This window comes from Loxodonta africana, chromosome 18, assembly GCF_030014295.1.
Source record: "Loxodonta africana isolate mLoxAfr1 chromosome 18, mLoxAfr1.hap2, whole genome shotgun sequence".
Taxonomy (NCBI): domain Eukaryota; kingdom Metazoa; phylum Chordata; class Mammalia; order Proboscidea; family Elephantidae; genus Loxodonta; species Loxodonta africana.
Window position 1 is genome coordinate 49,621,311 of NC_087359.1, and position 1,106,233 is coordinate 50,727,543.

The following is a 1,106,233-nucleotide window of genomic DNA, read 5'->3' on the forward strand; positions in this document are numbered from 1 at the left end:
CCTCCCTCCTGCTCCTAAACCCATTGCCTTCAAGTCGATTCTGACAGTCCGTATACGTTTGCCTATTCTAGATGTTTCATGTGAATGAGATCATGTACTACTTGTCCTTTTGTGATTAACTTACTTCATTCAGCATAGTGTTTTCAGGGTGCATCCATGTTGTAGCGTGTATCAGGACTTCATTTCCCTTTATGGCTGAGTAATATTACATTGTGTGTATAGACCACATTTTGTTTATACATTCATCGGTTGATGAACATTGTGGTTGTTTCCACTTTTTGGCAATTGTGCATAGTGCACAATTCAACGGGGAAAAAAATACATGTGTTTGCTTGCATTGTTGCTTTCAAGTCTTTTGAGTATATATGTAGGAGTAGAACTGGGGGGTCATATGGTAGCAGAAACAAGATCTTTTGTTAAATTTACACACTGTACTAGAAAAAACTAGATTTTGAGCTATTTGACTCATGGCAACCCCCTGCAAAACTGCCAGGTCCTGAGTCATCCCCATGATTGGTTCCAGGTCAGACCATTGTGATCCATAGGGGTTTTTTTTGGCTGATTTTCGGGAGTACAGTAAGTCCCCATGTTATAAACATCTAATCAGGCAACTCGCACTTGCCCTTTAATGTTATGTAAATTTGCCCTCATCTTGAAATGATTCAGCCAACAAATTCTTCATCACAATCACCTTCACTTGCTGCACGTGCAGATTTTAAATCATTGAAGAGGCTTCGAACCTTTTCTTGCGCTAACCCAAAACCCATTGCATGGAGTCAAATTCTGACTCATAGCGACCCTATAGGACAGAGTAGAACTGCCCCATAGGGTTTCCAAGGCTGTAAATCTTTAAACAAGCAGACTGTCACATCTTTCAAAGCTGGTGGGTTCAAACCACTGACCTTTTGGTTAGAAGCCGAGCGCTTAACCACTGTACCACCAGACCACCAGGGCTCCTTTTCTTGCAGTGAAGTAAGGCTAGATGAGAACTGTAGGCACCTGTTCTGACTTACCTACAAATTCAACTCAAAGACACATTTAGGAACGGATCTTGTTCATAACCAAGGGACTGCCCGTAGATTACCAGGCATTTCTTCCTAGTGTGGAGCTCTGCCAAAGCCTGCTCAGCATTGTAACAACACACAAGCCTCTGCTGACACATGGGTGGTGGCTGCGCGTGAGGTGCGTTGCCAGGAACCAAACCTCAGTCTCCCTCCCTCCCAGACCACCATTGCTCCCATGGAGTTATTTTACCAACGTATAATTGTCCTTTTTTTTTTTTTTTTTTAATAATTGTCCACCTGTGCATAGTTTTATAAATCTCAACAAGTAATGAAGAAGTTTTTTTCCCATTCAGAGAAGTTAAGTATCTTGAGGATGTGTTACTGTTCGTAAAACAAGAAGTACAAGGAAGAGAAGACTACCTTCCCAAGCCGTAAACGCAGGAAGAAGCCCTAAACCCTTGGGTGGTAACAACAAAAGCAGGAGTTTACTATTTCATCACAGAATGCAAGAGCATAATTTCCGTTTATACATGTAGAAAAGATGAGACATGACACTTAGACAAGTTGTCTAATGCTACACAGAAATTGGTATTGAACTGTGGATTCAATCTAATTCAGCTAATATATTTGATCAAATGCAGTTAGAATAACTTTTCAGGTAGCTAAACAAGCAGAGGATAGAATTTGTAGCTCTGTTAATTTTTCTTAATTTCACACTACTGTATCCTGCCTGTAACCAAGCAAGCTGTCGTTTTAAGCCCAGAGTCAGCCTTTCCACTACAGTGCTGTGAATCCCTGAGGTATATAAATTAAAGCTAGCCACTTATGGAGATCTCTTTGGGACCACTTAAGGTTTATTTTTTAAATAATAATAGGGTTTATTTTTTAAAAAATTAAATCCAAAGTGGTTTCCCAGAAGTTATGTATAAACCTTCATTAGGTACATTTTCCATTTTGAATTCTTGTGGATGAGAGCCAATAGGTTGGTGAAGCCAGGACCACATACCACAATATACTCAACACTTAGTATTTGAATCTTTCATGCTTTTGGCTGGGTATAAAGCAGCATCTTTCAAGCCAAGTGAGAATAAAGGCAGAAAGCTTTTGTAGGTAAAGCCACCAATTTTAATAAGACAGTAAAAATAAATGATGCTTATGACACCTAATCCCAGTTTTTGATTGCTTGAGAAGAAAACGTGTTTATCTTTGGTGGCTTTGGAGGGGTGTTTGGCAACCAAAGAAACTGCACACCTTTCTTTACCCTTTGCTTTTTGTCTCTCAGATCTTTGTCTAAAAAATGCCAACGTTTCTGTACTGGTAACTTGCTGGCCTGTAAAGTGACTGCTGATGTGAAGCTTGTCCTATGGTCTCTTCTATATCCAGAATGATTTCACTGAAATTCAGTGGGGTGTATGTGTGTGTATACACATTACAAAAAAAAAAAACAAAACAAAACACTGCCATAGAGTCGATACCAACTCATAGCGACCCTGTAGGACAGAGTAGAACTATCCAAGGAATGACTGGTGGATTCCAACTGCCAACGGTTTGGTTACCAGTCTGAGCTCTTAACCACTGCACCACCATGGCTCCATACATGTATATACACATATATGTATGTATACACATATATGTACGTATATATATACATATATATATACACTTCTATTTGTTTTTTTTTTAATCATCAGACCTAATCAGTTTAGTAAACAGGCAATACTAATACATATTTATAGTAACTAAAAATCCAGTTCAGAAAACAGTAATATAAATTGGAATGGAAAGGAGCCTGATGTGGCATCTTTTCCATGTTGCTTTGCTGTTGCTCTCTCTGGGAAAGTGCTGCGTTCATAATGTCTTCGGAAGGGTGATGAATTGCGAAAATTGTCTTCTAGTGATATTCTGAATTTCAGTGAAATCGTTCTGCGTATAGAAGAGAACGTAGGAGAAAGCTTTACATCAGCAGTCACTTTACAGACCCAGCAAGTTACCAGGACAGAAAATTTGGAATTTTTTTAGACAAAGATCTGAGAGACAAAAAAGCAAAGTATAAAGAAAGATGTGCAATTTCTTTGGATGCCAGCAACCCCATCTGGCCTTTATTTATATTCTTTCTCACTGGTTTCATTGTTTTTGTGTTGTTAGGTGCCGTTGAGTCGGTTCCGATTCATAGTGGCCCTGTGTACAACAGAACGAAACACTGCTGGGTCCTGCGCCATCCTCACAATTGTTGCTATGTTTGAGCCTGTTGTTGCAACCAGTGTCAATCCATTTCTTTGACGGTCTTCCTCTTTTTTGCTGACGCTTTACTTTGCCAAGCATGATGTCCTTCTCCAGTGACTGGTCCCTCCTGATAACATGTCCAAAGTACCTAAGATGAAGTCTCGCCATCCTCTCTTCTAAGGAGCATTCTCACTGTACTTCTGGTTACATTTGAAGGAAAATTTTCATACCATCAGAAAACAAAATCCTCAATATCTTCATAAATTCAGACTTTATAAACTGACCAGGAGATTTCAGAGCAATAACAAGCGTTTTAATAACGGAAAACAGAATTCCAAACAAGGAATTTGAAAATCAAGGGAATTCTTAGAGTGTTGATGAAAGGTACAGATATGAAGATTTAAAGAACTGAAAGAACTGATTTCCCACGGAGAAACTGAGAGGCTCCTGGAGTCGTTCTTTCCCTGGCATTCGTGCTGAGTGGTATTCTGTTTTGTTTTGTTTTTCCTCTTCTTGTAACCCCTGGAAATTTTTCTCATTTGGCAATTGAAACTAATTATATTCTGTTGTTCATTGCAATTAGAAAACTTTGTTCATTGAAACACAAAATTTATGTTCATCTAGAATTATTATATTTCTACTATGAACCAATTTGCTGTCATTAAGTTTAAATCAAAATATATCCATGAGTCATATAATTTTAGTTCAAATAGAAATTCCATAACTAAAATTTAATTTCTCAAAAGATGATGATGCGAAACTCTTCTCAGCTCCTAGAATTCAAGAAAGAGAAAATTCACTAGCAGCTCCCTGGAAAATGCTTGGGTATTTAGCTTCGCTTCTTTTTTCCTTACTTTTGCATTTGCCTAGGAACATTTATGCAGTGTGGGGTAAGAAGAGGAGAAAACTAGGAACTGGAGAGACTGGGGTCTCATCCAGAGTTCGCCACTTACTAGCCAAGTGATATTGGACAGATTATTCAATCTTTCTGAGCTTGTTTTAAAGTTCATATAATGGGGACAATACACTTATTCTGCTTTCTTCATAGGCAAATTGTGAGACTCAAATAGCGTGATTGAAAGTTCTGTGTAAAGAGTAAAAAAGTGTCCAAATGAAAAGGATTATTACTATATACAAAAGTATATATAACTATTAAGTAAATAGTGCCGGAACTTTAAAATGTAAAGCTGATCATACTATTTCGCTGAGTATTAATTTCCAGTGGCTCCCTTTCGACCACAGGATAACTTTGGAACCCTTTATCATGCCATAAAAAAACCTTCAGCAGATTTGACAGCTTATCTTCCACCATTGCCCCATACAGGCATGCGTGAGCTACATTGACCTTCTCACTGTTCTGCATGCAAACCTCACTCATTCATGTTGCCAGTTCTCACTCAGAGCTGTTTCCCCTGCCTGCTAGGTGATTTCTCTTTATCTGTCACACTTCAACTTACATGGAAGGCAGTAGAGAGTAGTGGTTAGGAGCAGTTAGAGTAAAGCAGATATAGGTTCAAATTACTGCTCTGTTTCTTGTTACCTAATATGACCTTGGACAAATTAATTTAATTCTCTGTGCCTCAGTTTCTTCATGCTAAAAATGGAACTATAAAATCTACCTTATAGGATTGTTGTGAAAATTAAATGAAATTATATAAGTAAAAAGCATATTATGATGTCTGACACATATTAAGTGGTCAATGAATGGCAGCTAGTTATTTTTATTACTATGTATTTTTAAATGTCCACACTACCTTAGTACAAGAGCTGTTCCCTTAGCTTCATAGCACTTTTTTTTATTATAGTCTAATAGCACTGTAGAAACATATCATAACAGCTTTTAAAATGACACTACTGTTCGCCTGTTTATTTATTTACTTACTTGTGTACTTATTTACTTATCTATTTATGGTATTTTTATTATGAATTATAATACCTTTAGGAAAGTGCTTTAAAAATGCATTAGGGCTTCAAACCAGTTTGTTCTGATTTGAACTCCTGTTCAGAATTTGCCTTTCCATCCCAGATATACTGAATCAGAATCTACATTTTAATAAGATCCCCAGGAGTTTCTTATGTATAATAAATTTTGAGAACCACTGCTCTACTAGCAGAAACCCTGGTGGCATAGTGGTTAAGTGCTATGGCTGCTAACCAAAGGGTCAGCAGTTTGAATCTGCCAGGCGCTCCTTGGAAACTCTATGGGGCAGTTTTCTACTCTGTCCTATAGGGTCGCTATGAGTTGGAATTGATTCCACGGCACTGGGTTTGGTTTGGTTTGGTGGCTCTACCAGTGGTTCTCAGAATTGGTCCCTAACCAGCAGCATTAGCATCTCCTGGGAACTTGTTAGAAATGCAAATTCTCAGCATTGGTTCCAGCAGGAACAAACTGATTCAAAGCTCTGCATATTATAGTGAATAATTATGAGTGAAACCCATGTGACCACCTGGGCTGAATTGTTTTATTGTCAAGTTGATTAATCTGGGAACTGTGTTTCCCAGAATCTCCTTCCCTGCATGGTTCTGGTTTAGAGTTGGCCAAAAGAGTAGCTTGTGTGAGATTTGGGAGGCAGGGGTGAAGCAGCAGCCATCACTCTCTGAAGGTCCTGATGTTAGTTTTGGAGACAGGGAGCTGCAGAGGTCCAACAGGTTCCAGCTTGTCCTTGTTCTTTTCTACTCCACATGCCACACTTCTTCCCAGTAGTCACCCCAGGCCCATTGCCAGATGATTGGCTGCAGACCCACGGAGGTGACAGCTTCCCATAGAGTTCTCTGCTAGTTATCCCTTTGCGGTCCCATATCGGTAGCTGAGTATGCTTGCCTTCTCAGACAGACCTCCAACTCCCCCTTGCAGAACTTTGCTTCCTCAGCTTCTCCCACAATTACCTAAGGTCTAACTCCTGTAGTAAATCCCTATTCCACAACTCAGAGTGGTTCTGGTTTCCTGATGGAACTCTGACTAAGGCACCATTATCCAGGTAACAAAAATAGAAATCACTAGTACCTCAGAGGAGTCTCTGGGTGGTGTGAAGTTTAGCATGCTCAGCTGCTAACAAAGAGGTTGGCAGTTTGAGTCCACCCAGAGGTGCTTCACAAGAAAGGCCTGGTGACCTACTTCTGAAAACGCAGCCATTGAAAACCCTGTGGAGCACAGTTCTGCTCTGACACACACGGGGTCGCCATGAGCCATAATCTACTTCATGGCAACTGGTAAGCACTCCAGAAGCCCCTTCCCCCATGTGTCTCTTCTTGATCGCACTCCTCTCCTTTCTCCCAGGGGTAACATGATCCTGACTTTATGGAAGTCATTCCCTTGCTTTTCCTTACATTTAACTACATGAGTATGTATGCTTTTCATTATATTGTACTACATGTATACGTATGCATGTATATAGTTTAGTTTTATTTGTTTTCGTTGAACTTTATGTAAATGGAACCATACTATATGTTTTCTCTCATGCTATGCTTTTCTCGCTCAACATTAAATTTTTAAGATTCATTCATGTTGCTCTGTGTAGAGACCTAGTTCGCTAATTTTCACAATATGCCACAATTTATACATTCTATTTTTTAAATGATTCATTTATGTGCCTCTCTTCCTAGTTTGATTATAGGAACTATGTCTTATTTATCTTTACGTCGTCCTCCCATTCCACTTCTGTTCAACCCAGCACATAACACGGTGCTTACCTACCTCAGCTAAGACCTCAACACTGCCTTACTGCCCTACTGTGTCTCTTTAATCATCATTTCCTTTTCTGATGCAACAACTGTTTGAAATCTTTTCCATTAGCTAAAAACATTTAACTTTCTTGCCTTCCCTTTGCTCTCAGCAGATGGCTCCTCTAGTTACTCAGGAAAAATTAGATGTTATCAGAAATGAACTCCTTTGACTTTGTGCCACCAAACCTAAAAATCTACCTGCCTCCTGTATCTATCTTTTCCTCTTTCTCTCCTATTTCAATGAAACCTCTAATCCGAGGTTAATTGCTCCACAAGTGTTATGGGGTTCCATTTGTGACTATTTCTCAGAGTCTTTATTATCTTTCCTCTTTCCTTTATATTTAACTATTCCTTCTAGAATTTGAAGAAGCAGGTGTAGCTCAGTGGCAGAGCGTGTGCTTAGTATGCAAGAAGCCCTGGGTCCAGTCCCCAGCACCTCCATGTATCGTTTGGAAACCCTGGTGGCATAGTGGTTAAGTGCTATGGCTGCTAACCAAGAGGTCAGCTGTTCGAATCCACCAGGCGCTCCTTGGAAAATCTATGGCGCAGTTCTACTTTGTCCTGTAGGGTTGCTATGAGTCAGAATTGACTCGACAGCAAAGGGTTTTGTTTTGTTTTGTTTTTCGGTCTAGAATTTGTTCAAGACTCTTTAAGACATATGTATTTACCTACCCACCAATTATTGTAATCTCTTCAGCTGCTGCACTGTCTTCTCCCTCATAGTCAAACTTCTTGAAAGAATTGTCTAATTCAATCTTTTCATTTCTTACTCTTCAACCCACTGCAGCCTAACTTCCTCCTGAACCATCCCCTGTAACTAAAGTAACAACTGTCTTGGTTAACCTCTGTTTAAACAACATAATGCGAGTTAACTGATATTCTCCATTGCTCTATAAAACATACTGATTGGTGCTTACGGCACACTGGAAGCTTACAGCTAATATGCTGCTGTCTGCTGCACTAACGGATTTCTGTTCCCACTACATGGGATTACCAAGAATCAGTTGTTTGTTCACCCTGTTTATGCCAGGTATACTTGTTACTGGAATTACCTAATTTAACCAATTATTGTATAAATCATTACATAATTGTTATATGAAATACAAGAAGTAAAATAGTTGTGTCCATGAAAATTAAATTGAATGCTTTAGAGAGACTCAAAAAAGGTTAATTGCTTTAAAATTTTCCGTTCAGTTGTAGTCATCAAGAAAAGGTTGGGGGAAAATCATAAATACCTAGAAGGGTTCCACACTCAGATTGCTTTACAAGCACTTTTAAGTTCTTGATTTATTTTAAAGAAACGAAATCAGGAAATCTTAGACAATGCACTTATGGTTATGATTTATGCTGAATTCCAGTAAACCTTACCCAAAGAAAAAGTTTAGGCCCTATCTGGAAAGATGGACAAAATAAATGTACATTTATATGCTTTAGGTTAAAATAACATGTTAAAGAATATAAAAATTCTTTTTTATAATTCTCCAGTTTAACCACTTTTTCAGTGAACTGACCAATTCCCAGGTCCCACTCAACTTATTACCTAAGAGGGTTTCTACTTTTAAGGAGCCCTTGTGGCTCAACGGTTAAGTGCTCAGCTGCTAACTGAAAGGTTGGCAGTTCAAATCCACCCAGCAGTTCTACGGGAGAAAGACCTAGCAATCTACTTCTGTAAAGATTACAGCCAAGAAAATCTATAGAGCAGTTCTACTCTGTCATATAGTGTTCCTATGAATCAGAATCAACCCGACAGCATCCAACAACAACACTGTACTCTTGTCTGTATCATCTATAATTTATAGTCTCTAAATCCAACAGGTAAGTTTCAATTCTTGCTTTACTTGACCTTTTGGCAACATTTTTACACTATTGACAACTCTTTTTGAAATGCTGACTTTCTTTGATCTCTTTGCCACCATACTCTCCTGGCCTTCTTCCTTCTTCACTGGCTTCCTCTCAGTTTTCTTTGTGGGCATTTCTTCTTCTGCCAAGATCTTAAATATTGGTGTATTTCAGGGCTGTTTTTACTCTACACACTCACCTTAGGTCATCTAATTCATTCCTGTTGCTGGATGACAAGTCTATTTTTCCAAGTCCAATCTTTGTTCTGAGACACAGACTTCCATATCCAATCACCTACTTATTGACTTTACTTGCCCCACTGGCACCTTAAATGTGCCAAAACGAAAACCACACCCATTGCCGTTCAGTCCATTCTGACTCATAGTCACCCTATAGGACAGAGTAGAGCTGCCCAATAGAGTTTCCAAGGAGTGCCTGGTGGATTTGAACTGCCAGCCTTTTTGGTTAGCAGCTGTAGGACTTAACTACTACACCACCAGGGTTTCCACCTTAAATGTAGCATATCCAAAAGTGAACTAATAATCTCTCCCCCACTGGATAATTAGAACTCCTTCTCCTGCATCCTCAGTTCAGTGAATTGCACCATAATACCCCTAATTCCAAAACCAGAAGCTGGATAATCATCCTTAACTCTTCCCTGTCCCTTACCCGAGGTATCCAATAACTCCTCAAGCCCCATTGCTTCTACTGCTGAGCATTTCTCAAATCCTTGCACCTTTCTCCACCTCTACTGCCATCATACTTTCCTAGATTTTTGCAATAACCTATTAAATGGCCTCTCAACCTCCAATCTTTCTTCTCTCCAATCCATTCTGCAACCAGAGTTGCGTATCTTTCTTCAATGTATGTACAACTGAAATAGTCTGAACACCTTGTTGTTAGGTGCTGTTAAGTCAGTTCCAACTCGTAGCAACCCTATGTACAACAGAAGGAAACACTGCCTGGTCCTGTGCCATCCTCACAATTGTTGCTATGTTTGAGCCCATTATTGCAGCCACTGTCAGTCCATCTAATTGAGGGTCTTCCTCTTTTTCATTGACCCTCTACTTTACAAAGCATGATGTCCTTCTCCAGTGAGTGACCCCTCTGATCCCTCTGATAACATGTCCAAAATATGTGAGATGAAGTCTCACCACCCTGACTTCTAAGGAGTATTCTGGCTGTACTTCTAAGACAGATTTGTTTCTTCTTCTGGCAGTGCACGGTATGTTCAGTATTTTTCACCAACACCATAATTCAAAGGTGTCAGTTCTTCTTCGGTCTTCTTTATTCATGGACCAGCTTTCACATGCATGTGAGGTGATTGAAAACACCACGGTTTGGGTCAGGTGCATCTTAGTCCTAAAGCAATGTCTTTGCTTTTTAGCACTTTGAAGAGGTCTTTTGCAGCAGATTTGCCCAGTGCAATACGTTGCTTATTTCTTGACTGTTGCTTCCGTGGACGTTGATTATAGATCTAAGTAAAATAAAATCCTTGACAACTTCAATCTTTTCTCCATATTTCATGATGCTGCTTATTGGTCCAATTGTGATGATTTTTCTTTTATTTATGTTGAGGTACAATCTATCCTGAAGGCTGTATTCTTTGATCTTTATCAGTAAATGCTTCAAGTCCTCTTTGCCTTAAACAAGCCAGGTTGTGTCATCTGCATATCACAGATTGTTAATGAGTCTTCCTCCAGTCCTGATGCCATGTTCTTCACATATTCCACCATCCACATTATTTGGTCAGCATACAGATTAAATAAGTATGGTGAAAGGATACAACCCTAAAACACACCCTTCCTGACTTTAAACCATGGGGTACCCCCTTGTTCTGTTCGAACGACTAACTCTTGGCCTATGTACAGGTTCCTCATGAGCACAATTAAGTGTTCTGGAATTTCCATTCTTCACAATGTTATACCTAATTTGTTATGATCCACACAGTTGAATGCTTTTGCATAGTCAATAAAACAAAGGTAAACATCTTTCTGGTATTCTCAGCTTTCAGCCAAGATCCTTCTGACATGAACAATGATATCTCTCATCCCACATTCTGTTCTAAACCCAGCTCGAACTTCTGGCAGTTCCCTGTCAATGTACTGCTGCAACTGCTTTTGAATGATCTTCAGCAAAATTTTACTTGTGTGTGATATTACTGGTATTGTTCAATAATTTTTGCATTCTGCTGGATCACTTTTCTTTGGAATGGGCACAAATATGGATCTCTTCCAGTTGGTTGGCCAGGTAGCTGTCTTGCAAATTTCTTGGCATAGTTGAGTGAGCACCTCCAGCACTGCATCTGTTAGTCGAAACATCTCAACTGGTATTCTGTCAGTTTCTGGAGCCTTGTTTTTTGCCATTCCCCTCAGTGCAGCTTGGACATCTTCATTCAGTGTCATTGGTTCTTGATCATATGCTACCTCCTGAAATGGTTGAACGTCAATGAATTGTTTTTGGTACAGTGACTCTTGTGTATTCCTTCCATCTTCTTTTGATGCTTCCTGCATCGTTTAGTATTTTCCCCATAGAATCCTTCAGTATTACAACTTGAGGCTTGAATTTTTTTCCTTCAATTCTTGCAGCTGGAGAAATGCTGAGCATGTTCTTCCTTTTTGAATTTCTAACTCCAGGTCTTTGCACATTTCATTATAATACTTTGTCTTCTTGAGCAGCCCTTTGAAATCTTCTGTTCAGCTCTTTTACTTCATCATTTCTTCCATTCACTTTAGCTACTGGACATTCAACAGCAAGTTTCAGAGCCTATTCTGACATCTGTTTCGGTCTTTCCTTTCTCTCCTGTCTTTTTAATGACATCTTGCTTTCTTCGTGTAGGACGTTCTTGATGTCATTCCACAAGGTGTCTGGTCTTTGTTCATTAGTGTTTAATGAGTCAAATCTGTTCATGAGGTGGTCTCTAAATTCAGGTGGGATATACTCAGTGTCGTATTTTGGTTCTTGTAGACTTATTCTAATTTTCTTCAGCTTCAGCTTAAACTTGCATATGAGCAATTGATGGTCTGTTCTGCAGTCGGCCCCTGGCCTTGTTCTGGCTGATAATATTGAGATTGTCCATCATCTCTTTCCACAGATGTAGTCAATTTGATTTCTGTGTATTCCATCCAGCAAGGTCCATGTGTATAGTTGCTGTTTGTTACTGATAAAAAGTATTTGCATTAAAGAAGTCACTGGTCTTGCATTATTCTATTATGTGATCTCTGGCCTCATTTCTATCACCAAGGCCATATTTTCCAACTACCAATTCTTCTTTGTTTCCAACTTTCACATTCCAATCACCAGTAATTATCAATGCACCTTTATTGCATGCTTGATCAATTTCAGACTGCAGAAGTTGGTACAAATCTTCAGTTTCCTCACCTTTGGCATTAGTGCTTGGTGCATAAATTTGAATAATAGTCGTATTAACTGGTCTTCCTTGTAGGCATATGGATATTATCCTATCACTGACAGCGTTGTACTCCAGGACAGATCTTGAAATGTTCTTTTTGACAATGAATGCAATGCCAGTTCCTCTTCAATTTGTCATTCCTGGCATAGTAGGCCATATGATTGTCTGATTCAAAATGGCCAATACCAGTCCATTTCAGCTCACTAATGCCTAGGCTATTGATGTTTATGTGTTCCATTTCATTTTTAAAGACTTCCTATTTTCTTAGATTCATACTTTGTACATTCCACATTCCTATTATTAATGGATGTTTGTAACTGTTCCTTCTCATTTTGAGCCATGCCACATCAGCAAAAGAAGGTACCAAAAGCTTCACTCCATCCATGTCATTAAGGTTGACTCTACTATGAGGAGGCAGTTCTTCCCCAGTTGTATTTTGAGCGCCTTCTAGTCTGAGTTGTTCATCTTCTGAAACTATACCAGACAATGTTCTGCTGTTATTCATAAGGTTTTCACTGGCCAATTTTTTCAGAAGTAGAATACCAGGTCCTTCTTCCTAGTCTGTCTTAGTCTGGAAGCTCCACCTGAAACCTGTCCACAATGGGTGACCCTCCTGGTATTTGAAACACTGGTAGCATAGCTTCCAGCATCACGGTAACACACAAGCTACCACGGTACCATAAGCTGACAGATGTGTGGGGCTGAACACCTTAATATGGTTTATTAGACCTTATATGATCTGGTCTCTGCCAATCTTCTCCTGCTATTCCCCCAACACTCTAGCCATACTGAACTTCTTTCAGTTCAGTTTCTACAACAGAATGCTCTCTTGCCCTCTAGCTTTACATAAGCTATCCCCTCTACTTTGAACACTCCTACTCATCTTTCAAATCTCAGCTTTAAAGTCACTTCCTCTGGAAAGCTTGCCCTGACCCATAGACGAGGTCAGGTCCCCCTGACATATGTTTCCATCACACATCTCTTTACCGCTATTATTTGTTTAATACGTCTTCCTGACTTTATCAGGGTAGTGGCCATGTCTCTCCTATTCACAGCTGAATCCCCAACCCAATATTCATCACATAGTAGGCTCTCAACAGACAGTTGTTGAGTGAATGAATTAATAAGAAATTGACAATAAGTACCACTCAATATTTGCTTGCTGGTTGAAGCAGTCTTAAAAACAAGTATACTACAACTTGCTATCCAGAGGAGAATTCTCCTCAGTAAGCTCATTGCCATAGAAGATGTTATTACAACATCTGCAATTCTAGGATTCTTTTTGGAATTTTCTTCAGACCATGTGATATATTCTCCTAAATACCCTGGATATTGGTAAATATTCACTCTCTGAGATTGGGTTTTATTTTGGAACCAGCAAAATCATTCATTCACCAAGATGGGCTTTCAAAAAGGGGAAAAATTATTGTGACTACAAATTAATTAGTCTGATTTTTTAATATGGCTCATAAACTGGGTCATAAGGCAATTCTAGAAGAGAGCTTCCTAAAATATTTGGAGTAATACCAGGATTGTTAGAATGTTTATATAGCTTCCTAAGGGGACTACTTTGCAGTGGGCATTGCCTATTTAGATGTATACAGTCCAGAATTTTTTTTTTTAGTCATTCTTGATTCCTTTAGACATGTTTTCTCACACAAATTTTCTCAAAGCTTCAAAGAGACCATGATATAGTAGATAGAGCCCAAAAATTATAAATAAATGTCATTCTTCATCATCATAACTGTGAACATTTAGTAATGTACAAAACACAAATTAGTCATCATCATAAATTGGCCGTATAACGCTATGAAATAAGCTTACTATAGTCCACCTACTTCAGCTACCTCCAAAATGGTATGAAATATAGAATAATCTTTGCCAACTATGACAGCTCTCCAGGGTACCAACCACTGTGAGATTGTGTTGGCTCTGTTTATTGGAGGTAATGAGTGAGTCCAGCGTTCAATGGCACAGATAACCCATTGCTGTCAGGTTGATTGCGACTCATAGAGACCCTATAGGACAGAGTGGAACTGCCCCATAGGGTTTCCAAGGAGTGCCTGGTGGATTTGAGCTGCCGACTTTTTTTGGTTAGCAGCCAAACTTTTAACCACTATGCCACCAGGGTTTCCTTCATATTCTAGTCAGACATCATGAGATGTCACCAGGAATATCACATGCAAGAACAAAGCTAGAGAAATAAATCTACCTTTCTTATTAACAACAATAATAGATTTTATTTACTTCCCCCACTATGTGCTAGAAATTAAGCTAAGTACTTAATATCCAAGTGTTATTTTTCATATCAGAAACAAAGCTAAGAGAGGTTAGTTTGCCCGTTATCAGACAAATAGCATTTGGAAGAGTTAGACTGAGAACTCTGGTTTACATGATTCCAAAACCCAACTTCTTTCCACTTCACTCAGAGTACATACTGAACTGGAAGCAGATCATCATCATATGCAGAGAGGGTACATTTTAGATTTCACCTCTGTCACTCTGATTTTTTTTTATGGCCCATCCTTTCACTAGTGTGTCAGTTTTTTGGCAGCTTTCCAAAAACCAAAACCCATCGCCGCTGAGTCGGTCTGACTCATAGACCCTACTGGACAGAGTAGAAGGGCTCCATAGAGTTTCCAAGGAGCACATGGTGGATTTGAACTGCCGACCTTTGGGTTAGCAGCCGTAGCTCTTAACCACTACACCTTGGCAGCTTTGCCTTCTTTAAATAGGGTTCAGTGTTTTCAGTTGAGTATTTTTATCTCAATTGCTTACCATAATTTTGAGCATCTTCTATGTTCTTAACTATCCTTGAAGAGCTATGCCCAGCTTCTAACTTCATTGTCCAAAAAGTTGTTACTGAGGCTCAGATCCTGCCTATCCTCAGACAACCTGCACTATAGAAACTAACGCTCCATGATCTTTGACTCCAAAGAATGGTGGTACACCAAGCCTTCTCTATGGCGGATTTGTGTGTGTGTTTTAGGGGTAAGTTTACAGTGCAAATTAAGTTTTCATTCAAAAATTTTATACACAAATTGTTTTGTAACATTAGTTGCAATCCCTGCAATGTGTCGGCACTCTTCCCCTTTCCCTTTCCACCCCAGGTTCCCCGTGTCCATTTGTCCCATTTTCTTGTCCCTTCCTGCCTTATTGTCTTTGCTTTTGGGCAGATGTTGCCCATTAGGTCTCATATACTTAATTGAACAAAGAAGCACATTCCTCACATGTGTTATTGTTTGCTTTATAAGCCTGTCTGATCTTTGGCTGAAATGTAGACTTCAGGAGTGGCTTCGGTTCTTGGTTAGCAGAGTGTCCGGGGGCCTATAGGGACTTTTTCTTGCCACATGATATTGAGTCTGATATGGAGAAGGGAGCTTGATAGAACATTTCCATCTAGCAAATATAATACCTGTACCTCATCCAAGTACAGAATCTAATTTGGGTTTGGAGCTTGCTACCAGACTCTGTCAGTCTCCCAGGGAATGCATTGGCTTTCATAACATTTGTCGTGGTCCCATCTAAATTGTGCCATTATGTAGGATGCTTTTGATGGGGGCAGGTTCAGTTACCACTTTTAACTTGGTGCCCTTGATAAGGTTCTTGGAGGGAAGAATGATTTGTCTTGGGTAGGTGGGTTGGCACATTATCTCTGTCTTCTGGCTTGATACTTGCAAAATGACTGTTACACAAGAGCTATTAGTGCCCAATGACAAGGAAAGGCCCAGCTAGAGGAAATTAGAAAGGAATTAGTAAAGCTTTGTTTCATAAAAATCAGCAATGCATTAAAGTATGTACCAAACCATAATTTTTTTTCTACCTGTTTAAAGCTAGCACACTTTAACCTCACTTTCTTGAGCTTCTCCTCTTGTCTGTATTTCTGATTGATTTTATGGAGTTTATTTGAAAGTAGTAGTTTCTAAGTCATCATAAATTTTAACTCCTCATCTGTCTGTCACACTTCATCATGACTTATTTATTTATTTTAAGTATCTCTTAAGTCACCTCTGTGTGTAGAGCTCTTGTATAGAGCTCTTTTTCTGGGCCCTAAAATTATATTGAATCCTATAAGCCAAGCTCTTTCTTTTCAAAGACTCTCTTAGATTGTAATGGTAACATTATAAAACCCGTTGCTGTCAAGTCGATTCTGACTTACAGCGACCCTACAGGACAGTGTAGAACTACCCCATAGGGTTTCCAAGGCTGTAAATCTTTTTTTTTTTTTTTTAAAGCAAAGAGAGTTTTATTTGGCATATATTCAAAAAGGCAAAAGTGGATAGTGGACAAGCATGTTGCTAGAGCCATGTCTACCCGAGTCCAAGGAAATATTACAGAAGAAGCAAGAATGGGAAAATAGATAAGCATGCTGCCACAGTCCTGTCTGCACGAGTCCAAAGAACATGACAGAGCCGTCAATGTATATTAACATTAAAAAATGGGCAAAACCATCGAAAGCTTCACCTTTTCACAGATCGGCTAGAAACTGTGATTCTACATTTTGAATTGTGTTTCTTAACTATCGTTGGTACGGGTTTCAGTAACGAGAGTCAGGAGGGTCTTCATTGGTCCAACAAATTTTCTATTCACCAAATGCTAATTGAAAAAGGTAAATGTGAGAATTCTTTTGTGTTCTGTTTGATTGACTTTATGTGAAAAATTCCCTAAAAGATATTTTTCTTCCCTAAAAGATAATTTCCAAGATTGTCCCATCTATTGTCTTTATACCTCAGGGCCCAGCTAATATGTCCTTGTGAATCCAGCTCCAAGCTGGGCCACATTCTCTATGCTCAAGGACAGGGAATAATAATCCCAATATTATTTCCTGAATCATTCCCTCAGTTTGTTTGGAGACTGGAGATAACACATTGATGATCAATACCTGGACTTAGTCAAGCTCCAAGGCAGCCATGGTGGGCTTTTTAAACTCATAGTGCTGGTTTTTCACCGGATATCACTTGGTTGTTTTCAGGGATATAAGGAACAATCAGAAAGAAAACATGCAATGAGAAAAACTATTAGGGAGCCTTGAAATTTCTGTTCTAGCAGATCTCTCTCCATCCATGTATTTATACACCACCTTGCTCAGAGCAGCTTACAGTATTACCTAATTTTCCAAGAGTTTTTGGAAAGCAATTTAGCTGCAGGAATTATCATTCTCACCAAATATACTAGGAAACTAAGACACAACAGGATTTGTCCAAGCTCTAATGACAATTATAAAAATATCTTGGTATCCTGACTCCTGGTTAATTATTTACTAAAAATAAGTGGGTTTCTAAGGAGTTTTAGCTACCTGCCTCTTCCTTATCTTTTAATATGCCTAATTCTCCCTTCTTCCTTCTGTAAAGCTTAAAGTGTGGAAAATAAATCCCAGGATATGGTGATTAGTGATTTAAAAAAAAAAAAAAAACTTGTCTACTAAAGAGGAAACCAAAGGAGGGACACATGAACAAAAGGTTAAAGAAAACTAACAATAATTTTCAAAATTGTTTTACTCTAAATCGGTGTCTTTCCATCTTTTTTTTTTTTTTACCATGACTCACAGTAAGAAATACATTTTATCTTGACTAAAAATAGTTATCTTCACAATGTGCAATGCACTTCGATGCTATACTAAAACCAAAACCAAACCTACTGCCATCGAGTCGATTCTGACTCATAGCAAACCTATAGGACAATGTAGAACTGCCCCATAGAGTTTCCAAGGAGCACCTGGTGGTGCTTAGCGTGTTTGAATTCATATTTTATTATATGACTCATCTGGGAATGTAGAACATTTTGTTTACCAGCTATGGATCATTTAAGAGGCAACTTTTCTGAAAATTTATACCCAGTTTTTTAAACAAAGGAAATGGAACAAAAGGTATTCTAATTACAGTTTTTAATAACAACTTTTTCAAAAGAAGGAAGTTATGTGTACTCAACATTGTATATTTTTAGCATGCTGAAGAGTTTTTTATTAGGTTGCCTCTTCTCATTTATTTCAGTGTGATAGTCCAAAAACAAAGACTTTTTTTTTTTTTTTAATCAACTAGTGTGAATTTTAAATAGCAGGTTTCTGCTTTCTCAAACCATTTGAATCAAATTTATCTGTTCTTCTTCATAGAGCATATCACAAGTGGGTTGCAGCTGACTGCTTTGCAAACTGGAGTTTGGATTCTACTAACCATTCCAGTGTAGGATTCCTATCCAGTATCTGGGCTGCTTCAGTGCTGCACACACTGAACACGGCTTCAGCACAATTACTTAAAGCTCCCTCAATTAGAAATTGCAAGGTAACTGTCAGCAAACTTGTATAATGTAGACCAGTCATGCATCTGGAAGAATTCATATGTGTAACAGATTAAATACCTACATTGTTTTCTCATTTTGAAGCAAATATGTTGCTTGTATGGCTAATGGAAAAATCAAGTGTTTCCTTTATCTTGGTTTCAAAAATACACATACAACAAAGCATATCTCAAAGTAAAAGGCATGTTTAAAAATATCACAGTTAGGAAGTAGATGAAATAGCTTTATTTTCATCAGAGTGAAACTTTAGCATCACTTTCAAGACTTGAAATATAAAAATCATGAGGGATTGATGGCTTTTGAATAAGCAGCATAACTGCTATGCATAATGAGCTTTATTATCTGGAAAGCCTATTTAAAACTCACTCTTACTTCTAAGCAATATTGTGTCATATAGTAGACAATGGACCAGTGAGGTATAGGAGGCCTGGGATTTGGTCCTACCTCAGCCATTAACTGATAATGTAATTTTGGGTTGATTTATTTAACCTTGCTAGGCCTTAGATTCCTAATTTTAAAAATGAAGGTGTTGGACCTCATGGTTTTCTAAATTCCATAGTATCTTGGGAACAATTAAGTTTGAGATAGTTATTTAGTATATGAACATTAAGAAACAGGAATTAGCCACTCTTCTTCTGACATTCATTGTTGAGTATCTAAACCTGTTGCTGTTGAGTTGACTCCAACTCATAGTGACCCTACAGGACAGAGTAGAACTGCCCCATAGGGTTTTCAAGGAGCATCTGGTGGATTCAAACTGCTGATCTTTTGGTTAGCAGCTGAGCTCTTAACCACTGAGCCACGAGGGCTCCATTGAGTACCTAGCTTCATGTAAAGGAACCCTGGTGGTACAGTGGTTCAATGCTAGCCTGCTAACTGAAAGGTTGGCAGTTGGAACCCACCAGCTGCTTCACCAGAGAAAGATGTGTAGTCTGCTCCCGTAAAGATTACAGCCTAGGAAACCCTATGGGGCAGTTCTACTCTGTCACACAGGATCTGTGTGAGTTGGTAGTGCACTATCTTTGCCTAGATGCAAGAGTTTAATAAATAGTTAAAAAAACAAAAAACTCTGACCCTTGCTTAGAAACTAACAGAAAGGAGGTTTCTAACAGTCTATTCTGATTACCTAGGCAACACTGTGATCACTTCACTAAAACAATAAATCGTGTAGAAAAACACATTAACAAAGACCAAAGAGAGTAATAAAATAAAATCGGGTGCTCATCCTCCCATATCAGTGAGAAAAGGCAATGTGTTTTTATACAATTGAATTGAACAAAAAATGATACTAATTTAGAAACGCTAGGGCTACCAGAGAGTGAGGATGGTGACCATCTGGAGCTAAGAAGTTTCTTCTCCATGTAATCACAGTGATGACATCATTCACAAGTGGCAGAACATAGTAAAGCATTTATCTTTTATTCCACAAAATGTGTGTTTTATGTATAAACTAGTTGTTGTTAAGTGCCGTCGAGTCGGTTCCGACTCATAGCGACCTACAGCACAACAGAACGAAACACTGCCCGGTCCTGCGCCATCCTTACAATTGTTGTTACGCTTGAGCTCATTGTTGCAGCCACCGTGTCAATCCACCTCTTTGAGGGTCTTCCTATTTCCGCTGACCCTGTACTCTGCCAAGCCTGATGTCCTTCTCCAGGGACTGATCCCTGATCCCTCCTGACAACATAAACTAGTAGGGGTAGTGTTTTTATTCTGAATCTAATGATATGCTTCTTAAACGGTTTTCTTATTTTTGCCTTGTTTGTACATCACTTTGAATCCTGCCCCTGGGTCTAACAAATTACTTGATGCCATTGTAGGTAGATGATATTCTTATTCCCAAATTGATAACATATGCCAAGATTTTCTGTATTGCCCTCAGTAAACATACTTCTGAGGGTATTCTTGACCCGGATCCCAATGAGAGCTCCAGATGCATTCCTTCTCAGATAATGCAGTGAGAGCAGCACCCACTGTGATTCCCTGCTCCCCCTCCCCATGCCTTAAAAAATTAAATATACTTTAGAGAAATAATATGATCTTTTACCTATAAATATTCACATACAGTAGAGATCTAAATGAGATAAATATTATTCACATACGGTATAGATCTAAATGAGATTTGTGAAATAATATGAGAAGTTATTTAAAACAAAAGTCGAAGCATTATTGACAATAAAGTTCACCAACTTTAACCTCTCTAAGAATCTACATAAAAAAAAACACAGTGCCACCGAGTTGAAGAATCTACATAAAAAATTTTTTTTTTTAATAGAGCCTTCAAATTCCTCAAATTTCTGCCTGTTCGTCTCTTACATAATAACTTGTCCAACTGAATCTCCTTTCAGACACTTACTCTTGAATGAGTTCCAAGGTCAGTTTCAAGGAGTCCAGGTTAAAGGTGCTGATTTCTGATTCTTGATGTTTGCCCCCTAGATCTTGGCTTCAGACACATTTGTAAACTGAACATCAGTGCTAAGATACAGGCTTAGGCAGAAGCTGCAGTGTATTTTTATTTAGAGTATATTGGCTATTTGTCCATTCATTCATTCATTCTCTCACTCATTCGGTAAGTATTCACTGAGTGCCTTCATTTTTCCCATTGTGTTAAGCATTTAGGATATAAAAATGGAATGGACCCTTCCTTAAGAGTTATATTAGAGTCATGGTAGCATTAAACTTAATATTTAGCAAGGTAAATGTGATTTAATAGCTGTTTATTTAAAAGCTGGAATCGACTCAACGGCAACGGGTTTTTTTAGTTGTTATTCCATTCTAACTTTTGCTTTAAAATAATTTTAGATTCCCATTGTACTTTTGAGTCCTACAGTTTAAGAAAAATGGAGGGAAACGGTCTCTGCCAACAGATGTATAAGGATTGGAACTTGAATGTTATTTATTTAGAAAGAATTACAATAGGTATGAGCTCAGAGACAGTACACACTGCAAAAGCAAATATAATTATCAATAGGGCACACAATGGAAGATTTAACTGTGTACACAACAGAAATGAATAGTCACTTTCCACCCTAGGCGGGGCTGGTTGTCTTGTTAAAAAGAGTCCCAGTTCTAATGAAAAGCAAATCCAGTGATCAAATGCCTTCCCAGCTAGAGATTAGCATGGGTGTTTACCTTCAACAGTCTTTCTACTCAGGGCATAAAAAATGGCATGTTAAAATGAAACAACATTGTGTGTACTGAGAAAAGACGGTGCCGCTAAATGGTAAGGTAATTCTTATTCAAACTAAAAATGTCTCTTTCTTTCATTCAAGTTGAGTCATCAGAATGTTCCGTATTATGCTTAAGCCAATAAAAGGAAGAAAGAATAAAATATTCAGAAGTAAAACATGTCCATACTTACACGGTTTCAAGTTAGAAATGGTTGGTTAATTATCTTACTAAGTTACTGTCTACGATAATACTTAGTGCTTTGAATTTCTGAAGTGCTGCACAAATATTAGCAAATTGATTCTTACAACTGTCTTTAAAGCTTGTTAGTGTTGTTGCTGAGATTTCTAAGGCAAAGAGAGAATAAATAAATTAAATCGCCTAGTTCAACAAATCATTTCAATGAGTGTACACTGGGCTGGAGGGACTACAGCAAGTTCAAGATACCCTTAAGTGAATTAGTGCTGTTCTGGAGGCAAGATATGCACTTCTGGTACAATTAGGTAATAACTCAAGATTAGACATGAATACATGCCAAAATAGACAATAAATGCTACAGATCAGAAAAGAGGGGTTTCTTAGGGTATGGGAGGGATTAATATAACACGATTTGATCTTACACCCTAACTATCTCGGTAGTTACTTTCAGACCAGGAAGTTGATTTCTCTTCCTCAGCTAACACTAAAACATATGTAATATACTACCTTTGCACTCAGAGGCAGTTACTTTGGCCTTAAAAATGGATGCAGCCTTGCTTGTCAACTTTTCCAAAAACAAAAGACAATAAAACACCAGCCATTCCCAGGGGCAGATCTTAAAAATTAGAGAAATGACCAGAAATTTGGAAAAAAGAGTTGAGCTGGGCACTGTGCAGTATTCTACATGAGCCATGAAGCCCCACACTCCTTTTTACATATAAATTAACTCATTCATGAGATTTCCAAATGCATACTTTTGACATATGGTAAGAGTGTAAACATACTGGATTTATTTCAGAGGAAGAAGTAACCTGATTCATTCAAACAGTACCCCAGAATTTATTCAGTATGTCAGAAGTCACAACTTCTTTTTATCACTCTGGATTCACAAAATTACATCAGAGGAAGATATATGCCTAGTGTGATTGCTCCCAGACATTCATTTTTCTTCCATCACGGATTTGAAATAATACTAAAAAGTCCACTTGTATTTGGGTGGGTTTTAATGGCACTCATCCAGAATGATTTCCCACTGAATGTTATGCCAAAGCTGTAAAACAATAAGGATATATCTTGACACCAGTAATTTTCTCTCTGGTACCTAAAAATTCAGACTCTTCTGTTGATACAAGTCCTTTCCAAATTTAACTATCTATCTTGTATTATTTTTGTGAGGTGAGGGTAGGAGTGGTGAGAAGGAAAGCATAGGAGTGAACATGTGGAAAATCAAAAGAACGTGAGACACTGCTTAACAATAGAAGAGTTCTAATAACAGCAATAATGGTATTCTTACATTTTGAAATAAGCGACGCAAAATTCAAAGCATGGTTTAGTTAAACACAGAGAAAGTATATACTGGAATGAAGTCAAGTACCCGCCAAAGAGTAAATCTTCATTCCTTTTCATTAGGAAGAGCCCCTCCCATGCACACTTGTCACCACACTAATAGGCAGCAGGAGACACTGTTGCACTGTGTTTTCTTCCCAGCATGAGAGGCCTAGGGATGAAGTGAGAGATCATCTGCTCCTGAATATGGAGAAAAGAGCCCATTTTTACCGCAAGGATTTAATGTGATGTTGATGGTAAGTGACATGATCACTGAAAACAGATGCCATATGGAGTCTCACTGATTGACGTGCAAATCTCTGACAGCAGAAACCCAGGTTGTCAGTTTGCCTTCATGGTTGTCTTATTGAGATCTAGTCAGGAAAGGATTCTCTTTATTTCTAATGTTGAAATATGAATCACACTGACAGAAGAATAAAGAAGTCTTCTTTCCAGGCTCACTATTCGCAAAGTGTAAGCAACAGGGGGGATTTCTATAAAGGTGAGACTTGGGAGTTTCAAAATCCCCCTGAACAAATTCTCTACTTTAAAATGAAGAACATTTTCACTTAATCATTCACTAGGACCTGTTTTCCTGCTCAAAACAATGTTTTATTATCCTTTTAGGTGGTTGCTATTACTTTAAAAGTGTTTGATATTCTTCCATATCTATATGTGACAACTTTGGTTACTTTGGGATTTTGCGAAATGAGGAATTACGTCCCCTCATGCTTTTGTATGGGTTTAGATGCTGCAAAATTACAAAGAGAAAACATGACTTCACCATGTGCAGTAAAAGAGGGACTGACTTCAATTAGGAAACCTCTCAGAAAGGTGGAGCCTCTCCACCTGAACTAAGTATGGGAGACATGTGCAGTTTGGTTTTAATTGATACAATCTGATCAAGCAAATCAGAGGAATGAAGTATTTATAAGTTTTAGAGTGAATGGTATTCTTTAGAATCTCAAAGAACTATATGTTATGTTAGATATTAATCGTACGTGATTCTGTAAAGAAAAGCCCTTGGCAATGACATGAAAAATTATGGCACTGGATAATGTGATGTAGTAGAAAGGTATCTGAACCCAAAGCCCCTACGTCATTCCAATGGTAGATTCAACTGATACTTTCTGTGTTTTTTGTTTTTTTGGTGATAAAATACATATAACATAAATTTGTCATTTTTAGCCATTTTAAGTATACATTTCAGTGGCATTAATTACATTCCCAATGTTGTGCAACCATCACTACTATTTCCAAACTTTTTCATCACCTCAAACTCTGTGCCCATTAAGAAATAACTCCTCCTCCCCCTCTCTTTCTCCCTCTTCTCCCCCAGTCCCTGGTAAGCTCTTTTCTACTTTCTGTCTCTATGTATTTGCCCATTCTGGATATTTCATATAAGTGGAATCATACAGTATTTGTCTTTTTTGTGTCTGGCTTATTTCACTTAGAATAATGTTTTAAGGTTCACAGTGTTTAGTGGTTAAGAGCTATGGCTGCTAACCAGTCGGCAGTTCAAATCCACTAGGTGCTCCTTGGAAACTCTCTGGGCAGTTATACTCTGTCCTATAGGATTGCTATGAGTCAGAATTGACTCAATGGCAACAGGTTTGGTTTTTCATGTTGTAGTATGTATCAGAACTTCATTCCTTTTTATGGCTCAATTATATTCCATTGTATGTACATACCACCTTTTGTTCATCTATTTATCTGTTGATGGACACTTGGGTTATTTCTACCTTTTAGCTACTGTGAATATTGCTGCAGTGAGCATTGATGTACAAGTATGTTTGAGTCCCTGCTTTCAGTTCTTTGGCGTATATACCTAGGAATGGAATTCTTTAACATTTTCAGAAACTGTTAAATTCTTTTCCACGATGGCTGTAAAATTTTACGTTCTTACCATCATTGCAGGAGGTTTCCAATTCCTCCACATCCTTACCAACACTTGGTATTTTCCTTTTTTAATAATAGCCATCCTACTGATTGTGAAGTGGTGTTTCATTGTGGCTTTGATTTGCACATTCATAATGACTAAAAATGTTAGTATCTATTCGTGTGTTTATTGACAGTTGTGTATCTTCTTTGGAGAAGAGTATATAGAAGTCCTTTGTCCATTTTAATTGGGTTATTTACTTTTCACTTTCTGGGTTGGTTTTTGATTGGTTGGTTCATTTCATGTTTATTTTAATAATAAAATATATTAAATATTTTCCTACTCTGAAAGCAATACATATTGTTCATTAAAATTGAATAATAGAAAAAAATTCACCCATATAGTCTACTACTTAAAGACAGTATCTTTTTCTGTACATAGATTTTTATGTATTTTTTAATATACTACATATACAGTTTTGTATCCTGCTGTTTGAACTTAACACTATATCATATTTTTTCTTAAGATCTCCTAAATTTTCTTATATTAGCTAAAATGATAATCATCAAATAACATATTATGATATTCTTAACCATTCCCATACTGACGTTTATGATTTCTTATCATAAGTGGTGCCCTGGTGGCATAGTGGTTAAAAGCTCTGCTGCTAACCAGAAGGTAGATAGTTGGAATCCACCAACCTCTCATTGGAAACCCTATGGGGCAGTTCTGCTCTGTCCTGTAGAGTCTCTATGAGTCAAAATTGACTAGATGGGAATGGGTTTGGTTTTTGTATCATGATAAGTAATGCTGCTAGGAACATCTGTCTGTGAAATTGTATCTCTGGATCTTGGTTTATGTCTATATAATTGATTCACAGATATAGAATTAATAGGTTAGACTATAAAAACTTTCCAAAAGTTTTTGATAGAATCCACGAAATTATTTTCCAGAACAGTTGTTTCAATTTACATTCTAGCAGAGTGTGATGGTTTTCATTTCATGACTCATTCAAGCGGCTGAGAGGATGAAAAGTTTTGGTTGGGAAATCAAGAGACTGATACTCCATCTTACTCTTTCGCCAACTTGTTGTATGACCTTGGACAAATTACATAACCTCTTTGGATCTCTACTTCCTCTTCAAGAAGGCCATTAGATTTAACTGGATTATCTCTAAAGTGGTTCTGACATTAAGATTCTTTGGTGCTATCAGAACCATCTTCCCAGAAAGAATGACCCTTCTAAGTACTCCTCCTTCCAAAATCCAAATGGAAAGTACCAGCAATATTTATTCCAAAACTTTCAGTGAGTTCAAATCTATATTGCTATACTGGTATAACATTCATGGTCCTATCCAGGTTTACTTTAAAGAAATATGATGAGAGCATAACTTTCGCATGATCGTTTTGTCAGTTAAACAAAAACAGATGAAAGTTATAACAAAGAATGTTTTAAAAATATAAATATACTGCAGAACGTGCCAAATTATGCCCTAAGCTTTGTAGTATAATGGTCACTGGTTTCAGTGCAGAATTCACACAAAACTTAAAGATCAGAATTTGGGACTTATAACTACAAAACAGCATCACCTTATCTGGGCTGCAATTAACACCGTTTATTTCACTTTTGTATATACTCTTAAATATGGTTCTAGCAACGGAAGTAATCATATATTACTTCTAGCAGAATTTTCTTGCAGAATATTTAGATTTTTTTAAACAACTTTATTGAGATATAATTTACATACCATAAAATTCACTTTTTAAAGTGCATAATCCAGTGCTTTTTAGTATATTCACACTGTTGTACAACCATCACCATAGATTTGTTTTAAAAATACGAAAGTGTCTAGACAATATACCAATCTCTTGCTTCTGTTTATTGGATCTTTATTCTGTATAATTTTTTTTTTCAAGACCTTATTTGGTTATAATAATTAAAACAGTTCAGAGTTAATAAAATAATTTGATGTGTGTTATGGACACATTTTCAATTTAATTTGAACTCCATCATCTACTAAATCCTACTCAGTAATCTTAATTGTTTACATACATATAGAAAAAAGTATGTGTTTGATGGTTTTACAATATGATAAAAGATGAATGAGAGGCTCACAAGATGTCATGTTTCTAAATTTATTTTAAATATTTACAGTCATTTAAAATTTTTGCCTTCCTCCATTTATTTATAATTCTAATAGATGATTAAGAATATTTACACATAGTGAAAAATAATTGAAAGTGATAGAGGGATAATAGCTGTCTTTTCTCTTCAAGGAAACCCTAGTGGTGTAGTGGTTAAGTGCTACAACTGCTAACCAAAATGTCAGCAGCTGGAATCCACCAGGCACTCCTCAGAAACCCCGTGGGGCAGTTCTACTCTGTCTTATAGGGTCACTATGGGTCAGAATTGGCTTGATGGCAGTGGGTTGGGTTTTAGTTTCTCTTCAAACCATGAAAAAAATTTTTTTTCTTGTATCTTGAGAAAGCATAGGCATGATTCAAAGTGATAAATAATAATGAGACATTTATATTTTACCCTAAGCATTTCATAAGATTGATTGCGGAAGAGTTAACTAGATTTTTATACATAAGCCTTTGCAATAACATTGCTAGTGATTTTTCTTAACTATTTCATAAATAAGCTGAATAACTTAGTACTGCATTGAGTGACTACTAACTTGTACTACTGAAGCTATAAATACATAGTACTACCATTTTAAACCTTTTCTCCTTAACATTTAGTGAGCTTTCCAATATAGTATTCTCAGTTTTCTTCCCCCGTCCACCTCTTAAGAATTGAAAAAGTTGTCATAGATTATTTTCCACTATTCAGTTTGAAAAATTGACACCCATTTTACATATGGAAAATTTGAAGTAAACCTTTCACTACCCAGTGCCGTCGAGTCGATTCCGACTCATAGCGACCATTTAGGACAGAGTAGAACTGCCCCATAGAGTTTCCAAGGAGCGCCTGGCGGATTCCATCTGCCGACCATTTGATTAGCAGCCGTAGCACTTAACCACTGAAAGAGGGAGACCTAACATTCTTGCTAAGACCTCAGTGCAGACCTAAATGATAAGAACCTGCACTCTAAGTGTTTATACCGATTCCTTGAAATGACTGTGAATAAGTCATTTAACCCTTACATATCTTATTTTTCTCATCTGCCAAATCAGAGTAGAATGGTTTAATTATATGGTAGTCTAAATACTATGATGACCAAAAGCAGTTGTGTATCACTAAGTGATTCTGTATATTTTGTATCTCAGAAAGACATCAACAAATTAATATTTTTAATATGACCTATAACTTCTCTGTGGTATCTATAGTTTAGATTCATAGAGTTCAACTCATTTCTCAAATGAGTTGAACTCTATGAATCTATAGTTATTAAAATGCTCTGAAGGAATAAACTAACATAGATTATGATATTTTAGAGAGATTATAAATGTTGATCTTTGTTACTTTGTTTTTAAATGAGCATTGAGATATACAGAAAGCAAACTTAGCTTGAAAATAAGATGACTCATAATGAGACATAAGAAAATTTCAGAAAAAAATTGTAAGACAGTAAGCAGAAATCAAATACTTAGCTGACAGAAAACAAACCTGGAAACAAGTTGGGGATGATTTTCGTTTTTATAAAATTGGTTAGTTATTTTCAGGAATGTTCTGTGTTTTATAAATGTGATTTGTATATTAGTTGGATATTAATTACTGAGACAGCATTGTCCTCTAGAAAAAAAAGCCGATGCCCTCTGCAGCCCTCTTATTTCCTTCTGCTTGCTGTCAAAACATGAGAGAAAGGACAAAACCTAAGGCAAATTGGTCAGGGGAGCAATACTGTGAAATTCTGACCAAGGCACCCCTGTGGGCTGAGTCACCTGCTTGTGTGTGACTATTTCATAGCTTCACTCTGAAGTGAGCTTATCTCATCATTACAGTATACAAGCATAATTCTTTTTAGAAGTTTTCTGTGGTGATATCATCTGACAGAAATGTGTGCCTTGGAAATCCAGGAAAACTCATCCAAAGTGAGAGAATCATTTGCCTGAGACTTCTTTTGAACTGAAACTCGGATGGGTTCCTTTAGTAATTCAAAGAAACTTTAGCCAAAAATTCCTTTGGAACTAATGACTACCTCCTTACTCACTGAAGCAATTTTAAAGGTTATTTAAAGAGTATGCTGATTGGATAGGACTTAAAATTGTCATTTTTAATCATTTTATCAAAGGATTTGGAAAATTCTGGCTGTAGATGGCAGCATCATACTAACTCATCCTTTCTAAAGCCTCCCATCGCTGATTTGTGAAAAAGAGAAAAGCTCTCCTGCCTGAAGGAGTATATCCTTCATTGAGAACCACCACAATTTTTCTTTGTTGAGAGTGAAAACTTCTCTCAACTCCCCAAGCATCCATCTCTAAATTCACTACAATCAGACCTCTCATCCTCAAAGCTTTGGGCATGTACCTTTAGGCTGTATGGCTTGGGAAACACAATAAGAGTGTATTTTATTAGAGCTTCTGAAAATACCAATTGTAGGGCCTTTGAAAACACACAGATTTGTCAGCGTTTCACATTAATGGGTCTTTTATTTGTTTGTTTTTCTTCCTGATTTATAGACAACACCCCATTATAGAGGCAATATATCTTCATTTAAATAACTTCCAAGTTATTTATGACTAGCAATGACTTCGAGGCTGGGGTATTTTACTTTGTTTTATTTTTGTTAACAAGTTCACTTTGGTGCTAGTGATAACTGTAGAGCCTAAAATAAAAGCAATTTAAGAGCTCTCTAGGTGATCGGAATAATCTGAGTTAATTGCATGACAGACTCAAATTTTCCATGAAAAGTCCTTTTTCATTTCCAGCTATATTCTGCTAACTTAAGTTTATAACAAAATAAAGTAATAAGTAATCAATCAATACATGTTATCAGAAAACTCACTAGGTGCCAGACACTATGTAATACTCTTTTATATCTTTTTTTCATTTAATCCTGCTACAAATCCAGTTTTTCTTATTTTGCACAGGAAGAAGTAAGGGCAAAGGTAGTCAATGACTTGCCCAAGAGATCCACATTTATGCCTATTCCCAAGAAAGGTGATCCAACCGAACGCGGAAATTATCGAACCATATCATTAATATCGCACACAAGTAAAATTTTGCTGAAGATTGTTCAAAAGTGACTGTAGCAGTATATCGACAGGGAACTGCCAGAGATCACAGCCGTGTTCAAAAGAGGATGTGGAACAAAGGATATCCTAGTTGATGTCAGGTGAATACTGGCTGAAAGCAGAGGATACGAGAAAGATGTTTACCTGTGTTTTATTGCCTATGCAACATCATTCAACTGTGTGAATCATAATAAATTATGGATAACATTGCAAAGAATGGGTGTTCCAGAACACTTAATAATGCTCATGAGGAACCTTTACACAGATCAAAAGGCAGTCATTCGAACAGAACAGCGGGACACCTCGTGGTTTAAAGTCAGGAAAGTTGTGCGTCAAGGTTGTATCCTTCCACCATACCTATTCAATCTGTTTGCTGAGCAAATAATCCGAGAAGCTAGACTATATGAAGAAGAACGGGGCATCGGGATTGGAGGAAGACTCATTAACAACCTGCGTTATGCAGATGACACAACCTTGCTTGCTGAAAGTGAAGAGGACTTGAAGCACTTACTAATGAAGATCAAATGCCATATCCTTCAGTATAGATTACACCTCAACATAAAGACAACAAAATCCTCACAACTGGACCAATAAGCAACATCATGATAAATGGAGAAAATATTGAAGTTGTCAAGGCTTTCATTTTACCTGGATACACAATCAATGCCCATGGAAGCAGCAGTCAAGAAATCAAAAGACACATTGCATTGGGTTAATCAGCTGCAAAAGACCTCTTTAAAGACAACCTCTTTAAAGATGTCACCTTGAAGACTAAGGCATGTCCAACCCAAGCGATGGTGTTTTCAATTGCTTCATATGGATGCAAAAGCTGGATGATGAATAAGGAAGACTGAAGAAGAATTGACACCTTTGAATTGTGGTGAAAAATATTGGATATACCATGGACTGCCAAAAGAAGGAACAAATCTTTTTTGGAGGAAGTGCAGCCAGAATGCTCCTTAGAAGCAAGGATGGCAAGAGTACGTCTCACAAACTTTGGACATGTTATCAGAGGGGGTCAGTCCCTGGAGAAGGACATCATGCTTGGTAAAGTGGAGGGTCAGCAAAAAGAGGAAGACCCTCAATGAGATGGATTGACACAGTGGCTGCCACAGTGGGCTCAAGCATAACAAGGATTATGAGGATGGTGCAGGACTGGGCAGTGTTTCGTTCTGTTGTACATAGGGTCGCTATGATTTGGAGCCAACTCGACGGCCCCTAACAACTACAATTGGGTTAAGTTAATACTTCCTTCTTTATACTCCCACAACACTGTTCCTACGTTTATTAGTGCACTTAGCAGTTTGTTTTACAAGTAGGTGTGTACATATATGACTGTTAAACTGTGAGCGCTTTCATACTAGTCTTTGAGCATGACAGTCACTGGCAGTTCCTCAGAAACGAAAACAGTAGACACTCAAAATGTTTATTGAGTGAATGAACAAATCTTAGTTATCTGAGTTCAGAGGGACATTAAAAACAATGAATTAAGAAGAGAAAAATGAGAATACAAGTATGATAGGCATGCTGATTGTAGCAAAAAAATGACAACTCTCAGGAAGGGGGAGATAAACAAAACAAAATGTATAAAATATAAACAACTAAAAATACCAGTCTGGGATCATTTACTGTGGAGTCAAGCATTTATCTCAGTGGACCCTGAGGTGGCACTGTTACTGCACAATACAACTGATACTAAGAGTAATGACCCTGTATCATTATAAAATCATTTACAGTTTTTTTCTGTATGTTTAAGAAAGCACGGTGGCATAAGGATAAACCTATAAATCAATGGAATAGAACTGAGAATCCAAAAATAAACTCATGCAACTGATTTTTGACAAGAGGGCCAAGACCATTCAATGGGGAAAGAATACTCTCTTCAACAAATGGTGCTGGGACATCTGAATATAAAATGCGAAAGAGTGAAGTTGGACCCTGTGATGTTTAAGATTGTGTGTCAACTTGGCTGGGCCATGATTCTCAGTGTTTTGGCAGTTGTATAAAGTTGTAATCATGTTCTTCTTGAAATTTGATATGTGATCACTCCCATGATGGAATCTGCTGAGTGGTACTGGTGGGAGTGGGGCCTGTGGTGGCTCACCCCCCCTCAGCCTTCATCTCTCCTCCTTCCACCGCCTACTTCCTTCCTGCTTGCCTTGCAAATGTTGCTGGCTTGTTCTGGATCCAGCAGCTGTTTCCTGTGTGACCTCTGGTTCTTGGGACTTGAGCTAGCTGATCTTCACAGCCTGCTTGCAAAAGTCCTGCTCCCCAAACTGCCTATCTTGGGTTCACCAGCGACTGCAGTTAAGTGACTCAGGAGAAGCCTTGCAGCCTTGCCTGCTAACCTTTAGGATTCCTCGACCATCACAACCTGTGAGCAGGAGCCCTGCTCTCTAACCTGCTCATCTTGGGTTCACCAGCTTCCATGACTCTGTGAACTGGGAAAGGACTATATCCTGATCCAAGTACTTGTGATGTTCCAACCCCTACAATCACGTGAGCTGTTTCCTTAATATAAATCTCTCTCTATATATTTATACGCATTACTGGTTTTGCTTCTATAGAGAACCCAGCCTAAGATAGACCCCCTACTTCACACCATATAAAAATTAACTCAGAATGGATAAAAGATCTAAATGTAAGAGCTAACACTATAGAATTCTTAGAAGGAAACATAAAGGTAAACCTTCATGACCTCAGATTTGGCACTGGATCTTAGAAATGACGTCAAAGGTACAAGCAACATAATTGGGTCTCTTTCAACTTGACCATATAAGAATCTTACCGAGAGAATTAAGTGATTTTTTAACTTTAGCTAGCATTGATTAGGATAACAATATGACCCTACCTAATATTTTTTAATTTAAGCTCAATCTTGGTAAAATTGTTAAGACTCCCAAATTACTCAAACCCATTGGTTTCCCACTTTTTCCTAATTCTAAATTAGACTACATGGTTTTGAAAGCTGGCCTTTTTAAACCCAGCACTGGCAATGGTAACTAATCCAAGGGCAATTGTTCCACATGAGTGCATCAACCTGCGTCAAACTGAATCTGACATTTTTCTAATCTCTTAGAATTGCTAAGAATAAAGGCACGTAACTTTCCAGAAAGAAAAGGGCACAATCTGTTATTTTAACTATATGTTGAAGCTACAGTAGTTGTTTAATATGCTGACTATAATGAGTGATTTTATGACTGAATACCAATTGAGATGTTTCAACAAACGGATGCAGTGCTGGAGGTACTCACTTGCCTATGTCAAGAAATTTGGAAGACAGCTACCTGGCCAACCTACTGGAAGAGATTCATATTTGTGCCCATTCCAAAGAAAGTAATCCAACCGAGTGAGGAAATTATTCAGCAGTATCATCAATATCACACACAAGTAAAATTTTGCTGAAGGTCATTCAAAAGCGATTGCAGCAGTGTATCGACAGGGAACTGCCAGAAATTCAAGCCCAATTCAGAAGAGGACGTGAAACCAGGGATATCATTGCTGATGTCACAAAGATCATGGCTGAAAGCAGTGAATACCAGAAAGATGTTTACCTGTGTTTCATTGATTATGCAAAGGCATTAAACTGTGTGGATCATAACAATTTATGGATAACATTGTGAAGAACAGGAATTCCAGAACAATTAATTGTGCTCATGAGGAACCTGTACTTAGATCAAAAGGCAGTTGTTCAAACAGAACAAGGGGATAATGTGTGATTTAAAGTCGAAAAAAGTGTACGTCAGTGTTGTATCCTTTCATCATACTTATTCAACCTGTATACTGAGCAAATGATCTGAGAAGCTAGACTATATGAAGAAGAATGGGGCATCAGGATTGGAGGAAGACTCATTAACAACCTGAGTTATGCGGATGACATAACCTTACTTGCTGGAAGTGAAGAGGACTTGAAGCACTTACTGATCAAGACCGAAGACCACAGCCTTCAGTAAGGATTGCACCTCAACATAAAGAAAACAAAATCCTCACAACTGGATCGATAACATACACCATGATAAATGGAGAAAAGATTGAAGTTGTCAAGGATTTCATTTTACTTGGATCCAAAATCAATGCCTGTGAAAGCAGCAGTCAAGAAATCAAAAGACGCGTTGCACTGGGTGAATCAGCTGCAAAAGGCCTCTTTAAAGTGTTGAAAAGCAAGATGTCACTTTAAGGACTAGGATGCACCTCATTCAAGCCTGTTGTTTTTATTCGCCTGACATGCATGCATTAGCTGGGCAGTGAATAAGTAAGGAAGACTGAAAAAGAATTGACGCATTTGAATTATGGTGTTGATGAAGGATACTGAATATACCATGGACTGCCAGAAGAACAAACAAATCTGTTTTGGAAGAAGTACAACCAGAATACTCCTTAGAAGCGAGGATGACGAGACTTCGGCTCACGTACTTTGGACATGTTATCAGAGGGACCAGTCCCTGGAGAAGGACATCATGTTTGGTAAAGTGGAGAGTCAGCAAAAAAGAGGAAGACCGTCAACGAGATGGATTGACACTGACTGTAACAATGGGCTCAAGCATAACAGTAATTGTGAGGATGTCAGGGACCAGGCAGTGTTTCATTCTGTTATACATAGGGTCGCTATAGTCGAAACAGACTTGATAGCACCTAACAACAACAACAATAATTGCCAATTTTCTACTGGTTAGTTTTTTTGTCTTGGAAGAAGTACAACCAGAATGCCCCTTAGAAGCAAGGATGGAGAGACTACTATGTCTTATGTACTTTGTACATGTTGTCAGCAGGGATCAGTCCCTGGAGAAGGACATCATGCTTGGTAAAGTACAGGGTCAGCGGAAAAGAGGAAGACCCTCAATGAGATGGATTGACACAGTGGCTGCAACAATGGGCTCAAGCATAACAACAATTGTGAGCATGGCGCAGGATCTGGCAGTGTTTTGTTCTGTGGTACATGGGGTTGCTATGAGTCAAAACCGACTTGACGGCACCTAAAAACAATAGTTTTTCTTTTGATCATTGATTTGTAGGAGTTCTTTATTTATTCTAGGTACAAATCATCTGTCAGTCACACATTTGGCAATCTTCCAGTTTGTTCATTGTCTATCTTTTTAACAGCTTTATTGAGCTATAATAAATATACCACACAAGTCACCCATTTAAAGTGGAAAACTCAGTGGTTTTTCATATATTTACAGAGTTGTGCAACCATCACCCCAACAATTTTAGAACATTCTTCATCACCCCCAAAAGAAAAGTCATACCCATTAGCTGTCAGTTCCCATTTTTCCCTAAACTTCCACCCTCCCAGCCTTAGACAACCCCTAATTTACTTTCTGTTTTTATTGTTGTTGTTGTGTCCTGGTGTTGAGCCCTGGTGGTGCAGTGGTTAAGAGTTCATCTTAATGAACTCTTAATCGGCAGTTCAAATCTACCAGCCACTCCTTAGAAACCCTATGGGGCAGTTCTACTCTGTCCTATAGAGTCACTATGGGTCATAATTGACTAGATGGCAATGAGTTTGTTTTTGTTTTGGTACCAATATCACAGGTCTTATTATTTATGTATTGCTATTCTTTTTATCTAATAGGGCAAGACCCTCCTGCTTACTCTTCTTCAAAATTATCTTGGCTCACTACTCTTCTACAAGGTTCTTAGTATCAGTTTAACAGCTTCAACATTAAGCCTGCCAGAATAGAGACTTTGAATTACTTTCCTCACCATATATAATGTCATTTAATTAAAAAAAATAATAACCCCATGAGGTATAGATATTTTTTTAATTAATTTTTATTAAGCTTCAAGTGAACATTTACCATTCCAATCAGTCTGTCACATGTAGGTTTACATACATCTTACTCCCTTCTCTCACTTGCTCTCCCCGTATTGAGTCAGCCCTTTCAGTCTCTCGTTTCGTGCCAATTTTGCCATCTTCCCTCTCTCTCTATCTTCCCATCCCCCCTCCAGTCAAGAGTTGCCAACACACTCTCCAGTGTCCACCTGATTTAATTAGCTCACTCTTCATCAGCATCTCTCTCCCCCCCACTGACCAGTCCTTTTCATGCCTGATGAGTTGTCTTTGGGGATGGTTCCTGTCCTGTGCCATCAGAAGTTCTGGGGAGCATTGTCTCTGGGATTCCTCTAGTTGCAGTTATACCATTAGGTATGGTCTTTTTATGAGAATTTGGGGTCTGTATCCCATTGGTCTCCTGATCCCTCAGGACCTGTCTGTTGTGCTCCCTGACAGGGCAGACATCGATTGTGGCCGGGCACCAACTAGTTCTTCTGGTCTCAGGATAATGTAGGTCTCTGGTTCATGTGGCCCTTTCTGTCTCTTGGGTTCTTAGTTGTCGTGTGACCTTGGTGTTCTTCCTTTGCCTTTGCTCCAGGTGGGTTGAGACCAATTGATGTATCTTAGATGGCCGCTTGTTGGCATTTAGGACCCCAGGCGCCACAATTCAAAGTGGGATGCAGAATGTTTTCATAATAGAATTATTTTGCCCATTGACTTAGAAGTCCCCTCAAACCAAGTTCCCCAGACCCCAGCCCCTGCTCCGCTGACCTTTGAAGCTTTCATTTTATCCGAGAAACCTCTTTGCTTTTAGTCCAGTCCAATTAGGCTGACCTTCCTTGTATTGAGTGTTGTCTTTCCCTTCACCCAAAGCAGTTCTTATCTACTGATTGATCAATAAAAAGCCCTCTCCCTCCCTCCCTCCGTCCCCCCTTTGTAACCACAAAAGTATGTGTTCTTCTCCGTTTTTTCTATTTCTCAAGATCTTATAATAGTGGTCTTATACAATATTTGTCCTTTTGCCTCTGAGTCATTTCGCTCAGCATAATGCCTTCCAGATTCCTCCATGTTATGAAATGTTTCAGAGATTCGTCACTGTTCTTTATCGATGCATAGTATTCCATTGTGTGAATATACCACAATTTATTTACCCATTCATCCGTTGACGGACATCTTGGTTGCTTCCAGCTTTTTGCTATTGTAAACAGAGCTGCAATAAACATGGGTGTGCATATATCTGTTTGTGTGAAGGCTCTTGTTTCTCTAGGGTATATTCCGAGGAGTGGGATTTCTGGGTTGTATGGTAGTTCTATTTCTAACTGTTTAAGATAACGCCAGATGGATTTCCAAAGTGGTTGTACCATTTTACAATTCCACCAGCAGTGTATGAGAGTTCCAATCTCTCCGCAGCCTCTCCAACATTTATTATTTTGTGTTTTTTGGATTAATGCCGGTCTAGTTGTTGTGAGATGGAATCTCATCGTAGTTTTAATTTGCATTTCTCTAATGGCTAATGATCGAGAGCATTTTCTCATGTATCTGTTGGCTGCCTGAGTATCTTCTTTAGTGAAATGTGTGTTCATATCCTTTGCCCACTTCTTGATTGGGTTGTTTGTCTTTTTGTGGTTGAGTTTTGACAGAATCATGTAGATTTTAGAGATCAGGCGCTGGTCGGAGATGTCATAGCTGAATATTCTTTCCCAGTCTGTAGGTGGTCTTTTTACTCTTTTGGTGAAGTCTTTAGATGAGCATAGGTGTTTGATTTTTAGGAGCTGCCAGTTATCTGGTTTCTATTCATCATTTTTGGTAATGTTTTGTATTCTGTTTATGCCCTGTATTAGGGCTCCTAGGGTTGTCCCTATTTTTTCTTCCATGATCTTTATCGTTTTAGTCTTTATGTTTAGGTCTTTGATCCACTTGGAGTTAGTTTTTGTGCATGGTATGAGGTATGGGTCCTGTTTCATTCTTTTGCAAATGGATATCAAGTTATGCCAGCACCATTTGTTAAAAAGACTATCATTTCCCCAATTAACTGACACTGGTCCTTTGTCAAATATCAGCTGCTCATACGTGGATGGATTTATATCTGGGTTCTCAATTCTGTTCCATTGGTCTATGTGCCTGTTGTTGTACCAGTACCAGGCTGTTTTGACTACTGTAGCTGTATAATAGGTTCTGAAATCAGGTAGAGTGAGGCCTCCCACTTTCTTCTTCTTTTTCAGTAATGCTTTGCTTATCTGGGAATTCTTTCCCTTCCATATGAAATAAGTGATTTGTTTCTCTATCCCCTTAAAATATGACATTGGTATTTGGATTGGAAGTGCATTATATGTATAGATGGCTTTTGGTAGAATAGACATTTTTACTATGTTAAGTCTTCCTATCCATGAGCAAGGTATGTTTTTCCACTTAAGTATGTCCTTTTGAATTTCTTGTAGTAGAGTTTTATAGTTTTCTTTGTGTAGGTCTTTTACATCCTTGGTAAGATTTATTCCTAAGTATTTTATCTTCTTGGGGGCTACTGTGAATGGTATTGATTTGGTTATTTCCTCTTCGGTGTTCTTTTTGTTGATGTAGAGGAATCCAAGTGATTTTTGTATGTTTATTTTATAACCTGAGACTCTTCCAAACTTTTCTATTAGTTTCAGTAGTTTTCTGGAGGATTCCTTAGGGTTTTCCATGTATACGATCACGTCATCTGCAAATAGTGATAGCTTTACTTCCTCCTTGCCAATCTGGATACCCTTTATTTCTTTGTCTAGCCTAATTGCCCTGGCTAGGACTTCAAGTACGATGTTGAATAAGAGCGGTGATAAAGGGCATCCTTGTCTGGTTCCCATTCTCAAGGGAAATGCTTTCAGGTTCTCTCCATTTAGAGTGATATTGGCTGTTGGCTTTGCATAGATGCCCTTTATTATGTTGAGGAATTTTCCTTCAGTTCCTATTTTGGTAAGAGTTTTTATCATAAATGGGTGTTGAACTTTGTCAAATGCCTTTTCTGCATCTATTGATAAGATCACGTGGTTTTTATCTTTTGTTTTATTTATGTGATGGATTACATTAATGGTTTTTCTGATATTAAACCAGCCTTGCATACATGGTATAAATCCCACTTGATCAGGGTGAATTATTTTTTTGATGTTTTGTTGGATTCTATTGGCTAGAATTTTGTTGAGGATTTTTGCATCTATGTTCATGAGGGATATAGGTCTAAAATTTTCTTTTTTTGTAATGTCTTTACCTGGTTTTGGTATCAGGGAGATGGTAGCTTCATAGAATGAGTTGGGTAGTATTCCGTCTTTTTCTATGCTTTGAAATACCTTCAGTAGTAATGGTGTTAAGTCTTCTCTGAAGGTTTGGTAGAACTCTGCAGTGAAGCCATCCGGGCCAGGACTTTTTCTTGTTGGAAGTTTTTTGATTACCGTTTCAATCTCTTTTTTTGTTATGGGTCTATTTAGTTGTTCTACTTCTGAATGTGTTAGTTTAGGTAGGTAGTATTTTTCCAAGAATTTATCCATTTCTTCTAGGTTTTCAAATTTGTTAGAGTACAATTTTTCGTAGTAATCTGAAATGATTCTTTTAATTTCATTTGGTTCTGTTGTGATGTGGTCCTTCTCGTTTCTTATTCGGGTTATTTGTTTCCTTTTCTGTATTTCTTTAGTCAGTCTAGCCAATGGTTTATCAATTTTGTTAATTTTTTCAAAGAACAAGCTTTTGGCTTTGTTAATTCTTTCAATTGTTTTTCTGTTCTCTAATTCATTTAGTTCAGCTCTAATTTTTATTATTTGTTTTCTTCTGGTGCCTGATGAGTTCTTTTGTTGCTCACTTTCTATTTGTTCAAGTTGTAGGGACAGTTCTCTGATTTTGGCTCTTTCTTCTTTTTGTATGTGTGCATTTATTGATACAAATCGGCCTCTGAGCAGTGCTTTTGCTGTGTCCCAGAGGTTTTGATAGGAAGTATTTTCATTCTCGTTGCTTTCTAACAATTTCCTTATTCCCTCCTTGATGTCTTCTATAACCCAGTCTTTTTTCAGGAGGGTATTGTTCATTTTCCAAGTATTTGATTTCTTTTCCCTAGTTTTTCTGTTATTGATTTCTAGCTTCATTGCCTTGTGGTCTGAGAAGATGCTTTGTAATATTTCGATGTTTTGGATTCTGCAAAGATTTGTTTTATGACCTAATATGTGGTCTATTCTAGAGAATGTTCCATGTGCACTAGAAAAGAAAGTATATTTTGCAGCAGTTGGGTGGAGAGTTCTGTATAAGTCAATGAGGTCAAGTTGGTTGATTGTTGTAAGTAGGTCTTCCGTGTCTCTATTGAGCTTCTTACTGGATGTCCTATCCTTCTCCGAAAGTTGTGTGTTGAAGTCTCCTACTATAAATGTGGAGGTGTCTATCTCACTTTTCAGTTCTGTTAAAAGTTGATTTATGTATCTTGCAGCTCTGTCATTGGGTGCATAAATATTTAATATGGTTATGTCTTCCTGATCAATTGTCCCTTTTATCATTATATAGTGTCCTTCTTTATCCTTTGTGGCGGATTTAAGTCTAAAGTCTATTTTGTCAGAAATTAATATTGCTACTCCTCTTCTTTTTTGCTTATTATTTGCTTGATATATTTTTTTTCCATCCTTTGAGTTTTAGTTTGTTTGTGTCTCTAAGTCTAAGGTGTGTCTCTTGTAGGCAGCATATAGATGGCTCGTGTTTCTTTATCCAGTCTGTGACTCTCTGTCTCTTTATTGGTGCATTTAGTCCATTTACCTTCAGCGTAATTATAGATAAATAAGTTTTTAGTGCTGTCATTTTGATGCCTTTTCATGTGTGTTGTTGGCCATTTGGTATAGATATTTTTAACCTTATTTTACAGATGGGAAAGTGAGTAAAGCATATGAACTTTAATGCAAAGATTTTTTAAATTCCATCACTTTGTCCCCTGTAAGAATCAATGGTGTAATAAATTTTGGCCTTGTGTTTTAGTTACCCAGTGCTGCCATAATAGAAATACCAAAAGTGGGTGGCTTTAAAAAACAGATTTTCTCACGGTTTTGGAGGCTGAAAGTCCAAATCACAGTCTTGACCATGATCAAGACCAAGATGCTCTTCTCTCCTAGTTTCAAGTGACTGCTATATATCCTTGGCATTCCTTGGCACCTGTCTTTCCCCATGTGTGTTTCTATGTCTTTTCTGCTCTTTTTATAACTCAGAAGTGATTAGGTTTAGGACATATCCTACTTAAATAACTTAATGACTTAAATAACATAACAAAGAAAACTCCTATTTCCAAACAGGGTCGTACTTACAGGTACAGGGTTTAGGATTTCAAACATATTTTGGGGAGCACAATTCAATTCTTAACACCTTGAAATCACATTGGTCCCCATTCTGATTCAGCCATTTATTTCTTGAGTAGCTTTGGACAAGTGACTTTGTGTAAGTTTATTTCCTTGTCTAATGGATGGAGTTATGAAAAAAGATTTTAAATACAGAAAGGTAAAGAAATAACATAACAAATACCCCTCCAGATTTAACAATGTTAACATTTTCCTATATTTGCTTTAGTTCTGTTTCTCAAAAATAAAATCTTACACATACAGTAGAGATTTCTTTTGTACCTCTGCCAGATCCCATCTAATGGATAGGTTAATATCTCATAATTACCCTTTATGCCTTGATTTTCCTTGACCCAATATCTTGTTAATCACCATGGTTTCCTTCTTCTTTATATCTCTTAAATGTGCCCCCCCCCCCATTTCTTGTGATTCTCTCCCATACCCTGTCCAGTTCCTTATCATTTTATGGCTAAACTTTCACAAACGTCTCCTAACTTGGTCTTCTTCCTTTTAGTGCCCCCTGCTCCAATCTATCCCTCACGATGCATGAGGTCCAAAAATCCACAGCTTAATGAGGAAGATAAATGTACACCAGTTGGGGACAGTCCTCTACTGTGTACTTCAGAGTATCAGAGCAGAATTCTTACAGACCTGTGAAAGTAACTACTACAGTGCAGTGGCAAAACTACCTTCGATATGTATTGGGTTCCTATTGAGCTGCTAACCAAAAAAGGCCAGCAGTTCAAATCCACCAGCCGTCCCTGGGAAACCCTATGGGGTAGTTCTACTCTGTCCTATAGGATTGTTATGAGTCAAAATTGGCAATAATTTTTTTTTTTAATTCATATTAGTGTGTTTTGTTTGTCTTCAGCAGGGAACATGCCAGTTTCAGGTTGAAATATGACTATGTTTTCTTCCTGAACTAATAAAATACTGAGATCACTGAAGTTTTTTCTATATATTGAGACAACTCAGTAGTTGAAGTTCTCAGGGTAAGGGAGAAAAGAGAAGCTGTATCTTGCATGTGGGCAAAGCTAGAGAGGGAGATTAAGGACTGCAAGATAGAGAGATCCCACCTCTGGCTGTAGACTGGAATTGGAGAATGGGGGAAAGGTGAGAAGATGGAAAAGGGGAGACAAGAACATGAAGCAGACTAAATGATTTCTAGTGCAGCCCTGTTTAACTATTTCAGCAGTTGAAAACACCAAGAAATCAAGGTAATATATGACATAAAAGGCAGTTCTATAGTCCAAAAATACGTCTAACTACCTTCTACATACTTTGCTGTTACTGCTGGGATTACAGAATTTAAGTTATGAGATACAAAGCATTCAAAGGAAACCATGGCTGGAAGGTACAGTAATCTTTGTTTAAATATATTCCAATTTCTGGAAAATATTGCTCATTTACCTAATCTATGCATTTATGAAAATTGACACTATTGAGAAATGTAAGTACATTCAAAATACTTAGAAGATGTTGTGAATAAAACTATAAACTATGTACATAACCATGTAAAGTCAAGCGTATGGGCTAGAATACAAGCCATATTTACATCAGAACTTTCAAAGTTGTATTCTTACCCCAATCCTTAGCCCCCAACCATATTTGCTTTGAGAAACCAATTTAATCAGGGAGTGATCTTAAGTGTTTAACAATTTTATACATTCTTTAGGTTCCCCCTACACCTCAGTTTAGTCTGGCTACTTCTCATAACCCATGTACTTGTCAAAGGAAACCTCTCCTCTTGACTCAAAGTAGACATTTGTTCTGTCCCGGAGTGTAATAATGCATGTCTCTGATCCTCTCCACCCCTCTCCCCTCTATCCACGTTTTGACCTCACATTGTCAGCTACAAGAACTCAAAGATGGACCAGAGGTTTGGCTCCAGTTGATATTTCTGGCATTTGGGCCATTAGGTTGGCAATTCATTTATGCATCTTTCTGGCTAAATATCCCTCAGGATCTAACGCAGTAACAGTATTTTCCTGGGTGGTACCTTTTGTTGTTGATCTTTGTTCTTATTTCACTCTGTGAATCACTTATGCTAACATAGGTGTGGTTAGGTAAAGACAGAAGAGATTAAAAAAAAAAAAACAAAAAAACTAAATCTGAACCTGTAGGAACATTCTATTTTCAGTGCTTATAGTAAAGACTTGCAAATTTGTAATATTTCTTTCTGGTTTCTTTCCACGGTGAGTATTGCACCTGGATGTAAAAAAATGAAAAGATACAGGTAGAGGTAGGAGGGGAATGTTTCCCAAGAGCCCAAGATATCTAAAGTACAGATTTGCTTTTGAGTAACAAAAATGAACATGAAGCACTTAAAAGAAAACAAAGATACTTGTTCTTAAGTAGAATTAGTCACCAGAATTTTGTAGTACCTTTCAAAGTGTGTTTCTTTTTTGAACTTTAAATTAAATGTAACCTGGGTTAATTAGCATGCAGCTTCTTGTCTTGGAGATCAACACATTTAAAAACAGGGTGGAGAAGTCAATGTCAATGTTAATCTAGGGTGTTGGAGACTTCTTTTACCTCTAAAATGCCTTAAATTACCCGACCTCCCAGCTATATAGAAAAAGAAGTGTTTGTTAAGGAACTTTTCAGCTTGTCTTGCCTTCATTTTCGTTGTTATTTAGTTTTCAGAGAGATAATAGTTCCTAGTAATAATTGGTTCCAGTGAAAAGAAGTTCAAAGAAAATTGAAAATATATTTTGAATAAGCTCAAACAATTTACAATTTATATAGAATGCAGTACTGTTCATTCTGCACTCTTACTCATAGGTAATATTGTTTGATCATTGTTAACATGTTAGGTACAAGATCAATGATTTCTGCTGGATAATACCTTGCGCTTTAAAGTATATTTAGTGTTTACTTATCTCGTTTTAATGTGGTGAAGTCATAATACATAAAAGAGAATATTCACTGGGCCCATCTCTTGGGTTACACCCATTAACACAAAAGTTGTAATGTTTTCCAAGATGCCTTCATTTAATTACCAGCTATGCTGAACTTTTCACAAGTTGCATCAATAGTGAGTCACTTAAATAAAAATCCACCAATGTATACAATAGAACAAAAGAAGGGGTAAAAGAAGTATCAGCCTCTAGACAGATGTAGAATTTTCAAAAGGTACAAAGAAATAACCTTTTGTCAACTTCCCATCCTATAGAAAGCTGTGAGAAAGAGCGTCTATACTATGCAAACATTAATAGAAAATTAATATTTCAGCAGGTGTGCATGTTGCTTTTTAAATTGAACACAGTAATCCCTTGATCATGTCTCTGAAAGGGTTTTCTTTCCCAGATTTGTTGTGGTAACTTTTCTTAAAGGTGTAATTTCACTTTCTGAAAATTTTTTGATATCCTTATTAGATTTTTTTTTTTAAGCCCATAAAAGTGATTTGGTAAGTAATTATTAGCCATGGTGAGAATATTTGTCTGGCTTTTAGAATTGGATTCGAACTGCCAACCTTTTGGTTAGCAGCTGTAGCTCTTAAGTACTGTACCACCAGGATTTCCTTAGATAAATTTGCTAACTTGTTATTAGCCACATGATAAACCAATATTAAGCTTTATTATAGTCAGAATTATACTTCTTCTTGTAAGACTATGAAATATTAATATTATAAAGTTCACTAATCAACAAATATTTTCAGTATATCTACTTTATAGCCAGAACTAGGCTGCGTTCTGTGGAAGATACATATAAGAAAAGATCAGTGCCTTCAAGTAGCTTACAGTTCTAGTTGAGGAGATGACATTAACATATATATTTATACATATATACCAAACCAAACTCGTTGCCGTCGAGTGGATTGTGACTCATAGCGACCCTATAGAATGGAGTAGAACTGCCCTGCAGGGTTTCCAAGGAGCGGCAGGTGGATTAGAACTGCTTATCTTTTGGTTAGCAGCCAATGCTTAACCACTGCGCCACGAGGCGCCATATACATATATATATATAAACATAGTATGTGTATGATTAAAGATATAAATGACCCAAAATAATATTTCATTAATAAAATAATTGTCAACAATTAGAGAGGTTATTTTTTAAACTATATTGGTTATATATATTGTTGGTCTTATATTATGGTGGTTTGAGGATGTCATCACTGCAAAATGTTTTTAACAGTTTCACTTTTTACCACGTTTTGTCAGTGTCCTGCAGATATAACCTAAGAACTAAACCTCTACATCCCTATTACTAATGTTCTAATTCCAAGCTCCATCACATCTTGCCTTCTAGCTAGGCTGCCTGCCTCTCTCTCTAACCTTACCCTCTCCTATATCTATCATCCGCACTGCACCAGACCAATCCGCCTAAAACTTCCTGTTTAAAATTCTTCAGTGGCTCTCCATTGCGAGCTGAATAAAACCCAAGTTCTTTAACCTGCATATAAAATCTCTGGCACCCCATTGCTCGATCTTATCTTCTGTGTCTCTCCACCTAGAATTTTTTGCTCCAGAAATACTGAACTTTCTGTTGTTACATAAACATAGCATGCTGTTTCATACCTTGGTGCCTTTTTTTCTATGTTTCCTCTACCTGAATTGTCTTTACTGTGAATCTTTGCTTGGCTTATTCTCACTCATCTTTTTTAAGACCCAATTCAGGCATATTTTTTTTCTCATGAAGCCCTAAGTTAAACTTAAAAGTCCCTTTCTCTGTGATCCTGTAACAATCTCTGCAAAACTCTATTCGACATATTATAATGAAATTATTTATTTATATATGGGGGTATGTCTTATTTCATTTTTGTAACATCAGTACTTAACATTAAACAAGACTGAATGCATACATTTGGAGGTGTTCTGGAATAAACATACAATAGTTTAGTGTGTGTTTTTTCCTGTTTATACCTTTACCATTTTAGCTAAGTGAACTTGGGCAAACTACTTGCTTATTTGAAACAGTTTTTCGTCTATAAAATGAAGATAATAATAATAAAAGTTAACATCTATTAGGCACCAACTATGTTACAGGTATTCTTCTAAGGACTTTGCCTTCATGCACAATAATGTTATGACATAGGTAATATTATCATCCCCATTTTACAGATAAGAAAACTGAAGCATGAGAGATAAGACTTTTGACCATTTTGCAGCTAAATGGTGAACTAGAATTCCAACCCACCCAGTTTGATTCCAGAAACCATGCTTTTAACGACTACACTGTATTGCATTTCAGGAACAAAGTTATTGGGAAGACTGAATGAGATGCCAGTTAAGACACCTTGTGAAGTACATAACAAACCAAAAAACCCAGTGCTGTCGAGTCAATTCTGACTCATAGGACAGAGTAGAACTGCCCCATAGAGTTTCCAAGGAGCGCCTGCTGGATTTGAACTGACGACCCTTTGGTTAGCAGCCATAGCACTTAACTACTATGCCACCAGGGTTTCCTGAAGTACATAATATTATGCAAATAATAATAATACCTCCCATTTTTGGAACACTAGTGTGTGTTGAGCTCTGTGCAAAGTAATTTGCATGTGTTAGTTAATTTAATCTTAGGAATTATTGGCGTCTCCACTAAAGATAAGACAGTCAAAGTAGAGACAGGTTATGCAGTAGTAGATGGTAGAGCCAGGATTCAAGCTCAGCAGTCTGGGTCTAGAGCCAGCAAGCTTTAACAGAATTACGCTGCCTCTCAAGTGCTAAAAGAGCTAGTTATTATAAATACAGTCTCTGTGTTCTCCCTGGTGGCGAATTTTGATACAAAAATCTTCCCATTATATTGTATGTGTCTGAGACTATATCTTCTTTAACTGAAGTGGGCTTATTCCATTTGGACCAGAAGAAAGTGTTACAAAACAAAATATACCTGTCGTGTAAGTGAGGACTTTCAGGATTGGCACCTATAAATACCTGCTTGCCTCTTTAATATACATGTGTTTAAAGATAGGGGCACACATATATTAAATGTACTTATGCACATGTTGTAATCAGTAAAGGAAGCCAATGAAAAATGTAGTTGTGATTTAGAAGCCAAAATGCCCAGTTCATTATCTAATTCATTACTTCTTAAATAAGAAACACCAGCACTACATCCTTTTCTGAAGAATTACAGCCTGAGAAATAGCCAGAGACATATTTTTTAAAAAACCTAAGTTGGAATTCACAGCTTAATGGAAATAGAGAGATATGAACTCCAAACACCCTGGCTTTATGGGGCTAGGTGAGAAAATAGAGTAATTTCATTTTAGTGCTGGTTTTTAACATTTCATTTCCTTTTGTAAAAGTAGTTTGACCTTTGTGGAACATAGAAAATGTAAAAGAACTGAAAAAAGATCCAGGACTTCTCTCCTATCCTTCCAGAACCATCTTCTCCAAAGGATCCTAGACTAGACCACTTGCTTTAGTATTACTCAGCTGTATTCAGATGGGTGGGCTCATATATCCTAATGGCAAAAATGCTAAACGAATCTCCTGCATCAGATACCTGCAGCATAATGTTGTCCCTAGCACCTATAAAAAATATATATATTTGGCATAATATGGCATATTTACCTAACAGCTTGCTGCATGCTTAATATGTAAAGTTTCTTTTCATGACTGTTTGTTTCTGTTGGACTGTATGTGTTAAAAATAATATAAGGTCAAATTCCATAGGAAAGCATGGTTCTGATTGAATTTCCAGTCCCAAAGTCTGGACTTAAGCCAGTAGGATCTGGGACTGTAGCAGGGAGAGTATGGCTTGCATTGCAGTACTCAAAAGTGACTACTTAGATTAACTAGTGGTGAGGATAGGTTTAGAGCGGTATTTCAACGAAACTAATTAGCCAGACAGCAAGATGTGGCAGAAAAGTGGCTAAAATATATGCTACCTCTGTGGAAGAGAGCTAAAAGAATGCACCAGGAAAGGGTAGAAATAAGTAAGATACGTGCTGGAGGCATAGTGAGAAAATTTAGCTTCAATACATGCCTCATGCTATAAAAACAGAAGTAAAAGCTCTTAAAAGTGATTTCAATTAGATTAAAAGAGTTCAAGTCCCTAAATATAGGTATAATTTTAGGAACTATATAATTTTTGATGAAATTTATTTTAGGCAATGTTGCCCTCAAGCCCATTTTAGAGTACAAATTAAGATATGAAATCTATTAAAAAAAAAAAAAAAAGATTGTATAATGTGCTCTAAACTACATCGGTCTAAAAATTATTCCCTGAAGGAATGTTTCTTTCCTTCTTTTTTTTTTTTTTTTTAAATATCTTCTTGAACTAGATGGTGCCCGGCCACAACCGACGACTGCCCTGACAGGGAGCACAACAGAGAACCCCTGAGGGAGCAGGAGATCAGTGGGATGCAGACCCCAAATTCTCATAAAAAGACCAGACTTAATGGTCTGACTAAGACTAGAGGAATCCCGGTGGTCATGGTCCCCAAACCTTCTGTTGGCCCAGGACAGGAACCATTCCCGTAGACAACTCATCAGACATGGAAGGAACTGGACAATGGGTAGGATAGAGAAGCTGATGAAGAGTGAGCTACTTGTATCGGGTGGACACTTGAGACTGTGTTGGCATCTCCTGTCTGGAGGGGAGATAGGAGGGTAGAGAGGGTTAGAAACTGGCAAAATTGTCATGAAAGGAGAGACTGGAAGGGCTGACTCATTAGGGGGAGAGTAAGTGGGAGTATGGAGTAAGGTATATATAAGCTTATATGTGACAGATTGACTTGATTTGTAAACGTTCAGTTAAAGCTCAATAAAAATTATTAAAAAAATATATCTTCTTGTGTTTTGGGAGAAATTTTATATAGAAACTTAGGTGGTTCTCACTTAACAATTTCTATACATAGTCAGTGACATTGGTTATACTTGTCACAATGTGTCAGCATTCTCATTATTTCCATTCTCGTTCTGTTTCCATTAATCTAGCTTTCTTTTCCCTGCACCCCCCTTCACCTTACCTCCTCATCTTTGGTCTAGGGTAAACGTTGACCTTTAGGTTTCATTTAGATGATTGTTTAGAGGAGCACAGTATTCACGGGTGTTAGTATTTATTTTATGAGCCACTCTGTCTTTTGGCTGATAGGTGACCACCAGGAGTGGTTTGAGTTCCAAGTGTAAAGGGCATCCCAGGGTGATAGTCTCAGGGGTTCCTCTCGTCTCTACCAGTCCAGTAAGTCTGACATTTTTTCAGAATTTGAGTTTTGTTCTACGTTTTTTCCCCATTCTATCCAGGACCATCTATTGTGTCCCTAGTTGGAAGGGTTGGTATTTGTAGCCAGGCACCATTTAGTTCTTCTCATCTCAAGGTAGGTGAGGCTATGGTTCATGTAGACTATCAGTCCTGTAGACTAGCTTCTTCTTTGAGTCTTTGGTTTCCTTCTTTCTCTTTTGATCCAGATAAGTAGAGACCAATAGTTGCATCTCAGATGGCTGCTCGCAAGCTTTTAAGACCCTAGATGCTACTCACCAAACTAGGATGTAGAACATTATCTTTATGAGTTACGTCATGCCAGTTGAGTGAGTTGCTCCCTGAAAGGATGTTTCTTATCTTTTTAATTTCTTCTGTAAAACATCCAGCAAAATGTATGTATTCCTGTTGACACTTTTTGAAGTAAACAATGCTATCATACAAAACAATCTGCCTAAGAATACTACCCTTAAAATATGTATCACGATTGTGAATGTGATTGTGAACTTGGTGACTTGTCTTATACGGCTCAAATAATCAAGATTTTAACCATTGTTTCATCACCCTCATGTTTGATTTTTGTCTATTGGACTTAAATTTCCACTCTGGAACACTTTCTTTCAGTCATCTGCCTGGAATGCCTCTTCACCTTTTCAGTATAATGGAATCCTAGTTATCTTTCAAGGTATAGGTTAAATATTATCTCCTCCAGAAAATCTTCTCCATTCTCCACCCTCCCTATTCTTTCCAAACAGAATTTTATCCCTTACTCTATGGTTCCATAAAACCTAGTACTGCTTCTACTACAGTCCTATTACAGTATTTGTCACATTATATTATAGTTAGTAGGTGTCTTAGTTATCATGTGCTGCTATAACAAAAATACCACAAGTGGGTGGCTTTAACAAATAGAAATTTATTTGCTCACAGTTTAGGAGGCTAGAAGTCTGAATTTGGGGTGCAGGATCCAGGGAAAGTCTTTCTCTCTCTGCTGGCTCTGGAGGAAGGTCCTTTTCTCTTTGAGCTTCTGCTCCTGGGTAATCTTCATGTGGCTTGGCATCTCTCTTCCCTCATCTCTGCTTCTCTTGCTTGCTAGTTTAATCTCTTTTTTATCTCAAAAGAGATTGACTCAAAATACACCCTAATCTTGCCTCATTAACACAATAAACATAACCTAATTCTCATTGATGTAACCTAATCCTGCCTCATGAACATAATAAACACAACCCATTCACAAATGGAATTCTAACAACAGGCAGAGGTTAGGATTTACAACACGTGTTTTGGGGGGACACAATTCAATCTGTAACAGTACACATTTGTCATTCTCTAAAATTAAGTGTAAGCTACTTGAGGGCAGGAACAGTCTTATTTATCCTAGAACATCTACTACCCCCCCACCCCATGCTTGAGAAACTAAAAATATCTTTCACATGGATGACACTTAATGTGTTTTGAAACTAAAGGATTTCAAAGTAGAAATTTTTCTCTGGAGCAAAAAAAAAATTTTTGAATCTTTCCAAACTTTTTCTTGCTTTTTTATTTAACCAGGTAGGCTGCCTATTTGCCCATATTCTCCACAATGTAGATATGAGCTTTTTCCCCTTATATCTACAAATCTGTGTATAAATTCTTCTCATTATGAGATTGGGCTTGTTTCTTTGAATTTATTTATTTATTCATTTAAAAAGTTGTGTTGACTGCCTACTATGTGCCAGGCACTGCTGAAATTTCATCAACATTAACTCCTCATTTTTCCAAAATGTTGACAAATATCCCCTGTTGTCATGGTTGTTAAGTGCCATCAGGTCAGTTTCGACTCATAGCGACCCTGTGTACAACAGAACAAAACACTGCCTGGTCCTGCGCCATCCTCACAATCGTTTTTATGCTTGAGCTTATTGTTGCAGCCACTGCGTTAATCCATCTCATTGAGAGGCTTCCTCTTTTTTACCGACCTTCTACTTTTACCAAGTATGATGTCCTTCTCCAGAGACTGATCCCTCCTGATAACATCCAAAGTATGTGAGACAAAGTCTTACCATCCTTGCTTCTAAAGAGCATTCTGGCTGTACTTCTTCCAAGACAGATTTGTTCCTTCTTTTGGCAGTCCATGGTATATTCAATATTCTTCGCCAACACCATAAGTCAAAGGTATCAATTCTTCTTTATTTTTCCTTAGTCATTGTCCAGGCACACCAGGGCTTGGGTCAGGCGCACCTTAGTCTTCAAGGTGACATCTTTGCTTTTTAACACTTTAAAGAAGTCTTTTGCAGGAGATTTGCCCAATGCAATGGGTCTTTTGATTCTTGACTGCTGCTGCTTCAATAGGTGTTGATTGTGGATCCAAGTAAAATAAAATACTTGACAACTTCGATCTTTTCTCCATTTATCATGATGTTGCTCATTGGTCAAGTTGTGAGGATTTTTGTTTTCTTTATCTTGAGCTGTAATCCATACTGAAAGCTGTAGTCTTTGATCTTCAACAGTAAGTGCTTCAAGTCTTTTTCACTTTCAGCAAGTCAGGTTGTGTCATCTGTGTAATGCAGGTTGTTACTAAGTCTTCCTCCAATCTTGGTGCTGCATTCTTCTTCATATAGTCCAGCTTCTTCATCATTTTTATAACATTTTACAGCTTACACTTTCACAGTTGCCAGTTCATTGAAGCTTCCAAAAATAAAGTAGATATTATTATTTTCTCATTTTTTCAGGCCTTTCTTAGATTCCCAGCTTCTTTCTTTGAAGAATGCCTGTCAAATCACAAAACCTAAGATCTCTAAGGGACCTTAAAGATCATCGAGTTCTCCCCTTCATCTATCAGACGAGTAAACCAGGATTGTCGCATTTTACTTAAAAAAACAAAAACCAAACCCGCTGTCGTCGAGTCAATTCCGACTCATAATAGTGACCCTATAATACAGAGTAGACCTGCCCCATTCAGTTTCCAAGGAGTGCCTGGTGGATTTGAACTGCCGACCTCTTGGTTATCAGCCATAGCTCTTAACCACTATGTGACTAGGGTTTCCTTGAGTAAAATGAGATCTGGACAGGTAAAGTGACTTTTCTTTCACATATTCTTAATAAATGGCAGAATCTAAACTGGAATAGAATCTGTCTTCTGAGTCTTGGTTCAATGTTCTATCTACTACCAATATTGCCTCTAGGACAAAAAGTTTCAGTATATCACCCTCATTTTTGAGAAATTCTGCTTACCCATTTTTGGGAAAAACGAGTTCTAAAACAGTTTTGTAAATCTCTTTGTTTTTGTCATAGTCTTCTTCTCGGATTTCTAGTCTCTTTTTTCTACTCTTTTGTCTGCATTCACTATCTGAAATGAAACTTGTACACACCCATACCATGTGTAACAACCTTTTTTAATGCAATTTTCTCTCTCTAGTGGATTTTATCTGAGTATCTACCTCATTAAGCCTTATTTTCTTCCCCAAATATCCCAATTTTGGGGGCCTTAATTTTTGTATTCAATATTCAAGTAGTTGGATAGTTTTATAGTATTTACCTGTCATGGATTGAACTGTGTCCCCCAAAAGTATGTGTCAACTTGGTTAGGCCATGATTCCCAGTACTGTGTGGTTGTCCTCCGCTTTGTGATTGTAATTTTATGTTAAAGAGGATTAGGGTGAGATTGTAACACCCTTATAAGGTCACATCCCTGATCCAATGTAAAGGGAGTTTCCCTGGAGTGTGGCCTGCACCACCTTTTATCTTACAAGAGACAAAAGGAAAGAGAAGCAAGCAGAAAGCGGGTACCTCATACCACCAATAAAGCAGTGCAGGGAGCAGAACACATCCTTTGGATCTGGGGTTCCCGCACAGAGAAGCTCCTAGTCCAGGGGAAGATTGAGGAGAAGACCTTCCTCCAGAGCCCGCAGAGAGAGAAAGCATTCCCTTGGAACTGACACCCTGAATTTGGACTTCTAGCCTACTAAAGTGTGAGAAAATAAATTTTTCTTTGGTAAAGCCATCCACTTGTGGTATTTCTGTTGTAGCAGCACCAATAACTAAGACAATACCCGAAGGTCTGATGAACTATCTGAGTATTGTGGTTTGTGGGTTCAATTGCCCAGTACTCCTGCTTTGCTGAAAACTTAGAGAATTTTAAGCTGGAATGAATTCTTAGAGTTACTTGATGTAACTCAATGATTTTGCAGATAAGGAAAATGAGCATCAGTGAAAAAAAGCTTGCCTAAATTTATAAAGCCTGGATCCAAATCTAAGACTCTAACCATGTTCTTTCTACTACATTGTATTGCTTATTGATCAGAAATAAGAAAAGATCTCTGAATAAAGGCAAGAGCATTGACTGAGGACAGAGAAGGGAAACCAAGGAGTTTATACTGATGAGGCCCCAAACTTTATAATCTTTCGTTTTCTTCTAAATTTTATTTATTTTGTTGTTGTTGTTGAGAATATACCCAGCAAAACATATACCAATTCAACAGTTTCTACATGTACAGTTTAGTGACATTGATTACATTCTTCAAGTTGGACAACCATTCTCACTCTCCTTTTCTGAGTTGTTTCTTCCTCATTAAAAAAAAACTTGCTTCCCCCTAAGGTTCTTATCTAATCTTTTGAGTTGCTGTTGTCAATTTAATCCCATATAGATAGTTCTTAAAAGAGCATAATGCTCAAGGCAGATCTTTACTAATAGTTAAGTTAAAGTACTGTTCAGTTTTAAAATGATTTCAGGGGATATTTTTGGTTTAAAGTTCAAAGATTATCTCAAGGCAGTAGTTTCAGGGGTTCATACATCCTCCATAACTCCGGAAAGTCTAGAGTCCATAAGAGTTTGAAATTTTGTTCTGTTTTTTCTCCGTTTTGGTCAGGATTCTTCCATAGAATCTTTGATCAAGATGTTCAATAATGGTAGCCAGACACCATCCAGTTCTTCTGGTCTCATGGCAAAGGAGGGAGTTGTTCATGGAGGCAACTAGCCACACATTCCATATCTTCCTCCTATTCCTGACTTTCCTTTTTTCTCTGCTGCTCCAGGTGAATAGAGACCAACTGTTGTGCCTTGGGTAGCCGCTTGCAAGATTTTAAGACCCCAGTCACTATGCAATGAACTAGGAGGTAGAACAGAAGCACTAAGCATGTTATTAGACCAATTAACTGGGTTGTCCCACGAAACCATGACCCTAAACCTCCAAACCAAGGAATAAAATTCCAAGAGGTGTTTGGTTGTGCATAAACAGCCTCAGCAGCTACTTTTTTTTTGGTCATTGTTGTAAATAGATTTATCACACAACTTTTGCAAGTTCAACTTTTCACAGTTGTGTAACTTTTTGACAGCAATTACAATAATTGGCTGTGCAGCCCTGCCCTTAATCAATACAATTTTTCCATTATCTTTAACCCTCCTTTCCCTGCTCCACCCTCCCCTGTTAACCACTAATAAACTTTGGTCTCTATACATTTGCCTTTTTTTGTCTTTTTATGTAAGCGAGGTCATCCGATAGTTGTCCTTTTGTGACTGACTTATTTTGCTCAGCATGATATCTTCGAGTTCCATCCACACTGTAGCGTGTATCAAGACTTCATCTCTCCTACTTCATTATATGTATGTCCTGCATTTTGTGTATCCATTTATCTGTTGATGGGTATTTAGGTTGCTTCTACCTTTTGGCTATTGCGAATAGCGCTACAGTCAACACTGGTGTACAAATCTCTTTTTGAGTCTCCGCTTTCATGTCTTTTGAGTATATAAGGAGGGGAGAGTTGCTGGATCATATTGTAGTTCTATTTTTAGTTTTTTGAGGAACTGAAACACTGTTTTCCACAATGGCTCTATCATTTAGCATTCCCACTAGCAATGGATAAGCGTTCCAATTTCCCCACATCCTCACCAACATTTGTTATTTTCTGGATTTTTTTTTTTTTTTAATCTTATCCACCCTAACCCAGTAAAAATCCTAGTAGGAGTGAAATTGTGGTTTCGATTTGCATCTTTCTAATGGCTAATGACGCTGAGCATATTTTCATGTGTTTGGTGGACATTTGAATGTCCTCTTTGATGAAATGTCTATTGAAGTCATTTGCCCATTTTATGATTGGTTTTTTTTTTTCTTTTTGTTGTTAAGTTTTATGTGTTTTTTGATTATTAGATTCTTGTCACATATGTGGTTTCCGAAGATATTCTCCTAGTTGGTAGCTTGTCTTTTCACTTTTTTGACAAAGTCTTTTAATGAACAAAAGTTTTTCATTTTTATGAGATCCTGTTTATTTATTTATTTATTTTTTGTCTATTGCTTTTTGTGCTTTTGTTATTATATTAGATGTTCCATTGTTGAAGGCTAGGCCCTACAGCATTGTCCTTGCTTGTTCTAAGAATTTTATGGTTTAGTTTGTACATTTAGGTCCTTAATCTATTTTGAATTTGTTTTTTTATATGGTGTGAGACATGGATTCTGTTTTATTTTTCTCCATATGAATATCCAATTTTCCCAGCACCATTTATTGAAGAACTCTTCTGTCCTCATCAAATGGATTTAGTACTCTTGTCAAAAATCAGTTGACCATAGATGTGTGGGTATATTTCTGGACTCTCAATTCTATTCCATTGGTCTATGCATCTATTGTTATACCAGTACCAGGCTATTTGATTACTGTAACTGTATAAAACCAAACCAAGCCTAGTGCCATTGAGTCGATTCCCAATCATAGCAACCCTATAGGACAGAGTAGAACTGCCCCATAGTTTCCAAGGAGCGCCTGGTGGATTCGAACCACCAACCCTTTGATTAGCCGGTGTAACACTTAACCACTACACCACCAGGGTTTCCTGTAATTTTTATAGTACATTTTAAAATCAGGAAGTGTGAGTCCTACTTTGTTCTTCTCTTTTAGCATTGATTTAGCTATTTGGGGCCTCTTGCCACTCTATTTCAGTAAAGAAGGCTGTTAGAAATTTGATCAGTATTGCATTGTATCTACAGATTGCTTTGGATAGTATTGACATCTTAGAAATATTAAGTCTTTCAATCCATGAACGTGAAACATCTTTCCACTTATTTAAGTCTTTTTAATCTCTTTCAGCAGTGTTTCATAGTTTTCATTGTATAAGTCCTTCATGTCCCTGATTAGATTTATTCCTAGGTATTTTATTTTCTTAGATGCTATTGTAAATGGAATTGTTTCCCTAACCTCCTTTTCAGATTTCTCATTGCTGTAGTATAGAAACCCAACTGATTTTTGTCGACCTCGTACCCGGCAACTTTGCCAGATTCCTTTATTAACTCTAGAAGTTTTCTTGTGGACTCTTTGAGACAAACTTGATCATCTTAAACTGGCCAAAAATCTAAACAATTTGAAAATTCTGTTTGTAAAAATTGACTTTAATTTGCAACTAAATTTGGGGAATTCTCCAGAAAAGCCTGGAAAACTTTATTTTCCTATTCCAATTCATCAAATTATATAAAATGTAAGCATTTTTTTTGTAAGGAAAATGATATTTTCTAGCACATCTATGCCATTCTGTCTTTAAACGCAAGCCCTATTATTCTTTTCATGGAACATTATATGGAAATACTGATAGTGCCTTGGCTGAAACTGGTTGAACTTAAACAGTATGTGAATGCTTTATAATTTATTAACAAGATTTGAGCATAGAGGTTGATTTTTGTAAAATTTGGTTCTGTGAGACAGAGCCTTTTGCATTGATTTAGGATAACTAAATTTAGTCTGAAACTTTCCAGACTTGAGAGCATTCACATTTTCATAGCCTACTTGTAAATCATCTTTCATTTGGAAGATTTAAAGACAGGCTAAAGACTTAAATCTTTTCACTCACCTTCCTAACTAGGAAAAGCCTCTGGATGAGCCTTATTATGGTTTTTCCTAATGGATTAGAACAAACAGTTTGATAGTGCTCAAATAGAACAAATACCATCACAAGGAAAACAACTTTTTCCTCGAGGAGTTAAATGTAAAATTAGGTGTCATTATAAGGCATTTGGAAGACGTTTTAAAGCAGGCTAGCCTGAGCAGGCCAAGCCGCTCAACTGTAATGGGCAGCAAATCAAAACCAGAGTGCTAGGCTTGTTGTTCTCCTATTTGTTTTGCTTCATTCTGCTTGATTATTTTGGCAAAGTTAAGCTGAAACAGCAATGCTCTGAAGTTCTGTAAATTTAAGCTTTTAATTAGGTAAAAGACTCTTTTGCAGCCCTTGTTGAGTGCTCATTTTGTGTTTGGAATGCTTTATTCCATACTTTGGTATGTTTTGAAAAGAGCTGTGGTACTCTGAGCTGATTCTTTCCAGTAGCCACAAAAACCCGCCAAGGGTCTTTCTTCTAGTTTTATCTGTTCAGACGTTGCTCTGTAGGGGCCTGGTGCATTTGGACATCTCTGGGATTTTCTGCACATTTGTACTGTTAAATGAAACCTGGATTCTGCTTAAAGTTAACTCTGATAAAAAGTTTTCTATTAAAAATTTTTTTTAATTAATTAGCACTACCAGGTTTTTCTTGCTTCTTATGCAGCTAGGTCTCAGAAAAGGGTATTTTCTACTTACTTTTCACCAGTATTTTCTCAAATTCTTAACTGAGTTACCCATGTTTTCATATCTGTGGTTTTAACTGAGAAATAGAACACATGAGAAAAAAAATACCAAATAACGGTACGAGACTATGGATGTGTGGGGTTTTTTTTTTTTAAGAATAAAAAGTTTTATGCTCTTTAAATTGGTATGTTTCATTTAGATGAAAAAAAAAGTCTTTAAATAGTGCTCTTATATACTAGGGCATTAAAAAGCTAGAGTCTGCCTTATAAAGAATTTACTTAAACAATGTAAGAATTGAGAGGGAAAGTTGGATCAGAGTCAAACAGGTTAAGTGTATGTGAAAACGTATGTCATTATTAATGTTTTTTGGTGTAGTTAAAGGAAATACATAAATCAGTTTCCTTCTGAAATAGGAAATATATTGCTTATGAGTTAGTAACCACATTTAGAGAATACTACTATTTTTAGTTAGAATCTGGTTTGCTTCTTACCTGGAATTTAACATTTATCTATGTTAAATAAAAAGCATTCACTCTTATGAAGATGAATCCTAAAGTATGTGTGTCAATATTTGAACGTTAAGAATGTCTACCAAAAAAATTACCTCCTACAGACAATCTTATCACTCTTATTCTTGTGAAACAGGTGTCTGAATTGATTCGGGAGCTTTGGTTTTATTTTTGTCAGTGTTTAATTTCCTGTCATGCAGATGCACTTAGTGTTATGAGATTTATGTGATTAAGTGTGCAAAATGACAAACAAGGTTGTCTGGTGCTCGTCTTCCCTCTTCACCCAACTAATCACATTTGAATCCTGGGCTCTGTCAGTGAGTGAGTTCCATGCCCCGTAAGCTGCATTTATCAATCGAAACACTTGATCTGCATATGACCACATTAGTTACAGCAGAAAGCTAAGATAAAAGTTACAGTTTGGATTTAGGAAGACGTTTTATAATCCTAGTTGGAAATCTTTTTCTTAATCTAAGCATCTTTCACCTGGTTATGTTGACAGCGCAATCCTGCTCAAGTACTTCAGCTTACGTGGGAATCACACCAACGTTGCCAAGATTTAAAACCTCAAGAGAGGTAAACTGGTCAAGACTGTATCCTCTCATAGCAATGAGGTTACTCAGAATACAGAATCATTTATTCTTAGAAGCTGCGTGTTCACAGTGAAGGCTTCTGACACCAGTACTTTAGTTTGTATATCTCCCACCTGTCCTTTACCTGACACACAGCCAAAGGATTTGAGGTGATTAATTGCTCTCTCTCCAAGGTGATGATTACCTCTCTGCAGGTACTATCATCCTAGTGTATTAGTTGTAGTAATGATGGATTTATGTAACAGTGTCTTAGGGAAGATTGTAAAGTATTTTATGCTTATTATCTCCTCCCTTTGAGGTACAAACCAGAATTGTTATTTACTGCATTCTGGTGGCAAAGCTGAAGCACTGTGTTTAGAAGACTTTTCCTAGGTCCCACTGATAGGCAGTGGCATAGCAAGGTTTAGGTCCCTGTTCTCCTGATTGCTAACCCACTATTCCTTCAACTAGATTGCTCCCTCTTCATTTTTCAAAGTAAATTAAAGCCATTAGCTCTCACATTTTACCTCAAGCTTTGCAAACAACAAAATCTCTTGGCAATGTGAAAATACATTGATGTACTAGCTTGAATTTGTATTATTCCATATGATTTTCTTCATGTGGCTTGACATACCTTTTTTAACAAAAAAAGTTTGTGACAAGGTGACCTAACTCTGAGTCCACAAAGGTGAGGTATGTGAGCTATTGAACTTTCTTCTGTATAGAGTACCTAAATGCATATATTGTACGATGCGAATGTGATTGGATGGTGCTGGTGATAGTGTGAGCCTCCTTGACGTTTTTGCAACTTCGGTTTCTCTCGTCCTGAATTTTCATAGAATCCTTTCTCTCATCAATCCCTGTACGAAACCCAAGCCCCTCATGACTGTCATATGTGTGTGTGTGTGTGTGTGTGTTTGACTGTGAGAGTTGACTAAGCTCTTTTGTAGTATTATAGAACCCCTTACACAAAACAGATTATGCCTTTGGTGCTTTATGTTTACAACCCAGCCCTCTAACACCCAATTTCTTTTGTCAACATTAAACCTAATTTGACTGCCTTTGTTGTGATAAAAACACAATCCAATGAAGACAAGAATTTGGTTTGACACATTTGGCTTGAAAATGTTGTTGATAAAGGGTGCCACCTAGGCATATTTTTTAACACAGATTTCTCTTACTTTGAAGTTATTATTTAATCTGTTCTTTAAAAAAACGAAAGGAAAAGAAGGGAAACTAAGATACATTGAGCATTAATTTTGTGCCAGTCTCTGTGTTGTATTTTTTCACAAATGCTGTTTTATTCAAACCTTGTAAAACCTGCAAGATAATTATTATTTTTCCCCATTTTAAAAGAAGAAAAAATTAGGACTCAGAGAGGTTAAGCAACTTGAAGAAGTTACTTAGTAATAAGCTAGTAAATAGCAGGGCCCAAATTCAAGGCCTAGTGTGTCTGATAGTTATTAGCCAAGCTAAAGCTAGAGAGACCCATAGGTCAATATAATTGCTATCAATAAATATCATGGAAGGAATGGAACCAAGGCTTCCCAAAGTGGCAGGCTCACTATATAAAGAGCCATGTCCATACAGACATTAAATATAAGCACAAAATAAATCTTTTCCAACCCTATAACTTGTGGCATTTGAGAAAAGCTTCTCACAAAGGCCCCACATTAAAAATAATTGTACTGTTTTAAGTGAGATGCAGGCCCCAAATTCTCATAAAAAGACCAGACTTAACGGTCTGACTGAGACTGGAAGGACTCCGGTGATCATGGTTCCCAAACCTTCTGTTGGCCCACTGCAGGAACCATCCCTGAAGCCAGCTCGTCAGACATGGATTGGACTGGACAATGGGTTGGAGAAGGATGCTGGTGAGGCATGAGCTACTTGGTTTGGGTGGACACTTGAGGCAATGTTGACATCTCCTGCCTGGAGGGGAGATGCGAGGGTAGAGGGGCTTAGAAGCTGATAAAATGGTCACGAAAGAGAGAGTGGAAGGAGGGAGCGGGTTGTCTCAAGGGGGGAGGGAAGTAATTGGGAGTATGTAGCAAGTTGTGTATGGGTTTTTGTGTGAGAGACCAACTTGATTTGTAAACTTCCACTTAAAGCACAATAAAAATTATTAAATTATTAAAAAATTTAAAAAATTGTACTGTTTTAAAGTCTTCTAAGATAAAAAAAAAAAGAGATAACTGTGAGGAAATCTGAGGGAAAATGGTGGCTTGGCAGAGTCAAGTATCTTTTGGACTGAGACTTTCTGGGAGAGTAAATTATAGAAGAACCTGGTGCTTTTAATCAACAGTTCATCACCTGAGTGAAGAAAAAATAATCTGGCAAGGGAATATTTCTATTGACCATCTTGCATTTCTAAGCAGTAACCATTTTAGATACAACTTTTTTCTCTAGAGGCAGTGAATAGACAGAAGAAAACTGTCTCCCCATCCTAAAGGGTCTAAGCATAGACTGGAGTGCATTAGATAGTAGATTACTTCCAAACCTTAGCATCAATGGATTTTAATTCTGTGAATATTAAATTTGCCTTGTAATTGTACTCAGATCCTAAAAACTTAAACAAACAAACCTGTAGTAATCAGGCCCAATACAGATTCAAGGCCAGAAGACAGAACTAGGGTGCTGAGCACCTGGAGGTGAAGAAGTAGTTCCAGGAAAAGGAGGAGATCTAGATTCTACTGTTTGAGCATTGGCACAATGGTTCAGCATTCGGCTGCTAACCAAAAGGTTGGCGGTTGGAACCCACCAGGCACTCTCTGGGAGAAAAATGTGACAGTCTGCTTCTGTAAAGATTTACAGCCTTGAAAACCCTATGAGGCAGTTCTACTCGGTCCTGTAGGGTCACTATGAGGCAGTGAGTTTGGTTTGGTTCAGTGGCACAACTATCTATGTGCCTCTGAAAATAATTTCTGAACTTTAGCCAGGCTGTAGATTCCCTGTGCCTGGCTGATATTTTTCTGAATATTTAATTCTAATGTAGCAGCCATGCATATTCTCAACAGTAGAGGTCCTCAGTACATAATTCTTCAACTAAGATGCTGAAAAATGTTTCCACCCCTGAATTATTTGGCATTTATGGTTACTTGTGGAGCTTAAGTCGTTTTATGGGTATAATAATCTATTTTACATCATTAATAAATGAAAAAATTGTAGTCCTTATTATCTGATCTTGGCTTAAAATTTTACAATCTTTCATAACAGCTGAAATAATGTGTCAAAAATGAGTTGGTTCAACAGTAAAATATTTGAAAAATATATATAAACCTTTCTCTTGAAAGTTCGGAATAAAAAGATCATGAGAAAATGTTTAGAGAAGATTTTAATGTTTCATGTGATTAAGGAAAACAATGAGTTTTTTCTTGGAAGGGAGTGGTTCTTGTTTTCTAAAAACTGCCACTTATCGTCTATTATGTATAGAACTACAGAGTTACAAGATATTTGGAGGGGCTTTTTTTTTTTTTAATGCCAATGTTTTTTAATTGAATTTTCAGCTTGTAAACACAATACATTAGGAATACCCTTACTTAACCCTTCTTTTCACCAAAAGCTGGCATTGTCCTTGACTCCTCCTAATCCCTTACTGTGGGTATCTAAGCAGTCATGATACCATGATTGGCATCATGGCAATGCCATGTGTTACAGAGTAGAACTGCTTCATCAGGTTTTCCTGGCTGTGATCTTTATGAAAGCAGATTGCCAGGCCTCTCTTCCACTGCACCACTGGGTGGCTTTGAACCACTAACCTTTAGGTTAGCAGCTGATCGCAAACCAGTTCCACTACTCAGGCTCCTAAGCAACCCCTAAATCTTATCAATTTTACCTCCCATATATTGTTTGGACTATTTCCCATCTCTCTAGTCCCCACTGTCACTACCCTAGTTCAGGCCCTTAACTTAGCTATAGTAACTGTCTTCTAACCAATTTTTCTATTTCTAGTCTCACCTCCTTCAAAACCATTCCCTGCATATTTACAAAACCACTTTTCTAAAATGCCATTTCCCTGCTTAGTACTTGCAGTGGCTTGTTCATCACTGTTGAATAAAGCCCAAATTTCTCATCATAGTTTGCAAGTTCCTTCATAACCTTTTCCCTAACTACTTCTCTAGCTTTATTGCTTCCTGCTCCCCTGACCATAGCCCTCAAGTCTCTGTTCCGACATACACTGAACTACTTAGATTCTTCCGATGCATCAGACTGTTTCTACTTTTCCTGTCTTTGCATGTTGTTGTTCTCTCTGACCTTACTATTCTTTCTCCACTTACTCCTTGCCTGCCTTACAAATACCTAACTTCTTCCTTTAAGAAGAAAGTCTTCTGCTTTGTAAAACCTTTCCTGAACTTCAGGCAGGCTCACCTTCTTTGTGCCAATACTCTACTGTATATATTCCTCCCCTACTATGCTCTCCATATCATTTTAGTTATTTTTCTAGCTAGACCAGTGGTTCTCAACAGGGGGTAATTTTGCCCTTCATGAGACATTTGGCAATGTTTGAAGACATTTTTCATAGTCATAACAAAGAAGGGGAATGTTACTAGCATCTTGTGCATAGAGGCCAGAGATGCTACTAAACATCCTACAATGCACAGGACAACCTCCTCCAACAAGAATCATCCAGCCCAAATGTCAGTGGTACCAAGGTTGAGAAACTCTGTGTCACACTGTAAACTTGTGTCTTTTTTCAATTTGGATTCTCAGAACCCAGACCAATGCCAGGCAAAAATGCCAGGCACTAAATAAATACTGGTTGAACGAGTGAAAAATTCCAGAGAAGGAATTCTGAAGAGAATACTAGTCTCTTCCACCCAAGAATAGAAAAATAAGATTTCCAAATTCAGGGTGCCACCTCCATGGGAAAGTTTTCCCTCTCTATTGGCTCTGGGGGAAGGTCCTTATCATCAATCTTCCTGGGTTGAGGAGCTTCTTAGTTCAGGGACCCCAGGTCCAAAGGATGCACTATTCTCCCGGCTCTTGTTTATTGGTGGTGTAAGGTCCCGCTGTCTCTCTGCTTGCTTCTCTCTTTTATGTCTCAAAAGAGATTGACTTAAGATGCAACCTAACCTTATAGATTGAGTCCTGCCTCATTAACATAACTACTGCTAATCCCATTTTATTAGCATCATAGATTTACAACACAGAGGAAAATCACACCAGAGGACAAAATGGTGGACAATCACACAATACTGGGAATCATGGCCTAGCCAGACTAGCAGATATTTTTGGTGGACATAATTCAATCCATGACATTCCACCCTTTAGCCTCCCAAAATTCATGTCCTTGCCACCTGTAAAACACTTTCACCCCATCATATCATAGCAACACTCTTAAATCAACTCCAAGTCCAGAATCCAAAAATTCCTTTTCAACAGTGAAATCGAGAATACAAGTTATCTGCTTCCAAAGTACAATGGTGGAACAGCCACAAACTAGACATTTCCATTACAAATGGGAGAAACTGGAGGGAAAGAAGGGATAACAGGCACCAAGCAAGTCAGCAGAATACATTACATTAGCCCTCAAGGCTTGAATATAATCCTCTGTTCTCTGAGACTATTTATACAATGGCCTTGCCTTCCAGACTGTAGGTAGTGGCCACACCCTGCTAATTCTGAGTTGACACCCCTTTGCCCTGGGCTTCAGCTCCATCCTCCAGGCCCACTAGAACAGCAACTCTACTCCTTCAGCTTTCGGCAGCCCCAGTCTCCTAGTCCATCTGAGTGGCGACTCCACCCTTTGAGGCTGAGGCAGCTCTGCTTCCTGTGTTCCTTGTCTCTTCACCATCTGCTTCCCAGTTTCTTGGCCTCTTGGTCTCTTGGGCCTCACCACCTGTGCCTACCCTGCTTGGGCAAGTGTTCCAAAGCTCCGTAGCTCCACCAATAAGTGCCCGGAGAAACCCCGCTCCACCGGAAACCTCCTGCACAAAGGCACTCAGCTCTCTCACTCTGTGGGTCGGCTCCTGTGCTGTCTCATGCTGGTCTCCTGGTTCTGCTGCTGCTTCTCACTGTCTGCGCTGTCTCCTGTGTATCAGCTCTCCTCACTTCTTTCTGAGTTCTCACCAGAATTGTCTTTGACATCTATAATTCCACCAATAGTCTCTTCAAGGCAATCTAGGCCTTTACTGTTTGGCATTTTAAAACTCTTCCAGCTTCTATCCATTCACAGTTTCAAAACTGCTTCCACATTTTAGGTATCTGTTAGATTAGCATCCCACTCTCTTGGTAGGCAGTGTTCTCCATGAGGCTGTATATGCTCTAAACCAGCATCCAGTATATGGTGCTGTTTCTCCCACAGCCAGGATTCATAGGTCCAGGAAACAAGGGGTGGAAATGGGAGTGGCATCTCTCACTATTTCCTGTAGTGACCCACTCACAAAATTTTTGCTTCCTGTCCTCGCGACCCTATGCTGTGCACGTCTAGAGGTCTTAGCTACAAAGGGAGGAGTGCTCCAACCTAGAGACACATCACTGATTCCATTAAACTGGAAGCTAAGAATCCCACCTGGCCACTTTGGGCTCCTTATGCCTCTGGATCAACAGGTGAAGAAGGAAGTTACCATGTTGGCTGGTGTGATTGATCCTGATTACCAAGAGGAAATTGGACTGATATTACATAATGGAGGTATGTCTGGAATTCAGGAGATCCCTTAGGGCGTTTCTTAGTACCACCGTGCCCTGTGATCAAAGTCAATGGAAAACTACAGCAACCCAATTCCAACATGCCTACTAATGGTCCAGACCCTTCAGGAATGAAGGTTTGGGTCACCTCGCCAGGCAAAGAACCATGACTGGCTGAGGTGTTTGTTGAGGACAAAGGCAATAAGGAAAGTGTGGTGGAAGAAGGTAGTTCTAAATACCAGTTACGACCATGTGACCAGTTGCAGAACCGAGGGCTGTAATTATTATGAGTATTTCCTCTTTTTTTTTTTTAAGTATTTCTGCTTTGTATGCGTGCATCAAATTTATTTACTTTCTTCACATATAAAATATAAGATGTAAACAGGGCTAGTGCATTTTCAGTTGAATGTGTCATGTTAGGCTCAAGTATGACTTTCTAATTGTCTTTATTCAGAGATTTTGTATGGTTTAAGGAGATGCATACAGGTGCCAAGTTGACAAGGGATGGACTGTGATGGTTAAGGTTATGTGTCAACTTGGTTGGGCCATGATTCTCAGTGATTTGACAATTGCATGATGTTGTGATCACTTACATGATGAGATTTGATATAATGTGATCACCTCCATGATGGGATCTGCTGTGAGTAGCCAATCAGTTGAAAAGGAGTTTCCTTGGGCATGTGGCCTGCATTGAATATGAGTGGACATCCTGGCAAGGCTCATGGGTTTTTGCTCATGGGATCCTGCAGCTGGGTCCTGTTCATCTGACCTCTGGTTCTTGGGATTTCAGCTAGCAGCTTACCTTTGATCTTGCCTGCTGGTCTTGGGATTCTTTGATCTTTGCAGCCTGTGAGCAAGAGCTTTGCTCTCTGATCTACCGATCTTGGGTTTGCCAGCCCCTGTGGCTACTTGAATCAGAAGACATCTCTATCCTGACCAACAGCTTGGGACTTTGCAGCCTCAACAACCATGTGAGCCATTTCCTTGATATAAATCTCTCTCTATATATAGTTACGTGTTTTACTTCTCTAGAGAACCCAGCCTAAGACAGATGTCAAGAGACAAAGAACAATATCTCAATGTAATGAGGGAAAAATATTTTAAAATTAAAATCTTATTCCCAGTCAAATTAACATTTAACTAGAAGAACAAAATTAAGACATTTTCAGCCACAGTAAGACTTGGAAACTTATCACCCATAGACCTCTCTGAGAGAATTACTAAAATATGTAACCTAACTTCCCCCCTGCCACACACAAAAATTCAGAAGAATATGAGATATAAGAAACAAATGATGCACAAAGAAACAAAACGTAAAGATAAGTTTATATGATGTTCATGCATAGTGAAAAATAATCAACCACAACCTGCAATTAAAATACCAGATGATTTCAACATGGAAGGTGGAAGGAACAAAAAGAGAGTAGAAGGAAATGAATGAATGCTGGCCATGACTCTTGGAGGTCTGTGGATATATGCACTAATTGATAGAAAAAAAATGATAGAAAAACCAGAATTTTTAAATCAGTGTTAAAAATATAAGAGTAACCATTAGAAAAAGTTGAATATATGATTTCCAAGATAATAAAAGAAAAAAAAGGAGAACTACGTCAGTCCAACCAAAGGAGTAAAGAAGAGAAAATAAACAATAAGAAATCATTGTAAATAGAAAACAAAATAAAGTAGCGGGCTTCAGTCTAAATATACCAATAATCACAATAAATGTAAAATGGTTAAATTTCCCAATTAAAAGATAGGAAACCCAATTTGGTTTTTAAAAATCTTACCATAGGCTGTTTACAAGAGACACATATAATATAGAATGGTAAAGAAATGGAAAAGCCCTTGTAAATGCTAACAAATAGAAAGCAGATACCATAATATTAATTTCAGCCAAAATATTTGTTTCAGTCTAAAAGCTGAAAAGCAACAAAAAGGACAAAGAAGGATTCTTCATATAGGTAAACAAAGTCCAACTTTTTAGTAAATTAGGAATATAAGTAAACTTCCTTAACTTGATAAAGTTTGTCAGAAACTTATAACAAACACATAAGCTTTTCTTCAAAGTCTGGAATGACATAGGATAACCACTATAACTACTATTTAAGCTATACTGAAAACCAACATAATATAAAAAGGAAAAGAAATTAGAATAATAAATATTGGAAACAGATACAAAAGTGTCATTGTTCACAGACCACATGATAATCTACTTAGAAAAATCCACTATAAGAACTAATAAAAAAATGTAGCAAGTAGCTAAATAAAGATCAACATGGAAAAATTAAATTTCTTGTATCTCAGTAAGTACATGAAATAGATAAATTCCTAGGAATAAAAACAACAAGAAAAATGTATGAACTGTATAAAGGAAACTATTGAACTTCAATGAAAATCACAAAAGAAGAATCAACAAAGATAAATGCCATATTCTTGGATTGGAAGACCCAACGTTGTAAAGATGTCTGTTCTCCTCAAATTAACCCATAAATTTAATGCAATATTAACTAAAATCCTAATAAACATTTTTCATGGAACTTGACAAGCTGATTCTAAATTATTTGTTCAAGAGAAGCTGAAAGAAGCTGCAAAGAACTACTTGATAAAGAACACTGAAGGGAGAATTGCCCTAAAAAAAAAAAGCCATTGCCATCAAGTCAAATTCTGACTCATAACAACCCTGTAAGACAGGTTAGAGCTGCCCCATAGAGTTTCCAAGGCTGTAAATCTTTACTGAAGCAGACTGCAGCATCTTTCTCCCACAGAGCAGCTGGTGGGTTTGTACCACTGACCTTTTGGTTAGCAGCTGAGAACTTAACCATTGCACCACCAGGGATCCTAGAATTGCCTTATCAGATATGAAATCATACTTTAAAGCTATGATAATTAAAACATTATGACACTGGGGTAGGAATATATAATTAGATCAATGGAACAAATGGAGAGTTCAGAAACAGACACATTCATATAAAGGAACTTAGTTTATGATAAAAAAAAATGGTATTTCTAATCAGTGAGGAAATAATGAGAGATAATTAACTGTCAATTTATAAAAATAAAATCAGATCACAACCTCGCATCAAATACAAAACTAAGTTCTATGTAGACTACAAACCTAAATATGAAAAAATCAAAGCTGACTATCAGAAAAAACATAGGAGGCTATGATAAGTTTGGTCTGTAGAAGTCCTTCCAAAGCATGATATAAAATCTAGAAGCCATAAAATAAAATAGCTTGACAGTAAATGAAAACTTCTGTATAATTGAAAACACATTGTTTTTTTTTTAAAGTGACACAAGTGTAAGCTTTTATAAAAATTTTTGTGAACTGTATACTTAACATCTGTGCATTTTAAAGAAAAAAGTGCATTTTACCATGTATAAATTATATCTTGATTTTTTTTAAAAAGAAAAAAATTACAAGGAGAAGATACTTGTAACATATGTAATAAATAAAGAATAACATTCAGAATATAGAGTACTTTATAATACAATTGGAAACCCTGGTGGCGTAGTGGTTAAGCAGTTCAAATTCACCAGGCGCTCCTTGGAAACTCTATGGAGCAGCTCTACTCTGTACTGTAGGGTCACTATGAGTCAGAATCGACTCGACGGCACTGGGTTTGGTTTGGTTTGGTTTATAATACAATTAGAGAAAATTATAAACAGTAAACAGGGCAATTGACAGAAGAAATAGAATTGACCAATTAACATCTGTAAAGATCAGATGCACTAGTAATCAGGAAAAGGCCAATACAACCAACAATGAGATGCTACTTTTTGCTAATCTGATTGACCAAAATAAAAAATATATAGGTATTATCCAATGTTGGTGAGTGTGAGCAGTAAGCACTCACATGGATCATTGAGATCTAAAAACCCAAAACGAAACTCATTGCCATTGAGTTGATTCCGATTCACAGCCATCTTATAGAATAGAGTAGAACTGCCTCATAGGGCTACCAAGGAGGGGCTGGTAGATTCCAACTGCTGACCTTTGGGTTAGCAGCCAAGCTCTTAACCACTGCATCACCGGGGCTCCCATTGAGAGCTAAAAAAAAAAAAACACCCATTGAGAGCTAGTGAAGTGTAAATGAACTTTGACAGGCAATTTGACCATTTGAAAGGCAATTTTAAGTGCTATCAGCCTATTAGTTCAGTTTCTTCATTCTCATCCTAGATAAATACTTGCACCTGTATACACTGATACATTAAAAAAAAAAACATGCATGAGGATATTTACTGCAGTATTGTTTATGATACCAAAAAACACAACGGAACAATCTAAATATTCATGGAACTGACTCAGTAAACTATGATTCTATAGATGCATGGAATACAATCCAATTTATGGACAAAAAAATCAAAACTTTATAGAAGACAAAAATGTGTAAAAAATATGAAGTTATATTTTATTATAATAAAATATTATATTTATAGCTTAATATTTGTACTATGTTAAGATATAAATATGTAGAAAATGGTCAGAAAGCATAAACCAAAGTATTTATAGTAGCTACACCTTGGAAAGGGAGGGGAATTGGGGATAAGATGGAAGAACTTTTAATATTTATACTATATACTAATGGATTTTTCTTATTTTGTGAGAATGTTTCCTATATAAATAATTTAAAATTTACATAAATGTTTAGAAATAATACCCTTATTATAAAAGCAATACATGTTTATTATAGGAAATTTAACAAAGAGACTGAGCATAAGAAAATAAATATTAGCCTATAACCCAGAAATAGCCACTATTAACGTTTTAATGTATAGCCTACCAAGCTTTTTCCATTCACATATATGCATATTTTTAATAAAAATTGTATTGCATATTGTGACAATCTTCCCTAACATGAAACACTTTGCTTACAATATCCTTTTTAAAAGGGTATATATTTGTTAATTTGTTCAATAAATACTAGGAATACAATGGTGAATAAGAATATAACGTATTTAATTAATTCCTTATTGCTGAACTTTTAGGTTTTCCCCAATATTTTACTATTATATGTAGTGTTGAAATACCTGTATAACTAAACTCTTATTGTTATTATTTCCTGATATTAGACTCTTAGACATGTTATTGCTGGATCAGAGGTACTGTGCATTTTCCAAGCCTTTGATATGTATTTCCAAAAGCCCTTTAGAAAACTATTATTTACACACCAGCAGTACCGGAGAGTGCCAGTTTCCCAGGGCCCGGATCAGCACTGGATATTGTAATTTTTTTTAATTTGAATTTGATAAGTAAAACCTGGTATTTTGTTGCTGTTTGAATTAGTCAATTATTGGATTATGAATAAGTTTAATATTAGTGATATTAACCCTTTGACATTATGTTGCAAATCCACATAAATTATTTAGCCCCCAAGCTACAAATTGAGATTGAATTTGATTGCCTTTATAGATCTCAGTAATATTAGCTGCCACTATTAAGCATGCATTATATATTTAGTGTGTGTATATACCAAAAATAGCAGTACCATTTTGGCTTGTGATTGACTCATATACTCTTTATAAAAATGTAAATTTCTTTTCAATTAATAATGTTTTAAAAATCAAAATGTTTTCTGGAAAACTCCATTCTTTGAGAAAGCTTTCTTTATGAGAGATTAAAATCTTCTTTAGACTTTTACATGGATTAAGTTTTAAATTAACATAGAAGAATAACAATATGAATCAATTTGATCAAAGAAAAAGTGTCACTAATTATTTAAACAAGACACTTACAACAGGGATTTAAAGGCAAAGAAGCGGATTTCCCTTGCATGTGGATCAAATCAGAAGTATCCCATAATTGACTCTTTACAAGACCCTGCTTCAGTATAATGGACTAGATATTAAAGCTCTAAGTATTTAAAGCTAGTTTCCGTCTTTCTCTAAATGGAGACTCGCCGCTAAGAGCTATTTTACAAGTCTGACACATTAGCTGCATCTTGGGGAAATACATACACTGGCTTTGCTTCTATGGTCCGGAATTTCAAGTGCTTTCAATAGTTAAATGGTGTGAAATGGGTAGCATTGAACCTGTGAGAAGCAATGAGCGTCTTAAAAAATAAATTCCAGATGGGAAGGTAGATGGGAGGGATATATAGATATTGTAATGGTTCTTTTCAATGAATTAATTCTAAAAAATGTTTTTTTTGGTTTTTTTTCTGTATTTTTAGCCAACTTATTCATGACTTTGGGAGAAAATTGTAAATTTCCCCCTTCTATTATTTAACATTATTTGGGAACAAAGAGGTTTTTGTAAACTGTCGCTGTCAGATCAAACACAGGAGTAGAATAAAAGGAGTCATATAAGGAGTATTTTATAACTTTCTTACAGCAGTAAAGTCAAGAGGGTCAAGTCAAGACCATAGCTCTTCAATACAGTGTAATGTTAGATTAAATAACTAACCTCTTCATACTTCAGTATGCCCACCACAGAATGGAGTTTCTGTTACCTACCACTACAGTATTTTATTCAGAGAAACATGATGCGTTTTAATGTACACCCAGTGTTTCCACCTTATAGCATCTTTAGTAGGCCACATACAAAATAACCCTGAAGAAGCATTATAGTCTAGTGGAAGGGTTTTAATGTTTGCCTAGATGTGGATTCAAAGCCCAAACTGCTGCTTGGTAAATGTATGACCTGGATCCAGTTACATAAGCTGTCCAAGCCTCAGTATACTTGTTTATAAAACAGGGATAATAGCTCTATCTTTAGGAATGTTAAGAGGATTATGCAATTTGATGGTTGAAAAGTGCTATGCAGAGTGGCAAGTTTGTAAGCCCTCAAAAATTATAGCTATTATTATTTATAGTAAATGCATATTTTTCTTCACAACAATCAAAATATTGGGCTAAGTGATACCAAAAAGGGGTCCTGTTCTGACACCCAAATACTGGCCATTCTTTCTCTCATGCAGAGTACAGAATGTTGGGAAATATATGCCTGCTTCTACCATCCGATAGAACAAGTGGAATGGAGTCAAAGCAACACCCTCAGAATGGGCTTTTAGAGCTCTAGCTTTGTATCTTCTCAACACAACTGCAATAGCCAGCAGCTCAAAGGTACTGCATTGCTCCATTAGAGAGAGAGTGACATTGGCCAGTATGAGGAGGGACTCACTCTGCAACTCCCATGGCTCCATTTGGCAGTAACTACTCACAAGTGAAAGGTGCTGGATGAGTCAGGATAGGGAACTGGCTCTGATTCTAGTTAAAGTTCTCCATGTTTTCATTACCAACTCCCTCTTTATGGTTTAGCTCTTGGCTATAGTAAACTCCAGATTGAATAGACGCCTCAAATATACATCTGAGACCAGCATTTAGCCTTAAATAGCTGTCAAGTCGCCTGCAGATGCATTTTTTGAAATGGGGCATAGGAAGGGTTTTAGGAAAAAAAACAAAGTCAGGCGTCAAGCAGCCTCACAAATCATTTTTACGTGGCTTCCTGGACCTTTGTTTTTAGCAAATCCTTTAACGGGGATCGACTCATTTGTGTATTTCTTCAAAGGAAGGATTTTGCAGGTAGCTAGCTCTTCATGAGGCCTGCTGCCTTCTAGGGTTTGGAAGAAAGACAGTTTTAAAAGAGTAGAGATGTTTATTTTTGAGAAGTCACTATTTGTACCTGTAGCCATTAGCTCAGTGACTAAACTGCTGGCAGTCTCTGGAGTAAAAGTATCTGTCTGCGTAGTCCTGTAACTCAGCACTACAGCTTTGAGATCCCGGGACTGAGCTGGAGGCAAAACTGTGACGTCTCAGGATCTCATTAGCACTATTAATAAATGGACTTGGTTCCATGTTAACCTAAGAGCTGATTGTATCTTATTTTATAAATATGAATTCTATCGTACAATGTCTGCTTTGGAAGCAAAACAAATTAAACGTTATGAAATAATTTTTGTTCCTTCATGTTGAGTTTTTGAAATAAAAATATAGAAGTAATTTAGATGGCAAGTATGCCTCTAACTAAGTTAAAACATAAGCAAATCTACTTAACCAAAAAGCCAAATTTATTCTCATTTTATTAGGCAGGTGGTGTACATATTAGATGATTTCCCTCTCGGGTTTTACATTTATTTCATGTGTTTTTCTCCAAAGAACAGGAGTTATTCTGTCAAAAGTGGGGAGGTGAAACCTCGGTTAAGGGGATACTGCAAATTCTGCCCTTTCAGCAGAAGTAATTTATAGTTTCATAATATTCCAGGGTTTCTCTTTGTCTTTTACATGACAATTTATGACCAAGCTATTTTCATGTTTCCCTTACTCCTTGCTACAAGCCTGAACAAATAAACTGTGTGTATACAGGGTCTGTTTCCCCATGCTGTTTCCCAGGTATCATTATTTTTCCTTCCCTTGACATAAACTGAATTCTGCATTGCATTATTTTAATCCAGAAGGCCTATAATATGAAACTTAAGTGGTGAGAATGAGTTTTTGTGTTATTTTGCCTGAAATTGTTCTCCAGAGTAATCTAATTATTAAAATCCAATATACTGAATATATAAAAAAAAAAAAATTCTTAGCTGTCCAGAGATCACCATTAAAAGAAGAAGAAAAAAAGAAACAGTTGCTGCCAAGTCAGTTATGACTCATAGCGACCCCTTGTGTGTATGAGTAGAACTGTACCCTACAGGGTTTTCAAGGCTGTGAACTTTCAGAAACAGATCACCAGGCCTTTTGGTTATTTAGTTTATATATATATATAATTATATATATATACATATATATAAAATTTTATATTTTTCTGTAAGTATAAAATCTTTCTTGTATCTAAAGAATAACTTTTTTCAGTAATTATATATCTGCCCTTGGATTTTTAAAAAAATTTACTATGACATCTACAAAATTATGTAAAAATAATGTAACAAACACCTCTTTACCCACTGCCTAATGTAAGAAATGAAACATTAGCAATAAAATTGAAACCCACTAGGTACCCCTCTCCCAGCTGCATCTGCCTTCTAATCTGTTAGATGAGGGAATGTGGTGTTTATTGTTTCCAGGCATTTCTGTATATATATCAACTCTTAAAAACTTTATGTAAATGTTATCATAGTATGTATATTCTTCTGCAACTTGCTTTTTTCCTCTCAACATTTTGTTTCTGAGATTTGTCCACATGAACATGTATAGCTTTGACTTACTAGTTTTCACTGCTCAAAAAAAAAAATTTTTTTTTTATGGTATTACATTGCATAATTATACTGCAGTATACTCATGAATTTCTTGTCAATGGACATTTAACCCGTTTACTATTTTTTGCTGTTATTAACATTGCTAATATGAGCATTTTTGTGCTCATCTTTTTGTGCACACGTGCAAGAATTCCTCTAGCTCATATCCCCAAAGTAGAACCGCTGGGTCGTAGTGTAAATGCATAGTCACCTTTCCTATTTATTGCCAATTTATTTGCCAAAGGGGTTGAATGAAATTACCCTCCTTCTAGCAGGTTTTACAAGACTTTGTTTTTGTTAATCTGCTGGATGTGAAATGGTATCTCATTTCCCTGATTACTTAGTGAGGTTTAATAGTTGTTGGTATGTTTATTGGCCACTCGTATTTCATCTTCTGTGAAATATATGTTTATATTTTTGCCCTTTTTTTGCATTATTCATACACATTTGTCGTAAATTCTTTCATATGCTGAGCACTTATTCTTTGTCAGTTTTATGTATTACAAGTATTTTTTCTGGTCTATGTCTTATCTTTTCACTTTTCTGTGATGGGTAATTTGATAAACTTAAGTTTTAATTTTTAAAAGAGTCAAATTTGTCTATCTTTTTTTATAGTTTATGATTTTGTTTGTTAATTACTATGATTTTATAATAAATCTTAATTTTTTGTGGGATAAATTTTCCCACCTTGTTTTTCTTTGAAATTATACCCTTGGGTTTTGAAAGTACAGTTATTCTTGGCTTTTCTAATAGTGTGATTTTATTTTGAATATAGATTTCTAGCCATCTAACTGAATGTATCTTTCCAGAGTTCATACCATAACAGAGTCCTCTCCTCTGTCTCTGCTCCTTACCTACCCTATCTCCATCCTAGCCCCTCTTCTACATCCTCTGATTGTCAGAAAAGCATAAAAATTATGATTATCTCTAGATTGCCAAATAAATGGTCATTTGTTCTATAAACAGTCAAGAATCATAGACTCTTAGAATTTTAATGCTAAAAGGAATTAAAAAGATCATTGGTTTAAACCCCTTCATAAATGGTATGAAGATTGACTTAATGGTTAGACTGGGACTAGAGGGACCACGGAGGCCATGGTCCCATGACCTTCTGTTGGCCCAAGACAGGAACCATTCCCAAAGCTAACTGTTCAGACAGGGATTGGACTAGAATAGGGGATGGAAAATGATACTGGTGAAGAATGAGCTTCTTGGATCAAGCGGACACATGAGACTATGTTGGCATCTCCTGTCTGGAGAGGGAATGAGAGGCCAGTGGGGGCCAGAAGCTGCCCAAATGGACATGAGGAGAGAGAGTGGAGGGAAGAACTGTGCTGTCTGATTGGAGGGAGGGCAATTAAGAGTGTATGGCAAGGTGTATGTAAATTTTTGTATGAGAGACTGACCCGATTTGTAAACTTTCACTTAAAGCACAATAAAAATTAATTAAAAAAAAATGATATGAAGATTGAAAAGAAGATTTAAAAAGTTTTAACTTATAAAGCAATAGAAAATAATCCATGATCAACTCTAAAGAGTATACGCTTTGGATTCAGGCAGTTCTCCTTAATATCTACATTATTTAATCTCTCTAAATCTTGGTCTACTTGTCTGTAAAATTATCTCACAAGGTTTTTGTGAGAATTAAATGTAAAGTATCCTGCATGATGCCTGAAATATAGTAGACATTTACTATTATTCTTTCTTCCCTGTCCCCCTCCCCATCTTTACCCTTGCCCATGATGATAAGCATACTACTATGACAGTATAGTCTTAGTGGATTTGAGAAAACTTCCCAGAGGAGTTGATGTCTCAGCTAAAACTTGAAAAATAAGTAGTAGTTAAAGGTAGGGAAGAGTATTCTAGGCCCAAGGAACAACACATGTTTGGGAGCAGTTCAGAGTCTGGGTTCCTTTTGTTTAGGCTACAGCTATCTTCTCATAATTAATGAAGAAAAAGGCTTCCAGGGGCTTCCCTGCAGGCTGTATACTGTGGTGATGGGTTGAAACAAAGGAGTTATCCTAACTCCTAATGAGTTTGGGACTTGAGTTTCTTGTTAAGCATTTCAGGTGGATGTGTTTGAGCAAAGGTGGTATACAGGAACAGATTTCAAAGCATAGTCTGCAGGCCCCTAAGAGTCTCCAAGATCCTTCCAGGGGAGTCACAGGGCAAACCTGTTTTCTTTTTTTTTTTTGTGTGCTTTAAGTGCAGGTTTATAAATCAAGTCACCCTCTCGTACAAAAACTTATACATACCTTCCTATGTACTCCTTTATTATTCCTAGCTGCTCTCCCCCTAATGAGACAGCACACTCCTCCTCTCCACCCTGTATTCCCTATGTCCATTCAACCAGCTCCTGTCCTCCTCTGTCTTCTCATCTCACCTCCAGACAGGAGCTGCCCAGATAGTTTCATGTGTCTACTTGAGCCAGGAAGCTCACTCCTCACCAGTATCATTTTCTGTCTTATAGTCCAGTCCAATCCCTGTCCGAAGAGTTGGCTCCGGGAACGGTTCCAGTTTGGGGCTGACAGAAGGTCCACGGACCATGACTTCCGGGGTCCCTCCAGTCTCGGCCAGACCATTAAGTCTGGTCTTTTTATGAGAATTTGAGGTCTGCATCCTACTGCTACCCTGCTCCATCAGGGATTCTCTTTTGTGTTCCCCATGAAGGCAGTCATCCGTTATAGCCAGGCACCACCTAGTTCTCCTAGTCTCAGGCTGGTGTAGTCTCTGGTTTATGTGGCCCCTTCTGTCTCTTGAGCTCATATTTACCTTGTGTCTTTGTGTTCTTCATTCTCCTTTGCTCCAGGTGGGTTGAGACCAACTGATGCATCTTAGATGGCCGCTTGCTAGCGCTTAAGACCCCAGACGCGCCTCACCAAAGTGGGATGCAGAATGTTTTCTTAATGCATTTTGTTATGCCAATTGACCTAGATGTCCCCTGAAACCATGGTCCCCAGACCCCATCCCTGCTACTCTGGCCTTCGAAGCATTCAGTCGTATTCGGGAAACTTCTTTGCTTTTGGTTTAGTCCAGTTGTGCTGACCTCTCCTGTATCGTGTGTTGTCTTTTCCTTCACCTAAAATAGTTCTTGTCTACTGTCTAGTTAGTGAATACCCCCTCCCTCCTTCCCCTCCCTCGTAACAATCAAAGAGTATTTTCTTCTGTATTTAAACTATTTTTTGAGTTCTTATAATAGTGGTCTCATACAATATTTGTCCTTTTGCAACTGACTAATTTCACTCACTGCCTTCCAGATTCCTCCCTGTTATGAGCTGTTTCACGGATTCATCATTGTTCTTAATTGTTGCATAGTATTTCATTATGTAAATATACCATAATTTATTTATCCATCCATCTGTTGATGGGCACCTAGGTTGCTTCCATCTTTTTGCTATTGTAAACAGTGCTACAATGAAAATGGGTGTGTATATATGTGTTCGTGTGAAGGCTCTTATTTCTCTAGGATATATTCCAAGGAGTGGGTTTGCTGGATTGTATGGTAGTTCTATTTCTAGCCTTTTAAGGAAGCGCCAAATCAATTTCCAAAATGTTTGTGGCATTTTACATTCCCACCAGCAGTATATAAGTGTTCCAGTCCCTCCACTACCTCTCCAACATTTATTATTTTGTGTTTTTTGGATTAATGCCAGCCTTGTTGGAATGAGATGGTATCTCATTGTAGTTTTGATTTGCATTTCTCTAATGGCTAATCGGAAACCCTGGTGGCATAGTGGTTAGAAGCTACGGCTGCTAACCAAAAGGTTGGCAGTTCAAATCCACCAGGCGCTCCTTGGAAGCCCTATGAGGCAGTTCTACTCTGTCCTTTAGGGTTGCTATGAGTCAGAATCAACTCAATGGCATTGGTTTAATGGCTAATGATTGTGAGCATTTCCTCGCGTTTGTTAGCTGCCTGAATGTCTTTGGTGAAGTGCCGGTTCATATCCTATGCCCATTTTTTAATTGGGTTATCTGTCTTTTTGTTGTTGAGTTTTTGCAGTATCATGTAGATTTTAGAGATCAGATGCCAATTGGATTTGCAGTAGCCAAAAACCTTTTCCCAGTCCGTAGGTAATCTTTTTATTCTTTTAGTGAAGTCTTTGGATGAGCATAAGTGTTTGATTTTTAGGAGCTCCCAGCTATCTAGTTTCTCTTCTCAAACCTATTTTCTTAATTACTAAACCAAAACCAAACCAAACCCATTGCTGTTGAGTCAATTTTGACTCATAGAAACCCTATAGGACAGAGTAGAACTGCCCCATAGAGTACCCAAGGAGCGCTTGGTGGATTCGAACTGGAGATCTTTTGGTTAGCAGCTGTAGCACTTAACCACTATACCACCAGGGTTTCCTTCTTATAACTACTAAGACATTATTTGCCTTTTTTACTATGTTGACATTTGCAGTGATAGCTCAAAAACAAAGGTAGTTAAAACTGCTATGATCAATTTGTCGTAGTACTCATTGCATTCTTTGACAGCACACACTCACAGTGAAACAAATAAATAAACAAAAACAAGTTTCATCTGAGACTATCCAGTAGAAATTATTATTTTTATTAAATCTCATATCTTGAGCACTCAATCTTTTAATAGTCTATGTGACAAAATGAGAAATATGCATTATGCACTTCTGCTTCACCCTGAAGTAAGATGGCTATCTCAAGGAAACGCGCTTGTGCAATTATTTGAGCTGTGCTAAACTAGCAGCTTTTTTTACAGAGTCTTATTTTTACTTGAAAAAAAACGACAGACAAATTACAGTTACTCAGATTTGGCAAACACTTTCTCAATGATGAACAAAGGGAGCCTGTCATTTCAAGAAAAACAAAAGTATTTGTTGCCAAAGATAAAATTCTAGCTTCCAAGCAAAAATAGAATTTTGGAAAATTTTAAGACATTTTTATCACATAAATGGTGATACATAATAACAAATGTGATTTTTTGATATTATAATGAAATGTGTCAACATTTGGAAGATTTGCACAACTCATGAACCAATATTCTCCAAACTACCAAATGCATGATGTTACAAAATTATTCACGGGCAAATGGTCCATTAAAATTGCATGAGAGACCAGTGATTTTAAGGAAGTAAGTACGAAAGTTTCACTGAAAACATTTCAGGTTCTACATTGCAATTAACCTTTAAGAAACTGCCACCTACCAACTTTTGGTGTAATATCAAAGAAAAAATAGTCACAGTTATATCAAAAGGCCACTTAAAACACTCTTCCCTTTTCCAACTATATGTATGCATGAGGGTGGTTTTCTTCATATGCTTCAGTCAAAACAACATTTCACACAGATTAAATGCAGAAGCAGATATCAGAATCCACTATCATCTTTTAAGCCAGACATTAAAGAGATTTGGAAAAATATAAAGCAATTGCTATTTTTTGTCTTGGGAAATCTTTTTTTTTTTTTTTTTTTAATAAATATGTACTTATGTTCACATGTAATAGGTTTTTTTGTTTTTGTTTTTTTCATGAAGTAATCCACCAAAAGCCAGTTGCTGTTGAAACTATGCAACTCAGGGCAACCCCACGTGTGCAGAGTAGAACTGGGCTCCATAAGGTTTTTAAGGCTGTGAACTTTCAGAAGCAGATCACCAGGCCTTACTTCTGAGGCAGTTCTGGGTGGATTCAAACCACTAACCTTTTGGTTAGTAATTGAGCACTTAACCATTTGCACCACCCAGGGACTCCTCATGACTTAATAAGTTTTTTTTTTTTTCTTAGTCTTTGTTTCTACTATAGTAAGTGCTGATAGGTATAACCCACATACATAAGAACTCTTTGGGGTCCTCAATAATTCTTAAGAGTAAAGGTTCTTGAGACTGAACAGTTTGATAACTGCTACTTTTGAGGTAGAAGAAACTTTGGGATAGAAAGAAGAAGTAACAGAATTAAAAAAAAAATTAATTAGGGATAATGGAATTAGAATTAGAGGTAGGTTTGAAAATGGTAGGCATCCAAGCTATGAATTAGTATGGTTGATGGATTATGTTGAATTAGGACAGGACTATGACATATTAAAAGCAGCACAGTGTTGTAAAAAAAAATTACTGGAGTTAGAACTGATTTCTCCTTCTAATTCTTCCATTAAGTAACAGTTACTTTAAGTCAAGTAACTAGAAGTCACTACCTTTTAGGGGTGCCAGATTTAGCAAATAAAAATACAGGACACCCAGTTAAATTTGAATTTTAAATAAACAAGGGATAATTTTTTAGTATAAGTATGTCTCAAATATTGCGTGGAATTCAAATTTAACTGGGTGTCCTGTATTTTATCTGGCAACTCTACTTCCTTTTCCAGGTCTTATTTTCTCACAAGTAAAACGAAAGTGTAGAATAACTTCCTAGTCTATCCTTGGACTGGTGCTGGTCTGTAATGATGAAAAGAGAAAAATTAGAGATACATAGTGTGTTTGCGTGCATGTATTTACACAAAGTTGCAAACTGCCTATATTGAGAAAGCCTGTTGTTTATTTTGAGGTTATTCTTCCTACGACTTTGGTGGTGTTATGATGTTCTTTCTTTCATGAGATAACATGTATTGTTTTCCTAATGTCTTTTTTTTTTTCTTAACAAGTTTATAGTTAATCCTTAAAATTGTTTTAAAATTTTACTTGTATATAAAATCCAAAAGATTGGAACCCACAGCACTAGATGGTGTCTAAGTTTTCTCCCAGCTTTCACATTCTGTGGACTTTGCCTTTGCAAATCTGGAAAGTGAAAGGCACAGACTCTTTTATCTGACATTCTATGTGACTCTAATATAATTTCTTTTCTAGGCGACACATTCCTCAATATGTAATACAGAGAGAATAACTCTTGCTCTTCTCCTCCTTACTGTTAGATGGTGCGAGAGGGAATGAAGTCATGTCTGGAAAATACTTCGAGCTCTTCAGAGAAAGGCCTAGAAAGGGAGGGAGGTACCATTACCCTGTATTAGGAGCCATAGTTGAGTTTTCAGGATGAACTGAAAAGCTGAGAATATGTTTAAAGTATTGTTTTTGATTTGCACATCTTCAGTTTGATCCTTAGCATGTTTGCTATGATTCCAAGAATTTTGTGATCTTAGTTCAGTGTTGACATTTTATGTCCTTCCCAGCACTCTAAGTACTCTTTAAGGAATGCGTGGTTAATGTAGTAGAGAGAAAAATCCAAAATCACCCTGAATCTGAGAGCCAAAAAGTACAGTCTTCTTATTGGATCCAATACTGGCCTTAAACAAACATGACTCATTTTTCTGAAAACACCTGTTGTCTTAGTTATCTAGTGCTGCTATAACACAAATACCACAAGTAATGCCTTTAACAAACAGAAATTTATTTTCTCACAGTTTAGGAAGCTAGGAGTCCGAATTCAGAGTGCTGGCTCTAGGGGAAAGTTTTCTCTTTCTGTCTGCTCTGGAGGAAAGTCCTCATCTCTTCTGAGCTTCTGCTCCTGGGCAGTCTTCATGTGGGTTGGTTCTTTTATATCTTTTATAACTCAAAAGAGATTGACTTAAAACATACCCTACACTAATCCTGTCTCATTAACATAAGAAAGACAACCCATTCCCAAATGGGCTTATAACCACAGGCATAAACCAAAAAAAAAACCAAACCCAGTGCTGTGGAGTCGATTCGGACTCATAGCAACCCTATAGGACAGAGTAGGACTGCCCCATAGAGTTTCCAAGGAGCGCCTGGCAGATTTGAATTGCCGACCCTTTGGTTAGCATCCGTAGCACTTTACCACTACACCACCAGGGTTTCCACCACAGGCATAGAGGTTAGGATTTACAACACATATTTTTGAGGGACACAGTTCAATCCATGACACCTGTCAACTTAAAGCATGTAAGAAAGACAAAGGCAAAATCCTCAAGGTTCACTGAATAGCTAAGTCAGGCATTTGTATTCTTCCAAAGGTTGTGGTTGTTTATTTTTCCATACAATTTCTTACACTAGCCTTTCACTAAAAATAAAAGCTACATATGATGCATCATGGGCAGAGAATTCTTGATCCAAAGCCCAAGAGATTACCTGATTTGATATTTCACATACACTGTATTCTCAACCAAAATAGACTTCTTTTTAAAGAGAGTCCAATTTCCAATGGGTTTAACCTAGAAAAACAGCAAAAAGCTAATAAAAGCTCGGGGCCTGGTCCAAGGAAAGCATTGTGACTGCTACGCGTTTGGAGGCCTGGCCCAGTGGAGAGGTTTGGAATAGCTGCCAATTCCTCTAGTGAATTTGTTGTTCTCTAGGATGTAGGATGGGGCACCTGGTAGACTCTTGGTAAAATTTTTGTTCAGGGATAAATTATCCTTGACAGCTTTTCTGTATTTCCAAGCCTTGGAATAATTGAAGTACTGGAGTTGTTAACAGACTTAATCTTTGAAAATAAAGGAAGAGTGTGAGTATGGAGATAACATCTTCTCCAGCTTCTCCTACTCACTCTTCACCACGCAAATTAGGATTGTGTTCATATTTTGTGGCACAGCTAAGAACCACGTTTCTTCAGAGAAACATAAGTACCTGGAGTAATGCCTGCCACTCACCTATCCTCTACCATAGTATTCCAAGGGATTTTCAGGTGTTTTAACCAAGAGGTATAATCTGCAACCTCTATTCAAATTTGAGTTGATTCTTCTAGTATCAATAGCAAGTATCAGATGGGTAATGACCTTTTCTTGTCTACTTTTCCTAAAGCCCCGTATTTATAGGATCTCTGAATCCAGTGCTTTGTTTAAATTCTTCTGTCGGATTTAGCCACTTCTCACATCTACATATATTATATGGTCCAATCAGGAATTTCTTCTTTCTTTTCTGAAAGAAAGGAGGGTTTCAAAACTCACCTCATCTCATCTGATTGACTGAAGACAAAGAACTAATACAAATTTGACTGTCGACAAAATACTAGTAAACTGAATCCAGTAACATATAAAAAGAATTTTATACCATAACCAAGTAGAATCTATCCCAGGAATGCAAGGTTGGTTCAGCATATGAAAAGTAATTAATGTAATACATCACATCAACAGAATAAAAAACAAAAACCATATGATCATCTCCATAGACAACAGAAAAAGCATTCAACAAAATTTGACACCCTTTTCTGATAAAAATATTCAGGCAACCAAAGTCACAAAAAATTTTATGTATTAATTGTTTAATTAGAAACTAATTTGCTCTGTAAACTTTCACCTAAAGCATAATTTTAAAAAATTGTTAATGAAAAAAAAAATCAACAAACTAGGAATAAAGGGAAACTTCCTCAGGCTGATAAAGGGTATCTACAAAAGCCCATATCTAATGTCATGCTTAATGGTAAAAACTGGATCCTTCCCCAAAGACTGGGAACAAGACAAAGATACCCGTTTTTGCCACTGCTATTCAACATTATACTGGAAGTTCTAGCCAGGAAATTGGACAAGAAAAAGAAATAAAAGACATCCAGATTGGAAAGGAAGAAATAAAAGTATCTTTGTTCACAGATGACATGATCTGATACATAGAAAATTCTGAGGAATCCACTAAAAAACTATTAGAAACAATAAGCAAGTCCAACAAGGTTTCAGGATACACAACCAATATATAAAAATCTACTGTACTTCTATACATTACAATGAACAACCTGAAAATGAAATTAAGAAAACAATTCTAATTACAATAGTATCAAAAAGAGTAAAATATTTAGGAATGAATTTAACAAAAGAAGTGCAAAACTTACACTCTGAAAGCTACAGAGAAATTAAAGAAGATCTAAATAAATAGAAAAATAGCTCATCTTCATTTATCAAAAAACTTAATATTGTTAAGATGGCAACACTCTCCAAATTAATCTACAGATTCAACACAATCCCTACTAGGATTCCAGCTGGCTTCTTTGTAGAAATTGACAAGCCAGCTCTAAATTCATATGGAAATTTGTTTTTTGGGGACCCCAAAATAGTCAAAACAATCTTAAAAAAACAAAGACTCACCTCCCTTTTTCAAAACTTACTACAAAGCAACAGTAATCAAGATACATAGATCAATGGAATAGAGTGGAGAATCCAGAAATAAACCAGTGTGTCCATTGTCAACTGATTTTGACAGGATGCCAAGACCATTCAATGAGAAAAAAATAGTCTTTTCAACAAATAGTGCCGAGTCAGCCGAATGTTGTTGTTAGGTGTGGTCAAGTCGGTTCCGACTCATAGTGACCCTGTGCACAACAGAACGGAACAGTGCCTGGTCCTGAGCCATCCTCACAATCATTGTTATGCTTGAGCTCATTGTTGTAGCCACTGTGTCAATCCACCTCGTTGAGGGTCCTCCTCTTTTCTGCTGAAACTGTACTTTGCCAAGCATGATGTCCTTCTCCAGGGACTGATCCCTCCTGACAACATGTCCAAAGTATGTAAGATGCAGTGTCGCCATCCTTGCTTCTAAGGAGCATTCCGGTTGCACTTCTTCGAAGACAGATTTGTTTGTTCTTTTGGGAGTCCATGGTATATTCAATATTCTTCACCAACGCCGCAACTGAAAGGCGTCAATTCTTTTTCGGTCTTCCTTAGTCACTGTCCAGTTTTCACATGCATATAATGTGATTGAAAATACCATGGCTTGGGTCAGGTGCACCTTAGTCTTCAAGGTGACATCTTTGGTTTTCAACACTTTAAAGAGGTTCTTTGCAGCAGATTTGCCCAATGCAATGCGTCGTTAGATTTCTTGACTGCTGCTTCCTTGGCTGTTGATTGTGGATCCAGGTAAAACGAAATCCTTGACAACTTCAATCTTTTCTCCGTTTATCATGATGTTGCTCATTGGTTCAGTTGTGAGGATTTTTGTTTTCTTTATGTTGAAGTGCAATCCATACTGAAGGCTGTGGTCTCTGATATTCATTAGTAAGTGCTTCAAGTCCTCTTCACTTTCAGCAGGCAAGGTTGCATCATCTGCATAACACAGGCTGTTAATGAGTCTTTCTGCAATCCTGATGCCCCGTTCTTCTTCATATAGTCCAGCTTCTCGGATTATTTGCTCAGCATACAGATTGAATAGGTATGGTGAAAGAATACAACCCTGACACACACCTTTCCTGACTTTAAACCAATTAGTATCCCCTTGTTCTGCCCGAACAACTGCCTCTTCACCTGTGTAAAGTTTCCTCAAGTGTTCTGGAATTCCCATTCTTCACAATGTTATCCATAATTTGTTAGGATCCACACAGTCGAATGCCTTTGCATAGTCAATAAAACACAGGTAAACATCCTTCTGGTATTCTCTGCTTTCAGCCAGGATCCATCTGACATCAGCAATGATAATGATATCCCTGGTTCCACGTCCTCTTCTGAAACCAGCCTGAATTTCTGGCAGTTCCCTGTCGATATACTGTTGCAGCCGTTTTTGAATGATCTTCAGCAAAATTTTGCTTGTGTGTGATATTAATGATATTGTTCTATAATTTCCATATTTGGTTGGATCACCTTTCTTGGGAATAGGCATAAATATGGATCTCTTCCAGTCAGTTGGCCAGGATGCTGTCTTCCATATTTCTTGGCATAGACAAGTAAGCACCTTCAGCACTGCATCCATTTGTTGAAACATCTCAACTGATATTCCGTCAGTTCCTGGAGCCTTGTTTTTCACCAATGCCTTCAGAGCAGCTTGAACTTCTTCCTTCAGTAACATCGGTTCCTGATCATATGCTACGTCTTGAAATGGTTAAACATTGACCAACTCTTTTTTGGTATAATGATTTTGTGTATTCCTTCCATCTTCTTTTGATGCTTCCTGCGTCAAAAGAAGCGTCAAAAGAAGATGAGACAGCTGGATAGCTACAGGAAAAAAAAAAAAAAAGAATGAGGTTGGACCCCTGCTTCATAACATTTACAAAAATTAACTCAAAATGGATCAAAGATGTAAATGTTAAAACTATAAAACTCAGGGGTAAATCTTCATAACCTCAGATTTGACAATGGATTCTTAAGATAAAACACCAAAAGCACAAACAAGAAATGAAAAAATATATAAATTGGACTTCAAAATTAAAAACTTTGTACATTAAAGGACACCATCAAGAAAGTGAAAAGATGACCCACAGAATGGGATTAAAAAAAAATTCTAAATCATATTTCTGATAAAGGATTTATATGTAGAATTTATTACAGGTTGATAATAAAAAGACAAATAATCCAATTTAAAAATGGATAAAGGATCCGAATAGACATTTCTCCAAAGAGAATACAGAGATGGCCAATAAGCACATGAAAAGATGCTCAACATTATTAGTCATTAGGGAAATGTATATCAAAACCACAATAAGATACCATGTCACACCCACTAGGATGGCTAGAATTAAAAAAAAAAAAAACATGGAAAATAGCAAATGTTGAAGAGGATATGGAGAAATTAGAATCCTCATAGAGTGCTGGTAGGGATATAAAATGGTGCCACCACTTTGGGAAACAGTCTGACAGTTCCTCAGATTGTTAAACATAGAGTAACCATACGACCCAGCAATTCTACTTTTAAGTATACACCCAAGAGAAATGAAAACATATGTACACACAAAACTTGTAAATGAATGTTTATAGTAGCATTATTCATAATAAGCAAAAGGTTGAAACAAACCAAATGCCCATTAACTGATGAGTTGATGTGGGATACCCACACAATGGAATATTGTGAAATAACAAAAATGTAGATACCCACACAATGGAATATTGTGAAATAACAAAAATGTAGATACCCACACAATGGAATATTGTGAAATAACAAAAATGTTACAATACGGATGAACCTTGAAAACATTATTCCAAGTGAAAGAAGATAGTCATAAAAGACCACATTTTATATTATTCCCTTTATATAAAATGTTCAAAATAGGGCAATCTTTAGATACAGGGAGTAGTTTAGTGGTTGCCTAGACTGGATGGCACTCAAAAACAACAAGGGCTGGGGGGGGCGCTAGGAGCGGGGAAGGACAGCAATAGCTGAAAGGTACAAGGGTTTATTTTTGAGTTGATGACAATATTCTAAAATTGACTGTGGTGATGGTTGTACAACTCTGAATATACTAAAAATCATTGAATTGTATACTTTAATGGAAGGAGCCCTGGTGGCACAGTGGTTAAGTGCTGGGCTGCTAACCGAAAGTTCAGCAGCCACTCCTCAGAGAAAGATGTGGCAGCCTGCTTCTGTAAAGATTTACAGCCTTGGAAACTCTATGGGGCAGTTCTACTCTGTCCTACAGGGTCACTATGAGTCAGAATCAACTCAGCAGCAATGGGTTTGGGGTTTTTTTTGTTTGTTTGTTTATACTTTAAATGGGTGAATGATATGATGTGTGAATAATATCTCAATAAAGCTGTTTTAAAAATACATCAGTGGACTGCCCTGACAGGGAGTACAACAGAGAACCTCTGAGGGAGCAGGAGATCAGTGGGATGCAGACCCCAAATTCTCATAAAAAGACCAGACTTAATGGTCTGACTGAGACTAGAGGAATCCTGGCGGTCATGGTCCCCAAACCTTCTGTTGGCCCAGGACAGGAACCATTCCCGAAGACAATTCATCAGACATGAAACGGACTGGACAATGGGTAGGAGAGAGATGCTGATGAAGAGTGAGCTACTTGTATCAGGTGGACACTTGAGACTGTGTTGGCATCTCCTGTCTGGAGGGGAGGTAGGAGGGTAGAGAGGGTTAAAAAAGTAAAAAACTGGCAAAATTGTCACGAAAGGAGAGGATGGAAGGGCTGACTCATTAGGGGGAGAATAAGTGGGAGTATGGAGTAAGGTGTATATAAGCTTATATGTGACAGACTGACTTGATTTGTAAACGTTCACTTAAAGCTCAATAAAAATTATAAAAAAAAATACATCAGTGACAGACAGGTTTATAATTAGAGTACCTATTTCTGTTATTAAGGAGCCCTGGTGTAACTGTTAAGTGCTTGGCTGCTAATCAAAAGTTTGGCAGTTTGACTTATGCTCATCAAATCAAAAAAACAAACGAACCCATTGCCATCGGATGGATTCCAACTCATAGTGACCCTATAGGACAGAGTGGAACTGCTTTTCCATAGGGTTTCCTAGGAGTTCCTGGTGGATTTGAACTGCTAAACTTTTGGTTAGCAGCCACAGCTCTTATCTACTACGCCACCAGGATTTCCATGCTCATCAAAAGACTTTGCCAAAAGAGAAACTCCACCACAACCCACTGCTGTCAAGTCGATTCCAACTCATAGCGACCCTAAAGAGAAACCACAGATTGGGTAAAAAATCTTGGCTATGACAAATTCAACGAAGATATAATCTCTAAAATCTATAGAAAAGTCCAACACCTCTACAACAAAAAAACAAATAATCAAATTAAAAATGGGCAAAGGATATGAATAGACACTTCACCAAAGAAGACATTCAGGTGGCTAACAGACATGTGAGGATATGCTCGAGATCATTAGCCATTAGAGAAATGCAAATCAAAACTACAACAAGATACCATCTTACCCCAACATTACTGGCACAAATCAAAAAAATAAAATAACAAATGTTGGAGAGGCTGTAGGGAGCTTGGAACTCTCATGCACTGCTGGTGGGAGTGTAAAATGTACAACCATTTTGGAAAAGAATATGGTGCTTCTTTAAAAAGCTAGAAATAGAAATACCATATGATCCAGCAATCCCACTCCTAGGAATATATCCTAGAGAAATAAGCCATCACACAAGTAGACATACGCATACCCATGTTCCTTATGGCATTATCCAGAATAACAAAAAGATGGAAACAACTTAAGCGTCCATCAACAGATGAATGGATGAACAAACTATGGTACTTACACACAATAGACTACTATGCAACAATAAAGAACAATGATGAATCTGCAAAACATCTCACAACTTGGTTAAATCTGGAGAGCATTTTGCTAAGTGAAATAAGTCAATCGCGAAAGGATAAATGCTGTATGAGACCACTATTATAAAAACTTACAAAAAGGTTTTCACAGAGAAAGAAACAATCTTTGATGGTTATGAGGGAGGGGGTTGTTGGGGAAGGAAAAACACTAACTAGATAGTAGATAAGTGGTAACTTTGGTGAAGGATAAGAGTACACAATACTGCGAAAGTCAGCACAACTTGCCCGAGGCAAGGTCATGGAAGCTTCATAGACACATCCAAACTCCCTAAGGAACTGAATTACTGGGCTAAGGGCTGGGGACCATGGTCTCAGGGGGACATCTAGCTTAACTGGCATTACATAGTTTATAAAGAAAGCGTACCACATCCTACTTTGGTGAGTAGCATCTGGGGTCTTAAAAGCTTGTGAGCAGTCATCTAAGATACTCCACTGGTCCCACCCCATCTGGAGCAAGGGAGAATGAAGAAAACCAAAGACACAAGGGAAAGATTAGTCCAAAGGACCAATGGGCCACAACTACCACAGCCTCCACCAGACTGAGTCCAGCACAACTAGATGGTGCCCAGCTACCACCACCAACTGCTCTGACAATGATCACAATAGACAGTCCCGGACAGAGCTGGAGAAAAATGTAGAACAAAATTCTAACTCGCAAAAAAAAGATCAGACTTAGTGGTCTGAGAGACTGGAGAAACCCCAAGAGTATGGCCCCCAGACACCCTTTTAACTCGATACTGAAGGTACTCCTGAGGGTCAACCCTCAGCGGAAGATTAGACAGGCCCATAAAACAAAATGAGACTAATGGGCACTCCAGCCCAGGGACAAGGACAAGAGGGCAGGAGGGGACAGGAAAGCTGGTAATAGGGAACCTGAGGTCAAGATGGGGAAAGTGTTGACATGTCAGGGGGTTGGCAACCAATGTCACAAAACGTTATGTGTTTTAATTGTTTGATGAGAAACTAATTTGTTCTGTAAACCTCCATCTAAAGTACAATTTTTAAAAAAAGTTAAGTGATTTTAACCCAACTTTCAGCTCTGCCGGAGAAATACCTGGCAATCTGCTTCCATAAAGAATGCAACGAAGAAAACCCTATGGGGCAGTTCTCTCTCACATTGGATTGCTATGAGTCAGAATTGACTCAATGGCAACCAACAGCAACAACTTCTGTTATCACAAAGCCAAATAAGAAAGCATCAAGTAATAGTTCTCCAAAGGTTGGAAGGAAGAAAGGAAGGAACTAGGGGAGTGAGGGAGAAAAGAAAGAAAAGGGGAAGCTCAAATCTGAAAAAAAAAAAAAAAGTGAAGTACAAATCAGAGCTGGCTAGAATCAAATCACTTTACATAGGTTCTCATCTCATGTGTCAGAGTTTTTTTAATATATCACAGGGGCTTCCTTTGTTAGTTTCAAGTCCTATGTTTCTTCACACTTTTAAAATTTTTGACCAAAAGGTAAAGAGCTTACTTAGTGATAATCAGACAAGAGAGAAGATACCTCTTATGTGCAGGGATTAAGGGTGGAGAGAGTGGTTAAAATCCACAAATGTGTATTGAGAGCCTACTGTGTGTTTTTGTACTAGACTTTGTGAGGAAAACAAAAATGAATTAAATATTATACCCTTGCTTAAAAAAAAAAAAATTTTTTTTTTTTTTTGCTCATAGGGAACTTACAGACTCTAGGAGAAATTTAACAGAGTAAGTGGCCAAGCTGTTTGGGATGGATAGATAGCGGGAGGTGAGAATATCTACTCTGAAGTTTCCTGGAAAATTTGCATGTTTCACAAGGTTAAAAAGATTAAGAAACACTAACCCAACTGGTTATGTTCCTACACTGTGTGACAGAAGACTCTTTTTTACTTCTCTGTTCAGGTCAATTTAAACTTTCAGAGTTTAGACCCTTCAACAAATGTAAAAAAATCCGTCTACACTATGTGGTTTCTCCTTATAACCTCCCCCCCGCCCATTTTTTTCTCTTCATCATCTTGTGTTGCTTTCCCCACATCTAAATGGAGGTCCTAGAGCAGAATTCTTCCTGACCTTGGTGATATCCAGCCCTATCTCTTAGGACAATCATAGTTTACCCATTGGAGTCCCAAATTGGCCACTTTTTGCACATAGGTTTCTGTTGCTGTTTCTTTGTTTCCTTTTTTTTTTTTTTTTTTAACAGAGCCAGTAATGTTCTGGATGACTCTGCGGTTAACTCTGGTCTGACCCTGCACCTCAGTGGTTTTATTAGCTGTGTGCTTGGCTCTGGGATCCTCTCTCTAGTTATTGTCTTTATTGAGACTATTTGTGTCTCCAGCGAATCTCTCCTAAATCCCTGGCTGTTATCTGGCCTGGGTATGTGTGTCTACGAAGTGAGTGCATTCTTGTCTGAAGTATGTCCTGACTGTCTCTGATAGCAGCCATTGCTGACCTAATTTTACTAGGTACTCAGATTGATATGATTAAGATTAATGAGGCTTAGTCTCAGTCATGAACCTATTCAAGGATAAACTTGTAAATCCAATGAGTTCTGAAGATGACTAGTTATTACTTACCTTTCAACCTTTAGGAGATTTGTGGGCTGATTTGCAACTACTCCTTTCCCCTCCCAACAATATCATTAGAAAGATGTCATGAAAGATACTGCTTCTACACCTCTCAGATTATTATCCATAAAAGTACACTTTTTAGGAATAATAACTCATAAATTATATGTATGTATAGGCACAAGTTCTACTAATGAATGCCGATTCAATAAAGTTATTGCCACAGATGCAGGACAGCATACATCCCGATTAAAAATTGTGCAGCTGTCATGATGACTATGACAAAATCCTTACTCAACTGGATTTGCTTGAAAATGTCCACTGAGATGACCACATGAGATCATCTACAAGAAAGACAGACACGAAAATGACAAAATTACACTAACGGAAAGATAAAGTTAGGAAAGGTGTGAGGATTCTTATATAGTAGCTCCTTTATTATTAGGTTTCTGGTCATTCTGGAAAGCCAAGTTTTCCAGGTAGTTGGGTACTTACCATTTAAGCACACTTTTCTACCAGAATAACCAATGCACATTTCCCGGGCTTCTTAACAGTTATAAGTTAATCTTTTTTCAATGACTCAGAGCCATCCCCTAGGAAAGAGGAGGCAGCACGGCAGTGAAAGGAACACAGGCTCTGAAATCAGCAGATCTGCGTTTGAACACTGGCTCTTGTTCTTCATAGCTACGTGACCTCAGGAAAGTTTTCTTAAGCTTTTTGAGCTCCAATTTCTCATCTGTAAAATGGGAACGATAGAATCAAACTTAACAGTGTTGATATGAGGATTAAGTGATAACGTAGTGGTTTTTGTTTCTTCATTCTGAAATTCTTTTTACAAGTGAAATCTTATGCAGAGCCCCATTATGGACAAATAAAAATGCAAATGCTCTGAGTTTTTTAAAATCATTGCATCTAGCACAGAACCTGACACTTAGTAGGTGCTATTGAAATGATAGCAGTTATTAGTATTAGCATCACTTAATGTGAAGCTTTTTTTAAAATTCTTATCTCTGCTTTTTAATGTAGTTTTCTATGTCCCACTATCAAGCTGTCATCTGTCTCTTCTACTGTAATCATGGGACTTGCTCACAAAAACCCTTCTCCCATCTTTTAATTCATTGTTCTCTTCTAATCAGCTCTGGGCTTAAAAACCAGGCAACCATGATTTAGAATTATGTGTAACATAAAAGCAATCAAGTTCCACATGAAGGTTTTAGACTACTTCTGTAAGATACACAATCATGTACTTTGGGCTCATTCTTTGTAACACAAGTGTTGGCTTTTCAGAGATCTTTTATAAAGACAGGGTGGTGCAGTAGAAAGAGCACGAATTCTGGAGTCAGACAGATAGACCTAAATCTGAATCTTAACTCCTCTACTTGTTAGCTGTATAACGTAGGGCAAGTTATTTAATCTTTCTGAACCTCAGATTAACCTCCTGTAAAACAGAGAAAATAAACCTTTATCATAGAATTAAGGGGATTAAATGAAGAAACATATATAAAATATATGAGTCCTATTTTTTTTTTTATACAGCAGGTAATATATAAAGCTTCGTTCTCTTTCTTTACTTCTCCCTTTGTTTTGCCATTTTCCTGGTTTTTAGCTGTGTTTCTGGGTTGATTAAGTTTCTGACTTGCTCAGGTGAGATATATAGTCTGCTGGCAGAAATTATGGAATACGTCAGGAGAGGAGAAGGCTGAAACCAAGAGAAACTGAGAGATGGAATATGGCTATAATTCCCCACCCACAAAAGAAAGAAACACTCCAGAATGATAAGGCAATTTTGTGAAGGCCACAGCATAAAAAGTCAATAATGCAAATATTAGTAAAACATGTGCAATGTGGTGCAACCTTAACCAGGCACTATTCTGAGTTGTTTGTCTCATCTGCAAATTTTGACATCAAAGTCTTCACTGTAGTTGTGAGCTGAAATCAAACTAATTTAAGTGTCATCAATAGTTAAAAGGTTTTTTGTTTGAGCTCAAGATTTCATAAAGACTTTTCAAAGAATCTTTTGTGAATGACTGTTTTATAGAATAAACCATATTTTATTAAATAGCTAATTTAAACATAAATCTATAAATATAACTATAAAAATAAATAATATAGTTATAATATTAAGCACCAATCCCTTTAAACTAAGGAACTGATGAGATGCTTCCTGGTCTCGTTCAGACCCTCTTCTTCAGTTGTTTGGTAGTGCACTATCTCCTAATCCACCTCTGTGTCCCATGCTGTCTTGTATCCCTCACTGGTCTAACTTGTTCGAACACTTCTACCTAATTGTGGAGAATTCTCATCTCCTCTGTCTGCAATTGCTCAGTTTAGTCTTCAATTACAGTCCTTTTGAACTGTATTTCCATAGCACTAGAAAAACTGTTCCCCATCTGCTCCTGCCTAATTCTAAAGCTATAACATATGAAGACTCACTTTCTTTCACTGTAATTCTGCAAACTGCATGCCATCGCCACCCACCCTCTATCTTGCACAGCCTCGACACCTCTTGCTCTCGCTCTCGCTCATTTGCTTGTGTTCTCTCACTTTCTCAGTTTCTTTCTTTGTTTTTTAATAAGAGAACAGTTTCCAGGTTGGAACAACCTAAAAAGTTCTCCTCCACCGTGCAGAAGAAGTTATATTTCTGTCTCACATATCTTCCTTTCTAGCCTAGCAAACTAGAGTTTTCTTGTTTAATTATTTCATGCCTACATATATGTGAACATCACATATCTCAACAAATTTTACTGAATTATGAAAAAAACCTTTTCTAGATGTTTGTTTTTGTGATATTTCCATTGTTTTCTAATTATATTCTAATCATGGATTAAACAGTTTTATAAGAAAGTCTCTGAGGAAAAGAAAAATCACTAAAGCTGAAGTGAAAGAAAGTATGAAAGAAAGAAGAATTAAGTTAGAAAGCTCAATTTAATTCAATTTTAAAACTTATATGCTCGTCTGAGCTTTACCTGTACCAATTCCAAGGTACTTTCTGGGGTCCTTAGTGACAAAGAAATGGGATAAGTGATAAAGAAATGGAATAAGTGAGTCATTTTTTAAAGGTGTAAAATCAGTTTTTTAAATTAAGAACCCATAAGGTGATAGACATACTACCTTTATGACCAGTCATTCCTTCTAGCTCGGTAAATCTATAGAATAGTGAAAAGAGCAGCAAACTTAGCGTGAAGACATTGTTCAAGTCACTTAATCCTCCTGAGCCTCAGTCTGTAAAATGGAGATAACCTATGTCATAGGTATTCTCTGATTAAACTGTTTTAAGTTTTGAGACTATACACTATAAAGCATGATGCAAATAAAATGACTATTTTGAAACCATCAATTTTCGTTCTTCTTTCCTTTTCCTTCAGGTTTACTCACATGCAGTTCTCCCAGATTTAACCTTTTTCATTCCCGACCCTGCCTTTTGATTCAAGGCAGAAGTGCACAGCCCTCACCTAATACGCACCTAGTGAGTGCCAAGCACTTGCATATATTACCTCATTTAATCTTCAAAACAACCCCACGAGGTTTATACTGCCAGGATTTGAATCCAGGCAGTCTGACTCAAAGTCTGCATGGTTAAAGCCTGCTGATTCAAAATAACTTTCTAGAAGCAATCAATACCTGTCAGTCTGGCTGTCATGAAGGAAAAAAGCTTTAGATGGGGTTTTCCTTTCAGGAGTGTGCAAAGTCAGCACTAGCCATTAGTAAATCCAGAGGGAGCCCTGTATGCCCTAGGAATGGTGCCCTTCTGCAGTCAGGGGAGGGATTCACAAGAAGTTGGCAGCTGGCCCTAAAAAGAATGCACTGGAAGCAGTGCCTCTCAGGGCCACGTGGAAGCTTTGAGGCAGGAGGGTCTGGTAGACAACAGTCCAGGGCAGCACCAGAGAGCTCTGAAACCAGCAAGGCTTCTACAGGCTGGGCTGTGCAGCCAGTCCAGGCCTAACACTGAACCTCTCCGGATGGGCCCGTATCTGAGCAGCCTTTCCCAGTGGGCCAGAAGGAGGCTTGGGAAGATCTGAGAAGGCCCCGAAGTTTTTTTTTAAAAAAAAAAAGGCTGGACAGGAAGCTTCCTAGCACAGCAGAGGCCAGTGGCAACAAGAAGAGAACACTGCCCTTACCAGCACTTGACCTTCTACAAAGTGCAAAGATTGTGTCAGCATTTCCATTTTAAACCCCTAATTTCACAGGTTTACAACTTCAGTCATAAAAATTCACTCTAGGCTGAAGTTTGGCATCCAGTCTCTCAGCTGTTTTCAAGCTGCGTGCTCAAAAATAGTCATTTCTAGTTTCAGACATTTGTTGGGACTTTTATAAATACCCCAAGTCTTCATTTAGTAAAAACTGATCTCTAAGATGTTGGTCTACAATGCTGCAAAGGCTTGCTTCTGTGGATTTGCAGAAAATGTGTTTTGAAAAAAATATTCTACCAAAAATATGGCTTCCCTACACATTGAAATAGGGTAGTGAAAGTAGTTGGGATCTAATGTTACGCATATTCAGGGTAACATGTCATGCATGTGACCTTGCTGCTGCTCGCTGCCAGGGGCTGGAGGTGTCCTCGTCTTAAAAGACACTTGAATTGCCAACTGGAAGCCGTTTCATAGGGGGTTGAAGTCAGCAATCCGTTCTGGTTTTAACAGGTTAAGTGACCTTACTCAATACGCATTTAAACTTCAGTTTTCTTTGTTTATATAAATTAGTAGGGGAAAAAAGCCACACCTGTTGCTTTCAATTCCAACTCACAGCAACCCTACAGGACAGAGCAGAACCAAGACCATAATCTTTACGGAAGGAGACTGTCACATTTTTCTTCTGTGCAGTGGCTGGCGGGTTTGAACTGCTAACCTTTCAGTTAGCAGCCAAGAGCTTAACCACTGTGCCACCAGGGCTTCTTTTTGTTTATAAAGTGGGGATAATTATACTTTCCTTGAAGTGTTGGTATAAAGAGAAGAGGTCATCTATGTCAACACAATCTGACACATAAGAGTAGCAACTTAGTGCTAACGCAGAGAAGTGAACATATCTTAGTGATCAATTAGTCAAAAGCCCTCTAATCTCTTCATTTTAAGATTTCTTCTCGTTCTACTCTTTCTCTAATACCTCTCCCTGGCCACTGAGGCTAGTAAAGACATTAAAAAAATTAGGTAAGTTGGGAAATAAATTCCCAAGAGAAAGCTCCCAAGAGTAACATTATAAATCCCAATGTTTGAGACATCAGACACGTGACAAAAACAAACAAACAAAAACCTTTGCCATTGATTCTGACTCATAGTGACCCTATACAAACCCAAGCCACCCACTGCCCTAGAATCAGTTCCAATTCATAGCGACGCCATAGTGTTTCCAAGGCTGTAAATCTCTATGGAAGCAGACTGCCATAACTTTCTCTCACAAAGCTGCTGGTCATTAGCAGTCAAACACTTAATCACTGTTGCCACCAGGGCTCCAACTCTATACAACCAAAACCAAACCAAAGCCGTTGCTGTTGAGTCAATACCAACTCATAGCTACCCTACAGAACAAAGTAGAACTGCCCCATAGGGTTTCCAAGGAGCGGCTGGTGGGTTCAAACTGTCAACCTTTTGGTTAGCAGCCGAGTTCTTAACCACTGTGCCATCAGGGCTGTATGACCCTGTACAAGGAGCTAATAATTCTACAAGTATGGCAAGGGCCCCAAAGAGTTGTGAGAGAACTATTTTTTTTAATTAATACTCAGGCAACTTGGCTCTATAACAGCCTCCTTTCAGGGAAGTTGAGGAGTCTGGTCTTTTCAAGTACTACAGCTTTGGCAGCTTAAGGCTGAGGCACAATGACAGAAACTCAAGCATATGCTGTATCTAGCTGAAGGAAGAAGAAGAAAAAAAAAAAGCAAGGGTAGCCACAATTTAGGGTCTCCCCATCTCTGGGCAGTAGGTTGCCCCTGGTTCCCAAACAGGCTGAGTGACTTGGGGAGTGAAGATTTATCCCAGAGGAGAAAGGGAATGACTCTGGGCGCCAGGTATGGGAGCAGGGAGAGGAATCCCTGGCTCCAAGCCCAAGCCGCCTACGTGATTCCTATCTCTGGAAACAAGCTTTCTGTGAAGAAAAGGATTTTCAGAAACATCTTCATTAATAGAGGTATTGGTGGTATGTCCATGGAACATCTGGGGGTCATTCAAACCTGAAGTTTTACTTTTTAAATGTCAATAGAAAGCTGCAGATCTACAAGCAGTTAACAATCCTACCTACTGCTGTCTGATCCTTTTATCCACTGCTAATTCCTTTCCAAAGTAAAAAAAAAAAAAAGCACTTGATAAATACTAACTGCTTACAAAACCCAGTGCCCTCAAATCGATTCCAACTCATAGCGACCTTATAGGACAGAGTAGAACTGCCCTGCAGGGCTTCCGAGGAGCACCTGGTGGATTCAAACTACCGACCTTTTGGTTAGAAGCTGTAGCACTTAACCACTATGCCACCAAGGTTTCACTAGGGAGGGGAAATTAGTTGGGCGGGGGGGGAAGCCAGTGCATTTCCAGCCCTTAATACTATTTTTCTTCATGTTTTTGAATTACTATTATTATGCCCTCAAAGAACTATATATAAAGTGTATATTATTGTTGTTAGGTGCCATCGAGTCAATTCTGACTCATAGCAACCCCGTGTACATCAGAACTAAATACTGCCCAGTACTGCACCACCCTCACAATTGTTGTTATGCTTGAGTCCATTGTGGCAGCCACTGTGTCAATCCATCTCATCATTGAGGGTCTTCCTCTTTTTTGCTGACCCTCTACCAAGCATCATGTTCCTTTCCTGGGACTGGTCCCTCCTGATAACATGTCAAAAGTATGTGGGACGAAGTCTCACCATCCTTGCTTCTAAGGAGCATTCTGGCTGTACTTCAACCAAGACAGATTTCTTTGTCCTTCTGGCAGTCGAGGTATATTCAATATTCTTCACTAACAGCATAATTCGAAAGCATCAATTCTTCTTTGGTCTTCCTGATTCATCGTCCAGCTTTCACATGCATATAAGGGCGATTGAAAACACCATGGCTTAGGCCAGGTGCATCTTAGTCTTCAAGGCAACATCTTTGCTTTTTAACTCTTTAAAGAGGTCTCTTGGAGCAGATTTGCCCAATGCAATGCCTTGTTTGATTTCTTGACTGCTGCTTCCTTGGCTGTTGATGGAGGATCCAAGTAAAATGAAGTCCTTGACAACTACAGTATTTTCTCCGTTTATCATGATGTTGCTTATCGGTCCAGTTGTGAGGATTTTTGTTTTCTTTATGTTGAGTTATAATCCATATTGAAGGCTGTAGTCTTTGATCTTCATCAGTAAATACTTCAAGTTCTCTTCACTTTCAGCAACCAAGGTGGTGGCTTCTGCATATTGCAAGTCATTAATGAGTCTTCCTCCAATCCTGATGCCTTGTTCTTCTTCATATAGTCCAGTTTCTCGGGTTATTTGCTCAACATACAGATGGGATAAGTGTGGTGAAAAGATACAACCCTGACGCACATCTTTCTTGACTTTAAACCACACAGTATACCCTTGTTCTGTTCAAACGACTACCTCTTGATCTAAGTACAAGGTCCTCGTGAGCACAATTAACACTTCTGGAATTCCCATTCTGCAAAATGTTTATCCATAGTTTGTTATGATCCGCACAGTCAAATGCCTTTACATAGTCAATAAAACACAGGTAAACATCTTTCTGGTATTCTCTGCTTTCAACCAGAATCCATCTGACATCAGCAATGATATCCATCATTCCATGTCCTCTTCTGAATCTGGCTTGAATTTCTGGCAGTTCCCTGTCGATGTACTGCTGCAATCGCTTTTGAGTGATCTTCAGCAAAATTTTACTTGTGTGTGATATTAATGATATCATTTGATAATTTCCACATTCTGTTAGATCACGTTTCTTTGGAATGGGTACAAATATGGATCTCTTCCAGTTGGTTGGCAGGTAGCTGTCTTCCAAATTTCTTGGCATAGGCAAATGAGTGCAGTAACTCTGTATATTCCTTCCGTCTTCTTTAGATGCTACCTGCATCATTTAATATTTTCCCTCTTACCAAAACAAACAAACAAACCCGCTGCCTGTAGAGTCAATTCCAGCTCATAGTGACCCTGTCGGACAGAATAGAACTCCCTCATAGGGTTTCCAAGGATCATCTGGTGGATTCGAACTGCTGGCCTTTTGGTTAGCAGCCAAATGCTTAACCACCGTAGAATCCAGTATAGCAACTTGAGGTTTGAATTTTTTCTTCAGTTCTTTCAACTTGAGAAATCCCAAGCATGTTCTTCCCTTTTGCTTTTCTGTCTCTAGGTCTTTGCACATTTCATTATAATATCTTACTTCGTCTTCTTGAGCCACCTTTTGAAATCTTCTATTTAGCTCTTTTACTTCATCATCTCTTCCTTTTGCTTTAGCTGCTCTATACAAGTTTCAGAGTCTCTTGTGACATCCATTTTGGTCTTTTCTTTCTCTCCTGTCTTTTTAATGACCTCTTGCTTTCTTCATGTATGATATCCTTGATGTTATTCCACAATTTGTCTGGTCTTGAGTCATTAGTGTCCAATGCATCAAATCTATTCTTGAGATGGTCTCTAAACTCAGGTGAAATATACTCAAGGTTGTACTTTGGCTCTCATGGGCTTGTTTTAATTTTCTTCGGTTTCAACTTGAACTTGCATATGAGCATTTGATGGTCTCTTCCACAGTCAGCCCCTGGAGTTGTTCTGACTGATGACATTGATCTTTTCCATCATCTCTTTCCACAGATGTATTCGATTTAATTCCTGTGTATTCCATCTGGCGAGGTCCACGTGTATAGCCACCGTTTATGTTGTTGAAAAGAGGTAATTCCAATAAGTAAGTCATTAGTCCCATAAAATTCTATCATGTGATCTCCGGTATTGTTTCTATCACCAGGGCTATATTTTCCAACTACCAGCCCTTCTTCATTTCCAACTTTCTCATTCTAATCGCTGATAATTATCAATGCATCTTGATTGTATGTTCAATCAGTTTTGGACTGTAGAAGTTGGTAAAAATATTCAATTTCTTCACCTTTAGCCTTAGTGGTTGGTGTGTAAATTTGTATAACAGTCATATTAACTTGTCTTTCTTGTAGGTATATGAGTGTTATCATTGACAGCATTGTACTTCAGGATAGATCTTGAAGCGTTTTTTTTGATGATGAATGCAACGTCATTCCTCTTCAATTTGTCATTCCTGGCATAGTAAACCATATGATTTTCTGATTCAAAATAGCCAATACCAGTCCTTTTCAGCTCACTAATGCCTAGGATATCGATGTTTATGCATTCCATTTCATTTTTGATGACTTCCAACTTGTCTGTCGATTTGTTGTACTTTGGTGGCTTGCGTGTTGTGGTGATACTGGAAGCTTTGCCACCAGGATTTCAAATACCAGCATGGTTACCCATGGTGAACAGGTTGCTGCTGAGCTTCCAGAATAAGACAGACTAGGACGAAGGACTACTTGTGAAAGTCTACTTATGAAAAAATTAGCCAGTGAAAACCTTATGAATAGCAGCAGAACATTGTCTGATATAGTGCCAGAAGGCGAGCCCCGTAGGTTGGAAGGCACTCAAAATATCGCTGGGAAAAGAGCTGCCTCCTCAAAGTAGAGTCGACCTTAATGACATGAATGGAGTCAAGCTTTCAGGACCTTCATTTGCTGACGTGGCACAACTCAAAATGAGAAGAAACAGTTGCAAACATCCATTAATAACCAGAATGTGGAATGTACAAAGTATGAATCTGGGAAAAATGGAAGTTGTCAAAAGTATATATTAGGTATAAAGAAAAAATCAAATGAAAACTTATGTACCTAAAACACAGGCTAAGAAAAAGAACACCACCTATATCACCAAAGACCTCTTGTGTGCTCCTCCCCCATCAATTCTACTTCCTCTTCCCTGGACATGACCCTACCCTGAATGTCATGTTTATTACTCTTTGACTTTTCTTTAGCATGTGGCTCATCTATTTAAGAGCATATTCCTAAACTGTGTTGTTCACTGTTTTGAACTTTATAAAAATGATGACGTACTGAATATATTCTCCTGTCATTTATTCCTTTCATTCAATATGTTTGCAAGATTCATACTTGTTGATGTGCATGGCTGTAAGTCATTTGATTTCACTGCTGTATCATATCAAATTCTATGACTATACTAAAATGTATTTAACCATTCTCCTCGTGATAAATATCTGGATTGATTCCAGTGTTTTGCTATTGCAGACAATTCTGCTTTGAGCACTATGGAACCTGCCTCCTGGGGAACATAGTTTATGTCTGCTGGGTCATAGACTTTGCATATCTTTAGCTTCCCAAACAATGCCAAATTGTTTTCCAAATGGTTGTGCACAACCACCAAACCCCCAAACCAAACCCTTTGCCATCAAATGGATTCTGACTCATAGCAACCCTATAGGGTTTCCAAGGAGCAGCTGGTGGATTCAAACTGCTGACCTTTTGGCTAGCAGCCAGGCTTTTTAACCCTGTGCCACCAGGGCTCCACACAACCACCAGCAGTATATATTTGTTCCAATTGCTCTATATCCTTTCTATTTTGGTTTTATTTAACGTTTTAAGTTTTGGCAATCTAGTGAATGTGAAATGGTATCTCATTGTGATTTTGATTTGCATTTCCCTTATTTCCAAGGAAGTCGAGCATCTTTTCATATGTTTATGACAGTCACATTTGTTCTTTTGAGAAGTGTCTGTTCGAGTCTTTTACCCATTTTCTATGGAATTGCTTGTCTTTTTCCTTTTAATTTGTAGAAATTCTTCATATATGCCACACCTTTGTCACTTGATGTGTTGGAAATATATTACTGACTTGTCTTTTTGCTTATTTATGCTGACTTTTGATAAACGGAAGTTTTAATATAGTTTGTTAATACTACCTAGATTCTTTTCTTACACAATTGCTTCTCACCATAGGAAAAATAAGCTGGGATTTATTGTTAGGTGCCGTCAAGTCAGTTCCGACTCACAGTGACCCTATACGACAGAGTAGAACTGCCCCATAGGGTTTCCAAGGAGCACTGGTGGATTTGAACTACCAACCTTCTGGTTAGCAGCCGAGCTCTTAACCACTACACCAAAGCTTGAATTTATTTAACCCCTAATGAGTGGCTCCCTTAGCCCCTCTCTGGGTAGTGTTGGTTGGGAGGAATCTGGAGTCCATTCAGCTGGTTTTACTGTGGCCAAACGCCTCCAAAATGTACAGGCTTTTGTTGATAACCTTCACCTGTTCTGGGGGACTTCTGCTTAGTGTCAAACAGCCATTAGGACCTCAAAAAGATTTTTTTTGTTCCTAAGTGCCGGTGAGAAATTGTAAAAAGAAATCCTTAACCTTACTTAAGATTCATGGTGATATTACAGAGTTGAACAATCCTGATATCTAAACAATTTCCAATCCTTTTCCACTACGTAATCTCTCAGGGCCTCAGTCTTCTTGTCTGTTACATGAAGATCACTGAAGATCACTGCACCTGCCTTACTCTCTCCTAAGAATCAATAAAATGGTACAGATCAGGTGTCTACTTGACACGCAGCTCTCAACAAACATTTGTTCCTTTCACCTTAGGAAGGGTAGTCTGTGAACAGCAGCCAACCTGTTCAGCCCATTTGTGATCTTTGGCGATAAAACTTTCCTCCACCACTCTCCTCAAACTTACATCCACGCATTTGGTCTATTTGAAGACTATAGTAGATAGGTTTTTGTCCCAGCATCTGATGTTATGTTAGCACCGTTTGCTTAAATATTCCAACTCAACTCACTTACCATGTTCCATATACAGTCAAGCATCACTTAACATCCATGATAAACTCTGCGAAATAGGCCATTATGTGATTTGGACATTGTACGAACACCGTATCATAAATAAAGGTCCTTTCAGTTACTGTTAGAATAAGGAGGTTTCGTCCATTTTAAAATTTTTCTGGGGAAAATAATTCCTTCTACAATTAATTTATCTAAGGTTTCAAAAAATTCTTCTGCTGCCTTCACATCAGAAGACTCACCATACGCTTTCACATTACACAGCAAAAAGCGTTGTTTGAAGAGCTTGAACCAGCACTCAGAGCTAGCACTAAACTCAGTATCATAGTCTGGTCCTGCTTTTTCTTTGAGCATTCCGGACAAGCTTTGTGCCTTAGCAGTGATCATCAGTGTGCTGAAAGGGATTCACTTTTGCATTTGGCCCTCAATCCACATCATTAGCAGTTTCTCCATGTCTGATATTGGTGTCCTTCACACATTTTCATTAGCATTGTGGCTTTTAGAGAGGCCGATTCTTAGAACAGCTTGGAGAATTTTTTTTTTTTTTTTTTTTTTTTGAGGATCATGGTGACTGTTGAGTACAACATGCCTAAATCCGCTACATCCCATTCTCCGATTGGGATTTCTGAACTCTATTATAACCCTATGGGACCACGGACTATAAGCAGCTGGATGTTACCTGAAGGGACCTTATGCAGAGTATGACTGTATTTTTTAAATGAAAAGCCAATATTATTTTTACAAACACAAAAACTTAGGGAAGACCACTGAGGACAAAGTTACCATTGAACATTCTGATTTTCATTATGTTAATCACAGATTTTCATTCACAAATGTCACTTATTCCCTCTCTCTCTCTCCCTCTGCCCCCCTTCTCTCTTTCTCACACACACCTTCCTACACAAGTATTTCTTAGTTGCCACAATCTACTCGGAGCTGCCAGCTATGGCCAGAATGAATCAGGTGGCAGTTGCAGTGCTGTTTTGGTTAAAAGATTACAATTCTGTATTTACTCTTCTTTATGCAGAATTCAAGGAGCCCTGGTGGTGCAACAGCTAAGCACTCAGCTGCTAACTTAAAGGTGGGCGGCTGTAACCCACTAGGCGCTCTGTGGGGGAAAGATACAGCAATTTGCTTCCATAAAGATTACAGCCTTGGAAACCCTTTGGACCAGTTCTACTCTGAACCTATAGGGTCACTGTGAGTTGCAATTGACTCAACATCAACGGGCTGGGTTTGGTTTTGGTAGGCAGAATCCAAGAACTTTCTAAGGTTTTTTGCCTCTATTGGCCTTTTCACCGATTCACCTCGTCCTGGCTAGCACCAGGGCGTGTGATCTTGGTAAAGTAATGAAATGCCCTAGTACTTACACTGCTTATTCTTTCTTTAGACAAATTTGTTTTCCAGTAAACAGAGCAATTCAGGATCTCAGCTATTCTTTGTAAGCCATTAATTCCTTTAGTTTATAGTCTTTCCTGCTCGATGAGTTGTATTGATTTATCAGTTTCTCATTCTAAATTACTTCAACAAATTCTTCATTAATTCATTTAATCAATAAATGGTGAATGTTAAGATTACTTTTAAAATGTGCTCTTAAATTTACTATGCAGAAGTCATTGTAACAGTTTTAGTAACTCAGCGTATTTAACTGTTTGTCTTGATGTACACATTACTTTTATTTATATATGCATGTAGATACTTCTATCTCATTCTACTTTCACTAATATCAAAGCCCTCCCTCCTACATGGTGATTTTCTGTATTTCTGTTTTCTTAGTCTGAACTCCAATAGCCCTTTGCATGTACCCCTCTTGCGGCATCTATCTCACATTGCTTTGTATCAGTCACGATTTTACCTGTGTTGTCTTCCCCACTAGACTCAGTCCAACCCAAGTATCTGCCTGCCCAAAAATCACTTTCTTCTGGTATCCTCAAGGAAAGAAGGTTTATTTCAAGGGCACAATCCTGAACTATCCTTCCTCCACACACTGCTACTACCAGGCACACTGACCTCAAGGAGGGGTGATGTGGAAGGCTGCACTTCTCATTAATGCCTTCCCCTTAGTTTCCTTCAGCCCATTTACACAAGGCTGTTATGATGGTATATTTTTGTTGAAAGTTTGGGGGAGTCATAGAAGGGCTATATCACAATAAAAATGCTTAAGGGAATTCAAACAAATGGGTATAATGGTTATTATATATTATGTTTATAATTTGCATTTTCCTGATGACTATAGAAGTTGGACACCTGTTCATAGAAAATTTCTGTTTTTGGCAAATATAGAAACATACAGAGATAACCTGAAAATGCTCCTGCTCTATAAACTTCTGAAAGATAGATTAAATATAGCAATTTTCCCTTAAATACATAGCTGAGCTTGCAAGAAAGTAAAAAAGAAAAAATCCTCAAAGACCAAAAACGCAAGAAGAACTAAAAACAGAGTTGTAAGTTCAGTCTGATACTTCAGCCACCTGGGCATAGAGAGCTATCTTACTGTCCTAGTTACCTAGTGATGCTGTAACAGAAATACCACAGGCAGATGACTTTAACAAAGAGAAGTTTATTCTCTCACAGTCCCAGTAGGCTAGAAGTCCGAACTCAGGGCACCAGCTCCAGGGAAGGCTTTCTGTCTCGGTTGGCTCTGGAAGAAGGTTCTAGTCTTCAGTCTTCCCTTGGTCTGGGAGCATCTCAGCATAGGAACCTCAGTTCCTGGCACTGCTTTCTTGGTGGTATGAGGTCCCCAAGTCGCTCTGCTCGCTTCTGTCTTTTATATGGCAAAAGAGATTGGCTTAAGACACTATCTAATCTTGTAGCTCTCAGTATAACTACCACTAATCCATCTCATTACATCATAGTGATAGGGTTTACAACACATAGGGAAAATCACATCAGATGAATAATTGATAGACAATCACACAACACTGGGAATCATGACCTAGCCAAGCTGATAGATATTTTAGGGGGACACAATTCAATCCATGACACTAACCAAGGGGGTTGAATTTTTTCTCTCTCCTTCATTGGTTAATGATTGTCTTTTTTTAATAAACATTTTTTAGTAAACTTTTTTGAAGTGTAATGTGCATACAAAAATTGCACAAAATAATTGTAGAGACAGCTTGATGAATTTTCACAAAGCGAGCACATCCATGTAACTGGTACTCATAACAAGAAACAGACTTTTACCAACACTCTAGAAATCTCCCTCGTGCCCCCACCTCATCACTACCCATATCTCCAAGGAAAGCCTCTATGCTGACTTCTAACAACTTCTAATGAATTTTGCCTGTTTGAACTTTATATGATGAAAACACATAGTCTGTACTCATTTATGCCTGGCTCCTTTTACTGAACATTATGTTTGTAAAATTTATCCATACTTTTGCATTTAGTTGCAATTCATTCATTCTCATTGCTGTGTAATGGATCAGTGTATGAATATACCACGGTTTATTTATCCTTTCTACTGCAGATGAACATCTGGGTTGTGTCCAGTTTGGGGCTATAATGAATAGTGCTGCTATGGGCATTCTTGTACATGCCTTTTGGTTAGCATGTGTATACTTTTGGGTATATACCAAAGAGAGAAATAGTTTGGTCAAAGGATATAGTCTTATGTTCCTACTAAACATAGTATTAGAATACTGTCAAGCAGTTTAGTAGATACTGACAAAGTTTTCCAAGTAGTTGTATTAATGTACATTCCCACCGGCTGTGTATAAGGCTTCTACCCACATTCGATATCGCTTGTCTTTTTTTTATTTTATCTTTTTTTATTTAGCAATTTTGGGGAAGGGGTATAGTGGTACTGAGGAGCCCTGGTAGCTAAAGAGCTCAGCTGCTAACCAAAAAGTCGGCGGCTTGAACCCACCAACTGCTCCACAGGAGAAAGCTGTGGCAGTCTGCCCCTGTGAAGATTTACAGCCTTGGAAACCCTATGGGGCAGTTCTACTCTGTCCTATAGGGTTGCTCTGGGTCCTATGAGTCAGGATTGACTCAACAGCAACCAGTTTAGCTTTTTGTTTTTTACAGTGGTATTGCATTGTGGTCATAATTTGCATTTTTCTGATGGCTATTGAATTTGAGCACCTTTTCACATGCATCTTAGCAGTTTAGATAACCTTTTTATATGTTCTGTATTTATTCTTTATATAGTCTGGATTTGAGTCCTTTGTCAGAGTATATATATGTATATCTTCAATATCTTCTATTCTGTACTTGACTTTTTATTGTCTTAGTGGTGTCTTTTGATAAACAGAAATTTTAAATTCAATATAGACTAATTTATCAGTTTCTTCCATTATGATTAGTGCTTTTTGTGTTCTCTTTAAGAAATCTTTGCTTACCCCAAGGTCATGGTCCATGTTTTCTTCTTTGTTTCACATTTCGTATTTAGATTCATATTTATAGTTCTCACTGTTGTTGTTGTTAGCTACTGTTGAGTGGGCCCCTGACTCATGGTAAGCCCATGTACAACAGGATTAGACTACTGTGATCCACAGGGTTTTCACTAGCTGATTTTTTGGGAAGTAGATCACCAGGCCTTCCTTCCTAGTCTCTCTTAGTCTAGAAGCTCCACTAAAACCTGTTCAGCATCCCGGCAAGGCAAAAACCTCCCTTGACAGATGACTGGTAGCTGCACTTGAGGTGCATTGGCCAGGGATCAAACCTGGGTCTGCCACATGGAAGGCAATAATTCTATCACTGAACCACCACTGCCCCCATAGATATCATATAGATTTCATATTTAGATCACAATCCAGCTGGAATTTATTTTCTGTTTGGTGTGAAGCAGAGATCAAAACTCCATATGGGGTTTTTGTTTTGTATGGATATCCAGTTAACCCAGCACCATACTTTTCCATTGCAGTATCACTTCTTTCATAATTCAGGTATCATAAATGTCCGAATGTATTTCTGGACTGTCTGTTCTGTTCCATTGGTCTATTTGTCTGTCTTTGCAACAGCATCATACCGCCTTAATTACTATAGCTTTGTAATAGGACTTCTTATCTCCTAGTATAAGTCTCCAGGTTTCTTCTTCTTCTAGATTGACAGAGGCTTGAGTTTCAAATGACATATAAGAACAGGAAATGAGGTATTGAGTCATATGAAGTAGAGGAGTTGATATTGAGACTCATGAATAAGCCAGAACTCTCAAAAACACTCACCCAATGCAAGACAAAGAAATTTCTCTTAACTACTGGCCTGTCCTCCCTTGGGTTTGGAGTTTGAATTTATACTTCCTATATAGTCTCTAAGTATCCCCAAGCTGAAAAATTAACACACAATGTAATCCTCAAAAGAAAACAAAACTCTATTGAAGGGATCAGGCAAGAGATAAAGCCAGGTTTAGGACGAGTTTTACAAAATTATAAAACAGTGGAAGAAAAAATCTGTTGTAGAATATTGGTAGACCCAATAAATGACAGAATTAGGCCCTTCCCTAAAACCTCAGATAATAGAATTATCATCTAGGGATTATTTTTAAATATGTTTAAAACAAATACATAAAGAGAAAAGATCAAAAATATCAGAAAAAACAAGATTAAAAAAAAGATTAAGCTGACTTGAAAAGGAATCAAAAAGAATTTCTAGGAATGAAAAATAAACTCATTGAAATTGAAGGTATTCACTGATTCCATGAAAGTGGAAAGTTTTAGTTAAATAAGTGACTAGAAGCATAAACATGACCCCTGATTAATTGTCCTTTCCAACTTTCCAACCTTTCCATTAAACAACCTTCCATCTTTGCTCGTGATGTGTTTAATGCTAACAGATATGGAATAAGTGAAATGGTCTGAAGAATGGGCTGGGCATGTGTACCAATTCATTTCCAGGGTACTTATCTGTCTATCTTAAATGTTAAATTGGGCATTTTTCGTGAAACACCACCAAGAGGGTAATGCTCAAAGACGACCCAGTGAAACAGAAATTCATAGGGAGCTTCCTGGCTGCTAAACAGTTAGCATTGAAGGGTTTTTTGATGCAATCAACTCGACGGCACTGGGTTTGGTTTTTTTGGTTTGGTAAGCAAAAAGACCCCCCTCTGGTCTGGGTCAGGCTTAGGTTGTTTTGTAGGCAGCTAACATAATTCTCCATATTTAATCTCAACACGTTCTCCAATCTGGAGCGTGGAACCAGCACAGGTTTTTGAGTCAGATCTGGATTTGAATCCTAGTTCTACCACTTACTGCTGCATTTGGCCCCAAATCAGCATTGTCTCCCACCTCCAGGACCCTTGGCAAAGCCCGGGCGCACAAAATGGATGTGCTTTTGCCCGAATCCTAAGGATCCTCATGAAGTAGTAATAGTAGCTACTAGTTACAACCACCCATGTCAGTCATTGTCCTAGACGTTTCATATACATTATTTCATATCAAGTCTTCATGACAGCCCTGATTATTTATACAGATACATAAAATCTCAAAAACCAAACCAGTTGCCATAGAGTCAACTCCACCCTATGGCAACCCCATGTGTATCAGAGTAGAACTGTGCTCTGCAGGGTTTTCAATGGCTGACTTTTCAGAAGTAAATGGCCACGGCTTTCTTCTGAGGTCCCTTTGGGCAAATTCAAACTTCCAACTTTTTGACAAGCAGCCAAGAATGTTAATTGTTTGCACTACTGAGAGACTCCATATAAAAAAAAAAAAATACGATATGTAATTTCCCCATTTTTAAATGAAAAAAACTGAGACCCATTTATTTGCCCAAGAGCACATGCAATGTAACCCGTTGCTGTCAAATTGATTCCAACTCATAGCGACCCTGTAGGACAGAGTAGAACTGCCCCCGTAGGGTTTCCAAAAAGCAGCTTGTGGATTCGAACTGCCGACCTTTTGGTTAGCAGCCAAGCATTTAGCCACTGCACCACCAGAGCACTTGTAAAGAGTACCAGAAATGAGACTTGAACGTATGCCTGTTCTAGGTTCTTCCCATGATACTATGTTGCCTGACTCCTAGCTTATAACAAGTACTTTCTACATTCAGCTTCCTTCTGAAAAAACAATGCATTTTTCGTAAAACTTTAAACACTTACAAGAAAATAAAAAGGCTCGGCTGATTTTTCTCCTAGGCGGGCTCTGTGGTCTTCATGACAGCCATGTTCCTGTTGCAGGTCTGGCTGTTCCCCTCAGCTGTGAGAGTTGCTGCCGCCCTTCTGTAAACTCCTCATCCAGGAAAGGCTTTATTGATGCCGCCTTCAAAGCCAAGGCAGCCATCTGAGAAGATGGAAGAAACCAGTAAAAGATGGGATTCTGGGGAGCCATCCCAGGTAGAATTGTGTTTTTATGCACAAGCACATTTGTAGGGCAAATTTGGTGTACTCATAACAGGCAGTTAATGAGTACAAGTGAAGTTCAGTTCTTTGTGTAAACAAGAGAGAGAGAGCATGTGTCTGAATATAATTCCGACTGTATCCAGGTCATTTTAGAGCTGGTGGAACTCTATTTGTCTTAGGAAATCTCGAAAACTTTTATAGGGAATTCGGAAAATATTTTCGGCCAGCAGGAAAGATAAAATCCCTGCATACAAAGTACAGGCATGGGCCCAGAAACTGAACAGACAGACTGCTGTAAAATCCCCATTTAATAAGGCATTAAAATGCCTTCGACCTGGACACATTAAAAAAAAAATAAAAAGAGCTATGAAAACAAATACCATTCAAATAATTAGGATCTTATGCCTGAGGCCAGCCTTGATGCCAGGCAGGGACTTCCCTGCAGGAATCAGAGCTGAGCCTGATCTCCGAAAGGAGGAATCAACCAAGACAAAGGAAGCTCTGAGCCTGGGTTTTCTCCCAGCCCCGTCTACAGCCTGCCTCTTGATACTGAAGGCAGCACGTCCGAAATAGTTTCCCTCGCCAACATCTTGGGTGACTTTACAGTCCTGTGGTTCAAACGGGGGTTCCTTGCCCCTCGAGGCTTGTTGACCTGCCTTCGAGAAAGCCCGAGGGCAAGTTCCTAAGGATGAACTTGAAGCTAGGCAATCGGCATTGTACCTTTCTGCTCCATGAAGAATAAGGAGACATTTGAAGGCTTGCTGTATTGGGTAAATATGCTCCAGATTGGCGTAAGGGTTGGAGAGTGAGCATTTGTTTATGAACATAGCTGTGAGGGAAAAAAAGATGTCTTTTCACTAGTTCCTGCAAACACGGAAGCTGCCCCAGAGCTATTTCCTGCCCCCGTAGATTCTGAATAGTTGATGGCCAGGCGCACAGCAGCTCATTTCATTCTCCTGGGGTAGTTCCAAAGGACTCCAAAGTACAGAACTCCAGAAATTTGAAAAATAAAGGACTTGTCCTCTTATTATTTCTGGAGTGATTGTTCTTTTGGGAGTACCAGTATTGTGTGTGGGATTGGAGTATAATAACTACTATGAAGTGATGCTTATCAGGTCTAATTAAAGGAACTTTTATAAAATTGAATTTTAAATCAGACTGTGTTAGTGGCAGTTGACAGCACCTTTATTTTTCACCTTGTCTACCTCTTAAAATATTCTCATATGTTACTGATGAGTAACTTTCCTTAAAGAATCCTGTAAAGAAACTTGTTACTATCTGAATATATTTCTCATATTTTATTCTTCCTCCTGTGTATTTCCTTTTATCCTAATAGATTATAATCACCAGCAAAATTAGAAAATGACAGAGTGGAGAAAGGGAAATGGAAAAAAGAAAGAATGAAAATGACATAGTTAAAATCCATGCATTTTCTGGGGTTAATTTGAACTGGACCAGTTGGTTTTGTTTTGCAACACAAAAGAAAAAGTCAGGCCTTAGAGCCTAAGGTTTTCATTAAATTCAGCTTTGGTGAGTTCTAATAATACAGTGGTTTATTAACAGCATGAAAAATGTCATTGCGGAGGACTTCCCTAAGCAGCAGCCTCACCTCTTGGGTATGACTCATGCTTCCTCCATGGCCGCCCAAGCTGTAAAGTTCTGGGCAGGATATTTAAGGTCCAGTGAACCAGCTTCTTGCATCTTTCTTGCCATTTGGCTGGGATCACGTACCTATTAGCAGCCTTGCCATCCAGAGCAGTAGCTGGACAGCAAAAGTGAGAGAGGGGCTGGATGCTTAGGGCTCTTGTAAATGATGAGTCCAAAATAGTAGCGTAAAACTTAGAATTTAGTCCCCTGCAGGAGTCTGCTGGAGGAAATGAAAGGATCGACAACATGAGAGGAGCACTGGGCCAGATTGTTGCTGACCACAGCCACAGGCCTTTTGGCATGTGCTGGAAACTGACCTCGTCAAAAGCTGAGGATGCAGGCAGGGCAAGGATAATGATAAGGCAGTGATGATGCTGCATCATTCAGCCCTCAGAGCTGATGAGGCTGGTCAATACTTACCAATCCTTTCCCCTCCTTAGTCTATAAAAAGCAGGGGTTTTTCATGAAAATGCAAAAATGAACATGAACTAGTACTAATTGAACCAACAGGAAGCTTAATACTTTCGGTCTCTTTGATTTCTTACTAAGTATTTTCATTCAAAAGCACCTCATTTGGCCCACGAACTAAACCTAGGAGGTTGGCAACACAGATATTACTCACCCCTTTGTGTAACTGAGGAAATGGAAGCTGAGAAAGTTTGAGGAACTTGCCCAAGGCCTTTGACAAGTTAGGGACAGAGCTGGGACTTACGACAATAGATTGAGTACCAACGTCATTGAACTTGGAAATGGTCTTTGAATGAAGGAGCAGAAAACCCAAGCTGTCCCCTTGGAGGAAAACCCTTTCCTAAAGGTCCTTAAATCTTGTCCTGAATCCTGGACAAACCCCAAACTCTTGGAAGTATGAGGTGCTCAGAGGGCTGGAAAGACCAAGCAGGATTCTTCCCAGCATGGCCCTCCCGCCTCCTCTGGCATTGTTTGCCTAACATGCATGGATCTAGGCTTTGGCATCTGGTAAGAGAGGCTTAACTGTGAGACAGGAGAAGCAATAAAATCCTGAAAAGCAATAAAAGGAATTTCTCCGGGGGGCTGGAGGGAACTCTCACATCTTTTAAGCATCTAAAATGAAACCTGTGCAGACTGGCACCCCGTGTTGGGGGTAGGGAGCAACTCGAATTGCGCATATATTTTATCTGCATTATCACATACAATCTTTTCTCTAACCTTCTAAGATAGGTAGTACTTTATTACCCCTTTATTACCACTTGTCTTAGTTATCTGGTGCTGCTATAACAGAAATACCACAAGTGGATGGCTTTAACAGAGCGAAATTTATTTCCTCTCAGTAAAGTACGCTAAAAGTCCAAATTCAGGGAGTCAGCTCCAGGCGAAGGCTTTCTCTCTCTGTCGGCTTTCTCATCACTCTTCCCCCTACTAAGAGATTCTCCACACAGGAACCCCGGGTCCAAAGAACGCACTCTGCTCCCAGCACTGCTTTCTTGGTGGTATGAGGTCCTTCAACTCTCTGCTTGCTTCCCTTTCCTTTTATCTCTTGTAAGATAAAAGGTGGTGCAGGTCACACCACAGGGAAACTCCCTTTACGTTGGATCAGGGATGTGACCTGAGCAAGGATGTTACATCCCACCCTAATCCTCTTTAACCACAGGAAGAGATTATGATTTATAACACAGAGGAAAATCACAAAATGGAGGACAACCACACAATACTGGGAGTCATGGCCTAACCAAGTTGACACATATTTTGGGGGGACACAGTTCAATCCATAACACCCATAAATAACATGTGGAGAAAAACGGTTCACAGAGATTAGGCGTATGCCTAATAAGTTGTGGCACTCCAGGCCCGTTCTCTTTCCACTACCTCACCCTTCCTCCATCCAAAGCTCCAATAAACATGTCTGGTAGGTACACAGGAGCACCAGAGGCCCCAGCCTGCAAACAGAGCCTCCCACTGACTTCTATATCACCCAGTAGTCTCCACGCTTTTTTGATCTCGCATCCTTCAGCAAAAATCTTTTAAGCACATGTCCCCCCATCTATTATTTGTCATTTATAAATTATGTATCTATCCTACCTTATTGATCTAGATATTAGATATTTGAAAAGGATGAGATTAAAATAAATAGGAAAAGAAGTTCTAGTATTTCTTTCCCTTACCTTACTTTGGAGAGTTCTGCTATAGGTAACAGAGCCCCACTGTAAGTAAGAAATTCATGCTTACAAACATTATTTTTGGAATCATAGTTGTTTAGTGCTGGAATGGACATGAGGCGCTGCTTGGAACAAGGAAAAGGAGCACAGAGCAAGCATGTGACAGAACTAGAACTAGGACCCACATCTCCTCATATCCAGTCCCAAGCTCTTTTCACTTCTCTGCACTGAGATAAAAAGAAGCCAAAATCTCATATTCTTGGGCTAGAAACTTAAATGTGCATCTCCAGTGTGATAAGCCAGAGCTTAATGCCTGAGCCTCCAATGCTGTGTCTCAGGTAAATTTGGATCCATCAACTGCCCTGGGCATTTCAGTTCAGCCACAGAGCATGTGCAGCAGGCTATCACCACATGGGGTCTGAGGAGAAGGAAGACTGTGCTGTACTGTACTTGATGTTATTAAAAGCAGCTCACACAGTTTCCATCATCCCTAATGGAGCCACGTCATTTTACAGACCCAGCCTTTGCTGTGGGCACCCTAACTAGGAAGTCTGAGTGTTAAGAAAAAGTGACTTCAAGCCTCTTCCAGGTCATGACATTGTGACCATGAACTGAAAAGGCAAGGGAAGAGCACCATGACTCTGCTACCCCAGCCAAGTGGGGCTTGGGCCCATCCCCAAAAAAACCTTTAGACTGAAGTTGCACTTGCTAGAGGTGCCTGGTTCTTTATGGACTCTGTTATCTTGGACCAAGCTAACCCAGCCACATGGAGAGGGAGAGACCCGTTGCAACAACAAAAGAAAGATAGCCCCCCTCCTTTGATCAGTCCACCTTCCCATGAGGAGGAGGGCAACAGATGACCCAAGTTCATGGCCCAGATGTGGTGGGCGGAGGTGATTATAAATTATCATCCTCTAAAAGGGTGATATTTAAAAGGGTGACCCTCTGCCATTTTGTACCCTGCGAATCATAGAGTTACTTTTTATACTTTTTTTTTTTTTAATTAATGAACTCAAAATCACTAAAAGTAAACACATAAAAATCTATTGGGCCCAGCAGCCCAAGAGGAAGGGGGTCAGGTGAGACTGGTGGTGGGGTGTACGGTAATAATGCTGGTAGGAATGGCATCCTGTAGAAAGAGCAAAAGTTGTGAGTACAGAGACTTGGATTCGAAGGCAGGCCTGACTCAGAGAATAACCTTGAGCAAGTTTCTTCACCTCCCTGGCCCTCAGTTTTATCCTCTGTTATCCTCTGTTCACACAATTCCTTACATACCAAGTTGTTGAGAAGTTTATTGTTGTTGGTGTTGTTAGTTGCCATCGAATCTATTCCGACTCCTAGTGACTTAACATGTGCAGAGTAGAGCTGCTCCATAGGGTTTTCAAGGCTGTGACCTTTCAGAAGCAGATTGCCAGGCCTGTCTTCCAAGGCACCTCTGAGTGGATTTGAACCACAGACCTTTAGGCTAGTAGTCGAGTGCTTAACTGTTTGTGCCACCCAGGGACTCCTTGGGAACACTGTGTTGTTGTCGTGTGCCATTGAGTCGATTCCGACTCAAAGCATCACTACATGAGAGTAGAACTGCCACATACGGTTTCCTAGGCTGTAATCTTTATGGGGAGCCCTGGTGGTGCAGTGGCTAAGAACTGTGGCTGCTAACAAAAAGGTTGGCAGTTCAAATCTACCAGCCGCTCCTTATGGGGTAGTTCTACTCTGTCCTGTTGAATCTTCACGGGTTTAGTCTTTATGGGAGCAGATTGCCAGGTCTTTTCTCCTGCAGAGCCACTGGCAGGTTCGAACCGCCAACCTTTCTGTTATCAGCCAAGCACTTAACTGCTGTGCCACCACTGCTTCTTTTCAAAAGGTTAGAAATAATATACATTTGAGTGCCAGGTCCAATGCCTGATGACTGATTATTTAAAAACGAAGTGTAAATTCTATTTTTCTTTTCTCATTTTATACTTGGGAGATTCACATCCAACACTTATTTTCTGAATCTGGAATAAAAGCGAAGTTCTTCCGTTAAAGGAGGTAGTAAAGAAGGAGGGATCTAGCATTTGTTGACTGCCTATCAGAAACCCTGGTGGCATAGTGGTTAAGTGCTACAGCTGCTAACCAAAAGGCCAGCAGTTCAAATCCACCAGGCGCTACTTGGAAACCCTGTGGGGCAGTTCTACCCTGTCCTGTAGGGTTGCTGTGAGTCAGAATTGACTCGACAGCAATGGGTTTGGTATTTTGTATCAGAACATTAGGGACAGAGACTGTGACAGGCCCTTTCACATACATTATTTTAATCACCCCAATCCCAAGAAACAGATACTATTAGGTATTTTCTCCATTTTATTGACATAAACATGGAAATTATGTCTTTGCTTAAAGGGACAAGTCAGTAAGTGGCAGCGCCAAGTCTCGATCCTAGGTTTTCTAGCTCAAGTTGCAGAGTTTGTCCTACTACCTTGCAGATGCTGAAGTACTACTTCAGTGAGATAGCATTTACCCCTTAGGGGAAAGTGGGAGATCCAAGGGTGCAAAAGCCAGCTCCTATTCTTGGTAGAAAGGTAGAATAGAAACTGTAGCAAAACAGATCTTGAGTCACAGACTCCCAAGGCTAAAACAGGGTTAAGGAATACCTGGCCCAAGCTTCATCGAATCTGCAGCATTCACCAACTGAACCTCCAAGGGCCTGCTGCCTTAGAACTCCTTGTTTTTGAACAGTCCCACATTCCAAAGAGCCCCAGGTGGGGCTCTGCCTTAGAGAAGGCAGAGACGGCAGCCCCCAACCACATAACCCAACCTTGCACCTCAGAACTGGGGGTTTTAGACAGCTTTTATTGGCCTGAGCCTTTCTCCTGTTGGATGTGTCTCTAAAGTAAGAAAGGAGGACTGCTGGAAAAGTGTCTGGGAGGAACCTCCATTGCCCAGTCATAAAATAAGAATAATATTTAACTCCTTCCACGTTAGAGTGTTGCTATCTAAGTGCTACAAATTATTCACTAAATTACATCCAAAGGAGCCTCCCCATTGCTTAAACTCAAATCTAAAGAAGCTTTATGTTAGAGCATCCAAGGAACTCATCTAGTTTAATGGCTTATCCGCATGTAGGATGGCTAGTGATGCATCTGCTATGTCCCACGTTCCACACGGGCACCAGCTAGCATTGGGACGGAGGCCAAGCAGTGAAGGGATGAGGACTAAGGAGCACCATCATTTCCTGAGCATGCATCCTATGCAAGGCTCTGTGCTACAGGGTTTAGAGGGAGCAGTGTTTGTCGACTTTGTTGGTTTGGTTTGGTTTTTTCTCTTCTTAAGGGAGAGATAAGGTCAGTCCCATCATGGAGTAGGCAGGGTGGTCTCCTATGGAAGGATCTGTGAGATGGAACAATCTGGAATGTCTGAAGGTGGGAGAGGTGTAGGGACTCAGTGGGAAGGATGCTCAAAATAGCTATGATCCAGGAAGCAACTGGGTATGAAGACAGAGAGCTGTCAGAAAGACAGTCACGCTCTGGGAGCAGACCTATCAGTGCATGAGGGTGTTCAGAGAATCTGTGACCCAGAGGATGGGCTGCAGAAGTATTCTGCTTCTGGACCGCACCCATAATGGCACCTAGAACAGAGGACTCAGGCCATACCTAGTTAATGGCAGGGTCACCAGTGAAGGCAGCACTCCTGTCCTTGAGGCAGCCTCATGTCTTCTGCTTTGGCAGTTCCCTGCTCCACATGCCTGAACAGTTGCACATCCCATGAGCCACACTTTAGTGCCTAGGAGTGTTGCTCATGACAACCCAGAGCTCTAAGGCCTCACACAGATAACATGAGGAAGTAGGCAGCCCAGGCCCAAGGATTCACCACTACAGCAGAACTGTCAGGCCTGGATGGAAGAGAGAAAAGTGTACAAAGACTTAAGCGTTCTTTAGGAGGTAGAATCTGCATAATTTGGCAAGTGTGTGGGATGGGCAGGTAGGAGTTGAAGAAGCCAGCAATGACACCCAGGTTTCTGGCTTGAACAGCTGGAGGTTGGTTGGTGGTACCATTTACCCAAACAGAGAACATAAGGGGAGGTTTGGAGCGGATGATGCATTTAGATTTTAATAGAGTGAGTTTGAGAGCCTAGCATCTCTTAAGCAGAGAGGTCCAGGAGGCAATCTCAGGAGAGGGAAATGGGGCTGGAGATTAGACTTGAGAGTCATGGGTATATGTTAGTGAAAGAAGCCATGGGAACAGATGGCATCACCTAGGAAGAGAAGCCAAAGCCACAAACCTTGAAAATAGCAGGTGCCTAAGAAGGAAAGAATAGAGTCAGGAGGAAAACAAATAGAGTGAGGCATCCCATGAGTCACAGTCCCCATCCACTTGACCAGTTCTTCAGCAGCGTGAACCATGTGCCAGTTACCACCGTATTACCATTTGGGCACAGTTTCCTTTTTTTTTTCTTCAGGTATTTCTATTCCACCAACTCATTTTTTTCTCTAACTGAATCTTTTAATTACAGAAGTAATATATGCTCATTGTAACAAATTGAACAAAACAGAGATGTATAAGGAAAAAGCTCATAACCTCCTCCTAAGCCTCCTGAGGAACCATTATAACAGTTCCTTCTAAATTTTCTCTGTGCCCCTGACACACACGTACACTCACATACACACACAGACTCACATTTTGTACACATACACACAACATCAGACACACATCACATCACACACACATACTCACAAACATACATCACACACAGGCACACACACTGATTCATACATCATACACACACACCACATACATGTCTGTACACACACACAGACTCACACATATTTACTCCTACACACTACCCACATAAACACAACTTACACATACACACCCAGATTGGGTTTTTGTTTTTTATTTCACACAAATGGGAGACCATACATATTACTCAGAAATTTTTTTTTACATTGTATGTAGATAGATAGATATATGATATCATTCATTCTCTTCTTAATTGATATGTAATGCTTTAGAGTTTGGCCATGCCAATTTTTTTTTTTTTCGCATTTTAAAATATTTTTGAGATCATTCTCTATATTACGATCCTCTTTTTTCACTTAGTATTAAATCCATTTCCCACATCATTAAACACTCTTTATAAACGTAATCTTAATGACTGCATCATATTCTAGAATACAGGTGTATCATAATTTACTTAGCCATAATTTACTCTCTGCCACTTTGAGCCCATTAAAAATAATGCCACAATGAACATTATAGACCTTTAAGCTGTGTCTACATTTCTTGTTATTTTCTTTAGGATATGAACACCTTGAGAGTTTTTGGCCATGCTACCAAATTGCTTTTTTCCAGGAAGACTATAACAGTCTACGCCCCCATTGGCAATGGCTGAAAGACACACCTCACATCTTTTCTTAAATATTTCTTTCTTTTTTTTTTTTTTTTATAATTTGTTAAGACAAAAGCTGCATTTTATCATTTTAATTTGCATTTAGATTATTAGTGGTTAGTTTTGTCCAATTATCCATTTGAAATTCCTTTTTTAAGGATTATCTGTTCACATGTACCCATTGCTCTGGTTTTCTTAGTCAGCCCTTCCTCCCTGATCACCAGCCTCCTGCCCCAGCCCTGAGCCCTCCTCCTCTCAACCTGGACAGCAAGCCCTTTTCCTCCTGGCTCTGCATCCCTTTGCCATCTGTACACAAGCCTCTTCCATCTTCTCTACAGTCCCCTGGCAGGTCTCTCTAACTGCTTCTGTGCCTGTGAGGGTTGCTTGCTCTGCCCCTCCTCAAAAAAGGAACAGAATAACCAAACACAAGCCTAGAATTTTCAAGCAGGCTTCAGCAGCCTGTCTTCTGACTTGGGTCAGTGCTGATAGGCCAGCAGACACACCAGGGGCCCTTCCTGCCATGACCTGGGCCCAGGTAAGAGTAGGGGGCCCACAGCTGGGGCCTAACCAGCTAGGACATTGCACAACCCTGTTTCATCTTTCCCATTATTTGACTTGGGCTTTAATTTTCACAAATTATACAATTTGGTGGTTTGGGGTTTCTATAGGAGAATTTCTGTGATCCTCAGAGCAAGGAGGCCTGTTTGCCCTCGTTAGAAAAGAGGGACCCTGGACGCTCTGCAGACCCCGTCAGGCTGTGGTAATAAGCAGGGGCTGTTTGAGCTGCAAAGTGTAAACCTGGTCCTTCTTAGTGAGACTTCGCAGAAATCCCACTGGAGATTTTTGTGCCCCTGCCCTGTCTACTTTCCTTCATAATGATAAATGGCTGAAAAGAAAACTATCTAATCTCCAAACTGCTTGCTTTTTTTCTACTCTTTCTTCAAGGAGAGAGGGAAGAACACAGTCACATAAAACAGAGTCCTTCATCGCCTGCTTCTCAGGAGACAGCTCTTTCCCTTTTCATCCCAGGCCTGTTTCTGATCTGTGATGGGCTCGCACTGAAAGCTCCAGCCTGGCCCTCCCTAATCAGCTGCGACAGACACTGCAGTTGCTTGGGTTGCCCATCGAAATTGAATTGATTACCTGGCCCCTTTACCATTTTGTTCTGCGCACAATTGCTTAATAGCTGTCACCTTGGCTTTCAGTCCCGGCTGGCTTCAGGCTGACTGGTTCCTATTACTCAGGATGGCCACTGCAAGTTCATCACCTTTACAGGATGTCCCTGATTGATTCCTTATGCCTTGGAGACCTGTAATATATTTGCATGGAGGGAGGTTGTTGGGGGACGGAATAGAAATCTCTTGCCCGCAGGAACTGCCAGGTTTCGCTAAGGGGCTGGCCATATTTGAATCATTACCTGGGCTTCTTGTCAGGAGTCTGGCCTCTGCTGACATCGCTGCTAATGAATTTGTAAATTTTTTAAAAATACAAAACAACCCAGCCTGTTAGAACCTTTGCTGTCGCCACCTGCCACTTGAGTGGGGGCAGCAAACTGAAACAGCGCTTTTCCGGATTTGAGCTTGTGCTGGTCTTTGAAATGACAATCTCTCCCTCCTCCCCCTGCCCCCAGCCTTCCCCTGCCAGCCAAGCAAGAGAACTGGGGGCTCGGAGGGAGACATCTTTCAAGTGAAATCCTTTGGCTGGGAACTACTTCAATTAGACAGCAGGGGGAATGTTAACATGCCCTCCGGCCTTTTAAGTGGGTTTTAATTTTATGTTGTAAGATAAGACACTGCAAAGCTGGGGCTGCTACTCCTCCAGCAGGCTCCATTAGTGGGGCGAGCCAGGGCCTCTTGACCCCCTGAGGCCCAGCCTAGGCTGGAAGCTGGTTTGGTTTTTTAACAATTTGTCAGTCTGACCCAGCTTCTCAGTTCATTTTCCCTTTCGTTATTCCAGGCTCGTCTGTTATTGGAGGGCAGTTGGGTGCTGCTGAGGGGCCTAGCTAAGCTTCTCCACAGTGGTCTGGCCCTGGGCTGAGGGCAGAGCCCTAGGAGCTGCCTGCCTATGGCCATGAAGCTGAACGTTAATCGTTTTTTTTCCCTTCCCAGGCAGGCACAGCAAAAGCAGACACTTTTCATGTGGCAGGTTTCTGGCCCGATGATGTATGACCTGTTGGCGCTACTGAATGGTGCCCTTTGTTCCAGGGTATCCTATGTGCCCCCTTTTTATTGAGCTGTTGATTCAGAGGGGCAGGAAAGTTCCACAAATCCCACTTCAGGCTCTGTTCTAGCCATACCCAGATGAGGAAGCCCAGGGAACTCGTGCTTCCCAGAAAGCTGGTAGGAAGCTGAGGACTACCTAAAAGCAGAACACTTCTCAAGAAGTGACTTTCTGTACTTTGGACTCAGTCAACTGTGTGTCTACAAAGAGATCTGGACACACACTTAGCTCCCAGACCTCTGCCTGGGGCTCTAGAAGATCCTCCTAGAATGGAAGCTCCCAGTATAGTCTTCGCCCAGAGGGAAAGAGCAGAGGAAATTGAGTTAGGAAGATTCCTCCTTCTTCTTTCTTGTCCCCTGAGCCAAGCTCAGTTAGGTTTTCCTCTGTGACCAACAAGCCCAAAGTGGGAGCCAACAGCTAAGGGAGGAAGAAGCTTGGCCTTCTGACATGGGGAGGACTCAAGGGGAACATTTTGCCCAGCAGGAAGTCTCATCTTATTCCTGATGAAGATTTAAAGGGCATCCCTTTACCTTTGCCTTCTCTTCTCCTGGGTTCCCAGATCAACCTGCGGTGGAGATGGTGGATGACGTTCAGCAAGTGTGGGAAAAGAGCCATGAAGGGAGGGGGCCAGAGGCACCGGTTTGTAAAGAGGGAGTTCCAACAGCACTTTCCTACACCTGCTTCCCTTCGAATCTGGGATAAGCCAGAACTGGGACTCCATTTTATCTCCTTTTTCTCCCTCCATCTTGAGGGACCTGGCAGTGAAGTGGGCAAGTGGAGGGCTCTGACAGGTTTTGACTCATCCTTTCTGGGGTAAAGGTGGCTAGGTGAGCTCACACATCTGGCTGCTCCAGAAGACCACAGGCTCTGACTCTAACTTGCTCTTCAGTTCCTTTTTCAAGCAGCAGCACAAATCCCAGCAAGAATTCCATACTTGTGAGACCAAAAACAAAGACCCAAAACCAAACCCATTGCTGCCTAGTCTATTCCAACTCCTAGGGACCCTATGGGAGGACAGAACTGCCCCGTAGGTTTCCAAGGCTGTAAATCTTTATGGAAGCAGACTGCCGCGTCTTTCTACTGCTGATGGGTTTGAACCACTGATCTTTCAGTTAGCGACTGAGTGCTTAGCCACTGCACCACCAAATTGCCATGGTGTGGGCTGATGGCTAAAAGGTGACAGGTTCTTGCTTACTGCCTGCCCTGCCCTTCTGGGGTCTTTGTGAACCCTGGAATCCAGACCCGTAATCTGGGAAGTGGCAATGAGATCAAAGGTACAAGTGCTTCCTCGGTTCTAAATTACTTCTCTCTGAGCCCATCGTACAAATGCTCAGAAGCACTGAGGTTCTCACCTGGTCCTTGAGAAAAAAAAATACAAGCAAAAGAGGAGGCAGAGATCACTGCTGAGCCAAGAAAGGACAAGTCAGTAGTAAAAAGCATCCACACACTTCATGGTTGTAAAATGGCTTTATGTTCCAATATGTAAAATAAAATGCTCATGCTATATAACAAAACACTTGAAGTTCTGTATCACCTGTTAGCTAACGTGGTTTCTAATAAAACTTTATCTGTAATGTGTGTGTGTATATGTGTGTGTGTATATATATATATGCTTTATCAAATAACCATTCTTTTTAACATCAAAACATGTAATAAAAATTTAAATAGATATCTTTCCAAATACCCCTACAATGTTCATTTTTATTAAGTTTATTCATTTTTAAGAAGCAAAGCTGAATTTGACATGTGGCCTGCATTTGTGATATATATATTTATTTATTTATTAATATAATATAATATATAAATAGCTATTCAGCATGCAAAGAGTTTAGTGATTTCCCAAATTTTATTATAGAGTTCACACCAGCCACACAGATGGTCTGGTGACGTTCAACGCTAAAGATCTGGGCTGAGGACTTCAGATCTGCCTCATTGAGAGAAGAATTATCTGTGCTCCTCTGGGCTCACCAGCTTTTTCTGGAAGAAATGAGTATTTTCTCAATTCTCTTTTTTATTTCTGTTGGATTTTCTTGCTCCAGCAGCGAGGATTTTGGGGGAGCAGAACAGGCTCTGGAGATGCCTGGCAGCAGTTCCAATGTAGTCTCCTGGGGATGTTGCTAGGTGAGGTGTGTTTCATAATTGCCAGTCATAGGATGCAGATGGTGCCTGAGAGGCTGAGTCTTGCACAACAGAGACAGTGAGAGATTGGGTGTCGGGGACCAGGCAGGCGGGAGGTGCTTTGTACTTTACGACAAAACCTGAATGATGACAGAAATGCTATTGGTTGCATTTTACCTGCTCTTAAAGGGGGGGAAAAAACTTAAAAAATATCCATCAGGTGGCACTTAGCACATGATCTTTCTGAAAGTCATCCCTCAGACCTCAGGGCTCCAGGGATCAATTTCTAGGCCACTAACTAAGCAGTCAGCTCTACTCTCAGACAACATTTCGTCAGGCTTGGCTAAGCCCACCTCTCAGATAGTCTCACAGAATCTCCAGAAGCCAAGGGTGTGTGTATCCTGCTCCCAAAACAAGATTCTCAGCTCCCCTTGCCAACAGAACTCTAAGATGTGCACAGAATTCTTCCCACCCCAGCAATGAGAATCTTCCCCAGCTTTTCCTGTGGAAATGACCTCACCACCTGGCCCCTGAGTGAATCAACGATTGTATTATAAAACCCCCCAAAATAACTCACATGAACCCTCTACTCCCATTGCAACCATGGGCATGGTAGAGATGTCAGACACCAATGGCCTCAGGGCCTGCGGCCAATATCACTTCTTTTATCATTGCTTTTTTCTTCTTGTCAGGGCCTCAGTTGTATGTCAGAAAATAGATGCTCTCCAAATATATGCACATGCGTGCACGCACACACACGCACGCACACGCACACACACACATTTTTGGAAATTCCTTTCTGTGAGGGTTTCTTGGTAGTGCAATCCACCCACAGAGGTTAATACTGGATTAACATGGTCCTCTGTCTGTCTGGAAGATATAAGAGTCATCCATCAGTCCAGTTCTCTACAGTCCCCATTCCTGAATGATACTGTAAGGAAGATTCCCGGGACAAAGAGAAACTCTGAGAGTAGAGAAATTCATTGGCAGCATTCAGGTGTGGAGAGGGCGGTTTCCTCTCACACACTGGAGGGAGGCCACGCTCTCTTGGAAATGAGGTGGTGGGCCCCCGCTCCCGGACCTGAGATTGTGAAAGCTGATTGTAGACACTGAAGTGGGTGTTTCCTGGTGGCTGGGAGCTCTGAGCAGAAATGGTAGGCAGCCGAGGCATCATGGTGGTAGCGGTGAAGTGCGTGGGGAAGGGCTGGTAAGGCACAGTCTCCATGGTCTGAACGCTATAGTTGGTGTATGGTGAGACAGACGTCCACATGTTACAACTCAGTGGGGGTGGGGGCAAGTCATCCACCCCCGACACCCCGGCAATCTCAGGCCCTGAACCTGAGTACATACAGGCTTCTCTTGGGGTCACCTCACTACAATAGGAGGGACTCAGCATCTGTTGGTCATAGGGAGGGGGAGAGCGGAAATAGTGATCCTCCCCTACCGAAGAAGGAGCTTCCAGATAGGATCTCTTGCAGGGTAAGTCCAGGTGGCGAGCACTGTCTGCTGGAAGACAAAGAAACCTCAGGAAGAGTCATTTTGACCAGCCCAGGTCCCAGAGCACCCTGCCGGATGCCAGGACAGCCTACCCTTGTCATGCAGGGGCCACCTTGCCCCATGTTGCCACAGCACTCCCAGAACCATTTTAATCAGCTACAGCTTTTAAAAGGTGGCAGCAGCAAAGTGGTTAGATTATGGATTCTGCTCAAAGGCCATGGGGGACTCTACATTGCTGACACTGCATCATGTGTTTCGTGAGGCAACATACAGCATTGATCTTTTGCCAGCCTGACTCTAGGGGATGGTAAGATGCCTAATGTACACTGGTATTCTTAGGCTAGATCCACCCTGGCCAAGGAAAGTGGAGGCAATAACCAGGCCAAACCAGGCCCAGAGGCCACATCTGTCTGAATTTGCCAGAAAAATTAAGGCCACAATATTTCTGCCTCAGTCCTCAGCCTTAGCAAGCCAAAGCTACTCATAGGGATGTCGCTATTGCTTTTAGAAGAGGCAGATAGGAAGATAACTCTACACACATTCAGAGAAGACACATTACATTGTTATTACACAGATTCCAACACAACATAAAATAGTCTACAAAATTAAGAAATGGACCTGACAATAAGTAAAAAGGGTGACTTGTACTTTTAAGGCTAACCTGATAGTGTTTGGGGAAAGATGACAACAGCTGCCCCAGATCATGCGATTGTATCCTTCTACATCCTCAACCATGAGGGCTTAACTATCTGGAGTGACATGTTCTCTCCTGGGATCCACAGATGGCCCAAGCCTGAAGGCTTGGGGAGCAGCCCACTCAACAAATTTAAAAACACTTGTCCAGTGGCTTCTCTTGGCCCCCCTCCTCCTGTTTTCTCTAGGGATTTATTCTGTGAGCTGTGTGTGTACAACAGGGAAGGTGGCCTGGGGGAGGTGGCCTAGGGGAGGAGGAAGACTGAGTTTGAAGGCCTGTACTCACCTCTCCCCTCTTCCCCGTTCTGGAATCATCTTCCCTCTACCTTACCCAGCTCTTTCATTTATTCCTCACTCATCCCTCCTCTCCATCTTCTCTCCGAATTCCTCCTTTCCCTCTGCACTAAGCTGTTGGACTTGGCAGGTGGCCCAGTCACACTAGGTCAGGAGTTAGCAAACTTTTTCTGTAAAGGGCCAGGTAGTAAATATTTAGGGTTTGTGGGCCATACAGTTTCTGTGGCAACTACTCATCTCTGCTATTGTCACAGAAAGTGGCCATAGATAATACATAAACAAATGGCTATGGCTATGTTCCAATAAAACTTTATTCACGGATATTAAAATTTGAATTTCATATAATGTCACAAAATATTATTCTTCTTTTGATTTTTAAAACCCATTTAATAATGTAAAAATATAAAAAACACTCTTAGCTCATGCGGTATACAAAAACAGGCAGCAGGCCAGACTTGGTTCAAGGGTCATAGTTTGCTGACCCCTGCTCTAGGTCACTGAGTTCTAATAGAACTTGTCCAGGGATTACTCAGAGCTTTGCCTAGATGGCCCCAGAGAGCTAGACTGAGAGAATGTTCTGGATTGTAAGCCAAAGTCCCCAAATTCATTCTCAAGAGATTTACAGTGGCCCTGAGGGGACTTCTGCTGGAGTAACACTAATTGCCCCTGTTCTGTAGATGAAGAAATTGAGATCTGGCACCAGAGCACTGACATTCTAGTGCCCAGCTCAGGGCTCCTTTTCTTCATAAAAAGGCCCAACACAGCTCTGTGGCCTGCCTTCCTGGCCCCCACTCTACATCCACAATAACACATTTCAACTCTCAAAAAACTCTGCAGATCCTGGTGTGATAGTGGGGAGAGCCCTTTACACATGACTCCAGGTCATCCCTGCCCTGGGACTGAGATTGCTTTGATAAACGACAGCCCCAACCCAAAAACCTCTGGACTGAAGCTTCAGCCACCTCTTGCACTTCTAGGCACAGCCCAACTGATCTGCATGTCTTTTGTCACCACACGGAGGCTCTCAAAGCAGTGGCCACAAAACAATACCTGGAGCTGGAGAAGAGGACCAGTGTTTGGGGACACCAAGACCATAGTTGTCTGTGTGGCCTCCAAGACTACATTAAAGGAGAGAACCACCATCCCTGCCCTGGGAAAGATGGCCTTGAGCCTGTCTGTGGCTCCTAACCCTTCAGGCTCACTCTCCCAGGCCACACAAGTAACCAAAAGTGTGTGTGTTTGTGTGTGTGTGTGTGTGTGTGTGCGCGTGCGTGCACATCCACATGTCCACATAGACTCCTATGTGTACTGGGGAGTGTTTGTGGGGAGAAAGACATCCCATCTCTGATTCCAGACCAGAAAAGAGCTACCTCGTCTTTTCAGGCAGTGATAGAAGAGGCTTGAGTCCCTCTGGGTTGGGAAGGTGTTGAGGGGAAGGTCCTGGGGCTCAGCCGCAGCAAACTGCATGTGAGCACCATTTTCATACTGGTAGTGCTGGAGGGCCTGGTGGGCACCATGCAGGGGGCTGACATCAGGCTTGGCCGAGAGCTGAGTAGAGACGAGCCTCTGCCTCATGATGCTTTTGGAAATCACAGGATATTCTTTGCTGAAGGGGTGGGGAGGACAGTGAGAGAGAGACAGAAGAGAGAAAAGACACTAAGGGTTACTGAGTCCATGTGCCTGAACCCAGTTCACCCACCCTACCCCCAGGCCAAGGCAGCCCCACCTCTGTAGCCGGGCCACACGGAGGTCACTGTCGTCACTGCCCCGGAATCCCTTGGCAAAAGGGTTGTTCTCAATTTTCAGCTGTGTAATCTGCCAGGGGAGGACACACAGGAGAGTCGCTGGGAGGAGAGCAGAAATGGACTGGCCTCTGGCCCTCCTCTACTACCCAGGAACATTCAGAACTCATGGCAGGGATAGGGAAGCTGCATCCCTGAGGGTCCTCAGGGTGGGGACCTCAGTAGCTCCTCCCCACCCCACCTCTAGGCTTGGTTTCTCCAGCCCCTCTGAAGAGAGTGCAGCAAATATTCAGTAACTTGCTTCTCTTCCAGGGTGGTTCTCCTACCTCCTCAAGCCCCCAACCCCTCACCCCCATCTGTCAGACCTTCTTTGCTCTGGCAGTGACTCAGAAGAGGAATTTAGAGACAAGATGGACAGGAGGGATGAGTGGGGGTGAATGAGAAAGCTTCATTAGTGAAGAAGCGTCCAGAGAGGGTAGAGGGGAAAGGTGAGTGCAGACCTTTAAACTCAGAGAAGCCACCCACCAGCCCTGAGCCAGTCCAGAGTCATGCTGGGTCCTCCTGGTTCTTGCCATTCACATCTGGCTTATCCCTGGCTCTTATCCATCCTACTTGCTCCAGACCCTCCTATTCTTTCTCCTGCTCTTCACCCACACTGCACCACCTGCCTTCAGTCCCCCATCATTCTCTCCTGGATGCCTGTAACCCCTTCCCCATGAGCTTCTGTTCATGGTGTCCTGGCAGTGCCATTGCCACATCTGACTGTCACACTTCTGACTAAAATGCCCTCTGACCCTTCCTCACCTGACTCTGCCCACCACACCAGCCCCAATGCACGCAATGTGAAAAGCACCCTGAGAAGGAGCATGGGCAGAGGTGGAGAGGCAGGAGAGAATGACCTGCTCAGATCAGGAGGTAGTCTGGGATGGTCCATCTGGAGCTGGGGAGGGGCGAGTGGTCAGGTGGAAAGTAGGCTGGGACATCCAGACACCTCTGACCACAGCCTGGGAAGGGCCTCCAGAGGCACAGTCCTGCTGCTCTCACACAGTGGACAGTGCTCCTAGGCTGCTCTCCCAAACTCCCTAGGCCTAGAATCCTACCTTTGGGTGCGCCAAGAGAAAGAAGATTGTACAACTCGGAGCCTAACACTCAAGCCACAGGGCAGGCTCCGCACTCCCAGTTTTTACACTTGCCAACTTTGTCCATGCTCCAAAGCACACAGACCGTAATTTCTTGGTGCTAGAGACGTATGAGTCTGCTCATTATACCATTTGCTCACTGCTCTGAGGGACGCTCCACGTTTCTGGGTTCCCTGCACTACGCCTGCCTCCGTCTCAGGGTCTCACAGGCTTTCCTTCCCGCCTCTGTGTAGGGCGGGTAGAAATGCCAGACCATGCTTGCTGGGGGGCTGCGGAGTCTGTGGCTGTACCTTGTGGTTCTGGTAGGAGGTCACAGAGATGAAGGAGGTCTCTGGGAACACGTGGGTGCAGAAGGCTGTGTTTTTGGAGCCAAAAGCGTTGTTCTCATCAGCCTTAACGATGTGCAGCCGCGGCTGGTACTTATGCATGGAGTTGAGAATGATCTAGAAGAGAAGGGTCTCACCCTGAGCTCCAGGGTCCTGCCCTCCGGCCCTTGGCCTCACCCGGCTGGCCCTGGGCTCGCTTTCACTCTCCTAAAAGGCCGGATCCAGGGCCTGACTACCAGGACGGAGCCCAGAAAGAGTCTAAAGCTCTAGCACTCAAATCCAGCCTCCGGGATCCCCACGTAGCCTCTCCGCTCCAGCACCCAATGCCCGGCCCCTGAGCCCCTCGCTGTTACAAAGTCTTTCCCTGTGGTCACACAGACCCCAGGATCAGTCCTTAACAGTTTAGAAGCCCCCGCTGAGCCTCAGTACAAGGCAGCAGAGGGATTTCTGAGTTGAGGTCAAAAGGCCAGGGCGCCGCTCACTCGCTGTGTGACCTCAGGCAAGTCACTCAACATTTTGCGCCTCCATTTTCATATTGTAAAATACTTAACTTACCTCCCTCAGGTTTTTCCCCTCCAAGCTGATCTCCCCCTTGCTTCTCCCTCTCGCCCCTACCTCTTCTTCCTCTACTCGCCACCCTCCTACCTCCTCTGACGGGTGACTGCCTTTCCTCGAAATGCCAGCTGTGAGAGCTCGGCTCCCTCCGCCCACGTTAGTCAGCACCAAAAGCAGCTTCATGGCCCAGAGTGTTGCAGACTTGGGGCTGGGGAGAAGCTGAGGACAATGTTCCACTCTGACCTTTTTCATGTAGTTATTCATTCACTCATTTTCAGCATTCACAGAGGCCTGCTGCGAGAATGCTGGGGAGACCTGGATGCACCCTGCCCTCAGACTTTCCCAAGTCACAGCCTGGAGAAACTCCACCATGGGCTGGAGACAGGCGAAGTTCCTAAAATAATGCCAGAAAAGGCCAAAAACCCCAGGCACCCAAAGCTCCCTGAGGATACCTGGGGCTAAAGGCAAGGCGGGTCCCCCAGCCAAGCAAGCCTTAAGCAAAGAGCCCAGGATGCTCTACATCAGGAGCCCCAGGGAGTAACACACAGTAGTTGCTGCTCCAAACCTGCTTCATTTGGCTGCACCCCACAGTTGGTGCCATTAAAATGTATTTTTTTATCGTTGACATTTGCCAGACGCCCTCCCCATTGGAGGCAGGACCAGGAATTTGGGGCATTTTATCAGCTCTGCTCCTTTTGTTAACCCTTTGGCTTCTCTCCTGGACAGGCTAGGCTGGCCCTCAGGTCCCTTTCCCCATGAGCTCCTCTCTCTCTACCCTGGGAGTGCCCCTTCCTGGGCTGGCCCTGCTGGCTCCCACCCTTCCAGCTTCCAGGGGACCCAGCCTGCTGCCAAGCCTAGTGAAAGATTTAACCCTTGGGTGTTCAGAGCCAGAGCAAGGCCAGAGTCAGGGCTCTCCCACAGCAAGCCTCAGCCAAAGCCTAAGTCTGGGAAGGCTCTGCTCTCATCCTGCCCTGGAGCCAGGGACAACCCAGACAGCAGGCTCAGCTGAGGAAGAGGGTGGGCCAGGGAAGAGGGTGAGCTGAGAACTGGCCTCGCTGGGCTCTCCAATTTGACTGGGCAGCTCCATCCAGCAGAAAGTAGCCTTTCTGACTCCTGCTCTGGCCTCTCCCTACCTCAGCACTCAGTGACAAAGCCTCTGGACCCTCTTGGGACAAGTGCAGAACTTCTAAATCCAAAATCAGGCCCTGCAGCCGGGGACCCACTGCCCAACTGAGGGCCTGCCAGATAGGAAACTGAGTGAGACTGAGTGACACGAGTCCTGCCCCCGGGGCTCTGAATGTGTCTCTTTCCAGGAGCCTGGGACATTCCTCTGGGGAGAGGAGCTGAGTCTTGGGAAATACCTCCCAGGCCACTTGGGTTATGTCATCATCCTGCCTTGTTCACCAAGCTGCAGGAGCCCACAAAGAGCCTAAGTTCCCTGAGGCTGCAGCAACTGAATACTTGGTCTAGATATGTTATTGCTGTTAGGTGAAGCCCCAGATCACTATCTCTGCGCTTTTGCACATGCAGTTCCCTCTGTTGTCTCGGTCTTCCTTTCTATTCTCTCTTACCTTTAAGGCCTATCATCTCAAGGTCCAACTCTTCTAGGAAGCCTTCCCAGATTACTAGGGCCTGCTCTGAACCCCCAGTTCCAAAGCTTCCTCCCCATTTATTGTCTGCTTGGCTGTTATACTGCCTCCAATAGGCTTCCTATTTGTTCTTGTCCCTTCAATTATGTTGCAAACTCCTTGAGAGAAAGGGCAATGTATTTTATTCTTTTTGTACCTCTAGCCTCCTTTGTGCAAAAACAGGATCTAGTAAGTGAAAGGCAGGGTCATGGGAGTGGGAAGACCTGGGCCATGACCACGAACTCTGTAAGAACTTAGGCAAGTCCCTTCCTCTCTGGTCTTTACTTTTCTAACTAGAAACAAGATAATCTCTAAGGCATTTTTCTGCTCAAAAGTCGTGACTAGACATTTGTACAGACAATCTTCCCATGAGCACTTACATGCTTCAGCTCCCCGGCAGCAGGACCAGCCCCTGGACTCTGGCTCTACTGGGGGGCATATAGGGAGAATGTACACAATGGGCTGACAAAACCCAAAACAGATGCCACAGACACCTGTGCCCTAGTGAGGCTGTGCTGCCCCGTAAGGACACCTCAGGACAAATGGCCCTACCCCTGTGACACCTAGGCAGTCACAAGCTGTAGTAGTACAGCCAAAGCTCTGAGCAGCAGCAGTGGTTCTCCCTTCTCACTGTCACCCACCTCCAGGTCTAACCAGTGACCAAGTCCTACAACTATCTGTAAAACAAAATCCTCTCCATTCTCTCTACAGCCTGGGCCCAGCCCCACCAATCCTATTGGGTTGCTGGGGCAGCCTCCTCCCTGTCTCCATCCACTTCCTCTCCATTTTCATCCGCTACACGTCAGATCAGGTCACCGCACTGCTTGGAACGCTTCTGGCGCATCCAGGATGACTGTATGTTCCTTGAAAACAGGCCCCTTTATATGTGCTCCTCTTGCTCTCCTTCCCCCACCACACCTGCCAGCATTAAGGTCTCAGTAAATGCCTTATATTCACAATGCCACCTTTGACGAGTCCCTCTTGCCCCTTAGGATAAAGGCCAAACTCCCCAGCCCTTTAGACAAAGTCTCTGATGTCAGGAGTGGAAAGAATGCCAAATATAGGGGAGAGACAGGCTGGCAGGGAAATCTGAAAAGAGAGAAACTGCCAGACCCTAAGAAGTCCCTGGGTGGTGTAAACGGTCAACATGCTCGGCTGCTGCTAACCAAAAGGTTGGAGGTTCAACTCCACCCAGAGGTGCCTCAGAAGAAAGGCAAAAAAAAAAAAAAATCAGCCATTGAAAACCCAGTGGAGTACAGTTCTACTCTGACACACATGGGATCACCACGAGGTGGGAAACACCAGAGCAACTGGTTAATGCGAGCAGGTAGGAGTCACTGAGGGAGGGGTGTTGGTGTGTGCAAATCCTAGCCACAGAGAAGTCAAGAAGGGCCCAGAAGCCTCTATGGATTTCTGCCTACCAGCTGTAAGTCCTGAGCAAGGATTTCTCCTCTCCAGCCATTGGGGTTCCCATCTGTAAAGTGGAGCCTTCAACTGAGAGGTGCCAAACACCCCTACCAACTCTGACAGTGGAACCTGGACAGGTTCCACTCCTTGAACCAATGCAAATATAAAGTAGAGCCTCAGTACCATCAGCCCAGGAAAAGGTGAAACCAACCCAGTGACTCACATACCTGGCTTTACTCAGAAGTTCCTCAGGCACCACATTATACTCCTCAGCCATGGTTTATACTTGTTGCAGAGGATATTGGGCCAAATGGACCAGCCACATCAACGAACTACAAGACTGGTCCTGCCATCATCACTGTTTTACAGAAATGGGATTCATTATATTCTGGCTCCAATTCAGAAGCCTGTTTTATTTTAACAATTGCGATAGTGCCAAACATCCATCCTCTTAAGAGATCAGCATAGCGTGCTTGGTCAATGAGGCCCAGATTTATCTACGTTAGAATTACAGAGCACCAGAGTGCGGAGAGGCAGACCTTAGAGATCATTCTAGTCCAACTCCCTAATTTTACAGATGAGGAACAGGGGGCGCATAGTGGGAACATGACTTGCCCAAGGACAACAGCTGGTTGGAGGCAGGGTCCTGAGCAGAATCCAGATGCCCTTTAAGAAAGCACACCCTGTTCTCAACACCAAGCTCAGTAATTAATAATAAGGTGTTAATCAAACACTGTAAAGGATATGTATTCACCAGGTCCTATTGACCATCACAGATCACAAGACATCTGGATGCTAGCCACACAAGAGTGGGGATAATGTCCATTTTGTCATATATGAAAATCAGATTTTACCCTGCATAATTTTGCTGTCTAAGACTACCTTCTCCATCATCCTTTTTGCCCTCATCAACACTGCAAAGAGATGAGGACAGAGGTAGGATGGATCTACAGCTTAAAAAAAAAAAAAAAAAAAAGGAAAGGAAAGAAAACTGATATCCAGAGAGGTGAGTGACTAGCCCAAGGAAAATCCAAAACAGAACTGAGCAGTCAGCCCATAAGCTACTCGAGAAGCCTTGGCCAGATAGATAGGCCTTAGGTTCACACCTAAAGGCCAACCCTGGAGTCTCATCACATACAGCTCCTTGCCTTCTCTCACAGTAACTGCAATAATACCAAGTGTTTACTGAGCATTCCCTATGTGCCAGGCCCTATGCTAGGTATTTTACATGTATCATATAATTAACCTTTACAGCATCCCTTTAAATTCCAGTTGCCGTCAAGCCGATTCCAACTTCGGCGGTCCCATGTGTATCAGAGTAGAACTGTGCTCCACAGGGTTTTCATGGCTGATTTTTCAGAAGTAGATCACCAGACCTTTCTTTCGAGGTGCCTCTGAGTGGGCTCGAACTTCCAACCTTTCTGTTAGCAGCCAAGGGTGTTAACCATTTGCACCACCCAGAGACTCCCCCTGTAAGGCAGGAGTATCATTACCCTCATTTTAACAGATGAGTGACTGAGGCTCAGGGAGGTGAAGGCATTTGCCCTACATCAGACAACTGATGTGAGGCAGAGCCACCTGGCCGGGGAGGGCTGGGCCTGATCTGGAATTCTGTGGGGCATCTGTATCCCCTAAAGCACCTGGCACAGGGCTTGGCACATTGTCAGGGCTCAGCAAGTGTGGGAAAAAAGAAGAAAAGAGGGGCATAATAGCTCTGGGTCTCACTGGCAAGTTGAAAGCACAAGCTTTGGGGAGATATCAGCCCCTGGCTGAGGAAATGCCTTCTCTTTCTAAATCCCACCCCTTCAATAGATTCACTCATTCATTTACCAGGCACAGTGCCAGCCACTAGGACACATAGTGATTAAAAACCTCATGGCTGACTATCTAGTGGAGAAGTCATACAGGAATCAAAATAGCAACCAAAACTAAGTGGTGAGAAATGTAGTGAAAGAAAAACTACATTTATAATATGGACTAACAAGATAAAATACCTAACATGATGTGTGTAAGACCTTATAAAGAAAACTATTCAAAATATGCTTTTGAAGGACAAAAAGGACTTGAATAAATACACAGATATTCCTATTAAGTCTCTCTAATTTAATAATTTAAAGTAATTCCAACAAAAATACAAATAAGAATCTTTTCTTGCCATGTCAGACACTTATGAAGTAGGAGTAGTTAAAGAACTGACAATAGATACGAATTCAAAAGGGAATTTAGTATACAGAAATACCCAAAATCAAACAAAGCCCATTGCCATTGAGTCGATTCTGACTCATAGTGACCCTACAGGGCAGAGTAGAACTGTCCCATAGGGTTTCCAAGAAGTGGCTGGTGGATTCAAACTGTTGACCTTTTGGTTAGCAGCTGAGCACTTACCACTGAGCCACCATGGCTCCATGTAAAAATTGAAAGAAAAAAAAAAAAACACTGCTGTTGATTCCAACTCCTAGCAACCCTATACAATAGAGTAGAACTGCCCTATAGGGTTTCCAAGGAGGCCCTGGTGGATTCAAACTGCCAACCTTTCTGGTTAGCAGCCATAGCTCTTAACCACTACGCCACCACGGTTTCCATACAGAAATAAGGTATCCTAAATAACAGGAAAAAAGAAGACTGTTGAATTAATGGTGTCAGGACAATTGGATGGCTCTCTAGGGAAAAAATAAACGTTGGAGTCATGTATGCCTCATATTGAATAATAAATTCCAAAAGGATCAATGGTTTAAATGCAAAAATAAATCCATAAGAAACTGGAAGAAAATATGAGAAAATTCTCTTATATGTAAGGAATAGATAGGGCGTTCAATTACTCAAAATTCAGAATCCATGAGGAAAACACTAATACAGTCAACCAAAAACTTTTGCATGGAATACTCCTCTACAGAAAACAAAAGACAAATGACAAGCTGGGAAAATATGCACAACTTACATCACAGGTAAGTCTTCCGAATTTATACAAACTCCTAGAAGCTGACAAGAATAGAAAGAGCAACAATCTAAGAGAAAAGCAAGCAAAGGATAAGAACAGCAGTGCACAGAAGAGGAAATACACAGAAAAAGACATTTAACCCTACTTGTAATAAAGGAAATGATAATTAAAAACTAAAACAGAGATGTATTTTTTCCCTATCAGACTGGCAAAAATCCAAAACTGCTCTCCCACCCTGTTGGTGAGGCTGCACCAATGGTAGGAATATACATCAGAACAACTCCTACACAGGACAATTTGGCAATATTTTTCAAAATTACAAATCCAAATACCCTTTGAGCCAGCAATGTATCGCACAGCTATACTTGGCACAGGCATAAAATGACATATGTGCAAGCTTATCCCAAAGAGCAAAAAATAGGAAACACCTAATTCCTTGAGTAAGGGACTGGTTACATAATGAATGGAACAATCTTGCAATGAAATTCTACAGAGGTGTAAAAAAGGAATGAGGAAACTCTCTATGAATGGAATAATATCCAAGATACATCTTAAATTCGCAAAGCAAGATGTAAGAAGTGTTTATAATATGTGACCTTTGGTGTATAAAAGAGGGAATTTGAGATTATGTATTCATACCTGCTTGCATATGCATAAAAAATGCTGGAAAGAAATTAATAACAGGTGGTTACCTGTGTCGAAGGTTGGAAGAAACTGGATGGATGGCAATCGAGTGGAGAAAAACTTCTTCGCATACATTTTTATTTATTCGCTGGTTTATTTCTGAATCATGTGAATGTATTTCCAATTCAAAATTAAATTTTAAAAATACAAACAAGTACAAAATTATAACTGTGGCAAGTACTAGGACAAGAAAGTACACGGTGCTCTAAGAGTTTATCTAATGGGGACCCTGAACTGTCTCCCCGATCCGGCATGTGAGTTCAGATTCCGAGGCTAAGGAGTAATTACCTAGGTGAAGTGGGTGGGAAGATCAACCTAGGCAGAAGCTGTCCTGAAGCCAAGAAGGAGGGGAAGGAGGCGGCGGTGCACTGAGGGAACTGTACACGTGCTACTTTGTGTCTGAGGAGCTGCAGCTCACACCCCAGCCCAGGGCTAACTCACCATCTTGGGCAGTCAGGCTCACTGTGTCATTACCCATAAGCTGGCCCTTCCTCCTCAGTAACGTGGAAGTCCTGGGACACGAGTGGTGGTGAAGATGACTATCCTCCTTCACACACAGTCTCACACACTCACACACACACACTAAGACACCAGCATGAGGGCACGTTAGGCCCCTGTGGCCATTTTCTCCCTGCCTTCAGATCAGGAGAAATGCAAGACGCACATGTCAGCCCCCTCTGTGTCCTCTGCACTCGGTGCAGACCCTACCCACAAGGCAGTGAAGCCCTCCTAGACTTCCTGAAGCCCAATAATTGTTGGAATCTTATTCAGAGGAGGAGAAGAAGAAAAACAAGCAGTTTTTCCTTCCATTACATGGTGGCCTGGCACAGGACCCTACAGGAAGGATGGCAAGTAGGAGGGGACGACGGGCAAGCAGCCTCTGTAGCCAGCAGAACAATAGAAATGGAGCTGAATTTGGGCTACTGGTGGCAGCTGAGTCCTGCTCTAGCCACCCTCAACTCTCCTACCTCCGCCTGCCTGCCCATTCTCTGGCCTTGCGCTTACTCCCAGAACCCACTGGTCGTACTCTGAACCTACCCCCAAGAACAAGGGGCTTTGCTGGACTCACAGCAACAACCCACAAGGAGTTTTCTAGTTGGAACCCAGTCCTGTCTTACAGGAACATCTGTCCATATTGTCTGAGGGCCCCACCTGCCTTGTGGGACAGGTTTCCAGGCCCAAGTCTCCACCTGGAACCTGGATCCTTCTCCTGGACCCTCAGCCAATAGATAAAAGCAGTGTGTGTGCTGAGAGGGGGATCTTAGGAGATAGGGAAACTAGTAAAACACGGACCATCCCAAAATGGCTATACTCTACCTCCCCTCCTCCTACCCCACAACCAGGATTCCCTTCTCCTTGAGGCCTTTACACATGGGGCAGATACATGGCCTCTCAGCCACCCCTGGAATGAGAAATAGGGCGACTTGGACTCTGGGATCTCTAAGCTAGAAGGACACTGAGTTCACCTGGCAGACCCTAAGACTATGCCACAACCAATCTAACTGGCACTCACTTCACCACATGGTCCCAGTCCCAGCTCCCAAGGAATGATCCCAGCCCTCTCGGTGGGGGTAGTAGAGGAAGATTGCCCATGGAAGATAGCTACTAAAGTCCCTGAGATACTGTGAGGACCCCAGGGGAAAATCCAAAGTCCATTTGACTGGAGAAAGTTCATTGAGGTTTGGAACATTTTAGGTAAAACTGAAAAATGCAGAGGTGAGTTGTGCTGAAGGATGAGTTTTTAGGGGGCAAGTTCATAGCATAAGATGGCTCTTTCACAGGCTCCTGCACTGAGAAGCCAAGAAGGGTGACTCAGGGAGCACACCACTCCCACAGGCACAGGCCCAGCAGCAGAAAGACAAGGTCCAAAAGGCCTGGTTTGCCCTGAGATGTCTAGGAAGTTAGCTCAGCCTCCACAGCCCTTGCCTGGATGGCCAATGGCTGCTCTCCCTCCAGTGATGCTCCAAATGGCTGAAGACATGACACTAGAGCCCTGGGTACAGAAAGACAGGTAGAGAGGCAAAAAGAGCGCTAGACTAGGAGTCAGAATGTATGGGTCTAAGCACCTAGCCCAGCTCCTTCCAAGCTCTATACTCAACCCAGTGGTGTGTCCCATGGGGTCTGTGTGTGTGTGCAGTTATGGGCAGACTGTGCCTGCCAACTTGGGTCCTCATCCTCCCACCGCAGAGGCCCTCCCTGACTTTTCCAGGTTGGTGCCATAGCCTGGCCAAACAGAAGAAACCAGGTAGGAGTCAACCAGGAGCAGTCTTGGACCAGGATGGTGCCCAGAAGACCTGGGAGCCCCCTCTGCCTCTCAGTGAAAGAACCCTGGGGTTCTACCTGAGAGGTTGGGGCTGCACCCCCACATGCCACTGTGCATCTAGGCACCTCGATGCTCTGGCCACACACACAGCAGGATCTGCCTGCCCAGCATGGGAAAATCCAGTACATGGACTTGCAAAACAGATAAGTCAGGAGTTAATTACATTCATGAAGCATTCTCCTGGTTGCTTATTTATAGATCACCAATGTCTTAGAGAGAGCTGAACAGACTCAGAATTCAAGTTAGGAGCTGCTTGCCAGTTACACACCAATCAATTAGAAATGAAGCATTGCTGGGGTTTTCCATGAGGAACTACGATTCACAGAATCCTGATTTGTACACAACTCCCCAGAAACAGAACTGAGACATAGAAGAGGAATACACCTGCACACATCCCCACCCACCACACACACACTACTCGCACCCACAACACAGGCAGCTGCACCTAGCAGCCTCTGCTGTACCCCTCACCCCACCCACCTCCACCCCGTGCTTCCAGGGGAACCATGGGTAGCCTAGCGGGGCGGGACCCGTGCCCTGGCAGATAATACCAGGTCCCCAGGTTTCTGTTTGCCACACACTTAAGCTAAAAATTTCCACATAAAAAGTTCCTTTCTGAGGGCCTTCCAGGGCCAGATGGGGAAAGAATGAGCTTCAGCAGCCTGGATGAGGCGTCAGCAGCAGCATCCCTGGGGCTCCAGAATCTCTCGTGAGAGCCAGATCCCAGGTCAGGCCAGGAAGGAGCTGACACAGGAGCCAGGGCAAGGCCTTCCCCTCCAGAGGGCAGGCGGCTGTCAGGCCAGGCAGACAGTATGCTAGAAAGAGGGGCTTCAGAATTCATCAGTGACCCTTTCCCAAAGGTTTAGTTGTCTTATATTACGCTCTGGCAAGACCAAGTTTTGGGCAACTGCAGAGAGATCTGGCTCATCATTACTGACGTCATGGCTGCCATTTATTTAGTGTCCCCTACGTGCAAGTGCTTTATGCATATTCTCCCATTTAATCCTCACAGTCACAAAGGTACATATGGTCATCCCCATTTTCTGGCCAAGGAAACTAAGGCTCACAGAGGTTAAGAAACTTGCCCAAAGTTACCCGCCAGTAAGCGGTAGGGGAAAGATTTATAGCTGGCTGGTGAGACTCAGAAGGTTGTGTTCCTTCCACAAACTGGCCCAGCAAGTGCCAAAGCCTGGAGCTGGCTCCCTAGAGTGGATGCTCCCACCCCCAACACTGCCAGGACTTGTCCACAATCTTACATGGCCGAAGGGGTCCAGATGGTTGTTTGTCAGCTTCAGTTTCTGGAAGGAGACCAGCTGCCGCATCCAGTGGGCCCCAGTGGCAGGAGAATCCGGGTGGACATACAGCCTTCCTGGCATGGCTGGCTCAGCCTTCCCTGCCACCATCCTGCCAAGAAAGCAGACAGAGTGGTAGCAGCTGATTACCCTGGGGTCTGGTGATACCCAGATGCCTTGTCCCCTCTGGGAGCAAATCCCCATAGACCAGACAATGGTCCCATCACATTGTCAATTTAGGACTCTGGGGATGGGAACGAGGAGCTGAGGCAAAGGTAGTGAGAAGGGGACAGCAATTCTGAACCTCTCTTATCTCACTGCAGTAGAAAGGGAAAGGGAGATGATAAAGAAATGTGATTATTTGGCCGACTGGTTCAATTATAAAGACATTATGGCAAGATCTAGGCACTTCTGTGTGTGTGTGTGTGTGTGTTATATTTCACAATTTTTAAATGGTATATATTATGTTACTTAGAAGGAGCTTCTCAGAGGACTTAGACAACTTTCGAATTGCTTGCCCCCAAAACAATGGCAGTAAATTAATTGGTAGTTGTGCCTTCAGCCAAAGAGTCTGCTCTGAGTGCTAACCCAGCCAAGAAAGAGAAGAAATAGTAAAGACACATCACCCTGCCCAGGACCTGACCACGAAATCCTGCCTCTTCGCCAGCTCTTCCACTCACTCACCTGAACAACTGCTGACTCCTTTATCCCTCTCTCTCCTTGAGCCCTATCCTGAGCTCAGAGGGCAGATAAGGCATTAAGGAGTTGGCTTCATGAAAAGTAACCCAGCATTTATTTACCAGGCCTCAGTTTGGTTTTGCCCCTTTCTCTGCTTGTCTCCCTCATTCCTTTGCCAAAGGGTCATACCACCCAAACACCCAGGCAAAGCCTCACTCACTCAGGACAATGGATGTGCAGCCAAATGAAGATGAAGGGGTAGCTCAAATAGAAGGTGGGTTAATAATAGGAGAGAGCTGTCACACACCAGGTAACTGGACCCTAAGGTATCCAAGTCTCCCAAGAAAACAGTTCCCATCATCCTGGGCCATGCAGCCCTGCCAGAGCTTGACTCTGCACATGTTATCCGTCATCCCAGCATAGTCACCAAGTCTCGATTGTCCATGGATGTGGGTGTAGGCCCTTGGACTCTACCAAACAGCCAAACACTGCAGCTCATTTTCAGCCTCCAACCCCAGCCCCACCTGGGGCAGGTGTACAGACATCTGCCAACCCTCCCCAGCCTCTGCAGTCCCAGTTTCAGGAAGTGGACCCAAGGCTGTGGATCTGGGCACTTGGACAAACTGGCTAATTCTTAGAAGAAATATTAGGTGGGGTGGGGGAGGTGAATGGAAGAGCAGTCAAAGGGAAGGCTGGTGATGTGGTGAGGGTTCCAGGCCTCTTACCATTTGTTGTCACAAAACTTGTAGCGGTGATCATCGGCAGGGACGATGTCAATCAGTAGGATGTACTTGGTCTTGGGGTTCATGCCTGTGACCTTTACCTTGTAGCTGGGGAACATCCTCCTGGGGGAAGCCAAGGGGTGAAGTGGGAGGTGTGGACACAGCACCGGGAAAGATGGCACAGAGTGAGAGAGAAGGAGCAGAAGGCTTTTAAGAGGTACTGTCCTTTTTAGCAAGAGCCCTGGTGGTGCAGTGGTTAAGCATTCACCTGCTAACCGAAGGGTCAGTGGTTTGAACGCACCAGCTGCTCCATGGGAGAAAGATGTGACAATCTGCTTCCATAAAGATTACAGCCTTGGAAACCCTGTGGGGCAGTTTTACTCTCTCTTATGAAGTCACTTTGAGTTGGAATGGACTCGATAGCAGTGGGTTTTCTTTTTTTTTTTTTTTGGTCCTTTTAGCAAGAGATCTTGGCACTGGTCATAGCTGTGTGGCCTTGCACAAGTCACTTTTCTCTGGGTCAGCCTCCCCCTGCACAAAGAGAGGGTTGAGCTAGCTGCTCTCTCAGGGCCCCTGCAGCTCTCGGTCTGCGTGTCTGAGGAAGGTTAACGAAGTTTTCCAAATCCAATGGCCTCACCACCCTAGCCCCCCACTACCCCATAATTCCCTAAGATTTAGGCCTGGTGACTGAGCAGCTGAAGCACAGAGTTCCTTGTCAGGATTGTGAGACAGGAATTTTGACACCAACTTGGCAGCCTTTATTTCCTTCCTGTCCTTTGCCAGCTAAAGTTCTGGGATGCCATTTCAGGAGGCTGGCACAGATGACCTGGAAGCCCCTGTCAGCTGCTTCCATAAACCATGAGATGCCTCTTTTAGTTCACTGATTCTGTGGAAAACAGGAAAGTGTTGATAAAAACCCTGCTTGGTCTTTGTATTCCTTAGGTGTGCTTAGCAGAGTATTTATCCTTGTGAACTCCTCCCTTGGGTCTGCTCATACTAACTGGGTGTCCAGGAGCCTCGAGGATAAGAGCCCACAGCCCACAGCCTGGCCCTACCACTTACTAGATGTGAGGCTTTGGGCAACTTACTTGAGTCTCTGTAGTTTGGTTTCCTTAACTCTAACATGGAGATATATTACTACCTATCTCATAGATTGCTGTGTGGATTAAATAAGTCAATTTATTGACTGTTACCACTGTCCCCCAGTGTACTCCACCCTCCACAAACCAGTGGTATGAGCTACATCTATGAAAATGGATTCACCAAAAAACAAAGTTTTCCAGTTCCTACAGCCCATGCTGAGGCTGCCCAGGACCCTGAGACTCAGGGAACATTCTAGAAAAAGGCTTCTCCAGACCTCTCAGCACATACACAATACAACAGCAAACATGCCTGCAAGGGGATAGCTCCCTCCCCTGGTCATCAGGCCCCTAACACAGGCAGACAGAAATTCTTCACCATCCTCCTCAGACGCCCCTCTTCTCCTAACCGGTCTTCTCCAAAGAAGACCACCCCAAAAGAGAAGCAGGATCCAACCTAACTAAAGGCCCTAAGAGAAAGAAGAACCAGCTCCTCTGAGTTGTGATACTGCCCAACCAGTCCACTCTAGGAAAGCCATCGGGTGCTCCTCTCTGCCTCTCACTAACCCGAGAAACAATATAGGGCCCTCAAGAGAAGCCGTCCTAGACACCTTACAGATGAATAGAGTTTCCAACTTTGTCAGCAGTGGTACCAGCGTACCCGGACAGAGAGGGCTTCCAAAAAGAATCAAAATCTCCACAAGCTGACTGAGCCTACATCAAGCCCAGGCCAGGCCCCTGAGGTTGGGGGTTCAATTCCACACCAAGCCCGGGCCCCATTGCTGCCCCAGTCTGTGCACTCCCTCTCATGCTGGAGGAAAGGCCAGTGTGAGGTTTGTGTGTGAGTGTGTGTCTGCATGAGCACATGATGTAAGTGCGCATGTGTGTGTGCTTGCGTGCCTGGAGGGAGGAGGGAAGTTCTAGCTGCAAGTCTAGGGAGTTATAAACCTTGTGGAAGAATTTGTCTCAGATGTCAATTGAAAGCATTTTCAAATGTCCACCCCACCCCCTCCTCGCTCAGGAACCCAAGCCTGCCTCCAGCTTACCAGCCTGCCTGCCCCTGGCCTGGGGGCACAGCTGGGGCCTGCACCACCCTCTTCCTGGCCTGAAGCAGAAGGCAGGGAAGGCAGCAGTTTCATCACCTCCCCCCTCTCCAGGGGAAGGCAGAATCTCGTCCCCTTCAGGGCGCCATTTTGTAAGGGCTACAGAAGCAACCACAAAATGGGGCAGACCTGGCTGTGTCTGGGCTGGCCTGGCATCATTGCCCTGCACTTAGCCTGTCTCTCCTGTAATCACTCCAGGTGGCAGCAGCAGAGGGTAGACACGGTCTTTCAGGGGGGAGGGCAGGAGAAAATGGCTCCCTGCCACTTCACAGTCTTCATAACCTAGGCTGCAGGGGTCTAAGGGGCCCTGTTGTTCCCCTTCTCTTCCTCCCCACTACACTTCACCTCAGCAGCATAGGAGGCCAGGTTGACATTGACTAAGTGCATTTCAAAAGGCCTTTAGGAAGCCTGTGCTCTGGCATGGAGCAGGTATCCTAGTACTTGGCCTTCCCAGGAAACTGACCATAGACCAGATTCCTGACTGATAACAGCCTCAGGGGAGGTGTTGCTGTTTTTGGGGTGGGTGGGTGGGTAGGGAGGGAGGGGAATTCCTAGCCTCAGCCTCCTCTGTCCACCAATTCCCCTTTTCCTGGGGCAGCAGCCCCCAGAATCCAGGGGGAAGGGTAGGATATCTGCTCTGATCGGGGAGTTTAAAAATCCTCTGCTCCAGGCTGAGCTGACCAGCTGGGAAGCTCCATTGCCTTCATGGAAACAGGTTTCTCAGTTTGACAGGATCCAGTTCAGGTACTGCTTCTGGACCATGGAGAACACACTCCACTGTGACCCTAACCAACCACTAGTTGCCCTTCATTCTGAGTCCAACTCATGGCAATTCATGTGTTGCACAGTAGAACTGTGCTACATAGGGTTTTCATGGCTGTGACGCTTCAGAAGCAGATCACCAGGCCTTCCGAGGTGCCTCTGGGTGGGCTCAAACCACCAGCCTTTTGGTTAGTAGGCAAGGGTTCAGTTTGCACCCCTCAGGGACTAGGTACCTTCATTTCAACACCCAGAAGGATGAAGGGCCAGCCCAGGAGGAGGAAGGGCTGAGTGTGTAGGTGAGACATGCCTCCAGCCTCCACACACCCCATAGACCTTCTGCCCAGGCTGAAAGGAGAATTCACAGGCCCCTTGTCATCTGCCCTTGGTTCCAGAAAAGACTAAAGATGGAACTCAGAAGTCCCAGCATGGGAGTGTTCGCCAGGTCAGCACAGCTCTGGGCTGTAAGGCACTGTAATGTTCTCTCTAAAGGTCCCCACCTGGCCTGCTCCTGAGCATCCTAGTGAAAGAGCGCTCTTTTTTTAAATTATGAAGCTCTTTGATATAACCTGAAAACCAACCCCTGTGGGGTCAACAACCCCTTAGTTGGTCAAGGAGGGAGGGCTAAAAAGGGAGGCACTGACCAGAGCCGCCTGTATCCCACTGAGCCCCCGCCTGCCACACCCACACTCCTGCTGCTCTGTGCCTACTCCTTGCGTTCCTCACCTTCTTCAAGCCCCCCAAGGCGTCTCCCTGGGCCCTCCACTCTCTCCATGGCCCGGCTGGCGAGCTCTCTCCCCGCGCCCCTACCCTCTCCTTGCTCGCAGTGAGCCCTCTCTCCACGCCTCCACTCTCTCCTTGTGCCTGGTGAGCCCTCTCCCCGCGCCTCCTGCTCTTTCCAAGCGCCCTGCAAGCCTTCTCTCTGCGCCCCTCCGCACACTTTTCGTGCGTCCTGTGCTCCTTCTCCCTTCGCCCCACGCCCCCCCCCACCACCTCGGGTTCCCGTACACCCCCCTCCCCGGCAGATGGGGCGCTTCCCCAGCACACGCGGAAACGGCCCCGCCGGGGGAATAAACAAGCCGCCCGCCCCGCCGGGAGGAGATGAAAGCCCGGGGTTTCTCCTCTGATCATGAAACAGGCTCTGAAAGGGTGCGGGGCTGCAGCCTTTATCTACTTCATACTTGGAAATGGTTTTAGAATGAACTGCTAACATAAGCTTCCTCGGACGTGTCTCGGTGTCCAAGGCTTGAGGGCGGGGGCGGGGGCGGGGGGCAAGGGTTTCGGAGCATTTTGATTTTGGCAACAAACCCGTAAATGCGGACTCGCTGCTGAGCCCAAGTTACAGCTGGGCTCGGAGAGCCGCCGGGCTCCCGCGCCAAAGCGGTGGCCAAATCATGGCTCTGACCTACTCGCTCCCCCGACCTACCTCGAGGGCCGTGAGGAGAGAGAAAAGCGGATTTAGGGCACCCGTCAAAATCTCTCCGTCGGGTCTGGGACCCCAGCCCCGGCCCGGCTTCCCCAGGGACATCCCGGGGACCCAGGAGCAGCTGCATGTGCCTTCCTTTAAATGTAGGTGAAAAACCAAATCGAAGGGGTGAGAAGCCTGGAGAGTGCTTGGGAGGATAGGGTTGTAGTGATTGGGGGGCACATAAGAGGAGTTGTGGCAATGTTGGTATTACTTTAAGGTAGAGTTTCTTTATCAGGGTGATGGTTACAAGGGCTGTCTACTTCGTGAAATTTCGTCAAGCTATACACTTATAATTTATGCCCTCTTCTGCAGGCATGTTCCACGTCAATAAAATTTACATTTTAAAAAATTATATGGACACAGGTCTTGGAGCCAGCCGGGACTGAGAGGAACTGGTTGCAGGAAAAGGGCAGGGTCTGCAGAAAACCCCACCTGTCTTGCTGTACCTAATGTCTGGGAGTCTGATGGAAGAACTCCGGGCATGTTGGGGAGAGGCCGAGGAGCCCAGCAACCAAAACGGGCCACGGGGGGGGGGGGGGGGGGGTGGTGAGAGCGCTGAGGCTGCCCACACAGAGACCAAAACTTCTGTAGCCAAAATGATTTCTGAGAGCAATAACAAAGCAATGGAATTTATGTCCACTTTACACCAAAAAAGAAAATGTTTTCTAATTCACCAAAAGCACTTTTAAGAGAGATTTTCCCTGGATGAGGGGAGGAGGAGCAGGGATGAGGGTGCCTGGAAGGGATGCTGTTTTGGAAGGTCAGCTGCTTCTCTTCGATTTTTCTTTTTAAGGCACTTCCTTCTGATAGACTTTTGCTTTCAGAAAATACTTTAAAAAGAGATCAAAGCACTCTCTCCCCATCCCACTTTTCCAGTGTCTTCAACCCTTACTTCTCTTATCACCCACGCCACTGGGCTCTGACGCTCTGTATACAGAGTGAGGGCAATTGGCTTTGAAGCCCCGGATTAAGCCAGGCCAAATCCTTGCCTCAGAATAACAAACAATACAGGTTCAACAGGAGTTCTCATCGGTAGTTCATTTTTCAAACGCAAATTCACTGTCACTAACACAAGCAACATTGAACTCAACAGGCTATGAAGGCTGATAGAGGAGATTTATCTGGTGGCAAAACCGTGACCTAGGAGTAGGGCGGTCAGACAGTTAGGAAATTTTCATTTTGGGGAGGTTTATATTTAAATTTTTGTGGAGCTTACTTTTATCTGTGTTTGGAAGAAAATGCAGTTTCTCACATGGATCAAGCTTGGCAGGGACTAGAGGGGGTGGACGTGAAGGGGTGGAGAGAGGAATCTGCTCTCTGCAGTTAACAGCATGGACTCTGGTACTGAGAACTGGTCGTCAGGGGCAGAGGACAGGGACTGACTGAGGAGGGGCTTCGTCTCATTTTATATCTGACATCACCAGGGATCCTTAAGCATTCAGACATTGATGTCTCACCTTGTGGTGGCATTTTATTCACCAGATCAAGTTGTTTAACAATTTAAAGTCACTACCCAACTTTTTTTTACCCAATGACGGAGACCACTTTCTCCTTTGGCCTTCAGATCTTCAAGGACCTAAAGGGCTTAAAGCAGATAGGAGGCTTGTGACCCTAGAATTCAAACTGGCTTGAGAACCTTCTGGCTCCCATCCTCCAGGTCCTGCAACCAGATAGCAGTTATCATGCCCTTAACCAGCCAGGGTCACAGGGGACAGCAACAACCCTACATTAAACAGGGACTCTGTAAACAAGCAATCATGAGAATCTCCCAAAGTTGGGGCCTTATTCTGGGAGTGGGGTGCATCATCTGCTCGGTTAGGGTAGACCTGGAAGTTGCCTAACCCTGCCTCTACCTACATGAGTCAAGTGCCTTCCCTTCTCTGGGGTTTGGTTTATGTTCTCTCAGTTCCTCTCCAGCTCTAGCAGTCTAGGAATCTATGATTCAAGGTTCAGGGGAAAGGTCCAGGCCATCTACCGAGAAACGAAAGTGTCCCAGGAAACGCTCAGTAGAGTCACAAAGAGTTAGGGGACTAGGGAGAGGCGTGGACAGCATGGGGAAGAGCAGCAAGCCCAAGCAAAGCAAGCCGCATTCAGAGGCCTCCTGTGAGGGAGGAGATGAGGGGAGGGAGGGGGACAAGGCAACCAGGGCGGTGAAAGTGGTCTTTGAAGACGTGATTTGGGCTATGCAGGAGGATAAAGGGCCTCTGAGAACCCTGTTGGGGGGGAGGGGGCAGGGAGAATGAGGCCAGTGACTTAATGGCTAGACCTGGTGCAACAACAACTTTTTGCCAGAGGAATAGAAGGCTGTGATGAATCTATAATTGGCCAACATCATCACAGCCATTTTTGAATTATTACCATTATTCCCTGAGGCCCATCTCTAGGCCTCTACCAGGATCAGGCACAAACATCTGCCTGAAGCTGATCACCTCTGGAAACCTGTGTGAGTGTATGTGTTGGGAGGAAGGGAAGGAGGAGGACCTATGCAGGTGCAGGAAGCCCCATGGAGGAGAACCACAAACGCCTTTTGTTTAGAATGGCAGAGGCCCGGCATGCCCAGAGAACTTACTGGCCAATCATTTTCAAGAGAAAGTTATTTCTGCTGCCTAAAAATGGAAGTTCTGAGTCTTTCTCTTTCTTCTTTCCTTCCCTGCACCCCAGCAGGCACAAGAAATAAATCCTCCTCTTCACACCTGTAATCCACTTGACAATTTACCAAGCACAGTTCAAATGATTGCTTGGTTTGAGCCTCACAGCAACCAAAAAGGAAGGGTGGCAAGTAGGTCTACATCATCATCTCTATTTTACCAGACAGCACTGAGTCACAGCGAGGTTCAGTGACTTGTCCAAGTGCACTCAGCTAGGAAGCACCAGGGCTTGTGTCATCAGGACCCCCACTGCCATGACCCTCCAATGCACGCTCCTTCCTTATCGCCAAAATGCACCAAATGCAGGCCCTGAAGTTTCCCTGCTCCCTCCCCTGATCAAGACCTTGGGTGGCTACGCCACCTCCCTGACGAAGGCACAAGGGTGACTGAGTGCCCAGACCCTCAGCCCCAACAAAACAAAGGAGAATAGGCTGGCCAGTGAGCAGAGACAGGAAGGACCACAGCACCCCTACCCTGCACACAACAAACCACTGGCTTTTTGTTTCCTTTGAATGGGCACCATTCCCTAAGCAGTTCAGCAGAGATCTCTAAAAAGTAGAAGATGCTGAGTGGATGCCAGTCATTTCTCTAATTATTATGAATATTATGAGCTAACAATCACTGCCTACTGACCTGTGCCAGGAGCTGCACTCAGTGCTTTCCATATAACTGTTCGAAGTAGAACCTATCTTTTACAGATGGAGATTGGGACGGGGCAGAGACCTTTCAGAACCTTGCCTAAGGTTATACGGATAGAAGTAGCTGAGCGGGAACTGGAAAACCCCACAGCCTGAGCCCTAGATGCTTCATGATGGTATTATTCCTCCGAAAGCCCAATTACAGGCTCTCGGCCAGCCAAAGGAACATTTTCACACCTAACCTGTCTCCAGGGGGCCTAAATTAAGTGTGCGAGTATGCAGAGGGGGCGAGTAGGGAGGGAGTTCCTGAACCTGAACTTTCCAGCTTCTCTGCCTGCAGCAATCGTCCTTCACCTGATAACCTCTCGGCCCTATCCCTGCCCCACCCCAGACACTCCAGCGAATCCCAACCGTCTGTGTCTTCCTTCTCTCGCCCTCTCCTCCCTGTTCTCTCCCACAGACACCAGCGCATTTTAAAGATGTTTCCACTTTATAAATCATCCCTTTCTGGCAGCCACCCCGAGAGCTGCTCCCCAACAGCACACGTGCACATACACACACAGAGAGCCCAGCGGTGCTGAGGAGAGGGCTAGAAAAAGAGGAGCAGCACCCATGAGATGGGAGATCTGGGGTCCATGGTGCCCCCCGAAAGTTATGGAAAAAGGAAAAAAATCATCCCCTTCTTCCATTTGCTGAGAGGCATCTCCCCGGGGTTCCCAATCCATGTAATCCTGAGAAATCCTCCACAGGTCCCTAAAGGAGGGAAGACAAAGTACCCCCTCAAGGAGAAAAAGTGCCAGAACAGAAACTTGGGGTTCCGATCTGTGTTTGCATCTCATTTACATAGTGTTCTTCTCCCCTGTCCATCCTGACCCCCAGCTTCCTGGACAGGTAGCCCCCTGCGGCCCCATGCCCAGTCTGAAGTCGCAGGGGAAAGTAAGGCTGTGAGGCCAGAGGAGTGTCAGAGGGGACTCTCCCAGCCCCCCACACTGCGGATGGAGAGGACTGCTAAGAGAGCCCTCTGGAGACCCCACTGCTCCCACCCCTCCTCTCCTGAAGTAAATCTCCCAGCGCTGACCTGCCCGCCTTGGTGATGATCATCTCGGTGCCCGCCTCGTGGAACTTCTTCCAGAGCTCCTTCTCATGCAGCCCCACCTTGATATTCTCGATGGTCTGGGACAGAAAGGAGAAGGACTCATGTCTCCCTGGCCCACGGCTCCAAGCAGGGCGCTCTCACGCCAGCCCCGGGGGGCTTAGGGGACCAAGCCCTCGGAAAGAAGCACAGGGCCCCAGAAAGCGTTTAGAGCACGGCCAGCCCCGGGCGCCCACGCCTTGCGATTTCGTTTGACAAAATTATTTTGTACCATTAAGGAATTTTTAAAAATTTAATCAGCCGCTGAAAGTCCCTCCTTCGGGGCTGCAGCTACCGATGTGACGCAGAGGACATATATACTGACCCTGCCAGGTGGATGACACACTCTTACACAAATATCTACCGAGAGAGGCGCACACTTCACGTGGCGGGAAGGATCCCCAGGTTTGCCGGCAGACGCAGACACTGGGAGCGGCGCCCACACCTTTGGCCAGACGCGTACCCACAAACACTGCACACTGGCCATGGGATGCACTGCAGATTCCCTTCGTGTGACCGTCGGGCTTTCACCCTGAAGCCTCACTGACGTCCCGTGCGCACCGCGGAAAGGTCGGCTCTTCCTGCAGATCCCAGGCCGCCACCCCACCCTCTGGGGTCCTCGGGGCTGGATACTTAGCCTGGGGTCACTCTGCTGCCTCAGGAGTCTTCCTCCCCCTCCTGTCCCAGAGCAGCCCCGAAGACTCAAAGTGGAGGAGCGACCAAAAGCCTGAGAGAGCAGACCCTGTCCAGGGGAGGACGAATAGACCGTCCTGGGAGAACAGAGAGGTCCCCCTGGAATGAGTCCTGCCCACAGTCGGAAGTAGTGACCGCCACAGGCAGACCTGCCGACACGCGGACGCCAGACCCTACCCGACGGCGGCGCGGCCTACCTGTTCGGCGGCGGCGGCGGTGGCGACGTCTGCACCGGGGCCGGGAGGGCTGCCGAGCGCGGCTCCGCCAAGGCCCGGCGTGGCCAGCGCGGGCTCGGGGGCGGCGGTGGCGTTGCCGGCGCTGGCTTCGCCCAGCGCTGGGCCCGGGGCCCGGAAGGCCTCCTCGCTCTCCGACAGGCCTTTGTCCTGCAGCATCTCCTGCAGACACAGCACACACGGAGTAGTCGCCCAGTCCACGCTAGCCAGAGGTCCCTCGGCCCGCTTCGTGGGCTTCTTGGAGGGCGTGGAGACCGCTGGGCGCACGTGGACCCCGCCCCCGCCTGAGATGGGGGAGGGAGCGACAGGGAGGGAAGGACCTTCCTCCTGCCTCCGGGTTCTGGACCCCCAGGGTCTGCCTGCAGTTCTCTGTCTGCCTGCCCTGCTGTGGGGCTGTGGGGGCTGTGTGATGAGTGGGCCTGGGGGAAGGACCGCCCTCTCGGCATTGCCCCAGCGCACCCCCAGTCCCTCTCTCCTGCTGGGCTCCAGTGGGTCCTGAGGCCTGGGCCTTCTCTGCTGTTCCCTAATAACTGGGGCCCAGGACCCACTCTTAGCCCAGGGCAGCCAGGACACTTCCCAGGCAGACCGAAGAGGAGAGCCGGGCCAGAAGGGCAAGCTCAGGCTCTTGTGGCTGGGCTTCACACCTGTAGAGATGGCCTAGGGCAATCTACCTGCACCCACTCCCTCAGATAGCACTCCAGTAGAGACCCCCCTGGACAGAGGGCTTTCATTCCTACACATTCCTGCTCCCATAAACACCCTCTTCCCACATAGGTGTACACATCCTCCCAAACAGCCTCCTAGTCACCCAAACAGCCATTTGGCTAAGGCTGTTCTGATCCAGGTACTGAACTCAGGCCCTGGGCTTCCCAGCCTAGCCCTCACATTCACAGCGGCTGGCTCACCCTCTCACGCATTAGCCCCAAAGGGCTCCTATTTGAACCAGTGGGCTAAGCCCACACCACTTCCAACTTAGAACCAGGCGGTTTGAGTGGGTCCAGCTCACAGGCCTGGGCGTAGCTATTCTTCCCCCAAGTGTCTGGGCCTATTCACTCCCTGCTCAGGTGGCTTGTTCCTGCCTACTACTGGCCCTGAAATACAAGGATGAAATCCCAGCCTGCAAGAATGGGCCTGTCCTGCCTCTATCAGGCGTGCAACCCTGCTCTATCTCCACTTCCCCTTTCTACCTCACTGTTCTTCCTTCCCCCTTCTTTGGGAGGGAGCAGGGCAAGTTCTCCTAGGGCTTTATGTATGTCTGACTGGCTCTCGCGTCTGATTGTCCCCCTTTACTACTCCTACCTTCTTTCCACTCTCCCCTGGATCTCTCTGCACATCCCAAGGCCCAGGCCCCCGTCTCACCCTGTCTACTGGCCTCCCCAGCCAGGGCCTAGACTTCAGCTCCCAGGGCCTCGCTAAGTAAACAAGCCAAGTGCAACCGAAGAGATAAAAAGGGGCCGGGGCCAGCCCGGGCTGGGAAAAGCCCATAAAGATAAGGCTGACAGCCTCGGTCCTCGTCCTCCAGCCACAGCCTGCAGCGAGCAAGAACTCACAGGGCAAGGCTAGCGACGGCCTCAAACAGCGCGCCGGTTCCCAGATGGATAAAGGGGACCCTGCACGCGTAGGGTAGTTGCGCGTTCGGCCCGGCGCTGGTTTTTGTAGCCAAACGCAGCCTTGTCAGCTCCCCACTGTATCTGGAACTCAGCCGGAATGGCGGTCCACAATCGGCTCCGCAGGGCCAGGAGGAGGGGCCGCTCGCGCTTTGCAGGCCTGCCCGCTAGGTCCTTTGCCGCGCACTTGTCACGCCCGGGACCGTACCGCGGCATGGTCCGGCTCGCGCCACAAGCTCCCGGTCCTGTCCCGTGCCCAGCACGTCCGCAGCCCGTCACTCAAGCACGAGACGAGGGCTGCTGCGCTCTCCTACCCCTCCTCGGGTTCTTCTCTTCCTTTTCTCTCGGCCACCGGGCCACATACCATCTTCGCGACAGCTCTGCCTTGCCAGAGCTCTCCGCCAATTTCGTCTTCTTCCCGACCGGCTGGCCTAGGGCGGCCGTCCCTGCGCCCCCCTCCCCCCCATCCTAGTACGCTGAAGACGCCAGCACTGTCGCGCCACGCTGGTCCTTCGCGGCGACCGCTCCGCGACGCGGCCCACCAGCTCCGCTCCCCTTGCGCTTGGGTCAGTTGCTTCTGCTGCCTCGTTTTCCAAGGAGGATAGCATTTTTCTTTCCACTCCTACATCACTGGTGATATTTCTCTTGCATTAGCGGCGTTGTTAATATTTTGTACTCTTTTAAATATTTCAATTATCGCTAGTATTAGAGTACTATTCTGGTAAATTCAGTAACATTAAGAATATCTTTCCTATCACATAACGAATTATTATTTTGTAATACTGGATGTTTAAAGGACTGGTCTGTTTTGTTATTTTGTCATTGTTACATATTTTGTTTCCTTCCTGTCACTGCTCCATTATAGCTGGGCCTCCTGGCACGTTACTAATACTATTACCAATATCTTGGTAATTATTAATTACAGTATAGTGCCCCAATAGGTCATGTTCGTCTATCCTCATTTTTATGTTTACTCTGTACCGCTAAAATGTTTCCGTTGCTGGTTCTTCATTCTATTTATATTTCGTTAGTGTTCCAGTGTTCCAGTAACTTTTTATTTATCATAATTTTCTTCGCATCCTATTAACATTTCTTGTTGTTTTGCCATAATTTTTGTGGGGATTGTTCATAATACTCCAGGTATTCTTCATCACATCATTACAGTATCTTGTCATTCTGTCATTATTTGTATTATACTGATCTTATTTCACTGGTTATTTTTCATCACATCATTACTTCTTGTTACTTTGTCATAATTTGTAATTTTGCTGTAGCTCTTGTTACTCTGATTATTTTTCATCACGTTGGTACAATACTTCTTATTACTCTGCCGTTATTTATAATGTTGTGACTATTAATACCTTGGTCATAAATTGTCATATTACTCTAGCAATTCTTATTACTGTGTCTTGCTATTACTATTGGTCTTAAGATTTTCGTTAATACTTGTTTTTAATAGTTCTGAATAGAATGATAGTATTCTATCAATACTACTAACAGTGTTACTCTTAATAGTATTTTTCATTGTTCAGCTTTTTCCTAGTTTTCTTTAGCATTTGTTATCCTTATTATTGATTTTAATATAATAGCTTTTATTACATTGTTCTTACATTTGGAGTTACTCTGACCTTATTTATCCATTTAAAAGTAGGGTTACTACTTTTACTGGATTCTGAAAGTGACTGTGACTATTTAAAAATTCCAGTGTGCCGCTTAGCCTTCTTTCTTTGATAATTGCTCACATTCTGGTAATTCTTGATCATCAATCGTTACTTATATATAATGTTCCTTGTTTCGGTTTTGACGAGTCTGTTGCCCAAAGGTTCTGAAATCCAGGGTTCTGATCATTCACATTTCTACATCGATATTTGCCACCGCTACCGGGTCCTGTTCTTTGGCCTTTCTGATTCTGCAGACACCGACTCCAAGGCCAAGGTTCCGCCTGTCGCAGCTTAACCTTGTTCCCAAGGCGCTGTCGTTTTTACACTGTTATTGCGTCCCTGGACCCCATTCTTCCCGTTACTCAGGGGAGAGGAGGTTTCGCTCCTCAGGGCTGGGAGTCAGGCCCAGGCAGCGGCCCGAGATGAGGCACATCGCCGCCTCCTGCCGCCTTGGCTGCCCTGACCATGGTCCCATTACTCGCTCCCTTTCCAGCTCATCCTCCCCTGCAGCCTGACCCTGGGCTCCGGGTGGCCCCAGGCTCACGCACCCAACTCACCCTAACTGCGCTGCGGCATGCGGAGGCGCCTGCGGCCGGGGTCCACTGCAGGCTCGGGTCCGAGGAGCGCGGGACAGCCGGGGGCACCGCCTCGAGGCCGCTGGGTCAGGGTCCCGCCGCCCGCCGCGCCCTCGGGGCCAGACGCATCCCGGCTCTGGAGCGGGCCCTTGATCTCCGAGGCTGCACTTTGGGGCCTCAGCTCCCTCGCCATCCCTCCCTCCCTCGGAGCTCCCCCCACCCCCGCCAGCTGACGTCGCCGCTGTCAATCAGTCAGCGCCCGCCGCCCCCCGCGGGGGGGCTCGAGGGTCCCCCGGCTCCGCGGCCCCAGGACCCCAGCCGGAGCCGCCCGTCCGCTCCCCACTGCGCGGCGCGATGCCATCGCCACGGTCCTTGGGCCCCGCCAGCCCGATAGAGACTGGCAGCCCCGCATGGTTTAGATTAGAGAGGCGGGAAGCGAGGGCGAGCGGCCCGGTCGCGCCGCACCGCTCCCACCCGGGGTTCGACAACTTAGAACTGCACGCCCGGCGCCGCCGCGCGGCCCGTCACTGGGCGCCAGGCGGCCGGGCCTGGCCCACGCTGGGGCCCACTCCCAGGCAGCCGGCCTCCACCGAACCCTGGGCTTCCGGCTCCGCACCCGCATACACCTCCTGTCAGAGACCCGCTCCCGTCCCGCACGCAGTTGATTTGTAAGCCCATTTCCCCGGTTCGCAGGTGCGCGCACACAAACCCTCTTGTTCAGCCAGCTCACGGGCCTCACAGTCACACTGTTTTACCGACCATGCACTCCACACACTCACACCTACGAGCTCCATCCCGCGCCCGCTCATGCTCCCGGCTCCGGGCACTGTCTGGCACGTTCCTCTGCTCCCCGGCCCCTCCTCGTCCCGGCCCAGCCAGGCAGCGGGCGCTGGACCGGTTCTGGACGTGCCTCGGAAGTCGGCTCGTGCAGTCACAGTGAGGGGAGGCCCTCTGCTCCGGCAGGATGGAGGCCCGGAGGAGAGGCAGCGGTGCTGGAGAAGTGCTCGGCCTCTGCTCAGGCTTTGATGGAGCCCTGGCCGGGCGGGAAGGTGCCAGGACTCGTCAGTGCTGAGGGCCTGGACCCAACAGACAGAGCCCAGTCCCGCGCCTGCCTTAGTCTAGGGATCCTAGACGAAGGAGCGTCCTTATACCCAGCCAGGCTGGCCTTTGTGCCTCAGTCAGGCTGGCTCAGTCTTCTAGGCCTCCCTGCCTGGCCTCTGACTGGCCATCAGTCTGACTCCAACTCCTATCTTCACTTCCCTCTATTTCTCTGTCTTCTCTATCTCCCCACAGGACCTTGGGGCCCCACAGACAGACCCAGCCTCACAGCCTGTCATATGCCAGGAATACTAGGGCAAGGATGTGCCTGCTCACCCATCCTCAAAGGTACCAGAGTCTTCTGTCACCAAGGATTCCCAGATTAGCCCCTCAATTCTCAGCATAGGCTACAGCCCTCTCTGCACTAGTGTCCCCAACCTCTCCAGTCAGCCTCTGTTCCTTCCCAGATTCTGATCTAAAAATCAGATTGAAGGGAACAGGACAAGGAATTTCTTTCCCTCTGGTTACTACTTTCACTCTATTCTGAAATTAAGTGGCAGTCCGTTTAGTGTGCTAGGAAATGGAAAGCCAGCATCAATGCCCGCGGTCCCCCCCCCCCAACACCCACACCTTCTACTCAAAGAAGGAAGCAAAATACCATCTTAGAAGAGCTAGCTGCTGCTGTTGTTGGGGAACTTGTAATCCATCTCAACAATGGGCGACTCTTCAAGAATCCCTATCACCCTAACCAGTACCAGAGCTCCATCCCCAGCTTCCCTTCACAGCTCATCTCATTCAGTCCCAAACCAGGGAGGGGAAGTAAGGTCCCAGAAGAGTGGAGAAGCTTAATCCTCTCCAATCCGCCTCCTTCTGGAGTGGAGAAAGGGAAGGCCCTGGTGTTTCAGGAGAGCCCTTGGGAGCCATGTTTCCTGTGTCAAGGGAGAACGGGATGACTTGTCTCAGCTTCTGCTCCCAGGCTCCCTCCCATGCCCTTCTCCAACAGCCTGTAGGGAAATCCCTTGCAAATAACTAGTACAGACCAACCAACTAACCACTGGGTAGGACAGTGAACAAGGAGGGTAGTGAATTACCAGGTATTATAGGAAGACTGGAGTTATGCCTCACTCTGGAAAGAATTTGTTGACAGTTGTTGGAGGAAGTTTGTAATGAGATTGTCCAGTGCAGCTCTTTTAAAAATACTAGACTAGAGCTTTCCTATAAGTACAAAGCTTTCTGGAGACTCACAGGAGATAGTCTAAATTTAATGCAGGGTCAGAATGGAGTCATGATGATGTGGAGAAATGAGATTGAAAGGGACAGGCAAGGTTTTGGCAATGAGAAGGAAGGGGTAAATCAGCTAGAAAGCAAGCAAGCAAGAGAGGTTTTGTACACACATTCCCCATTACTAGAATGAAATACCTTATTTCACTGATTCCAAGACATATTTTTCCATATTTTAACATCTCTGAGATTGGGATGCATGTCATAATCAATGGTGTGTCATGGTTTAATTAGCAGCGTTTGTTTCTTCTTAGTGGTACATTTAATAGAGCAGCAAATACTGATGAAATACAGTATTTGCTGATAAATGATCTGTGAAGAAAAAAGATTAAATGTTTTCCCAAAACTGCTTTGAGGAGCTCAAAATACAAAAACCCTCTTCAACTAGCTAAGCAGTAAATAACTGTAACCAAGCATCTATCACACTGACTGTGGCTCAGAGGAAGTGCTCAGGTTTGGTGTCAGGCTGATCTTGGTTTTGAAACCTGGATGTGAATCCTAGCTCACCACTAAGTAGCTGCATGACCTTAGGCAAGTCTCCCAACACCTACGTAAAATGGGGATAATCATACCAACCTACTAGCTTAATGCAAGCATTGGTTAATGCGTGCAAATGCCAGCTATGTGGTAAGTGGTTAATAAATGTTAGTTCCAAGTATTCTTAAAATGTATTTTACCTCATTTCTTTCCCAAATAGGCTTAAGGTGGTTTATAACCAAAATAAGCTAATAAAAATACAAGTAGAAAGAAAAATTAGGATGAAGGAAAAAGGAAGAAGTATATATGCTATCAAGAAGTGTTAATGAAGCTGGTATAATTAAGAGCAATACTTGGCTGACTAACAGCAGGGCAAGACGGTAGTTCTCCCCTTCAGAAATGTGGCAACAGAACAATTCTTTGAGGAAAGGTAGGGGAACAAACTTTGCCCTGGCCCTAAATTTGAGTGTTAATTTCTCACAAAGTTTCATTCTTATATCTGTACAGTGTTTTATCAAGTGATTTCATAGCTACTATCCCATTGGGGCAGTTCTACTTTGTCCTATAGGGTCGCTATGAGTCGGAATCGACTCAATGGCAGTGGGTTTGGTTTTGGGTTTGGTAACTCCATATTATCTCTATTTTATGGATGCATTCATCCAAAAAATATTTATCAAGTGCTTACTATGTGCCAAACACATAAACATTCTGTTAGTTAGCCAACTGATTGACTAGGCAGTTACTAACTGCAAATTCACTAATAATGACCTGCAAACTCACTAATTAAACACCTAAATAACCAATCCCAAAGGGAGCAGGCACTGTAGGAAAAGCTGGGGAATTCCAGGTAGCACAGGAAGGTGGCTTGGCCAAAGCCTAGTATGGGTTTGGTTGGCACCATAGTGTAGTAAAAAAACAATTAAAAAAAATTTTTTTAACCTAGGTTTTTGGAGCATTTAGTAAATATCAATACCAAGCCCCCACCCCTGACCAACTGAGTCAGAACCTCTGAGAGCAGTACCAAACTGGAAAACACTCCTGTGTGACAATCATGAAAATGTGATTCCCTGCCTTCCTAGCTACCAGTAGCCAGGGATGGTCGTGTGATCCAGTATGGGCCAATGAGGCCTAAGCAGAAGTCTGGAGGGGAGGAGGGCTGTGGGGAAGCTTTTGCTTTCTCCCTTCAGGCAAAGACGCTAACAGTCTTCTTTTCCCCGTGGGGCAGATCCTTAGAGTTCTCACCCTCTAGAGACCTTGAGTCAAGAAGTAAGTTAAGATGACAACACCACCCAAAGTGATACACGGGTTCTACACTACCCTATCAAAATCACAATGGCATTTTTCACAGAAATAGAAAAATCCATCCTAAAATTCATATGAATTTCAAAGGACCATGAATAGCCACAACAACATTGAAAAAGAAAGTTGGAGGACTCATACTTCTCAATTTCAAAACTACACAGCTACAGTAATCAAAAGAAGATGATACTGGCATAAAGGAAAGATACATATCTTGAGTGTCTGTATGTGTCCTTGTGCATGTGTGTATACCTTCCCATCCAAATCCAGGAAACTAAATCCCTCTCTACTCCCTTCCCAGACACTTGTTCTGTGCTAAGGCCTGGGATGCTTTTTAAGCCCCCAAAGCGAAAGGCTGGTTGAGGCAGTAGTGAATTTCTCTGTCCCTTGTGACTTTACTGTTACCCAGTAGCCCTAAATCTTAGTTTCAGATTCCCCAGCCCACATCCCATTGGGATTATCAAGCTCAGGACAGCTGGGGGTGGGGCAGGAGCTTGAGCTCATTCTGGGAAGTTGGAGAATTCAGCAGGGGGGACGGGTAGTAGGTGGCAGCTGCTGCTGCTGCAGGTGCTTCCCCTCACACCACAGATGCAGGTCTGCTCACCTAACCTCTCGCCCTGGCCTCCCAGGCCTTCTTCCACAAAAGAGAATTGGGTAACTTCCAGTTAAAAGGAACTGAGGACTTGGCTGGCCTGGCCCCTGACCTGGGTGAGCTAAGCTGGTCTGTGCTCCCTCAGAACTGAGGACAGAGGCAGTGATTCACCAACAGCACAGGTGAGTCTCTCATGTAACTCTCATTGGAGACACCACAGAGTTGTTAAGTCTGGGTTTTGCATAGGTTGGGCTAGCAGTCTAGACCTTCTGTTCCAGAGTCCCTATCTGCAGGTGGAATCTCACTGCAAGTCAGACTTTTCTTCCCCATTACACCACATGCTCCCGGATGACCACTTCCTTCCATTTCCTCCAGTAACACTGCTCTGAAGTACTGTACACGCTCATTTTACTGTCTCTCTGAGGAAGGTACATCTGCTAAGGTTGTATTCAGTGAAAAAAATTCCTAAATCAGAATTTATTTAATTATCCACCCCCCCCACACACACTTTTCATTTTCTTCCTCTGCTCCATTCATCCTAAATATGGATAATCCAAAATTGGCTCTTAATTTAGTTTCTCAAGGATATTATTTTTGAACAAGAGGCTGAAATAAATTAGATTAAAAAATGAGAGGTTAATCCTTAAACCAGAGCTATCCTGTGAAGTCTTCTTAAAACCAAACAATAGTTCAGCTTAACTAGTAAAAAAAATCTGCCTTGTGCAAATGCACAGAGGCAGATTTTTTTTACTAGTTAAGCTGAACTATTCTATATGGAATCAAGTTGAAAACAGCAACTGGAAAGATCAGACAAGAACCTTAGGGGGCAGTTTATGTTAATGAGGAAGGAACAACTCAGAAAAGGAGGGTGAGAATGGTTGTACAACTCAAAGAATGTAATCAATGTTGAAACTGTTGAATTGGTGTGAGCTTACTGTGTATATTCTCAACAACAATAACAAAATAATTTTTTTTTTTAAGTGAGAGAGGATGTGGACTATCAGAAAGCCCTTGGAATTTTAAGCCAGAAAATTTGACCATGGGTTCTCTGTGGGCTGTTACCAAGGGACCCAGAGCATGATCAGCTTCGTGTCTCTATTTCCTCTTCCGTAAAATGAGTTTAATAATAACAGCCACCTCCAAGGTATGGGAGGAGTGATGCCACATTGACAAAAGTGCTTTAAGGGTTCAGAAGAATACAAAAAAAAAAAAAAAAAAAAAGGCCTCACTGCCATGGAGTCAGTTCTGACTCACAGCAATCCTATAGGACAGAGAATTGCCCCATAGGGTTTTCAAAGCTGTAATCTTTACAGAAGCAGACTGCCAAATCTTTCTCTCAAGGAGCGGCTGGTGGGTTTAAACTGCCAACCTTCTGGTTAGCAGCCGAACGCATAACCACCATACCACCAGGACTCTTTATAGCTAACATTTATCGAGCACTTGCAATGTCCCTGATAGGACTCTACAAGTTTTATGTGCATTATCTCATTTCAACCTCACCACCCTATCAGGTGGATACTATCATAATCCCCACCTTACAGAAGAAGAAATTAAGATTAGGTCATTTGCCCAAGGTCATACAGCCAGGAAGTAAACTCAGGATTTGAACCCAAGTAGTCTGAATCTTCAGCGCCCATATTTTTAATTACACTGCTCTACAGTCACTTTTTTTTTTTTTTTTTTTACAGTCCCTTACTTACCCAAAGCCTGTTTCATTTGCTAAACAGGGATAACATTAACATCTTCATGCTCTGTACCCTGCTAACTTTCAGCAAGTAGCCACTTGAAGAAGGTCAGCAAAATCCACAGGAGTGGGTTTCTCATTCACCAGGACACGTTGTTGATGGAAAGCATTGTACACATAAGACTCTACTGCAAGCTTTTCATATGCAAAGATGGTGTTATGGGCCTTTTTAGCTGAGAAAACAGCCTTGGCCTAAACGGCAAATGCTTGACTAACCCAGGTGCAAAAGGAGCTAAGGATAAATGCGCTTTCACCTGGAATAAAATCTTCTATAACACGCAATAAGGCAAAGAACCCTTCTCCTTCCACGTCTTCTCCCCACCCCAGATCCTTGGGCACAAACCACCACCCTGGTAGTCTGGCCCTGGATGTCAAGGGGATAACGCTGTAAGGTTTGCACACTGGGCTCACAGCACCATTCTTCTTTCTTTCTTTGAGTCTGATTCATTATTATGAACGTACCACACAAACAGGAAGCCAAACGACTCAGACTCATTGTAACAATGCTGAATGTTTGCTGACACCAACAGCAGACACCTCCAAGGTACCTTCATCTCCTTCACATCTAAATGCCCTTCTCTCAGTTTGTACACAGCTCAAACTTCTTTTCCACTCACAGTCCCAAGAAGCTATCCTGGAGTTTCCTAGCTACCTCTGTCCCATTTCACCTCTACCCTTCCTCTCACTGCTGCCTTCTCCCTGAACATCCCTCACCAGTCTTGGGCCTCATTCACCTCAAGTTGCTCTCTGTGTTTCAATCATAGATTTTTAAATTCCAAACTCAAAAGGGCAGCACAGTAGAAAAGGGAATGGAAGAAGACTTGACGTGGGCATGTGTGAGAGGATTTGGGGGAGGGTTCCTACTCACTACTCAGTGACCAAACCTTTCTCTAGCATATTTCCTGAAAGGAAGAGGCTGAGTGAGCCTCAGACCAAGGGGAAACTGTTCCTTTCCTCCAAGATCCATAAGGTCCCACAGTCCACAAATCCGAAGGCTTCCTTCAACTAGTTAATGTTTGGGAAGTGCCTCCCAACATCTATCTTCAACCACTCCTGCTGCAGTTGGTCCTTTCACTGCCTCTGAGGAATCAGAGGCACGCTAGTGCTCTGTTAAACTGGTCAGACCTCCACATAAGAGTTTCCATTCCCTCCTTCAACCCCTGAAGCTGGGTGGAGAGGGCCAATGAGCCCTGTGCCGGGTAGCTATGTCAATGCCTGTAGCAAGCAAGGTGCAGGCCCAAGTCTGTGCGTTCCTGGGAGGCAGGGCCCAAGGCTGTGGCTCCTCCAGAATTGGACAAGCCATAGAAGGGGAGGGCAGGAAGGAGTGCCTAGGCCCGACCCTGTGTCCTTGCATTTTCTTAAGTTTCTCCTTTGAACACGTTCCTTTATTTATTGGGCCTCATTTAACCTCAGCCATGTCCTCCTGGGATCATTTATTTGGTAACTGACACTCAGCCTGCTCTGGCATTAACCTCATAATCCTATTGATTTCCTCCAAGCAAGCTGGGGGTTTTTTCGTCTTCCTGGGTCCGTGGGGACTGATTCCCAGCTCTGGTCATTACCAAGGAAGAGACTCCACGCTGGTAAGAGGCCTTTTCAGAGCTCAGAGGACCATCTGGGGGCTCCTTGTTCCCACTTAGCCCCTTCGCAGGCTGCAGGGACACAAATTCATAAGGTGGCATCCCTCACTTAAACGCGACGGAAAGCGGCCGAGCAACCGCGGTTGCTACCATTGGAGCTCCCTGAGTGGCTACTAAGGCCGTCCTTCAGCTAAGAGAGCCTGAGCTACACCAATCGCTGCTTCAGTTGTTCCGGAACCCCACCCCTCTCTGCCATCTTGGATTCTGGAGAGGCAAGGGGTCCAATCGTGGAGGGGGAAGATGGTTAGGGCGGGGTTAAGGCCCGGGGCTCACGCCCACGTGGCTGCCGGGCCTGCGCCTTCCCGCCACCTGCAGCCGGGAGCCTGGCCCCTGTCGAGCTGCAGCTGCGACTCCCAGACACCACCCCAGCCCGTCGCCAGGGGATTAGTGTCCGTCTGTCGGTTGGGGAGGCCTCAGTGGGGGTTGTCCCAGCTCAGACTAAGGCCTCCACTTCGTCCTTTCCCAGGATTACCCCCTCCCCAGACTCCCGCTAGGTGTGGAGGGGCTTGTTTTTTGGGGGTCTGAAAGCCTGGGGTGCTGATCTCTCCCAGAGCTGAGGGGTGGAGTAACGGGAGCCCCCCCTCCCCCCCACCAAGCCTGAGCCACATGTGCTGGGAAGTTCATTTCCCCTTGTTTTGCAGAACGGGCTCAGGGATTGACCCCGGGAGTGACCTCAGTGTCAGGAGGCATTAATGATCTCCATACGGGCAATAAACAGGCAGACCGGCTGGCTTGGTGTGGAGGTGCCCTGGAATGGGGCCGCCTTATTAGCCTCACATTCTCTCATGGGTAAAGGCTTAATTAGTGTGGGTTCCCTCATCTGCCTCCTCCTCCCCCAAGCACCCTTGAGCTCCATGGGAACATAATTGGAGACACTGAGGACCTCTGGCTGGTTGCTCTGCTTCTCATGGACCTCCTCAAGAAGCAGCCTCTTCAGGCCTCAGCATAGCCATTTGTCTACCTTTGACGGGGCTTCCAGTTTAATCCTGATCGGTAGTCTCCCTTGTTTTTAAAGACCAAGTCCACAGCATTCCAAGTCAGCTCACTTTTTTGTCCATCAGAATCCAGCAATAAGGCCATTCTGTTCTTTAATTTAAACCCCTCCTGACTGAGTATGAGCCTGTTGAACCTCATTTTCCTGAAGAGCAAAGGGAGAGAGCTGGTGATCACCCTTTATGTCAGAGTCCCCCAAACAGTCTTTGGCATCCACCTAGACAATTACAAAGCACATTCTGATATATTACATCTCTCTGTCCAAATCCGTCTCCATCAGGGAGGTTACTGGTTCTAGGCTTATCTCTTAACCTCTTCCGGCATCAGTTTCCTTATCTGTACAGTTCATTTAAGATTCAACAAACACTACGTACTAGACAAGGAGCGCTGGCAGCACAATGGTTAAGTACTCGGCTGCTAACTGAAAGGTCGGTGGTTCGAACCCACCAGTGGCTCCATGGAGAAAAGACCTGGCAATTTGCTTCTGTGAAGATTCTAAAAAACGAACAAAAAAAAGCAAACGCATGGCCATCTAGTGGATTCCAACACTACAGTGGAGAGTAGAACTGCCCCATAGGGTTTCCAAGGCTGTAATTTTTATGGAAGCAGACTACCAAACTTCCCCATCACACACACACACAGTGCTGCTGGTGCACTGGAAGCTAGTGGCCAAGGGCTTAACTCTGCACCACCGTGGCTCTGAGGGCTCCTTCCATAAAGATTCCAAAACCCACTGCTGTTGGAGTCAGTTCTGACTCATAGGGTCTCCTAGACGGAAATCTTTACTGGAGCAGATTGCCAGTAAAGGTCTTGAGGCTGGTGAGCTCGAATTGCTGGTCTTTCTTCTGTTGGCAGCCAACTGTGTAACCATTGTGCCACCCATGTTCCAAGTACATGTATGTACATTTACGATTTTAAGAGTTTGGATAAGTTTTTCCTTAATTGCAAAACTTTTCTAATTTATCTTAACCTATAATCTTTGGCTGTGGTTTCCCTTGCATGCCTGTGTGTTTTTGTGTGTGTGAGGACACCTAGTTTGTTCCCATGAATCGTTGTTAAATGCTTATTTTGTTTTGTTTGATTCTTTCCCTTTATTAATCTTCAGAATAATGAATATGTGTCCCAGCAACTTTCAAAAGCAACCAATGAGTTTTTTTTTTATTTCCAGCATAATGAACTCTTATTTGTTTTAATAAATGCTTTATGGTTGGACATTTAGATTATTCCAAATATTTGCTAATACACACAACACAAAGAAGAAATAATTAGCTACCAAAAAATTAGAAACTCAATTTCAAAGATCCTGAAAAGATGGACAGAAATTCTTAGAGACATCTGAAGGCTATAAAACCACTTCACAAGGAACAAAAATACTAATACTTAAAAAACAGTGGCTGTGGATATTAGCTTTCATCACTTCACAAGGCCACGCTGCTGATCAACCTACTTTTGGCCAACCACCTGGAGCCCACCTGCCCCACACATCTCCCCGTGCTAACCTGTTATATTGTGTATTCCTGGGTACGCATCCAGGCTCATGCACAGGTCCTACCTCTCTGCCTGAGAGCTACAAAAGAAAGTGGGATCCTCACATGTGAGGCTCCACCTGGTGCCCAGTGCCATTTTGCCTGACACTCCCCATCCCCTCCACCTCGGTGCTCCCATCATGCCCAGTTGTTTGCAGTTCCTGGTACGGTTGAATATGTCATTCTCTCTGCCCAGAATTGCCCTCCTCACACCTGTAAACCCACCAGGGGAAACTCCCATTTTAACTGCCTGAACTTTGTGTTTTTTCCATAGCCTTCATCTTCCCTGACCTTCACAACAACCGTGGGAGGTAGGCAAGGACAGGAACCTGTACCCAATGTCTGGAGGAAGAAACTGAGGCACAGAGGTTAAATGACCAAATTATAAGCAGAGCCAGGCAGAACTAGAACCCCAGGGTCTCCCTTCTTCTTCTCTCCCCTTGTGCCTGCTCTCTGCTCTAGCAACTTCAGTGAGAGATAACTGACCTGAGGACTGTTGCCCACTTTTCTCTTACCATGCTTGACCTGGTGCATGGAACACCTCTTCAAGGGCAGTTGTTCCTTGCATCTGCCAACAAAAAAGGAAGCAACTGAGAGCTGAGGGATCCCAAGCTTCTCCCCTCCAACAACAGCTTCAAAGCCTTGGAGTTCAGGTCCAGACACTAAAGTAGGTCTGAGAAGAAGCTAATGGCAAGGCCTAATGCACTGGGGGCCATGGGTACAACCCCAGATAGCCTAGACCAGGGTTTTTCAAACATGACACTATTGGCATTTTGGGCCTGATAATTCTTTGTTGTGAGGAGCTGTCTTGTGCATTGTAGGATGTTTAGCAGCACCCCTAGGCCTCTACCTAATAGATGCCAGTAGAAAGCCCATCCCAGGTTGTGAACCAAAAATTTCTTCAAACATTCCCCAATGTCTCCAAACACCCGTTTTAGTGGGAGTGTGTTTGTGTGTATGTGTGTGTGTGAGAGAGAGAAATCGCCTCCTGTTGCAAACCACTGGACTAGATTTTTCAGGACAATGTCTACCTTAGCTGCATTATTTTCAAGAAAAAGAGTTTACTCAGCATGTAATGTGACTTAATTTGTATATGTCTCAGATACTTTGAACATGCTATCAGGAGAGATCAGTCCTTGGAGAAGGACATCATGCTTGGTAAAGTAGATTTCAGTGAAAAAAAGGAAGACCTTCAATGAGATGGATTGACCCAGTGGCTGCAACAGTGGGCTCAAGCATAACAACAATTGTGAGGATGGCACAGGACTGGGCAGTGTTGCATTCTGTTGTACATAGCGTCACTATGAGTCGGAAATGACTCGAGGGCACCTAACAATAACAACAAAGGACTTTTCACATAGATCACTTCACAAATTCTTTATCAGTCTCGGGGAACATCTAGCTCAGCTGGCATAACATAGCTTATAAAGAAATTGTTCTACAGTCTACTTTGGTGAATAGCATCTGGGGTTTTAAAAGCTTGTAAGTGGCCATCTAAGATACTCCACTGGTCTCACCCTATCTGGAGCAAGGGAGAATGAAGAAGACACAAGGGAAAGATTAGTCCAAAGGACCAATGGACCACAACTACCACAGCCTCCACCAGACTGAGTCCAGCACAACTAAATGGTGCCACTTACCACCGTCGACTGCTCTGACAGTGATCACAATAGAGGGTCCCGGACAGAGCTGGGGAAAAATGTAGAACAAAATTCTAACTCACAGGAACAGGAAAGCTGGTAATGGGGAACCCAAGGTAGAGAAGGGGAGAATGTTGACATGTCGCAGGGTTGGCAACCAATGTCACAAAACATTATATGTATTCATTGTTTCATGAGAAACTAGTTTGCTCTGTAAACCTTCATGTAAAGTAAAATAAAAAAATAAAACAAACTTTGTGCAATCCAGTGACATCCTGTGACTAGTATATTACCATGTTAGACTCAAAAAAATACAATAAACTCATGAAAAAAAAATCTTTATCAGACATGATGTCCTGATTTGGAATTTTAAAATATGGTTCCTGTAACATATGCACAAAGACAGGACAGTTATTCTCTTCTGAGGGAAGGAGAGCAGCTAAGGCTTGAATTCTTGCACTCTGCCCAAAGGCTTGGCATCCTGGGGGTGTGCCCAGTCAGCCTTGGGAAGGGGGTCTAACTTCTGACCCTGAGGTGCCGGGTCATGTCAGGCCATGAAACAGACTCTTTCTGAATGTTCTGTCCCCACTTGTTGGTGTGCTGGGGTTTTGCCCATGAAAACAAAATGGCTGCCTGCAGAGCAGAGAGTGCTGTAACCATGGTGACCACCTTTCCCTGTCTGAGTTAGCAGAAGACAGAACTTACCCCACTTCCCCAATCCTAGCATGGGGAATGTATTCACTAGTTTTAATAGGTTATTACTGGTCAGAAGACCAGAAGCACTGGGAAATAGAGGGTCTAAATAAGGAGCCCTGGTGATGCAGTGGTTAAGGGCTCAGCGGCTAACTGAGAGGTCAGTGGTTTGAACCCACCAGCCTCTCTGAGGGGGCAAGAACTGGTGATCTGCTCCTGTGAAGATTATAGACTAGAAAACCCTATGGGGCAGTTCTACTCTGTCCTACAAGGGTCGTTATGAGCCAGAATCAACTCAATGGCACCTAACAACAACAACAATTGAACCACTGACATTGTTTGGCCCAAGTTGCAGAAATGCTTCACAAAACTTCACCCTTCTGAAAAATGGCAGGATTGGGGGTGAGGGAGTTGTTTTCTATTTCTCCCAGGATGGATCCAAAGATCAGGAGCTTCTCCTGCAGAGGGAGATATTTAGCTAGATGGGGAACTTCTCCTGGGGAACTTCTCCTGGGAGATAGGGCATGAGGCTCTGGAAATGGAGGAAAAGAGCCATCACTGGCTTCTTACTGACCAGAGACAGGTAGATGGACAATGGGTGGCCCTCCACCTTCCCTTCTAGCCCGGAGTTGGCTTGGGTGGCGATTCCCACCTAGGGCTGAGGTGGAGATTAAGTACTTTCTCTAAACTTATCTGATCCTAAGATTTATCTAGGCACATGTTAAAAATACAGATTCTCAGGCCCTTCCAGCAATTCTGACTCAGTAGGTCAGGGATGGAGCCCAGATGTTTTTAATACTTTTAAACAGTGCCTCAGGCAAGGTTGGAAACACTGAGGAGGCAAATTCATATTCTTCGCCCTTTGCATATCCTTTTCATTCCAGCTCCCCTGTCTCTTTGAGAACTTGGCAAGCTCAGAGGGAAAACCCTGGGCTTCTTGAGGGCACAGGCTGTGTTATTCACCTCCCAGTGCCAGCCAGATGCCTCCACAGAGTTGGTACATATTTGTTGACTAAGTAAGTTCTCAAATAGACCCCTCTACATGCAAAACATTTATCCTATTTTTATTGAAGTAGAAGATGGAGTATTTAGGGTCCCTGGTTTCATAGAAGTTTCTACTTTTTAATCATCTTTATCGAGGTATAATTTACATGCAATAAATCACATCCATTTAAAGTGTCACTTGGATGAGTTCACCTAAGCACATTTCCAAGGAGTCGTGGTGGCACAACAATTAAGAGCTTGGCTGCTAACCTAAAGGTTGGCAGTTTGAACCCACCCAGTGGCTTCACAGAAGAAAGATTACAACCCATAAAGATGAAGGCCTAGAAAACCTTATGGGGGCATCTCTACCTTGTCACATGGGTCGCTATGAGTCAAAACCTACTGAATGGCACCCAACAACAACAACCACATTTCCATCACCCCCCGGAGTTCCTTCCTATTCCTTTGTAGTCAATCCCCCTCCACCCTCAGCCCAAGTAACTTCTGGTCTTCTTGCTCCACTGAAGATTAATTTTCATTTTGTAGAATTACATGTAGGTAGAATCATAGAGCATGTATTCTTTTGTGTCTAGTTTCTTCCCTTCAGCATGATGATTTTGAAATTCATCCATGTTGTTGTGTAGGTCAGTAATTGAGTCCCTTTTATTGAAGAATAATATCACATTATATGGATATAATACAATTTGTTTTTTCAGCCACCTGTTGATGGACATTTGTGCTGCTCCCAGGTTTTGGCTATTGTGAATAAAGCCACTAAAAGTGTTTATTCTATCATACAAGTTATTATGTGGACATACATTTTCATTTCTCACCAAATCTACTGGGGTAGAGGTGGCCAGGAGCAGGGACATCAGAAAGAGCCCTCTCTCCCTCGTCCATCCATCAACAAACATTTAGTAGGACTATGATGTGCCAAGTGCTGCACTGCAGTCTAAGAAAGCCAGGACAAAGAGGGCTTTCATTGAGGGTGAGGTGTGGTCAGCACCGTGGTGGTGGTGGTGGTGGTGGTGCCCTCCACAGAGGGGGCCCAGTTCAGCCAAGGAGGCAGAGAGGGTGTCAAAAATCTTCAGACCACACTCTACCTACCGAGAAGGCTTCATTTAGAATGCAGATGTGTGAGGGAAAGTTTTTAATGGCTTAGAGGGAAAGACTTCTTAACTAAATTATCATATTTTTTTCCACTCAACACCAAGGTAAATTTCCCTGAGAGATGGGAGTTTCCACTGGGAAGAAAATGGAAAGGTGGGCCTATGGACAGATACTTACTGGAGAGTGAGCCTGGACAGAGCCTCACAGTGGTCTGGACAAACCAAAGGAAGGTGCATTAGTTTCCTGGGCCACATAACAAATCACCACAAACTTGGTGGCTTAAAACAGAAATTTATGCTCTCACAATTCTGAAGACCAGAAGCCTGAGATCAAGGTACTGGCAGGGCCACGCTCTCTCCAAAGGCTGTAGGAAAGAATCCTTCCTTGCCCTTTCCAGCTTCTGGTGGCTCCAGGCATTCCTTGGCTTGTGACAGCAAAACTCCAATCTCTGCCTCTGTCTTCACCTGGTCTTCTTCCCTGTGCATCTGTCTATGTCTGTGTCCTTTCTCTTATAAGGGCATCAGCCATTAAATTTAGGGCCCACGCTAAATCTGGAATGATATCATCTTGAAATCCTTAACTTCATTACATCTGCAAAGACCCCATTTCCAAATAAGATCACATTCACAGGTACTGGGGGCTAGGACTTAGACAAGTCTTTTTGGGGGCAAATACTTCAACTCACACAGAAAGTGAGCTCCCAGGAGTGCAAACAGCTCTGACCCAGAGGTTAATAGTAATAAAAGCCAATATTAGTAAGAGTTTCTTATGTGCCAGGATTTGTTCTAAGCACTAGACATAGATTATCCCACATAATACTCTTGGCAATTCTATGAGGTAGGTATAATCTTCAGGTCCAATTTGGTAAGTTAGGAAACTGTGGCACCAGAAGCTTCATTAACAAATTCAAGGTTGCACAGCCAACAAATAGCAGTCCAATCCCAGAACCACCACATCATTTTACCTGCAGCAGGTGTTGAAAATAACTGCATTCTAGAGCAAGCTCTGCCCCTAGAAAATGCTTGGAAACCTTTCTCCGAGAGGGCCCTTGATGAGAGCGGATGTCCCTGGGAGCAGAAATGAGGAGAGTGAATAAACCTCATTACAGAAGAGCAGCTGAGGAAACTGGGGATGATGGCTAGGTGGGGCTGGAGGTAAAGGGAGCATGATAATAACCTTTAAATATGTGGGGGGCCCCCACCTTCCACCCAACCTTTCTCTCTCCTCTTTCACATATAAAGCAACAACTTCCCTACAGATTAATGAAGACATTCAAATAACCAAGAGCCAGTCAAAACTGCCCTGTTTCTAACCATTGAACTAGTTCAAATCTGGAACAAGTTACCAACCTTGAGAGGTGGTGAGCTCCCTGTCATGTGCAGTGTCCAAGCAGAGAGGCCAAGGGATGGATTCCTGATTCAGTATGGCAATTGGAGTCAAATGACATCAGAGACCCTTTCAACCATGGAGCGGGGCTAGTAAAGGATCTTGTCCAAGAGTGTATCTGCCCCCCACCCCCGAGTCAGGGCATCCTGTCTGTGACAGCTGATAGAAGGGGTACTGGGAATGGCTTGGCTATCAACAGGAATCTAATTCTTCAAGTGGTGTTTTAACTCAACACTTTAAAAGGTGGCAGAATGATATTCTGGGAATAGCTAACAGACCTGCTTTTATTTATTTATCTTTTAAATTGTGCTTTAGGCAAAAGTTTACAGAGCAAATTAGTTTTCTCATTAAACAATACATATGCCGTTTTGTGACATTGGTTGCCAACCCTGCAACAGGTCAACACTCTCCCCTTCTTAACCTTGGGTTCCTCATTTCCATTGGTCCAGCTTTCCTGTCCCCTCCTGCCTTCTTGCCCCTGCCCCTGGGCTGGTATGCCTATTTAGTCTTGTATACATGTTTGAGCTACATGTATTATTGTTTGTTTTATGGGCCTGTCTAATCTTTGGCTGAAGGGTGAACCTCAGGAGTGACTTCAGTACTGAGTTAAAAGAGTGTCTGGAGGCCATACTCTCGGGGTTTCTCCAGTCTCTGTCAGATCAGTAAGTTTGGTGTGCTTTGTTCATTTGTTTGTTTTGTGTGAGTTTGAATTTTATTCTACATCTTTCTCCAGCTCTGGCTGGAACTGTCTATTGTGGTCCCTGTAAGAGCAGTCAGTGGTGGTAGCTGGGCACCATCAAATTGCGCTACACTCAGTCTGGTGGAAGCTGTGGTAATTGTGGTCCCTTGGTCCTTTGGACTAATCTTTCCCTTATGTCTTTGGTTTTCTTCATTCTCCCTTACTCCAGACAGGGTGGGACCAGTAGATGTATCTTAGATGGCTGCTTACAAGCTTTTAAGACCCCAGATAGGATATGGAACATTTTGTTTATGAACTATGTTATGCCAATTGAGCTAGACGTCCCCTGAGACCCAGACCTGGGTTTTTATCCCAGCTGTGTTTCTAGCAAGTTACCTAATCTCTCCAAGTCTCAGTTTCCTAATCTGTACAATGGGAAAGTTATACCAACTACACCTGACCATATGCAATCTGTCTACCCCTCCCCAGTCACGATAGCACCACCTACCACAGCCCTGTCCCATCCTCTTACTACAGGGATGAGCATGTGACCTGGACAATTATGCTTGCCAACCTCTGTCCTCAGAATGAATGAATATCTGGCCTCTAGGGAGCAAAAATCAAAGTCTTACCAGGTAGTTTGCTCTGTGCATAGAGAGAGGGCTGCTCTCTTCCCCTGGGTCTGCTCTAAAGGCCATCTGGGCTCAGGCACCTCAGGCATCTTTCCTGCTGTGTGGGGAAAACATACCTGAGAGCTGAGCCAGAATAGACAGGGGTGGGGTTAAAAGCTGGAGCTAATGAGAAACAGCCCACACTTATTTGACTACCTGGATCCAGCTGTGCCTAAAGTCCACTCCTGCTTTCATCAATTATATGGAGCAAAAATTCCGCTTTTGGTTTAAGCTGGGCTTCTGTCAGTTGAAACCAAAAGAGCCCTGACCAGTATATCTTTCTGCAGAGCAGTCGTGTGGATTAAAAGAAATCATTGCAAAGTACCTGTCACTTAGCAGGCATTTTGTGAGAGGCCAGCAAGCATGGTCTCTATATAAATGTAGCTGACAATAGTGGTAGGTAGAAATGGGTTGCTTTATACCAGTGTTAGGAGAAGCAGGCATGTGACCCCAGCTGGGCCAATCAGAGGGTTTCTCTGGAATGATTCTAAGGGAAGCAACATGGCAATTTCCTTTCCTCTTGGGCCAGTAACCTGGATTTCTGTAAACCACAGCCACCTGCATCCAAGCTCCCTGTCACATGAAAAATCCTGTCTGTGCTAGGAGAGGATGAAGCCAACACAGAGAAAAAGAAATGAGGGGTAAGTCAGAGAAAGAATGAGGGGGCCAAAGGCCTTCCCAGCCCTGGCTCCCAGCATTCCAAAGGCCAGCTGCTTCCTCCCCTGCACTGCCCAGGTTTCGTGTGAGCCAATAAAATGATCTTTCTTCAGCTTGAGCTGGATTTCAGGACCTTGTCACCGGAGGGTTCCATACTAACATGCCTCGAGGCCAGCTGAGGTGAGTCCATAAAAGACCCACTGAGCCACCTCAGAAGCTGGGACATCTGTCTCTCATCTCTGGCATGCAGAAGTGCCAACATCCTTTCCTGTCAAGCATCTTTTATGTTCAGTGTCTGAAGCAGAATGAGTCCTGGAGAGGGACAGGCAGGGCCAGTTCAGGCACCAATGCCACACTTGAATGCCTTCTTCAATTGTTCTTCAATTGCCATCTTTCAAGCCCTTTGACTAAACTGCTGTTTTGTCTACAAACAGTGTTCTAGACAATAAATGGACCTGTTGTAATGATTACACAGCTAACAAACCTGCTTCCCTACCTCCTGCCTAGGTTATGAGAGGTGGGTCACGTCCCCGTTTCCCTTGGTTAGGTGGGGTGAGAGCATGAGTGGTCTGGGCTGAGCCCCCGTAGCAGATTTGGCAGGTAGAGAAACGCCCAGGCAGAGCACCTAAGTGATACCTGGTTATGGCCTCAATGACACCTGGTCCACCTCCCTGTAGCCTCAGTGACACCTGGTCCACTTCCCTGTGGCTTCAGTGATACTCAGTCCACCTCCCTGTGGACTCACCATGTTCTTCCCCCACGTGCCCAGCACAGCACCCAAAGTTTCTTCGTTCATTTGTTCAACGAACATTTACTGAGCACCTACGATGTGCCAGGAGCAATGATGCAACAATAAGCAAAGGAGACCGATGGAAATTGTAAGCTTGGCACCTGGAGTCAGGCGGGCCCCTCTCCCAGCGAGGCCACAGGGGAGGAGCACTTAGAAAAGCCTGGGCGGAGGTGGGAGTGTGGGGAAGGTCTGGAACATAGGGCACCGTGGGCATTTAGAAGGGGTCCTGAGGACAAGCTACATGGATGCCACAAATCAGTCTGAAGCTCGGGCTGACAGGAGCAGGATCTGGCCTTGATGTGAGCAAAGGCAAGCTCACCCTGCAGCTCAGCTGCTCTCGGGAAGGTGGCACTGTCGGGGGCAGAGTGGGGTGCACTGAGGGAGACACTCTGGGGAAACTGAGGAGCACTGTGGGAGGCCCTAGGGGGCCTGCAGGGGCAGAGGTGAAGAAAACACAGCCTGCTCCAAGGTTTTCAGTGGGGAGAAAGGCACAATGTGTGTCTGCCCTCAAGGCCTTTCTCTCAGAACTGCCAACCGTGAATGTAGTTCACATCTTTCCCTAAGCTGGGGTTGGTGCCTCTTTCCCCATACAACCCCAATCCCTCCCCCTGGCCTTGAGAAGTCTCCCCCGTCTTTTCAGGTCACCTCTCACAGGAAGTCTTCCTCGTCTTCTGGCAATGCTCCTGTACCTCCTCTGTGCCAAGAGCCTGCCCCTGGCCCAAGGTCTCTGTCCCAGAGAGCCCAAGGTGGTATAGAAGGAGGTACCAGGATTGTGGGAACCCAAGATTGCAGGGAGGAGACCAGAGAAGGCATCATGAAGTAGAGGAGGACATTTGACCTGAGCCTTGAAAATAATGAGGCATTTAGGAGAGGAGGGCAGAGGGCATTCCAGGTAGAAGGAATGTGGGGTTTACCCTGACTTGGTGGAAGAAGAAACGAAAGCCCTTTGTTCTCATCTCCCTGTGGACTCAGCATGTTCTATCCTGTGCTTGTCTGTGGGCAACCTGAGGGCAGGAATAAAGGCATGCTCCCTTGGGACCCCACAGAGTCCTGGGAGCAGGGAGCTCTGGGAGAGTGTTGGATGGGACACATAGAAACCTCCCCTGGCCCTCAGCTCCTCCTCCTGGGTCAGCTTGTCTTTTGTGAGGGTTCAGAGAAGCACTGAGCACAGCCCATTCCCTCCACTCGGGGCACAAGCAGGGCAACCACATTTTCTCTTTCCCCTGCAGAATAAGCAAACACGAGCCTTACAGTGGCCTATTTTAGAGGTTAGGAAACAGGATCAAGGGGTCAAAGTCACAGAGCTAGAGGTGCAGCTGGAATTTGAACCCAGGTATTTCTGGCTGCACAAAGTCCGTGCTTTTATTCACTCCCCTCAGTGCTATTGGCTTGGCAGCAGGACCTAGCCAGAAATTAAAGTGGAAAACGGCTGGGATCCCTGGAGGCAGCAGCCGGGCAGGCTAGGAAACTCTGACTTGTAACAACCCTCAGGCAGAAGCTGTGGGGCTCCAAACCTAAGCCAAGCCCTGGACCCCAGGTCTGGACAATTCCAGACCGCCACCTAGTGGTAGGAAGGAGCCACTGTCCCCACAGCCTACACTGCTCACACGTGACAAGGATCCAGCTGGGTCACCAGTCCCCACACTAGGGCAACACACGCTCCCTGGGCTTGGTTCCTCAGGAGAGAGGAGCTCTCAGCAGTAGCTCAGTCTCCCACCAGGGGCCTTTTCCTCAGCCCAGACATCCCAAAGCACAATCCCCTTGGGTCACTGGCTATTCAAACTCCCCAGGCCAGGCCAGATTCCCCAGGCTCAGGGGCTTTGAGCCTGTAGCCCCAGAGGCAGGAGGGGACTCCATCATAGGCGGTCTGACCCCCCAACTCTGGTAAACTCAACACTGGCTGCTGCCCAGGGCCAAGGGGAAATTGCCCCGGCCCTAGATGGCCCCCAAGTCCCTACCCTCAGCCTTCCCCAGGCTCCTCAGAAGGCACAGGAAATCAGCCTTCGCTATGCACCAGGCTCTGAACCCAGCACTGCTATGAACAGCATCTCTCTTAATCTTCAAACTACACGATGGACTAGGTGCTATTACCTCCGTTTTCTAGAAATGATGGGGGAAGGGTAAAGTAACTTGTCCAAGGTCACATGTTCACTGAATACTAACTATAAAACTCTGTGTGGGCACTATCTCAGAAGGGTAAAGGCCAAGGGGAAACTTCCTGGAGAAGGCAGGCAGAGCATTCTGGGCAGACGGAAGGGCAGGTGAGGCCCTGAGGCAGGGTGAGCAGATGAACCTAAAGCTGGGCCACTGGGCAGTGGGGTGGAGGTCTGAGATGGGTAGGGTGCTGAGGTGCGGGACTCATACAGGCCCCGACTGCCAGACTAGAGACTGGACTTGACCCGAAGAGCAGGGGAGGCCTTTGGAAGATTTTAAACAGGGCGGTGACCTGATTTCATCCTCATTTCAGGAAGGTTCCCCTGCTGGTACAGGAAGGATTGGAGTGCAGATGTGCTGGGCAGCTCCCCTAGGCCCCAGTTGGATAGGCTTGTCCTGGAGTGTGTGTGCGTGCGTGCGTGCATGCGTGTATGCGTGCGTGTGTGGGTGTGTGTGTGTGTGTGAGGGAGAGGTGTCAAGGCCGTTGCTCCAGGAAGGGGGATCAACAGCAACAAAGCCCCAGAGGCCAGAAGATGCTAGACTCCCCCAGGGAACAGAAATCCCCCAGTGCAGGGGCTTGGGGGCCTGGAAACTCCTCCTATAAGGTCAAGTCCTCAGGTAAGATACACTCCCTCTCTGAGCCTCAGTTCCTTAGGAGAGCAAGGAGCCCCCATGGCTAGGACTGAGTCCCTCAGGAGCTCTCTGCAGCAGACTCCAAGTCTGCTTCAGGGCCTGGGCAGGAGTATCCAGGAAGGGCAAGGTGTGGGTCCTGCCTCTGAAGGGTGCACTTCGTTCATTTATTCAAAAAAACCCAGCAAAAACAAACCAGCTGCCATTGAGTCAATTTCGACTCACAGCAACCCTATAAGACAGAATAGAACTGCCGCATAGGATTTCCCAGGCACAGCTGGTGGATTCGAACTGCTGACCTTTATGTGCCACAGGGGCTCCATTCAGCACATGTTTGTTGAGCCCTTCCATGTGTTAAGCACAGTTTCAGGTCTGGGGACCCAGCAGTGCGGAAAAGCAGCACCAGCCCTCCTTGAGGGAGCCAATGGTCTGGGAGACAGAGACGTTAAGCAAATTATAACTCACCCTAGAGGAGGGTGGAGAAGGACTAGGCCCCTGCAAATTGGGGGTAGGGGGAAGACTGAAGCCAAGTAAGGCCAGGCTGGGGGGCTGGTAGCTGGACTGGTATTCTCTGTGGAAAACCACCCCCACCAAGGGTCTGTGTATGGACATGTCTCTCTGTGTGCATGTGTGTCTGTGTGGTGGGTGCACATGTGTATCTATATGGGATGTCTTTGTGTGTGCATGTAAGTCTGAGCATGTGTATGTTTTTGCATGTCTGTGTGTAGCTATGTGTGTGCATGCCTGTGTGTGTCTGCATGTTTGCACGTGCTTGTTGGGTGAGTATGCCTCTGTGTGTCTGGGGGTCTGTATATGTTGCATGTGTGTGTCTGTGGGTGGGTGTTTGGTGATGTGCCTGTGTATGGATCACCATGTGTGTGCATGTTGGGGGGAATCTGCATGTGTCTGTGTGTGGGTGGTAGAGTGACCTACTGTCCAAGTTTGCTCCGAACTGAGGGCTTTCCCAGGACATGGGATTCTCAGTACTAAAACTGGGACTGTCCTGGACAAAACCAGGACAGTTGTGGGAGGCCAAAGTCTGGGGCAATGTATGGTGGGTTAACCAGCCCCTCTCAGAAGGGAATAAAAGCCAAAGTTGGAAGAGGATGAAGGAACCAATCAGCCATTCCAGGGCTTAGTAACAAAAAGCCCCACAACAGCCCCCACCAAGCGCTGGGCCCCACAGTGCCCAGTGGGACTCTCAGGCTCCGGGGGCTTAGAACAGAAACTCTTAGGGCTGCAGGAAAGGGCACAGGCTTAGGGTTAGTCAGACCTTGGTGTGACCCTGTGGCCTGTTTCTTAGCAGCTATGGGCAAATCTAAGCCTTGGTTTCCTCCTCGGTAAAATGGGAGTAATCATACTGAAAAAATGTATGCTCAGTGTTAGGCACCCAGTGGGCACTCCACAGTTCCTCCTGTCCGGCCAAAGACATGGGCCACAGAGCCAGAGGGCAACGTAGTCTCTTTGCAAGAGAAATAAGTAAAAATGAGAGCAGTAATAACAATAATGGGAGCAAACGTGAGTCCTGCCTTCAGCTGAGCATGCAATATTGCAGGTGAACTTCTCAGCAAGCCTGAGAGATAGGCCCCTGCCTCCACCGGGATCTCTGGCAGGCCCAGCTGAGCTGACATAAAGCCGGGCAGCAGCCACCCCCAGTCCTCTGGACGTGGGCTCTGAGTCAGGCTGCTTCTCCCACGGATACACCTCCTACCCGGGCCATACGGGGCTCAGCATGGAGAGGCAGAGGGCGCTAGCCCGGCCTCTTTGCCCTTTCCCAGCGGTAAGGCTGACTCTCACTCATCATCACCTCATCAGCTAACATTTCCAAGGGCCCGGCCCATGGGATTGTGAAAGAGCCCTGTCCTTTATTTACTGGATGACCTTGGACTCCTCTCTTCACTTCCCTGAGCTTCAATGTCATCATCTGCGAAATAGGGGTTCATAACCTCTACCCTGACAGTGAGGATTCAGTGAGAGGCAGCATGTGCAAGTGCTCTGAGCACCAGAAAGCCTCCACACAGGGAAGGCATTGGCACATTGGGTATCCCAGATTCGGAGGGCACCCTTAAGCATGTATGCCTGCACGTCCTCCATGGGTATCCCCTTCTCTCTTTGGGGAGAAGTCACGCAGCCAGTCAACGACCTGTGGAGCTAGGTGCCAGACAGAGCCAACCCCCAAACCCACCAGTCCCTTCCTCCCCAAATGAAGTTTGTTCCCAGGTGGAAGGTAGTGCCAGGGAAGTGATATGCACACCCCACAAGGAACAGAGGCAGCTGGAGCCAGCCGGTTCCCTGAGGGTTTCAGGACTTGGAATGTAATTTCCTAATTGGGAATTCATCCAGGCCACCCGCTCTGCCCCCTCCCCAAGACTCTCAGCAAAAACAGCCAAGGTCCCTAAGGGCCTGCGAATGAACCCGCCTGTCTGCCCTGACTTCGGCTTCCTCAAGCGTTAAATGGTTGTGTAGTCTTTGCCTCTTGTCTAAAGACGTTGAGGCTGGGGGTCACTGGGAACTGGGTCAGGGTCAGCTGATCATTCACAGATCAATTTGATTTTAGTCCAAATCACTTATTTAAAAAAAAAATTTTATTATCCTTTAAGTGAAAGTTTACAAATCAAGTCTGTCTCTCATACAAAAATTTGTATACACCTTGCAATATACTCCTAGTTGCTCTCCCCATAATGAGACAGCACACTCCACTCTCTATTTCCGTGTCCATTTGACCAGCTTCTGACGCCCCTCTGCCCTCTTATCCCCCCTCCAGACAGGAGCTGCCCACGTAGTTGCATGTGTCTACTTGATCCAAGAAGCTCACTCTTCACCAGTTATCATTTTCTATCACATAATCCAGTCCAATCTCTGTCTGAGGAGTTGGCTTTGGGAGCGGTTCCTGTCTTGGGCTAACAGAAGGTCTGGGGACCATGACCTCGGGGGTCCTTCTAGTCTCAGTCAGACCATTAAGTCTGGTCTTTTTATGAGAATTTGAGGTCTGCATCCAACTGCTCTCCTGCTCCCTCAGGGGTTCTCTGTTGTGTCCCCTGTCAGGGCAGTCATAGGTTGCAGCCAGGCATCATCTAGTTCTTCTGGTCTCAGGCTGATGTAGTCTCTGGTTTATGTGGCCCTTTCTGTCTCTTGGGCTCATAATTACCTTGTGTCTTGGTGTTCTTCATTCTCCTTTCCTCCAGGTGTGTTGAGACCAATCGATGGATCTTAAATGGCTGCTTGCTAGCGTTTAAGACTCCAGACGCCACTCTCCAAAGTGAGATGCAAAATGTTTTCTTAATAGATTTTATTATGCCTGTTGACCTAGATGTCCCCTGAAACCATGGTCCCCAAAAGCCTGCTCCTGCTACACTGGCCTTCGAAGCATTCAGTTTATTCAGGAAACTTCTTTGCTTTTGGTTTAGTCCAGTTGTGCTGACCTCTCCTGTATTGTGTGTTGTCTTTCCCTTCACCTAAAATAGTTCTTGTCTACTATCTAATTAGTGAATACCCCTCTCCCTCCCTCCCCGCTCTTGTAACCATCAAAGAATATTTTCTTCTCTGTTTAAACTATTTCTTGAGTTCTTATAATAATGGTCTCATACAATATTTGTCCTTTTGCAACTGAGTAATTTCACTCAGCATAATGCCTTCCAATTCCTCCATGTTATGAAATGTTGCATGGATTCATCATTGTTCTTTATTGATGCATAGTATCATAGTATTCCATCGTGTGAATATACCATAATTTATCCACTCACCCATTGATGGGCACCTAGGTTGCTTCAATCTTTTTGCTATTGTAAACAGTGCTGCAATGAACATGGGTGTGCATATATCTGTTTGTGTAAAGGCTCTTACTTCTTTAGGATATATTCCAAGGAGTGGGATTGCTGGGTCATATGGTAGTTCTATTTCTAGCTTTTTAAGGAAACTCCAAATCGATTTCCAAAGTGGTTGTATCACTTTACATTCCCACCAGCAGTGTATAAGTTTTCCAGTCTCTCCACAACCTCTCCAACATTTATTATTTTGTGTTTTTTGGATTGATGCCAGACTTGTTGGAGTGAGATGGAATCTCATTGTAGTTTAGATTTGCATTTCTATAATGGCTAATGACCTTGAGCATTTCCTCACGTATCTGTTAGCTACCTGAATGTCTTCTTTAGTGAAGTGCGTATTCATATCCTTTACCCATTTTTTAACTGGGTTATTTGTCTTTTTGTAGTTGAGTTTTTGCAGTATCGTGTAGATTTTAGAGATCAGATGCTGACAGGAAATGTCATAGCTAAAAACTCTTTCCCAGTCTGTAGGTAGTCTTTTTACTCTTTTGATGAAGCCTTTAGATGAACATAGGTGTTTGATTTTTAGGAGCTCACAGTTATCTAGTTTGTCTTCTGGTGTTTGTGCATTGTTAGTAATGTTTTGTATACTATTTATGCCATGTATTAGGGCTCCTAGCATTGTCCCTATTTTTTCTTCCATGATCTTCATTGTTTTATATTCAGGTCTTTGATCCATTTTGAGTTAGTTTTTGTGCATGGTGTGAGGTATAGGTCTTGTTTCATTTTTTAGCAGATGGATATCCAGTTATGCCAGCACCATTTGTTAAAGAGACTGTCTTTTCCCCATTGAACTGCCTTTGCGCCTTCATCAACTATTAGCTGCTCATACCCAGTACCCAGTGTGGTCGAGTCGATTCTGACTCATAGCGACCCTACAGGACGGCTGCTCATATGTGGATGGATTTAGATCTGGATTCTCAATTCTGTTCCACTGTTCTATGTATCTGTTGTTGTACCCGTACCAAGCTGTTTTAACTACTGTGGCAGTATAATAGGTTCTAAAATCAGGTAGAGTGAGGCCTCCCACTTTGTTCTTCTGTTTCAATAATGCTTTACTTATCCAGGGCCTCTTTCCCTTCCATATGAAATTGGTGATTTGTTTCTCACTCTGATTAAAACATGTCATTGGAATTTGGATCAGAATTGCATTGTATCTGTAGATCACTTTTGGTAGAATAGACATTTTTACAACGTTAAGTCTTCCTATCCACGAGCAAGGTATGTTTTTCCACTTACATAGGTCTCTTTTGGCTTTTTGCAGTAGTGTCTTGTAGTTTTCTTTGTGTAAGTCTTTTACGTCTCTGGTAAGATTCATTCCTAAGTATTTTATCTTCTTGGGGGCTACTGTAAATGGTATTGATTTGGTGATTTCCTCTTCGATGTTCTTTTCATTGGTGTAGAGGAATCCAACTGATTTTTGTATGTTTATCTTGTATCCTGATACTCTGCTGAACTCTTCTGTTAGTTTCAGTAGTTTTCTTGAGGATTCTTTAGGATTTTCTGTGTATAAGATCATGTCATCTGCAAACAGAGATACTTTTACTTCTTCCTTATCAATCTGGATACCCTTTATTTCTTTATTTAGCCTAATTGCTCTGGCTAGCACCTCCAGCACAATGTTGAATAAGAGTGGGGATAAAGGGCATCCTTGTCTGGTTCCCATTCTCATGGGGAATGCTTTCAGACTCTCTCCATTTAGGATAATGTGGCTGTTGGCTTTGTATAAATGCCCTTTGTTATGTTGAAGAATTTTCCTTCTATTCCTATTTTGCTGAGAGTTTTTGTCATGAATGGGTGTTGGACTTTGTGAAATGCCTTTTCTGCATCAATTGATAAGATCATGTGGTTCTTTTGTTTTATTATATGTTGGATTACATTAATTGTTTTTCTAATGTTGAACCATCCCTGCATACCAGGTATGAATCCCACTTGGTCATGGTGAATTTTTTTTTTTTTTTGATATGTTGTTGAATTTTATTGGTTAGAACTGTAACACTTATTTTGCAGATGAGGATTCTGGGACCCAGAGAAGAAAGTGACATTGTCCAAGGTCACACAGCCAGAGGCAGAGCTCAACCTTGTACTTATCTCCCGTCCAGTTTCCTGCCAATCAGCTGCCTCAGCAGTAGATTGACATGTAGATAATTGTTAAATCATCAAAGGTTTGATCCTATCCTACATTATAAATTGAAGGGGAAAGGAGCTGGAAGTCCAGAACAGGGAAGACACCTGGTCAGGGTCACACAACAAGCTGGTGACTGTGTCACTGTGGAAATGACTTAAACTGGTGTTGACTGGGCTGCTGTTTAGCTGCATGCCCTTAGGAAATGTGTGTAGGGTTGATAATAAGGGAGATAACCTCCAAAGGTGCCAGCCCTCTTGTAGGCACATTAAGTGGAAAGCAGGCTTCCAAATCCCCTGCTCCAACCCTGGTGCTCCCCTGCCACTGGGCCTCACACCCACCCCTACTCAAATTGGACCCAGAACCTTAGTGGGAGAAGTTCTCTGGTTGGCCCCTGGGCCCTCTCCTTCCCTGCCACCTCCCACTAGGGCAACACAGACCCAAAGCCTCCCCTGAGCCTCTCACCTAGGACCTAAGGGGACAGGACCCCAGGTAAGCAGCTCCACCTGCACACCACCGCACTCCAACCCTGAGGACTGGGTAGGGGGTGCTGAGGAAGTGGAGGTGAGCCTAGGTGGACCTTGTGGCGACCTGAGCCTTGGGTCCTGCCCATCGGCCGGAAGCGGCCGTCATCCCAGGCCCTGCTGGTTGGAGCCGCTCATCCGGCCATCCCAGCCCGCAGTCCCACTTCCGAGAGGCCGTGTAGGCCGGAGTCAGGCGCCCCAGCCCAGCCGGGCACACAGTAGACTTCCGGCCAGCGTTTGCTGCGGGGCCTCGCAGGCCCGGGAGTTGGCCCAATCCTGAACCGTTCGCTCCCGTCCATGTGTTCACAGCCCCAACCCGGAGCTGCATTCGGGCTCCGCGGCAGACTCGGTCCCTTAGATGCCGGTGTCAGTCTCTGGCCTTGGATCTATGTCAGTCAGTGGCTCTGGCTCGGTGCCCTTCTCACTGTCAGTCCACCTCCCGGGTCTAGCGGGGGGCGCGTTGTCCGGCCGCTGTCGGGTCTCTGGCCTAGAGCGCCATCTCGTGGACATGTGGGGGAGTTGTCGCGGACAGGGCGGGCCTCTGGTTCCCTTTAAGTCCGGAGCTGCCGGCGGTGCCTGGAGAAGGAAGGGGCCGGGAAACCAGCTACAGCCGTCGGTTCCGGGAACCAGGCGGTTCGGACGTGGGGCGCTGCCTCTGTGCCTCGGAAGACCCCAAAAGGAGTTCCATAGGGCTAAACAGAGTCGCAGGCGCGCTACGATAGAGGCACCTACAGATTCAGCGAGGGGTTACCAGGCTGCACTGGCGAGGACTCTCTCCAGGGAGTGCCTGGAAAGGACCCGGAGCTCGGTCTCCCTCTCCTTTGCATGTCCCTGGGCGCGCACTGGTCCCCCTTCCACCACCGCCCAGTCCCAAGGGCGTGTGCGACCACAGGGCGCTCATCCTCTCGTCGGACTCCGCTGGGATCTAGGACCGGCCAGGAGGAGGAAGGGATTGGATTTGGGGTCCAAAGGAGGAAGGCGGGCTCAGAGATTCAACCCCGGTCTCCTGGCAACTAAATCCCTTGAGCCGTCCGATTCCCGGAAAGTGGCGGGTCGGGCCGCGAGCTGGGGTATTCACGTGCGGATGTTCTTGGGAGGGGGAGGTTGAATGCGCCGGTCCGGGCCCCAGGAAATGCCCTGGCTGGACGTTCGCGGTACCCTGGGGAGGGCAGGGCCAGGCCATCAATGCTCGTGATTTCGTCCTCGGCGGCATTTGCTGGGGGGAGGGAGAGAGAAGGAATGGCTTGAGGGCTCGCAAGACTCGGATTAGCCCAAGAGGAAATAAGGCCTCAGGTGGAAACCCTGGTGGCATAGTGGTTAGGTGCTATGGCTACCCGCTAACAACCCTACTAACCAAAAAGTCTGCAGTTTGAATCCACCAGGTGCTCCTTGGAAACTGTCCTATAGGGTCGCTATGAGTCGGAATCCACTGGACTGCAATGGGTTGGGTTTTTGGTTTTAAGTCTCAAGTCTCAGGAGGGTTAAACGTCAGGACACAATGTTTAAACACTGGACTATTAGCCAAAAGGTTGAGTTGGAATGGACTCCATGGCAACTAAACTACAACATCAACAAAGGTCTGCTCTCAGCTGCTATTTCGGAAAGGGCGGTTCCAACTACTGCGGCAGAAAGGCTTGGCGATCTGTTGCCATAAAGACTGTTGTTAGCTGCTGCGGAATGGATTCCAACTCTTAGCGACCTCATGCGCTACAGAGTAGAATCGTTCCATAAGGTTTTTTTTTTTTTTTTTTGGCTGTAATCTTAATGGAAGCAGATTCCCGGGCCTTTTCTTTCCTGGTACCGATGGGTGGGTTCCAACGGTCAACCTTAGGTTAGCCAAAACCTATCAAACCCATTGCCGTGGAGTCGATTCCTGCAGGACAGAGTAGAACTGTCCCAGAGGGCTTCCAAGGCTGTAAATTTCTATGGCAGCCGACTGCTACGTCTTTCTCCAGCCAAACTGCTGATGGATTAGAACCGCTGACCTTCGGGTTAGCAGCTGAGCTCTTTAACCACTGCAAAACCAGTACTCCTCTTTACGTTAGCAGTGAAGTGCAAACAGTTTAGCAGTGGAGTGCAGGTTGTGTCGCCACAGCCAAGAAAACCCTCTGGAGCCGAGTTCTACTCTGTAGCACATGGAGTCGCCATGAGTGGCAATAGACTCAGGGGCAACGGATTTGGCTTTTTGTTTTAGGTCCCGGGATCCAGGCAGCTGAGCCGCTAGGGGTCTCACGGAGCCACCCACACCCACACTCAGTTCCCCTGTGAATTACATTTAACAATCCCACGCTGACACGCACACTTCCACTCTCAAACCCCACACTCCCAATACACAGCCTCCTACAGCAACACACCCAGTCACCAACAGAGCTCAACGCCCCCTCAGTGCCCATCACCCCAACGCACGCCCTGCACACAAGCCCGAGCGCTGTGCTCCGCCGTCCAGGGCTCGTGGTGCCAGTCCCTGAAGGGTTAAAGAGGCCTTGGGGCACCGCAGCGGCGGGTATGTGGGGCGCCTGGGCTAATTGGCGACCCCAGGGACAATGGGGGCCGGAGGCCGGGGAGACGGGTGGCCTAATTGAGCCTGAGAGCGGACTGGCCTTTGTCTGGGACAAGGCCCTGCCGCCAGCCGCAAGGTTCCGCAACCCCACTCACGCTCGCAGCTGGGGCTCCACCGAATGCCTTGGAAGGCGACTCCGGGAGGGGACGTGTGAGCCGGGGGGGATGAGGCGGGGGGTGGGGGAGCGGGGAAGGCACGGGAGGAGAACGAATCCAAACTGTTCTCGGGGACTGGGGGCCTCTCGAGTCCCCAGAGTACCACCCCACCTGGCCCAACGCTGCAGCAAGGACAGTGCATCGCGGTCTTCGTAGCTACCCTTCTCCCCCCTCCATCTGCTCTCAGCCCCTCCCGCAGCCCAAAGCCCGTGCTGCCCCCTGGTGTCAGCAGCACCGTCCGCTAGCGGCTGCGGACCTGCAGCTCTGCCCAGCTCTCCTTTTCTGGTCATGCTGAAAGTGAGAAGCGGGAGGAAACGAACGTGCTCCAGCTCTTCGAATTTTAGAGACGCATTTAGCCCAAAGCGACCTAGGAATAGCACGCTGTCCAAGGGAAAGTCTATTTGAGCGGGGAAAGGGGCTTCCAGGCCCCGCCTAGCTCCTGAACGGTTTTTTCTGGTTCTGACCGCAAGTTCCAAGCCCTACCTGCCCTCGGGAGGCTGGGGCAGGGTCTTCTGGACCCTCCGGCTCGTTCAGTGGTCAAGCCCCCCGCCAGAATTCAGTGTGGTGTGGAAGCAGCTCCCCGCCCTCCCTGAAGAGGCAGATACTGTTCTCTATCCTTGCATATGCGTCGGTCCACGAAGGTGCGCTGGGCCACGTGGAGGCGTGTATACTGTCAGTTCTCCCCCCACCTTCACCCTTACTCCATCCCACCGTCCTTGGTGTCCCTGGTGAGTTGGGGGCCAGTCCTTGCCCCCGCAGTGCCCAAGATGGGCTGCCAGCTCAGCCAGGGCGTCAGAAAGGAACCCCGAAGGCTTCAGGAGGAGGGAGGGGGCTTGGAGACACCTGCTAGCTGGGTGAAGAGGGGGAGGGAAGATGTTTCCCACTTAAGCTCAGTGGATGCAGGTGGGGGGAGAACAGGGGAACAGTCCTTGCAAGGGTAGGCTGAGGAAAGGACAGGCCTAATGGAGACTAATACGGTGGGACACCTAGCCCAGTCCGTTATACTGGGGGAAAGTGAGGCAGGGAAAGGAATAAGCTCATTGGTTCACACTGTCCACACCCCAGGAGAGATTTAGATGAGTTACAAGGAAGAACTTTCAGGCCAGACATTGCAACTCTAGTCAAAAGCCCTGTTACGGGGAGGCTGTTTCTTTTTGAAGTTCACGAGGCAGAGAGAAGGGAAAGGATTCTGGGGTCCGTGGTAGCTGTGGCCAGCCGTGGCCCCCTCTTGGGAAGGGAGAGAGGGATCAGGGAGCACCTACCTTCCCAGCCCCATCCACCAGAGGCCCTGTAAGGAATGCATTTCCACTAAGCACCTCTCCCCTGAGACCCCAGGAGAGGTGGGAATTCCCCCCAACGGGTGCCCTATTTCCGACTTCTGGAGTCGGGAGTCCGGGCTACTCCGCTGTGCTTCGCCTGGCTCCGGCTCCCGGCACAAGGCATGAAGTGACTGGAGTGACCGACAAACCGCGAGTGGCCAGCAGAGGGAGCCCGGCCAGCTTGGGGGCCGTGGGGGGCGCGAAGCCGCCCGGCGCCTCCAGGCCCAGCCCGGCCCCTCGCCGGCGCCGCCCGTCCCCCGCGGCCCCAGCCGCGTCGCGCCCCCGGGGTGCAGCTGCCGCCGAGCTGGGGGGGGGCGCCCAACCCTCGGTTCCCTCCCTCCAGTCCCTCAATGTGTGCCAGCGGCGCCCCGAGCCCCTCGCGGCCCACAGAGCGCACAGCGCCGTTCACTTCGCATTGCAGCGTTTTATTGTTGTCTCGCGTTTTTGTCGTTCCGTTCTCGCTCCGGAGCGAAAAGTGAAAACCTGAGGTGGAGCCCGCGGGCTCTGGCGAGGAAAGCCCGGGCGAAGGGGCCGAGAGGCCGGCGGGGTGGAGGCTCCTCCGGGGCGCAGGGCCTTCTCCCGCGCCAAGAACCCCCAGCCCTGTACAATATAGATGCTCATGTAAAATGAAAAAAAATTAAATGCTATGAGTTAATCTCTAAATATTATGTACACAGCAATGTACACCTTTGAATAAATTAATACCAATTTGCATATTCTGGGAACCTTACAGCTTATTTACACAAATTACCATTTATTTCATAAATATCTTTTTTTTCCCTGGGGACTCAAGGCAGACATGCCACTCCTTCCACTGACCCAGGGGTGGGAGAGGTGTCTATCTTTTGGGGGAGGAGATGGTGGGACCAAAAGGACAGGGCTCCTCCTTATAGTCCCAGCTCAAGTCTACACTGACTTCAATCTTCACTGACCCCAGCACCCTCCACCCCAGCTTCTCAAGCAGTGCAGGCTGGAGGCCAGGGGCTTTGGGGCTGCATCCGAAGTGCCCACCCCTAGCCTTTGCCCCTGCTGGCTCCCGAAGGAAACTCTGGGCCAGGGATAAGGCCTTCCCCACTGCTCTGGGGGACCCAGAGAGGGCCCTGGCTGGTGCCACCATTACGCCGGAGCAGATCTGGACCAAGTCTACTGCTCCAAAGCGACTGTATTCCCGGCAGCCACATTCCATGTTGAAGCCCAGGGAGGTGTCCCAGGCCCCAGTTGGCCGGACAGGGCTCCATTCCAGCTGCTGCAGCCCACCTTTGCGCCTTTATTTAAATAAATACCCATTCTGTGCTGTACACGTCCCAAGCAGCAGGGGCAGGCAGCCCGGGAGGCCTGCGTGGCAGCAGAGTGGCTGGCTGGGCAGTCCCTCATTTGGGCGACTCCCGGCTGGGGGAGAGGGCTCTCTGGCTCTCCAGCCCACTCACCAGTCTCTGGATGCTCTGCAGTTCACTGGCCGCCTCCTTGGCTGAGCCGCTGGGCGACAGGGCACCACGGGGTGGGGCCCCCACTTTGCGGAGAGCCAGCTCTGGCAGAGGGCTGGGCTCCCGGCTGTTGCCGCCCGCAGCCTTGGAACCCTCTGCCGCCAGCCCTGTGGTGAGGAGGCTAGTACTAGGTGGGATGGTGACCGGGATCTGGTAGGGACTGAAGCGCAGGCGGGGCCGGGCACTGCCCAGGAAGGGGCTCCGGGATAGAGACCCAGCGGCGGCAGCGGCTGCAGCGGCAGCACTAGTGGCCGGCAAAGCGGAGGCCGCTGCCGCAGCTGCAGCCATGTAGGTGTAGGGATAGGGGAAGAGGCCTCCGAAAGTGGGCATCGGGATTCCCTGGAGAAAACAGAATGGGGCAAGGGTTAGCCATGCTGCCTGAGCTGTTGCTGGGAGGGTGGGCTGGGAGCTGGGAGGTGATGCTACAACCGGGAATTTTTTGCCCTGCTGTTTTAGGAATATAAAATGGAGCTCACCTAACTACAGTCCCAGGCAGCACAAATAAGCATAAGCCAGTGTGCCTCACCCCCAAGCCTTAGGAGAGGAGCACACTTCAGGCTGGGATGCTAAGGCCTGGGGCCATCAAGTTCTGTCCTGGGCATTATAGTGGGGGTAAGGGGAAGGACATTCCAGGGGTCTGAACTACCGTAGACAAAGGTCTAGAGGGAAGAAACAGAACAGGCATAGGGCCTGGTGGCAAACAGGCAGATTTGCTGTTTTGGGAGGTGCTGTTCCCTTAGAACGCTGTCCTCTCCACCTTTCTAACTGCAGATGCTCCAACGCGCTGTGGAAGTCACAGGCTGGAGTGGAAAGCTTTGTAAATTCTCCTGTCTGCCCACCAGCTCAGGGGGCTCCTGCCTGGGGCAGGAGAAGGGAACAGATGCCAAACAGTTCATAAATTGGCTTGTATGTTCTACAAAGACTTCCTAGTGGCAGCTGCAGAGGGAATGCAAAGTCTTTGCCTGTGGAGAGCACAGTGGCCAGGGAACCCTGGGCCAACACCACCTGAGTCCATGAGGTTCAACTTTTGGATTGTCTGTCCTTTGAGATGATGGTTTACTCCAAAGAGAGAGAAAGAGTGGCGGGGTGGTCTGACTATGCTTCTGGAAAATCTCAGGCCTAGCTTAGGCAGGGAGAAGGAAAAGTTGTCTTAGTCAGGAGTGGGGCAATAGCCTTCCTGAGAGCAACAAGCCCTATGGGGCATTTCAGACCTGGCATCTCAGGTCAGAGGGAGGAAGTGGGCTACAGATTTCCCAGACTTTGGCTCTACCTGATGGTAGAGGGCTGCACTGGCCTGGGAAGTTAACCGCCAGTGGCTACACCAAATGGTGCCTCCTGAAAGCTGGGAGCAATCACCCTCACCTTGCACCTGCCCTGACTAGAAGTCCTGACTTCCCTGTGGTCTCTGTGATGTCCCTTATCATCACCAAAGTTTGTCTAGGCAGAAGGCATCACAAACATACAGAATCAAAGGTGCACTGACTCCCATCCTCCTCAGGGACCCTCTCCAACCCAGAGCCCCAGATATGTGATGTTGGTGCCTCCAAAACTCCACACACCCCTGACACTGAGCTCTGTTTAAAACCCATTTTAGAATGCTCCCCCACCACACACACACTTTAAAAATATTTGCAATTGAACCAAAGGAGCCTGAACTCCTATTATCCCTTCCCCTGCGATAAGATCTCAAGGGTTCAATTTGCCGGAAACCTCAGGGGGAAGAAAATGAATGAAGAGATTCCAAATCTTTCCGCAGGGAATATTCCACCCAAGCAACTAAAGAGGCTGCTTTCCCCATCTGATCTCCTTATTTTGCCGATGGCTATATTTTAATAAACTCTCCTGGGAGTTCAGAATTTCATCCAGGGCCTGGGGAGCTGAGGCCCCTTTCCTTGAGCTGTGGCAGGGGTAAGAGAACTGGGGGACTTGAGGTACGGGAAGGACCGTCCCTGATCTTTGTCATGGTGGAGGACTTCCCACAGGGCTTGACAGGGGACAGAGGCAGTTGGGAGGTGGAGCATTTTAGTGGTCAATTGTCCAGAAAATATTGCAAATTTTCCTCATCTCTTCATCTAGCCATCCTGACCTTTCAGGGACTGAGAGTGAATCACGCAGGGGCCTCTATTCCCAAGAAAAATTTCCTAATGCTGGGAAAGTGTGTTTCACAATGCCAGGAGCAGCTCCTGTCTGTTAGAGCAGGGGGAGTCTTGATGGGCATCTTGCTCGTTGCTGTGGTCACAGGGAGGAAATTGAAGCCCACAGAGGGATAGAGACTTGCTTAAGGTCACACAGGAGTCAGAAGTAACCCTCTGGCCAGACTCTGGACTTGCAGTCTTAGTCTCCCGGAACACAGGTGTCATGGAGAGCGTCAATCCGGCCTCCCCTGGGCAGAATTCTTCCCGCTGGAGGCTATGGCACCCTTAAGCCCTATGCCCACCCCAGCTACCCATCTCGCTCCTCCTCCCTCCATCGTGCTGCCACTAGATCACAGGCCTTACCTGAGATGCCAGCATGTGCTGGGAGAGGTGGAACGGGAAGGGCGCGGCGGTGCCTGCCGCGCCGGCTGCAGGGCCCAGCCCACCTGCGTCCAGGCCCGCGGCAGCCCCGGGCCCGCCGCCTCCACCATTACCGCCGCCACCCGCCACCGAGGCCAGTAGGTGGCCCATGCCCATGGCGGAGAAGGCGCCGGGGCCCATGGCAAACTGTCCCGGGTGCAGGAAGAGCGGTTGGCCGGCTCCCAGGGGTCCGAAGAACTGCTGCCCGTGCAGGTGGCCGGAGAAGGCCAGGCCAGGCAGGTGTCCCGCGCCCAGGGGGGATGCACTGTCCGTCTGCACTACCAGCGGCGCCAGGCCTGGGTCCTTGCCCTCGCTCAGCTCCTTGCGCCCCTCGTCCTTCCGCCGGCTCTCGGCGCGCTCCTTTTCCAGGCCCCGCAGGCCGAACGGCCGGTCTCCGACGCTTTCGGGCGGCTCCTTGCCAGACTCTGGACTGCGCCGCTCTCGAGCGCGCTCGGGTTCGCTCAAGCGAGGGGGGCTGGCGCCGTCCAGGCCCGGGCTGCGGCCCAGTGAGGTCCTGGACCGCTCCTCGCCCAGCCGCTCAGGCTCGGGGTCGCTGTCGGCTGCGCACGACTTGTCCTCGGCTGCAGAGAGAGAGAACGGGTCACAGGGGCCCGGGTAGAGACAGACCAAGCCCTCTCCCGGTGCGTGGGCTCCTTCGGGGAGGCTTGTAAATGCCTACTCTTGCGAGGAGCTTCTAGGTCCTAGTCGGGCCGGGGGCAGCTGTAGGTCACCTGTTCCAAGACCCGTTATGTACAATGGAAGGAATTGCGCCCTGGAGAGGAAACCTCATTACCACAGAGTCATGCAGCGCTGCAAGGGTCCAGGCTCGATGTCCAGGCGGATCTTCTAGCTACCAGGGACCACCCTCACAGGAGAGTCCCGGGGTGGAAGCCCCAGACCAGACACACCAGCTGACGCTTCCCCCACACTTTAAGAGTAACAGGCCACCGAGCGAAGGGGCAGCCCGGCGCCCTGAGGAGACCCTCCAGTGTCTCCCCACCCCCGCGGTCCAGCCGTCGGATCCTCACCTCGCGCCCGGTGCAGGCGCGGGGGACTGGGCGCTACGCCAGGAGAGGGCGGCGGCTCCCGCGCCGGGGGAGGGTCGCAGGACGAGGCGTCCGACTCGGCGCCATCGCGCTCGGGCTTGCAGTGCTCCTCGTACAAGCGCAGAGACGGCAGCGTCAGTTGCTTCCTGGGGACAAGCGGAGGGAGCCATCAACGGAGGCGCACCTTCCGGCAGGTCCTGCTACTCCAGCACCCGCCGCAGGGCTGCCCCGCACACCCCTCACCTTTTCTCCCGTCGGCCGTTTCCGGTGTCCCTGAAGCCCTTAGCGAACGGGTTGTTGTCGATCTTCAGCTGCGTGATCTGCGGGAATGGAGGGGGTTGCCGCCAGGTCAGACTCCCTGGCGGGGGGCTCCCGGAGTTCAGCGGCTCACCGCAGCCCAGGTGACACCGGGGGAGAGTTCACGCAGTACCCGCCCACCAGGGCATGCCTTAGGTTGGAAAGTCCCCAGCCGGAAGGCAAGGTGAGACCAGCGGGCGGGGCTCGCGGAGAGCCACTGGGTCTCTGCTCCAACAAAAACCTTATTCGAGCAATAATCCCCCAACACGCATACGCAGGCCCAAAGCTATTGCACAGAGTGGAAATCGGCCTAAGCATGCTGCACACAGCCCGAGCTGTCACGCAGGTTACACAAACTCCGCACTTGAGCAGGCGTGCGCAGGGACAGCAGAGCACACAGAGCCTACCTGTACATGCAAAGACAAATCACATGCACGGGCCCACGCACACGCAGGTACACAATGAACAAACAAGCGTCCACACGTGTCCAAGGCTCCCCAAATGGCGCACGCATACTCATAGGCACACACAGAAAGAACGACCAGCACGGACACTGGTACACTCTCGTTTACACACGAGAAGGAACACTAATTGGCACAGGCCCAGTGGGGAGAGGGGGCTTTGCTCCCCTAGCAGGCAGCAAAGCAGGAAAGCGTTTTAACGGATCCAGCCCCTGGACTTGACTCAGGGCAAAATAGCCTGGGGTGCTTTGGGGACTGTGTCACCTGGCTCACGTTCTGGCTCCCTCAGGAGAGTGAAAACTGGGCCTTGAGTCCCTAGTACCGGAAGAGCCTGGGCAGATTACCGCAGACGCCCTCTCTTCATTTACATTCCCATCCCCAAGACAAGAAATAAACGAATAAAATATACAAATGTCAGCGCGGGCCCCCTAGCCTCTGCTAATTGCTAAGCAAACATCTCCACCCGAAAGAGCGCCCAGCTGTTCGGAATCCCAGGGGAGCGTGTGCGTACATGTGGTGGGCCTGGGGTGGGGGTGGGGGGCGGAGGTGAAGGACTGCGGTGGGTGCTGCGCCTACGGATACGGATACGAGACTTGGTGCTGGAGAGAGGGCCCTGAGCGCGCCGGGAGGGTGCGGCGGATCTGGGAGGGTGTGAGTGGAGAGTCAGACCCTGCACGTGTGCGGAGTAGGTGCAAGGTCTGGGTCCGCCGCCCTCTCCGCACACCTTGTCGTTCTGGTAGGCAGTGACGGCGATGAAGTCTGTCTCCGGAAACACGTAGGTGCGGAAGGTGCTGTAGGGCAGCTTCAAGATGTCGTTGGCTCGCACAATGTGGAAGCGTGGCTGGTACTTGTGCATGGAGTTCAAGATGGTCTGCGGGGAGGGTGCGGGTCAGCCAGCAGTCCCCAGCCTTTAGCATGAACACATCCACTCTCTGGGGGCTTCCCCCTTCCTCTCCATCTGGGTCTCTTTCGCGGTTCTGCTTTTTCCCACCCTGCCTTCCTTATTTTGTCGCCTGTCTTCTCTGCTGTTTTTCTCACCTATATTTCTTTTTCTTCTATTTTTTGGTCTCAGTTTTTTTTTTTTTCTCATAGTTCCTCTCTCTTTTTCTCTCATTTAAAATTTTTCCACAGTTGAAAACCAAACCAAAACAAAAAACTCTGCAAACCCACTCATTGCTAAGCTCCTAAAAACCCAGTGGAGAAAAGACCCTCGACAACTTCAGAATGCTGCCTGACCGCCCTCCCTCGGGATGGGGGAAATTCCCTTTTGCCCCATGAACTCTTAGCTTGCTGGAGCCTTGACTAGGGAAGCAGGGTAGAAAGGAGTGACCTCCCCAAACCACTCCTTCAGGAGGGGCTCTCAGAGTGTGGAACGATGCAAAGATGGCCCTCAGGGAGGCTCTGGAAGGGGCTGATGTAGCTTTTAAATCCTTTCAGATAGTGCGAGGACATGAATCTTAGGGAACGGCAAGGGACAAGCCAAGGCCTTGGACAGGTCTTCCAAGCACAACACTTAACAGGCCAAGAGCGGGGGTGACCTCTCCTAGCCCAGGGGCTGTGCTATTTGCTAGCCCCATTCTGAACCTGCCTCCTGCCTGGCTCTGGAAGGCGTGACCCTTCCTTGTGAGCAATTTGGAGCTTCCTGGCCACAGACCCTGCCATCTCCCAGCCTTGGGGAGTGGAGGCCTGGAGGGCTTGGTAGGCCACAGGGCTTTGTTCTGAGCAAGGGCACTCTGGGGGTTCCTCAAGCCCTCTCTGCTGGAGAATCATCCCGCCTCCTCACTCATCCTCGACTATCCTCCAGGCACTGGTGCGCAGTCTCAGACCCCCACCCCCACAGCCACAAACTCACGAAGCCGTGCTTGTCCGAGATGTTGTTGGTTAGCTTCAGCTTGTGAAAGGCTACAGGCTTAGCCATCCACTGTTCGCCCGTGGCAGGGCTGTCCGGGTGGATGTACATGCGTTTAGGCATCTCTGGATCGGCCTTGCCCGCCACCATCCACCGTGAGTTGTGGAACTTATAGCGGCAATCATCAGCGGCCACAATGTCCATCAACAGGATGTATTTGGCCTTCTTGTCCAGGCCGCTGACCCGCACCTTAAAGGGGGGAAACATCCGCCTGCAAGAAAGGGAAGGTGGAAAAGCCATTGGAACCTGATTTTTCTATGCCCAGAACCTCTCTCCCCCTTTTCCTCCCCGCACCAACACTGCCTGGAGGTTCCCATCTGTATTTCCCTATTACTACTGCTCTGTCCCCTTATCGTTGGCCGATTGACCCCACCTGTAGTTATTACTCCTTGGAAATCTCATTTCTGCCAGTCAGACCCTAGTTTATAAGGTCAGATGCTCAGATCTGGGGACCGTTTTTTTTCCGATTTGAGATGAAAGCTGAGGCCCAGGAAATAAATCTCGGCCCTTTGGAAACGCATGCCTTGCTCCTGAATCTCCCTGAAATTCGTTCAGGGGGAACACCGGCTTGGGACCGAAGCTTCCAGAAATAAATTCGGAGGGCGTTTTAGAAAATGGGCTACAGAGTTGAAACGGGGACACTGACCCTGCCGTTCGGGGGAAGAGGGTAAGCCTGAGACCTGGATTCTCGGTAGCTGGGTCCGAGGGTGGAGCGCTTGGGGACTACCGCTCTCTTCTGGATTTAAGGCTTGGAGCGGCAGGCGTGTCCAGGGCCCCTCGCGCCGCGGCCGGGACCAGGCTTCCGGCTGGGTCAGGCCGCGGAGCTCCGCAGGCCTGGGGCTTGCTGCCCGGAACTGAGCGGCCGGCGGGAACCGACAGGCCGTGCGGGCCTAGCGGGACGTGGGTCCCACTCTGAGCCCCGGGGTCGGAGCAGAGTCCGGGAGATGCTGCATCTCCCCGGAGCGCCAATCTGGACCAAGAGGCGGGAAAGCGAAGCTGCCGGGCTGAGGGGCTCCGGCCGAGACCTGCTGGGGCCGGGCTACTGGGCCTTCTCTGCTTTGGGACTCAGAACTGCTGCAACTGTTCTCTAGCAGTATGTTTTCGTTTTATTTTCATTCGGGAGATTTTGATGTTTTCGTTTTAGAAAATTCGGTCCAGGGCCAAACAAGAAAAGTCAACTTGGGTGTCTGTGGAAACGAAGGGTGGCGCCCGGGCTGGAGCCGGGAGCCGCCGGCCGCCGGCTCTGCGCTGATCGGTGCTGTCCGGTGCCCCCGCCCGTTCGCCCGTGCCCCCGCCGGCCGGCCAGCCGGCCGCCCTACCTCCCGGACTTGGTGATGACCATCTCCGTGCCAAGCTTATGGAACTGGTCCCACAGCTCCTTGGCCTCCAGCGTCACCTTGGGATCGTCCTCCACCTCGTCCTCGGGCTCCAGGCTCTTAAGCGAGCGCAGATGCGCGGCGGGCGGGTGCGGGCCAAGTGCCGAGACGTGCAGCCCCGCCTCAGCCGCCGCTGCTGCAGCTGCCGCTGCCGCCGCCGCCCCCGCCAGGCCGGGGTCGGGCAACGGCTTAGCCAGCGCTCCTGGCGGCAGCGCGAGCGCGGGGAAGAAGGAGGGCTGCGCCGCCGCCAGGAAGGCGGACATGGGGAAGTCGGCGGGCCGTGGCGCGTGGAACGGGTGGTAAGCCATGGCGCTGGCCGCCAGCGCCGGCTCTCTCATCGGGACATCCGGCTCAGGAGCCCGGGGGCCGGGGCCGGGGGCGCGCAGCTCGGACCCCCGGCCCGGGCGGCGGCGCGTGCGTAGGAAGGGCGACCCGGTGGCGGGCGCGGAGGCTGCTCCTCCTGGCTCCCCGTCTGGCGCACGGTTAGGGGCGCTGGGCTGTGGGAGCGGGGGTGGCGGGGGCTCGGTGCGGGGCTGGGCTGGGCTTGCCCGCTCCGGCGCCGGGGACCACGCGCGACTGGTTAGATCTTGTCGTGATCTCTGGAAAACTGTGACTATCTCACATGTCCTGCCCTGCTCGGATCCCCTGCGCTAACGAGGCAGGCCCCCCTTGATTGCTGATTTTACGCTTTTTGGACCAATTGTGGGTCTCCGGGGGCGGGGTTTTGACAGCTCGAGCCAAGCTTGGGCCGAGAAGGGGGGCCGGGGAGAAGGTGTCGGAAGCCTCAGCAGTAAGAAAACATGTCAACAGAATAAAATATTAACCAATGACGGGCCGGCGGGCCCCGAAACCCCTCCCCCTGCCCCGGCCCCCACCCCGCAGCCCGCGCAGGCGACTGCCTGAGCTGGGACGCGAAAGCGCGGCGCGCTGGCCCACGACCCTACCCACTGAAAGGGCCGGAGGCGGGGGGCGCGGGGGTCCCAGGACCTTCGGGAAGGACCCTCAACCGCACGCCGGCCCCAAGTGCAAAGCATTGACACCGCCTAGAGAGGAGAGGGGGCTCCCTTCTTCTCCCGCGCCCCGGCGGTCCGGCCGCTCTGGTCCGTGCCCCAGCCTGGCCTCCGACCCCGCTCCCGGCCTCGGCGCCGCCCGGGGCCCCTGCGCTCCGGAGGAAGGCGGCAGGCGCTGGAAAGCGAGGCTGGTGAGCGGGCGAGTCGGGAGGGGCGGGCGGCCAAGGTCCTGGAGCGGAACCGAGGTGGCGGGAGCCGGTGAGTGGAGCCATAGCCGAGCCCTAATGGGGCCGGCCCGGGCGGGAGCTGGACGTGGCCTTGCGCTCGGAAAACTCAGGGACCCCCTAGCCCGCGCCTCCTTTCACAGGAAGACTCAGGAGGGGCCTGGAGTCTTGAAAGTCCCTGGACTCAGCCAAGTGTCCGACTGCGTCCGCGATTCAGCCCTGAGGCTCCCGCGGCCTGGAGAGCAGGTCCTCGAGGCTAGGAAGGTGGGCACACCTTCCACTGAAGACAGGGCTGCGCGTCGCGGACTGGTTGTAGCCTCCGAATTCTCTACCCGCGACTGAACGAATTTTCGCCGCACCCGGTACCGGAGACGCAAGTCTCCCTCAGCCTAAACATCGTCATCCTTTCTCCTCTCCCCCTTACTTTTCTATAGTTGGTTTCCGGCTCTCCGAAACGCCTGTCTCCCGCGTTCAGCAATTCTAAGTAACCCGTGTGGGGGTCCGGGTGTGTGAGCGCACCTGTGGTTGAAACGCCCCACTCTCCGCAGCAGTCTTCATACTCAGGCAGCCCCAGTATTTTTGCGCGTTCGCGCTTTAGTGTGTTAGTGTGCGTGTGGGAGAAAGTGAGAGATTTGGGCCCTGTATGGTGCCCTCCACGGCGTAGGCTGGTAAAGTGGAGCGGTCATACACCTGCCTCCAACCGGCCAAGGGTGCCGACACTCGGCTGGTGCCTGTTTGTCGCGTTCCGAAGGACAAGACAGACTCTGCAGTAGCCACAGGTGACACGCCTGTCCGCATAACGAATCCAAGTGCGGGTTAGTCCAGCCAGTGCAGGCCCTGTGTCTGCGTGGTGGGCGCACACTGCTCACATCGAGCAGTTACCCAGGCAGCCTGCCCGGCCTCTGCGCCCACCCAGTAACAGGGCACCTAGTCGTTGAGCTCTTGGATTTGGCAAGTAAAAGCCCAGATTGCCTCTGGCGGTGAGCGTTAGGGTCAGGCGAGAAGGGTTTGGCCTCTACGACCTTTTTTTTCTACTTTTCGGAACCGGCCCTAGGGCTCTCGCAACTGCCTTATACCACGCACAAGTGGGCGCTGCCGCCATAGAGTTTTCTTCACGACCCTGCGCTTGGCTGGGTCGTTCCTCTTAGAACCTCGTCTCGGCTCAGAACGAATCTTCGACTCCGCGCCGCGCAGTCTACGCAGCCGGAGCAGGATCCGTTGCGGCTTTGCGAGGCAAAGTCCTGCCGCTTCACGTTAGGCGGCTGTGGCCCCTCGGGGAGGAACGTGTGTGGACACGTTTGCTCGATCAGTGAGGTGCCCAGATAATAGACAGGGTAGCGCTCCTTAGCCGGACCATCCGGGCATGGTCCTGGGAATCCATAGATGTGTTTGCCAAGTCGTGTGTGTGTGTGTGTGCGTGCGCGCGCGCGTGCGCGCATACACGTTCTTTCGGTACTTGTAAGAATGTGTGTACACCTAATGGGTGCATTTTGGACATTTTCCCAGGAAGAGTCTGTAGTTGGTCCAGGGGTCTGAGGCCCAGAGAGTTTGAAATACGCTGGCCTGGGTTGTTTGCCCAAGAAACCCCAAGAAACGGCTGCGAATGTGCAGCAGCTGCATTTGGGGACCTTGATTCCACCTAACCACAGCCACCAGTCCTGTCCTACGGCGGCTACGGGCTTTTTCCTGGAGTCCTGCTCGGTTCCTAGGTAGCCCCTGAGGGACCCTACCTTCTGTCCTGTCACCCCGCAGTCACCCCGAGGTCCTGCTGCAGACCCTCCCAAGATTCTGAATAGACCCTCCAGCCAGACTCAGCAAGAAATACCTTTGGCTCTTCGAAAACCCGCGCTGGGGAGGATCAGGCGACCCCGGAGCGGCGCCTTACGGCGCCCGGCTTCCCCTCGGCCCCTCCCTCGCCTGGGCCTAGCTCCCTCCTCCTTCCCGGGAACAAGCGCCCCTGGGGGGCTCCTAGGGGGCTGAGAGTGCGTGTCTCTTTAAGAGGCCCCGGGGGGGCGCCTCCCGGGCCGCCTGGGGCTGCAGGGGGAGGGCCCGGGCGGGGGCGGCTGGCGCCAGGCGGCCGAGGCTCTACAACAAAGCTCCGGCCCCTGTCACTCCGCATCGGTCGGGTCCGGCAGACGGGCGGGGGACGCGCGCTCAGCCGCCCCTCCCTCTCCGGGGCAGTCCTGGGCCGGGGCGTCCAGCGGGCGCGGGCCTCGGGGGCTCCCGCCTACTGCGCGTGCTCAGTCCTCTCCTAGCTTCCCGCAACAACCAAATCATGCAGGGACCGTTGGGGCCCGGTGGGTCCCCGGTCCCTAGCCGGGAGGAGCTGCCCATCGGTCCTTTGGCCCTTTAACCTCCCGCGGGGCCAGGGGACACTGCTGGGACATTTCCCGGGTTGCGCCTTGAGGTCGAAGGGGTCCCCGCCCCTGTCAGGGTGTGTGTGTGACTGAGCATGGATGTACGTGTGCCCGCGTGGAGTGAATGGCGGGAACGCTCGGGAGTGCGTGGAGATGTGGCAGAGGGGACACCCAACGGGCTAATGCGGCGCTGACTTATGCTGGTACAGAATGCGCGGCGGCATATGACTGTGGGCGTATGTGCCCAGACCGAGTTCGGGTGACGTGTGTGAGCCTATTCCTGTGACCAGCTGTAGGGGTGCCACTGGGCGCGTCCATCCCCTCCTTGGCAAGTTGCGTGTGTGTGGAGCGAAGACACCCCCGCGGGCAGAGTTGTCCTCGGTCCCCCGCTTCTCCGGCCTGCTCGACCCGCGCCTCCCGGAGCCTTGGCGCCAGCCAGCCCCTGTTTAGCGGCCTAGCCGGGCTTCCCCGCTGTCCTTGGTCTGGCCGGGGTGGGGGCCGCGGCCTCGGTGACCTCGGCCCGCAGTGGTCCCGGCTGTCCCGGCCATTTAGACAAATTGCGGCTGACAGGCGCGCAGCCTCTCTGGAGCCGCCGCCGCCCGTCGCCTTCCTCTAGTCCCAATTACCCTGCGTAAGGTCTGGCCAACTGGCTAGGAGAGGGACGGCGCGACCCCTTCCCGGCCACGATGTGGCCCCGGCCTCGCGCCAGGATAGGCAGCGGGATTATTTCCTTCGGGTGGGCACAGAGAAGTGCCTCCGCAGCCACGGCCTGTGTGGCCCAGACCCTAGACTTCCAGGCTGATGCCAAGGCAAGGCCCAGCGGGACAGGCCCGCCCTAGGGGAGTGTCGTTCTGGACCTGAAGCCAAGGTCACGCGGCCGAGAACCGAGGCTGTGTCCCAGCCGGACTTTGGGCTACTTTCCCATAGTTTTGGTGATCCAGAACTCTATTCTTTGCTCTGGGACCCAGGTTTAGCGGGTCGCGGCTGTCCGCTGAGGACCCAGGGGTCGGTGACCGTGAGGTGCGGATCTGTGAACCTGTGTGTGCGCTCGTGGACGGGCGAGAGATCGTGGGTGCGGATGCCTGGGATCGAGGGAGCGTGAATGGGGCACGCGGTTGCGTGGCATGAACGCAGGGCTAAAAGTTCAATAAGGACCCCAAGGAGGAGCCCACCTGCGCGAGAGGGGCGGGGCTGACCCGCGCGCGCTCACCAGGCTCCTGATTTGCTTTCAGAAACGTTTTTTAGGGAATGGGGCCGGGATTCCCGCGAGTGGCTTCGGGGGCAACTCGCCACATATACAGGCTCCAGCTGTGCCGCACCCACCCTCCCTCTCCCCGTCAAGTAGCAACCGGTCAGTTTCTGTGCGTTGGATCACCCTTTGCCTCTCTGACCTGCAGCTTTCCGTTTGCATCCCTCAGCCTCGTGGCTCCTCCCGGCATGCGGTGTTCCCCTTCGCCCAGTTTACAGATTCAGACTCTGAAGCCCAGGGGTGCAGTAATTTACCCAAAGCCACATAACTACTGGTGGCAGAGTTGGGATGGAACCCCCGGAACTTCAAAGACAGCAAGCCTGAATCCACTTATTAGAAGGTGGAGATGTTATTGCGGTCAAGCTACCTGCACCTGCTCATCCAACATGGTGTCACTAGATAACTTTTCTACAGCGTGCCCCCATCCAGGCTTTAAATACAAGACATTCAAAATGCCTGCCAAGCTCCCCCATCCCCCTTTCCAGTTCTAGGTCTGCAGGAGGGGGCTGCCATCCCAGTTGCACAGGGGTGGGGAGCAGCTTCAAAGGCAGTGAGGGGTCCAGTTTGGAGGTTTGAAGTGGGGAAGGTTGGGGTGAGTAGGATTAGAATCCTGGATTGTGTGGGGGCCCCAAAGTCAGCTTCTAAGGGAACTGGCTGGGCTAGGGAGACAGGAAGGTGCAGATGGGGTCAGCAGACTAGCTGTGTGACTTGGTAACCTCAGGCAAGAACTTGCCCTTCTCGGGGGCTCAGGCTTCCCATCTGCAAAATGAGGAAGACCGAACAGTACTGACTTGGGTACGTTGTAGCTTAGAGACAGTCTGGTCTGCGAAAACTAGCAAATCAGCACTGAGAAACCATCTCCAAGTCCTGGGCTGGCAGCTGCCTGGTCTAGCTCTGCTTGCTTCCAGAGGAGCTGACACTGGAGTGTTTGACAGCGTGTGCCTGAATTTGCCTCGGGACCACTGGGCCTTTTCTCAAATCAATCCCAGACAATGCATCACTTCTTTGAGTTGCCGCCCCAGGTCCCATCAGCCTCCCGGCAGACCGTGAAGATATTTTTCCAACTCCATGAAATTGAGAGGGAGTCCATAGTAACTTGCCCATTCAGCAGATAGTCCTGTGACAATCAACAAGGTCATGAGGCTCCTTAAGGTCACCTGGTAGGACCACAGTTAGAGTCATGTTTTGATGGCCTCCTAGGTGATGCCCTTATGGAGGTCTGCTGGGGCTGCTGCAAGGTGAGGTGGAGATGGCCCTGGAGGTTATCTGTAGAGGCCAAAAGACTGGCTGCTCCAGGGCCGCTGAACAGTAAGGTCCCCCACCCTGTGGCCCAGATCTCACTTCCAGCTGATTATAGGCAGGGTCCATAACATCACCAGTTAGCCAGGGGCCAGGCCCAAGGCCTCTCTGATAACCCCAGCTCTAGTGGCAGCGCCACGGGACCAGCTTATCTGGCCTCTTATTCTCCCCCCTCCCCCACATACTCAAAGAGTTGCCCTGGCTGTGAGCAGATGAATAACCAGATTGTCCTGCAAGCTCAGCCAGCAAGTCCAGCCCTACACCCACCACTTTCCCTGACTGGAGGAGGTCACAGCTGTTTTGCCCCCCTGGAGGGAGAGGCTGGGCCAGGCAGGACTCTTGACTCTAAGCTGCCAGCTGGTTCCCTGCGTAGCTGCAGAGAGCTCCTTCCTGACTGCAAGGCCTTTGCCCCATTTGTGTGCCCTAGGGGGTGGGTTCAGAGGGGTTCACCCACCCTAGAGCTCTGGACACATCCCCAGGGAGCCAGACCATGGGCACCAGGTAGCCTGGTGGCATCCTCCCTCATTCCCTTTCGACTGCAACACTGCTCTGGTTGGGGGGTAGAGGCTATGCCAGTCACACCGATGTCTCCAGTTCAGCTGAAATGAGAAGCTACAGCTCCTCCAACCACCCTGACTGGCTTATGCCCAGGCCTCCTTAGATTTCTCACCCTGCAGGCTCCTAGGCAGGAGGGACCGGCTCAGGCCACCCTATGCTGGGGCCGTGTATCCTGCTTACAGAGCGTAGTGTGATTGAGGCCCCTCTTCTCTCAACATGCCCCACTGATCTGGTGAAGGGAACTGAAGGTTCGATCTTTCCTCAGGTGCCAGGATGGGATGCGGTGTGTGTAAACGGGGCAGGAGTCCCAGGAGCTGCCCTAGCTATGGCTGGATTGTTGGATGGGAAGGCTTGTCTGTGAACTGAACTCTTGGCTGTTACATTAAACTTCACCTGAATCCACACCTGGCTCAGTGGGTTTCCTTCAATCTCCAAGGACTCCCTCGTGTCTCTGGGAAGGGTGGGCCAGAGAAGGCAGGGAGAGACTTGCTTAGTCTTCTTCCTGCTCAACAGATTTTACTCCCCCTGCTTGTGCCTCCTTGTTGCGTTAGGTCCAGAATTGGGAAGAGGGAGGGGAACAAAAACAGGAACTTGTCACCCCAGATTTCATGAGAGACCCATTTCATCTGACCCCCTTTCCATCTTCTGGGTTTAGAAAGAGAGATGCCTCAAATATAAGGCCAGAGGCTTAGTGGAGCTCTCCGGCCCAAGGAACCACTTAGTATGTCAAGGACCTGACTGGCCTTGACCACATCTAGGGAGGGTACAAGCCTGTAGTGACCCAGAATTCACTGGCTCTGGTGATAGGCAAGGAGGCTGGATAAGGGCTTACATTAGAGCCCACCCAAATTCCAGAGCAAAACTTCTCCTTCTCATTCCTACCCCCTCGGTGCCCTCCCACTCCCCGCCATTGCACAAGAGGTGGTGGGGTGTTGGGATCAGGGGCACATGGTCAGGCCCACAGGATTCTGCTCAGCCTTTGGGGAGGATGCTGACCCCCCAGTAACTCAGGGATGGATAGATGGACACCAATCGCAGCATGATTTATTGGACAAGACATGCACTTTTTGACAGGGCCTCAGTAACCAAGGTTTCCTTCACTGAACAGTACAGGACCAGGGTAAAAGGGCTTAAAGAAAGACAAACTCTTCCCATGAACTGAAAGGGAAAGGAGGAAGGTGAGACTTCTCCTTCCCTAATACTCTGGGCCTCAGTTCACCTCATGACGGGAGGGTGGTTGACCAAGAGAATCTGGGAGCAGTGTGTGTCACAGCCAGAAGTGGGCTGGGGCTGAGGCTGTCCTACTCAAGATCAGAATGCCCTGCTGGGCCATTCACCCTCTCCCCACACAGGCCCCAAGATCTGGGCACTGTCCCAGGCCCCCTGTGGGTATGGTTAGGAGATACAGAAATGATCCAATGCAGGACATCATGTGCAAATGGAGGAGGGGGACTGAGCTTCTGTAGCTTCTCGTGGCCACAGTCCTGCTGACAGGTGTGGCAGAGGTCAAAGGGCGCCAAGGTGCTTTGGAGAAGGGTCTCTTCTCGATCCAGGTAGGGTGGATGGCTGTTGTCAGTAAGCTTGGGGAAGATGGTTGATGAAAGAGGAGCAGAGACTGAAGGGCAGGACCAGAGGGGGGCTTCTCCCCCTCCCTCCAGCAGGTGAGTGGGCCGGACAGTCAGAAGCAGGTTGCTGGTACCTACGGGAAGCTGGTAGGGAAGAGGCTGAGGGGCTGGCTCTCATTGGTGGGAAGTGGAGATCGATAGCCATCAAAATTTCTTGGGATGCTGCCGCTGGTGGAACCTGAGCTGTTACTCAGAGTCTCGATGCTTCCCTCTCGCTGCAGTTCTGCAAGACAGGAGAGGGCCGGGTCTGGTCAGAGTGGGGTCTGGAGGGTGGACACATACCCTGGTCCAGGCTGCCCGCCTTGAGGCACCAATCTGGATCCACTTACATCCTTCGGCAGGGGGGATCCCCACCTGCTCCCCACATGGCCCAGGCGGCAGCATCACAGGGAAGCTCAGCTGGGGGAGGGAGAAGCTCCCTTGGATGGCAGGCTTCAGTTTTAGACCAGTCTTCCCTCATTGTGGGGAAGCCCTTTAGGCTACCTATATGGCTGCCCAGCTGATCTGTCTGGGCAACACAGGGCATGTGCCTGTGCCACACACATACTTGTGCTCAGCCAGCATTCTCCCCAGCTCCATGGTGTCTCCTGTCCTGGATCTACAGGTCAGGCAGGCAGGAAGAAGCCAGTGCAAGGAAAGGACCGCAGCCTCCTTGCCTGGTCTGTCCTTACCTCTCCTCCTCTGCTGGCCTACCCCTGGCTTAGCCACTCACTTGCTCACTTATTTTCACCCTCACACTCCACCTGCTGGCCAGGCCTCAGTTCCTCTTTGGCACCTTCTGGAAAGTGTCCTGTTTCCCTGCAGGAGGGAAGGGCTGGTTTGAAGGGGGCCTACTCCATTGGAGAAAGAGTCCCTAATTACCTAGAGTACCTCCTTTTTCCTCCTCTTCTTAGCCTCCAGGTCTCCTGGAGGCCCCTCAGAATGTACATGCTTAGAACGGACCTTAGAAGCAGGCAGAAAAGCTCCCCCCCCGCCCCCCCCCACCCGGCCTCTATACATCCATGTGGCCATCTTGGAAACACAACTTTCTCCATCTCAGTAAGCTGTGGACACCTGAGCTGCCCCACCATCTTTTCACCCAAGATGTATACACGGTAAGTGAATTGGAGAGAGATTTCCTTGCTTGTCAGATGCAGGGGAAGAGGAATTACTTCTTAGCTCTTTGAAGGTGGCCAGTTTACTTACCCTGCTTTGCAACCCCTCTTACTGGGCTCTGAGATGTGGGCACACACATCCCTGGGCTGTTTCTGGGAGTCTGCTCCAAGCCAAGATGTGATGACCTGCAGCCTATCCTTCTCCAAGGCATTGCTGCCTGTGACTGAGGGGGTCTTGCCTGTCCACCTCAGGACTGCAGGACCTCAAAGCAGTCATTTGAAGTCAAGGTGTGCTCTAATATTAAACTTATGTGGCCTGGCTTGAGGCCTGTACCTCCTGTCTGCACCAGCTCCCAGGCCCTGCCAACATACACATGCAGCACAGCTGGCTTTGGTTGGGGAATAGGTTACAGCCTTAGCTCCTGGGCTGGCTAGTGCCAGCCAGGAACTAAACACTGGCCCCCATTCCCTGAAGGCTACCCCAAAACAATGAGGTTGCTCAGTAGTAGTAGCCACAGCATTGGGGTTGGGGGAAGGGTGAGGAGTTTGTGTTGTCCTCCCTCAGAGTCTCAGGAAGGCCTCTGGCGCCAGGTCGGAGGTCCCACAGGCTGTACCAGCCATGCCTGGGCCTGGCCCCAGGATGGAAGGGTGTCTGGGACACCAAAACCTCTCAACAGATAAGAAGTAGGGAGGAGGGAGGCTATGGAGAGAAGCTAATGACCTGGCTATGGTCTCTGATATCCAAGAGACACTGCCCCTTTGGGCCCCAACCCTGGGATAAGTCAAGAACTTTCTGGATATGGATAGAAAACAAGGCAGGTGGCTGCTGGGTGTGATCTCCTCTTCCCTGCTCATTCTTCAGTCTCGCTCTAATTTGGGGCACAGGTCATTGTGCCAAGAGGGGATGGAAAAGCAAAGAGCAGACCCTAGGGATTCTATATGGAAGCTCCAGACTCCAAGAAAGCTCCTTCTACCCTGTCCTCCTGCCACAAGCAAGCCAAGTTTGTGGGAGAGCTCCAAGGCCCCAGTTTGGTTTCAGAGGCTACTGCTCTCAGGCAGGGCCATCCTGGCACTAGGGGGCGCTGACAGCAGGGCCAGGAGGGCAGAAGAGAGAAGCACCACAGTAGCAAGAAAGACAGGGACTTCCTTAGGTCCTGGACATCAGGCCCTAGGGAGAAAGCCCCAGATGAAGGAGCAGGAGAGGCCATTAGTGTGGGGAAGGGTGATCCCTTTCCAGAGCTGAGGGACAGGTCCAATGATCTTGATGCAAAATGCCAATGTGGTCACCCTGCCAAGGAAACCTGAGCCCAGAACCAAGCACGGTATCTGCAGCACGGCACCTGCAACACCCTCAGCAGCCCAGTGACCCCACTGCACGAGTCTGGGTAGATGCACCCACCCCATCATGTCACACCACAGGGACCGTCACCAACAGGGTTTACAAGATGAATTTGCTTTTCTTTGGGGCTGGGTGGAGCCTGAGCTGCCTTCCTCATGGTTTCTCTTCACCAATTGTTGTTAGGTGCCATTAAGTCAGTTTTTGACTCATAGGGACTCCATGTGAGAGAGTAGAACTGCCCCATAGGGTTTCCTAGGCTGTAATCTTCGCTGGACCAGATCACCTGATCTTTCTCCTGAGGAGTCGCTAAGTGGGTTTGGATCACCAACCTTTTGGTTAGCAGCTGAGCACTTAACTACTGCACCACCATGGCTCCTCTTCACCAATGAGCCCTGGGGTGAGATGGAAGTGGGCACCCCACTGACCAGGGTGATCAAGGCTTCCCTGACTTTATCTCTTGTACATCTCCGTAGCCTCGTCTCTCCACTCCATGGTCAGTCAGGTCTTTACTTCCCAGGTTGGGATAATTTCAACAGCTCCCTACTGTGGGTAGCCGGTCTGTGTTTTGAGGTATCTAACCTTCAGGCCACTCCCCCTCTAACCCATCCATGTCACAGCCAACATGATCTGTCTTCAGCACAAACCTCATCCTGCCTTCCCTCTGCTAAAAAACTTCCAGTGACTCCTAGTGGCCCTCGCTATAAGGCCTAAACTCCTCAGCACTACAAAAAGGCCTTCCATGACCTCTCCCCCAGAACACACTGCTCCAGGGTTACTACTATATCTGAACGTGTGCAGTGCCTGGACCTCTCCAGGCTGCGGTAGACTGCTGGGCCTGTAGTCTGCAACTCCAGCTGACTGACAGCCCATCACAGGCTCCCTTAGCCCCAGAACGCCTACTCACCTTCCCAAGCTTAGCCCATTACCCTAGTAGAGATGGCCAGGCCCCACTTTGATCCCATGTCCCACACTGACTCCTAGCCTAGGCCGTCTAATGCTTTGTGCATCACTTGCTCATGTGTGTCTCCCATCTAGACACAAAGCCCCTCAGGGACAGGGTCTGTGCCTTATTTGTCTCTGTATCCCTAGTGCCAACCACAGGACCTGGAAAATAGTGCTCAAAAGAGATTCCTTGCATGAATGAATGAATGATGTGGTAAGGGGAGGTGGGGCTCATTCTTTAGCATGGTTCAGTAGTAAAGACCAGGGGCCTGGCTGATCCTGGGACAGCCTCCTGGGTACTTTTTGACATACCTTCTGTCCAACCCCTTTTCTCCTCTTCCTGCTGAAGACAGGAAAATGAGTGTGTGGGAAATGGAGGTGGATCAGGGGGTGCACACAGTTTCCCCGCTTCAAGTCACCCCGGCCGCCCAGCCCTAGTAGCAAGCGGCAAATGGAAATGTGTGGCCTTACCTTCCTCCATCCCGAACGCATGCTTTGTTACTGTTGGGTTGCTCACGGGCGCTGGGCTGTTGGCATTGTTTTTTTTTTCCTTTTTTTTTCCCTTTTGAAAAGAAAAGCATTGAGGAATCTTTTTGGAAAAGATGTGGACAATGAGAAACATATTGATCTCTGCAAGCAGGTGGAGAGCGAGTAAGGAGGCGTGGGGTGGTCACACTGGGAGGAGGAAAAACTTGGAGCAAAGTCTGCAGTCAAGGAGGACAGTGACATGCATGTGGAGGGGGCTGGGGACCGACCCACCTTGGGGCCCCAGAGATGGAACTGTGTGACCGAGTCAAGACCCCCTTCAGCATGGGGGTGGGGGAAGAGGAGCCACACACTGAGCCCGAGGAACAGCTCTGGGAAGAGGGAGAGAGGAGGGCCTGGGCCCTTGCACTGCCAGATGGGGCCCATGCAGGTGGGCTGCCGGGACAGAGAGGAGAGGGGAAGACAGGCTGCACAGTCCTCAGGGACACCTCCGGGCCTTCTGACTCACTGGCTTGTGGCTGGTGGCCCAGCTCCAGGCTACTGCCCTCCTCCACGACTCCCAAGACCCCCAGGTCTGGGCAGCTCTCCTGCAGCTGAGGTGGACTTGTGGGGAACATCCACCAGAAATCTGCCAGGACCACGAGAGAGGGCTGGGGCTGTGTGGCTGGGAAGTAGGGAGGCATCCCCAGCAGCCTTCCCCCTTAGTAGATGTAGATTCTGGTCCATGGGGAAAAATTAACTAAAAGAGGTTGTTTTCCAGGTCTCAAAGTAGGGTACAAGGATGAGAAGGAGTACCTTCCAGATAAGTGGCTGGACCCATTCGATAATCTTATCCAGACTTCATGTTCTCCGGGGACTTTGTGTCCCTGGAAGGTGGAGACTAGTCTCCCCATCTTGCAGACAGTAAAACCAAGGAGCAGTAAAAGGCCATTAGCCCTGGGCTGTGCAGTCCATCTGAGAGAAGTGGTGCTGGTGCAGCCACAGGACCAAGATGTTGACAACTTCAGGATCATTAAGGCTGGGCCCAGCCTCCCACCACTGGCTGTGCCCCTCCATTGCCTATTAGCCCTACTGGAAATAGACCCGTTATGCACAGCTGCCCCTCCACGCCATGGGCCAGGCTGGGTAACTTCCAGGGGGATACTGGGACAACGGAATGAGCAGCAACTAAAAGGGAGGAGCCTCAGCTCCCATGAAATAAGTGAGAAGACAAGAAAGCTCAATCCTTATGTTGGCCCATTGATATGGAGCCTGCCCAAATTCAAAGACGTCAGAGAGGGCAGAGAGAGGCTGGTAATTCCATCGGGTAGAAACGACCTTGGCTACTGGGAAGTAGGTGCCAAGAGAGACACAGGGAGGTCATTCTCAGTGTATCTGGGGAGACAGGAGCACGGCTGCCAACAAAGCTTGCCCTACCCCAGGGCTGGGCGTGCAGGAGGGCGGAAGCCTTTCTGAAGCTGCTTACTCCACCACAACCCCTGCCCCTACCCCACAGCGGCCATACTGCAGCCCCTCTGAAAGGCCATAGGAGTGGAGGCTGACCTTTGGGAGTTATGGATGGTTGTGACGAGGCAGGGCCTGGCCTGGGGCAGAGGCAGAGCTGGAGGCAGGAAGAAGACGCCTGCTCTTAGGATGCCTCTCCTTGGCACCAGAGACACATTTGGGGGGTAGGGCATGAGGAAGCCCTGTTCCCGCCTCTCTCGGTGCGGCTTTTCCCTCTGGGATGTTGGTCCCTAAGGTTGCTTCACAAGGTTCCCCTGGGACTGTCCTCTCTCCTAAGTACAGACCCTGCCCTCTGTCCCTTGAGGCCACCCTGCACCTGGCAAGGCAGGGGCTTCTCTGTCTGGGGAGGAGCCCTGGGGCCTCTGGATCTGGGAAGGCTCCTTCTCTGTCTCCCAGCTGCTATGGTGAATTATCCGGCTTCAGCCTGCCAGAGACGTAGCCCAAGTGCTGGGGACAGGCTGGACAGAAAGGACGAAGGCTTCTTTTCACTCATAGCCACCCTACGCAGTACCATGATCAGGTCTCTGGGGAGGGGGTGAAATACTGAGGACACAGGACCTGAGGGAAAGCTGGTGAAGACCAAGGGGAGGAGGGCCCTGCAGAAGGCCAGGTGTGAAGTCCTACTTTGGGCTTGGCACTCCCCAGGCTTCTTCCAGGGTGCACAGTAGTGGGCATAACTGGCCATTCAGAGACCCTGAGGGAAGCCCCTTTGGCTCTGGTAGGTGGGGGCACTGTGCAGAGCCCAGGTCCCAGAGGGAGGGGTAAGTGCCGTACTCTGTTGTGTGTGTGTGCTTGGGGAGAGTGCCTCAGACCCCTGATGCAGCCTCTGGGCAGCTCCGGCACTTCCCCCACCACAAAAGGGACAGTGTCTACTGCCTGGCCCCCCTGGTTTCCTCGGAGGCTCCAGCCAGCCCTGTTATGTCCATTTAGAGCCTCATGATGCTGCTCATTAAAGGGATTAGCAGAGTATTTTTATTGGGCTCTGGCTGCAACCACACACCCCAGTCTCAAGCTAACCACCCAGGCTGCCTGGTGGGAGCAGGATTGTACCTCAGGGTTGTGTCTTACCCTGTACCCACAGCTCTACCACTTCTGGCAGTGAAAAGGGACTAGGCCCCATCTGGCCTATTCTGTTGCCTCAGAGGGCCTGGGGTGGGGGTGGGGTGGGGTGGGGGGCAGTGTCTGCCCAGATCGGTGGAGTAAGTATAGGGAAGTGGTTCAGAGTATAGGCTAGGCTCCGGCCACCTGTGGGACTTTTGATAAATCACTCAACATCTCTGTGCCTCAGTTTCCTGAATGTGAGGATAATGCCTACTTCACAGTGTGATTAAACAATGCATGTAGAGTGCATCACAAAGTGCTTCAAGCTTCCACTCAGCAAATGGACATCGTTATTACTGTTACAATCATATTAGTAATTGTGATTATCCATAGGACTCCAGGGTCCCTCTTCACCTTCCCTCCCCTATAGATGTCTCTGCTATCCAGGCCCCACTAGCTTGGCCTCCATTGGTGCTTGGGAAGGATTCTTTCTTTTTAATCAAGAAATGGCCCAGGGAAGAAGACGGCAGATGTGTGTTTACAGCTTTTCATTTCCCTCCTTGTTCTTTGCAAATACTCTTCCAAGCTAGAAAATAAATCTCCAACCCTGCTGACATGCATTGATTTTCCCTCCTGCATCCACCTCCCCGTTCTCCCACTGTAGCAGGCACTGTGGTTAAGCTCCTTGCCTGAGTTGGGCTCGTCGGCACTCCAGGGGAACGGTGGACACAGCAGCCAATCACACTGCCCTATCTTGACCAGTGCTGGCTCAAATAAAAAACAGCTCAGTTCCCTTCTGCTGTGAAGGTTTCTAGGTAGGAAATGGGGGAAGGTGAGGGACAGCCCTCTGACTAAGAGGCTAGGAATTTCCAGTACCTTCCCTTGATGTGATAAATGGGGAAGGAACCAGGGGACCACAGGGCTATTACATGTTCAGCAGAGTGACCCAAATGGGGTCTGTCCCAGGGAACCAACTTTGTCAGCAAGGGGCCTGCAAACAGGGCCTGAGACCAGCTGTGCAAACTGGGGCTTGGAGAGAGGGGCTATGCAGGGTTGGCAGCTTCCTGGTACTGGAACCAAGAGAGATGGCCCAGATGTCAACTAGGAGGTGGACACTATGGACATAGCTCGGGGCTGCTTGTCTTACACCAGTTCTAGGCCTGGAAGATGGATGTCTGTTCAGCAAGACAGAGACCAGTTGGCTGAGATTGCCTCTGGAAACCCAGACAACCCTTCAGAGACCACACTCTGGTCTGGAGCCAGGCTCAGCCCTACGGCACTTTTTAGGAGGTTAAAAGTGCAGCAGTTAAAGGAGGCAGCCTACAGGGAGGCCTTGCTTTTCTCCATACCCTGCCTCCCCCTTCCCTTCCCTCTCCAAGCTCAGCCTGAAGCCTTCACAACCTCTCACCTTCGGCCCCTCCCTCAGGCTTCAGAGCTGGCAGAGCTGCCCTGGCCCACTAGACCAGGGATTCTCTTTGTCTATCTACCTGCAGTGAGGTCTTGGGAGGACAGGCTCTGGGGCTGGGGGAGACCGAGAGGGAGCCACCTTTCTCCTCCAGCAGGGCTTTTTGTTCCCTTCCCAGACATGTTTGAGGAAGGGAGCAGGTCAGTTTCTCAAAGCTGAGGGGCCAAAGATGAAACAGCTTCTCCTTCTTCTGATAACAAGATCCTGGTTTGGGCTGCGGGAACCAGGCGTAGATGAGAAGCAGGGCTAACTCTGGCCCGGTTATCTCCAGGGCTTAACGCCTCTGCCTTAGCATAGAGCCCTGGCAGAGAGACGCTACATACTGCTGGTGATCTTAGCCCATACATAGGCTGGTGCTCCCGAGAAGAGGTCTGTAGGCAGGCAGGCACCACACTTCCCTGGCCAGAGTCTTCTACAGGGCTCCCACAAAAGTGTTTTCTTTCTTCCTGGCCCATCTCCTGTTCCTGACCCTGGCAGGTACTGAGAACTGGAACATAGCTGACTGAAGACAAGACTGTGTAGCATGCCATGCTCAGTCTCTCAGCTCCAACCATGGAAGGTAAATTTCTGGTGCTCTGGGCTTAGGATAACGGGAACTGCTTCCCTTAGCCACTGGAGCCACACACAGGTGCCTAAACCTCAGCAGGAGGTAGGGGAAGACCTGAGGCCTAGAGGAGACTGAAGAACCTACTGGGAGTCCACTGGCCTCTAGAAGGTGAAAGTTGTGGCCAAAATTTAGAAAGTGATGAGGTGAGACAGGCAAGCAGATGGCCCTCTCTGCGCATTAGCCTCCACTCAGAAAAGCTGGGAAAAGGTCATGTCACCTTTCTTCCCCCTCTCCCCTTCCCTCCAGCAGCCCAAGGGGATGTTCTCAGGCCTCTGCACCCTGTTCATGACGGTGGGCCAGAGTGCCATTAATACCATGAGGTAGGGGCTAGAGGTCAGCTAGATCCATGCATCTCTGGCAGGCCCAGTAGGGATGGGTGATGATGAGAAATGTGAATGTTGGAATGTTGGCGAAGGGAGATGAGAAGTAGGAAAGAGACAGTGAGGGAGACTTGAGGAATGAAGGATGGACCAAAGGGGTGATGCTGGAGAAAAGATGAGGGATACTCAGGAGGGAGGGCTAACAGGCCTTGGGGCCCCTGTCAGAAACCTGCTCCATGTTCCTCCGTGCTACTATCTCTCAGTCCATCCGACCTCCATCAGCTGGAACCAAGTGTGTATGGAGGAGGCGAGGAAGAAGGCATTTGATTTTCATGCAGAGCAGGTTACAGCCCAGCCCCAGATTTTCCTTCACAGCCTTTGAACTGCTGATGAACAATGATGGTGGGTGGAGTCTGAGCCAGAGGGTGTGCCAGCCTGGCTGAGGGCTGGAGCTTTTTCCAGAATCCTTCCTATGGTGGTCATGGCCCTGCATCAATCCCAGGCAGGGAAGGACTAGAATGAGGAAGGCTGATCCACTCCACTCCCAGGAAACCCATGTCACCCAACCCCCCCTCCACCGCCCAAGTCTCAGCTTCAAGGGAGAGGACAGAATCACCCACCTGGACCACTCCGACTGGTACCCCATGCCCAGGGACCCTTGCAGTGCCACTATATTAATGTATCTTTAAATCCTGACCAAGGCAGAGGACATCATCCTGTCACAACACATTGTATACGGGGACTGAAAAGGCTTTGCTGACTGGGCTTATGTCTCCCTGGTTTGGAGATACTTTATAACCCTGGCTGAAGCCAATGTTTAAATCAGCCAGGTGTGGGAGAAGCCTGGAGATTGAACTTCCCTCCCTGTGGCTGGCCAGGAGGAGGAGTGCTGTATTAGGGGGCTGAGACATTGCTCTAACCCCCCTTCTCTCAGAGACATGCTGAATGGCCTGGGCAGTCACTTCACTGCTCATCTTTTGAACAGGATGAGAGGGTCTGTTCTAGCGACTTCACTGGGCGTGTAAGGCTCTAACAATAAAAGGGTGGGAAAGGGCTTTAAGAAGCAGAACAGGCATTAAACACTTGTAAGGGAACACCATTCTCGTAGTGGCATTTGGATTAGGAAATAAACTCTGCCATCTCTGGTGTCTTAATGAAGCAGGCAGAGGCACCAGGAGAAGTGCCCCTCACCCAGAGGTGAGGATGAAATGCCCTTTCCACCCTCAGTTCCCTGACACACACTTGTATAGAATGTCATTTAATATAGACTCAGAGCTGGCAGCACAGTGGACCTAACTCTGGTGTCAGAGAACACCCAACCAGGTGGCTGCAAAATGCTTTCTGTGTGTGTCTGCGTGTGGGGTACGGGCGCTGGTGAGGGGCTGTCTCAGAGGTTGGAAAAAAAACCCTCTCTGGGGGACTACGAAGAAGAGACAGGGCTTGGAAACCCTCCCTTTGAACCACTTGTCTGGCAGCTGCCCTTGATCTGCCTGTCTCCTCAAGTCCGGCCATGAGCTCCCAGGCAGGGGTCTTCTTGAGCTATCTCCAAAGCTATGAGATAGCACAGGGGCCTGCAGACTGCGGGAGACACTGCTCCCTGAATGCTGCTGGCCTGACAGGCCAGAGCCACATCTGGTTCTCATTCAAATGTCCAAATGTAATTAAATTCTCTACAACACAACGGAAGAGTTTGGCGAGATGTGGCTTTCCCCCTCTTCCATTGAGTTGAACAGATCACTGTCTCTCATTCAGTGGTTGACCCACTGCCCTCTCTGCACTGGCCTGTCCTATTCTGCAAAGGCAAAGGCCTGTGCTATTATCTGCTTTCTAGAGTTTATGGGGCTGGGGTCAGTGTGGGACACACAACCCCCCCACCTCACACGCACATACACTGTTCCACTTGCCCACCTGAGAGGATTAACAGCTGAGGCCAAGGCAGCAGGCTAGCTGCTGAGCAAGTTAGTGCATGATGGGTTGGGGGTGGGGAGGTTGGTTCCTCCAATCCTCCTGAAAGGGTCTCCACCAGCTCACAGGAGATGGCTGCTAGACCCAGGCTCACCTCAGTGACACACTAGTGTCTTTCCTTCCACTGCCTGGATACAGGGGTGTCCTCTAATATCCCGCAAGGGGATCCGTTCTTTGCAGTTCCTCAAAATAGGAAGCGCTTGAGAGTTGTAATTCTGGAGTCTTTGGCATGAAGAACCCTTACTTGAAGCTCATATGCTCTGGCCTGGCCTAACAGCCCCTCTGTGGGAAATCAAGCTTCCTACAATCAGGGCAGGGAGAGGCAAGCCTCCCCACACCTCTTATCTCTCTTACCTTGCAACCTCAGGACTGCTATCCCTGAGCCCGAGCCCTGTGCACCTCTCCCCCACCCTGCCGCCAACACACACAGAGCAGGAGGGCATGAGAAGTGTTTGGAGGAATGGAGGGAGAAGGCCAAGTGTGGCCTCTGGGCTCTCAAGGCAGCTCAAGGACCCCCATGTCTCACAGGATTGTGTGTCATTTCTGGCCTGTAGGGGTTAGGAACAAGTTAATGGACAGTAGGGTCCAGGGTGCAGTCCTCTGTGAGAGGGAGGGCGTCCTCACTAACCCGAGGCTTCGGTGCTGTTCCCTCTCAGCCTCTCATTCAGGACTTCTCCATACTCAAGCAGAATATTCCCTAGACAGGGCTGCTTTTTCCAGCGTCACTTCCCAACTGAGTATCTTCAGTTTATGGTTCCTTTTTACTTAGGGATTTATGACTTTCATGGTAATGGGTTCCATTCTACTTCCTCTATGCCTATTTTTCTAATCACTGTGGTACAGGCTTTATGAGAGTTTCTTAATAAGTGGGGGGCATTTTTTTCCTTTTGAAACAAACTGTGCTGCAAGTTAATGACTTATAGTGGGTGTAGGTGCTACCCAGAGCCAAAGGGGGTTGGGGAAGGAATAAATGGGGTGGGAGTAGGGTAGTCTTCTAGATTATATAGAGCTAGCTGTATTGAGGTTCCTTTTAGCCCCTTGGCCACCTCCAATGCTAGAGTCCCATGTGCTGCTCCCAAACATTGACACCGGAGAATGAGAACCAAGTACAGGCACACATGGTGTGTTTGCCAAAGAACATGTACCCAGGACAGGCACTTACACGCTCAGTTTGGTTTGAACCAACCAATTCCAGCATCGCTGATCTGGCTCTAAATAGGAATAGTTCTCGGTATCTGTTTCCAAAATAGTGAACTTTAGTTTTTAGCTTAATTTCTTGGTAGTATTTTTTTTTTTTTTTTATTTAGGGCCAGGTCTACATGTCTGGTAGCATTTACATAAGTGAGTCAGGTTTTAAGGAAACTAACCAAGTTCTTGGCCCAGTTGTTGTAGGCCAAGCTCTAGCAAACGGAATAGCACTAGGGGCTGGGTCTCTGTTGCCCCCTTTAGGTCCCAGCCTGTGCTCTCACACTGGCAGACTGTGGCAAGGAGGGAATCACAAGCCTCAATTAATTGCTGTGGTGCCACCTGTCCAGATGAAAAAGGCTGGGCTGCTGCTGGGTTTGCCTTTGTGCTCTGTTCACAGGCTGGCTGCTGGTGCTGGGGCTCTATTCATTATTCAATTCAGCTAGCTCAGACGAGCCTTTCCATTTGCTCCTCCAGGAGGAATAACAAACCTAGAAATGCAATTCCACTTTGGTGTATTAAGATATTGATTTGCCTGTCGAGTGGAAATGCATTTGTTCTGTCAGCCCTCCCGTGGGTGGGAAGGGGTTAACCAAATGTTTATCACAAGGCTGGCTTCAGAGTTGAAAGTAATGTGATCAGTAATGAATTTTGTGTTACATTAGGTTGTATAAATGGACAGACAAGCGCAGACAACAAGTGGCCAGGAGTCGGGGCTAATCTAATGATGTAAAAATAGAGACAGCACCAATTATACTAGGGGCCAGCTCCAGGCTCCTGCAGGGACTGCAAATGAATAGGTACAAATCAAATTACTCACTAATAGACGCACTACAAGAGGGGCAGTCAATGGTAAATGCATTAGAGCCTAGTGACCTCTCTGCTCTGCACAGCAGAATCCGAAAATTTGACTTCCATCTCAAAAATGGGGGGCAGGGAGTGGAGTTCTCAAAGGAACTCTTGTTGGGTGAAGGACAGCAACTGCTCCCCATCCCCAACCAGTGCCTGGCCAGAGCACCTCCTGTCTGAGCTGACTCTTCTCCACACTCCAATGCCTCTGAAGCCTGGGCATCATGGGGTAAGTAGGCAACCTCTTGAGGGACAAAAACAGCAGTGGGACAAAGCCTTCCCTGCAGGCAAAGACAGGAATTACATACCAAAACACTTCACAGCCATGTGTCTCTCAGGGGTGATGTTTTTTACTGCTACATCAAGGGGAGTCTCTGTATTGAAAATAAAATATTTCTTTAAAGAAGATCAGAAATGGACCTTGAAGAGAGCAGCAAGAGCTGAGATCAAAGTGAGGAGATGTCACAATCTGGTTTGACCACTGAGAGCTTTGCAGAGGGTATTCATGGTCTGTTCCACCAGAGTCTGTTCAGCGGCACAGCAGGTCTAGGGTTTTACACAGTTCTCACCAGCCTAAACTGGTACCATCCTTCCCTCTATTCCTCCTCCCCAATCCAGACTACAGAATTCCTACATTCCTGCCTGCTGCCTGGGGCTGGGGTAGGGAAGGGTATGGAAGTAAAGCCAACATCTTGGGTAGCCCCTCAGGTTTTCTTCCTCCTCTTGGGTTCCACGGATTTGGAAGCCAGGGCTGAACTTCAAAGCTGCCTGGCAGCGTGGCTGGGCTGCTTGGGCAGAGCGTGGAGACGTGCTCAAATGCACTAACTGCATACTCATATTCAGCTGTCAGTGGCTTGGGGATGAATAAAATATGAAACCAGAGAAGCTCCAAACCTCCCAAGGACCCAGCCCATGCTTGGATGGAGGCCGGGCCCTGGTAGGCCTAGCCCACACTCCCCCGACCCACCCCTAAGGCCAGCACCAAAACAGTCACACACATTAAAGTGGAGATGGCATGCCTGTCCTGGCCAACTGGAGCCTGGAGATGATGGGAACATGCCAGTGAAATGAGCACAGGGGGCACAGAATGGAAAAAGTCATGAAGCAACTGGATGGCCATTCTCCCCAAACTCGATTAAGTGCACAGAGGGATGGAACTACAAGCTATTGAACTACACTAAATAAAACATATGTGGGGGAAAATTTGGGAAAAGTCTGTGAAGCCTGATGCTGAGGGATCAGCCAGCAAACTTAAAAATGTCTCGTGCAGTGGGCCTGTGGGTCCCTGAGGGCAGGAGTTGGGTAGAAAGAGGAGTAAGCAGGCAGAAATCACCAAAAGCCAGAGGTTGGGCAGCTGTTTTTGGTATGGGTATCCCCAAAGGCCTCCTTCTATTAAATTCAATCAGATTAGCTTGGCTTGGTCTTCTTTAGGACAGTGCTTTCTTTTGCTTCTAAGAGCTGAAGCTCAGGATTCCTAAAGGACCAGAGGGTCATTTCCAACTTTCATTTTCTGTGTGGCTGTGCCTTGCTCTGTTACCTAGACCATTTTCTGAGGAGGCAGAGGTGCAGAGGCAGGGAAAGACGAGGATGTAACCATCCATGACCAGGTTCAACTTTGTTCAGATCTCACACCTCAGAGAAAGGTCACTGGTTAAAAGCAAACTCCCTGGCAGAGGAGGAGGAACAGTTAGAAGCCCTCCCTTTGGTTAACCATTTACCTATGTTAATCCCTCCAGAGGAGGGGCCCTGCTCCAGGGTCCAACAGCCCTCCCCATCCTTTTGTCCAGGCCTGTTAGTTTTCCACAAGCAATCTTGGCTCCATGTTGGGGGCAAAACCCGGAAAGGGGCCTTTGAAGGATCACCAGGGAGAGCACACCAGTCCTTCCTCCTTGTGGTTGAAAGACATCAGGCAGCCTCGGTTAAAAAGTTCAAAGTAGACTTTAGGCAACTAGGAAATGCACAGAGGTGCTTCCCAGTTCTAAATTCCTATTATATTCTGCCTCTGGCTGAGGCTTCCAGGAGCTGTAGTTGAGACAGAGACAATCTACCTAGAATCATATTTGAGACCTAGCCAGTAACCAGTGTGTCTTTTAAACACAATATTTTTCCCATTGCTCTTGTTGGCTTTCATTTACCTCTCAGAGACCATAAAAGCTCATCCAGTCATTCAGCAAACATTGACTGAGGCTCAGCGAGCATGGCTTTCATTCTGGATGGTAGGCAGGGAGAAGGCTGGATGTTAGAGCTAACACAGGTGAGTCAGGCTCAGTCAAAGGAATCAGAAGAGTGTTAAGACACACTCATGGCAGTATGGGTGAGGGAGGGACTGAAGGTACCACCACAGTTGGCCCTTCCCCCAGGGTGTGTAGAAGGGAATCAGCTACTGCTAGTTAGTGGAAAAGGCAACATACACTACCCATCCAGGGCCAAGTGTCCAGGGAGTAGGTGGTGTGGAAGTCCAGAGGAGAGAGCCCGGGCATTTGCCTACATGGCCAGGAAAACTCCACAGAGGAGGTGAGATTTGAGCTTGGACTGAGGAGATGAGTAGGCAGAAGGGAAGGGCAGCAGGCACTTTAGGAGGGCGAAATGGCTTGCCGGCAAAGCCAGTTACCAGGGTGTGTGCTGGGGATGATGGGATTGTTCTGCTGGGTGACATGCTTGCTTGAGGGGTGGTAGTGAAATGTGAAGAAGGGGCTATTGTGGAAGGGGAAGTAGGAGGTCAGGATGGAAAGAGAGGGTGGAAAGGCCTGTAAGAGATGTGAAATATCACAGCAAGGAGTCTAGGATGTAATGTGGAGGCACTGGACACTTTTGGAGTAGGGAAGTGGGACAACAGAGAGCAAGTCCTGAAAGTGAGAGTCCCCTTCCTCTACTGGATCCCTTTTATTCTGTATAAAGGGTAGGAGTAGCTGGTATACTTTTCTGGGCAGGTAAGACTGACAGGTTCTTAAGATCTGGAAACTTTTCCTAGATAGCTTCATTCCACACCTTTTAGTTGTTATCTTCGACAGTTCACTATAGATCTTTGCTTTCCTCATTTGTAAATTAAAAAGAGTAATGTGTAGCTGGCAGTGTTGTGATGATTAGGGGATATTTATGTAGAAAGCACAGAAGTTTCTTGGGAGGTAGTGTCTACTGTTATTGTTGGAAGAGTAAATGAGATGATATATACTCATTGCCATCGGGATGATTCTGACTCACAGCAACCCTACAGGACAGAGTAGAACTGCCCCATAGTGTTTCCCAGTCTGTAATCTCTACAGAAGCAGAATGCCACATGTTAATGCCACATCTTTATGCCACAGAGTGGCTGGTGGGTTTGAACTGCTGACCTTTCAGCTAGCAGCTGAGTGCTTAACCACTGTGCCACCAGGGCTCCTTTCGAGATGATATATATAAAGTGCTAAAGACAGAAGTCAGGGCACACAGTAGGTGTAAATGAGACTATGAGAAATAGTAGGTGTAGTGGGTAAATATTTACTGGTTTCCCTCTCCCATTTCATTGAAAGGAACCCAGAGGGGTAAAGGCACTTGCCCAGTGGTCACAGACTTCACCCCATTTCTTGAGGAGGACTTCCAAATCCTGCTGAAAAGAAAAACAAAACAAAACAAAACAACATTCTTCCCAATGGTAGAGCTGGGTGCTGGGAACTGAGAGGACCCTCAGATTTGGCCTTTCCTACCAAATGGAAAGGAAACCCTGGTGGTGTAGTGGTTAAGTGCTATGCCTGCTAAGCAAAAGGTCAGCAGTTTGAATCCACCAGGAGCTCCTTGGAAACTCTATGGGGAAATAGCTAGGAATAGGCAATCTGACACTGAATGAACTGAGACACAAATAGCAACACCAACCATGCCACCCCTGCTACAGCCACCACCGCTATTCCGCACTCACTGGCAGCAGCTGCTGTTATGGGGAGTTTGCAGTTTTATCTTCACATCCTAGAAAGACCATGCCCAGTGGGAAGGGGAACAATCCCGACCTCTGCTTGGTCAGCTCCGCTAGGTGGGCCCCAACGAGAAGCTGGGGGTAAGAGCGAGACAGAAACAGACCCAGAGTATAGCACTTCTCTAGGGCAACAGTGTCTTCTCTGTGGTCTCAGCAGAGCATGGAGGGAACTAGCAGATGTCTACAGAAAGCCTGCCCACTTGCCTGATGCAACTATAGTGAATGCTTGGGCCCACGAATGAGGTTGCTGAGACAAGATATTGAAAGCATTTGGTGAAACCACCATAGAAGGAGGAAAAATTCAGGGCCCATTTCGGCAAAGCAGAGGAAAAGAAGCTTGGTGCCTGGCTAAGTTGCCTGAATAACATTGTTGCTAAGGAAGAGGAGGCAACTGCAGGAGCAACAGACAATAAGGGATACTAAACAGAGAAGCCCAAACAGAGCCTTTAGGCAACAGAGCCAGGCCCAAGACAGAGCCAGCCTTGAGGAAGTGAGAAAGCCTAAGGACGCGAATCACCCTCACCCTTCTAGAGGAGGTAGAATGGGGCTCTAGGCTGGAGGGATAAGACTTGGGGAAAAAAATAAAGACTGGGATTTGTGGGCTGCCATACTGGGGCATCACTGAGAGAAGAGAGGCCAAAAGACTAACCCTTGCCAGGGTATTTGGTGTCGACACCAATTTCGACTCATATAGAGGCCATAGGAAGAGGAAAACAGAAGATCCTATGGAAAGATCAAAGCAGCCTGGTCGTTGTGTGGTGGCAGGTGAGAAGACCTACGGGGCTATGAAGCCACAACTGTGAAGACTGCCTCTCCAGCCTATACAGCCTCTGGGTTTGCTTAGACTAGGAACAGGGTGGCTAACCCAAGATCCACAGAGGTGACTCACTCTTCAGGGTGGCAACCACTTAGAATCAGAAAATCTCAGGGTTGGGGAAGGGACCTTAGAGGGCCCACAAATGTAAGCGTCACTTCTCCAGCCTCCTTGAGGATTCTGTTGTGAAAGTAAGCCGGGTTCCTATTCTCACGGCCTTGCAGGGAATCGGGTCGCCGTGGTGCAATTACCCTGGAGCTAGACTCAGTCAAATTCTCCCTTTTCAGCTGAAGATTTTTTATCTGTGGAATGGAGAAAATTCTAGCAATTGCCACATCTTCTGAATGGTCTGTAAAGTCCAATGCAGCCAGTCAGGTTTTAAATGATCACTGATAATTATCAGCTTTGGATATGGGAATGACCAAAGAGTAGGGGTGTCTGTCTAAAAGGGAAGAAAACCCAAGTGTCTGCAATTATCCTCACCTGATTATGTGGCACCTTATGATGGGAGGGGATGTGGTCCCTACAGAAAAGGCAGCCCTAGCACAAAATGTTCCCACCCCTCAGCAGTGGGGCAAGTAGGAGTTCCAAGCCCATTGGAAAAGCTAGTCCAGGGGTGAAGGGGTCCTGACACACTGGGTTGATTGTCCTTGTACACATGTGGATAACTCCAGTAATAATAGCTAACATTTATTGAGAGTTTAATTTCTATAGTCCTGAACAGAAAGACGTTATCAGCATAAAAAATAATGCGTTTAGTTCATCTTCTGCAAAACACAGCCAATCATCAGATATGCTAAACTAACTTGGTGAAGCTCCCTGTGACTGTTTAAAACTGTGTGTAATGTTCACAACTTGCTTTTAAAGTTAAGGAGGAAAATAAAGGCATTTTAATAAGTAAAAGTCACTTCTGATAGAAATCTTTGAAAGAGCTTGGATTGAAAATAATTTTAAAGCCTTCTCTGCTGAGTAATTAATATGCAAACAGGAAAACTCAGAGGATTCTGCAGAACGAACTAGAGCATTGGTTTTCATATGGTAGGCTGCAATTCATCAATATATTAGGAAATCAGTTTAGTGGGTCATGACCACATTTTTAAAAAGTGAAATAAAACAGAAAGTACTAGATTTCATTGACTATAAAATCATTTTGTGAAAGTTTTGTATATTTGGGTGAACTGGGTCAGGAAGTAAAAAAAAAAAAATTTTTTTCTCTTTCAGGAGTACTTTGTTTTTCACTCTTAACTTTTTGTTTTAAGAATTGTCAAACCTCAGAAGGGCTGAATGAATGGAACAATAAACACCCATATATCCTTCAGCTAGATTCATCAATTTTTAATATTTTGCCACATCTGTTTCTTCTCTCTGGCTCACTCATTCTCACATGCACGTGTTTTCTCTCTTTTCTCTACTCTGAAATTGTATTTCTGACAGAAGGTGAGAGACAAAGATTGAGCCTGTCATGTAAACCCCAAGAGTAACTGCTTCTGGACTAGAACAGAGTTGATAAAAAGATCTCAGAAAAGATGACGCCTCTTTCCTACTTTTCCTGGAGAATGAAACAAGGAGCCCAGGACCATGGGAAACAATAGTCCTGAGAAACAGACAATCCCTCTTAACCTTGGGAGCAGACTTAGTGAGCTCTTCAGAGCCCACGGCAGCAAAAGGAGGCTTGCCCGCAACAGAGACGTGTCAAGAATACTTTAACGATGATGATCGGGACCTGCGAAAAAGGCAGGCAGGTTTTGGTAGCAGATGTAGGAGAATGCAGAAAGACAAGGTTTAGCTAAGTAGTGACTGAAAGAGTTAAAGTCAAAGACAGTCTAACATGTACTCAGGTGTTCTCTGTGTGTGAGAGTTTATCTTTACCTAGACGCGAAACAATTGATGTAAGGAAATATTTTGCTTATTTTAAAAATTTGATTTTTCTAGAAAAGGCAATAATGAAAGGAATGTCTGCTAAGCAGGAATTAGTCAAGTTAGAGGAGGGGGCTGTAGAGACAGCATTCCAAGCAGAAGGCAAAGTATGTGCAGAGGCCTGGCAGGCAGAGAGCATGAGCGCTTAGAAACCCTCCAGGGAGTTCAGCTGGGCTGCAGCTTCCCCAGAGCAGCAAGAGATGAACCTGGAGAGGAGGGCAGCGGCTGGTCATGAAGGGCTTTGTACACACTGAGATGTGGTGAACCTGGGTTGGGGGAGAGGAGTTCAAATTTGGGGCATATGGAAATGTCGGCAGGTGACTGGACAGATGGTTCCAGAGATCAGGAGAGAAAGCCAACCTAAAGAATAGTTGGAAACTATTCATTTATGGATAGTAATTGAAGCCACAGACACAGAGGAGACTGCTGTGTACAGAGGGAGAAGAGGGTCAAGATAGGACCTTGAGAATATACTTAATGGGCCTAAAGGGGAGGAAGACCCAGAAATGGATTACCAAGTAGCCAGAGGCACAAGGAAAACCAGGAGAGTATGTAAAACAGGAACCACAGACAGAGCACTTCAAAAGCACAGGGCATGGTTAACAAGATCACTCTTGAAGTAAACCAAACTTGCACGACAGGGGAAAGACGTGTGGCTGCTGGGGTCTTTAGGACCTGGATGGCAGAAGTCAGAGATTTCTCACACGATGATAGTCATTTTCTCTCTGAGAGATGGTAAGGTAAGGAATTTAAAAAGAACGGGGAAGTTTGAAACAGTATTCATGAGGAAAGGAAAAGGACTGATTTCAAGATGATAGACGGAGCCCATGTAATATACTAAATAGCAATCATAGAAAAAAAAAATACAGTCATGTTTGAAAATAAGAACACAAATTCTTAGTGGCCCAGAGACCTAAGGATTCTCTAAGAGAATGAAAACAGGCTAGATGTCACAGCAGTAAGCAGGTCTGCAGCAGAACTGCTGACACCTAGGTTAAATGGAAAAGAATTGATTGGCTAGTTACTGCATGCCTACTATGTGCTAGACACTGCTCTTTGCACCAGCCTCTGCTGAAAAAGATGAGTGCAGACGGAGGATGGTATAAGTGGGGAGGCTAGGAAAATACATGACAATAACGGCGTTCGATGGAGAGTAGAGACCAAATATTTGTAGAGGCACCAATCTAAACAACTGATTTTTTTTTCAGCAACCCAGGTATAAGAAAGAACAGAGAAAAAAAGTTGATTGACCTCGGACTGGAGTTTTGCTTAACAGACACGATGGAAGGGTAACAGGAGCAAGGGGCATGAGGATATTAGCAAAAAGCATTTCAGCCAGTTATTTTTGAGCTGGTCTTATAAATCACACATGTGATCTAATTGGATTAATTGATCAACAGCCACGATGGAGGACAGAACTAACACTGTCTCATAGGTTAATCATGTTTCAAGACAGCTTCTCAATTTTTGGAGCCCTGGTGGCACAGTGGTTAAGAGCTCGCCTGCTAACCAAAAGGCTGTCAGTTTGAATCCACCAGCTGCTGCTTGGAAACCCTATGGGACAGTTCTACTCTGTCCTATAGTGTTGCTATGAGTCGGAATCAACTTGACAGCAACAGGTTTGGTTTGGTCTCAAATTTTAATATGCATAATTGTTGTTGTTAGGTGTAACGATGGTGCTACTACTGGTCAGTAGACTACCCTGTGCATGTTGTCGATTCTGACTTACAGCTACCATAAGTCAGAGGAGAAGCGCCCCATAGGACTTCCTAGGCAGTAATCTTTATGGGAGCAGATAGCCAGGTCTTTTCTCCCCTCAAGCAGCTGGTAGGTTCAAAACTTCAACCTTTTGGTTAGCAGCGGAGCACTTACCCATTGTGCCAACAGGGCTCCTACTCTTTGAATAACCAACCAAACAAAAAAACCCATTGCTGCAAGTCGATTCTGATTCATAGTGACCCTACAGGACAGGGTAGAACTGCCCCACAGGGTTTCCAAGGAGCGGCTGGTAGATTTGAACTGCTGACTTTTTGGTTAGTAGATGTAGCTCTTAACCAGTGCGCAACCAGGGCCCCAACTCTTTGAATAGGGAGGTTTTATAAGGGTTTGTCTTATTTTTTTTGGAGACCTGATTTGCCTTCTAGTATGGCTTATCAGTGGTATGCTGGAACTAGCTGACTAGCCCACCGACATTATGTTGATAGAATGAAATTGGTCATAATAGGAATTTTTACACTATGGAAATCTGCTAATGCTACAAATCAGGGCTTTCCCTTTGGAAAGGTTGTTGTTGAACATTTACTGGGACACCACTGGCTAAACCTTTATAATAATGAGACATGCTACACTATAAGCTTCAGCGTCAGGGGTCATAACAGCGAGTTCTGAGTTGGCCTCTGCTTCATTCATAGTTGACAAAGAGGCCATCAGGCCTGACTACTATACAAAATGAAGTGCCTGCTACAAGGCATTAAAGGAATTGACTTATCTCTGGTGCATCGGAGTACCTAACAGAGGCAAACACTTGATGTCACCCTATCTGTTTGTTCTGTGAGTGACCTAGAGAAGTAGGGTTGTGGGAAGAGAGAGGGGCTGAGAGGCTGCTGTGGGCAAAGGGTGACCTGCTGGAAATTCTTACCCAACTTGCACTTTATGTATTTTGCTGGATATCTCTGGGCCCTATGCTGGCACTGAGATGTGTGTGCCTCACTAGCTCTAGACTGGCATTTCAAGGCCCTGGACTGCACTACCAGGTTGATACTTTATTTGGAGTCGTAAAATGTGGAAAGCGATTTTCACCAATGGTAGAGGGAAATGGGTTAATTTCCATAATATTTGCTTTACTTACTGATCTTTGAAATAGAGGGTGGGTTTTAAAAAATAAAACTTACATCTAATGTGGTCAAAGAAAACCAAATGAATCCCTGTTGGTGACAGTTTAGAGAGGAAAATGAAGTCCCTCTGCTCAAAGAGGGTCATGCGGTTTTAATTTCCTCTCTCTCTATTTCTTCTATTTCATGAACCAGCTTAAGGCCACAAACACTCTCCTCAATCTCTCAGCTGTCTGGCAGATGAATTGCTGCCAGTTTTGCCCAGGTTACTAACTATGCCCGGCTGAAGCTCCACAACTCAGGTTGAATGCACCTTCAAATCTGCTTGCTGGATGAAGCTGAGATGCTCCGGGGCTTCTGAGGAAGGCAGCTGGAAAGGCAGCTGATCCAGGAGGTTCTCTAGCCCTTGGAAGAGGCAGGCTCCCGGAGACTGCGTCTAACTAGTGATGCCAGGCTCCAGTTTATACGCCTGAGGCTGGCAAGTGGCCCCAGGGATGCAGGGGAAAGGCTGTGCTATGGGCAAGGCTTAACCAGTTGCTATTAAGTCACCTTCAACTCATGGTGACCCATGTGTGTCCGAGTAGAACTGTGCTCCGTAGGGTTTCCCATGGCTGACTTTTCAGAAGTAGACTGCCAGGTCTTTCTTCTGAGGCACCTGTGGGTGGACTCAAACCTCTAATTTCAGTTAGCAGCTGAGTGCATTAACCCAGGAACACCATGAGCAAGGTTTAGGAAGGGAAAAACTTTCCTCTGTTAGGCTAGCTTCCAAGAAAACTAGGTTTAGAGCCCCAGTAAATGGCATGCAGGTGGTAGAACAATGGTATGATGACACATTACCCACAAGTTGGGGGTTTATGATTGGGGTGGGGTGCTGGTGTGCACATATCTGTGCATGTGTATATGTGAGGGTGTTACATCTTCCAAGGTCTTCATCTCCTTTCTTTCCAAGGCAGAAGGGGGTGTAGAAGGGAACTGGTCCTCAGAGATGGCTGCTTCCTCTGGCCTGATAAAGAGCTTCTCTAGCTCTACCCAAACTCCTTCTCTTCCTTGCTTACATTCATCCATTCCATTCTGTTCATTTGCCAATTATTATACAAGTACTAAGGGCAGGCCACTGTAGAGACAGATATGAGTAAAACATGTCCCATCTCTTGGACAGTGTAGGAATAGAGACTGGCATGAGGATGGTGAAGAAGAGGAGGAAAGTTTAACTGCTAAACCCAAAATCTAAAAGACTGAAGGCTCCCAGGGGAGTGAGCCTGTGTGATAATCTCAGGCATTTCAAGCCTTGCAAAAAAGGCTTCAACTCTCTAAATCTTGTTGGCCCTGATTCCTGCCCCAGGGTTCCAGGCAACTCCTTACTGGGATCCTTTTTCCAGACATGTGGAGTAGCGATGGAGCAGCTCACAGTAAAGAATAATATTCCTCAGAGGACTCAGGCAAGCAAGAGAGGGAAGGCCTCCAGCCAGGGGTCTGATAAGCTCCCCCAAAGTTACCATTGACCTCAGAAAGCTGGGAAGAGGCCTGCTGGGGCAGTCTTTCTCAGGCACAGAAGCAGGGCTGGAGCAGCCCAGATATCTGGAGCAGCCTAAAACTTTGTGAGCTGGAAAAAGGGGAGGCAGGCTGTGTTGTAGTTGTGTGGAGCTGGAAGAACTGTGGTCGGTCTTTCCTGAGTGCATGCTTGGGTGTGCGTGTACATGCGCTTCCTTGGGGCAGGGCTCTCTCAACATCTAGGGATGTCTTCTGATTGCTCTATGGAGGTAGGAAGTCACTGCAGTCCCTAGTTGCTGGATTTTCTCAAGAGGCAAGAGTGCAAAGGGCAAAAGGCAGCCTAAGGAAAGGCTGTCTGGGGGGCTCGAATTAGCCCTTTTTGCTTTATGCTTGTTCCCTCTCAAGTCGGCAGGCCCCATTGATGCTTGCCAATCTATAAAGCCCCAAGCATGCCAGAAGAAGGTGTGTTACCTGGACTTCAGTTCCTCACTGCCTAAAGGCTGTTACAAAACTCTGTGACTAGTGCTATCCCTTCACCTGGAGAAGCTGTCCTTCTGGGAGCCACTTATACAATACAACTGTGTTTATCCTGGCGTTTTTGTATGTGCTATTCCATGCAGAAGGTGTCAACTCCACTGGAAACTCCCTATTTCACAGTGTTTCCCAACACCAGAGGGTTCCAAAATGGACAGCAAGCAGAGCCCTAGCTAAAGAACAAATGGTTAAAATAAGCATAACCCGTTGCCGTTGAGTCGACTGCAACTCATAGTAACCCTAGAGGACAGAGTAGCACAGTCCCCACCAAAGAGGCTCTATATCAACACATGCCAGTTGCGACCAAGTCAGGCTAAAAGTCTGATGCCAGCCTTTACCTGTTCCGGATCCCACAACGTCCCGGCTTGGTGACTCAGCCATGGCATCAGCAAGCCGCTCCCGGAGGCCCTCCTCTGTGTGCTCCATGGAGGACATATGCCTCAGCCCAAAGCCCTCTGGCCAGCTCCCGCATACCTCCAGCAGGGTCACGCTCCGGTCAAAGGTACCTGTGGCACACATGGGACATCTGACATTGAGTCTGCACTTTCAGAGGGTAGATTGTTCTTTTTGTCTACCCACCGCCAACTCCCCTCTGTACCCTGGGTTCATTTCAGCCCTTCTGCAGGGTGAATGAAGGGCAGAACACCATGGGACACGTATGTGCAGCGCAGAATACAAGCGCTCATGCCCTTGAATCAGGGTGTGTAGAGCTTATGAGGGCTCCTTCAGGTTACTGTGGCCAGTGGTTTTCTGAAGATCTAGAGGGTTCCTCTGAAGTCCTGAGGGGCTGCTTCAGGACTTGTGACTGGGACAGGAAATCCCCTTCTCAGGTTCAACCAAAACACCTTTACTTTTCTCTTTGTGATACAATGGCATTCCTCCTAAAACATCATTTAAAGAAAGGGTTGCATTGATTAAGTTGGAAAAAAAAAAAAAAAGGACGCTTTCTAAACCACTATATCCTATAACCTATATCCAACCTCCTCATTTTACAGCTGAAGCTCAGAGATGTTAAGGCCCAAGATCAAACAGCAAGTTTGTGGCTAACTTGGCCCAAGAAGTCAGGCCTCTTGATTCCAGTCTGGAACTGGTTCTACTCTACTGCATATAGTCTTCCAGCTGCTCAAGGACATGTGAACAACTTGGGTGCCATTTTGGAGATGCCAGCAATAGAGTTGGGTGATAGCATCTTTAAGCAAGAATCTTTCCTTAATCTGAAGCTGCTCCCCAATTCCAGAAAGTACGCGATGTTCTGCTGAATGCCAAGATTCGATTTTGCATGCAAGATCACTTCAAAGTCCAAATTTAAATTACTCTACTTTATTATACAGCAAGTCTTCTGTGAAAGCTTGTTTCATCCACTCTCCTTTGGAAGGAGGTTATAGTCATGCTCTGTTGCTTTAAGCACATACCATTTCCCCAGCGATTAGGTAACCGAATCCACTGCATTTATTGGGCTTGGTTCCTGCCAGCGCTAGGAAGATGGGGAGAAATGCAAATGCCAATGTATCCCAAAGTTAAAAGTACATGAAACACGTACTCTTTATCAGGCCTTGCTTCTCCTCTTTGATCAGCCGTCAGAAACTATCTTCCCTAGGCAGTCAGGACTGGGCAGTGTCAGCACACACTCTCTGCCAATGACAGGTGGTAATAGAGAGGGTGCGAGCCCCAGCCCCGGCAGGCGGCCTTGCCTCTGATAATGGCCAAAGCACTGAGGTGATAACCGTTAGTAAACACTCCGACAGCCGCGACTCCATACATCAGCAAAGAGGACCAGATAATCCTGAACTCCCCTGACCAGACAAAGGCCCTTGGCCAGCCTGCTGGGATTTATACGTGGCAAGGGTCACTCCTGGCTCCTGAATTTCATCAGCCAAGCTTGGTTTTGATTTATCTCTTGACTAATTGTAGCGTAGATTCCTGGCACTGGGAGAAGGAGCAGCATCTACAAATGCACCTCGTCAATAAGAGGCCCACCCTAGGAGTGGGTTGCATGGGAAGAGCCTATCAGGTGGAACTCAGAGGATGGGGAGCTGCCCTATGCCACCTCTCTCTCCATCAAGGAGGATCAGGAGGTGGGTCTGGGGAGCCAGGCACTGGGCAGTGGGGGTGGGGTGCTCTGAGTGTCAGTCGATCCTCCTAGTTGGAACTGTGCTAGAGTTATGTACTGGCAGTGTCATACCCAGAGCCAACACCTAACCAACATTAAAAAAAAACAATGTTAGCAATGATTTAAAGGTGTCCAGGTCTCAAAGGACACACAGCTTTTGATACTACTGCCAACTCACTCAGTGATGTTAGGTAAGTCCCTCTATCTCCTTTTTTCCATCTTTTAAGTGGGACTAATAACTCCTTGCCCTGTTTCAAAGAAGTGCAGGGATTAAGAAAAGTTCCTGCCAAGAGTCTGTGCTTTCTTCTAGGGCTGCCCCAGTCTTATTTGATGAGATCAAGAGCTACAGCATCATTGTTTTGTTCTGAAGGGTCTGCCTGGGATGCCTATGCTTGGTGATTTCCAGAATAGGGAACTGTAATAAATGTGGGCGCTCCTCCCCCCTGTACACTTTAGAAGGCAGCCCCCACATGGGCAGAGAGGTTTCAGAGCCCGTGACAAGGACAGGGTGGTTGTCTCTAAAAGGGAGCACAATCAGTGTTTACACTACTATGTTTAGAGAACAGGGCAGGTAAGCTGGCAGCAGGGCTGGGAGGAATATCAGAAGTCAAATGAAAACAAATCTAGAAAAATTTTATAATAAGAAGAATTTAGGTAAGAGGGTGGGCCCGGCGCATGGCAGATGGTAAAGGATAGAGGAGTATGTAATATTTGAAGGGACAAATCAACAGTACGTAACAGAAAAAGAATCAGGAGCTACTGTTATAGTAGAAAACAGAAATACACCTGGATTTAAATATAGGCTGTACGCATACTAGCTGTATGACTACAGGTGTGCGTCTTGCTTTCTGAGCCTCTAATTTCTCATCCATAAAAATGTAAAAGCAATTCAACCCTATAGGGCTTTTTGTGAGGATTGAATTTGATAACTGCAAAAGCTCCTGGCACATAGTAAGTGCATAGCGTATGTTAGTAACAATAAACAAACACAGTAAAACCTGTGAAAGTCGGAACCGGTGTAGGACGAAAAATTATCTGACAAGGAAAATTCAAACATTTTCCACTAGAACGAGTGATACAAAAGTGGTAAGAACGCACCTTGCCAAAGGTAGAAAACTTGCAAGACCTGGAAAAACAAGGCAGTTCCGCTGAGTTCTGGCTCTCACAGGTTTCACTGTAACTTTATACCACTTGAAGTATTCATTATAAATTTTGATCATCACAATGGTCCTGAGAGATAGTACAGACATACTATCCAATTTATGGAGGAGGAGCTGGAAGCTCAGAGAGGTTAAGTGACAGGTTCAGCCTTTAAGTGACAGACCTGAAACACAGCCTCCTAATTCTTAGCTTGGAGCTCATGCTATCAGCCAGACACTGCTTCCCTTAGCAGCAACCTGCAGTGGAGAACTGTTACATATAGAAATCATCTCTATCTTTCCTAACTTGAGAACTCCTGTCACCTTCAACCAATGCCTTTAAAAATCTTTTCCACTTCCAAACAGCCCAAGTTCCTTGGAGAATCACTGTAATGCTGAGGAGTCTATTGGATGGCACACAGAAGAAAAAAAAAAAAAAATCAGTGGAAGATCTATTCTCTATTGGCATGGGCACTGCTAGGAGGTTGTAGGTAGGAGGGGGCAGATACAAAAGGTGTGTAGCAAAGGAGCACTCAATCGTTTCTATTGTCCAGAGAAGCCACAGAGAGGATACAATTAGTGGTTCTGCTTATCCTAGCAGAAGGAGTCCCAGCAGAGGCATGCAATATCCCCCTCCTTGTCCTTCCCTACCACCCCTGCCAGCCCAGAAGAGGACAGCAAGAGCGCTCATGGAATCTCCCAGCCTCGGAGTAAGAGAAAGCTGCAGGTGTTCATGTGGCAGCAGGGGCTGGGCTAAGAGGCCAAGCCCTTGGAGGGTGAGGTCACCTCTGGGCTCTTCGGAAACTGCCTTTTTTCCTGCACATCTTGTCAGTGTTGACGGCACAGCTATCATTCATCTGGCCGGCACAGAGACACTCCATCAGATGGGCTGGTCCTTTGAGTCCCATTAAGGGGGAAAGGGTCAGTTTCAAGAGGGAGAAGATGCTCACTTGGTGCAGGCTGCTTGTAAAGCACAAAATGTACGTACTTAGCAACAAAGATCTTTTCACTGAGGCAATGCTCTGCTCTTTACAAAGCCTTCTCACGTTTATTATTTCAGTTAACTCACACATTCATCAAATATTGATTAGTGTCTGCTAGGACATGAGTCAAGCACTGTATGGAAGAATGGGGACAAAGAGTAAGCAAAAAGAAAATGAAAAAGAAAAGGAGCTCATGGCCCTTCACAAAACTCTAGAACTTATCACCATTTTACAGATTTACATTTTACCGTGGCTGAGACAGGTGAGGTAACTTAAGGTCACTGGTTCTAAGTAGAATAGTCTTCCTTCAGAGCTGCCTCCTACCCAGCAATTCTCTGAATACAACCACTTTTCAAGATTCAGTTCACGTCTCACCTGCTCAATGAAGGCTTCAGTGACTACCCAAGGTATAAAGGGCGCTCTTCCATAAACTCTGATTGTATAAAAGGTTCTTTTACCTTTTCGGGTGAAACTGAGGAAAGCTATGAACTTACACAAAAAAACATATGCTTGCATACATAAAATTTTGCAAACGATTTTGGGGTGTTCGCAGGTGCCTCTGATGCTCATCTTTAGATCCCAGGGCCTCAATCCACTTCTGCCTTATATTGCTTTCATGGTCTGTTTTCCAACTAGTTTAGAAGCTTCTGGAGGGCATGAATTCCCCCATAATACTAAACACAGGACTTGGTATACTGCACTTGCTCAAATGTGTTTGCTTGTTGACCCGTTAGGACCATATGAGATAATGGACACTCACTTCAGAGTCACTACCCTTTGAGTTGGGTACCAGAGTCTAAACATCTAGGGCTAGACTCAGGAGAAAGCGATGGAGGCAGGAAAAAAGGAGTTAAAATTAAATAGGAGAAAGGAAGAAAATGTTAAATGTGCAGAAAACAATGTCACAGTTTCACTCTACTGCCTTCTGTGACACCTATTTTGGAATGGAGATTCTGGAAAATGGAGAGGACAACACGATCTGCCTGGGATGGCCTAGAGAGCTGGCCTCATAAAGTTGAGAGAGAATCCTGCTTCTCAACTTGGCATCCTGAGTTACACTCTCCCCAGGGAAGAAATGGGTCAGGTTCTTGGGTTTCACAAACCCATTAAAGGCATGCTGTGACAGCTGGTAAGCTGGCAGCTTCTGGGGTGGGGAGGAGGGGGGATAGAGGAACATGTGCTTCACTTTTTGTACACCACTGTTAGGGGGCATGGAAGCCCAGGGGGTAGAGATGGAATGGGGTAAGAGGGATGTTCCTCTAAACTGATAGTGTCTAATCACACCCTTGCTATTATGAGACTGTGGCACAGCCTCCACTTTACATCAATTAGATTTAGAACTCTGCTAAAAGCCTGTTGATCAGATTTCTAGCCACTGGGGAGACCAGGTATCAAAAGCAAAACCTGCCATTAAACAATGCTTTTTAGGACGTAAGCTCTTCTGGGTGAGAGCTCATGATAATAATGATGTCCATGATAACTAAGAAATGATCCCAGGCATGATGAAGGCAACCACTAGTGAGCCTCCTAGCCTGCTCTCCAAACCAACTCACCAACCTAAGCTTTAGAATGGTGTGGTGGACAACTGGACTAAACCAAAGCAAACAAGTTTCTTGAATAAACCAAATGCTTCAAAGGCCAGAGTAGCAGGGGCAGGGGTTTGGGGACCATGGTTTCAGTGGACATCTAGGTCAACTGGCATAATAAAATCTATTAAGAAAATATTCCAAGGACACAAGGTAATTATGAGCCCAAGAGACAGAAAGGGCCACACGAACCAGAGACTACATCATACTGAGACCAGAAGAAATAGATGGTGCCCGGCTACAACCGATAACTGCCCGGACAGGGAACACAACAGAGAACCCCTGAGGGAGAAGGAGAGCAGTTTGATGCAGACCCCAAATTCTCATAAAAAGACCAGACTTAATGGTCTGACTGAGACTAGAAGGACCCTAGTGGTCACGGCCCCCAGACCTTCTGTTGGCCCAGGACAGGAACCATTCCCGAAGCCAACTCTTCAGACATGGATTGGACTGGATGATGGGTTGGAAAGGGATGCTGGTGAGGAGTGAGCTTCTTGGATCAGGTGGACACTTGAGACTATGTTGGCATCTCCTGCCTGGAGGGGAGATGAGAGGGTGGAGGGGGTTAGAAGCTGGCAAAAGGGACAGGAAAAGAGAGAGTGGAAGGAGAGAGGAGGCTATTTCATTAGGGGGAGAGTAATTGGGAGTATGTAGCAAGGTGTATGTATGTTTTTGTGTGAGAGACTGACTTGATTTCTAAACTTTCAATTAAAGCACAATAAAAATTATAAAAAAGAAAAAAAAAGAAATTCTGCATCCCACTTTGGTGAATGGTGTCTGGGGTCTTAAACGCTAGCCAACGGCCATCTAAGATGCATCAATTGGTCTCAACCCATCTGGAGCAAAGGAGAATGAAGAACACCAAAGACACAAGGTAATTATGAGCCCAAGAGACAGAAAGGGCCACATAAATCACTGACTACATCAGCCTGAGACCAGAAGAACTAGATGGCGCCTGGCTATAACCGATGACTGCCCTGACAGAGAACACAACAGAGAATCCCTCATGGAGCAGGAGAACAGTGGGATGCAGACCTCAAATTCTCGTAAAAAGACCAGGCTTAATGGTCTAACTCAGGCTAGAAGGACCCCGGAGGTCATGGTCCCCAGACCTTCTGTTAGCCCAAGACTGGAACCATTCCCAAAGCCTACTCTTCAGACAGAGATTGGATTAGACGATAAGACAGAAAATGATGCTGGTAAGGAGTGAGCTTCTTGGCTCAAGTAGACACATGAGACTATGTGGGCAGCTCCTGTCTGGAGGGGAGATGAGAAGGCAGAGGGGGACAGGAGCTGGCTGAATGGACACTGGAATACAGGGTGGAAAGAAGGAGTGTGCTGTCTCACTACAGGGAGAGCGACTAGGAGTACATAGCAAGGTGTACATAAATTTTTGAATGAGAGTGACTTGATTTGTAAACTTTCACTTAAAGCACAATAAAAATAAATAATAATAATTTTAAAAAATGGTGTGGTGGGGTGGGGAGAACTCCTTTTTCTATGCCATAGGTTGGTTCATACAAGCACAGGCTGAGAACATTAGCTTCACTTGGTACTTGCATGTGGCCACAGGCATTTCACCAAATATATACCATGTCATAACAAACAGATTGGTTCACTGTGGGAGGGCAGGTAGGTTGCCAGGATATGAGGACCCTATCTGATTCTCTCAATCCTTTGGGGTGGTTTACAAGATAACCATAATCCTACATCCACAGACTTGGTACAGAGCAAAGGGCCCTAGACCCTACCAATCATTTATGACTTGGATATCTAATGCTTACCAAAATTTTGATAATCAGTGTAGCATGTTTACTCCATATTCACCCATTCGGCTATGGGGTTTCGGTTTGGGGGGTTAGGTCGTTTTTAAAGGACCCACTACTCCATTTAGGGGCTGATCTGAACAAAGAGAAAGGAAAGATACCAGCAAAGCAAAGAAACTTCTTAGCTAAGGTTGGAAACCTTGGGGATGAGGACCTCATCGTGTGCCAGGTGTGGCATGCACATCTGCTCTTACTAGTGAGAAGGGACTACTCACTGGTCAGAAGTCTATGACCAGTTTGCCATGCATGGCCAAAATATCAAATTGTCCTGAGCCAGGGAGAAGGAGTTCAATGATAACTGAGTCACTAGGAATTTCTTTGCAATTTAACATAGAGTACTAGTTTGAAAAATGGGCCCATTTTCACAACTCCAGTATACAATTACGATGCATACTTTAAAGGTTAGACTATAGGTTACAAATCAAGACATCTAGGCTATAACTGGGATTCTCCATTAACTTTTCTGGTGGCTTTGGGCAAGTCATTAATCCCCTCTGGGTCTTAATTTCCCTATTTACCAAAGGAGAATAAATGAGTGACTCCCTTTTAAGGTTTCACATTGGCACTAATAATTTCAATATAATTAATAATAATACACTGGCAGGGTAATGGCCACAATGTGAAATGATGCTTGAGTACAGAGTAAAGGCTACCAAATTTCATTTTCTATGAACCAGGTAACATACTCAAGCTGTCACACCACAATAGTCTTGCTTTTACCTAATTAAAGGCATGTGGCAAGCAGAAGACCTGCAGTTCAAGTGCCAGCTCTGTTACTTTCTCACTGTATGACTTTGGGAAAGTTATTTAACCTCTCAGGACCTTGGTTTCCTTACCTACTGTAGCGGGTTGAGTGGTGTTCCCTCACATCACAAAGATCTGTTCACCCAGAATCTCAGCTCATGACCTTATTTGGAAATAGGGTCTTCGTAGATGTACTTAAAGATCTTGAAACAAGATCATCCTGGATTTAGCTGGGCCCTAAATCCAACGACTGGGATCATTATAAAAGAAAGAAGAAGAAGATCAGAGACACAGAGGACAGAAGTTCATGTGAAGCAAAGGCAGATAATTGGAGTTAAACCGCCAAGGAACTCCGGGAGCCACCAGAAGCTAGAAAAGGCAAGGGAGAATTCTCTCCTGGGGCCTTAAGAGGAAGTGTGGGTCCTGCTGATACCTTGATTTTGGACTTCTGGCCTCCAGAACTGTGAGAATAAGCTTGTTGTTTTAAGCCACTAAATTTGTAGTTATTTGTTATGCAGCCCTAGGAAGCTAATACACCTATAAAACAGAGAAATGAATATTTGCCCTCCAGGGCTGTTGCGAGCATTAGATCAGATAGTACGTGAAAGAGCGCTTTATAAAACCACACAGGGCCATTCAAACATAGAGGATTACCTTAGGGCTCTGTGAACAGCTCTTCTTAGGGGCAGCAGGAGTCTGTGAAAGGCTTTGAAAGTGAAAAGTGATTGAAGAAACCTCTGGGCCAGAACACCAGGATCCTGGGCTCCTCTATCATTAAGGCTAATTAGTTATTATGTCAGTTATACAGCAAGGGCCCTTCATGGGGAGTCAAAGCAAGTTAAGTGGGTATTCGTACCCCACTTTCCTGAGGATGCCTGCAGGGGGCACAGAAGGGCAGGGGAAGTATCCTTTTTTGCTCTGATAAAGGTTAGGCCTCTTACCTCCCCAAGATCTCCACCACATCTGAGTGTGCAGACAGCACATTTCAGCTCCCCGAATTCTTTAATAAATAAACAGACTCACACTCAACAAGGCTAAGGATGAAATGAGATAAACTGTTGTTGGTGAGACTACTACTGATAAAAAGTATCTGAAGGATAACTTAGAAAAATGTATTAAGAGTCCTTTAAAAACATGCCCAACTACTGACCTAGGGGCTCCACTTGCAGAAATCTAACCCAACTACGTAAATAATCTAAGAAGCCAATGAACCTTTCATGCACAAAGATGTTCACTGCCACTTTAACACAGCTTTATAATAGTGCATTTGTTAAGTAAATTTCATGCTAGCAGTAGAATATTAGGTAGTCATGAAAAAACAATGCTTGTAATAGGGAAAATTTCTTAAGATAAATTAAAAAAGCAGAACAGAAAATTATATTGCATATCAGGGAAAAGTGTAAAAGAAGCATAGAAAAATAATTTAAATGATTCATGGCAAAAGTTAACTACAGTTGCTTCTGGGTAGTTGGGTTATGGGAAACTTTTCTTTTCAGTTACTTTATATTTTTACATATATTTCCTAATCGGTAAAACAAACAAACAAACAAAAAACCTAAGGGAAACAAAAGAAAAGGTTGGGAGAGGATAAATATGCCCTACAACAGAAACACTCATGCTGGGACCTGAACACTTGTAAGGACCGTGAGAGGCGTGTGAGGGGAGGCCTGGCCTGCTGAGTTGTTTCTCCTGTCAAGCCCTGTGCTGGGCCCTGACTCAGCTGGGAGCAGGCAAGTCTGGATCTCCATAGCCCAAGTTTGACTCTTCTCCCAGTGGCCATGGTCTGCTGCACGCAATGTTGACTCATCCCTGTGTATATATAACATAGTTCTTTTAAATTCATATCGGGAATGTGCACCAATTTGCGTGCGAAAAATGGCAGAAACAATTCCACCTTTGTACAAATTTCATACCTCAGACCAGAAAGGGCTAAAAGGACAACTCTGGAAGGAGTCGAATTTTTAAATCAAGTCCCTTTACCTGTCACCTTGGCTCCCCCCCACCCCACCCTCTCCAACTATCTTTTGGATAAACAGGACACAGCTTCCTAGGAGACACCCTTTCATGATTGTCAAGGAATGTCTAAGCCCTTCACACATCATCATGAGGTCACTGAGCAGGGCCCCTGCAGTTTGCCTGTGAGCCTGAGATCAGTCATCACCGCAGGCCCCAATAAGGAGAATTTCAACTGGCTCCACACTCAGACCAGACTTGGAGGTGCCTTGGAGAACAAGCCCTTCCCAGTGAGACTGACACTGTCATTTCCCAGACCGGAATCCCAGAGGCCCTTTCCTCCTCTGCTTTAAGTCAGGGGAGAAGAGAAGAATCACTTTGCAGCTAGCATGCAATGAAAATATTTCCATCAGGATGCTCTGGCCTGCTTCTGGGGGTGGAGAGAAAATTTACACCAGCATATTCACAGACAGCTCTGTTACAGGACTCCTAGAACAAGGCTCAGAATACACTGCCAGACAAACTATCCCCGGAAAACTAACAACCCCTGGAGTGGAAAAACTTCATGGAACTGTATCTCTCAGACAGCAAGCACACAAACTGGGTTTCGTAGGACAGTCCTGATTCCAAATAATTAGCCCTGTGCTCAGATATCAGGAAAAGGAAGAGAACTAACATCTGAACGCCTATTTTGTGCCAGGCGTGGCTAGCCACTTACCTACACTACCTCATTTAAGTCATCCCAAAACTTCTGTGAGGTTGGTGCTATTGTCCTCATTTTTACAAATCAAGAAATTGAGGCAGACAGCACAACTTGTCCAAGGCAAGGTCACGGAAGCTCCACTGACACAGCCAACTCCCTGAGGGAGTGAATTACTGGGATGAGGGCTGTGGGGACCATGGTCTCGGGGAACATCTAGCTCAACTGGCATAACATAGTTCATAAAGAAGTTGTTCTATATTCTACTTTGGTTAGTAGCATCTGGGGTCTTAGGAGCTTATGAGTGGCCATCTAAGATACTCCACTGGTCTCACCCCATCTGGAGCAAGGAAGAATGAAGAAAACCAAAGACACAGGGGAAAGATTAGTTCAAAGGACTAACGGACCACAACTACCACAGCCTCCACCAGACTCAGTCCAGCACAACTAGATATTGCCCGGCTACCACCACTGACTGTTCTGACAGAGGTCACAATAGAAGGTCCCAGATAGGAATGTAGAACAAAATTCTAGCACACACACGCGCGCGCACGCACACACACACACACACACACAGAGACCAGGCTTACTACTGTTCCGACAGGGGCTGGAGAAACCTCAAGAGTACGGCCCCCTGGACACCCTTATAGCTCAGTACTGAAGTCACTCCTGTGGTTCACTCTTCAGCCGAGGACTAGACAGGCCCATAAAACAAGATGAGACTAAATGGACACACCACGCCAGGGGCAAGGACGAGAAGGCAGGAGGGGACAGGAAAGCTGGTAATGGGGAACCGAAGGTCGAGAAGGGGAGAGGGTGGACATGTTGTGGCAGTGGTAATCAATGTCACAAAACAATATGCATATAAATTGTTTAATGAGAAGCTAGTTTGCCCTGTAAACCTTCATCTAAAGTACAGTTTAAAAAAAAAAAAAAGAAATTGAGGCAGACGAAAATAAAATTTTTGCCCAAAATGACAGGGTACAGTTAGGACTCGAACCGAGGTTTGTTTATCTGGCTCCAAAGCCTGTACTTTCCCCACTAAGACCCTTGCTGAATTTTGATTTTGACAATATACCTGCAGTACCAGTAAGGGGTTTTTCAGCCCAGTCTTCCTAGTTTAGAATTTTAAATGGTTCTTGTAGCTGGGCAGCTGGGGCAGGGGGCACCAACTGAACTAAAACCCTGTGTTCCTCTTAGAAGAGTTTTCTGTGCTCCACAAATAAACCAAATGTGGGCTCTCAACTGAGGAGAACTTTGAAGTCTGAAACCTGGGGCCAAGAAGTCCTCTGTTTTATTAACCAAAGAAGATGTTTCTAAAACCATCAGATTCATCAGGACTGGATTTCATAAGCGAAACCTGATATACACACAGACATGCGTGGCTTGTCCTTTTGGATTATATTTGACCTTTTACTCTCCTCTCTGAGGATCTGCATTTCCTCAGAGTGAGACCTCTCTGCTTCCCCAGCTGGCAGAAGTGTCTTGGAGGTCCAGCTTTGCAGACCTGGACCCCCATTGGTTTCAGGTAAGAATTTCAAAGGCAAAAGGGGGAAGGGTGGGCAAATTGGCTCCCATTGCTATTTGCTTCTCTAAGCCCCATGGGCATGGCTGTGAGGCCCCACCTATTATTGGTTTTGTTATTTTGGTTATTTTGTTATTTTGCTATAGTTAGTTAGTCACCTAATTATCTGGGTTTGAAAACGGTGCCCCCAGTGTGGGTAACAGGCATTTCCATTTGGACTGTGTGGTCAGCCTTCCACCTCTCTCTGCCATCAAAATCTATCAGCTTTCACTCCAGAGGGCAAGCCTGTACTGGATTTTCAGGCACAGGTTTGTGGAATGATGCTTTTGGCCTGGCCTGCCATTCTGACATGGCGTCTGGTATAAAGCAGAATCCCTGCTTTCCAAGTCCTTATAGTGAAATCATTGAGCAAAAACTTGGTCTCAGGATCTAAGTGCAAGATTTAAGGAACAGTGCTGCTTTGGACAACAGAGTGAGCATTTCCTGGAGCTGGGTGGTTGAGGACAGTTTCTATCAGGCCTTGAGGCTTGGGGTGGGTGGAGGACATTCCACAATGGGATAATAATGGTTTGAGCAAAAACATGAAGGCATGGATGTTACTCACTTGGGGGCAGTGTGTAGAATCCACTGGAGCAGGAGTTCTTAATAATAATATCTTACAAATTTTTATATAATCAGTATATATTTTCACATAATTATTTCATTTTGATTGTGGGAGCACAACAACTTGTAACACAGGCAGGACAAACACTGTTTACTTTATAGATAAGGATACTGAGGCTCAGGGTGGTTAAGTGACTTCCCTCAGTTAACTTTCTTGCCTCACAGGATAGTTGTAGAGCCATCTGTGAAGGTCCTCAGTGAACAACTGAATATGCCGCAGAAATACTGCCATGGCCACCTGTGGTGGGGAAAACTGGAGAGGTGGGCTGTGATGGAATCGTGGCATGGACTGGGAACTTACCTTGCTGAAGACCTGACCAGAGCTTGCTCGGGTCCCTTGTCTTAATGGACTTCTCTGACTTTCAGCCTTATTTCCTGCTTTTGCAGTCTGTGGGGGGTGGGGGTGTGGGGAGGTGGGGCTTCATTTGGTATCACTTGAACTCATCACACAAGGTATGTTCAGGGCTTGTCCCACAGCTCAAGCTGTGGGGTGCCTGGGAACTGTCATTTCCTGCCTTGATATGTCAAAGTATTTGTTTGGCCTTGGCCAGTCACACTGACTCAGCAGCCCAGGCATGGAAAACGGGGAGGCTGTGGGGAAAAGTTCAGAAGCTGCAGGAACACATGGTGTGAGCAACAAGGCACAGCAATCTTAACAGTGACAATGATCCCTTACATCGTACACTGCTTTACCCTTTACAAGGTGCTTTCATAGGCATTTTCTCCCTTAGTCCCTACAACACCCCTAGGGAGGAAGAGAAGGTACACTATTACTACCGCCCCCTCCCCCTTTTCACAGCTGAGGAAATAAGTTCAGGGAAGTTAAGCAAGGGGCAGAGCTTAGATTTCAGAACCCAATCCTGTGATCTGCACCTTTGCTACTCCAGGTGTGGCCCGAGGACTAGCAGCATTGGCATCACCTGGCAGCTTGTTAGAAATGCACCAGACCTACTAAATCAGAATCTGCAGTTTAATAAGATCTCTGGGTTATTTGTATGCACATTAAGGAGCACTGCTTACACTGCAATCCTCTCAAGCGTTCTTCAGCTGTCGGTCCCTTAGAGCATATTATCTATCCACTCAAAAACACCTCTCTGGTGGGTGGTGCAAACGGTTAAGCGCTGGGCTGCTAATTGAAAGGTTGGGGTTTGAACCCACCCAGTGGCTCCGTGGGAGGAAGGCCTGGCAATCTTCTCTAAGAAAATCCTACCAGGCAGTACTTGTTACATGGGGTCGCTATGAGTTGGCATTGGCTTGGCAGCACCACACCCACACGCACGCACGCACGCACTTATTTAAAGACAAGGAAATTAAGACCCAGGGAGGGGATGGGACATGGCCAGTTAATGACAGAAGCAAGACCAGACAGAACCTTGGCCTTGAAAATCCATCGTGGTTCTATTACATCAGGGTGCTTTATCAAGCCGACATTCAACTGGTGTTTTCCCTTTCCTTTCCTCTTCCCTCCCCACTCCATGACTCCAAGCCTCAAACTGCCCTCAGCTGCCAGTCCCTTGCCCTCCCCCCTCCACTCCAGCTTTGTGTTAAGTGTTAACACAAGTTCCAGGGACTTGGGATAACACTCTATTAAAGCAAAGGAAAGAAGTTCATACCTCCTGCTAACAGTCTAGGAGCCAAGTGGGCCTGTGGGGAACACGGAAGGGCTTCCTGTGCACGGCTGCAGAGGGTCAGGCCACAGTCCTTCAAAGAAAGGTGCTGGCTCAGGTTTGTCTGCCCTTCACCCTCACAGATCTTTTTCTGTAGGAGAGGGCTGGGGAATCCTTGCCCCCCCGTTACAGGAGACTGCTTCCAAAACCAACTAAACTCACTGCCATCAAGTCAATTCTGACTCACAGTGACTCTGTAGGACAGAATAGAACTGCTCTACTGGGTTTTCAAGGCTGTAAACCTTTATGGAAGTAGGCTGCCAAATCTTTCTCCTGTGGAGTGGCTGGTGGGTTCAAAGCTTGGACCTTTTGGTTAGCAGCTGAGTGCTTTAACCACTGTGCCACCAGGGTTCTTGGAGACTGCTTAAAAAAAAAAACCCAAACCCATTGCTGTCGAGTCGATTCAGCCTTATAAAATGCCCACTTCATTAGTAAGTGTGATAAGTGTGAAAAATGTCCAAATAACTGTTAATCTGGTTATGATTTCCCTTCAACTCATTGGTCTCATTTTGTGCCAAGTTTGGTGCCTGTGGGTAAAAGGATTCCTGAGGCCAGGATTCCCCCTCTTCCCCCATTTCTACTCCACTGAGGCCAATCAGGATGTTATTAATTTCCCTAGCTGAGAAGCAAGTTCAAAAGGGCCAGTAGAGACTCCTCTTACCCATTCCCTGTGTAAGAAATGCCAATTTCTCCCATGAGGAGGAAGCAACATATTTTGTTTCTGCAGCGCTGAGGCGAGGAGCAGGTTTATAGAGTCAGCCCAGAAGGAGCGTGTTTGTGCGTGTGCAGAAACCAGATTCATCCACAAGGGGAGGGGGAGCCTAGACGCCTAGGGGCCCCTAGGAGGGGCCTGGAGACCCCCCGTTACTGTGTCACACACACATGGACCTGTCATCTAACTTTGAGTTAGTGGGAACAGCTGAACGAAGGAATTAATTTCTCATTGTGCTTCATTTGATTTTTAAAAATGCCTTTAGGGTTGAAATGCCACTAGAATAGTTTTCTCATATTCCTCAGATTGTAAAAAAATAAAATAAAAATGAAGCAGTGTTTTTTAATAGAAACACCTACTAAATAGCTCAATGAACTTGTAAATTGACCAAAATTCTTCTAGGTAAGTCACCAACACCCTTCTGGGCTTTTCTTGAAAATGAAGAGGCCTGGATATGGTTCTACAGTTCTGATGTGGGAGGTGGCACTCCTGCTCATCCCTCTCCTTCTACCTCCTCCGCTGGGGTCTATCCTCAAGGCCCAGCAGTAGTTGCTTCCATCCTTTGAATCTCTTCTCTTCATTTAAAACCAAACCAACTGCCATCGAGTCGATTCTGACTCGTAGCAACCCTACAGGACATTGTAGAACTGCCCTGTAGAGTTTCCAAGGAGCACCTGGTGGATTCAAACTGCTGAGCTTTTTGTCAGCCGCTATAGCACTTAACCACTACGCCACCACGGTTTGCTCTCTTCATTTAGCACCTTCTTGTATTTCTAAATAGTGTGAGATGGAGGATGGGGCAGATCCTTTGGACAGATGAGGTGGCTATAAGGTCTCTAAACCAATAAGCAGTGGCAGTGTCTCAGAGGCATGGTCCATTGCTGGAAACAGTGGGAAACTGAGTACTTGTTCTGGCTCTGTTGTGCAAGTCACTTAACCTCTTAGAACCTCAGCTTTCTCTACTGTAAAAAAGGAATGGTAATGCTAGTTGTCCTGTATAATTCTCAAAATTATGCTAAGATCCAAATAACAATGCTTGTGACAGAACCTTCAAAACTATAACATGTGATCTGTCTGTATATAAAGTACTGATTTTACTCTCAGACCAGAAGCTAGGTGGTCTTAGGCTTGGTGTTCTGACTTCACTCCAGATCCTTTGAGAGGTACGGATAATGACTGGCTTCTTGAAGATGGGGATGCCCAAATAACTCAGCACACTGTGCATTTCTAAACAGGGAATGTTAAACACCAACCATGTGTTCACTGTAGTTTCAATATTACACAAGATATTCAATTGCTGCCCTCCAGAATTAAATAGTGCTCACCTTTAAGTTATTCTGATGTCCCAAAGATATCTAAGAACCTAGAAAGCCCAGCACATAATAGGTGCCTAATAAATGCTTATTGAATGAATGAATAAAAGAACACACCTTCATTACATTTTGAACTGAAGCGTTTATAGAGAGGGTCTGAAAAGAAGCTTGTAAGGGCATTTCTCCACCACCCTCCTACCTCCAGGCAGCACTGTCCTTAACTATCTCAGGTTCTAAAATAACTCCAGAAGGGAGAGGTCTCTATTCTCCTTAGAGACACATCTCTGCGTTTTCTACCTCAGTAGGTCCCTCATCCCTGCAATATTAAAATATGTATAGTTAATGTTTCTGGCTATCCTGGAAAGAGAATGTCCCAAAGCCAATTGTTTAGGGAAGGACATTTATCTTGACTATTCATTAATAAGTGAAAATATTTGCATTTCTACAAGTATTTGAATTTCACAAATCTGCAATTTCACGTAAAAGGCACAGGTCCTCTGAGCCATTTCCTAATGACTAATATATACCTTTGGTAGACACAAAAGATCTTATTTACAAAATTACTCTGGAGAATAAATGTATTAGGCATACTTCATGAACTTCACTGCGAAGACACCAACCAGTGTCAGGTATTAAGCTTATAAACAAGTAGTACCAGCTCCTTCTATGGCAGTAACCCGAAAATGTCTTATTTGCCTCTTCCACATTTTTTAGTAGTCAGCTTTTTAACATGTGATTTTCTTTTTTAAAATGCTGGACTGCATTCAGGTCCTAATTCCATAAAATGGAACGGGCAATTGGACTGTCTATACCAGAGGGCAGTGAGGGTCTCCGTTCTAAATGCTTTCAGAGGAGTAGAGCAGGACCAATTACCTGTCTAAATGCAGGATTTCCACTGGATTTCTGAACACTCAGAAAGTTGCTCAGAAACTCTTAACTCCTTTAGGTCAGTGGGTTAGCATTTCTTTCCTTCCCCACACATTTGAGGGGTTCACGACACAGTCCCATCAATAACAGAGGCTCATAACTATGGGGATTCTCAAGAATCTTAGGTCGGAATCTCTATGTCGGGGTAAGAAGGTGGGACTGTGATCTATGTAGTCTTCAGAGTGTCCCCAGGTTATTATGAAACACACCCTGACCTAAATCATCATTCCCAGGCTCCCACAATGAGAAGCATCACCTGGGGTGATTTTTCAGGACCTTCTGGAATTCCAAATCAGCGGCTCTGGGATAAGGTCTGACTCTTACCAGGGAATTTTGGGAATCACTACTCTACGGCACCAAACCAAAAAACCAAACCCACTGCCATCGAGTCCATTCCGACTCACAGTGATCCTATAGTTCTATAGAGTAGAATTGCCCCATAGAGTTTTAGGGTAGCAGGTCCTCAAATCTAGCCTTAAGAATCACCACCCAAGATTGAAAAAGCACATGGCTGTCCTCCCGTGATCATGGCAATTTAAGTGTGGCCATGTGCTGCCCTGTGGGCAACCCAGATGCTGTAAAGGAAAGCTGACTTCATTGGGAAATTGTTGACTACTCCCATCCTTCCTTAGTTTCCTCCCTACCTCTGTGACCACAACCAAGTGTTGCTCAAGGCCTCGCTTTTGCTCCTTCTGCTCCTAAATTTTGGTGTTTTTAAGGGTACCCTTTTCTCTTCTTTCTCTATATACACTTTTCCTGGGTCATCTCATTCACTCCCATAGTTAGAACTACCACCTACATGCTACTGACTTCCACAACTGTACCTCTAACTCTATTCTCAGCTGGGCTCCAAATCGATTTACGTAAGAACCAAACATCTTCATTTGGATGTTCCAAAAGCACCTCGAAAGCAACATGTCCAAAACAAACACATTACCTCTTCAAAACTTCCTCTTCCTTCTCTATTCCCTACCTAAGTGAACAACAACACTGTCTTCTCAGCTGCTCCAGCCATTCCAGATCCCTCCCTTTCCTCACCCCCAAATGCAACTGATCAGTAAGTCTTGTGGATTCTACTTCCTAAACCCTCTTGAAGGCATGCCCCTGACTCTCCACAGCCACTAAGTTTAGACTCCATTAATTCTCACTGGGATTACTGGAACTATCTTTCAACTGGTCCTCCTGCCCCTTACTATGACTTCCTTTTAAGTGCCACCGGAGTGACATTTTCTATAACAAAAATTTGAACATTTTACTCCTCTGTCCTCAGGATGAAGTCAAACTTTCTTAGCGTGATTATCTACCATCTGGCCTCTGCCTAGCTTTCCAGATCTCTGTACATTATGCTCTACCTTGCACCTTGTCCCCTACGCTTCTGCATCTGCTGCTCCCTCGGCCTGGGATATTCTTCTTCCCCATTCTTGAAGACTTAGGTCAGCTGGGGAATCCTACTACTCCCTTTCTGGGTCTGACTTATGAAGTCTTCCAACAGATGCTCACAACATCCTGGGCTTACCTTCAACATAGTACTACAGTGTAATCAATTCAACAACAGATACTTATTTGGTATCTATTACGGTCCAGCCACTATGTTGGGTGCTTGGAATTCCTGATAAAGGAGACAGACTACAAACAAAAGCAGCAAAGTATCTTGTGGTCTATCTTTCCCACTAGACTATTAATTCCTTAAGAGCATCATCTGCTTTTTTTGTTTTTGTTTTTAAATCTCTATGTCTTCAAAGTGTAGCATAGTGCCTCAGTGACTGGAGCCTATAGCAAAGGAAAAAAGGTTGTTTAACCTGGACTAGAGAATAAGGGAGCTGTGACTCCAGTACTCAAAGTTTTAAAAAATGATCTTATGGAAAAGGAAAAGGTCATTCTTTGTGGCCCCAAGGGGCCAAACAGGACACAAAGGGAAGAGACAGGGACTGGCATATGTATATATGTATTTTTTAATTGTGCTTTAAGTGAAAGTTTACAAATCAAGTCAGTCTCTCATACAAAAATTTATATACACTTTGCTATGTACTCCTTGTTACTCTCCCCCTAATGGGACAGAACACTCCTCCTCTCTACCCTGTATTCCCCGTGTCCATTCAGCCAGCTTCTGTCCCCCTCTGCCTCCTCATCTCCCCTCCAGACAGGAGCTGCCTACATAGTCTCATGTGTCTACTTGAGCCAAGAAGCTCACTCCTCACCAGTATCATTTTCTGTCTTATAGTCTAGTCCAATCCCTGTCTGAAGAGTTGGCTTTGGGAATGGTTCCGGTCTTGGGCTAACAGAAGGTCTGGGGACCATGACCTCCGGGGTCCTTCTAGTCTGAGTCAGACCATTAAGTCTGGTCTTTTTTACGAGAATTTGAGGTCTGCATCCCACTGTTCTCCTGCTCCATGAGGGATTCTCTTTTGTGTTCTCTGTCAGGGCGGTCACTGGTTGTAGCTAGGCACTATCCAGTTCTTTTGGTCTCCGGCTGATCTAATCTCTGATTTATGTAGCCCTTTCTGAAGGACTGGCATATTTAAGATCAACATGAGACTCTTAAACAATTAGGGTACCAAGAGGACAAGGTGTCTGTCTGCTGCAGTAGACTCAAGACTCAACCCAAGAATGACCTCTTCCACCAAACCTTCCTTGAGTCCCCTTGGGCCAGAAATCAATCAATCCCTCTGCTGCATCCCCTCAGAACCTGCATACCCTCTGACCTGAATACAAGGTGTGTACTGGATTGTGATGAAACAATTTGCTTTCACGTCTGCTCTTCAACTTAGCACTGTGAGCATTTTATTTTTCTATCTGCAGAGTCTATCAGACAGTACAGAAATAGTTAAAGACTCAGGCTTTAGGTTTCTTGTTCTATCATTTAATAGTTGCAAAACCTTGGGAAAATTACTTACTTCTCTTGGCTCAATTTATACATCTATAAAAATGGGAATAATAAAAAATATTAAGGCTTAAATGAATGTGTTCGGCACAGAGCCTGCCATATAGTAAATGCTTAAATCAATCAATCCCATTGATCCTCACAATGACCCTATGAAGTTTTCTATTTCACAGAAACTGTAGTATTTGTAGTATAGATAGACTTTGCATTAAGCCATAGAGCTAGACCCAGAGGCCAGGTCTTTAGATATCTCATATAGTATTCCTTTCAGGCATTTAGAAAAAAATTTGCTTCCTGATTTTTCAATCATGCTAAAGTGATCTGACAATAAAAGGAAGCACTTTCTTCTCCAAGGGAATACAAATGTTCTTTGTGAATTACATCACCTCTCCCAAAGGAATTATCTTACCAATCACGAAAGAATTTCAGAGCTTACAAAATCTGTCTAGAACAGTTCTACTCATCCTCATCACAGGACTCTATAGACCTTCTAAGTCAATCCTCTGCTTTCAAAGAGGAATGTGGCGCCTATACCACTGTCATCTTCTCAACAACAACTTCTGCTAAATGTTAGGAAAGTGTGACATTCAGGTGCATAATCAAACCAACACCCTTACTGTTGTAATTCACTGACCTCCACACACCAGTGACTTTCACCTTCACTCCAACAACCCACTCACCTGGAACCTGTCATTGTCTGAAATCAGCGCTTCTAGTATTTTAAGCTCAGAAGTTCCACATTTTGATCATGAAACTTGGTATTTGTCTAACTCCTTCACTTCCTTATTCTTACTAATTATGCTCTTCAACCTAATTGAGCCTGCCAGCCCCTTGAGCATTCTCTATTATCCCAATCAACTGGCTTCCTCCTGGTGACACTTCTTCACTTCTCAGCTTGGTGTTCAAGGCTCATCAGTCCAATAATACTCTCACTAACCCCCAGCCACTCCTCCTCCTGGTCTATCTGCTACTCCTGCTTTGCCAGATCCATCCAGAATGATCCAACCATCTAATTCCTCTGCTCCTGCTCCTGGGCTGCTGAGCTGTGCTAGAGAAAATCACATAATTTGTGTCAACTGGCATCATGACAAATTTATCAGCCAAGCCCTCTCTGATCCTCAACCTTTTTTGGCATTTGTTCCTGGTCAGTTCCCTCCTGTATTTCCCCTTCTTTTCAAGCTCCCTAAACCTGTCACAATTCTCTCCCTCATCCTTAGCAGATGACCTGCCAACTAACTGCCTTTGAGATTTCCTTTGAGTTCTTTCTTTTAAAGATTCAAAAGTCCATGCATCTTAAAAGCAACCCAGTGTAGGAGTGACAAGCACAAAACACAGCCCCTAAAGAATCACCCAGCCAGCCAGTCAGGCATAGCAGAAGTGGAGTCTCTTCTGATAAGAGAAAGCAGGAGTAGGAGTGTCGGCTGGGAACAAGAGAACAGCTCTTCCCACCTTTAGTTTCCCACTGAATACATTCTAGAGAGTTTTCGATTTTGCCCTTGTCACTTCTATTCTTCATCAGATAGCTGGTGCTCTGTGAGGCCAAATGGCATCCTAATGTGGAAGAGAAACATGATTATGGCAGGCAAGCCCCTGACCCAGGTGGTGGTTCATAATTACCCCGTGCTTCCTCTAGATGATAAAGGACAAAGCAGCTATTTCACCTGTGAGATTTGTATATCAGAAATAGTTATTTCCATATAAATGGGAATATAGTCATCCCATAATCAGAAAATATCCAGAAAATACAAAGAGGGGCTAGAGTGACATCTTAACTCCTTGTGATGGTTTCCAAGTTCCTTGATGACCTGGCCCCTGCCCACTACTCTGGTCTCATTTCTGTCCACTTGCTCCCTTGCAATAAGCCACAATGAGCCTCTTTCAGTTCCTCCAATGTACTATGCTTCCTTTCACCTCTGAGCCCTTGCACACAAAGTTCTTGCAGCCTGAGATATTCTTTCTCTGCATCTCTGCCCTGTTCATCCCTTGAAAGAACTTCTTCTGGGAAGCCTTCCCTGGCCCATCACCAGATTGATCAGGTGTCCCTGCTAAGTGCTCCCATAGCAGAGCACCCTGAACCTATCCTATTACAGAGCTGAATACACTTTGCTGTTATTGCTGGTTTGTCTGTTTTTCCTCTTCTAGAATATAAGCCCACAAGGGCAGAGATATCATCTATCTTGTTCTCTATGGCATCCTCAAAACTTAGGATCCATCTTTAATGTGTCTATCCTGGTCTCAGAGAATTAAGGATTTTAGATGTCAACAGTACAGTAATACCAGTGCACAGGGGAAGAAAGTCCCAGTGAAGATGAAGCTTAGCCTAAGAGGTAATCAATATCAAGAAGACCTAGAGATGAATACTGCAGGCTTTACGATGCAATGGCTCCAACCTTCAGCACAGGGTCTTGGATAAAGAGGCTCATGTGTAAGACAAAGGAAAAGCAACTAGTAAGAGGTATGGCCCTTTCAGGCCCAGGGGACTTAATCTCAAGGGATGATTTAGGCAGGTGAATTTAAGTTCCTCAAAAAAAAAAAAAAAAAAAAAATTTTTTTTTTTTTTTTTTTTAAGCAAAGAGAGTTTACATATTTCAGTTTATAAAGGAGGCCTCTCTCAGACTCATCTACAGTTCTCTCCTGAATTGACTGGCGCTTTGGTGCTGGTGTGGCCTACATCCTCAGCCTGCTCCCCAGGTTCCTGGCCCTGGTCTACTGCTCTCTGATCTTATTACTGTCTCTTGCCTGTCTTAGCCCACTGAGGACCTTTCTTGCTGACCAGATTTCATCTAACCAACTACACGCAAACCTGTATCCAGTCAGGCCACCAGTCCTGTTGGGAGGACCCGACTCCATCACTCTAGGGACTAAACAAAGCACTGGACTTTCTGGAAGGAAGAGGAAGTTATATGTGTAAGTGGGCGAGGCAGGAGAGGAGCCCAAACAGAGAAGGTGTAGAGTTGAACTTAATAAAGAGCACTGACACAGATTTGATTCTCTCTGTACAGACAAAATACCCAACTGGTACTGTGTTTACAGGAATTAAGCTACTTTTGATATAGACTGAGGATAATTACAAGTTCCTGGAGAATAACATTGAGATGGGAATCTGTCAGAAGAGACATCTGCTCACACTCAGACCTGGTAGAGGAATGGTAGTGGGATAGGTTAGTTATCTTGCTATTTAGCTGTTTGGCACAAACCTCTGCATACATTCCCTCAACTAGTACTTCTCAACTAGGGGTATGTATTAGAATCAACTAGAGAGCTTTTCAAATATGTTGAGGTGCAAATCCCATCCCAAACCTTAACCCAAATTTCTTGGGCACAAGATTAGAGTCTGAGCATCTGTGTCTTTCAAAAGCTCCCCAGGTGACCCTGAAGCACTCCTTGTTACTATAAACCATGACTATAAACTGTGACAAGATCTCTGCTGTTGTCTAGGTCACTGTGTCTGCCTGAGACTATTAGCACTTAGAAAGCAGGGCACAGACCTGTGCAATTCTCTCTATTCAGAGGCCACTCTCGTGGCATATTCAACTGGGCGCTCAATAGAAGGGCTTGTTCTGCTGGTCCAGATGGCATTTTTAGAAACATCACCATTCCCACCCTGTGGGGCAACAGCCTTGGCCAATATGCTTATGAAGGACCATGGCAGAGAGAGATGATGGAGGCATTTGGTGCCAATCCTCCAGGAACTGACCCTCCTCAGTGGCCCAGCAGGTTGGGAAATGAGGATGAGGTAGCTAAGAAGAGGTTACTTTCTAGAGTATACAGGGATAGTCCCATTCAAAAGAAAGTAGCTTCATCCAGTGCATGGATAGAAACCCAAACCCCTTCACTGCATTTTTTTTTTTAGTGTATCGTTCATTTCGGTATACCCAGCACTGTAATAGGGAATCAAACACACGTTTGCTAAGTGAATGAACAATTGGGAAGCTCTGAAAAACACTTGTTCTTCTTCATGCTTGGGCCCTCTCTGCCTATGTGAATGACTTCCCAGTGAGGAGGGATGGATGGCGTAACTTGGCAGTTGGGAGATTCCTAGACTTCCATACTTCCCCATTCACTGTGCCTGAGAATCAAGAAGGAAACAACATTATTGAGAAACAAGTCCTGAATCACCACCCTAAGTTCTTGATTTTTTCGCAGCCAATTGCCTGTCTACATCTCATATCACTTTTCTGTCAATCTTTGCCTTAAAACTAAAATGTGATATTATTCCCATTGAAGAATTGTTATCCAAATCATCCCTGAGAGGGAATGCTTGCTTGTGTCCCATTACTGGCTCCCAAGTTTAAGATATTTTGAGTATCACAGAGAATGGCCATTAACCTCTAGCTGGATCTGAGAATGCCAAGAATAGGCCAAATGATCACCAGTTTCCTGGACCCATTTGGGTGCTGAATCTCATCCTCTGGAGGCAGCATGAGAACAACAGTTGCAACTTTGAATCAAGTGTATTTTTGTTGGGTCTATGTGAAGACTGCTAGCCTCCTAAAGAAAGGCAGTGTGATGTGGAAAGAGCATTGGACTTGGAGTCAGAAGACCTGGATCCATCAGCAATGAGCTGAGTACCACTGCATGAACACTTCACCTCTGTAAGCTTCAGTATCCTCATGTGTAAGATGGGGATAATAATATCTGCCCTCTTTACTTGACTGCATTGTTGAAGGAATCAAATAAAATAGAAAGTGTACATAAACGCTCTTTCTCTGTAAATTCAAAAGTATGTATTTTGAGAAACACTATGCTCTGAGGACACTGCCTCCCTAGCAGTCCTCTCCTGTGCTAGCTGATTTCTTTCCCACATCCCTTATACTCGGGGTGGAGGTAATGTCCTTCTGCTATTCACAGATGTAGACTTTCCTTCTCTGTTCCGTAAAACTGCCAGCTTTGGTTTTCATATTATGAGATGATGCCACCCACTACTGCTCATTGTTATTGTCCAGTACCTTCCTCCCCCAGTCACACCTCTTATTTTAGCTCCTGGTTCATTGTCACTTTCTTCAATACTAACCCTGTCATAATTTACACAGATGATCCTTCCAAAAGCCTCCTCACTTCCACTGCTCTTCTCCTCTACCTCTGCCACTCATTGCTTCAGCCATTCCTTTGACATAATTAACGATAATTGCAAACACTTTCACCACCTAAATTTCAAATATCCCACTCTAACCATGACCTCTTGTCTTTCTGGTTTTCTCCCTCTAGTTCCCCAATTCCAACAATCCTTTTGCCCCACTGCGGCTCTAAAGTTTATTGATCCTACCCACTTTTCAAGAAGCCCCGGTGGTACAACGTTAAAGTGCTTAGCTGCTAACTGAAAGGCTGGCACTTAGAACTCATTCAGGGGTTCTGTGGGAGAAAGACCTGGTGATCTGCTTCTGTAAAGATTACAGCCAAGAAAACCCTATGGGGCAGTTCTACTATGTCTCATGGGGTTGCTATGAGTCAGAATTGACTTGACGGCACTTAACAACAACAGTACCCACTTTTCGTCATCCCTTATCCCTCTCATGTCCTCTCTTCCCACTATATTCAATTGTAATAATCAGTCCCTTCCACACACCCTCAACTTCTGCACTCCTCTTTTCCTTTGCTACACTTGCATACTGAAGCCACAACCTTGTTAAATCCAACTCTCTGTCTACTCCTGGTATCTATGCAATTATTTATAGCTGGGGGAAAATAAAAAAAGGACCCCATACTAACTGATTTTACTTTAAATTTATGATCGCTAACTTCAAATGGACCTTAATGCTGCCCTCTAATCATGTTTCCTATTCACTCACTCTCCTAAATGATTATTTCATATTTTCTCCTTTTTCCTCAAACTTGCAACATTCTCGCTTTCAGCTGAGGACTTAAATGACTACTTCACCAAGAAAACCAAAGCCATCAAAAGGGAACTTAAAATCCTACCACCACATCTGCCCACCCACCTGCATCTGAGTACATCTATTCTACCTTCCCTCCTGTTATTATGGTTGCACTGCTTTTGCTCCAACCCTATGCTTAATCTCTCCACCTATGTACTAGATCCCATCCCCTCTTGTCGTCAGTAATTATACTAGTGTTTCTCCCATTAAAAAAAGAAAAAACCTTTTGACCCCAACTCCTCCTCTAGCTACCATTTTCTATCTTTCAACTCACTCCAATCAGGTTTTTGCCCTCACCACTCTACTGAAATTCCTTTTCCAAAGTTACCAATGACCTCCACATTGCTAAGTCCCACGGCCACTTCTCAGTTACCACACTATCTGATACTAGCAGGTCAAGCCTGCATTTGACAGAATTGATTCTCTCTTCACTTTTCTTCCAGGACACAACACTCACCTGGTTTTCTTCCCATCTTTCTGGCTGCTACTTCTCAGCCTCTTTTGAAGACTATTTTCCTCAGCTTCTCAGCCTCTAAATGTTGAGATCCCTGTGTTTACAGCAAAGCTATGGTGTGGTCAGGAAAGGATTTGAAAGCCAAGGGAAGTCTTAGTTTGAGCTACTTTGGCCTCCCATCCTCCTTGTCTTCCCATTGTATCCTTATTCACTGAGTCTGAAGTGAGCCAATGCCTGGAGAGGTTCTCACTCACTAACCAAAACACTGGCTTTTCAGATGTGACCAGAGGATGAAGGAGGTGGACCTGGAGGTGAGATGATTAAAAAAGATCAAGGGCAGGGGGTAACTACCACCATCAGTATCAATATTTAGGCTGAGAGCTATGGAACATGATTGCCAACCATAAGCTTCTGCATCCTCCACTAAACAAACTTCCCAGGAGGTCACATGTTGCCTCTTGAACTGGCAGATTGAATAATAGCATCCAAAAAAAATGAGAAAATCAGATGGGCTTTTGCAACCTTTTTTTTCCCCTTTGGCTGACTGAGAAATGGGATATGGAGAGGGACGTGACTGCCATGAAGGAGATAAACAAGGGTTCGTTTTGTTATTTTTTCCTTTTTTTTTTTTTGGTAAGGGCACCAGATAGGCTTCCCATTTGAGAACTGATAATGATTTGCCTTGGGACACTGAAAAAAAAAAAAAAAAAACTTTCCACAGTGTCACAGGGGAAAATGTATTTTTCCTGGGAAATGGAAAAGGCATTACTCAGGGTGAGGAGAAAAGGAGCTACTCCCACACAAGCCTGGATTGTCAGAGGCAATACTGACTAGCTGCCTCCTACCTCTAGGATGGGCCTTCTCCTTCCAGGCTGAGTTTAGCCTGACTCAAAGCTCCAAAAGCCCCTACCTCCGCTCAGCAAACAATGCCAGAAAAACATCTGCTACCCCTAACCTTCCACTTCCCAAAAGAAATGATTAAAAAGTTAAAGAAATACTTCCATATGGAAGAATCCTATCCCAACAGGTCACCACAAAGACACTTCAAACACAATAAAACAGGAAGAGCTAAAAAAAGCAGAGAAGTTCACAGAACCCACACAATCTTTTATATAGGAAAAAAAGTCACCCTGGGTAACTTTACACAGTTCAGAAAACCATTTGGCAGTCAAGTGTGTCCTTAATCTGTTCAATTTGCTTATTATAGTAAAAGTTTAGAAGAATTTGAGAGTTGGTAGCCAAAAATACGGCAATAATCTCTATTCCTAAAGTAAACTCACCAAGTGAATTAACTTCTTCAATTGATATATTTCAAAGTTTAAAGTGTCTCTGCCTACCCACTCCTGACATGGAGACCGGCCACAAGAAAGAGGTGGATATTTAAAATCAGAGCCACTTGAGTGGATTTATGATTATTTATCCAACGAATATTTATTGAGCACCCAAAATAAGCCAAGCCCAGTACTAGTCACTGAGATACAAAATTAAGTGTGATATGCAACTTTTTTTTTTATGCAACCTACCTTCCAGGTGCTTAGGATGGATATTGTTGTTCCTCATGCCGGAACTCGGACCTAACAGTAGTAGAAAAACCAAAAACTAAACCCGTTGCCATCTTGTCTATTCTGACTCATAGCGACCCAATAGGACAGAGTAGAATTGCCCCCATAAAGTTTCCAAGGCTGTAATCTTTATAGAAGCAGGCTGCCACATCTTTCTCCCATGGAGCAGCTGGTGGGTTCAAACTACCAACTGTTTGTTTAGCAGCCAAGTGCTTTAACCACTGTGCCATCAGAAGGAGGGACTGAATGTGAGCAGCAGGGAGAGGCAGCACAGCAGAGCAAAGAGCACAAGCTTTGGAGTCAGCCAGTCTGGCTGTTTAAACCTTAGGCCTGCCACTAGCTGTTTGGTACTGGGCAAGGTTCTTCACTTCACTGAGCCTTGGTCTCCTCAAGTATAAAAAAGGGATAGAACTATCCTCCTGGAGGGGTTGGTATAAGGATTAATGGAATTATATGTAAGCACTCCAAAGTTGTTGAACTGGGAGACATTTTCTGTCTCTAAAGCACTGAAACACTGAAAGGCTTCAGCAAAAACCTTGTGGGCATTTTAAAGCCAGAGGAGAGGGAGTGGGCAAAATATGATCTTTAAGGACTGAGAGTTAAAAAAGAAAGAAAGAAAGAAAAAGGAAACAACAACAAAAATCCCATGATATTCAGTTTGGATGTATTAGAAATAGTATTATTATTATTATTTTTTTAAGAGTTACGAAAGCAGAGGCAGTTCACAGGGCGTTTGACAAATCAGAGGCTGAGGTAAGCCTGTCAGGACCTTGGCAGAATGATGACTGGGAGCACTTCGTTGTTCCGAGGGGAAGATCTGCGGCTGAGGACACTGGGCAAAGCTGAGCCTCTCATCGAGGAGGCTGCAGGCTGACTTCTTCAGCTACCTCCCTTGGGCCTTAAATTGCTTCCTGAGGCAAGGACCCCAGCTATTGGTTTATTTACAACAGGAAGAAACAATTACCTTGGAGAACACTGAGTCATAGACTCCACCATTACCCAGGAACACTGGCACTCTCCATTAATAACCAGCAGTGCCTCCATTTAAAGACTGCCATAGCACTCTTTCCTACTCCACTGTGGTGAGGTTATTCAAAATAAAGTATACCAATCAGAACAAACAAATCTGTCTTGGAAGAAGTACAACCAGAATGCTCCTTAGAAGCAAGGATGGCGAGGCTGTGTCTTTCATACTTTGGACATGTTATCAGGAGGGATCAGTCCCTGGAGAAGGACATCATGCTTGATAAAGCAGAGAGCGGGAAAGAGGAAGACCCTCAACGAGATGGATTGACACAGTGGCTACAACGATGGGCTCGAGCATAACAATGATTGTGAGCATCGCGCAGGACCGGGCAAGGTTTCGTTCTGTTGTACATATAGTCACTATGAGTCGGAACTGACTCGATGGCACGTAACAACAACATAGCAATAAGAACCTGGGAAGTATAAGGTTCTTTTCAGTTCTGTCACTGCCTTTTTTGTGTGACCTTGGGTCAGGCTTTTATCCTCTTTGGGTATTCATGCCCCCAATCCAGCTTCCCCAGAAGAATGTTGTCAGTAACGTTAAAATAGATGAATACAGAAAAATCCTTAAGGATGAATGAAATGAGGCACCAGAACAGAGTATAAAATCCTGTGACTGTGGGGAAGCCAGGCTTAGAAAGGACACAGAACTCCTACCAAACTGGCAAGTCAGATTACCTCTTAGGTAGGAATTGGGAAGGCTGCTGTCAGTGTAGCTGAACTGGGGGTAGACACAGGTGGGTGAGGTTTCTAGGAAGGCCCACAGAGAACAGGAGAAAAGCCTGAGGCTCTATGGGAGGAGACTGACAAAGACAATGAAAAAGAAGCCTAAGGGAATGCAGGCTGTCTGTTCTGATATTTAATATCCAAGAACTAAAGCAGAAGAGGTGCAAAAAGCTTAATAGTATTTGTAGTTCAAATTAAAGCGTTCAAAGCCCCGTTATAGAGCAGGATAATGTATGCAATGACATCTGGGACTGTAATCAGCAAAGCGCTTTCAAGAGCTGCCAAAGCAAACAGCCAAATAACAAATCCACTTTACAGATCATCAATCTGGTCCTGGACTTGCCAAGGTAAATAGTACAAGGCTGAAGTTTGCTTTGCAAACCAGGGAGCTGAGAGTTTAGCAAGGCCTTGATCCAGAGCAGCACCGTTGGGGCAGGGCCTCTGGAGCTTCATTCGCATCAGGAAAGTTGACAAGCCCTACATCTAAGCAGAAGCACAGAGAGGAGGCCAGCAGATCGGGCTCCCCATGGAGGAGTGTGGGCGAGACCTGTGGGGGTGGAGTCTACAGACAGTGGGCCATCTGGCCGACTGCCAAAGCTGCCTGCATGGGCAGTGCCTTCTCAGTTGTCCATTCTCCTGACCCAGGTACTCTGCTTCTCTGGCCAGGCTGGAGTTTATGAATTTCTGAGAAGAAAATACAGCCAAAAGTTGCCTTTTTCTCCCTTTCTTTCAGTCTCTATGAAGGGCAATTAATCCCCAATGCCCGAAAGGCATTTCTTAGAGAAGTCAGTCAGCATTCACAGGTGACGGTGTGGCCCTGGGAATGGGGATCAACATGGATGCTCTCCAGCACTACCAGGCTCCCAGAAACCCTTACTCCCTACTGCTTCTGAGCCTTGAGCTGCCCTGAATGAGGCGTAGGACCCTGGGGTAATCGCTGAGGACACTCACAGCCTGAGAGTCATAAGTGGAGAAAAAGGACCCAGATCCAAGAGACCCCAGCCTCTCCTTTATTTCAGCACCAATGCTAGCTTTACCAGCTCAGAAATACAGGTCGCTGCTCTCCCTCCTCCACCCAAAACTATCTTTATATAATATGCTCTAGTGCCTGAAGAGCGAGAGAAAGGAAATTTGTAATTACAAATTTATTTATGTGATTATTTGTTTAATGTCTGTTTCCCCTACTAGACTGACCTAATAGCTTCATGAGTGCCCAGTTCTCTCCACTGTGGTATCCTCAGGGCCTAGCACAGTGCCTGGCACACAGGAGCCCCCTCAATAAATAATTGGTAGCTGAAAGGACACATGACTGAGAACTACCATGCACTGAGCACCTACTGTATGCTGGGTAATCATCTAGACACATTCACATGTACTTTCTCATGAGGTATTATTATTGTCCCCATTTTCCAGATAAGGAAACCATGGCCCAGAAAACAAATAAGAATTTAATTAAACTTCCTTCAATGTGTCAACATTAATTAATTGGTAACGATAACTCTCTTGGTGAGGACGTAGATGTTCAGATGGTCCCCGTGTCTTGCATCTTTGTATTTCTCTGTGTGTAGGGTACAGAGAAGCAACTAAAGAAATATCTCTGTTGATGGACTGGCAAAGATTAGTAGCATTTCCTCTGCTTATTTCTTAGCATGTTAAAGATCTAGGGGGAAAACACAGTTTTGGGTGAGAGAGGAAGAAGAGGTAGTCCAGATAATTTAGGTGCCTTGATGAAGGACACATTGTAAATCAGTCCTGGAAACTAGGATGGACATGCTAGGCCAGAAGGGGAGTGCAGCCCTTCCGCCCCAGGGGAATTTGCTGCTTTGAATTTACATAACACACACAAGGCCTCAGGACTTTCATGCAAGGCGACTTGGCTAAAATAGAGCTCCCTAAAGGGATGTTTGACCATCTCAACTAGATGAAAAAGAAATGGGCTGAAAATGATGCAAGGCTACAAGAGGGGGTAGTGACGTGGCTAAGGAAGAACTCTTTGGCCTGCTCTAGGTGCCCGTGGGGTAACAAAAGTGCCAGAGCCATTAGTGCTTTATTCTAGAGTAACTGGGGTCCTGTGCTGGATGCAGGTTGGGTTCTTCCTACCCAGAGACCAGCTTCTGCTTAGGAAGTCCAAAGAGTAGTAGAGATCTCAGCCTCAGGGTATTGGGTCAAGACCCATAACTAGGTTGGGCACTTACTAAACCAAAAACCAAACTTGTTGCCCTCGAGCCAATTCCAACTCATGGCGACTCTGTGTGTGGAGAGTAGAACTGTACTCCACAGGGTTTTCTAGGCTGTGATCTTTCAGAAGCAGATTGCCATGCCTTTTTTCCAAAGCGCCTCTGGGTGAATTTGAACTGCCAACTTTTCAGTTAGTAGTTGAGCACTTAACCATTTGTGCTACCCAGGGACTCCTTAGGTACTACTAAGGCAGTAAAAATAGTAGCTACTGTTAGGAGCTGAGCCTGTGGAACTTATTTTTCCAGCAAATAAATACAACCCAATATTCTTTGTGGCTCCCTTGTTCTTTTGCGATCATCTATTATGTGTAAGACACTGGCTTGATGCTTAAATATATTATGCCTAATCTTTACAACATAACTCTGTAACAGGTTTTACCACCCCATTTTATAGATAAGAAAATTGAGGCTCAGAGAAGGTCATCCAGCTCACCCTTGCCTCCCTCACTCTTTTCTATGGCTTCGTAGCATTCTAAGAAATAAAATATTGATCCCTACATCCTCCTTCCCTCAGCAGCTTTCAACGGAGATAGTTTTGACATGAGCTGGGAAACCCTTCGTTGATGTTCCTACTGTACCCTGATCATCTGTTTACACATCTGTCTCCCTTGTTAGACAGTGAACATGTGGAGGGCAGGGATCATATCTAATTACCTTTCTGAATCTCTAGGGCCTCTATTGGGTTCTCACCCAATTGTATGTTGGATGAATAAATGAATACATGCACTATTTGCTCCTCATAAATATGGTTAGCAGTGGCTCCAACCCGCTGAGGAAGGAAGCTGATCTCTAGGATGCGGAAGGGAGAGGAGGTAATTTTTGGTAAAGTAGGAAGTCCACAGACCTAGGGGGCTCCTTTCCTGAGAGGTGCACGTTGCCTGGCTAAGAACTGGGCACCCTGTCCTACTGGAGACTCTCAGAAAGAAGGAAGCGCTAGGTGGCAATGACCAGTCTCTGTCAGGCCACCACGCAGTTTCTGTTCAGAGAACCCCTTCTTCTCATGCTTCACAGGACCCAAAAGAGAAACCCATCGGGGTGCCTCTACACAGAGCCTTTTCACAGAGAGGAGGCCTAAAGGTACAGCTACTCCTTGCAGAGTCGGCCAGTGGCTCAGCTCCAGAGCCTGGTGGGCTGGGCAGCAACTCTCTGTACTTGTTTGAGGCAGCCTCACCCTTCTCATGAGAGGTCGGGACCCAGACACTGAACTAGACAAACATATGGAGGAGATTATCCCAAACATGCAGAAGAGACAGACCAGCACATGATGACACATGGAAAAGGCCAGTTTGGTACAAATCGAAAAAAGTACACCACCCAAGCCCACCATGGGCTCAGTTATGGGCAGACAAAACTCCTGACAGCCCCAGGGACTGACTGGAACTGGCGGGCTAAATTTTCTAAGTCAGGATTCAGAAGAGGAGTCACTTCAGGCCAACAAGCACAAGCTGTATACCTGCTATGTGCTCAGTATACACTGACAAGCCCACATCAGACTGAAATGACAAGAAATGGTGCTAAAACGTGTTCTTGGTTCATGGATTCCCTTCACAAGGACTTTCCTTTCACTTTTCCTTACCCCCATGGGTGGGATGCAAGAAGATTTACATCACTTGAGCCTCTTTCTTGAGGTTAGAGTTGCCTTAAACCAGTCTGGGCTTATACCAGGTGACCTCCTGGTGGACAGTAAAGGGACTCTAGAATAAAGGGGTGGGGCATCTGCCTGCTTTTCAATCCTCTCCCCCCACAAGGTAATTTCAGAGGCTCCAGTGTTCATACACTGCCAGAAACTTCCAGATTCAGAACAGGATGCCCTGGAGTGAAACAGGCCAACAGGGTTTCCTAGATATCTTATAAAAGGGCAAGTTCTCTGAAGATCAACAGGAAACTTTGGAAATTGACCAGTCAAAGAACTCACCTCCCACTCCCAGCCTCCAGTATCACCATCTTCTACTCCTTTATGCTGAAGGTTTTAGGGGTTGCTATCATTTCATGTACATTTCCATTGCCTTTCAAAGAAGATTGGAAGGCAGGACAGGGTCTTATATGCTTCTTTCTTTTCTATAACATTCAGCACCTGTAGTAGTAGGTTTTCAATAACAAGTTGTATTTTGTTCAACAACAAACATGTGTTGAACACTTACTATATGCCTGGTACCATGCTAGGCATTCCTGACAAGACAACAGTGCACATCATTCCTTACCAAAAGAGAGGCCCTTTGGGTGGTGGCCACACCTGGTCCATCAGGGAGATGGCATAATTATTTCACCATGACTATTAAAAAAAAAAAATAACTATAGAGTGTCAAAATTGGAAGCAACCATTCAGCACCATCTGCTGGTTTTGCAAAGGATGAAACTGAGGTACAGCAAGAGCAAGTCAATTTGTCCAAGGTCATGCTATGAGAAAAGTGACAGTGCTGGAATTAGAACTCAGGTCTCCCTCCCAGGTCAGTGCTGTCTGAGCCCTCTGTGCACTTGAGGTGTTTCCTGTGGCATGGGTTATTGACGGACGACCAGGTAGCCTGGGAAACTCTGGGAGGCCGTGACTGTGGAAGTCTGAGAAGCTACTGGATCTTTGGATATAGAATATGAATCTCAGCTCCATCATCAACTTAGCTAATTGGCCACAGGCTTACATGTCTATCTCCTCCATAAAACCTTCCAACGAGAAGAACAGCTTGCTGCTCAATGAATTAAGGCCTGCATTTGGAAGCCCAACCCAGGAGTGAATACTTGGGAAAGTAAGGAACTACTCAGTGAGCCCCCCTTCATGGAATCGAAGGCTTTTCAAGTTAGAAGAAACCATGGTTCATCTAGACTAAATTCTGAACCACAATCACTTGTTTCCTTGGCAATTTTCCCCCTCTCAACACTAAGTTCCTTTAGGCCAGGGACCATGTCTTATTCACTTTCTTATCTTCAATGCCTAACTGCCTGATAAAAGAAAATTCTTAACAAATGCTCATTAAACAAATACTCTGAACTTGATAACCAGGAACAGCTTTCTGGAAGAGCTGGCGCTTGAGCCAGGCCTTGCAGGACCCATGAGCGCAACTAAGTCACCCAGGTAAGTAGTATCCAGAAGAGCTATGTTCCACAACCAGTAGCTACTCCCACCCTTTCACTTTTGCTCTCTTTTAAAAACCCTTGTTATTTCTAATTACAAAAGTAATATGTTAACCATAAAATATTTTAACTGTATAAACCACATAAGACAGTGAGAGATCCCTATATTTTCACTTCCCCAGAGCTAATCTTATTAACTGAGATTTATGCTTATACTAAGTAGCCCTGTTTGGCACAATGGTTAAGTGCTCAGCTGTTAACTGTAAGGCTAACCTACCTAGTGGGTCTTCAAGAAGCAGTCTACTTCTGTAAATATTACAGCCAAGAAAACCCTATGGGGTAGTTCTACACTGTCACATGGGGTCGCTATGAGGAAGAATTGACTCAGTGGCACTTAACAACAACAACAAGATGCTCATTCTAAACCCACTGCCGTCGAGTCGATTCCGACTCATAGTGACCCTACCGGGCAGAGTAGAACTGCCCCATAGGGTTTCCAAGGAGTGGCTGGTGGATTCGAATTGCCTACCTTTTGATTAGCAGTTGAGTTCTGTTTTTTTCCCCCATGGGATCATATTATTCACACTCCTTTTCAATTACTTTTTATAAACATAAAATATTATTTTTAATAGCTACATGCTGTTCCATGATATGGACATTCAAAAATTCACTGTCACCTACTTCTAATTTTGATTTTTTGCTATTATGAAAGTGCTTTTACCTTTACATTAATCCTTCTACATATACTGTGTTTTTGTAGGATAGATAATTCCTAGAGATAAATTGCAGGGTCAAAAGGAATGAGCTATTAATATATAATATTTACTGCAAAACTGCCTCCCAAAAAGGGTATACCAATTTACACTTCCACTGACAGGGTCTGGATGATTAAAACAAACTTTAAAAAGTCAACCTCTACTGCCAACCTACTGAATGTGACTTTTGCAAGAGTTCTTTGGCCAGTTATGCCTCATTTTCCAACTGCCGTACCTTCTCATCCTTGCACAATACACATCTAGCTGTAACTCTCAATATAGTCTCATCACACTTCTACTACAGTCATGAACACTTAAATTTATTACATTAAGCTATAAATGTCTCCTGGGCTCTGTAGTCCCATTGCCTCTCTAAATAGACTCTGAGATCCCTAAAGAAAGGGACTGGGCCTAACCCATCTTTTTATCATCTCTCATTTTATCTCCTCATCCTTCCCCAAGGAAACACCTAACCCAAATCTCTCTTCTGAGCTCAAGAACCATAGATCCATCTGTGGACTCAACATCTTGACATCTCCACTGGAACCTCAACATGTCCAAGTCTACTTCTCCATATGACTGGCGACTCTCAATGAATGAATTCACTCAGTAAAATGGGGTGGAAACTTGGGAACCATCTTCTCCTCTTTCACCTACCTATATCCTTTCCATCGCAAAGTCCGGTTGATTTTATCTTCTAAATATCACTCAGAGTTGTCCACTTCTGCTTGCTACTGATACTAGCCTAATCCATCCCATCATCTACTTGACTTCTGTAATAGTCTCCTAACGAGTGTCCTGACATTCACGTTTGCTCCCTTACAATTTGTCTTCCACACTACAGCCAGAATGATCTTTTTAAAACTCAGATATGATCATATCACTCCCTGCTGAAAACATATCAATGCTTCCCATTGCTTATAGGATAAGACCAAAATCCTTCACGTGCACAGCAAGGCCCCACTGTCTTGCCCATGCTATTCTCCCCCTTAGGCTCTGAGCTTTAGCCACGCGGTCTTTCTTTCAATTTCTTGATCATTTCCCTCACCTCCACCACCCCTGCCCCCTCTGCTGACCTATCTAACCCATTAGAACTTAGCTCATATGTGACTTCCTTAGGGAAACTTTCTCTGAATGCCCCTTTCAGATGCTCTCATACCACATAGTATTTTTCCTTTCCTAATTGTTCACACAGTTTGTAATCACATACTTATTTTTGAGATTATGTGATGAATGTCTGTCTTTTTCCCCTCCCTAGGCCATAAACTTCCCAAACTCCATTGTGTCTGAACATAGTGAATTTAATAGTCCACATTAAGAGCATTCAATAGGTATTTGATGGATGTTGAATTAATGAATGAATGGTACGCACCTGGTAATGTATGACAACATGATTTTTCAGTCTTTTTTCTGTCAAGGCTTCTCCGCTGGATATTTTAGCCAGATTTAATCCGGATACAGATATCCCGAGTTTTTTGGTGGGGGCGGCATTTAACATGACTGGTTCCCAGATGAGAGTTTCTAGGGATCACCCTATCCTGTTTATCCTGCCACAAAGATCAGCAGAAGTGGAGACCCTTTTTTCAAACACACCTCCTAAAAAGAGTGCCTGCTTGTACAGTGGCCCATCTCTCTGCTGCTAAGCAAGTCAGGCCTGTTACTCCTGGAATCCAGCCAGTCATTCTTTGAAAAGGAATCCCTGTCACTTTAAGATTTTAGTCCTTTGCTTGGGCCATATATCAATGGTCCCTGCTGCAGTGGCTATGCTGCCTGCTGCTCAAATTTGTCCAATTAGACACAGTCCCACAGGGTGGAATTTGGTGTGAAATGTGCCTGCCACTGACCAAGAATGAATTGGTGTGGTAACCCTGCTGCTTTGGAAAGGCCTCAGTAAGACAACACAGGTCTTCCCAGGAATGGCTCACCACCACTCTGGACAGAGGGTCAACTTCAGGGTCACCCTTCCTATCTCAAGTGTGGGTCACCTTCCAACCCTTATGAGGCCTGACAACTGTTCAGGCCAGGGCAGGGCAGGGAGAAGCTGCCTCAGAGTATGTGTGGGGCAGGGTTGAAGTTGAGGGGCAGACCCCACAGATAGGAAAAGGGCAGGGTGCTGTTCGTATGGCTGGTTACTTGCAATCGTCTCCCTTTCGGCCACAGAAACACAGATTCTGCCACTCCCTAAGTGTGACTGTGATACAGCCTGTGGTTTGTGCTGTGGTTCCAGAGACACAGAGTCAAACATTCAAAAGCTTCTGATGAGCAATGCAGGTGGCAGCGGGGAACAGGAAGGGGTGCTTCTAAAGCACAGGCAACCTGCCCATGATGGGACCCTGGTGGAAATGAGTATAGTATCTTAAAAACAAAACAAAACAAAACAAAAACCTCCTTTGCTGTAACTCTAATTTATTTTAAAAATGATTTTTATCTAACTTATTTTAAAAATCATAAAATCATTCTTACTCGCTTCAATTCGCAGAACATTAGGCTTTTGAACAGGGAGAAACTTTAGAGATCACCTAGCCTAAACCCTCGTTTTATAAATGGGGCAAATGAAACGAGAGAGAAAATGATTTAATGAAGGTCATACAACCAGTCACTGGAGGCCTAGGAGCCACGCTGCTGACTGAACCCAGCTCTTGCCTTCCTGTCTAGTGTTGCCTCTTTTTGGGGGCTATTTCAGTTTGATTGTTAACACACAATCAATTCTGAACCAACCTGGGGAAAAAGCAGCTCTGGCTCTTCCATCTCTGAGTCAGAATACTTGAATTCCAGTTCTAGTTTTCTCTGCATAATCAATTCACTTAGCAGCCGTAGCCTTTGGTTTTGTCAACGCATATGATGGGGGGGAGGGGGGAGGGTTGGACGGTAAGTACTCCAAGGTCCTTTTGGTCTCCAATTCATTCATTCATTTAAACATTTATTGAGTGCTCAGCAAGTGTCAGGCACTGGGGACACAGAGCTACAGAAAGGTACAGTCCCTGCCTCTGGAGGCATTCTCAGTCTGATAGGAAGAGAGAGCTTCCTGTGTGCTAAGTGCTCTAGCAGAGGCTTACACAGATGCCCTGGGAGCACACAGGAAGGAGGCCCCAGCTCAAGAAGTTCTAGGATTCCAGATGGAAGGCAGGGTGAACATGATGTAAAAACCTCAAACACCTCACAGACACTAACAGTTCTAATCTTGTCTCCCACTCATCCTTTGACAATGAGCTATCATTTTTCTCCAGGGAGAATGTACAAATAAGATGGTAAAAGAGAAGAAACAAAGAGCTAACTCATCTATACAAGGACCAAGTGGGCCATGGATAAGCGAGGGCTGCCTGCTTCTGCTGGATAGCTTACAAGCAGTGGAGCACAGGAGACAGGCTGCCTGCTTCCTGGGGATTCAGCACCACAGTGATGAATAGACTCTGAAGCCCCTTGGAGGGAGTGGGGCCTACTAAGGAAACAGAGACCCACCTTTTGACTGAGATGCCATATGGAGGAAGAAAAGGGGGAGCTTGGTCACCCAATTCCCTTCCTAAATAGCCAGCATCACCTCCACCACTCCCACTCCCAACGTTTATATTTTTGAGAACATCTAAGATATTTCTTAAAGCACTTTTACGTCATCAATCAATTTTCTCTTCCAAACTAATTCTCCAAGGTAGGAAAGCCTTGTGTTATCATTTTGTTCTGCACAGGAGAAAACTAGACTCCAAGGTAGTTCAGGGCCACTCCTTATACAGCTTTCTAGAGAGTGTCTGAGCTGAGACTAGAACCCATGGCTTAAACTCCCCTATGTCAGTCTGTACTGCACTACTTCCATGCTGTCGCTGAGTGCTCCCCATATATTCATATTTAACCAGTGAGATTTAAAGAGGAAAAAATAATCAGAATGGGTTATAAATGAGTCCTTCCCCCTAGGGAAATTTGGGCTCAAGACAAAAGTCTTCTCTTCTTTAAAAGACTCCCCTTTGTAAAATGAACAATCTGGCCTGTGGTCATCAGCTGCCTGAAAGACTGCTGGGTTACAGTGAATTTTCCCATGTGATGCTAAATCCATGTGACCACTATCCTTTTTAATTTTTTTTTTAAACTTAGCAGCTCAATCAAATTAATTGTGGTGCTTTCAAAAGGCATCAAAATAGCTACAACTGTCCCTGAAAAGAAGGAAGGCGCCTTGTTTTCAGGAAAAGATGTAAAGTCCTCACCCTAGGGTACTCAAGCAGATATCTATTCCATGACAAATCCCCTCTTTCTTCCAGAGTCTCCTTTTTTAAAAGAAAGTCTTAAAAATATCAACATCAAGACTATACTCTCAGCTTAATTCGGGCCAAATTTTATTTTCAGCTTTGAGTAACTGGGAGTTCTTTATGGCCAAGGACAAAAAAACAAGAAGCTGGAAAAACCTCATTAAAAAACTAACTAACACAACTCACTTGTTTGAAACGAAGTGGATGCAGGAGAAAGGAAAGAAGGGTGGGCGGGAGAACAAGGCCATGTTCTTGGCTGAGCTTCAAGTCTGAAGAAATGTCCTAGTGGAATCACCGATGAGTTTCAGTCTCACTCCCAAAAGGATGAAGGAAGGCTTGGAGGAATGGGTGTAACCTCAACAGGCAATACTGGTCCTCACCAAGAGTAATGAGAGAAAATTCTTTCTGTTTTTAAAAACTGCTCTGTTTGGCAGCTCCCTAAAACATAGTCTCCCAGAGACTAACACCTTCCTTCAGAGTGAGCCCCTTGCCATTTGTGCAGACTTTCAAATTAGTCAAGTGCTTTTGCATGCATGAGCTCATTCTTGCCTAATAGCAAACTGAGAAAATAAGTGGGGATAGATGCTGTTATCTGTATTTTACTGACGAAACAACTAAGGGGAAGCTCAGAGAGCGTTAGTGATTTTCTGAAGGTTACACACAGTGCAAAAACTAAAATCCAGTTTTCCAGAGTTCTTCTTTCTATTCTTTCCTTTCCCAGCTTAAAGCTGGACCAGAATGCAGACCACTACATCAGTTTGGTCCTCAGAGTCTACAGCAGCTACCAGAGCAATTTGCTGTTCATTATTCCTAGGGCTAGCTACAGTCTGAAGAATTCTTCATAAGGCCCAAATGCCAACCCAAGTGACAGTAAAGCATGGTTCCCTGAGGGCGAGGGAAAAAGAGACAAGGGCCCAGTGGCCTGAAGGGCTGTTCAGATGGCCCACAGAAGGAAAAGGCTTTCAAACCACAATGTCCTACCAGCCTGGGCCAAAAGGCCTCTCTTTGGGGGTCATCACCTACTCACCATCACTGTTTTTGCTCATGCATTTCCTCCAGGCTCAGGATCACAATCAAGTTCTTTGAAAATGGAGGTCACAAGCTTCCCAAGAAGCCAGAGGATAGATGGGTGCAGGAAGATGGGGTGGGGCAGGAGGGGTGCAAGTTTGTCTCTTGTCAAATAGAATAAGCACATCTTTGTCCTTCCTTGGGTTAAGTAAGGTGCTACCCATTTTGTTTCAAATCACATCTATCCAGAGGATTCATTGGTAAGGAAACTGAGACCCTGTCTTAAAACAAATGAGCAGAAAAGGGAAGTTTGAAGAATCAAATTTCTAGGTATGTTTGTAAAGCTCATCAGAAAAAAGGATAGGTGGCCAAAAGACACTAGAGTAAGGATTCCGAAGACATGAGTTCTAGTCTCAGGCTTATTATTTATCAATTGTGTGATTTGGAAAATACTAAAGTCTCTGGACCTTTTTTTAAAATTGTGTTTTAAGTGAAAATTTATAGTTCAAGTTAGTTTCTCATACAAAAATTTATACACACATTGTTATGTGACCCTAGTTGTTCTCTCTATAATATGACAGCATACTCCTCCTTTCCACCCCGGATTTCCCTTGTTCTGGACCTCTTTTTTTTTTAATCTGCAAAATGGACTCATAATTATAGGGAGTAATAATCCCTGCCTATTTTTATATCATAGTATGCTGTAAGAATCATCTGAGATAATACATATGAAAACCCTTTGTAAATGTTAAAGCATTATACACATGTTATAAATTATTATTATGACTGACAAGCTTATTATACACATTTTAGGCAGATTGAAGAAACTCTCTTTGCCTATTAAGAAAATATATGAAACATCCAAAGCAAATACTGGAAAAAGTCTAATTGTACCCTCTGGGTCCTATCACTAAAGCAGGTAAACGTTTTGTGATTTAAGAAAAGCAGAAGAGAAATGGGTTGGAAAAAGACCTTGTAGTCAAATATATTTCCACCAGTATTTGCTGGCTGAGAGTCCAGGGGCCTAGTGAGGAACTCAAGTCTTTTTTATTCATAATGCAGCTGTCTAGGAATAGACTGCCTGCTGCAGAATAAAAACTGTGGCTTTGGCTCTGCCAGTTACTAGCTGTGCACCAGAAGCAATTTACTTAGCCTCTCTGGACCTCAATTTCTATTTCTGAAATATAGGGATGAATATATCTTTTTGTGCAGGGTTGCTATAAAGATTTCAAATTATGCATATAAAGTGTCTAGCATAGAGCAGATGTTCACTATCAGTGAGAGCTATCTTAAATATCTCCTAAAATGTTAGAAAATTCTAGTGGTTTGCCAAAGTAGATATTAAAAAAAAAAAAAAATCTAAAAGCAGTAGCATGGTACCATAAAGAAGACCTGCGTTACTAGTTATGAGACCATGGGCAGGGAATAGCTTAAATTTCTTCATCTGTAAAATGGGAGTAAAACTGTACTATCTATGTAAGGATTACAAGAGACAAAGTATGAAAAAACTCTCGCATGCCAGGCATATAATAAGAGCTCAATAAATGTTAGTTACAGGGCACAATTTGTTTTCTCAATCCAAATGACCCCTTATCTCAGTTCACTATGTTTGAAATTTGCTTGTGCAGGTAACATAAAGGTATTTCATGGATTTTTAATTTCATCTGCTAATTGTTTCTCTGGAAACCCTGGTGGTGTAGTGGTTAAGAGCCACGTCTGAAAACCAAAAGGTCTACAGTTCAAATCCACTAGGTGCTCCTTGGAAACTCTATGGGGCAGTTCTACTCTCTTCTATAGGGTTGCTATGAGTTGGAATCGACTCGACAGCAATGAGTTTGGTTTTGGTTTTGGTTTTGATTTAATTGTTTCTCTAGGCCTATAAGGCTAAGGGAGTCCTGGCGGCACAACAGTTATGTACTTGGCTAGTAAGGGAAAGGTTTGGTGGTTCAAACTCACCCAGTGGCTACACAGGAGAAAGATCCAGAGATCTGCTCCTGTAAAGATTATAGCCTAGAAAACCCTATGGAGCAGAATTCTACTTTGTTACATGGGGTTGCTATGAGTTGAAAATCAACTTGATGGCACTCAACGACAACATTAAGGCAAGGTATAGATACACAAAAGTGGCCAATTTTTTCTTGCCCCATTTAGAAAATGTTTTTGGTTTTTCCTTCTATTTGGCAAATTGTCTAGGGCCTTGAATTTAAAATAATGGACAAATTTAGTATTAGTGACAGCGTAACAAGCATTTCAGAATGATTCTAGATAGGTAAACATCAGAGTTACAGGCATGTCTTCTGTGTCTCAGGTACGTTCTCATCTGTCTCTTTATTTCCTATTCCTACTGGTGCCATTCTTGGCCGCTTGTACCCTCGAGAGTTATGCATACACTGTCACTGTGATGCCTGCTTTCATAATCTAACCCAGAAATTTCTCTGTCCTCTCAATTCCCATCTTGCTTAACCATCTCATCATATCTCATCTCCTTAGATGAAGTGGATCTCATTCCTAGGCAAAAGCAGTAATGTAGAGTTAACCAATAAATGTGTGTTGACTAGCTATTTCTGTATCAGAGGAATGGAACTGAAGGTTAGCATAAGTGTAAAGATAAGCCTTTTCCTTCAGAAATGCCTCATAAAAATGCATAGAAAAATAGGTTGCTTCCTGAAAATTATGGGTTTATGTAGAAAAGGAGATTTAAAATCCACCTTCAATCCATACTACTTTTCATTCTAATTGAATTATAACTATTTAGTCTGGAGGGACCAGTCCCTGAAGAAGGACATCATGCTTGGTAAAGTAGAGGCTCAGCAAAAAGAGGAAGACCCTCAACAAGATGGACTGACACAGTGGCTGCAACAGTGGCCTCAGACATAGCAACGATAGTGAGGATGGCACACGACTGGCCAGTGTTTCATTCTGTTGTACATAGGGTGGCTATGAGTTGGAGCCGACTCGATGGCACCTAACAACAAGAAGTCTGACTAAAGGCTAAAACAGATACAGTACTGCAAAAATAAATTACTTTAGTCAATGTCAAAATGACAAGCCTTCAAAAATTTGTGGTTTATTAAGAAAAAAAAAAAGATCTCTTAGACAGATAGATGGCCTAGCAAACTTTTGAATTTAATCTTGTGATATACTATAACAACAAAAGGTCTCTATGGTATATTAAGCAAATTTATAAGAATATAATCAATACATTTCAGATGTTATTTAATTATAATCTTTAGTGACAGAGGCAATATGAAAACCTAGCAGCAACATTCTGACAGCGGAATAAATAAATAGATATAATTATTCCTATACTAATCCCAGCAGAATTGTAAATTATCAGGTCAGACTGTAGATCTGAGTTCTAAGGTTTCCTTAATATGATAGAGTTTGATGTAGGAGGTGTCATATCTCCAATATTATGCCTTTTTATTAGAATAAAGGGCTCTCTGAGGATTTCAAGTTCAAACAGTCACAATGACCCTAGGCTCCCCTCATATTACTAGCATTCCCAGCTCATGGCCAACCACTGGGATACAAACAGAGAAGCACTGTGGGGAAGGGTGTAGGCCCGAGGCAGAGGCAGGAGCAGAAGCAGAAGCAGGAGTGGAGAATAACTGCATTCTCAGAATCTTGGAATCACAGACTGTTAGAGGTGGAAGGGACTTCAGAAATCCTCTAGCACTTAAACATCATATTAAAGAGTGGGAAAATGCAGATCAAAAAGAATGGACTTGTTCAAGCTCACATGGCTTCCTGGTATAACCAGATCAAAACCTAAGTTTCATGATGCACGGTACAAACCTCTTTCTATGTTACAACAGGAAAGAAAGCAATTGCTGATGTGGTCAGCTAGAACATAGTCAGTATAACTGTAGCTATTATCATACCAACAGGAAGGAATGCACTCTCCAGCCAGGGCCATAAGAAATTATAGTTAACATTTAACATTATGGGACCAACTTCAAAGGCACTCCAGCTGGACTCTAATGGGAGATGAAACTGCTAACACTAGCAGAAAATTGCAGGTGGACAGCTCTAGCTGGAAATAGCACATGTCCTCAGAGCAGGAGTACTCTTCAGAAGCACCAACACAAAGCTGCTGCCTCACCACAGGGTGGGGAGAGCTGTGGGAAATAACCTTTAATCTGTTTGGTTCAGCATGTTACTAAGCTGTTAACGCTACATAGAATTGTCCACACTTGCCATTGGGGGTGGAGTGGGGATAGGGTATGGCTGTTGATGACAATAGGCAAGGGAGATGGTGCTGTCAGGGTGGGCTTTAAGAAAGACTATATTTCTTAAAGAGTCCTGGTGGCACAGCGGTTAAGAGCTTGGCTGCTAACAAAAAAGGATGGCAGTTTGAATCCACTGCTGCTCCTTGGAGCCCTATGAGACAATTCTACTCTGTCCTATAGGGTTGCTATGAGTTGGAATTGACTCGATGGCAGTGTTTTTTTTTTTTTGGTATATTTGTTTACAATAGGAAAGGAGGAGAAGAGATGAGAGGGCAAGAGAGGAGAGGAGAGGAGATGGGTGCTGCTCAGTTGCCACCAAGGGGTGTAGACAAGATACTGCAAATCCCTCGACCTGGGATGGAGAGTTCAATTTAGACAAGTCAGTTAATTCTGGAATCTTATTTCCTGTCTCAAAAAATAGGTAGGATTCCACAACAATAAAGAATAACGACGAATTTGCAAAACATCTCACAACATGGATGAATTTGGAGGACATTATGCTGAGTGAAATAAGTCAATAGTTAAAGGACAAATATTATATGACGCTGCTATTAGAAAGTAACAACAAAAGGTTTATACACGGGAAAAAAAAAATCTTTGATGGTTACCAGGGATGGGAGGGGGAGGGAGAGAAAATTACCAAATAGATAGTAGGCAGGTGTTAATATTGGTGAAGGGAAAGGCAATACACAGTATGGGAGAGGTCAGCACAACACGACCAAGGCAAGAGAGGACACTGAGAGGAAGGCAGGAATAAAGGACAATTACCATAACCACTATAGCATAGACAATGCTGCAACAATAGTATTAACAAACAATAATTTACAAATGGATACATAGATATACCAAGAGGTGAAGGAGCGGGTAAAGGACCACGCCCACCAGCATATATAGGTTTGGTGGTGAAAATTTCTAAATACATGACTGTAGGTGCTCCTCATATATTAGTGTAGACAGGAGAGCACACAAGTGGCACAGTCAGAGAAACCTTTCAGACATAACTAAACTCCTCACGGGATGAAGTTCCCAGGCTCACAGGCAAAGGGCCATAGACTCTGGGAACATTTATGTCAACTGGCATAAGACAGTTCTTAAAAACAATGTTCTACATCCTACTTTGGTGAGTAGCATCTGGAGTCTTAAAAGCTTATGAGCAGTCATCTAAAATACAACTATTGGTCTCTTCCAGTCCAGAGCAAAGGAGAGTGGAAAAAACCAAAGACTCAAGGGAGCAATTAGTCCAAAGGACTGATGGACCACATGTGCCACAGCCTACATGACCCTGAGACCAGAAGAACTACACAGTGCCCAGCTACCACCACCGACTACTCTGACTGGTATTACTACAGAGGGTCCTGGACAGAGCAGGAGAAAAATGTAGAACAAAAGATCAAATTCATAAAAAAGACCAAATTTACTGGTCTAACAGAGAATGTAGGCACTCCCAAGACTATGGCCCTAAGATACCCTTCTGACCTGAAACTGAAGCCCTTCCCGGAGACACCTTCCAGCCAAGTAATAACTCACTGCTGTTGAGTCGATTCCGACTCATAGCGACCCTACAGGACAAAGTAGAACCGCCCTATAGACTTTCCAAGGAGCACCTGATGGATTCAAACTGGCAACCTTTTGGTTAGCAGCCATAGCTCTTAACCACTACGCCACCAGGGTTTCCAGCCAAACAAAACAAGCCCCCCAAAAATAAAGCCCCAAATACAAACAATTACACCCGAGAGGAACATACTCCTTAAAACAATCAATTTTAAGAGATCAAATGGGCTCATGGAAGCTCCACAGACACATCCAAACTCCCTGAAGGACCCAATTACTGGGCTGAGGGCTGTAGGAACCATAGTCTCCGGGAAGATCTAGCTGAATTGGCATTACATAGTTTGTAAAGAAAACGTTCTACATTCTACTTTGGTGAGTAGGGTCTGGGGTCTTAAAAGCTTGTGAGCAGCCATCTAAATACTCCACTGGTCTCATCCTATCTGGGGCAAGGGAGAATGAAGAAAACCAAAGACACAAGGGAAAGATTAGTCCAAAGGATTAAAGGATCACAATTACCACAGCCTCCACCAGACTGAGTCTAGCACTGACTGCTCTGACAGGGATCACAATACAGGGTCCTGGACAGAGCTAGAGAAAAATGTAGAAAAAAATTCTAACTTACAAAGAAAAAAAAAAAAAAAAAAGGACCAGACTTACTGGCCTGACAGAGACTGAAGAAACCCTGAGAGCATGGCCCCAGACACCCTTTTAGCTCAGTAATGAAGTAATTCCTGAGGTCTACCCTTCAGCCAAAGATTAGACAGGCCCATAAAATAAAACAAGACTAAAGGGGCACACCAGTCCAGAGGCAAGGACTAGAAGGCAAGAGGGGACAGGAAACCTGGTAATAGGGAACCCAAGGTCGAGAATGGAGAGTGTTGAAATGTCATGGGGTTGGTAACCAATGTCACAAAACAATATGCGTACTAATTGTTTAATGAGAAACTAGTTTGTTCTGTAAACCTTCATCTAAAGCACAGAAAAAAAAGAGAGAGATCAAAAGGGCAATATGTGTCTAAAATCAAAGACGAGAAGGCAGGACGGGGTAGAAAATCAGGACAAAAGGAAAAGGGGAACCCAGGGTGAAAATGGGGAGAACGCTAACACGTTGTAGGGAATGAAGGCAAGGCCACGAAACACTTTATATACAAACTCTTGAATGGGAATCTAATTTGCTCTGTAACTTTCACCTAATACACACAATTTAAAAAAAAAAGAAGAAAAACAAGGTGGGAGAAGCCATGACAAAAAAAAAAAAAAAATTCACCTGCATTAAACATCTGGCCACGGCCAACATTTTAAACACAGGATTGATTCCACCTAGCAGGGAAACTGTCTGTCCCACATATCCTTTTTTTTTAGTGGGTTCTAGTCCCCTCTTCCTTTTTTTAAGTCCCTTCTATGAGCCCTGGTGGCACAGTGGTTAAAGAGCTCGACTGCTAACTAAAAGGTCAGTAGTTCGAATCCACCAGCTGCTCCTCAGAATTCCTATGGGGGCAGTTCTACTCTGTCTTCCAGGGTTGGTCCCTTTTAGTCAGGGCATGAGTCCTTGCGTGATGGTGGAATGAGAGGAGGACAGGGGCAGGGACAGAGCTCTGGCAGCAGAGTATGTCTCTGCCCCTGTCCTCATGTGTATCCTGGGCAACCTGCAGCACAGACATTGCCCTTGCTGTCCCTTCACTCCTTGATTAGACATGGCAGCCTGCAGCATGGTTTTGGCTGGGGCATTCTGTCCTGCTCTGCCTGGCTCCTCCCCACCATCAGCCTTCACATCCAGGTTCTTCACCCAAGTTTTCCCTTATGTGGGTAGAGAGGAGGAGATTCAGCTTTGGGTCATTCTGGTCAGAGCCCTGGGCTGGCTCTGACAGTACGCCTCTGTCCCTGAGGACAAAGTGACTCGATCTGAACACTGGGTCCCTGCCTTGATAAGCTTCAGGTCTGTAGGAACAAGACTGTGCCTTACTCTGTCAAATATCATGCCCCATGCCACCTAAAGGAGCCCTTCTGGATTCTCAGCTTATTAGGTCTGATTGTCAGCTGCCCGGAATGCTGGTCTACTCCACTGTCCCTGACCTCTGCACAGAGCCCTCTCCTAGACTACCCATTACTCAGCTACCTATGAGGACCTCCATATTGTCAGGAGCTACACCTCCCACGGCCCAGACACCAGGAACTGTCTAGTTCATTGGGCCTCACACTCAGTACAGACCCACAAACAAGCGGGTGTTTGAGAAAGGCTTTGAGCTCATACTGAAAATAACGATATCAGCAAATGAAAGGATAAAAGCACGTGATACATTATTTAGGAAATGCCGCCTTTCAGCTGTTTTCTGATGTCACATTGTATACCGCATCCTCCGGGTAGGGTCTGGAGAAGAGTTACCTCTCTCACTGGCTCTTGTGCTTTGTCTAAGCTAGTGAGGATGGCAGGCAGGTGTCGAGCAGAAGCTGCTTAAAAGCCTGGCAATGCAATGCACAAACCGATCAGATACATGAGGAATTCCTTGAGGGAAAACAACTAAATATAAATCTAACATATAACCATATTAAGTTTAAAGGTAAGACACAACTCTTTTGAAACCTCAAATTTTTAGGGAAATAAAATATTAAATGTAATTCTTGTATATGCTATACTATTAAGGAGCCCTGGTGATACAATGGTTAAGTATTTGGCTGCTAACCGAAAGGTCAGTGGTTCAAACTCACCAGTGGCTCCGGGAGAGAAAGACCTGGCAGTCTGCTTCTATAAAGACTTACAGCCTTGGAAACCCTATGGGGCAGTTCTACTCTGTTCCATAGGGTCGCTTTAAATCGGAATCAACTCCATGGCAATGTTTGTTTGTTTCTTTGTTTTTCTGCTATACCATCTCAGAATTGTACACGAGCCTTCCAAATTCTAATGATATCATCAGTGTCTGAGGTGTAAAGGGAATTTTGGATCAGTTTGAGAGTAACAGTTCCACAAAAGAACTGGCAATGGTTGGAGTTAGCTTATCGCAAGAAATCCATTGAATACATGAGGAATTCCTCGGGGGCAAATAGCTAAACATAATTTAAGTTGAAACTGTTAATTTAATAAACCTAAATGGCAGGAATTGTTGTGTATTGCCCTGAGGAACTTAGCAGAGCACACACACAGTCTTGTATGTAAGCCTGAGTAGGTGTTTGACTACAGAGAGAAGTGGACCACACCATTCAGTCTGAGGACCTGGAATTCTTTTCTGAAGAATTCACCTCTTCCAATTTACATTCTTTCTGGCTCTCTCTCAATAGCTCCCTCCATTCCACCCTCCTTCCCCACTCTCTCTTTCTTCCTTCCTTTCTTGTATCAGATACTAATTACACATTGTTCTAAGATATTCTCTTCTGCAGCTCTAAGATGACATCTTAGGCTCTCCCTCAAAATATATCACCTATTCAGCACATTTTCCCTAAGCACCTGCTACCTACTAGACACTATTCTAGGCACTGGAAAATCACAGACAAAAAGATAAAGTCCTGGTCCTTAAGAAGTTCAGTGAAGAGAAATAGGTGGACAATGGAGGTAGATTTAACATACTAACCATGGAAACCTCTTTACCTACCAAGGGATGAGGGAGAAGATTGTGCAAAGGTATTGTTTACTTGAGGTGACTCGTGAAGGAGAAGCAGGTGGTCATCTGGCATACAAAAGGGAAGAGGTGAGAGAGTAAGTAAGGGGACATCTCAGGGACTAGCATGAACAAAGGTAAGGGGGAATCAAACAGCCTAACGGATTCAGGGAACTACAAGTTATTTGTCCTGGTCAGAATCCAGGACCCACAAGGGTGAGTGTTGAGGAGTGAGGCTAGGGAGTCCTTGAGGTAAGGGGGGAGGCAGCAGAGTGTCACTGGACTTCACGGGCCTGTAATCCTCTCTCTCTCATTAACCATGGGACTCTGCTGTTTGGGAAGCTTGACGCCTTGAGGTGAGAGCAAAGGCATCAAGACTGAGAGTCTGGTTTGAGGCCGTCTGTATGCCCTCCTGTGCCTCAGAACAGGGAGTGCAGGCCGAGATTAGCCGAGGTGCAAAAGGCATGCCATTGAAATGTTTGGGAGAGGATTAAAGGCATGTTCCTTAGATGAGTGAAGAGGAGTTCCAACATCAGACATACGCAGTTATCGCTAATAACATTCAAATTTGGAATTCCCTCTGGTGGCTGAAATCAACACTTCCCACAAATGAAACCTGGACAATTATGATCTGTAAAGAGCATTATACACTCCTTGTGTGCCCAGAATATCAGGTTAGCAAGCTGAAATAATTAAACATCAGGCCAGCTGTTTTAGGTAATTAGGTAACATTTTTCATTTCAGAGACCACACAACACAGAGGAGAGAATATAGAGATAAGACTTGTGTTTTGATTTACTGAATCTCTGCTGCAGATAAAGCCCAGCTTTTTGGAATTCTTTGGGCAATTACTATTTCAGGCTTGGCAAGAACTTGAGTCTGAAAGTAACTATTGGGCTTGTCTTGGCAAGACTCAAAGTCACTGTAGTTCTAAGGTTGTCCCAGGCAGCGGTAGAGGGGAAAGTCAGTGGCAAAGAGGCCAGGAACTGCAGAGCCATTAGGAGGGTTGTTGCAGGCTTGGAGCTTAGAAGAGGCCAAATTTGGTCCTCCCACAACATGTTCTTAGAGAGGGAATGTGGTCAGATGGTAAAGGCGCTAGTTAGGATTCTGTGGTTCCCTTCCTGGCATCTGTTCTTGTCAGTTCTGCAGGCACTGCGTACACTCCCTGCCTTAGTGTCCGTTCCTGTAAAAGAAGAGGAGGACTGAGCCTTCATATGTCTGGGGGTGGGGGGGGAATGAAAGAGGTGTGACTGGCAGGTTGCCAAATGGTGCTGGCTTAGTTCACGCTGCAGGCGGGAGGGGAATGGGTATTAGAAGAAAAATTTTAATTCCTTCCCTGCCACTAACTGACAAAGCGACTTTGGTCAAGTCACTTCCCCTGTCTGAGCCTCAGTTTCCATTGCTTTAAACTAGGGAGCTGGAGTAGACAAGATGATCTCTAAGGCCCCTTTTAGTTCTGACATTCTACTATTCTAAGATGCCAGACAAGATAAATTGCTGGGCTGAAGGCAAGCAAGATTTTCTTTGAATGGAAAAGAGAAAAAGCCTGTGTGCTGCCAACTGACTTCCCCCACAAGATTCTGGAGCCAACACTAAGTATGGGGCAGGGAGAGCAGGGCAGTCTGAGGAGACAGCAGGCCCACATGTGGTCACTGGCTACACTGTATTGAAACATCTCTTGCTTGAGCTCTTCCACTTAATTGGGAGCTTGCCTTTCCAGTTGTGTATTTTTATCCTACGCCCTAGAAACCAAACCATTAGGTTTGTAGCCAAAGACCACTTCTTGTTTAATCGTTAACTGCCTCGGCACTGTGGAGCTCTACCCCAGCCGGGAAGTCCTCACCCAGATGCCGCAGCTCTTCAGCAAGCGGGACTCGGGGGAGGATGCTAAGCTGGACCAGAATTCAAGTTCTGTACTCCAACTGTGGAAATAAATCCCCTACATTGTCTGGCCCACACAAATCTCAGTTCAGCCAGGCCTCTCCTGTGGGGTTTCTCTGCTAACAAAATGCTTGAGATCAGCAATTCTTTTCTACTCTTACCCACTCTCAGTGAGGAGCCAACTGGGCTATTCCTTAGACTCCACTTTCCATGTCTGAAATGTGGTTGAAAACTAATATTCCAGATGTTTCCTCATATTTTAAGTGGAACCACAGATTAAGCTTCCTGCAGGAAGGCAGTACGGGACAGTGGAAGGAGTACAGTCTCTGGAGTCAGACAGGCGTTTGAATTGTGGCTTCCCACTTTATAGCTGTATGGCCTTGAGAAAGTATTGATTCCTTGAACCTCGGTTTCCTCCTCTGTCAAAACAACATCCATTTCTTCCACTTGGCAGTAGCCTCCATGAGTACAAAGGCTGTCTGTTTTGTTCATCACTATGTAGTCTAAACCCAACACGGTTTCTCAATAAATGCATACTGAGTCAGTGATTAAAAATCTCCTAGGATTTTAAGGAGAGAAAGATTAAAGATGTGAAGTGCTTAATCCTGTACCTGATACTTGGAATCACTTAGTGCTTATTCACTAGTCTGTAGTACTTGGGGACACAGTTCTTCTACCTGCGTGAGATGGGTGCTCAAGGACTATAAGACCTTAGTTATGCCCATTTAAGTTATGAAGAGGCTACCTCGTGGGAGAAAAGACAAGCATTTAGGAAGTTCTTTGATTTGGGGGTATTTTCCAATATAACCAGTGGTGACCCTGACGCTATTGTTGAAGCTCACTCTTTGACAATGGAAAAAGAAGCCAATCAGATACAACGCCACTGATGTCACTGATGGTGGCAGAAGGTCCTTCAGTAATGCTCATGGCTTCCTGGCCTTAGGGCCTTCCAAGGAGATTCATAAAACTAGACACAGGCATGGAAACCAGATTCCCTGGGCCCCTGGTACACTAGACTATTGTTCCAGGACAGAAACAACTCAGAACAAAATGGTGAGTGGGATTTTCCTTGCATGGGCCACAATACATATGTTTGTTCAAGAAAAAAAAGTTGGAGCAAGAAGACATGAATGTCTGCTACTAAAGAAAAGCCTGTTTGTGCCAGCCACAGTGGAGAGATTGTTCAGAGAGTTCATCCTGAAAGTCCAATTACCCCAACAGCATGGTCAAGGTCAGTATCATTTTGGGGTATGCCAACAACTCCAGCCACTTCAGTACCAGACGTCAATTACACAGGGTATTTGCCTCTGGAAGAATTGGTCTCCAGTAGACTTTCTAGCTCACTTAGGCTATCAGACACTACCTTTCTCCTTGTTCCCTTCCATTTCCTTGGGCAGACCTGTCTAATGTATACCTCCAAAGATTCCAAATAACCATAACATCCAGAATTCTGGATTCATTTTGTTGAGATCTGGATTGACTGTTAACTACAGGGTAAATTAGGGAGAAGAAGAGACACTATGATGTGGCAAGGGCCAATACCCCTTAAGGATGACCCAAGGCCCAGATCTGAGAAGGAAGAGATCAAAAGATTTTCTGTTCCTGCTTTGTTTTTAACAGAATCCTAGAAACTACAACAATCTGGAGAAGTACAAGTCTTAGGAGGCTGAGATGTGAAGTGACCTATTTACCTTAACACTTGACTTAAAAATGTATCTTTTAAACACAAGATGCCAAATTACTTTCTGTCCCACATTTCAGAGGGATTTGAGAGCAACAATTTACCTCACAAACTCTTTAAGCAGCTCAGAAATTAGTCCACACTAATTTCTCCAAGCAGCAAATAATGTATCCTAACCCTGGTGGTGCAATGGTTAAGAGCTTGCTGTTAACGAAAATGTCGGCAGTTCAAATCCACCAACTGCTCCTTGGAAACCCTATGGGGCAGTTTTACTCTGTTCTGTAGGGTCGCTATGAGTCCAAATTGACTTGACAGCAACATTTCTTTTTTATATGCAATTAAAAAACAAGTAGCTAAATTTTTCACAGACCAAAAAGCCTGAATAGAGATCAGAAATTTGGACTTTGAAAGATGCAAACTCCATCAATCATGGCAAGATCCAATCTTGGAGTGGCGCCATGACACAGAATTTGCAATCTCTGCTGAGGTCAGTTACAAATTTTCTCAAAAGAAAAATAAGTGTACATCAATGTCATAAGGTAAATCTATATGTGCTAATGTGAAAAGCAAATTAGACTTTCTGTATAGTATGAGCTTAAATGAGAAAAAAGACAAATTTATCATATTTTTATACATATATACAATATATGTGAAAATAATAAAATATTAATATTAATAATTGATAACACTTACATAACATTTACTGCTGGGAAGTATTTTCTGGAGGTTTGGGGAAACAGTATTTGAAGTGTTTTGCACGTATAAACTCATTGAATCCTCACAACAACCCTAGGATGTAGGCATACTATTTTATGAAGAAATAGAGGCACAGAGAGGTTAAGTAATTTGTCTAAGGCGACACAGTTGGCAAGAGGCACAGCTGGGAATTGAAGTCAAAGTGGGCTGTTTCAGAGTCTATGTTCCTATCTACTAAGCTAAACTGCCACTGATGTCCTGAATGATACTCATAAGCTATGCGAAACATAGCCTTCCCTGTATGTACTCTACCTGCCTCCCAGCTGCCTCCCCAAAACACACAGCAGACAGATCAATCGAATTGTATTTATCACAGTATTTACCACTATAATCATCTCAATATACCAGTCGCTAGAACTAGACTGTGAACTCTTAGAGGGCAAGGTAGGTAGGCCTATTCTTCTTTATGTCTCTCACACCTCTAATCTTTGGTTCATAGTTTGGCTTAATACCTGGGCTCAGGGAAATTCCAGTTTCTGAGATATGGTTCATACACATGCTAGAGAGAGATGAGAGTTTTTTAAATGGTTTCATTCCAGATTATTCAAAGGAAACTTTAAGTTAGGGGTTTTGGAGCCAAAGGGATGGGAGCTTGTATGAGTATAAGCATAACAGGGAGCCAGGGCTGGGAAGCTGGAAGCTGGGAAAAAGAAGAGGAGTGATATCCTTTGATCCATTCACCAGGCAAACCCATGGCAATTCCCACTGATAAGTGAGAACCAGAACCAGGTTCATTAACCTCTGTGTTCTTATATTTTTTATTATCAACCATAAGAAAGTCAACAATTAATTCCTGCTACTTGGCTGGAAGGTGGCTTCCTTATTAAGGAAACACAAGGAGGTCGCCTAAATGCTGCAGCCTTTTTTAAGGAAAAATGCTTTAAGCATAATTCTCTCCGTTAATTTTATACCTTCATTTAGAACCACTGACTTTCTCATTCGCTAGTGTCCATGGCTTGCTTTTACAAATTGCCATTGGACTTCATGGGCCTCTTCTTACAAGGGTGTGCAGACTCATGGGAAGCTCTGGTCTATCCTCTTGCTATCCTGTTCTTCCTCTTCAACCCGTAAACCTGCCACCACTTTTCCACAGTGGCTGCTTCACAATCCAAAAGCACTGAGGCCACTTCTCCAGCTCCAGACTTTGCTTCGAGTACCTGTGCATGTGTGTGCTTTCTTTGGGAAAGAAGAGGCACTTCCGGAAGAGGAGGCAACACCTGTCTGAGATGGCAACTGTTCTTTCTCAGAAAAAACAAACTAATCAAAATATTCTTTCACTCTACGATGAAGGTGGGAAGCAGAGGGTCAGTAAGGCAGGGAAGGGTCAGGGACACGCTAGCCACGCCATAACCCATCTGACACCTACTTTAAGTCCATGGGTATTCCCCTCTAATTGACCCCTTGCTACTTCTACAAAAGGACAGTTTGGGGAACGACGCTATAGAGTTTAGTATTTAAGCATTCTCATATCTCCCCATACCAGTTCCCTCAAAAAATGTACACTGTCTGCCTACAATCTCTCATTATCCTAGAATGAATGGGGAGGAGAAGAGGAGACTCTGGATATCTTTTCATCTTGAAAAATTTCAGAGATGTTTGCAAATCAGAAGAGAATTATCTAATTCCCCTGTGAGTATCCTCACACAAGCTAAGGTTCTTTTTTCCCTCGTTACTAAATCCAAGGCTGAAAGGAACATTACTCCTTGTAGGGGGAAAATTTAACCCTTGTTTGGGACAAGAATAATAGACTGTAAAAGGAAAAAGGATTCTACGATGAAAGCACTCAGGATAGGACAAACAGGCCCCTAGAGTCTCTGCTGGGGGAGTCCACATGGCCGGATAGAGGGGACACATATAATATTCCTCCAACCTACTTATATAACCTACTTATGCTTTACTACGTAAACTTTATAAGTATAATGTTGGCAGATTGTGGTGCATAAAAAAGTAGCTGAAAAACTCAAACCATAAATAATGCCAAGTAATAAAGGAGGTGAATGTTTCTGTTATTAGATTCTTTCATTGTATAAATCTGTTTAATAAGCTGGCTAGGAATCACTGATAGAAAACAGACTTAGTATGGTGTTACAGACCAACCCGTCCTAAAAGGCCAGTATGGGAATTTGTGCCAAGTTATATTTTTTTGTTCTTAACCAATGCAACTTAAACTGTAATTGTTGTTTCCTTGTTCAGAAATGGAAAATGTCTTACGAGGCTCTGTTTGGAGGGGGCAGAAGGCATGCTCAGTGTCACAGAGCTCTCCTGCCCACCTTCCTTCCATAACCACTGCTACCCTGCCCCCTAATACTCATTGTTTTGAAGGCACTTTATGGTATTTGCTGATCGCGCAGCCTTTGTCTTACTATTGGGGATCTGTGTATGATTCCTGCTTTTTAGAATCCTATTTCTTAACATTTATATGTGTGTGTTTAAAAAAAAAATCCTTTCAAATGTCCTCCTTTTGACCCAAGACCCATGGCAACCACTTTGGCTAAAGAAATTCATTCAACAATAGAGGGGGTGGGGAGGGGGATGTGGTAGGATGTGGGGGGAAGGGAGAGTAGAATGGAAGTCTCTGGGGTCACATTCATCTTCCAACACTATGGTTTCCAACAGCTTGTTGATGTTTTTCTGGGGTTAGTTACTATCATCATGATGGGCTGTAAAATGAAACACTATAAACTAGCTGAAGGCTTGAGTAGAAATATTTGCCAAATGGCATAAACAACAACACCGGGAGTCCCACATTCTCAGCCACACTTACAAAGCTTGGCTAATTGTACCCACGCTGTTGTTTACAGCATTGTGATGCATAAACTCCACTGACTGGCCAGTCTAGTTCCTGACCCTAGTTCCCAGGTCCCTTTTCAGGAGGCCCACACACAGCTCTCTTCCAAGGGTTTGCTAAATAGATAAAACAGAAAGTAATTGGATGAAATAGATTATTTATCTGCCCAATTTAATTAGTGTTTGGAAAATTTTAGTCTCAACAGTATAATGATACATCATTTGGAGTTGCTCATATAAGATTATTTGCGTTATATTTGTAACTGTCAGATATTTTGCTACGCATTTTGCATAGGTCATACGAAAGTATCTGATAGAGGTTATTCTAAAAAATTAGTTAAAAGTTTGAATTAAACATGGATCCTATGGTTACTTCCCAAGGACTTGGGCATTAAATCCTTAGGAATGTAACCCCTTCTAGAATACTTTACATAGGAAAAAGAAACTCATTGTAGAGCACTTTGACATGAAATTAATTAGAGGCCTTTCTATAGTTTCTCAGGTGCATAGACCCACCGCTGTTGAGTCGATTCTGATTCATGGTAATGCCACATGTTATTGAGTAAAATTACTCCACAGGGTTTCCTTGGCTGTAATCTTTACGGAAGCATATTGCCAGGCCTTTCTTCTGCATATTTATATAGTTTCTTTTTTTAATTAATGAGATAATTTATTTTTTTTCCAAAATAAATCTTCAAAATCTGGTATGTATATTGTGATTTTACGCTCATGATACATCTCAATTCAATGAATTTTCATTGCAAATACTTGACCTGTATTAAGGTTTTATAAAATTTACAGCTGAAAAAGAAAATTCACATACCCAAATTGCTCCAAACATACTTAAACGTTTTTAATTTTTTTTTATCGTACTTTAGATGAAAATTTACAAACCTAACAAGTTTCCCATTAAACAAGATATTGTTTTGTGACATTGGTTGCCAACCCCACGACATGTCAACACTGTCCCCTTCTCGGCCTTGGGTTCCCCATTCCCTGCTTTCCTGTCCCCTCCTGCCGTCTCATCCTTGCCCTTGGGCTGGCGTGCCCATTTAGTTTCGGTTTGTTTTATGGGCCTGTCTAATCTTTTATTTCTGAATATTAACTTATTTTGCCAAAACCTCAGAGTGGAAGATAGAAATTATCCCTATTTTACACAGGTAGATACCAAACACAGGGGATGAAGTTTAAAAGGACCTCTTACATGTTTGTAAAAGGTTAAAGAAAGTTAATTCAACATTTAATATACTTATAGCTGTGCTGGGTCACTATGAGTCGGAATCGACTCGATGGCACTGGGTTTCTGGGTAAGTGCAATGGGAGAAAGAGTGGATTAGATTATTCTCTAAGCTACTTTCAAAGAACTTGAGTAAAGCTCTAGTAAAAATCTAGCGAAAGTAGGGTGGAAAAAAGATGGGAAAAATAACAAGTAATATCCTTTATCCCCCCAAAGTGAACTAAAAACTGGCAGAAAAACTGCCTCTGGGAGAAACAACCCTCAAAAGATCTCATGGCTGGGGTAGAACTTCCCTGTATTCTTTGTGACTGTGGAAATGGGAAAATCGACATTCATCAAGTACCAACTCAAGGCTGTCACTGTTAGCTCAGTCCCTCCTTTTCTAATTCTGTGGCTTGTGGGGAAATAAGCAAAAGAAAATCACAGGGACTCAGTAGGAATGTCTCTGATGAACACTGACAGACCTTTGAGAGAATTACGGGAGCTGAGGAAACTGGCCCAGAGGCTCTAATAAACACCAAATGGGCCAAGAGACCCAGACTTGTTCCTAGAAACATCCAAAGCCAAGAAAAAAACTGAAAGTTAAAAATAATCATTCTACTTAAGCCTGGAGAAAAACTCAAAGTTCCATGAAGCAACGATTAATAATGGTTAAGATCAACAGGTAATAGTACCTACGAGCTTATTTTCAAAGAAATATTTTAAAGAAAATTTCCTTAGTTATCTCTAAGAATTAATATTTGATGATAAGGATTAAGTTCTACTTCTTAAGGTGAGTTTTGTTTTCATTTAAAAACAAAACAAAGCCTGCTCATCTCTAATAGCTACATCTAAGGCTGAAGCTTGGCTAATAAATAGTTATAATCAAACCACCATTACAGTGCCAAACTAGAGTTGTAGGCAGAATTTCCATAAGGAAATAAAAACATCATATCCAACAACAGAAGGTCCCATATATGCTATTAACCCTACTTGTTCTTTAAAATTCAGGTCCAGAGAATCTACGGAATATACCCAAGATCACAAAGCTGCCATGCCAAGAAGGGAAACCAGGACTAGGACTCAGGTGTACTGCTTTTTGTACTATGCCACACTGTTTTCCCTCACACAGGATTTGATGCTTTATCATGTTGTCAATTCTGTTTGAAAACTGGAAACACATTCCAACACACTGAGGCCACCTGGCATCCTGGCTTACCTGCACTGAGGTACAGTCAGGGGATAAACTTCAGGGTCAAATTCAGTAAAATAAGAGGGAAGCACAGAGACCTCAGGGATTATCTCTTGCTTTCAGTTCAGAATAACCTCTTTCTGGCAGGACCAGGACAGAAAAAAATAATACCAACACAAGCAGTCATCATTATTGACTACCTACTATGTGCTAGTAACAAATATTCCCTCATTTGATCCTTACTACAATTCAGTGGGTAAGATACTATGCAAGTTTACACAATAAAGTGGTAACCAATGGATTTGAATACAGGTATGCCAATCTTTCAAAGGTCCTGCTCCCTGCAGTATGCCAGGCTTTTCTTCAGCTCGGCTCAGTGCTGTTTTCAGCTCACTGCCCCACTTTGCCATGTGTGATTGGTGCTCTGCTGCATTTGTTGTTCCTCACACTATACTGAAGAGAAAGGAAATGGTTTACCCAAATCAGCAGCTAAAACAGAGTTCAATTGATTACTGATTATCCCTTGGGGTCACCTGACAACCCCAAAAGAGTCTTCCCCACCCACTGACTAATGTGAATATTCCATCTTTAGAGAAATAGAGCCCTGTAAAATTTGGAATCCTTCTAAGAAAGGTCACACTTGAAGATGTGGCAGTTTGCTTCCATAAAGATTACAACCTGGAAGAGACATGGTGGAATTCAATATACTGTGGAAGTGTCTATCTGTTTCAGGTATATTTGGGTATGTACAGCATTCTATGAAAGCCCACAGGAGGTATAACTAGTAAACTTACCTCTCTTTTCTTCCTTCCTTTCCTCCCTCCCTTCTTTCTTTCCTCCTTCCTTCAGATAGGATCAGATCAGGCTTCTTAGAGGAGGTGACATGTGCTGAGTATCACAGTATAAGTGGAAATGGAAAAACAAAGGTGAGAGGGCACTCTAGGCATCAGACGCAGTATGAGCAGATGTACAGAGGTATAAAATAGTATGACTAATATGGGGAACTACAAGAAATCTGGTGGTGTTGAAACATAAAATTCAGGAAGGCAGGAGGAGGTTGGAGCTGTGGATTTAGAGGCCAGGCCAAGGAGAGCTTTGTAGACCATGCTAAGAAGCTTAGGCTTTATACTGTGGGTAAACGGGGAGCCTCTGAAAGACTTTAAACAGGGCAGTGATATGGCCAGAGCAGCAGTGTCACTGGATAGATAAGTGCAAGTCAACGTTCAGGTAGGAAGACCATATAATTGTATAAACGAAGCAATGAACTAGGTAGTGGTAACAGGAATAGAAATAAGAAAGGACAGATTTGGGAACTATATTAAGGTGGGAAAAACCAGGAGGAGCTGGTGATTTATCGGATGTGGAGAAGTGAGGGAAAAGGAGGCAGCAGTGAGGATGACACCTAAATTTTCATTTCAAATTGACAGGGTGGATGGCGGTGCTACCAGCTCAGATCAGGATTCAGAAAATAATGACTAACAGCATTGTCGGGAGTGGAGTATGGTTAGAAATGGGTTAGGCTAATAACCCCATTCTAACCATAACAGTAGGAAAATTACGCCTACTCTTCATCCATCCAACAGATATTATTGAGCACCTACTAAGGCACAGAACTTGGTGCTGGGGTCACAGAGATGACTTGTCAGCCTCTGCTTTCCAGGAACTTATAATCCAGTAAGGAGTCAGAAACATCAGCAGAAAATCATAGACCTGTGTGAGAAGTGATCAATATAGAGGCAACAAAAGGGGTGTAGGGACACCTATTCCACCTCAGGCCATGCAGAAACAGGCAATGGAAGAGTGGGTGAGCACTGACATAGCCTGTACCCTCTTCCTGTGGACTGGTCACTCCCTACTGCACCGCCCTCCCCTAAAAAGAATCCAGTACAGTAATGAGAAATGACAGCAGGAGGAGAAAGCAACAAAGTCCAATTAACAACAGGTGGTAAGGCTGTCAGTTCAAATCAGCATCCTGGGAGCCAAGCAGAGATGGCACTGAATCTAGATCAGTATTCAAACTCTATTAAACCTAAAACATTAATTGCTCAGTGAAGCCTGTGTGTTCCTTCTCACCCACTGGATGTTTCTCTGGCAGTTTAGAAGTTCCAGGCTGTTGCTGTGTCCCCAAACACAGGCACTTGTTTACATTCTTTCCCTACTCTTGTAGATGGAGGAATCTTTTTCCTTTTTTTTTTAGGCAGCTCAGAAGATGGCCACCAACTGGACCTCCTGTGGCAGTGTGCTTAAGGAACTATAAAAAAAAAAAACAAACTATGGTGCCCCATAAATCCTCTCCATTTTGTCTCAATAAGATGACATTCAAATATTATTTAAAAAATCAATAATATCCCCAGCTTTGCTGTATCAGCAGAGCTGCTCAGCACATAGGACAATGGCTGTAGTGCATACTGATCCATCTCAGAGGTCCCACTGTTGGGAAAGCCTTACCTTTAACGTCCAGTCAAAAGGCAGGCTGGAGGCTCATCACAAGTTTGCTTGCTTTGAATAGCCTAGAACCCACGGATCGCTAGATGGCTATAGACCATCTTCTTTCTCAAAACCCTTATTGCAAAGATGAAAAGCTTAGGAAGTTATCTAGACCCTATATCCTCTGAGTCTATGGCCAGAACCATCCCCTCTCATTGCCTCTCTTCCACAAAATTTGAATTACTACAGACTTATCTTGGGTAAAAATACACCCAGTGACCATTGCTGATCTTATAAATGAAGGGACAAATAGAGTAAGACTGCCTTTTCTCTCAGTGCTCGGGAAACAAATAACAACAACAGAAAATACGTGGATTCTAGAATCTTGTCACTTACTCATTAATGTAAGCTAAGCTCCCTACAGCTTAGTTTTCTTAGCAATAAAAAGGGAATTGTAATGATATGGGCCTTGTGAGACAGCTGTGAAGATTAAATATTATAGCCTAGGGCTCTTGTCAGTGAAGAGACTACCTAAAATTAGTGTAAGAAAATTCTGCATCTTAATTTCCAGTTCTTAATTCATAAATTTTAAAGAGGACATGCTATTCCTTAAGAGTCTAAAAATTACCATGGTAAAAAAGCAGGAAAATTTGCATTTCATTATTGGAATGGTGTGGTTAGCATGTTGAACATTCTATTAGATGGTACCAATTTTCACATTAAGTGGACATGAGTTATTGCTGAATACTTGAAGCTGTCTCTGGAGAATAAGACCTCACAGCCACATAAATGGCCAACTCAGATCCCATGGTATGTCTTGATGTGACTTTAAGAAACAAAATGAGAAATGTCAAGTTATATACCAGAGACAACAAGGGAAGCCTGCAGTGGGGGAGGGGAAAATTCTGACTCTTTCTCCTGGAAGGGCAAGAGGTAATAAACTGATGGCATGTGCAGAGAATCTCAATTTTTTCTTAGCACTAGTTGAGAGAACTAGCCTTTCCCCAGCAAACACATTGGGCCCTTGCAGGGTGAGGACTGAGTCCAAAGTGGCTCTGACTTGCCCAGTTGTAAGGTTGACTGTCTTCTTTTTCATTTACCACTTTAAAAAATGCTTTATATGAAGATGTGAAATTGTAGTACATAAATTTATGAGACAGGTGGAGAGGGAACAAATTTCCCACATTGCAAAAGAATCTTTTTTTTTTTTTTTTTTGCTGAAAGGCCCTTGAAAAATTGTAATCCCATGCAGAAATTGTCAGCTTGGGGTCCACAGGTCCCCAAAAGATCCATGAATAGAATTTAGGTGGTCTGTGGATTTGGCCAGAAAAAAAAAAAATTTACACCTATATTTTCATTAACCTTTAACTGAAATTTAGTACTTAACACCAATTATGTTGCAATTTCCATCAGAGACTGAAAAACTTATTCTGTAAAGGAACAGATGGCAAATATTTTAGGTTTGCCACCCATATGATCTCAGTCACAACTAACTATTCTACTCTGCCGTTGTAGTATGGAAGCAAGCATAGGTAATATATAAATGAATGAATGTAGCTGTGTTCCAATAAAACTTTACTTATGAAATGAGTCTTTAGGCTGTAGTTTGCCAAACAAGTCATGTACACATTACGACTTGGTAATTATAGTGTGATTAGTTCTAATTATTTAATATGTTAAAAATAAGTACATATATTGCCGTATCATAAATATGTTGGCATTTAAACTATTTAATTATATTCCTATTCATTTTATTTTATGCATTTAAAAATATTCTCAGAAAGAATCTATAGGCCTTACCAGACTGCCAATGGTCCACGGCACAAAGAGATTAAGATGCCCTACCACAGATGTAGTTAAGTGCTTGTTTACAAATGACTCTTGGGCAGAGGCTAGAAGCAATGGAGAAGAGGAAAGCTGGAAGAACAAAATCAGGGTGGTAGAAGGCACTGTCGATTAAAGCCAAACAGACATGAAACAAAAACCTCTCTACACTTTTTATGGCATTTGATGGGAGAAAAAGAATCATTTTCCCTATTTTCAAAGCCAGCACAAAGGGAGGTCCACATCTTGTACGTTTCTCCTCTATTTGTTTAAGACGGTCGCTCAATAGTCCCATCTTTTATTTCCATGCTATTACTTCTTGCTGCCACACATTTTTCTTAAGTGTTTATAAATGAAATCTGTTACTTAAGCAAATGGATTTATATATATCAAATTAAAACTTGCCTTACTGATGATTTCCTTCCCTAAATGTCACCTGGGGAGCAAGTCTTTTTTTTGGACTTTTTTCTTTCAGAAACCTGAAGTTGAAGGGGAGGATGTGGAGACCAGATACTTCTCTGTGTCTGACCAAGGTCAAAGCTCTATGAAAATATCCTTAGGCTTTTGGGACTCTAAAACCAACTGGGAATATATGTGGCAAGTTACGTCTTTGCTTTTTCATAGAAGGCTGGCTGTTTTGTTCCTTTAGTATAAACTGTATTTACTTCTAATAAAGCAACAGCAAAATATAATGTGAGGAGAAAGCGCCTTCTGCTTAGTTCTGTACTAAACAGCTCTGGGTTACATTTACAATTTTAATAAACTGATTTGTCAAAACTGTCAGAATCAAGGGAGATCATCTGGATACCAGATGAAGAAAAATATCTGTAATTATAAGTTGTCCATTTTTTCTCTTTCATCTTCTATATATGTATCTGTGAGCAGCTACATATTTTCATGCACATACATACACATAAATTTTAAATCATTAAATAAAAAAAGAGCCTGTCATAATAGAATTCAGGAAAGCAGAAAATACAGTTCTCCTGGGATACCAGTGGGACTTGAAGGCTAAGCTGTGTTCCCCCCATCTTAGGACCAACATCCTCTTGCTGAACCATTCTGTCAGAGCCAAAACATTTCAGTCTCATTACCACCTAGATTGTTCTCCTTGCCTGATCACTCACTTGCTATGTGACTATAGGCAAGTAACCACATCTCTCTGGCTCTTATGTATGTGAAATAAAAATTCTGATGCATGTTAACTGTCTCAAATTAAGAGGCACAAGTATGTAAATGAGGTTGTTCTGGTAAAGAACCCCAAGTTCTCTGAAGAAAGATGCTGTGAAATTACCATATATTGTCATTAATTAATTCAAATATCTCATCCCCAGTTTCATTAGAATCCCACCTTTTGCTCTGTAAGTTTTAAATTATGAAATGTAGCTACTTTCAATTGGAAGGCAGCCTGCATTTGAGGCATGGAAACCTCTGTTCTCACAGAAGGGGTGAGAAGGATGAGTGGAAAGATGAGGGATGCAGCCTGAGAAACAGAAATGGGATGAGCGTATATCTCACCTGTTAGGTGCTGGGACATCTCCTTTGGAGGCCTGGATTATGGCTCCCTTTTGGAAGAGTTTGGAAAGGCAGTGGGCTAGTCATCAGTGATTTTTTTCATTATTATTCTGAGGGTAGAGAGTTTGTGCTAGAGAATCAACTCACATGGAGAATGAAGATGCTGGAAGCGAGCTACTGTTAACAGTGACAGAAGGACCAGGGCATTTTGGAGAGTTTCCATATAGTAGAGCTGAATGACCTTTTCATTTCATTTTTATTTTAAGATTGATAAGGAATGCAGTCTCTAGATGAGGCTAGCTAGGGAGCTGACTTTTTTAGAGGAAGGAAGGGGAGCTGATTTTTAAACCCCTGACATTCTAAACGACCCCTGCCGGGTTATGGGCTGCAGTGAGTGTCTCTGTGGCAATTTTCCAGCCCTGCTACACACAAGGAACAAAGTGCTGGGAAGTACAATTTATTGAAGTATTTTTCTGATGTCCAGGGCCTGTCTCTTTGGTGAGTGAGAAGAATCTGTCATTCTAAACAAGGCTAGCAGTCTTTTCAAACCAGGAATGAACACAGATATAGAATGATCCTAGAGTGACCTGAGGAACCTGCTAGGATAAGGTTCCTTCATTTTCTAGAAAGAAAGCTAAGGGCTAGAAAGGATAAGTGACTTGCCCAAGGCCCCACAGTGAGCTACTGATGAAGCTGGAGGGGGGACCCCGGTCACTCTCCTGACTTCTAACCTAGAGCTCATGCTACGGCTCAATGCTAATCAATGGTTCTTCTTTGACCCTATTCCCTCTGGATGATCTGGATAAAATGTCTTAAAAAAAAAAAAAACTCAACAACAGTAAAACAGTTGACTATAGAGAAGAGTGGAATATGTTACGAATAACGGATGTAGTAAAACATTCTTGAGAGCCTGGCCATTGGGCAGAAGTTATTCTCAGAGTGAACACAAACATCTGTCTTTTCTCTAGACTCCCTATTTTACCCTCTCCATTAGGCATGGCTTGCCTCGTTTTATCTCTTCCCATCAACCACTGGGGACGCACATCACACTAACCTCCTTTCTAGCAAGAATACCTGGGCTTGGCTTTCTCTGTAGCCTTTCTCCTTTGCCTAACTCCATAGGGGTCTAGGTCTCTGTCAACTGTTGCTTTAATCATTTATAAATTTGCTTAAACATTTGGTCAAATTTTGGAAAAACTCTTAACAGGAAGGTTTATGCTAACTGCTAACTTTTCTTGGAGGTTGAGAGTTTCCACATGCCTCCCTTCCCCACCCCCCACAAATAAATCACCAAGGTTAGTGAGACAGCTTAAGCCAATAAAGAGAAAGTCAAGGGGTATGGCTTTGGCCCTATTTCTCTTGGTTGTTCTTAAATTCAGTATGCTCCAAAGTAAAAATATCTTCTCTTCTCCACCCCCACCCTCTTCCTATATGAATGGCACTGCTTTCTACTAGTTGCCAAGCCAGAACTTGGGTATCATCCTAGACTCCTCCCTTTTTATTACATTCTGGATCCAATTAACCCTCACAGAAGCCAGAATTTTCTCTCACATTTTGGCACCTCCTCTCCATTCTTACTACCATTACTTTACTTGAGGCATTCATCACTCCTCACTTAGATTAATACAGTTAGTACCTGACTGGTTTTCCTGGATCCAGTCTCACCCCATTTCAATTCACTTTCCATACTGTAGCCAAAGTGGTCTTTCTGAAACACAGATCTGATCATACTGCCTTGCTGAAAATCCCACAGGGACTCACCAAGGCCTTTCGGATAAAATTCAAGCTCTCTAGAACATATCAGAGGAGAGGGAAAGAACGCAGGCTGGAGAATGAGGACTCTGGCTGAAGTTGACATCAATGTCATGGCTTGGGCCGAAGCACTCTGTTTCATCTACCTTTATTGAAATGTCTTTTTCCAAAAAGAAAGAGAATCCTAAAGAACAATCTCCCCACAAGAAGACCAAAAGTTTAGAACAATAACATAACTGTCTGTTTTGGAACCACTGTGGTCGTTGCACGCCGTCAAGTGGATTCTGACTTGTAGTGATCCTACAGGACACAGCAGAACTGCCCTCTACGATTTCTAAGGCTGTAAGCTTTATGGAAGCAGATTGCCACACCTTTCTCCCTGGGAGTGGCTGGTGGGTTAGAATCCCAACCCTCCGGTTAGCAGCCAAGCGCTTAACCACTTAGACATCAGGGCTCTTGGAATCACTGGGAAACATCAAATCATAGTGGCCACGTTATTTGCCTTTGCTGATTTTACCAACATTTGTCCCATCAAATTGTCATTAGGGCTACCCAAAGTAACCACCAGGAACTTGGAGAACACAAATAACCTCTGGGTACAGGCCTGGGGGAATGAGAGAGTGGTAGAGGCAGGCATGTTTTGCCTCATATGATGATGATATACAGTTAGATTCTGTGTCCCTAGGAAGAAATTCTAGCAGAGCTATTTCACTTAATATTGCAAAATAAAACTCACTTCCAGAAAAGAACAAGTAATTTTCCATGCCCCTCTTGGGCCAATGTGTGAGTTGTTGGAGCAACTGTTACGTTTAAAATTTTGATGGTCTGCAGAAATTTCAAATGGCAACAACAGACATCTCAACAAGACTAGTCTTTTAACTGTGTGGTATCAGAAACAGGCTTTATTTTGTCTAATGACCTAGACAAAATAACTGTCATATGAAGGTACTGCCTTGACTCTTGGTGGCAGCAATCTCACAGAAAAGGGAGCTCCCCCTATTACCTCAGAGACAGAGAGACAGATACTCTTCTGACAAAACTTGCTCAGTCTGTCCTTTGCCTTGGGGATAACTCTGGGCATTGTTAGTCTCAGAGATAGGGGTTCTCTATTAACCCTCCTTCCAGGAGCCATACTGCTCTTTGGCAGAAGTCTCCATCACCAACACCTCCTTGCTGCCATCACCTGCTTCTTATAAACCACTTCACTTGAGAATTAAGTTTTAGGAAGGAAGAAAAACGTTGCAGGTTGCTAACCAGGCAGGCTAGTAATCCAGCATGATCATTCCAGATGTTGGGACCCACTTAAACGGAGTTCCTTGTCTGGATTGCCCATCTCAGGCAGCTTATTATGCAGCGTGCCCTCCTAAGGTTTAAAGATAAGTTACAGGGGAAGCACATTCCCCAATCAAGACTTCATCACCCAACAGGGGCTATTCAGAAGGTGGGATTCCCAGCTTGTCTCCTCCATAAGGTGACACCAAGACCTTCCTGTCAGCCACAGTCTTGAGTAGTGATATCATCAAAAGCTTTGGTCATGTGGGTGAAGGCAGTCTTTGTTTTCTGATTTGTTGAGGTGACTGAATACTTAACTAACCTGCCATGCTCTAAGAACCTCAGGAGCATAGAGAACTGTCTTAGCAGCAAAGACCTCAAAAGTAAGAAAGGAACCAGAAGTCTTAAAAGAACTTGTCTTATGTTGTTTGGAAAAGACTGATGTCTTCTTAAAGCCCAGCTGCATCAAATTCAGGCTGAACCCCAGAGACTGGGGTTGAATGGAACCTGGCAGAAAGGACTGGAATTGCTTTATCGTGTTTACATGACAACACTGTCTTAAAAAACCTGACAAACTATAGGGACAGGAGAGATGGAACAGATGAGTACCCAATGCAATCAGGCAATTCTGTAACACAGTCTAGGACCAAGATTCAACTGTGTTAATGACTCAAGGCCTTTCAAAGGCAGTTTGCCCAAGAACACCTGAAGTAGTGTGTTAAAACAGCACTAGACAAAAGCTCTCTATTTCTTATCCCTCCTCAAACTTCCTGAACTCATACTACCAGTGTGGAATTTTTTAATAACAAAAGGAATTCCAAATACCACGCTGTAGCTAGCATAACTCTGCTTTCTCCTTCTATGGCTTAATCAAAAGTTTAAAGATACTTAGGATGGGTGACTTTTCCCAGGTTGGTTGGAAGTTCCTTGTCCCTCAAATAAAGAGGTCTGTGAGTACGGGTACATTATAGTCTAATTTCTACTACCTACCTGTGGGCTCAGAATAAACACATAAGACACTACATTTCAAGTCTCTTTTCAAGCTTAATGAGTAACTCTGTTAAGAGTTTATTTACAGAAGTTGGAATCTGTTCTGTACATTTATTTTCTTTTTTAATATCAATTTATTTTGGTGACTAGAAGAAGCAAGAATTAAGTGTTCTATGAGTTAACTTCTTTGACCATAGGCATGACAATCTACTTTCCAGAAAAATGAGTTGCTACTTCCAGTAGATCTCCTGAGTCCTAAGGCACTTAATGGAATTTAAGCTTATGACCATATGTAGTTCCCATCATATCAGCAGCAACATGGTCTTTTCTCTTTTGTACTTGACTTTTGTGGCAACAACTAAGTGTTGTGACTTGATATCTTAGAAATACCTGGTTCCCTACAGCCATCACTTCCAATCAGTTGACAGAATAAGAAGACCTTGTTCTGTCTTCTACTGGAGTACTCTGCTCCCTCGTTTCTCTCATCTTAAAAATGAGTCAGGAGACTTAAATGAGAGGCTCTTACCTTCTTTCTTCATCTCACATCTGATATATATGCATCTCTACCATTAGGGTCACTATGAGTTGGAATTGACTCGATGGCAATGGTTGGTTTGTTTTTTACCATTAGTAAAAGTGGGAATGATTTTTACATTGGGGTGGGGAGGTAAGGAAGGAGAGAAGAATTTAACAGCGTATCTTGGATTGGAGAGGTAGGGGGATTTTCTCAAATTATAAGTGAGATTTCCAGCCTAAAGGATTTCTAATGTCCCTTCTAACTATAAAACTATGACTGCCACCACACCCCACCAGTCCATCCCTTAATCAATCTCTCCGTTTCTTTCCTGTGAGGTTGAGGCCGTATCTCTTTTAAGATTGCTGTTATTGTTGTTAGTTGCTGTCAAGTTGATTCCAACTCGTGGTGACCCCATGGGTGTCACAGTAGAACTGTTCCATAGGGTTTTCCAGGATGTGACCTTTAGGAAGCAAATCTCCAGGCCTGTCTTCTAAGAAGCCTCTGGGTGGGTTGGAACTGTCAATCTTTTGGCTAGTAGTTGAGTGTTAAACCATTTCTGCCACCCAGAGATCTTTCAAGATTACATCAATAATATTTTCTGCTAACATACTGGTGGTCCCTGAACATGCTCACAGAATATGAGTTCACAGGAGCTCTTCTGGTTGCCAAATTTTAGCAGTAATTCGCATTTATACTTTGAGAAATCTTTATAAAAAAATTATACACATGTACCATCTAATACCAAAAAAACCCCACCAAACCAAACCTATAGCTGTAGAGTCGAATTCCGACTCATAGCAACCCTACAGGACAGAGTAGAACTGCCCCATAGGGTTTCCAAGGCTGTATATCTTTACTGGAGCAGACAACCACATCTTTCTCCCATGGAGCAGAGTGGCTGGTGAGTTCGAACTGCTGACCTTTCAGTTTGCAGCTGAACGCTTAACCCCTGTGCTACCAGGGCTATACCACTTAATACATTTGTCAAAAATAACTCCTATAAATGACTTTTTCTGGCTTGTATGATTGCTGGTTATTGCTTAAGTTTGTACGATTTAATTGGATTTTTTTAATCACCAAGGGTTCAATTTTGCAAATATTCTGTACGTATTGATGAAAACCAGAGCTCCCCAGGCAGATTTTTAACCATGAAATTCGCATACTTCATTACTTACATGACATCACGTGACTGATAGCTCACAAGGCTGTGTACGGTAACTCGTTCATCAAGTACAAGTGCTGGGTGTGAGATTAAGGGATTCTCTGTATTCTCCCAAACTCCCTCTACTGCCCACTCCACAAGCATAGGACCCTCACTTCTTTTCAAATCAAACTAGAGAATCGTCCTTTTCTCTTAATTGTCTGCAAACATACCTGAGAGAGACAGAAATACAAGACCTGGTGTAAGAAGGTTCAGTGGCAAAGAATGAAAGTGGGGGCAGGGTGAAGTTGGAACTCTTCTAAAGAAAACACTGAGGTGATCCTAGAATCCTATCCCCTACAGGGGTGGGTGGATGCCAAGTTCTGCATTTCTCCTAAATGATCCCAGCAGCTGCAGTACGTTATATGTGGCAACTCTTCTAGGATCTGAAAGGGTTTTCAAAGTCATGCTGGCAGCTGCCTCCTGTCGCCCCACTCTATAATGATTGAACCTCTTGTTCCTTTTATAGAGTTGTTCTCTCCTAATAAAACACTAAATGCTGGTCCGAGCAACTGTTCCAGAATCACTGGATATAATACTCCCTCCCTCTTCCTCCTCACCCTACATGCCTTTTATTTCCTAGTTACAATGGACCCTGTGTAAATTGCTCGATCATGGAATCACAGCGGTACAGGCATGCACACATGCTTGAAAGTGTGCACACACAAACGTACACACAGGCACCATCAAACCCATTTCAACCAAACCCAAACTCCACATCCATTTCCAGCTATTTTAAGAGCTGCTACTTTAAAACTGGGCAGCTATCCTAAACACATGAAAGCATACACGAAGCACAAACTGCCATAAATGAAGAACCGCAATTCATTGTGTCAGGAGCCTGCAGAGGTGATACCTTCAAGCTGTTTGTCAGAATAAAAAGCTGTGACTTGTCAGCTTTTGGATGGGAAGCATTGCAAAACAAGCCATTTTTCCCCTGGCAAATACGAACCACATTTTAAAGGTGTGAACCCCTTCCAAACTTCAAAATGCAGATGGAAACACCACCATACGGATCTAGGAAATCTGCTCATAAAGGGTTTCTAGCTCATCTCAAATCTCACAATCCTTCCCCAAGCCATAACCTGAGAGCTAAAGAAGGCTCAATTCCCTTTCCTACCTTGAGCATAAAAAAACAACAACCCAGTGCCCTCGAGTGCCTTGAGCACAGCAAAACTTAAAGGTGGCCTTTCTTTTGAAGGGTTCATGCCTACTTTAATTCTATATTTTATATTTAAGATTTTAAGTGTCTCAAGAGCAGGGTGCTGGGTTATTTTGCTTTTAAACCAGCAGCGAACAAAATGCCTGATACACAGTAAATGCTCATGAAATGTTTGCTGAATAAACAAATGAAACCCTGAAAACAAAATGGACTTGGCTGCTGGATGCTTGCCTAAAACAGACAAAATGAAACAGTCCCTTGAACACATTTGTTCCCAAGATTTTGAAAGCTTTTTGTTGGGCTTTTTATAAGGAAATCCTACCTTCTTGAAATACTTTCTGTTTAAGAAATAGCCATTTGACTATAAATGTAATACAGAGAGAAGCTTCAGGCTCTAATGGATAGTAAACAAATTAGAGGCTCCCAACTTCTCTTGAAGGTTTATCTTAAGATTTCTCTCAAAATATAAATAAAAATGTTATAATTGGTGATTTAAAAATTTAAATCACATTATGTAATTTTTATTTTCTTTAGTATTTACTGAATGATTTTAAAAAGTACTTACAGAGCACTTTATGAAGACTAAGGAGCCCTGGTGATGCAGTGGTTAAAGAGCTCAGCTGCTAATCAAAGGGTTGACAGTTCAAACCCCCCAGCCGCTCCTCAGGAGAAAGGTGTGGCAGTCTGCTTCCGTAAAGATTACAGCCTTGGAAACCCTATGGGGCGGTTCTACTCTCTCCTATAGGGTTGCTATGAGTTGGAATTGACTTGAAGGCAGTGGGTTTATTTAGGTTGATTTATTCTTTTACTATTACGAAAATTTTCAAAAATCTGTAAGTAGAATGGTACAATGAACCTCATATACCCATCACTGGCTTTAACAATGATCAATTCATGGCCACTCTTGTTTCATCTATATAAATTAGTTCTTAAGTTTCGTGACACTCAGACTTTTGCCTAGAGCTCCTCAATTAGTTTATAATTACTACCAACTTTTTAGTTTTGAGAAACCTCCCACTCAGAAAGTGGAAGTTTTGAGCCAAAATATGATATTTGACATGGGGGCAGCTGCTTGAAATATGTCTTCATTAAAGTCAGATGGAGATAAGCTCAGTCTCAGCCTCCAATGAAATCCAGCCAAAGTTTGCATTTTTTCTTTCAAGTTTAAAAGTAGAACTCTTTCCACCACCTTACTTCCCTCGCCCATGCTCCTTTCTCTCTCTCTTACACACACACACACATATACACACACTCTCAACACCATAGTTTCTGAAAAACTTAATTAAGAGTGTGTTCCAAGATCTTTTGGTCATTAGCACTCATACCTCCTGTTTCCAGTCTCTGAACTCACATACTTTGAAGAAACCTAAAGGCAGGGACATGGGGCAAAAATAAACTACCAAACAAATTGATTTTAAGGAACAGACCTTTATACATCTTTTCATTTTTATGGCTTAAGACGGTGCAAAAATGTTACTTACTCCCTAAACAGTTATTAGTCTCTGTAATGTAACATAGCAGATACTTTCTAAATCCTTTTAGCCTTCTCCCCCTTACTGGAAAGATCATCTTTTTTTTTTTTTTAATTTCAAAGTGGATTTAATAAAGAAAAGGAGTGCTGTTAAAGTAATACGTGAGGCTTTGACATTAAGCAGTGCAACCCTGCGGAGTCGGCAAGAACAGGGTCTCTAATCTCCAGTGATTTATAGAGGCTCTTCCTTCATCTCCGTACTTGGGGAGGGCCAAAAAGTTTAGAGACAGCCTGGCGTCCCTCTTACTCCACACCACTAACTCCTGCTGGCCAGTCTGCCTGCTAAAACTTTTAACCTGTTAGCTGCCAGCTGAGAGCACACGCATTAAAGCCCGTTTATTTGCTTTCTGAGGATAGAGTGGTTTCATATTGCAGTAATGCACATGGAGGTAAACGTCTATGTCTGATGCTGGGAATTTATAAGCAAAGAGCAAAAGGGAAGCAAAAAGCCAAAGTGGACTTATTTGAAGCTTTTGGGAAATGGTCAGAGAAAAGCCCCTTTTTCATGAGCGAGCAAGAATTTACTGGGTCAGCACCTCCCTCCACCACCCCAACCCTTTGAGTGAACCAGCTGAGTCATGGTGGCTGCACTCTCCTATGCAACGCTTAAAAATGAAAATATAACTCAAGGTCAAAGTCGAAGTTACAGAACATAATTAGAAAGATCAGACTGCATTAAAAGTCTCAACATTAGAGTGGACTAAGGGGTGGGAAGGAAGAGAAAGAAGGCATTTGTACTAGAGGAACAGTGCATGCATAGGCAGGGCAATGAGGCCTCAATGATCCCTCCTGAATGAGAAGGACTTTTGGATTGATGGGGCGATAGATAAATACTACGTGCACGTTTCCTCACCCTGTACCCCATCCTCTCAAACCAACGTCTTCTGGTCCAAAGTTCCCCTTAACGTCAAGGCACCCTGCATAATACCAACCACCATCCGAGCCTGACCCAGGATTTGATGGTTCTGAGTACAGCACTTTCCCCCAAGGCTGAGTACAATACTTGTTAAGAGGATTAGCAGGTGGGGAGGTAGCTTCCTTCTAGGCATCTCTGCATCAAAAACCATCCTCTGCTAGGCCATATGTTGTGGTTATCTTAAACCTGGCTCCTTGTCTCTATCAGTCAGATAAAAAAGGACTCCTCTTAATGGAGAACTTAACTTAGTCAAGGTCTTGGCTGAAATACATCTTTAAAAAGATCAGATCACCACTGTTTGCCAAAAGGCCTGGCTGGGGATGTGAAGCAAAAATCGCATGCCTATCTAAAGCTAGGACATTCTGCAGCAGGGATGGCCCTGGGGCAAAGCCCTTGTGTTCGATAAGTTCGGGCCCTTGCTGCCTCACTTCCTGGACCATGCCTGACAAAGAAGACTACAGAGCCCTTCTTTAAGAGGCTTTTTGGAATCAAGTACACAGTTCAACAAGTAAGACTGACAAAGATCAATATCGCTTACTTTAGGGCTGGCAGATGGCAAGTCAAGGTCACAAAATTCGCAGTCATAGTAGCAACAGCAAGCAGTAAAAGACCTTAGTCTTTCCCTATCCACAGTCCATGTTATTTGAGTGATCTGAGAAGTTAGTTGAGTACCCTCATTTGACTGGGTGAGAGTGGGGGAGGAGACTAAGACAGAAACAGAAGTGACTTGCTCAAGAGCATACAGCCAGCTGGTGAGAAAGTCAGCACTAAAGCTCAGAGCTCCTGACTCACAGCCCACTGTTGTTAGTTGCCATTGACTGATATTACAGGTAGCCCCCAACTTATGGTGTACTGGAGTTACAGCAAACTACACTTATGAACATCTGTTTTTGTTTTTTTGTACATCTTATTAATAATATGAACTATATACAATGTTAAAACATAACTGTAAGTTTATATATAATGTTTCCAACCCCCAAAGTCAAATAAAGATCAGATTTATAAAAGTACTGATAATAAAAGGCAGTAATACTGAAAACTAAAAAAAAAGAGGTATTCGACTTACATCAGAACCAACTTAGAACTGGAACATAACCCCGTTGTAAGTCCAGGCCTACCTGTACACCTTGATCAATAATAATAGCTGTTATGAGCCAGAGCTCTAGAGCTATCAGTCTTGAGTTTCAGTCCTGGTTCTTCTACATCTCTGAAGTCTTTGGCAAGTTCCTTAATCGCTTCAAGCTTCCGTTTACTCCTCTTAAAATAGGAATAATAACTAAACCTATGTAACAGAAATGTTCACAACCAGAATGCTCCACAGAAGCAAAGATAGAGAGGCTTCAGCTTGCTTACTTTGGACATGTCATCAGGAAAGATTAAAAGCTAGAAAAGGACATCATGTTTGGTAAAGTAGAGGGTCAGCAAAAACAAGGGAAACCCTCAATGAGATGGACTGACACAACAACAGAGTCAAGCATATCAACAATCATGAAGATGGCACAGGATGTGTTCTGTTATACATAAGGTTGCCATGAGTCAGAGGTGAATCGTAGCAACTAACAATAGAAATGTTGTGAAGATTAAATGAAAGAATGAGCAAAAGCACTAAGATCCACCAGCACATAGTGAGTACTTAACAAATGTTAATAATTATTTTATTGTTGCTGTTGTTATTATTACTAGTTTTTTTTCCTTTAGAAACCCATGTTTGGTCCCACTCAGGTGAAACAAATGACAAGCTCACATTTGTGGAACAGCACATGGCCCTCAAGCAGACTCCAAGCTGCTCTGAACCAATGCAGTATGGCAGATAATTTTCCCCATGACAGCCCACCACCGTATGCTTCCTTATTCCTGCCATAGCACATACCACATTTGGTTGTAATTTATCTATATATAGGTCTGTTCCCCAACTAGATACAGCTCTTTAGGGTAGATGCCATGGCTTATTCCTAGTTGCACCTCCAGTGCCTGGCTTAGCAGGCAGCCCACAAACGTTTACTGAATGAATAAATGAATGAATATAAAGGGCCCGGAAAACACTGCCTTTCTGGCTCTTGCCAGAATTTCTATAGTATAACTTGTCTAAATATGCTGCCTTCTCACTCTGGTAGGCCCAGGGCAGAGTTTAGAGCCCAAACACATTTACAGTCCAACTTCTTTGGAAGGTGACAGGCTCAAGGAGATCTTCTGTGATACCCTGGAGGACTCTTTCACAAGAGTGTGAAATGAATAGTTAACTCATTGCACCTCCTAACAGCATTCCCACAGATCTGGGCACACTGCTAGCACTCTGTAAGTGTGAAAATCCCTATTTCGTCATGTTATTTTTTTTTATCCTGGCACTGAGCAGCAGCATGCTAACGTGAGAATATCTGGAGAAACCCCTACTAGGAGAATTGTTGATGGCATACAGGGTGATAAGCACTATGTCACATTCCAACTGTGATGGCCCATTTACCAGGCTCCCACTAACCAAAGGCCTTTCTACGTGCCAGACTTCACTAGCCCAGGAGTAGAAGCTGACATCAATACAAACCCAGCTACTGTTGCTTCATCTGGTCCTGACGACTGTCAGCTACAGATTCAGAGAATTTATAAGCAAGAGGAAACATGCCCCTGTATCCAGGCTTACCACCGGCTAGTCACAAAGACTCGCCCTTTGAAATACTGCAAAGCAACCCCAGAGGAAGATGTGTGTAGAATTAAAACTACTTTTAGCAGCCTGTCAACTCACCCCACACACTGGAAACGCTTTAGGGAAACCTTTCCACCAGTTGTTTCCTTTAATGAAACGTTTCTGGTCTACGAGTAACAAAGGTGTCATGATATTCTCATTGCTAAGGCCTGGTGCTGGTTTTTTAGGTTTGAGGTTCCACAAGGCAAACTCCAATATTTACTTAACTTCTTTTTTTTTTAAATAAAGATAAGTTTCCCAAGTCTTGAAAATCAAAAGTAGTGGGGCTCTAGGATTTAGAGGACTAAAGTGGATTCCCCCAAAGTAGGGACCAGAAATGGGAAGGAAGATGTCAGAAAGAGGAGTCTTAGCACAGACTTTTTACCTCTGGAAAACTGCAGATCACCAAGCTCTAGCTGTCTCTCCCCATCCTGGATAAACATGCCTTATCGGCCACCCACAGCACTTCAGTTAGTAAAAGGATTTAGGAGTGAAATCACACTGGAGTGAAGTGTGATCCTAATTTGCAGTTAATCAAAGCCAATTAGAGATACATTATTTACACAAACCCCGTGCATCTCAATTATGCCTAGCACAGTCCAGGATGGTCAGAGTCCAGACCTTAATGCTGCTCAGTTAGAGAAGTAAACGTTTTTCACTGAGTCAATCCACCAGTCTCTCGTTTAGAGTCTATGGGTAAACCCAACCAAACATGAACAGTCTTTCTACTGTAGGGCCAAGAAAGCGTAACTGACACCTGTTGGAAATCAGCAAAAGACAAAGGTTGAGTATTCAGACCTGTGGCTACTCTGAGCTGGACAAGTAGCACTCAGTTCTCTCTTTTACACACATTTCGTAGCACCTACCTCGTCAGACACTAAGTATTATATTTGTTTCCTCTTCCTTTTTGGCTTTTTAGCAAGAAAAACCACAACCTAAGAGGGCAGGCATAGCAAAGAATCCCAATTCAGCTCTCAGGTGATACTTTTCAATATTCTGGTTCAACTGGCCCTTGGTCTATTGAGTTGGAAGCAGTTTCAGGGTAGGCGGTTTGAATCACTAAGAGGCAGAATAGCCCCCAAGGTCAGCAGCCAGGCAACAGACCAAAAGAGAGCAGCATAATTTGAGTAGAATAAACCAAAACCAAAAAAATGAAGGTCAAGAATTTAGGGCAACGAGGCTTACAGAAGCCTGCAGACTAGACAGCCAGGAGAGGACCTTGGGAACAACTGCTGGAGAACTTCACTCACCCAACCATTCAACAACTATGTGCTAGGCATTAAGCTAGTTGCTGGGGAAGCTTCTCCTGCCCTTCCTGATGAGGTGTCAGGCAAATCCTCTCACTTAACTGGTGAACAGGGGCTCTCACAGCACAGACCTGTCACCTGACATAGCTCATTTGAAGGCCCCTCCTCCTCAGGTTGATAACAATCCAGTTGGCCTTCAGGGAACAAATGAAACAGTTTTAAGTACCCAGGCCAACTGAAAAGCCAGTTAGAGTGAAGCCTAAACAGGCCCCTCCAAATCTCAACAAAAGAACGATAAAATGAGCAGAGAAAAGACACAGAACTGTGGACTCTACCGCTAATTCCAAGTAAGGCCCAGTACAACTATATCTCTGCAGCCCAGAAACAGCAGTAGAGCTCTGCAAGGCTTCAGATCGTAACACCAAAGGTACATTTAAATCTGCAGGGGTGCGTTAGTTCAAGTTCTAATCACTCAAAACAATTTACTTGTTAAACCTCGTTTTGGTACAAATACCCTCTAAATTCACTTGGCCATCCCGTTGTCACATCTGCCTCCTCCCAAGGAGGGAGAGAGGGGGAAAATGACACACATATAACGTACAGTGTCCGTGGGTCAATTTATCAATGAAGTATAGGAAGCCGAAACTAAATGAGAACCCTACAGCACGTATGCTCGCATTTATATCAAAAAATAAATAAAATCTCTGGAGAGGTTAGGCAGCACCATCGATCAAGCCCTGGATGCCAAATTGTGTTCAACACATAAAGGAGCAAAGTGGAGTGCAATGACCATCCTAATTTCTGTAATATACTATTATTAATAACATCATAATATTATCTAGAGTTAAGATGTCATGGGGTGCTTTATTTTTAACTCCAGAGGGGGAAAGATCAAAGGCAAAAATCCTTCAATTTGTTAAAATTCATTTAATTATACACTTAAGATCTTTTTTTTTCAGATCTGTGCATTTCATGGCATGAAAAATACACCTCAAGAAAAAAATGTAAAAAAAGAATATTTTTGGTAGATAAAGGGATGGTATAATTTGATCAACTCCTTAAAACAAGACGGAAACAAATCAACAAAAATAATGTACAGTTCTTCTCTAAATGAGATATAGAAACTTCTGGAGGAGTCTGGCCCACAAGTTTACTGGTTCCCTTCTATTTCATTCACCCGAACTCCACTTATCAACAGGGACCAATCCAAGCATGACTTTCTATAACTTATTGGACATTCACCATGTCCTTGGAGACTTCATAGGTCAAGCTAGAAAATTTTCCCTCACTGACACAGGAAGTCAGATTTGTCTAAGATTAAACCAACTTTAGTTCCCAAAAGATTTTCGCCTTTGAATTCTTTCAGTAATCAAAAGGACTGTATTCTCTGTCCTTGCATATCGACCAAAACTCCCTGGGCACTTTTCTAACCGACTAGTTTTGATGCTTGGGGAGCACCTCTCACCAGAGGCCCAATTCTCCCCTCCCTTTTCAGCTTAGTTCCCAACCAGGAGAATCAGGAAAGACTTCACATTGGTACGGTACTCCCAAGGAAGCAATAAAGAAAATTTTACATGTATTAGGTTTGTTTTTTCCTAGAGACTAATTTTATTTTGAACCTGAGACCACTTAGGGAGGAAAATAACAGAAACATATACAAATGTGATCACTGACAAAATGTAAAGGCTGAAAACCAAGTCTACAGCTGTCCTTTCAGAGTATTCAGCTCAAGAAGAAGACCTGTGAAAAGACAGAATGCAAACTGTCCTGTGTGCCCTACTGCCAATAAAATACAATTGGGAAAAAGAAATACAATAGGAAATCATCACATTAGTAATTGAGAAATTGTTGCAAATAATCACACTTTAAAAGGCATTTTCTCACGTTTTCTTTCATTTAATCTTACTTGATATTCACAAAGTCCAAGAGGCAGGAACACAGTAGCTAACTGGTTTGTAAATGTTACAGTTGGTAAATGAGGTTTCCTGAATCCAAATTCAGCATTTCTTCTACTACATGAAAGAGTTGCTCTGGAAAATATTTCTGAACATCTATCATGTGCACAACTTTCTTATAAAAAGGAAGTACAGACAAGAAGTACCACGAACATGCTAAAAAGATATTGATTGACAAACTGAGGAAATATTTACGATACATATGAAAAATTAAGTGCTCATTTTTCTCAGTATATTTAAGCTCCTCCAAATCAATATGAGTAAGACTAATAAACTATTAGAAAAAATGGGCAAAGAACATGAGCAGAGAATAAAATAAACATGACATTTAAATATGTGAAAGGAGAAATGCAAATTGAAACTACAATGAAATCATACTGGCAAAGCTTGAAAAAAAATCTGATAACACTGTATTGGCAAGGTGTGGAGAAATAAGAACTCATATTGTTGGTGAAAGTATAAGTAGGTATAATGACTACGAAACAAAATTCGGAAATACATAATAAAGTTATAAATCGACATATCCTTTAACCCGGGAATTCTACTTCTAGGAACTAATTGTATAGTTACACTTATACGAAAGCTCAAAGAAGTATATAAAAGGATATTTACTTTGGCACTGTTTATAATGACAAAAGATTTAAAATCATCTATATGTCCAAAAACAGTGGGTTGTTATAAAATTACAATAAATCTATGCAATGGAAAACTAAGTTGTCTCTAAAAGCAATTTTATAAACGCTAAAAATTAAACAGTCTCCAAGATATACTGACATATAATAAAACTCAGGTACAAAAGAGTGTGCATGGTAGGGTATTCTTTGGTATAAAGAAAAAAAGATCTTTGCATGTACACAGAATATCTTTGAAATGGTACGCTGCAACCACAGGGAAAACTTGGGGCAGGGCTGCTCAATTTTCTGTAAACCTAAAACTGCTCTAAGAAAGGAAGATAAAATAGATATTTTTCAGACAGACAAAAGCTGAAATAATTCTAACCAGCATATTGATATTTCAAGAAATGTTAAAGGAAGTTCTTCAGGTCGAAGGAAGATGGTAGCAGATTGAAACTCAGATTACACAAATGGATAAAGAGGGCTGGAAATGGAAGGTACTGGAGGATGTATTCCATCAAAATGAAGAAGTAGGGCCAAGAAAGAAGAATACATAGAATGTAAAAAGACATAGGAGATCTACCTATTACAAGTGTGTGAGGCAAAGGGACTCCCTGGTATAATACCGAAAGAAGACCCATAAAGAATGCGTCGTTATTGCTGGAAACTGCCGAGTTATTTTCGACTCATAGTGACCCCATGTGACAGAGCAGAACTGCCCCATAGGGTTTTCTAAGTTGTAATCTTTACAGAAGCAGATCACCAGGTCTTTCTTCCATGGAGCTGCTAGGTGAGTCCAAACTACCAATTTTTTGGTTAGCAATAAACAGCTTAACCATTATGCCACCAGGGATCCTCGTTTCAGGCACACAGGACAACAAGTCCAGAATGAAGCAGATATCAAAAGAGATTTTAGGAAGCCAAAATCGATACAAAACCTAAACAAGAATAAATCTAATTCTGTGAAGTCTGATACTTAAAATATTGGAACCCTTCTTTGAGAAAAAGGATATAAAATTAAGATAAAAATAAGTTATAAAAGTTAATTTTTACTTAGAATGAGAGATCATAACAAATTACATATTTTAAAAAGCTGACAGAAACCACAACTGTCACAAAATCCAGAAAAAAATCCTAGTATTTTTATTAACTACCTTCCCTACAGTATCTATAATTCTTATTATCCTATATTTTTGGCTGCACAGTCCTTGGTTACCTCTGCAGATGACAATGCCTTTGTAACAACTTCCTACAGAAAAAGAAGATATTTCAGTCTTTCCTTGAAAAAATAATTTGAATCTGGAAAAAGGAAGGCAAAAGAAAACTAAAAAATGTGGCAGTGGTGGAGAGGGAGAGAGATGAACACTATTACTTTTATTTTTCTATAGCTCTATCTTCCCAACTGGACTGAGGCTGTATCTTGAACACAGTGTCTGTGTCTTACTCATTTTCAGGTTCGAATAATGAAGGGAATACTTAGTTAAAAGAAAGTACTGAATGAATAAATAAATGTGAAACAGGCAGGGATGGAGCAATTAGAGGTACAAACAGTTCCCAAGACCATCTATGACCAGAGATACTGAATCTCCAGTGAATGACAGTGTCCTATCTGGGGCCTGAGTGACATCTACAAGCAAGTAACAGTTTCTCTCCAGACACAAAATGTAGGACGTGGTTTTAAATATTCAGAAGATACATGACCCAGCTTTTTTGGGTTTTTTTTTGGAGGGGGTAATAGGTTTTCAGAGACCTCTGAGCACACACAGACCTATATAGGATGGGGTCTTGGACGTACGGGAAAATAAAACAAAGGAGAGCAAAATCTTCTACCCTCTGGTCATGTTTCAGGTCAGACAGCCTTTACTTACATAGCCCCTCCTGGTTTTGCTTTGGAAAATTCCATGTTTCGCCTCCGTGCCGCTTCCCTCCTTGAGTTCAGAAACAAACTGTAAGCCTGTGGGTATCCCATGCTTCCTGCCAATGATTACACTTTTTGGCAATATGGCATTCATTCATTTATTTCCTCACTCACTCACGAACTATGGCTAAGTGTTGGGGCTTCAAAGATAAAAAGACATGGTCCTACAAACGTTGGTTATTGTTGGTATTAGCTGCTGTCAAGTCAGCCCCCAACTCATGGCAACCCATGCACAATGGAATGAAATGCTGTCTGGTCCTGCACCATCCCCATGATCAGCTGCAGATATGACTGTTGTGATTCATTGGGATTTTACTTGCTGATTTTCAGAAGCAGATCGCCTGGCCTTTCCTCCTAGTCTATCATAGTCTGGAAGCTCTGACGAAATCTGTTCAGCATCACAGCAACATGCAGGCCTCCAGTGATAGAAGGGTAGTGGCTGCCCATGAAGTGCATTGGCTGGGAATCAAATTCAGGTCTCCTGTATGGCAGGTGAAAATTCTACCACTGAACTGCCCCAGCTGTTTGTAAGGGGGCTGAATATTTCTGAGGGACCAGTCAACCTTGACATCACTACTTAATATCATTTAATATACCCACCACTGTGGCAATTGAAAATGTAGCTTTTGTATTGTAGTGGAGAGAAGAAAAGAAGAAAATCTTAATTTGGGAATTCTGGGTCTAAAAAGAAAACATGGAAGGTCCCCTTTTGAATGTATCTCTGGCTGGAGATAGTTGATCTCTAGCAACTGATGAGTGTGCGTGTGTGAAGACACTGTTTATTCTAGCCTTTGTGCAATTTACAAATTGAAACAAATAATGGTGGAGACATTTGCAGCTATGGAAAAAGGGTGTTTACAAAGTGGGAGAAAATAGACTAAATAGGCTTAGATTACAGAAAATTTCTAACACGGCATGGGATGGACTCTGCAAAAACAGAAGGTGCAAAGGGCTATGAGTCATACTTATTGTAGCAATTAGATCTTTAAAAAAATTTCCGAAATATGTCAGTTTCAAAAAACAGTATCTATAAGCAAGGTCATCCTGGTAGCCCTGGGGACACTGGACAGAAAATTTTCCTAGGCCTCTTGTTTTATCTCCTCACCCTTCGATATAGCTTCTCAGATACCAGGTCCAGTGATAAATCATTCAAGCCCAAGGTGCTTCTCACACTTTCCTTTGGAAATTAACTCTCTTTTCCCAAGCCTATCCTCAGAGGGAATTGCTCAGGATGAGTTTCTTTGTGAGAAATATACAAGGAAGACTATCCTCTTAAAATTGACACATCAGCCGTTTTCTTTGTTCACTAATGATTTGGATCTCTTTTGACTTTAACTCTCTCTTAAACCATTTCTTTTACCCATTGTACAGTTTTTTAGCCCCAAAACTCATCAAATGACAGAAGTAAAAACGAGGCCAAATCCCAAACAAAAACCTTTACTTACGAACTTGGTTCTTATAGAAGTGTTCATATGATAAGCATCAAATTGCTTATAAATGATCAAAGGAGGTTTTCCTAGAATCAATATAATTTTAATGAAAGTGAGGAAAAGTCTCCCCCATGCAGAAACTGACGCTGACTACAAAGGCTTGCATATCTTTTGTGTGCGTATATTTTTTAATTATTATTTTTATTTGATTATGCAAACTCTACGGGCCAGTTCTACTCTGTCCTATAGGGTCGCTATGAGTCGGAATCAACTGGACGGCACTGGGTTGTTTTGGGTTTAGGTGAAAGTTCACAGCACAGCACAAATTAGTTTCTCATTCAAAAACTTATACACGAATTGTTTTGTGACACTGGTTGCAATCCCCACAATGTGTCAGCACTCTCCCCCTTTCCCTTTCCACCCTGGCTACTCTGAGTCCATTTGTCCAGTTTTCCTGTCCCTTCCTGACTTCTTCTCTTTGCTTTTGGGCAGGTGTTGCCCATTTGGTCTCGTATACTTAGTTGAACTAAGAAGCATGTTCCTCACGTGTCTTATCATTTGTTTTATGTTGTTATTGTTAGCTACCATTGAGTCAGCTCTGACTCATAGTGACTCTGGTGTACAAAAGAATGAAACATTGCCCAGTCCTGTCATCCTCATAATGTTGTTAGGCTTAAGCCCATTGTTGCAGCCACTGTGTCAATCCATCTCGTTGAGGGTCTTCCTCTCTTCAGTCGACACTCCTTCTCCAGGGACTGATCCTTCTTGATAACATATCCAAAGTACATGAGGCAAAGTCTCACCATCCTTGCTTCTAAGGAGCATTTTGGCTGTACTTCTCCCAAGACCATAATTCAAAGGCATCAATTCTTCTTCGGTCTCCTTGTTCGTTATTCAGCTTTCCCATGTGTGAGGTGATTGAAAATACCATGGCTTAGGTCAGGTGGACCTTAGTCCTCAAAACGACATCTTTGCTTTTCAATACTTTAAAGAGGTCTTTGCAGCAGATTTGCCCAATGCAATCTGTCGTTTGATTTCTTGACTGCTGCTTCCATGGGCACTGATTGTGGAGCCAAGTAAAATGGAATCCTTGACTTTGAACTTTTCTGTTTATCATCATGTTGCGTATTGGTACAGTTGTGAGGATTTTTGTTTTCTTTATGTTGAGGTGTGATCCACACTGAAGGCTGCAGTCTTTGATTTTCATCAGTAAGTGCTTCAAGTCCTCATTCTCAACAAGCAAGGCTGTGTCATCTGCATATGCAGGTTGCTAATAAGTCTTCCTCCAATCCTGATGCCGAGTTCTTCTTCATACAATCCAGTTTCTCAGATTATTTGAGGAGCATATAGACTGAATAAATATGGTGAAAGGATACAAACCTGATGCACACCTTTCTTGAATTTAAACCATGCAGTATCCCCTTGTTAGTTTAATAGGCCTGTCTAATCTTTGGTTGAAAAGTGGACTTCAAGAGTGGCTTCAGTTCTGAATTAGCAGAGTGTCCAGAGGCCATAGTCTTGGGGAATTCCTCTAGTCTCTGTCAGACCAGTAAGTCTGGCCTGTTTTTGTAAATCTGAATTTTGTTCTACATTTTTCTCCCACTCTGTCTGGGACTCTCTATTGTGATCGCTGTCAGAGTAGTTGTTGGTGGTAACTGGGCACCATCTAGTTCTTCTGGGCTCAGGCTGTTAAGCCTATGGTTCATGCGGTCCATTAGTCCTTTGGACTAATCTTTCCCTTGTGTCTTTGGTTTTCTTCATTTTCCTTTGCTCTGGATGAGATGGAACCTTAGATGTATCTTAGGTGGCCACTCTCACAAGCTTTTAAGACCCCAGACTACTGACCAAAATATGATGTAGAACATTTTCTTTATGAACTGTGTTACACCAATTGACCTAGGTGTCCCCCGAAGGCTTTCATATCTTTATAAAAACAATAATCAAATAGCAACTCTTATTAGAGATGATGAAGGGAAATATTTTAGAATCGATGAAAGGCGATGCTGGGTTTTTGCAAGATGGAAACATTTATATTTTCTAGGGGAAGGGAAGGGGATAATGATTCCCTATCTCAGTTAGCAAAAAAAGGTGCAAATTCATAAGTGCCTATTATAAAAATAGTATGGTCAAAGATTATTTTGTGATAAAGGTAGGGCCCAAAATCATTTAATCTTTCTTACAGAGAGCCCAGGACAGTACTACATGCATAAAGGCTGGGAATACTACTTGATGAAAAGAATGATGGGTTTATACAGTGAGATCCTGAAGTTCATTTCTTTATCAAGTGAGCCTATTTTACTAATCACTGAGTCTGAACATGAATTGGCAATCCCCACTTAAAATCAACATGAATCGTAGCCAAGACCAGATTGTAGAAACTAGGCCCATGGAAGCAGAAATTTGGTCTAAAATATTTTCCAAGTGAAATGCTGAATATTGACTAGTCTTTCTTCTTCCTTATGAGTTTGTATCAATCCTAAGGGAGGAAGCTAGAAATGGTAGAAATTTTTGCAAGTTATCTGTAATATTTTTCTGCCCCTGGGAAGGGCTACGGAGCCATGATAGCACGGTGGTTAACAACTCGGCTACTAACCAAAAGTTCAGCAGTTTAAATCCACCAGCCACTTCTTGGAAACCCTATGGAGCAGTTCTACTCTGTCCTATAGGGATGCTATGAGTCGGAATCGACTCGACAGCAACAGGTTTTTTTTTTTTTTTGGTTGGGAAGGCCTATGCCTATTAAGCTGAGAAAGATAAATTCTAAGACTATAATCAGTCAAAAGATGAGGTTCTGTAAACTTGAGAATACACTCTCTATTTTCATCGCTCTTAGAACCAGGAAATTAATTCTGATATGTAACATAAATTCCTTTTGATAAATTTAACTCTGTATCTTTTGCAATGTCCCTATTAGAGTGGAAGAGGTGAGAGGAAGAGAAAAAAAAAAAAACTAAAACAGAAAAAGGATGAGGAAAATTACTGAATATCCTGGTGAGGTGAGTAACTAAGGCTCAAAGAGGTTAAGTAACTTAAATAAGGTCACACATCTAGTAAGCAAAAAAAAAAAAAGAATTTAATCCACGACTGGCTGCCTCCAAAAACTACATTCTTTCCTCTACAAGGCAATTTCTTCCTATCATATTTCCAATATCCTTTTTACGTTTTTTAAAACCTGGCCATAGCTAAGTGCTTAGCTCTGCCTCTTTCCCTTTTTGGCTCAGATTTAAAAAAATGTTTTTTCAAAGTATACAGCATTATAGGTAAAGGGGAAATTTCTGTGTACCCTGCCCCAGCCCCGTTTCTCCTTCCTGCCCAGTATCATGCTATTTTTACTCTTTTCCAACCTATTTTTTCTCTCTCAATGTTCTCAAGACTTATCTATGTGCTACATAGAGCTCCAGTTCACTCATTTTTGCTGCCGTACAATGAATAGATCATGAGTTCTAATCCATTCTTTTGTTCATCTGCAATGAGAATTAGTGTATAAGTCTTCTTTTATATACAAGGCAGAACTTCTCAGGAATATACACCTAGTAGCAGGGACCCAGTTGATACTGTCCATCAGGATGTCAGCCAAGGTCACCTTGAAAATAGAAAAAACCTGTACCAGATAATCTCTGATGGCTCCTTCACATCTGCTTTCCAGTTTTCTCCACCTAGTTCTATGCTCCATGAGGCTGATGTCATCCTCATAGAGGCTCATCTACTGGGTCTCTTCATCCTGAACTTGGCCAGTGAGAGTCACTGGCAGGAGAGGTGACATAGGCCAAGTTATTTACCCCCTCAGCTCCCTCACAGCTGGGCCCAGGTTAGTAATAGCTGTACCTCTATTAAAGGCTAGTCTGGTGGGCCTCTCCTAAAGCTATAGCTATAGCTACAGCCACAGCTACAGCTACAGCACTCTCCGGGTTCTGTTAACTGATCACTCTTTTTGCCCCTTCAGACCCAGCGGTACTAAAGACATCTTGTTTCTGCTAGCTTACAGTGTTTTGCCTTCCCCTGTTGGTTTTCCTAAACTTCGACCGTCATTAACTCTCTTCAGTAAACCTTTTTGTACATGCCACTGATTTTTATTAGAATTTCATTTCATTTCTCGATTAATTTGGACAGAATGGGTAACTTTAAAATATTGAGTTTTCCTATCCATTAACATGTTGTACACATTTATTTTGGTCTTCTTTCATTCCTTCAATTTTGTTTTATAAATTTTACTGTAACAGTTTTATACGCCTTTTCTAAGGATTACATATAACTAGTTTCCTTGTGCTTTTTACTGTTATTGCAAATAGGATCTTTTTTTTCTAATTGTTTGTTCTTGGCATGTAGAAACATCAATTTCTGTATCTAGCAATCTTGTTTATAATTAATTCTAAGAGTTTGTTGATTCTCTTGGATTTTCTCTGTAGCAAATCAAATCATCTGACTTCTTTCTTTCCAATTCTTACACCTCTTATTACGGTTCGTATTTCTTTGCATGGGTTAGTACTTCTAGTACAATGTTGAGTAGAAGTGGTGTTAATTGACATGCTTGTCTCATTTTCTTAGCTTTCTTTTCACTAAGTAAAACCACCTTAAATGCTAAAGTCACACCTCCCAGCTTCCACTTACCTTTAAAGAACTACAGTCTATTCTTATTATTCACTGTAGGTATGGTCTATAAAATTGCTGCAAACACTGATTTAGCAAATACTGAACCAGCCTTGTTTCCATCTCAGCTGGGAACGAACACGTTGGGTGACTCCAGTTTTTCACTGCTTTGTGCATGTTTGTAAATGACTGAAAGCACCACAACTATTGATTTTAAGGTTACAAATAAATTTTAGTGAGTAGCAAATTCACAGACATAGAACCCTGGAATAATGAGGATTGACTGTATATTCAAATTAAAGTACTCGGGAGTCGCATTAGACAAAAAAATTTGCTTTACTGTTATGTGCCCTAGAGAGTATGATATCACCTTCTACTATAGAGATGAGAACTCTAAGCTGGAATAGCCTTATGTGAGTTGTAAGCCTTGGCTTGGATATAGTCAATTTAAACACAAAGGTTCAACCAATTCCTGTATAAGCGGCCACTGATTCATCAATTCAAATGATTTAGTATTTTAGCTTTTGAAACTAGGGGAAAAACATGCAGAAAAGAAATAAACAGCTCTGTTTTTAAATGAATGTAATAACAGAAGAGTAATGAGGTTGGAAAACAGATGTGGACAAAGGGAGAGCTTGTGCTACAGTGTGGCCCACACAATCTGGGAAGGAAAGATAAAAAAAAAAAAACAACTTTACAAGCTGTTTTGAGTCTTGAATTAAAAGGAGTAATCAAGCAAGGCTGATGTATGAAGGGTCAGGGTGTAGCATCCTGCAGCAGAGAATAAGCAGAACTCCTTTCCCTAACTGTCCCCTGCCCAGCTAAGTCTGGGAAGGAGGATTTTCCTGGGGAACAGCCTCTCTGAACAGATTCTTGATTCACTGTTTAATAACTGCCATCAAACCTCCCTTCCCTGACCACCCCTGCATCCCCAGGGAGGTACTTCCCTAATGGGTTGGCCCTTTTTAGTCAGGTTTTAGTCTCTGGCTCTTTATATTCTGACATAGTCACCTTGGTCTCTTTCTATGACTTCCAGGCAAAATGTGTCAAATCAGATAAATGTATTAGATGCTGATTTGGGAGAGCTCTCATTCTCTAAATGATTTCTTCCCATTCCCTTTTCACCATGTTTGTCTCCTAGAGTCAATTAGAGTGTGTATAATAAAAGAATTCCTTGAGCATCTCGAGAGTATCTAAATCGTTAAATAGAGGTTTGTGTGTGTGTTTTACTTTAACAGTACAAATACAGTAGAGCAGTATCAAGAGGTAAATGCAGCATACTGGTAAAAGGAAGATAAAGCCTGATCCTGTTTCCATGGAGATTAACCACACAAAGATAATTTTCCTCTGCTCCTATGGCCTTGTTATTAATGGGGTCTTATGGTAGAATTGTCAGATACTCATCAGTTTACCAAACTATGTTAGTCTGCACATACTGTCTCTCAGAGTGGTACTGTGAGAAAGCAGTCTGCTGCAGTTGTCTGCCTCTGCCTCTGAAAGCTTTCAAACTCAACTACTGAAGTCCAGCCAGCATCTAATTTTACCCGTGAGTTCCAGGAGAGAGTAAAGCTGGTGGGAAGATTACAGAGTTTCTTGAAGCTCTGACCTACAACAGGAAGAGAATTGTCAGCCTTCATGTCTCTCACCCTAAATCCCAAGGAAAACAACAGTGGCAGGGCATTTTATAACACATTCCCATTGTAAAATTGCATATTTCAGAAACATGATGCCAGCTCCCTCATTTTCCATAGTCCTTGTGTTAGTATAAACAGCTGACCTTAAAATGAGTATTTTTACTTAAGCTTTTCAATTCTAATTTGTCTAATATAATCAGGCTTCTCTGGGTTTTCTTATAAAAAACATGAAAATCTATTGTTTTCAAATTGGCTAATGCTGCTACACATTTAACTCAGATCGCCGCATTAATGTCCTGGGAATTTCTGGTAATGTTCGTGTGAAATACCACAGTGATTCCAGAGTTTCAGGGGCATTTTGAGCTTTCTGTAAACAGTGTAGAAATAGGGCTTTGAAGTTAAAACTTGGCTTTGGCATTAGTAAACTGTTCAAACCTTGAGCAAGTTCTTAATTTCTCCAACATCATCTGTAAAATGGGTATAATAATACCTACCTTAAAGGGTTGCTACAGAGATTGAGAGCAATCTATTTTAAACAGCCTGCACAGGGCTTAACTCATACAGCAGTTCAATAAACAGTAGCTAGTGTTATCATTATTATTTACTACCACAACAAACTGGTCCAAAGTGATAGGACGCATATCCACAATCTTAGTCAGCAAAGATGCCACCGAGTGACATCACTAAGGAAAGAGATGACCTTAGGTGCCCCTAAAAGAATAGGAGGCTCAGCAACAGAAAGCAGAAGTGATAGCAAGTGTCTGGTGTCCAGGGAGATCTCCAATATGATTGTTTCAGGCCAGTAATGGACTGCTGCCCACTGTAAGGCTGGTGACCTGGGAAAGAACATGAGCCTCTTCTTGGAGGTAGGCTGATAGAAGGGAAAAAACAACAGAACCAGCTTCCATGGCTGGGAAACTTAAATGGCTTCATTAAAATTCTTATGCCAACTAACGTGCTTTCAGAGTCGCAGTTCACATAGTACCACGTAACCTAAGAATGGACCATGACTTGGGCAACCTTAGCTTCTCCAATGTTATACAGATAACCCGATGTTCTCAACCCCTATGGATAGCAACTGGCAGCTGCTATGTTATTAAAGTCAAAGGTGGACACTAATAAAAAAAAGAACCAAGAACAAACCATACCAGAACACTGATCATACCTGTGGGTCATTATCTGGCTGAATTTCAGTGTTCTCAAATACTGCTCTGCCTTCAAGAAGAAGAAAGCAACACAGATTAGTTCTGTGAGCTCTGCTTGCTCTCCCCAGCCTCTGCCAAAATAAATACAAGGGAAGATCATACTAACTACCAATTACTAAGCATCTACAAAGTACCAGGTACCACTGCTAATCCATGCCCATACCACTACTGTGCCTACTAAAGGGAACATTCTAGAAGGCACTCAGATACTGGAAAGCTTCTTCCATATCCAATAGAGAATAATGAGTTTACTTCTGGCATTAAAACAAGCTGTTTAGGAGAGAAGGGCAGTACATACTTAGACCCTCGGGTTTAAGAAGGAGACTCATCTTTTAATCAGAAATGAAACAAGAATCCCCAAGAGCTCAAGGCTCACCACAACATCTGTCAGTTTAGAAATGGATTAATAAAATTAAGAGGGATGGTAAAATCTTATCTTGGGGGAATTATAAATCCAAATCCATATGCTAGAATAAGATGGGGTAGTCAATTGTCAATATTTAGCTAGGGTCCTGTGGTTCTTACTTTAAAAAGTATAAGCAGTGATACCTGGCTTACCAAATAAACTACAGAGGATGTACGCCAATCCATATTATACTGGATGAGAGGCACGTGGGAGATGCAGGTTTGATTTCTGGCCAATGGACCTCAGGCACAGCCAGCACCCATCTGTCTGTAATGGCTTGCGTGTTGCTATGATGGTGAATGGGTTTCACCAGAGCTTCCAGACTAAGACAGATTAGGGAGAAAAGCTTGGCGATCTACTTCTGAAAGATTTGCCATTGTAAACTCTATGGATCACAATGCTTAATCCACAACCGAGCATGGGCAAGGCACAGGGCCAAGCAGTATTTCGTTCAACAACATTGAATTAGGTAAGTCTACTAAAATGTATTATCAGTAAAAACACTGTTTAGGAAAGCATGGCAGAAGGGGTGAGCATCATTTGAGCATTATGGTTTTCTTCCTATTTACTTAATCCAACAAACTTTATTTTTACTAAGACCAAGAGAAAAACTAATATTTATTAAGCACCTATTCTGTGCCAGGCACTCTACCTATTGTTATATTTAATTCACACAATAATACTGTGAAGTAGGTATGATTACCTACACTTTATAAAGACTCAGAAGGTGCAGTTATTTGTTTAAGGTAAACAGATAGTAAGGAAGCAGCAGATGGAGGATTCAAACCCAGATGAACCTGCCTACGAAATCTGTGTTTTTTAAACCATACCATGTAGCCTCCCAGGAAATAGGCTAGACATTGTGGACGATATCCAGTGGCAAGAAGTTACAACTCCTTTCTGCAATGAGTTTAAAGTCTGAGAAAAAAGATAATAAAGATACTTAAATAAAGGCAACCTAAGGTAAAACATGAAAAGTACCACATGAGAGCACTGATTATTAAAGACACAGATATCCATAGAAAAAGAGATAATTTCTGACTGGAATGATCAGAAGAGGCTGCAAGGAGTAACTGGCATTTGAGCTAAGCCCTGAAGGATGGCAGAAATTCTACAGGTGGCTACAGAAGAGTGTATGAAGTAAAGGAGGGCCTTACAGAGAAGGGGAAAGTATGCATAAAATATTAAGGTAAAAGGCATGCTTCAGATATGACAATAATTACACTTGCCATGAGCAAAGGGTTCATCTAAGGCGGACGTGTGAGATAAGGCAGAATACACTAGTTTGAACCAAAGTGAAAATGGGAAGGAAACTTCTATTTATTGGATTCCTATTTTTTTTTTTTTTTATTTACACTAGGCAATGTGTCTGTGTCATTTCATTTAATACTCACAAGACCCCTTTGAGGTAGTCTGTTATTCACATTTGTATAGATAAAGAGATAGGTCACGGAGGTGACACAGAGTCATATTTTAAATTATCTGAATGATTCCAAATTCCCTGTTTTTTCTAGTACACTATATTACCTCATACAAGACATTAATGAATTTGGATTTCTATTATTTGAAGGTGACAACACATCATTAATGTTTTTGAGGGGGAAAATATTTCAACGTGGTCAAAACATTTGCTATTCTGGGACAAAAAAGAAATTTTCCTGGGGCCACTGAAGTGCTCTGTTCAAAGGAAGGTGACTTGGTAAAAAGTGTTCTTGAATAAATGAGAACATGGGTTGAACACCAGAGTTTTACCTTTTATTAGTAATGTGATTTTAGATGAGTTTCCTTCTTTAAGCCTTACCACCTCACAGGTTTAGATTTAAGAGATAATATGAGTAGAAATGATTTGTAAGAATAAAGCATAACGTAAATACAAAAAAACTCCAAAATTTTTTATTTTTGGAGATAAAATACCTCAGGAGAACCTGAGTTCACCCCCAGGAATTGATCAGACATATATTTATGTGCAGTACTATGGTCCAGCCTTCATGGTGTAGGCTGCTCAAAGGCCGTCTACAGGGGCTGGGACCTGAGGAGACTACTTTGGTTCTTGTGCCATGGGATACAAACAATCCTTAAACCCTCAGGACACTTTCGAAATTGCCTCCAGTTCACCTCTCCCTCCTACTCATTCCTGTTTGGCCCCAAGACTCAATGGTCTCAAAGACAAGAACTAGGAATCAACCTTGGACACTCAGCGCTCCATGGGTAAAGACCAAACAGTCTTTACGCATGTCTTTTGTATTTAACAGCTAGAAAATGGCAGACTTGATGACTCTATGTAGTCTGGTCTAGTTGAAAGCCACACTGAAGGCAAACATAGTACTTTCATGTTAAAAAGGAACCCTCAACTACATAATTTAGCTTACGACTACCAGCACGAAGTGAGAGTAGGGTAGGAAACATTTACTAACAGTAAAAACTAGAGAACAAAGCCAGAAAATAGATACAATACACTTAGGAATTAGAGTCCCAGGAAGAAAACAAAACAAAAGAAACAAAAAATCCTTCAGTTTGACCAGACTCAATTTCCAGAAGGAAAAGGACAGTATGGAATCTCCTATCATTAAAGTTTAGGAACAAATTTGATAAGAAAACCATCAGGGCTCTAAATTTCCTATGGTCATACCTATCCACTTATTATTTTATTAGGTGTTACTCACTGAACATCTGAATACATCACCAAGATTTTATTGCAAATAGCTCAGGGAAAAGAAAGCTGTTGTAAGGTTCTCCAAGTGAGCAGCTGTATCAGGAACAATTTAGTCTCAAAGTCCTATACATACTGTCGTCGAGTGAAAAAGAATTTAAAAGACTTCCAAAGAATGAGTGTTGTAATGGATAAGGCTTCACTCAATACATAGTACTTAAGCCAGCTACACAGAGAAAAGCACAAAGTCAAGTCTATTCCGCTTTCAGGGCCCAGATCGATACCACCGGGTGTGAGGGTTTGTTCATCGTGGCTCCAGAGAGAGACAGAAAGACTTAGGAGTACTGATGATTTTCAAAAGTCTCTGCCCTTGGGTAGTCACCACGAGTTTCCAACGATGCGTTCCAGCCAAACTGTCAAACTAAGGAGAAATGTAGGAAACTAGAGTGTGGAACTGAAGAAGGTATATTCTGGAAGTTTTCCACAGGCTATAAGGGAAAGACACTTGGGAACGCTCATTCAAGCTCTCGTCTTTTCTTGTCAGGTGACCCTGAGATGAGTAATTACCTCCTGAGTTTTGGTTCTGCTCTTTGGCAAATTAGGAATGAGATTAGCTGGGAATGGTATTTTTGACAAGCACTAGAGAAGAGAAAACTGATAATTTCATCCAGTTCTCGGGTAGAGATGGGGATGGAGAATCTGTTCCAATCTCTGGTGGCTCCAAACAGCAAAATTTGAAACTTCAATAAGTCATTGTCTCTTTCTGTGACAATTACAGCTCTTGGAAAATTTGCCTTAGTGCCTTCAGAGCAGGCTAGATTAATGAAACCAAAGACAGACCCAAAGAGGAAGGTACCAGGAAAAAGAAAATGGAATGACACAATTTAGGTGACCTTAGGGTTGCTTCAGTGTAACCAGGAATTATCAGAACTTAAATGTTTAAAAGAGAAGAGCTAAAAATAGAGGTTGGGTGAATTTTAAGTTAATTTTTTCTAGGTAAATCTAGGTTTTTGCTGTTGTAGCATTATTGTTTAGATATGAAAGACCTCTCCAGCAACCAAATAGTATACTTAAAACAGTAAACTTTTCTAATCTTACCAATTACTTCATCAAACATTCTAGAAACACAGGAAAACTCATTCGACATGAAAGCAAATGAGAAACAAGAGCTCAAGGAAGAGACAATTGAGACAGCAACTAAGAAAGTGTTTTACCTTCTAAACCAGTGGGACTTCTATTAAGCAAAGAAATGTGCTTGTCATAGTTGTTTAAGCAAGCTGAAAGTAAGGGATACCCGGACCTGGGAGAGCCGGTGCACCGGCCCCAGGCCGGCGGCTCAAGCCGGGAGCGGGACCACGTGGGCTGTCGGCGGCCCAGAGCCCTGAACCTGTCCAGGCTTCCAACCTGTTCGGCGGGAGTAGCAGTAGAAGTACTCTTTAGAGTAGAAGTATTATGTGAGGCCTCAAAGGCCACTGCTGTGGGTAAAAAAGAGTAACAGCCACAAAGAGTTAAATATCTTCAAGGTTTTAAATAAAAAACAAACATCCATTAACTTTTATAGGGGATTGTTCTCTAATAACACATAAAGAAGGAGGCTGATTCTCTTGAATTTTCTTCAGAATTGTCTCTATGCTTGACTAAGGTACAAGGTCTCAACTAGCGATTTAAATAGGGTCACAGTGGGTCTGATGTCGAAGAAAGAGAGGCTAAAGGATTTGGGTCTTATGGCTGTTATCCTAAGGCTCTTTCTCCTGCAGTTTTCTTTTTATATATAAATTAGACAAGCACTCTATTCAATTACCCAGTTAGGCTAGCAAGACATAAGGCAAGTCACTTTATCTTTCTGAGCCTCAGCTTTCCCACATGTAAACTGAGGAGACTCAATCATCTCTAGAGTCCCTTTCAACTAAAATTATGTAACAAAGTTAGAAAAGCAAAATAAGATAAAATAACAATAAACAAACAACAAAATACCTCTAAACCTCTGCTCCTCCGCTGGAATCTGAGGACAGGACTGGTCCAGAGGTGTTCATGACTAATCATCCCCTTTACTCTGCCCCTTCAATCCTGGGTCTGACAGTCTACTAGTGATGGACCTGATGCATCACATGACCTAAGGCTAAAGTACTGAGGGTGACTGCTCATACAGCACCAGTAGTAATAACAACAGAAATGATAGCGATAATGCTAGTAATACTATTATTAATACTAATAACTAACACATGGGTCAGGCACTGTAATTATGACATATATTTATTCAATTAATCCTTACAACAACTCTATGAGGTAGACACTGATATTAGTTCCATTTTGCAGACAAAGAAGCTGAGGCTGAGCCACAGAACAGCTGGGCAAGTAATAAGAGCAAACAGTATAGCAACAGTCATTGGACAGCATCCTGGAGCCAAAATTCAAGGGAAGGAAGGTCCACCAGGCTCCCAAACAATGTAACACGCTCCAGTGTAACAGGAAAGAGCTGCATGAGAAAGAAGGCTTTTAGACGGTGAGGTGGAAGCTAGTGGGTTTAACAGACTGAGAGCTGAGAGATTTGGATTCCACTATTGGTCACTATGAGTCGGAATCAACTCGACGGCACTGGGTTTTTTATTGACTCCGCCACTACAGTTGCAGGCAGGTCAATTTCCTTGTCTGTAAGACGAGGGCAGAGGATGAGATAACCTTTAAGGCCTCTTTCAGCTCTGACATTCTCCATGATGGACCATGTTCCATAAGGACTCAGCAATGTTTGATTCCCAGGCTTTTTTTTTTCAAGTTCTTCATTTCTATTTTAAAAAATTGCATGTTCCCGTGGCCCTGGAATGCCTGCCTCCGGCCCCTCTGGAGCCCTGGGTTATGTGAAAGCAGCCGTGCCAAGCTGGCCCATGGGCGGGGCTGAGTCTTCCTGGCTGGCTTGTGACATGTTCTTGACGTACTGTGTGGTCAAGGAGCTGGAACTGGGGGGGCTGAACAAGGGCCAAGCCTTGCACTTCAGCTTCCTGACCTGGCAGCCATTCAGAGAGACCCTGCTAAGTGCTATTTCCTAAATACACTCTCTTTTCATAACAATCTTACCACATTGCTTTTCTTTACAAGCGCTCTTAAAAAAGGGAACTGGACTCCTTCTGGTTAATCTACACAGACTACATTTGGAAACCATCAGAAACTGAACTCTAAACAAAACGTTATTAATGTGTTGTAATCTGCCCTCTATGTTGCAGATGAAAAGAAAATGTTTTATAGTTTCAGAGCATACGTTTTAATTGCCTTTTAAGAGTGCATATACTTTTAGTACTTAGTGTTATAAAACTGTAGTATCTGTTTCTTGATAACTGTTGAGTCATCTCAGCTATTTTTATTAGTTTTTTTTTCCTTATCCTTTTCTCTCTCTTTCTCCTAAACTGCCACCCATGTAAAGCTCCTTTAGATCAAGCTTGATATAAGGCTGCCATATTTGGGATCTTCATTATAAGCAGCTTCTTTACAACCTCCACTTCACTATAAAACACTTGTTCCTGAAAATGAGTTCAATAAACAAAGATGGAGTGGGTAGCTTTGTCTAATAATCCAGTATAGCTGGGAACTGAGCAGTCTAGCCTTTTCCCAGTTGTTATTGCTTTTTTATGGGGGCCAGATAACCTGCAGAGATCTGATGCTCTTGCTACTTTTCTCAACTGTACAGCCCTGTCCCAAGAGACTAACATATCAGTCATCAATCCAGAGGTCTCAAGGGCAGAGTCTTCAACATACCAGGATTCAGTCTTTTTCAACAAGGATTCCCAAACACATTAGAATTAGGTCTGGAGTTAACAGAGGGATTGGACTCCCCACCAGTTTGTCACCAGGCCAACAAACTTTTGGAAGTCCAGGTCACTCGACAAAGTCTTCAGGGGCAGAGGTCTCCACTGTCTCACCTTCCAGTTGGGCAAGCGGTGCCCACTCTTGTACTAACAAGACTCAATCATGAGTTCACAGGAAATGAAATGATCTTTCTAAGTGTTTCTTTGCACGGAGCTGGGGGCATGAGGGTGTGTTTGGCCATCTGAACTATTAGCTAGGAGGAAACAGAATTGGACATTGGTCTCCTGAGTGGTCCATAATATTAAATACATCTACTGGTGTGAAGCACCACAAAGGCAGACACAAATTATAAAACATTTCCAGGATTATCCAATGTAGGATAAGGTTTAAAACACTAGATTCACAGACTTCTTGAACCAGACATGACCCGTAGAGATTATTTAGTTCATTGCTCATTTTTAGGTGAGGAAATTTAAGCTGAGATGGGCAGTGATTTGCTCAAGGTCTCATAGCTTATAAGTGTCCAGAACTGAGCCTCCCCTGGGTTCTAGTTCTCCATACTGCCTCTTCACCACACCTATAGCGTGGAGATCAGTAAGTACAGGTGATGTCACAGAAGGGAATTCCCCTTAGTAATCTAAAAATGGCAACCTGTGAGGTTAATTTCAACTTCTTTTTAGAGATAAGCATCTTTCTTATCTCAGACATTAACTCAAATGCTTCTTATGATGTCTCCAGCGCTTCCCTAATGCCTTCATGACTCACTGGATATTATGGCTTGATACAGTACAGAGCTGTGCTCAGTTATAACCTTAGTTTCTAAAGCAACTTTTCATGAAAAAGAAGTCCCCCTCTGAGTTCTCCCTCCATCCAAACCCACACAATATATTTAGAATTCTTATTTTCACAATATGTCAGATTTCATACTGTGTCAAGGAGTAGTTGTTTGTAACTCTCTTTTTTATCTTTAAAATTATCAGAACCTATATTTTAATCTAGGTTTTCTTTCCTATCTTCCCTTTAATAACCTTTTACTTCATATATGTCCTCAGGAGGATAAGTGAACTAGGAACACTGAGATCTTATGTGTGTCAAACTGCCTACAGACAATCATGAGGCAAAGCTCTCTACTGGGCCCCAGTGTATGAACTTTCCTGAAATTTCCACTGAACAAACCAAGGAGAAAGGCTCTTGCGTCTTAGACCTTCTTTAGAGAGAAGGAAGGCAATTTCATAACCTTTTCTAGTTCTACAATGGCTGCTGTTATTCAGTACCTTGTTTTTTGATCCCCTTCAAGCCTGCTTCCTTCAATCTATGGTTTTTCATCTTTGGTAATATTTGAACACCCTGAGAAATCAGCTCAAAAGAAAGCTTAAAAAAATTGGACCATCACATTCATTTTCATATTCCACAGGTCTATTAGCTAGATACAGCAAGTCTTTCACCCTTTTGACAGATCACAGATTAAGGTGTGGTAGTTATACACATAAGGCAGAAGCAGGTAGTTAAACACCCTTGGCAATAATTCCTACTACCACCATTTCACAGCCCCTTCTAAAGAACTAGAATTCTCTTACGAGGTTCCTGAAACAACAGGGAAAAAGTTTTCCCCTAGACCAGGTACAGGAAAGCCCTTAGATCCCATAGCTTTTACATTTATTTGGGCTTCTACAACAAACTGTTTCTTTAGCCAAGGACATAATTCTGTTGGAGTATAAGAGTCTATCTCTGCTGCTGAGATCTCTCTCCTTAAGGTTTCAGCAATACAGTGTTTGAGTGTGTTGCATGACCTTTTGTGCTAGCCAATAAGCCTTTGGAGGATTAACGTTAACTTTTCTCATCCTAGTTTAAGGAGTGCTTTGCTTTGGGAACATCAAAAAAAGGCACAGGCCTGTGCCAAATACCCAGTCTAGCAGTGCTGATATTGTTTTCAAGGCCCTTATTTTAAAAACAAAATTTTTAATTTTTGCAGGATAGTAGAGGTAGTAAAAAAAAAAAAAAAAAAAAACCCAGTAGAGGTAGTAGGGAACATATATACACATATATGTGTATTTATGTATATGTATATAAATGTTTATATGTATATAAATACATAGAATACATATATATTTATATACATATAAACATTTATATACATATACACAAATACATATATGTGTATACACACATGTATATATATGTATATATATACATATATATGTGTATGCACACACACAAGGTCCTCTCTTTAAGATCAAAGAAGAAGAAAGTCTTAAGTTACAAGTATTTGAGAGTACACTACTTTAAACTACTCCAGGTGAATATACTGCTTCAAACTTGTTAACCTGTAGATTTTAGGTAGTCACTCATCTTGTCCTATGTACCTTATATACCAACTACATTTTGCCTGTATCTACTTATTAATTATTGTAATTGCAAAAGGAGTTTATGCCCTTTCAATCAGTTTAATATCAGTACCCTGGACTCTACAGGCTGTAAAAAAGTAATTCCTGTTCTACTTTTAGTTGAAATTACTAAGTAAACACAGAAATAGAAGATCTAGAAAGAAATACAGCAAACTTTTAATATTGATAACCACAGCCACCTCTGTGTAAAAGGATGATGGATGATTTCTACTTTTCTCTTTACACTATTCTGTATTCTTTCAATCTATATATATTATACTTGTAAAATTACAAGGGTACTACAAATAATATTGTTTAAAAAAAAAAAGTCGTGGAGACCAATATGAACTAAATAGAATATTCAGTGAATTAGTGGTATCATATATGTTAGGAGCATTAGAACCAGGCTATCAGGATTGGTCATCTGCCACAAAGCCGACTGGATAAACACCCACAATGACATACTCTTCAAATGACCATTCATGGACTCAGGTCACTGCTACTTCTTCCCTGCTAAGGACGCAAAAACCAGTCAAGTTCTCACCACATGGCCTTTGCCCTCTAGTCTTACATTCTACCACCCTAGGTCTTAGCCTCTGTGGGAATTCATGCCAGGCTGGGGCTTAGAACCTCAATTGCCAGTATGTTTATGAGCTATTTTCTTTGAAAGGTCCTGGGAAATAGATGGTAATCATTCTAAGTGTGTTCCCATAAATTTCCATTTTTTTAAAAAAAAAAGTAGTATCAGCCACAAATCTACTCCTTTCCCCAAGGACAAGGAAAACAGAGAGAAATTGAGTAAAATCATCCAGTCCAACACAGTAGCAAAAATAGGCCTGTAAGTGCTTCAGTCTTCAGAAGGAATCAAAAAGGGCACCATCCAAGATGGATACAAAGAAATAGGATCAGAAGACGTTCCCTTGGCTATTTTGATGAGGAAGAGATTCAAGAAGTCCTCATAAAAGCAGAAAGCTCTCCAAAAGAACTTATTCAAAAGAGCTTTCCAAGTCAATATCCAAACCAATGAGATGTGGAAAAATTCAGAAAAGCATCCCAACAAAGTACCCTAACTCCTTTTTGCAAACCCACAACTGGTAAATGCAAAGTTTCAATGTGATGGCCTTTTAAAGCAGCAAGTTGCAGCCACAAGTGTGGTTGTTCCTCCAACATTATTTTCTTTGGGAAAATTACATGGATGGGTAGGGAAGCAAACGCAAGAGTACTACAGTTTACAAATCCTGAGGCCCGCGAGGAAAGACGCATGGAACCCAGGAGGCAGGGTACCTCACGGTAGATGGGAGAAATCTACCCTTTATTGCACAACATGGCTAAGGTCTCCAGTCACTCATCAGGTAGAGTATGCTGCTCTATATTTGCAAAACTGCTCAATACAATTACACTGGCAAGGCAAAGGAGAAACATCTGCTCAAGTAGGAGAGCAGCTGTGGTCAGCAATAAGGCAGCTGGCACACGGTCAATGCTGCTCTTGCTAGTAGGTGGTATTGTGGTAACCAGTAATTACTTTGGAGAATTTCATGGAGTCAAGGATAACTAAATGGACAAAGAACATTTTATTTTACTTTCTATCTTTAGCACAGGAGCAAAAATCGTGACATGTACAGAATTCAGAAGCCGAATGCAATCCACATTTTTATGGAAGAACTTTTTACCTCAAAGACTGGAAACCCTTAAATATAAGTATATCAAACAGTATGTGCTTGACAAGTGACCTCTCCACTCATTATTTCTGATTGAACAGTTCCTGTACATTACATTAGTCTTTAAGTGTTTCTTTCTGAAAGATACATTATCGAATACTCTAAAGAAAATGTGAAAATTATATTTAGCAAATCAATAGGTGGTACAAGTTTAAAAAACCTGATCGTTATCAAATTTGCATGATATCTTCAAAGTTAAATAACTTTACACTGAGTGGGAACTGGGGTATAAATAAAAATATGTTCAGTGTATGCAGTTGTGATAATTTTTCATGAAGTGATGAATGTTAGACAGTAGCAGTTAAAATACACTGTACTTAAAAAATTAAACACTTGGGAAATAACCTTTCAGCCACTGGAAAATGACAAAGTCTAAGACATTTCAATCAAGTTAATTTCAGCATCAAAGCAAAGCATTTTTCCCAGCAGAAACTATATGAAAAAACAAATTAACCAAAATGGGTCTCTGAATGATGGGATAACACCAGGGCATAAAGAGAACTTTATGATTGCTTGTCAATTAGGTTATTTCACACACACACAGTCAAAAGCAAAACTAGCCATTTTAAATCATGTCAAGGCTGAATGGTTGATACTGTATTAAAATGAAAGCATGGCTTACATTTAAAAAAGAAAAGGAAATTCTTTTAACAAGGAAGAGAGATAACCGGCAGAAACTGGCATAATTCAGATACACAGGTTCCAAAGAGGTGATACTCGTGGGCCGTGTCCAAAATGTTACTGGATATGCTATCCCCAGTCTACTGACCATGAGGTCTCCTACAACACCCCTGGATAATCTTGGAAGTATACAAAGAAACCCAGGAGACCACCTTCAACCTATTTTAAATCTAATCATGACTCAACCATCTCCAGAACGCCACCTTAGGCAGATCAATTCTGGGATTGTGTCAGGTGTGGTACTTTCCTAGGACAAAAAGTAATCCCTGGCCAGGGTGAGAGGGAGGCCAAATCTGGGTGTTGGGAGACCAATGTTGTAAATCTCAGTGCTGTCTCTCAATTAGTATGGTACTTGGGTGGGTCACCTGAACCATCAGGACTCTGGTTTTTTCACACGTCAGAGGTGGAGGCCTTCCAGCTTTCCCATTATGCTGAGCCCACAAAGAACTGGCCCCTAGACCCTAAATTCAGAGCTGCCCCATCAGTCCCATAGCCCTCATGACTCTGCGTTAGGCAGTAATAAGGCACCTAACGATCTCCTGTTTTTTTTTTTTTCCAATGAGACCTTCACAACCATGAAAAAGAAGTACTAAATTTAGGAGTTCTTTCAGGAATTGCTTTTATGATAGCCAAATATCTCATAGTTATGTTAAAACCTGCCATCTAAACCCGCTGAATATCCAGCAGAGAAGTACTTCTACAACTTTGATTTCTACATATAAAATTTTCTACCAGAGATGCCAGGTCATTTGGGAACAATTTCACTTTTTAAAATAAGTTAATTTTGTAGTCATCAATATTTACTTAAATACTGTCTAAAATTACATTGCCTATTATGCTGCATTTAGAAAGATGAACAGTGAAATCACAAGCTACTATGTAATTACAGTTACATCTTAAAAACAATTCTCCCTACCTGTATGTTCCGTTTTGTAAAACAGAGACTAAATGAAGTCTGAGCATTAGGCAATTTTACCACTGAAGTAAAATAATCTTCTGAATTTTACCTACTGCTATTCTTTTGTGACACATACTTTTTTTTTTTTTTAAATAACTTCCAGTCACTATATCAAAACTGCCTCATCCCTCAGCTATATAAAATAGAAGTTATTTTCCAACAAGTCTTTAGTTATCACTTCCTACAAGATGTATGTTTTAGGCTGGGAATGGGACTATATAAAAGAACTTAGGTGAGATGAACTCTATTTCCTACACTCTGGGGCTATGTTTACCAGAAAAATTTAGCTAATCTCCAGCAGCACAGCTTTTCGGGTTTAGATTTACTTATCAAAACACAAATGCTTCTGGAAAGAGAGGTTAAACAATACAGTAAACACCACAGTATCAAGGAAGACAGGCATAGCGCAAAAAGCATCGTTTTGGGAGCCCAGCAAACCTGGGTTTGAACTCAGGCTTAGGTATTTCCTAGCTGTGAGTCTTGAGCCAACTATTTAACCTTTCTGAGCATTAGTTTCCTCTTCTTTAAAGATGGGAAAACAAACTGTATTGTACAGCATTTGCGAGGAATTAAAAAGATTACATCTGTAAAGTGTTCAGCCAACTGCAAGTCCTCAATAAATGGCAGCAGGTACTACAGGGTTGCTATGAATTGGAATCGAGTCGATGGCAATGACTTTTTTGGACTACTACTACTTACTGGCAGCTAACAACAACAGCTATCACTACCACCACCACCACTACTACCTCAACTACTACTACTACTTCTAAGATAGTTGGGAATTAACAGGCAATTTTCAGGGCCCAGAGGAAATTGGACAAAGGACTAAGAGGAGGCAAAAGGGGGACAGAAAAGGAGAATGGAAAGGTACAAGAAAACAACTAAAGAAATACTTTATTCACTCCTTTGCAGAGGAACGGCATGAGTCTAGTCACAGGCTACAGTTAACTTGTTGAATAACAAACTGCAAATAGTTCTCTAACTCAAATTTAGCAAATGAATGAAGGCCCTGAAGATCAGGTAATAGTACATACGGGTATTCTCGATTTAACCAAACATCAGTCACTTCTAAGTCTTCTTAAATTGTCTCTATATTTTCTTGAGATGCACTTGTGGAAAGTCCTACTCAATATAACTAAATGAATCAACAGTAGTTTTCACGGATTTCTGAATTTGGGTCTGGCACTCCATTCCTGGTGGTCTTCCATGGAAAATATTTTCTTATTCACCCAGCAGTGTAATAGAGTTATAATATAAATAATTCAAGGAAGATATGAGGTTATAAATGAAGTTATCACGAATCTGTTTGGAAGAAACTGGGGTTAATTTGTGAAGGCAAGAAGGGAAGAATAATTTTTAGAGAATTATGATTAACATTAGTCCTTCAACTCAACATTAGATCAGGAAAATTGGGATAAGCCTATCTAAGCAAAACGCAGGCTGACTGGGAAAAGAGAGGCTTCAAACATAAATTTTCCCTTTAGCTCCCTGAATTCCATGCTCTTTGCAGTTCAGGTGATTGTAACTATTGACTTTGCCACAGCTCTTTGCAATAATTTGTATTCAGTGATGTCCTTTTAACTGGAGGAAGGTTCTAGGCATCACAGTCTAATTGATGAGGAAGCTCTTGTCATGTCTAAAGTGTCTAATATGAAGAGAGGAAGGTTGGAGTCTTGCCCTGGCAACATTAACCAGATATGGACTGGGGCTTAAATAGACCTGAAAGTTACGAAAACACCACTATAAATGTCTTTATCTGCTTTACGGCACAGTGATTTGTCAAAGGGCTAACCAGGACATATCTAAAGGTCTCTTTTGGGTCAGATCCTGATATTTACACTGTCTTTCTCATGTCCTTGGCTTCTTTCTCTTGGATAACAAGAGTCATTTCTGGTTCTGGTTATACTTATCACTGGGAAACCATCCCCCATTAATAAAAACAATGACAACTTATACCATTACCATGAAGCACTAGGTGACATTCTTAGAGAAATTAAGGATTTACTCAACAAACTTTTTTTTAACATCTACTATATCTGTTTTTTTTTTTTTTTTTTAGGAGTCCCTAGGTGGTGCTAATGGTTAACGTGCTTGGCTGCTAACTGAAGGGTTGGCTGTACAAGTCCACTCAGATGTGCCTCAGAAGAGAGGCCTGGTGATCAACTTGTGGAAAAAAAAAAAAGCCATTGAAAACTGTCATGGGCTGAATTATGTCCCCCCAAAATATCTGTCACCTTGGCTAGGTCATGATTCCTAGTATTGTATAATTGTCTACCATTTTGTCATCTGATGTGATTTCCCTATGTGCTGTAAATCCTATCACTAGGATGTGATAAGATGGATTAATCACAATTATATTGATGAGATCTACAAGACTAGATAGTGTCTTAAGCCAATATAAAAAGAGAGATATAAAAGAGAGAAGTGAGCACAGAGACAACGGGGACCTCATATGGCCAAGAAAGCAGTGCCGGGAGCAGAATGCATCCTTTGGACCTGAGATTCCTGCGCTGAGATGCTCCCAGACCAAGGGAAGACTGATGACAAGGACCTTCCTCCAGAGACAACAGAGAAAGAAAGCCTTCCCCTGGAGCTGGTGCCCTGAATTCGGACTTCTAGCCTACGGGACTGTGAGAGAATAAAGTTCTCTTTGTTAAAGCCATCCACTTGTGGTATTTCTGTTATAGCAGCACTAGGTGACTAAGACAAAACCCCCTGGAGCACAGTTCTAGTCTGACACACACGGGGTTGCCATTAGTCAAAGTCAACTCAACAGCAACTGGTGGTTAAAGGTTAGTAGTGAAAAAAAAGTTAAGTACAACTTCTGATCAGGTTTTACCTCAGAACTATTACTTTATTAGTCTTATTTACTTTCTCTTTCATCATTAGAATAAACAGTTTGCTATTGTTCTTACTGTATGTGTGTTTTAAATCACAGCATGAGACTTACTGAGTAAGTAAGTAGAGACCAACAGAACCAAAGGGAGATGTAGGCTTTGTCACTTGCTCCCACACACAAACCTCACAAATAAGTAGTAATAGCAAATTTCTCATGGGATGTGTTGGAATCACTTTCAAATAGTCAAACCTCTAATGTTAAATCTATCTATCAGTATATCTACTCTACTGAGGGTCCCCAAAAGAAAGCCTAAGTGAATGGTATTTAAGGGTTGGATTCTTTCGAGGGTGTGGGACAGGGAGTGAGAATTGAGGGTGAGGGTGCAGAAGATGTCGCATGGCAAGAATCCTCCCATGCCCAAGAAAAGCAAAATTCCCAACTAAGAGTAGTGCACTCAAATCGAATCCAATGTCTAACCTATTTTTTTCCCTTGATTTCTTCAAAATCATTTCGAGAATAACAACCTTAGGTACCTTTTAAGAATGTTTCTTTTTTAAGGGAAGATTTGGGTTAAGATATACTTCAGTGTGCTCGAGATCAACTGAAAAGAAATGGGCCCTTTAGTCACATTACCGACCTAAGTAAATAAATAGTCTACTGAATAAGATTAAGACAAGGTCTGTTTTGAAGTTCTTAGGGTCTATGTGCTGACCCTAAGAGCATCGGCTACAACTTGTTCATTCTTAACACTGTGATATAACAGAAAGACTATGGATTTTGGACTTAGAGGAACCTGGGTTTTAAAGCTTGTCCCTATCACTTACCTTCTCTTAGGCTCAGTTTTTCTTTTTTTTAATCTGTGTAATAAAAATTATATCCTGCCTGAGAGGGTTGTTGTGAGGATAAGAAATAAAACATAAATTCCTGCAGGAGTGCCGATCACAGCAGGTATTCGATAAACGCAGGCTGCGGTTATTATCATTATTAGTGCCATGGTTACAGTTCCCAAACATCCGCAAGACGCTTTTGTTGTTGTGAGATGCCATCAGGTTGACTTTCGACTCATGGCAACCCCATCTGACAGAGTAGAACTGCCCCATAGGGTTTTCTTGACTGTAGTTTTTACAGAAGTAGACGGCCAGATCTTTTTCCTTTAGAACTGCTAGGTGGTATTCAACTGCCAACCTTTTGGTTAGTAGTTGAGCACTTAACTGTTGCACCACCAGGGATCCTTGCATAAGATGCTTTTTGTTATCTTTTTGTTGTCAGGAGCCGTTGAGTCAGCTCCGACTTATAGCGACCCTATATACAACAGAACAAAACACTGCCAGGTCCTCCCCCATTCCCACAATCGTTGCTATTATTTGAGCCCGTTGTTGTAGCCACTGTGTCAGCCCATTTTATTGACGGTCTTCCTCTTTTTTGCTTACCCTCTACTTTACCAAGCATGATGTCCTTCCCCAGGGACTGGCTCTTTCTGTTAACATGTTCAAAGTCCATGAGACAAAGTCTCACCATACGTGCCTCTAAGGAGCATTCTAGCTGTACTTCTTCCAAGACAGATTTGTTCATTCTTCTGGCAGTCCATGGTCTATTCAATATTCTCACCAATACCATAATTCAAAGGTATTAATTCTTCTTTGGTCTTCCTTATTCATTGTCCAGCTTTTTCATGCAAATGAGGAGATTGAAATATGGCTTAGGTCAGGCACACCTTAGTCCTCAAGATGACATCTCTGCTTTTTAACACTTTAAAAGAGGTCTTTTGCAGCAGATTTGCCCAGTGCAATACATGGTTTGATTTCTTGACTGCTGCTTCCATTGGCATTGATTGCAGATCCAAGTAAAACAAAATCCTTGACAACTTTAACCTTTTCCCCGTTTAGCATGATGTTGTTTATTGGTCCAGTTGTGGGGATTTTTGTTTTCTTTATGTTGAGGTGTAAACCATACTGAAAGTTGTAGTCTTTGATCTTTATCAGTTAAGTGCTTCAAGTCTTCTTCACTTTCAGCCATCAAGGTTGTATCATCTGCACATTGCAGGTTGTTAATGTGTCTTCCTCCAATCTTGATGCTGCATTCTTCTTCAAATAGTCCAGCTTCTCAGATTATCTGCTCCACATACAGACTGAATAAGTATGGTGAAAGGATACAACCCTGACTCACACCTTTTCTGATTTTAAACCACACAGTATCCCCTTGGTCTGTTCGAACAACTGCCTCTTGGTCTATGTGTAGGTTCCACATGAACACATTTATGTGTTCTAGAATTCCCATTCTTTGCAATGTTATCCATAATTTGTCATGATCCACACAGTGGATGCTTTTTTTAAAGATGTTTTTACCTACATCACAATACCTGTCACCAGGAAAAATGTTACAGCTTTCAGAGAAAACTCCCATCAAAATATTTTTATTACACACATACTAAAAATTCAAGTAAAGACTTTCAGGGCTGTGAACTTCCAATACAACAGTTATGTCTTCACATACCTGGGTATTCTTTTAAAAATAAATTCACATTTAAAAGGTCAGGTTGTAAAGCCATTTGATTAAAATAGTAATAAAAGAGTAAACATTAACTCACAATTTCTCCTTTGGTCTTTACTATTCCAAGTGTTATCACCTCCAGAATAAGTTGCACCTTAAGACAATTTAGGATTATCTTGATTAAAATCTTTAAGTTCTTAATTTTAAGTAGGAAAAACCTAATCTCCAAAAGCCAAGTTTAATACTTTTAGCATGATCAAGATCTTAACAGTTCCGTGTTATCCTATTACTCCTAAAACATTAACACATTGAAACATGATCACCCAGAGTAAATGAAGTTTCCTTTTTATATTAATCTTAATATAAAATACAAATGATTAATGTTAGAAAAGAAGAACTGCTCACCACTGGGCCATCCTAATTTGCAAAAGCACTATGAGTTATAGAAAGCTTCTCTCTAAAATTTCAACAGTCTCCTCAAAGGTTTCAGAGTTATCTGTTAAAGGCCTTGCAAATTAAATCCCCAAATGAACTGAGAATCTGTACAGCTACAGTCACTATTTCAAACCCAGGCTTTCCTCTTGGGTATCTAACTATCCTTGATGGTGCTGTCACCCAAGCTAAGATCTGCTCTCCAACTTCAACATGCAGAGAATTTGGTTTAACCCACGCAACAGGTAAGATGTTGGTGCAAATTAACTCACATTATATACACTGTGGAACCTGCTATCTTATTCACTTTTGCTTTCTGTTTCAAAAATGAGCTCCGTAAATAGCTCATCAGCATTGATCTTCCCCTAAGAAGGGTAAACCCCAACCTATATTCTGTACATAGGAAGGTCTGGCACAAAAGCACGTCACGTTGCTTCTACTGTTACAAATGTCAGCTAATAAAAAAATCTTAAGTATCCAAGCATTTGGACTTCTTATATGCTTGTCTGGGCTGTCTGCAATGTCCATTTCGATTTTTGCTATTTCTAGCCATGAAGCTATCACAGAAGTTGGCCTCAGGGTACTGAGAAGAAATCTGGCTTCCACCTCTGGGACACACGTCTCAGTGCTCATGTCTGAATGACCCTGCCAATCACCCCTCCCAGAAGCCACAAGCCGGGCTTACAATAACAGAGTATATCAAAGAGGACAGGAAAGAAAACAAGACAGTGGCAAGGTCAGCAGAGGATAAGAATATGGTGAAGATGTCCTGTGGAAGCTGAGAAATGGAGAGCTATATTATACCAACGGTATCGAATGTGTTTTTCAGAAAAGGCAACACCATAAAGGTGTAAGACCTTAACTGCTAAGGTCAGCTCTCTACTACCATAACATCACTATGAGAAGTAGGAGAGCAGATTGTCTTGTTATGGCAGAATTGGTCAAGAAGAAATACTGTTGTTCACACAAACTTATTGCAACCCACACATCTAAACCAACTTAGAGTGGTGATCATTATAATTACTTTCTCCAATATGAAGATCATTTAACTCAAGTAATTGTCTTCACTATAACCATCCAGTTAAGGAATAGTAGTGATCCGCTAGAGTTAAGCTTCTTGTCTCCATCTAAAAATAGGCCAAATACATTCTGCATTATAAGAACAAAAAGTCAGCAAATTTATAAGGATCTGTGTAGAAAAGTAGTTAAGAGCTGAGGCTGTAGTCAGCCTGAGTTTGAATCTTGACTCTGCCCCTTACAGGCTATGTGACCTTGGGCTAAAAACTTAGTTTCTCTCAGTCTCAGTTTCCTTAGAGAATTTAAAGAGGATTCAATGTTCTGGCACATGATAAACTTTCATTATTTGTTAACATATGTAAAGACAGCTGCATAAAAAAGAAAGAGAACCTGCATGGCTTCTTCTTGCTTTCCCAAATAAAGCCTACGCTCTTAGGCCTGGCATTCTAAATCCGCGACACGTAATTCTCAATCTACTTTTTTAGCCTTTTCGCTTGCTACTTTCCTTTGCATCCACCATCCAACCTACCTTCCTCTTTTCCTTTGTGCTCATCCCTCTGTACAGAATCACCTTTAGAGCTGCCTTTAAAGTGGCTTTATAGTCAGCCACCTCCTTCAAAGTCAGCTCAAATGCTCCCTTCTCCAAAAAGCCTTTTTGAAATCTTCCCTATGCTCCTCCACTAAATTACTCATAATAGTTTGTAACCTTTTTGCAACTGATTATTTTGTACCACATATTATAGCCATTTGTACACAGAGCATCTAGCAAGGGCTCTGTCCATAGCAGCACTCAATAAATGTTGGTTAAAGGAATGACTAACAATGATTATCTCCATAATACGATTAAAAAAAAAAATGAGCAACTCATCCTGACCCTTCCACTTTCCTACAGAACACCATGACAATGCCACTGCCTCATTAACTCTGGCAGGATGGGAGACAGGAGCTGCCAGGAGCCTGAGCTGGGATAGTTGGCACTTTTCTCTTTGCACAGTTCCTTACCAGGAGTTAAGCTGAGTCCTGGGGAGATAAAAATCTCTGGTTTTATTGTTTGGTGAGGTTGCCTGACAAACGAAGATTCAGCTGCAATTGTAACATCGCAAGCTCAGAAGGCGCCAAGTTTTACTAACTATAATTTAACTGGTCTGACTGCTGCAGTCCAAATTCTTGTTTGGATAATCAGCCTTTGTTTGAATACGTTCAAAAACAGCACAGTCCAGCATTAGCCTCTGGGTATGTCATGTGAGCTGATTGCCCTGTGGCTCCCAGTAGCAGAAACTCATACACAAGAAGAGGATTATTTTCCTAGTATTACTGTTACGCTAACATGTAATCAGTCCTTTCCCCCCAGTCTCCACATCTCTTCCACAGCCTCCCCCAACCTTTTTTCCCCCTTGTCCTTCTTTCTCTCTCTCTCTCTCCCTTTTTTTTTTTACAATTCAAATGTCTCCTTTCCAAGTTCAGACAAAGTTTAAAGGTGAAAAGGTCAAGAAAGTTTCATGGCTGTGGCTGTTTAGAATAAGGGGTAGAACTAACCGGGGTCTCTAGCTCAGCATCTACCAAAGACTCAAGAATCTCATATTTCACTATACTTCTGCAGTGCACAGTTGCCTTGACACAATCTGTTTGGAATGAAATTAAACCCTTGTTAATAATTTTTAACATAATAGAATAATAATAATTCTACCTGTCAAACAATCGTAATTCATACATATGCAACTCGAGTGGCTCATTGGTTTGCCAAAAAATCTAAAGTTTTAAAACAGTATGTTTTAATTGACAGGCACTCATTTGGGATCTTCCCAGCCTGCCTACCTGCAAGACATTTGGCTATCACTGGCCAAGGCAGGTTCTGGAATCTCTTTCCTTTCCTGTCACCTCTGCCCTGGCCTGGCATTCTCAAAGAGTGCAAATAAGTTAACACCGTCAAAGTGCTTAAGACAGTGCCTGGCTGAGAGACAGTGCTGAACAGTACTTGCTATTAATATTCTTTTGGAGAAATCTAAACTCAGAGGTACACCTCTCACAATCAGAAGAAAAGCTGCTGGTGGGAAAGGCCAGGAATCAGGAAACGCCAGGACGATGTAGGTAGTGATATGTTGCAAGTGTGAGACTGAAGTGGGAGGTCTAAGCTGGTCTGGAATTGCAAGTGTAAATCTGGTCCCAGGAGCTCCTGCATTGCGAGAGGGAAGCCCACCAGAGGAGAAGGAAACTCCTCTTCCTGGGAAGGAGATCTGTTTATTTTGCATTTAACAACAGCAAAGGAACACTTATTGAAATATTTCCTGAAAGGCTAAAATTTAATCCTACACAACAGTTTAGTATTGAATCTGCAAGGTCTTAGCTGACATGACAGGTGGATAGCAGAGCACTTCAGACCTGGCTCCCATCAGAGACAGAGACGTGGGGAATTAAGAAAAGCCATTCTAGGCCAAAACTCCAAACTGCTCAGCCAAAAACAAAAAACAAAAAAACCAACCCACTGTCATCGAGTCCAACTCATAGTGACCCTGTAGGACAGAGTAGAACTGTCCCATAGGATTTCCAAAGCTATAATCTTTAAGGAAGTAGATTGCCACATCTTCCTCCTGTGGAGTGACTGGTGGGTTTGAACTACTGACCTTTTAGTTAGCAGCCAAGTGCTTAAACCACTGCACCACCAGGGCTCCCAAACTGCTCCGCAGTGGTACGGTAATCTAGAATTTGAAAGAGGAGAAGAAAAAAGAGGGACCTGTCTACCAATAGCCAAAAGTTGGAAACAACCTAAATATCCATAGATAAAATGGGGTACATACATACAATGGAACATTACTCAGCCATAAAGAGAAATGAAGTCCTGACATATACTACAACATGGATGAACCTTGAAAACATTATGCTAAGTGAAATAAGTCAGTCACAAAGGGACGAATATTGTATCATCCCACTTACATGAAATAGGCAAATATATAGTGACCAAAGCTTATCAGTGCATACCAGAAGTGGGAGGGAGGGAAAAAGGGGGAGTCATTGCTTAGGAGGCACTGAGTTTTGTTTTAATTGTAGTGGAATGATTTGGAAAAGGACAGTGGTAACGATAACCATAATCAATGTCACTGAATTGTATATATAAAAATTACTGAACTGGCAAATGCTTTGTCATATACAATTTTACCTCAATAAATTAAAAAAGCACAGTACATACACACAATGGAATACTATGCAACAATAAAGAACAATGATGAATCTGCAAAACCTCTCACAACATAGATGAATCTGGAAGGCATTATGCTGAATGTAATAAGCCAATCACAAAAGAACAAACACTGTATGAGACCACTGTTACAAAAATTCATGAAAAGGTTTACACACAGAAAGAAACAATCTTTGTTGGTTATAAGGGAGGGAAGGGAAGGAAAAACACTAAGTGGTAACTCTGGCAAGGCAGTATACAACATTAAGGGAGTCAGCACAACTTGACCAAGTCATAGAAGCTTCATAGACACATCCAAACTCCCTGAGGGACCAAATACCAGAGTGAGGGCTGGGGACCATGGTCTTGTTCTACATTCTAGTTTGGTGAGTAGTGTCTAGGATCTTAAAAGCTTGTGAGCGGCCATCTAAGATATAGTCTACTGGTCCCATTCAGTCTGGAGCAAGGGAGGATAAAGAAATCCAAAGACACAAGGGAAAGATTAGTCCAAAGGACTAATGGGCCACAACTACTACAGCCTCCACCAGAGTCCAGCACAACTAGATGGTACCCAGCTATTACCACCGACTGCTCTGTCAGGGATCACAATAGAGGATCCTAGACAGGGCTGGAGAAAACGTAGAACAAAATTCAAACTCACAAAAAAGACCAGACTTACCGGTCTGACAGAGACTAGAGAAACCCAGAGAGTATGGCCCCTTGATACCTTTTTAACTCAGTACTGAAGTCACTCCTGAGGTTCACCCTTCAGCCAAAGACTAGACAGGCCCATAAAACAAACAATAAAACATAGCTCAACCATAGTCAAGACTAAATGTGCACACCAGCCCAGGGGCAAGGACGAGAAGGCAGGAGGGGACAGCAAAGCTGGACAAATGGAGCCCAGGGTCAAGAAGGGGAGAGCATTGACATGTCATGGGGTTGGTGACCAATGTCACAAAACAATATGTGTATTGACTGTTTAATGAGAAACTAATTTGTTCTGCAAACCTTCCCCTAAAATACACACACACACACACACACACAAAACCCATGAAGGAGATATATGCTAGTACTGGATGAGAATGTTTGGGAGGTGAGGGCTAAGGGTTGAAGGTATATCATCACCGGTTCCTCTGTACTCTTGCTCCATGCATTCCGTGACAGAGGAAGTGCATTTCTGTTGTGAGTCGCCATAACTTCTAACAGTCATATGTTTAGATCTGCTAGTTTTTAATACCCATGAAAATTGTCTTCTATTCATTTAAATCTCTCATGCTGCAATTTAATTTTTTTCCTCCTGGATGTGAGTATGGGGTAAAAAAAAAAAAAACCACTGATCTTAATAATTCTCAATTCACGTTATTTAGAATTATGGAATGCCAAAGCTGGAAGAGCTCTTAGAGAAAGATCAAATAAACTAGAGAAGGGAAATGTTTCAGGGGCCAGAACTGGAGCCAGACAGGTATTCTCTCCCTACCCTCCATTAAAACAAGCATCTCTACTTATACCTGTTTTATATATGGGCTACTGCAGAAAATTTCATAAGAAAAAAGGTTCTGTTGTTAGGGGTGGGGATTAGGAGGAAGATCTGAAAACCAAAGAGTTGGCCCAATCCTTTCATTTTAAAGTTAAAGAAATATGGGACAGGGAGGTTGTGACTTGTACGAGTTCCTTCAGGCAGTTGGGGTCAGAGGTAAGACCTCCCCAGCCTGCCAGTCTGTCTGCTCCACCTTTTTAGGGAAGTCCTCCACTTACCTGTGTTCTGATCAGAATACTGCAACCTAAGGAGAAACTCTTCTTAGAAATATTTAACTAGCATAATAGATGAAATTAACAATCATTTTTAGATCTGGACGATGAACTACAAGAAGCCTGGTTGATGGCCATCTTAAGTTGTAAAATCATTTCTGTGAAAGTCATTAGCCACAAAGTGTTCTCGGCAGCTCAGATTTTACAACGAAACCTGTAAAAGCCTGGAGTCAAAACTCTTCCCTGGGGCTCAAAGGTGTGAAACTTTCAAAATGAAACTTGGGTATTCAGAACCCTTCCAATCAGCTCTAATCTTCACCACCTCCTTCCCATTATCCTTCAAAGAGTGTTGCTAGATAATATGGAAGGAAAAAAAAAAATTATTTTTAGCCCTTTCTTAAGTGGTAACAAAGTTTATCACACTCCTTACTCAAATTAGTCACACAAGTTAGTCCCAAGGGAGAGCAGTCTGGCTACAGATCGTTGGAAACGAATGACTTCTTGGAGGCCTAAAACAAACACTTAGGCACATGGTTCCATCTGGAAATACAGTCAAATAGAAGCAAATTCCATGAAATTCCCAAACGATGCAAGCAACATAATTTTGTATCTTCCAATACCAGTTCAGGCTAGCTGCGATGGTCTGCAAAATAGATACAGTATTCTAAAGTAATAATAATTATAATATTTATTATTATTTCTAATACAAGGGTTGAGGATGCTAATGATGCAGCATTGGAGAAGAGAGAGAACAATCAAGACTGAAATAGGACCTACAGACAATTTTCTACCCTTTTGATTCTTTTTCCTCTTAAGAAAGAGAACACATTGATCCTCAGGATGAAACCCAGAGGGGAAGAAGGAAATAGGAAACTGGTTCCCAGAATAAAGGCTTTCCTTTGGACTATGGTTTTTACAGATTTTCTTCACAGTCAAGTTGTTCAGGGCAGGACTAGCACATTGCCCATGAAATAGGTTATATTCCAAGGTTCCACCATCAAACTGCTATGAATACAACAAAGGTTCCCAACTTAGACTGTTTCTGTCCATAAAAGGAAAACAATCCCCCCGACCCCTCTACCAACCACACACGATACCGGATAATGATTTTGAGGAAAAATCAGCTGTCCCCTTTTTTTGCTAAAACGTACCTAACATTCTTGTGACTGAAGTACAGTTACATATAGTACACATGCCTCTCCAAAATTAATTGCTTCTAAACTATCTTGGAAACAAAACACATGAATAGCACATAGCCACTAACTTTGTAGAACGTTTTATAACTTCCCTTCTCATTCCTTTTGAAGGCAGGACTTCTTAATGCCCAGCATGGTTTTACATTATCAATTTGGGACTCAAGAAAGACATGGGATAGAAATAACTTTTCTACTTACCAGTTGTACGACCTTGAGCAAATGCCTGAACTTTTCAAAACCTGTTTCTTATCTGCAAAATGGGGATAAAAGAGAGCAATAAAAAAATATAACCTCTACCTGTGTTTTTGTGTTATTGCAGTTTCGGGGGTATGTAGTGGTGGGCCAGGGAGAGCTGTTTTACTTGAAAATTTTAGGAAAAAAACTTAAGTAAGTTAAAAAATAATACATATTCAAACAAACATATATATTATGGAAGAGAATTTTAAGGTAGCCTCCAGTTTCAAGGAAATTTGAAGCTGCTACCTGGCAAAGTTATGGCTCCCTATCCCCAACCTTTAAGTTAGCAGACAAGCATTTAACCATTGCACCACCAGGGCTCCTCCTCTGCTATTGTGGTTGTTATGTGCCAATGAGTTGATTTCGACTCATGGCAACCCTATATTACCGAGCAGAACTGCCCCATAGGGTTTCCTATGCTGTAATCTTTCTGGAAGCGGATTGCCAGGCCTTTTGTCACGTGGAGCTGCTTGTGGGTTCAAACTGCTGATATTTTAGTTAGTAACCGAGTACTTAACCATTCCTCTGCTATTACCCCTCCCATCCAGTCTATTCCAACTCATAGCGACCCCACAGAACAGAGCAGAACTGCCCCATAGGATTTCCAAGGAGCAGTTGGTGGATTCGAACTGCCGACCTTTTGGTTAGCAGCTGTAACTCTTAATCTCTGAGCCACCAGGGCTCCTCTCTGTCATTAAATGGAAGTTTTAGAAGCACAAGAATATGGTTCACAAATTTGGACTAGGGCTGCCTGAAAGGTCGGGGATAGGGAGCCATAACTTTGCCAGGTAGCAGCTTCAAATTTCCTTGAAACTGGAGGCTACCTTAAAATTCTCTTCCATAATATATATGTTTGTTTGAATATGTATTATTTTTTAACTTACTTAAGTTTTTTTCCTAAAATTTTCAAGTAAAACAGCTCTCCCTGGCCCACCACTACATACCCCCGAAACTGCAATAACACAAAAACACAGGTAGAGGTTATATTTTTTTATTGCTCTCTTTTATCCCCATTTTGCAGATAAGAAACAGGTTTTGAAAAGTTCAGGCATTTGCTCAAGGTCATACAACTGGTAAGTAGAAAAGTTATTTCTATCCCATGTCTTTCTTGAGTCCCAAATTGATAATGTAAAACCATGCTGGGCATTAAGAAGTCCTGCCTTCAAAAGGAATGAGAAGGGAAGTTATAAAACATTCTACAAAGTTAGTGGCTACGTGCTGAATATAGCAATTTGGAACAAAAAATTGGTCTGAGACTTACAGGTAACAACGTGTGTTCCTTAAGACAACATTCAATGATTTGGGAAAAAACTTTAAAATACATTAATGCTTCTAAATCTTTTTAAAATACATTATAAATTATGGTTTCCTGTTAAAGCAGCTTCTCTGGTTAAAGATTTCAATGTGTCTACTTGGGAGTTTCCCTCATAATTTCTCAACACAACTGACGCTTCAAAGAATTTAAATGCAAAATAATCAAAGATTTTCAGGAAATTGCTGAGGGTTCAATTAGCAGCCAGGTGACTAGTCCTCCAAATAGGAGTCATGCTTGCCAAAAAAAGTAAGGTACTACTGCTGGTTTCACACTGGTCCTTGGTGGTGAAGCAAGATACCTGGGAATGAGTGTAAAGAAAGAGCCTTTCTTACTAAAACAAGATGCAAAAGGTTGGAAATCAGAAAGGAGAGTCTCCAGGTGGGAAGGGATTCTATGGCCACACCTGTGGCCAAGCCTTTTCCTGGGGGTTTACTCATAAGAACGAGAGGGGAACCCCAAAACAGTGTTTCAGAGTAGAACTGTTCCATGGGGTTTTCATGGCTGCAGTCTTTCAGGAAGCAGATTGCCAGGCCTTTCTTCCAAGGTGCCTCTGAGGGGGTTCAAACAGTCAACCTTTTGGTTAGTAGTCCTGTGCTTAACCTTTCGTGCCATCCAGGGACACCTAAGTAATAGGCAAAGTGTTGCCAACACCACTGTATCAGCTGTTCTTTCCTTTACAGAGGCTCGAGTATTTGTAAAACTCCCTTTCTTTAGTTGACCTTAGTGCAAATTTCACATAACACCAAGGAGAAAGAAAAAAAAAATCATTATAGAAAACAAAGCTATGCTTCTCATTTACAGGTTTCTGATTCTAAAACTCCCTCCTCAGAGCAGCAAGAACTTTACTGAGTTCAGGCCAGTGTATTCTAACCCTGATGGACTGGCAAAACTAACAAAACTTTTGCCTGATTTCTTCCGTTTTGGCCCCCTGCCCTTTTCATAGCCATGTGACCTTGGAGGACATAAGGTCTCTCTTGCATCCAGTACTGGGTCTATTGTTTAAAAGCTCATCTCACTCTATTCAAGGGCAAATATGTACTAACTCCTCCCTAAAGCCCTTTTCTGTTTCAATCTCCCCACAGTCCCTAGGGTTCCTCTGTCCTCAATTTTAGTTTCTGGTCTGAGGAACTTGTCTAGGTTATAACAGCATTAGTGACTAACACCCACCCATAGAGGCCAAATGAATGACCTTAATCTGGAGTCCAGCGACGGATTTCAGAAGAGTCTGGAAATCCCTGAAAGCGTAAGGAACGTTGTGTGTGTCCAGGCATCTGCACATGTTTTCTGGAGAGGATTTATAAATTTCACTAGGTCTGTGGCCCCCAAAGGTTAAGAAGGCTGACTTAGCCTTTCCAAGTTTAGATTTAGAATGTGTGCCCCAACCTGAAATTCCTCTCCCAGTCTTCTTCATCCCATCACATCAGGAAGCCCCATCAGAGCATATTTTATTTTATGCATAATCTGGCTACCTGGCCTTCTGGTCCTCAGGACTAGAAGTAGCAAAGTAAAAGGAAAGGGCTGATGTACGCAGGCATACTGATACCAGTAAGAAAACATGTTATCTCAGTTCCCTCATATGTAAAACGGACACAGGTAGTACCCGACTTACAATGGGGTTCCGTTATGACTCCGTTATAAGTCAGTTCTGATGTAACTTGAATATCTCATTTTTTTTTTTTTTAGTTTTCATTATTGCCTTTTATTATCAGTATCTTTATCAATCCAATTTTATTTCTCTTTGGGGGTTGGAAACATTACATATAAACTTCAGATACGCGGTGAAACATCGTACTTATTACCAATAATAAGATGTACAAAAAGAAAATGGAGGTGATAAGTGCGATTCGCTATAAGTTGGGGACTACCTGTACAACAGCTATTTCATAGGGATGCGGTGAGGATTAAATGAGGTGTCCCACGTAACGCTATGTGCAGCTGGTACATATAAGGGATTTCCTTCTCTCTCTCTTTCTCATATACAGTTGTCAGGCTTGATGGCGAAAGAAAGAAAGGAAGAAAAATTACATAAAATAACAAGTACTATTTTGCATCCGAGCAAAGAATATGACATTTAAATAACACAACCTTAAAGATCGAAGGCCCAGTACAATGTCAGATGCTCATAATGAGTTGTTCAACACAATTCATCAAATAACAACAGCATGCCTATTATAAGCTAGGCCCTGTCCTGCATCGAAATGCATTCAATATGTTCTGTTTTAGGAAATGAGCAAGCATGAAATCCACTTGAGAAAGATCTTCATACAAAAAGCTGAAACATTATTTGAATATAATACTTCTCCAACTATACCAAAAGAGACAACATTAATATAAGTGCTTTAAATATTGCTGATCTTTTTCTGAAAAAGTTGGAGTTACCAGTCAGTATCATAGGACAAATATTTCCTGAATTCTCTATAGAGGATTTGGGACATAATAGCCAGAAAGTGAAAATGCATTGTGGTAAGCAGCCATCTTAGAAATCATGCTACATTTTTGAGCTTAGAACAAGGATCAAATCAGAATTAATGTGTGATAGGGGAAAAGTAAACCTTAATTTGCAAAAGTACAATCATATATTCTGTGGATGAAAATATACAGTTGTCTCCATGATGCCCCCTGTAAAGAATATAGATACTTTTAACAATCACTAATAATTAAAATAGCCTACTTAAAATGGTTCTACTCATTTAAAACAGGGATAGATACCCCCCCCCTTCATCACTGTACTGAATCATACTAAGGTCTTAGGTGAAAGGAGAAGCCAGGAGGGTCAGCTGATTACACATGCATCATGTACAAGCACACATAAGTGTTTCTGGATTGTAAGGATAAGATGCTCTGGGCTTAATATTGCTCCTCAGTCCAAAGAGATGTCAAGGTCTGGTTTCAATTAGATGGTTTAAGCTAGTAAAACTACATTCATAAAAACACACTTAAAGAAGAACTTAAAAGTAGGATAATTAAGATGCTGAGGAAACTGATGAATTCCATTTCTCCCCCAACCCTTCTTTTTTTGTCCCCCAATTACTTGCTGTCCATTTGAAAGAAGAAAAAGGCCTCATGATTTTATGAATTAACCAACGGTGGCAAAATAAAACAAACCAATCTAGAAGAATACTGACAAACTGGGCACTGGGGCTGTGAATCTTTGGGGAGGAAGTGTACAAGTTCATGACCTTTGACATGGTGGCCACTGGCTAAAACCAACACAGGCGTAAAACGTAAACTTCAGAAGCAAATGAAATTAGATCAGTGCTGGGAATTCAGGCCAATAAGGTAACTATTATATTTAACATGTATCTGCATTCTTCAAAGGTTGCTGGGCCTGACCAGAAAGGCTGGCATGGTCAGCAAAGCCTAAAGGGGAGATGAGTCTCATTTCTCTAAAAAAACGTCAAAGCAAAATTCACATGTCTACCAGGATGGACTTGCTACCGGTGATTGTTTTGATTCTATGTAACTGATGACAAATCTCCTGTGGCTGACGGAGAACAAAATTTATTTGGATTAATTTCTCTTGACATCTCATAAATATCTGTAAGTGGCAGCTAAAGGATATCAGCATGGAATGACTTCTGAGTTCAATCCTAAGGTCTCTCTCTTTGGGTACTTAAATTCAAAGGCAACAGAGTAGAAGCATGTGGTTCCAAATGTTCTAGCTCTGTGAGGCCCTTCACGGCAGCCACTGGCAACACGTAGCTACTGAGCATTCGAAATGTGCCTAGTCTGAAGTGAGATGTGTTATAAGTGGAAGAGATAAGTTAAATTTCAAAGACTTAGTAAGAAAAAAAGAATGTAAAAAATTCAATTACTCATTTTTTACATTGACTAAATGTTGAAATTATCGTTTACATGCCATATTTTTATGCAAATAATGCACACCTTCTACATTTGTTTGCCAGTGGCGCCCTCCCCCAATGAGGTATTTTCATAAGTGCTGATATATCAATTTTTTTTTTTTACATGTTGCTGTGAAAAAAATTAGCATAGTGTACTTGCAAAAATACCTCTGGAGGGGGGAAGGCAAGGTTGGCAAACAAACATAGAAGCTCCTGTTATTTGCATAAAAACACAGGACACTGGATTAAACAACATGTATTATTAAAATTCATTTCGCTTGCTACTTTTTACAGATTAGAAAACTGAAATACAAAGATAATAAGAAACATGCCCAGGGTCATAGAGGTAAGAAGCAGTGGAAGCAAGATTCAAATACCTACTTACTCCAAAGTTGCATGGACTGACTTCAAAGTATTTAAAGCCCTTCACAATCTAGTCTAACTTGTTGTTCAAACCTCATCTTGTTCTCTCCTTGTCACACCCTGTCCTACAGAGAAACTACCTGCTCTTCCCCATAGGTACACAAGCTTCCTGACCACCATTCTGCCTGGAATGACTTCCTTCCCCTATCTCCATATAACAAAAGTCAGCTCAAATGATAACTCTTCCATGAAATATTTCTGAAACTTCAAATGGAAATTTATTTCCCTTTCCTCTGACTGTCCCCGCTACATCACCTAGACTTCTGATATTATTTTATAGTCAAAGGTGTACTTAGTCTATCTTCCTGCCAGCAAGAACATTGATTTGTACATCTTTGGACCACATATGGCATCTAGCACATTCATTCATTTCATAAATGAATGAATAAATAATAAAGATATAAGATAAAAAAAAAAACTGCTTTCTTTACTCAATAAGGTTATAAAGCAAATACTTTTTTATCCTCAATCAGAGATGGTAGAAGAGAACTGAGGAATGACAACTTCATTCTCACCCACCTCCTTCTATTCAAATCCTAGCACATGATGAGATTTAACAGACATCCTTCAGACAAGATCAGGCTGTGATCAGGTTCTAGTTCTATTGTCTGGTTGACAACTAGAGCAACGGCATTACAACTGCAAAGAGCTCAGATTTAGGAAATCAGCTGTTTTACTTGAGCTGAGTCTTTCATTACATGGCCACCTCACCAAAGGCCCTCAGAGATTTAAATATAAATTTCTCCATTTGGTGTTCTAAAAAATCGAGATATTCCTCCTTGCAAGTGTACCCTACTTGCCAGTTTTGAATTTTTAAATACTTTACATCATGACAAGATACGCTCCAGTCCTTTATAATGACTCGTGGTTAAAGACATCTTTTAGCTAGATATTGGCAAGTGGTATATAAAGTAGAGAAACGCATAAGCATGAAGAGTATCCAAGGGCAGGTAGAATGACTAGGTCAGGAGATTGCAAGCCCTCTAGGACCTGATCAGAGGTGTCTACTAACTCTGTAATTGTCTTGCATATTTGTAAATAACAGCTCTGCATCCTTTCACTTACTGAAAGCAAAATTAATATTTGTAGGAAATGTTTTCCACAATTACCAACTGCAGTTGTCATTAAGAAAAGGGAGACATTGCAAGTTTTCACTCATTATAGTCCTTCAAGTTTAGGGAATTAAGCTACTGAATTTGGAACAACCAAACTAGGGAATGAGAAAAGTCCAGTGTGGAGTGATGCTATCAATGAGGGAATCCAAAAGGGCTAGCTCTTATGCAGCTAACAATTACAATCCCCATCTCCAGAAAAGCAGCAAACATGAAAGTAGAGGAAATCACAAGCACAGGGGAGCAGCAAATGATTTCATTCAAGGCAGCTGACTGAGGCAAAAAGGAACATCAAGGCAAAAAGCAAAAGTCCAACAGGCAGAGGAATCAACCTGGAGTTGCAGAGCTGCCAGAGCCCTCCTTGACCAAGAACAATGGTCACTGAACACAGATAAAAGATCACCAAAATACAAAGAAAACTATAAAACGGTACTGTAAGAAACTAAAGGAGATTTACATAAATGGAAAAACATTCCATGCTCATGGTTTGGAAGGCTTGACATTGTGAAAATGTCAATACCACCCAAAGCAATCTATACATATAATGCAATCCAGATTTGAAATCCCAATGACATTCTTTAATGAAATGGAAAAAGTAATCTCCGATTTTATATGGACAGAGGCCCTGAATAGCTAACGTAACACCGAGAAAGAACAAAGTAGGAGGCCTCATACTTCCTGCTCTCAAAATTTACTACATAGCTATGGTAATCAAAACAGCCAGGTACCGGTTCAAAGACAGACACGGAGACCAATGGAATAGAATTGAGAACCTAGATGTAAATCTATCCACCTATGGGCAGCTGATCTTGCACAAAGGGTCAAAGTCCATTCAACGGGGAAGAAATAGTCTCTTTAAGAAATGGTGCTGGCAAAACTGGACATCCATATGCAGAAAAATACAGTATCCATACCTCACACCATGTACAAAAACTAACTCAAAATGTATCAAAGCTAAAACTATAAAGTTCCTGAAAGATAACACAGGGTCAAAACTAAGGGACCTAATTTTTGACATAAATGGTCTATCAAACACAACTAAAAATGCATGAATGAAAGAAGGTAAATTAGATAACTGAGACCTCCTAAAAATTAAATAATTATGCTCATTAAACGACTTTACCAAGAGAGTAAAAAGAGAACCTACCAACTGGGGAAAAAAATCTTTGGCAATGACACAGCTGATGAGGGTCTAATCTCTCAAATAATACAGAAAACTTCAACAACTCAACAACAAAAAGACAAACAATCCAATTAAAAAAATGGGCAAAGGACATGAACAGACATTTCACCAAAGAGGACATATAGGTAGCCAACAAAGATATGAAAAGATGCTTGTGATCACTAGCCATCACTAACCATTAGAGAGATGCAAATCAGAACTACAATGAGATACCATCTCACCCCTGCAAAAATGGAACTGAGAGAAAACAGAAAACAGCAAATGCTGGAGTGGCTGTGGGGGAATTGTAACTCTTACATTGCTGCTGGGATTGCAAAATGGTACAACCACTAAGGAAAAAAGTATAGTGCTTCCTTAAAAAGCTAGAAATAGAAATACCTATGATCCAGCAACCCATTCCTAGGTATATATTCTAGAGATGTCAGAACAGTGAGTGACACGAGGAGGCATACGCACACCTATGTTTATTGCAGCATTATTCACAATAGCAAAAAGATGGAAACAACCTATGTGCCCATCAACAGATGAGTAGATAAACTGTGGCACATAAATACAATGGAATACTATTCAATTATAAAGAATGGTGAGAAGTCCACGAAACTTTTCATAACATGGGTGAATCCGGAGAATATTATGGTGAGTGAAATAAACCAATTATAAAAGGACAAATATTATATTGTCTCACTTTTATAAAAAGTCAAGAATAGGTATATACATAGAAAGCAATGTTCTTTGATGGTTATCAGGGATAGGAGGTAGAGGGAGGGGGAACTGCTTTCTAGATAGTAGACACTTGTTTTTAGTGATGGGAAAGGCAGTACTCAAATATGGGTGAAGTCTGCACAACTTGTCCAAGGTAAATGAAGACACTAAGAAGTATGCAAGAATAAGAGACAATGTTGGTAAAAGCTATAACATACAATTTTGCAACAATAATAACAACAACAAAAAACATGGGTGGCTACATAGGTAGATACATATGCATACACGTGTATAGGAAGGGATGTGTGAGTATAGGGCGTACATGTATAGGTTTATCTGTAGGCATATCTATACACCTGTTTATCTGCTGTCTTAGTCATCTAGTGCTGCTATAACAGAAATACCCCAAGCGTATGGCTTCAACAAACAGAAGTTTATTCTCTCATAGTCTAGTAGGCTAGAAGCCCAAATTCAGGGTGTCAGCTCCAGGGGAAGGCTTCCTTTCTCTGTTGGCTCTGGAGGAAGGTCCTTATTGTCAATCTCCCCCTGGACAAGGAGCTTCTCAGGCAGGGACCCCGGGTCCAAAGGATGCACTCTTCTCCCAGAGCTGCTTTCTTGGTGGCATGAGGTTCCTCTGCTCACTTCTCTCTTCTATATCTCAAAAGAGATTGGCTTAAGACACAATCTAATCTTATAGATTGAGTCCTGCCTCATTAACATAACTGCCATTAATCCCATCTCATTAACATCATAGAGACAGGATTTACAACACACAGGAAAATCATGTCAGGTGACAAAATGGTGGACAATCACACAATACTGGGAATCATGGCCTAGCCAAGTTGACAGATATTTTTGGGGGACACAATTCGATCCATCACATGTGTGCTGCATATATATTCATATATATAATAAACCACATATGGGACACAGTTACAAATACTTTCTAGATATAACCAAACACCTCATGGGATTGGTTTACTGGGTTTGAAGGCTTGGGACCATAGTCTTGTGGGACGACTCAGTCAATTGGCCTAACATAGTTCCTAATGATAATGTTCTACAACCTAGTTTGGTGAGTAGCATCTGGGATCTTAAAAGCTTGCAAGTAGCCATCTAAGATATAACTATTGGTCTCTATTCATCCAGAACAAAAGAGAATGAATGAAACCAAAGACTCAAAGAAGGAACTAGTCCACAGGACTAATAGCCCACATGAACCATGGCCTCATCTAGCCTGAGACCAGAAGAACTGGAAGATGTCCACCTACCACTACCAACCATTCTGACCAGGGACACATTAAAATGTCCTGGATAGAAAGGGAGAAAAATTTAGAATAAAACTCAAATTCCTAAAAAAGGCCAGACTTACTGGACTGATAGAAACCAGAGGAATTCACGAGACTGCTGCCCTAAGATACCCTTTGAAATTGGAATAGAAGCCAAATAATATATTAGCTTATAAAATAAACAATATCACCTGTGAATACTGTGCTCCCTTAAATAATCAACTATAGAGACCAAACGGTCAATATTTACCCTAAAACCAAGATGAGAAGCTAAGCAGGAGCAGGGAAGCTAGAGTAATGGAAACAGAACAAACAGAATGGAAATAATGAGAAAGTCAACACATGTGAAAAATGTAACCAATGTCATTGGACAATTTATATAAAAATTGTTAAACGGGAACCTAATTTGCTATGTAAACATCCACCTAAAACACAATAAAATATATTTTAAAAAAAGATCACCAAAAATAAAAAACTACCACTCACCATGTGACGTAAATCACTCAAATCAGCACGAAAACAGAATAAATTAACAGTGATACCTTACTGATAAGCTACAGAGACATAGGCTGGAAATTTCACAGAAAGATATATCAGGGAAGATCCACAAACATCTTTACCTCAGGCAGAATACAGCTGAGCAACTGCGAAAAGAAGAATGCCACTACCTCTTTTTCTTTTTAAATAGACATAGAATTCTAGACCAGAAGAAATCCTGGAGACCATCTCTTCCAACTCTCCCATTTTGCGGAGAAAACTCAGGCTTAGATAAAGGAAGGACCATCCCAAGACTGTGCTACTTAGTCAAACCTAGGTTTCCTGATTTTAAACTGTTAAAGAGAACATAAGTGTTCACAATTGAGATTTGTGGTTTGACAAACTTTGGGATGCTCTTTCTTTCAAAGGTTTATGCTAATTCCTTATTTTTATAATTTCTTTACAGCTCCCCATTACTTTGTCATGTCTTGGTTTACTGATTTTATTTTGCCACTATATGTCGTCTATACTTGTATCTATGTCAGTATGATTGCTAAAAAATTCTAATGCTAAGTACCTCATACACCCGGAGGAATTATAAATACATTCATTGAGCACCAGGCATGCATATTTCCCTCCTCCTTTTTTTTTTACTTTTATTGTGGTAAAATATATGTAACATAAAATTTGCCATTTTAACCATTTTTAAGTCTACAATTAGGTAGTATCACCAGTATCTATTTCCAAAGCTTTTTCATTACCCTGAATAGAAACTCTGTACCCATTAAGCAGTAACTTTCCACTATCCTTTTCCCCCAGCATCTGGTAACTGCTAATCAATCTACTTTCTGACTCTGCATTTCAGGCATGTGTAGAAACACATATAACAAAATATGTGCCATTTCAACATTTTTTGTGTGTAAAATTCAGTGACATTAATTATGTTCTTCATGTTTTGCAACCATCACCACTATCTGTTTCCCAACTTTTTCATCACCCTGAACAGAAAATCAGTGCTCCTTAAGCAAGAACTCCCTCTGCCCCCCTCCCTCCTAACCCTGGCCTCTTTTGTTTTATTCTTAACAGTAATAGTAATACCAGCCCCTATTAATCAAGGCTTTACCATGTGCCAGGAACTGTGCTATAATGCATTATCTTATTTAATCCCCAACAATCTTATGAAGTAAATTATAATTCTCATTAGAATTTTCATTTTATAAGTGAGAAAACTGAGGCAAAGGGAGGTGAATTCACTTGCAAGTTAGTGATGTAGGCAGTTAGCTTTCTTTTTAAACTCTAGGATTTATACTCTTAACCATTACACTCTCTCACAACCCATATTCTGTGGCCTTTCATTTATACTATGCAGCCTCTTACAGCTTTCTTTATTCGGTACCTTGCAAAGGACCTCAGACATAAGCCTTAATAAAGCCTTTTTTTATGGTCTCAGTTGGGGTAACAATTCCAGTAGTATCGCAGCAGTAGCTCTGAGAGAGGTACCCAGGGTAAACAGGTGTGAGCCTTTTCAAGAATCCGTTTCATAATGTGTACCAGAGGTGTACTGGCTTTTTTTCCTTCCAACCTTGATAATCAAATTTTTCCCTTAATAGCTAAAGTCATGCCTCTGCTGGTGACAGGAAGTTAAGAATCTTACATCTCTGAAGGACAGATGATAACCCACTACTATCAAATCTAGATTGGGAAAAGGAGGTTGTTAAATGGCCCTAAGTGTCTGAAAGGAGATTTTCCTCAGGCAGCCAGAGAAAACTGTGGAGAGCGATAATGATAAAAACCAATTCTAAGTAGGTAGAGCTTCAAGTGAAGGGAGTCTCTAGGAGGAATTATTCTTAGATCTTCTTTAAAAAGAACCAGGCAAACTACTGTTTTTATGGCCCTGAGAAGGGAAACTAATAGAAAAAGTACAGCAGCTGATGTCTGTACCGCTACCTCCAGACACTGGAATTCTATTATAAACTATAGGCGAACACAGCCACTTTTTTCTTCAGGAAGCCCCTGCAGATTAGACTGAGCTCTTGTATCTCACCATAACTTTATTATTGTGGTCCCCATTTCTTCTTACCATCAGTTCCCTATTGCCCTGGGGCACAGATATCAAGAACTGTCTTCAGTACCACAAGCTGGGAGGTTAACATAGTAAGTGTCATTTCTTCGCCTCATTTCACTACCTCATTGTCTTAGCAAATAGAATTAAGTAAACGAAGTAGATACGCATCTCCTTTCATCCTAAGGTTTGGGGTTTTAACTTATTGTTGTTAGTTGCCGTCAAGTCAGCCCCCAACTCATACTGACCCCGTGTAAAAAGGAATGAAACACTGCCTAGTCCTGCACCATCCCGATGATAGGCTGTGAATCAGACCTTACTAGACAGTAATTCAGTCACTTTGCTACATCTGAAAATCAAGTAATGGAACCAAAGCCAAGAATGTAGCACTAATTCATTGTGCTTTAATTCTTGAAACATATTCAATAGTATAGAAAATCTCAGGATATCATGAAATAGTCAAGAATTTCCTTCATATGGAAAGGTGTTTCCCTCTTTTGTGTGTCTTCCAGCCATTAAATAAAACTCTAAAATATGGGTAAGCTAGAAAACAAGGGCTCTGGGCATGGCATTCTCCAAATAGATTTTGCGACTCCATGAAACGATAGTTTAATGGCACACCAGTATTTTTCTCTGAAAGGTTCTGGGAATGGCAGACTTATTCCTGGTTAGATTCTGTCTTTTCCCTAAACCGCCCCCGCCCCCCCCGCCCCGTTTTTCCTACCCTCAACAGGATGGGAAGAAAACGTCCTTAAGAGACCTTTCCTTTTTTATATTACGCAATCTCATCTCTGGAATTCAAGTCCTAGTACTGCTCAGCCCAAATAAGAAGTGCTTGTCACCAGGAAGGCGGCCATCTAAACAAGCAGCAGCTGGATGAGAAAAGAGGGCATGTCAGCCCAGAGCAGCAGAGAGGGTTTCTCACGGCAGCTATTTGCAACTCTCCAAGGAGCTACAGAGGCTGCCCATTAAAACCCTGTTAAAACACTTCTGATGTTGTCAGCAGCAGAGAGCTGAAATAGCACAGTGATCGCTGAGATGCTATCTGCCTCAAGCAATTCAGTGGTACTGTCAATACCATGAGCAAGAAGGTACAAGATAAGCAACAACCTAATTTCTACATCAAAATTCCATAAACACCCTGAGCTGGCTGCACTAGTAATGTGGGCACAGACACCAAGCCAATGGACCACCTTGGGGAGAGAGATACCTTCATACTAAGATGTGCTACAAAAGTCCTGAACCTACACATTGCTGGATTCTCAAAACTCCCAAGGAAATATGGCCAGAAAGGATTTAGCAGAATGTTTCTTCTCTCCAGGGTACCTCTGGGCACCACTTGAGGCATAGGATTTCTGGATAAGGTTCTTTTCTCAGGGGTCTTATGTTCAGAAGACAACTCACTCCACCATCATCTAGCCACCTTTGTCTCCCATGAGAAGGGCCAAATCCTACTGAAAAGGCTAGAGAACCCACCTGATTTTGCACTTTGCTGCTCTGCTTCAGATTTCCTATGAAAATAGGCTAGTTACAGAGATCAGTCAGAATCCTAATTCCAGAGAGCCTTCCTTTGTCATTAAACATAAAAAGAAAGATTTCTTACAGCTTTTTTGGATTCAAATGACACTATTTATGTTGGAAATAACAGTATATACAGATTAATTCTAAATCTTTTAGAAGCACAGGTCCCAGTATCATTCCATTCAGCAGCTCTTTCTTTTGATTGTCCCATGACTGACACTGGGTGATAGGTAGGGTGACCATATACTCCATTATCGAAACTGGTATACTTTGGAAGGTGAAATGGGTACTACTAATAATTAAACTGGTACAACAAGCTAAACTGGGACCTAGACAAATTAGGACTTATGGTGACCCTAGCTAAGTCCCTGTTCTCACTATAAATTGAGATGTGAAAACTTCTATGATGAGATATGAAATGAATAAGTAGATGGAATGTTCAGCCCATCAGTTAGAGGGCTTGCCTGGCTATTTGAACCACAGTTTTCATACAGACAACTGTGCAGAGCTAGCCCTGACTCTCCACAGAGAGAAGAATGAAGGCATTACCAAAGTATAATGCAGTCTCAATTGCCCACTGACTGCTTTATATGCAGGATCCTAGGACAGCGAGCAACATGTTTCCATGAAATTTAACTGAAGTCAAGAGTATGCTGTTCTCAGATTCCTTTTCTCTGGCTCTAACAGACGGAGTAGGGCTTGGCCATTTTCTACTTTAACGGGAAAGACAAATTTAAGGCAATCCCAGCAATCTAAGGAGAATTCAGACTTCAGTCAGTCAGCTAGGGAAAGCAACAGTACATAAACTTCTGGATGCTACTGATCACTGTAGTAACAGGCTCACAGCAACCTAGAGGTGGGTAGTAGGAAGAGGAGCTTCAGACTAGGGAAGTTAGTGCAGCAAGCTCCATGAGAAATGAGAGAAGGGCTCTGCTCAATTTAATCTCTCACGACCCAACATTAAGTATTTCTCCCTTTAAGCATCTCAGTTCTCCTTGTTCTGGCTAGATCAAGATTGTGATACTACAACTAGACTGTGAATAATAGGGGCACAGCAATATTAAATGGAGTGCTACTTGGAGAAGATCAGATAACACCAACAGTTGTGGTGGTAACTAAACCAAAAAAACCAAATCTGTTGCCGCAGAGTTGATTCCGACTCATAGTGACCCTATAGCACAGAGTAGAACTGTCCCCTAGGGCTTCCAAGGAGTGTCTGGTGGATTTGAGCTGCCGATCTTTTGGTTAGCAGTTGAACTCTTAATCGCTGTGCCACCAGGTAACTGTTGCTGTTGTTGTTAGGCGCCGTTGAATCGGTTCCGACTCATAGCGACCCTATGCACAACAGAACGAAACACTGCCCAGTCCTGAGCCATACTTACAATCATTGTTATGCTTGAGCTCATTGTTGCAGCCATTGTGTCAATCCACCTCATTGAGGGTCTTTTCCGCTGACACTGTACTCTGCCAAGCGTGATATCCTTCTCCAGGGACTGGTCCCTCCTGACAACATGTCCAAAGTATGTAAGACACAGTCTTGCCATCCTTGCCTCTAAGGAGCATTCTGGCTGTACTTCTTCTAAGACAGATTTGTTCGTTCTTTTGGCAGTCCATGGTAGATTCAATATTCTTCACCAACACCACAATTCAAAGGCATCAACTCTTCTTAGGTCTTCCTTATTCACTATCCAGCTTTCACATGCATATGATGCAATTGAAAATACCACGGCTTGGGTCAGGTGCACCTTAGTCTTCAGGGTGACATCTTTGCTCTTCAACACTTTGAAGAGGACCTTTGCAGCAGATTTACCCAATGCAATGTGTCTTTTGATTTCTTGACTGCAGCTTCCATGGCTGTTGATTGTGGATCCAAGTAAAATGAAATCCTTGACAACTTCAATCTTTTCTCTGTTTATCATGATGTTGCTCATTGGTCCAGATGTGAGGATTTTAATTTTATTTATATTGAGGTGCAATCCATACTGAAGGCTGTGGTCTTTTGTCTTCATTAGTAAGTGCTTTGAGTCCTCTTCACTTTCAGCAAGCAAGGTTGTGTCATCTGCATAACGCAAGTTGCTAATGAGTCTTCCTCCAATCCTGATGCCCCGTTCTTCTTCATATAGTCCAGCTTCTTGTATTATTTGCTCAGCATACAGATTAAATAGGTATGGTGAGAGAATACAATCCTAATGCACACCTTTCCTGACATTAAACCAATCAGTATCCCCTTGTTCTGTCTGAACAAGTGCCTCTTGATCTATGTACAGGTTTCTCATGAGCACAATTAAGTGTTCCGGAATTCCCATTCTTTGCAATGTTATCCATAGTTTGTTATGATCCACACAGTCGAATACCTTTGCATAGTGAATAAAATGCAGGTAAATATCCTTCTGGTATTCTCTGCTTTCAGCCAGGATCCATCTGACATCAGCAATGATAGCTCTGGTTCTACGTCCTCTTCTGAAACTGGCCGAAATTTCTGGCAGTTCCCTGTCAATATACTGCTGCAGCTGTTTTTGACTGATCTTCAGCAAAATTTTGCCTGGTAACTAGCCCATATTAATTATCAGTGGCCAATTATAGGAGTGCTCATTCAAAAGCATGAAGGCCACCTAAACAACAACAACAAAAAACCAAGCCAGTTGCGGTTGAGTTGATTCTGACTCATAGCAAACCTACAGGACTGAGTAGAACTGCCCCGTACAGTTTCCAAGGAGCGCCTGGTGGATTTCAAACCACCGACATTTTGGTTAGCAGCTATAGCTCTTAACCACTAAGCCACCAGGGTTTCCAAAGGCCTCCTAGAGGGGCAATAAACCCAGCCACCAAGATTCTGTTAGAGAAGGTGGATACTTCTCTTGTATAGTTTATTTTGTGTCTAGCACTAGGCATTTAAAAAAAAATAACTTTCAAGAAGGGAGGGAAAAAAAGGTTTAAATGAGTAAAGGCAAAGCAGTGTGGGACGCTACATAATCATGAAAAACATTCCCCAAGTAAATCAACAAGTCTGAGGAACCTGCCTAACAATATTAGGTCTGGAGACCTAACTTGGGATAAAAATGTGAAATTCTGGAGTGTGCCAAGGTTCTGGGAATATGACCTCCATTTATTTGCCCATTCCTTCAATATCTTCAAATAACCACTGCGGAGAAAAAAGCATTTCTGCTCTTCATTCCTGTTTATCTTTTTCAAGAAATGTTTCCTATAATTTATATCACTGGGGCAGGCCAAACTAAGCCACAATGTTTTCTGAATCACAATATGCCTACCAAATGCTTCCAAGCCATTCTAAGAACTGGAAATCATCCAGGTGGGAAAAGAATTTGTTCTTTTCAGGAATCCAGATTTCTACTATCACAATAGGCTGGAGGGCACTTTAAAAAAAAAAAACAACTTTAAAACAAGCACTAAATTTAAACCACATATGGTGGGTAAACAACTTTGGAGATTGAGGACCTGGAATTTAGATAAAGGAAAATCTACATGAAAGTGTTCAAATTAATTGTTAACAAAATACACACTTAAATTCTGTATCCTGATGTAGATGGAACAGTATATTTAAGAAATGAACTTATTTTGTATAAAGTCAACAAATATTTGTTGAATTGCCTACTTCATAAAAAAAAAATTTTACTTCATAGGTACAACAATATATGCTATAGTACTACAGAGCCCTGGTGGCGTAGTCATAAGAGCTCGGCTACTAACCAAAAGGTCAGCAGTTCGAATCTACCAGCTGCTCCTTGGAAACTGTATGGGACAGCTCCATTCTGTCTTACAGGGTCACTATGAGTTGAAACTGACTCAATGGCACCTAATGACACAGCATAATCCTACATGTGTTTTAATTTGATATTTCCTTTCTGAACTGCTAAGATTTTTCCTCTAAACTCCTGTTCTGAGCAGAGCCAAGAAAGAAATTTCCCCTTTAATACCGTGTATACTTCAGTTTATACTTCAGTTAAGGAAAATCTGACAAAAATGGTGATATAAATCCCAGTGGGAGCACCTTCTGTTGTAAATCAACACCACCCTAAATTCATTCATGTATTTCAGGCCATGCTCAATTTCTAGACATCCCATGATGCCCTAAGGAATCTCCTTGCTAGTTTAGATTTTATTCATAGGAGATGAGTAGAGAAGCTTCATGTTGTGCCGCCTAATCTGAACCGATACTATACCTCCAGAGGAAGGGAACTGGCTATCAGAGAATAAAGTATACAGTCAGTAAAATATTCAGCAAAGTATGGTGGATTATAAGAGATCTACTACTGGGGGAACCACCCAAACAATACATTTGAAAATATTAGAAGAGTGAACTTAGATATTACACTCTGAAAAGCAAAGAGAGCCCATTAAGAGAGGGGGTTTTCAAGTTTGGCTGTACATTACACTCATCTGTGGAGTTTAAAAAATACTTGCTCCTGTGCTCCAACCTCAATTGCCCTAACTATGGTTTGGATATTGGTATTTTTAAAAGCTCCTTAAGGAAATCTAATGTGCAGCCAAGGTTGAGAGCTACTGCACCAAGAGGTGTTGGTACTGACATTTAATGGGATAATTATGAATATTATGGACTGAGGGTTAGCAAATTAAGGAGGTGAGTGAGAAAGAGATAGAAATTGGAGAGGTTTATGCTTGGTAAAGTAGAGGATCATTGAAAAAGAAGACCCTTAACGAGAAGGATTGACACAGTGGCTGCAACAATGAGCTCAAGCTAACAACGATTGTGAGGATGACGTTCCACTGAGAAAACCTGCTGCCACTGAGTCGATTCCAACTCATAGTTACCTTACAGGACAGAGTGGAAATTTCTCATAGGGTTTCCAAGGCTGTAAATCTTTATGGAAACAGACTACCACATCTTTCTACCTTGGATCAGCTGGTGGGTGCGAACTAATGAACTTTTGGTTAACAACCAAACGCTTTAACCACTGTGCTACCAGGAGCACTCTCTCTTCAGGAGAAAGATATGACAGTCTGTTTCCGTAAAGACGACAGCCTTGGAAACCACATGGGGCAGTTCTACTGTGTCCTAAAGACTCACTATGACTTGGAATTGACTTGATGGCAATAGGTTTGGTGTTGGTTTTTTTTAACTCTAGAGCCAACAGTATAACAGACATTAGTTCCCACTCTACGCAAGTGGAGCACTGCATACAGGTGTCTGAAGACTTACATTCAGATGCTGTCTGCATTTCTCAAGCTATGTATTAATAGGATTACTACAGACCTATAGGGAAGGTCAGAAAAGCGGCAAGACTGCACCCTGTCAAAGGCAGAAAAGCTGCAAGACCTGGAAAAACAAGGCAGTCCCATGAAGTTCCGGCTCTCACAGGTTTCACTGTACATTCTTAGCTAGAAACGTAGTTCAGAAACCTCACAAATTATGAAACTGAGATTCAAAGGTGAGTGTCGAAAGGACAGAGAGGTGGTTAAAGACAAAGGCAAGTAAAAGCCCAGATCTCTGGATGTGCCATCCAGAGCAAGAAAAATCAACTAAGTTCTCCTCTTTTGCTACTATGATGCCAGTTACTCCGGAAATACTTTCCCTAACAGAATGGGTTTCAAAAGAGGTTTATTTCTCTGTCAAAAAAATTAAAGTATTAGACCCAGGTGAAGTGTATCCTTGTCTTCATATTCAGAAAGCTACCTACCTGAATTGAGAAAAACTAGATCAAGCCAAAGAGTACATTAGATAAAACTATAATAAGGGACAATATGTGACATTAATCTTTGTTATTTATATTTTCAGCTTATCTATACCAGCTATCAAAAAAGATTCTGATTAGTTCCTTCAGTTTTACCCAGTGAGTATAAGGGACATGCAGGCTGTATTTCTTTTTCTTTGCAGGTAAGCCTGCACTTTAAGTATATGCAAATGGTCAATCTCCTGAGATAAAACCAATGAGAAACTTATTATTGCTTGAGACTTCCTGACACTTGCGTAGTACAGTAAAACCTGCAAAAGCTGGAACATACGTAAGGCAGAAACCTGTCAGAGAGGGAAAGCTAAAATATTTTCCACTGAAATGAACGATAGAAAAGTGGCAAGACTGCACCCTGTCAAAGGCAGAAAACTTGCAAGACCTGGAAAAACAAGTCAGTCCCGTGGAGTCCTGGCTCTCACAGGTTTCACTGTACATTCTTAGCTGGAGCATGTCCTTTAGAATAGGTGGCTTTCATTATTTTCCAGAAGGGCCACTGGCTTGTTAAAAAAAAAAAACACTGTAGACCTGGTTAATTCAGAAGAGTAGTTCCATCAAAATACAGTCACTCCTTAAACTTATAGACATGGTTAGATTCCAAAGACCATGTTGTTATGTGAAAATCAGGGTTATACAAAAATGGAGGATTTTTTTTTTTTTCTGTTTTCAGACCATCCATTTGTCTGACTTTTTATTTAGAAAATATGATCATAGAAATAATAACAGCTAAGATTTACTGATGTGCTCATCGCTGTGACAAGTCAAGTTATGGATTATTCCTCTGCGGAGAAGGAGGCTTGGAGGAGATAAAGTTAGATAAAGCCGGGCTGTGTCAATGGAGGGCCCATGGCTTATGCACTTCACCTTCCTCCTATGCTGGGTCAGAGCTTCCCTTGCAGGGGCATCTCCAGGACTCCACTCCCAACCCTACAAGCCCTGCCTTCACAATCCTGGGGCCTGCCCTGCCCTCCAAAGAGTCACTGAGTCTCAGGGCTTCCTGTGAGGGCACTGGGAGCCTGGTCATGCATGTGGCACCAAGGTAGAGGCTTCAGGTCCCGTTCAGCTCACTTTGGAATGCCATTAAACTCGCATGCATTTCTTCCAAACTCCCTCTCTGATGCCTCTTTCTTTCTTCCTTTCCTACCCCACAGAAATTTTCAGTTACAGAGCCTTAGGCTGCACAGGCACTGGGAACCCAGAATAGGTGCCCACTGACTTGGGGCTACCTACAGGTCCACCGAAAGGCCATGGCCATGGAGGAGGCTGCCCCCGCCCATCCATGGCAGCTGGACAGGTGGCCCGCTGGCAGGAGGGAGCAAAGGTGGAAGGGCAGCAGAGCCCAACTTCCGAGAGGTTGCCAGGAGACCCTCCTCAATGGAAAGGATGCTCTGCAGCTGTTGCTGTGCCATGACTACCACCCTCGTTAATACGGAAAACAGTCAGATAAATATTCGGATAGTAGATTTTTTACTATTGTTGTAAATGCAAAAAGTCAGATAACAAGATAGCTGATAAGTGAGGAGTAGGGATATACCTATAGCGGGAATGAGCTTTGAATAAGCCATGCAAGAAGTCTTGTGAGGTTAGGTAAGTCTCTACCTCACTGTTAAATCAAGCTGTCACTTGTAGCTACCATTCTTCTTGCCCTTCACTTTGGGAGGCATTTGGCTGCCATAATTCCTCACTCGCTGTAATGGATTGAATTGTGTCCCCCCAAAATATGTATCAACTTGGTTAGGCCATGATTCCCAGTATTGTGTGGTTGCCCTCCATTTCATGATTTTAATTTTATGTTGAGAGGATTAGGGAGGGATTGTAACACTACCCTTACTCAGGTCACCTCCAATTCAAGGTAAAGGGAGTTTCCCTGGGGTGTGGCCTGCACCACCTTCTGTCTCTCAAGGGATAAGAGGAAAGGGAAGCAAGCAGAGTTGGGGACCTCATACCACCAAGAAAGCAGTACGGGAAGCAGAGTGTGTCCTTTGGACGTGGGTCTCTGCACCTGAGAAGCTCCTTGAGCAGGAGAAGATTGAGGATAAGGACCTTCCTCCAGAGCCAACAGAGAGAGAAAGCCTTCCCCCCTGGAGCTGATGCCCTGAATTTGGACTTGTAACCTACTAGACTGAGAGAAAAGAAATTTCTCTTCGTTAAAGCCATCCACTTGAGGTATTTCTATTATGACAGCACTAGATGACCAAGACACTTGCTTTCCCTTTATACTGTATTATTACAGGCCTTTCTCTGTATCCTTTTGCAATTCCCAAAGGACAGAAGCCAGAGTTTAATATCTCATTCAGTTCTTCCTTTCCTTGCTCCCTTACAATCACATGCTGGGAGATGCTATGGTTTGATATTTAAAATGCACTAAACCTGTCCAGAAAATTCAAAATCTGTGAGTTCTAATCCAATCTCTGCCATAAATGTCTGTTGATCTGTCCTTCTGTCTGTACATTCATCCTTCATCTCTTACTACTTTCAAACACAATTGGGATTTTTTTTAATATGCAAATAAAACTCAGGTAAAGGTTAGAAAGAGAGATGAGATACAACATAGAAGAGTGGAAAAGGTAGACAATTCTTTTAGGAGCTTGAGGTGAGATGGTTCTTCTACCAGTTTTGCTCTAAATGTCCTGTCAATTAAACAAATAATAAAATTCTCTTCATGACTTATTCTTCTCATATGGAAAATATATGGAGGCGGGGCCAAGATGGCAGAGTAGTCAGACACTTCCAGTGAACCCTCTTGCCACGAAGCCCTGAAAAAGTAAGTGAAAGATTATATTTATGACAAGCTAGGAGCCCTGAACAACGAAGGCAAAGTTAGAAAACAGACTGAGTGGCAGGGAGAGGGAGAGAAGGTTCAGCAGCAGAGAGGAGTTGCCGGACCTAAATCCCCCGGAACCCTCAGGCACCATTCCCCAGAGCAACTGGAGCGGGCTGGTGGTAGCGTTCAGCTGCAGTTTCCTCAGGGAGAAACAGCCAGCCGCACAGCCTACTCACACCTCCAGAACCAGAGAAGAACAGCGCTCTTGGCAAAAGCCAAGTACTTGCATAAATTTTCCGTGCCCCCAGCCCCCAAGCTGGCTTCAGTGGCTGTCAATTTCCCTGGGCCTGAGATAGGTCCTGCTGCGTGTCCTGAGCCATTCTCCTGGCCTTGGAGAAGTAATTAATTCACAACTGGGGGAAAGATAATTGGCCAGCTCCACTGACCTGGGGAGCTCAGGACAGAAATGGCTCCTGTCCCAGCATAAACAGTCCATGGACCTTGAATACCTCTCCCCCTACATGGACTTGTGTGGGCCTATTTCAGGAGAATAGGCCGGTGTTGGCAGACTGCAACTGTTTCAGCTGTGCGGTAGAGAGGTGGATGTTTGATGTTTGATGCCGCTTTGCCTATTAAACAGGGTACTCACCTACCCACATCAGGGGCCTAAGGACTGGTAGCTCCACTCAGGTCACCCAGCCACCCATGACAGGGGTCCAAGGAAACTGGTACCTCCCAGTCCTTACAACCAAAAGCATTGGGTACCCATGGTCCATCTGCAGAACCCACCCACGTGTGCACTCTAGGGAACAGGGATGTGCTTTCCTCACAGACACTCGGGGGATGGTTGTCAGCCCCCTGCCTTGTTCAGAGCATCACCCCCTGCTGCAACCAGATACCGGTTCCTATACCAATCACTCCTGCCCCTATAAGACTTTAGGACACAGCCTGTACCACACACTAATGACCAACTACGTGAACACCTGAGCTGAATCCATACAAGAAAAGTGAACGGACTCCTGGGCTCGTACACCTGATAACAGCCCTAGCCATCTGGTGACAGGACGTTAGAGCTTCAAAGGCAAAAATAATCAAGCTAGCTCACTCAAGCAACCTATCCGGGCAGATCAAAAGGAAACAAAGCAAGAAGCTAGGATACAGTAAGCAAAAATAAAATAAACTAATACAATAACTTATAGATGGCTCGGAGACAACAGTCAATATCAAATCACATAAAGAAGCAGACCATGATTGCTTAAACAAGCTCTCAAAACAAAGAATCAAGGGATCTTCTGTACGAAGGTGCCTTCCTGGAATTACTGAATGCAGAATACAAAAGATTAATATACAGAACTCTTCTTCAAGACATCAGGAACAAGATCAGGAAGGAGATCTGGCAATACACAGAATAAGCCAAGGAACACAGAGATAAAGCAATTGAAGGAATTAAAAAGGTTATTCAAGAACATAACGAAAAAATTAATAAGCTGCAAGAATCCATAGAGAGACAGCAATCAGAAATTCACAATATTAACAAAAAATTACAGAACTAGACAACTCAATAGAAAGTCAGAGGAGCAGAACTGAGCAAGTGGAAGGCAGAATTGGTGAGATTGAAGATAAAGCACTTGGCAACAATGTATTTGAAGAAAAATCAGATAAAAGAATTTAAAAAAATGAAGAAACTCTAAGAATCATGTGGGACTCTATCAAGAGAAATAACCTATGAGTGATTGGAGCACCAGAACAGGGAGGGATAACAGAAAATACAGAGAGAATTGTTGAAGATTTGTTGGCAGAAAACTTCCCTGATATCATGAAAGATGAGAAGATATCTATCCAAGATGCTCATCAAACTCCTCATATGGAAAATATATGGATAATAATTTAACAAGCAAAGGAAACTAACACCTACTCAGGTGCTGAACTGCACTACCTTAAAGAAGGTAACTATCTGGTCAGGATTCAATTCCAAAACATAAAAGCCTTTGCTTTTAAGTGTTATCCAAATTAAGGATGAACTGTCAAGAAAGGGAGTAGGACTTGAATGATATATACATGTAAGTGAATTTCCCCCAAAAGAGCCATTGAAACAATGCTAGCCAAATGCTCAAAGAGAGGCTGAGAAATGGAAATTGAAAACTAGCACTGAGTCTAATAATTGTCTCAGTTATAATTATGGCTGGTGTAACCTCACTACCTAAAGCAAGGTCCACAAAAATGAAGGCATCTTAGCTAACTCTACCAGATTGAGTACATACACACAAATATATGTTATATATATGTCAGTATATTCAAGTATGTATGTATATATGTATCTATCTAATTTTATTCCGTGACTTTTGTTTTGCTAATATAGCAGACTTTAAGTACAGAATTTACAGTTTATAATCTATATTATCTTATTTTAACACTATTTGGGTTTCAAAAGAGGATCTCCTTCCAGTGGAACAGATCTTTTCACAGTTATACTTTTTAGAAGCAAGATATGTATAGTCTTTAAAGGGCAACAAGTTGAGGATATAAATCTGTTAAGTCTAGAATATTCTTTTTGAATTTTACAAATGACAGAAAACAATTGTGTACCAGTTCTTTCAAACATTAGCTGCTTTGTTGCTCCTCAGAGAATTATAGAAAAGATTATTTGCAACTCTTCACATCCCTAGAAAATATTCATATTCTTCAATGAAATTAACTTCCCACATAGTGGATACGCCCACACAGCACACTGCAACACTGAATGAGAAGGATTATAGTTAGGTCTTTGACAATATTGACTTTATACTAAGGCTGTGCTCTGGTGGGCAGCTTTCCCTTCACATCTATGCCTGAAGATTATATCCAGTCAAACATACTCTGGACCTTCACATGAGCTGCTGAGTGGTTATCTGAGTCATCAAATTTCATGTGTGGGAATAGACTGGTATAAGGAAAATGATGGTTCCCTTGCTGAAATGTCAGAGACTTTTTCTTTTTAATGGAGAAAGTACATGGACGCAAAGAAAAGATTCTGAGTCTAATGATGCATAATTCCTACCAGATCAATGCACATCTGCAAAACCAACCTCAGAAGATCCTCCTGCCTTTTGCAGCCATCGCTGCTGTTCTGGATATTGCTCTTTTCAGCCAATGCCTCTTACATAGAGCAACATTCACTTTAAATCAGTTTTCAAACAGCTACTCAGCCAAGGGAGGCCAACTCAAAAGGGCTCAAATTGGGCAGCTCAGGAATCTGCAACCAGTGAAATGGTGATAGAGGTCAAAAGAGACCCAGCGGTGGCTCTCAAAGAGGCAGGAAAGTCTCTGGATGTTTAAACCTTTTTCTGAACAGTCTTCCAGGTCACAAGTGCGGTCAATAAGGAAGCACGAACATGTGGTAGCCGATTGGGTTATCAACTGAACTAACAAGATGGTGGCTACTGATTGTGGAGGGTAAAAAATGAAGGGGAGCTGGTTCCACCACCACTCTTTTGGGAGGGTTTAATGTCATTCTTCTGAATGAGCAAGAATGCCTCAGAATATTACTCTCCACAACAGCTCCCTCTACCCTCCCCTCTCCTTCCCACTGTTAGGCCTTCTTTCCTTTCTTCCACCCAATGCCAGGACTCTGGCCCAGGGAAGGCTGTGGGCAGCTAAGACCCTGGCTTAGCTCCATCATCTCTGTGGGTGTGGGTCAAGCTTGGCCTGAGATAGTTTAGACAGAAAATCCTTTGAGTTCTGCTAAATGGGGCCTAAGTATTCTTTTATTTCCCCAAGATACCCAATATCTACCTGTAAAAAAGAAAATGCGTGTGTAGAGTGGGTTCCAATTCAGCACTCCTGGCTACGAGATGGGCTGGAGAGTGTTTCAGTAACCTGAAAAAGCTCCTTCCCTCTCTCCCCTCATTCATGTATGTTAGCGCTCAGGATTAGGGAAACACTTTGTGATCCTCTTTAATAGCTACCCTTGAAATTACCCTCTGTTAAGCAGTTTACTAGTGTTGCCACCATGCTTAGTACCTAGCCACAGAGCAATTTCTAGGATAGACCCGAGACTAGAATTAAATGAATTTCAGTCTTTTTACTGATATTATTTTGTTCTTGGCCACTAGGTATGAATCAGGAAGAAATTTAGAACACTTACTTCGTAATGTTGGCCTTATCTTTTAAGACTTGACTCCAATATTCACTCCTTTATAAGTTCTGGAAATCGTTTAAGAAAATATAAGGGAAAATTGCATCCAAAGGGAGAGTCAAAAAGTCTTTCTAATACAAGCTCACAAATTTCCTTATTATTTAAAACGATTAAATCCATTGTACTTTCCTTCCTTTGCATGATAGGATGACATTAACTTCCACTGAAGTGATATTGTGAGCACATGGTAGGTCAGTAAATACCAATAATCATGATGATATATGGATTAATTTTACCCTTCTTTGTATTCTGTCCTTTTGTGAATCCTGACATTTCCCCTCCCAAACCTGGTAAACTTCATGTTTTATTAGTGAACTCTCCAGATCTTTCCTGTAGGGGCTAAAGATTGAACCACACTCAACTGGGTCTCTGCTCAGCCTCTTTAAGAAGCGGAGGCAGCAGCTCTCCTACAAAATGGTCCAGTGAAGCCACCCAAAAGGGTGGGTTGATCTTCATAAATGGACAGGAAACACAAAAGACTAATACTGGGCAGATGACAGATTCCTTAACTGGCCTTCAAGATACGAGCTGTTCTATTAAACATAGGGCCATTATGCTGGCCGGCCATCCACTTTAAACCCCAGAGTGATTAAAATGCTGGCAGGAAATGAAAGCTCCCTATTGAAGGTCCTTCCCTGAGGTCCTAATTTCAAACCAAATTTTACAGCACCACACAGGAACAAAGGAAGCCCAGTCTTCCAAGTCTTCTTTTTGTCACTTTGGACAAAGACACCCCCTCATACTCCTCAAAGAACAATGGCCTCTGTAGAGCCACAGCCACGCCAAGAATGGGCACAAACCATACAGAAACACATTTTAAAAATACATTTTACACTGCCCTTGACATTTCAGATAAATAGAAACCACTGCACTGAAATTCCAAGTATTTCATCCTTTCCCTCCACCCCTCCCCATCATAATGAGAATTTTCCTATTCTCCCAATCTACTTGATCTTTAACATTTTTGCCTCTGTGAATGGAGGACACAGTGGAGTAGTCAGATAAATTAATTATTCAGATAATTGCATTTTATTAAAATCTGAGAAAATCACAAGATTTTCACCCACGGAAAAAAGCAAGGATGCCTACAAATCTTTTTTACTTGAAACATCTCCAGAGCCATTCCTTCGCCACAGGCCAGTATGAGCAAGCCAGGGGAAATATATTATCAGATCGGGATTTTTTTTTTCTTCACTAGCTGTTGTTTCGGGGTGGCCTTTTTTTTTTTCCTTCTTCAGCAAAAACAGCTTTTATGTTTTTACTGAACCACTTCAGATTCACTCTTCCACACAGTGGATGTTTACTTGAATTTGGCAGGCTGAGAACAGCTGGTTGTTTCCTAACGAATGGAACATGAGACCATATGTTTCAACATTTAAGCAATTTTGAACCAGAGGTATAATTCTGAGTGTCCTTTGTTGAAACTGTACATTAAATACCCAAAGGATCTGAGCTATACAAGAGATACAGCCTTTTTTTTTTTAGCACCTTTTCCTTAGCAACAAAACCACTCTACACCACTTATATCATAGACTTGTACCGCAAGCTTGCAGAGAGTGCTGGTGAGCTGCTGATGGCTCTGCTTCAGGCGTAAGCTGTATTGTAAACAGGAAAAGACAGCTAAGCAGACTTTTTCCTTCTAATTCTGTTGGGGAACAAAATGTATCTCTCTCTAGGGGAGCATATGACAACAACATGGATACCCGCTTTCCTAATATAAGTATGGACCTAATCGATTTATAAAAGGGGAGAGTCACTCATACCAGCCTTTAGGATGACCTGTGCTTTGTTTTGCCCTCTTCTTTTTTTTTTTTTAGCATATTCTCAAGTTAAGCTAGGCTAGTGAGATTCAAGTTAAAGTCCAGTGGAGGATAAGAGATGTCCAAAACAGAAAGAAGACCCTGCAGCTCTTTAATGAAACTCACTATCATGTTTCTTTTATTTGGTGATTCGTTATTTATCATTAATACTGCTAACAACTAAATTATGGATTTAAAGTCAATCTGAGTCAGAGTCTTAGCAGGGCTTTAACAGAGCATCAAGAAGAAAATGCTCTTGTCCCTGAAAAAGACAGTCCAGCTTTAGAAAAACTAAAATATTGCGAAAATTAAAATATCTGTAAATAGACAATACAATTACTAAGTGACCAAGCCCAGGGAAGTGGAATAAGAAGATACTAACCTCTGGAAGGGAAATCCTGGTGGCATAGTGGTTAAGAGCTATGGCTGCTTACCAAAAAGTTGGCAGTTTGAATCCATCAGGCGCTCCTTAGAAACCCTATGGGGCAGTTCTACTCTGTCCTATAGGGTCACTATGAGTCGGAATGGACATGACAGGAACAGGTTTGGTTTTTTTTTAAACCTGTGGAAAGTTGAAAGTTCGTGAACTATTCTCATCTTGAATCTATATTTGAAATAGCAAGTCGAAGTTAATAAATTCTTACTAGAACATTTTCTAAAAGATTAAATGAGAGTGGTTTAATCAGAAAAATAAGAGGTAGAACCATAGGAGGTTATTTCTACCCCAGATTCAGAGAGAGGCATTTCTTTAGCCTCATTTTAGAGTTCCTTCATGCAAGTAGTCTTTTTAAGGTTCTGCATTTGTAATTGGTTATGTTTTTCAAAGAGGACTTTAAAACTAGCCCTATGTATTATCATTACTAAATACTTTAAAAATAACATATGAAGGTGATCAATATTACTTCCTAAGTTTTTTATTTTCCCCAGGTTCTAATATGAAAGTAAGATTAATAAGACTTTCCTTCCTATGATTCCAATCAAGAGCAAGGATCTTACCGAGAATTTTACAAAGCCGATGTTTTCTCCACACAATAGGGTGGTAGGAAGGGTGCCCAGTGATTAGGAACATACCTACTAAGCATCTTGGTTTGAATCCAGCCTCAGCATTTCTAGTCCTTGTAACCTTTCTTTAAATCAGTTCCCTCATCTGTCAAACAAGAATATTAACAGTACCTGTGTCCTAAAGTTATGGTGAAGAGTAAATGGATTAATACATACCTGGCTCTAGAAATGTTATCCATTATTATTAATCTGAAGACAGTAAAAGACAAGGCACATCTATGTACTGATATGTACTGAGAGGGAAATGATGTCTAGGATATATACTCCTAAGAGAAAAACACAGGCTGGAGAAGAGTAGATATAGTAGATGAGGACAGAAAAGGAAAATGTTGCTTATATGTCACTTGTTCCTCTATCCCCTATTTTGGGATTTATATAGAATTCACCAAATTAAAAAAAGAAGAACTTGATAGAATCAAAGTAAAAACTAATATACTTATAGAAAAAAAAAAAAAACTACCCACTAACATAAAAATGTAGTTTTAGTTAATATTATAGCTATTCATTTATATAGTTCCACAAGGAATAACGTAATCTACAGAGATATATACAAACCAAGATGAAATATGACCTCACTTATTGTAAAACATTAAGAGAAGTTATTGCCTGCACTAAGAAATCATCTAGATAGCTCAGATTCAGAATATGGAAACACTGTGGACAGGATGCAGTATCTCCTGTTACTACAGAATGCCCTAGGATGCCCTGAGCATGTTTGCTGTTCTCATGTCTAGTCATACCCCACTCTATGTGCCAAGGTGCACATCACCAGAGTTAATGTATAAATTTTAGTTAAAAAACGAAGGCAAATGTATGGTTCAAGGTCTTGTTTTAATGGTGATGATTTGATTGTCTCAAGTAAGGCTTCTGCCAAGATTATGACTTATCCCATGCATCTTGAATTGTGGGAGGCTCACTCATTCATTCATCCACTCAACGAACATTTATTAAGTGCTTATACCTAGAGTGCTAGAAACAGAGGAGCCTAACACAAACTTTCATTGGCTAGAACCTGTGGAAATATCCCCAGATAAATGAAAGAGAAGTAAAAGAGAACTCTTATCCAGAATAAATACGCTAGTTGCTTTTCTCAGTTGACTCTTTAGTTGGGAAAGAGATACCTCTGTTTTTCCTTTAAAAGCTCAGATTCTATTGGTCTGATGGGTACATATAGCTACACATTGGGGCAATAAATTATCTTCTAAATTGAGCGTAAAGGCTGTCTTTACGGTTGCATCTGCAGTTAAACTCTGCTCCTGAAACAGTTCACATTTTAAGACTATAAAGACAATTCACCTATCAAGCATTTGGATAAAACTAGGTACACTGCACAGATCCAACAAAGCTTAGGAAACTTTATTATAAGAAAATGGCCATTTAAAGATTAACCAGAGTGATAAACATGCTGGAAAAGGGTCTAAAGAACATAAAGAAGCTTATTCTCTGATGAGCAGCCCTTTCTCCTGCCCCCTTCACTCTAGGCCCATGGCAGGGTTAGAAGGCACTACAGCATGTGGTAGCAATCACAAAGACCAATTTGTTCTGAGCATGTCAAGGTCAATGACATTATGGCTGAGGAGAATGTCTTGAGCACTGGGAGTCTGCAGTGGTTCCTGAATGTCACACAGGATCACCTATGGTGTTTGCCATTTTCTTTATACTAGCTCTCTCAACAGCTACCTTCGTTGTAGAGTTAGAAGTTTGCTGAAATGAAAATACCTCATTCTGGTGGTCTTCTGTTGGTCAACAAATAAATGCTATTGATGTTGACAATGTGGGAGGCCCACCAGGAAATCCAGCTGCATTTGTTGAAATAAAACAATCTTTCCTTCCTAAAACATACTTTATCAGGAAATTGCTTTCTGGCTGTATTCAATTTAAGACACACTCTGTCTGTTCTGGCTCTAGAAGACAGAAAAGGAGAAAAGAAATAATGCTTGTTTTGTTTTTCCCCCAGTGTCAACCTATTTTTGATAATTAGAAAAGAGAAAAGTAATAATTCTCCTTCCATTTCCCTGACAGAAAAGTTTCAAAGAAAGTCTCTTCTTTATAAGAGAGTCTTATGGCTCTGCCTTCACTGTAAGAGTGGACTGAGGAAACAGAACAAAATATGGATATGCATTGCATATTTATTAGAACTTGCTACCTAATTTCTTTTCAGTATGGATGAGACGTTAGTCTTTGATTTCGGATGTATTAAGGTTTCCTATTTTTTTGTCCTATCACCCTTTAATTTTTCTTCAAATTGTTTTGATGTCAATAAGTCCCAAGGCATTTTTTCAACCTCAATCAACGTAAAGACTGGATAATATAATGGCAATTAGATTCAAACAAAATAAACCTGGCTTATGTTTTCAAAGGCAGTTATATTCTAAGGGTACAAACTCTTTAAGAAAGTTACAGTGATGGAGCAACAACAAATTTTGTTATTTTTAACATGGGTATTTTAGTATAAAAAGATTCCACTCAATGTTTCCCAAATTCAGTGTTTCACATAATTCTCAGTCTAATGTGAATGTGGGAAAAAAAGACAAATCCAAACATAGAATATTATTTTCAAAAAATAGTGAACTAAATGTAAAGTGTGATATCTAGATTTTTCTGAACTTGTTCACATGACCTTCATTCTATTTATAGAAATGTAGCAATTCCCATTTGTATATAGAGCAATACCTTGTAGGAGAATTTGGTTTAGCACAAATAAACTTGGCGAAAGTGTTGACTTAAAAATAAAACACTGAAAGAGGAGGGAGGGTTTTTTGCCCCCCTCTGTGAAAATTTCCGGAAAAGTTGTAAACAAAGGCAGGTTTGGCTCAAAGACTGAGTGATTCTGGTGAGCTGAGGAGGATGAAGAGTATATCAAACCTCCCAGAGTGAGGAAATGTTTGTAAAACAGTTAGTAAATCACAGGCAGCTAGGGTCACCATGCTGAACAACCCCGGGGACACACTGCCAAAACCCCAGCTGTGAAAGGAGGGGGCTGGGCACCGCTTCACAGCTTGAACCCCATTCTGAATGATCTCTTGGTTCCATTCTCTGCCCTTTCCCCTTTGTCAATGCAGAACTCTGATAGCTACGTAATTAATTCGCTCTGGGCCACAGGGCAGTGCTGACTATCCCCTGTTGAGTGCCAAGGTGAGGATACTAGAACACTGAAAAATGTCCTCTGCAAAGTGATACTGATTGAGCCTTTGGTCCTAGGGACAAGGCTCAAAGTTCCAGCTGGGAAGAAAGAATCACACTCAATCTGGAAAAAAAAAGTTTACAAGGATGAACAGAAGGCAAAATATGTAACTAGAAGTTTCCACGAATTTTTAAATGTCTTTTCAAGCCTTTTTGATCACGATTCTTCCTAACTATTCTATGACACATCTGTTAATTATTCATTTCCTGATTTTACCCAGATGGCAAGGTGGAAACTGTTAAGCTCTTCATAAGCTGCCTCTTTTGTACTCCCCTTTCCCCTCAGAAGTCAGGAAGACAAAAATAAAATAAGAATAGTAATGAAGAACTGCTAAGGGGGAGATAAGGGGAGGATGCAACTGGGGAGACTCTTCTCAACTACTACAGATAGAAACTTCTTCCTGACTGGATTGGACATTTAGTTCTATTAATTAATTAATTAATCAGTTGATTTTCTCTGCAAAAGTAACTTAAAAAAAAAAAAGTTATATTCTTTCTTCACACCAAATTCAGTCTGCCCACACAGAGACTATTACTATGAACTTAAACTAGAATGTGAAAGAAGAATAAGTATTAATGGCTGTAAAAAATTCTTAAAATGAGAAGCCTGTATCTGCTGATTACAACCAGTAAAGACCAAAGATGGACATAGTAAGAGACTTACATTAAAAAAAAGAAAACGCCTTAAAATTATGAGAAAACTCTTTCCCTTTAGAACTAGGAGCTACAATTTTTCTGTTTGTTTAAAGAGGGAGGTAATAAGCACAGGCATCAGTGAACTTCTCCAGTAATCATACAAAATTTAATATGAGCCCTGATTCACAGCAGAGCAACACTGCACAGTCACAATGCTGACACCATAAACATAAAAACACGTTTAGAGAAAATTCAGTATCTTGCTTACCTAAACTGAAATAGGACAGATACATAAGGGTAATCTTCACTGCTGAAGGGCTAATGAGTTGGTATATGAGTTGTTCAGGCTCTTTCTCCTATTAGTGGATTACTGTTTTTCCTTTTTGAATATTCAAACCATCTATGAGCAACAAGACATGTGCTTTTGAGATGTTTTTCTGGGTTGGCACTCAGTCAGTCACACTTTTAGCTCGTCTCTCATAGTCTCTGACAATGTCAGGTGATGCTACATAATTTCTCAGTTTTGCTTTGTAAAAAATCAACTTGGTCTATCCAGAGATCAAATAAGATTCAGGACTCCACAGTATCTTATTCTAACTAATAGGGCTGGTTGGCCCAGACAGCCCCTGGTGAAGAGAAACAAGGAAAATGAGAAGAAAAATATACTGTTTGTTGAGAGCTTTAATAAATATTTTAAGTAATGCTTCAAGTCAGTTGAGAAAGCACGGGGTGCGCAGTCAGATCATAATTAGCTGTGTTACATCGGGAAAGTCATTTCAGATGTCAGCACTTTTGCCATCTGCAAAATGGGGATAATATTGTTGACAAAATTAAATGTGATGCTTCTGGAAAGTTCCTGGAAGGGTGTCTGGCACATAAAAAGTGCTAAAAAAATGTTAGCTTCCTTCCTCCTGCCTCTTCCCCATAATGGAGTGCACAGGAAAGCCTTTCTTAAAAAGTCAGTGGCTTTTTCTGATCGAACATGGAAGGAATGTACTACATGAAGGGAGCCACACCACTGTCTCTCACCATTAACCACAACCGGGGCAAACTCTCCAGGGCTCCAAGTCTCTCACCTCCTATAGCACTACATTTGTTATGGTCTAAGTCAAAGACACTCCTTTAAGCCTCAAAGCAGAGAGTGTACCCCCCCACCATAAACGGACTGATTCAAACTTTGGATATTTTGCTATTTAAACATATTGCTCACAGCTCATGTTCTCAGCTTGAGGAATTACTCTTGGATCCTTTCTCCAGTGGCAATGGATGGTTTCCACATTACATTATTTGTCCCGTTATTCAGTTGGCAAACCAGATAAAATCAAATCAAATCGAGAACACACACACACACACACACACTTCAGTGCTCTTGTGAGTCAGACAAGTGTGTGATTAATAAGGGATGAAATATGATTACTATTCACAGGCCTCCTCTGTCTGACTTTGCTACTCCTAGATACTTGTGAATATCAGGTAACCCACATTTGAGAAGATACATTGCTGTTGTTGGGTTTAGGTTTGGGTTAAAGTTTATCTTAATATTTTTTAAAAGCATGATCTCATAATTTTAATAAAACTTTTTAAAAGACAATGGAATAATGACCTATAGGTTTTTGTTTTGTTTTGTTTTTTGTTTTTTAATTTGTCCTCTTCGCTTGAAGGATGAGTAAGGATCAAAGACAAACACCTGTTCTCCCAAAAAAGGACACAGAGTTCTTCCTTTGGCTTTGAAATCCTATGTAAGAGTTTTTTTCTTTTCCACTCTTATGGGGATTCTTGGGCTGAGGGAGGGGAGTGGAGTGTTATCATTAAAAAAAAAAAGTGCATTTTCTAAATCTATTTTGCTTTTCAGTACTTGATTACTAGGCTCAGAGAAATTTCTTCATTTGGAGAATTGTAAATTGAGTCTAAATATATCAGGCCCTATGGGTATGGCAAAGCAACTAAACCAAAATATTAGCTGACAGGGAAGCAAGATAATAGTAAAAAGATATTAATGTAATGAGGGAGTTAGCCAGCTAGTTAAATACCTGAGCATATCTTACTACTACCACAGTTGAGAATCAAAAGAGATATGCGCCAGTCCTAAGGCCTGTGGAATAGCAATGTTTCTGTGGCTGTCAAGTATCAGGAGCCAGGAGGCTAACATTCTAGACCCAGCTCTGTCACTGATTTACTACATGGCCTTGGGCAAGTTGAGGCTCTTTTCTGATGCTCCCATTCTTCCACTATGAATTGAGGATCATAATCTCTAAGTTGCTGTGGCTATAAAATAATAAATGTGATGATTCTTTGTCGACAATAGTTTCATAACAGTGTTAGTTGTAATAGGCTAACCAACTAATTTTATTAACCCACTTCTCATTCACTCAGACCACTCTGACTCCCTCTGTTGATGTATCAAGTGAGCTGCCTTGTGACTTAAAGATTCTGTCACTAAGTCAACAGTAAGTTCTAAGTTTTTTGTTGTTGTTTTTGCTTCTAAAGAGAGGATGAGAAACAAAGGCACTCTACTTCAAACTGGCTTAGTCAGGATCCGATTTTGTTCAATTTTTCCCAAGCATGTTTCTATTTAAAATCATCTTTTTGCATTATTCTGGAAGAGAGAATAACTCTTATCCAAAATTGGTGTTTCCAATTTCCTTATATAACAAGGCTTGAATGTTGTAGGGGAAGTAGGCAAAAACTAAGAAGGATCAAAAACCAAGAGACCTATAACCTGTAAGGTTAAGAGGTTATGACCCTAGGGCCCTGCAATAAGGTAGAGATCTAGAAAGATGTTTTCAGGTAGTTTCAAGCAACCTTACTTTAACTGGGCTTTTTGAAAAGGAACAGAGATAGGATCTAATGCTGAGGATATTATTGGCATGAATACACTTACAAAGATCATAGAGATCCCAGCAAAGTTAAGCTGTCACTTTTGTTTGAGACGAGAACTACATTATTAGTAATTCATTACCCTTAGGGTTCAGCGTTTAAAATCAACATTTGTCTACCCTGAAAGTATTTCTTTTCACTTGTTCATCACAGTTATTATACCATGTCACAAATTAGAAGGAAAAAGACATAAATTAGATAACCATGATAAATCTCACACATCTAAACAATGGTGTCAGTCACATTCTAAATTTGGTTGTGAGAGGTACTATTTGGCATTAAATTAAGGCAGGGAAGTTACAGTCAGAATACTGCCAAGATGTCATTAATGTAACAGCACACATTGGTTTCCTCCCTCTCTTTTTCTAAGGTTTGAGAAGGATGTGGTTGTTGCTGTGGCAGTATGGAGAGGAAAGAGTGTGGCTGGCTGGCAGCATATACAATCCATACAGTAGAACCGATATAAACGTATGTATTATGTGGTTGTACATGGTGCACAGATGGCTAAAAAGAGAGAGAGGAAGTGGAAAGAAGGAGTATCTTCCTGGTATATCTCAGCAAGACCACAGATGTATTATAGATTGGTAAAGGTTAAGAAATATAAAAATAAGAGGTAAGAACTGCCTTAACTAAGGGCAGACTCTCCTGGATACTTTTTTTTTTTTTTTTTTCCACTAAGGATTCCAGGAGAAAGAAAATGTTGGTTTCAGTTATATATTACTGGTAGTCAGAGTAGGAAAAAATATATTAAAAGTCTTTGGAGCTTGTAAACATAAATTAAAGGCATTAGTCATCAGGGAAGAATCAGTGATTTCTAAGTATCATTATCTTAAAAGCTTTAGAAGCATGCACCTTTCAAACTTCTAATTACGTTAAGCTAATCTGCATCAATCTAGGGAAACGGTTAGACCTTCAGAGTTAGGAAATTAAGCCACTAGTTCTTAAATTCTGAGCACACCCCTAAACTTCAGTCTTGCCTTTATACTTAATGTTATAGATAAATGTTAAGGAAAATGTTTGCGAATTGATCAGTGTATTTAAATCAAATAGAGTAAAAACAAATGCACAGAAACTGAAAAAAGAACATGGTAACAGAAAAAAAAGATGGTATGAATAGCAATGACAAACTAGTCAGAAACACCTTTGCCATTCTCTCCTTCTCCCACAAAACATAAGTTATCTATCGGGTAAATTAACGTAAGAAGAAGTACAAATTTTTAGTTTAAAATGGCTACAGGTATCACAGAAGAAAACATTTAAATAAACAAATGATTTGGAAACCAGCATTTCCTGTACTTTATTTAATTTCACATAAGCAAGCATCCATCGAGTACTCATATGTGTCAGACTTGGTGGACACAACTATGAATAAGATCTAGCTTTACTGCCTTCAAAAGCTTAAAATCTAGAAGCACATAGATGGAGGGGATAGACTTTTAGAGCCAACACCTAACATATTCACCTTATTACTTATCCATGGAAATATCTGGCCAACACATAAACTAGAAACCACCAAAATTACTTATAAAATGTTGACACTTAAACAAAACTTGTGTTGATACTATAGGGCCATGGAACAAAGAAAAGCAGAAAGCCAGTAACTATACAATCAATGCGGGCATATCTGGGAACAGCAGAAAGCTTTGATAATTTAAGTCTTCTGTAGGCCTTTAGGAAACCCTGGTGGAGTAGTGGTTAAGTGCTACGGCTGCTAACCAAAGGGTTGGCAGTTCAAATCCACAAGGCACTCCTTGGAAACTCCATCGGGCAGTTCTACTCTGTCCTATAGGGTCGCTACGAGTCGGAATTGACTCGACGGCACTGGGTTTGTTTTTTTTTGTTTGTAGGCCTTTATCCAGCCTGGCTTGACAGTATGCTTCCTCAGTGCAGGATTCTCTGTACGTGCAGCTGGAGCATGCCTACCTGATTAAGGGGTCCACAGCATCCTCCAGCTGCACATTCTGCCTTTCTGGATCTCCACTACACTGGCAGTACGCCGAAAGAAGGTATCTACGATGATTACTAATTTTTTTTCTAGTTTTGACATTCTACGAAAAATGAACAAATCAGTTTTAGAAGAAATATAAACAGAGCGCTCCTAGAAGTGAGGATGGCAAGACTTTGACTTGCTTACTTTGGACATGTTATCAGGAAAGAGCAATTGCTAGAAAAGGACACCATTTTGGTTAAGCAGAGGGTCAGCAAAAATGAGGAAAACCTTCAATGAGATGGATTGACACAATAGCCAAAGCAATGGGCTCAAAACATACCAACTATCATGAAGATGGCACAGGACTGGGCGACATTTCATTCTGCTATACAGGCGGTTGCTACGAGTCAGAGCTGCCTCGATGGCAGCTAGTAACAATTCTCTGAGTAAGGCTAGAATGCTTGTTTCAGGCAGATCACTACAGGAAAGAAAATGCGTTATTTAACTTCTGTGTGAGACCAGCACATTCTCTAAGACAATGCCTTAATTTTGGCAAAAGACCCTGATTTATGTTTATGCACTCCGACATCATGAGCTCATGCTACACCTAAAATATGTATTCATTTTGTAAGCTTTCCCTTAGCAAATATAAGAAGGCTGGAGAGAAGGAAAGTGCTGCTTGCCATTCATTTGGCGTCAGCAGAACTCTCCACTATTAGGAAGAGGCAGCCAATTTCTGGACAATGAGAACAAATTTTTCATCATCATTGTGGTGTCTTTTCTTTTACTATGTCACTCTGGAAGAGTCTGAAAGTCTTATACTCTCCTCCTTTGCCTCTTAAAGCATCAACAGGTTATAAAAATAATACTTTGCCTCATGGTATGCAACCTTAAAATGAACCCAGGAAAATGGTACTCGTTATTCTGTTGGATATATTTGATGTGCAATAACTATGTATTATAAAATAAATCAAATTACAAAAATGAACCCTATCCCTTGGATAAAATTCTGGGAGTAAGCCAACACTACAATTATTATCTTCTCTAGCATTGAATGTTCTACATAAGTGTTTGGAAGATGTAAACAGGACATAAATCTGAGATTGGTTCTTCAATCTGTCTACAAATAACCATGACATTATATATAAACTATACTTTAGAGCATATATGCTTTCTGTTTAAGCAGTTAAGAAGTGTATTAGACACTATGATAAACAGAAAGAACGGAGCGTGAATACCGATAAATGCAAGCCTTCCGTCTCGGAAAGTCTTCACTTATTTGATTAAGTTAGGTGAAAAACAGAGCAGTCATGCTTGTAGCCTTTCTTCCTTTTCCCTTTCCTCTCCTCTTTTCATTTCTAATGCGAATCGGAAGTCTATGTGGAGCAGTCTGGCTAGCCCCAGTCTAACCTCCCCATCTGGAAGGGGACTAACCAGCCTTGGGGCTACTTCCAACCCTTCCCAGCTGTTGGGTTGGGGTTTTTTGTTTTTGTGGGCTTGAGAAAGCATATTTATATAAATGATTGCCATATCCTTTGCCAGCTGTTGACCCTGCTCTTGTCCCGGTTGGGGCATGGTTTTCATTTTTAGCGGCCACAGACTGGAACTGACCCCGATAGAGTTAGCATGCTATGCAAACAGCTTTACGCGCTATTGCTGTGACAGTCCAGACAATGGATGCACAGTGTAATCCAAGGGACCGGTGTTTCCCTTTGGGCAAATGTCACAGAATCCAGGGCTAGAAGTATCAGTTGAAAAAATAAATTCTGAGATTCACTGTGTTATAGAATAGTTTCAGACTGCAGTGATTTCAGCTGGGGTCAGAGCAAGAATTCACCAGCAGCAGCAAATGATAATTTTCACTTGGAAATGGAAAAAGTTCTCTAAACAGATCTACAGAGGGCAACTGTTGTCTCTAAGGTTATATGAGAGGTAAAAAGAAGCTACATTTCCAGTTTTAAAACTATGTATATATGCTTCGGAAACCCTGGTGGCATGGTGGTTAAGAGCTATGGCTGCTAACTAGAAGGTTAGCAGTTCGAATCCACCATGTGCTCCTTGCAAACCCTGTGGGGCAGTTCTACTCTGTCCTATAGGGTCCACTCGACGGCAATGGGTTTGGTGTTATTGGTTTGTAGTAATGATCAAAAGCCCAAACTTATTTTTGTTAAGGTACGAGGATCTAAAATTTTTATTAGATTTATACCAGATGCATACATAAAAACCAAACCAAGAACCAAACCAAACACATTACCGTCAAGTGGATTCCAACTCATAACGACGCTATAGGACAGAGTAGAACTGCCACATAGGGTCACCAAGGCACAGCTGGTGGATTCAAACTGCTAATCTTTTGGTTAGCAGCCAAGCTTTTCACTGCACCACCAGGGCTCCTAAGGATAGCCAATCAGATCATTCCTTATGATCTTTATCCAACAAGATAAAATCTCCTTAATCTGTTGATAACTGTAGTCCCAATGAACTAGAAAGTTTAAGATATAAGTCTCAGGGAGAGTGGGGTTGGGGGGAGAGAGACCCACAGAGATAAGAGGGAAGAGTGTAAATAATCCATTAAGGATGATTTTTCCTGGACAACCAGTATTTCATCTGCAGTTAAATGGGGATAAGAAAATAAAGAGCAAATCTTCACAACTTGCATAAACTGTATCAAGTCCCTCTGGCTATAAGCATATGTGAATAATAAAGACATTTAAATAAAAAGAAATTGATTGTTAATGCTTAAAGTGATAGAAAGGCTAACTAAACAGAAGATTTACAATATTAGTACTTTATAAAACCAATGATTGCAACAGATTATTATTTACAGAGCCTAATTACAAAAAGACAAATAGCATGATAGCTTGTTAAAAAGAAGTCCTGTATTAGGCTTTCTCCTCCTTTTTTTTCAATCCTACAAGTTGACTGGCTATGGCAGATGGAGGCTGCCATACATAACTGTAATTAAAATGTGAACCCCATCTTAGAGGTCAGAATAAAAGTAGTTGACAAATAGGGGTAGCTGGGATATGAAAAGTAAAAATATTTCCTGATACAAACCCATTGCCATTTCCTGAAACAAGCATTTGAAAACCTTTGAAAAACAATTTGAAAGGAAATTTAGCCTTTGAATTTAAGAGTCACATACTTAGATCATCTGTAACACGCTCTGAAGTCTGAAGTCTGGGATTGCTTTAAAGGCAGCTCAGAATTTCAATCAGCTTTAGCACGATGAAAATTTTCTCAAGAGCTAGGAGAATTAACGGATGGTATGTTTGAAGCCTCTATGAACCCTGATTAACTAATGACAGAATCTGTGAAATCACAAGGCAATATTTCCTTTCTCTGACTCAATGTATTTGTAATCGTGAGAAAAGCAGATAAAGCCATTTGTTGCTTACAGCAGAACCTGGCTGAAAATTTCACATGATTAGTACAATCTCCGGATACACTTTTTTTGTAAGGAGAATTTTTAAAAATTCAATATGATATCCCGTTTTTTATATTTATTTTCATTATTGATACATTGGGGACTTATTTCTACCATCTTATTTCATATGATTTCTTCTTTCCTGCCTTCTACTGTACCAATAGTTTCCTATAATCATTTTTGACTCTTTATTTGGAAGCCATAAATTACATTTCTATTCTTTTAACGGCTCACTCTTCTGTTCTTATCACACTGTTGTTGTTGTTAGCTGCTGAAGAGCTGCTCCCAACTCATGCAGACCCCACGCACAATGGAATGAAACACTACCTGGTCTGCACCATCCCCACAATCAGTTGAGGATTGGACCATTGTGATCCACAGGGTTTTCCTTGGCTGATTTTTGGAAGCACATCATCAGGCCTTTCCTCCTACTGCATCTTAGTCTGGAAGCTCTGCTGAAACCTGTTCAGCATCATAGCAACAGACGGGTGGTGGCTGCAAATGAGGTGTCCTGGCTGGAATCTGAATCCGGGTATCCTACATAGAAGGTGTGAATTCTATCACTGCCCCAGTGTCTAATCTTACTCAACACCTCAATATTTCTCCTGAACATGCTTTAATTTTCACTGAGCATCCCCACAGCTTTCTTGTTATTACTGTCTGCGGTTTTGTTGTTGTTTATAGGTGCCGTCGAGTTGGTTCCAACTCATAGCGACCTGAAGCTTACCTTCTAAGGCTGTCTGTGTCCTCCCCCACCTGCCTAGGCAAGCAGCAGCTTTCTTTAGTGTCCATTTGAAGTCAGGACCACCCTTTCAAAGATAGTATTTGGCCTCAAAAGGGGAACTCCTGCTTCCCAATACCCTGCAGAAGCCTAACTTGCAGCCACTTGAGCTAATTTTCAGCTTCCACAGCCTCTGCCTCTCAGACCCTTGCATTTCTGTTCCAGTTTTGGTTCATGGAGATGCTTATCTTACTTTTGAGTTTTGTCACACTTCTAAATTTTTTTCCTTTTATTTTTAAAATATTTATCATTCCTATGTATTTGGCAAGGAGATTGCCTCAAGTTATGGGCTTATAACATCATCTTGACTGAAAGAGTTCCCCACAACCAACTTTTTACTATTACTCTTTTTTAAGTCACTCATATTTTGATTTTCCTTTAAGCCAAAAGGGCATTATCATTGCTATTTTGCAGATACTTATATACACAAGTTATGCTAAAAGTCTCTTATCCTCAAATGAGTTTTTAAGAATTCTTTTATTTAAGTAATGAGCTAAAAACACTCAAAATATATTCCCTTAAATGACCAAAACACACGAAAAAATATTCGACATTTAAGAAATATTAATTTAAAGGAAAAGACACCACTTGTGCATACTGGATTGGCAAACAAACAAAAAATGTTATTTGATATTGGAAGAATATAGGGAAATCATTCTCTTACATTGAATATGGGAGTATAAACCTGACTACCTGTTTGGAAAGTGACTTGGCAATATATATATATAACCCCCTAACAAAACACATGCTGATTGAGCCAGGATTCTACATCTAGATATTTATCCTGAGGAAAAATCACATAAATGTGCCAAAATGTACAAGGAATTCATTGTTTATAAAATAAAAAATAAAAACAAAGCAATCAAAGATAATAATAGTGAAACAAAAAGGAAACAAAATGTTCATTAATAAGAGACTTTAAATAAATTATGGAATACAATACAGCCATTTAAAAAATACATACACACAGAAGAGAGGTAAAAGGTTAAACCAAAATGTTATCCCTGGAAGTATGTCAACAGGTGACTTATATATTCTGCTTTTTTTGTTGTTGTTGTTATGGCATTAAATTTTTTTTTTTTTTTTGCTAGAGGCCTATGTATTTATATCCTTGTAAACAGTAAAGATTAAATGAAGGTGGTATTGTTAATCAGGTGCCGTCGAGTCAGTTCCGACTTATAGCGACCCTATATACAACAGAACAAAACATTGCCAGGTCCTGGCCATCCTCACGATTGTTGTTATGCCTGAGCCCATTGTTGCAGCCACTGTGTCAATACATCTCATTGAGGGTCTCCCTCTTTTTCACTGACCCTTTACTTTACCAAGCATGATGTCCTCCTCCAGGGACTGGTCACTCCTGATAACAGGAGGGTGGGCGGAATAATTTTTCTTAAATGCATGGAAAGCAAAATAAGGGAGGCTAATATGAGCTTGAGGCTGATCAACTTGATGCATCAACTGACTGTCTATATATGCAAATATCCCCATCTTCCAACTATTTTTACCTGTTCCATAAATCTGAGCTCTCCCTCTTTCTTTTCTAATCTCCTTCCTCCTTCCTCAGGATCTTAATCCATCAGGCAGCCTCTGTCTTCTATTTTTAATTCCTGCCTAATTTCTGCATTCATTCCTTCAAACTATAAATATGCTCACGTTTTTAAAAAGGAAAATAAAAATTCTCTTAAAAATGACACCAAAGAAGAAGTGATATTCCATGTCTATTTTCTCATCTCCTAGTCATTTCTATTCACTACAGAATTTGTGGCAATGTGCTTGTCATCTTTACTGCTATACTCGAACTATTCTTAGTAAATGGATATTTCTGTTCTTATCTTCTAGGACCATTGTACTATCCTATATTTAATGACATTGTTAATTGAAATTCACCCTTCTTTAACTTCCGGAAGGTGCCCTGGTGGCACAATGGTTAAGTGCTCAGCTTCTAACCAAAAGACGAGGGAGAAAGACCTGGTGATATGTTCCTGTAAAGATTACAGCTTAGGAAACCCTGTAGGGAAGTTCTACTCTGTCCTATAGGGTCACTACAGGTCAGAATTGATTCAGCACACAACAGCAAGATAACTTCTGGTGGCACTGCACTTTCTGGATTCTCTTCTTTCTTCTTTAGCAACTCCTGAACAGGCCTGTAATTCTTTGCAGGTCTGTAATATTCTACTGTTGTTCAGGGCTCTGCCTTTGACCCACTATTTTTCTTACTCTACATACTTTTCCTTTCATCCACTATAGCTATAGGCTGATAACTTCCAACTCTTTACTTCAGTGCCAGGTAGTCTGCCCTTAGTTGTCCCATAGTACATCAAGTTCAACATTCCTAAAATGTATTGTTTCCCATTAAACCGCTTCATCTCTTATAGTCTCTCTTCCACTTAATTAGCACAGACAGAAACCTGGTTTCATATTAAACTCCTCCCCCTTCCTCATGCTGATATACAATTACCATGACCTGACAAGTTTAACTCAACTTTCTATTCCTCTCTATTTTTCTCCTTTCCATTCCATTTACCACTACCCTAGGTGAGGTCAACACTTCCAGTGGCTTTACTGACTCCAGTCTTCACCTTAGGGCAGTTTGAACACACCAGCTGTTATGCAGTAGAAAGACGTGGCGGTCTGCTTCCAGAAAGATTTACAGCCTTGGAAACCCATTGGGGTAGTTCTACTCTGTCCTATAGGGTCTCTATGAGTCACAATTGACTCAGCAGCAATGGGTTTTTGGGTTTGTACAGCTATCAAATTGCATATTAAATGCAAGCCCAATGATATCATCCCTCTTCCGCTTAAAACACTTTTCCATTCCTTATAGGGTAAAGTCCAAGCTCCTTAAATAACATGTACAATGCTCTAGATTCATCTCTTAGGACTTTCTCTCTAGAAGTTAATATTACAGCATCACTTACCTCCTCAGCAGCCCTTTAAATAGATCACGCCTTTTCTTGCTTCTACATCTTCATTAATGTTGTCTTTTGTACTTGGATTGCCATGGACTTGACTCCTCCCCATTCCAGGTGTCCTATCTCTAGAAAGCCTTCTTTAAATTTCCTCTACTTTCTTCAACTCTAAGTATGCAAAGAAGACTATTCCTTTTGAAGTTTGCTCTTTCATGAAATGAAGTTGACTTTTCATCAAATAGTTTTAATATGGAGCCCTGGTGGCGCAGTAGTTAAGTGTTGGCTCGGCTGCTAACCGAAAGGTCGGTGGTTAAAACTCACCAGCCACTTCAAGGGAGAAAGATGTAGCAGCCTGTTTCTGTAAAGATTACAGGCTTGGAAACCCTATGGGGCAGCACTACACTGTCCTAAAGGGTCACTATGAGCTGAAACTGACTCAATGGAAATGGGTTTTTTTGGGTATAGTTTTAATACATTTGAAATTTCTACATATAAACTTTATTTTCCCCACTTTTGTTTTACTCATTAAGCTCAACACTGCACTCTGAAAAGTCTGCATTAAGGACCTTCCCTTGCCTATGGTGTCCTGCGCCCATAATATTTTCATTATACACTGATTCACAGGCTACAACCTACGGTTAATGTTACAGGGAGAGGGAAAAAGAAAGAGAATCACTAATAACAATAAAGTTTTTTGAAGGCAAGTAAAATCTCCTTCTAGCAATCAAATAGATGTTAGGAAACTCCTAATAATAAAGAAAAGTTAGAGAAAAAAAGACCTAAAATATACTTTGATCCTAGAGGAAGCTTCTGGTATACACTGGAATATAAATTAGGAATTGTGTGGAAAACCTCTTGTAAGAAATTGCACACAGAACACATTTTACAGTAAATATCTTTAAACACAGATGGTTTTCAAAGATGTTTGATGAAACTACAATGTAACAGGTGATAATTTTTGCTAAAGGGTAGAGAGAAAAAGGAGGCTTAGATATTAGAGTACCAACCAATAAGATCCTTAAAGTTAAATAACACCTCTTGCTAGTTTGGGAGTTAAAGACTGTTTAATAGCAAGAATAGAAAGGAGAGAAACTTTCAGGGGAAAGCACATCCCTGAAAGTCTGAAACTTGACAGTGTATTGGATAGTTTGGCAAGTAAATCTGTGAAAAAACTCCCAAAGGTCCAAAAGTACAGAAAATATAGGCTGCATTTGTATACTGAGAGATGGACATTAAGATACGAAATTTTACAAATCTTAGAAAACATCAACATTGGTGGACTAGGAAAAAAGGCAAGAAAAAGGCCCGGTTTTGCAAATAAAAAAAAAAAACCTTAATGATAAATTTAAATACATGAAAAACAGATCACAAAGGAAAAATTTTCTAAAATTGGGCAAGATTAATTTGGCATTTTACACGAAGAGAAGGAAATCTGTTAAAAAGGAAGAAAAAACTTAGCTGCTAATCTTAGGTTAATAGCAAATGACCCCATCCACTCTTAACCTCAAAGATTGACCTCTTGACCCACAGTCAGTGGCCCTGTTCAGAAACATGTTGCCACCAGAGTAAATAAAAAGGGCACATAACGTGCTGAAATTGTTACTGCTAATGACAAGTGACACACACTTTATATTGCCAATGAGTAAAGCCATCAATAAATAACCCTAAACATGTATGGCAACGTCCTCCTGGAATTTAGTGTCCTGTCTGGTGTTTTAAAATTTTATTATTTATTTATTTATCTTGGAAAGAGTGGTTAAAATTATTATCCTTAGTTCTGGGTATTTTAAAAGGAAAATTTTAAATGGACTATAAAAGCAAGGGAATAACCACATGGGTAGGTATGTTGCTGAGTCGCGCTACTCAATAATTCACATCCACGCTCTCTTCTGCTGGTTTGATCTATACTAAAAGACAAATGGTAGGAGAGGAGTTTCACGGACATACCACTAATTCTAGCCTAGAACGCATGTCAGACATATGAAGTCTAGAGATAAGAAACTCTAAAATATTCTGAGCATTATGAGTGAGTTACAAAGATCTCTAGTGAAGGCTCTATCCTGATGTCTCTGATAACACAGAACATCTTAGACTTGGTTTAAGTCGTCAAGATGACTATAAAAATCAGCCATGTAGAAACCCACAGTACTTCAATACGTCGAAAATTCAAAGTTTCACACTTTGAGCTCCCCAATTTAGAAGTAAGGTTTGCTTTAGGTCTTCCTCCTGACCCAAGTGACTAGTATTTATTGCAAAAAACATTTTCGGAAGGATAAAGAAACTGATAATACTGGTGGCTTCTAAAGAAAGGAACTGAGTCGCTGGGGGCAAGGGTAAGAGAGAGGCATTTCAGTATGTTCTCTTTAGTGTCTTTTGAATTTCCTAAAAATAAACAAGAAAACAAAAATCCAAATGAATAAAAAAAAAAAAAATCTATAACCAACTTTGGAGCCCTGGTGGTGTAGTGGTTAAGAGCTTGGCTACTAATCGGCTACTAACCAAAAGGTTGGCAGTTCAAATCCACCAGCTGCTCCTTGGAAACCCTATAGGGCAGTTCTGCTTTGTCCTATACGGTCACTATGAGTCAGAATCAACTCAATGGCAACAGGTTTGGCTTTACAGGTTTTTAACAACCAAATTCAGGAAGCAGGAAAAAAAAACATATTCAAATATGAAAAGATATGAATTAGAGAGTTAAGCAGTATAAATTTGCATGTACATGCTACTAAATAGAGATAAGATATAGGGACAGATAACTATTTTTTAATAAATCTTAATACAGTAGGTTAAAAATTATTTTATAAAATCTGTAAGAATCCGCACATAAGATACAATGGGAATAAACAATAATTTAATGGCGTGGAAAGAGAAGGGATGCTGTAATTTTTCAAAGTAACTGGCTATTAGATGGAAAAATAATAATTCACCCTCCATTCTATCCATGCCTCTTCCCCAAGGAATTCTATTTAGTAAACTTACAGATGAAACCAAATGGAGCATACACAATTGTGTGTTGTGTTTTTTCTTATATTTTATAACGTTCTTGTTATTAGGCATTTCCGATTTGAAGATGAGATAAAAAGTGAAGGACTTTTAGCATAATGTTACAATTAATAGCCAAATAAAAGCATACAAAATAAAATAATCTATAATTCTCAGAGATAAAATTAAGTTACATGTAACTGAAAAAAGGTAACCAGTGTCCCTCAATTTCTAACTCAAATTTTTATTTTTATAAAATGTTTTCTGCTTTAAAGTTGTTCGAGAGTAAAAGATGCTTTGCCAAGTTTTTAATTGATTCGTTTTACACTCACAGGGAGGATAACCATGATTTGTGAAAGTATTTTTTTTCTGTCTTGCACACATCTCTCATTTGTCCATCTTAATTCAATTAAAGGAAATAAGGACAGTTTGACCGATGAATGAACCATATTTTAACCGAGGACACTTCTATTTAAACTGGAGTGTATCAACCACTGTAATTGTCAGTTAGTTACTTCCGATCTCTAACTTTTGTTTTGAGAGGTCACAGCATGGTCATGGACACGAGAAGAACATATTAGAATACAGATAAGTATTTAAACCATCAGTGCATTAGTCATGCAAAGAAAAAAAAAATTTAATCATTACTACCTTATATGGAGATAACCCAACCCCACTAGCAGCCTTTGCTGAGCTAAAGGCATATAAATTCAAACACAACATAACTTTCATTATTAGGAAAAGTAGGCATAACTTTTATCATGATGGGCTTTGTAGGTTTGCGTAGAGTTGTTTTTGTAATTACCTTTATAAAAAAGGGACATTAATTTATGTTTCATTAAACTCACCCATTTTAAGTATAGAGTTTGAAGAGAATTCTTTCTTTTTCTGAATGAATATAGTGTGTAATCATCACCACAATCAAGATACAGAACACTTCCATCACCGCAAAAAGTTCCCTCTTGCCCCATTGAAGTCAATCCCCTTTTCCTAACTCCTCACCCCTGGCAATCACTGATCTACATTTTCTCTGTAATTTTGCCTTTTCTAAAGTTCCATATAATGTAATCACATATTATGTAGTCTTTTATGTCTGTCTTCTTTCATTTAGCAAATGCTTCTGAGATTCATTCATGTGGCTGTGTATATCCATAGTCCCTTCCGTTTTATTGTTAAGTAATTTTCCATTGAACAGATATAGCACAATTTGTTTATCCCTGAACCAATTGATAAATATCCAGTTTTTGGCTACTATAAACATACAATGAACATTTGCATATAAGTCTTTGTATAAACATATGTTTTCATTTCTCTTGGGTAAATACCTACAAGCGCAATGTCTGTGTCACATGGTAGGTGTATATTTAACTTTACAAGAAACTGCCAAACTGTTTTACGAAGCCGTTAAACCACTTTGCATTTCCAGTAACAACATATACGGGTTCCACAGTTTCTCCACGTTTTCACTGACACTTTGTATTACCAGCTGTCTTAATTTTAGCCTTTCTAGTAGTGACAGAGCAGCTTTTTACGTACTTATTTGTCATTCTTTTAACTTCCTTGGTGAAGTGTCCGTACACTCACCCATTTTTAAGTTGAGTCATTTACTTTCTTATTATTGAGTTATAAGAGTTCTCTATATATTTTGCATACAGTGCCCTAATTAGATGTATGCTTTGCAAATATTTTCTCCCAGTCTTTGAGTTGCTTTTTCATTTTCTTAACAGTGGCTTTCAGAGCAAACATTTAAAACTTTTATTTAGTCCAATGTATTAACAAGATTTTAATGGTTCAAGGTTTTGTATCCTATCTAAAAATCTCTGGCTTATTTAAGAACACAAATATATTCTCCCGTGTTTTCTTCTCAAAGATTTATAGTTTTACCTCTTGCATTTAGATTAATGATCCATTTAGAATAAATTTTTTGTATAACTTTACCTGTGATTTCACATGGGCAAATTACTTTTTAAGTATTTATCTTAGCAAACTTCATGTACAAAAATATAACAAACATATGTTTATAACATTGTTATGACTGCACTGTACACCACTTAGCTTGAAGCATCACACGAATTAAAATAATCTGTTTATTTTGAACTACAGAGATAAAGGGAAATTTCTTACTAACTTGGAACAGCATGGATTTGTAAATACATTTATCTAAGAACCACATTTAAGACCAGATTTAGGCCTTTGTTCTTATGACCTATTTAAATTTTCTTATGGTGGAAAACTCGGCAATTGACATATGAAATAGTAAATTTTAAAGTAATGTTTTCCTTTCTAAAAACAAGAACCAATTTACTTCCTAAAAAATAATTTACTGCTTGAGCATTACCAAAAATGACGAAGAGAAACCAGATAACTGGGAGCTCCTAAAAATCAAACACCTATGCTCATCTAAAGACTTCACCAAAAGAGTAAAAAGACCACCTAGAGATTGGGAAAGAATTTTCAGCTATGACATCTCCGACCAGCGCCTGATCTCTAAAATCTATATGATTCTGACAAAACTCAACCACAAAAAGACAAACAACCCAATCAAGAAGTGGGCAAAGGATATGAACACGCACTTCACTAAAGAAGATATTCAGGCAGCTAACAGATACATGAGAAAATGCTCTCAATCATTAGCCATTAGAGAAATGCAAATTAAAACTATGATGAGATTCCATCTCACTCCAGCAAGGTTGGCATTAATCCAAAAAACACAAAATAATAAATGTTGGAGAGGCTGCGGAGAGATTGGAACTCTTATACACTGCTGGTGGGAATATAAAATGGTACAACCACTTTGGAAATCTATCTGGCGTTATCTTAAACAGTTAGAAATAGAACTACCATACAACCCAGAAATCCCACTCCTCGGAATATACCCTAGAGAAATAAGAGCCTTCACACAAACAGATATATGCACACCCATGTTTATTGCAGCTCTGTTTACAATAGCAAAAAGATGGAGGCAACCAAGGTGTCCCTCAACGGATGAATGGATAAATAAATTGTGGTATATTCGCACAATGGAATACTATGCATTGATAAAGAACAGTGACGAATCTGTGAAACATTTCATAACATGGAGGAACCTGGAAGGCATTATGCTGAGCGAAATTAGTCAGAGGCAAAAGGACAAATATTGTATAAGACCACTATTATAAGATCTTGAGAAATAGTATAAACTGAGAAGAACACATTCTTTTGTGGTTACGAGGGGGGGAGGGAAAAAGGGTGGGAGAGGGTTTTTTACTGATTAGTTAGTAGATAAGAACTGCTTTAGGTGAAGGGAAGGACAATACTCAATACATGGAAGGTCAGCTCAACTGGACTGGACCAAAAGCAAAGAAGTTTCTGGGATAGACTGAATGCTTCAAAGGTCAGCAGAACAAGGGCGGGGGGTTGGGGACCATGGTTTAAGGGGACTTCTAAGTCAATTGGCAAAATAATTGTATTATGAAAACATTCTGCATCCCACTTTGAAATGTGGCGTCTGGGGTCTTAAATGCTAACAAGCGGCCATCTAAGATGCATCAATGGGTCTCAACCCACCTGGATCAAAGGAGAATGAAGAACACCAAGGTCACACGATAACTAAGAGCCCAAGAGACAGAAAGGGCCACATGAACCAGAGACCTACATCATCCTGAGACCAGAAGAACTAGTTGGTGCCCGGCCACAACCGATGACTGCCCTGACAGGGAGCACAACAGAGAACCCCTGAGGGAGCAGGAGATCAGTGGGATGCAGACCCCAAATTCTCACAAAAAGACCATACTTAATGGTCTGACTGAGACTAGAGGAATCCTGGTAATCACGGTCCCCAAACCTTCTGTTGGCCCAGGACAGGAACCATTCCTGAAGACAACTCATCAGACATGAAAGGGACTGGACAGTGGGTAGGAGAGAGATGCTGATGAAGAGTGAGCTATTTGTATCAGGTGGACACTTGAGACTGTGTTGGCATCTCCTGTCTGGAGGGAGGATGGGAGGATAGAGAGAGTTGGAAGCTGGCAAAATTGTCACAAAAGGAGAGACTGGAAGGGCTGACTCATTAGGGGGAGAGCAAGTGGGAGTACGGAGTAAGGTGTATATAAACTTATATGTGACAGTTTGACTTGATTTGTAAACGTTCACTTGAAGCTCAATAAAAGTTAATAAAAAATAATAATAATAATTTACTGTTTTAGGTGAAAGTATACACAGCAAATTAGGTTCCCACTTAACAATTTTTATACAAATTGTTCCATGATATTGGTTATAATTTCCACAATGCGTCACCATTTTCATTTCTTCCATTCCATTTTCCTCGCATTCTATCTGGGACCTTCTATTGTGTCCCTGGGCAGTAGCAGTAGCCAGGCACCATCTAGTTCTTCTGGTCTCATGCTAGAAGAGGTTGTGGTTCATGTGAGCTATCAGTCCTACAGACTAGTTTCTTCTTTGAGTCTTTGGTTTCCTTCATTCTCTTTTGCTCTAGACAATCAGAGACCAATAGTTGTACTTTAGATGGCAAACTAATTTACTTTTAAAATGAAAGGGAATTTCTTTATGGAAGAGTATAATGGCAAGATTGTTAAACTGACATTCAATACCTGGGAAGGAGAGTAGGAGAATCTTGAAAGAAGGTTCTTCTATTAAGAAACCATTTCTTTAAACAACTTAACCATCAATGAACTTAACCATCAAGGAAAGACCAGTTGATTAAAAAATAAGAATGACAACATCACAACTTCCCTCCAAAATGACAAAGAAAATAATGGTGGAAGTTGGTGTTCACCACATAGCCAACAATTTTAAACCAAAATAAAGGCTAAGAAAGTCAAATTAGAAGGGATCTACAGCCAAAAGAAGACAATCTTAAAAATTAAAGGAACAAATTACTGATACATATTTACAACACGGATGAAAACATTATGCTAAGAAACTAGACTCCAAAGACTATATACGATCTGATTCTATTTATATAAAATTTCCAGAAAAGACAAATATTTAGAGACAAAAAGCAGATCAATGAATATATGGGGCATGGGATATGAGAAGGGATTCACTATTAACGGGGACAAGGGAACCTGGGGTGACAGAAATGTTCTGACACAACTGTGGTGATGGTTGCATAACTCCATAAATTTACTAAAAAACTATTAAATTGTGCACATCCAACGGGTGAATTTTATGGTACGTAAAAAAAAATTTTTTTTTTTTAAATAATAATTCTATCTTTCGATTAGCAGCCAAGTGCTTAACCACTGTGCTACCAGGGTTCCTCTATGGTATGTAAATAATAATTATATCTTAATAAAGCTATAAAAATATAACCAGCAAAGAGTAGAAGGTGGGAAGGCATGGATCAAGTAAGTTTGGCAATATATTTGTACTTGTTGAAGCTGGGATAATAGGGGTTTCTTATACTATTCTTTTCCCCTTTGTGTATGTTTGAAAAATTTCAAAATAAAAAGCTAAAAAAAAAAAAAAATCAGAAATGCATAACCTACACTCAGTCCTTCCCCTGCAAAGAAACAAAATACTAGATAAAGACTGCTTAGCGGCCTCTTAGTAATTTGGGGGCGCTTTCACAAAACTTAGAAAGTCTGGAAACTATGACAGCATTTTTATTCAAAAGAGTAAAGTAAGGCTAAGGCTTTTGGTGTCAGAAACGAAATACGAAGCAACTAAAAAAATTCTGAGCTTTGCTAACATGCGCTTCAACTCAACAATGAAGGAAAACCTATCATAGGAAAACCATGCTGGAGAAAAATCATATTTCAGGGTCTGTCTATTTTGGTTTTAGAGTTATCTCTTGTCACCCAGTGTTTCACTCTATGTAAATTATCAGAATAAGAGAAGCAGAATAATATATTCAATATATTGATTGCCAGAAAATACCTTCTATCATCTACTGATATTCTAGCTAGATACTTCCAGGAGGAGAAGACAGCGTGTCTCCAAGAAAAGAGAGGAAGGAATTATACCATTCTTCAGGAACCAGCGCTGCTGCATATACAAACAGACGGAAATGATTTATCTGGCTGTGATGTACCTCACGTAGAAGGGACACAGAAGGAAAGAACCAGCTGTTGAAAGAAAGAAGGGGCTTTTTTCCTTCATTCATAATAATTCGAGGCTTCAATCTCTGTTTTTTTCAAACAAAGGAGTTGAAAGTCATGGTCAATCACCAGACTTATGACTAGTCGTATTTGACTCAATGGCAACTGATTTTTATCATTTCTGGAGTCATCATTCTTCAGGTTTATCAAAAGTTGGGAGATAGGACTAAAAGAAAATAAAAGTGAATTTCAATATACTAAAGACAGGGAGGCTTTTTGTAAAATATATGATTAAACAAAGGGTTTTTATTCTTAATATTTACAAATCCTTTAAAGAAGAGACAAAATTTCCAATAGAAAAATGGGCACCAAATGTGAATAGGCAGTTATAGTAGAAATGCAAATCCAACAGTGAAATTTGCCAGCCACTGGCAAATACGAAAAAAAAAAAAATTAACACCACCATATTTTGGTGAGGCTGTAAAGGAAACAGCAAAATTTCTGTTAAAGGGAATATAGTCAAAGTTTCTGAAAATTGATTTGGCAAAATGATACACATTTCATTTAAGTCAGCAATTGAACCTCTAGGAATTTATCCTATAGAAATAACTATACTAAAGAAAGACGTGTAAGTAAAGATTTCACACCAGTGTCATTAATAAGAGCAGATATATAGAGAGATATACATAGAGAGCAGTCTGGAAAACTACACGACAAAATGGTAACTGCGGCTCTCTCTAGAATATGGGGTTTTGGGAAAACTGCAACATTATTTTTTCTTCATGCTAAGTTTTCAATAATGAGGAAAAACAGAACACAGTTAAAACTATTTTCATTTAGGGGGAAAAAAAAAAAAGAACCAACCAATTAATCGAGCACCAGTCATTTACTCTCCATCCATGTCATTAAGGTCAACTCTACTTTAGGATACATCTCTCCACCAGTCATATTTTGAGCACCTTCCAATCTGAGGGGAAACCCTGGTGGCATAGTGGTTAAGTGCTACAGCTGCTAACTAAAGGGTTGGCAGTTGGAATCCGCCAGGCACTCCTTGGAAACTCTATGGGGCAGTTCTACTCTGTTCTATAGGGTTGCTATGAGTCAGAATCAACTCGACGGCACGGGGTTCTGGGTTTCCAACCTGAGGGGCTCATCTTCCAGTTCTATATCAGGCAATGTTCTGCTGCTATTTGTAAGGTTTTCACCGGCCAGTTTTTTTAGAAGTAGATCACCAGGTCCTTATTCCTAGTCTGTGTTAGTTTGGAAGCTCTGCTAAAACTGTCCAGCATTGGTGACCCTGCTGCAAAAGACCTCTTTCAAGTGTTAAAAAGTAATGATGTCACTTTGAAGATTAAGGTACACGTGATCCAAGCCGTGGTATTTTCAATTACCTCACATGCATGCAAAAGCTGGACAATGAACAAGGAAGACCGAAGAACTGATGCCTCTGAATTACGGTGTTGGTGAAAATATTGACTACACCATGGAGTGCCAGAAGAATGAACAAATCTGTCTTGAAGAAGTACAGCCAGAATGCTCCTCAGAAGGGAGGATGGCAGGACTTTGTCTCACATATTTTGGACATGTCCCTGGAGAAAGACATCATGCTTGGTAAAGTAGAGGGTCGGCGAAAAAGAGGAAGACCCTCAATGACATGGACGGACACAGTAGCTCCAACGATGGGCTCAAACATAGCAAGGATTCTGAGGATGGTGCGCAGGACTGGGCAGTGTTTCGTTCTGTTGTATATACAGTGGCTAGGAGTCGGAGCTGACGCCATGGCACTTAATAATGATAACCTTTACTCTCTTAACAATTTTCTACTCCATACCTGATTCTTCATACCCACCCACCACCCCTCCCTTTTTTCCTTTCATCTTCCTAACTATGCCCTAAAACTGTTTTGAAATTTTTGGCTTCTTTTCTCTCTCAGGGCATCTTCTCAAGTCTATAAATGCATAGTTTACTAACACAATGGGTATATATCACTGTTTGAGTAAATAAAGGAACTTAAGCAAACGTGTATCTCAGACAGCAATAAAAAGATGGTCTTCACTGAATAGTGTAATTGCCTACTTTATCATAATTTGACAACTCAGAAAGAAATACTAATTTGCAGATTTTTTTTTTCCAAAAAAGAAAAGAAATAACTTCAGACCACAAGGAAATGATGTGTTAATATACAAAAGATTGTTTCTGGGTGTATTGATCCATAAGATTGACCTAAGATGCAAACAACACACCTATAGCAATGAGTAACTTCTCAATTCTTGAACAGGCTATAAGGAGTAACTCGTGACAACTCGGTATATTGTTCTGATCTATGTAGAATCCTTCATTTGACCAGTATCAGTGGGTCTGCAGAGTTTTAGGCCTTACTAGATAAGCAAGGGCTCAGGCTAGGTTTTAAATTATCTTTTCTCCTTTACCAGTCATGACAATTCATTAAAATGTTTCACCAAATTGCCATTATCTGTTATGGACTGGTTCAGCTTCTGGGAAGACAATGACAAAAGGTAAGGCCCTGCCCTCATGGAGCTTATAGTCTATCTTACTGGCTCTACATGGTTATCCAAGTGTTGCATAGCCAGAGTAACTTTATTCTGTGCCTAAAGCATAAACCCTATAGCAGGCAATGCTATTGGTGAGGTCTGCATGCTGCTTTCTGCTCCACTGTACAGATAGACAGTATGGTAGCAAGCTTCAGTCATCACTTGCTGTCTGTCATGGATTGAATTATGTCTTCCCCAAGAGTGTGTATATCAGCTTGGTTAGGCCATGATTCCTAGTATTTGGTGGCTGTCCTCCATTTTGTGATTGTAATTTTATGTTGAGGATTAGGGTAGGATTGTAACAGCACCCTTACTCAGGTCACCTCCCTGATCCAATGTAAAGGGAGTTTCCCTGGGGTATAGCCTATACCACCTTTTATCTCTTAAGAGACAAAAGGAAAGAGAAGCAAGCAGAGAGTTGGGGACCTCATACCCAAGGAAGCAGCACCAGAAGCAGAGTGCATCCTTTGGACTCGGGGTCTCTGCGCCTGAGAAGCTCCTTGACCAGGGGAAGACTGAGGACAAGGACCTTCCTCCAGAGCCAACGGAGAGAGAAGGCCTTCCCCTGGAGCCAACGCCCTGAATTTGGACTTTGAGCCTACTTTACTGTGAGGAAATAAATTTCTCTTTGTTAAAGCCATCCACTTGTGGTATTTGTTACAGCAGCACTAAATGACTAAGACACTATCCATACCCAAACTGGCTCCTCTGAGTTGTTTCCTCTTATTTGTAGGGCAGACTTATCCTTTAGGCGGCCTACCAATCAACTCTGAAATATTCAGGGGGCAAGTGACAATTTTCACTGTTTCTCTCACATCCTCTGACATCTCTCTCTAGTTTGGATCAAAATATAAACCACAATATTTCTACCCAGTGGCTCCCAGTTTAACAGTATAATAGCTCAGTTTTTTCTTATTTATTACAGCATATTGCCTGAATGGTTTAATCTCTTGTCTGTGGCCATAATCTTCTTCTGTTTTGGTTTATCTTCCAAGATTTTTAAATGAAATAATACATCACCTTCTCGACTCCTCATTAGAAACAGAAAAGAGAATATTGGAAAGCTCTTGGAATTAATACACAAAAGTACAAGGGCTCCTCTGAGCTTTTAATCGGTCCTTTACAACAAGCACCCTACAGTAATGATTTAAATGACTTAATGATGTTTAGCAAAAAACAGGAGCATTCAATCTGCTCTCACCCTCTAGAATATCTTCAATACTGAGAATCCCAAAGAAACACTACATATGTGCCTGTAAGGAAAATCCTACACAGCTACAGCTTCAAGAACATATTTTTCTGAAATATGGCAAATACAAAGGAGTCTCCATGACATACAACTGAGTATCCTGCTGAAAGCATCTGAAGTGAGTCCTTCCTGATGGTACCACAAGACCTGGAACAAGTTGGGCTGCAAGAAAAGGACAGCGACATTTCACCTACAATTTTCAAGTTAACAACAGAAAACCCTTTCTGCTCTCTGCAGCTCATAAGCTTATTTTTCTGTTAATGACAGCACACAGCAGACAGATCTACTCTTTCTGCTTTTCTTTCTTGTAGAATGATTTCCCTAAAGCCAATGTTGGGCAAAATGCCACTAATACTGCCATAAAGCTCCCACAGTGCTTCAAGGGGGAGGCCAGAGATGGAGGGTTAGGAGGTAATCAAGCTTACAGATTAAGGCTTACTAAAGCTACAAGATGAGCACAGCTCTTGGTGTTTATTAACTCTTCTAGCACTGAGCACTCCTCCCCCACAAAGCACAATGGTCTGCTCATCAATGGACTTCAAAGGCGGGCCTGCTTTGACTTTAGGCTTCTAAGAGCAGCATCTCTACTGGGGTTTTTTGTGGTGTCCACCAGAGTCCGGCAACAGTTCCTGCTTTTCTATGTAACATTAAAATTATTCATGTCTAAAAACAATGGAATTTTTCTATCTACACAGTGAAATCTGAGGACAAAGGATTGCAGATATTATATAAAAAGGTGCTTTTTTTCTGTGATAATGAATCTAGAATAGAAAAAAGTTTAAAACCCAAAAACAACTGTTTTAAGGTCAAAGAAAAACATGACTGATTATAACTTTGAATATAATATAAGAGCTGTTTATAACAGCACCTTCTCTATTAATCTACCCAGGCTGAGATTTTCTAAGGATTTTTTTTTTTGCATAAAACATGCTAATGTTGGACTGGCTGACCCAATTTACCTAGTAATGGGTCTCAATTATCCGATGCATTAAACTGAACCCAACAACTCTGTGTCTCTCCCTTGAATTTCCCAACTTGTGTCCAGAAAAAAGAATAACATCATCTTTTAGAATTCAACAACTATAGCACTTCTGGAAAAAGCAGACTGTCATTACTTTGCAGACCTCCAGCAACTTCATGCTAGGTACCCGGGCTTCATTCGTTATTCTCACTTTTTGACATCTTGAAGGTATATATACCCAGGTTGTTAAATCTGGGGATACTAATTCCTGAAAGATTAACACAAGACTGGCTATTTGATACGCACCTTGCCACTTGCTTTGATCTTAAGCCGTGAAAAATTTTGCACCTCTGTTTGATCAATTATATTCCTTACCCTCACAGCTAACTTAAATATTATGTAAATTACTCAGATGAACAAAAACAACTCACGATTATGGCATTGTTAAATGAATTAAATAACAATGACTATAGTTTGAGACAGATAAATTTGTACTTTATTGATAGCAGGAACAGAAAGCCCTAATCACTAAACGCCAGCACAGTCTGGTTTCTGTAGGGTAATGACCCATCTCTATATTCAGAACAACAATCTCATTCATCATAATTCACATTAAAAAAAAAAAAAAAAGGAGAACTCTAGTCAAGCTAATGGAGGAAATGTGTGAAAAGTGATTGGATGGGTAGAACTCTGTATGCAGCTGGAGGGTCCTAATTGATTATATTGTGCTGCAACTAAGCCTTCTGCCTAGTACATCAGATCTTTATCTAACTGCATTTCAATTGATTTTCACTGATAGTCTTCTTTCTTATGTCTAAGGCTTAAAGTACTAAACTAATAAAAGGATAAAAGACTTTGTAATACAGATTTCAAAATATAATGTTCAAGCAGGACTTTCATGGAATTAAGAAGGCAGTTCGGGTGTGTATAGCCCACCAAACCTACAAAAGCCAGAATCTGTGAATTTGGGAGGTAATTAAAACAAAATGCTTAGGATTTGAGTCTGTATTTGAAGAGTCTAAAGCAAAACACTAACCCAAACATTCAAAGACAAGGGATATTTCTATTCATGGCTTGCTTGTGAACAATAATAATTAGCTATGGATTAATGAAGAGAGAGAGAACTTAAGGGACAAAAATCAATGAATAAACATTAAATTGTTAAACAGCTTTGCTTACAAAATGACTGGGTTGATAAATTTACACAGTCAACACGTGCCTACTGCTCATTTTATGATAAAACCAAACGAGCCAAACCCATTGCTGTTGAGCTGATTCAGAATCATAGCGACCCAAAAGGACAGAGTAGAACTGCCCTATAGCGGCTGGTAGATTCAAAATGGCGACCTTTTGGTTAGCAGCTGAATGCTTAACCACTTCGCCACCAGGACAGAAATGTAGGAATAAAGATTTTCCCTTTAGTAGCTGTTACAAGTGTTCTCAATACATCCATTCTAATGGATTAGTCCAGAGTCAAAATGCTGAAGATTTGGTTGTCTCAATAAACAGTGATAAGTTTGGAAACAAGTCAGAGAATGGCTAGACAATATTCAACTTTCAGTTGGAACACTTGCTGGATTAACTGGTATACTAAACCAAAAATCTGAAAAAACATTGCTGGGCAGAATTTACAATGAGGGTATGAATATCTATCCCTGATAATTTATTTTGACAACTTTACTGAGATTTAATTGACATATAATAAACTGTGCATATTTAAAGTACATCATTTGATAAGTTTTGACAAATGTGCACATTCATGAAACCACCATGACAATGAAGATAATGAACATATTCATAATTCCCAAAGGTTTCCTTAGCCCTTTATTGATCTCTCCTCTCATCCATATTCAGGAAATCATGCTCATTTGGTTTCTAGCAACATAAATGAGTTAGTATTTTTTATAATTTTGTAAAAGTGAAACCACACAGTAAGTATTTTTTGCTCTGGCTCCTTTTACTCCGATTAATTATATTGAGATCCATCAACGTTACGGCATTTATCAAAAGTTCATTCCTTTTTGTTGTGAGTAGTATTCCCTTGGATGGATATACCACAATTTGTCCATTTACTTACTAAAACGGGCATTTGGATTGTTTCTAACTCTTGGCTAGAAAATAAAGCTGGCATTGAACTTTCAGGTACAAATCTTTATACGGACGTATGTTTGTATTTCATGTTTAACATTTTAAAAAGCTGGCAAACTGTTTTTCAAAGTGTTTATATGACTTTATATTCCCACCAGCAGGGTCTGAAAACTCCAGTTGCTATGCAGCCTCGCTAACACTTGGTATGATCAGTATTTTTAATTTTAGACAATCTAATCGTGTACTAGAATCTCATTGTTGTTTTGATTACTAACTCCCTAAAGACTAATGATGCTTAGCATCTTTTCTCATCTGTATTTCTTCTTTGGTGAAATCTGTTCAAATCATTTGCCAATTTTTTTCTTTGGCTGTTTGCTTTTTTATTGAGTTTTGAGGGTTTATATATTTATATATTCTGGATACAAGTCCTGTATCAGACATGTAACTTGAAAATATGTTCTCCCAGTGTGTGGCTTGTCTTTTCAGTCTATTAATGGTGTCTTAAAAAACTTTTTAGTTTTTTAAGAAGAACAGAGGCTAAGAAACTAAAGTTTCATTTATTTTCTCTTATTGTTTTTCTGTTTTAATTTTATTGTTTCCAATTTGATCCTTATACTAGTTTCTTGAGATGGAACTAAAGTCATGGATTTAAGACCTTCATTTTTTTTCTAATATAGAAATTTAGAGCTATAAATTTCCCTTCAAGTACTGCTTTAGTACAGCCTACAACTTTTGTTAATGTTGAGTTTTAATTTTCATTCAGTTCAAAATAATTTCTGCTTTTCCTTTTTATTTCTTCTTAGATCCATGAGTATTTAGAGGTATGTTAGTTTCTAAATATTTGGTAAATTCTCCAAATATTTTGTGGTTATTGATTTCTAATTTAATTTCATTGTGGCCAGAGAACATATTATTTAAATGCTTTATGATTTAAATCCTTTAAATTTACTGAGGCTTGCTTTATGGTCCAGGATGTAGTTTATTTTAGTAAATAATTTTGTGTACACTTGAAAAGGTGTCTTCTGCTCTTGCTGGGTAAAGTTTTTAAAAATTTTTAACAAAATTGATGTCAATTAGATTAAGCTGGTTATTAGTGTTGCTCCAGTCTTCTGTATTCCTGCTGATTCTTTGTCTACTTCTATCAATTATTGAGAAAGGGGTGTTGAAATATCTATCATTGTGGGTTTCTCTACTTCTGTTTACAGTTCTATCAGCTTCAGATATCTTGAAGCTCTGTTTATCATCAGGCACATAAATATAAATTGACCCCTTTATCATTTTAAAATGTCTCCTTATTCCATAATAATATTCTCTCCTTTGCTTATTAATATGCTTGCTTTCTTTTGATTAGCATGATACACCTTTATTTCCATCCTTTTACTTTTAACCTGTTTGTGGGTTTCTTGTAGGCAGGATATAGTTAACTTTGCTTTTTTATGCAATCTGACAATTTGTTTTTTTAATTTAGTGTTTAGACCATTTAGGATTTTTGATATGTTGAGTTTAAACTTGCCATCTTGCTATATGTTTTTAATTTATCCATCTCTTCTTTCTTCCCTTTTATCTTTATTTTTCTGCCTTATTTTATATTAAATAAGTATTTTTATGATTCCATTTTACCTCCTTTTCTGGTTTATTAGCTATAACTGTTATTTCGGTGATAGTTTTATGGTTTATAGCATATATCTGTAACTTATCAAAGTCTACCTTCAAGGAATATTACACCACTTCATTTATAATGTAAGAACTTTACAACAGGTGCTTCCATTTCGCCTTTCCTGACCATTCTGCTATTGTTGTCATATATCCTCCACATATGTTACAAACATCCAATACATTGCTACGATTATTGCTTTAAAAGTCAATTGTCTTTTTGAGAGATTTAAAAAATAATAATAAAGTCTTTTTATTTATCCATGTAGTTGCTAATTCTGGTAGTAGCCATTCCTATGTGCAGATGCAGATTTCCAAATGGGGTCATTTTTCTTCTGCCTGGTATTTCCTGTAGTGCAGGTCTACTGTGAAAGAATTCTTTTAGCTTTTGTGTGTCACAATAAGTCTTGGTTTTGTCTTTGTGTTTGAAAAGTATATACGTGTTTTCGGTTATAGAATTCAAGGTCAACTGTTTTTTGCTTTGAGTACTTTAAAAATATTGCTCCACTATTTTGTAGCTTACATTGTTTGACAAGAAGTCTGCTGTCATTCTATGTTTGTTTCTCTTTATTACCGGTTTTAAGCAAATCTAATTATGATGTGCCTTGGTATGATTTGATTCATGTTTCTTGTGTTTTGGTTCACTGAGCTTCTTGGATTTGTTCGTTTTATAGTTTTCGTCAATTTTTTTTTCTGTATTCTTTTTTAAATCTCTCCTCCTCTCCTACAAGGAATTCAATTACATAGATATTAGGTTGCTTTAAAGTGTTACACAGCTCACTGATGCTCTGTTCATATTTTTTTTAGACTTTTACCACTCTTACATTTCAGTTTTGGCTATTTTCTATTGCTATGTCTTCAAGTTCACTATTCTCTTCTTCTTTAGTATCTAATCTGCTCTGAATCATATCCAGAATATTTTTCATCCTAGACATTGTAATTTTCATCTCTAGAAGTTCAATTTGTGCCTTTGTTTATATCTTCCAGATCTCTATTTATTATGCTCAATCTTTCCTCTAGCTTCTTGGATATACATATAGAATACAGTTTTAATAACTGTTTTGATGTGTTTATTAACCCTATTCTGTGGTAACTTTGACTGATTTTTGTCATCATTATGGGTCATATTTTCCTGCTTCTTATAGTATATCTGGTGATTGTTACTGAGTTCTAAATTTTGTGAATTTTACATTTTGGGGTGTTAAGTATTTTTGTATTCCTATAAATATTTTTCAGCTTTCATTCTGGAATACTGTTAAGTTCCTTGGAAACAGGTTGCTTCTCTTGGGTCCTGCTTAAGCTTTGTTAGGTGGAACTGGAGAAGTTAAGTCTAGGCTACTTTTGTCCCACTGTTGAGACAAACCCTTCTGAGTGTTCTGCCCAGCTGCCCTTGAATTATGAGTTGTTCCACTCGTGTTGGTGGGAATAGGAACTATCCCTAGCTTTGTGTGAGCTCCAGTGAATATTTCCTCTAATCTTTTAGGTGGTTCTTTCCTGGGCTTTGGGTAGTTTCTCACACATATGTGCTCGTCAGTAAGACTTATGAAATATCCTCTGTAGATCTTTGGAGGGCTCTCTCTTTCCTGGTACTATGCCTTATAACTCTAGCCACATTGGCTTCCCCAGACTCCAAGCTCCTTCTCTTCAACTCAAGGAGACTGCTATGCTCCACCTGAGTTCACCCTCTCTACGCTATGTACTGGCAAAGATTTGGAACAGCTTACTTCATTTGTTTTACATCTCTCAAAGATCACTGTGCTTCACTGTCTGATGCTCAATACCTAGAAAACCATTGTATCATATAATTGTCCAGTTTTTTAAGTTGTTTTAGGTGGAAGCTTAAGTCTGGTCTCTGTTATTCCATGTCACCTGGAACCAGAACTCTACATCCTTGAGAATTTGATTACTAAAACACTGAAAGAACCTCATTTTAAGTTGGTTTAATCTGTGAAATGGTACAATAACATGCATGAAAAGAAACTACCACAGCAAATCTTTTGGCTATAAGCATTTACTGAAGGGGGAGGAAAAAAAAAAAAAAAACAAAACCACAAACCCATAACCATCAATTTGATTCTAACTCATAGCAACCCTATAGGACAGAGTGGAGCTGTCTCATTTACTGAATGCCTTGTAAAATTCTGTGTACTCTATGTATGGAATACCCCAGTAATGCTTAGAAAATAAATATTTATTGTTTTGCTTTTAGAAAAATAAAGACAGAAACTAGAAGAAACAAAAATGATTTTAAATGACCTAAGTAAAAATGGTCCACGGATATTTTTGAATTAAAAAACTCTAATTCATTATTACCACCGTCTGATTTTCCTGATTTTATATTTATTTATGAAGGTTGGTGTTAAGAGTTTCTAAAGTACACTGATGATTCCTTAAAGTAAAAATAAATAAATCCTGTCTCATAGCACATTTAAGTTATGCATGTGAAAAACCCTGAACAAAATTATTACCCTTTCTTCATTTTAGGATTCTTAAAACCTGTTAAGCTTAAAATGGTTTATCATTTTGCTTTAAGTAAAACACTTTAAAAGTCATTTTAATGTAGGCTTATTAGTAATTTATGGTCAAAACAATTTATGGTGCTGTCTAAAAACTGTAATGAAATCAGTATTAGAATTGTTAAGATATTTCTTGATTGTGAGGCTTAAAAATTAGCATTAAATACATTCCAGTTTTTTATAATGTGTTAACTAAAAGCACAATGATAATCCCTGTCTATCATCCCTCAAAACAGATGATAATTTTGATGATTAGGTTAGGCCCCTTCCTAATCTTTCCATGGGTGGTAGAGTGTTTATCCACACTCACACCTTGAGAGATGAGATTTTCCTTTGGTGGGCATTAGGAAACTAGCCAACATGACTAGAAATAGGCTTACCCTACTCTAGATCTTTCAGCATCAACTCCTATTACATTACTCTAGGACGTTATTGGAGTAAACTAAGTCACTCCCAAACAGCACTATATTGTAATTATAATATAAGGTATATATAAGGTATGATCAGTTATGTTTGCCATGACTATAAGCCCTCAGGAAAAGTTAATGAACTGAGGCTGACCTTGATCATTGACTCAGATCCTATGGCACAGGGCAGTACTTGCTCCCTCTCCCAAATTTACCAACCTTTGCTACAACAGTAATCGATTTGCTGTCTTGATCTCTCAAGCATATCATACGTTTTCGGATCCATCATTAAGCCTCAAACTTGTGGCCTAATTAAATTACTGAGGAAAGACACTTTGGAATGTCAGACTTCAGCAGGAAGAAAAATTAGAATATTTGAATACGGTGACTTAAAGAAATGAAAGAAAGATAGAGGGGGACAGATTGGAAAAAAGAAGTCAAGCCTGACCTAGCGAATGAAATAAGTCTATGTTCAATTTTGTCAGTGGGCATAACTTTCCATTGCTTCCAGTGAATGACAAAAGACAATGGGGAAATCAAATTTTTTCTCCCGTCAGGAAGCGGGCAATGCCATACTATACCAAAAAAGGCTCAGTATCTGAGGCACCAAAGAGGAGGGAAAGTAAACCCACAGTTATAGAAAATATGAGAAAGTATGTCTAACCAGCAGGTGTCTAGGATAGTGAAAAGTAGGCATGGGGAACAGAGATGAGATTATAAAGCATAAAGGAAAACAGGTAGTAATCATGAGAGCACTAAAAAACAAAAAGGAAATCACAGCACTTTCCTTTGCATGGAATACCCTTCCAAACACCACCACTTGCTTGTTTAAATCAGTCCCCTACAAAAAGTCCTAGTTCCCATAAACAGTATGTCTCCTCCCACCTCTGGGTCCCTATAGCACTGTATTTATATAAAGCTCTTCTGCAATGCTTAAATCTATTGAGCTCCATACATGTCTACCCCATTAGACTGTAAACACTTGAGTCAGAGGACTACCTTTTACCATATCTAGTACATCATGGGAAACCCTGGTAGTGTAGTGGTTAAGTGCTATGGCTGCTAACCAAAAGGCTGGCAGTTCGAATCTACCAGGCGTTCCTTGGAAACTCTATGGGGCAGTTCTACTTTGTCCTATGGGGTCACTATGAGTTGGAATTGACTTGACATCAATTGGTTTTTTGTAGCCTAGTACGTCATCGCCAAGGTATTGCAGGAGGCCCAAGAAACAGCTGCTAGATCATGTCAAAAGCTTCAAAATTCTGATGGCGAGATTTCATTTCACTCTTAATAATCTATCTACAGGTCGAGAAGATAGTGTATTGTAATTCAGGTAAAAGACTGGCAGTGAAAAGATCTGGATTAGAGTTCTAGATCTGGCTATATCTTGCTGTATAACTTTAAGACTGCATATTAATCTTTCTGAGCTTCACCTTTTTTTAAGGTGGTGGGACTAGATAAGGACTGGACTCTATTGGTGTTAAAATTCTAAGACTATGATTCTCCTTTCTCTGAATGCAAAGCATTTACTATAGTACCATTAATTTTGCAATTAATCATAAAAGGACTTGTGGTATTTTTCAATCTTTAATTCAAATGTATTTATGCCTCATCGTTCCCAATTAAAACTCCTTGAATAGAGAGAGGAACAATGCATCTTACACACTGCTAACAACACAGTAAGCTTTCAAGATTTACCTGTTTCACAGAATGAATGGATTCTTTAAGAAAATGCATATAGGGCTGTAAGCTAACATTTTGAGTACTTGGGGGGAAAGAATGTGATGAAGCTATCAGTTGTATAAGCTACTTTATAGGATAAAGATATTCCATGAAAGAATTCAAAGCTTCTGCATTTTGATAATCTGCTAAAGGAGCTCCTCGGAAAGGTGTTTTGTTTTGTAAGAATAGAAAAGACCTGAGCAGGCAGATCATTTAAACTAGCAATAATGGGGGAAAAATTATCATGAGATTTGGTTTTCTTTGCTCAGTTAAAGTTGCAATTAGCCACTTTTGCTATGATCATTGTCATCCTAAAGATTTATGAAGTGTCACATGGTAAGGCTTTGACATCCAGTTCTACCACTTAGTAGCTATGGTGAAATTACATAACATCTCTGAGCCTCAATTTGCTCATCTATAAAACTAAAAGACAAACAACAACAAAAAACTTCCTACTGCTTTGAGTCTTTTAAAAGATCAGTGGTGGTAACGTAAGTGAATAATATTTTTTCAATCATGTAAATGCCCAAAGAGTGCATGACACTACTGGAAGTACACGCAGACAAGCTAAACACTGGTAGGAACTAAGAGAACCCAGCTTTATGGGTGAGTGTGTTCTAATTCCTTTAGATCCCAGCGCTCTTCTTGGGAGAAAAATCTCTAATTTAAGTGCTCTGGGCAATGAAACATATCAGAAAACTGTAAAGTGAGTAAAGGGCATAGAAACCAGTAAGAATCCAATGTGTAGAAACTGTCATTGCATGACTTCTGCCAGGGTGGCCTGCTCAGAACTCTGCTTCTTTGGCAGCCAACTCCATGGTGGGGTTTATTTGGTTCTGCTTTCCCATAAAAGACCAGGAAATAGGCCCCAACCCCATGTTGGGGTTAACAGAACATTCTTAATAATAAAACACCAAATCTACAATATGCAGATACTAACTTATAAGGGGAGCCCCGATGGTAAAGTGGTTAAGAGCTAAGGCTGCTAACCAAAAGGTAGGCAGTTCTACTCTGTTCTACAAGGTCACTATGAGTCGAAATCGACTCGATGGCAATGAGTTTTTTGTTTTGTTTTGTTTTAACTTATAATGAACTAGAAACTGAGGAAGCATGCTTAGTACAAAGGCTATACTGAATATAATTTAATATTTCCTTGATGATTCCAAAGACAGCTCAATACCTTGTCACTGTTTCACAATTACCATACATACAATTCCATGGTAAAAATAGCTATACCTACCCCCCCCAAAAAAAAAACAAAGTTAAGTCTTCATCATTGATTTCAGCATATAACAATATGGCTACTTCAATTAAATCTTTGGTCTATCTTTTTTTTTTTTCACTTTGACTCCTATATTAATGGAATATTACCACTTCTTAACCCATATTCATGAAAGTACTCTGGAATGAAACCCTTAACTAAACTGGGAAGCTCCACATTGGAACAATACGCTGTAGGTATGCCTTCGAACCTAAAATATCTTGGGCACTGAAGTTTTAAGAGAATAGAGACAATCCCGTCTTCTGATAGTTAAGAAGAGTTGATTCCCAAAATTTCAGCATAGAAAAAATAGCTTATTGAGTAACACTTACGTGTGCTGTAATGCTTCCACTCATATATTGGGAGCAACAACATATACTCCAGTAAATCCATTCTAGGTACTCACTATCAAACCATGCAAGAGGTACTCAACAAAAATCTGTCGAATAAAAGTGAATAATACAATGTTGCTCTAATCTTTCCCAAAGCAAGCCTAAACTTAAAGAAATATATATAAAAGTATATGTACATATCTATGTAAAAATATTTTTTAGTTATTTAAAGGTGATCAGAAATGGTAGGACAAATTATAACATGTCAGTCCTCTTAAATCTGCCAACTAATAGGAAAAATCAGGGACAGTAAGGCAATAAATAATACTGCCTTCTTTCTCATATTCCACCAGGAATGGTTCCTCAGGTTCCAGCCTTGGCTAGAGATGTAACTCCTCCCCAAGGAGGGCACCGTGACATGGAATCAGTTTCAGAAAGAGAAATATATCCCTGAACAGGTTTACTTATTATTTTTGTTTAAAACAACAAAAAGCTGAAAACTGCAAAACGCTATCAGAGACGTCTGCTAAAATAAATGCAGAGTCCAAAAAAATCAGTGAACCATACCAGTAAGGTTTATTACTGGGATCATTTTGGTCTCACTGCTGTATAACAGACTACATGGGAAAAAGCAATAACAAATTCTGTCAGAACATCTTCAAACAAGATATGGTGCATGTATCTGTCCTTTCTCTACAGCCATACCATGAGAAAAGTCCCTTTTGGTGGAGGCAAATTCACATGAAACACCTATGCGTTGGGAAGAAAAAGAAACACAGCTGGCAGGAGGACTTCTCCAATTCCATTTGGGAGCTCTCCTCTCCTGCAGAAGGATTCTCAAACTACCTCCTACCACTCAGTCAGAATCTTGATCAGGCTTGCCCTTCTTATGTGAACCATACACACCCCTGTAAGAACAGCGGCTTCATACACATTAAAATTACTGTCTGTTTATTACTTGGGATATTTTCCAATAAGAGATCTTCAATTTTTACTTACGTAAAAAAAAAAAAAAAAAAAGGTGCAGGACAAGCATATATACATTTCATCTGGGGTAGTGATATCATCCACATAGAGACCAAACCTTATATTCTATCAACCAAATCTACAACCAGTCTGTAAATGTAAATCAGCTCTACATTTATCTGGCTATTAAGCACAAATTTAGGATTTCTTAGTAGAAGGAATCCAATTTCCTTATGGCATTAAATGTGTGCTTTTTTCCTCTGAGACAGAAGTATAATTGAATTCTGTCCATCATACAAATCAGTGCAGCTCATCTTTGTCCAGCAATCATCTTTGTAAAGACCAGAGAAGGCAATACTGATGCTTCTCCAGTACAAGCTACTGTTAAATATGAGCTGAGGAGAATGCATTCAACCAACAAGATGGCAACTGAGGCACCATGAAACCAGATGTGGGAAGGCGGCACTCACCTAGCTGCCACCCTTGCTCTCAGCTAACATTGCCTGTCCAGGTGGTCTGCTAACCATTACTAGATTGTTTAAAATAATGACATCGTCTCTCTTTTCCTTTCATATATATGTACACTGAGGTACGAAATGAAAGAATCGGGGCGGGGGGGGAAGCAGTGAAATAATCACACGATCAATCAAATACTGCTAAAACCTACAGGCACATTTTGTGACACTGTCTCCTTCTTTTAAAGAATAAATGGAAAAATACTGTGCACTATGCTCTGTGATAATGAAATAAGGACAACTGCTTTAAATTAAATGCAACAAGTAGACCTTGTAACATGACCAAAATCCATCCCAGGCTTTTTCTAAATTCCAAATGCAACTAGAATTCCTCTTTAACAATATTCAGTAAGAAATGTTTAACACTTTTCCTTTCATAGATTTCCTGTAATTATACATTTATAACAAAACGTGGATTTACTTGGCAGCCAAGCCAAAATGTTTCATATTGCTTTTAGATTGCAACCCTTGCTGCTGAAATACAAAAAAAATACAGTATACTAAAAATGAAATAACTTTTCTATTTTAATGTGGTTATAAGCTTCCTGCTAGGCAGCAAGCTAATTGAGACTTTTGATGTTCGCTTTTTTAAAGACATGCTATCCTTCATCATCTGTAGAGTATTTTAATGATAGCTCTCTTACAGTGTTCTCAAACTTGACAGAAAGAAAGGATGGGGGGGGTTGGAGGGGAGGTGGGAGGATGAAGGCCACTTTATCAAAGTCAATGGAAATACAAGGTATTAATTATGTTAAATGAAGAAATATGGGCATTTGGTTACTTTTGTGGGTCAGAAATATTTTAATCTGTTGCTGCCAGACAGCTGCCTCTCCGTAAGCCCCTCTGCATTTATATCAGCTGCAGGAACACATCAAAGTTCCAAAAAGTGAGGAAAGCAGCCACCAAGAGGGACGTTTCCCCCTGGCCTCCACAAGGTCACAGTTTTAACTAGAGCAACCGCAGTGTTATCCACTGCAATCAGTGATAAGGCCATGACCTTTTTTATATTTTGGAAGCATAGATGTTAGAAAAATTGCTAAACCCTCAGCCCAATTAAAAAAAAAAAAAAAAGGCCCTACTGAATGGAAAATAAAACTTCCGTGATATTTAGAAAACAAAACAAATGGTGTACTCAGTTGCTCCCAGTCAAAGCAGAGAGCTGATCACACAGACTCAGCTGACTGGGAAGCTTTGCTAACTGCCAACCACACTGTGGCAGAAGTACAGTTAAAGGGACGGGAAACCCAGTTGTCTTCCACAATGCCCAAACAAGTTTTAGTGAGGCAATGGATGGAAACACTTCACATTAACAGTTACGAATGCCAACAGCAATTCTTTAAATGAGACATATTCACTATATGACAACTGTAGGGACTTCTGTAAAGTCACCTCGTAAAATTAAAAACAAAAATTACTCAGACTGCTTTTATCAGTTTTTCTGTGTTAAGAAGTCAGGTCATTATAAATTATAAGAATTCTGGAAAAAAAAAAAACAAAAAACCTTGCTTTATAGCATGAAAAGCAACTTTTTAATCAACTGTATTTATTAGCACTTAATTTATATCTTTGAATCTAGTAGTATATACAGATTTTGGACAACTATATTCATAGATGATTCTATTTTCAATACACATTTCTATTTAAATCAAAGATAAGTAACACATATCTTTTTCATCTACTTCAATAGCAGAAAATTCTCACAGGAATTAATTTAACCTGTGCATACTACTTTAAGGAAACTAATCCTTTGCATATAATATACAGACAAGCAGAATTTATCTGTTCTAAGAGTGGGTGTTGAGAGTAATCCCAACGGTACATTTTTAAAAATAGGAATGAATCAAAACGAAGCACAAATAAACCAGGTTTGTCTTTAACATTACATTAAGGTAGAGAGGAACAATAATAAAACAAACAAACAAACCCCACAAAAACCTAAATCCACAAGACTCTAGTGAAAAGACAAAGAGGCCCTCCCTCTCTCGGCCTCTGAAAAGAAACGGGATGAAGCCAAGAGCCTGTTTCACTACTGTTGAGTCATTTGAAACTTACTCAAACGTTTGCGCTTCCCTATTGTTGTCCCCATCTCCTCAAGTGAGTTAAAAATACACAAGATTTCTGTACAAAGATACGCACTACAGAGCTGCCTGCAGTTTTTGTCACCTTTTGGTTTTTTTAACAATTAAAAAAAAAATCCGCACACGATAGTTCAGGCTTACAAACTGGTTTTAAGTCAGGCATAAAATGATTTCGAAGCACATTCACCTGCAGCCATTTCATGATTTTCTTCCTTATTTCACATACTACTTCTTGGAATAAAAACTGAGTGATAAGAAATTTTACTTTTGTTTCTAGTTAATTGTTGCTACAGGTAACATCTACCCCACAAGGAATTTAAACTAAATGAAATCTCTCTAGCTGATACTTGGTATACCATCTCTGATATTAAAGCACAGCAACATTTAATTCTGAAAATAAGCAGAGGTAAACATATTGATTTTCTGTTCCTATGTGTAATTCTTACTGAGTAATCAAAGGCAAAAAAAAAATACTCCTAGCTGAGACATGGAGAATATAACTATCTTAGACTTTAAAGGAAAAAATTATAAATATATACAGATTCATAAGATTTTCCTTTAAATGAGAAAAATTATGGTTACATATATTTTGATTCGTTGGTATTAAATTGTGTCAAGAAAATACACCAGGTGATATAGAATTTTCCCTTACATACACACAAGAAAACTGATATATTTCTGACAGTAAAATATATGAGTTTTATGTCAAATCTTTGAGCTTTTAACATTTTATTTGCTTTCTTTTGTATTTCAGTAAGTATTTTTAAGATATGTAAGACCTACATTTTAAACAAATGTAGTAGAACTAGTCTAGCTCATGCACCGATGTCTAATAACAGAATTCCTTTATTATTAGGGCTTCCTTACTGTCTCCTCTACTATCTCCCCTCACCTTGTGAACATACCTGTTTCAATCACCTGCTATTTGTGTAACTTGAATTTTATTAAGACATAAGTATTGAAATTATTGAAAAGTCAGGATGAAGATACCTGATCTTTGATGCAGTGTAACTGCAATCTGTCTAATTGCTGTTTAAGATTCACTACCAAAATTGCCAATAATTATAATACCTACAGAAATTTAGTAAAACACTTTTGAAAAAGGTACCAGCCATATAGTCTAACTTGCCTTTAAAAATTACTCAGAAACTTAACCACATTAAAGTGGTTGATGTTGGATTGAGGCTAAAAACAAAGAAAAAACAAATACGCACCACAAAGTCATGCACGTATTCTATCGTTCTTTCTAAAAAATGACTGAAACAGTTGGATGAACTTGAGAAACACTTGGCATAAAAATACAGGTACTAAAGTTACAAGACATTTGATGGGTCATTTAAAGAATACGAAATCATCTTTCAGCCGTTTGAAGGATAAGGAAATAAATCCCTTCCATGAAAGTTGAAAAAAATATCTGAGTATAGACAAAATATCCATGATTAAATAAAACTTTAGGTGACTGAAACTGACTAGCATTTTACAATATTAATGCTAATGGTTCATCATAGTCTTGTTTGCGTGTTTAACAGCTCCCATTAACCACAACAACAAAAAAAGGATTGAATACAGGAAGGAGGAGCAAGCAGAAAACTAAAGTCATACATGGTAAGGAATAGAGATGGAAGAAATATCAAATCAGCCTGAAATATACAATAGGAGTTTCCAATGTTGGGTCAGGAAATAAGGTAGTTAGAGAAAAGTTGCCGTCTAAAGAGAAAACACTTTTAGGAAATGGCAAAATTAAAACAGAAGTAGATATGTAAAATAGATGAATGAAGACAAGGTCTTCCTGCACCAAGGGAGTTGTTTAGGAGAAACAGTGTCCGTTTGTGGCCAGCGATAATACTTTCCATTCAATACAGTTTGCAGCTTGCTGATTCATATGATTGCAGGCTGGCGCCCTGCTGGCGAGCCTCTCCACTGAAATTAAATCCACTCTCTTCAGTTATAAATTATAATGCTCTATAAACAACACTCCCACTGGGAATGGGGAGAGGGAGAGAAAGAAAGGAAGAGAAGGAGAGGGAAGAGTGGAAAAAGAGGGAGGGAGGGAGGGAGAGAAAGAGACGGAGAGGGGGAGAGAGCGTTTCTACACAGTCCACTCACTGTTTAATGTTCTGCTCTTCTGCAACAAACAAGGGGGAGTAAGCCTTCCACAGACAGCACTCCTGCTGTAATTCATACACTGTTTGATGTAGAGCCGAGAAAGGAAAGTGGGATATAATGTGAGTCTAAGAGGAAGAGCACTTAGAAATCAATGAGTATGCAAGAAGAAAAGATAAAATAGATTTGATACATGGATTTTTCAAATCTATCACTGAATACATCTTTGGAGTCCTAAGGGAGAAGCAAATTAGATCTGCATATTGTATATCTTTTGCTATACAAATCAATCAGAGGTATTCACTCACGATGCACTGGGAAAGGTAGATTCACATAGGAAATCAAAGTTAAAAATAATCATTCCAAAGCAGCCCTAGACAAGGAGTCAAGAGCAAAGAGAAAGTTCAATGATTTGATCGCCACATCACCCAATTATACTATCCACATTTTTTCCTGTTTCACAAATACCCACTTCAGAATTCAACGCTAAATTTGACAATTGTTTAATGTTGTGGAATTTGTTTTGAAAAAGAGTTGGTTCCAAAAAGGAAAACAACTGCAAATATACAATTTATTAGCTGAAAAACCCATGGAAGAAAGAGTCAATCGTTGAGCTGGTTTGTATGCACCAGTTTCAGGGCACTAACTTATATCCATGTTTCAGATTTCTTTTGTGTGTATGTGAATCTTTTTTAGGAGTGATTTATGCCCCAAACCGAGGTAGAAACAATTATTATCATATGCCAAAGAGAATTCCAAGGGCTCACATCCACAGGTTACTCATCAACTACAGAAGGACACAGTTCTATAGGAAAAAATGCCTTTCAAATAAATTTCTTACCAAATGGTGAACCTGAACATAGAAATAAAAGGTGAGGCAGGGGTTAGAGAGCGGATTGGAAGAGGGAGGTAGGAGGTGGAGGAGAGAAGCAATCTCATTCAAATCTAGGCTTGAATGTGATTTAGGAAAGGCAGCAACCTACAAAACTGAACATCCATTTCAGGTGAGGAAACTCAATGAAAACAGAAATTACACTAACCACAAACTTCCACTTCACTATCTTATTTTGGCAGACCGAACGTTGCTCTGATCCCCACCCTCCCCCAACCCCAAAGTAACAAGATAAAAGAACATTCCAGCTTTCTTCTAAAAGTCATACAACGAAGAAGGAAAGAAAAGGTGACTGGGATTCCAGTTTTAGACCTGAAGCAATTTTACCAGGCTAAATTCCAAACCCTGAAAAAAAGCTTTGAAATTGAAACATTGATCCGAAGCCTTAACCAGAGAATTAGGCTTAGTAAAAACTCAGATTTTACTCTCTCTCTCTCTCTTTTTAATGTGTCTGGCTGTCTGTCTGTCTGTGTCTCTGCTTTTGGCTGTGGTGCATACCAAGTAAATTATTTGCTGATAGGTGAATCTCAGCAAATGCTTTTCTTCCTTTGAATGCCTGCTGAGCTTGTTGGGAAAAGTCATTTAAGTCACTTAAAACAATCCCTTGAAAAGTAGAACTCAATTCTGAAATAAGAGTATAACTTAGAGCTTAAAAATAAATTAAATAAAGGAAACATTAAAAGATAAATGGAGCAGGATGCTCTGTGGCTGAGGTAATCTGAGTGGAAAGGGAAGGAGGAGGGCTACGTTAATAAATGATTAAAAGGCCTTAACAAGGGCCTATCAGGTTGACCAGGAAAGCATTCTTCTCTTCGGCTCCGCCTTGAGACCACCTTTTTTACATTTGTTCTCAATGCTGATCAATATGGTTTTCATTTGCTGATTTCCATAATGCCATATGGGATCTACCAGCCTGACATAATGAAGCTAGAAAGAGCTGAAGTCATTTGAACATTCTCGCTTGCATGACCGTCGCCAGTTCACCAAATGCCTGTTATCTGAAAGCTAATATTTTTCTCTTTTTTTTTTATTGACAAATACCAGAGGGTTTTGTTCCTAGACAGACATAAAAATTCAGCCTTGAGTGGCAAATTAAAATTAAGGTTTACACTTTCTCTCTAGCCTTTTTTTTCCCCCACCACTCTAACCAAATATAAATATGATTAAGTAGAGAAAAAAAAGATTTAAGTGTGAATTACCCATTTCTGAACACAAATGCTCACTTCTGTTGATAAAGCAATAACTTACAAAGAATAAAGTGCAAATACTTTATGATGTCACCAAAGCCTCAGGACATATTTATTGTCCCAATTCAAGTTTTCCTATAAATATATCACTACAGTTGGCCCACTACTATTTGTCTGATAACTTTCAACAAAATTCATATCAAACTGTATATTTATTAATGTTTTGCTCTCTGCCAAACTTTCTTAAATCCATGCTCTGGCATGGAGAAACTGTTTTTTTTTTTAAATCATATATAAGCTTCTTATAGCTGCTGCCCCTACACACACACTGTGTAGTAAAATTAGTTTGTTGAGGTCATCTCATTTGAGTAAACCATGCACCAGCCTTCCACTATGCCTGAAATGTCTCATTAAAAATTGGATTGTTTACTGGTCACTTTTTCATACCCAAAAAACAATTTCAAGGAAAAGTGCAGAGAGGAATATTTCTGAAACAACTTTTGCCAAAAATAAAAAAGGTAGTTGCATTTGATCAAAAGAACAATTCAACCTTGCATTAAAAAAACAGAAATACATTTTGTGCCAGCACATTTACCTACAATAAATTTTATTCCTTTTACATTAAACACATTAAATAATATTCTGGTGATTTAATGAAGCCATGTTTTAGTTCTCAAGAATCTGAAAACCCACGGTGGCAGTTTTGTCTGGAGCATTTCTTTTCCTTTCTTTTCTTTTTAAAATACATGGTCATCCAGAAAAGGGCATGCTGGCTCAAAACAAAACTGAAGGAAGGTAATGTAACAGGACATCAAACAGCCAAATGAAAGGTCCTACAAAAGAACAAAGTGGTACTGGGGGATGAACACCCTGCTTATCTACTCAATGTGTGCTTCCCTTCTCTAAAAGAACGAATTGTGTTTTCTTCTCCTTTCTCTTAAGTCCTTTATCAACAGTGAAAGGATATTAAAATGACGACACCTTTAAACTGGTTAGCTCTACAACATGGATTTTTCAGGTTTTTTGTTGTTGTTGTTGGTTTTAATTCCTTTGGAAAACTGTAGGAGATTCTATCCCCAAATGGGAAGACAAAAGTTCTGACATCACCATATTACTAAAGAATCTTACTATGAATGCTGTTAAATTCTGATACAATAGTTAATAATGAGGTGAACAGTGAAAGTAAGAAAAAAAAGTATATATTCCGCTGGCTAGTTTACTGTTACAATGACTCTAAAGGCATACAATGGTAGAGAGTGCATTTCAGGGACATTTTTTGGGCTCTGAGATTTTTGAATTATGATAAAAACACAAAGAATAAAGAAACTCCAGCCTGTTTTAAAAGTGCCAAGCGACCTTCTCTTGTGAATTCCAAATTAAGTAAATCTGAGAAGTTACATTACATTGGGGGCTTAGTGAGGTTGGACAGATTGTGTAGACAATTCTGTCTCTTTGACAGTCACAGTAAAAACAATGAATATCAGGAAACAGAGATAAAAGGTAATCTTGCCTAGATATGAACCAGGGAGAAAGGCAACAGTGATATTCTCAAAGTCTAGTGGAACTGGCAGCACAGTACTCTATGGAAGACTTAGCTATTAACATTTTACTTTACTTGAACCATAATTACAACCCTGTGAGGCAGATCAAATTAGCACTATCCTACATCACTGCTTTATGGTAACAAATAGGTTAATCAGAATGGTTCAAAAGAGTCCCATAAAACGTAGATCACAATCATTTAGACTTCTGAAGTGAGGTAATGGGCAGGAGGAGTGGGGGTGCATCAGAAGAAGGCTACTTATTTCCAAAAGATATAGGACAAGAAAGGGAGTTCCATGTACAATTGACAGATCTTGTAAGAAGGTTCTTTTTGGTTTGTAAGCTCAGGAGAACTGGAAAAATTGTAAGTTAGTACAGGATGATAGAAAAAAAAATTAAGAAAAGGAAACGCACACAAAAAAAGCATTATTCCTTGAGATGTCCCGACAGTACAAAAATTAACAGTTCAACAGTAAGTGGCTCCAGCATAGAAAGAAGAAAATCTCTGGGAGGCTGTTTCTAGATCCCTTGGCTCAGCTAAGGGAATATGTTTCAATGCTTTCCAGAGGGAGGTGTACCCTACAAGCTAGAGGGCCCTTTTCTCTCCAAAAGGAAAATGACCAGGAACCTGCTGTACTGGGATGCCTGTGGTCTGTCTTCATCGCCACTATATCCACAGCACTTGCAAGAGTGCCTGGTGTAGAGTAGTTATTCAAAACATACATGCTGAATGCTGGAGATCCTTCGAAGCAATGAGACGATTTGAAGAAGTCCTGAGCATGTTAAAAAAAAAAAAAAAGTAGCAGTAAAAGAAAAAATAGTAGGAGCAAGAGAAAATATTATTATGTAGGAGAAAATAGTAGTAGTACTAGTAGTCACTGTAGCTTTAAATTACAAGCTGGAAATGTAGGTAAAATCCGGTTGTCTAGATGTGGCTACATAGAAATCTGTGGCTCATGGGCCTTATCAGCAGTAGAGATTTACTCACCCTTCAACTGGGCTCCCAGGGAACTCTGAACTACAAAAGAAGGTCTCAACAAGGGTGGAAAACAAAAACCTTGAGTAAAGGAAGGATTTATAGTCAAGTTTAGCAAGTGAGAAATGAAATGATGAGGTAAGTACCTTATTAGTAATGCTAAGGTCAAGACCAGGTCGGAATGGGTTAAGACAGAAGAGCCCTGTCAAACGCCCAGAAGCAGTCTGGCAAGGTTAAAGACATTTTAAACTTGGCCTCAGTTTCCTCAACTCTAAACTACTAGCTACCGAATCTAATTATTAGAAGTTATACACTAGTTTTTTTATACAAAAGCTAATCTAAGTGTAAACGATTAGTAGGAATTGATGAGGAGAGTTTGAAGGCAGGTAAAGGAAAGACTTTTATTTTATTTCTTGGTCTTTTGTGAATTCTACTCTGGTAGCAGAATTTCTATTTCTAAAAGAGGTAGGGCTCTGTCAAACATCTTGTATGGTTGTTCCCATTTTTTAGTCCACATGGGTGGTGGTTATTATTTTTAATGTATTCCTACTTTAGTAAGTCATAAATAAGCTTACCTATTCAAATGACCACAATATATGATGAGAAGTAGCACACTGACCCATGAGCAGCAAACACCCAGAAGGCAATACTTAAAACATAAACTGCCAACAGCAGCCTGATCAGGTTTCATAAATCAGAGCAGCAGTGGCCCTAAAGAGTGGGAATGAGAGCTCCAGTAATTGCAGCCTTCTGTCTGGGAGCATACTGTAAAAATAGCCACAGTAAGCAATCCTCCTGACCAATCAATAGACTCCTATTAACCTCCCGGCCAATTACAGGATGATTGGCTAAGCAAACAAAGAATTACTGGCTGTTTAGTTGGGACTTTATTCTGGCCTCTCTCTTCCCCTGTTTCTCATTCTGTTCCTCCTCTCCTCCCTACCCCCTTTCCTGTTAGGAAAAAACATCTGCAAACACCTGATATTCATCTAAGTCTCCGCAGTTGTACAGTCTTGTTAAATTGTTACCACCTTTTCCACAAGCAGTTTTGGCAATTAACCTCATGGCCAGAGACTTCAAAGAAAACAACTGTTGAGTTTAACCTCTCTGAGCTACCATAGATTCTTTTATGATTTTTCCTGAAATGCTTTCATCCAGGGAGGAAAAATGCAGACTGATAAAATTAATGTTTATTTTAATATTTGGTTAATTTATTAAGAAGACAAACACCATAGACATTTGCCATAACAGGGTGCACTCACTTCTCAAGTCGCCACAGAGTGGGGTTTTATTTTAATTTACATTCCCAACACATGTGTGCTTCTCTGCTCTTCCACAAATCCTACATTTGCTGGAATCCAAGGATTTGATACATTTGACCCTTTCTTGCCCCTGTTCACAAATCTCTCCTATGTTTCTCAAAACTGTTTAAAAGTTCAGAATGAAAAATGTATGTAAAATTAATGCTAAGAACCAAAGTTGCCATTAAAAATCTATTTCCATTTTATATTTTTACCCTCACAGATACACTTTTTACATTAAAAGCATGGATAATCCCTAACTCTCGGGAGAATAAACTACTAGCAATAAAGATCAAAATATACGACTGAACAAGCAGCGTAATTCTTCTCTAGGAATCTTGTGGCCTCAGAGTTTTCAAGGCAATCCGTGCTGTGACCAGCTTTTTACAGCTGTATTATTATGATAATAATGGACCTGATCTCACCAGCTGAAGGCAGGTTTGTAGAGGTGTGTTAACTCCTTCAGACCACAAAGTCCATTTAGAATTTGAACAAAAGTGATTAAATATTTAACGAGTTGATAATTTTGTTTAGGGCCTGGCTTTAACCAAACAGCATGGTTCTGCTAGTACTATCGCCAGCATCACCCCAAGGAGTCTGGGACAGAAGTGGAGGAATCACAGTTAGTAAGGTAGGTTTTGTTGTGAAACAAACCTGGGGTAGAATTCCACTTTTGCTACTTATTAGCTGTGCTGTAAGCAGACAAATACAAGTAATTACACCTATCTTGTATGGATGCTATAAGGATAAAATGCGGTTGAGCGTATATGCACAAGTAACAAACTTTTATTTAGCCTATACTGTTTTAAAAATCAGGAAATATCCAAAAAATTTGAATTTGCTGCCTCTCTTTCTTGACTAAACAGAAGGTCTGGCAACACAGAACCCGTGTTTCCTCAATGGCTACACGGAAAGAGTAGAAGCGGCAAACTTAACCGCAGATAATTTGCTATAGCCCCTGCTACTTTACACCTAGCCATAGTAGGCATCTAAGCCTTTGACCCTTGCATGAAATGGTTTACCACAGAGTTTGGCAGAGTGTCTGGCACATAATGCTTGGCACATAGTAAGAACTCAATAAAAGGTAGCAATTACAAGAGGATCTACTCCATCAAGTAAAATCAGGTGATTCTAAAATTGAAGATGCTTTCATATACATATCAGCTAAACATTTTACAAGGCAGAGAATAAATCAAACCCTGGGAATAATTAAAAAACTTCCACATCATACACATGCCATTTTCTAAGCCTTTTTGAAGTCTTTAAAAAGAAAAAAAATCTTTTTTTTTTTTTTGAAGCCTTTACTTACCTAAAATTCCTTTTTTTAAGCCAACTCCAACCCATTGCTGTTGAGTGGACTCTGACTCATAGTGACCCTAGAGGACCCTATGGATCTGCCCCCATAGAGTTTCCAAGGCTGTAATCTTTGCGGAAGCAAACTGCCACGTCTTTCTCCTGGGGAGCCACTGGTGGGTTCAAACCACCAACCGTTTGGTTAGTAGCCGAGCACTCAACCACTTCAAAATTCCTTTAGCACTTATTTATTTGTAATACTGCTTTGGCATTTAGCACATACTATCTATCTTGTATTGGTGTTTGCCTTGTTTTATGAATATCCTCCATCTCCTACCAACGTGTAAGCTCCTCAAGTGTGTTTCTCAAAGTTCTGTTGAAAATATAAAATTACCTCTAATTCAGGCAATTAGAGGCCAGTCTGAAACAAGGAAAAATGTGAGTTATACTTAAGAATACTTGTTAAGAAGTAGAAGTCTAGTAGATCTAGTTTGATGTAAGAAATGTCTGTAATTAGGAGTGCTGTACACAACATGTGTAAAACTGTTTAAAATTTTTTAGTTTTCTTCGGTAAGTGAATGTTCCCGTCTGAAATATCATTTAAACAATCAATTTGCTTAACAAATTTTATCCGCAGATAACTCAAAGGTCAACCTCAATTTATCATAATCATACATTCTAAACTGTTGTTGTGTGCCGTCAAGTCAATTCTGACTAATACTGACTTTATACGACAGAGTAGAACTGCCCCCCATTGGGTTTCCTAGGTTGTAATCTATGTGGAACAGATTGCCAGGTCTCTTCTCCTGTGGAGCAGCTGGTGTGTTTGAACTGCCCACTTTTTGGTTAGCAGCTGAGCGCTTAATCATTGTACCACTAGGGCTCCTTACATTCTAGGATCCAAATTATGAACCTGACTGTGTCATCACCTACAATCCCACCATTTTACTGTGACCGTGACGGCTACAGGAAAGAAAGCGGTGAGCACAGTGGAAGAGCAAAGCCTAGAATTCAAATATGCCTATCTCAGGAGTCTATCATTTTCACTTCAATTATATTTTTACTTTCAAAGCCATGAAAATACCCTATTATTTTGATTAAGTTTAGACATCTGGGGACGGAGTAGGTTGAAAACCTCCTAAGAGGTCAGTCGTTTTAAGAGATCCATGTTCAAAAGTAATTTCCAGACTGACCCAAACTGGTAGACAAGTATGTAAGTGACCTTGTGCTAGGGAACAGTTCTGTACCAGCTGTCTGTCTGGAGTAGATTCTGGACAGGAGGCTGAGTTGTCTATAGAGGGTTGAGGGGCTGAAGGGGAAAGGACAAAAATATGTGACTACCAAAAAGAAGATACAAGGCAACCTCAGGTTCCAGGAGTGCCTTGGAAGCATCCAGGGAAGGTATTTGGTGGTTTCTGCAGTTTTTTGTTGGTTGGTTGGCAAACAAGAGGCCTGGGCTGAAATTTGTGAGGGAAGAAAGAGATGAAATGTGTCATATACATGAAATTTAAATCAAAATCTAAAACTTCCTCTGTCCACTCTTGTTAAGAGGACTTTCATATTAAACAGAACTCTCCAGAGAAGAAAAGGGTTTCTGGTGATTCTCATGGCAATATTTAAATTTTTAATTTCTTATTAACTTTTGTATCCTTTGTCAACTTAAGTACAAGGAGGAGGGCTATTTGTGCTGAACATTTAAGAACACTTTTAAAAAGTAACACTGAATGACACTAGGGTCTGGTGCTATGCTGTACAGTTCAATGAACTCCTGCACGGTCAGCAAGATGGTTGGAAATGCCTCTTTCCGTCTGTTTTTCATCTCTAAGTCTGTGTACTCAGCAGAGTGTGAAGAGAGCTTCTCTTCTCTGCAGAACATTCTCCCAGTGGTCCTTTCCCTAACCCCCCCCCCACCCCCACACCCTGATTCCCTCTCCATAGCCCCTGCAGCAGAGAACAGGAACTAGAGCAAATGCTTTTGTGAATTAAGAGATCTTGTGAGCGTAAATTTGGTCAGGCTGCGCCTTTCTGCAGGCCAGACCCTGCTGCTGCCCCAGGATGTGAACTGTCAGTTTGCATAGCTGGTGATGAGTTGCAGAACCATCAGCAAAGGTGAAGACGGCAGAAACAAGAAAGATTCAAGACTGGTGGAAATCATTTCACAAGGAAAATTTCAGCCATCAGTGGGAGGAAGCTTTGAAAAATGCTGCCATTTCCGAGTCAGAATGAAGGAAAAATTAAATTACTGCCGGTGAGGCGAGCCAAAGTTGCATCTCCCTCCAGGGAGAGTTTTGATAATGGTAAACATTTGACAGCTGGCCTGGAGTTGTTATCTTGTTCTAACAGTTGCTATGGTCTAAATGAATATTTCTGATAAGGAAACAGAAAGAAGATTTTAAACACGTTTATATTTTTATGTTTTAAGGCTTATGGAGGGAAGCCAAACAGGTTTAGAACAATTTGTCACTGAGGGCCGACTCAAAATGCTGTAATGATTCTGGTCTGGGAATCTTACCAGCATCACTATTTTAGTTAATCTATATGAAGTAATTCTTTGATGAAAATCAACTTATCAAGAGAAGATCTTTCACCTTTAGCTTCCTTAGGAACTCTTAAGACAATTCTAATAATTGACTTGGAGGAGCCAAGAAAATAAAGGGTTAATTAAAGCAAACTTAAAATATAGGCTAAAGGAGAAGTAAATATTGTGTTATTACATAACTAGACATTGAAGTGTTTGAGGATCAACAATTTTAAAGAAAACTCAATCTTCCACAGAATTTATTATTTTATGAAAAACATTGAGCCAAACATCTGAGAAAGGTAACAGATAAAGTAGCCAAAATTTTAAACCTCAAAAAAGAATACTCATCAAAAGGGGGAAAATGCAAAACAGAATTTCAAATTATTATGGACTCCAGACTTCCTAGAGCCATGGAGGTAGGACGAACCCCTGAAAGTATTGCCTTGAGATAATCTTTAAACCAAAAATATCCCCAAAGTCTTCTTAAAACCAAACAATTGTTTAGCTTAACTAGTAAAAATTGTCTGCCTTGAGCATTATGCTTTTTTAAGATCTATATGGGATCAAACTGATAACAGCAACTCAAAAGATTAGATAGAAACCTTAGGGGGCTGTGAATTTATGTTAATGAGGAAGAACAACTCTGAAAAGGAGGCCTAGAATGCACACCTCAAAGAATGTAATTAATGTCACTGAATGGTACATGCAGAAAATGTTGAATTGGTGCTATGTTTTGCCGTGTATATTCTCAGTAACAATAAAATAAATACAATAAAAAAAATGGATTTTGGGGTGTCTGAGGCTTTTGTGAGCTTTTGTACCAACAAAAGATGTAGAATGCCTGCAGGGATATTTTATTACAAAACACTTGCTCAATTACCATGTATAGGATGAGAAAACAAGTCTGAGTTATTGTCTGAAATGTTCCAGGTCTTCACAGGCAATGGATTTGTCATGGTATCTAGACACACATGCAGAGGGACCAGAAGAGATGGGAGGGAGGCCTTAAATGGGTTTGCTGATAGTCGTGTCTTTAGAGAAAGAATTGAAGTCCTGAGAATACCATAACCCTCTTACTCTACCCAAAAACGAATTACCTGCACCCCTAAATCTAGTTTTTTTTTTTTTTTTTTTATAAAATCTACTCTGCCTCTGATAGAGGCTTAACTAAGGTATGGCAGGTAGGGCACGTGACCTGGGCGCTGCTCAAGGAGGGGTGCTAATGAGCAGTTTCTATTGGCCATGGAAGTTTCCACTGAAAGCTATGAGAGATTATTTAGCAATTGAAAACTAATTGCCATAGGTCCTATTTTCTGTAGATAGGCCCCTGGCTTTTGACATTCCACTAGATGTGAGTTTACCACAGGGCTTGGAACCGGGTTCATTTCTGTTCAAGCCTCTGCTGAGAATTTGCATTTCTAACAAGTTCCCTGCTTAGAATTTGCATTTCTAACAATTTCCCAGGAAGTTACAAATAAGAAACACCTTGAAATCTTGATAAACTGTAGATTCTGATTCAGTATATCTGGGGTGGACATACAAATCCTAAGCATTTGTTAGAAATGCAAATTCTCAGCAGGGGTGTGAGCCAGAGGGAACCAGTTGGAAGCTGGTTTACCAGCAGCAAAATAGGTCAATGGCAGAAAGCAAAGACAAAAAAGGAGTCAGGAAACTTCTCCTCTGGAATAAATAAAACCTTAAAACTTATTTTCAGAAAAGTTTTATAAAATCTGAAATTACATTATTACTTCATTAAAATGTAATTGGCATAAGGTTATGGTAATTTAGTATTTAACATTCAGAAACACAAATTCATCGAGCACCTACTCTATGCTAGGCATTAATGATATCAGAGGTAGGGGTCCAGTCTCTCTCTTCAAGCAGTAATAGGGCTCATAAGCCAAAGGCATCAACCCACCTAATTTGTAGATATTCTTTCTGTGATGACTTATACTTCAGAATGCATTTGTAAGCATTATGTCCTGACCCAAAGAAAATTTTACCCAAACTCCTTACCACTGTTTTTCCTTAAAAAACAAAATCTGAAAATCTACCTTTATTCTTATATTTGTGGGAAGTAAGAGTTTCATTATTTTTTTTCTCCCCCAGGGACCCTTCCGTGTCTTAAAATGAAAGTATATAAATCAGTATTAAACTATGATATTTTGAGAATGTTTTGAAGTAAGGTTAAATTGGTGTTAAAAACTTGTGGTGCAATCAATCACTTCTAGCCATAGCCTTTGTGACTCCCACACAATGATCGGGTAAAAAAAACTATGCAAATAAGATCCTTGTGGCCCACCATGGGGACTGAACAGCTTGTTGCTAATGCAAATAAGATACATGAATTCTTGAGGGAATGGGACCATGCAAATAGGGTGTATGAAACAGAGGATTGGTCAGTTTTGTCATCCTGCCAGGCTTAAAAGAGGGCCAGTCCCAGAGCAGAGGGGGAGCCTCACTACCACCAAGAAAGAAGAGCCGGGAGCATCGTTTGGACTCAGGGTCCTTGCACTGAGAACCTCCAAGAACCAGGAGACAGAGAGCTGTAACAACACCTGAAACAATACAAGATGGCGAAAAGCAGTGGCAGAGAAACAGCGGCAGCAGAACCAGGAGACTTACTGGCAGGGTGGGGTGACTCTGGGCACTTATCTGTGGAGCTAAAGAGTTCTGTAACACTTGCCTGAACAAGGCAGAGGCCTGGCCAGCCCAAAAGGCTCAAAGGGCTGAGGGGCCTAAGGCCAGGGAGACGCCTGCCTATGGGCACAGCCAAGAAGCTGCCCTGACTGTATCCTGAATGGTAGCCTATTACTTCCCTAAAAAATCTCATAACCTTGAGTGTGCTCTATGAGGACTGTGTGGCCATTGCAACAAATTATGGAACCCAGCAGAGAAGTAGAGAGTATTGTAGGAGGCACAGTTGGTGTACAACCTGGTAAAAAGGTTGGAGAGAGATGTGTCTGACCTTTGCTTCACAGGACTCAGCCTTGGGCTATTGATGCTCCTAAGGAGTGTCTCTCCTTCCCCTTGTGAAGTTAGACAGGAGGTCTGATGCCGCCGCCACGTCATTTTTACAAAACCCTACTAGTGAAGGCTAAAATAACAGTCTGGCCGAACAGTCTTAAGTACAGCTGCCTCCAATTACTAAGTACATCCTAGCGATGTTTTTTACTAACAAGAAAAATGCAAGCAAGTCACTGAGTTCAAAAACAATGTCAAAGAGAAGTTACTCATAAAAGAAATTAGATAGATTAATACTGTAGCCATACAGGCAGCTAACAGTTAACCTTACCTTTTGTACTGCACAAGTTGAGTTCTTTAACAATAATCAGAAAAAGAGATGATGGAGATTCTAAGAGGGAACCAATTCTAGAAGAAAATGCTTCTTTTGACGAATACATTCCAAAAAAATTTGGAAAAGAAAATATATCTGATCTATTACAAAATTATGGAAACAGTGTTTTCAAACAAATTTTTTAAAAAACTTTTTTAGTGGAGAATTTTGAACACACACCAAAGTAGACAGAAAAGTGTAATAAAACCCATGCATCAATCATGTAACCCCCAAAACCATCAAACCATGGCCAATCCTTCCTCATCCACATCCACTTTCCTCCTCCTGTATTATTTTGAAGCAAATCCTAGATGTCATCAAATCCATTTTTTCAGACACAGTACATGAAAAAGCAGAGACCCTCCAAGAATGTTATTCCACACTGACTGACTCTTCCTGTCTTCACTCCCACCTCCAAATAAAAAAAAAATTTTACGATAATCTTCCCCCTAAAAGGGCATTACTGTATTACTAATACTAACTAGTATTACCTAGTGGACTATACAAACCTAGCTAGAAAGCTCCTCTCAAATAAATACACAGGCTTTTTATTTAATATGAGGGCCGATGACCTCCATGTACCCATCAATTCTCATAATTCTCTGATTCCTCTATGCAAACATCTGCTTTGGGCCAGTGGCCCTCTATTACTAAAACCGGGATCACATCATCGGGCACCAAGGAATTGTTTTAAGTATAGTATACTGGTGGTTAAGACATCAGCTTTAATCACAGAGATGTGGATTTAAATTTGGTTCTGCCAATTACTAACTTTGTGTCCTTGGGCAAGTTACTTAACTTCTCTGAGTCTCTGCCTCATCTCTAAAGTTGTAAAAATAATAACTACCTCACAGAACTGTCGAGAAGATCAAATGAAAAAATGTATACAGAAAGAACCAAGAAGCTTAATGGTAAACAGGGGCTCATTTTTTCAAATTAAGGTATTGAGAGGGTACGTTATGGGCGAAAGCAAGATGGGAGAGAGGAAGTGGGTGTAAAAATTCTTCATTTTTATAACTCTTATCCTCAACTAATTTCTTTCATGAACTTGAGTATCTCAGTATGATTATTTAACGAGGACTTTCATTAAGTTCATAATCTAAAACATGAGTGATTCAATCTCTTCATAAGTATCTATCCTTAAAAAATCAAATGTCCCATATACAATATAAAGGACCTTGGTCGAAGAATGTAATATTTACATACCTGAGTAAGAACTCAGGGTAATAGTGGATGAACTCCCACCTACACCTTGTCTAAATTAATCAGCCCAGTCAATATGTACAGGTGAACCACTGTAAAGCAAAGAGAAGAGAGTACTAGTAATGAAAAGTAGGAGCTGCAGCAATGGCTCTCTCCCTGGCTTCATGCCTACCCTGTTTCACTATTATATTTTTAAAGAGATCATTCAAATGAACCAAGGGCATGGGAAGGCATGCTTTTTGCTTACTTCACATTTGTCAGGACACTCGCAGATTAGGACAAAATGTATTTTAAAACATGTACTATCAAACCACTACATTACAATCTGTAATGTGTACAATTATGTAGTGATTTCTTTAGGAAAAGAACTGACATAAACGTTCTATGGAAGAACTGTTCATTAATTTCAGATTTACTCTTTCCCTCTCTTCCTGCTTCCCCTTCTTTCCATCTCTCCCTCTTTCTTTTGCATTCCAAAGTTACATAAAAGCTATATTAAGATAGCCAAATGCCAGACAGCTATTTCTGCCCAAAGGTTAGCAACTTTTATGTGGGTTAACAAATTGAACCTCAGTTGGTGTCATTCCATGGTAAATGTCTGTGATAACCACTTACCTAGGTTACTTTTCTTCAGACTTTTACCCCTATATTCAGTCTAACTGCCAGAATAAGCTTCCTAAACTGATGACTTACCCACCTCAAAAACCTTTCACTCCGTTTGCTGCTCCAACTCTTCTCCATCACTTTGCTTTCAGTCTGGCCCTAACTTACCTTGACAGTTAGATCTTCCACAACTTCCCTTACATATCCTTGCTGTATATTCAAAGCAGACTCTTGTTCTTCCCCAAATTAGTCCAGTATGTATGTGTCTTGCTGCTTTTGTTTCTTGCCAAAAGAAGTCCCTTTCCTCAATCTTCCCCTGTCAAAGTTTCACCTATTCCTCAAATTTTAGCTCAAACGGCATTTTTTTTCCATGAAACTTTCTCTGATTGCCACAGTTAGAACAAATCTTTCCCTCCTTTGTGCTCTGAATGGCTATGGTCTGGCTTGGTTACTATGCTTACTGCAGTTTTACTTTTATCAGCTGCATTACAAGTTTCTGGGAATCAGGGAGCATGCCTTTTTCATTTTTTGCATCCCCTACAGCATGGAGTTTGGTGACTTTCAATCACATTGAACACTGCTGCACATTTGAGATTTAGGAAAACCGTCAACGGTAACATTCACCCCTTTTCTGATAAGCAGTCCACTCAAAGAATCCTTTGAAGGAAATTTCTTAATTAGCTCACCAACTCCTGGAGAGTGTGCTTTCTGCTTTAGACAAAGCTTGCACTGAGCCCGTCTCATATTTTCATAGAATACAAAGGGAACGGCCAATTCTTCCCTGACAGAGTGAGTAAGAAACCAAAGGAAGACACATGTGTAAAGGGAAACACCAAAACCACAAATATGGAAACAGTATTTCTGAACTTCTTTTGGCCAGATCACAGACATCTTTAACCTTGTCGCACTTTCTTAAACAGAACAAGTCAAGAAATGGGGACGGAAAAAAAATCTTTATACATATTAAAAAAAAAAAAACACTCCAAGTTTTTAGATTAGATCATCTGTAATCCTAAAGAGAAAAAGATGTAATCTTTAGGCATGAGAATGTATCCATTATTCAGAACTTCTACCACTGGTAATTCGACAAGGTATGTGCAGGGGGAAAATAAATATAAATAAATACTAAATTAATAATAATTCTTGAAAATCCAAAAATAAAACAAGCTCATCTCTGTCTCCATTATAACTGAGGTGCTTTTCTAGATCTAATAGATTTAGCGAACAAGCAAAAACATAAGGTGGGTTTACATATAACAACTTGTTGAAGATTATAGCTAATTTAGGATGGTATTTGAAAGAAAATATTTCTTTCACCTTTTTAAGAATGTATTGCTGATGAAAAGATATGAATTTACTGTCAGTTTTTTCTTCTCATCTTCATAATTAAAATCTCACGGGTATGAAAAAAAATTCTAAGAGATTGTATCCTCTGAAAATACTCAGCTAAAATGCCCAAAGAAGAAAAATTTTTGTTTCCTACTAAATTCCTAAACTCAGCTGTCATCTGCACCTAGAGCCAAAAAAAAAAAAAAATTCCAGTAAAAATACTACAGTTTTGACCAACCAAAAGTCTTACTCCAACAATATTTCTTAAACACCTAAAACAATCAAATACACCACATTACCAATTTTATTTCTCAATGTCTCAACATTTCTCCCTAGATCAATAATTTATTCCTTTATCACTAAAACAAGTCAATAGAGCAATGCAAAACTGGATGTTCATAAATGCTGAAGTAACATTGGAATGTGAGTTTACCCCCTGTGGAATAATTTTGTCCTTCCACAAGTCACATAACCAAGGCACAAAAGGAACCTTTTGATTTGTACTGTGAAAGCAGACACTCCTATACTCTCCATAATTGACTGCCATGACTGAAAGGGGAGGTGGTACTAGCACTTAATGGATAGAGGCCAGGGATGATCCTCCAGTGTATGGGACAACCCTCTCAAAACCAAAAAAAGAAAAAAACCAAAACCATTGCTGTCGAGTTGATCCTGACTACAGGACAGGGGAGAATTGTCCCATACAGTTTCCAAGGAACACCTGGTGGATTCAAACTGCTGACCTTTTGGTCAGCAGCCATAGCATTTAACCACTACACTACCAGGGTTTCCAACGGGATAGCCCTGCCACAACAAAGAACTGTCCACTTCAAAATGTCAATAGTGCTGAGGCTGTGAAAGCCTGTTCCAAGGATACAAAAATGAACAAGAGACGATATCTGTCTTCAAAAAGCTTACTGCCTGGTGAGGGAGAAAGACAAGTAAACAGCTATAAAACAATGTAGAAAAACTACTATGTCCAGGATGGATACAGGTTGCAGAGAAGAAGAGGGGATGCTTAAGTCAGTCACAAAAGGACGAATGTTGTGTGATTCCATGTACATGGACTATCTAAAACAGGCAATTGTAAACAGACCTTAGTGTATGCAGAGTTAAGTTTATTAGTGGTTACTAGGGGCAGGTGGGAGGGAGGGGGAGAAAGGGACTCATTACTTAGGAGGCACTGAGCTTCTGTTAAGGGTGATATAAAAAATATGGAAACGGATAATGGTGATAGTTACACAACATGATGGGCACAATTAACGTCACTGAATTGTACCTGTAAAGAATGTTAAAGTGGCAAATGTTTTGTTACATATACATTTACTACAATAAAAAAAGTAAGATGGCAAATTTTGTTACATAAATTTTACCACAATAAAATTAAGAAAAAAATTAAAAAAAATTGGAAGACAATTTGCCAGGAATTTGCCAGAGAGACTCGGGATGGAAAGGAATGATTTCACGGAGATATACAGTATAGGAAAAAGGAAAACACTGAGATATGTAGAAAGCATGTCAAAGTCTAAAAAGTGCTGGTGTCATGGATTGAATTGTGTCCCCCCAAATGTGTCAACTTGGTTAGGCCATGATTCCCAGGATTGTGTAGTTATCCTCCATTTTGTGATGGCAGTTTTATGTTAAAGCGGATTACCGTGGGATTGTAACACCCTTACTAAGGTGTGCCCTGCACCACCTTTTATCTTACAAGAGATAAAAGGAAAGGGAAGCAAGCAGAGTGGGGACCTCATGCCACCAAGAAAGCAGTGCTGGGAGCAGAGTGTGTCCTTTGGACCCAGGGTCCCTTCACAGAGAAGCTCTTAGTCCAGGGGAAGATTGATGACAAGGACCTTCCTCCAGAGGTCACACAGAGAGAAAGTCTTCCGCTGGAGCTGACATCCTGAATTTGGACTTCTAGCCTACTAGACTGTGAGAAAATAAAAAGCCATCCACTTCTGGTATTTCTGTTATAGCAATACTAGATAACTAAGAGGGCTGTATGTACAGAATGGCTACAGCTGAAGTTCCTTACCGGAGAAGGAGAGAGAGAGAGAATAGGAGTATGGAAGATGAAGCAGGAGAGGTATGCAGGAGCAAGAACATAAAGGCTTTGTATGCCATGCTAGACAAGAGTTTGGATCTTATCACACAGTGGTTGGTAAGTTTTCTGTAAAGGGCCAGATAGGAAGTATATTAGGCTTTGTGCGCCATATGGTCTCTGTTGCAGCTACTCAACTCTGCTATCATAGTGCAAAGTCAGCCACAGACAATATGTAAATAAATGAACATGGCTGTATTCCACTGGAAACCTTGGCGGCGTAGTGGTTAAGTGCTACAGCAGCTAACCGAAAGGTCAGCAGTTCAAATCCACCAGGTGCGCCTTGGAAACCCTATGGGGCAGTTCTACTCTGTCCTATAGGGTAGCTATGAGTCGGAACCGACTCGACGGCAATGGGTATAGTACAGTATGTGTTCCATTAAAACTATATTTATGGGCACTGAAATTTTAATTTCATATGATTTTTGGTGTCGTATTATTTTTCTTTTGATTTTTTTTCCTACCATTTAAAAACATGAAGACCATTTTTAGCCCATGGGCTGTACATAAACAGGTAGTGGCAGGAGTTTACTAAACCTTGCTGTGGTATATATACTGGATTTCAAGGTGTTAAATTAACTGGTCAGATTAAAAACGATGTTGAGCATTTCCCTTCAAATCTCTGGAAGTACTGACCATCTTCTTGTTATTTCCTGCTAATAAACAAGTACAGTTGGGCCTCTGTTTTGTTACTAGCTTATTTTAATACTTAGAGTGAGATGGTATGCTACTTCAAAGGGGGAAAAATTTACTTCAGGCCGTTGAATGGTGAAATGACATTTACTTACTACACATATAAATTTCTTAATAATTAGTGGGCATTTGACACTGATGAAATCTGATTAGTGTAGCAAAGCCAGCCTTAAACTAGCTCCCCAGTACCGAGAGAATACATATTTGAATTAAGGGCATTAGGGTATATGTGACAAAAACTACCAAGTATTAAGAAACGTTCGTGAGTATTAAGAAACCAGCTCTGTATTTACACTAATCTGTTAAATGAAGATAATACCAACTACCTCATAGTGCCACGATGGATAAAAGAGAGTGCTGGACACATAGTAGGACAGGTTGCTCTGTCTACTGCAGATAGGCCTGATTTTACCAAGTCAGATTCTACTGGGAACGTTTTATTTGGAACTAAATTTCAAGATAGAAATCTGATTAACATGAACTCAAATTGTGAAGAAAATATATCAATTTTACTAAGCTTTTACTAACATTTTAAAACCTGTGTAAGAGAAAAGTACAAAGTACATTTGTTTTAAAACTTGCTGCTTCATGGTCCAATTTTTTATTATTTTTAAGAGCCATTGTCTTAGTTATCTCGTACTGCTATAACAGAAATACCACAAGTGGATGGCTTTAACAAAGAAAAATTTATTCTCTCACAGTTTAGGAGGCTAGAAGCCCAAATTCAGGGCACCAGCTCCAGGGGAAGGCTTTCTGTCTCTGTCAACTTTGGCGGAAGGTCCTTGTCATCAACTGTCCCCTGGTCTAGGAGCTTTTCAGCTTAGGGACCCTTGGTCCAGAGGACATGCGCTGCTCCTAGCTCTGCTTTCTTGGTGGTAGGGGGTCCCCATCTTCCATGCTTGATTCTCTCTTTTATATCTCAAAAGAGATTGCCTCAATATATAATCTAATTCTGTAGATTAAGTCCTGCCTCATTAACATAACTGCCTCTAATCCTACGTCATTAACATCATAGAGGTTAGGATAATCACATGGGATAGTCACATCAGATTACAAACTGCTGGACAACTACACAATATGGGGAATTTGGGGGACACAATTCAATCCATAACAGCCATGTACTGTGTCCTATTATAACTAAAGCCATTTGAAATCTAAACAACTGTCCTTTGGGTCTCTGACGTAGCTGACTATAAGCAATTCTGATTCTGTGGTCTTGGGATGTTACTTAACCTTTTTTAGGGACAATACAACTAGGTCAACGATTGAGGATTAAATGAGCTGTTTGTAAATTTAGTTACATAATGCCAGGCATATACTATATGCTTGATCAATGTCATTATTAACTTGAAATCTCATTATAGTCACTATTTCAGTTTCTGGCTAAATGTCCCACCAAGACAGAGTTCTTCCAATTTTATAATAACCAAAAGTACCCAAAACAAAACCATTGTCATTGAGTTGATTCTGACCCACTGTGACCCCACGTGTTACAGGGTAGAACTGCTCCACAGGGTTTCCTTGGCTGTACTCTTTCTGGAAGCAGATTGCTAGGCCTTTCTTCTGTGGTGCTGCTGGGCAGATTTCAACCACCAACCTTTAGGTTAGTAGAATGAGCGTAAATTGTTTGTGCCACCCAAGGGCCTCAATTTTATACTTTTCTATAATTCTAGAACTAAAAGTATCTAGAAATTTCACTGTCCAACAGTCTTGTTTATAAATAGATCAACTGACCTAAGTCGTACAGGAAGATATAGCTTGATATAAAGACAGAGGGCTCTAGAGTCAGACAGGCCTGGTTGTGAGTCCTGGCTTCACCAGCCCATCAGCTGTGTGAATTTCAGCATATTACTTAATTTTTCAAAACCTCAATTTCCTCATTTAAAAAAGAGGGACTAAATGAGATAGTGCTCATGAGTTAAGTACTGAGCACAGTGCCCAGCATGTGCAAGAACTCAATTAATGTTCGTTACTATTATTAATCTTAAAACCCCAAACCAAACCATTGCCGTCGAGTCAATTCCTACTCATAGTGACCATACAGCACAGAATAGAACTGCCCCATGGGGTTTCCAAGGTGTTAATCTTTAGGTAAGCAGGCTGCCATATCTTTCTTCTGCAGAGGGACTGGTGGGTTTGAACTGCCAACCTTTCAGTTAGCAGCCAAATGCTTAACCTGTGCACTACCCTTATTACTGATCATAGTGTTCCTGATATCATAAAATTATATTTCTTCTCTTCATTTTTTGAAGAAATGTATGTAAATTGCTCCTGATTTTATTCTGAATTCGATTCCTATCTAACCATACTGGCCAGACTGAAGCAGACTATTTAAAATATTTATTTTCCAAGTCAAGCAAACTCTACGTCCTCTCCCTTTCTGTCTGTGACTCCTTAGTTAGTATACCCTTTGTTGCGGATTGAGTTGTGTTCCCCAAAAATGTGTGTCAACTTGGTTAGGCCACGATTCTCAGTATTGCGTGGCTGTCCAACAGCTTGTGATCTGATGTGATTATCCTATGTGTTATAAATCCCAACCTCTATGATGTTAATTAGGCAGGATTAGAGGCAGTTATGTTTATGAGGCAGGACTCAATCTATGGGATTTGAGTCAATCTCTTCTGAGATATAAGAGAGAATTGAGCAGAGAGGATGGGGACTTCCCATCACTAAGAAAGCAGAGCCAGGTGCAGAGCATGTCCTTTGGATCCAGGGTCCCTACACTGAGAGGCTCCTATATCAGGGGAAGATTGATGACAAGGGCCTTCCTTCCCCCAGAGCTGACAGAGAGAGGAAAGCCTTCTCCTGGAGATGGCGCCCTGAATTTGGACTTCTAGTCTCCCAAACGGTAAGAGAATAAATTTCTCTTTGTTAAAGCCATCAATTTGTGGTATTTCTGTTGTAGCAGCACTAGGTAACTAAGACAAAGACACCCTTCAATTTCAAATTAACTTGCACACTTCCAATACTTCCATCTTTGCTTCAAGGATCCTGGGAATTCATATGTAAAAACCCTGTGCTAAGTATATCTGTGGAAAACTTTGCTAAAGTCTATATGGTAAGGAAAAAAAGATGGTGTTTTTGGAGATTCCAGGCAGTTGTGGGCCAATGAACTTCAATGAAAGTACCCTTCCAATTCATTTGTTTCAAGAGGCTAAGGAAATAACTTATTTCCTTTTCCCTCTTTTCTATCTGGTTTCTCTGATGTGTTCCCAGATTCTCAAAGAAAGATTCCAATATCCATGAAATCTTAATATGCCTGTCTTAAGCCAGGAAAAATAAAGAACACTATGCCAGTATTTAAGACTGGGGAAGAGTCCATCAGTACTTGAGGGAGAATTTGGTTCATTCTTAGAAATTACTGAAAGAGTCTTTCTTCCCCATTTAACAGGGAAGTAATGTCAAATTGCTCGACTTTGCGTGGAATTCTACTACCACGGAGCATGCCCATGAAGTAATCCTACGAACTTGGCAATTAGTCCAGCAGCCTAAATCTTCATCTCTTGCCAGACCGGCTGTAGTAATTTTTGGCATTTTCTGCAGACCTTGTACTTGACATCATTTAGCCTAGACTCAGACCCTGACCTTGCCTTTGTAGTTGGGGAAGAGTTTAATCTTTTCAAGAGGGAACCAGTCTCAACAGAAACAACCTAAGTGTGAAAGGTCTTATCCAATCCTTCTCTCAATGTGTGCTCTTTACTCTTTAATGCTGATCTTTAATCTCAGATGTTCATTAGACTAGGGTAACTGCAAATACTCCCTTATATCTGAGAAACATTAAAACCATAATTTCTTATTGTTCTTTTTTGCTTTGAGAAAGAGGTAAGAATTCCAGAAAGGCCATATGGGTAACTTTAAATGCTCATCTCATATTAATGATTCTATCTCTTTATCAGCTTTGTTTATGTGACTGGATTAGATTTAAATTTTCCTTTAGCTGTGAATATTTGACAAGGTTCCCTAGGTACAGTGAAACTTTCTCCACAAGAAACCACTACCTGTCTCTGGAAATCAAATGTTTCAGTAGGTCAGATCATAAATCAGGGGTAATGACATTTTCTGAACTTTACTTGGATTCTCTGATTTTTTGTTGTTGTTGTTGGCCCACATAGATATGGCAAGCTGATTTTTATTTATAAGGCTTCGTTGTTGTTAGGTGCCAGGTCTTTCTCCCAAGGAGCCACTGGGTGGGTTTGAACTGGCAACCTTTCAGTTAGTAGCCGAGTGCTTAACCATTGCACCACCATTGCTGTTGAGTCATAGTAATCCTATAGGACAGAGGAGAACTGCCTCATAGGATTCCAAGGCTATAATCTTTACAGAAACAGACTGCCGTATCTTTCTCCCATGGAGTGGCTGGGTGGGTTTGAGCTTCCAACCTTTTGGTAAGCAGTCAAACTTTGAACCACTGAGCCATCAGGGCTCCTTATTCATAAGGGTAGGGGGTTTTATTTTCTATTTCTTTTGTCTTTGCTTCTCTCCACATTGCCTCCTCAGCATTTAATAGAGTGTACCACATTAACTGGGAATGCACAGTGGTCTGTTCTTGCTCACCAGAACATTTCATAGCTTCCACTTCACCTTCCTCCCTCTCTTATTGTTCCAAATATGGTATTTTGAACATTCCATGTAGTTCAGAAACTCACTGGGTAAGCCTGTCACGATTTTTTTTTTTTTTCTAGCATTTACTCCAATGTTAGGAAATCTTCTGAAAGAAAACAGAATTTTGGTTAATGAGGGCAGTAGATAATAGTTCACATGGCCACAGATGGTGGGACTACTGATTTGCTAGATGTCCAAAGACCCAGGTTAAGCAATAACCCTCACCTACAACATTCCCAACTAGACTTAAGTAACTTTGGAATGGTGTCTTTACCATTCCAAAAAGTACCAGATATTGAACTTTTGACCTAGTTGTGATTATAATTACCAAGTGAACAGAAATTTGTTTTTCCACTGGCATTCTATTCTGTCTTGTGAAAACATGAAGAAGGTGATTATAGGTACCTAATTTTTTTCAATATCAGATTTAGTAAGAATTACTGAGAAAAATAAGGGCAGAAGTGTGATTTAATGATCTGAGAAATTAAGCAAAAGTGTCAAGTCTGAAGAATTTAAAAATGGTTATAGGTCAAAGCATTAAAAACTTATTTGGAGATGGAGTGGCTATAAGGGGAACATGGTGAGGTATCTGCCAGGGGTTAATTGCAACCCTGCATGAAAAGCAGTTAACAAGTGAGAATTAGAACACCCAGGAGGAAAAGAAAAATGTTTCCAGTGCCATGAGAAATAAACAACAAAGGAGAAATATTTCCTTTGGCTACCACTACCTCCTTTCCAAAAGCTCAGAGGAGCTATGGGGAATGCCAAGGACTGGTTTTCTCTCAACTCCCTCTGAAACATTTGTCTTCATTACCACTCTTTTTAATCAGGGCTCCTTCATGAGTGTTTCTGCTCAGCCCCTAAGGGGCAGCTCTGGTCTGCGATAAATCAGAATCCACACCGCAAGTCACTAATCGGCACTCTTAGGGAAAGAAAAACAGTGAAGGGCAGACCACTATGGGCTGAAAGGGCCTGGAGGCCCACAGGCCTCAAGGAAGAAAGGACTTTAGACAGAAATAGTAAGTCAGGGAAGTGAGCAGGACTCTGATATTTAAGATTTATTTAAAAGTCTCAAAACAAATTGTTCACACTTAATCGTAAAAGTTGGGAATATAATTTCATTTTAACAATGTAAAATAGATTATGAATTTGCTTAATGAATTGTAATTTGTACCTTAAGTTTTACTAAATTTGATATCTAATTCAAAACTTAATAAGATCAGGACAGAGAGAAAGGAGATGAAATAAAATTAACTCTCATCTCTTTTTTCAGTAATGTCACTGAGAAATAAAACAAAAAAATCCCAGGTAAGAAACCTCAAATGGCTATAACTGTTGCTCTGCTTATATGGAATTAGAATCATAAAATTATAAATGCATAGTATTTTTTCACTGGCAAAGATCTTAGACGTAATCTAAAAAAGATTAAACAGACTTGCTAAAGGTCAGCACAGCTGATAAGTGGCAGAGTTTAGTCTAGAACCTAGGACTCCAAACATCGTATTCAACTAGAGGCCTTATGCATAAGTCACATACTGAACTAATACCACCTACACAGAGGTAACAAAGTGGAGAAGAGAACAGAATATGAGTCAGGAAAGTCCACCACTTACAGGTTTACCTTGGCTAAGTCACTCAAAAGTCTGAGTCTCAAAATGGGGGTTTATCTGTAAAATGGGGGTTACATATTTTCTGTATGTAATATGCGGGGTCTGGTGCCCCATAAATTTAAGGTATTGTCAAATTATTACAAACAGTATTCACGGGCTGAAAAACAGAATTCTTGTAAAACAAAGAAAATTCACTTCTCATAGGAAGTTAGACCTAAACCATGGCAAATGCTTCCAGAAGTCTTAGATAAAAGCTCTGATTTGAAATCATCCCCGATTTCAAGCGGATCATAGCCTGGCGTGCAAACGAGCAAGCTAACTCATCTTAAGTCTATGACTTCCAAAACTGATGCCAACTTTCTAATGCCAAACTTAAAACCTCCTTTGTATATACCTATGACAGAAATCTCCTTTATATCTATCTGCCTGCGGCAGGGTGCATTTGGCATGGACTCTAGAAAGAAATCATGGATGACAATTAGCCAAATACATGATTCTATATGGCAGTAAAGGGATCTCACCCTGCCTAGGGGCCAAGAGTCACTCTTGTTCCAATTTCTTGGGCATTATATTGTTTTTTGCCTGTGAAAGTTAACGGCATGACAATGCCATCTCGCCATGGGCTGACAGACCTTGTTCTATGCCAAGGAACCTCCTCTAGTGCAGAGTCACACCTAGCCAAGAAGCATTAGTACCCCCGAACTATATTATTAAAATATAACTGTCAAAAAAACCAAACCAAACCCAGTGCTGTCCAGTCGATTCCGACTCAAAGTGACCCTATAGGACAGAGTAGAACTGCCCCACAAAGTTTCTAAGGAGCACCTGGAGGATTTGAACTCCCGACCCTTTTGTTAGCAGCTGTAGCACTTCACCACTATGCCAAAGGGTTATAGCATCCATCAAATTGAAGAACACTTTCTGAATGTAACTGCATGGAACAATCAGCTTCCTGCTTTCCCGGTTTCAACCAGAACCCTTGTCCATCACTGACTCTGAGATAAGAAAATCTCATAAGACCTCAGAAGCCAGGATCTGAAAAGCTTGGAACCCAACTGAACTAGTAAGGAGGTCGATATGACTAGAGTGGAGGTGCTTACAGAGGGGATAGACAGGAAGCATTGCTAGACTTTGGAGATTCAAAACGTTTCAACTTCATGTTGAAAATGGAATACTGAGGTATCTGAGAACAGGAGTTACATGGTAAAGGCAGTATTTGAAGAAGAAGATTCTACAGGATAGACCAGGGAATGTGATGGGGGTCAGAGAGACTGATGTTTGTGGGGCCAATGTGTTGGATACTGCTGCACTGCTGCAGTGTTCAGGCAGGAGATAATTAAGAATCAAGTTCCTTGGTTTATACTGATTACTCTTTTAGATATAAGAGAATTAATGATAATAAGGAAATTATACAGATTAATTTCTCATAATTAACTGGGAAGATTTTGTTTGTTGGTTTACAAGGAGCTCCAGGAGTTAAAATTAAGAGAACTTATATAATTATTAATAAGAATTTGAAAGCACTTCAGAAAAAAGTATTTCTAGTAAATTTGGAATTAGTCCCATAAACTCAGTAAAGGAGAATGTGAGTCTTTCAGCTGTCTACCAAATATGCGCTTAGCACAACTGGACAGATGCTTTCAGAGCATCATCCACATGGTCTCTCTTGGACCTGCCAGCTGTCTGAGCCACGAAGCAGAGTGTAGGTGATGATGCTGTGGAACACAACACTACCTTTATAAACAACAACAAAACAAGAATCATCTCTGGCCTAGAGAAAAGTGTGGGCTGCATTTGTTAAGTACGCACATGAAATTTTTTTCTTTTAAATTTGGCAATTAAGCCATGTATTATTTAATGATCTTCAGTGAGAAATGACTAAGTCTGCTTTATAAACAAAAATGGCTTCTGTAGACCCAGAAGAGTGGCTCAACAGTGGAAATAAATGAAATTGTAGTTCCTAAAAAACAGGTAAGGAAGAACATTCTGAAGCCTGTGGGGAAATTAAGTTGTCAAACAAAGGCTTTAAAAGTGAGGACCTATAGCTCCTTAATGGAACACTCTTCTCCAACATCACACAAAGCCAAGCGCCCAGCCCAGGGCAGCAAAGCCCCTCCTTCAAGAAAGGGGAAAGCCCTGGAAGTTGAAAATCAAGTCTAGCTGCTATAAAGCAGCCCCTCTCAGTCACATTCTCATTCCTGACAAATACCCACCCACCAGCAGGCCTGGGAGACACATGGCGACCAAAGCAAGTTGTCAAAACTTATCATTATAAAATGTCCATCTTCCAAAAGCACAACCTTTGCTCGATACGATGTTTTTTTTGGAAGACAGCTCTTCTGAGAGCTATAAAATGGTGGCTAAAATTGAAGAGGTTAGCTCTTGTGGTTAAAATATGCATGTTAAAAATGTAAAAGTGAAAAAGTGAATAATGATGGCAGAATGTTTTATCAAAAACAAACCATACAACAACAGAATACACCAACTATGTTCCTCTACTACAAAAAAACTTCATATTTTTTAGCATTCCTTGTTTGAAAAAAAAAGAAAATTGGACTTAAGTTATTTGGCCCTCCTGCTTTAATTTCCTTTCTTATTCTCTAACCTCAGGTGGCTTGCCTAGTGCTACATGGCCTAGGCTACATACAAAGTTAGCAGCTCCTTGCCTGATCTCTTGATCCTCTATCAAAACAGTGTTTTCAAAAGTGTTTCCTGTCTAGCTCTGCCCTTGCGTGAGTGTTTTCTTGGCTGCATCAGCTGCCAAATTAAATCCCTGTGGTAGAAAACTACAGAGAACTCAGTATAGCCCTGTCCCCCTCTCTACCTTAGGCCTGACATCCGGAAGTGACTTGGGAAGTACTCTAATGGTTACCAAATTTTAGGGAATTGATTTAACTTTTCTAGGCTAAACATGTGTTTAGGAGAGACTGCATCACTAATCATCACTTGACCTTGTGACAGACCAAAAGTTGCTGATTTTTCTTTTTTCCTGAAAAAAAAAAAAAAAACAAAAAACAACTTTTACCCGCTAGTGCAATGATGTAAATGCAAAATCATGTTGTAAGGCAACTGCAAACATGCTGATTTCCAGATGTTTGACAAGACAGTGCAGCAACAATACGAAGGAGGGTTAACAGTTTCTGCCACAAACTCTAGGTTACTTTCTTTCTCTCTCTTTCCACACATGCATGTGTGCGCACACACACACACACACACAAACACAAACACACTTCTTAAAAGGGAATTTTATTTACATAGCTGTCAAAGAGGAGAAATAAAGGTTTGTCCATTACTTGTTAAATTCCAGTCCCTCAACTATGGATAAAAAGATCTTTGTCTTTGCAACACAGACAATTTTCCAAATCTATTACTATTACTGTCTTCAGCAATAACTAAAGTGTGGTTTCGTTTAATGTATACTTACCGGTGCGCCACCTTTAATTTAAATAAGTTTGCACACAAGTCCAATAAGATATAACCCTTGAATGGAGCTCTGCAAATTTTACTAAACATTTCTCCCCCCTCACCCCACTGCCATTCTTCCCCCCTCATCCCCCTGCTTCAGGTATCAACCTTAGACAAAATCTTACACACTGTAAGTAAAAACAACATTGCTCAGGCTGTCCTTGCTGCTGGGCTTCTTTTTTATGTATTGATCTTTAACTCACACTATTTCTGGTGGAAAATTTCTAAAAGAAAACCAGATTTACTTGTCAAATTTACAGTATTGAGGAATCTCTAATATGAATGGACTCTTTAAAAGAAAAGCCAAACTTTAGGTAATTACATTCAAGTTCCTTAATCACATTTTCTGAGCTTAATGCAAACTGTGGTGTTTCTTTGATGAATCTCTTCTCCAGAGCCACATGAATGCAGTACACACCACAAACTCTTCCTTCGAGGGGTATCTAACGTAAGGACTCCCCCTTGGCAAAATATTATTTCAAGTGTATACTTCTTAAGTTTTCTTTTTCATGCAGTTAGAAGCAGTATATATGTATTTATTCCACCCTCCTCATTTTGTAGACCAAAAAAAAAAAAAAAAAAAGGATATAGATTATCTGAGGAATATTTGCAAGCATACAGTTTACCAACAGTGGTAGACAGGATTGCAGCTCAACAATATTTTCTTCTTCCTCATTTCAGGGCATACAGGAGGATTATACTTCCCCATCCACTGAAAGTTCTAGTCTACCACTCTCCAAAAGAACTTTCTGTGATGATGGAAATGTTATACATCTGGCACTGTCTAATATGGCAGGCACTGGTCACATGTGTCTATTGAGAACTTGTAACGTGGCTAATACAACTGATGAACTGAATTTTAAATTTCATCTAATTTTATGACTTAAATTTAAATAAGCACATATAGTAGTGGTTACTATATTGGACAGCAGTGTTCTAGGCAATGAGTTGTGAAAAGATATGGCCAGTATGAGACCTCCAGTGAGTTCTGCAGTAATTCAATGGCAAAGCCTTAGTCAACCTGGGACCGTGAGTGGAGATGACATGGAGCAGAGACCTCTGGAGCCTGTGAGGGGCATGTGGTGTGAACAAGAAATAAGTCTTTTTAGTTTTAAGCCACTGAAATTTGGAGGGTAACCGGTTACCTCAGCATAATCTAGTTTATCCTGACTAATACACCAGTAAAGATAATAATAATTATAGCCCCTTTATTGATTTCCCACTATGTTCCAGGTATAAAAGTTATACTTTATATGCACTAAATCTAGTTCTTATGACAACATTGTAAAACAAATATTATGTCCCCACTTTCCGGGTAAGAAAACTATGGCTGGGGTATTTTAGATAAAGTGCAATGTTTGCAAAGCTAATAAGTTATCAGAACCGGGTCTGGGACCCAGATCTAGCCTCATCTGTCAAGTAATGTTTTCTGGTCACACCAACTTTACCAATAAGTTAGTTGGAAAAGTCGCTAAGTATACAAGAAAGAAAATATAGCAAATATCAACCTTCGTGAAGACTCTGTATGAGTCAAACTTTACCTCTGTGAAAATGTCAAGCTCTCACTTTATGTAGTGGGCTGGAGATGTAGCTGCTCTAGCAGACTAAAACTATCCTCTAAAGATGTATCAGAAGAGCCCTGGTGGCACAACAGTTATGTGTTTGGCTGCTAACCGAACAGCTGACAGTTCGAACCCACCCAGCAGCTCCACAGGTAAAAAGACCTAGTAATCTGCTCTGTAAAGATTACAGCCAAGAAAACCACAAAGGGCAGTTCTACTCTGTCACATGGGGTGGCTATGAGTTGAAATCGACTCAACAACAAAGATGTATCATAATGTAAAACTAACTGCCTGACCTGAGACAATGGGTGAATAACTTTAGGCATTTTATCCCCTGCTTGGAAAACTGAAGAAGAAATCTTACCATATTTTATATTCTTGTTACTGTGAAAGTAATTCCTCTACTCAAAGTAGTAAAAATAAGTCTTGTTAGTAATATTTTTCCCACAAAGAGAAAATTCCCTAGTCATGAAAGAGTTAAAAGAGACCAAAATTAGACACAGTTCATGTTAAAGGTTAGAAGAATAATCAGTCATTTGAAAAACACTACATAAACATTTTTCCGGATGTAATTTTCAGTCCAAGGATACATTTCCCAGTAGAAATCAGCAGCTAAAAAGGAAATCATTTCGTCTCCATAAGTGCCAAATTGTATCCTGATTTTTCCTGGTCTGGCTCAGCTTTCAAAACTAGTGGTTCAACTTCTGCAATCTTTCACCCAATGACTATGTAAACACATCTTTATAAGACAGACATAATCCTTGGGTGGGCCAATTCATGTTGGATTATGAAAATACTTAAAATACAAAATCATATAATGACTGTTGTCCTTTGGTTTTTCACTAAAAGGAAGGAAAAATTCATTTAAAATTGGCAGTGGTTTATATGAAGATAACATGACACATATACATTACTTTCTCTTTTTCCAATATCTCTGAAAATAAATATTACTGATGATTCATTGCCTCCTGTATTTTGACAATATGTTAATTAAGAATTTGCAAATACACCTCAAATGTATTCATATGCCACGATGCACCACACAATCAGAATTAAACTCTTCACACCAGGCAGGGAAAAATTCTCACCCTTGGAAGTACTTTAGATCTTTTCTATTCGGTCAGAGGTTATAGAAACATTAGTTTTAAGGATAAAGTAACCTTAAATAAAAACCAAAGGATTCATTCAGATTTATTACTGCCTCCAATTCATATACATCTCTCATTATTCAGAGTTTCCCATAACACAATTCAAGTAGAATTTCAACCCCATAGCTGAGAGAAATCATAAATTTTAAATCTTTATAGAAAGGTAAACTCTGTTTTTTCACTTCTCCCTAGAAATCTAGAGCTTGTATAGTTAACTACAAAAGAATCATGAAAAGCCTATCTTCAACATTTACCATGTGGAGGGGAAGAATTTCAACTTTTCCTCCAATGGATAAAGTTATGTAAAAGAAGACATTTGGGGAGTCTATGGAGAGTACAGAATAAATTATAGCTATGAGAGCTGGAAAAGTCTGGTAGAACATTAAGGGATTTTCACATCTGTGTCTATACATTCATGTCTTGGGAATAATGTATCTCCAAAACCATTCACAGAAATATGTTGTAAAGTACTCTTTCCTTCAGTAAGCAAAACTTAAAGTTGCAGTCGCCAACGTTTTATTTTCATCATTTTTGTTAAGAATTACTTCAAATATCCATAATATCATACTGACAAAAAATGATTTCTGATAGTATTATTATAAGCAAAGAATTTTAAATAGCTTACTTCTACAACTATCTCTACAAAATTTATAGTATAATAATCTATGAAAAATTTTCTAATGGCTAGATTATTCTTTCATCCTTCCTCCTGAGAAAACAAACACGATATTGAAGCGGCACGAACAGCCTGTAGGCATGGATGGAGCATAATGCACATTTTTTCTTTCATGTGCTACAACAGGCTGTTGAATGATACACTTTTGTAGCACAAACATTTAAATTTCAAACTAAAAAAATTTTAATGGCATACAAGGACATACTAGAAATATATCTTCCTGTTCAACTGAGTGACTCTGCCCAAGCCGGCATGAACTATTTCAATATTTTCATTTAATTTTAATTGAGGGACTTAAAACTTTAAAGTTGTTTACCAAAATTTAAAACACTTCAGTTCTTCTGAAAAGAATATACACATATACAAGCATTCAAAACTAAAAATTAAAGGTTGATTATTTCAATCTAGATTTTTAGTTGAAATATTTTGCATTCTTTTCTCCTATGAAAGCCATCATTATTTGTAAGTGAAGAAAGAAAGGCGAATTTCTCTTACTTCTCCCCACTCCTCACTTTGCCATTGTCACCTGTATCTATTTCCAGGAAGCCAATATTCATTAGGGTTAATCTGCCTACTAAATGAATAAACAAAGGATTTCTCTGTCACTCAGAGGCCAGGTGAGCTGATAGCATCTCCTAACACAGAAAATCATCTGTACCGTACAGCTCAGGAAATTACCTGCTGCAATCCCACACCTGGGATCATTTGGCAGGCAGGCTGTGATGTTGAGTAATATACGGAAAATGGACTATAACCATTTTTTCAAAGGACCAAAAGTCTCCCATATTTTAGAACAAAGGAACATTTTTACGTAATTAACTGTATAGCTCATCAAGGATAACTAATGGGGGGGAAAAAATCAAGAGACTTTTCCACGTTTTTGTTCCCCCAAAGAAACAATGGTGATGTAAGAACTGATGCCAAAATACCAACATGCAATGAAGTAAGAACTGATGCAAAAATATCAATTATTCTGTGGATCTCTGATATTTTAAAAATAACATAACAGTTCTATAAAAGAATATAGTTAATAAAACCAAATAAGAAGAACACATTGTTATATTACAATCCCTACTTTTATATACAGATCAACTAAGTAAAGCTAGTTGACTTCGGTGATTCATCAATATGCTGGGAAAAGAATCCAACCCCCATTATTTATTAGTATGTTAAATTGATAACAGTCCCTTCCTATGTTTCCCTTTGCAAAGCAGAATCCCAGGTCTTGCTTCCCTACAGAAATAATTTTTCCAACTCCATGATCCAACAGGAAATCATTGGTGGTAAATAAACAAATGTAAAATAAAAGTGACAGAAATGAGGTCAAAGATATCTCTCTCCAAATGTAAAAACAAAAAAAGAAAAGGAATAAATATATTGTAGATACAAATTTTAAATATTTGACAGTCTGAAAACTATGTGGTGTAAGCAGATAAAAGAGCTGGGAGACTGATTTGATTAGGTACATGACACTGAAGCAACAAAACTAATTTACAAAACTCAGAAACTCATAGTGATTAGCAATATTACCTTCTCAAAATTATGTTCAGTCCTACAGGTGGCCTGGTTGTGATAGAGAATGAAATAAGACCAAATCTTTTGGGCTGTTGGCCAATGACAACCAACCAATGTACTATCCTTGACACATCGGCCATTAAGTTGCTGACCCTGGTGCTAATTCTTTATACGATTCTTAATAATATGCTTAAAGAGACAAATTATTATGCAGATTATATACCATTCTCGAGAGGGCAACAGAAACCGGAATAAAAAAGATTTAGGAAAACAGTTCATCAACATTTAATGAGTTCCCATCGTACGTCAAATCCCACATGAAACAGGACTGGATTTGTGCAACGGTGATAAAAAACAGATATAGTCATTGTACACAGTATGTGTTATCATTATCATTATTCTGGAAAGAAGAATTTCTTCCCTTTACAAGATTTCCCTGGTTGCTTTTAAACCGAACATGTCATACACGATATATGCAAATCATCAGATACTGCAAAATCATGCAGAGAGGTGTCCATTTGGGGGACAACACTATCAATGGGGAGCAGTGAAGATGAGAGGGACTCTGGGTGACATGTTCATCGCACCTAAAGAAAATGCAGAGAAGAGAAAAATAAAAAGGACTTAACCAAAATATGGAACCTTTCCTAGTCTTTATCTGTTGAACTAGGTTTTCTGAGATAAGCCATTTAAACATAAATCAAAGTAAATGCAAAATATATGTGAGTTCCAACAGCCAACAGCCATTTGTACTGACGAGAGATGCCACATACATGAATGCATTATTTCTGAATTTATTTTTACTGAGAGGGTTTTTTGGTGTATGTGGGAAAATTCAGCATGTCAGTTTAAGGAAATGTATATGATTTCCCTTTCAAGATCCTACAAAAACATATGGGAGCAAGATAATGTTTGTCCTGACCTGCCAAAATCCTGTGGAGATCATCTCAAATCCACATCACATTCCTGACTACTAATGCTCACACTGGGGCTTTTGCATTAGCAGATGTGTGAAAACGCATGTACTCAGGGAACTCCCTCATGGCTTCACATCTAGAGAAGCTACTCTACAACAGTTATTTCAGCCAAAAGCTGAATTGGTATTTCCAAGTTAAGTATACCTTCATTTAAGCCAGTGTCTGGACAGAAAAATTTAACTGAAGGGTTTTTTATCTGGCTCAGAACCAAGAGGAGCTGGAGTGAACGTTAGACAAATTTTCAGGAGGACTTCCACTCCCAATCCTAAAGTCAGATCAAAGACTGGTAAATATTTCCTCAGTCATGTAACAACTACTAACAATCAAAGGTTCCCATTTCAAATGCATTATTGGTAGAAGCATCCGTATGATTCCAGTCATGATTTAAAATTAGGAGGGCTGTTCAACACTGTATCTAGTTCATTATTTGGGCTGTGGAAAAAAATCTGCTGAAAACATTAAGGGAACCAAACTATCACTGCAGCCTTCCTATTTAAAAAAAAAAAAAAAAAATGTTTCTGAGCCTTATAAAAGTAACACAAGCTCACTGTAGAAAACTTGGGGAAAATTTAAAGAACAAAGGTAACTATCCATAATCCCGTAAGTAGTGGTCACAATCTTAATTAGACAAAAAACAATAAACAAGACCAAAAAAACGAAAGGACCCCTAGAAATGTTCAAGGGCTTATCAAGTTTACAACAAAGCCCTAATAATTATGAACACCCACATATCAAATAATATAGCATTGACATTATATAGCAAAACTACCAAAATAATTGGAGAAATAAAGAATATTAGTGTCATGAGATTTTAATTTGCCTTTTTCAGCCGATGACATATATAGCCACCGCCCATCTGTCAGTTTGTCTTACTGTGATGCTGGAACCTAATGCCACCAGTATCTCAAATACCAGCAGGGTCACCCACGGTAGACAGGTTTCAGCAGATCTTCTAGACTAGGAAGAAAGGCCTGGTTATTTACTTCTAAAAAATAAAAACCATGGATCACAACAGAACATTGTCCAACCTGCTTGCTTTGGATATATCATTGGAAAAGACCAATTGCTGGAGTGGGACATCATGTTTGGTGAAGTGGAGGACCAGTGCTGGTGAATGAGACTTCAGTGAAATGGACAGGCACAAAGCTGCAACAATAGGCTCAAACATGCTAGTGACTGTGAGGATGACGCAGCACCAGCCAACATTGCGTTCTGTCGTACATAAGGTTGCCATGAGTCAGGGTGACTTGACGGCCGCTATCTATCTCTATTTATATATATGAAATCAGAAGCTACTAAAAACAACAACAATGCAATTAATGAAGTAAATCTAACTGATGTAAATGTATGCAGACCCCATAGGGCTTTCAAGGCTGTGACTATTTGGAAGCAGATTGCCATGTCTGTCTTCTGAGGCACCTCTGGGTGGGTTCAAACCACCAACCTTTCAGCTAGAAGTTCAGTGCTTAACTGTTTGCGCCATTCTTTCTATGTTCAAAATACATTTGAAAATTTTCAATGTAAGGTGTTAAAGACAAAGAAATTTTTATAATACTTAGTCAACTTCTTCAGAAACATGATGCACTTATTATTCGTATAATTGATCTCTATCATTCTGTAGGGTTTCACGTTTTGTTTGTTTTAATATAGGCTTTATATATTTCTTATTAAAAATCAAAAACCAAACTTGTCATCGGTCAATTCTGACTGACAGTGACTCTACAGGACAGAGTAGAACTGCCCCAAAGGGTTTCCAAGGAGTGGCTGGTGGATTTGAACTGCCAACCTTTTGGTTAACAGTTGTAGCTCTTAACCACTACGCCACCAGGGTTCCATTTCTCATTAAGCTATTCATAAAAATTTTGTTTTTCTGTTACTATCAGAAACAGAATATTTTAAAAGTACACTGATAGTTTTTATTGGCTTATAGAAACAGTATGGATGCTGCATATTTATCAAGTATCCTATCAATATAATAAGCTATTTAAAAGTTGATGTTCTTGAATTTTCTACATCAAAAATAATATTGTCTGTAAAGGATGATTTTGTAAAGTTGTCTGTCTTCTTTACATTTTATATATTACTGCATCGCCTGAAACTTTCAAAGTAATTGTATAATAATGGTCAATAGCATGATAAACTTTTTTCTGGTTTAAGATAGCTATTCTTTATTATTTAAAGAATATTACTTTCTATTTCTGGTTACCTCAGAATAAATTCATAGTTTTCACTGGCCAGTTCTTTCAGAGTAGACTGCCAGGTCCTTCTTCCTAGTCTGTTTTAGCCTGGAAGCTCCAGTGAAACTTGTCCACTGAGGGTGACCCTGCTGGTATTTGAAATATCAATGGCAAAGCTTCCAGCATTATAGCAACATGCAAGCCACCAGAGTAGGACAAATTGACAGACACATGGTGGATTGTGAGGATGGTGCGGGACCAGGCAATGTTTCGTTCTGTTGTACATAAGGTCACTATGAGCTGGAACAGATTTGACAGCACCTAACAACAACTTTTTTTTTTTTTTAACAACAACAGAATAAATCTCATGAATAAATGCTGAATTTTATCCAATCCTCTTTCAACGTCTAGTGGGATTATTATATTTTCTTATTGGATATGCTGATATTATATATCACAACAATAGATTTTCTAATATGGGACATATCATATTTGGCCATGATACTTGTCAGAGAATGAAATGTGTCCCCCAAAAATATGTGTATCAATTTGGCTAGGCCATGATTCCCAGTATTGTGTGACTGTCCACCATTTTGTCATCTGATGTGATTTTCCTGTGTGTTGTAAATCCTGCTTCTGTGATGTTAATGAGGGGGGATGGGCAGCAGACCTGCTGATGAGGGAGGACTCAATCTACAGGATTGGATTGTGTCTTGAGCCACTTTCTTTTAGGATATAAAAGAGAGAAGTGAACAGAGAAACAGGGCACCGCATACCACTAAGAAAGCAGCACTGGGAGCAGAGAGCATCCTTTGGACCTGGGGTTCCTGCACAGAGAAGTTCCTAGTCCAGGAGAAGACTGATGAGAAGGACAGAGACAGAAAGCCTTCCCCTGGAGCTGACGCCCTGAATTTGGACTTCTGGTCTACTTTACTATGAGGAAATAAATTTCTTTGTTAAAGCCACATACTTGCGGTATTTCTGTTATAGCAGCACTAGATAACTAAGACAGTGTTCTAATGTTCAGTTTGGTTTGATGGTATTTTACTTGGAATTTCTGCATCTAAATTCATATATAAGATTGATGCACAGTAGTCTTTTCTGTATGTGACGTTTATTAGGTCTTAATCATTCATTTAAAAAAGCCTTTCTTATAGGGGCTTAGAAAAATCCTGGTTACTTAATGTCCTCAATAGGTGTTAAAAAGTTCCTCAATGCTTAATGCCATTTATTATGAAGCAGGAAAAGGGAAGAGACGAACAGACCGCAAGCACAAAGGTGAGATAATGGCTTCCACATCGCTTGACTGTCAGCCTTAGTTGGCGTGAAGTGTTGTGTCTAGAGACTCTCAACCAAGCAACCATTTAAAAATATATAGAATATTAAAGTAATGGACAAACATAGGAACTGCAACTTCTCGGAAGATAATTTAAAAAACATACTGCATCTTTTTTTTCTGTGCTAATCTGGAATAAGAAACAAGAAAACCAGGTTAGAAAAAAACTATCAATATATATTTCAAATAGTTATCCTTACTTTGGTAAATGCTGTTGAACATTTCTATAGCTCACTGGTGTCCTCAAATTCAATACTAGTTTGCAATAGATTCAAAATTACCATTTCACATTTCCTCTCTAAAAAATAAAAGAAAAACTATATCATGCTTCTTAAATTCTTCACAGTAAATAGTACTATGGGTTTCTCCCCAGAAAAACAAATAAATACAAGATGCCACTGTACTTATTACTCTTGAATTAGAAGCCATAGTTACATAAACTAAAATTGGCTCCACACTCCTAACAGCAGTAAACATCTAATCTTATAGTTAAGAAGAATAACAACAATAAAAACAAAATAAGCAACCAAAAAACCAAAGACCAAATAAGAATCTACATAGTGACCTGGAGAAAGAAAATACTTCTTTCTTTGCAGTAGATGCTTGATTTTATAAACTACGTTATACCCCAATATAGAACAAATCCGGAGCAAGCTGCTCACTTATGTATATATTTTTTTCATATACATACAGATGGACATATACACACACATTTGTGTTGAAACATTTAAGAGTAATTCCAAAGCAGATTCCACGTGGGGGAAGATGAAGTAGATGCATGTTTCATTATTCCTCCTACTAAGTACAACTAAGAACCCTGGGCATTACATACAAAACAACCATAAAACACTGAAAAGTAGAGAAAAGAAGGAAGACTGGCTAAGGACCACAGAACGTGAGGGAGGACATGTTAGTGTTTCCTGAGTTTCCTTTTTGTCTTGTATATTCTAGATTTGGAGCCAAAGAAGCCAGCAAACTGAAAATGCCAATGGACCCAGCCCCAAAAAAAAGTCCTACCAAAGCCTTATTGCTGTAGTCAAAGGAACAGAAAAGGGGCACCCTAGCAAGACAGAAAGCTGACTTTGAGGGCCAGCAAAGTGGTTCTGAGTATCAAATAGTGCGTTCCTTTTTATTGTTGAGTAAGTAGTCTGTTGTGTGGACAAGTCATTGTTTAACTGTTCACCTAGTGCAGGACATTTTGGTTGTTTGTAGTTCTTGGCTATTACAAGTAAAGCTATCAACAATCAAGTACAAGTGTTTGTGTGGATATATGTCTTCATTTCTTTGAGATAAAGGCCAGGAATGTAACTGCTAGGTCACATGGTAAATACATGTTTAGAAGAAACTGACAAGCTATTTTCCACCAGCAATGTATGACAGATCTATTTTTTCTGCATTGTTGCCAGCATTGGGTGTTGTCACTATTTTTTATTTTAGCCATTTTAATTTGCATTTCCATAATGGCTGATGTCTTAGTCATCCAGTGCTGCTATAACAGACATACCACAAGTGGGTGGCTTTAACAAATAGAAAGTTATTTTCTCACAGTTTAGAAGGCTAGAAGTCTGAATTCAAGGTGCCAGCTCTAGAGGCAGGCCTTCTTTCTCTGTTGGCTCTGGGAGAAGGTCCTTGCCTCTTTTCAGCTTCTGTTTCTTAATTCCTTGGAGATCTCATATGGTGTGGCACCTATTTTCCCCTACCTGTGCTTTCTTCTCTGTATCTAATCTGTTCTTTTTATATCTCAAAGGTGATTGCCTTAAAACACACCCTACACTGATATGGCCTCTTAGTGTAACAAAGAAAACCCATTCCCAAATGGGATTATAAACACAGGTACAACCAGTTGCCCTCTAGTCCATTCTGACTCACAGAGACCCTACAGGACAGAGTAGAACTGCCCCTAGGGTTTCCAAGGCTGTAATCTTTATGGAAGCAGATTGACACATATTTCAATATGTGGCAGCCTAGCACTTAACCACTATCCTACTAGGGCTCCTTCCACAGGTATAAACAAACAAACCAGACCTATTGCCCTCCAGTTGATTCTGACTCATAGAGGCCCTATACAACAGAGTAGAGCTGCCCCATAGGGTTTAACATTCCTAACAGAGGGCTGATAAAATAATTTATGGAACAGACAAAAAAAACAAAACCAAAACCAAACCCACTACAGTTGTGTTGATTACAACTCATAGCGGCCCTACAGGACAGAGCAGAACTGGCCCATAGGTTTCCAAGGAGTGACTGGGGGATTTGCAGCCCATTCCATGGAAAATACAGTCCTTAAAAACTGGCAAGGAAGGATGTTCATGAGACACACACACACACAGAAAAAATGTTGGAAATATATACATCAAATGTTCATCTTTATTTGCCATCTCTAACCCCTGGCTACCAGCAACCTGTTTCTCCACCTCTATACATTTTTCATTTTGGGAATGTTAAATAATGGAATCATACATTATATGACCTTTTGAGACTGTTTTTTTTTTTTTTTCACACGGCATAATGCCTTTGAGGTCCATCTATCTGAAAATGGATCATCACGGATATAAATGGAGAACATAAAACTAGAAAACTTACAGAAAAAGAAATAGGAGAAAATCTTTGAGATATAAGGCCAGGCAGAGAGTTCTTAGACTTGACACCAAAAACACAGTTACTAAAAGGAAAAATTGATAAATTGGATTTCATTAAAATTAAAAACTTTTGTTCCGTGAAAAATCTTGTTAGGAGGATGCAAAGCTATAAAGTGAGAGAAATATTTGCAAACTATGAATCTGACAAAGGACTAATATATAAATATATAAAGAACTCTTAAAAATTTAAAGAAATTCCAATTACGAAATGGGCCAAAGAATGAAGAAACATTTCACTGAAGAGTATATACAGATGGCAAATAAACAAATATATTTAAAATGATTTTAAATCATTTTTCTTTCCTATTTTAGTTTTTGTTTTGCTTATAAATTCTAATGTTTCTAAAACAATGTAAAAAATACATTTTAAAGTATAATAAAAATATAAAAGATAAAATTCCTCACATATGAGAGACCTTAAAATCAGTAAGAATAAAAAGACTCCAAAGGCCGATTAGAGCCCCAGTGGCATAGTGGTTAAGAGTTCAGCTGCTAATCAAAAGGCAAATCCACCAGCTGCTCCTTGGAAGCCCTGTAGGGCAGTTCTACTCCGTCCTATAGGGTTACTATGAGTTGGAACCGACTCAAGGGCACCTAACAACAACAACAACAACAATGCTGATTAACATTTTTTTCAATATTCAATCTCAACAGTAATCAAATAAATATAAATTAAAATAATTACTCTTTTTAGTCTACCAAACTGAAGTCCTAAAATAAAGGCCAGTGTTATCAAAGCAAGAGGAGGAAATGGGCAATGCCAAACTCAGCTGAATGGAGCATAAATTGGTACAACTTTCCATAAAACCCATTGCTGTCCTGACTCATAGTGACCGTATAGCACAGAAACCCCACAGGGTTTCCAAGGGTGTGATCTTTATCGATGCAGACTGCCACATCTTTCTACCGAAGAGTGGCTGGTGGGTTCGAACTACTAACCTTTCAGTTAGCAGCTGAGTGCTTAACCACTGTGCCACTAGGGCTCCTCGGTACAACCTTACTAAGGGCAACCTGCAATATGGAAGTATCAAAAGACTTAAAAATATACATATTCTGTACACAGAATTTCCACTTCTAGGAGTTTATCCTAGAGAAATAATCAAAGATGTCCATAAAGATTTATATACAGGAACTTTATATATTCTAAATTAATATGATAAAAAATAGAAATAACCTATAAGTTTAATGATAGATGACTAGATAAATAATTAAGATGATATAACCATGAAATATCTGTTTTCAAAAATATTTAATGACTTGAAGGAAATCTGCTGATGACATAAGTAAAATTATAAAATATTGTTTATTATATTGTTAATTATAAAACTTTTTTTAAATAGAAAAAAGAGGAGGCATCTAGAACTAACACAGCAAAATGTTAAGAATGACAACCTCTGCGGAATAAAGCTGGGTTTAAAATTTTCTTCTTCATACATTTCTGTATTTTCCAAAATTTCTAGAATAAATGTATACTTAACAGTCAGGACAATCTTTTAAATAAAGCACCAGCATCTGACAAGGGACTTCACCAAACCTCCCTAGTACTCTTTCTTTTCCAAAGTGTACCAATGCTGAATCTCTCCCACCTCCCCTTTTCTTTCATTCACACTGAAAGCAAGAGGTATAAGAACCCTGCAGGTTTTTTCTCTAATATCAGCATAGTCACACTTTTTCAAGGATCTGCTTTTCTAGCCACACTCTACTTAACTTTTATTGAAAACCTCACAAATGAAATGAGGCTCCTCCTACATTCTTCTGTGACCATTTGGTTTTAAGAAATTAAAGGCTTGAGGAAAGTAAAGTCCAGGTTTTAGGGTAAGCCACCTGGATGGAAAACTGGACTTGTACAAGGCAGGTTTCCAAAGTACTATGCCCTGCAGCAGGGTAGTTTCAATAAACATAAGTAGGGAGTATTTAAATAGCACCCAATTTACTTTTTATTCTCATAAAAAGAGAGGGATGAAAGAGGTAGAGGTACAGATATAGCTCCATTAAAAGCCACAGCTGAGCCAACAGCAGGGAGGAAACCATGGAGGTCACCTGAAGTATGTATTGTACAGCCTGTGATGATAAAAACTTCACAACTTTTTCCGATTCTCAGCTAATTCTAGATTTATAACACAATTTGGTACCCTATCAAAGGATACTACAAGCTTCAGCCAGAAAACCCTTAAGTTTTCTCAGTGGTTATTCCTAGAACCATCAGAAGCTGTAGGTCTAATGGGTTTACTTTGAGAATGTTTTGCTCTAGGCTGGGCAAAGTTACTGTGGTAAGTACAAGGTAAGACAAAAGTTTTAAGTATTATTTTTATGGAGAGGGGAAATATTTTTCATTTCTCTAAAGCCTTGAGACACCTTGGGAACATGAAGATGCTTATAATAGAGTCCTTTAATGAAGCAGGTATAGATAGGGGCAATGCAGGGAATTTCTCACAAGGCGGCATGTAATTCTTGATTTTGAGCTTACAGGGTTGACAGGATCCTAAGGGAGACTGTTAGTTGATCCAATGGTTGATGAAGTATGAGATTATGTGTGGATTTGAAAAACATAAATCTCAACCCCCCAAAGTTGCTCAAATAGTAGTCATTAATATAAGCATTTGTCCTATGTTCCACAACCAAAAGACTCAAAAACCAAGTCCATTGTGTTTTGTCCTTATTTTCAATTTGACAGGAAAGGTTCCTTTAAGATAACAGCAGAAAAGTGTGTTTTATGTAATCCATGGTCACTGACTTGCCTCCTAAAGGCCTGGAATTATGCTTAAAGCTCTAAGCATCTTTGCTGACATGAGTGTGTGGGTAAGGAGGTGGAGTGGGAGAGAGGACATCGAGCCCACCCAACTCCTGGAATTTTTACAAAAAAGACAAAACTTTCCAAGTGAAATAGTCATTTTGGTAAATGAAACCATTTGTAACTTTAGAGCAGTTTTTTCCTTCCCTCCAAAGTATCATAAGAAAAATCCACACTGTGCTCTAATAGGCTATAAAGCTTTGGTTTAAAGAAGGGTCAACAAGAACTAAAACCACTAATGTCATACTTGTTGAAGCAAGAGTAGAGGGCAGTGAAGCTCCAACACTTCAGGATCCCAGGGAAAAGTCACCACGGCTAAAAACGATCTGCCCAATTTGTGCCAAGAACAAAGTTTTACAGCCAAGTTAAAATCCACTGTGCATATAAGGCCTGTTATAAAAATGCTGACATATTCAGTACCTTTTTTTTTTTTTTGGGAGAGTCTTTCCTTTACAGATATGAAACAGGCTTATCAACGTAGGAAGTCAAAAGCTGGGAAAGAAACTGAAATGGAGTGGGGGGTAGGGGGAGAGGAAGAGTAAAAGAGAGAAAAAGATCAAGACAGAGTCAAAACAAATGTAAACAGCCAGTCTAACATGCTCAGTAGAGAGATCTACTCCACTGAGCGAAGAAATGGCTCCATTTCTTCACCTTTTTTAGGCTGAGAAAAATGGTATTTACATGTAAAAACAAATATGACTAAAGTCAAATTCATGTGGGCAGAACTATATTGAGTTTTTTTGTTTAAGGAGAAGAGGCTTGAGGAGTAAATTCCTGATCCTTAAACCCACCAAAGCCTCATGATTTTTTTCAGTTAACTTCAGCTCAATAGAGGCTGCTGTTGTTGTTGTTGTTAGCTGTCCTCCAGTCAGCCCCAACTCACAGTAACCCCATGGACAACAGAATAAAACACTGCCTGGTCCTGCACCATCCCTATGATCGGTTGCAAATCAGATCATTAGGCCTTTATTCCATAAGCCCATCAGTCTGGAAGCTCTGTTCAAACCTCACCATAGCAACACGCAAGCCTCCACTGATAGATGGGTAGTATCTGCCCAGGAAGTACACTGGCCAGTATTCCAACCAGGGTCTCCCACAAGGTAAGTGAGAGGTACCTGGAGTTAAAAAGCAAAGAATTCCCACATACTCATTAAGCCACAGTCCTTTACAGGACGGTCAAAAGTGCCTTAGACTACTGTAGATGTATCCAAACAATGTACAATCACAAATTTTGGACACAGAAGGAAATGTGAACATCCAATCTAACAAACTTATTACAGGAATCACCTAAGGTTTAGTCGACTAATTTTTATACAATGGAAGAACTGGATGGGATGGGGGGAGGGGGTTAGTAATTTATGGTATTTAGACCCTTGTCTGAAAAATATCTGAATCTAATCTGTTATTACTGAAACTATCATCATATTAAATCAATGTATTAAAAATGTATCTTAGAAACAGTTAATGGTGATGGTTGAACAACATAATGAATGTAGTATTTAATGTCACTGAACTGTTACACATGAAAACTATTGAAATGGCAAATGTTTTGTTACCTATATATTTACAAAAAAAAACTAAAATAAAAAATACTAAGCAGATATTCAAAATGTATTTTAATATACAACCCATCGCTGTTGAGTTGATTCTGACTCATGGCAGAGTAGAACTTCCCCACAGAGTTTCCAAGGAGCACCTGGTAGATTCGAACTACTGACCTTTTGGTTAGCAGCTATAGCACTTAACCTCTACACCACCAGGGTTTAATATAGAGCTATGTAAAACATGCTCAGGACAGATAAATTCACATCTTTTGAAAAATATAAATTACTAACAGTATCTTCACCTCATGGGATTTTTGTGAATAAAGGAGATTCAAAAAAAGAAAAAGATAATGCATGTGAAATCCTTAGCACAGTGTATTAAGCAATCAAATGTTTCTAATACCACTATTAGTTCATCATATAGCACAGAAACTATATGGGTTGCATATAACTCAACATTCAAGTAGAGAGGTTAAATATACTATTTACTTTTAATTCTGCAACTTTTCAAGAATAAACCAGTCCTACTAGGTTGTCTTCAAAAGTAACCAAAAAACAGAAACAAAACCAAAACCAAAAACAAAACCCGTTGTTATTGAGTTGATTCAGAGCAACTGCACAGGACAGAACAGAACTGCCCCATGGGGCTTCCAAGGCTGTAATCTTTAGAGAAGCAGACTGCCACAATCTTCTCCTGCAGAGCAGATGGTGGGTTTGAACTGCTAACCTTTCAGTTAGCAGCCAAGCATTTAATCACTGTGCCACTAGGGCTCCTTTTCAAAATGAGGCACACAATTCAAAAATTATATCAATTTACATTAATTTTCATGATCACAACTCAAAATAATTTTTGTTTTTGTTTTCTTTTTTTTTTAATTTTTATTGTGCTTTAAATAAAACTTTCCAAGTCAGTCTTTCATATAAGGGTTTATATATACCTTGCTATATACTCCTAATTGCTCTTCCCCTAATGAGACAGCACACTCCTTCCCGCCACTCTCTCTTTTTGTGTCCATTTGGCCAGCTTCTGACCCCCTATGCCCTCTCATCTCTCCTCCAGACAGGAGCTGCCCACATAGTCTCATGTGTCTACTTGATCCAAGAAGCTCACTCTTCGCCAGTATCATTTTCTCCCCCATAGTCCAGTCCAATCCCTCTCTGAAGAGTTGGCTTTCGGAATGGTTCCTGTCTTGGGTTAACAGAAGGTCTGGGGACCATGACCTCTGGGGTCCCTCTAGTCTCAGTCAGACCATCAAGTCTGGTCTTTTTACAAGAATTTGGGGTCTGCATCCCACTGCTTTCCTGCTCCTTCAGGGGTTCTCTGTTGGTTCCCTGTCAGGGCAGTCATCGGTTGTAGCCAGGCACCATCTAGTTCTTCTGGTCTCAGGCCAACGTGGTCTGGTTTATGTGGCCCTTTCTGTCTCTCGGGCTCATCATCATCTTGTGTCTTTGGTGTTCTTCATTCTCCTTTGCTCCAGGTGAGTTGAGACCAGTTGATGCATCTTAGATAGCTGCTTCCTAGCATTTAAGACCCCAGACGCCACTCTCCAAAGTGGGATGCAGAATGTTTTCTTAATAGATTTTATTATGCCAGTTGACTTAGTTGTCCCCTGAAACCATGGTCCCCAAACTTTCGCTCCTGCTACGCTGGCCTTCGAAGCGTTCAGTTTATTCAGGGAACTTCTTTGCTTTTAGTTTAGTCCAGTTGTGCTGACCTCTCCTGTACTGTGTGTTGTCTTTCCCTTCACCTAAAATAGTTCTTATCTACTATCTAACTAATGAAAACCCCTCTCCCTCCCTCCCTACTCTCGTAACCATCAAACAATATTTTCTTCTCTGTTTAAACTATTTTTTGAGTTCTCATAATAGTGGTCTCATACAATATGTCCTTTTGCAACTGACTAATTTCACTCAGCATAATGCCTTCCAGATTCCTCCATGTTATGAAACATTTCATGGATTCATCATTGTTCTTTATTGATGCATAGTATTCAATTGTATGAACATACCATAATTTATTTATCCATTCATCCATTGATGGACACTTTGACAACTCAAAATAACTTAGTCTCTGCCAACGACATCTAATAATGTGCATATAGCTACTTTTGTACATGTTAATAGTACTGAATTCATGGAGGTTCTTTGTTAAGCTCTTTTTCTATTTTTGAAACCATATATGTTAAAGCAAACTACAGTGAAAATTCCACCATTAACAGCACGAGTTGACAGAGGTAATATCCACAGCCATTCAATTTATGAATATATTGATCATGTCAACCAAATAGAGGGTAAAACTTAGCTACCATTTTGTATATGAAAAAACAGAGCCATATAATGGGGCAGTTAAAGGTCTAGTAGTTCGCAAGAATTGATGGACAAGAAAAGCAAAGTCTCAGTCACTTCTCAGTTAAAGTCTCAATTATTTCTCTGGTCTACTTTTCTATCTGAGGTCTTCCTTTTAAATTTATTGAAAAGCCAAATATTATTCTGAAGTTGAGGATGTATATCTGTATACACCATACAAAACGAACCAGAGTAATGTGAAAACACAAGTCCAGAGGATGGGATTTAACAGCTTCTTATAAGTTTCAAAGTGACTAAGCGCTCTTAGATCTTTATAGCAATAAATATTGTATTGTACCAAGGCCCATTGGGAATCCCCACTCATATGCTATTCCATGACAGAAGATCAAGGTGTCAGGTCCATTTAGAATCAATGAATTTTTGGCTTGTTTTCAGCTTTAATCCTCATTTTGAAAAAAGCAATTAATAGCATTTATAAAGGAAATATAATCACATTGCCTTCCCCTCCCCTCCAAACATATATACGCTATATAGGTACATATATAGAGAGAATGAACTGTAGGTTTCAAATGCTGGTATTCCTTTAGTTTGCATTTCTCACAGTAGACAGAAAATGTGACCTTGGGCAACCACCATTCTTAGTGGAAAGCCTTTTTCAGCTCAAGAAACCATTACCTGATTGATAGCTGCTTTCCTAGCTAAAAAGAATGCTTACTGAGCCGCAGGGAGACCTAGGTGAGCCACAAATACAAGTGTTCAATCATCAAAGAGTTTTTTAGCCAAATGCCCCCTTAAAACAGAGGTGCCATTCAAGAATGGAGGTGATATATTTTGTGATGTATGTGAAGCACATACTATATGATAAAAGGAATAAATAAGGATAATGTCTAAGTCAGGTATACATCCTGCTACCTGCTGATTGTATGAACTAATAAATCAAGGCCTGCTATCTTGGTTGAGATGCTGTTCAATGTCCTGGAAAGAGTGAAGATTTCACAGATTCATATCTTCGTTTTATCATCTACTAGCTATATGATAAGAGACAAGTTACCTAACCTCCCTTAGCCTCAGATACTTCATTTGCAAAGATAAATAAACAACCAAACAATAACTTCTATAGTAGCTGTCAAGCTGAGAAAATTCGTTAGGTGTTTTTCATGAGTAACACATGAACATGGTCCAAAACACCATATAGGGAAAACAAGGTCTCCTTCTCACTTCTGTTCCCTAGCCACTCAGTCCCTTTTCCTGGGAGGCAACTACTGTTTCCAGTCAAATGGGAAATTTTGGTTTTGATGTCTTATGCTGAAATACTGACTTCATTAACATTTATTGAGTGTCTATCATGTGTCAAAACCATTCAAGGTGCTGTGGGGAATACAAAGATGACCTCATAGTCTAGAATGGGAAATGGTACACAACTAAGTTTAATATGAGGTGATAAACACAACAGTAAAAGTTTAAGAACAGAAGAGAAAGTAATTAATCAAGAGGGTGGATTGGGATAAAGTGTAAGATTAAGAGCAGGTTGTAAGGCATTTGAATTTTCAGGCACCACACCAAAATACCAATCAGGTTTCTCTGACTTAGGCCCTCTGATTCAGGAACCAGGCCCTACCCATTGCTATAATAACTCTTATTAGGGGTGTTCACTCATGACTGAGAATTTCTGACATAGGAAAAGGAAACAGTAGCCTGATGAGAAAATGTCAAAGGATTCGCTGTGGATCAGGTAAGTGTCCTGTTTAGGTAGAGAGAAACAGAAGGCTGAAAGAGTCTTCTTTTTCCAATCATGCAAAATATTCATTATTTCAAAACTATACACCCTCACGTAAAGAGGGGATTACTAGCTAGAGGGTGGTTAGATAGATTCAACTAAAGTTTCAAGTGCGGCTTTTGGTATTTTCTATAATTTACTCCAAAATCTTAACCCTGAGCTTTTACAGAATAACTGTTGTTGTTAGGTGCCCTCGAGTAGGTTCCAACTCATAGCCAGCCTGTGTACAACAGAATGAAACACTGCCTAGTTCTGTGCCATCCTCACCATCGTTGTTATGCTTGAGCCCATTGTTGCAGCCATCGTGTCAATGCATCTCGTTGAGGGTCTTCCTTTTTTCTGCTGACTCTCTACTTTACCAAGCATTGATGTCCCTCTCCAGGGACTGGTCCCTTCTGATAATATGTCCAAGGTATGTAAGACGAAGTCTCTCCATCTTCGCTTCTAATGAGCATTCTGGCTGTACTTCTTTCAAAACAGGTTTCTTTGTTCTTCTGGCAGTCCACGGTGTATTCAATATTCTTTGCCAACACCATAATTCAAACACATCCATTCTTTTTAGGCCTTTCTTATTCATTCTCCAGCGTTCATACGCATATGAGGAGATTGAAAACACCATGGTTTGGGTCAGGCGGATGTTAGTCCTTAAAGTGACATCTTTGCTTTTTAACACTTTAAAGAGGTCTTCTGCTTTTTTTTTTTTTTTTTCTTCAGTAGCTTTCCCCATGCAGTGCTGTTGTTTGATTTCTTGACTGCTGCTTCCATGGGCACTGATTGCGGATCCAAGTAAAATGAAATCCTTGATAACTTTAATCTTTTCTCTGTTTATCATGATATTGCTTATTGGTCCAATTGTGAGGATTTTTGTTTTCTTTATGCTGAGATATAATCCATACTAAAGGATGTGGTCTTGATCTTCATCAGTAAGTGCTTCATCAGTAAGTCCTCTTTGCTTTCAGCAAGCGAGGTTGTGTCATCTGCATATGGCAGGTTGTCAGTGAGTCTTCCTCCAATTCTGATGCTCTGTTCTTCTTCATATAGTCTAGCTTCTCAGATTATTTGCTTGCCATACAGACTGAAAAAGTATGGTGAAAGGATACAACGCGGGTACACACCTTTCCTAGCTTTAAATCACACAGTATCCACTTGTTCTATTCAAATGACTGCCTCTTGATCTATGTACAGATTCCTCATGAGCACAATGAAAGTGTTCCAGAATTCCCATTCTTCGCAATGCTACCAATAATTTGTATGATCACCAAGTAAAATGGGTTTATTTAAGACTCAGGATGCCATTTAGTACAACAGGAACCAATTCTACCGTGTCTCACAGTGCTACCTACGAGACAAGACACTAAATTGTAATGAGGTTACCAAAATTTTGGCAATTCTTGAATAAAACTTTCTGGCTTAACGGAATTTAGGTAAGATCCCTATATACCAATAGCCTGGGTCCATGTATAAGATAGTCTAGCTTAAAAGAATACTTCAAATATCCCTAAAATGGCATGTCTGAAAGTTAGCATAGTTTAACCAGAAAGACAAAAGCAAGTAAATTCCTTTTAGTGGATGCTGTCAGTCTTGACAATAGATTTCAGAAAACAAGAACTTGCTATAGTTAATGCTTTATAAGGACAATCTTAAGACAAACATTTTCATGCTAGCCTAATAGACCAAAGCACAACTGAGTTGAGGGCTATATCAAAGATGAGAAACATTCTGCTAAACCATAATGCTGCTTTAAAAGAATGTCATGGAAGATAGCTGGAAACACTGCAAAATATTTCAATTAATCATACAGTTTACCATAGGCCCAAACAAAGAAATAGTGATCATAAACAGAAGCCCTTAATAAAGGATTCCAGGTCAAGAATGGGTTTTCCAGGTGCAAGTGAGGTAATTAAGATAAAGACTTGTTATTATCAATGTTTAAACATTTTATGATATATATAAAGCCATATGTTCTATCAGAAATCAACAATGTAACACACAGTATCTGCTCTGTGGCAGGCACAAATATCAGGCAGGGGAAGATACAAAGATAGCCATTGTTCATGGAGAGCCCTCTATTACAAGGCATTGCTTTTCTACTCTTTTTCCAAGGCATCCTACACATAGAATAATCCAATAATAACGCCATCACACATACCATTTCACAAGTATCTTAAAGTCAAGCAGTGACAGAGCAATCAGGATTCACATCTATTGCTAAATCATTTATGCTCCCATTTTTAGTATTTTCTCGTGGCAAAGCTATCACAATCACAATGTACCCTAAACCCGCTGGAACAAATAGTGACTTAAGAATTGCTACCAGTGTCGTCATCTTCTACTCACTCCTGCCCATGGATCATGGATGCCACAAAATTTGCTTACCAAATTCCTTTTTTCAGCATACCACTTAGCTGGAGAAAAAGCTCAAACTCAAATGTGTTATTATTTAAAGCCTCATTTGAAATTTAGGTATTTGGGCCAGTGAAAAAAAATTCTACTTTGGTATTAGAAAAAACACAATCACAAGCTGTAGAATAGTAAAGCCACAACTTTTGCAAGATATCGGGATCACTTCAGAAGGGAGTCCTAAAACTTCAGCACCCAAACCCCTAAAGATACAATGTTCTCATCGTATAAGAATACCCTGTGCTGTGATTATTATGAAAGCTTCTTAAATACTATGAAGAATAGAAAGAGGGACAAAGCTTCTATTTTTCTCCTCCCTATTCACATCTCAGCCCCCGAGTTCTGAATATGAGCATTTTCTGTTAACAACAAGCTACCTTTATAATGTCCACATAATTATAGGTTCAGGTCAAGAACTCCAGACCATATTGATTACATCTCTATGCAATAAGGACCCTCCAGCACTATTTGTATCCACTATAACAGGGACAGCTTTTAAGTATCTGTGACACTAAGAATTTTCAGTCCTATCAATGCCAGAAATGGAAAGCCAATGACCAGTCAGGCCTGTCAGTTGTTGCCTGAAGCAATAAGAACAAGCTGGGAATTTATCACACTGGAACTTCATCTGCCAGCTGCATTCACACATTTTCACCACCTGAATAGTTGATTCTCTTCAACTCCCACATGGCTCATTTCAGCACACAGTGTTTTGAAATGAATATTTGATCAGACAGGATAGAAAGAGGTTTGGACTTATCTGAGGTGTCACCATAATGCACTTTAAGTAACTCTTAAGTATCAGGAGCTAGGTGTCTTGTGTCCCACTCATTGCATATTTCTGATATGGGCATGCGATCCTAATTAAGGAAGATTAAATAATACCTAGTACATTGCTGGGCACATGGCTGTTTAAATAAATACTAGTTTCTTATCTCTTTCACTCATATCTATTGGTAAACATCCTGAGAATTCCTCATAGAGCTCTTCATTATTGGGAGGAAGGGATTTTACACTGCCAAAGAAATTTAAAATTCACTCTGCTAATTTTCTAACGTTTATTTTTATCAAAACTCCAAAGCATCACCCAAATAGTAGGCTTATTACAATTGCTTCATTGTTTTTGGATTTTAACATTTTGACTGATATACCTAGGTGTGATTTTCTTTGCATTTATTCTACTGGGGGTTCACTGAGCTTCTTGGAGCTTTGTGTTGTTGTCTTTTATTAATTTTGGAAAATGCTCAGCCAGTCTGTCTTCATATTCTTCTGTCCTCTTCTCCTTTTCTTCTGTATGTATTGCGATTACACATGTTAGACTGATATTGCTCCACATACTTCTCATAGCATTGTTTTATGTCATTTTTTTTCCTCTCTCTGATTCAGTTGTGATAATTACTTGTTTTTGAGTTACTGATTCTTTCTTCTCCTGTGTCCAGTGTGCTGTTAAGCCCATCCAATAAATTCTTCATTTCAAATACTATATTTTTCAATTCTAAAACATCCATCTGGTTCCTTTATGGATTTTGTCCATCTTTTTCTCATTCCAATATAGGCAACTGCCTCAGTATGATACAAAAAACCTTCAGCCCACATTATATTTAATAGTGAGATATTGAACACTTTCCCCCTAAGGTTGAGAAGAAGACAAGGATGTTCAGCATCATTACTTGTATTTAACATTTTACTGGAGGTCTAAGAAAACGTAACAAGAGCAGAAAAGAAAAAAGGTATAAAGATTGGAAAAAAATAAAACCACCTTTACTTGCAGATGACATGATTGTGTAACAGAAGTAATCTACTAGAATTAGAAGTTAGGTTTCTGGACAAGTTCACTATAAAAAAAAGAGTTTATTATATTCTATACGCTATGAAGAAACACGTGAAAATGAAAAAAAAAATACACTATAAGCAACAGTATCAAAACATCAATAGAAATAAATTTTATGAAAGATGTGTAACACTTCTATGTTGAAGTTTACCAAATATTAAGAAAAACTAAAGAAGGCCTAAACAAATGGATAAATAAATAATAAATGGATAGCTATTGAAGGTTTATAGATTCAATGATACAATATTTTTAAGATGTCAATACTCCCAAATTTGATCTAAAGATTCAATGAAATTCCAGTCAAAATCTCATTATGATTTCTATAGAAATGAACAAGCTCATTATTTAATATACACGTACGTGAGTATGTGTGTGTGTGTGTGTGTGTGTGTGTGTGTGGTTTCCAAAGACTCAGGACTCTTTTGTCCTCTAAAAAATTATTGAGAACCTCAAAGAGCTCTGGTTTATGTGGGTTATACCTATTGATATACATTATGTTAGAAGTAAAACTGAGACATTTAAAAAATATTTATGTATTAACTAATTAAAAAAACAACAATAAATGCTTTATGTATTAACATAAATTACATGTTTTTTAACTTTTTTTTTTTGTTTATTGTGCTTTAAGTGAAAGTTTACAGCTCAAGTCAATTTCTCATACAAAACTTTGTATGCATATTATTATGTGACAGTAGTTGCAATCTCTATAATGTGACAGCACACTCCCCCTTTCCACCCCGGGTTTCCTGTGTCCATCCAACCAGCTCCTGTCCCTTCCTGTCTTTTCATCCTGCTTATGGACAGGAACTGCCCATTTGGTTTCATGTATCTGTTTGAACTAAGAAGCACAGTCTTCACGAGTATTATTTTATGTTTTATAGTCCAGTCTAAACTTTGTCTGAAGAGTGGGCTTCGCAAAATGATTTTAGTTCTGGGTTAACAGACTGTCTGGGGGCCATGGCTTCAGGGGCTCCTCCCGTCTCAGTCAGACCATTAAGTCTGGTCTTTTTACATGAATCTGAATTCTGCTCCACACTCTTCTCCCACTCCACCAGGGACTCTGTTGTGTTCCCTGTCAGGGCGATCATTGATGGTAGCCAGGCACCATCTAGTTCTTCTGGTCTCAGGCTGATGGAGTTTCTGGTTTATGTGGCCCTTTTGTCTCTTGGGCTAATATTTTCCTTGTGTCTTTGGTGTTCTTCATTCTCCTTTGCTGCAAGTGGGATGGGACCAATTGACATATCTTAGATGGCTGCTCACAAGCTTTTAAGACCCCAGATGTCACTTTACCCTAGTAGAATGTGGAACATTTTCTTTCCCTTTTTTTTTTTTTAATTTTTCTTGTGCTTTAAGTGAAAGTTTACAAATCAAGTCAGTCGCTCATATAAAAATTTATATACATCTTCCTGTATGCTCCTAGTTGTTCTCCCCCTAATGAGACAGTACACTCCTTCTCTCACCCTCTATTTCCATGTCCATTCAGCCAGCTTCTGTCCCCCTCTGCCCTCTCATCTCCTCTCCAGACAGAAGATGCCCACATAGTCTTATGTGTCTACTTGATCCAAGAAGCTCACTCCTCACCAGTATCATTTTCTATCTTGTAATCCTGTCCAATTCCTGTCTGAATAGTTAGCTTTGGGAATGGTTCCTGTCTTGGGCTAACAGAAGGTCCGGGGACTACTACTGCCAGGGTCCTTTGAATCTCAGTCAGACCATTAAGTCTGCTCTTTTTACAAGAATCTGAGGTCTGCATCCCACTGCTGTCCTGCTCCTTCAGGGGTTCTCTGTTGTGTTCCTTGTCAGGGCAGTCATCAGTTGTAGCTGGGCACCATCTAGTCCTTCTGGTCTCAGGTTGATGTAGTCCCTGATTTATATGGTCCTTTCTGTCTCTTGGAAACCCTGATGGCGTAGTGGTTAAGTGCTACGGCTGCTAACCAAGAGGTCGGCAGTTCAAATCCACCAGGAGCTCCTTAGAAGCTCTATGGAGCAGTTCTACTCTGTCCTATAGGGTTGCTATGAGTCAGAATCGACTCTACGGCAGTGGGTTTAGTTGGTTTTCTGTCTCTTGGGCAGATTGAGACGAATTGATGCATTTTAGATGGCCACTTGCTAGCATTTAAGACTCCAGACGCCACTCTCCAAAGTGGGATGCAGAATGTTTTCTTAATAGATTTTATTATGCCAATTGACCTACATGTCCCCTGAAACCATGGTCCCCAAACCCCCGTCCCTGCTATGCTGGCCTTCAAAGTGTTCGGTTTATTCTGGAAATTTCTTTGCTTTTGGTTTAGTCCAGTTGTGCTGACCTCTCTTTTATTACGTGTTGTCTTCCCCTTCACCTAAAATTAGTGAATATCCCTCTTTCTTCCTCCCTCCCTAATCTCATAACCACCAAACAATATTTTCTTCTCTGTTTAAACTATTTCTCCAGTTCTTATAATAGTGATCTCATACAATATTTGTCCTTTTGCAACTGACTAATTTCATTCTGCATAATGCCTTCCAGATTTCTCCATGTTATGAAATGTTTCACGGATTCATCGTGGTTCTTTAACGATGTGTAGTATTCCATTGTATGGATATACCATAATTTATTTATCTAGTCATCTGTTGATGAGCACCTTGGTTGCTTCCATCTTTTTGCTATTGTACACAGTGTTGCAATGAACATGAGTGTGCATATATCTGTTTTTGTAAAGGCTCTTGTTTCTCTAGGATATATTCCAAGGAGTGGGATTGCTGGATTGTATGGTAGTTCTATTTCTAGCTTTGTAAGGACACGCCAAATCAATTTCCAAAGTGGTTGTACCATTTGACATTCCCACCAGCAGTGTATAAGTGTTCCAGTTTTTCCACAACCTCTCCAACATTTATTATTTTGTGTTTTTTGGATTAATGCCAGCCTTGTTGGAGTGAGATGGAATCTCATCGTAGTTTTGATTTGCATTTCTCGAATGGCTAACGGAAACCCTGGTGGCATAGTGGTTAAATGCTATGGCTGCTAACCAAAAGGTTGGAAGTTCAAATCCACCAGGTGCTCCTTAGAAATCTTATGGAATGGCTAATGATCGTGAGCATTTCCTCATGTATCTGTTACCTACCTGATTGTCTTCTTTAGTGAAGTGCCTGTTCATATCCTTTGCCCATTTCTTAACTGGGTTATTTGTCTTTTTGTTGTTGAGTTTTTGCAGTATCATATAGATTTTAGAGATCAGATGCTGATCAGAAATGTCATAGCTAAAAATTTCTTCCCAGTCTGTAGGTAATCTTTTTACTCTTTTGGTGAAGTCTTTGCATGAGCATAGGTGTTTGATTTTTAGGAGCTCCCAGTTACCTAGTTTCTCTTCTGGTGTTTGTGCATTGTTAGTAATGTTTTGTATAATGTTTATGCCATGTATTAGGGGTCCTAGCATTGTCTGTATTTTTTTCTTCCATGATCTTTATCGTTTTAGATTTTCTATTTAGGTCTTTGATCCATTTTGAGTTAGTTTGTGTATGGTGTGAAGTATGGATCTTGTTTCATTTCTATGCAGATAGATATCCAATTATGCCAGCACCATTTGTTAAAGAGACTGTTTTTTCCCCATTAACTGACTTTGGGCCTTTGTCAAATATCAGCTGCTCACATGTGGATGGATTTATGTCTGGATTCTCAATTCTGTTCCACTGGTCTATATATCTGTTGTTGTACCAGTACCAGGCTGTTCTGACTACTGTGGCAGTTAAATAGGTTCTAAAATCAGGTAGTGTGAGGCCTCTACTTTGTTCTTCTTTCTCAATAATGCTTTACACGTATCCGGGGCATGTGAAGTTGGTGATTTGTTTCTCCATCTCATTAAAAAATGTTGTTGGAATTTGGATCGGAATTGCATTGTATCTACAGAGAACCTGTCAAACATATAGTGGCGAATACAGGGTTTCCAAATTCCCAATACTCTCTTGATAGCTAGAATTTTATCACTGGTAATAAATATTATCACTTGTTTCCCTTGAAGTAACAAGTTTACTTAGTTTATTTCAGAGAAAATGTGGGCCAAATACCCAACTACAAATAAAGAGTTTGCCAGTTGTTCTTTCAAGTAAAGCTGGTATTCCATGAAAATAGTTGCTGGTTCAGTTCACAATACTAACAATCACAAAAGTGTTTTTCCTTAAGACAACTATTGTGCTTTATGCAGTAGTTGTACATTGATATATAGAATATTAAAGAAATACCACAAAAGAATTAAAATTAAAAAAAAATTTAATGTATTTATGAAATTTAATAAAATGATTTCTTACTGCTTTATCAAAGACATTTTTAGGTGAATAAGGCTTTTAACTTTTTTTTTTAAAACTGTGAATGGGTAGCAGTAACTGTTAGTACAATTTGGTGCCACTGCCTTTACTGTGCAAAGATGCCAGAAGTTTTATCTACCATTATTTCTGTACCACCGGTGTTAAATATCAACACAGGACAAAAAAGAAAGACAAATAACGACTTAGTATTAATATAAAAATAATTTTGACTTCATAGGCCCCTTGAAAAAGCCTCAGAAACTTCCAGGAATCTGTGGAGTATACTTGGGGAACCTCTAGTATGTATGTATGTGGAAATGTAAAAAATCTAGCATAGCCAAGACAATCATGAAGAAGAACAAAGGTAGAAGCAGTGAAGTATTAGATTTCAAAACTTGCTAAAAAGCAACAGTAATTAAGCTAGTATGGTAATGGTTAAAGACATATATAGATGAATTCAACAAAATACAGAATCTAGGGGTCGGAAGGTCATATGATTTTTGAAAAAGCAATTCATTGAGGGAAAGAAATACCTTTATGAGAAATAATAATTGAGCAACTGAAAGAAACTAAACCTTGATCCTTGCCTCAAAGACCTAAATGTGAAGGCCAAAATGATACAATTTATAGAGCAAAGTATGTCTTCAGGGCTGGGGGAAAGGGAAAATTTTTTTGTGCTAAACAGAAAAAAAAAAAAGGAATCATTAGACTTATAAAAAAAAAAAAAAAGATGCCATTAAAAAAACTGAAAAGGCAAGTAAGTAATTGAAAGAAAATATTTGCAATACATATATCTGAGAAAAGACTAATATGAGAATATTTAGAGAACTCCTGAAATTCAATAAAGACAATAGGTCCCTCCCCCTACCCCCCCTAAAAAGGATGAAGACTTAAAAGTACATTACAAAAGAAGATATCCACGCAAGCCGCCATCCAAGGCACAACAATTGGTGCCTATTTGCCTGAAGCAACAGAGGAAGGAGAGTCAGGAATAGGAAGAGGATATGGAATGTGTGGCTAATTGATTCTATGAAGAACTGCCTCCTTTGTCATGCGACAAGAAGAACTGGATGGTGCCCGGCAACCATTACCGAACATTTTGAGTAAAGGTTCTGTAGAAGAATCCTGATCAAAAAGGGGAAAACACAGAACAGAACTTTAAATTCTCATAGACACCAGACTTTCTGGAGCTAAGGGAACTGGATGAACCCCTGACTGTCCTGAGACAGTCTTTAAAACTTAAACCAAAAATATCCCCTGAGGTCTTACGACCAAATAATAATAGTTTAACTAGTAAAAAAAGTCTGCCTTGAGCATTATGCTCTTTTAAGAACTATCTATATGGGATCGAACTGACAAAAGCAACTCAGAAGATTAGATAGGAACTTTAGGGGGCAGTGAATTTTCGTTAATGGTGAAAGAACAACTCAGAAAAGGAGGGTGAATCAATGTCACTGAATTGTACATGTAGAAATGGTTGAATTGGTGTACGTTTTGCTGTGTATATTCTGAACAACAACAACAACAAACATGATATCCAATAAGCGTATGAACAGATACTTAATATCATTTAAGTGCACATCTACTAGGATGGCTAAAATAAACACTGACAATATGAAATGTTAATGAAAATGTGGAGCAACTAGAATGCTGATACAAATGCAAAATGATGTAGTCATTTTGAAATACTTTTTGGTAGTTCCTGATAAAGTTAAACATAGGCCTACCTTTTGACCCAGAAATTTCAGCCCTGGGTATATGTCCAAGAGAAATGAATGCATATGTTTAAAAAAAAAAAAAAAAGTATACAGGAATATTTATAATAGCTTTATTTACAATAGCTAAAAGCTAGGAACAATCAACAGTGAAATGGATAGACTGTGGTATATTCACAAGCTGCAATGATAAAAAGCAAACTATTGATATATGTAACAACTGAATGGGTTTTAAAAACTTTAACTTGAGCAAATGAAGCTAGACATAAAAGAGTACATACTGAACGATTCCATTTATATGAAGTTCAATATATGGCAAAGTTAATTTATGATGATAAAAGTCATAGTAGTTACCTCTAGGTCAGACTAGAAGGGGTACAAAGGAAATTTCTGATACGATAGAAATATTCTATATGTTGATTTGAGTGGTGTTTACATGGGTATATAATTCATTGAGGTGTAGGATTAAGTGCATTTTTACAGTATATAAATTACACCCCAATTTTAAAAACCATCTTCAAAGGTGACCCAAAGTATAGATTTATAGACTTTTCAAGCTGCAAGTGACTCTGGAAATAACCTGTTTGAATTAACTCATTTTATGGAAGAGGGCACTGAGTATTGAAGTGATTTGCCAAACAGGCAGAGCTGAGACTAGAACCAAAGATTTATAAGTTGTTAGTTATCATTCTTCTCACTATACCAAACTTCCAGAACAAGGCTTTGCCCAGGGAACAATTATTTTCACTTTGATTATTTGCTTTAGCTTTTCTGTGACAGTTCTCAACAATATCCAGGGGGATACCAGGAGCTCTGGTTCTTACTAGTTGCCGGGGTGAGGTCCCAGGCTGCTTTTTAATTGCCCACTGGGCTTACACATTCAATGGAGAAGGGCTCTTTGTTTGTTTCAGAGTTTATAGATAGCACCTATAAGCATAAGCTTCTCAGGCTCTTAGACACATTTAAAACAGTGTGCCATTAACAGTTTGACACTCATGTCACTAAGACAAATGGAATTCCCGGTTCAAGGCTTAAACAAATTCTAATACTGCCCCCAATATTGTCCCTCCGCCACCACGGTCACATGGACTAAGTTACATAAACAGTTCAGCCTTATGTTAGAGATGTAGTATTAAAGGTACAAAAAAAAAAAGTTGAATATTTTGGCCAAAAAGTCTAATATAAATACTTGGTGCCTGATTTATCAACAGTGGTGGAATTTCATCAATTCCTTCTCAAAATGCTTAGGAAAGATTTAAAGTCATGTCAAGGACTTAGTGCTTGCAAAAGCGAAATCACAGGCAAGGTTTTAGCTGACACAAAGATTTATTCAAATAAATAATGTGTCATCAGAAGAAACCTTCCCAACAGCCTCTTCATTTCCGTTTACAGTTTCTTCATCTGCAAGTGGAACCATCATCACTTTTTTCTCAATTGTGCTGAGCTAAATTTTTTCACACTGTTAATTTTACTTTGATCTTCTAACTTCCTAAAAATATTAGAAAGGAGAATGAGAGGTATATTTAAATTAGAAGGAGAGAGATGTGGCTGAGCACTTTCCTTATGAGCATATTAGGTCTTTTCCCTATGTTCTTAATCTCTAAAGTTTACTTTTCATTTTACATAGACAGAAGATGTTCAGTAGATTATAGCTGATAGTTTATGCATTAGTACAAACTGCCTCATTTCTAATAAAAAAGTGAATCTTAATATGAATATCCATTAAATGCTTCAAATACAAATAGGGTCAAAGTAAAATTACTGACCTCCTTTTTCCCTTCAGCAGGACTGTTCACAGGTCAGGAATGAGCTTTCTGTTTAATTTCACCCTTATCCATAATCCTCTTACTTATCCCACATAGGCTTTGAGTGTTCAAGGTACATGTATGCCTGGAGTTTTCGTCACTTTATAATCACAAAGAATATGAGGAACTCTATTAACTGAAAACTACATCATTTATTCAAAGAAATGTCTCACCATTTCTAAATAACATTATAATACAATGTTACAGCTTTTATATCTGGGATTGTTTTATGATTTAATTTGAACATATCCCTGCCAAGAGTAAACAAATTTTTGTCCAGACAACCTTAATATCCATTTTAGAGATGTAGAAAAGAATGCACAGGTATGGAAAATGATTTGCTGAAGGTTTCAAGAGCATGATTATAAGTCATGACATCAATTCTATTCTGATCGTGGGGCTACATGGCCTTGCCATGGAAGACTTAATGGTATCTCTTATAAATCTGTTTGCTTCTTACCACCAGCATCTCTATGCATTTGATGGTTTAAGATATAATAACTAAGTTTCTCTGCCTCAGATTAGAATGGCAACTGTAGATACCATGGAAATAAAATTGCCAGAAATACTCTTCCCCCCGTGCATGAGAATCATCTCTGTAAGACAAAAAGCATGCCTCTATAAGAACTTCCCTTTAGTATGGACTTGACTGTAAGGTAAAATGAAATCATCTACTTGTTGCGGCTCCAACCATATTTCCCTAATTATAAGGATTTGTTTTTATTAAAGGTCTGGCGCACCAAATGCCAAATACACAAAACCTGTTGCCATTCAGTCAATCCCGACTCATAATGATCCTATAGGACAGAGTAGAACTGCCCCGCAGAGTTTCTGAGGCTGTAAATCATTATGGAAGCAGACTGCCACATATATCTCCTGTGGAGCAGCTGGTGGATTTGAACTGCCAACCTCTCAGTTAGCAGCCAAGCACTTAACCACTGTACCACAAATGATCATTACAGAATCAATCAAGCCAAACCAGTTTGGAATTTTAACAGTATAATTATCTTCCATAAACAAATTAGTTTCATGGTAGGTAAAATTAGGTGCTCAAATATTATTAGCGGAATTAATTTCTCAGAAATTATTTAGATTACTTCAACTCTATAACAAAAGCAATATTTTCCTTTAAATCAAGGCCAGAAACAAATAGTGGGTCCTAAACCTTGTTCCTATTTATTGAAATGACTGATGTAATACTAATATCTTATGTGCTCAAAAGGATAAGAACTCATTTTACTTGTCTGTCACAACTGTCCTTCCCTCGCTGTCATCAACCTTAGGAACTTACATAAATGCTGCTCCCACCACCTCTTATAACTTTCTGTCTATAAAATTTGTACTTGATTAGAGTTTACCAAAGATGTCTCATTTATAATGGATAAGAGTTTGACAAAGATGTCTGTCTGCTCTTCATACAGGTCAGGCATAAGTTTGTCTTTCAATCCCAGTTGCTTTGAGCTCTTTCTTAATTACAAACCATGAAAAACAGATTCAAGGTGAACAGATCCTTCTAGGATCTTCGTTTTTATAACCCAAAAGCAATGAAAGATTCTATTAAGTTACCCAACAGGTACAGAGTATAAGTCACCAAAGAATCTGATAAGAATCTCAGCCAGCAATCTGAGAAACCAAGTTCAAGAGGAACACTGTCAGCTATCTTTCTGCTTTCTTTTCAGAAGTCCTACAACTTCATCAAAGAATAGCACAATGTTATAACAGGCAAAGAATGAGAAGAAACTCTTAGGTACCTAACCAAAAAGAATGTACAGGGAAAAAAGCTAAGAAGTTTATAACCTGTCAAGGGAATCCTTGGGGTGCTTTGCCTAGTAAGACCACGGGTACTGGTGTTAATTAGTTAGACATGGGGAAAATTGAGCAGTTCTCTCAAAGTCTATTGTGCTAGGTAGCCTATGTCTAAGAACAAAGTCTTATTAACTGTCCATTTCCAGAATGGTCTTCTCTTTGGCTCAGAAGGGAACATCTCACAATTATCCAAACCCCAAATCTTAGGCAGGATAGTATTTTTGGATCACCAAAGATAAGGTGACACAGATGTTGTGGGAATATCTGTTCATCAACCAGTCACAGATTTCCTGAGTCTAAAATACACATATTGACATATAGACAGGACAAAGGTACCTAAATGTATGGAATTTACCCTTTAACTAAATCACTGAAGTTAATAAGCAAAACCCATGTATTTCAGGGAATGTGTTTCTATTTGAAGGTGTGAACCAGAGATATACCAGACGATTAAAAAATTGTGAAACGAGGGTTTCTTAGGAAAAAATAGCACAATGCTCTGATCTCTTTTAGTTTTAGATTAATATACAGGTATCTAAAAGATAAAATGTGATCCCAAGGTTTAAATAACATATTTTCACTATGAAAATTGTAACTGTCAAATTATTTAATTATGTAACATTAAATTTTAAAGTCTATGAGAAGTAATTATATGAAAAATAATTATACCACCACCAGGTTAGACAGACAGAGCAAGAACCATCACTAAAAAGGAGGGAAGGCTATAAAATGTGCCATGGGAACAATGAAAAAGACAATACATTTAGTCTTAGAAATTGCTGGAAGGTAAGACAAAGCAATGAAGCCTGATAAGAAGAGGAGCCACACTGATCATATCTCTAAGCAACAGACAATCAAACCTCGAGATAAGCATCTTCATAATATGCAGCTGACTCCAATGCATGGGTCATAATCAGAGAGGCACTTCCTGATTGAGGAGCAATTATAAAATTTTATTAGACTCTTTTTAATAGAAGAATCTAAAACAGAATCTTCCCATAAATTGTTTTCATAAAGAAAACAAATGATTTAGCTGCTCCCTTGTTAAACGTCAGTAGAAGTTTGTTCAAACAGTGGTCCTATTAGACAAAGCAGATGGTGTTTCCCCAACAAAACATTATTCGCACACTTCAAAACTGTGTTTAACAACATTTGCTCCTCATTCAAAGGGATCCAAACCACTTGGGAGGTAGACGAAAAGAGAATTATTCACAGGGGTAGATCACCCAGAAAGCAAGGTAAGCACAGGCTTACTTGTGCTTACTTACTAATCTGTAGTGAGCAATTTCACATGTTTTTCACCATATCAAAGCAATGGCAAGAAACCCTTAAATACCTAACATCAAAGATATGGTGAAACTCACAAGAAATTGTTCACTACGGATCAGTAAGTAGGCACAAGTAAGCCCCTGCTTACCTTGCTTGCTGGGTCATCTGCCCCTGTCAGAAATTGTAAATTTGAAAAGGGGCTATGATTCTGTAGGAAGATACTGTGAGGGTGGGAGAGCGATGCCAGCGATACCTAGAAGCAGAATCTCTGATGTGGTGAATAAATGTGAAATTATTCACTACAGATGATCTTGCAAGCAAGGTAAGCACTACGCTTACCTTGTCTATTGGATAACCTGCCCCTGATTATTCATAAATTTCCAGTTCCTCTTCTACAGGATTTCTCTAAGCAACACACATGTTTCATTGTTTGGCTGTCTTTCAGAAAGGAGCGATGGCTTTCTGGACTGAAAATTGGCCTAGAAAAGTCAACGGGAAGGCTTAGCCACACAAAAAGCCCTTCCCTACTCAAGAGACTGGTTCTTTCAGGCAAAGGCTACGCACTTAAGAGCAATATCCTAGAAACTCCTACAATGGAACTGTGATGAAAATGTAAGTAACCCAAATTCCTTTTTCAAAAATCAATTTAAAAACTTTTCTTGCAAGAGAGATAAAGAAAACTATGGTACAATAGCTCACTGATGCTCCTCTTTGTTGAGTGAGGCAACTTCACAAAGAGTTAAAATTGAGACAATGATACACATGGAATATTATGTCAGACTGTAATATTGAATATGGCAATTTCTAATAATTCAAGTTCACATATGGTAACTGCTTTAATGACATGCATTCTTGTTAGCTAGTCACTATCCTCTCAAAAACATTATAATCTGGCAGTTTAAGAATGTTTAAAGACTCCAACCAGGACTACTATTGTAAACTTGAACAACAGGCTTTAGATTAATGTACATAATTTCCAGAATTTGCAATTGTCAATGATAATTCCAGACCAGAAGGATGTGTTAGCATTTTCAGATCAAGAATATCAAACGGGTTTACTGTTTAAGTCATGTATATCCCTATCTCATTCAATCCAGGGAAGCAAGGCTAGAGACACACATTTCTGTGCTCATTTCCAGGGGCCAAGCATGGTTACCAAGTTAAAGCAGAGGAACAATTATGAGTCCTCTAAAATACAAGTCTACATTAAAAATGTAGGCATAGCCCTAGACAGTGCACAGTGGAATGAGGCACAAATTATAATCCACTGACCAAAAAGTCAGAAAAAAAAAAAAAAAATAGTGCCAAAAAGTCAGAAAGCTAAGAAAATGTATAAAATCTCTTAGCTTCATAACTTCAAAACATAACCAAAGACAGAGTCAGAAATAGAAGCTTTGGTCTTTTAAAAGTGACCTTCACAAATCAATTTTGTGTTTGCTTCCAGTTTCTTTTACTGTTTAAGCCTCAATCAAATCAGCAGTCTCTAGGGATTCGGAAATCACTATAGATTAAAATCCTCTCTGACTCAACTGTTTGACTAATGCTAAGTATTTAATAATTCTACCTGTGAGCAACTTTTTTGGATGAAATCCTGCCATGCGTTTGTGTTATCTTCAGATGCTCCCCAGCTGCACAATAATGTAAGGTATCACTGTCCCTATTTTCTTTATTATTAAACTTAGAGATGATTAAAAAAAAACCATTATTATTACAAACAGATCTATTATGTAGCAGCCTAGTAGAATGAAAATAGTTTTACTATACTGATATAGCAACTATCACCTACAAAAGCAAAGATCTGCTTCCCAGTACTAATGATACATATTCATGGCTTGATTCCAGGGATAGGAAGTTAATAACTGTGATAGATAGAGTTAAGTTAATGAATTTCCAAACTTCATGCTTTCAATAATAAAACCATTCAAGCTATAGCATTTGGACTCTACTTCCACAGATCAGGCACTCTGATACTCAACAGGTTGAGTAAATTGAATCCATATATTGTATTTACGTTCTCTGTCAAGGTTGCTTCTCCACATTTGAGTGATCAAAGGCAAAACAGTCATCAACCCTGTAGCCTTCAATACTGTGTTCATTACATTTAATCAAGTGCCAACTCTACCACATCATTCACCAACCTTAAGAATGTTTAACTGCATGGCATTGTTTAGCAACAAACGTAGGCAGAGTACTGTGTTAAAACATACTCATACACACACACACACACACCCCAAAACAAAAACAAACAGGTAGGTAAATGAATATCACCCTGCGTATTGTGCAAGAAAATAAATGAAAAAATGCATAGAACCACCCCCAGTAAACATTTGGGGGTGGTTTTCTACCTGAGGCAGCATCAATCACTGTGGAAACTCCCCTTCGATCAGAGACTGGACGGGACGACCCTGGCATGCTGACTGGGTCAGAGCGGACTGGTTGGATCCTGCAATGTAATTTAATTTAATTTAATTCACATATGTTACTGGCATCAAAACTGCTGCTTGCTACAAAAGACCTTAAATCAGGAGTGCTCGAATAGCCCAATGCATTAAAGGACCATTCATTCTAAAACCAGACAAGCAGGGGAGCAGCAGTCTCTAATTCTTACACAAGACTAAAGCACTGCAAATAGTCTCTCTGTACTCCTTCTAACTTATCTTGATATTTTATTCAATTTTTAAGTAAAGAATTGAAAAGGTAACATTATTTTAAAGGGTGAATTAAGTAGAATGGGAGAGAGTAAACAAAATTCTTTATTCTGAGATGTATGGCTTTTACAAGGGATACATATGAAGAATTTTGAGAATCCTCAAATCCATAAATACCACCACAGCTACTAATGCCCTCTGTAACATGCAGCAATGTATGACTGAAACTATTAAGTTATTTCTTTAAAATCCTTAATGGAAATTATTTCATACATGACAACAAGCATAGGATAAAACGTTGTGTTGGGATGTGGCTGCAGAGGGTTTAGCTAGGATCACTACTAACAAACTGAGTTAACCTCATAACATTACCAATTAGCACAGAAGATTCAATTACAGCTTCAGCAAAACAGTAATTCACTACAAACAATTTCAAGTTCCATGAGAATTACAAATCGATAAATGCCAAGGGTCTAATTCCAGCTGTATTAGAATAAAAACTATCAACACAAACATCTTTGTATGACTAAAAGATATGAGAATTCCAGGCAACTTAAAGGAATAAAAACTTGTTATGATAATATATATAAGCATTTTTTGGTAATTAATTTAGCAAATAAGTATTTGCTAAATATTAGTCATGTGTCAGTATTATTCTGGGAGCAAGCAGGAAAGAAAACATGAAATACTAGGTCTATGTGCAGACATTCGGTAAGAGATACAAACATACCTGAGGTGGTGCAAATGAACACTAAAGTGTGAAAATGTAGATGAGAGAAGCACAGAATGAGGAGGTGGGGCATATATGCACAGCACACAGCAGACAGAGAAGCTCTAGTGGATCTGTAATAGGAATTGGATTGTTAAGAGTAATAGGAAATGTACATATGGAGAGGAGCAAGAAGTACACCTTAAGTGCAGGATTAGCACAAGCAGAGCCTTGGTTTGGGGACTAAGCATGATAAATGCAGGGCGTCTTGCGAAGAATGGTTTGGCGGAAACATGATTGGTAGTGGTGGAAGATGACAGGCTGGTAAGCAGCATCAAACAAATTACAGAGGCCTAACTAAAAAAAAAAAAAAACTAAGAAGCACTGAATTGCAGAAAAAGGGAAGATCTTGGGAGCACAATGTGAAAGTATGTGTGTGTTGTGAGAAAGAAAGAAATGGGAGAGAGGCATGAGATGATGCAGTGGATCTTTAAGAATACAGTACTGAAAGTTGAAAATATTTATATACAAATATGGATCACTGCTGTAGTGGACAATATGGTTCGCTTCCAATATCCATTTCACCCCAGCCTATTTTTCTTAGCCAGTCATGGTAACCCCACTAACCCCATGCAGGAACTAAGCAAATTTGGGGCAGTGAGAAGGGGGAGCTATGCGTGCATAAAAACTCATTGCTGTCGAGTCAATCAATTCTGACTCATACCAACCCTATAAGAAGTAGAAGTATAGGAGTAGAACTGTCCCATAGGGTTTCTAAAGGGTGGATTCGAACTGCCAACATTTTGGTTAGCAGCATTAGATGGGTAACTTATTTGAAGTTTATGGAAAAAAAGAGTTCTTGTTCTTGAAAGCAAGAGGAAGCTAGCCAGTTAGATATGTTTAGTTCATCCAAAGTAAAGGCCCCTCTTCTGGTCTAAACAACTTTTTATGTGGGCTAATAAATGTCCTTATTAATTCAATTTACATTGGATTTTCTGAGTGATCCAGATTTGGGGGTAAGGCATTAGTTGGGGCTATACATGAAACAAGGTTAGCCATAAATTGAGATGCTGAAGCTGGGCAGCAGACAAATGTGAGTTTATTCTAGTACTATCTTTACCTTTATATACGTTTGGAATTTTCCATAATAGAAAAAGACAAAAATAAAAACAAGCTGGTTGGGGTAATGGAAATGTTCTGGAAATAGTGGTGATGGCTTACAACATGGTGATATACTAAAACCCACTGAACTACTGACTTTAAAACGGTGAATTTCATATTATGTGACTTATGTCTCGATTAAAATAAAATAAATAAAACAAACTAATAGGTATAACCAATTTCTCTGGAGCGAATCTTGAACGGAAAATTAGGCTCTGCTTCCTTTACATTAGCTGTTTCTCAGGTCTGTTAATACTTCATTGGCCTTTTTTACATTTTAAGTCTCTGCTCTAGGTATGGAGCTACTATGAGGGTAACCTGAGACTGATCCCCTTATGGATATAACAATAAAACACTCTATTTGCTGTTTCCCATTTTGGTGAGGATGTAGACAGACATCCTTACAGGGTCAGTTAAATTAAAAAAAAAATCTGAACAAGGACTTCACAAGCTAAAGGTGAGAAAGTAAGGCCAATGGCTATAGTGCTTTTGAATCTTAGAGAAATGAAGGAGAAGCAGAGGTGAGAAGCTAGGGTAGAGTGATAGTAAGCAAGAATGAGAAGAATTAGGGTTTCTAATTGGATACTAAGATGAAAATCATATGAAAAGGATACTTATAGTTGAATGTTTTTTCCCATTAAATCTGTAATGAAGGCTAAGATCTTAACCAAGAGACTAAATTCTCAAATATTGAATGGAAATTACAAATGAAATCAAAAGAAATTTATAAACCTCCTGCCTGACATAAAAGTTTCTAAAGTTTCTATAACCCCAGTAAACAGAACAATATTCTAATCAAACACATACGTTTAAAGTCATTTAGAAGAAAGATGCAGCATTAGATGAAATATAATTGGAAGATGATACCAGCATCAGAAAGATCAGGTAAAGAGGCTGTAACCAGACTTAAAGCAGTGAGAAACAAGGCATCATAAACTCGGATGGCTTTAAAAAGTGTACTAAATACTTGATCTAGTGAAATATAATTCGAAACACAAATATTTATTGAACCCGAGAGAGATATGAGGAAATGATAGTGAATCACAAGTAACAGTAGACATAAGTCTGCAACACGAAACTGTGTCAAAAGGGGAAATGTAAATATTATTTTGGACGCTCATTTCAAGAGAACATATTAACCCTGTCATTCAAATCACTCCCTAGCTCTTGTTTCCTACCTGAGACTATTGAGATCAAGATCATCTGTATCAAAATCCAAAAGGGGCTGTGGAGTATCACTCGGACCATGTGACTGCAACACGGATGAACTGGATGATATGACTGTGGTTTGGCCTGAGGGATGGATGGTTTTGAACTGGAACTGCGGACCCATCCAAAGACGTCTGTGCGGTCCAGTATGTGTTACAATTTCAACCTGGAAGAGAATAGGAATCATGAGTTAAATGTATTATGACTTCCCTTTGAGAGTCTTTCATGATCCCATCCCATCCTTTCTCTTAATGCCCACATTCTTTAAGAAGCCCATCTTTATTGCGTGGGAGAGGGAACAGGAACCACAAGCAAAAGGTGATAATCACAGCCTCTATAGACATTCACTATATCCCTCCAATAGTTTACATTAAAATAAACAACCAAAGAAAAATATACATTTTGTATATATATATGAGTGTAAATATACACACACACAACACAAAAATCACATGAAAGTAAAAGAACTGGTTGCTTGCCTCATGTAACTAGTGTCTGCTCCCTAGGGACTATCTTTTCATATATTCTAGACAGTATTTTCCACTTTGTGGACATGCACTGAAAATTACACCTATTAAGCCACAGATTAAAAGTAATTCCTTCACTGAGGATCAAATTCATGATAAACTTGAAGTTATTTCTGAAGTATCCAAGGAAATGAAAAGGTCTGAAATAATGTTTAATACCCCAAATCAGCTGTTATAGATTGAATTGTGTCCCCCAGAAATATGTCTTGTGAATCCTAACCTCTATGCCTATGGGTACAATCCCATTTGAGAATGAGTTTTCTGTTATATTAACGAGGCAAGATTAGCGCAGAGTGTGTCTCGAGTCAATCTTTCACAAAAGATACAAGGAGCAAGCAGAGATGGGCGAAGATAGACGCCAAGTCACATGGAAATCTCCAAGGAACCAGGAAACAGAAGCTGAAAAGACAAGGGCTTCCCCCAGGGCTGATAGACAGAGAGAGCCTTCCCCAGAGCCAGCATGCTGAATTCAGACTTCTGGTCTCCTAGAACTGTGAAAGAATAAATTTCTGTTTGTTAAGGCCACTCACTTGTGGTGTTTTTGTTATAGCAGCACTAGATAACTAAGACACCAGTTTCTTTCCACAAGTAAATATAATATTTACTGTGCTGCCCCCAGACTCCACTGTTGAAATGAAGAAATTACTATATATTTTCTCTCAAACTGGATTTTTGTCTTTGAAACACCATTACTTGTTAGTGTTTTCTCAACTATCGCAAACACTGCATAGGCATTTTAGGTACTGCAAACAATAATACCAAAATGCTTTATGAATTTCATGCTCTTTAGCAGAGCTAGGGAATGTTGCCAGTATTATATTAAACATTGTAAAGACAAGGCTGGAAGTAGAAGCCAATAGCAAAACCAGAAACTATACATATTACATGATTTTACAAATGAGCACCCTAAGTAAGAGGTCAAATATGGACACCTTTGGTGAAAGACTGTGTTTTAGTGTCTTGTAATTGTTACATCCATACTTGTGCAGTTACTTTATAGAACTGACTTCCCATGTACCTTATTTTTGCCCTCAGTTCTTTCAAATTTAATCACAGTTGTATGATTAATTCTTAACAAAACATAACTGAAAAGGTTCACGGAGTGTAGCTCTGTGTTTATGACCCTGTAAGGGCAAAAGCATCATGGTCTTGGAACAATATTCACATTCCCACTAATCATAGGAGAAAACTACTCAGATTGAAGACAGTGATTTCTGACTCAAGTAGTTGTATTCAGCAATGTAAATTAGGCCACAGATAAAGCATTCTGTGTATTTTAAGCTCAAAATCATCAGTGTCACAGAGCCGAGAGGTAAACAGATGCCTGTGCAATTTCACTGAGGCGATGGCCAGATGTTCCTGTTCACTCTCCTGTTGTGTGCACCACAAACATATTGTATGTAGTTTCACACTGACAGCATGCATTACCCCTTTTTCTAATTGAAAAGTTGAAGTGAAGGACAGTGGTTTCTTTGCCAGTATTCTATTATGAAGGGCAACATTTTGATTCTGAAAACAACACATGCACTTTGGGTTTATCTTGGTTTCTTCGAGAAAGGATGAACCTCCATATGCCAAGAACTGAGGTATCAACCCTCCTTCAAGGAACTTCCTGTGAGTATTTTTGGTGTGATGAAATGTATGTTACCTAGTAAAGGTCTGATTCTCCAGTTTCCAGATTCCATTTGGTTTTCAGGCTACCCTCTCTGAGAAAGCAATGAAATGTCAACTGGCCGCCACTTTTTCTGAGGCACCTGTCTGATGAAAAGCCACCAGACTGGTAATCTGAGACAGGTCATTAACTTCACCAAATGATGTCAGACTCAAGGCAGACATAACAGCATTTGTAATGAAGTCTTTTGTAATCTCATCGTTTTGAAATCTCCCCAAGTTTCTTTATTTCAAAGCCCTTGAGATGAAGGCAGCTTCACCTGGCAAGGGCAGTAAGGGTCAGCTGAAGGACTGGCTAGAGGCTACTGCAGCATTTACATAAGTTTAGGAAAGAACACCCAGTTGTACACAATTAGGAACTGTGCAGAGTGGAATGCTGAATTTCTATAATGAAACTATGAACCCAATCCTCAGAAAATGTTGGCTCCAGAAAATTAATCTCAAAGAGCATGAATGGCTTCACTGTTTAAAGAAGGTCAATTCTTTTTTCATTTATTTTTACCCTGTTGAAAATGTGTTCCAAGGTTGTTGTTGCTGTTGTTGTTAGTTGCCACTGAGTAGATACAGACTCATGGCGACCCCAGGTGCGTGACAGTAGAACTGTGCTCCATAGGGTTTTCAAGGTCTGAATTTTTACCAGTAGATCACCAGGCTTTTCTTCTGAGATACCTCCGGGAGGTACAGTAAAAACACATTGTGTATACTTTCACACTGACAGCATGCATTACTGTTTTCCTAGTTGAAAAGTTGAAGTGAAGTGTTCTAAGGAGTCCTTCTAAACTCCAAGGTCCTAAAGAGTAGAGATAGATTGTTTGAAAGATACGCATATTTTATGCTCTCAGTATGAAAACTAATGTATATATATATATACAAACACCATATTCATTTTATTGTCTCTCTGCATTAAAAATTTCTCATAATTATTGGCGTGGGGATACATATGTTGTATGTGTGTGCATATAACATATGTATCTCCACGCCAATAATTATGAGAAATTCTTAATATGGAAAGACAATTGATGAATTCTTGGTGATCTTGCAAAGGGTTACCAATTCCTTCCACTTCGCTCTAAGGAAAAAAACTTAAAAATCTGAGAATAGAAATAGACAATGGATATCTGCTTTCTTTCACTTTAATTCCCCAAGCATTTCAGAGTTTTACCTGAGAAAGCCATTCTTCATCTTCCTGTCCACTATGGTCAGAAGCTAAACTATCGTAAGATCCATGCCGAGTAATGGGACCAGGACTTCCAGGAGGAACCACTGTGGGAGAAAGATTTAAACAGATTTAAACCATGTTAAAACATGTAGTAGAAAATGGATGTGGGCACACATTTTTAGATGTGAGCATCTGGGATACTGTCGTGATTCACAAGATAAAATACGACAGTTAAAGCACAAAGCCTAATCAAACAACTATTAAACTAGAAAGACTGACATTCTAGAAAGACCTCCAATCAAAAGTATACTTAAAAATATCTCTAGGAATTTAGCAAGGATATATATCACTATAAACGAAATAAACAACTAAATTCATCTTAACAGTACAAGTATATTAAATAGCAGTGATAAAGCTATTCATCCATGTTATTACACATGCAATAGCCTTGAAAACTAAGTGTATTTACCAGCCTCCAGGATGTAAGATATTTCAATCACCTCCAATTAACAAAGCAACTGATTTGATGCAGTTCTCATAAGTTGGGAAGAAATTTTTAAAACAAATGTAAATACTAAGAATCTTTAAAAGACCTATTTAATAGTTTCATATAAATAGGAAGTATAAAAATGCATTTTTAATTAAAAAACACTTTCATTTCCTGAAAAACCTCACTTACTCAAAGAAATATTTCATTTTCTTGGATACTTCAGTAGTTTCCCTGATTCTTAAGCAAGCCTATAATACAGGCTTAAAGTCTGCTTTCTCATACAGAGGAAACTTAGTGAAAGCATGAAAATGATTCAGTACACATTTACTGAGCTACTACTACGAACCAAATATTATGCTTCAAACTATTAGCCTCTTCTTTGAAGGTATCACGTCATTTTATTATGCAGAGAAATCAAGCAATGAAGTACTGGGTGGGGGAGGACGAATAGAAAAAGAGGAGGTAACAGTAGGAATAAGTATTGTTTTACTTTTTCCTCCGAGATGAACATTAATGAAATTTGGAAGAAATAGAAAAGAATGAAAACAGGAAACAGAGTCAAAATTTCTACCACCCAGCAATATGTGTACCTACAGCTATAGGTACATTTTCCTTAGGCTAGCTTCCCAAAAATGAAGCCTAAGGATGTATACATTTTTAAATTTCTTGATACACATTCCTAGAAAGAGTGATACACTTCTATGAGCAGTGACTAAGAATGCCAATCTCACTGTATTCCCATCAGCCATGGTATTTTTGAAGAACTAAATCTTAACATTGAAACAGACACAAACCAAGTAACCACAGTATAACCTAGGGCAGGATTTTAAAGAACACCTACTCACCAAAAGCCTATCTTAACATATGAGGAGAGGTGAAATGGCACCTAACCCAGTTAATTACTTACCAGAGGGGAAAAAACACTATTTTACAGTGTAAGATTTCCAGTGGTTAAAACTTTTAGCCACTAAACCCAGTACCCAAAATGCTGTGCTACAAAAGCGTGATATTTAATGATATCATGAAGAAAAGAATACGAAAATGATTATTATTTAAGCAACCACTTGGAAATAATTTTGGTGCATATTGCAAAGTTGAAAGGTAAACTGACATTTTCAAAAGGCTGAGTTGCCTTCAAACCATTTGTTGAATAATCACTTCCTTCTGATTTGTCACCTTTAAAATATAAAAATCTTAATACAGGTTTAAAACATATTATTTGAATAGAACAAAAAGATCCCTCAAACCTCTACTTCTTAAATACTAGTGAAGGTGAGTATGGACTAATACCTAGAGGTCAGGACATGCTTTGGAAAGCAGATAGAGCAGAGAAGGTATTAACGGGGTGAGAGAATAAGCCAGGCAGGTATCTGAGGGAAAAGTGTTACAGACAAGGAAAATAGCAAGTACAAAGATTCAGAGGCAGAACATCAAGGGAATGTTTCAGTAACAGCCAGTAGGCAGTGTGGTTGGGCGCAGTGAGCCAGGCTGAGCAGAAGAGAAGTCAGAAAGGCAAAGGGGGCAGGGCAGGGTAGGGCCAGCAAATTGTTTTTTTTTTAATTTTTATGTGCTTTAAGTGAAAGTTTACAAATCAAGTCAGTCTCTCATACAAAAATTGATATATACCTTGTCTGGGTGTGGATATACTCCTAATTGCTCTCCCCCTAATAAGACAGCACATTCCTCCCTCCACTCTCTCTTTTCCTGTCCACTTGGCCAGCTTCTGATCCCCTCTGCCCTCCCATCTCCTCTCCAGACAGGAGATGCCAACATAGTCTCATGTGTCTACTTGATCCAAGAAGCTCACTCTTTACTAGTATCATTTTCTATCCCATTGTCCAGTTCAATCCCTGTCTGAAGAGTTGGCTTTGGGAATGGTTCCTGTCTTGGGCTAACAGAAGATCTGGGGACCATGACCTCCGGAGTCCTTCTAGTCTCAGTCAGACCATTAAGTCTGGTCTTTTTATGAGAATTTGGAGCCTGCATCCCACGCTCTTCTGCTCCTTCAGGGGTTCTCTGTTGTGTTCCCTGGTCAGAGCAGTCATCGGTTGTAGCAGGGTACCATCTAGTTCTTCTGGTCTCAGGCTGATGTAGTCTCTGGTTTATGTGGCCCTTTCTGTCTCTTGAGCTCATAATTACCTTGTATCTTTCGTGTTCTTCATTCTCCTTTCCTCCAAGTGGGTTGAGACCCATTGATGCATCTTAGATGGCCGCTTGCTAGTGTTTAAGACCCCAGATGCCACTCTTCAAAGTGGGATGCAGAATGTTATCTTCATAGATTTTATTATGCCAATTGTCTTAGATGTCTCCTGAAACCATGGTCCCCAAACCCCCGCCCCTGCTATGTATGCTGGCCTTTGAAGCGTTCAGTTTATTCAGGAGACCTCTTTGCTTTTGGTTTAGTCCAGTTTTGATGACCTCTCCTGTATTGTGTGCTGTCTTTCCCTGCACCTAAAATAGTCCTTAACTACTATCTAATTAATGAAAACCCCTCTCCCTCCCTTCCCCCTCTCGTAACCATCAAAGAATGTTTTCTTCTCTGTTTAAACTATTTCTTGAGTTCTTATAATAGTGGTCTTATACAATATTTTTCCTTTTGCAACTAATTTCACTCAGCATAATGCCTTCCAGATTCCTCCATGTTATGAAATGTCTCGTGGATTCATCATTGCTCTTTATTGATGCATAGTATTCCATTGTGTTAATATACCATAATTTATCCATTCATTTGTTGATGGGCACCTTGGTTGCTTCTATCTTTTTGCTATTGTAAACAGTGCTGCAGTGAACATGGGTGTGCATATATCTGTTTGACACTATGTACAGCAGAACAAAACAATGCCCATCTGCACCATCCTCAATCATTGTTATGCTTGAACCCACTGTTGCAGCCACTATGTCAATCCATCTCATTTAGGGTCCTCCTCTTTTTCACTGACCCTCTACCTTAGCAAGCATGATGTCCTTCTCCAGGGACTGGTCTCTCCTGATAACACGTCCAAAGTACATGAGATGAAGTCTCGTCATCCTCGCTTCCAAGAAGCATTTCAGCTACACCTCTTCCGAGACAGATTTGTTTGTTCTTCTAGCAGTCTTTGGTATATTCAATATTCTTCGCCAACACCACAATTCAAAGGCATCAATTCCTCCGCAGTCTTCCTTACTCACACTGTCCAGCTTTCACATTCATATGAGGTGCTTGAAAATACCATGGCTTGAGTCAGGCTCACCTTAGTCCTCAAAGTGACATCTTTGCTTATTAACACTTTAAAGAGGTCTTTTGCAGCAGATTTGCCCAATGCAGTACATTAAGAACATTATGGGAAGCTATCAGAAAGTTTCAAGCAGATCATGGCAAGGAACAGACTTGCTGGTCTGGTGGAGACTGGAGGGATCCCTGAGACTATAGCCCTAAGACACTCTTCTGAACTGGAATTGAAGCCATTCTCAGAGATCACCTTTCAGCCAAACAATATACAGCCCCATAAACAATAACACCTGAGAGGAATGTGTTCCTTAGAGCAATCACCTAAAGAAAAAAAACAAAACAAGATAAAAAGTACAACATTTGCCCTAAAGCAAAAATGAGAAGGCAGGAAGGGGTAGGAAATCCAGACAAAAGGAAATGGGGAACCCAGGGTGGAAATGCGGAGAGTGCTGACACATTGTGGGGAATGCAACCAATGTTGTGAAACACTTTACATACAAACTATAGAATGGGAAACTAATTTGCTCTGTAAACTTTCACCTAAGGCACAATTTAAAAAAAAAGAAAAAAGTTTTAAATAGAAGTGAGATATTATACCCTTGTATAACTAACTAGTACCCAATGTGTATTTTCCCAAAAATTTTAGGTTCTATATATCCTGAGCCTAGACTGGTACCAGTCACAGAATAAGCACTAAATAAGTATTAAGTGGATGGAACGGAGTTTTCAGTTCTGGACTAAGTAATAGCACCACAATGGCTGGTCATTTCAAACCCATTATTTATCCAACAGGGAAATGAGAACTATAAAATACGATATATGAATTGGCTTCAAAATAATCCAGTGGCGGGAATGGGGGTAGGGAGAAGGATTATACATGAAACAAGATGGTCCTGAGTTGATCATTGTTGAAGCTGAATGATAGGTATATGAAAGTTCATTATACTACAGCTTTTACTTTTGTGTATGTTTGGAATCTATTATAGTAAAAAAAAAAAAAAAAAAAGACAAATCCCTTCTGCCCTCATCTGCATTCCAAAGGAAATGGTAAAGATACCAAATATACATCTATGAAAAAATACCATATATCTGAATCCCAAATTTCCATATCGCAATTGTAAAAAGGATTCCCATACCTTTTGTTAGCTAAAAAATAATTCTCCAAGTAAAAATTCTTGTGATGAAGAAGATGGGCAATATAAAAAAAATGGGTCTGGTGGGATGATATTTTTAAACATCAAGTAAATAGTCTCCTCTTTCCTCCATATTTCCTCATGTTCTAAAATTTCCCACAGTCCAGGTAGAAAGAATACTCCTTGTTCATTGCCTTGGGAAAGGAATGACATACGAGGCCATAAGGAAAAAATAATCCAAACCTTTGAACCAGGAATAAGAAAAGATTGAAACAAAGTATGGTAATTAAGAGCAAAGCTCTAACGACCTCATTTTTAGAAATTACGTCCTGAGATTGCAGCAAGACTGGTAAAGACAGAAAGGGAAAAAAAGAATCCCCAAGGAGGGATAAGGAATGACAGAAGGGCTCTGGGGATCCAACATCTGTGAAAAATTATACCTCCATTCTTAGATAGAGTACAGGAAATGGCATGAGATTCCACATGGAACAAGAGTAGAAGAGGTATCCACATAGCACTTCTGCACACCTATATCCGTGACAGCCTCACCAAGTTCCCCATGGCTTGGGTGAGAAGAATATTTTCTATGTGCCCAAGAGTATTGGCAATATGGCCCAGAATACTGACAGGCTCAGAAAAGGCTTTTCAGTAGAAATAAGGATGGATGCTGCAGAGACTTATCTGAACCAATGACCTGGCAGGGAATTAGGACATCTGAGTGGTGACAATGAAGAGAAGATGTCTCCAAACTCCCACATCTCATACATTGGCACTCTATAGATCCCACTGAATTGGAGGGCAGTACAACTGACTAGAGGGCAGTGTGATTCAGTAGAAGAATTCTTGCCTTCCATACCGGAGACACCAGTTCAGTTCCCAGACAATGTACCTCATGTGCAGCCACCATCTTTCTGTCAGTGGAGGCTTGCTTGTTGCCTTGATGCTGAACAGGTTTCAGCACAGCTTCCAAATTAAAATGTACTGGGAAGAATGGTCTGGCAATCTACTTTTGAAAATCAGCCAGTTAAAACCATATGGATCACAACTGTCTAAGCCACAACCAATCATGAGGATGGTACAAGACTAGGCAGTGTTTCATTCTGTTGTACACAGAGTCACCATAAGTCAGAGGGGAACTTGACAGCATCTAACAATAACAACATATTGTCTGAGATAAATTTTTCCACATTCTGTAAGAATGGAGGCTCCTAAGAGAACTTCAGTTTATTTATACAAAAATAAAGTTACACATCCTGCAAATCTGAGTTTAATGAAGCAAGATACCTACCTGCTGCACAGAGAAAAATATTTAATATATTTTATACCTAGTAGCTGGTCTTAGATAATTAATAAACTAGGTACAGGAAAAGGAGATGGAATTTGGAGATAAAAATCTCTGTCATGTTCTATTCTTACCTATAGTAATTTCCAAACATGTCTATCCACCTAACTAAAAATGATACACTGCCTATTTACTTTAGAGAATACATCTTCAAAAGTACTGGCTCTGTACACTGGCATTTGATAAGTACAGATCAAGGAGTAAGAACAGGATGAACAGTTCATTATGACATAACTGTGAGCCAGACTTTGTTTATAGTGTGTTGTCAGGAAAGCAGATGATGCTTCTGGTGAGTAAATAGGAACTAAAAAACAAAACAAAACAAAAACAGAGCATATTTTGCTGCCTTGTATGTGTGTGTATTATATATCTGTATGTGTAAAGCAAACAAAAACAAATTTGCTTCAGGGAAAATTAGTTTTGTTAACCTAAACCCCAAATACTTCCAAGTCTGTAAAGCAACATAAGTAAAATTATGAACAGAAAGTCTGAATGCCATGTAACAAAATTTCTAATATTCCACAACAAAGTCATTCATAATACAACTTTTCAAAACTATGAACAATTTGCAAGAATTATGCTCTCTGGTTTTGAATTTTTAGATGTGTTCTGCGACATAAGGATCAAAGGTAGAGAAATTATAAAAAAATTCCCACAGAGAATACAGTATTTATGAGTTAGAGAAAGTTAAAAGTATTGCTTTACGTGCACTGAAATGTAGATACAAAGTATTAAGTTAAATTAGAGTTATAAACATTGTATTAAGAGATGTCTAAAGTGACACCCTTGGGTTTCTCCAAATCCCCATCTATTTAACACTGGTTCATTGAACGAATATAAGCTATACTTGGAGGTTAGGACATGTGAGTTTGAATCAACGTTCCAAGAATAGGTTAATCCTGAAGAAAGTTAATCTTCTTGCATTTCAGTATTTTTCCCCCAAAGAATGAAACTATATCCCCAATTTCAAAGAATCAAATACTATGGCCAGTTCTTCCAGAAACAATCCAAAAGAAAACAGCTAGATCTCAGTTACCTAAACACATTGCAGCAAATCTAGCCTTCTAATTAGAAAACAGAAGAAAAGTTTTTATCACTAATATATTGAATATACTTTATATATAAGGGTGAGTAATTACTCTTCTAGTATATTCGGCATGGTTTGAGACATTCAGAAAAAATTTAGACCTTCTAACAATGGAGTTTACAAGCAGAGTATATAAGGTCTAGGTGTTGCTTTAAGATTAAAGAGGAAAAAGAAGAATAATTTGTTTTCAGCACTGTTAGCTTTTAAACCAATGACAGAAAAAACTTTGACAATGAAAATAACAGCTAAAAGACTACCTGCATACAGTTTATAAGCATCCTCTTTACAGAAACTAAAACAAAATATAATGCTGAACATTGAGCAATTCTTATTTATGAAAGCAATTTGGTTACGCTCTGTTCTTGTTCCCTTATTCCCTACATTTCTTGAACTCCAAGTAATAAATTCTCTTAGCTGTGGCTCTGGAAGCTTTAGAGGACGTAGCTGATTAACTACAGGTTCTGCTGCTAGTGAACTCCATACTCCCAAGCCTAGCAGATGGTAGGTAATAAGCTGTTGTACTCTCTGAAATGAATCTCAATGCTGTTAGTATCAGGGACATCTGCTATTCAAATAAGGGCAAAAATGCTGATGCAAATTCTACCTACTTTTATATGTGAGATAACCATATAGCTATCTGCTTTAAACTTCTATTGAAAACCTAAAGTAGATTCATATACTGAATGCACAGAGCTAAAAAGAAACTTAGAGCGTCTTTCGACACGAATTAGCAAAGATGGATCCAATTGTTTGGAGAAGTGAGTGTGAGCTGGGTGACGCTAGCAGCTAAGTTTTCTGTGGACAGTGGAATTAAGTACGTATGCTTCAGATTCAAGACCAGATACAGCTCACGTTTTCCCCTCTACTTCCAGATCCCCACCCTTCCCCCACAAACAATAAAACTGCTACCAAGCCGAAGTCTTTAGTGGAGGCCTGAGGGATGAATAATGTTGTGCCAGCATATTCAGTCCTTTAGGTTATTTAGGGGAACAACATTCCTATTTCTAGCAAAAGAGAAATTTGCGAGTTCTATGACATCATGCTGCCTTGAATGAAACAGCTCAGGCTCAAAGTTCACCCAAAGGCCAAGAGTGATAAACTCTCATTGAAGGACAAACATCAATATATTTTTGGGACTTATTAAAAACAGCATTTATATAGCAATCATACAATTGGTGGGGGGGGGGGGGGGCGGGGTGTAAGTGGCTCTTTACCAAACTCTGTTTCTGATCAGAAATCGCTCAGGATCCAAGAAAGAAATTCTGCTTGGGAATGTAGTTTCTTACTATGGAAGTGAAAAGCTGAAAAGACAAATAATGCAAAAGCAAACCGGGCAAAGGCTTTTCCCAAGAACAAGTAATTCATAGAAGAGGAAATACAACAGGCAACAAACACATGTAAATAGTAGTAATGAGATTTGCAACTTTTAAATAAGTTATTACCCATAAAACTGGCAAAAATTAAAGTCAGACCTTTTTTTAGAAATCATTTTTAAAAAGGAAGAAGGCTCTCAAGTTAAAAATAATACAACTAACGACCTTAAGAAATGGCAGCACTCAACTACACACTCTTGTAATAATTTATCTACTAAAAACATTCTTATTAAGGGAATGACTCTATTTCTACGGAAGTCTAGAAAGAAATGGCCTCTCCGATTTATAAATGTTGGAATTGAAACGTAAAGGAACTGACAGAATTTCACACATTCACACAGTACTTAAGCAAAAGCAGTATGTAGCACGGGCTATTCTTTTTGTTAGGAGCCATCCCTATACCAAGGCAACAACAGCTGAAGTGTTTGTTACTGTACGAAAGGGGAACAAGCTTTACCGGCTTATATATTAGAGGGATCAATGATCTTCCTTGCACCCTGACCCTGCAGCACCATAGATGTTCTCTGATTAATTATTAAAGTTTTCTAACAGTCATTCATTGTACCTCTCTGGTTTCACTTTCCTTTTATTCCACATTCCCAGAAGAACAGTCACAGGCAATATATAATTAGAAAAATGACATCTCCTCATTGCCTATGAGATAATACACTTCACTAAATAGCTGACCACTCTGGGTGCATCTTCCTCTTTCCCTTGTCTCCTTTCCCTACCCCCAAAGTTGCATGCAGTATTCCCGCAAAGGACATAAACTAAGGTGATTCCTGCTGTCCTCAAGGTCATGTGACATTTACCATTTGAACAAGTTATACCTGGAGGTAGTGTAGCAGGGCTCATAGTTTAGGACCGTACATATCTCACAAAATGGGGAGAAAGAATAAAATGTAATGGCTTCACACTATCAACCAAGTAAGCTACTCAAACTGTCCCATTATACTTCTAAGAACAGATTTGCTATAACAACCCCTTCAAAACATCTGCAATTAAGGTCAAGGTGGAGTTTATTTACCAAGGAAGATGTACACTTGTAAGAAATACAAACCAAACCTGTTGCTGTCAAGTTGATTCCAACTCATAGCAACCCTATAGGACAGAGTAGAACTGCCCCATAGGATTTCCAAGGAGCAGTTGGTGGATTCGAACTGCTGACCTTTTGGTTAGCAGCTGAGCTCCTAACCACTACATCACCAGGGCCCCTAAGATTTACACAATATCTCTTTAATGGGTAGTACTGCAACTCAATTGATAATACAATAAAACAATAACAGCAGGATAGCTAGAAAATAAGTCCACCCTCACTATTTTAAAGGATTGTATCATGACTGCATAATTCCTTGCTTGTAGCTTGTGGATAACAACTGTGTTTTGTCACTGGGTATATAATCTACCCGGACATTTAAGTCTAAATAACAACAAAAACATTCTTATTGAAGCTCACTGTTAAAAACTGTAGACATTAGTGTCACAATTGCTTCCTGAGAGGGTAAGAGGATAGATATAACAGGGAGAACTTATTTTTCACTGATCATTCTTTGGAGCTCTGGTGGGGAAGTGGTTAAGAAGTCAGGCTGCTAATCAAAAGGCAGACAGTTCAAATCCACCAGCGGCAACTTAGAAATCCTACAGGGCCGTTCTACTCTGTCCTATACGGTTGCTATGAGTTGGAATCGACTCAATAACAGCAGGGTTTTTTTTGTTTGTTTGAATTCTTTGGTAGCTTTTGAACTGTATATACCATGTATGTCTTTAAAAATTTACATGTATAAAAAGATGTGGAAAATATTGTATGATCTCACTTATATGAAATACCTACAACAGGTAAATGTAGATACTAGTTTACTAGTGGGAGAAAGGGTCGAGAGGGAGGCTTAGTTTAGTTTAGATGATGACTGTGATGTCACTGAATTGTATGCATAAAAAATATCAGATTGGAAAATGTTTTGTGATATATATATATATTTCACCACAATAAAAAAATTTTTAAAAAGTTGTAGAATAAGTATACTGCAACTAATATAGCCAGTAGAGTCCATCCACAGTCAAGAAAGGAAAGTAAAAAAATAAGATGCATATCAATGGATGATTGAAATCAATGCATGAAACAAAAGTCGACCTTATTATATATACTGGGTCATGTATTTTTTTCTTATTTTTTTAGGTTCACTGATTTGAAAAAAGAGGGGATAGAAATGGGAAGATGTTCTCTCACTTCCTTACGTGGCTCTTTTCTCTCTTTCTCACTTCCCAGGACCAAATTTTAGGGAACTACTTAAAACACATGGTAGTGTGTGTTTTTGCTGAGGGGAATGACTATTTGCTGGATGCTTGAAACTCATCATACTCCTGATTTTTTGTAGAATTATGTGCTGTAATCCTTCAATAATGGCAACTGTATTCTCACAGCTAAGCCTGAATGTTAGGTGCATTTTTTCAAGAGTAATCAATTCTTCATTCTAACTTCAGGAACTCTAAGAATATTATCTACTCTAAAAGACTAAGACGAATATAGGATATTCAGAACCTATTGTGAACTGACATCCAGAAGGTAAAGACTCACTGCCTTTAATCTTTAAACTGTGTTCAGTCATCAACGTACCAATTTGCACATGTAGGCAATGGGCCAGTTATATTAAACTTCCTGTTCTCAGTCCCATTTACAATGGCATAATTAAAGAGCAACGAGTCTAATGTACTCAGTCCAGCATCCACAATAAAAACTGACAAACAAAAAAGAAAGGGGAGGGGGCTATGTGCAAATGTAAAAATGGCAAAAATAATTTTTGCAAAGAGTTAATGCAGCTCTTCCATGCTTCATTTATTTTCTAGTCACATACTAGATAAATCCAGATCATTATACAGCAGGAGGAATTAAATACAGATTTTCTCCTGCCTAAGCAAAAGAGGCAAAGTCCCTTGGCATGGAAAGTTAAAAGCTTTTTAGACCTGGAAGATTCCAACATCTTCAACCTATACGTGGGAGTATAATTTAAAATCTTTCTAAACAATCACTAAGGATCTATGACATGTTCCATAAAATATAGAAATTAGATGTTCAAGATTTTACCACTAAGTCAGAAATTCCACAGAATCAAGAGGATAGGGGAAAGAACGAGACAGAGAGCATTACCCCACAACCACCTTAGAGTTTTCTCCCTCTTTCCAAATATGAGAGAATCTGTCAAGGTTTGTTCTTCTTTTACTACGTCACAGTGGCAAACTCCTGGAAAGAGTTATTTCTACAAATTCTTACCACTGCCTCACCTAGTATTATATAATGGTAAACCAGGTTTAAAAAAAAATTCTTTAAGTCCTTATTATGAATACTAAAGTATTTATAGGTAAAAGGACAGAATAAGTCAGCTTTCTTGTAATATTTCACATCCCCCCTATCAAAAAAAAAAAGATTTTAAAAGAATAGAACAAGACTGGCAGAATGCTGTTTTATTTTTGATGTTGGGAAATAGGTAGATTTGTTGTACTATCAACTGTACTTTTGTGTGTCGGAACATTTCTATAATAAAAAGCTCAAGAAAAAAAAGTATATGAATGTTTAAAAAAAAAAAAACCTAAGAAACATTCTTTGGACTGCAGACTGACGCAGAGTAATCTTGACTCTCTTCTTGGCTATGGTAGGAGATACAGGAAGTATTCAGTATCATTCAGAGAACCAGAGGTGCCTCAGAAGAAAAGTCAGAAGATTCACTACTGAAAAATTAGTCAGTGAAAACCCTGTGGAGCACAGTTCTACTCTGACATACATGGGGTTACCATGAATTGGAATCAACTTGATGACAAATGGGTTTTGTTTACTTTAATCGAAGAATCCCTCCCCCCCCCCCCCCCAAGCACCTTACCTGCGGGATCCATCTGTGTTAACACCTTTAGCTCTGGTATACTTTTGATTGTTGTACAACATTCACTTTTTATTCTTTACAACAAATTGAGGTGGTCCCTCTTTCCCTACTCTGCTCTCTTCCTTCCTTCTTTCTCTTTGATCTTTCTTTTCTTTCTTTCTCTTTGTTCATTTGTACATTCTTTCTTTCATTCCTTTCTAAAAGTTTTGGAAGTTACCTAATTAATATGGTGTGAATACATGTTTATTATAAAGAATATGGAGTAAAAAAATCTTCCTCACTAACTGACATAGTGAACAAAGGTTCCAGTGATAATCTCAGAAAATAAAATTTCCTTCTGGCATTTTAGCAGTCTAAGGCGAGAGTCTTATCTCTTAAAGCAAAAGTTGCAGAGTATTTAGGCATCTACGGAAAAATTATTCGCAGAGTTAAGCCATTCAGGATACACTGGGCACCAAGAAAAACTACTTTCACCAGAAGTCCTTTTAACACAACATGAGGAGGTTACAGACGTTCAAGAAAGCTTCACATGTAGTGACAGAATAAACAAAGCACTTTGCCTACCACTTCAGGTTTCCCTGTAATATCCTTGAGGAATATGGACTATTTCATTCTAGAAAACACTGATTTGTTGGTTACATATTGAAAAGTATATACAAGATAATCATGGATGGACCACTGGCACCTGGAAAAGAGCCCCGGAAAGCAGCACGGAGCCCAAGAGAAGAAAAAATCATTAGACTAAAAAAATTCCTTATAAGTAAGGAAGAAGCCCCGGTCATACAGTGGTTAAAGCGCTTGGCTGCTAACCAAATCTCAGTTCTGACCCCAGGCTTAACAGTAGCCACATAAAGTTTTAAATATAAGTGTGATTAGTGATGCTCTTCATGTGGTCATAAAACACAAAGAAGGTACAGCAGGAACAGCAAGAAATGGACTGAAGGCATAAAGGCAATGAAGGCATCTCAGTGTTTCCCATCCCTCCACTTAGTTCCACAAAAATCACAAGGCCAAAAGCCTCCTGTCATATGACAACAATAAGGAAAACAGAATCATTTTTCAAACTGTATAGAGTTAGTCTGCGGCAGTCACCTACCACTCTTACATCTCAGTCACTGGGTTGGTTACCTTTAATAAGAGAGGTCACGAGAAAAACTCCCCCCCCCCAAAAGAATAAAAATTCAGTGATGACTAAAACTTAACAAAATTAAACTTTCAGAAATCTAAAAAAAATCAGAATTCAATAAACAATCTATTAAACATGTAGGCTTCATAATCAGTGTGCTCAGAAAGAGGCTCAATATAAAAAAGTAGCTATACTAAAGACATGGGACTTTTATTTTAAAATACAGTGAAACCTGTGACAGCTGGAACTGGATGGGACTGCCTTGTTTTTCCGGGTCTCCCAAGTTTCCTGCCTTTGACAGGGTGCTTACTAGCACTCTCTATTAAGAATCCTACCTCTTTTTAGTTTTGAGTTTTCCTTCTCTGACAGGTTTCTGCCTTACAGAAGTTCTGGCTTTCACAGGTTTTATTGCATGAAATATTAAAGAGTACAGGAAGAACCAAAGTCATATAGACATTAATTCGAAGGAGGAAGGAATTTCTATTAGGTACTTCTCGAAATAAAGAGTGGTTCAAAAAGGTTATGGAAAAAATATTTTATATACAGACTAGTATAGGTTAATTTTTTCACTATTTTAAAATAAGGACTCATTAGCAAAATACTAGAAAATCTTGTCACTATATAAAAATGTGAAAGAAAGTGATACTGCAATAACCTTAACTTCTGATGTCTAAGCTGATTTCTTCCTTCTCCTTTACCATGTGCTTGTTCTGAATTTTCTTGAGTTTCAGGAGAAGTTATCTGATTCTAGGGCAGAGAATCCCCAACATATGAAAGTTAAAAGGGATTTTTAATCCCTTAATTATAATTACAAAGATGAGGAAACTGAGGCTTAGAAATAGTGAGACTCATTAAAAGTCACAAAGTTAAAGTAGGCAGAACCATACACAACTAGATTTCCAGTTTCCTAAGTAAGCAAAAAACCAAATCCATTCCCTCTGAGTTGATTTTGACTCATGATGATGCCATGTGTTACAGAAGTCTTGCCTGTAGTCTTTACAGAAGCAGAATGCCAGTTCTTTCTTCCACAGTGCTGTTGGGTGGGTTATAAACATCAACCATTCAATTAGCAGACAAGCAAAAACCATTTATGCTATCCAGGGACCTTTTATAAGTAAAGGCCCTGCTGTATATAAACTTACTCTCATGTAGTCACAAATAACTAAGGGTATCTGGGAAATAATATGAGCATATAAGCACAATAGGAACAAACTGAGATGCAAGTGAGACATGAGCAGAAAGGCTAACCTACAGGGTTTCCCTGATATATTGTATCTTTTCTGGCATATTTTTAAAAACTATTATGTAGTCTGGAAAGCCTGAAACACTATCTTTCCCCCCCGCCCCCCGTGCTGGGTAAATTTATTTTGAACAAACCATTGCAGATGAACATTAAAAACAAAAACCCCACAGCTTGCTGGCAACTGTTGCTGTTGTTAGGTACCACTGAGTCGGTTCCTATTCATAGTGACCCTAGGTACAGCAGAACAAAACACTGCCCAGTCCCATGCCATTTTCACAATCTTTGTTGTGCTTGAGCCCACTGTCATAACCAGAGTGTTAATCATCTCATTGACAGTCTTCCTCTTTTTCAATGACCCTCTATTTTACCAAGCATGATGTCCTTCTCCAGGGGTAACATGTCCAAAGTACGTGAGACAAAGTTTTGCCATCCTTCCTCCTAAGGAACATTCTAGCTGTACTTCTTCCAAGACAGATTTATTTGTTCTTCTGGCAGTCCATTGTATACTCAATATTCTTTGCCAACACCATAATTCAAAGGTATTAATTCTTCTTTGGTCTTCCTTATTCATTGTCCAGCTTTTGTAGCATCTGAAAATACTATGGCTTAGGTCTGGTGCACCTTAGTCCTCAAAGTGACATCTTCACTTTGTAACACTTTAAAGAGATCTTCTATAGCAGATTTACCTGATGCAATGTGTTGTTTGATTTCTTGACTTCTGCTTTCATAGGTGTTGATTGTGGATCCAAGTAAAACGAAATCCTGGACAATTTCAATCTTCTCTCCATTTATCATGATGTTGTTAATTGGTCCAGTTGTAAGGATTTTTGTTTTCTTTATGTTGAGGTGTAATCTGTAGATACTGAAGACTGAAACTACTCTCCCTCTTTTGTCACTTGCTTAACATCAACCTCTCCTCAGACATCATTTTCCTCAAGAAGCTTCTCTGCTTCCCCTCAAGCCCAGTCTATAGCAGGAGCTCTTCCTTATGTTTCTTTAGTGTCCTGTTTGTAACTCAGTCACAGCACTTACTTACCTGTGTCTCCCGCCTCTTTTTTTAAACATTTTATTGTATTTTAGATAAAGTTTACATAATAGTTTTCCACCTAATAATTCATACACAAATTGTTACATAATATTGGTTGCAATCCCTGCAATGTGTCAGCACTCTCCGCATTTTCACTCTTCCTGTTTCTCTGCCCCTTCCTCACTTTTGCAAATGTTGTTCTTTTGGTCTCATGTAGTTGATTGTTCTAAGGAGCACTTTTCTCATGGGTGTTACTGTTTATTTCATAGGCCTGTCTATTATTTGGCTGATAGGTGATCTCTGGGAGTGGCTTCAGTTCCATGATAGAAGGGTATCTTAGGGCCATAGTCTCTAGGGTTCCTCCAGTCTCTGTCAAACTAGTATGTCTCGTCTTTTTTATGAACTTGAATTTTGTTCTATATTTTCTCCCACTCTAAGCAGGACCTTCTATTGTGATCCTGATCAGAGCGTTTGGTAGTGGAAGCCAGGCACCATCTAGTTCTTCTGGTCTCAGGCTGGTGGAGGCTGTGGTTCATATGGGCTATTCATTAGTCCTTCCGATGAATGAAACATTATCTTTTAACAACAAAAACTATTTTTTAAATTATTTAAAGGACAGTAGCTAAGAGCAGGCTTCCTATTAATGACAAAGAGGTGGAGATACACATATAAGCAATGCTTTTTTTTTTTTTCAATACAGCAGAGATTTTTGTTTTAACAAAACTCATATTTATATGATTACCTTTCTTATGGTTGAGAGCAGCTATAATTAATGGATTTCCTTCCTTCTCCTAATGTTGTCATTTGTCAATTCAAATACAGAATGTCCAATCAATTTTGATGTATTTAGTAAGCAATTTGTCAAATGGTGCTATAATCCAGTTAATATATTAATTCTTGTCATGGAGAGGGTCCTGACAACTACACGGTTTTCCATAACTAGTTTGGAGAGAAAAATCTGTGCTGAAATTCAATGGTCATTCTTTTGGAGATAACAATTCTGTGTTTCAATATCTGAGAGCTTGAGCAGCACTAGCACATCACTTAATATGAAACTGACTTTGTCAGAATAAAGACACTTTTTATTTATATTTATAGTAGACAGTGTAGCTGCTAATTCATTGTAATAATTGAGTTTCTTTGAATTCCTACACTCTCAGATACTTTCAGTAAAGTGAGCATGCCAATATATGGAACAATAAATGAAAAATATATAAGCTTCTAAGAGAGGAACAGGGCTTTATTAATGCAAAAGTATACATCTTAAACTTAAAAAATACTTTCATAACACATTATTCCCTTTCTCCAAGTTTTTCACATGATTTGCTAAAGAAATGGTTCTCAATCTTTTATTATTCCAATCCCATCATACTTCAGGTAGATGACAAACTCCTATCAGTACATAATTCACACATGGTGCTAAGACTACCCATAGACAGTTATTGGTAAAGTCAAGATACCAACTCATAGAAATCTGCCCTTCAGCTGAGACAGTATGAACCTCTAGAAATGCAGTTTTTTTTACTTTCCATGTATATTTCATTCACTAATCACTATCCTATCTCCATCTTTTCCCAAGTCTATTTAATTACTAGGAACTGGAGACAAGACCACTAGATTTACAGAGATGTCTGCTAGGTGATCCAATTCGTTATCACTATAATGACCAAGGAAAGGTCAAGTCCTTTTCCAAACTTCCCAGTGGGAGATTTGGTCACTACCAGTTTGGGCAGAAAAGGCTAGAAGACAGGTTCTTAACAGGTCACAGGTAATATCCAGAGCCACCCGAACGTATTTGGTAAATGATTTCTGAAGACAATGGCTCTCTCCATTCACTATACCCAAATCTTTTTATATTTCTCTATCTCAAAATGCCAAATCAGAGATGAAGGCAAACTATTTCTAGGGAAAAAAAACAAAAACAAAAGCCTGAAAAACATGGCAAAAAATTTTTTTTAGTAAGAAGAATAAGAAACAAATAATAAAAAAGAAAAGCACTACATTCAATTTCCAGACATTAGGCTCTGCTTGGCCCATTTATGAACCATGTAATAGCAAAGAAAAGAAAATTTGCCAGAGCAATTTGATCCAAGGCTGTGTATTTATTACAAAATCTGCAATGTATACTATTCCTGCTGACAACCAGACGACCCATTGTTTCATGCGTCTGCTGAGAGAGGTGCCCTATGTGTCAAAAAAGCACACGAAATATTTTTCAGTGACCTAGGGGGCAGAGGTCATCTATTATAAATGGATAATGAGACCTAATGCAGTGCTCTGAGTATGGGCAAAGAAAGGGTCTATGCATAGCCCCTGGTGGATTGGTCATTCAGGCTTTTATTTCCTCTGCACACTTAATGGAGTCAAACAATTGACAGAAATTCTATAGAGAAGGCTGAAACTGAGAGAAACGACTGTATTCTAACTCTGAGAGACCAATACAAATAGTGGCCCTGAAATGGCGCCAGAAATCCTGTTACCACTAACATAATAGACAGCTCTAGCATTCACCCTAAATTCCCATTTAGTCATTTGTTGGCAATTAACCTTACTGATGGAAGTGATTGCATATCAAACCATAAGCTCCTGCCAATATCAACCCATTACATTACTGCAGGTAAGCAGAGATAGACCATTCCGTATTAGTGCCTTGTTTTTGGAGAAAAGGAAACAGAGGCATTCTCGTGCCCTCCATCCCCTACCCCAACTACCCAACTGACAAAAGGCACTTTCAGAAACATCAGTATCTGTATACAAGAACCTTAAACTCAGGTAGGATAGAATAAACAACATCAGAAGTAGTGGTGCCAACAGATTGTTTTCCTTTAGTCTATCAGAATCAATATCTTATCCCAGTCAAATCTGTCACTCCAATGAGAATAAATATTACTAGCATCAATGGAAAGGAATGCCTACTCTAAACCATACCTCAAGAAAGCAGGTCATAAAACAACCAGAGGAACATCAAGCTATGATTATCACACACGATTTTGTAAAATACGGTAAAACATTTAACAGTACAAAACAACTCTTTCTAGAAACTTCCCTTAAAATTGTTTCATTTCAATTTTAAGAACAATTATTAGGAAGGTGGTTTAGCATGTAATTTTTAGGGGGGGTGAGGGCCAACTGATAAATACTAAAGCATATGGAAAAATCTGCAAAAGAAGAGAAAATGCCAAGATTCACTTCAGAATGGCATACAGGCCATTAGGCTGCAACTGAAAGGACTTTGATATTGAAACATCTCTGGAATAACTCAGCAATGACAAAAAATCAGTGAACACTTCCATAGGTCTGAAGATCTCTGTAAAGATAGGGGTATCAATAATGAGAAGTATGGCTTCCATAATGAAAAAGAGAAAGAAGAAGGAAAAAAAAAAAGTAATCTAATCCAAACTGTTCAAACCATCTATAAAGCTCACAGACTCTTGATAATACATAGATTTAACTATGTGGAACCTTATAATTGAAGAAGATTTATTTAATTTCATAATATCCCCCGAGTTATACAACAGACAGGGTCAAGATGTCTCAACATTTTAGTTTCTTGAAGAAAAACACCATTCATTTCACTAAAATAATTTCTCTATGGAAGTCCATGTCAGTTGATAAATATAGGTATAAATAAGTGAAATCCTTAAATGTAATTCAACCTGAAGTGGTTTCTTACCTACCACAAATATTCAAACCTGGACAGAGCAGCATGACACACCCTATGGCTGACAATAGACCATAAACACTCTTTAAACAAGCCCTACATTACAAGTTTCCTCTACAAGAAAAAAAAAATCTTTCTTCCCCTTCCACCCTACCCACTCTTGGGCAAATATTTATTATGGACAATGCAAGGAAATATTGTTGAGTACCTCCATCACACTTGGTACATACCACAATAGCAATGCAATCCAGGATGTTAGGTTAAATCTAAAGTGACATTTGAGGGAAAGCAGCTCAGAAAACTGTTGCAGATTTAATTGCTTTTCCAGGGCACTGACAATGACTATCGTAGAGAAAGACAATAATTTTTTATTTTGTATCACTGCTCTTCTTGGGGGTGGAGTTAGGGGAGGGGTCCATGAATTGGTACCAGTAATATGAACAAAGTATATCACCACTGTAAATTTAATGAAACAACAGTTTAGTTAATTATTCCAAAATGACTTCATTCAAACTTTATATTAGAAGGAAACATTTACTCTTTCTATTCTCAGGTTGTAGTTGGTAGGCTAACAGCACAAAATTTAGTTGTGAATCAGGATCCCTAGAATCTAAGCCTAATTAATTAAGCTGCTGACTTTTAATTTTAGTACTTGTATATATATAAGACATTACTACTTGTCTGTCAGTTTGTTGTACTGTGGCGGCTTGCACGTGATGTGATGCTAGAAGCTATTTCAAATACCAGCAGGGTTACTCATGGTGGACAGGTTTCAGTAGCGCTTCCAGACTAAGACAGACTAGGAAGAAAGGCCTAGTTTTCTACTTCGAAAAATTAGCCAATGAAAACATTATGGATCATAACAGAACACTGTCCAACTCGCTTGCTTTGGACACGTCATCAGAAGCAACCAACTGCTGGAAAAGGACATAATGTGTACTGAAGTAGAGAGTTAGTGAGGGCAAGCGAGACCCTTGGTGAGATGGCTTGGCATAACAGCCTCAACGATGGACTTGAATATGAGGATGATGCAGGACTGTTGTATATAAGGTTGCTATGAGTCAGAGTCAACTCAATGGCATCCATTCGTCCATCCAATCCATCCATCCATCCATCCAGTCTGTCCGTTCATCCATTCAGTCCATCTGTCCATCCATCCATATATCTATTAGACAAAGTTCAATTTCAATACTATCTACTTCAGTGTAAAGACTGAAATAAATGTGCTGATGAAGTCCAAGGGATTAGTAAAGCAGTAACATTTTTAAAAAACGGATAAATCCATAGAGAGGTCAGCTTTCCAAGTCAAAACTGACTTAGCTCAGGGGACAGCGAGCTCAATTGGCATAACATCGTTTATAAAGAAAGCGTTCTACAGCCTTCTTTGGTAAGTAGCATCTGGGGTCTTAAAAGCTTGTGAGCAACCATCTAAGATACTCCACTGATCCCAGCCCATCTGGAGCAAGGGAGAATGAAGAAAACCAATGCCACAAGGGAAAGACTAGTCCAAAGGACTAATGGACCACAACTACTACAGCCTCCACCAGGCTAAGTAAAGCACAACTAGATGGTGCCTGGTTACCACTACCAACTGCTCTGACAGGGATTACAATTGATGATCCCAGACAGAGCTGGAGAAAAATGTAGAACAAAATTCAAACTTACAAAAATAGACCAGACTTACTGGTCTGACAGAAAGTAGAGAAACCCTGAGAGTATGATCCTGGACATCCTTTTAACTCAGTACTAAAGTCACTGCTGAGGTTTACCCTTCAGCCAAAGTTCAGAGAGGGCCATGAAACAAAGTGAGACAGTGCAGGGGCAAGGATGAGAAGGCAGGAGGGGACAGAAAAGCTTCTAATGGGGAAACCAAGGTCGAGAAGGGGAGAGTGTTGACATGTCATGGGGTTGGCAACTAGTGTCGCAAAACAATACGTGTATTAATTAAGGAGGAAATAATTTGCTCTTTAAACCTTCAACTAAAGCACAATTTAAAAAAAGAAAGGAAAAAAAACTGACTTAGTTCTCTTTAGTATGAAAAAACTAAGATTTGTCAAATCAACATTAATAATTCAAAATAATGTTTCAGTTGGAACTTCTAGGATGATTAATTCAATCCATGCCTCTCGTTCCTAATTCCCAAAGCATCTTCCCATGACTTCCATTATACCAAACCAAAAAAACCAAACCCGTTGTCATCGAGTCGACTCCGATTCATAGCGACCCTAAAGGACAGAGTAGAGCTGCCCCATAGGGTTTCCAAGGAGCACCTGGTAGATGCAAACTGCTGACCTTCTGGTTAGCAGCTGTAGCTCTTAACTACTATGTCACCAGGGTCTCCTCCATGACACCATTCTCTTTACTCTTTCCTTCTAATTTTCTTGCTTTTGCTTCTCATATATTGCCTTCTTAGATGCCATGCTGTCTAGTTCCATAATAGGCCCTCATCACTTCTGTCTACATTCTCTCTGGGATAAAATTATTTCGTAGAAAGCTTACTTCAATTACCATCTATACACAAAAAAATCTCAGAAAGGACTGCCTATTTCCCAAGCCAGTCATCTTTTACTCATCACTTTTCCTGAGTCTCCTCATTTAATCCATGAAGTCCTACAGATGCAACCTCCTAAATTTCTCTGAAATTCATCTACTTCTTTCCATGCCCACTTAAATTATCCCTACTAATAATTAACTTCTTCCTTCTTTTGAATTGCTATGCCAATTAATTTGTGCTATCAACGTAGCACTTACTGCATTGTGTCAAAATTACTCATATACATGTTTTTTATTTGAATTTATATTGATGAGATATCACTAAAGAGTGGAAAAATCTGTAGTTGGAATATAAATTAGATAGTTAAGAGTCAAAGTTGGAAAACCAGGGTTTAGCTGCGAAATTCAATTGGTCAAAGTAGAACTAAAAAAGGGAGACAAGGTAAGGAGTGAAAAATAAAGTCAGCAGAATTGCTATAAAGGAAGATCAAGACAACTTGTAGGATTAAGTTTAAAAAATAATTATAATCACTTACTTCCATTTCTGGCTACAATGAAGTAAGAAAAAAAAAAAAGACTATATTTATATTAGCTCCCTACTAACTAAATTATCCCTAGACAATAGGCTGTTTGGGGCCCTCCATCACAAAGCTTGAAAATCTTGAATCAAACTGATTCCAAATAATTTGAGCACATCCCAATAAGAAAGCATAATCCACCACTCAATCAACTTTAAATTTAAAATGCCCAGCATCCAATCAAAACAATCAGATACACAAAGAAGCAGGAAAACATAAACCATACCCAGGAGAAAAAAAATCAATGAATAGGGAAAAAAAGAGAGAGAGGAGAGATTAGGTCAAAAGAATTATCACACAGGAATGCTAAAACAGCTATGATAAAATGAATGTTCCATATGTTCAAACATGCACAGGATGAGGAAACAAAAGATATATAAAAGACTCAAATGGAACTTTTAGAGATGAAAAATATTGTTATCTCAAATGAAAAGTACATTGAATAAAACAACAAATTTGACACAGCAGAACAGAAATACTGATACACTTAAAGATATAGCAATAAAACTACCCCAAAATCAGACAGGAAAAAATAAGGAGGAAAAATGAACAAAGAATCGGTGAGCAAGGGTAGTATCAAATGGCCAACATATATGTAATTAAAATCCCCAAAACAGGGAAGATGAGTGGCAGAAAAAATATTTGAAGATATAATTGCATTAAAATTTCCAAACTGATAAAAACCATAAACTCACAGATTCAATAAGGTCACAAGCCCCAAGCAGAAGAAAACCATACCCTGACACCATGGTTTCCCCAATTTTCTCTATTGATTTTCTGGGTAAAGGGGCGGCAGTAAAAAATTCCAGGAGGATAGCTGATTTCCTTCAGTACTTAAAGGAAGTCTGCTATCATGCTTATCTCTGTTCCTCTTTATGTTACATGTCTTTTTTTCTCTAGCTGCTTTTAAGCTATTTCCCTTTATCATTAATTCTTCATAATTTGATTATGATGTACCTTGGTATGGCTTTTTTTTTTTTTTTTTTCCAGGTTTCTTATGCTTGGGGTTTGCTGAGTTTCTTGCATCTGTGGGTTGGTTTATACTTTATATCAAAATTTGGAAAATTTTTGGCCATTTCTTTTGTTCTGCCACCAGGCACCTGATTACAAGTACATATTGTCCCAGATCTGTGATACTCTTTTTAAAATCTTTTTTCTTTCTGTTTCATTTCGGATGATTTCTCTTGTTGTATCTTCAAGTTCGATAATCTTTTCTTCCGCAATTTCTAATCAGCCCTTAATCTCACCCAGTGTAAATTTTCTTCTCAGATGTTGACATTTTCACATCTAGAAGTTTGATTTGGGTCATTTCTTTTTCTTCCTCATGTCTCTAATTAACTTTATGAACATATGCAATACAGTTATAACAACTGTTTAGTGTCACTGAAACCTGACCCTGAGTGAGCACCAGGCACTGTGCCCTCCAAGATTTTCAGTTGGTTGTTCCTCACCCTTGGGTAGTTTCCTCACATCTTTCAGTATTCTGTTAAATGCTAGAAAGGGACCCTTTGCAGATCTCCAGAGTTCTTTCTCAATACAGGTCTCTCCGCTCTAATATCCTGTCCAGCAAATTCTGGGACAGTAGTTGGCAAATGGTAAATACCTTCAGACTTAGGTCATACTATCTATCACTATATTTTCTTTGGTGGGATCTGTCACTATTAACTCTGTGGTTACAGGTCAAAGAGGTAACAGAAAATATGTAAATTAAAGGGCATGGCTGTGTTCGAATGAAACTTTATTGACAAAAACAGTTCATGGTAGTTTGCTCAGACCCACCTGAGCTTCCATGGTCTTTGTGGACTCTAAGTTCTTGTCTCCTGAATTGAGAGAGTCTTCCAGCTTCCACTTGGGTTCCTCCTCACTGTGAAACAGTCTGGAAACTCTTTCAAGGCAGTAAACTAGAGCAATCACAGTGCTGCCTCATTTGTTTCCTTCTCATCTCTCAGGAAGCACTGTCCTTGATTCCCTGATGTCCAGTGACTGGAAAACAGCTGTTTGATGTTTATTTTTTCTGTTTTTTTTCCCCCTCCTCTTTTTTTCCCTGAGTTGTTTCAGGCAGGATGCTAATCTAATCCTTGTTAATCCATCTTGGTTGGATGCTATCATTCAACTGGAAGCTCAAGAAATAGGCAGTGAAACCTAAAATACTTAATGTTCTCAAAAAAAAATTGAAACATATAAGAGGCTCTTCCCTACTTTTCTATAATGCCTTTGAAAAACAGAGGAAAGCAATTATAAGGAAATTCTATGGGTCCCGTTCACCTTTCTATAGTATACCAAAGCCATATTTCTACTGAACAGTCTTTTGATACCATTTAACAAATAAACCTCAATAAGCTTAGGGAGTAACTTCTGACATACTGGTAGATTATCTAAGAAAGAAATTCAAAGGCTGATGCCCCAAAAAGCTAGCTAACATCAGCAACTTTAAAACACTGCTGCTGCCAAATCACCCAAGAGAAAATGAGGAAACATTATTTTTCCCCCAAATAAAATCTTCCCACGTCAACTCGAGCCCCGATTTAATTTACAATTTTGGAAGCCCTAAAGCAGACTAAAGAAAAAGTTATTCTCTACTTTGGGATCATACTTAAAAGCTGGTGATGTTTGTTGGTCTGTTACAATGTTTATCTTTATTTTTGGCAAAGAAAAATACTTAAATAAAATGCTTACCTTAGAAAAGCTAATTATAGTATGCAATTATTATTTGAAGGAAGAAAAAATAATGTTAACACAAATATTGCTAATCTCCTATACTGTAATCTCTTTATAAACTATTCCCAAGACTTCTTATGACCAAGGCAAAACAACTTTGGGACATTAGATTCTTGACTTTTACCTAGTTTGCTGAGCAATATCACAAGATTACATTCTGTTTGTACATATAAATCAATTAATTGACTAGGCTGAATCACGTGAAATTGGTAATATTTGATTATTTTTTCCAACCCCAAATGGAAATTTTGTATGTTTAACCTAATAACAAAAAAGTTATCTTCACCTCTATTGTAACCTCCATAAAAAGAATTCTACTATCATGCAATCTATGGTATAACAAAATTCCTACATTTCGGTAATTTTACTCAATTAGTTTAGGTGGGACTATCATTAAGAATATAAAATTTGAGGTGTTTACCTACCTCACTTTAAAATTAGGTAAGAAGCTTTTAATTTCAGATTCCCCTTTACCTCGCCACCACACAAGCTTTTGCCACGTATACAGAACGCTGTTTATCAACTAGAAGTGTATTTATTATGATTACAGGGATAGAAGGGGAGTGGGGATTCCTTGCTGAACATCCTGCTCTCCTCCTCTCTTCTCCCTCAGACAAAATCCCTTTCCTATTTCCATTTACATCATTCTTTGTCTACTATTATTATAATTTCCAGAGTTTACACAAGTCTGCTTCACTTGATCCTCAGATTCAAAAACAACCAAGAAAATGCTTATAAAATCTGTATAGTCTGCATTACGGTTACAAGACTTCCTAGTTTCTAATCTATTCTAAATAGTTACATTTGAAAATACTTTTAGAAATATATTTATCAAGAGAGTCTTTAACTTGGGAAATAAGAGGTGATTTTCAATACGGTTAAGTAAAGCAAAAAAGTTTTTGGTACCATGTACAGTATGCTCTTGTTTTAAGAGGTCATGATATCATTTCAAATGGTTTCAGTGAGGAGAACTGGACAGAAAGCGAGAGAATGATGACAAAGTCTTCTTACTGAGGTTCTCACTTGGTGAAAGGGTGCAACAGATAGGCAGGTAAAGGCATTCTCTCTAAACTAGTGCCAGCACTGCTTTTACAACTGTATTTCAGGCTTTTACTTCTCTGACCCAGATGTCCATGTTTTACATGTTTAATTGCTTCAGTCATGTAATATACTGGCATGTTCAGGACTGTTAATCAAATAGCCTGCTTTAACATGTGACTTTTCTTTATGTAAGAGGACCTAATTTTAAAACCTAGGCTAATTTTGTGTCTCTACCCCCTGATGGAAAGAAGCAATATAATAATTATTACAGAATTACCTGTCTCTTAGGTATTGTTTTGTACCTATTAAATTATGTCTAGAATAATATTCACAAGGGTAAGAGAAACCTTATTAATTACACTTAGTACGTCTGTCACTTATGTAACAGATATTACAACACAGTCAGAATCAGTATTCCATTATGAATGTGAGTACTGAAAGAAGCTTGAAAATTTTATTAAAGACCCTAAAGCCAATTGTTCAAAAATGTGTAGCTCTGAGATAATAAACAAAGGTATATAATGATGCTTTATAGTTATGTATTGTTTAATAGTTTTTAAGACAACTGTAGCATCATTTCATTTATCTCCATAACACCTTTATGAGAGAGCAGGTGTTAAGAGGTGGTTTGGAACTAGAGTCCATGCCTTTTCATCCTTATCCCAATGCTCAGTCCACCTGGAATTCAAAAGATCCCAAATGAAACATCCGTGGATCATCAGTGACTCCTTCCTTTCAAATTGTCCCTAATTCTTTTCTATTCCAACACTTCAGTACCTCACAGGTTTGTCTTACCTTCTCTGCAATACAGTCTTAATTAAAATATTAACTATACATGTGAAGATTGTTGAAATGGGCAATGTTTTTTACCCACATACACACCACAATTTTAAAAATTGCAAAGAAAAAAAAAACAAAACCCTCTCATCTTGCTCCAGGACCAAAGAGCCTCTGCTCTCTACTCCCCTCCTCTGAATCTCCAACTAAAATGCTGCTACAGTGAATTTTCTAAAATGCAATTCTGATGTGTCATTCCTATGTTTGAAAACATTTGATGGCTCCCTCCTGCCTATAGTAGTTCTTCAACTATGCACCCGGGGATTTTTGTTGTTCTAAGAATTTATCAAAGGTGTTCAGAGGAGCAAAAATCAAATAACGGCAATCAGCTTAATTTACCAGAATAAAAAGATTAAGGGATAGAGACAGTTGCATTCTTAAATATTTGGGACTTCCTACTGTTTGTCTACTAAAAGTACCTAACACGTATCAAAATAACAAAACAAATATTAACTCTGAAAGAGTCAACTATGCTTAATTCAACAATTGGTTAATTATTGTCCCTTTAGAAGGTAGTAGAAAATGTGCTTATGGTTTTAATTTGATAAATATGAGTCATGTTTTGTCCAGTTCATATGACAGAGTTAAATATAAGCTTAGGCAACCTAGAGTCTAACAACTTCCATGTATTCTGCTTCTTGAACCAATCTAAGAACTGCTGGCCTGCAGAATCAAGTCCCAATTCCATGGCATGTCCTATGCTCCTGCTTCTAATCTATCACTCCTGCTCCAACTTCTTGCATATACTCTATCCTCTCTGCCTGAAATGCCCGTTCTTCTAGTTTTTTATCTGAGGAAATCCAATTTGTCCTTTAAGCCTCAGATTATATATTACCCCTCTGTGAAGCCTTTGGCAACTTAAGTCATTACTCTCATGGCTCACTGTATAACCCTTCACTGATGCACCTATCCCATTTATTTTACTTCTTTTATTAAACGCCTGTCTCCTGAATTAGATATTGAGTTCACTGAGGACAGAGCATTATATTATTTACCTTTAATCACAAATGTCTGACACATAGTAGGCACTCAATAAATACCTGCTGGGAAGAATCAGTGAGTTCAGCTGAGAGAGCAGGACTCCTGATTATTTATTATAATTATGGAGTTTCTTAACCATAGAGCTTTTAGCACTTCATATCTGTTTCTAATATTATATATAACACATTATAAACATTACATACAATAGTTCTAGAAAGCTTTTAATTCATACTTTATAGTACAGCCAGGAAAGAAAATAAGTTGAATACAACAAAACCTCATAAGAAACATGTCAATGTTGAATTTTGGGAAATTTCTTAAAAACATGCAATACTCAAGCCATCAAGTTAAATTACAGATCCAGTCCATTCTAAAAAACTGAATATAATTGCAAAGCATTTTTAATTCTATGATCACAAACTAGGTAATAAATATTAAATTGTCCTTTAATGACGCCCATTATAAAAGACATTATATCTAGTTCAATGTACATTTTCTCCTTAAGTAAAAAAGAACCTAGTCAGTCTCTACCAACTTTATCACTTAAATACGCAAGAGAAAAACAAACAAAAAAGCAATGGAGTTATCATATAAAAAAAGACAAAACTTCTCTGGCAATCATTACTGCATTATTGAAAGTAAAATTCTATCAAAAGAAAAACCTGCTGGCAACAGTTTTCCTGGTAAAAAGTTCTTAAGTTTTTCTCATGTTAGAAATAGATACCGAGCTTTATGAGACTATTTATTATATGCCAGTATCCTCATTTTAATTTTTGATCCTATCAGATGTTCCCTATAATTTACCCACATCATTCCTGGGAGTAAGAGCGGCCAGAAGCTGTTCTTAACATGTGCTACGGCTTATGATTTACATTTTATTAAATATTTTACTTGCCTGAGCTTGACTGTTTAAGGCCTTTGGCCTATGGACAGTGCTAACGTGCATGGCTGCTTCAAAAGTCAGCATTTTAAGATGAAATCTGAAAACACCATATGGAAGGAAAAAAACAATCAGAACTACTTACGGCCAGCAAGCAGGAACTGATAATACTGTACTGCATCTGCAGCGAGGAGCAGAGGGTGGTTTGCATTAAATGGTGGTTGCAATTCATTCCATTGGGGGGTTCTAAGGAAATAGTAGAAGAATATTAATATTTAAGCTTAAAAGATGGGATGTAAATCGCCAATATTGTCATCACTTATAGACACTGATATAAACTCACACAATCTGTGTAATCATTAAAATGAACTGGTTGGAGTGCTGAAACCTGAAACACAAGGCCATCTGCTTAAGATGAATCAAAAGGTAGCGGTGAGTCAGACAGATTACATGTAGCAGGTGCTAACCTAATAGCAGAAGACTTTCCAATAGAAAAAGGCAATCGGAACATTGGACAGAGTGTGTGGAGTTGGAATGTTACAAACAAGTAACTAATTTTACTTAATTTCTGATCACTGTTAAAATTCTATTTTTAGAATACGTGTATATTTTAAGAGAAAATAAAGTAAAAATATTTTTTAAAAGCCCACAGCTGTATAGACGGATGACTTATTATAGACCTAATTATCATCTGAGCTCCAAAATAAACCACCCGTTTCAACAATGACGGTGTTGTATTTTAATTAGATCTGCTCACTCCTAAATTGCTTGACAAATCAGATATTGATCAGATCAATCCAAAAGCCGTAAAGTAATAGTAAAGAATGCTGGTGCCTCTAAAAATCAATATAAGAATATTTTAAAATGTCAAAAGCAGAGGGATCATTTCCATATCCATTTTTGTCTGCTTCCTTCCATACACGTCAGGAACAATTTTTCTGTCTCTCCTGGACAATGCACTATCTTGAGCTATTTCCAGGTTTTTATTTCTCCCCCTTTGTGCTAGCTTGTAAAGATGCTAATCATTATGCACTTTTGGGAAAGACTCTGATTCTTAATAAACATTTTTACAGCGCTCAACCATTGTATCTTGTGGAATCACTTCAAAGGAAACATTCTAATCTATTTATATTAGTTTCTATTTCCCTTAACAGCTGCCTCAATGCTACTGTGTATTTTTAGTGAACATGAGACTGGAAGGAGGGGAAGCACTGAGGCCCTAAATGTGGGATGGAAAAACAAGTCCAAGGGAAGGTAATAGAAAAGATCAAGGAAGAAAAAAGTTCAAAACGAGGTAATTTCCCAAGTATATAACCAAGAAAACTAAAAACATGAGTTTATATAAAAACTTATAAATAAATTTTAATAGTAGCATTATTCATGATATCCAAAAAAGAAGAAACAATCCAAATGCGCATCAATTTGAATGGATAAACAAAATGTGGTAGAGTTATACAAGGAATACTATTCAGCCATAAAAAAGAATGAAGTATTGACATATGCTACAACATGAATGCAGCGTTTTGCTAAGCGAAAAAAACCCAGACACAAAAGGCCACATGTTATATGATATATAGCATGGCCAGAAGAGGCAAATCCATGGAGACAGAAAGTAACTGGTGATTGCCTAGAGCTGGAGGGTTGGGGGGAAATGGGGAGTGACTGCTAACAGGTACAGGGTTTCATTTTGGGATGATGAAAATGTTCCCAAATTAACTCTGGTGATGGGTCCACAAACCTGTGAAATTCGTTTTAAAGGAGTGAATTTTATGGTACGTGAATTATATCTCAATTTAAAAAAATGAATGAGTTATTGATACATGCAAACACAGATTAATCTCAGAATAATTTTTGCTGAATGAAAGAAGTCAGACAAAAAAGAGTACATATTGCAGGACTCCATTTGTATAAAATTCTAAGAAAACGCAAAGTAATCTCTAGTGACAGAAAAAAAATCAGTGGTTGCCTGAGGCTGAGGGCAGGAGAAAGAGATCACAAACGGGCATGAGGGAACTTGCGGGGACGGACATGTTTATTACAGTGATGGTGGTAATGGTTTCACAGGTGTATACACACATCAAAACTTACACAACTGTACAGTTTAATATTTATGCCTCAATAAAGTTGTTAAGGAAAAAAAAAAAGGAGGTACTACCTGACCAGAGTCCAGCTGGCTCGAGGTGATGTCATCATCTCCAGTGGGGTATCATCGCTAATCTTGGGGGCAGTGCTAAGGGGTCGTGGCTCCATCATGTGCTCCACTAAGGTCCCATAGCAGCTGATAATGTAGAGAGATTCAACTACAACTTGTTTTGACTGATCTATGAGAGAGAGAAGCAGAGCCTAGATGTGTGGTGATGGCATAAAGGGAGCACAGCTCATTGTCACAAGTTACTGACTTTGTCCATCTGCTCCTGAGACTGCTCAGAGAAGAGGAGAAGGTGAGGCATTTTTCACACCATGCCTGCTTCTTGCCTAATGACTGCCTCATCTAAGTAGATGCTAATGAATTTGAAAAGCTCTATGTTTTCAAAATATTTTCAAATTTTAAACTATTTATTTCAAGAAAGATGCAAATATACTCAAAATTCTAACATAGTGAAACAACAGTTTATAGTCTTTTGTATTTCTCTGCAATGTAGTTTGGCCCACATTATGAAAACAATGTTAGGTGAGACAAGGAAGGCAATGCTATATGGACTAAGCTTTGGTTATACCGGATGTACCAAGTAAACTGCATGGAAGGCTTCCTGTATCCCTAAATCAGCCTCACTTTTCATCTCTCCCTTAGAAAAGTTTCCCTTTCAAATTTCTGGATCAAAACAAACATACAAACAAAAAATATATGTGTTCCCTCCCCAAATCCTCTTATTTCTTTTCTCTCAATGGGATCACTGCCTGCCCCGCCCCCTTCCCCCCACTGGAAACGAATATCAGCCATACTTTGAGAGATAAATTGCTGAATATGGATTTAATCAAATGACTTTATAAGGAATACACATGTCCTAACTACCCAAACAGGTTTTGTTCTCTATCTCAAGTTTTACAGCAAACCTAGGAACATATAAAATCACTCATGAATGCTGGGTGGGTCACCTTATCGCTATGCTGGACGAATCAATTACAGCTAATTTGAGAAAATGACTAATGACCAGCCAGGGGAATATAAAAGAGTAGCAAGTTAAAAGGGTAATTAGAATAGAAGGGAGAAGCATTTGAAATCGAGCTTCAGAGAAGGTTTTAACTAGTAACAAAAAGTCCTTTCGATAGCATCGCTGAAGCTAAGGAGGTAACAAAAAAATTAAGATTGGATAAAGAAATGGAAGGCTTGTGTACTTTACTTGTCCTCTTCCACATAGGAAAGAAACCTGCTGTACCCAAGATCCTATTACCAAGGAAAGGGTCACTGAAAGGCGATAAGAAGGGAAAGGGTTGATGTCTGACTGCCAGTATGAAGCATAAGGAGTGCCATTTTGTCAAGAACAATGCAGTGTGTGGAACTAGTCAGAGAAGTGCCCCACTAACAACAAAGTTTGTGACCTATTTTTATACTACTAAAATAATGAAGGGAAAATTATAACATTCAAAATTATATACCTGGTCTATGAATGCAGGCATCCTCTTGTATGTACCCACCCAATGCCATCAAGTCGACTCTGACTTATAGCGAACCCATTGGATTTGGAGCCGCCGGTGGCTTCAAACCACCGGCCTTTTAGTTAGCAGTCAATCGGTTTAACCACTGCACCACCAGGGCTCCTTCTTGAATATAGAAACAATAAGTAATTACCTACTAAAACAGGAATTATATAAACATTTTAAGTACTGACCCCGGTGATTGAAGCACAGATACCCAGTGCCGTCGAGCACAGATAAGAAAAATAATACTGTATCAATTCAAAGGAACAATGGTAGCCATAAAAAAACAAACCAAACTCGCTGCCGTTGGGTCGATTCCGACTCACAGCAACTCTAGGACAGAGCAGAACTACTCCATAGGGTTTCCAAGGAGCGACTGGTAGATTCGAACTTCTGACCTTTTGGTTAACAGCCAAATGCTTAACAACTGTGCAACCAGGGCTCCAGACCATAAAAGATATCCCTTATTTCTCAATGCCAGCCTATGTTTACCTTTTAATTTATAATCCAGTGGAGCCGTTGTTGTTTAAAGCAGGATTTAGCATTAGAAGACCTGGGCTAAAACTCTGATTCCATGACATACTAACTAGTATTTTGGCAGAGATATTTAAACTCACTGATCTCAAGTTCTCTAAAATAGGGGTAAGGTAGGTTTTCCTCTCCATACTTCAAAAGGTTGTTGTAAAGCTTTAATAAGACAATGGTACGATGCTGGCTTGTAAAAATGTAAAAGCTTATACATAGTGTTGAGAACACCTGTAGACTGTCACCAACGTAACAAAGCGATAGCACGTATTGAATAATTCATTTCCTGTCTGTAGTGAGAAGATGGCCTTCCTTCTTGACTAGGCTTAAGCAGTTGAGGAGAGACACGCTAACTGAAGGTAAAATTTGGATTCCATGCTATTGGGTTCAGGATTATTCAAAGGGTATCTGCTAGTAATGTTCCTCAAGAAGTAAAAATTACAAATGGCAAGTTTGAACTTCAATAAAAATACATACCTTTTTCTCTTTTCAGACCTGCATTATTTGCAAACCATGATCTGGATGTTCCAAAGACAGCAGCCACACAAAATTCTCCGCCCATCGATTTGCTGGGTGAAATTTGAGGAGGTGGTTTAACTTTGCTTAAAAAAATAAAATGATAGTAAAAAAAATTACCATGGTGAAATCAGTCTTCTAGCAAATGACAGATTATCCTTTAAATTCCATCCCTAAAAATTCAAACCCTCCAATGCTGACATGCATTTTGCCTGAAGTAATGCCTGGTGATATGTGGCTATGTTCTGGAGTAAAAGTAAGTTATATTAAAGTTCCATGTCTTATCAGGAAAGCAATTTTCCTGATAAATAAAAATTAACTCCTTTTTGAGGTATGTGCTGGTAAAATCCCAGTCACTTATTGTCAGATGGACAAAATTCCCCTGGAGAGTTCAAGGTGGAGCAACAAAACCAGCATAAGCATCTCACAATAACAAAATGGTTTATCATCTGATTTGATACATCCAGTGTGGGACTGACAGCACGGGTGAATGAAGACAGCACGTATGAAAATCACCAGATGACGGAAGGAAGCCTTGAAAATTCTCTCAGCCACGATACTCTATAGAATTAGACAATGTATGGGGAGAAGATCTAATAATAAGCAGTTACTTTCACTGGTCTATCTGTTATTAATTTTTCTTCTTAGATTTGTGAAAATAATGTGTTTGTTTTTGTTCAAAGAAAAGACTAAGGCAGAGTTAAATACTGACAGCCTATGTCTGAAAAAGCCTCTCAAACATAAATCTTTTGTTTTAGTTAACTTCTGTTATTTCAAATAATTACCATAAAAGTACTTTTTTTCTTACTTTTTGTTTTCCCCATGTGAGCTTTCATGGCCTCAATTTCTAATACCAACCTTCCATGTTCTTTCAAGTTTTCTGTATTTGTGTTCACTTCTGATTTATCAAGGGCTTTCCTAAAGCTCACTAGCAATTTTTCCAACCACCTTAAATAAATGATATTATTTTCTCTAATTCATAAACCAGAAAATAGCCTCACTGCGCTCTGGCCAAGAACACGGCCCAGTCAGGGTACAATGGATAGCAGAGCCCCAGTGTTTCCACAGAAACTCTGATGGCGTAGCGGTTAAGAGCTACAGCTGCTAACCATAAAGGCTGGCAGTTCAAATCCACCAGGTGCTCCTTGTCCCATAGGGTCACTATGAGTTGGAATCAACTAGACGGCAACGGGTTTGGTTTAATGTTCCCATGTCAGTCTGCAATGTCAAACAACATTAGTTTTACCTTCTTTGATTCACTTCCCTTTATCTTTTAAAAAGTGTGGTGGGTGGAAAGAGATTGGGTTTGGACTCAGGAAGAAACCTGAATTTGAATCCCAGTGTCGCCACTTATTAGCTGTGTGATTTTGGTTGTTACTAAACTTCTCAGAGCTCAGACTACAAATATGTAAAACAAAATTAGTTATGCCTGCCTTACAGTGTTACTTCAAAGATTATAATATTCCTTTGGTTTTCAAAGTGTGATTCCTAACTAGCAGCACCACAAGGGAACTTCTTAGACATGCAAGTTTTCAGGCCCCACCCTAGACTTACTGAATCAGAAGCTCTGGGGGTGGAGTTCAATAGTCTGTTTTAACAAGCACTGGAGGAGATGCTGACGAAAGCTCATGTTTTAGAGCTACTGAATTACGTAATGCACGTAACCCTCCCCGGGCACTGCTCTCCCATATCATGGTGCTCAACACGTGTTAATCCTCTTCTATATATAGCCCACAGCCCTCATCTAATTTTAAAAAATCAGAGTTTGCTATGATCACCTCAGTTTTCCAGTTCCTTATGACATTAGAAATAGTCTTCCATGTATCTTACTTCCCAAGCCTCCTATTACCACATCTTTCCTCTTGAGAAAGCAAAAAGTCTGGAACAGAGGCCACTGTGATTGGTTCCTTTAGTCTCCCCTCTGTACTAAATCCTCAGTAATGCACATTGCTACACTTATCCCCAAACAAATCACATCCATGCCAAAATTACCACTACAGACAGACCTCCACTGGCAAGGAATGAAGACATGGTGGCGGGGCGGAGGGGCGGGGGGGCGGGGGGGAGGTTTTCGTGTAGAAACGAACCAGGTTCTACAAATACTTTTCCTTCATAGCAACATGTCCCACAACTGCAATAAGTTTAACTCCAAAAAGGGACACTCCCCTCCACCAAACAAAAATCCATCCTCCCCTTGATAGGTCAGTGATAACAGAATCCTTAGTTCTGGTTATATGCTCTCTGTTGCATTACACCTTAGAATGTAAATTTTCCTTTAAAGCCTTTATTTCCATCACTGAGCTACTATCATTAAGCTGATAAATTCCAGTAACTGGCATCTTTGAATTTCCACTAGTCACTTTTGCCCCTGAGGGTTTTTGAGAGTTTGGCAGGAGGAAAGGAGCCATTCTAGAATTTTTTTAAAGGTGTTTCCAATTGTGCAGACTATGTGCTTTTACTGCTCTTATTCAACAACTCCTTATACAAGAAACACCATCAGGGAACAATGATACTACAATACACAAATTAGCCTTACAGGTACAAAACACACAATAATGCTTTTGAGAAAAATAAATTCAAAGATCTTTGCAAAATACTGGATGCTATTTTTTTTTAATCACATGATAAGCAACAAGATAGAAAACAAGTGAGTACGCCATTTCTTAAGAGAAATGTTGCTCTAAATTATGCATCCTAAATTGACTTAAAAGATAGTTGCCACTGGACTGGGTGGCCACTTTTCTAACACAATTATAAAGAGCAGAAATGAGATAGGACACCACTTTAGTCTTTGGACATAAAAACATATTGTTTCTTTATTAGCTTACAGTCTAATGAGTAAATGTCAAAAGCTAAAATCTCTTACACTTCTATAGTGTTAGATTTAACTCAGTTTGTGAACACACAACTAAAAAGTATCAACACAGTATCATTTTAAATAAGCTCATTATCTCCGCTGTTGTTAGTTGCCTTCAACTCATAGAAATCCTGCAGAGAATAAGTATTCTATGGTAAATGTAAAGAATTATCATTATTATTCCTATACTTCATTATTTCTTCTTTTTCCTCTGATAAGGCCTCAATAAATCTCAGCAGTAGAAGTTTGTGTTTAATAAAAAATCAAGTCATGAAAAGACTTTTCACTGCTGCAACTAACATGCTACTTGCTACATGACGTGTTTATTGGGTATAGAATATATTCGGTGAACACCTTTATCTCAAGTTATTTCTGTCATCAAATATACATTTGGGATGACTATAGTATGTATGAGAAATAGAAATTTTAAACATATCTAGAAAAATAAAAAAGGAGAAACAATCTAAAGAAAATAATGCTATTAATAAAGTATTTTCTACACGATACACCCAAAGAAAGAAAACTTAACTTCAGTCAGTTTGCCCTTTGGAAAAGACCAAGTCCAGGAATGCAGGAAAGGCAGAATGGCTTTTCAAAGAATGTGTGTCAGGGATATTATCATGTATGAACTTTTCCACAATGTCCCAGAATATTTCTATTTCAAAATAAACTTTTACTGGAAGAAGGACAAAGTCTTGAAAATTGATGTGTATGTGAAGCAGAAAGAAAAAAGTGTTAGTCTTATAAATCATATTTACTTATTGTGAAAAACATTTATATGATTTCCACTAATCCTTTTAGGAAGGCATTCCAATAACAACCTTTTTAATTTTTTTCTTTCTTGCACTCAACCTATCCTTTTTGTTCTCCGAAGGGGCCTTAATAACACCATTACAAAACATTTGCAAGTTTAAAAATAATTCCTCTGGTTGTTTAGAGGCCTTCCCTCACTTATTCATTTATTTAATTAATACTATAAATAAAATAACATTGCAATTTTTATGGGGGTCCAGAAATTTAATTGGACTCTTTACATGGATGCAGTTTTTAAAATGGTTATACACAAGAATAAAATATACTGATGGTATTGAGAACTCCTTCTTTTGACTCCCCTTTAACCTGTTAGCACATCATATATAGCCCCATGTTCAAAAATTAAAAATTCTCCTAACCTTTGGACAAAATGTAATGAAACAATTGAATGAATCCAAACTTTCATCATATCAGGCAAAATAATGACCATAAAATATCATACTTACTAAACCTGATACCACAGAACAACTTAATCAAAAGAAAAACAAATGAAAAACCAAAACAAACGAATACGGTGCTAAATTAAAAGCTGGGCATTTAAGTCTTTTTCATTTCTTATGAAGAAGGTGTAACCACCTAACCAGAGTTAGTGAAATTATTTTCACTAACAACAGAAGTTATAGGGATATTAATTAACATTATTAGATCTTTAAAAATACTGAAACCAAGGCTATTGAAGTTTTCCATTTTTCCCCCACTGACTTTTACTGTATCATGTAATCCAAATTCAACTGTAAACAAAGAAAAATGCAAAACTCTAACGAGATCTGCTTAAAAATAATAGGAAAAGAATCTCCATCTAGACGATTGTACCACGTCGCATAGAGGAGGATGTACATGTCTTTCTGTGGATGACATGAAAAGCAGCGATGAGGTCATGTGTCTCGTTCAGGACACAGACATGGAAGGGGGTAACATGAGATAGAAGCACCATTTCTTTTCTTTTCAAAAACATACAGTCAATATGTCAGCTGAAGATTGATGTAAGAAATACAGGTGGTATTATGTCCTCCTGTTAAAGAAAAATATTTTTTTCTTTGTAATTTCCACTATGGTTAAGCTTTTAAAAAGAATTTATAAGTTTTTTCTCACTCCAAATTTTATTTTTCTAAAATAAGACCTAAGGAGGGAAACTGAAAGCATTATACTTTAAATAATCAAGATATTAATAATCTATCTAAAAAGATTTACACAAATTTTTCTTCAAGGTCTAACAGATTTATATAAATTTGGCAGATGAGATTCACCTTGACATATAAGTATTACCTTCAAAACATGGTATCATAAAATTTTAAAATCTTTTTTAAGAGAACAGGATTAAGTTAAACGAATTACTCAGATATAGATCAAATACTCTTAGAGAGTCCTAACTAAAACTTCAAATATAATTTGATACATAAATTTTAATTCTTATTTAAAATTAACCTCATTTAATACAAAGATACTTGAATAAGAGATATATTCAAATGGACTACTTTTGCCCATACTATGATGTACATATTTTTTTCTCTTGATGACCAATTTAAAAATAGCAGTAGCTTAAACACAGCAGGAGCTCAGTAAATACCTGTTACTTATTTGTAATATTTGAAGCAAAATTGAGTTAAAATAATTTGTACTGCAATTGGTTCTATTAAAATCTCTGTATCTGAAAAAGTATGTTGCATGTGTAATTCTTTAAAATTTTTAATATGGTCATTCAAATGCCAATATCCTAGTTAAACAAACAGGGTATCTAAAATTACTAAAATGTCAATGATGGTCTATATAGTTAACTTTTCCTACATTTTTCCTACCTATTTTGTTATCAAAAGCAAAGACACTATTTTAAAACTGCCTCATCTAAAACTGCATGAATTTAAAGAACTAAACCAGTTTAATGAAGAAATAATAGGGATTCGCATCTACCAAACATAGAATCTCGGGTAATTACAAATGTTGCAGCCTCAAACTAATAAAACTATTTGTGTGAAACGTACATTTAAAGAGAAGCTGTAAAATTTTCATTCACATCCAAATACATCTATTACCCTACAACTGGAACTACTATAAGCATATTTATTTCAGAACAGTAAATAAAAACATACTAAATATCATGGAAAAATAGCAAAAACTACTAAAACAAAGGAGCTGTTTAAACAACATGGAAGAAGTTGTCAAATTTATATTCATTTTGCTGCCTTAATTTGAGGTTTCATTAAAATCTTAATGGAAAAAACATGCGCCACTAGTGAAGCAACGTATTTTCATGGAGGACTTTTTAGTCTAGTGTAAGTGACTGAAAACGAGTTTCTTGTGAGCTAACGGTGGCATCAAACAAACCACAAAGCAGTCTTCTAAAAGACAGCCAATGATTTAAAAGTCTACTATATTTCATATATCCCTTTCTTTAATCTGGCTCTTTTAATCTTGTTTCAACCTCAAATCATTTCTAGTTGACAAGTGCTTTTGCTTAAATTTAAGAGGTACGTAAGCTGTTGAAGGAATGGACTTTTCTCCTTTAACATACAACATTTGTTACTCCATTTTATTTCCACGGTAAAACTTAGATCTTTGTTAACATACTAATACTCCTTTCTTTGTACTCAGATTAAGGATTTTACCCTAATTTTATCTAGTTTATCCTAAAATTTAGTCTACAAAGAAATGTTGTCAGATGTCGAACGTGTCTTTTAAAAATCGACCCCTCACTGTAAGCTCCTAAGTAAGATCCGTGTATCTTATTTGTTTTATTTGGGAGAAACCTGTCTAACAAAAAAAGCGTAAAGATTAAATTGCTTTTCATGGAATTTATACTCATTTATACCCTGAATTTGTTTAAAATAATTTTGCAGTATGTGTCCTAGTTATGAGGCTGCCTTTTCAAGGAAGAAATTTCTATGTTGACTTGTTTTTATGACTCTATTCCTACCTGATAATGAAATTTTCAGATGTCCCTGCAGCATATGAACACTGAAATTAGTCTGTGTCAAAATAGAACCTAGTTTAAAGAACTATTGAAGTTTCTTTTTGTCTGAGAGAGACAAAAGTGGCGGTTTCTTTTTCCTGGCAGAGCAGCACAGCGTGAACAGTCCTCAGCAGCACTGAGGGGAGAACGACACGTGGACGTGCAGCAGTCTGTCAAGTCTTCTGACTACCTCTGTAAAATGGATATGCCTTACATTGCCAAAAACTTTCTTCTGGCTCATACACTCTTAAGTAAAAACCATGATCCAAATTAAAGAGGCTTTTTTTAAAAAACGGTATAATTTTTCCTGTCAACAGAAAAAGTGATAACAGTAGTAAAAAAAAAAAAAGTAGTTAACATTTATTGAACAGTGCATGCTAGATGCTGTTCTAAGCAACTGAAATGCACCTACATATATATTTAATTATCACAATGAACCCACAAGGCAGGTGCTACTACTAACTCCACTTAAGAAACAAAGAGATTTTTAGAAAATTACCAAAGATCTTATAGCTAGTAAGTATGTGAGCTGGAATTCGAAACCCAGGCACTGTGATAACAGTGCCCAGACTCTTAACCATTATGCTAAACGTAATAAACCAGGTTCTCATACATTTAACGTCACATCTTTACATAAAGAGTATTAAATATACTCTGTTTCTTTACTATAATCACGTTTAAGACTAACAAAACTATAATATATTCATTGTTATAAACAGATTTACTAAACAAATTATAGTGAATAACCACCAATAGGTGCTAATAATTGAAAATAATAAATTATTTAATAATTTTTACATAGAAATATAAATTTATTTACTATGTAGCTCCTTAAATACCTAAGCTATTCAAAATAGAATTGTTATCTCTTTACCAAGTAAAACACTGTAAGACTTTTTAATAGGGCATTTTGATATATCTTAAATGTGCTTATATTTCAAAAGAAATCACGTTTAGCGTGATATGTATGGAGCTTCTATCGCTTTAATAGTAATTAAACTTGAGTGTTAGCTTTGTCTGGTCACATACATCAGCATTATGAGGGGATTCTTCTGTTTTTTTTAATCACTGATCTGTGATTTTTTTTTTTTAACTTTTCAATGAATGAAGTAAAACCAAGAAAATTGTTTTCTTAAAGCTTAGCTATCAACATTCAGGTACCACCTACAAATTATTCAGTAATTTGGTGCATCTATCTGTGATCAGGCCATGCAACTGAAAACAAAATCACAAAACAGAGTTACATTTTGAGAGGACAGCAAATGAGTTAGGCATGCGGGACTGAACTGGGACTCACCATGGAGCTTTTATGGAAAAACAGCCTGCTCCAAACAGATAAGGCCTTCATGGAAAAGGGGGGAAAATGCACAAAAAATTAGAGGAAAACTCATAGAACATTAACAAATACATTGCATATCATACTGTTCGAGAGTGTGGATAAAAATAATGAAAAGATTAATAACCATTTGCAATGCTGCTGTAGACAGTGGAAAATCAGATCTGACTGATGAACGGAATGATGTGTGCACAAAGTTAGGGATTTCAAAATTTTCTATTTCTCCCCCTTTTCTGGAGCAACCCTATAGGACTCCTAGGTTAAAATAAAATGAAATCCACTGCTGAGGCCCCTTTAAAACAAAGTACAAGCTAAATGGAATAATCAGATGGAGAAAAGAGTGGGATCAGTAGCAACAGATAAGTGGCTGACACAAAATGTGGAAAACTAGCTGAAGACGGCTGATTAAAAAACTTAATACAGTATTGTTTCTTGTTCACTAGCGAACAGTCTTGGAGCCATTGAAAGAAAGCATATATTTTTAAAGATTTTTTTTTACACTAAGTTGAACCGCATAATGCCGGCCAAAGGAACAAACACTAAATACAACTAGTATGATTTTTCTCCATTTTTGGTCACATTCCAGGAAATGAGCATGCCTATTAATAATGTTATAAGAGGTGAGCTTCCTCTACCTGGCCTGTACCGGGCTAGGTTGGACTACAGTAAACTAAAACTGCAACTGCTTGTTTTAAATACAACTTGGGATACAAAGTCAGGCTTCAAGGTTACACATATTTCTTCTTAAAATTCTGTTCACAGCATTAAAGAAATGCTATGCATGTTTGAACACAAAGAAGATTGACTGATCTAATTAAATCCAAAACAAAAATGTTACTGTAGCATCTAACATTTGCAAGACTTAACGAATGGAAGAGGCGAGTACACTGGTAAACTTGGATATTTCCTTCTTCAAATTTGGTGCTAGGGACATTTAAAAAAATGCTGCTAATTAGCATTATCTTCCACTGAGTCGAATATATTTAACTACAAACTGAAACTTAAGGAAAATCTGCAAAAGCCGGAACATGCGTAAAGGAGAAACCTGTCAGAGAAGGAAAACTCAAATATTTTCCACTAAAATGAGTGATAGAAAAGTAGTAAGACCACCCCCCAGGAAAGGTGGAAAACTTATGAGACATGGGGAAAACAAGACAGTCCTGGCAAGTTCCAGCTCTCACAGGTTTCACTGTACATGTATGCGTGTGTGTATGTATGTATACACACACACATATATACACACATACATATACATACACACACACAATTGTGTGCACACACCCACACACACATACATATAAAACCTATAGAGCCAGTAATATGTTTTTCCCAGTTTCGGTTTGTTTATATATAAAAAGAAAACATATGTTAGCCATACAAATGATATACAAGCTTTAAAAAAATCACCTAGACTTCTTTCTAGGCAATAACAAAGTGTTAGCAAGAAAAGGATCTCTCTCTAGTCATTTCCTTGCCCCATGACCCCAAAATGCACTGTAACTCTCCAGACACAGCAGTAAACAGGTAGTAAACAGACAGGGTAGTAAACAGGCCTGTACAAAATAGCATCACTGTCAAGCTTAATGACAATGAGGTTCTCATTATTCACAACATAACCCAGTTGTGTGAGTTAACAGTTATCCTACTTCAATCGAACAAGGATCCACTGGCTCACACAGCACAGGAAGAAGAGGATGAGGAGCTGCTTTGGTATGCACACTTGGCACATTCCCAGCTATATTCACCCACTGTCTTGACTTTTCCCTCCCTACTCGTACAAACTGGACCTCTGCCACTTGCATGTAAAAGAAGACCACAAACACCAAAGAATTATAGTGACTGACGTAACTACTGACTTTGTATGGTTAATGTCAGCTGTTCTTTTGAAATGTGCCTGCTTCATCTTTCCTCAGCAAAAGAATGAAAATATAAAGTCACAAAGGACAAGTCCCTGATCCAGCTGTCTTCACCTAAGACTTCTTCCTCCCCCTCCAAAACCCAACCATAGTAGTTCTGCATCAGAGAGGGATGGAAGTGGGAAAAGAGGGAAGAGAACATGTGAGGGGGAGGATATGCTGCATTAAAGATTGTCTCTATTGACACATGCAACTGAAGTTACTCTACCCAGATCTTCATCTGTGTTCTTCTATCATTATTAAGTTTTAGCAGGATTTAACAATCCTTTTATATAAAACTTGCTCACTTTGTCACAATTATGTCTATGTTCAGCTGCATTCTGATTGAAAAACTCCAGAACTGGTCAAGAGGCTAATATACTAGGAATATTTATTACAGATTTATTTATAGGTCACTGTGAAATGGCTTGGCTATTGGTTCTCAAAGGGTTTCTTCTGGAAATTTTCAGGAGACATGGAAGAATTATGTTTTATATCATACCATTAATGCTATTTAAGTCTTTAAAACTCTAATTCATGTGGTTGAATGCCACACAGAACAGACACTACACCACAAAGTCTTAGGTCTTACTAACTGAAAATAAGGCAAATGTCAAGATTTTTTAAATATAAGGAAAAAAGTAAACTAGATTTGATCTGAATATACTCAATTCTCTATAATCGGACTCTACTGCTAAAAATTAGTAACAATTCTGCTCAATAATTTTCAGAGATAAAGAAATAGTTGAAGTCTAAGAGTCAAATTCCACGAATGCACTGACTATCCTATTTTTAATTGCTAATGTCCTGTGAGAATTCACGTGCTGCCACATAACAGACATGAAAATGACTCCATGTAAATGTTAAATATACTGAATAGAGAAAAAGTAGAGGAAAAGGTTATGCCACATTACGTTAAACATTAAAGTGAAGCCATACTTCTCTAAAAATGAATTCTAGCAATGCTAATGGCTATGCTACGTTCTATGCGTTCTCTGTTAAGCTGCAACATTTCCCACATGAATGTGAGCAAATTATTCTTATATCATTTTCAAGCTTCTTTTAATCTTTCATTAAATTCAATTTTAATTGCTTTCTACTGAGGACATTAATGGCACTGTTTGTCCTCAAACAATTGATTTGTAGGGCAAATTGAAACAGACAAGTAAATTTGAGATATACTTGACATGCAAATTTAAATTACATCCTCAAGACGTAAATTATTTTCCTTAGAAAAACATCGCTAATATTCTAATTCTACCCAATGTGGTAAATGAGGCTAGCATAAAAAGATGATTCTACACTTCTGCAGAAAGTCATACTTGCTGACTTTTAGTACAGCATATGCAGCAGACTTCATCCCCGCCAAAGACCCAGATTCGGTATACTGTAATAATCATAGTGTGGTGTAATGTACTCTACTGATTCGGTATACCGTAATAATCATAGTGTGGTGTAATGTACTCTGCTGATTCGGTATACCGTAATAATCATAGTGTGGTGTAATGTACTCTGCTGATTCGGTATACCGTAATAATCATAGTGTGGTGTAATGTACTCTGCTGATTCGGTATACCGTAATAATCATAGTGTGGTGTAATGTACTCTGCTGATTCGGTATACCGTAATAATCATAGTGTGGTGTAATGTACTCTACTGATTCGGTATACTGTAATAATCATAGTGTGGTGTAATGTACTCTGCTGATTTAGCACAAACATCAGAAATTCAGATTATGGTAAATATGTTGCACCTGTAGACCTAGCTATATGCATTCTAATGAAAATGCATTGTTTGATATCTGGATCCAACATTCAGAGCTTAGCTATCAAGAATCGACATACAATCAAGACAGGGCTGGGAGGTGAAGAATTATCATCTGCTATTGTACCTGGTGGGTTTTTCTCCAGTCACTCCCACTTATTTCTCAGAATGTTGCCTATGAGATTCAAGGCTCAGTCCAAACTACCTATACAAGCCAAGATCCACTACCACCACCAGATGCCATTGAGTAAATTCTGACTCATGGTGACCCCAGGTGTGTCAGAATAGAACTGTGCTTCGTAGGGTTTTCAATAGCTGACTTTTCAGAAGTAGATGGTCAGGCCTTTCCTCCTAGGCACCTGTGGGTGGACTTGAACCTCCAACCTTTCAGGTAGCAACTGAGCATGTTAACCATGTGCACCATTCAGAGGCTCTGAAGCCAAGATAGACTTACTGAATTAAAAGAAGGAATGAAGCTTCTTCAAGACCTACTATATGCCGATGTCATTTATTCCTTCAGCAAGATATGATGGCAGATTTCGTCTACAAATTTTGACTAGTAATGTTCAAATAAATGCTATTAAACGCTTCCATTCCAGGATTTCTAAATAATAAGAGCCATCTATGTTATCTAAACGGAGCAATTGCTCAGCACTGGCCTAGGGCTCACCAGTGAGTGAGGGTTTAGAAATGAGGTAATGGAGTCAAAGACCTGGTGAGGACTCACAGAACTGTAAGAAACTGAAGGAACTAAGGCCTAATTACGTGGGACACACTAGTGTTAGGTGGCAGGACCAAGAGGAGAAGCCAAGTTTTCAGATGCCTAATTCAATGTTCTTTCCATTACACTACCTAACCCACATCTCCAGATGGGGCCCAAGATTCCTAAAACATACTTCTAATTATGCCCAAAGAAGTGAATAAATATAAAGATGAGATGGGGGGAAAGAAGCAAGAAGCTTCTTCTACTCAAGGAAAAGGAACCCTGGAAAGGGAAAAAAGCACCTTATGTTTACTTCATTAAAAAATGTCAGCTACCTAAGAGCAAGAAAGTAACTTCATTCTTAATTTTTGTGTTTTTTATTCCTATGAAACTACTCTGAACTCTTTCTGAAACTTACTGTTCTCTGCTTATGCTTACAAAATAATAAGTATATATAAGTATTTTTAGTATTTAAAGCAGATGGAATTAACCATACTGATGAAAAATTTTGTTTTATAAACTCTCACACAGAAAGCATTAAAAAAAAAAAAAACTTGAATTATTAATTAAACCAAACATCTACGAAACTCTGCTTGATAAATACCTACCACAAAAACCTAACATCCAAAACATGGAGTAAGATCTAGCAGCTAGTTTCACATTTAATAGATGAAAGAGAGCAGTTTCTTATTTATAAGTGATGAAAACATGATGGAGATGGTAAAACGGCTTTCTAATCCTCCAGTCTAAAGAAAATGGGTTCTGTGTGAATAGGTGATATGCAGTGACTGTTAAAGACAAATTATTTCTAGCATTTTCTTCTGCCCTCATCAATGTACCGCTGTGGGGTTAAGCAACAGCTGTTGCCAAAACAGGCCTTATTTCCTCCAAGTGCTGCTTCAAGGTCCTGAACAAGAAGGTGTAAATACATCTGTCTATTGCCATTTGTAGTCCTCCTGCACGTCTTGGAGTGAGACAGATGGTCCCTGTCCTGTTTAAATGCTACGCTGCACAGGCTTTCAGGGATACGTATTTCCAAAAATAAGAGAGCAGATGTTAAATATGGTAAGCACACGTTTTCTCCCCTGAAGGTTTGAGTCAAAGCTTCTATCTCCACTTAGATATTTAAATATTGGATCCCAAACATTCCTTAGAAATCTCTGCTGCAGAAATTTAACTTCTTTATGCCAAATAACTGCAACACATAACAAAAAAAGCTGGTATAACCTAAGAAAGTACATAATTTTATTAGATATATTACCAGGTATACTGTAAGTATTCATAAATTTTACATCTATAAATGGGTAGGTTCTGTGTTTGCCTTCTTCATAATAGATGTGAAATACCTCTTGTTAATTTTATTTTTAAAATACTATGAGCTTAAAGGGTAAAGGGTGTTCTTCTGAGGTGATCAAAAAGTTTTTAAACTAGAGAGAAATGGTGGCTGTACAACATCATGGATGCACTAAATTTGTATACTTCAAAATGGTAATTGTATGCTGTGTAAATTTCACACCACTGAAAAACAAAAACAGTAGAAAAGGAGTTTCATAGAAACAAAGTTAGAGTAAGTGAGAATTTCCAGAAGAATGAAAAGAGACCTGGAAAATGGAAACCCCATGTGCCTATTATCCTAATGATCATAGTGTGGCAATCAAATTTCTCAGTAAGTACAATAAAATTTAATGGAAATAATTAATGCAAATTAACTTACTGAACTCTTGAGAATTGGTCAGAGTAAAAATTCAAAAAATAAATAAAACCTTTAAAATCTAACAGGCTGAAACGGTACATTGGAATTTGCTTCAAAACTCGGTACATGTCAAAAATGGAAATTCAGGGAATTCTGTTCTAAAAAAATGAATTACTTTTGACAAGGCAATATATATATATTATAACGTAAGCTCTAGATTTTAGGATAATAAGACCACAAATTATATTCTGAATACTCTGTGACCAAATCTTTGCTTGAGTTACAGTAAAAGAATGGTAAATAAAGTCACAACAGTAACTTCTGGGTATAATCAACAAATCCTTCTTAAAGTGTCTTAAGGGTATTAAACTTTGTAAACTAGCAATGGGCAAGTATAAGTTAGGACCACCGTCATCAATGAGTTTATTGGTCACTGTAATCTGTGTTAATAATAAGGAGAAAGCAATTCAAGTCTCGAGTTGCAATACTGAAGGATTCTATGTGTCAACTACTGAATGATGCAGGAAGCATCAAAAGAAGATAGAAGTTCATAAAGACAATGTTCTACATCCCACATTGGTGAGTAGTGACTGGAAGCTTGCAAACAGCCATTGTAGATACAACTATGGGTCTCTTCCCATCCAAAACGAAGAAAAGTGAAGAAAGTCAAAGACTCAAGCAAGGAAACAGTCAGTCCAAATTACTAAAGGACCACATGAAGCACAACCTCCCCTAGCCTGAGACTAAAAGAGCTAGATGGTACCTGGCTACCGCTACCATCTGCTCTGATCAGGACTACAACATAAGATCCTGGACAGACAGAAGACCAAACTTACTGGTCTGACAGAGGCTGGTGCAACCCCCAAGGCTATGGCCCTTCAACACCCTTCAAACGTGGAACTGAACCCACTCCCGGAGATCACCTTCAGCCAAACAATATACAGAACCATAAAGTGAACAATAACACCCACGAGGAGCATGCTCCTCAGAACAATCAACCATACAAGACCAAAAGGGCAGCATTTGCCCAAAAACGAAGTTCAGAAGGCAGGAAGGGGCAGAAAAGATGGCCAAATGGAAACCGGGAACCCAGACAGGAAGTGGGTAGAGTTCTGTTACATTGAGGGATTGCAACTAATGAAACATTACATTATATAATGTAATATAACAAAATGTGTATAAATTGTTGAATGGAAATCTAAATTACTCAGTAAACTTTCACCCAAATCACAATAAAATGTTCAAAAAATAAATTAAAACAAAAGTCACAAAGAAAGAAAAAAAAAAAGATGGAGTACCAAAAAGAAATAGTGGATGTTTAACCATTTCAGGAGGTAGCATATAATCAAGAATCGATGGTACTGAAGGAAGAACTCCAAGCTGCACTAAAGGCACTGGTGAAAAGTAAGGCTCCAAGAACTGACAGAATACCAATTGAGATGTTTCAACAAACAGATACAATGCTTGTCTATGACAAGAAATTTGGAAGACAGCTACCTGTCCAATTGACTGGAAGAGATCCATATTTGTGCCAATTCCAAAGAGTTCCATACTTATTTAATCTGTATGCTGAACAAATAATTAGAGATGCCGGACTAGAAGAGGAATGTGGCATCAGGACTGTAGGAAGAAAGGTGATCTGATAGAATGTGTAAATTATCAAACAATATCATTAATACCACACATAAGCAAAATTGTGCTGAAGATCATTCAAAAGCAGTTGCAGCAGTACATCATCAGGAAAGGTGTGTGTCAGGGTTGTATCCTTTCACCATACTTATTTAATCTGTATGCTGAACAAATAATTAGAGGTGTTGGACTATATGAAGAAGAATGTGGCAACAGGATTGGAGGGAGACTCATTAACAACCTGCAATATGCAGATGACACACCCTTGCTTGCTGAAACCAAAGAGGCCTTGAAACTCTTACTGATGATGATCAAAGACTACAGCCTTCAGTGTGGATTATACTTCAACATAAAGAAAACAAAAAAACTCACAACTGGACCAATAAGCAACATCATGATGAATGGAGAAAATATCAAAGTTGTCAAGGATTTCATTTTACTTGAGTCCACAATCAATGCCCATGGAAGCAGCAGTCAAGAAATCAAATCACGTATTGCACTGGGCAAATCTGCAAAAGACCTCTTTAAAGCATTAGAAAGCAAAGATGTCACTTTGAGGGCTAAGGTGCACCTGACCCAAGCTATAGTATTTTCAATCACTTCATATGCATCTAAAAAATTTACGATGAATAAAGAAGACCGAAAAATTGATGCCTTTGAATTATGGTGTTGGTGAAGACTACTGAATATACAGAATGAACAAATCTGTCTTGGAAGAAGTACAGCCAGAATAATCCTTGGAGGCAAAGATGGCAAGACTTTGTCTCGCTTTGGACATGTTACCAGGGGGACCAGTCCCTGGAGAAGGATATCATGCTTGGTAAAGTAGAGGGTCAGCAAAAAAGAGGAAGACCGTCAACAAGATTGACTGATACAGAGGCTGCAATAATGGGCTCAAACATAGCAATGACTGTGAGGATGGCACAGCATCAGGCAGTGTTTTGTTCTGTTGGATACTGGGTTGCTATGAGTCAGAACTGACTTGATGGCACCTAACAACAACAAAAAAAAGGGGTGGGGTAATTTGTGGGGCACTAAAGTTCTGCCACAAGTAGAAAATTCATGACAGACAATAATTATAAGAAACAAAGGTAATAAAATTAGTTTTAAGAACTCTTCTTTTGATTATTGTACCATGGTGAGGTAAGAGAATGTCCTTGTCCTTAGAAATCACACACTGAAGTGGGCAGAGATAAGGGGATGTTTGTCTGCAACTTACGCTCAATTTAGGAAAAAAAAAGAAGTGTGCGTCTTTGTGTGTGCGTGTAGACTGAGTGAGAGAATGAGAATGATAAAGCAAATATTTTAAGCTGTTAACACTTGGAAAATCTGGGTAGACAGGAATTCTTTTTATTCTTACAACTCTGTTGTATGTCTGAAATTATATAAAAATAAAAAAATTAAAAACCAAATGCTCACTGTGGCCAAATATGAATTAATCTCTCTAAATACTTCAATACAGAACATGTTAAAAGGAATTTAAAAACTTACAGAAATAAAATGGCTTGAGGATTGAGTTACAAAGCCTATGATACATTTATTTTGCACTAATATTAATTTTAAAGCATATAAAGTAACTCAAAATCATAGCACTTCATAAATAAGTAATTATGAAAGTGTCCATAATATGGACCACAGTATACATGGTCCACAAATCGGAGAAACTAAAAGCACATTTTTAAAAAGAAAAAGAAACACATAGGAAGACATCAGGTGTTCAATAGTTTCTATACCTTTTACATTAAGGTATGGAGAGAGGAGAAAGCAAGCAAGGGATTTTATTTTTTTATTCTGGAAACTTTAAAAAATAGACAGTAGATAAGTGGAAACTTTGGTGAAGGGTAAGACAGTACACAATACTGGGGACGCCAGCACAACCTGTACAAGGCAAGCTCATGGTAGCTCCATAGACACATCCAAACTCCCTGAGGGATCGAATTTCTCGGCTGAGGGCTGTAGGGACCATGATCTCGGGGAAATCAAGCTCAACTGGCATAATATAGTTTATAAAGAATATGTTCTACACTCTACTTTGGTGAGTAGTGTCTGGGGTCTTAAAAGCCTGTGACTGGCTGTCTGGGATACTCCACTGGTCTCACCCCTTTGGGAGCAAGGAAGAATGAAGAAAACTAAAGACACAAGGGAAAGATTAGTCCAAAGGACTAATGGACTACATCTACAATGGCCTCCACCAGACTAAGTCCGGTAAAACTAGATGGTGCCCACTACCATCACTGACTGTTCTGACAGGGATCACAATAGACGGCCCCAGACAGAGTGGAAGAAAAATGTAGAACAAAATTCTAACTCAAAAACAAAGACCAGACTTGATGGCCTGACAGAGACTGGAGAAACCCTGAGAGTATGGCCTCAGACACCCTTTCAGCTCAGTAATGAGGTCATTCCTGGGGTTCATTCCTTCAGCCAAAGATTGAACTAGGCCCATGGAACTAAACAAGACTAAAGGGGTGCACCAGCGCTGCGGCAGGGACTGGAAGGCAGGAGGGAACAGGAAAGCTGGTAATAGGGTTGAGAACGGAGAGTGCTGACATGTCATGGGGTTGTTAACTAATGTCATAGAACAATGTGTATACTGTTTGATGAGAAACTAGTTTGTTCTATAAACCTTCATCTAAAGTACAATGAAATATATATATATAAAAGTAGTATAAGTAATATAACGACCCCCCATGTAAGCATCACCTAGCTTTAATAATATCAGCTTATGACCAATCTTACTTCACCTTTTAGATTCACTTCTTGCCCCTCTCCCAAAATATTTTGAAATAAATTCTAACATATCATTTTATCCATAAAGCTCCAGTCACTATCTTAGAGATATATTTTGAGGAACCTATTAGAAGAGCTAACATGTTAAATTATAAAACAGTATACCTCCTATGTTTCACAAAACAAAAAAACCCAGAAACAAAATACTAGAATATGCCTTTATGTCTCCAGGAGCCTTTCAATCTCTTTATCATAATCTACTCACTCTGAACGTAAAATTAAACTCCAGAAGAACAATTTTGAATATTCTTTCCCACAGATTCAGAAAAAAACGGGCAAAAATTCCTTAGTACTTGACAGACTTGTACAATGCTTGTTTGAATTAAGAAGATACAATTATGTTTTTCTTTTTTAAAAAGATACAATTGTGTATTGTCTGAATTCAATGAGTGAAAGAAATAATTTTAAAATCATGATTCAAGATTTAGTCCCATTTTTATTTGGTTCTACATCACAGAAATTTAATGTCGTACAAAGAAACAATGAGCTAACTGTAAATATAAGTGCTAAATTTCATAGCCACTCCTATCTTCTTGGAGCCCTGGTGGTGCAGTGATTAAGAGCTCAGCTCCTAACCAGAAGGTAAGCAGTTTGAATCCACCAGCCATTCCTTAGTATACCTATGGGGCAGTTCTACTTTTTCCTATAGGGTCACTATGAATCAGAACAGACTTGACAGCAACAGTTATTTTATTACCCAACTTCTTATTTTAAAATAAAGAAACTAAAAGAGAAAGGGGAAGTAAAAAATTCAATTTAAAATTAAACTTCTACTGAACACAAAGTTAAAAAGCCAAGATCAATTAAAGGAGGTACAGGCCAAATTATCTGTGCCACAGAACGTCTAGGTTTGTTATATTTTCCTTTTTTCTCCCCTTTCTTCTCAATAGTCCTCAAACTCCACCTAAGAAAAGTAGAAGGTCAATTTCTAATAGTGAAATTTGGAGCCCAAAGATCTTGTTCCCGAGAAGAATGAGTATTTCTCCTCACAAAAGTGATTTCAGGGAGCCCAAAGAAATAATAATGTTATATTCCTAATAGGTAGAAAATTTTTTAATAGCTAAAATAAGCATAAAATTAAAAAATCAAGTGAGTTATTCAAAGCCCTTGAGGATGTTAATGACCAACTGAATAAAACCCAAATCTTAGGCTTTTAAACACTACCCATAATATCACAATGCCCTCACGCTAATGATCAATTATTGTATGTAAATTATACTTCAATAAAGTGACTTTTTAAAAAGAATTACGAACATGGTCATCACCTAAAGTACTCGCCTTACTTAGTATTTGTGTCAGACAAAATTTGGGATTCATTACGAATCCACATCACGTTTTCAAGTGCGAGAAAACGAAACAGTACTTTAAGGCAAAGCCAGAAAGCAGTAAGTACAAGACTGAGTAGATGGCTCTGGTTTGTGCTAGCCAATACTGGTTTTCACAACTTGTCACTGCTTTGTTCTTTCTATGAATGTGTGCACATGGTTCTTTGTGTGTATGTTTGTGCAAGCTCTATACTTTGTATTCAATCTACTGCAATTAACTCTCATGTGGGCTGGAAATGAAGAACATAATCAAAGCCACACAAAGAGAAAGTATGTTTTATTTTTATGCATTCAACTTTCTAAAATAGCTATTAAAAAATATGAAGCTTGATGCCTTACCCTGTTCGTTTGGTGATGGTCCCCAATGTCATTGGCTGCTTGATTTGTGCAAGAGGCATCACTACCATCAAGCTGGGGAGAGGAGACAGGCGAGGGTTGCCAGGGTTGTTGTTGGTAAAATTGTTGTAGGAGTCTTGGCTGTTCAGTTTCCCTACAAAGACACAAATAAAGAAAATCATCAACAGAAGCTTTCCTATCTCTAATAGCTTTGCAATGACTTCACTATTCATTTAAGAAAGGTATGTAAAGTACAGTTGGTCCTAGAAGACTCACAGTTATATGGATGATAAGAAACCAAAGGATTCTGTTAACACCAAGGATGATTTGATTATAAACATTATTTGGGGATGAGGGGGTGGAGAATATGGATAGATGTTAGATAGTTATACAAATAGTAAATTAATAATTTAATTATAATTCGATAGTATTATTAATAAACATAGGCTAGTAAGAGAAAGTAAAATGGGAAGATCTAAATTAGTCTAGAGGAGTAGTGGGGAGTTTCCCTAAATAACTTTGAGAGTAAGGGGGTGGAGAATATGGTAGCCACATGTGAAGGTTCTGACAAAGTATGACACAGGATGAGGCTGACTAAAAAGTCAAATACATGATTTGCAAATACATTCTCTCATTCTGTGGACTGTCTTTCCACTTTTTTGACAGTGTTCTCTAATCACAATTTCCAAAATTTTCAATTTTGAGGAAATACAATTTATCTACGTTGACCGTGCTTTTGATGTTGTATTCATTGCATAATTCGTTGCATAACGCAAGATCACAAAGATTTAGTTCTATGTTTTCTTCTAAGAGTTTTATAGTTTTAGCTCTTACATTTAGTTCTTGGATACATTTTTTTTTTCTGTATTATCTTTTTTTAAATAATTTTTATTGTGCTTTAAGTGAAAGTTCACAAATCAAGTCAGTCTGTCACACATAAGCCTATATACACCTTACTACATACTCCCATTTACCCTCCCCCTAATGAGTCAGCCCACTCGCTCCCTCCAGTCTCTCCTTTCGTAACCGTTTTGCCAGTTTCTAACCCTCTCTACCCTCCCATCTCCTCTCCAGACAGGAGATGCCAACACAGTCTCAAGTGTCCACCTGATACAAGTAGCTCACTCTTCATCAGCATCTCTCTCCAACACATTGGCCAGTCCCTTCCATGTCTGATGAGTTGTCTTCGGGAATGGTTCCTGTCCTGGGCCAACAGGAGGTTTGGGGACCATGACTACCGGGATTCTTCTAGTCTCAGTCAGACCATTAAGTCTGGTCTATTTATGAGAATTTGGGGTCTGCATCCTACTGATCTCCTGCTCTCTCGGGGGTTCTCTGTTGTGCTCCCTGTCAGGGCAGTCATCAGTTGTGGCCGGGAACCATCTAGTTCTTCTGGTCTCAGTATGATGTAAGTCTCTAGTTCATGTGGCCCTTTCTATCTCTTGGGCTCATAGTTATCATGTGACCTCGGTGTTCTTCATTCTCCTTTGATCCAGGTGGGTTGAGACCCATTGATGCATCTTAGATGGCCGCTTGTTAGCATTTAAGACCCCAGACACCACACTTCAAAGTGGGATGCAGAATGTTTTCATAATAGAATTTATTTTGCCAATTGACTTAGAAGTCCCCTTAAGCCATAGTCCCCAAAACCCCGCCCTTGCTCCGCTGACCTTCGAAGCATTTGGTTTATCCCGGAAACTTCTTTGCTTTTGGTCCAGTCCAGTTGAGCTGACCTTCCCTGCATTGAGTATTGTCCTTCCCTTCACCTAAAGTAGTTCTTATCTACTAACTAATCAGTAAATAACCCTGTCCCACCCTCCCTCCCGACTCCCTCTCGTAGCCACAAAAGAATGTGTTCTTCTCAGTTTACACTATTTCTCAAGATCTTATAATAGTGGTCTTATACAATATTTGTCCTTTTGCATCTGACTAATTTCACTTAGCATACTGCCTTCCAGGTTCCTCCATGTTATGAAATGTTTCACAGATTCGTCACTGTTCTTTATTGATGCGTAGTATTCCATTGTGTGAATATGCCATAATTTATTTAACCATTCATCCGTTGATGGACACCTTGGTTGCTTCCAGCTTTTTGCTATTGTAAACAGAGCTGCAATAAACATGGGTGTGCATGTATCTGTTCATGTAAAGGCTCTTATTTCTCTAGGGTATATTCCGAGGAGTGGGATTTCTGGGTTGCATGGTAGTTTTATTCCTAACTTTTTAAGAAAACGCCAGATAGATTTCCAAAGTGGTTGTACCATTTTACATTCCCACCAGCAGTGTGTAAGAGTTCCGATCTCTCCGCAGCCTCTCCAACATTTATTATTTTGTGTTTTTTGGATTAATGACAGCCTTGTTGGAGTGAGATGGAATCTCATCGTAGTTTTAATTTGCATTTCTCTAACGGCTAATGATTGAGAGCATTTTCTCATGTATCTGTTAGCTGCCTGAATATCTTCTTTAGTGAAGCACGTGTTCATATTCTTGGATACATTTTGAATTAACTTTTATAAATGGTATGAGGTACCTAGGTGTTCAACTTCAGTGTTTTGCATGCTGGATATCTAGTTGTCTCAGTACCATTAGTTGAAAAGACTATCCTTCCCCTTACTGAACTGCCCTGGCAGTCTGGTTGAACATCAATTGGCTATAAATGTAAGGGTTTATTTCTGGATCTTAGTGATGAGTTTTGATACAAGCCCTTAGTCAGATTCATGATTTGCAAGCATTTTCTGCCAGCCTGTGGCTTGTCTTTTTTATTCTCCTACTGGACTTTGAGTGAGAAAAAAAAAAAAAAAATGGTGATGAAGTCCAACATTAATTTGTTCCTTTTGTACTTGTGGTATTGAACTGAAGAAATATTTGCCTAACCCTAGGTCACAAAAATTTTTTCCTCTGATTTTTATTAGATTTTAAAATTTTACATTTAAACCCTAAAAATCAAATCCTTTGCCATTGAGTCGATTCCAACTTGTAGCTACCCTATAGAACAGAGCAGAATTGCCCCATAGGGTCTCCATGGAGGGGCTGGTAGATTCAAACTGCCGACCTTTTTTTGGTTAGTAGCCACAGCTCTTAACCACTATGCCACCAGGGCTACTATTTTACATTTAGGTTTATGATAAGTTGGATTAATTTTTTTGTAAAATATAAGATGTGAGTCAAATGCTATTTTGTAAATATAATAATGGACATAAACTTGTTGCCATTGAGTCAATTCTGACTCATGAGGTCCCTGGGTGGCACAAAAAATTTGTGCCCAACCTAAAGATTGGTGGCTCAAACCCCCTGAGTGGCACCATGGAAGAAACTCCTGCTGATCTATTTCTGTAAAGATTATAGTCGAGAAAACCTTATGGAGCAGTTCTACCCTGTAAAACATGGATTCACCATGAATAATGGACATAGGCCCAAACAAATGAAACAAAAATCTCTCAAGTTTAACTAATGTTTACCACAACCTTACAGAAATGGGTTGAGGAATTTTTCTGTTTATTTTTTAAACCGTGCTCTCAATATATGACCTATAATGTCTATTGCTTCAATACTGCAATTTTTGAAGTCTGGGGCAAGGCAGGACCCACTCACGCTTTTTTAATTTTTTCCATTGAACTGATAAAGCCTGCCTAACGACAAATTTCTAAACTTTGTTGAGAAATCTTATGCTAATTAGTATTGCTCGCTTAATGTAAATAGAACTCATATCTGGCCACTCAAAGGGCAGAGACCAGAACATCAAAAGAGAATATACTATATTCTGGAGCAGAAGCACCCATTTGGACATTTGTTATTTCTATATTATTTGTTGTCACCACCTTGCAAGCTATAGCTACAAAATGCAAATACACTACAAATCTCACCGACAGGAGGGTATGAAATGTAAAGGCAAAAAAGACAAGAAAGGAAACAATGAAGAAGCCAGCCTCATTATTACTGCATCCAAGTGTTTTTCAGATACGAGCCACAGGGAATTAAAAAGTTTAGATCATTCCACTTGGTTTTTCTGAATTTCCGTAATGCTGTGAAATGCTGACTTTATCCCCACTCAAATAAAGGTCATACTGGGAATTTAGGTTCCTAAACAACCGATGCCTTCTAAAATAGGTATTATACACACCCTTGGACAAATCCACACATAACGAACTGAAGACAAGGCTTTAAAATTCGAACTCTTATAACCTCAGTTCAGTCACCTTTCTCCAAGGAAGACTAACAATATTAAAAAGTCTTTGTCACTGGCTGTAATGCCATAATGGCTTTTCAGGAAGACTACAGACAGAAAAATATTAATTCGTTTTCTTTCTAAAGACAGTCAGTGCATTTTTTGCGCTTCTTCAATGAGTCATTACATACAACGAAACACTGTTTTCACCTGTATGTTGTCAATATTTGTGTGTGTGTGTGTGTACACTTTAGATGAAAATTTACAGAGCAAATTAGTTTCTTATTAAATAATTAATACTCATATTGTTTTGTGACATTGGTTGCCAACCTCGCAGAATATTAACACTCTCCCCTTCTCAGCCTTGTATTTCCCATTTCCATTCATCCAGCTTTCCTGTTCCCTCCTGCCTTCTTGCACTTACCCCTGGGCTGGTATGCCCATTTAATCTTGTATACATGGTTGAACTACATGTGTTACTGTTTGTTGTATAGGCCTGTCTAATCTTTGGCGAAGGGTAAACTTCAGGAGTGACTTCAGTACTGAGTTAAAGTATGTCTGGGTTTCATACTCTTGGGGTTTCTCCAGTCTCTGTCAGACCAGTGAGTCTGGTCTTTTTTTGTGAGTTTGAATTTTGTTCTACATTTTTCTCGAGCTCTGTCCAGGACCCTCTGTTGTGACCCCTGTCAAAGCAGTCAGTGGTGGTAGCCAGGCACCATCTAGTTGTGCTAGACTCAGTCTGGTCGACGTATGGTAGTTGTGGTCCATTAGTCTTTTGGATTAATCTTTGCCTTGTGTCATTTGTTTGCTTCACCCTCCTTTGCTCCAGGCAGGGTGGGACCAGTAGACGTACCTTAGATGGCTACTCGCAAGCTTTTAAGAGCACAGACGCTACTCATCAAAGTAGGATGTACAGCATTTTCTTTATAGACTATGCTATCCCAGTGGATCTAGGTTGCCAGCCCTCAGCCCAGAAACTCAGTCCCTCAGGGAGTTTAGATGTGTCCATGAATCTTCTATGACTTTGCCTTGGTCAGGTTGTACTAACTTCCCCAGTTTGTGTACTGCCTTACCCTTCGACAAAGTTACCACTTATCTCCTATCTAGTTAGTGTTTTTCCCTCCTCACCCCTCCCTGCATTGTAGCCATTAAAAATTATTTCTTTCTGTGTGTAAACCTTTTCAAGAATTTCTATATGTTGTCAATTTCTACAAAAAAGCCAGCTGGGATTGCACTGAATCTATAGATCAATTTGGGGGGCACTGCCATCTTAACAATACTAAGTCTTCTTACCCATAAAAATGGGCTGTCTTAATTTCTTTCAATATTATTTGTTTTCAATGCACAAGTTCTGTACCTCTTTGGTTAAATTTGTTCCTAAGTACTTTATTTTTTATAACACAACTTATAAATGGAATTGTTTTCTTAATTTCATTTTCAGATTGTTCATTGCTAATCTACAGAAATACAAGTGTCTTTTGCATATTGATCTTGTACCCTGCAACCTTGCTGAACTTGTTTCTTAGCTATAACAGCTTCTTGTTGATTACTCAGCATTTTCTATATTCAAGACCATGTCTTCCTCAAATAGAAATAGCTTTAAGCTTGATGCCTTGTATTTTTTTAATTAACTAATTCTCCTGGCCAGAACTTGTAGTATAAAGCTGAATAGAAGCACCAAGAGCAGACTATGATCCATTTTGAGTTAATTTTTGTATATGGTATGAGATATGGGTTGAGGTTCACCATGTTTGCTGTTTTAAATATGAATGTTCTATTATTTTAATCACCATTTTTTAAAAAGATGAAGCTTTCTCCATGGAATTGTCTTTGCACTTTTGTCAAAGAACAATTGACCTTACGTGTATGAGTCTCTTTCTAGATTCTGTTGCATTGATTCATGTCTACCCTTTCAACAATACCACATTTTCTTGATTACTGCAGTTTTAGAGTATCAGTAATTACCTTATGTCCCAGTCCAGTGTTTATAATTCAACAACTCTTCTTTACAAAGAACATCTTATTGACCTAAGATTAATTTTAAATCAATGCTTTACTTTTGATAAAAAATTATTTACCCTACTATGCAGCTAGCAAATAATGTGGTACTTTATAAATATTAGGCACACTAAACTTTTTTTTTAGTAATGTGAATCAAGGAGACAAATTTATACAGACAGCAAGAGAATCTATCTAAAAATGCTTCTTAATTAATATATTATTTCCAACCATTGCCCCACCAAAACTTCTTAACGCAAACTTAAAACCAAAAACCCATGGCCATCGAGTCTATTCTGACTCACGGCACCCCTACAGGACAGAGTAGAACTGCCCGACAGGGTTTCCAAGGAGCAGCTGGTGGCAGCTGAGCTCTTAACCACTGTGCCACCAGGGCTCCAAGGACTAATAATAGAACATTATCAAGGTAATGGGCAGAGAACACAAGTTTAAGAACTCTGAGGCTGCAATGAAGACACTAACAAGATGAGATCAAGCAAAGGTTTCAATATTCATTCTTTCATTTCAAACTTTTTGAGCCTTGTTGGTATCAGGTTATATTCTAGGTCTCAGAAGAATAATTCCAAGGGACTCACAAAGAGCTTATAACACTATGGGGCAGAAACACATATAAACAAAAAATAAAAATTGGGAGAAAATATGCTAATAAAGATAGCTGCAAAATGTCTCAAGAACGAAGAAGGAGGCACTTTTTTATAATTTTAAAGTATTGGGAAGAACGTAAAAAGGGAAATCAGGTATACAAATTTTGACCACAGAAGGAGGAACCTGTATCTTCTTACCTTTGTTCTTCTAGAAGAAAATAAAGGATAAGATGAGAGACATATGAACGACGACATCAGGATAAGATGAGAGACGTATGAACGACGACATCAGGAGGTAGTAAGATAACTCAGACATAAAATCTCAATAGCTGACACAAAATGAACTACATAAAAAAGACAAATTTAAAGAAGAAAGTGGAAGAATTTCAAGTTTAGACTCAATAAATCAAGTATACAAAAATATAATGCCCCCTTCTAACATGGTTCTGAATGACATTCCACTTTCTTCTCTCCTGGATTTTCCTCGAAAATTAAGTTAGAATCTAACAAACTTCTTCAGATTTATCTTCTAAGAGATTGGAGGATCAATGTAGGGGCAATGTCACACTAATATATAATAGCTCAATACATATTTGCAGAACGAATGAATGAAATATATTTTCCCACATCCAGGAGGCAGAGAAAAACAAGGCCTTATGATCTATAAATGAAATTAATGTTGGAAGAAGACTCAAAGTACCTCAAAAGACAACTGCAGTCCACGGATCTCACTATTCTTCTTGGTTTCCTTTTGATTGGCTCAGGAGCCTAGACTTGTTAACTTTAAGAATAGGTATCTAGACAATTAATTTGGTTTTATAACAAGACTAAATTTCCAAGCTAGGGTGGTTCATTACACCTGAAGTCTCTTAACACAATGAGGTTCAGGAGAAAGAAGCTTGTAGTATACCAAGTCTTAGAAGTAGGTAAGTCCCTCCCCTATTCTATGCTTCAATTTCTCTTTTCACAAAGGACTGTAACACTATTTCTTTTCTCCAGCTCTCATGAATATATATGACAACAATAGTAAAATAAAAAAAATTTGTGAGATATTTAAGAGAAGTTACTACATAAATGCTAGATGTTATCTTCATTAACACTTCCTTATTACCCTTCTCTTTTTTGTTTTACTGTATTAGTACAACAAAAAGAGCGGTAGTAATTTAATTGCAGTTTCAGAAATGGATTTCATAAAATCTCAAAATACATATAATATTTCACACATCATTATACTTTAAAATTCCAGCTGGGACAAGACCTGTAAGTGACAAATGCCACGAGAATGGATATTCTCACAGTATTTCTGGCACAACCAGACAGAGGAAGTCCCAAAAATCTCATGAGAAAATAAGCTCTTCTAAGACTCTCTTACCAGTTTTTCGGGCTTACTCTATATAGATAAACTTTGTCTAAGCCTTCAGGCTTTTGGGTCTTTATCCAAATCCACTACAGCTTTGATCCTTTAGAGGTTTACCAGTCCCCAAGATAGATGGAGTCCTCTTGGGGAAAAAAAATCCCAAGGTCCAATAAAATCGTTTCTCAATAAATTAAAACAGAAATTCTATTTGGGAATAGAGGGTCATCTAAAAATCAGAAGTTTAAAAACTTCTCTTGATGTTCAAAGCTATAATGTTCTGTTTTTAGTTGTTTGCTGCACTTATTGTTTTTAATGTTGTAATACAAAGCACTAAACCAGGAGTAAGAATTGGAGTTCACTTTTGGGTTCAACCACTGACTTTCTGTGTTTATCTTCAACAAGTTTTCATTTTTGCAAATGGAATTATGAATACAACAACCTCGTGTGCCTGCAGGTACCTTGAACTTTGAGGAAAAGCTCTCTTAATCTCCCTACTAACACATAGTACCTACCACTGGCTGTGTTTAGGTTTGACAAGGTATGATCTGTTTACTAAAACTTTGCTAACTTTATCTTTTCATTTATTCACTGCCCCAAATTATGTTTTCCCAGACATTCCATCCTATAAAAACAAAGAGGAAAAATGGATTAGGTTGTGGATAAAAGCGAATGGAGAAGATAACAATGGGCTTTGTTACTACACTGGAGGAACAGTCTGTCAGGTCAGCTTTGCAGAGAAGCATATTCCCTAACCAGTCATCATTAACAGGCTCACTTCCACAGGAAAAAAGAAGACAAGAGTCTGAAAACTCCGGACAAAAGAAATCCCTGCAGACAAAGTAAAAACAAATTAAAAGACCCATTATAAAACACAGATGCTACAAGGAAAATAAACTTTCCAAGATTTACTGGGCTTTGACAAACTTGGACATTTGTGGAAAAGACATCAGCAGCAACTCCCAGGTAATGCGGCTGCAGAGCTAGCCTCCTTTCTGTTTTATCCTCACCCTCTCTGCTGAAGCTGCTGGCTTGGTATTCCTAGCTTCTGAAGGCTGTGATGTGAGAACATGTGAATGTGGCAAACTGCCAGCTGCAAGGAACGTCTAAAGCCAGATCCTGAAATTGTCACCCATTTCAGTTACTATCAGTATATCAGAGTAACTGTGTGTGTATCTGTGCGTGTGCTTGTGTATTTCTTCTTAAATACAAACAAGAAGAAAAAAAAATGATAGATAATATATGCCTCCTCCCCCCTTCTTAAAATTTTTCTATCCTACAGACTCAAATACCATATTAAAAACCAAAGCAAATGAAATCAGTTAAAAAAAAAAAAATTAAGCAGTCAAGAGATCAGTGCTGTACATAAGAAAGTGCCTTAAAACAACATCATATCAATGAGAACGGGGAAAAATGTTTGCTGTAAGTTTCTAAAAGCACAAGCTACAGGTTGTTACTAACGGGATCAAAAGATGGTTCTTTAGGAACAGAAGGTGTGAGAAAAGAACTACAGTGGAATAAAGTGGACCAAATAGAGCATTTGGAGGATAAAGGAGGAATGTTTCTTTTTGTCATCAGGAACATGGGATAAACAGGCATAAACATGGCAAACCAGTGTAAATTCAGTTTTACAGTGCATTTGTAAAAAGGAAAAGCACTAGGCAGTGCTGACAATGGCTTGTGGGAGAGCATTACATATAATCTTACTTTCTCATCCTTATCACAGAGAGTCCCTTTTCATCTTAGACACTCCACTTTCCCAAAGTTTTACAATAACTTTACAAGTCAATATTCTAGACACCACTCGACGGCAGCGGGTTTTTTATAATTGTATCAAATAAATTCTGTTCTCATCCCGTCTCCACACGCTTATGCACAAGATTGACTCTTGTTCTAGGATATGGGCCTCCCAGTGTCCTTGGTCCACTAACATTTTGAACTCTTGCATTTTGAACTTGGATTCATGAGGCACACGGGGAGCCAATGACAATGTGATTCCCTGGCACCCCTGAGGAGCATCCTGTTCCCAAATAATTCTTTATCTGTGTCTTCATTCCAACATCTTCCCTTCTCTAAGACATGTAGATGCTCTATTCCCTACCTTGTTTACATCTTTCCAGAATAAAAATTGAATACTAAGTTTAATGGGGATCTTTTTTGGGGGTGGGTGCTTTTTGCTTTCCCCGAAAGACCAAAGCTTTTGGTCTGCTTTTAATATCCTGCTGTGGAATTGAAAGGGATAAAAATCCAAAATATACCAAAGGGTTTAACTAAGTTAACTCTGTAGTAGAAAAGTGCCCGACTCCTTGACTCTTCAAAAAGAATACAATGGTAGCTTGTTTGGAAACAATCACTGGGAAGCTGGGCTCCGAAAAGTTAAAAACACTGCTTAGCTCTTGCTTGCCATCTAATTAACTTGAAAGCTGTCTCAACCAAACACTCCATAATTATTTAATCAAAACCAAATAAAATTCTTTCACAATATATAAAAAGTATCCTGCGCAGTGGGAATTTCCTGCATGTGGGTTGTTTTTGGTTGGGTTAAGAGTCTCTGTCTTTCACTCTTTCTTTTTCATTTTTTTCCCCCGTCCTAGATGAGAATGACAAGCTTCCCAGCTGCAGTTCCAGGACTTTCACCCTCCTTTTTGACCTTTTCTCAGGCATGTTCCAGTATAATCTGTAATCTACTCAAGTAGGAAGAGGAAACAGCAGCGCCCTGGTGAGAAACAGGGCCTTCTGACCCACATACCAAACTGGGCGGAAGCAATGCTTGTTCACGGTAGCCAAGGAGAAGAGAACACACAATTAAAAGAAAATGAATAATATATATATGTATATATTTTAAAAAGACTGTTATCACAACCACCAAACAGTTTATGTGATAAAATTTATGACTGAACGAGTTCAAGGACAATTTTTACTATGCATTGACTTCTTTCTCCCTTATTAATTTTTCTTGGGCAGCAAATGGTAAAAATACTACATATCTGGACGCATTTCAAAGCAAAAAAAAAAAAATTGATTTTTTTTCTAGGATTAATTCACATCACATAGAAATCACTAAAGGTACTTTGGCAAGAGATGGGGATATAGGAAGAGAACAGAAATCTCCCACAAAATGGAGCTGAAAACAAGAATCCAAGTTTCTGCAAAATGGGGATTGAGGTTATTAATAATATTGTCATCAGCTCTTTTCACTACATACAAAGCAGCCTGCCATGGAGCTTTGTACTGGTGCTCATTAAATGTCAGTACAATTAAAACTGCACTTTCAAGAGAATCAAAACTGTACTGATTATATTAAATGAATAATTATATATATTAATAAATCATTTTATTCCTATTCTGAATATAGTTCTCACCTGTTAAGTATTAACTTAATGTACTGGCTACTATTACATGTAAAATTTTGATTATTTTTCCTCCCTTAAGCTAAAATTTTAAAAATTTTCGAAGTTAATTCATAAAAATTAAAAGTCTAAACAATATCATAACTTCTGCTAAAATTATAAGTAGTACAAAGATACTCCAGCACTGCTCCAAAAGGGTGAAGCAGGCCTTCAACAGGGAATGTCAAAGAGCCAAAGAGACAAAAATAAGCCTAGAAAAGGAGATGAGATTAAGAGTTAGAAACAATATTTATAAGATGTAAGTATAGAAAACGGGGAAAAATAATAGAAGTGGCTGAGAGAAATTCTACTGAATTGTTGCTATGTTTGAGTCCCATTGTTGCAGCCTCTGTGTCAATCCCTCTCATCAAGGGTCTTCCTCTTTTTCGCTGACTCTCTACCTTACCAAGCATGATGCCCTTCTCCAGGGACTGATCTCTTCTGATAACATGCCCAAAGTACTTGAGACAAAGTCTCACCAGCCTCACTTCCAAGGAGCATTCTGGCTGTACTTCTTCCAAGACAGATTTGTTCTGCTCTTCTGGCAGTCTATGATATATCCAACATTCTTCACCAACATCCTAATTCAAAGGCATCAATTCTTCTTCAGTCTTCCTTATTCACTGTCCAAATTTCATATGCATATGAGGTGACTGAAAATACCATGGTTTGGGTCAGGCACACCTTAACCCTTAAAGTAACATCTTAGTTTTTTAGCACTTTAAAGAGGTCTTTTGCAGCAGATTTGCCCAATGCAACATGTCATTTGATTTCTTGAAAAATCCTCAGAATGAAAAAATCCATATAGCAGTCACTCAACAATTCAAACTTTAATCTAGCATCACTTAGACCAAGCTTGGAATAAAATAAGCTCCCCAAAGTATAACGCTTCATTGAAATTCTTTCTTGAAAATACCCTACAACCAACTATCCCAATCCTATCCTAGCTCACGATGATTTTTGTATCATTGCAAAGAGGAAACTGAAAAACTTCATTGTTTTAGGAATAAGGAGAAGACACGAAAAATTATATGCTTGATTAAATACATACAGCTAAAGCGGTAAATGTACGAAGATAAAAGTATTGAGAGATGGTTTTGAAATAAAAATAAACACTCTATTCCAAGATGAAGTACTGAATTGCAAGACTTAAAGTGCATTTTTTGGACTTGGAAATGAAAGGATTTAATTGAACATTTGCAAAACTTGCCATTTCAACTGCATTAAACATTGTAGACTTGAGGAATAATTAAATATTAAAATCAAAGTATTTTCTGTTGAACAACATAGTAGAAAAATATAACCAATTAAAATAAAAAACATAATAAACCAAAATAGCAAAGAATCTCCTCTCCCCATAACACCCCCCACCCCCCCGCCCCCGCCAGCTGCACACACCCCTCCCCACGGAAGCCTTTCTTTTTTTTACCCATGACTGTTAAGGATATTTTCTGGCTCTATTTCAGCATCATGACTCAGGTCATGAGAAGTGTCAAAGATGCATTTCCTTCAGATGGGAAAGAGCAAAAGATTTTAATAACCATACAAAGATGGGAGTACAGTACATTTTTGACAACAGGGAAGATAAAACCTTTTATATTCACATATATTTTATTTCCAGCTTAAAAACATCTAAATATCTTTAATCAAAATATGCTTACATACTGCACTTAAGAAGAAAACAGGAAACCCATATTCAATGTAGCTGCCCAAATTATCAACAGTTCGTGAGAGAACTGTTCACCCAAAAAAGAAATCAAACTCATCATGTCATAATGAATATTAATAAATAGTTCAGCTACTTGTCTTCTAAACTTACTTTTCCAAACGCAAAACTGTGAATTTACCTATACATTAAAAACTCCTTTTATAGAAATTCCTTGAGAGTGAGAACCACAAAAAGGAGTGACATCGTGGCCATGCCTGGGCATACACAGCGTCTGAGAAAAAATGATTCTGAACACAGAAAATGGCATAGCCTATTTCTTCTGAAGCCACCACCAACAACGTTTCTCTCTCATGTGTCTCATTCTAGCTTCAATATTCTCACCTGCAAAAACACATCATCCAATGTTGCCAGCTCTTTCAATGAACCTTAAATCCCTTTCCTTTTCTCATTCAACTCCAAATTCAAAATGTCATTTATCCTATTACGCTAAGAACCATCCCAGTTTCTATTTCTCAGTATGTGTAACCTTGGCATAGTCCTGACCCCAATCTCCTTACCCTTTTGTAGTTTGCAGCTATGAACCAGCAGTTGAATTTCTAGTTCCTGGTCAAATTTTAAGCTCCAGACTACTCATGTCGGATACTTACAAGTCTGATATAATTTCTAAATCTGTTTATGTGAGTTAATCATTCAGACACTGATCGTTACATACTCTGAGAAGGCTAATCCCATTCTCTTCTCCCTTTCTAATTTTTCTCAAAACCAAATTTTGAAAAAAATATTTCAAGCCCCTCTTTGGTAAGTACATGGAGAAATGAACATGTAATCACTTCACTAAGACCAGTATTTCACCAAACTCATATTTCCACATTTGGAGAAGTAATTTTTACATTTATTCACCTCAGCAAATAAATATACAAGCTCCAAGTTTCCACAGAAATATTTCTATTTAAATGAAATTCAACCAGAATTCTCTTAATTATCTTTCTTAATGGAAAAGTTAGCCAATAGTGATACGTATCTACTTCAGAGATCTAATAAAAAACCAAAAACCCAGTGCCGTCGAGTCAATTCCGACTCATAGCGACCCTATAGAACAGAGTAGAGCTGCCCCATAGAGCTTCCAAAGAGCGCCTGGCGGATTTGAACTGCCGACGCTTTGATTAGCAGCCGTAGCACTTAACCACTACACCACCAGGGTTTCCCAGAGATCTAACAGGTACTACAAATCCTCTTGGTATTATTAGGATAACCAGATTAAAATAATGTAACTCTTTCAACTCCCTAGAAACTAACTGCGAGGTGCACTGCCAACCAGTCTCCACAACCCCAACCCTACCCCAACTAAGGATAGAAGGTTTCCTTCTTGGGACGAATAGGGCTTCCAATCAAATCCTTATAGCTTACCTTGAATAAAAACAAGAATGATCAGCCAAGAATACTGACATTGAAGTCAGGATTTTGGTTTAAATGGTCTGAGATGGGGCCTAGGCATCAGTGTTTTTTTAATCTATCCAGGTTAATTATAATGTTCAGCCAAGATTCAGAACCACTGCTCTAACATGGAAAAACAAACAAATAGAAAAAGGAACTCAGAGGAAATGGAGATAATGCAAGGAGCAAAATATCACTTCACAAATTATCTTTCAAAGAAATGAACAATATTACATCTATAAGAAAAGGATGTTATAATAAAACATGTAAAGAAAAGAATATTATAAACACGTAGCAGAAATAAAAATACAATAAGAAGGTTGGGGAAACTCATAAAGTAAACAAAGAGACAAAGACAAAAAGATGGAAAACAGAAAAGCAAGAAAATTAAACACTCAATGGAAGAGATAAATTATCCAACTAACAGGATTTCCAGAAAGGAACAAAAGAGAAACCAGTAGGGAACAAACTATCAAGAGTCTAAAGAAGAGGCTTCTAGGGAATGAGACCTGAGATTGAGGAGGGGTGGGACAGGGGAGAAGAGTTTTTCATTATAAGATTATGGTATTCTTTGAAATTTAAAATAAATGTATATCTTGAATAACCAGTAAAAACCCATTGCCATTCAGTCAATTTCGACTCATAGAGACCCTACAGGACAGGGAAGAACTGCCCTATAGGGTTTCCAAGGAGTGGCTGGTGGATTCGGTCTGAGCTCTCAACCACTGAGTCACCAGGGCTCCATTTCTTGAATAGAAAATAAAAATTATATTTAAAAAGTAAACAAAAACAACGGAAGTCCAACCAAGGTTAACAGAAAAGTAGAGATTAACTTTCAGTGCTATTATATGATTCCTTTAGGCCAAACCAAATTAACCAAATCCATCGCAGTAAAGTCGATTCCAACTCATAGCGACCCTATAAGACAGAGCAGAACAGCCCCATAGGGTTTCCAAGAGGCAGCTGGTAGATTCAAACTGCCAACCTTTTGGTTAGCAGCCGAGTTCTTAACCACTGCACCAGCAGGGCTCCTTTAGGCCAGTGGTTCTCAAACATGGTCCTCTGAACCCGGGGAATCTCTAAAACCTCTCAATGAGGTTTTCGAGGTCAAAACCATTTTCAAAATAATACGAGACTTTTTCACTCATACCAAAACCAAACCCACTGCCGTCGAGTTGATTCCTACTCATAGCGACCCTATAGGACAGAGTAGAACTGCCCCATAGAGTTTCCGAGGAGCGCCTGGCAGATTCAAACTGCCAACCTCTTGGTTAACAGCCGCAGCACTTAACCACTACACCACCAGGGTTTCCAGTACCGCTAAAAAGTACACACTGGAGTTTTCCAAAGGCCATATGATTTGTGACATAGTAAGAGGTTAAATGTAGGAGCAGATAGGATAACCCAGTTGGTCTTCTGTTGAGAGGGACATTAAAAAGATTTTCAAAAATATAAAACAATGCCACTTTTCTCAGTAAAAATTTGGTTTTAGAAAATAATTCTTTACATAAAACAATGTTATTTATGTTTATGTGTTCATATTTTAAAATAAAAAATTTACGTTTCCATTTTATTTCTATCAATAAATATGGAAAAGATAGAACACACATAAAAACACTTTGGGGCCTTGAGTAATTTTTAATATACAGTTTTTAAGGATGTAAAATTTTTCTAAAACCAAAACCAGTTGAGAACCACTGCTTAGCAACCACTAATTTAAAACGTTTAATAAAGCTGTATCTTAATAACGCCTCACTGCTGGGGTTTAGTCACTCTGGTACAATAAAGAATAGAGATAACAAGTCCTTGAATGGCAACATACAGAAAATCAAAGAATGGAATTTTCAGAACACAGTGACACCACTTACTCAAGGGATATAGCCAAAAAATTTGCCTCTGTTCAACTGTGAATTCCGTCATAAGAGTTAGGTATCTGGATGAAGTACTCAAAAAGGATATTAACTGATAGGAATATGTTTCAAAAGTCCAATTTTCTAAGAAGATTTTGAGGAATAAATCACAGAAAACATAATAAAAGGGAAGCTAAGCTGTTATGTGCTCTGCTGAGACATCAACATCCATAGTGCACCAGGTTCATGGCAGGGTTGCCATGATTACGATCACAGAAAAGTTGAGAAAATATTGCCCTCTAGAGGTAGGTCTCATTAACCATTTAAAAACAAAACTTAAAACCTAGAATCCATGATATAACAAAGTAAAAAATACATAGAAAAAGGCAAAATATTTCATGAGCAGTAACAATGCAAAACAAGAAAATTCAAGTTAGCTTTCAAATTGCTCATTGTTTATCTGACATTTAAGGGCAAACTTTCAGAGACAAAAAAATGCTCCATTATTCTAAAGGAAGTAAAAAAAAAAGGAAGTACATTTAAAAAAATAAAATATCCACATAGGGTTTAATTAGTTTTATCATGCTAATTTATAAAGTATAATTTAGAGATAATATGATATCTTGAGTTCTCAAAGAGACCCAACAGGTTATTTATTTTCCTCAAAAACCATGTTATCTTTATTGATTAGATGGTTTCTTATCTTTATTGATTAGATGGTTTCTTCAGTTATTGCTTCTTAAATGAAGGCAAGTTGTTTTCAGGAAGGTATGATGAAGTCACTCTTTTAATCTGCTTTCCTGAAAGAACTTATCTGGTCACTCTGAGAAACTATAGAGAGTGACATTAAAATATTTAAAGTACGCAGGAGTTTGGTGTTTAATAAACTTTAGACAACCTTTTTAAAAAGACGATAAAAAAAATTATAAGACAACAAATTCACCAGGAAAATTTCCTTAGACTTGAAAACAACAAATTAGAAATAAAATTGCAGCTAATCTAAATAAAGTACTTATACTGAGTAAAAACCCAGGTACTAAACTAAGATAGCCTAAAAGAAAGATTTTTCTCCATTTAAAATGTATATACTATTTATATACTCTTTCATATGAGGCATAAAATTTAAAGCAGAGCTACAATGCATATGATTGATTTTTCTTGGCAAAAATTAAAACATACAAATGGAAACTTCAATCCACAAGTAAACAGTGATGTGGAAAGAGAAGTCAAGAAACATCACATTATTATTGATTGTCTTAAGTAGGTGAAACTATATAAGGCTGAAATGTGTGGTTGCTTTGTATTTACAGTTGTGATGTGGTCTGTCTCAAGAAAACTACTGATCAGCAAAAGTAAATAATTACAAGAAACCATCAAATAAAGGCTATAAACAGAATCTCTGAGTGGTAAAAAGTATGTATTACACAGATGCTAAAAAGAAAAGTAATGTTGCCAGTTATTCAAAAGCACTTTACTGAAAAATGGAGTCCTCAAGTCCAAGAAGTCAGAGGCCTTCTCCAAAGGCTGAGAGTCTCACCAACTACTTCTTATTTGGGAGAAGCAGAATCTGGAATTCAAGTGCCAAAAGCTGTGACTCAAAAGATTACTCCTCCTATGAGGACCAAGAGTTAACTGGAAGGGAGAAACTTCCAGGAACCCTTGGGAACTACAGAAGTATATCCAAATCCCTCTGTTTACACCATGGAAATAGTGAAAAAATAAATTCCTAACAGCCCGATGACAGAGTGGACTCGATATTCTTGAACCTAAAATGGAAAACTATTTTATAAAATAAAGGAATGCAAAGGCTCATTAAAAGCTAGATTAATTCCTATATTCTGGAAGTGCGGTATTAAAAATGTGCAAAAACAGACTAAAATGATAAAATAATACTAGTAATATTTTCAGTTTTGTGTTATAGTCCTCGTTTCAGAAACATCTCAAGTAAATCTAACAATACTGAGCCCAATAATGCTATAAAAGCCTGTACAAAATGGTAAGTTCAAAATTACATTTAATTAACTCATTATTCAATCGTTCATTTATTCTGTTTTGTACACAAGAGGCACTCTACTAAGAAAATGAAAAATGAATTAGTTCTAGACACCTCCTCTATAATAACAGTGACAACAATAATATTAATTGTTGTTAGGTGGCATCAAGTCAGTTCGGATTCACAGCAACCCCAGTACAACAGAACAAAACACTGCCTGGTCCTGTGCCATCCTCGCAATCATTGTTATGCTTGAGCCCATGGTTGCAGTCACTGTGTCAATCCATCTCCTTAAGGGTTTTCCCCGACCCTCTGCTTTACCAAGCATAGTGCCCTTCTCCAGGGACTGGTAATATATCCAAAGTATGTGAGACAAAGTCTCACCATTCTTGGAGCTTCTAAGGAGCATTCTGGCTGTACGTCTTCAAAGACAGATTGTTCTGCTCTTCTGGCAGTCCATTGTATATGCAATATTTTTCACGAACACATTTCGTCTTTGGTCTTCCTTATTCATTGTCCAGCTTTTGCATGCATGTGAGGTGACTGAAAATACCATGGCTTGGTCAGGTACACCTCAGTCTTCAAAGTGGCTTCTTTACTTCCTAATGCTTTAAAGAGGTCTTTTGCAGCAGATCTGCCCAATGCAATACATCATTTGATTTCTTGACTGCTGCTTCCACAGGCATTGATAGTGGATCCAAGTAAAATGAAATCCTTGACATTTTCAGTATTTTCTGCATTTATCATGATGTTGCTCATTGGTCCACTTGTGAGGATTTTTGTTTTACGTTGAGGTGTGATCCATACTGAAGGCTGTAGTCTTTGATCTTCATCAGCAAGTGTTTCAAGTCCTGTTTGCTTTCAGCAGGCAACGTTGTGTCATCTGCATATCATAGATTACTAATGAGTCTTCCTCCAATCCTGATGCTGCATTCTTCTTCATATAGTCCAGCTTCTTGGATTATCTGCTCAGCATACAGATTAAATAAGTATGGTGAAAGGATACAATCCTGACACACACCTTTCCCGATTTTAAACCACATAGTATTCCCTTGTTCTGTTCAAATAACTGTCTCTTGGTCTATGTACAGGTTCTGCATGAGCACAATTAAGGGTTCTGGAATTTCCACTCTTTGAAATGTTATTCATAATTTGTTATGATCCACACAGTTGAATGGCTTTGCATACTCAATAAAACAGGTAAACATCTTTCTGGTATTCTCTGCTTTCAGGCAAGATCCATCTGACATCAGCAATGACATCCCTCATTCCACGTTCTCTTCTCAACCTGGCTTGAATTTTTGGCAGTTCCGTGCTGATGTACTGCTGCAACCACTTTTGAATTATCTCCAGCTAAATTTTACTAGCATGTAATATTGATTTTATTCAATAATTTTCACATTCTGTTGTCCTCAATAGGATAGTATCCATACACCTACAAAGAAGACCAGTTGATTCGACTATTATTCAAATTTTCACACCAACCACTAAAGCCAAAGATGAAGAAACTGAAGATTTTTACCAACTTCTGCAGGCTGAAATTGATCAAATATGCAATCAGGATGCATTGATCATTGCTAGTGATGGGAATGTGGAAGTTGGAAACAAAAAGGATTGCTAGCTGCAAAATATGGCCTGGATGACAGAAACAACACAGGAGATTGCATAATAGAATTTTGCAAGACCAACGACTTATTCATTGCAAATGCCTTTTTTAACAACATAAACGGTGACTATACAGGTGGACCTCGCTGGATGGAATACACAGGAATCAAATCAACTACATGTGAGGAAAAAGACGATGGTGAAACTCAATATCATCAGTTGGAACAAGACCGGGGCCAACTATGGAACAGACCATCAATTGTTCATATGCAAGTTCAAGCTGAAGCTGAAGAAATTAAAACAAGTCCATGAGAGCCAAAATATGACCCTGAGTATATCCCAGCTAAATTTAGAGGCCGTTTCAAGAACAGATTTCATGTACTGAACACTAATGACCGAAGACCAGACTAGTTGTGGGATGAAGTCAAGGACATCATATATGAAGAAAGCAAGAAGTCATTAAAAAGGCAGGAAAGAAAAGACTAAAATGGATGTCAGAAGAGACTCTGAAACTTGCTCTTGAACGTACAGCAGCCAAAGCAAATGGAAGAAATGATGAAGTAAAAGAGCTGAACAGAAGATTTCAAAGGGTGCCTGGAGGAGACAAAGTAAAGTATTATAACAAAATGTGCAAAGACCTGGAGTTAGAAAACCAAAAGAGAAGAATGCACTTGGCATTTCTCAGGCTGAAAGAACTGAAGAAAAAAATTCAAGCCTCAAGTAGTAACGTTGAATGATTCTTAGGGCAAAATATTGCACAATGCAGGAAGCATCAAAAGAAGATGCAAGGAATACACTGAGTCACTGTACCAAAAATAATTACTCAATGTTCAACCATTTTAGGAGGTAGCATATGATCAAGAACAGATGGTATTTGAGGAAGAAGTTCAAGCAGCACTGAAGGGACTGGCAAAAAAAACAGGGCTCAGGAATTGACAGAATACCAACTGAAATGTTTCAACAAGTAAGTGGAGCACTGGAGGTGCTCACTTGTCCACGCCAAGAAATTTGGAAGACAGCTACCTGGTCAACCAACTGGAAGAGATCCGTAGTTGTGCTACTCCAAAGAAAGGTGATCCAACGGAATGCGGAAATTATCAAACAATATTATTAGTACCGTGTACTAATCCTGCCTCATTAACATAATAAAGACAACCATTCCCAAAGAGGTTAGGATTTACAAAACATATTTTTGGGGAATACAGTTCAATTCATTAACACCCAGTCTCCTAGAGGACTGTTTTCCCACACGCCCCCTTCTGCTTAAAGCCACACCATCATAATTCCCCATTCCACTAAGAAAACAGAGCAGGCTTTCAACTCCTCTTTTCCCTTCAACTGTTCTCCATTTTCTTTCTTCCCTTCCCATCAATGCTCCTTGAAAGGCTTGTCAGTACTGGTCTCCAGTTTCTCTCTTCCCTTTCCTACTAAAATCTACTTCCATCAGGCCCCCACCAAAGCCACTCTTATCAAAGCCACAGGCCCTCTACATTGCTAAATCTAATGGTCTTTTATCTTTTTCTCAATCCGTATCTTAATTAACCTATCAGCAGCATTTAACACTTTAATAACTTCTTTCTCTCTGAATAAATTTCTTCACTCAGCTTCTAGGATTTCTCATGAAGTTTTCCTTCTACAATTGTTGTTGTCAATTGCCAGCTAGTCGATTCTGACTTCACGTGTGGCAAAGCAGAACTGTGCTCCCTACAGTTTTCCAGGCTGTGACCTTTCAGAAGTAGATTGCAAGGCTTGTCTTCTGACGCAGCTCTGGGTGGGTTCAAACCACCAGCCTTCCAACTAGTAGTTGAAGGCTTACCTGTTTGCTCCACCCTACTTCACCTATAGCTGTCCTCATTTCATTTGATGGCAACCCCATCCTTCTGCTTTTTCAGGTCCATTGTCCTACTAGGCACCCTTACTTCTTTTCTCTCATCCTTGACATCCAATGTATTGGAAATTCTCATGGCCCTACTGTTAAAATATATAAAGAATCCAATTACTTCTCATAACGTAGCTCAAGCCCCCACCTTCTCTCACTTGGATTTTTACAATACTTTCCTAAATGGTGTCACTAGGTTCCATGCTTGTCAACCTACAGACTGCATTTTCAATATAGATCTCAATATAGACACAGTCTTATCGTTTCCCTCCTATTCTCAAAACCCTCCACAGCCTCCCTATCTCCCTCTGAGTAAAGGTCAAAGTCTGATGTGACCTGGCCACAGTACCTCTCTAACTTCATCTACTATGCACGTTGCACACTCTGCTCTAGCACGCTGGCCCCCATTCTGTCCCTTGGATACACACCAGGCTGTTCCTTCTGCTTGGAGCACTTTCCCCAGATGACTTTCTCCCCTACTTCTATCAGGTCTTTGCTCAAATGCCGTCTCTTAGTAAGGCCTGAAGGAAGCATAATAACTTTAAATTACTATCCTCTCCCAGGCATTCCCTATTCCCCTTCTTGGTTTTATTTTTCTCCATAGCACATTAAACTACCTATCATACTATATAATTCATTTATTTATTCTGTTTATTGTTCATCTTGCTCCACTAGAAAGTCAGTGGGGGCAGGAACTTTTTTTCTTTTGTTCACCGCTGAGTTCAGAACAGTGCTTGGACGTATTAAATATTAATTAATAGCTGTTGAACAAATGAATGTATTTTACAGATACTGACACAAAAAGCAATGACATCATGAATGAAAATTTTTCATTCTGAAAAGTAGTGATTTAAATCTAAGTCATTTTTTATAAAACAAATTCTAAAGATCGTTCAAAAATCTGGCTCAGAAGTCTTAGAATCTCCATTTTACCAAATACTATGTGACATGCCAAGATACAAAGACAAACAAGGAAGGCGATCTAATGGGTGACACAGGCATGTCAATGAATAATTATATATAATAATATAATAAAAGTATATACAGAGTACCAATACCTAGGCTATCACAGATAACACAACATCAAGGAAAGGCTTCAGACAGGAAAGGATATTTATGCTAGATCATAATCAAGTAAGGTTTTACCAGGCATTCAAAGATGTAAAGATTATTTCAAGTAGAGAAAAGTGAGGATACAGGAAAAGTTCCAAGAAATGGCATATTCAGGGAAAGGTATTGAAATATAGGTGTGGTGGAACAAGATGCTAGGAATAAGATGGGCCAGAAAGACCTTCTGTTACGTTTTAACAGTAGGATGAGACACTGAAAGGTTTTAAGCAGAAAAGTGGCAGATCATATTTCTATTTAACAAGAAAACTTCTCATGATAGTAAAAATATAGTGCTTGAGGAGCCAAGAAGCCATGGAGAAAAGGCTAGAGACTACTGTAACGTACAAGGTGAGAAATGATGCTCAAGGGTATTTAATAATTGTTGTGTCATAGACTTCCTGGATACTAAAATGGAAGTATACGGACTTTCTCAGAATAATACTTGCAAATGCATGAAATTACAAAGGAAACCAATTATACTGAAATACAGTTATTAAAATGCTACCATAATATTTATAATAATTTAATATAAGATGAATTTTATATAATAATATACATTTCAAAGAAGTGATGAGCATAAGCAATATTTCAAGATACATATTTTATATATAATATGATATAAAATAATTTGCAGTTTTATTGGCAACAGTCACAGGTACTGCTAATATTACTATCGTATGTTATCTACATTCATAGTAAAAAGAAATGCTCAATTTCGTTAGAGGAAAGTGAATATGAAGATTTTTTTTCCTGTCCATGTTCACAGACCCTAAGTTAAGAACGCATCTGGACTAAGGTCCAGACAACAAGACAGAAAATGAAAGAGATATTTAGAAAGTATATATTTAAAATAAATAAACATCCTTCACTAAGAAAAAACATGGCAGGCAGATAAAATAATCCTAACCTAAACTGGATTGGCTCCAGAGAATAAAGAGGAAATAACCCTATATCAACTGTTATTTAACAGTTTCCTTTACTTTGCTAAAAAGAGCACAAACAAACAACGGTAATACCGCCAAAGCATGATTCATTTTCAAGATGAATCCCTCCCTGTTCAAAGGTTTACATTGTTTTTGACCAGCATCAGACTGTTTACCCACACAAACTGTAAATACATCATTTTTAGAACTAACCAACAACAATTCCCGTTCTGTTTTGACATGAAAGGTACAAGAAGAATACGAAGAAAAATCACCATCACTCTAATGTCTGTACTTCAAAAATGAGAAAAACTATGAAGAGTAGCGGGATCAAATCTTTAAGACAATAAAAATTTAACACATGTTAAAGGAAATCTTACAATAAAGTACTACAATACTGTCCAAATATCTTGAATCTCTACCTGAGACTTCTTCTGTTAGCTTTCTACAAAAATATGAAGAATGGAATTGCTGGATCAATGTATCAATATTATTCACCTATTGTAACTTATGTACCACAGGAATGCAAGATGTTAACAGGAGAAACAATGTGTAAGGAGAGGGGATATACTGAAACTCTCCGTACTTTCTGCACAATATTTATGTAAACTGCTCCAGAAAATAAAGTCTATTAACAAAAATATGAAGAGAGTTGTAAAAGCCACAAAGCTAAGAAAAAAACCGTATATTTCAACTCAGAAATCCAGTATTGCTCTTCAAGTGTTTCCCCTTCTACTGCTGTTAGCTGCCATTGAGTTGATTCCAACTCATGAAGACACCATGTGTATAGGGTAGAACTGCTTCACAGGGTTTTCAAGGCTGTGACCTGTTGGAATAAGATTGCAGGTCTGTCTTCTGAGGTGCTCCTGGGTGGGTTCAAACTTCCAACCTTTTGGCTAGTAGTCTAGTGCTTAACCATCTGTGCCACCCAGAAACTCCTATTTACAAATGACAAAATTCTTCACTGACTGACATTTTGTATCCTTCAGCAGATGTAATAAAAGCTACTTGTGGACAGTCATTTAATGTCTGTCTTTGCCCTTGAAGTATGAGATTCATGAGGATGTCAGTGACCTTAATTTTGTGCCCAAAGGACAGCACAACACCTGGTACGTACTTTGCCTAATAGAACAGAAAGAACATGAAGTAAAAAGGAGCTTGAAAGAATATTCTATGAAGATGTGTAAATGTAAGGAATATATATTCTTCTTAACTTTCCCACCAATTCATGTATGGTTTCTCTTGTTGACCTGGCTGCCCCACATGCACACTGAATCTTTCTGTATAAAGTCTTTGTGGAAATTTAAGTTAAGGGAAATTTTTAAAAGTCCTCAAAGAACCTATACTATATACCAAAATATACAACAAAATAATTTACATCCAAAAATGTAAATAGTTATTTATTTTAAAAAGTTATTTCTGAGGTAAAATTTCTTACAAATAGCTGAAAATATTAAAAACTTACGGCTTTCTAAACCTTATTTTTTAAAAATAAGTAATTTCTAAAATGACTTTTCATCTAGGACTGATTCTAAAAGGTTTTCATACTTGAAGATCATGGGTCACTAAGGCAAATACATACATTTTTCGTATAAAAATAATCAGGCCAAAGAGTAAAGCGTGATTTCAGAAGAAAATAGAACTCCAGTTTTTTGAGTTATAGTATTTTTCCCTGTATTCCATTTACCACTATGTATTTTTTCAGTCTACCTTAAAACTTCCTACAGAAAATATATACCTGGAACTTACTAGATATTGCAAAAGAATATGTTTTTCAAGCAGAAGTTAAAACAAATAAGGATTCGTTTCTGTGGTAGTCATAATCTCCATATATAAAATTCCCTATTCTTGAAAACACAGGATGGTCATCAACCAAGGAGAATCTGCAATGCTCTAGAAAAAGTGTCATCTGATGTCAACCAGCTTTTTAAGTCTTTCTGGTTGGAATGAAATGGTACAGCCACTTTGGTAATACCTACAAATTTAAGATTCCCATACGTTATGACCCAGCATTTCCACTGAGAAACGAGTATACCAAGTAACAAGTTCTAAACTGTTCACCGAACCAGTATATATAATAATCTCAACTGGAAACCACTCAAATGTCCAACAGAATACCGTAAGAGTAATGAAAATAAATTAACTACGGCTACACACTTCATATGTATACAACATGAATGAATCTCAAACATAATTTTAAAAGAACCTAAATATAAAAGAATATGTAGTCTATGACTCCATTTGTACAAAAGTAAAACAACAGTGTTGCAGGTTACTTCCTTTGGATTAGAACTATTTTTAAAAAGTAAGGAAGTGATTAACATAAAAGTCAGAATCATGATTTACTTTAATGGAAAAGGTGCACAAAAGGGGAATTCTGGTAACATTTTATTTCTCAGTTGGGGTGATAGTTATACAACGATTCACTCTGAGAGAAATTACTGAGCTATGAACATTTTTTTCCTGCAATTTATCAGTAGAAATCCTGTTATTGCCGTTGTTACTTGCCATTAAGTCAATTCTGACTCATGGTGACCCCATGTACACAATTTAGAACTGTTCCATAGGCAGATCATCAGGACTGTCTTCCCAGGCATCTTTGGGTGGGTTTGAAAAGCCAATCTTTTGGCTAGTAGTTTAGTGCTTAACAGTTGCACCACCCACAGGGAGACATTTTAAAATAAAATACGATGCTGCTCTATCTAAAATATAGATGACTCATGAGTACTCCTTTCTAACAATGAGTATTTCTTAAAGACCTATAGTACTAGCCCTCTCTAACAATTAATATTCCTCAAAAAGCTACAGTGCTGGTCTTGGCTAAAAAGAGCATATTTTAGATATGAGGATCAGTTATGAAAACAGTCTCAAACTTTATATTCCAGGTACCCCTTAAATACTGAAAAAGAGAGGGAGTTCAAATAGCATTGTACCAATCACCATTACTATATTAGCCTCAATTTATTAAATGATTTAATAAACTAAGAATGTCCCAAAATGAGCCTAAGATCTTATCTATGCATGAACAGATTTTTTTTTTTTTTTTTATCCCAAATCTATAAATTAAGATCGGGGGAAAGAAGATTGTAAGGGACAGTGAGAAAGAGAAAATTAAGTTTACCATGCAAAGGTGAGCCAGACGGGCTGCTTGACAGGCCTGGAACAGGACTGCAGCGGCCCCCTTGCTTAGACGTCAGTTCTTGTTCAATTTCTTCCAGCCCAGCACTTTTCTGGAAACGGCTCATGCGATTCACTACTCGCGGTGACATATGTGTACGAACACAAGGCTGGCCACCATAAGGGTTGATGGGGAAAACATGGGAAGTCCCCCGGAGCGTACTGACCACAACCCAGCGACAGTCATGACTGAAGCAGATGTCTTGTACCTAAAAATAAGATAAAGAAAGACACAGCAATGGATGACACTACTTGTACTCATTTAAGAATATCACATATCACCAAACAGGAATAGAAACAGTTGCCTCGCTGGCAAATTTACTTAAGGTCAGGTTATAAAGAAATTTTGTTCTGTAATTGTTTCACACTGATTGCAAATTGTGATGGTTAATGTTATATGTCATATGTCAACTTGGCTAGGTTATGATTCTCAGTGGTTTTGACAGACACTATGTAATCAATGAAAACCCTGTTGGTGTAGTGGTTAAGTGCTATGGCTGTTAACCAAAAGGTTGGCAGTTTGAATCCGCCAGGCGCTCCTTGGAATCTCTACGGGGCAGTTCTACTCTGTCCTATAGGGTTGCTATGAGTCGGAATCGACTCAACGGCAGTGGCTTTTTCAGGTATGTAATCACCTTCCATTTTGTGATCTGATGCAAGCAGCCAATCAGTTGAAAAGAGAGTTTCCTTGGGGGTGTGGCCTGTCTCCAGTAAATAAATGGGTATTCTGGCAAAGCTCGCTCCCTTTCTGCATTCTTCTCGTAGCTCGACCTCTACTTCTTGGGATGTAGACCTGCAGAAACCTCTGGCCTGCTGCCAAAATCCCCACAACCCTGTGAGCCAGTAGAGGTCTCCAGCCTCCTACCTGACCTGTAGATTTTGGGATTCTCACCCCTGCAACCACGTAAGCCAGTAGAGGTCTTTAGCCTGTTGCCTGACCCACAGATTTGGGACTTGCCAGCCCCTACAATTGCATGAGCCATTTCCTCACAATTGCGTGAGCCATTTCCTTGAAATAAATTTCTCTCTGTAGATATATCTACATACACTTCACTTGTTTAGCTCCTCTAGAGAACCCAGACTAAGACACTAATCAAAATTCTTTATCGGAATTTGAGAAGATTTAGAGCAGGTTTTGAATTCTGTCCCTTGCTGTAGACAGAGCCAATACAAAACACAGAACCTAGGCAGTTTCATCCTATTGGCCTATAAAACTATGAGCCAAGATATGAGTCAGGTCCTTCAACAAATATCTTTGGGCACCATGCTAAACGCTACGGACAAAGAGGAGAAACGGAAATAATCCTTGTGCTTAGAGACTAACAGGAAGAAACCCATGTAAGAAATTTACGATACTTCATTGTAAGACTACTGCTAGACAAATATCTCATTTTCAATACATGGATAAACCCAACACGCTGCCCATTTTGACTACTATGACATGTCCAAATGAGACATTAATGTTATTATTAAACAATCTTCTGAAAAACTGAGAAATTTAACTTCTAGGAATTCTAGTATTATGGGTAAAATGTCATTCCACAAGTATTTTAACCTCTGTAGTTTAGTCAGAAACAAGCCCTGGTGGCACAGTGGTTAATGTGCTCAGCTGCTAACCGAAAAGTCGGCGGTTTGAACCCACCAGTCGCTCTGCAGGAGAAAGATGTAGCAGTCTGCTTCTGTAAAGATTTCAGCCTTGGAAACCCTATGGGGCAGTTCTACTCTGTCCTCTAGGGTTGCTATGAGTCAGACTTGACTCGATGGCAAAGGTTTTAGGTTAGTCAGAATTGACTTGATAGCAACTAACAACAATAATTTGCCGACACTGCAGAAGTCGTGCAGTGGTAGAATTCTCACTCTCCATGTGAGAAAACAGGTTAATAGTGATCGGTTGAAAAACATGATTAACATAATTAATGTCAATGAACTGTACATGTGATGATTGTTGGAATATCAAATGTTTTGTTACATGTATTTACAACAATAAAAAATGCTAACAAATTTTTAAAAAACAAAAGCAGGAGAAAGGGAAGGGGTCAGACAAAGAAAACTGAAAACAGAAGCAAGAGAACAGAAATACAACACCAGAAGAATTCAATATATTATCAAATGCATTTCTACATACCTGAATCAAATAAAGGAAACTGTCTTTAGGCTTACTGAGTAATTTGTGTTCCATTCACAGCGGGACTGAACCATGTTATCTAAAACCTTCTACCAAAACACTTATAATCAAGACCACTGCCTGGTCTGTCAATGAAAAGGGGTTTCCTCCTTTTATTTTAGGAATACTTCTGATGTGAGTGGTGTTAACTATTACTATCAAGGCAGGAAGACAGAATTCCACCTAACTGCTTACTTAGAAAACTGCTATTAGAGAAGTGATTCTGCTCTCCGACCTTGAAGGCCCATCAGCACACACAATGAACAGAGAAAGGTTACTGAAGATATTAGGTATCAAGAGAACTAGAGAAAGTTTAATCCTTTAAATGATATTACAGAGGATAACACACGAAATGCAAAATGATATAATTGCTGGTACATCAAACTAACTGGATGGTTTTTCAAACATTATTAAAAACAAAATAGACTATGCAGGCTGGCAAACTAGTAATAAAGTCATGATATCACCTGCATGGTTTTGGATCTTAATTTTGGAAAGATGTCATCTTCTAGTAAACATTTTCTCAACATAAAACAGGAGGGCTAGATGGGAGTTTTACCTCTGATTTAGTTCTCAGTATTAAATATCATGAGAAATCACATTTACTATGTACAGGTTATGTAATTACGATACCCAAAGTTAAACAAGCACAGGTACCTCTTGCTCTCCAAACTCCTGCTCTCAAATTTAGGAAGCAAACTGATCTTTTTTTTTTTTTTTTTTTAACTCTCACTATTCACTGTCCTGAATTCAGGAACTAAGCAGATATGTACAGCAAAGTATATACTAGATGTTCAAATTTAAAAATTCTATTAAACTGAAGCATGGACTATCAGAGTGAGACAAGTGCTGGTTTCTTTTAAAGGCTGACAAGCTTATTCTGTGAAGGTCCAGATGGTAAATATTTCAGGATTTGCAGGTGAGGAAGTAAAATCAAGAATACTATGTAGGTACTTATACAACAAGAGAAAAAACAAATTTCCACAACATCTTTACTGATGACATTAAAATAACATACAATAACATTCAGTGTAATTTTTTTGTAATATAGGTCTATTAATGGGAAGACAAGAATTCTGTTTCAGAGCACGTAATATTTCACTTAATTGGGGTTCAAAGTGAATGTACCTTGTCCTCAGATAGATTACAGTGCTTATCTATAAAAAGTATTCTTAACTTCTGGGTCGTATAAAACAAGTGCAGGCCCACATTTGACCTGTGGCTCTTAGTTTGCCAATCCCAGTTTTAAACCATTATCATATTGGTCAATGTAGTCAAGTCGGAGAAGCATAGGCCTCAAAGTAGAAAGGGCCCCTGAAAATCTAAGGTCAAATAAAAAAAAAAAAGCAGTAAGAAATCCTCAGACCAGTAAGTACTGTCCCTGTAGGTTCCTCTGTAGGGTCCTCTACAGGTACAAAAAAACCTTCCCATGGAAAGAATCCTTACAAGATATAAGATAGAAACATGAGATCAGTGAAATTAAGGTTCTTCTCTAAATTCATTAGCAAGCAGGTGTTTTCTTTGTAGGGTGAATATAGCTGCACTATAAATTTTACTACAAAAATAACACGATTATTACCAAAAAATCATTTTAGGAAATAAAAAATCACACACATGCATATTAATCCCACTACCCAGAGACAACTATTTCTTAGTATTTTGCAAAACATCCTTCTAGATGTCTCAATGCATAAATGGATTTTTATATATATGTCATATAATAACACATTGCCATCGAATCAATTCTAACTCACAGTGACCCTATAGGACAGAGTGAAACCGCCCCATAGGGTTTCCAAGGCTGTAACATATTTTTACATAAATAACACACGCTGTCTACGTTTGTTTGCCAACTGCTTCCTCTCCCTGCAAAGTATTTTCATAAGCGCTGCTAAGCCAATTTTTTTACATGTTGCTATAAAAAAATTAGCATAGTGTGCTTACAAAAATATCTCACAGGGGTAGGGAGTAGTTGACAAACAAACATAGAAGGCACACATTATTCGTGTAAAAATATGGTAATCTTTACAAAAGCAGACTGTCACATCTTTCTCCCATGGAGTGGCTTGTAGATTCTAACTGCCAATCTTTCAGTTAGCAGCCAAGCACCTAGCCACTGCACCACCAGGGCTACTATATCATATAATACATATATACATATATAGACACATGCAGAAACATAGCCACACACACATATAATTTCACATTAGAGAGCTATACATGCTGCTCTATAAGTTATACTTTTCACTAAACAATGTGTCAATAAATACAAATCTATGGTATAATTTTAAATTTAAATGGCTACATTGCATTGTTTTCTGAGGATAACCATAATAAATCAAACTCCTACTATAATACATTTAGCTACTTATAATTTTTACTTTTTTTTTTTTTAAGGTTGAGTTAAATATTTGAATCTTGGCACTCTTTTCTTGTCCACTTTTCAGCATAAATTCCTAGAAGTGGAGTTGTTTGTTAAGAAGGCATACACATATATATTTTAATACATATTGCCTAACAGCCTTCTAAAGAATCTATACCAATTAAGATTAGAAACCAGCCAATTTTGAAATGTAAATAATCTATAAACTTAAATATTATAAAAGATGTGAAAGCACATAGAAGTAGTGTTATGAGATCTTACATGTCATTATAGGCTCTATCTAGAGCCTGTTTTTCATAGGAAACGTATCTATCTACAGGCACAATACCTGGCTCTCTACGGCCAAAGAAGAATTTGTAAACAACTCTGTACCTTGAGTTACTATATATAAAATGAGAAAAATAACAATACCAATCTCATGAATTGTTAGGAATTAATGAATTATAGGTAAAGCACTTAAAGCAGTACCTGGTAGTTAACAAGCACTGTACAAAGATATTTTCTATTATGATCATTATTACCATAAAAATAAGTCCCAAATTTGTCCATACTTCACTGTTTTCACTACTACCAACACAGACTAAACCACTATCATCTCTCCATCAGGTTACTACATTAATTTATTTACTAGGCTCTTAATTTGAGATCACCTATAAGCAACATGAAGTGGTGAAGAGCTTGCCTGCTAACCAGAAGGTCAGTAGTTCAAAACCACCAGTTGCTCCTTGGAATCCCTATGGGGCAATTCTGTCCTATAGGGTTACTATGAGTCAGATTCAACTCGACAGCAATAGGTTTGAATTTGGGGGGGGGGGGGGCGTCAAAAAAAGAAAAAGTAGATAAACTGGAATTCTTCAAACTAAAAACTTTTCAGTATCAAAGGACACTATAAAGATAGTAAAAAGACAACCCGCAGAATGGGAGAAAATATTTGCAAATCATATATCTGATGATAAGGGTCTAGTATCTAGAATATACAAAGAATTCTTACAACTGAACAGTATTAAGACAAATAATCCAATTAAAATGTGAGCAAAGGATTTGAATTGACATTTCTCCAAAGAAGGCATACAAATGGCCACTAAGCACATGAAAAGATGCTCAACATCATTATTGCTGTTGTTAGCAGCCACTGAATCTGCCCCTGACTCATTGCAATACCATCCACAATAAAATGAAACGCTGTCTGGTCCTGCACCATCCCCATGATCGGTTACAGGTCAGACTGCTGTGACACACAGGTTTTGCGTTGGCTGATTTTTGGAAGTAGATCACCAGGCTTTCTTCCTAGTCCACAGTAGTCTGAAAATGGTGCTGAAACCTGTTCAGCAACACAGGAAGACGCAAGCCTCCACTGACAGATAGGTGCTGGCTCTGCACGGAGTACACTGACCAGAAATCAAACCTGGGTCTCCTGCGTGGGTGGTGAGAGTTCTACCACTGTACGCCACTACCCACTAAGTGCTATAAAAAAAAAATAGTGGGGTAAAAATGTCTTGAAGAGGGCATGGTCAGACCAATTCAGGGATGGGAGTCAGAAAAGACTTCATGGAGGGGGTGGTCCCCTTTGACCTAAGTCTAGGAATATACGGGTGTGATTCCTTAGGCACATCAGCAGTGGGAAGAGTATCCTAGGAAGAGGAAACTGCACGGGCAAAGTAACCAAGGTCTAAAGAAGTCTGGCCCGGTGGGGCAGTCTCAGGCAACGCAGCAACACCGGCAGATGGGGTAGGTGTAGGCTGGGGGCGGTGCTCAGTGCCCAGGGGGCAACTCCTACATCACACCAACTAAGTGAATAAAAAATTCTCTGTAGTTGTTACTGTGAATCTTGCACATGCAGGGAGTGCCTTTTTTCCTACATATTGTACCTACATGTTGTATGATTTCATTTATATGAACGTCCAGAACAGGCAAAACCACAGAGAGAGAAAGTAGATTAGTAATTGCCAAGGGTTGGGAGGACAAATAAGGATTTCTTTATGGGGTGGTAAATATGTTCTGGAATTTGACTGTAGTAATTGATACACAACTTTGTGAACATAGTAAAAACAAGTGAATTGTATGCTTAAAAAGGCTGAACCTTAAGGTAGATGAATTATGTTTCAATAACGCCGCTTCTTTTTTTTTTTTTTTAAATGAAAGGAATACTAACAAGATAGTTTGCTAAAAGGGAAGTTCCACAGCCTCTTTTTACACTTTGTGGTTTCATATAATTAGCCCATCAGTTCTTAGAGATACCTCCACTATCCCGTGCTCAAAGGAAGATAACCAGCCGCTAGGAAACCTAAACTAGCACTTTATCTGTGGCCACCTTCACTCACTGCACATCTGGGGTTGGGTTAGACAAGGGAATATAATACTGGTAAGAAGTATAACCAGATGTTCTCATTAAATAGTTTCCCTTCATTGAGCATAAAAGTGTAGCATAGGAAGACAGAAAACCTCAATCAAACAGGACCTAATTCAGTCTAAGAATCCTCATTAGGACACTCAAAATGACCAATTTAGAGTTTTAAATACACAAAGTCAGAATTATTAACTAATAATAAAAATAAAAATTTACAGAGTGCTTTATTCAATGTTTTGCAAATTTACATTAGGTGATATAATTTACTGTTTCTTAAATGGTTCCTGTATTACTTGGCATATTTATAACATCGCTCACTTGTTTCTCATTGTAATGATATAAAACCCGGCTATCAGAAACCAATCAGGCCTCTTGAAAGCTAATACATTTATACATACTGTTAACCATATTTCAGCAATTATTAATTATACAAATATTATTTGGGCAATCTGATTTATCCATTTTAAATATACTATTGATTTGAGAATCTAAAAATACAGTATTTGGAGCAGCAAAAATCTAATATGGCAGACATATACATTCATATGGAGACCAAAATTTTTAAAAAGTGTTTTCAATTACATACATTTTATCAAAACCAAAAAGCATATTTAATTCACAAAATGGAATGAATTCAAAGTACACATGAAAAACAAAAATTTGAGCATTAGAGTTAAATGTTACTACATTTAAGTGTTCCATGGGTACAAAAAACGGTTAAGTGCTTGACTATTAGCTAAGAGGTTGGTGGTTCGAACTACCCAGAAGCACCTCAGAAGACAGGCCTGGAAATCTGCTTCGAAAGGTCACAGCCTTGAAAACTCTATGGGTCAGTTCTATTCTGCACACATGGCATCACCATGAACTGGAATCAACTTGACAGCAACAACAATTAGGTAGCTTCAACAATTAACAATTCATACACAAACTAGTCTTATATCTCACCCCACTATTTTGGCCAGTAGAAGTTTGTTGCATTTCCACATGAATTTTAGAGTTAGCTTGTCAATTGTACCCAAAAAAGGCTGCTGGGATATTAATGAGAATTTCACTAAATCTACAAATAACATCATAACAATAAAGTATGTTCTGAACCACAAACATGGCTTAATGCTCCATTATTTAGGTCTTCTTTAATATCTTTCCACAATGTTCTGTAGTTTTCTCTGTACAAGTCTTGCACACTGTATGTTTAGTATTTCATAGTTTTAAATGTACTGTTGCTACTATATAGAAGTCTAATTTTTGTATATGGATCTAGTGTCCTGCAACATTATTAAAATCACTTATTAGTTGTAACATTTTTGTAGAATTCATCAGGTTTTCTACAAAGAAAATCGTATCATCTTTGAATGAAGACACTTATACTTCTTCCTTTCTGATCAAGACTGTGGTTCTTTCCCTAGCCTCCTCACAACTACGCACTGAACAATGAATACTCAATTAGATGAATACTCAAGGGGGCCCCTCTGCAGATCTCAGGGGCTCTCTCCTCTTGCAGCCCTCTTCTCTCTGGTACTCTGTCCAAAGGATCTATGTCCTTGGTCTCCCTGGCCTTTCAGCTCCATCTCAGTAACTCAGTGAGTCTGCAGCTCCACCTGGGTTCCCCCTCCCTGGAACATGTCCTGAAAACTCAAGATAGTAAGATGGGACCCTGACCACTTCGCTCCCATCTTTCAAGGATCACTACCCATCATTGCCTCATAGTGTCTGTAAAACCACTGTTTTTTCCATCACTTCGCTGTTTCTGCCAGGAGGGTACATTTAGGCCCTCCCAGAAACGGAGGCCCCAATATTGACTTTTTATCTGGCATTAACCGTTTCAGGTGCATTGCTAAATGTTTGACATACGTTATTTCTAATAATTCCTCAAATCAATCCTATGAAACTGGTATTAGCTCCATTGTAGAGATGAGTAAATTGAAGCTTGGGAAAGTAGATAACTTGTCCTTGGTTATGTAATTACTAAGCAGCATCCATGTAGAAAGAGGGGCTAGGAAGAGGTGGAATGGAGTATGATGGTTAATGAGTAAGGGGTTTACTTTGGTGGTGATAAAAATTTCTGAAATTAGATAGTGGTGATGGTTGCATGACTCTGTGAATATGCTAAAAACCACCGAATCATACGCTGCAAAGGCGTGATTTTTATGTTATATGAATTATATGTCAATATAAAAAAAAATGTCAATATAGCCAATATTTTGGGGGGAAAAAAAAAAGAACACACATGACCATAGGGTCATGCAGAGGGTTGCCAGGTTTAGCAAATAAAAATAAAGAATGTCCAGTTAAAGCTGAATGTCAGCATAAGAAGGCAGTATTTGGGACATACTTATACTTTAAAAAGTTACTTGTTTTTAACTGAAATAACCATAAAATGGTATTAATTTAATAATATAATCAGATTTTTCCCCCTTGATTAAAGATATTAATCATCTGATAATAGTAAATGTAATGCTTTTAGACACTTAATCTCATTTACAGATGTTTCAAAGCAAGTTTGCCATTTACCAAAAGGAGCATGTTAACTACAAAAGTGATGGCTTGAGTGAGACATTTTGGAGATACATTAAGAAAATACTTGTAAGATTTATAGCTCATACGCTTTACTGTTAAAACAAGGAATATTTTTCTTACTGCATATGTGCTTTATGAGGAAAATTACTGTCAGATGCAGATGATACTCCAAGTCACAGGCCACAAAACAACTTAATTCAACATAATTAGATCCACATACTTGATTTTTTTTCTTTGCCTGATTAAAGTACCCTCAGAGTTCCTTAAAAAATCCAGAATGACATAATTTTGAAGTACTAAAAAGGTTAGCTAGTTCACGTGCCATAAAGATTTCCTTGTCAGTGTTGCATTCTATAGATCAGTTCAAAATGATTTTCAGTAGAATCTTACAAAAATTAATTTCATGGGCCCTAACTAATTGAGGTTCTTTAGATTTTTTTTTTAATTTTATTTTACTTTGTTGTTGGTGTTGAGAATATACATAGCAGAACATATATCACTTCAATAATTTCTACATGTGCAATTCAGTGATTGATGACCACTTTTTTACGCAAATAAAGTGAACCTTCTGCATTTGTTTGCCAACCACACCCTCCTCCCATAAGGTATTTTCATAAGCGCACTATGCTAATTCTCTTACAGAAACATGTAAAAAAAAAATTGGCATACTGGTGCTTATGAAAATACCTCATGGGGGGGCGCAGGTGGCGAAAAAACGTAGAAGGCGGCATTATGTGTGTAAAAATAGGTACATTCTTCAAGCTGTGCAACCATTCTCACCCTCCTTTTCCAAATTGTTCCTCCCCCATTAACATAAACTCACTGCCCCAAAAGTTTCCCATCCAATCTTTTGAGCTGCTATCATCAGTTTGATACCATACAGATAGTTCTTAAAAGAGCACAATGCTCAAGGCAGACATTCTTTAGTAGTTAACCTGAGTTATTGTTTGGTTTTAAGAAGACTTCAGAGGATATTTTTGGTTTAAGGTTTAAAGATTATCTCAGGGCAATAGTTTCAGTGGTTTACCCAGCCTCCATGGCTCCAGAAAATCTGCATTCCATGAGAATTTGAAATCCTGTTCTGCATTTTCTCCCTTTTAATCAGGTGAAGTTCCTTACATCCTGTTGTTTGGTGTTTAGAAAACCCCAATCTTCTAAGTTACAGAGTATGACCTAGAGCAAAATCATTACAATAATTTCTATTTCGTTTTCTAACCTGTCAAATGGGAGTAACATTAGCAGCAGCAAATGCTTGCCAAGTACCTACCACATACAAGACACTGTTCTTGACTTCTGTATCCAGGTTGGAATGGTAGGTATATTAAAAGATAAACGGTGCAAATACACGCAAGGTATCAAAAATCAGTTTTAAATATTCAAAAACCAGGAATTTATAGCTGAGGTAGAGAATACCAATGACTAGTACAGACCAGGACAGGATTTGTAAAAAAAAGTTAAGAAATGAAATATGTTCAGCAATATACTGAATATTTAAATCTTGACCTAAAACACACCATTTTGTTCAGCTGACATCTAATTTAAAACTTACATATAAAAGAAACAAAACCATATAGTGACTAAATCAACAGTATGCAAGCTAGTTGTGCCAGAAATTAAGTGTTGAAAGAATGATGGAGATACGTCAAAAGAACAGAGATGCCAAGTTAACGGCCTCCCAATGGCCAAATCTGGGACATCTTAATCATTAAAATAATGATAAAATAAAAATGATAGCAATGTATAAACCCAAACAGACCCACACCAAGGCACATTATCATCAAACTCTCAAAAACCAAAGATAAAGAATCCTTAAAACAGTAAGAAAGAAGCAAATTGTCACATACAAGGAATCCTCAATAAGGTTAAGTGCCAATTTCTCCTCTGAAGCCTTGGAGGCCAGAAGGCAGTGGAATGACATATTTAAAGTGCTGAAAGAAAAAAAGCTGCCAACTAAGAGTTTTTTATCTGACAAAACTGTCAAGTATGACTAGTCCTGCACTATAAGACATGCTACAGGGAGTTCTTCGGATAGAAGTGAAGGGACACTACACAATAACTTAAAGATGTGTTACAGAAAAGAAAGATCTCTGATAAAAGTACTCTCATGGGCAAACATAAGGGACAATTTTATGGTAGTTTTGGTTAGTAACTTTAAGGCGTTATATTCCACATGCAAAAGACAAATACATGAAAGAATTACAAACTTATGCTACTGGGCAAACACTGTATAAAGATGTAATTTATGGTAACAACTACATAAGGTAGAAGGAGCAGTCTAAGAATAGAAATTTTGCATGTTACTAAAGTTAAGTTGGTATCATTTTAAGCTAGGTTGTTATAATTTAAGTTGTTAAATGTAATCTTCGTGGTAACCACAAAGAAAATATCTAAAGTATGCACAAAAAGGAAAAGAGAAGGGATTAAACCAGTTCATCACCAAAAATCAGCTGAGCACAAATGATGGCAGTATTTGAGGAAACGAAGGGCAGATAAGGTATAAGACATACAAAAAATACCAAAATGGCAGAAGACCTTCCTTATTGGTAATTACATTGAATGTAAATGGATTAAACACTCCAATCAAAAGACAGAGAATGGCAGAATGGATAATAATGCATGACCCATCTATACACTATCTACAAGAGACACATCTTAGACCCAAAGATACAAATAAGTCTTCTCCATCTACAATGGAATAAAATTAGAAATTAATAGCAAAACTAGAAAATACACAAATATATAGAAATTAAACAATACACTATGAAACAATCAATAAGTCAAGCAATAAATCAAGAGAAAAATCAGACAATACTTAGAGTAAAATGAAAATGAAAGAACATTTCTAAACTTATGCCAATGAGGCACAATTTATTATTTAAATGAAGCCTCAGTATTAATGGACACAGGCAGGTAGACAACTAATCAAAACACAAAGTAACAAGTGTTATTATGCAGTTACAAAACAAGTGACATAAGGAAGAAAGGGATTAACTCTACCTGGATAAGAAAGAGAGGGAATAAGGGAATTTTAACACAAATATGCCATAAATGAAAAGCAGAAGTCATTATCCAAATAATACACTTCTAATCTGAAATTTTAAGAGAAAGGTCAGTTTCCTTAAGCTCAACAGAAATTTAAGACATATTTATAGTAGGCATTGTGCAAATCAAAAATAGATATAATAAATAGTCTGTACCCTCAACAAGGTTAATATATTGCACGTATTCCCTCCAGAGGGAAGAAATTAGGCACTGTATATATGAGAACTTGAGTATCACTGTAATTAATCATAAATGGAATAAAATTTACACATAAATGATAATTTGCCTGATGGCAGCATTAGAAGAAATAAAAGATACTGCTTTAGCGACTGAAATTCAGTTCTCCGGGTCTCTCTCACCTAGGAGCAGCTGGTTTGAATAAAATGCTCAATGGTGATAGTTTAGGAAACTTGCTCAGTGCCAAAAGCTAAGATTTCCCAATTTAACTGAAGAATAAAATATCTGAGATGAAAAAAAAAAGTCCAAATCCATTTCACATATGCAGCCTTTTCTGGACTGTAGCAATGAGAAACAACACAGGAAAAAAGTAAGGTAGAGGTTTAATGATTCCAGATTTATTCATTTTAGTTACAAGCTGACAAATGAATTCAAATAGGACTTAGACCATGAAAATGCCAAGATGCTACCAATCAATAGATGAGGTTTTTACTTATTATTTCTTGGAAATACATGGCTATTAAGAAGTATCAGAACCTCGAAAACATTATGCTGAGTGAAATAAATCAGTCTCAAAAAGACAAATATTATATGATCACTCATATATGAAATAGCTATAATAGGTCATTTCATAGAGACAGAAAGTAGGTTACAGATTACCAGGGTCTTGGGGGTGGAAATGGCGGGGGCGGGGATGAAGAGTTATTGTTTAATGGGTAGAGAGTTTCTATCTGGGTTGATGAAAAAGGTTTGGAAATAGTGGTGATGGCTGCACAACATTGTGACTGTAATTAATACACTGAACTGTACATTTTAAAATGGTTTAAATGGCAAATTTTATGTTACGTATATTTTATAACAAAAGAAACACCTGGCTCTCTAAAAGAAAAAAAAAGGTCCCTGATTTGTAGCATTTGCTGATTTCCATTATGTAAATACTTCTACCATGGATGATTTTAACAATGAGGTGTTAACCTATTACCTGTGTATTTATTGGGTAAGAAACAGGATAAACATTTATTAATTATCCCACTCTACCACTGAGAATAATTATTTTCTCACTAGAAATAACTTTAACCTCCAATGCGATGTAAATGACTGGCTAGATTAGATGTCATACTGCACAAAGAAAAGACTTTCTAAAAAAAGATACAACTTACTTTGGCTTCAGTTTCTCCCCTGTGAAGAGTATATAGGTGATGGACAGCACTTTGTGATGAGGACCAAGGATGAGTCAGAATTTGGAAGACATGAAAGTCGTGGCCAAGGGTGTCTGTTGTGACTAGAAGCATTCCTGGAAGACAAATAGGATAAAAATAAAAATGATTATGTATATGGGCAAAATATTTTTAAACTATTAATCACGCTTTAAAATATTACTACAGGAAAAATATTACTGAAGATGTAAGAAGCTTTCTAAAATAAAAAATTAAAATGTTTTTTCCTATGCAAATACAAAATCTAGTATCCCATCAATACAGCAGCACAGTGAGAACACTAGATGTACAGGTGCTATGACACATGGCTTCTAGAATGACAGGTCATTTTAAAAAAGATAATCATGGAATCAGCAATAACAGACAAAAGAAAACAATAAAGCCAAAGGGCATGACAATAGCAATTGCTAACATGCATAGGCTTATATATAAGCAATATTCCAAATGATTTCCACCTATTAAATAACAATACTCCTATTGTTGTATCACTTTTACAAAAAAACAAACAGAGGCACAAAGAGGTTAGGAAATGCATCCTTGACACACAGCTAAGAATTGACAAACGAGACTTGAAACTAGTGGATTAATTTGGTTTTGTATGGAAAAAGACATGTTCAATCCTGTGTAGAAATGAGGAACTGAGAATGAAAAATATGCTGAAAATTATTTTTTAAGAAACAATCTATGTCTTTTCTTTCTCCTTAATAATACATGGCTAAGCTTTATTTTATTATTTTATTTTTTTATTAGGAAAACAAGTTTGTTTTAAGATCAGTTCACCAACTGTTTATAGTGAAGAAGGGGAACACTTAGCTTCTCTAATATCTGGCTTCATCTATGAGTGCTCTAAGACTGCTAAAAACAAACTTGACAGTCATTTTCATTTACTGTAAATTGACATTGTCTTACTTATCAAAGTAATGTGATAAATCATCTCACTTCCAGCATTGTGAGTTCGTTAAATAATTTTAACATGAAAATCAGATTATAAGAGCAGCTGTTAAAAGATATATCACAATCCATAGAAGCGCATGCGATTTTAAACATATCAGAGGTCTGAAGCTTATTTTTTAATGTCATTAGAACTAGAGTTTAGCATGCAGATGAAAGAGAAATGTAGACAATAAAAAACTGCTGTGGTATTTAGAACATCTGCAAGCATTTATTTAGTGCCTCTCATAGTCTTTTTTTTTTTTCATTGTCTGCGACTGTGTTACAGATAGAAAGATAATGACTAAGACATTGCCCTCAAGGAGCTCACAGTCCAGTGGGGGTATAATAATAAACGTACGATATATACAAAGTACTATTGGAGAACACAGCAAGGAAGACAACTCAGAGGATTTAAGAAAGGCTTCATGGAAGAGACGGCATACAAATTCACATGCCGATGAGGCAAAGGTGAGGAAAAGCCTTCTAGAAAAAGAAAAGGACAAGTAAAAGACATGGAAGCAAGAAATGTTGTTTTGTTAGGTAATGGTTGGCTGGGTCAAATTGTGAAGGAGCCTGGAAAGCTTGCTAAAAAATAATGGTTTTATTCTTTGGTTCTGAAAAATACCACGTAGGCAGATTTTTTTTTTAACACTTATTTCTGATCTCCCGTAACAGAGATGGTAATTCAGCAAGTCTGACTAAGGAGCCTTTTAAAATGTGACTCAGATGATTACGAAATATATGATCAGAAACAGAGAGCCATCGACTATTTTTCTGCATGACTTGAAAGGGTTTAGAGAAGTGACCGAAATAAATATGGAGATTAAACTGAAGACACAGAACCAGAAAACTGACTTACAGAAGTAAACAGCTAGGCAGAAGCAAATGAAAATTTCAGTTGAAAAAGACGAACAAGGATAAATTGAGAAATACATTCTAGGTACCACAAAGAGAAAGCAGTCATTAACTTTTGTCGAAAATAATGCTGCCCAGATAACACCCTCAACCTTCACTGAATTCTGCCTTTCTTCCCTTTTCCCATCCCTAATCTCATATTCTCACCATAAAATGAGTTTGTTACCTATTTCCATCTCTTTGCTTCGGGCTTATTTGCTCTACTTTGACTTGAGCTTCTTAAGATAGAAACCTCGATTCTTATTTCAGGACCTTTCTTCTTTTCCAGAATAAGTATTCCACAAATCTTAATGTGCTCCATTTTCATTTACATTCAGTTTAAATTTTTTTTTTTAATTTCGAGACTTCCTCTTTTACTCATGAGTTATTTAAAGGTGTGGTATTTAATTTCCAAATATTTAGATATTTTCCGGATATCTTACAAACACTGACTTCTAGTTTAATGCCATTATGACAAGGAATCACATCTTTTAAATTTGTTAAAGTTTGTTTCATAGCCTAGAATATCATGGTAATCGTTTCATGTGCATTTGAACACTTGGGAATTCAACTGTTGTTGTCAGGTGACGCTGAGTCACTTCCGACTCATAGCGACCCTACGTGCAACAGAATGAACCACTGCCTGGTTCTGCGTCATCCTCACAACAGTTGTTATGCTTGAGCCCCCTGTTGCAGCCACTGTGTCAATTCATCCCATTGAGGGTCTTCATCTTTTTTGCTGACCCTCTACTTTACCATGCGTGATGTCCTTCTCCAGGGACTGATGCCTCCTGAAAACAGATTCAAAGTACGTGAGATAAAGTCTTGCCATTCTTACTTCTAAGGCACATTCTGGCTCTATTTATTCCAAGACACGTTTGTTCATTCTTTTGGCATTCCATGGTACTTCAATACTCTTCGCCAACACCGTAATTCAAAGGCATTAATTCTTCGGGCTTCATTATCCAGCTTTCACATGTGTATGAGGTGACTGAAAACACCAGGCTTGGGTCAGGCACATTTCAGTCATCAGATGACATCTCTTCTTTTTAACACTTTAAAGAGGTCTCTTGCAGCAGATCTGCCCAACGCAATGCTTCATTTGGTTTCTTGATTGCTGCTTCCATGGGGAGAGATTATGGATCTGAGTGAAATGAAATCCTTGACAATGTCAATATTTTCTCTGTTTATCATAACGTTGCTTGTTGGTCCAGTTGCGAGGACATTTTTTTTTTTTATGTTGAGTTCTTTATGTTTTTTTCTTACGTTTTTATTGAGGTGTAATCCACACTAGAGGCTGTAGTTTTTGATCTTCATCAGTAAGTGCTTCAAGTCCTCTTCATTTTCAGCAAGCAAGGTTGTGTCATCTGCATATCGCAGGTAGTTAATGAATCTTCCTCCAATTCTGATGCTGCGTTCTTCTTCATATAGACCAGCTTCTCAGGTTATTTGCTTGGCATACAGACTGAGTAAGTATGGTGAAAGGGTACAACGCTGATGCCCACCTTTCCTGACTTTAAACCATGTGGTCTCTCCTTGTTCTGTTTGAATGACTGCCTCTTTATCTATGTATCAATAAATTCAGTTTAATTGACAGTTCTGTTCAGGTGTTCTAGATCTTTGCTGATTTTTTAACTTATTCAATTACTGAGATAGGAATTTTAAAATCTCAAAGTGTAACTGTGGATATGTTTATTTCTCCTCTGTTGTATCAGCTTCATAAATTTTGGAGGTTTTTTTGTTAGCTATGAACACGTCTAGGATTGTTACGGCTTCTTGGTGAATCGACACTTCTATCATATACCACCATTTTAATCCCAGTTACTTTCCCTGTTCTGACATCTATTTTTTCTCATGTTAATATTGTTACTCCAGCATTCTTTTGATTCGTACATGCATGGTATATATTTTTCCATCCTTCTGCTTTAAATCTATCAATAGATGGGGTTCTTTTGGACAAAAGGTAGTTATGTTCTAGTTTTTTGTTTGTCTGCATGTGTGTATTAGCTTTTTGGCTGTATGTCCTTAAGTTTTCCTTACTTGTTCTAGGGATTATGATATACATACCTAACTTTGTGTGTGTGTTCATTTGTATTTTGTCCAGAGTTTATAGTTGTTTTCTGTGGGAAGGATGATTTGTCAGCTTACTCCTTTAACTAAGAATCAAAATATTTTTAAAGACTATTTTTAAAAGAATATCTTGAGTGGTTAAACAACATAATGAACATATTTAATGTCGCTGAAATGTACATGTGAAGGTTGTTCCAAGAGCAAATGTTCTGTTATCCACATATTTACCAAAATTTAAAAATATATACTTTTCTTGTTAAAAGAAAAAGTGTAAAAGAATATGAAGCAGTCATGGAAAAATAAGATAGGCAGTTAAATGGGAAGACGAAGTATATTTAACTTTGCTATTTACTTGGCTAGTCTAAGTGACTACAGCTCTAGCCACTACTTCATAGTAAAAATCACACTAGTGTCCTAGATATTTCTAAGATAATATAGTTCAGATGTTGAGAAATGTCATTGCTTGAAATCTACATCAGCCCTGTAACAGTTTCTATAAACTGTCCCCCATTTCACACGGTGCTATGATCATCAGGGACCCCTGGTGGTGCAGCGGTTAAGAGCTATGGGTGCTAACCAAAAGATCAGTAGTTCAAATCACCAGCTGTTACTTGGAAACCATATGGGGTACTTCTACTCTGTCTCATAGGATTGCCATGAGTTGGAATCAACTTGACTGCACACAACAACAACATGGTCATTAGCATACTTTGTATTTTTTCCTTTTTGTTGTTGTTTTCAAATAAATCTCTAAGATTGGGCATGTATGCTTCATTTTCTTTTTGTGGGCAGTATTTTTCCACTTCTAACTTTTTACTGGGTTATAATAAGTTTTCAATTATCACAACTCCACTACTATATTCTGATTCTGCCTTCTGACAACAGAATTCTTTTTTACAAACAATTCAATAGAAGCATCAATCTTACAGGAAATCAGATGAACTTGCATTTATAACATATACATTCTCAATAAACTGCAGATAAATTTCACATTACTTTTAAAATTATATAAAATCTTATTCTGAGTGAGCATTTTACAAATAAGAATACCAATTGCTAAATCCAGACTATAATATTACCATCTTACATATGAATGATATCACAGATGAACACTTCTCAATATGGCATTAATCTCACTATAGTTAATGACCTGAAAAACTACTTTAAATTTTTAGAGAAACAGCCCAATGAATTTTTTATACCTATTATCTTCTGTATACCCTATTTCAAACATTTTTTTTTCCCACTCCTTCATGCAAATGTGGCTTTTATAACCACCAATGAGCTCACTTTTTTCACAAAAATTTACAATAATGTAAAAAATTGAAAGAGCAGAGAAGAAAGAAGACTGTGGGATTACGCAGTCACGCGCTTTCTTTTAGTTTACAATTTCCTCTTTCGCACACATTCTGTTAGGGAAAATAACAAGCTTTTTTTCCTCTAGAAAACAAGTTAAAAAGCACATATACATAAAAGGAAAAACTCGTACAGAGTAGACTGTGGCTTGAGAACTATTTATGCAGCATCAGAAGACTAAACCAGACTCTGGCCTGGCCATAAACTAAACCCACGCCCCAAATGAGGTGCCAAGCCACAAAAAGCATTTGCGTCATCTGGGAATACAAGGAAAAGAAGGACTTCTAATTATAGGGCCTGGAAGCGGAAGCCTAGAGCGATTAGCTGTTTAGGCGCTGCTGTATGTTTATCTGGAAGCTTCCTCTCTCTCACTCTCAGCATCAAGTTTGATAGATGAGTGTTAGCCTAAAGGGTGGAGACTGAAGCTGCCGATGGTACATGGCGTTCTCCAAAACCTGAGGTAGCTAGAGACTGAACATTAAGGCTTTTGTGGCCTCATAAGAACGTAAGTCTTTTCAACTGGGCGTCAGCTGCTTAGCCTAAAAGGCAAAATTAAAGAGTAGCAAATCTCCACTGTGCATATGCTATAAAATCTTGGAAACATGAGTAGGTTTGTCTTTTTTACCATAACCTATTTATAACACCTATCTAATTGTATGGTTCTTTAACATGTGCACACGTGTGAACTGGAAGACAAATTACCAGCTATTCACATTCTCTTTCAAAAGAGCATGAACACTGATATGGTGGGTCAAATTAAAATTTTTACAGGAATTCAGGTTGTTTACCTCAAAATAATTTTAAAATCTTGGTCTTAATTCTTGTTAATTTAATATTTTCCCATCAATACTTGCATAGATTAAAAAAAAAAAAACAAACACCGAACTCATTGCCATCGAGTCAATTCTGACTCATAGCAACCCTATGGTTTCCAAGAAGCGGCTGGTGGATTTGAACTGCTAACCTTTGGTTAGCAGCCAGGCTCTTAACCACTGCGCCACCAGGGCTCCACTTGCATAGATAGAAACCTATAAATTACTTAATTATCTTTTATGTTTACTACCCAAACCTGTAGATAAATGCTAAAGGAAAGAAACAGAATCCTAGTACTGACAGTACTAGTAATGTCCTCAGATTAGATAAAACTATAATAATATCATAGTCTATTAAAGTCTGATTAATAAAATCTTTAAACGGAATATGAATACTTGAAAATAAAGGTCTTAGAGTGACCATATGAGCAGCATCAATGTTAACATTTCTCAAGCTTCTATTAGCAGTATTTAACATTAAAGATGCTAATACGCAAATTCATCAATGTATTCTTACACTTTAGTGGCCCAGAAGATATTAAATCTTTATCGAACTCACACTTAACAAAACCCTGTTAAAGGTATTGAAATAAACACTATAAAATGAGAAAAGGAGATGATTTATTTGATCCCTTTCTATAGTTGCATATATTCACAACCAACAAAAACAAGAGTGAAATCTTTGCTGATGCTCTTACTTGCTCCATGTGGAAAAGTCTAAAATCAACAACTGGTTTTCTAATTTACTTGTTCTATTTTTTAAACTTATTATTTCTATCTTCCTGAAGTTAGAAAGTGTTCCACATTTTAATGTTTTATTTTCTTTCTTCCTCTTTACCGAAAATGTTTAGACTTCTGAAGACATCTTTAGCCATATCCAATGAGTAGTCCAATGTTTATTATTTTCACCAGTCTACAATTATAACTTCAGTGTCTTTTTTAATCCAACAGAAATTTAAGAGAGTGGTGTATGTCTGTTATTTTTCCAAGAGCTTGATTTTCGGGGGGGGGGGGGGGGGGGCGGGGATCAATGCTGGGATCCACTTTGTTTTCTAAAAATTTATTAAACTTTATTAAGATGTAATTTATATAAACTAAATGCACTCCACCTGTCCTAGACAACTGGTGATGTTTTCTGTCATTATAGATTAATATTGCCTGCTTTAGAATTTCATGTAAATGGAATCATACAATACGTACTCTTAGCACAATTATTTTTGAGACTCATCATATTAATGCACATAAAAGTAGTTAATTAATTTATGTATACCACTGAGTAGTATTTCGTTTTAAGGCTATACCACAATTTATGTATCCACTCACCATTTGTTTTTAGTTTTTGGCTATTGTGACTAAAACACCAAGAGTTTATTCTTATATATTAAATGTTTATATTAAAACATTCAAGTACAAGTATCTGTGTGGACATATGTTTTCATTTCTCTTGAGTAAATATTTATGAGTGGGATTGCTGAGCCATATTTTAAAGGTATGCTTAACTTTAGAAGAAAATACTAAACTATTTTTCAAAGTGGTTTTATCATTTTACATTCCCACCAATAAGGTAAGAGGGTTACAATTGCTCCATAGCCCTCAAGACATCTGGTATTGCCTGTATTTTTTTTTTGTTTTATTATTTATTTTTATTTTGTTGTCATTCTTCCCCCCCGACCCCCCACCCCCACCCCCCCAAATGGATCTTTCAGCTTTTCTGGCACCACTTCTTGGGAAATTATACTTTCCTTAATGAATTACTTGACACATTTGTCAAAAATGAAATGACCATTGAGTTTGGTCAATTTCTGGACTCTGTTTTGTTCCACTGATCTATGTCTATACTTACCTAAAACCATCCTTTCTTAAGCTTTAGAGTAGACCTGAAATTCAGGTTTAGTCTTCAAAATTTATTCTCCTTTTTCAAAATTGCTTTCAAATTTTTTCAAAATTATCCTTTGAATTTCCACAGGAATTTAGAATCAGCTTGAGTTGATTATTTTTTGTTTAAACAAAGTTAACCATTAATGAATAATACTAACATGAAACACTACTAGCATATCAAAGCATAAAAGTAAAAAAAAAATTTTTTTTTTACGAAAAACGGTCTATCATAATTAAATGAATTTTTTCACCATATCATATTGTAACATGGACGGCCACTAGTATGGGGAAAATGTTCAATTTCTTAGATAAAGCAGTGTAACTGGGAAAACAAGTAAGTTTAGGAAGATAAATTTAACTCATAACATTATTCAGAAAACAAAGTCACACAGTCTACAGTTTTATATCTCAAAATGGCCTTTGAAGCAAGATGCTTGGTTTCAAATAACAAATTTAATAAGCCTGCAGGCAGTGAGAAATCTGAAAATAAGACATATACAACAAACTAACAGCATTTTAATATTTAAAAAAAAGAGTTGCCGTATAGGGAATAAATGAATTAAAACGTCTAGTGATAAAACACAGTTGGCTTGTATTGTGTACGAACATGATGCTAGGGACTCTGAACCAAAATCTATGGGTATCTACACAGCAGAGGCAGACATAACTGCCGTCAAAGAAAAATTACACACACGCAAATAGTGCTAAATTAACGTCACAGGCAATTATTGCTAAAAGCTCATAACGAAGTACACAATGTGCAAAGGTTAAGAGGAATTTGGTAAGCTTAGAGAAGGGACGAGAAAGTGAATTGTCATGAACATGAGAAGACAGGAAACAAAAGTAAAGAAGGCGTGTTTGGGGATATGAGACCAAACCATTTTTTTGGAAGAGATTTTTTACCTGTCAGGGCTAGAAAATATAATTTGAAAGGTAAATATGAAAACTTTGAGAGGCCATTTAGTGTACTTCAGTGATGTGTGAAACAGAACTTTGAAAAAAATAAACTTTTTGAGTGGTGCTTCTAAGGATGTATATATAAACAAAAATTCACCAAGCTGTACCCTTAATATTTGTGCAACTTATAATAGGTAAGATACAGTTCAATAAAATTTATAAAAAACAAAAACAAGGGTGGAGGATAAGATAAACTTGGTGGTTATATATAGAGTACAGAGGAAAAGGAAAACACGAAATGCTAAATAGACCAGTTAGAAAGTTAAACACTTGAGTAGCCACCCATCCCCATGATAAAAAGATTAAAAACTCAAAACACAGTAGCAGTCAAATAAAAAATACAAATACATAAAATAAAAAGAGTCTATCAAGATATATGGTAAGGGAATAAAAAGGGGGAAAATAAGTCTTAGACTTCCACCTTGGCCAAAATGTTGTTCAAGGTACCATGAACCATACATTCTATAGCATATACCATAATTATGGATAACATTGCAAAGAATGGGAATTCCAGAAGACTTAATCGTGCTCATGAGGAATCTGTACATAGACCAAAAGGCAGTCATTCAAACTGAACAAGGGGATACTCAAACCCGCTGCCATCAAGTCACTTCCAACTCATAGCAACCCTATAGGACAAAGCAGAACTGCCCAATAGGGTTTCCAAGGAGCAGCTCGTGGACTTGAACTGCTGACCTTTCGGTTAGCAGTCAAGCTCTTAACAAATGCATTCCACCCAGTGCTCCAAGGGTATACTGCATCAGGGCTGTATCTTTTCATCATATTTATTCAATCTGTATACTGGGCAAATAATCCGAGAAGATGCACTACTTGAAGAAGAACATGGCATCAGGATTGGAAGACGACTCATTAACAACCTGTGTTATGCAGATGACACAACCTTGCTTGCTGAAAGCAAAGAGGACTTGAAGGACTTGCTGATGAAGATCAAAGAATACAGCCTTTGGTATGGGTTACACCTCAACATAAAGAAAACAAAAATCCTCATAACTGGACCAATAAGCAACATCATGATGAGTGGAGAAAAGGCTGAGGTTGTCAAGGATTTCATTTTACTTGGATCCACAATCAATGTCTATGGAAGCAGCAGTCAAGAAATCAAAAGACACATTGCATTAGGCAAATCTGCTACAAAAGACCTCTTTAAAGTATTAAACAGCAAAGATGTCACTTTGAGGACTAAGGTAGGCCTGACTCAAGCCATGGTACTTTCAGTTGTCTCATATGCATGTGAAAGCTGGACAATGAATAAGAAAGACAGAAAAATTGATGTCTTCGAATTATGGTGTTGGTAAAGAATATTGAATATACCATGGACTGCCAAAAGAACGAACAAATCTGTCTTGGAAGAAGTGTAGCCAGAATGTTCCTTAGAAGCGAGGTTGGCAAAATTTCATCTCACATACTTAGGACACATTATCGGGAGGGACCAATTCCTGAAGAAGGACATCGCGTTTGGTGAAGTAGATGGTCAGTGAAAGAGAAGAAGACCCTCAATGAGACTGACACGGTGGCTGCAAGCACAGCTCAAGCACAGCAACAACACTAAGGATGGCAGAGGACCAGGCAGTATTTTATTCTGTTGTACTTCGGGTTGCTATGAGTTGGAATTGACTCGCTGGTACCTAACAACAACAACATGGCATACACATGAGACTATAAAAAAAAAAAAAGAAAAGACTATAACAGACCTGAATTAGCGCTCTAGCAAGGGAGATCACAAACTATGTAACGGATGATGATTAGACAGAAGAGAAAATTTTTTAAAAATACATTATCTGCTAAGTATTGTAATCCAAGTTACCCTTCAGTTAACACTTCCATTTAGAATATATTGGCAAATATAGCAAATTAACAAATGTCTTTGGATATTAGGCTTGATTACCTACTTAAACAGATTGAAAACATGATGTCTCTCTTTTTTTAAAGAGAGACAAAAATAAGACAAACCCAAGAAAAATCAAAGGAACAAAAAGGAAACCAAAAATTCAGTTTACCTTTTTTATTACTTCTTCTAATTGTTGGTACTTGAAAAACTCAACTACGATGATATTTATCAATTCTGAATAGCAAAAAATATGGACTACTTGTACCTTCACAGCATTCTATAAAATGCTGTTGAACTTCAGATGCACAGAAGGATTAATTACACTTTTCAGTTTATGTCACACTATTATCATGAATTTATGCAATAACCTTTGTTTAACTGTTTTACATTTTCTCTTTTATGCTCTATTCCTGTGTCCATTTCCCATAAGCATCTCTTTTCACCAGAGGTGCCTACTCTACTGTATGTAATATGTGTCCTTTGAAACATATGCATCCTTGAGAAATACTTGGAATGTTTTCAGAGTGATGTTCAAAATATTTAATGTATAGTAAAGGTAAAGACCAATCCTAATCAGGACAAGGAAATAAGCCCCAAACTGGGGAAGATCCAGGGCATTCTAGAGGAGAGGCAGGAGGAAGAGGGCACAGTAGTTATTTGGCAACAGATATTCAAGTACTTCAGTATCTGACAAACCAGTAAGGTTGTACTGATACACAAAAGTTGAAGCCAGCCTTGGCTGCTTTGCGTATATGTACTCGCTATAGATACTTTCATTACATTTTTCAAACTTTAGTACTATGCTTATATTGTTGTAATATATTTGTTATAGGTGTATCTGTTGTAGACAGCTATATTGTTACAGCTATTTACGCATGCATTCACCTCATTTATTCATCATTCAACATTAATTGACCACCTACTTTGGCCAGGCACAATTCTAGAACTTGGAATATATCAATGAACAAATCAAAGATCCCAGCCCTCATTCAACTTACATTCTTGTAGAGACAGATAATTAACAATAAACATAACAAATGAGTTATGTTAAGTGTTATACAAAAAAAGGCAAAGCAGTTAAGAGTGAGAGAAAGTGCTAGTGCTGTGGCAGCAGTGGTGGGGAAGAGGTAGGGTTCCCCACTTGTTGATGGGCAGCCAGGATCCAAGGCTGTATTATGACTTTTGTGGGCCCTATGCATTTTGGCCTTTGTGGGCCCCCTCCTCCATGAAAAATTTTAAAGTTGTATTTTATGACAATATTAGTTGGTTTAAAATGTATATTAAAGTATTTTCATTTATGTAAAAGTTTATATTTTTGTTTTGGCTTTAAAAGAAATTAAAACATTTTGGTGAGACTCTGAATGTACTCTGGACTCTAGGCACTGTGCCTACTGTGCCTAATGGATATAGCAGGTCTGCAAAAGTTCCCTCTAGCTCTGTCAATGTGCTTGCTGTACTAAACATCCAAAAGAAATAATAGTTTACAACATGATCAAATAACTAAAAATTAAGTTAATACTGAAATATCCTCTCTTACTTGGAAAATTAAAAATATTATCACCAAAAGAATAATAGATGCAATGCAATAAAGTCTTAGATGTTATAATTACTTACAAAATAAGAAAAATCCCACCTCTCAAGTCAGTCATAACTTTTTATTTTAATGGAATACTGGTCAAAACCTTAAAATTATCTGCATCCATGTGCCCCCCAAATATTATGGGTTCTGATGGAAGGGACACTTGCTAAACCTTCAACAAGAACCATACACTACATATATGTATTCCTATTACATTAATTTTAACAACGTTACCTAGAAAGACATACAATTACAGTCCCAGCATCAAAAGAGAGTAAAGACAATTCTTCAGGGAGTATTACATTAAAGACACCACTTTACAAGATGAGGAAACAAAATGAGAGTAACTACAAACCTACAATGGAAACATCCCTTCTTAAAACTAAAAAAATAAGAAAGGCAATAAACTCTTCAGATGCCCTTTGTATAGTCAGTGATATGTATACGTGACTGGTGGTGATAAACCAGAAGCTGTCAGATGAGAGGAAAAATGTCAAGCCACGTTATTCAGTAAATCTGTGAGGCATTATAGATCCTAACAAAAATCAAGACAAGGTATTTTTCTAACCAGTTGCTTTGATCAATGAGAAAAACTTTTCTGCAAAAAAAAAAAAATCCAATTTAAACTTCTGTAATGATTAACCCAAGACCACCATCACCTTTCATTATACAGCATTTAAGTAAACAGATGAATTTCAAGTCTGTTAAACATTCAGTCAAGCATCCAGAGGGGTATATGTTTAATCTGTTTTACTACAGACTGAACATTCATTTTTCTCTTATTACTGGATGGAAAAGCTCTTTCCCGGCCAAGGAGGGGTAATTATTTAAAATGTAGATGTGCTGAACTTCACAGCTCTCAGCTGCTCAGCTGACAAAAGTAACACCTTTGGAAAGCAGATCAATTATTTACTCAATTAAAGACAGAAAGTCTATTTTAGGAACATCGCCATGTCAGAGGGTTTTTTATGTTTCTAAGTTCCAATCTTTTCTTTTCTGTCTTCTTAAAGACCTTTTGCTTTTTTCAAGTATGATGTCATCCCACAACTCTGTCAAGGATTTCACTTTACTTGGCTCCACAATCAACGCCTGGGGAAGCAGCAGTCAAGAAATCAATCGAAGTATTGCATTGGGAAAATCTGCTGCAAAAGGCCTCTTTAAAGTGTTCAAAAGCAAAGGTGTCACCTTGAGGACTAAGGTGAGCCTGTCCCAAGCCATGGTATTTTCAATCACCTCATATGCATGTGAAAGCTGGACAATGAATAAAGAAGACCTAAGATGAATTGATGCCTTTGAATTATGATGTTGGTGAAGAGTATTGTATATACCATGGTCTTCCAGAAGGTGAATAGATCTGTCTTGAAAGAAGTATCGCCAGAATGCTCCTTGGAAGCAAGGATGGCGACACTTTGTCTCAAGTACTTTGGACATGTTATCAAGAGGAACCAGCCAGCCCCTGAAGAAGGACATTGTGCTTGGTAAAACACAGGGTCAGCGTAAGATAGGAAGACCCTTAATGAGATGGTTTGACACAGTGGCTGCAACAACAGACTCAAACATAGCAATGATTATGAGGATGGTGCAGGACCAGGCAGTGTTTCGTTCTGCTGTATGCAGGGTCAATATGAGTCTGAACTGACTCAACAGCACCTAACAACAACAAGCCCGAAGAAGCAACAAGCATGTCCTAGAAGAAGTACAGCCAGAGTGCTCCCTGGAAGCCAGGATGGTGAAACTTCCTTTCATATACTTTGGACATGTTATCAGGAGGGGCCAGTCCCTGGAAAGGAATATCATGCTTGGTAAAGCAGAGGGTCAGTGAAAAAGAGGGAGAACCTCAACGAGATGGACTGACACAGTGGCTGCTACGGTGGGCTCAAACATAGCAACGATTGTGAGGATGGCACAGGGCTGGCTAGTGTTTTGCTCATAGGGTACATAGGGTCACTATGAGTCAAAATCAAGTGAAGGACCTCTAACAACAAAACAAGTTTCAATCTGATTAAAAAAAAACAAAAAAACTCCCTTCTTGAATGTCAAAACCAGTATGTTTAAGCAATCTAGTGTCTTCAGTTAGGATACTTTTATTAATATACCACATATTTATTAATTTACCACATATTTCAATATTAATTATCTCTATGTGCCCAACAAAACTAACCCAAAAGTGAAAAACATATTAAGGCATTCTCAGAATAACAAAAACAGAGAAAGCTCATCACTAGCAGATCGGAACTACAAGAAATACTAAAGCGGATTCTTCAGGCTGAAACTAAAAGACACTAGAAAGTGACTCAAATCTACACAAAGAAATGAAAAGCACTGGTAAAAGTAACAATATATCCAAATATAAAAGAGAGTATAAATTATTTTTGCTTATAAATTTTTTTAATTATGTAAAATACAACAGCACACAGCAAAAGGAAAAGATAGGAAATAGAGCTACACTTCAAGAAAGCTTTGGTATACTATTTTGTATAGTATTGAAAGTAAATTGGAATTACTTCAAACTGCATTGTTTAAATTCACATGCTAATTGTAATCACTAGGGCAACCACTAAATAAATGCCTCAAAAAATATAGTAAAAGAAACAGTAAGGGAATTAAAATAGCATACTAGAAAGTCTCTCTTTAATACAAAAGAAGGCAGTAATTTAGAAATACAGAAATAAAAAAATAAGCTATATGGAAAAATAAATAGGAAAATAATATTGTTAAATACAGGAGCGAAAACTACAAAATTCTTCAAAGAAAATAGTGGTAAATTGTCATAACTGTAGATTAGGCAATGGTTTCTTACATAACAAAAGTACAAGTAAAAAGAAAAAAAGATAAATTTGATCTCATTGAAATTAAAAACTTTTGTCTTCAAAGTACATCATCAATAAAGTGAAAAAACAATACATTGAATGGGAGAAAATATTTGCAAATCATATATCTGGGAAAAAAAAAAAAAAAAAAACCTGTGGCCATCAAGTCGATTCTGACTCATACCGACCCTATAGGACAGAGTAGAACTGCTCCATAGGGTTTCCAAGAAGCACCTGGTGGATTCGAACTGCTGACCTTTTGGTTAGCAGGCAAACTCATAACCACTGCGTCACAGGGTTTAGTATTTTATATAAAAAAATCTTATGGTGCAACAATAAAAAGACAAATAACCTCATTTGAAAATGAGCAAAGAACCTGAATAGACATATTTGAATTGGCCAATAAAAGATGCTCAACATCATTAGCATTAGGGAAATGCAAATCAAAATCACAATGAGATAACCACTTCACATTCATTAGGATAGGTATAACCCAAGAGATAGACAATAACAATTGCTGGCTATAACAAGTATAGGGAAATTAGAGCCCTCATATATTGCTGGTGGGTGCTTAAAATGGTGCACCTACTTTAGGAAAATGTTTGGTAATTTCAAAAATTAAAACCATATGATTCCACAATTTTACTCCTAGATATACACCCAAGAGAACCAAAACATATACTCATACAAAAACATGAACAGTATGATCATAGTAGCATTATTCACAATATATAAAATTCCAAATAATTAGAATACATAAAAAAAAAAAAAAACCCTCTAAAACAGGGTTTTGTTGATGGTTGCACAACTTGGTGAATAAACTAAAAACCACTCAATTGTACACAACCCAAATGCCCATCTACAAATGAATGGTAAACAAATTGTGGTGTAACTGTGTAATGAAATACTACTCAGCAATAAAAAGGAATCAACTACTGACACATGCAACAATGTGGATGGATCTCAAAATAACTGTGCTGAGTAAAAGAAGCCACACACACAAAAAGTACATATTGTGTGATTCCATTTATATCAATTCTAGAAAAGCAAACAAATATATGTTGATAGAAAGTAGACTGGGTATGGGGAGAGGGGATCAGGTAAGGAAAGAGGGAGGGATTACAAAGGAGCAAAAGAAAACTTTTAGGGGTGATAGATACATTCATTGTCTTGATTGGGGCAATGGTCTCATGGGTGTATACTTTTGGAAAAATTTATCAAATTGTATACTTTAATATATGCAGTTAAGGTATGTCAATTATATACAATTTTAATATGCCTCAATGTTCCAATGAATCAAGTAAATATACATCCTTGACTCGGTTTTAACAATAGTATACTAATTTATACTATTCAATGACGGATCTGTACTTTAACAGATTTCTCAATAAAATTCTCTTCTTTGCCTAAGAAACAAAAAAGGGCAAACTCCAGAAAGCTTGTTTGTATAGTCTACAAAAAGCATTCACTAGAAATGTTTCTCATTGTGTTCTTAAATAATCGAAAGCAACAAATTTACACCACTCATATTGAATCTGTCCAGATCTAAGCAAGGGGATTTCTCTGGCACTTCTAACCAAATCATAAATGCTACCATTAAAACATTTGTTTTAATTCTGGCCTCAGAGTCACAGCTAATAAACAAGAATGGAAATGAGAAATTGAAAAACAAACTGAATGCAGCTGCTAAACTAGAAGTTTCACAGCTTTATTTAATGGCATCCCTTAACTTCTCTTCTGAATAGGTTCCATACAAGATAGGACTGCATGCCAGTGAGCCAAGTAGCCTATGTTTTCTCCTGAACTCATTTTGCAGTATTATGCCATCATGTACATTTTATAGTATTTTTAACGTTTCCCAGGAGGTGGCCAACAGGTCTTGTTTATTCCTGAATTTTGTCATCCAGAACTTTTTATAATACTGTCATTGATAAATTTGTCTCACTTAAAAAAAAAAAAGCCTAAAAGAAATGTATTATACTCTTGAGTATAGTAGTGACACAGGTAAACTGGTTTTGAGAAAGATCAGGTTTAAAAACAAAAAGCACACAAATCAAATTAGATTAAGACTTATTAAAATAGCCTCCTTGGGTTTTTTTGTAAGTTTTGTTTCATTTTGTTTGTTTCTTATAAATGAACTTACCTAACCTTGTAAAAAGTGTTCTAACAAGCACCATTATTATTACTGGCACCACTACATAACCCATGAAAATGCCTTTAACTAAACAGAGAGAATTATTAGAGGGTCAATATAGTTTGAACATCTTGATATAAATAATTTTAGAAGCACTATATGGGGAAAGGAAGATCTGGGAGAGGGGTTAACACAAGATCTACAGTTATATTTTCAGAAAAACCAACTTAAATTATATAAAATTATATACCTTGGTACAAAATACCAATTAGTAAAAGTTCAGAACAAAAATATTCAGCCAGAGAACAGAGAACTGCCTAGTTTCATAACATCACATTTTCTAATTACAATTGTAAATTTGTAGAGAACAATTTAAATGAAGAGTGATAGAAAATGCATCATTTGATCTCCCAATGACATTTTAAAAACTCTAACATTAAAAATTAAAGAAAAATAATCACAACTACTGAAGTATCCATGCACTTACTACTAGCAGTATAGACTCCTGACTAAAAAAATGTAGTCATGATAGACTAAGTTTTATATCTCAATCTGAGAAGGTTAGGATAAAAAAAGAAATTTGATCCAGAACTAGACAAGGTAAAAAAAAAAAACAAAAACGGTCATCCCCCAATGAGAGAAAATACCACCAAAAGTTACTTTACAGAGCAGGCTAAGAGCAGCCATGGCTAAGTTCAATGCCCTTCTGTAAAAAAGCTGGGTAACTAGTGACCAGTACTTGCTAAAAATTTTTAAATCATTGAGAATTGATATTTTATATATACTTGTCCATAATCAGACAAGAACAGGAAATATTCAGGGTAAAAAAAATGCTCAGAACTGAACAGTAAATAACTAAGATGAACTGTAAGCAATTTCAAGAAATTTTTGTCTTACAGTTTCTAGAAAATACTGTGCAACCCAACTGTGTGATTGGTAGCTGAGGTATAAACCCTCTATTTAAAACCTTTAAACAAGTACAATGCATTTACAAAATAATGAAGGAATGAAGACACAGTGAAAACCATTTCGGCTACATAAGAAACTAATGAATCCACTGCATAGGCTCTCCTTCACAATCTATGTCAAATATGTCCTGTTTTTCTTGCCTCATTTGTCCAACTAATATTTATATATGTTCCAGGCACTGTATGATTATTTCCTAGCTAATCATCTTTTAGGTCTCAGGTTAAAACTTATTTCTTTTTGAAGGAATTTTCCCAATACCAGGCTAATACTCATCCCTTAAGCACCCTGTCCTCACTCCACATAGGGCTTTCCTCCCTTGTTTTAAGTCTCTATTTACTTACCTGCATCCACCAGCACACTGTTTCTTACTAACTGAACCAGAACTTAGCCAGTCATTGTGAATGCAGTTACTAGTTAAATAACTACAGGAAGACTTCCAATGTGTTCAGCTGAAACATGTGAGATCACAACAAGCTTCAACATTTTTGATAAGGAGCAATAAAACATTTTAGTGCCACGGGCCCTTTTAGCAGTATAGTGAAGCTTTGGAACCTGTTTCTCAGAATCATATATTTGAAAAGACAAAATAGTTAAGATTTAAAAAACTGTCATATAGTAGTATATATGCATCTTTAATATATTAAAAGATAAGATCTACCATTATTTTGAAGCATAACCCATAAGCAGAAAATTATATAATAGTAAGACTATTATAATGCAAAGCCATAGACAGGGAAAATACAGCTTCCAATGTCAGAAGCACTTTAACTAGGGTCATATGAAATATACACTATTACAAAGGAGTTTTGACATAACAGATGGAATATCAAAATGAGTCATACTGGTTACTCCAAGCAGAGTACTCTAAGTGACATAACTTCCAGACTGTTTCTTCAAATTTAATTCCCACAATCTTCAGAGCATTTCAATAAATCTTTGTCTTCATTAATAAAATCACTCCAATCACTACAAAAATTTTCCTCTATTTATCAAAAATGACTAATTAAGATACTAGAAGGAGGATTATTCAAAGTGCTCTATGTTATCCTCTTACTATCATTCTCTTATTTGAAAAGTGAAATGAGAAATAAGATGGGTCTTTCCCATCAATTTTGAGTGACAGAATCATTTCTGAAGAATAAGATAAAAATGACAGGCTCCTCAGATGCACCAACAAAACAGATTACATCTGACAAGATTATAAGTTCATAAAGACTACCAGCCTTGAAAGGAAAAGAGTGATTTTATTTTTTATTTAGAAACAAAGTATTTTAAAAATAACTCATTTTCCACCACTGGAAGTGCTGCACCAACTCCTTACTACAAAAATTGAAAATTAAAGGAAAAGAAAGAATTACGCATTTATCCTGACTTTATATACAGGAGAACTGTGGTCCATTCCCAGTTGATGAAAGAGAACTATTTTACAAAAGTATATAGAAAAGTATAACACCTAATAAATGCAAAAGAAATGACAGAATTAGAAAATTCACCATTAGACAACCTTCAATGTAACAAAACTATCAAGTAAAAAATTGTTTCAGGAATGAAGCCAAAATTACATCTCTGAGATTACTTGCTAATCTTCACAAGAAAAACCTACCTCTAGCATGTAGATATTTGATGGTCAGTACATTATTCATGTGATCAAATACAGTTTCACAAATAGGGAGACAATCCTATATAATGTGTTGCTGGGATAAAAGTGATGCATATATACAGTATTACTTACAAAGTTTCTTTAAAAAAGAAAAATTCTTAGTCTGAATCTATTCAAGCTTTAACTGTAAGACCTAACTTCGAGTTAGAGGAAATCTAAGTGATAGAGGAATAAGAAAACAATATCGCAATGGGGGAAAAAAAAAAAAAGCTGACAAAACAAGAATTTGGACAATATAACTGCTCTGAACATTTCAAACGAAAAAAGGAAGAAGCTGTATACTAGACAAAAAGGATCCAAAGAGACATAACAAAATGTAAGGTATGAACCTTAATTAGATCGTGGCTTGAAACAGTCATTAAACACATTTTTGGGATAACTGGGAAATATCTGAATAACAACTGGATATTAGATGATATTATAAAATATTTTTAATTCTCTAAAAAAAAAAAATAATCATTAGTTATGAAAACCCATGATACAAATGGCAACAAAAGGACTTACCACTTGTATTAAAAGCCATACAGCACACTGGCTTCTCATGAGCAGGGAAGTGGGCTACAATACCATCACTGTCAGAATCCTCACTCAGAAGCACCTTCCAAAGGAAACAGACAAATGGAAATTAAATGTTTTCTGACCAATAATTGAACTTGCAGACTATACACAACTATTTCACAATATTACTGACAAAATAACAAACTTCCACTCTATTGGAAGATTGTTCTTGTCAGTAGAAAGTGAGAATACCATTTTAGGAATGAGGAAAAAGATAACATGCTCCCAGCATGCTCCAAAACAGTGGGTTGACATGTCTGTAGATGGCAGAGATAATTACTTTTTGAAATATAGTTCCAGGTAAATGAAAAGCATAAAATTGGCTATTTTCAAATTCTTTATAAAATATAATCACATAGGGCTTCACTGAAGGGCAGGAACATATAGTTCTTATTGTGGTATGGACTCTGCTGAAAAATAAAAAATTTTGCCCACTATTTCAATTAGAAGAACTCAGAAGAGGGAAAAGTAATATAGTTATTAATAATAATAAATTGTTAAACACAAAAACATCAGCCATAAAAACCTCTATGTTAAAAAGTATAAAAGGTGTGGTTTTTAGAATCATTCATTCTTTTTTATCGTTGAAATGTATTCCATTGTATGGGGATATGGCTTTGTTGATTCATCCACCAATTCTTGGGCATTTGGATTGTTTTTGATATTACACATAATGCTGCTATAAACATCTACATACACATCTATATGTTGACATATAATTTCATTTCTCTTGAGGAGATACTTAGAAGTTCAATTATTCAGTAATATGGTTAGTGTGTATTTAGCTTTTAAGGAACCACTAAACTGTCACGGTAGCTTAGCCGTTTTATATGCCCTCCAGGAATGTATGAAATTTCCAACTTCTCCACATCCTTTCCAACACTTTGTATTGTAAGTTTCTGAAATCATAGGCATTTTATTGAATGAGTACTTATATCTTCCTGTGGTTTTAATTTTCATCTCCAGAATGACTAATGATGACATGCAACTCTTCATGTGCTTACTAGTTATTCATATAGGTTCTTTGGAGAAATGGCTATTAAAATCGTTTCCCCATTTTTAATTGAGTTCTTTGTCTTCTTGTAAGTGTTGGATACAAGAACTTTATTTGATAAATTGATTTCTCCCAGTCTAAGGTTTTGCTTTCCTTTTTTAAAAGTTATGTATTCTTCAGGGAAACATTAAGTTCAAATGAAGTTCAATGTTATTCACTTTTTCTTTTATGGTTCATACTTTCAGTGTCATATATCCTAACCATAGATTTTCTCCTATTTCCACCTACAGGTATTATAAATTTAAAATAATTTAAAAATAAAATCACAATTCCATTATTACACCTAAAAAAAAAAAAAACAGTAATTCTTGAAAATCCTCAAATACACAATATTAGTATGTATGTATGTGTTTTTTCCATAACAGAAATTTTAAATATATAACACTTTGACAACCTTGATTCATCCATCGTCTTGTATCTTTTTGCTGGAGTATTTTAAAGCAAATCCAAGGAACTATCTTATTTCATCTATACATATTAAACAAGACAGACAAAAAAATCAGCAAAAACTTATTCTGAGAAGCAAATGGAAATTATAAAACTGTTATCACAGTAACTGAAAAAATGTAATGGACATATTTAACATAAATTAGACACAGCTGAAGAAATATTTGAAAAACTGGATACAGACCAAAATAAGATATCCAGAAAGAAAAATGGAGTGACAAAAATTTAGAAAACACAGAAAAGAGCTTAAGACATTTAGAGGAAACTGAGAAGGACACACATGTGCAATCGGTCTTTCAAATATGAATGGGGCAAAAGCAATATTTGAAAGCTGGTTAAAGATAAAAAGTCAAAAGATCCAAGAAGCTCAAAATTCCAGCAGGAAAACCACACTTATGCTTATGATAGTAAAACTGCAAACTAAAAGCAGATGGAGAACAAAGATAAAACACCTTCATATAAGCAACAATTAAAACGAGAGGTAAAATCACAACAGAAAACAGTCAATGAAATGATATATTTGAAGTGTTTCTAAAAAATAATGTCAATAATGTTAATGAAATAATCATATCAAACAAAAACAGAATTCATCAAGAGAATACCTACAGAAAAGTAAATAAAAGGGTACTCTTGGCAGAAAAAAAATATTCCCAAATAGGAGCTCGATTAAGCAAGAAAAAAAAAAGAGTAAATATGAGAAAAAAGGCTAAATGAATATCAATAATATTCAATAAATCAGTTTAAAGATATACAGAGAAAATTTTTAAAAGTACTATAATGTCATTTAAGAGGAGATGGAATAAACGGGGTTGAAGTGTTTTCAGGCCTTGCACCATCTGAGATAAGCTTTATTCACAATAGCAAAATGCTAGAAAAACAAAATGAATGCATTAGCCTTTGATAGAATTAGGATGAAATTATCATCTCTAGAGCTCCACTGTCCAACAGAACTTCCTAAGACATTGGAAATGTTCTACAAATCTACCATGCAATACAACAGTCACTAGCGATGTGGTAATTGAGGACCTAAAATGCAGCTAGTGTGACAGGGGAGCTAATTTTTTTAATTAATAACCAGATGTGACTAGAGGCTACCATATTGGACACTGCAGCTCTAGAGGAACCACTAAACGAATAGTGCAAATTATCATTCAAAAATTTATACACAAATTGTTTTGTGACATTGGCTGCAATGCCCGCAATGTGTTAGCACTCTCCCCCATTCCCTTAACACCCCAGGTTCCCTGAGTCCATTGGTCCAGTTTCCCTGTCCCTTCCTGCCCTCTTGCCTTTCCTTTTGGGCAAGTGTTGCCCATTCGTTCCTGTATATTTGATTGAACTAAAGAAGCATGTTTCTCATGTGTGTTATTGTTTGTTTTATAGGCCTGTCGAATCTTTGGCTGACGGTAGAATTCAGGAGTGACTTCAGTTCCGAGTTAGCAGGGTGTTCACGGGCCACAGTCTCAGGGTTAAATATTTTATTATACATATGTTACCAGAATTTTTTTTTTTAAGGATGCATTCTGAACTACTTTTCCAACTCGTCTCTTTTTTCTGGTTACATTAGACCTTTAAAAAATTTACTAGTACCAGTTGCCTATTCATAGCAACCCCCTGTGTGTCAGAAGAGAACTGCACCCCATAGAGTCTTGTAACAGCTGCCTCTGAGTGGTGTCAAACTGCCAAACTTTCTGTTAGTAGCTAAGCACTTAACTGTTCGTGCCACCCAGGGACATCCTTCAAAAATATTAGATGAGGCAAAAAAAAAAAAGAAGAAGAAAAACACCATACACACATACAAACATTGCTCTCCTTATATGAGCAATCTCCAGGAAAATGAAGTAAGCCAACATTTCCATAAAGACTAGGTCTTTGCTTTAAGAGACATATTGGTATCCTCTTTTTAAATGGCTTTGAGATACAATTCACATACCATACAATTTACCCATTGAAGCTAGATAATTCAATAGTTTTTTCAAACATTAGTATATTCACAGTAAGGTAACCAATACCACAACCAAATGTAGAACATTTTAATTACCTCAAAAAGTCACTCTCTATTTCCCCTGAAACCTCCCAGCCCTAGGCTACCACTAATCTACTTTCTGTCTCTATAAATTTGCCTAATCTAGACATTTTTCATAAATGGAACCATAGAATATGTGTGGTCTGCTGTGACTGGTTTTACTTTGCATAATCTTTTCAGTCTATCCATGTTGTAACATGAATCAGTACTACATTTCTTTTTATGGCAAGATAATGTTCCATTGTATGAATCTACCACATTTTGTTAACCCACTCATCAGCTGATGGACATCTGGGTTGTTTCCACCTTTTGGCTATTATTAATAATACTGCTGTGAACATTTGTTTACAAGTTTTTTATATGGATACACGTTTTTATTTTTCTTGAGTGTTAGACCGAGGTGTTGAATTGCTAGGTTACATGGTAACACTATCCTTAATTGTTTGAAGAAACTGCCAGACTATTTTCCAAAGAAGCTACACCACTTTACATTCCCACCAGCAATGTATGAGAGTATCAATTTCTGCACATCTTTGATAACACTTGTTATTGCCCATCTTTTTTATTATAGCCATCCTACTGGGCGTGAAGTAGTATCTCACTATAGTCTCAATTTCCAGTTCCCTAATGACTAATGAAGTTCTACTATCTTTTCAGGAGTTTACTGGCCATTTGAGAAATGTTCATTAAGTTATCTGTCCTTTTATTACTGAGTTGTAAGAGTTCTTTTCACTATTTGTCTGTCAGTCTGTCATACTGTGGTAGCTGGAAACTATGCCACTGATATTTCAAATACCAGCAGAGTCACCCATGGTGGATAGGTTTCAGTAGAGCTCCAGGCTAAGACAGACAAGGAAGAAAGGCCTGGTAACCTATTTCCAAAAATTAATCAGTAAAACCATATAGATCATAACAGAATACTGTCTCATATATAGCTGGAAGATAACCACCCTAGGTTGGAAGGCACTCCAAATACACAATGCCATGTTTCATTTTATTGTTAATGGGGTCACCATGAGTCAGAGCTGACTTTACAACACCTAACAGCAAGAGTTCTTTATATATTCTGGATACAGTCCCTTATCAGACATATGATTTGCAAATATTTTCTCATTCTGTGAGTTGTCTTTTTGCTTTCCTGATACTGTAAGACATTTTAACTTCTGAAGTTCAAATTACATTAGCACTTTTAAAAATATAAATGTCATAATTTTTTTTGAAATACACTGAACCCTTTATCAGATGATGTTATAATTTTTGCTTCAACCGTTAAATATAATTTTAAAAACTGATGAGAGGAAGGATAATCTATTACATACAGCACGATTTTTTACCCATTCCATTGTTCTTCTTTCCTTTCTCAAGTTCAAAGCCTCCTACTGCTATCATTTCCTTGGAAAACTTTCATTAGGCATTCTTTAAGAGTAAATCTGCTAGTGACAAATTCATTTAGTTTTCCATTTTCTAAAAATGTATGTTTGTTTCTACTTGATTCCTAAAAGATATTTTCTCTAGATAGAGAATTACTGTCAACAGTTCTTTTACTTAGGCAGTTTTTAACTTTTAATAATAAAAATTTGGTATTTCTCTGATATTGTACTTCAGCTATATAAGATGTCAGCATAAGGGGAAAGCTAGAAAAAGCTGAGTTAAGGGCACATGGATATATTTGCAACTTACTAAATATACAAATGGTCCCTCTCTGCGACTCCACTCATCGCAAGATAAATGTAAATTAAAACTATACTGAGATAACATTATCATCTATTAGAATGGGAGAAATTCAAAAGCTTGTGATATACTGTTTTTATTTTTTAATTTTGAAGTAGTTACGGACTTATACCAAAACAAAAACCAAACCCCCTGTCATCAAGTCAATTCCAACAACCATGAGTCAACAGCAATGGGTTTGGTTTTTGTTTTGGTATAAGTTCGTAACTACTTCAAAATTTTAAAAACTGTATATTGCAAGCTTTTGTATTTCTCCTATTCTGATAGGTGATAAATAGTATCTCAGTATAGTTTTAATTTACATTACAGAGAGGGACCATTTGTACATCATTTTTTTTTCCCTGTGAAATATTTATTCCTGTCTTTTGCCCCTTGTTCTACTGCTTGATCTTACAAAATTCCCTTTCCTTTCCCTCTCTTCTTATAGAACCAGGCACTTTACAACTGAATTATCACTTTGCCTAAAACATCAAATCATTAGTACCAGAGATATTCAAATACAGTTTTCCTAAGACATAATCTTTACTCACCACTTAACTAAGCAGGCTGAACCCCTAAATATGTATTAACACCTTGACTATACTAAAACAAAAACAAACAGTTTAATTGATACAAGATGGATAAGCCAGCCTTTATTGTCTGAACAAGATGGACAAAATCATTAAATTATTATGAATAACATTTGCTCTCAGGGCAAGAAATAGCTCGTTTATATATCATCATTCTGAAGCCTTTTTTGTTAATTAGAGATTTCCCCACCTTGCTAAATAGTAGTTACTATCCATTATGACTTCAATTATATAAGCCTGTAAAGGCAATTATACCACTCAACTTATCCTAGGCAAGAAATGCTTCTAAATAAAACATGAAAAGTAACAGATAAAAATGGACACAAAGTCAATCAAATCCATTCTGCCTTAATGCAGTTACTAAACAATGATCCTGTCATCATAAAATCAAACGAATCAATTTATCATCAGAAGGATAAAGAGTCAAATTTCATACACTACCACTGTAAACATGAAAATATCTTTATTAAAGGCTCAATGGATTTAAACAGCAAAAGTCAATGTAACATCAGCCTTACTACCCGAGATATATGAGGAAAAGAAAAGACATTACAGCTAAGGTCAAACATCAGTGGAAAGAGCTAAAAGTGATAAATCTATGACATTAACCACTGCAATCCAAAAAACAGCCTCATACTCCAACTGAACTATTAATCATGGACAAAAAAATGTCCTCCTGACAAAAAACAGATTCACGTTAATAAAAGAAAGACGGTCAGTATTATACTCTGAGGGAATCTTGGTGCTTTGAAAATATTTATAATTCTTTTAAAATGTACATAGCAACATACCTTTTATTGAAAATAAATTTATTTTCTGTTTTATGGTGGATTTTTAAAATCAAGTTAAATTTTCAGAATATGTAATAAATAGAAATGAAAATAGATTATAGTCCCCAAACAATAATATAAAATATTTCATGGTCAACAACATGAGATTTTAACTTTTAAAAACTAACATTCCTATAATTTCTATTTCCTAATAAACATCTTTTAAGTGTTTCAAGTGTTTCCAACACATCAGTCACAGAGAAATGAACTTTGACAACTCCACGACCTAGCCCATTTACATATTCCTAAACTCACTTACTGAAAATTCCTGTTTAAAGTCATAAAAAGTTAATGAAGAACAGGAATGAAAAACCAAACCACATATGAAAACATAAATTCTTATGCTATGGTTTTAATTATTTAAACTTTTTTCTAATAATATATTCCTATAAAGGCAGTCCTTGAACTACGAACAAGTTCCATTCCTAAGTCAGTCTTTAAGTCGAATTTGTATATAAGTCAGAACAGTCAGGAACAGTTCCTATCTAATGTCAGTTGTCAGTAAATCAAATGTTTGTCTTAGTATACAATATACAGTGAATCTTTCTATGCATAAAAAATACTAAAAAACACTTCCAGATACACTAAAACATCTTTAACATAACAATACAGTAATAATAATAATAATGTTTTGATGGGTGTCACAAAGTAGTGCCCGTTTGTTATTATGAAACATTGCATGTACCTCAAGTTTTTAATATAATAAGCTTTACTGGGGTTGGTTCATAACTATGGGTTGTACGTAAGTCAGACGTTCATAACCCGGGCACTGCCTGTGCTTCAATATAATGAAATAAATTCATATATGAGTTTTACCTCTTGATTTAACCAAAAACATTGAGAGAACATTTTCTATCCTTAAATAGCCACAAATCTCTGTCAACAAGTGCTACATCTTTAAAAGGCTTACAATCACCAAACTAGACAATGTTGATGAGAGTTATTACTTCACAGTAAATGTGGGTGGCCTTGTAGATGAATTAAGAACCAAGGATCAAAGGTCCAAAGAAAATACTTTTTGCTTTAATACTCATAAAACCTAAAGGGTTTGTATATTTAATTCCAGTTTAAAAAGAGAACCTCTGTATGTATCTATCCACTTCAATCTACCTACTTCACTTAATTAACAGAATGAAAAAAAAAAAAAACTCATTACAGTGAAGTGAAAACTTTGCTAGTGCTTCATTAAAAAAGAGTTTTAGACAAGGATAGAAGCCTGTAACACATCTAGGGAGCCCTGGTGGCATATTAGTTAAGAGTTTGGCTGCTAACCAAAAGGCTGGCAGTTTGAATCCACCAGCCCCTCCTTGGAAACCCTATGGGGCAGTTCTATTCTGTCCTATAGAGTTGCTATGAGTTGGAAATGACTCGATGGCAATGGGTTAATATATCTGGTTAACCACAAAGTAAAGATGGGGGAGGAGAGAATTACTGTTATTCAGATTTCAAATAAAATATGACAGTCGAATTCAATAACCCCGAATTTCAAAGTTATTCTCTTTTAATTGCAGTAAATGAAACATTTTCTTGAAGGCTCATCTGATCTTACTATAGGAAAAACCACATAAGAAGCTGCCAGATAAAATCATCTTTCATCAAGATGTCGATCCATGTATAGTGGAAATTAATTTTCTCAAAAATTACAATATTTAGGATTAATACTTTAACGCTCACATTGTTTCTAAACATTATGCTCTGAACACAGAATTACATATGTTGTTATACTCTATATAAAACTAAAATAATACATATTTCCAAAATGTTGCTCTGCTCTTATTTACTCGAGGCATTAATTTCAGATTGTTTTTTGTAGGAATGATCATAAACTACTGGAATAAAATTAAAAAAAAACCTCTTAAGAAATATTTCAAAAACCAAGACAAGACTATGATACAAATAATAATAATAACGTTCATGAGTGTCAAAGGGAAAAATCAGAACCCAATTACACTCGGGTTTTTTTTTACCAGAAAGATTTAAATGCAAGCATAAAATGTTTTCTCGTGTTTATAATCATTCCTCCTAAATGTTTCTGTATCTATGTTAAAAAAATATTACAACTACTTTTTTGTTTTTATCTGATGATACAAGATTTTATAATAAGCTATTACCATGTATTCTAATCAGAACAAGGGAATACTGCATGGTTTAAAGTCAGGAAAGGTGTTTGTCAGGGTTGTATCCTTTTACCATACCTATTCAATCTGTATGCGGAACAAATAATCCGAGACACTGGACTATATGAAGGAGAACGAGGCATCAGGATTGGAGGAAAACCCATTAACAACCTGCGTTATGCAGATGACACAACTTTGCTCACTGAAAGTGAAGAGGACTTGGAGCACTTAATGAGGAAGATCAAAGATCACAGCCTTCAGTATGGATTACACTTAAACATAAAGAAAACAAAAATCTTCACAACTGGACCAATAAACAAAAAAAATTTTTTAAACATCATGATAAATGGGGAAAAGATTGAAGTTGTCAAAGATTTCATTTTACTTGTATCCACTATCAACACCCATGGAAGCAGCAGTCAAGAAATCAAATGATTTATTGCACTGGGCAAATCTGTGGCAAAACACCTCCTTAAAGTGCTGAAAAGCAAAGATGTCACCTTGAAGACTAAGGTGCGCCTGACCCAAGCCATGGTATTTCGATCCCATTATATGCATGCAAAAGCTGGACAATGAATAAGAAGACCGAACAAAAATTGATGCCTTTGATTGTGGTGTTGGTGGTGAAGAATATTGAATATACCATGGACTGCCAAAAGAACGAACAAATCTGTCTTGGAAGAAGTACAACCAGAATGCTCCTTGGAAGCAAGGTTGGCGAGACTACATCTTACACATTTTGGACACGCTGTCAGGAGGGATGGGTCCCTAGAGAAGGACATCATGCTTGGTAAAGTACAGGGTCAGCAAAAAAGAGGAACACACTAAATGAGAGGCATTGGCACAGGGCTGCAGCAATGGGCTCACGCATAACAATGATTTTGAGCATGGCGCAAAATGGGGCAGTGTTTCATTCTATAGTACATAGGGCTGCTATGAGTCAGAACCAACTCAACAACATCTAACAGCAACAACATATATTCTGATATGCTACACTGAGATTTCATGTGTGTGTTTTTTTTTTGCTATTTATAAGAAAATGACAATATTTATCTACACTAATTTTTATATTATTCACTAATTATTATTTCCCTCCCAAATATGTAAGGTCTTGTTGATTCCTTTTATGAGCAAGCCTCAGCCTTAAACAGCAATTTTTAGTCTTATAATTTAGATTATAACAAAGATCATTACACAAAAAAATGAAGTGGCATTATGAAAGGAACAGTATAAAGAGAAAGCATCATTTATTTATAAATAAATATTCTGATAAAGAGAATTCCTTAGAACTTCAGCTTTATCTTCAGGTTTGAGATATCTATAATGTTTGAAATAACAAGTTTTAACATGCTAGTACCATTATTATTATTGAAAAAATTCTAACCTGAAATAATCTCAATTTCTAGAATTCCAAATTAATGATCTCCTAGGCCTAGTACATTTTGGCTGATATTGATCCCAAATGATAGTCAGTCCACCCTCTTCTTGAAATACACATTGCATGCTCTTCTTACCTGGCCCTCTCCAACTGTTTCAGTGTCAATAACTGTGATTATGCCTGGGACCAAAGGACTCCGTCGTGAATTACTATGGATGGCAACATCATCTTCTGTCACACCTGAAGGCAGGGTGCCTGTCAGCTGGGTTACCACTTTCCCAACCATTGTCAGACCAGTTTTCAATGTCTATGGAATAAAAGGCAAAATATATGACTTCACATCAGTATTTGACTTCTAAACAGAAATACACATTCTATTAACTCTCATATTCATTATATTAAGAAAGCCTTTATATACTTACAATTTTTCATGTAGCAGTGGTTTTAAGAGAATTATCACAGAAATTCAGTCTGACTTTTATTGCAATCTTGAATTTTAGTTAGAAAATCAGTATTAGTTCCAGAATAAAGTTAAAGGTAAATAATTAAAGAGCTTCGTTCCACATGAGGGTATAAAATTTTATATATTTTTCCCCTCCCCTTAATGTATATATCTTAAAATATGTAACATTGTAAGAAGTGGCACTATATGATGTACTATTTTTTTTTAATATTCCAAATCAAATTTTATATCTATTTTCTAGCATAAAAAAGGCTGAGACATTGGTAGAATAAGTAAAGCTTGCAAAGTAAAGCTATAATGTGACACTATATAATATTGCATGTCAAGATTTGGTATGTGTAAAATTATCTTTGTTCAAGATACTAATTACTAGATAAATGAAATATCATAAAATTAGCTAAAAGGATTCTTTTCTATCTTGTAACAGAAAATTCAATGCAACGGTTCTAATATGCTATTTCAAATTAAAGATGATATTTTACTATGTATCAGTTGCATGCCATTCAAAGAAAATAGATTAGTCATGTGTGAGTACCTTTTCTTTTATATAAATGTCATAATCTGAATATTTTCATATGCTTTAACAGAAAGAAATATTTTTTAAAGCAACCATATTTTCATCTAAAGGGAAGAAAGCTGAAAGAGAAAACTATGTAACTCAGACAGGTTAAAGAAGAGTGTCATCATCAGAGCCCAAGATATGCAGCCTAGATTACACGGCCATATTAAAAATAACATTATATAATATACATGCATCCAGAATTAAGTACTTTCAAATTAAAGTATATTCAGATATACTTTAACTTCAACATAAAGTATATAAAGTCCAAAAGTATGAACAGTAGCCCCAATACAACAGACTACAAGGGTTTTAAATATAAGGTAACTCTTTACTAATTATGGGGAAAAAATAACCTTACCTATATTCTAGCATATGCTATAGCTAAATTTTAAAATATACACTATTATATACATGGTATTTCAGATCATAATTTAAAAAGGGTGTTTGTTTGTTTAAGACCCAATTTTTATTTAAGCAACATCTGGGCTGAAATTAAATTATGTGACAACATAAGGATGGAATTGAAAAAGTGGTATTTACTAAGAAATTTTCCATTAAAACATCATATAACTGACACTAACAATGTGTGCACTTTACTGTAATTATGTTTCAGTGGAACGTTTACCATAGACTAGGGACTAATCAAGGCTTTTAACTATATAGATTTCCCCAGTTCTACAGAGAGAAAATTGGGGCTAAAGAAGTTAAGTAAAATGGCAGCTCAAACAGCTAGCCAATGACAGAGCCAGAATTCAAAAGCAGGACTGTGTGTCTCCAGAGCCTAATTTTTAAATCTCCATCCTACACTGCCTTTCAATCTGTTTCTGTTATTACTCATGATTTCACACTTCATGAATACAGAGCATAGTCAGTGGTCCTACCCAGATGAAGTTATTTGGGTTGGACAGCATCAGACACATCAACTGGAGGGCCAATTAATTGAAAGCTAAATTATCTACTACTCAATTATTTTTTAGATGTATGATGGGGGGGGGGAGGAAAAAGAAAACCATAATAATGTATCCTATGAATACTTAAATAAAATGACCATCAAAGTCATCTACTGGATTCAAACAAAAAGATCACATACAGCTGAAAGAAACCATGAAAAAGCCACAGATCAATTTTAACTGTTTTGTTTAGTGCTAAAAACTCAAACTGCAGTGATTATAAAACACATTAGCGCTCATCAATTAGCAGTCAAATGTTTGTTTCAATAATTCACAAGAAATGACTTACACAAAGTCTGTTAGGGTGTTGTCAGGAAAGCCTCTGAAGGACCAACAGAATCAGGCGCCACAGTGTACTGATGTCAAGAGCTGGCCAGGAAGCCTGATTAACCTCTGAGATGCCTCAGCTGATGTACTTATTCCATTAATGCTAATGGTGATGCTCCCACTTAAAGGAGCTATCCCTTTATCAAAGGAATGCCTTTTAGTTTTAGTCTTCGGTTGCGTATAGTCCCCATTTGCCCCCAAGCCTATTATTTCATGCTCTTGTACCAATGAATAGGAATAAAACTAAAAGGGCCCCTACTAGAAGAACTAGAGCACACAAAAAACAGAAAGTAATGTACCAAAGCAAACAGTAAGATAACAGGAAAAGTTAATATAAGAGAGATAGGAAAACGCACCATGAAAAAATGAGGGGACAAAGTGTATATTTCATAGTCAAAGGCTCATTTTACATGAAGAGTTATTGATATTTCTAAGAAAACAAAATTATAACTATCAATGGGGCCAACTTATTATGTGGTGAAAAATCTGAATCCAAAAATTAACAGGCAGCAAATCTACAGTAAGTGGCAAGATAGTACTACTCCTGGTCATAACTCATAAACTTTCAAAACAAAGCCTAATATGGCAGGTGAGGGAGGAGTGCTGGAAGTTTTCCCCATTAGTAAAACTTTGCCTTTATAAGGAATGTGTTTCAATGCTGGAATCAAACAAATCCATAGGCATTAGTGTTCTGAAGTAATATATAATGTTGTCACTTAACAGTTTTTACATTTCACAGTAATTTGTCTTTCCAATTGATTTTAGTGGTTAGGGTGTGTACCTGATGATATCCTCAAATCCATACCTCAGAAAAGGTAAAGGCTAATCAAAAATTAAAATATAAAAATCTAATTTGGCCAGATAGAGATAATTTAGATTGAGTGTCCTTAACCATCCGAGGTATCTATATTAAAGTTCATTACATTCCTTATTAGCTAAAGTACTCGCAGAACTAATCTGTGATTATCAGAGGCTATAGACGAAAGTGTGAGATAATCCATTATGACCTATAGTTGAAATTAGCATGAAATTTGTTCTGTTCTCTTGCAGGCAGATTTGCCAAAGTGTCACTTGTCATCTTTAACCTTTCCCATGTCATATAAGTTGTCCTCCCAACCCATTAGTGCTAATGGTGCTGCTCTCACAAAAGCTGTTAGTTGTCATTAAGAAGTTATCAAATAACAAGAGAAAACAGAGGCATTTTTATTAAATCAATTTACCACACTGAAGTTAAAATACATTAAAGGAAAAATCAAATAAGGCCGTTATGAGGCAAATAGGAAACCCACACCAAGATTTTATAGGTTATCAAAGTAATCTAATTTGAAAAGTTAAGCAATTTCAATACTTAAATTTTCCATTTACTAACATAGAGAATTTATCACTTTTATATTAAATTGGCAATTAAATTGTTTTTAAAATCAAAGGGAAAAATCTAAAAGTATAAAGAAAGATTAATTTTAAATAATACTTAGAAATCCAGAAAATATTATTTCCACAAAGGAGCTCCAACTACTAATACAATTAATATGTTTATCTTAATAACTGCACTGAGAAGAAAAAAATTTTTAATTAATCCCTCTATCTAACAAAATGGTTACATAACCTCAATGCAGCAACACAGGAAGTTGTCATCAGAAAGAAGAGATAAACGGTTACTCTTTTCAAAAAAAGAGATTTAACATTTAATAATAAAACTATTTTAAGATAAGTATTTTCTTAAACAGCATATACTACATGGCTTTTTACATATTTTCCATATTAGACCTCAAAAAATGCCTTTTTACCTGGAAATTAAAGAAATGGTCATAAATAAGAAGAAGTTTTATTTTCTATTGGTGACAGACTAGATACAAACAATTAGGAAAACTGAAGGGGACATTGTTGTTGTTTGTTTTTAAGCCTTCTTGGAGACATTAAATATTTAACAAGATAGTAAAGAGTAACTGGGTCAAAATCAAAGAGAAGAAGGGAATCCTGATGAGTTAGCTGGGCATTTAGGCCTAGGGGCATTTAGGCCTACAGGCATTTGCTGATTTTGGAAAGGTCTGCTAAAACACTAAGTGGTGCTTTTGACAGGTTTCAGGGAGGAGGAGGAAATGTACTGGCAACAGAGGTCTGCTGGGGGGGTCTACCTGTTGACCTTACCTCAGTGCTTTGGGTTGGGACATAAAGGGATATACACTGGAAGTAAGAGTGAACCTGCAGTAAACAAAACTTCACACCCATTGCTGGTCAGTTTCATTTAAATAACCTCAATCCCTAAAACTGGATTAAGACAATCCCAGACTGCAAGTGCTCCAGAAGTCTGGCAGAAGATAAACGAAGACAATATTCTAAGTAATGAGTCCTGGTAGGGCAATGGCTAAGCACTAGGCTGCTAACCAAAAGACTGGCAGGTTGAACCCACCCAGCAGCTCCTTGGGAGAAAGACCTGGCGATCCACTCGCATAAAGATTACAGCCTAGGAAACCCTACGGGGCAGTTCGACTCTGTCACATGGGGTCGCTGTGAGTTGAGATCAACTTGGCAGCACCTAAGAACAACAACAGCCTAAGTACAAAATTTTTCTAAAAACAATTTTTGAAATAAAATTTCTGGAACACAATGAAAAATTATCAGGCAAACAAGGGGTCAAGACTCCATGAATGAGAACCAGCAAAAACAACACACAACAAGGGACCCAGACAACGGAATTATCAGAAATAGACTCGAATTTGACCATGATTACTACGTTTTACAATTCAAGAAAAATGGAATTGCAGAGCACTGGGAACTATCACTACAGGCAGTCCCCGGGCTGCAAATGAGATCTGTTTCTGAGTGTGTCTTTAAGAATTTGTAGGTAAGCTGGAACAGATGCACACAGTTCTTACTTGGCCTTACTTTATGGGGTTGCTATGAGTCGGAATCGACTCGATGGCAGTGGGTTTGGGTTTCGGTTTGGGTTTGAGTTAGAGCAAGAAAAGGCTTGAAGCTTTTTCAGTGATTTAAAAGCTGCACGTGCAGCTAGTGAAGGTGATTGTATGAAGAAGGTGAAGAATTTGTTGTGAGTAGGGGTGAGTTTAACAGTCTCAAAGCTAGGGCAAATCTACATAACATTTAAGGGCAAGTACAAGTTGTAAACTGGATGTTCATAACCCAGGGACTACTTGTTTTTACTAAATGATTTTACCAATGAATACAAGTTGGATTTTATCAAACACTTTATGAGGAACATAACGCTTGTCAAATTTTGGTACCACAGTGATACAGCATCACAGAACAAGATCAGGTATATCACTTTTTCTAATCGCTGGAAGAGTCTTTGTAATATTGCCATTTTAATTCTTAAATGTTTGATAGAATTCTACAGAGGTTTCTAGTCTTGAAGATGTCTTTGTAAGTTTGTATGTCTGTTTTTCAAGGAGATTTTTATACAAAAAAAAAAAAAAAAAAACCCAGAAAAATACATGTATTACAAGTGTACAACATAATAGATTTTCCCAAGTGAACATGCTAATATAACAGGAGTATAAGGAGTTCTTTCTGGGAACATATGCATAAAAAGTAAAGTAAGAATAAAGGCGCACAAACATTTTTAGAAAAAAAGGTATGAGATAGATGACTAAAATAAGGCTTACTTAATAAGCTGTGAAATGTATAATTGATAATGTAAGAGTAACAAAAAATACTTAAAATTGTACTATTTAATTACAGAAGTCACTTTGATGTAGTTATTATGTAAAACTGGAACTGCTGTATACCTTAGAAGGCTAATATAAACCAAAGTATATAATATATAATACACCTCACTAGGAGAAACTACCATGGGAGGGGGAAAGTCATCTTAACCTCAGAATCTTTTTCTATATAAAATATGCACACCTTGGAAGTGAAATGAAGAGTCACTTTATTTCTGGTAGTAGCTTTGGCAATATTTTGTTTTGTTTTAAAAATTTTTTATTGTGCTTTAAGTTTACAAATCAAGTCAGTCTGTCTGTCACACACAAGCCTATATATACCTTATTACATACTCCCATCTACTCTCCCCCTAATGAGCCAGCCCGCTCCCTCCTTCCAGTCTCTCCTTTCGTGACCATTTTGCCAGTTTCTAACCCTCTCTAACCTCCCATCTCCCCTCCAGACAGGAGATGCCAACACAGTCTCAAGTGTCCACCTGATACAAGTAGCTCACTCTTCATCAGCATCTCTCTCCAACACATTGGCCAGTCCCTTCCATGTCTGATGAGTTGTCTTCGGGAATGGTTCCTGTCCTGGGCCAACAGGAGGTTTGGGGACCATGACTACCGGGATTCTTCTAGTCTCAGTCAGACCATTAAGTCTGGTCTATTTATGAGAATTTGGGGTCTGCATCCCACTGATCTCCTGCTCTCTCGGGGGTTCTCTGTTGTGCTCCCTGTCAGGGCAGTCATCAGTTGTGGCCGGGAACCATCTAGTTCTTCTGGTCTCAGTATGATGTAAGTCTCTAGTTCATGTGGCCCTTTCTATCTCTTGGGCTCATAGTTATCGTGTGACCTTGGTGTTCTTCATTCTCCTTTGATCCAGGTGGGTTGAGACCCATTGATGCATCTTAGATGGCCGCTTGTTAGCATTTAAGACCCCAGACACCACACTTCAAAGTGGGATGCAGAATGTTTTCATAATAGAATTTATTTTGCCAATTGACTTAGAAGTCCCCTTAAGCCATAGTCCCCAAACCCCCGCCCTTGCTGCGCTGACCTTCGAAGCATTCGGTTTATCCTGGAAACTTCTTTGCTTTTGGTCCAGTCCAGTTGAGCTGACCTTCCCTGCATTGAGTATTGTCCTTCCCTTCACCTAAAGTAGTTCTTATCTACTAACTAATCAGTGAACAACACTCTCCCATCCTCCCTCCCTCCCCCGTCTCGTAACCACGAAAGAATGTGTTCTTCTCAGTTTATACTATTTCTCAAGATCTTATAATAATGGTCTTACACAATATTTGTCCTTTTGCCTCTGACTAATTTCACTCAGCATAATGCCTTCCAGGTTCCTCCATGTTATGAAATGTTTCACAGATTCGTCACTGTTCTTTATCAATGTGTAGTATTCCATTGTGTGAATATACCATAATTTATTTAACCATTCATCCGTTGATGGACACCTTGGTTGTTTCCAGCTTTTTGCTATTGTAAACAGTGCTGCAATGAACATGGATGTGCATATATCTGTTCGTGTAAAGGTTCTTATTTCTCTAGGGTATATTCCGAGGAGTGGGATTTCTGGGTTGTGTGGTAGTTCTATTTCTAACTTTTTAAGAAAACGCCAGATAGATTTCCAAAGTGGTTGTACCATTTTACATTCCCACCAGCAGTGTATAAGAGTTCCAATCTCTCCGCAGCCTCTCCAACATTTATTATTTTGTGTTTTTTGGATTAATGCCAGCCTTGTTGGAGTGAGATGGAATCTCATTGTAGTTTTAATTTGCATTTCTCTAATGGCTAATGATTGAGAGCATTTTCTCATGTATCTGTTAGCTGAGCTTTGGCAATATTTTTAAAGAAATTCCAAAATATGCCTTCTGCCTCAGAAGTCCAGAAACAGAGAGAGTGATAGACATGATACAAATATAAGAAAAATGTTTTCAAAAAAATATTTAAATTAGGTATAATGATAAGTTAAAAGAGCAAAGTACGATATATGGTATTGAATTGGAATTGTTTCTACAAATTACATGTAAGTAATTTCATATATTACATGGTTGATATACAAAAACCTGTGAAAGCCAGAACCTGTGTAAGGCGGAAATCTGCTCTATCCACTAAAACGAGCGATAGAAAAGTGTTAAAACTGTACCCCGTCAAAAGTGGAAAAGCTGCAAGACCCAAAAACAAGGCAGTTCCATCAAGTTCTGGCTCTCACTGGTTTCACTATATACGTACACAGACACACAAAAAACTATCAAAAAATGACTGATACACACAATACTATCAAGAAATGGGTGATTTTTATGTTCATGGCTATGTTTTTCCTGCATCTTCCAAATTTACAACTGTGAACATGAATAAACATCACAATCTAGCAAAAACAAACAAAAGTAAATGTTACATGTATTATTCAGGAGCTAGTGGGAAATTTTTGTATATTGCCAGGGCTACCACTGAATTCCAATCAACCTGTTGGTGAGCAATGGCCTATGACAAATTGACTGGATTAAGGTGTTGTCATCAATCTCATTTGTTAGTCTAAATATAGAAGACATCAGTACCTGCCTCACAGTTCACAATATTGAGGGTAAGGTGTGGGCAAGTGTCATCCATCCCATAACTGAAAATAACTCAAAATGATAATACAATGATCAATTTAATTGTATGAGGCAGATCAATCTAAAAGAGATGAGAACAAAATCTCATTGATACTTTGTGAAAACACTACACACTTACTAAATAACACTGAAGATGTTGACTAATTATTCTGCCTTAAGTTTTTCTTCTTTGAAATGACCATCATAATTTTTGCATACCCGTACCTGTTGCCATTGAGCCGATTCCGACTCACAGCAATCCTATAAGACAGAGTAGAACTACCCCATAGGGATTCCAAGGAATGGCTGGTAGATTTGAACTGCCGACCTTTTGGTTAGCAGCCAAATTCTTAACCATGTATTTTTGCATATACAATGGAAAAACTGATCTTCATAAAAATTTCTGAAATCTAAAATGTATAGTACTGTAAATGTAAAAACTTGTTCATTATTTTCCCTTTGAATGAAAAATATGCAATGCTTCTCCCATCAAAACAAGGAACACATTCTAAAGCATATGGTGTAAGCATTTATGATCAATCTTGAAGTATTTTTGTATTTGTTTTACATAAAATAGTGTGACCTTTGATTCCTTCCCTGTGGTTTGCTTTAAACTGTATAGTTTCTGTATAGTTGTGCTTTCCATTACACACTGTCATCCCTATTATTAGACCTGTTTTGCTGTACACTTCACAATTCAAAAGGATACCTTATAATCAGCACAAAGTTTACCAGCCGACATCAAAATTAAACCCCCACACAAGAAAATAACTCACTTGACAAACATGCTGGGGGGAGCCCCCTGATATGAAAGAATCTTTGAATGTGCCAGGGGTTTGGTTAAAGTTTTCTTGCCTTCTGCCTCAGAAGTCCAGAAACAGGGAGAGTGACAGACATGATACAGATATAAGAAAAATGTTTTCAAAAAAATATTTAAATTAGGTATAATGATAAGTTAAAAGAGCAAAGTACGATACATGGTATTGAATTGGAATTGTTTCTACAAATTACATGTGAGTAATTTCATATATTATATGGTTGATATACAAAAACCTTACTCTTTTTATGTCAAGAAGACTCAAAAATGTCCAAAGATGCAAAGGGATATCAATGTAGGTAGATCACAAAGAATCCAAAGTCACTCTTAAAACATGTTGAAGCTTCTTTCAAAAGTAGTATTAATTACATAACAGCCTTTAATCTAGCTAACATCTTAAATATTTAAAGTAGGGTAAGTATAAACCCTATAATCATTACAATAGAAAATAAGTATTATTTATGAACCTGGAGACATTAAATATCAAATCATTTAGAAACCAATACTCATGATTGGCAAAATAATTCTGATTTACTTCTGAAAGTTTACTACACATTTGTGAATGAAAACAGAAGGGACAATCTCAATACGATTCAGATGAGAAACCTGATAATCACTCCACATGATCACTTCTCCCAGAGACTACTGAGATACTCACTTTAGCAGCACTAATGACTGTGGCAGTATAAGACTGAATGTTGTCTCCACAGGCTCCACCACGGGACTGATGGCATCGAATCAACTGGAAAAAAGAGAGAGAGAAGCAGAAAGTCATTTCTTTAAACTGTTTAACTCAACAGGCTATTAGGAGAGAGTTTATTTACCATGCATAATGGCGGTGGTAGGTGGGAATGTTTGCATGAGTGTATTTCAGACAAACAGCTAAAAGCTCTGCTGAGACACTTTTACCCTTTTTTATAACCCACTGGTGCCACTCACGCAGTTTCATGCTCAACTACAGTTTTTAATTACAAGATGAACAGTCTTTAAGAATTCATAAACTCTGAAATGGTAGGATTTGGGGCTGGCAGCCTTTCCACAAATAAATTTTAAAAACATAATCAAAGGACTTAGACATGACTTCCTAACATTAAATATTTGACATTCTAGCAAATTGGATGTTTTGTCCTCTTAATTCCTCTATAAAGACTGTAAAAGGAAACAAATTTTTAAAAATAGACAAAAAAGACTTTGCCATATATCCATTTTCAACTGTCAGTGGAAAAGTGGCACGTATTATGCATAAATCGACCACAACACGTATAACTGTCCACTTCAGAGAACTTAGTACTTTTAGCATTAGGAATAAAAAAGGTATGCCCTTATTTGTGCCGGACATAAATAAGTTCTCCTGCCAATTTTCTAAGCAAATCACTAGTTCAATATGGATGGTTCACCCAGCTGCTGAGCAATAAACCAGGATTAAATTCCCCACTGGTCTTACGCTTTCTATATTCGACCAGAAAAAAAAAGTTTTATATCTACAAAAATATGGCCAGATTTTTTAATCTGACTTAAAAAAAATGAGTGAACCCTAATATAAACTATGGACTTTGGTTAATAATAATATATTGATATTGATTTATCAACTGTAACAAATGTACCACAGGAATGAAAGATGTTAATAATAGAAGAAACAGTGTACAGAAGGGGTGGAGGTATCTGGGAAATCGCTGTAAACCTAAAACTGCTCTAAAAAAAAGTCTATTAGAAAATGTTGTCAGAAGCATCTAAAAGAAATAAGATAACAAAAGTAGAATAGTACCACATAGTAAAATGAATTTTTAAAGTACCTGGAATTCACAAAAAATTCACATCTCCCAAAATTAAAAAAAAAAAAAAAAAAAAAAAACTTCACGTAATTCAAAACCATGTCCTTTGCTAAAGATCCGAACTGCTGAACTTTTGGCTACCAGCTGAAGGTCGCCATAGCTCTTAACCACTGCACCACCAGGGTTCCTGAAGGTTGTCATATAATCCTTTTATCCTTTTATTCTAAATTTAAAATTCTCTTCATCATTAATATTGTTGAAAAAAATTCAAAGGGGTATTAATACATTATAATACAAGGGAACACCTTTTTAAAGTATATTAGATGTTAAGCTATTTATTAGGCAATCTCTGTTATGCCTTACTGAGTGGGTGTTTAACTAGATTTCGTGCTGAGTGGTGAGAAATCTTCCAAGTGACAGGTGACCAGCAAATGTTTTCATGAAGGGCAAAGCAAGAAGTTTGAAGTGATTGTTTTGTCTAATAAAAAAGAATCTCTATCTCACGCACTGTTTCATTCACAAATACACATTTGAAGAATTATGAAAGCTATCCCTCTGCTGCCTCCTGCTGCATGTGTGAGGAAAAACAGTATTTTGGAAATGCCATCTTTTCCCTGTTTCAGGTAACTAAAATACTTAAGGACAAATGTGTGAAAATAGGCAACATCCTTCCCTTTTCAAATCAGCTAAATCTGACTTAGCATTTCTACATAAAATTAAATAGACCAGAATTCATGGCCTAAAATTCAGCATCAGAAATGGGTTGTATCTTGGTTAATCTAACTTAAAGATGAGTCAGAATTTTCTGGAATGCAAAAACTCTTAGCAAATGGACTAATTTCCAGGAAATATTTTTTTTTTTTTTTTATGGTTAAGTAAAAAAGCAATGTGTAAAAAAGCATATATAGTATGCTAGCTTTTATAAAAGAAGGGGAAATACAAGCAAGTATGTATTTAACATAACTATAAAAATAAATGTATTCAATTACATATCAAATGAAAGCCATAACCATAGGAAGGAAGGAAGGAAGGAAGGGAGGAAGGGAGGGAGGGAGGGAGGGAGGGAGGGAGGGAGGGAGGGAGGAAGGAAGGAAGGAAGGAAGGAAGGAAGGAAGGAAGGAAGGAAGGGAATGAGGGAAGAAGGCATAAGGAAAGGAATGAGGCAGGGAGGAAGGAATGAGGGAGGGAGAAAAGGAAAGGAGGGAGGGAGGAAGAGAGGGAGGGAGGGAGGGAGGAAGGAGTGAGGGAAGGAAGGACTGAAGGAAGGGGGAAGAAGTGGGGAGACTGAGACAGAAACAGTGACAGGAAGAAACACAAAGAGAGACATAAGGAAAGACAGAGAGGGAGAGGGAGAGACATGGAGAGTAAAGACTGTATGGGTGTTATTTCTGGTATTGGTGCTATTTGAACTATAGCTATTTTTGCAAGTTTATTATAGGTGTTCTGAGTTTAATTTATATTTTTAAACAGAGCATTGAAAAACAAAAATCCCTACCAAGATATAGGGCTTCTTGATTAAAATATTAGTCAAAGAGCATTTTCACTGACTTTAATAGAAAGTGTCTGCCACTCAAAAATTAAAATTCAATTTTCTAATTACACACTCAGCCCAAAAGCTCCAAAACCAAAACAAACAAACCCAGTGCCATCAAGTCATTTGCAACTCATAGCGACCCTATAGGACAGAGCAGAACTGCTACATAGGGTTTCCAAGGCTGTAATCTTTATGCAAGCAGACTGGCACATCTTTCTCCCAGGGAGCAGCTGGTGGATTCAAACCGCTGACCTTTCAGTTAGCGGCCAAGCACTTTAACCACTGTGCCATCAAGGCTTCAAATTGGTAATAAATACTAGCTCTTATGGAAATACTATGGAAATGTTTCTTCCAAGGGTGACACAGCTACCTGATTAGCAAATTCCTTGTGAATTCTACTACATTTTCCAGTCTCTGTGTATGAGATCAGATATTATTGACATGTCAAAGGCAAAACAACTGGCATCCATCCAGGGTACGCATCTATGAAGGGAGCTCTTTCCCCTTGAAAACAATATATAGCTATTTGCATAATACCACCAATTGTAAATGGGCAGTTTCCCACATGTGAGAATACGGCTAAAACAGCCAAGGGACAATTTATACATCTTCTTCTAGGATGTGTTCAGCACTCATCAGAGATGTATTACAGATGTGAATATTAGAAAAAGTCATTATGTCATCACACTGAATTATATGCCACTTGTCAACAAAGTCTGAAAAGAGTAATTTGGAAAGAAATATTTTTTATGAGATACACTGGAAAATTAAGAGGATAGAGCATAATACTGCACTGGCTGTAACTATTTGTTACAGACAGAATTTTGAATAAAGTATCAAGGAATTCATCTACAAAAATACTTTACTTCAATGGTCTGATTGTGTATATTCCAGAGGCTAGTGAAAAAAAAAAAAAAATGGCTTCACCAAATAATATCTTTACTTACCACATCGTGATATTATCATTTGTATTACTTCATATTGTTTCCAAGATAATTAAATAATCAGGTAAAGATGAAACAAAAAATACTAATCCTCTTTGAAGTCTCTAATGAAAAGGATTTAACCTTCTTTTCAAAAATCCAAATTTAACACTTGTCTTACAGGGACATTAAATAAAACTCTCAGTGTATAAATATAGTATCTTCACTCACATTAATAGATAAGATCAGTAATTTCCTTAGTAAAATAAATGGCTAAACTATTATTTGGATCTGATTTTAAGCATACACATAAAGTCAACTAAATTATTCTATGCCTTAGCTCCCCAATCTACTGATGAAGGCAGAGGTCACTTCTGACACAGTTTCTAGCTTCACCGAAGCCACTGATTTTTTAATACCAGTACTGTGGTAAGTTGGAATCCACTTCACAGCAACAGGTTTGGTTTTTTTTTTTGGTTGCTGCTGTTTTGTGATAACCCTAATGCTGTCCTTTGAGATTAATAGAGTGAACTACTCTATGCAGAGCCTAGAAAACTAAAGTTCTACAGAGTCAAATGTTTCTGAATTCTTAATAGAGTCCAAATACTGATCAAAAGCAAGAAAGGAGATGCGAAGATAATGGATTACACGATTCCAACCTAACGAAACAAAAACTAAACTAGTAAATTAAACATTAATTTCTGGTCGGTAATCACCTATGGAGCATAGGTATCTACAGGGAAAATCTTTCAAGACTCACTCCATCACATGTAACCCAAACACTGGTCATGCCTTACCTTGTTTTCTGCATAAGCAAGCCAGCGGCTCCCAAGAGCAATAGGATTCATGTTTGGCCCTGGACAAGGATAGCAGCCTGAAAAAATTTGAAATGATAATATTGAGAACTTCCTTAATAACTCTTCTGTTGGTGATTATTATGTTGGCCAGAAAATTTAAAAAAAAAAATTTTTTTTTTTTAAGTTTCAGATAAAATTCCCATAATGCTAGTCATTATAGTTAACTAAGGGTAAAGGTTTCTTTTTTTCCCCTCCTTTTTTTTTCTACATAGCCTGATTTTGATTCTGTTCTAATAAGAAACAGATTTGGAAACAACTGTTAATCACCTTTAACAAAAAGTGGGCATTTTATACAGTTATTCCTAGAATAAGAGAGAGATGCTAATAGGAATCATTTAAAAATCATGAGTCTGTAAATTCTTAAGCAGAAACATTGAGAAAAGATAAAATGGGGTCAGGAATTTAAGAGAAAAAGATAAAGACAACTATCAGATACACACACACACACATACTATGGTAGAGAAAAACAAAAAAAATTTTTTTTAGAAAAGGAAAGACTTGCATGTGGGGTCAATGAGAAGAATAAACTAAGGATAAAAAATAGTCACAAAGGGTGCCTCAGTATAAAGATGTTGGGGAATCATTTACACAATCCTAAATATTACACTAAGCACTAAATTTCATTATTCTTGCTTCCAGTCCCAACCAATAACAACACTACAAAGAAGGATTATTTTGTGGTTCTATTCTTTCACCAAGAATATATTAAATATTCCTGACAGTGAACAACTTCCATGCATGGGAAGTTCAAAACCAACTTACAGAGTTCCACTAACAAAGACACAACACAACTGAATGGTGTCTGTCATTTAGAGGCTGTCCTCTCTCCTCCTGGCTATGTCAATGAGGTTCCTGAGTTTCAGGGTCCTCATCCGTGACTTAAACAAATAATATTTTATTGTCTCACAAAACTGATTTAAAGAGACAACTCAAAAAAGACTGCAAAGAATTCAAAGAGCACAAGAGATTGACGTAAAGAATCCCTTTAAACACGCACAATCTAAATGCCACAAATCAACCAACTTGATCTCACAGACATACACAGAACATGCCACCCAAGAGCAGCCAAGTATACTTTCTTTTCCAATGCACATGGAACATTCTCCAGAATAGACCCCATATTAGGCCACAAAGCAAGCCTTAACAGAATCCAGTACATTGAAATATTACAAAGCATCTTTTCTGACCATAAAGCCATAAAAGTGGAAATCAATAACAGAAAAAGCAAAGAAAAAAAGTCAAATACATGGAAACTGAACACCTTGCTCAAAAACTACTGGATTATAGAAGAAATCAAGGATGGAGTAAAGAAATTCACAGAATCAAATGAGAATGAAAACACATCCTACCAGAACTTTTGGGACACAGCAAAAGCAGTGCTCAGAGGTCAATTTATAGCAATAAATGCACACATACAAAAGAAGAAAGGGCCAAAATCAAAACATTAACCCTACACCTTGAAAAAATAAAGAACAGCAAAAGAAGCCCACGGGCACCAGAAGAAAGGAAATAACAAAAATTAGAGCAGAAATAAATGAAATAGAGAATAGAAAAACTGAAAGTTAACAAAACAAAAAGCTCATACTTTGAAAAGATCAACAAAATCGATAAACCACTGCCCAAACAGACAAATGAAATACAGAAAAGTAAACAAATAATCAGAATAAGAAACGAGATGGGCAATATCACAACAGACCCAACTGAAATTAAAAGAATCATAACAGAATACTATGAAAAATTGTACTCCAAGAAATTTGAAAACCTACAGGAAATGGACAAATTTCTGGAAACACACTACCTAGCCTAAATTAACACAAACAGAGATAGAATAACTAAACAAACCTGTATCAAAAGAACGATTAGAAAAGGTAATTTAAAAACTCCAAGCAAAAAACAAAAAAAAGCCTTGGCCCTGACAGCTTCACTGGAGAATACTAACAAACTTTCAGAGAAGAGTTAACACCAGTACTACTAAAGGTATTTCAGAGCATAGAAAAGGATGGAATACTCCCAAACGCATTCTATGAAACCAGCATAACCCTGATACCAAAACCAGGCACAGACACCACAAAAAAAGAAAATTACAGACCAATATCCCTCATGAACATACACAAAAATTCTCAATAAAATTCTAGCTAATAGAACTCAACAACATATCAAAAAAATAATTCACCATGACCAAATGGGATTCACACCAGGTAATCATTCTGCATTAGAAAACAATCGATGTAATTCATCATATAAATAAAACAGAAGACAAGAACCATATGGTCTTATTGATAGATGCAGAAAAGGCATTTGACAAAGTCCAACACCCACTCATGATAAAAAACTGCCAGCAAAATAGGAATAGAAGGAAAATTCCTCAACATACTAAAGGGCATTTATACAAAGCCAACAGCCAACATCATCCTAAATGGAGAGAGTCTGAAAGCATTCCCCGTCAGAACAGGAACCAGATAAGGATGCCCTTTATCACCATTCTTATTCAGCATTGTGCTAGAGGTCCTAGCCAGAGCAATTAGGCTAGACAAAGAAATAAAGGGCATCCAAATTGGTAAGGAAGAAGTGAAAATATCCCTATTTGCAGATGATATGATCTTATACTCAGAAAAACCCAAAGAATCCACAAGAAAACTAATGGAGCTAATAGAAGATTTCAGCAAAGTATCAGGATACAAGATAAACATACAAAAATCAGTTGGATTCCTCTACACCAACAAAGAAAACTTCCAAGAGGAAATCACCAAATTAATACCATTTACAATAGCCCCCAAGAAGATAAAATACTTAGGAATAAATTTAACCAGAGATGTAAAAAAACCTATACAAAGAAAATTACAAGACACTACTGCAAGAAACCAAAAGAGACCTACATAAGTGAAAAAAATACTCATGGGTAGGAAGATTCAACATTGTGAAAAAGTCTATTCTACCCAAAGCGATCTATAGATGCAATACAATCCTGATCAAATTCCAACGACAGTTTTTAATGAGATGGAGAAACAAATCACCAACTATGGGAAAGGAAGAGTTCCCGGTTAAGTAAAGCATTACTGAAGAAGAAGGACAAAGTGGGAGACCTCACACTACCTGATTTTAGAACCTATAATACTGCCACGGTAGTCAAAACAGCCTGGTACTGGTAAAAGAGATACATAGACCAATGGAACAGAATTGAGAATCCAGATGTAAATTCATCCACCTATGAGCAGCTGATATTTGACAAAGGCCCAAACTCTATTAAATGGGGAAAAGCCAGTCTTTTTAACAAATGGTGCTGGCATGACTGGATATTCATCTGCAAGAGAAATGGAACAAGACTCATACCCTATACCATACATAAAAACTAACTCAAAATGGATCAAAGACCTAAATATAAAATCTAAAATGATAAAGATTATGGAAGAAAAAATAGGGACAATGCTAGGAGCCCTGATACATGGCATAAACATTATATGAAACATAACTAACAATGTACAAAGACCAGAAGAGAAACTAGATAATTGGGAGATCCTAAAAATCACTCATGCTCATTAAATGGCTTCACCAAAAGGCTAAAAAGACAACCTACAGACTGGGAAAATATTTTTGGCTACGACATATCCAATCAGGGTCTAATCTCTAAAATCTACAAGGTACTGTAAACCCTCAACAACAAAAAGACAAATAAACCAATTAAAAAACGGCCAAAGAATATGAACAGGTACTTCGCCAAAGAAGACATTCAGGTGGCTAAGAGATACATGAGGAAATGCTCACGATCATTAGCCATTAGAGAAATGTAAATCAAAACTACAATGAGATACCATCCCACCCCAACAAGGCTAACACTAGTAAAAAAACACAAAATAATAAATGTTGGAGAGGTTGTGGAGAGACTGGAACACTTTTATACAGTGGGAATGGAAAATGGTACAATCACTTTGGAAATCGATTTGGCGCCTTCTTAAAAAGCTAGAAATAGAAGTACCATATGATCCAGCAATCCCACTCCTTGGAATATATCCTAGAGAAATAAGAGCCCTCACACAAATAGATACATGTACACCCATATTCACTGCAGCACTGTTCACAATAGCAAAAAGATCGAAACAACCTAGGTGCCCATCAACAGACAAATGGATAAACAAATTATGGTATATTCACACAATGGAATATTATGCAATAATGAAGAACAATGATGAATCTGCGAAGTATCTCATAACATGGATGAATCTGGAAGGCATTATGCTGAGTGAAATTAGTCACAAAAGCACAAATATTGAATGAGACCACTATTATAAGAACTCAAGAGAAGGTTTAAACACAGAAGAAAACATTTTTTGATGGTTATGAGAGTGGGGAGGGAGGGAGAGGGGGAATTCACTAACTAGATAGTAGACAAGAATGATCTTAGGTGAAGGGAAGGACAACGCACAATACAGGGGAAGTCAGCACAACTGGACTAAACCAAAAGCTAAGAAGTTTCCTGAACACAATCAAACGCTTCGGAGGACAGAGTAGCAGGGGTGGGGGTCTGGGGACCATGGTTTCAGGGGATATCTAGGTCAACCGGCATAACAAAGTTTATAAAGAAAATGTTCTGTATCCCACTTTGGTGAGTGATGTCTGGGGTCTTAAATGCTTGTGAGCAGCCATCTAAGATGCATCAAGTGGTCCCAATCCACCTGGAACAAAGGAGAATGAAGAACACCAAAGACAGAAGGAAAATATGAAGAAAAAAAAAAAAAAAACCAAAATCCAAATCCACTGCCGTCGAGTTGATTCCAACTCATAGTGACACTATAGGACAGAGTAGAACTGCCCGATAGAGTTTCCAAGGAGTGCCTGGTGGATTTGAACTGCCGACCTCTTGGTTAGCAGCCGTAGCACTTAACCACTACACCACCAGGGTTTCCCAAGAGATGAAAGGGCCACATAAACCAGTGAGTCCATCAGCCTGAGACCAGTAGAACTAGATGGTGCCTGGCTTACCACCAATGACCACCCTGACAGGGAACACAACAGGGAGTCTCTGATGGAGCAGGAGAAAAGTGGGATGCAGAATTCAAATTCACATAAAAACACCTGGCTTAATGGGTCTGACTGAGACGGGAGGAACCCCAGAAGACATGGCGCCCGAACTCTCTGTCAACCCAAAACTAAAACCATTCCCAAGCCAACTCTTCAGACAAGGATTAGACTGGACTATAAAACATAAAACAATACCCATGAAGAGTGTGCTTCTTAATTCAAGTAGATGCACGAGACTAAATGGGCAGCTCCTGTCCGGAGGCGAGATGAGAAGGCAGAAAGGGATAGGAACTGGCTGAATGGACATGGGAAATGCGGGGAGGAAAGGGGGAGTGTGGTGTCACATTATAGGGACTGCAACTAGTATCACATAACAATATGTGTATAGATTTTTATATGAGAAATGAACTGTAAACTTTCACCTAAAGCACAACTTAAAAAAAAAGAATCCCTTCAAGTCCTGGCTTAACATTCCATAAGTATCTCGTTAATTTTTCAAAAATGTTTCTCTCTAAAATGTACATCTGAGGATCAAACCGAGGTTACCTATTTCATTGTTTATGTCTCAAGTTGGAATCTAAGTTTATACAATCAGGAGACAGACAAGATTTCATCACAATAACTTTTTTCCTCCTTTTGTAAAAGATAGCCAAATTATACAAAATACATGAACAAAACAGCAAAAGAGGGCATCAACCGCATTATAAGCTGCAGCAGTGACAATACCCTACAGAGCAGTTCTCAATCTATGTTATTGTTCCTATGGAGAAGAGAGTTCTCAATGTATGTCTAACAGCTGACTCTAGAGCAAACAAGTAAATCATTACATGTTTCAGGCATTAGTTTCTTGAGTCCAGGAAGTTAGAATACTGCCAAAGGTTACAGTGATATGACAGTTCATCGTTTCTGGGATTTTTTTAGAACAGTTTTTGTGGGTAATATTGACATAAACTGCACATATATAAAAGGGTATAATTTGATAAATTTTAACATATGTATGGATCCACAGATAGTATTTTATTCAGAAGCATCTTTATCAATAAGAAAAAGAATAATTAACTTCTTTGACATTTACAGTCAAAAATACATGTTCTATGATAAATATTTATTATTTTTATCCATCTATTTTCTATCTTTTATCTAGAGGGATATGTAAGGCCAAGGATTTGTGCCTGTTCTGTTCACTGCTAAATCTCCATTACCTAGAACAGTATCTGACACACAGCAGATGCTCAATAAACGTCTAATTACATTAATCAATACACATAATCAATGCATTTATTAGGCAATGTCAAACAATCAAATTCTCTATGTAAGTTTTCCAAATATCCAAATAGCACGCACTTCTAAGAGCCAGTTCTTTCATTCTCAAGACGTTTATTAACTGAAATATTTCATAAATGTATATAACATGCTTCCCTGTTTCAGAAAGCCTTTGAGTAGCATTTGGGCATCACTGTGACTATGTCAGTATTGCTGTGCTCTTAAGTACTAAAGAAGGACACATGGCTGTTGGCTCTATTACTGAGCAGTTTTTAGTTCAGCTCCCTGAACTGCCAACTATTTTGAAAGCACGCCTTCATTTTGAAAAGAAGACAATGACTGGAGAAAAATTACATGAGTCATAAAATAAAAGGTATAAGCCTTCTTATTTTTGTTTGCTTCATTGTTTAAAATTTTTTGTTTCTTCCAGGATTTGAAGTTATGTATTTGGTAGGCTTTGGGTTTCTAGAACTCTGACCTACAAGTAATGTGACATTCCTATATCCATACACAAGACACTGTAATACAAAGTGTGTACTTTTTAGATAATAAATTTCATTATTAGACTCCTACAGAGTAAACTAATCTTATTCATACGAAATAGACTTAATTTTATAAATGTGTATATACACACATATCCCATAGAAAACTTCAGAGCTGAAGAAATGAGTGTAAATATGGTTCTGTAAGGAAGTTTTCCACCTTTTAAAAATTCTCAAGAAAAACAGAACTAAATGTCCTCAAACCTGTGAATTGTGGCATAACATTACCAGTTGCCATGGCGTCAATTCCAACTCATGGCACCTCCATGTGTGTCAGAGTAGAACTGTGCTCCATAGGGTTTTCAATGGCGGCAGATTTTTCCGAAGTAGATGGTCAGGCCCAGAGATTCCTCTAGGTGGACTCTGTACCTCCAGCCTTTTGGTTACCAGCCAAGCACATTAACCGTCTTTACCACCCAGGGACTCCGACATCTCATTATAGGTAGTTAACCTTCTTAATTAGCTTTTAAAAAGTCAACATAATCCAACTCTGTCAATTCTGATAACCACTTCAACTTCATGAGGTGTTAATAAATACATTCTCCTTTCTCCAAATACTAAAGGAACCTAAGGGAAAATATAATCTACAATTTTTCATTCCACTTTTTTAAGTTTGATGTTTTTAGAAGCTCAGTGGACCTCAAAAATTATAGTGTATTGGAATGAAAACCAAATTGTTTTTACTGCTCTCCAAAAAACATTTTATAGCTAGAATCAGCAGAACATCAGCCACTCAGCACTATCTCAACTTTATAAGTATGACTCTTTTAAAGATTAACTTTTGCCTCTAGCTAATCTTTGAAAACTAGTGAGAGGGGAAAAAGTGAACCTCTACAAGGCTAAAATAATTCAAACTTGCTTAAAATATCTGTGAACTAAGTAAGGAGGCCTGGCTGTTAAAATGACCCAAGTTTCCAAATTTAAATAAAAACAAAATCCAAGAAAAGCACACTAAATGAAGACCCTTCCATTAGGAAAGACTTTGTTCCAGTAATTAAGACGGCACATGAGAGTGATGCAATTTTAGACGGTATCATCCCAGTGATTGCTCCAACAGACAGGTGACCTGAACTCAGTTTGAAAAACAAAAGATTTAACTACTCTGTAATACTCTGACTTATTTTTCTTGGCAAGGTCAACTCAAAAATCTTCAGACCTTTCTTTAAAAAGTAGATATCCACATTTACAACTGAATTATTTTCAACAAGAATGTCAAGTTCATTCAATGGGGTAAAATAGTCATTTCAACAAATAGTGCTAGGACAAATGGATATTCTCACACAACATACAAAAATTAATTCAAAATGGATCAAAGACCTACATGTAGGAGCAAAACTATTAAACTCTTAGAAAACACAGTAAACATCCGTGACCTTGGATTAGGCATAAATACCCCAATTAAAAAATGGGCAAAGGATCTGAACAGAAATCACTCCAAAGACGTACAAAAGGACCAATAACACAATAAAAAGACGCTCAACATCATTAGTCATCAGAGAAATCCAAAATGAGATACCACTTCATTAGATACCACTAGGACTAGATACCACTATCATCTATCAAAAAGACGACAGATAATACCAAGTATTGGTGAGGATGGGGACAATATGGAATTCTCATACACTGCTGGTGGGAATGTCAAATTACACAACCACTTTGGAAAATATCTGGCGGTTCCTCAAACAATTAAACTTAGAGTTACCATGTGCCCAGCAATTCCACTCAAGTACACACTCAAGAGAAATAAAAACATATGAGATGCAAAAACTTGTACACAAATGTTCACAGCAGCATTACTCATAATAGCCAAAAGATGCAAACAACCCAAAATGCCCATCACTAATGAATGGATAAACAAAATACGGTATATCCACACCATGTAATGTTATTCAACCATAAAGAAGAATGACGTTCTGATACATGCTACAACATCGAAAAACCTTGAAAACATTATGCTAAGTGAAAGAAGCCACACACAAAAATTCATATATTGTATAATTCCATTTACATGAAATGTCCAGAATAGGCAAATCTATAGAGACACATAATAGATTAATGGTTGCCTAAGGCTGGGGGGAAACCCTGGTGGCGTATTGGTTAAGAGCTATGTCTGCTAACCAAAAAGTTGGCAGTTCAAATTTACCAGGAGCTCCTTGGAAACTTTATGGGGCAGTTCTACTCTGTCCTAGAGGGTCACTGTGAGTTGGAATAGACTCAAAAGCAACAGGTTTGGTTTTGGTTTAAGGCTGGAGGAGATGGAAAGATTATGGCTACAAGTTACAGGGTTTCATTTTGGGGTGAGGAAAAATGTTCTAATATTGATTATGGTGATGGTTTCACAACTCTGTGAACACGCTAAAAGCCACTGAGTTTATACTTTTAACAGGTGAATTGTATGGTGTATGAAAAGCTGCTTTTTTTTTTTTTTTTTAAAAAAAAGCAGGTGTTACTAAATAATAATCCTAGAATCTTCTTTGTATTGGTTACTCCCTAAAAAGTCTGATGAAAAAATCGGGGACACCCTCCCCAGAAAAATACACATGAATATAAAATACTGAATACCATTTCAGAGATTTATTTGATCATCTTACAGCTTACTAACAAGCCTCTTATATGTATCCTCAAACTAAAAATGATCCTGGATCTCACAAGAACACATGAATCCTCTCTCACAAATGTTACCAACTTGTTTCCAAATATAAAAAGCAAAGCTCTTCTTTCAAATATTAAAAACATTTTTGTGTTTTAAAACTCCCATTTGTTATTCATTGTTAGCACTGATAACGGACACCCATACTAACACTAAGAAATAACACTAGGAATTGAAGAGGTAATAATATTTTTCCTACGTAAAGCAAAAACAGAAGCCAGTGGAAAGAGCTTGCTTGCTCCCCTGAGACTTCATATCTACATTTCAATTTACGGACAGTGCTAATGACATCTATCAGTCTTTGTCTTTTGTTTTCTTAACCATACCTGGGTTTTAGGTTTCCACATCAGACAGCTGCTCAAGGTCACCTTTTCTGTACAGCCAAATACAAAGGTGTGTCCTGTCTCATCATATTGGCTGTATTCCCTTCCCAGTTCTCTATCAGATCTCTTTACTTGTTCCTTCCACCCTTTGGCACAAATTCCCATGATGCTTGCTCTGATGGGCACAGCTGTCTCTACTTATTTTACAGTTTCTTCATTGTATTTATACATACCTATGGCACTCAGAATTGTATTATACAAGAATTTTTCAAATTATCTTAGATATTAAGTGGTTGCATGATCAAAAAGAGTATCCTCATTAAGTGGAGAATTTGTCTATATTATTGTCACTTTCTTTGGACAGTGCTTACAGGCAATGGAGAAAAACTACATGGCATAAGCAAATGGACTGCCAGCAATGCTATCACAGTATGCCTTGCCTGCCCCTTGCCCCAGATCTTCTGTCCCTCAATCTCCTCTTCATTGTACCAGGCAAAACCAGCATACACATAAGGGATATCGAAAACTCAAATTCGGAGAAGCACACATAATTTGTACAATGCCTCTTTCCACCCACCAAGTTTCAGTCTGTGTAAAGGAGCTGGGAGAGGATGCAGAGATTAGAGAAAAATAAGGCAGTGGCACCCTTTAGTCCTTGATATGAAAAATCAGGTCATGCCAAATTTTTTTGAAACTGATGATCTAAATCACTTAGGTAATTCAAATAAGGTAAATTTCTTAATAAAAGTACTTACCAAATATCATCAATCTTACCAACCTAAAACCACATGTGTAATCTGCTTCCTAGGGTTTTCAATTGAAGTAAAATATTCTAATTTTTTAATTGTACTTTTAGATGACAGTTTACAGAGCAAACAAGTTTCTCATTAAACAACTAATATACATATTGTTTTGTGATATTACTTGTCAACCCTACAACATGTTAACACTCTCCCCTTCTCAACCTTGGGTTCCACGTTACCAGCTTTCCTGTCTCCTCCTGCCTTCTCATCCTTGACCCTGGGCTGGTGTGCCCTTTCAGTCTCATTTTGTTTTATGGGCCCCTCTAATCTTCGGCTGAAGGGTGAACCTCAGGAGTGACTTCATTACTGAGTTATAAAAGTGTGCGGAGGCTATACTCTTGGGGACTTTCCGGTCTGTCAGAACAGTAAGTCTAGTCTTTTTCTTTTGGTGACTTAGAATTTTGCTCCACATCTTTCTCCAGCTCTGTCTGGGATCCTCTATTGTTTTCCCTGTCAGAACAGTCAGTGGTAGTAGCTGGGCACTATCTAGTTGTGCTGGACTCAGGCTCTGGTAGTTGTAGTGCATTAGTCCTATGGACTAATCTTTCCCCTCTGTCTTTGGTTTTCTTCACTTTCCCTCGACATAAATGATTGAGCTTTTCCATCATCTCTTTTCACAGATATAGTCGATTTGATTCTTGCGTATTCGATCTGGTGAGGTCCATGTGTATGCTGTCACCGTTGTGTTTTTGGAAAAAGGTATTGGCAATGAAGAAGTCATCGCTCTTACAAAATTCTATCATGCGATCTCTAGCATCGTTTCTATCACCAAGGCCATATTTAACTACCGATCCTTCTTTTTAGTTTCCAACTTTTGCATTCCAATCACCACCAATTATTAAGGCATCTTAATTGCACGTTTTATTAATTTCAGGCTGCAGAAATGGGTCAAAATCTTCAACTTCTTCACCTTTGCCATTAGTGGTTGGAGTGTAAACCTGAATAATATTAGTATTAACTGGTCTTCCTTATAGGCATATGGATACTATCTTTTCATTGACAGTACTGTTCTGCAAGATAGATCTTGAAATGTTCTTTTTGATGATAAATGTGACATCATTCCTCTTCAATTTGTCATTCCCAGCATAGTAGACCATATTATTGTTTCATTCAAAATGTCCAATACCAGTACATTTCAGCTCACTAATACATAGGATAAAGATCTTTATGCATTCCATTTCATTTTTGAAAACTTTCGATTTTCCGAGATTCACACTTCATACATTCCACATTTTGGCTATTAATAGATTTTTGCAGCTGTTTCTTCTCATTTTGAGTCATGCCACATCAGGAAATGAAGGTCCCAAAAGCTTGACTACATCCACATCATTAAGGTCGACTCTACTCGGAAAGGGCATCTCTTCCCCATTCTTATTTTGAGAACCTTCCAACCTGAGGGGCTCATCTGCAGACAGTGTTCTGCTGCTGTTCATAAGGTTTTCACTGGCCAATTTTTTCAGAAGTAGACCACCAGGTCCTTCTTCTTAGTCTGTCTTAGCCGGGAAGCTGACACACAGTAGGTATTCAATAAATATCTGATAACTAAGTATTTAAATAGATGCTATGTATCAGGAGACTCAGCATATACAATTGGTAATTCCCTAGCCATACCAAAGATGAGATCCTTTCCACAGAATTATTTCTGAAGCAATGTAGCACATACATATGAGAAGCTCCAGACAAAGTTCGCCTCAGCTTCCATGGTCAATTTTAGAACTTAAAATACAGAGTACAAAGAGGCAAAATTTTTCAGACTGTATTAAAAAACAAACAAAAAAAGGAAACCCTCCAGTTTCTGCTTCACATTTTCAGTCCTAGACAATCGGACAACCATTAACCCTTCAACTTTCAAAACAAAACCCAAGACCAAATTTTACATAGAAAAATATTTGTACACTTAGTCTGTAAATCCTTTACTGCTGAAGTCTTACTAACGCAGAGTATCTTAACCCATCAGAACACTACATAGGTAAAAAGCACAGATGGTACAAATGAACATTTATGTGCTAGCAAAAACCTGGCACAAAGAAGGATCCTCATCTTGGATTTGTTTCCTCCCACTATTTTCAAGTACCAAAAGAAATCACCAGATATTGAAGAAGCTAGAAAAAATAAAAATGGGCTAAAGCTAGGAATCCTGGGGTGGGGGGGAGGGGAGATAAAACAAAAAATCAAGCAAGGACAACTTTCCTCTATTACCAGAAAAGCTGAAAAGCTTTTACTAAAAACTGGAATTTCCCCTTTAAAGTTAACATCTCACAAAGACCATGCTTTTTCATCCAAGAAAACTTCAGGGTCCTTACTCATAAGGAATGGTAGAGATTAAAGTTTAGATCCTGAAGTCTACACTTATTGCTGCATTTCTGGGCAGTAGTAGAAGTTGTGAGGATTAGAAAGGTAGGGAGTTTTAATTCCTGATCCATCATATAGAATAATCCAGTTACCTCCTCAAGTATGTACGTTAACTAAGTAATTTAATAACTGTTTTGAAAGTATAAGAAATAGGTAAGTGAAACTAAATCCTAACTACTTAAATTTTTTCATACAAAGAGAAATTGAGGAAACATGGTATGTAGCTTTCTCGGTAACATAAAGAAATGTGTTGGTAAGTTGAAAATACATCAAAAAATTGTAGAACTGAATCTGAGGACATCCACAGAATCACAGGAATATCATCGCAAGGGAAAATCCATAAAGCACTGAAAAAATCTAAAATTACAACTATTTTGCTAACTCTTTCAAGTAAGAAGTATAAACTCAAATGCATATGAAAGAAAAGAAAACAATTTGGTACCTACTTGTGACAAAGAATTTTTTTGTGAAAGTACAGCTATCAAAGGCAGCAATTTTCTCCTGCAAGACTACGACGAGGATCCTAAAATTAGGGGGAGGGAAAAAAGACACCAAAAAGAAAAAAAAATATGAATGTGAAATTTCATAAAGTAATTCATGAATAAGTTAAATTATCGAGAAGAAAACAAATATCTACTAGCTCAATTAAAAAACAGAGGCAAAAACCAACATTTCTTGTAATATTTAGGCTAGAAAAAAAGGTGGAAAATATTTTTAGGCAGGATAGGGATAGTTAAAAGGAGAAATGTGATCAAAATAGAATAATCTCAAAAATATTTTACTCTAAATAATTTTTATTATAAATCTAATAAATCAATCAACTATTAGCCATATACTAAAAGTGTTTTTCCAATGACAGCTCAGAGTCATGGAATTAAATATAAAATGGATTTATGTAACCTGTTACTTAATAGGAACGCTGGTGGCACGGTGGTTAAGAGCTCCGCTGCTAACCAAAAGGTCAGCAGTTCAAACCTACCAGCAGCTCCCTGGAAACCCTCTGTCCTACAGCCTCGCTATGAGTCAGAATTGACTCCATGGCAACAAGTTTGGTTTTTGCCACTTAAAATGACTGCTGAATTTCCCAACAGGAGGGCGGGGGCAGGGGGGTAGTGGTGGTAAATTAAGGCAACTGCTCTTCAGTGTAAATGCATTATATCTGACCAATTCAGCGTATTAAAATTTAACCAGAATCAATACAAATCACATTTTTCGTAGGGCCAAAGATTTATAAATTATTGGGAATTTTTAAAGAAATGAACTGCTAAAGTACATCCAAAATACACTCATTTTTTAAAGGTTAAAGTACTGCTACTTGCAAGATATTAATATAAATACCACATTTAATGTTATTTCAAAAGATCAAGTGGAAAATCATAACCCTTGTTTAATATTTGAGGCAGGGAAATCTGAGCAACAGTGCTAGTAATGGGAAGAAAGAAAATGTCAACAATCTTCACATGTACAATTCAGTACATTACCATATTTTTTACACAGACAACATGCACCATCTACATTTGTTTGCCAACCACTCCCTCCTCCCCGCAAGGTGTTTTTATAAGTGCTGTTATGCTGATTTTTTTACATGTTGCTGTATAAAACATAGCATAGCACACTTAAGAAAATACCTTGGGGTGGGGAGAGCAGTTGGCAAACAAACGTAGAAGGCACACATTATTTGCATAAAATACAGTAATTATGTTCATCATGTTGTTCAACCATCACCCTTTTACATTCCCAAATACACACCACCCTTAACAGAAGCTCAGTGTCCCTAAGCATGAGGACCTTCTCAAACACCTTTTGTCACCTCTCCAAACCTGAATTTTCTAATGCAATTTATCTACCAATCCAACAACTAATCCCCCACTTCATTCAGCAGTTTAAAAGTTGTCTCTATCATGGCATATATATTGGTATTGCCGAAAGTGTCTTTCATAGAGCAAGTTTTTAATTTTAATGAGATGTCACAGCTAAGGATTTTTGCTTAACCCAAGGTCACAAAGATTTTCTCATATGTTTTCCAGTAGAAGTTTCATGTTTTACATTTAAATCTATCATTAATTTTGAGTTAATTTTTGAGATGTCAAATAATTTTTTACAAATATATTTACCACAATTAAAAAAGAAAATGTCACATTTAACACATATGCTTTGTTAATTTGCTGATGCAGAACATAATCTTTCACATATCTGAAAATACATAATTATGCAGCCCTAGTACTTACATAAGAATCCAACAAACCATCAGACCTAGATTACCAGGGTTAAAGTGAAGCCATGAAGAGAAGGTGGCAAGCTCAAAAGGGGAAAATGCAGAAAAAACTAATCAGATAAATAGATTTTCAAAATAATACAGTAGCCACTCCCAAACAAAGAGTCACATGCAAAAAAATTCTGTAAGGAAGGTTTAATTTACAATTAAGTATAGAAAGTTCAAGAAACCCTGATGGCACAGTGATTAACTACTTGGCTAATAGCCAAAAGGTCACTAGTTCATCCCAGTTCAGTCATGCATGGACAAGGAAGAGAAATCTGAACAGACACACATGTTTAATAAGCCCTGCTAAAACCCTAATCTCTTTCTTAGAAACTAGGGCAACATATGCATTGCATAGCAACCAAATCTCTTGCCCATCAGATTTTGAGCAGAGGCAGAAACAGCGGTGCGCCACTCAAAAATGGCAACCAACATCACCACTTTGAGTGTCTGTCACTGTCACATTCCTGCCAATAGTCCAATCTCACATATTGGGCTCCCAAAAGGGCTCTCTACGCCTCTTCTGAGTGTCCCATTCCACAGCTTTGACCCACAGACTTTTCCATTCTTGTTATCATTTCAGTTCATCCAAATTGTAAAAATTCAGGTCTGTTCCGGTTTTACTTCATTGGCCATGACTGAACCAGTTCAAACCAGTATGAAGCCCTGGTTGAAACATACCCGCTACTCCATGGGAGAAGGATGTGGTAGTCAGCTTCTACAAAGATTACAAGCTTGGAAACCCAATGGGGCAGCTCTACTCTGTCCTATAAGGTCACTATGAGTTGGAATCGACTCGATGGCAATGAGTTTGGTTGGTATGTAAGTTCAAAAGACTACGTATGCCAAACTGATGATTTGCATTTTTCCTTGATAACATTTTCCTCATTTTCAATCTCACTTCTATTTTTCCTACTATTCACAAGTTATATAATCATTAATTACTTATGATAAGCAAATTGATGAGTACTAAAAAATAACTGTCTTGATTTTGCTCTGTACTTTATACTTACTAAACATGTATTAAATAAGGCACATTTATTACACAGCTAAAATAAAAAGAAATAAATGCAAAAATGCTTTTTGTAAGAAGAATCAATTCTAACTGTATTTTCATGTATATCATCCAACTGCAAATTTGACAAAAACCTGAGTTCACTTCACAGTCTTTAGTTCCTACATCTTTTTATTTAAAGTGTGAGTTTAAAAAATAATGAGATTTTTTAAAAATTCTGCCTTCATTAAGTAGCAAAACTAAAGAAAAGGAGTTTACTATAATTATAATACATACGGAAATACTTTGTAATAATAAAGACTACAAGACTTTCCCAAAAATAGAATTCATAGAGAACTGGAAATGACTTCAAACTCATCAACATAAAACAACCAGCTAACTAGATACTTACATGTGATTAGTATTCAAAGTTACATGTGATGAGATTTCAAAGGGAAGAGGAAAACTGAGCTTTAAAAAACATTAAGAATTGTTTCGTATCAAATTATTGTTCCTTCCTCAACATAATAAAGGTCATCTATACAAAACCAAGAACCAACATCATTCTCAACAGAGAGAAGTTAGAAGCATTCCCCCTGAGAATGGGAATGAGACAAGGATGTTCTTTACCATCATTCCTATGTAACATTGTGCTAGAAGTCCTAGCTAGAGCAAAAAGACAAGAACAAGAAATATAGGGCATCCAGATTGGAAAGGAAGAAGTAAAACTACCCCTATTCACAGATTATATGTTTCTATACATAAGGAACCCCAAAGATTCCACAAGAAAACTACTGGAACTAATAGAAAAAATTCAGCAGAGTAAAAGGATACAAGATCAACACAAAAAAAATCAGTTGGATTCCTGTACACCAACAAAGAGAACAATAACATTTATAATAGCCTCTAAAAAGATAAAAACACTTAGGAATAAATCTAACTAGGGACAGAAAAGGCCTATTCAAAGAAAACTACAAAACACTATTGCAAGAAACCAAAAGAGACCTACATAAATGGAAAAACATACCATGCTCATGGATAGGAAGACTCAACACTGTGAAAATGTCAATTCTACTCAGAGCAAAATACAAATACAATGCAATCTCAATTCAAATACCAACAGCATTCTTTAACTAGACGGTAAAACTAATCACCAACTTTATATAAAAAAGAAAGAGGCTCTAGATAAGCAAAGCACTACTGAAGAAAAAGAACAAAGTAGGAGGCCTCACACTACCTGATCTCAGAGCCTACTATACAGCCACAGTAGTCAAAACAGCCTGATAGTGGTACAGTGACAGACACATAGACTAATGGAGCAGAATCAAGAACCCAGATGTAAATCCATTCACCTGTGGTCAGATGCTCTTTGCCAAAGGACCACAGTACACTAAAGGGGGGAAAGAGTCTTTTTAACAAATGGTGCTAGCACAATTGGAGGTCCAACTGTAAAAAAAAATGAAAGAAGAGCCATACCTCACACCATACACAAAACTAACTCAAAATGGATCAAATATGTAAATATAAAACCTAAAACGATAAAGATCACAAAAGAAAAAATAGGGACAATGCTAGCGGCCCTGATACATGGCATAAACACAATGCAAACCATAACTAACAACGCACAAATATCAGAAGAGAAAACTACATAATTGAGAACTCATAAAAATTAAACGTTTATGCTCATCACAAGACTTCCAAAAGAGTAAAAAAGAGAATCTACAGACTGGGAAAAAAATTTTGGCTACAACTTATCGGACAAGGGTCTAATCTCTAAAATCTACAGAATACTTCAACTCCTCACCAACAAAAAGACAAATAACCCAATTAAAAAATAGGCAAAGGATATGAACAGACACTTCACTGAAGAAAACATTCAGACAGCTAACAGATACATGAAGAAATGCTCACAATCATTAGCCGTTAGAGAAATGCAAATTAAAAATACAATGAGATACCATCTCACCCTGACATTATTGGCACGCACCAAAAAGACAGAAAATAACAAATGCTACAGAGGCTGCAGGGAGACTGGAACTCTTATGTACTGCTGGTGGGAATGTAAAGGGTACAACAACTAAGGAAAATTATATGGCACCTCCTTAAAAAGCTAGAAATAGAAATACCATACAATCCAGCAATCCCACTCCTAGGAATATGTCCTACAGAAATAAGAGCCATCACAGGACTTCAGACAGGGATTGGACCGGACAATGGGTTGGAGAGGGATGTCGGTAAGGAGTGAGCTTTTTCCATCAGGTGGACACTTGAGACTATGTTGGCATCTCCTCCCTGGAGGGGAGATGAGAGGGTAGAGGGGGTTAGAAGCTGGCAAAATGGACACAAAAAGAGAGAGTATAGGGAGGGAGCAGCTGTCTCATTAGGGGGAGAGCAATTGGGAGTATGTAGCAAGGTGTACATAAGTTTTTGTGTTAGAGACTGACTTGATTTGTAAACTTTCACTTAACGCACAATAAAAATTAAAAAAAAAAAAAAAAGAGCCACCACAGGAATAGAATATGCACACCCATATTCACTGCAGCATTATTCACAATAACAAAAAGATGTAAACAATCTAAACACCTATCAACAGATGAATGGATAAACAAATTATAGTACATACACACAATGGAATGCTACACAAAGAAAAAGAATAACAATGAATCCGCAAAACATGCCAAAATATGATTAATCTGAAGGGCATTATGCTGAATGAAATTAGTCAGTCACAAAAGGGAGAATACTGTATGAGACCACTATTCTAAAAACCCCAGAAAAGATTTACAAACAGAAAAAAACAATCTTTGATGGTTATGAGGAAGGAGATGGGTGAGGAGGGAAATCACTAGATAGTAGAAAAAAAAAAAAATAGTAGATAACTGCTAATTTTGAAGAAGGGAAAAACAACAAACAGTATAGGGGAAATCAGCACGACTGGACCAAGGCAGTTACAGAAGCTTCCTAGACACATCCAAACACCCTGAGGGACTGATTTACTAGGGCTGAGGGCTGGGGACCATGGTCTCAGAGGACATCTAGTTCAATTGGCATAACAAAGTTGATAATTCAAATGTTCTACATCCTACTTTGGTGAGTAGTGTCTGGTGTCTTAAAAGCTTGTATGCAGCCATCTAAAATACACCTACTTGTTCCATCCCATCTGCAGCAAAGGAGAATGTAGAAAACCAAAGACACAAGGAAAACATTGATCCAAAGAACTAATGAACCACAGCCTCCTCCATGCTGAGCCCAGAATAATCAGATGGTCTCCAGCTACTACCACCAACCACTCTGACAGGGATTACAATAGAGGGTCCCAGACAGGGCAGGAGAAAAATGTAGAACAAAATTCAAATTCACAAAAAAAGACCAGACTTACTGGTCTGACAAAGACTGGAGGAACCCCAAGACTACGGCCCCCAGACACCCTACTAACTCAGAAATGAAGCCACTCTTAAAGTCCACCTTTCAGCCAAAGATAAGACAGGCCTATAAAACAAACAATAACACCTGTGAGGAACTTGCTTCTTAGTTCAATCATGTATACGAGACCAAATGGGCAACATCTGCCCAAAAGCAAAGATAAAAAGGCAGTTAAGGGACAGGAAAGCTGGACGAATGGACACAGGGAACCTGGGGTGGAAATGGGGAGAATGTTGATACATTGCAGGGATTGCAACCAATGTCACAAAATGATTTGTGTAAATTTTTGAATGAGAAACAAATCTGTACTATAAACTTTCACCTAAAGCACAATAAAATTAAGGCCATATTAAACAATGTCTAAGAAGGAAGAAAACACTTAGCTTAGAATATCTATACAGCTATGAAATATACAATAAAGAACATCACTTCAGGAAATGGAAATTTAGGCAAAAGACCCAGGCTTACCATCCTCTAGCCCTAAGGCATGCTCACGTCTACAAAAAAAGGATCTTTTTTTCTTAAGGTTTCGTTTGATAGAACCATTAGTTGCCTGGCTTCTGTACTCCAATGTTGCCTCATTAAAGAACAAAAAAATAAAATGATTGTTCCTTATATAGAAATATAAACCATTTTCATAAAGTTATGGAGGATACTCATAAAATTAATGGAAACAATGTTATACATATATCTTCATGAAAATTAAATGCTATGATTAAAAAAATCATAATATGAAAAATACAATACAAACCTAAACCAAAATGAGTTTATCTGAGCAATAAAAGTCCGAAATAAATATGAGAGTAAATTGTTTATTAACTCATATTGTTCAATTACAAATCACTTAGTCAAAGCTATAAACTGTATGTAAAAGGAACTGTATGTTGGAACCAAATTGTTCACAATGTCAATATTTTAGTAAATGTTTTATTTTTAAATCCTGAAACCAAGAATTACTAGTATACTAAAATAAAGTTTGAAGAAACGATTTAACTTCAATTATTACACAAAATTGAGTTTGCTTACAATTTGAAAGATATGGTGAATGCTAAACTTTATCAGTAGGTGTATTTCATTAATATCACACATCATTTTACATAGGCACCAGCAGTTCTAGCTGTTCTATCTCCTCAAAAACACTTAGTACTGTCAGTCTTCTTGATTTTAGTCATTGTAAGGAGTGATGACCAATGAAGTTCAGCATCTCTTTAGGTCTTAACTGGGCATTGAAATGTCTTCTTTTGATATGGGTCTGTTAAATTTTTTCTGTGTTTTGTAACTGTGTTCTTTGTTGTTACGGAATAATAAATTTGCCACACATGTTCATGTTTATTTTACATACATAAAAAAGTATAAATAATAACCCTATAAAGGATATAATATGAGATGTTAAAAATACTCAGTTGAAACAAAGAACCCCAAACCATCTCACCAACATACTGCATCCCTTCCAAATTCCCATTCACAGAAGAAGAGGCAGATTCCTTCTTGGTGCATGTAATATTTACTTTGATCTCTATTGTTTCTTTGTAGACAATGTTTGGTATAAAATATGAAATAATGAGACACAGAAAAAGTAAGGAAAAAATGACCCATTTTCATTAGAACTAGATAAAAAGATGGCCCGAATGTTGTAATTATCAGACAACATTTTGAAACAAATATGATTAGTATGTTATACGCTAGTGAATTTGAACAACATCCACAAATAAACAGGAAATATTACTAGCCAGAAGCATACAAGTAGCCACATAGAAATGCCAGAAATGAGAAGATTCACATATGAAAAAGCCAGTCAATGGGCTTAATAAAAATTATTCTACCTGAGATACAAAGAGAAAAAAGATAAGAGAAAACTGAGAAAAGGAATAGTCTGATATAAAACATGCATGTTAGAACAGAGCAAAAAAAAAAAAAAGTAGACATAAAATGAGAATTTTCCAAAATTAAAGAAAAAGGCAGAATAAGTACCAAAAAAAAAAAAACACATTTAGACACATCATAGTAGGGAAAAAAGAAATTTACAAATAGGGGAATAATAATAAAATGATAGCTGATTTCTTATTAAAAACAAAGCTAGAAAAAATTGAAAATAGACAGTTTGAAAGGGTTGAAACAAAAAGATTCTCAATAACCAAAACTAGTCTTCAAAATGAGGTAAAATAAACAAATTTCCAGATAACCAAAAACTGAGAAAATACACTGCTAACAGAAGTGAACTATAAGAAACACTAAAGAATATCTTTCACACTGAAGCTAAATGACATGGTTACTTAGATATATAGGAAGGAATGCGGAGCACTAAAAACAGTATATATATGGATACATTTTTATTTAATATGCGTATCTATTCACTTCTCTTCTTTTTTAAACATACAGTATTTAACCAGGAGGTTGTCAGACTGTGTAATAATCCAAATAGACTGTGCCTATGAAAGAACATTCAATTCAAAGACACAAATAGCTTAAAACTAAAAAAATGGAGACAATATCTACCGTGCAAATAGTAACAGACCTAAAGGGGCAATATTAATATCAGATAAGAACATTAATAGCAGGAAAATCGCTAGTGACAAAGAGGGACTGAACTTAACGATAACAAGACCACATAACGTGAAAACAAGTCAAATGCATATATATCCAGTAACAAAAATTCAAAATACATGACTCAAACTACACATATTTTCAACCACACATAGAACATTTTCCAGGAGAGATGATTCACTGGGCCCTAACAGAAAATGAAGTACACAAAACCCATGCTGAACATAAATTATCAAAAATGACTAAAAAGAAATAGTCTGAATTATGTTATTTGAATTTAAAATTTTTTAATCAGAAATTAAAATATACCACATACACACACAAAAAGACAAACATAGCTACATTGGTAAATTTTCTGAAACATTTAAGGAAGAAATAAGAACAATTCTATGAACACAATTTCAAAAAACAGACATAACAAGAAAAAGAAAATTATACTTCAACATCTCATGAAAATAGATGCAAAAATCAAATGCAGTAATATATAAAAAGAATTATATATAACAACAAGTGGAGTTCATCCTCAGATGGAAGAATGCTTTAACATTTTTTAAATCAGTCAATATAATTTACTGTATTAACAACCTAAAAATGAAACACAAAGTCATCTCAATAGCTACAGAAAAATGACTACTAAATTCAATACCAAATCAGAAGAAAAAACTGCCAGTAACTAGGAAAGATAACCCCCTAATATTGATAAATCTTTTTTAAACAACAACTAAAAACAAAACTAGATCTCTAGCTGTACTGATCAAGAAAAAAGTTACCTGTATCACCAGATATCATATAACCATTAAATTGACAATAAGGAAACATTACAAAAAAATATGCTAATAAATTAGACAACTTAATGGGCAAATTTTTTGAAAGACACAAGTTACCAAAACTGCAACAAGAAGAAAATTTTAAATCTAAATAATCCTTATCTATAAAATAAACAGAATTTATAATTGAAGGATCTTCTTACAAATAAATCTCATGCTTTTATTTTTCATGTTTAAGGAGCCCTAGTAGCGTAACGGTTAACCGCTTGGCTGGCTACCCAAAAGGCTGGTAGTTCAAACCCACCCAAAGGGTCTGTGGGAGACTCAGTGATCTGCTTCTGTAAAGCTTACAGCCAAGAGAACCATATGGGCAGTTCTACTGTCACATGGAGTGGATACAGGTTGGAACTGACTCAACGGCACCAACAACAACAACATCTTTCATGTTTAGCTTTATGGTCCATCTGGAATTGATTATTTTCTGTAACGTTGGACTCAAGACTCACGTTTTTCTATTAATATACGAATAGCCAATTGAATGAGCAACATTACTTGAAAAAAAAAACTGGTCTACACTGATATCTTAATCATAAATTACATTCCACATCAATGCTTATAGTCCTTACCACACCTTATAAGATGCTGTACCCTTATAATAAATGTTGATAATATAAGTTCTCCCAAGTTTTTATTCTTTAAGATTATATTGTCTATTCTTGTTCTTCTTGTTCCTTTGCATTTCCATGAACATATGGGTGAAAAAAAAAAATGAGAAAATATGACCAAATAGTGATAACTTTTAAATGATGAACCCTCTACTCCTTCTTTAATTTCTATTAAAGTTTTCTGAGTAGTGGTCTTATACATCTTTCATTGGATTTATTCCTAGGACTGTAACAACTTTTTGATATTATCCTAATAAAAATAATAAAAAGTGTCAATTTTTCAAAATTTGGCATTGTATCTGTTTATAATTGCATATGGAAATATAACTAATTCCAGTAAAAAATATTGCTAGATTATTAATATCAATAATTTAAGATAACTCACCCTCATATAGTATTAAGTATGTAAAGATCTGCTGTTTTATTTTCTTATAAGTGATTTGCTCCTCCTGAGTCTCAGTGTTCTCAAATCATTAATCATATATTAAATTTCAAGGTTTCCTTGGTTCTATTTGCAGATTTCCTATTCTTTATCTATTCAGGCACTATCATCAAATTGTTTTAATGCTAGAGCATATGGATGAATTACACTCTTATTATTATTCTTTCTCAATGTTATCTTGGATATTCTGAACACTTATTTTTCATGCATATTTCACTGCATCAATGAATATTTATTAAGCACTAAAATTCTTCTGCTTACAAGTTCACACAAGTCAGAGTATTCTGATTACTGCTTTGACTCCCCTGTCCATTATGGTAAACAAGCCCACCTTGCCTTTGATTGAGTGTTGCCAGTTGGCCCCTACTACCATGGGGTCCAATCAGCCCCATTGTAGTTAGGTGTCTTAACTCAGTTAGACCAGCTTTCACTGTCAAATACGACTTATACAAAATAGCAATCACAACAGTCTTCAAGGAAAAGTTATTGCATCTGGCCCCTCCCACAAAGGGGGAGGGACAATGCCTGGTGGGTCGCTTTGGATTTTGGAGGCAACATATTCCCCCATTTGGATGTGCTACTCCAGCCTACTCATCAAGTGACTCAAAAAGCTGCTAGTTCTTGAGTGGGGCCCAGACCAAGAGAAGGCTCTGGAACAGGTTCAGGCTGCTGAGCAAGCAGCTCTGCCACTGGGTCATATGATCGGGCTAATCCAATGGTGCTTGAAGTATCAGCAACAGAGATGCTGTTTGGAGTCCTTAGCAGGCTACTGGTGCATCGCAGCGCAGACCCTTAGGATTTTGGAGCAAAGTTCTGCCATCCTCTGCAGATAACTACTCTCTTTTTGAAAAACACCTTTTGGGTTGTTACTGGGGCTTAGTAGAGACTGAACGCTTAACCATGGGACATCAAGTCACCATGTGGCCTGAGGTGTCCATTTATAAACTGGGTGTTATCTGACCCACAGAGTCATAAAGTTGGACGTGCACAGCAGCATTCCATCATTAAATGGAAGTGATATATATGAGATCCGGCCCTGAGCAGGATCTGATGGCACAAGTAAGTTGCATGAGGAAGTGGCCCAAATACCCATGGTCTCCATTCTGTCACGTTACCTTCTATCTCACAGTCTGTACCTATGGCCTCATGGGGAGGTCCTTACGATGTGTTAACTGAGAAAGAGAAAACTTGTTCCTGGTTTACAGATGGTTCTGTGCAATATGCAGGTACCACTTGAAAGTGGACAGCAGCAGATCTACAGCCCCTTTCTGGGACCTCCCTGAAGGACAGTCGTGAAGGGAAATCCTTGCAATGGGCAGAACTTTAAGCAGTGTACCTGGTTGTTCACTTTGCTTGGAAGGAGAAATGGTCAGACGTGATTCGTGGGCTGTGGCCAGTGGTTTCGCTGGATGGTCAGTGACATGGAAGGAACATGATTGGAAAATTGGAGACAAGGAGGTATGGGGAAGAGGTATGTGTATGGACCTCTTTGAGTGGGCCAAAGAAGTGAAGATATTTATGTTTCATGTGAGTGCTCACCACAGCAGAGGAGGATTTTAACAGTCAAGAGGATAGGATGATGCATTTTGTGAAAACAATTCATCCTCTTCCCCCAACCACTCCCATCACTGCATCGCCTTGGATCCAGGGACTCATTTCACAGCAACTGAACTGCAGCAATGGGCCCATGCTCACAGAACTCATTGGCCTTACCATGTTCCCCACCATTCTGAAGCAGTTGGCTTGATGGAATGGCCTTCTCAAGACACAATTATGACACCAGCTAGGTGGCAATACCTTGCATGGTTAGGGCAATATTCTCCAGGAGCCTGTATATGCTCTAAACCAGTACCCAGTGTATGGTGCTGTTTTTCCCATGGCCAGGATTCATGGGTTCAGGAATCTAAGGGGTGGAAATGGGAGTGGCACCACTTACTATTACCCCTAGTGACCCACTCACAAAATTTTTGCTTCCTGTCCCCACAACCTTATGCTCTGTGGTTCTAGAGGTCTTAGTTCCAAAGGAAGGAATGATCCTACTTGGAGACACATCAATGATTCCATTGAACTGAAGTTAAGAATGCCACCTGACCACTTTGGGCTCCTTATGCCTCAGGATCAACAGGTAAAGAAGGGAGTTAGCATACTGGCTGGTATAATTGATCCTGATTACCAAGAGGAAATTGGATTGATATCACATAATGAAGGTAAAGAAGAGTACGTGTGGAATGCAGGAGATCCCTTAGGGCGTCTCTTAGTACTACTATGCCCGTGATTAAAGTCAATGGAAAACTACAGCAACCTAATTAGAACATGATTACTAATGACCCAGACCCTTCAGGAATGAAGGTTTGGGTCACCCCACCAGGCAAAGAACCACAACTAGTTGAGATGCTTGCTGAGGGCAAAAGGAATACAGAATGGGTGGTGGAAAAAGGTAGTACTAAATATCAGTTATGACCACATGACCAGTTGCAGAAACAAGGACTATAATTGTTATGAGTATTTCTGCCTTGTATATGTGTTCACTGTACCATGTTGGGTGCCAATATGGCTTTATAACTGTCTTTATTCAGAAATTGTGTATAGTTTTTAAGGAGATGTGTACAGGTGCCAAGTTGACAAGCAGTGAATTGTGATTCTTAAGGTTGTGTATCAGCTTGACTGGGCCATGATTCTCAGTGGTTTGGCAGTTATGCATGTAATTTGGCAGGTGTGAGATGATGCAATTACATCCATGATGAGATCTGCTGTGAGTAGCCAATCAGTTTAAAGGGAGTTTCCTTGGGGGTGTAACCTACATCAAATACTGGTGGGCTCTCTGGCAAGGCTTGCAGACTTTTGCTCGATCCGGATGCTGCAGCTGCCTACTGTTCACCTGAAATCCAGTTCTTGAGACTTGAGCTAGGAGCTTACCTGTCATCTTGCCTGCCGATCTTGGGATTCATCAGTCTTTGCAGCCTGTAAGCAAGAGCACTGCTGTCTGACCTGCTGATCTTAGGTTTGTCAGCAGCTGTGGCTTTGTGAATCAGGAGACGCCCCCAGCCTGACCCACGGACTTGGGATGTTCCAGGCTCTACAAATGTGTGAGCCATTCCCTTGATATAAATCTCTCTATATATTTATATGCTTTACTAGTTTTGCTTCTCTGGAGAACACAGCCTAAGACATCGTACGTTAGAGCTGAACAAGCAAAAATGAACAAAACAAAGTCCCTATTCTGCTTGGACAAGAAAGATGATTAACAAATGAGCCAGTAAATACACAATACTGATAAATACAATATCTATAGGATATTGTACAATATTTGTAGCTAAGGAGGCCAAGTATTATAGGGCTTTAAAGGCACTAACTATATGGAGGACACTGGTGGTTCAGTGGTAGAATTCTCACCTTCCATAAAGGAAACCCAGGTTTGATTCTCAGTCAATGCACCTGTTGTTGGTTGTCTGTGTGTTGCTATAATGCTAAACAGATTTCAGCAGAGCTTCCAGGCTAAGATGGACTAGGAAGAAAAGCTTGGTGATCTATTTCTGAAAATCAGTCAGTGAAAACCCTATGGATCACAACAGTCTGATGTACAACCATGGAACCAGGAAGTTTCACTCCACTGTACATGGGGTCACCATGAGTCAGGGGACAACTCAACAGCAGCCAACAACAACAAGGGCCACTGTAAGGAAAGCAAGCCAGAGTTTGGGACAGAAAAGTAACATTATCTGACGTATACTTCAAAAGGAAAATTGTGGTTCTATACTGAAGAAGAGTCTCCATGGGAGCAAGCATAATTGCATGCAGGGAGATGAGTTGAAGATTATGACAGTAATCCAGGGGAAACATGATGGTGGCATAGAGCAGCAGGGTGGCAGTAGAGGTATTGAGAAGTAATCAGATTATGAATTTAATTTGAAAGTAGAGATGATCAGATTTGACAGTGAAGTGCATTAGGGATGGGAAAGAAAAGGGGAGTTAAACACGGCTCAAAACCAAAATGTATGAGATAAAACTACAAACTCTCAGAAGAATATAGGTGTGAATCTTCATGACCTTGGATTAGACAATGGTTACCTAGACATGACAGCTAAAGCACAAGCAATGAATGAAAAATTAGATAAAAGTGGACCTTCATCAAAATTAAAAACTGTTGTGATTCCGAGGACACCATCGAGAAAGTAAAAAGACAACCCACAGAATGGGAGAAAAAGTTTGTAAAATGTACATCTGATAAGGGTCTAGTATCCAGAATTTATAAACCCTTACCCTTTGAGTCGATCCCTACTCATAGTGACTCTACAGGACAGGGTAGAACTGCCCCATAGGATTTCCAAGGAGCACCTGGTGGATTCAAACTGCTGACCTTTTGGTTAGAAGCCAAACTCTTAACCACTACGCCATCAGGTTTCAGAATATATAAAGAACTCTTCTAACTCAAAAAAAAAAAAAAAACAGACAACCCAATTTAGAAAATGGGCAAAGAAATGACAGGAACCATTCCCAAAGCCAACTCTTCAGACAGGGATTGGACTGGACAATGGGAGAGAAAAAGATGGTGGTAAAGAATGGGCTTCTTGGATCAAGTAGACATTGAAACTACTTTGGCATCTCCTATCTGGAGGGGAGATGAGAGGTCAGAGGGGGTCAGAAGCTGGCAGAATGGACACGAAAAGAGAGAGTGGAGGGATGGAGCGGGCTGTCTCATTAGGGGGGGAGCGATTAGGAATATATAGCAAGATCTATATAAAAAACGGTGTATGAGAGACTGACTTGATTTGTAAACTTTCATTTAAATCACAATAAAAGTTTTTTTTAAAAATGGGCAAAGAATTAAAGAAATGCAAATCAAAACTACAATGAGATTCCATCTCACTCCAACAAGGCTGGCATCAATCCAAAAAAACACAATAAATGTTGGAGAGCTTATGGAGAGACTGGTACACTTATACACTGCTGGTGGGAATGTAAAATGGTACAACCATTCTGGAAATCCATTTGGCCACCTCCTTACAAAGCTAGAAATAGAACTACCATTTAATTCAGCAATCTCACTCCTTGGAACATATCCTAGAGAAATAAGAGCCTCTACATGAATAGATATATGCACACCCATGTTCGATGCAGCACTGTCTACAATAGCAAAAAGATGGAAGCAACCAAGTGTGCATCAACGGACGAATGGATAAATAAATTATGGTATATTCACACAATGGAATACTACGCATTGATAAAGAACAGTGATGAATCTGTGAAACATTTCATAACATGGAGGAATCTGGAAGGCATTATGCTGAGTGAAATTAGTCAGTTGCAAAAGGACAAATATTGTATGAGACCACTATTATAAGAACTCAAGAAATAGTTTAAACAGAGAAGAAAAAATTCTTTGATGGTTACGAGAGTAGGGAGGGAGGGAGGGTGTCAGGTATTCACTAATTAGATAGTAGACAAGAACTATTTTACCTAAGGGAAAGACAACACACACTACAGGACAGGTTAGCACAACTGGACTAAACCAAAAGCAAAGAAGTTTCTGGAATAAACCAAATGCTTCGAAAGCTAGTGTAGCAGGGACAGGGGTTTGGGAACCATGGTTTAAGGGGACACCTAGGTCAACTGGCATAATAAAATCTATTAAGAAAACATTCTCCATCCCACTTTGGGGAGTGGCATCTGGGGTCTTAAACGCCAGCAAGTGGCCATCTAAGATGAATCAACTGGTCTCAACCCAGCTGGAGCAAAGGAGAATGAAGAACACCAAAGACACAAGGAAATTATGAGCCCAAGAGACAGAAAGGGCCACATAAATCAGAGACTACATCAGCCTGAGACCAGAAGAACTAGATGGCGCCTGGCTACAACTGATGACTGCCCTGACAGGGAACACAACAGAGAACCCCTGAAGGAGCAGGAGAGCGGTGGGAGGCAGACCTCAAATTCTCGTAAAAAGACCAGACTTAATGGTCTGACTCAGACTAGAAGGACCCTGGAAGTCATGGTCCCCAGACCTTCTGTTATCCCAAGACAGGAACCATTCCCAAAGACAACTCTTCAGACAGGGATTGGACTGGACTATAAGATAGAAAATGACACTGGTGAGGAGTGAGCTTCTTGGATCAAGTAGACACATGAGACTATGTGGGTAGCTCCTGTCTGGAGGGGAGATGAGAGGGCAGAGGGGGACAGAAGCTGGCTGAATGGATCCAGAAACGCAGGGTGGAGAGGAGTGTGCTGTCTGTCTCATTAGGGGCAGAGCAATTAGGAGTATACAGCAAGGTGTATATAAACTTTTGTATAAGAGACTGACTTGATTTGTAAACTTGCACTTAAAGCACAATAAAAATCTTTAAAAAATGGGCAAAGAACTTAAATATATATTTCTTCAAAGGTATACAAATAGACCATAAGCATATGAAAGAATGTTCAACATCATTATTCATTAGGGAAGTGAACATAAATACCACAATGAGATGTCATTTCACACCCACTAAGATGACTATAAACAAAAAAGGAAATATTAAGTGTTGGAGAGGATGTAGAGAAACTGGTCAATTTTCCAAGGATCACATTAACCCTTCAAAATATATAAACTCAAGTTTTCTTTTATTTGCATATTATTTTCTAGCATTATAATTTAAATTATTTACTTCTATCCCATTTTTTTCTTCTTTAGAAAATTTAATTATGTGCTTGAATTATCTATGCCTCTCACTTTGTTTCTGTGACTTCATACGAATTTTGGGCTCATGACAACTCATGAGTAGGAATTTCCCAGACAAACGATAACAAACGATTCTAAGGAGATAGCATAGAGGGGGTTGGGTGGTTTACTCAAGTTTCTTTTTTCAAGATTACGCTCTTCCGACATGTAAAAGCCGATTTTCTTTCAGAAATGGTAGGTTTGGGATGGTGGGGTTGGGGGCTGGTCAAATCTCAGTGTTGATACCTGTTTCAGTAAGGCTTACTTTTTACCTTCCCTTTATTATACCTGTTTATTTATAAACACTTTCCCCCCAAAATTGCCTGCCCCACCCTGAGAAGTAGTATTCAAGACCACATCTGTTCCTGCACACTTTCAGAACTCCCTCCTTTTGGCTCTTCAGTGCTTTAAACTACTAGGTCTCTGATTGTTCTCACTATTTTCCTTCTCCGGGGCAAACCCTGTTTCTGAAAGAAAATCAAAGTTGATTTTATCTCTGATCTACATCAATTAAATCCTCCCAATACACTCCTTTCTTTCATACTAGCCCCACCTATCAGCTCTTGCATGGGTAATTGAACAATCTCTGCTGGTCTCAAATTTGACATTTGTAATCATAGTATTCACTTTTGCATAGCTATGAGTTAAGCTCCTTTTATTGAGCTGCACATTTTATGGAGAATTAGAAGCAATTCAGATTTAACCAACTCCTATCAAGTCAATTCCAACTCATAGCAACCCTATAGGACAGGGTAGAACCACCCCATGGGGTTTCCAAGGAGCTGATGGATTCGAACTGCCAACGTAAGCCAAACTCTTAACCACTGTACCACCAGGACTCCAGGATCACACTGGGCCTGTTTTTTTATGTGTATGTGCAGAAACTTTGTAGTATCCTTTAAAAAAAAAAAAAGCCACATGAAATCTAGTTAGCCTCATAGGCTATCAGATATAGGTGGCTGTAACTATCCAGAGGGAACCAGAGACTCTTTTCTATTAACATAAATACTTAAAAGTATGCATTTTTTCAATTGATCTCAACCCACCTGGAGCAAAGGAGAATGAAGAACACCAAGGTCACACGACAACTAAGAGCCCAAGAGACAGAAAGGGCCACATGAACCAGAGACCTATATCATCCTGAGACCAGAAGAACTAGTTGGTGCCCGGCCACAATCGATGACTGCCCTGACAGGGAGCACAACAGAGAACCCCTGAGGGAGCAGGAGATCAGTGGGATGCAGACCCCAAATTCTCATAAAAAGACCATACTTAATGGTCTGACTGAGACTAGAGGAATCCCAGCAGCCATGGACCCCAGACCTTCTGTTGGCACAGGACAGGAACCATCCCCGAAGACAACTCATCAGACATGAAAGGGACTGGACAGTGGGTAGGAGAGAGATGCTGATGAAGAGTGAGCTAATTATATCAGGTGGACACTTGAGATTGTGTTGGCATCTCCTGTCTGGAGGGGGATGGGAGGCTAGAGAGAGTGGGAAGCTGGCAAAATTGTCACAAAAGGAGAGACTGGAAGGGCTGACTCATTAGGGGGAGAGCAAGTGGGAGTACGGAGTAAGATGTATGCAAACTTATATGTGACAGATTGACTTGATTTGTAAACATTCACTTGAAGCTCAATAAAAGTTAATTAAAAAAAAGTATGCATTTTTAAGCAGAATCTAATATTTCAGGCATGTATTATTTTGCTCTTATTTTTTTGGATAATATACAATTTTGGCTTTGATTTTCTTTTCTCAAAACTGGCTAATACTTTAAACAAGTAAGAGGTAGAGTTCCTTTTCTGTTGTCATTTTATTGTTTTCTAGTATATTCATGTATTTGTAATATAAGGAAATTGTGATATAAAATCAACATAGTGTCTATTACAGTTATATTATGAAATGTAAAGGAATAAAGATTATTTTGAAACATTTCTTACTTTCCAGAAACATGCTTTTCAAGCATTTTGATGATACCTCATAGGAAAAATACATTTCATATTATAAACTAGTAAACACACAGAAATAGACATTATAAATATTAAAAAAATGATGTTTTAAATATATACATATATTTCTCAAAACACTACTCAATTGACTGTTTACTCAAATATTTGTTTCCAATTCCAATTTATGTTTTAAAATGCTGGTCATGACCCACTAAGCTGAATTCAAATTCACTAACAGCTCAAAAATAAAAGTTTGAAAACATTGATAGAGAAATCTTAACAGCTACTCCAAAAAAATAAAAAAAAACAAACCTACTGCCGTCAAGTCGATTCCAACTCATAGCGACCCTATAGGACAGAGTAGAACCGCCCCACAGAGTTTCCAAGGGATGCCTGGTGGATTCGAACTACCGACCTTTTGGTCAGCAGCCGTAGCACTTAACCCTATGCCAACACCTACTCCATTTGGCAAAATTCAAAAGGTACTTCACCCAAGATACCATTTTATAAATAAACTTTATGGTCAATGTAATTAGTAGAACTCTATGTGTCTAGGATGTATGCTATCTTATGAAGACACAGACAAAAAAAATCTTACCTCTTGTTGCAGTGGAGGTCATAGATTGGTGTTTTAAACTGAATGGATTTGACCATCTCCCCAGTGCGAAGTGAATACAGATCCACACAGCAGTAAGGAGGGCTTGTGCTAAAAGAAGATAAGAGCTACTATTAAAAAAAAATGGGTGAGGGGAACAGTAAATTCTACATTTCCTTATTAACATGGTATTAAAACCCCTTATAAAAATAATTACAGCAAATTGATTCTAAACTTCCAAAGAAGGATCATAATATATCTAACCCAGGGATATAAAATTAGGGGAGAAATATAAATATCATCCACCTAATTAACATTATATAGAAGAAAAATCATATGATTATCCCAATAAGTACAGAAAAGCATTTGTTAAAATTAAAATTTAAAACATGATAAATATTTCCTTAATCTGATTAAGGGAACCAACGTTAAAAACAAACACTATTAAACATCATTCATAACTGTGACACTGAAAGCTGTCCCCCTAAACTCAGAAACTAGACAAGAATGCTCACTATTAACGACTTCTATTCAACATTATATGAAGGTCCTGTGCACAAGGAAGAAATAAAGCTGTCATTATTTGCAGAGAACTTGATTGTGGAAGTACAAGACCCAATTATATAAATTCTGTAAGCAGAAAACTACAAACAGCCCCACAATACAGACAAACCGTAAGAATTAATATGTAAATTTATCACGGTCACTGAATACAGTGTTAATACATAAATGTCACCTGTGTTTTTATACACAAAACCAAACAATTAAAAAATGATATTTTAAAATAATATAGTATACAGGTGCATCAAAAACATCAAGAGCAGTGAACACCATGGGACAGACCCAAGGAAAGATTTGTAAAATATTTACACAAATACATGTATGGTGGAATATCATGCAGTTGTAAAAAGGAATGAAGTTCTCACACATGTTATGACACAAATGAATCTTGAAGACATTATGCTAAGTGAAATAAATTAAGTTAGACATAAAAGGACAAATATGGAATGATTCCACTTACACGACATACTTGTAATAAGCAAATTCACACAGATACAAAGTAGAATAGAAGTTACCAAAGGCTGAGTGAAGCGGAGATAGGGAATTATTGATTAATAGGTATAGAGTTTTCTGTTTGAGATGACAAAAAAATCTGGAAATAAATAGTGATAGTTACACAAAACTGTGAATGCACTTGACACCACTGAATTGTACACTTAAAAAATGTTAATATGGTAAATTCTATGCTGTGTTTTTTTACCAAAATAAAAATAAATTAACTAAAGACAGATAGGCATCATATTTAGAAAGACATTTCACTAATAAAGATACATAAATAACAACTAAGCATGTGAAAAGACAGTCAACATCACCAGTCATCAGAGAAATGCAAATTAAAACCTCAAAGAAGCGCTGTTTGGGTGGCACAATGGTTCAGTAACTAGGCTACTAAGCAAAGGTCATCAGTTCAAATCCATCAGACACTCCATGGGAGAAAAGAATTGGCAATCTGCTCCCATGAAGATTACAGTCTGGGAAACCCTATGGGACAGTTCTACCCTGTCATACAGGGTCACTGTGAGACAGAATCAGCTCGATGGCACTGTAGACATTGAATTGTTGGGACAACAACAACGAAGGATACAACTGTATCCACTAGAACGGCTAAAATTAAAAGACTGCCAATATCAAGTGATAGCAAGAAAGTAATTGAAACTTTCATACATTTCTGTTGACGATCAAAAAAATCACTTTTAAAAACAGCAGTTTCTTAAAAATCTAAACATACCCTCACCATATGTCCCAGCAATTTCTCTCCTATTTATAATAACAAATACTGGAAACAATTCGATTTCCATCAGTAGGATATATTGTGATATATTGATACAATGGGATACCATTCAACAATTAAAAAGAACAAATTAATCATCCATTCCACAACATAAATCTCAAAAAAATTATGCTTAAACATCAAAATAATACAAAGCAGGGTCTTAAAAGCCTGTGAGTAGCCATCTAGGATACTCCACTGGTCTCACCCCTTCAGGAGCAAGGAAGAATGAAGAAAACTAAAGACACAAGGGAACGATTAGTCCAAGGGACTAATGGACCACACCTACAACAGCCTCCACCAGACTGAGTCCAGTACAACTAGATGGTGCCAGCTACCACCGCTGACTTGTTTCATAGGGATCAAAATAGAAGGTCCAGAGCAGAGCTGGAGAAAAATGTAGAACAAAATTCTAACCCCAAAAGAAAGAACCAGACTTGCTGGCCTGACATCGAGACTGGAGACACCCTGAGAGTACGGCCCCTGGACACCCTTTCAGCTCAGTAATGAGGTCACTGCTGAGGTTCACCCTTCAGCCAAAGATTAAACAGGCCCATGGAACAAAACAAGACTAATGGGGTGCACCAGCCCTGGGACGGGGACTGGAAGGCAGGAGGGAACGGGAAAGCTGGTAATAGGGAACCCAGGGTTGAGAAGGGAGAGTACTGACACTTCACAGGGTTGTTAACCAATGTCATACAACAATGTGTGTACTAACTGATGAGAAACTAGTTTGTTCTGTAAACTTTCACCTAAAGTTCAATTTTAAAAAGAGAGAGAAAAAAATAAATACAAAGCACTGTCTCTGATCACAACATCATAAAATTAAAAATCAGTAACAGAAAAGGTAAGGGAAAAAAAAAACATGGAAAGAATAATACCTTGCTTGAAAACAACTGGGTAATAGAAGAATCAAAGAGGGAACCAAAAGATTTCTAGAATCAAATGACAATGAAAACATACCACACCAAAATCTTTGGGACACAGAGGGCAATTTTTAGCAACAAATGCACGCATCAAAAAGAACAAACCAAAATCAAAATGCTAGCCCTACGACTGGAACAAATAGAAAGAGAACAGCAAAAGAAGTCTACAGGCATCAGAAGAAAGAAAATAATGACGATTAGAACAGAAATAAATGAAATAGAGAAAAAAAAACAAAAAGAATCAACAAGATCAAAAGTTCATTCTTTGAAAGATAAACAAAATCAACAAACAACTGGCCAAACTGACAAGAAAAACAGAAGAGGAAGCAAATAACCCAAATAAGAAATGAAATGGGGAACATTACAACAGACCTAACTGAAATAAAAAGGATCATAACAGAGTATTACAAAAAAATGGTACTCCAACAAATTTGAGAACCTAGAGGAAATGGACAAATTTCTAGAAACGCACTACCTACCTAAACTAACAAAAACTGAGATAGAAAAACTGAACAGACCCGTAACAAAAGACTGAAGAGGAAATTTTGAAAAATTCCCAGCAATAAAAGCCCTGGCCTGGCCAGCTTCAGTGGAAAATTCTACCGAACATTCAGAGAAGAGCTCACACCAGTACTACTCAAATTATTTCTAAGCAAAGGACAGAATACTCCTGAATTCATTCTATGAATGAATGATAGCAAAGCCAGCCAAAAACGCCACAAAAAAAGAAAATTACAGGCCAGTATGTCTCATGAATATGGATGCAAAGCTTCTCAACAAAATTCTAGGCGATAGAATTCAACACCATATCAAAAAAATCGCACACCACGACCAAGTGGGATTCTTACCAGGTATGCAAGGATGTTCAACATTAGAAAATCAAACAATGTAATCCACCACATAAATAAAACAAAAGAATCACATGATTATCTCAATCGACACAGAAAAGGCATTTAGTAAAGTCCAACACCCATCCCTGAGAAAAACTCTCAGCATTAGCCATTAAAAAAAAAAAAAAAAAATGAAATGCAAATCAAAACCACAATGAGATCCCATCTCTTTGTGATATTACTGGCACAAATCAAAAAAAAAAGAAAATAACAGATGTTTGAGAGGTTGGGGGGAGATTAGAACTCTTATGCACTGCTGATGGAAATGTAAAATGGTATAATCACTACAAAAAATGATATGGCACCTCTTTAAAAAGCTAGAAATAGAAATACCATACAATCCAGCAATCCCACTCCTAGGAATATGTCCTAGAGAGATAAGATTGTCACACGGATAGATACATGCACATCCATGTTCACTGCAGCATTATTCACAATAGCAAAAAGATAAATATATATATGTATATATAAGTGCCCATCAACATACGAATGGATAAACAAATTATGGTGCATACACACAATAGAATTCTACGCAACGATAGAGAACAATGATGAATCCATAAAACATCTCACAATATAGATGAATCTGGAGGGCACTGTGCTGACTGAAATAAGGCAATCACAAATGGGCAAATACTGTATGATACCACTATTACATACGGAAAAAAAACAATCTTTGATGGTTACGAGGGAAGGGACTGGTGAAGAGAGGAGATCATTATCTAGACAGCAGACAAGTGTTAACTTTGGTGAAGAGAAAAACAACACACAGTATAGGGGAAGTCAATACAACTGGACCAAGGCACAGTCATAGAAGATTCCTAAACACCTTGAGGGACCAAGTTTTAGGCCTGAGGGCTGGAGATCATGGTCTCAAGGACAGCTAGATCAACTGGCATAACATAGTTCATAATGAAAATGTTCTACATCCTACCTTGGTGAGTAGTGTTTGGGGTCTTAAAAGCTTGCAAGTGGCCGTCTAAGATATGTCTATCAGTCCTATCCCATCTGGAGCAAAGGGGAATGAAGAAAACCAAAGACACAAGAAAAATATTGGTCCAAAGGACTAATGGACTACATGATCAACAGCTTCCACCAGCCTGAGCCCAGAGTAATTATAATTAGATGGTGCCTGGCTATCACCACAGTTTGCTCTGACAGGGCTCACAGCAGAGGGTCCTGGACATAGCGGGAGAAAAATGTAGAACAAAATTCAAATTCACAAAAAAAAGGACCAGATTTACTAGTCTGATAGAAACTGGAGGATCCCTGAGACTATGGCCCCCAGACACCCTGCTAACTAAGAACTGAAGCCACTTTTAAAGTCCACCTTTCAGCCAAAGATTAGACAGGTCTATAAAATAAACAACATGTGAGGAACACGCTTCTTAGTTCAATCAAGTATATGAGACCGAATGGGCAACACCTGCCCGAAAGCAAAGACAAGATGGGAGGGAGGGACAGGAAAACCAGACAAATGGACACAGGAAACTCGGGGTAGAAAGCAGGAAAGTGCGGAGACACTGCAGGGATTGCAACCAATGTCCCAAAACAAGTCCCTTTATGTAAAAATCTAGAAAAGGCAAAACAATAATAATAGGAAACAGATAAGCAGTTGTTAGGGGCCAGGGATTAAGGGAAAGTATGGAGTGCAAAGAGGCAGAAGAAATTTTTTGGAGTAATAAAAATGTGTCATATCTTGTATACAGCTGGCAAAACTGGAGGGAGGGAAAGAATCTAGTGAAACACAAAATTCAATCTCTAAAATTCATACAAGGCAAAAATTCTTATTTTATTCCATTCCTATGCTGAGAAGGAATGAGTTAATAATGAAGGAAATCTAACATTTTGCCAGACCAACTGGGAGGGAAACAGCTTGTCACTTTCAATTAGCAGCTCATTACGGCTAGAGCAAACTGGAAACTGCAATTCTGATCACTTCACTGGCATCCACACAATGTCACGACTGAGATTCTTCCTGTAGAGAGCCCTCAGTAAAAGCAGACAAAACAAATGCTATGAAGGTTCAGTTCAGAACTGACTGAACAAGGCTTGGAAGAACTAAAAGCTCTATTACTATATGGAAAAAAAAAAAATCTCATTCAATGGCTGAAAGAGAAAGATAATTCTTTAAAACAAGAGCCTTTACAGAGTCACACATTCATAGAGCCATCAGCGTACTTCCTGCCAATAACACAGTTGTGTGCATGCCCGACATATCCTTTTGTGCTTTGTTTTCTCTTTTTTAAAACATTTTGACCATTCCCATGGGACACAGCAAGACAATCCCAATTTTAGTAAAGGGCTGGCTGATAAAAAAAAATTACACCTAACGCAGTCAGTAACCATGCTCCATAACAGAAAGGACACATGTTATAGCAAAATATACAGATAGGAAACAAGCATTTACTTTCTATACATATGACGTAGGAAAAAGTGCTTCAGGAACATAAAACTATAACTTCATATTAAAGACAAACCTAATAGTTTAAGGAAAAAAATTTCTTGTAGGCATTTTGAGAGAAATTTAGAAGGTGAATAAATCTATTTCAAGTAAAATCAAGGGTTGGAGGAAAAGCAGAAATATTACAATTTTTATTACTAAATGGCTGTTTAAGGATCTTTAAAATGTGCCCAACCTCCCTATCCTTTGCAATAAGTATCAAGATGCAGCGTAAAGTTACTTTCTATTTTTCAAGATAAATATAAAACAGAAATGAATGCAAATTCTCCTTAAGTGACCTTTTCCCCCCTAAGTAACTTGTTTTATAGTGAATTACCAAGCATGTGTATTGAAATAAATTTTACCACAAAAATCTGTTCCCTATTTTACATCTGACTTGCATCTATAAAGGAAGTTATTAAGCTTTTTTTAGGGTGGAAAAGTCCTAGTTTTGAAATATTACAACAGCCAAAGCTATAGAATTTACACATTTAATTCATTTCAGTGAAGAAGGCCGATTACAACTATTTAAAGAACTAATTTCTTAAAAATGCTTTCACTATTGAAAATGAAATGGTAAATTAAACAATTATGAACCATAAACAAAATAGTTAAACAGGGTTTCTTAAAATATCTTAAAAAGAAAAATATTGAAAATGTCATACAGAAATAAATACTAAGAAAGCACTAAACATTTTCATCTGAAAAAAAAAACTAGTTTCAGAACTAGACAAATAATTATACTTACCTAAAAGATATTCTCAATATCATCTCTCAGTAATCATATATGTCTTAAATTATTTATTCTTTAAATTTCTGAAAATCTATTAACCTACCACCTATATTCTTCCTTTCTCCATTTAATAAATAAAAAATAAGTTGAGTCTTCATTATAACCCATATCATCAAATCTTAAGTCACAGGCATTTGCTATAAAAAGCAATAGAAAAGATGGTATCTCTTTGCAGACAGCGCCATTAAACCAATTACCACATGAGAATTAGAAAATGTTTTTGTAAAAAAGGATTTCCTAAAATTAAAACATAGCCTTCTTTTAAGAAAGTGAACAAGCACAGACATTTCACAGAAGATATACAGATGGCATGATTAGCCATTAACCACCGTAGTTGAGTTGATTCCGACTCATGATGACCCTATAGGACAGAGTGGAAATGCCCCATAGGGTTTCCAAAGCTGTAAATCTTTATGCACGCAGATTGCCACGTCTTTGTTCCGGAAAGCAGCTGGTGAGTTCGAACCACTGATCTTTCAGTTAGCAGCTGAGCTCTTTAACCACTGTGCCACCAGGGCTCCTGATTAGTTAAGAACTATAAAATGAAACCACTAAGAGGTATCACTACACATCTATCAGAATTGATAAAATTTTTAAAAGTGTCAATAACAAATACTGGTGAGGATGAGGAGAAATTGAATCAATCATATAATTGCTGGACAACAGTTTAGCAGTTTCTTATAAAACTAAATATGCAACTTGCATATGAAACAGTAGAGTGAGAAGATAATAAAAAGCTCACTGAAGAATACATGAGAAAATATAGCAAGAGGTAGAGGATGATGTAAAGCAGAAGGTCTTTTTAGTTTACATATAGTGGAAGAAATGTAACCATGTTGGAAAATGCACTAAAAGGTTCCAATTAGAAGGGAGAAGGTGGAAAAAAAAAAAAAAAAAGAAAAGATTTTGTAAGCTTCCTTATATGGCTAAATGGAACAGAATCCAAAGACCAAAAGAAAGAACTGGACTTTCATCATGGAAAGGATACACTCTGTACTAAAACAACAGGACCTTAAGAGGTATGCAGGCTTGATAGCTTAAAAGTAGAAAGATGGAAGTTGGAGCGAAATGGAGAAGGGAAGGTATCAAACACCAGTGAGCTGACTACAAAATTGGCAGTATTGACAGACAATGCTAAGGGTCCAAAAGAGGTTAATGATCATAAATCTGCCCTGTAATGTGACTTTATATGTTGCCTGGAATTTAAGCATGGAGATCTGGCAAACTGAAACAATGAATGGACAGCAGGGCAAAGAAATTTAGGCCTAAGCTGCAAAAGCAAAATGAAGAAAAGGGCAAGAATTCAGTAAGGTAGAAAAACTGTAATGTCTGGAGGGTTTGAAAAAAAAAGGAAAGCCTGAATTTACAGGCAAGAACAAAGTAGAATATATTTTTATAAAGTTTATAGCCATAAAAAATGCAGCACTGAGGAATCTGCAAAAATAAATAATTGAAAATATAAATTGCAGGATATTTGTGTACCTTATTTTTATGCAAATAACACAGGTGTTATATTAATCTGTTTTTTGCTAAGCATGCAACCTCCCCCTCCCCCATATTTTTTCATAACTGAGTTAGGCACAAGTTACATGTGTGGGCACATAATTTACATGGGCATGTTATATACGAAAACGATGGTATTCGTGATGAACACTGATCTGTAATTTTTGTTTTTCCATTGTCTATCTGGTTTGGTATTAGAAAAATACTGGCCTCGTAAAATGAGATGAGAAGTGTTGTTTCATATTCTATTTCTCTTAAAGAGACTTCATAAAATTCGAGTTAATTTTTCTTTAAATGGCAGCATTTTTCTGTGAAAACTTCTGGGCTGGGAAATACCTCTTTTGGAAGACATTTAATTAAAAATTTGATCACCTTAGTAGTTTTAGAGCTATTCACATTATCTATTTTTTCTTGCTTGGGTTTTAATAGTTTGTGTTTTTCAAGAAATTAAACCATTTCTTCTAAGTTGCAAAAAAACAAAGGTAATTTTAAATGTGAGTTCCAGAATTTTTGCATCTGTATTTATGAGGGATATTGATCTGTGGAAACCCTGGTGGCGTAGTGGTTAAGTGCTACGGCTGCTAACCAAAGGGTCGGCCCTTCGAATCCACCAGGTGCTCCTTGGAAACTCTCTGGGGCAGTTCTACTCTGTCCTATAGGGTCGCTATGAGTCGGAATCGACTCAATGGCACAGGGTTTTTTTTTATTGATCTGTAGTTTATTTCTTTACTGTGGTCTTTGGTTTGGGTATCAGGTAACACTATCTTCATAAAATGAATTAGGAATTAGTCTCTCCTCTCCTATATTTTGGAACAGATTGTGCAGAACTGGTGTTATTCTTCTTTAAACATTAAAAAAAAAAACATTAGGTAGAGTTTATCAGTAAAACCATATGGATCTGGAGATCTCTTTGTCGGGAATTTTTAAATTACGAATTCAATTTTCTTGATAGTTATGCGGCTACTCAAATTATCTATTTCATATTGGGTGAGCTGCAAAGTTTGTGTTTTCCAAAGAATTGGTCCAGTTCATCAAAGTTGTCAAATTTACGTGTATACTGTTTTGTAGTATTCTCTTATTATCCTTTGCATGGCTTTAAGTTGTCATTCCAAATATAGATAATTTGTGTTTTCACACAATTACATAGTATGATACCTGTTGTTACAAATATCCAGTAATAACAGGAGCATGTTGTTGTTATTTGGTGCCGCCAAGTCGGTTCTGATTCATAGCCATGCAATATACTACAGAAGGAAACACTGCCCGGTCATGCACCATCCTTTGAGGTCACTGTTGCAGCCACTGTGTCAATCCATCTCATTGAGGGTCTTCCTTTTTTCACTAACCCTCTATTTTACCAAGCATGATGTCCTTCTCCAGGGGCTAGTCCTTCCTGATAACATATCCAAAGTACATGAGATGAAGTTTCGCCATCCTCGCTTCTAAGGAGCATTCTGGCTGTACTTCTTCCAAGACAGATTTGTTCATTCTTCTGGCACGCTGTGATATATTCAATATTCTTTGCCAACACCGTAACTCAAAGGTGTCAATTATTCAGTCTTCCTTATATAGTATGATACCTATATATCAACAATTCTTCAAAGTACAGCGATATCCTCCCAGCTTGAAATACTTGCTTCTTCCTCTGAAATCTCAAAGAACTTGCTAGCCCATAACCAACTGAAAGAGAAATGTCCCACTCTGTCCTAAATGACCATGCTCTTTAACACAAGGGCCCTCCTCCTAATTAGACCAGAATAGGTATCTGACCCAAGGACAAAAAATTCACAGGTTGGCATGAAGTGAAAACCCCTATTCATATAGAGACAACCACAATCAAGTTCTGTGTACATCTCCCCTCAATTTTTCTCCCAAGACAAAATGACCAACTTCTGGGACTTTGAGGGGAGAAAACTAGGGCACCATGGTGGGAACACAGATGGTTATTTAAGCCCACACTCATCTGATGGTTTCTGTAGTCTTAAAAATGACAGAAAAAAGAGTAAAGTAGATAATGAGTCAGTAGCAACAGGAAGAGTCCTACTGTCGAGAGAAATTAGTCTCAGCAGTTTTACTGGCCACTGTACACTTCCAAACTATATTCCAAAATCTCTGAAGGATGGCAGTCCTAGGTTTACTATGATAGAAATGTATTCTGCTCTTACTTTATAATATATTCTTATTATTCTTATTAACAATTTTGTGAGTATACTAAAAACCACAGAATTGTACACTGTAAAACGGTGAATTTTATAGTATGTAAATTTCATGGTGTACAGAATCTCAATTGATGAAAGAAAAAAAAACCCAGAAGACAAGTAAATTCTATATATATTAGAAATATATATAATTTCCATTTCTTAAATATTATTTTAAATCACCCCATTTTAACTGTACAATACAGTCAGTCCAATGTATACAGTCACATACCCCCCAAAACCATCAAAATTTAGTTTTCAACATTCTGCATCCCACTTTGGAGAGTGGCATCTGGGGTCTTAAACACTAGCAGGAGGCCATCTAAGATGCATCAATTGGTCTCAACTCACCTGGAGCAAAGGAAAATGAAGAACGCCGAGGTCACAAGATAATCATGAGCCCAAGAGACACAAAGGGCCACATAAATCAGAGACTACATCAGCCTGAGACCAGAAGAACTAGATGGCGCCTGGCTACAACCGATGACTGCCCTGACAGGGAACACAAGAGAGAACTCCTGAGGGAGCAAGAAAGCAGTGGGTGCAGGCCTCAAATTCTCGTAAAAAGACCAGTCTTAATGGTCTGACTGAGAAGGATCCAGGAGGTCATGGTCCCCAGACCTTCAGTTAGCCCAAGACAGGAACCATTCCCAAAGCCAACTCTTCAGACAGGGATTAGATTGGACTATGGGATAGAAAATGATACTGGTAAGGAGTGAGCTTCTTGGATCAATTAGACACATGAGACTATGTGGGCAGCTCCTGTCTGGAGGGGAAATGAGAGGGCAGAGGGGGTCAGAAGCTGGCCGAATGGACTCGAAAATAGAGAGTGGACAGAAGGAGTGTGCTGTCTTATTAGGGGGAGAGCAACTAGGTGTATATAGCAAGGTGTATTTAAATTTTTACATGAGAGACTGACCTTGATTTGTAAACTTTCACTTAAAGCACATTCAAATTTTTTTTTAATTTAGTTTTCATCAATCCAAAATTTCTCCCATCAATTTCATATTATTTTACTAGCATATTAGCTGTACCTCTTGCTATTCAATAAGATAATAGAATTAAAAACAGGGCTGTGATTAGGAAAGATATCACAAAAGAAGGTATATAAAACATTGCCCTCAATTAAAGCTTACTAGAATGATAAAATTAAAAAGATTGCCAACATCAATCTTGATGAAGTTGCAGAGTAACTTGTCTCATATATTGCTGGTGGGAATACAAAATGGTTCAACCACTTTGGAAAACAGTATGGCAGTTTCTAACAAACTTACCCTACAAACCAAATTCACTCCTCAAAACAGAAATAAAACACACATCCACAAAGCCTTGTACACAAATGTTCACAGTAGCTTTATTCATAAGAGACAAAAACTGAAGAACACAATTTCAGAATCTGGAAGAAACTCATACATGGGATACTATTTGGCAATAGAAAACCACAAATTACTAATTCATACAGTAACATGGATGAAAGAATTCAGAAACAATGGGGTATATACTGTATGATTTCACTCACATGAAATTCTAGAAAGGGGTAAAATTAATATATCTGTGACAGAAAGACAGCCCTGGTGACACAGTGGTTAAGAGTTCGGCGGCTAACCAAAAGGTCGGCAGTTTGAATCCACCAGCCACTCCTTGGAAACCTTATGGCGCAGTTCTACACTGTCCTATAGGGTAGCTGTGAGTCGAAATAGACTCGATGGCAACAGGTGTGGTTTATTTGTTTCGTTTGGTGACAGAAAGTATACCAGCAGACTCCTGTGGGTGATAGTAGTGAAAGAGTGACTATTACTATCTTGATGGTGGCAGTGGTAACAGGGCTGTAAATATGTGTATTGTTGTTGTTGTTAGTTGTCATTGATTCCTACTCATGGCTACCCCATATGTACAGAGCAGAACTACTCCACAGGGTTTTCAAGGCTGTGATCTTTCAGAATCAAATTGCTATAGGGCCTGTCTTCCAAGGCACCTGGGGGTGGGGGTGGGTTCGAACTGCTAACCTTTCAGCTAGTAGTCGAGTGATTAACCATTTATGCCACTCAAAGTGTAAAATGCATCAAATTGTACCCTTAAAATACGAATGTAAATTAGACCTCAATAGCATTGATTTTTTTAAAAAATAAAATTATACAAAAACAAAAGTTGCCTATATAGTACTTCAGTACAATTTAGTAAAAGGCCGCCCTTCCTTCAGGTAAATAAAGCTTGGGAAATTTTAGGCAGGCTTTCAACCTCCATTCACTCCATCAACCAATGCCACTGTGCAGTGAACAACCAGCCCAACCATGTAACAACGTGTCATGTAAGCATAAAACCAAAACCAAACCCATTGTTGTTGAGTTGATTGCGACTCATAGATATACCATAGGACAGAGTAGAACTGCTCCATAGGGTTTCCAAGGAGTAGCTGGTAGATCTGAACTGTCAACCTTTTGTTTAGCAGCTGAATGCTTAACCACTGTGCCACCAGAGCTCCTCATGTAAGTATGCACCTAAAAAACAAAACTAACAAAAAACATAGGTTACTATATTAGGAGAATAGAGAAGGGTAGGTGATGGTGTGGGTTTTATATACTCTGTGGGAGCCCTGGCAGTGTAGTGGTTAAGAGCGCAACTGCTAACCAAAAGGTCAGCAGTTCAAATCCACCAGCCGCTCCTTGGAAACCATATGGGGCAGTTCTACTCTGTCCTACAGGGTTGCTATAAGTCAGAATCAACTCGATGGCAAGGGGTTTAGTTTTCGGGTTTTATATACTCTATGCCAGGCTAAAATCTTTGCCCTGATTGAGCATAATCTAGTAGGTGAAGACAGGTATAAACACATAAATAAGAAAAATAAATTGAGTCTTAGATGTTGGTAAATGATACCGTCGTGGGTTGAATTATGTCCTCCCAAAAATGTGTGTATCAATTTGGCTGGGCCATAGTTTCTAATATTGTGTGGCTGTCCTCCATTTTGTGATTGTAATTTTATGTTGAAGAGAATTAGGATAGGATTGTAACACCCTTACCCAGGTCACATTCCTGATCCAACATAAAGGGAGTTTCCCTGGGGTATGGCCTGCACCAGGTTTTATCTCTCAAGAGATATAAAGGAAAGGGAATCAGGCAGAAAGTGGGGGGACCTCGTACCACCAAGAAAGCAGCACCGGAAGCAGAGCACATCCTTTGGACTCGGGGTCCCTGCACCTGAGAAGCTCCTCGACCAGGGGAAGATTAAGGACAAGGACCTTCCTCCAGAGCCAACAGAGAGAAAAAGGCTTCCCCTGGAAACGACATCCTGAATTTGGACTTTTAACCTTCTTTGCTGTGGGGAAATAAATTTCTCTTTGTTAAAGCCACCCACTTGTAGTATCTCTGTTATAGCAGCACTAGATGACCAAGACAGATATGTATAAAGAAAACACAGTAATGAAAACCAAAACCAAACCAAACCCAGTGCCATCGAGTCAATTCCGACTCATAGCGACCCTATAGGACAGAGTAGAACTGCCCCATAGAGTTTCCAAGAAGCACCTGGCAGATTCGAACTGCCGACCCTTCGGTCAGCAGCTGTAGCACTTAACCACTATGCCACCAGGGTTTCCACAATAAGGAAAGAGGATAAGAAGTCCAGGACACAGAAGTATGCACATCATGGTCCATAGAGCTGTATGAGGGCTGGAGAGCAAGAGAATTAGAAACAACCTAGAAGTATTTGTTTCTTTATGACGAAAACAAACCTGTGAACAGGCACAATCTATTGTGACTGTGAAAACATAGATAAGGGCAGTGAGACTGTGAGTGTGGGCAGAAAAGCAGGAGAGCACACCTTGTCAGGAGTATGGTAGGGGCACTTCCTCTTAACTTCAACCAAAGATGATATGAAGGCTAGGAAAAAGGCATTACCTCTAGTAAACGATTTAAATATAAAGATATAACAAGGATCAAAAGTTTCCTTACGCATTTACCAAATGAAGTAAGGCTGTCCACTACAAAACAGATATAAGGACAAAATTCCATTGCAATCAAAAGATTGCTTATTTTAAAAGGTTATTATCCAACGATCTGTGGTTAAAGCAGTGATAGGATATACCCATCACACACTTTTGTAAATGAGTCACATTAATCCAAAAACTAGTTCCAAAGTAGAAAACTATACATTGAAAAACTTCGTGGGCATATACATGGAAGTAGAATTGTTAGACATTAGGTAACTCTATGTTAATTTTTTGAGGAACCATCAAAAAGTGCTTTCCATAGCAGCTGCAGCAATTTACATTCCCACCAGCAATGAGCGAGAGTTTCAATTTCTCCATATCCTCACCAACACCTGTTATTTTTGCCCTCCTTTATTTTTATAATAATCATCCTACTGTGTATGAACTGGTGGCATAGTTGTTAAGAGCTATAGCTGCTAACCAAAAGGTCGGCAGTTGGAATCCATGAGGTGCTCCTTGGAAACTGTATGGGGCAGTTCTACTCTGTCCTGTAGGGTTGCTATGAGGGTGAAGTGGTATCTCATTTCAGTTTTGATTTGCATTTCTCTGATTACTAATGACAATGAATACGTTTTCGTGTGCTTATGGACCATTTGTGTTCCTTCTTAGGAGGAATGTCTGTTCAAGTCCTTTGTCCACTTTTTCAGGAGGTTGTTTGTCTTTCTGCTGTTGGGTTGTTAGGAGTTCTGTCTCTCAAGGTTTGTTTTTCAATTTTTTATAATCGTATGTTTTTATTTACATTCACATAGATTTTCTTTATTAAAAATAGTCATTTAACTGGACATTTGTTTTCAAAATAGTTCTTTTATATAATGCAATAAGCATCACTTTAAAGCAATGTGAAATATGGCTTTTATGATTTCAAATTTCTAAACATAGTACCATTTTCCTTTACAAAGACTTTTATTATTTTCACTCATGATATCTAACAGATTGAACCAAAATTAGGAAAAGCAGAACAAAATATTTGAGAAAGTGACATTTTCCAAGAATGTGCATATATAAGTGAAACACAAAATAGCAAAGACATTTTAAATCTACCACAAATTGTAAGAAGCATGGAAACACTTATTTTTAAATGGAAAAAGCTGCACAACCCTCGACATGTGTTACTGGACCTAATCCTTTAAATATAAGAGGAAAATTTTTGATAGTATTACATTATTTGTATTCTTCAGCTCCTAAAGAACAAAAACCAGTTGGCCTCATTTTTTATTAAGTAATTAAAAATAAAAAGCAAAGAAAATGGAAACTTAACCAAACTTAACCATATTAAAAGCTAAATTTGTGATTAGCCTAGTTAATAATAACATTTTCTTCTGCAGGGTTATGAATAAACACAGAATAATTAAACTTTCCAACACTTCCATAACTTGAAAGTGGTATAAGCAATGCTTTTATATGGGGAGAAAACCAGAGCAGGAAGGAGTAAATAAATCGTTTCAAATAAAAATTGAGGGTAATGTTAGAATTATGGCTGAAATCAGATGTTCCTCTTTAAACTAAAATAAAACAAACCAAAACAAAAGCAGTTGCCTTCAAGTGGATTCTGACTCATGGAGATCCCACATGTTCAGAGTACAACTGAACACCATAGGGTTTTCTAGGCTGTGGCCTTTCAGAAAGAGATCTCCAGGCCTTTCTTCCAAGGCACCTCTAGGTGGGTTCGAACTATGAACCTTTTGGTTAGTAGTTCAAAAACACAATAAATTTATATTGAAAAAAGTTAAATTCCTATCATATGCAATTAAATTCAAAGGTAAGTTTAGGAATATTCTCTCCCTTTACATTCAAATGACTTCAAGCTGAAGCTGATCTTATCAATCATTAACCCCCCACCTTTCCTTTGTTCTCTATGTATACAGACCCCTCTCTTCACGAAAACTGTGCAGTGCTTTATATTTTTATTTACTGCTACCCAGCTCAAGCTGTATTATTCCTCATTAAAACTCCTTTTCTTTCACTCCTAACACAGTATGAGATTTTTTTCCTTGACATTTCTGGTGTCAGAAGCAGGACTTTGAAGGTGCATTATCTTTAACGATTCCTGGATCCCTGGACAATCCAGACATGGACATGGTACCTAGTATGCCACTTTGGGCTCTCCGCTTCCATGAATTCTTGGGACTCATTTAAGGTAAAAGACCTCTTGAATCCAAGATCTGCTCCCTTGCATTGGTAGCTCTTCAAATTTTATTGTGGATTTGTTTTGGTTCTTGCAAACAGAAGTTTATTTTGATGTAACCATCACTATAAGATAGGAAATGCTGTGTCTAAAGGAGATTTGGAGCCACCTTCTGGTACTGCTCACTACACCTCGACAAGCATTATGGTCGCTTACAGTGCATATGCTTGTCTGTCTGGCATAACTTCACTTGAGACAGTTTGGAAAAATCAGTGCCCACTTTGGGGTTCTTTTGATTTAAGTTAACTTTTCTGCACAGAAAGTTAAGAGAACCGAGGCTCCCAGATTAAACCGTCCCAGTGGGATGTCTGTTTTGACTGGTATATTGAGGTCTCTAAAAGACATCAAGACAGTAAAACTACTTCCCTGTAGGACATTGTCTCTAAATTAACTAAGCAGAATAAAGAATTACAATGTCAAATTTCAGTTTCCATCCCTTCTGCTCCCTGACAGCTGTGACCCCTTTATGCCCTTCTTTGCCTTCCTTCTCCTCTGATAACAGTTCATCTGAAATTTCCCTTTTTCCCTAAAAACCAGCAAATAAGCCCTTATATGAAATGTCCTTTAAAATTAGCCCTAGCAGTGATGCTGAAGATCCCACTCCTATCACTTTTTCCCCACGGACACACTCAGAATTATCTAGTATTCTGAAAGAATGAGGACCCCTACAAATTTTCTAAATATTTTACAAATTTCTAAAGAATTTAAAATCCTTGTTGAAGCCTACCAGCCTGTGCTCCTTGATTTATATCAGCTTGCTCATGTGATTACTGGCCCAGGGGAAACCCAATTAAGGCTAGAACAGGCAGAATGGAATATCCCAAGGACGGTTTAGCCTGAAATACTGATAAAATGGCCACTGTGTTGTTGGAGGACTCTCAGGTACTGAATAAAAAATTTCTGAAGGCTATCCCAAAGGCCTTTTCTCCACTAACTGATAGGACTAAAATTCACTTCTATAAACAAAATAAAGATGGGAGTGTTTATGATTATCAGGCTTGGCTGCTTCATAAGTTTTCCAAACACTCCGGACTCAATTTGATTGTGCCTGGTGCCTCCAGCACTTTCAACGTTGTTTTCATATCCGGTCTTAAACCTGAGGTCTCAGCCTTAGTAAAGTGACATCAATTAGACTGGGAGACAGTTCCTATTGTTGAGCTAACCAACTTGGCTACCAACTCTCCCAGGCTCCTGAGGTTTTAAGTGTTTCTAAGGCTAATAAATTAATGACCCTTCAGTAGCAACAACTACAATACCCCAGTCAAAAAAAAATGGGAACCTTTCAATGGCGCAAAGGTGGGTATTTTTACTATTGCAAAAAACCTGGCCATTGGAAAAACAACTGCTATAAGTTCAAAATTCAAAAAGATTTCTCTAAACCTCTGCCAAAAAATTCCCAGTATCCACTCAAACAAGAAGCAAAAAAAGGAGTAGATCCCATCATACAAGATTTCCTTTCTAAATGTTTAATTGTCTCTTGTACCAGCCCTTGTAATATTTCTGTTCTTCCAGTGAGGAAACCAAATAATAGGGGCTGGAGATATGTTCAAGATTTGTGTGAAATCAATCGTATTATTATTCCTATATTCCCAGTAATCACTAATCCTGATTTATTACTTTCCAATGTCCCCTTAGATGCCACTTATTTTATGGTACTGGATCTTTGCAGTGCCTCTTTCAGTATCCTGTGCATTCTAAAGTTAGTATGTGTTTGCTGGGAAAATCAACAATTTACTAGCACTGTAATGTCCCAAGGATTTACTGAATCTCCCACCTATTTTTCTCAGATTCTGCATGCAAATCTGCAGTCTTTACAATTAACAAACAAATCCACATTGCTGCAATACATTGATGATTTACTAGTTTTCTCAATCTCCAGACAAGTCTGCCTCAATGACATTATAGCTTTATTAAAACATCCGGCAGTTGGTGGACACAAGGTATTCAGAGAAAAGTTACAATTGACTTAGCCTTCTGTTAAATATCTTGGTCACCTAATTTCTGCAGAAGGCATCTCTATTAATCCTAAATGGAAAGAAGCTATTCTTGTCTTTCTTATACCCAAAATAAAGAAACCGCTATGGGGGTTTCTAGGATTCTGTGGCTATTGTCAAATCTGGACTCCCAATTTTTCTTTGTTGGATCAACCTTTATACAAATATCTAAAAGCCTCTCAGCCAAATTCATTTGAAATTGCACCAGATGGTCGCGAGGCCTTAGTTCAATTAAAAGGGGCTTTAATGAACACACCTGCTCTAACTACCATCGGGATTTTTCCTTATTTGTACATGAAGTATCTGGAAAAACTGTAAGCATACTAACTCAAAAACGTGGAGGACAACAAAGACCTATAGGTCTACAGCCTCCCTGCTATGACTGCTAATTCCAAACTAGTGGAAACCACAGATATGATGCTGGGAAACTTTTTAGTTGTCTATGTCCCCATGCTGTGTCTGCCTTACTTAAATCTGCCTTGGCACATCTTTGTGCCAGCAGACTCACCTTCTATGAAGTTCTCCTCCTGGCTGCATCTAACATTAGACTAAATTCTGTGGCCTGTTTAAATCCAGCTACTCTTCACCCCAAAACTAATGAGAAAAACTATCCTACATAGTATTGTCTAGACTTAACTGAGCAAATTTTAACCCCTCAGAAAGACTTAAAAGAGATCCCTTTAACTAATTCTATTTAAAACCTAATCCATGAAATACTGTACTTCAAAATCATTGGACTCCTCACATAAAATCATGCTGGTTTCATAGGCTTTCACCAATGATCTTGTTATTTAATCACCTCCTTTTTGTCTCCTTGGGTATTTTCATCTTGACCTGTATCATTCTGTTCTGACTGTGAAAGGTGCCTCGAATGTGGCCTTTTCTATTAACATGTTCTCCATAAAACCTACTCACCCTGAAGATGACCCCTATTATCTCAGAAAGGTGAAGAAAATAATTTTTATTAACCAAAACTCCTCAAGAAAACAAAGTTCTTGCAGAACAAAGGCTACTCCATTGTGGGTGATAAACACATCCTAGCAGAGCCTTGATCAAAAGGGGGAAATGTAAACAGAAGTTTCAAATTGGAGGCACTCGAGTCAGACTAAGAATGACAGGGCTGCCATGCATTCCCAGAAAGCAAAAAGTCAGGATGTAAACCATTTGTTCATGGGAATAATGTGTCAAATGTAAACAATCTTTTCTTAGGAAAAATGTGTTCATGACTGCAATCGTGTATAACCAAACCAGCTGATTATACACCTGGCTGGTAACTCACTCCCTCCTAGCCAAGTGGCCAACCTTTACATTTCAAATGACTTCAAACTGAAGCTGACCTTATCATTGATCCCTCACCTTTCCTTTGTTCTGTATGCATACAGACCCCTCTCTCCAGTTGAACAGTGGAATGCTTTGTATTTTTACTTAGTACTGCCCAGCTCAAGCTGTAGAATTCCTCAATAAAACTCCTTTTCTTCTACCCCTCACAGAAATCAATTTGGCACTTCCTTAAAAAGCTAGAAATAGAAGTATCATATGATCCAGCAATCCCACTCCTTGGAATATATCCTAGAGAAATAAGAGCCCTCACAAGAATAGATATATGCACACCCATGTTCACTGCAGCACTGTTCACAATAGCAAAAAGATGGAAATAACCTAGGTGCCCATCAATGGACAAATGGATAAACAAATTATGGTATACTCACACAATGGAATACTATGCAGTGATTAAAAACAACAATGAATTTGTGTTTAAACACAGAAGAAAATATTCTTTGATGGTTATGAGAGTGGGGAGGGAAGGACAGGGGAATTCACTAGATAGTAGATAAAAATTATCTTAGGTGAAGGGAAGGACAACACACAATACAGGGGAAGTCAGCATAACCAGACTAAACCAAAAGTTAATAAGTTTCCTGAATACAACCAAACACTTTGAGGGACAGAGTAGCAGGGGCAAAGTTCTGGGGACCATGGTTTCAGGGGACATCTAGGTCAACTGGCATAACAAAGTTTACTAAGAAAATGTTCTGCATCCCATTTTCGTGAGTGGCATTTGCGGTCTTAAAAGCTGGCAAGCTGCCATCTAAGATGCATCAATTGGTCCCAGCCCACCTGGAGCAAAGGAGAATGAAGAACACCAAAGAAACAAGGAAAATATTAGCCCAAGAGACAGTAAGGCCTACATAAACCTGAGACTCTCTCAGACTGAGACCAGAAGAACTAGATGGTGCCTGGCTACCACCAATGACCGCCCTGACAGGGAACACAACAGAGAGCCCCTGACGGAGCAGGAGAAAAGTGGGACGCAGAACTCAAATTCTAGTAAAAAGACCAGACTTAATAGTCTGAGACTGAACGGGCTCCAGAAAACATGGCCCCCAGACTCTCTGTTAGCCCAGAACTGAAAACATTCCCAAAGCCAACTCTTCAGACAAGGATTAGACTGGATTATAAGATATAAAACGACACTCATGAAGAGAGTGCTTCTTAGCTCAAGTAGATACATGAGACTAAATGGGCAGTATTTGTCCGAAGGTGAGAGGAGAAAGTAAGAAGGGATATGAGATGGATGAATGGACACAGGAAATCCGAGGTGCAAAGGCAGAGTATGCTGTCATATTATAGGGAGAGCAACTAGGGTCACATAATAATGTGTTTATAAATTTTTGGATGCAAAACTAACTTGAACTATAAACTTCCACTTAAAGCACAATAAAAAAAATTTTTTTAATGAATTAAAAAAAAAGATGGGAGGTTAGTTTACATTTGAGTGACTTAGTTATAATACTAATAAAGCTCTAGTTTGAATGAATTTTGATAAAGCATTTGTTGTATGAAGAAATATTAACAGGTAATGGCCAAAGATATATTATAATTTGGGGCTCAAAGCATATAGCAGAGGAAAGGGATCCTTTTTTTTCCAATCAAGAAACTGAAAGACTATTCTCTTCATCCCTGAAATGAAGGGAATGGGCCTTCTATATAAGTCTAAAAGTCTTCTAAAAGGCAGGGACTTCTATAGCCAGTTTCAGGGTTTCTGTTGAGTTTTCCAGACCCCCACATACTGTTAGCAACGAGCTTTCACTGTTTCTAGGTGAATTCACCTCACCAAACTCAACTGATTTTGGACAAGGGGTCAAACGCCATTCAATGGGAGAAGAAACAGTCTCTTTAATAGATGGTGCTGGCAAAATTGGACATCCACTTACAGAAAAATGAAACAAGATCCATACCTCACAACATACACAAAAACTAATTGAGGAAAATGGATTAAAAACCTATTATTAAACCTAAAATTATAAAGTTCCTGGAAGATAACATAGAGACAAAACTATAGGACCTAATTTTTTTTTAAATATACACTGTCAAATACAACTTAAATGCACAAGCAAGAGAAGACAAATTAGATAACTGGGACCTTTAAAAAATTGCCATAACCCACCTGGACCAAAGGGGAATGAAGAACACCAAGGACACAAGGTAATTACGAGCCCAGGAGACAGAAAGGGCCACATAAATCAGAGACTACATCAGCCTGAGACCAGAAGAACTAAATGGTGCCCGGCTACAACTGATGACTGCCCTGACAGGGAACACAACAGAGAACCCCTGAGGGAGCAGGAGAGCAGTGGGATGCAGACCTCAAATTCTCATAAAAAGACCAGACTTAATGGTCTGACTGAGACTAGAAGGACACCCAAGGTCATGGTCCCCAGACCTTCTGTTAGCCCAAGACAGGAACCATTCCCAAAGCCAACTCCTCAGACAGGGATTGGACTGGATTATGGGATAGAAAATGATACTGGTGAAGAGTGAGCTTCTTGGATCAAGTAGACACATGCAACTACGTGGGCAGCTCCTTGTCTGGAGGAGGGATAAGAGGGCAGAGGGGCGTCAGAAGCTGGTCAAATGGACACGAAAATAGAGAGTGGAGGGAAGGAGTGGGCTGTCTCATTAGAACGAGGGCAATTAGGAATACATAGCAAGGTGTATATAAATTTTTGTATTAGAGACTGACTTGACTTGTATGCTTTCACTTAAAGCACTATAAAAAATTTTCAAAAATTAAAAAAGAATTGCCATAGTTTTATGCAACTAATGCATACAGTCTACATTTTTTGCCAACCACACCCTCCCCCCAAGAGGTATTTTCATAAATGCACTATTCTAATTTTTTGCAGCAACATGTTATTATTATAAAAAATAATGCTCATCAAAAGAGTAAAAAGACAACCTACAGACTGGAAAAAAAAAAATCTTTGGAAACAACATATCCAATAAAGGTCTAATCTATAAAATATATAGAAAACTTCAACAACTCAGCAACAAAAAGACAAACAACCCAATTTAAAAATGGACAAGGGACATGAACAAACACTTCACCAAACAGGACACTGAAGCAACCAACAAACACCTGAAAACATGCTCACAATCACTGGCAATTAGAGAGATCCAAATCAGAACTACAATGTGATACCATCTCATTCCTGCTAAAATAAAAAAAAATAGTACTGATTAAACAGAAAACAACAAACGCTGATGAGGATGTGGCAAGAGTGGAACCCTCATCTACTGCTGGTGGGACTGTAAAATGGCACTACCACTCTGGAAAACCATATGGTGAATCTTCAAAAACCTAGAAAACATTTTTTAATGGTTACAAGGGTGGGGAGGGAGAGCGAGATGAATTCACTAACTAGATAGTAGACAAGAATCATCTTAGGTGAAGGAAAAGACAACACACTACAGGGGAAGTCAGTACAACTGGACTAAACCAAAAGCTAAGAAGTTTCCTGAACACAACCAAACACTTTGAGGGGCAGAGTAGCTGGGGCTGGGATCTGGGGACCATGGTTTCAGGGTACATCTAGGTCAATTGCCATAACAAAGTGTATTAAGAAAATGTTCTACATCCCACTCTAGTGAGTGGCATCTGGGGTCTTAAAAGCTAGCAAGTGGCCTTCTAAGGCACATTAATTGGTCCCAACCCACTTGAAGCAAAGGAGAATGAGAAACACCAAAAACATAAGAAAAATATTAGCCTAAGGGACAAAAGGGCCACGTAAACCAGAGATTCCATTAGCCTAAGACCAAGAACTAGATGATGCCCGGCCACTAATGACAGCCCTGACAGGGAACACAACAGAGTCCCTGACTGAGCAGGAGAAAAGTGTGGAGCTGAACTCAAATTCACGTAGAAAGACCAGACTTAATGGCCTGACTGAGCACCTAGTGGCGCAAACATGAGTACTTCTTAGACTTAACCAAACACCTCACAGGATTGTTTTATGGGGTCTGCAGGCTTTGGATCATAGTCTTGTAGGACAGCTCAGTCAATTGACATAACGTAGTACATGACGTTTATGTTCTACATCCTAGTTTGGTGAGTAGTGTCTGGGGTATTAAAAGCTTTCGAGCAGCCATCTAAGATACAACTATTGGTTTCTACATCCCGAAACAAAAGAATAAGAAGAAAACTAAAGACTCAGAGAAGAAACTAGTCTACAGGACTAACAGCCTATAGGAACCACAGCCTCATCTACCCTAATATCAGAAGAACCAGATGGTGCCCGGCTACCACCACAGACTGTTCTGATCAGGGCCATAGTACATGGCCTATTTAATTTGTACTATTTAATTTAACCCTTACAATAGGCCTGTGATGTAGGTAAAATGTTAGAGTTAAGTTTTTCTTTAAACATTTGATTCCTTTTTCAACATAAAAATCAAAACTTTAATAAACAGTGTGGTGCGATTAATTACTTTTGTGTGTGGTCTTTCTAGCCATGTTCTTGTAATTCCCACCCAGGTGATTGTTTGATAGGGTAATTGTGGCCTACCCGGGGGATTGGTCAGTTTTGCCTTAAAAGAGAACCAATTTCACAGCAGAGAGGAAGAGCCCACCACCATCTCCATCACCACCAAGGAAAGAGAGATCAGCAGGAGACACCGCAGCTGAGACCTGGCAGCAGGAGATGGCGTGCTAGGCTTCCCGGCCCACAGAGAGAGAAAGGTAAGTGCTTCTGGGCAGAGACAGGGCCAAGGAGAGGCATGCCTTTGAGCACAGCTGCGGAGAGGCTATCCTGATGGAAGAACTGCATCCTGAGTGTTCTCGAGCCTGAATTGTAACTTCCCCCAATAAACCCTATAATTCTGAGTATGGTCTGTGAGTTCTGTGTGGCCATTGCAATGAATTATCCTACCCAGTAAAGAGTGCTGTAGGAGGGACGGTTGGTGTCAGAATTAGTAAAGACAGCAGAGAGAGGAGGCTTGTCTAGCCTCCACCTCACGGGAGTCAGCCATAAGCTGTAGATTTTGGTTCTCCTTCCCCCTTGTAGGGTTGAGGAGGTCAGACACCTCCCCCATGCCGTTTTTATAATCGGTAATAAAATATCAGGAAATGTTTGTACTCCTACCAACAGCAAAGATTTCAAGTCTTTATATTATTGATATTGATATACTAATGGATTAGGAAAGTCATCCACAGACAGAAGAAAACAAAGATAACTAGCTTAAATGAAGATTGAAGCTGCAATCTTGCCTTTGGTAGCATCAAGTTTCCAAATAACCAAACAGAAAACAAACAAATCTGCCCTTGGTATTCATAAAGTACATATTACAGTTAGCCACACTTGCAGGATAACTATTATGCTGTATTGTTTGAAAGTAATAACTTGAGACACTAAATCTCGCTTGTAACCTTCTAAGCATTAGGTTTTTCAAATCTGCTTCTTGAAACAATTCTTTGTAGAGACATATGTAAAAGGAAAAAAAAAAGAGCTTATATCTATATATATATATATATCTAGGAGATATTTCAAAAAATAGTTTACTATATTTTAGAAGTTATATGAATTTAGTTCTACTGTACATTTCTTTTATGACATTCTTTTGATAGACAACACTTCCTTATAAAATAAGGAAAAGGCTGGCATATGAATACAGAAGAGCAGAGGCAAAAAACATCAGGCAACCTATTAAAATTTCAGTTAATGATTAAGAAACATGTGATAAACATAAATACAGCTCCCTGAAAAAACATGTACAGTCAATTCTGGGCATGATATCATGAAAAAAAAACTATGAATAGTAAAAGAATATATTAAGGACATTTATTAATTGGTTATGGTAGAAACAATAATGCTCCAACAAAACAAAACAAAACCTTGCTTGGATTTATTCTCCTACAAAACAAACTAATTTATAACTACTCATCTGTTATGGAAAAGAAGAAAATACAGAATCGTTTTTCATATCAACAGATATGTATAACCAAAGTTTAACTGAAAAATATGAGATCCTTTAAACAAGAGTACTGAATTCTGGTTCAACTCATAAAATGATGTCAATTATACCAATTTTTGCCAAGCAAGAACACAGTCCAAATTCTATACTGTATAAAAGCATGCATGCTTTTATTACTCTAATGCTACCCTAAACTTTATAATCTATCATGAAGTTTAAGTATAAAAATGAAATCAATAGAAATTATTAAACATGTCGAAGAAATCAACAGTTTATCACAGGACCTGAGACACACTGAGAACTGTAGGAAAGTGAAAATAGATTACACTTAAACTCTACTCCTCAAAAAATTGTTTAACCTGTTTCAGTTATAACGAAATAGACCAAGAAACATTTTAGAAAAGGATGTGTGTAAAAATCAAGCACTTCTGGATTATTTCCCTTCTCAGTGCTCAAATGGTAAAGCACGAAAATATCAATACATAACGGCAACAGAAAATTCGAACATTTGCTTATTTATTTTAGTAGACAGCAAAACGTACAGTTCTAAATCAATACTTCTTATTTGACTTATTGTTAAAGTACAACAAAATCACTATCCTCACACCATAAACTATATTTGTTTTGAAATTGGGAGGAATGTTTATATTCAGATTAGATGATTTTATACTCCATAATTTGTGATATACCCACATCAGTATAATTTCTCTATCCTATGTTATTACAAACCAGAAAAAAGCAGATAGCCTTTAAATACTTCTCATAATAATATGCAAAGCTATTTAGGGTAAAGTATAGATTAAATTGCATCAAATGTCTAAAAATCTAGATATGGTTAAAACCTAATTAGTTTTCAAGTTTTAATATCACTACAACAATAATGTAGTTGGTCATAAAAGATTACCTTTCATAGTAGACAGAAAAATAAAATGTTTTAATTATCTGGCTTCTCTTATAATAACAAGTAAAGGCAGGTGAAATGGGTGGGAGGAGGAAATCAAAGGAAGTCAAGCATAGGACCTTACCAAAAATATCAAAATGTTGTAAAATACATACATTACATCCAATGTAGATAATTAAAACTTTGAAATAATTCATTGAAAGTAAAACCATATAGTTGCCTTACCAATGATTAAAAAATTTTTATAAACATGTGTACCAAACAAACAAAAATTATTTGTAATGTAATTTGAAACTCAGCAAATCAAAGAAATAGCCCTCACTCACAATTAGCAAATGAAACTAATGTATCACAGTAGTCACAGATGCAACTATAAACCCAAAACCAAAAAAAAAAGTTAAAGTATACAAAATGCAAAATATTAAGTTTATACTGGAACAATTTGTAACCAATGCTTAACCACAGCAAGATGTGAATTTCTGTCAAGATCTCCTAAAAGATTGTAGATTTCACCATGGGGAAGAGAAAACACTTTTTTTTTTATTATTTCAAATATATTGTTTATTGCTCAGTAACCCCCCCAAAAAAAAAAAGTCATAGCATTTTATATCTAAAAATTTAACCTATTCCTATAGGACAAACAGAAACCCTGGTGGCGCAGTGGTTGGGAGCTATGGCTGCTAACCAAAAGGTCGGCAGTTCGAGTCTACCAGGTGCTCCTTGGAAATTCTGTGGGGCAGTTCTGCTCTGTTGTATAGAGTCGCCATGAGTCCGAGTCGACTCGACAGCAACAGGTACCGTAATGGGTATAGAACAAACAAAACTGCCAAAATATCTACATGTGAAAAACCACGATTTTATCTGCATCACAAAACTACAGTTCAACAGGGTTTTCTCTTTTTCAAATTAGCTAAAAGGTGTTGGAGCTGGTGACAAGAGTTAGCATAAGCCTTAAAAAATGAAATGACCACAGAAAACCCAGAATGGAAGTACTCAATGTTCACACATTGTGAAGAATGTAACCAATGTCATCCAATAATTTGTGCAGAAATTGTTGAATGAGAACCTACACTGCTGTGTAAACCTTCACTAAAAACACAACAAATAAATTTTTTTTTTTTAATTAAATGACATAAGGGCAGACCATTTGAAATTTGGATTGTATTGGAAAATATAAAATGTATGGTCAATGTACTAATCCTATATATAGTATAGAAACACTTCTTTTAACAAGAAGGGATGAAAAGCAGGTGGTTTTCAGAGAACGTCAAGAAATTCTTTTTATTTCAAAAATGTGTACAAGAGGCCAGAATGGAATCATGTAAATTTCAGAGAGATTAAAAGGAGATACTTCCTAGGTTCTAAGCTCGGTCAAATGGAAAAGTAAAATACAAGCTGGAAAATCACATTTCTACTCTCAGGTTTAAGCAATTTAATCGTTTATCAGTTTTAAGATACAATGAAATTCATTATCATACTTTAAGATCCAAATTATCTTAAGAAATAATCATAAGGTCTCTTCTTGCCAAAATAACTCCTTTACATATTAAATCTAAATTTTAAAATAAAGGAGAAACATTTAAAAAAAAAAAAAAAAAAAACCTACCTTGGGCTAGCCTCAGTTCACTGGATCTATGTCACATTGATTTATAACAGTTATTTCTTAAAGGGGAAAAAAAGCACACACAGATGCAAACAATTACTCTATTTTTGTAGGCAACAAGTGAGGTGGGTGGTAACTGAGAAATTTTTTTAAAATCCTGTCACAATATTCTGCTTTTTCTTAAGAAACCCTCCTCACACAACAAACGTTTGCCACATCAGAGAATTTCCAGGGCCTGAAGCACCACTTTGATTCCAGACCGCTGCAGGCATTAGCGGGAGGTAATTAGGGTAAAAAGTTCAGCCGCAGTTCCATGTCTAGATTCCTGCCAGAAATAAATTTCCTTTCTATTCACTGGTTTCTACTGTACCCTCCCTAAGAATCATATTGAAAACACATTTATCTTTGTAGAGTTTGTTCCTTTTCTAATTAACTCTATGGCGTTTACAGTGTCTAATAATTTAAAACGGACCCAATAGCAGCAGTTTTGTCTTTAATAGTGAAGAGATGTATTATCATCTTTCCTATACTGCTGCTTCATTTGACAAGTGACTCACAGAAGTGTGCACTGCAGCTGTTCTCATCAAGCTCTCTGGTCATCATATACTTAGGTTTTATGTCCTTGTTTGGGAAAGGTGCATGGAACAAACTGACAAAGAGATGCATTCAGAATATGTTCTCTGAACATTTTTCAAGGAAATGAAATGACTGACCAGAAAACAAAGTTTATACCACATTTGAACATTTATAAATTAGGGGGAAAAAAATAGAAAGGGGCAAGCAAAATACTGCTCCTTTTCTGTATCACTCTCCCCATTCCTCTCTACAAGCACATTCAAACACACACACATACGCACACACACACACACACGTGCACTAAAAAAACTAAACCCACTGCCATCGAGTCGATTCCAACTCATAGCAACCCTATAGGACAGGGTAGAACTGCCACATAAAGTTTCCAAGGAGCGCCTAGTGGATTCAAACTGCCGACATTTTGGTTAGCAGCCATAGCACTTAACTGCTATGCCACCAGGGTTTAAACACATGAAAACAGGCTCTAAATACTGTGCCAGTTATCTCACATGAACTGTTTTAACCCTCTTTGGATGTTGTGTTCGAAAAACAAATATAAATGAATTTAGTTGAATGAAAAGAAAAAAACCACTTGTTACACTAATTGTTTCACAAAAGATAAAATCAGTTAACATAAAATAAAGACGTAACAAATTTCAAAAGTTTTAAAAGTGAAACAAAAAAATAGAACACGAGCATTACACCAAAGTACTACCAAAATTAAATCATGTCTTCAGGATATTATACTATTGCAATAACTATATTACTGATGACATAAAATTTATTTTTAAAATAATAATTTGTTCATAAGCATAAAAAATACTTCAAAAGATTTTTATTGTTTCCATGTTTTTCAGCAAGGCGTTTTTCCACATCTTTTCAAGCTACCTTCAAAATATTTGGCCCACAGCGTCCTAAGATACAACTAACAGGCTTAAACAAAGAAGTAAGCAACAAAAGTGTGGTCTCCTTTACCACTCTGCAAAGACCACAAAAACCAGGATCTTATAGCAGCTAAATAAAAATAAAACCACTAGATATCCTCTATCATTTCACTTAGCATGACCTTTCTCACAAAATAACCACAATATCCTATTTGTACTGGGTAGAAGAGTGCCCCACTTCCAAATCTCACGTCATTCCCCAAATCTCAGAAATATTTGGAAATAGGGTCTTTGCAGAGGTAATTAGTTAAGACGAGGTCACACTGGAGTAGTAGTTCCCATTGTTGTTAGTCGCCAGCTTATAGCGACCCCATGTACAACAGAACAAAACATTGCCCAGTCCTGCCCCATCCTCAATCATTGCTGGAGTAGGGAGGGCCCTAAATCAAATATATCTGTTGTCCATGTAAGAAGAGACATAGAGACACACATAAAGGGAAAATGGCATATGACAATGGAAGCAGAGATCGGAATAATGCGTCTACAAAACAAGGAGCAACAAAGATCACTGGCAATACCAAAAGCCAAGAGAGAGAACCTCCAGAAAGGAAACCCTATCAACATCTTGACTTCAGACTAGACTCCAGAACTATGAGAGAATAAATTTGTTGTTTTAAGCCACTCAAATTGTGGTACTTTCTTATGGCAGCCCTAAGATACGAACACAAACCTTGGTACTAGGGAGTGGAATGCTGCTATAACAAATACCTACAATTTTGGAAGTGGTTTTGGAGTTGGATAATGAGGAGAAGCTGGAAGAATTTGGAGATACTTGATAGTAAATGCCTTGATTGCCTTGAAAAGACTTTTGGTAGAAATATGAATAATAATGGCAATGCTGGTGAAGGGTCAGAAAGAAGTGAGAGATCTTTAGAGAAAGCTTCTTTGGCCTTAGAGAATATATATATCATCATAAACAGACTATGGCTAGAAATACGAACATTGAAGGTCCTTCTAGTAAGGCCTCAGAAGGAAATGAGGAACATGCTATTGGACACTGGCAGAAAAGTGATCCTTGTTATAAAGTGGCAGAGAACATGGTTGAATTATGTTCTACTGTCTTGTGGAAAGCAGAACTTGTAAGACACGAACTTGGATATTTAGCTCAGATTTCCAAGCAGTGTGGGAAGTAAAGCCTAGTTTCTCCTTGCTGCTAGTAGTAAAGCTATAAATTGAGGAAGGAATCATTAAGCAAAAAGAAACCAGCACTTAATGATTTGATAATTTCTTAGCCTATCCAGATAACTTATCTTGAAAAAGGGCCAACAGTGTGGCCTAAAGAGATTAGGCTTATGTCTTATGGAACCAATCAACCAACCCAGCAGGAACACTACCAGCTTAGACTTAACGGGACATAGATAAGATAAAATGAAGGCAGTCTGACAGGCTTCTGCAGATAGGAAAGAGGCAGATAGATTTAGTGTTATACTTCAGAAAAGGGAAGAATAATGCCAAGGGTGTTTGGAGGCCCACAAGACTGTCTCTGCTACCACAGGCCCAGGTATGGTTCCAGGAGGCAGGATCACCATCTCCTTGGTTCCAGAAGGTGAGGCCGCCTCCTCTATTCCAGAATACAAATCTTTTTATGGTAAGTATGTCTTATGCTCTATTTATGGGCTATCTGCCTACCTTAAAGCCATGAAGATATTTTCATGTTATTTTACAAAAGTTTTGTTATTTTTTTTCCTTTACATAGGTCTACATTCCACCTGAAGTTAATTTCTGTACAGTATGATATAGGGGACAAGATTCTTCATTTTCCATAAGACTATCCAAATGACCCAGAACCAAAGCAAAAACATCATCCTTCCCCCTCAGCTCTGCAGTATCATGTTGTTATTGTTGTTAGGTGCCGTCAAGTTGGCTCTGACTCACAGAGACCCTATGTGCAACAGATCAAAACACTGCCCAGTCCTAAGCCATCCTTATAATCATTGTTATGCTTAAGCCCATTGTTGCAGCAACTGTGTCAACCCACCTAGTTGAGGGTCTTCCTCTTTTCCACTAACCCTGTACTTTAACAAGCATAATGTCCTTCTCCAGAGACTGATCCCTCCTGACAACATGTCCAAAGTATGTAGGACGCAGCCTCGCCATCCTTGCTTCTAAGGAGCATTCTGGTTGCACTTCTTCCAAGACAGATTTATTCGTTCTTCTGGCAATCCATGGTATATTCAATATTCTTCGCCAACACCACAATTCAAAGGCATCAATTCTTCTTCGGTCTTCCTTATTCATTGTCTAGCTTTCACATGCATGTGATGCAATTGAAAATACCATGGCTTGGGTCAGGCGCACCTTAGTCTTCAAGGTGACATCTTTGCTTTTCTTCACTTTAAAGAGGTCCTTTGCAGCAGATTTACCCAATGCAATGCATCTTTTGATTTCTTGACTGCTGCTTCCATGGCTGTTGGTTGTGGATCCACGTAAAATTAAATCCTTGACAACTTCAATCTTTTCTCCATTTATCATGTTGCTCCTCGCTGGTCCAGTTGGGAGGATTTTTGTTTTCTTTATATTGAGGTGCAATCCATACTGAAGGCTGTGGCCTTTGATCTTCATTAGTAAGTGCTTCAAGTCCTCTTCACTTTCAGCAAAGCAAGGTTGTGTCATCGGCATAACGCGGGCTGTTAATGAGTCTTCCTCCAATCCTGATGCCCCATTCTTTTTCATATAGTCCAGCTTTTTGGATTATTTGCTCAGCATTCAGGTTGAATAGGTACAGTAAAAGAATACAACCATGGCGCACACCTTTCCTGACTTTAAACCAATCACTATCCCCTTGTTCTGTTCGAACAACTGCCTCTTGATCTATGTAAAGGTTCCTCATGAGCACAATTAAGTGTTCTAGAATTCCCATTCTTTGCAACGTTATCCCTAATTTGCTATGACCCACACAGTTGAATGCCTTTGCATAGTCAATAAAACACAGGTGAACATCCTTCTGGTATTCTGCTTTCAGCCAGGATCCACATGACATCAGCAATGATATCCCTGGTTCCACACCCTCTTCTGAAACCGGCCTAAATTTCTGGCAGTTCCCTGTCGATATACTGCTGCAGCCATTTTTGAATGACCTTCAGCAAAATTTTGCTTGCGTGTGATAGTAATGATATTGTTCTATAATTTCCACATTCGGTTGGATCACCTTTCTTGGGAATAGGCATAAATATGGATCTCTTCCAGTCAGTTGGCCAGGAAGCTGTCTTCCATATTTCTTGGCATAGATGAGTGAGCACCTCCAGCGCTGCATCCATTTGTTGAAATATCTCATTTGATATTCCGTCAAATCCTGGAGCCTTGTTCTTCACCAATACCTTCAGTGAAGCTTGAAATTCTTCCTTCAGTACCATCGGTTCCTGATCATATGCTACTTGAAATGGTGGAACATCGACTAATTCTTTTTGGTATAATGACTCCGTGTATTCCTTCCATTTCCTTTTAATGCTTCCTGCGTCATTTAATATTTTCCCCATGAAATTCTTCACTATTGCAACTCAAGGCTTGAATTTTTTCTTCAGTTCTTTCAGCTTGAGAAACATCCAACATGTTCTTCCCTTTTGGTTTTCCATTTCCAGCTCTTTGCACATGTCATTATAATACTTTACTTTGTCTTCTCGAGCTCCCTTTGAAATCTTCTGTTCAGTTCTTTTATCAATTCTTCCTTTTGCTTTAGCTGCTCGACATTCAAGAGCAAGTTTCAGAGTCTCCTCCAACATCCATCTTGGTCTTTTCTTTCTTTCCTGTCTTTTCAATGACCTCTTGCTTTCTTCATGTATGATGTCCTTGATGTCATTCCGCAACTCGTCTGATCTTTGGTCACTAGTGTTCAATGCGTCAAGTCTATTCATCAGATGGTCTCTAAATTCAGGTGGGATATACTCAAGGTCATATTTTGGCTCTCATGGACTTACTCTGATTTTCTTCAGTTTCAGCTTCAACTTGCATATAAGTAATTAATGGTCTGTTCCACAGTCGGCCCCTGGCCTTGTTCTGACTGATGATATTGAGCTTTTCCATTGTCTCTTTCCATGGATGTAGTCTGTTTGATTTCTGTGTGCTCCATCTGGTGAGGTCCATGTGTATAGTCGCTGTTTTTGTTGGTGAAAGAAGGTATTTGCAATGAAGAAGTCGCTGGTCTTGCAAAATTCTATCATTTGATCTCCAGCATAGTTTCTATCACCAAGGCCATATTTTCCAACTATTGATCCTCTTCTTTGTTTCCAACTTTCAGATTAAAATCACCAGTAATTATCAATGCATCTTGATTGCCTGTTTGATCAATTTCAGACTGCAAAAGCTGATAAAAATCTTCTATTCATCTTTGGCCCTAGTGGTTGGTGTGTATATTTGAATAATAGTCGTATTAACTAGTCTTCCTTGTAGGCGTATGGATATTATCCTATCACTGACAGCATCATACTTCAGGATAGATCTTGAAATGTTCTTTTTCATGATGAATGCAACACCATTCCTCTTCAAGCTGTCTTTCCCAGCATAGTAGACTATATAATTGTCCAATTCAAAATGGCCAATACCAGTCCATTTCAGTTCACTAATGCCTAGGATATCGATGTTTATGCGTTCCATTTCATTTTTGACGATTTCTAATTTTCCTAGATTCATACTTCATACATTCCAGGTTCTGATTATTAACGGATGTTTGCAGCTATTTCTTCTCATTTTGAGTCATGCCACATCAGCAAATGAAGGTCCCGAAAGCTTTACTCCATCCACATCATTAAGGTCAACTCTACTTTGAGGAGGCAGCTCTTTCCCGGTCATCTTTTGAGTGCCTTCCAACCTGAGGGGCTCATCTTCCAGCACTATATCAGACAATGTTCCGCTGCTATTCATAAGGTTTTCACTGGCTAATACTTTTCAGAAGTAGACTGCCGGGTCCTTCTTCCTAGTCTGTCTTAGTCTGGGAGCTCAGCTGAAACCTGTCCTCCATGGGTGACCCTGCTGGTATCTGAATACTGGTGGCATAGCTTCCAGCATCACAGCAACACACAAGCCCCCACAGTACGACAAACTGACAGACACGTGGGGTATCATAGTTATCATAAAAATGAGCGGATCTGTTTCTGGACTGTCTATATGTTCTATTAATCTATTTGCCTTTCCTTATGCTATTGTGATAATGACTTACTATGTCACTTCATAATAAGTCTTGATATTAAATAGTGTAACCCCACTAACTTTGTTCTTCAAGACTGCTTTGACTATTATTGACCCTTTAAATTAATAACCATATACATCTTGGACTCTGATTCATGATCTTGAGGGACATAAAAAACACTAATCATAAACATGGCTTACATTAAAACAACTCCTACATGGTTGCATAACTTGAAGAATATAATCAATGTCACTAAATTGTACATGCAGATATTGTTGAATTGACGTATGTTTTGCCATACATATTCTCAACAACAAAAAATAAAATTTACAAAGAGAAAAAAATCAATAAAGGATTGATACAAAAAAAAGAGAACTTCTACAAATGATTAATTAAAAGAAAAAAAATGCAAGAGACTTGGATTACACCCTTCACGAAAAAGGATATCAAAACAGTCAACAAACTTATGAAAAGATATTCAGATTCATTACTCATCAGGAAAAGTCAAATAAAATGAAATACTAATATATACCTGTCAGTATTGCTAAAATAAAAGACTAATTTTGAGGGTTGAATTGTATCCCCCCAAAAGATATGTTCAAGTCCTAAACCCCAGAACATGTTAATGTGATCTTATTTGGAAATACAGTCTTTGCAGATATAATCAATTTAAGATGAGGTTATACTAGATTAAGGTGGGCCCTAAACCCATGACTGATATCCTTACAAGACAGAGGCAAATTTGGACAGAAACACACAGAAGACAGACATGTGAACTCAGGGGCAGAAACTGGAGTGACACCTTGATCTTAGAATTCTGGTCTCCAGGACTGTGAGAGGATAAAGTTTTGTTGCTTTAAGTCACTCTCTTTGTAGCACTTGGTTACAGCAGCCCTAGGAAACTTGAAAATGTCAAGTTTTCACAAAAAGTCGTAAACTGGAACTCTTATGTACTACTGTTAGGAAAATGAATTTGTAAAATTAATTTTACAAACGGCTTGGCAATATCTAAAAAAGCATAACTTAAGATCCAGAAGTTCTACTCCTTGGTATATAAACCAAACAGAAATGGCATGCATGTACACCAAAAGAAATGTACAGAAATATTCATAGCTGCATTATTCCCAATATCCAAAAGAGAGCAAACTATACAAAAGCCCACCAACAACACATATCACTGCTCTGCCCAAACTATCTAACCAACTTTTCTAGTATTTTTTACATAGTACTTATTGCCAAATTATGTATTTTGCTTCTTTGTTTATTGTTTCTCTCTCCACACTAGAATGTCAGCTCCATCAGTGCAAAAATTTTAGTCTCCTTAGATCAGGGTTTTTCAGTCTTGGCACAATTGACATTATGGGCTGGACAATCAGGGCTATCCTGTATAATATAGGACATTTAGCAGTAAGAATTCATCTCACATAGTTATCAAGAGGAACCAGTCCCTGGAAAAAGACATCATGCTTGGAAAAGTGGAGGGTCAGGGAAAAAGAGGAACGCCCTCAACAAAATGAATTGACAGAATGTCTGCAACAATAGTCTCAAACATAGCACAGACCGTGAGGATCACGCAGGACTGGGTAGTGCTTCATTCTGTTGTATACAGGGTCGCTATGAGTTGGAACTGACTTGACAGCACCTAACAACAACAACAAAAGCAACATCCGTGACTCTACCCACTAGATGCAGGTAGCACCTTCTCCCCCACTCTAAGTGTGACAACACAAGTGAAAGTGTTTCCAGACACTACCAAGAGTCCACTGGAGCTCAAAATCACCCCTCCCCTCTCCCACTCAGTTAAGAAGCACTGTCTTAGATTACTATTGGATTCTCATCATGTGTAAGAGTAGCTGAAACACAATAACCCCAAAAAATCAAACTCATTGCCAATGAGTTGATTCTGACTCATAGTGACCCTACAGGACATAGTAGAACCAACCCATAGGGTTTCCAAGGAGTGGCTGGTGGATTCAAACTGCCAACTTTTTGGTTAGCAGCCAGGCTCTTAACCACTGCGCCACCAGGATTCCTGACACATAGTTGGCACTCATAAATATTCATTTCAAAAAATGTACCCTGAACAAACCGCTACCATGTTTATCAACAACAGCTGCATGGACTGCTAATAGTCATGAGAAAAATGTAATTAGGAGCATCTACCTATAAACAAGGACCCTGTTTATAGGTTTGGGGAGGCACGATTGTCAAGCACTTGGCTGCTAACCAAAAGGTTGGCAGTTCGAACCCACTACTTGCTCTGTGGAAGAAAGATGTGGCAGGTTGCTTCCAGAAAGATTTACCACCTTGGAAACCCTATGGGGCAGTTCTAATCTGTCCTATAATGTTGCTATGAGTCAGAATGAACTCAAGGGCAACAGGTTTGGGTTTTTTTGGGTTATCCACAAATGTATAAATGATGTTTTTCTGAAAGTCAATTCTATTTAAAGCTACGTAAAATAAATCCTTACCCTCTCATAGAAATTATTAAGAGAAACTATGTCTAATTTTCACAAGTTTCAAATCAGAGTATTTTTGATGTCTAAAGACTCACTGCCTTGGGCAAATCAGCAGTCAAGAAATCAAATGATTTATTGCATTGGGCAAACCTACTCAAAAAAGACCTCTTTAAAGTGTTGAAAAGCAAAGATGACACCTTGAAGACTCAGGTGCGCCTGATCCAAGCCATGGTATTTTGAATCGCCTCATATGCATGCAAAAGCTGGACAATGAATAAGGAAGACGGAAGAAGAATTGATGCCTTTGAATTGAGATGTTGGCGAATAATATTGAATACACCACGGACTGCCAAAAGAATGAACGAATCTGTCTTGGAAGAAGTACAGCCAGAATGCTCCTTAGAAGCAAGGATGATGAGACTTTGTTTCACATGCTTTTGACATGTTATCAGGAGGAATCAGTCCTTGGAGAAGGACACCATGCTTGGGAAAACACAAGGTCAGCAAAAAAGAAGATCCTCAAGGAAATGGACTGATGCAGTGCCTGCAACAATGGGCTTAAGCATAGCAACAACCGTGAGCCTGGCCCAGGAATGGGCAGTGTTTCATTCTATTGTGCAAAGGGTGGCTATGAGTTGGAACCAACTCGCTGGCACCTAATAACAACAATAGGGACAGGATAGTAAGAGAAATTGTCGTGCAATCACTACTGCTACTGGACTGGAGCCAAACTGTCTACATTCTAAACCTTGTTCTACAAATTCCTAACCCTTAGGAAAACTTTGTACCCCCGTTGTAATTCAATTTCTTCACTTATAAATTTGGTAAACTAAAAATTCCTACCTCACAGAGGATAAATGAGTAGTAAGTGAGATAAGGAATGAAAACACTTGGAACACTATCTGGAAATAGTAACTGCTCAATAAATGTAAACCATTTATCACACTTGTTATTACTGTTGTCATTGTTATTACTTCTAAATTCCTCCTTGGAATAAAAGGAAAAAGATACTCAAATAAAGGAAGTTCTTTGAGATTACTGCCTAAATGGTAGGATAAATGATTTATAACTAACATTTTAAAATTACATATACAATGTTCAAACATGTTAGTCCAGTAGCAGGAGATTACTTATATCCCCCCGAGGCTGTGTTATAGTTTACCCTGTCAATTATATCCACATACTCTTTGACAGACAGTTAAGGCAAATTAACCTTCTCAATTAGTGAGATTTATCAGGGTTTTATTCTAGCTAAAATTCACACAGTTACATCAATAAAAGATTTTCAAAAGAATTGTTGAAAAATACTCCACTTGGAAACTGTCATAGGTCTCCATAAAGGATTGCTGAATTTTCTTCTCCAGTTTTCTCTTTAGGATATTCACAAAACCATCAGTAATCTCTTTTCACGTTTATTCACTGTGCACATGCTCTTTTTCACTAGCGGTAGAATACGCGTCCTGTATGGAATTTCCACAAAGTCAGAATCTATGCAGATGTTCTTTCCCTTTCGGTTTTCCTTTAATTTGCAAATCTTGTAATCTAAGCCTGAAGTTGACTGAACCAATATTTAAACCAGTATAGCAATATCAGCCAAAAACTCAATCTGTTTTCCATTTATATGTCAAGACTACATCCTTTTTGGTGGCTGAAAAAACTGTTGGTTTGAAATGATTACACAGAGAAACTGTGCAAGCCTTTTAGAAGTTTTATGGACTGGTTCTAGATGGAAAGCTTTACTTTGAAAATGCCTTTAGCTTAAGTTGAAGAGCAAAAGGAAAAACAACTTTAAACTCAAGGCTCCTATCTTTATATGTTTAACTATATACTAAAGACATCTTAAACTATACAATAGCGAAGTATCTGCCAACAAAAAAAAGAAAGAAAGGCCTCACTGCTATTCAATGAGGCTTATTACATAGAGACCTGCTTCTTCTACTGAGCAGCAGGAGGGGCAGGAGGGATGTATTACAAAAGGGACATAGGAAAACTATTGTGGTTGATGGATATGTTCATTATCTTGATTGGAGTGATAGCTTCATGGGTACAGACATTTGTCAAAATTCATCAAACAGTAAACTTTAAATATGTGCAGTCTGCTGTGTTTCAATTGTGCCTCAAGAAATACACAAACATGAGCTTCTGTGGGGGATATAAACAAATTACCATTTTCCAGTGAAAGCTAAGAGTCCCTATTCAAGTCTGACACACCTGTTTCAAGCCTGACACACCTGCAGTACAAGCACTAAATAACTCTCAAATGCCATTGCTTCTTACCCTTTTTAACTTCTCTGACTGAAATAACACTCCGAAAAAAGAAAAAAACAGACCCATTGTCGTTCAGTCGATTTCGACTCACAGCGACCCTATAGAACAGAGTAGAACTGCCCACCAAGGAGCACCTGGTGGATTTGAACTTCCGACCTTTTGGTTAGCAGCTGTAGCTCTTAACCACTACGCCACCACAGTTTCTGAAATAATACTAGGCGCACCTAATATGGACCAGGCACTGTCCTAAACACTTGAAGACAGTGCCTCATTTAATTCTACAAGAACCCAGCACAGTAGTTCTATACTACTACCGCTTTACAGATGAGGAAACTGTTGAATAACATATTCTAGTTTATATAGCTAGTAATTCATACCCAGGTCTGTGTGCCTCCAAAACCTTTGTTCTTTCCTTTATTCCATACTTCTGTCCTGGATTCAGGAGTGTGAATTAATATTACAGGGTACCAACCATAGGCTAAGCCTATACATGAAGAAAAGTATAGAACACAATATCAAAACCAGATTCATTAAAAATAAGTATCACTGCAGGTAGAGTTCCTCTTAGATTAACACTATAAAAGCTGCCAGTGAAGGCCCAAAAAGTCAGTTTGTATGTATTTTGTATGGCATAGGTTCTATACTGTAATGATGTTCTATGCAAAAAGAAAAGAATTAATGAAATTGTAAATATTATCGTCTTAATGTGTATGCACGATTAGCAATGTTTACATTTTGAAATAAAATTTATCATTCATTAAAAAAAAAGTCATCCAGAATATCATAATGTCAACATTTGTTTCAGTCTCCTTTCTTCAACTATTTGTTATAGACTATACTGTGGCGATCTTTCTTTATGTCAGATATCTAGGTACTTTAAAATTTCCTGGCTAGTAGCCCAAGACAAATAAATAGATCCATATATCGGTATACATAACAAGAAATGGTGATGCTTCTCTAAACAAACATAGTCAGAGAGAGCCCAAAATTACACCTGTGGCCCAAAGCAAGGTTGAAGCAGCACTGTTCAACAGAAAGATAATGTGAGCCCTATAAGCAATTTAAAATTTTCTAGAAGCCACATTTTAAAAAGTAAAAACAAATAGGTAAAACTAATTTTAATACTATATTTTCTTCAACATAATATACCCACAAACTATTTCAACATGTGGCACTAGCCAGGTTTCAAGTGCTCAGTAGCCACGTGTGCTTGGACAGTACCAGAGGGGGATTTCTACCTGCTAATACTTAGATATATAGATACTAAATAGAACATGTGAAGCACGCAAAGAAAAGAAATATAATCTCAACTCCTTGTAATGAGGGATTTCAATACTTAATTTCTGAATAAAGGTTCAAACACTGCTGTGGGTTCTTTCTCACTGGACTTCTATTAAAATCCAGTAGAATCACATGACAAAAATTAGATTTAGCTCTTGGAAAACATGCAACGCTCTTTACAATGCTTCTATGTGAAACATATACTGTAGTAAAATGGCTGAAGAGATAGTCCCATTTTAACAGATTTGTGGCCACTTCTCGTTCTTAACAAGCTTATAATCAGATATTCACAAATATCCCCCTCTTCTTCAATACACCAGCATTCTCTGACACAAAAACATTCCAAGTTGAGAATGAGATTCTGAGATTAGGTAACAGCACATAATGGCCTATCATAAGCTTTAAATTTTTTTCATTTATGATTAACATAAAAAATATACATTAATAGAATATTTATTCAAATTATAATCATAATTTGGAATTACATGCCAAGTAACAGACTTGTTATTCAGTGAATCTGACAATCATTACCTCCAGACTTCTAATTTACTTAATGGCAAGCTTAGTTATTTGGATTAACCCACCTACAGATAATAAATAAAAACTTAAACAAAACATTAAAAATATTCTCATAAAATGTGTTTTATTATCACAAAACAATACGTTAATATGTTTTATTAACAAAATAGTAAAGAATTACAGGATCCAAATCTAAGTAAAGGCAAAAAAAACCCAAAGAAGTAAGCCTGCTTTTGCCATGCAGATTTGCCAATCCAAAGAAACAACTGCTTCAGTTATGACAGCTACCCAGGGCAACAGTACAAAAGTAAAAGCCCCCACTACCACCACCATAAAAAAAAAACCCTACCCATATTAAGCTGGAATCATAAAACACAAGACCCTCAGGGTAAAGGTGATCAAAAGTATATTGAACTCTTAGACTGTGGTCAAGGTTTGCATCAACTGGTAGTTCAAGAAAACCTCTGACCTGTAATTTGGGCTGATGTGATTCCAGACTACTAAGTTCTGCTTGCCCTTAACAGAAGCAAATGAAAATTCTTTCTGGAGGAAAGATCTGTGTACATCATCACAGATCTCCAATTTTTTTTTTTAATAATGTCTCAAATAATATGACCACTGTACAGTCAAAGATAGCCAGGCATGTAAGGAAATAAGGAAGAAAGGGAGGTATGCCCACTGTGATGGTTAAGATCATGTGTCAACTTGGCTGGGCCATGATTCTCAGTGTTTATGTGTGATCATTCCCATGAGGAGATATGCTATGAGTAGCCAACCTGCTGAAAGGGATTTTCCTTAGGGATGTGGCCTACATCCGAATATAAGCAGAAGTTCTGGCTTTTTGCTTGCTATGGATCCTGCAGCTGCCTCCTGTTCATCTGACATCCAGTTCTAGGGACTTTAGCTATCACCTTATCTACCAATCTTGGGATTCTTTGATCCTCACAGCCTGTGAGAGGAACCCTGCTTTCCAACCTACCAATCTTGAATTTGCCAGGAGGAGGCCCACATCCAGCCAGATTCTGGGCACACCTCACTCCTGTACTTGTTCAGGGGCAGGTACCAACTGCAGGCTACAGCAGATGGGAAGTGGCCAGGGACCCATGCACCCATGCACCCGCCCAGCATATCAGAAACAACGCAAAACAAAAATCAAGACGAAGCAAACATACAATCAGCAGAGAAATGCCCCAAAGACAACAATATCAAATCACATAAAGAAGCTGGACAAGATGGTTCAAGCAAGTGACCAAAACAAAGGGCCAGAAAATCGTCCTGAGAAAGAAATGGTAATGGCACTATCTCATCAGGAATTCATGTGTATATATATATATATATATATATACACATGCATGATCCTCCTAGAATCAAGGAAAATAGACAAAACCAAGGAAAACACAGACAAAGCTCTAGAAGAATTCAGGAAAATACAAGAACAAGTTGACAAAATGGGCAATTAGAAACCACAAAAAACAACAAGAAGAAATCCAGAAGATTAACAATAAAATCTCAGAAATAGATAACACATTGGAGGGACACAGAAGTAGAAATGAATTAATGCAAGACAGGATCAGCAAAATAGAGGACAAATCACTTGATACTGATTCATTTGAGGACCATTCAGAAAAAAAAGAAAAGAAAATGAAGAAAGCCTAAGAGTTATGTGGGATACTATCAAGAGAAATAATTTATGTGTGATAGGAATTCCAGGACAAGAGGAGACCAAAAAAAACACATAGCAAATTTTTGAAGATTTACTGTCAAAAAACTTCCCTAATATCACGAAGACAAGAAGATATCCAATGAACCCCATACAGGATAGTGCCCAAAAGAAAGTCACCAAAACATATCATAATCAAACTTTGTAAAACCAAAGACAAAGAAAAAATCCTGAGAGCAGCTCTGGAAAAATGACCTGTCACCTATAAAGGAGAACCAGTAAGTCTTACCTCTGATTTCTTGGCAGAAACCATGTTGGTAAGAAGGCAATGAGATGACATATATAAAACTCTGAAGAAAGAAAACATTGCCAACCATATATATATCCAGCACAAATGTCTCTCAAGTATGACGGTGAAATAGTACACTTCCCGACAAACAGAAATTTGTAAAAACCAGCCCAACCTTACAAGAAATATTAAAGGGAGTCCTTCAAACAGAGAAACAACAATATCAGACAACAACCTGAGTTTAAGACACATGACAAACCACCCAGATACGAACCAAGACAAAGAATTTACAAAAAATAAAGCTACAAGACTGAAAACAGGGAAAGAGACATCAATCTGTAAAAGATGACAATGTCAAAATAAAGAGACAATAAATAGTGTAGCTACATAACTTCCATATGGAAGTCAACACAATATCAAGATATAACAAATTATTTTAAATTTAGGACTATAAATTTAGGACTATAAAATATAAAGGTAAGTTTCTGGGTAAGCACAAAGAAAATAACAAAACTAATCTCCAAAATAAATAAAAGAAAACCATAGAGACTCAGTAAACACAAGATCAACAACAATGAATGAAGGAAATGAAAAGAAAATCCATAAACAAAAAGATTTCAGTGAACTACGCAGAACAAAGAAACTGTCAACACCACAAAAAAAAAAAAAAGGCACAACAAAATGAGGGCAGTAAATACATACCTATCAATAATCAGGAAACCTTGGTGGCCTCGTGATTAAGAGCTACAGCTGCTAAACAAAGAGTCGGCAGTTTGAATCTGCCAGGTGCTCCCTGGAAACTCCATGGGGCAGTTCTACTCTGTCCTATAGGGTCGCTATGAGTCGGAATCAACTCGACGGTACTGGGTTTTTTGTTTTTTTTTAATAGATAATCACACTGAATGTAAATGGATTAAATGCACCAGTCAAGAGACAGAGAGCAACAGAATGGATAAAAAACATGACTCAACATGTTGCCTACAAAAGACACACCTTAGACACAAAGATAAAAATAAGCTAAAAATCAAAGGATGGAAAAAAATTGATCAAGCAAATAATAACCAAAAATGAGCAGGAGTGGCAATATTAATCTCTGGTAAAATATACTTTATGCCAAACTCCAACATAAGAGACATGAAGAGTAGTATATAATGCTTAAAGGGTCAATACACCAACAGGACATACCCATAATAAATATTTACACACCCAACAACAGAACTCAAAACATACGTTAAAAAAAAAAAGTATTGAAAAGGGAAATCGGCAATTCCAGAACAACAGTAAGAGACTTTAACACACCAATTTCAATGAAGGACAAAACAACTAGAAAGAAACATAAGAAGATCTAAACATCACAATCAAGCCAAATGACCTCATAGACATGTACAGAATACTCCACCTAACAGCAGAACAGTAAACATTCATTTATAACGCACATGATTTACTCTTCAGGATAAGACCATATTTTAGGCCTCAAAGCAAGCCTCAATAAATTAAAAAATGATGAAATAATCAAAGCATCTTTTCAGATCACAACTCTATCAAATCAGAAATCAGTAACAGGAAAAAGAGGAAAAAATCAATTACATGGAAACTGTATAACACCTTGCTTAAAATACCACTGGGTAAAACAAGAATTTAAAATGAAATTTTAAAATTCCTAGAATCAAATGACACTGAAAATACAACATACCAAAACCAATGGAACATAGCAAAAGCAGTGCCTGGGAAATATAGCAATAAGCGCACATATTAAAACAAGAAGATAAACTAGATAACTGGAAGTTCCTAAAAATTAAAATTTATGCTCATCAAAAGACATCACCAAAAGAGTAAAAAGAGAAATGTACCAACTGGGGAAAAAAATTTAACTACAACACATCAGACAAGGGTCTAATCTCTAAAATTAATAGAAAACTTCGCCACCTCATCATCAAAAACACAAACAATCCAATTAAAAACTGGTCAAAGGAAATGAACAGACACTTCACCAAAGAAGACGGTCAGGTGGCTACAATACACATGAAGAGATGTTCACGATCATTATGCATTAGAGAGATGCAAATCAAAACTCCAATGAGATACTATCTCACCCCAGCAAAAACGGCACTGCACAAAAAACAGGAAACAACAAATGCTGGTGAGGTTGTGGAGACACTGGAACTCTAATACACTGCTGGTGGGAATGTAAAACAGTACAACCACTATGGAAAACAATATGACGCTTCCTCAAAAAGCTAGACATACAAATACCATATACTCCAGCAATCCAACTCCTACGTATATATCCTAGACAAGAATAGACGTATGCACACCCATGTTCAGGACACCATTATTCAAAATAGCAAAAAAAACGAAACAACCTAAGTGCCCATCAACAGATGAAAAGATAAACAAATTGTGCTGTGTACATACAATGTAATACTACATAACAATAAACACTAACAGAGACGGAGGCGGAGCCATGATGGCGGAATATACAGACGCTTCCAGCAAGCCCTCTTTACAGCCAAGACCTGAAAAAACAAGTGAAACGAGTATATTTTTGACAAGCTAAGAGCCCTGAGCATCAAAGGTAAACCTAGAAAACGAACAGAGGGGCAGGGGGAGGAAGAGACGGTTCAGAAGCATAGGAGTTAACGGACCTGAATCATGGGGAGCCCTCAGGCACCATTCCCGGAGCGGTGGCAGCGGGGTAGTACTAGCGTTCAACTGTAGTTTCCTCAAGAGAAGCAGCCAGCCACACAGCCTACTCACACCTCCGGAACCAGAGAAGAAAGCTTCTCTTGGCAAGAGCTAAGTACTTGTGTGTATTTTACTGCACCTCCCCCACCCCCCACCCCCCCACCCCCCCACCCCCCCACCCCCCCCCCCACTCCCGCTCCCAAGCCAGCTTTAGTGGCTGAATTCCCTGGGCCTGAGATAGGCCCTGTTGAGTGCCTAGAGCCATCCTCCTGGCCCTGGAGAAGGAAAAAATTTACCATCCAGGGAAAAGATAATTTGCCAGCTCCACTAACTGCGGGAGCTTAGGACAGAAGCGGCTCCTGTCCAGGAATAAGCGGTCTGTGCACTTCGAGCACCCTTCCCTTCTGCATGGACCTGTGTGGGCCTATTTCAGGAGAACAGGCCTTTGTTGGCAGACTCCAACCGTTTCAGCTGTGCGCTGAAGTGGTGGGTGTTTGATGTTTGATGTTGCTTTCCCTATTAAACAGGGTCCTCACCTGGACACATCAGGGGCCTAAGGACTGGTAGCTCCACTCAGGCCACCCAGCCACCCGCAACAAGGGTCCAAAGATAACTGGTACTTCTCAGTCCTTACAACCAAAAACTTTAGGTACCCATGGTCCGTCCTCAGAACCCACCCACCTGCACGCTCTAGGGAACAGGGATGAGCTTTCCTCAGAGACACTCAGGAGTTGGTTCTCAGCCCCCTGCCTTGTTCAGAGTATGACCCCCTGCTGCAATCAGATACCAGTACATACACCAATCACCCTTGCCTCTCTAAGACTATAGGACAGAGCCTGTACTACACACTCAATAATCAGCTACCTGGACATCTGAGCTGAATTCATACCAGAACACCGAATGGACTCCTGGACTGATATACCTGATGACAGCTCTAGCCATCTGGGGACAGGACATCAGAGCTCCAAAGGTGAAAACTGTCAAGCTACCTCACTCAAGCAACCCATCTGGGCATATCAAAACAAAACAAACCAAGAAGCTACGACATAGTAAGCAAACATAAAATAAACTAATACAATAACTTATAGATGGCTCAGAGACAACAGTCAATATCAAGTCACATAAAGAAACAGACCAGAATCACCTCAACAAGCTCTCAAAACAAAGCATCCAGGGATGTTCTAGATGAAAGTGCATTCCTGGAATTATCAGATGCAGAACACAAAAGGTTAATATACAGAACCCTTCAAGACATCAGGAAGGAAATGAGGCAATACACAGAACAAGCCAAGGAACACACAGATAAAGCAACTGAAGAAATTAGAAATCACCAAATCAATACCATCAACATTTACGAATAAATCTTACCAGAGATGTAAAAGACTTATACAAAGAAAACTACAATACACTTCTGCAAGAAACCAAGAGACCTACATAAGTGGAAAAACATACCTTGCTCATGAATAGGAAGAATTAACATTGCAAAAATGTCTATTCTACCAAAAGCAATCTATACATTTAATGCAATTCTGATCCAAATTCCAACAACATTCTTTAATGAGATGGAGAAACAAATAACCAACTTCATATGCAAGGGAAAGAGGCCCCGGGTAAGTAAAGCATTACTGAAAAAGAAGAACAAAGTGGGAGGCCTTACTCTACCTGATTTTAAAACCTATTATACTGCCACAGTAGTCAGAACAGCCTAGTACTGGTACAACAACAGATACATAGACCAATGGAACAGAATTGAGAATCCAGACATAAATCCATCCACATATGAGCAGCTGACATTTGACAAAGGCCCAAAGTCAGTTCAATGGGGAAAAGACAGTCTCTTTAACAAATGGTGCTGGCATAACTGGATATCCATCTGAAAAAAAAATGAAACAAGACCCATACCTCACACCATGCACAAAAATGAACACAAAACGGATCAAAGATATAAATATAAAAACTAAAACAATAAAGATCATGGAAGAAAAAATAGGGATATCGCTAGGAACCCTAATACATGACGTAAACAGTAAACAAAACATTACTAACAATGCACAAACACCAGAAGAGAAACTAGATAACTCGGAGCTCCTAAAAATCAAACACCTATGCTCATCCAAAGACTTCACCAAAAGAGTAAAAAGACCACCTACAGACTGGGAAAAAGTTTTTAGCTATGACATTTCTGTTCGGCAGCTGATCTCTAAAATCTACATGATACTGCAAAAACGCAACTACAAAAAGACAAATAACCCAATTAAGAAATGGGCAAAAGATATGAACAGACACTTCACTAAAGAAGACGTTCAGGTAGCTAACGGATACATGAGGAAATGCTCACGATCATTAGCCATTAGAGAAATGCAGATCAAAACTACAATGAGTTTCTATCTCACTCCAACAAGGCTGCCGTTAATCCAACAAACACAAAATAGGCTGTGGAGAGATGGGAACACTTATACACTGCTGGTAGGAATGTAAAATGGTACAACCACTTTGGAAATTCATTTGGTGCTTCCTTAAAAAGCTAGAAATAGAACTACCATACAATACGGCAATCCCACCCCTGGGAATAGATCCTAGAGAAATAAGAGCCTTTATACGAACAGATATTTGCACACCCATATTCATTGCAGCACTGTTTACAATAGCAAAAAGATGGAAGCAACCAAGGCACCCATCAACAGACGAATGGATAAATAAATTATGGTATATTTACACAATGGAATACTACGCATCGATAAAGAACAGTGAGGAATCTGTGAAACATTTCATAACATGGAGGAAACTCGAAGGCACTATGCTGAGTGAAATTAGTTGCAAAAGGAAAAATATTGTATAACACCACTATGATAACAATTAAAGAAATAATTTAAACAGAGAATAAAATATTCTTTGATGGTTACGAGACTGGGGAGGGAGGGAGGGTGGGAGAGGGGTATTCACTAATTAGATAGTAGATATGAACTATTTTAGGTGACAAGAAACAACACACAATACAGGCAAGGTCAGCATAAATGGACTAAACAAAAACCAAAGAAGTTTCTGGAATAAACCGAATGCTTCGAAGGCCACGGTAGCAGGGGCAGAGGTTTGGGGACCATGGTTTCAGGCGACATCTAAGTCAATTGGCATAATAAAATGTATTAAGAAAACATTCTGTATCCCACCTTGGACAGAGGCATCTGGGGTCTTAAACGCTAGCAAATGGCCATCTAAGATGCATCAATTGGTCTCAAACCACCTGGATCAAAGGAGAATGAAGAACACCAAGGACACAAGGTAATTATGAGCCCAAGAGACAGAAAGGGCCACATAAATCAGAGACTGCATCAGCCTGAGACCAGAAGAACTAGATGGTGCCCAGCTACAACCCATGACTGCCCTAACAGGGAACACAACAAAGAACCCCTGAGGGAGCAGGAGAGCAGTGGGATGCAGACCCCAAATTCTTGTAAAAAGACCAGACTTGATGGTCTGACTGAGACTAGAAGGACCCTGGTGGTCACGGCCCCCAGACCTTCTGTTGGCCCAGGACAGGAAGCATTCCCAAAGCCAACTCTTCAGACAGGGATTAGACTGGACAATGGGTTGGAGAGGGATGCTGGTGAGGCGTGAGCTTCTTGGATCAGGTGGACACTTGAGACTATGTTGGCATCTCCTCCCTGGAGGGGAGACGAGAAGGTAGAGGGGGTTCTAGAAGCTGGCGAAATGGACACGAAAAGAGAGTGGAGGGAGTGAGCAGACTGTCTCATTAGGGGGAGAGCAATTGGGAGTCTGTAGCAAGGTGTATATAAGTTTTTGTGTGAGAGACTGACTTGATTTGTAAACTTTCACTTAAAGCACAATAAAAATTAAAAAAAAAACAATAAACAATAATGATGAATCCACAAAACATCTCACAACATGGATGAATCTGGAGGACATTATGCACAGTGAATTAAGTCAATCACAAAAGGACAAACATTGTATATGAGACCACTATTATAGTCAAGAAAAGGTTTACATTCAGAAACAAATATTTTTTGATGGTTACCAGGGATGGAAGGGGAGACAGGGAAAAATAACTAGAGAGCTGGCACATGTTTACTTCAGTGAGTGCAACACAATATGGGGGAAGCCAGCACTACATGACCAAGGCAAGGAAAGACAAGAAGAGGTACAAAAGAATAAAAGACAGTGACGGTAAATACTATAACATATACAATCCTGCAATAACAGTAATAACAAATAAGAAATTATGAGTGGATGCATACGTAGACAGGTATTGTGAATAGGTATGGGAGGATGTATGGGAGTACACTCACATGCATATATAGGTTTGGCTGTGGGTATTTCTAGACGCATATTTGTATGTTTTGCATGTATATTCATATATATAATAAAGTCGACAGGAGGTACCGCCATGAAAACATCCTAGACACAACCAAACACTTTGTGGAACTAAGTTACTGGGCTTGAAGGCGAAGAGCCACAGTCTCAGGGCACATCTAGGTCAGTTGGCACAACATAGTTCATAAAGACAACGTTCTACATCCTACTTTAGTAAGTAGTGCCTGGGTCTTGAAAGCCTGTGAGTGGCCCATCTAAGATACAACTATTGGTCTCTTTCCATCCAGAGCAAAGGAGAGTGAAGAAAACCAAAGACTCAAGGAAGCAATTAGTCGAAAGGACTAATGGGCCACTGGAGCCACAGCTTCCACTAGCCTGAGACCAGAAGAACTAAATGGTGTCTGGCTACCACTACCAACAGCTCTGATCGGGATCACAATAGAAGGTCCCGATTAGAGTGGGAAAAAATGTAGAACAAAATTCGAATTCATAAAAAAGACCAGATTTACTGGTCTGAGAGAGACTAGAGGAACCCCAGAGACTATGGCCCTTGGACACCCTTCTAACTTGGAACAGAAGCCACTTCAGGAGATCACCTTTCAGCCAAATAATAGACAGGCCTATAAAATAAATAACACCCATGAGGAAAGTGTTCCTTAGAACAACCATCTATATGAGAACTAAAGGGCAACATATGCTCAAAAGCAAAAATGAAAAGGCAGGAAGAGGCACGAAAACCGAAAACCGGATGAATCGAAATGGGGAACTCAGGGTGGTAATGGGGAGTGTGCTGACACATTGCCAGGATTGCAACCAATGCCACAGAACAATTTGTGTATAAACTATTGAATGGGAAACAATTTGCTCTGTAAACCTCCATCTAAAGTACAATAAATATATAAATCTGAAAAAATGTATAAGTAGGAGAGATTAAAAAAACACCAACTTTAAATAAGATTTATGTGGAGGGGTCATGAATATTAAAACTTGGCAAAAACTTCTCCTGAGCTGGCACCAGAGCGGAGTGGAGAACGGTAGGAAAAATGAGACAGTAGAATACTCCTTTTTTTTTCCTAGCATATATGAAATCACCTGTGATTTCTTCCCAGAAACAGGGGGTTCCACCCTGAGTAAGGAAATAAAATTCACTTTACGCCACCACTGTTATGAAATACCTATATTAGTGCCTGTTTTCGCTAACCGGAAGACACCTGAAGAGGATTTTCACTTTTACTAAAAAAGTCAAAAACGAAAATAGTGTTCAGAGTTTGCTTTGCAGAGAACTGTTACAGAGGCAGTGTTTACCCCAGCAGCGAGAGAGGCATTACCAAGCTTCTTCCCCAGGAACTATACTCAGCATCTTAACATTAAGCTGCCGTAGCTTTGAACTCTGTCTATGAGCATCTGTGCTTTATTTTGATTTATTTTCAGGGTCTGGGAATGCTCAATAAATTTTCAGGGGATAAGAATGTGGCAAGGCCAGTGATATAAGACGTAGGGAAAGCATCCGAGAAGCAGCACATGAAATGTGGGATGTTTCCCTGGGGAGCTTAGTGGTAAAGGAAAGAAGAAAGCAGCTAAAGGTAAGTAAGGGTCCTATCAGAGAATCAGAGGAGGGACTGAAGCCATTGCCCCAGGTGCCATTTCTTAAGGAAATCACTATACCTACAGATGAAGGCACATTTCAACTAAGAAATCAAGTAGAGCAACCCAACCTCTATACCTCAATAAAATTGGCTGTTATTGCCGCCCCAGAAAAATCATACTGAGGTTATCATCAACAGAAAAAGAAATAACATTCACATAATACTAAAAAAATAGTAAAACAGAAAGAATCAAAATTTTTTATCTTAATCAAAATACTATACCCTGGACAAAAAATAGAATATTCTAACATAAAACAATTACATATACGTGTATGCCCCACTTGTTGTTAGTGCTGTTGAGTCTATTCTGACCCACTGCCTCACTTAGCAACTTTAATCTGTTCCAGAAAACTGCCACTAAATGAAAATGCATTTCATTTCCATTATTTTTAATGGGGGAAACTGTATGGAGTTCTATACCAATAGTGGTTTAGGACAATAACCATTTTATTTCTCATAAAAGCATGTCTATACAAAGACTTAAACATTAATATTCATAGCAGCATTATGTGTAAAAGCCCAATCCTAGAAACAAACCAAAAGCCTATCAACAGGTAAAAGGAAAAGCAAATTGTGGTATATCCACACAATATAACATGAGTCAGTAATAAAGGGAATGAACTAGTGACACAGGCAAGAAGATGGATGAATCTCAAAATAAGTAAGCTGAATAAAATAAGCTGGACCAAAAAAAAGAATACATATTATATGATTCCATTTATACAAACCACTAAAAAATGAAAATTAATTGATAGTGACAGAACGTAGATCACTGGTTGCCTGAGAAAGAGGAGCAAGGAGAAATGGGAGGAATGAATTACAAAGGGACATGAGGAAACTTTGAGGGGTGACAGGCATGTCTATTATCTTGTTTGTGGTGATAGTTTCACGGGTGTTTACATACGTACAACTAAACACACTGTACCCTTAATATACATATCATTTATTGTATGTCAATTATACCTTAAGAGCTGTTAAAAATACGTGTGTGACACACCTATTAAAACTTTTTCTGCTACAATTTATAATTCTCAAAGGGGGGATGATGTTAGTATATCAAGGAAGTCACATTAATAAATAAAATTTACATTTTAATTTGTTGTGCTGCAATTTAATAGCAATTGAATATAAAATACACCAATTCAAATGAGTGCAAGAAAACATGAAGAACCACGTTCTTATTGGTTCCGTTTAGCCAAGTGCTCAAGCTTGAAAGTGCTTACAGTGTTTCTCTCAGGTCTTTATTCACTTTGACCTACATACAACCATTTTGGTAGGCCATTCGAGATTTCTACCAATTTCAGGATTACAAGGGAATATTCAACAATGTTTGTAAACACTATTTCACATACCACTTAGGTGTGTAATAGATCAAATGCTATATTTTAAAATAAACAAACAGCTTTCCCATGATTACAATTTTACATGATAATATAAGTACCAGTTTACACTAACAGGCCAATCTTACCCACTGAGATTTGTTTCGAGTGTTTTTTGAAACTCTGAGTCAACTGTATAAAATCCTGACTTCCTGCCTTATCCCACATGATACCTAAAAATTTGTGTTAAGTGATTAAGTGACCTTGGGTCATGATAAATATACATAATTAACAACCATGCTAGTCCTTCTTGAGACTAAAGGCAGTCTTAACATTTCCAGATATACGAAAAATAGAGAATGCAGTTAAAAAGTTGCCTGGGCCAAACACAAACACGACAGAATGAAGTTTACCTGATATGTACCTCCTTAAAAAGAATCCCTTCGAAGGACAATACTCAATACATGGAAGGTCAGCTCAACTGGACTGCACCAAAAGCAAAGAAGTTTCCAGGATAAACTGAATGCTTCAAAGGTCAGCGGAGCAAGGGCGGGGGTTTGGGGACTATGGCTTAAGGGAACCTCTAAGTCAATTGGCAAAATAACTCTATTATGAAAACATTCTGCATCCCACTTTGAAATGTGGTGTCTGGGGTCTTAAATGCTAACAAGCAGCCATCTAAGATGCATCAATTGGTCTCAATCCACCTGGATCAAAGGAGAATGAAGAACACCAAGGTCACACGATAACTATGAGCCCAAGAGACAGAAAGGGCCACATGAATCAGAGACTTACATCATCCTGAGACCAGAAGAACTAGATGGTGCCTGGCTACAACCGATGACTGCCCTGACAGGGAGCACAACAGAGAACCCCTGAGGGGGGAGGGCATCAGTGGGATGCAGACCCCAAATTCTCATAAAAAGACCAGACTTAATGGTCTCACTGAGACTAAAGGAATCCCGGCGATCGTGGTCCCCAAAACTTCTGTTGGCCCAGGACAGGAACCATTCCCGAAGACAACTCATCAGACAATGAGTAGGAGAGAGATGCTGATGAAGAGTGAGCTACTTGTATCAGGTGGACACTTGAGACTGTGTTGGCATCTCCTGTCTGGAGGGGAGATAGGAGGGTAGAGAGGGTTAGAAACTGGCAAAATTGTCACGGAAGGAGAGACTGGAAGGGCTGACTCATTAAGGGGAGAGTAAGTGGGAGTATGGAGTAAGGTGTATATAAACTTATATGTGACAGACTGACTTGATTTGTAAACGTTCACTTAAAGCTCAATAAAAATTATTAAAAAAAAAAAAAAATCCCTTCACAGTAATAATGTCACCTTATTTCCTTGCAGTTTCATTACATCCATAATCAGATGAACAGGTGAGAGGGCCCTGAAGATAGATCCTGCCCACAAAGGATTCAGGGTAACATCAGTTGGAACTCATTAACTAGTACAAAAACAACCCCATCCATCATAGATTAGACATGTTTTTTTCCTGGCTTCCCTGCAAGTATCCTTGCACATAAGCACTAGGTATATAAACATTCACCCCCCGTTACTGTATGCAAACCTCTACCTGGTGACACTGTCCATCCCAAGAATCTTGGTGTCAACCTTCCGCCCACCACGACACTACATTTAACTTTCACATAAGTAAGTACCCTAATAAAACCTTGTCTGATAAACATGGCTTTTATCGCCTCTGTTTTTGGATTCTGACCTGTGCCCCTCAGAGCCACTCCTGCTGCTGCTCCAGTGGGGTGTGACAAAAGAGATCAAGTCTAGCATGCTCTGATAGCTCTAAGATAATACTAAAGTACAAAAGCACATAAACCATCCATGATATTAGGTTTCCTTGTATGCAGATCTATCTCATACTAAAAAACCTCTATGCCAATCTGGGCTCTCATACAAATGGAATCCCAAAGATGTGAAAGCCCATTCTTGGAAAGCAGTCAAGATAGCCACACAGCAATGGTGGAGGACACGGAGAAAAAAAAAAAGCCAGAACACCCACAAAATGCCTGAAAAATACCAGAGAGATGGGCAAGCAAAAAACTTGGTGCCTGAAGGAAGACCAAAGAACCGCTGGAAAAGCCCACATCTTTGATCAGAAGAGACTGGAATCAGCATAAATCTATTTTAAGCCTGCAGATGTAATACCAGTAAAAGGTGTAATTCCATCAGACCTCATAGATATAACATGATGAGAATCAGTCAAATTGGAATTGCTTTCTACCAGACGTAAGGACTCTGGAACATTTCATGACAAAAAGAAAAGTTACCCAAGCAATCCTCAACCTAGTTCTATTTAACACAACCCATATTTGCTTTAGACACCACTTCAGGAGCATGAAACTACATTTAGACATCCCAAAAGTAATTATTGCTTTAGGTCAGTGGCTCCCAAATACTAGTCCACAGACTTCTGCCAATCCAAGATGACATGTTTGGCATTTTGTAGCAAAATTTAAAAACTATTAATATTGTAAGCTAACTGTATTCTACCTAATGAACAGAATTTAATTTTGAAATCAAGCCCATTTTCCTTTTCTTACTATCAAAATCTTTTTGTTTTCTTCTTCAAGGGAAAATTAAGCTGTAACAGATAGTCATTTGTGTTTTTTAATGTTCTTATTTGGCAAAAAAAAAAAAATGTTTTTTAAATTTCCTGACCCTTAAAATCCAAAAGTTTAGAAACTATGGCCATACCTGTTGCTGTCAAGTTGATTCTGACTCATAGCAACCCTACAGGCTCTATGGCCACAGAGTACCCTGTATAACAAGAGATGAGGTATTCCTCACCAACTGAAATAAACAAATATTTTTTGTACTCTTCCAAGAATCTCCTACTTCATATCATGAGACAGTTAAATTATATGATCTTCAAAGTACCTTCCACTTACAATATTCTACGACTCTCATGTTGTAAAAGTGTATAATTTAGGCCTTTAATATATTGGATTACACATTCTTTAAGGTCTGTAGTCAGCTGTTGAATAATGCCACTCTTTTGTTACTATTCATAGAGGCCAGCAAAATTCTAACCATAAACAGCTGCATTCTAGGAACTGTTTAACACATAAAACACAATGAACCTTGACAGTGTATATTCCTTACATACTGCCCATGTTTCTCCTACCTCCCTCAAATTATTATACAAGACACTGACTTAATCCTTGCATCAGTACCACAATAAACATGATGTTTCCAAGACCTCAAATCGCTTTTCTAGAATGATGATGGTGCCGTTTCTCACAATAATAATAACACATTCGTGAGTTTTTTCCATATGGGGATAAGTGTAATATGTTTATTTTTAAACAATAAAAGATGAGGAAGGACAGGGATTCTTTCCACAGCAATTTTTCTCCTTCTTTGAATTATAATTTATAAAAATAAAAATTATACATCAAAAAATAAGTCCTCAATGGCTTTTTCCAAGAATAATTTGATAGGCAAAATTGTGAATATGAGCAGTCAACAAAGTACAAACCAGCTGGTGTTCACTAAAGCATTTGCCAGGAGATGGGAAGCAACTTGGAAAACTGAATTTCTTCAATGAAAGCACGGGAAGGGTCCTACAATTTTGTGCACTACTCGTTTTGATGAAGATATCAAAATTACAGGTGGAAGCTGTGGAACAGAAGACGCAGAAAAGGTGTAGTGAGCCTTTTCTAGAGCCTGACACGTGAGATGGATTATTGCCAGGACTGAAGAGAGCAAGGCATATTTGAAGTGGTGCAGTTGGCTGCCATCTTTGAGCAAGGCACTGCTATTTCTGGCTCTGTGCAAAATCCAACTGGCAAGAGATTTGGTTGCTATGGAACACATATGCAGCCTTTGTTTTCTAAGAGGGAGATTAAGTTTCTAGCAGAGCTGCAACCCACAATTTTTCCTGTTCCAGTTATAGTTCCGGTTCACCCAAATTTTAAAAATTTCTGTCTGTTCTGGTGTCACTTCCTCCACTATGACTGAACCAGGAAGTACCACTTTGAAGCCTTGGTTATTTTAATATCGACAAGGAAACAAAGTCAGACAAAGACAAAAATCTGCATTCTCCAGTGTATGTGACATTAAACAACATCTCAAACATCCATCACATGATTATGTAGGCTTTCCCCATCTCTATTTGATTTACTTAGTCACTTCTAAATTTGCTATCTCTTAATTATTCTTCTACTTGTTCTATTATTTCAATTTTTTCCATTTGCACACTCAATGGTTTCTCACACTGCCCATTCATGCCCTTTGAACTTGACCTCTTAATTCAAAGTATCTTGAACACAATCATACTCCCTGTCATGCGGCACTATTTCTTCAAGTGCCTCCCACTTTTTGTCACCTTATTAAAAAAAATTGGGGGTAGAGGAGCCCTTGTCCCTTTTTGAAGTAACTTTAGACAAAAGCTGGAAATATTGCTTTATTAAATAATAATGTTTCTTAAATTAGATTTTTTTATTTTTCAGTACCCATGGTTCTTTGCAAATTACTTCTATTATGTAAAGGAAATCTTCTTTGAATTCACTAAACAATGTGTTAAAGTAAAGAAATAACAAATGGGGGAGGTGCCTTTCTACCCTGAAAAATACTAAATAATTAAGTAGCTATGTAGAAGTATACATGACACTGATTAACTATATTCCATTTCTGTAGAAATGCTATTGCAAAATACGTATATAACAACTTTCCTGAGAAGTTACTGCTTAAATACAACCTTATATAACTAGCACTGTGTGTGTGTGTATGTGTGAGTGTTTTAATATACATAAACCAAAAAACCAAACCCACTGCCATCGAGTCGATTGCAACGCACAGCGACTCTTTAGGACAGTGTAGAACTGCCCCATAGAATTTCCAGGGACAGCATGGAGGATTCAAACTGCTGACCTCTTAGTTAGTAGCCGTAGCACTTAACCACTATGCAACCAGGGCTCCCTTAACATACATAATGAAGAAAAAAAAAGATTAAAATCAAACACAACAAACACTATTAAGGGTACTCCCTTTTTACACACTAACCGCTTTTCGTTGTATATATACAGTAGAATCTGGAAAAGCTCAAATCTGCGTAAGGTGGAAACCTGTCAGAGAAGGAAAACTCAAATATTTTCCACTAATAGAGAACAACAGAAAAATGGTAAGGCTGCACACTGTCAAATTCAGAAAACTTCCAAGACCAGGAAAAACAAGGCAATCCCATCAAGTTCTGGCTCTCACAGGTTTCACGGTATGTATGTATGTGTATGTATATAAATACATACTACATTAATATATACAACATTTTAAAAGCTCATGATTAAAACATTTGAAAAGTTCATGTTATCAATATATATTGTGATACACTTATTTAAAATTTAGGCTGGCTTTTTATTTCCATTTTGCATGTTAAGTACCCTTCTGAAAGATTGTGACATAAGAGTAAAAATCTCATATATATCTACAGAACAGAAGTATTTCCCAGTTTTCCTTAAAGCTAGGAGTTCTGGAGTTAAAATATGATCCAACTAAAAGAACAATACCCATCTTGAGGTCATGAGAGAAGGAAGTCATAGTCTTAGAATGTCAAAGCAAGAAGGACCCTAGGTCACTAATAACATCATAGAAACATTTTATTAGCCCTAGATGGCCTTCCCACAGCCTTCTAATTACATGATTTGTTTACACCCCTGTAACCTCCTGATAGGAAAGGTCACCACAAACCTGAGACCTAATTCATTATTACCCTTTGAGAATAATATTATTTTCACTTAATAGATGGAAAAGAGAAAAAACATTTGACTTTATGCATAAAGTCATTGGTACTTTGTTATCTTAGTACACAGCACTCTCGTCACAAATGTAGCCAGCATGTAGAATTAACAGCATGCATGCTTGGGTTTGAATCCAGAGCTCCAACATGTGAAGTCAATGCCTCAGTTTCTTAATACGTAAAATAATGGTACTTATTTCATAGGATTGCTGAAAGCAATATAAAAGAGAAAATTTATGCAACACCTTTAGAACAGTGCCAGACACATGCTACAGCATCAATAAATATTAGTTACTCTTTTCATTTGTTTGTTTATATTATTATTACCACCAAAAAGTAACTTCTATTCTACTGTAAAAAGGCCATTGTAAAAGTGATTGTATTAGAAACATGTAAACTAAAAAAAACATATTTCTTAATGATGCTAATCTTCTATTTCAAGAATATATTCTGATCTATTGCTGGCTTTCCTTTGCCTCCTGCTATCATCCTGCATATGAGAAAATAGTGATAAGAGAAATAATAAGGTGAGTGCCTGCGTCACAGAAAACCCTAAAGAAGTTTTACTTCTTTTCCCTTCTTTCTTGTAAAAGCATACTGTTACGGTTACAAAGATATCAAAGTTCCCTCTGGAATAATAATACAAATAGTTCATTTGTAATCATGGTTCAAAGACTTTTTAAAGACATCCTTACCCAGAAGATCCAATGCTCTTACAAACACCAAGGAGGGGTCTTTTTTCAGCAAAGTTGTCACACTTTTGAGTACCTGATAGGGAGCATAAAATAAAACGTAAACTTCGAGAAGTGCTCTTCTATACCTCTTATTATTTTCACACTCTCAAAATATTTACAGCTGAAGATATAACAAAATATTCACTATAAATTGGTATAATTTATACACTTGCCTGAAGAAAAAGTAGAAAACATAAATTAACCTATAGCCAGTAAAGAAATTGCACCAATAAGAACCATCACATGAATAGGCATATGCACACCCATGTTCATTGCAGCATTATTCACAATAGCAAAAAGATGGAAACAACCTAAGTGCCCATCAGCAGATGAATGGATAAACAAACTAGGGTACATACACACAATGGAATACTATGCAACGATAAAGGACAATGATGAATCTGCAAAACATCTCACAACATGGATGAATCTGGAGGGCATTATGCTGAGTGAAATAAGTCAATCATAAAAGGACAAAGAGACCTGTATGAGACCACTATTATAAAAACACATGAAAATGTTTCTATACATAAAACAACTATCTTTGATGGTTACGAGGGAGGGGAGGGGTGGGAAGGGAAAACACTAACTAGATAGTAAATAAGTGGTAACTTTAGTGAAGGGTAAGACAGTACACGAAGCTAGGGACGTCAGCACAATTTGACCAGGACAAAGTCATAGAAGCTTCACAGACACACCCAAACACCCTGAGAAACTGAGCTATTGGTCTAAGGGCTGGGAACCATGGTCTAGGGGGACATCTAGCTCAATTGGCATAACATAGTCTGTAAAGAAAATGTTCTACACCAGATTGTGGTGAATAAGGACTGGGTTCTTAAAAGCCTGCAAGCGGCCATCTAAGATACACCTACTGGTCCCATCGTGGCTGGAGCAAAGGAGAATAAGAAGACCAAAGACACAGGGAAAGATCAGTCTGAAGGACTAATGGACCACAGCTACCACAACCTCCACCAGCCTTAGCCCAGAAAAACTAGATGGTGCCTGGTTACCACCACCAACTGCTCTGGCAGGGATCACACTGGGGGGCTCCAGACAGAGTAGGAGAAAAATGTAGAACAAAATTCACATTCACAGAAAGCATATATATATATATATATACACACACACACACACATACACACACACATATACACACACACATACATATATACCAGGCTTGCTGTTCTGACAGAGACTGGCCCCCAGACACCCGTTTAACTAGGGACTGAAGTCACTCTTGAGCCTCAGCCAAAGATTAGGCAGGTCTATAGGGCCGACAATAACACAGGTGACAGATGTGCTTCATAGTTCAATCATATATATGAGACTAATGGGCACACCAGGCCAAAAGCAAAGACAAGAAGGCAGGAAAGAACAGGAAAACTGGACAAATGGGAACAGGGAACCTGGGGTGGAGAAGGCGAGAGTGTTGACACATTGCGGGGTTGGCAACCAATGTCACAAAACAATTTCCATATTAACTGTTTAATGAGAAACAAATTTGCTCTGTAAACTTCCACCTAAAGCACAACTAAAAAAAAAAAACTGCAACAGCATTTTAAAAATCTTTTGGTTTTTGCATCAATGTTCATGAGGGATATAACGACACATCAAAAAAATAATTCACCCTGATCAAGTGGGATTTATACCAGGTATGCAAGGCTGGTTTAATATCAGAAAAACCATTAATGTAATCCATCACATAAATAAAACAAAAGACAAAAACCACATGATCTTATCAATTGATGCAGAAAAGGCATTTGACAAAGTCCAACACCCATTCATGATAAAAACTCTTACCAAAATAGGAATTGAAGGAAAATTCCTCAACATAATAAAGGGCATCTATGCAAAGCCAACAGCCAATATCACTCTAAATGGAGAGAACCTGAAAGCATTTCCCTTGAGAACGGGAACCAGACAAGGATGCCCTTTATCACCACTCTTATTCAACATCGTGTTGGAAGTCTTAGCCAGGGCGATCAGGCTAGACAAAGAAATAAAAGGTATCCGGATTGGCAAGGAAGAAGTAAAGTTATCACTATTTGCAGATGACATGATTATATACACAGAAAACCCTAAGGAATCCTCCAGAAAACTACTGAAACTAATAGAAGAGTTTGGCAGAGTCTCAGGTTATAAAATAAACATACAAAAATCACTTGGATTCCTCTACATCAACAAAAAGAACACCGAAGAGGAAATAACCAAATCAATACCATTCACAGTAGCCCCCAAGAAGATAAGATACTTAGGAATAAATCTTACCAAGGATGTAAAAGACCTATACAAAGAAAACTACAAAGCTCTACTACAAGAAATTCAAAAGGACATACTTAAGTGGAAAACATACCTTGCTCATGGATAGGAAGACTTAACATAGTAAAAATGTCTATTCTACCAAAAGCCATCTATACATTTAACGCACTTCCGATCCAAATTCCAATGTCATATTTTAAGGGGATAGAGAAACAAATCACCAATTTCATATGGAAGGGAAAGAAGCCCCGGATAAGCAAAGCACTACTGAAAAAGAAGAAGAAAGTGGGAGGCCTCACCTTACCTGACTTCAGAACCTATTATACAGCCACAGTAGTCAAAACAGCCTGGTATTGGTACAACAACAGACACATAGACCAATGGAACAGAGTTGAGAACCCAGACATAGATCCATCCACGTATGAGCAGCTGATATTTGACAAAGGACCAGTGTCAATTAACTGGGGAAAAGATAGCCTTTTTAACAAATGGTGCTGGCATAACTGGATATCCATTTGCAAAAAAATGAAACAGGACCCATACCTCACACCATGCACAAAAACTAACTCCAAGTGGATCAAAGACCTAAACATAAAGACTAAAACGATAAAGATCATGGAAGAAAAAATTGGGACAACCCTAGGAGCCCTAATACAAGGTATAAACAGAATACAAAACATTACCAAAAATGATGAAGAGAAACCCGATAACTGGGAGCTCCTAAAAATCAAACACCTATGCTCATCTAAAGACTTCACCAAAAGAGTAAAAAGACCACCTACAGATTGGGAAAGAATTTTCAGCTATGACATCTCCGACCAGCGCCTGATCTCTAAAATCTACATGATTCTGTCAAAACTCAACCACAAAAAGACAAACAACCCAATCAAGAAGTGGGCAAAGGATATGAACACACATTTCTCTAAAGAAGATATTCAGGCAGCCAACAGATACATGAGAAAATGCTCTCGATCATTAGCCATTAGAGAAATGCAAATTAAAACTACGATGAGATTCCATCTCACACCAGCAAGGCTGGCATTAATCCAAAAAACACAAAATAATAAATGTTGGAGAGGCTGCGGAGAGATTGGAACTCTCATACACTGCTGGTGGGAATGTAAAATGGTACAATCACTTTGGAAATCTATCTGGCGTTATCTTAAACAGTTAGAAATAGAACTACCATACAACCCAGAAATCCCACTCCTAGGAATATACCCTAGAGATACAAGAGCCTTCATACAAACAGATACATGCACACCCATGTTTATTGCAGCTCTGTTTACAATAGCAAAAAGTTGGAAGCAACCAAGGTGTCCATCAACGGATGAATGGTTAAATAAATTGTGGTATATTCACACAATGGAATACTACGCATCGATAAAGAACAGTGACGAATCTCTGAAACATTTCATAACATGGAGGAACCTGGAAGGCATTATGCTGAGCGAAATGAGTCAGAGGCAAAAGGACAAATATTGTATAAGACCACTATTATAAGATCTTGAGAAACAGTAAACCTGAGAAGAACACATACTTTTGTGGTTACGAGGGGGGGAGGGAGGGAGGGTGGGAGAGGGTTTTTTTATTGATTAATCAGTAGATAAGAACTGCTTTAGGTGAAGGGAAAGACAACACTCAATACATGGAAGGTCAGCTCAATTGGACTGGACCAAAAGCAAAGAAGTTTCCGGGATAAAATGAATGCTTCAAAGGTCAGCGGAGCAAGCACGGGGGTCTGGGGAGCATGGTTTGCGGGGACTTCTAAGTCAATTGGCAAAATAATTCTATTATGAAATCATTCTGCATCCCACTTTGAAATGTGGCGTCTGGGGTCTTAAATGCTAACAAGCAGCCATCTAAGATGCAGCAATTGGTCTCAACCCACCTGGAGCAAAGAAAAATGAAGAACACCAAGCCCACATGACAACTAAGAGCCCAAGAGACAGAAAGGGCCACATGAACCAGAGACCTACATCATCCTGAGACCAGAAGAACTAGTTGGTGCCCGGCCACAACTGATGACTGCCCTGACAGGGAGCTCAGCAGAGTACCCCTGAGGGAGCAGGAGATCAGTGGGATGCAGACCCCAAATTCTCATAAGAAGACCAAACTTAATGGTCTGACTGAGACTGGAGGAATCCCGGCGGCCATGCTCCCCAGACCTTCAGTTGACACAGGACAGGAACCATCCCCGAAGACAACTCATCAGAAATGAAAGGGACTGGTCAGCGGGTGGGAGAGAGATGCTGATGAAGAGTGAGCTAATTATATCGGGTGGACACTTGAGATTGTGTTGGCAACTCTTGTCTGGAGGGGGGATGGGAGGATAGAGAGAGAGGGAAACCGGCAAAATTGTCAAGAAAGGAGAGACTGAAAGGGCTGACTCAAGACGGGGAGAGTAAGTGGGAGTAGGGAGTGAGATGTATGTAAACTTATATGTGACAGACTGATTGGATTTGTAAACGTTCACTTGAAGCTTAATAAAAGTTATTATAAAAAAAAAAAAATCTTTTGGTTTTTGTTTTGTTGGCAGCAAAATACTTGCAGACCACATATTTGACAAGAGATTCATATCTAGAATACATAAAGTACTCTCAAAACTCAACAGTAAAAAAAATCTAATTAGAAAAGGGGCAAAATAAATGAAGAGACATTTTATTGAAAAGAATATATAGATGGCAAATAAGCACATGAGAAGATGTTCAACATTACTAGCCATTGGGGAAACATAAATTAAGGTCACAATGAGACACCACTAAACACCAACTAGAATAGCTAAAACAAGAAACTGTGACATTACAAATGTTACAAAAATAGAGAAACTAAGCTGTTGGAAATGGAAAATGGTACCATCACTTGGGAAAACAGTATGTCAGTTTCTTAGAAAACTAAATATGCATTTACCATACAACCCAGAAATCACAGTTTTGGGTATTTATCCCAGAGAAATAAAAATGCATGTCCACATAAAACCACTACACAAATGTTCACAGCAGGCTCATTTTTTTAACAGTCAGACGTCCTTTGACAGATGAATGGTTAAACAAACTGTGGTACATTCCCTACTGTGATGGTTAAGATTTTGTCAACTTGGCTAGGCCATGATTCTCAGTGTTTTGGTAGTTGTATAATGTTGTGAACACTTTCCTGTTGAAATGTGGTATGTGATCGCCCCCATGATGGAATCTACTGAGTGGTACCGACAGGGGTGGGGCCTGTGGTGGCTCACTGCCCCCTCAAGCCTTCATCTCTCTGCCTTCTGCCATCTACTTCCTTCCTGCTTGCCTTGCAAAGGTGGTTGACTTGTTCTCGTTTCAGCAGCTGTCTCTTGTCTGACCTCTGGTTCTTGGTACTTGAGCTAGCAGCTTACCTGTCCATCTTGGGATTCACCAATCTTCACCACCTGCAAGCAAGACTCCTGCTCCCCGACCTGCCTATCTTGGGTTCACCAGCCCCTGCAGCTAAGTGACTCAGGAGAAACCTTGGGTCTTGCCTGCCGACCTTGGGGATTCCTCGATCGTCACAACCTGTGAGCGGGATCCCTGCTCCTCAACCTGCTCATCCTGGATTCACCAGCTTCTGAGGCTCTGTGAATTGGGAAAGGACTGTATCCTGATCCAAGGACTTGGGACGTTCCAACCCGTACAATTGCGTGAGCTGTTTCCTTAATATAAATCTCTCTATATATTTATACGCATTACTGGCTTTGCTTCTCTAGAGAATCCAGCCTAAGACACCAACCAAGGAGTACCACTCAGCACTATAAAGGAACCATTTACACACAAAAAACTGGGATGGACCTCGAGGGCATTATGCTAAGTGAAAAATTCCATTTCAAAAGGTCATCTATTATATAATTCTATTTATATACCAATCTTGAAATGTCAAAATTATTAAAAAGATGGAGAATAGCTTAATGGCTGCCAAGCATGAAGGATGGTGGAAGAAAAGGCAGTATGACTATAAACGGGTAGTATGAAGATTTTTGTGGTGATGGAATAGTTCTCTATCTTATTTGCAGTGGTCGTTACACAAATCTACACCTGAGATAAAATGGCGTCGAACTATACACACACATTGTACCAATGTCAATTTCCTGTGATTCTCCATAATTATCAAAAAAAAAAAAAAAAACTGCTTGCTAGAATTGATCTGTTAGTGTTTTTCTGTAATATTAAACAAGTTCATTTTTGCTCTCCCTACAATGTAACTGCACACTCCTTCCCCCTCCACCCTATATTTTCTGTGTCCATTCAACCAGCTCCTGTCCCCTTCTGCCATCTCATCTTGCCTCCAGACAGGAGCTGCCCATTTAGTCTCAAGTTTTATCTACTTGAGCTAAGAAGCCCACTCTTCACCAGTTTCATTTTATGTCTTATAGTCCACTCTTTGTCTAAAGACTTGGCTTTGGGAATGGTTTTAGTTCTGGGTTAACAGGGAGTCTGGGGGCCATGTTTTCTGTGGTCCCTCCAGTCTCATTCAGACCAACAAGACTGATCTTTTTACTAGAATTTGAGTTTTGCACCCCACTTTTCTCCCGCTTCATCAGGGACTCTCTGTTGTGTTCCCTGTCAGGGTAGTCACTGGTGGTAGCTGATAGGGTCTCTGGTTTATGTGGCCCTTTCTGTCTCTCGGGCTCATATCTTCCTTATGTCTTTGTTGTTCTTCATTCTCCTTTGCTCCAGGTGGGTTGGGACCAATTAATGCATCTCACATGGTCACTCCCTAGCTTTTAGGACCCCAGCCACCACTTACCAAAGTGGGAGCCAAAACATTTTCTTAATAAACTTTTGTTATACTAATTCACCGAGACGTCCCCTGAAACCATGGTCCCCAGAACCCCACCCCTGCTACTCTGTCCCTTGAAGCTTATAACATTCAATGTTCTAATAAGAAGTCTACAAGATTTTTAAACAAATTTATTACTATGTGTTGAGAAAGGATCAAGAATATGCTTGTTCAAATATTAATTTACTATGGATTGTGTGCTGTTATCCCTGCTAACAAATTAATCAGATTTCACAATTAACAATATGACTTTTGATCCAAGTACAAGTTACAAATTAACTGGTCCAAAGCCTACAATATTTATGTTCCAAATTAATTATAACTGAACTTCATCTAAACAAGGCCAAATCTTCACTCCTACATACTTTACTAGGTATAACGTGAAAATGTCTCACATCAATAACTTCACCTTCAACAATACCTATTTTCCTTCTCCTTCCTGGTCTTTACAAGGTTTTTACAGCTTGCACCTGAATTATAAACACTGTTTTGATATTTTGATGAATGGAACATCATGTCTTTAAAATGCAAATAATACTGGCAAGAATAGTTTGATTGTTTTGCTTTTTTCAAACCTGAATTGAAGGACTCCATTTGTTTCCACTGACCTAGTAGGGTATATCAGTCCAGCAGACTTTGCTCCACAGAAGGCCAACCAGCTGACACCAAAGATTTATATTGTTCAGGGATACTCAGAGAAGATAAGCCAAGCAAAATTTTTAAACTACAAAATAAAAGCCCTAACTTGAGGGCAGCATGACCTCCAAAGCACCTACTATCCACAAAAAGAAAAACCATACAAGCAGAAAAGACTAGAGACTACAATAAACAAATATTAACAAAACCTCCATATTTAAGGCATGTCTTAAAGTAAAAAAGATTTTAATTTCAGATTTAGAAAACTATGCAATAAAATGTTAACTCTGTGTTAAATAATTATACTGTATACAGTTTGAATAAAAATTTCTAAAGTGTTAGTATAAAAATTCTACCATCTCATGAACAATGTAGCTATTAACCTGATTTTTCATCCAGTATTTGTTTATAAGTAGCAGCATGTACTCTCCATGATGCCTAATGGAGTCATCACCCTCGTATAACATAATCCTCCAAATTGTAGAGGATTAACTTTTTATATATAAAATTGTGTATTTATTTGCATGCAGAATAAGAAGAATGACGTTACACACACCTGTTCTACAGCATTTAACAGAATGCAGCACAATGATTGAAATGAAAAGCGGCTAGCCAAATCCATCAAATATAAAAACTATTGCAATCCTGTTGCAAAGTCCTTTTGTTAAACTCCTTTTATTCTAAATCCTTTTAATTCTGTCCTATAACACTAAAACATTTATAAAAAGCTTAAAATCCTAATAAATCGCACAATTAAAGTAATGAAAATGGGCTGGCCCACCAACTCACAAACTCCTCTCCCACTCAACAAAATTCAAAACAGCCTGCATGTCAGAAAATGTTAAATAATATCCCCACTATGCACACCTTTGTACATTCATTTAAACCAAAGAAATTAAGCTTTCAGCCTTTAAGATTTTCAAGACTGCAAGCAGAAACCACTTGTGCCTGGGTCCAAACCCAGATCTAGAGGCAAATAAAGATCCAACTGATAATGAAATATTCCAACTTCACACTTACAATGTTAAGGATGGTATCTTGAATATAAAGATCTTATACCAAAGCATGCTAACAGAAATTTATTTTTCCTGACAAAGTCTTTTGTAGAAAAAATTCACTTTATCAGCTAAACCATTCCCAAGTCTTCATTTTTTTATTTCACTAAAAATATTTTCTTAAAAAAAAAAAATTTAATTCATCCATTTGTCCATGTCCAATCTTACTTACAGAGTCTGCCAATGTGAGTTTTCTAGTTGTAGTCAATTTTGCGGGGATCTAAATTTTGACCAGAAAGTTTGATTCTATCACTTGTAGTCAAATAAATTTTATTGTGTGTAATTTTAGATTCTGTCAGTTTTCTTTTGTGCTACACATTTCAAACAATAATCTCCACTAAAAACTGAATAATCTCCATATTTATTTCTTACCTAAAACCAAAGAAATGTGAGCAATTTTTTGAGACAGAAAAGAGAAGAATGAAGTGAACATGAGATGAAGAAAGAAATAGGAAAACAGGCAGCTGCCGAGGATGCAGGCACCACCAACCAACCACAAGAAAGCAAACAGGACGTGAATCTTATTGTCTTGAATTGTTTTACCTACATATGATCAGCAAAGAAGTCTTTGCCATTTGCCTCAAATACCCAAAATGTATATACACATTTCAGTCTCCACAGTGACTTCAGTAAGTTTAAAATATTAAAAAAATACATTTTTTTCAAAATTGCTGGTTTCACCACCTTCCTGCAAAGCTTATATGTTAAGTATATGAAGCATCTATTAACTTTTTTTTTTTTTATTAACATTTAGAGGCATCCTATTATTTCACTTTGATGATCAGGCCCTTTGTGCTCTTCCACAGATCAGACTCATCAAATGTTAATAAGAACCAAATCCGAAACTTCCATTTCACAGATTAACCCATAACCATTGTCGCCGAGTTGATTCCAACTCATATTGACCCTATATTACACAGATTAGTAAATGGATGTTGAGAGATTTAAAAAGTTGTCCAAGTTGTTGTGATACTAAATGCCACATCTGAACCTGAAAGCCATCCCAGAATTCTTTCCTCTGCTACTCTTGCTAACAGAAAAGAGCTGTTCTGAGAAAAAAATACATCACTAATGCCTTCTGCAAAGTATAAATAATATTAATAAAGGCTAACATATTTAATCCCTTAGTGTTTTAATGCTCTCATCTGTAAAAGGGAGATAATTACCAATACCACCCACAGAATTGTTGAGAGGATTAAAAAATATACTATATGCAAAGGACTAAGAATGGTGCTAGAACATGGTAAGAACTCAATAAACTTGCAATTAAACTTTATGGAGTTAGAGGTGATGACAACTCTAATATGTTGAATCCATTCATTTTTCTGGTAAAAAATTCTCTTCACATCCTTGACTCTTTTCTCACTCTCCTTGCCTAACTCTCTCTACCTTGCTCACTTCTGCACCCACGCTGGCCTCATTACTATGCCTCAAAACGCCAAGCATACTCCTGCTTCAGGAACATTGCACATGCTGCCCTCTCTGCGTGGAAATGCTCAGTTATCTCCTAGTTAGCAGCATGGCTCTCTTCTATCGTGTACACTTTTTTCGGGGTTCGAACCGCCACACTTTTAGTTCAGCCAAGCACTTAAAATGGGGCTTCCTTATACTTTTTTAGATCTCCTCAAATATTCCCTAATCAGAGAGGCATTCAAGACCACCCCATCACTCTCTAGTTATCTTGATTTTTTTTTCTTCATAGCACTTATCAGAGCCTACATAATGCATATTCGACTGTTGATTTCCACCACTCCTCTGTCAGTGTGTTGTACTGTGGTGACTTGCATGTTACTGTGATGCTGAAAGCTAGGCCACCAGTATTTCAAATATCAGCAGGGTCACACATGGTGGACAGGTTTCAGCTGAGCTTCTAGACTAAGACAGACTAGGAAGAGGGACCTGGAGATTTACTTCTAAAAAATTGGCCAGTAAAAAACCTTATGATTAGCAGCAGAACATTGTCTGGTATAGTGCTAGAAGATAAGCCCCTCAGGCTGGAAGGCAATCAAAATACAAATGGGGAAGAGCTGCCTCCTCAAAGTAGAGTCAACCTTAATGATGTGGATGGAGTCAAGTTATCGGTACCTTCATTTCCCGATGTGGTACGACTCAAAATGAGAATAGCTGCAAAAATCCATTAATAATCGGAATGTGGAATACATGATGTATGAATCTAGAAAACTGGAACTTGTCAAAAGTGAAACAGAATGCATAAAGACCCAGATAGTCATTAGTGAGCTGAAATGCACTGGTATTGGCCATTTTGAACTGGACAACCATATGATCTACTACACCAGAAATGACAAATTGAAGAGGAATGGTATCATATTCATCATCAAAAAGAACATTTCAAGATTATTCCTGAAGTATAACCCTGTCAGAGATAGGATAATATCCATATGCCTACAAGGAATACCAGTTAATACAACTATCATTCAAATTTACGCACCAACCACTAAGGGTAAAGACAAAGAAACCGAAGATTTTTACCAACTTGTGCAGTCTGAAATTGATCAAACATGCAACCAAGACGTGCTGATAATTACGGGTAATTGGAATTAAAAAGCTGGAAACAAAGAGGGATCAATAGTTGGAAAATATGGCCTTGGTGATAGAAATGATGCTAGAGATCTCATGGTAGAATTTTTTAAGAACAACAACTTCTTCATTGCAAATACCTATTGTGAACGACATAAATGGTGACTATACACATGAACCTCACCAGATGGAATACACAGGAATCAAATCAACTACATCTGTGAAAAGAGACAATGGAGAAGTTCAATATCATCAGTCTGAATAAGGCCAGGGGCCAACTGCGGAACAGACCATCAATTGTTCATATGCAAATTCAAGTCAAACCAGAAAATAATTAGAGAAGTCTATGAAAGCTAAAATAGGACTTTGAGTATATTCCACCTGAATTTAGACCATCTCAAGAACAGATTTAAACTGAATGCTTCAAGGGTCAGCGAGGCAAGGGCAGGGGTTTGGGGACTATGATTTCAGAGGACATCTAAGTCAATTGGCAAAATAAATTCTATTAAGAAAACATTCTGCATCCCACTTTGAAGTGTGGCATCTGGGATCTTAAATGCTAACAAGCAGCCATTTAAGATGCATCAATTGGTCTCAACCCACCTGGATCAAAGGAGAATGAAGAACGCCGAGGTCACAAGATAATTATGAGCCTAAGAGACAGAAAGGGCCACGTGAACTAGAGACTTACATCATCCTGAGACCAGAAGAGCTAGATGGTGCCCGGCCACAACAGATGACTGCCCTGACAGGGAGCACAACAGAGAACCTCTGCGGGAGCAGGAGAACAGTGGGATGCAGACCCCAAATTCTCATAAAAAGACCAGACTTACTGGTCTGACTGAGACTAGAGGAATCCCGGTGGCCATGCTCCCCAGACCTTCTGTCAGCACAAGACAGGAACCATTCCCGAAGACAACTCATCAGACATGGAAGGGACTGGACAATGGGTTGGAGAGAGATGCTGATGAGGAGTGAGCTACTTGTATCAGGTGAACACCTGAGACTGTGTTGGCATCTCCTGTCTGGAGGGGAGATGGGAGGGTAGAGAGGGTTAGAAACTGGCAAAACGGTCATGAAAGGAAAGATGGAAGGAGGGAGCGGGCTGACACATTTGGCGGGGAGTAAAAGGGAGTATGTAGTAAGGTGTATATAAGTTTATATGTGAGAGACTGACTTGATTTGTAAACTTTCACTTAAAGCACAATAAAAATTATTTATAAAAAAAGAAGAAGAGATTTGCCGCATTGAACACTAATGACCAAACAACAGACGAGTTGTGGAATGACACCAAAGACATCACACATAAAGAAAGCAAAAGGTCATTAAGATAGGAAAGAAAGACAAGGCTAAAATGGATGTTAGTATAGGCTTTGAAACTTGCTCTAGAATGTAGAGAAAAAAAAGCAAAAGGAAGAGATGATGACGTAAAAGAGTTGAACAGCAGATTTCAAAGGGCAACGCCAGAAGACAAAGTAAAGTATTATAATTAAATTTGCAAAGACTTGGAGTTAGAAAACCAAAAGGAAGAACACCCTTGGCATTTCACAAGTGAAGGAACTGAAGAAAAAACCCAAGCCTCAAGTTGCAATATTTAAAGATTCTTAGGGAAAAAAAAAAATTGAATGATGCAGGAAGCATCAAAGAAGATAGAAAGAATGCACTGAAGGTGTTGACAAAAAACAAGGCTCCAGGAATTCATTGAATGCCAGATGCAGAACTGGAAGTGCTCGTGTGTCTATGCCAAGAAATTTGGATGACAGCTACCGACTGGAAGAGATTCACGTTTGTGTCCATTCCAAAGAAGGTGATCTAACAGAATACAGAAATTATTGAAAAATATCATTAGTATCATACACAATTAAAATTTTGCTGGAGATCATTCGAAAGCAGTTGCAGCAGTACATTGACAAGAACTGCCAGAAATTCAAGCCAGATCCAGAACAGGACATAGAAGGAGGGATGTCATTGCTGATGTCAGATGGATCTTGGCTGAAAGCAGAGAATACGACAAAAAAGTTTACCCGTGTTTTATTGACTATGCAAAGGCATTTGACCGTGTGGATCATAACAAATTATGGATAACATTGCAAAGAATGGGAATTCCAGAACACTTAACTGTGCTTATGTGGAACCTGTACCTGTACCATGAGGAACAACAGACCAAGAGGCAGTTGTTCAAACAAAACAACGGGATACTATATGGTTTAAAATTAGGAAAGGTGTGCATCAGGGTTATATCCTTTTACCACACTTATTCGGTCTGTATGCTGAGCAAATAATCTGAGAAGCTGGACTATACGAAGAAGAACGTGGCATCAGGATTGGAGGAAGACTCATTAACAACCTGCTATACGCAGATGATACAACTTTGTTTGCTGAAAGCAAAGAGAACCTGAAGCACTTATGGATGAAGGCCAAAGAATACAGCCGTCAGTATGGATTGCACCTCACCATAAAGAAAAAAATTCTCACGGCTGGACCTGTAAGCAACATCATGATAAACAGAGAAAAGACTGAAGTTGCCAAGGATTTCATTTTTACTTGCATCCACAATCAACAGCTATGGAAGCTGCGGTCAAGAAACCAAACAACTTCCTGCATTGCGCAAATCTGCTGCAGAAGACCTCTTTAAAGTGTTAAAAAGCAAAGATGTCACTTTGAGGACTAAGGTGTGCCCGACCCAAATCATGGTATTTCCAATCATCGCATATGCATACCAAAGCTGGACAATGAATAATGAGGACTGAAGAAGAACTGACGCCTTTGAAGTATGGTGTTGGTGAAGAATATTGAATATATATCATGGACTGCAAGAAGAATGAACAAATCTCTCTCAGAAGAAGTACAACCAGAATTCTCCTTAGAGGCAAGGATGGTGAGACTTCATCTCATGTACTTTAGATATGTTATCAGGAGGGACCAGTCCCTGGAGAAGAACGTCATGCTTGATAAAGCTGCAGTTCAGCAAAAAAAGAGGAAGACCCTCAATGAGATGGAATAGCACAGTGGCTACAAGAGTGGGTTCAGGCATACCAATTGTGAGGATGGCGGTGTTTCACTCTGTTGTACCTAGGATCACTATGAGTTGGAACCTATGCGACAGCACCTAACAACAACATTGTTGATTTATTTATCGGTCTCAGCACTCTCAAATGTCTACTCAATGTTCATAACAGCTTTATTCATAATAGCTCGAAACTATATTCAACCCAAATTTCATCAACAGAAAAACACATAAACTGTAGTGTATTCAAGGACTACTACTCAGCAATAAAAAGGAAAGATGTACTGATAAATGCAACAATATCAAGAACAGGGAAAACTATTCTTTCTGAGGCAAAAGAAATAAGAACAGTAGATGCCCTGTGAAGGTGAGAAGGGTCACTGGGAGAAGACACAAAGAGAACTCTCTGGGGTGATGGAAATATTCTTTATCTTTATAGGGGTATGAACTACAAGAGTAGATGCATCTGTCAAAACCCATCAAACCGTCTAAAACGTCAATCTGTGCACTTCTCAATTGTAAATTACACCTGAATTTAAAATTTTAAGCAAATAAAAAATATGTTCAATGGAAAAGGATATAAAATTGTACATATTACATTAATACTGGTTGATTAGAGTGGTAATGCTAGAGCTTTTTCCTTTTTTAACCAAAATATGACAAAATATTAATAGTCTAGAGGAAGGGCATGCAGGTATTTATTATTTTACTCTTTCAACCTACCTGAACATGTACAAAATTTTCAAAATAAAAAGTTGGGAAACAAAACAATAGAAAGTAATCCAATTCATTCATAATGGCAATTAATTCAACTGCCAATACTACAACATAAAGGGTTAACTAACAAGTTTTAACCTGACCTGTCTGGAGAAATGTTTCCTTAAAAAACAGCTTACTGGTCTCTATTTTTTTAACTGATTTTTCACTGATGAACTACAAACAAAAATACAAATGTCTAACCCACACAAACGCCAAATAATGTTGTCATTTGTCTATGACTATTGCCCATGATTATACTGAATTTTTTACATATTTCCGGTCATATCATACGTGGATATTTCACATTTGCAAGAGACACATATCATATATATTTTTACATTCTGCTATATAGTCTTTTTTCCTCCTTTTTTCTCTTATTTCCAAGTAACCAATATTAATATCCCAAAATTACTTCTATAATTTTATCCATTCAATCACAAGCAAAATATATGAACTGTTAAATATAGCAGAGATTTTTTAGATATTTGTTTTACAAAATGAGATCAAAGTATACACATTTATTTCCATCTTATTTTTATCACTCAATACATCATGTAAATCCCTCCAGGTCAACAAATATACATCTAACTCATTTTTTAATATCTGCATAATATTTCAAGGTATGGCTATAACACAATTTACTTAACCATTCCTACTGATGTGCATTCAGGTTGTCAGACCACAGACATTCTTGTGAATATATTCTTCTGTACTGGTACTTTTGTTCCTATAAAACAGGCTTTTAAAAGAGAAATTGCTAAGCCAAAGGACATGTGTGGAATTGCTAGATGTACTTAACTTTAATAAGTATTACTGAGTTACTTTCCTAAAATGTTTTTAAAATTCACGTTCCCCCCAAAACTTATAAGAATATACTCATGGCTGCAAAAAGATCATTGTCCAACTGCAGGCCTCCTGCTACATTTACAGTCAGTGCTTGGCCTCTACTCAAAAACAAGAGGTTCTCTCCCCTCTTATGGATTATCTGTGTCCCCCCAAAGATATGTTAAAGTCCTAACTCCCAGTACCTGTGAAAGTGACCTTGCTTGGAAACGCAGTCTTTGAAAATGTTATCAGTTAACATGAGGTCATACTAGAGTGGATCCTAATATGAGTGGTGTCTTTATAAAACGGAAGAGACACAGAGGGAAGATGGCCACGTGAAGATGGGGCAGAGATTTAGAGTAATGCATCCACAAGCCCAGGAACTGCAAGGACTGCCAGCTGCCACCAGAATCTAGGAGAAAGGTATGAACAGCTTCTCCCTCAGAAGGAATCAACAGAGCCGACACCCTGATTTTGGACTCCTGGCCTTCAGAACCGTGAGAAAACAAATTTCTATTCTTATAAGCCACCCGATTTGTGGTATTTTGTTAGAGCTGCCCTAGGAAACTAAAGTATCCCTCATTTATTTTTTCATCTATCATTTTATTATTTGTATGGACTTAATGGGTTTCTATTTTTAAATGGTTCATAATTTATTATTAAACTTAATTACTTTGTGGGAGTGCCTTCAACATGGCTCCTGTGTCCATGAGAAATGCCCCATCTTTTTTTTTCTTTTAAACAATAAACAACATGTTTGTTTAAAGTGTAAAAAAAAAAAGAATATACTCACATCAACACTAAGAATTATGACTCATGGAAAATTTCTTTGGTAATCTTACATATGGACATTTCTTTTCTACTACATTCCTAAATTGTAAATGTTGCAGCCCTTTAAAGAACATGTCTAACATCTTCAATGCAAGTTTTTGAACTTCAGCTTGCTACATGCCTTAACTGCATTATTTAATATAGAGTTCTGACCATATTCCAGATGTCTAGGAACTTTTCTGGCACCAATTCTACAAGGGAGTAATGCTTTATATTGTACTACATTTCTATGCTCACCCAGCCACATCTCATCTACCCTCCTCATATTTAAGCAAACTCTCTGTGGCCCACTTCTCATCATATGATACAACTGCCCATAAAGAGCTCTAAAAAAGAAAGAGAATAATATAAAATGAAAAACCGCAACAACGAAAAGGCAGAATTAACCCCAAACTGTACATATGACATTATCTCACAGTTTATATGAATATGGAACCTCTATACAGATTCTAGGAAAAATACATTTAGTTTATAAGAAACATGCCCAGGAAGAGAAGGCAAAGAAGTTTATGATGAGAGAGCTCCGTTATAGGCTAGCCCCTAGTCTTCTTTCTAGTAGAGACAAAAGGAATTTACCTTCACTAAACCCTGGTGGCATAGTGGTTAAGTGCTACGGCTATGAACCAAAGGGTCGGCAGTTCAAATCCGCCAGGCACTCCTTGGAAACTCTATGGGGCAGTTCTACTCTGTCCAATAGGGTCGCTGTGAGTAGGATTCAACTCAATGGCTCTGGATTTGGTTTTTTTTTTTAAGTTAATATCTTTCTATTACGAGAACAGAAGTAAAATTGCATTAGCAAAACCCTTAGGACGCTTACGAAAAATCTGTATTTTACGTAATACTTATGCATGCACTTAAGGACATGATATTTAACTGCCATAACATGTTAAACATTAATTTAGAATTTCCAAAAGACCAACTAACATGTTTTCTATTCTCAAGAATTGATAGGAGCAGAAGCAATATAGTAAACAGAAATAACGCAGGATTTGAATTCATACAGACATGGACTTCAAAACCCATTCTTGCAACTAACTGGTCTTTAACCATAATTCTATACTTTAGTTGCCACAACCGTAAACTGAAAATAATATCTATCTTATACACAGCAAGTGCTCAATAAAAAACCCATAAATGGTAGCTATTATCATAACCTAGGAAAGCCCATAGTGGTTAAGTGCTACAGCTGTTAACCAAAAGGTCATCAGTTTGAATCCACCAGGCACTCCTTGGAAACTCTATGGGGCAGTTCTACTCTGTCCCAAAGGGTCACTATGAGTCGAAATCAACTCGACAGCAATGGGTTTGGCTTTTTTTGGTTATTATCATAACCTAAGGTGAAATGAAGGAGAATTGATGTGAAACGGTAGTGAAACATATAACACTTTAACTATAAGCTCAAATATAGCAGGCAAGTAATTATTCAGCAATAATTATAGACCTCACACTGTGATACGAACTATTTGAAAGGATGTAGCAGATAAATAAAAGTATTTTTTTATTAACTTTTATTGAGCTTCAAGTGAACGTTTACAAATCAAGTCAGACTGTCACATATAAGTTTATATACACCTTACTCCATACTCCCACTTGCTCTCCCCCTAATGAGTCAGCCCTTCCAGTCTCTCCTTTCATGACAATTTTGCCAGCTTCCAACTCTCTCTATCCTCCCATCCCCCCTCCAGACAGGAGATGCCAACACAGTCTCAAGTGTCCATCTGATATAATTAGCTCACTCTTCATCAGCATCTCTCTCCTACCCACTGTCCAGTCCCTTTCCTGTCTGATGAGTTGTCTTTGGGAATGATTCCTGTCCTGTGCCAACAGAAGGTTTGGGGACCATGACCGCCGGGATTCCTCTAGTCTCAGTTAGACCATTAAGTATGGTCTTTAAATAAAAGTATTTTTAAAGGCATCTCTCTTCAGCAGGAAGTTCTGGGCTACTTTAAAAAACTAGTACACATCAAATAATAAGAACGAAAAGTAAATGGTAGGCACCTAAAAAGGTCAGAGAGATCACCTTTGCTTGGTTGATCAGAAAAGTTTCATGGAGAATGTCAAATTAGAGTTGGTCCTTGGAGGATAAGAATATTTAAATAGGGAGACTAAAGAAAATAAAGCACAGAGACAGGAAAATACAAATGAATTAATGTATGCTCAAAGTCCAGGTAAAATAATAAATGACTTATTAAATTGACTCATGAAAAATAAAGTTGATGAGGTAGGACTGGCCTATATTTTAACATTAAAACGGAGTCAATTTGGAACTAAAGGTGATAGACAACCAACCCTTAGTTAAAAAAACAGTAATAAATATATATACACACACCCATGCGTGCTTTATTGCGCTTTGCAGATATCACTTTTTTTTTTTTTTTTACAAAATGAAGGTTTGTGGCATTCCTGCATCGGGCAAGTTTATCAGGGCCATTTATCTCTGTGTCACATTTTGGTAATTTTCACAATACTTCAAAATTTTTCATTATTATTATATCTGTTATGGTGATCTGTGATTAGTGATCTCTGATGTTGCTATTGTAATTGTTTTGGGGCGCCACAAACTGCACCTATATAAGATGGCGAACTTAATAAACCTTATGTGTGTTCTGACTGCTCCCATCTCTCTCCCTCTCCTGGGGCCTCCCTATTCCTTGAGACATGACAATATTGAAATTAGGCCAAACAACCCCACAATGGCCTCTAAGTGTTCAAGTGAAAGGAAGAGTCACACGCCTCTCACTTTAAATCAAAACCTAGAAATCATTAAGCTTAGTGAGGAAGGCATGCTGAAAGCCAAGACCGGCCGAAAATTAAGCTTCTTGTGCCAAACAGTTAGGCAAGTTGTGAACACAAAGGAAAAGTTCTTGAAGGAAATTAAAAGTGCTACTCCAGCGAACACACAAATGATAAGAAAGCTAAACAGCCTTATTGCTGATACGGAGAAAGTTTTAGTGGTGTGGATAGAAGATCAAACCAGCCACAACATTCCCTTAATCCAGAGCAAGGTCCTAACTCTCTTCAATTCTATGAAAGCTGAGAGAGGTGGGGAAGCTGCAGAAGAGAAGTATGAAGCCAGCAGAGGTGGGCTCATGAGGCCTAAGGACAGAAGCCATCTCCACAGTATAAAGTGGAGAAGCACCAAGTGCTAATGTAGAAGCCACAGCAAGTTATTCAGAAGATCTAAAAATGGAAACCCTGGTGGATGAAGGCGGCTCCACTAAACAATAGACTTTCAGTGTAGATGAACCAGCCTTACATGGGAAGGTGCCATCTAGGACTTTCACAGCTGGAGAGAAGTCAACGGCCCTATGCTAAATCTACTCTGCCTGTGCCCTATAAGTGGAACTACAATGCTTGAATGACAGTAAATCTGTTTATAACCTGGTTTACTGAATATTTTAATCCCACTGTTGAGACCTACTGCTCAGAAAAAAAGACTGCTTTCAAATATTACTGCTCATTGACAATGCACATGGTCACCCGAGAGCTCTGACTGAGATGCACAAAGAGATTAATATTGTTTTCATGCTTGCTAATACAATATCCATTCTGTATCCACTCAAGGAGTAATTTCGACTTTCAAGTCTTATTATTTAAGAAATACATTTCATAAGGATATAGTTGCCATAGACAGTGATTCTTCTAGTGGATTTGGGCAAATTGAAAACCTACTGGAAAGGATTCACTATTTTAGATACCATTAAGAACATTCGTGATTCATGGCAGGAAGTCAAAATATCAACATTAACAGGAATTTGGAAGCAGTTCATTCCAACCCTCATGGATGACTTTGAGGGAGTCAAGTAGAGGGAATAACTGTAGAATTAGAAGTGGAGCCTGAAGATGTGACTAATTACCACAGTCATGATAAAATTTTTAATGGATGAGGAGTTGCTTTTTATGGATGGGCAAAGAAAGTGGTTTCTTGAGATGGAATCTACTCCTGGTGAAGATGCTGTGAACATTGTCCAAATGACAACAAAGGATCTAGAGTATTACATAAACTTAGTTGATACTGCAGCAGCAGGGTTCGAAAGGACTGACTCCAATTTTGAAAGAAGTTCTACTGTTGGTAAAATGCTATCAGACAGCACTGCATATTACATACAAATCTTTCATGAAAGGAAGAGTCAATCTATTTAGCAAACTTCATTGTTTCTTATTTTAAGAAATTGCCACAGCTATCCCAACCTTCAGCAACCACCATCCTGATCAGCAAGATCTTCCACTAGCAAAAAGATTATAATTCGTTGAAGGCTCATATGACGGTTAGCATTTTTAGCAATACAGTATTTTTTAACTGCAGTATGAACATTATTTTTTAGACATAATGTTATTGCACACTTAATAGATTAGAGCATTGTGTAAACATAACTTTTATATGCACCAGAAAACCAAAAAATTTGTGTGACTCACTTTATTGCAATGTTTGCTTTATTGCCATAGTCTGGAACTGAACCCACAATATCTGAGGTATGCTTATCATATCATATCATATCATACATCATATCATATCATTAGTTGTTGTTGTTATTGTTGTTAGGTGCTATCAAGTCAGGTCCAACTCATAGCGACCCTATGTACAACAGAACAAAACACTGCCTGGTCCTGCGCCATCCTCACAATTATTGTTATGCTTGAGCCCATTGCTGCAGCCACTGTGTCAATCCATCTTGTTGAGAATCTTCCTCTTTTTCACTGACCCTCTATTTTATCAAGCACAATGTCCCTTCTCCAGGGACTGAACCCTCCTGATAACATGTCCAAAGTACGTGAGATGAAGTCTCACCAACCCTGCTTCTAAGGAGAATTCTGGCTGTACTTCTTCCAAGACAAATCTGTTACGTTCTTTTGGCAGTCCATGGTACATTTAATATTCTTTGCCAACACCGTAATTCAAAGGTGTCAATTCGTCTTTGCTCTTCATTATTCATTGCCAGCTTTCACATGCACACGAGGCAATTGGGTCAAGCATACCTTAGTCTTCAAGGTGACATCTTTGCTTCTAAACACTTTAAAGAGGTCTTTTGCAGCAGATTTGCCCAGTACAAGAGGTCATTTGATTTCTTGACTGCTGCTTCCATGGCTGTTGATTGTAGATGCAAGTTAAATGAAATCCTTGACAACTTCAATATTTTCCCCGTTTATCATGATGCTGCTTATTGGTCCAGTTGTGAGGATTTTGTTTTATGTTGAAGTGTCATCCACACTGAAAGCTGTAGTCTTTGATCTTCATTAGTAAGTGATTCAAGTCCTCTTCACTTTCAACAAGCAAAGTTGTGTCATCTGTGTTATATATATATATATATATATAAAATCATGTCTACAGAATATTGAAATAGCAGTGTTAGTCAGGATACTTCTGACAAAAACAAACCTGAGATACCTGGGTCTTAAGCAGAGTGGAATGGAGACCTCAAACTTTATTTTTCTCTAAGTCCTTTTCAGTTTCATTGAAATCTTAGACTCAACTCGTTAATTTTTTCAAATTTGGGTAAGTCCGACATTATTACTATGGTTCTCAACCAGAGACAATTTGGCAATGTGCTATGAACACTGTCATGACCTGGGGTGGGGGGTGGGGGGGCATTATTCATTATACTGTCAAACCAGAAAAAACCTGCAATGTCCATTAACAGTAAAACAGATGTATATGTATGATATAAACAGATGTAAAACAGATGTATGATATATTAATATCAAGTATGATGTATTAACACAGTGAGTAAACGCTATAGAGCTTGTCAAACTATTTCTTAAAAGTCAGATAGTAAACAGTTTAGGCTTGCAGGCCATAAGGTCTCTGAAACAACTACTGAACTTTGCCAACTTAGTGCAAAAGTAGGCTTGGGCAATATTTAAATGAACAGGCGTGGCTGTGTTCCAATAAAACTTTATTTATAAAAACAGGCAGCTGACTGTGGCTCATAGTTTGTAACTCATAGTTGGCTCTACATCAGTAGCGCCAGGGATAACTTTGGCACCTCCACCCCTGGGAACATTTGGCAATGTTCTGGATGCACTGTTGGTTGCCGCAACTGAAGGGAAGGGGTGCTACTGACCTCCAGTGAGTAGAGGTCAGGGATGCTGCCAAACATCCTGAAATTACACAAGACAGATGCCCACAATGAAGAATTATTTGGCCGAAATGTCAACAGTGCCAATGTTGAGAAATGCTTCTCTATAGCAACGAAAATGAATAAAGAAGATTTACAAAAGAAATGAATATATTTTTTAAAACATAATGCATGGATAAGAAGCCACATACAAAAGAATATATATGCTATGGTTCCATGTATAAACTAAAGTGTAAGATTCATAAGGACAAGCATTTTTGTCTGTTCAGTTAACTGCAGTCTCTCTAGTGTCAAAAACATTGTCCGGCACATATTAGAGGCTCAACTAATATTTGTGAATAAATGGAGGCAGTTATTAGAGTACACAGCTAAAAGACTAGTTTTTGTCATAAACCCTGGGATTATTTGACATTTAAAACTATGTACATGAACTATTTCTAAAAAACAAAACCTAAATTCAAATAAAAAGGTGGCTGCTATTAACTGAATATATCACTTAGGATTGTTCTGTCCTCTTTTTGAACTACTTCATTATAAATGAAATGTCCCTCCACATCCCTAATATTTAATACTCCTTGCTCTGAAGTCCTTGCCTGATATTAACACCATTATCCAGCTTTCCTATGATTAGTGTTTCCATGGTATAACTTTTCTATCTTATTAAACATATAGGTATCTTTGTATTTAAAATGCATTTGTTATAGACAGCATATAGTTGGGTCTTGCCTTCTTATGGATTAACTGAGGACTTTTAATATTCTATTTTATTCCTTCCATTGGCTTATGAAGGAGCCCTGGTGGTGCAGCAGTTAAAGCACTTGGCTGCTAACCGAAAAGCTGGAGATTTGAACCTACCAGATATGGCACTATGCTTCCAAAATTTATAGCCTTGGAAACCCTATGGGGTTCGAATCCACCAGGCACTCTTTGGAAACTCTATAGGGCAGTTCTACTGTGCCCTATAGGGTTCCTATAAGTCAGAATCGACTCGACGGCAGCAGTAGCAGGTATTGGGTCACTATGAGTTGGAATTGACTCGAGGGCAGTGGGTTTTTTTGGTTCATTGGCTTATGAGCTCTTTGGTTTTCATTGTTGTTTGTTTCTGTTTTGTATTTGAGTGGTTGCTCTAGGGTTAAAGAGCCCTGGTAGTGCAGTGGTTAAGCACTCAGCTGCTAACTAAAAGGTCGGCAGTTCAAAACCACCAGCTGCTCCACGGAAGGAAAGATATGGCAGTTTGCTTCTGTAAAGATTTATAGCCTCTTCATTGGTTATTTCAGAAAACTGGCCTAATATCACTGTTTGTGTTTCTATTTTACTTCCTAGTTTGCTTTATGGTGCCTGGGATCTTAAAAACCAGATGGTGCCCAATTACCATTTATTGTCTTTGATGAAAGATTCTATAGCATTGATCCTATTTTTTCTTCTATGAACTTCATGGTTTTTGGCTTTATATTTAGGTCTTTGATCAATTTTGAGTTAGTTTTTGTATATGGTGTGAGGTATGGGTCCCTGTTTCATTTTTTTGCAGATGGACATTCAGCTTTGCCAGCATCATTTGTTAAAAAGACTGTCTTTTCCGCATTTGATGGACTTTGGGCCCTTGTCAAAGATCAGGTGACCATAGGTGGAAGGATTTACATCTGAGTTCTCAATTCTGTTCCATTGGTCAATGTATCTGTCATTGTACCAGTACCAGGCTGTTTTGACCTCCTTAGCTGTACAGTAGGTTCTGAGGTCAGGTAGTGTGAGTCCTCCTACTTTATCTCTTCTTCAATAGTGCCTTACTTATCTGGGGCTTCTTCCCTTTCCATATAAAGTTAATGGTTAGTTTCTTCCATCTCTTTAAAGATGGCATTAACAGGATACAAACCACAAACAACAAGACAAAAGCTCCAGAGGATAAGCCAGATAACTGGGATCTTCTAAAAATTAAACACTTGTACTCCTCAAAAGACTTCACCAAAAGAGTAAAAAGGAAACCTACAGACTGGGAAAAGTTCTTGGCTATTACAAATCAGACAAAGGTCTAATCTCTAAAATCTACAAGAAAATCCAACACTTCTACAATAAAAAGACAAAGAATCCAATTAAAAAACAGGCAAAGTAAATGAACAGAAACTTCACCAAAGAAGACATTCAAGCACCAAAAGACACATGAGGAAATGCTCAGGATCTCCAGCCATTAGAGAAATGCAAATCAAAACCACAATGAGATACCATCTCACCCCCTTGCATTACTGGCAGAAATCAATAAAACAGGAAATAACAAATGTTGGAGAGGCCGCAGGGAGATTGGAACTCTTGTGCACTGCTGGTGGGAATGCAAATTGATACAACCATTTTGGAAAATGATATGGTGCTTCCTTAGAAAGCTAGAAATATAAATACCATATGATCCAGCAATCCCACTCTTAGGAATATATCATAGAGAAATAAGAGTCGTCACACGGACTGACATATGTACACCCATGTTCACTGCAGCACTGTTTACAATAGCAAAAAGATGGAAACAACCTAGGTACCCATCAGTAGATGAGTGGATAAACAAACTGATACATACACACAGTGGAGTATTACCAAGCCAAAAAACCAAACCCAGTGCCGTCGAGTCGATTCTGACTCATAGCGACCCTACGGGACAGGGCAGAACTGCCCCACAGAGTTTCCAAGGAGCACCTGGCAGATTTGAGCTGCCGACCCCTTGGTTAGCAGCCGTAGCACTTAACCACTACACCACCAGGGTTTCCAATGAGGTATTATGCAACAATAAAGAACAAAGATGAATCTGTGGAGCATCTCATAACATGGATGAATCTGGAGGGCATTATGCTGAGCAAAATAAGTCAATCACAAGAGGACAAATATCATACGAGACCATTACCGTAAATACTCATGAAAAGGTTTACATACAAAAAGAAACAATCTTTGATGGTTACTAGGGATGGGAGGGGTGGGGACAGAAAAACACTAAAGAGACAGTAGATAAGTGTTAACTTTGGTGAGGGTTAAGACAGTACACAATACTGGGGAAACCAGCACAACCTGTACAAGGCAAGGTCATGGTAGCTCCAAAGACACATCCGAACTCCCTGAGGGACCAAATTTCTCAGCTAAGGGCTGTGGGGACCATGATCTTGGAGACTATCTGCTCAATTGGCATAATATAGTTTATAAAGAATATGCTCTACATTCTACTTTGGTGAGTAGCATCTGGGGTCTTAAAAGCCCGTGAGCAGCCACCTAGGATATTCCACTGGTCTCGCCCCTTCAGGAGCAAGGAAGAACGAAGAAAACTAAAGATACAAGGGAAAGATTAGTCCAAAGGACTAACGGACCACATCTACAATGGCCTCCACCAGACTGAGTCCAGAACAAGATGGTGCCCGGCTACCATCACTGACTGCTCTGACAGGGATCACAATAGAGGGTCCCACACAGAGCCGGAGAAAAACGTAGAACAAAATTCTAACTCAAAAAGAAAGAACCAGACATTCTGGCCTGACAGAGCCTGGAGAAACCCTGAGAGTATGGCTCCCGGACACCCTTTCAGTTAAGTAATGAGGACACTCCTGAGGTTCACCCTTCAGCCAAAGATTAAACAGGCCCATGGAACAAAATAAGACTAAAGGAGTGACTGGAAGGCAGGAAGGAACAGGAAAGCTGGTAATAGGGAACCCAGGGTTGAGAAGGGATAGTGTTGACACATTGTGGGGTTGTTAACCAATGTCATAGAACAATGTGTGTACTAACTGATGAGAAACTAGTTTGTTCTGTAAACCTTCATCTAAAGTACAATAAAAAGAAAAAAAATCATCTATAGGAGGCCAAATGGTCAAAAATTACTCTAAAGCAAAGATGAGAAGGTAAGGGGACAGGGAAACTAGAGTAATGGAAATGGTACAGCCAGAACAGAATGAATGAGAATGACAACACATAGTGAAAAATGTTACTAATATCACTGAATAATCTGTATATAAATTGTTAAATGGAAATCTGATTTGCTGTGTAAACTTTCACCTTAAATTTGATAAAGTATTATTTAAAAAAACAAAGATTCTATAGCAAGATCATGATGCGAAGGAGGAGACCATGAAAGAGTTGTAATTCTCATGGAATCCTGATTTCTGGCTTTCATAGAGGCTAGGTAACCCACACAGGTTCTGCCTTTGGGTGTCCTTTTGAACCTTGAGTGTTGAGAAAAAAACTGGTTTCTGAAGCCACTCTGAGTCAAACAACAAACAATAGTCCAGATAAACTAGCAAGGCCCTTTTGCTCTGGGAATTGTACTTTTTTGGAAGAATTCAGCCTGTTTTGGGAAACTGACTCTAAAGATCAGACTGAGAGTTATATTTAGGTAAATCAGTAAATAGTTTAATTAGTCTTCAAGACAGTGCTATATGAAATACCTGTCTCATGTTTGTAATCAAACTCTCACCCTCTTACTATGCAGAAATTTATGTATCTTAAAGAACCATGTTCTTAGAGGAGATCAACCTCATGGCTCAGACTCCACTTTGTTTTAGATTCTACTTCTGCTTTTGAGATAGTGACCCATTACTGTTAATAGGTAAACCAAGGAGGGGCAGCTTGCCCTCAGGGAGAACACTTAGCATGTTTTAAAGAGATTAACTGAAGACCTCCAACAGGAGAAGTCCTTCCTGAATTATCTTGCTAATCATAAATTCTCTAATGGAAGCTTGTTTGTCACATGTAAATTTTTGTATACCTTGTTTCCTCTAGACAAACTTTGAGTGCCCTTTATGGATATATGTTTTTGTGTGGTAGAGCCAACTAAACTGATTTAGATGATTCCTTTCCAACTGACAGTGAATTTATGTAGGCAATCTCTTGTTTAGGTTCCTGGTGAATGAATTACATTGGGAACTTTAAGATTACCTTTAGATGTTCATAGTAATGATGCTAGTAAATATTAGAAAAATAATGTTAAATTGCTATACTTGGTAAAATAAAAGAAGAAAACTCACTGGTCCAATATTCAGGGTATGGTTGGTAGATTTAATTCCTACTTATGGTATTTAAAAATATATATATACCATATAGTTGAATTGGAAAAATCTTTAAGAAATATATCAATCACTATGGGACAAATAACAGAGGAAGATGCTAATGGGATGGAAACACTCTGACCTCATTAAGCCAAGGTGACATAAGATAGCACAAGAGCCTTACATTTTTTTATTAGTCCAAGAAAGTATAACCTGTGCTGTTGCAAATGCCTCTTATTGCATTTGGATAAATAACACAAGAGGAGTAGAACAAGGTATACACAGAATTAGACAGCAAAATACTTGGTTATATACTGTAACACCCTTACAAACACCAGACTTATTTGGTTGGTTACCGTCAGGAATAAGTACATGGGCTAGATCACTACTGCAAGGGATAGTAATATTCTTAGTCTTAATTTAGGAAATAATATTGGAGTCATTATTCCCTGTCCTTGAGCATAGCTGCTGGGCTCACAAGGACACGTCCCTGGGCCCTGAGGTATAAAGACAACAGCTAAGATAATCTTGGAAAATATCTCTTAGGGAACCTTTCAGGTAAAACAGAACACAAAAGACTTTCCACTTTTATCTTTTTCTATTAACATTTAGTGAATAGAAATTTGTTGGGCCAGTGAAAACCCTCCTGACTGTCCTTACTGAAACCTGTATCAATGATTGTTGAGAGGAACAATTCAAAATGCAGGATCCCAGTTTCTAGCCAATCCGTGAACAGGTGAAGCTTTTGATGGTTTTGCCTATTTTGTAGCGTTAATACATACTGGTAACTCTATAACGTTCCTTGGATTCGGGCAGACATGGCTATGGCAACATGCTTGCCCATTTTCCCATTCTTGCTTATTCTGTAATATCTCCTTGGACTCAGGCAGACATGGCTCTGGCAGCATGCTTGTCCACTTCTCAACTTTTGCCTTTTTGAATGTATGCCAAACAAAACCTTCTTTTTGCTTTACTAAACTTTGTGATATTTTTACTCTACAACAGTCTGCATCCTGATAATATTAGGCGTAATAAAATTTATCTTCTATTGTCTTAGACACTTGAAAGGTAAAAGAAAGCCTCAGGCTAAAATGTTGATGCATTCTGGCAATGTGATTGATGAGAACATTGCTCTTACTTAGATCCTGGTGAAGAACCAGATGGTACCCAGTGAAAAACCAGCACAGGAGTTTAAAGAGCCCACAATACCCACCATCTAGGGGCTCGACTAAGTCCAGGTATTGATCATTGATGTGTTATCTCCAATCTCTGATCAAAAGGAGGGAAAGATTTGGGAAATAATATTGGAATCACTATTCCCTGCCCTTGAGCAGAGAGAATGTGACCCGGCTGGAGCTGGGCTCACAAGGATTCACAAGGACACATCAACTGGGCCCTGAGGTATAAAGACAATAGATAGAATAATCTCCACCAGCCTGAGACCAGAAGAAGGAGATGGTGCCCTGTTAACACCAATGACCACCTTGACAGGGAACACAATGGACAGTCACTGATGAAGCAGGAGAAAAGTGGGGTGTGGAGCTCAAATTCACGTCAAAAGACCAGACTTAATAGCCTGACAGGGATTGGGGGAACCCTCGAAGCCATGGGCCCCGGACACTCCATTCCCAAAGCCCACTCTTCAGATAAAGATAAAGATTAGACAGGACTATAAAACATAAAATAATACTCATGAAGAGTGTGCTTCTTAGTTCAAGCAGACACATGAGACCAAATGGGCGTCTCCTGTCCAGAGGCAGGATGAGAAGGCAGAAAGGGAAAAGAGCTGGTTGGATGGGCATGGGAAACCCAGGGTGGAAAGGGGGAATGTGCTGTCACATTATAGGGATCACAACTGGTGTCACATAACAATATGTGTATAAATTTTTGTATGAGAAATTAAATTGAGCTGTAAACTTTCACCTAAAGCACAGTTTAAAAAAAAAAAAAACCTGTTGGTATGGAGTCAATCCTGACTCAAAGCAATGCTGTAGGACAGAGCAGAATTGCCCCAACAGATTTCCAAAGCTGCAATCTTTATGGGAGCAGAATGCCATATCTTTGATTCGCCAAGTGGTTGGTGAGTTCAAACTGCCAACTTTTCAATCAACAGCCAAACACTTCAATCACTGTACCACCAGGGCTCCTTAAAATATCTATACCAAAAGCCAAACTTGTTGCTGTCGAGTTGATTCCAACGCATGGTGACCCTATGGGACAGAGTAGAACTGCCCTATACAGTTTCCAAGTAGCGGCTGGTGGAATCAAACTGCTGATCTCTTTGGTTAGCAGCCTGAGCTCTTAACCATTATGCCACTAGGGTTCCAAAATATCTATAGATAATCCTATAATTAGCTGAGGAAAGTATCTTAAAGAGTACAAGCCTACAGTAGCTCTGCTCTGAAAAAGGTACAAAGAAAGCTGACCTTGAACGCAGAAGCAACAAAGAGGCTAATATACTCCCGGTCTCAGTGTCCTCAAACTCTGATGTTAGCGATATTAGGGAAGCTCTGGACCACACATTTTAGGTGAAATTATTTTCTAAATAAATTATTAAATATTGTATTAAAAGGTCTATTTTATCACCAATAAAGTATATGAGAAAGTGTATAAGAAACCACCTATGGTAATGACAAACATGAAGTTTTTTTAAACATCTGGATGTTTTTCAAAAATACTATGACATGTGCCATGTTCCTGTAACCATGTCAGAACTTTGTCTCATCTCTCATTTTTGAAAGGTCTATAAAAAAAAAAAATATGTTAAATAACCACCAAGAATATTTTTCAAAGAGAATCACACCATCTTATATGGTTTAGAAAAGCTCACAATGAATGGTACAATAATGTGGTTAGACTGCATTAAGACAAATTAAGAATGCTAATACTGTATTAACCAAGAAGTGTACTAAAAGAAATAATTAGATGTTTATTCAGTATCTGCCATGAAAAAATTACTTCAGATATAAGAAAATTTTACACTAAATATGTATTAATACATACATAACCCATACTTACAGCTTACACCCAACACACATGCATAAACCACTCACTCCTCAAGTCTAGTCAACCCTAGTCAGATGCTAGGGTTGATCTTTTTACACGGAGGTAATTATATTCTCTTATAAAGAAATGTAAAACCACTTATGCCACTCAGACATCAAATATATCCACTACTAAGCTCTGGAGATTTTTTCAGTTCCTTTGAAGATTTACAGACTCCAGGGAACTAAATCTTGTTGAGTAAGCACAAAGTTCTTGATGAGTAAGCACCAATTTCCCAAGCGTAACATCTGATAAAAAAAAGAACAGAAACACAAAGTTCATAATATGTATATGGATCTCGTCTACTTTGTGGCAAATTATTCCTGAAGAAATTATTTCCCTCCTCTCATTTGAAAATAGAGATTTACTCAAATATAGGATATGATTTTATTAATTTACGTTTCACTCCACCACACAATGAAGCAAGCACATGAATGATTTCAACAAAATTCATATAACTAAAAACATATTCTGTTCTATGGCAATATACTGAGGTTGAAGAAGGGAAGAGAGAAATAAATAAGAAAATTATGAACTCAGGACAGGACGTATTAATGGTCATAGTTTTATAGCTTTGCTGAGTTTTTAGATATGACACCAAAGGCACACATGACATAAGAAAAAAAAAAATACTCTGGACTTCATAAAAATAGAGGTTGAAAAGATAAGCAATGAACAGAAAACGTCTGTAAATCACATATTCAGCAAAGGACTTGTACCCAGAATATAGAAAGAACTCTTTAAACTCAACAATAATTATCAAAAGACATTTCCCAAAGAGGGTATTTGCTGCCAGTTGCCACTGAGTCAGCTCGGACTCCTGATGACTCCATATGTGTCTGAGTAGAACCATGCCCCATAGCATTGTCAGTGGCTGATTTTTCGGAAGTAGATTGACAAGTCTTTCTTCCCAGGTGCCTCTGGATAGACTGAAACCGCCAGCCTTTCAGTTAGCAGCACGTTAAGCCTTTGTGCCACCCAGAGCAAATACGCACATGAAAAGATGTTCAACATCATTGGCTATTAGGAATTGGGAAAGGAGGAGTAATGGAAAAAATCATGAGCTACAATCTTACCTTCAAAATCTGAGAGGTAGTAAGAAAGAAGGACTGAAACAAGGAGAAAGAAAAAGAATATTCCAAGAAGTTGAGCATAGAGGGGATTTTGTGGACGATGGACAGTGACTCCCAATCAAAAGGTACGGGGACCTAGGGTAGGTAGAGGGAGGGGTGGAGAGACAGGTAAATGTATAGAACAATACGGAGAAGAGTGAGGATGAGAGATGACGTATAGTCTTGCACCTCTTGTGGTAACTGAATCAACTGCCTAAGGAACTTAATCATATTGGTTTCAAATTAACTGTGGCAAAGCTTTAAGTATAGTGTGGAAGGGAAACACCAAGACCACACAGAATTCTGGAGCCACTTCTTGCCTCCTACTAGTGGTGGTGTGGAGTCCCTGAGGCTCCCTCTTGAAGCCTGCTAGCTTTTAGCTTCTTTATCAATGAAAATTTCAAAAAACTTTGTATAGTTTACTTCATTTATCCTCATGATATTCCTCTAAGGTAGGTAAAAGAAGGACTTATTACTATTTACTTTTAAAGATCTATAAAATTAAGATATATAAAGAAAAACTACATGCCTAACTTAAGATTATACTGTAGCAGCTCTTTAGAAACTGTGAACAAAACTATCAAGAGCAGATGTTGGCTATACACATTTAACCTTTATTCTGGTTGCAGAAAATATAGATATGCAGTGCTTCAAAAATTCAGAACTCAGTCAATACTATTAAATTTAAACCACTAATAAATTAAGGATCATAACTTTATCAAAAAAAAAAATATTTTAAGGAAAAATATATGGACAGAGAGGTAAGCCTTCTCTTTAATTCTTCACTCTAAACTTTTTTTCTTACTTCTGATTCTTATTTCTAATTCTCATCTGTGATTCTTATTTCCAACACAGTAAACACTGCCAGTTTGCTAGAAGTATATTTAGTTTCTCTTGTTTCCACCTTTTTTATCTCTACGTTGGGCACTGAGTGCAACGAAAATCTGTTGCTTTTGAGTCAATCCCAACTCATAGCGACCCCATGTGTTACCTAGTAGAATTACTCCATAGAGGCTCATTTGGAGGAGAGAGCTGTAATCTTTTCATGGAAACAGGTTATCAGCACTTTCTTCCCCAGTGCTGCTGGGTGGCTTCAAACCACCAACTTTAGGTTAGCAGTTGAGCACAAACCATTTGCACCACCTAGGATCCCCTAAGAGCAAAGAATTAGATCATTAATAATCTTTAGTTTATTTCTCTTGGATGGATGGATGGAACTACTAAACTAATGTTCAGACTTTAATAATACCATAGTTCAAAGGCATCAATTCTTCTTCAGTCTTCCTTATTCATTGTCCAGCTTTTGCATGACTTGAGTGAGGCATACTTTAGTCCTCAAAGTGGTATCTTTTCTTTTTAACACTTTAAAGAGGTCTTTTGTCACAGATTTGCTAACTATAAAGCTATATAAATTCACTTGGCCTTAAATTAGATTCTTTCCATGTTCCACAAATCAAAAGAATAGAAATTTCAAAAAATCCCAAAGTAAACTCATACAAAGTACAGTCACAACAGCAAAAGGAAGAAATTCAATTAAAACTAGGTTAAACAGTAGGTGCCAAGAAGATAGCTCATATGATAACAACTGAGGTCCACACATCTTGTTTTTAAAACTAAAAGCATCATGGAGAAAGGGGAAAAAAAAAAAAACAATGTCACTCACTGAAAGGCAAGAATCATAGTACTCCCTTGATGATAGTAAGAGGGAAGGGAAAATGTAAGACTCCTTTACCTATTCATGAGATCAAAAGAAATAAAGGAATCCCTTGGTGTGTTTTTATCTTTTTCTTTTGCTACTACACTAACACCAGACAGAATAAATACTGTTAAAGCTACAGTACCTATTAAAATTGTTCTATAATATTGTATCTTTCAAAGGGTCTCAGATGTTCACTTCTCTAAATTTACATTAAATTTTAAATTGTCCTGCAAATACCAATTTTAAATTTATCTCTTTTCTTTATTTACAGAAATTCATATACAACTTTTACTATGCGTTAGGTACTATGCTAAGGAATGTTAAGGAATATTACATAAAAATTAGAATTAAATCAAAATACTAAACTTATGTTACTAACTATACAGTGACTAGATTCATCCTCTTGCCAGAAAAATGCAAAAATAGATGAAATATAAGGAAAAAAAAGTTTTCATACATTGGACAGCAGGCAACACAAGACAGTGATCCTTGAAACAAAGGAAATAACTGACAACAGGCCTATGAATGTAATGCACTAGCTTAGTGACTTTCACCCACAGTGGCAGAGGTGAATAGTTGCAACAGAGACTATATGGTCCTTAAGCCAAAAATATTTACTATCTAGCCCTTTAAGAAATGTTGGCAGACTCCTGCTGCAGACTAAAGGCTATTACAGGGAAATCTAACAAAGACTAAAAGCAGAGTTGAAATGACCAGATTATTGCCAAGTGTTATGGATTGAATTGTGTCCCCCAAAAATATCTGTCAACTTGGCTAGGTCATGATTCCCAATATTGTATGACTGTCTACCATTCTGTCATCTGGTGTGATTTCCCTATGTGTTGTAAATCCTATCACTATGATGTTCATGAGATGGATTAGTGGCAGTTATATTGATGAGATCCACAAGTTTAGATAGTGTCTTAAGCCAATCTCTTTCGAGATATAAAAGAGAGATGCAAGCAGAGAGACAAGGGGACCTCATACCACCAAGAAAGCAACACCAGGAACAGAGCGTGTCCTTTGGACCCAGGGTTCCTGCACAGAGAAGCTCCTAGTCCAGGGGAAGATTGATGACAAGGACTTTCCTCCAGAGCCAACAGAGAGAGAAAGCCTTCCTCTGGTGCTGATGCCCTCAATTAGGACTTCTAGCCTACTAGGCTGTGAGAAAATAAACTTCCATTTGTTAAAGCCATCCACTTGCGATGTTTCTGTCATAGCAGCACTAGATGCCTAAGACACCAAGTAACTGTCCCAAACATAGCCCCCAAAATACTTAACGAAATACAAGAACTTCTACCCCTGAGCAATATAAAAGTCACAATGTGTAGCATCCAATCAAAAATTTCTAGGCATGTAAAGAAGATGACCCATAATAAGGAGAGAAATCAATCAATGGAAACAGATTAGACAAAGACATTAAAATGCCACAATAAATATACACTCCATTTATTCAAGAAGGTTGAAGATAAACCTGGAAAATACTTCTCTCTCTCTCTCCCCCACATACACATACACACACACACACACACACACACACACAGATACACATACATGCATTTTAAAACTTCTAGAAATGAAAAATATCATGTCTAACATGAAAAATACCCTAGATGGGATCAACAACATATCAGACACTGCAGAACAAAACATTAGTGAATATTACGAGGCAGGAATAGAAACTATAGGAAACAGAAAAAAACTGAAAAACATGAACAGAAAATAAGTGAGTTGTAAAATGGTATCAAGTGCACTAACACAAACGTAGAGGAGAAAAAGAAAAAGGTTTGAATAAATAATGCCTGAAATTTTTCAATTTCTGGTAAAAACAATAAAACCACAAATCCAATAAGCTCGCCTAATCCCAAGCAGGAAACCCTGGTGGCGTAGTGGTTAAGTGCTACAGCTGCTAACCAAAAGGTCGGCAGTTCGAATCCACCAGGCACTCCTTGGAAACTCTATGGGGCAGTTCTACTCTGTCCCACTGGGTCGCTATGAGTCGGAATCGACTCGACAGCAGTGGGTTTTAGTTTAACCCCAAGCAGAAGAAACATGACGAATACCATACCAACTGTAAAAATAGTGTGGCGGAGGCAGCAGACCTCCTCATCTAACTTCATGAGGCGGAGAGAGAATCACCAACAGCACCAACAACCTAAGGCTGATTCCTATGAGGCAGAGGTCAGACATACCTCTTCTCTCCAACCTTTTTAGCAATCCTGACACCAGATGTCCCAACCACAGCACTCTCTGCTTCTCTGCTGGGCTCAATAATTCGTTGCAATGGCCACAAAGAACTCACACACAATACTCATGATTATGGGGTTTATTAGGGACGTAGTAGGTTATAATTCAGGATCAGAAATGACTCAGGATACAGTTCTTTGATCAGGACAGCCTCTTCTCAGCTGTGCCCACAGGCAGCTCTCTCTGGCCCTTGGCCTGGCCTCTGCCCTGCTCAGGCAAGGATTACAAAGGTCTTTAGCCCCTCTAATAAGTGCCCCAAAGCACCCCACTTCTCCAGTAAGCCTTGACTCGAAGGCATGCAGCTCACTCACTCCATGGGTCAGCAAGCCTAGCTCTGTCAACAAGTGCCTGGAGGCACCCACTCCACTAGCAAGTCTCCTGTCTAAAGGTGCTCAACTCTCTCACTCCGAGTCAGGTAGCCTAGCTCTCCCGCATGCCCAGAGGTACCCCACTCTGTCAGCAAGTCTCCTGCCAAAGATGCTCAGCTTTCTCGCTCCATGCACTGTCTCCTGCTGGTCTCCTGGTTCTGCTGTCTCTGCTACTGCTTCTCACCACTTTGCTGTCTTCAGTGTTACAGCTCTCTCTCTATATCCTTGGTCTGGGTAATCCCACCCAATCTTTTGGTGGGAGTTACAAGACCATGGCAACAAAGTCCATACAAAAGTGATCCATCACATCGCAGGCAACAAATTATAATCAAATTGCTAAAAACCAGTGATAAAGATAAAATCTTAAAGGCAGCCAGAGAAAAGACACATTACATCAGAGAAACAAATATAAGAATGACACAGGATTCTCATCAGAAACAATGCAAGCGAGAGCACACTAAAGTGACATCATTAAAATACTGAAAGAAAAAAACCTGTCAACCAAGAATTTTCTATTCAGAGAAAATTTCTTTCAAAAATATGAGTGAAATAGACATTCTCACACATAAAAGTGATGAAAGAATTCATCACCTGTAGACTATCACTACAAAAAAGTGTTAAAAGAAACGCTTCAGGCACAAGGAGAATATCAGATGGAAATCTGGATCTACATAAGGAAACGAAGAGCATCAGAAATGTTAAGTTAAAGGTAAAATGTAAACGGCATAAAGATCTAATTAAAAGGCATACAGTGAAATACCGGATTAAAAGAAAAAGATTTAACTACTTGCTGACTACGAGAAATGAATTTTACACATAAAGACAATCATAGGTTAAAAGTAAAATGATCAATAACGCTAATCAAAAGAAAGCAGGAGTGGCTATATTAGTAATAGAGTGAGTAAGTTTCAGAGCAAGAAATATTACTGGGGATAAGAAGCATCATTTCCTAACTATAAATGGGCCAATTCATGAAGGGGACATTGTCATCCTACATGTTTTTGCTCCCAAAAAACCAAAAGCCAAACCCATTGCCGTGGAGTCATTTTTACATGAAGTAGAAACTGACAGAATTACCAGAAAAAAATAGGCAATTACTTTGGAAGATCTGCACAACCTTCTCTCAAAAACTGATAGAACAACAAGCACAGTGTCAGTAAGGATATAGAAGACTTGTGTAACACTACCAAAAACTGTATCTAATCTACATTTACAGAAACAAGAGAATACACATTCTTTTAAAGGGCACATGGAATGTTCACCAAGAGAAATTATATTCTGAGCCAGAAAACTGTCCATGAAACAAATTTGACACTTAACAAGACTGAAGTTATATAAACTACGTTTTCTGATGACAACAAAATTATATCAGAAATTAATAATAGAAACCTATCAGGAAAATCGCCCCAAATTTTGAAAATAAAACAATGCCCTTTTAAATAACCCATGGGTCAAGGAAAAAAAATCACAACAGAACCTATAAAAAGGTTAAACTGAATGAAAATAAAAACACAAAAAGCAGGGACTATAAAAGAAAAGCTCAACAAATTGGACTTCATCAAAATTGCGAACTTTTGCTCTTCAAAAGACTATTAAGGTAAGCCACAGGAAGAGAGAAAATATTTGTACATATTTTACATATATCCAAAAAAGAAATCGTACCTAGAATGCTTACAACTCATTAATAAGAAGATAATGAGCAAATGATTTCAAGAGCCACTTCTCAAAAGATATACAAATGAAAAATAACATAAGACGCTCAAAACCTTTAGTCATTAGGGGAAAAGGACATCAGGAATGCAAACTGGTACAGCCACTATGAAAGACATTTTGGCTGCTTCTTATAAAGTTCCAGCATAAGTCAAATCTTTTTTTTTTTTTTTAGTTTTCATTATTATTATCAGTATCTTTATAAATTCGGTATTTGTCTTTGAGAATTGGAAACATTACATATAAACATTTGCAAGTGAACATCTGACAATGATAACATCAGCAAATTACAGGCTTGCAACACTGTATATAGTACATAATACTAATGATAAAATGTACAAATAAAAAAACTGACAATCATTTAAGTGTGGTTCATCGTAACTCGAATACGTCATAAGTCAGGGACTACCTGTATTGAGTTTTGCCTTTCACATCTAGAAATGAGTTATGATAAATGAACACAGATTTCCAAGACCACAACTTGTCTATTCACTAAAAAAAAAAAAAAAAAAAAACCCACATTCTTTACAGTTCTACAATAAAAAGCATTTAAGCTGTACTGATAGTAATCAGTATCTCCATTACAAGTCTGTTTATTTGGGTCAGAATCATTAAGCTCACGTGTAATTTAGTAGCTTCATGTTACACTTTGTTTTTATCTGATTCCAGATATCAGTCAATAACCCTTTTGATGTACTTTTAAGTGTTTATACCAAGCCACGTAAAAAGGAACCAACGTTTCTTTTACAGACTTGACTTGATTTAAGGTGAACAAATTTGGATAGGCTGTAGCAGTCTTTGTGACATACTTCATCTCGACAGCTTCAAATTTTAAATGTACTAAGCTAGGACACTGGCTTTTCTATATTTGGTCCCCATATTGACTATTTTCATTGCTTTTTTACCCTTAAACTAAACAACAATGATGGTATATATAATGAAGCAACATACTGAGATAACTGAAGTTAGTTTAAGGCCTTCAAAATGGACAAACCAGAAACACAGCTACTTTTTTCATGTATTTCAATGATACACAAGTGTGTGATATTTTGCAGTCAGAGAGGTAGCCTAGAAATTCAAACACCTAGATTTGATAAAAGTATTTTCCTGTAGTAGTAGAAGAACCATGTACTGGGAGACAGTAAGGCCTAAGTGGTTAAGAGGTGAGCTTTTAAAGTTCAAATTCCAGCTCCATCACTTATCAACTATGTGATATCAACTATGTGACTTTATGCTAATTACTTAGTCTTTTTGAGCTTTAAATCTCCTAACCTGCAAAATAGAAAAATGGCACTCAACTCTGCAGAATAGTGGTAAGGTGGTGATAATGTATATAAACACCTAGAATGTCAAAACATCAAGCATTATAATTCACTTAATTTATAAATTTATTTCCACTGTTTTCTCTTTGGTAGACTTCCTCTCACTGTAGCCCTCAGAGGAAAGGCCCTAATCACAAGGTACAAATAGGTATGAACTGAGAATACACTTAGATTAAGTTCTCTTATACATTACAAAAACTCAAGAAGCAGCACCTCTAAAGCAGACATTCTTCCCTGGAAGCACTGTTTCTCTGACCAAAGCATTAAAGAAATTTAAGACAAACGAAACATATGTTTCCAAGTTATAATCTACCTAAATCAATGGTTTGGCAAAATATTGTAGTAAGCAAAATGGTCACAAGACGAAAAGGCCTCAGTCATAAAGACTAAGTGTATTAAAAATATATACAAGGCAAACGGAGAAGTTACTAGAGCAGAAAACATTAGGGAATCCCTAAATCTCACAGTTTAGCCAGTTAAAATGTCAATAAGCCTGTTTCCTCTTCTTTGTAATACACTGCTGATGACTGTAAGCAAATGTTAGTTGGCCTACTTTGGAAAGTTGCTTGAGTTTTGGTTCAACAGACTTAGTTTGGGTTTCTTTCCTAAAGAATTTACTTATATAAACATGGTCATTAAAATTTTACAGCAAAATCTTCGGGAGAAGTTAATCAAAGTTTTGAATTCTTAAAGTTGAGCAAATCAAACAGCTTTTCTTTGAGCATGATAAAAACCACATTTAAATAGCCTGAAAAGGATGAAACAGGTAGTTATATTGAAAACCAACAGTTAGAAAGTGCACTCTATTTGAAAACTTACCAAAAAAACAAATGAAGAAGTAGTTCAAAGTTGATGAACAACTTTAAAGTTGTCCTCCTCATGTTTGTGTCTAGAAAAATAACCTTAGCCATTCATATTATTAAAAAAAAAACACTAACAACTAGGATTCTTGATTGCAGGAGTGGGCTGTTTACAAAAGTACAAGCTTCAGAAAATGCTTTAGCATTTTTCACACCAGTAGGAATAAAAAGTTTTTTTTCAGCCTTTTAAAATTGAGACACAAAATTGTGAACTCCATGCCTAGTGGAACTAAAATTAATAGTACTTTTTAGACATTAATACTGGAAATCTACAAAAATAAGCTGACTGCTCAAAGTTTCAAAATTAGTACCAGAAATTTCGCCCACTGACATTTCAGCAAACTGTATCTCCAAAATCCTCTTCCATTCTCTGAAAAAATGTGTTGGCCTATGACAAGATATTCCAAAACATTCATAAACAACAAACGTTTGGGTGCTCAGTACATCAGAATCCTAAAGAACAGGGTTGATTCTTTATTTTTAAGAAATCTGGTTAAAGTCCAAGGCCAAAAAAATTGTCTTTCTCGATAACCCCTAAGGGGACAGCATAAGCACAGGGCTAATATAATTTCCAATATTTACAAGCTGTATTAGAATCAAAAGCAGTGCTACCCATTTGGTCACGGGTAAATGATAAACAACCCTTTATATAAAGAGAGAGGGTTCTAGTTTCTCTTTTATGAAACAATGAATCAATTCATTTTGCGTGCCCCCCATATGACAGATACTATGTAAAACAATGCACAGGATTCAAAGATTAGTAAATCATAGTTCCTGTTTCCAAAGAGCTAAGGAAAAGTCAAAATTAAAGGAGAAAATAATATTTTAAAAAAAAATTTAATTAAACTTTAAAGGAGAGTCATGTGCACCACCAGGGCTCCTTGATTTTAAATTACACATGGTTAAATACAGAAAGCTTTTCTTAACATGAAACTGAAGACAAAAACCATAAAAGACTGGTAGATTTCACCAAATAACAACCTGAAATTCTGCAAACAAAAGACACCACAAAATTGAAAGACAAATATATGAAGTATTTAAAACATATAGGACACATATTGATAATAATATCACTAATAACAAGCAGATAGAGCGCAAATCAAGAGCAAAGAATGCAAACAAGCATGGTAATAAAGAGTATAAATGGCAAACAATATGGACAGATTCCAAGCTCCCTAGTAATAATCAAAGATCAAAAAATTACAAATTAAGTGGATTTTCCTCCATCAAAGATTAAAAAGATCCATAAAGCTAGTACTAGAGAGAATACGGAGAAAAAGAATTCTCATGAATCAATGTTGGTATACTATCTCTGAGAGGCAATTTTTTGACATGCATCAAAATTTTAAATGTACATATCCTTTGACCCAGCAATTACCCTTCTAGAAGTTATCCTAAAGATAATTCCTTGTATAATTTTTTAAATGTACACATATGCAAGTACATGGTAACACAGTGTGTTATAGGAAAAAAGTTGGAAACAGTATTCTATACAATGGAATGGTACACAACTTTTACCAATGATGAAAGAAATTAATAAGGTTTGAAATGGAAAGATGTTCACAATATAAACTGTTATGAAAAAGCCTACATACAAACACACACATGCACACAAACACACATACCCATGAGCCAATATATGTAATACATGCAAAGAACGTGAATTAAACCAAAGGCATAATATAAATTGTTTTTATGCATATGTAAAGAGTTACTGGAAAAAATATGGAAATGTATACACTAAGCTGTTAATACAAGCCACACAGTACACACTCAATGTCTGGGGAAGAAAGGAAAGAATTAAAAAAAAAAAAAAGTAGTCTGGGTTTATCTCTGATAACAGAATTATGGGTATTTTTACTTTCTACATCTCACTATTCCTTGGAATTGTCTCCTGTGATTCCACTCTTCAGAGATAATTGTTATCAGCACAAAGTCTATAACACTACAAAATTTTAATTAGTATATTAAAATACACATACTAATATATTTTACTGCACAAATGAGATGTTAAGATACTCTCTTGCAACTTTCTTTTTTACTTGGAATTAGCTTCTAGAAATACAGATTTTTTGAAAATAATTATTAACATTTTTTTTTATCTAATGTAAGACTACCAATTGATTGATCATAGCTTTATGTAACACTGTGTTGAGAAATTCTAAAGCAAATCTAGGGTCACGAAGAAATTGATCAAGTATGATACCCCAGTGCATGTTGACTTGAGTAAATGTCCATTAAATAGAATGCCAACCTTCTGTGGGATAAAAGGACAGCCAAATCCTTCAGAATTTTACTTACAGTTAGGGGACAGACTTTTCAGAAACACAGAAAGGGAACTTTTCTTCCAGATCATAACTTATGGAAGATTACACCACACAACAATATTCAACAAATATTTATTAACACTTTGTATCAAGAATTCTATGAAGTACTGAAGGTATGAAAAAAGCCTATATATCTAGCAAGTAAGAGTCAAATGCGCAATTAAAACTAAAAATAATAAGTGCTATGGGCACACATACTACTGACAATGGGTAATGAGGAGGCAGGGTTAGAAGGGCAAGAGCATTCTAGAAAAGAATATAACAAATGCAAAGCACTAGAATCAAGAGAATGGATCATTAGAAAACATGAAAAAAATTCAGTATAATTATTCTTACAAAGGGGTTTTCTTGAGGCAGGGGAACAGAAGTATGGCAGGAGATGATGCTGGAAAATTACTCAGGGAAGGGATCGGGTCATTAAAGACCTAGTGAACCTGTAAAGCACTGCTGCTAAATTATTAATCCTAACAATTTGTGGATTCCTTTGTATTTTCTATATATACAATCAAATCATCTACAAATAAAGACAATTTAACTTCTTTCTGTCTAATTCTGACACCTTGTTTTGTTTTTCTTGGATAGAACCTGCAGTGCAATGGTAGAGAGAAGCAGTGATAGAAGTCATCCTCAATTGATCAAGAAGGCATTCACTGTGTCACCATTGAGTATGATGTTGGCTGAAGATTTTTTTTTTTGTAGATAACCTTTTGTATTGTTTTGTTTTTTTATCAAATTGAGGAATTTTCTTCCTATTCCTAGTTTGCTGAAAGTTTTTATCATAAATGGCTGCTGAATTTTGTCAAAGGGTTTTTCCACATCTATTGAGATAATCATATGGATTTTTGCCTTCATCCTGTCAAAGTGATCAATCACAGGGATTGATTTTCAAATGTTAACCAACCTTGCATTCCTGGAATAAATCTCATTTGGTCCTGATATATAATTCTTTTTATATATCATTGGATTCTATGTGCTAATATTTATATGTAATTTATACCAGTAAGGAAAAGAAGAGAGGGTAGGTACACAGGTGGGAAGAATTAGAAAAACCTGATAGCAGAAACAAACTGTTCTGTAGAAGAGTTAGTAAACCACATTAAGACAATCTCCCCAAAAAAGAGCAGAAAGGAAAAATAATTTTTTTTTTTTAACTTGGAAGGGGGTTTAAAAAACCAACCAAACTAAAGCCATTGCCACTGAGTCTGTTCTGACCCACAGTGACCCTATAAGACAGAGCAGAACCACCCCATAGAATTTCCAAGGAGCTGCAGGTGAATTCAAACTGCCGATTTTTTTGGTTAGCAGCCGTAGCTCTTCTTAGCCACTATACCACTAGGGTTTCCTGGAAGGGAGTTTAACACCCAAATAATATAAGTACCAGAAAGAGAGATCAAAGCAATTTCAGGGGAGTAAATCGTAACAAAATATTGAAGAAAATTTCTCAAAACTGCAGGACCCGCATTTCCACATTGAAGAGGCCTAGGATAATGGATGAGCCCAGATAAAGTACCGCAAAATTTCAGAACTCTAGGAAGAAAGCAAAGATTCTACCATCTCACAGAGAGAATAAACAAGCCACATCCAAAGAAACAGGCATCAAAATGGCATCAGAACCTTCTACCGTACCACTAGACAAATGCCATCAAAACTCTGAAGTAACATTATTTACAAATAAGTGTTTGACACCAAGAATAACTATCCATAAAGAGTCAAGAAAGAATAAAGATCTTCTCAGACAAACAAAGGCTCCCACACATCCTCTTCAGGAAGCTACTAACAGATTTATCCCAGCAAAATGAGAGAACAAAGCAAAATGAGTAAAAGAAAGGTTCCCCAGAACTATTTTTCATTACAAATTTTATGTGATCAGTTACATGTATAATTTTGATAAAAAAATAAATACAAAAAACTAGTCAAATGAATAGGTGACACAAGTAATTTTTTTGAGTTACATAAGAACACTTACCTATATAAAATTATATTTTAAATCTAACAGTACCTTTCTTAAAAGTCTATTATAGTAGAGGAATGAATCTATTGTTTTCAAATAGATAAAGTAAACTAAGCCTACCTTATAAATAAAATTCTACTAGCAATATTATCTTTTCATGCTTTGATGGATTTCTGCCCAAAGTAAAAGTAAAGTTGAACATTAAAAACTGGTATAAGCGTAAGGGTTTCATAAATAAAATGAAGGCGTGAATTACATATGCAAGAAATAAAGACACAGCAGAGTCCTCTAGTAATAAGTTCTTCTTGATTCCATGGAGGAAACCATTCAAAGAGAAAGCTGGACATCCCAAAAAACATTCTAGAAAAGAATGTTTACAGTCTCCTTTGTCAAAATATTTCACCAAAATGCACACGCAAGAGAAAATAAAGAGAAAGAGAGAGAATGCATGCTCAGATCTGTATGAACCATATAGTTCAATAGCAAAGGGAAAAATCTCCACATTACTGGAGGATATTGTTGCCTCTACACTTTCCATTTCATTTAAGCTGCTTTAATGACTAAATTAATCCCTAAAATTACTTTTGAACAATCACATGTTAGGAATTTTCAGTAAACATCATTCTCACCAATTAACTGCTTTAAAAAAGTCTTATAAGGAAGATTTTCCAGTTCAGGATAAACTTTAAAAACAGAACTAAAATATTTTAATGCACTCTTTTAAAAAAAGATTTAAAAGTATTCAAACAAGTTTAATATATTTTTTGTGTACATATGAAAATGTACCTGAGTGAATACAGGCAAATTATGAGAAAATACAAACTTTTAAAAGCTCCAGGTATTATTTAACCATCCAAATAGCAGATTTAACTTGAACCTATATTTGAATTTTTTTTAAATAAACAGAAAAAACACAATACTTCAAATACAACATGAAGAAGTATTAGCTATTAAAAGAGAGCTGCAAAGTCACAAGCCCTGACATGGGTGGAGATGCAGACAACAGAGTCATCTAAAAGACAGATAATAGTGAAAACCAAGCTCTCCAAGACAGTAAGTGTAGGGAGAGAGGAGGGGCAAAGCCAGGAGAAAAACAGAGACTTGGGGAATACCCAGAGAAGAAAGTTAATCCAGAAACATAACAAAGGGAAGAAAGATGCCAGTGAAAGCCAAGAGAGAAGAGGGCTTCAAGAAAGAGCCAGCAAAGTCAGAGGCTAAAGAGAGATCAAAGAGAATGAAGATAAATCAAAACCACAGCAGAAAGTGAATGGCCATATTGAATTGGTTAAGATTACCTATTTCCATCTCAACCGACAGAACTAAAAGTTTGGTCTTAGGGGGAGGAGGGGAAAGGGAATAGACACTTGGAGGAAGACAGACTTTAGTTATCATTCTTGGTGTCTGTAGTCCAAGACCAACAAAAGAGAAACTCTTTCTGAATGATTTGTTTTTCCTTAAGGGCTCCACTCACCAAACTGTGGAGCAGGCAAGATTCTAGCAGCTCGAATTGGGCCGTGTCGAACAGAGAAGAGTTCCTGTGCTTCCCCACTGATCTGTATAAGAGAAGACAAAAAAATTCAGTAAATAAAGACTCAGGTCCTAACATCATTATTTATGGTTGGCCAAACATATAAAAAAAAAAAAAATTTTTTTAAATACATATTAAGTACACTCAAATCTCCAATCTCCATAAATATTTTTGGAAAATTATAAGAGTACACGCTCAACATGACCAGGTACCTTCTGGAAGTCAGTAACTTTTATCTTTATTAACTACTACACGTCTGTTCAGTTCCTGCATAACTGTCTTCCATTTTAGAGCTTAGCAACTATGATTTTTTTTAATTAATATTCAGTTTTCCATGTCAGAGAGAGGTAAATATTCTTAGTATTCTGAAAAGCTGATTTTTAAACACTGTAGCAACTTTAGCAAATATGTTGTAGTAAGAGAAAAAGCAGAGCATCTAATATTGCAAATACACTCAAGCAGAATGTAATTGTAAGTTCCAGTCATGGTTCTCCAAGTAAGTAGCCGTTAACCTGGAGTAAATCATTTAAGCTATATAAGCCTATATTCTCATTTCTAAACTGAAAAGGTAAAGCTGCTAAAAAACCTCAAGGATACTTTTAATCTCAAAACTCGATGAAGAAGAAAGGTAAATATGGCAGCATCTTTAAATGTCATCATTTTTATCACTTTCTGTATACTGTATGAATGCCCATTCATTTTGAGTAATACCAGATTTATTCCTCAGGCATAAGGAATACGGTATGCTATTAATCCAAAGAGTAAGAAGCGTATGCTAACATATGTGTCAAGTGTGAAAGTAAGCGCCTTTCAAAAATGGTGGCTCAAGAGAACAGTTTGCTGCTGAACTGAAGTGTTAAACTGATTAAATTAGTATTAGTTAAGAAAGGCTCTCCGGACTAACAATAAATGGTACTATAGTTCTCAATTCATCTTCATAATCGTCTAGTATTTGATGGAATATATAATATCACATAGGGAAAATGGCAAACATTATAAAACAAGTTCTAAACAGAAAAAAACCTACGACAGATAAAGATACAGATCTGGTAAGAAGCACACTGATTTTTTTTTTTTAATAGACCTGCCAAACAAGCAGTTCAAAATATCAACAATGTATACATTATGAAGTAAAAGACTTATAAATCTTCTAATATTAAACTATAAATCTGGAGAGCTATCCTTTAGATTAGGAGTCCCTGTGTGGTTTTTGGGGTGTGGTACCTGCTGTTAACTGCTGCAACCCCAAAGTTGGAGGATGCAGAGGATGTCAGGCATGCTAGACTCTTAGGACTAATTCTGAAACAATAGCACCACCTATCACCAATTAAACATACAAAAGCTACAAACGAAGTATAGTAAATTTTAAGAACCTATTTACTATACAAATGCCTTTGTAAAGTTCAATTAAATTCTTCCAAATAAAAATAATGGCCATTATATATTACAGTTCTTAGGACTACATTTTGTTATTACGGAACAGCATTTAAAATTTAGAAATAGCCATAAAAGGTCATTTTGTTTAACCTCCTACCCAGTGTAGGTATATTCTCTGAAATATAAAAATTACAGTCTCTGATTTTAAGCACACATACTATAAAAGGTATGTATGTCAACTGCCTAATCTAATTCCATTACAGATGCATTAATGGCTATCTCTTCCTACCTGACTCATGAAATTTTAACAATAGCTAGAAGAATAAAAAATCTGCCAAGTCATTTAATTTTTGAAAATAAGTTGTTTCCTGGACAACGGATTAAATAATAGCTTTCTCTAATGTACATTATTTCTATTAACAAGGAAATGAAAATAAATTACAATACTGTAGAACATGCACTGAAACTATAATTCAGAGTAATAAAAGATATTTCTCACTTGTTACACCTATACCTATAACAAATCATACTATTCTAACTCAAAACCTATCACTCTTTACTATCATTTCCATATGCCAGAGGCCTAGCATTTAGTTTCAGGTTCTATCAAATAAAGCCTTAACATTAAAAAAAAAAAACCCTAAACATACTTAACTGACCTGCTATACTCAATTATACTGGATAATAAAAAATTAAACAAATCTGTATTGGCATTGGAAACCCTGGTGGCATAGTGCTTAAGTGCTATGGCTGCTAACCAAATGCTTGGCAGTTTGAATCTGCCAGGCGCTCCTTGGAAACTCTTATGGGGCAGTTCTCTCTGTCCTATAGGGTCAGCTATGAGTCGGAATCGACTCGACGGCACTGGGTTTGGGTTTTGGTTTGGGTATTGGCAATATCATAATACACTAAAGGTTTGTTATCACTGTATTTAATACACAAGCGCTTACTTTGTGAAGAGGTTTTTGAAAACATTTTGAAATCTGAACACACCATGCTTTTCAGCATAACAGCTTTCAAAACAAACCGAAATGCCCTATTTTGTCCTAAGCTTATTTTCTAAATGCCTCCTTGTAGATACAGCAACAGGTGAAAAAAAACACTACAACTGATTGTAAAATGCATCTAACATTTATTACCCAACCTTCATTACCTCTAAGCTAAGGCTCTAGAATCTTACTGAATTGTAAAATAAGAGAAGGGGTAAGAAACATTCTGCCACTATAGATATTTATGCGTATGTTAAAGACAGGATCGTGCAACCTACTGAAATTAGAAGCATAATTCTAAGTTATCCTCTGTGAGTTACAAATCTCTAGCTTCCCAGAGAACAGAACTCTTCAAACAGTATGTGCAAATTCTACATAAGAATATCATCTGAACAGAAACAGCGCTAACAAAGTATATATGGAGAGACCATACACATTTCAGAAAGGATGGACGTGTCCTTACAGACTCTGCCTTGGTGCTTCTCTAAGCTGCCTCTCATAACTTTATGCAGCATGTTCACTAGGAATGTTTTACTTTCAAAGAAATGAGTGTCAAAACTGATTACGTTAAAGTAAAATTTAAAAAGGCTTTCAGAAGTGATATTTTAAGTTTCTTAAAAAGAACTGTTATTGAAAATGGCAAAGAATCTCAGAGATCAGGATTTTATATATCCTGAAAAGAATTACCAGAAGCTGTAAATTCACTTTTAAACCAACAATAACAATAAATACAAGACCAGAACTACAAGGAAGGAGTGTAACAAGCAACGTTCCAGCTTCCTGGCAAATGCAGCAACTTGGAGAGAGGAGTGAACAGGGAGGAAACCTCTCCAAGAGCTCCTCATGGGTCTCTGCCTTTGTTCTTACTGGTATGTTAATTTCTGATGACAGACTTTTGTTGTTTGGGGCATAAACCGGACGTACCAGTTTGGAGGCACAATAACGAGAACAAAGAATGATTTGTTCACACCGTAGGAAAAAAATCTTTTCCAACCATAGAAAATAGCTTTCGCATGGTGAAAATATGCAAATTACATACCAAACCAAAAAGGCTGGGGGGTGAGGAGCACACGTTTAGAATCTCACAACTCAATCTAAAAAATCTAAGGCAAAGGAAATTATAACAGCCGAGACAACAATACACATATACAAATGGTTATAAAAGTTCTGGGAAAACTTTAGAAGTGTTTTCAGAGAATTTTAAAAGTAAGTGAAAGTCATCTAGGCCTAAGAACCAAACCTGTATCTTAAATCTTGATGCCTTTTCAAAGACTTTCTGACTACAAAATAGAAAATCCAATCAAATACCACGGACAATAAAAATAATGCTCTACAATACCACAGAACTGGAACAGGCATACACATTCACACCTCCACCTGACACAAGTCAAAGTACTCGCTGTGGCCTGAAATTGATTTTGGTGGGCAGAAGGGAGCAATCTTTTTATTTGCAGATAACATATATACAAAAAATATACAAAACATGAGTATGCATACATTTTAACGAGTTTTCAAAGTTTATATACCTTTGTTACCACCACAGACATCAAGAAACAGAACATTCTGGGTACTGAAGTTCCCTCCACTCCACTTCCCAGTCACTACCATCAACCCAAGAGTAACCATAACCAGTATCCCAACTTCTAATATTTTACATAAGCTTTACTTGTTAAATGGATCACATTATGTACTCTTTTGTGAGTGATTTCATGGCTTATCATTATGCTTATGAAATTCATCGATACTCTTCCTTATGGTTGTAGTTTCTTCATTTCTGTTACTATATGGATTCCCATTATGTGAAAACACTATGATTTATCCATTCTACTACTGACGGACTTCTGGGTTCTTTCTAGTTTGGGGCTCTTAAGATGTCAGGAAAACTGTGAAATAGTTTGAAATGGGAAAAAGATTATCAGGTGTTCTTTCAACGGATTATCAACAATTATCTAGTGGACACTTTGGAGTTATCTGATTGTATAGGGATCTGCACTTTTGTCTTCAATTGGGTTATTTTACAATTTTATAAACTGTAAAAAACTGGTAGTAACGCAATTAATTCTTGTCCATAGAAATGCAAATTAGTATTGTCTGGTAGACAATAAATTGAATTTCACCCTATGACAAAGATGATTCCAAACAATACAGTTAGTACTAACAGGATATTGTATGAATCCCTGGGTGTCCCAAATGGTTAAGCACTGGACTACTAACCAAAAGGTTGTAGTTCAAACCCAACCCGAGGTGCCTCAAAAGTAAGGCCTGGCAATCTGCTTTTGAAAGATCACAGCGTTCAAAACTAAGGAGCACAGTTCTACTCTGCACTCTTGGGGTCAATGTGAGTCAGAATCTACTTGCCTGCAACTAACAATAATGAGGATATTAACCAGGTTTGTGTCTACCAGCAAATTCATTTTAACATTCATCAACGGCAGCGGGTTTTTTTTTTTTTTAATATATGTCTTCATATCCTCCTTTGAACTCATTGTAACAACTTGCCTAATACCTCATTAATGAGCTGAATAAAATCTATGATACATGTTCCTTTATAGCTGTAGGAGAGCCATGATTATAGCTTTTTGAAAATAACAAAGAATACAGCTATGAATATTCTTGCACATGTCTTTTGAGGAGTATGCATATGCATTTCTTTTGGGTATATATGTAGTAGTGGAACTGCTGGATAATAGGGTAAGCACATGTACACCTTTAGTAGATCCTAACAAAGTAGTTTCCCAAAGTGATTGCGCTGATTTCCACTTCCACCAGCAATGTATGAGAGCTCTATCTGCCCCATATCCTAACCAACTAATACTGCTGTCAGCCGTTCGAGAGGATGTGTAATGGCATCTCACTATGGTTTTAATGTGCATTTTCCTCATGACTCAGGAGGCTGACTGGACACCTTTCACATGCTTATTGGCCACTTAGTTATCCCATTTTAAGGAATGAAGACCTGGTAGCATGGTGGTTAAGAGCTCAGCTGCTAACCAAAACGTCAGCAGTTTGAATCCACCAGCCACCCCTTGGAAACCCTACAGGGCAGTTCTACTCTGTCCTATAGGGTCACTATGAGTCAGAATTGACTCGACGGCAAGAAGTTATTTCATGGAATATCCATAAAAGTCTCTCGCCCTATTTATCGAGCTGTCTGATTTTTACGAAATTATGGATTTACATCTATTATGCCTGGTGAATGATAAATCAGTCTCCTCTGGAAAAGTAACTCTGCCTCCAACTAAATACTTTATGGCAGTGGCCCTCCATCAGGACAGATGATGTAAGCCTTTTGTACCAAAGCACTCCTGATTTCCAGGAGTAGAATATGATATGATAAACAGGATAGAATATGAATGAATTTCAAGACCTCATTTCAATAGCTCTTGAAAAAGGCAGAGCTTTTTGTTCCTAATCAAATTCATATCTTAATTCTAAATTCAGTAATAAGCACTGGGTCTATCTTTTTCTTCTACTAAGGTGGAATGGCTAGATTATAGCACCATGATGTCCCCTGAAGTAGAAAAATATTGACAGTAAAAATTAACACAGAGACAAGCAAAGTAAATTCAGTCCCTGTTAAAGACAGAAAACATCCAAAAATTTATCTTTCCCTATAACTCAGTTGAAATACAAAAGATAATCTGATTACTAGTTCTTTTTCTTGATACTTTAACAAGTTGTCACCTTTAAAATGAAAAAAAAAAAAAAAAAACCTCTTTTTAAGGTGGTATTTTACCTATTTTTTCAAAATGACTACAGTATACATAGCTAACTATTTCCAAGGCTGGGAATATGAATTAAAAGACCAAGCCAACAGACATGAAAGACAATAGGAAAAAACTCCTCACATCCATCTCAAGTACACCTTGCCTTTCAGTCAAAAATACCTTTCATGATTAATCCAAGGGACTGGAGAAACCCTGAGACACCCTTTCAGCTCAGTAATGAAGTCACTCCTGCAGTTCTCCCTTCGGCCAAAGATTATACAGGCCCATTAAACAAAATGAGACTTAAGGGGCACACCAGCCCAGGGGCAAGGACTAGAAGGCAGGAGGGGACAGGAAAGCTGGTAATAGGAAACCCAAGATTCAGATGGGAGAGTGTTGACATGTCGTGGGGTTGTTAACCAATGTCATAAAACAATATGTGTACTAACTGTTTAACGAGAAACTAGTTTGTTCTGTAAACCATCATCATTTAAGGTACAATAAAAAATAAATACGGAAAAAAATTTTTTCACTTCATATTCCTCTTCTTATATATGGGTAAATAACACTTCTGGTTCTACATGGGAACAATAAGCAACCAATACCTGACACAAGAGGGAGCTTCATTCTTATTCCCAAAACCATGGCCTGTGGGTAAGTGCATAGAATATGCCAGGTCATCATTTACAAATACCACACATAAATAACATTAATGATTCTAACACAGGGAAATGTTCTAACAGCAAGTAAACTGGAGTTGTGTTTATTAAGCTATATGAATCTGCTAAATGAGTCTGATAATATCTATCTAACAGGGCAGCGACAATGATTAAATTATGTATTTAAAAGTGCATGACATAGATGTCATTAAATAAACAATAATTAAACTAAGAAAATATCTGTTGAATCAATGAATAAATGACTTTGCATCTATCCATATCAGCTTGGTAAACTGGCAAGAATAATGACTAGCCTCATTATTTCCACCGTAGTGGTACTTAGCCTTGGCCCTACTGTTCTCAAATCATGTTATTTAATAACTGGAAACATGTTACAGTACCATTTCACAGAACACATTTTGGTACAACTCAGTTCTTGACCCAACAGATATATTATGTCCTATGCTGTATGGCACTGGTTTTTTTTTATATTTTACAGCCCTCAAGAAAAGGACTATCGCCAAGGTGGTAAGCAAAATCTCATCTATGCAGCCTTTTCCACTAATCTACAGACTCCTACTCAAGATCAAACCAGTCTATACCCTCTAGCAAATATTCCACACTTATTCCAACTTCTATGCATTTATATAATGTTTTTAGCTTTTAGCTGCAACATGTTTTCTTTACGACTAGTTATTTAAAAGTAGCCAATATAAATATACATGTCTATAAAACAAAAAACCCACTGCCATGGAGTGAATGCTGTCTCACAGCGAGCCTACAGGACAGAGTAGAACTACCCTATAGGGTTTTCAAGGCGTAATCTTTAAGGAAGCAGACTGCCACATCTTTCTCCCGCAAAGTGGCTGCTGGGTTTCAACCGCTGACTTTTTGGTTAGTAGACGAGCTGTCAAACACTGAGCTGCCAGAGCTCCTTGTATAGTTATCAATCTTTTCTATTTGTGTCATTCATACTAATCATACAGACACAACTGAAATGAAGTTCCTTAAAAAGAGTCTTTTTTTTTTTATCTTGAAAAGTAACACCAATAAAATTTTTGAATTAGAAAGAAAAGGAGGGAGAAATATGGTCATTTTAGTCAGGAACTCAGTTACTAAAGCAACAAAAGACCTTACCTATCTACACAAGTGGACATTGTAACTACAAAGCAATCTCTAATAAGCTGACAGCCTCGCCCTAGAATCACCCTGTGAGTCAATCTGGTGATATCTGTTCATTTAGGAGATAAGAAAACAAGAAAAAAAATTGCAGACCTAATGTTAAACTGACCAGCCCAAAGAGGCATTAAGCTCTCCTTTTAATACAATGCACTCAGAACAGTTTTTAAACTCAAGTCTCTTTGCTCTAACAAGTTACTGCCAGTTTGCTATTCTGTGTTACAGTTCTGCTCCAACAATTTTAAAAAACTTAAGATAGCACAGCTCAAGGGAAGTATTCTTAATAGAAAAAAGCAGTCTTTTTGAAAGTTCCTAAAATTAAGGGAAAAAAGGGAGACAAGTTTTTGCCTTCCTAACCACAAATGCTTCAGTTAATGTCAGAGTGTCAGTATCTCCATAACCCTCTCTGTATACCAGCAAAGAAAAAAATGCAAACCACAAAAACCACCTAAAATGCATATTTGTGAGAACTAACAACTTATAGAACAGATATTTGCTAACCACATAAAGGAGACTGCAACCCAGTCTGTATTTTGGTCTTGACACTAAATTCAAAATACAAAATTTGAGGCAAGACGGAAGTGAGTTTCAAGAACAATATGAAAACCACAGAACCCAAATAATGAATGGAACTTGTAATCATATTTTCATACTTCTAATTTTTGCACACATAGACAGGAGTATTTTAAGACTACTTTAACCTTTCCCCTTCAGTCTGATTTTCGAAAAGGAAGATCAAAGAAGAGCAGTTTGAACTCACACGTTCCTCCCGTTATGCAACACAAATTTAGACATTACACTTCAAAACCCAGCCATTACTTCAGCACCCACCAATCCAAATATCATTCCAGTCCTTTGAAGCAGACCTAATGGTATCTTCCATTTGCAAGTAACACTTCTGTAGTCAAAAGATCTTACTCAGGGTAGATGTTAATGTAAAACCACTCAGACTACACAGACACACACGCCTGGAGGCAGGCTGGAAGGTGTTCAGAAGTCAATGTAACACCATTACTGAGAGTGTCAGCCTAGCAGCTGTCATAAACACTTCATAATCACTCAGACACACAAACTGGATTCCCTTTAACTCATTATTTTTATTACATGCTGAATAGGTGTCCAACTGAAAAGAGAAAACAGTACCCAAGATAAGCCAATTTTGGCATATATCCTTTTTCCACTTTTAAAAGACTTAGTTTGTTATATTTTGTTGGTATTGTAAGCCTATCCTGGTATAGCCTGTTGATTAAAAGAAGATCATTTTGCAATAGATACCTAACCAAGGAAAAACCAATTATATTAAATATAAGCCTAATATTTTTCTCCTACAAAATAGGTATCATACTAACTTGTAAGATTGGCAACATGATTAAAAATGACTGACAATACCAATGGTAGCAAGTGGAACAACTGGAACTCTCAGATATCGGAGACAGAAGTGCATAATGGAACCAATGTGTATCAAAAGGAGAATAGATAAGCTGTGGTATAGTCAAACAGTGGAATAAAACACATTGATAAAAATTAAAACACACAAAACATGATGAATCTAAGAAATAAGGTGACAAAAAACTATGCAAGCCTAAAAGAGTATGTACTACATGGTTATATATATATACACACACACACACACACATATATATATATGAAGATCAATACAGGCAAAACTAATCTATGGTCAGAATAGTCATTACCTAGGGGAATGGTGAGAACTGACTGGAGAACTTTCAGTCAGTGAGAAAAATGTCCTACATTTTGTTCCCAGTGGTGATGGTATATGTGCATACAGACACACAACATACATACATAATAGAAAAACACACACACATGAGCACAGGAGAAAAGTCATTGAGTTAAACCTGAGACTTGTACCTTTTATGGTATGCATATTTAGTCTTAATTTTTTAAATGTACAGACTGGGAGAAAGTATCTACAAAACATATCTGATAAAGGACATAAATCCAAAAATATACAGTGAACTCTTAAAACTCAACAGCAAGAAAACAAACAATCCAATTAAGAAGTAGTCAAGGATTCTGAAAGTAACCTCAACACAGATATACAGATGGCAAATAAGCACACAAAATAATGCTCCACATTACATGTCATTAACCAAAACCAAACCCACTGGCATCGAGTGATTCAGTCTCATGGTGGTCCTAAAAAACAGAGTAGAACTGCCCCATAGGCTTTCCAAGGAGTGCCTGGTGGATTCGATCTGCTAACCTTTTGTTTAGCAGCCAAGGTTTTAACCGCTGCACCACCAAAGCTCCTTTATATGTCATTAGCAAATTGCAAATGAAACAACAATGAGATATCACCACCTCCTATTAACCCCCCCTCAAAAAAACCCACCTATTACTAAAATCTAAAACACTGACAACATCAAATGCCGCTGAGGACGTGCGGCAACAGGAACTCTCATCTGAGGCTGTGGGAATGCAAAATAGTAAACCCATTCTGGAAGGTAGTTTAGCAGTTTCTTAAAAAACTAAACACGTCTTACCATACGATCCAGCAATCAAGCTTCTAGGTATCTACCTCAATGAGATAAAAGCTATGTCCACACCAAAACCTGCACACAAATGTTCATACCAGCTTTAGTCATAATTGCCGAAAGCCAGAAGCAACCAAGACGTTTTTCAACAGATGAATGGAGAAACAACCTGTGGTTCATCCGCACAAAAGGGATTATTTAGCCAATAAAAAGGAATAAGCTATCAAGTCACAAAAAGACCTAGAGGACCCTTAAACGCATATTGCTAAGTGAAGGAATCCAGTCTGAAAAGGTGATATACTGTGATTTCAACTATATGACATTCTAGAAAAAATAAAATGATAGAGGCAGCAAAAAGATCAGTGGTTGCCAGGGCTTGGGCAGAATGGGAGAAGGGTGAGTAGGCGGAGCACAGGAGATTTTTAGGACAGTAAAACTATTCTGCATGATACTGCAATGGTGAACACATGAAATTATGCATTCATAGAACTATACAACACAAAGAATAAATGTAATCTATATAATGTAAACTATGATCTTCAGTTAATAATAATGTATCAATATTTGTTTAATTCTAGCAAATGTATCACAACAACGCAAAACCTTAACAGGAGAAACGGGGAGAGGAATACATGGGAACTCTCTATACTTTCCATTCCATTTTTCTGTAACCCTAAAACTGCCCTATTCCATCAGACTATTCAGATGGGAAATTATATATATATATATATATATATATATATATATATATATATATATATATATGGAAAGAAATATTTTTTTTACACAGCATGGGAAAAAAGTTTATTCACAATAGCAACCAAAATATCAAATATCTGAAAATAATCTTAACAAGAAGAGTACAGGGTTTCAAAAAGAAAAGCTGTAACACTTTACTGAATAATTCAAATAAAGCCACTGTGTCTTAAGATAAGAAAACTCAGTATTGTAAAAACATCAGTCTTCTCCAAATTAATCTACACATTTCTGATAACTGCAATCAAAATCTCAGTAGAGGGTTTGGGAAGAATTTGATAAAATGAATCTAACATTAATTTACATAAATAAATGTGCGGAAATCTAAAAGAAAATCGGGGTGGGAAGACTGAATTAGAGCAGGAGGTGCCTGCCATATCAAATATGAAAAAACACTTTTTAAACCTATAGTAATTTTAGCAATAAGGTACTGGTATAAACAGAGCAAAGAAACAGAAGAGAAAATCCAATTGGTGTTTCAAGTCAGTAGGAGAAAGAAGGTGCTTTTCAAGAAATTATGTGGGAATAATTGTGTTCTTTTGAAATGACTTGATTACTGAAATATTGAAAACATTAAAAATTTCCATATGTCAAAAATACTATATAATGTAAATATTTACAGGAAAAAAAAGTAACTCTACAGTGATGATATCTGGCCCCTGTTACATTAACCAAATCATTAAACCTAATATTACCAATATTGAGACAAACCAATATCATGTGCATCCTGCTAACATCAATGAGAAGGATCAATGCAGTGGTATTTCTGCCAAAATAAATAAATAACCTAAACCCAGTCATGAGGAAAAAGCAGCCAAACACAGAGCTATTCTACAAAATAACTCTCCTATGGCACAGTGGTTAAAAGTTTGGCTGCTAACCAAAAGGTCGGCAGTTTGAATCCTTTGGAAACCCTACGGGGGCAGTTCTACTCTGTCCTACAGGGTTGCTATGAATCGGAATCAACTTGACAGCAACAGGGTTTTATGCTCTTTTTAAAACGTCTAGGTCAAGGAAGAAAACACTGAGGAACTGATCCACATTAACGTAAAAAAAAACAAAGATACACTAAATTGATACCCTGGATTGGATCCTACACCTAGAAAAAAATCATAACTATAAAGAAAACTATCAGGACAACTGATGAAATTTGAATATGGAACACGGATTACATAAAAGTCCTATGGGTGCACCTGACCCAAGCCATGGTATTTTCAATAGACTCATACACATACAAAAGCTGGACAATAAAAAAGGAAGGCCGAAGAAGAACTGACGCATTTGAATTATGGTGTTGTCAAAAAATACTGAATATACCACGGACTGCCAGAGAACGAACAAATCTGTATTGGAAAAAGTACAGACAGAATGTTCCTTTGAAGCAAGGATGGCAAGACTCTGTCTTGCTTACATTGGATATGTTATCAACAGGGGCCAACCCCCAGAGAACATCATACTTGGTAAAGTAGTGGGTCAGCGAAAAAGAGGAAGGCCCTCAATGAGATGAGTGGCTGCAACAATGGGCTCAAACATACCTACTATTATAAGGATGGCACAGGACACAGTAATGTTTTGTTCTGTTATACATGGGGTCACTTTGAGTTGGAACCACCAACAACATTGTACCAAATGTAAATATCCTAGTTTTGATAATTGTGCTGTGGTTCTATAATATAATGTGCATGTTCTTAGGAAATATACACTGAATTTTTAATGGAAAAGGATATGATTTCTCCAACTTACAAATGGTTCAGGAAAAAATTACATGCATAAATAGATAAAAATATTGAGAATATTGATAAACCATAATTGGTGAATCTGGGTAGAAGATATATGGGAGCTCCTTGTAGTTGTCAAAGGTTTTTTCTGAAAGTCTGAAATTATTGCAAAATAAAAAGCATTTTAAAAATCCCACAACGAGATCCCAACATATACCCAGTAGAATGGCTAAAATTAAAAAGACTGACAACACCAAGTATTGATGAGACTGTGGAGCAAATGGAATTTTCATACATTGCTGGTGGGATTACATGTTGGCAAAACCACTGTGGAAACTGTTTGGCAGTATCTACTAGAGTGAAACATACACCTACCCTAACAATTCTACTTCTAGGTCTACTCCCAGAAGAAATGAGTATATATGTCCACCAAAAGACGTACATGAAAAGTTCAGAGCTGCTTTATTCATAAAACTTCTAAACTGAAAACCAAAATGTTTATCAGCGGTGTAATGAATTTTTTTAAAAGACAATGCATTCATATGATAGAATACTACACAGGAAAAATAAGAACAAATTACTGCTACACATAATAATGTGAATGAATCTCACAGCCATAATGTTAAGGGAAAGAAGCCAAACATAAGAGTACATCCTGTGTTAACTATTTATCATACTTTTATGAAATAGATGAATAGGAAAAAAAAACTAAATCTATGGTGAGAAAAGTTATAATAATGGTTAACTGGGGGGTGCAAGGGCAGTATTGACTGGGAAAGGGCATGAGGGATTCTTCTGAGGTTCTGGAAACATTGTATCTTAATCTGGGTGATGGTTAGGAGGTTATTTACATACACAAAAATTCATTAAGCTGTATGCTTAAAATTTATGTAATTTCCTGCATGCATATAGAATAAAATTTACAGCAAAAGAATAAATGCCTTCCACAGACTCAAAGTTTAGCTGTGTCCAAAGAATATCTTCTGTTTTAGAGTAGAAAAACATGAAAAATATTTTAAACAAGAAAAAGTTCAATTTATACTAATAAATTTAAACTCACAAAAAGTGGACAGTCTATGCCAAAGCAACAAAAATACAACAAATAAACTCATTATAAGAACACAAGGAAATAATCAAATTTCAGATGCAAGACTTCTCCAAAGTGGTAATTATGGGACTTCATAAGGAATATACTGTAAAAAAATTTTCCTCTACCAACATAGGTAGATTACAGAAGTTATTTCAACATTATTCATCATTTCTGCTACTATTCATTCCCTGACATCCAATTCCCTTGCACTACATATGATTACAAAGCCATTCATTATTTCTTTTTCTAGTAAAAGGTTAGATCAAACAAAATAAGGCCCTATTTCCAACAAGGGCAATTTTTTGATTGGGCTCATGTTATGGGTTGATTTGTATCCTCAAAAAGTTGTGTTGATCTATAGGCATATGTCTACACATTTGTGTGTGCTGCATACATATCTACATATATAACAAACCACACAGGGAACAGAGTTATGGAGGCTTCTAGACGTATCCAAACAACTCCTGGGATTGGTTTACTTGGTCAAAAGGCTTGGGACCATAGTCTCATGGGACAACTTAGTCAAGTCGCATAGCATAGTTCACAAAGATAATGCTCTACTTTCAAGTTTGGTGAGTAGTGTCTTGGGTCTTAAAAGCTTGAGAGCTGCCATTTATTGGTCTCTCTTCTTCTTTTTCTATATTCATATGGAACAAAAAGATAATCAAAGAAATCAAAGGCTCAAAGAAGAAACTAGTCCAAGGGACTAACAGCCCACACAAACCACAACCTCTTTTAACCTGAGACCAGAAGAACTAGATGGTGCCCAGCTACCACCACTGATCATTCTGACCAGGGATACAACATAAGGTCCCTGACAGAATGGGAGAAAAATGTAGAACAAAACTCAAATTCCTAAAAAAGGCCAGACCTACCAGACCAACAGAGACTAGAGGAACCTCTGAGATTATCACCCTAAAATACCCTTTGAACTTAGATCTGAAGCTATTTCTGCTAGGTCATCTTTCAGCCAAATAATAGGCTGGCTTATAAAATAAACAATATCACCCATGAGTAATGTGCTTCCTTAAACAATTAACTATGATGAGACCAAACAGTTAACACTTACCAAAAGCAAAGATGAGAAGGAATGGAAGGGAAAGGAAGCTAGAGCAATGGAAATAGAACAAACAAAATAGAAATAATAAGAATGCTGACACATTGTAAAAATTGTAACTGTAATTGTAACTCAATGGCACTGAACAATTTGTATAAAAATTTTTAAAGAGGAACCTAATTTGCTGTGTAAGCTTTCAACTATAACACAAAAAAAAATTATTAAAAAACAAATAAATATATTTGTGTGTGTTGAAATCCTGATCCCTGGTACCTGTGAATACGACCTTGTTTGGAAATAGTCTTTGAAGGTGTTATTGGTTAACAGTAGGTCACACTGGAATAGGTGGACCCTAACCCAATATAACTCATGTCCTTATAAAAAAAAAAGGAAGACACACAGAGACAACCACACACAGAGAATGAAGTCGGCCATGTGACGACAGAGACAGAGACTGACCAAAAAATTTTCGGCAAGGACTGTGAGGAAGTACAGGGACGGATCTTCCCCTACAGCCTTCAGAGAGAGCATGGTCTCTCTGACTTCAGAATTCTAGCCTCCAGAACCTGAGACAACACTTTCTGTTGTTTTAAGCCACCCAGATTGTGGCACTTTGTTACAGCAGCCCTAGGAAACTGATACAGCTAATTCAAACTTTGTCTGCTTACCAGTGTATCCAAAATTCTTGATCTTGTACTGCACCCAACTGAACGCATAACAATTGTTTCCTGGCTAGCAATCTCAACATGACAAGGTCTACTGGCACTCGACTTCTCATAAATAATAGGCTGATGGATATTTACCTCAAATATGATTTGTATGTTTTGCAAATATTTCCTTTCAAAAGCAGCTGTACTTTTCTTAGCTCAATGTGTTAGTGACACCTAGTGTCACATTTTTGAAGTACACACAAAGCTCCAAGAAAACAAATGCTAACTTTAAAGGCTAAAATATACTATTTCATGCAGTTCAACTGCCATCTTCTAGGAGCTGTAATGAAAACATTTTCAAGAATTATTTTTTAAATATTAAGTATTTCAAGAGAAGATGAGAAAACTAAGCAGCCATTTTAAGAGAGTAAAAAAAGGGTTTGGAAAAATACCAGATGACTTTAAATTTGAAACTTTTCTCATATAAGACACTATAAAATGCATGTTTTTCCCTTCCATAATTTTTAACACAATGTAAATCTAAATGTAATAATCAAATTCTATTTCTTCTAAAACTACACCATCTTGCATTAAAGGCAGTACCAACCCTAGGTCAAGAACTTGGAAACATCTTTTACAACTCTTTCTTCCCTTCTAAATGTCTTATCAGTTAACAAAGTTTTCTGTAATACTCTCACAAACAATACCTTAGTTCACCTCACACGTAGATGATGTTGCAACTGACTCCCTGCGGCCACCACAAGATCAGTCTTTACTAAATACTGCTTTGGAATGTATCTGCTACTGGCTGAAACATTAAGTCCAGCTCCTCAGTCTGCAATTCAAACTCCTTAAAACTTGTACATCCCATTCTATCCCCACCTACAGTGTAACAACCTTTAAAATGAATGTTAATAATCGCTGGGATACTATTTGTATTAAATGAAATAGTACATGATTGTGCAATGTCTAAAACACACTCATTGTCATCAACAACTCCTCCTAGAACTGGATGTCCTATTGATAGGGGTTCTATCAAATCATTTGTTACAAAGAACAATTTTTTGTTTTTGTTTTTAATGTAGTTTTGCTTTTTTAATTTCCAATCTGGCACAATTAGATATTTTTGTACACTACAAACTCACGAGTTTGGACGATGTACACTGGCAAATAGCTATAAGCCAAAACAAACCAAACCCTTTGCTGTCGAGCCAATTCTGACTCATAGCGACCCTACAGGACAGAAAGAACTGCCCCACGGAGTTTCCAAGGAGCGCCTGGTGGATTCAAACTGCTGACCCTTTGGTTAGCATCTGTAGCACTTAGCCACTATGCCACCAGGGTTTCTGCAAATGGTTATAGGCTTCCCAAAAGCTAACTCCCATTTTCTGTGTTTACTCCTTGCAGCCAGTTACAAATACGTCACTGACTGTCACCAGTTCCTGGACCAGCACCAGTCCATAGTCCACACTTTCAGAACTATTTAAAACCAAACTCACTATCTTTCCACCCAAATCCGCTCCTTATCATATCTTTTCTATTTTTATAAGACATATTATTGTCTACCTCTGACTAAAATCCTCCAATGACTTCTAAAACTCAATTTAAAAAAAATTTTTTTAATGGACAAAAAAACTGTACAGGTAACTAAGTCATAAAAAAAATACTAATGGCCAACAAACACATAAATAAGGGAAACGGTAATTAAAACAACAACAGCTAAAATTATAAAGGTAGACAGTACCATATGTGGTGAGGTTGTGGAACAACTGGAATTCTGAGATATTGTTGGTGGGAATGTAAAATGGCATAACCAATTTGGAAAAAGATCTGGAAATTTGTTTAAAAAAAAAAAACTAAATACATTCCTATCCTATGAAGCAGCAATTCTACTCCTAGGTTACCTAAAAGAAATTAACGCATGGGTTTACAAAAAGACCTACATATTATGATCCCAGCAGCTTTATTCATATTAGGCACAAACTGGAAACAACCCAGCTGTCCATCAATAAGTTACACATTCCAATCCATACACTGGAACACTACTCATCAATAAAAAGGAGCGAACTATTGAAACACAACACGGGTGAATCTCACAAACATTATGCAGCATGAACGAAGCCTTACGCAAAAAGAATACATAGTGTAAAATGATATAGGAAGACCTAGAACAAACAAAACTAATCTACACTGGAAAAAAATCAGAAAACTGGTTGCTTCTGGGGAATGTGGAAGCAAAAATTGCCTGGAAACATGCACAGGGGGAATTTATTGGGTGATGATCATATTGTATATCTTGTATATAATACCTATCTTTTGTTTGTTTGCCACTGAGCTCTATGTAGGATCATTTTGTTGCTTGCTGTTTTTCCTGTTAGGTGCCCTCAAGTTGGTTCGGACTCATAGCGACCCTATGAACAACAGAATGAAACACTGCCCAGTCCTGCACCATCTTCACAACCATTGTTATACTTGAGCCCAGTGTTACAGTCACTGTATCAATCCATCTCATTGAGAGTCTTCTTCTTTTTCAATGGCCCTCTACTTTACCAAGCATGATGTCCTTCTCCAGGAATCAGTCCTTCCTGATAACATGTCCAAAGTATGTAAGATGAAGTCTCACCATCATTGCTTCTAAGAAGCATTTGGTACTTTTTCCCAGACAGATTTGTTCACTCTTCTGACAGTCCATGGTGTATTCAATATTCTTTGCCAACGTCAGAATTCAACGCCATCAATTCTTCTTCGGTCTTCCTTATTCATTGTCCAGCTTTCGCATACATATGAGATAACTGAAAAACCCATGGCTTGGGTCAGGCACACCTTAGTCTTCAAGGTGACATCTTTGCTTTTCAATACTTTATAGAGGTCTTTTGCAGCAGATTTGCCTAATGCAATGCGACTTTTGATTTCTTGACTGCTGCTTCCATGGCTGTTGATTGTGGATCCAACTAAAATGAACTCCTTGACAACTTCAATCTTCTCCCCATTTATGATGTTCTTGCTTATTGGTCCAGTTGTGAGGATTTTTGTTTTCCTTACGTTGAGGTGCAATCCATACTGAAGGCTGTGATCTTTGGATTTAATTCCTGTGTATTCCATCTGGCGAAGTTAATGTATATGGTATCTTCATCAGTAAGTGCTTCAAGTCTTCTCCACTTTCAGCAAACCAGGTTTTGTCATGCATAATGCAGGTTGTTAATGAGTCTTCCTCCAATCTTGATGCCCTGTCCTTCATAGAGTCCAGGTTCTGGGATTATTTGATCAGCAAACAGATTGAATAGGTATGGTAAAAGGATACAACCCTGACACACACCTTTCCTGACTTTAAATCACACAGTATACCCTTGTTCTGTTTGAACAACTGCCTGTTGGTCTATGTACAGGTTCCTCATGAGCAGAATTAAGTGTTCTGGAATTCCCATTTGTCACGGATTGAATTAGGTCCCCCCAAAAATATGTGCATCAACTTAGTTAGGCCATGATTCCATGATGGTGTGGTTGTCCTCCATTTTGTGACTGTAATCTTATGTTAAGAGGATTAGGGTAGGATTTTAACACCACCCTTACTCAGGTCACCTCCCTGATCCAATGTAAAGGGAGTTTCCCTGGGGTGCGGCCTGCACCACCTTTTATCTCTTAAGAGATGAAAGGAAAGAGAAGCAAGCAGAGAGTTGGGGACCTCATACCACCAAGAAAGCAGCACCAGGAGCAGAGCACGTCCTTTGCACCCGGGGTCCCTGTGCCTGAGAAGCTCTTCAACCAGGGGAAGATTGAAGACAAGGAACTTCCTCCAGAGCCAACAGAGAGAGAAAGATTTCCCTTGGAGCTGATGACCTGAATTTGGACTTGTAGCCTACTCGACTGTGAGAGAATCTTAAAGCCATACACTTGTGGTATTTCTGTACAGCAGCACTAGATGACTAAGACACCATTCTTTGCAATGTTATCTATAATGTGTTATGATCCACACAGTCGAATGCCTTAGCATAGTCAATAAAACACAGGTAAACATCTTTCTGGTATTCTCTGCTTTCAGCCAGAATCCATCTGACATCGGCAATGATATCCCTGGTTCCACATCCTCTTCAGAATCTGGCTTGAATTTCTGGTAGTTCCCTACTGATATACTGTTGTAGCTGCTTTTGAATGCTCTTCAGCAAAATTTTACTTGTGTGTGACATTAATGATACTGTTCAATAATTTCTGCATTCTGTTGGATCACCTTTCTTGGGAATGGGCATAAATATGGATCTCTTCTGGTCGGTCAGCCAGGTAGCTGTCTTCCAAATTTCTTGGCATAGACAAGTGAGCACCTCCAGTGATGCATCCTTTTGTTGAAACATCTCAACTGGTATTCTGTCAACTTCTGTACCCTTGTTTTTTGCCAATGCCTTCAGTGCAGCTTGGACTTCTTCCTTTAGTACCATTGGTTCCTGATCATATACTACTGCCTGAAATGGTTGAATGCTGATAAATTCTTTCTGGTATGGTGACTCTGTGTATTCCTTCCATCTTCTTTTTGATGCTTCCTGTGTCATTTAATACATAGAATTTTTCACTACTGCAACTCAAGGCTTGAATTTTGTCTTCAGTTCTTTCAGCTTGAGAAATGTTGAGCATGTTCTTCCCTTTTTGTTTTCTATCTCCAGCTCTTTGCACGTATCATTAGAATACTTTACTTTGTCTTCTCGAGCCGCCCTTTGAAATCTGTTAAGCTCTTTTACTTCATCATTTCTTTCTTTCACTTTAGTTACTCTACATTCAAGAGCAAGTTTCGGACTCTATTCTGACATCCATTTTTGTCTTTTTTTTCCTTCTTGTCTTTTCAATGACCTCTTGCTTTCTTTATGTATGATGTCCTTGATGCCATTCCACAACTCATCTGGTTTTTGGTCATTAGTGTTCAACATGTGAAATCTGTTCCTGAGATGGTCTCTTCAGGTGGGATATACTCAAGGTCGTACTTTGGTTCTCATGGACTTGTAGAAATTTTTTTCAACTTCAACTTTAACTTGCCTATTAGCAATTGATGGTCTGTTCTGTGGTTGGGCCCCAGCCTTGTTCTGACTGATGATGTTGAGCTTTTCCATTGTCTTTTTCCACAGATGTAGTCGATTTAATTCCTGTGTATTCCATCTGGCGAAGTTAATGTATATGGTCACCGTTTATGTTGGTGAAAAAAAATATTTGCAACAAAGAAGTTGTCGGTCTTTCAAAATTCTATCGTTCAATCTCCGGCATTGTTTCTATCACCAAGGCCATATTTTCCAACTACCAATCCTTCTTCTTTGTTTCCAACTTTCACATGCCAATCACCAGTAATTATCAATGCATCCTGACTGCATGTTCAATCAATTTCACACTGCAGAAGTTGGTTAAAATCTTCAATTTCTTCATCTTTAGCCTTAGTGATTGATGCATAAATTTGAATAATAGTTGTTATTAACTGGTCTTCCTTGTAGGCATATTGATATTATCCTATCACTGACAGTGTTGTACTTCAGGATAGATCTTGAAATGCTCTTGACAATAAATGCAACGCCATTCCTCTTCAAGTTGTCATTCCTGGCATAGTAGATTGTCCAATTCAAAATGGCCAATACCAGTCTATTTCAGCTCACTAATGCCTAGGATATCCACCTTTATATGTTCCACTTCATTTTTTACTATTTCCAATTTTCCTAGACACATTCCATGTTCCACCTATTAACGGATGTTTGCAGCTATTTCTTCTCATTTGAGTCATGGCACATCAGCAAATGAAGGCCCCAAAAGCTTGACTCCATCCGCGTCATTAAAGTAGACTCTACTTTGAGGAGGCAGCTCTTCCCCAGTCATATTTTGAGTGTCTTCCAATCTGGAGGGCTCATCTTCCGGCACTATATCAGACAATGTTCCGCTGCTATTCATAAGGTTTTTACTAGCTAATTCTTTTCAGAAGTAGATTGCCGGGTCCTTCTTCCTAGTCTGTCTTACCTTGGAAGCTCAGCTGAAACCTGTCCGTCATGGGTGACCCTGCTGGTATTTGAATACCAGCGGCACAGCTTCCAGCATCGCAGCAACATGCAAGCCCCCACAGTATGAAAAACTGACAGACGAGATGTACATATACAGCTTTGATTAAAAATATTTAAGAATTTTAAGCAAGAGTACCTATATTTACCTTACGGAAGAGAGGAAATCACACTGTTAGGCACAGTGGCAAAAACACCTATACATCCAGATGATGAGCATAGTTAAGTAATCAGTCTTTCTTATGTTATACCAGATATGTTGAAAGAAGGAGTCTGACAGTGTGAGAAAACTAGAACTCTGGTGTTTTCCTGAAGCCATCTCATATACAATGTAGAGCTGGGTGAAGAGATGGGGATTGGGTAACGGAGAAACTATTTATGCCAGTCCTACTTCTTAGCTAACTCTACTTAACTATATTCGTAGACATCATCTAAGCCTCATCCATGTTTTGGTACTTCATAAACAGGCAATTAAAAAAAATGTTTAACCAAGATATGCTTATTTTCTTAACCTGAGTCTCACAGGCGGGACAGTTAAGTAAAATCAAAAGAAAGGAGCCCTGTGCATGAAGTAGAAACAGAAACAGGCCTATGGTTTGGACACAGATTGACTTTCTGTCTACTCACACTTACTCAAAAGCAAATATAATTTTATAGTTCGCAAAGATCCAGGAGAGCCAGGATTATTTCTAGGTTGACCAACATAGTCTCCCTGTCGTCTATCACATAACATTTACATGATTATTGAATAAATTATTGGTGATGAACAAATGTTAAAAGGGTGTAGATAGAGTAACAGGTAGCATTTGCAGTCGTCTAAAAAAGATAACTATGAGAATCTGAAAGTACATCCTAAACTTTTACAAATGAAAAATAAAACTGAATGATGCCAAATTACTTGCATGACGTATCTTTTGCTATCATGTTTGGGAAGCAATGAAGCATAGCTCTTAGATCACGGGTTTTGAACCTAAAGTTCAGAACTGGGTTGGAATTCCAATTCCACCTCTTACTAGCTGTCTAGCTTGGGATAAGTACTACTTCATAGTATATATTAGATGAGAAAATGTGTATAGAAAGCTATTTGCACATAGTAAGAGCTTAATCAATGGAACAGAAGGAGCTTGTTTCCCCAGGCAGCCTCCTAATTCTTGAAACAGTGCCCACAGGATGACATGTCTACAATAGCAAACAACTAAAAAAAACAGCTGCCATCAAGTCAATTCCGGAGTACATCTGTACACCATAGGGTTTTTTGATGGCTGATTTTAACTTGTCAATGAAAATTACATGAGAAAAGATTCTTCAAGCCTCTCAAAGTACAATCGGAATAAAGACCTTTATATTATTCAGAGTTAAACACAAGTCAGCTTTAAATCTATCAAAAGTAATACTTCTAATTACAAACAAAACAAGTGGGCAATTAAGGCAGCCTGAGTACCACTAAAGGAATGTGCTCAATCCAGTCAACACCCCTAATCACAGGACTCAACCTTCTTGTTATAGCTACAGCTTCTTCTTTGCCTTCAATTTTGTCAACATACAGCATAATGGAACTGCAATATACATTCATAAGAAAAAGTTACATTTACAAAATTCTTTCTTCTGATCACAACCTGGAAATATTTCTCTTGGTAGGAAAAAAAAAAAAATGCTAGATTTTAAGTCCTTTGTGCAAGGGCCTTTGGCTGGGTACTTAAATTACCAAGAACATTACAGGGCCTTGAAAAATGACAACTACACATGCCAAGATATGTGATTCATGACATAGCAGCAGGATTCTTCTACCTCTCCAAAATAAAGCTAAGCTTTTGAAATCAAAGGAATCAAAAACCTTAACCCTAAATACCAAATAATGTGTTACCTAATTTTATAGTTAGAATGGAAGACCAAAGTTCATCATAAGTGATTTATCAAAGAAATGTTTTCTTAATTAAGATTTTAAAGGGTGATAAAATCCACGGTTTTGTTAATAATCCTAGCCAATGTTCCATTAGAACTGAGGTAAAATATTTTTGCTTACAAATGTTTTAAGAAGTAATCATATTGCCCAAAAGACGAATAACGACAACAACAAAAAGATTAAAAAATGTTGGCAAAAACAGACACATTTATGTAAGGGGCTTCAAACAAGTTTGGTGCATGCCTTTATTAAAGCTACAAACTCAAATTCTATTGACCCTGAGTCTCCAACTGCAAAAGGAACCACAGAATAGAATTCTCTGTATCTGCTGGAGAGTTACTATATTTATACTGTGCCAAACACTGAAATGTAAATGAACAGGCCAAAATATGCGGTCCCCACTACACCTCACCAAGCTGTTCTGCTTCCTCCCCTCTCCATCTTTTAGGTCATTTTATTTTTGGTCTTCCCAAAGAAGTACACGTAGAAGCCAGGACCTACTAGGCCAATATTAGGCAATCTAAAACAATGAAGAAATTATTATACAGCTGTAAAAGTGAATGACAGAACAGACATTTCACCAAAGAGGTTACTCAAATGGCCAACCGACACATGAAAAGGTGCTAACAGCATTATCCATCAGGAAAATGCAAATCGAAACCACAATGAGATATCATTTCACTACCACTAGAATGGCCGAGATGGGAAAAAAAAACCTACAGTCAGCTGATTTTTAAAAAAGTCCCAAAGTCCATTAAAAGGGGAAAAGACACTCTCTTAAACAAATACTGCTGGTAAAACTCGATGTCCATCTGTAAAAAAAATGAAATAGGACCCGTACCTCACACCAAACACAAAAACTAATTCAAAATGGATCAAAGACCTAAATATAAAACCTAAAACTATAAAGATCATGGAAGAAAAGAATAGAGACAACACTGGGGGCCCTAATATATGGCATAAATAATATACAAACCATAACTAACAATGAACAAACACCAGAATATAAACTAAATATGTGTGATCTCCTAAAAATTAAACACTTATGCTCATCAAAAGACTTCATAAAAAGAGTAAAAGGGGAACCTACAGACTGGGAAAAAAAATTGGGGTTCATCACATCCAACAAGGATCTAATCTATAAGATACTTCAATGCCTCAACAACAAAAAGACAATCCAATTAAAACATGGGCAAAGGATATGAACAGACATTACACCAAAGAAGACATTCAGGTAGCAGGCAGACACATGAGGAAATGCTCACGATCATCAGTCATTACAAAAAAAAACCCAGTGCCGTCGAGTTGATTCCGACATTAGAGAAATGCAAATCAAATCTACAAGAAGATACCACTTTAACTGGATATTGCTGTCACTAATCAAAAAGACAGAAAATAACAAATGTTGGTGAGGTTGGGGAGCAAATGAAACTCTTATACAGTGTTGGTGGGAATGTAAAATGGTCAACCACTTTGGAAAATGGTATGATGTTTCCTCAAAAAGTTAGAAATAGAAATACTATATGATCCAGCAATCCCACTCCTAGGTATACACCCTAAAGAAAGAAGAGCCGTGACACAAATAGACACATGCACACCCATGTTCACTGCAGCATTATTCACAATAGCAAAAAGATGGAAACAACCTTAGTGCTATCAAAAGTTGAATGGATTAACAAAATGTGATACATACATACAATGGAATACTACGCAATGATAAAGAATAATGACAAATTCATTAACCATTTCACAACATGGATGAATTTGGAGGAAATTATGCTGACTGAAATAAGTCAATCACAAAAGAATAAATATTGTATGAGACCACTACTATAAAGTAACAACAAAAGGTTTACACACAGGAAAAAAGGTAAAAACATTCTTCGGCAGTTACTAGGGACAGGAGAGGGAGGGAGGGAAACTACCAATTTAATAGAAGACGTGAGTTAACTTTAGCGAAGGTAAAGGCAATATATAACATGGGGAAGCCATTACAACATAACCAAGGCAAGAGAGGACACTAGAGGAATGCAAGAATGAAGGGAAGCTACAGTAACTACTATAGCTTAGACAACCCTGCGGGAACAGTATTAACAACAATGATTTATGAATAGGCAAATAGGTTGATAGATATGCCATGAGGTGTGGGAGGACGTAAGGGAACACATCCATCGGTAAATATAGCTTTGGTGGTAAATATTTCTACATACATGGCTGTAGGTGCAGCACATATACAGCACACAAGGGATATGGTCAGGGAAACCTCTTGGACATAACCAAACACCTCGCAGATGAAGTTCTTAGGCTAGAAGACAAAGACTATAGACTCGGGGAACATCTACACCAATTGGCACAACATAGTCCATAAACACAATGCTCAGTGTCCTACTTTGGTGAGTAGTGTCTGGGGTCTTAAAAGCTTGCAAGCAACCACCTAAGATAAAACTACTGGCATCTTCCAGTCCGGAGCAAAGGAGAATGAAGAAAATCAAAGACTCAAGGGAGCAATTAGTCTAAAGGACTAATGGATCACATGAACCACAGCCCACATGACCCCAAGACCAGAAGCACTGGACTGTGCCTGGCTACCACTACCAACCGCTCTGACTGGGATCACAACAGAGGGTCCTGGACAGAGCAGGAGACAACTGTAGACCAAAAAAATCAAATTCACAAGAAGACCAGACTTATTGGTCTGACAGAGGCTGGTGGAACCCCTAGACTATGGCCCTAAAAAGACACCCTCTGACCTGGAACTGAAGCCATTCCCAAAGACCACTTCCCAGCCAAACAATAGACAAGTACATAAGATAAAAATAAAACCAAAAGGAATCATACTCCTTAGAACAATCAAGAGGGTATTATCCAACCAAAAGCAAAGATGAGAAGGCAGGAAGGGGTAGAAAATCAGCACAAAAGAAAATATGGAAACCAGGGCAGACATGAGGAGGCTCCTGACACATTGTGGGGATGAAACCAAGGTCACAAAATGCTTTATGTACAAACTATTAAATGGAAAACTAATTTGCTCTGTAAACTTTCACCTAAAGCATAATTTAAAAAAACAGAAAATAACAAATATTAGAGAGGTTGCAGGGAGATTGGAACTCTTATGAACTGCTGGTGGAAATGGAAAATGGTACAATTATTATAGAAAAGGATATGGCACTTCCTTAAAAAGTGAGAAATAGAAATACCACATGATCCAGCAATTCCACTCCTAGGAATATTCCTAGAGAAATAAGAACCATCACACGAATAGACACATGCATACTCATGTTCACTGCAGCATTATTCGCAATAGCAAAAGGATGGAAATCACCTAAGTGCCCATCAACAGATGAATGGATAAACAAATTATGGTACATACCACAATGGAATACTACACAACGATAAAGAACAATGATGAATCCACAAAAACATCTCATGACATGGATGAATTAGGAGGGTGTTTTTCCTTTTTAATAATTTTTATTGTGCTTTAAGTGAAAGTTTACAAATCAAGTCAGTCTCTCACACAAAAACTTACATACACCTTGCTACATACTCCCAATTACTCTCCCCCTAATGAGACAGCCCAATCTCTCCCTCCACTCTCTCTTTTTGTGTCTATTTCACCAACTTCTAACCCCCTCCACCCTCTCACCTCCCCTCCAGGCAGGAGATGCCAACATAGTCTCAAGTGTCCACCTGATCCAAGAAGCTCACCCCTCACCAGCACCCCTCTCCAACCCATTGTCCCATCCAATCCATGTCTGAAGAGTTGGCTTCGGGAATGGTTCCTGTCCTGGGCCAACAGAAGGTCTGGGGGCCATGACCACAGGGGTCCTTCTAGTCTCAGTCAGACCATTAAGTCTGGTCTTTTTATGAGAATTTGAGTCTGCATCCCACCGCTCTCCTGCTCCCTCAGGGGTTCTCTGTTGTGTTCCCTGTCAGGGCTGCCATTGGTTGTAGCCGGATACCATCTAGTTCTTCTGGTCTCAGGATGATGTAGTCTCTGGTTCTGGTGGCCCTTTCTGTCTCTTAGCCTCGTAATTACCTTGTGTCCTTCGTGTTCTTCATTCTCCTTTGATCCAGGTGGGTTGGGACCAATTGATGCATCTTAGATGGCTGCTTGCTAGCGTTTCGGACCCCAGACGCCACTCTTCAAAGTAGGATGCAGAATGTTTTCTTAACACATTTTATTATGCCCATTGACTTAGATGTCCCCTGAAACCATGGTCCCCAGACCCCTGCCCCTGCTACGCTGGCCTTCGAAGCATTCAGTTTATTCAGGAAACTTCTTTGCTTTTGGTTTAGTCCAGTTGTGCTGACCTCCCCTGTATTGTGTGCTGCCTTTCCCTTCACCTAAAGTAGTTCTTATCTACTAATTAGTGAATGCCCCTTTCCCACCCTGCCTCCCTCTCCACTCTCGTAACCACAAAAGAATGTTTTCTTCGCAGTTTAACCTATTTCTCAAGTTCTTATAATAGCAGTCTTATACAATATTTGTTCTTTTGCAACTGACTAATTTCACTCAGCATAATGCCTTCCAGGTTCCTCCATGTTATAAAATGTTTCACAGATTCCTCACTGTTCTTTATCGATGCGTAGTATTCCATTGTGTGAATATACCATAATTTATTTATCCATTCATCCGTTGATGGGCACCTTGGTTGCTTCCATCTTTTTGCTATTGTAAACAGTGCTGCAATAAAACATGGGTGTGCATATATCTGTTCGTGTAAAGGCTCTTATTTCTCTAGGATATATTCCAAGGAGTGGGATTGCTGGATCGTATGGTAGTTCTATTTCTAGCTTTTTAAGGAAGCACCAAATCGATTTCCAAAGTGGTTGTATCATTTGACATTCCCACCAGCAGTGTAGAAGCATTCGAATCTCTCCACAGCCTCTCCAACATTTACCATTTTGTGTTTTTTGGATTAATGCCAGCCTTGTTGGAGTGAAATGGAAGCTCATTGTAGTTTTGATCTGCATTTCTCTAATGGCTAACGATCATGAACATTTCTTCATGTATCTGTTAGCTACCTGAATGTCTTCTCTAGTGAAGTGTCTATTCATATCTTTTGCTCATTTTTTAATTGGGTTATTTGTCTTTTTGTAGTTGAGTTTTTGCAGTATCATGTAGATTTTAGAGATCAGGAGCTGATCAGAAATGTCATAGCTAAAAACTTTTTCCCAGTCTGTAGGTAGTCTTTGAACTCTTTTGGTGAAGTCTTTGGATGAGCATAGGTGTTTGATTTTTAAAAGCTCCCAGTTATCTAGTTTTTCTTCTGCATTCTTAATAATGTTTTGTATACTGTTTATGCCATGTAATAGAGCTCCTAACATTGTCCCTATTTTTTCTTCCATGATCTTTATCGTTTTAGATTTTATATTTAGGTCTTTGATCCATTTTGATCTTATTTTTGTGCGTGGAGTGAGGTATAGGTCTTGTTTCATTTTTTTACAGATGGATAGAGTTAGGAGGATTTTATGCTGAGCGAAATAAGTCAATCGTAAAAGGGCAAATACTGTATGAAATCACGATTATAAAAACTCAAGAAAAGGTTTACACACAAAAACAATCAATCTTTGATGGTTACTAGAGAGGAGAGAGGTGGTGAGGGGAAATCATTAACTAGACAGTAGATAAGGGTTAACTTTGGTGAAGGGAAAGAGTACAAAATATAGTGGAAGTCTGTACAACCTGACGAATGCAAAGACATAGAAGCTTCATAGACACATCCAAACACCTTGAGGGACCAAGTTACTAGAGCTGAGTGTTGGGGACCATGGTCTCAGGGGACATCTGGGTCAATTGGCATAACATACCTCATAAAGAAAATGTTCTACACCTAAGATACATCTACCAGTCCCATGCCACCAAGAACAAAGGAGAATGAAAAGAATCAAAGACACAAGGGAAATATTAGTCCAAAGGACTAATGGCCCACAAGTACCACAGCCTCCACCAGCCTGAGCTCGGAACAATTAGATGGCGCCCAGCTACCACCACCAACCACTCTGACAGGGATAACAATAGAGGATCCTGGACAGAGTGGGAGAAAAATGCAGAACAAGATTCAAATTCACAAATAAAAGACCAGACTTGCTGATCTGACAGAACCGGAGGAAGCCCAGTGACTATGGTCCCCAGACACCCTTATAACTCAGAACTGAAGTCACTCCTGAAGTTCACTCTTCAGCCAAAGATTAGACAGGTTTATAAAACAAACAATAATACAGATGAGGAATGTGCATCTAAGTTCAATCATGTATGCGGGACCCAATGGGCAACACCTGTCCAAAAGCAAAGACAAGGATGCAGGAAGGGTCATGAAAACTGGACAAACAGAAACGGGGAACCCGGGGTGGAGAAAGAGACAGTATTGATACATTGCAGGGATTGCAACCAATGTCACAAAACAATGTGTGTATAAATTGTTGAACGAGAAACTAATTTGTGCTGTAAACTTTCACCTAAAGAACAATAAAAAAATTTTTTTAAATAATAAAAAAACAGAAAATAACAAGGACTGAAGGAGATGTGGAGATATTGGAACCTTCAATCACTGCTGGTGAGAATGCAAAATGATATAGCTGTTGTAGAAGTTAACGTGCTCAGTTGTTAACTGAAAGGTCAGAGGCTCCAGTCCACCTACTGATGCTTTGGAAGAAAGGCCCGGGGATCTATTTTTGAAAAATCAGCCATTGAAAACCCTGTGGGGCACGGTTCTACTCTGACACACGAGGGGTCCCCATGAGTCAGAATCAACTCAAGGGCAACTGGTTTAATAGAGTCACCATGAAGAAAAATGAAATCTTGCATGTAAAGTGACTAGTACAATTCCTGGCCCACCATACAAGTCATTTAGGGCACCTTCTATTTGCTACTTGCCCAGTTTGAGGTACCCAGTAGGGTGTTGCACACACAGCAGGCCCTTAGCAACTGCTTGTAAAATAAATGATTGAGACCTTACTAAAAGTATCTCCTGACTTCATCTAAGCTAGGTTGGCAGTTCAAGTCCCAAGGGTACCTTGGAACAAAGGTCTGGCAGTCTACTTCTGAAAAATCGGCCATTGAAAACTCTATGGATTTTTTTGTGCGTATATTCATCTCAATAAAAAGGAAAGAAAGAAAACCCTATGGCAGCAGCTGTACTCTGACAGCAACTGAGTGGGTCTGGGTAACAAGCTAGAATTCAGCCACCTTCATACTTACAGGGATGCTCCAGACCTGCATTCCATCACTGTAGCCAATCATAATCAGCAAAGGCGGCTCATTCCCTGTGCTATGTATTTCATGAAATTCCAGATTTCTTGACGTGTCTGCATTAGAGTTAAGTAACAAAGAGGCAAATTACAAAGATACAATGTCAATAAGAAAACAACTACATTTCTTTAATGTCATTAGGGTAACAATTACTTATATTATTCTTTCAATAAAAATCAAGAGCAGAGGTAACTGGAAAGCATCACTTAAAAGAAAATGAACAGGAAGGTGAATTATAAAACTAGCAGTTTTTTTTTTTTTAAAACGGAGTGTCTACAATTATCAGCACAAGTAACGTTTTAAAAATCAAATCCTCGCTAGAGAACCAGGAATCATAAAGATCAGGAACAAAACCACCTATAAATGATAAATGAAATGAAATATTTTGCTAAAATTAATTAAATGTAAATATGAAGTATAATCATCTAGGATTTCTAATATTTGTAAATTTACCAATGGAAGAAAAATTGTGTTCCTTTATGTATAGGAATTAGATCCTGACATGTCTGAAGAAACTGGGATATGATCCACTACAAAAGAATTATGTGTACTTGTACAATCAACTTGTCCAATTCACATCAGTGAATATTATACATCTGCTACATAGTCATTATTATAATGGTAGCCTTATTGTTGAACAAAAATATACACCTCAAAAATTACTAGTTCAAACACGCTATCCTCAATAAGCAGCTAACTAAAAGGTCGGCAGTTTAAGTCCACCACCTGCTCCTTGGAAACCCTACAGGGCAGTTCTACTATGTCCTATAGGGTTGCTGTCAGTCAGAATCAACTTGAAGGCGAAGGTTTCGGTTTGGTTTGGGTAGTTTCAGGTCACAACCTCATCTTCCAACAAGCTTACTCTACTACTCCCATTGTGATTTATTCTCTGACTTCATTAGGTCCACTGACATCTCTATCTTCTCTCTATTCCTTATGCAGTTGCCATCTAATGGATGGCAACCCCATGAGCTGCATAACAGAACTGTGCTCCACACAAGTTTGGAAGCAGATTGCTAGGCCTTTCTTCTGAGGTGCCTTTGGGTGAGTTTGAACCACCAACTTTTCTGTTAGTAGTCGAGCACTTAACCATTTGTGCCATCAAGGATCCTTTTCTATTTTAGTTCCATCTTAAATTTACTCTCTTCCCAGCTCAAGCTCATGATCAACCATTTCAGTAACTTCTACTAATAAATATTTTTCTTCCTTATTGTGGAGTCTTTGCATGGCACTCAACTAGCAAAACTCATAGATGAATCCAACTACCCACTTTATCCTAGTATGTTCTATGGCAACCAAGTATTGCTAGAGAAAAAAAAAAAAATCACAAAGCAGGGCAGAGTAGGTACCATTACAAATTAATTCATCCTCACAAACTCAGGTGGATCCTCAAAACTACATGACAAATTTACTCTACTTTCTAGAACTTATTCTACAACTTCTTCAGTAGCTTCCTTACACGTTCTTCGTCCTCTTCCATTCTGAGCCCTGCCCCCATGCAGTCCTTCCTAACTAAGCAAATAACCTGTCTTACATAGATTTCTAGGCAAATTAGAAACTTCCTGTTACCAAAGACCTTCCTGCATCTGTACCATTCTCATCTCATTTCATCCTATTTCAAACACTTCTCTTCTGTCTAAAGTAAACTTCCACTCATACTTTGGATCCTATGCTCTCTCACCTTCTCAGGAGCCTTCTCCCAATCATTCCTTTCCTATATCTTCAACTCTTCCTTCACTACTGGGTACTTCCAATCAGCACTTAATGCTCAAGTGCCTCCTACCTTTAAAAAGTAGTTATATAAATCAGTACTAGGGAATTTTTTAAATCTAAGTGACAAAGGTAAAATTTAAAAAGCTCTGAAAGATAATATAGAAAAGTATCTTCATGACCTCAGTATAGGGAACAACTTCTTAACAGGATGCAAAAAAACCCTTAGCATAAAAGACTGACTTCTGTTAATCATGAGCCACCTTTACCAGAAAAGGGAAAAGGCAAACCACAGAGACAAGAGGCTTGCAACAAGGATTCATCAAGAACACGTAACAATTAAAAACCAATATGAAGAATAAAAATTTAAAAATATATATGAAAAAGACAAAACACTCATTAGAAAAATAAAAAAAAAAACAAAATCCACTGAGAAAAATAAAAAAGAAAAAAAACTTAAAAATAAAAGCACTTCATAAAAAAGAATACCCAAACAATCAACATGAGAAGTGGCTCCACCTCATTTACAATCAATGAAATGCTAATTAAAACCACAATGACAAAACCAAGTGTTGCAAGATGTGGAACAAAGAAGATCATTCATTCATTGCTGGTAAGTATAAATTCAAGCACCTGGGTGGTGCAAACGGCTAATGCCCTCAGCTGCTAACTGAAAGGATGGACGTTCAAGCCCACCCAGAGGCACCTCAGAAGGAAGGCCTGGAGATCAACTTCAAAAAAATCAGTCATTGAAAACCTTGTGTAGCACAGTTCTACTCCGACACATACACACAGGGTCACCATAAATCCGAATCAACTTGACAGCAACTGGGAACTAGAGTTTTAAGCAGTATGATCACTTTGGAAAACAGACTGGTAATATGTACTCAAGTTGAAGATACATGTGCTGTCATGGATTGAATTATGTCCCCCAAAAAAGCTGTGTATCAACTTGGTTGGGCCACGATTCCCAGTATTGTGTGGTTGCCCTCCATTTTGTGATTGTAATTTTATGTTTAAGAGGATTAGGGTGGGATTGTAATGCCCTTACCAGGTCACATCCCTGATCCAATGTAAAGGGAGTTTCACTGGGCTGTGGCCTGCACCACCTTTCATCTCTTAAGAGATAAATGGAAAGGGAAGCAAGCAAAGAGTTGGGAACTTCATACCACCAAGAAACCAAAGCATATCCTTTGGACCTGAGGTTCCTGCACTGAGATGCTCCCAGACCAAGGGAAGATTGAGGACAAGGAATCTTCCTCCAGAGCCAATGGAGAAAGAAAGCCATCCCCTGGAGCTGATACCCTGAATTTGGACTTGTAACCTACTAGACTGTGAGAGAATAAATTTCTCTTTGTTAAAGCCATCCACTTGTAGTATTTCCATTATAGCAGCACTAGATGACTAAGGCACGTGCTTTTGACCAAGTACTTCCGCTCTACGTATATACCAAAAAAAAAAAACTCATTGCCATCAAGTCAATTCTGACTCATAGCGATCCTACAGGACAGAGTAGAACTGCCCCATAGAGTTTCCAAGGAACACCTGATGGATTCAAACTGCCAATCTTTTGGTTAGCAGCTGCAGCTGTTAACCACTACGCCACCAGGGGTTCCTTCTAGGTACAGACCCATTAGAAATGTGAACATATTTATACCAAAAGACATGCATAAGACTATAAGAATATTATTAGTAAAGAGTCAAAAACTGGAAACGACCCAAATGTCCATCAACAGGAGACTTGAGAAACACACAATAGTACTATATTGATACGATGGAATACTATTCAGAACTGAAAAAGAATGAACTGCTACTATACAATATACAGGGATGAATCTCAGACATAATGATTAGCAAAAGAAGCCAGACATAAAAGACTATACACTGAATTGTTCTATTTATACGAAATTCAAAAAATGAAGCAATTAGGTGGGAATATTCTATTGCTTGCCCTGGGTGATGGTTACGCAGGTTTTAGATTTGTAAAATTCATTGATCTATACATTATTTTGTGTTACTTGCCATAAATAAATACAGTTTTAAAAAATCATAAAGCAATTAAAATCCCTCTCCCTTCACTTGACTTCATGATTCTCCTACCCTTTTAGCAGCTAAATTTCTCAACTGAATTGTCATCTCTATTTTCCATCTCACATTCACCCCTGAATTCAGTTTAGAATGGTTTCTGCCCGTAACACTCCTCCCAAATGACTTTTGCTTTCGTCACCAATAATCTCCAAGTTGTTAAATCCAATAGATTGAAGCACATCTTACTAGACTACTCAAGAGTTGTAAGCAATGCTTACTTTTCCTCCTTAGAATACTTTCCCTTAGTTTCCAAGGCATAACCCTCTCCCAGTTTTCTTCCTAATTCTCTTCTTCTCCATTTCCTTGCCTGGGTCATTCTTTTCTACCTAGCCTTTAAATGTTGGAGCTACTCAAAACTAATTCCTAAACTCCCTTTTCTTCTTATTATATACCCCCCCGCCAGATGATCTTGTTCTACCCACTGCTTCACTTACTACCTGCTGGTGACTTCTAAAGGAGCTTTTACCAGCAGATTAAAGCTTTTGGTTAAAGCACTTGGCTGCTAACCAAAAGGTCAGTAATTCAAACCCAGGAGCCACTCCTCAGGAGAAAGATGTGGCAGTCTTCTTCCATAAAGATTTACAGCCTTAGAAACCCTATGGGGCAGTTCTACTCTGTTCTATAGGGTCGCTATGAGATGGAATAGATTCTACAGCAACAGGTAATGTCTAAATACACTGGTATGTTCAATACTTCCTCAATGTGACATTTTGGATGTCTCAACAGAGACCCCAATTCAGCTCACAGGTCATGGATTCCTCCCAAAACCTGCTCTTCCTCAAGGGTTTCCAATCCTGATGAATAGCATCATTATCAAGCCAGTTGCCAAACCTAGAAGCCACCTTCTTCATCCCCTCTAGCAGTAATGCATCATCAAAACCTTTTGTATTTCTAAATAGCTCCTATTTCTTAAACCAACACCCTGTCCCAACTACAACACCTACTCCAAAAGCCTAATTGGCTTCCTGTATCCACCACTGCTCCCCCAAGCCCTGCACTGCAGTCACAGCTCTCTTTTTAAAAAATGAGTAAAATAATGGTGCCTTGTACTATGTTGCTGACTTCCTGTTGCTTCAGGATAAAGACCAAAATCTTTAACAGATCATTAGTAATTTTTTAACATCTACTCTGTTTTGATAGGAATTCACTGGTATAAAGTTAATGGCATATTATTCAATATCTAGTAAAATCTTCAGAATTATAGACACTAGGCATAATTCTCTTTAGAGCTTACAGTGTAATGGTGTTTTATAACTTGTGTGCTTTTCCATACGCCATCTCACCTGACACATACGAATCCTGTTGCATATGCAGAGCAGGGTTTAACTTCATTTTATCATTGACAAAAACAAGTTGGATATAATTTACTCAGAGGTGAATGACAAATCTTAAGGCTCTTGATTCTCAATACAGTTGTCATGGACTGAATTATGTCCTCCCAAAAAGTGTGTATCAATTTGGCTGGGCCATGATTCCCAGTATTCTGTGGGTGTCCTCCATTTTGTGACTGTAATTTTATGTTAAAGAGGATTAGGGTGGGATTGTAATACCCTTACTAAAGTCACATCCATGATCCAATGTAAAAGGAGTTTCCCTGGGGTGTGGCCCGCACCACCTTTTATCTTACAAGAGATAAAGGAAAGGGAAGCAAGCAGAGAGTTGGGGATCTCATACCACCAAGAAAGCAATGCCGGGAGCAGAGCGTGCCCTTTGGACCTGGGTTCCCTGTGCAGAGAAGCTCCTAGTCTGGAGGAAGATGGATGAGAAGGCCAACTGAAAGAGAAAGCCTTCCCCTGGTGCTGATGCCCTAAATTTGGACTTTCAGCCTACTTTACTGTGAAGAAATAAATTTCTCTTTGCTAAAGCCATCCACTTGTGGTATTTCTGTCATAGCAGCACTAGATAACTAAGAAAACAGTCATCTATCTACTGCAACTACCACCTTGATTAGAGGTTATTACTTTTGGAGGGCCTCAAATGCCACATTTTTTAAATTTTAGATTCTGCTTAGGCACTTTATTGTGCTATTTTTCTTTCTCTGGATGGGATATAGCAGACTTCATTTTTCCTTAAGGAAACTATTAATTTTGTAAAAATTTTATATTGATCTTCAGAACTTTTATAATAATCCTTATTTTTTTGCTTTTTATCTTTTCATCCTCTCTTATACAATCACTGATTCTTCTATCCCTGACTGTTCTTCATCTCCTTTACTGGTTTCTTTTTTCTTATTCCACCCCTAAATATGAACTTTACAGTCTTTCCTATAGAAACATCTATCATTCCTATGTGGTCTTAGCCAACTAAAATGCCTTCTTCTAATTCACTCATCCTTTAAAACCTTGTCCAATCTTAACTTCTCCATGAATGTCGCCCATTACTACATTCAGTATATTCTCTCTCCTTAGAATACTGTTCGCAATTGAGGGGGAGAACCACTGGGTTTTTCTGCTCAGACCTTGAAAATCAAAGTGTGAACTGAAAATGAACATTTCCTCCGAAACCTACTTCTTCTGTGTTGCATGTACTTATTAACAGTAGCAGCAGCATCCTCCCAGTACCCAGTCTAGAGACTGTGGAATCATTTTTAGTAGATGCGAACTAGGTGCATAAGGATAAAGGTAGAAAACATTTCAGCCATAGTGGCCCCTGTGCATAGATACTGAGGCTTGAAAAGTTGTGCCTTTAACAACCTGAAAAGATGAGTGAGGTTGGGGCACAGCTGGTAAGTGAAGATAGTTAAAGGGAAACCGGCATTTAAGGAAAAAGGAGTATGAAGCACTTGTGGGACATTTAAGTTAAGATGTGTAGGAGGTAGCTGATACGGGGAGCAAGTACACTAGAGTAATAGAGCCCTGGAGCAGCTACTCATTTCATGTTCCTCACGTACTTCCTACTCCTTACCTCCCATTTTTCTGATAACTGATGTTACCCTTCACCAAGCACAGAGACAGGCACATAACCACCTGAGCCAATTCTAGTATTACATCCTTGGCCACAGTGACTATTCCAACAATGAGCAGCTGACTCAAACTGAGCCACCTGTGTCTTCCAGTGAACACTCCGTCCTCTTTGATCACATAACTTTAAAGGTATGAACAGAGAACTTCGTGAAACCACCACTCCAACCACATTAGCAAAATCAAATAACAGAAGCAAACATTCAGAGAGAAGTAGTGACAAGAAATGGAGAAAGACTAAATGTGTTACGGCCCTGCTCTTTCCAGGTATATAAGTTAAAAAAAAGAAAAACCCTTTCTTACTTAACCAATCACTTGAAACCGAAAATTAAAAAAGACATGCTGAATATAAAAACTGACATCATAAGTAGAGTACATTAGAACTGGCCAAATCAGGATAGGCTAGTGGGTGGTAAGAATTTCCCTTAAAGACTAGAAAGTAGGCAGTTCTTGTTATACTGTAGTAAACCTGCTGATTAAACTGATGTATCTTGGGACACAAACTATATCCCCACCTATAGGGAATTTGTTGGGGAGGGGGGGAGTCAGGATATTAAGGTGCTTTGGCTACATTTTACACCTTTTTCACCATAGTGTCTCAAAGAAACAAGCTATAAATCAAGGTATAAATCAAGTTTTTTAAAAAAAAGGTATATAAATTGAAAACAGAAAGAGAACAGTCACTATGATACAGCTGTTGCTGGAAGCCATCAAGTCAATTCTGATTCATAGTGACCCTATGTGATATGAGTAGATCTGTCCTATACGGTTTTCTTGGCTGTGATCTTTATGGAATCAGATCTCCAGTTCTTTCTCCCCTGAGCCCCTTCGTGGGTTCATACTGCCAACCTTTCTGTTAGCAGCCTAGCACTTAACCATTGCACCTCCAGGGTTCCTATTATGATGCTAAACCAAAAAAAAAAAAAACCAAACCCATTGCCACTGAGTCAGTTCCAACTCATAGCAACCCTACAGTACACACTAGAACTGTCCCATAGGGTTTCCAAGGAGCGCCTAGGGAATTCAAACTGCCAACCTTTTGGTTAGCAGCCGTAGCTCTTAACCACTACACCCAGGGTTTGGTGACATAGTGGTTAAGAGCTACGACTGCTAATCAAAAGGTCGGCAGTTTGAATCCACTAGGAGCAGCTTAGAAACCCTATGGGGCAGTTCTACACTATCCTCTAGAGTCGCTATGAGTCAGAATCGACTCAAGAACAATGGAATGATACTTAAGGGTAGGTTAATGACACCCTCTAATGAACTCCAATGGAATGTATCTGAGAACAATGGGCATTGAACTAGCATAAATTCTGTTCAGAAAAAATAATCTCAAAGTCTAGAAAGTTCAACACCAATGATTATTTTACAGTTATAAATCCTATACAACTGACAAAACTTGAATCAATAACTTCCTTTCTAAGAAATTTTTAACTTACTTGGATTTAATAAAAGTTTAAAGCTAAGCACTCTTAGTTCACAAGTGAAGACTTGTACGATACAATATTAGTCCTAATGAAGTTTCTGTAGTGTGGTTATGTTACTTTTTTAATTACAAAAAAAACTTATTTTGAAAACTAAAAAGTCATTTTAAAAGAAAATAATCTGACTAAAACAAGGGTTCTCTTTTTGAAATAGGTCAACCCCAAACACACACTTAATTCATATGTCCCAAAAACATTAATGCCATACCGTTTAAATCTGCATTTTCAAATCTGACCCAGACTATCTTCTCCTTTTCTTCTGTTAGAGGTGTCCCACTATAAGCCTGCATAGTAAACACAAACATTAAAATGAAATTATTTTACAGCTTTAATATTACTGATGTTCAAAACAGAGTGACTGAAATAAAGCCAGTCCTACCCCTCAACAATTTGATCACCCCTAGGATTTTGGTAAAGCACATTTTGGAACATTATTACTCACAAAGGAAGTTATCCAGGACTCTGACCTAACATAACAGCCTTAATTAAAAAAACAGGAAACTTTTGAACTTACTAAGGAATTGCAAAAACCTAAAATACAGTGATCAAAGTCTGTATGAAGCATCCCTATAATTCAAATGCATCAAAAAAACTAAATCACCCCTAAATTGAACAACAAATAAGAGGGCTTAGGACATAAGCAAAACTATCACACTTATCTACTTAGTTCCTAGGAGTTTAGGATCAGACAATTAGCATTTTACCAAGACTTTCTAAAGAGTATTACTTTTTCAGTTTCTTATCTAGTTTCCAGAGTCAACCTATCAGCTAGTTCCTGTAAGTCTGAAAGGGTCACAAAGATAAGCATACACATCTGTGAAACCTTAGGAGAAGTGTCAACAGTACTAATCAGTATTCAGAGTGAATCATCTCTCTATAAAAAGCACAAAAATTTTTAAAAAATTGTACATACTTAGAAGCTTTCAGAGTGTCAACAAAACAGCTACAACTTTTTTTTTTTTTTTTTTTTGCAATTATAGAGTGGAATTCAGTTCACAAAATATTTAGTACGATTGCTATCAAGTCAGCTCCAACTCAGGCAACTCCATGTGTAACAAAATGAAACTCGTGCCTGGTCCTGTTCCATCTTCATGATTGCTGGTATGCTCGAGTCCACTGTTGAGGCCACTGCGTAATTTGAGTGTCTTCCAACCTAGGGAGCTCATCTTTCTGCATTCTATGGGACAATATTTGGTTGTGATTCATAGGGTTTTCATTGGCTAATATTTGCAAGTAGGTTACCAGGCCTTTCTTCCTAGTCTATCTTAGTCTGGAAGCTCTGCTAAAACCTGTCCATCATGAGTGACCCTGCTGTTTATTTGAAATATTGGTGGCATAGCTTCCAGCATCATAACAAGCCACCACAGTATCACAAACTGACAGATGTGTGGTGATATTTAATATACATTATATCAAAAGCAGGAAACCCTGGTGGCACAGTGGTTAGAGTTTGGCTGCTAAACAAAAGGTAGGCAGTTCAAATCCACCAGGTGCTCCCTGGAAACCCTATGGGGCAGTTCTACACATAGGGTTGCTATGAGTTGGAACTGACAAGTTTTTTTTGTTTTTAATATCAAAATCATATAAAAACTACCATCCCAAATACAATTTGTGTTATACCCCAAAACCAAAGCAGCTGCCACTGAGTCAACTCCAACTCATGGCGACCTCATGTGTATCACAGTAGAACTGTACTCCACAAGGTTTTCGATGGCTGGTTTTCGGAAGCAAGCAGATCATCAGGCCTTTCTTCTGAGGCACTTCTGGGTGGGCTCGAACCTCCAGCGTTTTTATTAAGCAGCCAAGCACATCAGCCATTTGTACCACCCAGAAACTCCCGTTATATACCAAAACCAAAACCAAACCACTTGCCATCAAGTTAATTCCAACTCATGGCAACTTTATGTGCATCAGAGTAGAGCTGTGCTCCTGCGGGTCTTCAATGGCTGTGATCTTTCAGGAGTAGAATGCCAAGGCCTTTCTTCCAAGGCATCTCCGGATGGATTCGAACTACCGACCTTTTGGTTAGTAGTGCTTAAGTGTTTATGCCATCTGCTTTAAATTTCCATGCTGACTTACAACTTCCATACTGTACCAAACAAGGTCAATGGTTACTGACTCACAAAAGACAGGCTTATCCTAGTACAGCTTTAAGTAAAATGATCTTATACAGCCTGCATTTCAATTGTCTTTTTTAAAACAAGTGACTTGTATATAGGGCAATTGATACCTTTAGGGAAAACCTGCATTAGAACCAACTAATTTATCAACTTCATCTTCAATCTCCTTATCCTCATCTTCCTTCTTGGTCATGTTCCTTTCACACTTGACAACTCTATTTTTTAAATAAACTTTTTATTTTGGAGTAATTTTAGATTTACAGAAAAGTTACAAATACTGTACAAAGAGTTCTGATATATTCCTCACCTACTTTCCTCTAAGGTTAACTATCCAATGTAATTTATTCCTACATTTGTCAAAACGAAGAAACCAACAATGGTACATTACCATTAACTAAACCGCAGACTTTATTTGAATTTCACTAGCTTTTCTACTAACGTTCTTTGTCTGTTCCAGGATACAATCCAGGATATCATATTATATTAAGACAAATTTCTTTTTTCCTACATCAGGCAGGCTCTCCTTATAATTATTTAAATTTTCTTCAGAGTAGCAGTCTTGTCATAAGACTACTTGTCAACTGAAGTATAATTCAGGAATGAGGGATTTTCCTAACTCCTTTGCAACATCTCCAAGATGCTCGTTGATTTCTGATCGATACTCAGAACAACTGAAGAACAAGGTTGAAGGAGACCTTTCAGTCCACTGGGACTTCTCAACCTCTCTTTTTTCCCCCCTGCTTTCAAGGGGAAATAAAGCTTTCATAACGAGACTTATATACTTATATGCTTTGTATGTCTTCAAATTTTCCCTTCTCCTTAGCAGACATGGTGGTCTTCTCTTTACTGAGCATTTTTCACAAAATTCTGTGAAGGTGACGGAAGCACTGAAGCATCTGGGTAATGCTTCTTATGCTCCTTCCTGCAGGTTTGCACAAAGAAGACATGTAGTGACATTTTGTCTCAGTTTCTCAGGATCTCCTTTGCCCATGTTTAGATATTTGATTCTCCGTGAGGCAGAGAATCGCCCAACACCCATTCAGCTTTCACTTGCCGTCTTTATGGACGTTAATGTACTACCACACGAAGTTTTTTCTATTTTTCCAGTGCTTCTTTCTCCTTCAAACAAGAGCCAACTGCTCTAGCCCTGTTAGAGTCAAAACTTTCATTCCAATACTGACTAGATTTGTTTACTCCTCCTTTTATACCTTACCCACTTTCTAACACACATACACACACTCATAAGCACAAAGGTATTCTTGAATTTTACAAAAGGCCCCTGAAAAAACACGCTCTAATCACTGTTTAATCACTGTAGATACCACTCTGTAGGTTGCTTTGTTGTTTTATCTCTTCATTGCAGAGAAAACAACTATCATAACATGCTGTCATCAAAAGGATAATTTTTAATTATAGAAAATTATTCTGTAAGGATCATTTGTCATAATTTCCTTGATTGTTACTGACATTTGGGCAGGCTACAAATTTTGAAAATGTGAAAATTTCATACAACACAAAAATAGAAAGTTCTGAGCTTATACTTTCTTCTTTATTGAATATTTTTAAAATAAACTTTCGTAAGTGGGATTACTATTTCAAAATGTCGTGCTATACTGATACGCTAAGGCTTCTACAAGCCAACAATGCTACCATGTGACCCCAATTAGAATTAACTCAATTGTAATAGCTGAAGAAACCGATACCCAGTTCAACAATATATTCTTTCTTTAGGGTGATGCTTGGAGACCCAGAAAATAATTTCTAGGCTCCATGATTTTGACTCCCAGAACAAAGCAGGAGTTGGAACATAACATCAGAAGAAAACACCAGTTTCCAAATGGCTGACTTCAAAGTACCAATGAAAGATTTTCGATTAAACACAGAAAAATGTCTTAGAAAGCTCTGTTCCCATGGCAAGCAGACAGTAAAGAAAATGCCTAATATAACAAAAAGTTACTTCTATTATTGCTTCCCTAAGTGCCTATGTTTGATCATTACAGTTAGAACTTGTAATATCATTGCCTCCTCCGGTTATCTCAACTACTGATCCTAAGTAGTGAATCTCCGTCTCCGGTCCTGGATCTCTAGCCTCTTCATGCTCTCTTCAAAACAGAACACTTAATAACCGTTTTTGCTTTATTTTATGCTTTCCATACATTACATTCTTTAAGCATCAAAACAAACCCATGATGCCTATGACAATTATCTCATTTTACAGATAAAAACACTGTTTAGAAAGACTCAGTAACTTGTCCAGAGCTCATAGGATGTAGAGCTGGAATACAAAGGCAGATCTAATACCAAGTCTATGCTCTTAATCAGTACACTACCTGAAGCATAATATGCAAATTGTAAATTCATGATTTATCTGCCAAATAAGCAAGTACCTACTATAATCCCATGGCCTCCACCACATTCTCACCAAGTTATCAACCTTGGATTTTATTCTGCTCTGCACCATGATTCAAATGGCATCTCTTTCATAAGGCTTTCTTTGATGTCTTCCAACTAAATTTCATTTTCCTTCCTCTAAAGGACATCAACTTGGTAAAGCAAGGGATCAGAGAAAACAAGAAAAACCCTCAATGAGATGGATCAACACAATAGTCACAACGATGGACTCAAATACACCAACAATCACGAAGGCACAGGACCGGCAAGGTTGCCATGAGTCAGAGTCTACTCGACGGCAACTAACAACAATATGCTACCATGGAACTTGGTTTATATCCTATTATGGTACTTACACTTGGCCATGAATTCTAGCTGTTTATCAATTCTACTAGACCAAGGGTCACCAAATCCAGTCCACCTTGTTACTGAAACATAACTATGCCCCTTCCTTTACAGAAACAGCAGAGTTGAACAGTTGTGATAGACATTTTACAAACTATAAAGCTTAAAATATTTACTATCTGGCCCTTTACAGAAAAAGTTTGTCAATTCCTGTACTAGACCATGAAGGCTTTATAACAGCACAGTGTATCCTCTAAACTTAGCACAGTGCCTGATCATAACGGGTGATCAATTAAATGGTTGCTGCCTGAATTTCTGCTTTCTTTCCACAGCAACTAGAATAATGACTTGCATACAAGAGACAGCCAACATAACATTGTAGAATGAATATTCTAAGTCTTAGATCCATGCCTACAACTTAACATCCATAATTACTACTCTAATCCCAATCTTCACAACCATTTACATAGATTATTTTTAACGCCTGTTATCCCCTTCTTAATGCATAACATTCATAAAAAATTAAATTAATTTCCTAGCTTCCAGAATTTTTATTCTATCAGTTTTTAGTGCCTCTATTCTCTACCTAACAGAAATTACTCATTCTGGTATTCTTGTTCCTCTAGCAAATTCTCCAACTACTCCCTCAAAGCTTCTGACCACAGCCTCTCTCCTCAGGCCAACAAAAACTGCTTGCAACACAGGGTTACGACTAGGACAAAGTGTCTCTGTAAAAATTTGATAAAGAAGCCCTGGAAAAAAAAAACAAACCCGCTGCCATCAAGTTGACTTCCACTCACAGTGACCCCATTGGATTTCTGAGACTATGTATCTCTACACAAGCAGACTGCCACACTTTTCTCCCAAGGAGCCACTGGTGGCTTCAAACCACTAACTTTATGGTTAGCAGTCAATGACTTTAACCACTGAGCCACCAAGGCTTTCCAAAGGGGCCCTCTAGGGGAAGACAAATTATTGAAAAAAAGCCCCTTCCTTGGAGTTGTAACTTTAAGACAAGGTCCAGAGCTTAAGGGAAGCGATTTTGTTGCATTTCAGGGGAACAAGTCGGGTTTCAGCCCCAGTTGCACTCTTTGCGTAAAGAACAACATGCTCTACCACCATAGCAGCCCTGTTGTTTACCATATCCAGCTAGCCAGTTTCATTCAACATTAAACAGCCAACCTTTCCATTCATTTCAATTAAAACCTCAGGAACCTCACTCTTTCACTTCTTTCTTTGTTCAGCATTCTCTTACTAATTAAATATTCAGTCTGTGCTATCATGTGTAACAATTACTGATATGTTGCTACTAGTTATCTCTGGTTGTTTCAAACAGTTTGAGTTTCCATGTTAACCAATAAAAGTAAGTTATTTGTTTTTCCTTACATGCCTGTGAGAGATCTTGTCATCATGACCTACCTATTTTCATTAAAGTTGACTGAACATAATACCAACATTCCTTGATGAAAACAGTTTAATATGACTGAAATATAGTTTGTATAATACAACTGAAATCTAGATTTTGGGCTTTTCTAGGACTCTCTCATAAAGCTAGGACACTGGAATTATGAATGTCATCTTTCAAGAGCGTAGTTACAGACACCACGGAAGTCAGAGGAGACCGTCATTACCGCTAAGGAGAAAATACCCAAGCCTCCCCCTTGAGGACTTCCACTGGATCAGTATTTCCCAAAGATTCCATTTCACAGGAATCACCAGAGACACTTACTACAGCTACAAACTACTGACTGCCACCTCCAACCTACTCAGTCGGACTCTCCATGAGAGAGGCCTGAAAATTACTATTCTTTAACAAGTATGCCAAGTGATACTTATGTTGAGGCAACAATGAACTAGAGATGATCCCAGTAGGGCTGTTCTCATTCTTTATTCTCACATTTATATATAAAAGGAACAGTAAGAGGCTTACACTCTTGGGGCTATGCACTCAAATCTTTACTCGATCAAAAGCTCACCCAACTCAAGATAAAAATGCTTCGTGGGAGTGAAAATGTAAAATATACACACACATATGCAACTCTGGTTTATTTCAAAGGGAAAAAATTAAATTTCAAAACATAAAAAAAACCCACTGCTGTCAAGTCAATTCTGACTCACAGCGACCCTATCAGACGGAGTAGATCTGCCTCTAGGGTTTCTGAAACTATAAATCTTCATGGAAGCAGACTGCCACATGTTTTTCCCATGGAGCAGCTGGTAGGTTTGAACTGCCGACCTATGGTTAGCAGACAAGTGCTTTAACCACTGTGAAACCAGGGCTCCTTTTTCAAAACATAATAGTCCTAATTTCCACCACCTGAAAAGACTATATGGTATACAGAAAACACCGATGCTGGAAAAACAAATTAGAGTAACAAGTTTTCGTGACTGGCATAAAAATACTGTTTGATATGAAAGTAGAAATAGATTTGTGCCCAGGTATAATATCTGGTTGAACTGTGCCCGGGAAACCCATTGCCGTCAAGTCAATTCTGACTCAGAGACCCTATAGGACAGAGTAGAACTGCCCCATAGAGTTTCCAGGGAGTGGCTGGTGAATTTCAACTGCCAAACTTTTGGCTAGCAGCTGAGCTCTTAACCATTTTGCCACCAGGGTTTTGGGGTTTTTTTAAATAATATCTAGTCCAACGAGATGGACTGACACAGTGGCTGCAACAACGGGCTCAAGCATAACAACAATTGTGAAGACGGCACAGGACCCAGGACTGGACAGTGTTTCATTCTGTTGTACACAGGGTCGCTATAAGCCAGAATCATCTCAATGGCACCTAACAACAATAACAACAGTTAATAAAATGCAGAGCTTATATTGCTCTTCTCACTTCAGACAGGCAATACTGAACTAGGACAAGAGAAAAAGAGAGATTTTGGAAATAGAATCCAACTAGCAAGTCCCTAGGAGTCCTGGTGGCACAGTGGTTAAAGTGCTCAGCTGCGAACCAAAAGGTCAGCATTTCAAACCTACCAGCCACTCCAAGGGAGAAAGAGGTGACAATTTGCTTTCGTAAAGATTTATAGCCTTGGAAACCCTGTGCAGCAGTTCTACACTATAGGGTTGCTATGGGTCAGAATTGACTCGACGGTAGTATGTTTGTTTCTGGGGGGATCAAAGAGTCCCAAAGGAGCCCTGGTGGTGCAGTGGTTAAGCACACAGCCAATAACTAAAAAGGTTGGTGGTTGAAACCCACCCAGCAGCTCCGCAGGAGAAAGACTTGGTGATCTGCTTCTATAAAGATTACAGCAAAGAAAACCCTATAGGACTGTTCTACTCTACCACGTGGGGATATTGAGTCCAAAGTGACTGGAGAGCATCTAACAACAACACAGAGACCCGAGTCTCATCTTTCAACTAACATCTGACCTTAATTTCTCTTAGAAGAAGTCCTGAGGAATATTAGTTGTGCCAATGTCAGCACAAAACCAAAGCAGAGCTACACAATAACTAGTACAGTTCTACCCTAAAAATGCCCAGAATGCTAAAACATCAAAAGCCTTTCTGAAATTGATAATACTAGTGTCGAGTTTAGAAAACAGAACATTTCAGAGCTTCCTTAGCCAAAGGAAAGCACATATAGACACTGACCTGTGGCACAACATCCTGTAGAAAAGTCACAACACTTTCCATGTAGGACTGCTCTCTGGAAAAGAGTAAAATGGAGAAAAATTATCACGGCAGCTTAAGATAAAACAGAATATGGAAAAGCTCTACCTACAAGCTCTATAAATCGTATATTAAAACAAGAAAAAAGGCCTACTCTTATCACCTGATAATTCTGCTTATCTAATTTCCAGTTTCATAAGCCTTTGTGATATTATAAAATGCAAATGACAGAACAACCAGATAGGGAAGTCACAAAAATAAGCCAAAGTTAAAACACTGAAAATAGGGAAACTGAGATGTCAATATGTAAAACAAAAAAGAGGGACTAAATAATGTAGTCATAAAACTTTTATATGGAAAGGAAATTACAGTGATATCAAGAAATAAAAGATTGGTTTAAACTTATTAAAATAGGGGTAAATTTTAAGGTAACCGCAAAGGAAACTAACAATCCTACATCTCAAAATAAAAAAGAAGAAAAATATAAAGACGCAGCAAATACAAAATCAACAGTGAAAAAGATGAAAAGAAAATAAAGAAAAACGACTAACAAAGAAACTGTCAACAACACACACACACACACAAAATACATCAAAATCACAGCGCTAAACCTATACCTATCAATAATTACACTGAACATAAATGGACTAAATGTACCAATAAAGAAACAGAGAGTGTCCGAATGGATTAAAAAACACAATCCCTCCATATGCTGCCTATAAAAATGCAAATGAGCTTTTAATATTTTTTAACATTATCTCTTCTTAAAAGTAATGTTCTCCTAATTCAGTAGAGATAATTTCTAAGTCATACTTAAGGAGTAATGACAGAAGACCTGGCTAAGGCAGGACCTTTCTCTCGAGTCAGAGCAGAAGAATGCCCTAGTTAGAGCAAGAAAAACTATTGCTGTTGACTCAGTATTTAGTTATCTTCCCTTTAAATTGGTTATGAACCTAGTCCCTTACCTGTATGTAGCAAGATGAACTTGTATTTTGCTGCCGGTACAGGCACTAGAACAAGTAACTAAGAAGTCCTCGTAGAACTTTTGGCATAGACACGGCAAGGGAAAATATTAAAATATATCAAAGTGAGGGGGAAAATTAATACTTAATGACACTAAATTAAGATATTTTAAATGGGAAGTATATAAAAATCAGCAAGTGGAAAAAAACAATTTCTTCAAAATACCAAATCAAATTCATTTCAGAGAGATGTAAAAAGTGCATATGAAGAAGATAATGTGAGTTACCCCAAATCCTATAAAATAAAGCAACATACCTTAGAGACCTACAAAGTTTGATTTAGGCCTACCTCTCCAATTTCATTTTTTTTGCCACTCTCCTTACTCTGTTTCAGTCATAGGCAACTTTAGTTCCTAGAACACTCCAAGCTCTTCCTTCTGTCTGGATTGTTCCTTCCCATACTCCTTCCTTCCTTTCAGATTTCCAGCTTAAGTGTTACCTCCTCAGATAGGCCTTCCCTGACAGCCTTAAGTATATTTCTCCTTTCCATTCTCTATCATAGCATACTGAGTCCTGATCACAACCTATAATTATTTACTTGTTTACTATTTCCCCACTAGAATGGCAGTCTATTACAGGAAGGAACCCATCTCTCATATTTATCTTGTATCTCCAGAATCTACAAACCAATACTTAGGCATGGAGTAGATGCTCAAGAATTATTTGTTTAAAAATGCTGAATGAATGAAAGAGCAACGAAGACACTAAAATTATGTACTGCAAAACAAAAAGCAATACATTTTGAATACCACATGCTAAGGCAGCACAGAACAGTGGTTAAGAGCCCAAACTCTGGAGACAAACTGCCTGGCTTTGATACCAGCTACATTTGTTGACTATGTAACCAAGAACAACTTACTTTTTCTCTGCTTTGGTTTCCTAATCTGTGAAATGAAGATTAAAAACACTACCTAACTCATACCTAACAACATGCTTAACTTGTTGCATGTTCCATAGGTTGCAAAGAAATATAGTCCTGGCAAATGCAGGAGGAAAAAAAGGAAGTATTACTATGGTGAAATATCACATTATCCAAATAGTCTGAGAAGGCAATCTTTATGTAACATGCTAAACTGCCTAAGGGAAATAATCCAAAAATGCTACAATTCTCCTAAGAGCATTTTAAAAGGCATAAAACAAGTTCCACCTCCTTACTTGGGGTCTCCATGGTCCACCCCAACCTAACTTAAATACGCCAACTTCCCTCCATCACGCTTTATTTTATTTATGCAAATACCTTGCCTTTTCCACCTCAGTTCACTCCATTCTCTTAGCCTAAAATGTACCCTTGATTCAAAGTGGCCAAATTCTATTCAACCTTTAAAGGTTCAATACAAAACCTTTTCTGATCATCACACTAAAATACTCCCTTCTAAATTCTTATGCCATTTTATTAGCATCTTTATTTTTATTGATTATAGTGATTTTAAGTCTACATATTTTAAGACCACATTAGATTGTAAGTTCCTAGAAAGAATGTTAAAGAATGCCTCAAGTACAAAAATGTACTCTCTACAGCTTTCTGCATGAGACCTAGATTAAGAAATATATTTTACATCACAATCTAGTAAACACATACAAATATATCTGTGTGTGTCACAAAACAACTAATTTCTATTATGTTTGATTTCAATTTTTAATATAGACCCTAACACACTAAATTGATTTAATGACTCACTAAATTCATTAAACATAAAGTTTGAAAATAACTCTTCCTTAGGATTTCATGCATTCTATCAATGTGCAATATACATCAATTTGTCCCTCCAATAATTCCTTTTATTTGGCCTCGGCATTGATATTTACCCATCTTATAAAGCCAAAATTTAAAAGATCTTACAAAATGTGCTCACTTTAGCAGCACATATACCAAAAAAAAAGAAAAAAGATCTTATATAATTAAGCAGTGTTGAGAAAGGAAATCTGAATATTCTGAGTAATCATTTCTTCAGCTATTGGGATTATCTGAAAAGTGCTTACGTGACAGCCTGGGGGCGAACCACAACTCCCCCAGTACAACGACTGGGTCTTCTAGGGGAATCTGTAGCCATAGTTTCATTCACAAAACCTGTTTCCAGAAGAAAAAGATAGAGAAAATGGATCATTTTGTGGATAGAAAAAAGGCTTATGTCTGATCAATAGAGGTCCCTTGTCAAAGAAAGCCAAAGCCGTAGGTAATTTACCAAGCAATTCCTATTACACCAGAAAAAAAGAAAAAGAGGAAGAAACAGATAAAATTTTCTCTCACATTACCCTGAGGTTTTAATACAGGGCTGGTCTCAAAACCACAAAACTATTTAACATTCTTGGTAGTCCATTTGGTCTATTGTTAAAGTGGACAGAAATCAGATCATTGGAAGTTTTGCACAGGATCTCAAATGAAAACAAATGTGCTACTTTTGTAACCCAAAATTAAAGACTTAACTGAAACTTTATGTTGAGGTAGTGAAATTGTACATGGTACAATATTTCGACAACCAGCGGCAATACCACTCTATCTTCCAACTAAATCTGTTGGGAATCCATGAGTAAGACTGCATGGCCAGTAATCAAGGAAGATTTTTAACCTCCTCCCCCCGCTATTGTAACCCAATGACTAGGGTCTAAATAAAAACTAATATGATATTGTTGTTGTCGTTGTGTGTCCTCGAGTCGATTCCCATAGGGTTTTCTAAACTGTAATCTCTACGGGGGCAGATCGCTAGGTCTTTTCTCTCACCGGAGCCGCTGGTGAGTATATGCTGTTAGAAGTCCCTTATCCTTTGCTGTCACATCACTAAACCCTGATCCTTGAAGGTCTAATGGCCATCTGAATCACTGAGGAGTTTTAAAGAACATGGACAGTCTACTTGGTTAAGGTGAAAGAAGGACTGACAGCAATATTAAAGAGCTCTTACAGAGCTCAGGAAAGCCCGCAGCCTGGAACTAATCTTGAAAGCCCCTAAAACCATCATTTCCAAGTAGGAAGCATTCTATCACCTTATTTTAAAACTCCCAAATTGGTGATCCCACCTCCTACAACCAAAACACCTTTTGCCTCAAATAGCCCAGCTTACCCTTCCTCAGTGGTTACCTTCACCTCCAGTCGCTCAGTCCTCTCATTTCCATTCCACCCTTTCTTTCCAGAATCATAGTCTCCCAAACCCTGTCCTTTAAAGGCCCTGTCCCCTGAGGACGACCCTCTAGCCCCTCAGGCCCGGCTTTCCTGAAAGACACTCGCACGACACTACCCACTTAACCTCCACCGCGGAGCCACCGATGCCCCCGGCCGCCCTCTGGCCCCTGGCCCTCCCCCCTCCCTTTTCAGTCTCGACACCTCTCCCCCATCGAATCCCTGTCAGCCAAACCCTGTCCCATCACGCCGCCTGCCCCTCGTCCTCTCCAAGCCTCCCCAAAGCCACAGCCCCACCAGCCCTCTCACCGGCCTCCCGCCGGTAAACGCTGCTCTCCAGCTCCAGGCTCAGTGTTTGGAGTCTCTCTGTCGTGATTGACGGCTACCACTTCCTACCACGCCTCGGCGGAACTACCTTTGTAGCCAATCCCAGGGGCAAACTGGCTAATGCCGGGCACCGCCCTTGGAGGTCAGCTTCGCCAACCAGCAAGTAGAACAGAGGCGGACCCGCCTCTGGAGTTTATCCAATCCGCTCGGGCTGGGAGGAAAACACAACAGTATGTAAGTTCGGGTGAAGCCGAGCTGTCAGGTTCGGTTGCGATCGAAGGCAAATGGGGAGGAGCTATAAACATGCGTATTTTCTTTGCAGACTGCACCTTCGTGGCTTTTTCAAAAAATCAACATGCTCCAAACTCCAGTCCACCTTACCCGGGCGTCTCAGTTTGGGAACCGGAGGACAGGAGAACTGGTCTGTTTACATCGAATTCTCGCGACAGCTGGTTCGAAGCGCAGAGCACGTGGACATGGCAGCTGCCAATCACTTTTAGCTGGCCACTCACTCATCCCGAACCCGCCTTCTGCCCCGCCTTTTTTGTTGTGTTTATCTTCCGGGACCCTAGGCTGGCACGACCCTGTGGGCAACCCTGGAGCCAAGGAGGGGTTGATTCTAGTTAGGAGGGCGGCCGGTAATCTTGTCAATTTGAGCTGGAGTTGTGGACCACACCTTATTCCTTTCTTACCTCAGTTTCCATCTCCCTTATCTTTGAGGATTGAAATCTCACCGGCCGTCTATGGTGGTAATAATTGTTATTGATATAATGAACGCCTAGCACAGTCCTAACCGAGCTTTTAATATGTATTATCACATTTAATACTCACGACAGTCTTATGAGGATATGGCATATTTGTAGACATATTGTTTGTAACGAATTGGCTGATACAGCAGTAAAAATAAAAAAGGTTTTAGCACGTTGGAAGAGGATATTGTTTTGTAAAGTACCTGACGAGACACATGCAGTTTATCAGGGGCTGGGTATATAGCTGTGGCCAAGAATCCACCCATTTGCTCGATCAGTGCCAATAAATACAACACCCAAGTGTCTCATTTATCAGTCTAATATTTGAATGTTGACTAATAAAAACTTTTGTATGTTCATCTTTCACTCCACAAATTCCCGTCCTGATCTGCCTTTTAAGATTTTCTTCCTACATTAAACCCACTAAAGAAGAGATCTTTCCAATATTCTAAATTCCTCTTTTCTGATTCCTGTCTATCACTGGCTTATTTCTCTGCCTTCGAAATGTTTGTTTGGGTTTTTCCCTTGTGTATATTTCATTTTCCCTAACTAGAAAGTTAAACTGTTCATAGACATTGGTAGACTAAGGCTTTCAAATTGTTCTCTCTCCATCAACACTTAACAGCCCTGAACACATTTGTTTATTCAACAAATATTTGAGTCCCTATTAAGTGCAAGGAGGCCCTGGAGACAGGCAGTGAACAAATCAACCAACATACTTGCCCTTAGCCAGCTAATTTATATTCTGGTGGGAGGACAGAAACACACAAGCAGAAAAATTCAAGTACGTACTGTTAAGTGGTTGTCAGGAGGGATCAGTCTCTGGAGAAGGACATCATGCTTGGCAAAGTACAGGGTCAGTGGAAAAGAGGAAGGCCCTCCACGAGGTGGATTGACACAGTGGCTGCAACAATGGTCTCAAGCATAACAACGATTGTAAGGATAGCGCAGGGCTGGGCAGTGTTTGGTTCCGTTGTGTATAGGGTCGTTATTAGTCGGAACCAACTCGACAGCACCTAACAACAACAACAACAACCGTTAAATGGTAAAGAAAGGAGAGAGAGAGAAGGAAAAAAAAAACAGGTAAAAAGAGGTGAGAGATGGCTGGGGGTAGTGTAGCAGGGAAGGTCTCTCAGGAGATAACATTTGAACAAAGAACTCCATGAAGTATGTGAGAAAGCCGCTCCAGAGAAAGAACAGCCCAGACAAAAGGTAAAGGAATGGCCTAAAAAGGGAAGGAGTTTGGGGGAAAAACAAGAAAACCAGTATGGCTTAAGCGGCATGAACTAAGGTGAGAGTGACTGCAAACCAGTTAGGAGAGGTAAGTAATGGCCAAATGGAGTATGGTCTTGTACAGAATACTAAGGAGTTTCAATTTTGTTCTAAGATAAGAATCTATTGGAAGATTTTCGGTGTCATGATCACATTCACATTTTTTAAAGGTTACTAGAGAATAAACTGTTGGGGGATAAGGGGACAACAGTGGAAGCAAAGAGGTTGGGAGGCTGCTTCAGTAGATCAGGTGAGAAATGAGGAGGCCTAGAACTTGGCCTAGAATTGAAGCAATACAGGTGATAAAAAAGTCAATTTCAGAATATATTTGGAAAGGGAGAATTAAAATGACTTGATGATGGATTGGATGTGAGGTGGAAGGAAAAGCAAGAATCAACATCGATGTCTGCGTTTTGGGCTCGAGCAACTGAGTAATGCCATGAATTTGTGCCCTTACAAAGACTTCGTCCTTTGTAAAATATACAAAGAATATGAACTTCAGAGGATTTTTGTGAGGTGTAAATAAGTTTAAAGTTTTTAGAACCAGCTAGAAATTTCCTCAAATGAACTACCAACTACTTCTATCCAGTTTCTTCTCCATGAAGATGGTGTGAGATTCTGTGATGAGCCTTCAGCTAGGGATAAAATAAAAGCTACAGTAACCGTATTTTTTAATGGAAGTAACTTGTGGATACTCAGTACATTTATAGCCAGCTTGTGATTAATACATGGGCACACTCCTCACAAACTCTTCTTGTGATGGATGGATCAGACAAGAAACTCCTTTGTGGTAGGAAACGTGACTTCATGGCCACGGTTCTTTGTTTTTCCAACTGAGGAGCCCTGGTTGCTCAGTGGTTAAAAGTGCTCAGCTGCTGAGCTGAAAGGTGGGTGGTTCAATCCCACTAGCTGACCCAAGAGAGAAAGATGTGACAGTCTGCTTCCATAAAAATTTGCAGCTTTGGAAACCCTAAGAGGCAATTTTACTCTGTCCTATAGGGTCACTGAGTTGGAATGCACTTAACTACAACGGGTTTGGTTTGGTTACCATGTCCCATTATCACTAGTGACTAAAACTGCCTCTCCTATTGCCCTGTGGATCAAAGACAAAAGTCCCCAGAGAACAATCAGGGAACTATCTATATGCAAACCACATTTCAAGGTCAGCTTGTACTTTGTTGTGTGTTTTTGTTTTGGAATGATTAGGATTCTTTTTTTAGCCTCAAGCAAGTCATTGCCTCACTTACCCTGGCCACCAAAAACAGTGGGATCATTATCATGGAATTTCAACAGCACTGAAATAATCTCTTTTCCTGTGGTTAATATTTTAATTATATTATATTTTAATTAATAATATTAATATTTTAATTTTCAGTGAAAAAAAAGAAAAAACAGGTAAAATGTATTTCTCTAAAATCCTCTGTGAAGTGAAAATGTATTAATTATTCACTATATAGACTACAATGCATTCTATATTAGATTGTAATTTTTGAACACTATCTTTTGCAGTAATTTCCTAAAAAATAGAATTCAAAAATCTGTAGAAGAGCAAAACCAACATAATCCAAGGTCACATCTCCTCATATCTAATTACAATTGTGCCTGCCATTTGTCTGTCTTGCATATTAGTAGAAGACTGTGGTTTCTAAAACAGTATTTTCCCACAATTTCTATTCAAGATTCTAAGTTTTTGCAGTTGCTTATTATGTGGGTCCTCTCAGTTTAACCCATAGCGCTCTGAAGTCCCACTCTGCTCAGTCTCACTTCCAGGCCTAAAGCAGGTCGAGTAAACGTACTGAAGACATGCATGGTAATTATTTTCTTTTTTTTTTTTTACATCCTCTGAAACTAACTAGTAGTATCTATAATTTGGCCATATAATTTGTTATCCTAACTAGGCCACTTTTGTGAAATGATAAACCTACCCACTGCACTCTGTTTAAAACTACACCAAATGCAAACACAGCAAACAAGCAAAAAAACAAAACAGGATAAACCAGGACTGTCCCAGGCAAACCATGAGGTATGTTCACCCTTTATCTATGACACATTAGTACTACTTTGAAACTGCTTTCTAGTTGATTAATGTATAATTCTATTGTCTCTCTAGCTAAAATGTAAGCTGATTAACAGAAGGGATTATTTGTTCCTTTTCTATTCGCCATAATGATCTGTTCACTAACTGGAACATTTATGTGTCAAAACCCCGACTGTTTATCTTGGAACCTGGACCTGACTAGTAAAATTAAAGACACCAGAAAGCAGAACTACGAACGAGGACCAAAAATTAGTTTAATCAACTATTTGAATAATACCCAGGGCATGATTTACCTTTCGCATATACACATCACCCTGGATAAAAACTCCTTTTAAACCTGAGAAAGCAATTCATAGTAACAGCTTTGAGAAGCTAAGCATTTAATAAAAATAATATTAGCTAAGATTTATCAAGCTTGATGTGTCAGTCACTGTACTGTTATTATCTACATTTTGCAGATGAGGACTGAGACAGGAAGATTTTTAAGCTGTTTTTTTCCTAGACTTAGGGCAGTGGTGAAAGTTGTTAAGTTACTGTAGAGTCGATTCTGACTCATAGCGACCACAAGTGTGCAGAACAGAACTGCTCCATAGGGTTTTCAAGACGGTAACATTTAGAAAGCAGATCACCAGGCCTATCTCCTCTCAGTGGGTTCTGTCAACCTTTTGGCTAGCAGTCAAGCACTTAGGCATTTGCCAAATGCAGGGACTTCTGTGGTGGAAGTACATGGCACCTAAAGCCCTAGCTTTGTGGCTAGAGGACTGAAAAGGAGAACCTCAATGAAGAGGAAAGTATCAGGAACACAGCAGAGAGGAAGTTCAGGAAAGTGACCCCATAAATGCCATAGGCATGGATCTCATCCTAATCAGCATGCCAAAGACTGAGAACTGAACTGGCTGACAGATCACTGCCCTGGTCTCAGGCTAGCTGATGGGTGGTGCGTACAAGGGACAGATAGATTAGCACAGCAGAGGCTTTGAAAACTAAACTGACACTGGACCACAGCCCAAAGAAGGTGGCTTAGAACTTGCAGCATGAACCTAACTAGACCACCTATTAAAACAAAAAATATCAATATTCTCCACAGGAGTTAAAACCCAGAGTGTCATAATATTCAAAATGTCCAGCATGCAATCCAAAATACATGGTATACAAAGAACCAGGCATCTGTTGACAGTTTTTTCCAGTTCACAATGGATAAAACCATCGACAGATGCCAACACCTAAGTGACACAGATGTTGGAGTTATCTGACAAACACTTTAAAGCAGATAACTATAAAAATGCTCTGGCAAGCAATCATGAATGCTCTTAGCATGAATGGAAAAATAGAAAATCTCAGCAAAGAAAGAAGAGTCTAATGGAAAATTTAGTAGTAAAAAATATAACAAAAGGAAAAGCAAAGATTGAAAAAAAAAAAGGAAAGAATGCAGTGCTGGAAAAAAACATTTTCAGAAAAAATGGTTGAAAATCTACGTTTGGTAAAAGACACGAACTTACAGGTTTAAGCAGTTCACCAAACCCCACACAGGGAAGCCCCAAAGAAAATCACACACAGATACATCTGCTGAAATTAAAGACAAAGAAAAATAATAATACTAAAAGCAGCCATAGAAAAATAACACATTACCTAAAGAAGATAATTTGAATAACTATAGACTTCTCATCAGAAACCATTGAGGCCAAAAGCGGCACGTTTTTTAAAGTGCTGGAAGAAAATGATACCAAAAGGAAACTTGGAATATCAATGAAGAAAGAGCAACAGAAATGGTAAGCAAATATAGGAGACTGTTCTTCTCCTCTTCAGTTATTCAAAATATATCTGATTAGTGGTAGCAAAAATTCTAACAGTGTCTGGTAGGGTCTGATTGATATATAAGACAACTATACCATAAAGAGAGGGTTAAATGGTGGTAGGATTTCTACATTCCATGTGAAATGATAAAATACTAAGACTATAAAAAGTATGCATATCGCAATCCCTAATGCAAGCATTAATACTGCCAAATTTTGTCTCAAAAATTAAAGTTTTTGACTTTTGTTAGTAACCTAGTATATTTAGGGGAAAAGTTTTCACAAAAAGTGCTTTATCCCGTTAGAGCCATCATCCAGGTATCTATGATGAAAAATAGCATTATCCATTAATGCGGTTACCAAAACATGCCTATTACACAGCTTACGAAAGCAGTGCTAGCCTATATTTTACATGCTTAATGCTTTTAACTTCTAGTGCGATAGCCAGCCTCCAAGACAGTCCCCAATGCCCATATCCTAGTATTCATGCCCTTGTGTTGTTGCCTCCCACATTCTATCAAGTTTGGTCTATGTGACCTGTAAAATATAGCAAAATTAATGGCATGACATTTCTAAGGCTAGGTTATAAAAGACTTTTGTGACTTCTGCCTTGCTCTCTTTGGTATTGCTTGCCATGAGAGAAAGTTAATTGGCATGTTGTAAGCAGCACTGTGAAGAGGCATATGTGGCAAGTAACTGAGGCCTCCTGTCAACAGCTGTGTGAATGAACCTTGTGGGAAGCAGACCCTCCAGCCTGTCAAACCTTCAGGTGGTTGGAACCCTGGTTGGAATCTTGACTTCAACAACAGGAGACTGTAACTCAGCTAAGCCACACCCAGATTCCTGACCCTAAGAAACTGTAGAGATAATGTTTGTTGTTTTAAGATGTTAAATTTTGGGGTATTGTTACACAACAATAGATAACTAATAAATTATTTAATTCTTGAAGCCTAAGATAACATAGATCAAGAATTATTAGTCTGTGAAAGTATTGAAAAGAACCAGTATGTGGACCCAGTTATACAATGGCATAGTTAAATATCATATCCACTGACTACACTACTAAGGAGCCCAGGTGGCACAGTGGTTAGGAGTTCAGATGCTAACCAAAAGGCCAGCAGTTCGAATCCACCAGCTGTTCCTTGGAAACCCTATAAGGCAGTTCTACCCTGCCCAGTAGGGTTGCTGTGAACCAGGATTGACTTCACGGCAATGGGTTTGGTTTGATTTTGGTTTAGAATGCTAAAGAACAAGGAGGCCCTCTGATACACTGATGTGGAAAAATCTTCAGGACATAAACACATGAGGGCTTTTCATTATGTACTGTTTCATGCCTCATGAGTTTTCTATCATGCATTATACTACTGACTGATGTTTTACATAGGCAAATAAAGTTAATACTCATAAACCGGTTGCCGTCAATTCCGACTCATAGTGATCCTGTAGGACAGAGTGGAACTGCCCCGTAGGGTTTCCAAGGAGCCGCTGGTAGATTCCAATTGCTGAACTTTTTGTTAGAAGCCATAGCTCTTTAACCACTGTGAGTGACACCAGGGCTCAAAATAGTAATAAAAAAAATCAAAACATTATTTGTGATGACATAACATCTTCAACTTCCTAAAAAAAATAAGCCTAGCCTCAGCCCTAAGAACAGATACATAAAAGAGCTGATTTTAGCATTTGCAGTTACCTATTTCAAACTAAAAAGGTTTTCAAAATTAGATCCTACTAGTATGATATGGAATTGAACTCTACTGCACAAAAAAATAATGCGATGTATGAAAGAATTAGTGTTATGACTTCTTTATATAAAAAATTGATTGGAAAAATAAAGATTATGTAATCCCGTATTCTAATCAAATAAAAAATTTAATTTCATGTAGTTATATGATTATTTTCTTTAGAATCACTGGCAGAAAAAGTGGAAAGTAGTTAAATGAATTTTCTTTAGTATACATTCAGATTTGCTGAATTTCTATTTGGTGCAGCTATGACAAAAAGATGGAAAAATCCTTCACAGTTAATTGACTCCAAAAGTGTCTGCCAGTTGATGTCTTTTCCTTGGAAAGATCTGATAAAAATAAACTCTTCAGTAACCAAAAATCCTCTTCAAAAAAAACAGCCACAAAATGTTTTCCCTAGACCACCAATCAGTCCTCCTACGGAAAGCTGGCGTGCTCGCAACTGCAGTTTCTGGCATAGTGTAAGTGCACAGAAAAGCTGAATGAATTAACTCTTCAATCTCTTAATGAATTAAAATAAATAAATTTTTAAAAATTCCTTATTGTAGAACAGTTTACCACCACAAAATGCTATACTCTCAGTGTTTCAGTGTTAGTTCCTCTGTCTTTTCCTATTCCTGTATTACCAAAGTATAGTGTTTCATTCATTTTAAATTGCTATGTAATATTTCATCAAATGCTTCAAATAAGCCATAACTGATTTAACCATATTCTTATTGTTGGATATTTAGCCTGTTTCCATTCTATATTGAAATAAAAATTCAAAATGTAAAAAAGAACATTAGGTGAATTTAAGTTGTTAATGTAAAGTATGATCAAGGCACAACAGAGAGGTAATATATACCATTAAACCAACAACAACAAAAATCCAGCAACATCAGTAACAGTTCACTGATTTATTAGATGAACAAACATATACCCATATAGTCAATAAAACTGTACGATATAAAATAATTTAAGAAATGTTGAGAATTAGCAGCACCATCCGTTATTGAAAGAGCAAGAAAAACTTCACATATTTTAAGCCAAACACTACAAGGGAGTTACTACTTTTAAGACCTAATAATGCCACTGAATGTCTGGGATGATTGAGAAGGGCATTTTTTTCAGGCAAACAAACCTCCTTTTTCTCCAAAATAGGGATTTGGTGAGTTTATCTGATGATTAATATTTTGGAAAAATGCTACTGAAAGAAGAGATACTGCATAGTATTTTAATTGGGACAAGGAGGCTAACATCCAGCTACTTTAGCATGGCTCAACACTTCTGCTTCTATGAAAATTTTAGTTCTGAATTATTAAATTAGAAATAAAAAATATTTTTTTAAAAGACGCTAGTAGTCTCTAAGAAACATTAAGTAGAACACAGGTCACTATGAAAATACATTACTTTTCCAGTTTGCTTAATAATTTAGTTTAAAAAGTTGCCTAGATCGCATCACAAGTGGCTTATACAAATTTTTTAATATGCATTTTAAAAAGTTTAAACATATTTCTAACAGAGTCTTTTGATTTTTTTAAACATTTAGCCCTGTTGTCACAATTACTGTGTATCAGAGTAAGAGACTGAGTTTGTGTAAAGGATACAAATTTACACACATTTTACAGCACTTTATACCCTAACATCTACAAAATTCACATTTATAATACAAGCAAGTACAAGGCTAGGATAAAACTGTTGAATTCCAAAAAGTGAAACTATTTATACCGTTTTTCTCCCTTTAAAAAAGTTCAACTTCTGCAACAATTTCAAAAAACCCTCTCATATCCTAAGTTTGGAAAAACCCATTTCCCAGCTATATTTCAGTAAACACAAACAGTTTTTCGGTGCTGATGTAGTAAGGGATTTCCAATTTTCTTCTGACCCCTAAGTCTGCGTCGCATGGTAAGTTTAACAGAGTTCTTTCGCTGCGAGGTTGTGGGGAGGCTTGCAGACTGAGCACCGCTACTTCGACTCAAACTATTTCGTTTATGCTTCTTCATAAGGGGGCCAGAGTTGGATTCTTCCAATGTCCTTTTAAAGTTTGCTGGAGGGGTTCTTTCCACTTCTTGGGCTTTCATTTGACCAGGAGTTGACATCTTTAAGTTTTTTTGGTCCATGATAGTGTTTGTTGAATTTGTAGGCACAAGGCCAACTGACAGACTATTATTCAAGGAATCATGTATCCTTAAAGTCAGGGCTTTAGTGCAATTTTCCTCAAGTGGCTCTGGATCTTTTGAGGGTATGACTACAGCCTGGACATTCCCTCGAGCTATCTCAGCTGGGATCTCTAAAGAATTCTCTGAGAAGGCATTACTACGAACAAGAGCAGGTATATGGTCCTTAGAGTTCAGTCTTGGCCATGGATCCTCCTCCAGTGACTGAAAAACAAGGAAGTAAAGTAAGAAATCATTTATCCTAGAATTCAACAAATCCATGGCATGTAGTATTAGGATCTGCATGATGCTATTAAGATGGGGGAAAACGATATTCACTCGTGAATTTACTCATTCATTCAACATATATTTACTGAATTATGTGTAAGCCTCAGTGGGGGAGACCTGGGTAAGAAAAGGCAATATACAGGTAACAGTTACAATGAACCTCGCCTTCAGGGTAATAAAATCAAACCAACCCCAACCTGTTGCCGTTGAGTCAATTCCCACTCATAGCAACCCCATGGGAGAGAATAGAACTGTCCCATAGGGTTTCCAAGATGCAGCTGGTAGATTCAACCGCTAACCTTTTGGTTAGCAGCTGAGCTCTTAGCCACTGCAAGACCAGGGCTCCTCAGGGTAATATAGAAAATAAAACATAAAAAACTAATCTATCCAAGTAGGTTAAAATTCATGTTATCACAAGTATTTTCTATCCACTGCCAGGTAACCAAGAAAGAAGATACGTTACAAAACAAGATTTCAAAACAGACTAAAAATAACCATAAGCACACATTTACTCTACCACTGCCCTTACCCATTCATTCTGAACCCAAACATGAAAGAGATCAAGAGTACCATATCCCGTTTACGTTTTTTTTCACACATGCCAACAACAAAATGCTGTTGAAATAGCTCTAAATGTTTTGTACAAATGGTTTATTTATTGTATAGGGACCATGAAAAAACTGCTTTAAGAAGCAATTAACATCCTAATTTTCTGGTAATTTAACCATTGTAGGGGAAGAAAGATTTGCACAAGGAAAAATGACAAATTTGGTTGGCAATTAGTTTTTTGGCAATTTCCTACTTCCTATTTCCTACTGAATTTTAATTTCTGAATATTTGGAAGTGTGGAATATGTGAAATCCAAATATAAAAGCAACTTTGTCATAATGGAAACTTAAATGAATGTTGTTTTTCATCCATCCCCCAAACACTGGCCACTGTTCTGTGATTTGAGAGAAGCGGGGCAGTGGGGCATATGGGACCCTGTGGTTAGGGCAACTCTCAACTGAAAATACAAATGAAAATCACCTGGGGAACTTTCAGGTATTTGTTTAAAAAAGCATCACAAGGTGATTCAGATATGTACCACTGCTTTAGAGGTACTGCTCTAGATCTACATATATTCACAATATCCTCCTATCTCTAGACAAAAAAGAACATCCCATCAAACTCAAACCTTCCAAAGCAGTAATATTTTATAAAATCATTGTCTTAATAGTTTCTAAAAAAACAGGATTGAAGCATATATGCTCTCTCTCTCTCCCAGCTGTGTAACATATCCCTCAAATGGATATGCTCTTAATCAAATTCATTAAGATATGCGTATATTCTGAAAAGCCTAAGTAAACCCTTTAATAGAGTGGTAACTGAAGAAGACACATTACCTAGTCTTCCTTTAGTATGAAATTCCCTAGGAATAAACACTCTTCTAAAAATTGCTATATAAAAGTATATTCATAAGAATGTTTCCTTTAATGAGTCTAAAGGCAAATTGAAGGCATTAAGAATCTAGAATCTTGTTTCTAAAAGAATCTCAATCTAACCATCGACATGAACATGCTTTACTGAAAAAAAAAATACACTGACTTTAGGTCTAATGGAGTTTGGAGATAAGAAAAGGACACGGAAATCCTACTTCTTAGTTTGGTACAGCCCAAAATACATGGCTTCTCTTTTTTCTAAGAATATATTCTTTCTTTCTGATGTCATTGGTTCACCTTTAAATTTCATGCTGCAAGGTATTATTCTTATCTGTTGTTGTTGGGCCACCGATTTTATTTCCTAGTACAGATGGTGAATTAAGGATAACAGAACAGTCTCTGCTCTAGAATATTTACATACCACCTTTAATAATATCAACAAGAGTTGTATTTGAGTTTATTCCTTTGGCATTAGGTTGATTCAAATGCCTAACCTACTCATAGGTATATTCCAAATAATCAAAGAAAAATATATCTAGTCATAATTATTGACCAAGAGTTAATGCTACATTAATACAGAAAAAGAAATTGCAACATGACCAAGTAGCAGATAAATTCTATAGAGAAAAAGCTTCCTACTTTTTACTAATCGCATATCACTAATTTAGGCACAAGAAAAAGGTACTCATCAAGCCATTTATAGGAACAAAACATATTGCTTTAGTATGGATAACAAGGTTAGAAGTTAGAAGAAATTTCTTTAAAAAAGAAAAACAGTGGAACGTTTTCAGAGTTAACACAATTTATTGCAATTTCTGTTGTGCTGTGTCTTTTTAAATTCACTGATTATTCTGACACTACAGGTGCGCTGGCTTCTCTTCCCCCCACTTCCTCCTTGAACTTTTCCTTTTCCTTTTATTGGCATTCTGTGGGAATACATTGCATCTGTTAGCACAGGCAACTGCTTTTTTAGACTTACCCAAATTAATTATTTGTATTGCTAAGCCTTTTCCCAAGTTCATCAACATATATGTGATGTAGAAAGATTGTCATTGTTTTTGTTGGGTGCCGTCAAGTCATTTTCGACTCATAGCAACCCCATGCGACAGATTAGAACTGCCCTATAGGATTTTCTAGGCTGTAATCTCTACAAGAGCAGATCACCAGGTCTTTTCTCTCACGGAGCAGCTGGGTGGGTTTGAACTGCCAACCTTTCGAATACCAGCTGGGCACTTAACTTTTGTACCACCATGGCTTCTGTAGAGATTACCCCTTAAAAATACATACTTTAAAAGTAAAAAAAAAAAATTTTATGAAGACAGTCCTATAAGCAACAAGATCAAAGTAATTGTGGTTTATGAACTACAGGTTCTAACTAGCTAAAACAAAATTCCTGAAGATGTTCATGCCATCTATCCTGTAATCTAATCTAATCTAATCTAATCTAATCTAATCTAATCTAATCTAATATACAACTATTTACACATTGTGCCTACAACACAACTCGGTTAACTACTGATTTTCTCAGAGGATTTTCCCTTTCTTCCCCATCCCTCCTTCCTATACCTCTTGGCTTGCAAAACACAGATAAATTTAGTTTTACTCTAAAAAAAGGATGGAGAAAGAAATGTGTGCCATAGTGTTGTTTCACTTAAACAGAGGTATTTCTGCTATATCCGCCCCAAAACGAAGATCTGTTAATTTCCATTAGGATTCAAACAGAAGTGGAGATGTTTACACATAGACAAACCTAGTCTCAAATGCCTAATCTAAATATGAATAAGTCTTAAGGACCATTCAAAATTAACCAAAATGTCATTATATTTATCTAAACTAAACACATTGTCATCCAGTCAATTCTGACTCATAGCGACCCTACAGGACAGAGTAGAACTGCCCCACAAGACTCCCAAGGAGCAGCTGTGGATTCGAACTGCCGACCTTTCGGTTAGCAGCCAAGCTTTTTAACCACTGCGCTACCAGGGCTCCTATATTTATCTAGATGCTATAAAACATGGAATAATTATAACAATGAAATTAATCTGAGGGACTTTTGAGTACCCACCTTTAAGACAATTATGGTAAACAAAACAAAAAACAATTCCTTCGGCAGAAATTTGCCTTTATTATTTGTCAGGTCAGAGCCAATAATACTGATTATTCTGAATGACTAAATATTTTCCCATATTTGGGTGTGGTCAGTTGGTTAACAAATAATCATGCCTGCATATAAATTAGTGTGCAGGTAGTCCATTCCATCAACTCCATAACTCTGTTCTGACATAAGTCAAATACTTCATTTTTTTGTTGTTAGTTTTCATTATCGTTGCCTTGCATTATCAGTAGCTTTATAAATCCAACAGTGTTTTAAACAGTAAATCATAAAATTGAACATCTGGAGTTAACATCAGAGAATAACATCAGCAAATTACATGCTGCAACATACTACTAACAGTGAGATTTACCAAAAAAAAAAAAAAAAAATGACGGTTATAAGCACAGTTCAGTATAACTTGAATACGTTGGAGACTACCTGTATACACAAACCTGCTATTCTTTGATAAGAATAATAATACCAACGTATTAGACAAATCGTTATTTCTCAGAATTTTAGAAATAATTTTTAAAATATAAACTTTACGTACAATTTTACTAACACCAATTGGCTGACTGCATTAATTTTTATTTGAGGTCAATATTACAAATATTCACTTCTATCCCAATATCCTCTGTCCCCTCCCCCCCCTCCCCCCACCCTAAAGTCTCCTTCTCTATTCTGCCAAAAGGTCAGTTATTCAAAGACATTAGAAAACATGAAAGTTCTGGATACAGAATGTGCATACAATTCACATGCAATATCCAGAAATAGGGAATTACTCAAATGAGCATAAACTCCTTCACAACTTTGATAAGAGAATGAAGGAACTTCAGAAGGTTCAAACTGCATTATTCAAGGGTTTTCAACGAAAAGAATGCTTTGACAAGAGATTCCTTTAAAAAAAATCAGTACAAAAATAAATGATTTGTCAATTTTCAAATGGAAGTAAAGGTTCCACATAAGGAAAATTAAATTGCCATATATATGTGAAGTGAAAGGAAACAAAGGAGTAATAATAAAATTCCCAGTACTGACTATAGGATCACAATACCCAAAGTTAAAGTTCTTTGTGCTCCATAGCTTTGACACCTTAAAAAATTGCCTGAATATAAACCAAAAAAAAAATCAAACCCAGTGCTATTGAGTCGATTCCGACTCATAGTGACCCTATAAATATACGACATGAAATTCCACCTTGTTCCCATTTTAATTAATGGTCAGTCTTCTGAAAACACATTCTCAGAAGGCCAGTCAGGCTTTATATTAAAGAATTTATTAAAATTACTAATTTTTCGTAGGGAAAAATTGGTATGAAAACATAACCAAGTATTTGCGTTCTTAGCAAATCAGTAAAAGCGAGATATGGTACTTGTTTAAATTTGCTTGTTTCACAGCATATCTTAAACTCATTCAATATTAACACAAATAAGAAACAGGAATGATGTAATGACAAACAGTTCTAAGGTCTGATACCCTAAATCTAATTCAATCTTGATTTATAAGACTTTGTTCAAACTGTTTAACTTCTCAGTCTTACTGTCTATAAAATGGGAATAATAACTGCACTATTTACCTCCCCAGATAATGACATTCAAATGAAATATTATATATAAAAGTGCTTCGTGAATTTTTAAATGCTTTACAAGTATTCATAGTACTGGAAGGGGATCAGGAAATCCCAAACATGAATATTCTTCAGAGACCACATCTAATCACCTCTCTATTACGTGCTATGCACACAGCTGGCACTCATATTAGTACTGGTGTGAAGATAGCTCTCTCACAGTAAGTTACCTGACAAAGATCCATCACTTTCTTGAACCTAGTTACCAAGTCCTATTATACAAAGAATTTGAAAACCATTTTCAGGCAACATTAACCAAAGAAATTCTGACTATTAAAACAGAACTTAAAATATTACAGATCTATATACCTTGACTGGTGGTGTAGAACAGGGGGAAGGAGTCATCACACAGGTTTCTTGACTATTATAGAAAGGACTATCAGTCAGGTTCAGATACAGCTCATCTTCATTGGCAAAGCTGCCCTGGAGGTCCGCTCCTGGAGAGATGCAGATTACTATGGCACTAGTATTATCTGCTCGGAGCATACGCTGCCTCCACCGGCCTAGGGCTCGATTCACTAGCATTTTGGCACAAGATTGTCCGTGCTCACCCTGTATTTACAAGAATAAGCAGAAAGAAGATAAGAAATCAGATTTAGTTGTTACCACATCTGAATCAAATTAAAAATTGGATGTTCAATGTGGAAAAAAAGTAATAAAAAAATTCCAAAATTTCAATCATTATCCATACTTTCCATAACTATGTTAAAATAGTACTGCTCTAAATTTTTTGTTTTGTTACAAATACAGAACATTTTTAAAATACGATAAAACAAGACTTTATCATGTGCCTAAATTTCTTCCATTTATTTTTATATTTTTGGTAACAAGAAACTTGGTCTCCACTGTAACTTTAATTTGGAAAAGTTATATAAAAATTAGGGAAGCTCAATCTAAAATGGGAATTAAACATTAAGTTATTATAGATGAGCATTATTCAGAAACAAGATAAACAGGCACAGCAAAAAACCTCATTGCAAAGGGCCAATTTCCTCCTCAATTAAGAGCTTCTGCAATTAAAAGACAACATTTAAATTAAAAGGCCAACATTTACCCCAGACTAAAGATGAGACGGTAAAGGGAGACAAGAAAGCTAGATTAATGGGAACAGAACAACCAGGATGGAAATACTGAGAATGCTAATACGCTGTGAATGTCACTGAACCAATGTCACTGAATAATATGTACAGAAATTCTTAAATGAGAACCTAATTTGCCATGTAAATTTTCTCCAAAAACACAATAAAGTATTAAAAAACAAAAACAATGACCCAAAGTAAAAATTGCCAAAGGATATGAACAAAATTCAGAGATAAGAAAACACAAAGGCTCTTAAATACATGTAAAAATGTTTACTGTCACTCATATAAGGAAAAAGGCAATACGGTAAGTGGATAAGACTAGGGGAAAAAACACTCAAATGATCTCAGGTCACAGCAAATAATTGTGGCTTAGCATCACACATGGATTCAAAAACTGCTAAACTTAAAGAGCAGAAATGAAAAGGATGTGCTCTTCCTGTCTAAAAAGAGTACCTCTAGAAATAATTCAACGATAAGGATGAATGTGAAGTGTTTCAGAAGAAAGGTGTCCTGAATTAAAAGTAGGAATAAAACCTTTAAATAATATTTTATATAATGTGATCAAAAATAAATTAATGTATGAAAGTCTTTGACTTTCACCTGTATCTCTGAAGTTCATATATTCAAACTGAATAGAGCTGGTTGTTTTGTTTCGGGTTTTTTTTTTCACCTTCTCCTTGGGAAAATCAAGATAAAACTTGGATGCCTTTCCATCTGCTTCAAATTTCTGAAATTATTTTGCAACACGGACATCTGTTCTTTCAGCATTTGCTACAATTTGCCTAGTGTCTGTTTTTGTAGCCATATTTTAAAACCAATTCAACTGCTTTTATGATTACAACCGATTCAAGCTTTTTATTACTTCAGGAATCAATTTTAGTATTTCACATTTTTCTAGAAAACTAGCCCTTTTGTCTAATTTTTCAAATTCATTGGCATAAAGTTGTTCTAATATTATTGTGATTCAAAAAAATCTCTATTTTTAAGTGGAGTCATGTCCACTCTTAAGCTTCCTTTTGTGCTTCTTGGCTTGTTTTAGAAAGATAATCATCCCTGGTTTGCCTTTTTTAAAGAACTATCTTTTGGTTTTCGTGAATTTCTCTGTCATTAATTTCTGCTCTTTATTATTTCCACCCTCCTATTTTTTTTTTTTTTTTTAGATTTCTTCGGATGTCCTTTTTCTAACTCCCTGCCTAAATGGATTACCTAGCTCATTTTCTTCATAGTAGATCGTTTATTTATATAGTGTGCTTTTCAGGAGTGATTTTATTTTTCCTGTGGGAATACCACGAGCCCTGGGTTATGGATGCATCATTTTATGTGTTGCAAAAGAAAAAACACTGCCAATTAAACTACGATGCACCAAGTCATCAATCAGAGAAGGCATTTCAATTTCAGAGATGCTATAAGTTGTGAAGAGATGATGAAAGGCAGCATCAATCTCTAAATCATGAATCTATCACATCCCCCATGGCACATGTTTCATCACTCTCCAAGCACTGCCCACTGAGGACTCACTGAAGGGCTCTCTAACCTTTCACTTTTTCAGTGCACCTCTGCTTCACCTCCCAGGAAAGCTCCATGAAACAGTAATCTATATAAGCTATCTTCACTTCCTTACATTTTTGTCTCAGCCCGCTAGGATCCTGCTGATCTGGGTCCCCCAATATTGTGTCCTTTTCTATTCTTCTATTATACATTCTCTCTACGTTATCTCATATATTGCCCTATAACCAAAAAACCAAACCCGTTGCCATCAATTCTGACTCATAGCCACTTGATAGGACTGAGTAGAACTTCCCCTCAGGGTTTCCAAGGCAGATTGGAAGCAGATCTTTCTCCCATGGAGCAGCTGGTGGGTTCGAACCACCGACCTTTCGGTTAGCAGCCAGCCAAGTACTTAACCACTGTGTCACATACTGCCTGGCTTCATTATATATTGCCATAGCTTTACCTAACTTCTGTTAACTACCAAATTAGTATTTTCAGGCTTCTCTTAAATATTTATAAATACCTACTGCTACCTGGATGAAACACAGACACTTCCAACTACAGGCATGCCTACATCTGAACTAATTGCCTACCCTCCCAAAAAATATCTCTTCTTGATAATCATTCTACCACTCACTTCAGTCAGCAGTTTGGGTGTAATCTTTTCTCCCTCCTTAAAAACCCACCTTCTGCCAATTCTAACAGCTATATATTTATTTTGTATTCTTTTTCTTTTTTTAACTATCACTGCCTTAGATCAAGCTTGCAAAACTTCTCATTTGAAATACACCAGCAGCCTCTAGTGAGGAAGCCTAATAGATCATTACTACTACCAGATCAGAAACACTGCCAAAAAGGAAAAAATTAACATGTGAAGTAAGGTGATGGGCCTGACAATGACTCCACTTATCAAAATTCGCCTTCTTTGAGGATCCTTCACTAATCATTGCTAACACCCATTCTCTTTCATTGCCAACCTTGCAAGAATTTAATTTTATTAAAGGCAAAAGTTTTTCTTTTTCCTATAGCTTTTAATAAATAGGTCTCTTCACATCCATTACCATCTATCATCTGTCTTCTCTTCCACGCTGCAATGAGTAAGTCTTCTAAAATGCATATCTAAAATGCAGCTTTTCAATAACTCTCAACTGTCTGATGATAAAGATTTAACTTCATAACAGACCACGACAAAACCTTTTTGCCTCATCTCCCATCACTTCCAAGGCATCCTATCCTCCAGTCACACCACTTATGAAATGTGAGTGTATTACCTTCATCAAAAAGGCCTTCTTGGCCTTACACATTGTATTTCCCTTGCCTGGAAAGCTTCTCTCTCCTCCCTTGACTTATTTACCTGGAAAATTCAACCCCACCTTTAAGACTTACTCAAATATCATTCTCCTCCATGAAACTTCTTTATGTAATCTCAAGTTTCCTATACTGTCCCTCTCAGTTTTTATACACTTGTTCTAATTACTGTTATATGGGTGATTCCCTCAATACTCGTTTCAAAAACATATTTTCTTACATATGAATAGGTTCTCTTCAATCCACCACAAAAGGGCTTTTGTCTCCATCATACTGCTGAAATGTCTGTCTGTCTCTCTCTCTTTTTCAGATCACTAAACAATTTCAACTCCAAGAGACAAAATAGTCTCTTTTTTAACAATCTTTCTTTGATATCTGATACCACTGTCCACAGTGCAAAGGCAACATGCTAGGATCTGAGGTTGAGATGAACTAAGACGTGATTCTTAGTTTTAAAGAACTGACAAACTAGTGGGGTTAATGTTTATATGTTCTATTTGCAATAATACGTAAGTGCTGACCAAGGACCATATTCTGTTTACTTTTGCACATGCTACCTGATATGTTAGTTGAGTAAATGAATGGAGACAATTTGAAACAGGTTCAAATTGCCTCCTTTTCACCTCAAAATATAGCTTTACCATTCCTCCCATCTTACAGAAAGACCTTTTTTTTTTTGCAAGGATAACCTATCCCCTTGTGCTTTTGTTTCCAGCAGCTTCCATGTTTCTGGACCTTCATTCTATCAATATCCTTTTATTTCTTTTGCACTGTCAAGCTTTGTCTTAACTACAAAACCCCTTTCAAGACCCTCACTATCTTTGCAAACTAACAGTGGCACACTCCCTTGTCTTCTTGAAAAAGTACTCAACATTCACTACATCTACTTCCTGGGCTCACAGAGTACTCCTTCATCACCACTTATAATCTGGTTTATGCCCTCACCACTTCTTTTGAAACTCTTCATACTTACTTGAAGGTCACTAATAAAAGATCCTAACTAAAAAATCCAATACCCTATTCTCATCCATCTGCCTCTACTTCTTTATAGCATTTGACATTCCTGACTACCGCCTCAAAATTCTCTTTCCTTGTCTTCTATGACACTCTGCATTATCCAGGATCTCCTTTCTTCGTCTATTTCTGCTCTTTTCTGAGAGGCTGAGTTATGGTGACCAGGCAACAGTAAACTAAAATGAAGAGGAAAACAATTTTCAAGCTGAGTCAGCAAGCAAGGAAAAAGATTTTCTCATTGTTAGATGTTTCTAGACATACAATTGATTAGGAAAGGCTAGGCAACATAGAGTTACCATGTGACCCAGTAATTCCACTCTTACGTATATATCTAAGAGAACTGAAAACAATGTGTACACAAAAATTTGTACACAAATCTTTATAGCAGCATCATTCATAATAGCTAAAAAGTAGAAACAACTCAAATGTTTATCAATGGGTAAGAGATAAACAAATTACAGTATAATCATACAATGAAATATTACTCAGCCGTAAAAAAGGAATGTAAGTACTGATAGATGCTACAATGTGGATGATCCTGAAAACATTATGCTAAGTAAAAGAAGCCAAATACAAAGCCCACATAGCGTATGGCCCCATTTATATGAAAAGTCCAGAAGGCGCAAGTACACAGAGACAGAAAGGTCGATTAGTGGTTGCCGGAGGCTGGGAGTAGGTGAATGACAAGTGGCTGGTAATGGATATGGGTTTGGTGGAGGGGTTATGAAAATGTTCTGTAATTAGATAGTAGTAATGGTTGCACAACTTTATGAATATACAAAAAATTACTGAATTGTATACTTTAAAAGGGTGGATTGTATAGGATGTGAATTATATCTCAATTAAAGAAAAAAAAGGACTGGAGTTTCACAGGCCATAAAAGCCAAGGGATGTTCATACTGGTCAGTGATTGTGTGTTTTATTATCTAGTTTCCTTTATTTTCTGTCTCATTCCACTAGTGATCAGAAACTGTAAGATCTATGTTTTACCTATCTCTAAAGGTAAAAATATTAAAGGTAAAAAACCAAAACCCATTGCCATTGATATGGTTTCAACTAATAGCAACCCTACAGCATAGAGCAGAACAGCCCCATAAGGTTTCCAAGGAATGGATGGTGGATTCGAACTGTCCAACTTTTGGTTAGCAGCAGTCTTGGTCATCTAATGCTGCTATAACAGAAATACCATAAGTGGATGGTTTTAACATAGAGAAATCTATTATCTCACAGTCTAGTAGGGTACAAGTCCAAATTCAGGGCATCAGCTCCAGGGGAAGGTTTTCTCCCTCTGTCGGCTCTAGAAGAAGGTCCTTGTCATCAATCTTCCCTTGGTCTGGAAGCATCTCAGCATAAGAATCTCAGGTCCCAAGGACGCGCTCTGCTCCTGGCACTGCTTTCTTGATGGTGTGAGGTCCCCATGTCTCTGTGCTCACTTCTGTCTTCTATATCTCAAAAGAGACTGGCTTAAGACACTATCTAATCTTGTAGACCTCATCAATATAACTGCCACTAATCCATCTCATTACATCATGTGGTAGGATTTACAACACACAGGGAAGTCACATCAGATGATAAAATGGTAGACAATCACACAATAGTGAGAATCATGGCTTAGTCAAGTTGACAGATATTTTGGGGGGACACAATTCAATTCATGACCGCAGCTGAATGCTTAATCACTGCACCACCACGGCTTGTACAGGTAAGGTAAGATAAATGCAAAAAATTATCCAAGGGGAGGATTTTTAGTTCATATTCAAGGCCCCTGACAAAAGTACTAGAGCAAAATTTAGACGACAACATCAAATTACTGAGTTACTTCTCACCATCAAGCATTTTTTCTCCTCTTGGTCCTGGCACATTGAGATGGCATCTTGAGGTGGAATCATATTCCAGAGTCCATCACTACCCAAGATAATATACTTGTGCTTCTGGGGGTCAAGAGTGTGGACGCTTGTGTCTGGTTCAGGTGACACAACAAACTCACCGCTAAAGAAATCATAGCTCCACAAATCACCTGGGGGAAGGAAGCAGAAGAAGCAAGACGTATTATTTCCAAACCAACGGTAGCACATTAACAGACTAAAGGAGTAAATCTACATGTTCATCTTAATAGATGCAGAAAAGCATTTGATAACATTCAAAATCCATTCATGATAAAAATGCCTAGCAAATCCTTTGCAATCTTCCCTTCCAACCTGGTCCTGCCACAACAGCTCCTGCACAGAAGAATGGCAAGAAGAAGAACCATTCTGCTATCAATGACGTGGTGACCAGAGTGTACCATCAACATTCACCAATACATCCATGGGGTAGGCTTCAAGAAGCATGCCCCTTGGGCATTCAAGGAGATTCGGAAATTTTCCACGAAGGGGATGGGGGTGCCATATGTGTGCACCGACATCAGGCTCAACAAAGCTGTCTGGGCCAAAGGAATAAGGAACGTCCTACACCATATTCATGTACGGTTGTCCAGAAAACGTAATGGCGATGAAGATTGACCAAACAAGCTCTAAACATTGGTTACCCATGTCATGACTTTCAAAAACCTACAGATGGTCAATGTAGATGACAACTAACAGCTGCTGATGAAACAGTTATAAAACTGCCTTCATGTGAAAAACAAAAAAACTTCCTAGCAAACTAGGAATAAAAGGGAACTCCCTTAACCTGATAAAAGAATATTCATCAGAAATCGACAGCATCTTACTTAAAAGTAAAATGTTCAGGCGGCTAACAGACACATGAGAAACGCTCACAATCATTAGCCATTACAGAAATTCAAATCAAAACTATGAGATACCATCTCACCCCAACAAGGCTGACACTAATCTGAAAAACACAAAACAACAAATGTTGCAGATGTTGTGGGGAGACTGGAGTTCTTATGCACTACTGGTGGGAATGTAAAATGGTACAACCCCTTTGGAAAACAATTTGGCACTTTCTTAAAAAGCTAGAAATAGAAATACCATGTGATCCAGCAATCCCACTCTTAGAAATATACTCAAGAGAAATAAGAGCCATCACACTAATAGACATAAGCACATCCATGTTCATTGCAGCATTATTCACAATAGCAAAAAGATAGAAACAACCTCAATGTCCAACAACAGATGAATGGATAAACAATTTATGGTACATACACACAATGGAATACTATGCAACAATAAAGAACAATGAAGAATCCTTAAAACATCTCACAACATAGATGAATCTGGAGAGCATTATGCTGAGTGAAATGAGTCAGTCACAGAAGGACAGATATTGTATGAAACCATTAGTACAAGAACTCGGGAAAAAGTTGAAACAGAAAAAAGCATTCTTTGATAGTTACGAGGGTGGGAAGGGAGTTGGAGAGAAAATCACTAACTAGATAGTAGACAAGGGTCAACTTTGGTTGAAGGAAGGTCAACCTACAACACAGGGGAAATCAGCACAACTGGACCAAAGCAAAAGCAAGGAGTTTCCTAGACACATCCAAACACTTTGAGGGACAGGGTAGCTGGGACTGGGGCCTGGGGACTATGTTTCAGGGGACATCTAGGTCAATTGGCATAACATAGTTTATAAAGAAAATTTTCTACATCCAACTTTGGTGAATAGTGTCTAGGGTCTTAAAAACTTGCGAGCGGCCGTCTAAGATACAGGTATTTCTCTCATCCCACTCTGAGCAAAGGAGAATGAAAAAAACCAAAGACACAAGGAAAATCCTAGCCAAAAGAACTAAAGGACTAAATGAACCAGAGACTTCACCAGCCTGAAACCTGCAAAACTCGGTGGTGCCCGGCTACCACCAGTGACTGCCCGGACAGGGAACACAACGGAGGGTCCTGGACAGAGCAGGTGAAGAATATAGAACAGAATTCAAATTCACGTAAAAAGACCAGACTTAATTAACAGTCTGACGTAGACTGGAGGAACCCTTGAAACTACACCCCTCAAATGCTCTGTTAACCCAGAACTGGAACCATTCTTGAAGCACACTCTTCAGACAAAGATTACACAGGACTATAAAACAGAAAATAATACAAGTGAGGAAGTATGTCTTAGTACAATCATATATAGGAGACCAAATGGACAGCTCCTGTCCAAAAGCAGAATAAAAAGGCAGGAAGGGACAGCAATGGGACTAATGGACACCGGGAACCTGGAGTGGAAAGGGGGAGGGTGCTGTCATATGTGGGGATTGCAATCAATGTCGCAAAACAATATGTGCATAAATTTTTGAATGAGAAATTAACTTGAGCTATAAACTTTCACCTAAGGCACAATAAATAAAAGTAAAATGTTAAAAGCACTCCCTTTATAAACAATAAGAAAAATACGCCTGCTATCATCATTCCTCTTCCAATACTATACCAAAGGCCCTTCCCACTGCAGTAAAGTAATAAAAATTAAAAATAAATGAATTAGAAAGAAGAATAGAAAACCATCATTATTTGTAGATTTTTACTTGGAAAATAAAAAAGAAAGTATTAGAATAAGAAAGTTTAACAAGGCTGTTAAATACAAACCCAACACATAAAAGTCAACTGTATTTCTATACAACATCAAAAACAAAATATAATTTAAAAAAATATTCCATTTGTAAGAATAAACCAGATGTAAGGTACAGCAATAAATTTAACAAAAAGTATGGGGTTAAGAGGCTCTTTCAGATTTGTTTCTTCCTTATGTTCTGCCTCTGCCCTAGGGGTAGCGGCTGCACCTTATATCTGCTACTCCTGTGCTCTTACAGTTCTCTTCCCCCTCACTGAGTCACCCCATTATAGTTAATAGCTCTCTGTATCAACCTTTCTTTGTTCAAATTACTATGTGATTTCTGTGTCCTGATAGGATCTTCACTGGATCCTGACTGATACGGATATGCATTGTTTTTTGAAACTTTTGGTCATGCATAAATACGTATGTAAATATGTACTGAATCACAATACAAACTGTATTTCTTACTGTGGCTCATAGTAAAAAAAATTTTGAAGATTCTTGCTTAGGCAATTTCATCCATTCCCATAGCTTCAATTACCTCTGAAACAAAGCTTATGACTCAAATCCACATGTTCTGCTCATTTCCATTCCTCCATCTCAACTAGTCCAAGCTACTATCAGCTGTCACCAAGACTACTAACATAGCCTCCTAAACTAACTACAACAACTTTTGTTTCTTCTAAACCATTCTTAACACTACAACCAAAACCATCTTTTTAAAACACAAATCTAGTTATATTCTCCCACTCCAACCCTGCAATAGTTTACTATTGCTTTTAATAAATGACACAACTTTTTACCACAGCCTGTAAGATGCCTATTTTCTCATTTATTCTATGCCTCTTATTCCTGTATCTCTGTTCAGTCACAGCTCCTTATATTCACCATGCTTCCTTCTATCACAGAGCTTTTCCCAGATGTTGTTCCTATGTCTGGAACACACATTCTTCCTCTCTTAAGTTCTAGTAATTCTTCAGCTATCAATTCAAACATCACTTTTATAACCTCTCTGGATAGATAAAATAATCCTAGTTTGAGCTCTCATTAGCACATATACAGTGCTTAAAAATTGCAGTTTTTCAGTTCTTTTCGTGATCATTTGATGGATTCCTATACCCTTCCTTAGACTGTAAACTCCATGAGGGCAAAGACCATGTGCTTGGTAGAGACAGCACAGCACATGTTGCACTCTTTCTAAATACTTATTCAAGGAATAATGATTTGCAAGACTCACATGCAATTCCAGCAGGCAGCCACTAGAAGGCACCTCTGCTACATCTGTACTGGAGTAATTACCACTCTGATCAGTGCCTAAATGGTGCCAATTTTGATAAGCAAACCTCTTACCCAGAGATCTTACCAGAGTAGTAGGTCCTAATCCTAATCCCTTTTGGGTAGTATCTTAGAAAATGGGAAGGACAAGGAAACAGACACAGTAAGGAAGACACCATGTGAGGAAATGTCTACAATCTAAGGAACTGCCAAGAAATATCAAGGCCTTTTTTATCAGAAGTGGAAAGAGATAAGAAAGGATCTTCTCCTAGAGCCAATAGAGAGAGCACAGCCGTGCTTATGCCCTGAATTTAGACTTCTAGCTTCCAGATCCGTGAGACAATTTCTGTTCCTTAAAGTCACCCACTTCGTGGTGTTTTGTTACAAATAGCAGTAGTAAATCTAAAACTTTACCATTTCTGGACTACAAACAACAATTGACTATCACCTTCTCCCCAACTTTTCCTTGCCAATAACTGGAGGCTCAACTGTATCACCTGCTTATACTATGAATAAATGACCTGGGTAATGTTGAGCAACTGTCTTCTAGTTCTGCAAAAATCTATAAAATACGTAAAGTGCCTAAAATATTGCAACTGGTCCCTAAATTATATCCTCACCCCCAATTTTTTTTAATAATTTATTTTTGTTGTTGTTGAGAATATGCACAGCAGGACACACACCAATTCAACAATTGCCACACGTACAATTCAGTGATGTTGATTACATTCTTTGAGTTGTGTAACCATTCTCACTCTCATTTTCTGAGTTGTTCCTCCTCCATTAACATAAACTCATTGCCCCCTAAATTTCCTATCAAATCTTTAATGTAGCTGTTGTCAATATGATCCCATATAAACAGATCTTATAAGAGTACAATGCTTAAGGCAGGCATTCTTTACTAGTTAAACTAAACTATTGTTTGGTTTTAAGAAGGCTTCAGGAGATATTTTTGGTTTAAGGTTTAAAGATTATCTCAAGGCAATGGTTTTGGGGGTTCATCCACCCTACATGGCTCCTGAAAGTCTGGATTCCATGAGAATCTGAAATTCTATTCTACATTTTCTCCTTTTTGATCAGGATGCTTCTATAAAATCTTTGATCCAAATATTCAGTAATGATAGCCAGGCACCATCCAGTTCTTTTGGTTTCATGGCAAATGGGGCAGTTTGTTCATTAGAGGCAATTAGCCACACATTCCATTTCTTCCTCTTACTCCAGACTTTCCTTCTTCCTCCAGGCAAACAGAGACCAACTGTTGTGCCTTGGATGTCTGCTTATAAACTTTTAAGACCCCAGACACCACGCAATGAATTAGGAGGTAGAACTGAAGCACCAAACACATTATTAGGCCAATTATCTGGGATGTCCCACGAAACCATGCCCCTAAACCTCCAAACTAAGAAATCAAATCCCAGTTGTTTGGTTGTACATAAGCAGACTTGGCAACTACTTTTTTTTTTTTTCGTCGTTGTTGTGAATATATCTACCACACAACTTTGCCAATTCAACTTTTTACAGGTGTACAACTTATTGACAGCAATTATATTAATCAGCTATGCAACCCTACCCTTAATCAATGTGATTTTCCATCATTGTAAACTGAAACTCATAGCAATCACCCCCTGGCTCCCCATCCCTCCATCCCTGGAAACCACTAATAAACTTCAGTCTCTACACATTTCCATTCTTGTCTTCTTATGTAAGTGAGGTCATACAATATTTGTCCTTCTGTGATTTCACTCAGCAGAAACTCTTCAAGCTCCCTCCATGTTGTAGCATGTATCAAGACTTCATTTCTTTTGTGGGCTGAGTAATATTCCATTGTACGTATATACCACATTTTGTTTATCCACTCATCTGTTGATGGGCATTTAAGTTGTTTCCACCTTTTGGTTATTGTGAATAGTGCTACAATGAACATTGTTGTACAAGTATCTGAGGCTCTGCTTTCAAGACTTTTGGGCATATTCCTAAAAGTAGCATTGCTGGGTCATATATTAATTCTATTTTTAGTTTTTTGAGGAACCACCACATTGTCTTCCACAACAGTTATACCATTTTATACTCCACCACCATTGGAGAAGGGTTCCAATTTCCCCACATTCTTGCCAATATTTGTCATTTCCTGTTTTTTTTGGTTTTTTAATCTTAGCCATCCTCCCATTGCCAACTCATAGACCCTAAAGGGCAAAGTAGAACTGCCCCAAAGGGTTTCCAAGGCTGTAACCTTTACATAAGCAGACTGCCACATCTTACTCCTGCAGAGTGGCTGGTGGTTTCAAACTGCTGATATTTCAGTTAGCTGCTGCTCAAGTGCTTAACCACACTGTACCACCAAGGCTCCTCTTTAGCCATCCTAGTGGGAGTGAGATGGTATCACACTGTGGTTTTGATTTACATCTCTCTGATGGCTAATTATGTTGAGCATCTTTTCATGTATTTGGTCTTGCTTCTATTTTTCCCCCTATAATCTTATCCATATACCATTTAAAGTAATCCTTTAAAAACATAAACTAGATTGTGTCACTGACCTACTTCAGTAATTAACACTAATAATAACAGCCAACATTTATAGAGCACTTACCATGTGCCAGGCACTATTCTAAGCACTTTACATGTATTATATCATCCAATACAAAAGTATGAGGTAGGTGCTATTATTATCCTCATTTTATATATGAAAAAAAGCCATGTCACAAAAGATTAAGTAATTTGCCAAGGTTGTAAGGTAGCAGCATTGGGACTGGAATCTAGGCATTTTGGCTCCAAAGTCTTATCTCTTAACCATTATGAAATACTTCCTCTACTACTCTTCAATCCGTTCTCAATATTGTTTAAAATAAAAATCAAATTCCTCACCATAGCCAATCCTTAGAGCCATAATGTCTTCTTCACCAAACTCCTTACTCTGGGCTATATGGCCCTTTATAATCTGGTAAGCACCCTCATCTCCACCCTCATTTTACATCTGTATCTCCCCTCTCACACTGGCTTAATTCCTGTTGCTCAAAGACACCAGGTCCTTTGCTGCCTGTATTATGATTCTTTGCTTGCAAACAACAATATCCACCTCAGGTAACTTAGGTTAAAAATGCAACTTAGAACAAAATCAGGTAGTTTACAGAAGAGGCAAGAAGCTAGAAAACTAGGTACGGAAACAGAGCAGATTGAAGCAACCAGGCAGGAAAACTCAAATATATCACCGGAACAATGGCCTCAGGTACCCACTGCGACTAAGATGAATTCCAGTCAGTTTTTTATTTTTGTTCTTAGTAGATTTAAAATTCAAAGTCTTGTGATAGAGACTCTGATTGGCCTACCTGTGTCATATGCCTGCCCTTTTATATGTTTTATAAAAGGACACTGAATAGGAAAGTCTAAGAGTGTACACAGTAGGAGAGATGTAATTTCTCAAAAAGAAATTGGGGTGTCATACAGCAAATGTACCCTAATTGCCTAAGGGCTTTTTTGCACTTTTTTTTTTTTTTATGGCTCTGCTTTGAATATGTGAGGGGTCTATTTCCCTTAACCCCTTCTCCTCCTTCAGGTATCACTCAAATATCACCTCCTTAAAGAAGGTTCCCTGACCATTCTCTCTAAAGTAGCCCTCCCCTGCCACTCCACTATCAATCACACCAATTACTTGTGTATTGTTTTACTTAAATCTTTTATGACACTTTTTAGAATGATTTTCTCATTGGTTTACTTGTTTACTGTCTATCTCCCTCCACACACACTAAGATTATAAGCTCCACAAAGATTGAGGCTATGTTCATTATCATCAAAGATAAACAAGTGATAGTATACGGTAGGTACAATGAGCCTTTCAAAATGTAAATCAAATGATGTTATTCCTTAACTTAGTGTCCCTTAATGCTGCCCACTGCCCTCCAACTAGAACATAAACGCCTGCCATGATGTGGCCCTGTTTAACTCACCACCTGAGCCATATTGGCCTTTTGAAAATGCCTAAAACATGCCAAGCTCTCATTTTAGGAAACATGTCTGGAATATTCTTCCATGGGATCTTCGTATGACTAGCTCCTTCTCAGTCTCCAAGTCTCAGTTAAAATAACACTTCCTAAGAGAAGTATTTCCATCACACCATCTAAAATAGTTTTTCCCTTCTAAATTATTGTTTATCACAGCACCCTGTTTATTTCTCTCATAGTGCTTCCTAACCTGTAATTATTTCATTTATAAGCTTACTTCTTTATTGCCTGTCTCCCCAACTACATAATCTTGCTTCATGAGGACAGACAGAATATCTGTATCATACGTCCATAGCCTAACATAACGCCTGGCACCAAGTCAGTATTCAAGTGTCTGTTGAATGAAAACAGAGAATGAATAAATTGGTGTTTTCTAAGAGAAATTTTATTTAGAAAAACTATCCCAATCTAGCACAGCAAAGGTAAGGTATTTCTATAACTAAATTTTCTAGTCTTCCCTCTAAAGCTGGGTAGGCCAGAAAATAACTATTTTTACTTTGTTATGAACAATTTACCTTGGTAGCTAAAGAAAAAAGAGCTTTGAAGACTCTTAGAGGAAATATGATGGACTGAAACAGGGAAGGACATTTGAAAACAGTGTTAAGGGTAACATCAAGCCCAGACATGCATATACTTCCCTAAGTACAGATAGGAGTTAGCAAAACATTGAACATGACTCATGACCAAAGCACAACTGGCACCGACATCCATCCTTAGCCTTTTCCCCAGTAAGGTTTTCGTACATTTAATACAACATCTGATCTTATCTCTACTCTCATCACGTGCCATGTAAGGACTTAGTTCTCAGTCTCCTGTCTCATTTTACCATGTTCTATTGTAATAAATCCACTGTGACTTCATCAAACATTAAGTCCTTCTTACCAAGTGCTCTTGCTACTGCCAGAAAAGGGATTTGGTCAATAACTGTGCTCCTTCGTACAGGTCCATTGTGAGTGAGTCGAGGTCGTTTCCAAACTACACGATTCACTCCAGACTTGTTCATCACACTAAAAAATAAATAAGAGTTCATATAAATACTCGAAATGACTGAAAATAGCAACTAAGCTATATGTGTTAAATAACTAATAACATATTACAAGATAATGACTTATCTGCTTCAGATACAAAGATGTACAATGCAAAATTCCTCTTGAGAGAGGAAAGACAAAACAGAGTTCATTAGAAGGGGAGAATCTGAAGATTACTGTAGGAGGCCAGAGACAACAGGATGGAAATAACGAGGGGGAGAAAAGAGTAGATACCATGTCAAAGGACAAAGTACATGGACTTAAGTAAAATATAAAACAAAATTGGGGGGGGTACGGTGGGGAGGAAGAACAGCTTATATGGAAACAGATTAAATAATGATCAAGAAAATCTATGTAGTTTTGAGGGGTTTCATCGGGGGTGCACACAGTTGCACTTAAGTTTTAATATTTTTGATTTGAAGAATTGATAGGAAATACCACAACAGGAACATATATGTATTTTGAAGCTTCTGTAATTAATCGTTTGAAATTAAACTTTTGGGAAACAGATCAGCTATAAAGCTGTAGACTGGGGAGTTAAAGAGTAAGAAAACAGTTAAAGCCAAAAAAAGTATGATATTTTTGCCACATATCTAGATTAAGAAGGTCTGAACATGGCAGAATTTAACACGTAAGGTTTTGAAAGGAACAGAATCAAAAAAGAGGAAGAATAGCTGGTAAAAAGAATAGATGGAAGTGTCAAGCGGAAGCCAAGGAAGGATCACTTAAAAAAAAATCAGTGTCAGAGAATGAAACCAAGGAAAAGCCCACCGGATATGATAATCAGATTATTACTGATTACCTTCAAGACTAGTTCTAGCAGAGGAAATACTAAAGCAAATAACCTCGGGTTACAGAACAACATCTGGTGAAGAAAAAAAAATAGTAAATACAGAAGTAACCTAAAAATTTGGGAGAAGGGCAAGGGGCAACAGAAAAGAAATAATTAATTAAGTATATAGAAGAGTTAGTTCACTTGGAAATATGGTTAAATCTCAGGGCAAAAGAAGTAAAAACACAAAATATAGATGGTCTCTCAACCTATACCTGTCGTTGTTGTTAGCTGATTTGAACTCATGGTGACCCCATGTGTGTCAGAGTAGAACTGTGCTTTACAGAGTTTTCAAGGCTGCGACCTTTTAGAAACAGATTGCCAGGCCTGTCTTCCAAGGTGCATCTGAGTGGGTTCAAACCTCCAACCTTTCACTTAGTACTCAAGAGCATAACTGTTTGTGCCACCTAGGGACTCCGAAACTATGTCTGGCAGGACTGAAATGGGGTTAATGAAAAATAAAATGGACTTTTAAATCAATATAATCATAATCTCACTAAAATCAAAAAGAAAAAAAGCCAACAGGAGAAGAGTGTTCCTCTGGAAGACTAGAAAAGCTGGAAGAGAGTAGCAAACAGCATTTCCAAGAAACAGTATTACCCTTTCTGATATTAGGTTCACCTAACAAATATATACATATGCAGAAGTTGATTCCAGAGTCTCTCACAGATAGATGACATTAACCATCTAATTCCTTAACTCAGGTTCCATGTGCACCCAGAAACCCTTTGATTATAATCTGAATTCTCATTTATAGGATGAACATAATGCAGACTAGCTGACAGTAATAAGTCACTTCTTGTCACCTATTTTTCTCATTATTAATGAGTAATATGACTTCCTAATCTATACATAAGTCTCTTGATAGTTTACTGTGTTGAGTTTGGGTGTCATGGCTCTATCCTTTTAAACCCGATGGACTGAATGTATCTACACTGAAACTAAACTGACTTCAACATACGGAAAGCTTAAGACAGGACAGACAGTGGTGACTACCTCCAAAGGACTGTCATCATGAAATGACACCTACACAACAGACAGCCAGTTAACCTCTATCTCATCTATGGCTTCTCTCTATTCTAAATTCAAATGAATGAAGATGCTAAAGAAAGAAGAGATAATGAGTGAAAGTCCAAATAGACACAAAATAAAGGCATGAACCTTACAAATAAGAAAAGATCAATCTTCCTCTGAGCCAAGAAAAAGATGAATATACAGCAGAAGAGGAACAGCCTCAATTCTCTTTCTAAAGTAGGAGACAAGTTTATGTGACTAGTGCAGTCAAGGAGATTTGCCAAATAAAACTTTCTGCAATGACAGAAATGTACATTCTGTGTAATCCAACATGGTAGCCACTAGTCACATGGGGCCATTTAGAACCACAAATGTGGCTACAGAGAAATTGAATTTTTAAGTTTATTTCATTTTAATTAATTTACATTTAAATTTAAACACTCATATATGGCTGATGGCTATGGTAGCACAGGGGAGGATTAAGTACGTAATGATCAGAAAACACTGATGTTGACGTAGAACAGAAATTCAAGAAGAGTCACTTATTTTACCATCCCTTTTAAAAACTAGCTTAATTCTCAATTCTGAAAGCAACATTGTTCTAGGTCATAATAAGAGTTAAAATCTCAAAGGCAGTCATTTTGTTATATGATGTCTTCTTTAATGCTGATCCTCAAAAGCAAACAGCAAAGTGAAGACAGGCTGCCACTCACAAGAATCTATGACACACAAGAGCTGCAATTCTCACTGCAGGATGCCAACAACATTCTGCCTTTATACCACCTTGAGCCCTATTCTTTCCTAAACCTTCTCACCAACAAAGTAAGACTTAAAACTTGAGCAGTTACAATAAGTACTCAAACTGCTTTTAATATAAAACCAAACAAAACCTACTGCCATAGAGTAGATTCCAACTCATAGTGACCCTATAGGACAGAGTAGCGCTGCCCCATAGGTTTTCCAAGGCTGTAAACCTTTATAGAAGCAGACTGCCACATCTTTCTCTTGAGGAGTGGCTGGTGGGTTCAAACCACCAACCTATCGATTAGCAGCCAAGTGCTTTAACCATTGTGTCACCAGGGCTCCCTGCTTCCAATATAACTATACTGAAATTCCCTTGAAAATATCTAAGAATATTATGGTCTCTCTGTCTCTGAAGAACAAAAGACGAAATAATGGTACTAGTTAAAATATAAAGCTTTAAATCCAGAATTAAAAACCCAAGGCAATCTTATAAGAGATGCTGTTTTCATTGCACTCCCTGCTACCATCCCGTATAATTAAAAGGTATGCAAAAAGGAATAATCTGATATGCAGAAAGCTGACTGAGCAGCAACAGAAGGCTGGAAAAACAGAACTCTGGCCAGTTGCCGAGGGTGGGATGGAGGAAAAGGAGGAAATAACTTATAATAAAACAGCTCAATTTGTGCCAAAGACACCTGCTCTCAAATGGCATACAGCACTTGCCCAAATGTCCAGATGGTATTTTAAGTAATAAGGCAAAAAACCTAAACTCTTTTTTTAAAAAAAAGGGGAGGGGGTTAAAATTTAATATATTTTCACCAAAGAAAACAATTCTAAATTACAAGTAGAAAAATAAGAACAGCCAAGAAAAAAAAAATACATATGCTAAAAGAAAATTAATGAGAATGGCTCAGACCTGCCAATAGTAAAACATATAATAAAGCCTCAGTAGCAAGTATATATATACAGTACTTAGCACATAGACAAGGGAAAAAAATTTCTGAAAGCCCAGAAAAAAGATTCTAATATCACTGTGAGTGTGAAGACTGACCTTCACACTCAAAGGATCATATAGACCGTAGCCTGAAACCAGGTTCAATTAGCTTTGCAGATGGATATAGGACAGGAAACACCGCATGGCAGCTTCAGGCATGTTGTCTTCAGCAGGGATCCTTATGGAAATCCAGGAGTCATTTTCTAGCCCCCCAAGTGACAGCTCAGTTGTAAGTAAACAAGACCACATGGTTAGATACAGAACAACCTAGCTTAGGCAAGCTTCATGTGCCACAGGCATCAGTATCTTGTAGTAGCCCATGACTGTAGCTTCCTGATACCTGCACCAGTCAAACTCTATGAACATAGGAAGCTGAGGCCTGTGCTTCCCAAAATAAAGTTATAGTTCATTCAAAGTCCCCCCTACCAGAGGCAGTTCAATTCAATGGTCATTCTTACATTAAGAAACATTGCCTCATTAAAGACTTGACATTTGCTATGTATCTTAACCACAGAAACCGTGATAGGAGAGGGAAAATTCAAAGCCATCTTCCAACGAGAAAGGTGTTTAAACCTAGTATTAACCCTTCTAATCAGGAAGAAAAAGATGTATAATTGTTCACATGGCCATCTAGAAAGAAACATTAAGTTGTATCCTCATTATACATCTCGGATTTTAAAATTTCCACTGCTGGTAGAGGTGTTAATTGGCACAACCTCTATGAAGACAAATAGTTCTCAATATTCCAAACACACTCCTCTTTGATTCAGCAATCGCTCCTCAAAATATACTTACATATGGGCAAAAGATCCATAAGCAGGGTTTCCCATTTTACAGCACTGCTTGTAGTAACAAAAAATTAGAAATAAAAATATTTTGATAGGACACTAGTTAAATAAACGATGGTATATCTACATATTTGATTGTATATGAGTATCTCCCTACCAAAGGATATATAGTAACATTGGTTGCCTCTGTGTGGAGGGAAACTAGGTGGCCTGTGGAACAGTGGTGATTGGGAGATACGTAGATCAAAATTCCATCACCCAGAATATTGTTAACATTTGGTCCATTGCTATCCTACTTTATTTCTCTGCATCGTAAGATACCAAAACCCATGGCTGTCAAGTTGATTCCAACTCACAGCGACTCTGTAGGAGAGGAGAACTCCCCATAGGGTTTCCAAGGCTGTAATCTTTACGAAAGCAGACTAACACATCTTTCTCCCACAAAGTGGCTAGTGGATTCAAACCACCGACCTACTGGTTAGCAGTGGAGCGCTTAACTAATGCACCACCAGAGCTCCCTGCATGAGATAGCACTACAAGTATAATTTTATATCCTGCTTTTCTGTCATCAGTATTTTTTCTATATCATTAAAAATTCCCCAAAGTACGTGGCAGTTTAGTATACTCCTCTAACATTTGAAATTGTTCAATCACCATTTTTTTTAAATCCATAATCATAATTTTATATATAATGTCTACATCATATTCAGTGTTAAGTATACGTACTATAAAATACTTAACCATTCTCCAGCTGCTGGGCCTTCAAGTTATTTCCAGTCTTTAACAGTCATTAAACAATACCACAATCACATGTTTTTGTCTACACGTCATACTTCTAGATTCCTGAAATTACTGAGTCAATAAATATTTAAGGCTATTGGTATGTATTATATTCTACATAGGTCTTACCAATTTATAATTACCAACAGCACATGAAGGTACCCATTTGAGAAAATACTGAGGAGTATCTCTTTGGTCTTTTAATCTCTGCTAATCCAATAGCAGGAAATAGCATTCATCTCAATAATGGTAAACATTCTTTCAAATGTTCACTATTTTTTGGTTTTTTTGTACAAACTCCCTCCTTTATCCTATCTGGGGGCAGCGGTGTCTTAGTGTTTTTCTTCCTGATTTGTTGCACTCCTTATAGTTTCAGGAAAAAAATTATTCTTCTCCAGTTTATAATTTCTTGCTTTCATTAAATATTTATTTAATATTTATTTAATGAAAGCAAGAAAGAAGATGTAAGTAATAATATCATGGTAAGGTTTTAGTTAAAACAAATATTCAGAGAACACTGGACTCTATTTAACTTGCCTCACACCCTCAATTTTAAAAAGTTAGCACTGTGTTAGTTTTTAAATTTTCTCATGTTATTCATTCCCTTGACTTTTAGTATAATCTTAAGTTTTAATGCAGATGATAAAAATATTACGGTGAAATCAATTTTAGCTTCTAGTTTGCAAACCACCTACATTGAGATATTAAGTTGAAATAAAGAAAAGGAAATAATAAGAAAGGTTTTCAGGAAATCTGATTTAGAAATCAAAGAAAAAAAATTAAGGTTAATTCTAATTTAACTCTTTTCCCAAAGCCAGATTCCAACTGTTCTATTCTGGAACTACAAGGGCTGTTCAGCCCAGATTTTAAAGACGGTCATGCTAATCGGTATTTATACGAAGGTTTTCAATAAGACCTTGTATGAACTGTTACTTGAGACCCACTAAAATGTTACTTCCCTTTGGAGCCATTATCAGAAGTATAACAGTCAATTCAAAATAATGAGATAAATATGAATGCACATGGTATTGTATCAGGCTAACTAAAAACTCATAATACTGAGAAAGAAAATAACTTTATTGAAAGGAAGAAGTAGGTCTTTCTGGTTAGAAAAGCAGAAAAGGACTACATAGAACCAATACAGGAAAGACAAAACAGCACAGTGATTACCTCCCACCAAGTCCTTCGATTCGCTCTCTTTCCTTGGGAAGTTCTGGCTTATGGTCCTGTGTCACCTCCACAGCTCTGATAAAATCATCCTTTGGGTCATCCTGAACTCCAAAAACCACCCCTGAGTCTCCCACATGAGCTACATACATCTTCATGCCCCGTATGATGACCACGCTGGCAGTTGTCCCTGACGTGCTGGGAAGACCTGTCATAGTCTTGGGCCATTCTGCTGTAATAAGAAATAAAATAAAAAACATGAATGCTGTGTCAGAAAACAAATAGTAACATCTATTGAACTAGTATGTCAAAATTTAAATTACCATATGAAAAAACTTAAGAAAATATTTTGAAAGCTATTCACTAAGGGTTTGTGTTAACCCATTAATCAACATATTAATAATTAAATTTCATAATTAATTATAATCACAACTATCCAACCAATCCTAAAATGATACTATTTCAAGAAAGATTTACATACGATTTTTAGTCCTACATTTAGAGGAAAGGACCTGTTGACAGCTTTGATACCACATAGCCAGTAGCTTTAACATCTGTTTCTTAATCTCTCTTCAAGAAGATTTTTAGAAAAAGCTACTTCATTTGCTTCTGAAATAACTATTCTTAATATTCATAACCTAACAAAGAATATTCATTGGGCAGTTACTGTGTGCCAACCTCTGCGCTAAGTTTTTTACATCCATTATCTTAAATAATACTGTAACAAATGTATGAGATACTTACGATTGTTCCTATTATTTTCATTTTACAGATAAGGAAATCAATATTCTGAATGGTTAAGAACCTTGCTCGATAGTAGTAAGTGGCAGAGCCCCCATATATTTAACTCCAAAACCTTTACCATCTGAAAACCCTGGTGGCATAGCGGTTAAGCACTACGGCTGCTAACCAAAAGGTCGGCAGTTCGATTCCACCAGGTGCTCCTTGCAAACTGTATGGGGCAGTTCTATTCTGTCCTGTAGGGTCGCTATGAGTCAGTAATCGACTCAACAGCAATGGGTTTGGGCTTTTTGGTTTTTACTGTCTAATTAAATTCACTGTCATTCAACAAATCTGAAATATTCTGTAATACTTAACAAGCTACAACTTATAGTTCAAGATTACAGACTGAGTCCAAGCACTGACATATTTATTATCCCCATGAAAGTCTCACTGAAAAAACAGAATATAAATATTAGAAAAAGTTCGCAACAGTTAAGAAACACCAGAAAATTCTTGGAAGTTTAAACAAATGGTATTATGTTGAAGGAAAAAGAATTTGAAACATGTAATTCAATATAAGTAAAAGCAGCAGCCAGTAAAGAAAGCAGTAGGTTAGTTTCCCTGTTAAGAATCCCAGAAAAGCCTAAGCTCAGAGGCAATGGCAAAAGCTGAGGGCAGAAACAGATGGTAGGAAGTCGCAAGACTAATTTAAAAACTTCAGGAACTAGGTCAGTGCCTAAGCTCTCTACACATTAAGGTGAGACATTTTAGTCGCTAAATTGCAACTAACTATAATACCTCTCTTTTAAGGGAAGTGGTGGATCTACTGACAGGGACAGCAGGGTCTCAACAGGGGATGGTGGGAGGACCAGAACTAAAAATACTGGGCAGAGTGCTGGGCAACTTTCATGTCCATAAGGAATGATAAACTGTGAAGAGTTCTCTAATATACTCAGGCTAAATGGTTCTTACCTTTTTGTCAATGTCATATACTTTGAAAAGACATTCCCTGAAGCCTAAAGTACATCTCTCTGTCTTGTCTCATAAATGGAACCCACCTACACAGTGCCCTGTCACTCGCAGCAGAGGCCTGCATGGGGTATATGAAATAACAACCTTCACAACTGCTTAGGGAAATCAGAACAGCCACCAAAACTGATCAAGCTAGAAATTCATTAAAAAAAAAAACAAAAAACCCTGTTGCCTTCAACTCAATTCCGACTCATAGCAACCCGACATGACAGAGTACGGCCTGCCATAGGGTTTCCAAGGAGTGGCTGGTGGATTCCAACTGCCGGCCTTCTGGTTAGCAGCCACAGCTCTTAACCATTGTGCCACCAGAAATTCATATGTATAACATATATTTATGTAATATATAAAACCAAGAATCATCATTTAATATAGGGGTAAATGTAAAGGCACTGCAATAGAATCTGACACATACTAAGGGCTCAATGTTAACTAATTTCTGCTGCTGTTATGCCCCTTATTTAATAAAAACAAACAGCCTGAGTAGCAACAAAAGTCACATGCAAAGGGAAAACGGCCCCCAAAAAAACACCTGGGTAAAAATCAAAAGAATCCACAAATAAATTATTGGCATTGATAACAAAGTGCAGCAAGGTTGCTAGATACAAACACTGTTACATTAAAAAAAAAAAAAAAAATCAGGAGGCAGGGCAAAGATGACGGAGTAGTCAGATGCTTCCAGTGATCCCTCTTACAACAAAGACCCCAAAAAAACAAGTGAAACGATTATATTTATGACAAACTAGGAGCCTGGAACATCAAAGGCAAAGTTAAAAAACAGGCTGAGCGACAGTGGGAGGGAGAGATGGTTCAGAGGAAGAGAGGAGTTGCTGGACCTGAATCACCGGGAACCCTCAGGTGCCATTACCTGGAGCAACCACGGCAGGGCTGGCGGTAGCATTTCAGATGTGGTTTCCTTAGGGAGAGACAGCGAGCCGCACAGCCTACTCACACCCCCGGAACCAGGCAAGAACAGTGCTCTAGGCCAAAGCTAAGTACTTGCATTTATTTTACTGTACCTCCAGCCCCCAAGCCAGCTTCAGTGGCTGTCAATTTCCCTAGGACTGAGATAGGCCCAGCTGAGCGCCCTCCTTGGAGAAGGAATAAAGTCACAATTGGGGGAAAAGATAATCTGCCAGCTCCACCAACCTGGGGCGCTAAGGATAGAAGCAGCTCCTGTCCAGGCATAAATGGTCCGTGGACTTCGAATACCTTTCCCCCCTGCATGGACCTGTGTGGGCCTATTTCAGGAGAATAGGCCCTTGCTGGCAGACGGCAACTGTTTCAGCTGTGCGGTGCAAAAGTGAGTGTTTGATGTTTCACACCACTATGCCTATTAAACAGGGTCCTCACCTATCCACATCAGGGGCCTAAGGACTGGTGGCTCCATCCACATCACCTAGCCACCCATGACAGAGGTCCAAGGAAAACTGTTATCTCCCAGTCCTTACAACCAAATGCACTGGGTGCCCATGGTCCATCTGCACAACCCACCCACCTGTGCACTCTAGGGAACAGGGATGCGCTTTCCTAACAGACACTTGGGACGGTTGTCAGCCCCCTGCCTTGTTCAGAGCATGACTCCCTGCTGCAACTGGATACCTGTACCTACACCAATCACCCCTGCCCCTCTAAGACTTTAGGACACAGCCTGTACCACACACTGATGACCAACTACCTGGAAACCTGAGCTGAATCCATACAAGAAAAGTGAATGGACTCTTAGGCTTATATACCTGATAACAGCTCTAGCCATCTGGTGACAGAACGTTAGTGCTTTGAAGGCAAAAATAATCAAGATAGCTCAATCAAGGAGCCTATCTGGCCATATCAAAACAAAACAAAGCAAGAAGCTAGGATACAGTGGGCAAACAAAATAAACTAATATAATAACTTATAGATGGCTTATAGACAACAGTCAATATCAAATCAAATAAAGAAGGAGACCATGATTGCGTCAACAAGCTCTCAAACCAAAGAATCAAAGGATCTTCTGGATGAGGTGCATTACTGGAATTACCAGATGCAGAATACAAAAGATTAATATACAGAACTCTTCAAGACATCAGGAACAAGATGAGGAAGGAGATCAGGCAAAACGCAGAACAAGTCAAGGAACATACAGATAAAGCAGTTCAAGAAATCAAAAAAGGTTATTCAAGAACATAATGAAAGATTTACTAAGCTGCAAGAATCCATAGAGAGACAGCAATCAGAAATTCAGAAGATTAACAATAAAATTACAGAATTAGACAACCCAATAAAAAGTCAGAGGAGCAGAATTGAGGAAGTGGAAGGTAGAATTAGTGAGACTGAAGATAAAACACTTGGCACCAATGTATTTGAAGAAAAATCAGATAAAAGAATTTAAAAAAATGAAAAAAACCTAAGAATCATGTGGGACTCTATCAAGAGAAATAACCTACGAGTGATTGGAGTACCAGAACAGGGAGGGATAACAGAAAGCAGAGAGAGAACTGTTGAAGATTTGTTGGTAGAAAACTTCCCTGATATCATAAAAGATGAGGAGATATCTATCCAAGATGCTCATCGAACTCCACATAAGGTAGATCCCAAAACAAAGTCACCAAGACATATGATAATCAAACTTTTGCCAAAACCAAAGATAAAGAATTTTAAAAGCAGCTAGGGATAAACAAAAAGACACCTACAAAGGAGTCAATAATAACAACCTTGGACTACTCAAAAGAAACCATGCAGGCAAGAAGGCAATGGGATGACTTACATAAAGCACTGAAGGAAAAAATTGCCAGCCAAGAATCATGTATCCAGCAAAACTGTCTCTCAAATATGAAGGTAAAATAGGACATTTCCGGATAAAGAGAAGTTTAGGGAATTAGTAAAAACCAAATCAAAACTACATGAAATACTAAAGGGAGTTCTCTGGTTAGAAAATCAATACTATCAGATATCAACCCAAGATTAGAACGCAGGACAGAACAGCCAGATGCCAACCCAGATAGGAAAATCACAAAAATAAAAACAAGACAAAAAAAACAGTCAAAACAGGGAAATAGCAATGTCATTATGTAAAAGAAGACAACATTAAAACAATAAATAGGGACTAAGAAATGCAGTCGTACATCTTTCATATGGACAGGAAGTCAAGGCGATATAAAGAAATAAAAGTTAGGTTTAAACGTAGAAAAATAGGTGTAAGTATTAAGGTAACCACAAAGGAGACTAAAAATCCTACTCATCAAAATAAAATACAAGAAAAAAGTACTCAGTAGAAACAAAATCAACAACAACGAATAAGAGGAGAAGGCAATTTATAAAGATATGCTACTCAGCACAAAAAATTAAGTGTGAAAAAGAAACTGTCAACAACATACAAAAAAAGACATCAAAATGACAGCACTAAACTCATAAAAAAAAAAATACCTATCCATAATTACACTTAATGTAAATACACTAAATGCACCAATAAAAATAGAATGGCAGAGTAGATTAAAAAAAAAAAAAAAAAACATGACCTGTCAATATGCTGCCTATAAAAGATATACACCTTAGACTTAAGAGACACAAATTAAAACTCAAAGGATGGAAAAAATATATATATCAAGGAAACAAAAATCAAAAAACAGCAGGAGTGGCAATATTAATTTCTGACAAAATAGAAATACAGTTGATTTTTTTTTTTAATTTTATTGTGCTTTAAGTGAAAGTTTACAAATCAAGTCAGTCTCTCACACAAAAACTTACATACACCTTGCTATATACTCCTAGTTGCTCTCCTCCTAATGAGACAGCACGCTCCTTCTCTCCACCCTCTGTTTTTGTGTCCATTCAGCCAGCTTCTGACCCTCCTTGCCTTATCATCTCCCTTCTAGACAGGAGCTACCAACATAGAGTCTTGTGTCTACTTGATCCAAGAAGCTCACTCCTCATTTTCTATCCTATAGTCCAGTTCAATCCTTGTCTGAAGAGTTGGCTTTGGGAATGGTTGCTGTCTTGGGCTAACAGAATGTCTGGGGACCATGACCTCTGGGGTCTTTCTAGCCTCAATCAGACCATTAAGTCTGATCTTTTTACGAGAATTTGGAGTGAGCTTCTTGGAGTACCTTTATGGAAAAATTACAAAACTTTATTCAGGCATTAAGGGCAACCAGTAGACCTATAGAATAGTGTGCACAGAAACAGACTCATGCATACTTAGGCATTTGCTATACGAACAGTGGAGAAAGAACAAAGTTTCAATAAATGTCACTGGAATAAAATAGGGGGAAAAAAAAACTCTGGGTACCCAATACCAAACACAAAAATCAAATTAAAAACCGAATGTGAAAAGCAAGGCTAAAACATTTAAAAAATAATATAGTAAGGTTCTTTCATGACTTCAAGGTAGGAAATGATTTCATAAAGACACAAAATGGACTAGCCATGTGAAGGAAACGATAGCTAAGTTGAGCTACCGTTAAAAATTTTAAGAATTTCTGTTCATCAAAAGATACCATTTACCAGAGTGAAAAGACAACTCACAGAATGGAAGAGGATATATTTGTAATATACAATATACACACGCCAAAGGACTGGTATTTAGAATATACAAAATATCCCTACAAATCAAATTAGGACAGAAAAATGTCAGGTAGAAAAATGGACAAAAGACTTGAGCAGGCCTTTCACAAGAGTGGAAATCCGAATAGCCATAAACCACGCAAATTTGTTTGGGTTCTTTAATCCTCAGTGAAACAAAATTAAAAACCACAATGAGATACCACTACATAATTACCAGATTTCATAAATTAAAGCCTAACAATAACAAGTTTAGATAAGAATAAACTACTGGTGGGAGTGTAAATTGGTTCAACCACTTCAGAAAACTTTTGGCATTACCTTTTAAAAGTGAAGATATGTATATCCTACAATTACTCACTACCCATAGTGATGTATATAACATACCACACACAGAATGCATATGAATAGTCACAGCAGCACGATTCATGATAGCTAAAAAACTGCCAACAGCCCAAACACCCCTCAACAGGAGAACGGATATACTACACGTAATACATAAGAATCTCACAAGTATGAGCCAAAAGAATATATATAGCGTGTTTCTTAAAAACAAAAAAAAAAAATGAAAAACTATCATGTTTACAAATAAGTAAGGATCCCTGGTGGCACAGTGGTTAAGCGCTTGCCTGCTAACAACCAAGTCCGTGGTTCAAACCCACCAGCTCTTCCATGGGAGAAAGATGTGGCAATCTGCTTCCCTCAAGATTTACAGCCTTGGAAATCCTACGGGGCAGTTCTACTCTGTCCTATAGGGTCACTGTAAGTCAGAATCAACTTGACAGCAATGGGTTTTTTACAGGTAAGTGGTAAAACTATAAAGAAAAATAACGGAAATCATTTCAGAACTATCATTACAAAAGTCAGGATGGTGATTACCTCTTGGGGCAGTAGAAATACACCAGAAGGGACATACAGGGGCTTCTGGGGTGTAAGCCATGCTCTTTTTCTTAACCTGGATGGTATTCGACGGTGTTCACTTTACAATTATTCATGAAGTGTATACTTATGTTTAATGACCTTTACCATATGTATACTATATTGTATTTCACACATTTTTAAAGTTTTAAAAAAAGAGGACAACAAGTTTGCTACACTTTGATTATGCACAAACACAGTTCCCTAGGCCATCCAGTTCTGCAGCATGGTTACAGAGGTCATTCCCAGAAGCTCAGCCTAGAGTATGTTTTATGTTTCTTCAGTTCTTTCAATTATTTTTGGGTTAACCATAGCTCTTGATAAAACTCTATTTAAGCAAACTAGATTGTTTTCTATGGCTAAGAAATTTATTATCTATTATCACAATAAATGTGAATGAGGTGAACTCCCAGAAAGAAGAGCTCTGATTCAGAAAACAAAATTTACCTACATTGTTATAGATTGAATTGTGTTCCCCCAAAAAATGTGCGTCAGCTTGGCTAGGCCATGATTCCTGGTATTATGTGACTGTCCACCATTTTGTCATCTGATGTGATTTTCCTATGTGTTGTAAATCCTACCTCTGTGATGTTAATGAGGAGCCCTGGTGGCATAGTGGTTAAGTATTTGCTGCTAACCAAAAGGTTGGCAGTTCAGATCAATCAACTGTTCCTCAGTTCTACTCTGTCCTATAGGGTCAGACTATGAGTCTGAACGGACTTGATGGCAATGGGTTTGATTTTAGTTTGTGATGTTAATAAGGCTGGATTAGAGGCAGTTATGCTGAGGCAGGATTCAGTCTACAACATAAGGTTTTGTCTTAAATCAATCTCTTTTGAGATATAAACTAGAGAAGCAGCACAGACAGTGGGACCTCATACCACCAAGAAAGCGGCACCAGGAGAAGAGCACATCCCTTGGACCCCACATTCCTGCGATGAGAAGCTCCTAGACTAGAGGAAGGTTGATGACAAGGACCTCCCCCCAGAACTGATGGAGAGAGGTCTTCACCTAGAGCTGGCACCCTGAATTTAGACTTCTAGCCTCCTAAACTGTGAGAGAATAAATTTCTCTGTTAAAGCCTGCCACTTATGGTATTTCCGGTATAGCAGCACTAGACAGCTAAGACATACAGTATACAAGTAATTCAACTATTTACAAAAGGCACCTCAAACAAAATGGAAAAAAAAAGCCTTAAAAGTATATTCAAAGACACATTATCAATATCATTTAAATTCAAGGTTTGATCAAAAGTATTAAAATGTACAAAGAGATATTTTGCAATGATATAAAAATACCAAGTCAATGCTTTCCCTATTCACCTGAAAAGTCACCTTTATCATATGCTACATTTTGCCTCAGATCTATTTCTGGACTCATCTTACTAATCGATTTATAGTGCTTTTTAATAATTAGAAATTTAAATATTCCTTAATTATTCTTCTTTTTGCAAAATTCTCTTAAGTATTTCTGCACACTTATTTTTCCAGAGGAACTTTAGAAGCAACTAGCAAAATTAAAAAACAAACCCTGTTCAGATTCTAATTGAAACTGCCCTAATTTTATAAAGAATCAACATCTTTAAACATTAAATGTTTTTCTTAATTAAACCAAAACCAAACTAAACCCATTGCTGTGGAGTCGATTGAGACTCATCATGACCCTACAAGAGTAGAACTGCCCCACAGGGTTTCTAAAGAGCAGCTGGTGGATTTGAACTGCTGATGTTTTGGTTAGCAGCCAAGCTCTTAACCACTGCACCACCAGAGCTCCTCTAACTTTAAAAACCAAAAAAAAAAAAAAAACCCAAATCCACTGCCATCGAGTTGAATGACTCATAATGACACCAAAGGGTTTCCAAGGCTCTACATCTTACAGAAGCAGACTGCCATGTGTTTCTCCCCAGGAGCCACGGTGGTTTCAAACCACTGACCTTTTGGTTAGCAGTCAAATGCTTTAACCACTGTGCCACCAGGGCTCCTTCCTCTCACTTTAGTCCATATTTAATAGTATTAATTATACTGTATACCTGTCCAGCACTCATTCCCCCCTTCTGTTAGAAGCATTCCAAGTTTGTTCTGGGGAACGGAACAGTCTCCACTGCATGCAGTGCATCTTAGATAGAATGACCTAAAGACAGAAAACTGGTGGAGTTGATTCATCCCAGGGACAAAACATTTCAGTGAGGGTCCACTAGTTCCTGTCATCTGGGTACCAAAGGTACCCTGGTTCCTTTCGGTTTTGAGACCTGATTTTTAAGTTTTTAATTATTTGAGCTACCCGATATTGTTCCAATAAAGATTTTCCCCCCTTAATGTACACTTAAATCAGCTTACTTTTTTTTTTTAATGTGCTTGGACAAAATCAAGTTTTCTTTTTTTTTATTGTCTTTAAGTTTACAGAACAAGCTAGCTTCTCATTAAACTGTCAGTACACATATTGTTTTATGACATTGGTTTACAACCCCAGGACATGTCAACACTCTTCCTTCTCTACCTTGAGTTCCCTATTATGAGCTTTCCTGTCCTCTCCTGGGCTGGTGCGCCCCACGCCCCTTTAGTCTTTTCTTTTATGGGCCTGTCTAATCCTTGGATGAAGGGTGAACTTCAGGAATGACTTCATTACTGAGCTAAAAGGGCGTCTGAGGATCATAATCTTGGGGATTCTCCAATCTGTCAGGCCAGTAAATCTGGTCTTTTTTTGTGAGTTAGAATTTTGTTCTACATTTCTCTCCAGCTCTGTCTGGGACCCTGTACTGTGTCCCTGTCAGAGCAGTCAGTGGTGGTAGCCAGACATCACCCAGTTGTGCCGGACTTAGTCTGGTGGAGGTCACGGTAGTCGTGGTCCATTAGTCCTTTGGACTAATCTTTCCCTTGTGTCTTTAGTTTTCTTCATTCTCCCTTGCTCCTGAAGTGGTGAGACCAGTGGAGTATCTTAGACGGCCGCAGTCTGTTACTTTTAAAGAACTATAATACAAAACTAGTACCACAAAGTAGGTTGCAGGCAACAGACCCTTAGAAAAACAACCATTAGTTATAGAGTCAATATGGAGTTGAAGCCACCAGGATTCTCGTTCATATTCCATGTGTCTTGTTAAAAGTGACGTTACCTTTGATCCCTTGATTAAAGTGCTATCTGCAGTCTTCTCCAACATAAAGTTAACCTTTCTCCTTTTCTAATTAATAAGTATTTTGTGAAGAGCCCTAGTGGTGCAGTGGTTGAGCGCTCAGCTGCTAACCTAAATGTCAGCAGTTTGAACCTACCAGGCAGTCCACAGGAAAAAGATGTGGTAGTCTCCTTCCATAAAGACTTACAGCCTTGGAAACCCTATGGGGCAGTTCTACTCTGTCCTATAGGGGTCAATATGAGTGGGAATCAACTTGACAATTCCGACTTCATGGCAACAGGTATTTCTAAGTATTTTGTAGGAGGCAATTTGAGACTATAAAAAAAATAAATATCCTATTCCGTTTTACTCACTAGCTTTAGCATTCATGCATGTCTCTTGGCTGAATTAATTACTATTACCATGATTGTCAAATGTGATTTTCTAATTTCATCATTCCTTCCACATTTATTAATAGGCAGGCCATTGTAAAGCTTTCTCTTCTCATTTATTCATCAGCATTAATTCATGATTTCTATTTTAGTCAATGACTGTAATCCATTGTATTGTTGTTATTAGGTACAGTTAATTACAACTAATAGCAAGTCCATGTGACACAGCAGAACTGCCACATACGGTTTTCTCAACTGTAATCGTTACAGGAGCAGATCACCAGGACTTTTCTCTCACAGAGCCTCTGGGTGGGTTCAAACTGCTAGCCCAACAGGGCCCCTTATAACTCATTACTATCATTATTTGGAGCCCTAGTGGCACAGTGGTTAAGACATTGGCTGCTAACCAAAAGGTTGGCAGTTTGAATCCACCACCACACCTTGGAAACCCTACAGGGCAATTCTACTTTGTCCTTTGGGGTCCCTATGAGTCAGAATTGACTCAACCGCAATGGGTTTATCATTACTTATTTTGATTCTGAAATTATTCTACATTTGACTGATGGCAGCCCCTTCAAAATGGCTTCTGGGTTCTTTTGATGTGCTCTCATCATTCTTTGAGCGCTTCTTTGCTTTCTGGCTCTTCTTATAGTTCCTTGTCCCAGTCTTATACTGGGGTGCTGCTGTTTCCTGGCCTTCTCAGTAGACAAAGCTTAGGAATACATATGTACGTGTACACACACACATCTATATTTCCATATCTACCTATCTATAAAAAACCACAAGTTCACATCAATACCTACACAGATACTTCCAATTCTAATTTACACCACACGCTTCACTGTGGTTTTCCCTTTTGTGGTATAACACTTAAAATTATGGCCCAATATTATGTGCTGTCTTGATATCTGAAACTAGGAGGGAAAGAATGCCCTAACCACTCTGCTTCCACCAAACCACCTCCTTACTGAGAGGACCAGGCACAGTTCCTGCTTATCCCTGAGTAGGGACATATAATGTGTATGTATATCACATACTCATGTACAATAAATAACAATTCTAAAGTTGTTCGTACCTCAAAAAAAAAGATGCAAAAATGAACAAAATCACTTTTATAATGAGACTAACGCCTTTTTCCTAGTATAATAAAGCAGGTAACGAGTACATAGACAAAATTTTTGGAGAATACCATTAGAGAGTTTTATCTAATGGACATACAAAGAAAAAAGAGCCTAACAATAAACTTTCTCAAGTACATATAAAAATGCTACAGAATTTTATCACATACTATGTCCAAGCAAGGATAAATATACAAGAATCAAGAAACATGCTCTGGCCACAGTACAGTTCAGTGAAAAATCAAAAAAGAAAAAATAATGTTAGTCTATGTGTTTGGAAATTTTGAAAACATCTTCAAATAATTCATAGGTCAAAGAATAAATCATAATGAAAATTTTAAAATATTTGGAAGTGATAATGAAAATAAAACATACTGAAATTTGTGGAAGGCAGTGCTGTGCTTAGAGGGAAACTTATAGTCTGAAAAGCATAAATCAGTTGTCGTTGAGTCAGTTCCAACTCTTGGCAACCCCATGTGCATGAGAGTAGATCTGTGCTCCACAGGGTTTGCAATGGCTGGTTTCAGAAGTAGTTTGCCAGGTCTTTCTTCCAAAGCACCTCTGGGTACTCAAACCGCCAACCTTTCGTTAGCAGCCAAGCACATTAATCATTTGCACCACAAAAGGCTTAAAATTAGAATAAAAGTTCAGCGAAGTGTCATGGATTGAATTGTGTCCCCAAAAAATACGTGTCAACTTGGTTAGGCCATGATTCCCAGTATTTCGTGGTTGTCCTCCATTTTGTGATTGATACTAATTTTCCTATTTGTTGTAAATCCTAATCTTTGCCTGTGGTTAATGAGGCAATATTGGATTATGTTGAAGAGGATTAGTGTGGGATGTAACACCCTTGCTCAGGTCGCATCCCTGATCCAATATAAAGGGAGTTTCCCTGGAGTGTGGCCTGTACCACCTTTTACTTTACAAGAGATGAAAGGAAAGGGAAGCAAGCAGAAAGCTGGGGGACCTCATATTATTAAGAAAGCAGTGCCAGGAGCAAAGCACATCCTTTGGACCTGGGGTCCCTGCACTGAAAAGCTCCTTGACCAGGGGAAGACCAGGAAGCAGAAGCTGAAGAGACAAGGAACACAGAAAGCTGAGCTACCTCAGTCTCAAAAGTATGGCCACGACCTCTGGGGTTTTAAACAGTGAAGCCATGGCTTCTGATGTTTCTAAGGGTGGAGTCGTCACTCAGATGGACTAGGAGAATGGCACGCTTAAAGCTGAGGGAGTAGGGTTGCTACTCCAGTGGACCTGGAAGGCGGAGCTTAAGCCCAAGGCCAAGGAACCTCCACTCAGAATCCGGAGAGTATGGTCAATACCTACAGTGTGGAGGGCAGGGCCATTGTGTAAATTGTCTCAAAGAATAGAGGTGGTATATTTATACTATCCATAAATGAAAATGAACAAACTAGAGGTACAAGTAACAATGTGAAGGAATCACAAATACTGAACCAAAACAGCAAGGCCCAAAAGCACATATACTTAGATGTCAGTTATGTTATTAAAAAAATAATGTTCTACATATTGTTTAGAAATATCCTCACATAATAAAATTATTAAACAAAATGTTTTAATAATAAACACGAAATTCAGGATTTAGGATAGCAGTTGTCCCTTGTGGGAAGGAAAAAAGATTTGATAAGTACAGTCAGAGAGGGGGGCTTCAATTACATCGGCAATTGTTAATTTTTTTAAGCTTCGTTATGTGTAAGTGTTCATTATATCATCCTTTATATCTTATTTCTGAAATACTCCACGATATAAAGATGCAAAGAAATACAATTTTACCTGTTTAAGGTAGAAGCTAATTAAAATTTAAGCTTCTTCCATTTTCACTTAAATTACATCAATTCTGTGGCTGCAGAGATTAACAATGATCAAAAATAATGACTAACAAAAGTGGAAAAAATAGTACTTGATAAATAGTATTATGGCAAACAACTCTTTCAGAACATGTGATATGTAAGAGGCTAAAGATCTTGGTAGTAAAACAAATCATCAAACTAAAGTTAGAGATTTAAAATTCTATGATTCTAAGAGAAGTCTTCTTCAAATCTGCCTCCTCCCCCCAATCTAATTTTAAATGTGAGTTAACGAAAACTATTTGCTAAACCTAGAGCCAATTTAGGTTATATGTTGACTTTTTCTTAATTCTTTTCACCATACTCACTGAAGTAAATGCTCTGATTTTTAGCCAAATTAACAAATAAAAATTCTATTTTACATCTCTCTTTACAAATACTGTGGCAAATTCCCAGTAATCACATCAAAGATCACATTTTACTTATTTCAACAGTATCTTTCCATTGGCTCTCTTGATAACAGAGTTCAATGGACTCTGACACACAGTTAATAAAAGTTACACTTTGCTCACTATCTTCATGGAGCTATCAAAAGAAGGGATAATAATATTATTTCGAATAATTGAATCCAAAAAATCCCACGTAAATATTAAAGCATTGCAGTAAGTCCAGAAGTTACAAACGTCAGACTTATGGACAACTCATACTTGCCTTTTAATGTTACATAAACTTGCCCTTACTTTGAAATGACTGAACCAACCCCTACTCACAACAAATTCTTCATCACAATCACCTTCACTTTGCTGCACATGCAGCTTTTAAATCATTCAAAAGGCTTAGAGCCTTTTGTTGCACTAACCCAAACCAGACCAAACCCACTGTCAATTCTAACTCATAGAGAACCTATAGAACAGGGCAGAACTGCCCCATTGGGTTTCCAAGGCTGTAAATCTTAACGGAAGCAGACTGCCATATCTTTCTTCCGTGAAGCAGCTACTGGGTTAGATCCAATGACCTTTCAAGGTTAGCAGCTTAGTGCTTTAATCACTGCACCACCAGGGCTCCTTTCCTGCACTAAAGTAAGGCTAAATAAGAACTATATGTACCTGTTCCGACTTACCTACAAATTCAACTTAGAGACACATTTAAGAACAAATCATATATTGTCATTTTATGCCGTATTTATCAAATCCCCATCACATGTCAAAAATAAGTCTTTTTTAAAATTTTAGATAAATTAATTTTTCCTTTTTAAATTGGGGAGGGGTACACAAGCACTCGAAAGACCCTAGAAGGCAAGCTTAGCGTTAATTGAATAAATCAAGCAGCATTTAGGAGGGCAGAGAAAGAGTTCTTCAAAAATCAAAGTCTATTTGATCTCTACACTCACAGAAATTCAACTAAACACAACTAGTTCTTGAGTAGCTACTCTGGCTAGGCACTGTGTGTGGTCAGCCCTAACAGGGTTGATTTTAAGTAAGGCAGTATCTTTGCCCCCCAAGGACCTCAAGATTTAGCTGAGAGGCAGATACTATTACACAGTGGTTTTCTCACAGTGGCTCGTGAGATCTTTACAGGAATTCCGCAAGGCCAAAACTATTTTCGTAATAATTCTAAGACTTTATTTGCCCTTCTCACTGTGATGACATTTGCATTGATCGTACAGAGCAATGTTGAGTACAACTGCTAGTACCTTAGCAGGAGTCAAAGGAGTGTCACCAAACCGAACTAGTTAGTAGTCATTGTATTCTTCATAGTTCTTACAGTTTTAAAACAAGACAAATGCAAGCCAATTTCACTTGACAATGTCCTCGATGATGCAATAAAAATTTGATTAAATCTCAACCCACAAATACACATATTTTTAATATTCTATATGGCAAAAAGGGGAGTACGAACTGCAGGCTTCTGCTGCATAGTATGGCTGCGCAGACGAAAAACACTGTGACTGTCTGAATTATGAACTGAACTAGCCACATTTTTCATGAACCACCATCTTTATTTGAAAGACTGACACTGTTCATCAGATTTGGGTATCTGGCATACATATTCTTGAAAATGAACAAAGTGAACTTTTCACTTCAAGAAAACCAACTGACAGTATTTGTTGCCAATGGTAAAATTCTAATTTATTGCTTAACAATTCACATTTTGGAAAACTTTTATCTACTAGAGTGAACTTAATAGTTTACCAATACTTAAAGACTTTTTTGATGAGATCAGTGATAATGACAAATGTGATTTTTGATAGTGTATAATGAAATGTGTCACTATTTGGAAGACCTGCATAACTCAGTGAACCATTATTTCCCAAATGATTAATGCACAATGTTACAAAATCACACATGTGAAAAAGACTCATTCAAAGTGCAAGATAGGCTAATACATCTTAAAGTAAAAGTACAAAAAGTTCAATGACCCGGTTTCAGATTCCATCACAACTAACCTTCAGAAACTACCACTTTGGTGTAGAATATTCAAAATTATTTCAGAAGACTAATAAAATATTCCTCCCTTTTCCTACTACCTGCGTGAAGCATTTTCTTCATATACTTCAACCAAACAACACAGCGTAACAGACCGAATGCAGAAGCAGATATGAGGATCCAGTTGTTCTCTATTAAGCTACTCTTTAAAGGAGATTTGCAAAAATGTAGAACAATGTCACTCCTCATCAATATTTCTAATTTAGAAAAAGTGTGATTTTTCATTGAAAAACATATTAACATGTAATAATCTTACTTGTTTTAAAATTAAGAAGTATTTTCAAATTTTTCACCTTTAACTTCTCATATGGTAAATATTAATACATCTAGCCCACGTAAATAAAAGCTCTTCAGGGTCCTCAATAATTTAAAAGTACAAAGGGTCCTGAGAGCAAAAAAACTGAGGACCACTACTATAACCCAATGAGAACTACAAAAGAAGAAACAAAATACGTTCGATTCCAAAAGAAACAGAAGTCTTCACAGAAGAAAACAAGTTGATTTGGAGATTGTATGATGAATACATTTTTGTTTGAGTTTTCTTCCTTTTGGGGAAGAGGAGGAGGGCAGGAACCCAGGAAAATGGAATATATCAATGTGTCCTGGAAATAGGTGAGTAGAATAATGTAGTAGCAATGTGGGTAACAGAATTGAACAGGGAAGCTGAACAGAGAAGAGCTTGTAATTACAAACTGAAAAGTTTAAGCTTATTTCATAGACAATAAAGAGCCATCCATGAATTCTACATTGAAGTAAAATAATTTTTTAATTGCATTTCTTGTACAACACTTCAATACATTCAGCATACTTTTTTGTTGTTGTTAAACTTAAAACATGTTAGAAATTGGATTTGGTTTATTCAAATTTTGAGGATGGAGTTCAAGGTTTAGCTGTGGTACAAAGCAAACTTTAATCAGGACGTCATACCGGTTTGTTCCGGTTCAAAACCCTGCTGAGACTTTGCATTTCTAACAAGTTCCCAGGCAATGCTAATACTGCTGGTTAGGGACCTATTCTGAGAATCACTAGTAGAGCTGTGGGTCTCGAAATTTATTAGACACAAGAATCACCTGGGGATTTGTTAAAATGTAGATTCTGATTCAGCATTATCTGGGATGGAAATACAAGTTCTCAGCAGGGGTTCGAACCCAGAAGAAACCGATGTGAGGCCCTGACTTTAACATGTGGCTAGAGTCTAAGGCTCTAAGACCATGCATCATAGGGGTGAAAGCTTGATTTAAAAAGCATGTGTATGTAAAAAACATACATACATTTATCATCATGGCCCCAACTTTATTAAAAAACACTCATTTTAGTAACAGGGTTTACATAACTTCTTTTAAAAAAATCAATTAAGGGAAGTGTTTGTATTTTTTCAATCCTCACAGTTCAAACTGGGCAAATTCATGTTGCTCCAAGTATACTGCAAAATAAAGACTCTAAATAATTCTTTGTGTCTATATCTTGTAGCCTTGCTGCCTACTTCTAGTCGCCCTGCAGTCGATGTGATGTATTTCTAGAATATACTGCAGTGCTTTCAGCTCTAGCCTGCCTACACAAAAACAAAACAAATCCTTAATAGGGGCCTCTGGGATTGGATGGGAAACGCCTCAAGCAACAAGCCCACTGGATGGTTTTTGAGTCAATCAAATAATTCTTGGCAGAAAGCCAGGCAAATGGAAAACAGGATTTGAAAGCAGCTCATCTAGAACTCTATGATACCTTTTCACAGGTGTTCTGTATTTAACAAATCTTTGACACTCTTTTCTCTCTCTCTGCATGAAATAAAACATTATGCTACCATAAACACGAGTTTTGTTTTCTGTTTTAATGTCAGAAGAGTATTCTTTTTCTATCAAAAAAAAAAATGCATGCCATTTATTTACTGAAATGGATAAGCAACTACAGTCCTGTATGAAAACATATGTTGGATACAGGAACATTGGCTGCTTTAGAAAACACCTAAAATTTTAAATGAACTACAATCTCTTGGAGAACCTACACTAAGTTTTTAGAAATCGAAGTCCCTATTTCTTCTTGGGGCCCTGGTGGTGCAGCGGTTAAGAGCGGAGCAACTAACCAAAAGGTCGGCAGTTCGAATCCATCAGCCTGTCCTTGGAATTCCTACGGGGCAGATCTACTCTGTCCTATAGGGTCGCTATGAGTCGGAATCGACTGCAAAAGGTTTGGTTTGGGTTTTAGCATATTAGTAATTCCTTACCTTTTGCTACTTTGATGGGCGCTTATAACTAGTAAATTCTTTTTTTTTATTAACTTTTATTGAGCTTCAAGTGAATGTTTACAAATCAAGTCAGACTGTCACATATAAGTTTATATACACCTTACTCCATACTCCCACTTGCCCTCCCCTTAATGAGTCAGCCCTTCCATTGTAAATTCTTTTTAACAAGGAATTGTAGAGAACTACCTGGTAGAAATTAGCTAAAGCAACTACCGAAAATAAAAATTGTACTTTTAAAAAGGCCTCGATAAATTTCACACGCCTCTCACAGGGAGCTAGTTTGAGATAACAAGTTCCGCACTTTTCTTTCTCATATGCAGTACAGGCATAAAAATCCTAAAAGCATTTTATAATCACCGCAACTGAGTATTTCCCCAAGACTTTCAATTGTTTGGTTACCTTTCAGCCCTTCTAAATTAGCTTACACTTTACCCCGACTATCAGCCGCCCTGGGTCACTTTGGAGAACTGACATCACCAGTAGGCGGCAACCGAGAGGGATAAGTCCTTCAAGAGCAAAATGACAGATTGTAAGGAAACACTAATTTTTGCCATCTCCCGCTTCCTTCGCGTAGCCCGGGTAGCTGCGTGTCTTCGATTTCTCTTTCGGACAAAAACTGGCGCTAGGTTTCTACACTTTTCGCTGGCTGCCATCAAAGTGAATCAGTTTAGGGAAAAGACGGCTTCCCATTCATCCTTGGAGAGTGGAAATAAAGCGAGGGCCGGTTGCAGGGAGACAGCAATCCTCTCTCTTCCAAGGCTAATTTGTTTGCCCAGATCTCCACCTTGAAAAGCGCCATTCGACCGAGAAGAGTCTTCACTTCTATAAATGCACACTTTGAAAGCGCTCTCGAGAGCCGAGTGCCAAGTGCCGGGTGCCCACGCGATGCTGGCTGCTGCTAAAAGCCCTGAACTGCCTGAAAAAGAGGCGGGCGCCCAACAAACCATGGAACTTACCCAGTTTCTTCCACATGGCGAGGTGACAGGCGAGGAAGCCTTTGCGGATGGCAGCGCAAACCTTCGCCGGCTCGGACGAGGTGAAACCCTTCTGTTTCTTGATGAAACTCCACAAATGCTCCCGGGCAAACTGTGCCGCCTCCCGCCCGCCGTGCCCGTCGCACACTGCGAAAAATGCAACGGAGGAACGGCGGCGGCAGCAGCGGCTGGGATCCGGCGAAGCGCCGGCGTCCGGGGGAGGACCGCGGGCTTCTCGGGCTGCCACTGCCGGGCCTTTCCCCGAGACTTCGCTGCCAGGGAGAGCCGGCGGCGGTGGTGACGGCTGCGGAGGCGACGGCTGAGAGGGCGACCGCCGCGGCGAGGGCTTTTCTTCGGCCGTCGGCTCGGGCTCCACAACGATTTGAGTAACGTCCTCCATGTACTTCCTCCCGCCCTGGTCGGAGAAGACGCTCACTCCCAGCGAGTACAGCCCCGCCATGGCCGGCTGGCCGGGATCCTGCCGGTCCCACGCAGCCCGCGGAATCCGGCGGCGGGAGACACACTCGGCACTCGCCGGCCAACTATTGTTTATCTTCGACGACGCCGAGAAGGGGGAGGGGGCGGTCCCGGAGGCGGGAGGGGGGGCGCGCGATGTTGGGACTTGTCCGCGAGAGCTGGGCCGGAGCGCTAGGGCGAGAGGAGCCGAGCAACTGCGCCTGCGCAATGCGCTTCCTCCGCCGGCCCGCGCCCACCACACAAATCAGGCGTTCTCCCGGGCTGCCGTCACTCGGTGCTGTGGGCCGGGCCAATCGGAATCGAGCTGGAGCGAACCCGCCCTCCGCCCCCAACCTTCGCTCCTCCTTGCAACGGCTGCACTCCCTCCTCCCACCGCGGGCTCTGGGCCCGCGCGCAATCCCATTCACTCTACTCTAGTTGCGCGCGTTTCCCCGGTCGGGTTTTCCGCTGATGCTGAGCTGTTATGGGGCGACTTGGTCTGTCGCTTTTCAGCTCAGCCCCCCGCATCGTAACGCTGTTGACCGCGCTTCGCATTCCGCTGCTTGCCTTAAGAGGAAACTGGTGTAAGGTCGGGCTTCCTACGTGTAAAGCAGAATCTAGGGAGGAAAGACCTTCCATTCCTCAGCGAAATGGCGGGAAACCTCCCTTCGGAAAGTCGTTTGCAAACTGGCTAGAAAAAGTGTGGCAAGCACCCTTGAGCTGGATTTGGGTGGGATGTATTCGACTGGGAGTTGAAGAGGGAGGCAATCCAGTTTGTTGTTAAGAACACTTGGGGTTAAATTCCACCATCAGCTGCACAATCTCATTTCACATAACTAACTAGGTATGTCAGAGACTTAGGGTTATAGTCTAACCATTAGTAACATCTTTTCAGCTTTGGTTAAACGTAGTACTTTTTCCTACTAGCCCTGGTACATATTACTCCTGTGGTATCAGATAACATAAAAATAGCGTACAAAAACTTCATACCATCCGAGTGCTACAAGCGCTCTGACGACTTGGTTATCCATCTCCCCTCTTCACTAAATAGGTCCCAATCAAAGCACTCAAACCTCTGCATGGATTTTCATAGATTAAAAATAAGCTTCAGAGTAGACAGGTTAGTATGTTCTCAACAGCAAACGTTCTCGAAGTGAATCTGTTTTAAATTCACTTTTTCAGTTCTTGGCCACTTCACCATCAAGATTTTCAAACGGAATGATACTGCAGTCATGCACGGAATAACGTCTGCTGGGCCATAAGGCCGGGTCCCATAAAGCTATAATAGAGTTCGGAAAGATGGGAGAAGGGACATAGCAGGTTTAGGCATGTGGCACTTGACAATCAGGATGATGCTCAAAAACAAAAAATTCTCCAAGCTGTTAAAGGCCCTGCTCCACTGAAAGCTACAAAGCTGAGAAAAACGCAAGAGGGACCAATATCAGATATGGAGAAATTACTAATGACATGGATTACAGACCAAACACAAAAGCGAATCCCTCTGCAACCTGACAGTCACTGCTAAGGCACAAAGCTTGTTTGATATGCTTAAAGAAAAAGCAGGGCCAGACTCCAATCGAGTTTACTGCTAACTCGGTGGGTCAAGCACTTCAATGTTTTTCACTGCATTACATGAGAGTGGTGAGTCTGCAAGGGCTGATGTGAAGGCAGCAGCAGAATTTGTTGAAACCTTAGATAAAACTAATTGCAGAGGGAGGGTATTTGCCCCAGCAAAATTTCATATGGACAAAACCTTCTTATTCTGGAAGCAAATGTCTGAAAGGCCCTTCATCCATAATATGGTGTTTTAAAAAGCAAAGATGTCACCTTGATGACCCAAGCCATGGTCGTCTTTTCAGTCACCTCAGATGCATGCAAAAGCTGGACAAGGAAAAAAGAGAGAAGAATTGATGCATTCGAATTGTAGTGTTGGCAAGGAATACTGAATATACTGTGGACCGCCAAAAGAATGAACAAATCAGGCTTAGAAGAAATACAACCAGAATGCTCTTTAGAAGTGAGGATGGTGAGACTTCAGCTCACTTAGTATTTTTATGGTTAAATTTTTTTTTACATTCAGGGTCATCTGGAATTATTTTGGCATGAACTGAAAATCTAATCTGAATTTCTTTCAAATAGGTTTGTTTCCCAATACCTTTTATAAAATGATCCAATTTTTATCCATTGGTTAGTGACACTCTTTTATTAGATAGTAAGTTTTTAAAATCATTTAAACAAATAGATGCTGTAACTTTTCAGCAAATGAGAAAAAAGGGAATTTTTCATCAAGGTAAAGCAATAAATTCAAGAGAATCTCTTTAGGAAAAAAGGCTAAGTGTCTAAGTAGAGCTTTAAATGATTTTAAAAGTATTTTTTCCTTGGATCTATCTCAGGGTTAACTATCTTACCCACTGGTTTGTTCATTTGTGAGTAATATTTTGCTCTTAATTATTGAGTTCAGAACCTTCAAAGGTAGGAGTTAATTTCAGAAGCAAAAAAATAATCTAATTAATTTGCTATTGTTTCTTCCCATAGCTAGAAAATATCAGTAACATATACTAAGTAGTTTTCCCATTGTTCAGCTATTATAGCCAAGCTATGTATTTAGAACTTTGAGATAATGTGTCTCAAGAGATTAACTTCTGTGACTTGCCTTTACTCTGACCTTGTTGTTTTTGCAACTCGAGCCTTAACAAAATAATCAATTTAATCTGACTACCACTGTCATGTTCATTCTGCACGAATATAAATTGGTGGGAGACACAAAATTAGAATCACTGCTGCCAGAGTCCCAAAGGTGTCAAACCTGTATGTGTTCTTAATTAGCCATGAAAATCCAATCTGTCATGTTTTCTGCAGATAACTATTTTCTGAGGCATTAATGTGGAAAGAATATTCATACCTCTTCTCTTTAGATAGCACTACTAAGACACTTAGCTTAGCCTTTTTTCTAAAGAGACTCTCTTGAATTTATTGCTTTATCTTGACAAAAAATTCCCTTTCTTCTCATTTGCTGAAAAGTAATAGCATCTATTTGTTTCAATGATTTTAAAAAGCATTTTTTTCCCTAAAGTAATTATTGTGTGGCTTACTTTTACTCAGCAGGACTGTTTACTACCCTTGCGGTTAGAGAAGGTTTTAAGCCCCAAACAATGTGCCCTTCAGAATTTGAGACAGACTCACAGGAGACCAACCTTAAGATACAAACAGTAAAATTTAAACATTGCATTTATTTTTGGGTGCTAAGAAGATTGTTTTGGTTTCAGAGCAGTGTGGGAGCAGATTATCTTGGGACACTCACTGTCTCCTCTGTGCTGAGTTGGAAGGCACCAACATTTCTCCCCCCACATTTTCTTCCTCTGTCCAGTCTGTTGGACTTGACTGAACTTAGAAGAGGCTCCAAATCTGATGTTTAAAGGTCAACTGTTAAATCACCTTTTAAAAGAGAAGTTTGTATTTTGAATGAATAGTGGGCAAATAGCAAAAACACTTATAATAACTTATAGTTTGCTTTTGATTTAATCCTTATTTTTTTTTCCTAGGATGTTTGCTTATCAGAAAAATTCTGAGGTTTTTCCCCTTAGAATATGCTTTAACAGAAAAATCTATTACATTTTCTAGCGGTTTAACTTAGCACCTACCTCAGAAGATATTGTAAAAAAAAAAAAAACTAGGTAAAAAAAACAAAAACCAAACCTCATTGCCATCAAGTTGATTCCAACTCATAGCGACCCTACAGGACAGAGGAGAACTGCCCCATAGGGTTTCCAAGGAGTGGCTGGTGGATTTGACCTGACGACTTTTGTTTAGCATTTTGTTTAGCAGCCGTATCATTTACCTACTGCTCTATCAAGGCTATCCCCACCCACCAGCAAAAACAAAACAAAACAAAAAAACTAGGTAGTGCATGTAAAAGGTCTAGGACAGTGTCTACATACAACAAATACTCAACACACCTTACCTCTTACTGTTGTTATTAATGATTCCATTTAGCTCTAGATTAAATTTCCTCAAAAGTTTTCTTTTCTACCTTGCCTTCCTATCCTCTACCTTTCTGAACTAGCCATTTTTTACCTCCTAATTACCAAATTCAGATCCAATTCTGTTGCTCATTGACCTCTCTGCTTCATTTGACAACTTGTACCACAGTCTTGGAAACTCATTCCTCCTTGCACCTCCCTTGCTTCTCACTCTCCCCATAGTCCCTTTCTAAGGGAAACTCCGCTACCCTTACTTCAACCCCAGTCCAGAGTGGGGCAGCTTAGGACAGCTTTGTTCTGTATCATGGGACCTCCCCATCCCTTCCCTCACTGCCACTCCAAACAGTTGTTTGGATTAGGAAAGGAATTTAAACTAAAGAGTAGGCAGTACATACCTATGCCAGCAACCTGTAAAGTGTCCTTGTTTGAAAGGAAGGGAGAGAGGAGGGAGAAGGGAGGGAGGAAGAAATGATACATGGAGAAAGATATTCTTTAAGAATTAATTTTTCTAAATACCTGTCTATATGAGAATTTGACTATACTGACAAAACATTTATTCTCCAGAGTGGACAGCATGTCATAGGTGCATATACACCCTGGGGCAAAATTCTATACACACAACATATACGCATATATATAATAATATGCATTCTACAGATAAATTTTGACTTAAGCTTTTTATTCTATAAATGTGTTTCTATATCAATACATCTCTACAAGCAGATGCTGTTTTTAGTAAGTATATGTTGTACTTAGACAAACCTGACTGCCAAGTTATATTTTCATGACATCTTTGAAAAGAGGTTCATTAGACTTTTTTTTCTAATTCTTCACAAAGCTAATTCAAAATGCCTGATTTTTTTTTTCCCAACCAGATTAGAAACTTTTACCTTTCCATACTTTTAATTATTTTACCAACTATGAATATTGGATGCCAATGGCTAATAGTAAGCAGAATAAATTCTATATTTGTACTGAAGAGTGCTTTACATTTTTATTTAAATTGCTTCTACTCATAAAACTTGCTTTTTGCTTTTAGGCTCTAAGTCTTATGTGCAAATTTATTAATGAAATTAATGACCCAATGATACCCAGTTATGAAGATTAAATTATTTCCCCTTGGGGAGGAAAAACAGAATCAGTTAGAACTGGGAAATTCAAAAAGAATGAAGCAATTAACACCTGGATTGGACACTTAAAGGTGACTAGGTTATGAGGTAGGAATGGTCTTCGTTTCCACATTATGATCCACAAATGAGCCACAGTGAGAAGTATGCCAGTGCTTCTCAAATTGCTTTTTAAGTGAGATTAGACGTATCTGAGGAAACCAGAATATGACAGGGAGATTGCAAAGCCACAGGATGAACTTCACTCATGTTCCTACAGCATCAGCTTCACTGAAATATTTGAGGAAAATTTGTTATTTTTATATGAAAACAAACATAAGTAAAATATGTAATAGATTTCAAAGTCACATAAAATATTCAGGTAAAAATAAAAGCTTTGAGAATTTTTTATGCTTTTTTCCCCCCCCAGGAGTGTATGATTATATTTGAATAAGTCAAATTATGAGCAAGCAGACACCATTAGAGTAGAAGCCAAACAGAATAGAGGCTGAGGAATTTAGCTAGTTATGGTAGGGAAAGTCAACAACAACAACAAAAAAAAATAAAAGCAGAGACCAAGAGTAGCTGAATCAAGTGAAGGACTAGTTGAGTGAAAATCCATGAAAAACTGCTACTGAGGTTTCTGGAGGGGTCTTAGTTTCTGAGCGACTTTTCACTACCCTGGCCATGCTATGGTATTTTGCTTTTCCTAAAGTCTGATTGTCTTAATTGACCTCATGGCTAAAATTCTTATTTTCTTTTTTCTCACATGTATTCTTATTATAAGCCATATTTTTTTTTGAGGTAACTCAGGAGGCTCTGTTCCTTGCCACCAATGGTACGCCAACATATACACTCGGCTTCTGAGATGTTCATCTATTGGGTTGTACCATGGGGCAGAATTCTATAAAGAAAGGCAGTTTACCCAGTTTGCTCATTCTAGACACAAGAATCTGGACTGAAATTGACTTATAGGTTCAATTCAATTCAAATAGCCCTTTTATCCAACATGATCATAACCATAGTCATTGTATGTGTTTCCTGCGGCTACTGTAACAAATTAGCACACACTTGGGGGCTTAAAACCACAGATATTCTCCCTTTCCTATGAGAGGCAGAAGTCTGAAGTCCGTATCACAAGGTATCAGCAGGGCCACACTTCCTCTAGGGGGGAGCCTGTTCCTTGCCTCGCAGCTTCTGGTAACTGCCGACATTTCTTGGCCTGCAGCTGTATCACTCCAATCTTCAAGGCCAGCAGCTTCAAATCTCTCTCTTCTCCGTCTTCACATCTTCTCCTCTGTATGAAATCTCCCTCTACCTCCCTCTTATAAAGATACACGTGATTGCATTTAGGGTTTATTCAGGTAATACAGGATAATCTCCCCATTTCAAAATCCTAATTTAATCACACCTGCAAGGCCTTTTTTTTTTTTTTCTTCGCCATATAAGGTAACATTAACAGGTTCCAGTGATTAAGATGTAGATACTTTTTGGGGGGCCATTTTCAGTCTACCACAATTTTTTTTTTAAGGTTAAAACAAGAAATGATGAAAGTGTTAGCTTATATTAACATAGGTTCATTTGCCAATCTTTTGATGTAGGGCTAAGACCTTTATTTTAATATGAGTGCACTGTTTGAAGTTTGGAAACCATGGTGAGGTAGTGGTTAAGTGCTACGGCTGCTTACCAAAGGGCTGACAGTTCGAATCCGTCAGGTGATCCTTGGAAACTCTATCGGGCAGTTCTACTCTGTCCTATAGGGTCGCTATGAGTTGGAATCAACTCGACGGCACTGGGTTTAGTTTTTTTTGTTATAAGCCACATCAATAGTGTATCACCTATGACTTTCAGTTCTGACTTCTTTAAAATGGAGCAAGAACTTTAAAACACATGGAAATGATCTCAATGCAGAATCCTTCTAGCTTTTAGAACTTGCCCACCCTACCACCAATCTTTTATGGTAGTCTCACCCATATCTAATTCACAGCAGTTTTTTGTTTGTTTGTTTGTTTGTTTTAAATAATTTTTACCGTGCTTTAAGTGAAAGTTTACAAATCAAGTCAGTCTCTCACACAAAAACCCATACACACCTTGCTACACACTCCCAATTACGCTCCACCTAATGAGACAGCCTGCTCTCTCCCTCCACTCTCTCTTTTCGTGTACATTTTGCCAGCTTCTAACCACCTCCACCCTCTCATCTCCCCTCCAGGCAGGAGATGCCAACATAGTCTCAAGTGTCTTCCTGATCCAAGAAGCTCACTCCTCACCAGCATCCCTCTCCAACCCATTGTCCAGTCCAATCCATGTCTGAAGAGTTGGCTTCAGGAATGGTTCCTGTCCTGGGGCAACAGAAGGTCTGGGGGCCATGACCACCGGGATCACAGCAGTTTTTAAAAAATTAAATTGCCTTATATTGAGTCTTTCCAAAACATTCAATTTAATTTTCATAGACAGAACTTCTTTTCTCTATTCATATTTCATGTTACGTAACATTTAATTAAATATGTAATTAAAACAAGAACTGGAACAAACAGGTTTGTGAACAAGCATTGACTCAACATGTGGAAGCAGTGGTCTGTGGATGTATCAGAATTGAAGTCTAGCCCCAAGGGTCCAGTGTGAGCTGGGCATCAGCTATCTTTTTAAAAGGGAATGGAAAACACCAATCAGGGAAATCACTTAAATGGTGGTTGGTGGAAAGAGTTTTATTGTATACTTATTCCTGAAAGGCCTTTAATGAAAAACGATGTGAAGTCAAAAGACTGAGATATCTTTGTAGTGAGAATAATATAGCTTACTCTGCCTACTCACATAAAATGAATTAAAAAATGACATAAAGGTGAAATGGGGGTATGAAATAGAAATTTAATTATAGAAAATAAGGTTATATTTCTTGCAGACCTTAGTTTGTGTTCTCACTACATATGGATATCTTGCTTCTCTCTGGGACATTTTTGCAAAATATTCGGTTGAGGCTGTAGGATGTGCTCTATAGGCTTTTGTGTGTATGGTAAAACATATATTACAAAAAGTTTGCCGTTTTAACTGTTTAAGTGTACAGTTCGGTGACATTAATTACTTATACTATGCTGTGCTACCATCACCACTATCCATTTTCAACACCCCAAACAGAAAGTACCCCTTCAGCAATAACTCTCATTCGTTCCTTCCCCCAGCTTCTGGCAAGCACTAATAAACTCTGTCTCTATTCATTTGCCTATCCTAGATATTTCATATAAGTGGGATCATACAATATTTGTCCTTTTGTGAAATATCTTGTGGTTTATTTCACTCCGCATAATGTTTTCAAGGTTCATCCATGTCACAGACTATATCAGAATTTCATTTTTCTTTGTGGATGAATAATATTCCATTGTACGTATATATCACATTTTATTTATCCATTCATCTGTTGATGGACACTTGGGTTAGCCACCTTTTGGTTATTGTGAATAATGCTGCAATGGACATTAGTGTATACAGGTTTTCTTTCTTTCTTTCTTTTTTCTCTCTTTTTTCCCCCAATCGTCATCATCCTCTTCCCTGATTTTTGCTTTTTTTTTTTTTTTTTTTTAAAGATAAGTATCTTGATGCAATTGGAAAGGGGATCTAGGCAGTGTTTCCCACTTAGATGTCCTTTCCCTGTACCATGTCTCACTGAAGAGTCTGGGGGGTGGTAGCGAGTGGGGCTGCATGGAAGAATTTAGGTGGTCCTGAGTGTGCAGAGAAGAAGCAGGGTTGGCAACCATGATTACTATGAAACAAGATATTCTTCATGGAAAAATGTAGTAATTTGCTATCCATTCTGCACTGGCAATGTAGGTATATTTGTTATACCGTTAGCAAGAGGTGCAGAATCATGGATATTGTGTCAGTATCCATCTGAAATTATATGCATGGCCATTCATCTCTTCATATTGGTGGTCAGTGGCCTTAGAGATTCCTAAAGAATTCCCTCAGGCATAAGGTTGTCAGATTAGACACCCTACAAGGGACCAGATGATGCAGGCATAACACAAAGACTAATGGGGAAAGTTTATATGAGCCAGAAAAGTACATGAAGTCCCCCAACTCTCATTACCCCATGGAGGGACATGCTTAGGACAGACACAGCTCTAGGAAATGAACCTGCTTGAAGGTTACTATATTTATTTATAGGGAAATTGGGAGGGTGTGAGGAACACTAATCATGTAACAATGGAAATCTTCTGGTTAGGGGAATGGCCTTGATTACAAGAGGGACATTCTGTGGGACAAATGTCTAAAGGAATTCAAATACCAGAGCTGATATCTGCTAGTGGCCTTGCTGCCCTTCCTGCTGAGCCAGCTCAGTAGGCTAAGTCAGCTCTTTGCTAGGTTACCCAGGGGCAGAGGGAGTGGCCAGAGCAATCCAACAAATAAAGGGTTTGTCTCTCCTGGAATTTAAATTGAAGGCAATGGTCAGAAGGGAAGGAGCCATTCATGGAGGCAGACATCACTGAAAATCCTTGGCAATAATTGATATGGGTGGGGACTGGGTCAGGAAACAAAATGTGCCACTACCAGGACAATGTCAGATCTGTAAAAAGGGTTGGTGTCTGAGTTAACATCCAGAATATTCTAGGAATGTTCACCAACCTCTTCTTCCCTTGGGAACTAAGGTTTCCTGGGTCTTTGGGCCAGGCACAGAAAATGTGGTTTGGCATGTGTGTCATGTGGAACTGCCTCAGGTCACTTCTGCTTATATCCCATTGGTCACAACTTAGTCATATGGCCATACCTAATTTATAAAAGGCTGGCAAATTAATTTTTCTGAATGGGCCACATGCCCAGATAAAAACTCTTAATACTATAGAAGAAAAAGAGGGGTTTGGCAAGAATGGAAGTCTATGCCAAACCCATAAAGACAGCATAAGGACAGGAAGACTAGCCAGGTGTTACAAGGACCTTGAACAGGGACTTGTCAGGAACGAAGGCAATTGTTCTCAGGGGTGGATTAACCAATAAGCAAGTTAAGCACAGGCTTACTTGTGCTTGCTTACTATTCTGTGGTGAACAATTTCACATGGGTTTCGCCACACCACATCAAAGTGAAACTGGTGAAATTGTTCACTACAGATTAGTAAGTAAGCACAAATAAGCCTGTGCTTAACTTGCTTACTAAATCATCCACTCCTGTCAGGGATTTTAAATTTGAAAAGAGGCTTTGATTCTGTAGGAAGGTGCTGTGGGGTTGGGAGAGACAGATGCCAGCCACGCCTAGAAGCAGAATCTTTGATGTGGTGAAAAACATGAAACTGTTCACTACAGATTAGTAAGTAAGCACGAGTAAACCCATGCTTACTTTGCTTATTTGATAATCCACCCTGATTGTTTTCTTTATCTTTCTAGAACCATAAAACATATAACCATGCCTTTCTCAGTAGATCAGCTCTCTGCTTGCTCATAAGCACAACTGACTTTGCAAATATTTGTTGTTGCTGTTAGGTGTCAACGAGTCAGTTCTGGCTCATAGAAACCTTATGTACAAAGTTTTGAAATGCTGCCCGGTCCCACACCATTCTCAAAATCTTTGCAATGTCTGAACCCACTGTTGCAGCTACTGTGTCAATGCATCTTGTTAACCGTCTTCCTCTTTTTCGCTGATCCTCTACTTTACCAAGCATGATGTCCTTCTCCAGGGACTGATCCCTCCTGATGACAGGTCCAAAGTACGTGAGATGAAGTCTTATCATCCTCGCTTCTGAGGAGCATTCTGGCTGTACTTCTTCCAAGGCAGATGTGTTCTTTTTTCTGGCAGTCCATGTTATATTCACTATTCTTTTCCAACACCATAATTCAAATGCATCAATTCTTCTTTGGTCTTTTTTATGATGATGCAGGCATAACACAAAGACTAATGGGGAAAGTTTATATGAGCCAGAAAAGTACATGAAGTCCCCCAACTCCCATTACCCCATAGAGGGACATGCTTAGGACAGACACAGCTCTAGGAAATGAACCTGCTTGAAAGTTACTATATTTATTTATAGGGAAGTTGGGAGGGTGTGAGGAACACTAATCATGTAACAACGGAAATCTTCTGGTTAGGGGAATGGCCTTGATTACGAGAGGGGCATTCTGTGGGACAAATGCATTTGCATATATGAGGTGACTGAAAATTCCATGGCTTGGGTCAGGCACACCTTACTCTTCAAAGTGACATCTTTGCTTTTTAACATTTTAAAGAGGTCTTTTGCAGAAAATTGCCCAATGCGATACATCATTTTATGTCTTGACTGCTGCTTCCAGGGGGGTTGATTGTGGATCCAAGTAAAATCCTTGATAATGTTAATCTTTTCTCCATTTATCACGATGTTGCTTATTGGTAAAGCTGTAAGGATTTTAGTTTTCTTTATATTAAGGTGTAATCCATACTGAAGGCTGTAGTCTTTGATCTTCATCAGCAAGTGCTTCAAGGCCTCTTCACTTTTAGCAAGCAAGGTTGTGTCATCTGTATATTGCAGGTTATTAATGAGCCTTCCTCCAATCCTGATGCCATGTTCTTCATCATATAGTACAGCTTCTCAGATTTTTTGCTCAGCATACAGATTGAGTAGGTATGGTCAAAGAATACAACCCTGACACACACCTTCCCTGGTTTTAAACCACACAGTATCCCCTTGTTCTGTTCAAACAATTTCCTCTTGGACTATGTACAGGTTTCACATGAACACAATTAAGTGTTTTGGAATTCCCAGTCTTCACAATGTTAGTCGTAATTTGTTATGATTCACATAGTCAAATGCCTTTGCATAGTCAATAAAACACAGATAAACATCTTTCTGGTATTCTCTGCTTTCAGCCAAAATCCATCTGACATCAGCAGTAATATCCCTCGTTCCACACCCGGCTTGAATTTGTGGCAATTCCCTGTGGATGTACTGCTGCAACCATTTTTTAATTATCTTCAGCAAAATTTTACTTGCATGTGATATTAATGATATTGTTCAATAATTTCTGCATTCTGTTAGATAATCTTTCTTTGGAACAGGCACAAGTATGGATGTCTTCCAGTTGCTTTGCCAGGTAGCTACCTTCCAAATTTCTTGGCACAGATGAATGAGCACTTCCAGTGTTGCATTCGTTTGTTGAAACATCTCACCTGGTATTCCCTCAATTCTTGGAGCCTTGGTTTTCACCAATGCCTTCTGTGCAGTTTGGACTTCTTCCTTCAATACCATCAGTTCTTGATCATATTCTATCTCCTGAAACGGCTGAATGTTGACCAATTATTTTTGGCATGATGACTGTGTATTAGATCCATCTTCTTTTGGTGTTTCCCGCATTGTCGAATATTTTGTCCACAGAATTCTTCAATATTGCAACACAGACCTTGAATTTTTTCTTCAGTTCTTTCAGCTGCAGAAATGCCCCAGAGTGTTCTTCCCTTCCAGTTTTCTAAATCCAGGTCTTTGTACATTTCATTGTAATACTTCACTTTGTCTTCTTGAGCTGTCCTTTTTAAATATTCCATTTAGCTCTTTTACTTCATCATTTCTTCCATTTGCTTTAGCTACTCTATGTTCAAGACCAAATTTCAGAGCTTCTTCTGACATACATTTTGGTCTTTTCTTTCTTTTCTAGCTCTTTAATGACCTTTTGCTTTCTTCATGTATGATATCCTTGGTGTCATCCCACAATTCATTCGGTCTTCAGTCATTAGTGTTCAATGCATCAATTCTATTCTTGAGATGGTCTCTAATTCAGGTAGAATATACTCAAGGTTGTACTTTGGTTTGCCTGGACTTGTTTTAATTTTCTTCAGCTTCAACTTGAATGTGCATATGACCAACTGATGGTCTGCTCTGTGGTCAGTCTCTGGCCTTGTTCTGACTGATGATATTTAGCTTCTCCATCATCTTTCCACAGATGTAGTTGATTTGATTCCTGTGTATCCCATCTTGTAAGGTCCATGTGTATAGTCATCATTTATGTTGTTGAAAAAAGATATTTGCAAGGAATAGGTCATTGGTCTTGCAAAATTCTACCATGCAATCCTCCACATCATTTCTATCACCAAGGCCATATTTTCTAACTTCTGATCCTTCTTTTTTGTTTCCATCTTTCACATTCTAATCACCAGTAATGATCAATACATCTTGATTGCATGTTTGAGCCATTTCAGACTGGAGAAGTTGGTAAAAATCTTCAATTTCTTCATCTTTGGCCTTCGTGGTGGTTGTGTAAATTTGAATAAAAGTTACATCAATTGGTCCTCCTCGTGGGCATATGATTATTATCCTATCACTGACAGTTTTGTACTTCAGGATAGATCTTAAAATGTTCTTTTTACTGAATGCTTCAATGGTCAGCAAAGCAGGGGCAGGGGTTTGGGGACTATGGCTTCAGGGGACATTTAAGTCAACTGGCAAATTAAAATCTATTAAGAAAACATTCTGCATCCCACTTTGAAGTGTGGCGTCTAGGGTCTTAAACGCTAGCAAGCGGCCATCTAAGATGCATCAGTGAGTCTCAGCCCACCTGGATCAAAGGAGAATGAAGAACACCAAACTCACAAGGTAATTATGAGCCCAAGAGACAGAAAGGGCTACATGAACTAAAGACTGCATCATCCTGAGACCAGAAGAACTAGATGGTGCCTGGCCACAACTGATGACCACCCTGACTGAGAACCCCTGAGGGAGCAGGAGAACGTGGAACGCAGACCTCAAATTCTCATAAAAAGACCAGGCTTAATGGTCTGACTGAGACTAGAAGGACCCCGGCAGTCAGGGTCCCCAAACCTTCTGTTGGTCCAGGACAGGAAACATTCCCGAAGCCAACTCGTCAGACATGGAATGGAATGGACAAAGGGGAGTGAGCTACTTGCACCATGTGGACACTTGAGACTATTTTGGCATCTCCTGTCTGGAGGGGAGATTGGAGGGCAGAGGGGGTTAGAAACTGGCAAAATGGTCACGAAAGGAGAGACTGGAAGGAGGGAGCGGGCTGACTCATTAGGGGAAGAGTAAATGGGAGTATGTAGTAAGGCGTATGTAAGTTTTTATGTGAGACTGACTTGATTTGTAAACTTTCACTTAAAGCACAATAAAAATTATTAAAAAAAAAAAATTTGAAAACAGTGAGAATAGACCCTAGACCTTGAAACAGGAACTGCTAAGTCAGAAAAATGATACAGATTTTAGGGAAACGAATCAATGTTTTTGTGTAAAAGAAAAGGATAATTTTATGAAATGTTTGAAATAAAGCCTATTCCAAGTTAAAAAAAAAATGTTCTTTTTGATGATGAATGTGACACCATTCCTCTTCAATTTGTCATTCCCTTCGTAGTAGACCATACGATTGTCCAATTCAAAATGGCCAATACCAATCCATTTCAGCTCACTGATGCCTAGGATATTGATCTTCAAGCATTCCATTTCATTTTTAACAACTTCCAGTTTTCCTTGATTCATGCTTCATACATTCCCTGTTCTAATGGATGTTTGCAGCTGTTTCTTCTCAGTTTGAGTTGTGTCACATCAGCAAATGAAGGCCCCAAAAACCATACTCCATTCACATCCTTAAGGCGGACTCTACTTTGAGGAGGCAGCTCTTCCCCACTAGTATTTTGAGTGCCTTCTAACCTGTGGGGCTCATCTTCCGGCACTATATCAGACAATGTTCCACTGCTATTCACAAGGTTTTCACTGGCCAATTTTTTTTTTAAAGAAAGCCACCTCAGTATAACAAGCTGACAGATAAGCGATGGTGCAAATATTTCCTGACCTCTTACTGTGGACTTATATCTGTTCCAGGCACTGAGGATAGTGCAGGGAAATTCAACAGACAAAACACATCCCCAGAACAGTCATCAGAGCACTACAAGCACATATGTTCTTTCAATTCCAAGGGCCCATAATTTTCTGACTTCCTTTTTTATGTCTCAATTCCATTCCTTCCACAGGAGAGAGTACCCGTTGCGATCAAGTCGATTTGTACTCATAGTGACCCTACAAGACAGAGCAGAACTGCCTCATAGGCTTCCCAAGGAACAACTGGTAGATTTGAACTGATAACCTTTTGGTTAGCAGTTGAGATCTTAACCACTGCACCACCAGGGCTCCTACAAGAGGTAGTGGAGGTCTTAAAACCCCCAAGAAATTTGGTAACAAGTTGGAGTAGTTCCTTCCCTAGTATCAGCAGAGGGCGCCATTGAACATTAGGCACAGAAGATAGGGTTTTGCCAGATCCCGGTCAGACCTCTTTAACTTCTGCGTTCCAGGTGCCTCTCAGCAGTACAGAGACTTGTATCTGAGGTGCTAGGCTGAGACCTGAAAGTTGGGAGTGGCTGTGACAGTGGTGAGATGGCTAACCTCCATGCAATATGTGGAGATGGAAATAATAAGTTAGCATCCACTGGGAAAACTGAAGTAGAAAACCAAACAGATAGTGCAAATAAAATGTCCATCTGAAAGGAAGAGGGTGAGGGCCAAAAAATATGTACAAGGAAATGAGACAGCACAGGAAACAACAAGATGAGTCAACAACTGTGGAAGGCATGTTAAATTTAAAAAAACACAACCCGTTGCCATTGAGTCAATACCAACTTATAGAGACTATTAGTCAGGACTATAAATCCAGAGGAATGGCAGACGTCAGGTTTGGCTGATCCAGTCATTCACTTAGTGATGCCAACAGAAACCGCCTCTTTCTTCATCCAGAGTTATAGGATGGCTGCCAGTAACAATCTGGCACCCAGATCGCTTCCCCTAGGTGGGAGGAGAGATAGAATGGCCTCCCATAGCTCTCTCAAGTGAAGAAGAACTCTCCTAAAAGCCTCCGGCAAACCTCTCATAGTGCTTACTAAAACTGGGTCAAGTGGGATTAATTTTAGACTAGTGATTCTCAACATCAGGCAATTTTTCCCCTGAGAGGACATTAAGCAATACTGGAGACATTTTTGGTTACCATAACTGGTAGTGGGTGGTGCTACTGGCGCCTAGTGGATAAAGGTCAGGGATGCTGCTAAACATCCTACAGTGCACAGGACAGCCCCTGTACCACAAAGAATTATCCAGCCCAAAATGTCAGAAGTGCTAAGATTGGGAAGCACTGTTTTAGACCAAGCCGAGCCACTCTCGTGAAACACCCAGGCCAGGTGTGGGAGGGGTGAATACTGGAGACAGGCTGATAATGAGTGGTTAGACAGACAGGAGAAGATGTAAAGAATGTGATTCAAAACCCAAAGGAAGATAAATTCAAGAAGGCAAACGTGATTGATAGTGTCAAATGCTATCAAGTAGTCAAGTAAGGTATGCCTGAAAAGCATCCATTGGACTTATCCACTTGTTACCTTTGCCCAAGAAGTCTCAGAAGAGTGGTAGGGACAGAAATTTGACTGATAAGGATTGAGGAGTGAGTGAGAGCTGATGATGAAGAGACCCTGACCTGCTTACAGATTGTACAGGCAAGTTGTACAATAAACGGTGAATGGAAACAGAGGTAGCTAAAGAGAGTCTTAGGGTAAACAGAATATATTTATTTAACACTGAAGAGACATGATCATTTTTTAAAATGCTGACAAGAAAGATCCAAAACAGAGGTAAAGGTGAAGGGTAGAGAGAGGGGAAAATGCGGAAGTTTCGTGGGAGTGGACTGCTATCTAGAACAGCGCTTCTCAAATCGTAACTTGCATATCTGGGGATCTTGGACTCACCTGACAATTTTATTAAATGTAGATTCTGATTTAGCAAGTCCAATGTGGGCCAGACAGTCTACATTTTTAACAAACTCCCAGGCGAGGGCGATGCTGCTGGTCCATGGTCCCTACTTTGAGTACGGAGAATTTACAGCAGTCGTTCTTAAACTTTAGTGCCCATCGGAATCACCCGGCAGGCTTGTTAAAACAGAAATTGCTATTTCTGATTCAGTAAGTCTGGGATGGGACACAAGAATTTTTATTTCTAACAGACTTCCACGTGATGCTGATGCTTCTAGTCCAGGGATCACAGTCTGAGAACCGCTGATTTAGAGCTGAAGTGGACAAAGATCACCTTCAAACACAAAAAAACAAACCCAGTGCTGTCAAGTCAATTCCGACTCATAAAGATCACTTAGAGAAACAGATACAGCTCCATCACTGAGAAAAGAAAAAGCGTGGATTGACATGGATGTAGGTACATTTGTAGGTTTTGGGGGAAGTATGATGTTGAAGAATTTACTGCTGTTGGCCTATATTTTCTCTGTGAAGTAGGAGTTAAATCAGCTGAGAGCAAGGGAGTGGATGAAAGGATAGGAAACCATAAACATTAGGTGAAGGCTCGATGTCCACCAATTAGCTATTCTAATAACACCATACAGAAAGGCACTTTTTGTTACTTATTAAAGGAATGTTTTGCAATTAATTCATCCAGACAAGTTGACCAGGGAGCTATGTGGTGCAGTGGAAGAATTAAAATTTTCCTTCGGCTGGTAACTGGAGACATCTGCTTTGGAAGTTTCCAAGCCCACGTCTTGCTGACTATGTGCTTTAACATAGAAATTTAGAAATTCAATTGGTTTTAAGATGCAGAATGGCATAGAATTTATGAAGGGAGTAGACTCTGGACCAATAGTTTCTAATCCCACCTCACCAATGTGAAACTCTGGGCAAGTGAATCAACATCTCAAGGCTTCATTTTCTCACCTTTACAATGGAGACAGTAATGGTCATTTTCTTCAGCTCACTTTCTTTAGCTCTTCTCGGTAGAGAAGCCTCTTCACCTGCCTGAAGGGCACAGACCTGGTTGCCAGCATTCCGGTAACTGAGGCAAGATGAAGTTTCGAGAGAGGTGTATCTCAATATTATAAAATTTTTCACTTAGTATACCTGTTTTTGAGTCCTGGTGGCACAGTGGTTAAGTGCTCAGCTCCTAACAGAAAGGTTCATGGTTCAAACCCACCAGGTGCTACATGGGAGAAAGATGTGGCAGTCTACTTGTGTAAATATTATAGTCTTGGAAACCTATCCGCCAGTTCTACTCCATCCCATAGAGTTGCTATGAGTCAGAATTGACTCAATGGCAATGGATTTTTTTGGTTTTTATATCTGTTTCCAGAGTCCCTGGTAGCACAAATGGTTGTACTATTATTATTTCCATTTTTCAGATAAGGAAACTGGCAATTAAAGAAAGCAAATAATTTGCTCAAGGTCACACAGAAAATAAGTGGTAGAATTTGAACCCCAGGCAATCTAACTCCACCTGTTCCAACCACTCCATTCCAGGAGGCTGCCAGTCACAGTACCCTGATTCCTGGCCACAGTTATCATCCAAGGAGTTGGTATATAACATAAGCTGGATAAATCAGAGCACTTTCCTGAGGTTTATATATACAGAAGCAGGGAGTGTGCACTTTCCTCCTAAATTGCTGTGGTGCAATACAGATGGCTGCAAGTTCTTTGCCACTCCTACCATAGACAGCTGGAATATGTTTCCCCACTCCTTGAATTTGGGCTGGCCCTGTCACTTGTTTTGACCAAGATTGAGCCTTAAGAGATCTGCAGCTTCTGTCTTCAATTCTTTGAATGTTCCCTCTTTAAGTGATACTGTGAAGAAGCCCATGCTGTGAGGAAGCCTAAGCCAGCCACACTAGACTGCCATGCTCTGAGAAAACTCAAGCTAACCAAATGGAAGAGGCTATGTGGTGGGGCACTGAAGACCAGGCAAGTGAGTGAAGCCTTTTTGGACCTTTCAGCCCAGCCTAGCCAACAGATGAACACAGTCAAGTGAAAGACCCCAGCCGATACCACATGGAACAGAAGAACTGCCTGACCAAACCCTACCCAAATTCCTGACCCACAGAATTCTGAGAAACAGTAAGTTATTGTTTTAAGCCGCTAAGATTCAGAGTAGTTCATTAAGCAGCAGTAGATAACCAAAACAGTTCTAAGCCGGGGTAGTAATTCTGGACCTGCCTGTTACCATGCAGGCACTGGCTACTCCTGGTTGCCATGCCACTCTCTGGCCTCCCACCAAGTAAAGGATACTTCTGAAGAATGAGAGAATGTGACTCACATACCAAAAGTGGCTTAATTAATGTATCTGTCTCTTATGTATGCCGTGTTTTTGTCTTTTTCTTTTATGCTTCACAATAAAGTAACACGCCCAGTGTTTTTTCTCATTATTTGTATTTGAGTGAGGAGAGATCTAGGTGAGAGTTCAGCAAGCTACAGCCACCTGTTTTTTCATAGCACACAAGCTAAGAATTATGTGTGTATAATTGGGTTTATATATATATATAATTGTGTGTATGTATGTATATATTTTTTATTTCAAACATTCAAAAAGTATTAAAGATAATAAAAGGAAAAGTGAGAGGTCCCTGCTCTACCCTAGCCCCAAACTCCAGAGGTAATTAATGTTAATAATTGTTCGTCTAACCTTTGAGAAATGCTGCAGGCTCTTTGGTTTTATACAAATTCAGTCATACTAAGAATTCAATTCCATAACTTTCATTTTCTCTTAATACATCTTGGAAATCTTTCTATTGTGGTACACATACATCCTCCTTTTTTAAGAGCTATATCATATTCACTAATACAGGAACCATGTTTTATTTACTATTCCCCATTGCTGAGCACTTAAAATGACTCTAATTTTTGCTATCATGGGCAATGCCACAATAAACTCTGGTTTTTATATTTTTTAATGAATACATTTTAAATGGTTATATAAGTACCTACGTAATAGCCAGGCTTGATTGTATCTCTTGGCCTGCAAAGCCTAAAATGTTTACCTATTGGGTCTTTTCAGGAAAAGTTTTCTGACCCCTAATCTCAACAGACACGATAATTGACTAAAAATATTCTGCATTATTTTCCTTGGGTCCCTCACTATTTACTGGCTGTCATTGGAGTCTTTCATTATGTGGGTTTAAATAACCGGTTCAGCAATTCAGCATCCTACACAGGGTTGAGAGGGCATCAGTACCATGGGTCATCTTATCTGGAAGTTTGCCTTGATGGGCCTTTCCTATCGTTTATTCAAATTGCTGCCCCAGGTAGCAACTTTTGGTACCTGGTTTTCTGTTTGGTCTGGCTTCTGTTTCAGGTAGAAGGCATACCTGTATGTGGCTTCTTTCCCGGTTCTTTCTAAGTTGGGTTGAGGGAAGCTGCCTTATGAGGTCAGCTGTACCTAAAAATAAGAAAACTTCCCACAACGTTGGGATGAGCTGCCTGTTCTAATGAGATGTCCAGTCACTACAGTTTTTTTTTTCTGTTTTCATGGCCTCTTTTTCTCTCTCAAAGGCTATGCCTTCAAGCGCTGCTGATGTGTAGTATCAAAAGGGAGTCCAAGTAGGATGGCCCCCATCCTCCAAAAGATAGTTCTTTCCAGATCTTGTTTCTCTGATCAGGAGGTATTAGTGGGAATCTGCCAGGATTTCCTGTATGTTTTTAATTCTCATGATTTTGCACTATCTTCTTAGAAATGGGTATTGTATGGGTTTTATCCTTGTATTTAGTCCCAGGTGACCAATATCCAGCAAAAATTCTTCTGTGACTGTGGCATGTCTATGATTCCCTTCTATCATTTCATTATCCATGCATATTTTCATCACCGACATTACTTTGCCTTTGATCACTTCGATCAGTTGTATGGAGATACAGTAGCTGGTGTTTATTTCTTTCACCCATACTCAATCACTGGAGGTTAACAGAAGCTCATTAAAGACAGAAAGCTTATCTTCAGTCAGACTACAGTCTGGAAGCCCCAAAAAGGCATACTTCATGTCCCAGCAGTAAAGTAATGAGTGACATGGAACAATGTAAACTGATTATCGGGGGCGGGGGGGGGGTGTTGAGAAGTCTGAAGAAAATGGCTTCACTAATGTCAGATGAAAGGTCCAAGCTAAGTTGAAAAAATTAATACCTCATTCCAACTAGCCCACAGTGCTCTTCCCTTTCCCACAAGTAGCAATGATGTTTCAAGAACACATTCTGGCTGACAGGGCCTAAACCAGATATTCTTGGGTAAAAAATAAAACCAGGCAAGTGGGATGCTCTTTATGAAATACTCTCGAGAGAGAGACCTCTGGAAGTTCCACTTAAGAAAAACATACACCTTAGGAAAAGCTGGGATGTTCCACCTTGGAATAAGCTTAAATCACAGTGTGATAAAGACTTACAGTCTGACCCTGAGTTTGATTGAAACTGGGCAAACTTCAAATAAAGACTCTCCTACAGAGATGTAGGAGACCTGAGAAGAACCACGTTTAGAAATAAGCTTGCTGGAAGATCGGCTTCTGGAATGGACGAGTGAGGACCTCAGCAAACTTCCTCTCCCACAATAACAATGAAAGTACTGGCAAAAACAAAAACAAAACAAAACCAAGGCCTAAAATAACCATTTCAGAACTTTGGAAATTAACCAAAGCCACAGAACAAACTGAAAATCATCTACACAAAAGAAACTACTGATCTTTGGTAAAGACAGAGGGGTCTGTGATATTTTAACTTGTGGCTACTCCTACCCTCCGCACCTAGCTCGGTGACTTGGTAGCCATGAAAAGCCTGCAGTCTCATCACCACCAAAGGAGAGGACTTAATTCTTGTGGAACTCAGCTAAAAGCAACATCCCCAGAGCACAGTTAATATTTCGTCCAAACTTGCGACTCACTGGAAAAAATTTCTATTACTCTGAAGTTGTGGCTATTTGATTTGACTCAGAACTCAGCACGACAGTAGAAGAACCCTATCCCCAGGGCATTACAAAACAATAGCCATTTGCTGGCAACATCACAGCTGCCTAACATCCTGATTTCAATTGAGGTAAACAGGAGATTGGTCTGGAATTTAAAAGGACACCCTAGAGAACTAGACAATCAAAGGGAACTTTGAAAAGCTCTGACATATTTCAGGGGATCTGAAAGGCTGTGTACATGACCAGGAGAGACAAGGGAATGGAGAAGGTCCCATTCACTGATATCTGGCTGATCTTAAGGCTCTGTGCAAACAGGAAGTAAAAGCTAAGGCTCTCTTGTAAACTGCCTGAAGTTTGAAGGCATGCCTTCTCATACAGATTCCCTTGGCAAAGTATGGAGTACAAAAACACAAAAGCATTTAAGAAAATCTGACTGATTATGGCTGATCACTAAATTATGCTGGCTCAGGGGTGGCATCTGGAATTCAGACTTAAAATACAAACAGAAACTTAGAAAAAAAACAGCACTCAGTCGTCACACTGCAGGGAACATAGAAGCTACAGAATTAGTCCAAGAAAGTCGCTAAACAAATAAGCAGCAACAGGGGGAAAAAAACACACTGGAACAAACCAAAAAAACCAAACCCGTTGCCATCAAGTCAATTCCAACTTACAGCGACCCTACAGGACAGAGCAGAACTGCCCCATGGGGATTCCAAGGCTGTAAATCTTTTCGGAAGCAGACTTCTGCATCTTCCTCCAGCAGAACAGCTGGTGGGTTTAAACTGCTACCCTTTAGATGAACAGCCAAGTACTTAACCACTGTATTACCAGGGCTCCTGTATGTACATATGTACATATACGGGGCAAAAGCAGCCAACAGGAAATGTCCCTGAGGAGAATATATTTTAGACTTAGTAAACAAAGAGTTTAAACCAGCTATTATAAGTATGTTCAAAGAACTAAAGAAAACCATGCTTAAAGAACCAAACTATATCTCAACAAATAGAAAAGATCAATAAAGAGAGAAATCAGCTCAAAACAAAAATTCTGGAGCTGAAAAGTACAATAACTGAAATGAAAAATCACTAGAGGTCCTCAATAGCAGATTTAAACTGACAGGACCCCAACCACTCAGTTTCCACTTCCCAGAAGCCACAATTGAGACAAATTTCTTACGTATCCTTTCAGGGATATTCTTCTCAGTTACAAATAATAATAAAAAAAAAGGTATACATTGTCCTGCCACACAAATGATATTAATACTGTTTAGCATCTAGTTTTTTTTTTTTTTTTTCTCTAAAAATGTACTTTGGACTTCTTTATCAGTACCTAGAGAGTTGCCTCATTTTTTAAAAAAACAACTGTTGAAATTCCATTTTATATGTGTGCCATAATCCATTTAACCAGCCTCTTACTGATAAATTCATAGGCTGTTTCTGATTATTTGTTAATAAAAAAAAAAACCCAAATCCGTTGCCATCAAGTCAATTCCAATTCATAGCAACCCTACAGGACAGAGTAGAACTGCCCCATAGGGTCTCCAAGGAGTGCCTGGTGGATTTGAACTGCCGACCTTTTGGTTAGCAGCCGTAGCTCTTAATCATTATGCCAGCAGGGTTTCCTATTTGCTACTACAAGCTATTCTAAATATTCTTCTATATCATTTGCACATGTCGGGAAGAAGGCAGATGGGGATCCTACAGTATCCAAAAGGGAGCATTGCCTTCACTCTAAGGGGGAGACCAGCCTAAGACTGAGGCTAAATTGACATATTATCCCTCCCCTTTCTGTTCTGTCCCTAATTCCTATGCACCTGAGACATATGTAGAAACACGCAGTAATGGCTAGTGATCTCCATTCTAGAGATGATATACGACAAATACAGGGACACTAAGGAAAGAGACGTTGTGCATTGTTCAGGCCCAATCTCAAGGACACCTATTTCATCTCCATCTTCCTTAGTACCTTCTCTTTCTGCTTTTTCTTGATCAACTGGTCATAGGGTAGACTTTCATGATACCAAACCCAAAACCAAACCCACTGCCATCGAGTCAATTCCGACTCTTAGTGACCCTATAGGACAGAGTAGAACTGCACCATAGAGTTTCCAAGGAGCGCCTGGCAGATTCAACCTGCCAACCTCTTGGTTATCAGCCATAGCACTTAACCACTACAACACCAGGGTTTCCGACTTTCATGATAAATCAGAGATAGACAAAGGCCGCTGAGCTGTTCACGTTTACCTTTCATATTCAGTTCTCAGGGACAGAAGTCATGGCCTACCTTCACTGCCAGGGTCATTTCTACACTCTCATGGATCACACTATTATATCACTTACCCATTTCCCCTCTAATTTGTCCAGAGGAGTATTCCCCTCTTCTTGGGAATGGGGTTCTAGATGCTGTTACTCACTCCCTAGACTTAAGAAGAAAACGTAAAGAACACTAGGAACAGGAGGTGGCCTTTCCTATGGATGTGGTTCAAAAAGTACATAGTTGTTGTTTTTTTAATTTTTATTGTGCTCTAAGTGAAAGTTTACAAATCAAGTCAGATTCTCACACAAAAACTTACATACACCTTGCTACATGCACCTAATTGCTCTCCCCCTAAAGAGACAGCCCGCTCTCTCCCTCCACTCTCTCTTTTCACGTCCATTTTGCCAGCTTCTAACCCCCTCCACCCTCTCATCTCCCCTCCAGGCAGGAGATGCCAACATAGTCTCAAGTGTCCACCTGATCCAAGAAGCTCACGCCTCACCAGCATCCCTCTCCAACCCACCGTCCAGTCCAATCCCTGTGTGAAGAGTTGGCTTTGGGAATGGTTTCTGTCCTAGGGCAACAGAAGGTCTGGGGGCCATGACTACCGGGATTCTTCTAGTCTCAGTCAAACCATTAAGTCTGGTCTTTTCATGAGAATTTGGGGTCTGCATCCCACTGCTCTCCTGCTCCCTCAGGGGTTCTATGTTGTGTTCCCTGTCAGGGCAGTCATTGGTTGTAGCTGGACACCATCTAGTTCTTCTGGTCTCAAGCTGATGTAGTCTCTGGTTTATGTGGCCCTTTCTGTCTCTTGGGCTCATAATTACCTTGTGTCCTTGGTGTTCTTCATTCTCCTTTGCTCCAGATGGGTTGAGACCAACTGATGCATCTTAGATGGCCGCTTGCTAGCATTTAAGGCCCCAGACGCCACTCTCCAAAGTGGGATGCAGGATGCTTTCTCAATAGATTTTATTATGCCAATTGACTTAGATATCCCCTGAAACCATGGTCCCCAAACTCCCGCTCCTGCTACGCTGGCCTTCGAAGCATTCATTTTATTCAGGAAACTTCTTTGCTTTTGGTTTAGTCCAGTTGTGCTGACCTCCCCTGAATTGTGTGTTGTCTTTCCCATCACCTAAAGTAGTTCTTATCTACTATCTAATTAGTGAGTCCCCCCTCCCACCCTCCCTCCTTCCCCCCTCTTGTAACCATCAAAGAACATTTTCTTCTCTGTTTAAGCTATCTCTCGAGTTCTTATAATAGTGGTCTTCTACAATATTTGTCCTTTTGCAACTGCCTAATTTCACTCAGCATAATGCCTTCCAGATTCCTCCATGTTATGAAACTCATCACTGTTCTTTATTGATGCATAGTATTCCATTGTGTGGATATACCATAATTTATCCATTCATCCATTGATGGGCCCCTTGGTTGCTTACATCCTTTTGCTATTGTAAACAGTGCTGCAATGAACATGGGTGTGCATATATCTGTTTGTGTAAAAAAAAGTACATAGTTTTTAACCCTTCCCTGAGCTGCTGTTACCTCATTAAATCCTTCATCATCAGAGAAGCAGTATCAGGGAAAAGAACACTTACTCCCGCTCCCACCAATGAACAATGCCTCATACTAGCATCCCATTATGGATTGAATTATGTCCCTCCAAAATATGTGTTGTAATTCTAACCTCTATGCCTGTGGTTATAATCCCATTTGGGAATGGGTTGTCTTCCTTATGCTAATGAAGCAGGATTAGTCTAAAGTGTATTCTGAGTCAGTCTTTTTTTAGATATAAAAGATTAAACAAGCAAGCTATAAAGTAGACATGGAGGAAGAATGATGCCAAGCCACATGGAAATCTCCAAGGAACCAGCAAACAGAAGCTGAAGACACAAGGACCTTCCCCCAGAACTGACAGAGAGAGAAAGCTTTTCCCTAGATCCGGTGCCCTGAATTCGGACGTCTAACCTTCTAAACTGTGAGAAAATAAAATTGATTGATAAATTCATCCATTTGGGGTATTCTAAAAGCCACCCACTTGTGCTATTTCTGTTATAGCAGCACTAGACAGTGGAGCCCTAGTGGTACAGTGGTTAAGAATCTGGCCATTAACCAAAAAGGTCAGCAGTTCAATTTACCAGCTGCTCCTTGGAAACCCTATGGGGCAGTTCTATTCTGTCCTATAGGATCTCTACGAGTCAGAATTGACTTAACAGCAATCAGTTTGGTTTGGTTTTCGTTAGCACTAGGTAACTAAGACACATCTTATCTGAAAGACAGGAGTAACAGTGGAATAAAGATGTTTTTAATGAATCTTTGCACCCAGATCTTTTGCCTTCTTCCGCTCCGAGAGGAAGAGTGGAAATTTGGCATTCTTGCACTGACTACCACTCTTTGTAATATAACTTTCATCAGGCTGCTTCATCTTCCCAAACCTGGGTTTCCTCATCTGTAACTGGGGCTACTGGTTGCTCCACATGTTATGCCATTCTGGTATGAAAGTGAGAAGTGACTTTATGCTATAATTTTCAAAGGGAAGCATAAGTTTTCCTCCTCACTCCTCCCATCACACTCTTTCTCCCTGCTGGTAGGGAATAGGAAATGGAGCTTGTATAGCTTGAAAATGCAGTGATGTCTGTCTACAGTGGGAGAGTATTCTACTTATCTACTGCTGTGTAACAAATTACTTTAAAACTTAGTACCTGTAAAGAATAAACATTCTTTACAGTTTCTGTGGGTTAAGAATTCAAAGTGGCTTAGCTGGCCAATTCTGGTTCAGATTCTCTTCATGTGATTGCAGACAAGGTGTTGGTTGGGATGACAGTCATCTGAAGGCTTGACTGGGGCCATAGGATCTGCTTCCAAGGCGGAAACTAACAAGTTTTGTTGAGGATGTGGTGAAATTGGAACTCTTGTACATTGCTGGTGAGTATGTAAAATAGTGCAGCACTACGGAAAACAGTTTGGCAGTTTCTCAAAAAGTTAAACATGGAATTACCATATGACTCAGCAATTCTACTCCTAGGTATATACCCAAGAGACTTGAAGGCAGGGACTCAAAGAGATATGCGTATATCAATGTTCACTGCAGCACTACAGCAATAGTCAAAAGCTGGAAACAACCCAAATGTCCATCAACAGATGAATGGATAAACAAAACATGTTATATACATACAATGGAATACCGTTTAGCTATAAAGAAAAACAAAATTCTGATACACGCTACGACATGGGTGAACCTTGAAAACATTATGCTAAGTGAAATAAGTCAGATACAAAAGGACAATTATTGTATGATCCCACTTATCTGAAACATCTAGAATAGGCAAATGCATAGAGACTCAAGTTTGAGGGTTTACGAGGAGCTGAGGGAGGAGGAAATGGGAATTATTGCTGAAAGGGCACTGAGATTCTGCTTGAGGTAATGAAAAATTTTTAGAAATGGATAGCGATGATGGTGGCGCATGATGAATGTAATTAATGTCACTGAATTGTACGGCTAAAAATGATTAAAAATGGCAAACTTTTTGTTATATATATTTCACCACAATAAAATTCAAAATAAATAAAATGAATCACATTTTGCCAGTAAGAAAAACAACAACAACATAAGGGAGAGGGATTGTACTGTTAAATTTCAAATGTTATCACCAGACTGAGTCTAGTGCAAGTAGATGGTGCCTAGCTACCACCACCAACTGCTCTGACAGGGATCACAATAGAGGGTCCCAGACAGAGCTGGAGAAAAATGTAGAACAAAATTCAAACTCACAAAAAAAGACCAGACTTACTGGTCTGACAGAGACTGAAGAAACTTCAAGAGTTTCGCCCCTGGACACCCTTTCAACTCAGTACTGAAGTCACTCCTCATGTTTACCCTTCAGGCAAAGATTAGACAGGCCCAGTAAACAAATAATAATACATGAAGCTCAACCACGCATATGAGGACTAAATGGGCATACCACCCAGGGGCAAAGACAAGAAGGCAGGAAGGGACAGGAAAGCCGGACGAATGGAAATGGGGAACCCAAGAACAAGAAAGGGAAAGTGGTTCACATATCTCAGGGTTGGCAACCAATGTCACAAAACAATATGTATATTAACTTTTTAATGAGAAACTAATTTGCTTTGTAAACCTTCATCTAAAGCACAATAAAAAAAATCCAAATGTTATGACTTTTAAAAATAGGAGGTATGGTATTATGAGTAGTGTCATCTAATAAACTAGATTGGAAAATACAGCTGAGCAGGAAGTAGTGTGTGACTTCTCATACAGTGTATAATGTGGCTATTGGGTAAAAAGTTACTGTTCTGCCTTGACCCATTTCAAAGGCTTCAGAGACTCATATCAAAGAGGCATTCATAAAGGCTTTGAGGAGCTAGTCCGCCTGTCTTATTTGCACCAGACCAGAGTCTGGGAGGCTGGCCCAGGATGTGTGGGCAGAATTTGTCTGATATTCCCTTCATCTCCTCCCCTGGAATATCCAAAGGGTACACTGTGTTCCAGAAAAAAACTGATACAAAATGGTCAGCACAAGACAAATTTTGAAAAACTTGTCTACTGGACTCAAGTCTGACAAGATACCTAGAAAATATTAAAACCATAAAAAAGACCACATAAAGATTTAAATTACTTCTTCTCAGGCCACATATCACCATAAATGAAAACCAACTCCAAATAGCAAACAGGTTCACCCTTCAGCCAAAGACTAGACAGGCCCCTAAAACAAGTAATAATATACATAGCTCAACCATGTATATGAGATTAAATGGGCACACCAGCCCAGGGGCAAGGACAAGAAGGCTGAAGGGGACAGGAAAACTGAATGAATGGAAATGGGGAACCTAAAAAGGTTGAGAAGGGGAGAGTGTTGACACGCATGGGGTTGGCAACCAATGTCACAAAACAGTGTGTTTGATCAGAAACTAATTTGCTCTGTAAACCTTCATCTAAATTAAAAAAAAAAAAAAAAAAAAGGAAATATTTTGCACCACTAATAAAAGGTTACTATTCTTAATGTGTATTAGAAGAGAACAGTTTTCAGGAAAAAAGGAGGGGAGGGCAAAAACATGAATAGACAGTTCATAAAAAATAAAATGGCTAATAACAAGAAGTTTTTCAACTTCACCAGTAATTTAAAAATACAAGTGAATGGAGCAGTGAGAAGATGTTTTCACTCACCAGAGAGACAGCAATGTAAAAGACCAATTGTTGTTGTTGTTAAGTGCTGTCCAGTTGGTTCCAAGTCACAGCAACCTTATGTACAACAGAACAAAACACTGCCTGGTCCTGCGCCATCCTTATAATCCTTGCTATGTCTGAGTCCATTGTGGCGGCCACTGTGCCAATCCATCTCATTGAGGGCTTTCATCTCTTTTGCTGACCCTCTACTTTACCAAGCATGATGTCTGTCTCCAGGGACTGGTCCCTGTTGATAACATGTCCAAAGTACATGAGACAAATTCTTGCCATCCTTGCTTCTAAGGAGCATTCTGGCTACACTTCTTTCAAGATTTGTTCATTCTTCTGGTAGTCTGTAATGTAGTCAATATTTTTTGCCAACACCATAACTCAAATGCATCAATTCTTCTTCTGTCTTCCTTATCCATTGTCCAGCTTTCGCATGCATATGAGGCAATTGAAAATACTACGGTCTCATGAATTGAATTGTGTCTCCCCAAAATACGTCTATCAATTTGGCTAGGCCATGATTCTAGTATTGTGTGATTGTCCACCATCTTGTCATCTGATGTGATTTTCCTATGTGTTGTAAATTCTATCTCTATGATGTTAATGAGATGGGATCAGTGGCAGTTATGTTAATGAGTGAGGACTCAAATCTACAAAATTGGATCATGTCTTGAGCCAATCTCTTCTGAGATATAAAAGAGAGAAGTGAGCAGAAAGATGTGGAGACCTTATACCGCCAAGAAAACAGACAGGAGCAGAGCTTGCCCTTTGAACCTGAGGTCCCGGTGCAGAGAATCTCGTAGACCACACGAAGACTGATGACACGGACCTTCCTCCAGAGCCAACAGAGAAAGACTTCCTCTGGAGCTGGCACCCTGAATATGGACTTTAGCCTCCTAGACAGTGAGAGAATAAATTTCTCCTTGTTAAAGCCATCAACTTGTGTTATTTTTGTTACAGTGGCACTAGATAACTAAGACACATGACTTAGTTCTCAAAGTGACATCGTTGCTTTAAAGAGGTCTTTTGCAGTCAGGTATGCCCAGTGCAATACATCATTTGATTTCTTGACTTCCATGGACATTGATTGTGTATCCAAGTAAAATGAAACCCTTGACAACTTCAGTATTTTCTCCATTTATCATGACGGTGCTTATTGGTCCAGTTGCGAGGATTTTTGTTTTCTTCGTATTGAGGTGTAATCCATAATGAAGGCTGTAGTAATACTGTAGTAATCTCCAGGTTCTAGGAATTAAGTAATCACATTCTGTTGATGAAAATATACCTTACTACAGGTATTTTGCAGGGTAATATGACAAAGCCCAACAATATTTACAACATGTATTCCTTTTAAAGCACCAATTCCTTTACTAGAAATGTATCTTATAGATACATGCATGCAAATGGAAAAAAGATATATATACAAGGTTGTTCTTTGTAGCATTATAATAGGAATAAAAATCTAGGTTCAATGTAAACGTCCAACCAATAGAGATACGGGTAAATTAGTAAACATCCATCCAATGGAAGGCTATAGAGCCATAAAAAATAATCATATTAGTATCTTTTTCACTGCATCATTGTTCAGTTTAATAAATTATCACAAAGCAATTATACCCATTAACAGTCCAGATGACCCCTCATGTACCCCTCTAGTCACAATCACCCTCCCTTTGGGTAACCAGTTCCTGTTTTCTATCACCATAGATTACTTTTATCTGTTTTGAACTTTATATAATCATTTAGTATATTTCCTTTTGTGTCTGACTTCCTTGGTCATCACTGTTTGCGACATATAGTCAGTTATGTTGAATGTTGTTACAGTGTGTTAATTTCCGTTGCTATATAGTACTTTTTATGAATAAACCACAATTTATTTCTATGTCTATAACTACGTTATTTTTAGTTTGAGGCTATTATGAATAATGCTTCTATGAACATTTCTTTTACTTATCTTTTATTTCGGAAACTCTGGTGGCATAGTGGTTAAAGTGCTACAGCTGCTAACCAAAAGGTCAGCAGTTCAAATCCACCAGGTGCTCCTTGGAAACTCTATGGGGCAGTTCTACTCTGTCCTACAGGGTCGCTATGAGTCGGAATCGACTCGGCGGCAATGGGTGGTGGGTGATCTTTTATTTCACTCCTGTTCGGTATATACAGTGCCAAAGAGTGAAACTGTTATATGTCTATGGGTATATACAGCTTTAGTAGATGCTGTCAGACAGTTTTCCAAAATGGTTGTGCCAATTTACAGCCCCACCAGCAATGCATTAGAGTTTCAGTTGCTCATATAAAAAGTCTGGAAAGATATACATTAAATTTAACAGTAACTACTTCTGGGGAGTGGCATTAGGGAAGAATGGAGGACTATATAATTTATATACTGAAGAGTTTTTTAACAAGAGCATTATTTCTTTTTAAAAACTAATTTTTTTCTTTTCTATATTCTTTTGATTTTATAATTTTAAAAAGGAGAGTCTTAAATATAAGCACAGAGACATGGTCCAAAGAATAAAAATGATAATCAGGCTAGCAAGGGTTGGTAGTAAGAGTTCAATGTGTAGCCATCAAACTTAATTTTGAGCACCTGCAGCCCAGTCAGGATAGATTGAGTAATTCAGGGTAAACAGTTTTCTCAATATTCGTAAGATGTGTCAAGAGTATAGGGAGCATGAATCACCATGCACTACCCAGAAAAAAACCCAGTGCCGTCGAGTTGATTCCGACTCATACAGACCCTATAGGACAGAGGAGAACTGCCCCACAGAGTCTCCAAGGAGTGCCTGGTGGATTCAAACTGCTGACCCTTTGGTTAGCAGCCATAGCACTTAACTATTACACCACCAGGATATCCATCCATTACCCAAAACCTTAGGTGATTCTAATCCCCTGATTAGGAAATGGCCAGTTTTTTTGGCATTGCTGGAGACCAGATTGAATAGGGGAGTGGGGTTGGAGGTAGGGTGGGAATACAATAAAAGAGGCAGAAAAGTAGGTTTGGATTAGATTATGAAGAGCTTTTAAAGCCAGATTATGAAGTGTAGACTTTACGATTTAGGCAATGATAAATCACCAGAGATCTTTGATCAGAAAAGTAAAATGCTTTAGAAATATAACCTCATATCAGTAATTATGTCACTGTCCGGGCTTTGAACAGGTTCTGCCTGGTTCAGTCATGGCCAGCAAAGGGAAACCTGAACAGACCAGAATTTTTAAAATGTGGGCAAACCAGAATGGTAACCAGAACAGGAAAAATTACGACTGGAAGCCCTGCTAGAAACTTAATCTTCCTCTTAGAAAAACAAAAGCAGCATGCACGATGTAGAACCAAATCTCCTAACAGGCAGAGTGGGAAACAGCAGCGACCTGCTCAAAGATGGCGGCCAACCACGCTGCTTTGAATATGTGTCATTCTCCACAGGCCTGGCGATAATCCAGTCTCCCACATCAGGCTCCTGAAAGGGTTCACTATACCTCTTCTGAACCTCCCATTCCAGGGCTTCGGCGTGTAATTTTTCCTGTTCCAGTTTCCAGTCCAGATCACCCAAATTTAAAAAATTTGGGTCTGTTCTAGTTTTTCTTCATCGGCCATGGCTGAACTGGTTCAAACCAGTTCGAAACCCTGGTCACAGTAACCCAACACTGTTCATGAAGGTGTACATTGTTATGATTTTTTGCAAGGAAATTTGGCATTATTTATCAAATTTCTAAAAGCATATACCCTTTCATTCAACAGTTCCATTTCTAGGAATTTAACTTAAAAATAACACACACATATGTAAAGAATGTTCATTGCAATGTTATTAACACTGCTGAAACTGAAAATAATTTAAATGTCCATCAGGGAGAGACTGGTTAAATTACAGTTTGTCCATTTTACACTGTTAAGATTCTTCTGATTTCTAGCAAAAAAGAGTTTGAGTAGTTTTAGCAAAAAATAAAAGGGACAGCGTATACTAGAATACACTGTATTTCATGAAAAGGAAGGAAAGTTTCAAGAATTAATATTCAGGAATGGAAAGAAACAGGGCAGCTTCAGAAAAGAATGAGAAAGTTTTCCTATTTACTTCATATAATTCTGTACTCTGTGTGTATTTTACAAGGGTACATTATATTTATAATTATTAAAACTTCAAGAATTTTTTTTTTTTTTAAACAAAACCCAGCAATAGGGCAGCAGTTTAGAAACATTGGGTCTGGTTTATTTGCACACATCTCTGAATATGCCTTTGAAAATTTTCCTAGACACAGTATATTGCCTATCTATTGCTGCAGAGCAAATTACCCAAAACCTTGGTGGCCTAAAACAACAAACATTTCTTATTTCACAGTTTCTATGGGTCAGGAATTCAGAAGGAGCTTAGCTGGGTGGTTCTGACTTAGTGCTCTCCTTGAGATTGCAATTCAAATGTCACTTAAGATTTGACAGTATGCCCACTCACATGGCTGTTAGCAGGAGGCCTCAGTTTCTTGTCGGATGTTGGCTGGGCGGTCTCAGTTCCTCACTACACAGAATGCTCCATTGGGTTGCTTGAGTGTCTTCACAACTTGGCAGCTGACATTCCCCACAATAAGTGATCCAAGAGAGAGCAAGGCAAAATCCACAATGACTTTTTCTACCCTTGCCTCAGAAATTACATACCATCACTACTATTCTATTGGTCACACAGACCAACCCCGGTACATTGTGGGAAGGGACTACACAAGGGCATAGTACCAGTAATCAGGGATTATGGGGAGCCATCTTGGAGGCTGGCTACCACACAGCATTTAATTGCCTCTGAGGAGTAGAAATGCCAGGGCAGAAAAGAAAGCTTTTCACCGCGTATGTTTTTGTTCTTTTTGAATTTTTAACCATGTTGAATGTATTACTATTTAACAGAGTAAAGAGAAAGAAATTCTCCTACAAGTTCCCCATGATTCAGACTGTTGTTCTGTGCTGTCGAGTCAATTCTGACTCATAGTGACCCTACAGGACAGAGTAGAACTACCTCACAGGGTTTCCTAGGCTGTAATCTTTCCAGAGCAGATTGCCAGGTTTTTGTCTCCCATGGAGGGCTGAAGGGTTCAAATTCCTGACCTTTTGATTAACAGCAGAGCTCTTAATCACTGTCCCACAGGGCTCCTGATTTAGACTGACTGTTCTCAAATCTATCATGTATCAGTATCACCTGAAAAGCTTGTTAAAACACAGGCTGCTAGTCCCCACCCTCAGATTTTCTGATTCAGTAGGTTAGGGGTGGGGCCTAACTGTATTTCTGACAAGTTCTAGTGTGCTGCTGCTGCTGCTACTGGTCCTGGGACAACACTTTAAAACTATTGATTTTGATGGCTCTGTCCAATAGGATAGCCACTAGTCATATGTGACTAGAAAGCACTTTAAATGTGTCTAGTCTAAACTGAGATGTGCTGTAAGTGTAAAATACACACCGGATTTTGAAGACTTAGTAGGAAAAAAGAATGTAAAATGCCTCTTTATTAATTTTTATATTGATTACATGTTGAAATAATATTATAAATACAATATATTTATATATTATTATATAATATTTACCTCTTCCCCCTAGAGAAGGCTCTTCGCCTGCTTGGAGGGTACAGACCTGGCTGCCAGCATTCTCAGAACTAAGGCAGGAAGAAGGCTGAGGCGAGGGGTGCCTCAATATTTATTATACAATTTGTCATTTAGTACACCTCTTTTCAGTATAGAACGCCTACCTTCAGTTGAGCCTGGTATCTCCCAGATCAGAGACCCTATGTTTTACCCTCTCTAAAAAGTAAGCTTCTCCATTCTTCTGATGGGATGAGGGAAGCAGAGTTGCCTACCTGTAGGTAGGTGGGTGGGCATTTGAGAGCCTAACATTCCCTAATCAGAAATTCAGTCAATCTGCCTGTGTTTGGCCTCTCCTTCTCCCCCAGTTTCGGCAGCATATGTGGCCACCAATGCTTTGTCTTTTATGAGTTCTGTATTAATAAATCAGGTCAATTCTCTATTTTCTACATTGCTGGCTTAAGATTGTGCATTCTCAGTCTACTAAGTCACGTAATATCCACCCACCTACATTCAGTTCATAGGAGCCCTGGTGGTACACCAAACAGCTTAAGGAAAGGTCGGCGGTTCACACCCACCAGTGGCTCCTCAGAAGAAAAAACCTGGCAATCTGCTCTTGTAAAGATTACAACCCAGCAAATGCGTAAAGATCGAAGTTTATTAGTGGTTACCAGGGGAAGGAGGAAGGGGGAAAGCGGAGGTTATTGGTGATGGGAAAATCGCATTAAGTGTAGGCTTGCACAGCTGATTACTGTAATTGCTGTCAATAAGTTGTACACCTGTAAAAAGTTGAATTGGCAAAAAAAAAAAAAAAACCACAGCTTAGGAAACCCTATGGGGCAGTTCTACTGTATCCCATAGGGTCGCTATGAGCCAGAATTGACTCAACAGCACACAACAACAGTTTCCAAAATTCTGTTGCTATTGTCTTCACTCCTGTTCTTTGTCCTTCCTGGTTTACGCATTTTTTAAAAAAAAACAAACAAACATACCTTTACTGTTGTTGGAAACCGTGGTGGCATAGTGTTTAAGTGCTACAGCTGCTATCCAAAAGGCTGGCAGTTTGAATCTATCAGGTGCTCCCTGGAAACTCTACGGTGCAGTTCTACCCTGTCCTATAGGGTCACTATGGACTTGACACCAAAGAGTTTGTATTTTTTTACTGTTGTTACCTACCTTCACTGGAGTTTTGGTAAATAGGGAAGTTAAATACAGTTATTTAAACTGTATTTTTTTGTTTGTTTGTTTAACTAGGAGTCAGGAATATTTTAAGAACAGTTTTATAAAAAAACTAATGTAAAACAGATGCTGAACTAGCCAAATGGTGAACAGATCACACACATTCTATTTCCTTCCTATCTCTCCAATTTCCTGATGAAATGACTCATGAATTGTAAAAAGAAATTTTTTATCTTGCCACCAGAAAATAAATAGGAATCCTTTTCACACCTTTGTCATCAAGTAATTTCCACAAAGCAGAGGCAAATGAAATTGTGGGGGGGTTGGGGGGGGAGCCGACGACAAAGGCAATTTCTTACAGTTTTTTTATTTAGATTATCTTATTTGGGGATAAAAAAGGAGGCTTGTGCATTAAGAAATTTCCACAGATTACCTCTATTTGGGAAAAAATATAAACTGATGTTGTCTACATTTTAGGTTATTGAAAGAAGAGCCACATTTAGATATATCTTATTCATTCAATTCAACAAGTATTTATTAAGCACCCACTATGTGCTCACCACCGTTCTAGTCACTGGAGATACTGCAGTGAACTAAACAAACGAAAATCCCTACCCTTATGGCACTTGCATTCCAGCAGGAAGAGAGGCAGTAAACAATAAACTTGATAATTAATAGCTTATTTGGTCTGTTAGAAGATGGTGAGTGGTGCTAGAAAAAATAAAGCAGAGGAAAATGAGGATCAGGAGCAGACGGGCCAGAGAGGCTCAGGATAATGGGCCTAGTTACAACTTTAGGGTAATCAAGGAAGGCCTCATTTGAGCAAAGATTGGAGGTAAGAAAGCCCATAGTGAAGTTATTTGTGGGAAGTGCTCCAGGCAGAGAGAACAGAAGAACAAGGTGACCACTGTGGCTGGGAGAGAGTGGGAGAGTGGGTAGTAGGCAGTCAGGTATTGGGAGGGCTTCAGAGAATAAAGAGTTCTGTTGATCACTGTACAGACTTTAGTTGCTACTTTGAGTGAAATTGAGAACCACTGCAGGGTTTTGAGCGGAGGAGGGGCAAGGGTGAATGCAGCAAGACCATTTTAGGAGGCTACCTCAGTCATCTAGATGAATGATGATACTGGCTTGGATCAGGGTGGTAGCAATAGACATGGTGAAAAGTGATCAGATTCTAGATCTATTTTGAAGGTAGAACCAATAAGATTTCCTGATCGGTGGGATGTAGGGTATGAAAAATCAAAGACAATTCCAAGTGACTCCTGGTGACTTTTTCATATTCCAAAGATAATAAGAAATTCATAACTTTCCATGCTTTCTCATATGCAACAGTAATGCAAAACAACAAAGGAGCAGGCCCAAAGTGCTAACAGACACATGAGGAAATGCTCACAATCTTTAGCCATTAGAAAAATGCAAACAAAACTATAATGAGATACCATCTCACCCCAACAACGCTGGCACTAATCCAAAAAACGCAAACTAATAAATGTTGGAGAGATTGTAGAGAGACTGAATACTTATGCACGCCTTGTGGGCATATAAAATAGTACAACCACTTTGGAAAATGATTTGGCACTTCCTTAAAAAGCTAGAAATACAAGCATCATACAGTCCAGCAATCCCACTCCTAGGAATACATTCTAGAGAAATAAGAGCTGACACACAAATAGACCTATGCATACCCATGTTCACTGCAGCATTGTTGACAATAGCAAAAAGATGGAAACAACATGGGTGACATCAATAAACAAATGGATAAACAAATTATGGTACATACACACAATGGAATACTATGCAACAATAAACAACAATGATGAATCCTCGAAACATCTCACAACATGGATGAATCTGGAGGGCATTATGCTGAGTGAAAGTAGTCAAGTCACAAAAGGACAAATGTTGTACAAGACTACTATTGTAAGAACTCAAGAAAAGGTTTAAACACAGGAAAAAAGCACTCTTTGATGGTTAAGAGGGTGGGGAGGGAGGAGGAAGGGAACTCACTAACTAGGTAGTAGATCAGGATCAACTTTGGTGAAGGGAAGGACAATACACAGTACAGGGGAAGTTAGCACAGCTAGACCAAAGCAAAAGCTAAGAAGGTTCCTGGACACATCCAAACACTTTGAGGGACAGAGTAGCTGGGGCTACGGCCTGGGGACCATAGTTTCAGGGGTCATCTAGGTCAACCGGCATTATGAAATTTATTAAGAAAACATTCTGCATCCCACTTTAGTGATGACATCTGGGGTCTCAGAAGCTTGCAAGCGGCCATCTAAGATGCATCAATTGGTCCCATCCCACTTGGAGCAAAGGAGAAAGAAGAAAACCAGAGACAAAAGGAAAATATTAGCCCGAGAGACTGAAGGTCCACGTAAGCCAGAGACTCTACCAGCCTGAGACCAGAAGAACTAGATGGTGCCCAGCTACGACCAATGACAGCCCCGACATGGAACGCAACAGAGAAATCTGAACGGATCGGGAGAAAAGTGTGGAGCAAACTCAAATTCACGTAAAAATACCAGACTTAATGGTCTGACAGAGACTGGAGGAACCCGGGGAAACCACAGCCTCCAGATGCTCTGTTATCCCAGAACTGAAACCATTCCCAAAGCCCACTCTTCAGGCAAAGATTAGACAGGACTACAAAACAAAAAAATAACACATGTGAGGAGTATGCTACTTAGTTCAATCAGATACACGAGCCCAAATGAGCAGCTCCTGTCCGGAGGCAGGATGAGAAGGCAGGTAGCAACAGGAACTGGTTGAATGTACACAAGAAACCCAGGGTGGACAGGGGGAGTGTGCTGTCACATTGTGGGATTGCAAATAAAGTCACAAAACAATATGTGTACAAAAATTTGTATGAGAAATTAACTTGAGCTATAAACTTTCACCTGAAACACAATAATAAATAAATAAGGGAGCAGTGTTTATAGATTTAAAGTGGAACGAATCATGATTCTAGACTGTGGTATCTGGCTCTCTCTGACATGGCAACTTACCATGACAGAAAGATTAGTTGTCTGAGTTCCAACTAATTTCAGGCAAATGGGGGGTGGGTAGAGGTTTGACTGACAGATTCAGCACGACAGTCAAATCAAACCTGTGAAATCCCTTAAACCTCCACCACCTCCCTTCTTTGTTGCTCTGGGAGGGTCTTAGCTTGCAGGCCTGTTCCACACCCACTCATCACATGCAGGGTGAACCCTGCCATCAGAAAGCTGTAGCCTAGTGATGAGGGGCCTGGCTCAGGGGAAGCTGAACAGCTCAGCAACTAACACAAGTTTTGAGGGAGCACAAACTATCAACAGAGACAATTTTTTTACTTAACGAAGTACTGCAGCAAAATGAAAAAAGAATCAAAATAAAAAGCTCAAAAAAGGGAAGGCAAGACATATGAGAAATAGTAGTGAGCAAAGAAACCAGCTAAGCTCACAAAGCAAAGCTCACAGTTAAGTATAAATAATTGTTGATAAAGTGATTTTGAAGTTTAATGCAATTCTTCAGAAAAGTTTCTTAAAACAGAAAAGGCATAATAAGAAAAATTAATCTGAACTAAATCATGATAGTGGAAGATAGGGGGAATAAAATCTTGTTAAAAGTATCCTCTGCAGGGGAGCAAAGTTGTAGATACTGCATCTTGATGGTCATAGAAAATAAAGGTTCTTGTCACAATCATTAACAAATTATGAGTAACCACTATTAAAAGAGAAAAAAGGTTTAAACAAATTGCAAACCCAAATGCCCACAGGGGCCAGGGAGGTAACACAGAAGCGGACATTCTTACATACTTTTCTTGAAACACGGCCCTCTTGGGTCTTTGACAGGGAACTATTCTACCATAAGAAAACAACAGTGTAATACCTGTGGGTTAAATATAACCTAGTCTACCAATTTGCAAAGGAGCCCTGGTGGCACCAATGGTTAAGAACTTGGCTGCTAAATGAAAAGATAGCAGTTTGAACCCACCCAGCAGCTCCACAGGAGAAAGACTTGGCAATCTGACTCCATAAAAATTACAGCCCATCTCAACCCACCTGGAGCAAAGGCAAAGGAAGAACACCAAGGCCACACGACAACTAAGAACCCAAGAGACAGAAAGGGCCACATGAACCAGAGACCTACATTATCCTGAGACCAGAAGAACTAGTTGGTGCCCGGCCACAATCGATGTCTCCCCTGTCAGGGAGCACAACAGACAACTCCTGAGGGAGCAGGAGACCAATGGGATACAGACCCCAAATTCTCATGAAAAGACCATACCTAATGGTATGATTGCGACTAGAGGAATCCCAGAGACAATGCTCCCCAGAACTTCTGATGGCACAGGACAGGAACCATCCCCGAAGACAAATCATCTGGCATGAAAAGGACTGGTCAGTGGGGGGGAGAGAGATGCTGAAGAAGAGTGAGCTAATTAAATTAGGTGGACACTGGAGAGTGTGTTGGCAACTCTTGACTGGAGGGGGGATGGGAAGATAGAGAGGGAAGATGGCAAAATTGGCACGAAACGAGAGACTGTAAGGGCTGACTCAATAAGGGGAGAGCAAGTGGGAGAAGGGAGTAAGATGTATGTAAACCTACATGTGACAGACTGATGGGAATGATAAATGTTCATTTGAAGCTGAATAAAAAAAAAAAAAAAAATTACAGCCCAGAAAACCCTACGAGGCATTTCTACTCTGTCACACAGGATTGCTATGAGTCAGAATCAACTCAGTGGCAATCAACAACAACCAATTTGCAATCTCTGATGTAGTAGTTCAAAACAAGTAAAGAATAAGAAAGTAAAATACATAGGACACATGAGCTAAAATGACAGGAATAAGAATACATGATTAATCATAACAAACATAAATGTAGCAAATTTTCCTATTCAAAGGTAAAGCTACAGAAGAAAACCTTGCAAATATGTGATTTACAAATGATACACCTAAAACAAAATGACTTAAAAAAAAGTTTGAAAACAAAGGGAGATGTTCATATCAAGGCAAATGCTAACAAAAAGAAGGCTTTATGGCTAAAATGATAAGTAAATGTATTAGCTTATATAACTGGATGGCTAAAGTTAGGGTGGGATCTAGGATTATTTTATTCAGTAGCTCAATAATTTCACCAAGCACCCAATTTGTTTAGTCTATTTGATTTGCCACCCACAACATTATATCCATCCTAAAGCCGGCTTCTTTTAAGATCACAGGATGGCTGCCAGTTATAATCTGAACCATATAGGCTTTCATGTTTATTGCTAGTGGAAGAGAGTTGTTCACCCAACTGCCAAAAAATAAAAGGAAAAAGCCCGTCCCTTTGGTATAATTGGGACAATTTAGTAACATGCCTATTCCTGAACAAATAAAGATCACCAGAGGAATGCCACATGCTGGCTGGCTTAGGTTTAGATTTCTAAATCAATCTTGTATTAGTTACCTATCACCACATAAAAAATTACCCCCTAAAACTTAGTGGCTTAAAACAACAATAAACAATATTTCACAGTTTCTGTGGATTATGAATGGCTTGGCTGAGCAACTCGGCTCAGGGTCTCTCATGAGGATGCAGTCTAAATGTCAGCTGAAGCTACAGTGATCTGAAGGCTCAACTGTGGCTGAAGGATTCCCTCTCAAGGTGATTGACCCACATGGCTGGCAAATTGGTGCTGCTTGTTGGTAGGATACATCAGTTCCTCCCCATATGGCCTCTCCACAAGGCTGCTTGAGTATCCTCATGACATGGTAACTGGCTTCATTCAGAGTGAGCAATTCAAGAAGAGTGCTGAGTCAAAACCATGTTCTTTTTATGACCTAGCCTTGGAAGTCACATAATATCACTTCTGCCATATTCTATTTGTAGATGAGAGTCATTCAAATACATGCTTCAAGGGAAGGGAACTAGGTCCCATCTTTTGATAGGAAGAGTATCAAAGAATTTGCAGGCATATTTTAAAACTACCACAAATTACCACCCAGGAGATTTGAGTATCATAATTGGCTTAACTAATAAGGGTCTATCCCTTGTGTTTGAAGAAGCCCTGGTGGCACAGTTAACCATGAACTTCCATTAACTGAACACAAGAGCATGCACTTATTCAATAAATATTAATTGAGCACTTTCTATATACCAAGCATTCTGCCAGGTACTAGTAAAACTGTGGTGAATAAAAACAGCAAGGCCCCTGATGTGAAGGAGCTTACATTCTAGTGGAGAAACACACAAATAAATAGATGAAGAAATAAACTGAAAAATTACAAATTATGCAAAGTTTTACGATAGAAACAAACAAGGAGCTGAGATAGGTAACAATAGGGAGATTCTACTCTAGGCAAGTGTTCAGAGAAGGCCCCTTTGTGGGGGTAACATTGAATTGAAATGTACCAAGAAAGAGTTGGCTATGCAAAGAGCAACAATGTAGCAGGCAGAGTCAGCACAGGCTCTCATGCAGGAAAGACTGTGGCCCGTTCATAGAACTGAAAAAAGACCAGCATGGCTGAAACCTAGTGAGCAAAAGGGAGAAGGGCACCGGTTCAGGCTGGAGAACAAGGCAGGGGACAGAATTTATTCTAAGGGCAACAGGAAACCATTGAAGGGTGTTAAACAAGAGACGGACCCCATGGGAACTACGGTTTTAAAAATTAACTTCATTTTTACAAGTAACACATGCAAATAGCTTTAGAAGTTAAATAGTACTAAAATCTTACAAGGAAAACAGAGGTCCCTGTCCTATCCCTCCCTAACCTTCAGTTCCCACTATTCAAAGGCAACCATTTTCAATTAATTTAGCTATTTCTTCTGGTATTTTTCCCTAAATTTCTAAATACTGACATTTATTGATTTATCAATTTTAAGCATTATCTTTGACTTCCCACTAGAATAGATGAGGATATAGCTCTTTACACCCATCTAACCACCTGTTCCAAATTAGACTAGTTGCTCTCTAACCTGCTAAACTTCTACAACCTGGAACTACTGTTGGTTTTTGTTTGGGGAATTCCCTTTGCCTCTCTGTTGTCGGGAAACCCTGGTAGCATAGTGGCTTAAGAGCTATGGCTGCTAACCATAAAGGTCGGCAGTTCAAATCCACCAGGTGCTCCTTGGAAACTATACAGAGCAGTTCTACTCTGTCCCATAGGGTCATTGTGAGTCGGAATTGACAGCAACGGGTTTGGTTTTCTGGTCTCTGTTGTTGTTGTTGTTGTTGCAGTTGCTGCTGCTGTTGTTTTCAGGGGATTACTCTTTCCCAGCTATCATGTCTTCTTTCCTCATTTACATCTTTGATTTAGAGTGACAGGTTCTTGAGATTAAAAAAAAAAAAAACTGTTGCTGTCAAGTCATTCCACCTCACAGCAACCCTACAGGACAGAGTAGAAATGCCCCATAGGGTTTCCAAGGAGCAGCTGGTGGATTTGAACTGCCGAACTTTTGGTTAGCCAGGGTCTTAACCACTGCACCGCCAGGACTCCTTTTTGAGACTGTGTCTGAAAATGTTATTATACCGTCATACTCGATTCATAGTTTCACTTGTAATGTAATTCAAGATTGAAAATAATTCTCATCTTTAAAAAAGAAAACAATATCCCTCAGAATTCTGCAAGCATGAGTCCTTTGTATTCCAGACACTAATACTGCTATTGTGATTTTTTTTTCTAATTGTACTTTAGACGAAGGTTTAAAAAGCAAATTAGTTTCTCATTAAACAATTAATACCCACACTGTTTTGTGACATTGGCTGCCAACTCCACGACATGTCAACACTCTCCCCTTCTCAACCTTGGGTTCCCCATTACCAGCTTTCCTGTCTCCTCCTGCCTTCTTGTCCTTGCCCCTGGGCTGGCGTGCCCATTTCGTCTTGTTTCGTTTTATGGGCTCGTCTATTCTTTGGCTGCAGGGGGAACCTCAGGAGTGACTTAACTACTGAGCTAAAAGGCTGTCTGGGGACCATATTCTCAGGGTGCTATTGTGATATGTGATGCAACTTTGATTTTGGTTCTTTTTCTGTGATCTGTCTATCTCCTTGAAAGTTTAGAAAGGACTCTTTAGCCTGAGTTTACGGATGTTGACTATGAGGCACTTGTTGTGGGATGTTTTCCTCCCTAGTGCTAGGCACTGTGTGGCACTTTAAATTTTGAAAATCACAGTACTTTACTTCAGTCCTAGAAAAATTCTTCGGCAATTTCCTGCCCTCTGTTTTCTCTGTGCTCTTTCTCTAATTCTTGCTAGTAAATTGGGCCTACCTTTACTAACAGAAATTTTGCGGCTACAAATGACAGAACTATTTTCAAACTACTTTTAGGAGAGGGCGAGGAGGAATTTATTGGCTCATACAACTTAAAAGTCTCAGAGTAGGGTGGCCTTTACGGCTTCAGACCAGAACCACCCCTCAAATCTACTTTTCTTTATGTTGGTTGCTTCATTCTCTGGCAAGCTCTTAACATGTGGCAGTTTCCAGGAGCCCCAGACTGACAGCATCCTTACAGCCAGCAATTCCAGCGGAGAAAGAGACATTCTCTTTCCCAATAGTTTCAACTGAAGTCTCACAATTGGTTCCCATTAGCCTTGCCTGGGTCATGCGTCTAGCCTCTGGCCAAACCTGGGTCTTGTGCTAATCCCTGGAGCAGAAGGGTAGGGTCAGCTCCATCTGAAACATACGGACGAAGTGGGGAGAGGTAGTCCCTCAAAGGGAAAACAGGGTGTTGTATTGTTAGCAGAAGGGGGAATAGATACTGGACAAGCAAAAATAAAAGATGTCCACTATAGTGCCTAGTGCTTCTATTATTTGATATCCTTACAAGAATTATGTTTCTTTAAAAAAAAAATTTTTTTAACTTAAAAACACAAAATATTTAAAATAATTAACAATGATTATTTCTGCATGGTGAAATTACAGGAAGTTTTTTGCTAGTCTTTTTTTTAATCCCAAATTTTATTTTTTAAAAAAAAAAAAAAAGCAAAGAAAAGGCTCCTTGTTTCTCTCTTCTGTGTCCTCTCTCTCTTAAAACAAAGGAGCACAGAACCACTCACGCTGCTGGTTTGACGGGGGAAGGGGTAGAGAGTAACATCAGTTCATGTTTCAAAACTTACCACATAAACAAGCTGTAATAAACATTCTTACACATGTGTCTCTTTGCACATGTGAGGAAACACTGAAATTTCTGGGTCAAAGATTTGCATTTTTTTTAGACTCAAGATACATATTGCCTAAACTTTATTCCAACAATCTGTATTTAACATATCTTTTCTACTTACTGGGCTAACTTGCCACTCTAATGTGAATTTTGGTGAAATACAAAAATACATGTTTTGAAAGTTTGAGTTTTAAAGAAAGTAAATATGTCGTGATACAGCAAACCATGGATTTTTTTTTTTTTTTTTTAACCCTAAAGAGAGGAAGAAAGGTCTAATCATGTATTAGTTCAATTACTGAAGGCCTGCACTGGGCTTGGTCCCTGAGTTACATATTATTTATGGTCCTTTTTATCCTCAAGTAAAAGAGCGGAACAGAAGATTTCAAAGGGCAGCTCAAGAAGACAAAGTATTATGACGACAAGTACAAAGACCTGGAGACAGAAAACCAAAAGGGAAGAACATGCTCAGTATTTCTCAAGCTGAAAGAACTGAAGAAAAAAATTCAAGCCTGGATTTGCAATACTGAAGGATTCTATGGGGAAAATATTAAATGATGCAGGAAGCAGCAAAAGAAGATGGAAGGAATACACAAAGAGTCACTATACCAAAAAGAATTGGTCAAATGTTCAACCATTTCAGGAGGTAACATATGATCAGGAACTGATGATACTGAAGGAAGAAGTCCAAGCTGCACTGAAGGCATTGGCAAAAAACAAGGCTCCAGGAACTGAAAGAATACCAATTGAGACAGATTTGTTCATTCTTCTGGAAGTCCATGGTAGATTCAATATTCTTCACCAATATCATAATTCAAATGCATCAATTCTTCGGTCTTCCTTATTCATTGTCCAGCTTTCACATGCATGCGAGGTAATTGAATATACCATGGCTTGGGTCAGGCATACTTTAGTCCTCAAAGTGATATATTTGCTTGGAGTGCGGGTGACACAGTAGTTAAGTGCTATGGCTGTTAACCAAAACGTCAGCCATTCAAATCCACCACCTCCTCCTTGGAAACCCTACAGGGCAGTTCTACTCTGTCTTACAGCATCACTGAGTCGGAACTGACTTGAGAGCAATGGGTATGGTTTTTTGGTTTTTTTTGGTTTTGCAGCAGGGTCACCCATAGTGGACAGGTTTTAGTGGCACTTCCAGACTAAAAGAGGTCTTTTGCAGGAGATTTACTTGATGCAATGCCTTGTTTGATTTCTTGACTGCTGCTTCCATGGGCATAGGTTGTGGATCCAAGCAAAATGAAATCCTTGACAATTTTAGTATTTTTTCCATTTATCATGATGTTGCTTATTGGTTCACGTATAAGGATTTTTTTTTTAACTTTTATTGAGCTTCAAGTGAACGTTTACAAATCAAGTCAGTCTGTCACATATAAGTTTACATACATCTTACTCCGTACTCCCACTTGCTCTCCCCCTAATGAGTCAGCCCTTCCAGTCTCTCCTTTTGTGACAATTTTGCCAGCTTCCCACTCTCTCTATCCTCCCATCCCCCCTCCAGACAGGAGATGCCAACACAGTCTCAAGTGTCCACCTGATATTAATAGCTCACTCTTCATCAGCATCTCTCTCCCACCCACTGTCCAGTCCCTTTCATGTCTGTTGAATTGTCTTTGGGGATGGTTCCCGTCCTGTGCCAACAGAAAGTTTGGGAACCATGGCCGCCGGGATTCCTCTAGTCTCAGTCACACCATTAAGTATGGTCTTTTTATGAGAATTTGGGGTCTGCATCCCACTGATCTCCTGCTCCCTCAGGGGTTCTCTGTTGTGCTCCCTGTCAGGGCAGTCATCAATTGTGGCTGGGCACCAACTAGTTCTTCTGGTCTCAGGATGATGTAGATCTCTGGTTCATGTGGCCCTTTCTGTCTCTTGGGCTCTTAGTTGTCGTGTGACCTTGGTGTTCTTCATTCTCCTTTGATCCAGGTGGGTTGAGACCAATTGATGCATCTTAGATGGCCGCTTGTTAGCGTTTAAGACCCCAGACGCCATATTTCAAAGTGGGATGCAGAATGTTTTCATAATACAATTATTTTGCCAATTGACATAGAAGTCCCCTTAAACCATGGTCCCCAAACCCCCGCCCTTGCTCCGCTGACCTTTGAAGCATTCATTTTATCCCGGAAACTTCTTTGCTTTTGGTCCAGTCCAATTGAGCTGACCTTCCATGTATTGAGTGTTGTCCTTCCCTTCACCTAAAGCAGTTCTTATCTACTAATTAATCAATAAAAAACCCTCTCCCTCCCTCCCTCCCTCCCCCCCCGTAACCACAAAAATATGTGTTCTTCTCAGTTTTTACTATTTCTCAAGATCTTATAATAGTGGTCTTATACAATATTTGTCCTTTTGCCTCTGACTCATTTCACTCAGCATAATGCCTTCCAGGTTCCTCCATGTTATGAAATGTTTCACAGATTCGTCACTGTTCTTTACCGATGCGTAGTATTCCATTGTGTGAATATACCACAATTTATTTACCCATTCATCCGTTGATGGACACCTTGGTTGCTTCCAGCTTTTTGCTATTGTAAACAGAGCTGCAATAAACATGGGTGTGCATATATCTGTTTGTGTGAAGGCTCTTGTTTCTCTAGGGTATATTCCAAGGAGTGGGATTTCTGGGTTGTATGGTAGTTCTATTTCTAACTGTTTAAGATAACGCCAGATAGATTTCCAAAGTGGTTGTAAAGGATTTTTGTTTTCATTATGTTAAGGAGTAATCCATCCTTAAGGCTATAGTCTTCAATCTCCATCAGTAAGTGCTTCAAGTCCTTTTCACATTCGACAACCAAAGCTGTGTCATTTGCGTATCACAGATTGTTAATGAGTCTTCTTCCAATCCTTCTTCTTTATGCAGTCCAGCCTCTTGGATTATTTGCTCAGCATACAGAATGAATAAGTATGATAAAAGGACGCAACCCCGATGTATACCTTTCCTGATTTTAAAATGTGCAATATCCCCTTGTTCTGTTTGAATGACTGCCTCTTGAACTATGTGCAGGTTCCACATGAACACAATTAAGTGTTCTGGCATTTCCATTCTTTGCAGTGCTATCCATTATTTGTTATGATCCACACAGTCAAATCTATTTGCATAGTCAATAAACCACAAGCAAACATCTTTCTGTTATTCTCTGCTTTCAGCCAAGATTCATCTGACATCAGCAATGATATCCCTCATTCCATGTCCTCTTCTGAATCCATCTTGAATTTCTGGGAATTCGTTGTGGATGTCTGTTACAACTGTTTTTGAATTATCTTCAGCAAAACTTTACTTAGGTGTGATATTAATGATAAACCCAAAAAAACCAAACCCGGTGCCGTTGAGCCGATTCCGACTCATAGCGACCCTAAAGGACAGAGTAGAACTGTCCCATAGAGTTTCCAAGGAGTGCCTGGCGGATTTGAACTGCCGACCCTTTGGTTAGCAGCCGCAGCACTTAACCACTACACCACCAGGGTTTCCGATATTAATGATAAAAAAAACTGTTTAATAATTCCTGCATTCCATTGGATCACCCTTCTTTGGGATGGGCACAAATATAGATCTCTTCCAGTCAGTTCGCCAGGTAGCTGTCTTCCAAATTTCTTGGCATAAAGTGAGCACTTCCAGCATTCCATCTGTCTGTTGAAATATCTCAATTGGTATTCTGTCAATTTCTGGCGACTTGTTTTTCACCAATACCTTCAGTGCAGCTTGGACTTCCTTCCTTCTTGGACTTCTTCCACTGGACAAAAACCATTAGTTCTTGATCATATGCTACCTCCTGAAATGGCTGAGTGTTGACCAATTCTTTTTGGTCCTCTGCTTATTCCTCCCATATTCTTTTTTTTTTATATAATTTTTATTGTGCTTTAAATGAAAGTTTACAAATCAAGTCAGTCTCTCGCACAAAAACCCATACACACCTTGCTACACATTCCCAATTACTCTCCCACTAATGAGACAGCCCGCTCTCTCCCTCCACTCTCTCTTTTCACGTCCTTTTCATCAGCTTCTAAACCCCTCCACCCTCTCATCTCTCCTCCAGGCAGGAAATGCCAACACAGTCTCAAGTGTCCGCCTGATCCAAGAAGCTCACGCCTTGCCAGCATCCCTCACCAACCCACCGTCCAGTCCAATTCCTGTCTGAAGAGTTGGCTTTGGGAATGATTCCTATCCCGGAGCAACAGAAGGTCTGGGGGCCATGACGACTGGGGTCCTTCCAGTCTCAGTCAGAGCATTAAGTCTGGTCTTATGAGAATTTCCTCCCATATTCTTTTGATGGTTCCTATGTAGTTCAATACTTTGCCCTTGTTGTTGATGTAAGGTGCCATGGAGTCGGCTCCAACTCATAGTGACCCTACGCACAACAGAACGGAACACTGCCCAGTCCTGAGCCATGCCTACAATCATTGTTATGCTTGAGCTCATTCTTGCAGCCACTCCGTCAATCCACCTCACTGAGGGTCTTACTCTTTTCCACTGACCCTGTACTCTGCCAAGCATGATGTCCTTCTTCAGGGACTGATCCCTCCTGACAACATGTCCAAAGTATATAAGACGCAGTCTCGCCATCCTTGCCTCTAAGGAGCATTCTGGTTGTACTCCTTCCAAGACAGTTTTGTTTGTTCTTTTGGCAGTCCATGGCATATTCAATATTCTTCGCCAACACAATTCAAAGGTGTCAATTCTTCTTCGGTCTTCCTTATTCATTATCCAGATTTCACATGCATATGATGCAATTGAAAATACCATGGCTTGGTCAGGTGCACCCTAGTCTTCAAAGTGACATCTTTGCTTCTCAACACTTTAAAGAAGTCACTTGCAGCAGACTTACCCAATGCAGTGCGTCTTTTGATTTCTTGACTGCTGTTTCCACAGCTGTTGATTGTGGATCCAAGTAAAATGAGGTCCTTGACAACTTCAGTCTTTTCTCCATGTATCATGATGTTGCTCGTTGGTCCAATTGTGAGGATTTTTGTTTCCTTTATGTTGAGGTGCAATCCATACTGAAGGTTGTGGTCTTCGATCTTCATTAGTAAGTGCTTCGAGTCCTCTTCACTTTCAGCAAGCAAGGTTGTGTCATCTGCATAATGCAGGTTGTTAATAGTCTTCCTCCAGTCCTGATGCCCTGTTCTTCTACATATAGTCAAGCTTCTCAGATTATTTGCTCAGCATACAGATTGAATAGGTATGGTGAAAGAATACAATGCTGACGCACACCTTTCCTGACTTTAAACCAATCCGTATCCCCTTGTTCTGTCCGAACAACTGCCTCTTGAGCTATGTAAACGTTCCTCATGAGCACAATTAAGTGTTCTGGAATTCCCATTCTTCACAATGTTATCCATAATTTGTTATGATCCACACAGTCGAATGCCTTTGCATAGTCAATAAAACACAGGTAAACATCCTTCTGGTATTCTCTGCTTTCAGCCAGGATCCATCTGACATCAGCAATGATATCCCGGGTTCCATGTTCTCTTCTTAAACTGGCCTGAATTTCTGGCAGTTCCCTGTCAAGATACTTCTGCAGTGATTTTTGAATGATCTTCAGCAAAATTTTGCTTGCGTGTGATATTAATGACATTGTTCTATAATTTCCACATTCGGTTGGATTACCTTTCTTGGGAATAGGCATAAATAGGGATCTCTTCCAGTCAGTTGGCCAGGAAGCTGTCTTCCATATTTCTTGGCACAGATGAGTGAGCACCTCCAGCACTACATATGTTTGTTGAAACATCTCAATTGATATTCCATCAATTCCTGGAGCCTTGTTTTTCCCCAATGCCTTCAGTGCAGCTTGGACTTCTTCCTTCAGTACTATTAGTTCCTGATCATATGTCACCTCTTGAAATGGTTGAACGTCAACTAATTCTTTTTGGTATAATGACTCTGTGTATTCCTTCTAGTGAAAACCTTATGAATAGCAGCGGAACACTGCCTGATAAAGTGCTGGAAGATGAGCCCCCCAGGTTAGAAGGCACTCAAAAGATGACCGGGGAAGAGCTGCCTCCTGAAAGTAGAGTCGACCTTAATGACGTGGATGGAGTAAAGCTTTCGGGACCTTCATTCGTTGATGTGGCACGACTCAAAATGAGAAGAAACAGCTGCAAACAGTCATTAATAATCAGGATCTGGAATGTACGAAGTGTGGATCTGGGAAAATTGGAAATTGTCAAAAATGAAATGGAACGCATAAACATCGATATCCTAGGCATTAGTGAACTGAAATGGACTGGTATTGGCCATTTTCAATAAGACAATCATATAGTTTACTATGCTGGGAATGACAACTTGAAGAGGAATGGTGTTGCATTCATCGTCAAAAAGAATGTTTCAAGATCTATCCTGAAGTACAATGCTGTAAGGATAGGATAATATCCATACGCCGACAAGGAAGACCAGTTAATATGACTATTATTCAAATTTACACACCAACCACTACGGCCAAAGATGAAGAAAGAAGATTTTAATCAGCTGCTGCAGTCTGAAATTGATTGAACATGCAATCAAGATGCATTGATAATTACTGGTGATAGGAATGCAAAAATTGGAAACAAAGAAGAAGGATCAGTAGTTGGAAAATATGGCCTTGGTGATAGAAACAATGCTGGAAACCGAATGATAGAATTTTGAGAGACCAATGACTTGTTCATTGCAAATACCTTCTTTCACCAACATAAATGGCGACTATACACATGGACCTCACCAGATGGAGCACACAGGAATCAAACTGACTACATCTGTGGAAAGAGATGATGGAAAAGCTCAATATCATCAATCAGAACAAGGCCAGAGGTCGACTGTGGAACAGACCATTAATTGCTCATATGGAAGTTGAAGCTGAAACTGAAGAAAATCAGAGCAAGTACACAAGAGTCAAAATATGACCTTGAGTACATCCCACCTGAATTTAGAGACCATCTGAAGAATAAATTTGACGCATTGAACACTGGTGGCCGAAAACTAGACTAGTTGTGGAATGACATCAAGGACATCATACATGAAGAAAGCAAGAGGTCACTGAAAAGACAGGAAAGAAAGAAAATACCAAGATGGATGTCAGAGGAGACTCTCACACTTGTTTTCAAACATCAAGCAACCAAAGCAAAAGAAAGAAATGATAAAGTAAAAGAACTGAACAGAAGATTTCAAAGGGCAGCTCGAGAAGACAAAGTAGTGTATTATAATGACATATGCAAAGAGCTGGAGATAGGAAACCAAAATGGAAGAACACACTTGGTGTTCCTGAAGCTGAAAGAACTGAAGAAAAAATTCAAGCCTCGAGTTGCAATAGTGAAGGATTCTATGGGGAAAATGTTAAATGATGCAGGAAGCATTTTGCCCTTGGAATCCTTCAATATTGTAACTCAAGCCTTGACTTTCTTTGTTCAATTCTTTCAGCTTGAGAAATGGAGAGCTTGTTCTTCCCTTTTGGATTTCTAACTCCAGGTCTTTGCAGATTTCATTACAATACTTTACTTTGTGTTCCCAGGAGCCCTGGTGGCACAGTGGTTAACAGCTTGGCTGCTAACCAAAAGGTCAGCAATTTGAGTCCACCAGCTGCTTCTTCAAAACCCTATGGAGGGGCAGAGCCAAGACGGCAGAATAGACAGATGCTTCGTGGACCCCTCTTTACAACAGAGACCCGAAAAAACAAGGGAAATGAGTACATTTGTGACAAGATGGGAGCCCTGAGCATCAAAGGCAAGCTTAGACAACAAACTGAGGGGCAGGGGAAGAAAGAGACCATTCAGAAGTGGAAAGGAGTTACCGGACCTGACCTGAATCACGGGGAGCCCTCAGGCACCATTCCCGGAGCAGCGGCGGTGGCGGCAGTGGGTCGGTACTAGAGTTCGGCCGCAGTTTCCTCAGGGAGTGGCAGCAGCCGCACAGCCCACTCATACCTCCGGAACCTGAGGAGAAGGGCACTCTCAGCAAAAGCTAAGTACTTGCGTATATTTTACCGCTCCCCCCCCCCCGCCAAGCCAGCTTCAGCAGCTGAATCCCTAGACCTGAGATAGATCCTGGTGAGCACCTGGAGCCATCCTCCCGCCTTGGGGAAGGAAAAAATTTGCAACTGGGGGGAAAAGATAATTTGCTAGGTCCGTTAACTGGGGGAACTCAGGACAGAAGCGGCTCCTGTCCAGGCATAAACTGTCCTTGGACCTTGAGCACCTTTCCCTTCTGCATGGACCTGTGTGGGCCTATTTTGGGAGAATAGGCCCTTTTCGGCAAACTCCAACCATTTCAGCGGTGTGGTGGAGAGGTGGGTGTTTGCTGTTTCACATTGCTTTGCCTATTAAACAAGGTCCTCACCTACCCATAACAGAGACCTAAGGATTGGTGGTTCCACTTGGGTCGCCCAGCCACCTGCAACAGGGGCCCAGGGATAACTGGTACCTCCCAGTCCTTACAAGAAAAACTTTGGGTGCCCATGGTCCCTTTGCAGAGCCTATCCACCAGCATGCTCTAGGGAACAGAAACGTGGTTTCCTCAGAGACACTTGGGGGTCGGTTCTCAGCCCCCTGCCTTGTTCAGAGCGTGACCCCCTGCTGCAATCAGATATGGGTATATACGCCAATCACCCCTGCCCCTCTAAGGCTGCAGGAAAGAGCCTATACAACACACTGGATATCAGCTACCTGGAAAGCTGAGCTGAATTCATACAAGAAAACTGAATGGACTCCTAGACTGATATACCTGATAACAGATCTAGCCAGCTAGGGACAGGACACCAGAGCTCCAGAGGCAAAAATAATCAAGCTAGCTCGCTCAAGCAACCCATAGGGGTATACCAAAACAAAACAAAGCAAGCAGCTAATGACACAGTAAGCAAGCATGAACTAATACAATAACTTATACATGGCTTGGAGACAACAGTCAATATCAAATCACATAAAGAAACAGGCCATGATCACCTCAACAGGCTCTCAAAACAAAGAATCCAGTGATCTTTTAGATGAAAGTGCATTCCTGGAATTACCAGGTACAGAATACAAAAGTTTAACATATAGAACCCATCAAGACATCAGGAAGGAAATGAGGCAATATGCAGAACAAGCCAAGGAACATACAGATAAAGCAACTGAAGAAATCAGAAAGATTATTCAGGAACATAATGAACAGTTTAATAAGCTGGAAAAATCCACAGACAGACAGCAATCAGAAATTCAGAAGATTAGCAATAAAATTACAGAATTAGGTAAATTGATAGAAAGTCAGAGGAGCAGAATTGAGCAAGTAGAAGCTAGAATTTCTGAACTTGAAGGTAAATCACTTGGCACTAACATATTTGAAGAAAAATCAGATAAAAAAATTAAAAAATGAAGAAACCTTAAGAATCATGTGGGACTCTATCAAGAGAAATAACCTAAGAGTGATTGGAGTACCAGAGCAAGGAAGGATAACAGAAAATACAGAGAAAATTGTTGAGGATTTTTTGGCAGAAAACTTCCCTGATATTGTGAAAGATGAGAAGATATCTATCCAAGATGCTCATCGAACTCCACATAAGGGAGATCTTAAAAGAAAGTCACCAGGACATATTATACTCAAGCTTGCCAAAACCAAAGATAAAGAGACAAGTATAAGAGCAGTGAGGGATAATAGAAAAGTCACCTACAAGGGAGAGCCAATAAGAATAAGCTCGGACCACTCGGCAGAAACCATGCAGGCAAGAAGGCAATGGGATGACATATTTAAAAAATTGAAGGAAAAAATTGCCTGCCAAGAATCATATATCCAGCAAAACTGTCTCTTAAATATGAAGGTGAAATTAAGACATTTCCAGATAAACACAAGTTGAGGCAATTTGTAAAAATCAAACCAAAACCACAAGAAATACTAAAGGGAGTTCTTTGGTTAGAAAATCAATAATATCAGGTATCGACCCAAGACTAGAACACTGGGCAGAGCAACCAGAAGTCAACCCAGACAGGGAAATCGAAAAAAAAAAAAAAAAGCAAGATGAAAAAAAAAAAGCCCAACACAGGGTAAAGGCAATGTTATTATATAAAAAAAGACAACATTAAAATAATAAAGAGGGACTAAGAAATGTAATCATACACCTTCCACATGGAGAGGAAGATACAACGATACAAAGAAATAAAAGTTATAAATTTAGAAAAATACGGGTAAAAAATAAGGTAACCACAAAGGAGACAAAATATCCTACACATCAAAATAAAATACAAGGGAAAAATGCAGACTCAGCAGAAACAAAATCAACAACAACAAATATGAGGAAAGGACAATATATTAAAAAAAAATCTACTTAGCACATAAAATCAAGTGGGAAAAAGAAGCTGCCAACACACAAAAAAAGACATCAAAATGATACCACTAAATTCATACCTATCCATAATTACCTTGAATGTAAATGGACTAAATGCACCAACAAAGAGACAGAGAGTGGCAGAATGGATTGAAAAACATGATCCGTCTATATGCTGCCTACAAGAGACACACCTTAGACTTAGAGACTCAACCAACCTAAAACTCAAAGGGTGGAAAAAAATATATCAAGCAAACAACAATCAAAAAGAGCAGGAGTGGCAATATTAATTTCTGACAAAATAGACTTTAAAGTTAAATCCATCATAAAGGATAAGGAAGGACACTATATAATGATTAAATGGAACAATACACCAAGCAGATAAAACCATACTAAATATTTATGCTAATGACAGGGCTACAAGATACATAAAACAAACACTATCAGCACTGAAAATGAGATAGACAGCTCCACAATAATAGTAGGAGACTTCAACACACCACTTTCGGCGAAGGACAGGACGTGCAGAAAGAAGCTCAATAAAGTCACGGAAGATCTAAATGCCACAATCAACCAACTTGACCTCGTAGACATATACAGAACACTCCACCCAACAGCAACCAACTATACTTTCTTTTCTAGTGCACATGGAACATTCTCTAGAATAGACCACATATTAGGTCATAAAGCAAGCCTTAGCAGAATCCAAAACATTGAATTATTACAAAGCATCTTCTCTGACGATAAAGCCATAAAAGTGGAAATCAGTAACAGGAAAAGAAATTGAACACTTGGAAACTGAACAATACCCTGCTCAAAAAAGACTGGATTCATAGAAGACATTAAGGATGGAATAAAGAAATTCATAGCATCCAATGAGAACGAAAACACTTCCTATCAGAACCTTTGGGACACAGCAAAAGCAGTGCTCAGAGGCCAATTTAAATCAATAAATGCAAAAAGAAGAAAGGGCCAAAATCAAAGAACTATCCCTACAACTTGAACAAATACAAAGAGAGCAACAAAAGAAACCCACAGGCACCAGAAGAAAACAAATAATAAAAATTAGAGCTGAACTAAATGAAATAGAAAACAGAAAAACAATTGAAAGAATTAACAAAACCAAAAGCTGTTTTTTTAAAAAATTGATAAACCATTGGCCAAACTGACCAAAGAAAAACAGAAGAGGAAGCAAATAACCCGAATAAGAAATGAGATGGGCGATATTACAACAGACCCAACTGAAATTAAAAGAATCATATCAGATTACTATGAAAAACTGTACTCAAACAAATTTGAAAACCTAGAAGAAATGGATGAATTCCTAGAAACACACTACCTACCTAAACTAACACAAACAGAGGCAGAACAACTAAATAGACCCCTAACAAAAGAAGAGATTGAAAAGATAATCAAAAAACTCCCCCTGCAAAAAAAAGCCCTGGTCTGGACGGCTTCACTGCAGAGTTCTACCAAACTTTCAGGGAAGAGTTAACACCACTACTACTAAAGGCATTTCAGAGCATAGAAAAGGACGGAATACTACCCAACTCATTCTATGAAACCACCATATCCCTGATACCAAAACCGGGTAAAGACACCACAAGAAAAGAAAATTATAGACCTATATCCCTCATGAATGTAGATGCAAACATTCTCAACAAAATTCTAGCCAATAGAATTCACCATGGCCAAGTGGGATTCATACCAGGTATGCAGGGATGGTTCAACATCAGAAAAAGAATCAATGTAATCCATCACATAAATAAAACAAAAGACAAGAATCACATGATCTTATCAATTGATGCAGAAAAGGCATTTGACAAAGTTCAACACTCATTCATGATAAAAACTCCCAGCAAAATAGGAATAGAAGGAAAATTTCTCAACATAATAAAGGGTATTTATACAAAGCCAACAGCCAACATCTCCCTAAATGGAGAGAGCCTGAAAACATTCCCACTGAGATCGGGAACCAGACAAGGATGCCCTTTATCACCACTCTTATTCAACATTGTGCTGGAAGTCCTAGCCAGAGCAATTAGGCTAGATAAAGAAATAAAAGGCATCCAGATTGGCAAGGAAGAAGTAAAAGTATCTCTATTTGCAGATGGCATGATCTTAAACACAGAAAACCCTAAGGAATCTTCCAGAAAACTACTGAAACTAATAGAAGAGTTCAGCAGAGTATCGGGATACATGATAAACATACAAAAGTCAGTTGGATTCCTCTACACCAGCAAAAAGAACATCAAAGAGGAAATCACCAAATCAATGCCATTTACAGTAGCCCACAAGCAGATAAAATACTTAGGAATAAATCTTACCACAGATGTAAAGGATTTATACAAAGAAAACTACAGTACACTTCTGCAAGAAACCAAAAGAGACTTACGTAGGGGGAAGAACATACCTTGCTCATGGATAGGAAGACTTAACATTATAAAAATGTCTATTCTACCGAAAGCGATCTATACATTTAACACAATTCCGATCCAAATCCCAAGGACATTCTTTAATGAGATGGAGAAACAAATTACCAATTTCATATGGAAGGGAAAGAGGCCCCGGACAAATAAGGCATTACTGAAAAAGAAGAACAAAGTGGGAGGCCTTACTTTACCTGATTTTAGAACCTATTATACCGCCACAGTAGTTAAAAAAGCCTGGTACTAGTACAACAACAGATACACGGACCAATGGAACAGAATTGAGAATCCAGACATAAATCCATCCACATATAAGCAGTTGATATTTGACAAAGGACCCAAAACAGTTAAATCGGGAAAAGACAGTCTTTTTAACATGTGGTGCTGTCATAACTGGATATCCATCTAAAAAAAAAATGAAACAAGATCCATACCTCACTCCATGCACAAAAACAAACTCAAAATGGATCAAAGACCTAAATATAAAATCTAAAACAATAAAGATCATGGAATAAAAAATAGGGACAATGTTAGGAGCCCTAATACATGGCATAAACAGTATAGAAAACATTATAAAGAACATAGAAGGAAAACTAGATAACTGGGAGCTCCTAAAAATCAAACACCTATGCTCATCCAAAGACTTCACTAAAAGAGTAAAAAGACTACCTACAGACTGGGAAAAAGTTTTTAGCTATGACGTTTCTGATCAGCGCCTGATCTCTAAAATCTACATGTTACTGCAAAAACTCAACCGCAAAAAGACAACTCAATTAAAAAATGGGCAAAAGATATGAATAGACACTTCACTAAAGAAGACATTCAGGTAGCTAACAGATATATGAGGAAATGTTCACGATCATTAGCCATTAGAGAAATGCAGATCAAAACTACAATGAGATTTCATCTCACTCCAACAAGGCTGGCATTAATCCAAAAAACACAAAATAATAAATGTTGGAGAGGCTGCGGAGAGATTGGAACACTTCTACACTGCTGGTGCGAATGTCGAATGGTACAACCACTTTGGAAATCGATTTGCTGCTTCCTTAAAAAGCTAGAAATAGAACTACCATAAGATCCAGCAATCCCACTCCTTGGAATATATCCTAGAGAAATAACAGCCTTTACAGGAACAGATATATGCACATCCACGTTTACTGCAGCACTGTTTACAATAGCAAAAAGATGGAAGCAACCAAGGTGCCCATCAACGGATGAATGGATAAATAAATTATGGTATATTCACGCAAAGGAATACTACACATCGATAAAGAACAGTGAGGAATCTGTGAAACATTTCATAACATGGAGGAACCTGGAAGGCATTATGCTGAGTGAAATTAGTCAGTTGCAAAAGGACAAATATTGTATAAGACCACTATTTTAAGAACTTGAGAAATAGTTTAACCTGGGAAGAAAACATTCTTTTGTGGTTACGAGATGGGGGAGGGAGGGAGGGAGGGTGGGAAAAGGGTATTCACTAATTAGACAGTAGATATAAACTACTTTAGGTGAAGGGAAAGACAACACACGATTCAGGGGAGGTCAGCACAACTGGACTAAACCAAAAGCAAAGAAGTTTCCTGAATAAACTGAATGCTTCGAAGGCCAGCATAGCAGGAGCGGGAGTTTGGGGACCATGGTTTCAGGGGACATCTAAGTCAATTGGCATAATGAAATCTATTAAGAAAACATTCTGCATCCCACTTTGACGAGTGGCATCTGGGGTCTTAAACACTAGCAAGCAGCCATCTAAGATGCATCAATTGGTCTCAACCCACCTGGATCAAAGGAGAATGAAGAACACCAAGGACACAAGGTGATTAGGAGCCCAAGAGACAGAAAGGGCCACATGAACCAGAGACTACACCATCCTGAGACCAGAAGAACTAGATGGTGCCGGCTACAACCGATGACTGCCGTGACAAGGAACACAACAGAGAACCTCTGAGGGAGCAGGAGAGCAGTGGGATGCAGACCCCAAATTCTCATAAGACCAGACTTAATGTTCTGACTGAGACTGGAAGGACCCCGGTGGTCACGGCCCCCAGACCTTCTGTTGCCCCAGGACAGGAACTATTCCAGAAGCCAACTCTTCAGACATGGATTGGACGGGACAATGGGTTGGAGAGGGGTGCTGGTGAGGGGTGAGCTTCTTGGATCAGGTGGACACTTGAGACTATGTTGGCATTTCCTACCTGGAGGGGAGATGAGAGGGTGGAGGGGGTTAGAAGCTGGTGAAAAGGACACGAAAAGAGAGAGTGGAGGGAGAGAGCGGGCTGTCTCATTAAAAAAAAAAAAGGGCTGTCTCATTAGGGGGAGAATAATTGGGAGTGTGTAGGAAGGTGTATATGGGTTTTTGTGTGAGAGACTGACTTGATTGTAAACTTTCACTTAAAGCACAATAAAAACTATTTAAAAAAAAAAACAAAAAACAACCCTATGGAGCAGTTCTACTTTGTCCTGTAGGATTGCTATGAGTTGGAACTGACTCCATTGCAACAGATTTGGATTTTGTTTTCTGGAGCTGCCCCTTTGAAATCTTCTGTTCAGCTCTTTTACTTCATCATTTCTCCCATTCGCTTTAGCTACCCTACGTTCAAGAGCAAGTTTCAGAGTCTCTTCTGACATACATTTTGTTTTTTTCTTTCCTTTCTGTCTTTTCAATGGCCTTTTTCTTTCTTCATGTATGATGTCCTTGATGTCATCCTACAACTTGTCTGGTTATTGGTGTTCAATGCTATTCTATTTTGGAGAAAATCTCTAAATTCAGGTGGGATATACTCAAGGTCGTACTTTTGCTCTTGTAGGCTTGTTTTAATTTTCTTCGGCTTCAACTTGAACTTGCATAGGAGTAATTAATGGTCTGTTCCACAGTTGGCCCCTGCCCTTGTTAACTGATGATATTGAGCTTTTCCATTGTCTGTTTGCACAGATGTAGTTAATTTGATTCCTGTGTATTCCATCCGGTGAGGTCCATTTATGTTGTTGAAAAAAGGTATTTCCAATGAATATAGGTTGTTGGTCTTGCAAAATTCTATCATGCAATCTCCAGCATCATTTCTATCAGCGAGGCCATATTTTCCAACTACCAATCCTTCTCCTTTGTTTCCAATTTTTGCATTCCAATCATCAGTAATTAACAATGTATCTTGATTGCATGTCTGATCAATTTCAGACTGAAGAAGTTGGTAAAAGTCTTGAATTTCTTTATCTTTGGCATTAGTGGTTGGTTTGTAAATGTGAATAACTGTCGTATTAACTGCTCTTCCTTATAGGTGTATGGACATTATTCTATCACTGACAGCGCTGTACTTCAGGATAGATCTTGAAGTGTTCTTTATTACGATGAATGCGACACTATTCCTCTCCAATTTGTCATTCCTGGCGTAGTAGATGATATGATTGTTCCATGTAAAATGACCACTACCAGCCCATTTCAGCTCACTGATGCCTAGGATACCAATCTTTATGCATTCCATTTCATTTTTGACAACTTCCAATTTTCCTAGATTCACACTTGGCACACTCTTCATTCGAATTACTTATGTTTGCAGTTGTTTCTTCTCATTTTTTGTCTTGGCAATCAGAAAATGAAGGTCCTGAAAGCTTGACTTCATCCACATCTTTAAATTCGACTCTAGTTTGAGGAGGCAGCTCTTCCCCAGTTGTAGTTTGAGTGCCTTCCAGTCTGAAGGGTTCATTTTCCTGCACTGTATCAGACCATGTTCTGTTGCTATCCATAAGGTTTTCACTGGCCACTTTTTTCAGGTCCTTCTTCCTAGTGTATCTTAGTCTGGAAGCGCCGCTGAATCTTGCCCACCATCCGTGACCCTGCAGGTATTTGAAATACCGGTGGTATAGCTTCCACATAACAGTACCCTGTAAACCATCACAGTATGACAAACTGACAGATGAGCAGTGGATTTTCAAAGTAAGGTCTGGCAAATGACACGGTATATTTTGCATTGTTTCTTTGGGCCAAATGGCAATGATATGTGAATGAGGACAGTAGTATTAAAGAAAAGTGGGAACAGGCCATATTAGTTTTGGATACAGAATGCCATGTCTAGCCTTTAGGGTGACTTTAAGGGGCCATGGCAAGATGGACAATAACTATGAACATGTCTCAGAAACTTGGATTTTCCACAGATATTGATGATGACACTGAGGGATAAGAATTGGGCTGGATTTCCTATCTGCATCACTTCTTCAAGTAAGCAGAACATGTTTGTACAACCTTGCTCTGTTCTTTGCTGGTTTCCTAGTCATTTTGTTTATCTGATGCATGCTGCCATAGGTATGACTTATAGATCCTATTTAGGAGATCCATTTGACTGTTCGTTTGTGCTTGAAGTGTGCTTAACATATGGATTTAGACTTGGAGGGCTCTGAAAAAGACTCTTCAGATTTAGGACAAAAAATTTTGTCTCCATTTTGATGACCTATGGTTTGGCAGTGCATGGATAGTAAATACCACTCATATATAGCATTGCAGAGACATCCACAGAAAGTTAGGAATGTTGTTCAGCACAGGCCATGAACTGTATTATTTTCATGAAAAAATTTACACGCTTACTCATATGTAGCCCTAAGAGGGAACAGATACAATATGGAGTCTAAAGTGATGGGTTTCTAAGAACTTCAGCGGATGGGAATGGAGTGTTCCAGTTATCCATTGTGGCATAACAAACCACCTCAACCTCAGTGATATAAACCAACAACCATTTTCGTATGCTCCTGTATCTTGGTATGCTCCTGTATCAGGAATACAGATGTGACACGGTAGGGATGGGTTGTCCCAGCTCCACAATGCTTAGGCCCTCATTTGGAAAGACTGGAATGGCTGGGGGTGACTGAAATGTCTTCAGTGTTGAATGCTGGAGATTTCTCCAATCACATGTCTGATACCTGAACTAGTATGTCTCAGAGGCTGCACTCAGCGGGGACTGCAGACCTGAGTGCTTACATGGTGTCCCTCAATGTAGTTTGGGCTTTCTCAGAGTATGACAGCCTCAGAGTAGTTGGTCTACATGACGACTCAGGGCTCTAAGAGTAGGTATTCCAGTGAACAAGGTAGCCTTTGCATGGCCTTTTCTGATCTAGTCTTAGAAGTCACACAGCATCACTTCTACTGCATTCCTTCGGTTGAAGCTGTCATAATCCAACCAGATTCAAGAGGAAGATACTTAGACCCCAATGTTAGGGGCTCAATGAAAGAAGCCTCAAAGAAATTACAATTGAAAAATTGTCATAGTGAGTATCATAGCCTCTCAGGATTCTTTCTGCACCAGGTTCATGTCTCATTTTGCTCTGTCTGGTACAAGGTCTTCTGCTAAATCTGAGGCTACCAGAAGTCAAGGCTTAAAGAGGCTTTGGTGGACTACCAGGGTAACTTTGTGACACAAAGGACCTTTGTCCACCCAAATGTATAGGTGACAATTACAGCTTAGCTGTATTCTACTCTTCTAGAGTTGGGAGTGCATGATTCTAAACCTTCTTCTGGCTCTGTGGGTAACAGATGATCTATTACTGTCTTATTTCTAACACACAAATCTGATTTTTTTACTTTCCTGCTTATAATCCTTTCAGGATTCTTTATCATCGCCAAGATAACATCCAAAGCTATTAGCATCACATATAAGCCCCTCTATTTTTTTTTTTTTTTTTTATATACGCTAGCCCTGACCACTGGGAACTCCAATTCTATGCTATAATTCAAAATATGAAAGGCAGTATAGTATAATTATTGAGTACAAATCCCAGCTTTGCCAGGCCCCATTGATTTCTTGGGGGTACAAGGGAGGGTCTTTCTTCTTTCAGTTGAGGGAAGTCCACAAAAAAAGTGGCCTAGTTTTCACGGGTTTCTCTATTCAGCCAGTTCTTTAGATCCCAAGCCTGTAGCTGGCTTCTGATTCTGGAACCAATGTCCCCCTTCTACTCTTGGCCCCTTGTACCCTTGGCCCTGACCTTTCCAACCCTTGTGGTGAATTTCTTGTCACGAGCCTTGTTATTTTGGGCCTCCCAGTTCATCACAAACATTTAAATAACTTTTAACTGCAAAGCAACAAGGATGAAGAAGTCCTTTCCTCCCTGACATCTCTCTGCATCTATATACATTATTAGATGCTTAACTCCGCCCAGTAGCATCTAATGTCCATATAGTGATGGATATGAGTATCTGACACAACTTTACTGGTTTATAGGGCCTGAGCCCAGGTCCTGATTCAGCCAAAATGTCCTAGAACACCTGAATTCAATTTCAGGGCACTCATGGATCTTTTGAGGTAGGTTTTCCAGATAAAATACAGACACCCAGTTAAATTTAAAGTTTGGGTAAACGACAAATAATTTTTTAGTGTACGTATGTCCCATGCAATATTGTATGAGTAGATGTATGCATAATTATGCATTTTTGTGGGGAGAGGATCCAAACTCTTACCTGCACCTCAAAAAGATCTGTGTCTAAGAACTCCTGATGTGAGATTCGCAGATAGAACTGATGTGCTTGAGTAACTCGGAATAGGTGGATAAAACTACTGCATGTGCCATAATTATATTAAAAATAATTCACCGTTCAACTGAAATTCAAATTTAATTGACCATTGTATATTATTTTATATGCTAAATCTGGCAACCCTACCTTGAGGCCAACCACAGCTTGCTTAGGTTCATGATTATAGAATAGGAACTGGCATAGACTGAGGATTAAGTGTCTTCTTTCTTTCATTTTTACCAAGCTATTTAACCATTTAAGTTCGAAATACCACAGAACTACCCAGGTTGAAGGGTGAACTAAAAGAACAACTTCCAATTTCTTCCGCTCTAAATGTCAGGACTTTTTTTATTGCCATCTTCAGATCTTATATTATTATAGAGTGACTACGAGATTGACAGTGTCACAATTATGGCCAGTAATTTTCTGGTTAAATTCCTAGAGCAGAAAGATGTTGCATCAAGTTCTTGAAATAGATTCAGAAAATTACATTACATAAATAACAGATGTCCAGGCTAAGGAAAGGAGGGAGATGCAACAAGTAGTCCCGATCATTCAACAATCCCCTGGGCCCGGGACTAGAACAGCAGTAGAAAACAGAAATCTTCATTTCTATTTCACCATTAAGTCCTGTCACAGCGATCATGTAGCCCCTTTTCTCTGACCAGTCTGCAATTCCATAATTAGGCTAACGTTATTACCAAATTTTCTAGAGCAGGGGTTCTTTTTACTTTTTAAAAGTTTACTTGGAAAAAAGGAACACGGTAAAAAGTTCAAACCGTGCAAATGGTTGCACAATGAAAAGTTAAGTCTTACTTCCATCCTGACCTTTAGTTCCCGAACTGGGGATTCTTGGACTTGGGTTAGGGACCGGAGCCTATGGAAGGATTTCTGGAGTACCGTGAATTCCCTGCATTATGATTTTTAACGTACAGATAACTATGTATTCTGTTTTTTTTTTTTTTTTGAGAAAAGAGTCCAAACTTTTACCTGAGACTCAAAAGGTTTGGTGTCTAAGAGCTCCTGGTGCAGGATGTGCAGAAGGAACTGATGCGCTTGAATGACTCGAACCAGGAGCTAGGCGCTCTGTTCTAACTTGCATGGTGTAAAAAGTTTCCCCTCCACCCAACTCTCGGCTCCCTTAGAAAGAAAGTACGTTCTCGGTGGGAGGGTTCACTACGCTTTGCTCCCCAAATTTTCCTCCTGCCGCATTCCTTCCCTCCCAGCGCATCGGCGTCCGCTGACGTCATGACGCCGCACACGCAGCCCCGCCCCTGCGGAGATCGGCGCCGGGACGGACCCCGGATTTCTCTCAAAGCCGGAATGTGAGGCCTGGGCCAGGCTCTCTCCTGCTCTCTGCCCGCTCTTTCTCCGGCCCCGTGTCCGCTGCCGCTGTCCTCCAGCTCGCCCCTGGAGTAGCCGGGGCGGCCGTGCCCGTCTGCCGTGTGCCCGCGTGGCTGCCGCCGCCCCTCCGAATCCTCCGGGGCCGCAGAGGAGTTCGCTACGGAGGGAGGCGGGGGCCTTCGGGAGGAGGCGGCGGAGGAGGCGGAGGAGGAGGGAAGGAAGATGGCGGCCGTGGAACTAGAGTGGATCCCGGAGACTCTATATAACACCGCCATCTCCGCTGTCGTGGACAACTACACCCGCTCCCGCCGAGACATCCGCTCCTTGCCCGAGAACATCCAGTTCGATGTTTACTACAAGGTACGGACCGTGGGCCTGCTCTCGGCTCTGCTGCCGCAGCCTCTGGGGCCGCACCCCCTTCCACGTCTGCGAACCCCGCGTTAACCCCTCACCCCTCACCCCTCATAGCAGGATTGTCTCCCGAGACATCTGGTGCGGCCTCTAGGTTGCCAGTATAAAAACACCTTACGTCTACATCCTCAGGCTCTTGGGACATGGTATATATATCTCTTCTTAATGAGTCTTGCCTCCTTTTGGGATTGCCTCCTTTACCGTGGCCCCCGATGGATAGGCCTTTTGCGTAGACTTCCTCCATTGCGCCCCGGTCCCACTCAGTCCTTTCCTTCCAGCCCGTGTCCTGCAGGGAATCCAGAGGTTGTTGGAAGTCGTCTGTGTACTTTATTCGAAGATTCCTTATTGCTTTAATCAGTGTTTATATTAGGGGTTGGATTGAGAATTTTATTAATATGGGGGTGGTCATCAGCTGTTTAAAAGGAAGGTGAGAAATCTTGCCTAAAAAAAAACTTTAAATTTTAATTATGTTTATATAGTTGAAAGTTGAAATCTTGTAGCATTTCTAAACCGCTCTCCCTCTAAACTCTGAACAGAAAGTCTCCAAGTCATTCTTCAAGGAGTTTCAAGGATAAGTGTCTTCAGACGTAGACAGTTTTTACAGTGTTTTTAGAAGGAGTAGAACTTTATGGACTCGGAACCTCCCTTTTCCTTTCCTCCCCCACCCCTCCACATTTGATTGTGAACACTGGATTTATTATTTAGTTTTCATTGCCTTGAATCGGTGTGGAGAACTATTCTCTGGTAGCCACCCGTGCAAAATTTGACCAGAAGTAGAGTATGATTTATTTTTTAGATTTTAAATTCTTCGTCTTGATTCGTAAGTTGGCTAGAGCAGTGTAAACTGATATTCAACAGATGTGTATGTTCTTATATATGTGTGGTGTTTTCTGGCAGTTGTTTTATTGGGAAGATTGCCCACTTTCTCCACCCCCAGGATTTTTTTTTTTTTTTTTTTTAGTATTAGCAGCTGACGTCCTACATTCTACTAAATCCAGCTGCTTTGCGCCAATTCTAACAACTAAAAAAAAATTTTTTTTTCTTAATATTTGGAAAAGGTTCAAGGTTCATTTTGGTCATGTGTGTATTTTTTGGATTTAGAGAAAAACCCTTCATTCTAAATTCCTACCTTACATCAATTTACTTTTGTGTATATCCACGGAAATTTGTGTATTTGAGATATATGAAAGGATGAATTAAGTTTGTCGCGCTCAGTCTGGGAAGCGGTGCAGCTTTTTGTGTGCAGCTATCTCTGTCCATTTTTTTAAATCATATGTGATCTTTTTTACATTTCTAAGAAGAAATGATTGGGAATTTAATCTCTTAAAGTACATCCATAGTTGGATTCTTTCAAAATATTTGGATATCTTGTAGTGAGTTTCACGTCAAATTGAAGCTTTTCATTTAAGAATTATTAGTGAGTATGAACAGATGGTGCTTTTGTCACATTTTCCGTTTGACAGAGTTCACAAAGTTTTAAAACTGCTTCATGTTGGCACACTTTTACTCCTTAAGAGTTGTATGCCTGTTGGGATTATGACAGTGTGTTGTGCTAAGGGAAGGAAGGTATTTAACATGTGCCTGGGACTGTGAAAAGTGCTTTTACATATGTTATCTTGTTTAATCCTCACTGTTAAACTGTGAAGTGGGGTGTAACCTTGTTTTATAGGTTAAAATAAGTAATTTAGTCAAGCTGTCATACCTAATATTTAGTTCCCGAGCTGCAATTCAAATCCAGACCTGATCGTTTCTGTTGTACCTTGCTTTCTTGCTTAGGAAAATTTTCATCTGGAGGTAGTAGATTATTTTAATGAGAGACATGATAGTACTACTTTTTAGTTGACTCTTATGATAGAGGCCCCTAGGAGTGAAAGTCAGTTTCTGGATTCCAGCCTTTAATGAAGACATAAGAAGGGATTTTTACTCTTTTTAATCACTGTATAAACAATTGTAAGTACACATATAAATAAATATAAGGTACTTATTCCCAGCCTAACTTGTGAAAATTTTGAGGGGCTTACCGTTTACAGTTTCCAATTTTCCCCACTTCAGAGTCAGGGAGAAACTCAGTCAGATCCTACAGCTGCTACCAAAAGGTCAGCAGTTCAAATCTACCTGGTGCTCCTTGGAAACTCTATGTGGCAGTTCTCCTCTGTCATATGGGGCTGCTATGAATCAGAATTGACTCGATGGCGATGGGTTTGTTTTTGTTTTGTTTTGGTTTAGCAGTCTCGACTTCCATCAATAGGTATAGCCATAGACAAAATTATAGTATTTGGGGAATCAAAAATTCCTTCATCCTTTTGTATTGGTATAATCCAGTGTCATTGTGTTAATCTTTGTCAGTAACTTCAGATGAAGACACAGCCATAAAGCATTAGGAGGAGTTACGGAATGAACGGGAGGTGAAGAAATAGAAGTTCTGACTCCTCCTTAAGAAAGGAGGGAGAGAGAGTTGAGAATGTGGAAAGAATAAAACGTGAAGGGTTTTTTCTTTCCAAAGAACAGAAGACGTTAGAATATGCTACAGACTGACTGACAGAAACCAAGATTGCACCAGGAAATAAATTATAGAGCAAGAGTCCCTGAGCGGGAGCATTAATTAATAAGTCTTGTCCCCTTCACTGTGCATTAATTATTAGTCTTAAATTAGAGTTGGAGAAAGAATACTTCTTCCTATTAGACCTGGAGGAGCCCTTGTGGCACAGTGGTTAAGAGATCAGCTGCTAACCAAAAGGTCAGCAGTTCGAGTCACCAGCTGCTCCTTGGAAACCCTGTGAGGCAGTTCTCCTGTGTTTTATAGGAGCACTATGAGTCGGAATGAACTCCAGGGCAACGGGTTTGGTTTTTATGGTCTAAGACCAGGAAGAAAGAGTTGAGGATCCAAGGTATCTAAAAGGCATCAGTGTAAGTAAGCTTGCAAGGAATGGTTGTCATGAAGTAGGAGGTAAGATCATCTGTGGAGAATAAGTGATAGGAATGGTGGCTTTTCTGCAGAATGGCTAATCAGAAGTTTGAAATGGCTGCTGAGATATATAACTAAGAATATGTGAAAGAATTGACAAGAGCCCTGCTGAGGATTTGCATTTCTGATAAGTTCCCAGGAAGTTACACATAAGAATTACCTAGGGATCTTGTTAAAATGTAGATTCTGTATATCTGGAGTGGAAATGGAAGTTCTCAGCAGGGGTTCGAACCAGTTCTAAGCCCTGGTTGGAATCAACTAGATGACAGTGGGTTTGATAGATGGTCCAATACAGATCATTGCCTTACAAAATAACGGCTTCCATCCTGAATGTTTTTCCTCTTAAGTGTACGCAACCATTTCAGTATAGAAGTGGATATTGTGAATCATTTCAGTATAGAAGTGGATATTGTGAATTAGGGGGCTGATTCAGGGTTGGAGCAATTATATACAAAGTGAAAGCAAATAGAGTGAGAGCAAGCCTGGGTTCTTTAAAGAATGAGGTGTATGATCTCTTATTTTTATTTTAACTGCTAAATGATGTATTTTTTTTTCTCCTGTTTCAAATGCAGAGTTTGCCAGAGTTCATTTTTGGCTGGGTGAAATATTTCAGTAATTGTTCTATTTAATTTTTTTACAGCCCTAGACTTAATGATTTTGTTTTTTTATTGTTGTAAGTCTCAGACTGAAGACCACACAAATTAATGCTAGATTTAGGATTAGAGTGTAGTTAAGTTTTTCCTTTTTCTATGTATATTTCTGTTGTATAGCTATATACAGCCTCAACCAACATTCTGAAAATCTTTTTAAATTGTCTGGTGACAAATTGGGAAAAACCTTTACTGCATATTTGACAAAGAGTTAATATGCTTATAAACAGCGCTTATGATCAGTAAGATGAGAACTCAACATTTACTGGGGGAAGGGGGTATAAAAGTGTATAAATAGCCAGCTATATTTAGAAAAAACTTAGATCTTTACTTTGTACCACAAACTAAAATGAGTTACAGGTGAATTAAAGGTTTAACTATGGCAAATGAGGTCATGAAAGTATTAGAAATAAATTATCAGAAAATACTAGAATAAATTATTGGGTCAGTATTTTTTTAATGGGAAATGACTAGAATTTCTTGAAAGGAATTATATTTTAAGGTAATTTACAAATTATAAAAAATCAAACATGAAAGTAAGTAATGTAAAAGCTGAAATTCTATTACTTCTCTGTATTGCCAACACTCTTGGTATAGAGAAGGCTTTTCTAAGCATGAAACCAGAATACAGGGGAGAAAAAAAGAAACTGATACTTTTGAGTACGTAGTAACTAGGGTGAAAAATTGTAAGCACATTTTTATAAAGACTGCAGACAGCAACATTTGACAGGTAAAGAGCTAATTTCCTCGACATAGGTATATAAAAAAAAGGAAACCAAACCCGTTGCCGTCAAGTTGGCAAAGTAGAACTGCTCATAGGGTTTCCAGGGAGCAGTTGGTGGATTTGAACTGCTGACTCTGTGCCACCAGAGCTCCAATATAGCTATAGAAGAGAAAATACAAATGGCCAGTAAACCTTAAAGGATGCTCAACTGAAATATAAGTTAAAGTGTAGTATCAAGCCTAAGGCAGCCATGAGAAAAAATCTGAAAGACTTACACCACCAAATAACAAGCTGTAAGAATTAAGATAATATAGCATTGGTACGCGGACAGACAAACCAGTGGAAAAAAAAAAGAGTCCAGAAACACTGACATGTATGTGTCACCTGATTTATGATTAAAGTACCACAGCAGTGCAGTGGGAAAAAGAAAGTCAAGTAAATGGTGTTGATCATATAGCCACATGAGGAGTGGAAAATATGTTGACTTCAACTCAACACCATACACAAGAGTAATTTCTGGATGGATCGCTGATCTAAATGTGAAAAATAAAGTTTTTAGGGAAAAAAAATCTTCCTTATGTCATCAAAGATTTATTAAATAAAATAAAACATGAAATACAAGGAAAATTAGGTAAATTGGACTATATCAAGATCAAGAACATCTGTTCATCAAAAGATACCAAGTGAAAAGGCAAGCCACAGAATGGGAGGAGATATTTTTTGTAGTAGGTATATCTGACAAACGACTCATATCTTGCATGTAAAGAACTACAAATTAATAAGAAAAAGAACTCAATTTTTTTAAACGGGAAAAGAATTTAACTAGGCATCCAAAAAGAGGATATTCAAAGGGCCAGTCAGACATTACAAAAGGGATTCGGTCTCATTCATTGTCAGGGAAATGTTATCCTACTGTATACCCATCAGAGTGAATAAAATAAAAAAAGACAGAAAAAAATTGTTTGCAAGGAAATGGAGCAACCGGAATTCTCATGCATTGTTAGTGAGCATGTAAATTGGTACACTGTTTTGGAAAACTAGCATTCTCTAAAGCTGAACATACGCATACCCTATAACCCAGCAGTTCTTCTCCAATTTATATGCTTAAGAATGTTCACCCCAGTACTTTTCAGAATAGCCAAAAATGGCAGCTCTCCAAATTCCTAAAAATAGGACAGTTCATAAATTGTGAAATTGTCGTACACTGAAATATTATACAGTGAGAATGAATGAAGTACAATTGCATGGAACAATATGGGTAAATCTCACAAAAGTGATATTGAGTGAAAGAAACCTGTCACAGGAGTATGTATTAGCAGCTCCCAAACTTTCTCTGTTCACAGCACTCCATTCACAGCACCCTGGGGTGGGAGCAGGGAACAAGCCCTTTGCTATTGATTCAATTCGGAGTCATGGCGACCCCATGCGTTACAGAGTAGAACTACTCTATAGGGTTTTCTTGACTAGTTTTTGTGGCAGCAGATTGCCAGACCTTTCTTTCATGGCGCTGCTGGGGGCGGGGGGCTTGAACTGCCAACCTTTCAGTTAGTAGTCAAGTACAAACCATTCACACCACCTAGGGATCTTAAAACATCCCAGGTCACAAAGAATACCTACCTGTTAGTTCTAGTGTAATAAAGATGCTGAATATTGTTTTTTCAAATTTAAAATACCATGCAGTGCTCTAGGGTACCTCAGTGCATGGCTTGGAAATTGTAAGTGTATACTGTATGATTCCATTTATATAAAGTTCAAAAACAGGCAAAATCAATCTAAGGCATCAGAAGTCAGGAGAGTGGTTACCCTTGGAGGATAGTGGGGTAAGGGGAGGCTTCTGGTATTCTAATAGTCTGTTTCTTGGTCTGGATGCCTGTTACGTGTGTGGTCATTTTGTGAACATTGATTGAGATTTACATTTATGAGTGCATTCTTCATGTATATTATACTGCAATAAAGTTTTTAAAAATAGTATCAGTCGCCTGTCAGATTGTTAAAGTTTAAAAATTTAAATAACGTATACCCTTTTTGGAAGGCAGGCCTGGTGGTCTGCTTCCGAAAGGTCAGCCCTGAAAACCTGATGGAGTGAACCTGCTCTTCATACACAGGCTCATCAACTCGAGGGCAACTAACAACAACATACCCTTTTCACCCATGATACCACTTATAAGAATTTTTCCTGTAAGAATGCTTGTCGAAGGTACAGATAATTCCATTCAAGGGTGTTTAGTACAGCATTGTTTAGGATGGCAAAAATTGGAAGCAACAGTACACAACGGTTAAGAGCTCAGCTGCTAACCAAAACGTTGGCAGTTCGAATCTACCTGCTCCTTGGAAACCCTTTGAGGCAGTTCTGCGCTGTCTTATGAGGTCGCTGTGAGTTGGAATTGACTCAGCAGCAATGGGTTTGGTTTTTTTAATACACTAATTAATCAGAAATGGAGTATCATACTGCAGTTCTAAAGAATGAGGATTGTATACGTAATGGGGTGGAACGCACAAGGTGGGGAGGAAAAAAAAGCTTGTTACGAAGTATTATGAATAGTATAATTCTATTTCGTTTTGTAACAATAGAGGACATGTGAACGTTTTTGAGTATGTGCTGAAAAGAGAATCTAGAGGACCGAACACATTTTTAGTGGTAGCTACTCGAGGGGGTAGGATTGTCGCCATTTTCTATTTTGTATCCTCTCTATTTCTTTTAATACTTGGGATTTTATAACGTTGTATTACTTTGGTGGAGCCCTGGTAGCACAGTGGTTAAGGGTTGAGCTACTTACCAGAAGGCTGACAGTTCAAATACACCAACTGCTCCTTGGAAACCCTGTGGGGCAGTTCTACCCTGTCCTATAGGGTTGATGATGAGTCGGGATCAACTCGACGGCAGTGGGATTACTTTGGTAAACAGAACAAAATATATAAAAAAAAAAAAATAAAGTTGAATTTTTAACAGCAAGATACCTGGGATAAAAAGTTGTGCTAAGAGGATAATAGCCTAATACTGATATACATTTGTCAGTATAATTGAGAAATAAGTCCAAGAATTCCTTTAAAAAGAAAAATAAAAAATAATTACATAGTTAATTCACAGCTAGTCAAATCAAGAAACATGGAAGAATGCTCAAATTCTCAAAATTAGGAATGAGAAAAGGAAAAACAACCATAGATAAAATGAAAAGAGGAAAATTAGCTTTTTTTATTTAATTGTAGACAAGTTTTTTTAGGTGTAGACTATCTTGTGTCTCTGCTATTCCACCTGAAAACTGTATTGAAATATGTTCTTAGGAAAATACAAATCGCTAAAGAGAGAGATAATAACCTAACCATGAAACCATGAAAGAAATTGAGAAATTATACTTCTCCTTCTGTCTGTCTTACGCCCCAAACAAGTAAACCCTCCCATCCATCAATATCAGACACTTTTCTTGGATGAATTCAAAGAACAGTTGATGCTATTGGCGTTTTAATTGTTCTACACCATCCTAATTACTTACAGTAAAAAATAGGCCCTCAAAACACTGATGTCAAAAAAAGGAAGCCTTAGGATAATCTCATTTATGAATCTTGAGGCATAATTCTGCAAAAAATGATAACTGGAAATCAGTAAGTCTGCTAATATAACTCACCATGTTAATAGGACGGGAGAAAACTATCAACTATAAGGATCATCTGCATAACAAATTAATAAAAATCCAACTTTTCCATTAAACTTTGATAAGGGATGTGTAGATATTTCTGGCATTATAAACATACATCTAATCAAAAGGTAATATACGTATCTAAACAGAAATGTTTAATGTGCAACACTGAAAGCATCTTGATTCAAATTAGGGCTATTATAAGGTATCCTTTTATCAGTATCATTGAATTTTTTTAAGCAAAGACTTTCTTAAACTGTTAAGTTTTCAACATTCTTGAAATGTAGTTAGAATAAAGGATAGTAAATATTAGAAAGAATGAGATGGTATAATTGTATACATGAAAAATCCAACAAAATCACATAATCACTTAGGGGGTTGGGTTTGATAATTTGTTGCAGTAGCTGCACAGAACTTACAGACCATACTCAATTATGGAGTTTATTAGGGAAGTAACAGTTTACAGTTCAGGTTCAGGAATGCTCAGGATACAGTTCTTCCATCAGGACAGCCTCTCCTCAGCTGTGCTCACAGGCAGGCCTCTCTCTGGCCCTCAGCCCCTTGGCCTGGCTGTTTGGGCACATGTTGCAAAGCTCTTTAGCTCCTCCAGTAAGTGCCCAGAGGCACCTCACTCGCCAGTAAGCCCCTGCCTAAAGGCATTCAGCTTTCTTTTTCCGTGGGCCAGGAAGCTCACTGCTCTATCTCCTGCCAGTCTTCTGGTTCTTCTGCCATCTTGCGTCACTATTGCTCTTGTTACTGCTGTGCTGTCATCTCTCACTGTCTTCCATGTTACAGCTCCTCTCTCTGTCTCCTGGATCTAGGAGGTTCTCAGCACAGGTATCCCAGGTCCAAAAGAAGTGCTCCACTTTTGGCTCTTTCTTGGTGGTAGTGAGATCCTCCTTTGTAGTATAGGAAAGGATATATTTTATTCAAATTAGCAGCAGAAAACATGCCAAGGAGTAAATCCAAAAAAGTGTGCAGAAATTTAAGTGTTCAAAAAATGTAAAAGAGACACATTTTAGATGAGAAGCATTTTAAAGATGCCATTTCTTCCAAATCTGTAGAAACTCCCACAAATCAGTAAGAAAAAGGGGACTCATCTGCTCTTATGTTGACAGTGATTTTCTCTGCATGGTAAAATTGAATGATTTTTTTTTTTTAATTCTATATTTTCTTTAAAAAAAAAACTATAATTCTTCTGAAATCAGAGGAAACAAATGTTTTAAAGTTGGTTATCTAGAGTACAGAATACATTTTCCTACATAAACAGAATGTATATTCTGATAGCTGTAGTACATACCCTGTCTCTACTGCCTCATGAATACATTCTCATTTTTACCACAGGTTGGTAATGCAGCTTCAAGAAGAGAAGCTGGGAAACTTCCTATCCCAAATATTGAGCTCACTGGTATATATTGATTAGTATCTTAGTTACCTAGTGCTGCCATAACAAAATATACCACAGGTGGGTGGCTTTAAAGAACAGGAATTTACTGTCCTATAGTTTTGAAGGCTAGAAGTCAGGACATCAGCTCTAAGAGGAAGATCGTTATTTGTCTGTGCCCCAGGAGTTGTTGGTGTTCCTCAGTGTCTGTCTTCCTATGTGTGTATCTTGGTGTTTGTTCTGTTCTTTTTATAGGATACCACTTAGAAGTGATTGGGTTTAGGACTCACTCTACTGTGGTAATTGCCTAATTTACATAACAAAAGAACCTCTGTTTCAAAACAGTCGTTTACTGGGGTTAGGACTTCAACACATTGCGGGGAGGGCACGGTTCAGTCCATGACAATTAGATCTTAAATCTAACTAGATCATGGTTTTGAGCTTCCATCTACATCATGGTAGCATGTTTTAGCATTAACACAATCATGCTATCTTGAAAATTATGCCATTGATCCACAAAGTGAGGGATAAGGTTACAGATTTCTAGGTAAATAGGTGTACCTCCATCCATGTGATGGTTTGAGGGAAAATCTCTTAATTTCTTCTTTAATGCCTGGTTGACCTATATGAACGACTGCATTTTTAAACTTTAGTAAAGGTTTGCACTCCAATTTGAGTATTGGCAATATCTCTTTCTTGCGCTTTTTAATAATATGAGCAAGTCTGCTTAACCCTGTAGCTCACTTACCAATAAACAAAGCACTTTGCCCAGCAAAATACACATAATGATATGTTGGTCAGTTATATTTAAAAAAAAAAACATGAAATAGAACCAGTAAGTGAAGAGCAGCTGAGAAATTAAAATGTTAATAAGAAGCAAGAAATTTAAATGTTGGATTATCTTCAAAAGAAAGTATGTAGTTTTTAATTGATGGGTGCATTATGTTAAGGTGCTTCTATGGTCCTTGCTTTAACCTAGAAATTTATAATCCTAGATCATACTGCAATCAAACAACAGATAAAAGGCGTTAAATATAAGATAAAAAGTACAAATTAAAGGAATACAAAGTTAAACTCCAAGGTAAATTCTTTCAGAGCTACATTTTAGAAGAATTTGCGTATTAGAAGACAAAAATAAATTCATTTTGTGAGCGAAGATGTGTTAAACAAAACACTACTGTCATTTTTTTAGAGATGAGGGATACATTTGCAAGACTTTTCCTTTTTTTAAAAAATTTTATTATGGAAAAATTAAACACATAAAAGTAGACAAAATGGAATAATAGACCTCTATGTATCTACTGCCTGGCTTCAACAGTTACCAATCCTTAGCCAGTTTTGTTGCTGCATCTATTCTCTCACCCGCTTTCCCCTTTCCTGTAGTAATGGGAAGTAAATCTAGACATATAATTTCATCCATAAATATTTTAGTAGCTATCATAATCTATTCTCCTACCCAATTTCCCCTTCCCTGTAGTATTGGGAAACAAAGCTAGACATCGTATAATTTCATCCATAAATTTTTAATAGCCATTGTACTATTATCACGCCTAAGAGAAATTAATAGTAATTCCTAAATGTTATTAAATATTATTGTTCAAATTTTCAGTAGTCTTAAATGTCAAAGATGTATTTTTTTTTTTTTTTTACTGTTTGGATCAAGATTCAAATAAGTTCCACACTTTGTTTGGTTGATAAATCTCTTAAGTCTCTCTTGATCTGTAGATTCCCTCTCCATCTCTGTTTTCTTCTCCTTGCCATTTATTTGTTGAAGAAACCGGATGCTTTATTCTGTAGATTCTTCTGTTTCCTAGTCTAGATTTTGCTGATTGAGGTATAAAACATTTCATCACCCCTTCTGGGTGTTTTTGCATTTGCCTATATAGGGACTTAAAGACCATCTTAAGAATAGATTTGACACACTGAACATTAATGACTGAAGACCACACAATTGTGGGATGATATCATACATGAAGAAAGCAAAAGATTGAAAAGACAGGAAAGAAAGAAAAGACCAAAATGAATGTCAGAGGAGACTCTGAAACTTGCTCTTGAACTTAGAGTGGCTAAAATGAATGGAAGAAACAAGCAAAAGAGCTGAACAGAAGATTTCAAAGGGTGGCTCCAGAAGACAAGGTATTATAATGAAATGTGCAAAGACCTGGAGTTAGAAAGCCAAAAGGGAAGAACACTGCATTTCTCAAGCTGAAAGAACTGAAGAAAAAAATCAAGCCTCGAGTTGCAATTTTGAAGGATTCTAAGGGCAAAGATACTGCACGACACGAGAAGCATCAAAAGAAGATGAGAGGAATATGCAGTCATGGTACCAAAACGAATTAGTCAAAATTCAACCATTTCAGGAGGTAACATGTGATCAAGACCGGATGGTATTGAAGGAAGAAGTCCAATCTGCAGTGAAGGCATTGGTGAAAAATAAGGCTTCAGGAATTGACAGAATACTAATTGAGATGTTTCAACAAATAGATGCAGTGTTGGACACGCTCACTTGTCTATGCCAAGACATTTGGAAGGCAGTTACCTGGCCAGCCAACTGGAAGAGATCTGTATTTGTGCCCATTCCAAGGAAAGGTGATCCAACAGAATGCAGAAGTTATTGAACAATATCATAAATATCACACACAAGTAAAATTTTGCTGGAGGTCATTCAAAAATGGTTGCAGCAGTACATCCACAGGAAATCGCCAGAAATTCAAGCCAGATTCAGAAGAGGACATGGAACGAGGGGTATCATTGCTGATGTCAGATGGATCTTGGCTGAAAGCAGACAATACCAGAAAGATGTCTACTCTGTGTTCTATGGACTATGCAAAGGCATTTGACTATGTGGAATTATAACAAATTATGGATAACATTGCAAAGAATGGGAGTTCCAGAATACTTAACTGTGCTCATGTGGACCCTGTACATAGACCAAGAGGCAGTCCTTTGAACAGAACAAGGAGATGCTACGTGTTTTAAAATCAGGAAAGGTATGCATCAGGATTGTATCCTTTCACCATACTTATTCAGTCTATATGCTGAGCAAATAATCGGAGAAGCTGGACTGTATGAAGAAGAACGTGGCATCAGGATTGGAGGAAGACTCATTTTAACAACCTGTGATATGCAGATTACACAACCTTGCCTGCTGAAAGCGAAGACTTGAAGATCAAGACAACAGCTTTCAGTACGGATTACACCTCTACATAAAGAAAACAAATCCTCACAACTGGACCAATAAACAACATCACGATAAAGGAAAAAAAATACTGAAGTTGTCAAGGATTTCATTTTACTTGGATCCACAATCAACATCCATGGAAGCAGCAGTCAAGAAATCAAACGACCTATTGAATTGGGCAGTTCTGCTGCAAAAGACCTCTTTAAAGTGTTCAGTTCAGAGATGTCACCTTGAAGACTGAGGTACATCTGACCCAAGCCATGATATTTTCAGTCAACTCATGTGCGTATGAGAGCTGGATAATGAATAAGGAAGACCTAAGAAGAATTGATGCGTTTGAATTATGGTGTTGGCAAAGAATAGTAATTATACCATGGACTGCCAGAAGAACAAATGTGTCTTGAAAGGAGTACAGCCAGAATGCTCCTTAGAAGCGGGGGTAGCCAGACTTCATCTCACATGTTTTGGATGTGTTGTCAAGGAGGGACCAGCCCCTGGAGAAGGATATCATGCGTGATAAAATGAAAGAGAGGGAGACTCCACAAGATGAATTTACACAGTGGCTGCAACAGGTAGTTCAAACAGAGCAAGGATTGTGAGGATGGCGCAGGACTGGACAGTGTTTTGTTCTGTTTTACATAGGGTTGCCGTGAGGTGGAACCAGCTTGATGGTACCTAACAGCAGCAGCAACATATAGGGCCTTCATGGGTTTCACTAGTCTCAGGGCAGTTTATTAATGCTAATTTGTGAGTTTGAGGATCTGTAAGTCATCTGTTGTGCTTGCCATCGAGTTGATTCTGACTCATAGCAACCCTTTTTGACAGAGTAGAACTGCCCCAAAGGGCATCCTAGGCTATAATCTACAGGAGCAGATCGCCAGGTCTTTTCTTCCATGGAGCGGTTGGTGGGATCCAACCACTGGACTTTTGGTTAACAGCTTAGCCCGTAACCGTGGCACCAGCAGAGCTCTGTGTAAATTTTCTAGGTAGTATGAATTTGGAATACACATTCACAAGTGTCCCAGGCCAGAGGTTTTAGTTTTTCACAGGAGACTTTTTGCTATGGGACGTGTTTTGGATCTTTGTTACTCCGGGCTTTAGGTAGGTAGTTCAGTTCCAGGTCCCTTTCCTTACTGTATCTGCTGCTTGGGCTCCTGTGTGGTCATTGCTATCCAGCCCCCAACCCTCCTGTCATATTGCTAAAAGCTTTACTTCCACTCCTCTTCAAAACTTAATTCTTTTTGGAATGGATAATTTATTTATGTTCCTAAGACATAACAATGAGTTCAAACATACCAACGATCATGAAGATGGCACAGGTCTGGGCGGTGTTTCGTACTGTTATACATAAGGTCACCATGAGTCAGAGCTAACAACAACAAAGGCAGTCTACCTCCCTCCATCATAAACTCATATCACCTGTAAAATTTTTTTTCTGCTCTGCTAGATTCTAAATTTTTTGAAATCAGAGAATAACTCTTAGTATTCCTAGTCCTTAGCACAGTGCCTTACACAAATGTTCCAGATAAATATTTATTCCGTTAATGAAAACGAGTAACAGGTGGAATTTTTTTAGCGATAATATTTTTGCCTCTGATGTGAAAACCACAAAGATGTAGTAGGTTCAGTAAGCTAAGAGTTTCTTATGATGAATATGCCAGGGTACTTGGTAAAAAGATCAGACGTTAAAACAGGGAACACCTATTTTTGTCTATAAATTTGAACCAGCTGGTAATCAGAGTGTGTTTTTGTTTTCTTCATTTTTTCATAAGTAAAAATTTAAGGTAGCTGTTCCACTAGGGACTGGCACTTGGTGTTTTTCATGACTCTTAGCTCATGAAGTTTGTGTTCAAATTTGTTCTTAGAGTTTATTGTTTGACCTGTCCTATGCAGAGTACTGTGAAGAGGGAGCATAAGACTGCCTATTAAATGTTTCTCTTTAAGACACTTACAGTGTGCTTGAGGAGACAGTAAGTAAGTGTGTGAAACTGTGGAGTTTTTCCCTCCCTGTCAATTTCATTGAATAGATGAATTTGGGTAGTTTTAATAAATAATGACAGGATAGCAATACTAAATGCTTGATACTCTAATTATTGATTCCAGAGTAGAGTCAGTGTCTTAAATTTTTTGTTTCTTCTAATGCTCAGGCTTCCTTTCAAAGTAAATAGCTACCAATTTGGATTATGCATTTAGAAACTATCGAATGTATATATAGTACTAGGTACTGTGCTGTGCTGGGTACTGGGGAAATAATGGTGGTTATGTTCACCTCATAGAGTGTAGCGTGTAACGGAGTGGCATATATTTAACACATGATCACTTAAGTGAATGCATGCATGTCTTGATGTTGCTATTGGGGGAAAATACAGTATGTCATGAGAAAGTATAACAGAAAACAGAATTTAGTTTGGAGAGTCAGGAAGGTCTGTATGAGCAGGTGACTTTAATTGAGACCTTTAGGTTACAAGGAAATCCTAGTAGTGGTTGAAAGCTATGGCTGCTAACCAAAAGGTCGGCAGTTCCAATCTACCAGGCATTCCGTAGGAACCCTATGGGGCAGTCCTACTGTGTCCTGTGGGGTCGCTATGAGTCGGAATTGACTTGACAGCAACAGGTTTGGTTTGGCTTTGGTTAGGTTACAAATTTAACAGGCAAAGAACGGTGGTACCAGTGTTTGATGTAGAGGCAGCTGCATAGGTGTGCAAAAGGCATGAAGTGAGACAGAGCTTAAAAAGAAGCTTTGTGGCAGGAAAGTCAGAGGACAGGCACAAAGAATGGTAAGAGGTAAGGTCAGAAAGGTAGGCAGGGGTCAGATGAATTAAGACCTTCTGTAGGCTGCATTAAAGATTTTAGATTATGTTCTAAGTGTATTTGGGGTTGCCATTGAAAGGTTTTTAATGGGAGAATGGCATATGACTTTTTAAAAAGATGATTCTGGCTGCTGTGTGGACAGTTGATTAGAGGGGACAAGGAGTGATGGTAGTGGAGAGACCAGTTCTACTATACCTTTGTCGTAATCCGAGTGAAAGATGGAGGTGGCAGTGGAGATGAAAGATTTGAGGTGTCAGTTCCTTAGCCATAGAAACATTTTATTGAATATCATTCCAGATGTTTTTAAAAAAGTGTTACTGTTACCCAAAAGCCCTGGCAATAGTTGCCTTCAATTTTCTTGTGTTTATTTATTTAATTTTTTTTTACTTTTAGTCCCCAAAAGCCCTTGCTTCTAAAACATCACCAAAATGTTCATCTTTTTATTATTGGTTTAAAAGACCCCTTTGTGTATAGAAGATACTAACCTTTCCTTGTGTGATACTAACATCTTACTCTGTTTATTAAAATTTGTTTTTATTTTTCTCTATAGAGTTTTATATTCATGGACATTTTAGGTTTTTATCTCTTCCTTTATGATTTTGGACTGTGGTATAATGCTTAGAAAGGCAATGTTTCCAGGTAGTTTTTATTTTTTAACATTTAAAACTTTGATAATTTTGGAATTTATTTTTATCGGGTGGTCATCTTATTTTGTTCCTCAATTTTTGTGCACTTTTTCTTAGCATTTTTCCCCCTCAATAATTTTAAAATACCCCCTTGTAAATATACTGAGGTCTGTTTTTGAACTTTGTATTTTGTTCCATCCATTGGTCTGTCTTTATACCTGTACAGTTTTGTGTTAATTGTATTTTTATTTTATGTTTTCATATTTGGTGGGAGATAATTTATCTACTTCTAAAAATAAATTCGTTCTCCTTTATTTAAGCTACCAACAGCTAAAAGCAGTGTATATAGCAGTTTAGTAGCTTCATTAATTCTGTAGATGTAGAGTATAGCATTAAACACTGCAATAATTAACTAAAAATAAATCATGCCTGGTGGCACAGTGTTTGAGAGCTACAGCTATTAACTAAAAGGTCAGCTGTTCAAATCCACTAGCCACTCCTTGGAAACACTGTGGGCAGTTCTGTTCTGTCCTGTAGGGTCACTATGAGTCAAAATCGACTGAACAGCAATGAGTTTGGGTTTTTTGTTTTAAAGTAGAGTTTATTTTTAGAGAAGTTTTAGGTTTACAGAAAAATTGTGCAGAAAGTGCGGAGTTTCCATTTACCCCTTTTCCCTGCACATTGTTTCTCATGTTGACATCTTGCATTCCTTTGGTTAGTTTGTTACAATTAATGAACCAATATTGATACATTATTATTAACTAAAGCCCATAGTTCACATTAGGGTTCACTCTGTGTTATACAATCCTATGGGTTTTGACAAATGCTTACTGTCATGCATACACCATTACAGTACCAAACAGAATAGTTCCACTGCCTTAAAAATGCCCCTCCTTCCTCGCAACCCCTAACAACCACTGATTTTTTTCATTGTTTGTGTAGTTTTGTCTCTTCCAGAATGTTATATAGTTGGAATCATACAGTATGTAGCTTTTTCGGACTGGCTTCTTTCACTTAGCAATATGCGTTTAAGGTTCCTCCATGTCTTCTCATGGCTTGATAGCTCATTTCTTTTTATTGCTTAGTTATACTCCATTGTATGTATGTACCAGTTTGTTTAGTCATATACCTATTGAAAGACAAAAAATTGGTTGTTCCCAGTTTTTGGCAATATAAAATTTCTATAAACATTAGTGTGTAGGTTTTTATGTACACACACATTTTCATCTGACTTGTGTAAATTCATAGGAGTGAAATTGTTGGATTGAATGGAAAGACTAAGTTTAATTTTGTAAGAAGCTGCCAGACTGTTTTCTAGAGTGGCTGTACCGTTTGCAGTCCTGCCAGCGGTGAATGAGAGTTCCTGTTGCTGCACATCCTTGCAAGCATTTGGTGTTGTCAGTTTGGATTTTAAATCATGCTTTAAAAGTTTGATGTGAGAGTCATCACCAAGAAACGTAGACCCTCAGGTTCCTTTCCTCTAAGCTCTACTTCTTGAGATGTACAAATATATGAAGGGATTAGGATTTAAATCTTCCAGTTTCTATCTAAAGAATAAGAATTGCCCTTTTAAACTCACTTATTTTCTGATATGGTGTTATTTTTCCAGAGGCAACATAGTGAAGGGATTAAGAACATTAAGAACAGACAGCCTGGGGTTAGATTCATGATTTGCCACTTCTTATTTGTGGTTTTAAGCTGGTCGTTTAATTGTATGTATCTCAGTTTCCTTATATGTAAAAGGATAGAACAAATTATTTAATGAAAAGCATTTAGAATAAGGCCTGACACATACAACATCTCTTTAAGAAATAGATGCTGTTTTTATTTCAAATTGGTATCCAAAATCCCGTCAGCTGCCGTGGAGTTGCCCCTGAATCATGGTGACCCCTTGTACCATCCCCATGATCGGCTGTAGATTTGACCCTTGTGATCCATAGGGTTTTTTTTTTTTAAACCTTTAATTTTTTTATTGTGATAAATACATGTATAACAAAACATTTGTCATTTCACTAGTCTTAACGTGTACAATTCAGTGTATAGGGTTTTCACTGGCTGATTTTCTGAGGTAGATCATCAGACCTTCCCCATTAGTTCATAGTTCATAGTTAATTTGCGTGTTTGATATAAACTTGGTAAGGGTAGGTTAAAACCGTTAAATCATTACCCCTTCCCCAGTTGAAATGTGAACATTTTTTTAAGTTTTTTTGTTGTTGTTGAAAATACAACACAGCAAAACATAAACAGTTGAGGAAAGAAAAAAAAATGTTGAGGTTTATTACTTAAGACATAGTTCAGAAATTTAAAACTCTAAGACAGCAACTTTCTTAAATCCTGTTTTCAAATACTTTTTAGTAGGACACATCAATTTTCAGTCATTTAAGAGATACTATGTTTTTTTTATGAGTTGTAGTGAGGAGCCCTAGTGGAACAGTAGTTAAAGTGCCTGGCTGCTAAACAAAGAGATCAGCAATTTGAATCTGCCAGCTGTTCTGTGGGAGAAAGATGTGGCAGTTTGCTTCCATAAAGATTTCCAGCCTTGGAAACCTATGGGGCAGGTCTACTCTCTCCTACAAGGTCGCTGTGAATAGGAATTGACACCCAGGTAGTGTGAGTTTGTGAGTTGTATAACACATACAATTGCGTTTGTTTTTTTACGTAACTAGGTGAATATAAGCAGAGTAGTTGTACAACTTGTTTTTATTTCTTCTAATACAAAATTCTAACCCTTAAGTTTGCTGAGGATGATTCACAGGCATGTTTTTTATCTTAGTGTTTTTACAGTATGTGAGTGTATTTATCTTGATAACTGTGTTTGTTCTTCTGCCCCAGATCAGAAATTTGTCACGTTGTTAAGCCCACAAACAGGAATTTGGCCATAAATTCTTACCTTTGTTTTCCCTGAGTTATTCTGTATTGGTTAATAAAATCAATATGACAGTGATAATCATGGTGCATTTTACCATGTACATTCCCAGAAACTCTAGTTTTTCTGCAGCAGAAGATATGGAGTCCTTTCTAAGAATAGCATATCATTTTTCATTGCAAAAAGACAATTTCTTAGGAAAGTTCAACCATCATGTGAAAATGACATTTTTCCTCACTTTCCAGAGCATATGCTAGTCTTCTCCCCCCAGCAGATGTTCTAGGTTTTGTTCCAGCAGTTGTTACAGATTTGTATGAACATATCTACCTAATTGTACCTGGCCTCCATTGTAACTAGAGATTTATACCTCAGAGTATGCTGACTTAGTTCGTAGTATGTGTTCCTTGTGAAAGTAGTTAACCAACCCATTTGGAGAATGTACTCGAGACCTTGTCCTTTTTCTGAAACCCATGTTCTCATCAGCTGAACTCAGTGTTAAGCACTTATAAAGTGAATAAAACAAAATTCCTGCCTTCTAAGGTACTGCATTATTTATATAGTTTATATAAATTTAAGAGTATTTGGTGAAATTGAGGCAGGGAAAAGGACAATAATAGTATTAGCCTCTTTTTAACAATATTCATACGTTATTGGGATAAATGTTAATGTATTTGTTTAAATTTTTTTTAGAAGAGTAGTTACTAAATAAATCAGAAAACCAAACCCAGTGCTGTCGAGTCGATTCCAACTCATAGCGACCCTATAGGACAGAGTAGAACTGCCCCCCCAGAGTTTCCAAGGAGTGCCTGGCGAATTCGAACTGCCATCCCTTTGGTTAGCAGCCGTAGCCTTTAACAACTATGACACCAGGGTTTCCAGTTACTAAATAGTTGGGCAAAAAGAATAAGTAACTTGGATTACTTTAGACGTGCTCTACATTTACTATCCAGTTTTGTTTAAGGAATAAAAAGGTTAACAACTTAAAATGTTTCTTGAATGTAACTGTTCTTATATTTACGTATTCAACAAACAAATAATTACATAAAAACCAAACCAGACATGTTGCCATCAAGTCGATTCCAACCCATACTTTGTATTTACCATGCACCAGACGCTGTTCTGAGTGTTTTACAGATATTAATTCTTAACAATTACATGCAACTATTAAAATGTTTTTAATTGAATTGTAGGAGTTTGTTAACTTTCCTGGGAGCCTTAGCGGCACAAGGGTTAATCACTTGACTGCCAACCGAAAGGTTGGTTGTTCGAACCCAAGAGGCACTCCTTGGGAGAAAGAAGTGGCAGTCTGCTCCCATAAAGATTACAACCTTGGAAACTACGGGACAGTTCTCTGTCCTGTAGGGTGGCTATGAGTCAGAATCGACTTGACAGCAGTGGGTTTGGTTTTTAGTTTAGTTAACTGCCCGTTAGTATCAGCATCTTTCCTGATATTACTATGTCATCATACTGACTCTGAGTAGTAGTAGTATATTATGATACAGCAAAAATAGATGTTAAAATTAACAAATCTTCTTTTTTTTTTTCCAAGCTTTACCAACAGGGACGCCTGTGTCAACTGGGCAGTGAATTTTGTGAATTAGAAGTTTTTGCTAAAGTATTGAGAGCTTTGGATAAAAGGTAAATTCATTTTCAAGTAATACTTTTTTCTTTTTACTAATTTCTTATATAATAAAGTTTCTTTAATGTGATTATATCAGAAAACTTAGGATAGATAAATAATCTTGCCTTTAACAAGTATAGTGCCAATATAAATCTATGAAATTGTTTCACTGAGAAGTTCTTTCACATTGGTTTTTCTGTATATCTGGTATTATCGTACTATGTGTTACCTTAGTTTATTTTCATTTTGGAAGTGGTAATTCTTTTTTTTTTTTTTCTTTTTGGAGCTCCAGTGGCACCGTGGTTAAGAGCTTAGCTGCTAACCAAAAGATTGGCAGTTTGAATCCACCAGCTGTTTCTTGGTAACTCTCTGCGGCAGTTCTACTCTGTTCTGTAGAGTCGCTGTGAGTCAGAATTGACTCCACAGCAATGGTTTTAATCCTTGGTACGCTTATTACTAACATAAAACATACATACAGAAAAGTACACTAATTGTTACAACATGAATGTTCACAAAATAAGCACCTTCATGTAGCCAACACCTAGATAAAGGAAAAAAATGTAACCAAACCTCAGAAGCTCCGTTCTGCCTTCTTCAGGTCACTATTCCCTCTCCTAGGTTAACCACTAGATTCATTTTGCCTGTTTTTGAGCCTTATATAAGTGGAATCATACAGTATATATTCTTTTGTATCTGACTTTTTTTTTGCTCAATATTATGTTTGAGTATCACACATGCTGTATGTAAACTTTGTTCATTTTCGTTGCCATATATGTATAGTATTCCATCGCGTTAATATATTTTTATTTACTCATTCCACTATTCTCAAACATTTGAGCTCTTTCCAGTTTTTAGCTTATTAAACAGTAGTGCTGTGAACATTCTTGTACATGTCATATGGTAAACATAGTTATGCATATCTGTTAGATATATACCTAGAAGTAGAGTTTGGGTGTTGTTTTTAAGATTGACAACTCGAGTGTGTCAGCCAGCACGATGTAGAATGTAGTAAAAATACTGTTATGGTAGTGGTACGGTCCAAACAAAGAAGCTTGATGACAAAGGAGAGAGAATTTGTCTTTTTTCCTTGCCCGTCTTCCTCCCGCTTTGGGAAGTTAATATTCTGGCCGTTGAGCTTTACGTGTTCAACAGAGGAAACCCAACTCATCTTTCCTGTTGGAGCTGTTATCGTGTAGTAGGAACCACAGAGATACCACTGCCTTTGGTTGTGTCTGCTGTTCACTTTAGCATTCTTCCCTAAATTTGCCTTAACTATCACTTCTTTTCTCTAACCCACATTTCTAGGAAAATAAAAATACAGTTTCACAAAATATTGCTGATCTCTAATATGAACATTATATGAATATTGCCAAATTGTTTCATATCTTCAACAGATGAATAAATACTTGCCGAATGCCTAGTATGTGCCAGAGACTGTCCTAGATGCTAAGGGCAGTAAAGAAGATCTACAAGGTCCATTCATCATGGAACTTGTATTTTAGAGGGGGAGATAAGATAAAAAACAAGTAAATCAATAATAGAACGATTTCAGTGTTCAGGGATAACTTTGAAATGTGGCATATGTACTAAGCCTGTAGAGAAGCTTCTTGTCTAATTGATTAAAATTAACATGTAAAAAAAGTAATAGAAGATAATTTTTCCATTTTGGTAAAAGAAGGCTATAGAAAAACTTTTGAAAACGTTCTTTAAGGAAGGTTCGATTTCTGGGATTAGGGTGTCTCTATGCATTTCTAAACATGGCCACTAAAGCTTTAGTGGAATACCTCTCTTTAATCTCTTGTTGTTAGGTACTGTTGAGTTGATTTTTGATTCATAGTGACCCGTGTGACAGAGTTGAGCTGCCCAATAGCGTTTTCTAGGCTGTAATCATTATGGGAGCAGATTGTCAGGTCTTTTCTTCTCCAGAGCCTCTGGGTAGGTTGTAACTGCCAACCTTTAGGTTAGCAGCGAACCGCTTGACATTGTGCCACCAGAGCTGCTTAGGTTATGTCTTACCAAATCCCATCTCTTGGTGTTCTAGTTATCCGGTGCTGCTATGGCAGAAATACCAGCAGTGGGTGGCTTTAACAAACAATTTATTCTCTCACTGTTTAAGAGGGTGGAAGTACAAATTCAGGGTGCCAGCTGTAGGGGAAGGCTTTCTCTTCTGTTGGCTCTGGAGGAAGATCTTTGTTTTCAGCTTCTGTTTTCTTGGATCCTTGGAGATCTCATGTGGCATGACATCTGTCTTTCCACAACTGCTTTTTGTTGCTTGTTTAATCTACTCTTATATCTCAAAAGAGATTGATTTAAGACACATTCGACAATAATACTGTCTCATTAACATAACAAAACTATTCCCAAATAGGACTATAACCACAGGTATAGTAGGATTTATAAAACAGATTTTTGGGAACACAATTCCAATCCATAACACTAGGTAAGCCTTTAATTGTGAAGCTGAAAGCATGTAGTTTGACCTTTTTTCCCTTTGTCCGAAGCAGTGACTTTGTTGTTTACAATTTCGTTTTTTAAAATTATTTTGTTGAGATTAATTTACATACCATAAAATTCATAATTTTTAAGTCTGCAATTAATGGTTTTTATTATATTCATATAGTTGTACAACTATCACCACTAACTCCAGAACATTTTCATTTACTCAAAAAGAAACCTTGTACCCATTAGCAGTCAATTCCTTATTCCTTCATTCCCTCAGCCCGTGCCACCTACTTATCTGCCTTCTGTTTCTTTATATTTTGTCTCCTCTTGACATTTCGTTTAATAAGAATCATACAATATATGCTGTTTTGTGACTGACTGCCTCCATGGGCGTCAGTAAAATGAAAGCCTTGACAACTTCAATCTTTTCTCCATTTATCATGATGTTGCTTACTGGTCCAGGTGTGAGGATTTTCGTTTTCTTTATGTTGAGGTGCAATCCATACTGAAGGCTGTTGTCTTTGATCTTCATCAGTAAGTGTTTTAAGTCCTCTTCACTTTTCTGCAAGCAAGATTGTGTCATTTGCATATCACAGGTTGTTAATGCATCTTCTGCCAATCCTGATGCCACGGTCTTCATTTAGTCCAGTTTCTCAGATTATTTGCTCAGCATATAGATTGAATAAGTATGCTAAAAGGATACAGCCCTGATGCACACCTTTCCTAATTTTAAAACATGTAGCATCTCCTCAATGTGTTCAAAGGACTGCCTCTTGGACTATATATAGGCTCCAAATGAGCACAATTAGGTATTCTGGAATTCTGTTCTTTGCAGTGTTATTCATAATTTGTTACGACGCACACAGTCAAATGCCTTTGCGTAGTCAATAAAACACAAGTAAACATCTTTCTGATATTCTCTGCATTCAGCCAAGATCCATCTAACATCAGCAGTGATATAGAGCCCTTGTTCCATGTTGTCTTCTGAATCTTGCTTGAATTTCTGGCAGTTTCCTGTGGATGTACTGCTGCAGCCGTTTTCTGATGACCTTAGCAAAATTCCTTGCATGTAATATTAATGATATTGTTTGATAATTTCTGCATTCTCTTGGATCGCTTTTCTTTAGAATGAGCACACGTATGGATCTCTTCCAGTGGGTTGGCCAGGTAGCTGTCTTCGATTTCTTGGCATAGATGAGTGAGCACCTCCAGCACTGTATCCATTTGTTGAAACATTTCAACTGGTATTCTATCAATTCCTGGTGCCTTGTTTTTTGCCAATGCTTTCAGTGCATTTTGGACTTATTTCTTCAGTACCATGAGTTCTTGATCATATGCTCTCTCCTGAAATGGTTGAATGTCGACCAGTTGTTTTTGGTATAGTGACTCTGTGTATTCCTTCCATCTTCTTTTGATGCTTCCCAAGTGATTCAATATTTTGTCCATAGAATCCTTCAAAATTGCAGCTTCAGACTTGACTTTTTTCTTCAGCTCTTTCAGCTTGAGAAATAACATGCATGTTCTTCCCTTTTGGTTTTCTAACTCCAGGTCTTTGCACATTTCGTTATAATATTTTACTTTGTCTTCTTGAGCTGCCTTTGAAATCTTCTGTTCAGCTCTTTTATTTCATCATTTCTTCCATTTGCTTTAGCTACTCTGCATTCAAGAGCAAGTTTCAGAGTCTCTTCTGACATCCATTTTGGTCTTTTCTTTGTTTCCTGTCTTTTTAATGACCTTTTTTGCTTTCTTCATGTGTGATGTCCTTGATGTCATTCCACAACTTGTCTAGTCTTTGGTCAGCAGTGTTCAGTGCATCAAATCTGTTCTTAAGATGGTCTCCAAATTCAGATGGCCATATACTCAACGTCGTAGTTTGGTTCTTGTAGACTTGTTTTAATTTTCTTCAGCTTCAACTTGAACTTGCATATGAGAGATTGATGGTCTGTTCCACTGTCGGCCCCTGGCTGTGTTTTGACTGATGATATTGAGCTTTTCCATCATCTTTTTCCACAGATGTAGTTGATTTGAATCCTGTGTCGCTTATCTGGTGAGGACAGCGTTTATGCTGTTTATGCTGTTGAAAAAAGGTTCTTGCAATGAATAATTCATTGGTCTTACAACATTCTGTTACAGGATCCCTGGCATTGTTTTTATCACAAAGGCAATATTTTTCGATTACAGATCCTTGTTTGTTTCCAACTTGTGTGTTACAATCACCAGAAGTTATCAATGCATCTTGATTACATGTTTGATCAATTTCAGGCTGCAGAAGTTGGTAGAAATCTTCAATTTCCTCATCTTTGGCATTAGTGGTTGGTATGTAAATTTGAATAGTAATTGTATTAACTGGTCTTCCTTTAGGTGTGTGGATATTATCCTTTCACTGGCAGTGGTGTACTTCAGGATAGATCTTGAAATGTTCTTTTTGATGACAAATGGGACACCATTCTTCTTCAGTTTGTCATTTCTGACGTAGTAGAACATACAATTGTCTGATTCAGAATGGCCAATACCAGTCTGTTTCAGCTCACTGATGCCTAGGGTATCGACCTTTATGCATTCCGTTTCATTTTTGACTACTTCCAGTTTTCCTAGCTCGTACTTTGTACGTTCCACATTCCCAGTTAGTGGGTGTTCGCAGCTGTTCTCATTATGAGTCATGCCATATCAGCATATGAAGGTCCCGAAAGCTTGACTCCATCCATGTCATTAAGGTCGACTCTACTTCGAGAAGGCAACTCTTGCCCAGTCATCCTTTGAGTGCCTTCCAACCTGAGGGGCTCATCTTCCAGCACTATATAGAACAATGTTCTGCTTCTATTCATGAGGTTTTCACTGGCCAGCTTTTTTAGAAGTAAATCACCAGTTCCTTCTTCCTAGTCTTAGTCTAGAACTTCTGGTCAGCTGAAACCTGTCCACCATGGGTGATCCTGTTGGTATTTGAAATACCGGTGGCATGGTTTCTAGTATCACAGCAACACACAAGCCACCACAGTGCTACAAACTGACAAATGCATGGGTAAGGCAAGATAGCCCTTTTTAAAAGGACAAAAAAAATGTTGTATTTATAAAGTAACTGTTTTTCTTCCCTTTCAGACATTTGCTTCATCATTGTTTCCAGGCTTTGATGGATCATGGTGTGAAAGTTGCTTCAGTCTTGGCCTACTCGTTCAGTAGACGGTGCTCTTACATAGCAGAATCAGATGCTGCAGTAAAAGAAAAAGCTATTCAGGTTGGCTTTGTTCTAGGTAAGTAATAGTAAAACAGAGGAATGTTTTGCCCTGTGACATGAGTCAGCATAAGCCTGCTTATGCTAAAAGAGTCTCTCGTTACTTCCCATAGTCCATAAAAGTAGGTAATGAAAAAAATGTCAGAAAAACTGTGTGTACTAATAAAAAAAAAAAAAAAGTGTGATTTATTGAATATTAACATGTTTTGTGCAGCCATCTATTAAAGTTGTTGCTACTTTTTAATTTAATTTTTTTTTTTTTTTTGAAATGACTACAGATCCACAGGAAGTTGCAAAAATAGTATATAAAGTCCCTTGAACCATTCCTCCAGTTTCCCCAGTGGTGATATGTACCTGTAGGACAGTATCAAAACCAGGAAATTAACATTGGTACAACTATTCAAGTTTACGCACCAACCATCAAGGCCAGAGATGAAGAAATAGAAGATTTTTATCAGCTGCTGCAGTCTGAAACTGATCAAACATGTAATCGGGATGCTTTGATAATTACTGGTGATGGAACCCGAAAGTTGGAAACAAAAAGGATCGGTAGGTGGAAAATATGACCTTGGTGATAAAAACAATGCTGGAGATTGAATGGTAGAATTTTACAAGACCAACAACTTCTTCATTGCAAATATCTTCTTTTGCCGATATAAATGGTGACTATACCCATGGACCTCGCCAGATGGAATGCACAGGAATCAAATTGACTACATCTGTGGAAAGAGATGATGGGAAAGTTCAATATCATCAGTCAGAACAAGGCCAGAGGCCGACTGTGGAACAGACCAGCAATTGCTCATATGCGAGTTGAAGCTGAAACTGAAGAAAATCGGAGCAAGTCCACGAGAACCAAAATATGACCTTGAGTACATCCCACTTGAATTTATAGACCATCTGAAGAATAGATTTGACCCATTGGACACTAGTGACCAAAGACCAGACAAGTTGTTCAAGGACATCATACATGAAGAAAACAAGAGGTCATTGAAAAGACAAGAAAGAAAGACCAAGATGGATGTCAGAGGAGACTCTGGAACTTACAAACGTCGAGCAGCTAAAGCAAAAGGAAGAAATGATGAAGTAAAAGATCTGAACAGAAGATTTCCAAGGGCAGCTTGAGAAGATAAAGTATTATAATGGCATGTGCAAAGACCTGGAGATAGAAAACCAAAAGGGAAGAACATGCTTGGCTTTTCTCAAACCAGAAGAAGTGAAGAAAAAATTCAAGCCTCAAGTTGCAATAGTGAAGGATTCTTTGGGGAAAATATTAAATGATGCAGGAAGCATCAAAAGAAGATGAAAAGAATACACAGAGTCATTATGCCAAAAAGAATTAGTCTATGTGCAACGATTTCAAGAGGTAACATATGATTAGGAACCGATGGTACTGAAGGAAGAATCCAAGCTGCTTTGAAGGCATTGGCGAAAAACAAGGCTCTAGGAATTGAAGGAGTATCAATTGAGATGTTTCAGGAAGCGGATGCAGCGCTGGAGGTACTCACTTGTCTATGCCCAGAAATGTGGAAGACAGCATCCTGGCCAACTGACTGGAAGAGATCCCTATTTATGCCTATTCCCAAGAAAGGTAATCCAACCGAATGTGGAAATTATGGAAGAATGCTGTTAATATCACATGCAAGCAAATTTTGCTGAAGATCATTCAAAAGTGGCTGCAGCAGTATATTGACAGGGAACTACCAGAAATTCAGGCTGGTTTCAGAAGAGGGCATGGAACCAGGGTTATCATTGCTGATGTCAGATGAATCCTGGCTGAATGCAAAGAATACCAGAAGGATGTTTACCTGTGTTTTATTGACTGTGCAAAGGCATTCGACTGTGTGGATCATAACAAACTATGGATAACATTGTGAAGAATGGGTGGATATGAAGCTGAGAACCAGTAGCCTGATAGTTAGCACAAAATGTAATGATAGAATGATTAAAAATGGCTTCGTGTAAATATGTATACTGTATCTTTATGCAGATAGTGTGCACCCTCTATGTTTGTTTGCCAAGCACACCCTCCCCCGTGCAAGGTATTTTCCTAAGTGTGATAATGCTACTTTTTTTCACAGCAACATGTAAAAAAAAAATTAGCATAGCTTGGTTAAGAAAATACATCTGCAGGGAAGGAGTGGTTGGTAAACAAATGAAGGCAAACATTATTTGTGTAAAAATATGGTAATAACTTCATTATTCTAGTCACTTGGTGAGGACCCTACAATATTCTAAAGCACAGTTCTCTCCAACTGATAAAATAATATTCATTTGATTGCATATAGCTTTAATTAAACATAAGACATAGACTTGAGCAAAGTACAATATTTTACAAATTCAGACACTGTAGATTGTTCGACGCCATGTTTTTTGTGCTACCATGAAAGAAAAAAAAAACCATTAGCTGTTATAATGCACCATAAATTTGAAGGTGTAATTTCAGAAATGTTGAAGTATAAAAAATGTGTTTTAGATTTGAAGAAACATAGTATGTTAGTTTGTTTTCTGGTTGTTGTAGCTGATCCTGGAAGTGTTCTTCATAATAGCTAATGTAGTATAATAACTATGAGGCTAAGTTCTGAAGTCGGATTGTATGGATTCAAGTTTGCCAACTTATTAGTTTGTAAACTTTTGTTCCTCTGTGCCTCACATCTTTTCACCTATTAAATGGGAAGCAAGAATAATGTTTAAGTTGATGGTTTATTGTAAAAATTAGAGATGATTAATTCATGTGAAGTGGCTACCACAATGCAGAGCAGTTGCACAATGTAGTAAAAACGTGTTAAATGTTAACCATTATTAGGGGTCAAGATCCTCAAAAAAGGTGGACGGTATTCTGAGAAAATTATGCCTAGTACTTCAGGACTGTTGGAGGACAGCAATGTAATTTGTGTGTGTGTGTGTGCTTTAGATGAAAGTTTACAGTTCAAGTTAGTTTCTTATACAAAAATTTATACACACATTGTTAGGTGACGCTAGTTGCTCTCCCTATAATGTGACAGCACACTCTTCCTTTCCACTGCGGATTTCCCATGTCATTGAACTAGTTCCTGTCCCTTTCTGTCTTCCCATCTCACCTCTGGACAGGAGCTGCCCATTTAGCCTCATGTATCTACTTGAACTAAGAAGCACACTCGTCACAAGTATTATTTAATGTTTTGTAGTCCATTCACAGTGTAATTGCTTGCTAAAAGAATGAGATGAGCAAACATCACCCTCTCTCTTAGGTGTGTATCCTCTATGATGTGCTGCTATACTGAGAAGATTATATTTAGATGTCTTTTTTTTCTTTGGGATTGCGTATGGGAAGATGGAAAAGTGTGTACCCTGAAAGGTGAAAGTATGAGGAGAATCACTGGAATAGATACTAGATAATTAGCTGGAACCAACTCAGGCCATGGAGTATTCTTAGAGGGTTAAAACTCTGGGCTCCTTAGTCAAGGTCTCAGCTTTGATGTTAATTAATTCCCCTAGTTCAGGACTTTTTTTTTTTTTAATGTCTCAGTACCTTTGCTTTAGCTTAGCACAGAAATTTTGTATTATGTTTTTCAAGTTTAGGTAATAGTCACTGTAAGCGTGGTATTTTAGCTTTCAAGTAACTTATTCAGTTATCTAAAATTATTGATTTTTCTTATCCTTCAGGTGGCTTTCTTTCAGATGCAGGCTGGTACAGTGATGCCGAGAAAGTTTTTCTGTCCTGCTATCAGTTGTGTACTATACATGATGAGATGCTTCATTGGTTTCGTGCAGTAGAATGTTGTGTGAGGTAAGTTGGTACAGATCCTACAATATATGCTGTAATAGTACTTAGTGTTTTTTTTTTTATAGTTCTGAGTGTCTACAGAAGCAGCAGTCAGGAAGTCAAACAATGTATCACGTTTGGCAAATCTGCTGCAAAAGACCTCTTTAAAGTCCTGATAAGCAAAGCTGTCACTTTGATGACTAAAGTGTACCTGACCCAACCGATCATGTTACATGCATGCAAAAGCTGGACAGTGATAAAAGAAGACAGGAGAAGAGTTGATGCATTTGAATTGTGGTGTTGGTGAAGAATTTTAAATATACCATGGATTGCCAGAAGAACAAACAAATCTGTCTTGGAAGAAGTATGGCCAGAATGTTCCTCAGAAGCGAGGATGGAGAGACTTTTTCTCACATACTTTGGATATGGTATCAAGAGGGACATCATGTTTGGTAAAGTATAGGGTCAGTGAAAAATGAAGACCCTCAACGAGATGGATTGACAGAGTGGTTGCAGCAGTGGGCTCAAGCATAGCAACAGTTGTGAGGATGGCGCAGGACCAGGCAGTGTTTTGTTCTGTCGTACATAGGGTTGCTATGAGTCAGACCCAACTCGACAGCACCTAACAACAACAACAAAACTTACTAACTGGAATCTCATCAGTTTACTGAATTTTTAGTCTTCTATTTTTGTGGGGAAAAGGCTCATATTTTCTTGTTATCTTAGAGATGAGCTCATTAAATTTGAATCTCTTCAGAGGTAGAAAATAGATTCCTTCCCCAAAACCATTGTTGGTTTAAGCTAAAATGGAATAAAGCTCTCTTATTTTTTTACTAGTTGGAGTTCAGTCTTTTGAGTCTCTTTTATACAGGGCTTAACAGTGTTAGAGAAACATTCAAATCCTGAACTTAATTTTGTAATATGCTAATAACTTCATTATAAATAATATGTTGGAAACCCTGGTGGTGTAGTGGTTAGAAGCTTATAATTGCTCAAAGATGTTTTAGAAATATATGGTAAATTATAGGAGTATTTTTGTCCATAAAATACAAAGAGATTGGTATTTTGGCCTACAGTTTGTAGTACCAATAAAAGTTATCTCTGTCATCTTCACTCCTGTCTTCTTCGTATTTTATCTAGGTAGGAATAGGAGAATACTGTATTTTATGCAGATAATGCACACCTTCTGTGTTTGTTTGCCAACCGCTCCCTCCTCCCTCAAGGGATTTTCATCAGCGCTTTTTGCTAATTTGTTTTTATAGCAACGTATAAAAAAAAAATTGGAATAGCAGCCCTTGCGAAAATACCTCACAGAGGGAGGTAGTGGCTGGCAAACAAACGTAGAAGGCACACGTTATTTGCGTAAAAATACAGTAGAGTATCCCATATGGAATCTTTGGGTGTAGTTAAATGTTTCTATTTTCATGAACTAGTAAATTTGGAACAGAAAGGCTGTTTTGGATACCTTCATTGTAGATTCTTCTTTAGCAGTCTTTTGACCCAAAGGGAAAGCACTTTCTTTTTGTTTGTGCTTGCCTTTTTCTTTTTTTATTAATGTGGATGGGACACAGCATCAACAGCAAACATATGTAATAAAATATTTGCCAGCTTAGCATTTTTACAAGTACACTTCAGTGATGTTAATTATGTTCACCATGGTATTCAACCATTACCACTATCCATTTGCAGATTTTTCCATCACCCTTAACAGAAGCTTAGTGTCCCCTAAGCAGTGAGTCCTCCTTTACATCTCCTGCCCACCTCTCCGTGGTAACCACTAATGAACTTTGGTCTCTGTATATTTTGCCTGTCCTAGATATTTCATGTTAAGTGGGATCATACAATATTTGTCTTTTTATGATTGAATTTCAGTCAGCATAATATTCATCCGTGTTGTAACATGTATTGGGACTTCATAACTCATAAGACTAATATTCCATTGTATGTATATACCACATTGTGTTTATCCATTCATCTGTTAATGGACATTTAGGCTATTTCCACCTTTGGCTATTGTGAATAGTGCCACAGTGAACACTGGTGTACAAGTATCTGTTTGTGTTCCTGTTTTTGATTCTTTTGGTTATAAAACCGTTTGCCATTGAGTCAGTTCTGACTTACAGTGACCCTATAGAACAGAGTAAAACTCTTGGGTATATAAGGGTAGAATTCTTGGCTCATATGGTAGTCCTGAAGGACTCTAGGATTTATTGTAAGGTAAGTCTAGTGGTTACAAACTCTGAACTTTTGTTTATTTGTGAATGTCTTAATTTTGCGCTCATTCTTGAAGGATAGTTTTAGCAAATATAGTGTTCTGGGTTGACAGTGTTCTTTCAGTGCTTTAAATATGTCCCCCCACTGCCTTCTGGCCTACAAGTTTCCTGAGACGGAATTGGCACTTAATCTTGTTGAGGAAGCTTTCATGGGTATTCACTTTCTCTTGTTCCTTTAGAATTTTCTCTTTGTCTTTAGTGTTAGATTGGTTATAATATGTCTTGCTGTGACCCTCCATAGGTTAATCTATTTAGAGTTCGTTGAGCTTCTTGGAATTATATGTTCATGTCCTTTGTTGGCTTTTGAAATTTTTCTGCCATTATTTCTTCAAGTATTCTTTCTGTCCCTTTCTCTTGTTTCTTTCTGAGATTCCAATGATGCATATATTGGTTTGCTGGCTATTGTTCCATAAGTGCATTGAGTTGTGCTCAGCATTCTTGAGCCTTTTCCCTTGTTGCTCTTCAGCCTCCCTAATTTTGATTACCTTGTCTTCCAGTTCAGAGTCCCTGGGTAGCGTAAACAGTTAGTGTGGTTGACTGCTAACTGAAAGGTTGGAAGCTCGAGTCTGCCCAGAGGTGCCTCAGTAGAAAGGCCTGGTGGTCTATTTCTGAAAAATCAGCCATTGAAAATCCTACAGAGCACAGTTCTACTCTGACTCAAGGGATTGTCATGAATGAGAATTGACTTGTTCGCAACTGCTTGTTGTGGGTTTTTTTTTTTTTTTTTTAATTCTCTAGTTCACTGATTCTTTTTTTTTTTTTTTGCCTGCTCATATCTGTTGGTAAATTCTTCCAATGAGTTTCTCATTTCAGTTATTGTCTTAGTTCCAGTATTTCTGTTTGATATCTTTTTATAGTATCTGTGTCTTTAAATTCTCATTTTGATCATACATCATTTTCCTGATTCCCTTTAGTTCTTTGAGCATGTTTAATTTTATTGTATTATATTCTTCCAGTCTGTTTATTATTCAGGCTTCCAGAAACACAATTCCTCACCCTTCTTTTTGTTCATTTGGATGCACCATCGTTTCCAGTTTCTTTTGTGTGTCTTGTAATTTTTCATTGAATCTGAGACATTAGAATTTCACAGGGTGTTAGCTTTCTCAATTCCCCTCAGTACTCAGTGTTTTTGACAGTGATAATTGCTGCAAGAGACTCAGGTAGGCAGACCTTTCAGGTTTTGCTTACCACTCTGTCTCTCCCTCTCTTTGATAACTCTGTTAAGTCCAGACCAAGGTTTCTGTCCTTCAGCAGCATAAGAGTCATTGTTGACTCAGCTCCATGTACAGTTCCTTGCTGTTGTCCTCTGCCTACTGACCCAGAGTCCCACAGAAGTGAGCACAAATTTCTCGCTGTTTTTCATGGTGTACAAGTGGGGAGGGTCAGGGACTTAGACCTGCTCCCACTACCATCTTCCCAGAATTCTGTGTTTGCTTTTTATTCACAAAATCAGAAAGCTTATTTCACCCAGATACCTGAATGTTTCTTCTCTAATTTCAAGGTTCCTAAATAATTTTGCTTTAGCTTAACCAAAAGGTTTATTTTTCTCACCTCATAAAAAATCTGAAGATAGGCAGTGCATCCCTGGTATGGGTGATCCATGATGTTATCACTAGGTACGAAGAGTTCTTCTGTCCTTCCCATGTCATTGTCTTTAGTAGGTGGCTCACATCATTGTGGTTGCAAGTGTTAACATACAGGGAGAAAGGGCAGAAAGGCTCATACCATCATTGTCTTTCTGTTTTTTTTTTAGTTAGAAGGATACATTTCCCACAACCCTGACGTTGGTCAGAACTGGGACATGGTCCCCACATAGCCTTCAACCTATGCTTTAACTTAAAGTAGTCTAGGGAGTACAGCATTTTCAGTTGTGTATATTGCTGCTCTGAATGAAATTATGGCACCACATTAAAGAAGAAGGGAAAGGAAATATTAGACAGGAAGCTAGAACACAGTCATTACCCTGGTTCTCTTCTGGAACCAACACATGTAAAATTAAAAGAATGCCTGGACCAAGAAGCAAAGCCTTTTGTAATACCAGCTTAATGTCTGTGTACCAAGACATTTTGTTCTTATGAACTTAAAATTTCAAAATACAATTTGTCTCTCCACAGCAGTACTTGCCAAATTCTTGGTCATTTATAGGTGTATTTAATATAACATATGATATGCCATCACTTAAGTATTATTTGAAAAATTAAATTTTCCCTACCTAGCTTTTCTCAACACCAAAAGAAATTTGGTGGGCTAATTGGCCGTGTGTTTAATTGAATTGGAAGAGAAGTGTTTCTACAGAACAAATATTAATAAAATCCTTTGGCCAATCCTAGGGCTTCGAACCCGATGCAAGCGTAAGAGGGTTTTTTTTTTTTTTTTTAATATCACAAAGCCGGCTTCTAGTTTGAGGCTGGCATTGGAACATTCTAGAGTAAATGTCAGCGAACTTTCTTCGCCTTTCTATAGTTAAATCTGATACCATTTCTCAGTCCTTGTTAAAATCCTCTGGGATTCTGCCTATTTTCTTTTACTCTTTTTCTGTTTAATAGCTTGGTTTTTCTGCTTATACGTGTCTATTGCCTAACAAATTCAGAAAATACAGAAAACTATGAAGATGAAAATACCTATAACCCTACTGTCCAGAAATAATAACTGTTATTAATATGTTGTTGTGTGCTGTCAATTCCAACTCATAGAGATCCTATAGGGCAGAGTAGAACTGCTCCATAGGGTTTCCTAGGCCATAATCTTTTTGGGAACAGATCATCAGGTCTTTTCTCCCATGGAGTGGCTGATGAGTTCAAACTACTGATCTTTTGATTAGCAGCTGAGCATTTAACCATCGTGTCACCAGGGCTTCTAATTATTAACATACTGGTTCATTTTTGGAAGATAACAACCTGAAAGCACATCCTCAACCCCTTTTTCCAACTTTGGAGTAAAACAACTCATGTGAGCATGGTTTGTCTAAGGTCAGAAGTTCTCTTAAGATCTCCAAAAGAGAGAGGAGAGATTGTCTTTGGGTAGAACAAGTTTACTTTTTATTTTAAATCCTTCTCTACTACTTTTTTTTTTTTTTAAATAGGTGTTACTTACACAAGTAATTTTTTTTCTTTTTTTTTTTTTATTTTAGGTGGAGGTTTACAGAACAAACTAGTTTCTCGTTAAACAGTATACATATTGTTTTATGACATTGGTTAACAACCCCATAACATGTCAGCACTCTACCTTTCTCAACCTTGGATTCCCTATTACCAGCTTTCCTGTCCCCTCCTGCTTTCTAGTCCTTTCCTCAGGGCAGGTGTACCCCTTTAGTCTAATTGGTATTTTTTTTTTTTTTTTTTAATGGAAAAAGGAACGTCCTGAACTGGAGAGGAGAAGGACTTCAATCAGGATTGAAAGAGAACCCTGAGCCCTAAGCAATTGAAATTCCTGAAATCTAAGAATTAATAGATAATAGAAGCTGGTAGATGATAGCAGTGGTCTAAATTGTTTAGAGAAAGGTACTATACCTCACCAACTTTAAGGCAAAGAAAAGAATTTTCGAATATGCAAAGATCCATTGTACTTCCATGTACCTTATCTGAGGAAAATACTCAAGAGATTTGTCTAACTAAATAAAAATGCAGTAATAAATACCAATATGGTATAGAAATAATGGTAAGTAATGAATTAGGTAATGTATAATGTATAGTTATACATACATAAATGGAATAGGAATACGATGAAGAATAAACTGGGAATTCATAATAACATGTATTATAAGGATTTTTTTCAAATGACCAGAAAGGGAAATTTTAGAAATAGCGTAAAACAGAAATTCTTAATACATATTCTCAATAGTAAGGTAAAATTTTTTTCCCAAAAAAATTATTCCTCAATAAAGAGAGTCTTCTCCCAAAGTTCCTCGTGCTACGTGATGTTTTTTCAATTACACTGTTTTGAATAACAGTGTAAAGAAATGGGAAAGAAATGTTAGCCAGAAGCAGGTCAGTCAGTCTTAATGTCAGGATGCTCACAGAGATTACCTTGCTTAATTTTTTTTTTTCTTAAGGAAATAATGAAATTTAACAGATACAGAATTATCCTGGGGGTCATGACCTTATACGTGTAAGTGTTGAATATCTTTATTAACTGGCTTTTTAAAAGATTACTGTGAAAAGTAATACAGTAAATGGTATTGTAGAGATCATGGATGTCTGCTTACCATGGGAGGAATGGAAAAGGCTGACAGTCCTAATGCTTTGCAAATGGTTGCTTATAGCTTTGGATAAAATTTCTGGTGACATCATACACAGACTCAAAAGTTATGGTCTTCAAACACATGAAAATATTTTAGTCTGAAAAACAGATTTAAAAAATAGCTATGGTGATGATGAAGATAAAGATGTTTAAGATACATATGAATTGTTTGAATAAAATTGTTTTGTAAAATGTGAGAGGGAAAAGCAATTTTCTAAATTAATATATGATTTTAAGTATGTATGTATAACAAAAGATGGCTTAAATACTATAAATAAAAAATATTACTGTATATACACCTAAAATTTGTTGCATTCAAGTTGACCTAAAAACTTTTTGGGTAGGAAATGGAGGCTCATCTTATTATGTTCAGATTGCTTTATATTGGGCATATATGCTATTTTAAAAGTGTGCATTTGGGGAAAAAGAAGTAAAAGGTCTCATCTTGGTGGTAAAGTAGGAATGAGCATTATTATTCAATATTCAAATATGATCAGTGTTAGGAATAGCTAACTAATGACTTGAGTAATGGAAAGGTGTGCTAGATCTTCCAAATTAGGGTGGTGGGAGTTATGGTAAGAATGATTGGAAACCCAGCTAATCTATAAGCAAAAAGAACAGAGGCAACAACTAAGTATGATGATTGAAAAACAACTTATTAATGTTAAGTTAAAAATAAAAAGATTAAAACCAAATATAATTATCACAATACAAGTAAATGGGCTAAATTCCTCTCTAAAAATTCAGGCTACCAGAAGGGTTAAAAATAAAAGCTGTATACTGTTAGATGACTATACATGTGGACCTCACCACATGGAAGATACAGGAATCAAGTCGACTGCATCTATGGAAAGAGACAATGGAAAAGCTGAATATCATCTGCCAGAGTAAGGCCAGGGGTTGACAGTAGAACAGACCATCAATTGCTCATACGCAAGTTCAAGTTGAAGCCAAAGAAAATTAAAACGGGTTCATGAGAGCTGAAATGTGACCTTGAGTATATCCCACCTGAATTTGGAGACCTGGTGAAGAATAGATTTGACACGTTGAACACTAATGATAGAAGACCAAATAAATTGTGGGAAGGCATCAAGGACATCATACAGGAAGAAAGCAAAAGGTCATTAAAAAGGCAGGAAAGAAAGAAAAAACAAAAATTGATGTCAGAAGAGACTCTGAAACGTACTCTTGAATGTAGAGTAGCTAAAGCCAGTGGAACTTGCTCTTGAACGTAGAGTAGCTGAAGTGAATGGAAGAAATGATGATGTAAAAGAGCTAAACAAGGTTTCAAAGGGCAGCTCAAAAAGACAAATACAAATAGAAAACCAAAAGGGAAGAACACATTCAGCATTTCTCAAGCTGAACTGAAGAAAAATTCAAGCCTCAAGTTGCAATTTGGAAGGATTCTGGGGACAAAATATTGAATGATGAAAGAAGCATCAAAAGCAGATGGAAGGAATACAGAGTTACTGTACCAAAAAGAATTGGTTGATGTTCATCCATTTCAAGAGGGAGCATATGATCAAGAACCAGTGATATTGAAGGAGGAAGCCCCAGTTGCACTGGAGGCATTGGTGAAAAACAAGGTTCCAGGAATTGACAGAATACCAACTGAGATGTTTCAGCAAACAGACACAGTGCTGAAAGTACACACTCGTCTATGCCAAGAAATTTTGAAGGCAGTTACCGGGTCAACTCACTGGAAGTTACCCGTATTTGTGCCCATTCCAAAAAAAAAGGTTATGTAACAGAATGCAGAAATTATCAAACAATATCGTTAATATCACACGCAAGTAAAATTTTGCTGAAGGTCATTCAAAAGCAATTGCAGCAGTACATGGACAGGGAATTGCCAGAAAATCAAGCCAGATTCAAAAGAGAATGTTGAACGAGGGATATCATTGCTGCTGTCAGATGGATCTTGGCTGAATGCAGAGAATACCAGCAAGGTGGTTACCTGTGTTTTATTGACTATGCAAAGGCATTTGACTTTGTGGATCATAACAAATTATGGACAACATTGCAAAGAATGAGAATTCCGGAACACTTAATTGTGCTCATGTGGCACCTCTGCATAGAACAAAAAGCAGTCATTCCAGCAGAGCAAGGGGATACTGCATGGTTTAAAATCAAGAAAGGTGTGTGTCAAGGTTGTATCCTTTTACTGTACTTAGTCTGTACGCTGAGCAAATAATCTGAGAAGCTGTCTATATAAAGAAGAATGTGGCATTAGGATTGGTGGAAGACTCATATAACAACGTGCAATATGCAGATGAGACCTTGCTTGACGAACGTATTGATGAGGATCACAGCCTTCAGTAGGGATTACATCTCAACATAAAGCAGAAGTGGTTACAACTGGACCAGTAAGCAACATCATGGTAAATGGAGAAAATATTGAAGTTGTCAAGAATAAAATTTTACTTGAATCCACAATCAATGCCCACAGAAGCAGCAGTCAGGAAATCAAATGATGTATTGCATTTGGCATTTCCTGCTACAAAAGATCTTTTTAAAGTGTTAAAAAGCAGAGATGTCAGTTTAAATACTAAGGTGTACCTGTTCAAAACCATGATATTTTCAGCTGCCTCATATGCATGCGAAAGCTGGAAAAAAAGAAGATCAAAAAAGAATTGTTGCCTTTCATTTATGGTGTTGGCAAAGAATGTTGACTATACCATGGACTTCCAGAAGAATGAACGAGTCTCTTGGAAAAAATACAGCCAGAGTGCTCCTTGGAAGTAAGGATGGCAAGACTACTTCTTACGTACTTTTGGACGTATTATCAGGCGGGTCCATTTGCTGGGGAAGGACATTGTGCTTGGTAAAGTAGAGGGTCAGCGAAAAAGAAGACGACCCTAAATGAGGTGCATAGACACAGTGGCTGCACCAGTGGTTTCAAATGTAACAACAGTTGTGAGGATGGCACAGCACTGGGCAGTGTTTCCTTCTCTTGTACATGAGTCGCTGTGAGTTGGAACTGACTTAATGCACCTAACAACAACAACCTGTGTTCTTAGCAGGAAACACATACCAGAACAGTAATACTGAGAATAAAGTAGAGTTCAGGATGAAAACCATTAGTTGATAGAAAAGGGATATTGATAATAGAAGGTACAGTTCACTGAGGATGACCGTCTTAATCTCTGTGTATATCAAAGACCCATCTATATAAGCAGCACATTCTAAAAATACACAAAATATTATTTAAAAAAATAACCAATACAGTGCCGAGTGCGTCTAGGATAGGTTAATTCAGAACTCCACGGAACTTATCAAGGAACCAAGTTATTTCCATCTGTCTGCTCTTCTCTTTTCCTCGTTCTGGTTTTGTGTTTGGATGGCTTCCCAGTGTTTGTAATCTCTGCTGCTGTTTGAGGCACCACATGCAGATTACATATTGTCCAGCAGAAGAAGGACTCCCTTCCGAAGCATCGTCTTTTAAAGACAAGGGAACCTTTCCCAGAAAACACCCAGCTGACCTAATCTTGAGTCTCATTAGCCAGAGCTAGAGGGTCGCTATGAGTTGAAATCAACTTGATGGCAGTGGGTTTGGTTTTTATTTTAGATCACTTGATGAACTCTGAATCAGTCACTGGTGTGGGGACTTGGGATCACTATAAAAAACCTATTGCTGTTAAGTTGATTCCAACTCGTAGCGACCCTAACATGGTTTACTTCTGACTTGTGTGGGAAAGGGGGCAACTGCAAAACAAAATCAGGGCCCTTCCAGCAAGCATGAGGAGGGAGGTGAGAAGGGCTGTTGGTTAGGGAGCCAGCAACATGTGCTACTTAGAATTAAAAGCATAGCAGTCTTTATTTTAAATATCTACCCCTCCTCTTTCCAATTTGACTATTTTCAAAATTCTTAACTAGTTCTTGGAAAAGACACTTGTAAGCAGGTTAGAGGTCATTTCCTCTAGGTTTTCTTTCAGTGTATTTTATTTTTGTGATACGTCTGATAAGGATCTATCTAGTCATTTTGTTCGATCTTATAGTAAATGTAATTTTTAGAAACTAGCAACTTCTAAATTTGTGTTTTCCATTTTAAACAATGAAGAGTTTGACCAATTAAATGGTATTGGCCTTTGGCAATACTTGTTGATCTAGTAGACATGTTTTTATATTGCTGTAAAGTAAAATGCTATGTTTACATGCTAGAACCACATTTGGAGAACCTTGAGAGCCTACCTTTTCATTAGGGTGAGTGTTGAGGCAAAATCAGAGCCTCTTATTGGGCCACAAATATCTTAGATTCTACATCCTGCTTAATGTCAGCCCAGATGACATGCAGACTGTGAAGAGTCTCTATATGCTCAATTTGCCCTTTATTTTCAATAGACAAACAGCAAGGGCTGGAGAAAATACCAAGCAATGTCTTTCTGGCATAAAATGTTTAGATTGTTATCCTATCATATGCTAATTATTAAATAATAACTTCTGAAAATTTTTATTTTAGAGGAATACCTACAGTGAAGTTTGTTGAAAATGTATGTGGTTAGAAATGTAATTCTTAGCATTAGAATCCCTCCCTGGGCTTATCCTTTTTCTTTCAACCTTCTGGCCCTCTTTGATAGAGATAATTATCAAATCCGTATTACTAATACCATACCTTCTTTTCAAAGATTTTTTTCCTGGATTGTTGTAATATCTTCTGTCCTGGTTGCCTTGTTTCCACTCTTGGCTTTGCTATAGTCCATTCTACATAATACAGCCAGCCAGAGCAATCTTTCTAGAATTGCACTTGTTCAGTACAGTAGCCATTAACCATATGCAGCTATTTAAATTAATTAAAAATCAATCTCACTCACGCTAGCCACATTTTAAATATTTAATAGCCACATGGAGCTGGCACCTACCAAATTGGATAGTACATGTATAGAACATTTCTGTCATCTTAGAAAGTTCTGTTGAACAGTGTTGTTCTGGAGTATGAGTTAGATCACTTAACTCGCTGTTGCAACCAAAACTCCTTACCATCACCCGCAAGGCTCTACAAAATCTTGCTTATTTCTCCAGTCTTATCTCTCTGTGTAATTTTTTATTTACTACACTCCAGACATGTTGGCCTTCTTTCTGTTCTTTGAATATGCCAGATTATTCCCCCTTCTCAGCCACTTTCCACTTGTCATTCCTTCTGTTTAGAACATACTTCTCCCAGATGGCTGCCTCTTCGTCATGTAGATGTCATCTCAAATGTTACCTCCTCAAAAGAATTCTTCCCCGTCTACCCTAAGCGTCTACCTTAAGAAGCTCTTGCTTACGCTATCTTAGTAGTATTTACCTTTAAACAAAATTGTTACTTACTTGGTGGGGTTTTTTGTGTGTGTATGCTTTAGGTAAAAGTTTATAGTTCAAGTTAATTTCTCATACAAGAATTTATACATACATTGTCATGCAACTGTAGTTGCAATCCCTATAATGTGACAGCATACTCCTGCTTTCCACCCTGGGTTTCCCGTGTCCATTCAACCAGCTCCTATCCCTTTCTGCCTTCTCATCCCACCTCCGGGCAGGAGCTGCCCATTTAGTCTCCTGTATCTACTTGAACTAAGAAGCACACTCTTCACGAGTATTATTTTTATGTTTTATAGTCCAGTCTAGTCTTAGTCTGAAGAGTCGGCTTCGGGCATGGTTTTAGTTCTGGGTTAACAGAGAGTCCAGGGGCTGTGTCTTCTGGGGTTCCTCTAGTCTCAGTCAGATCATTAAGTGTGATCTTTTTATGTGAATTTGAGTTCTTCTCCACACTTTTCGCCTGCTCTCTCAGGGACTCTATTGTGTTTCCTGTCAGGGCAGTCATTGGTGGTGGCTGGACACCGTTTAGTTCTTCTGGTCTCAAGCTGATGGAGTCTGTGATTTATGTGGCCCTTTTGTCTCTTGGGCAGATAATTTCCTTGTGTCTTTGGTGTCCTTCATTCTCCGTTGCCCCAGGTGAGCTGGGACCAATTGATGCATTGTAGATGTCTGCTCACAAGCACTTAAGACGCTGGACACCACTCACCAAAGTGGGATTCAGAATATTTAATAAACTTTGTTATGTCAGTTGACCTAGATGTTCCTGAAACCATGGTCCCTAGACCTCTGCCCCTGCTACTCTGTCCCTCAAAGTGTTTGGTTGTGTTCAGGAACCTTCTTAGCTTTTGGTTTAGTCCAGTTGTGCTGACTTCCCATGTGTTATGTGTTGTCCTTCCCTTCACCTAAGATAATCCTTGTCTACTGTCTAGTTAGTGAATTGCCCTCTCTCTCCCTCCCCACCCTCATAACCATCAAAGAATGTTTTCTTCGTGTTTTTTAAACATTTTCTTGAGTTCTTATAATAGTGGTCTCATATAGTATTTGTCCTTTTGCAACTAATTTCACTCAGCATAATGCCTTCCAGATTCATTCATGTTGGGAGATGTTTCACAGATTCATCATTGTTCTTTATCACTATGTAGGATTCCATTGTGTGTATACACGTAATTTGTTTATCCATTTATCTGTTGCTGGGCACCTAGGTTGTTTCCCTCTTTTTGCTATTGTGAACAGTGCTGCAGTGAACACAGGTATGCATATGTCTATTTGTTTGACGGCTATTAATCTCTCTCAGATATGTTCCAAGAAATGGGATTGCTGTATCGTATGGTACTTCTATTTCTAACTTTTTAAGGGCACGCCAAATCAATTTCCAAAGTGGTTGCACCATTTTGCATTCTCTCCAGCAGTGTATAAGTGTTCCAGTCTCTTCACAACCTCCATGATCTTTATTGTTTTAGATTTTATATTTAGGTCCTATGACTTTCTTTTGAGTTGTCTAATTCTGAATTTTATTGTTAAACTTTTGGATTTCTATCTGCAGTCTCCCTGGATTCTTGTAGCCTGTTAAATTTGTCATTATGCTCTTGTATAACCTTCTTAAGTTCCTTTGTTGCTTTGTCTGTGTTTTGGCTTGGTCTGCGTTTTGCCCGATTTCCTTCCTGATCTCTTGAAGAGCTGTGTATATTAATCTTTTGAATTCTACCTCCAGTAATTCCAAGACCTTTTCTTCCTCTGGGAGGTTTTTTGGTTCTTTGTTTTGGTTGGTTGCTGAAGCCATCAGGGTCTGCCTCTGTATGTGATTTGATATTGACTATTTTTTTTTTTTTTTAGCACTAGGTTATTGTCTCCAAGCCATCAATAAGTTATTATATTTATTTATTTTATGTTTGCTTATGGTGTCCTAGCTTTTTGTTTTGTTTTGATATGCCCAAGTAGGCTTGTCCTGTGAGCTACTTTGATTATTGGCATCTTTGAAGCTCTCACATCCTGTCACCAGGCAGATAGAGCTGCTACTCAGTATGTGAGCCCAGGAGTCAAGTTTACTTTTCTTGTGTGGATTCAGCTCAGGTGTCCAGGTCATCAGTCACCTAGTGTGTGGTGCAGGCTCTCACCTACAGTCCTAGACAGGCAGGGCTATGTAGGAGTGATTGGAGCAGGCACAGGTACCTGGCTGCAGTAGGGAGTTATGTGCTGAGCAGGGTAAGGGGCTGATGGCTACCCCTGAGTGCCATAGTGGAACACGAGTCCCTGTTCCCGGGAGCGCATAGGTGGGTTGGCTTTGCTTTTGGCTGTAAGGACTGGGAGGCACCACTTATTCTGGACCCCTGTCTTGGGTGGCTAGGTAGAGTGGGTGGAGCCACCAGTCCTCAGGCCCCTGGTGTGGGTAGTTGAGGACCCAGCTTAATGGGTAGGGCGATGTCAAATGTCACTCCCCCTTAGTTGTTGAATTGAAAATAGGCTTCAGATATGTACCCTGTTGTACTATGCTAATGAGGTCCTTTGCTGTTGAAATGGGCCCACACAGGTCTCAGCAGGGGTAAAAGGCATATCAAAGTCCGTGGACCCCTTACGCCTGTTCTGGCCCAGGGGGCATGGCTTCAGGGCTTTGGCAGGCAATTGCTGAAGCTGAACCAGGATGAGAGCAGAGCAGGGATGGAGCTGGTAAATGGGAGAGAAGTGTTTCCCAGAAGGCCTTTTTTTTTTATCCCACATCGTAGGTTAGATGCTTTCACTTAACTTTCACAGATTCAGTGTCACTTCTCCCTGGTTCCGGAGGCTTGTACAGACTCTCTGCCGATTGGTTCTTCTGGTGTGGAAAATGAGTCCCGAGCGCTACTGCTTGCCTCAGCTCACATGTGTTGGCCAATCCACTGCAGGGTGCTGGCCAGGTCAGGTCTGGCAAATCCTCGCTGCTTCTGAACTGTCTCTCCTTCACCCTGGCACTCACTCTGACTCCTCAACTTTGTCTTTGATGTTCAGGGCTCCTAGATTGTCATGTATAATCAGTTCACTTGTTTTTTTTTTTTTTGGGTCTTTGTTGTAAGAGGGACCACAGGAAGCATCTGACTACTCTACCAACTTGGCCCTGCCCCTCTATTTGATGTTTTTCTACCTACCCAAACACCCTTCTCACCATTGGAATGTAAGCACCTTATGGTCACAGACTTGTCATGTTCACACTTATATTTCTTTTTTTTTTTATTAACTTTTATTAAGCTTCAAGTGAACGTTTACAAATCCAGTCAGTCTGTCACATATAAGTTTACATACATCTTACTCCGTACTCTCACTTGCTCTCCCCCTATTGAGTCAGCCCTTTCAGTCTCTCCTTTCGTGACAATTTTGCCAGCTTCCCTCTCTCTCTATCCTCCCATCCCCCCTCCAGACAAGAGCTGCCAACATACTCTCAAGTGTCCACCTGATATAATTAGCTCACTCTTCATCAGCATCTCTCTCCCACCTGCTGACCAGTCCCTTTCATGTCTGATGAGTTGTCTTCGGGAATGGTTCCTGTCCTGTGCCGACAGAAGGTCTGGGGAGCGTGGCCGCGGGGATTCCTCTAGTCTCAGTCAGACCATTAAGTATGGTCTTTTTATGAGAATTTGGGGTCTGCATCCCACTGATCTCCTGTTCCCTCAGGAGTTCTCTGTTGTGCTCCCTGTCAGGGCAGTCATCGATTGTGGCCGGGCACCAACTAGTTCTTCTGGTCTCAGGATGATGTAGGTCTCTGGTTCATGTGGCCCTTTCTGTCTCTTGGGCTCCTAGTTGTCGTGTGATCTTGGTGTTCTTGATTTTCCTTTGCCCCAGGTGGGTTGAGACCAGTTGATGCATCTTAGATGGCCGCTTGTTAGGCTTTAAGACCCAAGACGCCACATTTCAAAGTGGGATGCAGAATGATTTCATAATAGAATTATTTTGCCAATTGACATAGAAGTCCCCTCAAACCATTTTCCCCAGACCCCCGCCCCTGCTCCGCTGACCTCTGAAGCATTCATTTTATCCCGGAAACTTCTTTGCTTTTGGTCCAGTCCAATTGAGCTGACCTTCCATGTATTGAGTGTTGTCTTTCCCTTCACCCAAAGCAGTTCTTATCTACTGATTAATCAATAAAAAACCCTCTCCCTCCCTCCCTCCCTCCCCGCTTCGTAACCACAAAAGTATGTGTTCATCTCAGTTTTTACTATTTCTCAAGGTTTTATAATAGTGGTCTTATACAATATTTGTCCTTTTGCCTCTGACTAATTTCGCTCTGCATAATGCCTTCCAGGTTCCTCCATGTTATGAAATGTTTCACAGATTCGTCACTGTTCTTTATCGATGCGTAGTATTCCATTGTCACACTTATATTTCTTAAACCTAAAAAAATGACAGGCATATAATAGGTGCTCAGTCAATACTTGACTATGAGAGTCTCTCAAAACTTCATCATCTGAATTGCCATATTTCTTTTTACTCTGATTTTTTCCTTTGATTTCAGTTCTGTTTTCTTATGTATGGTTTGTTTTCCCATTGAATCAGGTCATTGCAAACTACTACTTGGTCTCCACATCAGCAGTTTGTCAAGTCGTGTCTCCTGATTCTGTATTAGTACACTTATTTTAGCGTGAAAGCTATCTATATGGTAAAACATAATTTTTTTCACTTTTCTGGTTAAGAATAAATGCAGTCAACTCCATTCTAGAGTGGCCTGTTAAATTATTACATTATTACAGCTTTAAATCTGGAATTTGGTATTACGAAAGGTACTCCATTGAGAATTTTGGATTAACCTTAATGTATTATTTTCTTGATGGCTTTAGGCTTTTTTAAAAGCCGGCAACTATGGTATTAGAAGGATGCACACTGGCGTTGTATAGCATTCACCACCTTACTGAGTAGTCTTGCTTCATTTGAAGTTATTCTACTTGTTTTCCCTCACTGTACAAAGGGATGACAGAAATTAGAAGTTTATTTGACTTGCTCTCATTTTGGGTTATTAATCTAATATTTCTAGTATAGATAGAGAAAAATTAATTTCAAGTATCTGTTATTTTTGTACTCCTGAAGAGTGCTTCCTAACCTCTTCACACTTGGTTTTGGTTTAAATGGCTTTTAAACCTCTCAGGGCTGAGCATCTTTAGAAAATCATATTTGCCTGATATATAGACAAAATGTTCTAGCCAACATTATAACAGATACATCCTGGATAGTATGTATCCAGTCCTAATAATATTCTCCTGTCTCACTTAGGTGGATGTACAATCTGTTGTTATCTAGAATCCACTCCAATCTAGAGCATTTTACTACTCTTGCATATGAGTATGATTGAATAATTACTTTGTGTAAAGAGCTCTGGATTTTTTATCATAGAGGATAAAAGTTACAAAAGAAGTAACTGAAATTACCCCTGTTTTCAGTGAACTTACCTTATTGGAAAGAGAAACAAAAATGAGCATTTATAAAGCAACATGAAATGAGCGTAGCTGATCATGTATTGTACATATATACTAGAAAAAAAGAACGAAGATAACGGTGGATAATGGGATTTCATGTTGATTTTTGTGTTCTTTGTTGTTTTCCAAATTTTCTGTGAGAGTGTTAGTACTTTTGGATTTGGAACAAAAACTTTTTTTTTTTTTTAAAGTAGCATGTGCTGCGTACACAAAGTATAGAAAGTCTTTAGAGAGGATACAGAATCAAAGCTGAGTGAAATTAATCTTAGGAAGCGTTCTGCGAAGAGCGCTTACTTCCATATGGGCGTTAGACAGCACCAGGTTGTGTCAGGCAGTTGAGCTCCAGTGCTGCTTCATTTCTCGAGTCTAGTTTCTGTCTCTCATTTGCGTGCTACATAGTGGTCTGTAAGAGATAACCAGGTTTACATGTTGGAAATATCAGAAATAGAAGAATGTTACTTGTGTTTTTGCAGGTTGCTTCATGTACGAAATGGAAACTGCAAATACCATTTGGGTGAAGAAACATTTAAGTTAGCTCAGACGTTTATGGATAAACTGTCAACACATGGCCAGCGAGCAAACAAAGCTGCCCTGTATGGAGAACTGTGTGCACTTCTGTTTGCTAAAAGCCACTATGATGAGGTGAGTGTTTTGAAGTGCATTTCATTGTGGCCAGTAAAAATTTATAAAACAGAGGATAAGTAAAATAATCATTGCTTATTTGTCTTATAGATCTCATTTTCACATATGAGGTTTACTTAAAGTAGCACACGTTTGTAATTGAATATTTAAAGTCAGGCAAAAGTAGTATTCTGTGAGATGGACCTTGAGCATACATATATAAGACTTAGGACTGTTTTGTTTTTTTTGTTTTTGTTTTTGTTTTTTTTTGACCAAATGGATCTATACCTAAATTGGTTTGGTGGGCATGCTTTGTGAAATGAACTTTTATTAGATGCTTTTTATAAGATATGTAGCTCTAAGTGAACTCTCATAACTTGAAGTCATTCATTTCAATGGGAAGCTAAATTTTATTTATACCTTATTACATTGCTGCTTCCTTTGCTTTATGAAAAAGATAGCTTCATTCCTGGTTTTACGATTAAGTTAATGCTTTGGTGCCAGTAAACACATAGTTGAGAAGAAATCTATGGGTATTTAGATTGCTTTATTTATGGTAGAATATCACAATTATTCCATGTTATCAGAAAGCTGTCACTGGCTTTCATATTTTTAAATTATTATCCCTATCTTGACTTTCTTGATTTTTGTTCCATCAGGATAAATGTATATATTTATATATTCCATATTTAAAGAAAAATTGCAGTAAGAAGTAAACCAGAAAATTCTAGAATAATTGCGAGGTGATGTTTGTGCAAGGATCATCGTGCTTTTAGTATCAGTATAAGAATGCATCAAACCCACATACAGAAATATAAACCCCTTAACAGCATGTCTGCAGTTTCTGAGGAGAGTTTAAGATTATTTATAGTTGTTTTTTATGTTGAGTTCCCATGTATGCTGAATTAGTTCTATTGATGGATTGTTTTGCTGCCTCTTGTATGCACTGATTGTTCATTGCTTTTCAATTCAGATATACAACTTGGTCCCTTTGTATGATTTCCACATACCACAAACAAAGAACCCCATTCATAGAAGGCCTTTGTGTAGATCAGACTTTTCCTGAAAATGAGAGTGAGATTAAACATCTTAGTGTTGTGTACAATGTCAACTTGAATATTAGTTATAAACAAACAAAAAACTAGTTGCCATTTGAGTAGAATCTGACTCATGGTGACCCCATGTGTTACAGAGTAGAGCTGCTTTATAGGGTTTTCTTGGCTGTAATCTTTACCGAAACATATCACCAGGCCTTTCTTCCTTGGTGCTGCTGGATAGGTTCAAACCTCCACCCTTTTAGTAATCAATCACAATTTGTGCCACCCAGGGACCTTTGGATACCCATCTATCCTTTCGTATCTCTGCATAGAAACTTTCATCATTTCTTTTTATGCCGTCTCTGTTTCCACTTTTATCATTTCTGTTTATCCCATACTTTCCATGCTGCCTATGGAACTCCACATACCTGTCTGTTACACAGAGCAGTTCATGTCTTGTCATTCTATATCCCCATATCCAGCTGCAGGCCCATCTTAATCCATCCGGACCTACTGAGGTGCTCAGCGGAACAAAAGTGTCTTGTTTAACGATTTCCATTTTCTGTAGTAAACAACTACAGTTTTAACTAGCGCTTATTTTCTTTCTGTGTTTGGACTTGATTAGGAGGTTTGTAAATCATTAACATGTTCAGTTGCTAGCTGAAAAGTTGTCTGTTCGAGCCCACCAAGAGACACCTCAAGAGAAAGGCCAGGGGATCTACTTTGGAATCTTATGGATCACCATTCTACTCCAACACACGTGGAGTCTCCATGAGTGAAAATCAGCATGCTGACAATGGTTTAAGAGGGCAGTGGTAATTCAGTGGTAGAATTTTCACTTTCCATGTGGGAGACCCCCGTTTGATTCTCAGCTGGTGCACCTTGAGCACAGCCACTACCCGTCTGTCTTTGGAGGCCTGCGTGTTGCTGTGGTTTCAGCATAGCTTCCAGACTAACACAGAGTACGAAGAAAAGCCTGGCAGTCTACTTCCAAACAATCAACCAGTGAAAACCCTGTGGATCACAGCGGTTCAATCCCGTTGTGCGTGGGGTCACCATGAGTCGAGGGCCAACCTGACGACAGCGAACAACAGCAACAACACTGTGCCTCATTCATGATCTTTGCAGCTGTTATGATCAATTCATTCTCATACCAACTGAATGAAGGAGTTCAATTCCAGTGCATTTATTTCCACTTTGTTTCTAACTGCAGATACAGTACTTCTTTCCCTGATCCTAAGCACCAGAGCTAGGTCAGATCTCACAAATTAAAAGGGCACAGTACTGCAGACTGCCAAGTCTGCTCAAGACCTCAGGTGCTAGCAGCAAGCTTAGGGGTACCCAGACCCCTCTCACTTTTGACCTGCTATCTTCCACTAGTTTCTTGGGTTTGATAATTCACTAGAACAACTCACAGAATTCAGAAAAGCACTATACTTATTATTTGCTATGGAGTCAATTCCAACTCATGGCAACCCCATTTGTTACAGAGTAGAACTGCTCCGTGGAGTTTTCTTGGCTGTAATCTTTACAGAAATAGGCTGCCAGGACTTTTTCTCTGTGGTACCCCTGGATGGGTTTCAAATCGCCAACCTTGAGGTTCACAGTCAAGCACAAACTGTTTGCACCACCTGTTGTTGTTAGGTCCTTTCGAGTCAGTTTTGACTTAAAGCGACTCCACTCACAACACAACGAAACACTGACCGGTCCTGTGCCATCCTCACAATAACTTGCTATGTTTGAACCCATTGTTGGAGCCACTGCGTCAGTCCATCTCATTTTTTCTTCCTCATTTTTGCTGTCTACTTCAAGCATGATGTCTTTCTCCAAGGACTGGTCCCTCCTGATAACATGTCCAAAGTATGTGAGATGAAGTCTCGCCATCCTTGCTTCCAAGGAGCATTCTGGCTGTACTTCTTCCCAGACAGATTTGTTTGTTCTTCTAGCAGTACTTGGTATATTCAGTATTCTTTGCCAACACCATAATTCAAAGGCATCAGTTCTTCTTTGATCTTCCTTATTCATTGCCCAGCTTTCACATTTATATGAGGCAATTGAAAATACCATGCCTTCAGCCAGGTGCACCTTAGTCCTCTAAGTGACATCTTTGCTTTTGAACACTTTAAAGAGGTCTTTTGCCCAATGCTATGTGTCATTTGATTTCTTGAATACTGCTTCCATGGGTGTTGATTGTGGATCCAAGTAAGATGAAATCCTTGACAACTTCGATATTTTCTCCATTTATTATGATGTTGCTTATTGGTCCGATTGTGAGGATTTTTATTTTTGTTACACCACCTAGGGACCTTCAAAAGCTCTGTACTTATGATTACAGTTTTATTATAGCAAAAGGATATAAATGAAGAGATGCGTATGGTGAGGTCTGGTATGGTTCCCAACTCTGAGCTTCCATGTCTCCAAAAGAGACCTGCTACTCTCCCTTGTGCATCAGTGTTTATCACCAACTCGGAAGCCATGGAGTTTCTGTGTCCAGAGCTTTTATTGGGGTCTCATTATGTAGACATGATTAATTGAATCAAGTCCCACAGGGGTGAACTAAACCTCCATCCCCTAATCCCCAAGGGTGGTTAATATCAAACAGCTGATATCAGTGGGTCACCATGAGTCAGATTTTATTTTTGATATCGGTAGGTCTGGCCAGCCCCTTCTAAGAGTCACCTCATTAGCATAACCTGTTGATAGGTGTGGTCTGGAGCCCTCATCAAAGACTCTTCAGTCACTAGGGAACTTCCAAGGTTTTAGAGGTTATCTCTCAGCAACAAAGGACAAAAACCAGATTCTTTGGGTAAAGCTAACTGTAAACCCTGTAGCAACTCAGAGCAATGTAGGAATGCAGAATTTAGGTCTGGCTTGGAACAATAAAGTTTATTTCTTGCTCATGCTGCATCCCCATCTTGGGATGGCTGTAGCTGTGCTTCATATTTGATCAAGACCCAAGGTGGTGGGGCAACCTTTATGAAACATTGCCAGCCCTAGAGCAGAGGCGAAACCATCATAAGGTAGTACCACCAGCTCTTAGCACTTTCTCCCAGAAATGGCACTGTTTCACTTCTGCTCATACTTTAATTGGCTGAAGGGAATTACATGGCCACACTTTAATGTGGAGGGAAAATATATCTTTCCCCAAGGAGGGGCAGTGAATATTTTAAAACAGTATTACAATCTACCACAGTTCTAAAGATTTTACTTTATTACTTGGAACAACGTCAGCTTATTTAGCCTCTTACAATCACAAATCAAGTTTTTTACCTAAATCCAGATTGAATAAATCTTTTTTATTTCATTTTTGCACCAAATTTGAATAGCTAATCATTTTGTTGGAATGGGAGAGAAGGAAACCTGCAGAAGAGAAGAAGTGTTTATTGAGCACCTATTATATACTGGGTTCTTTTATAGAAGGGGAAACCTAGGGCCAGAGAGTGGCTTGTCTAACACTTAATTGTTAAGTGGTGGAATGTGATTTCAGTTCAAGGATGCATGACTTGAGAGTACATGCTTTTTCTGCATATCACATATTCCTAGCATGAAAATGTTCACTCTCTGTGATGCCAAACTAGTGAGTAGGTGCATGTCCCATGACCTTAAATGACTTCTTTTGTGCTTTTCTATGCAGATGCATTATAGACCACCCTTGCTTAATATACCCTCCTTAGTTAACCCTTCCTAGTGACCCTTTGGGAGCTCTGGTGGTATAATGGTTAAGCGCCTGGCAGTTCAGTCCCACCAGCTGCTCTGTGGGAGAAAGCTTTGGCAGTCTGCTTCCATAAACATTACAGCCTTGAAAACCCTATGGGGCAGTTCTACTCTCTCCTGTAGGGTCGCTGTGAGTCAGAATCAACTTGATGACAATGAGTTTTTAGTGACCCTTCTGTTTTGTTTCTTTGCAGCAGTTATTAATATCCAAAACATTTCTCGTACATTCCCCCCACCCTCCCTTTCTTTAGTTAAGCACTGTAAGAGGAAAGAGATTTTCTGTTGTTCTCCCTACATACCTAGATGCTAGCATACTGCCTCACACTTAACCTCTGTGTACCTCAGTTTCCCGTAATAATCGTACATATCTCATAGGGTCATTGTGTCAGTTAAATGTGCTAATACACAAAGTGCTTAGAAGAAACGCCTGGCACAAAGCAGTCAACTAAGTGCCGCAGTAGGAGCCCTGGTGATACAAACAGTTAAGTGCTCAGCTGCAAACCGAAAGGAACACTATATGCAAAGGCTTCTGGGCAAGAAAGAACATGCCTCTGATTTCCTGAATATATGTCACATATTCCCAAGGGCTGATTCAGACAAGCTGTCAAGAGTTTTAAGAAATATAACTCAAGGAAGCAACCTCACAGAGAAAATTATAAATGTAAATATTTTGTGTGTTTTCTTATCCAAGTACTTGAAAGCTTGCAGGAAGAATTTGCAATAATTTCATTGAGTATTGTCACCTTCACAGTTCTGCCTCTTCTATATATATATATATATATATATATATATATATATATATATATATATATATATTTTTTTTTTTTTTAGGCATACAAATGGTGCATTGAAGCAATGAAAGAAATCACAGCTGGCTTGCCAGTCAAAGTTGTGGTAGATGTTTTAAGACAAGCTTCTAAGGTAAATATAATATTAAATGAATTGTAGTCTTTATCAGGTTTTAAATTTCTTTTAATTAACCTATGATTTTACAAATTAGGTATTGCATATATAGGGTCGATACGAGTTGGAATCGACTCAATGGCAGTGGGTTTTTTTTTTATGCCATTGACTAACAGGGCTTATTTTTAAATATCTGTGTTTAGTTTTAGAAATATGGTTTCTCAAAACTGTCTCACACAGATTTTAGTTAATTTTCCTATACCCAGGAAACCTGTGAAACAACTCACTTTGTTAATTCTTTCAGCTCACAGAAGTATATATCAAAGTAGTATCTTGGAACTATTCTGGATCGTTTTCCTTATTCTTAAATCTTTACGGTGATCGGAATTCCTTTAGCCAAAGCTGTATGGCTTTCTTCTAAAGGATAGCCTGGTATTATATCTTTTAGTCATAGTATTACTGTCTCACAGTGTGACAGCTTTCTGCACTTAACCTAGCGGGCAATCCTTATTTGATTTTTCTCTTTATCTTTAGGCTTGTGTAGTAAAACGTGAATTTAAGAAGGCAGAACAGTTAATTAAACATGCAGTGTATTTGGCACGGTAGGTGACTCTTAATAAAAATATTATTTCAAATGGTCTCTTTCTACTTTATGTCCTAATAGTTTTTTTTTTTTTTGGTGTGTGTGTTTTTTTTTTAAATAGGGATCATTTTGGATCCAAACACCCAAAATATTCTGATACGCTGTTAGATTATGGGTTCTACCTACTCAATGTAGATAATATATGTCAGTCTGTTGCGATTTATCAGGTATGTTAAAGGTTATGCTTTTTTTCTTTCAATCTACCTAAATTGACTTCCTGACCTGTATATGGTTGTAATGTATAAATCACTCTCTGCAAATAACTTTCTAAGTGTCTTTTATATATGAGACACCATTCTTAGTAACTAAGTAATGGCTAGAAAGTTGAAAAATTAATGTTTTAGTAATAAAAGAGAATTATGAGTAAAAGAGTTATTGGATTGTAGCCTCATATTTAGCAGTAATTTTTCCATTTTATATTTGCTTGTCTTTGTAGTTAATTTAGAGGTTGCCATTATGGCTGCTTTTGTTAACAGCAAAGAGGGCTGATAGCAATCAATTCAGGCCTTAACTCAGTCATTCTCAAGTAGATGATGAACTATGCCATTGCCCTTGACAAGGTGTTCTTGATTTTGCAGTCCATTTCTGAAGAAGGACATAGAGAAAAACATTGTGGTGGTTCCTAAGACATGAATGATTTTTATTTTTAAGCCATTGCCTTTAAGGCAGACTCGGTCTTCAGAAAATCAGGCCTTATGGTTGACTTTCATCTTCTATTGTTATTTAAATACAGCAGGACTTTGTTGTTTCAAAACGTAGGAGATTATATATATAGAATTTATATATATAAATTATTAGAGTGTTTAACTGTGTGGCATTTTCTAAAGATTTGCAATATTAGCAGATATTTTCATGATTATTTCAGGCAGCCCTTGACATTCGGCAGTCAGTGTTTGGTGGCAAAAATATCCATGTAGCAACGGCTCATGAAGACTTGGCTTATTCTTCTTATGTTCACCAGTATAGTTCTGGGAAATTTGACAATGCACTGTAAGTTACACATTCCTTTTTAGTGAAGGATTAAGTGTTGTTGAGTTTTTTTTTTGTCCCCTAGTACAATAATACTTAATGTACTTTATGGATTAAATTTGTCTTTCTGGAACTTCAGTAGGATGCCTAGAATGTTCTTCAAATCATTTAAAATCATACCAATTCATAAGCTATTCATTTAGACTTTATCTCTTTAATATTGAGACTTCTGTGTCTCTGTGTAGATTATAACTTATCTTTTGAGTGATTCCTTTAATTTTACTTTGAGTAATATAATAGCCTCTGGCTACAGACTCTACCTGAAAACCTCTTGTTCAAAACACATAGAAATGCAGAATAAAATGTAACAGTCATCTTCTTAAATGCATAGCTGAGCTTGTAAGAGAGAGGGGCAGTCCCAAAAGGGCAATAATGGACAGTAAAATCCAAAGGGGTAGGCATGAACTATGGTTCATGTTTTGGGGTGGTGAGAAAGCTTAGAGGTTCTGTAATCTTGGTTGAATAACGATCCTGGGTTTAGGAAACGAGAGTTTTAGCCCACAGAAGACTGAATTAGAATTAAAACAAGACCAAGGCTACACTCTCAGGGAAGAAACACATTTGCCCACCAGGAAAGGCATGATAGGAAACACCCACCTCAGGTTGAGCTCACATTTAAAAAAGAAAGGGAGCCTCACAGGGGAATTTGTAACTACAAACCTGTACCACACTTGAGTTTGGCGATCATTTGGGCTGCAGGTCTCTTGAAATGCCTTTTAGAAGAATATGTAAAACTCTTGGAAATAATTAACCCTCAACTCAAACCATACGGAATTCCCAAAGATATAGCTGTACCTAAGATGAACTCAAAATGAAAATTTATAAACCAAGAAAACATTTCCACTATGAGTGAGAGTCAGCACACATAGTGAATAGGAATAGAACCCTACAAATTTCAGTTAACAGAACTTTTTTGGTTGTTAATGTAAATAGTCTTACATGATTAGATATAAAATGGGTTTTGCCTATTAGCAAAACAAAATTTTATTGAAACATAGCCCTGCTCATTCGTTCATGTATTGTCTATGGCTCCTTTCCACTACAACAGCAGAATTGATTAGTTGTCACACTGTATGGCCAACAAAAACTACAATATTTACTCTTAGGCTCTTTAGAGAAAAAATTCCCCATCTCTGCTACAAAAGAAGGAATTAGTAATATTTTGGAGGGGGGGAAAAAAACAAAAAAGGCAGATTTAAAAATTTAAATAACTGATACACACTACAACATGGATGAACCTTGAAAATATTATGCTTCGTGGAAGAAGCCAGTCACAAAGGAATACATGATGTATGATTCATATGAAATATGCAGAACAGGCAAATCTGTGGAGATGGAAATTAAGTTGGCAGTTGCCTAGGACCAGGGGCTAGAAGGAAATGAGTGATTTCTAATGGGCACAGTGTTTCTTTTTGGGATGATAAAAATATTCTAAAATTGATTGTAGAGATTGGTGCACAATGCTGTACATACTAAAAACTACTGAACTGTATACTTTAAAATGGCAAGTTTTATGATATGTGAATTATGTCTTAGAGTTGTTTTTAAAATATAAAACAGAATAGGTAGAAATAGAAAGTAGCCTTTGAAATGAAAAACTCGGTGGACAAGTTAAACAGCAAATTAAGCACAACCAAAGAAAGAACTAGTGAATTGGAAAACAGATCTGAGTAAGGAGAAGTAAGGAGGCTTGTAGATATTTGAAAGTTACTGGCAGATGAAATAGACAAATAACATCTGTTTGGGGGGATGGACCATAAATAAATAATGAAACATGGCAGCTGAGAATACATGCTGTGAAGAAGGGTAAAGTAGGGTAAGAGTTTAGAGTGAAGGTAGATTTTTAAGGACTTTTGTGTAGACTAGTCTGGAAAGGTATGTTCAGGGAGAATTGAATCCTGTGGGTATTCAGAGGAAGACCATTCCAGAGAGAGGGTAAAACCAGTGCAAGGGTTCTGAGGGGACAACTGCTAGGCCAGTATTGCTGGGGAGGAAAAAGGAGTTGCTCTGAGGATGGCAGGAGATGAGGTCAGAGAAATAGCAGAATGAGAGACCATGTTGAGCTGCCTTATAGTCTGTAATGAAGACTTCAGATTTTATTCTGAGGGAAATGAGAAGCCATTGGCATTATAGAATCTGATTTAGGTTTTAAAAGGATAACTCTGTCCTAATAATGATAGGCTATAGATGAAATAAAGGCAGTTGGGGGCTATCGAAATAATCCAGGTGAGAATCCAGAGAGGATTGGTAATTTGGATGTATTTTTAAGGCACGGTTGACAGGATTTGCTGATGGTTTGAGTGAGATAGGTGACTAACAGGAAGAATGTAGCTGCCCTTTTTCTTTCCTCTAGGGGTAAGGTATCACACAATGTCTCTCCAGTTCCACCTTGACAAAAGATCAGTCTACAGTAGATTGGTAACAAAACCAAATCTTTACCACAGATAGTTTTAGAAGAACTTCCTATCAGTATTATACAGTGTGATTTTTTTTAAATGCTTAAAATCATTTGTAACTAAAAAGAACTGCCAGAATATATCTATCTGTATTGCAGATTTCATGCAGAAAGAGCTATTGGTATCATTACCCACATCCTACCTGAAGATCATCTTCTTTTGGCTTCTTCAAAGAGGGTGAAAGGTACCCTTTTTCATCTAGTCTCAGATGTTTTTAATACCGGTGATACATGGTATAAAATAAGGGTATTTGTGTATTTCCTCTGATGGTAGTAGCATAGGTTGATAATCTAGAATTTCTTTCCTTTGTCTCTCCTCTCATTCATTTCTTTCATGGGGGGTGTGGAGTAATAACATAAGTGATCTCACAGTAACATGGATAACAAACTGAAGGTGGGTTTTTCGTATAACTTCAGCTTTATAGTGGAGAATTCTTCACTGAGTTTCACATCAGGTTACCCTTGGTGTTGCAAAGCTCTTGCAAAATACTGCTTTCTTTCTTTTCTTATTTTAACTTTCCTTGAATTATTACCAAGGCCCTGTCATTTGAGGCTTTTTTTTTTGGCCAACATGAATGGGTCACTCTTAAAATAATTACCCGCTTGTGGGATATGTTTTACCTTAATTCTGGAGCTGTTTTTTTATTTCCTCCTCTAGGTTTGCATTTGTAAAGTTATATGAATAATTCATGATTAATGTCAAAAATTAAAAGTTAGAAAATAAAAAATTAAGCCACCTGAAATTCCACCAATGTAGAATCAACATATTGGGGAATATCCTTTTGAACTTTTCTGTCTTCAAATAGATAATAAAATGAATGATTGTTTTGTTTTATAATCTGCTTTTCTCACTTAATATATCATGAACATTTTACCTTCCAATACATGTAGATATATACCCATTTTTCAGATGTATCGAATTTCACCCCGTTAGTGGAAGTTTATATTGTTTTCAACATTTTGTTCTTTCAAAAAAAGCTAAATCTCTTTTACCTACCTTTGTGCACATGCATGTACAATTTTCCTAGAAATAGAATAACCTGGAAAAAGATTATATATACTTTTAAGGCTTTAGACGGAATTCAGACCCTGAATGTGACTTTGAAATTGAAGTGTCTTCTTGCCTCATTTGGTTGATCAAGTGAGTGGGAGGAATCCAGTTCTTTTAGTTGTGTTTGGTTAAAAGTTATATTTTACACAGTGGTTTCAAAAATTTCAGCAGTGCTTAGTTACTCCTTGACAGTTTTATAACTTGTAAAATTTTGCCTTTTCCTGCTTCCTTCTACCCAGACCCAGTGCTCTTCTAAATTTACTTAAAAAAAAAAATTCTTATCAGCAAAAGTATAGCAGTCTGGTAAAATAGAAACCAGTTCTGAAAAGTAATAAGCTGTTTAAGGAGTCCTGGTGGTGCAGTGGTCAAGCGCTTGGCTGCTAACCAAAGGGTCGGCAGTTCAAACCCAGCAGCCACTCCACAAGAGAAAGATGTGGCAGGCTGTTTCTCTGAAGATTTCCAGCCTTGGGAACCCTATGGGGCAGTTCTGTTCTGTCCTGCTGGGTTGCTGAGTTGGAGTCAGCTCGACTGCAGTGGGTTTGGTTTTTTGATTAATAAACTGTATACCTTTTTTAAAAATTTGAATTCCTTATACTGTGCAAAATAGGGATCCCTGGTGGCGCAGTGTTTAAGAACTATGGCTGCTGACAAAAAAGTTGGCAGTTCAAATCTACCAGCCGCTTGTTGGAAACCCTCTGGGGCAGTTCTACTCCATCCTGTAGGGTCACTGTGAGTTGACAGCAGTGAGTTTAATGGGCATAAAATAGAATGACCCCAAAAGTGTATTTTTTTTGGTTAAACTGGAACACTTTGATCTTGACCAGTTTTAAACCATAATTCATACTTTATAGAATGTAATTTTATTATGTTTGGAGTAGCTTTTGGTAGATAGGATTTTACAGTACACTAATGTTATTGCTTTCTTTATTCAGCACTTATTTTAGAAGAGATTGCCATTGACTGTCATAATAAGGAAACTGAACAGAGGCTGCTTCAAGAAGCTCACGATTTGCACCTGTCTTCACTCCAACTAGCTAAAAAAGCTTTTGGGGAATTTAATGTACAGACTGCAAAACACTATGGAAACCTTGGAAGACTTTACCAGTCAATGAGAAAATTTAAGGTGGAAACATCTTTTACTACATTTTTCTCTATTAATAAAGTATATATTCATTATTAATGAATATAAAGTATATATTCATTATACTTATTCTTTAATCATTATTCTTATTTCAAAAGAGAGCTGTGAAAACAGCAAGTATATAAAATAACACATTCAAAATATAAATAAAATTAGGGCCATGAAAAAAATAAGACACAAATATGTCAAACCATAAAGGCTAGTACAGTTGAATACAGTTGAAGCTAAGCGTCAGACATTGCTCTTAGCTACATTAAATATGTACAACATTCAGCAGAATGCCTAAGACAAGGTAGGTTTGCAATTTTGCTGGTGTTACTAATTATAGAAATAAAAATTACTTAATTTAGTTCCCTTTTAGAATTTCGAGTTATAAATTCTTAATGTTGTCCATTTTAGGATTGCAGTAAAGAAAGGATGAGAGTCACTGCCCAAGACAATTCAGTTTTACCTGAAAAATCAACCTGCATATTCCTCAACTAGCCTGAGTTTAGTTTGTTGGAACAAAAACTGTCAAAAATTCTAAAAAATAAAACATACTTCTATATAAATTAACCCATTATGACACAGAGTTTCTTAGTAAGATTCAATTATATTATGGAATGTGTTATCTAAAAGAGATCATTTTCATTTTAGAGTGTTTTAATGTTGATTTCTTCCAACAATTGTTTGTTACTGGAACAAGTTTTCTTTTGTCATCAACTTACCTGCACAGTTTCCAAAATCCAGTAATGCTTCCCCTAGGTGTCTTTGGAATAATATAAATATAGTCTCTGATTTTGACATTAAGATGTCATTTAAGATGTCTTTGATGTTTGTAAGAATCTTGTTCATTGGGTGAGAATTGTTGAAAACGAGTGTAATCTAACGATTAATAGGGCTTATTGTGTTTCAGGAAGCTGAAGAAATGCACATCAAAGCAATTCAGATTAAAGAGCAACTTCTTGGTCAAGAAGATTATGAAGTAGCCCTTTCAGTGGGACATCTGGCTTCTTTGTATAATTATGACATGAATCAATATGAAAATGCTGAGAAACTTTATTTGCGATCGATAGCAATTGGTATGTTACCTTTAAATTTTCTTGCGTCAACTGATTAGCTATCAACATGTTGACTTACCTTAAAAATGTTGTATAAGGGAAATGTTATTACTAAGACTGAAATTTGTTTAGAGCTGCTAAGTGTAGGAACCACCCAAAAGTCATCTGAAACCAGCAATGAGAAATCTGAAAGGGAAATTAGGGAAACAGTTCTATTTATAATAGCATCTGAGAAAATGAAACACCTAGAAATAAATCTAACCAGAGACATGAGTGACTTATACAGTGAAAACTATAAAACACTGCTGAAGGGAATTAAAGATAACTTAAATAAATGGAAAGATGTTCCATGTTCATGGATTGGAAGACTTAATATTGTTAAGATGTCAGTGCTTTCCAAGACAATTTGTAGATTAAATGCAATCCTGATCAAAATCCCAACAGCCTTCTTTACAGAAATTGAAAAGCCAATCCTCAACTTCATATAGAAGGACAAAAAGCCCCAAATAGTAAAACAATGTTGAAAGAGAACGAAGTAGGAGGACTCACCCTTCCTGATTTTAAAACATACTGTACAGCTGTAGTAATCAAAACAGCATGGTACTGATACAATAGACACATAGACCAATGGAAGAGAATTGAGAGTCCAGAAATAAACCCACACATCTATGGTCAACTGATTTTTAACAAGGGTGATAAGTCCATTTGATGGAGAAAAAGAGCCTCTTCAGTAAATGGTGCTGGGAAAATTGGATTTCAACATGCAGAAAAACAAAACAGGATCCCTGCAGCACACCATGCACAAAACGAAATTCAAAATGGATTAAGGACCTAAATGTGCAAACTAAAGCCATAAAATTCTTGGAAGAACAAGCAGGGGCAACACTTTCAGGCCTAGCTTTCAACAACAGATTATCTAATATAATAACAAAAGTACGTAAACAGCAAAAGATAAATAAATAGGATGTCATAAAAGTTAAAAAAAAAAAAATTTGTTCATCAAAAGGCTTTACCAAAAAAGTTAAAAGACAGCCTGCCAACTGTGAGAGAGTATCTTCAGAAGCCATATATCCAACAAGAATCAAATAACCAAAATATATATAAAACTTAATTAACTTAACAGAAAGACAATCATAAAATGGGCAAAGGACTTGAATAGATATTTCACCAGGGGACATTCAAATGGCCACCAAACACATGAAAAGATGCCCAGCGTCATTAGCTATCAGAGAGATGCATATCTAAACCACAATGAGATGCCATTTCACTCCCACTAGGATGGCTAAGATTTAAAAGTAAATAAATAACAAACGTTTGTGAGGATGTAGGAAATTGGAACCCGTATCCACTGCTGATGAGAATGCAAAATGGTACAGACCTTGTGGAAAACAGTGTGAGGGTTTCTCGGAAAACTAAAAAGAGAACTACCATGTGACCTAGCAGTTCCACTCCTAGTTTTATACCCAAAAGGCCTGAAGGAAGAGACTCTCAAAAAGAGACTTGTACAGCCATGTTTATTGCAGCAGTATTCACACTAGCCGAAAGGTGGAGACAATGTAAATGCTCATCAACAGATGAATGGGTAAACAAAAGGCAGTACATACATACAATGGAATGTTATTCAGCCAGTAGGGGAACGAGGTCTTGGTACAGGCTACAGTATGGATGGAGCTTGAAGACATGCTGAGCAAAATAAGCCAATCATAAAATGACAAATACTGTATGATCTCACTTACATAAAAAGACAAGAAAAGGCAAATGTATAGAGACCAAAGTTTATCAGTGGTAACCAGGGATGGAGGGAGGGGGCAAAGGGAGTCTAACACGGTGATGGAAAAATCACATTGACTAACGATAGGGTTGCAGAGATGATTATTGTAATTGCTGTCAGTAAGTTCTGTACCTGTTAAAAGTTGAATTGGCAAAAGTTGTGTGATAGATACATTTACAATGACAGAAAAAAAAAAGTAGCTGCTGAGGCTGCTTAAGTACATCCAAACATTTCATGCAGTTCAGTTCCTTGGTTTGGAGGTTTAGGGCCGTGGTTTCATGGAACAGCCCAGTTAATAATGTGTTTAGTGCTTCTGTTCTACCTTCTAGTTTGTTGTATAGTGTTAGGGGTCTTAAAAGCTCGCAAGCAGCCACCCAAGGCAGAACAACTGGTCTCTTCATCTGGAGCAACAGAGGAAGGAGAGTCAGGAATAAGAGGAGGATATGGAATGTGTGGCCAGTGGCCTCCATGAACAACTTTGCATGAAACCAGAAGAACTGGATAGTGCCTGGCTACCATTACTGAACATTTTGATCAAAGATTCCATAGAAGAATCCTGATGAAAAGGGGGAAAATGCAGAACAGAATTTCAAATTCTCGTTGACTCTAGACTTTCTGAAGCCATGGAGCGTGGGTGAACCTCTAGAACTATTGCCCTGAGGTAATCTTTAAACTGAAAATAACCCCTGGAGTCATCTTAAAACCGGACAGTTTAGCTTAACTAGTCTCTCTTAAGAACTATCTATAGGGATCAAATTGACAACAGCAACTCAAAAGATTAAATAGGAACCGTAGGGGACAGCGAGTTTTTGTTAATGAGGGAAGAACAGCTCAGTAAAGGAGGATGAGAATGGTTGCATAACTTGAAGAATGTAATCAGTGTCACTAAATTATACATGTAGAAACTGTTGAACTGGTGGTATATGTTTTGCTGCAGGAGCAGAGTGGCAGCACCTCCAACAGTAGAACAAATACATATGCACAAGGTTATTCATTAAAGCATTACTTATAATTGCAAAATATTATAAATAAATGAACATACGTAGAAGAATGGGTTAATGACCTATGGTACATCCACTCAGTGGAGTATTACACACCTGTAAATAAAGGAATGGAGTATTACACACCTGTAAAAATACAGAATGATTTACAAGATACACTGTTAAGTTAAAATAAGCAAAGTACAAATGAATATCTATAGTGTGCTACCTTTTGTGTAAGAAGGAAGAGAAAATAGAAAAATATTCATATATCTGCTCATTTTTGCAAAAAGATACACAGAAAGGATATACCAGAAACTGGTGATAGGGATTAGGTGGGAACTCAGTACAAGAAATTAGGGAAAATCTTTTTGTATAGAACCATATTAATATTTTACCTACTCAAAAAAAAAAAAAACAATGGGGAGGACTCAAAATATAAACAAATGAACCTAAGTGTATTTCAAATGAATAACATAACCACACTGAAGGGATGGGGAGAAATAACCCAATTAACTTTGAACACAACATTTGACAAAGGTAACTGTAAACAAAATATTGAACTCTGGTTGGCAGGTTTAAGTCCCTTCAAACCCTGAAATTTTGTAATCCTAGTGAGGCCATCTGCTTTCAACAAGAGAAGTCTTTTAAAAGTCGCAAAAATAACTCATGGTGGAAAGGACTGAGGAGAGGAGCGCTGATTTAAGAAATTATATATACTCCTTTCAAGGGAACAAAACCAAGCCACCCTACTTAAAGAATTGAACTTGTGTTTATCTTATAGAAACTACTTGTTATTTCTTTATCTGAGCTTTTTTTTTTTTTCCTCAGGGAAAAAACTTTTCGGTGAAGGCTACAGTGGACTAGAGTATGATTACCGAGGTCTCATTAAACTTTACAACTCCATTGGAAATTACGAGAAAGTGTTTGAATATCACAATGTTCTGTCTAACTGGAACCGGTTGCGAGATCGGCAATATTCGGTGACCGATGCTCTTGAAGATGTCAACACCAGCCCCCAGTCCACTGAAGAAGTGGTGCAGTCCTTCCTGATTTCTCAGAATGTTGAGGGACCGAGCTGCTGAGGGAGGACCTCAGTTAACCAATTTAACTTTTCCCAGATTCCAGGGAATTCATACTGTGAAATCAAAACCATGTTTTTTGGGGCTGGAATTTGCATTGAAACACTGGTCCAGTCCATTGAAGACCCTATTTGGGTGATCCCTATCTTGCAGAGTGTCTGTAGGAATAAGCATTTATTCAGTTATATTCAGCATGTACCGCATGTATAAGTAGTCTGGCCCATGTTTTCAACCTAGCAGAACAAACAACAGAAAAAAAAATTTTTTTTTCTTTTTTAAAATAATTCATTTTGCAGAAAGCCTGAACGAAAAAAGAACCCCTAAATAAAACTATTTAAGAGTTTAAAAGAGTTGCATTCTTATTATGTAAGGATGATTTTAACAACTTTTTAACATATAATTCTTCCATGTGGAGGTATTCAATACTGTATTGTAAAGAAATTTTATAGGGAAAATCTTTATATGCAGTATAGAAAAGTTAATACAAATACAAAATATGAGGGACATCCTGACTTACGTTTGGCCACCTTACCCAGAGAAGTGGACACAACCACTTACAGAGGTGTGAGGTATAAGACAAGGGAAAGGATGTCAGATTCATCTGAACTGGACCAGTGTTGATCAGTAAGTAAGATCTGATAGGCCAGCAGTTTTAACTTTTCTTTTTTTGGTACAATGCAAGATGCTCTGATAGCGTTTACTAACAGGACCAGGAGGATCTAAAAAGGACCAGCCTAATGTAGAAGGCGATTGTTTGGACCAGAGGCTTTAGATTATTATTTTAGCCCCTGCATATGCTTTTTACAGTAGAGTGATTTCATTTAGGTGTATAATGAGAAATCATAATGCAAAGATTATATTCATGTAATAGATACCAAACTAGGGGAATTTGGCAATTTTAATGGCATATCTTTAGTCAAGGTACACAGATGGCAATGCCATGAACAAGTCTATAAATATCTGCTGCAGTCACTCCTGTCATTTTAAACATTACCTTAATAATCAATGCGGTTAACAAGTATATTGGCTAAGAGTCTTAAAATAACTTATGCCCATGGATGGAGATTTTAGGTTCCTATACAGTTTGTGGGGATTAATGAAAAAATGAATGCCCAAAAAATACACTAAGTATCTTAAAAATCCTTCGTTTTTATGGTATATAATAGTACCACTCAGTCAGTTTAGTTGAAATCAAGGAGTCAAATGGAACGATTCCCTAATGATATATCTATTCCACTAACTTGTCTTTATGTTTATTGGGTTTTGATTTTATTTTTTTTTTAACCAGTCAGATTATTTAATGTTGAGATAATATTCAAATTTGAGAAGTTGTGATATGTAGCAATCTAAGAAACAAAAAGGTTTTTTTGCTGTTACCTCAATTCTTATTTTAGTGGCTCATTTTGTGCCTCTATAGTTAAGAATCTGAGTTTCCCCCCCTATTTTCAGGGGTTCATGACTTGGCTGTTAGAGATGTTGCTCCTGGCTAAAGCTTGGAGTAGTTGGGTGGGTGAATGTGTGTTGAATTTTGGTTTTCTTTTAATTTGCACGTTGGGTGGGAGGAGAAAAAAATCTAAACTGTATACAGAAAAATTAATTGGTGATTTCAAATAAATTTGATTTTAAGTATTTTTGAACTACCCTAATACAACCTTGTTTAAAACTGTTATTTGCAACCTTGTTAGTTTTGAGCCCATGCTTTCAAGTCCCCAGGAAGAAATTGATTGGGAGATATACCTAAGCAGATGAAGCAAGCAAGCCCAGACCCTAAGATTATAGCTATGTGAAGTAGAAACCTGGATTTATTCTTTAAATTGAATTATTTTCTTTTTAAAGTTTGGAAAGAATAAATTGGCACACCTGCAGTTTGTGAAGCTGGCCCCCTCCCGGTTATTGCAATTTGATGCCAAGAGGCACCTCTGTATTAATTACCAAATAGTCTGAGTGACCAAGGACTAACATTTTTAAGTTACTCAGCTCTATCCTCATGGGCCTATATATCTGATACCTCCAAAGATATTTTCAGGATAGGCTTTGTATACTTTTGTTGGTTATTTAGAGTCCTGTGGTATGTTTGTGGTATAGGAATGTCATGGTAAATTGTTTTTCAATAAATATTTTGAAACTTCTGTTTCCATATGCAGTTTTTTGTTGTTGTTTTTAATCTTTTTTTTTTTTTTTTTGGTATGTATAGCACTTCTTAGGATAAAATCAAGCAAATGACTTACTGCCTCATCCTTCCTCATTCAGTCTGAACTCAGCTTAGCTCATACTCAGTGATAAAGCAACAAGGTATTTTGAAGCCTAGGATCACAGGGTGGCAATGTCAGATGACAGCCAGTTTTTGTTTTGGTATCATCATTGTTGACAGTTTCTCCTCATCAGCACTACTTTAATGTACTTTTCTGTAAATTCATGTATCTTGATTTAATGCAGCTCTCTAGTTTGAGAAAGGAGATTGCCAGTTTCTATTACTGATATGACTTAATATGCTGTTATTTCTGCTTCTGATGAAAAATAATATCCTAATAATTTTAAATATGGGATTTACCTTCTTAGTGGGGATGCTTGGGATAATTTAGATGTATGGGGATTTAAAAAAATCTCAAAAGAATGAAATTTACCTCACAATAACCAATAGCTTGCACAGACAGAGTCCTATGTAAGGAAACCCAGACCAAACTTGAAGATTTTTCTGGAGGTTCAGCAAAATAATATTAAATCTGGAAAGTTTGGTTTCATTCTTCCCCGGTTTTCATTCTTTTCTCCTACTCTGTTGTTTTCCTAAAGTTTGGTGCTACTCAAGCCACGTGCATTGTGGAGCCCTTTTAACACTTGCATATGCCACACAGTGGTCAGTCACTCCTGCAGTTTAATGGAACCATTTGGGTTTTTTAGACCATAATCTTACGGGACCCCAAAGCTGTGCCCAAAGCATTATGACGCTTATTACCATCAAATCTCTGTCTCTGCTTGGTTACAAATGAACTCACTCTAGCTTTGTAGTGATCCCTGCTCAGGTATGCTTTCATTTATGAAAATGAAGGATTTGTCAGAGACCTGTTAGGAAGAGTTCATAATTTTGTAAAAATTAACTACATAGGCTGCAGTCTTACAAATGCTGAGGGTGCCATTTGGCTGTTCCTAGTAGTGCAAACGGAATGTTGGACAGTAAACACATGCCTAAAACATGATTGAAGCTTTTGGCCAAAACTAAAAATTGAAAGAATGATTTGCTGAGAAGCAAGTATTATACCCTGACACTCAGCTTTTATGTTTCTCCCAGGATTTGTAGCTTGCTGCTTCCAAGCTGTTCTTTTTCTGGATGGGAAAGTTACTACTGGAAAGGTGCTTATTTATAAGTACAATTTTTTTTTTTTTTTCTTAAAAAGTTAATGCACATTTCACCTCTTGGCTTTGGAGGACCTCAGCTCCTGCCAGGAAATTTTCTTTTTTTTTTTCTTTTTTTAATTAACCTGACATCTGGATTAATCTCCAGTTTAAACACTAGTAGTGCATTTGTCCCCAAATCTCAGGAATGTTTTAGGCAGAAAACTTGTTTTACCCTGTTGATAAACTGAAGGAGTGTGCTTTACGATTTATTAAATAATACTGTTCTTTAATTGCAATCCTAGGTATCTGTAGCATGAGTGGCCTTAGTGAGTTCGTTGAAGTGCACATTTTTTTCAGAAGTAAACTTTAAGATTAAAAATAAATATACTCTCTCTATATAGATATCTAGAAAACTTGCTTTGTGGTGCACAAGTGTTGGATCACTAAATAACTTGAGGTACCATTTGTGTAACATTCATCTCTGTATATTCCTTTTATGGGAAGATATGTTGCCATGGTAACTAAAAGTTTTTAATTTAGTTACACTTTTATGATGTGAATGAATGCTACATTTTATTAAATATTACCAGGTCAGTACTATTTTTATACTTTATTAAGTAACAGGGGATTTTAATTTAATAGGCTCAAAATAAAAAGCCAAGTCTTAATGGAACAGTTAAAAACAAATCAGTAACAATTCTTTACAAGAAAATCTCCACTAATAGTGCCACAGTAATTTCTATAGAAATTAAGGTCATTAATAGACTTTTGAAAAGAGTTCTTTATTGTGTCAGAATGACCTTTCATACCGTTCTTCTCACTGACTTGTAGTGCCCACCATTATTTGTAACCATTAAAACATATTAAGTATGTTTGTAACCAGCATTGTGATATATTCTGTACTTGTATTGCTAAAAATGAATTACTGATCTAATAAATACAGTGTTCCTGCATTTATAGTCTGTTTTCAATTTAGTTGTGATTACTTTGGGTTGGGGCTAGGGGTTATTTAAACTTTGCAGACTCTCTTTATTACAGTGTGAGAGAAACTGTTGGAACTAGCTTTCAAAAGTTCTGTTCAAGAAAAGTTAAAAGACATGGCGGAAGAGCTGTATGGTAACACCATTGGGAGATGGTGCTCATAAAAATAGTTTGGTAGAGACAAAGCACAGCATTAATTCAAGGACAATTTTTAGTCTTGACCTCATTCTTTTTCCTAGCTATGTAACTCTAAAAGGCTGAAGATAAGAGCTCTGCTGGGAATAGTGGAGAACACTAAATGTGGCTTACAGTTCCAGATCTGTCTCTGAACCATAGGCATTTCAGATGTTGTTTTCAGGTGCCGGTCGAGTCAGTTCCAACTTACAGCCGACCATATGGTACAACAGAACAAAACACTGCCCAGTCCTGTGCCATCCTCACAATCGTAAATAAGCCTCTTTGTGTTTCATTTTCTCATATGAATGATGGGGTCAAATTAGATCTTTAAAAAATTTCAGCATAAGCACCATAAATCCTTTTTTGTTTGTTTTATTTCAACAAACTTATTTTCTCACAGTTTAGGAGGCTGGAAGTCTGAATTCAGGGCGCGGGCTCTAGGGGAAGGCTTTTTCTCCCTGTCAGCTCTGGGGGAAGGTCCTTGTTTCTTGGTTCCTTGCCAACCTTGTGTGGTGTGGCATCTGTCTTCCCCCCGTCTCTGCTTCCTTTGTTTCATTGTGCTTTAGGAGAAAATTGCAGCATAGGTCTTAATAAGCAATCAAAATAGTGAGAAATGAAGCCTAATATTTAAAAGATTATAAGGTAAATTAATCAACATTTTAGACAAAATTCTGCCTTCACTTGAAATAGCACTAGATTATCACCTGCTACCTTCAACACTAAATTTCTTGATTTTTCTTTCTACATCTCCATGACTTTGAATGTTTCCTCGTCTTTGTGGAATGCCATTTCCTGAGTAAAGTCTTACTCATCTGTCAAGTCCAAAGGTCAAGGGAAGCCTTGCCTAAAGCTTGAGTTGCCACTTCTTGGTACTTACGCAGCACTTTATTCAAAGTTTTAGTAGTTACCGTATGATCATAAAACAGACTATTTCCAGCTCGTAAACTTAGCCAATTTGTTCATTTATTTAACAAACTTACCACAGAGTTTACCCTGTGATGAAATACCATTCTAAGTGTATTAGCAAACCACACCCAGTGACTTTAAACACATTTTTTTCTATAGTTCCAGAACTCAGAGCAGCCGTTCAGCCTGCATAAGCAGTCAAATCATAAAGTTGAAAAAAACTTTGAGTGCTCACTTCTAGGTAGTACCCTGATAAATCTCTAGCGTGATTTATTTCTGAATTAGAACTTTGATGTAGCATGTCAGAGTTGATAGGCATTTAAATTCCTGCTCAGCCTTGTTTTTCACTCCTGCTGCTACTGTGACCCATTCCGGGGCCCACATTCTGCATCTGCCATGTTGGTGTCAGAATAATCAAACTTCTGTACAAGACAAGGATCGTTGAAAAAAACTAGCTCTTTTTTACTTAGATGAAGTTTATCTAGTATATATATATTTGATTATTCCGATCAAGAATTCACTTAGTTTTTAGAAATAGTAATGACCGAGGGCAGCGGAGGTGGAGTTCTAGGGAGGCAGGGGTTTTAAAGCTCAGAAGAGCTGCATTTTCCTGGCTGTGGGGCCTCAGACAAAGTACTCCGTTTCAGAGCTTGGTTCACCTGTCAAGTGGGATGGACCTTACCTTACCTCTTGGGCTATTGTGAAGGTTATGTAATATGAATGTAATGTCTGTCACATACCAGGCCCATTGTAGACACCCTGGAAATGCTAGTTCCTTTTTTGCTTCTCAAACCTTGTAGGAGGGTTTCAGAGGAGCAGGAAGAGACTGAAAACCCTAGTTTTACAAAATATAGAATGATGTGGCATGCCTAAACAGGATATCCCTTACCAAAATGACACTTGTAAGACTCAGCTGGTACCCAATGCCATAGCAGTTACTCAGGAATTCAGTAATAAGTAGCACTGAGCTATAAACTCTGGCTTCAGGTCAGGTTTGCAGAAGAGGAGTATTAATTAGGTGGGCATGTCCTTTTGAAGCAGGATCCTAATGACACAGAAGCCACTTGAGGTAAGTTGCTGTTTAGTGATGCTATTAAGAAAGGGAGGAGTCTCAGAAGTAAGCCGGAGGTGGAGAGCCTATCAAAGCTAACCAAACATTTCTGGGAAGCTTTTCAATACTAACAGGAGGTATCTTTGCTTGAACAGACAAGGGTTTTTAAGAGTGCTTGACTTTGTATATAAACACAGTAAAATATTATTCGGGCATCCATAAAAAGGAATGAAGTATTGATACAAGCTACAACACAGATGAACCTCCAAAATATTATGCTAAGTGAAAGAAGCCAGACTGAAAGGGTCACATATTGTCTGATTCCATTTATATAAAGTATCTAGCAAAGAGAAATCCATAGAGACAGAGCAGATTGGTGCTTCCCGGAGCTGGGAGGACGTAGGACTGGGGATTGACTGCCTCATGGGAATGGGGTTTTCTTTTGGGGTGATAAAAATATTTTGGAACTTGATAGAGGTGGTGCTTGCACAATGTTGTGAATGTATTGAATGCCATTGAATGGCACACTTTCAAATTTTATGTGCATTTCACCTCAAAAAAAAAATTTTTTTTTTAAAGCTTGCTTGGTTTTCATTTGCTGACAGCCCCTGAGGTTAGGTGAGAGTACGTTGGACAATATCCTATGAGGTGGTCATATCTATCTGACAAAAGGGGAGTTTTTAAAAGTCCAGGAAAATTAAGTAATTTCCCAAAGTTGCTCAGAAGCAAACACTTAAGTCAAGTGTAAAGAATGTGCAGTTGAGCCCAATGAGCACAGCAAACCCCCAGCCCTGAGTTGGGAGCGTGAGGGATCCGGAGTTAGGTGTTAAGAGAAACGGGCACAGAGGGAGAATTTTTTCTCCTCCACACCTACCAAATTCTGCATTTCACTTCCTTCTGATTACCTTGTGCTCTCTAAAGGATATATGAACCAACTGCTGTGAAGTTCTAGGAAATCAAAGCCATGTAATTAAAACACAAGCTGAAATCTCACACGCTTGGACTTCTGAAGAACTTGCTTCTCTGCCATCTCAATGTAGATATGTTAAGAAAAAATCCCACCCCTGTCCTAGCACAGACCAGGAAAAGAAGTAACTTCTGTGTGTAGTGAAATAAAATAATGTTAAATGAGGTCACACTAACTTTGGGAAATGACTACAGCATCCCTTTCCTGGACTTAGCCATACTTGCTCTCCCCCTGAGTTGGGATGTGGAGGGTAGCCCCATAGGGTAGGGGTCAGGGTGTTAAACTGATACTGAAAAACCAATTTTTTTCCTCATAGAGGGGGTATACTTTAATTGCAGAGGTTTGGGGAAATACTAAAGGGTATAAAAAAGAAAAAAATGCTTATCACCTATTAATGAGATAACTGTTTAACATTTTGGCACATTTCCTTGCTCTTTTTTTCTGTATGTGTGTATTTCATATTTCATTCATACTTCATGTTCATTTTGCCACCCAGCTTGATGCCCATCATGACCATTTTCCCACACTATTAAATACATATGAAAACTATTAAAGACTACATAGTATGCCACTGTGTGATTGTGTCATAACCTAATTACTGCATCCTCTATTGCTGAAAGTATTAGTGTTAGTATTGCTGCATAGTAAGTTATCCCAAAACTTAGTGGTTTAAGCAAGAAACATTTATTACTTAACAAATCCTGTGGATCAGAAATTCATGAACAGCTTAGCTGGGTGATCCTCGTTTTGGGCGTCTCATGAGGTTGCATCAAGATGTCAGCCAGGACTGCAGTCATCTTAAGACTTGAGTTGGAGGATCCACTTCCCAAATAGCTCGCTTACATGGCTAATGGCAGCAGGCCTTAGTTCCTTATCACTGGGCCTCTCCATAGGACTTCTCAAGTGTTATGACATGGTAGCTGGCTGCCCAGAATGAGCGATCCAACAGAGAGAGAAGCCATGGCTTATATGACACTCGGGAAAGTCACACTTTATCATTTTTGCAACATTCTACTCATTAGAAGTGGGTCATCAAGTACAGTCCACACTAAAGGGGAAGGGAATTAAGTCCATCTCTTGCAGAGGTGCCTCAGAAAAAAGGCCTGGCAAAAAAAAATTAGCCATTGAAAAGCCTATGGAGCACAATTCTGCTCTGATACACTTGGGTTTGCCGTGAGTTGAAATCGACTTGATGGCAACTAGCTTCTTGAAGGGTGCAGTATCAAAGAATTTGTGGATATATTTTAAAACCACCACACTGGACATATAAGTTGCTTCCAGTTTTTCCCTATTGTAAATACCTCTCTGGTGATTACCCTTGATATGAAAGTTTTTTGTACATCTCTGATGATTATCTTAGGAAACCCTGGTGGTGTAGTGGTTAAGTGCTATGGCTGCTAACTAAGAGGTCAGCAGTTCAAATCCGCCAGGCACTCCTTGGAAACTCTATGGGGCAGTTCTACTCTGTTCTATAGAGTCACTATGAGTCGGAATCAACTTGGCGCCAGTGGGTTTTTGGATGATTATCTTATGAATTCCTGTTAGTAGAGTTGCAAATACCTTAGGAGAAACTCAATATCAGCCAGAACATGGCCAGAGGCCAACTGCAGAACAGACCATCAATTGCTCATATGCAAGTTCAAGTTGAAGCTGAAGAAAATGAAAACAAGTCCAGGAGAGCCAAAGTATGACCTTCAGTATATCCCACCTGAATTTAGAAACCATCGCAAGAATAGACTTGACACATTGAACACTAATGACCGAAGACCAAACGAGTTGTGGGATGACATCAAGAACATCATAGACAAAGAAAACAAAAGGTCATTAAAAGAAAGAAAAGACTAAAATAGATGTCAGAAGAGACCCTGGAACTTGCTTTTGAAAGTAGAGGAGCTAAAGCGAATGGAAGAAATGATGAAGTAAAAGAGCTGAAGAGATTTAAAAGGGCAGCTCAAGAAGGCAAAGTAAAGTATTACAATGACATGTGCAAAGACCTGGCATTAGAAAACCAAAAGGGAAAACAATACTCAGCATTTCTTAAACTGAAAGAACTGAAGAAAAAATTCAAGCCTCTAGAGGCAATATTAATAAATTATGGATAACATTGCAAAGAATGAGAATTCCAGAACATTTTATTGTCCTCATGCAGAACCTGTACATAGACTAAGTGGTGGTTATTATGCTGAGCAATAAATCTGAGAGGCTGGACTATACAAAGAATGTGGCATCAGGATTAGAGGAAGGCTTACAACCTGCAATATGTAGATGACAACAACCTTGCTTATTGAAAGCTAAGAGGCCTTGAAGCACTTACTGATGAAGATCAGAAACTACAGCCTTCGATATCGATTATACCTCAACATAAAGAAAACAAAAATTGTCACAACTGGACCAATAAGCAACATTATGATAAGTGAAGAAAATATTGAAGTTGTCAAAAATTTCATTTTACTTGGATCCACAATCAACACCCATGGAAGCAGCAGTTAAGAAATCAAATGACATATTGAATTGGGCAGACCTGCTGCAAAAGACCTCTTTAAATATTAAAAAGCAAAGGTGCCACTTTGAGGACTAAGGTGTGCCTTACCCAAGCCATGATATTTTTAATCACTTTATATGCATGCGAATGCTGGACAATGAAGGAGGAAGACCGAAGATGAAGAGATGCCTTCGAATTACCACGTTGGTGAAAAATACTGAATATACTATGGAGTGCCAGAAGAATGAACAAATCTGTTTTGGAAGAAGTAGAGCCAGAATGCTCCTTAGAAACAAGAATGGCGAGATTTTGTCTCACATATTTCGGACATGTTATCAGGAGGGACCAGTCCCTGAAGAAGGATATAATGCTTGATAAAGTAGAGGGTCAGCGAAAAAGAGGAAGACCCTCACAGAGATGGATTTGCACAGTGGTTGCAACAGTGGGCTCAATCATAGCAACGATTATGAGGATGGGGCAGGAGCAGGCAGTGTTTCATTCTGTTGTACATAGGGCTGCTATGGGTCAGAACAGACTCGAAAGCACCTAACAACAACAGAGTTGTTGGGTCAACTCTAGATTTTGACACAGGCTCCCAGATTCTATTAATTTCCACTCAAGCAATAGTATATCAGAGCTCTTATGTTTTCCACGATCATATCAAAACTGGGATTCGTGGTTTTTTCTTTTCATTGCTAGTAGAGTTGCTATAGGGTCGCTATGAGTCGGGATCGACTTGACGGCAGTGGGTTTGGTTTTTTTTTTTAATGTGATGCAAAGAAAGTAAAATCTCATTCTTTAAACTTATATTTCTTAGATTAACAGTGAGGTTAGCATTTGGGGTTTGTCGCTAAATGACTTTTCGGAGTCTTATCTAACCTATCACGGGTCTTCTACCTGAAAGCAGAGGCCCTGTATCAGCCCCATTGGCACCAACAGTATTTCCTTATTCCAGAGTATGTCCCATGGATCTGACACTCCTGTCATAGTTCTCTGGAAACTTGTAAGCTATCTGAAGTTCAAGATTTGATGTGGACTCCAATCTGCCCCTTCACCCCACCTTCTCACAGAAAAAGAATCCTGGGAAGAGGAGTCTGTGTTGGGGTAAACTTCTAGGCTAAACATGAGGACTGAAGACCAGGGAGATTATGGCATTTTTTTTTTTTTTTTAACTAGGAGAGAGGCAATGGCTTGGCTATGTTTTTGAAACTTTGGATTATAGAAATTTTCAAATATATACAAACATAAAGAGGCTAGTATAATGCACCTCCTTGTCCCTCTCGTCCAACTTGTAAATACATGGCCGATTCCCCCCAACCACTACCTACCTTGCCCCTGCCACCCACCACTGGATTATTTTGAATCAAACCTCAGGCAACATATCATTTTGTCCACAAGTGTTTCACTATGTATCTCTAAAACACAAGAGCTTTAAAAGTATATAACCACAATGCCATTACCACACCTATAAAAAAATAACTCTTACCCGTTTATATCATAAATAGTCTATGTTCAAATTTTCCTGATTGTTTCACAAATGTTTTTGGAAAACTGGTTTGTTCTAATCAAGATGCAAATATGGTCTTCATATATTATTTGGCTGATATTTCTTCAGTCTCTTTTAATCTCTAGATTCCCTCTTCCTCTTTTTTCCCTTGTGGTTTATTTGTTAAAGTAACTGGCTTTTTTCTCCTGCAATTTTCAGTAGTCTGGATTTTGCTGATTCTGTCTCCCTGGTGCCATTTAATATGCTCCTCAATCCCCTGTATTTCCTATAAACTGGTAGTTAAATCTAAAATTTGATCGTACTCAGGTTCAAATTTTTTTGCAAGAATGCTGCTTAACTAGAGACACATAATCTTTAGTTGTTTCCCTGTATGCTTTAAGATTGTTAAACGGATTCAGGTTTTTCAGTGCAATGACTCACTTTTATATGGCCTTTCTTGCCATGGCCTTTCTTGCCATGGCCTTGTAACTCGCACCAAATGACTATGCAAATGAGGTTTTTGTGGCCCAAGAAGTGGATTGGATACCTTGCTAATAATGCAAATAAGGTACATGGCACCTTTGCAGGGGTAGGACCATGCAAATAAAATATATGGAATCCTAATGAGGGGATTCATCAGTTTTGCCATCCCACTAGGCACAAAATGAGTCACCCCAGAGATGGAAAGCAGAGACCTCACCACCACTGAGAAGAAGAGATGGGAGCAGAGCATGTCCTTTGCTGAGAACTTCCGAGACCTGGGAGACAGAGACAGACAGCTGTAACACCAGGAACAACGGAAGATGGTGAAATGCGGCAGCAGAGAAATGGCGGCAGCAGAACCAGGAGGCCGGTGCAAGGCGGCACAGTGGGCTTCCTGGCCCATCAAGCAAGGTGGGTGTGCCAGCCCACAGAGTGAGAGAGCTAAGCACCTTTGGACTGAGGCTTGCTTGCAGAGTGGGGTACCCCCAGGCATTATTGGCGGAGCTGAAGAGGGGCCCAGAGACCAAGGTCCAGGGAAAGGTGTGCCTGTGGGCATGGCTGAGAAGCTGTCCTGACTGAAGAACTGTATCGTGAGCTGTTCCTGATCCTGAGTTGTAACCTGTTACTTCCCTAATAAACCCAATAACTGTGAGTATGGCCTATGTGTTCTGTGTGGCCACTGCATCAAATTATCAAACCGAATAGAGGAGTAGAGGGATAGCTGGTGTCAGAATTGATAAAAAACGTCGGAGGGTGGAGGTATGTCTGACCTCCGCCTCACAGGAATCAGCTTTGGGCTGTTGATGCTGGTAATGATTCCCTCTCCTTCCCCTTGTGAAGTTGATGAGGAAGCCAGATGCCCCTGTGACCTCATTTTTACAGTTGTCTATCATTTAGCTTGGCCATTAGGGGTTTTTAATATTATTAACTATTTTTTGTGTGTGTGGTTTTTTTTTATCTTTTATTGTGGTAAATATATAGGTAACAAAACATTTGTCGTTTCAACAGTTTTCACACGTACAGTTCAGTGACATTAAACATGTTCCTCATGCTGTTTGACCATCACTATTACCTGTTCCTAAACTTTGCCATCGCTCTTAACCATTAACTCTTTTTTATTTCTAAAATTCTAAAAATTCTATTTGGTTCTTTCTAACCTGCCTGCTCTTTTTCTGTGAGGTTTTGTTATTGTAGTTTCTTTCTTTTTTCTTAAAACCCAACCCTGCATGGACAGACAGATCAATGGATTAGCAGAAAAAGTTCAGAACAGACCCAAGTAAGTCAGGAATTTAGTATAAAATAAGGATAGCATTTTAGATCATTGTAGAAAAGAGAGTTTTTTCCCTCTATGGTATATCCTATAAATATACTCCCACATGTGCAAGGACAACTGGTTAGCCATTGGGGAGGAGGGGGGGAAGGATTTCTACTGTACAACTTAAATCAAAATAAATTGTGGATATATCAAAGGTTTAAATGTGAAAACTGAAATCCTGTAAATGTTAGAAGGAAACATAGGAGAATTTGAATATTCTGGGTGGGGGCCTTTTAAAGTCATAAAGCTATAAAATAAAGAACTGATAATTTAACTACATAGAAATAAAAAACTTCTGCAAGCAAAAAAAAAAAAATTAAGAGCAATCATAAAGTCAAAAGACAGAAGCACTGTCCCCAGACATCCTTTTAACTCAGTACTGAAGTCACTCTTGAGGTTCACCCTTCAGCCAAAGATTAGACAGACCCATAAAACAAACAAGAATACACATTGTGTAGCTCAACCATGTATACAAGACTAAATGGGCACAGCAGCCCAGGGGCAAGGATGAGAAAGCAGGAGGGGACAGGAAAGCCGGACAAATCGAAATGGAGAAGGGGAGAATGTTGACACATTGCAGGGTTGGCAGCTAATGTTACAGAACAATGCGCATATTAATTGTTCAATGAGAAACTAACTTGCCCTGTAAACCTTCATATAAAGCACAATAAAAAAATTTTTTTAAAGATAACTAATGTACAAGGAAAAAAAAAAAAAGAAGACAGGGCACTAGATGTGGTGTGAGGAAGCCTGGGTGACGGGTGTCTCAGATCAGCCGTGCCAGCCCCTGGGCCCCTGTTTTCCTCTCTGTAATGAGGATTTTCTTTCACAAGTTTGCCACGAAGATCCAATGAGAATGGATGCAAAGCACTTTGCCATCTGTTCTAAGTCATATGCATTTATGATGGTGTTATTATGGAGAGGAGCCTGCAAGATGGCTGCTAGAAGTGGGAGTAGGTCAGTTGTTACACCTGCAGTTAGGAGCCATTAGTGAAGCATTTTCCTATTAGGCAGCATAGGCCAAGGAGTGATCTGGGGATTTTCACCAAAGCTTCTCACCTCCAAATAGCCTCCCCTGCAACCATCTGTTTCTGGTGTCTCCAAGTCCACCATTAGAGATTCGTACTTTGGGTAGAGATCCCTTAACTAAGAAAATGCAAACAAAGGAGAATACATTATGTCTTGTGGGTTATTTATAGTTTGTGGGAAATGAGTTTTTCAGCTGAGAGTAGGTAGAGCATATGTCATTGGTGTAGTGGAAACTACTGGCCTGAGGGTTACCACGCCTGAGTTCTACTCCCAGCCCTGGTGTTGTGCCTGTCTCCTTGAGCCTCTGTTTTCCTCTCTGTACCAGGAGGTGGTTGGACTAGATGCTCTCTTCTGGGTCATTCATTCACTCAACAAATGCTTAAGTACCTACTATGTGCCAGGTACTGTTGTAATTGCTTGGGATACAACAAATGAAGAAAAGACAAAAATCCTTAAAAAAAAAAAATTTTTTTTCTTACCTTTGGAAATTTCCTTTCTAGTGGGAGGAGACAGTCAATAAACAAGAAACATAATTACTAAACAAATTGTAAAATATTTGGGGGGTATAGCAGTGCTTTAGGGAAAAGGAAGAACAGGGTAAGGGAGATTTGGAGTGTGAGAGGTCAACCTAGGCCGCATTCAGGAGGTCACATCTGAACAAAGAATTGAAGGCAATGAAAGAGTTAGCTAAGTGGGAAGGTCCTGCAGCAACCTGTGCTAGACAAGAATAAAAATGGCAAGGATGAGGATGGAGAGATAATGGGGTGGGCAGTGGGATAGATCATAGAGGGACTTGTAATCCTTGCAAAGACTGACTTACTCTGAGATGAAAAGTTATTAGAGAGTTTCAAGCAGAAAAAAGATGCGTAATCTGACTTTTTCGAATTCTGAGATCTTACTGAATGTGAGGAAAGAGAGCCCCAAAACCAAGCCTCATCTGTTGCCCATTTTGCCTTCAGGTCCTCAACAGTTCCCAAGGCTGATAGGAGGCTCCCTTTATTTTTCCTGGTCTTCACCTCTGCTCACGCCCTGTCCTGGTCGGAAGAATAAGCCTGTATAGTCCCGTGATTCCTGTAGATGGCAGTGCTGGCTCGCACACAGGGAGCTTCCCAATTTTGACCTATTCTCAAAAGGTGCTTGGGAGCTAGTCCTTTCCCTCAGACCTTGTCAGTGAAATTTCTGGAGTGAAGAATTGGGGAGCCCTAAACCATCATGGAGAAATCCTGGTGGTGTAGTTGTTAACTGCTATAGCAGCTAATCAAAAGGTCGCCAGTTCGAATCCACCAGATGCTCCTTGGAAACTCTATGGGGCAGTTCTACTCTGTTCTATAGGGTCACTATGAGTCGAAATTGACTCGACAGCAATGGGTTTGGTTTGGTTTTTGGTAACCATCATGAGCACCCTCTAGCCTGCCTAGCCTCCCAAATTCTCCTTGCTTTGTCTGGACTGTCAGAGACCTTGGCAGTCTGGCTCTGCTGTGCATCTTGGCACTTCAAGGAGGCAATGGGTGGAAGGAAAAAGAGATGGAACTGCTTCCTTCTTTCCTTTTTTATGCTTCCCAGTACTTGTTCCTCAAATCTAAGTTGCAGTTAATTTTAATATATTAAATTTATGTTGGTATTTGCTCTGAATACAAATGAGTGGGGGTAGGGAGGAGGAGGGCTCACACACCTGTGTCCTGGCCCCACCCCCTCCAGGGCAGCATTGAACCCTATATGTTGTCCCCTCAGACAGAGACCTAATTAATCTGCCTCCTGTGTTTTAGGAAGATGATTGGACCTGCTTCCTATTCTGGAGCTGATGGCCATATACCTCACGTCTCCAGCGAGGAACAATGTGTCATCTTCACTTTCTACTCACTCCTTCCTCCTTCCCACATTCATCACCTAGAGCTGTCAATTTTACCTTAGATCTATCTCACCAATTCACCTTTCTCCCTTTTCTGCAGGTCTTCATTGTCTTTGTATACTCTAGGTTTTACTAAAGGTTATAAGGGTCAGACAGGAGTTATAAATGAGTGCAGAAGGCCATTATATAGGGCAGTAGGGAAAGGTGGGGACTGTGGTGAACTGGAAAGCATGTCAGTGTTCTCATGTTGTATCTTAGTTATCTAGTGCTGCTATAACAGGAATACCACAAGTGGATGTCTTTAACAGAAGGTCATTCTCTCATACTTTAGGAGGCTGGAAGTCCAGGTTTATGGTGCCATCTCCAGGGAAGTCTTTCTCTGTCAGTTCTGGGAGAAGCCGCTTGTCATCAATCTTCCCTTGTTCTAGGAGCTTCTCAGCGCAGGGACCTCACTGGTGGTAGGAGGTCCTCAAGTTTCTCTACTGGCTTCTCTCTTTTATATCTCAAAAGAGATTGATTTAAGACACAGCCTAATCTTGTAGATTGAGTCCTGCCTCATTAACATAACTGCCTCTAATCCCACCTCATTAACATCGAAGAGGTAGGATTTACGACAAATAGGAAAATCACATCAGATGACAAAATAGTGGACAATCACACAATACTGGGAATCATGGCCTAGTGAAGTTGACACATTTTTTGGGAGACACAATTCAATCCATAACATGTGGAAATGCAGGCCCAAGTGTGGCCAACTTTTAAGAGAAGCCAGAAAGCTTTTTTTTTTTTTAATATGAAATATGCCAAGTGTTCATATTGGTAACTAATTTTTTACATTTTCAAACAACAAATAGACACCACAAGGAATGAACAAAATCCATTGGTATTCTGAATTTTGCACACAGCCTGACAATTTTTTTTTTTAGTGAGATTGAGCGTTTCTCATGTGCTTTATTGCCTTTTTGTGAATTACCACCATGTTCTATGCCTATTTTTCCATTTGGTTTTACGTTCTTTCTTAGTGATTTATGAAATTTCTTTGTATTTTAAGAAAATTCCCTATCAAATATGTTGCAAATATTTTCATTTTGCATTTGTCATTTTTTGTTGTGTGTAATTTAGCCAAGCAGAAGTTTTATATATTGTTTAGTCATACTTGTCTATCTCTTCTTCTATGGTTTTGGACTTCTCCATTGTAATGTTACATAAAACCAAAACCAAATCTATGTTTTCTTCTGTTTATAGTTCTAATTTTTTTGTGTGTGTGCTTTAGGTAAAAGTTTACAGCACAAATTAGTTTCTCATTCAAAAATTGTGTACACAAATTGTTTTGTGACATTGGTTACAATCCCTGAAATGTGTCAGCACTCTCTCCCTCTCCACCCCGGGTTCCCCGTGCCCATTTGTCCAGTTTTCCTGTCCCTTTCTGCCTTCTCGTCTTTGCTTTTGGGCAGGTGTTGCCCATTTGGTATAGTATACTTGATTGAACTAAGAAGTATATTCCTCATGAGTATTATCGTTGTTTTTTTTTAATAACTTTTATTAAGCTTCAAGTGAACGTTTACAAATCCAATCAGTCTGTCACATATAAGTTTACATGCATCTCACTCCCTACTCCCACTTGCTCTCCCCCTCTTGAGTCAGCCCTTTCAGTCTCTCCTTTCTTGACAATTTTGCCGGCTTCCCTCTCTCTCTATCCTCCCATCCCCACTCCAGACAAGAGTTGCCAACACACTCTCAAGTGTCCACCTGATATAATTAGTTCACTCTTCATCAGCATCTCTCTCCCCCCACGCTGACCAGTCTCTTTCATGTCTGATGAGTTGTCTTCGGGGATGGTTCCTGTCCTGTGCCAACAGAAGGTCTGGGGACCATGGCCGCCGGGATTCCTCTAGTCTCAGTCAGACCATTAAGTTTGGTCTTTTTATGAGAATTTGGGGTCTGTATCCCACTGATCTCCTGCTCCCTCAGGGGTCCTCTGCTGTGCTCCCTGTCAGGGCAGTCATCGATTGTGGCCGGGCACCAACTAGTTCTTCTGGTCTCAGGATGATGTAGGTCTCTGGTTCATGTGGCCCTTTCTGTCTCTTGGGCTCTTAGTTGTCGTGTGGCCTTGGTGTTCTTCATTCTCCTTTGCTCCAGGTGGGTTGAGACCAATTGATGCATCTTAGATGGCCGCTTGTTAGCATTTAAGACCCCAGACGCCACATTTCAAAGTGGGATGCAGAATGATTTCATAATAGAATTATTTTGCCAATTGACTTAGAAGTCCCCGCAAACCATGTTCCCCAGACCCCCGCGCTTGCTCCGCTGACCTTTGAAGCATTCATTTTATCCCGGAAACTTCTTTGCTTTTGGTCCAGTCCAATTGAGCTGACCTTCCATGTATTGAGTGTTGTCTTTCCCTTCACCTAAAGCAGTTCTTATCTACTGATTAATCCATAAAAAACCCTCTCCCACCCTCCCTCCCTCCCCCCCTCGTAACCACAAAAGTATGTGTTCTTCTCAGGTTTACTATTTCTCAAGATCTTATAATAGTGGTCTTATACAATATTTGTCCTTTTGCCTCTGACTCATTTCGCTCAGCATAATGCCTTCCAGGTTCCTCCATGTTATGAAATGTTTCAGAGATTCGTCACTGTTCTTTATCGATGCGTAGTATTCCGTTGTGTGAATATACCACAATTTATTTACCCATTCGTCCGTTGATGGACACCTTGGTTGCTTCCAACTTTTTGCTATTGTATACAGAGCTGCAATAAACATGGGTGTGCATATATCTGTTTGTATGAAGGCTCTTGTATCTCTAGGGTATATTCCCAGGAGTGGGATTTCTGAGTTGTATGGTAGTTCTATTTCTAACTGTTTAAGATAACGCCAGATAGATTTCCAAAGTGGTTGTACCATTTTACATTCCCACCAGCAGTGTATGAGAGTTCCAATCTCTCCGCAGCCTCTCCAGCATTTATTATTTTGTGTTTTTTGGATTAATGCCAGCCTTGCTGGTGTGAGATGGAATCTCATCGTAGTTTTAATTTGCATTTCTCTAATGGCTAATGATCGAGAGCATTTTCTCATGTATCTGTTGGCTGCCTGAATATCTTCTTTAGTGAAATGTGTGTTCATCTCCTTTGCCCACTTCTTGATTGGGTTGTTTGTCTTTTTGTGGTTGAGTTTTGACAGAATCATGTAGATTTTAGAGATCAGGCGCTGGTCGGAGATGTCATAGCTGAAAATTCTTTCCCAATCTGTAGGTGGTCTTTTTACTCTTTTGGAGAAGTCTTTAGATGAGCATAGGTGTTTGATTTTTAGGGGCTCCCAGTTATCGGGTTTCTCTTCATCATTTTTGGTAATGTTTTGTATTCTGTTTATGCCTTGTATTAGGGCTCCTAGGGTTCTCCCAATTTTTTCTTCCATGATCTTTATCGTTTTCGTCTTTATGTTTAGGTCTTTGATCCACTTGGAGTTAGTTTTTGTGCATGGTGTGAGGTATGGGTCCTGTTTCATTTTTTTGCAAATGGATATCCAGTTATGCCAGCACCATTTGTTAAAAAGGCTATCTTTTCCCCAATTAATTGACACTGGTCCTTTGTCAAATATCAGCTGCTCATACGTGGATGGATCTATGTCTGGGTTCTCAATTCTGTTCCATTGGTCTATGTGCCTGTTGTTGTACCAGTACCAGGCTGTTTTGACTACTGTGGCTGTATAATAGGTTCTGAAGTCAGGTAAAGTGAAGCCTCCCACTTTCTTCTTCTTTTTCAGTAGTGCTTTGCTTATCGGGGGCTTCTTTCCCTTCCATATGAAATTGGTGATTTGTTTCTCTATCCCCTTAAAATATGACATTGGAATTTGGATCGGAAGTGCTTTAAATGTATAGAATGGCTTTTGGTAGAATAGACATTTTTACCATGTTAAGTCTTCCTATCCATGAGCAAGGTATGTTTTTCCACTTAAGTAGGTCCTTTTGAATTTCTTGTAGTAGAGCTTTGTAGTTTTCTTTGTATAGGTCTTTTACATCCTTGGTAAGATTTATTCCTAAGTATCTTATCTTCTTGGGGGCTACTGTGAATGGTATTGATTTGGTTATTTCCTCTTCGGTGTTCTTTTTGTTGATGTAGAGGAATCCAAGTGATTTTTGTATGTTTATTTTATAACCTGAGACTCTGCCAAACTCTTCTATTAGTTTCAGTAGTTTTCTGGAGGATTCCTTAGGGTTTTCTGTGTATATAATCATGTCATCTGCAAATAGTGATAACTTTACTTCTTCCTTGCCAATCCGGATACCTTTTATTTCTTTGTCTAGCCTAATTGCCCTGGCTAGGACTTCCAGCACGATGTTGAATAAGAGCGGTGATAAAGGGCATCCTTGTCTGGTTCCCGTTCTCAAGGGAAATGCTTTCAGGTTCTCTCCATTTAGAGTGATATTGGCTGTTGGCTTTGCATAGATGCCCTTTATTATGTTGAGGAATTTTCCTTCAATTCCTATTTTGGTAAGAGTTTTTATCATGAATGGGTGTTGGACTTTGTCAAATGCCTTTTCTGCATCAATTGATAAGATCATGTGGTTTTTGTCTTTTGTTTTATTTATGTGATGGATTACATTAATGGTTTTTCTGATATTAAACCAGCCTTGCATACCTGGTGTAAATCCCACTCGATCAGGGTGAATTATTTTTTTGATATGTTGTTGGATTCTATTGGCTAGAATTTTGTTGAGGATTTTTGCATCAATGTTCATGAGGGATATAGGTCTATAATTTTCTTTTTTTGTAATGTTTTTACCTGGTTTTGGTATCAGGGAGATGGTGGCTTCATAGAATGAGTTGGGTAGTATTCCGTCATTTTCTATGCTTTGGAATACCTTTAGTAGTAGTGGTGTTAACTCTTCCCTGAAAGTTTGGTAGAACTCTGCAGTGAAGCCGTCCGGGCCAGGGCTTTTTTTTGTTGGGAGTTTTTTGATTACTGTTTCAATCTCTTTTTTTGTTATGGGTCTATTTAGTTGTTCTACTTCTGAATGTGTTAGTTTAGGTAGGTAGTGTTTTTCCAGGAATTCATCCATTTCTTCTAGGTTTTCAAATTTGTTAGAGCACAATTTTTCATAATAATCTGAAATGATTCTTTTAATTTCATTTGGTTCTGTTGTGATGTGGTCCTTCTCATTTCTTATTCGGGTTATTTGTTTCCTTTCCTGTATTTCTTTAGTCAGTCCAGCCAATGGTTTATCAATTTTGTTAATTTTTTCAAAGAACCAGCTTTTGGCTTTGTTAATTCTTTCAATTGTTTTTCTGTTCTCTAATTCATTTAGTTCAGCTCTAATTTTTATTATTTGTTTTCTTCTGGTGCCTGATGGATTCTTTTGTTGCTCACTTTCTATTTGTTCAAGTTGTAGGGACAGTTCTCTGCTTTTGGCTCTTTCTTCTTTTTGTATGTGTGCATTTATTGATATAAATTGGCCTCTGCGCACTGCTTTTGCTGTGTCCCAGAGGTTTTGATAGGAAGTATTTTCATTCTCGTTGCTTTCTATGAATTTCCTTATTCCCTCCTTGATGTCTTCTATAACCCAGTCTTTTTTCAGAAGGGTGTTGTTCATTTTCCAAGTATTTGATTTCTTTTCCCTCGTTTTTCTGTTATTGATCTCTAGTTTTATTGCCTTGTGGTCTGAGAAGATGCTTTGTAATATTTCGATGTTTTGGACTCTGCAAAGGTTTGTTTTATGACCTAATATGTGGTCTATTCTAGAGAATGTTCCATGTGCGCTAGAAAAAAAAGTATATTTTGCAGCAGTTGGGTGGAGAGTTCTGTATAAGTCAATGAGGTCAAGTTGGTTGATTGTTGTAATTAGATCTTCCGTGTCTCTGTTGAGCTTCTTACTGGATGTCCTGTCCTTCTCCGAAAGTGGTGTGTTGAAGTCTCCTACTATAATCGTGGAGGTATCTATCTCGCTTTTCAATTCTGTTAAAATTTGATTTATGTATCTTGCAGCCCTGTCATTGGGTGCATAAATATTTAATATGGTTATGTCTTCCTGATCAATTGTCCCTTTTATCATTATATAGTGTCCTTCTTTATCCTTTGTGGTGGATTTAAGTCTAAAGTCTATTTTGTCAGAAATTAATATTGCTACTCCTCTTCTTTTTTGCTTATTGTTTGCTTGATATACTTTTTTTCATCCTTTGAGTTTTAGTTTGTTTGTGTCTCTAAGTCTAAGGTGTGTCTCTTATAGGCAGCATATAGATGGATCGTGTTTCTTTATCCAGTCTGTGACTCTCTGTCTCTTTATTGGTGCATTTAGTCCATTTACATTCAGGATAATTATAGATAAATAAGTTTTTAGTGCTGTCATTTTGATGCCTTTTTATGTGTGTTGTTGACAATTTCATTTTTCCACATACTTTTTTGTGCTGAGGCGTTTTTCTTAGTAAATTGTGAGATCCTCATTTTCATAGTGCTTGACTTTATGTTAGTTGAGTCGTTACGTTTTTCTTGGCTTTTATCTTGAGTTATAGAGTTGTTATACCTTTTTGTGGTTACCTTATTATTTACCCCTATTTTTCTAAGTAAAAACCTAACTTGTATTGTTCTATATCGCCTTGTATCACTCTCCATATGGCAGTTCAATGCCTCCTGTATTTAGTCCCTCTTTTTGATTATTGTGATCTTTTACCTATTGAGTTCCATGATTCCCTGTTATGTGTATTTTTTTTTTAATTAATCTTAATTTGTTTGTTTTTGTGATTTCCCTATTTGAGTTGATATCAGGACGTTCTGTTTTGTGACCCTGTGTTGTGCTGATATCTGATATTATTGGTTCTCTGACCAAACAATATCCTTTAGTATTTCTTGTAGCTTTGGTTTGGTTTTTGCAAATTCTCTAAACTTGTGTTTGTCTGTAAATATCTTAATTTCGCCTTCATATTTCAGAGAGAGTTTTGCTGGATATATGATCCTTGGCTGGCAGTTTTTCTCCTTCAGTGTTCTGTATATGTGGTCCCATTCCCTTCTTGCCTGCATGGTTTCTGCTGAGTAGTCAGAACATATTCTTACTGATTCTCCCTTGAAGGAAACCTTTCTTTTCTCCCTGGCTGCTTTTAAAATTTTCTGTTTATCTTTGGTTTTGGTGAGTTTGATGATAATATGTCTTGGTGTTTTTCTTTTTGTATCAATCTTAAATGGGGTTCGATGAGCATCTTGGATAGATATCCTTTCGTCTTTCATGATGTCAGGGAAGTTTTCTGTCAGGAGTTCTTCAACTATTTTCTCTGTGTTTTCTGTCCCCCCTCCCTGTTCTGGGACTCCAATCACCCGCAGGTTATCCTTCTTGATAGAGTCCCACATAATTCTTAGGGTTTCTTCATTTTTTTTAATTCTTTTATCTGATTTTTTTTTCAGCTATGTTGGTGTCGATTCCCTGGTCCTCCAGATGTCCCAGTCTGCATTCTAATTGCTCGAGTCTGCTCCTCTGACTTCCTAGTGCATTGTCTAATTCTGTTATTTTATTGTTAATCTTTTGGATTTCTACATGTTGTCTCTCTATGGATTCTTGCAACTTATTAATTTTTCCAGTATGTTCTTGAATAATCTTTTTGAGTTCTTCAACAGTTTTATCAGTGTGTTCCTCGGCTTTTTCTGCAGTTATCCTAATTTCATTTGTGATATCATTAAGCATTCTGTAAATTAGTTTTTTATATTCTGTATCTGATAATTCCAAGATTATATCTTCATTTGGGAAAGATTTTGATTCTTTTGTTTGGGGGGTTGTAGAAGCTGTCATGGTCTGCTTCTTTAAGTGGTTTGATATGGATTGTTGTCTCCGAGCCATCACTGGGAAACTAGTTTTTCCAGAAAATCCACTAAAAAAAAAATGCAGTCAGATCCCTATCAGAGTTCTCCCTCTGGCTCAGGCTATTCAGATGTTAATGAAGCCGCCTGGGGAGGGTGGGGGAGGGAACAGACAGATAGGAGAGTAGCACCTCAGAATATAGCAAGAGTTGCTTGTCTTGCTTGGAATGACTATTATATCTGAGACTCCCGGGGGGCGCGTCGCCGATGTGTGCTGGCTGTGTGGAGATTGCCCCCGGGGGGTCTGGCCCGCTGGAGTCACGGTCAGATCCTCCGCTTCCAGCCCCACGCCCAGCGTCAAGGCTCCCCTACTGGGACGGTGCACTCTCGACTCCAAAATCAGTCGCTGCCTCCCGGGGACTTCTCGTCCCTCCTGCTGCGTGGCTGTGCTGCCTCCGAGAACCAGTTGGCCCTCCTCCCGGGGTTAGTTCAGATGGGTGGAGCAGGTCCCTGTGCTTGTGCCGTGACCGAGTGTCCCGGCTGGGACGCTGTTCTCCCCGCTCCAATACCAGTTGCTGCCTCCCAGGGACTTCTCCTACCGGCTGCATCTCACGCTGCCCGCGCGACCCGGCTGGTCCCCTTCCCGGGGTTAGTTCAGGGGGGTGGAGCAACTCTCCGTGTTTATGCCATACCTGCGTCCAGTCCAAATCCCTGTGGGACGGTTCCCCGGCTCGGACGCTGCTCTTTCTGCTCCAAGACCAGTCACTGCCTCCTGGGGACTTCTCCTACTGGCTGCGTCCCACGCCGCCCGTGGAACCGGCTGGTCCCCCTCCCGGGGTTAGTTCAAGGGGGTGGAGCAGCTCTCTGTGCTTGTGCCGTACCTGACTGGTACTCTGGCTCCAGGCTCTGGAAACAATCGCTGCTTCCCCGTATTAGTTCGTTCTCCGTCTCTAAATCTGTGTTTGTTGTTCAGGGTTCGTAGATTGTTATGTATGTGATCGATTCACTTGTTTTTCCGTGTCTTTGTTGTAAGAGGGATCCGAGGTAGCGTCTGCCTAGTCCGCCATCTTGGCTCCGCCCCCAGAATGATCTATCGTTGTTTTATAGGCCTGTCTAATCTTTGGCTGAAAGGTAGACTCTGGGAGTGGCTTCAGTTCTGAGTTAGTAGAGTGTCTAGGGGGTTATAATCTCGGGGGTTCCTTTAGTCTCTGTCAGACCACTAAGTCTGGTCTTTTTTTTTATTAATTTGAATTCTGTTCTACATTTTTCTCCCACTCTTTCCTGAACCCTGTGCTGTGATCCCTCTCAGAGTGATCAGTGGTGGTAGCCAAATACCATCTAGTTTTCCTGGGATCCAGCTTGTGGAGGCTGTGGTTCATGTGGTTCACTAGTCCTTTAGACTAGTATTTTCCTTGTGTCATTGGTTTTCTTCATTCTCTTTTGCTCTGGACGGGATGGAACCAGTAGATGTATCTTAGATGGTCGCTCAGTCTGCCCGTTTTTGACCACTGCTTTGAACATCATCCTAGCCGAGACCAGTAACATTTCTTCTTTGGTCTCTTGCCTCCAGACTCACTCACTTCCATGCACTTTGCTCACAGCCACCAGAGCAGCTCCCTAATACCCAAGGCACCCACTCGTTCTATTGTTTGACACCTCCCCTGCCACTGCTCCCACATACCGCCCCCCCACCAGTTACCCACAAGATGAAATCCATTACCCAGTTGACTCAGGCTGGCCTACAAGGCCTGTCACCCTCTGACTCACCTCAGCCCCACTCCATCCACACTGGCACTTCCCACTGGTAAACATCTATTAGCCCCTTTGGCCTTCCCCAGTCACCTGTGTCACCAGCTGTAATGTCTATTTACACATCTATCTCTCCCATTGGGCTGCCACAAATCTTGGCACAAGTCACCACACATTAGTCATTTGTGTGTGTGTGTGTAGGGGACACCTATCACTTAGAAGGGACCTGGCAAATATTTTTAAATAAATTAAAAAATGAACGAATAATGACTGTTAGCCAAATCAAGTAGAACTGTCTTAAGGATGTTTATTTCCTTCCCCATTCATTTTATAATTAAAAACTGAACAACCTCTTAATAAAGACAGTTTTCTTCTTTCGCCTCACTGGCCCCTATTCCCCAGGTGCAGAGGTGTTGAAGATAGGCAGGTGACCTGGGGCCCAGGGTGAGCCAGCCCTCTGTCCCAGCTGGGTTCTCCTATGGGTAGTTGTCTGAGGCTTCCTTAATCCTCTTTCTCTTCAGTTTTGGTTTTTGAGGAAGTTTTCTTAGAAGACCTAAAAAAGGGAAGACCACAGAGAAGGTCCTGATGACATCACAAACGCTAAAAGAATCTCAATATGTAACAATTGAGGGCATGCAGTGCGGTGCGGGTAGAGAGAAGAAAAAACAAAATCTTATCTTACTTACAACCTATGTCCTTTACTCTTCTTATAGAAATCCTGAGATGATATGACCCCCAATCTACTGATAAAGAATCTCACCCTGGCAGAGAGTAAAGAAGTAACCTGCCTAACACCCTTATGGCAAGTTGAAGCACAGTCAGAACCAGAACCCAAGTTTCTTGACTTCTGGCTTCAGACTCTGATTCCTCCCTACCCCTCTCCCAGGCTTCATGCCCCAATTCCCCGCACTTTGCTGTTAGTACTGCTTGCAAACACTATTGCCATTGTTTTACTTAAGAACTGACTCTATGACCATAATGCTAAAGAAACACCTCACGGGTCACTTTCTTTTTCTTGTTTTACAATTCAGTGACTTTAATTACATCCACCATGTTGTGCAAACATCATTTCTACCTTTTTCCAAATTTTTTCTTCACCTTTCACAGAAACTCAGCACTAGGCTTTGAACCAGTTCTTTCTGGTTCAATCGTGGCCAAGGAAGTGACACCAGAACAGACCCGAATTTTTAAAATTTAGTGGAACCAGAACCATAACTGGAGTGGGGAAAATTAGAGGTCAAAGCCCTGCTGGAAACTTAATCACCCTCTTAGAAAACAAGGGCAGCATATGTGTTGCATAGCAACGAAATCTCTTGCCCGTAGGATTTTGCTCAGAGTTGGAAACAGTGGTGCTCCACTCAAAGATGGTAACCGATAGCACTGCTTTGAATGTGTATCACTCTCCTCAGTCCTGGCAATAATCGAATCTCATGCATCAGGTTCCTGAAAGGGCTTACTACCTCACTTCTGAGTCTCCCATTCCAGGGCTTCAACCTGTAATTTTTCCCATTCTGGTTATGGCTCTGGATTACCCAAATTTTAAAAATTCATGTCTGTTCCAGTTTCACTTCATTGGCCATGACTGAACCAGTTTGAACTGGTTCAAAGCCCTGCTCAGTACCCCTTAAGCAATACTTTCATCTCCTACTCCCATCCATCCCTGGTAACCACTAATAAATTTTGTCTCTATGCATTTGCCTATTCTAAATATTTCATATAAGTGGGATCGTACAATATATGTCCTTTTGTGTCATACTTTTTTCACTCAGCATATTTGCAAGTTTCACCCATGTCATAGCTTTTATCAGAATTTCATTTCTCTTTATGAATGAATGACATTCCTTTGTATGTATATAGCACATTTGTTCATCTGTTAATGAACACCTGGGTTGTTTCCGCCTTTTGGCTATTGTAAATAATACTGCAATAAACACTGTTGTGCAAGTATATACACAGGTTACTTTCTGATCACAAGGAGTAGACTCAGTGATTAATCTTAGCCCAGTCATGGTGGGTCCACCAGATAAAATGTTTACTCATGCAAAACAATATGTAGAACACAGCCTCATCTTAAAATAACAAATATTGGTGAAGCTACGGGGAGATTGAAACTTTTATGCACTGCTGGTGGGAATGCAAAATGGTACAACCATTTTGGAAAACAATATGATGCTTCCTTAAAAAGTAGAAATAGAAATACCATACAATCCAGCAATTCCACTCCTAGGAATATATCCTAGAGAAATAAGAGCCATCAATCACATGAATAGACACATGCACAACCATGTTCACAGCAAAAAGATGGAAACAAACTAAGTGCCCATCAACAGACGAATGGATAAACAAACTACGGTACATACACACAGTGGAATACTACACAACAATAAAGAACAATGATGAATCTGCAAAGCATCTCACAACTCGGATGAATCTGGAAGGTAATATGATGAGTGAAATAAGTCAATCACAAAAGGACAAATACTGTATGAGACCACTATTATAAAAACACATGAAAATGTTTCCACATAGAAAAAAAAAATCTTTGATGGTTACAAGGGGGAGAAGCGGTGGGGAGAGAAAAACACTAACTAGACAGCAGATAAGTGGTAACTTTGGTGAAGGGTAAGACAGTACACAATACTGGGAAAGTTAGCACAACTTGACCAGGGTAAAGTCATAGAAGCTTCATAGACACATCCAGATGCCCTAAGGGATCGAGCTACTTGGCTGAGGGCTGGGGGCCATGGTCACAGAGGACATCTAGCTCAATTGGGATAACACAGTTTATAAAGAAAATGTTCTACACCCTACTTTGGTGAGTAATATCTTAAAAGCTTGTGAGCGGCAGGGATCATAACAGAGAGCCCAGGACAGAGCGGGAGAAAAATGTAGAACAAATTCATATTCACACATACACACACACACATACACAAAAAAACACCAAAAAACCGCAGCCTTGCTAGAATGACAGAGACTGGACAAACCCCCAAGAATATGGTCTCTGGACACCCTTTTAACTCAGTACTGAAGCGACTCCTGAGGTTCGCCCTTCAGCCAAAGATTAGACAGGTCTATAGGGCCAACAATAGCACATATGAGGGTCATCCTTCATAGTTCAATCATGTATATGATACTAATGGGCACACCAGTCAAAAAGCAAAAATGAGAAGGCAGGAAGGGACAAGAAAACTGGACGAATGGAAACAGGGAACCCAGGGTGGAGAGGAGGAGAGTGTTGACACATCGAGGGATTGGCAACCAATGTCACAAAACAATTTGTGTATTAACTGTTTAATGAGAAACTAATTTGCTCTGTAAACTTTCACCTAAAGCACAATAAAGAAAAAAATCAGGAAATGAAACATTCCGCAAAACAATAACCTGATATCTTCAGCAGGTTTTGATGTGCGAAAAGGGGATTTTGTTGCGTTAAAAGAGATATAAGAGATGTAACCAGATGCAATACCTGGTTTGAGCAAACCAGCTCCAAAAGCTATCTCACTATTGAGGAAATGTGAATATTGACTATTCAATCCTACTATTAGATAAAATGAAAATTTGACATAATGAGAGGTTGATACCATTAACTGACAACAACAACAAAAAAAAACAACTCAAAATAATATACACAGCATGGTCTCCTTTTGGTTGATATGCACATATGTGTATACATAAATATTACCAGTGGTGATGACCAGACGATGTTTTTATTTCCTTATTTTTGCTTATCTGGATCATCTAATTGTCTGTGATGTGTTTATATTTTGCTGGTAGTAATAAAACGTTATTTTAAAACTTGCATGACCAGACATAAGAGGTCATGTAACGTATGATTCCATTCACTGAAATACCAAGAAAAGATAAATGCATAGAGACAGAAGGAAGACTGGTGGTTGCCAGGGGCTGGAGGGAGGGAGAATGGGGAGAAACTGCCTAATGGATAAGAGGTTTTATTTTGGAATAATGGAAATGTTTTGCAACTAGATAAAGGTGATGGTTGTACAATATTGTGAATATACTAAATGCCACTGAGTTGTTCACTCTAAAATGGTTAGTTTTATGCTATATAAATTTCACCTTAATAGTTAAAAAAAAAAAAAGAAAGCCAAATTACTCAATCTACCATCCAACCCTTTTCCCAGTCGTACCCGTCCTGCACCTCTCCAACCTGCTCCTACATTCAGCTCCAAGCCCAGACTATCTGCTCACTGCCCCCACCCCACTTCTGCACATACCTTTTCTTCCGCCTTTTCCCTTCTCCTTCCATCAGGTCCTTATCCCTTTCTTTAAAGCCTAGCCCACATGCATCTCCTCCAGACAGCCTTCCTCATCAACATACCCTTAGCTCTATGGCCTCAGGTTGTCATTTGTGAAAAGGAAATAACAATACTCATCTCATTGACATGTTGCAGGGGTTAAGTGAGAGCCTGGCATACAAAGCACCAGGTGCAGAAAGATTGCTGGCCTGGAGGCCAAGAGCTCACTTTCCTCATTTCCTCATTTGAATTCTAGACTGCTTGACCTACATCATCTTAACAATTGATGGTTCTTCATTCTTTGAAGTCTCATTGTATGTTTTACTTCCTCAATTTAAACTGTAGACACTAGGGCCATTGGCCCTCACAGAACCCAGGCAGGGTCCTGGGCTGGGTAGCTACCCATTCCATGCCCTCTGGCCCTGTCCAGTTCCCACTCCTATCTCCCACTGGGCACTGCCCCTGAGGCACCCGAGGGCTACTGCCCTGCATTCGCCCTGGCCACCCGGGCCTTCGGAGGAACACCTGGGTCCATATTAGGACCATGCTCTGAGGGCCTCAGGCCACCCACCTTGTTTGCCTTCACCTTCTCCATAAGCAGATGGCCAAGGGCAGCTGGCTGTGCCTCCAGTAGCCAGATCCCAAAAAAGTGACAGTTAGGTGGGTCCAACCCCTCCCGGCACTGCTATGCATAAGACAGACCCTCACAGGCCCCAGTCTTGTCTAGGGCCCCTCTCACTGAATGGGCTCTGTCCCAGAACACTATAGCCTCCATTCAGAAAAGCAGGCATTGAGGTCATCACAGAGGCCAAAGCTGCTGGGCGGGCAGTTCCCAGGCCATCTGGCTGACTTCCCAACTACCCGCTGTAGGAATGAATCCTTTCCTTTGCCCCATTTTTCCTTCCTCAACTACCCCCAACCCCACAGTGTGTCCTGCTGCTGCTGCTGCTGCTGCTTCAACACTTACTGAAAATCCACACTCTTGGCCACAAGAAACTCTCTGCTCTGCTTCTAGCCATATAGGAAAGTGCATTTGTTTTAATGCTAACTGGAAAATCCAGGCTTCAAAACTGTGTGTCTTATGAGGCCTCAACTGGGGAGAAATTATACAGAACAAAACACTGAAAGAAGCACGTCAGTGTTAGTAGTGATGGTCCCTGGGTAATGGGATTATGTGTGATTTCTCTCTCTTCCTTTTTACACTTAACCTGTACATTTCAAGAGGAACCCACCAGTTGCTCCGCGGGAGAAAGATGTGCCAGTCTGCTTCTGTAAAGATTACTGCCTTGGGAACCCTACGAGACAATTCTACTCTGTCCTATAAGGTTGCTATGAGTCGGAATCTACTCAGTGATAATGGATTTGGTACATTTCAAACTTCCTGTAACGAGCATTAAAAAAAAAGGTTGCCGTAGAGTTGGCTCCTATGCGTGGCGACCTCGTGTGTCGAGTAGAACTGTATTCCATAGGCTTTTCAATGGCTGATTTTTTTTTAATAGATCACCAGGCCTTTCTTCCAAGGCACCTCTGGTTGAACTCTAACCTCCAACCTTTTGGTTAACAGCCAAGCATGTTAACCATTTGCACGACCCAGGGATTCCTGTAAGAAGCATACCTGGGGGAAAACAAACTATCAAAGAAAAGGGAGAAGGTAAAGTAAGAAAGGACAGAAAAAGAAATGCAGGCAGAAAGAGAAGATGGAAAGGAGGGCAGAGGGCTCAGGACAGGCCCCTTCTCCCAAGGGCGTGCACACACACATCCAAATAGACATTACCTCTCCTGACATGGACCCAGGACCTCGGCTCCCCCAGCAAGGAGGCCTCTCGGCCTGGGGCCTGCATCCTGGACAGCCTCTCCTTCATGCCACTGATGTTGCTGTGCAGGCCCCAGGCATCGCAGAGCTTGGGCAGGCTGTCTTCCTGGTTTGCCAGCAAGGAGCCCTCTGGTGCATCCAAGGGGCAGAATGCCACCTGCAATGGGGCCACAGTGTTTAGGAGTGTAGAGAAAAGAGGGGCCGCAATTCCAGAGCCCCAGCCTGCCCCGTGAGGGCACTGTTTCCTTCTGGCTGCACAGCATACCTGCCGAGCCAGAAGACAGGGTTAGAAACACAGATGTGGGAGATGACATTGAGGCCAGATTGCCAAGTGGCTTTTCTTAGGTTATCCTTTGCTAAATTGGAAGCCTAAAAATTATTCTTGAAATTGTCCTGGCCAGTGAAATCCAGGGATCACTAAAAGGGCGGTCCCTCATATTCAGAAGAGGAATCACCAAAATGATCCAACTATTCATGCTCAGAGGAAGAAGCAGAGATCCAGAGAGAGGATTTGGTTAAACCTGCATAGCTAGAACACTGACTGGTATGGGGTTCTGGTTGTTACGTTGTTAGGTGTTGTCAGTTCTGACTCACAGCGACTCTATGCATGACAGAATGAAATGCTGCCCAGTCCCGCACCGTCCTCACAATCGTTGCTTTGTCTGAGCCCATGGTTGCAGCCACTGTGTCAATTCAACTTGTTGAGGGTCTTCCTCTCTTTCACTGACCCTCTACTTTACCAAGCATGATGTCTTTCTCCAGGGACTGGTCCCTCCTAATAACATGTCCAAAGTATGTGAGACAAAGTCTTGTCATCCTCACTGCTAAAGAGCATTCTGGCTGTACTTCTTCCAAGACAGATTTCTTTGTTCTTCTGACGGTTCGTGGTATATTCAATATTCTTAGCCAACACCACAATTCAAATGCATCAATTCTTTATGCATTTGTGGTTAGAGCAGATCTTTTATCTGAGTCAGACCTGGGTTTGAACCATGGCTCTTCCCTCCCATTTGCTATGTGACCTGGGACAAGTGTCTTTAGTGCCCTACATTTTAATTTCTCATTTGCAAACTGTGAACAATAATTCTGACCAGTTAGGGTTACTTTTGAAGATTACATGAGGGAATATCCATAAAGTGCCTGGCACATAGAAATTTTTTATATTTGTGGCCTATCATTATTATTTTGGGTCAGTGGTTCTCAAAGTGCGGTCTGTGGACCTCTGGGATCACTGAGTTTTTAGATCCCCTGAAAACTGGGTCCATGCAAAGTACAAAAGACAATGGGTTTTAACGTGACCTAGTATGAAAAGTGCATTGATGTGGTCACAGAATCCACAAAGCAACTAGCCTTGAACTACCACCTGTCAAGTTTTGGTGTGGTAGCAAAGAAAAATAATCACAATTATCTGAAAAGGCTTATAAAAGAGCGTATAATTCAAGAAGCTGGACTCTATGAAGAGGAACGTGGCGCTGGGATTGGAGGAAGACTCATTAACAACCTGCAATATGCAGATGAAACAACCTTGCTTGCTGAAAGTGAAGAGGACTTGAAGCATTTAATGATAAAGATCAAAGAGTACAGCCTTCAGTATGGATTACACCTCAACATAAAGAAAACAAAAATCCTTACAACTGGACCATTAAGCAACATCATAATAAACAGAGAAGATATTGAAGTTGTCAAAGATTTCATTTTACTTGGATTTGCAATCAACCCATGCCCACGGAAACAGCAGTCAAGAAATCAAATGATGTATTGCATTGGGCAAGTCTAGCTGCAAAAGGCCTCTTTAAAGTGTTAAAAAGCAAAGATGTTACCTTGAAGGGTAAGGTGCTCCTGATCCAAGCCATAGTGTTTTCAATCACTTCATATGCGTGCAAAAGCTGGACAATGAACAAGGAAGACCAAAGAAGAACTGATGCTTTTGAATTAAGGTGTTGGCGAAGAATATTGACTACACCATGGACTGCCAGAAGAACTAAGAAATCTGTCTTGGAAGAAGTACAGCCAGAGTGCTCCTTAGAAACAAGGATGGCAAGACTTTGTCCCACATATTTTAGGCCTGTTATCAGGAGGGACCAGTCCCTGGAAAAGGACATCATGCTTGGTAAAGTAGACGGTCGGTGAAAGAGAGAAAGACTCTTAACAAGATGGATTGACACAGTGGCTGCAATGATGGGCTCAAGCATAGCAACATTTGTGAGGATGATGTAGGACTGGGCAATGTTTCGTTCTCTTGTACATGAGGTCGCTAAAAGTCAGAAGTGATTTGATGGCACCTAAAAAATAAAAAAAATAAATAATAATAATTTTTTATTTTTACAACAACATCTGAAAAGACTTGTAAAAGACTCCTCTCTTTCTCCATTATATATCTGTATGAGGCTGGATTTTCTTCAGGTACTCCAGTCAAAACTACATATCACAACAAATTGACTGTAGTAGCAGATAAAAGAATCCAGCTGTTTTCCATTAGGTCAGACATTAAAAAGATTTGCAAAAATGTAAAATGATGCCACTGTTCTTACTACAATTTTTTTGTTTTGTTTTGGGAAATACAGTTATTTTTCATAGAATTATGCTATTTATAACAATGGGTTCATTATTTTTATTTTTAAATGACTTAATATATACATATTTAATTTTTTTCTTAGCTTTAATTTCTAATAGGGTAAATATCAATAGTTAAAATCCATATAAACAAATGCTTTGGGGTCCTCAATGATTTTTAAGAGGGTAAAATTGTCCTGATATCAAAATGTTTGAGAACCACTGTTTTTAGAGAAGACCAGGCCAGAGCAATATCAACAGTCCACGGAGGCTTCCCCAAGGCTGTGCTCTTCTGTGCTCTTCTGCCTGACCTCAACCACCTCCACTTGGATTTGCAAGACCCACCCATGCTATCAGGATGCAGCTATGGAGGGGGTGAATAAATATGGAGAACTTAATGCCAGTTTTCTGCCCTCTCCAGCCCCACTCTGTGCCCATTGCAGAGGTAAATGTGGAGGCAGTGGGGTATTGCTCAGGCAGCGAGCCAAGGAAAGGACCAAGGGGCGCTGGTTGTAACAGCAGACTTCCTGCACAATCCAAGAGCACACCAAGCAACACTCGGCTGACCCCAGAGGAACTTCCCAGGTGCCTCACCAGGAACTTGGCTGTCTGGTTGTTCTTGGTATACTTGTAGAGCCTGCGAAGCTGCTTCGCCTCCAGTTCAGAGAAGAGGGAGACAAACTGCCAGAGCATCCTGCAGGGAGTGGGGAGAGAGCCGAGGCTGAGGGAGGTGGAGCACAGCCCCTCTCCTCCTCCATTTGGCCTGTGACCAGAACCCACGCAGGGAAGAAATGGGCCACATGCTGCCTGCTTGGATTTTGGCTGGGGGAATGGGGACGTGAGGATTTGCCAGACCCTCTATCCTTGAACACCCTGAACTGATGACCAGCATCTGCATAAAGAAGGTGATCAATCAGAATTCATTCTCCTTGGAGTTCAGAAGAGATCTTTGTCCACTGTGTGTACACATAAGGTGCAGTCAATGCTACCTGAGTAATTAGGGGCACCCTGTTCTTTCCATCCTCACTTCCCCACACCCCTCCAGGATCCTAACTCCTCCACATAAAGATAAAGAATTTTGGGATCCTGACTTGGGTGTGACCTTGAGTGGAGGGAAGATGGCCCAGGAGTGGGTGTGGCGGAAAGGGTGAGGAAGCTGCCCTACTTCCTCCAGTGCTTGATTTCCCAGGCTCGGCAGTAGTGCTGCAGAAAAGTGTTGATGTGGTCCCCTAGGACCACCAGGCTCCGCTTCATGTACTTCAGCTTCTTTTTCTGGGGAAGGTCCTTGGGCGGGTGTAGCTTTCTCAGGAACTTCTTCAGAGGCCTTAGGTATTCTTTACACTGAGGAAACAACAGGTGAGAAGAGGAACCGTGGGAGAAAAGAAGAGGCAGATGGGTAGCTCCAAGTAACCAAAAAAGTCTAGCCCCTTTGGCCCAAAAAGGATTATGCATCTTGGATGAGTCAATCCCTACCCCATACCTTTCCCACGAGTGTGACAAGTGGGGCTGTGAGTTATGAGTCTGAGTTCTGTCATTTCCTACCCCAGGTTTCCTGATCCACAAGGAATAGAGGATAGGGGCCCCGGGCTGGCCTCTTACTCACAATTTTGAAGGTGTCCTGACCCAGGCCCTTGGCATGGCGCACGAGTGAGTCTCCAGCAGGGTTGGTGCTGGAGCTCCTCTCCAAGCAGGGCACATCAGTCACCTGGAAGAGGACAGAGGACAGTGGTCAGCTGGCGGGCTTGGGCCATTGCTCCTGAGAAGGGATTCTGGGACAATCATTTGTCCAAATGCCAGCTAAAGACCGTCTCCATTTTCCCTATGACCTCTTCCTTGACCTAGCACTGAAGTGAGCAAGCCCTGGGCAGAGAAACCTATCTCCGAAAATCTCCACTTAGAAAACCTAGAATGTCCCACCAATTTCTTTACAATAATCATAGCACATTGTACTAGTTAACTTTGTGAAGCACTTGATAAACATTAACTCATTTTATTCTCCCACAAATTCTGTGAGGTTAGATATCATTCATATAGCCCCGTTATATGAGTAAATATGAGTAGGTATAGATATAAATGATATCTAACCTCACAGAAGCACTTACTGATGAAGATCAAAGACTACGGCCTTCAGTATGGATTACATACCAACATAAAAAAAAACAAAAAAATCCTCACAACTGGACCAATAAGCAACATCATTGTAAATGGAGAAAAGATTGAAGTTGTCAAGGATTTCATTTTGCTTGGATCTATAATCAACACCCGTGGAAGCAGCAGTCAAGAAATCAAATGACGTATTGCATTGGGCAAATCTGCTGCAAAAGACCTCTTTAAAGTGTTAAAAAGCAAAGAGGTCACTTTGAGGTCTAAGATGTGCCTGACCCAAGCCATGGTCTTTTCAATCACCTCATATGCATGTGAAAATTGGACAATGAATAAGGAAGACCAAAGAAGAACTGATGCCTTTGAATTGTGGTGTTGGTGAAGAATATTGAATAAACCATGGACTGCTAGAAGAATGAACAAATCTGTCTTGGAAGAAGTACATCCAGAATGCTCCTTAGAAGCAAGGATGGCAAGACTTTGTCTCACATATTTGATAACATGTATTTTGGACACGTTATCAGGATGGACCAGTCCCTGGAGAAGGACATCATGCTTGGTAAAGAAGAGAGGGAAAAAGAGGAAGACCTTCAACGAGATGGACTGACACAGTGGCTGCAACAATGGCCTCAAACAAAGCAATGATTGTGAGGATGGAGCAGGACCAAGCAGTGTTTCATTCTGTTGTACATGGGGTGGCTATGAGCCAGAACCTACTCAATGGCACCTAACAACAATGGATATTGTTACCTCTGTTTACAGATGAGGACACTCAGGCACCAAGAGATTTAAGTGACTCTTTGAGAAGTGAATGAGCAGAGATTCATTTGTTCATTAATTCAGCAAATATTTATTGAGTACCTTTTTAAGTCCCAGTTGAAGGAGCCCTGGTAGCATAGTGGTTAAGAGCTAGGCTGCTAACCAAAAGTTTGACGGTTCAAATCTACCAGCTGCTCTTTGGAAGAAAGATGTGGCAGTCTGCTTCTGTAAAGATTTACAGCCTTGGAAACCTTTTGAGGCAGTTCTACTCTGTCCTTGTAGGATTGCTATGAGTCAAAATCGACTCGATGGCAATGGGTTTGGTTTGGTTTTTGGTAAGCCCCACGTTCACCCCTTTATATCCCTAACATTTAGCATCATGCATTTAATGGGCACTCAGGAAAAATGCATGATGGTGATGATGAGAAGAAACTTTTTTGACAACAAAACTGGGGTAAAGAAACTGAAAATTAATGGAGACAAAGAGACTGTGAAATAATATGAGAAGTCAGGGCACAGGATTAGATTGATACAACTGTATTACCTCATCTTTCAAAGGTCTCTCTGAAAAGTGAGCATAAACTTCTGCCTGTGTTCAGTGGGAACAAGGAAGGTCTAGGCTCAGGGGAGACACCTGGGGAAAGGGAGGGAGATGATGTCTTAGTTGTCTAGTCCTGCTGTAACAGATATACCACAAGTGGATGGCTTTAACAAAGGGAAATTTATTCTCTCACAGTCTAATAAGTTCCAAGTCCAAATTCAGGGCGTCACCTCCAGGGGAAGGCTTTCTCTCTCTGTCAGCTCTGGAGAAAGGTCCTTGTCCTCAATTTTCCCCTGGTCAAGGAGCTTCTCAGGCGTAGGCACCCTGTGTCCAAATGACGTGCTCTATTCCTGGTGCTGCTTTCTTGGTGGTATGAGGTCCCCAACTCTCTGCTTGCTTCCCTTTCCTCTTGAGAGATAAAAGATGGTGCCGGCCACACCCCAAGGAGTCTCTCTTTACATGGGGTCAGGGAGGTGACCTGAGTTAGGGTGGTGGTACAATCCCACCCTAATCCTCTCAATATAAAATTACAATCACAAAATAGAGGACAACCATACAACACTGGGAATCATGGCCTAACCAAGTTGATACACAGATTTTTGGGGGGACATAATCCAATCCATGACGGATGGGTAGAGAGGAGAGGATATGGAACACGGCTCCTCAGGCACTAGAGAGAGGGGACTCGGCTTGATCAACTCCATAAACCACACATACCACACAACCACATGCACCGACCAAAACACACACACAGAGCACACACACAAAAGAGCCCTTATGTCTTCATAGCTAACAATAAGATGGGACCCCTTCCCATCATCTTGCCAGGAATATCTGTCCTTGATAAACATTTGTTTGAATGAATTAATCTCTTGTTCTTTAGGTCTCTTGCTAACTCATGAATCACACCATTTTTCCTTCTCTTCTTCCTTGACTTTCATGCTCTCTGCTTTCTGAAACCAGATGCTCCCTGACTTTCCTTTCCCCCTTCCCTCACACCTCCAGCCCCAATTCACCTTCTCTAGCGGTTTGTCTCCTTCACCCCCTTGCCCATCTGAAGGCTCCATCCCAACAGGTGTGCTGGTGGGGTCCAGGGTGGCACTTCTCATGTCTCCTCAAGCTTCTGACCTGCTTCTGTGACCTGAGTATCTCTTAGGGCAGGCTGGCTCCAGAACGCTGAGCAAAACCATGGCAACTGCCAACACAGAGCCCAGCCCCCTCCCCCCATAACCTCATTGCTAGGAGTGGCCACCAGCTGTCCCCTTCAACTGTGAACTGGACTAGTGAACTAAGCAGAGGTGTGGGGTGGACCCAGGACTTCGTCAGAGCTCACAGCCTGTCAGCAGGGGCTGGAGAAACTTCTCCAAAGAGAACTGTTTAGATGCTGTTGATATTTGAACCCTGGTAAGACTTCTGAAGTAGTTTTCCGGGGTGTGTATCATTCCTGCCTCCTTAATTACACCCTCGGCTCCCTGAGTGTGAGGATCAGGGTTTGTAACATTCCTTTCTGGGTTTGGGATAAAGGACTAGAGGTGTGTTGAAAGAGAACGGAATACGGTAAATCTCTGTTGAGATCTATCCTTCTGTAGCCTTGGGGAAATTAATAAACCAGTTGTATCGGGTGCTGTAGAGTGCGGTTGTTTTTAAGGGGGGGGCGTACAAAAATAATAGGTCTGATGTATTATCTCGATTAATCCTCACACCAATCCTCCCTGGGGTAGGTGCTTCATTTCAGAGAGGAGCCAAGATACACAGCTGTCCCTGTAACTTAGGTCCACGGTCTCGAAGTGGGGCTGGGGGCTTCGATCTGATTCCGACAGCTCTGGCTTTTGCCACGGAACTGCCCTCCAGGGATCCGAGGCAGCAGGAGGACTCGCGGTAGGCCAGGTACAACTTTCTTATTGACTCACCTGGCCCGGAGGGGCCTGGTCCTGTGCTCCTGATCCAAGCTTCGCCCCGTGTCCCTAACGCAGCAGAGGTGTCCCCTCGCGTCCTTAATTAACGTGCCCGACGGGTTTTGGGCGGTGATAAAGACTGCTGCGCCTCAGTTTGCTTACTTGACCCACATTTTCTTCCCTAGAGTGCTGAACTCCATCTCCTGGCCCTTGCCTTGGTGTCCTCAGGCCCGAGGTCCAGTTTCCCCAGCCCCGTTTGACCCCTTCTCTTGCCCTGGCCTGCACCGAGTCAGACAGCCGCGGGCCGAAGAAGCCCAGGACTGGGTCGGGATGCTCAGCCCTCGCAGGCCTCTCTCCTGCCATCTAGCGGCGGTATGGGCACATGACAGGGACATCGCGGCTCTTCACTGCTTTCTGGCTGATGGCCAGTGCCTGGGGTTTGGAGAGTTCCCTTTGAGTCCAGACCCTTTTTAATTAGCTCCCTATGCCGTTCGTGTTTAGCTAATGTCTTTGATTTCTTTGAGGAGGAATAAAAGTTCCCACTTCTCTGTCTCCGAACTGGAAGATCTGATCTCTGAGCATTAATTCAGGGTTATGCAGGACCTGGCAGTGCTTGGTTCTATTGTAATAGGGTCGCTAGGTGTCGGAATAGACTCAACAGCACGTAACAACAACCTGCGGCTGTGAAGAGGCATAATCATGTTAGAAAGAGTGAGGGGAAAGAGTCCCTCTTATACACTCCTATTGGTAGTGATCATTGGTAAATAATGTATGTATTTCAAAATGTTAAATGGACTTTCCCCTTGACTCATCAGTTCTACCTCCAGGAATCAGTCCTAAAGAGAGATGTATGTGTGAGGACTGTTATAATAGTGACAAAATCGGAAACACCTGAAATGTCATCAATAGGAAAGGGTAAATAAATAGTACATTCATACAACCATTAAAAATGCTACTCTGTCTATATTTATTGACATGGGAAACAGAAAATAAAACAGCATGTATGCTATGGTTCCATTTTTGTAGGTATGTATTTGTATACGCATAGGAAAAAGGTCTTGAAGGATACACTTCAAATGCCAAAGGTGATTTTTCACTTCCTTTGCCTATTGTCTGTGTGTGTGTTTGTTTGTTTGTTTTTTACAATGAATATGCTTTACTTTTACAGTCAGGAAAAAAGTGAGCTGTGTCTATTTTTAAAATCTATTCACAAGGAATAAATGACACCATTTAAAACATTATACAGTAAGTTTAAAAACAGGACACAAAAGGGTGTGTATAACTCATGCATAGGTAAGCGAATATGAATATGGACCAAGACTAGAAGAAAACACAGTGAGAAACGGAAATAAGGAACTGAATATATATATATATTTTTTTTCTTTTCTTTTTTTTCCCCCTCAGAAGAGAGAGCTAAATGTTAGGACCTCAAAGCTTGTCTGTCTGTGCCTGCTCCTCACCCCACTCCACTCTCATTTCTCCCCCTCAGAGCCTCAGCAAGCCATAGGCTCTGAACACCTGCCCTCTCTCCATAAAGGTTTTATTACCAACCTGAAAAAACAATTGATCCTAATGGCAGCCAGAAATAATGGCTCAACACTCAACATTAAGAAAAACAAAACAAAAAAAGTTGCCTTTGGGAAACATCCTTCAAAATGCAATTGGTCAGAATAAAATGATTCTGTAGGGCAAGTCAACTCATTCAACACAGTAATCCTCCAAAAGTTTATTTGAAAACTTTTTTTTTTTTTTTATGTCTGTGTGCTTTAGGCATCTGGCAGACAGAAGGAAGTTTTTTTTTTTTTTCTTTTTTTGGTCCAAAAAAACAAAACAGAAACTGATTGTCATCTAGTCAGTTCTGACTCGTGACAGCCCCATGTGAGTCAGATCAGAACTGCACTTCACAGGGTTTACTACGGCTGATTTTTCAGAAGTAGGTCACCAGGTCTTTCTTCGATGCATCTCTGGGTAGACTCGAACCTCCAACCTTTCAGTTAGCAGCCAAGCACTTAGCCAATTGTACCACCCAGGGACTCTCCTCCTCTTTATGTAGGCTGGCATACTCCTGGTGGCACAGACCATTTCATACTCATCCTGGTTCACTCCCTTCCTCCTCCAACCTCCCCCCCTCCCCAGTACACATGGAGCTAAAGAAATTCTTGAATGTTCTGAATTCACCGGACATGGAAAACAACTTTTGGCATCTACTGTCTGTACTTCCTCTCATAGGCTTGAAGATCTGTCCATCTTTCTATCTTGGTTAAACAGTGGCAGAGACTTTTTTGTTCCCCCAAAGAACTCTATCTTTTTCTTTGATAAGAAACCCCAGGGTATCTGAGAAATGCCAAAAAAAACCTCTTGATGACTCCTGCTCTGAATTATTTAATTATCCAATTAAAATTGTATCTAGACTCCAAGAAAAGGGGGGCCATTTAATTTCCTGTCATAACAGGAGTACTGAGTCTGTAGGACATGCCAGCAACTCCCAGCTGAGGACCAAGACATCCATGCTCCAAGGCCACCGGAGTACAGTCTAATCTACCTAAGTCAGAGTCTCTTACATGGGATCCACTGATGGGCTTCAGGAAGTTGACAAACCCTTTGAAACTCTTATCTAGCAAGTTGTCCGTGAGCCTCCTTAGCCTTCAGAAAATCAAAGAGGTCCGTCACCCCTAAATAGGAACCAATGACCTAAGAGTGTGGACCTTCTTGTCAGCAGTGGCTTTTGGGGTCAGATGAAGCTTTAAATTTGAGCTCATGGAAGCCCCTCAAATAGAGACACTGTGAGAAAAACCAGAAACTAGGCTGGTCTTGAGAAAAGGGTGGCAGAAGGAAGTAAGGGAATTTAGGACCTAACTATCCCATTTCAGGCTCAAATGGAGAAATCAGGGACTAAGCAGAAGGCCAGTGAAATCCATGAGTACTCACGGTGAGACTGAAGCCCTGTGTCCTCGGCACAGTCACCACTGTCTCCACCTCCCCTACCCCAAGCCCCACACCTCTGCACCCCCTACACCTACTCTCTCTTACTCTCCTCCACCAGCAGCTTATACCCAGGTCCTCCTTATGAAGGAAGGTCCTCATGCACTAACATGTGGCCATGCGTCGGTCCTGTCAGGGTGGGACCTGCAGACATGAGGCTTTTCCCTCTCCTGCTGGCAGGACACAGGCACATCGCTGCACACAGGTCAGGAACATTGCCTGCTCCTCTCAAAATAATTAGCAGAATTGTTTGGCACTTTTTTCCTGCACTCCCATCTGATATTTACTGTAGTTTTCCATTTCATGGAGTTCTGAATTTAATTTCTTTCTTTTTTGTAGCAATGTTTTAATGTGGGCTTCGTGTGCTCTAAAAATATCTTGTCAGGGCATCAAAATAACACTGCAGAATGGGATCCTCAGAATCTTTACAGCATGTTTCTAAACAGTCTTATGATATGCAAGCGTCTGTGATCGTGTCCAATTGCTAGGCCTAATGATTTCCACTAGCTCTTTCTGGAAGTTTCTTACCCCAGATGGGATTCAGGGAGGTGAGCAGGAGAGAATTGCAGAGTTAATTAATGCTGGACCTGGGAACGGTTTTGGAGAGCAAAACATGCTATTTCAAAATTTGCAGCAATTTCTCCCTTTGCTAAGGACACTCTCGTCTCCTCGCTCCGAGGGCACTGGATTTAAAAAAAAAAAATTTTTTTTTTTCAGGCTCAGGTTTAATGGTGTTGGAAGCTAATCTCAGAGTTTTTCAGACTTTCCTGATGAGAAAAATCACCTCACTTCAGACATTCAGAATCATGACCTCCCTTGAGGGCTGGGGCATTAGAAATTGAATTCTTATCATCAGGCAAATTTGGAAAATAGTAGTGTGGTGAGTTTGAATCTGAATTGGCCCTTGTTTGGGTTTAACTGGGTAAACCATGGACCTCTCCAATGATATGCTGGGACTGGCTCTAATAGGCTCACTAGAGCCAATTATTAAATTTTCAGGAATTTTTCCAGCTGTTTGTTTAGGTACTATTAATAAAGTTAAATTATATCGACTTACAAGTAAATAAACTATATTGAAGACACAGGTGATAAATACTCAAAACTCATCTCTTCCTAATTGTTTGTCTACATTTTACAATTCTCTGCTCTTGAGGTTATATGCATCTATTGTATCCGTATGGTGGAAATACTACGTAATGGTCTGCTACTGCTCATCTCTTCCCAACTCCACAATCAGGTCATAAAAAACAAGAAAGGACTGAGAAACTATCATAGGCTGAAGGAGACTGGGGAGACATGATGTCAATGATGTCATGCTGGCAGCTGGAAATTGGTCATCATGGGAGTAATTACACCACAGAAATCAGTAACTCTGTTACCAATCGCCAATCTGACACAAAGGGTCCTTGTCTTTTCCTGAGTAAGAATACACGCTAAAGACAAACTTTACCTTCAGCAAGCTTTATTTTGCTTGAGTTGAGCAAAAGGAGTCAGTGGGGGTCTAGGCCTCTCCAAAAGACTGACTCAAAAAGGGAAGCAAGGCTAGGGCTTATATGGGTTCAGTGGACACAATAGAGTAATGAATATTTAGTGGACTTCTTTCAAGTGGCGGGTACTTCTCAGAATGGTGGTATATGTTAATGAGGCTGCTCACGCATCTGGAATCTAAGATGGAACCGGCTGATATTCAAGATGGAGTCCTCTGGCATCACTTATTATGGGACATAGTGCACGTGCACTTGCTCTTTGGCACTACATCACCACCTTTGGAGGGCTGAAGAAGGTCAAACAGCAGTCACACTCTGCTCCTCTGAGCATACGGAGCCTGCAAAGGAGAGGGGGACTAGAAAGACACTAAGAAGAAGATAGTAATTCACAGCTGCCCCAATCCTATCTTTTGTTGACAGGGTGGGTTCCTGTTTACCCAATTTCTAGATGGTAATCTTTTTAAAAGCTCTTTTGTTCAGGCACTGGCACAGTTAACCCTATCTGTCTTAACACTACAAATTAGGGCCCCCCTGCTTTCCCCTAGGAAACTCTGGTGGCCTAGTGGTTAAGAGCTATGGCTGCTAACCAAAAGGTCAGCAGTTCGAATCCACCAGGTGCTCCTTGGAAACCCTATGAGGGAGTTCTACTCTGACCTATAGGGTCACTATGAGTCAGAATTGACTCTGTAGCAACGGGTTTGGTTTTTGGTTTTTTGCTTTCCCCTAAACTGGTTGGTAAGCACATACCAGCATATCTATGCCTCTGAGCCATAATTTCCTCAATGGTCAAAACTAAACAAAACAAAATAAAAAACTTGTCTCACAGAGTTTCTCTAAGGATTAAATATAGTACAAGTAAACTACTATTACAGTCACCAGTCACCTTTGAGTCGATTCTGATTCACAGCGACTTGATGTGTGTCGGAGTAGAACTGTGCTCCATAGGGTTTTCAATGGTGATTTTTTTGGAAGCAGATTGCCAGGTCTTTCTTCTGAGGTGCCTCTAGGTTAACTTGAACTTCCAACCTTTTGGTTACCAGGTTAGCAGCCAAGCACATTAACAGTTTGCAAATACAGGTAAAAGGGCCCACCAATGTGTTTGTCACATAGTAAGCATTTGGTTAGCATTTGTTTCCTCTCATTAGAGACCAGCAGCTGGTTGAGGGCCGTATCCTGCTTAAATCAACTTTATAGCCTCCAAGTCTCTGTTACAGGGGCTCAGTAAGTGTTTATTGAATTGAATAAACGAATAATGGATTGATGTTCCTGGTACGAATCAAGAAGAAACTTTATTGGCTTAACATCTGACGCCAGAATCACTTTTAGGAAAGGAAACAACTTCATGAGCTGCTGGGGCAGAAGGTGAGACCTGAGGGCATGGTAGGATTCTTAGCATCAAAGAGATATAGCTAAGCTGCTTGGAAACAGAAAAGAAGAAGAATTTGGCCTGTGCTTTTGTTTTTAATCTAGACAAGGATGCCAGGGAGAGAGAGGAAGGAAGGGGCACTAAAGAGATAGAAGCCAGCAAAACAGAGATGGGGAGAGGTTAGGTCACCATGGGGTGAGTTGGGGGTGGGGGAGAATGGAGACTACGCTTCCAATGAGATGTTCCTGAGGACAGGGTAGCCAAAAGGATTAATATGGATTGTATTTTTTTGCCATAGGGTATAGACTTTATTATGACCCGCAATCCCTCGGTGAACTTTCTACTCAGTGGTCTTAGGTTTGCGTTTGTTTTGGAGTGGGATGAATCAAAAAGAAGGTGAGCAGTCCTACTTTGGGTGCAAGTTGCCAGTGAAAGATAAAGGGACAGCCACAAGATATGGCATAGAGGAAAAAATGTGGCTGAGGAAGGAAATCCAATAAGAAGATACCACCATGATAATATAAATTCCTGGGAATTTGAAGAAACCTTGAGAAGCACTTTGGACTTCCATAGTCTGTAAACTGAAAATCTGAGTCAGTTTTATCTAGCTTTTAAGGAGCTGGGGGACCCTAGCTGCCAATGAGTTATATTCAATTATCTTGAAAATTTTACGGCTATATAATACTTCATTGCTTGAGCAGGGAGTTTTAATACATTCTGGCTAATTCCTATAGTTCAGAGTGTTAGACATTGAGAAGATTCTTTGTCTTTTTGCACTCCAGCTTGAATTAGGAACATTTTGGGTAAATTCATGAAACCTAAGGCCATGATAGTTGGAATTAACTCAATGGCAATGGGTTAAGGTCATTATAGTGTCAAATTACCCTTCTCTCTTATGAAATGGCTTTGGCGCCCATCAAAATCTGAACTATTTAAAGAATAAAGTAGGAAAAGGGAAAAATAATAACTTTACAATGGAGAAACCTAACAAACACATTAACCAGTTGATAAAGATTAACGTTACCAGTGATGTCATGCGGATTTTTATGCTCAGACCTGATGTGATGAGAAGCGTACTTCACCTCTTTGGTATTCTTTTCAAAAACCCATAACTCTAGTCTAACCAGGAGAAAAACATTACAGAAACCCATATTGGGGGACATTCTGCAGGATATCTGGTCAGTACTCCTCAGGACTGTTAAGGTCAACTAATGGACCACATCTACCACAGCCTTCACCAGACTGAGTCCAGCACAGCTAGATGGTGCCTGGCTACCACCACTGACTGGCCTGACAGGGATCACAATAGAGCGTCCCAGACAGAGCTGGAGAAAACGTAGAACAAAATTCTAGCTCAAAAAGAAAGACCAGACTTGCTGGCCTGACAGAGACTGGAGAAAGCCTGAGAGTATGGCCCCTGGACACCCTTTCAGCTCAGTAATGAAGTCACTTCTGAGGTTCACCCTTCAGCCGGAGATTGGACAGGCCCGTAAAACAAAACAAGACTAAAGGGCACACCAGCCCAGGTGTAAGGACTAGAAGGCATGAGGGAACAAGAAAGCTGATAATAACAAACCCAAGGTTGAGAAAGGAGAGTGTTGACGTATCATGGGGTTGTTAACCAATGTCATAAAACAGTATGTGTACTAACTGTTTAATGAGAAGCTAGTTTGTTCTGTAAACCTTCATCTAAGATACAAAAAAAAAAAAACTGTTAGGGTCATTAAAAAAAAAAAAACAAAAGCAAAGGACAAAGAAACTGTCACAGACCAAAGAATACTAGGGAAACCTGACGAGTAAATGCAATGTAGTTCCCTGAAATGGGACAGAAAGAGAACATTAATGGGAAAACTGGTGAAGTCCAAATGAAGTCTGAAGTTTAGTTAAGAATAACATACCAACGTCTATTTCTTGGCGTTGACAAATACACTATGGTAGTATAAGATGTTACCTATGGGAAAAATTGAGTAAAGGGTATACAGGAGCTCTCTATATTTACAACTTTTCTGTAAATCTTAAGTTTTTTGCCAAATAAAAGGTTTATTAAAAAAAAAATCTAAGCTACACAGCCTTTGGTCTGACCCAAGGAGCCCATATATCCTTACATTTTGAGTTTTTCTCTTTAGGGTAATATAATGTGGTTTTATTCTCACCATATGATAGAGAAAGTTTCAGGGAATCTTAGTTTATCCTCACTGGCAAAGAATAACATCTTTTCTTTGGTCTACAAAGAGAGATGTGCTCAGGAACCAGCACCCAGGAAGGACGTTCTTCTTTAAACTGCTTCTGTAGGACCAAACCTGGCTTTCTTCCCAGGCCTGCACACGGGGATGAATTGCCCATGAATGCTTCATTTGTGCAACCTTTGCGTATTGAGTGCAACTCCGTGCAGAACTCTGTCCTAGGTAGTTGTGTAAGAAGGGAAGAGAGGTACAAGGGAACAAGGAAAGCAGGCTCCATCTGAAAGGGGTTTATAGTTGGTGGAAAGTATATCCACATGTAAATCCATCATGACAGGACTAAGAGAGTGATGTCTCCTTAAGTGCAAAGTCTCCATGCTTGAGGTTGAATCCAAAGGGTTAGGAAGAAGCAGAGCATGAAAGTTGAGAGGTGTTGGGCATAAAGATTGCATAAAATAAATAATTTATGGGCCAAGTTTGATGGATTGATGAAGGGAGGGACGAGTATTTCTCTTGGTGGAAGGGATGGCATGGGCAAAGCCATGAAGATAGTAAGACGGAAGAATTGTGTGGAGGAAAGAGATAATCCCATTAGCTTGTCTGAAGTGGAGAAGCCAGATTAGAGAAAAGAGATGAGAATGCCAGGGAAGGCAGCCACCGATGCCAAGGGTAGCATCTATGATACCATCTACAGGTAGAGAAGTGAGTCACATGAGTTAGAAAAGAGAAATGGCTTAGGGAAAAGGAGTGGGAAGGGAAAGGGAGAACTCATAAAAGGCATGGCAAAGTAAAATATTTGAGGAGCATAGTTTCTTCACTCTCATTGGGTTCAAGGAAAGAAATTTCTCACCTGTGAAAAAGAGCCATATTTTGTGTTTATAGTATTAGCCTGTAGACCTTGCATGAAATAGAGAATTTATTCAACAAATATTTATTGAGTACTTCCACTATGCCATCCAAGACCCTGGGAATGCAGGAGTGAAACAGGCCCAGTTCCTGCCCTTGTGGAGCTTGCTGTCTAACAGGGGCAGGAGGTGGGCATCAATCAAGTAATCCCGGAAATTTATAATGACAAGATGTGACATCAGGTTTAATGAGAGCTGTAACAAGGGAATCTGCTAATTAAGAAATCTTCATATATTAATTTATTTTCCCAGGTTCTCTGATACTAGGAAAGGAAAATCCTAATAGGGTCCAAGATTATCAATATCCTGAAGACATTTCTCCTATAGAAAAGAAGGAAATCGCCCTTTAAGTTTGTGCACTCATTTCATAGGATTTTTTCCAGTTTTTAAAAATCAACTTAACCAAACCAAACCCATTGCTGTCAAGTCCTTTCCAACTCATAGCAATCCTATAGGACAGAGTCAAACTGCCGCCAGAAGGTTTCCAAGGCTGTAAATCTTTATGGAAGCCAACTGCCACGTCTTTCTCCCATGGAGTGGCTGCTGGGTTCGAACTGCTGACCTTTTGGTTAGAATTCAAGATCTTTAACCATTCCCCCACCAGGGCGCCTTAAATATCAACTTAAATGAGGAAATTTTTATATAAATTATAATTACGTATGGGGCAGTACTGCTCTGTCCTATAGGGTCGCTATGAGTCGGAATCGACTTGACAGCACTGGGTTTTTTTTTTTTTTTTTTTTTTTATAAAATGTACCTTAGATACCTAGTGCTCCTATATCAGAAATACTACAAGTGAATGGCTTTAACAAACAGAAATTTATTTTCTCACAGTTTAGGAGCCTTGAAGTTTCAGTTCAGGGCACCAGCTTGAGGGGAAAGCTTCTTAATGTCAGCTCTGGGGGAAGATCCTTGGCCCTTCAGCTTCTGTTTCCTAGTTCCTTGGAGGTCCCCATGTGACTGGCATATATCTTCCCCCTCATCTCTGCTTGCTTAATCTGCCCCTTTTATATTTTGTAAGTGATTGACTGAAAACACACCCTATACTATACTAATCCTGCCTCATTAACATAACCAAGAAAACCCATTCCCAAATGGGATTATAAACCCAGGCATGTTGTTGTTAGGTGCCATTGAGTCGGTTCTGACTCACAGCAACCCTATGTACCACAGAACGAAGCACTGCCCGGTCCTGCGGCATGCTCACAATCTTTATGCTTGAGCCCATCGTTGCAGCCGCTGTGTCAATCCAGCTCATTAAAGATTTCCTCTCTTTCACTGACCCTCTACTTTACCAAGCATGATGTCCTTCTCCGGGACTGACCCTTCCTGAAAACAAGTCCAAAGTATGTAAGACGCAGTCTCGCCATCCTTGCTTCTAAGGAGCATTCTGGTTGTACTTCTTCCAAGGCAGATTTGTTCTTTCTTTTCGGAGTCCATGGTATATTCAATATTCTTCACCAACACCACAATTCCAAGGTGTCAATTCTTCTTTGATCTTCCTTGTTCATTGTCCATCTTTCACATACATTTGACAAGATCGAAAATACCATGGCTTGAGTCAGGTGTCCCTTAGTCTTCAGGGTGACATCTTTGCTCTTCAACACTTTAAAGGGGTCTTTTGTAGCAGATTGGGCCAATTTGATTTCCTGACTGTTTCTTCCATGGGTGTTGATTATGGATCCAAGTAAAACGAAATTCTTGACAACTTCAATCTTTTCCCTGTTTATCATGATGTTGCTTATTGGTCCAGTTGTGAGGATTTTTGTTTTCTTTATGTTAACATGTAACCCATACAGAAGGCTGTGGTCTATCATCTTCATCAGTAAGTGCTTCAAGTCCTCTTCACTTTCAGCAAGCAAGGTTGTGTCATCTGCATAATGCAGGTTGTTAACGAGTCTTCCTCCAAACCTGATGCCCTGTTCTTTTTCATATAGTCCAGTTTCTCGGATTATTAGCTCAGCATACAGATTGAATAGGTGTGGTGAAAGGATACAACCCTGACACACATCTTTCCTGACTTTAAACCACACAGTATCTCCTTGTTCTGTCCAAACAACTGCCTCTTAATCTATGTACAGGTTCCTCATGAACACAATTAAGTGTTCTGGAATTCCCATTCTTCGCAATGTTATCCATAATTTGTTACGATCCACACAGTCCAATGCCTTTGCATAGTCAATAAAACACAGGTAAACATCTTTCTGGTATTCTCTGCTTTCAGCCAGGATCCATCTGACATCAGCAATGATATTCCTTGTTCCACGTCCTCTTCTGAACCCAGCCTGAATTTCTGGCAGTTTCCTGTTGATGTACTGCTGTGGCAGCATTTGAATGGTCTTCAGCAAAATTTTACTTGTGCGTGATATTAATGATATTGTTCAATAATTTCCACATTCAGTTGGATTACCTTTCTTGGGAATAGGCATAAATATGGATCTCTTCCAGTTGGTTGGCCAGGTAGCTGTCTTCCAAATTTCTTGGCATAGATGAGTGAGCATTTCCAGCACAGCATCTGTTTGTTGAAACATCTCAATTGGTATTTCGTCAATTCTTGGAGCCTTGTTTTTCACCAATACCTTCAGTGCAGCTCAGACTTCTTCCTTCAGCACCATCAGTTCCTGATCATATGCTACCTCTTGAAATGGTTGAACATCAACCAATTCTTTTTGGTATAATGACTCTGTGTATTCCTTCCATCTTCTTTTGATGTTTCCTGCATCGTTTAATATCTTCCCCACAGAATCCTTCACTATTGCAACTCAAGGCTTGAATTTTTTCTTCAGTTCTTTCAGCTTGAGAAATGCTGAGTGCGTTCTTCCCTTTTGGTTTTCTATCTCCAGCTCTTTGTCATTACAATACTTTGTCTTCTTGAGCTGCCCTTTGAAATCTTCTGTTCAGCTCTTTTACTTCATCATTTCTTCCTTTTGCTTTAGCTGCTGGACATTCAAGAGCAAGTTTCAGAGTCTCTTATGACATCCATTCTGGCCTTTTCATTCTTTCCTGTCTTTTTAATGACGTCTTTCTTTTTTCAAGTATGTCCTTGATGTCATCCCACAATTCGCCTGGTCTTCAGTCATTAGTGTTCAACGCATCACATCTATTCTTCAGATGGTCTCTAAATTCAGGTGGGATATATTCAAGGTTGTATTTTGGCTCTCACGGACTTTTTCTAATTTTCTTCAGTTTCAACTTGAACTTACATATGAGCAACTGGTGGTCTGTTCTGCTGTCGGCCCCTTGCCTTGTTCTGACTGATGATATTGAGCTTTTCCATTGTCTCTTTCCACAGATGTATTTGATTTGATGCCTGTGTATTCCATCTGGTGAGGTCCACGTGTATAGTCACTGTTTATGTTGGTGACAAAAGGTATTTGCAATGAAGAAGTCGTTGGTCTCACAAAATTCTATCATTCGATTTCCAGCATTATTTCTATCACCAAGGCCATATTTTCTAACAGCCGATTCTTTGTTTCCAGCTTTTGCATTACAATCACCAGTAATTACCAATGCACCCTGATTGTGTGTTCTATCAATTTCAGACTGCAGAAGCTGGTAAAAATCTTCAATTTGTTCATCTTTGGCCTTAGCGGTTGGTGTGTACATTTGAATAATAGCCATGTTAACTGGTCTTCCTTGTAGGTGTATGGATATTATCCTATCACTGACAGCGTTGTACTTCAGAATAGATCTTGAAATGTTCTTTTTGATGATGAATGCAATGCCATTCTTCTTCAAGTTGTCATTCCCGTCATTGTAGACCATATGATTGTCTGGTTCAAAATGGCCAATACCAGTACATTTCAGCTCACTGATGCCTAAGATATCAATGTTTATGCATTTCATTTCATTTTTGATGATTTCTAATTTTCCTAGATTCATTCTTCATACATTCCATGTTCTGATTATTAATGGATGTCTGCAGCTGTCTCTTCTCATTTTGAGTCATGCCACATCAGCAAATGAAGGTCCCAAAAGCTTGACTCCATCCACGTCATTAAGGTCGACTCTACTTTGAGGAGGCAGCTCTTCCCCAGTCTTACTTTGAGTGCCTTCCAACCTGGAGGGCTCATCTTCTAGCACTATATCAGACAGTGTTCCACTGCTATTCATAAGGTTTTCACTGACTAGTTCTTTTCAGAAGTAGACTGCTATGTCCTTCTTCCTAGTCTATCTTAATCTGGGAGCTCAGCTGAAACCTGTCCACCATGGGTGACCCTGCTGGTATCTGAATACCGGTGGCCTAGCTTCCAGCATCACAGCAACATGCAAGCACCCACAGTATGACAAACTGACGGACAAGTGCGGGAACCCAGGCATAGAGATAAGGATTTATAACAAATATTTTGGTAGGCACAATTCAATCCATAACAGTACCCATTTTAAATATACAGTTCAGTGAATTTTAATATATCCATGTAACCTTTATAATCACAGTCAAGATACAGAACATTTCTGTCACCCACAAAAGTTCCTTTTTGTCTTTTCTCAGTCAATTCTCATTCCTCCCACAAACCCCATCCCCAGACAACCACTGGTCTGTTTTCTACCACCCTAGATTAGGTTTGTCTGCTCTATAGTTTCATATGAATAAATCATGGAGAATGTACTCTTTCATGACTGACTACTTTTGCTAAGCATGTTTTTGAGCTTCACCCTTATTGTTGCATCTATCAGTAGTTCATTCTTTTTATTGCTGGGTTGTATACCATTGTATGAATATGCCAGTTTGTTTATCAGATCTCCTATTGATGGATACTTGGACTATTTCAGTTTTTGACTGTTATAAATAAAGCTGCTATGAATATTCATTTACAAGTCTTTGTGTGGATATTTTTCTTTCTCTTGGGTAAATACCTAGGAGTGGAATTGCTGGGTCATATGGTAAGTGTATATTTAGCTTTACAAGAAACTGCCAACCTAATTTTCCAAAGTGGTTTTCATTTTCATTCCAATCAACAACATATGAGAATAATTTTTGTGCATAGTGAGAGGAAAAGGTCAAGATTTTTTTTAAAAAACATATGTGTGTATCCAGTTGTTCCAACAATATTTGTTGAAACAACTTGTTCTAAACTTAGTGCCTTAAAACATGAACATTTATTATCTTATGCAGTTTCTGTGGGTCAAGAATCTGGCCGTGTTTTAGCTTGGTGATTCTGACTCATTGTGTTTTATGAGGTTGCAGTCAAGATGTCAGTCTGGCCTGCAGTCATCTGAAGCCTTGACTAGAATTGGAGGACCCACTCTCAAGATGGCTTATTCACACACCTGGAAACATAGTTCTGGTTGTTGGCAGGAGGTTTCAGTTCCCCACTACCTGAACCTCTCCATAGGATGGTTTGAGTCTCCCCACAACATGCCAGGTGACTTCTCCCAGAGCAAGTGATGAGAGAGAGAGGAAAAAAAGGGCAGGAGGCAGAGAGGAAGGCACAATACTTTTTATGACCTTGTGCATTAGTTTTCTGTTGCTACTGTAATAACTTACCACAAGCTTAGTGGCTAAAAACAATACAAATTTATTAGGCTTCTGTAGTTTAGAAGTCTGACACGGGCCTCACTGAGATAAAATGAAAGAGTTGGCAGAACCGTGTTCCTGTCTAAAGCCTCCAGGAGAGAATCTGATTCCTTACCTTTTCCACCTTCTAGAGGCCGCCCATATTCCCTGGCTCATGGCTCTATTCTTCCATCTTCAAAGCTAGCAGCATTCCGTCTCTCTAACCATTCTTCTGTAGTCACATCTCCTTCTGACTCCCTGTTTCTGCATTCCTCTTCCACTTTCAAGAACCTCGTAATTATATCAGGCCCACCAAGATAATCCAGGCTAATTTCCCTATTTTTAAGTCAGTGGATTAGCAACCTTGATTCTATGTGTAACTTTAGTTCTCCTTTGTCATGTAACTTAAAATATTGACAGAGATTGGGATGTGACATTTTCGGGAGGCCATTATTCTGTCTATTATATCTAGTCTCAGAAGTCACACGCAGTCACTTCCACCATTTCTATTCTATGCATTTTAAAAGTAAATCATTAATACAGCCCACACTTAAGTGGAGAAAAATTAGATTATCTTTTGAAGTGAAGAGTATCCAAAAAATTGTGGACATCTTTTTAAACCACTTCAATTACTATGTATTCAATTTTACTTACCTTTTCTTTTGTAATATCTAGCCTGCTGTAAATCCTATCCAGTGAGTTTTTCATTTCAGATTTGTTTTTCTTAGTTACAGAAGATCCATTTGGCTCTATTTTATATATTTCATTTTTTTCCATATTATGTTCATGTATTCTTTTAAATACTTTAATATAGTTATAATAGCTATTTTATCATTCTTGTCTGCTAATTCTATCATCTGTCATTTCTGTGTCTGTTTCTATTGACTGACTTTCTTCTTTCTTTTTTTATAATTTTTATTGTGCTTTAAGTGAAAGTTTACAAGTCAAGTCAGTCTCTCACACAAAAACTTATATACACCTTGCTACATACTCTCAAGTACTCTCCCCCTAATGAGACAGCCTGGTCCCTCTCTCCAGTCTCTCTTTTCGTGTCCATTTCACCAGCTTCTAACCCACTCTACTTTCTCATCTCCCCTCCAGGCAGGAGATGCCAACATAGTCTCAAGTGTCCACCTGATCCAAGAAGCTCACTCCTCACCAGCATCCCTCTCCAACCCATCATCCAGTCCAATCCATGTCTGAAGAGTTGGCTTCAGGAATGGCTCCTGTCCTGGGCCAACAGAAGGTCTGGGGGCCACGACCACCAGGGTCCTTCTAGTCTCAGTCAGACTATTAAGTCTGGTCTTTTTATGAGAATTTGGGGTCTGCATCCCACTGCTCTCCTGCTCCCTCAGGGGTTCTTTGTTGTGTTCCCTGTCAGGGCAGTCATCAGTTGTAGCCGGGCACCATCTAGTTCTTTTGGTCTCAGGATGATGTGACTGACTTTCTTTTGATTATTTTTTTCTTTGTTTCTTGGCATGTAGAGTAATTTTTTATAGGATGCTAGGATATTATTACATTGTTGAGTATTTTGGTTTTGTACTTTTCTTTAAAAAAAAATAGGTCTTTATTCTTCCAGGCAATTAAATTAATTTCAGATTAGTTTGATGTTTATGAGCTTGTTTTTGGCCTTCGTTAAGTCAGGTCTACAGTATACTTTACTCTAGGGCTAGTTTAGAACTGTTAGTAAGGCTTGAGTCTTCCGGACTCTCTACTGAATATCTTGAGTGGTCACAGAGGTCTTTCTACTCTGATTGGTCAGAACTTAAATGTGTTCTAGCACTGTGAGAGCTCTGAGAATTGTTCAGTTACATCTCCTCAGTTGTTCTTTACTCATCCTCCTAGAATTTCACTCTATATGTGGATACATTAGCATTCATCAAGGACTCAAGTCCTTCTGTAGATTTTTGGAGCTTTTTTCTGCATATCTCCTTTTTAAAATTCTACTCAGGAACTTTCAGCCACCTTAGATTTCATGAACTGTAATCTCTGTCTCTCTCAGTCAGTGAGGCTGCCTTGTTCTCTTTGGGATGCTGCTTCCTGATTGTAAAAAGCCAGGGAAAGTGTAGAACCTACCTCATTTGTTTTCCTTCTTTCAATGATGTCAGTACTACACTGCCTGTTGTTCAATGTCTGAAAACAGTTGCTTCATATATTTTGTCTAGTCTACTCGACGGCAGTGGGTTTTCCAGTTATTTATGGCAGGAGGGTAAATCTGATCCCTCTTATTCCATCATTGTTACGAACAAAAGTTCCTCTGTTTCAAGAGAATTTGATTAGCATGAGCTAGTCTTTGAGAATGGTCAACCTGAATTTATTAACTGGCCAACATGTGCCTTTTTAAGGTACTAACAATTCTAAGATGGGACTTTTAGTAGTGATTATTTCTTGTTTATTTGAAGATGTGACACTGAGGCCAAAAAGACATATCTACCTAAGTGCCTTTTTCAAACTGGAAACACGAGAAGGTTGTTTCTCAGCAGCCACTATTTTTGGAGTTTGTGCAGTGATGGTGTTTCAAGCAGCTAACCCCAGTCTTTTTTGTTATAATGGGCATCTTCCTCCTACAATTTCTCTATAAAAGAAGCCAAACTTCCAGATGCCTTTAGTGTGGTAGATAATGCAAAGACCATTGGAAGGTTCAGTTTCAGATTGGCCAACTCTCCTCTCTGAAAGAGGGGTCTCTCCCAGAGCTAGCTCTTTAAGGACTTGAGATGTGGGGGAATGCAGGCAGGCTGAAGGGTGGTAGGTGATGAGTACCTTCTTGTAGACATCTGAGCAACGGGGAAATAAAGGGTCTTTCTTCAACCCTCAAAGGTTAGTACAAAGGTCAAACAAGAGTTTGCCCCTTGAATAAAAATATAAAAATAGTAATGCTCAGGACCTAGTCCATGTGCAGTAAATAAAACAGAGAACTTTTGTTTATGACAAAGATGGAGTAAAAGGGACCAGGTTTACCCTCCTGCCGTAAACAACTAGAAAACTAGAGGAAATATATAAAACTTTTTATTTGGAAATAATTTCAAACCTAAAGAAAAGTTGTAACAACAAGGATAGTACAAAGAACACTTGCATACCCTTTACTCAGATTCACCTATTGTTAACATTTTACTCAATTTGCTTTACTCTCTGTCTCTGTCTCTCTTTCTCTTTCTATATGGATACGCACACACAGAGACACTGGAAGTGCTCACTCATCCATGCCAAGAAATTTGGAAGATAGTTACCTGGCCAACTGACTGGAAAAGATTCTTATTTGTGCCTGTCTTAGTTATCTAGCGCTGCTATAACAGAAATACCACAAGTGGATGGCTTTAACAAAGAGAAATTTATTTCCACACAGCAAGTAGACTAAAAGTCCAAATTCAGGGTGTCAGCTCCAAGGGAAGGCTTTCTCTCTTTGTAGGCTTTCTCATCAATCATTCCCCAGACTAGGAGCTTCTCCACACATGAACTCCAGGTCCAAAGGGCACGCTCTGCTCCTGGCACTGCTTCCCTGGTGATGTGAGGTCCCTCATCTCTCTGTTTGCTTCTCTCTTTTATATCTCAAAAGAGATTGCCTCAAGGCACAATCCATTCTTGTAGATTGAGTCCTGCCTCACTAACACAACTGCCACCCATCCCCCCTCATTAATATCATAGAGGCAGAATCTACAACATATAGGAAAATCACACAATACTGGGAATCATGGTCCACCCAAATCGATACACACATTTTTGGGGGGACATAATTCAATCCATGACAGTGCCCATTCCAAAGAAAGATGATCCAGCAGAATGCAGAAATTATCAAACAATATCATCAATATCACATGCAAGTAAAATTTTACTGAATATCATTCAAAAGCAATTGCAGCAGTACCTCAACAGGGAATGGCCAGAAATTCAAGCTGGATTCAGAAGAGGATGTAGAATGAGGGACATCATTGCTGATGTCTGATGGATCTTGGCTGAAAGGAGAGAATACCAGAAAGATATCTGCCTGTGTTTTATTGAGTATGCAAAGGCATTCTAGAGTGTGGATCATAACAAATTATGGATAACATTGCAAGGAATGGGAATTCCAGAACACTAAATTCTGCTCACGAGGAATCTGTACATAAACCAAGAGGTAGCCATTAGAACAGAATAACGGGATATTGCGTGGCTTAAACTCAGGAAAGATGTGCATCAGGTTTGTATGTCTTTCACCATACTTATTCAGTCACTATACTGAGCAAAGAATCAGAGAAACTGGACAATATGAAGAAGAACGGGGCATCAGGATTGAAGGAAGACTTATAAACAACAAACTGCAGATAACATAACCTTGCTTGCTGAAAGTGAAGACTTCAAGCGCTTACTGATGAAGATCAAAGAACGCAGCCTTCAGTATGGATTGCGCGTTAACGTAAAGAAAACAAAAGTTCTCACAACTGAACCAATAAGCAACATCATGGTAAAAAGAGAAAAGGTTGACATTGTCAAGGATGTCATTTTATTTGGATCCACTATCAACACCCATGGGAGTAGCAGTCAAGAAATCAAAGGATATATTGCATTGGGCAAATCTGCTGCAAGAGACCTCTTTAAAGTGTTAAAAACCAAAGATGTCTCTTTGAGGACTAAGGTGCCCCTGACCCAAATCATGGTGTTTTCAATCATCTCATATGCATGCGAAAGGTAGCCAATGAATAAGGTAGAACAAAGAAGAATTGACGCCTTTGAATTATGGTGTTAGTGAAGAATAGTAAATATGCCTTGGACTGCCAGAAGAATGAAAAAAATCTGTCTTGGAAGAATTACAGCCAGAATGCTCCTTATAAGTGAGGATGGTGAGACTTTATCTCACATATTTTGGACATGTTATCAAGAGGGACCAGTCTGTGGAAGAGGATATCATGCTTGATAAAGTGGAGGGTCAAAGGCAAAGAGGAAGCTCCTCAACAGGATGAATTTACACAGTGTCTGCAACAATGGGCTGAAGCATAGCAAATATTGTGAGGCGCAGGACCAGGCAGCGTTTTGTCCTGTTGTACGTGGGGTTGCTATGAGTTGGAACTGACTACACAGTACCTAACAACAACGACATATAAACTGAAACTAAAGTCGTTGCCATCGAGTCCGTTACAACTCATAGTGACTCTACAGGACAGAATAGAATTGCCCCATGGAGTTTCCAAAGAGCAGCGGGTGGATTCAAACTGCCGACCTTTTGGTTAGAAGCCGAGCTAAATGCACCACTGCACTATCAGGGCTACTTTTATATAAAAAATATATATTTATATAATTTTTTTTCTGTAACCATTTAAAAGTAAGTTGCATACGTCATGATTCCTTTCCCCTAAATAAACTAAGTGTATATTTACTAAGCACAGGTGTTCAAATCAAGAACAACTGTGTTTGACAAATGACACCTAAGGAGCCTCATTCACATATGGACCTATCTAGATGATGATAGCCCAGGAGCTTGAGCCTGCTGCTATAATGGATGAAACTTTCAAGTATTTGGAGGAGGGGAGTAAATGTATCTTGCATGTGAGAGGAATGTAAATTATTGTGACTAGAAGGCAGACTGTGGCCACAGCAATATTTCTGGAGACTATTTCCCCTCCCCTTGAACTTGGGCAGAGTTTTGTGACTACTTCAATGACTAAAAAGTGGCAGAAGTGATTCTGTGTTAGACCTGAGGCTAGGTCATAAAAGACAAACTTCTCTCCCTTTCTCAGGACATCTTCGGAAACTAGCCACCATGTTGTGAGGAAAGAAGCAGCCCAGAACATGTGTAAGCTGCTCCGGCCGACAGCTTCAGCTAAGGTCTTAGCTGACAACCAGAATCAACTGCTGGACATGTGAATGAGTGAGCCTTCAGAAGATTCTAGCCCCTAGTTTCTGAGCCATACCAGCAGAGATTAGCTATCCTCATTGAGCCTTGCTCAAACTGCACATTTATGAGCAAAATAAGTGCCGTCGTGATTTTAAGCCACAAAGTTTTGGGGTAATTTCTTGTGCAGCCATAATAACTGGAATCACATACAGTAGCACAGACACACTCAAAGACATGTGCACTAGGATGTGATTTGGAATAGAGCTTGTCATGGATTGAATTACGTCCCCCAAAAAATGCGTGTATCAACTTGGTTAGCCCATGATTCCCAGTATTGTGTGGTTGTCCTCCATCTTGTGATTGTAACTTTATGTTAAAGAGGATTAGAATGGGATTGTAACACCCTTACTAAGGTCACATCCCTGATTCAATGTAAAAGGAGTTTCCCTAGGGTATGGCCAGTACCACCTTTTATCTTACAAGAGATAAAAGGAAAGGGAAGCAAGCAGAGCGTTGGAGACCTCATACCAACAAGAAAGCAGTGCCCGGAACAGAGCTCGTCATTTGGATCCAGGGTCCCTGAGCAGAGAAGCTGCTAGTCTGGGAGAAGATTGACGAGAAAACCAACAGAGAGAGAAAGCCTTCCACTGGAGCTGACACCCTGAATTAGAACTTTTTGCTTACTTTACTGTGAAGAAATAAATTTTTCTTTGTTAAAGCCATTCACTTGTGGTATTTCTCTTATAGCAGCACTAGATGACTAAGACAGAACTTTAGCACTGGAGAAGAACCAGAGGTTAACGAGGGCTGGAATACTGAGGATGAAGGAGATTCTGTTCCCCTGCCAGGCTTCCCCTTTTGAGGAGACAATTGCTGGAATGGAAGGTCCTTATATTAGTGTTTGTACGATGCAAGAATGGGTGCACTAATACATGCGTGCAGTGACCTATTAACTAGTAAGTTAACTCTGCGCACCTTCCTTTTTATTCTATACCCACAGAAACTAGAAGACTTAGGATAATTTAGCACTCTTTCAGAAAGGTTGCCCATAAGGTTAGTATTGGTACTTCTGAGCTACTAGTTAGGGGAGTGTTTGAGTGGAAGAAATTTGGACCCTTCCCCTATGAATTTTCTCAGGACAATCTTTGTATTTATTGGCTGCTTCTTTAGATTTTTGTATGAATTGACTGGGATGTTAGTATTACTCACTTAAAGGGACAGATGACCCGATATGCCAGGTAAGCACATGTTTAGGGCATTGACAAAACAGGGGTACAGGTTGTCCAAAGCAAAGACCCACAGATGCCAAGCAGACAAGACACAAGGTAAAGCAAACACTGAAGTGGGAGGGAACTGGCTGGGCACTAAATGAAATTGATACCATTTTATACACTTTGTATGCAATAACAATTATATTTTTCTTTCCATTTTGGAGAGATTAGGGTATGACCTCACATTCAGTTCTCTCTCATTGACTGCAATAAGTACATGTCAGCAGCACTTTAATAACATTACTGGTGAAGTATCTGGTCCGGCACAAAATGAACCAAGATAAGTCTTCAGATTGAGCATGCCCTTGTACTTACATCATGCTCTTTGCGATCGCTCTTACCCCCACTGGGTATCAGCAGTAGTCCAATGAACAGTGAAGACACAGCATCAGAGGACGGAAAGTGAGGGTGCAGGGTTTTAAGCACTATTTCAAGACAGAAAACACTTGTGGAAATCTGCGAAGTTCCTGCCAACTAACATCGTGCCACAAACTAATGAAATTATTTCCGACTGCCTTGTAAGTACTATTTCTTTTGACTATCTCAGACCTGAAGAATTAAATTACATGTTCCAAACGGACTTTTTTACTTACTAATTTCCAAATATAAATTTTTGTGTTAATGTCCAAATTTGAATACAAATTTTATTTTATAAATTTTACCTGTTTTATAAATTTTATTTATTAACATCTTTTTTTTTTTTTTTTTTTTTTTTGCACGCCAGAGTGTTTATTCACCTTCTTTTGGAAAATTAGGATTTCTGCTGAGACAAAAGATTTTCTTCTCATAATCTGTTTATGGCTGACATTGCAAAAGTCATTTTATAATGTGAATCAAAGAATGAGAAAGTGAGAAGAAAGGGCAGAGAGATGATGGGGGTCACACTATGGGGAGTAGCAATTAATGGATTTTTAGTTGTCCACCTGATGCTAGCACCCAAGGAGGGCGAGGAGGGAGTGAGAGTGGAAGGAATGGAGAGTGGAAAGGCCACTGTTGGAATCCCTCATTTTCAGTTCTGCATTCTCCTTCCTAATGAAATTCCAATTTCATTCAGGTATCTACCCCACCCTGAATCAGCCACTCCCTTCAGGAGAAGCTGCTCTTGCCCCTGCTCTCACTTCCAGACTGACAGACCAGAAAGAAAGTCCTGGCCATCTGCTTCCAATAATCAGCCAATGAAAACCCTGTGGAGCACAACTGCCTGATCTGTAACCGATCATGGGGGTGGCACAGGACTGACCAGTGTTTGGTACTGTTGTGCATGGGGTGGCCATGAGTCGGGGTCCAGCCAATGGCAACTAACAACAACAAGTTCTGTGGGACCCTGAAATAAGATAATAATAGACACTCGGTACTCCTTACCTTGCAATGGGCAAGAAGGAGGTAGCACAATGATGTAGGGGTTAAACCATGCCAACATCTTCTTAAGCTATCAGATAGGAATCTACTACAACCTTTGGCTGCAGAATGCAGAAGCAGAAAAAAGGACAGGTATGGGAATAAGAAATTCATTTATCCACTAACTAGCTGTGAGGTTTGTGGGAGGTCACTTAATCACTCTGTGGGTCCATTGCCTTCTTTTGGGGTGGTGATGGGAAACCAGATGATCTACAGAATTCTTTGTGCCTCTAAAAGTCTAGGACTCTGCTGCCTGCCTGCCCCCAGCCTCTAATCTCAAAAACGACTTCCTTGCCTGGTTCATCTATTTGTCAAAACTTTTTTATTTATTAATGTTTCTGAAGCAGAGAAGGAGTAGAACCCAGGGTTTGACTCCGTGGGGGCAGGCACATATTTTTTGTCCAGGTTCACAAAAGCATTAGATGGTAACACAGTGGAAAGTTTTATCATTAAAACAGAAAAAAGGTTTTCTTTATCCTATTTGTAACGGACAGTTGCTCATATTTGGCAACAAGATAAAGTGAAAAGAGGATGGCTTAGGGTCAGAGGATGGGGCCGAATCTCAGCCCAGCCTCTCACTAGCTTTGTGACCTGAGGCAAGCTTATCTATTCATTCAATGAATAAATATTTATGTGCATGTGCCAGGCAATGGTGGGGTATTAGAGAGTCACTGGTAAGAAAACTAACAGTCCTTCCCTTCTTGGTGTTTGACTGTTGTTGAGTGCCATCCAGTCGATTCCAAGTCATGATGACCCTATAGCACAGAGTTGAACTGCACCACAGGGTTTCCGAGGCTGTAACCTTTATGGGAGCAGATCACCAGGTGTTTGTGTGTGTGTGTGTGTGTGTGTGTGTGTGTGTGTGTGTGTGTGTGTGTGAAAGTTTACAGAGCAAATTAGTTTCTCATTCAAAATTTTGTCTCTTTCCACAGATGTAGTCAATTTCATTTCTTTGTTTTCCATCCAACGAGGTCCACGTGTCTAGTCACCCTTTATGTTGTTGAAAAAAGATATTTGCAGTGAATAAGTCATTGGTCTTGCAAAATTTTATCATGTGATCTCTGTTGTCGTTTCTATCACCAAGGCCTCATTTTCCAACTACAGATCCTTCTTGTTTGTTTCCAACTTTCGGATTCCGATCACTAGTAATTATCAATGCCTCTTGATTGCATGTTTGATCAATTCCACACTGCAGAAGTTGGTAAAAATCTTCAGTTTCCTCGTTTTTGGCATTAGTGGTTGGTGCATAAATTTGAATAATAGTTTTATTAAATTGTTTTCCTTGTAGGCATATGGATAGTATCCTACCACTGTCAGTGCTGTACTTCAGGATGGATCTCGAAATACTCTTTTTGAGGATGAATGTGACACCATTCCTCTTCAATTTGTCATTCCCGACATAGTAGACCATATGACTGATTCAAAATGGCCGATACCAGTCCTTTTCAGCTCACTGATAATGCCTAGGATATTGATCTTTATGTGTTCCATTACATTTTTGATGACTTCCAATTTTCCTAGATTCATACTTCATATATTGCACATTCAGATTATTAATGGATGTTTGCAGCTATTTCTTCTCATCTTGAGTCGTGCAGCATCAGTAAATGAAGATCCTGAAAGCTTGATTCCATCCATGTCATTAAGGTTGACTTTACTTTGAGGAGGCAGCTTTTCTGTAGTCGTATTTTGAGTGCCTTCAAGCATGAGGGGCTCATTTTCTGGCACTGTATCAGACAATGTTCTACTTCTATTCATAAAGTTTTTGCTGGTTGATTTTTTCAGAAGCCCTCCAGATCCTTCTCCTAGTCTGTCTTAGTCTGGAAGTTTCACTAAAACCTGTCCATCATGGGTAACCCTGATGGTATTTGAAACCCTGGTGGCATAGCTTCTAGCATCAAAGCAACACGCAAGCCACCACAGTACAACAAACTCACAGATGTGTGACAGATGCATGACAGAACAAGACTGGGGCTGACTGAGGAATAGACCCTCAATTATTCGTGAGTAAATTAAAGTTGAAGCTGAAGAAAATTAAAACAAGTTCAGGAGAACCAAAATATGAACTTGAGTACATCTTAGGTGAATTTGGAGACCATCTCAAGAGTAGATTTGACACAATGAGCACTAATGACCAAAGACCAGACGAGTTGTGAGATGACATCAAGTATGTGATATATTAAGAATGCAAAAGATCACTAAAGAGACAGGAAAAAAAAGAAGAGATGAAAGTGGATGTCAGAAGAGACTCTGAAACTTACTCTTCAATGCAGAGCAGCTAAAGTGAATGATGAAATGATGAAGTAAAAGAGCTGAACAGACGATTTCAAAGGGCAGCTTGAGAAGACAAAGTATTGTGATTGTTAAGGTTGTGTGTCAGTTTGGCTGGGCCATGATTCTCTGGCAGTCATATGATGAGCTGATCACTTTCATGATGGATTTGATATAATGTGATCACCTCCATGATGGATCTGCTGTTAGTAACCAATCAGTATAAAGGGAGTTTCCTTGGAGGTGTAGCCTACATTGAATATAAGTGGAGTTTCTAGCAAAGCTCAAAGGCTTTTACTCCCACTGGATCCTGCAGCTGGCTCCTGTTCATCTGACCTCTGGTACTTGGGATTTGAGCTAGCAGCTTACCTGCCATCTTGCCTGCCAGTCTTAGATTTTGTCAGTCTTCGCAGCTAGCATACCAGAGCCCTGCTGTCTAACTTGGTGATCTTGGATTCTCCAGCCCCTGTGGCTACTTGAGCCAGGAGAAGCCTCCAACCAGATCCACGTTTGGGATCTTCATTTGCTGATGTGGCATGACTCAAAATAAGAAGAAACAGCTGCAAACATCTATTAATAACCAGGACATGGAACGTACGAAGCATGAATCTAGGAAAATTGGCAGTTATCAAAAATGAAATGGACCTCATAAAGATCAACATCCTAGGCATTAGTGAGCTGAAATGAACTGGTATTGGACATTTTGCATCAGACAATCATATAGTCTACTATGCCAGGAATGACAATTTGTAGAGGAATGGCATTGCATTAATCAAAAAGAACATTTCAGCTCTCCTGAAGAACAACCCTGTCAGTGATAGGATAACATCCATACACCTACAAAGAAGACCAGTTAATATGACTATTATTCAAGTTTATGCAGCAACCACTAATGCCAAAGATGAAGAAATTGAAGATTTTTACCAACTTCAGCACTTTGAAACTGATCAAACATACAATCAAGACACATTGATAACTACTGGCTATTGGAATGCAAAAGTTGGAAATCAAAAAGAAGGATCAGTGGTTGAAAAATATGGCCTTGATGATAGAAACGATGCCAGAGATCACATGATAGAATTTTGCAAGAGCAACGACTTCTTCAAAGCAAATATCTTTTTTCACCAACATAAACAGCAACTATATATGTGGACCTCTCCAGATGGAATATACAGGAATCAAATTGTCTATATCTATGGAAGAGAAGATGGAAAATCTCAAGGTTATCAGTCACAACAAGGCAGGAGCCCACTGCACGACAGTCCATCCATTGCTTATATACAAGTTCAAGTTGAAGCTGAAGAAAATTAGAACAAGTGCATAAGAGCCAAAATATGACCTTGAGTATATCCCACCTGAATTTAGAAACTATTTGGAGAATAATTGATTTGACGGGTTGAACATTAATGACTGAAGAACAAAGGAGTTGTGAGATGACATCACGGACATCATATGTGAAGAAAGCAAGAGGTCATTAAAAAGAAAGGAAAGACCAAAATGGATGTCAGAAGAGACTTTGGAACTTGCTCTTGAATGTCAAGTAGCTAAAGAGAAAGGAAGAAACAATGAAGTAAAAGAGCTGAACAGAAGATTTCAGAGGGTGGTTCAAGAAGACAAAGTATTATAATGACATGTGGAAAAGCCTTGTTCCCCAAAAGGGAAGAACACGTTCAGCATTTCTCAAGCTGAAAGGACTGAAGAAAAAATTCAAGCCTCAAGTTGCAATATTGAAGGATTCTACAGGGAAAATATTAAACTACACAGGCTGCATCAAAAGAAAATAGAAATGCTAACAAGCAGCCATCTAAGATGCATCAATTGGTCTCAACCCACCTGGAGCAAAGGAGAATGAAGAACACCAAGGTCACATGATAACTATGAGCCCAAGAGACAGAAAGGGCCACATGAACCAGAGACTTACATCATTCTGAGACCAGAAGACGTAGATGGTGCCTGGCCACAACTGATGCCTGCACTGACAGGGAGCACAACAGAGAACCCCTGAGGAAGCAGGAGATCAGTGGGATGCAGACCCCAAATTCTCATAAAAAGACCAGACTTAATGGTCTGACTGAGACTAGAAGAATCCTGGCAGTCATGGTCCCCAAACCTTCTGTTGGCCCAGGACAGGAACCGTTCCCAAAGACAACTCATCAGACATGGAAGGGACTGGACAATGGGTTGGAGAGAGATGCTGACGAAGAGTGAGCTACTTGTATCAGGTGGACACTTGAGACTGTGTTGGCATCTCCTGTCTGGAGGGGAGATAGGAGGGTAGAGAGGGTTAGAAACTGGCAAAATCATCACGAAAGGAGAGACTGGAAGGAGGGAGCAGGCTGACTCATTAGGGGGAGAGTAAGTGGGAGTATGGAGTAAGGTGTATATAAGCTTATATGTGACAGACTGACTTGATTTGTAAACTTTCACTTAAAGCACAATAAAAATTATAAAAAAAGAAAATAGAAGGAATATACAGAGTCACTATACCAAAAAGAATTAGTCAAAGTTCGACCATTTCAGGAGGTGGCATACGATCAGGAACCGATGGTACTGAAGGAAGAGGTCCAAGCTGCACTGAAGGCATAGGCAAAAAACAAGGCTCCAGGAATTGACAGAATACCAACTGAGATGTTTCAACGAAAGGATGCTGCTCACTCATCTATGCCAAGAAATTTGGAAGGCAGCTACCTGGCCAACCAACTGCAACAGATCCATATTTATGCCTATTCCCAAGAAAGGTGATACAACTGAATGAATAAATTATTCAACAATATCATTAATACCACAGACAAGTAAAATTTTGCTCAAGATCATCCAAAAGTGGCTACAGCAGCATATCAACAGGGAACTGCCAGAAGTTCAAGCCAGATTCAGAAATGGATGTGGAACCAGGGATATCAACTGATATCAGATGCATCCTGACTGAAAGCAGAGAATACCAGAAGGGTGTTTACCTGTGTTTTATCGACTATGCAAGGGCCTTTGACTGTATGGATCATAACAAATTATGGACAACATTGTGAAGAATGGGAATTCCAGAACTCTTAACTGTGCTCATGAGGAACTCGTACATAGGTCAAGAGGCAGTCATTCAAACAGAACAAGGGGATACTGCATAGTTTAAAGTCAGGAAAGGTGTGTATCAGGGTTGTATCCTTTCACCATACTTACTCAATCTGTATGCTGAGCAAATAATCTGAGAAGCTGGGCGATATGAACAAGAATGGGGCATCAGAATTGAAGGAAGACTCATGGTTGTTGTTGTTAGGTGCCATCAAGTAGGTTCCGACTCATAGCGACCCTATGCACAACAGAATGAAACTCTGCCCGGTCCTGTGCCATCCTTACAATCATTTTTATGCTTGAGCTCATTGTTGCAGCCACTGTATCAATCCACCTCATTGAGGGTCCTCCTCTTTTCCACTGATCCTGTACTTTGCCAAGAGTGATGTCCTTCTCCAGGGACTCATCCCTTCTGACAACACGTCCAAAGTGTGTAAGATGCAGTCTCACCATCCTTGCTTCTAAGGAGTGTTCTGGTTGTACTTCTTCTAAGACAGATTTGTTTGTTCTTTTGGCAGTCCATGATATATTCAATATTCTTTGCCAACACCACAATTCAAAGGTATCAAGTCTTCTTCAGTCTTCCTTATTCATTGTCCAGCTTTCACATGCATATGATGCAATTGAAAATACCTTGGCTTGGGTCAGGCACACCTTAGTCTTCAAGGTGACATCTTTGCTTTTCAACACTTTAAAGAGGTCCTTCACAGCAGATTTACCCAATGCAATGGATCTTTTGATTTCTTGACTGCTGCTTCCATGGATGTTGATTGTGTATCCAACTAAAATGAAATCCTTGACAACTTCAATCTTTTCTGCGTTTATCATGATGTTGCTCATTGGTCCAGTTGTGAGGATTTTTGTTTTCTTTATGTTGAGGTGCAACCCATACTGAAGGCTGTGGTCTTTGATCTTCATTAGTAAGTGCTTCAAGTCCTTTTCACTTTCAGCAAGCAAGGTTGTATGATCTGCATAACACAGGTCGTTAATGAGTCTTCCTCCAATCCTGATTACACGGAGTCATTACCAAAAAGAATTAGTCGATGTTCAACCATTTCAAGAGGTGGCATATGATCAGGAACCGATGGACTGAAGGAAGGAGTCCAAGCTGCTCTGAAGGCATTGGTGAAAAACAAGGCTCCAGGAATTGCTGGAATATCAATTGAGATGTTTCAACAAACACATGCAGCACTGGAGGTGCTCACTCGTCTATGCCAAGAAATATGGAAGACAGCTTTCTGGCCAACTGATCCCTCCTGACAACATGTCCAAAGTATTTAAGATGCAGTCTGGCCATCCTTGCTTCTAAGGAACATCCTGGTTGTACTTCTTCTAAGACAGATTTGTTCGTTCTTTTGGTAGTCCATGGTATATTGAATATTCTTTGCCAACACCACAATTCAAAGGCACCAATTCTTCTTCGGTCTTCCTTATTCATTGTCCAGCTTTCACATTCATATGATGCAATTGAAAATACCATGGTTTGGGTCAGGTGCACCTTAGTCTTCAAGGTGACATCTTTGCTCTTCAACACTTTAAAGAGGTCCTTTGCAGCAGATTTACCCAATGCAATGTGTCTTTTGATTTCTTGACTGCTGGTTCCATGGCTGTAGATCCATATTTATGCCTATTCCCAAGAAAGGTGATCCAACCAAATGTGGAAATTATGGAACAATATCACAAGCAAGCAAAATTTTGCTGAAGATCATTCAAAAACAGCTGCAGCAGTATATCGACAGGGAACTGCCAGAAATTCAGGCTGATTTCAGAAGAGGACATGGAACCAGGGATATCATTGCTGATGTCAGATGGATCCTGGCTGAAAGCAGAGAATACCAGAAGGATGTTTACCTGTGTTTTATTGACTATGCAAAGGCATTCGACTGTGTGGGTCATAACGAATTATGGAAGGCTCATTAATAACCTGCATTATGCGGATGACACAATCTTTCTTGCTGAAAGTGAGGCGGGCTTGAAGCACTGACTGATGAACATCAAAGGCCACAGCCTTCAGTATGGACAATGTCTGTAATGAATTGAATTGTGCCCCCCAAAAATATGTGTCAGCTTGGTTAGGCTACGTGTGGTTGTCCTCCATTTTGTGATTTTACTATGTATTGTAAATCATATCCTCTGCCTGTGGTTAAAGAGGATTAGGGTGGGAGGTAACACCGTTGCTCAGACCACATCCCTGATCCAGTATAAAAGGATTTTCCCTGGGGTGTGGCCTGCACCACCTTTTATCTCTCAAGAGATAAAAGGAAAGAGAGGCAAGCAGAGAGTTGAGGACCTCATACCACGAAGAAAGCAACACCAGGAGCAGAGCGCATCCTTTAGACACGGGGTCCCTGTGCCTGAGAAGCTCCTAGACAGGGGAAGTTTGAGGACAAGGAATCTTCCGCCAGAGCCGAGACAGAGAGAGAGAGAAAGCCTTCCCCTGGAGCCAATCCCCTGAATTTGGACTACTAGACTGTGAGAAAACAAATTTCTCTTTGTTAAAGCCATCCACTTGTGGTATTTCTGTTATGGCAGCACTAGATAACTAAGGCAACAGCTCAACATAAAGAAAACAAAAATCCTCACAACTAAGCAACATCATTATTCATGGAGAAAAGATTGAAGTTGTCAAGGATTTCATTTTGCTTGGATCCACAATCAATACCCATGGAAACAGCAGTCAAGAAGTCAAAAGACACCTTGCATCAGGCAAATCTGCTGCAAAAGACATCTTTAAAGTGTTGAAAAGCAAAGATGTCACCTTGAAGACTAAGGTGCACCTGACCCAAGCCATGGTATTTTCAATTGCCTCATATGCATGTGAAAGTGGGATGAAGAATGAGGAAGACTGAAGAAGACTTGACACCTTTGAATTGTGGTGCTGGCAAAGAATATTGAATATACCATGGACAGCCAAAAGAAGGAACAGATCTGTCTTGGAAGAAGTACAACCAGAATGCTCCATATAAGCAAGAATGGCAAGAATTTGTCTCACATACTTTGGATATGTTATCTGGAGGGATCAGTCCCTGGAGGGCACCATGCTGACAAAGTAGAGGATCAGCAAAAGGGAGGAAGACCCTCAGTGAGAAGGACTGATACAGTGGCTGCAATAATGGGTTCAAGCCACTGTGTCAATGGTTATGAGGACGGTGCAGGACCAGGCAGTGTTTTGTTTTATTGTAAATGGTGTTGCTATGAGTTGTGACTGACTCGACAACACCTAACAACAATGACACATATATATTTATATGCTTTAATGGTTTTGCTTCTCTAGAGAACCCAGCCTAAGACATTTGGTACCGAGACTGGTTCTAGAGAAACAAAATTGTAAGGAGGAGTTTTCTAAGTTGGTTCTCAAATGTGATTAGTCTCAAAGATTTTGATGACTCTGCTTCTGGTAGTGAAATGGACACTGTTGATACATGGATAAGGTGGCAATACAAATACAAAAAGTATCACCACCAATAGATCAAGTACTGGTGAGGCTCTGGGTGATTGCATGTTTGATACCTGTCATAAATTAAATTTTAGCCCCCAAAAATATGTGTATCAACTTGGCTAGGCCATGATTCCCACTATTGTGTGATTGTCCACCATTTTGTCATCTGATATGATTTTCCTATGTGTTGTAAATTCTACCTCTATGATCTTAATAAGGTGGGATAGGCGGCAGTTATATTAATGGGCCAGGATTCAATCTACAAGATTTGGTTGTGTCATGGGACAATCTCTTTTGAGATATAAAAGAAAGAAGGGAGCAGAGAGCCAGGTGGACTTCCTACCACCAAGAAAGCAGCACCTGGAGCAGACCGTGTCATTTGGACCCAGGGTTTCTTTGCTGGGAAACTCCTAGTCCAGGGGAAGATTGATGGCCTTCCTCCAGAGCTCACAGAGAAAGACTTTCCCTGGAGTTGATGCCCTGAATTTGTTCTTCTAGCCTATTGGACCGTGAGAGAATAAACTTCTGTTTGTTAAAGCCATCTACTTGTGGTATTTCTGTTACAGCAGCACTAGATGACTAAGACAATACCTTTCTACAATTTTGTCATGATGATGAGTATAAGGAAGTGGGTTGGTTGGTCCTACTTTTGCTAGACAAAGTGGTGAAAAATGGAGAGCAGCTCAGGGCTTCAGAGTCAAAGCTGAAGTGCTACACGTTGCTGTTGCTGTTAGGTGCCGTCAAGTTGGTTCCGACTCATAGTGACCCTATGCACAACAGAATGAAACACTGCCTGGTCCTGGGTCATCCTTACAATCGTTGTTATGCTTGAGCTCATTGTTGCAGCCGCTGTATCAATCCACCTCACTGAGGGTCTTCCTCTTTTCCGCTGACCCTGTACTCTGCCAAGCATGATGTCCTTCTCCAGGGACTGATCCCTTCTGACAACATGTCCAATGTATTTAAAATGCAGTCTTGCCATCCTTGCTTCTAAGGAACATCCTGGTTGTACTTCTTCTAAGACAGATTTGTTCGTTCTTTTGGCAGTCCATGGTATATTGAATATTCTTTGCCAACACCACAATTCAAAGGCACCAATTCTTCTTCGGTCTTCCTTATTCATTGTCCAGCTTTCACATTCATATGATGCAATTGAAAATACCATGGTTTGGGTCAGGTGCACCTTAGTCTTCAAGGTGACATCTTTGCTCTTCAACACTTTAAAGAGGTCCTTTGCAGCAGATTTACCCAATGCAATGTGTCTTTTGATTTCTTGACTGCTGCTTCTATGGCTGTAGATTGTGTATCCAACTAAAATGAAATCCTTGACAACTTCAATCTTTTCTCCGTTTATCATGACGTTGGTCATTGGTCCAGTTGTGAGGATTTTCGTTTTCTTTATGTTAAGGTGCAATCCATACTGAAGGTTGTGGTCTTTATTAATAAGTGCTTCAAGTTTGTTTCAATTTCAGCAAGGTTGTGTCATCTGCATAATGCAGATTGTTGTGCCACATAAACGCCCTCAAAGTTTCTGCTTGTGCCTTGAAAGAAAATCTTATTTCTTGTAGTAACAGAACTGATATTGCCAAAAACCAAGCCCAGGGTCTTATGATAAGAGTGGGTGAATTACAACACCAACCCAATTCCCAACTTGGAGTGCAATCTGAAGTTAAAGTGAGAACGTTGACTGGAAAGAAATGGGATCCTGAAACATGGGATGGGGTCATATGGGCAGATAATCAAGAAGCTGGAGACACTGAGCCCCTAAATTCCATTGAATCACTCCTGCCAACAGAAACAACTCTCTCACTACCACCTGAAGAGATTATTCCATCCTTGTCTGCTAAGCCACTCTCCCTAGTAAAACCATTAGCTCCTCCACCCTTATCTGACATGATTAACCCAAGTGTGACTGAAGAGCCTTTGTCTGAGGCATTGCCTGAGGCAGATGCCTTATGCGATAATGCTGAAATTTCTCAAAACACATCACCACCACGTATTTTGGCTTCTAGACCTATAACTGGACTTAAGTCCCAGTGAGCCCCAAAAGGTGAAGTACAAAGTGTGATCCAGGAGAAGGTACACTACACTCCAAAAGAACTGCTTGAGTTTTCTAATATGTACATATGGAAACCTGAGGAGTCAGTATGGGAATGGCCATTAAGAGTATGAGATAATGGTGCAAGGAGCACAAAGATGGAACAGTCTGAGTTTATTGATATGGGCTCACTAAGCACACACTCTTCATTCAATGTTTCAGCTTGAGAGGTTAGGAAAGGATCTAATAATTTATTTGTTTGGGTCACTGAAGCATGGATTACACAGTGGACTACACCAAATCAGGCTGAAGTACCAGACCTTCCTTGGTATACTGTAGAAGAAGGTATCCAGAAGCTTAGGGAAATTGGCATGCTAGAGTAGATTTATCAGGTTAGACCCACAGACACACATATGGAGTGCCTGGAGGACACACCTTGTATCACAATAGTGAGGAACAAATTCGTGAAGGGACAGGGTCTAATCAGCAGCATTGTAGCTAGGTGTCTTAATTCAGTTAGGGCAGTTCTCACAGACTGCTGTGACTGCTGTTTTATGTAAGTCAGATTTGACAGTGAGAACTGCCCTAACTGAATTAAGACACCTAGCTACAATGCTGCTGATTAGACCCTGTAGGGGCCAAGTGGCAGCACTCAATTGACAAAGACAAGGTGGGCGTGGGTAGTATAATGGACATCGGGGTCCAAGCAGTAATCAGAATTGTCTGACTCATATGGACTTATGGTGTTGGCTACTTAGTCATGGTGTCCACAGGTGTGAAATAGATAGGAAATCTACTAAATATTTACTTGATCTGTACAAGCGGAAGAATTCTAGGTCAAGTGAACAGCAATCTAACTCAAATTGCCAGAATAAAGTGTCACAGCCACTCAATTCCCAGTCATGAGCAAGTTTACAGGCCCACAATTTTTTGAATGAAGAGGAGGCTGGGTCCCCTTGAGAAAGGACTCCAATACACTGACAAAAACTTATACTGTTAATCTTTCCGCTAGCCTTCCCCAAAGGGATCTACAACGTTTTATGAGGTTGAGTGTTCATTGAAGAAAAGGAAATAATAGGCTTTTTGGAGATTATTGGATACTGGTTCTGAACTGACAGTAATTCCAGGAGACCCAAAATGTCACTGTGATTGACCAGAGTGAGGGCCTATGGAAGTTAGGATATTAACGGAGTCTTAGTTCATGTCAGTCTCACAGAAGGTCCAGTGAGTCCCCAAACCCATCCTGTAGTGATTTCCCCAGGTCCAGAATGCGTAGTTGGAATAAATACACTCAGCAACTGGTGGAACCCCCACATCGGATCCTTGACAAGTGGAGTAAGGGCCATTATGGTAGGAAAAGCCAAGTGGAAGACATTAGAACTGCCCCTACCCAGGAAAATAGTAAACCAAAAGCAATACCTCATTCCTGGAGGAATTGCAGAGATTACTGCTGCCATCAAGGACTTGAAGAATGCAGGGGTGGTAATTCCCACCATATTCCCATTCAACTCGCCTATTTGGCATGAGCAAAAAAAACAGGTAGATCTTGGAGAATGACAGTGGATCATTGAAAACTTAACCAGGTGGTGACTCCAATTGCAACTGTTGTTCCAGATGTGGTTTCATTGCTTGAGCAAATTAACACATCTGGCACCTGGTATGCAGCTATGAATCTGGCTAATGGCTTTTTCTCCATATCTGTTTCAAAGGACCACCAGAGCAATTTGCCTTCAGCTGGAAGGCCAGCAATACACCTTAAGCATCCTACCTCAGACCTATATCAACTCTCCAGTCCCGTGTCATAATTTAGTCCACAGGGACCTTGATTGCCTTTCCCTTTCACAAGACATCACACTGGTCCGTTACATCGATAAAATTATGCTGATTGGCCCTAGTAAGGACGAAGTGTCAATGACTCTGGATTTATTGGTAAACATTTGTGTGTTAGAGGGTGGGAAATTAATCTGACAAAAATTCAGTTCCTTCCACCTCAGAGAAATTTCTAGGGGTTCATTGTTGTTAGGCATGTCAAGATATTCCTTCTAAAGTGAGGGATAAGTTATTGCATCTGGTGTCTCCCACAACTAAAATGGAAGCACAACGCCTGGTAGGCCTGTTTGGATTTTGGAGGCAACATATTCCTCATTTGGGTGTGCTACTCTGGCCTATTTATCAAGTGGCTTGAAAAGCTTCTAGTTTTGAGTGGGGCTCAGAACAAGAGAAGGCTCTGTAACAGGTTCAGGCTGCAGTGCAAGTGGCTCTGCCAGTTGGGCCATGCGATCCAGCTGATCCAATGGTGCTTGAAGTGTCAGTGGCAGATAGAGATGCTGTTTGGAGTCTTTGGTAGGTCCCTATTATTGAATCACTACAGAGACCATTAGGATTTTGGAGCAAAGCCCTACCAACCTCTGAAGACAACTACTTTCCTTTTGAGAAACAACTTTTGGCTTGTTACTGGGCCTTAGTAGAGACTGAATGCTTAACCATGGGCTGCCAAGTGACCATGCAGCCTGAACTGCCCATCATGAACTGGGTGTTGTCTAACCCACAGAATCATAAATTTGTACATGCATGGCAGCATTCCATCATTAAATGGAAGTGGTATATACGAGACTGGGCTCAAGCAGCACCTGAAGGAGGAAGTGGCCCAAATGCCCATGGTCCCCACTCCTGTCACATTACCTTTCATCTCCCAGTTTGCATCTATGGCCTCATGGGGAGTTCCTTATGATCAGTTGACTGAGACAGAGAAAACTCATACTTGGTTTACAGATGGTTCTGCATGATATGCAGGTGCCACTTGAAAGTGGACAGTGGCAGCATTGTAGCCCCTTTCTGGGACCTCCCTGAAGGACAGTGGTGAAGAGAAATCCTCCCAATGGGCAGAACTTCGAGCAGTACACCTGGTTGTTCACTTTGCTTGGAAGAAGAAATGGCCAGATTTGCAGTTATATAGTGATTCGTGGGCTATAGCCAATGGTTTGGCTGGATGTTCAGGGACTTGAAAGGAACATGACTAGAAAATTGGAGACAAGATACAGGGAAGAGGTATGTAAATAAATCTCTCTGAATGGGCCAAAGAAGTGAAGATATTTGTGTCTCAAGGATGACCTCAGCAGAGGAGGACTTTAGCAATCAAGTGGATAGGATGATGTGTTCTGTAGAAACCAGTCATCATCTTTCCCTAGCCACTCTTGTCATTGTTCAATGGGCTCATGAACAAAGTAGCCATGGTGGCAGGGATAGAGGTTATATATAAGCTCAGCAACATGGACTTCTACTCTCCAAGGGCAACTTGGCTACAGCCACTGCTGAGTACCCAATCTGCCAGCAACAGAGACCAACACTGAGTCCCCAGTATGGCACCATCCTTCAAGGTGATCAGCTAGCAACCTGGTGGCAAGTTGATTATGTTGGACTTCTTCCATCATGGAAAGGGCAGTTTTGTTCTTATTGGAATAGACACTCTGGATATGGATTTGCCTTCCCTGCATGCAATTCTTCTGCCAAAACTACCATCCATGGACTTACAGGATGCCTTAACTACCGTCATGGTATCCTACACAGCGTATCCTCGGATCAAGGGATTCACTTCATAGCAAATGAAGTGTGGCAATGGACATGTGTTCATGGAATTCACTGGTCTTACCATGTTCCCCATCATCCTGAAGCATCCAGCTTGATAGAATGATGGAATGGAACTTCTAAAGACACAATTATGTCACCATCTAGGTGGCAACACCTTGCAGGGTTGGGGCAATGTTCTCCAGGGGGCTGTATATACCTAAAAATGACATTCAAAAACTTATACACAAATTGTTTTATGACATTGCTTGCAATCCACGCAATGTGTCAGCACTTTCCCCTTTTCCATTCCAGGTTCCCTGTTTCCATTTGTCCAGGGGATACTGTGTAGTTTAAAATCAGCAAACGTGTGTGTCATGGTTGTGTCCTTTCAACATACTTATTTAATGTGTATGCTGAGCAAATAATGCAAGAAGGTGGACTACGTGAAGAAAAATGGGGCATCAGGATTGGTGGAAGACAATCTGGCTTACTGAAATCGATGAGGACTTGAAGCACTTGCTAATGAAGATCCAAGACTATACAGCCTTTGGTAAGGATTACACTTCAACATAAAGCAAACAAAAATCGGAGGCCTTACTTTACCTGATTTTAGAACCTATTTTACTGCCACAGTAGTCAAAACAGCCTGGTACTGGTACAACAACAGATACGTGGACCAATGGAATAGAATTGAGAATCCAGACATAAATCCATCCACATATGAGCGGTTGATATTTGACAAAGGACCCAAAACAGTTAAATCGGGAAAAGACAGTCTTTTTAACAAATGGTGCTGGCATAACTGGATATCCATCTGCAAAAAAATGAAACAAGAGCCATACATACCTTACTCGACGCACAAAAACTAACTCAAAATGGATCGAAGACCTGAATATAAAATCTAAAATGATAAAGATTATGGAAGAAAAAATAGGGACAATGTTAGGAGCCCTAATACATGGCATAAACAGTACAGAAAACATTATAAAGAATGTAGAAGAAAAACTAGATAACCGGGAGCTCCTAAAAATGAAACACCTACTCTCATCCAAAAACTTCACCAAAAGAGTAAAAAGACTACCTACAGACTGGGAAAAAGTTTTTAGCTATGACATTTCTGATCAGCGCCTGATCTCTAAAATCTACATGATACTGCAAAAACTCAACTGCAGAAAGACAAATAACCCAATTAAAAAATGGGCAAAAGATATGAATAGACACTTCACTAAAGAAGACATTCAGGTAGCTAACAGATATATGAGGAAATGGTCGCGATCATTAGCCATTAGAGAAATGCAGATCAAAACTACAATGAGATTTCATCTCACTCCAACAAGGCTGGCATTAATCCAAAAAACACAAAATAATAAATGTTGGAGAGGTTGTGGAGAGATTGGAACACTTCTACACTGCTGGTGGGAATGTCAAATGATACAACCACTTTGGAAATTGATTTGGCGCTTCCTTAAAAAGCTAGAAATAGAACTACCACACGATCCAGCAATCCCACTCCTTGGAATATATCCTAGAGAAAGAAGAGCCTTTACACGAACAGATATATGCACACCCATGTTTATTGCAGCACAGTTTACAACAGCAAAAAGATGGAAGCAACCAAGGTGCCCATCAACGGATGCATGGATAAATAAATTATGGTATATTCACACAATGGAATACTACGCATCGATAAACAACAGTGAGTAATCTGTGAAACATTTCATAACATGGAGGAACCTGGAAGGCATTATGCTGAGTGAAATTAGTCAGTTGCAAAAGGACAAATATTGTATAAGACCACTATTATAAGAACTTGAGAAATAGTTTAAACTGAGAAGAAAACATTCTTTCGTGGTTACGAGAGTGGGGAGGGAGGGAGGGTGGGAGGGGGCATTCATATATTAGATAGTAGATAAGAACTACTTTAGGTGAAGGGAAAGACAGCACACAATACAGGGAAGATCAGCACAATTGGACTAAACCAAAAGCAAAGAAGTTTCCTGAATAAACTGAATGCTTCGAAGGCCAGTGTAGCAGGGGCAGGGGTTTGGGGACCATGGTTTCAGAGAACATCTAAGTCAATTGGCGTAATAAAATCTATTAAGAAAATACTCTGCATCCCACTTTGAAGAGTGGCGTCTGGGGTCTTAAACGCTAGCATGCAGCCATCTAAGATGCATCAATTGGTCTCGACCCACCTGGATCAAGGAAGAATGAAGAACACCAAGGACACAAGGCGATTGCCAGCCCAAGAGACAGAAAGGGCCACATGAACCAGCGACTACATCATCCTGAGACCAGAAGAACTAGATGGTGCCTGGCTACAACGGATGACAGCCCTGACAGGGAACACAACAAAGAACCCATGAGGGAGCAGGAGAGCAGTGGGATGCAGACCCCAAATTTTAATAAGACCAGACTTAACGGTTTGACTGAGACTAGAAGGACCCCTGTGGTCATGGCCCCCAGACCTTCTGTTGGCCCAGGACAGGAACCATTCCTGAAGCCAACTCTTCAGACATGGATTGGACTGGACAATGGGTTGGAGAGGGATGCTGGTGAGGAGTGAGCTTCTTGGATCAGGTGGACACTTGAGACTATGTTGGCATCTCCTGCCTGGAGGGGAGATGAGAAAGTAGAGTGGGTTAGAAGCTGGTGAACTGGACACGAAAAGAGAGACTGGAGGGAGGGACCGGGCTGTCTCATTAGGGGGAGAGTACTTGAGGGTATGTAGCAAGGTGTATATAAGTTTTTATGTGAGAGACTGACTTGATTTGTAAACTTTCACTTAAAGCACAATAAAATTATTAAAAAAAAAAAAAGACCAAAAATCATCACAACTGGATCTGTAAGCAACATCATGACACGTGGAGAAAAGATTGAAGTTGTCTAGGATTTTATTTTACTTGGATCCACAATCAACATCCAGGGAAGCAGCAGTCATGAAATCAAAGGACATATTGCATTGCGCAAATCTGCTGCAAAGGACCTCTTTAAAGCGTTGAAAGGCAAGATATCGCTTTGAGGACTAAGGTGTTTCACTCAGGCCATAGTATTTTCAATCGCATCTTTTGAAGAAGCATGTGAAAGCTGGACAGTGAATAAGAAAGACCAAAAAAGAATTGATGCATTTGAACTATGGTGTTGGCGAAGAATATCGAATATACCATAGACTAGCAGAAGAACGAACAAGTCTGTCTTGGAGGAAGCACTGCTGAAGTGCTCCTTGGAAGCAGGAATGTCGAGCCTTCGTCTTACATACTATGGACATGTTATCAGGAGGGACCAATCTCTGGAAAAGGACATCACGCTTGGTTAGGTAGAGGGTCAATGCAAAAGAGGAAGACTCTGGATGAGATGAATTGACAGAGAGGCTGCAACAATGGGCTCAACCATAGCAGTGGTCGTGAGGATGGTGCAGGTCTGGGCAGTGCTTTGTTCTGTTGTACCTAGGGTCACTATGAGTTAGAACTGACTCAATGGCACCTAACAACTACATTCAAAAATTTATACATAAATTATTTCATGACCTTGGTTGCAATCCCTGCAATGTGTCAGCACTCTCCCCCTTTCCACCCCAGGTTCCCTGTTTCCATTTGCCCAGTTTTGCTGTCCCTTCCTACTTTCTCCTCTTAGCTTTTGGGCAGGTGTTGCCCATTTGGTCTCCTGTACTTGATTGGACTAAGAAGCATGTTTCTCATGTGTATTATTGTTTTATAGGCCTGTCTAATCTGTGGCTGAAAGGTGAACTTCGGGAGTGGCTTCAGTTTTGAGTTAGAAGGATGTCAGGGGACCATAGTCTCAGGGGTTCCTCCAGTCTCTGTCAGACTAGTAAGTCTGGTCTTTTTTGTGAATTTGGATTGTGTTCTATACTTTCTCCAGCTCTGTCTAGGACCCTCTATTGTGATCCCTGTCAGAGCAATTGGTGGTGGTAACCAGGGATTATCTACTACTTCTGGGTTCAGGCTTGTGGAGGCTGTGGTTCATGTGGCCCATTAGTTCTTTGGACTAATAATTTCCTTGTGTCTTTGGATTTCTTCATTCTCTTTTGCTCTGGATGGAATGGGAAGGCTACTCGAAAGCTTTTAAGATTCCAGATGCTATGCACCAAAATAGGATTTACATTTTCTTTATGAACTGTTCTGCCAGTTGACCTAGATGTCCCCCTAGAGCATGGTTCCCAGCCCTCAGCCCCAGTAACTTGGTCCCTCAAGGTATCTGGATGTGTTTAGGAAGCTTCTATGACTGTGCCCCCCTTGTGCTCTATTATATATATATATGAATATACATGCTGTAATACAAATATGTGAAAATATCCGCAGCCTTACCAATATATGTACGTGAGTATACTCCTATAGATCCTTCTTCCCTTATTCAGGATACTTACCTGCCTATATATCTGCTCGTAAGTTATTGTTTTTACTGTTGTTGTAGGGTTGTATATGCTATAGTATTTACTGTGGTTGCCTTTTTTTTTCCTTGTGTGCCTCTAAGTGTAAAGTTGTGCTAACTTCCCTTATGCAGTGTATTGTCTTTCCCTTCACCAGAGTTAACACTTGTCTACTATCTAGTTAAGGAGCCCTGGTTGCACAGTAGTTAATGCTGAAGAGCTGCTAACCAAAAATTTGGTGGTTCAAAACTACCAGTGGTTCTGCAGGAGAAAGATATGGCAGTCTGCTTCCCTAGAGATTTAGAGCCTTGGAAACCCTATGGAGTCCCTATGAGTTGGACTCGACCTGATGGAATGGGTTTTTTGGGTACTATCTAGTGATCTCCCCTCACCACCCTCTTCCTGGACTGGATTACCCAATAAGCAGGGTACGCAAGGACCCAATTGGGCCTTCCCACCAATCTGCTGTGTACAATTTCACCTGTCCCCCTCCATGTCAAAGATGTAGTGAAACCCATGTGAAATTGCTCACCACAGATTAACACGTAAATACAATTAAGCTCATGTGTACCTTTCTCAATGCAAACTGTTGCATACCCTGTTTACTGGTTAATCTGCCCCTGGTAACCATCAAAGATTGCTTCTTTCTGTGTGTAAACCTTTTCTTGAGTTTTTATAATAGTGGTCTCATAAGATATTTCTTCTTTTGTGATTGACTTATTTTACTCAGCATAATGCCCTCCAGATTTATCCATGTTGTGAGATGCTTCGCAGATTCATCATTGTTCTTTATCCTTGAGTAGCATTCCATTGTGTGTACCATAATTTGTTTGTCCATTCATCAGTTGATGGGTACTTATGTTGTTTTTATCTTTTGCTACTGTGAATAATTCTGCAGTGAACATGGGTGTGCATATGTCTATTCGTGTGATGGCTCTTATTTCCCTAGAATATTCCTAGGAATGAGATTGCTAGATCATATGGTATTTCTATTTCTAGCTTTCTAAGGAAGCACCATGTCGTTTTCGATAGCATTGTTGTTGTTGCTCAAGTCGATTCCAAATTATAGTGACCCTATGTACAACAGAAGGAAACACTGCCTGTCCTGTGCCATCCTCACAATCATTGTTATGCTTGAGCGCACTGTTGCAGCCACTGTGTCAATCCACCTCGGTGAAGGTCTTCCTCTTTTTAGAGGACCCTATACTTAACAACTTTTTTTTTTTTTTAATACTTAACAACGCATGATGTCCTTCTCCAGGGACTGGTCCCTCCTGATAACATGTCCAAAGTACGTGAGGTACAGTCTCGCCATCTTTGCTTCTAAGGAGCATTCTGGCTGTATTTTTTCCAAGGCAGATTTGTTCGTTATTTTGGTACACTTAATATTCTTTGCCAACAGTATAACTTGAAGGTGTCAGTTCTTCTTTGGTCTTCCTTATCCAATGTCCAGCTTTTGCATGCATATGAGGCAACTGAAAACACTATGGCTTGGGTCAGGCATACCTTAGTTTTCAAAGTGGCATCTTTGCTTTTTAACACTTTAAAGAGGTCTTTTACAGCAGATTTGCCTAATGTAATGCATCCTTTCTTTTTTTTTTTTAATTGTACTTCAGGTGAAATTTTACAGCTCAAGTTAATTTCTCGTACGAAAATTTATACACATACTGTTATGTGACAGTAGTTGCAATCCTTATAATGTGACAGCACCCTCCCCTTTTCCGTTCCCAGTTTCCCATGTCCATCCAGCCTTCTCCAGTCCCTTTTTGCCTTCTCATCCTGCCTCCAGACAGGAGCCACCCATTTGGTCTCCTGTATCTGCTTGAATGAAGAAGTACACTCTTCATGAGTATTATGCTTTTTAGTCCGGTCTAATTTTTGTCTGAAGAGTAGGCTTCCTGAATGATTTTAGTTCTGGGTTAACAGAGCATCCAGAGGTCATGGTTTCGGGGGTTCCTCCAGTTTCAATCAGAGCATTAAGTCTGGTTTTTTACGTTAATTAGAGTTCTGCTCCACACTTTTGTTCTCCCACTCCATCAGGGACTCTCTGTTGTGTTTTATCCTTTGATTTCTTGACTGGTGCTTCCATGGGTGTTGTGGATCCAAGTAAAATGAAATCCTTGACAACTTCAATCTTTTCTCTGTTTATCATGATGTTGCTTCTTGGTCCAGTTGTGAGGATTTTTGTTTTCTTTTATGTTGAGATGTAATCCATACTGAAGGCTGTGGTCTTTGATCTTCATCAGTGCCTCAAGTCCTCTTCACTTTCAGCAAGGATGTGTCATCTGCAAAATGCAGGTTGTTAACGATCTTCCTCCAATCCTGATGCCCCATTCTTCTTCAATATAGCCCAGCTTCTGGGATTATTTGCTCAGCACACAGATCGAATAAGTATGGTGAAAGGATACAACCCTGATACACACCTTTCCTGACTTTAAACCACTCAGCATACCCTCGTTCAGTTTGAATGACTGCCTCTTGATCTTTGTATAGGTTCCATTTTATGTTCCCAGCAGCAGTGTATGAGAGTTTCAATCTCCCCACAACCTCACCAGCATTTATTGTTTTCTGAATTTTTGATCAGTGCCATTATTGCGGGGGTGAGATGGTATTTCCTTGTGGTTTTGATTTGCATCTCTCTAATGGCTAAAGATTGAGAGCATCTTTATATTTGTTGGTCGCCTGAATGAATGTCCTGTTAGGTGAAATGTCTGTCCATTTCCTTTGCCTACTTTGTGACTTGGGTGTTTGTCTTTTTACTGTTGGGTTGTTGAAGTTTTCTGCATAATTTAGAGATTAAACTTTTATTAGATATGTCATCCCCTAACATCTTGTATCTTGATCATATTACTTCCCATGAGGGATTCGAACTGGAATGAACAAGTTTGAAGTCCTGCTTCCCAGAGGCTTTTTCTTACTCATCTTTTTTATCACTAGTGTTTAGCCCAGTCCTTTGCACACAGTTTTATAAATTTTAAAATGAACTATTTGTGACATTTATACTAAAAGCTGGGGCAGTGGGAAGATGCTAAATAGGCATGAGGGAATTGTCACCTTCCTCTTTTTTATGTGAATTTCCTTCCTCTTTCCAAGAAACCGAGATTTGATTCTCTTCTCTCCCTCCCCCGGTACCAGTGATTGAACATAGTTGCCAAAAGCTTTTGATCAAATCCTATTGTACAGCTTTCAAATCCTTTTGGATGAAAATGTTGGGATTTTTAAAGATGTTAACTGTTATATCAGTACCAAGAAGCAAAAAGTTTTACCTAAACCTAGATTCACAACTCACACGCTCTTTGACTTCCTAACTCCTTTTAAGAACTCCAATGACTTACTCCAACCTCGCTTCCACTGTAAATCCCTCAGAGTTTTCAAACTATGCCACAAGTACTAGCAATTAAATAACTGTATATAGGCAGGCATATTTCAGCTATAGTTCCATCTTTCCACTGGGGTAAGTGCCACAAAGAAATAAAATTTGCCTCCAACTATGTAAGTCAAGTGAGCATATAAACAAAGTTATACCTTAATATTAGAATAATAGTTATTGATCAAAAGTAGGCCTGGAATCAAGCAAGGGAGGATATCAGAGGAACAGACAAGCAGTTCAGTAAAAGGTGAGACCCAGAGTAGAAGCATTTTACTAATAGCAAGGTGAGAAAAATTCAGCCTGAACTAAAAATAAAAAGATTTGAGCCTGCAAAATAATTTACATTTCAAATAAGACAATAGAATTTAAGAGCTGGAAAAAGCCTGATTGAGTTTAAATCTCTCAGTTACTAGATGAAAAAATCAAAGGGGCACACTGCTAATTAGGGATGAGTTGGAGTTTCTTCAGATATCTAAGAAAGGATATTATAATGATAAGCTAGACTTCAGATGACTTGGCAAAACTATTTAGAACCTAGAGGCTGAAGTGAGACATATCCTGTCTGTTCAAAGCTGGATTCTGCATTATCCTATGGGTTTTAACTCTGATTAGCACTCAAGTAACGTACTTACTGTCAAATTTATAGTTTGTATAAATTTAGGCTGGAGAAGACGCCTAAGAGTACAATCTAGCTGCCATATAGGGAGCAACAGGAGATCAGAGGAGGACTAAAACAAAGCTACTTCATTTTTCAGGAGCAAGAAAAAGCAGCCACTGTCAGGACTGTCAGGACCCATTCCCTAACCTTTGTAAACTATTAATTTAAGAAGACAAAAATACAACTTCATTCCAGCTGGGTGGAAAAGGGCGATATGGTAATATTAGAAAGAGTAAACATTTACTTACGGGTTCAGTGAGAAGTGTCAACTGTTTGCCAAGCATGGATTGTGGTAAGACAGAAAAAGAAGACCTGTAAAGTAGGGCTAAGTTAAAGACCCTTACTTTGAATGCTTTATTTCTTCCCTAGTCTTAGTTTTAGCTTCTGTATCTTGTGAATCTGAAGCTCTTAGAAGCTCTGTTGAAATTTTATTTGCCAATTATACTCATCTTTTAAAGAATGATAAATAGAAAGGAGAAATGTCTTTAATTGCAGATTGTTGTTGATGTCTACTCAGGGCATGACCCCATGTGTGTCAGAGTAGAACCATGCTCCATGGGGCTTTCAAGGCTGTGACCAAAGAGTATGACATAGCTTTAGTCATTTTTCCAATATTTTGTCCATGTTTAAAATGAAAATGAACTTCATATCCAGAAAAGCAGGGATTCAATTCTTTGTTGGTAGAATTTATAATAGGTAAAGAGTAATGGCAAAAATCAGCTGAAATTAATATTAATGTTAGCAAGAGTGATGTGAAATTGACTTTCTTGAATATTCCTAATTAGAATGTAATCTGGCAATTTGACAGCATTTATTAAAACTTAAAAGGTGCATACTCTTGGACTCTGCAATTCCACTTTTGGAAATTCCATCTACAGATATACCCACGTATGTAAACAAGGATATATGTACTGAGATGTTTATTGCAACAGTGTTTGTAATACTGAAAAACTTGAAATGATTAGATTTAATGTTTATCAATAGGTGACTGGTTATGTATACATCATACACAATGGAATACTATATAGCTGTTAAGAAGAATAAGACCTATATACGAAAAACAGTTTGAGATATGCTGTTGAGTAAAATAAACTGCAGGTAATTATGCATGGAAAATGTGATAAGTACAGTTACAGAAAACTGGAAGGCTACATACCGAGGTTGGCAATGGTTAGCTCTAGGGAGAGAAACTGGGTTACATTATATATACTTTTGTACTAATGGAAAATATTTTACAATGAGCACGTATTACTTTTATTAAAAAAGTTGAAAATGTTTTAAAACCCAAACCAAACCTGTTGCCATTGAGTCATTTCTGAAATATAAGTGACCATATTCTCATATAGGGTCACTGTAAGGCAACAAGATTAAGTTCATAGGGCATACTGGAAAACTGCTTCTCTTACTGTAAAGTCATACTTCATATACTGTTGGCCTCACTTTTGGCAATCAAAGTTATACATAAATCAGGTGCTGTTCCACCTCTTCTTTATTGTATTGACTTCCCCATCTCTAGCTTATCTAAGCCTCTTTGGCAGGTACTGAATGACTCCATGCTATTTCTCCGGGAGTACAAACTGAGGAAGATTGGAATTTAGGTTGCCCAACTGGAAGGAGAAATTACATAGCAATCTTCCATGTTTTAAATCTTCATATGGACAATCCATTCAAAGGCATGTAGTTATAATCAAAGCTATGGTTATGAGTTGGAATCAACTTTTTTGGTAATGCTTAAAGTCAGGTGGCTTTAAGCCACCAACTCTTCAATAGACTTCAGACTTTCTACATCATCAAATTTAAGTACTCTATCAATTTTAAGTTACAAAGGGATATTTAACATTTAGCTGCCTGATACTGTGTAATACAAACCCAAAGGCAGGTTTTAATCCCAGCTAAACATTTAAAATTCCCATCAGATATAACTGTCTGCTTCAGTGCCTTCAATAACATGCTTAATTTAACTCGAAGGAGAAATAGTATTTCTTAGTTTGCTATCTCGATCCATAATTTTTAGAAATATTTAAACCATGGTAAACTTTGACAGGGTGAAAATTTTTGTGGCCACAGGAGAAGCCAGTCCTGAAGCTAAGGCAGGAATTTCACAAGTCGCTATGTATCAGCACTGCTCTAAATTTTACATTATAAAGTTTATAATCTATTTTTTCTTGAGTATTTTATAAAAATGTACTACCTCGAGTTAAATTCCAACTCTAGTTCCAAGTGGGCACTTGCCCGACTTGAAACATGGGAGACTAGATAAAATAACTTGCTTCTAAGTGAACACATACTTAGTACATACAACAAGGCCTATCTTTTGTACAACAGTGTCACCTTTAAGTATTGATTGTTTAGGACAGAAATAATACCTAGGGTACACTGGAATTAAACTCTTGAAGGTCTTTTTCCTGATGGCTGAGCCTTTAAGATTCATTTCCCAGTAATTATAATAATCTGAAAAAAAAAAATTTTTTTTTTTTTTTTTAACTCAGAAATCCTACTTTTAAGGTGGAAGATGACTGGGTTGTTTTGTCTGGAGACATATGTCTATAACAAACAGTTGTTGTTAAGTGCCGTCGAGTCGTTTCCGACTCATAGTGACCCTATGCACAACAGAACGAAACACTGCCCGGTCCTGCACCATGCTTACAATTGTTGTTATGCTTGAGCTCATTGTTGTAGCCACTGTATCAATCCACCTCGTTGAGAGTCTTCCTCTTTTCCATTGACCCTGTACTTTGCCAAGTGTCATGTCCCTTCTCCAGGGACTGATCCCTCCTGACAACATGTCCAAAGTATGTAAAACACAGTCTCGCCATCCTTGCTTCTAAGAAGCATTCTGATTGTACTTCTTCCAAGACAGATTTGTTCGTTCTTTTGGCAGTCCATGGTATATTCAATATCCTTCACCAGCACCACAATTCAAAGGTGTCAATTCTTCTTGGGTCTTCCTTATTCATTGTCCAGCTTTCACATGTATATGATGTGACTGAAAATACCATGGCTTGGGTCAGGTGTACCTTAGTCTTCAAGGTGACATCTTTGCTTTTCAACACTTTAAAGAGGTCCTTTACAGCAGATTTACCCAATGGAATGAATGCATCGTTTAATTTCTTGACTGCTGCTTCTATGGCTGTTGAATGTGGATCCAAGTAAAATAAAATCCTTGATAACTTCAATCTTTTCTCCATTTATCATGATTATCGCACATGCAAACAAAATTTTACTGAAGATCATTCAAAAACAGCTGCAGCAGTATATTGACAGGGAACTGCCAGAAATTCAGGCTGGTTTTAGAAGAGGACGTGGAACCAGGGATATCATTGCTGATGTCAGATGGATCCTGGCTGAAAGCAGAGAATACCAGAAGGATGTTTACCTGTGTTTCACTGACTATGCAAAGGCATTCAACTGTGTGGATCATAACAAATTATGGATAACATTGCAAAGAATGGGAATTCCAGAACACTTAATTGTGCTCATGAGGAACCTTCACATAGATCAAGAGGCAGTTGTTTGGACAGAACAAAGGGATACTGATTGGTTTAAAGTCAGGAAAGGTGTGCCTCAGGGTTGTATCCTTTCACCATACCTATTCAATCTGTATGCTGAGCAAATAATTTGAGAAACTGGACTATATGAAGAAGAACGGGGCATCAGGATCGGAGGAAGACTCACTGACAACCTGTGTTATGCACATGACACAACCTTGCTTTCTGAAAGGGGACTTAATGGACTTATCAATGAAGATCAGAGACCACAGCCTTCAGTTATGTATTGTACCTCAACATAAAACAAAAATCCTCACAAGTGGACCAATAAGCAACATCATGATAAACGGAGAAAATAACGAACTAATGACCCAGAAATTAAAAGGCTTTGGAGTACACTCCCAAGTCACTGCCTTTTAGTAATGAAACTAATTTGAGGTCTTAAAATTAACTGCCTCACAGTGAGCTGGAAAGGGCAGAGCTGTGACTAAAGCCATGCTGCCGATCTGGTTGCTCAGGAAAGGTGAGTACTAAAACAGACAATATTACATTCTTTCTCTAGCAGAGCATATTAGAATCTGTTGGCTTTAGAATTAAAATCCTTTTACTGTCTCTGAATTACCTAACTAGAACCCTGAGTCTAATTTAATCCAAACACTTACATTCCTTAACTGTTTCCTTATCAAGAAGCTTTATACTGTTACTTTCAGGGTGAAAACTAACGAAAGCAAAGTAGTTAAAAAACAGGGAACTTTGCTCTAAGACTTGTAACCCCCTACTTTCGGTGGGGAGCAACTCTTGGAGAGAAACAAGATAAGTTCTTCGCAGAGACTTTTCCAAAGAATCTGTCCACGGGGCAGGCTCAGAGCTGGAGACGGCCGAAGAGGTGGGCCAAAGGGTTCGATCTGCGATGTCAAAGGAAAAGCTAACAGCTGGGTGGGGAGGGATGGGGTAACACGGGAAGGACTAAACGTCATTTCAAAGTTCACTTTCCCTAAGGAGCCCCCCATTAGGATTAGAAATTTTTTTCGTAACAGAAAATCCTTGAGATTCTCCTTTAATAAAAATTTGCATGGCGTTAAAAGTTGCCCGCCGGTCCGCTCTCACGAACCACATCTCTCAGGGCCACAACCCCCTAAGCTTCCTCATCTCTTCCTACTAGGGACTCGGTCGCGTCTAGACCAACCGTTGATCGCCCCGGCCCCGCCCGTCGAGCGCCAGAACGAGTCCCCGCGCGCCCGGGAGTCACCGCCCACCCGCACCGGCGAGCGCTCCGGGGCCTCGGAGCTTCGGATTGGCCGATGTGGAGTAGGGGTGTGGGGTGGGGATGATGCGTTACGTGCGGCAATCCAGCCCCTCCCCTACGCTCCTGAGCGCGGTTAGCGTGGGGTGGGGCGGAGCGTTTGGCCCCTGGCGGCCATTACCCGGAACAATTCCCGGCCTCGGGTCAGGTGACCCTTGGCGGGGCGGGCAACAGGCGGGTGGGGG

The 1,106,233-nt window shown here is 39.7% G+C and overlaps 6 protein-coding genes, 1 long non-coding RNA gene and 1 pseudogene across 28 annotated transcripts; 3 read left to right on the top strand and 5 right to left on the bottom strand.

Annotated features, from left to right (window-relative positions):
• Positions 1 to 125,629: 125,629 nt before the first annotated feature.
• On the bottom strand, positions 125,630 to 142,976 carry TBX4 (T-box transcription factor 4). The gene is made up of 6 exons (XM_010594274.3): positions 142,820 to 142,976; positions 141,381 to 141,528; positions 130,554 to 130,706; positions 129,109 to 129,197; positions 128,753 to 128,988; positions 125,630 to 126,404 (listed from the first exon to the last, which is right to left on the bottom strand). Exons 1-6 carry the CDS (start codon positions 142,933 to 142,935, stop codon positions 125,785 to 125,787), a joined length of 1,362 nt encoding a protein of 453 aa, XP_010592576.2. The 5' UTR covers positions 142,936 to 142,976; the 3' UTR covers positions 125,630 to 125,784.
• A 46,336-nt stretch (positions 142,977 to 189,312) lies between these two features.
• TBX2 (T-box transcription factor 2) lies at positions 189,313 to 198,814 on the bottom strand. Its single transcript, XM_003414572.4, has 7 exons — positions 197,975 to 198,814; positions 196,599 to 196,866; positions 195,471 to 195,617; positions 194,232 to 194,308; positions 193,971 to 194,134; positions 192,886 to 193,523; positions 189,313 to 190,726 (listed from the first exon to the last, which is right to left on the bottom strand). Exons 1-7 carry the CDS (start codon positions 198,367 to 198,369, stop codon positions 190,274 to 190,276), a joined length of 2,142 nt encoding a protein of 713 aa, XP_003414620.1. The 5' UTR covers positions 198,370 to 198,814; the 3' UTR covers positions 189,313 to 190,273.
• Positions 198,815 to 205,615: 6,801 nt separating this feature from the next.
• Positions 205,616 to 828,924, bottom strand: BCAS3 (BCAS3 microtubule associated cell migration factor). Of its 20 annotated transcripts, XM_064271328.1 has the most exons (28): positions 828,524 to 828,924; positions 827,083 to 827,170; positions 824,063 to 824,117; positions 815,811 to 815,886; positions 807,310 to 807,416; positions 776,449 to 776,530; positions 730,511 to 730,583; positions 670,465 to 670,572; positions 650,573 to 650,649; positions 637,118 to 637,194; positions 632,750 to 632,833; positions 622,844 to 623,014; positions 612,502 to 612,595; positions 592,040 to 592,173; positions 578,194 to 578,458; positions 551,102 to 551,252; positions 538,925 to 538,969; positions 530,972 to 531,096; positions 528,486 to 528,651; positions 526,476 to 526,576; positions 497,244 to 497,344; positions 493,853 to 494,049; positions 490,502 to 490,599; positions 341,638 to 341,694; positions 231,021 to 231,188; positions 219,458 to 219,523; positions 210,200 to 210,290; positions 206,432 to 206,576 (listed from the first exon to the last, which is right to left on the bottom strand). In XM_064271328.1, exons 2-28 carry the CDS (start codon positions 827,151 to 827,153, stop codon positions 206,540 to 206,542), a joined length of 2,877 nt encoding a protein of 958 aa, XP_064127398.1. In that variant the 5' UTR covers positions 827,154 to 827,170; positions 828,524 to 828,924; the 3' UTR covers positions 206,432 to 206,539. The 20 variants fall into 20 exon arrangements, with proteins under 20 accessions (XP_064127417.1, XP_064127414.1, XP_064127405.1 ...); XM_064271327.1 differs by lacking the exon at positions 210,200 to 210,290 and having other exon boundaries at positions 205,640 to 206,576; XM_064271332.1 differs by lacking the exon at positions 219,458 to 219,523.
• An 8,092-nt stretch (positions 828,925 to 837,016) lies between these two features.
• Positions 837,017 to 885,645, bottom strand: PPM1D (protein phosphatase, Mg2+/Mn2+ dependent 1D). 3 transcript variants are annotated; one of them, XM_023553511.2, is made up of 6 exons: positions 885,013 to 885,645; positions 865,702 to 865,927; positions 859,234 to 859,358; positions 850,423 to 850,613; positions 844,011 to 844,253; positions 837,017 to 838,495 (listed from the first exon to the last, which is right to left on the bottom strand). In XM_023553511.2, exons 1-6 carry the CDS (start codon positions 885,488 to 885,490, stop codon positions 837,938 to 837,940), a joined length of 1,821 nt encoding a protein of 606 aa, XP_023409279.1. In that variant the 5' UTR covers positions 885,491 to 885,645; the 3' UTR covers positions 837,017 to 837,937. The 3 variants fall into 3 exon arrangements, with proteins under 3 accessions (XP_023409279.1, XP_010592575.1, XP_003414415.1); XM_010594273.3 differs by having other exon boundaries at positions 865,849 to 865,930; XM_003414367.4 differs by having other exon boundaries at positions 865,702 to 865,930; positions 885,013 to 885,644.
• LOC104846290 (large ribosomal subunit protein eL31-like) lies at positions 850,713 to 851,797 on the top strand (annotated as a pseudogene).
• Positions 885,646 to 951,003: 65,358 nt separating the features above from the next.
• On the top strand, positions 951,004 to 1,018,199 carry APPBP2 (amyloid beta precursor protein binding protein 2). The gene is made up of 13 exons (XM_003414571.4): positions 951,004 to 951,426; positions 971,869 to 971,957; positions 977,479 to 977,630; positions 981,257 to 981,380; positions 999,072 to 999,240; positions 1,004,802 to 1,004,891; positions 1,005,408 to 1,005,475; positions 1,005,578 to 1,005,683; positions 1,006,382 to 1,006,506; positions 1,009,100 to 1,009,185; positions 1,010,984 to 1,011,174; positions 1,012,088 to 1,012,253; positions 1,015,815 to 1,018,199. The coding sequence occupies exons 1-13, from the start codon at positions 951,289 to 951,291 to the stop codon at positions 1,016,066 to 1,016,068; spliced, it is 1,758 nt and encodes a 585-aa protein (XP_003414619.1). The 5' UTR covers positions 951,004 to 951,288; the 3' UTR covers positions 1,016,069 to 1,018,199.
• LOC135228096 (uncharacterized) lies at positions 977,638 to 980,886 on the top strand. Its single transcript, XR_010318378.1, has 2 exons — positions 977,638 to 978,160; positions 980,702 to 980,886. It is a non-coding gene; the product is annotated as an uncharacterized LOC135228096 (long non-coding RNA).
• Positions 1,018,200 to 1,041,986: 23,787 nt separating the features above from the next.
• On the bottom strand, positions 1,041,987 to 1,057,774 carry CHCT1 (CHD1 helical C-terminal domain containing 1). The gene is made up of 6 exons (XM_003414366.4): positions 1,054,694 to 1,057,774; positions 1,051,878 to 1,051,979; positions 1,051,440 to 1,051,615; positions 1,050,869 to 1,050,968; positions 1,047,683 to 1,047,878; positions 1,041,987 to 1,042,205 (listed from the first exon to the last, which is right to left on the bottom strand). Exons 1-6 carry the CDS (start codon positions 1,054,784 to 1,054,786, stop codon positions 1,042,129 to 1,042,131), a joined length of 744 nt encoding a protein of 247 aa, XP_003414414.2. The 5' UTR covers positions 1,054,787 to 1,057,774; the 3' UTR covers positions 1,041,987 to 1,042,128.
• Positions 1,057,775 to 1,106,233: the final 48,459 nt, after the last annotated feature.

Bases quoted from the DNA above. Each gene is read 5' to 3' on its own strand.
- TBX4 (XM_010594274.3), bottom strand. From the start codon at position 142,935: ATGTTCCCCAGCTACAAGGTAAAGGTCACAGGCATGAACCCCAAGACC. The intron at 141,529-142,819 runs GTAAGAGGCCTG...CTTTCTTGGCAG, and splicing joins AAGTTTTGTGACAACAAATG to GATGGTGGCAGGGAAGGCTG. The intron at 130,707-141,380 runs GTAAGATTGTGG...CTTCTCTTCTAG, and splicing joins ATCTGGACCCCTTCGGCCAT to ATCATTCTCAACTCCATGCA.
- TBX2 (XM_003414572.4), bottom strand. From the start codon at position 198,369: ATGAGAGAGCCGGCGCTGGCGGCCAGCGCCATGGCTTACCACCCGTTC. The intron at 196,867-197,974 runs GTAGGGCGGCCG...CCTTTCTTGCAG, and splicing joins GTCATCACCAAGTCCGGGAG to GCGGATGTTTCCCCCCTTTA. The intron at 190,727-192,885 runs GTAAGGCCTGTG...TGTTTTCTCCAG, and splicing joins AGCACATGCTGGCATCTCAG to GGAATCCCGATGCCCACTTT.
- BCAS3 (XM_064271327.1), bottom strand. From the start codon at position 827,153: ATGGCTACAGATTCCCCTAGAAGACCCAGTCGTTGTACTGGGGGAGTT. The intron at 824,118-827,082 runs GTAAGCACTTTT...ACTCTTTTCCAG, and splicing joins GTTCGCCCCCAGGCTGTCAC to AGAGCAGTCCTACATGGAAA. The intron at 231,189-341,637 runs GTGAGTTAATGT...TGTGTGCCACAG, and splicing joins TAAAGACCAAAGGAGAAATT to GTACCTTTGACCGGAGCGTG.
- PPM1D (XM_003414367.4), bottom strand. From the start codon at position 885,490: ATGGCGGGGCTGTACTCGCTGGGAGTGAGCGTCTTCTCCGACCAGGGC. The intron at 859,359-865,701 runs GTAATCACTGTG...TTTATTTTTTAG, and splicing joins ATCGAAGGACTTGGTGGGAG to TGTGATGAACAAGTCTGGAG. The intron at 850,614-859,233 runs GTAAGAAGGACT...TCCTTCCCCCAG, and splicing joins GGCAGTAGCAAGAGCACTTG to GTGATTTGTGGAGCTATGAT.
- APPBP2 (XM_003414571.4), top strand. From the start codon at position 951,289: ATGGCGGCCGTGGAACTAGAGTGGATCCCGGAGACTCTATATAACACC. The intron at 981,381-999,071 runs GTAAGTTGGTAC...GTGTTTTTGCAG, and splicing joins GCAGTAGAATGTTGTGTGAG to GTTGCTTCATGTACGAAATG. The intron at 1,009,186-1,010,983 runs GTACCCTTTTTC...TTCTTTATTCAG, and splicing joins TTCTTCAAAGAGGGTGAAAG to CACTTATTTTAGAAGAGATT.
- CHCT1 (XM_003414366.4), bottom strand. From the start codon at position 1,054,786: ATGAGAAGTGCCACCCTGGACCCCACCAGCACACCTGTTGGGATGGAG. The intron at 1,051,616-1,051,877 runs GTGAGTAAGAGG...TTGTTTCCTCAG, and splicing joins GTCAGGACACCTTCAAAATT to TGTAAAGAATACCTAAGGCC. The intron at 1,047,879-1,050,868 runs GTGAGGCACCTG...GCCCCATTGCAG, and splicing joins ACCAGACAGCCAAGTTCCTG to GTGGCATTCTGCCCCTTGGA.